We start from the raw sequence: 1,042,022 nt of genomic DNA on the forward strand, positions 1-1,042,022 counted from the left end.
ATTTAATGTTCTCCTTGTAACCACTGTACATGTATCCAGGTGCCTACGTCTATGTTTTTCCAGTAGTTTGATTTCTAATATTTCCCATGTGTGGCATGATCAAGAATTTTTAATAAGATAATGCTATTAATAAGTGCTAGAGAAAAGAAACATTCTTTATGTTTATGAAGCTTTTTAGGAGCTCAAAGCTTGTTTTTCTGTCTGCACATGGCTATATATATATATATATATATATTTCCCCCTTAAGAGGTTTCCTTAGGAGGAATTAAAGAACTTGAGTGTGAAATGATGTGGCTCAGTGGTAAAGAATCTGCCTGCCAAGGTTCAATCCCTGGGTCGGGAAGATCCCCTGGAGGAGGAAATGGCAACCCGCTCCAGCACTCTTGCCTGGGAAATCCCCTGGACAGAAGAGCCTGGTGGTTAACAGTCTATGAGTTCAATGAGTCAGACAGAACTGCGCGACTGAGCACACGTGCACACGAGCACACGAGACCGTGAGAAGTGATAGGTGCTTGGATTCCACTGCAGAATTTAGGACTGAAGTATGACTCAGGAGAGAGTGATGGGACAGCACAAGGGCTGAGGGACTGACTGCATATATTGGAGTCCAGCAGATTTTCCACTGGCCTCTGCCTCCTCCCCTCATTGCAATAACTTGGAGAGAAATGGGGATTGATTGTGTTACAGTGAGCAAACCTTCCCTAGGCACTGCTGAATCAATTATTCCTCATCTGATACCTCTGAAGCCCCAAACACCCACCCTCAATTAAGGTCTATCTGCTCAGGCTTCTAATACCCAGCATCCAACACCCACCCTCAATTAAAGCCTATCTGCTCAAGCTTCCCAGGTGGCACTAGCAGTAAAGAACCTGCCTGCCATTGCAGGAGACATAAGAGACGTGGGTTCTATCTCTAGATTGGAAAGATTCTCCCTAGAGGAGGGCAAGGTAACTCGCTCCAGTATTCTTGCCTGGAGAATCCCATGGACAGAGAAGCCTGGAAGGCTACAGTCCTCAGGATGGAAAAGAGTCAGACACAACTGAAGCGACTTAGCATGCATACATGCTCAGTCACAATAGTTCAACCAGAGCTGACATGCTCTTCTTATATCCTCTGCTTATATTTATCTCAATGGATGGCAATTACCTATTTACACTTTGATCTATTCTGCTAAAATATGAGCTCAGAATTCCTTGGGCTAAAGAATCATGTATGATTTGTTGTTGTATCCTTAATACTTAGATCTGAGCCAGGTACACAGGAAACTCGGGGCCAGAGTGTACTGCAAGGATAATGTGCAGGGAGACCAGGGAGTCAGCGATGGGAGATAGTGTCAGAGCCCAGACTGAGATCTCATATGTTAGTATCTACCTCTGTGTCTGTATGCTCTGGAGAATTCCACAAACAGGGGAGCCTGGTGGGCTATAGTTCATGTGGTTGCAAAGAGTCAGACATGACTGAGTGACTAACACTCACACACACACACACACACATACACACACCTTGGTGTCCAGGACACTTTTGCATTGTCTAGACTAACAAAGCATCCATGGGAGATGGCTCTTGACATATTTTTGTTGGTGCATGAATGGCTTGTCACTTACTCAGAATGACCCATCTGTACCTTTGCTCATGCAAAGCCTGTTACTGTGATTGGAAAAACTTTTGCAAATTGCAAGGGCAAACTCCAAGTAATTGCTAAGGAGAATTTTTTTTTCCATTTTCTCTTTCATCTCTTATGTAAAAGGAGAAGCAAGAGTATTTCCTTCCACAGAAATGATAACAATTAAGACCTGGCTTCCCCATTTCCCAAAGCAAGATGAGTACATTTTATGTCTCTTTCCAAGAAAACAAAAGTTATCCCAGTGTGCAAAGTGTGCAAAGCTTAATGCTCACCATAGAAATGAAGCCTTTAAAGAAAACTGGATTTTAATCATTGCCCTGTTGTAATGCTGGCAGAGCAATCTGTGGTCAGGGAGGGGCTGCTATACACCAGAGAACCAAAGGCTAGAGAAGCTATCATTTCTGCTCACCTACCTTTTGTGAATTCACACAATGAATTATGTTTCATTTTTATGCTTCACAAAAACTTCCAGAAAAGACAGATTTCTAAAAAACCAAAATCTCTTCCTTCATTAAAAAAAAAAAAAACCTCTTTCACATAAGCAAAGCTTTTACAATACTCTATGCCCTTTGCTTTGTCCTGAAATCTTATAAAACCAAGATTTCGCTCTTTTATAATCATGGCATGTGATGTTTTCGGCCCTTGAATTTTCTTTAGACAAGGAAAGCGATTATACAGTTCAGTTCTATTGGAGCAGAGAGTCTTTATTTTTCTATGAAATCTGAGGATTTGGACTTTTCCTGATAAAGTAAGGTACCGATATGCTGCTGTTTCAGAGCAAAGTCTAACAAAAAAATATAATCCAGTGTCACAGTTTTTAAACTTAACTAGATGAGAAAGCAAACTAAATCAATAAAAAGTTTGAGTTATTGACTCCACTTAAAAGAAATACAATTTTATTTGCTTTCAAGCACATATAAACTCACGTTAGGTTAATCAAATGGTGTCTGATAAAGGTTCTTTGAGGACTTGCTTTAGCAAATGAACAAGGATGAAGTGCAATGATCACAATTCATTGACTAATTAGTATTCTCGGGTTTATTTTTATTGCACAACCATCCTGCTTGTGTAGGAGCAAACTTCTCAGGTTTATTTACTTAAGTAATTTGACTAGTCTCTATATAATTCTTTTTTACACTGTTAATTTGCTTAACACAGCATGATTTCAACCTTACCACTTTATAGTCAAGGTTTAGAGCAGGGGTCCTCAACCCTTGTGGCACGAGGGACCAGTTTCATGGAAGACAATTTTTCCACAGATGGGGTGGGGTGGTTTCAGGATGATTCAAGCACTTTACACTTAGTGTGTATTTATTTCTACCTTTACTACATCAGCTCCATCTCAGATCATCAGATCCTGAAACTTGGGGATCCCTGGTTCAGAGGGAATCTATGCATAAGAGGGATCTGAGGCTAAATAATCTTTGCCTCTGCTTTGATGGTGCCCTTCAGCCAAGTGTGATTTAGTAGAGGGAAAAATTAAAAGATCTGGGTGGGAAACAAATTATGAACCCTCTCTGACTGTATGTGTTCATCTGTTTGGGACCGATCCATACCTCAGAGATTGTGTTAGGATGAAATAGGTTTGTGAAATTGCTCTTTATACAGAAAAGCACTATTCAAATGCTGGGTATCATCCCTATTTCAAAATCTGGATTGCTGAAGTTCAATTTAATAAGATGGGTTTGGTTTTTTTTTTTTTTTTTTTTCATGCATGGAAAGAACTTGTTTACAAGGGTAAAGAGCTCCCTGTGAGTATGGAAGCTTATCAGGAACTCCTCTACCATTTCCAGGAGTCCAGAGGGCTACCCTGTTTGCAAAGTGTTATCGAGGAGGGGGGTGTTCAGAAAAACAAACTCTTCTCTCCTGGGGTGGCCAGATTAAGGTCTGTCTCCTCTAAAAGCCTCCTGGGATAACTTCATCTCAGTTCTCTCTCTGCCTCAGAATGACTAGAGTCTGCCACTAGATTCAATTCAACAATTACTGATAACCTTGTAGGGAAAAGGTCACCTTGCTGGGTGCCGGGGTAGGGGGTGAGGGTGGTGAGATCTGAGATGGAGAGAGGGCTCAAGGGCAGAGCCTGCAGTCCACCGGCCTGGTCCTCAGGAATTCATGGTCTGCAGATGGACACTTGTTGGACATTCACACCCTATCGGGCAAGTAGGGGTAAATGCAAAATACAGATATAAAATGTGTATACAAAGGAGAGATCGATTAGGACTGGGAATGTCTAGAAAGGGTTCCAAGAGGAGACAGAATTCTAGCCACATCTTTAAAAATGTTTGGGATCTGGGGAAGAGGTTAGGAAGTGGACTAGAACACTAAATAGAGGCTCTATGAGCTTCCTAGGGCTGCTGTAGGAAATTACCACAAACTTGGTGGCCTGTGAAAATAGAACTGTATTCTCTTATGCTTTTGAAAGCCAGAAGTCTGAGATTAGTATCGCTGGGCTAGAATCAAGGATCAACCGGGCTCTCGCTCCTCCCAGAGGCTCTAGGTTCTAAGACGCCTTCCTGGCCTCTTTCGGTTTCAGTGGCTCTGACATTCCTTGGCTTGTGGCTGCCTCCCTCCGGTCCTCAGGGTCAACAGCCTCAAATCCCCCTGCTTCATCTTCATATCACCTTCTCCTCTGTGTGTTAAAACTCCTTCTCTCTCCCTCTTATAAGGGTATGTGTGACTGCATTTAGGGCTTATCTGGATAATCCAGGATAGTCTCCCAATCTAGAGATGCTTAATTTAATCACATTTGCAAAACGTTTTTTCCCATATAGGATAATGTTCACAGGTCCCATTGATTAAGACATGAATATCTTCTAGGGACTACTTTTCAGCCTATCATGGAGAGGTTCTTATGACCAACCCCAGAGACCCTCTATTATTAATATTAATGGGATGATTATCTAGTGTGTAGATTATTTGGGCTTTTGCTTTTCTTCTCCATTTCTCTTTTTTTCTGCCCCATTACCCGAGGAGTTGGGAGATGAGGCACAAAGAAGTCAATTTAACAATTATCAGCTCTGGTCAAATATTGATGAAGAGCTTCATTAGGTGACTACAATGAAAATACTATTACCTGAGATTTATTTATTTATTGCCTAATTAAACTCAGCTAATCAAGAATCAATGATATTCCTGCAGTAGAGAACACAGAGGTAGGTCAAATAAATCCTGCATTTTCTTTCTGCCTTTTCTTTAGGCTTTTATATTGCTAGTTTAGCAAACTGCAAATTAATGAGCCATGGAGAAGTGGATTGTGAAATACTGACCTAAGAGACAGATTCTATTTTGGACTGTTTACTCTGGATTTACTCTGACAGTCACTTCACTACATTGTAGAAAGTTTAAAAAATTGAAAAGAATGGTTATATTTATTTTATGTGTATTGCATTTTTGGAAAAAAAAGTAAAAGTGCTGGTTGCTCGGTTGTGTCTGACTTTGCAACCCCATGGAATTTCTCCAAGCAAGAATACTGGAGTGGATAGCCATTCCCTTCTCCAGCAGATCTTCCCAACCCAGGGATTGAACCTGGATCTGTTGCATTGCAGGCAGATTCTTTACCATCTGAACCAAAAGATAGCAGATATAATGGACTCATTTTGTACAAAAGCTCTAGAAAGTAAAATATTCTAAGGTGTTTGAGGAGCAAACGGCAACCCACTACAGTATTCTTGCCCAGAAAGTCCCGTGGACAGAGGTACCTGGAGGTCTACAGTCCATAGCGTTGCAAAGAATCGGACACGACTGCAGTGATTTAGCACAGCATACAAGGTGTTTCTAATGAAATATTTAAAACTGTGGGTTTAAATATTTGTACATTCATTAATTCATTTAACTGTTTGTTCAGTAACTATTTACCCAATGCCAACTGTGTGTCTGCCACTGTTCTGGTTGCTGGGTATTTTAAAAGCTGAATGTGCCTTGTAGTACTCTAAAAGCATGGCTTAAATACTGGAATAATCTCTAGTTTAATTAACATACATTGGTTTGCACTGCTAAGAAGAAGGGGGGTTAGAGAAATCTGAGTCAATAGTGGCCTTCTCTTGCTCCTTTGTTTCAGGCAGCACAGCAATGGTGTGCTGCAGATAGAAGTACCTCTTCTCAATTCCTCCCAGACTGGATGATGCATCAGAAAACAGCTTTACACCAGGCCTATTCTGCCAACTAGGATGGAGACTGGAAGGCATGCCTTTGGAGAGTTTAAATTTATGTTTCAACAACCCCATGTGAAATAAAGGTCTGGTTGATTAATCAGTTTCTTGAGTCAATGAAGAGAGCCAGTCAAAATTATTCTAACTCTGGAAGGGATTTCTTACCTGAATAATCTACCTTAACAGCCCAATACATCAATTAACTGTATAATGATCATTATCAAATTACCGATTTCACTTAGCTTACATGATTTTAGTGCTATGTAGACACAAATTCAAATTTTGCATAGATGTAGGCTCCCTTTCTTCTGTACCTCCTTTATGACCTGACTTTGTATGCTTATATTTTTTATTATAAATAAATACCTATTCTAAAAAAAGTAAATTCCTTTTTTTATTAAATCTCTTTACTTACAATTCAGGCTATGTTGGAGGAGGAAATGGCAACCCACTCCAGTATTCTTGCCTGAAGAATCCCATGGACAGAGGAGCCTGGTGGGCTGCAGTCCATGGGGTCACAAAGAGTTGGACATGCCTGATAACACACACATATGTGTGCATGCAATAAAACCAAGAAGCAGATGAATGTAACTTAAAAACTAGAGCTAGCAGTTGAGAGGAGGGTTAAGAAGGACATTGTACCATCCTGGTATTGAGGGTATGCCTGATCCAGAAAACAGGAATTCTCTTTTTCTCTTTAGAGTGACTAGGCTATTTTTTGGCAGGAAAAACTGCCTACTAATTCATTGATTTCATCTCCTCCTATTTAAAAATGTGAATATTGTATTTACTTCAAAGATTATTTCTGAGTATCAAAGACAAAAATATTAAGGCATCACCTTGACATTTGCATACTCCAAACATCCTATCTACTTTTTTACCAAGAATTTTATATTACCAAAACAGGTGGCTGGGTTTTACCTATTTGCTCACATGTGTTTATGAAAACCATTCAGTACAAATGAATGTTCATTGGGACACCATAGTCAATCCCCAGTCTTTGATTGTCTTTCCTTGCTTGCGTGCATGCTCAGTCATGTCCAACTCTTTGCCACCCCATGGACTGTAACCCTCTAGGCTCCTCTGTCCATGGGATTATCCTGGCAAGAATACTGGAGTGGATTGCCATTCCCTACTCCAGAGAATTTTCTCGACCCAGGGATCAAACCCGCATCTCTTCTGGCTCCTGCCTTGACAAGCAGATTCTTTATCACTGAGCTACCTGGGAAGCCCCATCTTCTCCTTACTCCCACCCCAAAACACTTTCTGAATTACTGGTCAGGTGATGTTTTTATGGTTTTGTTAGTGCAAGTGTATTGAATCTAGTCTATCCAGATGACCTGGCATGGCTGGGTAGAATTATATCCTGGAAGCATTGATAGGACAGTGGGGGGACAGAGGGGAGGATGCCAAAGGGCTCTGGGAGGAACAAAAAGGAGTCTCAATGGTTTGCCCATTGCTAGCTACCTGATCAAGGCCAACAGATCTACCTTTTCAGAACTGCCAGTCTCCCCACTCTAAAACGTAGTCAGTGATAAGCCCAGTGATTGCCAAGTTGATCAGTACAGTTCAGTTTAGTCCTTCAGTCATGTCTTACTCTTTGCAACCCCATGGACTGCAGCATGCCAGGCTTCCCTGTCCATTGCCAACTCCCAGAGCTTGCTCAAACTCAAGTCCATTGAGTCGGTGATGCCATCCAACCATCTCATCCTCTGTCATCCTCTTCTCCTCCTGCCTTCAATCTTTCCCAGCATCAGGGTCTTTTCCAAGGAGTCAGTTCTTCACATCAGGTGGCCAAAGTATTGGAGTTTCAGCTTCCGCATCAGTCCTTCCAATGAATATTCAGGACTGATCTCCTTTAGGATGGACTGGTTGGATCTCCTTGCAGTCCAAGGGACTCTCAAGAGTCTCCTCCAACATCACAGTTCAAAAGCATCAATTCTTTGGCACTCAGCTTTCTTTATAGTCCAACTTTTACAATCATACATGACTACTAGAAAAATCATAGCTTTGACTAGATGGACCTTTGTTGGCGAAGTAATGTCTCTGCTTTTTAATATGCTATCTATTTTGGTCATAGTTTTTCTTCCAAGGAGCAAGCATCTTTTAATTTCATGGCTACAGTCACCATCTGCAGTGATTTTGGAGCCCCCCAAAATAAAGTCTGTCACTATTTCCATTGTTTCCCCATCTATTTGCCATGAAGTGATGGGACCAGATGCCATTATCTTAGTTTTCTGAATGTTGAGTTTTAAGCCAGCTTTTTCACTCTCTTCTTTCACTTTCATCAAGAGGCTCTTTAATTCTTCTTCACTTTCTGCCATAAGGGTAGTGTCATCTGCATATCTGAGGTTATTGATATTTCTCCCATCAATCTTGATTCCAGCTTGTGCTTCATCCAGCCCAGCATTTCGCATGATGTACTTACTCTGCATAGAAGTTAAATAAGCAGGGTGACAATACACAGCCTTGATGTACTCCTTTCCCAATTTGGAACCAGTCTGTTGTTCCATGTCCAGTTCTAACTGTTGCTTCTTGATGGGCATACAGATTTCTCAGGAGGCAGGTAAGGTGTTCTGGTATTTCCATCTCTTTAGGAATTTTCCACAGTTTGTTGTAAGCTGAGTTGATGGACTGAGTCAAATCAGAGTATTTATTTACCTAAGGTGCACGGTCTAGTGCTAACTTGATAGGGCTTATCTATATCCTGTTCCCTCCGTTCCAACCAGTCCTCCACACCTTGCCTCAAGGAGAGTTAAACAGAAGTGAGCTTTTGGTTTGACAGATGCCCTTTCACTCCCTCTCTTGACTGTGAATTCCTTAAGGTGTGGACTTCGTCAGTGTCATCTTTGGCCACTGTCTTACAACATGTAGTTGTTTCACATGGGTATGCTAAAATGAAATATAAAGTAGACATAGAACCCTCCAGAAGGTTGTTTCTCCTCAAATCTGAGTATAGACGAATATATGTATTCATGCATGCCTCAAATTGTATTGTTTTTATGTGAAATATCTCCAAGCTTCTCTTATCAGCTGTAATGCTTCAAATATATAGAAACCTTCCATTGTGCCCATGAGGAAAAATAAACATAGCATTTTTAATGACTTATCTAAGGTAATTCAGCTATTTGAAGGCCTTCTTACTGCAAAACACTACTATCTACACTGTGAGTGTGTGTGTGTGTGTGTGTGTGTGTGTGTGCATGTGTGCTTCAGTCATGTCCGACTCTGTGACCCCATGGACTGTAGCCCGTCAGGCTCCTCTGTCCGTGAGATCATCTCAGTAAGAATACTGGAGTGGGTTGCCATGTACTCCTTCAAGGGATCTTTCCAACCCAGGGATTGAACCCGAGTCTTCTGCGTCTCCTGCATTAGCAGGCGGGTTCTTTACCACTGAGCCACCTTTAAAGCCCATCTATCTATATATGTACCTTTTATTTTTTCAAACCAGGATCCTCTCATGTAGAAGCCCCAGTCAGCTTTGGTTGAAATCTGCACTGTTTTGAAGAACTTGTCCTTCATTTTCTTTGCCTTGGGGAACTCGGAACACTCCTCTGCTGTTTTCATCACTCCGTTTGCCACTTACCTTTACTGTCTGCTTTGCAATCTTGCCTGGTCTCTCTCAACCTGTTCACTCCAGACTGTCCTTGCATTGTGTCATCTGAGAGAATAACTCACTTGCTAGTGAAACTGCCCTTTGTCCCAGACGATAAACAGTAGTAGTAATAATAACAATCACAAGAGTATGGCTAACACATACACAGCACTTACTCTATACAGGGTGTCATTCTAACTGCTTTGTACTTAATAACGCACCTTCATCCTCTCTGGTAGGTATTACTCTCCCCATTTTGCAGACGAGAAACCTGAAATTAACTTGCTCAAAGCCCTGTATCTGGGAGGCAGTGGAGCTGGAATCTGAACCCAGGCAGCCTATCAGAATCAGTGCCTATCCCCACCAGGCTCTGCTATCATAGGGTCCAATGAACACTGCAGGTCAGCTACATTCAGAGCTTTATCTATACACAGACAGGGGCTGCATATGCAGATGGAGAAGCCCTTTGAACACTCCCGTGACTCTGCGGTGTCATCTAGTTAATCTGTAAACCTAGAGGGAGTCCTCACTTCTGTTGTACGACCGTGATGCTTAGTATCAGCACTGTATTCAGGTGCAGCCCAAGATAGGACTAGAGTCGGTAGTGGACCTCTGATGGTGAGTGCTCAGTCGTGGCTAACTCGTTGCGACCCCACAGACTGTAGCCCATGAGGCTCCTCTGTCTATGGGATTTTTCAGGCAAGTATACTGGAGTGGATTGCCATTTCCTTCTCCAGGGGATCTTCCCAACCCAAAGACTGAACCTGAGTCTCCTCCATCTTCTGCATGGCAGGCAGATTCTTTACTGCTGAGCCACCAGGGAAGCCCCATAGTCTGTAGTGGGTGCTCAGAAAGTACTAAGCAAAACACAAAGCCATTATTAGATACAAAAGGGAGAGAGCTTCAACCCTCATGGCAGTGGCTCGTAGACCTCCCTCTTAAGTGATAAAGAATTAATTTATAATGTCAATGTAGCTTTTCTATATATCCTGTACTCAACGTAATATGGCGATGTTTTCAAACTGAGTACAAATGTTTGCTGCTCCACACATATTACTCATGGCCCCTTTATTTACACTGAATTATTGTAATTTAAGTTGGCTGCCGTGGTAGTTTGATGTTCAGCCACTTGCAAATTTGGTTAGCCAATGTAAACTAAGAAGTTTGGAGTCAAAATGAAGATTTCTTGTTTCCAGTATGTAGGCAATAGAGTGATTCGGTGTGGGAGTGTCAATTTGATTACTTCATTATCTGTTACCTAAATATCTCAAAAGAAAATAGTCTGTTTCAGTCTTATCTTGTAGACTGTTACAAAACCAAATGAGATCATGTCTGTACACTGTTTTGAGCTTTTCAGTGGAAAATACGTTATAAACAATGTGTCTTCTTATTATACATAATAATTTGTTGCTGATAGAGAGCTCAAAATTACCTTAAATGGCAAGTGATTAGGAAATTAATGTTAGTTCCATTGCACTTATTTTTGGAAATGGCAAATTTTCTAAAATAAGAAATGGAAAGTTCCAGGGGCAAGTGTAGACTATTACAATAAAGTTTTGGTTTATTTAAAATTCTTCTCTAAACTAAAGAAACAAAACCAACACTGCACGTTGGGGGAGGGGGAGTGTGGTTCTCATGAATAAACTAGGTCCATTGATTTTGGAAACTGTTCAATCCCTTTATGATGGGGGAAGGGGAGGGTTACTGCTGTTCTCGTCGTGTCATTGTTATTTCTGAAGTACTTACTATACTATATTCCCTACCCTGAGTTTCTTTCTACATTTGCAACATGGACTGAGGAGCGAGACACTACTGAAGTAATCTGAGTGACAGTAGTGTGATAGAGATTCACAACTTTGTAACCGTATCAGATCTTGGCACCCTGGGAATAGGCAGAGGCCAGTTCTGGGTCTGCTGGCTCGGTCACTAGGACCCAAGGTCACCTGCAACCGCGGCCACGTCATGAGCAGAAGCCTAGTAGCCATGACTGATCGGGCAAGGCAGCCTCCGGGGGCCCTACCAGAGCCTTTTGAGGGACCACAGCCCAGGAGGAGGAACTGGAAGAGGGAGCAACGACCTGGCATACAGAGGCCTGTGCAGACTTAGCAGAACCTTCTGTGGCCATTTTAACTGACTTCTGTGGCTACATGCTCTGGCAGAGGCTTCCACGGTGAGGCAATTCACAGGTACCAGATGAACTGTGGCCAGATACGTTGGGCAAACAGAAGCAATTGTCCAGATTATTATAGGAATTGTTCACTTTATACAGCTGACTAGAACCTGGGACCAGAACTTTGTTCAATAGAAATAAGGTTTTCCTTCCAGGATTTTCTGAATTTGTGTCGCCATCAATTTCATTAATACAGAGCAAAGTCCCTCAACAGGGCAGATGTGAGAAGCAGCTGATGTGAATGGAAAATCACCCACAGTGTTGTCTAGTGGATATCGACAACCCCAGTCCAGGGTAGGCCAAAGGTCTGTGTGTCCAGGCGAGGCGAGGTCAGGTGCTCAACACAAGGTCAGAGGAGTGCTGGACTTTAAGGGACCATGGCCATCAGGAAGGATCATTTTTGTCCATTTCACAATTTGACCTTGAATCTAAAGGGTCTGGGTGTGGATGGCCCTAAAAAAACACTTGCATTTCCTTTGCTTTCAGGCATATGTAGACACCTTTATATGTATTCTGAGGCTGGGAAAAAACTGACCTTAACCATACAATTAAAAAATGTTTTTTCACCTTGTAGAATAAATGAATTTGATTAAACAATGTAAAATTATCATCTGTGACCTTAAAAGATTCATACTATTCAAATTAATATTCCTATTCATCATCATGCTTAGTCACTCAGTCGTGTTTGACTCTTTGCGACCCCATGGACTGTAGCCCGCCAGGCTCCTCTGTCCATGGGATTCTCCAGGCAAGAATACTGGAGTGGGTTGCCATGCCCTCCTCCAGGGGATCTTCCCAACCCAGGGATCGAACCCAGGTCTCCTGCATTGCAGGTGGTTTCTTTACTATCTGAGCCACCAGGGAAGCCAATATTCCTATTGAGTATTGTTTAATCATATTGGTATTACTTACTGCATCAATGAAAGAAACAGGAACTAGTAAATGCAAACACATCAGATGCAATGGTCCCCAGCCTTTTGGACACCAGGAACTGGTCTCTGGAAAGACAATTTTTTCATGGAGCAGGGTGGTGGGGATGTTTTCAGGATAATTCAAGCACATTGCATTTATTGTTATGACGTCAGCTCCACCTCAGATCACCAGGCACTGGATCCCAGAGGCTGGGGACCCCTGAGTTAGAGGATGTTTCTGACTCAAGGGAATTATTAGTAGAATGACCTTATAAGTTGTAATTCTAAAGTCAGACAAAGCCATACAAAGAATCTGTTCAGTCTAATGTGGTATGGTCCTAAAACATAAAAGACTGAAAGACTTCATTAATTTCCAAGATCTTTAAAATGACATTTCTTGTGATCGCATTAAATTTAAGGTGTAGAGTTAGAAGGAGAATGACCCTTATTTGTCTTAAGGACTCACCAACTTGAGTGGGAGCTGCAGGCTCTTAGGGTTGACAGAAGAACAGGTCATGTGCTTAACTTGAATCCAGGGGAGGGGCAGGTGATCACCCCCACCCCTCTTAAATTTAAGGTACTATTGACAAAACAACTGTAAACAGGTTTAGGCACCTTACCTTGGTGTCACAAGAGAACTAGTCAGCCTTCCACCTAAATCTCTGTTAGCAGATATCATCAGTTGCAACAAAACCAGCTGCTAGCAGGCTGAGGCCCTTTCATGTACGCTGACCAAGAGGGCTACCTTTCAAAGAACTCTGGAGCTCACCCCAGAAGGTTTCAATTCTATTTCAGCTGTTGCCTTCCAACACCTGGAGGGCACACGCTATTATCATCAGCATCACTTCTATTCCAAGTATTTTTTATGCAAAAGTGTGGACTGCCAGGCCACCAATGGACTCTCGGCAACATAGCCTTATGGGCCAGGAGTGCATGTGTGCGAAGTCTTCTCCAATTCTTTGCAACCCCATGGACTAGCCCAACTAATTTGCCAGGCTCTTCTGTCCATGGAATTTTCCAGGCAAGAATACTGGAGCAGGTTCCAATTTCCTACTCCAGGGGATCTTCCTGAGCCAGGAATTGAACCTGCGTCTCCTGCTTTGGCAGTCAGATTCTTTACCACTGAGGCACCTGGGAAGTCCACCAACCAGCCAGGAGATATGACTACAAAGATTCTGGGGAAAGATTGTCTTGGCCCCAGTGAACTGAGACCTGTGAAATTATCTTGACCATCCTCAAAGACAACAAGCATGTCATTGTGAGCTCTTTCTATGCCACTTTCAGAGACACTTGAATGATAAGCCCCAACCACATCCAATTTACCATCAAAACTAGATGAGGCTAGTATTTCAAAATATTCAAAAAAAAAAAAAGAACAATCTGGACTTTGGTATAAATAGGCTTATTTATTTTATTTCAGTTGAGAAGATAAACTGACACACATGCTACCACTAAGGGGTTAACAAACCCTCCTAAATTTGTAATATGTGCTTAGAACATTTCTCAGTAATCTATGAGGTTCATACCAACTGGATCTGGAATGTCCTGCACATCAGTTATTGATTTTGAAATAGATGAGAAATAATTTTGTTAAGGCTTTTTTTTTTTTCGTTATTCCTGTAGGGAAAAAAAAATTGAGGCTGATTTATACAAATTTTGAAGATCATTTAAGACCTCAGAAAAGTCCTAGAGGATCTTCCACAGCTTTGTGGCAGCTTCAGATAAGAGGCAAAGTGACTGAACAAAGACCACAACCAAACTTTGAAGGACTGGGTAAGAAGGCAGAAGGCATGATCTCAGGGCTGTTAGCATGAACAGGAAAATCAGCAAGCTGATACCAGTGGTGGGTGCACAAGTCTTGCTTACTGCCGTGGTTTGCTCCTCCCTATGTGGAGGATCTCGGAGAAGGCACTGGCAACCCACTCTGGTACTCTTGCCTGGAGAATCCCATGGATGGAGGAGCCTGGTGGGCTGCAGTCCATAGGGTCGCTAGGAGTCAGACATGACTGAGCGACTTCACTTTCACTTTTCACTTTCATTCATTGGAGAAGGAAATGGCAACCCACTCCAGTGTTCTTGCCTGGAGAGTCCAGGATCTACTTATGCACATCCATGCATAAGTGCATGCCTGATTAAATATGCAGGGGGTCTCCCAGCATGTGCAGGGCCACTCAGAGACACACTGTTCTGCTTCTCACTGTTCAGGGCTGGCTGCTTCTTAGACAAGCCCATAGGTGTACAATCTGTATATCTATACACATGGCTTCTCCTTCTTGGCTTCACTGGCCATCATGCAAGGGTCAAAAGCCTGTGTTTTAGCATGGGTCAAGTTGATGGCTCTTTAAGGCCAAACTAGGAGTTCCGTGAGAGGTACCAGACCACTTCACTACAGCAAAAGCCCAGAGCCCCCCAAAATGTTCAATGTAGTTTTAGACTTACTTGTTTTACATGCATTCACTGACAAGGGAGCCTCTTGGCTCATTAGTTTTAAGTGCTCCAGCTAAATCATTTACATTTCACAGAAAATGTAATGTGTCATTTAAAATGTCACCAGAAAAAAGATATGCAAAAATATCACCACTGCTCTCTGTCTCTTTATTCTTTTTTTTTTTTTTTTTACTGAATTTAACAACTAGTTTCCTTTATCACCTTTCCATTTTCTCTGCAATTCCCTAAAAAGTGAAGTCAAAGAAAATGTTTTTAAGGATCACTGGGTTAAATTTCAGACATGCAAGGAAAACGTTGCCACCTGCTACCCTCAGAAACCACCCCCTTGTGTCTCTATGTAACACGCTGTCAAATATTCCAGTAGGATTGCTAAGGTGATGGCAGTCTTCTTCAGAAGAGCTGAGTCAGAGTCCCTGTCCCAGCTTCTCCATCTATGAACTCTGTGACCAGGTTACTAAGTTACTGAATCTGAACCCCAGTTTCCTGTTCGGTGAGATTCGGGCAGCCTCACAGGGTTGTTTTCTTAAATAACACATAGAACCCTCAGACAGAGCCAAGCATGGAGCAAGCACTGTGGCTGTAGCCTTGGGGTAGGAATACATGCCAACACAGACTTGACAACCCAAGCCCCGCTCTGCAATATTTAAGTAACAAAGCAATATGGCTGCTCCCGTGGAAGAAAGGGAGCAAGCTGAACGTGGTTACTCCCTTGCTGTATGGCAGGGAATATTCATTTCCTGCAGCTACACTCAGTGCTAAAGAAATCGCCTGCAATGCAGGAGATGCAGGTTCGATCCCTGGGTCAGGAAGATACCCTGAAGGAGGAAATGGCAGCCCACTCCAGTATTCTTGCCTGGGAAATCCATGGACAGAGGAGCTTGATGGGCTGCAGTCCATGAGGTTGCAAAGAGTTGGACACAACTGAGCAACTAAACAACAACTGGATTGTAACAAAATGCCACAAACTGGGTGGCTTGAAATAAGAAGAATTTATTCTCTGCCATTCTGGAAGCTAGAAGTCTGAGTCTGAGGTATTGACAGGTTGCCTGCTCCTAGAGTCTCTGAGAGAGAATCTGTTTCATGCTTCTCTCCTACCTTCTGGAAGTGGCCGGCAATCCTCAGCATCCCTGGGGATGAAGACTGGTGCCTGTAGCAGCTGTCTGAATTTTGTTGTGATCAGCAATGACCCCAAAGCCTGTGGTAGTAACTCTTGCTGACATGTCTTAAAATATATGACATTTAAGGGACTTTACCTCCCCAAGTTCATCTTGGGCACTATTTTAATTGTGGTTAAGCTGATCTTAGGAGAAGGCAGTGGCACCCCACTCCAGTACTCTTGCCTGGAAAATCCCATGGATGGAGGAGCCTGGTGGGCTGCAGTCCATGGGGTCACTAAGAGTCGGACACGACTTCACTTTCACTTTTCACTTTCATGCATTGGAGAAGGAAACGGCAACCCACTCCAGTGTTCTTGCCTGGAGAATCCCAGGGACAGGGGAGCCTGGTGGGCTGCCGTCTATGGGGTCGCACAGAGTCGGACACGACTGAAGTGACTTAGCAGCAAGCTGATCTTACATTACAGATAATCAAAGAAAGTAGACCATTACTGGCTTGTTGAATATAATTGTCCAACTTTTCTTTGTAATTATGAAAGAAGAATGAAAGGCATACAGCGCAGAATTCTCTGGAAGCAGCAGTGCACTTCTGTTTCCCATATGTATCTTATTGGTAGTGGTCTGCTGCTAAGTTGCTTCAGTCGTGTCCGACTCTGTGCGACCCCATAGATGGCAGCCCGCCAGACTCTGCCATCCCTGGGATTCTCCAGGCAAGAACACCGGAGTGGGTTGCCATTTCCTTCTCCAATGCATGAAAGTGAAAACTAAAAGTGAAGTTGCTCAGTCGTGTCCGACTCTTAGCGACCCCATGGACTGCAGCCTACCAGGATCCTCCATCCGTGGGATTTTCCAAGCAAGAGTACCGGAGTAGGGTGCCATTGACTTCTCCGTTGGTGGTAGTTTAGTCGCTTCTATTTCCCATATGTATCTTTTTAGTGTCTGACTCACGCCCCCATGACCTGTAGCCCACCAGGCTCCTCTGTCCATAGGATTTCCCAGGCAAGACTACTGGAGTCGGTTGCCATTGACTTCTCCAGGGAATCTTCCCAAGATAGGGATCAAACCCAGGTCTCCTGCATTGCAGGCAGTCTCCTGCTTTATTGCAGATGAATTTTTTACTGACAGAGCCACCAGGGAAGCCCCATGTAGCTTACTGGATTCTTTTAAACTGTTCAGAACTCTCATGAGGGGCAAAGTGAAAGTGAAAGTGAAAATCCCTCAGTCATGTCTGACTGTTTGCGACCCCATGGACTATAGCCAGCCAGGCTCCTCTGTCCATGGAATTCTCCAGGCAAGAATGCTGGTGTGGGTAGCCATTCCCTTCTCCAGGGGATCTTCCCCAGCACAGGGATGGACCCCAGGTCTCCTGCATTGCAGGCAGATTCTTTACCATCTGAGCCACCAGGGAAGTCCTAAGAGGGGCAACATCCACATCAAATCAATTTGACCAAATGAAAGTGTAATGAATACTAATCTTTCAGCCCAGTTTGACAATAATATCTGATCTAAAGTATGAATATGAGGTCAGCCTACAAAGAATTAAAGCCCATACACAATCTTGCTTCACACATGAGACCATGTCCAACCAAAGACCAACAGGTTTTTAAAGCCTGGTAGGTTATAGATTTTACAGTAAATATAGTACTGAAAAAGTCATAGCCAAAGCTGTGGTTCAGACTTGTTAATTAAGACAATAAGAAGTAAGAGTTGATTTTTGATATTGTTGTACTGTCTTAGTCTTTTCAGGGTACTAAAACAAAAATATTAATTCCATAGACTAGGTAGCTTGTAAGCTCAGAAATTTATTTCTCCCAATTCTGAAGGGTGGGAAGTCTAAAACTAAAGACCAAAGTACTGGCAGATCCAGTGTTTGGTGAGGAAGGCTCACATCCTGGTTCATAGGTATCTTTTCACTGCAACCTCACATGGCAGAAGGCACAGGAACATCTCTGGCATCTCTTACAGATACTAATTGCATTCATGAGGGTTCCAACCTCATGACCTAAGCACCTTCCAGAGGCCCCATCTCCTACTACCATCACCATCTCCTAATACCATGGGGATTAAGATCTCAAAATAAGAATTTTGAAGGCACGTAAACAGTCAGTCCATAACATGTCCCAAGCATATTCTAAGAAGTCACTTTGTTTTTTCTAATGCTCAGAGATCTTTAAGAGAATATCAGTTTGGCTGACACATAAAGTGACGTATCTATATAGATTAGATCAAGAAAGGGCATTTTCATATCAGGAATAATATACTGGAAACCATGCTGTTGTTTTGTATAATAAAATTTACTCAAACAATGAAAGCAGGACTTTGATAAGAACAAATGATACAACATCTAAAAGCACAGAACTTCCCTGCTGGCTCAGCGGTAAATGCAGGAGGCGCAGGTTTGATCCCTGGGTTGGGAAGATCCAATGGAGGATGGATGGCCACCCACTCCAGTGGTCTTGCCTGGAGAAACCATAGATAGAGGAGCATGTCAGGCTATATAGTCCATGGGGTTGCAAAGAGTTGAACATGACTGAAACAACTTAGCACATATACACTAAAAGCACAGACTATCTTGCCTTTTATAAACATCCTTCTAAGTTAGGAGACTTGATGCTGTTTTGTCAAAAGCGAACTGCTGCTTCTTTTAGTCTAACATATTATTGAAATGTACCGCTTAATCCTAAAGTAGGACTGATTAAAATTTAACATGTAGAAGAAGTATAAAGATTTTTAAAATAAGCATTTAAAAACCTAGGTGCTGAGAAGTTTCTGAGTCAGATATTTCACTATGGTTAGGGAGTTAAACAGTAGGCAATGAGGGGAAAACATTCCAAGGTAAGTTCTAGGTGATATCTTATTTCCTCATTGGTTTTAAGCAAACATGTGATGTATAAGGACGAGTTTTTTCCATTCATTTGTTTTCATCATGATAATATTTTCCATTATAGTGCAGGGAAGGGTGGAAGAATGTCTTATTTTGGCAGGCCTAAAATGCCAAATAGTATCTACAGTCAAAACTTGTTGTGGTACAAGTATACAGATCATAGACACACAGTGTGTGGTCTCTTCTATTTTTATTTTGTGTTGTAAATGGAAAATAACAGACTAGACGGTCTGGCCTTTACCCCCACAGATGCTCTGCTATAGATGGCTGAGAAACGCATGGTAGATTTGTTACCTATGTTGTTGTTTGGTCACTAAGTCATCTCCGACTCTGTGATCTCAAGGACTGCAGCATGCCTGGTTCCTCTGTCCTCCACTATTTCCTGGAGTTTGTTCAGATTCATGACCATTGAGTTGGTGTTATTATCTAACCATCTCATCCTTCTGCCCCCTTCTCCTTTCACCTTCAATCTTTCCCAGTATCAGAGGCTTTTCCAATGACTCAGCTCTTCACATCAGGTGGCTAAATAAAGTATTGGAGCTTCAGCAACAGTCCTTCCAATGAATATTCAGGGTTGATTTCCTTTAGGATTGACTGGTTTGATTTCCTTGCTGTCCAAGGGACTCTCAAGAGTCTTCCCCAGAAGACAATTTGAAAGCACCAAATACGTTACCTAGGGGTTAGCATCTTTCTGGTGTTCAGTATTTCCCTTTGTCCGTGGCCCTGGGACTCTGAATCTGATGACACTGTGATCCTATTTCACCCGGTGGATTCTGAGAGTGTCCCAGCTAGAGGTTTTGTGAATTGCCACAGCAGATGGTACATGGCTCAGTCTTCCCCAACAGGGACTGAGTTTATCGCTGGCAAATTGAAAACAGAGATCGATGCGATAATCACTGACAAGGAACTTCCTCCTCATTCCAGCCACTGTTTATTCCAGCATCTGTAAGCATTCATTTCCTTCAGCAGACTGGGAATTACTGGTTATGGGCGGCAGCAGTAATGATAGAAGAACTTTGTTGACTCCTTTGGATCCCTTAAGGAAATCCAATGAGAGAAAACTCCTATTGTGTCCTTAATCAGTGCTTGTTCTTCCTAAAGAAGCAAAAAAATTCATGCTAATATCTGCCTTATTGCTGCTCCTAGATGAACATCAGGTTGATTAGGTATTTTTTGTTGTTGCCTAGTTGCTTAGTCGTGTCTGACTCTTTGCGACCCCACGGACTGTAGCCCGCCAGGCTCCTCTGTCCATGGATTTTCCAGGCAAGAATTCTGGAGTGGGTTGCCATTTCCTTCTCCATGATTGGATTATAACAATTTTTTGTTGGAAAGATACTAGCCTGAGCTAATATGATAGAAGGAGAAATGGGACTGATCCTAACATGAAACCAGAGAAAACACACCGAACCTTTGTAATAAAAGGCTCATTTTCTGGGATTTCCCTGGTGATCCAGTGGCTAACACACTGCACTCCCAATGCAGGGGCACGGGTTCAATCCCTGGTCAGGGAGATGGATTTCACATGCCAGAACCGAAGATCCCGCATGCTTCAGTAAAGATGGAGGATCCTGCAAGCCACAGCTAAGATCCAGCACAGTCAAATACATAAGTAAATAGATTTTTTTTTTTTAAAGAAAACTCATTTTCTCATTTACAGGTGAAGCTAGAAATAGGTTCACATTCTGCTACACTGCTAAGGTTGTGCTCAAAGAGGGGGCTTGTACTCACCAGGTACAAGGGAAACACAAGCAAACTTTGAATGCCACCAGCCATTAGGTCCCCAGCAAGGAGTGGACTAGAGATTCTGTTTCTCACTGCTTGTAGGGGGACACTGAGCATGCAAGGGGGTGAGAGAGGGAAATATCACTGCAGGTACATCTCAGGAGACATACAGCACTCCTGCAACAGACCCTAGCTGTGGCTCTGACTGGGAAACTGCTGTGTCACATTGGTCTTCCCCAGAGAGAGGGGGCCACCAGTTTCTGTTTATGGAGTCATTGAGCATCCCCAAGCACAAGCAACCAGTTTTTAAGAATATATTGCAATATGCCACTAACATCCTTTAGGCTTTAACATAGCATTTGTAAGTAAATTAAAACTACCATTCTAAATTCAAGTGGCCTGGACCAGCTGTTTTTGTTAGGGTCATAGGCTTCAGCTATCTCAGGAAAGTCAGCCAACTAAAGGAGGGAAGGAAGTCTGTTACAAATTGGTATTTGTTTAAGAAAAATACAGATATCCCCCACCAGAGTTCCAGGATTCTTCTGCCAAAATGCAGCCTTTACATCCACGTCGTCTGAGTTTCAGTGGACATTTGGAGAGTACCAGTTTCCATGGCAAATCCAAGGGAGATATAGTTTCCCCAACTGTTTACTCTTTGAGTACAACCTAAAAATGGCAGCACAGAAGAAAGCCTGACCCACTTACGTAAGAGGCATAAGTTCACTTTCTGATGCAAGCAACAGTACTTTAGAACTTCCTATGCTATTGTATACATAGTAGATAATTAATGTTTGAATTCCTTTCCATAGAGACTAAAAGAAGCCGTAGAATATCCTGGAGAAAATTCTAGAAGTGGAAGCCAAGAATTCTTCTGCTGGTCCCCAAATTTGTCATGTGATCTTAGGCAAACGGCTTTAAATCTCTGGACCCAGTCTGCACGGTGAAAATTATGTCTGGGCCTCTAAGATCAGACTCAGTGCTAAAACTAGGAATGTCTAAAAAAAAAAAAAACAAAAAAAACTAGGAATGTCTAATTGTGCTATAGCCTAGAAAAACCGTTCAGCATTCATTTTCAAGTCTTATATCTAGAAATACACTTTCCAAGTTTCCTTTACTTGCTGAATCAATATTTGCATAGGAGAACTTCCACAATAATATTTCAGAGATAGTCACCCTATGAAAAATTGCAGAACTCTTAAGTGTTTCTTCACATTACATTTTTGTGTGTTTGTATTACATTTTTCATAAGACTGTTTCTTCTTTTCACTCTTGAAGATTAAAATATTAATAACTGTATCAGCCACAAGGCCACAACTGTGAACCAGAGTGGAGTTTACCTTCATGAGAAGGGGTTAATGTTACCCCTCAGGAGAGAGTGTTTTACTCTCTACTGTCATAATATTTGGATTTTTCGACAAGGTAGGATTAAGTAAACATATGGGATGTTAAAATACACACACATGTATGTATGTAGGCACATAAATATACATTGGGTTAGCCAAAACTGTTGTTCAAGTTTTTCAGTAACATCTTACAGAAAAACCCAAATGAATGTTTTGGCCAAACCAAAATGTCTATGTATGTATAAAACCATGCTAATTTTCATCAGAATTTAAAAGCTAATTACCAGGTTTCACTTAAATAATGCTCTAGAAATATCTATCAGGCAAAACATAAAATATTTATAAAAAGAAGCTTTATTGAACAAAGTGCATGAACTATAAGATATCACATTCAAATAAAGACTGTAAGTACATTTAAATCTCTACTTGTCTCATTTCAGATTACAGTAAACCAGCCTTACTCTCACTGGTCTTTACAACTTGCAAAATGATTTGGCTTAAATTTCCTTGGGGATTCTGTCCTGAGAAATCGCTCCACGATCTCACCATTACTGTGAAAGTCTCACATTTTAGAAGGCTGCTGCAAGCAAGTCTCCTTTCCCCAAACTTATACAACACCAGACAGTTTTTAAGGGAGTTTGTGTGCACACACATGTGTTTCCCCCTCTCCTTTTAGCTCAAGGAAACAAAAGCAATACATGCCAACTATTTATTTACAATTCCAACATACCTAAATAAGATTCAATAAAAATATTTTAACCTGTTTTATTACAATAGCTATAAAAACCAGTCTTCAAATTGTATTCAGCATCTGTCACAAATTATCTCAAATAGAAGTTTACTTACATGCCCATAAAACAGAACCATTTTGTATATTTATGGTAGTATATTTATGCACTATGCAAATATTTATGTAGCTCTTTGTTTATGCTAGGTACTTTGCTAAGGATTGAACACTCAAAAAGCAAAATCAAATAAAATAAAGATATTACACTAAAGCTATTACACTTCCTGACACTGGATCCCTGGCTCAGGAAGATCCTCTGGGGAAGGGAATGGCAACTCACTCCAGTATTCTTGACTGGAGAATCCCATGGACAGAGGAGCCTGGCAGGCTGCAGTCCATGGGGTCACAAAGAGTCGGACATGACAGTGGCTAAGCACACACACACTAAAGGCATCATCTCATAGATGCTGACCTCATCTAGAGCTTGCTTCTCATCCCCTTCAGAAACAGATCTTTAAGCGTATAGCATCCAAGCAACGCTTGAAGTTCTAACCATATCTTCTTTCCATGCCAGGCTTCTTTAAAAATATGCAAACTGTGTTGAGAAATATAAATAAGCTCACAATCTATTCAATGGGATTCCAATTTGCAAAACTAGAAATTTTACTTTCTTTAATGGATCTTATCTTGCTCTTGAGCTCAAAAGTGCTCCATGTTTGGTCAATTAAAAAGTAACAGATCATTGTAACATACCTGAGACTGCTCTTTAGAAAGGACAACTTGCAAGGCTAGCCCTTGGCGTGGGTCTGGGAATTTGGTTTCAGGAGGGTTCCCACCAGTCCTGGGTTTCCCGGTGGCTCAGCAGTGAAGAATCTGCCTGCCAATGCAGGAGACGCAGGTTCGATCCTTGGGTGGGGAAGATCCCCTGGAGAAGGAAATGGCAACCCACTCCAGTATTCTTGCTTGGAAAATCCCATGGACAGAGGAGCCTGGCAGGCTATAGTCCATGGGGTTGAAAAGAGTTGGACATAACTGAGCACAGCACAACAGCAGCATATATAATATAGACAAGTTTACACACAGAAATGAAAAGCTATAGAATCCGCTTGCCAGTGCAGGAGACCCGGGTTCCATCCCTGCGTCAGGAAGATCCCCTGAAGGAGGAAATGGCAACCCACTCTAGTATTCTCGCCTGTGAAATGGACAGGCAAAAATGACATGGACAGAGGACCCTGGTGGGCTACAGTCCATAGGGCCACAAAGAGTCAAACACAACAGCGACTAAACAACTACTCACCAGTACTAGAACTGATTCATGGTGCCCAGGCTGTCTACACAAACAACATGGCTTATGCCGCACACCTGCTTTGCTTTGGGGAGTCTGAGATTTTAAATTCTTTTGCCATGCCTCACAGCATGTGGGATCTTAGTTCCCCAACCAGGGATCAAACCCACTCCCCTACATGGGAAGGATGGAGTCTTAACCACTGGACCACAATGGAAGTTCTGAGTCTTTGGCACCTGCCAGGCAGAGAGTGCTTATGTGTTGCTGTTGTTTAGTCACTAAGTCATGTCCAACTCTTTTGCGATCCCATGGACTGTAGCCTACCAGGCTCCTCTCTCAATGGAATTTCCCAGGCAAGAATACTGGCGTGGACTGCCATCTCTTTCTCCAGGGGATCTTCCCAACTCAGGGATCAAACCTGCGTCTCCTTGATTGGCAGGTGGATTCTTTATCACTGCGCCACCAGGAAAGCCTGTGCTTAAGTGACCAACTTACAATAAGACCCCCTGGCCCCGAGTCTCTAATGAAGTTTCCTGGTAGACAGCAGTGTGCACGTGCTGTCATGACTCACTGCTGGTTGAGTTGTGTTCTGTGTGACTCCATTAGGAGCAAACCCTGGGAAGCTCATATCTGCTTTCCCTAAACTTCACGCCTTGTGTCTTTTCTCGTACTGAATGCACCAAGTAGCCTTTCTCCGTAAGCAGTCTCAGCTGTGACTGCTGCCAGTCCTTCTAGAAAATCACAGACCTGGGAGTGGTCTTGAGGGCCCCCAACACACATGTAATTAATGAGTATCTCCTCTCCACCAAGTACTTTCTAACAGCTGAGGATATTTCAGTGAGCAAAACAAAGGCCCCTGCTCCAGGGAGCTTACATTCTATTTGGAGCAGTTAGAGGGAAGACAGGGAGAGGAGGGAGGAGTCAGGCAACTGAAAAAACAAACAAGCAAATTATATTAAGAAAATATGCTTGATGGCAAGAGGTGCTATGCCAAACAAGAAAGCAAGAAAGGGCTTCCCAGGGGGTCCAGTGACACAGAATCTGCCTGCCAATACAGGGTACACGAGTTCACTCCTTGGTTCAGGAGGACCCCACCCACCACAAGGCAACTAAGCCCAAGTGCCACAACTACTGAAGCCCACACACCCTAGAGTCTGTGTTCTTCAACAAGAAAACCCACCATAATGGAAGTCAGCAAACTGGAATTAGAGAGTAGCCCCAGCTCGCTGCAACTAGAGAAAACCCCTGAGCAGCAAGGAAGACCCAATGTAGCCAAAAACAAATTTAATAAAGCAAACAAGAAAGAAGGTACGGAGTTTAGTCATGGAGGGCTTTAAGAGTGGAAGGAGGTATGGAGTGAGTCATGGAAATATCCAGGGACAGAGCTTCCTAAGCAGAGGGAACCGCTGGTGCAAAGGCCCTGAGGCACGAGCATGTTCAGTTCAGGAATAGCAAGAAGGGCAGTGTGGCTGCAGGGCAGCGAGCAACCCCCAGGAGTGGTAGGAGATGGGCTGGGGAACGTGGAGGCCAGACCAGGTGGGCCATTACCAGCTTTCTGGCTTTTATTCTGAGTCAGACAGGAAACCATCAGAGGGTTATGAGCAGAGGAATGATTTGATTTTAAAGCATCATTGTGGCTCTTTATGGAGGATACACTGTAGATTACTGCCAGAATTTGTGGATGGCTTAGATGCAGTGTGTGTGATAAAGAGGAACCCATGATTCTCGGGCTTCAGTTGGTGAAGTTACTGTGTATTGAGGTGGGAAAACTGAGGAAGGAGTGGGTTTGGCAGATGTAGTTGTAGGTCTGAATCAGTAATGTAATTCTCTCCTCCAAAAGGAAATTTTCATTTCTCTTTTGTGCAGACCAGCAAGGGAGATGGCAGAGCTTCCTTCAAAAGCCACTGCTGCTTCGATGGTCATCACACAGAGATCTGGCAGCAAGGATGCCATATTCTACATGACTCTTAAAAGAAAACACATGTGGCTTGTGATATCATTGCATAGCACAGTGTTTTTATCATTTTATTTCCATTATGTTATGTACTTTAATCCTTTGAACTTTAAGAAACAGAAAATTAAGTATATCTCTGATTGTGCATAAAGGAAAATATATCTTGCCTCATATTTTGATAGTGCTTTTATGTAACTGATCTCATTTAAATCATATAACAACCCACTGTGGCCAACTATAGGTCTTACCCCAACTTTACTGCTCTGAACACTGAGCCTCAGGACGTGGCTTTGATGTGATTTACAAGGTCAGCATTAAAATTCGCATGAGTTTCATTTTCTAGCCTATCAGTCTGAAAGCTGGTGATCTTCACTGACCATGTTTCCATTTTGCCTGTGTGGATGTTGCATAAAGGACTCTGAATGAGAACTTAGAGCAGAATGATCTTACAAGGAGGAAGAGGAAATATTAGAAGTTGGTAACGAATGACCTACTGCTTAACTTAGCTCATAAGTTTTTAGAGACGGCATCGCTTTATTTCTCTCTGGAAGTATCTCAGACATTATCATATTAAAATATGTACTTGGTATATATATACACATAAAGACACTTCCTTCCATGTGAAAGTCTCTTTGGTGTGGTACAGCTTGTTTCTCAAGTTAAATTGGCCGCTTCCTTTGTATCTGAAGCTACATGTTGGTGTTACAGGACGCACCATCAAAAAGGTCTGCCTTAATAGTTGTCCTGGAGCAATGACATAATATTATTATAATTAACAAGGTTCAAAGGACTTTCAGGTAATGAGAATGTACAGTGTTTTTAAAAATAAGAAACATGGGCTTAATAGAATTTAAAGACTGCAAAAACTCCCTACTTCTTTTCCAGTAACCTACTTGTCCAAGCATACATATCCGCTAAACAATATTTGGGGAAATAGCCTGAATAGTTAATGAGTACCTTGAATTGACAGAGTGGGTAGAATAATATAAATATTTATCCTTTGAAGTGTAACTAATGGAGCTTCAGTGTATTCATAGTGGAGCTCCATATCAAAGTTCCATTTCTTTGGTTAGTTTAAAATACCTCATTAATACTTTGAGTAATACTGAGGAACTACAAGACTATTTCTAATACTATTTTTAGATAACAAAAACAGTGGCGACTCATTTATATAAAGTTCTAAACTAAAGAAAATTAGGTGGTTCTTTTACATCTCTTTTTATAAAATTCTTGCTAACTGAAACAATTGCAGCCAACACTTTGGTATATTTCCTTCCAGGTTATTTCAATTCATAGATTTGGTGTGTGTTTTACATTCCAGTTATATTACCCCCCAGGTTCTTTATTTATGTATTTATGTTTTGGGCAGTGCTAGGTCTTCATGGCTGCACGGGGGCTTTTCTCTAGTTGCAGAGAGCAGCGGCTTCTCATTGTGATGGCTTCTCCTGTGGGGAATGGGCTCTGGAGAATTCAGGCTTCAGGGGTTGTGACTTATGGGCTTAGTTGCCTTGAGGCACATGAATCCTCCCGGACCAGGGATCGAACCCATGTCCCCTGCATTGGCAGGCAGATTCTTAACCACTGGACCACCAGGGAAGTCCCTCCCTAGTGCTTCTTTCACTTTACTCAGCAGTGACGTAAGGAGGGAGGGTAAAGGCTCTGCTACCCGGACAGATTCTATCTGCCCTTTGTTCCTCTATTAATTTTTGCTGGGTATGGTGGATGCTGAGCCCCCAGTTTTTGGTCATCCTCAGAGGCCTGCAGGAGAATCTTCCCTGGGGTGAAATATGCAGACAGAAGTTGAGAGTACCTTGAAAGTTAAGCACCTAAGGGCTAGACTGGACTGAAGTATGTGATAAGCCATTCACACAGGACTTGCCTGCTATATGCCTCTTGATGCTTGCATACTTTTCCTTCTCCCAGGTAGACCTGACGCTCATTTTCCATTGCCACAGCGACGGGAAAGAAAGCTGAAACCAGGAGTGCTGGTGGGAGAGCTGCAGGGCAGGACGCAATGCCATCAAGTGACTGGAGTCTAGTTATTAGGAAATGTGGAAAGGTTACTGAAACTGGTAAGCAGGCCATGGGAACTGAATACTCCCAGGGATGAGGGAGGCACTGGTGAACACTGAACCCTTTTTCATAGTTTGATTTCTTTTGATGACAGCATCCAGTGAAGGCTTTATAGTTTTGAAAAACCTCAAAATGAAGGTTAGTCTGGCAAGGGATGGCCAACCCCTCACAAAGCTATTAACCCATCTAATTGGAATTTGATCATGACAATTAAAGGCATATGTCAGTCTTTTCTTTTTATGACCTTCAAATAAGATCTACGTCTGAAAGCCCTGTTTATGACAATTGATTTCAGTTCAGTTCAGTCGCTCAGTGGTGTCCGACTCTTTGCGACCCCATGAATCGCAGCACGCCAGGCCTTCCTGTCCATCACCAAATCCCGGAGTTCACTCAGACTCATGTCCATCGAGTCGGTGATGCCATCCAGCCATCTCATCCTCTGTCGCCCCCTTCTCCTCCTGCCCCCAATCCCTCCCAGCATCAGGGTCTTTTCCAATGAGTCAACTCTTCGCATGAGGTGGCCAAAGTACTGGAGTTTCAGCTTTAGCATCATTCCTTCCAAAGAAATCCCAGGGCTGATCTCCTTTAGAATGGACTGGTTGGATCTCCTTGCAGTCCAAGGGACTCTCAAGAGTCTTCTCCAACACCACAGTTCAAAAGCATCAATTCTTCGGCTCTCAGCTTTCTTCACAGTCCAACTCTCACATCCATACATGACCACTGGAAAAACCATAGCCTTGACTAGACGGACCTTTGTTGGCAAAGTAATGTCTCTGCTTTTGAATATGCTATCTAGGTTGGTCATAACTTTCCTTCCAAGGAGTAAGCGTCTTTTAATTTCATGGCTGCAGTCACCATCTGCAGTGATTTTGGAGCCCAAAAAAATAAAGCCTGACACTGTTTCCACTGTTTCTCCACCTATTTCCCACGAAGTGATGGGTCCAGATGCCATGATCTTCGTTTTCTGAATGTTAAGCTTTAAGCCAACTTTTTCACTCTCCTCTTTCACTTTCATCAAGAGGCTTTTTAGTTCCTCTTCACTTTCTGCCAAGGCAATGCCAAAGAATGCTCAAACTACCGCACAATTGCCCTCATCTCACACACTAGTAAAGTAATGCTCAAAATTCTCCAAGCCAGGCTTCAACAATATGTGAACCGTGAACTTCCAGATGGTTTTAGAAAAGGCAGAGGAACCAGAGATCAAATTGCCAACATCCGCTGGATCATCAAAAAAGCAAGAGAGTTCCAGAAAAACATCTATTTCTGCTTTATTGACTATGCCAAAGCCTTTGACTGTGTGGATCACAATAAACTGTGGAAAATTCTGAAAGAGATGGGAATACCAGACCACCTGACCTGACTCTTGAGAAATCTATATGCAGGTCAGGAAGCAACAGTTAGAACTGGACATGGAACAACAGACTGGTTCCAAATAGGAAAAGGAGTACGTCAAGGCTGTATATTGTCACCCTGCCTATTGAACTTATATGCAGAGTACATCATGAGAAACACTGGGCTAGAAGAAGCACAAGCTGGAATCAAGATTGCCGGGAGAAATATCAGTAACCTCAGATATGCAGACAATTGATTTAGAAAACAGAAAAGTGTGTGAGGGGCATTAAAAAGAAGGTCTGGCCTTCAGTAAACCTCTTACCCTTCTTTGGAATAAGTGTGTTACATTGTGTTATCTTTGCTTTTACTTTTAAAATGATTATTCTCAACTTGAGGCATAATCTACGAGATCTATGCTCTTCAAAATATCAATGTCATAAAAGACAAATAAAAGCTGATGAAGTGTTTCAGATCAAAAATGGGTAGAGTGATGAATGCAAAAAACAACCCCGGGTTTTTCTTTCTCTATAAAAGACACTAATGGAAAAAGTGGTGAGATATGAATAAGGCCTGGATATTAGATAACAGTATCACATCAATATTAATTTGCTAATTATGATAATTGTGTGTGATTCTGTAAGATAATATCCTAATTTGGGACTATGTGGATATTCATTTCAATTAATACTTATCCTTGAAGTATTTAGGGTTAAAGGTAGCATCGTGTATGCAACTTACCCTCCGATAGTTCAGGAAAAGATTACACACACAAAGAGAAAGAAGAATAAAGCAGTGTGATCCATATTTGAGGATCTGGTGTGAAACTGTTTGGAAATCATTGTATTATTCTTTCCTGTAAGTTGAAAATTATGTCAAGTAAAAAACTGAAGTAATGAAAGATAGCTTTTAAATCTTAAAACATGTTTAACATGGTCTTATTAACATTATATAAATATTGCAAGGCACCGCCATAAACACTTAGGATAGTGTTTTTCCCAAAGCTTTTTATTTTGTATTGGGGTAAATCTAATTAACAATGTTGTCATAGTTTCAGGTAAACAGTGAAGGGACTTAGCATACACAGTCATGTCTGCATTCTCCCTCAAACACCCCTCCCATACAGGCTGCCATATAGCATTGAGCCAAGTTCCATGTGCTATACAGTAGGTCCTTGGGGGTTACCCATTTTAAATATAACAGTGTGTACATGTCCATCCCAAACTCCCTAACTATCCCTTCCCTCCATCTTCCCCACCACCACCCCCGCCTCAACAACCAGAAGTTCATTCTCTGTCAGTCTGTTTCTGTTTTGTAAATCATTCATTTAATTACTGATAATATGTGTTTTCCTTTTCATGACATACACTAAAATCCTAATGGTGACACCTGATTTTGCATTTATAGTAAGAAATGAGCTAACTAGTCTTACTATTATATATATATATCACCAGGAGCAGCAAATCCTGCCCGTCATCCAACAGCAAGAATTGTCCCCTAAGAGAGCTGATTTACACAGCAGGACATCAAACAGATGATAAAGGCACAGAATATTGGTGAGCAATTTAAAGGAATACTGTCATTTTTACCACTGTACATTTGAATATCACTTTTATTTTTTTTCTAAGTATTTTTGCCCATATTATCTCATTGTATACCCTGCCTTATATTTAAAACTTGCCGTTTTTCAAGTGGCCATTTTCACAGGTAGATGAGATTTTTTAAAAATCTATGTATATTTGAAGCTGGTTAAAAACATCTATAATCTGAGAAAGACGTCTTATTGACTGGAGCTAGAAAAGGAAGAAGGGGATTTTATTATTCTCAAAACTCCTGGAAATTTGGTGTTGCTTATTCTCAGTCTATATCACAATGCTGAAATCTAGCACTTGCTCTGGGCAGTCTGTCTATGATAAATAATTTTTAGTCATGAAAAGAATGGGCTTCCCTGGTGGCTCAGACAGTAAAGAATCTGCTTGCAAAGTGGGAGACCTGGGTTCGCTCCCTGGGGTGGGAAGATCCCCTGGAGGAGGGCATGGCGACCCTCTCCGGTATTCTTGCCTGGAAAATCCCCATGGACAGAGGAGCCTGGTGGGCTATAGTCCATTGGGTCGCAAAGAGTTGGGCACGACTGAGCGACTTAAACTTTCACTTTCACCCTCACCAAGTTCTGTGTCACACCCATCCATACAAATATCATGTTAGCTCCTTTTTTTTTTGCACAGAAGGGCATGTCCAGACACGGTGTGAAGGGCTGGGAAGAGGGGTGTCATTACAGATCAGTTGGTTGGAACACCTACCAGTTAGGGCAGGTTTGTGAGTATGAGCCTCAGGCACAATGGATCTGTTCTCTGTTCCACGGCTCCCAACTACATCCCCGGCATCTACCTACACAAATTCAATCAAGATCAGAACGACTATATACCTTGTTGTGGGTGGATCAGCCTTTGCATATCACCAGACTTGAGAAGTAGTTGCCTAATCATCTATCATCTCCATAAATAAAAGACATGTATCCAAAGAATGAAAAAATTATTTTTGTTGTTACACAACACTTGCCAAATTAGAAATTATCTCCCAATTCTAAGCATCTCTCAACTAAATGATACATGCATTTCAGGGTATACTAGGAGTAAGAAGGGAAACAGAAGAAAGGGTAATATTTCAGAAAATTTTTTAAAAGGAGAAAGCTGAGAAAGAGTAATAATTGGAATTTTTCATGGAGGTTATTCTTTCTGTTTATGAAAATGAAAGTGTCAGTTGCTCAACTGTATCTAACTCTTTGCGACCCCATGGACTGTAGCCCGCCAGGCTCCTCTGTCCATGGGATTTCCCAGGCAAGAATACTGGAGTGGGTAGCCATGCCCTTCTCCAGGGGATCTTTCCCACCCAGGTCTCCCACATTTCAGGCAGATTCTTTACCATTTGAGCCACTTATAATTGTTTATAATTTTCCTAATATTCATAATACTAGGTTTAGATTTGGAACTCCCCACCGCAAATGCCTCTTGATCTTTCTCCAGAATTTCATATGCAGTATTTGATTATACAACAATCAAAATTTAGAGTACATTGCATGCAAAGTACAAAAGTAAAACATCAACACTAACTGGAAATACCTGATAAAATACAGGTACTTCATTCTTCTCTTGTACTTTTCAGTCTTTTCTAAGGAGAACACCATAAACATAAACTACTCTCACAACTAGGGGAAAAAACCATTTAAACCGCCTGCTAGTTAAGACAATGCCATTTTATATGTTCCAGAGTCTAATATGGGTGTTGCTTCTCCTCTCCTTCTTCCACTCTTCAGACAGCCAGATTTGGAGATGAGATGCTTTACTTTGATGGCAGGCCAACACCAAATTAAACTACTCCTGAATTTCACAAGTCTAACATTTCAAATGAGAGATTTCAGCTCACTCCACACAGTTTAACACACTTGTGCTTGATGAAGCATTGCTGATAGAATAATTAGCTTGAATAATGTGTGAGAGGGTAAAGACAGCTTTTTAGGCAGTTGCTCACCGTCCTTCCCTCTGTGCCCTTACAAACGAACGTGTAAGAGGTAAAGAGGGAGAAGGGCCTTTCCTTTGACCCAGCACAGGATCTCTGCAGCAGTGTGTGCAGTGTTTAGAAAGGAATGCACACGGAGAGGTAGCCAGCTAGCCAGATCAAACCTCGTGCTCAGCCAGAAGCAACATTTTGAAGCCAGACTACCATCGTATCGCATCTTACAAATCTTATCTAGTACTCCGTCTTTAGCCTTTGTACCTGTGACAGAAAAAAAAGGTGTGGACGCTGGGTGTACTTGAACAGCCATTTAAGCTATGGTTTCTATTAGTATTTTTAAAATCTACCTTCCTGCAACCAATCCTTTTACTTTGCTGGTTAATTTTAACACAATCTTTAAGAGGTTATAGCTAATGGAGAGTGTAAGAGAGCAGACACAAGTAAAATGTAGCACTTCTCTGGCTAATCCGGAACTGCCAGTCACAGCTCAGTCCAACACAGTTACCACCCCCAGGCCCGGGTGTGCAGGCTTATTTTGGAGTTAGACCCAGCTGGGGCTTGAAACCGGCTCCAGACGTTTCATAGCATTGCCAGATGGTGGGATCCTCTAGGAAGCAGTTCTACTGTGGGCTTTTTACTCCCTAACCAGGTCTTTGAACATAATCTGCTTTCTCACCCAGGCACCAGCAAACTCAGCCTTCTCATTCCTAACTAATCTGCTCTCTATATCTCTACTCAAGGAAGAAATGAGGAAAGAGAAAAACCAGGGAGAGAGAGAGAGGAAGAGAGGGAAAGATTAAGGTCTCCTATTTCCTGGACATGATAATAGAAGCCAGTATTCTTTTTCTTCTTGGTCATCATGATTTATACCCCCACCCCAAGTGCTGCTTTTCCTATTTTTAGCTTTGTTTTAAAAAACCCTTCTCCTCTTCAGTCTTATCTGATGATTCAATTTCAAAACCCACTGACATCTTTACCAACCATCCCACAGTCAAAGCATGGTCTGGGTTTGTATTAAGAAATATCCCTGGCAAGCCAAAAATATGCTATTTTTAAAGTAGTTTCTCCACAGCATGAGTATTTGGTTTCGGTGTTTGGTTGTTTTGGGTTTAGGTTTCATTTTTTAATTTTTGTTCTTGGCCAATTAATATGTCTCCCTTTCCATTCATTTTCAAGCCTCTTCCCCACTGATTCTGTGAGCTCCCCCAAATTTTGTGCACTAAATTCTCTTTTCCTTTAATTAGACAACTTTTGGTTCACTAGCATTGGTTTAGCCAGCGTGGTCACTCAATAAGCAAAAATATTTACTGATACACTTGGCCTCTGTCTTGCCCCTCACCTCTTCTCCCAGTTCTAAAATTTCTATAGATTAAGCACAGATTAGATGACAATTACACAAATGTTATCTCCTAGATAAATTTCCCAGATCAGTAAACTGAAATTAAGTGAATCAGGAACAAGAGTTGATACAAGACAGGACTATTTCAGCAGCATATCTTGAGATGTATTATATATATGCTGCTAAGTTGCTTCAGTTGTGTTCAACTCTGTGCGACCCCATAGACGGCAGCCCACCAGGCTCCCATATACACACACACACACACACACACACACACACACACGGCTGTGTTTGGTCTTAGTCATGGCACAGGGAATCTTCCTTGCATCATGTGGGATCTTTCCTTGTGGAGCAGGGACTCTCTAGTTTTAGTGCTAGGGCTCAGTACTTACAGGGCTAGGCAGTTGAGGTGCACTGGCTTCTTAGCTCCCCAGCATGTGGGATCTTAGTTCCCCCACCAGGGATGGAACCCATGTCCCCTGCATTGCAAAGCAGATTCTTAACCATTGGACCACCAGGGAAGTCTTGTGAGGTGTATTCTTAAAAGACACAAGGAAAGATATGTGTGTGCATGCCCTTCTGCAGCACTGGAGGTTTAGTTTTAGCCATCGTGGGCTTTAATGAAAGACTGTGGTAGGATCCTGACCAGTAGTCTTTTCCTCTGATATTCTTTGTAAATAAATGTTAGCGGGACAGAAACAATCCGAACTCCGGGAAAGGGATAATGACGGAAGTCATCAGCAGGTGGTGACAGAGCTGGCTATATAGATCTCCTTACATATACCATAAACCAGGTCATCCAAATGCTTGCTTGAAAACTACCTCTGCTGCTCTTCCCAGCAACGCTGGGGAAAGGCAAGACAGACACTATAGTCTCCATTTGCCTGATGAAACACTGAACCACAGAGAGAAGTCAGTTTTCAAGGGTCCAAGGCTGAAAGCCACATCTCTGGCTTCTCCTAAAGAAACCAAAGATGTAGGCTGAGTAATGTGTTGGCTAAGAGAAACAAGTGGCAAATGAGGGAAGAGTTGGAGACTTTTAATTATTAATAGCTTCTATGGAGGTTCTGAGATGAGTCCCTTACCCTGAAGTTGAGGATAACACCTGGTTGTCTGAGAGAAAGGGCTGGCACTGGAGCAGGTGCTCAATTAATGTTTAATGAACAAATGAGACAGGGCGTGAGACAAGGATGGGCAACCAGAGAGAGGGCCTTAGTGCCCTAACAGTGTTTTGATTCAGCACAACGGGTAAACAGAAGCCTTCGGAGAGGGTTCATAGAGAAAGCACTAGAGGAGAAACTCCCTGCCTTATTGAAGAACAACTGCACAAACTTTTATACTCAGATTTTGGTTTGTTTGGGTTTTTTTTTCAACGACGAGATCTAAAATAATGAACAAGAATTCTGCCTTCCAAAGAGTCACTGTGGCAAACCCCAGAGACAATAGTTTTTTCAAGCTTTGGAGCTGCTCTGCCTTCACCCCCGAAACGTGCTATTGGAGCGACCCAAGGCTTCTAAAGAATAGCAGCAGCTTGCAGACGATTAATCACTGTAAATTCAAGCCCGTCAGAAAGGCTCAGGAGCTCCAGGCGGTCGCGGACTCGGAGCAGCGTCGCCCAGCGGGCAGACGCAGCGGCTGCGCTCCGGGGCCTCCCTCCTCTCCACAGCATTCCGGCGCCGGGGAGCTGCCACCTCCGGGGCGGCCGGCGTCGGGGCCGAGGGGACAACTCCGCCGGCGCTGGGAGGGCGGGCGGCGGCCGAGCGGGCGCCGCTATTGGCTGGCCGGGCGGCGGCGGAGGGGCGGGGCCGCCGTGATTGGCGGGGGGGCCCAGCCGAGGGGGGCGGGGCCGTTATATCTGGGGAGTCCCCGTCGCGGCGCAGGCAGTCGGGCTGCTGGAGTGCGGCGCCGCCGCGGGACCCGGGAAGCCGGTTGACGCGCGGGCTGGCGAGGCAGGGAGGGGGTTGGTGCGCGGGGCGCGGCAGCTGCGGGGCGTAGGGCAGGGGTCTGCAGGGCTGCCGTCTCCCGGGAGCCAGCCTCGCCGATCCCGGAGCTGGGTCTGAACCCCGCGCACACCAAAGACGAGGCGGCTGTGGCAGCAGCGGCGGCCCCAGCCATGCTGTGCTATGTGACGAGGCCGGACGCAGTGCTGATGGAGGTGGAGGTGGAGGCGAAAGCCAACGGCGAGGACTGCCTCAACCAGGTGAGGACCGGGGGCCCCTGCCGGCCCCCTGAGGCCGGGGTCAGGGGCTGCCTCGCGGTGGTGCGGGCGGCGACGGCGGCGGTGGGGAGTGCGCCTCCGGCGCCCGGCCTGCGCCCCCTCCTTCCCGAGGCCGTAGGGGCGCGCGGCCCCCTTCCTGGCGCGCGCGGGGGTGGCCCGTTGGTGGGGGTGGGGCGGGGGCGCGGAAGACGGGCCGCGGGCCTGCCACCCGGTCCCCCAGCCCGGCACTTTGCCGGAAGAAAGCGACCCGGCACACCTGCTGCAGGTGGTGTGTGCAGGAGGCTGCCTGTCGTCCCCGCGGGGCCCGGCGGCGCCACCTGCGTCCCGGGATGAGGTGGCCGGAGGAGGTCGCAGGTCCCTCAGGTTGCTGGGCAGACAAGCCGGGTCCCTTGCCTCTCAAGGCTTCTCAAGCGGACGGTTCACCGCCCTGCCTCTCCCGATTCGCTGGGGACGGTGGGTTTGGGTCATAAACTCCTTGGTTGTCTGTCAGCACGCGCGTTTCCTCGGGAGTGAAAAACCGTTCCAAACAGCGCCTAGTGGTGTGGCAGACGGCAGGATTTGCTCTCAAGTGAAACGCTGTGCCTTCAACCCCCCTCGACCTGAGATGTTTGGAAAGCCTTGTGTAAAGCTTAGCAGACACTTGTGGCGTGTTTCCTCAGTGTGTTTATTTTTTTGGAACCCAGATGGTTAAAATTGTCCAGATAATAAGCTGCCAAATCAGCTGTGCAGATTGTGCTGGTGCAGGGAATTCCAGTGATTGGAATAAGAAGGAAAATACCCCGTGGATTCCCCTCCTCAGGCTTTCTGGAAGGCTGCATTTTGAGAACCCCTTTTGTGCCTGCCTCTATACCACGACTAGTGGTTTAGCATCACTGGAGCCTTAGAACTTTGTTCTTACAGCCTACAACGGGAATTGTAACACCGTTGTTGAACTTTGTGTTTTTTTAAAAAAACATATGCAAGAATCTTAGATGGAGTCTTGGTTTGCTTTGACCACATGGACTGCTTGCTTATCTCTGCTGCATTCATTTTTATTTTAGGTGTGCAGGAGATTGGGAATTATAGAAGTTGATTATTTTGGACTGCAGTTTACGGGTAGCAAAGGTGAAAGTTTATGGCTAAATCTGAGAAACCGGATCTCCCAGCAGATGGATGGGCTAGCCCCTTACCGGCTTAAACTGAAAGTCAAGTTCTTCGTGGAGCCTCATCTCATCTTACAGGAGCAGACTAGGTAAAATGATGCTAAAATAAACCAATGTCAAATAGACCTTTGATTCCCTTTAGGGAGAGCCACTGCACCTTCCTGGAGATGCTCACAGGCGCGTTTGTTTTGATACAGAGGTGGTTCATAACTTAGAAGTTTTCCATAGCACAGTTATTTTGTTGAGGTGAAAAGAGAGCAGCATAGTTGGCCAGGGGTACATTTTCCAGCTCTTAGGGTATTTTTCTTGTCTTTATAAACAGTGGGAGAGCAGGGATGAATTCTTACAAACATTTGAGATCAGCGCCACAACTCAAAAAAATTTTAAAAAGAAAGAAGCAAGACCCAAGTGACTTCCTGAAAACATCATCTACTGCCCGATAGTAACCTCTGCCTCAGCAGTGTTACTATAGGTCATTGCGGACTGTTCTAACAGAAAGCAGGAAACAGTTCCTCCTGGGTTACTTAAACTTGGTCAACTTCTTCAGCCTCGTGTCAGATTACAGTGTGTAGCAAAGAACTCTTTCCGAATTTTTTGAGTTTTTCAGTTTCTTACAAATGCAGTTAAGAAAACTCGTCTAACGCCAGTAGTAACATGCTACCCCACAAATACATTACACATGATTGTTGGGTTTAGACTGCTAAATTTCTCTCTCTACTTCTAGAAAGCTGCCAGTAGTGCGAGACAATCAGAGTGTGCGGTTTCCTTTTTCAAACAGAAAATGGATTCTCCCCTGGACTAGACGTAATACTTTTCTCAAGGATGAGCTAAGCTAGGAAACTGGTGTTTAATATTTATTGCTGAAATGCAAGAGACCTAAATCTTATATAGTGGTGTATTTACTTAAAAAAAAAAAAAAGAAAAAAAGGAAAATGACTTTACTTTTAAACACAGCAAACTTTGGATCTTTGGATCTTAGTTTTAGTGTTTTCCTACTTTGGCTTGGAAATTTGCCACGACCATAAAAATGTGAGTGTGACAGTTTTGAGTAATGATGAGTGAGCCATATTCTTTAGCATTTTTTTAGCATGTCATTTTATTTTTTTGGTCGTTTACCAGAGGATGGCTAGACACATATTTTGAAATACTGTTTATTTGAGTTTGAAATCTCTGCTTTGCCTTGTTATGGAGCTTTAAAGGGTGAGGGAAATGTTCAATTTTGTATCTGAGAGAAGCTAGTGTATTGAATTCTTAGTGCTTCTAAAAATGTCTTGCAAAATATTCAAGTAATTCCATGTTTAAGAATGTCTTAGCTGTCTGTATGACACCAGGATAGGTTGCGTTATTGCTTTTTTAACTTAAAGCTGATTTGCGAATGCTTCTACTTTGCAGTTCAGTTTGATAACTTGCAATTGAGTAAGAAAAAAATATGTGTGTATATATAAAACACAACCTCTTGGAATTTTCATTGTTTAGTTTTATCCTGATTTTGCAGTTATTTCAGGGCCTCCATTTACAAATCTATTTTGATGACACATTTATTTTTTTAATCTGCAGAAGCTTGGAGGACTAAATACATCATTAAATGGTAGCAGTCATAACAGTATAACATGTGCATTTGTATTATAAATGCTTACAGATTTTACAGTTTGCTACCAGACATTCTTTACCTGTGCTTTCTTATAATAGAGTTAATAACTATTATCAAAGCCATTTTATTCATGCAAGAAATACATTTTATGAGTTAGAATTGGAATCAAATTTCCTACTTTATTGACTCAATGACTTTGACTCTTGAGATTCAAGCCTAATAGCACTCAAAGAATGCACATACCTGGTTAGACTTGGTAATTTTAATTGATTTTCATTCCATTTGAAATACCAAAAAATTCAGGTGATCTAAACTTTTGATTTTTAAAATATTGGTGTTTTACTTTTCTGTGGGGTTGTCTGAAGTAACAGAATTTTAAGAAAATGCCACCTAAAGTGTATATAGCATTCAGCTTTAATAAATAGATAAAGTGATTTATAATTAGCTTTATACCTTTTCATTAGGAACATAAGTTGTGCTGGGCCCAGTTTCGCTACAATTAGCATTGTGTTTATGTGCCAGATACTACAGAACAGGAACACTTATTTCCCTTAATGTTAACATGATAAAGTTGGTGATTAATGTTTTTGATGTTCAATCATTTGTTATAAAATATTGATATAAAATGCCATGGAAGTAAAATAGATCTATTTACATAGTGAGTAAGCTCAGCTTTGCCAGTCCAGTTATGAGAGGTGATATTTTAGCATCTCCCAGTCAAGTCATGAGGGTACACTTAGTATACTGAAAGTGTCTGGACAGTTTATTAAATGGTGCTGAAATATCCTGGCCAAGCTGTCCTCCGTGGACAATTAAAGCAGCCTGCTTACAGTAGAGCTGGCCTAACTGGGGGCAGTTCATACATTAGTTTGCATCAAATTAGGGAGGCTGCTAGAGAATGACAGGCAGGAAGGCCTGTCTAATAGCAGAGTCCTAGGGGCCACACGGAAGCCCTGTGTTCTAGGTTCAGCTCAGCCACCAACCACCAGTGTAAACAGCCTTCTAAGACTTGAGCCCTGCTGAAAACCCTGAAAAGAGTTTCTTTAAGATCGCTTCTAGCCGATTTTTTTTTTCTTGGCTTCTGTTTCTCTTCATATCACTTTTCTAATGCTTTTTTTCTAGATAACATTTCTCTGAAGATAGAAAAAACATTTCCAGTGTCTGCTTAGATAGGGAGATAGAGTTAGTCTGGTTTCTGATGTGGCCTAATTTTAGATTTGATTCTTTACCCAGACTATTTTGTTTGCTCTTGAATGAGGAATTCTGGAAAGTAACCGGAGAGGTTTGTTTAGACTCAGCTGGAACATTTCAGAGAGGAAGACAGCAGGTATTTTCAGCAGATGTTTGCCATGCTGTGGATTAAAACGAAACGTGAGACTAATATATTCTGAAAGTGGATCTGAAATCCCAGTGATCTTTGAAATTCTTACCTTTCAGAGGCTCTTGGTTATTCACAGCAATTCAGACCAGATTTTGTCAACATTTTCAAAACCAGAGGTTAGAGAATTATATGCTTCATCTTCAGGGATAGTAGGTATTTATACTGTCCACTGCCAATAAAACCTTTCTGTTTCTCCTGATTTTGCCACATTTTAGCAGAGCTCTGTGTTCTTTGCTAGGGGGCACCCTTCTTAGTTAAGATTCCCCAACACCTGAATCCTTTATCCCAGAGAACAATCCTCATACAAGCACTCCGTGAGTGCTGAAGTACATGTTCATGGAAATGCTGTAATCCTGCATGTCGCATCCCATTAGGGTCTTAAAGTTGTGAGCGGTGATGAGTGTGATTGCAGGCCCCAGCTCACTCATCACTCCTTGGAAAAGCCTTCTCTAGGCCCACTTGGGAGAAGGCAACGGCACCCCACTCCAGTACTCTTGTCTGGAAAATCCCATGGACAGAGGAGCTGGTAGGCTGCAGTCCATGGGGTCTCGAAGAGTCAGACACGACTGAGCGACTTCCCTTTCATTTTTCACTTTCATGCATTGGAGAAGGATATGGCAACCCACTCCAGTGTTCTTGCCTGGAGAATCCCAGGGACGGGGAAGCCTGGTGGGCTGCTGTCTGTGGGGTCGCAGAGAGTCGAACACGACTAAAGTGACTTAGCAGCAGCAGGCCCACTTAGGAGACTGAACTCTCCGAATGTATCATGCCGCTTTCCCTTACAACATCTAATGAATGTGTAGCACTCATTTACTTTTGTGACCGTTTGCTTATCATCAGCTACTCTAATAATCTAAATTCCATTAAGAAGGAACTGATCAACCATGTATCCCCAGAGTCTAACGAGTACCTGGTGTGTAAATATTTGCTGAATCAATGAATTAAGAACTTGGAAGTCAGTAAAAATGGGGTTAACTGATACTGATAATACAGATTTTCTTGTAGATGTTGACATGTTTTGCCAGTTTGCTTCTATAACCTGAAACGTTTGAGATGATCTAAAATAAATCTCACCATTAAACGTTTTCTAGTGGTTCTTCTTGGTTAATAGTTTGCTTGGTGCTTGGCATTCTTCTGTTTGCTGGCTGCCTTCCTTCGCCCCCTCTATTCCATTCAGAGCTGTTTGTTCATTGTGGCTATTTGTTCTTATCTAGGATGAACTACCGCCCACCTGGGCCTTTTATGATGTTCAGATAGTTTTCAAGCTGCAGGCCGACTTTATCTAATTTCAGCCAATTTGTAGGTCCTTGGTACTTACTAAATTCAGTTTTTCCCTGTCTCCCAACAAAAATCATTTAGACATATGAAAGTTCAGGAACGATGGCATCACTGAAACCCACAAAGCAAATACCACATGTAAACTATAGGCAGAGATGAGGTGATAATCTCAAATCAGTCCACAAGTGAATCAGGTTGACCTTAGCCCATGCCTGTAATCATGTTGAGAATCTTATAAAACATTGTCACGAGGGTAAATGTTGATTACAGAACTTACCTTTGTGTGATTCAGGATGGGTAAATTCCATAGGATGCATTGCAGGAATATTATGTTTTTTAATATCAACTACATGTCTAAGAGTGGAACAACACATTCTTTTTTTTTTTTTTTTTTGATATGCCCAAATATAACATAGGCCCCAGGAAAGTAAAAAAGGTTAAAAACAGACATGTATATTATTTCAAAGAAAGTATTAATTACATTTCTGAATTCTAATTTATTAAGTTTCTGCTCAGAATATGGGATGTTTGTGTGGTTTTTTGTTTATTTTAGCCACAGGATGCCCACCCAGGCACCTTCAGTCTCTTTTTGAACTTCTGATACTTATATATACATATAAAATATCAGAGAAGATTGAGAAATTGATTTGTAGCCCAAATGAACTTTTCATTTTGAATGTCATTATGAATAAACTCTGACTATTTAGAGGGCATTGAGGGTCAGACCCAGGGTGACCAGTGTGGGATTAGGTTCCAGGTATACTTATTCTGAGTTGTGTCCCTGATTCCAGGCCTCTAATCTAGATTGCTGAGAAAGAGATTGTAGTTGACACTCTTAAACTCTGCGATTGCCTGGATTGTTATTTGCCCAGGGACAGCTATCTCCAGTAAGTGAGTAATCATACCTTTTAGAAGTGAGATTTTATGCTTCCAGGTATTTTTCTGGAATAAGTTGTAATCAATTTGAAGTTACGAATTTCTCTTACCTGTACCCTCCTTACCATTTAACTGCTTTGGAGCCTAAGGAGGAAACAAATTTATCAGTGATTCCCATTTTACATTTTGGGCTTTGAGAAAGATTTTCTTAAGCCTGAATAGAGACCTGACTTGGTAATTACTGGCTGTGACAGGTTTCTCAGTTGCAAACTTTCCATGAAATGTGTTAGATTTGATGGCTCATTTTAGTTATGGCTCCTCGTTTGAATTCTGAACCTTGACCCTAAGGGATTTTTACTAGTATTATGTTCTCAACCTCTTACTATAAAGATTTTCAAATGTACAGATAAGTTGAAGATTTTTACATTGAACACCAAAAACACCTAGATTCTGCTATTAACAGTTTAACATTCTTGTTTGATTACATATTTATCCACTTATTGGCCCCTCTACCCATCTATCAGTCTGTCTTTTTTTATGCCTTTCAAAATAAGTTGTAAGTACATATCCCCCTAAATACTTCACTATGCATATCATTAACTAGAACTCAGTCTTTGCCTACAGTTCTTTTTTTCTTTTGATATAAAATTTACATATGATGAAATGCATAAATTGTAATATTTCACTTAGTTTTGGCAAATAGATGTACCTGTTTAAAACCCTTATTAAGATTTAGAATATTACCATCACTCCAGAAAGTTCCCTCATGACCTTCTGCAGTCATTCTCTACTCTCCTTCCCTACCTCCACCCACCCCACTCCACAACCAGGTTGTATGTTTTTCCAACATAAATTAGTTACACCTGTTCTACCTCTTGTTGGTGGAATCACACAGTAGGTATTCTTTTGTGTCTGGCTCCTTTTGTTCATCATAAATTTTTTGAGACCCATCATCTTGTTGTATACATTAGTGACTTGTTGCTGTTTATTGCTGAATAATATTCCATTGTATTATGTACTGCTGTTTGTTTATCCATACTCCATTGATGAATACCTGTTTCCCAGCTGTCATGAAGAAAGCTGCTATAAACATTCAAGCACAAGTCTTTTTTTGTAGACATGTGTTTTCATTTCTCTTGAGTAAATAAGATTGAAATAGCTGGGTCATAGAGGAGGTAATTGTTTAACTTATAAGTAACTGCCAGTTTTTTCCAGAAACGCTTGTACCGTTCTGTGCTCCTGTCAGCAGTGTGCAGGGGGCCAGTTCCTCCACATTCCTGCCAGCCTTCTGCTGGGTTTGCAGTGCTAACACATTGTGGTTTTAATTTCTACATCTCTATTGATTAATAACGCTTTCTCATCGGCTTATTGGCCTTTCAAACATCTTTTGTGAAATACCTGTTCGGGTCATTTGCCCATTTTTACTTTAGTTGTTGCCTTTATTTTTGAGCTGCACACATTCTTTGTATATACCAGTTTTTTGTCAGATATTTGTTTTATAAGTGTACTTTTTTCCTGTGATTTGCCTGGTCTTTTTCTTTAATGCATTTTGACTGGAAGGAGTTTTTAATTTTGGTTAAGTTTCACTTATGCACTTTTTTCTTTTATGATTTTTGCTGACTGCATCCTGAAGAAAAACCTTTGCCTGTCTCCAAGTCATGAAGATACTCTCCTGTGTTTTGTTCTAAAACTATTACCGTTTTGGCTTTTATATTTAGGCCTGGATCCATCTTGAACTGATTTTTGTTGCTCTGGAGTTTAAGATACAAAACAAACGTATAGCAATTCTGTTGTGGTTTGATAATTTTTAAATATAACCTGGCAGTTAGAGCTTGTGGTTTAATGACTCATTGAACTGAGGCACGCGTTCAGGTGACCTCAGTGGGTGTCTCACTCTGCGAGGGACTAACCAGCTGTTAAAATGGAGAGCCAGGTTCAGTCAGTCTCTTGGGGAGAAATTCACTTCAGTTATTGGGACCGGAGAGTTTTAAAAAATAACTATTTAGTAATTTGCATGCAATGCAGGAGACCTGAGTTCGGTCTCTGGGTCTGGTATATCCACTGGAGAAGGGAATGGCAACCCACTCCAGTATTCTTGCCTGGAGAATTCTATGGACAGAGGAGCCTGGTGGGCCACAGTCCATATCTACAGAGAGTCAGATATGACTGAGCAACTAACACTTTCACTTTCAGCCATTTTAGAGATGTTTTAGTTGGGTACTTCATTTGGAGTTTAATAGTGAGTGTGGATATAGTTGTCTTATATTTGTGTCATGAAAAGCTTTTCAAAATTACATAACTGGCAAGATAACTGGAGGGCAGTAATAGAGAGTAACTGTCCGTGATGAGCAGATCCACAACTCCCTATTGATTTGCAGAAAATTCTGCTTTGATTATTAGATGATTTCTTTATGAGACAAGGCAGGGTTTAGAGGAGAGTATTCTGATTACAGTTCTTAAAAGATAAAAGACCTAATTTTATGGCTTAAAATTGTGGAAAGGAATTCATTTTAAAAATAGAGGAAATTCTAAGTACATATTTCTAAACAAAACGTATTAAGGATGTGTGGCTCTTTTTTTAAATTAAAATATATATCCTCATATTTATTCCTATTTTCTTTTTTTTTAAATCTCCCCTAATGCTGCAGTAAGTGTGAATTCATGAATACAAAGACATGAGTTAGCTAGTAACTTTTCACTTTGGGCTTCCAAGCCCCATCCTAACTGAGTAAAACTGGAAGAATCATGAATTTCAAGGTGCAGCCAAAGGAATGTTTAGAAAATGAGCTTGTCTGTTAAAGGTATATTCATAGACATTTGCTTAAGACACGATTTTTTTCAAAGGCTTTCTTTCTGTTTATGCTTCTAGCATGTAGCCTAAATTGAATTAGATATGCCAATCACTTTTGATCTTTAGTAAAAAAAAAAAAAAAAAGTAATTCACTGCAGGTCTGACTTCTTTGAACACATCTACTTATTTTGATACTATGGGTAACTTTTAACCCAGCCTACAAAAAGGGAGAGGGTGAAATCCATGAGCCAGTCAGTTACAGGCCAGATAGTTTAAGGGAAAATAATAGAAGAAAATACTTGACTCAGAACCACCCCTAACTATTGAGCCATCCCTGGATTCCTTGCTGGCAATGGTTCTGCACGCCCTGTCATCCTCCATCTGGGAAGAGCACATTAAATAAAGTCTGCTAACAGTCTGCTGCCGCTGTGACCTTTGCTATCGCTGCTCCACGTGCTCTTCTGGAGAGCATAAACTTGTCACCTAAGTGCCAGTTTGCAGCCAGTTATTTTGATAGGATACTTTCCTTCACACCAAAAGGCTGTAAGTTCCATCAAAAGAGGAACTATCACATATATTCACCCTGGAACCCCAGAACTCCAGCATAGGGCTTGGCACAGAGACAATGCATGACGGACTTGTTGACTTGAAAAGGTTGCTTGATAGCCATGAAATGGCAAAATGCAGGAAGCGCCCTACCAGAAAGTTCCTGTAAAGAGGGGGATTTTTGTACTTAAGAGGGTAGCAGTTGCAGTACAGCCTAGAATGTGGAGTATATAGAAAAGGCTATTGCCCTCCACCCCCTTTTTAAAAATTCCAACTCACATGCCGAGAAAGGATCAGCGTTACTGTCAGGCCGCTGGCCACCTGTTAATATTTTGTTATTGCTTCTCTACCTTTGATTTTGGCAGCTGTCTGTCTAGAAGTTGGCATGGGTAGTTTAGAAAAAGAAATTGGATTGATTTTGAACCTCTTTTGCCAGCTATACTAGTCTCTAACTTAATGCCTAGGAAATCAGTTAAAAGACACTTTCACATAAGCAGTGGTTAAATCGAGAAGACTTAGTTTGGGTGATACCCTTGAAAATCTTTCAGCACATGCTTTCTTGTTTAATGTAAGCATATCCTGAGGTTTTTGTTTGCTGCTAGCATGTCCTCTGATGATGCAGAGACAGAGGTACGTAAACCAAGACAAAGCTTACCGAATGGTCGCCTAAAAGCCTTCTGGGGGCTGAGGCAGTGTCGCAACACCAAGATTTTATGGGGCTGCGAGATCTCAGTCTTTGGATATTTCAAAACAAGTTATTTTTGTAGTCATTTCTTTCCCCGAGTAGGGACCCCCTTCTCAGTTTAGCAGTATGTCAGAAATACTTTAAAGACAAGCAGATGTTTGGTTTAATAAAAACCATGCTTATCTTCTCTCAGTGCTATTACGCATTCTTACTGTGATTTCTTCATCACAGTAAGGGGCTTTGAATGAAAAAAAAAAAACACTGCAGTGTTTGGCAGAGTCTGATAATTTTAAACATTTCTTTATCGTTGTAGAAGGCACAAAATGTTGAATTAAGCATTTTTTAAAGGAGGATTAATGACTCTTGTCAGCCCAAAGTTTTGAGACACTCAACAGTGCCCCTCCTTGTTTTTTCTGGCCTCGGGTTCTCCTACCTCCTTTTCTTGCATTGTTCTCATTATCCCTTCTACCTGGATGTCAGACACAAGACTAACATAAATAAAAGAGACTTGAGGACTCGAATAAGGGTATCCAGCTGAAGGGGGAAGCTGAGTTTAGGAGCCCTGTTCAGAGCTTTACAATGATGATCACAATTCATTTGTTAATTGAGGAGTAGTGTGGCGTTTCAGCATGTTTGAGAGGATGTTTTGAGTCATCAGGGAAAGTTATACTTCTGCATTTGCCAGAGACAAATTTCATAACCCTGGCCAATCTGTCTATGACAGTTTAAACACTCTGTTCAGAGTCTTAGGCAATACAAATTGTCAGGTAACAGCATCTGAAGTTTTCAAGGATTCTAAATTTCACTGACTTTTTGGTAAATGTGGAATGCAGTGTTGTGTACAGTTAGGACAGGGTCAGATGGAATGAAACTAGGACGGGGATATGAACTAATTGCAGACAGTGTGTAGTTTTATGTACATTTATAGAACTCTCTGATGGTAGACGCACTTAGAGAGTCAGTTCACATGCAGCTAAATGGTTTGTGTGTGAATTAGACAAAAGGGTATTCAGATGAGGGGATAGGAAGAGTGGCCTTCAGGACAGAGGGAACAGCAAGACCAGAGACGTGGGAGTGTGAATGTGCTTGGTTTTTCCAGAAAAAAAGACTTGTCTCTTTCCTGGGGCATAGTGGCTGGAGGGAATGACAGGAGTGCACATGTGTTTGCTCAGTCACTTCAATTCTGACTGACTCTCTGCGACCCTACGGACTGTAGCCTGCCAGGCTCCTCTGTCCATGGACTCCCCAGGCAAGAATATGGGAGTGGATTGCCATGCTCTCCTCCATGGGATCTTCCCGACCCAGGAATCGAACCCACGTCTTTGATGTCTCCTGCGTTGGCAAGTGTGTTCTTTATCACTACTGCTACCTGATATGGCTGGAAATCTGGGGCAAGACGTTGAAAAGTCTGGGTTCATGCTGACAGTGTGCTTCCTTGGCAAACAATGGGGATGTCTTGGAGGATTCTGATCAGAGGAATGGCAAGTCTGTATCAGAAGCAAGCATCTTGGAAGATGGATTCACAAAGAGTCTAGGAGATCAGCTTAGGGGACATTGTAAGTTCTCTGACAGTTGAGAGCTACAGTAGGACAGAGGAAGTGAAAGCGGGGAAAACAGAACTGGATTTAAAAGAATTTTCAGGGACAGAAATTAGGCAGAAAGAAAATGAAGAATCAAAATTGAGTGTATCGTAAAAATAGCAAATCAGTCTCTGGTTTCCACTGGGAGAAAAAGTGGGTTTGGGGAGGAAGACACTTTGGCTCCGAACAAGGTGAAATTGGGATACTGAAGAACATCTAGCGGAGAAATCTGTAAGCTCTTGCACATTTGAGTACAATCTTTAGCAGAAAAGTTAGGGTGAAAACGAGAGATCTGAGTGTCATTTGAATCAGATATCAATTACACATCAATATAAAGTTTTTCTGATTAAGATCATTTCTTTTGAAATGTATAATGCAGAAACGTGTATATAATTGTGTATGTAATCCTTAGACTTATTTTTTCTTACTCCTCACGATTTTAATAAAAGGTCTGTAAGTATAAGCATTTCCCAGGTAGCTTTCTACCCTGCTCTGTTTTCCTTCCTTAAAACGGATTATGGAATTGCCATGCAGTGGGTCTGATAACCATGTTAGTGCCCCGGCATAACCTCATTCTCACATTGCTTTGCAGGCATATCTTTTTCTTGCATATCAAGGAAGCCCTCCTTGCAGGCCACCTCCAGTGTTCCCCAGAGCAGGCAGTGGAACTCAGTGCCCTCCTGGCCCAGACCAAGTTTGGGGACTACAACCAGAACACGGCCAAGTACAGCTACGAGGAGCTGTGTGCCAAGGAGCTCTCTAGTGCCACCTTGAACAGGTGAGGCCTCACTTCAGGCTCCTGTTTGTTGTCATGGATCTAGCAGATTTATAAGAATCTCCAGGAGAAACATCAAACTATGATAGATACAGGTAATTTGTGAGGTTGAGACTAAACCATTGCCCACTCTTAACCAACTGTTTTCAAAAGATTCTTATCCTTTTCTTTGAGAAACTTATAAACACAAGATATAATCCACACAAATAAATGCCCTTATACAAAATACTGTATAACAGAAATTATAAAGTCTCTGGCCTTTTAAGAGTGTAAGTCTCTTAGAAAGTCTATCAGATATGTTGACCTTTCCTTCATTCCAGAAAGGATTAAATCAAGAGACCTAACATAGGTGTTTTAATTATCTATTCATGGCTAATGAGTTGCCCTCCAAAACTTAGTGGCTTCAAACAGGAAACATCATCTCACAGTTCTCTGGGTCAGGAGTACTGGCCGTGGCCTGCCTGGGTTCTCTGGCTTTGGATCTCTCAGGAGGCTGCAGTCAAGCTGACCATGGGGTTCAGCCTCAGCTGAGGGAAGGATCCGCTTCCAGTTGGGCTCGGGTGGCTTCTTGTTGCCTGGCCTGTGCCCTCACCACATAGGCCTCTTTCCAGAGGCTGTTTGATAACATGGTGACTAGCTTCCCCCAGGACAGGCAATCTGGTCAGAGCAAGAGCGAACACCCAAGATGGAGTCTTTATAAATTAATCTCAATATTGAGTGACAGCCCATCCCTTCTGTCATAATCTGTTCATTAGAAGCAGGTCATTAATCCAGCCTATACTCAAGGAAGTTATACAGGGACATGGATACCAGGGGGTGGGGTTCTTTAAGGACAATATTGGAGGCTGTTCCACCCCAATAGATAAAATAAGTCTTGCATATTTCAGTTGCAAATGACCTAATCAATCCCATATAATGCTATATTATAATGAAACTTAGAAAGTAAACCTAGACAAATGCATGAGACATTCCTAGGTATAAATTTCTTACATATATTTTTAGAGATTTTCTCTTGTTTTTTTAATTCATCCTCATCTGGCATCCCCAGTAGTTTTTTCTACTAAATATTTAATAGTTGAGATCTTGAACAGTGTCTTAAAAGTATTTTACAATAAGTTTTCTAAATAGATGAAACATCAATAATATATAGCTTGAAGTTTTTATGATTCATAAATGACAGTGTCAGTCTAATTCACTAGTGGGAATAATAGATTTCTCTCTGAAAACTGCATCAGTTAACCTCTTTGTACACTCTGGCCTTTTGGTGTCTTACAGCATTGTGGCAAAGCATAAGGAGTTGGAGGGGACCAGCCAGGCTTCAGCCGAATACCAAGTGTTGCAGATTGTGTCGGCAATGGAAAACTACGGCGTTGAATGGCATTCTGTGAGGGACAGCGAGGGGCAGAAGCTCCTCATTGGGGTTGGACCTGAAGGAATCTCCATTTGTAAAGATGACTTCAGCCCAATTAATAGGTATCCCAAGTCTTAAATTTGTTTAGACCTAAGTGTGTATATACTCTTGTAGCTCTGATCATGAAAATAGGAAGTAGAGAGGGATTTACTAGACAGTCATCCTTTAGGGATAACATGTTTCATTTGGGGTAGGTACATTAATTTTATTCAGGCCTTGATAAGCATTCCATTATTTTTTTTAAATGCAGGCTTAAGTGTACTGATGTGGCAGAGTTAATATTTCTCAAATGTCATTCACGGCTATAAAAATCTCATTTCACCTACACACAGTTCCCCAAAACTCACTCCAGCGCTCCTCTTCACTTACCCCAAGTGCTTTTCAACGAACCTTTATAACTTGCGAGCAGAGTGCTTATCTGATGGTCTTATTTGAGTATCTGGTTTTACGGCTGGGCCATGGCACATGGGAACCTCACTAGGTGCCTGCGCAGTGGTGGACCTCCCCTGAGCCCACGTTTTCCTCCCCTCTTTCAGGATTGCTTACCCCGTGGTGCAGATGGCCACCCAGTCAGGGAAGAACGTGTACCTGACCGTCACCAAGGAGTCTGGGAACAGCATCGTGCTCTTGTTCAAGATGATCAGCACCAGGGCAGCCAGTGGGCTCTACCGAGCCATAACAGAGACACACGCGTTTTACAGGCATGTACCCCCCTGTGCTCCATGACCCCAGTGTCTGCCTCAGGGCTGAGGTTTCCAGGTGACAGCAAGCCTCCTACAGTTCCTGGGATCATGTGTCAGTGAACCATGTACAGAGTTTAAGAAACTGGTTATTTGTGAACCCTTCATTTCTGCCCTATCAGGGGTCCTTCTCAACATTGTCCTGCTTTTCCTTCAGCACGTGTGCATGTGGCGTGGAGGGTGTGAGTGTGATCTGCACGGACTCGCTCCACTGCTCATCTCTTAGCCCATTTCCTCACCACCCCCACCCCCCGACCGGGTTAACTCTGAGTGAGGGCTTGTTCAGCCACTGTTTTTGCCCTTTCCCTGCAGGATGACCCAAGTTGTTTTTCCTCCCTGGGAGAGTAGCTGCCCTGAGTCCTCAGTGTGTAATGAGGATCCCTCGATAACCATATTGATTCCCTCATTTCTGAGGGTGCTTTAGCGTTGTGATTTGACTCAAATATTTGGAAAATCAAAAGCTACAAAATGTAATTGGCGGGCAACCGGACTATTTTATGTTAAAATAGACACATTGTGAAGCAGAATGGAAAATTTGTAGAAATTTTTAGCATAAATCCAAGGTTACAAAGAAAAACGTCCCTTTTCTCGCCGTAAGCTGCTTTCCACTGTAGCTACTGTCCCTGGAGGTAGAGGTGCCCCTCTGTTTTCACTGTTGCCCAACCAGAGGTCCTTGCTCAGGAGACATTTGAGAAGCATAGAGGTGGCATCATTGAGATGCTTAACACATATGAGACTGGAAGGATTTATTTTCAAGCATGCAGACAAGAATGTTAAATATCTGCCAACATGAGCCTCCCTGTTCACTGCAGCATTTAAGGTCCGGCTCATGGGGCCACCCAGGCCTGTCAGCACTGAGGTGGGTGTTGCATCTCTGTCCGTAGGTGTGACACGGTGACCAGTGCCGTCATGATGCAGTACAGCCGAGACCTGAAGGGCCACTTGGCTTCTCTCTTTCTGAATGAAAACATCAACCTGGGCAAGAAGTATGTCTTCGATATTAAAAGAACCTCCAAGGAGGCGTATGACCATGCCAGGCGGGCTCTATATAACGCGGGTGTGGTGGACCTCCTGCCCAGAAGCGACCCCAGCCCCCCAAACTCTCCCCTGAAGTCCTCAGAGAGCAGCACCAGCTGCAGCAGCTGTGAGGGCCTCGGCTGCCAGCAGACCCGCGCCCTCCAGGAGAAGCTGCGCAAACTCAAGGAGGCCATGCTGTGCGTGCTCTGCTGCGAGGGCGAGATCAACTCGGCCTTCTGCCCCTGTGGCCACACTGTGTGCTGCGAGGGCTGCGCTGCCCAGCTCCAGGTGAGGGTCTACCTCGTTACAGGTGAGGGGGCTGCCTGGCTCCAGGTGAGGGGCTGCTGCTTAGCTGGCTGCCATGGCCCAGGTGCTGACTTGTGGAGGCACTGATGGAGAATGTCCCATGTCCACCTGGGGAAGGTCTTTGTACTTGGTGACTAGGAAGGTGTGGCCCTTAGGAAACAGTATAGATTAGCACACTCTTCTCAACAATGTAATTACTAAACCACAGGCTTCTTTCCAGTCCTGGAAATGAGGATCAGATTTACACGGTAAGACATCTAGTTGGTTGGCTGAGCTGGGTACTGGGATCCAGGCCTTTTGGGCTGGATCTCCCAACAAGATCTCCCAAAAGAAGGCTGAACTCCTTCTTTGCTGTTTCATGTTTTCTCTGCTTCCTGACACTTAGGAGGATGGTGTCTTTTACTTACTTCTTATTTGTGGAAGAATTCTTAGAGTTTTGGGTGATAGTTAACTCACAGTAGGTTGTTGGCTGATTATTTATGATGCATTTCCTTTTATTACCAACTGTGCCTCTCAGGTCCCCTTGAATTGGCTCTCAGTTAGCAAGTCAAACTACTTTTAAAGTTTGTACTCAAAATAAAAGTACCGCTTACATAGTAGGTTTTCCTTTCTTGCACCTTGCATTTCCTTTTACAATAATTTTTTCAGTTTGTTTTCATCCCCCAGAACTGTTAGCTACATGTCGCTGTGATTTTATGTAAAATTAGTCCTAAATAACTTCTAGTCCTTAAGAAGCTGCTAATTTCAGAACTGTTTTTAGGGCTACACATGAGCCAAGAGGATGCCTGCATTCTTCCTTAGACTATGCAACACACTCTTTCCCCAGGAGTGGTCATGAATTTGCCTTTTGCTGTCCACATAGTCTGACCCTCACACCTAAGGCTCCCCCTGTGATTGAAGAGGGGATCTGCTTGCTGAGAGGCCAGCCCCAGGGTGGGGGCAGGGGTGGGGGGGTGTGACTGTCCTGTGACTGGAGCAACCATGCTCCCTGGCCATGTGGCATCTGCCCAGTGATGTTGCCCAAGCCAACTAGCCAAGGACACAGTCTCTGGAATGGTCTCTGGGTCTCCTGCGTCCCTGCCCGAGGCTTCATAGTCACCCCACGTAGGGACTACAGCCTCATCTCACAGCAAAAGACTGTCAGTAATCACTTAACTCACTGTGCCATGTTTAGGGTCTGATTGAAAACCTGATTAATTTCCTTCAGTTTATACTTTCTCATAATCTTTAGTTTTATTTACTTTTAAAACTTTTTATTTTGTGTTGGGGTATCAGATCAGATCAGATCAGTCGCTCAGTCGTGTCCGATTCTTTGCAACCCCATGAATTGCAGCACGCCAGGCCTCCCTGTCCATCACCAACTCCCGGAGTTCACTCAAACTCATGTCCATCGAGTCAGTGATGCCATCCAGCCATCTCATCCTCTGTCGTCCCCTTCTCCTCCTGCCCCCAATCCCTCCCAGCATCAGAGTCTTTTCCAATGAGTCAACTCTTCGCATGAGGTGGCCAAAGTACTGGAGTTTCAGCTTTAGCATCATTCCTTCCAAAGAAATCCCAGGGCTGATCTCCTTCAGAATGGACTGGTTGGATCTCCTTGTGTTGGGGTATAGCCAATTAATAATGTGATCGTTTCAGGTGAACAGTGTAGGAACTCAGCTATACATAGACATGTATCCTTTCTCCCCCAAACTCGCCTCCCATGCAGGCTGCTGCACAACATTGAACTGAGTTTCCTGTGCTATACAGTAGGTCCTTGTTGGCTATCCATTTAAAATATAAGTGTGTGCATGTCCATCTGAAACTCTGACTATCCCTGTTCCCCATTTTTCCCCCTGGCAGTCAAAAGTTCATTGTCTAAGTCTATCTCTTTCTTTTTTATAAGTAAGTTCATTTGTATCATTTCTTTTAAGATTTTACCTGTAAAGGATGTCAGGCTTCCCTTGTGGCTCAGATGGTAAAGAATCTGTCTGGAGTGCAGGAGACCCAGGTTCGATCCCTGAGCTGGGAAGATCCCCTGGAGAAGGGAATGGCAACCCACTCCAGTATTCTTGCCTAGAGAATTCCATGGACAGAAGAGCCCTGGTGAGCTACAGTCCGTGGGTTGCAAAGAGTCGGACACGACTGAGCAACCACACTTTCACTTTCATAGGTGGTGTCATACAATATTTCTCCTTCTCTGCTTGACTTACTTTATATGACAATCTCTAGGCCCATGCGTGTTGCTGCTGCTGCTAAGTCACTTCAGTCGTGTCCGACTCTGTGCGACCCCATAGATGGAAGCCCACCAGGCTCCCCCATGCCTGGGATTCTCCAGGCAAGAACACTGGAGTGGGTTGCCATTTCCTTCTCCAGTGCATGAAAGTAAAAAGTGAAAGGGAAATCGCTCAGTCATGTCTGACTCTTAGCGACCCCATGAACTGTAGCCTACCAGGCTCCTCCGTCCATGGGATTTTCCAGGCAAGAGTACTGGAGTCGGGTGCCATTGCCTTCTCCGATATGTTGCTGCATATGGCATTATTTCATTCTTTTTAATGGCTGGGTAATATTCCATTGTATATGTGTATTATCATCTTTATTTTTAATCCTTTGTCAAGTGCAAACTTACAAACTGGTCAGAAAGCAAAGATCTCTCCCAGGGAAAAGCTAGAAATAATTGTGACCACAGCGTATTTAGAAAATGCACTGTAACAGGTACCCCAGGTAAACACTGAAGACACGGATCCGTGAAGGTGTCCTAACCTGTAGTGCCGGCTTCTTTTCCAGTCGTGTCCCGTCTGCAGATCACGGGTGGACCACATCCAGCACGTCTACCTGCCAACGCACACCAGTCTTCTCAACCTGACTGTGATCTGATCTGCTGTGCACTTACAGGACATGCCATGTCTCCATGAACTGCACTAGTATAAGCTAAAAAAAGATAGATTGTGGAGAGAAAAAATACTCCAACACCCATCTGCCATGCAACGTATAGGGAAAAAAAAACCAACAAGGAAGAATAGAAAGAATATAACTACTCCTCACCGCCAAAATGCACCATGTGTAGATTCAGCACCTGCTGGGTGGCGACCAGGAGGAGCTCTGGAGCCCAGACACATTCCTTGGACTTTCCTTCTTTTTATGATCAAGTAAGGAATCAGGAAAAATCTTTTGACATCAGTTAAGTGGCAGCCTAACCCTAAAGTGGGTACCTTTTAGAAAATGATGTTTTAAGCCTCCTTAACGTATCCCAAGGTAAGTTTCCTACCTGCAGCCAATTTTGTAAAAATTTGTTTTAAGGATTTACTTGGTTCTTTTTGTACGGGTCACGGAGCTCTGGACATTTTTAATAGGAAATTTTTTCTTAAAGAGATACTCATCGTTTTAATGCCATTTCTGTTTTTTCTAACTTGTTCAAAATGATTGGGAGGCAAGCAGATTTAAAAATTGATTCGGGGACTTTTTTTTTAAAGTGGGCAACAAAGTTGTCAGATTTAAACCAGTCTGGCCAGTGGAAAACAGTTCACTCCACATGGATGGTTTCCTATCCCTTCCTCCTCCCTTCTTCTTACCACGTCCCCAAGCCTTTCAATGATAAAATGCTACCAGTTTAGTTAGACGATTTCTATGTAGTAGTTGGCACTCCTTGGGCCTCTTGAGTTGGGGGAACGTTTTATTTTAAGATTGAAAAGGGAGTGCATGTTCCTTGGAAGGGAGGGCATTGCTCGCCGAGACGAAGCTTCGTGGCATACAAACGGGGCGGTTCGTGAGTTCTCCCATGCACCCTGCTCCAGCTTCACCCAGTGAGGCTGCTTTTGCTTGATCCATCCAGCCTTTTACAGCCTTGTCATAGATGTTCTAGATATTGGATGCTTTTCTTCTTTTTTGGTAGTAAATGCTTAAGTATTAACTTTTTGTTGTCCCTCTATGTTATAGAGGGGTTTTGGGGTTTTTTTTGTTTGTTCGTTTGTTTCTGTATTCTTAATCATGTTTTTCCACTCCCACTTGGGAATTTTGGACGCTGGTCAGCTTGTGGGTTTTCTAGGATGTTGGGAAACCTAGATGACCTTACTGGGTGCAATACTAGCTACATTAAAGCTAGAAACCTACACTGTCACTTTACTGAGATTTCTGAGTATACTTTCCATATTGCCTTAATGTAGCAGTAATGTGTTTATGCATTTGTTTCTTTGCACAGACATTTTGTCAAATATTAAAACTCTACTTTTTTATGGCACATATTAGCATATAAGCCTTTATTCCAAGAGGTATTTATTTTTTCACTTGTAAAAAATAATGTTTCCACATAAAGAACTCTGTTATATCCTAGAGGACTTCTGTCTTTTATATTCAGGATAATAAAGACTTTAAAGCAAACATGGGTGTTTGTATGTCATAGTGATTGTCATTTAAGCCAGTTTTTAATCATTTAAAAAGAACATGGATAACATCCTGGTTGGTATCTACTGTGGTCCTTCATGTAAAGTTTGAAAATGTTCAGGGTATTGGCTCTAACTGAGGAGACTGTTTACCAGTTACTCATTCGTCTGTGTTTTCTGGTTAGGATTGGAATGTAGGTGACAGCGGGGTCATATGCACAAGCAGAAGAGAAGATGGGAAAAGGACTATAAAGTATTGGAGAAGGAAGGGAGTGGCAAAGTTGGAAGTTAAAAATGTAAACCTGGGTGGTACCACTAGTGCGTGGCCTAGTCAGGACAGGTGAGTGTCGTCCTGGGTCCCAGCAGAGAGCCCCAGGCTGCAGACACGTCGGCTTCCGTAGGACAGCTTGCCTGCTTCTGCCAGTACCTCGCTGCCCTATGTGTGCCAGTGTGTGCTCACAAAGTACATTGTGGAGCAGAGAACAGCGCACGTAATATAAAGAACTCAGAACTATCTGTGGTACTTGAGTAATTTCAGCTGCTGCAGAAGTTCAATACAAGTGCAGTGACTTTAAGTAAATAATTTTCTAAAAGTCAAGAAAAGCAAGATTTGTTTTCTACAAGTCAGCCCACCATCAATTTCTAGGAATTAACTCATTTGTTCAATCAGTACATTTATGGAGCACCTGCTAGGTAATTTTGCAGCACTGGAAATTTAATAATGACCATGACATGAATGATATAGGACTTAACCTATAATTTACACTGTTTTCTCTCTATATAGAAATTAAATAATATTCAGAATCATAGAATATTAACACTGGAGGGAATCCTAAGAGTGATGGTCTCAAAATACTGGCCAGAATAATGGATGGATGGATGACAGGCCAACTAATGGATGACATATTGTTCACTCTTCTAGACCACCTAAAGTTTAATGACTAACATAAAAACTACTATATTACAAGGTGACTTAATAGAGCTATAAGAAAAGTGCCATGGAGGCACAGAAGTTGATGGTTAATTCTCCTTAGGAGCCAAAAACCCTGTAAGCTGAGCCTCAACATTATAGTGGAATTTTACTAGGTGGTAAAGGCAGCGACGAGAAGAGTTACCCCACATCCGAGGTCAGGGGCGGCGGCTGGGAGGAGATACCCCACGCCCCCAAGCCCGAGGCCAGGGGCGGTGGCTGGGAGGACCAACCCCACGTCCAAGGAGCCATGGCTGCGCGGGCGCAGGAGGGCCTAGAGGAGCTACCCCACGTTGAAGGTCAGGAAGGGCGGCGGTGAGGAGATACCCCTCGTCCAAGGTAAGGAGCAGCAGCTGTACTTTGCTGGGGCAGCTGTGAAGAGAGAACCCACGTCCAAGGTAAGAGTAAACCCAAGTATGACGGTAGGTGTTGCAAGAGGGCATCAGAGGGCAGACACACTGAAACCATACTCAAAGAAAACTAGTCAATCTAATCACACTAGGACCACAGCCTGGTCTAACTCAATGAAACTAAGCCATGCCCATGGGGCAACCCAAGATGGGTGGGTCATGGTGGAGAGCTATGACAGGATGTGGTCCACTGGAGAAGGGAATGGCAAACCACGTCAGTATTCTTGCCTTGAGAACCCCATGAACAGTATGAAAAGGCAAAATGATAGGATACTGAAAGAGGAACTCCTAAGGTCAATGGGTGTCCAATATGCTACTGGAGATCAGTGGAGAAATAACTCCAGAAAGAATGAAGGGATGGAGCCAAAGCAAAAACAATACTCAGCTGTGGATGTGACTGGTGATAGAAGCAAGGTCTGATGCTGTAAAGAGCAATATTGCATAGGAACCTGAAATGTCAGGTCCATGAATCAAGGCAAATTGGAAGTGGTCAAACAAGAGATGGCAAGAGTGAATGTTGACATTCTAGGTATCAGCGAACTGAAATGGACTGGAATGGGTGAATTTAACTCAGATGACCAGTATATCTACTACTGCGGGCCAGAATCCCTCAGAAGAAATGGAGTCGCCATCATGGTCAACAAAAGAGTCTGAAATGCAGTACTTGGATGCAATCTCAAAAACGACAGAATGATCTCTGTTCGTTTCCAAGGCAAACCATTCAATATCACAATAATCCAAGTCTATGCCCCAACCAGTAATGCTGAAGAAGCTGAAGTTGAACGGTTCTATGAAGACCTACAAGACCTTTTAGAACTAACACCCCAAAAAATGTTATTTTTATTATAGGGGACTGGAATGCAAAAGTAGGAAGTCAAGAAACACCTGGAGTAACAGGCAAATTTGGCCTTGGAATACAGAATGAAGCAGGGCAAAGACTAATAGAGTTTTGCCAAGAAAATGCACTGGTCATAGCAAACACCCTCTTCCAACAACACAAGAGAAGACTCTATACATGGACATCACCAGATGGTCAACACCGAAATCAGATTGATTATATTCTTTGCAGCCAAAGATGGAGAAGCTCTATACAGTCAGCAAAAACAAGACCAGGAGCTGACTGTGGCTCAGACCATGAACTCCTTATTGCCAAATTCAGACTTAAATTGAAGAAAGTAGGGAAAACCACCAGATCATTCAGGTATGACCTAAATCAAATCCCTTATGATTATACAGTGGAAGTGAAAAATAGATTTAAGGGCCTAGATTTGATAGAGTGCCTGATGAACTATGGACGGTGGTTCGTGACATTGTACAGTAGACAGGGATCAAGACCATCCCCATGGAAAAGAAATACAAGAAAGCAAAATGGCTGTCTGGGGAGGCCTTACAAATAGCTGTGAAAAGAAGAGAAGCGAAAAGCAAAGGAGGAAAGGAAAGATATAAGAATCTGAATGCAGAGTTCCAAAGAATAGCAAGAAGAGATAAGAAAGCCTTCTTCAGCGATCAATGCAAAGAAATAGAGGAAAACAACAGAATGGGAAAGACTAGAGATCTCTTCAAGAAAATTAGAGATACCAAGGGAACATTTCATGCAAAGATGGGCTCGATAAAGGACAGAAATGGTATGGACCTAACAGAAGCAGAAGATATTAAGAAGAGATGGCAAGAATACACAGAAGAACTGTACAAAAAAGATCTTCATGACCCAGATAATCACGATGGTGTGATCACTGACCTAGAGCCAGACATCCTGGAATGTGAAGTCAAGTGGGCCTTAGAAAGCATCACTACGAACAAAGCTAGTGGAGGTGATGGAATTCCAGTTGAGCTATTTCAAATCCTGAAAGATGATGCTGTGAAAGTGCTGCACTCAATATGCCAGCAAATCTGGAAAACTCAGCAGTGGCCACAGGACTGGAAAAGATCAGTTTTCATTCCAATCCCAAAGAAAGGCAATGCCAAAGAATGCTCAAACTACTGCACAATTGCACTCGTCTCACATGCTGGTAAAGTAATGCTCAAAATTCTCCAAGCCAGGCTTCAGCAATATGTGAACCGTGAACTTCCTGATGTTCAAGCTGGTTTTAGAAAAGGCTGAGGAACCAGAGATCAAATTGCCAACATCCGCTGGATCATGGAAAAAGCAAGAGAGTTCCAGAAAAACATCTATTTCTGCTTTGTTGACTATGCCAAAGCCTTTGACTCTGTGGATCACAGTAAACTGTGGAAAATTCTGAAAGAGATGGGAGTACCAGAACACCTGATCTGCTTCTTGAGAAATTTGTATGCAAGTCAGGAAGCAACAGTTAGAACCGGACATGGAACAACAGACTGGTTCCAAATAGGAAAAGGAGTACGTCAAGGCTGTATATTGTCATCACCCTGTTTATTTAACTTATATGCAGAGTACATCATGAGAAATGCTGGGCTGGAAGAAGCACAAGCTGGAATCAAGATTGCCGGGAGAAATATCGATAACCTCAGATATGCAGATGACACCACCCTTATGGCAGAAAGTGAAGAGGAACTCAAAAGCCTCTTGATGAAAGTGAAAGTGGAAAGTGAAAAAGTTGGCTTAAAGCTCAACGTTCAGAAAACAAAGATCATGGCATCTGGTCCCATCACTTCATGGGAAATAGATGGGGAAACAGTGGAAACAGTGTCAGACTTTATTTTGGGGGGCTCCAAAATCACTGCAGATGGTGACTGCAGCCATGAAATTAAAAGACGCTTACTCCTTGGAAGGAAAGTTATGACCAACCTAGATAGCATATTCAAAAGCAGAGACATTACCTTGCCAACAAATGTTCATCTAGTCAAGGCTATGGTTTTTCCTGTAGTCATGTATGGATGTGAGAGTTGGACTGTGAAGAAGGCTGAGCACCGAAGAATTGATGCTTTTGAACTGTGGTGTTAGAGAAGACTCTTGAGAGTCCCTTGGACTGCAAGGAGATCAACCGGTCAATCCTAAAGGAAATCAGTCCTGAATATTCATTGAAAGGACTCATGCTGAAGCTGAAACTCCAGTACTTGGGCCACCTCATGTGAAGAGCCGACTCATTAGATTAAAGGCAGGAGGAGAAGGGGACGACAGAGGAGAGAGATGGTTGGATGGCATCACCAACTTGATGGACATGAATTTAAACAAGCTCCAGGAGATGGTGAAAGACAGGGAAGCCTGGCATGGTGCAGTCCATGGGGTCACAAAGAGTTGGACATGACTAGCAGCTGAACAACAGTTGACATGAAAATGAGACACACTTCAGAACTATGATCAGTATTTAGTGAGACAGACGAGTCATACACCAATTCTAATTTGTGTAAAAACCTGGGTTGGAACTTCCAGAGGATGGAAATGGTAAAGAGAAGCATTTGATGGCCATTGCATTTAATTGATATTTGAAGATGTGACAATTTTAGAAGTCATGCATAGGAGAGCCTTAAAAGGAGGAAAGAATAAAGCTGGAGAGGACCCTGAAATGACCCAGATCTAAGGTGGACGGTGAGACTAGGAAGGAGTCTGAGAAAGACAAAGGGATGAGGAAAAAATCAAGAGATTGAAAGCCACACCTGGAGACAACTTCAAACTGTCAAGACTGCTACATCCAAACAGGCCAGCAGAGTCAAGGAGCTGGGGGACCGAGAAAGGTCCATACAGATGTGGCAATATTAGGTGGTCCCAGGTTCCAAGAAAGAATTGGTATATTGTGAGACTGAGGGGATACTCCAAGGTTGCCAAATTGTGGTGAGCTGAGTACAAATGTGAGATAGAGACATGGCAGCAATACAGCGGGGCCGACATGCATTGGTGGAGAGGTGGAGTCAGTCAAGGTGGTGCCATAGGACATAAACAGAACTTTATAAGGGAGTGTGAATCAGTGATGCCACATGAGAGGATGGTGGTTCCATAGGTTTCTATCCTTTCACTGCTATTTGACACTCCCAGTAATGCAAAAGCAGCATACCATTCATGCTTCACTGGGTTGTGTGCTTTGAAAAAAGCTTCAGCATGCTATTTCCTTTAGTGTTATAAAGCTTATAGAAAGCACTTTTTACAAAATCTAGGAAGGGTCCACTTTAATTTGGAATTCTATGTGAGCTAAGAACCAATTTACTGGCTCTTTCCAACTTTAAATTTTTTTGTTGTTAAAACACCTTGCTTAGAAAATTTTAAATATTTATGTCTGGAACAGTTTTCCCAAAATAATGAATTGTGCAGTTCTTGACATTAAAAAAAGAAAAAGATGTTACCATAGGAGGAGGCAGGCTCAAGAGAAGCATTTGGGTTTTGCATTTTAAATGGGATGGTGTGGAAGACATGGAGGAGGGGGCCCTGGATAGGGTGAGTCAGAAGGTGCAACAGAGAGGAATCAACTTTGGAACTCTGGAGAAGCTGTGGCTGTTCTGCCAAAAGTCATGGTTTATGAGGCGTTGAAATAAAAGCATTCTTTCATCTTTTTATTAAGGGCTACAAAAATTGGCGGAGAAGCTAGACCCCACCTGATCCCATTCCGGTAGGTCTGCACAGATCCTATTGCAAATGTGGAGCTCAGATGCAAAGCGGGTACATTCTGGGGTTGTCCCCTTAACCCTGCCATTGAACACTAAGGATCAGAAGCCCCACAGGTTCCTACTGCTGGGCAAGGCATGAACTATATTTCAAGAAAAATGTGAGAAAGAAACGCCCCATAGACCAGAAATTGGAGCAATTTCCAAACTCAAGCATGGGGAAAGTGCGTATATAAGTTGCTGCAAGTATGCCTAAAGCAGGATGGTGCAGAAGATACTCGGGTGTTGAGAGAGCCCAGAATAAACCAGGAAGTCAACATTTTAAAGGTAGTTTTATCAAGCAATGGGAAACGAAGCCTAGATGGAGTCTGGGCACAGTCAGAATTTAAGACAAAATGCAGCCATTGTTGCCTTTCTCATTGCTTTATCGTATTTAGTGCCTTCTCACAGAAATCCTACAGCATTGCAAATTACTTTTATTCATATTTGCAGAATCTCCTTGAGATGAGTTTTAAAACTACAAGATGTTAAAGACAGAGCCCTATGCCTTTTAAAAGCAAAACTATGTCAAGACCACACCCATTACACAGAGTTAACACACCTGCCAGAGGTTTATGGAAAAAAAATTCACTTCAAGCACAAGCTAAACATCTGTTGCTCATAAACTGTGCTAATGCTAAGGGGAAGGAAAATCTCAAAGGCAGAAGCAAGCAAGCCATTCTTCTAGTTGAGAGGAAAATTCCTGTACATGTGTGTGAAACAAAAAGATGATAATCGTTCTAAGACCAAAAATACTGCACACGGAAGTATGTATATATACATATGCATATATGTGCATATGTGTATAATTTTTCATCGGTGAAATGAGTCACTGTGGATTGGGTGCACTTGGGGAGGCTTTTTGAAGTAGATAAGTTGTTCTCTGTCTTGCAGTCAGTACAGAATTTGTACTGGCGGGAAGGAAAGCAAAGTGTGAGGATCTGGACGTGCCTGCAGGTGAGGGACAGAGGATGTGAGAGACGAAATAGGAAGAATGTAGAACCAGTTCATACAGAGACTTCGGGAACAAAGATCTTAAGTTTGATTTGGTGAGTGTGTCAAAGATACTGTAAGATTCTTCCTTATCTGTGGTTCGCTCGGTTTCTATTCATTAATTTGGACATTGATTTATTAACTCGACAAATATGTATTAAGCACTTGGTAGATATCAGGCTCTCTGTTAGGGCCGGAGCTGTGGTTCTCATCCAGGCTGACCTTCTCCCCCAGGGGGTGTTGAGAAGTCTCTAGAGATGGTTTTTGTCACCACACTGAGGATGACGTGCCACTGGCATTTAGTGGGTGGAGACCAGGGGTGATGCTACGCATCCTGCAGTGTGCAGGACAGCCCCCGCTCCAAGGCGTTTTCTGGCCTGAAATGTCAGTATCGCTGCTGTTGGGAAACACTGGGCTGGAGAGTTCAGATATCCCAGGGGAAGTCCTCGCCCTTTCAGGATCACAGGGAGAGCTGACACAGTGAAATATTCATGATCATCCCACTGTCCTAAGCGCCAGAGTGAAGTGGGTGCTGGGTGCTATGGAAGAGCAGAATCAGACGTCACTGACTGTGCTTGGGGTTGAAATGATTTCTGGAAGAAAGTCACATTGGAGATCAGTCTTAAAAGATAAGTTGAAACTTACCAGGAAGTTTGGAAGATAGGAAGCGGGGGTGGAAGGAGAGTGTTCAAACATGTGGCACATTTGGGACCAGTGGCTGGTGTGGCATAACTGGAATACAAGGTGTGTAGTTGGAGGTGATGCTGAGGGATGAGGCTGGGCAGTTAGGTTGGGACTGCATCCAGGAGGGTGCTGCAGGCCCTATGCTTCTCTTCCCCATGTCCACCAAGGCCACGTAAGGTAACCTAGAAGGTGCTGGGTTCCACAGCTCTCTCCACGGCACTCTTGTCTGTAGATTTTATTTCCTCATCTGGGCTCTGGTAAGTGTGTGTCCTCTGAGTTTTGAGTAAAAGTAATAGAGAAGTAAAACCCTTGCTAATAATTTGCCCTAAAGATGGAATCTGTCAGATAATCATTCAGAATTTAAAAAGCTCGTCTCAATATTCCTTCAGATGAAGAAAATGGTAGGATAAAAATATAGCAGAGCTTATTAGTAACATCTTACCCATTTTTTCCCTAAATGGTTAGAACATACTGCCTTAACCCGCTCTTTACATCAACGTTCCTGTTATTAAAGCTGTCTATATTTCAGTTCTAAATCCTGGGAGGATTTCCCCCATGAATTTAACATGACTGAGGAAACTTGCTCCAGGGTAGAACCTTGCTGCAAATTATCTAACTGAGACTAGGCTGCTTAATAAAGAGACTAAAAACGAATCACAGCGTTTTTTGTAGCTTCAAATGTGGAGTTGCCTTTCTCCTTCACCCTCAATTTCATGATTATTCATAATAGAAAGAGACCAGCTTTATACAATGATTACACGGAACAAATGTCCTTTGTGTTCAAAAGCGGATGCTGCTGCTGATTCGGGCCAGGAGGGAGTATGTGGGAGAGAGTTGGGGGTACTATCTAGCTCTAGTTAGGGGAGTCAGCATTTCTAAGATGCTTATAGGGGGGCGTGTATGACACTTCTAGGGTCAGGCAGTGTCTTCTGAATGACCCTCAGGCTATCTGTTCAAGCCCAAATCTCTACTAAGGTATAACCATGATTTTCCTGGGTTTAGATCTGCGAAGAGTCAGTTCAGTCACTCAGTCGTGTCTGACTCTTTGTGACCCCATGAATCGCAGCACGCCAGGAGTAAGTGTATACAAATAACCCATTATGCTGGAAAAGGAAACTTAAAGCAGCGTTACAGATGTTTCTCAGTGCCTCCCCCTCTTCTGCCCTCTGCATCTTTGCAGGGGTAAGTGTAAGGTACACCCTGCACTCCAGTCTGGAGAAGGCAATGGCACCCCACTCCAGTACTCTTGCCTGGAAAACCCCATGGACGGAGGAGCCTGCTAGGCTGCAGACCATGGGGTCGCGAAGAGTCGGACACGACTGAGCGACTTCACTTTCACTTTTCCCTTTCATGCATTGGAGAAGGAAATGGCAACCCACTCCAGTGTTCTTGCCTGGAGAATCCCAGGGACGGGGGAGCCTGGTGAGCCACCGTCTATGGGGTCGCACAGAGTCGGACATGACTGAAGCGACTTAGCAGCAGCAGCACTCCAGTCTGTAGGAAAGCTTTTCCCTCTTCATATCACCCCGATGTTTGAAAGGTGTTTATCCTTTGGAGCAACCACCAAGCTTCCCGTCTCCCCGCTGGTGTTTAACCTCAGTTTATGTACAGTCTCACCTAAGACTGTTCGGAGGGTCTTAGCACAGGGGTCAGCAGCGGTCCAGTGTCCGATGCTAGACTGTACTAACGGCTTTAGGGGAATCAACTTGTTTCATCCTCACAACGTGCCTGTGAGTAGGTACTGTTTTTGGCCTAATTTATAGATGAGAACCTTAGGCCCAGAAAAAGGAAGTGACTTCTTAAGTTCACAGAGCTAGAAAGACAGAGAGCCAGGAGTCAAAGTGTGATGTTGTGATTCATAGTAAAAGTATATATTTGGTCTTTGTTACCATTTCTGGCACAAAGCCCCCAAAGCCCTTGCTTGGGATTTCTTCAGTGATGAGAGCAATAAAGATGTCTTTGGTTATGTTAATGAGGTAACGTTGGAAGCGCACCTTGCCAGGGGCCCCAACCTTGAGATTAGAGGGTCAGAACTTTCAGTCCCATCCTCCAGCCTCTGGGGAGGGAAGAGAGACTGGAGCTGGTATCAGTTACCAATAGCCAATGAATTGATCAATCTTGCTGATGTAATGCCAAAAGGAGAGCTTCTGGTGGTGAATGTGGAGATAAGAGAGATTCACAGTGCCTAGAGAGGGCATGGAAGCTTGGCACCCCTTCCCACACACCTGGCCCTATGCACCCCTTCCATTGTCTTTTTCCTGAACTGTGTATTCTTTTTTTATAATAAACTGGTGATCTGGTAAAGTGAAAGTAAAGTCACTCAGTTGTGTCCGACTCTGTGCGACCCCATGGACTGCCGCCTATCAGACTCCTCTGTCCATGGGATTTTCCAGGCAAGAGTACTGGAGTGGGGTGCCATTGCCTTCTCCAATAAGTGAAGTGTTTCTCAGAGTTGTATGAGCTGCTCTAGCAAATTAACCAAACCTGAGGAGGAGGTTATGGGAGCCTCTGGTTTGTAGCCAGTTAGAAGCATAGGAAACAACCTGGGCTTTCAATTTGCATCTCAAGTTGGGGAGAGCAGTCTTGTGGGACTGAAGCCTTACCTTGTGGGATCTGTCGCTGTCTCGGGGTAGATAGTATGAGAACTGAGTTGGATTCTTGGACACTCTTGCTGGTATCTGAGAATTTTTTGATGTGGTATGGGAAGCTTTCCTCCATCCCCAACACCCATGCTGGAATTCGTGCACAGATGCAGGCCAGAGGAGTTCTGAAGCGCCACCCAACACTGCTGCAAAGGCACACAGGGCCTCAGATGCTCTCTCCCAGAACATCTGAAGGGACTTAATGGGCAAATAAATGGTTTCGTGTCTCTGTTTTGTTTTTTAATGAGCATGACTAACAGTCCAAATTCTGTCCGCCCCCTTAAGTTTGAGGGTACAGCTGTTGATTGCAAGAATCCTCACTATTAATGGTTCTTATGCTTTGAAGCAGCCTAGTTCCACCCCATGAAGCAATGTTTTTTTTTCTTTTGAACTTATTTTGTATTGGGGTATAGCCAATTAGCAATGTTGTAATACTTTGAGGTGAATAGTGAAGGGACTCAGCCATACATATATATGTAATCCATTCTCCCCCAAACCCCACTCCCATCTAGGCTGCCACATAACAGAAACATTTTTTTTTTAAACAATCCTGTGTTTTCTAGGAAATAAAAAACTTTTAGAAAGTATACATGTAGAATCAAATGGGATTAGGAGTCTGGGATTTCCAGCACTGTGTTTTTTGACCAACCAAAAGGATTGTTGAAAACAACTGAAGGACTTAAACCTTGGCTTGCTTTTTCCCTTTCAAAATATCAGTGTTAATACCCATTTCTTTGCCAGCCCTCCTCTCTACTGGCTTCATGTTACCACCACTAATCCCGAGGAAAGAACAAGAGCCTGGGCATATTAGCCCTTCTAGTTGGAGGGGAAAATGTATGCATTGCATCCTCTTTCTGTAACCAGCACAGTGGACCCCCGGAGGGTCACCCCTATTCCAAATCCACACCCACCAGGGGAAAAAAGCCAGCATGCTAGAGCCAACTCCACAAAGCATTCCTGAGAAATGGATATGTCCCTCAAGACTGAGGAAAAGTGGAAAAAGATTCTCATCACATACACAGTGTGGCAAAAACGTCTACAAACCCTCATGCGTTCGTTACACCATAAACAGCGACAAAGAGAGGAAGCAAGTAAATGGTCCTCATAAACGTAGGGAAGGAAACTGTGGAAGAAGAAAGAACAAAGAAGTGAAAAATAGTTTTCTTTAGACTCAGGTGAACCAAATATGTTTGTCTGAGTTAGCAAAGGAGAGTCCGCTGGGGGGTGGGTGATAGTGACATAAGCTGATGAAATAGAAGTACGGGTTCCTTCTGTTTGCGCGTGTGCTAAGTCACTTCAGTCATGTCTGCCTCTGAGTCTTATGGCTCCTGCGTTGGCAGGCAGGTCCTTTGCCACTAGCGCCACCCGGGAAGCCCTCTCTTCTCTTAAGGCCCCTTACTACTTATGAACCATGAGGGTCAAGTGCAATGTCAGGAGAGTGAAGATGGTAGGATTCATTCCTTATCATATGTCTCAGACCATCGACAGCCATCCCTCAGTACCCACAGGAATTGGTTCCAGGACCCTCCACAGATTCCAAAATCTGCACATACTCATGTTTGTTATGGTGACTCAGATGGTAAAGAATCTGCCTGCACTGCAAGAGACCTGGGTTCGATCCCTGGGTTGGGAAGATCCCCTGGAGGAGGGAATGGCTACCCATTCCAGTACTCTTGCCTGGAGAAGTCCATGGACAGAGGAGCCCGGCAGGCTATAGTCCATGGGGTTGCAAAGAGTCGGATGCAACTGAGCCACCTTCACTTTTAAGCACACCTTCCTATGTGCTTTAAATCCTCTCTAGATACTTATAGTACCTAATATGATGTAAATGCCATGTAAATAGTTGTCAGCATACAACAAATTTCAGTTTTACTCTTTGGAGTTTTCTGGAATTTTTTTTTTTTTTCAAAAATTTTAAACTTTCTATTTTATATTGGAGTGTAGCCAATTAACAATGTGTTAGTTACAGGTGGACAGCAAAGGGACTCAGCCATTCATACACATATATCCATTTTCCCCCACACTCCCTTCCCATCCAGGCTGCCACATAAATATTTTTGATTCACAGTTGGTTGAATCTTATGAATATGGAACCCACAGATACGGAGAACTGACTGTATATGCAGTTTGTCAAGAGAAGATACAAGCCACACCCTTTGTTGCAGGCCATCTCAGAGGCTTGGTGTAAGAAATCATTAGGTTATCAGTAGATCTCAGCTTTTCAGCTCCCTAGTTGCTCAACTACACTGTAAAAGGAAGAAGCTGTGAATCTGTCAGGGCCTCAGTGTACTGCCCTTAAACTTGAATATCAATGGCTTAGGAGTGAAAGAGAGATCGTGCTTGAATGTAAATGTCAACTTGTTATCCTGAACCATCTGAGTCATAAGATAATGTCACCTGTTTTTTAAGGAAAACCAAAGACAGCTTGTACTTCCCTGGTAGCTTAGTGGTAAAGAATCTGCTTGCCAATGCAGGAGACATGGGTTCGATCCCTGGGTGGGGAAGTTTCCCTGGAGAAGAAAATAGCAACCCACTCCAGTATTCTTGCCTGGGAAATCCTATCAGAGGAGCCTGGTGGTCTACAGTCCATAGAGCCACAAAGAATCAGACACGATCTCAATGTTACTGGGTATCAGCCACCCGGCAGGCACCAGCCCAGATATCTCCTGCACCTGGTCAGTGCATCTAGCTGATATATCATTGTCTGACACATTGCTCTCTGTAAACACATTAGCTCAGGGTTCTCTCCCCTGCCAGCAGAGCTCAACCTATACTCCCTGAAAGTCAAAATGCTTCATCACTTGGCCTCTACATACTCGTTCAGGCTGTGTTCCTGTCCCACCTGTTATCCCACTGGTGCTAAGACTGGACTAAACTATTTAGCTCTTCTAAATGTGGTTTGCATCCCCTGTCTTCTCACGCCTGGACCTTTGCTGTTTCATAATGTCTAAAAATGTTTCATAATGTCTGAAAGCATTTTCTTCTTGCCTCTTTACGTTGTGGCTGTTTTCACTTGACCTAAACTTTCTTCCGGGTCCAGCTTAAATCTCCTCACTTGCACAAAATCTTCCACAAATCTCCCCTCCTCTGTTAAAGTGAATTTCTTCTTCTGTTGTAACTGAGAGCACTATGCACCAGCACATAGCATCAGGGGATTTTCGTTGCTTTCCAGTATAAATGCCTGCATTACAATAGTTCCTCCTTTGTACTTATCATTATCTAGCATGCTAGATGTTTACTTATTTATTTCTTCACTGTCTGCACCACCAGAAAGTCCTGGGACTTTATCAGCTTTTTTATTGGCTTTTTAAAATGCTGTATCCCCATTGCCTGAACAGTGCCTAACAGATAGTAGGTGCTCGATAAACATTTATTAAGTTAATAAGTGAATGAATCATAGGAGCCTAGAGGTCCCAGATTGCCCCCATCTTTCCATCACCTCAGAGTGGCTGGCAAAGTGCTTTGCACATGCTTCTCAAATCCAACTGCATTCAAGAGCCAGCCACCTGGATCTGGCTATGTATATCTCTTCTGCTTTGAAGAGAGGATGTGGATTTAACTGCAATTATACAGCTGTGGTGCCGTGAGGCAGGCAAACACGATGGAGGATGAGTCTTTTATAGGAAAATTCTAGGTTAATGGGCAACCCTAATTGCAAAATCTAATTAGGAAGAGGAAATCAGTTAAATTAAGAATCCTTCATGTAAGAGAACCAAATAAGCTGTTGGGCAAAATTTTTCATTCCTCATTCACTTCAATCAGCTTCCTCAGAGAAGATGGCAAGACAGCAGGACTTCTGCAAGAGGATTTTATTGGCCCAAAAACTATACTCTCATGACTACAGAAACCAAGAAGAAAAGAAAACCTGGCCTTTGGTCACCAGATTCCTCTTTGGCATGTGCTCAGGAGGAAGCTGCCATGTCGCCTGTCCTAAGATCGAAAGGATTATCACTGTGAAAACCCAGGCTCTCATGCTTGAGTCCCTGCCAGCATGCTTCCAATTTGAAGAACTAATCCTCCTAATTGGTCACAATCACACCCATCCCCACTGAAGCAAGCAACACAAAGGCCCCATGCAATTCACCTCTATTGCTGAAACAGTTACTTGTCTTCTTCAGTCATTGGTCTGAAAAGACAGCTTTTTTCCCCCCTTAATATTTGCAAGTATAAAGTGTTTATATCCTCATCTTCTGCAGCACCTTAAGAATCACAGAGTCTATTCCTTTCTTTCCTTATAAATCCAATAGAAATACATTAAAATAAAGAGACATGATAAGATGAATATAAGAATTACCAACATTAATTCCAACAGAATTATTTTATATAAATATATGTAGTCAGAAGCAGAGTGATAACCTTAATATCAGCTCCATCAAAATATCACCTTTATCACTAATGGTGTGAATTAGGGCAAGCAATAACCCTGACTTTTGTCATATGTAAAGCAGGGATAAAAATAATACCTGTTCACAGTTCTGCAAAGATTAAATGAGATGATGCTCATATAGCACCTAGCACTGCACCTGGAATATAGTAACCAGTCCATTAGAGCTGAAGGAATAAATTAATAAACCTCTAAATATCCTTCAAACCACTGATCCAGACCTGCTATGTTTCTGAAACAAGACTTATTCTCATGCCCCAAACCAGTAGAGCCCAAGGCTTCTCTTTACAGCTCTGCTACTTGCAACTTAAGGGGCACCATTCAAAGCTCATACCCCAGGGATTTGTATATTGACTGTTAAAGTTTACTGAATATTACAGTGCTTTTCTAATGGATGGGAAAGTATTGTGAGGAAGAGGAGACCTTTTCTACTTTGCACAAAGGCACTATATGGACAAGGGCTGGCCCTGGATAGTAGAGACGAGAAGTGGCGCCAGCTCCCTGGATGAAAGCAAGCCGGGTTAGATGACTGGTTTTAGCCACAGTTGGGCTCATTCACAGGACTCTAAACACTGTAAGTATTGTTGAGTAGAGCTGAAAAGCTGCTCTTGCTGGGCAGTCATTTGGTTTGTAAATGTTAGCTAATGTGTTTGCTGTCCTTATTATAATCATCATTTCATCTTACTGTATGATTTATTATGTTCAAATTCATCACAGAGGCCATGCTTCTCTTCTAAAATAGTCTGCCAGCATCATCTATCTGCCATATTGAAGTTCAAAGGCAAACCCAAGTCAGCATCATATTGTCCTGAAACCAGCCATTCCTCCCTGGAATTAGACCCTCTGCAGATCCACTTCCCTCTTTGAACTGAAAATAGGTCCTGGGTCTGAACAGAGTACTTGAACTACCCCCAGCTGCCTAACTGGTTGATGACAAGTTCAGTTTAGTCACTCAGTCGTGTCCGACTCTTTTCGACCCCATGGACCGCAGCACGCCAGGCCTTCCTATCCATCACCAACTCCCGGAGTCCACCCAAACCCATGTCCATTGAGTCGGTGATGCCATCCAACCATCTCATCCTCTGTCATCCCCTTCTCCTCCTGCACTCAATCTTTCCCAGCATCAGGGTCTTTTCAAATGAGTCAGCTCTTCGCATCAGGTGGTCAAAGTATTGGAGTTTCAGCTTCAACATCAGTCCTTCCGATGAATACCCAGGACTGATCTCCTTTAGGATGGACTGGTTGGATCTCCTTGCAGTCCAAGGGACTCGCAAGAGTCTTCTCCAACACCACAGTTCAAAAGCTTCAATTCTTCAGCACTCAGCTTTCTTTATAGTCCAACTCTCACATCCATACATGACAAGAAGGATGGGCAAAATTAAATGAGGGTTGTGAGTTCTGGGAAGCAAAGTTAACCATCAGGACAAGCACAGGGCAGCAACCAGAGATGGCCTTCTGAGTGGCTACCTGAACAAGGTGTCCTGGGAATCAGAAATAGTCACAAGGACAGAACAGGCTATAGCTCCAGAACCAGGAGTCTCTCCCTTCTTTAAGCCCCCATAACACGCTATTTGACCTCCCTGGTGGCTCAGATGGTAAAGTGTCTGCCTGCAATATGGGAGACCCACGTTCAATCCCTGGGTTGGGAAGATCTCCTGGAGAAGGAAATGGCAACCCACTCCTGTATTCCTGCCTGGAGAATCCCAGGGATGGAGGAGCCTGGTAGGCTACAGTCCATGGGGTCACAAAGAGTCAGACACAGCTGAGCGACTTCACTTCACTTCACATTAGACTTGTACCTTGCCTGGTCATCTTCTTGGAAGTGTGTTCATAAAGGACAAAGGTGGGAAGAACCATGACTCCTCCCTCTCCTTGCTGCTGTCATGATAGCAAGTCCATGCTGGTTGATCAACCCACTTTTGTAATACACTTTTCTATACCTTGATTGTCATGGTGCTGGTTACACAACTCGATGCATTGGTGAAAACCCATTGAACTGTACATCACAAAGAATGACTGTTACTGTGTGTAAATGAGGAGAGGTGATGACAGACACCGTTGCTGCCTACCCAGTAACCTTTCTCCCACACCCTGCTTCCTTACTAATTTTGTTGTTCAGTCGCTCAGTCGTGTCTGACTCTTTGAGGCCCCACAGACTGCAGCATGCCAGGCTTCACTTACTAATAAACCCTGATTTTGTTCAGGTATCTATTGGATTTAGAGGTGGCTGGACCCTCCCAACCTCTCTTGGAGATAAATTTTGATTAAAACAACTGGTAATCTAATTCCTCTTGTCACTGGTTGGTTTAAGAATGACCTTTGAGAATGAAAACACCATGTCAAAGAGATATTTGAATCCCCACATTCACTGCAGCATTATTTACAATGGCCTAGACATGGGAGCAGCCTCAACAGATGAATGGATGAAGAAGATGAGTTCAGCCATAAAAAAGAAGAATATCCTGCTATTTGTGACAACATGGATGGACCTTGAGAGCAATATGCTAAGTGAAATAAACCAGATAGAGAAAGGAAAATACTGTGGCATTTGACATAACTCTTAGCAATCTATGTGAAGCTCTGTAAGCTTCTACTTGAGTTCTGCCTTTTCTTTAAAAAGGGGTTTAGGGTGCTCCTGTACCCTCTTCTTTTGTGACTTTCAGTTGTGTGCGGATGTGATGCCTGGAGCTGCTCCTGCAAGCTCCTGAAGATGAGGAGAACTAGCCCACAGGTGAAGGATGGCAAATCAGACAGATGGAAAGAACCTCGGTCAGCCTGACAGCGCTGAGCGGCTGAGTTCACTGCTCCTGAAGACCCAGCCCACCCCCACCACCCCCTGACTTAACCACTATGGAAAGTAATACATTTTTTTTTTCTTATTGTTAAAGCTGCTTTATTCAGTTTTCCTATTACCTACAGCCAAAAACATCATGATTAATACACTGGTGCCATGCTGCTAGAAATGGGTCAGGAGTTCTCCTGTGCATTGTATCCAACAATAAACACACGTCAGGTGTCTGTTACACCATCGCTAAGATAACCTTGTTTGTTTTGTTGCAGAATTGTCTCTTTGATTACAAGTTGGCTTTTGCTACCTGGGAGCCACTTGTAACCTAATTCAACCAATGACAAATGCTAGAAACTAAAGCCAATAGCGCCTTTAAAGCTGTTGAAATTTGTCTTTATTTCTATGATGATCTTTTTCTTCTTCTTTTTCTAGGCTCTTTCCTGCTGGATGGAGCATTTTCAGCCCTTCACATGCACAGTTTCTGACTGAGTCTGCTCTTAGTGAGGCTTTCTGAGGACTTTTGGTTGTCTTCTGTCTAAAGCTTCATCGTTCTTTAGCATTTATTTTCATCTAAAAATTCTATAGTCTTCCTTTCCCTCCTTTCTCAACTTTACATAAAATCAAGGTGGCCCACTGAAAGTAATGTTTAAGAAATAATGTGAAGAAAGCGATCTTTAAATCCTTGATGTCTTTTTTAAAACCACTTTATTCATCACCTTATTATTTTTGTTTTTGATATTCTTCTCTTGGTTGAAAATGTTTATCATCCAGGAAGCCTTTTTATCCCTATTGAACTCTTCCAGATTCGACACCTTTGTCCTTTATTAACTCAGATTTGATGATTGACTTATTGATCCAACAGAAGGGGCTCCTCCCCTGTCCTTCCAGCCCCACAAGCGCAAGATAAAAAATTATCTGCGGCTGGCACCTTTCAGGCAGTGTGCCAAGCAAGCAATACATCAGGCAGCCAACACTTTTCATCAGAACTCAGAACTATTTCATCAGAACTGTTTCATATATCTCTCCATAAAATGCCTCGTGTAATAATTTGTTGAGTAGAGGTTCAATAACAAATTTTTTTAATAAAACAAAGTTGAATGTTTATAGTCACTACTGGATGACAAATGACACGTGTGAATTTTGGCTGTTTTGGAACACGTAGTAAAGAACCTCAACACTGGCAGCATCTTGAGACCCGAGTGTAATTCGAGCAATTCAGGACCATCAAGGTCTGAATGTTTATGATGTGAATTATCTAGTTCTAGTTACTTCACCTTCTGCTTGCTGACACCTTTAGCACATTTTATTCTAATATTTAAAATGTCATCCCGACTTCCCTGGTGGTCCACTGGTTAAGACTTCATGCTTCCACTACAGGGGTCACAGGTTTGATCCCTGGTTGGAAAATGAAGATCCCACATCCCATTACAGTCAAAAAGTAATAAAATTATTACTTTTTAAAATTATTATAAAATATCTAGAATGTATAGATTAATTAGTTAGATGCCAGGAGTCTGACCCTAATGTAAAGATTTGGGAATGTTGGAATTATAATACCTAGGATCTTAGCCTTCATGTGGAAGGAGGCAGGATGAAATTTGTATGAAGAGTCTCAAAATGTCGACTCAGTTTATTATATTTTGTTATTGCAGTATGATATCTTATAGCCTTTTCATCTCTTGGTTTTTATTCCTTCTTACCTCTGATGGCAGCTGGATTTCATTTCATTCATTCATTTTTGTCCATTCGTTCAACAATTATTTTTGTGCGTCACCTGGGGGACCAACCACAGTTCTGGGTGCTGAGTATATAACAGTGAAGAGAATAGACAGAACCCCAGCACCATTGGACCTTACATTCTAGTTTTGGAGACAGTCGAATGTAACACAGCCATAAGCTCATGAACCCAGTTCTTTTCAGATAAATGAGGCTGAGTAAGGGATGGAGTGATGGCCTCTCTAAAGAGGTGCCATTTGAACTAAGGCCTGATTTTAAGAGATTTCTTGTTTTTTGGACACTTTGGATAATCCCTTCTTTTGTCTCTATTAGAAGTATCTTGCAGCAAGGAATAGAAAGACTGAAGTCTAGTGATGTGATATTCTCTGGTCCCATGACAGCAAAATAAGGAGCCTGGATCAACCAGAGCCTCTTTGCAGCTCTGAAATAATAACACTTTGTTCCCACAGAACACACGCAAGAAATCCATCTCATTACTTTTTCAGTATCAGTAATCTAGGAGGCCAATACTCTTTTAATAACTTTATCTTTGGGATCACTTTGTTTTGTAAACCGTGTAACGACAAGTTGGTACAACCCTACCATTTTCATGAAATAGGAAGCAGGATTCAGACATGTTGGCAAGATACCCAATACCGGGGACATGTCTTCCTTTGGGGTTGGATTGTCAACTAACTAAACCAGAAATATGTCTAAAGGGGTTCTGAACTTGTCTACTTCTGCTTGCTCTATTCTTTTAAGGGATAAAAAGTTCAGAAAACTCAGGAGAAAAATAAGTGAAGAAATAAATGTTCAAATCTCTTAAGGCAGCTGTTTCTGACCAGGAAAAAATACCACTAAGTGTTTGTCAGTGCAGGGGTCAGCGGGGGTATGGGGAGGAGGGAACAGTGTTGCTATTTACAGACCTCTCGTGCTTATTTTACCGCGGGGAACTTTATGGACAGCAGATGCCAATACTCAACGACAGTCATGACTGCCTGGTTAAAAGTCAGGTCTCATTATCTCCTGGTTAACAATTCACGTTTTGAAACAGACAACCTAGACTCAAATGTAATCCTGTCTTCAGGCTTGAAGGGAAGTAAAACCCTATTTTAATCTAACACATAAGTAAAAGCAGGAAAATCCTCACCGGAGAGTGGAAGAGGTTCATGGTTCTATTGTACTTCTGACTGTAAATGTGTGAAAGAAACCTTCAGGAGAAGATGTTCCCCAAAGCAGCCTTTTTAAATGTTAAACCACTGCACTTTGGAAACCGAGATAAAGAGCTTTGTACTGCAAGCTGCTTCTCTGTTCCTTTCTCCCGAGCTAAACCTCCTGTGTAATAGCTTCTTCAGTGTGCTTTGTTCTGCAGAGATGTTTCACATTGCTGCAGTGCCTTCTGTCAGTAATCAAAGGCACACTGAGTCAGACTTGGCCTTTGGAAAACAACCAGGATAATGACTGCCTGTAATTATATAAATGTTTAAATAACAATGGGTTTTTAATTTAATTTAATGAAGGCAAAACTGAGCATATTCTAACACAATGCCTCTCCACGTAAGTGGCTACCTTGTCCTTTGGGTAACCTTAGGATAGAACCTGGTAGCACAATTAGAAACATAGTAGGTGCTTTAAATATATATATATATATACACACATATATTTTAATGACTATATGAATGAATGCTTAATAAATGTGCCTGGTCTGATTCTAAAACACCCTTATCTTCCCTTTAGAAATTTGGCCTTTTAGTCATCACTTTTTTAAGTGTTTACCTCAAAAGCATATGAATATTGAAGAATAATTAACAACTGAAAGTAACATACAATATGCCTTCTTTAATGCTGCTTGCTGCACCCTCCCACATAAATTCATGTGATATGACTCTCCAGAGATTTTTGTTGTTCAGTTGCTCAGTTGTGTCCAACTGTTTGCGACCCCTTGGACTGCACCAAACCAGGCTTCCCTGCCCTTCACTGTCTCCGGGAGTTTGCTCAAACTCATGTCCATTTGAGTCAGTGATGCCATCCAACCATCTCATCTTCTATCGCCCCCTTCTTCCCTTGCCCTCAATCTTGCCCAGCATCAGTGTCTTTTCCAATGAGTCAGCTGCTTGCATCAGATGGCCAAGGTATTGGAGTGTCAGCTTCAGCATCAGTCCTTCCAATGAATATTCAGGGTTGACTTCCTTTAGAATTGACTGGCTTGATCTCCTTGCTGTCCAAGGGACTCTCAAGAGTCTTCTCCAGCACCACAATTTGAAAGCATCAATTCTTCAGTGCTCAGCCTTCTTTATGGTCCAACTCTAACATCCGTACATGACTACTAGAAAAGCTATAGCTTTGACTATACAGACCTTTGCCAACAAAGTGATGTCTCTGCTTTTTAATATGCTGTCTAGATTTGTCATAGCTTTTCTTCCAAGGAGCAAGTGTGCTCGCCTAGGCAGCACATATACTAAAATTGTAACGATACAGAGAAGACTTTGGGGGTATTAGTTCTGTAAGAAAGAGAAGCAGTCCCTGACATTTGAGAAGTGGCCTGCCACAGCTGGACCTCAGAGCTACCAGGAGTTTGCCTGGTACTGATGGCTAGATGGGTGTCCCCCCCATTGGATATAAAAATCACAAAGAACACTAGCATCAGATAGGGTCACTTTTCAACCACGATAGATAAAGCAAACCAAAACAAACACCATTTGAGAATCTTGTCTAAGCACAGACAAAAACACGATTCCTGTGTAAACCACAGAAAACAAAACAAAACCCAAAACCCATGGTCATCTTCCTATACTAGCTAACATGAGTAACTGCTGCTTCTCTACCAATTATGGCTTTAGCCTTGATTAATTTCTCCTGCCCTAGAGATAAAGTTTAATAAGGTATTCAACAATAGATTTGCTACTGTTTCCTGACAGGATCCAATGCAGAGCAAAGCTCCACTTTCTTGAATGTTTGCCAGTGATGCCTAACCAAAGCCCAACTCCTACAAAAAGTCACTTTCAAGACAGTCTTCCTGAATCCCACTGTGGTGGCCCCTAGCATACAGTCTCCATTGTTATAAGGGGCTTAAATCCTAACTCTTTCATCTGCAGGTGTGTGCTTGGTGGTCTCTGGCTGGAAGGTATTGATTACATTTTGTGATTTCAGTTGCTGATATTTTCCCCAGTTTGTCATTTTCCATTTTACTTTACCAAAGTCATCTTTTTCACTATGCAAGTTTGTATTTTTTAAGAAGTAAAAAATAATTTTAATTGCTCTGGATTCTGAATCATAGCAAAGGAAAATTTCCCCAATCCCCAATGTCAGCAAATCTGGAAAACTCAGCAGTGGCCACAGGACTGGAAAAGGTCAGTTTTCATTCTAATCCCAAAGAAAGGCAATGCCAAAGAATGCTCAAACTACCGCACAATTGCACTCATCTCACACGCTAGTAAAGTAATGCTCAACATTCTCCAAGCCAGGCTTAAGCAATACATGAACTGTGAACTTCCAGATGTTCAAGCTGGTTTTATGATCCAGCAATCCCACTGCTGGGCATACACACTGAGGAAACCAGAAGGGAAAGAGACACATGTACCCCAATGTTCATCGCAGCACTGTTTATAATAGCCAGGACATGGAAGCATCCTAGATGTCCATCAGCAGATGAATGGATAAGAAAGCTGTGGTACATATACACAATGGAGTATTACTCAGCCATTAAAAAGAATACATTTGAATCAGTTCTAATGAGGTGGATGAAACTGGAGCCTATTATACAGAGTGAAGCAAGCCAGAAAGAAAAACACCAATACAGTATACTAAAGCATATATATGGAATTTAGAAAGATGGTAACAATAACCCTGTGTACGAGACAGCAAAAGAGACACTGATGTATAGAACAGTCTTATGGACTCTGTGGGAGAGGGAGAGGGTGGGAAGATTTGGGAGAATGGCATTGAAACATGTAAAATATCATGTATGAAACGAGTTACCAGTCCAGGTTTGAAGCACGATACCGGATGCTTGGGGCTACTGCACTGGGACGACCCAGAGGGATGGTATGGGGAGGGAGGAGGGAGGAGGGTTCAGGATGGGTAACACATGTATACCTGTGGCGGATTCATTTTGATATTTGGCAAAACTAATACAATTTTGTAAAGTTTAAAAATAAAATAAAATTTAAAAAAAAAAAAGAAAAGGCAGAGGAACCAGATATCAAATTGCCAACATCCGCTGGATCATGGAAAAAGCAAGAGAGTTCCAGAAAAACATCTATTTCTGCTTTACTGACTATGCCAAAGCCTTTGACTGTGTGGATCACAATAAACTGTGGAAAATTCTGAAAGAGATGGGAATACCAGACCACCTGACCTGACTCTTGAGAAACCTGTATGCAGGTCAGGAAGCAACAGTTAGAACTGGACATGGAACAACAGACTGGTTCCAAATAGGAAAAGGAGTACAGCAAGGCTGTATATTGTCACCCTGCTTATTTAACTTATATGCAGAGTACATCATGAGAAACGCTAGATTGGAAGAAGCACAAGCTGGAATCAAGATTGCCGGGAAAAATATCAATAACAGATATGCAGATGACACCACCCTTATGGCAGAAAGTGAAGAACTAAAGAGCCTCTTGATGAAAGTGAAAGTGGAGAGTGAAAAAGTTGGCTGAGAGCTCAACATTCAGGAAACTAAGATCATGGCATCTGGTCCCATCATTTCATGGCAAATAGATGGGGAAACAGTGGAAACAGTGTCAGACTTCATTTTTCTGGGCTCCAAAATCACTGCAGATGGTGATTGCAGCCATGAAATTAAAAGACGCTTACTCCTTAGAAGGAAAGTTATGACCAACCTAGACAGCGTATTAAAAAGCAAAAACATTACTTTGTCAACAAAGGTCCATCTAGTCAAGGCTATGGTTTTTCCAGTGGTCATCTATGGATGTGAGAGATGGACCAAAAAGAAAGCTGAGCACAGAAGAATCGATGCTTTTGAACTGTGGTGTTAGAGAAGACTCTTGCGAGTCCCTTGGACTGCAGAGAGATCCAACCAGTCCATCCTAAAGGAAATCAGTCCTGGGTGTTCATTGGAAGGACTGATGTTGAAGCTGAAACTCCAATATTTTGGCCACCTGATACGAAGAGCTGAATCATTTGAAAAGACCCTGATGTTGGGAAAGATTGAGGGCAGGAGGAGAAGGGGACGAAAGAGGATGATATGGTTAGATGACATCACCAACTCAATGGACATGAGTTTGGGTAAACTCTGGGAGTTGGTGATGGACAGGGAGGCCTGGAGTGGTGCGGTTCATGGAGTCGCAAAGAGTTGGACATGACTGAGCAACTGAACTGAACTGAACTGAAGCTATAAAGGAATGTATTCATTTTTGCTTCTAGTACCTGTGTGGTTTCACTTTTTACATTTAGATCTTTGATTCAGTTGGAATATATCCAGATATGTGGTCTGAAAAAGTCATTAACTTTTTCTAAATAGTCATTCAATTATCCCAGTACCACCAATAAAAAATCCAACTTTTCTCTGATTTGAGAGGCCACCCTCATTACATCCTACATTTGTGTATGTAATTAGGTCTATTTCTATATTTTCTATTCTCTTCCACTGGTCTATCTGTCCATTCTTGTGCAATATCACATTGCTTTAAGACAGAAGCTTCATAATATGTTATTCTGGAAGGGCTAGCCCCATGCTCTGCATTATGAGGTTTGCCTACTATTCTTGTTTTTTTTATTTTTCCCCTTCTAGATGAATTTATAATCAAGTTGTCTTGTTCTAGGGGAAAGCCCTAATGTTAACTTTATTAGGATTACATTAAACTTACAAACTAACTTAGTGAAAACTAGCATGTTCATGCTGTTGGGTCTTCCACCCAAGACCACAGTGTGCCTTTCCAGTTTTTCAGGTCTTCTTTTATATCCTGAGCAGTGTTTTAGAGATGACTTCACGTAAGTCCTAAGTGTAGGTTCATCCCTAGCTCTTTTTGTCTTTTTACTGTCAAAACTAGTGTTCTCTCTTCCATTGTGTCTTGTATTGGATTTCAATTACCATATGAGGTGGTTATTGGTTTTATATGTTAATTTTATAACCTGAAACTCTATTTTTATTGCTTAGAGTAGTTTTTCACTGGATCTTTGGAATCTGCACATATGTAAAACCCTATCACCTGCAGAGAGTTTTGCCCCTTCGTTTCCATTTTTTAACCCTTCTAATTGCTTTTTCTTATCTGATTGTATAGGCTAGTACCTCCATCCCAGTGTAAAATAGTAAAGATAATGCATCCTTGTCTTGTTAATCATGTTATTGAAAAGTTTTTAGTGTTACCATGCTACTAAAATTTTGGCTTTCGATCATAAAAAGGAAGTAGTCATCAATTTCTATTCTATTGAATACTTTTAACAGGAGTGAAATTTCACATAATCAGATGCCTAATCTACCTCTGTGGAGATGATTATATATAATCTTTCTTTTTAGGTCTCTTAAGATAAAGAATTATATTATTGAATTTTCTAATAATAAATCACCCCTGCTTCTCAGAATAAATCCCAGGTGATTGTTATATATTTTTAATAAGCTGATATATTGTGTGTTTTAATATTTCATTCAAGATTATTTCCTATGATATTCATAAATGATATTGGTCTGGAGTTTTCTTTTTGATGCAATCTAGTGTACTTATTAGTATAGTCTTTCCAAATCTGGAAGATACAAAAACAGCACTGGGAAACAGTGTTAAAGATAAAACCTGATTCCTGTAGCAATTAAAATTAAAAATGGAAAATGACACAAATTATTTCAGAAAAAATCCATATCCGATATTTGACAAGGAAAGAGAATTTATATACCATTCATGTTTGTGACTAAAATAATCCAATGCTACTTTAAGTTTTTAACTCTCCCCGCACAGCAACTATAATTAGAACTGAGTTCTATACACACCTTTTTTTTTTTTTAGCAGCTACCACCAAGCACATCCCCAATTTCTAAAAATGCTTTTATTCTGTAGCTGAGTAAACAGCAAAAAGTGCTGGAAGGCAAATAATAATAAATGTTCAGGACACAGATCAGCAGCTGCTCAGGGTAAGTTTCTTGCTGTGTAAAACAGTTTGGTTTTGAACAGAGTTAAAGAACCAACCATCTGATGTTCAGAAGTTAAGATGAAAAAGTTAAAGAGCTGCCTCCCCCAAACCCATAATCCCAGTCTAAACATAAGTAAAGCATCAGTTGAATCCTAACTGTGGGACAGTCTACAAAATTCCTGACCAACACTCCTCAAAACTGTCAAAGTCATCAGAAACATAGAAAAAGTTACCTAAGGAGTACTGAAGACTAAATGTGACCCACATAGCTTATTGGAACAGAAAAAAAACATTAGGTAAAAACTGAGAAAACACATAAATTATGGGCTCTATTCAATAACAATATTATTGCTTCACTAATTGTGGCAAATGTGCTATAAAAATGTAAGATGTTAATAATAGAAGATAATGAGTGTGATGTACAAGGCAACTTTCTGTACTATCATCACAGTTTTCTGTAAAGCTAAAACTATTCTAAAGTTTTTTAAGGTTAAAGGAGCTTAAAATATAATATGCTGCTGCTAAGTCGCTTCAGTTGTGTCCGACTCTGTGCAACCCCATAGACGGCAGCCCACTAGGCTCCTCTGTCCCTGGGATTCTCCAGGCAGGAAACTAGAGTGGGTTGCCATTGCCTTCTCCAATGCATGAAAGTGAAAAGTGAAAGTGAAGTCGCTCAGTCGTGCCCGACTCTTAGCGACCCCATGGACTGCAGTCTACCAGGCTCCTCCGTCCATGGGATTTTCCAGGCAAGAGTACTGGAGTGGGTTGCCATTGCCTTCTCCAAAAATATAATATAGGTGTGCCTTTTCTCCTGCTGCCAAAAAATACAGAATTAGACCAACAGGTACATGCAGAGGTGCTCATCACTAATCATCAGGGAAATGCAAATCAAAGCCACGATGAGATATCACCTGACACCTCTTAGAACAGCCATCATTAGAAAGACAAATGATAAATGTTGATAAGGATGTAGAGAAAAGGAATGCAAATTAGTGTAGCTACTATGGATAACAGTAGGAAGTTCCTCCAAAAATTAAAGACAAGACAGAACTACCATATGATACAGCAATTCCACTTCTGGTTATATATCCAAAGGAAATTAAAATCTCAAAGCAGTATCTGCACTTCCATATTCATTGCAGCAATTGTGTGTGTGTGTGTGTGTGCGTATATACACACACACAATGGACTATTATTCAGCCATGACAAAGAGGGAACTCCTACCATTTACAACAACATGGATGGACCTTGAGAGCAATGTGCTAAGTGAAATAAGCCAGACAGAGAAAAGCAAAATAAATGGCATTGATTGCATATGGAATCTTAGGAAAAAAAAAAAAAAGCAAAAAACTAATCAAAGCAGATAACAAATTAGTGATTGCCGAGGCAGGAGACTGGGGTGAGAGAAATGGATGCAGATTGTCACAAGGTACAAACTTCCAATCATAAAGTAAATAAGTTCTAGAGATGTAAAGTACAGTTTGTTGACTACAATTAATAATACTGTTTTGTATTTTTGAAAGTTATTTAGAGGATACATCTTGAAAGTTCTCATCACAAGAAAAGAAAATTGGCCACCATGTGAAGCAATGGATGTTAACTAGCCTTCCTATGGTGACTACTTTGCAATATACATAGGTATCAAATCATTAGTGGTATGCCTTAAACAGATACAATTTTATACGTGCATTATATCTCAAAAAAACCTGGAAAAATGTAGACTCATATTCTCTAATTCTCTGTCAGACTTTTCAAAGTACCTGCTAGTGTCAGCTCAATTTGCAGTTTGCTCTTTCACTCAGAAGTATATTTAGGCTTGTTATGGTGAAGACGAATGGTGGGTGGAGTGAAATGGGGAAGTGGTTTGTTGGGAAGAAAATCAAGATGCAGAATCAGAGTCCCAGGAGGGACAGATTCACTGCCTTCCTTTTACAAGAATTTGCTGATCAACAGCCCTCTTTTCTTTCCTCTGATCCTTTTCTGCTGCTCCTTTCTTTTTTCATTCTGGGAACTTGTTGGGTCAAACCTGCAAAGTAAAACAGAAACGGTCCCCCTCCAGGCCTTGCTAGCTCATGGTCATGAGAATGTGGGAGCCTGCCTTGAGGCCAGTCTGGTGGCTTCAGGTCACAACACACTTTTCGCGTTCTGTTTATCATTGGCTCTTGTTTTCCACAGTCTGTCCTAGAAAACAGTCAGTCCTTAACCGTGATCTCTGAGTTAGTATTTTCCAAGACCCTTAGTTTTGATTGTCCTTCTATCCTGCCCAACATAGAGATAAAGCTCTCTTGTCCTTTTGGAAGCAGCTGGAGTCACTACCCAGAAGACGTCTTCCTCAAGATGTCCATAAAGAGGAACCAGGCTCAGTTCCTCAAAAGCATTTCCAAGACACTCAAGCCACTTTAGCCCTAAGAGCCATTTAAGTATATGGTGCTTGTTCAGGAAACCTGGGGAAAAAATCCATTGCAAAGTTCATTATTTTAACTAGGAAACAAAACTATCCTGAGTTTTGTGACATATCAAAGTACACAAGGGAAAAGATACAAATACAAGGCGGGCCTAGACATCACCCACCACGGCTGTTGTCCAGACAGCTGCGGGGCCTGGGGCTTAGCCGGCTGCCCAGGCCAGCTGTACGTTTCAGTCCCCTGGGGATCTTAACCTTGGCCCTAGAATGTCCTTACTGTAGTTTGGTTCCCTTTTCTTTGCATTCAGTTTCCATTCAGTTCCTTTTTTATCATATTTTCTGTGAGTAGAATTTTAAAAAGGACTGTTTGTGGTTTGGATCCGGAGCGAGACAGGGAATTTGAGTTAACACAAAAATGACATTAGAAGGGGAATGTTCTCTTAGTCTTTGGGGATACCTATCCAACACCGTCAGGCTTTTAGAGAGGCTGGCTCTAGCGTTCAAAAGATCACAGCATGATATAATGAGTTTTTGCCATTAACATTTTATTATGGAATATTTCAAATACATACAAAAATATGTATGTTTTGATTGTGCTGTTATCCTGCCCAACATAGAGATAAAGCTTTCTTGTCCTTTTGGAAGTCGTTCCTATAAAGAACCCCCAACCTCAACAGTTATGCCCTTAAGGCCAATCTCATTGAACATATACTTTCAATCACTCCCTGGATGCCTCCCTGCCTCTCCACCTGCCCCAGTATTCTGAAGCAAATCCAAGACTGTAATCTCCTCTAGAAAGAGCAGGGCTCTTTTTCAAAGCATAACCACTATTCTGCTATCACATCTCACACATGGACAGTAATTCCTTAATACGATCTCATATCCAGTCAGTGCTCACTTTTGCCCATTGCCTCATAAGTATTTTTTGAGTTATTTAACTCATTTATTTTAATCTGGATCAGAATAAGATCTATACTTTGCAATTGTTTGACATGTCTCCAGTCCCTTTGATGTACAAAATTCTCTCTTTGTACCTCTCTTGCATTGGGCACAACTTTTTTTTCCTAAGAGAAACCTGATCATTTCTTCACAGTCTGGACTAGCTGGAATTTTTCTACAGTCTAGATTTTGCTGTCTACATCCTGACATTGTTTAATGTTTTACTCCTTCCCCTTGTAGACTCCCCACCCTTACCCCCCACCCCCACCTCCCATACCTGTTTTTTCCTTTTTAACTTGGATTCAGTGAAGTAAAGCTTTTGAGCTTAAACTCAAGGACAACAGATTGCACTGAATACGTTCTCCTTTTGAAAAAGGCAGGGCTTCTCTGGTAGCTCAGCTGGTAAAAAATCCACCTGCAATGCAGGAGACCCCAGTTTGATTCCTGGGTTGGGAAGATCCCCTGGAGAAGGGAAAGGCTACCCACTCCAGTGTTCTAGCCTGGAGAATTCCATGGACTATACAGTCCATGGGGTCGCAAAGAGACACAACTGAGCCACTTTCAGTTTTGAAAAGGTGTTTCACTTTTTTCCCACAGACCCCACTGGTCTACCAGGTCACCCCGTGATTTGTCTGGAGGATTGAAAGGAGAGCAGTAAATCCCAGAACACAAGCAAATCTACTTATTTTCCAGAGTTTTAAATAGAAGTACCCAGGTCCTGAGTTTCAAGCAATCGGCATTTGTCTACACAAAGTGTACTCTTCTTTATGGCAGCATTTGGTTTTTTAAAATAATCTGTTTTAACTCACTCCACCCCTCTCCTGCTTGCCATCCATCCAGCCACAAGGGGGAAAAATAAAAAAGTTGAAATATTTAGTATGTTGCCGCCTGAGTCCATTTTAGTTACATCACACAAACTTAACACAAACAACCTGCGATGTTGATCTTAAAACAGCACAACAGGCTCCTTCAAGACTTCATGCCTCTCTTTTCCTTTCCCTTCCTGTCCCATCTGACCCCAATCCCCAAATGGTTTCATGGAAAAGCTGTGGACCAGCACTGTTGAGAAGGAAATGCAGAGCTCTTTCCCAACTTGAGATTTGATTCAGATACCTGGTCTACACTCCCTGACCTGATAGAACACTGACCTCAAAAAATTAGGATGTCTGTCCAAACACCCAAGGTTTCCTGTTCCATTACAGACTGATTATCATCAGTTCAGTTCTCTAAAACTTCCTTCTAAAGCAGAGTCTGGCTGGAAAAGGAGCTTTTCTAGAGCACTTGGCATAGCCTTTTGTTATGCTCACTGCAAAGCAGGCTTAACTACATCCTCTCCAAGGAGCCCCACCTGGGGCTTCTGTGCCCGCCCCCCCACCCCAGGGGACTTTACTCTTCCTCCCCACCTTCCTCAACACCCATTGTCTCTTCTCTCCCTCCCCACTGGGCCGCACTTGGGATGAAAGATTCTTGGTTAGTTGAAGGAAAATAGTAGCTGGTCAAAGAATCTGCCCTCATGGTGTTTCTTCTAAAACAGAGAGCATCTCTTGAATTGGAATAGGGGAGATAAAAGAAATGGGTTTCTGCTAAGATCTGCTAGTGCAGGGCAATTGATTCAGTGACGGGTGTGATCCCCACTCTAGCCTGCCCTGTTGTGCTGGGGATTCCAAGACCTTTGTGATCAAAGCCCTGACTACTTTTAACGGTGAATGCTGTATGTGATCTGGAATCTTAAAAACCTGAGATCAAATTCTACCTCTGCTATGTATGACCTTTCCTACTTTGGGCACCTTTGCCTCTCAAAAGTTGAATTCATACCTCATGCCTACTTTTTGGAGTCTTTAAAAATTATACATGAGCCAGAGAGAAAAAATACTCTAGTTGACATATTGCCATAAAAACAACTTAAAATAGATGTTTAAAGCTTTCAGCTAAGTTTCCTAGGCAAATGAATCTTTCATATAACAAATGGCAATAGCAAAATCTTATGGCTTGAACTGGAATAGCTATACCTGGTTTTCTCCGGGGTGGGGGGGGAAAGTTAACTCTCCAAAGGACCCATTTTGAGAAGGAGCCAGTCCAAACCTGAGGATATGTAGAGTTGCACCCTTCAAGCAAATAGGGGAGAAGGGAACTAACCCAAGTTTATTTCCATGAAAGTAGAAATATGTTGGGATCGAGTTTACTGTAATGGTTGTGATCTACCATTTAGTTTATGTCGTCTCATTAGAGCTGTAGATTGGTTGTATAAAACATACATATGGAACCTATAACACAGCCTCTATTTCCTCATCAGCAAAAGGAAATAAAGACAAAATTGAATGCCTGTTAAGCACTCGATTCTTCATACAACAGTATGGAATTAAAGAATCCCATTTTTCAGCCAAGGAATCCTACGTCCAAGAGCGACTTGCCTGAGGTCAGCAGGTTAGTAGGCAGCTTAACCAGGAGTCCAACTCCAGCGTGCCAGTTCCAAAGTCCACGCTCGTTTTGTTGCAGTGACACAAGTGAACAACACCAGAAAATTGTTAGTAGGCATTTAGTAAATGTAAATATGCAGTAAAAACACATTCTACTGAGAATCAGGGGGAATAAAGGTGATACTGAAACCACGAGAGAGCAGTCCACTTCCCCCAAGTGCTGTCAATTAACTTTTTAAGACCCTGTAGAGCAATATGAGGACAGCCATTCAATCTGGTCGTAAAAACTGGTTGGAACCTTTACCACCACCTAGAGGTCATTGGGCTGAACTGCAAAAAAAAAAAAAAAGGGAAAATGTTATTGAAGTGGCTGTAAAGTCCCATGCATATTATGGTTTTTTCATTACCATGTTGAACTGACATAATATTAGATCCCTGGGAGAAACAGATGATCCTCAGAAAAGAGAGAGTTTCCAGCCTCCTGAACATAAAGTAGGTCAAGGAGTGGGGAAGACCATCTGGAGAAAGAGGTTGTTCCAAGAATATTCCTGCCTTAGTTTAAGTTGCCACTTCCTGTACCAGCAACTACATTTTGAAGAACATATGTTCCACATGTGCTCCAGAGAGGCAGCCATTAAGACTATCATCTTGCTTCCTGGGAAGGATGATGTAACGGGCAACGAGAAAGGAATATGTAAGAATCCAACCTTTCACATTCTTGAACCTGGACTCCTGGTTCATTCTTGATGTATTTAGGCAAGATCAGAAGAAGCAAATTTAATATGTAGTCCATGATGTTATTTCCTTGAAAAAATAATCATTTTTATTTTAATATTTGTGGAACAGATCAAAAATCTCCCATCTGAGACACCTGAGAGAAAGAAAAGGAAAAGGAAGGGTCTCATACTACTTTAAAAGAAATATGTCTTCTATGATTCAGACTTTGCCTCTCAAAGCAGAGACATTACTTTGCCAACAAAGGTTCGTCTAGTCAAGGCTATGGTTTTTCCTGTGGTCATGTACGGATGTGAGAGTTAGACTGTGAAGAAGGCTGAGCGTCAAAGAATTGATGCTTTTGAACTGTGGTGTTGGAGAAGACTCTTGAGAGTCCCTGGGACTGCAAGGAGATCCAACCAGTCCATTCTGAAGGAGATCAGCCCTGGGATTTCTTTGGAAGGAATGATGCTAAAGCTGAAACTCCAGTACTTAGGCCACCTCGTGCGAAGAGTTGACTCATTGGAAAAGACTCTGATGCTGGGAGGGATTGGGGGCAGGAGGAGAAGGGGACGACAGAGGATGAGATGGCTGGATGGCATCACTGACTCGATGGACGTGAGTCTGGGTGAACTCCGGGAGTTGGTGATGGACAGGGAGGCCTGGCGTGCTGCGATTCATGGGGTCGTGAAGAGTCGGACACGACTGAGCGGCTGAACTGATCTGAACTGAACTGAAGGGTCTCAGTCCATTTTGTATTTACACAGCCCGTGTGCTGGTGACTGTGAAACCACCTTAGATCTGATACTCTGGGTTTGGGTTGACTTCTTCTCTATGGCACATGAGCGGAAAGTTTGGTTATGAGTCATTGCATGCCAAGACCCTTCACACAACCAAACAGACCTTCTGGTGGAGGTTCTGGAATTGACTCCTTCTGGAGAAGGCAATGGAAACCCACTCCAGTACTCTTGCCTGGAAAATCCCATGGGTGGAGGAGCCTGGTGGGCTGCAGTCCATGGGGTTGCTAGGAGTCGGACACGACTGAGTGACTTCACTTTCACTTTTCACTTTCATGCATTGGAGAAGGCAATGGCAACCCACTCCAGTGTTCTTGCCTGGAGAATCCCAGGAATGGGGAGCCTGGTGGGCTGCCATCTCTGGGGTCACACAGAGTCAGACACGACTGAAGTGACTTAGCAGCAGCAGCCTCACACCTATACATTTTATAATTAAATTGTCAAAAGCTAAAGCCAGGGAAAGACTTTTAAAAGTAGCAAGAAAAGAGCCACTTATTCATATACGTGGGAATCCTCATAAGACTATCAGCAGATTTTTCATCAGCAACTTTGCAGGCCAGAAGGGAGTGGTATGATATATTCAAAATCCTGAAAGAAAGAAATAAACTTGCCAATCAAGAATACATTATCAGACAAGGTTTTGCTTCATAACTGAAGGAGAGATAAAGAGTTTTCTAGACAAACAAAAGCTGAAGACAAGTTCATCACCCTTCGACTAGCCTTCAAGAAATTGTTAAAGGGAGTTCTTTAAGCTGAAACAAAGATGCTAGTTAGTAGCAGGAAAACAAAACAAAGTTATAAGTCATCTGTAAAGGTAAATATATAAAGTCCTGAAGATGGTAATGTCATAATGGTGGTGAATAGATCATTTATAACACTAGAATGAAAGTTAAAGGACAAAAGTATTAAAAATAACCTAAACTATAATACAATTGGTTAATGGAAATACAATTTTTTAAAGTTGTAAATTGTGACATCAAAATCATAAAATGGGGGTTAGTGTCTAAATGTCAAATTTTGTTCAAAATTAGGTTGTTATCCGCTTAAATAGACTTATTAATATAAGATGTTTTATTTTAAAAATACAATAAAAATACATGCCTATCAGCAGGCCACATCATTAGAGTACCACCTAGTGGTCCAGCCTCTTGCCCAGAGCATCCTACTGTAAGTGGAGCTGATTGAAGCTATGCCTATGGATAGGCTACTTAGAGTGTGAAGAAGGGGGGAGCACACAGAATTCCTCATGTCTTCTGGGTGCCGTGTGTGGTATAATGAATAACTGTTCAACATCCAAAGTGACTTGAGGTTCAGTTTAGTTCAGTCGCTCAGTCGTGTCCGACTCTTTGCAACCCCATGAACTGCAGCACGCCAGGCCTCCCTGTCCATCACCAACTCCCAGAGTCCACCCAAATCCACGTCTATTAAATTGGTGATGCCATCCAACCATCTCTTCTGTCGTCCCCTTCTCCTCCTGCCCTCAATCTTTCCCAGCATCAGGGTCCTTTCCAATGAGTCAGCTCTTGGCATCAGGTGGCCAAAATATTGGAGTTTCAGCTTCAACATCAGTCCTTCCAATGAACACCCAGGACTGATCTCCTTTAGGATGGACTGGTTGGATCTCCTTGCAGTCCAAGGGACTCTCAAGAGTCTTCTCCAACACCACAGTTCAAAAGCATCAATTCTTCAGCACTCAGCTTTCTTTATAGTCCAACTCTCACATCCATAGATGACCACTGGAAAAACCATAGCCTTGGCTAGACAGACCTTTGTTGACGAAGACCTTTGTTGTCTCTGCTTTTTAATATGCTGTCTAGGTTGGTCATAACTTCCCTTCTAAGGAGTAAGCATCTTTTAATTTCATGGCTGTAATCACCATCTGTAGTGATTTTGGAGCCCAAAAAAATAAAATAAAGTCTGACACTGTTTCCACTCTTTCCCCATCTATTTGCCATGAAGTGATGGGACCGGATGCCATGAGGTCAGTGAGCAAAACTAATAAGTTAGACTTCAAAAAGGAGTTTACTTCCCAATTGGATGACGTCAAAATGAACTGCCTGCAGACGGTTTTCATTGCAAGTAGCTGGAAAGTGCATGCTTTTGCCAGGTTTGCCCAGTTTCGCATCTGGGACTGTAATGGGGGATCGAATGGTCCTCTGTGGTTAGACGCTCTCTCCTTTTATGGTGATGCTGGAGGCAGACTTGGCTCCAGGGCTCTCAAAGCAGTCATCTTTCCACTCAAGAAATTGCCTTCCACCCAATGTGCTCCTTTGAAACACAAGAACAATACAGTTCCCTGAGAGGCTCTGCTAGTAATTAACTGCCTTGGGGCCCAGGATTCTCAGATGGGAGCTCAGCATCCTTCTTTCATTTACGGGGAAACCATTCAGACCTCCTTAGATGAAAACAACCAGAGTTGGCCATGAAAACAATTAGTGTACTTTAGAAATAAGCAATTTAGAAAAACAAAAGACAGCAGGTTTGAGGCATCCCTTTAAAAGTAATTAAAATGGGAATGGTAAGGAAAATGCCATGGGAAGAGTTTGGGCATGTTATATGTTTGTGACAAAGACAGGGAGAAAAAAAAGTGTCACATAAATGTCAGATGGTGTCCAATGAAATCTCAGTTGGGTGAGAATGGCGTTGAACTAAGTTGGAATCCTGTGAAGGTGGGAGTCTCTTGAGTTAGAATGTGGTGGTTCTAAGTGTTCAATTTTCCTGGTGGCTCAGACGGTAAAGCGTCTGCCTACAATGCGGGAGACCTGGATTGGAGACCTGGATTTGATTCCTGGGTTGGGAAGATCCCCTGGAGAAGGAAATGGCAACCCACTATTGCCTGGAAAATCCCATGGATGGAGGAGCCTGGTAGGCTACAGTCCATGGGGTCACAAAGAGTTGGACATGACTGAGCAACTTCACTTAAGTGCAGACTAGAGCAATGCAATGGCACCCCACTCCAGTACTCTTGCCTGGAAAATCCCATGGACGGAGGAGCCTGGTGGGCTGCAGTCCATGGGGTCGCTGGGAGTCGGACACGACTGAGCAACTTCACTTTCACTTTTCACTTTCATGCATTGGAGAAGGAAACGGCAACCCACTCCAGTGTTCTTGCCTGAAGAATCCCAGGGACAGGGGAGCCTGGTGGGAGGCCGTCTATGGGGTCACACAGAGTCGGACACGACTGAAGCGACTTAGCAGCAGCAGCAGAACAATGACAGAAAGACCAGTGTTAGGCAAAGAGAGATCCTCAGAGAGTCTCCTCAACCATGAATAAATCAAGGAGCTGGACCGAGGGTAGGTTGTTCTGTTGAAAGGGAAACTTTGAAACCTTTAGGGGAAGTTAGAAGGGGAAAACTAGGAGAGAGTTGGGGCCCAAAGCACCCACTGTCCTGGTAGATACACCCTGACTAGAATAACTCCTTTTCACCCTCTAAGAGCTCTCCAGGCTGTGTTTTTCGGTAAGAAAAGTACAACTCAGAATCTATTTAAATTACACTGTGAAAGTTGAGGCCCTTGAACTAAAACTTACAGAGGCTTACGTCTAGTAAAGTGGTTCCAAACAGAAATGCCTGAAAAATTTGATTCTTTTTTTTTTTTTTTGAAGGCTTGAGAGTAGGAGGAAGCAGAAATAAAAACTCTTAAAAAGTACCTGGGACGTTATTATATGGACCTCTCACATTCCTAGGGTTTCAAATGGAGTGTTGTTCTTCTATCTTGATGGTGATTGGTGGTCAGGATTATTATAGCTAATTATAACCATTTTGGGGGATTGCTAGGTATGACTTGAGGTATTGGGTTCATGGGCTCTGTGGTACACCCAGCTTAAGGAATTTGGTGTTTTTATCTTTTGCTTTCCTAGCACTTTAAACTGAGCCAGTCCCCAGACATCCCTTGAGAATGTGCAATCAGAAACACTGTTTACACTTGCAGAGACAAAGATGTGCGTTGTTAATGGAGAGATTCAGGGGAATCCAGGGTGTCGTCTTATTGTGGACATTGCTCCTGACTCTTGTCCTGTTATACCGACTGCAGAATACAGCTCTCTCCCGACCCTCTCCCTGCCTATGGTTCTGGGTCAGTGAGGTCTAGCTTTCCTGTGGAATTTTAATTATGCTTGTTTGAGCCTATGCTAACCTCCTGTTTGTGCGATGACCTGGTCTTGAACATATAAAAGGCTAATGCCACTTGGTGGGGGGTGTGCTTGGATGTGCTACGCTCACATGTTCCTGCACCACTGAAAGACTGGATTCGCTGATGGGCTTTCCATTTTAGCACCTAACTGTTCTTTCTAGAAGACCAGTCTCTGTTTTCACTTCCACACCACAGATACCACGAGTTATAAATTCTTTAAGTTAAAAAATTTATACAAAAGGACAATTTTTTGTACAGACAGTCAAAGCTATGATTTTTGCAGTAGTCAAGAATGGATGTGAGAGTTGGACCAAAAAGAAGGCTGAGCACCGAAGAATTGATGCTTTCAGACTGTGGTGTTGAAGAAGACTCTTGAGAGTCCCTTGCACTACAAAGAGATCAAACCAGTCAATCCTAAAGGAAATCAATCCTGAATAGTCATTGGAATGACTGATGCAGAAGCTGAAACTCCAATACTTTGGCCACCTGAATTCGAAAAGCCGATTCATTAGAAAATACCCTGATGCTGGGAAAGGGTGAAGGCAGGAAGAGAAGGGGATGATAGATGGTGAGATGGTTGGATGACGTCACTGACTCAATGGACATGAGTTTGAGCAAGTTTTGGGAGATGGTGAAGGACAGGGAAGACTGGCGTGCTGCAGTCCATGGGATCATAAAAAATTGGACACGACAGAGTGACTGAACAACAACAAACATTCTCAACTTGAAGGCTGTCCCATTCTTCCTGTAGCTCAAAGTCTACAAGCTTGACCAGTAATAGTGACCCCTAGGCTGCTCTTCTGGCAAAATCTTCCCAAACCAAGTCTGAATACCTGTGGTGTTAAAGTATGGTCACTCTGTCCAGTTTCCCACTCTTTAACTGGTTTATAAAAATTAAATTGGAACTGAATTGAATAGAAATGAATTGAAATGTTTAGAATGATGGCAGATTCATACTTGGGGGAAAAACATGTATTCATTCATTTATTCATGCAACAAAATTCTGCCATTGCGAAGCTCACGGCCAAGCAAATGTCTCTCAGAAAATATGCCCAAGGTTACAATGAGGATGGAGAAAGCACTGAAAAATCCAAAAACGGAGAGCCCAAACTTCCAAGTAAGAATAACAGTCTTCCTTATTATAGCAATGGAGAGGGAACTATATTGGAAACAATGAAAAATTACATCTAAAATTTAGTAATTTGAAATTTTTTTCAATTTTATTTATGCATATTTCTATACAACCAAAGAATTTCAAAATAGAGCTACATCAGAGGAATCTTGAGGAAATGCTTTAAAATAATGAGGCTTTTGAAAGCAAAGTACGTGTTACAGAATTGGCTATTCGTTTTGCTTTTGGGTGGAGTCATTTCCAGAAACATGGACCATCTGAGTTCGTAAAACAAAATCTTGTGTTCCAGCAGTATGGACTTTGAGCAGAATTCACTACTCAGTTCACATAAAATTGCAAGGAAACAAGCAAGGCTCAAGGCCCAACTTCAAGCTTTCCAAAGACAGCCGTTGGTGCTCAGAGATCTAGGATAGGAAAATGGAGTTCTCTAGCCTGAAGTATGAAGCATGCTGTGACCTCTCCCTGCAGAGGAATGAGCTATTCCTTTAACCTCAACCCGCCAGCTTGATTTGGGACTTTGGCAGCACTTACTGAATCCTGGCATCATCAAGAAGCCCAAAGGAACAATTGCTTATCTGGTGCAGATGGCAGAAAGAAAGCTCAAAGCTCAGATAGGAGACCCATTCTGATACTCTGCTCATCGTCTCCAGTAGAATTTCCACAGCATTTAAGACAACATGTTTTCCCTTTCCTTGGTAGAAGCCATGTCAGAGTCTGCGGGCTTGAGATACTTGTACAATATGAGAAGAGGGAAGGGCGTCCCTGAACTAATAGTCTTAGAATATCAGGAAACTCAAGAACAGAAACCAGTGAAGCCCCAAAGGCCTGGGACATTTAGTTAGGGTATGGCGATCTCTCTGGCTCTTCATGTAAACCATGAGCCACAGTTAATACACTGCCCTCTGTATAAATTCAGAACATTCAGACTCAATAAATAAGGTCAGTAAATATTTGATGAATGAAGGAATGGTGAAGTTTATGTGGTAGAAGCCAATCAATTATTATAAGTCCTCAGTGGGTGTTCCAGGGAGTGTTTTGATCCATTCTCCTCCTCAAGCTCCAGAGGTAACAAATCCAAGAACTTAAGCTTAGCTTGAAGGACACGGGTGAAATGAACTGAAAATAAAGCACAGGTCTAGGTCAGGCACAAAGTGGATACTCAGTGCAGCACCGGTATGTGCTGGCCAGAGCTTGGCAACCATTGTGGTTGGGCTCTTCTGAGAAAGGGACACGTTGATGGTTAGACTCCTAGAGTCAAGACACAGAAGAAGGAAGGAAGTTATGGTCCTTCTGCTCCACCCAACAGACCTGCTCTGCTTGCTCCTCAGACCACATGCCCCTTCTCATCCCCATCTCTTTACTCTCACTCTTCCAGACTTGAAATGCCCTCACTTAAACCTGTTGAAATTCTACTCATGTTTTTTTTTTTTTTTGGAAATCCAAAAAAGACAGAGTATGTGTATATGCAAAACTGATTCACTTTGTTATACAGAAGAAACTAACACAAGACTGTAAAACAATTATACCCTAATTTTAAAAATTCATTAAAAGAATAGAAAATAAAAAGTTAAAAAGATAAAGACAAAACCCTAAAAAAATAAATAAATAAACCCCACGCCTGGCACAGGGAAAGACCCAGCTATTGACAGGCTCATTCAACTTTCCTCTAAGAATGTAATTTCTTGGACCCACTCATGTAATCAAGATGTCAGCAGTCTCCCTGCCCCCTGAGGTCTGATAACCTCATCAAACTCCTACTTCTATGGCCCGAGATAACGCAAAACCCACGTCATAATGTCTGCAAATACTTGGATTCTGTTCCCTTCTGTCTCTCAGCCTCAACAGTCTCACCACCTCCAGGCCTGGGTGTGCGTGCTAAGTCGCTTCAGTCATGTCTGACTCTCTGCCACCCCATGGACCGTAGCCCCCCAGGGTTCCTTGGCCATGGGATTCTCCAGGCAAGAATACTGGGGTGAGTTGCCATGCCCTTCTCCAAGGGATCTTCCCGACCCAGGGATGGAACCTGCGTCTCCTGTATCTCCTACATTGGTAGGTGGAGTCTTTACCGCTAGAGCTACCTCCAGGCCTGCTGACTCCTAAACAGCTTGCCAAGCTGTCTCTTCTCATTTCAGCAAGAAGTTCAACCAAAGCAAGTAGCCCTGGTTGTTTTGCAGACCTCCTTCAGTCACAGCACAGGGGCATTCAGGCAAGTCTGGGCTCCTCTACACTCCCCACACTTTCTTTTCTCCTCCCCTCACCATCCTGGAGTTATCAATAAATCCCTCCTCTCACACTGGCCACCATGCCCATCCCAGATTCCTTGGGGCTCTCACCTACTACCTCAAAGGTCTTATTAAAGTATTTCTTCTGGACCTATACAGTGGTTTTATATGAAGAATTCTGGAGAATATTCTCTCCATTCATTGCCTAACTATATGCCATTGTTTCAGTTCAGTTCAGTCTCTCAGTCATGTCCACCTCGTTGCGACTCCATGACGCCAGGCCTCTCTGTCCACCACCAATTCCCAGAGTTTACCCAGACTCATGTCCATTGAGTCGGTGATGCCATCTAACCATAGAACTATGATATAAGGAGCCTATTTGAGGTCTTCCGGTTTTCCATACTCTTAGAACCAGATCAGTCAGTCTTGTGTGCTTTTTTTCTTTTTTGCTCTTTCACTTCAGTATTCCTTATTTCCAATTCTTAGCTCCTAGTTCTGATTTCTTTCATTCATTTATCTATCTGAGATAGATTTACTGAGACTCTACTATGTGCCGTGGGGCTCTCTGGGCAAGAACACTGGAGTGAGTTGCCATTTCCATCTCCAGGGGATCTTCCCAGATCAAGGTTCAAAACTGCATCCCCTGCGTTGGCAGGTGGATTCTTTACCACTAAGCTGCCAATAGCAGCTGGTAAAATCGATCATTTTGAAATTCAAAGATAGACATCTTCTAGTCCAGTATTTCTCAAAAGTGGTCTGTACACAGGTTAATCAGAATCACTTGTCAGTGTTGTAAAAATAAAGATTCCTGGGCCTCTCCCAGGTCTTCTTCAGCAAAGTCTTCAAGGCAGGATACTTGGAATCTGAATTTTAAAGCTTCTAATTTGATTCTCCTCACGGCCTGCTTTTGGAACCACATTTCCAAGGCTGTCTCCAACTCAACAGAAGAATCCACCCAACACATTTCTGAGATGTAAACAAGCAGCCTCATCCTGGACACATGTAGAGATAGAGAATTTACAACTCCACAGAGAGGATTTTTTTGTGCGTGGGTTTTTGTTTTTTTAATGGGATAACACTATGAGTTTCTTGCATGCTAAGTTGCTTCAGTTGTGTCCAACTCTGTGCAACCCCATGGACTGTAGCCCACCGGGCTCCTCTGTCCATGGAATTCTCTAGGCAAGAATGCTGGAGTGGGTTGCCATGTCCTCCTCCAGGAGATCTTTCCCACCTAGGAATTGAACCTGCATCTCTTATGTCTCCTGCATTGGCAGACAAGTTCTTTACCACTAGCTCCACCTGGGAAGCCCTTAATCTTTCTGACCAGTCACAAATTCAATATCCTTCCCTCTATCAGAAGGACAATCAATAGAAAGTCAAATCCAAAGGCCACAAATATATAAACATTAATAGTATGGAGTATAAGTTAAAATAACATTTTATTTTATACCCATCAGAATGGCAAAAATTAAAAAGAGGAATAGTGTTTATTGTTGGTAGAGATGTAGGGAGAAGAGTATTCTTTTATATTCTTGGTGAAAATGTGCAGTTATGCAAACCTTTTGGAAAACCGTCTGGCCACATCTGTTAAAGTTAAAAACACATACACACTTTGACGGAGAAGGCAATGGCACCCCACTCCAGTACTCTTGCCTGGAGAATCCCATGGACGGAGGAGCCTGCTGGGCTGCAGTCCATGGGGTCGCTAAGAGTCGGGCACGACTGAGCGACTTCACTTTCCCTTTTCACTTTCATGCATTGGAGAAGGAAACGGCAACCCACTCCAGTGTTCTTGCCTGGAGAATCCCAGGGACGGGGGAGCCTGGTGGGCTGCCGTCTATGGGGTCGCACAGAGTCGGACATGACTGAAGCAACTTAGCAGCAGCAGCAGCACACACTTTGATTTAGTAATCTCACTTCTGACAATCTATCCCACAGAAATCTAAAAAAGAAACAAAAACTTATGTACAAGAAAAATGTCAAGTTTTGGCAAAAGCAGGGAACAAGCAAAACTATCGCACACTCCTGGTAGAAGCGTAAACTGATGCCGCCGCCTGAAAACCTGTTTGTTGCTGTCTTCTAAATCTGAACACATGTATGCCTTGTGATGCATTCGTACCACCTTGGTATATGCCCACCGGAAATGTTTACATGTGTTCCCTGGAAGAAGTGTAGAGGAGTGTTGACCACAGCACTGGGCATACTGGAAGCTACACAAACAGTCACGAAGAGTAGGATGGACAAATGAACTGTCATATCCATGTACTGATACACTGTACAGGAATAAGAATGAACACATTATAACACCAAACACCAGTGTGGGTGAATCTCACAAAGGAAGCCAGGTATGACAGAGTCATAAAAACCCTATGATACTGTAGGGTTATTATTCCCATTTACAGATGAAGAAACGGAGGCAAGAAAGATTAAGTGACTCACCCAAAGTCACAATGCTGGCATATGGTGGAATTTCTGAAGCTAGAAAAAGCAAAATGGTAGAAAATTTCGGTGACAGTAGTGAGAACCACACAGAGAACTCTCTATCGATATTTAGTCACAAACCCAAACTCTTTGGAAACGAATGTTCTATAAGGTGCAAAGCCATCAGACAATATTACCATCCAGTGTTTAAATGTCTTTTCACAAGACTAATAGTAAGTTAATCTTTGTGGAGCGCTAACTGACCAGGAGTCAGCCACAGGTCTGAGCCCTTTACCTACCTTTTCATTAAGCAACCCAACCACACACGAGCAAGTACTGCTGATCGTCTGCGTCCTGTCGATCAGCAACAAATCCCGGGCCTGGTCTTCCCTAGCGCATGCTCTTCCCTGTGACTTCATGGAATTCGCATGTGCTCTGAAGCTGGTGATCTGGGTCTGGATGAAGTCCCAGGTTTTTACCAGCTGTGGGACCTTGAACACGTTATTCAGCTTCCATGTAAAATTCTATAACAAGGCCTTCGTGGGGCTGTTAGGAACTGATGAGCTGAGGAGTAAGAATTAGGAGCTCACCAGCTGGCACACTGAAGGCTCTGTAAAAGCTGATGTCCTTTGGAACATGGAATACCCTTCCATTGCCATACTCCACCCCCGATTTTTAAAAAATCGCTTTATATTAGACTGTAGTTGATTTACAATGTTGTGTTAGTTTCAGGTGTACAGAAAAGAGATTCAGCTATACACATATGTATTCTTTATCAAATTCTTTTCCCGTTTAGGTTATTACAGAATACTGAGTGAGTTCCCTGTGCTATATAGTAGGTCCTTGTTGATTATCTATTTTATATACAATAGTTTGTTAATCCTAAACTCCTATTTTTTCCCCCACCTTTCCCCTTGGAGTAAGAAATGGCAACCCACCCCAGTATTCTTGCCTGGAAAATTCTATGCACAGTGGAGCCTGGCAGGCTACAGTCCATGAAGAGACTCACAAAGAGTCAGACACAACTGAGCGACTGAGCATGCACACACCATTCCACTTGTTGTTCAGTCACCCAGTCGTGTCTGACTGTTTGTGACCCCATGGACTGCAGTATTCCAAGCCTCCCTGTCCCTCACCATCTCCTAAAGTTTGCCCAAGTTTGTGTTCATTGCATCAGTGATGCTGTCTAGCTATCTCATCCTCTGACGCCCTCTTCTTCTTCTGCCCTCAATTTTTCCCAGCATCAGAGACTTTTCCAATGAGTCATCTGTGTACACCAAGATGACCAAAATACTGGAGCTTCAGCATCAGTACTTCCAGTGAATATTCAGGGTTGACCTCCATTTAGATTGACTGGTTTGATCTTCTTGCTGTCCAAGGGACTCTCAGGAGTCTTCTCCAGCACCATAGTTCGAAGGCATCAATTCTTTGGCATTCTGCCTTGTTTATGGTCCAGTTCTCACAACCATTATTGACCACTGGGAAGACCATAACCTTTGTCAGCAGAGTAATGTCTCTGCTTTTCATCACACTGTCTAGGTTTGTCATTGCTTTCCTGCCAAGAAGCAATTGTCTTCTGATTTTATGGCTGCAGTCACTGTCTGCAGTGATTTTGGAGACCCAAAAGAGGAAATCTGTTACTACTTCCACATTTTCCCCTTCTATTTGCCATGCAGTAATGGGGCCGGATGCCACGATCTTGGTTTTTTTAATATTTAGTCTTAAGCTGGCTCTTTCACTCTCCTCCTTCACCCTCATCAAGAGGTTCTTTAGTTCCTCTTCACTTTCTGCCATTAGAGTGGTATCATCCGCATATCTGAGGTTGTTGATGTTTCTCCTGCCTATCTTGACTCTGACTTGTAACTCATCCAGTCTGGCATTTCTCACGATGTGCTCAGCATATAGGTTAAACAAGCAGGGTGACAACATGCAGCCCTGTCGTACTCCCTCCTCCATCTTGAACCAATCAGTTGTTCCATACCGGGTTCTAACTGTCGCTTCTTGAGTCTCATACAGGTGTCTCTTACCTTTCCCCTTAGGTAAGCATAAATTTGTTTTCTACACCTCTGACCCTATTTCTATTTTGTAAATAAGTTCATTTGTATCACTTTTGATTCTGCATATAAGTAATATATGATATCTGTCTTTCTCTGTCTGACCTACTTCACTTAGTGTGAAAATCTTCAGGTCCATCCATGTTGCTGCAAATGGCATTATTTCATTCTTGTTAATGGCTGAGTAATATTCCATTGTATACATATATACCACATCTTCTTTATCCATTCATCTGTTGATGGACATTTAGGTTGCTTCCATGTCTTGGCTATTGTAAACAGCATTACAATGAACACTTGGGTGCATGTATCCTTTTGAATCATGGTTTCCTCTAGATATATGCCAGGAGTGGGATTGCTGGATCATATGGTAGCTCTATTTTTTTGTTTTAAAGTTCATCTTGATGGAAAAAGTACCATTTTTTTAAATTTTGAAACCTATTGTAGTACAGCTTTGCAGCACAAAGATGCATATCCAAGTTCTGCAGATTTAATATTAATACTACTGTGTGGTAGACATTGAGCTATGTACTTGATATACATTATCTCACTTTTTAATGAATTAATTTTAAATATTTTATTCTTAAATAATTTTTAATTTACAGAAGAGTGTCAAGAATCATATCAAGAACTCTCCTATACCCGTCATCCAGGTTCTTGAGTTTTTACCAGTTTTCAGCATGTGCCACATTTGAGTGCCATGCGTCCTGCACGCTCCCTCCCTCCCTCTCTGCACACAGACATACGTTAATCTTCTCTGAGCCATTTGAGAGAACTCTGCAGACATTGTGCCCCTTTACTAGTTCAGTGTGTATTTTCTGAGACCAAAGCAGCTATCAAATTCAAGAAATTTAATACTGATATAATACTTCAATCTACCATGTTATGTGAATTTCATCCATTGTCCTAATAATATCCTGCAAAGCAATTTTGGTTACATTATCCTGTCCAATAACACACTGATACTTTTTAGAATAACTAAGACATCTGTATATTATTTTGAAAACATTTTGTTGTCGTGAATTTATTTTTAATGTCGGATTTTCATAAAGTTTCTTCAAAGATCACTGACCGATTCCCCTTAAAGAGATCAGTCCAGTCTCAAAAGGACCAGGTTTGTGAAGATGAATTCGTTTACCCATTCACTGAAGCATCAAGGCAAAAATAAATAAATAAAAAATTCAGAGGGAAAGATTTCAAACTATCTGTTTGCTATGTGCCTGTGGGCCAAAGGCTGAAGGAAAACAAACCCGTTTTCCACTTCTCTGCCAAAATCCTGGTATGTGGTGAACCCTCTGTTTTCACAATTAACTGCAGAATCTTGACTGATGAATGGGCATTTTTTAACCCATGTCTGATCATTTCAAATTTAAAGATAGCAACATAATTCCATTTAGTGGGCCACTGATTGAAGGGAAATTGCACTCAGCTGATGAATTTCCATGTTGCGAAATGGGTCATAGCAGCAGATGGCCTTCGAAGAAGCAAAAAATAACTTTGGAGTTGGTTGCTTTTTCTCCCGGCTTCCTTAATTGAACCCTGCTGCCTGGGAATGTAACTCCTTAAAGTAGGTCAGGGGAATTTGGGGTGTTGGATAGTCAGAGGGAACTGTGAGTTGTCAAAGAATAATAATTTGAACTCAAATCACTATATGTTGAGATCTGAGTACAAAACTAATGCTAAGTGTCAGATCATAATTAATGTTTATTAAGCGCTCACTATCACTGGCACTACTCTGACAACCACACATGTACGGACTTGTTTAATCTGTAAACCTATGAGTAAGGATTATCATAGTCTGCATTTGACAAATGAAAAAACCAGATTTGGAGAGTACATCAGTCAAGTTCAAAATAAATGCTTTTCTCTTTTGTTATATGAAATACTTCACTGAAGGACCAAGAGACTTATGTGCACATGTGCTAAGCTGCTTCAGCTGTCTCCAACTCCAACCCTATGGACTGTAGCCCACCAGGTTCCTCTCCGGGATTCTCCAGGCAAGAATACTGGAGTGGGTTGCCATGCCCTCCTCCAGGGGATCTTCCTCACCCAGGAATCGAACCCGTGTCTCTTCCATCTCCTGCATTGGCAGGTAGGTTCTTTACCACTAGTGCCACCTGGGAAGCCCTATATTTTTAAAATTGATACTATTGATATAATTTTATCTATATTAAGCTCCAAAAAATCATATTTATACTGTTTTGTAAATACATTTCCCAGTTAAAAAACAGAAACAAAACAAAACCAGGGCACCTTGAAAAAAATGATTCATTCCGGGCCTGGTGCTGGAAATGCAAGAACCTGGTATATCTTGTCATACCAAAATACCAGAAACAGATCAAAAGCTATGTGGATTGTGTGAAAAAGACTCGGGAACTTTGTGCAAAAAGGGACAAATTTGAGCATCAGTAAGTGTGATAATTTAAAAAAATTTAACACATAGAATATGTTTATATAAATACATAAGTGTTAGTCACTCAGCTGTATCCAATTCTATGATCCCACAGACTATAGCCCACCAGGCTCCTCTGTCCATGGAATTCTCCAGGTAAGAATACTGGAGTGGGTAGCCATTTCCTTCTCCAGGGTATATAGTGGTCCACAATAATAAGAAAACGGTAACACACTGATAATTCTTTAATGGCTCATGGGAGCCAATACTATATTTTGAAAATGTAAAAGTAGAAAGAATCGGATTTTTTTTCTTGCCCTGTCTATAGAAGTTGTATCTCAACGTAACCAAGTATTTAAAAAGAGGGTGTTTATTTTTGCAGAAGTAATCTAGATAATAAATGAAGATGAGATGATAGAAACATCACGAATTGAAACACCTAATGAGTTAGTGTTTTTAGTCAATGATCAACCATGGCTGATAACATCAAAAAAGGAACATTGCATGTCTCTCAGCGGGAGTATTCCACTCACCTATATAAGAGTGTTGCCAAAGAAATCAAACCAGAATCTGTGTAAGCTGCTGTGCCTTATAGGAAATACAGAGGACAGAGGAATATACTAAGAGACACCATGAGGATGTTATCTGGACTAGGGAAAACTTAAGACAAAGGGGCCAGTTTTGTTTCTGTTTTTTTAAACAATAACAAAAGAAGAAGTACAAAGGTGGCACGGCTGCTGCTACTGCTGCGTTGCTTCAGTCGTGTCCGACTCTGTGCGACCCATAGACGGCAGCTCACCAGGCTCCCCCATCCCTGGGATTCTCCAGGAAGAACACTGAAGTGGGTTCTAGTGGTAAAGAACCTGTCTCCCAATGCAGGAGATGTAAGAGACTTGGATTTGATCCCTGCGTTGGGAAGATCATCTGGAGGAGGGCACGGCTACCCACTCCAGTACTCTTGTCTGGAGGGTCCCATGAACAGAGGAGCCTGGCAACTACAGTCCATGTGGTCACAAAGAGTGGGACATGACTGAAGTGACTTAGCACGCCTGCATGAAGTGTAAAGAGGGAGAATCTTTACTAAAATAGACTTAAACAATTATTAACCAAGAGTAACATATGGACCTTTTTGGATCTTATTTCAAACAAACTGTAAAACAAAACACAACAAAACATGCTAAACACAGAAGTGTTAGAACATTTATAGACAATCAGGAAGATAACAGTGAAATTAAGGATTAGACTTGCCATTTTCAGGGTGTGCTAATAATTGAAATTGTATTTAAAAAAGAGATTCCTTGTCTTCAGAGATACATACTGACGTGTTCTCAGATGAAATCATGGGTCTAGGATTTGCTTCAAAATAATCATGAGTGGTTGGGGAAATGAGTGGTGGTATGAAGAAGCTAATGACAAGTGCTGAGTTAGGTGATATGCACATGAAATTTATTATACTAGCCTCTCTGCTTTTGCATACAGTTGGGCTACTCCATGTCAAAAACATGTTTCTAAGTTGCCTCATACATCTAAAATGGAAAGTTTGTTGTTTATTTTGTTATATGATAAAATGCAGCCATGAAATTAAGAGATGCTTGCTCCTTGGAAGGAAAGTTATGACAAACCTAGACAACGTATTAAAAAGCAGAGACATTACTTTGCTGACAAAGGTCTGTATAGTCAAAGGTATGGTTTCTCCAGTAGTCATGTCCAGGTGTGAAAGCTGGACCATAAAGAAGGCCGAGCGCTAAAGAATTTATGCTTTCAAACTGTAGTGATGGAGGAGATTCTTAACAGTTCCGTGGACTGCAAGGTGATCAAACCAGTCAATTCTAAAAGAATCAACCCTGAATATTCATTGGAAGGACTGATACTGAGGCTGAAACTTCAATACTTTGGCCACTTGATTCGAAGAGCTGACTCACTGAAGAAGGCCCTGACGCTGGGAAAGACTGAAGGCAAAAGGAGAAAGGGGCGGCAGAGGATGGGATGGTTGGATAGCATCACCAACCTAATGGACACGAATTTGAGCAAATTCCAGGAGGTAGGAGAAGGCAATGGCAACCCACTCCAGTACTCTTGCCTGGAAAATCCCATGGATGGAGGAGCCTGGTAGGCTGCAGTCCATGAGGTCGCTAAGAGTCGGACACGACTGAGCGACTTCACTTTCACTTTTCCCTTTCATGCATTGGAGAAGGAAATGGCAACCCACTCCAGTGTTCTTGCCTGGAGAATCCCAGGGACGGGGGAGCCTGGTGGACTTCCATCTATGGGGTCGCACAGAGTCGGGCACGACTGAAGTGACTTAGCAGCAGCAGCAGTGGAAGACAGAGGAGCTTGGCATGCTGCAGTCCATGGGGTCACAAAGAGTTGGACACAACTTAGCAACTGAACAGTAACACCACCAGCATGATATAATGCCATGTTTCTTAAAGTACATTCTTTGTAACATTAGTTCTGAAGATGTTAATAAATGTCCTTCATGTAACAGATTCTGCTGTTAGATTGTGTGCATATGTGTTAGTCACTCTGTCATGTCTGACTCTTTGTGACCCCGTGGACTATAGCCCAACAGGCTCCTCTGTCCATGGGATTCACCAGGCAAGAATTTTGGAGTGGGTTGTCATTGCCTACTCCAGGGGATCTTCTCGACCCAGGGATCAAACCCAGGTCTCTTGCATTGCAGTCAGATTCTTTACCAAGTGAGCAATTAGATTAGAAAATACCAAGTTAAACAGATTTCTTCACTGCTCAGAATCTTAAAGATGTGAATATAATTCTTCAAGAGGATATAATATGTAAAGTTTCCTAACTTAACTTGGTCCATATACGTTTTTTATATCCTTTTATAGGATTGTGTTCCATACAACATATTTTAGTAAACTCTAGTGTGGTGGGTTGAGCCATGGATGAGGAGTCATTCAGAACTCTGAAGTTGAGCTGTTAGGTATAGACTGAGCACAAGAGTTCTGGAATGAGCATAAGACAGAGGTCAAGTTTAGAATCAGAATAGTTATAGAGCTTCCGATTACTGCAACGATATTTTTGCTGGCAATTATGGTTGTGGTCCCACTCCAGGCAATTTAAGGATCTTAAATTCCAGCAGTGCATAAAAATGAACAAAGCTTGCAGTACAAGCTTTGTTTCTCCTGTCAATATCACCTGTGAAAGGGAAAATGGCAGCCCTGAGTGCTGTTTGGCACTGGGAACTTTGACCACGCCAAGGTTTTGCCTCTCAAGTCGAGATGCTTGCAAAGCTCAACTTCTCACTCTCCTCAGAGATTCCTCACTGTACTGCCTTCAGGAATGACTAAAACAGTTTAATGAAACCTCATGTAAAGTGTCATGTAATTGTATTTGAAATTGATGTCATCTTTCGTTGCAGTTTCTTAGGGTTGGTAGGTCTATATCTTTAGTATTTGGGAGTCCGGTACTCACAGGAGGTGCAATGGACTTCATATTACCCCATCCACTCCTCATCCACAGCAATGTTCTTGGGACCTGACCCAACTCCAGACATCTAGGGCTTCCCTGATGACTCAGACAGTAAAGAATCTGCCCGCAATGCAGGAGACATGGGTTCGATCCCCAGGTCAGAAAGATCCCCTGAAGAAAGAAATGGCTACCCACTCCAGTATTCTTGTCTTGAGAATTGCATGGACAGAGGAGCCTGGCAGACTACCATCCAGGGGGTCACAAAAGAGTCAGACACGACTGAATGACTAACACTTTCATTTTCCAGACATCTAAGTTAATTTTAGGAAACCCATTTCCTATCTTCAAGCCTGGGATGGTTACAGGATCCAGTGATGGCAAGTGATCCACATTGGCTTTATCAGATTTCAAGGAAGACCCTTTATTCCATGATGACAAAGAGCCTCCTTTCCCCCTATGAATGTGAATTATGAACCTTGAGCCTCAAATACTGCTAACAGCCCTCCTCGAAAGGTGCCCAGCCATAGGGCAAAGCTGACTCTCGAACAGCGTTAAGAACAGGGGCCGGTAACAATATCCTTTTAAACACCATTGTTTGTCAGATGGATCCAAAAGCCTCCTCATACGTAAAGTGGTGAAAGATGAGTTGAGTTTGCAAACTGCAGTTGGCAAACTATTCTTCTTCTTATACGCTCTTGATAATTAGGTGAAGGAATTATATCCTCGCCATCACATAGAATTATAAGAAGTTTTCATTTTTTTTCCATCTCCTCTAATTTACATTTCCCTGATTACTAGGGAGGCTGAAATTCCTTTCTGTATGTGTATTAGCCGATTGGATTTCCTCTTCACTGAGCTGCTTAATTGTATCCTTTGCCTATGTTTCCAATGGATAATTCTTCTTTCTCATGTTGATTTTAAAGTTATAAATTATTTATATAATTCTTGTTATTTATTTGTATTTATTGCAAATACCCTCTCCCATTCTAAGTTTGTTTTGACCTTTGCTCTTGGTCTTTTACTGTGTAGAAATTTTTAATTTTAATGTATTTGAACATATCTTTTTCTCTGTAGTTTGTGCTTGTCTGATACATTGCTTTAAGAAATCATTTTGTATTTACAGAACATAAAGATGCTCTTTTTCCCCTTTTGGCTGTACCTAGAGGCTTACAGGATCTTAGCTCCTCAACCAGGGATTAAACCCTAGCAATGAAAGCTTGAAGTCCTAACCACTGGACTGCCAGGGAATTCCCTATTTTCTTAATAAAAATAAACTTCTGCTTGTTTACCATTATATATTTATTGCACCAGGGATCTATTTTATATTTAATGTTGGATGGAGTCCCAAGTTTTTTTCTACATGGATTACCCATTTTTCCACAACCATTTATTTAATTTGTTGTTCAGTTGCTAAGTCATGTCTGACTCTTCGAGACCCATTGGACTGCAGCACACACGCCAAGCTTCCCTGTCCTTCACTGAGTCCCAGAGTTTGCTCAAAGTCATGTCCATTGAGTCGGTGATGCTCTCCAACCATCTATCCTCTGCATCAGGTGGCCAAAGAATTGGAGCTTCAGCTTCAGCTGTTTATTCAATAGGCAATCATTTTCCCCACTGATATGTAACATTAACTCTGACAAATACATTTCCACATAGGATTATCTTTCGTTTCTAGGTTTCTATTCTGTTTCATTGAACTATTTGTGTATACCTATACCTGTGTTACACAATCATAATTAAATATCATGGCTTCCCTGATAGCTCAGTTGGTAAAGAATCCACCTGCAATGCAGGAGATCCTGGTTTGATTCCTGGGTTGGGAAGATCCGCTAGAGAAGGGATAGGCTACCCACTCCACTATTCTTGGGCTTCCCTTATGGCTCAGCTGGTAAAGAATCTGCCTGCAATGCGAGAGACCTGGGTTTGCTCCCTGGGTTGGGAAGTTACCCTGGAGAAGGGAAAGGCCACCCACTCCAGTATTCAAAGAGTTGGACATGACTGAGCAACTTTCACTTTCACACTGGACATCTGTATCTTGATCTCTTACTTTTCTATATACATTTCAGTATCTGTCAAAACCATTCTGTTGGCATACAAAAGCTATCCTTGAGGACACTAAAAATTCACATCAATGGTACAGTTTAAAGAATAAAAATAAAATGGGGACTTCCCTGGTGGTCCAGTGGTTACAATTCCATGCTTCCACTGCAGAGGGCTCGGGGAATTCCTCTCAATTCCTGGTTGGGGAGTTAAGATCCAGCATGCCGCAGTGCCAAAAAACAAAATTTAAAAAAGAAAAAAAACAGTGCACCCGTTTTTCCTAAGATTTATATATTGCTGACTTGAATCTTCATATTTTTATTATTTTGTATATACCTTTATGCATATGAAATGTACAAAGGCTAAAAGAACAGTGGTTTAACAATGATAGAAATGTATTTTCTCTCTCCTAACAGTTTCAGCATTCCAGCTAAACCTCGAGGCTTCATGGTGTCAGGATAAGATGGACTCTGTGCTTTCTACCATCCTCAATTTGTGGCTTCTATCCCAGGCTCTCAGGTACTGTATCCAGGGTTTGCCTGATAGCTCAGTTGGTAAAGAATCCACCTGCAATGCAGGAGATCCAGGTTCGATTCCTGGGTTGGGAAGATTCCCTAGCGAAGAGAAAGGCTACCCACCCCAGTATTCTGGCCATGTGTCCAAGGGGTTGCAAAGAGTCAAACATGACTGAGCGACTTTCACTTTCATTAGCAGATACTGTATCCAGGTCTCACTGTTCACCTCAACATTCCAGCCAGCAAAAGGAATGAAATACACTCCTTTTGTTTAAATGGCATCACATGGTGGTAAAAACATTTCCCTTCATATACTCTCCTTCATTATTTCTTTATTCTACTAGGAAAGCAATAACCAACTTCAGGTTTATTCTATTATTGTTTTCCTAGCCTCTAGAGTTAAATCTTATTTTCAGCCTTTCTTGTTTTTTACTTAATATATTTGTGTCTACCACTTAAATTACATCCTCAGTCCTTAAGATGCAGTCATTTCACTTTTTAAAAAACTCTCAGTATTTAAAAATGTTTACTGATAATTTTGTTTAAATTAATATCTATTTATATAAAAATTTTAATTGATTCTTTTTCATACCTTCCCAGTTTATATTTGGCTCATTTTTAGAAATATGATCTCCTGTTCTAGTTCATGGATATAATTTCCTTATCTCTCTGAGTATTCCAGGCATAACATTTTCTATTCCTGATCAAAACAAGTATTAACTGCATAGAAATATGAAATGGTATTGTCATTGAAAACTCATAACATTGTTTCTGTGAATTTTATCTCTACCGCTATAGAAACACACTGTACTTGGAGAAGGCAATGGCACCCCACTCCAGTGTTCTTGCCTGGAAAATCCCATAGACAGAGGAGCCTGGTAGGCCACAGTCCATGGGGTCGCTAAGAGTCGGACACGACTGAGCAACTTCACTTTCACTTTTCACTTTCATGCATTGGAGAAGGAAATGGCAACCCACTCCAGTGTTCTTGCCTGGAGAATCCCAGGGATGGGGGAGCCTGGTGGGCTGCCGTCTATGGGGTCGCACAGCGTCGAACACAACTGAAGCGACTTAGCAGCAGCAGCAGCAGTACTTGAAGCAAAAGCATAACTGTTAGGAGCTCCTGATTCATTTGCTACTATTTGAGGAAGCATCCAGTAACAGACTCCTCAACACAAACCTATCAGTTTCAAACTGCTTGAATAGACATGTTTTTGCCAAACCCCTTTAATATAGATTATTGCTAGACCATTGGCTAGCTCTGTGGAAAGACCTCAAAGTACAGTTTGTCTGAAGGCAGTAGGCACTTGCAATGCATCTTCAATCAACCATGGCAGGAGAGAGCTGCCCTTGTTTCATTAGGAATAGCAAAGAAGTCTGAGTCATCTCGACCACTCATGGCAGGTTCTCCCTTGTGGCTTGACCATATGCCTTCTCTTCCTTTGACAAACGGTGGCATCTCAAGAGCATACTAAATATGTCATCTGAGATTTCTGTTTAGAGATGACAGCAGAAGTAAATGTCTCTGCCTGTCAAGTCTGATTCTGTCACAGGGCATGTCCTGCTGGGGTCTTTTGAACTTTCCTCTCCCAGCTGTCCTCTCACATGCTTGCTTCAAATTGTCAGCTTCCAAAAAGCAATTTTGCAGATCATTTTACCCGGGGTCTTCCCTTCCCTGGGTACTGCTGAGATCAGGACAGAATGAACTCCCAGGTAATGTTGCCACAGGAGGTTTCCCATAATCTTCTCTTTGCATTTTTTCCTATATTTGCTTATTTTCATCTTTGGCACCTTGGTTTCCTTTGAGTTCCCCAACTATCTTCCTTTCCTAATTTTTTTGGCAAGCCTTAATTTCTTTATTTCAATTATAAAGAAAAAAAATTTCTAAATCCTCCTTAAAGTTCAGAGCTTCCTTGGTGGCTTAGCAGTCAAGAATCCACCTGCCAATGCCAGAGATGCAGAAGATGTGGGTCTGATCCTTGGGTCAGGAAGATTCCCTGGAGTAGGACATGGCAACCTGCTCCAGTATTCTTGCCCGGACAATCCCATCGACAGAGGAGCCTGGCGGGTTTCAGTCCATGGGTTCACAAAAAGTCAGACATGACTGAGCAACTGAGTATGCACCCACTTAAATTAAAGCTCATCTCAAAGATGCAGCTGTAGAACCACAGTTTTGCATCAGGAGACTTCAACCAATCTGTTCTATTTCTGTAGAATAGCTTTAGGGAATCTGTGTTTTTGTGTTCATGTAGAATTTTCTGGGAAGAAGGTCCATAAATTTTATTAGAATCTCAAGGTCAACTAGGACTAAAGAAACTTAAGGACTATAATTATTGTCAAACTAGCTTTTTCCTGCCACATCCTAGTAGTGAGAGGTGGAGAAAGCTCTTAGGACCAGTTATTTTAGTTTACAATACACCTTGTCTTTGGTGGGTTCTTCTGTCAACCTCACCAGTAAAAATAATAGACATTTGAACCAAAAGTCTTGAGCTTGCTTAAGTTTGATAACAAGGGGAAAAAAACCAAGATCAATGTCAAAGACTTAAGACTGAAAGATAATCCCTGTTCTGTTTCAATTGCAATAAAAACTCTTGTGTTTTGAATTAAGTGGTGAGATTAGAAGGGTCAAGAGTGACAGAGCAGGGAAGAAGTCTTTGAAAAGCGAAGTAAGCCAGAAAGAAAAACACCAATACAGTATACTAATGCATATATATGGAATTTAGAAAGATGGTAACAATAACCCTGTGTACAAGACAGCAAAAGAGACACTGATGTATAGAACAGTCTTATGGACTCTGTGGGAGAGGGACAGGGTGGGAAGATTTGGGAGAATGGCATTGAAACATGTAAAATATCATGTATGAAACGAGTTGCCAGTCCAGGTTCAATGCACGATACTGGATGCTTGGGGCTGGTGCGCTGGGACGACCCAAAGGGATGGTATGGGGAGGGAGGAGGGAGGAGGGAGGAGGGTTCAGGATGGGGGACATATGTATACCTGTGGCAGATTCATTTTGATATTTGGCAAAACTAATACAATTATGTAAAGTTTAAAAATAAAATAAAATTAAATAAAATAAAAAATAAAAATACATGAAAACTTAAAAAAAAAGAAAGAAAAGCTCAATTTGAATTATTTAAAAATCCTAATTACAAATTTAAAGTATAGTTGCAATCATTTCATTACATGTGTCGTATACATTAAAAATATAAATGGTCACTCATAGAGGAAAGTGAGAGAGGTTAATGAAGAGATTACAGTCCAATGTAATAAGCCTTCACTATATTAACATAAAAGTTAGTTCCCTCTAAGAAACTTTTATTAAAGGAAGGTATTTCTTAAGTCATAAGACTCTTCTGCTATTAATTCTATGAAAGGTCAACCTACTTTCCTCCCCAGTGGTTAAGGCTCCTGTGGAGTAATAGCTTCATTTTCCATTTCCTTGACTTTCTTGGTGTTTGGGTTCACCAGATGTCCTCACAGATCTGTAATTCTACTTCTGGCCTCTGGGCCTTGGTTACTGAACCCCCTCAAGTCATCGTTACCAAGTATCTCATCATTTGGTGTCAAGGAATTGCATGGAGCCTGCATCCTACAACACTGCAGGAGATACAGGAGACACGCGCTCACTCCTGGGTCAAGAGGATCCCCTGGAGGAGGGAATGGCAACCCACTCCAGGATTCTTGCCTGGAAAATCTCATCAACAGAGGAGCCTGGCAGGCTACAGTCCACAGCATCGCAAAGAGTCAGACACGACTGAGCACACGCGCGCTTGAAGACACATAAGCAGCTGTCGGCCAAGCATGGTCAGAGCCCAGATGTTTTGTCAGGGTCTGTTGCCTTGCTTGACTCTGCAGTCAACATTCCTTACTGTGAGCCTGGCTGGCTGCTGTCTCCCATCCTCACTTCATGAGCACTGCCTTCCAGAGCTTTCCCCAGCAAATCTGCTATGGAGTCTCAACAGCGGTAGGGGCCCAAGACGCCACATACAGAGAACAGGAAAGGAAATCCTCCCCCAGCAAGCCCCAGATTCTATTTTAACCACACAATTTGCTCCCTTTTCCTGATCAGATCGCTTACAGGAATTGCTCACATATGGTAAAAATATTTTTAGTCTCTTTTTCATTCTTTCTACTCTTTGGCCTCAGCTGAACAGCAACATCCCTAAAAGTCAGAAAACCCTTTAAAAGGAGGAGAAGCCCAAGGCCAGTGAATCCATGAAATGGATAATCAGCCCCTGAATAATCAGGATCTGACTGTACCGTAAACAACTCCTCACCCCCCTTTCTGGGAGCCAAGGCAAAGCACAGCCAAAAACTCTCTCTGCAGGAGATCTGAAAGATTTCCTTCGGCATGTACCCTGCCCCCACCCCTACAGTGCATTCAGGACCATAAACAATTCCCTTTCAGCTCAGACATATCTTTCTCCACATGAGTAAATTTTCTGGACTTGAACAGGAATGCAACTGACTGGCTTAGAGTTTGCATAAGCACCGCGTCGTGGCTCTCTGAGTTCGCCCCAGTGCACAGATTTTACATCTGCTGGCAAAGCCGGGCAGTGGTACTCAGAGGGGCATTTGAAACCACATTTTTTGGCTCATTAAAGCTATTCTACCGATGTTGCTCCCCATGTCATTCAACCTATTTTCAAGCCGTTTTCTCAATGGGGCACTTCAGGGAGATTGGGCATGGATTTTGCTAAAAACTGGATTGTGTCCATAAGCTGCATCAAAGCCAGTTTATTCTCGGGCTCTGGCAACCTTTGAATAGCTCTTCCACCTTTGCAGGCTCCCCCACAAAGCCTGCTCTGCACAGTTTGCCCACGAACCAGAACGCTGATTTCATCTTGTTGCTGAAGTTGTGGGGGACAAGATGTTGCCTCCAGTGAGGGAGAAGGATCTGTGACCACCTCACAGCAGACAGCCCCCCCGCAAAGATATACAATCTCAGCTTTCTTTGGCTATCTTCCTGAGCCCAGCCAATCAGGGAAGTGTTAGGAGCACAGAATGCTTGAAAGCAATAGAAAAACACGCCTGGCTTGGCGCTTTCCTCATTAATTAGGATGGCTTACAGAGTTTGTTGACTCCAAGTCTCAGAAGAAAAGAGCCTACTTGGTTAGTAGCCTGAAAGAGCAGTGATTTTATTTTCTGTTTCGACCTGCAGTGGGCAGTGCAGATGGCTAAAGCTGGGAGGTTTGTCCAGGCCATGGCTGCAGTTCTATGTATGTGTGTGAATCCCAGTCCCTTCCTCTGTGAGCTCCATATGTTATTGTTCAGCCACTCAGTCATGTCCAAGACTCTTTGCTACTCCGTGGACCTCAGCACACTAGGATTCCCTTTCCTTCACTATCTCCAAGAGTTTGCTCAAACTAATGTCCATTGAGTCAGTGGTGCCATCCAACCATCTCATCCTCTGTCGTCCCCTTCTCCTCCTGCCCTCAATCTGTCCCAGCATCAGGGTCTTTTCCAGTGAGTCAGCTCTTCCCATCAGGTGACCAAAATACTGGAGCTTCAGCTTCAGCATCAGTCCTTCCAATGAATATTCAGGGTTGATTTCCTTCAGGATTGACTGGTTTGATCTCCCTGCTATCCAAGGAACTCTTTAAGAGTTTTATTCTCCAGCACCACATTTTGAAAACATCAGTTCTTTGGCACTCAGCCTTCCTTTTGGTCCAACTGGCCCTCCAAAAAGGGCTCCATGTCCAAAGCTGTCCCTCTTCTCTTTCTTTTCTGGTGTCCCAACATCCCACCTAGGAACATGGGAGTAAACTGGCCAAGCATTTGTCTGATTAGTGCAAGAGGCTTGTTTTTCTCCACTGAAATATACCCTGAGGAATGTGTATCTTTCGATTTGGGTGGTAGGCTAAATATTAAGCATTAACTGCCTGGTTGAAGGAGCTGGAGCATTTAATTCATCCTCTGTGATGGCTGATAACAGAAATCCAGCTCCTTGGACAGCTGAGATACAAAAGACCTTGGCCAGGGCAATTAGGTAAGAATGAAACAAAGAAATGCAGATTGGAGAGGAAGATGTTAAACTATATTTTCAGATGACCTAATCCTGGTGATAGAAAATCCTAAGGAATCTGCTAAAGAACCATTAGGATGAATAAATGAGTACATCAAGGTTATGCAAAAATCATTTGTATCTTTATGCAGGAGCAATGAGTAAGCCAAAAATAAAATGAAGAAATTAATTTCATTTATAGCCTTAAAGTAGTAAAATACTTAGAAGTAAATTTAACCTGCCAAAAAGGATAGAACCAGTATACTCTGAAAACTACAAACATTGTTGAAACAAATAAGATGTAAAAAGATACCCTATGTTTGTGGGTCAAAAGCCTTAGTGTTGTTAAGATGGTCATACTACCCAAATTGATCTGTAGATTCAGTGCAATTTCTACTAAAATCCCAGTTGACTTGTTTTCAGAAATTGACAAGCTAACCAGAAAATTCATATTAAATCGAAATTGTAGGTATCCAGAGCAGCCAAAATCGTCCTGAAAAATAGAACAAAGTTGAAAGAATCATATTTCCCAATTTCAACACTTATTACAAAGCTGCAGTAATCAATACAGTGTGGTACTGGTATTAGGACAGACGCATAGATCAATAAAACAGATGTAAGAAATAAATAATGACTCTCACATTTATAGTCAATTGACTTTCAACCAAGATACAAGACCATTTAATGGGGAAAGAAGAATTTGTCAACATATGGTGTGGGGATAGTGGATAGACATACACAAAAATAAATTTAAAACCAGAATTTGGACTCTTTCAAACACCATATACAAACCAGAATGGATCAAAACCTATGCAATAGCTAAAACTAAAACTTTTAGAGGAAAACATGGGTGTAAATTTTTGTGATCTTGGGGTAGGCAGTGGATTCTTGGATATGATACTAAAAGCATAAGCCATTAAAGAAAAGATTAACAGGGCATAATTAAATTTTGAAACTTTTGTATTCCAGAGGATATCATCAAGAAGATGAAAACAAACCCACAGAATGAGAGAAAGTTTTTCAGATAGTATACATGATAAGGGACTCGTATCTATAATATACAAAGAACCATTGCAACTCAACAACAAAATGACAACTCATTTGAAAAATGGACAAAATATCTGAATAGACATTTCTCCAAAGAAGATATAAAAATATCCAACAAGCAGATGATGCTCTACATAATTAGCAATCAGGAAATGCAAATCAAAACTATAGTTAGATACCAATTAGCACCCACTAAGATGGCTGCAATTTAAGAAAAAAAAAAAAAACAGAAAATAACAAGTGTTGTTGAGAATGTAGAAAAAATTGGAACCCTCATATATTACTGGTCATCGGAACATAAAATGGGACAACTGCTTTGGGAAACAGTCAGGTCCTCAAATAGTTAAACAGAGTTATCACATGATCCAGCAACTCCACTCCCATATATATCCTCAGGAGAAATGAGAACATATGTCCAGGGACTTCCCTGGTGGTCCAGTGGATAAGACTCTGTGGGCTCCCAATGCAGGGGGCACAGGTTCAATCCCTGGTCAGGAAACTAGACTCCACATTCCACAACTAAAGAGCCTGCATGCCGCAACTAAGACCCTGTGCTGCTGCTGCTGCTGCTAAGTCGCGTCAGTCGTGTCCGACTCTGTGCAACCTCATAGACGGCAGCCCACCAGGCTTCCCTGTCCCTGGGATTCTCCAGGCAAGAACACTGGAGTGGGTTGCCATTTCCCTGTGCAGCCAAATAAATACATAAAAATAAACATTTTTTTAAAAATAAATAAAATAGCCAAATATAGGAGGCTCAACTCTCCCAAGACCTTAGAAAGAGCAGCTTGAGGAGTAAGAAGAACGTCAGGTAGACACAGTGTTTGAAAAAAAAAAAGGTACGTCCACATAAACATTTATACACTAATATTCAAAGCTACATTGTTCATAACAATTAAAAGTGAAAACAACCCAAACGTCCATTGCTAGATGTATTAGGAAAGGTTCTGAAGAGAACAGAAACAATGGAGTATATAAAGGTGCCACTCCAGTACTCTTGCCTGGAAAATCCCATGGATGGAGGAGCCTGGTGGGCTGCAGTCCATGAGGTTGCTAAGAGTTGGACACGACTGAGCAACTTCTCTTTTACTTTTCACTTTCATGCATTGGAGACAGAAATGGCAACCCACTCCAGTGTTCTTGCCTGGAGAATCCCAGGGACGGGGGAGCCTGGTGGGCTGCTGTCTATGGGGTCACACAGAGTCAGACACGACTGACACGACTTAGCAGCAGCATATATGTAAGATGAAATTTATTTTAGGAATTGGCTCACTTAGTTATGGAGGCCACAAGTCCTAGAGTGTGCCATCTGTAGACTGGAGAAACAGGAAAGCTGGTAGTTAATTCAGCCTGGGGCCAGGAAGCCCTGAGAACAAGGGGGCCACTGGCATAAGTCCCAGAGTCTGAAGGCTTGAGAACCCAAAGCTTGAGGTCCAAGGGCAGGAGAGGATGTACATCTTAGCCCAGAAGAAAGAAAAAAAATTGTGTCCTTCCTTTGACTCTTTGTTCTGTTTGGCCCTTCAGTGGATTCAATGATGCCTGCCCTCACTCATGTGGATGAGCCTTCTTTACTCAATGGAAACCAGGCCTTATTTGATTCTTCTTTTTCCCCGCTATGCCTCAAAAATCCTCCTGGTTTGTAGAGAGAGTGGTCTCACTTTGGGCTTGTAAAAGGCAAAGTTGATGTTTTCTGTTGTGTTTTGTTTTCAAGGCTCAGACTAGCAAGCAACAAAGGCTTGCTGGACCTCACTTCCTGTCTGGTTCCCCAGCTCCCTGGAGACTTGAATCTCAAATAAATGTTTCTGTCAGGAGACTGAGCTCCCAGCTGTGTAAATTGGTCACAGATGTAATTGCATTTGCCCTCTGCCCTGGAGGAACACAGGCCTGTGGTTGTGGGGTTTAGACGTCTCAGAATGAAAGACATTACTCCTGACTCTGGGTAATAGCCGTGAAGCCCAAAATCAGCTGCCCCAGAGACAGGCTGCAGTGTGGCCAGATGTCCAGGGCTGTTGCTAGCCAGATTCCAGGCCTACACAGCCAGCTACCCAGTTGGGATCATTTCATTGGCCAGTTGGGCACAGTAAAAAACAAAAAACAAAAAAACAGCTTTTCCATTGGTTCTTCTTCCTTCCAAACATGACTCCGCCCACCCTTCATCCTCTCCCTCCCTAATGCCCACAGGACCTCTGCCAACAGCTCCAATCCCCATTTTCTTGAACAGTAGGCAACTGCAGACCCAGTACATCCACACTGCCCATGGGGTAACTAGTAGAATCCAATGAAAATACATAGAGAAATATGCAGCTGACCTCCATCCAATACCTCGAGATCCTAACACAAGGTTGACTTAATCGACAGCTTTTCAGTTGGGCCTGGCAGAGAAACTGAAACCTAGCAACCTCAGCAGGAGGAAACAAGGCTGCGTTAGACCAACTCTTTGGGCATTTGAAGCCCTGGACTTAGGAAGAAGGCTGTACAGGATGGAGAGTCAGAGCCAGTCTGTACTTTGCTGGGACAGAAAGGGTGAAAAACACTGCCTGACAATCCCTGAAAATACTGTGAAAGGCTCTTACATCACGGCAATCCCTCCAGCTAGCTAGCAGTCTAAAGATCACTGGCCAGGCAGCTAGGTCTTTTGTTCAGGAGCTGCTGGGTAGCAGATCTCCAGGAGATTGAAGATAGGTTGAATGAACTTTTGAACAACGTTTATGGAGCTTTCCTATTTCTGAGGTTTTTGCCTTCATTAGAGAACCAGCTGGCAAATACGTGCTTCATGTGCTGGGACAGAACTGGACTTCACCGTGCCACCTTCTGTGATGAGTCGTGGCTGGGAGGGCAGGCTCCAGGGTCATGCTGCCTGGCTTTGAATTCATGTTCTGCCACCTATTAACCTTGTGACTTAGAGAGTCAAACTCCTCAATTTCTTCATTTGTAAAACGGGAATAATAAAGGACCATACTTCATAGAGTTGCTAGGAGACTACATAAAATAACTCATGTAACATGCTTTGGCGAGAACCTAGCATATGAGAGAGAGAAAGAGGAGGAGGAGGAGGAGGAGGAGGAGGAAGGAAAGAGAACATCATATGATTCTTAGCATATAATTCTGTTTTCAAAGAACAAGCAATTTGCTGTAACAGAAGTATACCAATTCTCATTCAACTATTTTTATGAGCTAGTTATTCAGTATTTACACTTAGTTATAAAAGAATAGGAATAGAATTAATGTTTAACTGTGTCTGAGAGCTCTAAAAGTAAGTAATATTCGTTCGTTGATATATGAACTAAGCGGAGGAAACACACATCTCATTAATAGATGAATTTCTAATAAAATTTTACTTTCTACTTGTAGTTATCCTTTTCAAAACGTACTAAATTTGTAGATTGTTTTGATCAGTTGTGTAAGAACAATAAATTAATAATAACTCAATCCAGATTACTGTTTAACACTTTAACCATTAGTCACAGAAATTTTTAAAAAACTAATTTCATTTGTTTTGTTGAAGAAAAATATAATAGGGTGATCAGTAAATGACTCTGAAGTATAAAATGTATTATTACAATAGGATGTAATTATTTGGGGAAGTGGAATTGAGATACAATTTCAGGGAGAAAAAGGAGCAATTTACAATTTGTGTTCATTAAAAAAGAACTTGAATTTTTTAAATAGTAAATGAGCAATGGTCTTACTTTTACTTTAAAATTTCAGTGTTCCCAATACATCACACCAGACGTTTAATCTTTGGCAACAACTTAAAACCTTTTAAATGACAGTCTAAAAATGCAAGGAATTGGATAGCATTACTATTACTATCAAAATTACTATGGTATGTGTGAAAAATGTCTGAAGAAGACCTATTTATGTGTGCGTGTGCATGTAATTATTTCCTTGAGACAGTTTTTACGTTCTTTGCGTTCACAGTCACTTCAGTCATGTCTGACTCTTTGCGATGCTATGTACTGTAACCTACCAGGCTCCTACGTCTGTGAGATTCTCCAGGCAAGAATGCTGGAGTGGGTTGCCACTTCCTCCTCGAGGGGGTCTTCCTGACCCAGGGATTGAACCTACGTCTCTTGTGCCTCCTGCATTGCAGGCGATTATTTACCACTGTCCATGAAAATAACAGTTCAGTTCAGTCACTCAGCCATGTCTGACTCTTTGTGACCCCCTGGACTGCAGCAAGCCAGGACTCCCTTTCCATCACCAACTCCCAGAGCTTGCTCAAACTCATGTCCATCAAGTCAGTTATGCCATACAACCATTCCATCCTCTGTCGCCCCCTTTTTCTCCTGCCTTCAATCTTTCCCAACATCAGGGTCTTTTCTAACGAGTCAGCTCTTTCCATCAGGTGGCCAAAGTATTGGAGTTTCAGCTTCAACATCAGTCCTTCCAAAGAACACCTAGGACTGATCGATCTCCTTTAGGATGGACTGGTTGGATCTCCTTGCAGTCCAAGGGATTCTCAAGAGTCTTCTCCAACACCACAGTTCAAAAGCATCAATTCTTTGGTGCTCAGCTTTCTTTATAGTCCAATTCTCACATCCATACATGACTACTGGAAAAACCATTGCTTTGACTAAATGGATCTTTGTTGACAAAGTAATCTCTCTGCTTTTTAATATGCTGTCTAAGTTGGTCATAACCTTCCTTCCAAGGAGCAAGAGTCTTTTAATTTCGTGGCTGCAATCACCATCTGCAGTGATTTTGGAGTCCCAGAAAATAAAGTCAGCCACTGTTTCCCCAACTATTTACCATGAAGTGATGAGACCGGATGCCATGATCTTAGTTTTCTGAATGTTGAGCTTTAAGCCAACTTTTTCACTCTCTTTCACTTTCATCAAGAGGCTCTTTAGTTCCTCTTCACTTTCTGCCATTAGTGTGGTGTCATCTGCGTATCTGAGGTTATTGATATTTCTCCCGGCAATCTTCATGCCAGCTTGTAGTTCATCCAGCCCGACATTTAACATGATATACTCTGCATAGAAGTCAAGTATTACTTTCTAGATCTTTTTCCTCCTGTTTCAGGGCTCCCCAGTCTTTTCCTGGTGTTATGGATGAATTGTATCCTCAACAAATGTGTATGTTGAAGCCCTACACCCCAGTGTGATGGTATTTGGAGACAGGGCTTTTAGGGAGGCAGGTAAGCTTAAATGAGGTCACAAGGATGGAATCCTAACCTGATTGGATTGATGTCCTTGTAAGACGAGAAAGAGATGCCAGAGATCTTTCTGCTTTCTCTGTCTCTCCCCACACACATTCAGAGGAAAGGCCATGTGAGAACACGGCCATAAGGCAGCCACCTGCAAGGCCGGAAGGGAGACCTTACCAAAACCCAACTCCGACAGCACCTCGATCTGGGACATTCAGCCTCCAGAACTGGGAGAAAAATATGTATCTATTGTTTAAGCCACTCAGTCTATGGTATTTGGTCTTAGTAGCCCTAGCAAACCAATAGACATGGTAATGATCCTTTAAATGATCACTTGGAAAGATATGTTGATAATGCAAGCTGGCAACAGTTACAGGTGAGGCAGGGTTATGAGGTAGGCTGCAAGACCAAGATGACCCTGGCAGCTGGTGATCAGACTGCCAGCAGATATGCAATGACTTCTGTATGGGGAGATTTCCTTAAAGACGCGATAAGAAGAGAGCACTCACTGTGGGCAGGATCACTGCGGAATATTTCATAGAGGATGGAGGTGAGCAATGAAATGTGGGAGAGTTCTAGGTTTGGCATTTAGGATGGAAGGATAGCATGACCCATGGCTCCAAGGAGGAGAGGCCATGACTGTGCCAACTGTGAGTAGGCATAAGGTAAACCTGATCAGCTAAGTGGTGGGCTCTGTCTCTACCCTGAGATTCACCAACACATTTACGCAGAAGGACCCCGGTTGCTTTGTGCATGAATGTGCTTTGCTCTGCAATTGGATTTAAACTCTTATGAGGCTAAAGAGCCCTTGACTGACTTCTTCCACCTGCTGGACCTTCTGCTGTCTGCATGTCCATCTTAGTATGGAGGGATCACACGCTCCCACAGCTTTCCTTTTCACCTTTGCACACTCTTCTTTATTTCTCTATCCTTTAGGACATCATCATATGGCTGCCCACTCTCCCAAACTCCACCCTGCACGCCCTTCATCCATCACCAGCTGAGTACCTTCATGGACCTCACACCACCTGTGAGTATACTAAAGACCATTGAATTGTGCCCTTCAAAATGGTGCATTTTATGGCATATTATAGTTAGACTATAGGCTTCCCAGGTGGCTCAGTGGTAAAGAATCCACCTGCCAATACAGGAGCCACAGTGACTAAGACTCCTTGCTTCCAATGCAGGGAGCTGGGGTTTGATCCCTGGTTAGGGAACTAGATCCCACATGCCACAACTAAAGATTCCGTATACTATAATGACTGTGAAGAAAGCTGAGCGCCGAAGAATTGATGCTTTTGAACTGTGGTGTTGGAGAAGACTCTTGAGAGTCCCTTGGACTGCAAGGAGATCCAACCAGTCCATTCTAAAGGAGATCAGTCCTGGGTGTTCTTTGGAAGGAATGATGCTAAAACTGAAACTCCAGTACTTAGGCCACCTCGTGCGAAGAGTTGACTCATTGGAAAAGACTCTGATGCTGGAAGGGATTGGGGGCAGGAGGAAAAGGGGACGACAGAGGATGAGATGGCTGGATGGCATCACCGACTTGATGGACGTGGGTTTCGGTGAACTCCGGGAGCTGGTGATGGACAGGGAGGCCTGGCGTGCTGCAATTTATGGGGTCGCAGAGTCGGACACGACTGAGCGACTGAACTAAACTGAACACAGCCAAATAAATAAGTAATTAAAAAAAATCTTTCCTATAAAAGTGCAACTAAGAAACAGGTTAACAGAATAATTATTATTCTGTTTAGATTGAATGTTGATGTTAGATAATCAATATAAAGTTTTATGATATGGTTTTAATTTTTAAAACCCAGTGGTAAATAATTAAACAAAAATAGTGGAAGCATGGGAGAAATGAATGGAATGGAAGGCATTTCTGTAGGAATGAGAGAGCTGGGTGGGAGACCAATCTGAAGGAGAATAAATGCTGGCTGAATGAATAGTTTCACATTTTTGTATTAGGGTAAACAGGAAATTAACAGCAATCACTTGCATTAACATTTGAACAAGTTCTAACACTGCTGTGCATGCCAATGGAGCCAATTTCCAAGACTAAACCATCTTTTATGGGACATGAGCTTGCAAATGGAATGATGAAGAATTCTGAAAACATATGCTGGTGTCAGATTTTACAGGCAGTGTTTGAATTTGCATTTTAATGTCATAAAAAATGTCTTTAGTGAATAAAACCCGTGCTTCTGGCCAAAGGGTATCTTTCTATCAGGGGTTTTCAGCTCTTTGACTGTCTTCATTTGGGAGTTCCTGGACTTTCTTACATTCAAAAGCTGGTTCCTCCCAAAACAGTTACCATCTCATAAAAAGTACAGTTGGTTGACCTTTCCGTTGAAGGGGAATAGCGATACCATCTCAGGAACCCTCTTTTGTTTCTCCCCATCCAAGCAGAAATCATGTGGGGGTAAGTAGATACAGTATAAAGTCAAAACTAGAAAACATGTTAATGGCATAATGATTAAATCTCCCAGGAAACACAAAAGAAGGGCAAATGAAGATTTAATATATCATGGGATAGTATAATATACTGAGCTTAAAAGACCTTGAGAGAACAATATGAGAAAATTGAACTCTGATGCCTGCCAGCCGTATGCCTGTGTCAGACAGAGCTTACACTTCAGTCTGCACTGTTTGGTAAACCATAGTATTATTCTGGGTGCTTTCCTACTAAGGCAGACAACCAAAGCACAGGCACCATCTCTTCTGAGTTTCCCCCCCTAATTCCTGCATTTAGAATTCTGCCCACAACTAGAGGGTTAACACTTATCAATTTCCTCTTAATTAACTAGAATCCCTTGCAACTGTCCCCATCATCAACCAATATTTGTTAAGAATCACAGACTGTTATCTTGGACAGGGAGAGCATTTCTTTAGAGCTGCTACGAAATACTACTAATGTGTAAACACAACAGGTACCGATGTTTGCAATTCGGGAGTCTGAAAAACTGTAGTCAAAAACAAGTGTCAAAGTGCCCTCTAGTGGTAAATATGGCGTACTGACACAGTGCCCTTTCTCCAGAGCAAAGGAGACACAGGTTGTAAAAGATACAGGAGGATTGGATGCCTGGCTTCTTGAATCCTATTTTCTTCCAGAACCCTGAGGTTCAGACAGGATGTGACACACGAAGATTTAAGTTAACTGGAAGAGACTTCCAGTACCCAAGACCAGGAAGAAATAATGAATACTGAAATGTGGCAGAAAACACTCATTTGTACCCTAAGGATAAGCCTTCTCAGTATCTCTTACAGTCTGTTCAGAAAAACTGAGTTCTGGTTAGCAGTTTTTCATCCAGGAGCGACACTCTTTGATTGGTTAATGATGCATTGCTTCATTACATGTTGACTTAGAGGGAGCACCTCCTCTAGGCCATTTCTTCAGTTTGATGATAAATAACCAAAATCACTGAAGATGGTGACTGTAGCCATGAAATTAAAAGACGCTTACTCCTTGGAAGGAAAGTTATGACCAACCTAGATAGCATATTGAAAAGCAGAGACATTACTTTACCAACAAAGGTCCGTCTAGTCAAGGCTATGGTTTTTCCAGTGGTCATGTATGGATGTGAGAGTTGGACTGTGAAGAAAGCTGAGCGCCAAAGAATTGATGCTTTTGAACTGTGGTGTTGGAGAAGACTCTTGAGAGTCCCTTGGACTGCAAGGAGATCCAACCAGTCCATTCTGAAGGAGATCAGCCCTGGGATTTCTTTGGGAGGAATGATGCTAAAGCTGAAACTCCAATACTTTGGCCAACTCATCCGAAGAGTTGACTCATTGGAAAAGACTCTGATGCTGGGAGGGATTGGGGGCAGGAGGAGAAGGGGATGACAGAGGATGAGATGGCTGGATGGCATCACTGACTCAATGGACATGAGTCTGAGTGAACTCCGGGAGTTGGTGATGGACAGGGAGGCCTGGCGTGTTGCAATTCATGGGGTCGCAAAGAGTCAGACACGACTGAGTGACTGAACTGAACTGAATTGAACCGAGAAATATTCCTTTCTGAATTCTTTGAGAAGAATGCTTAATTTCAGTTATTCAAGTTCTTCTGGTACAGGTAACAAGATTGTACCCTTTTCATTAAAACTTAAATCCAGTACAAACGATCTAGGGTTGATTAGAAATCCTAATCTAGGGTTTAATATAGTAATTGAGTTCTTACCTAAGGGGCAACACAGTCTTCTGGAAACAATACTGGCCTGAAGACAAGGAGATATGGACCATGGCATTGCCTCTACCACTAACGAGGTGACTTTGAGCAAATCCTTTAACATCTCAGGGCCTCAGTTTTCCCATAAATAAATGCAAGAACTAGACTAATAATTGGTTACCCTTTTCAGCCCTAAAATAGTAGAATTTCTAAAAATCATTTGGCAGGTGGTATTTTGAAGCATGAGAACTTCCCCGGTGGCTCAGACGGTAAAGAATCTTCCTGCAGTGCAGGAGACGCTGGTTCAATCCCTGGGTTGGGAAGATCCCCTGGAGGAGGGTAGGACAACCCACTCCAGTATTCTTGCCTGGAAAATTCCATGGACAGAGGAGCCTGGCGGGCTACAGACCATAAAGTTGCAAAGACGGAATGACTGAAGCGACCGACTGAAGCGACTGAAGCGACTGAGCAAGTACACACGCATTTTGAAGTACTATGTTTGTCTTGGGTGTGTGTTTGTCCTTCATTGATTTCAGGAGCCCTCTCCTAGCTGGCTCCTCAGCAGAAACCAAGATTCAAAGAAGCAGCTGAACTAAGAGGGAGACAATGAGTAGGATGCCAGAGCTTTCCTATTCCTGAACCTAGAAAACACAAGGGCTGGGGAAAGGGGAAGGAAGAAAGACAGTGATGAGTTAGTCAAGTGAGAACAAAAAGCCAGGATGGGTAGAGCTAGGAGATAGGAAAGAAGAGCTGGAACTTTTCAGCGTTAGAGTCAGGACCCAGCAGAAAGGGACAGCAGGAAGGATCAGCCTCTGGTGTGTGAACCCACAGACTCACCACCCACAGAGAACCCCATCCTGGACTCGGTTGTCATTCCTGAACAGAGGTGGGGTGCGGATGGTACATGTGGGGTCACGGCATAAAGGGAGCACTTCCTTCACCCCTCCCCCCTCTGCAGAAATGCTGAAGAGGACAAGTCGGGCGGATGTCCACGAGAGGGACCCCAGTCCACTGCCACTGACCCACGACAGAGCCCACGACAGAGCCCACGACAGAGCCCACAGGTTTGTGCATGTGTCCTTGGCAACACCAGTGATGGACGTGGAGACCTGTGCATATCAGTTTTTACCATCTGTCCTGTTTGAGAGGAATTTTCTTTTTCCTTTTTAAAATGGGAAGCAGCTTTGGCTATAGAGTTGATTTCCTTTCTCAATTGAATGAATTGTCCCGCAAGAAACTAAGGCTTTGGTGATCTCTGATAACACTTTCACATGTGAAATATAAGTGTTCTAGGTCTTCTCAAAGCTTAGGTTGTTATATGTTGGGCCTTAAAATAGGCTTACTCATACCAGAATTTTACTATATGAGATATTACTTAAGATGGGTCACTCACCACCTGAAATGTGGAATTCTTTCTATCATATGGCAGAGTTGTGTGTGGTCAGGTTTATGTATTAAGTTTCTATATGAAGTTGTTGGTCAGAGATGGAGCACATGCCCCAAATTAATTTAAACATTAGTATAAATGTACTAAAGAATGGGTTTCCCAGGTGGCTCAGTGGTAAAAACAAAACAAAACAAAAAAACCCACCTGCCAATAAGGGAGACATGGGTTCGATCCCTGGGTTGGGAAGATCCTCTGGAGAAGGAAATGGCAACCCACTCCAGTACTCTTGCCTGGGAAATCCCATGGACAGAGGAGCCTGGTGGGCTACAGTCCATGGGGTCGTAAGGAGTTGGACACGACTTAGGGACTAAACAACACCAACAACATAACAACTGAAAAAATACATTCCATCAATACACTAGGTACCACAAACAAAAATTACAGGTGGCCTTGAATTTGATCAGAAACAGAGAAAACAATGCACCAACAGAAAAGATAAAAAAGGGAGAGTTTGATTCATTCCTAAAGAGAAAGTAAATAGGCATATTTGTATGTGTTTGCGTTTTTCAAGGAAGGCTTCTTAGGACGCAGGATTTTCATTTGATGCCATTTTTATTTTTAAAAAGAGGTTGAAAGAAGGCAGAGAGATCAATAAAACCCTCTAGGCTGGAAAAGAGGAGCTGTTTCCGGGGCAACAAGGGAGGATGATATGTTATGGATTTGAAGGAGACAGCATTTGACTAATGCAAAGAAAGAAGTGAGAGAAAATGGAGATCAGACCCAGGGCCAAATGGAGAATAAGAGACCGTGACTCAAGCCTCTGCGCTTCTCTGTTGAGTGCCCCAATCCGCCCTCCCCCAGCTCCCAGCACCCAGCTCCCCTCCCAGCCCACAGGCCTCTCAGGCTGCCGTGGCTCTTCTCCCTCCTGGGAAACTTCACTACAGAAAGAGACCAGACACATGGAAACTCTCGACTTCTTGCAGAGGCTGTGGAGTTTCAACGTGAGGTGACATCTCCTGCTAGGGTTTCTTCAAGGATGGCAATCACTTCTCAGGAGCCGTGGTGGCAACACCCAAGACTGGGGTAGACTGAAATGTACATGAAAGCCTATGGTCAGTCATTTTTTAATTCCAATTTATTTTAAAAAATGTTATTGAAATATAGTTGATTGGCAATGTTGTGTTAGTTTCAGGTGTACAGCCAAGTGATTCCTATATATATATATATGTATGTGTATATATATATATGTGTGTGTGTGTTTATTCTTTTTTTATATTCTCTTCCATTATAGGTTATTATAAGATATTGAGTATAGTCCCTGTGCTGTACATATACAGTAGGTCTTTGATGGTTATCTATTATATGTATATAGTAGTATGCATATTTTAATTCCAAATTCCTAATTTATCCCTCCCCTCCTCCCCTTTGGTAACCATAAGTTTGTTTTCTATGTTTTTGAGTCTATTTCTGTTTTGTAAAGAATTCCATTTGTGTCATTTTTTTAGAATCCATATTTGTCTTTGTCTGGCTTACTTAGTATGATAATCTCTTGGTCCATCCATTTTGCTGCAAATGGCATTATTTCATTATTTTTAATGGCTGAGTAGTATTCCATTGTACATATATATACCACATCTTCTTTATCCATTCATCTGTTGATGGACACTTAGGTTGCAACATATGTTTAGTCTTTAACATGTACACACAAATCCACGTTACTCATTAATTAGTCTGAGTTCACTTCTACATAAAATAATATTAAAAATAACATATTATTACAGCTGCTGCTGCTGCTAAGTCACTTCAGATGGCAGCCCACCAGGCTTCCCCATCCGTGGGATTCTCCAGGCAAGAACACTGGAGTGGGTTACCATTTCCTTCTCCAGTGCATGAAAGTGAAAAGTGAAAGTGAAGTCGCTCAGTTGTGTCTGACTCTTCATGACCCCATGGACTGCAGCCCACCAGGCTCCTCTGTCCATGGGATTCTCCAGGCAAGAGTACTGGTGTGGGGTGCCATTGCCTGCTCCGTTATTACAGCTACTATTTATTAAATCATATGTTCCAAGCACAGTGATAAAGAATATATATACATTATCTTACTTAATTCTCTCATTGAACTGGGTATCAGTATTATCTGAGTGTTTACATGAGCAAACAGGCTCCGAACAGATGAAAACCTTGCCCAGGAACAGTTGGCAAGTGGCGATGCTGGGTTTCAAACCTAGGTGTGTCCTGTCAGCAGAGTGACCTTGAAGGCTGGGATTCATCAATCAGATAAGCTGTGAGAGAAATCCAAAAGTCAGCTCGCTACCATTGGTAATATCTGTAAGACTGGCCTGACCTTAAGAGGCAGGAAGTTTATAAAAACATTTCAGGATTCCATCAAGTTCAAAGATTTTAAAAGTTGGCCAGAATAGAGATCATATGTTAGACAACAAAACATGTTGAAAAGGCCTCACTTGCCAAAGCTGACATGATTTAAGCTTCAAATAGAGAATAATGACTGTGCCCTCTGATATACATGAAAATTTGGAAAGCCATGGGGTCCAGAGTGAGATGCAAAAAGTGAGAATTAACAGGATTTTAAAAATTTGTATAAGCAGGTGAATAGATGCATTTTTATTAAGCCTTGTTGCTGTTATTGGCTCATTTATTAAATCAATGAAGAATACAGAATGTGGAAAATTGAACATTAAAAAGCATCATCTGGCTGATAGAGAATATCAGTTCATTTCAGTTCAGTCACTCAGTCGTGTCCGACTCTTTTTGACTCCATGAATCGCAGCACACCAGGCCTCCCTGTCCATCACCAACTGCCGGAGTTCACTCAGACTCACGTCCATCGAGTCAGTGATGCCATCCAGCCATCTCATCCTCTGTCGTCCCCTTCTCCTCCTGCCCTCAATCCCTTCCAGCATCAGAGTCTTTTCCAATGAGTCAACTCTTCCCATGAGGTGGCCAAAGTACTGGAGTTTCAGCTTTAGCATCATTCCTTCCAAAGAAATCCCAGGGCTGATCTCCTTCAGAATGGACTGGTTGGATCTCCTTGCAGTCCAAGGGACTCTCAAGAGTCTTCTCCAACTCCACAGTTCAAAAGCATCAATTCTTCGGTGCTCAGCTTTCTTCACAGTCCAACTCTCACATCCATACATGACCACTGGAAAAACCATAGCCTTGACTAGACGGACCTTTGTTGGCAAAGTAATGTCTCTGCTTTTGAATATGCTGTCTAGGTTGGTCGTAACTTTCCTTCCAAGGAGTAAGCATCTTTTAATTTCATGGCTGCAGTCACCATCTGCAGTGATTTTGGAGCCCAAAAAAATAAAGTCTGACACTGTTTCCACTGTTTCCCCATCTATTTCCCATGAAGTGATCGGACAGGATGCCATGATCTTCGTTTTCTAAATGTTGAGCTTTAAGCCAACTTTTTCACTCTCCACTTTCACTTTCATCAAGAGGTTTTTTAGTACCTCTTCACTTTCTGCCATAAGGGTGGTGTCATCTGCATATCTGAGGTTATTGAAATTTCTCCCGGCAATCTTGATTCCAGCTTGTGCTTCTTCCAGCCCAGCATTTCTCATGATGTACTCTGCATATAAGTTAAATAAGCAGGGTGACAATATACAGCCTTGCTGTACTCCTTTTCCTATTTGGAACCAGTCTGTTGTTCCATGTCCAGTTCTAACTGTTGCTTCCTGACTTGCATACAAATTTCTCAAGAGGCAGATCAGGTGGTCTGGTATTCCCATCTCTTTCAGAATTTTCCACAGTTTGTTGTGATCCACACAGTCAAAGGCTTTGGCATAGTCAACAAAGCAGAAATAGATGTTTTTCTGGAACTCTCTTGCTTTTTCCATGATCCAGCGGATGTTGGCAATTTGATCTCTGGTTCCTCTGCCTTTTCTAAAACCAGCTTGAACATCAGGAAGTTCACGGTTCACATATTGCTGAAGCCTGGCTTGGAGAATTTTGAGCATTACTTTACTAGCATGTGAGATGAGTGCAATTGTGCGGTAGTTTGAGCATTCTTTGGCATTGCCTTTCTTTGGGATTGGAATGAAAACTGACCTTTTCTAGTCCTGTGGCCACTGCTGAGAATATCAGTTAGTTAGCTTCATAAGTAATAACTTCCAGTGAGTGAAAAACACCTAAAAATACAAAATTTAATTGATAATGCTTCAATGTCTGAAAGGGTTATATCATCTCGTTTTTAACTATGGAAGACTAGAAGGTTCTGTGAGGCCTGGAGATCTTTAAACATGGTAGGGTCCCATCATGTTCAAGGTTTCCAGGGTTATAGGAAAAAAAAAAAAGTTCACTTATCTAAAAGTTTACCAGTGAGGTGGAGCTGGGGCCTCCTGCCTACTCCTCAGAAGAATTAGATCAGGTGCATAATTTAAACCCAAGGAAGCGGGTGAGTGACCACTGCTCTCTTGTTATGGAATCATATAGGAATAGCAAGAACCATGCCCATTTCGTCAGGGTCCCAGATGAGAATCCGGGACCTTCAGCTGTATGTCTCGCAGTATAGAACTTGGGTTAACTGGTAGTGAAACCATCTTCCTTGAACAAATAAGTGTTTTTCAACCTGGGGAGATTCAGTGTTAAATATAGAAATGCTTAAGAGAATCGGAACACTAGTGTCAACACCCTTGTGTTAAGAAGGTGTCTGCATATTTGGTATTTTGCCTTTTGACTATAATTTGAAATGTGTGTTTGTGCAACTGATTTCAATATGTGGTTTTAAGGTGAAATCTTTCAAAGTCATCTTCAGTATTGACACATCTAAGACAACTTCATTGTTGTTGTTCAGTTGCTAAGTTGTGTCCGACTCTTTTGCCACCCCAGGGACTGTGGCCCAGACTTCCCTGGTGGCTCAGATAGTAAAGAATCGCCTGCAATGCAGGAAACAAGGGTTCGATCCCTCCAGGAAGATCCCCTGGAGAAGGGAACGGCCACCCACTGCAGTATTCTTGCCTGGAGAATTCCATGGACAGAAGAACCTGCAGTCCACGGGCTTGACAAGAGCTGGACACGACTGAGTGACTAAGCACACAAGCACCTCTGGCACACGTGGACTGCAGCCCACCAGGCTCCTGCTATCCATGGGGTTTCCTGGGTAAGAGAACTTTGTTTACTTTAGTTAAAGGATTTTTGTTAATAACAATTCCTTAGTGTTCAGGAAAGTTGTGTATGGAAATCACATCACTGATGACTTAAGAGGGAAAAGCTTGGGTTGAAGCAGCTGCTAAAGGCACTTCCCCCACAGAGCATCAGCCCTCCACCTCGGCACCTTTGCCGTTTCCTGATCCAGTGCCTACCTCCAGGCCCTAGAAGGGTGCCTGCACTTCAGCGGGCTTCTTCTTCCATCTGGTCATAAATTCTGACTATGACCAGATGGATTTTCCACAGCCCCATGTCCTCCTCCCTGCCCGAGACAATGCATAACACTCAGCAGCATGTTTGGGCACAGAGAGGGCAAGGGAACAGATTAAAAACACTTGTTTGTGTCTGATTTTTCCAGTTATTACTTATCATGTGCTTTGGCCTATTCGTGCCCAGTGTCATTCAGGGAACCCAGTCCCACCCAGCATAGCACCCAACTGTGATGTTATCATACCTGCCCACCCAACCTGGCAACTGACTCTTTTAAACTTCCTTGGTCAATGTGATATTCCCATGTCTTAGTTGTAATATAACACTTCAGTCTGCATGGCCCGAGGCTCTCCCCTGCAGGAAGGCAATGCTATTATTACAGCAAAAAATTGATCCAGAAATAGTCTCACTAGGCAATTTCCTTGCTAGGGAATTTCTCTTAACGTAAGCTCAGCCCAAGGTTTTCATTCTAAATAGACAGGTTTTCCAACATGCATGCAAATGTCAACCATGTAACCTGTACCACCCTCAGAGCCCTGGCAAGGAAGAAAGGAAAAAACTGAAACCTAAAAGCAAAGGTTAAGTAAATTTGTTTTCAATAACCCTTCCAATGATCCTGTTGAACAGGGAGCCACAATTTAACTGCTCAAACAACTCAAAATACATGCAGATAACATGAGAGGAGCCATAGTCCACCGGTTCCTCTAGCACTTGGAGGACACCCTGCGGTCATGACCATAGGTCACTTGTCTTTTCGGGATTTTAAAGAGTGCTGTGGGTGCCCCAACACAGTTACTCCTGCCAGGAGCTAATATGAGCTAGGATTCTTATCATCTTCACTTCATAATGTGCTCCTGGGGCCAGGGTGAGGCCAGCAAGCCACCTCCAGTGCAGACATGAAGGAGGCTCTTGGGCTCAGGGCCCCGTATGCTGATCCCATCTTCCTTCCCCCTCCTCTCCATGTGTGTTGTCTTCAAGACTCTCTGTATTCATTTGCTAGGGTTGCCGTGGCAAAGTGCCACACACAGGGTGGCTAAACACAGCAGGAATGTATTCTCTCATAGTGCTGGAGGCTGGTGCTAAGTTGCTTCAGTTCTGTCCAACTCTTCGCAGGAGAGAAGAGTTGGACACGCTCCTCTGTCCATGGGAGTCTCCAGGCAAGAATACTGGAGTGGGTTGCCTTGGCCTTCTCCAGTGTCTCAAGCTTCACTCTTCGTGTCTGAGGACAGCATCAGCGCTCAGCATTCTTGGGCTTGGAGATGTATCACTCAAGTTTCTGCAGCCATCCTCACCCTGCATTTTCCCTGTCTCTCTTCTTTTAAGTTCACCAACTCCACTGGATTAGGGCCTAATGACCCCAGTTTAACCTGATTATATCAGCAACGATCCTATAACCAAGGGGAAAAAAGGTCACAGTCATAAATTCTGGGAGTTGGGACTTCAACGTATCTTTTGGGAGGATCTCAGTTCCTGACCCAGGGATCAAGCCTCTCAACTGGAAGTGCAGCGTCTTAACCACTGGACCACTAGGGAAGTCATTTGTTTGCTGATTTTTTGATGACTGCCATTCTGACTGGTGTGAGGTGGTATCTCGTTGTAGTTTTGATTTACATGTTTCTAATAATTAGCAATGTTGAACATTTTTTCCTGTGCCTGTTGGCCATCTATATGTCTCCTTTGGAGAAATGTCCAGACTGATGGTTTTAATAAAAAGTACATCTTAATGTTATTTTACTTTTGATGCTTAAAACTACTTATATACATAATTTATTTAGGTAGTTTTGATCAGTGGTGAGTACCTCATGAGAAACGCTGGGCTGGAGGAAGCACAAGCTCGAATCAAGATTGCCAGGAGAAATCTCAATAACCTCAGATATGCAGATGACAACACCCTTATGGCATAAAGTGAAGAAGAACTAAAGAGCCTCTTGATGAAAGTGAAAGAGGAGAGTGAAAAAGTTGGCTGAAAGTTCAACATTCAGAAAACTAAGATCATGGCATCCAGTCCCACCACTTCATGGAAAATAGATAGAGAAACAGTGGAAACAGTGGCTGACTATTTTTCTGGGCTCCAAAATCACTGCAGATGGTGACTGCAGCCATGAAATTAAAAGACGCTTACTCCTTGGAAAGAAAGTTATGACCAACCTAGATAGCATATTAAAAAGCAGAGACATTACTTTGCCAACAAAGGTCCATCTAGTCAAGGCTATGGTTTTTCCAGTGGTCATGTATGGATGTGAGAGTTGGACTCTAAAGCTGAGCGCCTAAGAATTGATGCTTTTGAACTGTGGAGTTGGAGAAGACTCTTGAGAGTCCCTTGGACTGCAAGGAGATCCAACCAGTCCATCCTAAAGGAGATCAGTACTGGGTATTCATTGGAAGGACTGATGTTGAAGCTGAAACTCCAATACTTTGGCTACCTGATGTGAAGAGCTGACTCACTGGAAAAGATCCTGATGCTGGAAAAGATTGAGGGCAGGAGGAGAAGGGGACGACAGAGGATGAGATGGTTGGGTGGCATCATCGACTCGATGGACATAGAATTCATCTGGGAGGTGGTGATGGACAGGGAGGCCTGGCATACTGCGGTTCATGGGGTCGCAAAGAGTTGGACATGACTGAGTGACTAAACTGAACTGAACTGATCGGTGGTGTCAAATAAAGGTTATAACTCAACCCATAAAAAAACACAGGTGATTAGATCATTACAATCACAGGAATAATAAAATATAAATTGTGGTGGCAGATACAGATTTTTCTGATGGAGAAGCATAATGGGGTGATCGAGAGGAGCCTTTTATCCCAATCAGTTCATTTCATGAAGCTTGAAATGGGTCATACTAGGATAATTTCCTGTCGGGAACATGGAATGGAAATAGGAAGTCAAGGACAAAAAGGAACAATATGAATTTTCAACTCTAAAAGCACAGTTTTTTCATGTATTTTGCAAGTGAATAATGATAAACCCTAAGCAGTCCCAGTGTTGTTTTCATTTGATATGTTTCAAAATAATATAATGTTTACACTTGAAATAAGCTAGGAGTTACATCTCTTTCAACTAAACTTACAATGAAAAGTTTTAGATTTCAGTTAAAAATATGCAAGAGAGGGACTTCCCTGGTGGTCCAGTCGCTAAGCCTCTGAGTTCCCAATACAGGCAGGTGAGGGCCAGGTTCAATCTCTGGTCAGGGGATTAGATACCACATGCCACAACTCAAGATTCCATGTACTGCAATGAAGATTGAAGATCCCACCAGCTGCAAATAAGACTTGGTTCAGCCAAATAGATAAATATTTAAAACATATGATAGAGAATAGTTTTGGAGGAACACGTGGGGAAAGAAATTGAAGGCCACAATCTGTATCCATCTAGGGCAGGGTGTCTAAACCTCAGCACTAATGAAATTTTAGGTCGGATAATTCTTCGTGATGGGGGTTGTCCTATACGTTGAAGAGTATTAAGCAGCACCCTGGGCCTCTACCTACTAGATGCCACTAGCATCCCACCTTTCCAGCTGTGACAACCACAAAGGTCTCTAGACATTGCCAAGTATCCCCTGGGAAAGCAAAATTGTTCCCACAGGAGAACCACAAGTGGATCTGTGGATAAACGCTCTTTTGTCTTCTCATTTCTACTCTTTTCAAAAGCATTGAAAAGTGAAAGTTGCTCAGTCATGTCCAACTCTTTGTGACCCCATGTATAGTCCATGGAATTATCCAGGCCAGAATACTGAAGTGGGTAGCCTTTCCCTTCTCCAGGGGATCTTCCCAACCCAGGGATCAAACCCAGGTCTCCCGCACTGCAGGCAGATTCTTTACCAGCTATTGTCCAAAAACACTGACAGTGACCCTAGAATCCCTTCAACCTTATTTATATTCTTGTCCAGGCTTAAGAGAAGTAGCCAAGAAATGATGAATTATACCAGGACCAGTAACTTATTTATATTTCCTGCCTGCCCCTGCCACACACGTGTGTGTGTGACCCCTGGTATAAACTGAATTCAGTTTGGATGAAGAATGAGAAACTTGAGTTAGCACTGCTCTGGGCTGTTCCATGCCAAACTACATTATGTCCAATATTACATTAGCTATATGAACACACACAACAATACATGATAATCTAATATGTCCAGGAGAAGAGAGACTCTGATTTTTTGGAGATCTTACTGATTCTTGAAATTGGGATCTTTTTAGCTCTTGAGGAGTAACAGGTAGGGGAAAAGAGATTTTATGAATCAGTAGAAGCAAAATAAAGACAGCTCAGCTCAGGAAGAAAATGGGCTAAGGGTCAACAGCCAAGTAGAAGAAAAGAGTGGCAGTCACCTCGTTTTGTACATTCTGCATGTAAACCAGCCTGAGGCTGAGAGCCGAGGTCTTTATTCATTAAAACAGGAGGTGGGAACATCGTGGTCTCATTAAATGTCTACAGAAGCCAGATGCTGTGTGGATAGTTAGCTTTTTGTGATCTGAGTGTGGGGTTGTTTTTCTTGCCACCCTATTTAACAACTGCTGCCCTGCAAGGACAAGAAAAACACAGGGAAGAAAGTCAACTCTTGGTTTTGGAAAGTCCAGAGAACCTAATTATTTAGATACCCAAAAGGTTATGGGAAGAGCCAGAAGAATAGATTTGATTTGAGTTTGCTCCCTCTGGTACTGGAAGAAACAAAATTTTGCTGCTTAGGGTGCCCAGAACAGTTCAGTGCTTGGTTTCTTACTGCTCTCTGTTCTCAAAGAGGACCCCTTCCCTTTGAAAAGTATAATGGGACTCCCATGGTGGTCCAGTGGTGAAAACTCAGCGCTTCTAATGCAGGAGGTACAGGTTCAATTCCTGGTCAGGGAGCTGAGATCCCACATGCCGCTTGGCATGACCAAAAAAAAAAAAAAAAGATAAAAATTATAATAAATCAAAAGTATGATGGGGGGTGCTATGAGAAGAGTGCTGAAATGCTCCCCCTTGATTGCTCTCCCTCCATTGTTTTTCTACAAATTTTCATAACTTCAAGGGAATAAAAAAATCCCTAGGACAGCAAGGAGATCAAGCCAGTCAATCCTAAAGGAAATCAACCCTGAATATTCATGGGAAGGACGATGCTGAAGCTGAAGCTCCAATATTTTGACCACCTAATGCGAAGAACTGAGTTTTCTGAACGTTGAGCTTTCAGCCAACTTTTTCACTCTCCTCTTTCACTTTCATCAAGAAGCTTTTTAGTTCCTCTTCACTTTCTGCCATAAGGGTGGTGTCATCTGCATACCTGAGGTTATTGAGATTTCTCCCAGCAATCTTGATTCCAGCTTGTGCTTCTTCCAGCCCAGCGTTTCTCATGATGTACTCTGCATATAAGTTAAATAAGCAGGGTGACAGTATACAGCCTTGACGTACTCCTTTTCCTATTTGGAACCAGTCTGTTGTTCCATGTCCAGTTCTAACTGTTGCTTCCTGACCTGCATATAGGTTTCTCAAGAGGCAGGTCAAGTGGTCTGGTATTTCCATCTCTTTCAGAATTTTCCACAGTTTATTGTGATCCACAAATCAAAGGCTTTGGCGTAGTCAATAAAGCAGAAATAGATGTTTTTCTGGAACTCTCTTGCTTTTTTGATGATCCAGTGGATGTTGGCAATTTGATCTCTGGTTCCTCTGCCTTTTCTAAACCAGCTTGAACATCTGGAAGTTCACGGTTCACATATTACTGAAGCCTGGCTTGGAGAATTTTGAGCATTATTTTACTAGCGTGTGAGATGAGTTCAATTGTGTGGTAGTTTGAGTATTCTTTGGCATTGCCTTTCTTTGGGATTGGAATGAAAACTGACCTTTTCTAGTCCTGTGGCCACTGCTGACATGGGGAAACAGTGGAAACAGTGTCAGACTTTATTTTTGGGGGCTCCAAAATCATGGCAGATGGTGACTGCAGCCATGAAATTAAAAGACACTTACTCCTTGGAAGGAAAGTTATGACCAACCTAGATAGCATATTCAAAAGCAGAGACATTACTTTGCCAACAAAGGTCCATCTGCTCAAGGCTATGGTTTTTCCAGTGGTCATGTATGGATGTGAGAGTTGGACTGTGAAAAAAGCTGAGCACTGAAGAATTGATGCTTTTGAACTGTGGTGTTGGAGAAGACTCTTGAGAGTCCCTTGGACTGCAAGGAGATCCAACCAGTCCATCCTAAAGGAGATCAGTCCTGAGTGTTCATTGGAAGCACTGATGCTAAAGCTGAAACTCCAATACTTTGGCCACCTCATGTGAAGAGTTGACTCATTGGAAAAGACTCTGATGCTGGAAGGGATTGGGGGCAGGAGGAGAAGGGGATGACAGAGGATGAGATGGCTGGATGGCATCACTGACTCGATGGACATGAGTTTGAGTGAACTCTGGGAGTTGGTGATGAACAGGGAGGCCTGGCGTGCTGCGATTCATGGGGTCACAGATTCGGACACGACTGAGCGATTGAACTGAACTGAACTGAATGCAAAGAACTGACTCATTGGAAAAGACCTTGATGCTTAGAAAGATTGTGAACAGGAGGAGAAGGGGGCAACAGAGGATGAGATGGTTGGATGGCATCATCAACTCAATGGACATGACCTTGAGCAATCTCCAGGAGATAGTAAAGGACAGGGAAGTCTGGCATGATGCAGTCCATGGAGGGGCAAAAAGTTGGACACGATTGAGTGTCTGAACAACAACAAAAGGGGAAAAAAAGCAAATTAGTTATCAGCTTCTCAGCTGTAGGAGAAGCTTAATTCTTCCTACTGATGTCCCAGGTCACCTAGTCCTGGAGACAAGAATGTAGCCATCTTGGTAGCCAGCTGATAGCAGATGTTAGAAATTAGGTGATGTTTTCCTTTCATCAAAGCTGGCAAGAACACTAAACAATGTTTTAAAAATGAGGAGAGCCTGGGTATTCGCCTAGGACACAGCATTGAAAAAAACTGAGCTAATACAATCATCCAGTCTCCATGCAACTCAGCTGAAAGTCCTCCTCACCAAGAGACTTAACAGCACCTTTTATTTGAAGAGATCCTAAAGTATTTTACACGGTGTACCAAAGACGTGTCACACACTTGTGTTACACACTTAGAACCTTTGTCATTCTGTTTGCTCTCCCTCCAAGGCATGGTTCTGCCTAAAATAGCTCTCTGGTGCTCCTGGGTTCTGTTACAAACCCCAGAGACACATTCTAGAAGTAGAAATCAAATTAGATGGCCTTTTGTTTTAAGTTTCTTAGCAGAATTGGAGAACGGTGTCCTGTGAATTCAATAATCAGTAGCTGTGGAATGAGATTGTCATTATCATCACAAACACATAGCTAATGAGGACAGAGGCCATGGGAGAGGGGGGAAGTTGGACACTTTGATTTAAGCCCAGCTTCTTATAGTAATGGTCAATGAGAAAGAGAAAAGCATATCTCCTATGAGAAGACCCTAAGGTCTGGAACACTGAAATAAAAAAATCTCAAGCCAAACGTGATGCTGAAATGCCACTGACCGTTGGCTTTGTATCACACAAACCCCAGTGAAATCCTCAAGGTGATAAAGCAGAATAACCCTAATCAGCTGAGTAATAACAGTAAAAGCCAGGGTGTATTTTTTTTTACAGCAATAATTAACAGGTGTGAAGTCATTCGAACATTGCAAATAAATGTCTGCAAAGGTCAGGCAAGCAAAATAAATATATAAATCAGGCTAGGGGTCATATGGTGGAAATTGGTGGGATCTGCTCTGGGTCAGAAAATGTATCATCTGCTAACAACAGGCACTTTCAATTGAAAGAAAGAAAATAAATAAAAGCAAAACAAAAAAAACCCAAAACACTGTGCTAGTTAAACCAGACAGGTGACGTTTAGGTGAGGCGGCTAGTCGGCAAGCCCTGTAAATAGCTCTGGCTCTTTCTTAGTCACTAGATTCTACCCTGGTTTCTGGATGAAATCTTTGAGGATAGGTTGAGAATTTGTCATATTTATGCGAACAGCTTAGTGATTCAAGAAATATTTGTTGAGTTATATAACATAATCTTTTACCTACAGAATTTCTTCCCTTGAATTTTTGCTGTGGGTTTACCTATACAGGCAAATGTCATAAGAAAAAGATCATGGGACATTCTCACATTGCCATCACACAATGTTCTCTTAGCAGAGACCCATGAGAAAAATGCCTTTTAAATCTCAGTTCAGGAACAGGAAGAATCTGGGACTTTGTTTTCATATTTATGGACATTGAATACTGTAGCCACATTTTGATCCTAGAAATCAGAATGCCATATTTGGAGGCCTTTTTTTTTAGCTTTCAGATCAGATCAGATCAGTCGTGTCCAACCTTTGTGACCCCATGAATCGCAGCACGCCAGGCCTCCCTGTCCATCACCAACTCCCGGAGTTCACTCAGACTCACATCCATCGAGTCAGTGATGCCATCCAGCCATCTCATCCTCTGTCATCCCCTTCTCCTCCTGCCCTCAATCCCTTCCAGCATCAGAGTCTTTTCCAATGAGTCAACTCTTCCCATGAGGTGGCCAAAGTACTGGAGTTTCAGCTTTAGCATCATTCCTTCCAAAGAAATCCCAGGGCTGATCTCCTTCAGAATGGACTGGTTGGATCTCCCTGCAGTCCAAGGGACTCTCAAGAGTCTTCTCCAACACCACAGTTCAAAAGCATCAATTCTTCGGCGCTCAGCCTTCTTCACAGTCCAACTCTCACATCCACACGTGACCACTGGAAAAACCATAGCCTTGACTAGACGAACTTTTGTTGGCAAAGTAATGTCTCTGCTTTTGAATATGCTATCTATGTTGGTCATAACTTTCCTTCCAAGGAGTAAGCGTCTTTTAATTTCATGGCTGCAGTCACCATCTGCAGTGATTTTGGAGCCCAAAAAAATAAAGTCTGACACTGTTTCCACTATTTCCCCATCTATTTCCCATGAAGTGATGGGATCGGATGCCATGATCTTCGTTTTCTGAATATTGAGCTTTAAGCCAACTTTTTCACTCTCCACTTTCACCTTCATTAAGAGGCTTTTTAGTTCCTCTTCACTTTCTGCCATAAGGGTGGTGTCATCTGCATATCTGAGGTTATTGAGATTTCTCCCGGCAATCTTGATTCCAGCTTGTGTTTCTTCCAGTCCAGCATTTCTCATGATGCATGAGTACATCATGCAACTTATATGCAGAGTACATATAAGTTAAATAAACAGGGTGACAATATACAGCCTTGACATACTCCTTTTCCTATTGGAACCAGTCTGTTGTTCCATGTCCAGTTCTAACTGTTGCTTCCTGACCTGCATACAAATTTCTCAAGAGGCAGATCAGGTGGTCTGGTATTCCCATCTCTTTCAGAATTTTCCACAGTTTGTTGTGATCCACACAGTCAAAGGCTTTGGCATAGTCAATAAAGCAGAAATAGATGTTTTTCTGGAACTCTTTTGCTTTTTCCATGATCCAGTGGATGTTGGCAATTTGATCTCTGGTTCCTCTGCTTTTTCTAAAACCAGCTTGAACATCAGGAAGTTCACGGTTCACATATTGCTGAAGCCTGGCTTGGAGAATTTTGAGCATTACTTTACTAGCGTGTGAGATGAGTGCAATTGTGCGGTAGTTTGAGCATTCTTTGGCATTGCCTTTCTTTGGGATCGGAATGAAAACTGACCTTTTCCAGTCCTGTGGCCACTGCTGAGTTTTCCAAATTTGCTGGCACATTGAGTGCAGCACTTTCACAGCATCATCTTTCAGAATTTGGAATAGCTCAACTGGAATTCCATCACCTCCACTACCTTTGTTCGTAGTGATGCTTTCTAAGGCCCACTTGACTTCACATTCCAGGATGTCTGGCTCTAGGTCAGTGATCACACCATTGTGATTATCTGGGTCGTGAAGATCTTTTTTGTACAGTTCTTCTGTGTATTCTTGCCACCTCTTCTTAATATCTTCTGCTTCTGTTAGGTCCATACCATTTCTGTCCTTTATCGAGCCCATCTTTGCATGAAATATTCCTTTGGTATCTCTGATTTTCTTGAAGAGATCTCTAGTCTTTCCCATTCTGTTGTTTTCCTCTATTTCTTTGCATTGATCGCTGAAGAAGGCTTTCTTATCTCTTCTTGCTATTCTTTGGAACTCTGCATTCAGATGTTTATGTCTTTCCTTTCCTCCTTTGCTTTTTGCTTCTCTTCTTTTCACAGCTATTTGTAAGGCCTCCCCAGACAGCCATTTTGCTTTTTTGCATTTCTTTTCCACAGGGATGGTCTTGATCCCTGTCTCCTGTACAATGTCACAAACCTCATTCCTCAGTTCATCAGGCACTCTATCTATCAGATCTAGGCCCTTAAATCTATTTCTTACTTCCACTGTATAATCATAAGGGATTTGATTTAAGTCATAGCTGAATGGTCTAGTGGTTTTCCCCACTTTCTTCAATGTAAGTCTGAATTTGGCAATAAGGAGTTCATGGTCTGAGCCACAGTCAGCTCCTGGTCTTGTTTTTGCTGACTGTATAGAGCTTCTCCATCTTTGGCTGCAAAGAATATAATCAATCTGATTTTGATGTTGACCATCTGGTGATGTCCATGTATAGAGTCTTCTCTTGTGTTGTTGGAAGAGGGTGTTTGCTATGACCAGTGCATCTTCTTGGGAAAACTCTATTAGTCTTTGCCCTGCTTCATTCCATATTCCAAGGCCAAATTTGCCTGTTACTCCAGGTGTTTCTTGACTTCCTACTTTTGCATTCCAGTCCCCTATAATGAAAAGGATATCTTTTTTGGGTGTTAGTTCTAAAAGGTCTTGTAGGTCTTCATAGAACTGTTTAACTTCAGCTTCTTTAGCGTTACTGGTTGGGGCATAACTTGGATTACTGTGATATTGAATGGTTTGCCTTGGAAACGAAGAGAGATCATTCTGTCATTTTTGAGATTGCATCCAAGTACTGCATTTCGGACTCTTTTGTTGACCATGATGGCCACTCCATTTCTTCTGACGGATTCCTGCCTGCAGAAGTAGATATAATGGCCATCTGAGTTAAATTCACCCATTCCAGTCCATTTCAGTTCGCTGATCCCTAGAATGTCGACATTCACTCTTGCCATGAATATTGATGTTCACTCATGCCATGTTTTAGCTTTAGGACCATGTAATACATTTCTATGTGATGAAATTTTTTATTTTTCTTTTTACTTTTATTATTCTCCTAATACAATTTTTGTCTCTCCTTAATGCCCTGATCTATATATCCTTTTGAGTAGATTTTTTTTTTCTTGGTGTGCCATTTCAAATCCCTTGAGAATTGAGTATACATTAATTGAGTTCCAACCAGAATTTGGAAAACCTACATAGACCATGTCTCAGTAAATGGTTTTAGGATTGGGACCATGTTTTTCCATAACCCCAAATGACATTGCTTTGGAAGTACTGAATTAAGGTAAAATATGGTGGGGTGGGGGGAATGACATATTTTATATCAACAAACTACTTTAAAAAAAAAAACATGATTTACTGCATTTACATTTTGGTGACTTTTTACTGTGGCAAAATACACATAACACAAAATTTACCATTTTAACCGTGTTAAAATGTGCGATTTGGTAACGTTATGAACATGTGTAATGTCATGCGACCATCACTACTATCTCCAGGAAATTTTCATCACCAAGCAGAAACTCTGTATGTACCCATCAAACCCTAATTCCCCTCCTCCCAGCCCCTCGTAACCTCCATTCTACTTTCTGTGTCTGTGAATTTGTGTAGATTCCTCCTGTAAGTGGAATCTTACAAGATTTTTCCTTTTGAGATGGGTTTATTTCACTTAGCATAATATAGTCAAGGTTCATTTATGTTAAAGAATGTATCAGAATTCCGTTCTTTTTTAAAGGTTGGATACTATTTCATTGTATGAATATACCATCCATGGACAAGTTACGTATTTCCATCTTTTGGTTACTGTGAATAATGCTACTATGAACACTTATGTTCAAGTGTCTGTTTGAGTCCCTACTTTCAGTGCTTGGGGTATATACCCAGAACTGGAATTGCTGGATCGTATGGTAATTCTGTGTTTAGCTTTTTGAGGAACTGCCCAATTGTTTCCCACTGCACCCTCACCATTTTACATTCCCACCAGCAAGAATTAAGTATTCCAATTTCTCTACATCTTTGCCAACACTTTATATTTTTAAAATAATATCCATCCTAATAGGCTGGAAGTAATGTCTCCAAGATATATTTTTAATTAATGGAGTCTCTTTTGAGAAACCTGTATTCAGGTCAGGAAGCAACAGTTAGAACTGAACATGGAACAACAGACTGGTTCCAAATAGGAAAAGGAGTACGTCAAGGCTGTATATTGTCACCCTGCTTATTTAACTTATATGCAGAGTACATCATGAGAAACGCTGGGCTGGAAGAAGCACAAGCTGGAATCAAGATTGCTGGGAGAAATCTCAATAACCTCAGATATGCAGATGACACCACCCTTATGGCAGAAAAGTGAAGAAGAACTAAAGAGCCCCTTGATGAAAGTGAAAGAGGAGAGTGAAAAAGTTGGCTGAAAGCTCAACATTCAGAAAACGAAGATCATGGCATCTGGTTCCATCACTTCATGGAAAATAGATGGGGAAACAGTGGCTAACTTTATTTTTCTGGGCTCCAAAATCACTGCAGATGGTGACTGCAGCCATGAAATTAAAAGACGCTTACTCCTTGGAAGGAAAGTTATGACCAACCTAGACAGCATATTCAAAAGCAGAGACATTACTTTGCCAACAAAGGTCCATCTAGTCAAGGCTATGGTTTTTCCAGTGGTCATGTATGGCTGTAAGAGTTGGACTGTGAAGAAAGCTGAACACAGAATTGATGCTTTTGAACTGTGGTGTTGGCGAAGACTCTGGGGGGTCCCTTGGACTGCAAGGAGATCCAACCAGTCCATCCTAAAGGACATCTGTCCTGGGTGTTCATTGGAAGGACTGATGTTGAAGCTGAAACTCCAATACTTTGGCCACCTGATGTGAAGAGCTGACTCACTGGAAAAGACCCTGATGCTGGGAAAGCTTGAGGGCAGGAGGAGAAGGGGACGACAAGAGGATGAGATGGTTAGATGGCATCACCAACTCAATGAACGTGAGATTGGGTGGGCTCCGGGAGTTGGTGATAGACAGGGAGGCCTGGTGTGCTGCGGTTCATGGGGCCACAAAGAGTCAGATACGACTGAGTGACTGAACTGAACTGAACTCTATCCAATTCAACAAGGATTTTTGTTTTTCTATAGGTAAGACTGTTTGCCTAGCAGAAGTCTGAAGTCAGGCAGGTCCTAAACAGCTCTATCTTACTTTGTTTCTTCAACCTTTAAATGGGAATAAAAACAGGCTGTATTTCATAGCTTTGTTTCCATAATCCAAGGAGACAATGCACCACGAGGGTTTAGCAGAAGGGCAGGTGGAGAGTAATCACTTGAGAAATGGAAAGGACTGGGGCCATACTTTACCAAATGTGACCTTCCTTCAAACTTGTGTCTGACAAATGACAGCTGGCCCAGTCACTGTTAATCCATAAACCTTAGTGCTTTTTAAAAATAATTTTATTTATTTTTGGATGTGCTGAGTCTTTGTCACTGCAGTGGGCTTTTTCTAGTTGCAGCGGGGGCTGCTTTTTGTAGTATGCAGGCTTCTCATTGCAGGGCCTTCTCTTATTGATGAGCACAGGCTCCAGGGCATGCCAGCTTCAGAAGTTGCGGCTCCCAGGCACTAGAGCACAAGCTCAGAAGTTGTGGCCATATGTGGGATCTTCCCAGACCAGGGATTGAACCTGTGTCTCCTGTATTGGCAGGCAGATTCTTTACCGCTGAGCCATGAGGGAAGCCCTAAACTTTAGTGATTGAGCGACCACTGTCAGGTTCTAATTGCTGGTTAATGATGGACTAGGTCATACAGATCAACCCTCCCTCTAAAAATAGTGAAAAATATCAGACTTCACAACAACTTGAAGCCTGTTCAGCATTGTAGAATTGAAGACACTGGGAAGCTCATGGGCTAGTGTTCAGCCAGACATCAGTACCTGTAGAGGTAAACACATTATTGGAGCATCTGCTGACACCCCTCACCTCTGCTTCAGTTCAGTATCTGTGTCAGGGGAAAGTGAACTGTCAGAGCTCAGGTCTCATGCAAGGAAGAGGGTCTGATAGTAGACCCTGCCCACACAAAATGGGGACCCCCCCCAAAGGGGAACCCTAAATCTTCAGTGTTAGGATGAAGGGGATCTACATTCAGCTCCCAGCTTCTCCCCACTGCCCAGCTGAGTGTAAAGAGGGCTGTTTGACTGTTGAGCAGAATAGAAGAAACAATAAAGCAAAGGGGGAAATGCCTGAGCCATCATAGCTTCAATACAGTACCGCCTCCATTACAGGATGTACAGGTAGATTTACAACTGACTCCTTCACAGCAATAATGGACACCAAAAGGCACTTCTCGGAGAAAGATTATCAGCGTGCTGATGAAAGTAACCAGCAATCTAGAATTCTATACCTGCGAAAAATATTATTCAAAAATGAGGACAAAATAAAGACATGTTCAGACAAACAAAAACTGAGAGTTCATCACAAGGGAAACTTCACTAAAAAAAAAAAAAAAAGAATCCTAAAGAATAGTCTTCAGAATTAGACATCCATCCCAGCTAGCAGACCTGAGATCAAAAAGATTAAAGGGGTAACATGGGTGAAACTAATTAGTGATTTAAAAATAGCAACAGCAATGACATTATCTACTGGGGTAAAATAAATAAATATTAATAACAGACTCAAAATATTGTGCTAAAAATAGCATGTAAGTCAGGAATGTGATGAATGGACTTGGGGTGTTTTGCAATCTTTGTACTATTTGGGGATGGGGTAAAGATTTTAATAATTTAAGAACTTAATAAGCCAAATACACGTTATTCAGTTCAGTTCAGTCACTCAGTCGTGTCCGACTTTTTGTGACCCCATGGACTGCAGCACGACAAGATTCTCTGTCCATCACCAACTCTCAGAGCTTGTCAAACTCATGTCTGTCGAGTCAGTGGTGCCATCCAACCATCTCATCCTCTGTCGTCCCCTTCTCTTCCTGCCCTCTTTTTCAGCATCAAGGTCTTATCCAGAGTCAGTTCTTCGCAACAGATGGCCAAAATATTGGAGTTTCAGCTTCAACATCAGTCCTTCCAATGAATATTCAGGACTGATTTCCTTTAGGATTAACTGGTTTGAGCTCCTTGTAGTCCAAGGGACTGTGAAGCGTCTTCTCCAATACCACAGTTCAAAAGCATCAGTTCTTAGGCACTCAGCTTTGTTTACAGTCCAACTCTCACATCATGACTACTGGAAAAACCATAGCTTTGACTAGACAGACCTTTGTCAGCAAAGTAATGTCTCTGCTTTTTAATATGCTGTCTAGGTTGGTCATAGCTTTTCTTCCAAGGAGCAAACGTCTTTTGATTTCATGACTACATTCACCATTTGCAGTGATTTTGGAGCCCAAGAAAATAATGCCTGTTACAGTTTCCATTGTTTCCCCATCTATTTGCCATGAAGTGATGGGACTGGATGCCATGTCTTAGTTTTTTGAATGCTGAGTTTTAAGACAGTATGAAAAGGCAAAAAGATATGACACATGTTATAGTTTCTAGGAACTGAATAAAAAAATAGAAACGGAGACTTCCTGGCGGTCCAGTGGTTAAGACTTTGACTTCCAGTGCAGGGGGTGTGGGTTCCAAACACATTTAATAAAGACTTTTTAAGAACATAACAGAAACAGAGAATATAACTTTCATATTAGTAGAGGAGAAGAAAAGCAAATAGTAAAAAATTTTCAATCATGAATGCTAAAATTAATAGAAGAAGCTTCAGTGAGAAATAGGATAGTTGTACAGCCTCAAAATATCTCCCCAAATTTATTTACTAATTACTGAGCAGTACTAAGGACTTCCCAGGTGGTGCTAGTGGTAAAGAATGCAGGAGATGCAAGAGACACGAGTTTGATCCCTGGGTCAGGAAGATTCTCTGGAGAAGGAAATGGCAACTCACTCCAGTATTCTCACCTGGGAAATCCCATGGACAGAGGAGCCTGATGGGTCCCAGTCCATGGGGTCGCAAAGAGTCAGACATGAGTGAGCACAGCACATTAACATACATCATGAATTTTTTGACACTCTTCCCTCCAAGTGAAGTCGCTCAGTCGTGTCCGACTCTTTGCAACCCCGTGGACGGTAGCCTACCAGGCTTCCTCTGTCCATGGGATTCTCCAGGCAAGAATACTGGAGTGGGTTACCATTTCCTTCTCCAGGGGATCTTCCCGACCCAGGGTAACCCTTCCCTCCAAGAGGTGGAGCTAAATCCCCTCTGCCCGAGTGTAGACTGGCTTAGTAACTCGCTTTGAAAAGAACATGGAGAATGGAAAAGGATCACTTTACAGTACAGAAACCTGGCAGACATGACCTTATCAAAGTCATCAACTTCCACATCACCAGTAACAAATCACATTAATATCATGAGCCCCTGACATAATGCAATGAGATGAGTGCTTCACGTCTGTGGTATTCTTCACACACACATACACATCCTAACCCAAGTCTTATATTAAGAAAACATCAGGTAAACCCAAACTCAGGGAGAAAATCTAGGACCAATTCTCTTCATACGTGTCAAGGTCATGAATGATAAGGAAAACCTGAGAAACTGTCTCAGATTGGAGGAGACTAAGGACGCTCTTGGTGCCGAGAACTAAATGAAATACAGTTCAAAATTCTGGTTTGAATCCTGGGATGGGGGAAAAAAAAGTAGAAAAAAGCTATGACAGGCCCTAGAGTTTCCTCCATGCCTCCCATCTCCCGGAGCTCATGCCCTTTTAATATTCTCTTTGTTGAGTATGGACAGGACCTGAGCTTCTTTCTAACAGAATATAGCAAAGTAATGAGACATTAGTGATTACACTTTGTTGAAGAGGACTCTGGTCTTCCCAGGTGGCTCTAGCGGTAAAGAACCAACCTGCCAATGCAGGAGACATAAGAGACATGGGTTCAATCCCTTGGTCAGGAAGATCCCCTGGAGGAGGGCAAGGCAACCCATTCCAGTATTCTTGCATGGAGAATCCCATGGACAGAGGAGCTGTCACGGTGGTCTATCCATAGGGTTGCAAAGAGTTGGACACAACTGAAGCAGCTTAGCACACACGCGCACACACACAGACAGGACTCATCTGGCTAGTAAACTCAAATTCTATTGCCAGCTTTGAGGAAGCACGCTTTTAGGAAATACGCGGGCATGTTGGAGAAACCTATATAGCAAGGATCTGCAAGCAGCCGCTAGGAGCAGAGGCGCTTCCCAAGTGGAGCTACTGATCAAGAATCCACTTGCCAGTGCAAAAGACACAAGAGACGTGGGTTGCATCCCTGGGTAGGGAAAATCCCATGGAAGAGGAAATGGCAATCCACTCCAGTATTCTTGCCTGGAGAATCCCACGGACAGGAGTCTGGCAGGCTACAGTCCATGGGGTCACAAAGAGTTGGACATGACTGAGTGAATAAGTATGAGCAGGAACAGAGAAAGACCTCTGAAAGACTGAAATCCTCAGTTTCGGAGCTGCAGGAAATGCATTCTCACAACAATCTGAGAAAGTTTGAAAGCAGGTCTTTCCCCAATTGAGGTTCTTATGAGATCACAGTTCTGGCTAACACCTGGATTGTAGTCTGATAAAAGCTTAAAGTAAAGGAACTGACTAAGCCAGACACAAACTTCTGACCTATAGAAATCATGTTTTTAAACTGCTAAATTTTTTTTTGATAATTTGTTATACAGCAATAGAAATGAAGACAACTGCTAAACCTACCCCCTGCCCCGAAGTTGCACTTTTAAAACCTCAAATTCTTTAACTTTTCAAAATTAGGTTCCTAATCATCTTTTTATAAAGTTAGGAAATTTTACCATCAAGAAGCCTTTGAAAGTGTTTAGTCCTGTTCATAAATGTAATTAAATTTCTATAAACATGTTATACCGCATATTTAATATATTCATTTTCCTTTTAGTGCTTCAATTAAGTCAAATCTTCCCCTGTATTTATATACCTTGTAAATCTATTACATTTAAATTATAAATAGGTTGAACCTTATGTTCTCCTATTTCAATTCTGCATACAGACTTGGTTAGACTGTAACTTAAAGTAACAAATTTTAGAGAAGAAACAATTGTTCCTCTGCCCTTCTGAGTTCTTAGCTAAGACCCCTGGAACATGATTTTGTGCCTGGGAAGAGGAAAGGTATGATGGAACATTCCAGAAGGAAAGGAAATGGAATGCACAAAGTGGGCTTCTGTCTCTATCCTATAGAAAGGGAGTGGACAAGAGACCAAGAGGAGAGGTACCTTCCTGGTTAATGAGCAAGGTCACCCAAAGGAGGCTTTTCCTTTAAGATGTAAAAATAAAGTTGCTCAGTTGTGCCCTACTCTTTGTGACCCCATGGACTGTAGCCTACCAGGCTCCTCCATCCATAGGATTTTCCAGGCAAGAATACTGGAGTGGGTTGCCATTTCCTTCTCCCTGGGATCTTCCCGACCCAGGGATCGAACTCAGGGATCGAACCCAGGTCTCCTGCATTGTAGGCAGATGCTTTACCATCTGAGTAAGATGTGGTAGGTAATAACAACTATAAAGCCCACATTCACCCCTATTACTGTAACCCCAGGCATATCCTTCATAAGCTTAGTTTCTCTTCCCTGCTGGGAGTATCATTTTCAAATAACCATACCATAAATAATTACATTTTACCTTGTTTTTAGTTAGGAACTTAAGATCAGAATTAACTTAAGACTTTGAAAATAAGCAGCCCATCTGGCTGGCTCCCAACAAATGATTCCATAAGGGTCATAAATATTTAGCCTGTCCAGCTAATTGTGGTGATTTTCACTCTCTCCCTGATAACTTTCATTTCCTTTCATGAAAGTTCAGGAACTTCCTATGGTGCAAATGGGACGGGCTGAGAACTTTATCATTTGCAGACATTTGTGTTAAATGAACATTGTGATGTTTCTTTATGGTTAGTTGTACCAAATATAAGTTCCCTGAGAACAGGTCAAGCCTGCAGACAAGTGAAAGAAAATGAAAGTTGCTTTTGTGCAGTTAGCAATCTAGTTTGAGGATGCAAAGCAAAAAGCACATAATGCTACATGTGACCCTAAATAAACAGTTCCCATGTATTAATTATGGGAAACCCACAAGCACAAACAATTTAATTCTCTCCCAAACGTGGGAGAGGATAGCGTTAAATGTCTTTCTTCATCTAACTTATGAGAAAACAGGTTTAGATAAATTATTAAGTGGCTCCCCCAAGGTCATCCAGCTAGAATGTGGTGGGTGGGGTCAGGTTTTGAACCCAGGCAGAGAGAGGTCCCAAGACAAAAGCAGCTTTAGCTAAGGTTGTAATAAGTTTTAAGGACTGAGAGATTTCTATTTAACTTTACTGTAACCTTGGGCAAGTCATTTCCTTTATATGTCCTCAAGTTCCTTATCTGCAAACCGGCTCCTTCCTCATTGGGCTGTTGTGCAAGCGAATGAGCAGGTGCAGGGCGGGCACTTCAGCACATTGCTAACGCGTAATGACGGCTCAGCGTGGTCAACAAGTGGACTAAAAATAAGCTGACATCACTCGTTCTCAGAAGGACTAAGGCCCCTAGAATCTCAGGATCTCCGCCGACTACAGACGTCACGCTTTTAGATTAATACAAACTCTTGAAATCCAAAGGGAACACAAAGATTGCCTCAACAAGTCCACCACGGCTAAATAGAGTCACCTGCCCACTCTCTTTTCCCAATTCTCTCCACCTTCCCAAGGGTTTCTTCGTTTTTGGCATGTGAGAGGTGTGACTCAGCACCTGACGGGCACACGGGGCTTGAAAGGAAAGAAGGGAAGCCTTTCAAGGAGTGGACTTTTCCGTGGGTGAGGGGGTCACAGGCCAAGTCTCCTCCCTACAGGGGACCTCGGTGACAGACGAGACGGTCGCACTCCTCCTCCCCCCACACACATACTTTGGTCACCGCAGTGAGCAAGCCCGTAAACAGGGGCGGGCAGCGGCTAGAAGTGTCACACGAGCGGACTTCCTAGCGTCCATCTGGTCTGTCCCCACCGCGTCAGTCCCCTGCTCCGCTCTTCACCTCGGCCGCCGCCGTTGGGGGCGGGGCCTCCGGAGGGCGGGGCAGGGCCGAAAGCGGCTGGGGGCGGCCCGAGGCCTTAAGGGGGCCGCGTGCGCGCGGGCAGAGCACCCGCCGCGGCACAGCCTCCCACCCTCACGCTCCCGCGGCACCGCCCCCGCCCGCCGGAGCCCCGCCCCTCCCAACGGAGGCCCCGCCCTGCCCGCCGGAGCCCCGCCCCGCCCGTCCTAACCTTCCCGGCTCCCCGCAAACCCCGCTGCTAGCGTCCCGCGCAGTCTGTACTGCAGGAAGGAGCTGCGGGCTCCAGCCGAGCTGGCCCGAGCGCGCTGCCCGCACCATGCCCCGCATAGATGCGGACCTCAAGCTAGACTTCAAGGATGTCCTGCTCCGACCCAAGCGAAGCAGCCTCAAGAGTCGAGCCGAGGTGGGGCACTTCGAAAGCCGCATTGGTGTGGGATTGTTTTTTTCTCGGGGTGGCGCGGGGGAGGTGGGTGAGAGGCGCTGTACTGTGCGCCCACCTCACCTGCTTTTTTGTGTGTCTGGGGGTGGGTAGGACGCCGACCCCTTCTGCTCTTCTCACCACCGGAGAGAGGGAAAGCCAGCTGGTCCCCTGCCAGGACAGGAGGTGTCTGTAAGAGGTCCGAGTTGTCCTTAAGGGGTCCGACTCCGGCCTAAAATCCTCAATGCGTCCGGTTGGGGCGGCGAGGGGAAAGGCACAACGGAACTAAACCCCAGAGGAGCGAAGACCAAGTGGTCAGCCGATTCAGAAAGAGTGACGGCGAGGGCAGGGGCCGGTTGAGGGGTGTATATAGGGTGAAAAGGACGCAGCGGAGCCCAGGTGTACAGGGACGGGGATTTTTTTGGCAGCGTCTCTCTGCGGAGAACTCTGACTGCTTTAGTATCAGGTCCAGCCATGGAATTTATTTTAGGAGGTCTGAAACTCAGGGAAACTCCGGGGCAAAAGTTCAGGGTTTACCTTCTGCGTTTCAGTGACTTCTGGAAGTGAGGCTGGGGACCTGTGCCTGGCGGAACCCCCTTACTGGACAGCTGGAGTCCAACCCAGTCTCCCAGAAGCTGGAAACGTTGGGGTGCGGGTGTGGGGGCTAATGGGACCGCTGAGGGGCAGCGGTTGTTGCCCATTCTGCCTTAATAATGAGAGCAAAGCCCGAGGAACATGTGGAGACCAGACTGGAAAGAGCTAGAGGGTCGGGGCAGGAGGAAGGTCAAGTCTTGAAGGATAAACTAGTTACACAGATAGGCAGAATCCCCTGGAGATGTGTATATGGGTGATGATGGCTTTGCTTGGGGCTTCGAACTGGAGAGGAAGGTGAGGAAACTGCTGTGTCTGGAGGCAGGGGTTGCACAAGTAAACAGGGGGAGGCTGAGCCAGCATAGGTTTCTCCCCCCACCCCCACCCCCCCCTTCCAGGACCATAAATAAATCCCCTTGCGAGGATCTGGGCTGCCTGCCTGCCTGCCTGCGCCGGCTGGGACTCCTAACTGCAGTGCCTGGTGCTGCCAGCTGAGGGCTTGTTTGAATTAACTAGAAGCCTCCTGCTTTAGCCAATAATCAGAACTAATCAACTCACCTTCTCAAGCTGGAGGGTTGGCAGCTGGAGCCCAGACTGGAAGAGGCGGGGAATAAGTAACACTTTTCACCCTGGATTGGTCAGCTCTCTTCCTGCCCTTCACTTAGAAGAACAATGAACAGCTTGGATGGCAGGCCCAGACTCCTGAAGTCCCAGCAGTAGCTGGTACCTGAGTCCACACTGAGATGAGATGTGGGGATTTGGGGCAGACTAATAATTTGGTGGCCGCAATAATCTAAATATTGGGTCACAATTCACTTGGTAAAGAAAAAGTTATTTTGAGAAAAATCATATATTTAAAGCAAGGATGTATTATGTGTATTTTCTGAAGCAGGAAACCTCTTGTAAAGGTAAAACATTCAGATTTTATGTTTGTTGTTGTTGTTCAGTCGCTTAGTCGTGTCTGACTCTTTGCAACCCCACGGACTGCAATACACCAAGCTTCTCTGTCCTTCACTATCTCCCAGAGTTTGCTCAAACTCATGTCCCTTGAGTCAGTGATGCCATCCAACCATCTCATCCTCTGTCACCCCCTTCTTCTTCTGCACTAGAATGAATTACTCTTTTCCAGGGAATAGTATGACGTTGTCTTGAGTCATTTGGTTTCGTAATTTGGGCTGACTGAAGCTGTGAATGTCCCAGCTTCCCATGATACATTGCAATCTACATGCACACACAGCAGTGAGATCTCAGTGCCCTTGAGAAGTGTTTTCATATTTCCATGTTTGTGGGAGTTTACCAGCTCCCTTCCTGGAAACCTGAATTAACTGGCGTTGCCTTTCCATTTGGTTCCTATCATGGCTTAGCTGCCTGCTGGCCACCCCCATCACCTGACTGCCTGTTTCATTGATATTGTGGGGTCTAGGAAGTGAATGGCACCCCACTCCAGTACTCTTGCCTGGAAAATTCCATGGACGGAGGAGCCTGGTAGGCTGCAGTCAGAGAAGGACACAATTGAGTGACTTCACTTTCACTTTTCACTTTCACGCATTGGAGAAGAAAATGGCAACCCACTCCAGTGTTCTTGCCTGGAGAATCCCAGGGACGGTGAAGCCTGGTGGGTTGCTGTCTATGGGGTCGCACAGAGTCGGACACAACTGAAGCGACTTAGCAGTAGCAGGAAGTAAAGTTGCTCAGTTGTGCCCTACTCTTTGCAATCCCACGGACTGTAGCCTGCCAAGCTCCTCTGTCCATGGGATTCTCCAGGCAAGAATACTGGGGTGGGTTACCATTTTCTTCTCCAAGGGATCTTCCTAACCCGGGGATCAAACCCGGGTTTTCTGCATTGCAGACAGACTCTTTACCGTCTGAGCCACCAGGGAAGCCCATTTGGATACCATCATGGTTTAGCTACCTGTTGGCCACCCCCATCACCTGACTGCCTGCTTCACTGATACTGAGGGATCTAGGAGGACCTCTAACCTCCTCTAAAGTTGTGCTCAGTCGGCTGTGGATGCCTGAAGTTTCCCATAGGCAGATGAAAACTTTGCATTGTACGACCAAGTATAATCCTGAAGTGCATGCCCCCAGGCACGGGGATACCTGAATGTAAATTTGAAACTAAATGGTAAATGGCCAGGCTCATGAGAGCAGATGTGAGTGGAGCCAGGAGAGCAAACAGCCCCCGTGATAGCAGTCTGGCTAGGAAGGGAGCCTGGTGACTGTTGACAAGATTCATCTCTGCAGCAGTTTTGCTCAGAGCTGGACCAGCTGCTGGATTCACCAGGCAAGTGAGCAGGAAATGGAGAGAAAGGCAGGGTGCCTCCCACTCAAGGTTAGTGCTCCTTCCAGGGCATTGCCACAAGTGTCAAATGAAATGAACTTGAGATCAGCTCCCGGAGGCTAAGGGTACAGGTGGAGACAGCCCAGGTGGCCTTCCTGTGGTTGTACCACATCAACAGTCATTGTCAGCTGTCCCTCCATTGTCCATGCTCCTGTCTTCACAAGTCCTTGGGCCACAGGAATAGAGGGCCACGGGGCTGCATTTAGGTAGTGTTTTCAGAGGAAGTGACATGTTGGTTGGGCAGCACCTCTGCCACACTGAGGGGGTGACCTCATCCCTGACTCCCTGAGAATTTTCTTCTTTGGGACCCATTCCTTGCTCCAGTGTCCCATCCTTGTCCTTAAGCTAGTAAGATGTTTAAAGAAAACCACAAACCTAACGGCACAACCATAATGTTGGAAGTCGGACAGTGAGGAGTTTGCAGTCGAAAACCGGTCACTTGGGCTGGGACAGACAAGACATAACCCAATGAGTGATCAGTCTCCTAAATACTCCGTAGTCTTTTTCTCACCAGAGGTCCAGTGAGAAATGAACCAGCTTTGGTGAGTTCTGGTCCAGCTTCAGTGGACAGCGGGCTGGCCTGAGAGGAACAAGACCATGGCAGAGTAGAGAGGATATTGGCTGGAAGAAAGGAGACCTGGGTTCTTCCAGGCTCTGAGCCAATTGTGTTATTACCTGGGCTCTGTTTTTTTCTGGGGCCGCTGTAACAAAGTACCAAAGACCGGCTGACTCATACAACAGGGGTTTATTGTCTCTCAGTTCTGGAAGCCCCAGGTCAAGATGTCAGCAGGGTGGGTTCCTGCTGAGAGCTGTGAGGGAGAATCTTCCTTGCCCTTCCCCTGCCTTCCCGTTGTTGACGCACAGCCTGGTTATTCCTTGGCTGCAAGCATTGTTCAGTCTCTGCCTTCCCCGTCAATCAATATTCTCCCTTGCTGTGTCTCTGTCCAAATTCCCCCTTTTTATAAGAACACCAGTCATACTGGAGTGGGACCTACCTTAATGATCTCATCTTACCTTGATTACCCACAAAGAGCTTATCTCCAAAAAGGTCATGTTCACAGGTACTGAACTGGTTGGTATTTCAATGCCTTTTGGAAGAGAGACAGTTCCAGCTATAACAGCCTCTGTAAATGTTGCTGTGTAACATTGGAGGGTTTGACTAGGCTTGCTTTTCATGAATGCATCAGAATCACCTAGGAAGACACTCCTAAGTACACACAGTGTCTCCATCACAAAGGTTCTGATTTAGGAGGTTGGGGCGGATTGAGCACGTGTATTTTGGGAATCATCGTGCGTGATTCTGGTGCCGGGGCTGGCCACTGGAGCCTTTGCGCAGTGGAGCACCATGGTTTTGTGGTGGTATGCGACTACATGTGCTTCCCTGAATCCTGACACCTGATGGTGAAGCATCCAGGGGGCCAGGCACGTTCAGAGGGCCGGGCTGGGGCCCACCACACATTGCCCTGAAAGACTGGGAGCCAGAACACAATCCCATCCTTACCCTTAGCCAGACGTTAATTATTTGCACCCTTTTGAGCCACTCAGACCACAGAGGGGAAAGACATTGCCCTGCGCTTATAGTCCACACGTGAGACCGGTACTGAATAACGCAGTCAGAGAATTGCCTTGATTGGCACCATCCATAGATTTAGGCAAAAGAGGCCCCTGCCTAGACCCCATTATTGTCCCCTCCTCATTGGACAGAGCTGAAGGCTGGGCCTTTCCCTCTGGGCCATGCTCTAGATACTCAGGACCCTGGATTTCCTGCCCAGACGACTTTGAACTGATTCCAGGGCCTGCGCAGGGCAAGAGGGCAGGGGGCTGGGGGTGGGGGTGGGGAATCTTCCCCAGGTGTGCTTTCTAAGGGCCAGCCATGCTGCTCAGATGCTCGCCTCTCTATCTCAGAGACTGGCCAGGTCACTGCTGTTTGAGGGATAGGCGTGTGGACATGGAGGTTAGCATGTAGACTGAAGTGTCCCTGCGTGCACAAAAGGATGTGTGCGAGAGGAGATGGCCAGGACTGGCTCCCATGATGCCATGTTCTAGTACTTTCCAGGCCCTTAATGAAACTGTTGTCCGGGAAGGAGGACAGAGCAAAATTTGTGCAGCAGCTTATTATACGTTGCTCCTGGCATTGAGATATTTAAAAATGTGGTAGATGGGCTTCTGGTTGTACTTTTGGGCCCTCAAACAATGGGCTGTAGGGCTGACTGTGATAAAAGTGAAAGTGTGTTTGCCCAGTCGGGTCTGACTCTCTGCGACTGCATGGGCTACGGCCCACCAGGCTCCTCTGTCTGTGGGCTTCTCCAGAATACTGGAGTGGGTTGCCATTCCCTTCTCCAGGGGATCTTCCTGACCCAGGGATTGAACCTGGGTCTCCTGCCTTGCAGGCAGATTCTTTACCGTCTGAGACACCAGGGAAGCAAGGGCAGTAGAAACATGTATTTTTGAGGTGGAGGAGGGGTGGCTTATTACTTTATGTGCCCTTTCAAATCAGGCGTAGCAGAGAGGGGGTTTGGAGGTGCTATATTTGGTGCCTTGACCAGCTGTGGCAGATTAAATGCCAAGTTTAGTTTCTGGTGGCTAGGATGTTTAAAATATTTCTCTCAGCAAACAACTGGTCTGTTTTAGGGTGTGTGTTTGTGTGTCTTTCTGTCCGTGTACATAAGGTCGGAGCAGATATTTTATTTCTCATTCCCAGAATTAAGGATTGCATAGACTCTGCCATGTGGAAGAGACTAGACATGAGGGGAAGGGTTCATTGTCAAGGCTGACCTCTTCCACAGAGAACAGTTTTTTGCCTACTGCCTATAGGTTTTTGGAGTGCCAAGGGGAAAAAAAATACCATCGTGAGCTCAGCCAGGTGCAGAGTGTAGCCGCTATTCCCATGCTTCTTGGAAGGAGTATTAGTAATTCGAGACCAAGAAATCCTGATTGTCGTGAGCCTGCGAAGCCAAAATGTTAGAGGGCCATTAGCAGCCCAGAAGGGTGCCATTAATAGTCCCATCAGTTATCTTTCAGGATGCAGATCGAACTTGCTTTACTGAAGTAGAAGCAAGCATGGTAATAAAGGAAGTGGGGGAAAGGGATGGCCGCCTGCCCCCAGTGCCCCCCCGCAGTCACAGCGTCTCTTTTCCCCTCGCTGATGCTGTTTAAGGCCGATGTCGTCATGTTGATGACCTCATTGGCTCAGGAAGCCTTCTGTGTGTGGAGGAACAGGAGATGTGAAAAGGCCAAAAGACCTAGGTGTCCCCTGGTGTCTTGACATGCTGATGGCAAAGCGAGAGTTACTTCCTACATATAGGTTCATCGGTACTATTTTTTCCAGAATCTATGTATGCGTGTTACTATGCAGTATTTGTTTTTCTCTTTCTGACTCCCTTCACTCTGTAACAGGCTCTAGGTTTATCCACCTCACTACAACTGACTCAGGTACTGAGGAACCCATTTGCGGGACAGGAACGGAGACACAGATGTAGAGAAGGGACTTGTGGACACAGCGGCTGAAGGAGAGGGTGGGACGAACTGAGAAAGTAGCATTGACGTGTATAGACTGGTGGTGGTGGTGGTTTAGTCACTAAGTCGTGTCCAACTTTTGCGACCCCATAGACTGTAGCCTGCCAGGCTCCTCTGCCCGTGGGATTCTCCAGGCAAGAATACTGGAGCAGGTTGCCATTTCCTTCTCCAGGGGATCTTCCCAACCCAGGGATTGAACCCGGGTCTCCTGCATTGCAGGTAGATTCTCTACCAGCTGAGCCACAAGAGAAGCCCAAGAATACTGGAGTGGGTAGCCTATCCCTTCTCCAGCGGCTTTTCCCAACCCAGGAATCAAACCAGAGTCTCCTGCACTGCAGGCGGATTCTTTACCAAATGAGCCCTCAAGGAAGCCATGTGTACACTGTCATGTGTAAATCAGATAGCTAGTGGGAAATTGCTATATAACACGGAGCTAAGCCTGGCGCTCTGTGATGACCTAGAAGGATGGGACGGACGAGGGAAGGGAGAATATAATTATGACCGATTCACGGTGTATGGCAGAAGCCAACACAACAGGGTAAAGCAATTTATATCAAAAAATAAACTTAAAAGGAGAGAAAGTTACTTCCAACGAAAAATAAAAGGCTCTAGATAAACACTGGTAGGAAATGATTATTGCCGTGGTCCTTAGTAAGCCGGGATTAATGAAGGTCCAGATTCTTGCGGCAGCTTAAGATTCACACCTGGGTTTGTGCTGCCAGTTCTCCTTGAGGAAGCGCCCCCTTGCTTCTGTGTGGGCCGTGTCCCGCAGGGTCTGACTAAAGAAACAGACAGGACTGAATATTTAAAACAGGAAATTTAATGCGAGGCAGCATGGCTCAGCGGAGATGCCAGAGGGGATACGAGGGACCCCAGAGATTGGCTGCAGAGAAACCACTTCCAAAGGGGAGGGTCCCAAGGCCTGGGATCACTCTGTGAGCTAGAACCATGACCTGGCAGGCCATGGCCGAGGGGGTCTGCAGAACTACTCTGCTTGGACCCAGGCCTGTCTCCTCCCTTGCCCCACCAGTGACCCCATTGGCCAAACCCAGCCAGAAACCAGCCTGGGAAGTGGAGCCTATGGTGGTGTGTGTGTGGCGGGGTGGGGGTGAGGGGGGTCCTTAGATAAGAGCAGAGCACTTAGATAAGAGCAGGTCCTTAGATAAGAGCAGGCGTAGGATGAGCACTGCATCTGGGCACATACATGGCTGCTTTTGTATGGTGGCCAGAGATCTGGCCCAGGTTGAGGCCATGATTTCAATTCTGCTAGCTCTTGGTGTGGAGAAGGCAATGGTACCCCACTCCAGTACTCTTGCCTGGAAAATCCCGTGGACGGAGGAGCCTGGTAGGCTGCAGTCCATGGGGTCGTGAAGAAGCGGACACGACTGAGCTACTTCCCTTTAATTTTTCACTTTCATGCATTGGAGAAGGAAATGGCAACCCACTCCAGTATTCTTGCCTGGAGAATCCCAGGGATGGGGGAGCCTGGTGGGCTGCCGTCTATGGGGTCGCACAGAGTCGGACACGACTGAAGTGACTTAGCAGCAGCAGCAGCAGCAGCAGCTCTTGGCGAACACCTGGCCCTACTCACTGCTTTTGCTGAGCCCGCCTTCCTGGCTTAGCTCTCATTCTGGATTCCCGGTCACTTGAGTTAGTCATAAATACCCTGAAGCTGGAATTAGGGTAGAATTGGAGCTGTGTTTGCAAATCAGAAACCAATGGTTATGTGCACAGACATGGCTATCTTTGAAAGATGCTGGTAGTCATGAAACAGTGGAGAAGGTTGAAGGGCAAAGGGATTAATGGGGGTTGCAGCTGACTGCAGGGTGAAGGCCTAGTTTTTTCTGAAGGTGGGAATTAAAGGGAGGGTCTTGAATGGCAGGGGAGACTGGAGTGGATTTTCCCAGAAGGGGAACCGTCCCTCCAGAAGTGGAGAACGGTGACTTGTGTGTGGGTGTTTGGGGCTGGCATGAAGCAGGCTGGGGACAGAAGGTGGCGGGGGATGGGAGAGGCTATTGAAGGAGAGAGCTTCCAGTTTTGGAGGCTGGGCTTGATGGCAGAACATGCGGTGCCTTGTCCTGGTTTCTTGAGGATTGTAAGGAGCTGGGTTCAGTTTTTGCACCTGGATAACAACCCATGATTCCATTTCCTCAGGGACTTGCTTGTGTTTGGAGCCCCTGGCCCAACCCCTAAGAGGACCCAGGGACATACACTTCCTTTGTGTCTTTTCATTCGCTCCAAACTCTAGAAATTCTGCCCCAATCACATAAAGAACCAAAGACTTCTTTTTCCTCTTGCAATAGGTGGACCTTGAGCGAACCTTCACATTTCGGAACTCGAAGCAGACCTACTCGGGGATTCCCATCATTGTGGCCAACATGGACACCGTGGGGACGTTTGAGATGGCAGTGGTGATGTCACAGGTAGGACGGTGGGCTTTTTCCCTCTGGCGCTCACACTGGACAGGTTGTCATACATAGGGGAGAGGAGAAAAGTGAGACATTTCAGGTCATTCACTTTGGCCAAACTAATTGGTTCTGAGTCTGATTGTTGCTGGAGGCCCTTCTTTTTCTCTCTCCCATCAGAAGGTGGGTGGAGTCTGGACTTTGCATTCAGTGAGATGGTCTAGATCTGATGCCCAGAGCTCAGCTTCTTTGTACATTGGTGTCAATCAAATCTTGGAGACCATCCTTAATCATTAACTTCTCCCACCTGGAGGGTGTTTCAGTATCTGCAAAATAGCTCAAAGATATTGTCGTGTGTATCCCATGATGGGGAGTTTTGGGTGAAGTAGAAAAGGATAGCTTTATTGCTTTGCCATTGAATCTATCTGCAATGCAGGAGACTTGGGTTCGATCCCTGGATCAGGAAGATCCCCTGGAGAAGGAAATGGCAACCCACTCTAGTATTTTTGCCTGGAGAATTCCATGGACAGAGGAGCCTGGGGGCTATAGTCCACGGTGTCACCAAGAGTCAGACACGACTGAGCAACTAACACACTTATTGCTTTGCCAGGCAAAGGGGGACACAATGGACTAATGTCTTCAAAACTGTGTGTCTGCACTTGGGGAAGATAGTGACAAGTTTTGTAGTAATTGTTCGAAGAGGGTGTGATCAGCTCTCAGACATTCTTCTGATGGGTTGGCGGTGAGGTACATAGGAGTCAATGTTTTCAACCTTCAGGTCCAACTGTCTGCAGTCTACAGGCTTGTGGGCAGCGTGAGAAGTAGTGTTAGTCACTCAGTCGTGTCTGACTCTTGCGGCCCCTGGACGGTAGCCCACCAGGCTCTTCTGTCCATGAAGTTCTCAAGGCAGGAATACTGGAGTGGGTTGCCATTCCCTTCTCTAGGGGTCTTCCCGACCCAGGGATCCAACCCGTGTCTCCTGCACTGGCAGGCGGATTCTTTACTGTTTGAGCCACCAGGAGTGTGGGCAGCATACCATCCTTAATCATTAACTTCTCCCACCTGGAAGGTGTTTCAGTATCCGAAAAAATAGCTCAAAGATACAGTCATGTATATCCTTTGATGGGGAAACAGGACCTTGCTCCCAGGCTGCTCTTCCCTGTTTGTTGCTCCCTGGTCTCCCCTCTCTTGCCTGATCAGTAACTGTTTGCATCTGCCCATTGGAGCTCAGGGAAGGTCATGGAGGCTGAGGAAGGCTGTTTCCTATAATCAAAGCAATGGGGGACACTGAAAAGCTGTGCCCAGGAGCCTCACAGGACCCCACTCACTTTCAGACCTGCGTCCATTTCTTCCTTGAAAATGCCTGTGATAGTTTTGGAAATTAGAGATATAAAATGAAGTTGGATGTCATGCCATATTATAATGTTAGAGAAGTGTCGTATTTAGTAGAAGAGTGATGGCACCTTTAAAAAGACAGAATCACTTTGTTCTGTAGCATTTATTATATCACAATATAGAAACCTTAGGTGCCAAGCACTGGATGGAATGTGGAGGAGGTGGTCACAACTCCACCAGAGACAGAGAGGAGAGATCACTTGGCCCAAGGCATTTAGGCAAATAGACATAGAGCCGAGATGCAAACCCAGACTGGCTCCAGCATCAGGGACCTGCCTCCCAACTTACACTGGCAGATAAAGTACTGATATAAGCTCAAGGTCCCTGGAGCCGGCTGCTGTCTTTCTGCCTGTAAAGGGACTAGTATCCTGGGCTTGGGAAAATAAAGGCAAAGTTACTGTGGGCAGAACCTTCATCTCATGCATCTGTCTCTGCATTGGATTCAAGGTTCAGTGCATCTTAACTCATCATCGATGTGAAATGTGTGCTTCTGATGCTCAGAGTCTGTGCATCTATTTCCGTAGACAATGCCTGCCAAGTGAAAAGATAAATCCAATTAGTTGAAAGAGCTTCTTGCTGTGGGCAGCATGACTAACCTCAGGAGGTGCTGGGATTCATTATTAGCCAGTGATTAGAAGGAAGATTTTCAAACAAATTATGAACTCACCAAATAGTGTAGGGGGTGGTCTGCCTGAGGTCTGAGTCCAGGATCAGTTGCATCATCTGTCCGCACTCAGCCCCCATTGAGCTTTGGGCCGGAGGCTAACAAATTAATTGGAAAAGGAATTTGTGTTTTTTTTCTCCCTATCTTTCCCTCCCTCTGCTGTGATCAGCCATTGCTCTTCATGAATTCTGTATTTGTGTAAAAGTGCATGAAATCAGGGAGCGATTAATATCCCTGATTAATTCACATATCAGATTACTGTTTCATGAGAAACAGAGAACTTGCTAGGCTCTTCCCATTTGCACAGGAAAGACTTTCCATAAATGAAACAGTGTTCATTGAAATAGCTAATCATGTGTGGGCCCTATGAATTTTCCATTTCTAGAATGCTGAGTTAGTTCCTTGCATCAGTAAAGTCAGAGAATTTTTTAATGGGGGAGATAGACTGAGAGAAGTTAGGAGTGAGACCCCTATACAGGAGGAGGAGGAGCCTGGGTTCTGGATTCAGATTTGAGTTTGATTCTGTCCTTTGCCCCCTTTTTGGCCAAGCAGTTGTTAAATTTCTTAAATGTAAGTTTCTTAAGTCCTGTCTTTGCCCACAAAGTTACTGCTGTTGTACAAAGTTGTTCTGAGAAGTACATGAAATAACGTATGTGAAGTTCTTGCATAAAATAAATGTTCAGTAAACCCTTGCTGGGTTGATGGTCATAGTTTTAGAATTAGGATTTATGTACTTCCTTCCCTCAAGAATACCAGCTGCCTGATGGGTTTAGCTTTTATCAGGAAACGTTTAGGTCGTGAACACAAAGAGAAGCTTTCGCGTAGAAGCTGAGGTTCTTTTGGGTTGACTAAGCATCACTCCAGTACTCTTGCCTGGAAAATCCCATGGATGGAGGAGCCTGGTAGGCTGCAGTCCATGGGGTCGCAAAGAGTCGGGCATGACTGAGCAACTTCACTTTCACTTTTCACTTTCATGCATTGGAGAAGGAAATGGCAACCCACTCCAGTGTTCTTGCCTGGAGAATCCCAGGGATGGGGGAGCCTGGTGGGCTGCCGTCTATGGGGTGGCACAGAGTCGGACACGACTGAAGCGACTTAGCAGCAGCAGCAGCAGCAAGCATCACTAAGCTCCAGTACTTTGGCCACCTGATGTGAAGAGCTGACTCATTGGAAAAGACCCTGATGCTGGAAAAGATTGAGGGCAGAAGTGGGCAACAGAGGAGGATGAGATGGTTGGATGGCATCACCAACTCAATGGACATGAGTTTGAGCGAGCTTTGGGAGAGAGTGGACAGGAATGCCTGGCATGATGCAGTCCATGGGGTTGCCAAGAGTCATCACGGAACAAGAAGCAGCAGCATCACTCTGCCTTTGGGCTGTGCTGCTGACTAGCAGGAGACCAGCCCTCTGTGCTGCTCTTGGCCTGTCATGTGTGGGCTGGACCAGGGCTCTCAGGACCCTCCCCCATCTTCTCCCACCCCTGCCTCTTGGCATTGCCTCCTAAATCTTGAATGCTGTGTTGGCTGATGAGATTAGAATGGAACATGGTCCTGTGATTTCCCTGGTTACACCTTCCTCTGTTTGGGGCTCCTCGGAGCATATTCAAAGCAAGCGAAGCGTGAATGGCTGGAACACTGGATGGTTTTGTGTTGGTGGTTTAACCTCGCCATATGGAGGAAGGCGGGGCAGGGCTCCCTTGACTTCTCGTCCTAACGGTGCCTTTCCGTTTTGTTTCCTAGCACTCCATGTTTACAGCGATTCACAAGCATTATACCCTGGATGACTGGAAGCTCTTTGCAGTTAATCACCCAGAATGCCTGCAGGTAAGACTACGCTGGTTATAAATGACCTTTGTTGCCCAGGAAAGGAAATCATCAGGGTAGTCAAAAGGATTTGAGTTGGCAGCAGATAGACACACAGACTCCCAGGAGATAGTGAAAGACAGGGAAGCCTGGTGCTCTGTAGTCGACTTAGCAACTGAGCAATGACAACAGACACAGCGTCCCAAAGAGAAATTGGAGAAGGCAGTAGTGAGTCCCCAGCCCTTGATTGGTGCTAGGAATTTGCCAAAGAAACCTGTTCTGTACTCCTTTTAAAAAATATGATGATTTACCTGTAAGGAGCATATTTTTTTCCCTTGGAAAGTAAAGTGTTTTGTCATGAGAGCTTGCGGAGGTCCCAGCAAGGTCAATCCTGCCAGGGATTGAGTCCGTTCCAAACATGCCTTTTATCTAGAAAAAAAACATCTAATTATAATAAGTTATAATTGGAGCTGAATATGATGGAGCAGAATAAACAGTATGCTCTCCAGGATGACTTCAGTGAGAAAGGCAGATAGCACAAAGTATTGGTGTAGGTGTGCAGCAATGGGAACCCTCGACATGGCTGGTGGGATTGTATCATGGTGCCACTGCTTTGGAAAACAGTCTGGCCATTTCTCAGAAGGTTCAGCATAGGAGTTACCATGTCACCTAACAATTCTATTCCTAGAATAGACCCAACAGGTGTAAAAATACATGTTCACACAAAACCTTATACACGGATATTGAGGCATGCTTAGTCGCTCAGTCATGTCTGACTCTTTACAATCCCATGGACTACAGACCACCAGGGTCCTCTGTCCCTGCGGATTCTCCAGGCAAGAATACTGGAGTGGATTGCCGTGCCCTCCTCCAGGGGATCATCCCAACCCAGGGCTCGAACCCAGGTCTCTCATGTCTCCCGCATTGCAGGCAGATTCTTTACCATGTGAACCACCAGAGAAGCCCACACAGATGTTCGTAGTAGCACTATTCACAGTAGCCAAATGGTGGAGGCAACCCAAGTGCCCATCAGCTGATGACCAAACAAACAAAACCTAGTATACCCATAGGGCAGAATATTCAGCTAAGAAGGGCAATACAGTATTGATTCATGCTACAACATGAATGAACCTTGGAAATGAAACTGTTCACCTCAGACTGGGACTTGGACCCACATAGCTGGGACTCAAACCCAACCAAACCCACAGTCTTTCAACTGATCTCACACACTGGGGTTTCAGGACCTAATAAAGCTCGAGTTCTTGATGGTTCATTGCAGAAAGAATTCAGTGAGAGACAAAGTGATGGGTGTGCTGCATGTTAAGTGGCTTCAGTCGTGTCCAACTCTTTGACCCCATGGACTGTAGCCCACCAGGCTCTTCTGGCCATAGGGATTTCCAGGCAAGAATACTGAAGTGAGTTGCCATGCCCTCCTCCAGGGGATCTTCCTGATCCAGGGATCAAACCCACATCTTTTATGTCTCCTGCATTGGCAGGCAGGTTCTTTACCACTCATGCCACCTGGGAAGCCCAAAGAGATAGCTAAGAAGCGGATTTATTTGAAAGGAACACATACCACAGAGTGTGGGCCATCTCAGAAGGCAAGAGTGGCCTTGAAATGTGGCGCTAGTGCCTAGTTGCCTCAGTTTTGTCTGACTCTCTGCGAGTCTCTGGACTGTAGCCTGACAGGCTCCTGTGTCCATAGGATTCTCCAGGGAGGGACACGGGAGTGGTTGTCATGCCTTTCTCAAGGGGATCTTCCGGATGTAGGCATTGAACCCACGTCTCTTACGTCTCCTGCACTGGCAGGCAGCTTCTTTTACCACTTGTGTCACCTGGGAAGTTTGAAATGTGTGGTTAGCTTTTATGCTGGAGAAGGCGATGGCAGCCCACTCCAGCACTCTTGCCTGGAAAATCCCGTGGACGGAGGAGGCTGGTAGGCTGCAGTCCATGGGGTCGCTAAGAGTCGGACACAACTGAGCGACTTCACTTTCACTTTTCATTTTCATGCATTGGAGAAGGAAATGGCAACCCATTCCAGTGTTCTTGCCTGGAGAATCCCAGAGACGGAGGAGCCTGGTAGGCTGCAGTCCATGGGGTCACAAAGAGTCAGACACGACGAGCTGAGTGACTTAACACTTTCAACTTGTCACTTTCACTAGCTTCTATGGCTTGGGTAATTTCATAGGATAATGAGTGGGAGGATTATTCCAACTATTTTGGTGAGGGGGTGGAGATTTCCAGGAACTGGGCCACTGCCAACTCTTTGGTCCTTGATGGGCAGCCTTGGAACCATCACGGTGCCCGTGGTGTGTCGTTTAGCTTGCTGATGTATTACAGTGAGCATATGCTCAGGCTCAGTTTCTAGTGGAAGTCTGCTCGTCCTCCATCTTGAACGTATTTGGTTCTGATCAGCTTATGTTGATGGGTTCCAACATCCTCCTGCCCATGGTGGTTCAGCAGCTAGTTGTGATGTTGATGTTCTCGCAGGAGAAGATACGCACACATCCTTTTACTCACCGTCGCTGAGGCGTGCTAAGTCGAGTTAGTGACTGAGCAACAACGACTGTTTACGTTGTGTCCTTGGTCTGTGTCATTCTTTTAAAGGTCGTGCCCTGCCCACTTCACTCTTGTTTCAAAAACATTTTGCTAAGTGAAAAAGCCAGACACAGAAAGCCCCGTATATGATTCTATTTACATGAAATGTTGAGACAAGGGAGACCTGTAGAGACAGAAGTGGATTAGTTGAGAGTGAGGGCTAAAGGGTGTGGAGATTTCTCTTGGGGGGTTGATGAAATGTTCTAGAATGGATTGTGGTGATGGTTGCACAACTCTGAATATACTAAAACCCACTAAATTGTGCACTTTAAATAGATGAAGTGTGTGTGACTAGATCTCAATAAAGCTGTTACTGAGAAAAAATAAAGGCGATTTGAAAATAATAAAGGCCCCAATAGAACATGCCAGTCTTTGATCCTGGCACCTTTGGGTGGTCCTGCATCTTGATCCGCACCCCTGAGTGGTCCTGCATCCAAACCGAAGAGACATCTCTACACTGGAGATGATTTCCTCCATGGCCAGATCATCTGGATTGGAAAATGACTTCATATTGTACTGCTTTTGAAGTTTGACTAGTTTCTGGCTATTTTTCTTTGCTGTGCCATGACCGTATGTGGATTTTGATTGGCGGAGAGGTGGTTTCAGAGATAAAATAGTTCTGGCTCACAGTTGAGTCTTTTCTTTTTGGCATACTTGATTGTAATGGATTATCTCTGTTTCCTCTTCTCCCCCTCTTCTCTGGAGGAAGTTTGGGGAGCGTGAGTTTCCAGCAGCGCACCGTGAATCAAAAGCGGGGCTTTCATTACCAAGGGCGATCATTCCACTTACTACCCCACTGTCACCGAGGTTAAAGCTCATTAAAAAGGGAACGCATGGCAAACCCAGTGGCGCTGAGAGAAACTAACCAGTCTCCAGTCCCACCTGCCAAACTTTAACAGAAATGAAAGATTAAAAAGAGAGCAGAGCTGAGTGGGAGGGACAGAGCCTGTGGACTTGGGGACCGGTCAGACAGTCGTGGGAGGGAAGGTGGAGTTGGCGTGTGTCACATTGCCAGTCACTTTACACTCAGCCTGGGGGTGTAGCTACACCGTTGTGATTTGTGGTTTGGGGGAACTAACAAAGGATAGTAAGATGTGCTGCTCACCGGCAGTTTATAGTTTAGAGGTGTGAGCTAAAATATTGAATTTACAAATTTTTTTTTTTTTTTTTTGAATTTACAAATTTTAAATTTATAAAGAATAAATACGTCATAGAACGTGAGACGCGAACTCTGGGCACAGTCCCGCAGGCTAGTTTTAATGAGGCATAAACTACTAAAACCCACTGAGCAGCTTTTGAGAGCCGCGGAGGGGTGGGTTGGAGGCACGGGTGCTGAGGAAGGTTGGGGGAGAGGTTATCACGGAGGAGGAGGTGGCGGCATCAGATGGGAACACGTCCCAGCGCAGACAGGAAGGATCCTTTCAGTCGCGTTCATTCTTGTGCTTTGGGACATTTTGCTTTTTTATTGGAGACAGTAAGACTTTTATGTCATTTTTCTTCTCTCTTTTTAAAAAATATTTAGTTATTTGGCCACACTGGATCTTCGTTGCGTCATGTGGGATCTAGTTCCCCTGACCAGGGCTTGAACTTGGACCTCCTGCACTGGGAGAGCACAGTTTGCATGTTGTGATAATGTTGTATTGGGAGTAAAAATGAAAACAGGAAGGAGTTTTATCAGGGAGGTTTTAGACATCTTTCCCTCTCTCTTCCCCCACCCCCATCTCAGTGGGATGCTCAGGGTAACGGCCACGGCTTGGGCGTGAGGAACCCGAGCAGACTGGCCTCCCTGGTTCTCCTTGCCTCTCCTCTGCTCCAAGAGGAGAATTTGCACCAGCCACTCCATGGTTCTGCGTTCTACGTGGCGTTGTTGTTCAGTTGCCAAGTCATGTCCGACTCTTTGCAACCCTATGGACTATAACATGCCAGCCATCCCTGTCCCTCACCATCTCCCAGAGTTTACCCTGGTTCATGTCCATTGAATTGATGATGCTATCCTCCAAGGTAAGGAGCAATGGCTGCGCTTTGCTGGAGCAGCCGTGAAGAGATACCCCACACCCAAGGTAAGAGAAACCCAAGTAAGACGGTAGGTGTTGCAAGAGGGCATCAGAGGGCAAACACACTGAAACCATACTCACAGAAAACTAGTCAATCTAATCACACTGGACCACAGCCTTGTCTAACTCAATGAAACTAAGCCATGCCCGTGGGGCAACCCAAGATGGGTGGGTCATGGTGGAGAGATCTGACAGAATGTGGTCCACTGGAGAAGGGAATGGCAAACCACTTCAGTATTCTTGCCTTGAGAACCCCATGAACAATATGAAAAGGCAAAATGATAGGATACTGAAAGAGGAACTCCCCAGGTCAATAGGTGCCCAATGTGCTACTGGAGATCAGTGGAGAAATAACTCCAGAAAGAATGAAGGGATGGAGCCAAAGCAAAAACAATATCCAGCTGTGGATGTGACTGGTGATAGAAGCAAGGTCTGATGCTGTAAAGAGCAATACTGCATAGGAACCTGGAATGTCAGGTCCATGAATCAAGGAAAATTGGAAGTGGTCAAACAAGAGATGGCAAGAGTGAATGTTGACATTCTAGGAATCAGCGAACTGAAATAGACTGGAATGGGTGAATTTAACTCAGATGACCATTATATCTACTACTTCGGGCAGGAATCCCTCAGAAGAAATGGAGTGGCCATCATGGTCAACAAAAGAGTCCGAAATGCATTACTTGGATGCAATCTCAAAAACGACAGAATGGTCTCTGTTCATTTCCAAGGCAAACCATTCAATATCACAGTAATCCAAGTCTATGCCCCAACCAGTAACGCTGAAGAAGCTGAAGTTGAACGGTTCTATGAAGACCTACAAGACCTTTTAGAACTAACACCCAAAAAAGATGTCCTTTTCATTATAGGGGACTGGAATGCAAAAGTAGGAAGTCAAGAAACACCTGGAGTAACAGGCAAATTTGGCCTTGGAATACAGAATGAAGCAGGGCAAAAACTAATAGAGTTTTGCCAAGAAAATGCACTGGTCATAACAAACACCCTCTTCCAACAACACAAGAGAAGACTCTATACATGGACATCACCAGATGGTCAACACCAAAATCAGATTGATTATATTCTTTGCAGCCAAAGATGGAGAAGCTCTATACAGTCAACAAAAACAAGACCGGGAGCTGACTGTGGCTCAGACCATGAACTCCTTATTGCCAAATTCAGACTTAAATTGAAGAAAGTAGGGAAAACCACTAGACCATTCAGGTATGACCTAAATCAAATCCCTTATGATTATACAGTGGAAGTGAGAAATAGATTTAAGGGCCTAGATCTGATAGATAGAGTGCCTGATGAACTATGGAATGAGGTTCGTGACATTGTACGGGAGACAGGGATCAAGACCATTCCCATAGAAAAGAAATGCAAAAAAGCAAAATGGCTGTCTGGGGAGGCCTTACAAATAGCTGTGAAAAGAAGAGAAGTGAAAAGCAAAGGAGAAAAGGAAAGATATAAACATCTGAATGCAGAGTTCCAAAGAATAGCAAGAAGGGATAAGAAAGCCTTCTTCAGCGATCAATGCAAAGAAATAGAGGAAAACAATAGAATGGGAAAGACTAGGGATCTCTTCAAGAAAATGAGAGATACCAAGGGAACATTTCATGCAAAGATGGGCTCGCTAAAGGACAGAAATGGTATGGACCTAACAGAAGCAGAAGATATTAAGAAGAGATGGCAAGAATACACAGAAGAACTATACAGAAAAGATCTTCATGACCAAGATAATCACAATGCTGTGATCACTGACCTAGAGCCAGACATCCTGGAATGTGAAGTCAAGTGGGCCTTAGAAAGCATCACAACGAACAAAGCTAGTGGAGGTGATGGAATTCCAGTTGAGCTATTCCAAATCCTGAAAGATGATGCTGTGAAAGTGCTGCACTCAATATGCCAGCAAATCTGGAAAACTCAGCAGTGGCCACAGGACTGGAAAAGGTCAGTTTTCATTCCGATCCCAAAGAAAGGCAATGCCAAAGAATGCTCAAACTACAGCACAATTGCACTCATCTCACACGCTAGTAAAGTAATGCTCAAAATTGTCCAAGCCAGGCTTCAGCAATATGTGAACCGTGAACTTCCTGATGTTCAAGCTGGTTTTAGAAAAGGCAGAGGAACCAGAGATCAAATTGCCAACATCTGCTGGATCATGGAAAAAGCAAGAGAGTTCCAGAAAATCATCTATTTCTGCTTTATTGACTATGCCAAAGCCTTTGACTGTGTGGATCACAACAAACTGTGGAAAATTCTGAAAGAGATGGGAATACCAGACCACCTGACCTGCCTGTTGAGAAACCTATATGCAGGTCAGGAAGCAACAGTTAGAACTGGACATGGAACAACAGACTGGTTCCAAATAGGAAAAGGAGTACGTCAAGGCTGTATATTGTCACCCTGTTTATTTAACTTATATCCAGCGTACATCATGAGAAACGCTGGGCTGGATGAAGCACAAGCTGGAATCAAGATTGCTGGTAGAAATCTCCATAACCTCAGATATGCAGATGACACCACCCTTATGGCAGAAAGTGAAGAGGAACTAAAAAGCCTCTTGATGAAAGTGAAAGTGGAGAGTGAAAAAGTTGGCTTAAAGCTCAACATTCAGAAAACGAAGATCATGGCATCCGGTCCCATCACTTCATGGGAAATAGATGGGGAAACAGTGGAAACAGTGTCAGACTTTATTTTTCTGGGCTCCAAAATCACTACAGATGGTGACTGCAGCCATGAAATTAAAAGACGCTTACTCCTTAGAAGGGAAGTTATGACCAACCTAGATAGCATATTCAAAAGCAGAGACTTTACTTTGCCAACAAAGGTCTGTCTAGTCAAGGCTATGGTTTTTCCTGTGGTCATGTATGGATGTGAGAGTTGGACTGTGAAGAAGGCTGAGCGCTGAAGAATTGATGCTTTTGAACTGTGGTGTTGGAGAAGACTCTTGAGAGTCCCTTGAACTGCAAGGAGATCCAACCAGTCCATTCTGAAGGAGATCAGCCCTGGGATTTCTTTGGAGGGAATGATGCTGAAGCTGAAACTCCAGTACTTTGGCCACCTCATGGGAAGAGTTGACTCATTGGAAAAGACTCTGATGCTGGGAGGGATTGGGGGCAGGCGGAGAAGGGGACGACAGAGGATGAGATGGCTGGATGGCATCACTGACTCAATGGACGTGAGTCTGAGTGAAGTCCAGGAGTTGGTGAGGGACAGGGAAGCCTGGCGTGCTGCGATTCATGGGGTCGCAAAAGTCGGACACGACTGAATGACTGATCTGATCTAATCTGATCTGATCCAACTCTCTCATCCTCTGCCATCCCCTTCTTCTGCCTTCAGTCTTTCCCAGCATCAGGGTCTTTTCTAAGACTGGCTCTTCGCATCAGGTGGCCAAAGTACTGAAGCTTCAGCATCTGTCCTTCCAATGAGTATTCAAGGTGATTTCCTTTAAGATTGACTGGTTTGATGGCCACGTGGAAAGCTTGAGGAAATTAAACAAAAGCCATGGATGAGATTGTGTGGCCGAGGTGCAGGGCTCAGTTTAGCATTTAAATGCCGTTTAGTGTTGGAAAAGACAGTGGTCAGTTTAGATAACTGACCGTGAGAATCTCCTTTGCCTCTGCTGCTGCACGTTTCTTGAGCCGGTCCGCTGTGTGTGTGATCAGGGTGAACCTCAGACGGGCCCGGCACTGTCCCCAGAACTGGAGGGTGGATGGAGGCAGGGTCTGGCCTCTGAACGCCACTTACCATTCCTGTCTTACACCTCTTGGTTTATTCGGTACAGCATGTAGCCGTGAGTTCGGGAAGTGGGAAGGATGATCTGGAAAAGATGAGCAACATCCTGGAAGCTGTGCCGCAGGTTAAGTTTATTTGCCTGGATGTGGCCAATGGGTACTCGGAGCATTTTGTGGAGTTCGTGAAGCTGGTCCGGTCCAGATTTCCAGAACACACCATCATGGTAAGTGTAATGGGATGACCCTCTAGATGGGGAAGCAGAAAAGAGTTACATGGTGTGTTGGGAGAGCTGTGTTCTCTTGGGAGCTTTTGGTGCCTTCTTTCTAGAAGAATAGTTGAGAATCAGTGGGGAAAGCACAGGCAGCAGCTGCAAAGATCTGAGAAGTGGCTCCGCTATAAAAAGTAAAATCCAGATCAACGCCATAGGGTGTCGGCTCCTTGTCTCTGCTAAATATCATCAAGTGTTTCATACCATATGAGACCTTTAAACCAAGGTGTCTGTCACTGCTTAACAGAATCTATTTTAAAAAATAAACACAACACAGTTGGCTTTCTCTTTATCATATTTGTCATCTCTGCCCCACTCTCCTTGCTAGGAGAAAACTGCTATGAGAGTTGAAATCCACAATATGAACATTTCGCAATAGTCAGCTATTATTTGCAAATCAGTTGGTGTATTGCTTTATCTAGGATCTTTATTTTTGAACTTCCGTACCTTTTGAGGAGGGTATTTTACTAATTTTTAACACCTTTACTGATAAGAATGTGTGTCTGTTATCGTTGGGAAACATAGATTTATAGAAAAAAGAACTAGAAGCTTTAGGGTTAAATTTGGGCTTTTGGAAAATCTGTATGGTAATTATGTGTCTTTATTGGTCTTAATTAACATGGTGATTATTGATTGACCAGTAGATAATTTACCTAACTCTCCTTTTATAAGTTTTTTCGAACCCAGTTCTTTTCTTTTTTAAATTTTATTGTATAGTGGATTTACAATGGTGTGTTAATTTCTTCTGTACAGCAAAGTGCTTTAGTTATACATGTGTGCGCATATACATTTTTTCATAGTCTTTCTTGTTATGGTATATCACAAGATGTTGAATATAGTTCCCTGCAGTATACCATGGGAGCTTGTTGTTTATCCACTCTGTACATAATAGTTTGCATCTGCTAATCCCAAACTCCCAAACCATCCTTCCCCCACTCCCCCTTCCACCCTGACAAGCACAAGTCTGTTCTGTCTTCCTTTTACAAATTTTTAATTTATCTTCACATTTCATCATTTTAAGGAAATTGGGAGACAGGAATTGGTATTTCTGTTGACAAAGTTAAATCACCTGTGAAGGATTTCCAGAACATTTAAAAGATATATTTTTATGTATTTCTGGGTGTGCTGGGTCTTTGTTGCTGCTTGAACTTTTCTGTAGGGTTGCAGCCAGTGGGAGCTACTCTCTCGTTGCGTTGCACGAGCTTCTCCTTGCAGTGGTCTCTTTTCTTGTGGAGCACGGGCTCTAGGGAACATGGGCTCAGTGGTTGCAGCTCCCGGGCTCTAGAGTACAGGCTCAGTAGTTGTGGTGCTCGGGCTTAGTTGCTCCATAGCATGTGGGATCTTCTTGGACCAGGGATTGAACCCTTGTCTCCTATACTGCCAGGTGGATTCTTTACCACTGAGCCACCAGGGCAGCCCCCCGGCCAAATTTTTGAGATAAGTATTTTTATGCTTTCCAATCAAGTGAGAAGAAAGCATTAAGTATTGTCCTGAGGTCAACCAGCTGTACCATGTTTGAAGTTGGGGGGAAAACAGCAAGATTCATTTCAGAATTGTTGGGTTTTGATAAAGAAACACCATTTATTGAGTTCCTGGAGAAGGCAATGGCACCCCACTCCAGTACTCTTGCCTGGAAAATCCCATGGATGGAGGAGCCTGGTGGGCTGCAGTCCATGGGGTCGCAAAGAGTTGGACATGACTGAGTGACTTCACTTTCGCTTTTCACTTTCATGCATTGGAGAAGGAAATGGCAACCCACTCCAGTGTTCTTGCCTGGAGAATCCCAGGGATGGGGGAGCCTGGTAGGCTGCCGTCTATGGGGTCGCACAGAGTCGGACACGACTGAAGCGACTTACCAGACTTACCAGCATGTTTCTCAGAAGGTAGAGAATTCACCTGCAATGCAGGAGACCAAAGTTCGACCCCTGGGTTGGGAACATACCCTGGAGAAGGGAAGGGCAATGAACTCCAGCATTCTTGCCTGGAGAATCCCATGGGCAGAGAAGCCCGGCAGACCATGGGCCGTGGGGTTGCAAAGAGTCAGACACGACTGAGTGACTGACACTCTCACTCCCCCGTTTCAGGAGGCTTCCTTCTGTTCTTTCTCTTTACAGCATCTCTCTGAAGAGTAGGAACTGTTGTCCCAAGTTTACTGCAGATGAGAAAGCCTTATTCCTGATCCTTTGACTTTGGGATTTTCACAAGCGCACACCCTTGTGAGTGTGGCACACCTTGTGGAGTGGCAGAGCTGGGGTTTCAGGTCAGGGTGGTCAGAATTCAGAGTCCAGACTCTGCCCCTGGAGACCTGTAAACATGCCCCATCCTTGTTAACTTCAGTGCTGAAGCTCCGTCCTTCCACTGGGCCATACACGTGACCAGTCTCCTGTTTCTCAGTCCTGAGCTGGGCAGCTTCCTCAGGCTCCTGTCATGACCTAGCAAGGGTATGTATCTAGTCCTGAGGCCCCAGCTGGCTCTGCCCCTAGTCATCTGTGGCAACGGAGGAATGAGAAAGCTGGCCTCCCGGGAGGGCAGGTGCCCCCTCCCCTCTGCTGGGATCTGGGAGCCCTGCAAACATTTGGTGTTAAACACAAACTCTGTGCAGTGATGACTGGGATGGTGGGAGAAGCAGGACAAATATTTGAGCAGGAGGAGTCCTTTGTTGATTCCTTCTGGTGAGTACTTCTGGGTTGCTGTTGACATTACCTCTGCTCTGTGGTAGTGGGATCTAGATCTTTCCAGATCATTCCATTGCACCTCCAGTAGTTAGTGACCAGAAATTACACTCTTTGAGTGAAGCAATCTAGTGGCTCTACTTTTTTGTCTTGGATGATTGAAGTATTCAGTTGTGAAATATGACATACATACAAACAAGGGCATAAAACATGGGTGTTTAATTAGTTCAGTCGCTCAGTTGTGTCCGACTCTTTGCGACCCCATGAATCGCAGCACGCCAGGCCTCCCTGTCCATCACCAACTCCTGGAGTTCACTCAGACTCATGTCCATCGAGTCAGTGATGCCATCCAGCCATCTCATCCTCTGTCGTCCCCTTCTCCTCCTGCCCCCAATCCCTCCCAGCATCAGAGTCTTTTCCAATGAGTCAACCCTTCCCATGAGGTGGCCAGAATACTGGAGTTTCAGCTTTAGCATCATTCCTTCCAAAGAAATCCCAGGGCTGATCTCCTTTAGAATGGACTTGTTGAATCTCCTTGCAGTCCAAGGGACTCTCAAGAGTCTTCTCCAACACCACAGTTCAAAAGCATCAATTCTTCGGCACTCAGCTTTCTTCACAGTCCAACTCTCACATCCATACATGACCACTGGAAAAACCATAGCCCTGACTAGATGGACCTTTGTTGGCAAAGTAATGTCTCTGCTTTTGAATATGCTATCTAGGTTGGTCATAACTTTCCTTCCAAGGAGTAAGCGTCTTTTAATTTCATGGCTGCAGTCACCATCTGCAGTGATTTTAGAGCCCAAAAATATAAACTCTGACACTGTTTCCACTGTTTCCCCATCTATTTCCCATGAAGTGATGGGACTAGATGCCTTGATCTTCGTTTTCTGAATGTTGAGCTTTAAGCCAACTTTTTCACTCTCCTCTTTCACTTTCATCAAGAGGCTTTTTAGTTCCTCTTCACTTTCTGCCATAAGGGTGGTGTCATCTGCATATCTGAGGTTATTGAGATTTCTCCCAGCAGTCTTGATTCCAGCTTGTGCTTCATCCAGCCCAGCATTTCTCATGATGTACTCTGCAAAGAAGTTAAATAAGCAGGGTGACAATCTATAGCCTTGACGAACTCCTTTTCCTATTTGGAACCAGTCTGTTGTTCCATGTCCAGTTCTAACTGTTGCTTCCTGACCTGCATATAGGTTTCTCAACAGGCAGGTCAGGTGGTCTGGTATTCCCATCTCTTTCAGAATTTTCCACAGTTTGTTGTGATCCACACAGTCAAAGGCTTTGGCATAGTCAATAAAGCAGAAATAGATGTTTTTCTGGAACTCTCTTGCTTTTCGATGATCCAGCGGATGTTGGCAATTTGATCTCTGGTTCCTCTGCCTTTTCTAAAACCAGCTTTAACATCAGGAAGTTCACGGTTCACGTATTGCTGAAGCCTGGCTTGGAGAATTTTGAGCATTACTTTACTAGCGTGTGAGATGAGTGCAATTGTGGGGTAGTCTGAGCATTCTTTGGCATTGCCTTTCTTTGGGATTGGAATGAAAACTGACCTTTTCTAGTCCTGTGGCCACTGCTGAGTTTTCCAGATTTGCTGGCATATTGAGTGCAGCACTTTCACAGCATCATCTTTCAGGATTTGAAAGAGCTCAACTGGAATTCCATCACCTCCACTAGCTCTGTTCGTAGTGGTGCTTTCTAAGGCTCACTTGACTTTACATTCCGGGATGTCTGGTTCTAGGTCAGTGATCACCCCATCGTGATTATCTGGGTCGTGAAGATCTTTTTTGTACAGTTCTTCTGTGTATTCTTGCCACCTCTTCTTAATATCTTCTGCTTCTGTTAAGTCCATACCATTTCTGTTTTTTATTGAGCCCATCTTTGCATGAGATGTTCTCTTGGTATCTCTCATTTTCTTGAAGAGATCTCTAGTCTTTCCCATTCTGTTGTTTTCCTCTATTTTTTTGCATTGATCACTGAGGAAGGCTTTCTTATCTCTTCTTGCTATTCTTTGGAACTCTGCATTCAGATGCTTATATCTTTCCTTTTCTTCTTTGCTTTTCGCTTCTCTTCTTTTCACAGCTATTTGTAAGGCCTCCCCAGACAGCCATTTTGCTTTTTTGTATTTCTTTTCCATGGGGATGGTCTTTATCCCTGCCTCTGTACAATGTCACGAACCTTATTCCATAGTTCATCAGGCACTCTATCTATCAGATCTAGTCCCTTAAATCTATTTCTCACTTCCACTGTATAATCATAAGGAATTTGATTTAGGTCGTATCTGAATGGTCTAGTGGTTTTCCCTACTTTCTTCAATTTAAGTCTGAATTTGGCAATAAGGAATTCATGATCTGAGCCACAGTCAGCTTGTTTTTGCTGACTGTATAGAGCTTCTCCATCTTTGGCTGCAAAGAATATAATCAATCTGATTTTGGTGTTGACCATCTGGTGATATCCATGTGTAGAGTCTTCTCCTGTGTTTTTGGAAGAGGGTGCTTGCTATGACCAGTGCGTTCTCTTGGAAAAACTCTATTAGCCTTTGCCCTGCTTCATTCTGTACTCCAAGGCCAAATTTGCCTGTTACCCCAGGTGTTTCTTGACTTCCTACTTTTGCATTCCAGTCCTCTATAATGAAAAGGACATCTTTTTTGGGTGTTAGTTCTAAAAGGTCTTGTAGGTCTTCATAGAACCGTTCAACTTCAGCTTCTTCAGCGTTACTGGTTGGGGCATAGACTTGGATTACTGTGATATTGAATGGTTTGCCTTGGAAACAAACAGAGATCATTCTGTCATTTTTGACATTGCATCCAAGTACTGCATTTTGGACTCTCTTGTTGACCACGATGGCACTCCATTTCTTCTGAGGGATTCCTGCGCACAGTAGTAGATATAATGGTCATCTGAGTTAAATTCACCCATTCCAGTCCATTTTAGTTCGCTGATTCCTAGAATGTTGACGTTCACTCTTGCCATCTCCTGTCTGACTACTTGCAATTTTCCTTGATTCATGGACCTGACATTCCAGGTTCCTATGCAATATTGCTCTTTACAGCATCGGACCTTGCTTCTATCAGCAGTCACATCCACAGGTGGGTATTGTTTTTGCTTTGCCTCCATCCAAAGCCATTAAACATCCACGGGTGTTTAATAAACAGTCATAAAAACAGGGGCCCTTCAGCGTACCTGTACTCTGCAGCCCCTCCTCCCACCTCAGACAAAAGCCCCACCCTTCCTGGTGCTCTTTTCCTTCCTCGAGTGTCCCCGGTTTTGCCATCTACCAATGCATTCCTAAAGAACAGCACTTAATTTGCCTATTTTTGAACCTTGTATAAATGGTGATTCTACTGCATATCTTCTGGGTCTTTGCCTCTGTAGTCTATTGTGATGGCCCACATCGTTTTGTGGAAGCTGTGGGGTAATATACTCTTCCTGGGGTGAATCTTAAGCCTGTTTCCCAGGTGCCTCCCTTGCCCTTGACCTCTTGCTCTGCTTCGATGCTGGCTGTACCAGCATTAACATCGTTGAGGGTCCCTGATGTCAGTGTGGCCATATGAGCAACATGGTTCAGCTGAACCACGTTGGGGACATCACCTACCTCCTGAAGCTCATTCTTCTCACTTGTGAAAAGCTGGTCGAGATAAAAATGGTTGGAGCATCATCATGGGGATCAGATGGGCTGATGGTAAGGGTGCCGTAGTCACCCAGTGGCAAGTGGGCAAGTACCACTGAGGGCACGTGCTCTGGGAACTGAACCAGAGGTGGAAGGCTGATGGAGAAGAGAAATGGGGGTGAGATGAGTGGGTGTATATTAGTTTTAAGAAGAAGGAGAAAACATGAGCTACTTTTTGAAACAAGGATAGTGAGAGCAGAGATGCCTAGGGCCCCAGAGCTCCCAGTGCACCCTGCACACGGTTGCTGGTGAGTTTAGCTCCCATCTGGCTGTACCCAGGGCTGAGCAGGCTGCCTGTTTTGGAGCCTGGCTTCCAGCTCCAGGGAGAGGAGCAGAGGAGACGGGCGATGCAGGAAGGAGGCGGGCTGGCAGGGCAGGGAAAGGGCCTAGTGCAGTGCCTGGGGGCTGCTGGGGTGGGGGTGAGGTGGGGAGGGGGAGAGTGACACTGAGTTCCCACGCCCCCTGGGCACCCAGGGGTGCTGAGCCACACGGAGGCCCCGCCTGTTCTCTGCCTCTTCCCCGGGGAGGCATGGTGGGGGGGGTGTGGGGTGACACTTTCCAGTGTTTCTCTGCAGCACCTGCCGACTGCCCAGGGGGCATGTTCCCAGTGTTGGGATTGGTCTCCCCAGTGATGAGCAAGAGGCTCTAGCCTTTCTCCCCCGGCTGCTTTACCTACACTGACCCCTCAGTTTCACGTTGAAACCTCCAATACTCTTAACACCTTGGTCTTTAGGAAGATAATTTTTCTCATGGCGTTTGGAGGCGTTGTGAGGATGCACTTGTCCACTGATGAGGAACTGAAAGGTAGATAACTCAGGGGATGCTGAGTGCTGTCCTGATGGTTACTCTGCAGTGAATGGAAGGGCGGCTCAGAAGCGTCTTGGCAGAGCCCCAGTTCCAGGCTTGCTGCTCCCATTGCCCAGCACATCTGGGATTCACGTGGACCCTTTGCTTCTTACCTTTCACCTAAGGAAAGCACCGCTGCAGGTCAGGAGGGAGGAAGCGGGGATGTTTAGAGAACGTCACTGGCAGAAGAGGGGCTTGTGAAGGTGCTGAGTGTTAGAGTGTGACAAGTCCTCTGGGCCTCTGCCTGGTGGCTTTCCGAGAGGAATGGGAATGGTGTGTTCTTGGGTGGATTCCAGGGACTGTGGAAAGAGGCACTAGCAAGGACCAGGCACTTGTCTTTTATGATAACTCATGCTCAAGTAAGGCTAAGAGGACCTACTTTAGTTGGTGGGAGGCTTCAGCTTAGAGGGGTCAAGAAACTTTTTGACGTTCACGCAGCCAGTGAGAGGTGGGACTGAGCTAGATGGTGTGTCACCAGGGTCTGGAATCCCCCTTTTCAGGCTCCCCCATTACACCCTGCTGCAGCCAGACCCACTACCAGCTCAGGCTCCTTGTGACAGAGAGGTTCCTATGTTGGGTCTCTTGTGTAGGTTCAGTCGTGTCCAATCCTATGGACTGTAGCCCACCAGGCTCCTCTGTCCATTCAATTTTCCAGGCAAGAATACTGGAGTGGGTTGCCATTTCCCCCTCCAGGGGCTCTTTCCAACCTAGAGATTAAACCCACGGTGTCCTGTGTCTCCTGCATTGGCAGGCAGATTCTTTACCATGAGAGCCACCTGCAAAACCCAGGTTGGGTCTGGGAAGTGCTTTTGTGCTGTGGCTCTTTCTGATCTGGCCCTGAGGACACAGGCTTGTGACACCTAATCTGTTCAGAGGAGACTAGCTCTGCTCCGCTGGGGAATGTCAAGTCAGCCACTGTTGGCAGACCCTTGAGAAGCTGTGGGCAAGTCCTTGGTCTTTCTCTGTGTGGCCAGTGGCTCAGACACCTGTCTGGATCCTTTTCTCCAGCATTTCATGGTCAGACAAGGTTCTGAGTCACACGGAGGCCCTGCCTGCTCTATGCCTTTTCCTGGGGAGGCAGGAGGGTGGGGGCGGGTGATGCTCTTCAGTGTTCTCAAAGGTGGCAGCCGTGGGCACCAGAATTTACCTCCCTGAAGCACAGACGCCCTCTCAGGCCAAGTTAGCCTAGATTTTCTGGTTCATCCTCTCTTTGGAACTGATGTAAACTGAAACTGCGGTAGAAGCTAGGAAGGGCCCCCAAGATTCAGCTGATGTGTGTCTTTGAGAGTCACGCAGTAAATTTGGTTGCTTGTGTTTTTCATGTGAAAGGTGGTTATTGCCTTGGTGGCATCTCCTACTCCCTGGAATGCCCCGGTAAATAGAGGGATATCCTCGGGTGCATGGGGGAAGACTCTGGCATTGATGTTCCAGCACTTTCTGTTAGGAGTTGGCCCTCAGGCCAGATTCAGTCTGCTGCTGTTGGCTGCTTGTTCAGTTGCTCAGTCCTGTCCGACTCTTTGCAACCCCATGGACTGCAGCACGCCAGGCTTCCCTGTCCTTTGCTGTCTCTCGTAGTTTGCTCAAACTCATGTTCATCGAGTTGGTGATGCCATCCAACCATCTCATCCTCTGTCATCGTCTTCTCCTCCTGCCCTCAGCTTTTCCCAGCATCAGGGTCTTTTCCAGTGAGTCAGCTGTTTGCATCAGGTGGCCAAAGTATTGAAGCTTCAGTATCAGCATCAGTCCTTCCAATGAATATTCAGGGTTGATTTCCTTTAGAATTGACTTGTCTGATCTCCTTGCAGTCCAAGGGACTCTCAAGAGTCTTCTCCAGCACCACAGTTCAAAAGCATCATTTCTTCTGCACTGAGTCTTCTTTATGGTCCAACTCTCACATCCGTACATGACTACTGGAAAAACCATAGCTTTGACTATATGGACCTTTGTAGGCAAAGTGATGTCTCTGCTTTTTAATATGCTGTCTGGGTTTGCCATAGCTATTATTCCCAGGAGTGAGTGTCTTTTAATTGCAAGACTGCAGTCACCATCTGCAGTGATTTTGGAGCCCAAGAAAATAAAGTCTGTCACTGTTTCCATTGTTTCCCCATCTATTTGCCATGAAGTGATGGGACCAGATGCCATGATCTTAGTTTTCTGAATGTTGAGCTTTAAGCCAACTTTTTCACTCTCTTTCACTTTCATCAAGAGGCTTTTTAGTTCCTCTTCACTTTCTACCATTAGTGTGGTGTCATCTGCATATCTGAGGTTATTGATATTTCTCCTGGCGATCTTGATTCCAGCTTGTGCTTCATCCAGCCCAGCATTTCTCACGATGTACTCTGCATGTGAGTTAAATAAGCAGGGTGACAATATATAGCCTTGACCTACTCTTTCCCCAATTTGGAACCAGTCTGTTGTTCCATGTCTGGTTCTAACTGTTGCTTCTTGGCCTGCATGCAGGTTTCACAGGAGACAGGTAAGGTGGTCTGGTATTCCCATCTCTTTTAAGAATTTTCCACAGTTTGTTGTGATCCACACAAAGGCTTTAGTGTAGTCGATGAAGCAGAAGTAGATCTTTTTCTAGAATTCTCTTGCTTTTTCTGTCCAGCAGATGTTGGCAATTTGATCTCTGGTTCCTCTGCCTTTTCTAAATCCAGCTTGTACATCTGGAAGTTTTCAGTTCACATACTGTTGAAACCTAACTTGAAGGATTTTAAGCATTACCTTGCTAGCATGTGAGATGAGTGCAGTTGTACAGTAGTTTGAACATTCCTTGGCATTGCCCTTCTTTGGGATTGGAATGAAAACTGACCTTTTCCAGTCCTGTGGCTGCTGCTGAGTTTTCCAAATTTTCTCATTCTACAGAAAGGATTTTTCTTGGCAAAAGACTTCTGAAGAGCCAGTAAAAAGTGGGTAGAAAACTTATTGTTTAATGGGTATAAAATTTCAGTTTGGGATGATGAAAAAGTTCTGGAGATGGATATTGGTGAAGTTCCTTTGTAAACCCTCCAGTGACAAGGACAGGTGGGTCTGATCAGCCCCGCTTTATAGCAGGATAAATGGAGACTTGGAGTGGATATGATTCTCTTAAAATTACCCAGTGAGTGGGAGGGCCTTCAGTCAGCCCCAGCTTTCTAAAGTTATCTTGCCATGGATGTCTGGGTCCAAAAGAGAACTGGAAGAATTGGGGTTGGATTTTGCCCAGAAGACTTTTTAATTTATTTTTAAAAGTTTTAATTAAAAAAAAATTATTTAATTTTTGGCTGTGCTGGGTCTTCATTGCTACACGGGATTTTCTCTAGTTGTGGCTGGAGGAGATCTCATATGGTGGCTTTTCTTGTTGCAGAGCTGAGCTCTAGGGTGCTCAGGCTTCAGTACTTGTGGCACAGAGGCTTAGTCACTTCTCAGCCTGTGGGATCTTCCTGGACCAGGGTTGGAAGCCACGTCTCCTGTGTTGGCAGGGGGATTCTTAACCACTGAGCCACCATGGAGGCCCCTAGAGGCCTTTTTTAAATGGTACAGAAGTACGTGAAATGTTTGTTTTGTTCCTTTTATGTGTTCTTTGGGCCCTCCCACCTGCCCTGGACACAAGCGCAGGAGGTGGTGCCCGGACAGTGCTTGGCCTCCCTGGGGAGAGGGGCCCTAACAGAAATCTCCGCCTGTCTGCACTGGGACCCAGCTAGGGTCTGCGGCTTCTATTTGTCCTGGCTGCCCCGGTCATGACCGAGCCGGACGTGCTGCTACCTTCTGAGCCTCTGGTATCCACTCCCCACAGAAGCTGTTTCTGGCCAAGATAAGCCGACTGCTCGCTAATCACCCCTGGCCAACTACCCCCCCACCCCAGCGCGTCCCACCCCGAGCCCGCCGGCTGCCTGTGCTGTGGGCTGGGCTTCCCCCAGAGCCTAACCACACTCCCGGGGCCTCTCATGTTTCTGAACGTGACTTCTCCTTTCAGCTTTTGTGTTTGCCCGTCTTGGTTTCAAACTTGGATAGGTTTTTGTTCTGCAGGGGGACACTCACCGTCCTCTCCTGGTCATCGGCATCCTTGTTGTGTGGTCCTCAGGCTGGAGGCTTTTCATCATCACTCTGGGTTTTTCCATGCTCAGTCCTCTTTGTGGTGCCCGCCTCTGGTTCAGGAGCCCCGAAGGCAGCTCAGGGGACATGGGGACACCTTGAGAAGCCCCTGGGCTCTTAATGGCATCAGCTCCCTCCAACTTTTAAACCTACCTTGACCTCACATGGTTATACTTGCTATGTCCATCTGAGGTGATTTGAATTGACTTCTTTGGTATAAAGTGAACCCTTTTAAACTGGTCTGTAGGCAGTACCAGAATGGAGAGAAAAATCCACAGTGAAAGTGAAACCTTGTAGGGAGCTTCGAGTAGCTTATTTAGGTGTTTTATTTTTAACTTCTAATTGATTTTTATTTGTAAAATTTATTTTGAATTTTTAGCAAGTCAACCGGGGAGAAAGAATGAGAGCTTGGCCTGCTGTTTCTTGGGTTCCTGTGTGCGTGCTAAGTCACTTCAATTGTGTCTGACTCTTTGCGACCCTATGCATTGTATCTGCCAGGCTCCTTTGTCCATGGGATTCTCCAGGGAAGAGTACTGCACTGGGTTCCTCTGCCCTCTTCCAGGGCAATCTTCCCGACCGAGGGATTGAACCTGTGTCTTCTGCAGCTCCTTCACTGCAGGCAGATTCTTTACCGCTGAGCCACCAGGGAAGCCCTTCTTGGATTCCTACTAAGTTCTTTTCCAGGTTCAGAGTTGTATGCTTAGGAGAAAAAAAAAAAACCCTAAGAAAACAGAAACTATAACTTTCAATTGTAAAAGTAATGCAGTTTCTACTGTCAAATCCAAGAAATTGTAAGGAATTATTGATAAAAGTCAGAATATTCCCTCACCAGGACATGTTTTATCAGCATTTTGATGTATATTTCCATCTATACGTATCCTTTGGAGAAAGCAATGGCACCCCACTCCAGTACTCTTGCCTGGAGAATCCCATGGACAGAGGAGCCTGGTGGGCTGCCGTCTCTGGGGTCGCACAGAGTCAGACACGACTGAAGCGACTTAGCAGCAGCAGCAGCATACGTATACTTGTTTAACAAAACTGAGATCTTACTATTTCCTTCTGTTTCTCCTAACATTATACTGAAAGCATTTAAGCATTCTCCCATGGCATCAAACCAATCTTATAAACATCACACGGGTTGGCCGGAGATTGTTGAACCATTCCCCTTTGGGGGAATATATTTGCAGTTTTGCACTGTTAACAGTAATACATGTTGGTAGTTAAATCTTTGACCTCATCCATAATGATTGGCTTGAGAGAAAATCCTGGAAGTTATTGGATCAAAGGATATACATACTTTTCATTGCTGTATATGGGCAAATTATTTTCTAGGAAAACTTGTACTGGAGTAGGCATTCCACTGACAGAGAATGAGTGTCTGTTTTCAGCATTTAGTTTTTATAATCACTGACAATTTGTTAAGTGAAAAGTGGTAGCTTGCTGATGTCTTCATTGAGATCTGATTGCTGTGAAGGTTAAACACGTTCCCTGTGTTTATTGGCCACTGTTATTTCTCTCGTTAGTTCATGTCCTTCGGAAGTTATTCTGTGCGGTGCTTGCATTTTTCTTGGAAATTTGGAAAAGCTTTCATAGTGTTAGTCTTCTTCGTAATTGTAAATCTTTTTCTCCAGCAGGTTATTAATTTTGTTGATTATATGTATGAGTGTGTGTTTATGCAGGTTTTTAACTTTCATGTAGACAGATCTGTCTTTATGTTTTTTCACTTGTATGTGTATTACGAGTATTCAGTTTTCCTCTAAATCTGGGAGGAGATAACTTTTAATTTATCTGAAGCTTATTTTGGTGCAAGGTATGAGTGATAATCCATATCTGTTTCCAAAAGATCCCTTTCCCCCCAAATTTCAATATTTCTGTCTATTGAAATATTGTTCCTTTCCTCTGTGACATGAAATGCCATCTTTATCATATACTGTATTCTCATATGTTCCTATCCTTTCTCTGGGCTAGCATTTTCCATTGTCAGATGCTGTTGGGATTAAAGTAACTTTGAGCCATCCTCATCACCCCTTTTGAAGATCCTTATATACAAAGTTAAAAGTCACGTTGTCCAGGTGGAGAAAGAAAAATTCCCCTTGGAATCAATTCAGTGAAAAGACACTTTTGGGGCTTCAGTGACAAAAAACAAGTTGTATGAGTTAGGGATGCACTGCCCAAAATAAGACTGAGCACAGTTGTGAACATTGAGACAGGCATCCTGCCAAGTGTTCTCTGCACCAACTGAAGAATCCACAGGCCGGTGAGTTGTAATAAAAAGGGCTATTTTCATGTTCCCAGGCTCCTGCAGTGAAAGAATGCATCCGTCTGTTTTTTAATTTCTACCACTTCCTGGCTTATGGGTTTATTCTTAGGACCACAGTTTCATGTTGTTCTGAAAATGAAGTATGTACCAATCCCCAAGGTGCCTAGGGTTCATCTACCTTTTTGTATCTCAGTGGGAACCACTGACCCTAGGATGGGTTTAGTTCACCCCAGTCGCTCAGTCGTGTCCGACTCTTTGCAACCTCGTGGACTGCAGCATGCCAGGCTTCCCTGTCCATCACCAACTCCTGGAGCTTGCTCAGACTCATGTCCATCAAGTCAGTGATGCCATCCAAGCATCTCATCCTCTGTTGTCCCTTCTCCTCCCGCCTTCAATCTTTCCCAGCATCAGGGTTTTTTCCAATGAGTCAGTTCTTGGCATCAGGTAGCTAAAGTATTGGAGTTTCAGCTTCAGCATCAGTCCTTCCAATGAATATTCAGGACTGATTTCCTTTAGGATGGAATACCTAGGCATTTTCCCAACTGTGAGGTGACCAGTAGTCCCTAATTCTGGGTTCTGTTGGTTCCATAGAAGTTCTTCAGGGGTTTTACAAACTGTGAACCACAATTAACATTTTAATCAGCTGAGAGAGTGTTTCATTGCTTATTTTATATGTTTGGGTTCTCCGTAAGAGTTTGTCTTGCCTGACCTGGAAAGACCAAGGTCTCTTGGAGTTCCAAAGTCATGTAGTTCTGTAAATTCCTCATGCTGTCAGCTCACCCAGAGGTAGCCTGGGGTGTCCAATTCTGTGTTCTTGATAATTGTTGTTATTTAGGGTTGTTTCCAAATTTGCTGGCATACTGAGTGCAGCACTTTAGCAGCAGCATCTTTTAGGATTTAAAATAGCTCAGCTGGAATTCCATCACCTCCACTCGCCTGGTTGGTGGTGATGCTTCCTAAGGCCCAGTTGACGTCACACTCCAGGACGTCTGGCTCTCGGTGAGTGATCACACCATCACAGTTAATTGAGAAGAAAGGAAACCTGGAGAAAACCCTAAGCCACCAATTGGCTGAAAGTTGATTCAGGGATTGGGCCCTTGTCTTCTCCCGTTTTTTACTTTTGTCCCCTTGGCTGCCTGATGGCCTCAGAACCAGCTCCTCCTTGTGTTCAGGCGTGGGGCTCCTCCTTCACTCACCTTTGTTCCTCCCAGAGTAGTTCATGATCATGAGCTATATTCTTTCTATCCCAGGCAGGGAACGTGGTGACGGGAGAGATGGTAGAAGAGCTTATTCTTTCTGGAGCAGATATCATCAAAGTGGGAGTTGGACCAGGTAAGACTTGCTGGGAGCACAGCGGAGGGTATGTTGTTGGGGAGGATTGGGGTCTAGCACTTTGGGGGACCAGAGATGCCCAGAAGGGACCTCAGGAATGATCCAGCCACAGGTTTAAAGCACATTTCTTTTGGAAGTATTGTTGAGCTTCTGATCAGAAGAGGCTCCTGATTAGAAATACCGCTGAGCTGCTTTCTGATGCCTCTGGGAATTTCTGAATGAACTTTAATGTGGTTTGATTCAAATAAGGTCTTGGTTTCAGAACATTCCTGTGGAAGAAAAGAATGAGAGCTCATGAATGATCCCATTCACCTTGAAGAGGAAGGTGAGGGATGAAGAGCTCACAGGGACAGTTAATGGATGTGAATGACTCCAGTTTATGTGAATGTTTGAGGGACCCCAAACATTACAAATAAGCATGCAGCTGAGGCCACGTTTGAACTTGACTCATGGCCCAGGCAGTTATCCCCTTTGGCTCTTCAGCTGATACATATCCATCTCAGATTTTGCTGCATCCTCCCAGGGCTTCTCTCCCAGGACCACCAGTGGCATTCTGAGTGGAGGAGTAAGGTGGCGCCTTTCTACCCTCTTCTGGGTAGATCTGTTTCTCTCGGGGCCACTTGATGCTGACCTTCCCTTTTGGCCAGACAGGTGCATGAACTTCCTTATTTTTAATTTCTTCATATTAAAAATTCCTCCTTGCACATCCATGACTAACCAAACACTAAAATGGGAGAGAAGGAAAAGAGATATACGTTTTCACTTGGGAATAAAAAAAAAAACAGCAAAGTTTTTTTTTTTTTTTTTAAACAAATATCATGCTCTCAGAAGACACTACCAAAAAAGGAAGCAAACCATAATCTGAGAGGGAGGCAGAAAGCTTGGTTGTGTTGTGACCTGGCACAGTCGTCAGCCTTGAGGGACCAGGATGGGCAGGAAGAGACTCTTCGGGAAGGAGAGCCCTGTAGGCTTGTAAAAGGCCCGAAGCATTTTTTTTTCTTTAAATAATTTTATCTGCTTATTTTTGGCTGTGCTGGGTGTTCGTTGCTGTGCAGGCTCTTAAGTTTTGGTAGATGGAGGCTACTCTCTCTCGTGGTGCAGGGGCTTCTCATTGTGGGGGCTTTTGTTACGGAGTGCAGGCTCCAGGCACGTGGGCTCAGTAGTAAGGGCTCCCGGGCTCTAGAGCACAGGCTCAGCAGTTGTGTCACATGGGCATGGTTGCTGCCCGGCCCGTGGGATCTTCCTGGACCGGGGATCAAACTTGTGTCTCCTGCCTTGGCTCAGCTCCTTACTACTGAGCTCCACCAGGGAAGCACAGGTGACAGCATTAAATAAGGTTCATCATAGAACAACTCCTGGGACCTGGGGGAAAAAGCATTAAAAATGTGCCCCACGGCCACTGGGGCTGGGAGGAAGTGGGTACTCAGTTTCTCCTTTTAACCTGGGGGTTCATCAGGACCACTCCCCCGCCTTGTCCCCCACCCATGCAGAGCTCCAGGCCACTGCAGCTGAGTCCCTGCCCGCCAGGATCTGGCAGTGGAATGGGAAAGGAGAAAGGCCGATTCTGAACCAGAACCAGAGGTTGTAAAGCTCCAGTTGTGCCTCGCACAGTGCGTGTCTGGGGCAGGGGTGCCTTGGTTGGGAGGGAAGTCCCCAGGGAGCGAGTGGCTGTGTTGTAAGGATGGACGGAAGGAGATGGCTCCTCCCTGCAACTGGATGTGGGGGAAGGCAGCTCCCCTGGTCCCGGTGTCCCTGCCGGAGCCAGGCCTCAGATTATATATATAGCCTTGGCTCTTGACCTGTCGGGAGAGGTTTGTGGGCAGCTGGGAAGCCACTGGTGATGGTGGGGGAAAAGGAGAGGAGGCAGAGGCTTTGCACGAGTCTGGTGGGAGTGGAGGAGTTCATGCCCAGCTTTTACACGGGCCCATAGGCAACACCCCCAGACAGGCAGTAGGGACGGAGTGAGTGAGTGAGTGGTGAAGCGGTGGAGGCAGGGACGTGACTCATTCATTCTTGAGTTCATGCATTCTTTCAGTGACTATTTATAGACGCCTTATTATGCTCAAAGCTCTGTTCTCAGCGCTGGATCGACAACAGTGAATATCCACGGAGCTTACCCTCCAGCGGAGAAAACAGATCCTCGGTTCTTACACAAATAATGACTTAAATGCTCTTTTTGAAACGAGCCTCTGTGACGAACAACGTCCCTGAGGCAGTGACATTGAAGATGAAGCCTGGAAGATGAGAAAGGGTTGGCCAGACCAGGGGGTTGGTGCAGAGGGGAGCGCTCGGGGGACAGAACATAACGTACAGGGGATCCCTGAGGTGGGAGGAATGGAAAGGTCAGCGAGGCTGGGGATGCCGAGCGGGGCGGGCGGAGAGAAGAGGGGACAGGTGGGTAGACAGTGCAGAGCGTGAGCTGGGTGGCCTCGGAGCAGGCGCTGGTCTGCTGGGAGGGAAGGGGAGGTTTGAGCACATAGACATGCTGGAGAGGCCCGTCTGATTCGGCCTGGACCTAACTGGGCTAATGCACTGCAGACAGTGAACTAGGACTGGAGTTGACCATGGGGAGGGCAGAGGTCAGGGGGGATGAAGGCATCGAGGTGGCCGGTTTGAGTTATGCAGTGGAAGCTCACCTCAGAGGCCGGGCTGGACAGGGTGAGAGATGGACCAGGAGAGGGTGAGGACCGGGAGGCTGGTGTGTGTAGAGGCCAGAGCCAGGTCAGAGGGAGGCTGGACCGGGAGGCTGGCGTGTGTAGAGGCCAGAGCTGAGGCAGAGGGTGGCTGCTAGCATGCCCTGAGCGCTGGCCCCCTTTGCTCAGCGGATTACCGGAGGTCGGGCAGTCTTCATCCCTCGTGCCATTTCATCTCCATCACAGCCCCATGAGGTCAATGCTTTCATTTCCACCTTTTAAGCGACACACGGAGGCTTAGAGAAGTGAGGTATTTGACAGAAGTTGAAGGTCAAGGAGGCTTAAGGCCACGGGAGGCATCTGAAGGTCCCTTGTGGTTGTGTGGGAAGTGAGGGAAGGTGGGAAGGAGTAGAGTTGGAGGTTGGGAAGTCGGTAAGAGGGAGCTGATGTCGTGGAGAGTGACGGTGACCAGTGTAGTGGGGTGAGTCCTGGACCTGAGCAGATGAGGGTGATATGGCCCAGAAGGGATGAGTGGCCAGGATGGCGGTTATAACCACCTCCAGTGAGCTGTGGGGGCCGCCCTGCCCCATGTCCCACCTCTGCCCTGCCCGCCCCCCTCCTCCCCACCCCTCCCCCCCCAGGAAATGGGGGTAGGGCTGCGTGATGGGAGAGGAGGCTCATTGTCTGGAGTCCTGCTCAGCCCTAACCATCTCTCCCTGGGGTCCCCCTCCTCCTCCATCCAGGTTCTGTGTGCACCACCCGCACCAAGACGGGGGTGGGCTACCCCCAGCTGAGCGCTGTGATCGAGTGTGCAGACTCGGCCCACGGCCTGAAGGGGCACATCATCTCGGTAAGTGTCCCGGCGGGGCTGGGGGAGGGGGCTGGGAGGGGACGTTTCTGGGAGGCCCTTGCTCCCCGGCCGCCCTTCACCTCGTTGGTGACCCTGCGGTCTCGGGAGCCAGCTGGGGACCATGCTCGCAGTGTTCGGTGATGGTGACAGTCAACAGAGATGCAGGCCCTGCTGCCTAGGCTGCAGAGAAGGGGGCGGCTCCTTGGGCAGTAACTACTCTGTAGTCAGTAATAGCTGGAGGTGGTGTGTATCATGACGGGATACATGGGGAGCTTTGAGAAAATGAGAGGGTCACGTGTTTGCTTGCTAGGGCTCGCTGTAACAAAGTGCCCCTTACTGGATGAAGCACAAGCTGGAATCAAGACTGCCGGTAGAAGTATCAATAACCTCAGATAGGCAGATAACACCATTCTTATGGCCGAAAGTGAAGAAGAACCAAAGAGCCTCTTGATGAAGGTGAAAGAGAAGAGTGAAAAGTTGGCTTAAAACTCAACATTCAGAAAACAAGAAATCATGGCATCTGGTTCCATCACTTCATGGCAAATAGATGGGGAAACAATGGAAACAGTGACAGACTTTATTTTTTTGTGCTCCAAAATCACTGCAGATGGTGACTGCAGCCATAAATTAAAAGATGCTTGCTCCTTGGAAGAAGAGTTATGACAAATCTAGACAGCGTATTAAAAAGCAGAGACTTACTTTGCCAGTAAAGGTCTGTCTAGTCAAAGCTATGGTTTTTCCAGTGGTCATGTATGGATGTGAGAGTTGGACTATAAAGAAAGCTGAGCGCTGAAGAATTGATGCTTTTGAACTGTGGTATTGGAGAAGACTCCTGAGAGTCCCTTGGACTGCAAGGAGATCCAACCAGTCCATCCTAAAGGAAATCAGTTCTGAATATTCATTGGAAGTACTGTTGCTGAAGCTGAAACTCCAGTAGTTTGGCCACCTGATGCAAAGAACTGACTCATTGGACAAAACCCTGACGCTGGGAAAGACTGAAGGCGGGAGGAAAAGGAGAAGGCAGAGGATGAGATGGTTGGATGGCATCACCAATGCAATGGACATGAGTTTGAGTAAACTCTGGGAGTTGCTGATGGACAGGGAGGCCTGGTGTGCTACAGTCCATGGGGTCGCAAAGAGTCAGACATGACTGAGCGACTGAACTGAACAAATAAGAGAAGTATATTGTCTCACTCTTCTGGAGGTCAGAGGTCCAAGGTCAAGGTGTCAGTAGGGCCACGAAGCCTCCAGGGAAACCCTGCCTGGAGGGTTCCAGCCTCCAGAGTTTCTGATAGTTGCTCAGCTAAGGGCACCAGAGCTCTGGTTTTCACAGGGTATCCTCCCCGCATGCACGGCTGCCTTTGTGTCCAGATTTCTCCTTTTTTTAAGAACATCAGTCGTATGGGACTAGAGCCCACCTTACTCCAAGGTGACCTCATCTTAGCTACTCACGTCTGCAGTGCTGCCAGTGCTCCGGCCGGTCACCGGGTTCTGTAGTGAGCGCGATTTGGTGCGATGCTGGGGCAGAAGTTAGATTATGCAGGTGGAGGGGTATATGGATGGAGGTGAAGAGAGTCAGTGATCTAACAACACTGTTACGGAGCTCCTGGAGGGAAAACACCCCAGTACTCAGCGACTACATGTTACAGATTGAATCTGTGTCAATTTAACCCTCAGTTTATCTGTCATTCTTCTCTATCCTTATCGACATGTCCATCATTCAAGCACTCATCACATCTGTCTCCTTCTAGGTGAGATGCTCAGAACAGGGCAAAACTTGGCAGGTACAGTTGGATGGACTTGGACAGACCTGTGGCTTCAGTTTATGTGGGTTACACATGTATATCCTGAAAGTGAAAGTCGCTCAGTCGTGTCGTACTCTTCGCAACCCCGTGATCTGTACAGTCCATGGAATTCTCCAGGCCAGAATAGTGGAGTGGGTAGCCTTTGCCTTCTCCAGGGGATCTTCCCAACTCAGGGATTGAACCCAGGTCTCCCACATTGCAGGCAGATTCTTTACCAGCTGAGCCATAAAGGAAGCCCGTATATATATCCTATAAACATTTGAATTATATATATTTAATAATATATATCTAAATTCTGAACTTTTGGCATGTTTTTAGCAGTGCTATAACAATGGACTCATATTAAATATAGTAAATTAAATCTTCAGTCCTTTTCACTTGTTCAGTTGCTAAGCCAAGCTCTCACATTAAATAATGGACAGGCTATTTTGGTTAAAAAAAAAAAAGTGGATATAGTAAATTAACATATTCTGGTGGAATGATCTGTTATTGGTTTTGGTTCAGCATTGAAACTACTGAGATTTGATTTCTGGACCTGCTTTGAGGACATAATTTGATGTTGTTCAATCGCTTAGTTGTGTCCGACTCTTTGCTACCCCATGGGCTACAGCACGCCAGGCTTCCCTGTCCTTCACTGTCCCCTGGAGTTGCCGAAACTCATGTTCATTGAGTTGGTGATGCCATCCATCCATCTCATCCTCGGTTGCCTCTTTCTCTTCCTGCCCTCAATCTTTCCCAGCATCAGGGACTTTTCCAGTGAGTTGGCTCTTTGCATCAGGTGGCCAAAGTATTGGAGTTTCAGCTTCAGTCCTTCCAATGAATATTCAGGACTGATTTCCTTTAGGATGGACTGGTTGGATCTCCTTGCAGTCCAAGAGATTTTCAAGAGTCTTCTCCAACACCACAGTTCAAAAGCATCAAATCTTTGGCACTCAGCTTTCTTTTTTTTTTTTTTTATTTTATTTTTAAACTTTACATAATTGTATTAGTTTTGCCAAATATCAAAATGAATCCGCCACAGGTATACATGTGTTCCCCATCCTGAACCCTCCTCCTTTCTTTATAGTCCAACTCTCACATCCACACATGACTATTGGAAAAACCATAGCTTTGACTAGATGGACCTTTGTTGGCAAAGTAATGTTTCTGCTTTTTAATATGGTGCAGGTTGGTATTAGGTTGGTCATAACTTTTCTTCCTAGGAGCAAGTGTCTTTTAATTTCATGGCTGAAATCACCATCTGCAGTGATTTTGGAGCGCAAAAAAATAAAGTCTGTCACTGTTTCCATTGTTTCCCCATCTATTTGCCATGAAGTGATGGGACTAGATGCCATAATCTTTGTCTTTTGAATGTTGATTTTTTTAAAATAATTTTTTATTTATTTTATTTTATTTTTTTTAATTAAAATTTTTTTTAAATTTTATTTATTTTATTTTTAAACTTTACATAATTGTATTAGTTTTGCCAAATATCAAAATGAATCTGCCACAGGTTGTGAATGTTGATTTTTAAACCAGCTTTTTTACTCTCCTCTTCCACTTTCAACAAGAGGTTCTTGAGTTCCTCTTCGATTTCTGCCGTAAGAGTGGTGTCATCTGCATATCTGAGGTTATTGATATTTCTGTCAGCAATCTTGATTAAAGCTTGTGCTTCATCCAGCCTGGCATTTTGCATGATTTACTCTACATATAAGTTAAATAAGCAGGGTGACAATATATACTCTTGACATACTCCTTTCCCCATTTGGAACAGTCTCTCGTTGCATGTCAGGTTCTAACTGTTGCTTCTTGACCTGCATACAGATTTCTCAGGAGGTAGGTAAGGTGGCCTGGTAGTCCCATCTCTTGAAGAATTTTCTACAGTTTGTTGTGATCCACACAGTCAAAGACTTTAGCGTAGTCAATGAAGCAGGTGTTTTTCTGTTTCTCTTGCTTTTTCCATGGTCCAGCAGATGTTAGCAATTTGATCTCTGGTTCCTCTGCCTTTTCTAAATCCAGCTTGCACATCTGGAAGTTCTCAATTCACAGGCTATTGAAGAAGCCTAGCTTGGAGAATTTTGAGTATTACTTTGCTAGCGTGTGAGATGAATGCAATTGTGTGGTAGTTTGAACATTCTTTGGCATTGCCTTTCTTTGGGATTAGAATGAAAACTGACCTTTTCCAGTCCTGTGGCCACTGCTGAGTTTTCCAAATTTGCTGGCATATTGAGTGCAGCCCTTTCACAGCATCGTCTTTTAGGCTTTGCAATAGTTCAGCTGGAATTCCATCATCTCTGTTAGCTTTGTTCATAGTAATGCCCCCAAAGACCCACTTGACTTCAGACTCCAGGATGTCTGGCTCTAGATGAGTGATCACACCACCATGGTTATCTGGGTCATGAAGACCTTTTTTGTATAGTTCTTCTGTGTATTCTTGCCACCTCTTCTTAATATCGTCTGCTTCTGTTAGGTCCATACTGTTTCTGTCCTTTATTGTGCCCATCTTTGCATGAAATGTTCCCTTGGTGTCTCTAATCTTCTTGAAGAGATCTCCAGTCTTTCCTATCCTATTGTTTTCCTCTATTTCTTTGCATTGTTCACTTAAGGCTTTCTTATCTCTCCTTGCTGCTCTTTGGAACTCTTCATTCAAATGGGTGTATCCTTTTCTCCTTTGCCTTTCCCTTCTCTTCTTTTTTCAACTATTTGTAAGGCCTCCTCAGACAACCATTTTGCCTTTTTGCATTTCTTTTTCTTAGGGATGTTTTTGATCACCGCCTCCCATACAGTGTTACGAACCTCCATCCATAGTTCTTCAGGCACTCGATCAGATCTAATCCCTTGAATCTCTTTCTCACTTCCACTGTATAATCATAAGGGATTTGATTTAGGTCATACCAGAATAGTGGTTTTCTCTACTGTCTTCAATTTAAGTCTGAATTTTGCAATAGGAAATTTGTGATCTGAGCCACAGTCAGCTCCCAGTCTCGTTTTTGCTGACTGTATAGAGCCTCTCCATTTTTGGCTGCCAAGAATATAATCAATCTGATTTCAGTATTGAGGGTATAATAATATACTTTAAAAATCCCTACGAGCACACAGTCTCTTTCAGATTTTACTACAGCATCTGAGCCTTGCCGCCAGTGCTTCCCCCCACATGACTTGATAAACCGAAATGAAGATCTAGGTCTTTGATTCGTGGTCCCCTGCTCACTTCCTGTGCTCCTTCTGGTTTCTCATCCAGGCTTTCCGTCCATCCATCCGTTCAGTTAGTTCGTATTCATTGAGCATCTACTGTGTGCTTGGGGCTGGAATAAATGACTGAAGATTTATCGGGTGCTGACAGAGTTCTTTCCCAAGTGGTGCTAGTGGTAAAGAACCTGCCTGCCAATGCAGGAGGCGTAAGAGATGCAGCTTCGATCCCTCTGTTGGGACGATCCCTTGGAGAAGGGCATGGCAACCCACTCCAGTATTCTTGCCTGGTGGGCTATAGTCCACAGGGTCACACAGAGTCAGACATGACTGAAATGACTTAGCATGCGTGCACGACAGTTCTAAGTTCTTCCACTCAATATCATTCTCTTTTATCTTTTGCCTCAGTGAACAAATTAAGACCCATTTGTTGAACAATTTGTGCATAAAAGGCTGACATAGAGCCATCATCCTACATTTACGGAGTGAGTTGATTGGTGGAGTGACATCATTGGAGTTACCAAACAGGGCTGTCCTCCAGTGTGGTTCTTGAACACTCACCATAGCCGCCTCTTGGGCTGGTTGTATGACAGCAGGGAAGCTTTTCACCATACACATTCCTGGCCCCCATTCTGTTTAATTAAAACAAAAGTTTCTGTGGAAGTATAGTTGCTTTACAAGTGTTGTGTTTCTATTGTACAGCATAGCCACATGGATACACATATCCCCTCTTCCTTCCCACGTAGGTCACCACAGAGCATTGCATGGGGTTCCTTGTGCTATGCAGTCGGTTCTCACTAGTTATCTGTTTTATGCATAATAGTGTATAAACGTCAATCCCAATCTCCCAATCCATTCCACCCTCTCCTTTCCCCCTTGGTATCCCTACATTTGGTCTCTACATCTGTGACTACTTCTGCTTTGCAAATAAGTTCATCCGTACCATTTTTCTCGATTCCACGTATATGTGTTAAGATATGATATTTGATTTTCCCTTCTGACACAGGTCCATCTGTGTCTCTGCAAATGGCACAGTTTCAGTCCATTTTATGGCCGAGTAATATTCCATTGTGGGTGTGATTGTGCGTGTGTACCATGTCTTCTTTATCCATTCATATGTCAATGGACATTTAGGTTGCTTCCATGTCCTGATATTGTAAATAGTGCTGAAATGAACATTGAGGTGCAGGTATCTTTTTGAATTATGGTTTTCTCTGGGTATATGTCCAGGAATGGGATTGCTGGGTCATATGGTAGTTCTATTTTTAGATTTTTGAGGAATTCCCATACTGTTCTCCATAATGCATGTATCAATTTACATTCCCACAATCCTGTCGAATTAGACTCTTCACAGTTTGGCCCCTAGAGCACCATATGTAATTAGTCATAAGTCTCCATTCACCATCAGGAGTCTTAATAACAATTTAGACCTTATATATATACCTTCAATGGCTACCATTTCTAAACTGCAAATTAATGACATTTCACTGTGGACTTACTCTGAGATTGCATACTTGTGTCTTTCTGGAAATTTCATGCTTAGTTTATAGGACTTTGGGAGGAGTAGGGGTGGTAGGCTTGTGGTGACTTGCACCACAAGTCACTCTGAACATCAACCTGGGATCTCCTTACCCAGCACCCTGTAATGTATGGCTTCTGTCAGCTGTTCTCTAAGTGCGTGTCCAGACCAGCAGTGCCAGTATCAGCTAAGAACTTGTGAGAAGTTCTCAGGCCTCCTCTCAGACCTAGTGAATGGGAAGCCCTGAAGGTGAAATTAACAAGCCCTCTGAGTAATCTGGGTCTGTTCTCAAGCTTGAGAGGCACTGGCTTCTAGAGTCGAGGCTCAGGACACACAGGCTGGGTCCGTGTGCCAGAGCTGTCTTTTGACACCCACAAAACAGCTTCTCTGAGTTTGTCAGGGACAGTGACAGCCCAGGCTGGTGGTCCTGATGCTCTGAGGTTCTTATTTTTCCATTGATGGCCAGAGATTTTGTAGATAAGGCTAGAAGTTCAATTTGTAGCCAGCAGAGACCCCATGAAGTTCACAGACTTACATAGGTTCTGCACCCCTGACTTCAGCTCATTCCTCTGATCAGCTAAGCATCTTGTGGTTCAGAGCAGCTGTTTTCTTTGCTATCTGTCTAATGGAGTTTCACAAACAGGTTTTTCCCGCTTGCCTAGAGTCCTAAACCCAGTGGAAACCTGTCAGTTGTTCAGATCCTGCCACTTTGTCTGGTTTCCTTCCAGCTGCCTCATTTTACGGTTTAATCGCTGAATTTGCACGTCTTTGCTACTGAAGTTTGGAAAGAGGCCACAGCAGGGGGTTGGCCACCGCCAAGAGGCTGGACTTGAGCTGGGTTTCTATTTATTGTGATCCATGTGGGCTTCCGAGAGGCAGAGGGCTGAGAAATCCAAGACACCCTCTGGGATAGGTGAAGAGTAAGGTGTGTCCAGTTCATTTTGTCTTGTCATCTGCTGGGGACGTGACACAAAGGAGAGCATTTTAAAGGTAGAAACAGCTTTAGAGGCTGTCAGGTATTGAACATCCATCTTCTGGGCATGGTATACCTATAATGTCTAATCCCTGGAACGGTCTAGGTATTAGGTAGCTGTTCTCTTCTTTGGACAGGTGTGTTAGTCAGGATTCTCCAGAAAAACAGAACCAGTAGGGTGTGTGTGTCTGTGTGTGTGTGTGTGTGTGTGTGTGCGCGCACATGTGTGTTTATATAGAAGTAGATTTATTATAAGGAAATAAATTGGTTCATGTGATGATGGGACTGAAAAAAACTGCAAGGTCTGTAGGGTGAATTGGTAAGCTGGAGGCCTAGGAGAGCTGATTGTGTGGCTCCAGTCTTGAGCTCGAAGACCCAAGAGCCAGGGAGAGCCAGTGTTTCAGTTGGAGTCAGTGCCACAGTTCTAAGGCAGTCATTGAGGAAGAATCCTCTCCCTTGGGGAAGTCTCAGCCTTTTTGTGCTACTCAAGCCTTCAAGTGATTAGGTGAGGCCCACCCACATGTGGGAGAGCAATCTGCTTTACTGATTTGCATATTAATCGCAAAGGGCTTCCCAGGTAGTGCCAGTGGTAAAGAATCTGCCTGCCAGTTTAAGAGACATGGGTTCAATCCCTGGATTGGGAAGCTCCCCTGGAGGAGGGTATGGCAACCCACTCCAGTATTCTTACCTGGAGAACCCCATGGACAGAGGAGCCTGGTGGGCTACAGTCTATAGGATTGCCAAGAGTTGGACACGGCTGAAGCAACTTAACACACACACACTCTTATCCCCAAAACACCCTCTCAGAAACACCCAGGACAATTTTTGACCAAAGGCCACTCCACAGCCCAGTCAAGTTGACATATAACATTATCATACCTGGTGAGGAGACTGAAGCTTTGAGACCTTAGTGGTTTGGTCTGGTGGAGGGCAAATCCAGCTCTAAAACCGAGGCCTGTTCACCTCCTGTGTTCCACGCCTTCCCTTGATCACCCTCATTTAGAAAATGTGGAGACTCAGAGGGTGAGGGCTCGCTGAAGTCAACAAGAATGCAGGGTTGGCCCAGTATTCCCAGTCCGCCCCTTTCCCACCCCAGTGCTTTGGGGGGAGCTTCAGCTTAATCTGTGCTTATAGCTTGGCCTTTCCCTCAGGGCTCCCAAGCTTGTGTTCCAGTAAAGAGATCAGAGTCAGTACCTGATGAACCCTGAGGAAGGGGAGGGATTTGAAGAACCAGATGAGTTCACTGTCCATACCCAAAATAGTCTGGACTCTGTAGTGCTTCCCAGGCAGGAGCTAAAAACAAAAAAGTCCTGTGGTGAGGTTGGCTGGAATCACTGTTGTCTCTTTACTCAGGGCCAAAGTTTTAACCGTTGTAATTGATAAAGACAGAGAGAGCATGCTTCTCCAGTTTGAGGAGAGAATGATAGAGGTGGGGCTGATTCAGAGTAACCCCCAACCCCCTGCTTGTCTCCACCCAGTCAGTAGGGCTCTCATCCACTTCACTGACCCTCCGCAAAGAGGGATCCATTGATCCGCAGATTTATTTTGTTGCTTTAATGCATTAGCTTAGGAACGGTTAGTTTAGGAATGGTCAGACCATTATTTGAAAAGATCTAAACAAAGTCATTCCAAAAATTGCATTTTTTTGAGGCTTGAAAAATCCCTCCACCAAATACATTTAGCCTAGTAAAAGGTAGAAATATAGAGGAAATAAAGATTACAAGAAATGCCATCTTTTAAAAAAATTATTAAAGCATGGTTGATTTACAGTGTGTTAATTTCTGCTGTGCTGCAAAGCGATTCAGCTACACACACATATATATACTTTTCCATTATGACGTATTGCAGAATGTTGAATATAGTTCCCTGTGCTCTATAGTAGGACACTGTTGTTTACCCATTTTATGTGTAATAGTTGGCATCTGCTAATCCCAAACTCCCAGTCTAGCCTCCCTCCAACCCCTCCCTCTTGGCAGGCACAAGACGCCTGGTTCTCTGGGTCTGTGGGTCTGTCTCTGTTTTGTAGATAAGGTCGTTTGCGTCATATTTTAGATTCCATATATAAGTGGTACTGTATTTGTCTTTTAAAAAAATAATCTATTTTTGGCTGTGCTGGGTCTTTGGTGCTGCGCGGGCTTTTCTCTGGTTGTGGCGAGCAGGGGCTAGTCTCCAGCTGCGGTGCGCAGGCGTCTCATTGCAGTGACTTCTCTTGGTGCCGAGCGTGGCTCCAGGGTGCGCAGGCTCAGTGATTGTGGCTCCTGGGCTCTAGCGCGCAGGCGCAATGCTCGTGGTGCATGGGCTTAGTTGCTCCACAGCACGTGGGATCTTCCTGGATCCGGGATTGACCCCATGCCCCTGCAGTGGCAGGTGGCTTCTTTACCACTGAGCCACCAGGGAAGCCCCTGTCTTTCGCTTTTTGACTTGCTTCATTTGGTATGATAATCTGTAGGTCCATCCGTGTTGCTGCAGATGGCATGATTTCCTTCTTTTTAAGGCTGTGTACTATTCCTCTGCATGTGTGCGTGCGTGTGTGTGGAGAGAGCTTTATCCATTCATATGTCAATGGACAGTCTAGGTTCTCTCCGTGTCTTGGGTATTGTGAATAGTGCTGCTATGAGCAGAGGGGTGCGTGTTTCTCTTTAAATTAGAGTTTGGTCTGGATGTATGCCCAGGAGTGGGATAGCTGGATCACATGGCAACTCTATTTTTAGTTTTTTGAGGAACCTCCATACCCCATCCTCTTCCATAGTGGCCGCACCAATTTAGATTCTCCAACAGTGTGGGAGAGTTCTTTTCTTCTCACCGTATCATTGGTCATTTGTAGACTTTTTAATGATGTCCATTCTGACTGGTGTGAGGGGTAACTCATTGTAATTTTGATTGCATTTCTCTAATAACTAGAGATGATGAGCATCTTTTCATGTCCCTATTGACTATCAGTATGTCTTCTTTGGAGAAATGTCTTTTTAGGCCTTAAGCCTATTTTTTGATGGGGTTGTTTGTTTGTTTTTGAGTCCTATGAACTGTTTGTATATTTAGAAAATTAAGCTCTTGTCAGTTGTATCATTTGCAAATAGTTTCTCCCAGTCCATAGGTTGTCTTTTTGTTACAGTTATGTTTCCTTTGCTGAGCAAAAGCTTAGAAGCTTGATTAGGTCCCATTTCTCTGTTTTTGCTTCTATAGAAATGCCATCTTAAGATAACCACTGCTAATGTTTTGATATGTATGCTTCTAGACATTTTTAGAGTTGACTCTTAACTAGGGTTCTAATCTCATTCATCCATTATTACAGCTGTGTGACCTTGAACAAGTCATTCCACCTTTCTGAGCCTGCCTCTGTTTTTCCCCACCTACAAAGTATCAACTTCTGGTACTTGTGGTGCTTGAATAGAAAAATGAGATTAAGTTTAAAAATAAAATAAAATAAAAAAAAAATAAAATCTGAGCTCTCTCGTTAAAAAAAAAAAAAAAAAAGAAAAATGAGATTTGTAAGAACCCCTTGTTCATAGTTGGTGCTCGGTTAGTCCCCTCTGTCCACTACATGCTTGTTTTCACTGCCCCTTCTTTTAGGGCTGGGCAGCTGTTTTTAAGAAGAGGTCATGCTGACAGTTCACAGGTCAAATCATCACTCACGTCATGTGATACCCTTTCTACTAAAAGACTTCAACACTCTTGGAAAACAAAACAAGTAACCCTTGAAATATTTGCATGTTAAAAAAAAAAAAAACTCCCTGCAGCTGTGCGTGTTGATGGATGAAACTACATGCATGTTTCTGCCTCCTGAGAACATGAAAGGATGCTTTGAACCTCCTTTGGAGATTACCTGTAAATGTAGTGGGGCAGACTCCTTTGCCCTAAGGCGTTGTGTGACGTTGGGTTGCACTGGGTTACACTGTAGCCCTGCCTGTTGGCCACGCATTGTCTGTTTCATAAATCCCACCCTGGCACAGTGAGTAGATGAGGCGCTATGTATGGTTTCCTCTCCCAAGCACATCATGAAGTCCTGTTAACTGTGGACATCTTGACATCTGTGGACATCCTGGGAGGAGAAGAGCTTGTTTTCTGGGGGTCCCTAGAGCACAGGCTTTCTGAGTCAGGCCTCATCACTGACCACACAGGTGTGACATTTGCAGAAGCCTGCACAAGCAGTCACGAACTATTCATAAGTGAGATAAAGACTTAAGAACACGCTTGTGTGTGTGTGTGTGCACACATATTTTAAGTCAGACCATGCTAGGGACCTTCTTATTGGGAGCATGAGTGTATTTAATCTTCTTTGTTTCTGGCCATACTGCATGGCATATGGGATATTAGTTCCCCGCCCAGGGATCGAACCCATGCTCCCTGCAGTGGACGCTTGGGCGTCTTAACCACAGACTGCCAGGGCCAGTCCCTATTTATTCTTTTGAGGCTATAAGTTTGAAACCCTATTGTGGAGAACTGGTTTTGATAAAAAGGTAAAGCAATTTAAAAATAATTGGCAAGTCAAGTGAAGGGCATAGAGGGGTTGCACCTTTGAAAGAGAAAGTAAAAATATGCAGGAAATTTGAAGTACCAAAAAGACACACAGCCATGTGTGTGACTGTATTCACATGAAGGGCTTTGGCCACATGCCTTTTATGGAGAGCCTGCTTCTGAAATAAATCCTTGCTTGTGACCCCATGGTCCTCCCGGGTCAGGAAAGCCAGACATGAATGATGCACTTTATGGAGGAGGTAATTGCAGTCAGTAAATATTCATAAAAACAAGAGATTGAACCCCCACCCCTGCCTTTTGATCAGAATTGCAATGAAGCAGTGTTTGAGATTCAACCAGGCAATCCTAAAGGAAATCAGTCCTGAATATTCATTGGAAGGACTGATGCTGAAGCTGAAACGTCAATACTTTGGCCACCTGATGTGTAACTGACTCATTGGAAAAAACCCTGATGCTGGGAAAGATTGAAGGCGGGAGGAGAAGCGGATGACAGAGGATGAGATGGTTGGATGGCATCACCGATGCAACAGACATGAGTTTGGGTAGGCTCTGGGAGTTGGTGATGAACAGGGAGGCCTGGCGTGCTGCAGTCCATGGGGTTGCAAAGAGCTGGACACGACTGAGCAACTGAACTGAGTGTTTGAGGTCTAGCTCCTGGAAGGACAGGCTTAAAAGCAGACCAGAAAAGGAGGATTGAGTCACAGGGACCCATGTCCTCAGTCAGAGACACTGTTTGTAAAGTGGTTCCTCTCAGTTCCACGAAGATGCCCTCCACCTTCCTGCCATCACCACATGGGTAGCTCGGGTGGCCTGGGTCTTCTGCATCCTTCCCAAAGTGTGTCCCCTCTCCTGGGGACAGGCACTTCCCTCCAAGACTGGCCCTGGTTCTGTTACGTTGCACCTGAGCACTGACCTGGCTTCCCAGGGCCTCTGCTTCCTTGCTTTTCTCTGTTGGGTGGGCAGCTACCCCAGGCCACGTGGCTGGCCTTTTCCTCCTTGGACCTCACACAGGCCACACTGCCAACAGCAGGTAGCAGCCTGGTTATTTTGTGCCTCTCGTGCTTGTAAGAAAACCCAGTAGGTCTGTGTCCTGTGGTTTTGTACTGGGTCCCTGGTGTTGAAACATAACCCCCGTGGCCAAACTGTGCCAGCAGCCCACAGTGATGGGCAGTGAACCAGTGCAGGGCGCTCTGTGGGTCAAGTGGGTGCCGGGAGCCTGTGTTTGACTTGAAGGAAACTGGGGACCTTACAAGAAACTGACAAGGAGACACAAGGCTTGAAATACAAAGGAGCAAATTTAGTGTCCTTTGTGGCTCATAAAATACTAGTGCTCTTGTGCTAAATAAATCTCACTTCATGTCGGGCAGCGGGGAGAGGTGATGACTGAATGCTAGTTACGTGGGGATGGCCAGTGGCCAGGCATGTTGTACGAGGGCTGGTGGAGATGAGGTCCAGCCCCCCGATCGGCTGCTCACTGCCTGCTCAGTGGTTCCTGCATCCTAAGTGGAGTACTGATGCCCAGTGGGGGAGCGGGGGCAGCAGGGTTGCGGGGGGTGTACTGGCCTGAAACATGACTGACGGGGCCTGGGAATGGCAGGTGCAATGGTGAGGGTATTAGCACAAGTTGGAGTGCCCGATGCAGCGAGGCCAAACAAACGGAAACATTGGAGTTTGGAGCAGAGAAAGGTTAATTGCAGGGCCATGCAAAGAGACAGTGGCTCATGCCCTAAAAATATCCTAAGCTCCTGGAAGGGTTTTGGCAAAGCACTTTTAAAAGCCAGGTTGGAGTGGGGGGGGTGGGGGGGCAGATTGCAGGGTCACGTGATCAGCTTGTGTACAATTATCTGATTGGTTGACGGTGAGGGAACAGGATGATGTCACAGGGGTTCATGTTATTGGTCCTTAGGTTCCAGGAGGCCTGGGGCTATGTGCTCATGGTCATCAAATATTAGTAGAGTAGTTAACATCTGTTTGGTGGTGGGTTTTCATACCTGCAAAGCGACTCAAGAACTGTACATCAAATAGGGGCTTCTCTGGTGGCTCAGATGGTAAAGAATCTGCCTGCAATGCAAGTGACCTGCGGTCCATCCCTGGGTCAGGAAGATCCCCTGAAGAAGGGAATGGCAGCCCACTCCAGTATTCTTGCCTGGAGAATTCCATGGCCAAGAGGAGCCTGGCAGGCTACAGTCCACAGGGTCACAAAGAGTTGGACACGACTGAGCAACTAACACTTTCACTTTTCACTTTCATATCTGCAAAGCAACTCAGGAACTGTGCATCAAATACTATTATCTAGGTACTTCAGAGAGGAGCTTGAGCAGAAAATACGGGGGCGGCCTGTCTCCCAGGAAGGGCCCCATGGGGTCCTGCTGGGTTGCAGTTCCTCTCTTTTTTCCTGATACTCCTCAGTCTTGAGAACAAGTTTTTGAACAAGAAAAGGAATAAAAGTTCAGAGAAGGAGGTTAATCGTAAACTTGACAGAGCTACCCACACGGTCCGGCTTGGTTACAAGGGGAGTGTTGGGCCTGGGCTCGGCTGGTTGTGCGCTTGTCCGCAGGTGGGGTGGCCGGAGGGGGCTAGGCCAGCAGATACCATCTCATTCCCCCGGGGGAGATGGAGGGGGCGGGGAATGGCCTGGCCCCGCTCCCACTGACCTCCTCTCTCTGCTCTTCCCCTTTTTGAAGGACGGAGGCTGCACGTGTCCAGGAGATGTCGCCAAAGCCTTTGGTAAGAGGCCGTGGAGGGGCGGAGCGTGCAGGGGTTGGCGGGGGAAGGGTGAGCTCCATGTAGGGGTGCCGGAGGGAGGGGGCAGACACGTTCGGAGAGGATCGGGGCCAATCCTGAGTTTCCTCTCCCTGGATCTCAGCCTCTGATTGGCCCACATCCTGGCATCCTTTGGTTCTAGCTCAGTGCCCAGGGATAGATAGTGGGCAAAGTCAGAGTCCAGAAGTCACCACTGAGAAGGCTCAGGGGACCCGTTGGAAGGGGACTGTACCAGGTCTGATGCTCCCTGAAACTTCAGCGAGGGGGTGTTTGGAGCCTAACCTGGGGTTAATATCCCAGCCGCAGTTTCACATACCAGATGCTGAGGAGCCTGTTTCCCACTAGGGGGCAGCAGCGTCCGGCTGTCGTCTGGTGGGGCTGGACCACAGGCCGGCTTGCCAGGTGTTTTCTTGGGAAGGCACTGGGCCATGTAGCATCTCCGCAGGCTGTGCCCCGTGCCCGCCACTGAACCTTTGCCAACTGCGGTCCACAGCTGTGAGGTGTACCAGCCGGAGGCAGCCCTTCCCTCCTTTCCTGATGCCAGGACCGGGTTTGCTGCTGGTTTATTTTTTTCTTTTTCGCTGGAGGGAATTTTCTGCCTTGGGCACCCCTCAGAGATGCCGCTGGCCCCTCCTCTCACCTGTAAGAGGTGATATCCCCTCTTGTCCTTCCTTATCACTGTTTTGGTTCAGTCCGTAAATCGTCTTAGGTTCATTATGCAGGGCAGTGTTCTTAGCAGCTAGGTTTCGTAGCAACCCTGGAGAACGTGCAGGGGAGAGAGGCCCCCAGAGGCGAGTGACAAGGTAAGGGTCCTGCACTCGAGGGCAGAGTCGGGATTCCTGCTCAACTGGTCTTTCACTCGCCTCTTATAATAATGATCAGCTGCCAAGGACGTTTCTCCTGTGGGGTTTTCAGCTGGAAGTACTGAACACTGAGGGGTGTCTGTCTCGGGCTCCCCTCAAATAGGGCACACGGGCACCCTGTACAGAGTGGTCTCTGGACTCGGGCTCTGAAGGCTTGTCTCCACCCCCATTCCAGGAAGTGTAGCCATGCCTTCGGACGGAGAGGAACCACTTTGGGAAAAAATGCTGGTTGGGAAAGGACACAAGAGCATTCAGAAAGGGAAGTGATTGGAAGCCTCTTCAAAGCACTGCTTCCTGAGTTGTGGTCATCAGGAGGCCTGACTGGACACCAGTTGTCCCTGCCCCCTTATCATCATGGCGGGGGGACCGAGGAGCTGGCATTTGTTCTGGGGACCCTGCGGGGAAGTCGTCAAAGCTTGCTGCCAAGTCGGGAGGCCCTGTGTCTTAGCCCAGGGTCCAGCCCTGCAGAGCCGGCCTTCTGCGATGCTGGTCGGAAGGGCCTGGGACACCTGAGGCACACCTCGAAGTCCTCTTACAAATATTTAAGTGACCAGCTGGAAGTGGTCAAGGCCAGTTTTTAGGGGAGTCTGTGCTTGCTCCTTCTGATCCTTCATCCTGACTGTGTAACACTTCTGTACCCTGATATCCCCCGATTCTGAACGTAAACCCTCAGTAGGATGGTCAGGATGGTGAACGGTGACTGTTTCTATTTCTTCCGTGTATGCCTTCTACTTTCCTGACAGCTAGTTACGCCACCTCTGCCATGTGCTGTGATAAACACTGAGGACAGAGCAGTGAGCCAGCCCTGGTCCTACCACTCCTGGTTCGGATCCAACATAACCTCCAAAGGCCGCTGCAACACCCCAGTCTCCTCTGTACCTGTGCTGGAAGTTTCATGTCATTCGGTAGTTTATATGGGGTGTTTTTACACTGGAAGTCAAATGTTTATCACAACAGAGGTGTGAGTCGAGTTTTACAGGATATATCTTTAGACAGATGTGTGTATATGTTTGATGTACACAGACATACACATGTGTACACACAAACACACACGTACAGATATCTCTCCTTCATGCCTTAGCTCTAGGGAAGGAAGTTCTGTCTGTTCTGAGATCCCTTCCTGTCTCTACAGAGTGTGAGCGTGCAGAGACCTTTAGGTAGACCAGATGCCCAATGGGGACATGGCAGAGGATTTATTGTATTAAGTATGAGATTGGACAACACGCTGAGATGCTGCTTACTTCTAAAGCTTCTCTGATTTTAAGAGAGACCTGTGGAAGATGGTCATAGGAAGTCAACAATAACCATTAAGGATTGCCAAGTGTACCAGTCACCAATCTTCAGTAGGTTGTGTTGCTCGGACTGTCTGGTGCCTGTCTGCCCTTAACTTTTTTCCCCAAGTAGGGAAGTCGAGTTTTTTCTCACTATAGCCAGGAGAGGGAGTGGGAGTTGGTAGTCCTTGCATCTTTCTGGAGCTGATTTTTCCCTGACTCTCTTCTCTGCTGCTGCTTTTTGTCCCCACTTTGGGGTACAGGGGCTGGAGCAGATTTTGTCATGCTGGGAGGAATGTTTTCGGGCCATACTGAGTGTGCCGGAGAGGTGATCGAGAGGAACGGACAGAAGCTCAAGCTCTTCTATGGGATGAGCTCAGAGACGGCGATGAAGAAACACTCAGGAGGGGTCGCGGAGTATAGGTATGTGGGGGTGGGATGGGGAGTGGGCACAGTGCCATCACTGGTGAGGTTACATTCCCTTGCTTCTTATAGAAATGGGATGGAAAGAGGTCTCAGAGAGTACAAGTTTGTTTATATTATGGTGGCTTCCCTTGTAGCTCAGCTGGTAAAGAGTCTGCCTGCAATGCAGGAGACCGTGGTTCGATCCCCCAGGATTCTTGGGCTTCCCTGGTGGCTCAGCTGGTAAAACAATCGACCTGCAATGTGGGAGACCTGGGGGATGGAAGTAGGTATCAAAGAATACGAGTCTCTTTATATTATGGTACCAGGGGAAAGACCTGGGAAACATTTTTAAAATTAAGATATTTAATTAAATGACTGTATGGCTTACCTTTTTTTAATTGAAGTATAGTTGATTTACAACATTGTTAGTTTCAGGTGTATGGCAAAGTGATTCAGTTGTACATACATATACATTTTTTTTTCAGATTCTTTTTCCTTATAGGTTACTGCAAAATATTGAATAGAGTTCCCTGTGCTATACAGTAGGTCCTTGTTGGTTATCTACTGTAAGCCTAGCAGTGTGTACATGTCAGTGCCAGACTCTGAGTCTGTCCCCCATCTTCCTTCCTGGTAACCGTAAGTTTATTCATAAATTCATTTGTATCATTCTTTTTAGATTGTGCATAGAAGCCGTATCATATGATATTTGTCTTTCTCTGACTTCTTAGTAGGTCCCTCCATGTTGCTGCAAATGGCATTATTTCATTTTTAATGGCTGAGTAATATTCCATCGTGTACATGTTATATGTACCACATATTCTTTATCCATTTATCTGTCGATGGACATTTAGGATGCTCCCATGTCCTGTCTATTGGAAACAGAGCTGCAGTGAATGCTGGGGTACATGTATCCTTTAGAACCATGTTTTCCCCAGATACATGTCCAGGAGTGGGGCTGGATCATATGGCAGCTCCCCTTTTAGTCTCCTAAGGAGTCTCCATACTGTTTCCGTAGTGGTGTACCAGTTTGCATTCCCACCAGCAGTGTAGGAGGGTTCTGTTTTCTCCACACCCTTTCTAGCATTTACTCTTTGTAGACTTTTTGACCATGGCCATTATGACTGGTGTGAGAGGTGATCTCTAATATTGAGCCACATGAGCTATTTGTAAATTTTGGAAAGTAATCCCTTGCTAGTTGCCATCATTTGCAAGTCTTTTCTTCCATTCTGTGGGTTGTCTTTTCATTTTGATTATGGTTTCCTTTGCTGTGCAGAAACTTTTTTGAGTTTAATTCAGTTCAGTTCAGTTCAGTCACTCAGTCGTGTCCGACTTTTTGCGACCCCATGAATCGCAGCATGCCAGGCTTCCCTGTCTATCACCAACACCCGGAGTTCACTCAGACTCAGGTCCATCGAGTCAGTGATGCCATCCAGCAGTTTAATTAGGTCCCATTTATTTTTATTCCTGTTACTCTAGGAGATGGGTCAAAAGATATTGTTGTGATTTATGTCAAAGAGTTTTACCTATGTTTTCCTCTGAGTTTCATAGTATCAGGTCTTACATCCATTTTGAGTTTCTTTTTGTGTATGATGTTAATGTAATTGACCATAGGTGTGTGGATTTATTTCTGAGCTTGCTGTCCTGTTCCATTTACCTACATTTGTTTTTGTGCCAGTACCATATTCTTTAGATAACTGTAGCTTTGTATATAGTATAGTCTGAAGTCAGGGGGGCCTGATTCCTCCAGCTTCATTTTTCTTTCTCAAGATCACTTTGGCTATTTGGTGTCTTTTGTGTCTCCATACAAATTGTAAGAATTTTTTGTTGTTGTTCTGTGAAAAATGCCATTGCTAATTTGATAGAGATTGCATTGAATGTGTAGATTGCATTGGGTAGTATAAGCATGTTGACAGTATTGATTCCTCCAATCCAAGAACGTGGTTTCTTTCCATCTATTTATGTCATCTTTGATTAGAAAACCCATCCTGGCCTCTTTCAAAACAGCCATAATTTTTATCCAACTAGCATTGGCAGTGTTTGGGGTCGAGTTGGAAATGGAATTAGGGGTATGCGTGAGTAGTTATGACTTTTGTTGCCAGCCCTGGAGGGGACCCACTAGGCTTCCAGGGGGCTAGGCCAGAATATCCCAGCCTCGTCCTGAGAGAGCCCCTGTGGAGCCTGGGTGAGTCAGGCTGAAGGGTCTCCCACCGCATGTGAGATGGGGTGGGTGACACCCCCTCCCGGAGGTCAGACCTTTTGGGAAGAATGCCCTGTCACCTGCAGCAGCTCCCACAGGACTCGCCCCTGCCTGCAGGTTTAGACAGCTGACACAGGCAGCATTTGTAGGCATTTAATCATGTCAGTCTGCAGAAGGGATGCTCACATCTGCTTATCTGTTCCACTTCCGTTTTAATTGAGTGTGTACGTGTGTTTGAAGAACGTTGTGGCAGAATTTACTCACCACCTCGCCCTGCTCTGTAGAGTCTGCCATTGCGTCTCATCAGAGTTGGCAGTGATGACAGGCTGCACCATGTGGATGGGACAGGAGCTCCTGAATCCTTAGAAGGACGGAAGTTCAGGCCCCCTGCCATGGGCCGATACCCTCCATTTCCTACCACTTATTCCACACCCAAAAGCTTACCATGAGGACGTGGGATTTGGATGCATTATGTAAGGTCTGAGCCAGGCTCAAGGTACACAGTTCAGTCACTGAGATATTTCAGGTGGGCAGGCTGGTGGGAGGGGTGGGGTCCCCCCCAGAGTTCTGTTCCTCGGTACTGGTAGTCTAACTTCACTCCTCTTTTTCTGCAGTCTTTTTCTCTCTCGGGGGGAATCTCAATAAGAAAAAGATGTTGTAGTTGTGGGGACAGCGGGGTGGGAACAAGGAGCTGGGGGCTACATTCATACCTTCATCCTGGAAGCTGCAGACAGTTTAGGACAAGAGGGACACCCCATCCCATGCAGCCTCCAAAGGCCTCTTTCTCCTGTGTGATGACTGGTGGAGGAGGCTGGACAGCGTTGGGGAAGAGAGAGAGAGGGGTTTACTGCCTCCCCTTCGACCTGAGCCTCTGCCAAGCAGCCTAATGCTTTACCAGTACCACTGTTCAAGGGCCTGTGCCTTCTCCCATGTGCTGGTCTGGGAGAGGAAGCATTGCAACTGCATGACAGCCGGGTGCTTTGCCTGGAGGACTTTTTTTGCCCTCTAGCCACTGCATCTGTTTTGGGTTTCTAAGAAAAGCAGGTAGGGAAGGCCGGACCAAGCTAGAGCGTGAACAGAAACCAAGGAGCTGAACAAAAAACCATCTTCTGTGATTCCAGCAGGGTTTAGACAAAACAGAAAATAGAAGATCTGGGAGTACCAAGACTCAATTCCGGAAGTGGATTCAATCAAATCTTAGACACGGAAGGAAAGTGCTGAAGGAGTGAGAAGCGTAATCCAGAGGCAGCATGAACCCTCTAGGCTGCATCCGTGTTCTGTCTCTGCATCACCCCCGCCCCCCCATCATCCAATCTTCTCCTAAGACTGGTTCTCCTACTTTGACATTGTATTTAATTAAGGCCGAGTTATTTATGCTTTGCTGGTTCCTTCCCAGTCATTACCCATTTAGTTCTCACACTGTCCTTGGGAGACACATCAAAGCCCTTCATTTTACAGATGAGAAGACTTGGGCGTCGATGATAAATGACTTGCAAAAGGTACCATCGCCACTTAGAGAAGAAGTGATGCTGAGGATCTGGAGGGTGTCTGTAAGCCTGGGGAGGCCGTGGAAATGTTTGTTAAAAAATGAAATGGTTATCATTTCTGGCACATACGCACATGTTGGTCTGTGGTCAGAGAATACAGCGATACCAGTCATCTTGGGTGTGACCAGTGACCGGCTTCATGAACTTGTTGCTGTAAACTAGCCCCTAGGCCAGCCCTTGGTCTGGTCAATGGTTGTGTTTTTGTTTTTCCTTAATTTTTATTGGACTATAGTTGTTTGTTTACAATGTTGTGTTAGTTTCTGCTTTACAGCAAAGTAAATCAGCTATATGTATACCTATATCCCCTCTTTATTTGGATTTCCCTCCCATTTCTGCTTTGTAGATAAGTTCCTTTCTACCATTTTTCTAGAGTCCACATATACGTGTTATTGCATATTTGTTTTTCTCTGACTTGACTTCACTCTGTATGACTGTCTCGAGGTCTATCCATGTTTTTGCATATGGTACAATTTCATTCCGTTTTCTGGCTGAGTAATATTCCATTCTGGATGTGTGCCACATCAGTAGCCATTCCTGTTGATGGACATTAGGTTGCTTCCATGTCTGGGCTATTGTAAATAGTACTGCAGTAAACATTGAGGTGCCTGTATCTTTTTGGAATTCAGGGTTTTCTCTGGTATATGCCCAGGAGTGGGATTGCTGGGTCATAGGGTAGCTCTATTTTTAGTTTTTTAAGGAACCTCCATACTGTTCTCCTTTAACCAAGGAAAGGTCTTTGCTTCAGGTAGGCTTATTCCAAGGTATTTTTATTTTTTGTTGCAATGGTAAAATGGTATTTCCTTAATTTCTCTTTCTGATCTTTCATTGTTGGTGTATAGGAATGCAAGAGATTTCTGTGCATTAATTTTGTATCCTGCAGCTCTACCAAATTCCTTGATTAGCACCGGTAGTTTTCTGGCGGCCTCTTTAGGATTTTCTATGTATAGTCTCATCATCTGCAAACAGTTTTACTTCTTTTCCAGTTTGGATTCCTTTTATTTCTTCTCTGATTGCAGAGGCTAGGGCTTCAAAAACTATGTTGAATAACAGGGCGAGAATGGACATCCTTGTCTTGTTCTGGTCAATGGTTTCAACTACTAGATCTTACCTGAGGGTAGTCTTACATGTGTAGATTTCAATTCACAAGAGTTAATACCCTTTTGAAATTCTAGGTAATGACTTTTTGATCAAGAGATGCTGTTTTTTCATATGAAGAGACCAGCTAAAGTTCCGGTATTTGGTAAATTGTTAGAATTTCCAGATTTCCTGACCCTTGGATGGGGGGTAGTTTTGTGTGGACTGGAGATTCCCTACTGGAGATTCCCTTCTTGTAATGCCCCCTTCTAACACAAGTCTAGATGGTATCTTCAGAACCTGCAGTAAGGGGGTGTGACGCGGAATCCGGCAGTGTTGCTTGGTGGCCTTGGGAAGAGTGGGACAAGGACTCAGCAGGACAGTCAGATGTGGTTTAACGTTTGTGCCATGAGCCAGACCTGAATTTCTAAGTGTCACCCAGAAAACATGAAGGATGCTTACCAAAGCCTTGGGTGTTGAGGAGGTCCTTAGTTCTGCTCTGGGTCCACCTTGCAGAGGCCCCACATCACGTCCAGGCATGGTGATTTGTGCAGACGCAGGGAGGTAAGCTGAGGGGTGCCCAACAGAGGCCGTGTGAGTGGAATCACTTACCTCACTCATGGAGGTCTCCATGTAACCTCACAGTGCCCACTTGTCCGTTTTATCTGTCCCTTCTTCCTCTCTCGATCGTCTCCTGTGAAGATGCTCTGTCTGATGCTGTTTGGAGGGCTGGCAGGGGTACGGGGGAAGGGCACACCCTGGGCTTGTTCTGTTATTGGTTAGGGCGGGCCAGCAGGAGAGGCCTTGGTGGGAGGTGGCCGTGAGGTCTGTTCCCCCACCCCATAGGTGTTCTGGACTCCGGGTCAGCTGGAGGCCCGTGTACAGATTAGCAGAGGATGGAAAGAGGGGGCTGGTTTCCGATGGAAGGTGTGGCGTACCTGTAGGAGATGGGGGGGGGGGGTGCGGGCCGGGTCTGCAGCTCTTCCAGGAGTTGCTGATGGAGACTTTGTGTTCCCGGCACTCTGGGCAGTCAGCAGCCAGGTTGTGCGTCTTGGGTGGGAGGAGTGCGTTCACCCGCGGTGCTGGCCTGACCCACGTGGCGTGTGCAGCAAGGCTGAGGTCCTCCCAGAGTGCCTTGGGGTGGGTTCAAGTGCCAAAGCTGGGGATCCTGGCTGGGTAGTTCAGGGAAAAGAACCAGACTGAAAGAAATGCTTCCTTTTTCTTCCAGAGCCCCTGAGGGCAAGACTGTGGAAGTGCCTTACAAAGGGGATGTCGAGAACACTATTCTGGATATTCTCGGGGGACTGAGGTCTACTTGCACCTACGTGGGGGCTGCCAAACTCAAAGAGCTCAGCAGGAGGGCGACGTTCATCCGAGTGACCCAGCAACACAACACCGTGTTCAGCTAACCCCGAGGACGAGGCCACCTCCGGCCAGCGGAGGCATCCACACACACCTGCTTTTCCATCTCCCTCCTCATGTTAGGGCAGAGGTTCCAGCAGGTCCTGGGGTGTGGGGGCCGCCCCCTCTTCTCCCGTCACCTGGAGGCTGCGGGGCTCCCCTAGGTCGAGGGGCCCAGAAGTCAGGCACTCAGTGGGTCAGCGGTTAGAGTTACCTGCCCGAAATGTGTAACCTCATTGTTAAAACGAATACTCACGCCTTTTTTTTTTTTTAAAAGAAAATGGTTTCACTTTAATATAATGCTATGAAGACTTGCTTGCGTGCTGGAGTTTGCATTTACAGGACCACATTGTTGGGGGAGCTGGGGGTCTTCTGCTTCCTTCCCATGACTGGCTCTTGGTGGTCAAGGTACCTGGGTGGGAAGGGTGGGGCTGCGGCCAGGGGAGCCAGCCCCTGCTCCATCCAGCTCACAGATGCTGCAGAAGAATGAGAGCAATCAACCGGACAGCTGAACTTGGTTTCCTCTAGGTGTCCCCAAGGTGCGGGGACACTGTCGCCACGTCCCTTACCCATGCCTTTGGGGAACAGGTCCTCTGTCACTGTGCTCATGCTGCTTTTAGTCTTGTCCTGGGTTTTCGTTAGATTGATTTTCCTCCATGTCTCCCCTCTCCCCCTCAGTTCCAGGCTGTCCTCTCTCTCAAAGACAGAACATTATTTTGAAGAAGTTCCAGGGGATCTTTCCATTGTAAGGTTATCCACTAAAAAGTTGGCAGGTAGAGAACCAGTGAAAAGCAGCTGAAGCCTTGACATTGGTTTAGAATCGGAGCTAGCGACCCCTCGTCACAGCAATGAATACTCTCCAGGAGGGACCCTGGATGCTGCTAAGAGTCCATTCATTCATTGGTGACATTCGTACTTTCTTGGAGAAAAGACTCAGGGCCTTGGTGGGAGTCCCACCCCAGCGCGCGGTGGCACTTGTCTAAACGGTGAACCCGCGTGCATTAATGACCGGCCACTTCTTTTGAAGCATTACTTGAGTATTAAGACTGGGAAGTGTATGCAGCCCAGGATGTTTTGCTTCATTTCCTTTTAAATGGGGCTAAAGCAGCAGATACAGGAGTTAATTTTTCTTTGAAGAGACAAGGGACGGCCCTGGAGGAGAGAGGAGCCACTCATTCCTGCTGCGTGAGAGTGAATTAACAGCCTGATGTTCCTGGTGACTGACACCGTATGAGGAATCCGAACAAACCACCACACTCCAGGGACTCAAAGGCCTGAGTTTATAGGCTTTGTTGTTCATGCAGTTGCTCAGTTGTGTCCGACTCTTTGTGACCCCATGGACTGCAGCACGTCAGGCTTCCCTGTCTTTCACTATGTCCAGGAGTTTGTTCAGATTCATGTCTGTTGAGTTGGTGATGCCATCCAACTATTTCATCCTCTGTTGCCCCCTTCTCCTGTCCTCAATCTTTCCCAGCATCAGGGTCTTTCCCAATGAGTCAGCTCTTTGCATAAGGTGGCCAAAGTATTGGAAAACTTCAGCTTCAGCATCAGTCCTTCCAATGAATACTCAGGGTGGTTTTCCTTTAGGATTGACCAGTTTGAGCTCCTTGCTGTCCAAGGGACTCTCAGGAGTCTTCTCCAGCATCATGACTCAAAGGCATCAATTCTTCAGCGCTCAGCCTTCTTCATGGTCCAGTCTCACAGTCTTAGAAGAATATGTTAAAAAATCCAGCAACTTGAGCTCCATGGTAATACTTTTTCCTCCTAAATCCACCCAGAGTAATTCTTGTAGGAACACGAACGCCCACACACTCAAGGGTTTGAAGGATACTGAACCTCTGGCAGGATGTGCGTTGCTACTGGAGGTACCCCACCTTTTCTGTCTGGTTGTCTGAGGTGTGAACCCCTGTACCTGTGCTAAGTGTGTGTCGCACTTGACCCCTTGAGTTCATTAGTTTTAAGAGATCCTTCATGGCAAAAGAAGGGAAAGAAGTGGAGGAGAAGTCTTAAAGCTCTTAAAAAGGGACTGCCAGTAAGTAGTCAGGAAACTTCCAGAACAGCATCCTTCATACTCCTGTCTTGGCTTGGGGCTGTCCAGTCCTATCTGTGAGGACGTGTGCCTGCTTTATCCATCTTGTGCAAAGACTTTCCAGACTACCCACTCTGTTTCCACCAAGGGGAGTGAGGCAGTTCCTCACTCACCTGGTTTTTAGGGAAGCGAAAACAGATCACAGAAGCCAGAACCTCATCAGGAACATGTTGAAGCAGAGGTTTCACTTCTAAGGCTCCCTGACCCTCTGCAGGTTCATCGCTGCCTCCAGTAGCAGTGGGCGTGGGGGGGCCTGCCCTGGATGCCCTCCGACCTGCTGATTGTACAGGGCTTCCTGTGCACTGTAGGTTCCTGGTGGTTTCAAGGTCGACCTCGTTGCCGCCTGTGAAGCAAAGGCTTTCCTCTCATCAGCCAGACTGGCTCAGGTAAGACTCGCAGCTCGTGGAACCCAGACTGGTCAGGACCATCAGCAGCTACTATTACAACAGCAGAGCAGGCGGCGGTCCAGACTGCTGCACCAGAGCAGCCCACGTCTGCCCGACTGTTCTGGAGGATGAGGGCTTGGACAGCCTTGTTGTCTGGATTTCAAGGCTCAGTGCATCACTGCTAATTTACACACCAACATTCGTTCACACTAGCATTCTTAGTACAACAGGACCTCAATGCCGCAGGCCTAACAGCAGAGTCCTGGTGAGATGTCCCGATACACCGAAGCAAGACGACTAACAGGAAGAGAGATACCCGTCCCTGCCTGGGGTGAGCAACAATGCTGAATTGGATGCCAAGAGTTCTCTTCCAGCACTGCAGAAGCTGGAGCCTGGAAGGATTGGACAGCCACGCGTGCAGATACAGGTCGAGGGCCTTACCTGACTGGGTCCTGGAGGAATTCCTTTCTGGGGCAACTGCCAAGTCTCCTCCATCTGAGAGCGGACACCGTGCAAACCTCTGAGTTTCTAACAGGCATGAACTCCAAGAAACACAAATGAACTTTCCACCTTCAGACCATTAACCACTGTGCAGCAAAGCTTACAGAAACATATTGATAATACTACGAGCCCACAAAGATGCCAAATTCTGTTGAGAAGAAAAATCTCTTGTAAAAACAGCAGTGTGCAGAGAGGAGAAACAAATGGAACAAGCTGAAACATCAGATGTTGAAACCTGACTTTTATCTGATTCTCATCTCAAGCACAACTGACTCACTTACCACTCCCCAAAATTAGTAAGAAAGGCAAAGCCTTTTGTCACCTTTGCCACCACAGACCTACCCAGTGATCACAGCAGATCAAGAAGAAAGAAGGCCCACCACTTCCTCAGCCTCCCTGGTTTCCAAGGACCTGACACAAGGCACAGACATGTTTGCAATTGGCACGGTTATTTTATTAGTACGAGTATACTGAAACAATAAACTTGTACTGGTTTACAGACAATTTATTTAAAACAATTTTGTTCAAATTTTGAATCAAACATTGTTTTATTATAATAATGAAATAATTTCTACCTAGAAAACCTGCAAGCACCATCAAAGAAAGGGACCATAAAATTCAATAAACAGACTCGAGTGTATCCTACAAATAGACACACCACGATTAGAAAATAGAATAGGAATTCTTCCATTTTTTTTTTAATATTTGTTTTAAAAAAGCTAGTGCAAGTACAATATTTTACACTGGAATTACAGAGAGTATGCACGCATATGGAAAAAAGTTCTCCTGTCACAATAAAAGCTCTTAACTATGTATGCACTTAAGTTTTTCTTTTCAATAAGGTGCAAATCATCATCCCTTCCCTAGTTCTCCTCTGTACTGGCCATGTCAGTCTGATAGTGCCCTCAAAGTTCTGGTGTCTCTTTTTCCTTGGCCGGTGGGAGGCGTACGATTGGAAGGTTGGTAGGTCGTGAGCTGATATTAGAAAAACACATTGGTGTGACTCTCAGAGATGGCCCTGGGGCCAGGACCCCACTGGCTAGAAATTAGGACTCTTGTCTTAACCAAAGGCCACCAGAAAATGCTGGCAGGGCTCTGCTGGAGCCTTTCAGCTGACACTAATTTGGGTGTACAGGGAGCAGTGAAGGCTGAGGAGGGGAAAAAAAAACCTCCCCTAAAAGGCCAAAATGGCAGTATTCACAGAACTGATGTACACAGGTATCAAGTTTAATGTTCACTGACAAAGAAATTCACCCCACTCCTGAACTGGATTAATTGAAGAGTAGGCGGTTCGTGTTAGGAACCAGAGGAAACCTACACACCCAGCTTGGTAACCGTTCAGACTTGCCATTTATTCCAGAGGACAGTTCCTGTTACCTCGGCAAGGATGACTGCAAACAGCACTTCCAAAGGGGGCCTTCAGACTGGCCATGGAAAAGGAGACTGGCTCATTGGCCGTCCCAGACAGCAAACGAACAAACTAAAGGGAAAGAAAACTTGGGTGAAGTCTCCAATTATCTGCAGTGGAAGACTGGAGTCCTTTCAGCTGAGAAAAGTGACGGAAATTCTTAAGAGACGGTTACTGGAGAGCTACTACCTATTGGCCAAAAGCACTTAATTTTAATACAGCTGAACCATTTGTATGCAAGTTGTGAGGACACGAGAAACTGAAGCTGCTGTTCCCTCCTGCCGTCGTACAGGTGAATGTCAGCTACCAGAAACATTGCGTGTAATGTAGGGAGGGGCTCAGATTCTGAATTTTAAGAACTGGAGGGGGGATCTGCTCAACATCCCGCCCCTCCCCTGCCAGCTGTCCAGTTTCTGCTGGCTGGCTTGATTTCTGGACAGAATATGACTTCTGAGAAGTTGCTCCACGTTAATTTTGGCCTCTTAATGGTAAAGAAAAAAAAAAAAAAAACCAAAGTGAAATGAGGCATCTCAACTAAAATTCTTGTTTAACCCCCCACCCCCCGCCATTGAAATGAGGTGTCGGGGGGCAGAGAAGGCTGAACATTTGTGTGTGTGTGCGTGTCCTCGTGATGAGCCCCGTTTTCTTGGTAGCCAGGATCCCTTGTTACAAACACTTCTTGTTCAGAATTATATTCTTTGGGTTTACTGGAACAGGAAGTGCTGAAAATGTCAAACATCATCTCTGGAGAAAAAGGAGTTGCAATGGCTTAAGAGTTTAAACTAAGAAGGGAGCTCGGAGAAGTACTTTCGGCATAGGAATGAACAGTATTCTCTAATTGCAAAATACAGAATTACTCTCCCTCAGAAGAGGGTTCTATGTAACAAAAACCTAGAGGAAGCATAGGTATAGTTGAAGAGCCTTTTAAGTAGTAATTCTTTCAGGCCATAACCATACAAATCTGATCATTTAGACATGACATATTTCTATATACAAAAAAACATGTAACTTTCAACCTTTATGCTTTTTTTTTTTTTTTACAAACAAGGTATGAAACTCATTGTTTCAACAGATCCATATCTTTCAAACACTGAATGAATCATTTTGACATTCATTTTTCTTTTGTGCAATTTTGTAAAACATTACCTGTACTCCTCAAAGTGAGTGCTTCAAAGTTTTTTTTTTTTTCTTCAGCTTCTCAAATTAGGTGTACATTAAAAAAAAAAAATTTCCACAAGGTATAGTGCTACAAGAAAAGATCTATCAGTAAGGTAACTTATTTGAAGCGAGGTCATCTATGTAAAAGAAATCTTAGCTCCGGAGTAGAGGTGTGCAAACCGTTTGGAGTTTCCCTATCAACAGAAACACAACACTGTCGGTGGAGGAAAAAAAGAGGAAACCAACCTAACACAATGGCATAGATAGGCAGGTGCTTTATAGCAAAGTATGTTCTCTGTATAGTTATTACTAGATGTGTTCTTAAATTTTCTATTTCAGAAATTCTGGGTTGAAAACAAAGGTGGAAGCAGAAACTTCCGCTTTGCTTGAAAAGCCCACACAGTATCATTTCCTTTGCTTTCACATCACCCTGAAGAAGTGGGATTGGACCACGGAGACTGCTGGCCCTTTTTTCATCTGGGATTATCATGGGTGACTAGGAGATAGGATGTGCAAAGGGTTTTAGGAGGAAACGGACCACGGTTTGTCGAGCTGCTTACAGTTCATCAAACAGTAGCCATGACAACCAACACAGCCCAAAAAGCCCGGCCTTCCATCCCCAGAGCTCTGCTTCTTCACCCAGATCTGAAATAGCATGGCATTTAGTGTCTTCAAAAGCATTTGAGATTTTTTTTTCCTCTATGAAACAAACAGGCTTCCTTAGTAGTCAATTGTTTCCTTAAAAAAAAAAATTCGAAAGCTATACAACAAAAGTAAATTTTGGCAATGTATTTCAGTAAAGATCGAACTATGTGCAAAGAGTGGATTTTATGATTTCTAGGAGCTACTGTTCGTCTTGAACATGCAGCATTATATTGCAACCTATGCAGTATCTAAGGAGAAATCCACACGATGCAGGAAATCCAAACATTCCTTGAAGTTGTACAACCCTACTCCCAGAACAGTCAAAGTGCTGCTTCTGGACACATCAGTGTACCACACACACGCCAGCCCCGTCCCTGAGTTAGAGGTGTGAAAGGTTCTGCAGAGTTCCTTGGGGGGAGGAGGAGAGGTGCTGCCATTTCCCGGTGGGCGAGAAAACCCGAAGCGCTCACCTAACGGAACACACAGAGGGTCATGATTCAGGGTGAGATGGGATTGAGGACAGCAATGGGAAAAAAAAAGAAGAAGAAATTCCTCCCAAAACAAACGGGGGTGAGTTGGAAAAGACACAAAATTGACCGACATAGAAAATCATCCTGAACGTCCAAATGAAAAAGCAATTTTGGATTTCCACTTGAAAAGATTTGAGGTAAGTGGTATCCATCTCTCTAGCCGCCCCGCCCCGCCCCCAATGTGGCCCAAACTGAAATAATTCTGAAGTTGAAACATCCTAAGGAACAGTCATTTTATAGATTTAGAAATCCCTAGAAAGAGAGGTCCTTGTTTGTTGGTGAATTTTTTTTTTTTCTTTTCGCCCTGACTAATTTCTTGGTGATTGTGTTCCACTGTAAACGCAAAAGGCCTGCTGTTACTAGTTTAAAAATGGAAAACGGGTAAGAAGAACAAAAGATGGGTTAGGTAAATATTGCAAAGTGGGCACGGCACAGAGGCACACGGCTGCTCCTCGCAAGCTGCGCGGCACCGGAAGGTTTCTACGCCCGGCACTGTTAGGTGGGCTACGCGGATGCGGTGACCGGGCTGCTCTGGGGGCCTCGGCGCTCGCCCACGTGTGCCAAGGAGAGGAGGGCCCCTGTCCTCCGGATGGCCTTCCTATTTGGAGGCGAGAGCTGCCACAGAGGAGCGGTGGCCATTGTCCGCAGGAGGCCCGGCCCCTCCGCAGCCGCCTGCGCCCGAGGCTCGGAAGGCGCGCACGCGGTGGACCACGCTTCCAGCCTACGCTCGGAGGAGGCACGGCTCCAAGTCTCCAGGATACAGACCTGAGCGGGTGGGGGCCCACCTACTCGAGGAAAGGACCCTGGAACAGGGGCTGATCCTGGCTCGACTGCCCCAGAGTGTGCCTTAGAAATGAGTCTGCCTGCTTCCCGTCTGCGCGCCACTATTCCTCGCGGTGAGGAGGGGAAGATCTCCTTTGTTTGCTCTTTTCTGTAACAGGGCAACGGAAACGCGGGGCTCCCCCGAAAGTTCCCTGCCCCGGGGCCTCGGCTTCCCCGAGGAGGGCAATCGCCCAGCAGGAGGCTCTCCCCTTCCTGGCTCCTTCCTTCCAGCCCTTCTCTGGCCGGCGCAGGAAAAGGATTGCGAGAATACGGAAAAAGCCAAGAGGGGCCTACCTACACTTTCTCTAGAGCACACTGATCAGACTCGATTGGCACGGAAAATATTGCCCACACTAAAGAAGCAAGAAGGTGAAATGGGACAATGTTTAGAAAAAACCGACTCTTTGATAATTCCTATACCTAAAACAAAAGCACGAAAAACAATGATGATGTTCCTATTGCTCCAAACCACGCATGTTTTCCCGTTTTAGTGTTGGAGGTGTGGATCCGGTTAGTTCAATACTCAAAAGAAGCCAAAAGGTGGTGGGTGTTTCTCTGAGTCCACGTGAATGGGACTGAGGAGGACAAAGTCTGTATGGCAGCCCCGTATTCCTCTTACCGTCAAAACAAAAAAAGAAAAACAAAACCTAATAATTGCAAGTGCCCTGAGCAGAATATATGGAAGATTAAGCAAGTTCTCTGAACAGAGACGTTTAAAAAAATACAGCACTAAATAAGCAATATGACTGCAAGAATGGACTCACCCAGCTCTCTGCGAGTATGCTGAGAGGGTAATGAACACCGAAGAAAGTCAAGGACTGGATCTAGCAGTTCAAAACCTACTCCAATGTTTTTGGTACACCCCAGAAATGGTTTCTAAAAATCATCAGTTCTGCTGAGAGCTAAATGTGAAGGAATACTGGAAAGCCAGAATGTGGGCTGACGAGAATTTTTTTTAAATCTGTGAAATGGAAAAAGTACTATTTTCAATGGTAAAAGAAAAATCAGGTATTTGTTCAGATTCTTTGCAGCCATTCCAAGCAAGAATATTTAAAAATTTCTCTCTCCTTATAAAACTTTTAAGCACTTAAAACGCACACTTAAAACCCACAAACAATTTTTCAGATCTCTGGGGATAAAAGGTCTCAACTGTGAAAGACCCTTTCTGGGTTTGTACCAAACATTAAATCTTGATTTCAGATGGAAAAAGAAAGTCATTTTGAAAATAACATTAATAACAACAATAATAATTGTTTTCTTAAAAAAAAACAAAACAAACTTGCTCACATATATAAATGTCTTCATGGAAAACTCTCTCAATGAATCTGAAGAAAATTCTCAGAGTTGTCCTGCTAAGACCTGGTTTTATGTGACAGATACGGTAAGAAGACCAAAAATGAATCTTGAAAGGAACATAACCTTATAAAGGCCTAGAGTTTAGGCAGGTTAGAAAGTAATTTTGCTACATTTATTTATGCTCGTTCAGTCCCCCAAGCCTTTCCCACAATGTTATTTGATAAAAACTGCAGGAATATCACACAAATTTATAAACTCAAGATGTGCAAATCGCAAGGTTCTTTAAAAGTTCGTCTTAAAAAGAAAAACACTGGACAAAAGTGAGTATTCTTTTTTTTTTTTTTTCCCCCATCCCTTCCCTCTCAGTTCCTCTGCCAGCTCTGCATATGCTTTTTAAATCCTTTCTGAGACATCAAAGTGAAGAGTGCCTCCTGTCAGGCTGTACTTGGTGGTCATTCATTGTCACATACAAGTTCATAATTCACATTCATCCCTTGAAAACACTTTGAAACTTTCAGCATCTTGCTCCTTGAGAAACTCTGCAGAGCTGAAATGTAGTTACAGTGTTAAAAAAAAAAAAAAAAAGAAAGCAACTTAGTTTTTTTGTTTTTTTTTTTTCTTTTCTGTTTTTCTTCTCAAAGAATTTAAAGTGAGATACAGTACTTGTTGAATGAGAGACCAAGATGCTTGGTAATAAAGTGTGAACGGCATTTTAAGTACTTAAAGATAGTAATATATATGCTTATCTTCAAAATCTTATTTCCTCACGTCACACTGGAATCTGAAAAAAGTGGCACCCGAGTTGTCCATTGTCATGAACTATAAACAGTACTAGAGTTAAAAGACAAAAGATTTGCAAACCCAAAGCAAAGAGCTTCTGCAGCTCTTTTGAAGGGCAGTTTGTGTCTTATCTCTTGGGAGCGAAGTCAATGCAATTAACCTGATTGGTTTTCCTAACACTGCACAGAGACTGGAGGGGGTGTTCCCTTTCCCCCACCCCTGCTGCCCAGCACGCCCCCAACCAGTGCGGAGAGATGCCAGCAGGGGCCGCCTGCCCACCACGACGCCCTGGAGACATCGCTACTGCGCTAGTAAAGCAGAAACGAAATCCCATGGGTGGCAGTTGCTCTTTAAAAAAATATCAGTGCAGTCAGGCCCCATAGGGGGAAATATATCTATATATTTATCTCTATGATTAAAAGTTGCTTTTATTGTAAAATAAGTTGGGGGGGGGGGAAATGTTCCTTTACACGGTTAGCTTTCCATCTGCTGTCTGGTACCTCTCTCGGAGGCCCCGATGCCGACTCTGCACGGGGGAACCTCCTGAGGACATTCCCCCAGACCTCCAATCTGGTGCTGAGAGCAAGAGAGAGGGAGGCGGAGAGAAAGACACCCTCACGGAAGTGTCACCCAGGCACACGCACACCCCCCTGACACAGCTCCCTTCCCGTAGACCATCCCTCTGAAGCCGGTGCCCCCGTGGGTGCATCCACGATGCCAGAAAAGGCGGGTACCATGGGGCCACCTTCATCTCAACCAGGATGCCCACCACCTGCCTGGAGCCTGGGCTGGACCTACCCTGGCACCCCACCTGCCGAGAGACACGCCTGGAAAAAGCATATGCACCGATCGCCTGCCCAACACCCGCTGTAACTCTAATGACAAGGTTATAACAGAACCCTAAAGTAAGAGGATAACATGTAAATACTGAGTTATTTAACCTACAGTACATCTGTAATCTGGATACAAATGATAAAGGAGGGCCAGCTTTCCCTTCCCCACGCGGCTTCTACTTGCCTACGTTAGAGCGGCCTTCGATGCAAATCTTAACCTCCTGAGAAATGAGAGAAGGCTTGGGAAGAGTCAAAGGTGGCTCGTCTTCCGACTTCTCCAGTTTGCGGGTCTCAGGCGCTGACCACCTCCTCTTCCTCGTGGCCGTGGGCTTGCTGGGTTCTATTTTGGTGAGCAAGGGCGCGGCTGGCAATCCTATTTTTTCGGGAAACTTCAGTTCGCCGTTCTCAGAGAGCATCTGGGTGCTTCCCTGACTGATGCCGTTTTCCTGCTCGACATACCTGTGTCTACTGCCCGCGAGGCCGTCGGCCTTTGAGTGCTTCAGCAGGACACTGGCCGGATCCACGGGCTGGCCCTTTTTAACAGAGCCGTTCTTCAGGTTCTTGAGGGTGAGCGAGATACAGACGTCCCCGACGGAGAGTTTGGAACACGGCAAATCAAAGAGCTGGCTGGTCCTCTCTGGGCAACAGGATGACCAGCCCTGTCCAAACACAAAAAAAGGATACTCTACCAAAACTTCCACGCTGACCTGTGGGAACAGGGAGAGGGAGAAGAGAAAGAAGGAAAAGATGAAGATGTTTCATCCTTGTTTTATTGCATATACACATGTACACAAACATACTTTATTCGCACATAAGCTGATGGGAAGAAAAGACAGACTCAGTTCCCCAAACTGCCTCTACCAACACATGTAAATAAGCCTCTTAATTTTCTGCTGTACCTGTGTTTACCGTATAGCGAAGCCAAAGTTAAATTCAGTATTCAAAATATAGTTTTACTGTGTATCTGCTCTGTAGCTGGTCTCTGTTAAAACAAGTCAATGGACCCCCCCCTCTAAGGATGACAGAACACCAACTTAGTGTTCAGGCGCTGAGCGCTGCATGTGACTCACGCCCAAAGTATGTTCCTGTGCTTTATTAATCACTGGACAGATGCTATCCTCACCGATGGCAGCGTTGAACAGGCATCAGAGTTAAGACTGTATTTTAGCTTCATGAGGCAGGCACTTACGTGTTCATCACTGTGTCCCTGGCCCCGAAAAGAGTACCTGGCACGTAGTTGAAAATAAGTATTTGTTGGACAAATGAATGCATATTCTAGGAATTTAGGAGAAGGAGAACCAATGAGAGCTGGAGAAAACAGGGAGGGCTTCCCCAGGACCTGAAACTGGGCAACACTTCAGGGGTTTGAGGGTGCAGTGAATACAAAACAGTTCACGGGCTTGGCCCAGCCACATGGTCAGGCCCAGGCACTCCAGTCAGTCTCTCTTTTGTCTGAAAGACAAATATTGAAAGCAGGGGAAGCCCAGCATGCTTTCAGTAGCTGTTGTTTTTTCTAGGCTGCTTATGTGCCTGCAGGCTTCCCAGGTGGCGCTAGTGAGAAAGAAACTGCCTGCCAATGCAGGAACTGCAGGAGACGCAGGTTCAATCCCTGGGTCAGGAAGATCCCCTGGAGGAGGGCATCGCAACCCACTCCAGTATTCTTGCCTGGAAAATCCCATGGACAGAGGAGCCTAGCAGTCTACAGTCCATAGCATCTCAAAGAGTCAGACACGACTGGAGCATGCACACGTGTGCCATGTATTACCATAAATTTAGATACATTGAAATGACTGAAAGGATACTCAAGTCCATATAAAAGGGCACGGTATTTGCATATAACCTACACACATTGTCTGCATACATTAACTCATCTACATTACTCATAATGTAAATGCTATGTAAATTGTTGCCTAGGAACTACTCAAGTTTTGCTTTTTGGAACTTTCTAGAATTTTTTTTCTCCATAAATATTTTCAATCTGTGATTGGTTGACTCCACAGGTGTGGAACCCACAGATATAGAAAGATGGCTGTATTGACTAAATACAATAATATTGAAAATGTTGTTGAATTTCATGCACAGGCACACATCCAGAAACACATAAATAATTAAAATATCTCACTTTAAAAGTAGTATAATTTCATGTAATTTACATGGATTATGGCTTTTCTACTTAACCTATTTTTTTTGATAACTGTGATTAATCCTGTTTTAGATGCACTTCTTGAATGATATATTTTATTTGCTCCATAGAAGACCTAAGTGTTTTTAGAAAAAACAACTAGAATGAATTTATATGAAAGCCTATGACTACAGTATGTGTGTGGGCATGGTGGTGGTTTAATCGCTAAGTTGTGACCGACTCTTGCGACCCCATGGACTGTAGCCTGCCCAGCTCCTCTGTCCATGGGATTCTCCATGCAAGAATACTGGAGCGGGATGCCATTTCCTTCTCCAGTGTGTGGGCACGAGCCCATATAAATGTTCATATTATCTGGGGAAAATTTCATTGTTATGGACTATCTGAATAACGAAAAGAGAATTTAAAAATTTTTGAGTTCCTACTATCTGTTAAACATTTAGGTACACACTTCACAAAAAGTATTTCGTTTGACACTCACATAAACTAGTGAGAAAAATGCTGTTGTTCCGATTTTACAACTAAGGATCTCTAAGTGTCAAAGAGATTGAATCAGTGACCTAATGTCATGACTATACGCTGATGGAGTTGGGATTTAATCCAAGTCTGTGGCCCCCAAACCCGTTTTCTTTTTTCCTATGTTATGATCTCTGCCCCTGTGAACAAAGATATTATAGTATCACCAGAAGAGATGAACTTAACATTTACACTACCCCAAAAGTGGTGAATGTTACTTGGAATAAATAGAATCCAATGACCCGAGGTTATGGATTTGTTCCATGAGACAAAAAATTGTGAAATAGCATCAGCCTTACATCTGCTAAGCGAATCAAGTATCTCCCTATATATGAGGCTGATATTCAATTACAGAGCTATGTTCACATCATGCAGACGTATACAAACATACCTACAAGTTACAGGATCAGATGGGGATACCCACTGAGTTCCAACTGGGAGGACCAACCTGGAGCTAGCTCCATGAATCCTGTCCCAAACCGCTTAAAGCCATTATCATCATACACAGAGCAGAGGAAACAAATCCTACTTCAAGTGGGGACTGTTGGCTGCATTTCCTAGGTGAGCCCTGCTCCTGGGTAGAGCTGTGCTGACAGTCAGCCCAACAACTACCAACCAAGGGGTTCTTGCTGTGTCAGCCATATTACACACATCCCTCGGAGCAGCCCGTGTTCACATTCTGAAAATAACTTCTGTGTACAAATCTACCCGAAGACTTTTACATGTTGCCATGTGTGACAGACTCATTAAGAAGATGGCTGCAAAGCCTTTGTGACAAGAAACGTTACTGATGACTCCATAAGGAATGATATAGATGTACCTGCTCCCCCGTTACATACACCATATTTGGGGGCATTTTAAAAGCCCTTCATCATTCTATCATCTCAAAACTCCAAAAGCAGGTCTTAGAATGAAATTCTGTGAGGTGCCTGATAGCTTGAACAGCCTACCTAATAATGCACGAAAGAAAAGTGATGAGGAGAGAGGAGAATATTTGAGAGGTATGCTGAAAAGGGCGATGATAATGGGTTATTTTAACCTAGAGAGCTTTGGGGAAATCTTCTCTGTCATTTCAAAGGCTTGCCTTTGGTCCCTTCCTCCTAAAAGCTCACTTTGTCTTCTCTCTAGAGAGCTCTGCCATCTCAGGAAAAGATGCCACCCCTTCAGCTGGGTCCATACAAATTAGGAGCAAAAGATTCAGGTCATCTGATTGTGGTAAGCAGTTGACTGCATGGCTCAGGCCCCATGTTATCTTTCTCCTAATTATTTATCCTTGCTAATATTTATCCTCATGAATATTCTTCCCTTCCTCATGCTGTAGCCTGAATTATCTAGATAATGCACTTTTTTGGGGGGGGGTCTGGATATATGTGAACTAAAGTAAGGTTTTGCCCTTCCTCAGGTGAAGGTTAAACTCTCATTTACACATATCTCAAATAAACGCATTGAAGTAGTCATAACAAAAGTATTTTCATTTTGTAATTAGGTTTGTCAGAAGGTCATAAACATTCTCAAAGGTTAACTGATAATTAACAATTAATGAAGAAATCATACTGACAGATTTTTCAGTGAGAATGTATATGGCTGGGTCTGCTGCTTGAAATTCCCTTACAGAGGAGCATTATCTGCCTCAAAACATGCTGTCAAGGCCAACGGGTACGACTGTGGATATGAAATGGACATGGTGGGATTCTGGGACATGATGTCGCTTTAAAACAGAAATAAGTCTGAATTCCTTGAACTTGAGGCCCGTGTGGGGCTCCCTCTGGTGCTGAGAAATATTATTAAGTGCTTCACACTCCAGATTTTGCAGTTTGAATCAAGTTCAAAATGTAACATTGAGACTGTGAGACTTACTGTTTAAGACCTAGTTCCTGCCTTCAATGAGGAGCCAGAACACACATGCAAAACCAGTCATTTCACCAGGGCCTGTTTGGATACTGGCAACCATGTTACCTGGCGATGTCCACCTGGCTATATACTGGCAACTCTAACTGAACATGTCCCAAACAGACCCCTGATACGCCCCTCCTGGGTTCCTCCTGGCACCTCCAAGAGCCGTGTCCTCACACTTCCAGCGTTCAGGTCAACAGCCTGGGCATCATACTTTCCTGGGCTCCTCCTCCCAGACCGCATGCATCCAAATCACAAGCAAGTCCAAGGGGTTCTCTCTTCCAAATACAGCTAGGATGAGCCTATTTCTCACTGCCTCCACGGTCACAGTCCTGGCCAAGCCAGCTTCTCACTGGGAGAAAAAGACCTGTGAACAAGCCCGGCGTGGTCTGCATCCCACCCCTTCAATCCTGAACCGCAGTAACGCTGGTCTTCTCATTGGTCTTTCACTCCAAAAGACGCTTGTGCCTCTGGGTCTGTGCGCCTGCTATTCCCTCCACTTGAAAGCCTTTTTGCTCTGTGTCCTGTTGCCTCCTGTTCCCCTTCTCAGAGAGAGTGTCACCAAACACCCTGTTGAACTATTCTGCATCCTTCTTTTCCCCATCCTCTTTAGTCTGATTTTTCCCCACAGCACGTGTTATCTTTTGATGTGTCATTTTCTTTACTTCCATATTTCTTCATTTCACCTCGGCCCATGAACTCCCAAGAGACGGTATGTTCTGGGTGGGGGTTGCTGTGCTGAGATCCCGCCTGGTTTGCTCACTGATTTATCCCCAGGGTGCAGGACACCTCCTGGCTTGTAATGGGTGCTCAGGACAAATCTGAAAGACTGGTTCTGTGTTTGCCCTCCACGAGTGAAAACACCGCAACGTACCACTGGCCAACAGCGGCCAGTGTTTAGATGCTACAGAGAGACTGCCTGGGCCCACGACTGCCAGCCGGGACTCCACTGGACGCACGCTCCTGGCCCAGAGAGGAGCTGCACCTTCCCTGGGTCTTGCTCAGCTCTTCACAGGCGCCGTTCCAGGCCAAGCCACAGCTGTCTCACCCCACGGTCCCCTGTCAGACGCAGCGCTCACCCTGATCTCACTGAGTCATACTTCAGTTACTTTCTCCCCAAGTGTGAGGTTCCTTTCTGCGCTTTCAGCTGCGCTAATAACCACGATTTCGTTTTATGACCTTGTCGAGGTTCAAATGGGCTCCGATTAAACCCCAACGAAAATATATTCAAGAGGGCAGGACCATACAAGACCAAAACCTGTTATATAACTCCTGGCAGCTCGACACAGCCAGTTTCTCTTTTTTCATCACATAAATGCATCCTTTTCCAAACACTTGAAGCAAACTGGAGGATGAAATGGGAGCATGAATAGCCTTTGTTCTGGTGTCAGCTTGAGGCCCCCTCTGCCTTTCATCCCTGGATGCCTTGTATCCAGCACCTCTCTTTTTCAGGGGTGGTCACCTTCCAGCCTCCTGTGCCCTTTCCCGCCCTCCTCCCGTAGCTGCAGGCACACCCACCGCTCCCCATGGCTCCAAAGAGGAAGCTGCCCCCACCTCTCCAGCCCCGCTAAACCAGCTCCTCTAAAACGATCGCCTCCAACTTCTATTCAAGATGAAGAAACCAAGACAGGGAGGTGCCATCCTCACTTTGGGCTGATAATTATTTAGTGTCGCCTCCTGATCTGGCGACTGACCACCTTTTATGATCATTCTTAGCTCTTGTTTAAGTTCAGTAAAATACCTCTAGCTACTCAAAGACCGCCATATCTAAACCGTGCATGCATATACACACATCTATGCTGTTTGGCTGTATTTTTCAACAGTAGATTGGTGCTCTGTCTAGACACACACATATGTACGTATCACCGAGAGCAGGATATAAAGAAAACAAAACGTCTGTTGTTTAAATTTGTCTCCCTTTTCCTTCATGAGAATCCCTGTTTTCACAAATGTGAAGGGCTTCTGTTTTACAAAGCATTTTTTTCTCGAGCCTATCACAAATATACACATTTTGCCTGCATCCAGGAGTGAGGACATGACTCAGAAGTGGGTGTCAGTGAGGACCTCTCACTTTTGGTGACATGCTTACGCTGGGAATCCCTAACTTTGTCTGCAAGTGAAGTTCTGGGTCCTGTTTCACCCATAGGCAAAAGTCTGTCTGCTGTCCTCGAAGGCTAGTTTGCATGACCACATTCTCCATGTCAAAAAAAAAAAAAAAAAATTGAAAACACTGGAGCAAAGACAGAGGGGCTGATGGAGGCCCAATTTACTTCAATGTTGAAAAATCATTAATAAAAACAGTCACACCTCTTCAGTCAAGTGTAAGAGCGTCTGTGAGTGTTCTATTTAAACACTTCATCACGTTCACGCTAAGCCTGACTCAGTCTTTGGTGGAAGCTGTTTCATTAAACCCACATCCCAGCACAGAGATGCCTCCAAACACAAGCCCCACATGACAGATGAGCTGAGTTCTTCTCGCAATGTCACTTGGCTCCCAGAGACCCAATTGGCAGGTGCCAGGGCAGCTCTGGGGCACACGGGTCTGTCCCACTTGCCTTCCCTCCCTACCAGGGTCTGAAAATGCATGCCTTAAAGAACAAATGTGCACTATTCAGTGCTATAAGGAAATGAGCTTTCAAAACCACAGAACAACATGAAGGCACTGTAAATTTATGTTCCTGAGTGACAGAAGTCTGAAAGGCGACACACTATAGGAGTCCAACTGCATGACGTTCTAGAAAAGGGAGAATTACAGAGATGGAAACAGATCAGTGATTGCCAGGGTTGGGGGTGGGGTGGGGAGTACCCATAGGCAAAGCATGAAGGATCTTTAGGGTGGGGAAACTATCTTCTAAGATGCTGGAAGGCTGGATATGTGATATTACACATTTCTCAAAACCTACAGCATGTAGAGCACAGAGTAAACCCTAATATAAAGTATGGACTTTAGTTAATAATAATGCATCAACAACAACAAAAAATAATGCATCAACATTAGCTCATCAACTACAAGTCACACATGTACCATTAAAATGCAAGATTTTAATAACGGGAAACTCTAGGTGTCTGGGAACTCGGTACTTTCTGCTAAAACTACTTTCAACAATAAAGTCTACTTAAAAAAAAAGCTATAAGCTACAATGGTCCCAGATAATCTGCTTCAATAACACATGTAAGATCCCCAAGCTGGGGGCACTTATATCACACACATGCTAAAGCAGAGCATTTTTCTTCTTTTGGGGGGAGTGGGAGGGAACACAGACAAACAAAAATGTGTTTGATATTGCTTCTCTGCTGGAGCCTTTCTGGCATTAGAGCTGGGAGGTTTATCACCAATCACTGGACCCCAGGGCCGTAATGAGCTTTGCATCGAGGGCAGCCACTACCCATTTTCTGCTTCATCAGGGTTCACATCCACCAAGCCCCATGTGTAAAATGTTTGGCAAGTTGGTCTGCCTTGGCTGCTTAGGGACTATACAGGCATCTGTGCTGCCTGCAGGAGGGCTCTGGCTATTTTTAGGCACCAGCTAAGCCATTAAATGCATAATGCAGACACTGATGGCTCAGAGAACACAGCAGTCAAACGACAAAATAGTGCAATGGAAGAAAAGCCAACAGTAGATGTACAGTGAGCATGTCATTGTAACATGCTGTATGGGTGTGTGCGTGCACGCACACACACACGAGTTGGGAGAAGAGAATGACATGGAATATTAAGCAGCCACCGAGGAGGTAAAAGGAAGCAGGCAGCTCCTGACTCTGGGGGAGCAACAGACAGCCCTAATGAGAGACAGAGCCCAGCACTAACGGAAAAAAAGCAGCCTCATCACAGATAAATTGTACTGACAAAATGTTGTGTACTCTTCAGAAAAGTCAAGCCTGGGGAGCATGAGACGGAGGGCTGCAGAGGCTGCTCAAAGATGGAAGCCAGGGCTCCCCCAGTGGGGCCGTCCCAGGCCGGGGGTTCCTCAGTGGGCATGGTGCCCAGATCCTTTCTGCAAAGGAGAGGTGCGTGAGCCCATTTCTGCATTGGTCACTGATGTGCAGGGCTCAACCATCAGATGACCCCTCCAGTCCAGCTCACACTCAGGAAAACCAGACAGTGTTGCATGCACACAGGCCAGCGTGAGGTCATGGTACTTCCTTCACAGAAACACGATGGCAAGGGATGCTCCTGGACCTCTCCTGGGAATATGCTGCAAGAACACAGGCAGAGTGAAATGGCAGAGACTCACCAGAAAAGTTCAGCCTTCCTTCCAGACTTTTCTAAACTGTCCCTCCTTCCAAAAGCTCTTGTAAGAGCATGAAGCCTTTTACTCATTCACTTTTCAGGACCTAACCTTTCTCTTCTTAGGGTCAAAGTCCCACCCAAGCAGAAGCAAGGAAGGGAAACTAACACTGCTGAGGACCTCCTATCCACTACTGACTGAACTGGTTCTTTTGAGCGAATTTCCTTTCTTCCCTGGTGGCTCAGCTGGTAAAGAATCCGCCTGCAATGCAGGAGACCCAGGTTCAATCCCTGGGTTGAGAAGATCCCCTGGAGAAGGAAATGGCAACCCACTCCAGTATGCTTGCCTGGAGAATTCCATGGACAGAGGAGCCTGGCGGGCTAGTGTCCATGGGGTTGCAAAGAGTAACACCACTGAGCGGCTAACACTCTGGCTTCACTTCACTTTCATTCTTACATCACTTTCATTCTTCACGCTACAACATGAGCCGGATGGAAGGCACATGTGTCATTTGCACCATCAAGCATGTGTGCACTAGTCTGTTTGTGATTTGCACCAAGTCCCAAAGCTCCGGGGGTGGAGGACAGATTCAGCCTCGGGTCTTTTCGGCTCCAGGTCTTGCATTTTCTGACCACTTAACCTGCTTCCCACCCAAGCAGACGATGCTCTGTCCTCCAGTTGAATCACACAGGCTCCCATGTGGATGTTATTATCATCTCAGGATCCCTTCTGGGCTCACCATAGATTCTGGAGACCATGGGTGGCTACTGAGAGGCTTCACGTGGTGCACACGGGCTGACAGACAGTGCCTGAGATCCTTCAATTCTCCTGGAGGAGAACCAGCCTGGGGGAACTGGGATGCAAGGATACTTTGCCTGGGCCAAGAAATACTGCTCTTGGAAGGACAAAACCACAGAGATGGGGATGGATATGCGAAAGCATTCTTCTGCTACACTGCCTCGCAGGGAGCTTCAGATCCACCACCTTGGAGGTCTCTCTTCACAATAATAATTAGGAATTCGGCTCTTGAAAATAATCCCTCAGTGAAAATTCCCTTGTTTCTATAGAGGGTGGCTTTCCTTCTCCCTGGATCTACATGCTGATTATTAGCATAAAGTCAGGTAACTTTCCCTGTATATATCCCTCTCCCCCCTTTTTTTTTGTTTAGTGGATGCTAGTAAATTTTACAAGGGCTGTTCTGCACGGCAGGAAAGCAAAGGAATACAAAAACAAAGAGGATGCTGAAGATATGATCTTGTGTAAGGAATCATTTGCCCATTTTAGTGATGAGAAAAACCCTAGCTCAGAGAGAAGTGAGACCATTTTTGTTCTGCCATTGTCCAGACCCCAAGCTCGGGGCTTCTCCCACCAGCCACACCGCATCCACTGGGGATGCCTGTGGTAGGTCATGAAGTCAAGTGTCCCTGTGGTCCTGCCTCCATGCAGGATTTACGCCTGGGGTCACAGAGCCATCCGTCCTTTAGAAAACCACCCCCTTCCTCCCACAACTTCCCCAATCAAATCTGTGATTTGGCTAATTAAATGAAAACGCTCTGCACATCTCTCAACCTTCCTAATGGGTGCAAGTGTTAAGAGATTTCTAATCAGTTGAGAAGACCGAGACTGGATCTCCAGGCCTGGGGAGAAAACCCCTCAGAGAGCCCCCTGAGGAGGAAGGGAAGCCCTCAGCCGTTAGAGTGTAAATTAAATCTGGACCTTCCTTGCCGCCCCTCTCCCCTTCTCGCTTTCTCTGATTCTCGGCTGACTCTGCCCCCATCACTTGTGGCAAACACAGCTGGTGGAGTATTTTAGCTGGGATGATGTCAGCCTGTTTCTGATAGGCTTCTGGGTGAAGTGACACATCACTGGCGTGCTGGGCCCTGCACTTGTGTTTCTGCAGCTTGGAGCCCCAACCACCCTTTTGAGTCCTTCCCAGCAGGCGGCCGGGCCACACAGGGGCGGCCTCACAGGCCTGCAAACAGGCCCCGACAAACCCGCTACCTTCTAATTTGCACCTTGGCCGTCAGCAAAGAGACCGGTGGCCTGGCGACGGGAAGGAAATGAGACTTCACACTCGGAAGCCAATTTCTCGATCGTTGATCGTTTAAGCATTCGCTCTGCGGAGGATCGGGCGGGAGGTGCATGCAGAGATGCTACCTCTCAGCACTGCCGGTCAATCTGGAACTTAGAGGTCTATGAGGCTCTGGTCTATGGGGGCTCCTACGGCCTTGGAGATGAGCCCGCAGCTCAGAGCGCTTCTTTACTGAAAGCTGAAAAGAGGTGCTGGGCGGGAGATAGTTGCATTTCAAAATAACCCCTCTTCCTCTGCTTACCTCTGTTCACAGTAGTGCTTTAAGGATTAAAAGGATCATTAAAAAAAAAAAACCACACATTTACTTTTCCTTCTTGTTTATTTCCCAGGCTTCACTTGGGGTCTGTTAAAAGACAACTTTGCTAGTAAATCAGCTCATTCTTTTTTCAGTGAGGATCCACCCACTCCTAATCCACGTAGGATGCAGAGAGGGAGCAGAAACTTAGACATGGGTAGGGAGTTCTACATAATGATGCCCTTTTCCAAATATCCTGATTTTTGCAATTTTTTTTTTTTTTTTTTTTGCATCAGAACCCTGAGAAATTTTCTTGGGCCTCACCAAAGTTTACAGCGACATCTCACCATTAAAAAGAAAAGTCTTCAGGGCTAAAAGCTCCTGGCAACGCAGGCCCTCTGATATTGTGCAAGATCCCACATCCGGACATTCACAAGCAGTCCTGGAAAACGCTTTGGAAAATCAGACTCCCCCACCTCACTTGATCTTTTTAAAAATATTCTAAAAACAATTCAAACCATTAACTAGTTTGTTTATCTTTGACTGTCCCAAATACCAGCTACGCCATGACCATTTTTCAACTCATTTCAAACTGAAGGAGGTGCTGTCATATCCCATTCCCAGAGGCACTGAGGCTCTATAGCCTGGGAAGTTCCCCGCCTTGGGGCCAAACCTGACTTCAAGCAAGCTGGGCAGTGAAACGGTTGTTTCCATACACATGGGCGGAATAAATGCATTCAGGTGATTTAAGAAGCTGGAAAAGAGTGGACTGAAGGAACTCATGGAAATTAAGAGCTGATCTCAGTTCTAGTTTTAACATGACTCAGCTTGGCTGCATCTGGCCCTTGGGGTTCCTATTTATCAGAAGTCCAGGAGATCACCTGGGACAGCCTTGACCTTCCAGATTATATGAACCATGCCTTTTATTTTATCTGATGCTTTGACATCTTGGGGTCTTGCTGACACTGGAGGGACTGTCCCTCCCTGCGTTAGGTAATTCCTAGACACAGCTAACAGCTCCCCTGCCGCCGATAATGTTCTTCACGTGTAAAGAAAACACCCACACCCCAGCTTCCTCCTCAGTGAATGGGACTTGCACTCTCTGGGCCACTGTCAGACACCTAGGGACAGCTCCTGTACCCAGAGCCTGCTGAAATGATTCCAACTAGCCTACCTACCGGAGAAGGCAATGGCAAGCCACTCCAGTACTCTTGCCTGGAAAATCCCATGGATGGAGGAGCCTGGTAGGCTGCAGTCCATGGGGTCGCTACAAGTCGGACAGGACTGAACAACTCCACTTTCACTTTTCACTTTCACACAATGGAGAAGGCAATGGCAACCCACTCCAGTGTTCTTGCCTGGAGAATCCCAAGGACGGCAGAGCCTGGTGGGCTGCTGTCTATGGGGTCGCACAGAGTCGGACACGACTGAAGCGACTTAGCAGCAGCAGCAGCCTACCTACGCTTGCTACTCTGCCTCACCCACTCCTTCCCACTGAAACAACAACAAAGGCTCTTGTCCATGTTTTCTCCTGGGTCCCAGTGCCTTGTAACAGACCCTGGGCTTCTTCTGCATGTTAGCCCACGTGGCCGGGCATATCCCCTCTTCTTGGGATCTGAGTATAACACACCACCTTTTCAATGGCAGATGTATTCTCCTCTGTTGGCCTCACCATACCTAAATGATAACAAAACCTACATGTTAAAACATGGATGTTGGGACTTCCCTGGTGGTCCAGTGCCTAAGACTCCAAGCTCCTGATACAGGGGGCCTGGGGTTGACCCCCCGGTCAGGAAGCTAGATCACACACACTGCAACTAAGAGTTCACACACCACAACTAAAGATCAGATTCCGAGCGCTGCAACCAAGACCTGGCACAGCCAAATTTAAAAAATAAATAAATAAAAACAACAACAAAACACTGATGTTGTAATGGGATATGGCAGCTCTGGGCACCTAACATTCTCCTCTGAAGCAGCATGGTCTTTCCCTGACCGGAAAAAAAAAGGGGGGGTTGGGGGGTGGAAAATGGCTTTTCTTAATCACGATTAAATTGAAGAAAGTAGGGAAAACCACTAGACCATACAGGTATGACCTAAATCAAATCCCTTATGATTATACAGTGGAAGTGAGAAATAGATTTAAGGGACTAAATCTGATAGAGTGCCTGATGAACTATGGAATGAGGTTCGTGACATTGTACAGGAGACAGGGATCAAGACCATCCCCATGGAAAAGAAATGCAAAAAAGCAAAATGGCTGTCTGGGGAGGCCTTACAAATAGCTGTGAAAAGAAGAGAAGTGAAAGCAAAGGAGAAAAGGAAAGATATAAACATCTGAATGCAGAGTTCCAAAGAATAGCAAGAAGAGATAAGAAAGCCTTCCTCAGCGATCAATGCAAAGAAATAGAGGAAACCAACAGAATGGGAAAGACTAGAGATCTCTTCAAGAAAATGAGAGATACCAAGGGAGCATTTCATGCAAAGATGGGCTCGATAAAGGACAGAAATGGTATGGACCTAACAGAAGCAGAAGATATTAAGAAGAGATGGCAAGAATACACAGAACTGTACAAAAAAGATCTTCACGACCCAGATAATCACAATGGTGTAATCACTGACCTAGAGCCAGACATCCTGGAATGTGAAGTCAAGTGGGCCTTAGAAAGCATCACTACGAACAAAGCTAGTGGAGGTGATGGAATTCCAGTTGAGCTATTTCAAATCCTGAAAGATGATGCTGTGAAAGTGCTGCACTCAATATGCCAGCAAATTTGGAAAACTCAGCAGTGGCCACAGGACTGGAAAAGGTCAGTTTTCATTCCAATCCCAAAGAAAGGCAATGCCAAAGAATGCTCAAACTACTGCACAATTGCACTCATCTCACACGCTAGTAAAGTAATGCTCAAAATTCTCCAAGCCAGGCTTCAGTAATATGTGAACCATGAACTTCTTAATGTTCAAGCTGGTTTTAGAAAAGGCAGAGGAACCAGAGATCAAATTGCCAACATCCACTGGATCATGGAAAAAGCAAGAGAGTTCCAGAAAAGCATCTATCTCTTCTTTATTGACTATGCCAAAGCCTTTGACTGTGTGGATCACAATAAACTGTGGAAAATTCTGAAAGAGATGGGAATACCAGACCACCTGATCTGCCTTTTGAGAAATCTATATGCAGGTCAGGAATCAACAGTTAGAACTGGACATGGAACAACAGACTGGTTCCAAATAGGAAAAGGACTACGTCAAGGCTGTATATTGTCACCCTGCTTATTTAACTTATATGCAGAGTACATCATGAGAAACGTTGGGCTGGAAGAAACACAAGATGGAATCAAGATTGCCGGGAGAAATATCAATAACCTCAGATATGCAGATGACACCACCCTTATGGCAGAAAGTGAAGAGGAACTAAAAAACCTCTTGATGAAAGTGAAAGTGGAGAGTGAAAAAGTTGGCTTAAAGCTCAACATTCAGAAAATGAAGATCATGGCATCTGGTCCCATCACTTCATGGGAAATAGATGGGGAAACAGTGGAAACAGTGTCAGACTTTATTTTTTGGGGCTCCAAAATCACTGCAGATGGTGATTGCAGCCATGAAATTAAAAGACGCTTACTCCTTGGAAGGAAAGTTATGACCAACCTAGATAGCATATTCAAAAGCAGAGACATTACTTTGCCAACAAAGGTTCGTCTAGTCAAGGCTATGGTTTTGCCTGTGGTCACGTGTGGATGTGAGAATTGGACTGTGAAGAAGGCTGAGCGCCGGAGAATTGATGCTTTTGAACTGTGGTGTTGGAGAGTCCCTTGGACTGCAAGGAGATCCAACCAGTCCATTCTGAAGGAGATCAGCCCTGGGATTTCTTTGGAAGGAATGATGCTAAAGCTGAAACTCCAGTATTTTGGCCACTTCATGCGAAGAGTTGACTCATTGGAAAAGATTCTGATGCTGGGAGGGATTGGGGGCAGGCAGAGAAGGGGACAACAGAGGATGAGATGGCTGGATGGCATCGCTGACTCGATGGACGTGAGTCTGAGTGAACTCCAGGAGTTGGTGATGGACAGGGAAGCCTGGCGTGCTGCAATTCATGGGGTTGCAAAGGGTCAGACACTACTGAACGACTGAACTGAACTGAACTGAATCAGGGTTACTCATGTAAACCACAGAATAACATCAGCAAAATAACCCGAGTGGTGATTTCTTAACTGTCCCAAGCATGGTACCTGACCAGCCCCCGTTGGAGGAGCAGAGAAATTAATTCATAGCAAACAGCGCATGCTTCCGGGTGCATTAGGGCTTAATTCTCTTAGAGAACGGTGGTTGGGGGAACGTGAGAAGTCTAACCTTTAGGTACAAAGTGAAAGTGAAAGAAAACCCTCAATCACCCCCACAGCCGCAGACAGGCAGACAGGTCTGCCGCTTGGTAGAAAGTCACGGTGCCAGGAGGTAAGGGAGGCGGCACGGTGAGGTGTCCCCCCTACCTGCGTGATGCGGCGGCAACGTTACCTGCGCTCGGTGATCCCCGACGGCAAACTGGATCACGGCGACGCCGGGGCTGTGGCTGTCTGCGATCCTCTCCACCGTGCTGGAGTCGATCTTCAGGTCGGTGCTGATCTCCGCGCTCTGGATGAAGTCCTCCGTCTTCAGGTCCTCCACTTTCTTCAGCTCCCCGTTGGCCAACTGGATGATCGAGCCTTTCATGAAGTAGGGCGGCAGCGTAGGGGGCGCGGCGGCGGCAGGGGAGGCCACGGATTGCGCCACGGGCAAGTGGATCTGGGCCTGCACCATGGCCGGGTAGGCGGCCTGGGTGACCAGGGCCTCGGGGCCGAAGTTCTCGCTCTTGGGCAGGGCGGTGGTGACGAACGTATGAGGCACTGCAGCAAACTGGGGCGACGATGTGACGATGGCCGAGGCGGCGCCCGACCCCTCCAGGTCAGCGCTGCCCACGGGGATGAGCAGGGGCTGGGTGCCCGGGATGACCAGGTGCGGGGGCAGGCCGCCGGCGTAGGTGATCGCTTGCTGCTGGCCGCTCAGGTAGCCGATGACCGGCGGCTGCGTGCCCGCGTAGAAGGCCGTGGCCGGCAGCCCGACTGGGAGGGCCTCCGAGGCGCTGTGTGTGGTCTGGATGACCGTGTGTGGGGACAGCGTGGCGACGGCCTTCACACCTTCGGGGCCCAGCGCCTGCTGTGGGGACAGAGCATAGGAGCGGTGCCCGGGCTTCCCCAAGTGCAGGCCGCTCTTGTCGTTGAGGGCGGACGGCGAGTTCTCCCGGTGGGTGACCTGCTGCCCCTCGAGGTCGGCGGCGGGGGTGCTGCTGTTGGGCAGGACCATCACGGAGGCCCGCACCCCCGACGCGTCGCGGACGCTGTAGTCAGCGGGGCCGGGGTGGACCACCACGTGCCTGGACTCGTACGGGTGGGGCACCGCCTTGCTGGCCGCCTTCACCAAGCCCAGGTCTGCCGCGGGGGGCGCCCCGTACCGGCGGCCCTTCTCCACCTCCCCGTTCAGCATCTCCTTGGCCTGCATGGCCTGCTGCAGCCGGCTGCTCTCGGCCTTCTTGGTGGCCTCACGGGTGACAAAGTGGCTGCCGGAGTCGGTGTACTGCACGACCACCTGCGGGGAGGGCCCCAGGGTGAGCGTGTGTGGGATCATGGTCGGGTGCGTGTGCAGGTGGACGGGGAGGGTCGGCGGCGAGGCCGGGCGTGCGGCGTTCTGCGGCGAGCTGGAGATGCGCACGTACTGGCTCTGCTGGGGGGGCGGTGGGGACCCTGGGGGGAGGAGCCCTGCTGTCCGGCCTAGGTGCTGCGGCGGTGGCGGCGGTGGCGGTGGCTCAGCCTTGTGTCCGGAGGCTCGGCTCAGCCCGCCCATGTCGGCCAGCAGGCTGCTATAGGCCTCCAGCTGGGAGCGCTGGGCGGGCGTGGCGGCGCCCACCGCCGAGGCCACCGCGCTGGTGACTGGGCTGGCCGTGGGCGAGATCAGCTGGGAAGGGATGAAGCCGGCGTAGGGCCCACTGTACTGGGAAGACCCGATGAACTGTAACGTGTGCGGCAGGTGGGCGTACTGCACCGGGGACACCGGGGCCCCGGACGGAGGGGGCGGCGGGTATGCCGCGGGCATCGTCGTGGTGGACGCCACCGCCGGGACGGACCGGGGCGCGCTGGGCGGGGAGTAGTCCAGCCCCGTGGACAGCGCTTTGTGTAAACCCATTCCCTGCTGTAAACCGAGCTCCGCCGGGGGCCCCGCCGGCCCCAGCCGCCCGCCCACATGGCCACGGGCACCGGGGAGCCATGCCGCATTCTCCGCGCGGTGGTTGTCGCTGGGCACCGCCTTGTCCTCTGAGGACGGCCGGCTGGTGGCGGGGATCTCGCGCTTCTTGGGAGGCAGGCATTCGTTGCTGCGCTCTTGGTTGGATTTCATTTTTCGCCGTCCCCCCTCCACGGTGACCGTCTCACTGTCGGACTGGCTCTGGTTTTAGTCTGATAAACGGAAAGTCACATTTGATTTCTGTAGGGGATCCAGGCTCTTCATGAGGAATCATCTCCCCGTGGGTGCGATCCTCCAGCAGCTGCTCTGGAATCTGGGAAAAGGCAGAGGGTCGGGACCAAGGGGGAGAAAGGGGTGGGGGGACAGGGCGTCAGAACATCAACACCGGAAAAGAACCCCCTCCCGAGATTCATGTGAATCCCCCAAAATCCTGCCGCCAGCCCCACTATTAGAGCAGGTAAAACGCTGGCCACAACGTAGGACACCAGGAAGATCATTAAGCCACGGAGCAAGTCAAACCTTTTTTATGGATTTAGTCAGTCTTCTAAGATCTCTCTCTCAATACCCTCTTCTCCTACCCCCATCTTTTCCTTTTTGGAGGGCAAACAATGCATTTCTTAGTTTCCCTCCCAGAAATGGCCCTCCCACTCTTCAGCTCTAGCTTTACCCAGTCTCTGGAGGATCAAATGAAGTCTACAAGGAGGATGGCACCAGTGAGGATCAGCCGTCCTCTGAGCCAAGCACCGGGAGGACCAGGTTAGGAACGGAAGTCCTCAGCGGATTTCATAGGTTATCTGAGTCCTCCTCTGCTATAGTGAAAGTGGAAGTGGCTCAGTCATGTCTGACTCTTTGCGACTCCATGAATTCTCGGTTTGACTTGCTCCATGCCTTAATTCTCCAGACCAGAATACTGGAGTAGGTATCCTTTCCCTTCACCAGGGTATCTTCCCAACCCAGGAATTGAACCTGGGTCTCCTGCATTGCAGGCAGATTCTTTACCAGCTGAGCTATCAGGGAAGCTCTGCCATAGGCGCTACTCAAAGGTTCTAGTGACTCTGGATCCATACTGGATTTACAACAATTCTCTCTTGCCTAACACACACACACAGACATAAACACACACACTATATACAGGCCAACTGAGCAGAGGCAGCCCCAAATAATTATGTTCTCTACACGTTTCCAAACAGCTCCCAGTACAGCTACTCATATGGTAACAGCCAAAAGGAATCTATGAGACAGTTAAAACAGGAACATGGTTTGGTTTTTAAAAATGCAATAATCAGGCATTGAGGGTGTCCTTCATGAGGGCAACATGCTTGCTTCATCTCTGCCTCTTACTTCCTTTCCAAGTGCTCTTTGAATTCTCTCTCCATCCTCTCCACCCTCTGCTTGGAAAGGGCCAGTCCACCATGAACCCTAGAGATGAAGCCTCTGCCAGACCAATCAGGGCTGTGTGTTTCAAGCTGGACATACAAGTAGCGAGCCAGTTTTCATCTGAGACAGGACACCTATCTCAGTCTTTCGGGAACCACCGAACTCTGTTTCCAGGACTGTGTAGGCAGACAGATGTCCACCTGGCAAGAGGCAGATCATCAGTGGAACCAACAGGAACTAGGCTAACAGGAGGCAGGTGTGAGGGTTGTCTACAGGCTGTGAGCAGTCTTGTTCTGTGATCCTGGACAGTCGCTGAATCAGGTTCTGGGAATTCCAGGACCTGGGTTTTAGTATTTCTCCTACCCAGACCCGCTTTCTATGGTCTGATGTTAAAATAGACACAATAAGGCAGCAGTTTTCAGCATTACTCTCCCAACCTCCGGCTGTATTAAGCCTCAGGTATATATATAGCTGCCTCTTAGGAAGTTAATGGCATGTAATTTACACCTAATATTATACAAATCTACTGAGATGACAGTGCTGTTTTCAAAACGACAGAATAAAATTAAACTACCAAAACTGAAAACAGTTGACGCTTTTGACTGCTTAAAAAGTGCTGATACTGGTCTTTTATCTCTAGGTTTCAAGTTACTCTAAGAAAGAGAACTGCATAAACTGGCATTCCCACTGGGACTAGCAAAGCAAAGTAATTTAGGAGATGGACTCAACGTGAACTGCTCCATGCGCCCCCTGCTGGCCCCACAGTAGCACTGCTCCAATAAAACCCCACAGGATTTCATTAGGGGTGTTCATGTAAGAGTAGTGTGTCAGAATCCAGAATGAGAGTATTTGCATATAGTAGGCCCAGCCAGTAAGGGAATAGGTTAATTAGCCCAAGGCAGCTCTAGGGAAGGAAAAAATAGCAGCATAAAAGTCCTTTCAAAGCCAAGCAAAATGTCAAACACGTTTGCAAAGAGGTCCATTAGCAATGCAAATGTGAAATTGCTGCACAATGGAATGCACCATACACAAAGCTAGAAAACTCCTCTGAAGGTACTTTTTAAAACAGAACTCAGCTTTAGTGAATTTGAAAAAACAATGCCGACTTGGTTCTTAGCAGTGCCCTGGTTTATTTACACTGTTTTTTTGTTTGTTTTGAGAGACACTGGGTGGCTTTGTTGGCCTTAAAGATCTCATTATAGATTCCATGGCTGGTTTTTCTGCTAATGGACCACTAAAACACATCGGCCTTAACACACAACTTCAAATGCACTCTTCTGAAAAGTGGTCCATTGATAAACATCTTTTCCAGATAATATTGACAATAAGTCAAGGATACAAAGATTAACTGGAGCAAGCCTGGGGCCAGACTGATACAAATTTCAACTCACCCTCCTACATTTAGAAGGACCATATCTCCTATTTACCGGTGCAGCTCCCGACTTGGGTCGCTGTAATTCTGGGGCACATGTCCCTGTTCTGCACTTCAATGGCTCTCCATGCTGTCTGTATCTCTCAGCAGGGGAAGTCATTGTGAGAGTAGGGACTGTGTCTAGCTATATTTTCAGTGAACCACGAGAGGGCACCACAGGACGCCACCATGTCCCTGGTACATTGGATGATGGTTCACGGGATGAAAAAAAAACGGAGAGGTAAAAACTATGAAGGTAGAAAGTACAGGAGGGAAAAGGGAGAGAGAAAGAGACTAGGAAGAAGAGAATAAGAAAGGAGAGTGGATGTCTGCTTTTAGGGTTTCTTTCTAGCTGCAGACAAATGGCTTTCATGTCCCTAATTGCCTTTTCAGTGCTGAAACACACCAATGGTTCGTTCACCTGAGTCCCCCGGAGGAGGCGTGTGCCTCCGGATGCACCTGCCGCAACAGAAACATGGGGCTGAGCACGATTATATAACTGCAAAGTTACCAAAGAGCCACACATGCAGATCATGTTTAAACATTATTATTAGGAAAGGGGAAGTGAACAGGGGTCAATAGATGGATCAAGACAAATTTATATAGGGTTTACTACGTATGACTTGCCTGTTAATCACTGTTCTGAATAGAGTCATCTTAAGCATCTTCACATCTATATTTATCTCTCTCTCTCCATCAGTATCTTAAAATTTAGCTCAGTGGCATAGGGCCTTGCTATTCCAAGTGTGGTCCTCAGACCAGCTCCCCCAGCAGCTTTAGAAATGCAGAGACTCAGGTCCTATCCAAAGCTCCTGATTCAGAGTGCATTTTAACAAAATCCCCAGATGATTCATATGCACAGCAAGGTGTGAGAAACTCAGCCTGTACACCTAAGCTCCTAAGTAAACATCTCAGCCTCTTTCTAATGGAGTAGGTGCTGGGAAACCGAACTAGGTGCTGTGAGCAAACAGAATTGATGGCGCCTTGGAGACCAGCAGCTAATATTTAGGGTTATTCCCCTGGTGGCTCAGACAGTAAAGAATCTGCCTGCAATGTAGGAGACCTGGGTTCAATCCCTGAGTCGGAAAGATCCCTTGGAGAAGGGAATGGCAACCCACTCCAGTATTCTTGCCTGGGAAATCCCATGGACAGAGGAGCTTGGTGGGCTATAGTCCATGGGGTTGCAAAAGAGTCGGAAACGACTCATCGACTAAGCACATACAGGAATATTTAGGGAGAACTCAGCTGTTTCCTTTGGGGTCACCTAAACCTGATACAGTTCTAAATAACAGATGCTCCTTTTCTTCTGGTTCTTTCCGTCTTTGAAAACTCTAAGGAAACACACTTTAAAAAGACTATTATTGTAAATTATACACATGATTCAGTCATCTCTGGGAGGAAAAGCAAACTTTAATAAAGGAAGACACTTCTATCTTTGCTATCATTCAAAAATCCCTGTAACCCCCTACCCATTACCACGGATTCAGCTTGTTCCAGAAGTGACAGGAAAATGAGATGGTCCCTACTGATTCCAAGTCCCATAAATACAAACTAACTGCTCTGAATGGAAAACACGCCTAGAATCTGATACTTACAGTCCTAAACATGCATTCCAAGGTCAGGGCGATACACTGGGTTGCTCTGCCCAGCACCCACCATCCTGTGAGTTTTTCAGTTTGAGTGAAACCCACGACTGGCATATAATGTCCATGCACAACAGATACATAGTTTTTGTTTTAAAGAGGAGGAAATAGAGCCTGGTGAGCTTGTGTCAGTTCTGGAAAAACCATGCGACCATTTAAAAGACAGAACACCTGGACCCGATGGGAGGGGTCACTAGGACTTGGCAAGGATTCTTGAAGTCCCGGCATGCGAATCTCGTGTTTTACTGAATTATTAAACAGGTTGATCTGTGTAGTACAAAGGCAGAATGCACTTTGTTTAGGTTAAATGTTAAAACTAGGCCCAACTCTGACATGCTTGAAATTTCCAAAATGGAGAAAGGTATGCTAGATGATAGCATAATTAGATATCTTCATGGCTGACTGAACAAGTGTACCTCAAAGGAGGTGTATCACATAGTCATTCATCAAACACTTAGCTTCCAGTCTGTATCGTGGACCTTAACTGTTCAATGTCAGTGTGGGGCAAATGGTATGCAAGAACTCTATTTTCAGTTCTATTCTGTTCAACATCTTATTTAAGTGGTTTGGTTATCATATTTAGAGGCAACAGAAGGCTGGAAGGGGTGCTTACTATATTATACTGAATACTGGAGTGGATAGCCTATTCCTTCTCCAGCAGATCTTCCTGACCCAGGAATTGAACTGGGGTCTCCTGCATTGCAGGCGGATTCTTTCCCAACTGAGCTATCGGGAAGCTGGCTTAATATATTACCTGCAATTAATATTCAAATGTATCCTAAGAAGCTGGAAGTGATGGCACAAAGCCAGAAATACTAAAATGAACAAGAATAAATCAATGCCCTACCTTGGTTTCAATAGCTCAATTAATAGCAGGGTTAGAGAGATCTGGTTGAAGAATAGTTCATTTCAAACAGCCCAGGAATTTTCTGTTTGACTATCCATTCAATATGAACCAACAGTTGGGTTTGGTGCCTAAAAGTTGGTATAGCTTCATTTAAAAAGCACAGTATTCTCAGTAACAGAATAAATACTGTAATAGCATTACAACATTGGTCACAAAGTCCTGAGGCGAGGGGATACTGGCGGGCATGCCCAGGATGGAGTGATGGGGTTAGCAGGAGGTCTGGACCCAAGACAGGTAAGTAACAGCAGCAGCAACTGAAGATGTATGGCCTGGGGAAGAACAGAAAAAGCCGGAGCAGAGATGTGATGCTCAAATCTACGAAGGACCATCCGTGAAAGACAGCAGAACAGACTGAGCTCCAAATTACATTGATGTACACTTTGCCCTTGAACAACGTGAGTTTGAATTGCACAGGTCCATTTATATGGGGATTTTTTTTTCAATAAAGACCTGCTGTGTGCTGTGCTCACTCACTTCAGTCTTGTCTGACTCTTTGTGACCCCATGGACTGTAGCCCGCCAGTCTCCTCTGTCCTTGGGATTCTCCAGGCAAGAATACTGGAGAGGGTTGCCATGCCTTCCTCCAGGGGATCTTCCTGACCCAGGGATCAAACCCACGTCTCCTGTATCACAGCACGACATAATCTGCGGTTGGCTGAATTCCAGAATGCAGAACCACTTCTATGGAGGGCTGACCATGGGACTTGAGCATCGGGGGCTCCTGGTACCAAACCCCCGAAGATACTGATGGACGACTGTATACAGTAGAAATTAGAAACTAATCAGAACTGGTCAAATGGGCTGGGCTGCCTCACGATGTAGGGAATCCCCGTGTCATCTTAAGCATTGCTGATGGTCCCATGTGGAAAAGAGAATGCAAAGGGATCAGAGGGGAAGATGATGTCAAGGGCACTGCGGCATCCCTCCTAGCTCTGATCATGGGCTGCAGTGGGTGTGGCATTCCAGGTTAGAGGCTGAATTGAATAAGGAGGAGAGCCTGATCTTCAGACTTCCCAGGCAAGGGAGCCAGGGACCCTCAGCCTCACCCAGCACCAAGCTCAGCACTCCCACCTAGTGGTGATCCAGGGCACAGCAGTGCTGAAACCCGCCAGAGGGCAAGTCCTACAGATCAGGCATGGAGAACCATGAATACCATCATGCGGTTAACAAGCTCTCTCTCTCCCTCTGCCGCTGCTACTGCTAAGTCGCTTCAGTCATGTCCGACTCTGTGCGACCCCATAGACGGCAGCCCACCAGGCTCCCCTGTCCCTGGGATTCTCCAGGCAAGAACACTGGAGTGGGTTGCCATTTCCTTCTCCAATGCATGAAACTGAAAAGTGAAAGGGAAGTTGCTCAGTCGTGTCTGACTCTTAGCGACCCCATGGACTACAGCCTACCAGGCTCCTCCATCCATGGGATTTTCCAGGCAAGAGTACTGGAGTGGGTCTCTCCCTCTAGGGTCACCAAAAGTAAGTTTGGTACCAGAGTCTGTATCAAGGTGCAGGACCCTTCAGTCAGAGCAGTGATGCATGCCACACAGGGCCGGGGAGGCCCTGGTCTGCCACTACCATCCACACTGGGATTTCAGGGGAATGAGGATTGGCAGGAGAAAACTGTCCCCTTCTTCCTATTAGAACCAAAAATAATAGTTTTGGGGTGGCCTGTTTATCTATAGGGGCTTCTCTGGTGGCTCAGATGGTAAAGAATCTGCCTGCAATGCAGGAAACCCAGATTTGATCCCTGGGTCAGGAAGATCCCCTGGAGGAAATAATAGCAACCCTCTCTAGGATTCTTGCGTGGAGAATCCCATGGACAGAGGAGTCTGGAGGGCTAGACTCATGGGGACTTGGGGGCAATGAATACAATCACTCAATGTCATATGTTAATTCAAAAATTTAAGTCTACCCACAAGAACACAGCTGCATTTGGGGGCTCCCTGGGCTCAGGGAAGCTCTGAGGGCAACAAACGGACTCAGAGTCTTTGTTCTGATTAAAATCCACCTCCATAATGGAGATGTGGAGGGGACTGCTCCAGACGCACGGCTGCTCTGCTGTCCTCCTTCCCCTGAACTCCTCTGCTTGGTGTGGAGCTAACCCCCATCTCCCTCCTCCCTACGTCGGGCTCCGGCATCTGCTTCTACTGTCTGCATCACAGAGCGACAGGCTTCATCAGGCCCGGGCGAAGCTTTCCTCAGCTCCTGGCTTCTGCCCTACCGGTATCGCATCCACGTGGTAACAGTGTGACACTGGGATGGTTTCTAGAGGGTCCTGCCACCTCTGGAAAACAGTGAGGTCTGTCCCATGGGTGGGGCCCACAGTATGGGGATATGGTCTACGTCTCTGTCTGTAGGAGGCCAGGCTGAGAGAGGAGGGCCCAGGCCCGCAGCTGGGCTGGCCTGTCCCTGGCTCACATGGGATGTCGCTGCAGCATCTGGGCAGCCAGTGTCCCCTGGCAGCCTGCCCGTACTGGAATTCCTGGAAAGGCTGAAGATGGAAAAATAATCACTAAGAGGGATCACCATCTGGATTGAAAGTGGTCCCAAGTGAGCTGTCCAAAAGACGTTTTTAAGAAAAGCTGGAAATGCCTTTCTGTCAAGACCTTCCCTGGTTCCATACGTGAGCAAATACCTTTCTGCTCTCAAGTGTCCTGTGTGGCAGGTAAGCTACCCTGGGAGTGACATCCAAATCTCCATTTACCCACCAAAGGCTGCAAACAGTTCCCTGGGTGCTTTCCACAACCCCACAGCAGTTTGCACCCCGCTCCAGGGTGAACTGCTTTAAGGAAAGAGGGACTGTGGCGACAAGGTGCAAAGAACTGGCCATAGTAACACGGTGAGAACTGGGGTTAGAAGACAAGTTATTTTTGACTCTCAACTGAATGTGCTTATTAGCACGGCAGTGAAAAATCTCACTATGGAAGTCATTCTGCACTCACTTCCACTGGCATTTTTCGAGTATCAGGATAAAATATTATTACTGATAGGAAGGTAACATGCATATTCTTACTAGTACTAATAAGGAGGAGAACACAGAGAGTAGTAGGAAGAATAGCCTACTCCTGGGGTGGAGGTAAAGGACAAGGTCAAAGCCTGGCTTCATCCATGAGTAACAAACGCTGGTGATGGTGCAGAGAAAAGGAAACCCTCGTGCAGTGTGGTGGGAATGTAAATTGGTGCAGCCATCATGACAAACCCCTAGAGAAGGAAATAGCAACCCGCTCCAGTATTCTTGCTGGGAAATTCCATGGACAGAGGAGCCTGGCAGGCTAGAGTCCACGGGGTTGCAAAGAGTCAGACATGACGGAGTGGCTGAGCACTCACACAAATTATGACAAACAGTATGGAGGTTCCTCAACGAACTAAAAATAGAACTACCATATGATCCAGCAACCCCACTCCTGGGCATATATTGCAGGCAAAAAAGCAAAATCACTAATTTGGAAAGATACACGTACCCTAATATTCACACCAGTACTATTTACGGTTGCTAAGATGTGGAAGCAACCTAAGTATCCATTAACAGATGAATGGATAAAGAAGATGTGGTAATGGAATATTACTCGGCCATGAAAAAGAATGAAAATTTTGCCATTGGCAGCAACATGGATGGACTTGGAGGGCATTATGCTACGAGAACTAAGTCGGGGAAGATAAATTCAGAATGATACTTCTTATATGTGGAATCTAAAAAATACAACCAATTGATGAATACCACATAAAAGAAGCAGACTCACAGGGAGAACAAACTGGTGGTTAGCAGTGGGAAGGAAGGAAGGGCAACATAGCAGTGGTGGAAGGGGAGGTACAGCTTGTGGGTGTAAAGACAGGCTTAAGGATCTACTGTGCAACGTGGGGAATATAGCCAGTATAATAACTAAATGGAAAGTAACCGTTAAAAATTTTATTTAAAAAAAAAATTTTTTTTAAAAGGCCCTCAAATTGAAAAAAACAATGACAAAAACACCCTGGATTCATGCCTACTGCCCGTCTCCCTTCTTTTAATGTCATCCTTATTTTACTCCAAATTATGCAGGCGTCCAGTTTAGAGAGATTCTCAATACTGTGTGACCTTGTAATGAGTATCTCTGCCTATAAAATGGGGAGGAATTAACACGCTCGGTGCTTGGCATAGTGTACACACTCAATACACGGTCGCCATCCTAACTGTACTTCAGCACACGCTTCCTGCGGAATCCCTTGTTTTCACCCACACTGATTTGTCACTGATCTCTCCTGGTTCCATGATCAAATCAACATGATACCCTCAGACTCTCAATCCTTTCCAGCATCTGGGACTTTTATTTTTTTTTCTCACACCTGTAACTCACACAAGAAAAAGTCATGGATGTTTGAGCATTTATTCTCTTTCTTCAGCTGACAGAAGAGATTATATTGGTAACAGCTCCCTGTGCACAGGCCCCCAATTTTTACGCCAAAGCACAAAAGCCATTCAGCCTATACAAATGGAGTCCACAGAAGGGTGAGCTGGGAAAACTGGAGCCTGGTGTGTCTCTGCAAGGGTTAAGCATGATGCTTCCTGGTTCCATGCGGTCCGCTTTTCCACAACACGAAGATGAGTAATTCCCCAAAGGCTTGGTGGGGAAAGGCGGAACCTTCTCTCTCTACCCCAAGGGGATGGCTGCCAGCTGTCTTCTGACACATGCGCTCAGCAGCTCTGCTACGCCCGGCACAGCACAGGGTCAGCGGGAGCTGGAGGAGGCTTGGTCAGATCCCACCAGTGACCAGGGTGCCGGGGGGCTCCCACGCTGACAACCGGAGAACACGAAAATCCCTATTGGGTCAGAAAAATGCCTTTCTGGAACTGAGGCATCCTGAGAGGGTCTTAAGGCATCTGCTGCCCTGGGATGTGGCTGAGTCGAAGGACAGTGGGACGTTCTAGATAACCATGAACTAACAAGTCATTCCCCTGGGAGTGCCATGCCAGCGTCCCCTCTGTGGCTGTCTTCTAGTCTCTGGGACGCTATACCACTCTGCCATCTTCTTAGTGACAAACCACTCTGCCATCTTCTTAGTGACAAAGGCCCTGAGACCTCCTGGGACCCAGTGTCCCCAAGCAAAGCGGGTTATGACAGAAGCCACTGAGGCTGTTTTTGTGTGTGTGAGGAAAACAGAGCAACACTTTTCCTGCAAGCTACACCAGTGTGTGACCATCCCATTGTAAAGACCAGGACACTGAGGCTTAGCATGTTAAACAAGTCCCCTAAGGTTCCATGAAGGGCTTCCCAGGTGGTGCAGTTAGTAAAGAACTTGCCTGCCAATGCAGGAGACCTGGGTTTGATCCCTGGGTTGGGAAGGTGCCCTGGAGGAGGAAATGGCACTCCAGTATTCTTGGCTGGAGAAACCCATGGACAGAGGAGCCTGATGGGCTACAGTCCACGGGGTCACAGAGAGTCAGACGCGACTGAGCATCCACACATGAATCTAAGGTTGCATGGCTCATAAATGACAGAAATAAGATGAAAATCTTGGTTCATCTGATACAAACATCTGGGTCCCAGTGCTCAGATTATGCAGTGAGCTGCTGGTATATAGTGCAGGATTAATCTCACTCAAACAGACTTCTCATCATTGTCTTTGGCTACTGGGAGGTGACCTTTAGGCCTCTGGAATGTCCTGCCTATGGGACTGTGTTTGCCTGGGGGCTTTGACAACTGGACAGTCTAAAATATCATTTATGATGGGGGCTTTGGGCCATAGGCGGTAACAGTGCCAACCGCTGGAGGAGGTAGCCTCCGGGAGGAGCTGGGAGTAAAGACCAGCCATGTGCTTGGTCTGCAACTGAGCTGCAACGAGTCTCCAGACACCAGGGCTCGGGGAAGCCTTGCTGGGTGGCTGTACTGTGAGTGACCTGTCACACTGAAGGGGTGGGAGAAGGTGACACCCTCCACGACCCGCTCCGCCCGAGCAGAGGATGCCTGGAAGCCCCGGGTTTGGACCCCCTCCAGACCTCTGCCCTATATGCCTCTTCCTTGATTTTTTTTTTTTTTTGTGGTGAAAGTCCCCTAATATAAAAATATACTATTTTAATAATATTTAACTGTACATTTCAGTGACACTAAGTACATTCACATTGTTGTGCAACTCTGGACATCAGACATCTCCCTAATTTTCCCTTTCCTAAACTGAAACGCTGTCCCCATTAAACACGAAGTCCCCATTCTCTCTCTCTCTCCCTAAACCCCATCCCTACTCCTGCCCCTGATCTCTACCATCTACTGTGTGTGTGTTAGTTGCTCAGTCGTGTCCAACTCTTTGCCACCCTGTGGACTGTAGCCCACCAGGCTCCTCTGTCCACGGAATTCTCCAGGCAAGAATACTGGAGTGGGTTGCCATTCCCTTCTCCAAGGGATCTTCCCGACCCAGGGATCAAACTCGGGCCTCCTGCATTGCAGGTGGATTCTTGACCATCTGAGCCACTAGGGAAGCCCACCATCTACTGGAATCATCCTCTAAAATCATGACAAAGCCACTTGAGGCATTGCAGCGTTGCACAGCCCTTCTTCTGAGGCTTGGCCATCACTTATGTAACATGTTCACTGCATTCTTTACCTACTTCCATGCATCCTTCTCACTAGACGGTCAGCTCCCTCTGCTGGAGGCAGATTGAATTTCATAACCCTGTGGCACGCTCAGGCTGCTGTCCTTTCTTCATCGGCTGACTGTTCTCATCCTGTGTCTGTCTATTGCTGTTCGGTCTCCCTTAGAAGCTGGCTTCTAAAAGGCAAAGTGTTTCTGGATCTTCTTCTAAATTTCTGGACGTGATCATGCGGTGTTGGATCGAAAGTGAATCTCATGACAGAGGGAGGTAAAATACTGGGTAACTAAAAAGCATCTGGCCTGAGAGATGCCATTTCTAAGTGCAGATTCTCATGTGAGATTATGAACCCTGGATACTTCCCGGAGCTAGGCTGCAGCCTCTTTAACCTCTAAAAATCCACATCCCATGATCCAAAACTATGTCCAGATTGTCCCCCATTTATCCCAGGGGAATGCCGAGGATCCTCTTTGGATTTACTGGAAGGAATACGTGCTTACAAGGACAGTGATCTTATTGAAACCAGCTTAAATCAAGCATAGAAAGAACAGGGAGAGGAGCTAGTAAGGATCAGCCAAGATAAGAATTCTCCCTGAAATAAACGTTTGTTTTAAAATTAGGGCTCTGACTCACACTCACTGAATGGGTGGCTGAGTTCTGACCCTCAAAAGATGAATGGTTCATTTTGAAAAGCGGAGCAAGTGGGAACCCTACTCTCTACCTTGTTCCCTGCGTCCCCAACCCCTCCCTCCCCGGAGTGAGGCTGCGCAGTGGAGACCAAGATGCCCCCAGTCATTTCCAATCACCAGCGAAACGGACAATGGGATGACGCGCTACCTGCAGCTGTTTTCAATCAAAACGCTGAGTAATTACCGGCGGCCCCTCCCGGGGGCTCACAGGCAGCCCAGCACGAAGCCGGTGGAACATTAAGGACGTTGAATGGGCTGCCAGGAATTCGGCTGCCAAATCGCTCCTCCTCGCTCTGGCTCAGCACCATTAACTTAATCAGGTATTCATTCAATGAGAACAGTTTACACTCGCCCTGGAAGAATGCCGCCGCCCTCCGAACGAGGCACACGGTCAAGTCGACAGCTTTCAACAGGGATGTCAGGGACGGGTTTTAGATTCTTTTATTCAATTTAGGGTCTGGGAAGAAGGGAATTTCCCCCCTCTAGGCAGGACTTCTTGGATATGCCATGAAGGGAAGGCTCTAATAAAAAGCCGGTCAAAGACGGAAGAGAGGACAGGCTTTGCTTATTTCTCTGTACTTAGAAACATCCCATCCAGCACTTTAGACTACAGCTCTGACTGCTGGGCAGTCAACCGATGATTGACTTTGATGTTGCAGAGACCCGGGAGAGACTTCTGGCATTTGGTGACCGGTGACTTTAAGGAAGATATTCAACTTTCTAAGCTTTGGTTTCCTCTTTAAGAAAATAGAGGTAATAATGAACTCTATTTCATGGGGCTGTTAGGGAAATGGCATGGGATCAGGCAGTGCCCCGCAAGCAGGCTGAAGCAGGCTAAAGAAAGTCATCCCCAGCCATGAACCACTTCCAGGCATCAAATGACCTCCCCTTGTGGATGCTGAGGGCACAGGCTTGGGATCCCAGCTGCTGGAGTGGGAATCCTGGCTCCTTCACCCACCAGCTGTGCCTCAATTTCCCCATCTCTACAGTCAGAATACCAGTCCTCAGCCCACATGGGCTTCCCAGGTGACACAGTGGTAAAGAACCTACCTGCGTTCCATCCCTGGGTCGGGAAGATCCCCTGGAGAAGGGAATGGCTACCCACTCCCACTCCAGTGTTCTTGCCTGGGAAATCCCCTGGACAGAGGAGCCTGGTGGGCTGCAGCCCATGGGGTCGCAAAGAGTTGGACACCACTTGGTGAATAAACAACAAATCAGCCCATATAGACTTGTTGGGAGTTCACACATTCAAAGAACTCAGACCAGGGCCTGACCCACTGCGTGACCGATAAATACTGGAGGCTGAAGTGATGATTCTCTCTTGAGAAGGACCCTCCTCCCCACTTCCTTCACGGAGGTGGTATTTTCTTCTGTATTAAAGATGCACACTTTCTTCCCTTGACTTCTTTCCTGGATTACTTCAGGCAACACAGGTGCCAGTCAACTGCAGCAAAGATAATGTTGTGTGCAACAGTCTCTGACTCCTTGCCTCACCTCCGCTAATGAGGAATTTCAAGTCTCAGCTGCTTAGAAAATTTACTATTAGTAAGTCTCTAAAACTTCTAGAAAATAATCGATACGAGTGCACTGATATATTCCCCCCTAACTGGACTAAAGCCTTGACTGCAGAACAAATGATCAATCACATCTGCATTCAAAAATAAAATTCAAATACGCTCATGTTTAAAATTTGGAGTTGTTTGTATTATCTGCTTTCTCCCCACAGTTATCAATAGAAGCTTTCTGGCTTCTTTGAATGTGGAGCACGGTACCTATTTTACTCACAATTACTCATTACAAATGAAATCAATCCCTTTCCTATTTAACCTTTTTAGAATACCCAGGCCCCATTGAAAATCTCCACATTATAAATGCACAAAAATTGGCCAGCTATTTTATTTAAGACCCTCGTAGCAAATGAAAGACAACAACCGATGCTGCTGGAAGCTGCAGGCATCGAATGAGTATAATCTAAAGAGGCAATACAATGTTTACTGGACAAGCAGAAATGCAAAAAAGTCAGTCAGCACCCTGTTGACCGCAAAGCTCATTTTCTTCACTAGCTCTGTGACCTCTCTGAACCCGAACTGAAATCTCTGAACTGAAAGACAGTTCACCTCTCTGAACCTCCATTTCCCTCATCTATAATATGGGAATGATGATGATAACGTTTCCAAAAGATTGCTATGAGATGAAATAAGATGACAGACGGGAGAAAGTGCAACATCTACCACAAGAAATGCAAGTATGTTCTCTTTCCTGAATGTTGCTTTCAGGTCCATCTGCCTCTTGGGAACCTTCATGTAAATACTTCAACTTTGTGTCCAACTCTGTGACCCCATGGACTGTAGCCCACCAGGCTCCTCTGTCCATGGGATTCTTCAGGCCGGAATACTGGAGTGGGTGGCCATTCCCTTCTCCAGGGGATCTTCCCAACCCAGGCATCGAACTTGGGTCTCCTGTGTTGCAGGAGGATTCTCTCCTGTCTGAGCCAAAGGGAAGCCCTTCATGGGAGAAAGTACAATGTCTATCACAAAAAATCCAAATATGTTCTCTTTGCTGAACATTGCTTTCAGCTCCAACTACCTGTGGGACAGATACCTCCATGTAACTGCTCCAACTTCCCTTTATCATCCCTCTCAAGCCAGCATCCCCTCTGTGTCCATGCTGGTGCCAGAGTTCTGCACCCTTTCCCCAAGTCTGGAAGCACTGATTTTGAAGCCTTCTTGCCACTTAACCCCTCTATCCAGCAACTCCCCTAGAAGGGTCACTCTTTCTTCAAAACATCTCAACCATCAGGGAAAAAAGCCCCCCCATCTATCCCTTTTTTCCATCTCACCATGGAGAAAGGAATTTAGCCTTGTTCCTCCCTAAATGGACTAGGCTTTGCCTTAGGCTTCTGGGAGATAATCTATGTTATACCTGATGGCTATAGCATAGGCGCCTTGAGTCACAGCAAGTTACTTAACCCAGGGCTCTGCTTCCGTATCTTAAAATATCTACTCTGCAGGATTAAGTAAAAGTGTTAAATGCTCAGTCGTGTCTGACTCTTTGTAACCCCACGGACTGTAGCCCACCAGGCTCCTCTGTCCATTGGATTCTCTAGGCACGAATACTGGAGTGGGTTGCCATTTCCTCCTCCAGGGGGACTTTCCCAACCCAGGAATTGAATCCTGGTCTCCTGCATTGGCAGGTGGATTCTTTACCGTCTGAGCCATCAGGGATGAGATCATGTATATTAAGCATTCAGTGCAGTGTCCAAGCACATGTTAGCTAAGAAATGCTCCTTATCTTCAATAGGAACTACAGACATAGTAGGGTTTCCTTTGTGGCTCAGTGGTAGAGAACCTGCCTGCCAATGCAGGAGATGCAGGTTTGATCCCTGGGTCAGGAAGATCCTCCGGAGAAGCAAATGGCAACCCACTCCAGTGTTCTTGCCTGGGAAATCCCATGGACTGAGGAGCCTGGCGGGCTACAGTCTGTGGGGTTGCAAAGAGCTGGACGTGACTGAGCGAGTAAACACCACCACCAATAACACCCACAGTAACTTCTTTCCCTCTATGAGGAGATGATGGAAATGGTCAGAACTCTTGAAAATTCATTCAGTATATTTAGTGGTTGCCTCATTTGCCACAAAGGATTTTCATTTCGAGTTTTTTTGCTTGTGTTCTTTTCTAGGAAATTTATTATTTTTCCCAATTGATTTTTTTTAAAGTTCTGCCTTCAGTCTGGAGAATGTAGGGTTGATGCGCTTTCCTTACAATGTAATTCCAGCACAGCGAAGGGAAACCGTGCCTCATTTCAGTGTTTTCAGCTCCTATCCGTCAGCGTGCCCTGACTTCAGGGTGTGGGCTAGCCGCCGTCCCGGATGTGTGCAGAGGACCGCTATTGCTCCTGATCTCTTCCAGAGTGTGCTTTAGACCGGGAAGTGGGGGAAAGGCCTTTATTTCACTGAGAGATAATTTCTTACAATAAGTTAGGCTTTTCCTAACATAAACAAAAAATATAAATAAAGGAGCCTTCCATTAGAAAAATGTCTCAGTGTTAAGTAGAAAAATGCGCCCCTTCCATTTTGAGACATATGATCTCCTTGTGTGGCACACTTCCCCCCCGCCCCCACCCATAAGAGCATATTTCAAAAATTGGGATCTTTCTCCCCTTTGTAGGTTTGAAAAATATACAGTTAGCTTCCATTTTGCTGGGGTTACCTCATGAGGTGGTGGATAGCCTGGTGAAGACCAACAGGAAAGCAGTGACCGAGGCGATCAATAATGTTTCTGAATTAAATGATGAAAACGAACCCGTCCTAAATGTATGTGGTAAAACATACAAAGTGTTAGCTCCAGAGAACTTCACAGAGAGCTCTCAACAGACGATCAGAAAGGGACCGGCCTGGGAGGCTGACATGAGTCCCAAGCAGCCAGGTAGGAATAACACTTCAGACGGGTGGGTCTTGTTTTCTATTTCACAGCTGTCTTGGAACTCTCCTCAAGGTCAGTGTGGAAGACGTTTAATTAAATGCATGGATTTACAAGCTCCCCCACACTGACTGCCAGGACCATGTGTGGTCAATGAATCTCAGGATGGTGGGAGATCTTTAGGGGAAATGACCAAAGCTAGACACATCGCATGGAGAAGGAAATGGCAACCCACTCCAGTACTCTTGCCTGGAGAATCCCAGGGACGGGGGAGCCTGGTGGGCTGCCGTGTATGGGGTCGCACAGAGTCAGACACGACTGAAGCGACTTAGCAGCAGCAGCTGACACATCACGACGACCGGCTTTGTGGTTCATGAGACGGGAAAGTTACAGATTCAGTAACAGAGGAGGGCTGTAGATGCATCAAGATGGGGACAGAGGAACCTGGTGGGCTATAGTTCATAGGATCGCAAAGAGTTGGACACAACTGAAGTCACTGAGCATGCACGCACACAAGAAAACACCGCACTTAAAAGGGATTATTTTAACAAGGCAGAAAACAAGTTCCCTGACAGAGACATGGCAGAGAAAAGAGCTCAGAGAATGGGGAGAGCTGTTGGTGGACTGGTAGCTTTAGAATTGTGAAATTCTCATTAAGAACCACTACAAACACTTGGCCATTATCCAAAGGAGTAAAAATGGCTTTGTCTCTGAGAATAAAGGAATCAGAACTGTTATAAGCATTATGTTTCTAGATCACAACCACGCATGAGTACATCACAGGGGGGCGGACTCCCCAAGCTGGTTATCAGAAACACTGGCGACTCTAAACCTACACATTCCCTGTGGATTCCCAAGACTCAGCAGATCTGCGCCGTGACCCAAGAATCTGCATTTTAAAAGACTCTGGCGATTCGGATCAGCAGCTCAGTTTGGGAACTTACTACACCAGACTCACTGGCAGCAGGTTAGGAATGTGGGGAGCTTTATAAAAATCCTGCTGGGAAGGCTACACCCCCAGCCCATCATGTCATAAAGCCTGGACCAGGAATCCAGAATTTCAGCTCAGGTTGACAACCATCACTCAAAGCCTAAGTTCATGTTCATTTAAGTATCAGCCACTCCAGTACCTAGGACTGTGGCTGACATACAGCAGGCCCTCCTAAAGCCTGCAAATGTCCCAGCTTCAGAAAAACATAAACGAAATGCCAAGTTCCCCAACAATCTATGAAGGTACTGAGCTCCGACTTTATTTATCAGCCCATGTGAAATTTGCTTTTATTGAATCATGCTTTTCCTAAAAGACAAAACCTAGGTTTTTGTTTGCAGATTATTTTTTTTTTGAGATGTTAAGAGATCATTTCCTGTGACTTTGGGGGTGCAGAGCCCCAAAAGAAGTGCCGAGTTGCTCAAGGGCCAGACTCGAGGTCAAGAGAAAAGACTGGCTGGAGCCTGATGTCATTTGGACTGTGATAGGGACAACAAATACTCCTCATGGACATCAGGCCCCCAGTTCTCTGATAATCAGGAAGCTCCATGCGGCCACGGCCATGCTGTTTAGCTCACATCTTACGATCAGGACCACAGTCAGCCTCAGCCACCAGGCCCTGCCAGCCGCATGCTCCTCTGTGCTGTAACATGTCTGATAGCTCACATCTTACAATCAGGACCACAGCCAGCCTCAGCCACCAGGCCCTGCCAGCCGCATGCTCCTCTGTGCTGTAACACGTCTGACTTCAGCACACCTCGAGTCTCCAAATATCCTGTGTGCACACATCCCCTCCTCCCTTCCTTCAGAGAAGACCTCGGTTGTGTATAGCATCTAACGGCCTGTACTGGGCTGCATAAAAGAGAAGGCAGGTCCACAGCTTTTTTCCCTTGGCCTGACGCAGGCTTGCTCCAGGTGTCTGAGAGCAGAATCCAGTCTGCTTTGCTGCCCACAGGCACCTCTGGCCCCAGGACAGATATCTGTCACTCGCCTGGGAGGACAGAGAGCAGGTGAGGGGAGCAGAGATTTCAGGAAGCAGAACTATTAACATTCCAGGAAGGAAGTTGAGGCTGAGAGAGATACCCAAGAAGGACAGTTTAAAAAAAAAGGAGGGGGGAGCAAACACCCAATTTTGGCTCAAGAGAGGAAAAGTGGTCAAGGAAGTGGAAGAAAACTAAGACATCAACTATATTAAATGGAGCCAAGAAACTGAGTAAGACATGAATTAAGGAAGGCCACTGATTAGCCCAGTGGCTGAGTCCATGCTGAACATTAGAAGCACTGGTAAGCTTCCAAAAGATATTGACTCAGAATCTAGGTTAATGACCATTGGATTAAACTGTGTGACTGCAGATGACTTCAAAGAGAATACTTTATAGTCCTCCTTAATAGGAGGGGAATGGATATATGTACTAAGTGACATCTCAAGTGTGTTCTTTAGTCCTTAGGTTCAATGGCGACATGGGCATTATTGATTATCTTAGTTTAAATTTAGGTATGTCAATGGGAAATAATGTCCTTGAATAACATATTCAGCATTTGGAAACCTCATGCCTGGGATTATTCTGGCTGAGCCTCCCACATCATCAAGCAAGTGCTTGAATAAACAGATGGGCTTTGTACAAGTGCCCCGAGAGCTAGGAAACATGATTATGCTTCAATTCAAGGGAAGTAAACCTCTTGGAAAATACTGTTCTTGTGGTTTGCTCCCTCTTCAACTGAGTTTTAAGCCTAGGGCTCAATCGTGGGAGACCCTTAGCCAATCTCAACTCCTCTGATGGTAAACTTGGTGAGAGGTAATGCAAATTATGAGTAACATGATCTCGCAGGTTTACCTTTGAAGAAAGACAGTGGAGACCACACACACACAAAATCCTATCTCTATTATCCCAACACATCACTAGAGTCCTTCCTTAAAGTCGAAAACTGGATTCTAGAATAGCCTGGTCAATCTGTGATGGACCAACACACCAAGGTAAGAAGTTTGAATCCAACAAGTGAGAATGTCTTTACCTATTCAGGAGAGGTAATAAATGCCTCCCAGGGATCAGGATGCATGTAGATAGAAGCTTCTTCAATGCTGTTGTACATTTATAACAGGCATTTGTTTTGGGTAATTAAAATACTTGACAGTTAATATTTCTCTGGAAAGCAAATTGTGTAATACCCGAAACCATGAAGCATTCTGAAAGGCAAGAAAAGTGAGGAAGATGGCTCTATACAAGGACATTAACTTCATAGCCAAGAAGGTACTAGTGATGATTATAAAATCTGGAGTAACATGGGGAAAAACAAGGAGCGAGAACTTAATGTTTCATTCAAGTTGTGTTTTGAAACAGGATTCAGAAAGGATATTGTACCATTTGGTATTAATTATTTTGGTTCGTGCACATGGCTAATTATTTCTACAGCATCTAAGATCTCTTTAAAACAAACATAGTTCGCACATACACACCCACCTCTTAAAATATGCCTTTTATCCCCTTTTCCAGAGCCTTGAGGAAATTTCTGATGGACTGTCTCAAGGGCAGCACTCTGGGAGTAAGTGTGGATTGTAGACTAAAACATGTAACTGGCCCCTAACATGTGTATAAACAAATTAACTAAAAGGACATTGCAGCATTTAAGATATAAACAAAATGACTCTCAAAGTTAATTTGCAGTTTTTTTTAATGTTCCATAATAAATTTTACTCCCTGAACATTTCATTGACCTCTCTCTTCCCAAAGTTCTCCTCCTCCATTCCTTCCGTTGTCTTAATGTCAGACTCACAATTTCATTGTCCAATTTGAACTCATTGCGTGAATTCTTATATTAGATTTTCCTGTGAGGCCAATCTCGAGTGAGGATATTCTGATCCTAAATTATTGATGTTTCTGGAGTCCTAGGAATCATTCATTTAAAGTGTTTCACCTTACTGAGGCTGTGTGCACGCAGGGGTAAGAAAGCAGTATTAACACTGCATAAGGAGCTGGTGAATTTGGGCAACTCTAGAAAATCCATGGATCCCTTTACCTGAATTGCCTGATCTGACCTATGGATGCCCTTTGTTCCTTCTAATAAGCTGGCCAAGTGTCTGGTCATACCTGCAGACTGCCAGTTCCTCATGCCCTACCGAGCTGCTAAAGCTTGCTTCAGACCAACGTGCAAATTGGAGACGACAGAGGCCATTCTTGTCTATTCACCCCTCATCCCCCCAACATTAATCAGCTCATAACGATAGAGAAACAGGGCAATTAAATCTCCTGAGCAGATAGCATTGGAGGCTGGCTCACAAAGCTATTGGGTTGGCCAAAGAGCTTGGGTTTTCTATACAATGTTATGGAAAAACCCAAATGAAGCTTTTGGCCAACCCAATGTTTGTAATCATCTGGAGCATTATGCTTCTAAAGCAAGAAGCTAGCTCTAGTCTGGGCACTTCGGATAAAGGATGGTGCTGGCATTGGGAGATATTCCAGGGAAGTCATTCAAGTGCCTACCTGTCAGCCCTGTCTACTGGTTCACACTCTCCTGGTCCGCACCCTCCCGCTTACCGCCTCGGCCTCCATCACCACCGTCATCACTTCATTCCTGCCTGCTTCCTCTCCCATTATCACCTTTCCTCTCCAGAGTGAAACAGAAGGACACTTTCCCATGCCTCTTCCTGCCAGCAGCACCTTGGAGATGCTGCTGTCTTTTTTTTTTTTTTTTTAAATGAAAGCTGATGTTGGACAGAGAAACATGTTTGAAGCCTGTGCAGTTATATGAAGATTTCTGATCATCTTTGTCAGGATAGAATGTGAAAATCTCACTCATGCTATACAAGGTTCTCTACTCATATAGATATCATACTCAGTTTATGTACAGGCTTAAATTCCAGTGCTTAATTTCATCTCCTAGTCACTCATTTGACAAGTTTTATTGAGTCTCTACAATGTATTAACAAGAAGTAGGAATAATAGCTAATATGTATGAAGCACTTAGTACATGCTAGCATTTTATATGGAATGTCTCATTTAAGTAAGCACTTGCCTAGTTGCCATTATAATACCTGATTAAGTGAGATGATTCATGGGTACAAGTACAGACCTATATCATATAAATGTATGTAGTTCCTTTGTAGGATTGGGCTTCCTTGGTGGCTCAGTGGTAAAGAATCTGCCTGCCAATGCAGGAGATGCAGGTTTGATCCCTGGGTTGGCAAGATTCCCTGGAGAAGGAAATAGCCATTCACTCCAGTATTCTTGCCTGGAAAATCCCATGGACAGAGGAATCTGGTGGGCTACCGTCCACGGGGCTGCAAAGAGTCCAACACGACTTAGTGACTGAACAACAACAGGGCTTCCCTGGTGGCTCAGTGGTAAAGAATTTGCCTGCCAGTGCAGGAGACACAGGTTCAATCCCTGATCCAGGAAGATCCCACATGCCGTGAAGCAACTAAGCCCAAATGCTACAACTACCAAAGCCCACACAGCCTAGAGCCTGTGCTCTGCAACAAGACAAGTCACTGCAGTGAGCAGCCTGGGTACCACAGCTAGAGGGGAGTCCACAAAGCAGTGAGGACCCAGCACAGCCAAAGACAGACAAATAAATCTTTAAACAACAGTTTCTTTGTAACTATATCTCCCCCATTTCCAGCCCGCCCACCCCTGCCTATTTTTTCTCATCTCTCCTACTACATTATTTCATCCCTAACAGAGTTTTTCTGGAAAAATAGATGCTTACTGGATGTCAGTTGGCTGTTCAGCTTCAGAATTAGAAGTGGAAAGATATAGTAAACCTCTAGACTCTAAGATCCTCGAGGGCAAGCAAATGTTTTTCTTTTTCCCAACCTGAAGGCCCTGGCATAGTGCCCGACACATACTTGATACATGCATGCTGAATATTTGTTACACAAATCAGTTCCGCCCATGTGCTAAGTGTCATGTCTTGTAAATAATCCTGAGCGTTTCATAGTATTTGCTGACTGGGCTTTTCTGCTGCCCCATGTGCCACTGAAAGATACAAAAGTTTTAGATCAATTCAAGGTTCCACCAAGAGTAAATCAGGTATGAATTGGGACTTAAGCCAAGGTTTAAATAAGCAAAACCTGATGCTCTCTGATAGAAACTTATCTATTCAGGATGGTCAGTCTAATCACAAAAGAAGGCACATTTTCTCCTCAGCACAGAGAACTGAGTTCCTACTAAGATTTTTTAATGTGGAACAAAACCGGAGGCAGGGACATGTTTCCACCTGCACCACATAAAACTAGCTAGTCTTCACTGCATTCTCAAATTTTCCCCATTTTCCCCTTTCCCTTAGCCACTCCTCTTTCCATTCTAGTTTATTTCTTGGATTGATGTGGGGAGTGAAGGCATGATTTGAGTTTGTAAGCTTTTCATTTCACCCCAGGTAAGGGGACATGATATAATTTGTGGGCCTGCTGAGATAACTACCAGAACAAGAGTTAACAGGTAAATATTGTAGTCATGATATCTGGTGAGATCTTTCTATTAAGTGACCGTGAAATACAGTTACAACCTGATCTGGCCATGTCAGTGGGAGTTTCTTGGGGTATCTGCCATCAAGTAGGCCCTAGAAATCATTTTGATTATGAGACAATGCGTTCTGGCAGCAGGGGCTAGCTTTAATTTCCAAGCTTAGAGCTGAAGAGTGTCCAGTTTACTAAATCCACCATAGAGTCTATTAAAGGTAGATCTCTAATAATGACCTAAGACCTCCTGGCATTTTAATTCCTCTCAATATTGGCACTTGGGCAGCTGATAAAACTGAAGTCAGACTATCAGAAGTACCTTCTTTACAAAAACTAACTCCCAAAGTCGATGTATTTGATGGGGGTGTGGGGTGGGGGGCACACGGTTTTTAAATTGATTTCATGACAACGTTCTGGATATTTTTAGGTTGTAAGACACAAGCATGGTTTCCCCCGCAAGAATAGCCCAATCAATAGAAAGTGTGGTACTGCATGAACCACACTGTTCACGAACTTAACCTTCTACTTACACCCCACTATAAGTAGGGCTTCCCTGGTGGCTCAGTTGGTAGAGAATCCGCCTGCAATACAAGAGACTGCCTGCAGTGCAGGAGATGTGGGTTCAATTGCTGAGTCAGGAAGATCCCTTGGAGAAGAAAATGGCAGCCCACTCCAGTATTCTTACCTGGAAAATCCCATGGACAGAGGAGCCTAGTGGGCTACAGTCCGTGGGGTTGCAAAGAGTCGGACAGGACTTAGCAACTAGACCACCACCTCCGTGCATTAGAAAGTGATCCATTCACTGAGATTATTCGATAACCAGGGGAGGGACCAGGAAGAATAGGGTCATGGGAAATGAGGTGGAAGAGGACCTGGTGCCTTGTCTCCTGCAAAGAGGTTCCCATCCAGAAGTGGGGACAGAGGGCGTGACTGCCAATTACTGCCTGAATCTCCTCAGGACGAAGGTGTGAAGCTAGGGCTGTGCACGTTGTGGATCAAAAACACAGAGGTGTGTCCTAAACCAGCGCTGAGTTTTTTAAAAACAGGAGGAACGAGGAGGACTAACTCTCTGCACTGCTGGTTTTTAAGGTGCCGTGTCGTCCTTCTGCTTGGCACCAGAGAAACGGCTAACGACGCTGCACGGGCTTAACCTCCCTAGATCTGTTAGTGAAAGAAAATCTCAACATAATCAAATAGAAAATCCCTTGAAAAAGTATCTTCTTTCTCATTTTTTTTTCCAATTCAAATCAATTCATAGCACACTCTACAGTCAAAGAGTACATTCAAACTTGCAAACTGTTTACAAGCAGTGTTTAGGTAAAACAATGGGAATCCTACCATGTCCAAACAACCTGTAATGACCTCATATTGAACTATTCCCTTTTCTTTTCCTTCCCTTCCTCCTGCTGCTTCCCCACACTGCACTATAATTCCTTCCGTCGTTGTCTAGCTACTAATCTTCTCCACTAATACACCTGCCTCTGGTGGGTCCATTCAGAGTCCCCCAAATGTACCATCCCCATCTACACCAAAATGGGAAAAACAATAATTTTCTGCTTACTTATTTGTTCCCCTGACTTTCAACTTATTCTGACCTCGTTTCAACATCAGGGATTCAATTTATTTTTGTTGCCAAATCTTGGTCAGACCAATAGTGGCATTAAAAAAAAAACAAACAACTCAGCTGTCTGCCTTTTATTACCTATAAAGCCTTGTTGATATATGGAAAGGGGGCCTTTGTGGTGAGTTTTCATAACATGTCTGTCTGTTAAAGACAACAATAATAACAGTTCTAATACCACCTCCCCTGGCTTGACCACTTGTGCTCCTGGAAGTTAGCCGGATACTGGCAGTTTCCTAGGAAACGACATTATACCACACAGCAACACCACATTAATTCAGAACCTGCCACTTAGCTAAACTCAGGCTCTAGCATCCTATGAGCTGACCTCTTTGCTACCATCAGGAGTAGAAACAGGCTTAACAAAAGCAGAATATAACAAAAGAGACTCCAGGATGTTGTGGGTTGATTAAGAATCTGAGACACTTAAAAATATGAATGATTCAATAAAAGACACCCAAACCTCCAAGCAACTCACATATGACATATTCACAAATGTCCCATGGAGATTCTGTCACACAATAGAAGAGTCCTGGTTTTAATTAGCTATTAAAATGGGGGACTGATTTTACAAAAAAGTACAAATGTGTGATTTCTTTTTTTCTCTTTGACTTGCAAGAATGATCTTACGCATAGAGCCCAAACCAGAGTTGTAACCCTTGTTGACTTTCTCCCTTGGTTATCCCGGGGGAATCTTCTCTTCCTCCTCGGCCACCATGTCTGTTTTAACAGACAAGGCACGGAGCATAATACCAGAGTGCTGTAATTACTAGTAACCTAAGCAGATGCATGCAACTCTCATGGAAAGCATTCATTTCCTGGTCACTATCAATCATGTGAAGTGCTGACAATGTGGGGTGAACATCATGTGTTCTAACCCTGGAGAGGGAGGTAGGGAAGCTCTAGACTGCTGAGTAATGGTGTACACACCCATCACACCTTGCAGGACAGATTTTGTTTCTCCCTCCTATACTGTTGGTGGGAATGTAAACTGGTACAGCCACTATGGAGAACAGTATGGAGTTTCCTTAAAAAAAACTAAAATTAGAGCTACCATATGATCCAGCAATCCCATTCCTGGGTATATATCTGGAGAAAACCACAATTTGAAAAGATACATGTACCCCAATGTTCGCTGCAGCACTATCCTACAATAGCCAAGACATGGAAGCAACCTAAATGGCCATCGACAGATGAATAAAGAAGATGTGGTGCATATATACAGTGGAATATTACACAGCCATAAAATGAATGAAAAAAATGCCATTTGCAACAACATGGATGAACCTAGAGATTGTCATACTGAAGGAAGTGAGTCAGACATAGAAAGACAAATATCCTTGATATCACTTATATGTGGAATCTGAAAAAAAATGGTACAAATGAACCCATTTACAAAACAGAGTCACAGATGTAGAAAACGAAATTACAGTTACCAAGGGGACAGAGGGAAGGGATAAATGGGGAGATTGGGATTGACATGTACACACTATTATAAAATAGATATCTAATGGGGACCTACTGTATATCACAGGGAACTCGACTCAGGACTGCACAATGACTTCTGTGGGAACAGAATCTAAAACAGAATGAATGAAAAAAAAAGGATTTCATTTCTCTCTCATACACACACACATACAGCCAAAGAGTCAACCAAAGGATTCTGAACTAGGGCTAAAAATACAATCTCAGGTCTAAAAAAGGGGCAGAGCTAATAAGGTAATAGTGCAAGCTGCCTGATTTGTATACACTTGGTATATATTCGCCTTGACTGAACAGGTCAGATTTTCCCCGAAATATGAGATCGCAACAATCTGAGCTTGAAATTTGTGGCTACTCATTGTTTCTCCCAATAGCCATTCTCCCCACTTTTCTCACAAGTAGAAACCTTGAGGCCTACTGTGCTGCCCACGGCACGCTGCTCAATGTTATGTGGCAACCTGGATGGGAGGGGAGTTTGGGGGAGAATGGATACAGGTATATGTATGACTGAGTCTCTCTGCTGTTCACCTGAAACGATCACAACATTGCTAACTGGCTATACTCCCAATACAAAATAAAAAGTTTTAAAAAAGGAAGTAGAAACCTTGATTTTTGAACTGCACACATTTCTGCCCACCTGAAAGGCTCATCTTCATCATCCCTTGCTGCTAAGTGTACTGAGAGTAAATTCTGGCTGACATGAAGTAAACAAAAATATGTTATGATACCTCTTGCAGACATCTTTGAAAAGGTGGCTGCTTAGTCGCTTCAGTCGTGTCCGACTCTGTGCGACCCCATAGACGGCAGCCCACCAGGCTCCCCCGTCCCTGGGATTCTCCAGGCAAGAACACTGGAGTGGGTTGCCATTTCCTTCTCCAATGCAGGAAAGTGAAAAGTGAAAGTGAAGACGCTCAGTCGTATCCGACTCTTAGCGACCCCATGGACTGCAGCCTACCAGGCTCCTCCGTCCATGGGATTTTCCAGGCAAGAGTACTGGAGTGGGGTGCCATTGCCTTCTCCAGATAAACCCTGATGCTGCTGCTGCTGCTAAGTCGCTTCAGTCGTGTCCGACTCTGTGCGACCCCATAGACGGCAGCTCACCAGGCTCCTCCGTCCCGGGTATTCTCCAGGTAAGAACACTGGAGTGGGTTGCCATTTCCTTCTCCAATGCAGGAAAGTGAAAAGTGAAAGTGAAGTCGCTCAGTCGTGTCAGACTCTTAGCGACCCCATGGACTGTAGCCCGCCAGGCTCCTCCATCCATGGGATTTTCCAGGCAAGAGTACTAGAGTGGGGTGCCATTGCCTTCTCCAGAAAAGGTGGCTAGGCCTTTCTTTTCCTTCTTCCTGTAATGCAAATGTAATGGCTGGAGCTTAAGCAGCCATTTTGTACATAAGAGACACACTAAGGATGGCCAAAAAGCAAGATAGGATTGGGTCCCCACTCCTGGCGAGCTGCCATATCTGCTCTGGAATCCTACCTCCCAATCTCTTTTTCTGTGAGAGAAAAATAAATGTCTAATTTTCTTAGCCTGTGTGTGTGTGTGTGTGTGTGTGTGTGTGTGTGTGTAGGGGTGGTGGTGGCGTGGAACTGCACCTAATCCTATTGCAAACAGACCTAAGTGGTCATAATAGATTTCATTTTATACATAAGGAAACGAATAATTAAAGATCAACATTGATAAATGTCTCAATCAGGGAAGCAGAGTCGGCAAATTAATTACACTTCTGTTTAATCTTCTACTTCTAAAGATAGATGATGGAGGTTCTATTATATATGCCCATCAGTATCTGTCAAATGAATATCATTTTATATTTCACGTCTTTGAATTTCTGAACCTCCAAGGTTTTCCAATTGGCACATCTAATCCCAAATCACACATACTCAAGGAATGAGATATTAAACAATAAAAAATGTAACAAGGCATAGGAATGAATAGACTTGAGAAATTTTTCTTTCCTGTTATATTCACTAGCTGGCACATGTCTTAATCTGCATCTCAGTACTTAAATTGATAAAACTCTATTAATTTGCACTGATATTTTAGAGAGGGCTAAATGAAGATTTTCAAATTTGGGGGATGAGTCAGAATCTGGAATGTTAAAAAGTACATTTCAATATGTATGCAAGATAATCAATATACCATAGCTCTAAAACACACTCCTAGATGCATTTACAGAATAACCCTCTGAAAGTAATGGATATGACTAAACTCTCTAAATTCAGATAGTGAGAAAAGATAAGCCAAATGCCTCTACCTGGGGCACCCCCATGCCTCATCCTATAACCTTCACTTCCAGAAATCACCCTATGGTCATGACAAATGGAAAGAAGCTTTCCCCCTTTACATTACAGTAACTTCAGATTGTCTGCCCAGTCTTCTAAAACTCTATAATATTCAAAATGAAAACGGTAACAGAAGAACAGGCAATATGCAGTTCCCCCTATTCTGCTCCATCTCCAGTAACATCTCTGCCCAGTCCCCAAGGACAAATAAACCCAGTATCCAGCAGAGTTCTTCTGCCCCCTAGTTACTGCCTTACAAGGTGCATCCTTGCAAATAAGAAGCATGAGCCATGGAGTAGCCGAGTCAGAATCTTGTACTGGGTGATCTATTTCACTTACTTGATGAATGCCTGCAGGTGGGGTTAACCTGCAACACTTGAGTGCATCCACTGTTTCACTCCTGGCTTCTGAGCAATTACAGACATTTAAAGACGTACAAAAGCTCAGAGTCTACAATCCGCCCCCCACCCCCCACCCCCCTGCCTTCCACAAGCATGTCTGATACTCTCCAGCATCTGCTTAAATGCTAGCTTACCTTTAAGATAAACTGCCTTTCTTGAGTTCATTCCACCAAGACCAACTCCTTCACTGGAGACTATATGCCTTGGAAAATGAGTTTTCCTTACCTCCATGCAGGATAACTACTGTGTATAATGGTCTCTGAAGCTAACTGAAGCCAAGAAATCACCTGTCATGAACTATGAGGCTATTTAGTTATGAAGAGCAATATTGATATTTACCTTCTGACTCGTCATGCTGGAGGGCAAAGCAGAAAAAAAACTTGGGTTTCCCTAGTTTCTATGCCGAGATAAAGAAAACCTCAGCATCTCACGTCTTCTACCCTTTCAGATGGGGAAATAATGCCAGTGGTGGTAAGAATGTCATGATTGTCATTCAGAGCACTTCCACGGGCATTATTATCTGACTTGCTCCTCACAGGAATCCGGCGTGAGACGGGTATTACGAATACTATAATGTCCAGAAGAGAGAACGGATGCAGAAGGTTAAATGATACGCTCCAGGCAACCCAGATGGAAAACAGCAGGGCTTCTGCTTCCGCCATCAAGTTCAGGAGGAGCTGTTCTTTCCACATTAACTATTCCCCCCTCCCCCATCTCCCCGCCAGACATACTTTTTAAATGCAACTGTTTTTCATTTGGGTCCATTCTTCTCTTCACTAGTAACCATCAAAGCTCTGAAAGGTACAGCTCTATGAAAGAACAGAAGCTACTCAAACTGCTTTCCCATTGGTTTTATAAAGTTTCAAGAGCAAACGTTAAAAACTGAGTAACGTCTAAAGAGAGCAAGCACACAAAGATGGTCTTAAGAAAAGTTGAGACAGCCATGAGAAAAGAAATCACAATTTTTTTCAGATACCTAGATTATCACCAAAACTAATATTTGTAATGTAGGACTGAAATATTTTTGCTTTTCTGATATAAAAACAAAATGGGCTCATTTTAGAAATATAGAAACTTTAAAAATATAAAAATTGTTCATAACCCCAATCTGATATATTCCAATTATTTTTGGCATGTATATATATGTAAAACATATAATGTATATAGGGGCTGGTGCACTGGGACGACCCAGAGGGATGGAATGGGGAGGGAGGAGGGAGGAGGGTTCAGGATGGGGAACACATGTATAACTGTGGCGGATTCATTTTGATATTTGGCAAAACTAATACAATATTGTAAAGTTTAAAAATAAAATAAAATTAAAAAAAATAAATTAAAAAAAAGAAAAAAAAATAAACCAAAAAAAAATGTATATATGTAATAAATATACATACTTTGTATATTTAAAGCTCACATTTACCCATGTATATTTAAAAAATTAGAATAAATCCGAATATATAGTTTAAAATTCTACCTTCACTTAACAATGTATTGTAATTCAAAAATTATAGGATGGAATCAACTATTTTTTAAAACTAGTTAAAGACAACATAAAATTAGAAAAACCTTGCAGTTCAGATTGCAACTAATTGTCAAAAGCACTTGGTAAGTGATTTTGGCATATAATTTAATGGAGCTAAATCTTAATCAATCAGCAAATAGTGACTTAGTCCTAAGCAGCTGGAATCCTTGTGGGAGGCAGGCTTGGGGATGTGATGGGTAAGACAGAGTTCCTGATGTTCGGTGCTTACATTCTAGAGCCTCAGAAATCAGAGAATTACAGTAAATTTGAGTGACCTGGGCTCAATTTGCCTTCACATTCCCTAGAAAGAATGGTTTTGCAAAGCAAATTAATGATGTAAATCATGCTCTAAGATTAAACACCTAATTTACTTACAAGAAGGAACCATAATCACTTTAAAAATATCCAACTGCATACAGATATTTTATTAATTAAAAATGAGTGCCACTCAAGCATCTATTGGAGGAGGGCATGGCAACCCACTCCAGTATTCTTGCCTGGAGAATCCCATGGACAGAGGAACCTGGCAGGCTACAGTCCGTGGGGCTGCAAGAGTCCGACACGACTTAGCGACAAAACTGCCACCACAAACATCTATATATGCTAAATATGAGCTGATACAGGAACCAAAAATTATGTAGTTATATTCTTTTTATGTTTTTGACTTTTTCTAAGCACATGTGAACAAGTGGGGATTTACTGTACCAAGAAAACTTATGATTTTTGAAGATGTTAGTATTTCTAATTAACACTAGTCCCAGTTTAGCTGGTCAAGTAAAAGAAAACTTGATAGCAAAAGATATGCAATACGCTGATCTATTCTTCAAAACACCAATATTTAAACTGAATTGACAGAAATGTTTTAATTTGGTTTAACCTCAGGTGTCTAAAGATGTCCTAGAAATGTACACATTTCTTTGACTCTCTTCTCTACTGGATCAAGTGATTTTTCAAAATTTCTTTAATAAAATGACTGTTTGATTAAACCCCGGGCAGGCTAGAGTCAATAGCCAGTTATCTCTCCATTATGTTGTTGATACATATTTCCTTAAATCACATTTTCTTAACATCAACCAGTCAAGGCATTTTGCAAATCTGACCTACTTCTCTTTTATAAAACCGGAAGGGATATTAGAAAAACAGAAAGTCGAGCATCTCAGTGAATGCCAAGAAGAAGACTATGCTTTGGAAGAAAGGTTGGCATGGAGCCTGAATCCTCCCACGTCCCTGGCCTCCTCAGATCCAGGGCCAGACCAGTGAGAACGAAGAGAATGGCAAGTAAAAGCAGCAGAGGATACGGAGAGAAAGTAGAGAAGGAAAGAAGCTGAGAGAGAACAGGAGAGAAAATCACAAGAGGGACAGATGGGTGAGCCAGGAAGATACCACAAAGAGGGAAAGCCCCCCAGCACAGAAATGTAGTAACTCCTCTCCATCCACCACACATTTAGCTCCAAGCCTGTCCATCTGGAGAGGGTGAACTCCAACTGGTGATGGAAATGGTTATTTCTGAGGCATTGGGGGCCCATGTATGCAATTCACTGACTCCTTCATCGTAGTCTTATTAACATCTAAGACCCTGAACATGTGGCTAGGGTGGAGTGGAGAAGGTAGAGAGGAGGGCTTTCTATGGCAGGAAGGCAGCGTGTGATATGATGCTGGACAAGAGGCCCAAGTGAAAGTCCTGATCTTGCCACCTGAGCTGCCTCTGTTTAAGGCTCACTCAATGCAGGACAGAGAAGCCTGGTGGGCTACAGTCCGTGGGGCCACAAAGAGTTGGACATGACTTAGCAACTGAACACCAACTAGTCCTGGAAGTCTGCAACCATTGCTTGTAATCAGTATCTCCACTCTGGCTTGACAGTATGGTTCTACTTACAGATGATCCGGCCATCACTTAAAAAGAACCTAACATTTCTTATTTGTGCCTTAGTTTTTCCGTTTATACAACTGTTAATTTCTTTTCTATCTGCCTCCTGGGCACGTTGATGTGTACCAGCGAAAGGCAATTATTAGCTAGAGAAACGTTAACGACAAATAGACCTTTTGATGGGTTTCACCCTTATTTCTGGTAGAGCAATCCAGCTCATTCTGGGAGGCAGTCTGGAAGCCACTTGTTTATCAGGTTAATGACATCACACCCATGTTAGATCTGTTTATCCCCTCCACTTCCCTATGAACTTTGTAGCACTCTCCCTACTGCGGATAACAACCTAGGTACACATCAACATGCGCTTTCGTGTTTTTTTAAAAACACACACTACCCTCACATGCATCACGATGACATAAATCATGTGATAGCACTGTGGTGACATTCAAACGATGTAGTGATCACTCAATAAACAAATTCCTAAGCAGCTGCTCAGCACCTAGAAAGGCACCAGAACCTGTTAGGATGGGAGCAGGAAAAAAAGAAGACAGTGTCCCTGCTAAAAAAGAATTTATGACCCAGCTGGAAAAAAATAATGCTCACCCATAACAAAATTAGAGGACAAAATCATATTCGGTTAAGTGCAAAATTGCAGAGTACAGTCAATTAGCAAGCTAGAAGGTTTATTAGAAGAAACAGTAGCTTAACAACTTTTCTTACTATAAAGCCATAGTGCAAGTTGGCTTAAACATCAAATCTGGTTTCCCACAACTGATTAACCTGAAAATGGTTTAGCACAACACTAATCCTTTAATTTAACAATCTATAAATGCAGTCTCTAATAAGTTCCATAGAGCCCTTCCTTGGATTCATAGAGACGAGGCAACCCTAACAGGTTATCCAATGCTTGTTTTAATGAGCACCTCTGGACCTTAATGAAATATCACAGGTCCAACTGAGCTTCAATTAAAGAGAAATCATCTCCAAAGGTATAAACGGTGACGCATCAACAGTGGCACGTTGCTCCAGGTTAGCAGTGTTGAAAGGATGCTGTGAGGTCAGAGGGTAAATGTGCCCCAGAGATCAGCCACTTCCACCTCTGCTTGACGTGGACATAAGTGGGGCCATGGGATAAAAGGAGGAGACCCCAGGACATACATAGTATGGGAATACTATGGAAGGAGAAACTCTGAAAGAAGAGAAATACATCGATTCAACACAGAATACCTTTGATGAAACCTGCGTGTTTTCTTCTATTTTTCCAAGGCAAAGTGGAGAGCGTGGCATTAGCCGGAGTCCCTGAAAAATGTCGATTTTTGCAGAAATGCAAAAAGCCTTTGTGGCAGCAGTGAGCCCTGCTTAACTCTGCTTCCGGAGAACACTTCTTAGACGGGCAGAGAGAAGGCGCCCACTCCCCGCCGCCAACCTGGTGACTTGGCAGAAGTGCCGTGGAGGACAGAGGATGAGAAAGGCTGGATCAGGTCAGGACGGCTCCCTGCTCCCTGAAAACAGAGACCAGATGTGCCCAGACCCCAAAACCACATCAGAAGAACTCCAAGGAGAAAGGCGTACTAAGGAAAGCTCTGGGATTAGCAGGAAGGCATGAGGATTTGGAAACGATGCATTATCGCCCAGGCTCCACTTCTCTGATTCCCACGACTAAGCCATCTTCAACAGACTACTCTCCCCACTGACCCCAAGCACAAATAGTTAAACTTGAAGATCTACAGCCCTGTTGCTTAGGGTCCAAAGCAAATATCTGCAGGAAAAGTGTCTCTGAGGACACAGCTGTCAACGATTCTGCAATTCCTTTATCTACTACAGATGCTACCCCCAGCCCACCAAATGTCCCTCTGCGTCTGGTTACGAAAATAGGAGAATTTAAAAATTCTTTTTTCATCCTCATTCTCTCATCCTGAAGATCACGGCAGTTTCTGGGGGAACCTGGATGGAACCCTTTATTTAATTTTGGATCCTGAGAAAAGGCTTGGCAGTACAAACTCCTTGTGATTTGTAAATAAATGCTGTGAAAATTCCCGATAATGTTTGTAGCTTCATTTCTTTTCCTGTTTCTTGCCCTCCTATGATGGTTACAAATTTAAGGGCTCCCTCTAACTGCAATTTAGCCATCTGTGCCCTGTTCAGATATGGGTCGGGCACCACCCGTGTTAGGTCAACACTGATTTGAGAATCCAAACAGTTCAAGCTACTCGCTTTGGAAAATATACTCCCTTGTGAATATATTCCATGGCCTCTATGTTTCCTTCTGCTATAAGGAAAAAAAAAAAAGACTGAACAGGAAAAGGAGAGAAAAAAAAAGCCGGACAAAAATGGACTCTCTGTCCAATTAGCTGTAGCGTTTCCAGCAGGGTTTTGCTTCAGACACTGTGTGAGTTAAATATCTGCACAAACCCTGGGTACGGGTGTTCCTAACCCCCACAGCACGGCTGCCTGCAGGGTGGTACGTGGAACACTAATAGCACGCTTATTATTAGATTTTCTGCATGGTTACATAAGCCTACAAAAGGGGAAAATGTAAATGATTCAGGAAGATATTCTTCATGTGGTTCTCATGAAATCTTTAATATCTTAAGACTTAGGAAGAACTCTCCTGGCAAGATACAATCAATTTTCATGCTTCATTGGCGGAGTTGGAGGTGGGAAGTCCTTTCAGTAATGTCAAGGAAATGGCTATAGGCAAAAAAAAAAAAAAAAAAGGAAAAAAAAATTACACCCTGGACTGAACAAAACCCCAAGGCACTTTGGACTAAATCCTTCCTTCGTGCCCACAGCATAGTGGAAATGAAAAGGAATATTTACTTGGGGTCTGTGGGGATTGTCTTTGGACTAGTCTGTCAACCCACAGGATTTCACTTCATCTGGCAGAACTCATTATCGATCAGCCAGTTTTTTCATGAATCTGAATAGACTGTAAGTTAAACCGACCATAGTGCCCCCTTCCAAAAAGACCACACACACACACACACACACGCGTGCGGCAGTGACAGGGAGGGGGCAGCCAACGTGGGGCCTGAGGAGGTGAGGCAGGACTGGAAGGGAGACCCCCACGCACCAAGCTTCTTCAAAGGTAAACAAGTAAGCCACACCAGTGTGTTACTTTCATTTTCATTTAAAAAACAACAGCTTTTCAGACAGTTTCCCTTCATTTCTTAAAAACTAAGGATACAAAAATACATTTCTTAAGAATGCCACTTACATTATGTTTTCTACCGCTCGAATAATAGAGGGCAAACTCTAAATTCCCTCCTTTTTAAAAACCAGATGTTGACACCAAGTTCTACTTTTGGTCTCAAAATAACCCATCTTTGGAACTGTTCAATTCAAAAGCATTGTCATTCGGTACTTACACTCACTCAAAGAAGTCACTGTGCAAAAGGAATAGTTTTTCCTGAAAGGTGGAAAAGATACCTGACATCTAGGCTAGGGACCTGGCCAGCTAGTTTCAAAATGGTTTCATTCATTCATTCACTTACACAAGTGCTTTTATCAATTTATTTCCAGTATCCTCAAGAATTATACCATAAAACCCCACATATTTAAATAAAAATGGACCATATTTATAAATGCAAATAAAAAAAGCAACCTGATCACTATTTCTGCCAAAAGCCCCAAAATATGTCAACTGCTTCCTTGGTGGCTCAGATAGTAAAGAATTTACCAGCAATGCAGGAGATTCAGGTTTGATTCCTTGGTTAGGAAGATCACCTGGAGAAGGGAAAGGCTACCCACTCCAGCATTCTTGTCTGGAGAATTCCATGGACAGAGAAGCCTGGTGGGCTATACAGTCCATGGGGGTTGCAAAGCCACTCCCCTCCCCCTGCACGCCCAAAATGGCCTTAGTTTAGGAAGGTCAGGTCAAATTCCTCTCCCTCTGCATTACTTGAAGCTCAGACCATTTACTGCCCATACCTCTCTGCTGGCTGGTGCTAACCCAGATGACGCCTTGTGTCGTAACAACAATATACCTTATAGTTACACATCATTTCATCACTCACAAAGCTCACATACATCATTCCCTTTAATACCCACACAGTAATCCTTTAAGAGTGGCAGCAGGCCCATTTTCCAGACCAGTAAACTGAGGGTCAGCTAGGTTACATTGCACAGCCGTAGAAAACATAACTTGTGGAGCCAAAACTGGGCTCTGAATCTCTGAAGCCTACATGCAGTGCTCTTTCCATTATACTACTGGGCCTGCCTACCAACCTATTAAAGTACTAGAATGCTACTTGCTTGCAATAAGTCTATGTTTTATCTTTCACAGTGTAAGCAGTTTGGAAGAATGCCCTCCCGCAAATTACATTTCTTTGAGTCCTCCACGACACAATGAGATGCGAGCACACAGCCGAATTCATTCATTCATTTGGTCAGTTTATCAATGACCACGTACGGAACACCTAGTTTGTGCTGCTGCTGCTGCTGCTAAGTCGCTTCAGTCGTGTCCGACTCTGTGCGACCCCAGAGACGGCAGCCCACCAGGCTCCCCCGTCCCTGGGATTCTCCAGGCAAGAGTACTGGAGTGGGTTGCCACTTCCTTCTCCAATGCATGAAAAGTGAAAAGTGAAAGTGAAGTCGCTCAGTCGTGTCCGACTCTTCGCGACCCCATGGATTGCAGCCCACCAGGCTCCTCGATCCATGGGATTTTCCAGGCAAGAGTACTGGAGTGGGGTGCCATCAGCCACGCACTATTCTAGGTATTAGGAAAACAAAGACTCCCTCCCCTGCCCCCACCAGAAATGCAGTTGAGACTCTGAGTCCTACTGGGAGACAGGTGTGTGTAGAGGTCACTCTAGTGCAGGCTGATAACAGAGGCCTCCACGAGATGCTGGTAAGACAGGAGGCAGCAGCAACTGACTGCCCCCAAATATACGGGCAAAGACGGGTCATTTCTGAAGACCCCTTCAAGATGGGGCTTGAAAGGATATACGTAAAAACTGGCTTAGGAAGTAAGGAAAGAGGGAGGAAGGGAAAACAAGAAAGAAGGAATGAATGGTTCTGCTTTCCTCAGACAGGCCTCAGTTGTGCTGCAGGATCTCTGCCAAGTCGGGCTGTGGATGTCTCTGACTGCACTCAGGATGCAGTCCAGGCTTCCATCACTGACTCATGAGCACCCGGCACGCCCGGATTGTGTGCACAGGGTGATGTGACCCTGGGAACGGGGCATCAGGCTGCCCCCTCCTTAGAAGAGGGGTCAGAGGAGGGGACAAATGCAGGGACCTTTACCATCCAAGCCCAGGGGACAGAGACCCCGGCTGTCATCTGTTCACAAACTTCCAATGGGTGTCTCCTGCATGCCAGGTGGACTAACAGTACGAGAAACTAAGCTTAATGGTCCTTAAATATTAGGAGGCAGCAGACACCGCGCCCTCCTTCTAGGCTTATTCAGAGACTTGATCACAGTCTGATAGCCCAGCAGGTCCTGGTGTCTGGATCTCTGTGTGTGGGCTCTTGCAGGGAGAGAGTAAGGAACTGGCATCCACGTGATTTTTTTTTTTAAAAGGCTTCTCTACCTGAAAATGCCAGACACATTTCAGATGTCAAATCTAACGCGATGCTTGGGGTGGGTGACTGATCCATGTGAGGGCTCCTAAGTGGGAGTAGAAGCCTGTCTGGCTGATTGTCTTTCCCGCACACGCGCATTCCGGTGCTCACAGACTTGTGGGCCATAAATAGCTCTTAGGGGAGGGTGAGAACGCATCACAGGCTCGAGGGGGCCTCGGCACCTGAAATCAATGAACGCCTGACGCTCGTCTCCCTGAGAGGGGACTCTGTTGAACGAAGGGCCGCTAGACTCAGCCTGAGCCCTCTAAACCATCACTTGGGAGCATCGTTAGGGGCTGAACTGTGACCCCTTAAGTGCGCATGTTGAAGTCCTGACCCCCAGCATCTCACAAGGGGACTGTATCTAGAATCAAGGTTGTCACAGATGTAATTAGCTAAAACGGGGCAGGACCAGAGTAGGGTGGGCCCCTGACGCACAGCAGCGGTGTCCTTACAAACAGGGAAGTCTGGAGTTAGGCTCCCACAAGTCAAGGGATCACAGAGGCCTGAGACCGATTCTTCCCCAGCACCTTCAGAGGGAGCACGGCCCTGACACCACCTTGATTTTGGATTTCTAGTTCCCAGAGCTGTGAGAGAAAACATTTCTGTTGTTGAAGCCACTCAGTTTGTGGGCCTTTGTGAGAACATCCCTGGCAAACTAACATAGATAGGGGCGTGAAGCTCTGTGTGTGTGAAGGAAGGACTCGAATCATGGAATGACTGAAATTCAGTTTTCATGTGCTAATATTTAATGTCATTGAAGTTCTCTCAGCTTATAGTGTGCCCACGCACCCAAACCACAGAATTCCTACCGAACACTAAAGACAGGTGCATTATATAATACAGTAACCTGAGCTGTCGCCCTTCCAGAATGGACAACTCAATCGGCCAGGTTTATCCACCCTGGATATCACAATGTACCACACTATGTCTCTGGGTAGGGACCAAACCTCCCGCAGAAGTTCCCGGCGGTCAGACCGATATGGAGTATCATTATTAATGTATTCAGTCTAAGAGCTGCTGACATTTCTATGTTGATTACACTTCTACACTTACAGCTTTACAACACTGAGTCATACTGAATGGAAGCTTATTCAAAATAGACCAAACAGCCTGAATTGAGGCTCCACTATCGGTAACTGACTATTATTAGTAATTTTACCCAATGAGGAACTAAGCATTCGCTCAGAAGTTTGTGCTTTTTCTGGAAATAGGATTGACTAAGAAAGTGAATAATGCAAAGAAGCTAGGGATAGGGTAGGCTAAGAGGACAGGAATGTTTAAACTATTACTTACCTATATATTTTTTAAAATGCAAAACTCTTTTAAAGCTGTCTCCCCATTTCCCATTCATCCATGGCCGTGAAAGTGCTGACTTCCAACGTCTGTGACTTAGCCCAGGTAGAGATGAAGGCTGGCCTTCCACAGCGTGTATTACATGTAGTTTTTCTTTAGTTGCTCTGTCGTGTCCGACTCTTAGCGACCCCATGGACTGTAGCCCACCAGGTTCCTCTGTCTGTGGGATTCTCCAAGCAAGAATACTGTAGAGGATTGCCACTCCCTTCTCTAGGGGATCCTCCTGACCCAGGGATTGAACTCGGGTCTCTCACATTACAGGCAGATTCTTTACTGTCAGAGTGTCACATGTAAAGGAAACATAAATCTGACACCAGGAAGCGCTGGTTTCAGGCTGTTAGGTAGGTCTGGGCCCTGTCTTCTGAGGAGGCATAGAGAAAGCAGGAGTGGATGGAAGGGTGGGGAGTAGGGTGGAACCACTCCGGGGCAGCATGTACAGAAAGACTTCCTGGAAACCCTTTTTACACCTCTCTTCCCCAAGTGTCAGCTCATGTGGTAGCTGCTCCTCATCTTGCCTCTCACCTCCCCCAACTGTCTCTCAGTGGCCCCCACACTAGCTGTTCTCATACCCCTCCCTCAATGGTCATGGGATTTCGCTCAAGGAGCAGTCTGGCCTACTCTCAGTTAAGCCATTCAAAACTTTCTGAGCTCACAGCAAAGAGCACGGTAGACAAGCAGGGAACTAGTCCTCAGATGGTGTGGGATGGAGAAGAGGACTGTGAATGTTTATGATTTGTCATTTTTCTTCTTTTACACGTGGCACACCCCATATTAATGCAAGCAGAACCGGGAGGGCCTCTGTCATACCAAACTTATTCCACTCGAGCTCTTTCGCTACTAAATGCACTTTTAAATTATATGTCCTTTTCTTTCTCTAAACTATAAAATTTAGTCTTTCACTTAATGAGAGAGGCAGTAAAGCTTAGTACGCACAGTAAATGCTCAATATATTTCATCCATTATTGATGATAATTAATACTGGATTTACACCCCAATAATTCACCACTTACTAAAACATAATTCTTGAAATATAAGTTGCCCCCACACACTTTCTTATTTATGGTCATTAGATCATTCCACTAACAGCTTTGCCTGAACAATATATTCTTTTAACATTGAAGTGCCAGGCATTCAGCTAGTAACCTGGAGGCAGAGATGGTTAAGATCCCATCATTCCTGCCCCACAGGGATGATGGGCTTCATACACAAGGAAATTAGTTTGACTTGGGTCGACTGTCTTTTGGCCAATGAGGTAAAGGGCAGTGTGCTAGTATAAAAAAAAAAGAGTAAGCTGCCTTTGAAAAGCTTATGAATGCAATAACAACTACAGGATACTTCAGTTTACTATCATGAACTTGAGTCTATAAAGGAATTCTTCATTTAAAGGGAAACCCTGAATAAATTTAAATTAAAAAAAAATAAAAGGCAGAGGAACCAGAAATCAAACTGCCAACATCTGCTGGATCATGGAAAAAGCAAGAGAGTTCCAGAAAAACATCTATTTCTGCTTTATTGACTATGCCAAAGCTTTGACTATGTGGATCACAATAAACTGTGGAAAATTCTAAAAGAGATGGGAATACCAGACCACCTGATCTGCTGCTTGAGAAACCTATATGCAGGTCAGGAAGCGACAGTTAGAACTGGACATGGAACAACAGACTGGTTCCAAATAGGAAAAGGAGTACGTCAAGGCTGTATATTGTCACCCTGCTTATTTAACTTATATGCGGAGTACATCATGAGAAACGCTGGGCTGGAAGAAGCACAAGCTGGAATCAAGATTGCTGGGAGAAATATCAATAACCTCAGATACACAGATGACACCACCCTTATGGCAGAAAGTGAAGAAGAACTAAAAAGCTTCTTGATGAAAGTGAAAGAGGAGAGTGAAAAAGTTGGCTGAAAGCTCAACATTCAGAAAACTAAGAATCACGGCATCTGGTCCCATTGCTTCATGGGAAATAGATGGGGAAACAGTGGAAACAGTGTCAGACTTTATTTTTCTGGGCTCCAAAATCACTGCATATGGTGACTGCAGCCATGAAATTAAAAGACACTTACTCCTTAGAAGGAAAGTTATGACCAAGTTATGGCATATTGAAAAGCAGAGACATTACTTTGCCAACAAAGGTCCATCTGGTCAAGGCTATGGTTTTTCCAGTGGTCATGTATGGATGTGAGAGTTGGACTATAAAGAAACCTGAGTGCCGAAGAATTGATGCTTTTGAAATGTGGTGTTGGAGAAGACTCTTGAGAGTCCCTTGGGCTGCAAGGAGATCCAACCAGTCCATCCTAAAGGAGATCAGTCCTGGGTGTTCATTGGAAGGACTGATGTTGAAGCTGAAACTCCAATACTTTGGCCACCTGATGCGAAGAGCTGACTCATTTGAAATGACCCTGATGCTGGGAAGGATTGAGGGCAGGAGGAGAAGGGGACGACAGAGGATAAGATGGCTGGATGGTATCACCAACTCGATGGACATGGGTTTGGGCAGACTCTAGGAGTTGGTGATGGACAGGGAGGCCTGGTGTGCTGTGGGTCATGGGTCGCAAAGAGTCGGACATGACTGAGCGACTGAACTGAACTGAACTGAACTGAAAAGCATAAAAGGAAAACCTGGGGCAACTTTGCTAATCTGTGAGCAGAAAATTAGCCAACACCACTTTATACCAGTGGTCATGGTACCAGTGGTCAAGTGGTCATGCCAAGGCTATACGTGGACTGGATTCTCTCTGTACTCTGTCTTAAATTTTATTTTGTACTTCCAGGTAATTCAAGGAACTCATGGACCCTACTTCAATTTATGTAACACTTTTACTGTTTATATAACAATATTTTTATTATTTAATAGCAATACAAACGATACCACTGTTTGAATGGCAAGATGATTCCATCTCTTTCACTATCAGAAAGTTGTATCTAGGCTGCTTCAGATACACCTGCCTTTTCTGATTTTCTCCATGTATCCAAGACAAGTGAAGCTTTCAAAAATACTCTCATTGACTATTTGGGACATGGACCCCATATAAATAGAATTGTGATTAAAAAAAAATAAAAACTGAACATGAGTGAATCCCCAGAAGGTTCTCTAAATATAGTGTACGACCTTCCTTGGGATGAAGTGACTATGAGATAGGAGAACAAATGGTCCAGGTGCCCAGGAACACAAACGTGTGATGTCTCTTCATAGTCAAAGCCACTTGCATTCAGACCCAAGACCTCATCCACTCACTGAAGTAGTGAGTGCTCGTGGACTGCCTCCTCTGTTCCAGGCACATGAAACAGAAGATCTAAAAGATACCGTTCTTACTCTCAAGTCCACGGTACCTACTATGCAAACACTCTCAAGAGGACAGACAGTAGAAATCCTACGTGGGCAGGAAGCACACACAGCCTGGCTCAGTAAGACCACGAGGGGGCAGTGAGGCTGGACTCCTTGGAGAAGACAGAAACCTTGCGTTTGAAGAACACACAGGAATTATCTATCTTATATGAAAGCAAGGAGAACAGCTCTAGATAGAGGAAGGAGAGTGTGCAAAGACACACAGTGTCACACGAGGGATCATGGCACATGGAGGGAGGTACAAGAACATAGTGTCAGGAGGGGAGGAAGGAAGACAGCAGGGCCCCTCCCTACACAAGGTGTCTCCTGAAGGCCATGAAAAATCTTTGAGAGGCTAAGAAGGGTCATTTTCATATTAAAAAGGTCCCATATGTACACTGTGTGTGTGTGTGTGTGTGTGTGTGTGCATGCCTAGTCACGTCCAACTCTTTGGGACCCCACAGACTGTAGCCTGCCAGGCTCCTCAGTCCATGGGGATTCTCCAGACAAGAATACTAGAGTGGGTTGCCATGTCCTCCTTCAGGGGATCTTCCCAACCCAGGGATTGAACCCAGGTCTCCCACTTTGCAGGTGGATTCTTCACCGTCTGAGACACCAGGGGAGCCCAAGAATACTGGAGTGGGTAGCCCATCCCTTCTCCAGGGGATCTTCCCAACCCAGGAATCGAACCAGGGTCTCCTGCATTGCAGGCAGATTCTTTACCAGCTGAGCTACCAGGGAAGCCCATACATATACTACTACGTATAAAATAGATAACTAAGGAGAACCTACTGATAAGCAGAGGGAACCCTACTCGAGGCTCTGTGGTGACAAAGAGGGGATATAGACAAATGTATAGCTGATTCACTTTGCTGCATGGCAGAAACTAACACAACATTGTCAAGTGACTATACTATGATAAACATTAAAAAACAAACAAAAAGTCAAAACAAACAAAGAAAAAAGGGTCACTCTGGTCACAGTGCAGAGGATGGTGGGAAGAGACCATGTTCCGCAGGCGGGGGAATGGTTGGGAGGATCTTGCTCCAGTGTTGCTGGAATATCATGAGGTCCAGCCAGGTGCCGGGCAGTGAGGGTGGTGAAGAGGGGCCGGGGGAGAGAGGCTGTGCGGGCGGAGCGCACAGCACAGTCACTGGATAGCCGGACGTGCACACACGCAGGAGCAGGCGGGGGGCGTGGCTTGGCTACTGCCTCTCACACAAGGGATACAGGAGAAATGATGCAACAGCTTCTTGCTAACCCAGAGCTCTAATTTCCCATTTTGACTCTAGGATAAAGTTAAAAGATGTTAACTTTGCATTGAAGGCTCTCTCCAGTCCTCTACACACGGTGAGTACTCAATACACAGCAGTTGAGCACTCACTGGAGACTTGAACAGACATACAAGAATCATTTTCTCCACCTGACAACACATCTGCCTTTCCTGAATTACTCTGCCTCCGTGAAAGAAGAGAGACAGCTTGCAACTTATTCAAAGAATAAATGCAAATATTCCAGTCCATTCATCTGATTATCACCAACAACCCCTCCGATCTTTTTCTCGGGTAGGGTCTCTGTCCTCTCCTTCACCCTGAAGGCTATTCATCTTCCACAAGATAAAGGGTTTCCTTTATCCAGGTGGAAACAAATGCTGGGTCTCAGAGAAAAAGCCATCATCCCCAGACACAATGACACATCCCAGGCTCTTACAGCAGTCTGCATTACTAGACATTTTTTTTTTTCTGGCAAAGAAGCCACAATTCAGGAATCTATGCAAAAATCATTAAGTGAAGGCTGCTCCTCAAAGGCCCCATCCGTCACTCCTCTCCCCCATCCTGCCCCTCCTGGGATGACAACATGTCGGCTCAATCACTCGAGTGGATGTCTGCGGCAAGGTTTCTGCCTTGCATCTGCAGCTGCTCTGTAGACTGCTGGGGAGGGGTGAGAGATCGCTTGCCACAAAAAATGTGAGTTCGGGACTGGAGGTGGCTGAGAACATTTTAACATATTGGCAGAGGCATCAGAGAGTTAGAATAGTTATGCTGAGAACGTTAACATTCCCTTTCAGATCCTACCGAGCCCCTAGCTTAAAACTTTTTCATAAAAGAAGGAGACATGGATGATAAAGCAACACATGGGCAGGGATGCTGTGATCTTCTAGAAAGTCCAGAGAACAAATGGGAGAACTCCCTGACCTGCTGCCTCAGGCCACCTGGATATCAGGTCCCTGGTGAAGGAGCACAGCGGGAGACGAAATAAAAGAAATATAAAGAAACGTCCATCATGACTAAAGGAGGTATGCATAGAGCAATTAGCGTAACCCGTTAGGCTGACAGACTGAATGCCTCCAAACAGGAATGGAATACCCTCCCCCCGTATCACTTCCACTTTCCTATTATTTAAGGACAAGGGTCACATCTTAGTTATTTTAAGTACGCTGTGTTTAACAGCACCTGACATATAATAGATGCATAGTAAAGTGCATTTGGAACAAGGGATCAAGCAAATCCCTGAATTCCAGATTGATTAGGAAGATCAATGGCTTGATGGTGGTCAAGGACTAGCACTTAAATGAACCAAGAATCCTGCTTGAAGTGTGTGTACAGATGAAGCAGAAGGAAAGTCATCCCCCCCACCCCTCCACTGCACTAAACTGCCTCTGTTCTCTGCAGAGTCATCAGAAAGCTTAGCCCCAGCCCCTGTGTAGGTACAGAACAAAAAAGACAAGTCAGAGAGACCAGAAGGTCCTCCCTTGTAAGCTCAGAATGGAAGACCTCTGCCCTGGCCGCTGGGTGGGGGTGGTGGCCATGTTGCTTTGGTTCAGAGTTAAGCTCAGACTGTGCTTTGCCGGTGATTCTCAACCAAGGAGGGACATCTGAAGAGGAACGGGGGCATTCTGGATTGCTACAGTAACCTGGGGACAGGACTAGAATGTCAAGCCTAGACCGGGGGTACTAATAGCATTATAATGAGCGAGAGGGTGTTCATTGCTGAGGACTGCCTGCCTCCCTTATGAAACGCTGACAGTTTAAACGTTCTCTAGAATAGATGGCACTGTCCTAGGGTCCTTGCGTATTTAATTCTCTCTGCATGGAATATTGAATCAGGTTATCCAACATCCTCCGTCCGAGTCTTCTATCTGAGGATATCTAGGAAGCCTGGCGTGCTGCAGTCCATGAGGTCACAAAGAGTCGGACACGACTGAGCAACTGAACTGTGTAATAGTAATGTTGATAGCCAGCGCTTATTGAGCATCACTGCATGCTGGCGGTGGCTATCTCACACACAACTGAACCTTCACAGCAACAAATTTGATGGACACTGGTTTTTAATTCCCAGATGAATAAACTCATTCTGAGAGAAGAATGCAACTTACCAGTAAGCGGAGAAGCCCAAGATGTGAACCCAGGTTCCTCAGGTCCCCAAGTACACACATTTAACCATCCAACAACCATCCTGGTTCTCAGTTCAGGCAAGAACCCAAAGCCTGGTACACACAGTTCAGTTGCTCAGTCATGTCCAACTCTTTGCGACCCCATGAACCGCAGCACGCCAGGCCTCCCTGTCCATCACCAACTCCTGAAGTTTACCCAAACTCATCTCCATAGTTGGTGATGCCATCCAGCCATCTCATCCTCTGTCGTCCCCTTCTCCTCCTGCCTTCAATCTTCCCCAGCATCAGGGTACACACAAGGAGTGTGAAGACGCCCAGGAGCTGGGGCTGAGCCAGAACCACTGAAGAAGTTTCCTAAGCAAAGAACCCGCAGCAAGGTGAAAGGGACTGCAGGTCCCCGGACAGTGCTGACCTCTGGAGTCCTGCAGAGAATCCGGTCAGCAGCACTGGTGCTCTACTCATCACGTGTATTTGACTCACTTCTTGCTGAGGTCTCCGCTACCAAAACATAGAACTTGCCTGAAGGCAATTCTTCACATAAAATAACACATGAAATTCCTGGAAACAATGGAGGATCCAGAGATTTTTCTTTTGAGGAGCGCTAGAATGGAGAAGGCAATGGCACCCCACTCCAGTACTCTTGCCTGGAAAATCCCATGGATGGAGGAGCCTGGTAGGCTGCAGTCCATGGGGTCGCTAAGAGTCAGACTCGACTGAGCGACTTCACTTTCACTTTAATCTTTCATGCATTGGAGAAGGAAATGGCAACCCACTCCAGTGTTTTTGCCTGGAGAATCCCAGGGACAGGGGAGCCTGGTGGGCTGCCGTGTATGGGGTCACACAGAGTCGGACACGACTGAAGCGACTTAGCAGCAGCAGCAGAAAAGACCCGAATGCTGGGAAAGATTGAAGGCAGGGGGAGAAGGGGACGACAGAGGAAGAGATGGTTGGATGGCATCACCCACTCAATGGACGTGAGTTTGAGCAAGCTCCGGGAGTTGGTGATGGACAGGGAAGCCTGGCGTGCTGCAGTCCATGGGGTTGCAAGGAGTCGGACATGACTGAGTGACTGCACTGAACTGAGATAATATCTGGGCCTTGCAGGTGACACAGTGGTAAAGAAAATGCAGGAAGCATTTTCTCCCTGCAAAGTGTCAATGCAGGAAAAGCAGGAAACGGGTTTGCTCCCTGGGTTGGGAAAATCTCTTGGAGGTGGAAATGGCAACCCACTTCAGTATTCTTGCCTGGGAAATCCCATGGACGGAGGAGCCTGGTGGGCTACAGTCCATGGGGTCACAAAGAATCAGGCATGACTGAGCAACTAAACAGCAACACCTTCATTTATGTAATTACTATTTATCATTCTTCTCTCTTCCTGAGTCCAGTGTTCCCAGATTAAAAAGACCTTAGCATCCCTCAGTGGCAACTATATGGAAAACCTCCACAAAGACTTTCATTGCCAGCAGAGACTGCAGAAGGAACTCTTAAGTGGCAGGCACTCTACACAGCATTGACTGAAAAGCCGCTTCCCAGGTTCACTGGACTTCCTTCTGTCTTGACAGCCCTTAATTTTCTTGTCACCTTGAGGCTGTAAAACTAGTGAATGAATGAGGAGGAGGCAGCAATCCTGGTTTCTGGGTTTATTGGAAATCCTGTCCCTAAAACTACACAGCCGATAATATGCAAGTGTGTGATGTACCTTCTGTTCACGTTCCCTCTCGTGAAAAAGAAAACGGTGGCACCAAAGAGGGTCAGCGGGGTCATGACCATCACAGGCATGGCATCGCTGTCTTCCAGATGAGTGGGACCAGTCCACGGGGCTTACGGCCTGGCAGTGCATTCACTGGGCTGCAACTAACTGTTCAAGCTGTTCCCCACGCATGAAAGGAGGTGCCCCTTGCAATAAGGGCAGTGTCCCAGGATCAGCGCTGAAAAGCCCTGTATAGGGGTCACCTTCTGCCAACCCCCGTCACCCACTCACTGCCCAAAGCCACATTCTTGCTATTCATTTACCAAATGTAGATTTCTTTCCTGTGAGGCATGTATACAGACTATCAATTTGCCAACTCTTTATTTTGCAGCTGGGGAAAGCAAGGCTTGTTCAAGCTGATTTAACAAAGTATATGCAACATCTTGGCTAACCTGAGCTTCCTGGACTTCAAAGAGGGGGTGGTGCCAACCTGCAGACTCAGGACCACCCTCGTGCTAGTCCTCTAAGTATGAGATCCTTGACCCGTAACCCCCAAAACTCTGGTTTTACTTCCCAAGTCCTGGTAATGGAAATCCTTATCTCTGAACTCTGGTGTTCTCATTACCATGTCATCAGTATCTGTTGCTCAATCACCTTCCTAACTAAGCTCTGTTAACCTCCATGGCCTGGATCTTGGACCTCACTGGACCCCACACATGCATACATTTTTCTTGTACATTTCTCTGTATGGTATGCATGCAAATAATCTCCTCACCTGGACCGATCTGCTTTTTTGATGCTTGCTTCTCTCCTATACCCACAATAGCCCGGCTGTGCAATAGACGAAGTCTGGCCTTGCTCCCTGGTTTAGAACCTGGGCCTGTGAGACGCTTGGGTGTCGCCTCCAGCTATGTTCAATTTAGCTTCTCCACTTTGATCATCTCCCTGATGGTCCGTGTTAATGGCAGTCATCCACTCGTGGAAAGCAAGACGACAGACTCGAGGTATCAAAAACAAATACCCACAAGAGTAAGCAACAAAGCTGGAGTCGTGGAAAGCTCACGAGACGGGGAGCAGCAGGGTCCCTGCCTCACTTAAGCTCCCCTCTGTAGAGGCATCGCAGACGTACAATTGCCGGGGACCAGCCCCGGCTGATCCAGGGTATTCGAAGGAGAGACGGCTAGGCGAGGGTCAGGGAATAACTGCTTAATTACACTTTAATTAAGGATACAAAGAGTAATAGAATAAGGATAGCTCAGTGAGGAAATTCAGTGGAGAAAAGAAGCTGAGTGGCTTGGTTTACGCGGAAAATCAATATAACCCGTGACACCAGGTTAGCTCTGACCACGGAGGCCGCAGGCGCCCTCTCGAATAGCGGAAGGTGCCCCACCTTAGACACCTTCTCGAGTGGGTCTTAGAAGCCCAGGCAAATAAATGGTCGCAGAGGACATCCGCGCTCCAGATGGACGCTCAGCTGGAATTTGGGAGAGAGAGTGACATGGGGAGACCAAGTTTCAGTGAACAAGGCCCGCACTTTATTTTCCAAAGTAGTTTTTATACCTTAAGTTATGCATAGAGGATAATGGGGGAAGGGGTAGAGTCATGCAGCAAGCCAGGCTTTTTTCCTGTAAACTTATCATATGCAAAAGTTCAGGTGATAGACATCATCTTCTGGCCCGGAGGCCTGTTAACATTTTAAGAAACTTATCTTTCTCTAAAGGTGATTATTCCAAAGTCAGGCGCCAGCCTTCCAAAAAGCATTGAACAAAGCTGCATTTTACATTTCTATACACCCATTATATCAATCAATACACTGCCAAGGACACAGTAGGAGTATGGAGACTTAGCAGCAAACATTGGCCCAACAAGTGAAAAACCCTTCACCAATACATTTTCTAATCAATCTTTTAACTACTCAAAGGAATCTGTGTTTAGGCAGTTTAGAACATCTCCTGCCTCTTACAGTTGGGAGGCTCTGAACAATCACATGTGGCCGGAAAAACCCATTCAGGCAGGCTAGAGGATTTCCAAAGGAGTTTGTAGGTTAAACACTGTCACACCCAGGAATTATTAACTGGAGCTGTGAGCTAACTCTTTTTTCAGAGAGAGGTAGTGGGGGACAGCCCCCCGTAAAGTCAGAGGTGTAGGTGAAAGCACAAAGCAGAAAGTAGGCAGACTCTGGTTTTGGGGGTAGATGCTCGAGAATTTCCAGGGGGACTCCTGAGGCTCGATCCCGCCTTTGCGTATGCCGAGCCTCCTTCCTCATGACCTTTGTCATGGGCGGAGTGCCTCACGCTGGCTCCCGGAAGTGATAGAATTCCAGTTGAGCTATTCCAGATCCTCACTCAATATGCAATGTGCCGGCTCCCAGCATCCAATGGTGCCAGTAATACATGTCCTGTCCTCCCCCTCCCAGGAGCGTTGGAAGGAACAATAAAACAATCATTATAAAGGCTTTTCAAAAACAAGAGAATTCTATTCAAATCAAAACGATCAGAGTTATGGATTTTGGCCCTTCCTAAAGAAAGAAGCTTTTTTCCTTCGAATTTCCCATAAGGCAGCGTCACCATCACCATCAAACCTGAGCTCTGCTCAGAGTTCTCACCCATGACGGCCCTTCAGGATCAGGGCTACGCCTTACAGGGAACACAGATGCTCAGACAGCCCCGAGGACCTGTGGAACTTAAATTTTCTGGCTTGGTGCAAAGGGATTTTTTGAAATTCCCCAAAGGATTCTGATCAACTAGGTTTGGGGTCCCCATTTTAAAAATAAGTTCCTCAGGACTTCTCGGGTGGTCCAGAGGTTAAGAATCTGCCTTCCGATGCAGGGGACCCAGCTTTGATCCTGGGTCAGGGAACTAAGATTCTACAGGCGGCAGGTCAACCAAGCCCACCCACTCTGGAGCCCACAGGACACAGAGAAGCCTGCAACTAAGACCCAACACAGTCAAATAAATTAATTAAAAGCAATTAAAACAATAAGTTTCTCTGTAACAGAAAAAATTTAAGTGTAACTATGATTCATGAATTTGTTCCTTCCTGCAGAGGCTATCTGTTTAAGTATAGGTTTTCTCAGTGGAACTCTGGAATCGAACAACTTCCCTGGCTAAAGAGTTTTCAGGAAGTATGCTGGCTCTGGAAGGCACTGGAAAAGCAGTGTGTCCTGTGCACCAAACCCTGACCCACAGGTATGGTGGGAGGAGCGTGTACATGGCAGCAGATGACCCAGGGGCTTCGTTGTGGCCTCCAAGCCTCGCATCCCTTTCAGATCTCCTTCCTTCTCTGCGGTCCAGGCCCAGTGGCCCAGAGAGAAGTCAGCATCCTTCATCCCTTCCTGATGCTTCTGCCTGCCCCAGGGTGGCCCCATGGCCTCTTCCACCTAGCAGTCTAGGGATCGATTCTTGCAGTGAACACTTGGTAGCCAGTTACCAGGATCAGTGACATCTGAGAGATGGCTTTAGAAGAAGTCAGGAGGGGGAGAAGCTGAGCTCAGTGGCAGAGAACTCTCCGATCCCCCAACGGGAACATGCGCCTCTTTCCAGAGGTGATCAAGTGCGTGCCGGGAAGCTCTGAATGCCTGGCTGGCAGTGGAAACGACACTCGCTAGCAGTCATCAGTAACCTGCTCCCTTCTTTTCAGATGGCTGTTCTGTCTGTCTGTTCAGTTTGGGGGAAATTCCAGTGCCACCAACAGAGGCACGCCATGTGGAGGGGGCAGCTAAGAGCACAGACAGAAACCTGGGCTTCCCAGCTGACACCCAAGGATACAGAAACGGGCAGTCTTAGAAGTCCCCTAGAACTGAGCTTAGCAGCAGTTGTGAACTGGAAAACTGCCAGGTATAATAAATAAAGCATTTCTGCAATGGCACCCTACTCTAGTACTCTTGCCTGGAAAATCCCACGGATGGAGGAGCCTGGTAGGCTGCAGTCCATGGGATCGCTAAGAGTCGGACACGACTGAGCGACTTCGCTTTCACTTTTCACTCTCACGCATTGGAGAAGGAAATGGCAACCCACTCCAGTGTTCTTGCCTGGAGAATCCCAGGGACGGGGGAGCCTGGTGGGCTGCCATCTATGGGATCGCATAGAGCTGGATACGACTGAAGCGACTTAGCAGCAGCAGCAACAGCAAAATAGCCTAATGCCTTCCCTTCCTCCTCAGAATTCTGAATGCCTGATGAGCTAGTGATGGTCATTTTACGCTTACTGATTTGCTTGACACTTCTCCAATCCATTCACTATCTCTAAAATCACTCGTCAGTGGTTCTCCACGTGTGGTCCTCAGGATCGGGAAGACCACCATCACCTGAAAACATCAGAAATCCCAATTCTCAGATTTCATTCGGACATATGGCATGAAGAAGTGCAGGGCTGGGGTCCAGTGGTCTGAGTTAACGCCCTCCAGGTCAGGTGTGCTGACCCACTAGAAATTTGACAGCCATTACCATTGAAATCCCTTAATGTAAATGCACCAAAATGAAGTAAGAATCATTTTCTTTCAAGAATCTTCAAAATCTTACTTGATCTAAGTGAATTTATAAGCAAAACAATAACAGTCTGACATTTTTGCTTGATGAAGGCTATTTTTTTTTTAGAATGATTAAAAGAGCACATATTTCCCCAACACAAAAAGAGTCTATGATTTACAAATTTTCAGACAGAATTATGATGAGTTGTTTCATTCTAAAATGCATGACTTGACCACTTTATTTGCCTGCAAACAGCTCTACCAAATTCATGATAGGTGATCCATGTGTTTAAAAATCATGGGCCTATGGCATTAATGTTTTAAGTCCTGTTCAGGAAAAAAAATGCTGTATTTCAGAAGGGACTGAATTTCAAAATATGCTTTTTTTGCATTTAACCTACAATAATGTATGTACTTTACTGTAGGTTTATTGCAAAAAAAAAAAAAAAACAACAAAAAACAAGTGTATTTTAAAATTCAGTCCCCTCTGAAATACTGCATTTTCTTGGGCTTCCCTTGTGACTCAGCTGGTAAAGAATCCACCTGCAATGCAGGAGCCCTGGGTTGGATCCCTGGGTTGGGAAGATCTCCTGGAGAAGGGAAAGTCTACCCACTCCAGTATTCTGGTCTGGAGAACCAAGCCCATGTCTCCTGCATTAGCAGGCTTATTCTTTACCACTGTGTCACCTGGGAAGCCCGAGGCTTTTAGGTCTTTTGATGTTGACTGTAAGGCTAGCTTTTCTCTGTGTTAGCCGGGCTTCTCAAATCCTCCACAGTCACACCATGGCTGGTCAGACATGAGGCCTCCATCAAATCACCTACTGATTAAAGAAGGAGGTACAAGTCATCTGAAAGTTTCTTTTCATGATGACCATGTACATCACGGATGGTCGAAAATTTTAACCCTTTGTTCCCCAATGGTCATTTCCTCCTGAACCTTTTGGGATAGCTTAAAAGAAGAAGAAGAAAAAAATTACCCTTTCTCCTTGGGAATAGTTTCCAGATTCTTTCAATGACCAACAAAAAGATCCTGCTCTAAGTCTTCACTAGTCTTTCAAATAATTAAAAAGCTGAAACTTTCAAATACTAACCCCAATAACTAGCCCCATAGATCATTCTCAAAAACCAATACTCACTCTGTCAGCTGAAGGGAAATACGGTATAAAACTGTGAGACCTAGAGTAGACGGCTCATCCAAAGTCCACAGAGATTAAAGCCCATTTATGGCTGCACTTTCCATGCCAGTTTTCCAAGACGGCCCTGCTCTTGCTGACTCAGGGCATAAGACTGTGCTTTAAGGTAACCAAGCTCGTACCAGCCGGTTGCTAATCTTGCGAGTGTCAAACAAACACCACCATGATTAAACATTAAATTACATATAACTTACAACTTAACAAGTTCCATTCAAAACTCATCACTCCCTCACTATTTTACCCTGACTATTATCTATACGATTGAGGCTAATTCCATCAACCTGCATAGTGGAAATACTACATAGCGGTGAGTCACTACGTCCCTTTCCCTGAACTCTCACTGGGGGATGTCCTGTTGATGATGTGAAACTGGTCACTGTGGGAGTATTAATATTTACATCACAGAATTGCCAAAATGCTACCAATCGGAATCTCTGTCATCTCCAAGCCAGGAGCCATGCTTGGAATTGCTGTTAAGCAACTAATGGCGTTCACTCTAGTTTTTTCGTAATGGGACTAGGGTTAGAATGCTGAAGGTGAGAAGAGACGGGCCAGTGGACTTTCCATCATGACAGGCCCAGGCACGTGCCAGCAAACCAGCTACCACCAGATCATTACGGGTCCAGAGCTTCCAATTAAGCTACGGCTGATTTACTATTTCCATGATCTGCAACAAAAGCATGGTAGCTGTGTGTGCATCACCAAGAACTCACTCAGGAATAATATCTGCAAGAAAAAAAAGGCCACTTGACATTTGTACAGTCTTTCTCCATGCTCACAGCATTTGATGGATCAGCTCATTTAGTCCCCATAACCACTCTTAGGTTGGCTTTCACTATCCCTGTTTAAAGATGAGAAATAAATAGAGAGGTCAGGTGGCCCACCCAAGGCCACGGTCTAGGACGTTACATAGCCAGCACTCGAACCCAGAAACCCGTGTCCAGTCAGTGTTACTTAGTCTCTGCCACAGATTACTGCTTTTCTGTCAGTTTGTTTTGAAAATAGGAATTTTCCTTTTCAAACGATCAACATCTGGATTCACTTTCCTCCTGCCTTTGATTAGCAACGCAGTCAGCCGGGACAGCGCACCCAAAGTCTCCATGGATGGATAACAACCCCCCACAGCCCAGCTCTCTTCTTGACCACACACAGAAATGATGTCCACCCTGCCATGTCCCACATAAATCAGACCCAAATGCACTTCAACTTGAATTCCTAAAGATGCTGTAGGCAGGTGGGCATGATAAGGAAGGGCTCTATGCTTTGGATCTGACTTATTCCAATCCAGGGGAAAGATCTGTAGTATCTACTTAAAGTAAAATCATAACAGTGAATTAAAAAGCCAGATTCTCACAGTGGTAAAAATGGATGCATATGTATGTGTACAAGTATAGTTTGTTTTATATATTTTATTTTATGCACACACATACATACTCCATGTGCATAGATATACAGAAGTATGTGTACACATGTATGTGTGTGTGTGTGTGTGTGTGTGTGTGTGTGTATATATATATATATGCTAAGTTGTTTCAGTCATGTCCGACTTTTCACAACTCTATGGACTGTAGCCCACCAGGTTCCTCTGTCCATGGGATTTTCCAGGCAAGAATATTGGAGCAGATTGCCATGCCCTCCCCTCCAGGGGATCTTCCCCACCCAGGGATTGAACACACATTTCTTATGTCTCCTGCATTGGCGGGCAGGTTCTTTACCACTAGTGACTCCTGGGAAGCACTATATATATACATATACATGCTTTTCCCTATAGTTTGTTTTTTCCCATCCTTATGGAGCTATAGAGCAGAAAAGAAAAAAAAAAAAATCACTGCCTTTATCAGATACGTACACATTTTATCCTTGCAATATGTTTAAAATGATTTTATGACTAAATCCTGGGAAAAATGTGAAGAATGCCTGGCTAGATACATGCTTTTCCAGTAAAAACACAGCATTGCTTATTAACTGTAGCGTTTGGAAAAGCCTTTTTGACATGATGTACATTTTTGTTTTAGCTTGAGACTAAATCCTGTTTGGATCTAAGTTTTCTTTGGCTTTAAGAGAAAGTTTAACTGATTGTACAAGACGTGCCCTTGGGCTCTCCAGGGGATGTTCACTGCTTGCCCCCTCCCCTCCCCCCCCCACAACTGCCCCCCGAGGCCAGATGAAGTGCTAGCCTGTTAAAGTGCCTCTCTCCCAAGACCAAGCCAGGGTTAAAACCTTGAGATGTTTTCTCAACACATTAAGCAGAAATAAACTCTAACAATGGGGAAAAAAGCAAACCCATCTGTCCCCTTGTCAGGAATTTTGAGATTGTCAATTGACTGACCTTGGAGTTGGAAAGCATTTTCCAGGCGGTGGAAGAAAAGTTCAATGTGGCCGGAGATGGATACAGAGAAATTCTTAGAGGTCACAAGTGAATCATGAGCACTGGGATCCTGAGAACAGATGATGGAGTTTCCATTTTATCTCACAATTTTGGTGGGTGTGTGGTGATGACTTAAAATGATGTTAGGTTACTGAGCCAACATATTCTTGGAAAGAAATTTCCCTACTGTTTTACTCAAACTGTAAGTAAATGGGGCCGAGGTGTGGGTCTGAGCTGAGGACACTTTAAAGTAATCAGGCTGTCAAATTAAAAGCAAACACTTTCTCAGCATTTCTGAAGACTGAAATAGTGAAAAGTGCATTGCCTTCTAAGTATATCAGAGTTAAGTCATTTCTGCCTTGTGGTTCTGGAAGGCAGGAGGTGTGCAAGTATGGAAAGGCCCCTAATTCTCCTTCTAACTCACTGAATCTCAACCAGGGAAAATTCTGTCCCCCAAAGGAGAGGACTCTTGAGAGTCCCTTGGACAGCAAGGAGATCAAACTAGTCAATCCTGAAGGAAATCAACCCTGAATATTCATTAGAAGGACTGAAGCGGAAGCTCCAATACTTTGGCCACCTGATGCTAAGAGCCTACTCATTGGAAAAGACCCTGGGGCTGGAAAAGACTGAAGGCAAAAGGAGAAGAGGGCAGCAGAGGATGAGATGGTTAGGTAGCATTACTGACTTGACAGACATGAGCAAACTCCAAGAGACAGTGGAGCACAAAGGAGTCTGGCATGCTGCAGTCCATGGGGTTGCAAAGAGCTGGACACAATTAAACAACAAGGGACACTTGGCAATGTCTGGAAATGTTTCTGTTGTCACAGACATGGGGGTGGAAGGCGAAATGGGGCTACCAAGCATTCAGTGGGCAGAGGCTAGGGGTGCTGCAAACATCTTACAAAGCATAGGACAGCCCCTTGCCTCCGACCTCGCACTCCAACAAACACTTATCAGGCCTCAAATGTCAAGAGTGCTACTGCTGCTATTCCCTGCTCTAACAGGAAACAGAAATGATCAGCTGCAACAGAATCTTCCATCTTTCGAATTGGTTCCTGGGCTTCCCAGGCCCCCACAACACCCTTCTCTCCCACGACCTAAAGAGATGCTACTCACAGTGTGGTCCAGAAAGCAGCAGCATCAGCACCTCCAGGGAGCTTCCTACAGACGCAGGACTGCAGGCCCCAGCAGGCCAGCGGGACTAGTATGTGCATTTCAGTAAGAGCTCCAGGGGACTCCTAGACATTTTCCAGTGTGAGAGGCACTGTGCAAGTGCCCTTCCCCATCTCCTTCAGTCCTTCCCCACAGGGCTGTCTGTCCTCCTGTTCACTCAGCATTAACTCTGTACTCTGGCTTCCAAGGAAGCAGATCTAGTAAAAAGCAGCTCTCCTCTCCAACACTTTGTTCCGAAAACTCCCTTCCAGCAGAGGCTCCCCCTGACTCCCTGCAAACACCAGTTCATTCTACAGCCCTTTTAGGAGAAGGCAGCTCATCTCCCACAGTGCCTTTGACTAGTCAAGGAGCATGCCATGTGGAGAAAAACATCAGAAGGCAAAATCATTAAATTTAAAAAGAAATCTGGTAAAAGCCCAAAGAGAACTTTTGAAAAACATCTGAAAAGTCAAGGTGCTCAATATCTATATTCATCTATTTATCTGTCTAATGTTGGATACAAGGCTTCCCAGGTGACTCAGTGGTAAAGAATCCACCTGCCAATGCAGGAGATGTGGGTTCAATTCCTGGGTAGGAAGATCCGCTGGAGAAGGGAATGGCAACCCACTCCAGTGTTCTTGCCTGGGAAATGCCATGGACAGAGGAGCCCGGCGGGCTACAGTCCACACAGAAGACTTGGACAGGACTTAGCAGCTAAACAATAACCATGTTGGATACATGAATGCATTTTCTTCTCTGGATGCACACTTTATAGAAATTTGATTTTCTAACTAGAATCTAATGTAGAAACTCATCCTTGAGTCTCATCAGAAGCAAGGTATCAAACAGAGAAAGGAAAAAGGAGAGAGAATTCCTGGCTGAAGCACTGAGAATGATGTGAACTTCTGTGTTCTCTTCCTTGGCTACCTTTGCCAGGTTGTAAAAGCATAAAAATTGGTCTAAAAAGGACTGGGAAATAACTGCTAAGTTATCGAGACAACAATAAGTCTAGTTAGCTAAACAGGAAGCTTATTTCATTAATACCATACTTTTGTGAACAGGGGGTCAATTTCTCTTTTACAAGGCACGTGAAACATGTTGTCATAATTTGGACAGTTATGTCTCCCGAACGTCAAGCAGCTGCTGAGGATGTGGGACTCACCCTGACAAGAGTTTAACACTTTACATGTTGGTATAAACTACTTATCCACCAGTAAGACTGTTTTTTAGGATATGACACTGGTATGGTTGCAAAGCTGTAAAGAGTGGAAACAGAGAGAGCTGTGGCTGAGACTTTTATCTTAGTTGGAGCAGATGAGACGGTGTCAAGAAAGGTTACATCACCAACAAAAACAACCTCTACAGATTTTGCCTCTAGGAGGAGGAGTGCCGGGTTTCCCTGGTAACTCAGCTGGTAAAGAATCCGTCTGATATTCAGGAGACCCCGGTTTGATTCCTGAGTTGGGAAGATCCCCTGGAGAAGGGATAGGCTACCCACTCCAGTATTTTTGGGCTCCCCTGGTGGCTCAGATGGTGAAGAATCCACCTGCAATGCAGGAGACCTGGGTTCAATCCCTGGGTTGGGAAGATCCCCTGGAGGAGGACATGGCAACCCACTCTAGAGTTCTGGCCTGGGGAATCCCCATGGACAGAGGAGCCTGGCAGGCTACAGTCCATGGAGGTCACAAAGAGTCAGATACAACTGAGCGACTAAGCACAGCACAGAAGTGCCCACTGGTAGAAACCCTTTGAGTCTCTAGTTAAAGAGGAAAATAATCAATATTGACTTTTAACTGTTCACCTTTCAGTGGCTGCAACTGAAGTACAACTGACCCTTGAACAGCATGGGTTCGAACGCATGGTTCCACTTCTATGCACATTTTTTTTCAACAAATATGCAGACAGCCCTTTGGGTCCTCAAATTCAACTAACCTATATGCTATCTGGATGAACCTGTGGATAATGGGGGGTGGACCACAGGACTTGAGCATTTCTGGAGGTTGTTATTCATGGCGGAACCAATCCTCCATGGATATGGAAGGTTGACAGCGCGGTGTGTAAATCTCTTGAGTGTAACGGAGTACTTTTCCCCCTGTAGGGCCAACAGCTCTGCCCCAGGGCTCATGTGATTCTGAAATCTCGGGCTGCTACACTTTCTCAATCACCAGTTGATCCATGTGGTTGAAGAAAACAAGCTCTTCCTGTATTGTCCCTTGTTTGTTTCTGGGCCTATTACTTGCCACTCGCTTAGTTCCCTAGAATTTATTTTGTGTGCACGCTTCTGACAGCCTCTCTTTCTTTTCATTTGCCCTTTTAGCGTAGTTTCATAAAACAGGGACAGTGTATACTGCTCAGGGAGTTTCTGTGGGTTTTCTAACTTTTTTAAAAATTGAAGTATAGCTGTTTTACAGCATTTCAGTTGTATAGTACAGGGATTCAGTTATATCAACTATATTCTTTCTCAGTTTCTTTTCCATTAATATAGGCTGTTACAAGATACTGACTGTAGTTCCCTGTGCTATACAGTTGCTGCTGTTTAGTCACTAACCCATGTCTGACTCTCTGCGACCCCATGGATTGTAGCCTGCCAGACTCCTCAGTCCACGGGATTCTCCAGGTAAGGGTACTGGAATAGGTTGCCATTTCCTTCTCCAAACCTGCTGTACAGCACTCAGCCATCAAGAATTTGCCTGCAACGAGGGACATGTGGGTTTAATCCCTGGGTCGCAAAGACCCCTGGACTGGGAAATGGCAGCCAACTCCAGTATTCTTGCCTGGAAATCCTATGGACAGAGGAGCCTGGTAGGTTACAGTCCATGGGGTCGCAAAGAGTCGGACATGACTGAGCGACTTCACTTCACTATACACAGGTCCTTGTTTATCTATTGCATACATGGGAGTGTATATCTGTTAATCCCCAAATGGTTTTTAAAAATTAGAGATAACTGGCTTATAGCAATGTTCTGGGTGACAACAGACACACAGCTTCATGAGCTAAGAACGACAGAAGAGAAACACAGAACACACTACTTCTGAGACCCTTGCCACCCGGGTTCAGGACTATAATGCGTGCAAGGCTTAGCTGGAACACATTTGGAGAGCTGGGTCTCCTTTCAAGTGAGAACCATTTCCATGGGCCCAAGCCTCTCCTGTTCTCATTAATCCAACTTCCAGCTCTCACCGATGTGAAGCAGGAACAGACACCATCCCTGATGTCAGAGCTGGCTCCTGCCCACCCGAGGCTAGAGTCTCCGCACTGCAGAAAGCAAAGGGGACGCCGGTGCACAAGGAGGTCATGGCCTCAAAGTCACTAAGCTTTGAAGGAGAACAACCTTCCCTCCACCCCACATGAAACGGTATCTAGAAAGATTTTACAATACCCAGAACCTTTCGCTGCCAGCCAAACGAAGGAGGTGGTTTGACCCTGGGCTGAATTCAGATTTGCTGATGAATTTTTAATAACTGTTAAAACAACGTTTTGGATTTTGAATACCTTGTTGGTTATGTATGCATATGCATACATAGGTGCATGGTGAGTGTATATATACGCACACATATGCAAGTACAACACTCAGAAAGACTGGGACTCCAGTGCGAAGCAGAGCTTTGGCAAAATCCCAAACCCAGAAGACATCCAGCTGCGGACAGGCACCGCTGCCTTCACAGTAGAGCTGAACACGTGAGACGCTTCATGTGGCTCATATGGTGCCAGGCAAGCAGATGGAAGCCCAGGGCCCTGGCTTGTAGCTCAAAGATCGGGCTTCTGCCGTTCCCTAAGGCGGGGAGAGCTGCTAGGCTCTTTAAGCTAAGCCACTTGTATACCACATATCTCATGAGTTCCTTCTCAGCACCCTCCTCTGACCACTTCTTCATCCCCCTCTGCTCCTCCCCTCAAACTTGCCTGATCCTGAGAGAAGTACAGACAGCAGGAACAGCTGGTCTCTGGTGTTGGGGAAGCACAGCAGGACCCTGTGATCCTTGCCTCCCATGCCCTCTGCCTGCCTTCTGTCTGCAGAAAAACTTCAGTTTTTCTGATTAAAAGAACAAATGGAATCAGAGAAGTGAGAACATGCAGAAACAAAGGAAAACAGTCACAAGGAAACCAAATAATAATACTTTAGTCATTAAGCATAGTCGAGGACTTCCAGTTCCTTCTCAAGGGCTACAGACAATATTCTGAGCCATATCTTGTGAACCGTTTGGCAGATACTGAAACCCCTACCAGGTAGAACAAGTTAACTACATGATGACCAGACTGTAGCCATGATATAAGCTGCCACAATTCTGAGAATTGGCCACAAAGAAATAGAAATAAACCAGTGCTGGAACTGAAGACCAACCGTACTTAAAACAATTAAGATGATGCTGGTCAGACCACCGATGACCGATTTCAAGATGACTGTATGCTGTTTCTGCATGTAGACCCCTCCCTCCGCCTAGAAAAGCTCTGGCCCACTGATGGTCAGTGTGGGGGGGAGTTGGCCTCTGGACAGGTGGCCACCCTCCTCCCTGGGTGCAGGCCTCCCAAACAACACAGACTTTCCTTTCCACCAATCTGGGCTCTTTAATGACTTCCGAGCGGCGAGCAGTCAGACCCCACTTTTGGTTACACTAGGGATGCACGAGACATTTCCAGGCATCGTGTGCAGCTCTTGAAATGAGTATAAAGAAAATAAAAATGTTCTCCCTGATATTGTTAAAGAAATATTGATCTTAGGGGAAAAAAAAAGCTTAAAACTAATATGACAACACAGTGACACTGGAGGGAGCTCTAAACATCTAGTGATAGGAAAAAATACTGAAATTATGTACTCTTAAAATTTAAAAGAGATGTTTACATTTAGGGTATTGATACTGTGCTGAATTCTGGCTTTTGCTGGTCAATGTGTCCATCCTTGATATGGATTCAGAGCAGCTGACTGTTAGTAATATGAATATCCATGTGTGCACGGGGGTTGGGGGGGGCAACTAAAACTTGCCTTGACTTCAGTCCTTGGCCAAAAAAGGAGGCCAATTATTCTTGGCTTCCACAGGACCTCTAAAAAGCATTCCCTGGAAATCTTTTCTTAGAGAGTTCTTTTAAGCAAGAGTATTTAAGAGACAGAGGAAAATAACAACAAAAAAAAAAGATCAGGGAAAGTGAAACTTGTTGAAACTGGGCACGTTTTGGCTTCTCCTCTTTCCAAAAGATGTTTTGGGAGGAATGTGCCCTCTCGCCTCACCTATGCCCTCCCAAAGCCTCCAGTGATGAAAGGCCATGTGGCCCACATCTGCCCTGGGGGCCAGACCCTAACCAGATACAACAGGTTCTGAACTGGCAGGCCATGTGAGATGCCGGGCCAGGGCCCTTTCGACATGCTGGGTGTCTCACACGCAGTCACCTACTTGACCTTAATGTCCAAGCTCACAGGAGGAGGGCAGAGGCCGCCTGGTGCAGTCTAGTCCCTGGGTCGTCACTAAGCTGTGTCACCAGCCCCCACCCGTACGCATGCTTGTATACACACGTTCCAAGTGGGCTGTTTTCTGATCCACACCCTGTGAAATGCCAGAGCACCCTCTCAAGCTGTTCATCTTTCAGCCCTACGAGTGTGACTACAAGCAAAGGGCTGCCGGTGCAGGTTGGAACATCTGTCCAGCCAAGAAACACAGGCTCTATCTTATATGCATGATGATCACTTTTCCAGTCCCCGTCTCTGAGTCTAGGAAATTTTCTTCCTTCATTTAACAATATTTATTGAACATCTGAGACATTCATCCACTGTGCTAGGCTTGGAAGATGTCCTGGGATTTGTCTAATTTCTCCAAAGAAAGCCTTTCACATTTGGATCTTGTGGAATATCAATTGCTACCTGGACAAAGAAAGCCACACTCCAACCTACTGCCCCACCCTGCCCTGGAATAAGAGTCGGATCCACATGTGAATTGCATTTGCATCAGCATTCCCCTATACACATGTCAGAAGATAAATCTGCTCCATAATAAGTTCATCGCAGGCACACAAAACTTACTAGTCAACTTTTGACTCAAGACAGTCTCTACTCTTAAGGAGTCATCTATTTATATCATACTGATAAAAGCCAAAAGTCCTTGCTTGGGCTATGAATGACTATACAGTGAGAGTTTGGACCCACATGATATTTTGTATTTTAATCCAGAAACACCTTTATTTGAATTTCCCAGCCTATCTCCTCTCAATTTCAGTTAATGCCGGTTTGACACCATTTCGCCAATGTCCACTATGATGTCATGAACCTTGTAGATGGAAATCACCCAAGCTATAATTCAAAGCGCTCTCAGGGAGCTGAGTACAGAAATCCAACAGACTGGTCATGCAGGAAGCAATAAAACAATCTGGTTTAATAAAGCCTGGGTTTCATAAAACCAGCTGAGAAGAGATCTCAGAGGTGAACCCCGCCAAGTGCTCCTCTTGGCGGCTGAAGCACCAGGCTCCTGGCCGCCATGGTGGACTGGAGGAGACCCAGTCTTCAACCACAACTCCTGCCCTCCACCCCTCCCGCAGACCACTGACAGCACATCCTGTCCCTCTGTCTTGGCTAATTTTCATGCATTCCATGTGCAAAGTCTGCTGATGTCCTTTACAGAACATTCATAAAAGCGGCGCTTGAATGGCAGCGTTTAGTTTACTGGAGGTGAAAGAAGAGACAGCAAATGGGGAAAGGCACTGGTGTCAGGGGGCTGAGAAGGCAATCTGGGCTTGGGAGCCTAAACCCTGCTACCTGCTACTCCGTGAAATGACAGAGCATCAGCCAGCGCAGGAAGGAGCATTTACCCCATGCCGCCCGTTTTGGGAAGGGGAAGACTGTAAGCGTGTTTGGGATGTTTTCTTCTACTTTAAATGCAGACGAAGCTGATGGTCCACAGCCTCATCTTCTCTTTCTTTTCATCCTCCAGAGGTTTCCTTCTTTCAATTAAAATGACAAGACACCAAAGAAGTGGAACCCCTGGAGGAATGGTGAGGTGGCTAGAATTTTTTGGATCTGTTTTCTCTCTAAATTAATCATACGCCAAAGAACCCAAGTGAAATAGCTTTTCAAGAATCTAAGGAAAGTTCGAGCAAGCCCTACTATGATTCATTCCTAGTCCATTCCTAATGGAGCCATTTCTATATTCAAGGTACTGGGAAGATGGAGCTTGAACTTAACATGTGTACTGCATTCATAACCTTTGAAGGCATGACTAGGTGTCCTGTTCCCTTCATTATCTGCCACATGGAATCAGGTTGGTGCAAGTTCACAGCATGAGGTTAGAGGTCGTTCACAGGGAGCTGTGGCTCGGAGAGAAGATGAGACGTGGCCAAGATCACAGAAGTAGTAGCAATGATGATTGTTAACTTGGCTCAAGTTTAAAAGAAAACACTCCAAAGGTACTATCCTTATCTGAAAGTTTTAATTTCAGGTTAAGGACAAAAACACATTATTAAAATGTTTTTCTTTTTAATTCTAAGATTATGTTTTAATGATGCAAAATAATATGGATGGAATGACTGGAATGTGATATTGCATGCAAACCAATGTCTAGGTAAGTCTGTCCTAAGAATACGTTGATACATGCTCCTCAAAAGTGTCTGCATCACCCTTTGGATACTGAAGATGGTTTCATTTACAACATCTTATTTACTTATATGTCACTTTCAATTAGATATTGCAAGGTGTTTAGTAAAAGCCACGTTTTAAAGAAGTGGAGAAGCAAGGAGGTGACTAAAATGCCAGAGGGCACAAGTCCAAGAATTAGCTAGAAACCTACGCTCTAAATCCCAGCTCAGTAGCTTCTCACCATTGGCTTGTATAGCAAGAAGCCCAGCTGGAGGGTATGAGCTGCTGCACACCCACCATGAATCTGGGCGAGTCTGGGTGGTCTGTGCATCTGTATAGCAGCCTGTCTGATGAGGCTCATGGCAGAAAACCAACAGTGACCAACACACAGTATCTGAAGGTCAGCATTTCCTGGATGTTCTCAGGGCTGAGCGTCTAAGGAAGGAACTGACTCTGAGCACAGGGCGAGGTGTATCGGCGAGGGATGCTGGGGGAGGGCAGAGTGACGCTGATAAAAAGGGAAGTCACGGCGGGAGGACCACCAACCCAGCCTCTTGGAAAGGCTGTAGGAAGGGCAGTGGGGTCATAGTGCTGTGTTTCAGGGTCTATAAAGATAAATTATGACACTCAGGAGGGAGGGGACACATTTCCTGGTCTCTGCTTGGCCAGAGAACAGAAGAATGGCCAATCACCAACACTTTTGACATCAAAGGGCAGAAACAGGAGCTGATGAAATATTCCAGAAGGGTGTCTGGGGGCCACACCATGAACATATAGGGCAGGATGGAGGGAGGAGGGGATCACTGCAAGCCTGCCAGGAGCAGGGCTGGAAGAAGGTGCTTGGGAGAACCTTGGTGACATCCCTGGAACAGGGAGGGGGACCAATAGACTAGGGGGTGGGTGGGAGTTTGAGGAAGAAGGTATTGACTTACAGGTACCTTAAACGCGTACTCCTCGAATGTATCCTTAGGATGGAGTAGCCTTGTGAAATGTGAGTTACTGTCTGTTCTAGATTTTTAAATAAACTGTAGTTATTTTAAATAATGGCTTTACCAAAGCTGGCTTTCACATTTGTCCCTCTTCCCACTTCTAAATCCAGTTCGCTGTTAAATGTGTTAATGTTAAGCTGCTGAGTTAAACATTTCTTTCACCAAATTGGTACCCTGAAGATAACAACGAAGAGTATGATGAGAAAAAAAGAATATGATGATGATGATGATGGTAATGAAAGTTAATGATAAGTTAGGCCTTGCATTCTGACAGGCAGACATGCATTTTGTCATTTAATTTTCAGAATAACCTCTGTGGCTTTAACGTAAGAAAAACGAGGACAGTATGGTTAAGTGAACTTGTTCAACTTCTCACAGTTAATTGGTAGTGGCAGTAGAATAATTTGAACCCGAGGGTATCCAATTCCAAAACCTACTTCTTACCCTGGCCCTTAGCAGAATGTTTGGCACACAGTAGGTGCTTAATAAATATTGGTGACAGAACAAATGAACTGGTTAGAACAAAACACGGCTTCTAACGTTTAGCCAATCAAATGGCACAGTGCACTTCATTCTTCATTGAAATTGGTTAAATATACCCCAGTCACTTAACACAATAGAAACAGTTATTATAATCGAACAATGTCACCAGATCAATATTTCCTGCCAAGGGATAAATGACTCTGACTTGCTTTTGACATTTATTTCCCAAAAAACGAACTCCGCTTTGCCCCGACATTTACAAATCAGCAGGAGATGGGTACCCTGAGAGGTTGCCTGTTCTCCAGAATTGCCTTCGCTTTTGTCTTCTCTATGCAAAGCACAACAATAATAAAAGCAAATTTTAAAAAGAAACAAACATGGTAATTGTTGTTATTGTGTACCTACTTGTTAAACCCAGTTAAGAATCTGACTTGCAGTTTGTATAATTTAAAAATCCGGTTGATGGAGGTCTAGGGTTGTTTAAAGACCATTTTAAAAAGCTCTCAGACATGCAGAAGCCAGGCCCTTCTTGGCCCCTTCACCTCACATAGCGTGGTCTGTGGTTTGGTTTTGTGTTTTTTTAAAAGAACAGTTGGTTTTGTAGACGTTCCACGCAAGTGGACTCCCCCTGCTGGTCTTCTGTGGAAGTGCTACCTGGACTGACATGCTGAATGATAGAGGTAAAGCAAAGAGCAGGTTGAAACGGGCTCTACAAGGACGCTTTACAAGGAACCCTCCAAGAACTAAGCTTAGGTTCACGCTCTTTGGCTGGAGGAGGGATGTGTGTCAAATTATCAAAAACCTATGACGACCTTGACACGAAAGAGTTCTTGCGCTGCTTCCGTCTCGTATCTTCTGTGATCCTGGGCGAGTGACAGTCCCAAGCTACCTTCCTCTCTCCTGATGATTACTTTCTGTTTTGAAACACTATGCATCTGCTGTGTGCTTAATTGAGGTCTCTTCCCTGAAGGAATTTATAATCCAGCAGATGATTTAAGACCTACTATCATAAGCCAATTAGAGAACCAAACTAGTGATGAAAGGCCTTTCAGGGAAGAGGAGAACCTGAGATGACCTCTGAATAATGCATCTGATTTACAAAGGTGGGGAGCAGGAAGCCATGCCTTGCTGATCCTGCATTGGGATTTCCAGCTGAGACTAACTTCACAGGCTCTGCCTGGCCTTTTTTTTTTTTTTTTTTTGGTCATGTGGCAACATTTGGGAGATAACAGTTGAAATAGTGGTTTGTCTAAACCCAAGTAAGGGGATGCCTTCTAACATACGGCCCCTTGCTTTCAGAGAAGCTGACATGCACAAAATTCAGAGATTTAGAACGGTGCAATCCTTTGCTTTGCTAAATTTTTCTTTATTTTCTAAAGCCTTCATCATGAGCTTCCTTTAAATTGGGAACCTCCGAAGAACGTACAAGTGTATCAGAATCACATATATTCAGGTCATACACGACATCTGTGGAACAGAATGAATCGAAGTATTCTTTGAAGTGTAACAGTGGTTGTTTTGAATGAGAATGACCAACGCTAAAAGATGGGACGTATTTAGAAAATAAAGTCTAAAGGATGTGTGCTGATATTACCCACAGTCTATGCTCTTGAAAATGACTTCTATCAGGCATAATCAATAATACTTAAATCAGGCATAATCAATAATAGTTATATATCACTAGTTTTCATGTCTTATTGACTCTAAGTCTGGCTGTCTGTATTCATCTTACTAATATCACGTTACCGATACCGAATTAAAGTCAAGAGTAGATCTGTAATAAATTAATAGGTACATAGGAAAATGGGAGACTGAGACACCTGCGTATGGGTAACATTCAGTGAAAGTCCTTGACAGCGTGGTCACTGCTGAGACCTGGGGCTAGCACACCCGATCGTAGCAACGTGGACCTGGTATTTTCCCATGAAGACAAGCGGGAATCCAGGAGCCCTCACCCAGATTCTTCTTGAAGGTAAAATACAAAAGAGCCCTTGCTGACAGCATCAGGATTTAAGAAACGAAGGAGCCTGGAGGGATGCAGTGCATTGGGTCACAAAGGGTAGGACATGACGGAGCATCTGAGCACACACTAGGGAGGGGGTGAGGTAAGGCCAGGAGGGGATGGGAGGAGGGATGTAGATCAATGATGAGGTTCAAGGATGAGGAAACTCCTGCCCGTTATTGACCTGGGAGAGAAATGAATGTCGTCACACTTGGAGGTTGCTGGTCCACAGTGTGGAGAGAGGGGACCCGGTTTCTAGTGAGTCAGAGTCCCGACTCAGAAATACCTCCTGCCTTTCTCTGATTTCCTCGGAGGGAAGTAATTTCTCCAGCCACTAGAATCCAGTCTCTCTTCATTCATAATAGGATTGCACATCGTCCCCGTGTTTAAACTGTTCATACAAGAGTCTTCCCTCCCTATGTAGGCTGTCAGCCTTCTTGAAGTCAGCTTATATGTTTTCACTCATTTCTCTCAAAGTTTAATATATGGAGATATTAAATATTAGTTGAACACATAACTAAATGCATGAAATACAGGTTTGCTAAATCAAGGCAGCGGTGGCAGTTTAGTCACTAAGTTGAGTCTGACTCGTCTGTGACCCCATGGACTGTAGCTCACCAGGTCTCCTCTGTCCATGGAATTTTCCAGACAAGCATACTGGAGTGGATGGCCATTTCCTTCTCCAGGGGAGCTTCCTGACCTGGGGACTGAACCCGGGTCTCTGGCATTGCAGGTGATCTCCTGCATTGCAGGCGGGTTCTTTACTCTGAGATGTCATCACCTAAGTTAATGTAAATGTTGACTCCTGGAATTGTGAACTACAGAATACAAACTCTGCCAAATAGCTGAGAACTTTCTAAAAGCCTTCCCTCTTGCTGTGCTTGCTCCCCGGCATCCAGTCCAGACCCTGCCTCCAAACACTCTAAGGTAAGAAAAACGTAGCTTGAAGTAAGTCAGGTCTTCATTGGGAGAGCCTATTAAGATGAAAACACCGCCTTGGGCAGCCTGTGTGTCTTTATCTCTGAAGGGTTTACTAACACTGTTACCCAGTCTTCCTTACCATAGGAGACCATCAGATCATTCTAACTCCATTGCCCACATTCCTCTCTGCCCTGACTTACCCCAGTTTAATTGTCCCTTTCCAGAAAACAAAACAACAAAATCAAACTCCACCAAGTACTTAACTGTATTCAAATATCCATACAATTCTATCTATGGCAACAGTCTCCGTCTTCCAGAAATTTAATTGCCAGCATCCCCCACCTCCACGGACAATAGAAGAAAATAGGCCTCAGTCTCGCAAACTTCAGCACCTCTCAAGGAACTAATTAAATCTCCTAGGATGCCCTCACCCACACCCTAAGAAATTTGAAGGGTGTGCAAAATCCCAACCCAATTCAACGCTCTTATAATAAAAGCCCTTTACTTGATATAAAGCTTCAGCTTGAATTTCTTTGTCTCTCTCCCCCCACAGAGTAGTAAATTTCCAAATTCCCGAAAGGTCATGTGCTTGGCAATGGAACAACAGCGTCCTGAGAGGGAGCGTGTTAGTGAGTGTACTTTTCTCCAGGCCACTCCGCGGGGCTGCTGTCTCTCTTGGGAGCTACAGGCGTCATCCAAGTAGATGAACGCTGGGCACAGCGGGAGACAGTCTCTGGGGGTGATGGTGGAAAACTCGGTACCTGCACCCAGTGGGGGGTGCAGCGAACCAGATCTTCGGGATTAGGTGCTGTCCCCTGGGGGGCTGCCAAAAGTCCTCCTACCCAGCTCTCAAGTACTGGGGTGAGGAGGTGTCTATTCACAAGAGGAAAAGGGTTCTCCCAACTCCTACCTTGGGAAGCTTGAAAACAAAGAAGAGGGAAGGGAAACCACTTGCTGAAATGGCTGAAATGCGCCAATGATCATGCCACATGTTTTATCCTCCTCATACGACCCTACAAAGTAGGAACCATTACTCCATTTAAAGATGATCTGAAGCTCAAAAGAACATCCTCAAAATGACACAGCTAGTAATTTACAGATGCAGGATTCAAACCCAGGCCTGTCTAGGTCTTTAAGCCCTGTTCTTAACTCATAGAACGCTGCCTTTCCAAAGGAAAACCTGGCTTTTAGGTGCAAAATAGAATTTGTTCATTTGATAGAAGGTGATACTCTGAATTCATCCTTTTTGTTATAGACTTGGGTTATCAGATCCACTTATTCTTAGTCTGACCCTCTTGTACTGTGAGCTCTTGCCCATGAAATAGGAACCTAGTAATGGAGGCCAATCTTGCCCTTTTATCTTATGGAACAAATGTTTAATGAATGGATGAATGAATGTGAGTCAGTGGTTGAAAGAAAGAAAGAAAGAATGAATCTGATAAGTCCATAAGGGGACTGAATCAGCAATCTTGGTCTTTAGTGCTTCTTAATCACTTTTTTTTTTTTTTAATCCACATGACATGACATTTCGGTGTCTATAGAGAAAGCCTGGAAGTGTGATACTGGTCTGGGCTTTTTCATTGACACAGCAGCCTGCCTGATACAATGCTGATTTCTACAAGACATTGAACTTAGCCTGAAGCCATGATGTCCTTTGGAAGGATAGAGCCTGAGGAAATAGATATTAAAGAGTTGGCTATCTGGGCAAACGAGTTAATTCAAATTCCTCTCTACATTCTAAGAGTGAAACACATTCTCAAAAAGTCAGCGAGTCAGGAAAACCAAACATTGTTTCATTTTGAGTTCTGAAAATAAAATGCTGTTTATAGAAGAGATGCTTAATTCAGGGGATAAAAATTGAACTGCTTTCTGGGGCCTCGAGGAGCTAATTAAAATGTGACCAGGCAGTGATTATATACTCAGAGGTGTCCCACGGGCCCTTAGATTTCCACAGCTCAGATAATCTCACTCGCGACCATCATTTATTTATACCAAGTGTCGGATACTTGATACAGAAATGGATTTCTACCATCTCATCTCACTGTTTAGGGAATCCTGGTCAATTCCTTGGTATATTGTACATGAAATGAGGTGGCGAGACACTAGATCTAACAAACTGAACTACCAGCTCATTTAGGTATGATCCCCGAAGTTCCCGAAGCCCTGGCCTTCATTCTCTCCACTCGGAATTCATGCGAAGCTATTATAAGGAAGCCAAAGATAAAACAGCTTCTGCATAATGAAACGCTAATCCCAGGAGTGTGACGCCCACGACACGAATGAACGCTAGACAGAAGATAACAAAATGTCTAGACTTATTCAAACCTGCTTCTCAGAGTTCAAACTCCTATTCCAGGCTTTATCAGCGTGTGAGGCGTCAACTGGTTTAAAAACACACAGCTAAACAACAACAGGGAGCTAAATCTTGTAGAACCTCTTCAGTGAAGAGGTTTTAGTCAGTGATTTTAGTCATTTTAGTGATTTCATTCAGTCTGTGTTTATCTATCCAAACACAGGAACACCTTCTTAAACCGATAGCCACTTACTGAAAGTAATATACAGTTTAAGGATGATGACTTTTGTCCAGACTTTTACTAAACATATTGGTGGATGGGAATATTCCCTGGTAAGTCTGTTTTTCTGGCTCCTTCAAGTTAACAAAATTGTACCATTTAAAGGTCTGTGGGTTTGTGTTCAGTACAATGGACTGAAAGTATGGCTCTCTGGGTTCTAGAATAATGTTAATATATCTCAGGCATTTTACCAGGAGCCTCATTTCATTCCTATTATAACTCTCCCAGGGACCCAATTTCCTACCTAGGATATCAATCGTGTCCTCTGGAAAATTACCTTATGCTTTGATTTCTCCAACAGAAAATGATAATTTTAAAATAGGAAGGATTATGTGGAATAAAAGGATGGCCAATTCATATTAAACCGCAAAACAGTTGGTATATAGGCATATATAATTTTAACATAAGTAATTTTTTTTTTTTTTTTGAGCTTTCAGCACAGGTTCCCACTAGCTATCTATTCTACACATGGTAGTGTATACATTGGAGAAGAAAAGGCAACCCACTCCAGTATTCTTGCCTGGAGAATCCCATGGACGGAGGAGCCTGGCGGGCTATAGTCCATGGGGTCACCAGAGTGGGACACGACTTGGCGACTAGAGAGAGAGTATATATGTGTCAATCCTAATCTCCTAGCTGTCCCACCCTTCTCTTGCCCCTCTCCATCCACACATGTGTTCTCTGTCTCTGCATCTCTATTCCTTCTCTGCAAATAGTTTCATTTGTACCTTCCTTCTAGAATCCACATATATGTGTTAATATATGATATTTGTTTTTCTCTGTCTTAGTTCATTCCGTATTAACATAAGTAATTCATTTTTCTTTTATGCCTTTGTCAAGGCACCTCTTAGAACAATTTCTAATAAACGTAAAAACTGGATTCGAATTTTGGAGATCACTTCGACAGAGATGAGATATTAATGTAGAAGGCCTCACTGATGTGTACCCCATTGGAATGCACTCATTCACGCTGGGGCTCTAACATTTACCTCTCATTATGCACAGAAATAAAATCTGCTAAGAAAAGTGACAAGTCAATTGTATGATCTATCACTTTGGCACACATATTTTTATTGTACAATTGCAGATTCCATAGGAGTTATCTCAACATCTAAGTCCTGGTTTTCCCTAGGTAGGTGGGAAATAGGACTCCTTAGGAAGCAAAAAGCAGAAGCAACTGAGAAAAGCATCCAGGAGTGAATTCTGCCCAGCTTGTGACTCCCTCTACTCCAGCGCTAGGGAGGACTCAGGCCACCTGTGAGAACCGTAATTTACCCTTTGCCTGTAAAAGTCAAGGCACAGTTAAGTAACTTTTTTTGTTTTGTTTTTTTATCCCCAGCTTACTGGTTTTTTTTTTTTTTTTAAATTTTATGTAGTTTTTAATTGAGGTAGAGTTGATTGACAATATTATGTAAGTTTCAGGTGTACAACATAGCCACTAAAGAGGAGAGTGTATATGTGTCAATCCTAATCTCCCAGCCGTCCCACCCTTCTCTTCCCCCTCTCCATCCACACATCTGTTCTCTATCTCTGCATCTCTGCATTCACAAATCTTAAGGGTTATTCTCCATTTATACTTATCACAAAATATTGGCTATATTCCCTGTTCTGTACAGTATATCCCTGTGGCTTACTTGTTTCATATTACTAGTAGTTTGTACCTTTTAAACCCCCCATCTCTATCTTGCCTCTTCCACTTCCCTCTCCTCACTGGTAACCACTACACATTTTTATTCCTGGGGAAGAAAAAGTCCCTTAGTTATAGCCAGAATAAATACTTGAATCTCATTTGTTCCGCTCTTATCTAGAGCCTTCCTGCCTTAAGTATGGAACAAAATGGGGTTATGGGAGCCCCTCTTCCCATATCTCTTTTGGAAGCAAGAATTATCTCAAGGCAGGAAAAAGAAAGTGAGGATATTTTTAATTGTTTTTTTTTTTTTCCCTCCTCTCAAATAAGTGAGGGGAATTCTACACAGTGAGGGGAAACAGGACCAGTACCTAAGTCAGTAATGTAAATAGGATTGTAGATAAATGTTTAATTTATTCATGGGGAAAATACCAGACTTTCTTTCGCATCCATTTTTGCATTCAGTGTGCTGATAACAAACGGCCACTATCTAATTTCTATAAAGCAGTGTTTATGAATTGAAAAAAAAAACTTTAATAATTTATATGTCTGGAGTGCACATGAAGTAACACAACTTATTTTTTTAGAAGGATGCCATAATTTAGATTAAATGAATTTAAAATGATTTTTCTCCCCCCAAACCTAAATTAGAGAGATTTTCCTGGCCCAATAATTAATACTGCATTACATACAATGACTTTCCTTTGTATCCTCTACCTGTGTGGCCTTTTAATAGAGACAAAGCTTTTGCTATAACCATGGAGCATACAATAGAGCAATCTGTAAAATATCAGAAAGAATAATGTCTATCTTACAGGGTTGTTGTGGGGATTTAATGAGACAATTCACAAAAAGCCCTTAGTGTAATGCCTGGTACATATTAAATATTCCATAAATGTCAACTATAATTATTATTCCTCTCAGTGTATAAACTTCTATAGAGAGCTATCTTCTAAAGAAATCTCCAAGTTATCTTGCACACCTAAATTTTAAAAGAGTTTCTCTACATATAATAGCTCGGACCCCCCGAATCCCATCCTATTTCCCAAGTACTGCTTTCTTAGTTCCTATTTTGTTCTCCTTGTATTATGGCATGTACGTATCTGAACTCCTCTATCAGAGCTTTAGTTTCTAGAAAGCAGAAACCCTACTTATCATCACATACTCAGTAGAATATGGCTTAGTACCATGTACAGCATAGGTGTTTACTATGTATTTATTGAATGAATAAATGAATGAGTGAATAAATAAATATGCGATGACATAAATCCTAGGGTCCAGCAGGCAACTACCCTATTGATATTTTACATTTTTGTCAACTTCCTCTAAAATGAACATATAGTTTTCCTTTCACACATCCCAAATTGTTAATTCTCTAGGATATACCTTCAAGAGAAAAAAAAGGTTGCCTGTAAAAAGGAGAAGGTCCATCCCATCTGGATTAACTTTTGTACCCAATGTACTAATCCCACCCCAGTCTGGTTCTTAGACAACACTGCTGGGATTTGGGGAAGGATTTTTGTCATGAAGGCAGGGCAAACAACAACAATAATTTCTAAGCCATAGTTCCTAAAGGAAATCAGAATAAGAAAGCATTTGATTATATGCCTACTTTAATCAACAGAGGGACTTATAGTTTTTTTTTTTTAATGGGCCACCCTGCTTTTCAGTTTATGAATACTGTATCTAGCTATCGAACAATTGATGCCCTTTGGGTCAAAGAACAAATCCATGCCTCTGTCCCTAAGAAGGCTAATCATAAATTATCAGCATCTCATACTTTAAGGATATTGCCATTCATGCAATAGTACTCTGTACATTGAGATCTGAGCATAAGTATATGTTCAGTAGAACAATATAATCAAACTCTATACAACGTAATTGAGAAGTACACCAGCAATGATGATCCATTCAGGTAGAATTATATTCAGTAATAATAACTTACATAAATGTGTACTTTTTGACAATTTACAGGCTCTTGTAGAAGGGCAGGACTACATAAGTCTAGCATGGGATGATTGGCTGCCACTGGTGTGGGATTTCTAAGTTTTAGCTTTTTATCGGGAAGAGACAAATTGGAGGAACATGGGACTTCCATGTTTAGAATATGATTCTCCAGTTTAGAATATAATTCTTCCTTTAAAGACTTGGTTCAAAAGTCAACTTCTCAGAAGCCCGCCATATTAATTCCATCTTTAACGTCAGGGCTCTTGAGATTAAAAACTGTGTGAATGAATGAATGAATGAATAATTGAAAAGAAAGAGTAATGAGCTAAAGTGATTAATGGGAATGTGTATCCATTTACTCTGGTACAGCAGAAGATTGAGAAGTGAACACTGTCCTAAAGCTACCAAAAGATATTTGGCACATAACAGATGCTTAAAATGTTCATTAACTGAAAAAAAACTAATGAATAATTCTCTGTTGAACTGGTTATGTGTAGAAGATGCACTTTCTCAAATTATTGTCATTATCAAAGTAGATATTGTTCCCTGTGCTATTATTTTCTTCCTCTAATCTTTGAATCCCTGGTTCCCTGTTAAAAGTTCTTATAGTCATACAAAAATGGAATTGTTGGGGCGGCAGTCATATTAAGTGGTACCCCTCTCCGTAACACATTAACTTCCCCCTCGACTGCCTCCAATAGAGCACTTCCAGAAATGTTTGGTCTTTGGAATAAAGTAGCAAGTGCAGAAATCCACTGCAATACAGGGCATGGTATAAGTCCAATCAAAGAGGAAACAGAGAAGCAGGAGTCACTCATGAGACTGCAACAGTTTGAACAAGCAGTCCTCCGAACACTAGTGTTTCCCAGGTATTTGATGTGGACATCAGGCATGGTCTGGAACTTGACCAGGACATTCCATTTCAAGATGTATCCGAGTACAGTATGTATCACACATCATCTATGTGGGAATCACATGCTGTCCCCAGCCTGGGACATGTCCACAGAAGGTGGCCTAGTTAGTCCTCCTGAATCGGCTCCTCCATTTACTACCCACCCTAAGCCCCTAACCAGCCTCAAAGCCTCATTTCTACTGAATGAGGCTAAGAGGACGTCATGAGCTTCTGATGAGCTGATGCTCATAGATATTTTAGCACGGTGCTTGGCACATAAGAGGGGCTGGTACACTGGGACGACCCAGAGGGATGGTATGGGGAGGGAGGAGGGAGGAGGGTTCAGGATGGGGAACACATGTATACCTGTGGCGGATTCATTTTGATATTTGGCAAAACTAATACAATTATGTAAAATTTAAAAATAAAATTAAAAAAAAGAAATGCTCAGCAAATGTTATTATACTCATTATTACTTTACAAAATGATTCCCACTGTAAATTTTAAAATATTTAGAATCAATGAATGAACGAATCACCATGTCCAAATGGTTTGCAATAAGAAGGAATATTTTCCTCCATGGGAGAGGATCTGAACCTTGGGAGTGCCATTTTCAGAGGAGTGAGATCCGAGCTGGACCACATTCTTTGGAGAAATCAGCAAATACAATGATCAAAGGTGCACGGGGAGCTTTGAGGGGGAAAGCACACAAGGGAAACAGCTGGATGTGTGTGGTGAGCAGATTCCCAAGGCTGTCACTGAGGTGCTAAGGGCAGGCGAGGTGAGGCTGGGAGGGGAAGAGATGGTAACACAACTGAAGGAATCTCAAGGCTTTCTGCCAGCATTTGGCAAAGTCCACTCTCCTACCCCAGCGGAGGGAATGTGTGGGGGGTGGTGCTGGTTCTATTATCTATGAGCTTCTAAAGGGTGAGCCCTCAGTCTTTGGCCCACTTGGCCATAATCAGAGCACACGTGGTACAAAGATGCAAGGATGGGGGATGGTCTGGGAGACCAGTTACTTTTTATATAACACACACACACACAGACACAGAGCTGCCTTGGAGGATACAACCGGCAAGTACTCTGTCGCAACATAAATGTACTCTTATAATGATAGAAAGTCGCACATTAATGCAAATTATGTAAATCCTCACTAAGTAACTTGAATCAAATGGAAATTACAACCACACCAAGATCCTCTATAAACGTTGAGCTGGAGTATTCTATGCTGCATTTTGCTTCTGTGGTGTGAAGGTGGCTAGAGATGTGGTGGTATGACTGTCACTGTCCCCAGGGATTTTCAAACAAATGAGCTGTCTGGTGAAACAGTCCCAGGATGCCAGTTTTCTAAATAAATATTAAAATGCATTTACTGTCTGCATCACTTAAGAGGTTGAGGATGAGGGGGGCATGCATTGAAAGACTCGCATGGTTTTATTTAACAACAGCTCAGCTATTAGACAACCAAGATAATTAGGAAGACAGTCTCAGAGTTATGCTGGTGTTCTGAGGGTATCGTCACAGCATGCATGGACTGGAGGATCATTTACAGATATAAATGATCTTGTTGTTGTTGTTTAGTTGTGAAGTTATATCTGATTTCTTTTGTGACCCCATGGACTGTAACCTGCCAGGCTCCTCTGTCCATGGGATTTCCTAGGCAAGAATACTGGAGTGGGTTGCCATTTTCTTCTCCAGGGAATCTTCCCAAGCCAGGGATCGAACCCGAGTCTCCTGCATTGGCAGGCAGGTTCTTTTACCACTGAGCCACAAGGGAAGCCCCAAATGATCTTGTTATTCTGTCCTAAGTGGTTGAAATGCAGACCCAAACAATCCACAGTTGACTAATCTGTATTCACTGTGACAAGTCCTTACTGTCAGACCTGAAGTAATTATCAGAAAGTGAGAAAACAGACTTTCCTTTTGGGAAGCTGGGAGATGGCTTTCTGCTCTAAGTTGGCACTAAATAGAATGACCCATAAAAATAACTTGGAAGGCTATTACCTTACAACCAGAACTTATAATATCTAACAGTTACAGATGGTGTGCCTTTCTCCTGTGTGTTTTAATTAAAGATTTCAAAGACACAGAAACTGAAAACGTGTACATAACCCATCTAATTTCGCATAATCTCTCATTAGTTGCAGAGCGGATTGTCACCCTGTGTGACCCTGATTTATGTGTGATACACACACGTTTACGAGCTGCTGGCATTAAAAAAATGCTCTGGATGGGAATCAGCATCCTCTTTTTGATTCATGCACGAAACCATCAGGTTCCCAGCTGGAATTGAGTAGAAGCACATTAGGAGAGGGGACAGTTTTGGATTAAGCTTGTCCAACGCAAGTTGCCAAGGGAGCATGCGCTTTTTAACAACTGCTGTTTCTGGCCTTGCTGTTTTAGGGTTTTCTCTACTACAGTGTGAGAAGACAGAAGTTCACAGGCATCTAAGGGTGCGATTATTCAAACAAAATGGAACACAGCACACGGCTCCCACATATCAATCAGCAGTGTCATTTTAACAGTGGCAAGGACATAGAAGAGAAAAGAAGCAAAATCATTTACTGCACTAACAGCTACATTTGCCCGCCTCCCCTTGGAGAAACAATGACTAAAATAAGTAATTTTTAAATAATGGATGAGTACAGCTCTGAGATCAAGGGGATGGAAAGTAATGTACCAATGCTCAGACTTGTGAGCACTGGAGTCTTTCCTTTTCCTCTGAACAAGCATTTTTCAAAAACATTTTGAACGTGAAAAGCCTACAGAGTTAAACACTGGGCTGCCTCCTACTTTATAAAGTTATACCCAGGCCCAGGAGGAGGCCAAAGCAGACACGTGCAAAGCGTCACACATGCGCTGGGCAGGGGCATGAGCTTGCATCCACACACACAAATACCTGCATGCCAAGGTAGGGATTAGGACAACCACACTATGACAAATTCAAATCAAGCACAATTATGTCCCAAACTGACAATTTTCTATGGAAATTAACAGGGAGAACAAAGTTTAGCCAAGAGTGACTTTTAAGCCCATTTCATGGCTATGGCACAGGTATTTCTTCTAATATTTGAATCTCAGCCCCTGTTGCAAAGCCAGTGCTTATGCAGGATATTCATTTTCTGAAGGACGTGAGGGCTTGCTTTTTGCCACTGTGTGCAAAATGAATGGCAAAGTCATATTCCTGCTTGTACTCAGTTGGAGCAGAGCCGCCTGGGTTTGCTGCCCATGCTTCTCCTTAGCGAGGCCACAAAACTGGAGATGGGCGAGGACTAGACTCTAGTCTGATATACGCATCAAGATATATCAGACACTCAGTCCTTTGGCAATGCACGGAACAAATGTTTCTGCCAACAGGGAGGCTTCAGTGGGCTCACCACGCGGGTGAGGAGAGCGGGTTGTGCAGAGTAATTGGGGCCAGGAGAAATCCAGATCACACCGCTCTCCTCCACTTACAATATGTTCATCTCTCGTCTTCTGATACCTTCAAAACCTTTGCCTTCAATGAATGGAAGGTCTGAGACAGCTATAACCTTGTTGGGTGAGATTCTTACTTTTTGACTTGAAAAGATTCCCCATTCTTGGAGTGAGACTTAGCAGAGAGGGGTTCCAAGTCCCTCCAGTCCTGGCTGGCAATTCCGCATCAGTGAATCATATTCCTAATTCTACAGTGAAATCTCCCCAAGAAATTGAGGGGCAACAATAGAAAAGAATGAAACGCTGCCATTTGCAGCAACATAGATTGGACCCAGAGACTGTCATACTGAGTGAAGTACGTCAGGCAGAGAAAGACAAAAACTATGACATTACTTGTTGGTGGAAATCTGAAAAATAATGCAAATGAATCTATAAACAAAATGGAAACAGACTCACAGATACTGTAAACAAACTTAAGGTTAACAAAGGGGAGAGGAAGTGGGGGAGAGATAAATCAGGAGTATGGGAGTAACAGATACAAACTATTAATACTACATATTAAATGGATAACCAACAAGGATTTACTACATAGCACACGAATTGTCCCCAGTGTCTTGCAATAACTTATGAAAGTGAAAGTTGCTCAGTCATGTCTGAGTCTTTGCAACCCCACGGACTATACAGTCCATGGAATTCTCCAGGCCAGAATACTGGAGTGGGTAGCCATTCTTTTCTCCAGGGCATCTTCCCAACCCAGGTCTCCCACATTTCAGGCAGATTCTTTACCAGCTGAGCCACCAGGGAAGCCCATTTGATTATAAGTAACACCCTGTTTATTTAACTTATATGCAGAATACATCATGCAAAATGCCAGGCTGGATGAAGCACAAGCTGGAATCAAGACTGCTGGGAGAAAGATCAATAACCTCAGATATTCAGATGACACCACCCTTATGGCAGAAAGCAAAGAATTACTAAAGAGCCTCTTGATGAAAGTGAAAGAGGAGAGTGAAAAAGTTGGCTGAAAGCTCAACATTTAGAAAACTAAGATCATGGCATCTGGTCCCATCACTTCATGGCAAATAGATGGGGAAACAATGGAAATAGTGACCAACTTTACTTTTTTGGGCTTCAAATTCACTGCAGATGGTGACTGCAGCCATGAAATTAAAAGACGCTTGCTCCTTGAAAGAAAAGCTATGGCCAATCTAGACTGCATATTAAAAAGCAGAGACAGTACTTTGCCAACAAAGGTCCATCTAGTCAAAGTGTGGTGCTGGAGAAGACTCTTGAGAGTCCCTTGGACTGCAAGGAGATCAAACCAGTCCATCCTAAAGGAAATCAGTCTTGAATATTCATTGGAAGGACTGATGCTGAAGCTGAAACTCCAATACTTTGGCCACCTGATGCAAAGAACTGACTCACTTGAAAAGACCCTGATGCTGGGAAAGATTGAAGGCGGGAGGAGAAGGGGACGACAGAAGATGAGATAGTTGGATGGCATCACCAACATGATGCACATGAGTTTGAGTAGGCTCTGGGAATTGGTAATGGACAGGGAAGCCTGGCGTGCTGCAGTCCATGGGTCGCAAAGAGTCGGACATGACTGAGCAACTGAACAACTTTTAATTGAACATAATCTATAAAAAAAAACCCACAAATTAATCACAATGCTGTACACCTGTAACTAACACAATACTGCAAATCAACTATACTTCAATTTTTAAAAGTTACTTAATAAAATTAGGCTTTCAAATAGTAAAATAAATATTTGGATTTATGTATTTTTTTAAAAAAATGAGGGACAGTAATAAGAGGTCCTACAAGTTGCCAAATCAAATATGGAATTCACTCAACCAGGCACACCCTATCTCTCATTATAAAGACCCAGTTGTGAATTCTTTCCTTCCACAAAAGTCTCCTTAGGTGAGGACATGCTACCCAAACAAATGCAGGGCAATAGTAGGGGCTGGCGGTGGAAGGGGGGGGCTCCATTATTCACAGAGAGATGTTTCTTCCATCTGTATTATCTCTGTACTCTCCATTGTTGAACTTGGGCCAATGAGGTCTTATTTTCATTTTTTTATATTTTTCTAAGGCAGAGGGAAACCAGGAATGTTAAAGTTTTACTACTGAAAAATACTTTAAATTTAGTCAAGTGCTTCAAAAATTGCCTTAGCATTTTTGAAGTTTATAACACAGTACTGTTGACTATAATCACTATGCTGTGTATTAGATCTTCAGGGTTTATTAATCTTCTAGTTATAGGTTTGTATCTTAAACAACATCTCCCCAATTCCACCCCCATCAAGACCCTGTTAACCACCACTCTACCCTCTGTATATCTTAACTGTTCTTACCATGAAGAAGAAATGATAATTATGTGATGAGACAGAAGTGTTAGCTAACATTATGGTGGCAATCAGACTGCAATATATAAATGTATCAAATCAACAAAGTGAAGTGTTAGTCACTCAGTCCTATCCAACTGTTTGTGACCCCATGGACTATAGCCCACCAGGCTCCTCTGTCCATGGAATTCTCCAGGCAAGAATACTGGAGTGGGTAGCCATTCCATTTTCCTGGGGAACTTCCCTACCGAGGGACTGAACCCAGGTCTCCTGCATTGTAGGCAGATTCTTTACTGACTGAGCCACCAGGGAAGCCCATCAAATCAACATGTGTGAGTTAAACTTACTGTTACATGCCAATTATATCTCAATAAAAAGAATAACACTGTCACAGGACATCCGATTTAGGTAACAAATTTTGGAGAGGGAACTCAAATTCATTTTTAAGGAAGGGGCAATTAGTGACAAAGCTGGGGCAGGGTAGGATTCTTATAATCACACACCCATCTCTGCATATATTTCCTTCGTTAATTCACAAGTCTGAGGGTTGTAGGGATACTTCTGATCTATTATCTTTTCAAGAATGAGCTCAACAGTCCTGAAAGTTGGTGGTGAGCTCAGCCTGGAGCTCGGGGGTTCTGACCTTGAGTTCCATCTGTAATTGTTGCTACAATATAATTGCTCTTAGAAGCCAAAGCAGAGGTATGCGTTCAAACAAAGGCAGGAAAGAGGCATATAAGTGTGTGTGTGCAAGTGTGTGGGAGTGGGCCAAGAACTGTCCACATGACTTACGTGGAAAATCACTGTGGCAGAAAGGTGACTTTTGAACCCTGTTGGGAGCCTGACTGCTGACTGTACCTCCCTCTACAACCTGTAGCGGTTGCATCAGCAAATCCTGGCGATTTAACATTGGTATGGAGTTGACTTATTTCCAGGGTCTGTCCTGTTTTCTAAGCACAAGCACACATCAGCTCATGCCCCCCAAAAAGTGGCCATTTCTTGGAGAATAAACCAGAATTCTCATTGTTCTTGCTCCCTCCCCACTTCGAATGCTGGTTTGAGGAATGTTTATGGAAGCCTCTCAAAGATCTTGCGGTGTGTGGCTTTGACAGGTTCGCCTGGGATCGCTGAAGGGGTTAGGAGTCAAGGGGTTGAGAAAAGTGTCCTAGGGACTAGGAAGTGTGGGTGCTCTGTGACTAACCATCGGGAAGATTCAGAGCAGCTCAGGTCGGGCTGGAAACACCCAAGCCCTGGTGCTGTGTCTCCTCTGAGGACCTTCCAGAATCTTCTGATGGTGTGGATCTGGGCAGAGACTCTCCACTTCATTGTGGGCCTGAGGACTTCTATGAATGGCCATTTCTGGTGCCTATGCAGACAATTCCACCATGTGCCCATGAATAAAAGTGAACAACCAAAGCAGAGCAATATTCTAGCTACTGTTTCTCTTCCCTCTAAAATGCTTCCAAGTACTAGCTCTCCTTAATTCTTTCCTATTTTAAACACACAGATATGGTTGATTTCAGGGTCTCACAGAGCAGAATAGAACAAATATCTATGGGTGCTGTCTCAAGACCTCTCTGAACTCACAAACTTCACATTTAGGAAAAGAAGGACCCCCAAGTCACTGTGCCAAGCTGTTCACCCAAAGTGACCCATCACGCACTTGCAGTCCTCACTCAAGTGTATTAGTTTAAAATGTCTTTTTGTACAGCAGCATTTTAAGAGTAATTATCCCTTATTATCTAGAAATGCTCTGAATATATTATACTGGAAAACAAAGTCTAGTTACAGGTCACAGAAAAGCATCATTCTCACCCCCTGGGTTCTTCAGATTTTTTCTACCTTCTTAATCATCCTTCAGATTTTTCCCCTTTCCTTCAAAGCAGCAGTTTTCAGCTGGCTTTTTTTTTTTTTTTTTAACAAAGCCTTTCCATTATAATCTGGGTCCATAAGGCTTCTGGCTTGAACATTTATCTTCTAAACATCAAAGAGTTTATCATTAGATTTACTTCTTGGTTCTTGCGATATCCCTCCCTACTTGTGCTACTCGCTTTTTCAAAATTTAGGAATGAGAAGTCGTTTGGGAGAAGGTCTCTCCCACGCCCATCACACGTTCCCTTGCTCAACCACAAACACGCCTGAGATAGCGGAGTTCGTGGTCCATGTCCTATACCTTGTTGGCCAGTGAGAGATGACCCTGCGTGTTAGAGCGAGGCGTGTGCACTGTTCCGGCATGATGACGCTGGAGTCAGACTTCAGAGCTAGCCTCAAGATGCTCACAGACTGATATTAACCACGGTCTGCTGCAAGCATATGGGGATAGACAGGCTGGAGCAGATCCCAAGGAAAAGACGCAGTGGCATATTTGCCCACAATACTGCTATGGTGGCAGAGTTTGGAGAGAGTGAGAGGCGGGCACCCACCCGCTGCATCACCCTGGAAGGGGGATCATGTGTGCGGAGAGCGATCTGCAAACCTCGTGAGGACCAAGGCAACACTGCCTGAAAGCTGGGAGTCGTGAGCCTCTGGGGGCGGGGGAAGGAAGTTGATTCTGTCTTTCATTCTGACAGGGCTTCTTAACGGGCACGGAGAGGGCTGAGGGTGGGGGCCGGGCGGGGGAGACATAGAGAGAGAGGACAGAAGGGTGAAGCCAGCCAGGCAAACGAGAATGAGAAATTGCAATTACGGACCTTATGGAGGAGCTGCTGGTAAGCTACTCCGGCCAAAGGAAAATGTTGATTGGACCCGTTTTCTGAGGGAAACAGACAGCCCTTCTGCAAGCAGATGGATGACAAGTCTCTGGGAGGAGGCTGTGTTGTTCATGTGTGAAACGGTCTCAGCCGAGGAGTAAAAGCGCCAAGCCATGTATGTAAGCAGGAGCCACCTGGCCCGCATGTGGTGGGGGGTGTGTGTGTGTGTGTGTGCGCGCGCACGCGTGCGAGAAGGATGGAGACGTTGGCAGCCAAAGCTCTAGCTGAGAACTCCAGGACCACTCAACCAAGCGAGTCTCCATTTGTACCTTTCTCTTCCTCTCTTGCCCCCTCCCCTCCTCTCTTCCCAGCACCCTCCTGCCACTTTAACTCTTCTCTAACTTCTAGATGTGTCTCATATCTCATGGCACTATTCAATATAAAACTAAGAAACTAGAAGTAACTCAAATACAAGGCAGGAACTGAGATGAAGGGACCAGAAATGATCTGCCAGCCAAGAATAGAGTCAGAGCCAGCCCGTCCTCATGGACTAGGATTTCCTGAGGAGGAAGACCAGGAAGGGGCCTGTGTGGAAGTGCTCGGTCTGGGTCCAGAGGTGAGCCCCACGTGGCCTGCAGTGAGGTCCGTGGCTCTCTTCTGGGCAGATCCAATAGGCATTCCTTGCAAGAATTCCTATGGTTCTTTTGAGGCTAAAAAGTAAACCAGGCTGCTCAAGAAATTCTTTGATGGACTCAGAGCTTTCATTGCCAGGGCCTGGGTTCAATCCTTAACTGGGGAACTAATATCCCACAAGCCATATGGCCAAAAAAAAAAAAAAAAAAAAAAAAAAGTAAACTAGGCTTCTCAACCTCAGATGTATTGACTTCTTATATCAGATACTTCTCTGTAAGGGGCTGTCCTGTACTTTACGGATGCTAAACAACATCGCCAGTCTCTACTCACTAGACGCTGATAGCACCTCAAGTTGTGACAACCAAAAATGTCTCCAGATATTGCCACCTGCCTCCTGGGGTGGGGCGAGATCAGAACCACAGAGGTAAACGTTACATAGGTTTGGCTGGTTCCAAGTGGAGATACCACCTTGCTCTGTGCATGAAGGTTAAACACACACACACACACACACACACACACACTCATAAGCACACCCTCACACAATATTATATACAAAGACTCTAAGGACAGGTGGTTCTCACTGCTGATTTTTTTCATACTTTTATCCACCTGATTTGCTGTAAATGCTTCCAAAACTGGAGAAGAACTTCCAGGGCTCCATTTTCAAAGTGCCCGCCAGTGTTTACAGCCCTGAGCCTTAGAAACTGGGAGGGAAACATTCAGCCAGGATGAACTCCCATTCTTTCATTCGGCTTCTGCAAAATAAGGCTGCACGCAGACGCTTGCCTTATCATCAGGCTCTGCTGAGTGTCTGCACCCAAAAGAGAAAGCAGACGCCTAAAGACGACTGGAGATGTTCCCCATAGGGCTTGGCGCTTGAGATACTCTGACTCTGCACAGATTTTTCAGTGACTAGAAGAATGGGGCTGTGGGAGGGGAGGCTTGCTGCACTCTGAATTACTTAGCTGACTCAATGGAACAGATTCGCGTGTGGTCAGATGTACCTGAACCAATGTGATATGTATGGATTGGGTCTTTGCTACGTGTAAAGTCCAGTTACAAGGGCTAAAGGCATGTAGAAGATGTCAGATCTACTACTGCTAGTATTAAAGTGCTTACACAGTGTTGTAAGAACAGTACATGCATTTAACCCCCACAATGCCTTTGTGAAGGAGCTACGCTGGTGCTAGTGGCAAAACCCCACCTGCCAATGCAGGAGACATAAGGGACGCGGGTTCGATCCCCAGTTCGGGAAGATCCCCTGGAGGAGGAAATGGCAACCCACTCCAGTATTCTTGCCTGGAGAATCCCATGGACAGGGGAGCCTGGTGGGCTACAGTCCATAGGGTTGCAAAGAGTCGGACATGACTGAAGCAACTTAGCACACACATTAGTAAGCCACGTCTGCAAATGCGGAAACTAGACATAGAGGTTAAGTACTTAGCCCAGTTACAGCACTAGGAGATGGCCTGGTAAAGGGGCATTTGAACTCAGGCAGGCTCATACCAGCTCCTGCACCCTAGCCAGCATTCTGCACTATCTTTTCTGCTACAACAGTTATACAGAACTACACGAGGCAGGCAGGCTGTGCTAAGTATTATAAATAGCAAAGAAGTACAAATAATAAAGGGATCTGGGAGCCCAACAAAGAGGCAGACTAGCTGGCTTTGCAGTTGGAAGTGTTCCTGGAGGAGACGGAGTGTAAGCTGGGTCTGGAAGCCTGGGGAGGATTCTGTGATGGGCTGGGGTCAGAATGAAGGGAAAGTGGAAGTGAATATGCAGGGAATGTTGGAACTATGATGGGAGTCAGAGTTGGCCGGAACGTGGGCTACCAATGGGGAAAAGAGAGGGAGGGACGGCTAGGGAGGGGGCACAGAGGTCACCTTGGCCCTGTCCCCTCCTCGCCATATTGCTGAGACCTTAGGGGTTTCTGAGAAGAGGAGCAGCACCTTCTGAACTGTCTGTCTTCCCAAGAAACCAGAGTCTGCCTAATACTTCTTCCCCAGAAAGAGATGTCCACCCCTCCTTCTTCCAAACACCTTTTTCTCTATTGACCAGGGACTCCCCAAGTTTCTCACATTCTAAAGTACACGCGCCCGACAGGCTTGCCACTCCGGCAAAATCACGAGTCTCAGAAGAAGGAAAGCAACTAAATTCGCCTGGAATGACATTATTTTCATGGTGGGTGCTGAGATTGAGAACAGTTAAATGCTGAAAAGGAAAAGAATGCCTGAAACTGAGTGGCTTGGACCCACATTGCCGCACTCCTGGGACCAGCACTAGATGGGAACGATCCAGTCAGGGTATGGTGCGGGGAGGGGGCTAGTACATTTCAAGACGTGAGTCCCCAAGTCACCCACGTTTTTGATGTAGCTTTCCAAATCAAAGCAACTACTGTAATAAAGCTATATGGTTTGTTCGACAAGAGCCACAAAGAATAAAGGAAGGAGGGAAGGAAGACAGAACAAAAAAAAAAAGAGAAGAACAAGAAAAGGCATACCCTGTGGAGGCCACGAGGTATCAAGGAGCCCAGCCTGTGGTCCCCAAAGGTGACAGCGATTATGTGTAATTAGCACAAAGCAAGATTCTGTATATACACACTATCTCCAGACATGTTTTTAAAACAAGGGCTCTGCCTTTTACCACCAATAATTTGTCTTGTTGTATGTTGTTACTTACACAGATGTTCCATAATTTTTTGCATATGGCTCAGCCAAAGAAAGCTTTCCCCCCTTCCCTTTTTGGGAAAGATGCAAAGATGCGCCTGCCTGTGTGAGGGAAAGGAGGATGACTAGTTTTTACAGAACTTTCGTGGTGATGATAGGGGTGGGGGTGGCTGGGGCGTACATGTGTGCGCCTGTGTGTGTATCTGTGTATATAATAACAAGATTCTCTACCCAATCCTGCCAACCGCACTTTATCTCTTTTACTGAGTCATTGCAATGGGATTTGGGAGTACTCAGTCCATCCAGGGTTCATGGCATTTGCTGGGATAAGACATTATCAAAAGCCTCTCTAAAAAGGGTTTGAATATTTACAGAAGAAAAAAAGAGGCGGGAGAGATGCAAATACATTTGAGGTGGTTTTTTTTTTCTTTCTTTCTTGGCAGTATTTGCAACTGAGAACAGCAGAGCCCTCCCTTGTCTCTCTGGCCTTGCTCAGCGTGGCCAGTATGCACATATACGGCATCAGAGAACGGCCCTGCTCCATGCTTTCTTGGGAAGGAAGGTCTGTGAGGATGTGGTTTATTTGAGGTGGGGGGTGGGAGTGCAGATATCAGAGGGATGAGGTCAAATCCAAGCAAACTGGGTTTTTAAGATAAAGAAATACAACTGGTTGAAGAGAAGAGGAAGAAAGGCAGATTTAAAAAGATACATCTTCTTTTTTATTGCGATACCACCAATTGAGAGAACATTCTGCTGGGTGGGGAGGGGGGGATGTCTGCCAAGGACTTCTAATTCAGTTTGTTCCACCATTTTATTTTTAAACTCAAGTGCAGATTTTATTCCTGGAATGTTATAGGATTGGTGTGGGCAGAAATGGGCAAATTTACTTCAGAGGTGTTTTATAACAACTTGGAAAAGACCCTCTAAATTCCTCCAAGTCCATTTCAGGGGCGGATTTCATTTCCTTTCTCTTCTTCGGAAAGTTACCTTGATGGTTTTAAAAATTTTATATTACAAAGGAAAACCTGATTATGATTTGGAAAGCATTTCAAAATTCTGATAGTATCTATTAGGCATTTACCATGAGCCAGGCACGGTAAGAATTTGCCTTCTCTCTCATTTAATGTTCACAGCTCTCACATACAGGTGAGAAATCAAGGTGGGAAGGGATGCCAGAGCATATAGTTCAAATCCCAGTCTTGACAATAGCAAATCCTTCTTGGTCACCATGCAATTATGCTTCCACGTGTCAATGTCGGGCAAGACATACAATTAATCAAATAAATACACAACTTGGCCAGTAGGCTACTATCTCTTATTCTAACAGGATGGTGGCAAAAGCAGATTCCTTAGCCTGCTTTTCTGGTGTTGATACAACCAACAGAGGCTTGCAAAATCTCTCCAGTCTCTGAGCAAAAGTTTTGGTGCTGGGCATGTAAGTACTCTCAAAAGAACAGAGGAAGGCTTCCCAGGTAGCTCAGTGGTTAAGAATCTGCCTGCAATGTGGGAGATGAGGGTTCGATTCCTGGTTCAGGAAAATCCCCTGAAGAAGAAAATGGCAAACCACAGTATTCTTGCCTGAGAAATCCCATAGACAGAGGTGCCTGGCGGGCTACAGTCCATAGGGTCACAAAGGAGTCAGATACGACTTAGCGGCTAAAACAAAAGAGCAGAGGAATTGGTGGGTATATATTTATTTCAAAATGCAATGGCACCAATACCAAAACTTGCTCATCCTACCCTGGCAACATTAAAGACTGATAGAATGTCCCTTCCTGCCCTGGCTGCCAAAGTCTTTACTTCAAAAATCGGTTTCCTCTGCCACTATTTACTGCCGCATTTTGCTCCGTGGTTCTGAGAAACCTTATGGAAAATCACAGTGTTACACTTGTTAAATTGACCCTGCAGGGCGCTCTGCCACTGGTACATGCCACATCCCAAGAGGTAAAAAGGCAAGTCAGCCAGGCTCACGCTGAGAATATCATCATGAAACCAACAAGGATATGCAAATCTGTCTGCTCTAGCTCATTTGCATAGCCTTTCATTGGTTTTGTGGAACCTCTATACTAAATGTCAATTTCCTTTTCTTTCCTAAAGCTTATTAGCTGCTTGTGATGTTTACAGCTTGAAGACCAAACAGATTTAATAGGTAAAACATTTCAGCTATATAATTAAAAAGCATGTGAAGAAGAGGGGAAAAAAAAGAGGTTCTGATATAGATCAAACGCGGAGATCTACTTGGGCTGTTAAAATATGCTTTCCAAGTTTGGAAGCTGTAGGGGCCTCATGCATGTCTGTGCACGCATAAGCACCACCACAAAATTTGCTTAACCTATTTTTTTTTTTTTTTTGGCAATGATTTAGGAAAAGTAGAAAGATTTGCTTATAAACGACCAAGGGCTTGAACCTAGTCACTGAGTACACATTTTACTCACGACAAAATCTGAATGGAAGTCTGCCAGCATCTGGGCTGACATTCAAATATTCTGAGTTTCTGTGTATCCTGATCCCTCAAAGCTATGTTTTAGAACTTAAAGTTCTGATCTTTTCTGAGGCACCACAGAACTTGGTCCTCACCTCTCAGTACGGAGTGAATATATAGCAGTAATACTGTGCTCTAAAGAAGTGCCAAGAAGTCCTTTCCCACATAGCATTTATTGACAGCATCAGTTCAACAAATATATGATGGGTTCTGTACCAAATTATTTTCCTGTTGGGGTGTCAGATTTAGGAACTGGGTGAAGGTTTGGAGAAACCTTGGCAAAGTCTATAAATATTCCTTAAAGTCTATAAATATTCTTTAAAGTAATCACCTAAATAGGAAGTCGTATCATTCAGACACACTTTGTGGAATCAAGTGTAGAATCTTTTGTACTTTGAATGCAGCGGCTGAGGTCATACCTACTGCTATTAACCCTTAGTTCAGTAGCTCCTCCGAGAGGTAACTGGTAATTCACACTTTCAAAGTGCTTCTTTACTGGCAACTTTAATGCAATTAGCTGACACCCCAAATTTCACATAGGCTACAGGAGAAACAACTATTCCGCCTCAAATTAAATTTTATGATTGGCTTTATGAAAAGCCAAACACTCTTAGGAGGTTCTGGAGGTGGGCAGACAAGAGCAATCTATCGCTACAAACAGAGAAAGAGGTCTTTCCAGGTTGGGCCCCTCCTTGTCACGTGGAGCCCCGGTAGAGCCATGGTAAAACATCACTAGAATGTTTTAATTCCGCCAGTGCTACAGGTACTTTTATGTCTTGATGGAATTCAGCTGTGCAGCTCCTTACTCTCACACACAATCCATCCTGTTGTAAATTCCTTTCTGCCTCTAACAGTGATGGGCAGCAGGGTGAAACAGGTTGCATTCAACGGCATGAAAGAGAAGGGAGGCAAAGAAAACACTGAAAGTAAAGGCAGAAACGGTGAGGCTTCAGCCACAGTCCACAGACCTACATCTCATTGGCTCTACTGATGAGTTATTCCCAAAGCTCAGGCAAGCCCCACACCTCTGTCCTCATCTGCTAAACAAGGGTCACCACACATCCTTTGACCTCAAGGAATTTTTGTGAAATTGAGAAGCTTACAAAAAGCACTGCAATCACGGATGCCAAACTATTATCTCATAATTCAATGTGCCCACATCAGACCGAGACAAGTGAAACCCCAAATTAATTTGATACCATATGCTATGGGTTGCATTTTCCAACAGCCTTCAAAAATTGGCATTTATAATATTTGTGGGTTCATCCTTTTCCATGTACAGAAACATGTGCACACATCAAAACAGACCCAGTTAAATCGTAATTATCCGGTGGAGGATTATCCAAGAATCTTACTGTTTCTTCTTTTCCCTTGATGCCCATTTTTTAGCCTTTCTGGCAATCCTTATATGATCAAGGAAAAGAGATGGCATGGAAATCAATAAATCCTTTCCTTATTCACTGTCATTTCAATGCTCTGTGTCCCCTCCACCTCCACTGGCAGAAACAAGGGACAGGATACTATTGTGCTCACAGTGGGATGAAAACATCTATCTGCGTTATTGGGAAATGAAGCATTTACAAAAATTAACTGCTCTTCACTTTCTAAAAATTCACTTGCCAAATTGAAATTTTTCTAAGATCTGCTTCTTTCACAGTGCTATATTTAGGTATCTTTTATTTATTTTTTAAAAAGTATTTATTTGGCTGCACCAGGTCTTGGTTATAACATGTGGGATATGGGATGCTGCAGCATATGGGATCTCCCCTGACCAGGTATTGAACCTGGGCCCTCTGTACTGGGAGCTCAGAATCCCACTGACCACTGGACCACCAGGGAATCCCGGTAACTGCCTTTAAAATAAAGAATAATAAATTTTAACCTTTCTTTGATGACTCAATATTATCAATAACCGTCCACTTATTATGATGCTGTACTTCACAGCCTAATTTTATATCTGCTCTTGAACATTCTTTCTTCTCCTCGGATCTCAGTCTATCATGTGATACATCTCAGCTATTTTTTCATTCAACAAACCAAATGTTATGCAGTGTCTCCTATATGCCAGGCACTATGCTACTAGGAGCTAAGGACTTAATGAGAAAAACAAGCATGGTCCCTACTCTTGGAGAGCTTGCCTTCTCTTTGGGGAGAAAAGACATTAATGATATTATCACACAAATACATATGCCTATATGTGAAAACAGCTCTCAGAGAAAGGTATAGGATGATGTCAAACAGGTGAAAGTGCTATAAGAAGGCCAGGAACTTGGGGCTCCAAGAGAGAGACAGGGGTGCACTAAGGGTATTATATTAAGGAAGATCTGTCTAGTTACTGGCATAAACATTCAGACAGGAACTGTTCCAAGTGACCCCAGCACATTATGAAGTAACTGTACATCCTTAGCCCAAAGGACTAAAATCCAAAACAAAAGTGAAAAGTTTTTGGTAAACATATTGTTGGGGTGTCACTGGTATTTTTATTCAGAAATTATGGTGAGTGTAGTGTGGGTAAAATGAGTAAACTGTGTTGGTGTGATTGAGAACTGCTATTTTCCGCTTGAAAATAGAAAATACTAGAGTAAGACGAAAGAGATCAAGAAGAGTTGGCACACCAGTGCACACCAGTATAAACTCATGATGTATTTCACCTAAAAAAAATATATATATATATACATTTAAATTTATAAATATTTAAATTTATATATACATATATCTGTAGAGAGAAAGGGAAATTGATTCATTTCCTAACTCTGGCTGTGCCCACTGAAAAGGCTGAGAAACAATGACAAACCCAGTCATAATGAGAACACCTGAGCCCAGACTGTGGTCTCCAAATGCCATTGCTCACTAATAGGAAGCAGGTTTCCTTGCAAAAAAGGTGATCCCAGGTCTGAGGTAGGAAATGTACAAGAGGAGCCTAGAACTTACTGTCATATTAGAAAGTAAGACAACAATCCAAAAAAACAGAAAACTAGTATTACATGGAAAGGACTCAAGAACCAAACTGAACAGTTCACAGTCAATAGTCAAAATGAGGCCATTTGCGTATCAGTTAATGGTAAAAACTATAACTGATTGAAACACACCAGATATATATCATTTAAGTTCAAAAATTTATAGTAATACTTTAAAAATGGTGACTAAGGAGAAAATTATGAACAAATTTTATGTTCAAGACCGGTAAATAAGAGTCAAGTATTCATCCTGCTTTTTATACAGAACTGGAAGCAGTGAGTAAACAAATAGTAGGTGAGGGGAAGTTTCTCGTCTCGAACAATGGTTCCTGGTAATAAATGAACAAAGAAAAACAGAATTAGACTAGCATCATTTCGCAATAGCCTGTAAATTTAGGAATTTAAACAAAGATCTCATTGCGAAAAGATACACTACTAACCAATGACCTCCTAACACAAGACCAACTGTGAAGCTGTCAGGCAAAATAAAGCGAACCAAACACTGCCTCTAGGGCTTCCCAGCAGTTCCCGAGGAAGACAGATAACAAGGGGACACGCCCAACGCCACCAGCGAGAGCCAGATGGTGGACATTCTACTGCACAAATGATCTGGTTTCTTCTACAGAAAAAAACTATTTAACATTTAAAAAAAAAAAAAAAAAAGGGTAAGATGTGGCACCAGTAGCTTTTAGAAGTTTAAGGGACATAAATAGACTATTTATACTCTGATTCGAGTAAACTCTGAATTCTGGCATAATAAGTGTGTGGCAGAAAATGGTGGAACAAAATTGATGTATTGGCATTGCAGTGATCTAGGTTACCATGTATGATAGCAAAATGCCAGCATGCAATTCAAGATTGGACTCACTATGCCAAACAAGGTAAATTGTACCTTCTGGAATTGAATAGACAGAGATGGGCCCCCAGGCTTGTAGGTTTCCTTTTTTTTTTAAAGATATCAGTGAGCATCTTATTAATGTTATACTTTGAAAAGTATTTTCTGCTTCTAATGGAAGATTTGGACTAGCTGAGGAAATGACCATTGGTTCCCCAAATTGCAGCCTTTCCAATTAAAAACTGCAAATTGTTTCATATAGTTAATGATTTCAACTTTGAAAGAAGCCGTTTCTACTCTTCCTTTTGTTTTAAGTGAATAAGTTCTAAGTGGATAAGTTTAAATGTAAAAATACCCTGAGATTGCAAGGTAGCTCTTTAAAAAAAAAAAAAATACAATACCCTATCATTACTTGCAACTCATTTTTTAGGGAACCAAGATTATTTTCTCAAGACTGTGCAACAATATTAAAAAAAAAAATCAACAACAACAAAAGGGAATAAATTGGAAACTGAAGTTAGAAAAGCCTGCAGCTGTCATCCGTAACACTGATTTTAAATTTCTGCGTTCATCCACAAAGCCTCATTGTTATTTTTTCTGGGTTTTATGTCAGCATTATACATTGAATTTTAACAAACATTATACTAACAAATTTTTCCTTTATCAGTTTTATATATTGAGGTTTCACACCAGATTGTGTTTGAAAAAGGAGTTGATACTAAAAATCGACAAAGAGGGTCCTGGGTGTCGGTGGGCATGGGGTGGGGGAAATCTTAGAATTTGGAAAGTGAAGAGAATAATGTTTGCTGATCTGTTTATTATTGTATCAAATTCTATACTTGTCTTTTTAAATGATTCATCATTGCATACAATGTATTGAATACTATACATTATATGGGTAGCCTTTCCCTTCTCCAGGGGATGTTCCCAACCCAAGGAATCGAACTCAGGTCTCTGGCATTGCAGGCAGATTCTTTACCAGCTGAGCCACGAGGGAAGCCCAAGAATACTGGAGTGGGAAGCCTATCCCTTCTCCAGGGGGATCTTCCTGACCCAGGAATTGAACCAGAGTCTCTTGCATTGCAGGAGGATTCTTTACCAACTAAGCTATGAGGGAGGCCTTATTGAATACTTTTACCATGGAAAGTATCAAATCAATGTCATAAAATAAATATTTTGGATTCAACTGCAAAAAAGAAAAAAATAATAAAAATATTTGTAAATCATCAAATAAAGGTGGAGGATGATATTTGTACCTGTGGGTGATTAGTACTGTAACTCTACAATGCCTAAATACAGGAAAGAAAAGGAAAAGGAAAAAAATGGACTTCTTGTATAACTTTCCTCCCACATGACAGCAAATACTTGGATGCCAGTAATGTCTCCGTGGTCTCTTTAATCTTTTTCACGTGTAGAGTTATACAGGCAAAGGGCTGGAACCATCATGGATGCAACACATTTGCATACATGAACGGGTTTTCAGAGAACAGGAGGAGGGAGGCAGAAAGCATTTTATCTACCTGTGGTATCATGGTCCCTGCCATCACCTGTCCTGCCGGGTACTTTCTGATTCAAGGGAAGGAATGTGATGTGGTGGAGAGGGCATGGGTTTTATTACTCAGACTTACTTAGGGTCAAAACCAGCATGTTTATTATTAGCAGGGTAGCTTTGAGCTGACTCACTTCCGTTTTGCGTAGGCTCTCTTATCTGCAACATAGAGATAGCAATATCCACCTTGTCAAGATGTCTGTATATCTTCCAAGAAATAACATAAAATCCACCTAGACCCAGACTCAGTGTTCAGTAAATAGCTTCCACTCTGTTCTCGGGACCTTGCAGGAACGCTGACCAGCCTATTTGAGCAACAGGGATCAATGTTCTGTCTTGGAAATGGACTTTCCAGGCCACAGATGCAGCTTATCCTGTTCCTGGGAGTTATGGAGAAGCTCTGCCAGAAGTCCAGCCTTGGGTCTCATCCTAGCCTCCCTGAGCCCCACTTTAGTGGTCATCTGTGAAAATACCTGATCCAGAGAAGAGGAATAAAAAAATGGGAGGGAAAGAGGAGCAGACTCCATCAAAGGCCAACACCAGGAGAACAAAAAGTCTGCCTCTTGACAATACCAATCCCCATTACTAGGCCCTGGAGACCTTTCCTTTTGTTTAAATCAAAGTCAATATTTTCTAAGCCTTACATGAAAACTGAAAGTGAAAGTGGCTCAGTTGTGACTCTTTGCGACCCCATGGACTATACAATCCATGGAATTCTCCTGGCCAGAATACTGGAATGGGTAGCCTCTGCCTTCTCCAGGGGATCTTCCCAACCCAGGGATCAAACTCAGGTCTCCTGCATTGCAGGTGGATTCTTTACCAGCTGATCCACAAGGGAAGCTGAAGAATACTGGAGTGGGTAGCCTATCTCTTTTCCAGTGGATCTTTCCAACCCAGGAATTGAACTGGGGTCTTCTGCATTGCAGGTGGATTCTGTACCAACTGAGTTATCAGAGAAGCCTAAAATGAGGGGGCACCTTCTCTCCACATTTAAAAGCAAGCACTTGCCACTTCAGCTTTCAAATTATATAGCATTGAAAATAGTATAGCTGAAAGAAACGTGGCCTTTGTAATTAAGAGTTCTCTCTCTTCTTCCCCCTTCTGAAAGCCAACACGGGAACAAACTGAACTGAAACATGGTTGTTGGAAAGGTTAAAAGGTTTTCATGCCCCTGGATTCTATCTTTAGCCTTGCTTTCTTTGTGTAAGACACAGAAGATGTTGCCCCAATGTATAGAATATGCACGCACACAGGGAGCTGCAGGGGCAACAGCTCTTCCAGGATCACCGGGGCAGTCCTCTTTCCTGGAAACCAAAGAGCAAGCTACTCACCGATTCCTTTGCCTTTTTCCCTCAAACTCTCGAGCTTTATAAAGTGCCTACTGAGCTAGATGGCTGCTCACTACAAGCAGGAAGAACTCTGCAAACAGCATTCAGTTGTATCCAGAGAGAGAGAAAGTCTGGAATTTGGTGGAAGAGAAACAAGGTGTTTGGTGAGTCGAGAACCAGAGTCAAGACTGTGAGCTTCTTTAGGCCAAAGATTCTGTGGCTGGCATTCAATAAATATTTGGAGAATTACTTAAATGCAGGAATGAGTATGGGATGTCCAGAACTGCTCATGAATTGTATGAGAAAACCTTTCCCGATTTTGTAGATAGTGTAAGATTAAATTCAGCTGACAAAACGAGAAGATTTAGGAGTATCCATCTCATGTCCCAGTGATTGTGCCTGTTTTCAGAGGAAAAATTAAATATTTCATAAAAATAAAATAAAAAAAAACAGGAGGGCAGTTTCTGAAAACTCATTTGTGAATCAAAACCGAAGTAGACCAAAGTGACTAAACATTCAAATGAAAGGGTAAAAAAAGAAGAGAGATTGCCGATTTTCTTTTCCTCTTGCCAGTGTGAGATTTTAAAGGCCTTTCTTCCTGTCCAAAGGATGGCATCAAGTGTATTTAAAGGATCCACATAAGCCTGCCTCTTCACAGCTTTCTTGTTCTCGTAGTGCACCGTCTAGTCTCATCTCATTTCACCTCACCCAGTTCTATAACAGCAGGTAGGTTTATGCTTTAATCACTTTATTCTTTGAAAATGCGACCATTAATTCACATTAAAACTCCACTAATTCAGACCTTTACGAGTTAGTTAGACCTGAAAAAGTCTCACTAGCATCTAGCTTAAGCCTACATTTTTCAAAAAAGGTTTAGAAATGTTTACCTCATTTAAGCATTCCTAAGTTTACTTTATCACCATCATTTGTATCAAATAACATCTAGGCTTTAAAGTGAGTCTCTGTGCTGTGCTTAGTCACTCAGTCGTTCCGACTCTTTGTGACCCCATGGTCTGTAGCCCACCAGGCTCCTCTGTCCATGGGGATTCTCCAGGCAAGAATGCTGGAGTGGGCTGCCATGCCCTCCTCCAGGGGTTCTTCCCAACCCAGGGATCGAACCCAGGTCTCCCTTCTCCCTCAATGCAGGCGGGTCCTTTACTGTCTGAGCCACCAGGAAAGCCCTAAAAGTGAGTCTAGAGGAAACCTTATAATGTTTGGTACAGATGAAAAGTCCTTGAGATTTGAAGTAAACAGTTAAAATGTCTGGGCTCAAGTTCCGTTTATGCCATCTCCCACAATCATTTAACTTTGCTGAGCACCAGTTTCATCATTTATGAAAATGGGAATAGAAAGAAATACTTCTCTAAGAGCCGCTCTGAGGATTACATCGATGTAAAGCAATAAATTTTATGAGCTGTATGCAAATTACATAATTATAATCCCCACCATTGTCCAGACTTAAAAATAATTCAAATAAGAGAGGGTAAGAAAGAATCAATGGTTCCTCAACCTCCTTAACCAGCACCATGCTGTAGACTGTGCCACTTTAGGTCACAAAAAGAGCCATATTATCTACATGTAAATTTCTACTTGTTATATAGACATAAATTGGTTCTGGCTCTAGAAATTGAAGAACAGAGAGGGTGAAGCAACGTGTGATGAATTTATTATTCAGGTATGTTTCATGAATTAAATTGATAAATGTTTATTGAGCATTTATTATATAACAAGCTCTGTTTTAGGTGTGAGGACAGAGCAGTGAGCTAAGCAGACACAATCTCTGCTATTGGAGAGCTGACAATGAACTGATGCTTGCGGATTGTAGATCGCTATCTTCCCCACTTCATATTATGCCAGTGAGTGTTGGGGCTCTCTCCTCTGTGTGTTTTCTTTCTCTCCCTTCCCTCTCTCTCGGTGCGACTTAGAGAAACTAACACCTGGCCAGCAACATACCAGCATAAGTGGTCAAGCCCCGGCCTCCCGCCCCCACCAGGGCTTTATAACCTCAGGGTTTAAGGATGCCCAAAGGCTGACGAATCTGTAGCCCATTGTAACACATAGGCTGGAAGCTCTGCATTATCTGTAATGTAGTCAGTGACTCAGAAATTAATTAATATTGACTTCCTCCCACATTAACTATTACTGCACACATAGAACATGCAATTCCTCGTATTAGATACACAGCAGCTTGTTTCTCTCACTTACTGCTGTCAATTTACTGCTTTTAGCAGGTCAGAAAGATGAAGTTAAAATGACTTCTGTAGTCTGCAGGGAAAACTACACAGGAACCCGAAATAACATTTTAAAAATACGCTATTAAATCATTACGGCAAAGAGTAAAATTTAGGAATTAATGTAAAGGAGCCAAGGAATTTCCAGAATTTAACACCAGCTTCAGAAATCGACCTAAACACTGTGATCTACGTTATGCAAGCTACATTTCTTGATTCTTGCTCTTGTCTTGGATATTCTAACAAAGCAGCAGCCTGGGTACAAAAGGAGGTAGATAAGCTCACATCAGGAGGACTCAGAGTGAACACCACTCTGAGAGATACATGGGTTCATCAGGGAAGGAGAGTGTGCCTTCCAGTAGTAAGCAATCTAATGAGCAGTAAGAACCAGCTTGAGTTAAAAGAGAAATAACAGCAAAAATAGAGCCACAGGAAAAACGACGCTATTAGAAAACAAACAATCCAATTAAAAAAAAAATACATAAAAGACCTAAATACACACCTTCCTACAAAAGATCTTTAGAGAGCAAATAAGTTATGAAAAGATGCTCCAAATCATGTCTTCAGGGAATTTCAAGTCAAAACAACAAAATACCACTAAACACACCAGCCAGAATGACCAAAATCCAGAATACCAAATGCTTGTGAGGGCGTGAAGCAATGGGGACTCTCACTCATTGCTGGAGGGAACACAAAATGGTACAATCACTGTGGAGAGTTTGGCAGTTTCTTACAAAATGAAGCATAGTCTTACCATATGATTCAGCAATCACACTCCATGGTATTTACCCAAAGGAGGTGAAAACTTGGGTCCATATAAAACCTTGACTGTGAACATTTATAGCAGCTTTATGATCTGCCAAAACTTGGCAGAAACCTAGACCTCGTTCAGTAGGTGAATGGATAAATTGCAGTAATCTGTGCAATGGAATATTTTTCAGTGACCAAAAGAAGTAAGTTATTGAGCCATGAAAAGATATGGAGGATCTTTAAATATATGCTACTGAGCGAAAGGAGCCAGTGTAAAAAGACTACGTACTGTATTGGTCCAACTATCTGACATTATGGAAAAGGCCACTATGAGGGTAGTGAAAAGGGTTTGGGGGTTGGGAGGGAGATAAATAGATGGAGAACAGGGAATTTTTAGGGTGGAAACTATTCCGTATGATACTGTACTGGTGGATACATATCAGCATGCTGTTTTGTTGTTTTAGTCGCTAAGTCATGTCCAGCTCTTTGCGACTCCATGGACTGTACCCACCAGGCCAACCAGGCATGGGATTCTCTAGGCAAGAATACCGGAGTGGGTTGCCATGCCTTCCTTCAGGGGAATCTTCCTGACCCAGGGGTTGAGCCCCCATTTCCTGCATTGGCTGGTAGATTCTTTACCACTGAGCCACCAGCAAAGCCCACATCATTTTATATTTGTCAAAACCCATAGACTGTATCAGAACTATGGAAAAATCCAAATAACTTTTATGGTCAAGCCAATACAACAGAAAGAATGAACTTGACTGTAAATCTTGGACTTCAGTTACGACCAATATATCATTATTGGTTAATAACAGAGGCCACTGGCTTGGGGCAGGAGTGAGGCGGGGAATGTGGGAACACTCTGTACTTTCCCATCCACTTTCTGTAAACCTAAAACTGCTTGAATGGAGAAGGAAATGGCAACCCACTCCAGTGTTCTTGCCCGGAGAATCCCAGGGACGGGGTAGCCTGGTGGGCTGCCGTCTATGGGGTCGCACAGAGTTGGACACGTCTGAAGCAACTTAGCAGCAGCAGCAGCAGCAGTGCCCCAACCAGGGAGGGGTGGAACTCAGGCCCCTGAAGTGGAAGTTCAGAATCCTAACCACTGGACTATCAGGGAATTCCCTCATTTGTTTAACATTTTACACTTGAGAAGCAGCAATGGTGAGATGTATACTGCACAGCTGTGTGGGCCCTGACAGGCTGACAGGATGAGGAAGAGGGACCTTTGGAAGCTCCCCAGCTATCCCTCCCACCCCAACCTAAGGAGATAATCTTGCCATTGCAGAGGGCCTCCCTCCACCCTAGTGAGAGCCATTCTGTTCATCCAGATTCCTCTGACCACAGTGGATACTCAAGATTGGGCTTTACAGTCAGCCCCCATTTTGAACATAGCAAGGACAGGCATAATCTCCCATGACCCCTACTAGACTGCATCTCTTGCTGTACCAGGCCTCTGTGAAATTTTTCAGTGGTTCCTTTTTTTTTTTTTTTTGCCTTACCTAGAACCAGATGGAGCTGAATGGGAGTGGACAGGGGTAGGGTAGTGAGGATTGAGGTGTGGTCCTGACTTGGGAACTTGCCCGGCCTCTTGCTTCATTTCATTGGGACAGAATATTTGACAGCTGCTGGGGGTGAGGATGGCAGTGGGCCCCCAATACCAAGACCCTCCAGTGGCTGTTGTTATAAAGCCACACTGGTGTATTTGGCTACACCTCTCCCTGGAATGTTTCAGGGCTGGTTGACCCTGAGGGGGAGGCATTACCTTTGTAGAAAAAGTTGCAGGAACGTCATAGAGCAGGGTAGAAATGGTCAATTGCTTGGGGCTAAGAAGCTATGGGCTAGAAAGTCACCAATAAAAGCACCAAGGTGTCTAGAACCAAACTGCCTTAATAATAAAAGAGTGCTGGGGTGTTGTGCAGGTGATGGCACTCTGGGGAGACGGCTTACCTCATGGATAGGAGTGGTACTGTATGGCGTTTACAGAACTCTTGGCTTAGGCTTCTACAGCTTTGTATGAAACTGGAGCCTATTATACAGAGTGAAGTAAGCCAGAAAGAAAAACACCAATACAGTATACTAACACATATATATGGAATTTAGAAAGATGGTAACAATAACCCTGTGTACGAGACAGCAAAAGAGACACTGATGTATAGAACAGTCTTATGGACTCTGTGAGAGAGGGAGAGGGTGGGAAGATTTGGGAGAATGGCATTGAAACATGTAAAATATCATGTATGAAACGAGTTGCCAGTCCAGGTTCGATGCACGATACTGGATGCTTGGGGCTGGTGCACTGGGACGACCCAGAGGGATGGAATGGGGAGGGAGGAGGGAGGGGGGTTCGGGATGGGGAACACATGTATACCTGTGGCAGATTCATTTTGATATTTGGCAAAACTAATACAGTTATGTAAAGTTTAAAAATAAAATAAAATAAAAAAAAAAGAAAATAGAATATAACTGAATCCAGATGATGTATTACAGCCAAGGAATTAATTCTCTATGTTGATTAAAATAAAGACATAATCTTAAAAAATATAAAATAAAATAAAACTGCTTGAAAAAAATTAAAGTCTGTTAATTAAAAAAAACAAAACTGGTTTGAGGTTTTTCCTTCCAGATGACTTTCCAGATTTGATTGGAGTTCTATGGAAGGCACCAGAGAAGATGCCATCAAGATGACTCCTGTCCAGGTTTTAAAATCCCAGCAGGGACTGGTTTGCGGGTCAAGAACTGGGAGGACATGGTGTTTCCGATGGAGGTGATGGCACAGGCAAGGCTTAGCGGTAGAGCAGGTGGGAAGATCGGCCAACAGAGCACTGCACTGGGCCACAAGACAGAGGCCACAAGTTGACAAGGAACTGCAGATCAGACTGGAGGCGCTGGACTTTGCCTAGAGATTCAAAATGGGGTCTGAAAGGTGAGTGAGCTCACTCCAGACAACTGGAAAGGGATGTGATGGAGTCAAAAAGAAGTGTCTCTGCTTGATTCAGGCCAAAGGAAGAGACCCAAGAGAAAGGGAACCCCACTGCAGGTGAGGTAATGAGTCATCAGTCTTGAGGGAAAGTCAACAGAAGATACTGGAAATCTAAGGGAAAGTAAAATTCCCAAGAAAAGCCATGCTGAGTGTGTCGAGGAGGCCAAGACGGAAGAGTAATACTCTCTCAGAAGTCCTGATTCAGAGAACTCAAGAGCACAGCTCTCTATCAAATACAGGTCCTAGATCTTGTCTTCATTCGGGTTTTTCATCTGACCATAGTCAAGAGCAGAGCAAGAGGCATGTGATGGATCCTAGCAGAAAAGAGAAAAAACAGAGGAACAAAAAGGGCACATACAATTCGTGAAGTCAGAGAATCTTCACTCTTACATCCGTGCATCAGAATGCTCAGAAGCCATCAACATTTTAAAGACCTATATTTATCAACAAGGAAAGATGTTCCCAACAGATGACAGAGTGAGAAAAGAAGGTTCAGAAAAGTCTATCAATTACAATTCCATTTTTGTAAAACCGCCTCTGTTTATTTGTACACATACCCATAGAAAAGATTCTGGAAGAAAACACTCAAATGCCAACATCTACAGGTGACAACCTGAAGGAAATCAACCATGAATATTCATTGGAAGGACTGATGCTGAAGCTGAAGTTCCAATACTTGGGCCACCTGATGCGAAGAGCTGACTCACAGGAAAAGACCCTGACTCCGAGAAAGATTGAGGGCAGGAGGAGAAGGGGATGACAGAGGATGAGATGGTTGGATGACATCACTGAGTCAATGGACCTGAGTTTGAGATGCTCCAGGAAATCGTGAAGGACAGGGAAGCCTGGCGTGCTGCAGTTCATGGGGTCACAAAGAGTTGGACATGACTGAGTGGCTGAATGACAACATGGCAGGTTTTTTATGTTGGTGCTGCTGCTGCTAAGTCGCTTCAGTCGTGTCCGACTCTGTGCAACCCCATAGACGGCAGCCCACCAGGCTCCCCCGTCCCTGGGATTCTCTAGGCAAGAACACTGGAGTGGGTTGCCATTTCCTTCTCTGTTTTATGTTGCTACTCTAGTTTAAACTCCTCTTCAAGCTATTGCAGAGATTACTTGTAAGAGACAGTTGTTTCAAAGGAAAGAGGTAACACTCCATCTCATAATTCAAGTTTCCAATAACGTTCTCCTTGTTAAGGGCAAAAAAGCTAGTGCCTTACACAAAAGCCACGCTGGCTTCAGATCACCATAGTGCAGCCTCTCATGACATAAATTACTTCAACAGCCACGTTCTGAGGTCTAAGGAAAAAAAAAAAAAAAAGAAATGGAAATTCCAAAGAACTAAAGTTACAAAAAGTAATGGCAAGGGCAGCAAGAACAGCATCAGAGGGAAGTGTCTGAGGAGGAAAGGAGACAGACCCCCCCTGACATATTCTCAGCACTTGTTTCCTTGACTCTGGAGGAGGCTTCTTGATTAGTCTATTCAAAAAACTGTTATTGTAAAATAAAAATTCCTGGCTAAAAATAACATTAAAATGCACAAGATATGCAGAAACACCCCACGATGCAAATTATTTATGAAGATAATGTAGCAACACGACCAGGAATTAGCATGACTGAGTTGTTTTACAACTGAGCGGGGTTCCCCATCCACAAACCAGAGGGACGCACGAGCCAATCAGCAACGTCGGATTCAGTGTTTGTTCTTATCCTTCAAAGCTGTTTTTACATACAGAGGAGGGAGTGGTGGTGGTGGTGGTGGTCCTTAGGGTGGGGAGGAATCCTTTTAAAAAACCGGTACTCCAGCAACAGTGTTTCTAAAGACTTATCATCTTTGCTAAACTAACAATTTCATCTTGAAATCTGTTACAGGAAATACCTTTAACCAAAAGCCATCTGTTTCAAATTCTTCCTTTCTATGGGCATAAATTCACTATAGCTATTTACTGTAGTTCAGTGTTTAGGCATATTGCTATTATCTTTTCTGTAACTTTCATTTCGACTGCATTAAAGTAGGAATACGAGAGCGCCAGAAGGGGAAATGTCTTAAGACCAGTTGACTTTAAACTTTATTACCTGCTAACAACTCTGTCCAAATGTTTAATAGAGGAAAAAGCCAAACTATGGTCTAAAAAGAAGACTAAAAGATTGTCTGAGGATTCCACTTATTCCTGTTTTTTTCTGTTCCTTGTAAAATGAATCCTATGAATCCTATAAATATGTTCTTGGTAAAGATATCCAATTTGTTTCCATCTAGTGACCAACGAACCTTTAACTCTGTTTACCTACCAAATAGGGAACTGTACCAATAATCACAGTTTCATCTTGAAATCTGTTACGGGAAACACCTTTAACCTTTAATGTCACTGTTAGAATAACAGTGACAACAACAATATAAACCCAAATGCTAATCTGTCTATTGGCTTCGATAGTAACATTGCTGAGAACTAACAGACTCTGAGGCTAGAGCCTGAAGCCATAATTTAGTTTAGGATAGATTCATTTACAAGGTAATAACCATCACCTGATGAAGGGGGACATACCTTAAAGGGAGTGCATGTTATCCCTGGGCTGTGAGTTGCTAGTATACAGTGAGGTATACAGTTATAAGTCAACACAGAGCATACTAACCCAAGGACTCGAACCCTGGCCCCCATTCTAAGGAGATTACTATTAACAATGGGCTAAGTGAATGCATGCATTTATAAAATGTCCATGCTTGATGTTGGCTGGAGACAGGGACACAGTCTCCTCGTCTCACTGTCTTAATTTTGAATAGAAGAATGTAAACCTACTTGCCTAGATGCTGCTTCTGAACAGGAGCGCAAGAAACTGGGGAGATTTGTGATAGAAAACTGAGAGGTTGAGTGACTCATCTGGTTCAAGGTTCGGCACCAAAAAGGGTAAAAGGCAGATCTGAAGGTTTCTAAAATCTTCCAAAACTGTATGGTGGACAGAATTGATCTTCAGCCACCCAAAACTAGAAAGTCAGAATTTTAAGATTCATTTGAAGACACAGAGTGGGTACTCAATAAATGCCTGGTGAATACATGGATGAATTTTTATTCAGAGGTGTCTGTGGGCAACATTTACTAGGGCCTGAAAAACCAACATAAATTGTACAAGGATCTTGTCCTTAAGAAGCTTCTATCAGGAGAAGCAAAATAATATCAATGAGTAATTTTAATACAATGTGATACTTGTAGTAATAAGGCAAGGCTATAAATATATTCACTGGGCTTCCCAGGTAGTGCCAGTGGTAAAGAACCTGCCTGCCAACGCAGGAGAAATAAGAGTCACAGGTTTGATCCCTGGGTCGGGAAGATCCCCTGGAGAAGGGCATGGCAACCCATTTCAGCGTTCTTGCCTGGGAAATCCCACGGACAGAGAAGCCTGACAGGCTACCATCCATGAGGTCACAAAGAGTGGGACAGAACTGAAGGGACTTAGCAAGCACACACAGTAGGGAACCAACAGTTAAGAACTAGGGAGAGGGACAGATAAGGCTTCTAAGATGAGATCTGATTAATTCACACCAAGTGCTAAAAATCTTATCTGTAGCTTCTGTCCCAGGGATATTTGCATTTTAAAGTAAAACAAGTAGACGGCTTTGCTCAATTCTGGAGGAACAAATGCATGAATGTGTTAGTCGTGCAGTTGTGTCTGACTCCTTGCAACCCCATGGACTATAGGCCACCAGGCTCCTCAGTTCATGGGATTCTCCAGCAAAAAGACTGGAGTGGGTTGCCATTCCCTTCTCCAGGGGAGATTCCTCACCCAGTGATCGAACCCAGGTCTCCTGCATTGCAAGCAGATTCTTTATTATATGAGGCACCAGCGTTGAACTGCGATTAATGGCATTTCAGGTATCAGGTGAGATTTAGCAGAGAAGATAATTCAGGTAACACTCCTGGGCATCTTTTTCTATTCAGTGAAAAAGAGTCATCGAGGGTAGATGCATGTCTTCTTCAAGCAACTATATCCAGCAAGCACATACAAGAAAGCTGGTGAAGTGTCCTGAACAGATATTTGCACACCCATGTTCAGAGCAGCATTATGCAAAACAGCCAAGAGGTCAGAAGCAACCCAAGGGTCCATCAATGGATGAATAAATTTAATATATATTCAGTAGACTATATATATTCTATATGTTCAGTAGAATGTTATCCATCCTTAAAAAGGAAAAAGATTCTGACACATGCCCCCAGCATGGATGAACCTTGAGGGCATTATGCAAGATGAAGTAAATTAGTCATAAAAAGACATGCACTGTAGGATTCCACTTGTGTGAGGTACCTAGAAGACAGAATGGTGCTTGCCAGGGGCGGGGAGGAGGGAGAATGGAGAGTTAGTGTTTGATGGTAGAGAGTTTCCATTTTGCAAGGTGAAAGGCATTCTGGGATGGTGGTGGTGATTTCACGACAATGCTAATGTACTTCACACCACTGCACTGTGCACTTAAAAGTGGTGAAGACGATACGCATGGCCGGGTCCCTTCTCTGTTCACCTGCGATTATCACAACGTTCTTAGTCAGGTATATCCCAATACAAAACATTAAAAAAAAAAGTGTAAATGGTGATGGACAGGGAGGCCCGGCGTGCTGCAATTCATAGGGTTGCGAAGAGACACAACTGAGCGACTGAACTGAACAACAAAAAACCCAAAAATGGTTAAGATGGTAAATTGTGTGTATTTTAATCACAATTTTAAAAACTGGGAACAAAAGAAAGGTGGTGAAGCATACCATAGCTTTGAAATTTATATGCAAAGTTCTTAAGAGTATTATAAAGATTGCCATCAGTTATTATACATGGAAATTTAGAGCATAGAAGACCAGAATTGATAGCATGTATTGACTGGATGGGCAGGTGCTTGCTTCCTAATATGTTTGAAAAAAATGACTCCTAAAGGGTCTCCTCCACAATCAGCTGAAATTCCACCATTAAGAAATTTCAATCCTGAATCCCCGAGCTTTTGTAAAGCGTGACTATTCTGGCTGAGGTCCCTATCAGGTTAATATGCTGTTACCAGACTGTTTCTCCCCAGCTCAGTCAAGGTGCATGAACTGCTTGGAGGCATCTGGGAGAGAGAAAGATGAGGTCCAACACAGAAGAGGGAGTCCAGACAGTGAAAGCCACGGGTCCGCAGAAACTGCTGAAATCCAGTTGTGCTACTTGGAAATTCTCCCCACACGACCTATGATCTTTGGACACAGGTGCTCACATACACCTAGCTCTGCTTTCTCATCCTGTCTCTCTCCCTTCTGTCTGAAAAGGCTCCCAGCAATGCAAAACGTCCCAAGGCAGAACCTGGATGGAGTTTTATCCAAAGATCAAACATGGCTTCTGCTAAACAGTTTTCAACTCTGGCCCCATATTTCATCATGGAAACTAATTTGGAGTTTTCAGTTTCGTGAACTGAAGTACGACCAGCAAATCTAAGATTGAGATGGAGTAAGTAAATACATGGGCTTCAGAGCTCTGCATTTCTGAGTCGGCTGCAACGAAGAGGTTAGATTCAACGAATCCAGATCTGTGAACGGCATAAGAGATAAGAGACTGGATCAGAAGGGCTTTAACCTTATGCCTGTTATCCTAGAATCTGGGCCCAGAAAGTTAGCTGTATGCAAGGCTGCCATGCTCTCTGGAGTCATGCCGCCCCTCTGTAGCTGGTCTGCCTTCAGTGGAGCACACCAGGGGAATAGGTGTCTATGTATGTTTGTGTTCGAGAGAGGGAGAGACAGAGAGAGAGAATCTACTGTGATTACAGAGAGTGTACCTAAAATGGGGAGAAGCAACCGTATTCTGAACGGGATAGCCTGTCTCCCATTGTAAGACACTCAGAATACTTATCAGGCATCCCAGTCTCCACACCTGCTGTCAGACCTTAGCTGACAGTGACTACCTCTGGATATTCATCAAGGAGCTTCAGAGAAAGTTCCACATGTTCAGACTTCAGCAATATTATTAAAACTTCTCAAAAAGTCTATAACAGGAGGTGGTTTTGATCAGCGTTCATTTTAACTGTGTACCCATGTCCCTGGTGGATTCCTGGCCTCGTTACATTGCTTAAGGTACTGGAGAAAGCACAGGTGGGTGAGGAAATAAGCTGACGAAACCTGTGAAATAACACACAGGTGGCAGCAAACACATGCTGCCATCTTCACCCCACTTTAAAAATAAGATTCTATTTTCCTCCTACATACGCTGCGCATGCTCGGACAGACTGAATAGGTATCTGTAAAGAGATATATACTATTTTGATTAATATTTCATGATAAACCTCCTAGAAGGTCCTGCTTGTACTGAAAGAATACAGGAGTTGGACCTTCCTTGATCCACACGGCTGGGCTCCCTCCCTCACCTGGCATCGTTCTGGACTCTGTGACGTCACCAGGCTGAGCACAGTAATCATACCTTCCTCTCAGGATCAGATACAGTCAGTCAGTGTTTGTCCTGTGATCCTCCAGTAAAGCAAGTAAGTAGACTCGAGAATCCCCCAATGGGGCTTTCCTGGTGGTCCAGTGGCTATGACTCCACACTCCCAATGCAGGGGGCCTGGGTTCAGTCCCTAGTCAGGGATCCCACAGGGCACAGCTAAGAGTTTGCATGCCACAACAAAGATCTGGCACAGCCAAATAAATAGATTTTATATATATATATTTATATATTACATATAAAGAATTCCCCAACACACCACATTTTCATTTCCATTTCACAGAACGGTGAAGCTCACCCCATTGGGGCATTTTAAATTCTGAGGTTCCCTTCCTTTACATAATTGTTTGAGACATTCTGCTAAAAGCGTCTAAAATGCTAGCTGTTTCTCAGGAGCAAACAAATGCCTCTATTGCCTCTGACCCTGCATTGGAGTGTCTGAAACCCTCTCCTGTTTGAAAATGTGTCCCATTCAAGTAGCAGTGCCTGGAGATTAGGGCTGCCAAGTACAGGAGCAAAGTCTCCAGTCCCAAAGGGGCAAACCTGTCCCCTCAATTGACTTCGGTGGTTACCCAACACTTGTATCAGTGAGCACAAAATAAAGAGCTAATACCATTAAGTATCCTCACCAGAGGTTGGTTTTGAAACTCTCTAAGTGGAGAAAATATAGGACTCTGAGCTTCAACAGCGGCCCGCCTGCTCCTGGAGGACCAGGCTCTGGGTTTTCAGTCCTCCTTGTCTCGTCCTCCTCTCCTCCCTTGATTTTCACTCACTGTCAGTGTGACGGGCAGGGAAGGTGTCCCTCAAGACAAAGAGTAGAACTCAGAGGCCACCCCAACTGCAGCCTGCACCACCCTATCCACGCTCTTCTGTACTTCCCATTTTTTTACTGGAAAATTAAAAAGAAAACATGGCAAATTATCATCTGCTTAATGCATATTTAGGTGTCCCCTGCCTCTTTTTTTTTTTTTTTTTAATCTATAAAAGATAGTACTTTCCACATCGGAGCTATAACCTCCAGGCCTGAACAGGATCGTGCCAACTCCTACCCAATATCACACAGTTTCGGTGACAACAAACTGGGTCCCAAACAGCCCGGTGAAAACCACAAGTTCTCGGTCTCAGTGACTTGAATTTAGTGAAATGAAACAGTCACTTCTATTTTAGTATTTTTAAAGAGTGACGCTGAATAGCATAGTTAAAAGGTCAGTTCTTGAAATTAATGAGTGAGCCCTGGTCCCATCCAAGGATAGAGATGGATTTTTTAGGGGGTCCGAGAGCCCCTGGAACATACTGCCTATTTTGAGGTAACAGGGAAACCAGTTGGCAAGAAGAGTATTCAGCTGGGGTGACAGTGTAACACTACCTACCAGGCAAAGACACATTTTTTTTAATGAGTCTTTCAATCAACCCATCAGTAACCCATCAGAAGCCAGGCAGGATCCCATCAGGAAGAGATGCAACGAACACTGCCCGCAAAGTCCAACCCCCTTCATAGGTTCTGAGCCCTCCCAGAAGACTTCACCGAAACTCTGCCCATGACCTGAGCCTCTGACCTTCCTGACACGCCAGGAGGCTCTGCATCCTCTTTCTGGTCTCTGTTTAGAAAGCACATGTCAACTTGGAAGCACCTCTCAGCTGCCGTGTTTCTGTCTTCTCCAGCAATTCCTGGGACGTCTAGGTTGGGATTAGAAAGTTTAGTAACTTCCCCAAACTGTCTAGGTGGACAAATGCTTTTAGGCATTTGCCATCACCCATGTTTTTACATATGGAATTGATTATGTCCACATCCTAGTACAAATCTTTCAAGGACTCCTCTCCTGTCTTTAAGATAGATTTCAAACTTCTCCGCAGAGCTTCCTGAAAAGAAGCTCTTGGTGATCTGGCCTGTCCCTTGCCACTTCTCCCCTGCTTTGCTCTAGACACTCTGGACTCTGTACACTTTTCCAAGATGGCACATTCTCTCTCATCTCTGAGCTTGGCACACAGCATCCCCCAGGTAATCAACTAAAGTTAATGCCCATGCTTCCCCCATCCCTTGAATCTGAACTTATTAGATGACTTGCTTTGGCCACAGGAGAGGTTTAAAAGCACCTGCGTGCTGGACTTTGTCCTCTCTTGCTGCTCCCTGAGACCACAATAAGAAAGCTCAGACGAGCCGCCTGGAGGATGAGTGACCATGTGAAGCAGCGACCAGCTGTCCCAGTGGATGGTCCTGCCCCCAAACCAGCCTTACAACAGTTGGACATAAGAGTGAGGTCATCATGGACCAACCAGTCCTAGTCAAGCTACCCAGCCTAGAATAGCCCAGCTGGCTCACAATACATGTTTGGTGTCTCAAGTCATTAAACGTGGGGGTGGCTTGTTACATATGTATGCCAAACGATACACCCACTTTGTTTCCAAGTTAACACCTGTCAGTTCATCAGGTCTAGGAGTGAAGGCTTCTCTGAGCCCAGAAGATGCCACATTGGTCTGCATCCATAGCATCCTCTGGGTATCACTAAAAGATAGGAATTGCCTATCTTCTCACCTCTCTTCCCAGTGACTTGAAGCTTTTTTAGCTGTTATGGAAGATTTCCTTAGCGCACACACCATGTACATATTTGCTGGAAGAAGATACAGGAATATATACCTCCATCTTCTGACTTATTCTGTCTTTAATGTCAAAGAATTAGCCCAGGTAATTTTCACCTATCTCCACCTAGACATGGTGGCTACATCAAAATACTGTAGTTTTTCTTTCTCAGAGTTCCACTCATATCAATAGCTTTTGGAATCTCCCTACTCTTTTTAGAGACAAGACTAGTGTCTCTTCCAAACTCACTGTGCCTTTCAGTTTGACTAATGCTAAAAAATTTACCTAAAATACCAGGGTCCTTTAGACTATGCACATGGATAATTCCGACAGACACTGCCACCTTCACCGTCATAATTACTCTACTACACATGTCACAGCAGCAGAAGACTTTGACAAGACATAACCGACTTCACTGGCAACGCAAAGACGCTGACAGTTAATGACAATTCCCATTACAGAGGAAACATCTCCACAACAAAGAGACTAGCAAGTTTCAACTGTTCACCTGTTCTGTTCACCTGTTTGTTTCAGCAACACATCATGATAAATTTTGTTTTGTGCAATTTATTATCATAACAGCATTAGAGCTGCCATGGTTACTAGGGAGCAATCTCTGGGCTAATATTTAGCACACATTATCTCATTCAGTTCTCTCAACAATTCTGCAGCATAGGTATGACCAGCTCTATTTTTACAGATGAGGTAAGTAAGACTCAGAGAAGTTGGGCAGTTTCCTCAGGGACACACACAGCTAATGAGCGGCAGATCTAGGATTTGAATCCAGGTATGAGTCCCTGTAGCTCAGATGGCAACGAATCTGCCTGCAATGCAGGAGACCTTGGGTCGATCTATGGGTCAGGAAGATCCCCTCGAGAAGGGAATGGCAACCCACTTCAGTATTCAAGCCTGGAGAACTCCATGGACAGAGGAACCTGGCAGGGTACAGTCCATGGGATCATAAAGAGTAAGACAGAACTGAGTGACTAACACTATGAGTCCAAAAGTCCTTAGTTGGATGAACACCTTTAAATCTGATTGATGCTGTCCAATGGAATAAAGAACTACCTTCCTTTGGAAGACACGGGAATAGGCGCACAGAGAAAGAAAGTAGCTTGCCCTGGGTCTCACAGGGGTGGAAGGGAAAGACCCAGGTGTCCATCCTTAGTCTGATGCTTCTGCACCAAGCCCCGGGCATCCCCATCTTCTCCTTGCGTTATGAATATTTAGATTCACACCTACCTCTGTGACTCAGATTCAAGAGGGAGAGAGAACCCAGTCTTTCTGTACTAGGTATGCTTCCAATTACTGTACATCTAGAGAGGTTGTGAAAAAGAAAAAGGAGCATGAAGCTCATGAGTCCTAATTGGGCTCTCATCTGCTTCTCCATATTTCTTTTAAAAAAGCAACCAACCTAGAGAAGGATTTTAATCTTCCAACTTTAATGTGATTCACAGTCTGTATCTATTATTCATATCAATATGAGAGAGCTGATTTCATTGCCTGTGTACCATGAAGAATGATGACTATTTAGCATCAGATACTGAATTAAGAGTTACATAATGATCCTTAAAAAAAAAAAATCAACCTTGTTCCTCCACTGCATCAAAATGCACCTAAGAGGTATTTATTGTTTGAGAAACACACAAGTCTTCGAGAATTTAAACCCTTTCAACAACTTAAAATAATGACCTGGTTGAGCACACCACATGCTTGTTAAACAAAACTGATTTATTCAAGAAACATCTTGGAAACATAGGATGCTCTGAAAGTACAATCAACTCCCATGGAGTTTCTTTTTTCCTCCAAATAGTATTTCTGTTAATTTTAATTCCAGATCGTCAACATTTATCCTTATTCTAGCTATGAAAGGGGGCATTTATATATGTTGAGTATAAATGTGCTGGGCTTCCCAGGTGGCTCAGTGGTAAAGAATCTGCCTGCCAATGCAGCAGACCCAGGTTCGATCCGTGGTCCAGGAAGATTCCTTGGAGAAGGAAATGGCAACCCACACAAGTCTTCTTGCCTGGAAAATCCCATGGACAGAGGAGCCTGGAGGGCTATACCCCATGGGGTTGCAAAGAGCTGGATGAAACTGAGCATGCAAACAGCAAACAATAAAATGTGCTAGAAATACCTGGTTACACCCTAACTGGCTTCCCCATCCTGAAGACACAGGTACGTGCTATTATCTCAGCAAATACTAAAAGATCTCTGTGAATACAAAAAAATTCTTTAAGTAATGAAAGGTACTAATAATATTTTATGTCATTTGTGGGTTTCAACTGTTTTGGGGATATCTCTTTCACCAGATTCCCTTGCTCCCCAGCACCCAAATTTTGCAGGTAGACCCACCTTTGCTTTGTGTGTGTGTGAGAAACATATCCTGACATCTCCATGCCAACAGAAACAGATGCATTCCCGAGGAAAAAATGTCAGCCACAGGCACTGGCCAGGGGCTTCTCTGATGAAATGGTTATAGCATGCAATCCCCAAGACATCCACTGCCAATTGACTGCCCAATTTTAGACTCAATCAAGGCAAGGCCAACTAAGTAAGGGACTTTAAAATAGAAAGCTTCTGTGTTCTTTTGGATCCAAATCAGGAGGGAGGGGCAAGTCATTTAGTGCCAATTCAACTTGACATCAAGGGAGGAGGAGAGGGGTTAAAGAGAAGAGGACAAGGGGTGCTCCTTTGCAATGCTGCAAACACAGAAATTACTGGAGCCCAGTCAGAGAGCTCTAGTTACACTCAACTGCTTTTAGGCCAGACCTGTCAACAGGACAAGGAGTCAAGATCCACTGTGGTGTTTCCCTTCTACCCTCCTCTCTTGACCTCTGACTCTTCCCAAACATCTGCCCATGTCCCCAACTCCGAACACCAGTGCTGATGAACAACAGGAACGTTAACCCGATTCCCAAGAAAAGCTGGTACCATCTAATGTCCTGAGATCACCTAGCACCCTGGTCTGGCAGTCCCCACACTCTGCCTGGATCAGCCACTAATCAGTGTGTTATTCTCCACAGGATGCTATCTGGCCGAGAAAGACCATGTGGTTCACAGTCCCAAGTGACACTCCCATGATATGGACATCTTCTTCCTGGAGGCCAGCCCAGATGCAGGAAATGGAAAATCCTCTTTGAGCAAGGTGACTGCCAACTCCCTTCCAACCCTCTGGAGGCCACCCTCGTCCACTGCCATTCCTCTGCTGGCCTTTATGGATGCGCCAGCCAGCAGGTTGCCAGGACAACTGGCGTCATCGCTGGGGCTCAGAAATAGATTGCCAGCAGAGCTGGGGACCTGAACTGCAAACTCCAATGACAGCAACAAGATACCAATTGGCAGCTCATCTGCTCCACTAAAGGAGTGACGGACTAACATAACCCAGCAGAGAGCTCTCACCTTGACGTACTACCCTTAATCTATACATGTGCTCGATGCGGTGGTGACAGAGAAAGGGTAAAACCTCACTAAAGATAGAGGCTGAATGACTGTTCGGAATTATGTGAGCTGGTAGATTCATAGGAACCAACTGGCACTTGTATATTTAATTTATTAGTCTCCTGAAAGTGGGGTGGGGGAGAAAGGTCCACTGAGGAAGAAGGAGAGCCAGAAACAGGTAGAACAACTGAAGCTGCCAAAGAAAGGGAAAGGAAAACTGTTTGCACAGGCAATAGCTGTCCCTGTTCTGAACAATAGCATGCTAATCTCATCCCTCCCTTTTCTTGGAGAACAAAGAGGGAAAGACAAAGAACACTGGGAAAGAAGAGCTTGCCAGGTCAGAAGAAGGGGACGATCTTTGGGTCCAGTTCTCTTTGTTCTGCAAGGTAAGTCTTATGATGCTTAGAATGGGCAGCAACTCATAGGAGCCCCAGGCATTGAGACTGCCTATCAAAGTCTTGGATGTTAGCCCTGGAGAAATGACAATTTTTCAGTTGTATGCGAGCTGCAAAGCCTGCGGGGGAAAAAAGAAAAATGAAGTGAAGAGCCACCTAATACAAAATTTTTAGAAAATAATTTTAGCAAGAGCATTTTCATTTCCAAATATGCAAAACATCGATGTCCCGATGTGAGGATGGCTTATGTCCAGAATGAAAGATGTAGCACAGTCCAGCTCCTACCTGTGCAGGGGTCTCAAGCAGTGAATTCTGTTGGCACTGTGGACAAGTCCTAATGCTAGACACTTGTGGCCAGAAGGTCATAAGACACATGTGATAAAGGTATTGAGAAAGATGTGCGAGTTAGAGGTGGAATAAGATGCTGAAGAGTCCAAAGAGCATGATGAGAACTTAATTGAATTTTGGAAATAAAAAGATTCTGAAGGACGTTGCCATTTGTATCCCATTAAGGTTTCTACGTTGGGGGAGTCTACTTAAGGAAGTAGTTTCAGGACAGAAGCACAAATAGAGAACTGGGGACTTCCCTGGTGGTCCGTTGGCTAAGACTCTGCGCTCCCAATGCAGGGGACTCAGGTTCAAGCCCTGGTCAGGGAACTAGATCCCATATGCTGCAACTCAAGATCACGCTGGATGCAACTAAGACCCAGCAAAGCCAAATAAATACCTTAAAAAATAGAAGAGCTGACACCGAGACACTAACATCCTCCAACACAGATGTCAAACAGCTAATTTTACTATCTCACCTTAAAAGCAGCTTAAACTTGTTGCAAAAGACTTTTTTTTTTTTAATTATATAACATTCTTATTCAGGGGTCTGCAAAAGGTTAACAAAATCCTCAGGACATAGAGAAGATGGATCCATTCTTTCACTCTGCAAGTCCGCCTACCATCATTTATGACATAGTTAGCACTGGAAATTTAGTATGAAATGCTGAGGGAGGGAGGGATAAATGATTTTCTTAAAAAAAAAAAAATGACCGTTTCACAAAAGTTAAAAATGTGGGAAATTAAAAGAGTGAAATTATTCGTCTTTATACATCTGTCCCCAAAATTGATATGTTTGCTGGTAAGAACCATCAGATTTTGTTTTGGCTTTATGACAAAACGATGTCATTTAGTCCCTATCTGTGCCTCACTCTTTGCTCTAAGAAAACAAAAGAGAAACAACAGTCTTTTAGAGGAAGAATGAAAATACTACTATGATATGATATACTTGGAGAGAAAGACATACATCAATCATATTTATACATGACCATCATATTCATAACAAAGATGGTAGAGCTGATCAGTCTCCAAGTTACCGAGTAGGAGAAAGATTTGATCTCTGTCTGGAAGAGTTTGCAGTGGCTTAAGACTCCCCGTCCTGGGCATGACCCCCATCCAGGCATCCTCGCCCTGCCTTTGGTGTACACAGACTCTTCCACAGCGAGCGTGTCAAAGGCACTCCACTTGAGAAACACATTTTTAGTCCTGGGTGTGGTTTCAGCCTGAAGCTCAGTTGAAAACACTACACTTTACACAGGTTGGGGAGATACCGCTTCTTTAAGTGACCCAAATTCTTGCTTTAGCTATTGCTCATAAATACATAAAATGACTCTGAAGAGGAATGGGACCCACGTGCCCTAAGCCCCACTCCTTGTCTGGATCAGTGGTCATGGCACATCAGTCCTCATGCAGAGATGCTTCTGAGGTTTCACCTGCCCAGGTGAAGAAGCAGTTAAACAAAAAGACTTGAGTTATCTTCTCTCTCTCTGCAGCCTTCTCATAACACACACATATATGGGGTGGAAATCCAACCCCCGTTTCAAGGCCAAATTCAGATGCTCAGCTGTCTGTGAATCCTTCCTTCTCTGAAAACCCAAGCCTCAGGAATCGTACTCACACCCGGTTCGGGACACTGACTCTGTGCTGACCAGCACAGTGGAGGGAAAATCCCAGAGGGCAGTGAATACAGATGACTCACCCCTGCCTCCCTCACAGACCTGAGCACACCAGTCTTTTCATAAATAGGATCCAGTCGGTGAATTCGAAACAGTAAATAGAACATAAAACCTTTTTACTTCAGCACTACTCTGTTAGAAAGCGGTCTGACCATGCTGTGGACACGTTCCTTTACAGGACAAAACACTGCAGAAGATACACGAACGTTTTTCATGCTGCAACTGCTCAGCACTTTGGGTATTTCTCTTTTCCTCTCTGAGATGCTAAGGCAAGTGAGCCGAGCAGGTGGGGAAGACGATGTCGAGGAAAACAGGTGTGCCTGGGATGGGCTGCCCTCGGCCAAGCAACTCAGAAGTAGGGCTGATATCAATTCTCAGTTCTCAGCAGCTCATGCAGAGCCCCCAACACCACCACCAGCCACAAGGCAGCAATGGCCAGGAATGAGTGAGGCCATCTAGAAGGAGCAACTGGAGGAAGTTTGGGAAAGAGAAAGAAATAGGTGAAAGAGAAAACTCTAGAAGACTTGAGGCTACATAAAGAACACCCAGAGTGCTTGCATGAAATATGAGACCCTCTTTGCCTTTATAACATGCAGATCAACTGGTAGGGTCATTATAAGCAAAGACTTTTAAAAAGAGACTTTCCCCTCATTTATCTAATAGTAAAATCTCTTCCCTTGTGATCCCTTTTATCGACTTCAGTTTTTTTTTCTATGGTAGCACTAGAGATCATAAAAAAAATTGGTATCACAGATGGCAAATCTAAAAGGTACAAATTGACAGACACACAGGGAAATTCCCAAATCGCTCTGATTAGAGTGTGTATATGTAATTCTCTCACTCTGGAGACTAGAAATTCAGTTCCCATTTTTCAAAGCTTATAAAGACAGCATAATGCTGTCTAAATAGGCACAGAGGTATTTATTTCAGTCTTTCCATTTCTTCCCAGGAATAATGTAACTCCTGCACTCTGAAAAGGGGGTTGATAAACAAAAACTTCAAGAAACCTTGATACCTGCTATCCTCAAAAGCCACAGAAGACGATGCCTCCCTAAGAAAGTGATTGTTGGGTTCTCCCTTCCCACCAGAGAGACATCCAATGGACTCAATTTGTATCAGTTCACTATTCCTTCATTCCAAAGTATGCATCTCTCAAAAGGAAAGAAAATGAAAATGATGCTATTCAGTAAATGGTGAATTTCTGGGTAAACTGACCACGCCAAGTCCGTCTCTCACTTTGGAAATGGAAAACATGAAAGATGATAAAATAATGGGATTATAAAACACAACATCCTGCCTTTCACAGAATGCCAGGGCAGGCTGCTCACAAACAACCCATAAAGCAAACCACTCAAATGGAAGAGGAGAGGAAACACACATCAGGCAGAATTTAAGTATCAGAAAATCCCCAAACACTATTGATAGTTCCATGAAGCCTTTTTTTTTTTAAAACAAACAGCTTCTTTCCCACATTGACTTATATACATTGTCAACATTTGACGTCTACTTCTAAGGAAAAGACAGTGAACCAGTCTTTGCATGTCACCCTCTACCTGACCAAATACTATCAGACTGAAGCCATTTGCATAAGAACCATGTTTTGGGTTCTTCTCTGAATGGCTTAGGCTCACACAGGAGAAACCCAGGCACAGGCTCACTCTGTCCTTGGTTGTTCAACAAATACTTACTGAGTGCCCACTTTAGGACAAGCTGCATGTTAGGCGTTATGGATTCACCAGGAAAATAATAAGAACAACATCCCTGTTTTCGTGGATCCTACAGTCTAGTTGAGGAGATAGGGCAATTAACAAATGCATGTATAAAATGTACGGTGCTTAAAAGAAAAAAAAAAGTAGGCTAGAGAAGCGGTCCCCAACCTCGGTGGCATCAGGGGCCAGTTTGTGGAAAAAAATTTTCCCACAGACCGGGGAGGGGGTGGGAGATGGTTTGGGATGATTCAAGCACATTACACTTACTGCTGCTGCTGCTAAGTTGCTTCAGTCGTGTCTGACTCTGTGCAACCCCATAGATGGCAGCCCACCAGGCTCCCCTGTCCCTAGGATTCTCCAGGCAAGAACACTGGAGTGGGTTGTCATTTCCTTCTCCAATATTTACTGTGCACTTTATTCATATTATTATTACCTCAGCTCCACCTGAGATCATCAGGCATTAGATCCTGGAGTTTGGGGACCCCTGGGCTAGAGGACACAGGGACAAGGTGCTGCTTTATATATGTCGGGGAAGGCTGCTTTAAAGAGGCAGCTGGAGAAGAGCTACTCAAGAAAGCAGAGCAGCTCAGAAGAGAATTACAGATTACGGCCTCCTGGTTTATATACTAAGTAATATTTGAGAACAGAGGTAGATTATTTTTCAAAAGTTAAATTTCAAAAGTGGCTCATATTTAATTTTCAAAAAGACCAATGAGTATGGATCCTAAATTTAAATGATTAAAACTGCATTCTTAGAAAAAGTGCTCAAGTGAACACCTTTCGACTGTCACATGGTCCCTGGGAAGGTCCTCTGCAAAGGGCAGTGTTGTTCTGACACACACAATAATTCTTTTTTTTGGTTTTGTAACCACAAGACTGTGCTCGATGTTTTAAATGCTCTTGTATCAATAAATTGAAGTTGTGCCAGATCACTGACTCTTAGAGGCCAAACAGGGGAAAGTGACCATCCAGCCTGCCTCATCCAAAGTTGATATTCGAAGCAATGTTAGAGTCTTTAGAAGAAGCATCAGAGCTCACTACACTCAACTTTCTCATATTACTCAAGATAAAACGGGTCCTCAAGGCTGTACGGTTAATTGCAGCACCATGGGTAAAATCCAGGTCTTCCAACTCCTAGGTCAGTTTTCTTGCCTCTTCTCTCTGTACAAGGTACCATACCTTAGAGCCAGTTTGAGACATTTTGAGGAGCAAAGTCCATCTGCAAGAGCCACGAGTGGCATTTGACAGGTGGATGATGGGGACAAACGGAGAACAACAAAGGTAGTGAGTCTGGGGCAACAAGCTGCTGAAGATGGACACCACTAATTCCAGTGGCTGCCATGATTATTACTAACATGTTCATCTACCCTCCACCATACCCCATCTACATGCAAGCTCATGTCCTTTGAAAAATCTCCTGCCTCCTCTATTATAATGGCATGGCTTTGGGACACCAGGATACCAAAATAAGGAGAAAATATCACTGCAGATGGTGACTGCAGCCATGAAATTAAAAGATGCTTACTCCTTGGAAGGAAAGTTATGACCAACCTAGATAGCATATTCAAAAGCAGAGACATTACTTTGCCAACAAAGGTCCGTCTAGTCAAGGCTATGGTTTTTCCTGTGGTCATGTATGGATGTGAGAGTTGGACTGTGAAGAAAGCTGAGCACCAAGGAATTGATGCTTTTGAACTGTGGTGTTGGAGAAGACTCTTGAAGAGTCCCTTGGACTGCAAGGAGATCCAACCAGTCCATTCTGAAGGAGATCAGCCCTGGGATTTCTTTGGAAGGAATGATGCTGAAGCTGAAACTCCAGTACTTTGGCCACCTCATGGGAAGAGTTGACTCATTGGAAAAGACTCTGATGCTGGGAGGGATTGGGGGCAGGAGGAGAAGGGGACGACAGAGGATGAGATGGCTGGATGGCATCACTGACTCGATGCATGTGAGTCTGAGTGAACTCCAGGAGTTCGTGATGGACAGGGAGGCCTGGCGTGCTGCGATTCATGGGGTCGCAAAGAGTCGGACATGACTGAGGGACTGAACTGAACTGAACTGAATTAAGTCAGTGCTGTAAAAATATAGCAAGACTGCAAAAGGTTACTAACTTCCAAATTTACTAAGAAAACTGGGACTTCCCCCGCCTCCCCAAGCGAATGTAATTTGGAAGAAAAAGTCCTTTGGAGTTCAAAAGAATTTAGCATTTTCTTCCTCTCGCTCAACCCATTCCATTTACAGAAGGATTTTTAAATGACTTTAAGTTGTGGCATCTTAAGGTTTACACTCTAGAATGTCTTTGAAAACCTCACTTAATGTTTGAGGTCTGACAGGGTATCACATGAGCAGTTCAAAGCAATGGTTTAAAACAAAAACACACACCACCAGATTCGAAACAAAAGCTATATTGATTATAGTTCCTGCACTGTTCTTTTTAAATGTAACCTGAAACCTACAGCACTTTTCCATAAGATACTTGTTTCCTAGGTTAAAAGATGCTAAAAAAACATCATCAGACGTGCATTCTGTTGACTACCTGATTGGGAAATACTTTCTAGAAAAGCATACAGCTAGAGTAGCATCCAGATCTAACAGGGCCCCCAAAGTACTCCTTAATAGTGATAGAAGCTTTTAGAATAAGAGTTTTTTAAAATAAGATTCTGCTGCTTGTGGGAACCCCAAACTAAGATGGAGACTCATCAATAAACAAGCAGCATAGAGCAACACAGACTATAAACCAACACTTTGCAGGAGCCAGTGACTTGCCCAAGGTTGCAGACTTACTTGACCTTGACCTTGACCTTAGGACCAGGAATAGAATTGAGGTCAATAATTCTAGGAGCCCTGTACTTTCCACCAGAACCAATGTGATCATATGTACAAAATGAGAATCCATGAAAACACCAGCATCCTCCATCACCCACTTACCCTGAGGCACTGGGAGCTCTTGAGTTCAATAAGCTTATTTTAATATGACTATTTAACTCTCGGGAAATATGGATAAACATGCATATTTAATACAAATTTTTAGAAAACCAAGAAATAAAATTTCAGTGGAAATTTTTCTTTTCAACAGTAAATGCTTTTTCTCCTAGATACATGCCCTCATATCACTGCTCCTAGCTCTCTCAAAATTGTTTATGCAACTGGAAAAAAAAAAAAAATAAATGCCTGGAAAACTTTCCTGACCAAATTATTAAGAAACTGAAAACTTAATGCACAGTTATATATATATATATACACACACACATATGTGTATATATTTATATTTAATACACATACACACAAATATGTAAAGATGTGTGTGCACAAATATATATGATAGATATTTCCACACACACAAAAAAACCTAGTCAAAGATGGCGCTTCATGTTCTAAAATTTGAAGGTAATATGTTCATAGGCTAGCCCGGATTTCCTGTAGTTTTATTCTTTCCTGGACAAAGCTCTAAGCATTTTTTTCTTATGACACAGTCTAGCAATGAGGTAAAATCTCCAGAAAGCAGCAGAGCTGAGTGAACCCTTAAGTTCTGTAGTAAACTAAAGCTTCTGGAAGCCCACAGTGTGCTTTCTCTTCAATTACTGGATCCTATACCTCCTCATGAAAGGTGACCAGCAGCTGAATGCAGAAACCACTCATCTCAAAATCCCAACCCAGCAGCCTGACAAAAACCAATAAATCAGCCAATTTTAAGCAAGAAAAGCACCCTGAAGAGCTGACTACTAGCTTGTATACCTCAGATTTCTGAACGCCAGAAACATTTCCTTCCAATCAAAAACTCCATGTAAAGAAAATAATGACAGAGTGTGATTCCCTGATTGGGAATCCTTAGCCTGAAAGGTTTTACCCCATACCCAGTAACCTAAAAGAACTGCAGAGCAGGGTTTAAAGAGGCTGCTATAAACTTGGCTCTAGGCTGAAATAATCACTGTCTTCCACCCTTTTATTCCAGAAGGAGAGAATGAGCAGTGCCCAACAGAAGCTGAGAAAGTCAAGTTCACAGCAAATAACAACAGAACTTCTCCCCTTTAAGAAAAAAAAAAGAAGAAGAAGAAATTAATTGGAGGATCACCTAGAGCTAATGCTAACACGTCTTCAGCACCCTGGCTCGAGCATCCAGTGATTCACAAACCGTTGCAAGGCAAGCCAGTGCAGATTCAACTCTTGTTAACTTACAACATTCACTGTGCGTGGTTCACAGGTAGCCCCAGCTTGTACGTCACCATGGAGACTTCCCACAAGAAGCTGGAGTGCTCCTGGGCCTAGGTGTGTTCTTTCTTCCTTTTACAGAGAAGGGAGAAGTACCTAGCGTGGGAACAGAAGGGAAAATAAAAAGCTGAACACTCCGTCAAATCCCTTGTTATCGCAACAAACGAAGATCAATTAGACTGATGGGTAATTCACCAAAGACCATTTTCCAGTACACTTTGCTTAAAAAGGAAATGCGATATTTTTGCTCTTGCCCCAGGAGACAGCATGGTGCAGCCAAGCGTTTCCCCCACCCCCACCCCAAAGTTGAAGCCAATTTTGGGAGACTTGCAATCCCAGCTGAGATGCAAACTTGCAACATGGCCTCAAAATAAGCCACCCGAGTTGACGCTCTTGCAAAAAGGCGGGTACCCGGACTATGACCTTTTGCCATTTTCATACCTCACCAAGTTGTTGGGAAGATCAATAAGAACACTTTGGCAAGGCACTCCAAGTTCCCAAGAAGAAAGGCGCCCCGGAAAGACAAAGGATTATTCACCGTCAGAAGGCTGTAGCTTAGCTCTGAGCCAGAATATAAAAGTCAGCTTTGGCAAGGCACCCACAATCAACCATCGCCGGTGCACCCAAGCGTCCAAATGTTTCTCCTTCCACCTAGCGGTCAAGGGGTTCACAGGGCAGGAAACAGAGCTGTCTGGAATCTCAGGGAGAAAGAAAGTAAAGTCTTGGAACAGGAAGGGAAGAGAAAGAGGAGACCAAAACTAATAAGGAAGGCATGTGCTGGGGACATGATTATTTGGTCCACACCACCCAGCTCGCTCGCACTACTGGTCTGCAGGGTTTAGTGTGCTGATATTTGCAGGGCTGTGAAATTTTCCACTTGGCCATCTGCCATTTCCAGCCACCAAGGATAACATGATAGAAGTGGTATGTGGAGTTCTGCTGACCACTGCCAAGGACAGACCTTCTAGTCATCTGCTGCAATCCAAGGAGGCCTGCCCACGTGGCAGGCAATACCCAGTATCTGTGGAGTCAGAGATCTCCATTGTGTTCTTGTGCACTGGTTTTTGGAACTCAAGTAAAGGTCCTTTCATTTTAGGTGAAATTCCTCTTGGTAGACTGGACCTAGGCTGGTCTTTGGAGAGATCAAGCCCTGAACTTTGGAGTGGGAGCACTGACTCCAAGACACTAGACAACCAGAGAACTAACCCTAGGGGGTATCAAATAGTGAGAACTCACACAAAGGAAACCACTTGAATACAAGACGAGGCATCACCCAACCACAGTAGCACCCTGTGCAGGACACCTCATCTAAACAACAAGCAAAACAAAAATACAAACCCAATCACCAGCAGTGAGGATTACTACCTCACTCAGCCTTGCCCATCAGAGAAAAAACAAACAAACAGAAACTCAGCATAAATTTCACCCTATACAAAGCTTACACAAACCAATGGACCAGCCTTAGGAGGGCAGAAACCAAAAGGAAGAAAGAATTCAACCTTGAAGACTGGGAAAAGGAGACCTCAAACACAATAAGTTAAAAAAACAATAATGAAAAGACAGAGAAATACTACACAAATGAAGGAACAAACTAGAAACATAGAAGTCCAAATAAATGAAGAGGAAATAGGCAAACTACTTGAAAAAGAATTCAGAGTAATGAGAGTAAAGATGATCAAAAACCTTGAAAACAAAATGGAGAAAATGCAAGAATCAATTAACAAAGACTTAGAAGAATTAAAGAATAAACATATAGAGACAAACAACACAGTTACTGAAATTAAAGATACTCTGGAAGGAATCAATAGCAGAATATCTGAGGCAGAAGAACGAATCAGTGAGCTGGAAGATAAAATGGTGAAAATAATATTTGAAGAGCAGAATAAAGTAAAAAAGAATGAAAAGAACCAAGGATAGACTCAGAGACCTCTGGAACAATATCAAATGCACCAATCTTCAAATTATAGGGGTCCCAGAAGAAGAAGAGAAAAACAAAGGGTTTGAGAAAATTTTTGAAGAGATTATAGCTGAAAATTTCCCCAAAATGGAAAACGAAATAGTTAATCAAATCCAAGAGGCACACAGTCCCATACAGCATAAACCCAAGGAGAAACATGCCAAGACACATACTAATCAAACTAACAAAGACTAAACACAAAGAAAGAATATTAAAAGCAGCAAGGGAGAAGCAACAAGTAACATACAAGGGAAATCCCATACGCTTAACAGCTATCTTTCAGCAGAAACTCTGCAGGCCAGAAGGGAACGGCAGGATATATTTAAAGTATTGAAAGGGAAAAATAAAAAACCAAGATTATAGTACCCAGCAATAATCTCAAACTTGATGGAGAAATAAAAAGCTTTTCAGACAAGCAAAAGTTAAGACAATTCAGTACCACCAAACCAACTTGACAACAAATGTTAAAGGGACTTATACAAGAAATACAAGAGAAGCAAAAAGATCTACAAAATCAACCCCAAACAATTTTTAAAAATGGCAATAGGAACATATATATCAATAATTACTTTAAATGTAAATGGATTAAATGCTCCAAACAAAAGACAGACTGGTTGAATACAAAAACAAGACCCATATATATGCTGTCTAAAAGAAACCCACTTCAGACCTAAAGACACATATAGATTGAAAGTGAGAGGATGGAAAAATGTATTCCATGCAAATGGGAAGCAAAAGAAAGCTGAAGCAGCAATCTTCATATCAGACGAAATAGACCTTAAAATAAAGATTACAAGAGATAAGGAAGGACACTACATGATGACCGAGGGATCAATCCAAAAGGAAGACATAACAATTGCAAATATCTGTGCACCCAACATAGGGGCACCTCAATATATAAGACAAACACTAACAGACATAAAAGGAGAAAGTGACAGTAAAACAATAATAGTAGGAGACTTTCACACCCCACTCACACCAGTGGACAGATCATCAAAACAGAAAATTAGTAAGGAAACATGTGTTAAATGATACATTAGATGAGATGGATCTCACTGATATCTTCAGGACATTCCATCCAAATGCAGAAGAAAACACCCTCTTAAGTGCACATAGAACATTCTCCAGGATAGACCACATCTTGGGTCACAAATCAAACCTCAGTGAATTTAAGAAAACTGAAATTGTATCAAGCATCTTCTCTGACCACAATGCTATGAGACTAGATATCAATTATAAGAAAAAAAACTGTCAGAAACACAAACACATGGAGATTAAACAACACATTTCTAAATAACCAACAGGTGACTGAAGAAATCAAAAGAGAAATAAAAAATTTTCTAGAAACAAATGACAACGAAAACATGACAACTCAAAACCTATGGGATGCAGCAAAAGCAGTCAAAAAAAAAAAAAGAGTTTATAGCAATATAATCCTACCTCAAGAAACAATATCAAATAGTCTAACTTTACACCTAAAACAACTAGAAAAGAACAAAAACCCCCCAAAATTAGTAGAAGGAAAGAAATCATAAAGATCCGAGTAGAAATAAATGAAAAACAAATGAAAGGAACAAACAATAGAAAAGATTAACAAAACTAAAAAATGGTTCTTAGAGAAGACAAACAGAATCGACAAGCCTTTAGCCAGACGCATCAAGAAAAAAAGAGAAGAATCAAATCAACAAAATTAGAAATGAAAAATGAGAGGTTACAAGAGACAATGCAGAAATACAAAGGATTATAAGAGACTATTATGAACAACTATATGGCAATAAAATGGATAACCTGGAAGAAATGGACAGATTCTAGGAAAAGTTCAATCTTCCAAGACTGAACCAGGAAGAAATAGAAATTATGACCCCAATTACAAGCATTGAGATTGAAGCTGTGATCAAAAATCTCCCCCCCAAAAAAGCCCAGGACCAGATGGCTTCACAGGAGAATTCTATCAAACATTTAGAGAAGAGCTAACGCATATCCTTCTAAAACTCTTTCAAAAAATTGCAGAGGAAGGAAACACTTCCAAACTCATTCTACAAGGCCACCATCACCCTGATACCAAAACCAAAGACAACACAAAAAAAGAAAACTACAGGCCAATATCACTGATGAACATAGACGCAAAAATCCTCAACAGAATTTTAGCAAACAGAATTTAGCAACACATCAAAAAGCTCAATCACCATGATCAAGTTGGGTTTATTCCAGGAATGCAAGGATTCTTCAATATATGCAAATCAGTCAACAGGATACACCATATTAAGAAACTGAAAGATAAAAACCATATGATCATCTCAATAGATGCAGAAAAAGCCTTTAACAAAATTCAGCACCCATTTACAACAAAATCTCTTTAAAAAATGGGTATAGAAGGAACCTACCTCAACATAGTCAAGGCCACATATGATAAGCCTACAGCAAACATTATTCTCAATGGTGAAAAACTGAAAGCATTCCCTCTAAGATCAGGAACAAGACAAGGGTGTCCACTCTCACCACTATTATTCAACATAGTTTTGGAAGTCCTAGCTACAGCAATCAGAGAAGAAAAAGAAATAAAAGGAATCCAGATTGGACAAGAAGAAGTAAAGCTCTCACTGTTTGTAGATGATATGATACTGTACATAGAAAACTCTAAAGATAGAATCAGAAAATTACTAGAGCTAATCACTGAATTTAGCAAGGTTGCAGGATACAAAACTAATACACAGAAATCACTTATAACATTTCTATATACTAACAATGAAAAATCAGAAAGAGAAATTAAGGAATAAATCCCATTCACCATTGCAACAAAAAGAATTAAATATCTAGGAATAAACTTACCTAAAGAGACCAAAGACCTGTACACAGAAAATTGTAAGATACTAATGAAAGAAATCAATGATGACATAAAACAGATGGAGAGATATCCATGTTCCTGGGTAGGAAGAATCAATATTGTGAAAATGACTATACTACCAAATGCAATCTACAGATTCAATGCAACCTCTATCAAATTACCAATGACATTTTTCACAGAACTACAACAAAAAATTTCACAGTTCATATGGAAACACAGAAGACCCTGAATAGCCAAAGCAGTCTTGAGAAAGAAGAATGGAGTTGGAGGAATCAACCTTTCTGACTTCAGATTATACTACAAAGCTACAGTCATCAAGACAGTATGGTACTGGCACAAAAACAGAAATATAGACCAATGGAACAAGACAGAAAGCCCAGAAATAAACCCAGGCACATATGGGTACCTTATTTTTGACAAAGGAGGAAAGAATATACAATTAATTTTGGAAATTAATCCTTTGTCAGTTGTTTCACTTGCTATTATTTTCTCCTATTCTGAGGGTTGTCTTTTTACCTTGCTTATAGTTTCCTTTGCTGTGCAAAAGCTGTACAAAAATAAGCCTCTTCAATATTGAAGCCTCTTCAATAAATGGTGCTAGGAAACCCGGACAGCCACATGTAAAAGAATGAAATTAGAATACTTCCTAACACCACACACAAAGATAAACTCAAAATGGATTAAAGTCCTAAACATAAGACCAGAAACTATAAAATTCTTAGAGGAAAAAATAGGCAGAACACTCGATGACATAAATCAAAGCAAGATCCTCTATGACCCACCTCCTAGAGTAACGGAAATAAAAACAAAAGTAAACAAATGGGACCTGATTAAACTTAAAAGCTTTTGCACAGCAAAGGAAACTATAAGCAAGCTGAAAAGACAACCCTCAGAATGGGAGAAAATAACATCAAATGAAACAACTGACAAAGGATTAATCTCCAAAATATACAAGCATCTCATATAACTCAACACCAGAAAAACAAACAACCCAATCAAAAAGTGATAAAAAGACCAAAACAGACATTTCTCCAAAGAAGACATACAGATGGCTAACAAACACATGAAAAGATGCTCAACATCGCTCATTATTAGAGAAATGCAAATCAAAACTACAATGAGATATCACCACACACCAGTCAGAATGGCCATCATCAAAAAGTCTACAAACAATAAATGCTGGAGACGGTGAGGAGAAAAGGGAACACTCTTGCACTGTTGATGGGAATACAAATTGACACAGCCACTGTGGAAGACAGTATGGAAATTCCTTAAAAAACGAGGAATAAAACTACCATATGACCCAGCAATCCCACTCCTAGGCATATACCCTGAGGAAACCAAAATTGAAAAAGACAGGTGTATCTAGAGGGGTGCGATGGGGCGGGAGATGGGAGGGAGGTTCAAAAGGGAGGGCACATATGTATACCTATGGTTGATTCATGTTGAGGTTTGACAGAAAACAACAAAATTCTGTAAAGCAATTATCCTTAAATAAAAAATAAATTTAAAAAGAAAAGAAATGAGGATCTAAAAAAGAAAAAGAAGTGGCACGTGGAGGCCCTTCTGGGAAAGGGCTGGGTGATTTTTGTTTGTTTGCTGCTTTTAAAGAAAAGACCTGACTGAGTTTACTCTCAGTATCTCATTAATTATTTCTTGAATCTAGATTTCTTGCCCCCCCCACCCCCCCAAACGCCCTTCTGTAAGACAGAGCCAGGAGCAACTTCTCCTAGGCCAATATTATTCAAGGTATTTTGACGTGTGTACTTTTGCAGAGAGTGACGTACAAGAGTGGCCTTGGGGATGACAAGAAATAGAAGTTAAATACTACTCTAGAATCTTGTTTGCTTCCCAAATAAATCATTCACGAGTACCAGCCATGTTTTCCTTTCAAAGTCATAAGTGCACACTGAACAAAAATTGGAATCCCAGCATTCGCATGGTTGGTAAAGAATATTTTTGAGGGAAAAATGTGATCTCTTATCTTAAAAAAAAAAAGGCAAGAACGAATAATACCAAATCTTAGGTTTGGAACTGGCAAAACACTGACAAGCAGACCTTTAAAGAAGTAAAAAATTGGAGAGAAAAAAGTGAGGATTAAAGAGAGAAAGGAGGTGTCTTCTATGAAAATAATTAACCATGACTTTTATAGTGAATTCAGTTTACAAAGTGCTTTCTTTCTTTTAAAATAGAGGTTATAATTGACATAAAACATTGAATTAGTTTCGTGTGTACAAAGTCTTTCTTATTCATTCATTCACGGGACACATTTTTTACTCGGAGCTTGCTATACCCAACAGGTTCTTTGTTCATAACGGTGAATAACACAGACAAAGGCCCAGGCCTTTAAGGACCTCACTGCCTCAAGCGGAACAGATGTTAAAAAATCAGAGTATATTATTTTTAACATATGCATAAAATTTAAAAATCAGATAGACATCAAGAAGGACAAATAAACACTGCAATTTGTAATCACCCTATAACGGGTTATGTCACTTAGAAGGAGGATCTGTCTTACAAAAGCAACACTTACACAGGGAAGTAAAAGATGAGCAAGAATTACCCGGCATCACATTTCTAGGCAGAGGAAACAGCCTCTGCATTATGCGATCTCACTAGACCTGTACTATTAGGTTCTGTTATTTCATCCTTTTCCCCCCTGGCTATTTCAAATGAGTCTCCTTGATCAAAAGATGATCAACAGAACCATTCTCAATACCTTGAAACAGGAAACGATTCTTCTTTTCAACTATTGGGCCATCAGAGCAACAAACGCTAGCAATTTTTGCTAGGGGAACATCATTCAGTACAGATATCATACTTAATGTGGCTTCCTAATGCATCATAAATAACCCCATTATCACAATGAAGTAAAGTGAAGCTCCCTCTTCATACCCACATGCCACAGCTGGAGTTAAGAAACTACCCCCCAAAGGGCTAAAATCAGATCACATTACATGTAAACTTCTTAAAACAAAACAAAACACGCCTGACTACCTTCTATTAGGTTCCAAACTGGCTGGCTTCCTCTTGACCATTACAACGTCTTTATTATTTCTTTCCTGGACTGAAATGGCATTTTTGCCCACTTTCTAGAGTGTCTGCGTGCCTTCTCTTTTGGTTCTCGGTTTGGTATCTATTTACCCAGGTAAGCAGCATGGTGTATAGAAATAAAAAGCCTCAGAAATATTGTGTTTATCTGAACTGTTTTCTTGTTCCCTACCATCGCAGAACTGGTACTACTTAATTTTTTCACTAAGGAAAATCAGTAATTTGCTTTCTTCATCTACAAAATGAAGGTATCCTCAGACAGGCTCATTCATGTTCTTCCATGAATGGAGTAAGTTTGAAAGTCTGTTCGAAACGAATAAGTCAAACTTCTGTTTGAGTCTCTTTTCACTAAAGACACCAGATAAAATGTAGTATCTCCTACACATATGGTTTTTCCTATAAACCCAAATATCAACATTCTCTCAAGTTCAAAGTCATGAAATATAAACCTTTACTTTGACTCAGTAGTTCTGACAAGCTTTCACAATATCGGGAAGAAAAGAATGAGCAAGAAGAAAAAGTTGCCAAGTTGTCTAAAACTCTGCCATGAGACCTGGGGAATTATGCCAGGCTGACAGTTTCATCCTCTGTCCAGAGATGAAAATGACACAATGTCAATTTCTCCTTCTCCTGACTGCCCACAGCACTTACAGCCTCTACCGCGGGTTCTCTGCAATTCAGCACTTTGTTATATTGTCTTTTTATAGTCCACTGGATTGATTTAAGTCTTGAAAGGCTCAAAAAGTTTATAAGCTCCTCGATGAAAGAAACCTTGCCATGCCCTTCTTCTGCAGCCTCCTAAGAGTGTCGAGAAGAGTCTGAATTTAAATTAAACAATCCATATCCCAAACCGGTTCTACGACTTCATCCTTACGCCAAAGGAAGCACCACTCTCAGCTATAATGCCAACTCTTCTCACTCTGTCCTCCAGGGAGGGACTTGGGAGGTCCTCTGTGCCTGTCATCAAAATGAAAGCACTGCGTGAACCTGAGAACAATTAAATTATAACTGTACCCTTCTCTCTTCTATGCTTCAAGTCTATTCTATTTTTAGTCACTAATGGCTTTTGAACAGTTGCCATCTCCTTTCAAGACGTGCAGTCCCCTCCCCCACCACCAGGAGCCTTTATCCTTGATTTTCCTAGCTTCTCAAAAGCCATCGTTATGGAAACCCTCGTGGTATATGAAGGAGAGATGAGCACGCTCTGAGGCAGTGGTTCTCAGACTTGAAGTGCTATCAGAAATACCCGGAGAGCTTGTGAAACTGTGTCTCTGGGTCCCACTCCCCAAATTTCTGATCCAGTAGTTCTGGGGTGAGGCCAGAGAACCTGCATGTTTACCAAGTTCCCAGGTAATGCTGATGCTGCTGGTCCAAGGACCAGGCTTTGAGAATCACTCCTCTAAGCCTAAGTCTTTCTGTCAATTACATAGCCGGACAGAGACTAAGGATTGTTTTAGTATATTTAATCACTATAAGATGATTACGTTGGAAGGAATGATACCTGTTTATTCCAAAGTAGTGACAAATGACCAAACCACCCCAAAATCCCATACCACTTTAAAATCTGGGAAAATTTTTGGGGGCTCTTTGTCTCCTACTGGCTCAGGTCCTGTTGGGGTCAATTCTGCCCTCTGTCTCTCCTTCAGTCTTCTCTCTACCAGAAACTTCTTCACAGCTTACAAACATACTCAATCATCCCCAGACTCTGATACATTTCCAAATGGCTGTCACGTCTCCCCTATTCACCATAAAACACGTTAAAGTGTAGTATAAATTCCACGCTGTATTTCATTAGGTACCTCTTAAACCCATAGAGTTTGATTTCAACACTTTAAAAAGTAAACTTCTCTTTTAAAGGTCAGGAATGCTTTCCTGTCTTCTAAATGTAGTGGCCGTTTCCTGATTGACTTTCTTATAATACTTGATAAAGGAGTTCCCTAAAATTTCATTTTATTTAGGACTAGAACTTTTCCTAAACAGCAATCTTTCTAGAATACAACCTTTACCTCACTTTCTTTGTTATTTGGGCTGGGTCAACCTCATGCCTTGGGTCCGGAGATGCTATGCTATGCTATGCTATGCTAAGTCACTTCAGTCGTGTCCAACTCTGTGTGATCCCATAGACGGCAGCCCACCTGTCCCTGAGATTCTCTAGGCAAGAACACTGGAGTGGGTTGCCATTTCCTTCTCCAATGCAGGAAAGTGAAAAGTGAAAGTGAAGTTGCTCAGTCGTGTCCGACTCTTAGCGACCCCAGGGACTGCAGCCTACCAGGCTCCTCCGTCCATGGGATTTTCCAGGCAAGAGTACTGGAGTGGGGTGCCATTGCCTTCTCCGGGGTCCAGAGATGGGCATATGCAAACTATCATATATAGGATAGATAAACAACAAGGTTCTATTGTATAGCACAGGGAACTATATTCAATATCCTGTGATAAATCATAATGGGAAAGAATATTAAAAAGAATATACATATATGTACAACTCAGTCACTTTGCCATATAGCAGAAAATTACAACACTGTGACTCAAGTATGGGCATCCCTGATAGCTCAGTTAAGAATCCACCTGCAATGCAGGAGACCCCAGTTCAATTCCTGGGTTGGGAAGATCTGCTGGAGAAGGGATAGGCTACCCACTCCAGTATTCTTGGGCTTCTCTGATAGCTCAGTTGGTAAAGAATCCGCCTGCAATGCAGGAGACCTCTGGTTCAATTCCTGGGTTCAGAAGATCTGCTGGAGAAGGGACAGGCTACCCACTCCAGTATTCTTGGGCTTCTCTGATAGCTCAGTTGGTAAAGAATCCACCTGCAATGCAGGAGACCTGGGTTCGATCCCTAGGTTGGGAAGATCCCCTGGAGAAGGGAAGGGCTGCTCACTCCAGTATTCTGGCCTGGAATATGTATATAAAAAGAATATACATATATGTACAACTGAGTCACTTTGCCATACAGCAGAAAATTAACACTGTGAATCAACTATACTTCAATAAATTTTAAATAAGTAAAAAGACAGGCATGTGATCTAGGCTTGGAGAATCAGAATACATATCCCTCTTGTGATGACGACTGGATCTGGGTAGGGATGGGCACGAACCAAAGGCCCTCTCCAACTGACTGGAACTAAGAGGAATCAGGAAGCATGGTCTATTCACAGAGCTGTTTTTACCACCAGTGAAGCCCACATGAGGATGAAGCTCTGCAGTATGGAACGAGGTTGAAAGCCAGGACGTCTGAGTCCTGGTGATAGTGAGTTCCCTTGGATTTGGCCGTGCCAAAAGTCAGATTCATCCCTGGATGTTTTAGTTGTGCTGTGACAGACAAAATTCAAAAGTAGCCCTCAAGACTGCCCGGCCCCTAGTGCACATGTACCCTCTCCTAGTTATTTAATCAAACACAATCTGGGTGCTGCTGCTGTGAAGGATTTTGCAAATAAAATTAAGGCCCTAAATCAACTGACCTTAAAACAGAAAGCCCGTCCTTGGTGGGCCTGACCTAATCAGGAGAGCCCTTCGAAAGAACAGGCTCTTCCAGCAATGAGATTCAAAACACGAAAGATCACACTGAGGGAGAGGGGGAAACTTTGTGTGGCAAGAAACTCAAGATGGACACCAGGAGCCAAGAGTGATGCTCATCCCATCACCAGCAATAGAGTGAGGGTCTCAGTCTTACAACCTGCAAGTAAGAATCCAAGGCATACCTACCAAGACCCACTCAAGTCCTACTTCTTCCATCACTTTTTCCTTTACATACTCCTGTGCTACAACTTTCTCCATCAGAAGTATTTTTTGTTTGGTTTTGGAGGAGAATTCCTACGGTTTTTATTTCTTTTCCTGAGGATACTAGCCATTTTATTCTTTATCCGCAAACAGGCACCATTTCTCTAGACAGATTGTAATGAACTCTAAGAAGCTGGGGTAGGCTAATGCCTTTGCCAATGGTAAGCCTTTGACACATACTGGGTGACTTAACTGAGAATGTGGCATTTTCCTTTTCCTCTGACATGTCCTCAAGTCTCCTCACTTTGTGAGCTCCTTTCTGGTTGACTTGGAGAAAAGTCACGACATGAACCAATATGGACACTGCTCTGTCAATCAACCAGAGCCTCTTTTTCCAACTCAGGACTAAAGGCTGACTCTCTTGGTATTTTCATCCTGAGGGAAGAAGAGGAACAGCTACTGACTACAGAGTTCAGAAATGCTTCTTCTGGGTAAGCTCAGACTAGCAGGTCCAGAGCTTCTGTCTGCACCCTGCTCACAAAGGAGCATCTAGGGCGGTCGTGGGGGGCTCCCAATGCTCCCCTTCCCCAGGGACAGCAACAGAACTTCCCCGAGAGTATAGGCGTCCAGATAGATTTCAAGTAGAACTACAGGGAGTTGATTGTAGCTCAAACCTAGGGTATTCTGAAGAATATGACTCATTCATCACATCATGCCATCCTTTTCAATCAACCAATCAATAATTTGTTTGACTTATCCATTGTAAAATCCTTTTCCAAACTGGCAGTCCATGAATATCTAGCAGGCACTTGTGGACATTCTCCCTGATATTAACTGGTTGGTGCTTAGGTAATGAAAACTAAAATTAGCATCTACCGAAAGAACACATAATCAGAGAGAGAAACATGCTGGGAAAAAACCCACGATGAAACTTAGAAAAGAGCCAAAAAACTCATGTTGATCCATGCCACTGTTTCCTAGGATTAGCACAGCTTATCACAAAAGGTAAGGCTCTATCCACACACATATAGACCTGGCAGGTGTCTGTATTTGTATGCTGGTTATATCTCCGTACTGTTATAAAGCAAAGTTTATTGAGAAATACAACTATGCATCCAGAGAAACATATGTCTGCATATCAAGAAGTAAAGGGAAAAAAAATATGAGAAATACATAATCTTCACTGAACAGCCATAGAATGATGTCTCCAGGAAATTAGGATTTTAAAGATCAAGATGGCATGTGCTCCTTATTGACAATTCCTCCCCAACCTTATTTGTCTAATACTCTGCTTTCAAAGGGGGTTGCTAAGACCCAACAGAAGGCACTGTGGCCCAGGAGACAGAACAATCTAGATGAAGACACTTAAAGACCATACTACAGCTCTGCACCCCCTGGGATGCAGGTCCCTTTCAGGCTGCCAAGAGTCATTACACACCTTCTCCCAGGAGGAGGGTTTTATTCACACCTGCTGGAGAAGGTCAGTGAGAAGTCTGGGTGGATGCTGCAAAAGTGCCTGATAAAAATGGCAAGGGCAGGGACAGAACCTGTTTCATGCCTTGATCACTTATAAACCATTTATAAACCATGGGCTTTCCTGGTAGCTTAACTGGTAAAGAATCTGCCTGCAATAAGGGAGACCTGGGTTTGATCCCTGGGTTGGGAAGATCCTCTGGAAAAGGGAAAGGCTACCCACTCCAGTATTCTGGCCTGGAGAATTCCTTGGACTGTATAGTCCATGGGGTTGCAAAGAGTCAGACATGACTGAGCAACTTTCACCTTCACTCTTTTCAGAAACTATGAGCTGTTATGGTCCCTGAGTAGCTATTGTGAAGAGTTCCCCCTGGCTTTACATTTCTTTCTGTTTCTGCTCTATTTTAATAACAAATATTATTTAATAAATATTAATACTTAATAACAAATTCTCTCCTTTTAATAACAAAATCAGTAAAAGTCTCAAGAAAAAAAATTCCAAGATGTTGCTCTCATTCTCTTCTTACCATTATATTAAGAGTAGTAAGATAGTACCGTCAACTATTTTATCTGGCCTGACTTCTAAAAACACCAAATGGTAAGTCATAGTAAAATAACAAGACAGAATTTGCACACACTCTCCAGCCCCATCCTTTAGGACAGAAACAAGGAACAGAATTCACCACAGGTATTAAAATTTTGGAAGCACCCTATCAAAGCCATGACTTCCTTTTCATTTAATGAAATGTTTTTACGCAAAAGCAAAGTTCCAACTAGGACCTCCAACCATGCTTTGGATACACGTCTACATATGGCTGAGTCCCTTCATTGTATTTGTTAATAGGCTATACCTCAATATAGAATAAAAAGTAAAAAATAAACCAATACAAGTTATGGTATTGTTACATGATTAAAGGCTATTCAAAGACTTGTTTTGTGAAACAGAATTATTTCCCCAAATTCAAAATCAGCAACAGTTTAACTATCCAACTTTGCATAATGTTTGGATCAATAGGATTTCCATAATTACATTAAAATCAACCTCCTTTGCCTACTTTTTGTCCATTTTCTTAAATTAAAAGCTAAGAGATACAATGACTATATATTAACCTCTTTTTTTCACAACTCTCTGATGCAATCAGAACAGAGGTACTTCTTGACAAAGACGCTATTGAAAACCTCTTCTTTGGGAGGAGGCTTAATAAAACTATGCTAGCTTAAAACTGAGATTTCAGTGGTTTCATCGGAGACACCATGGAACAGAAATGCCACTTGGCATTAAATCTGGGGATTACCTGTTGAAACAGCAAAGGCAGGTAGACTTTGATGTGGGTTACTCGGTGCCGAGAAAGTACCAATAAACACAATTATCCTTTTCATTAACATGGAGTTGAAGATTTGATACGGGATTTGGAGCAAAGATTTGTTGTGTGGAGGGTGGGAGCAAACATGCATACACAGACACATGCCTGCTTCAACTAGTTACAAGTAATGCTGTATAACAAAGCGCCTCCTATGCTGTACCTAGGAAGGACCTTTGTATTTTTTTAAAACACTTTTCATCTTGTATTGGGGTATAGCTGATTAGCAATGTTGTGATAGTTTCAGGTGGACAGCAAAGGGATTCAGCCATACATATATATATATGTATCTATTCTCTTCCAAACTCCCCTCCCATCCAGGTTGTCATATAACAAGCAGCAGAGCTCCCTGTGTTATACAGGAGGTCTTTGTTGGTTATCCATTTTAAATACAGCAGTGTATATAGGTCCATTCCAAACTCCCTAACTATCCCTTCCCTCCATCCTTCCCCCTTCCCTGCCAACCATAAGTTTGTTCTCTATATGAGTCTGTTTCTGTTGTGTAAATAAGTACATTTGTATCATGTCTTTTTAGAGTCCATGTATAACTGAGGCCATATGATGTTTCTGCTTCTCTGTCTGACTTACTTCCGTCACAATGACAATCTCTAGGTCCATCCAGGAAGAACCTTTATGTTTTACTACAAGTAAATCACTAAAGATGTGTTGCCTATAAGCTTAAAATATACCTAATGGGCCATCCCTGAGAATCCTGCCTCCCAGGTAATGAGCGTTATGCTATGCTATGCTATGCTATGCTATGCTAAGTCGCTTCAGTCGTGTCCGACTCCGTGCGACCCCATAGACGGCAGCCCACCAGGCTCCGCCGTCCCTGGGATTCTCCAGGCAAGAACACTGGGGTGGGTTGCCATTTCCTTCTCCAATGCATGAAAGAGAAAAGTGAAAGTGAAGTTGCTCGGTCGTGTCCGACTCTTAGCGACCCCATGGACTGCAGCCTACCAGGCTCCTCCATCCATGGGATTTTCCAGGCAAGAGTACTGGAGTGGGGTGCCATTGCCTTCTCCAATGAGCATTAAGCTAAGATAACTTTTGTTTAGCTCACATGAAACAGCCAGACCAGGTCCTCCCGTGAATGACTACAGAAAGGACAAAATTAACACCTCCCCTCCAGAGGCTGACCTAAACCAGGAAATGTTTGACTTTACTTCCTCCCTTTTTAGTGTAAAAGAAGTCTGAATTCTAACTCAGTCAAGATGCTTCTTTGGGACAGGAGTCCACCATCCTCTCCATCTGCCAGTTCTCTGAATATCAAAGTAACTACTCCTTTCCCCAACAACTCATGTCTGAATTTATTGGCCTGTTGCCTAGGGAGCACTAGGAGCTTGGACTCAGTGACAGTTCCACTTGCTACAATGTCAAATAAAGGGCAACATCAACTATTCTTTTCTAAGCAACAGGACCCCAGCAACCCCAGCAAGATACAGCCACAGATGGCTTTCAGAGTCCTATACCAGATGACCACATTTTATGAAAAACTACAAGGAATTTCCTTATATAATGAGCATCTTAAAAGTGTCCTGCTGCTGCTGCTGCTAAGTCACTTCAGCCGTGTCCAACTCTGCGCGACCCCATAGATGGCAACCCCCCAGGCTCCCCAGTCCCTGGGATTCTCCAGGCAAGAACACTGGAGTGGGTTGCCATTTCCTTCTCCAATGCATGAAAGTGAAAAGTGAAAGTGAAGTCTCTCAGTCGTGTCCAACTCTTAGTGACACCATGGACTGCAGCCCACCAGGCTCCTCTGTCCATGGGATTTTCCAGGCAAGAGTACTGGAGTGGGTTGCCACTGCCTCTCCAAAGTGTCCTACACCTCTTTAAAAACAAATACTTAAAACTCTTTAGAAGTAGCAACACCTGGGGACTTCCCTGGTGGTCCAGTGGCTAAGACTCTGGGCTCCCAATACAGGGAGGGTCCTGGGTTTGATCCCTGGCCTCAGAGAAGGCAATGGCACCCCACTCCAGTGTTCTTGCCTGGAGAATCCCGGGGACGGGGGAGCCTGGTAGGCTGCCATCTATGAGGTCGCACAGAGTCGGACACGACTGAAGCCACTTAGCAGCAGCAGGGAACTAGATCCCACATGCCACAACTAAAGATCCCGCGTGTCATAACCAAGACCTGGCACAGCCAGATAAAATAAATAACAAATATTAAAAAATAAAGAATTCACAACACTTGGACACACGCCTCTGGAACCCACATGCTAGGGAGTGGTGCACCTCCACTCCTTCTAGAAGAAAAAGTAACAGACATTCTCCCACCACCTTCATCTGCCAGGTTTATGGGTTTATCCTAATACCATGGCTCAGGGGATTCTCACACTTAGAACTCCTCACATATCAAAAGAGGAGAAAAATCTCTCGCTCCTTAATTGTTTTGTCGAATGAGCTCTCCGAAGTTCATTTTTGTTACCTTTTTCAGGCAAAATAAGAGGCCTTTTACAAAAATTCTATTGCTAAAACAATGGAATTCTCCTGGGAATGACTTCGTTATGGAAATGAAGTGACAGCTTCTTTTATCTAGCCAGGCAGAAAGTCTGCATTTATAAAAGGCATTCAGAGCACTCAAGTGCTGTGTGTGGGAGGACAGAAAATGCTATTTTTAATTCAGATCGCAGCATTCCTCCCATACAGGTCTTTCAGTATAATCAGAATCATAATAATACTGATCTAGAAAGGAAAAAAAAAGAAAGATTCCCATTTCTGCTGACCCCAGCAGAAAAAGAATGTGGAGAGGGGAGGAAAGGGGGAGAAAGAAATTAAGAGAATGTTGAATACAGCTTCCTTCCACTTTTAGACCACTCTATAAGCTCTGAGATCAACCTCCAAGGCTATCAGAGCTATTATCTAGAATGAAAAGGACTTCAGCTCTGTGAGTAACATCCTTAGGTCTTCTCATACAAATTTACATTTTCCTACCTGTGACTTTCACTGTACTGAGCTTGCAGGAGTCACCAAGGGCCTGCCAGGAAAGGTTATGAGGGTTTTCCCATCTGTCCCTAAGAGCTTACATTCTGTGGCGATGCTGTGGGGGATGAGCCCATTGAAACCTAGTTTCCAGTTTTAGAAACCGGAAGGCCTCATGGGCAAAAGCAGGAGGCACCCGAGCTGCCGGGTGGGGGTGAGCAGATGCAGAACTTCCCAGGTGGAGTGTGGAATCGGCAGAAGAACCTTGTATGTGGCTGCCGTATTTCTACTGGCTCTGCTGGGGACCAGAGCTTGAGGAGGAGTGATGAATGAGATCCTGGTAAGAAGTGAGGCCAGTGTTCTGGTCCCCGCAGAAGCTGACATTGGAGGGGGAAAAGTATAGGATGAGAGTGGAATTACAAAGGATAACTGATGGAAAAAGACCCTTCAGTAATAGCTAAGCTTGGGCTACCAGATTTGGGCTTCCCAGGTAGCTCAGTTGGTAAAGAAACTGCCTGTAAGGCAGAAGACCTGGGTTCAATCCCTGAGTCAGGAAGCTCCCCTGGAGATGGAAAAGCCAACCCACTCCAGTACTGTTGCCTGGGAAATTCCATGGACAGAGGAGCCTGGCGGGCTTCAGTTCATGAGGTCGGCCATGACCTAGTGACTAAACCATCACCACCACCAAGGTGTTGGTTTACAATCAAAAGTGCAAAATTGAAGAACAGATGGGGTCAGAGAGATAGTTTTTAACTGAGGTAAAATTCACATAATATTCCCAATTTTAATCATTTTTAAAGGGAACAATTCAGTGGTTTTTTACTACACTCATGCTGTTGTGCAACCATCACCATGATCTAATTCTGAAAGATTCTCATCACCCTCCAATAGCCATAAAGCAGTCACTCCCCATTCCCTCCTCCTCCCAGCCCCTGGCAACCACTGACTTGCTTTCTGTGTCTATGGATTTGCCTGTTCTGGATATTGCATCTAAACAGAATCAGACAATACGTGGCCTTTGGTGTCTGGCTTCTTTCACTGTGCATAACATTTTAAGGATTCATCCATGTTGTTACATGGATCAGCACTAAATTCCTTTTTTGGCTAAATATTGGCTACACTGCATGTATATACCATATTTTGTTTACCCATTCATCAGTTGATGGACATTTGGGTTGTTTCCACTTTCTGGTCATTATGAAGAATGCTGCTATGAACATTCCTGTACATGTTTTTGTTTGAACGCCTGTTTTCAGTTCTCTTGGGTTCATACCTAGAAGTGGCACTGTTGGGCCACGGTAATTCTGAACCTTTTGAGAAACTGCCAAACTGTTTTCCACAGTCTCTACACAGTTTTAAAGCAGTGGATGAGGGTTCCAATTTCTCTATATCCTTGCCAATATTTGTTATTTTCTTAACTTTTTATCATGGCCATCTTGATGGACATAAAGCAGTATCTCATTGTGGTTTTTATTTGCATTTCTCTAGCCACTAAAGATGTTGGGCATCTTTTGAACATGCTTATTGATCATTTGTATTTCTTCTTTGGAGAAATGGGGCTGCCCTCATGGCTCAGACAATAAAGCATCTGCCTGCAATGTAGGAGACCCCAGTTCGATCCCTGGGTCGGGATGATCCCCTGGAGAAGGGAATGGCTACCCACTCTAGTATTCTTGCCTGAGAACCCCATGGACAGAGAAGCCTGGTGGGCTACAGTCCACGGGATCACAAAGAGTCAGACACGACTGAGCGACTAACACTTTTGCTTTTGGAGAAATGTCTATTCAAGTCCTTTGTCCATTTGAAAATTGAGTTGTGTTTTGGTTATGCAGTTCTAAAGAGGTCTTGATCTATTCCAGAAACTAGACTTTGTTATCAAATACATGATTTGCAAGTATTTTCTCCCATTTGTGGGTTGTCTCTTGACTTTCTTCATAGTGTCCTTTGATTCACATGAGTTTGCTTTCTTTTTATGAAGTCCAATTTATTTTCTTATTTTACTTGTGTTTTTAGTCTAAGAACCCTTTATCAAATCCAAAGTTACGAAGATCTATCCCTATGTTTTAAGTTATATACTTTAAATAAATGGATTAACAACTTAAATAGGACTAATTTTTTGCATATGGTGTTGAGTCTAACTTCATTCTTTTGCATGGATCCCATGTGTTTTTCCAGCTTTCCCAGCACCCCTAGTTGAATAAAGGTCACAGAGATTTGAATATGGAGTGATTTTAGTTCATTCTTTTAAGTTTTTTTTTTCTTTAAAAAATAAGTCGTTTTGCCAATTTCCTTAACTGACTTTTGGTTACAGAGAAGGTAAGTGAATAAACTTGTCTTCCCCAACCCACATTCTGAAGATATAGCAAGTTTTCAAGAAACTTGACTCCCTAGGGCCATAATCCTGAGCTTTCCAGGAAGTTAACCAGTTCTTGGGTGGTGCTTTGGCAAGGACCAATTTCCAAAAGCAACAAGTAGCTTGAAATTGCTGGGTTTTCCATTATTTTTATTCCATTTGTCACCTGTTTCTTCAGCTCTAGTGAGCTGCTTCTGTCTTCTCTAGATTCAGAGATCTAGAGATCTCTGTTCCTATTACCACCCCAATACCTGCCTATTAATATTGGCTCCTTGCAGAGAACTTAAGTGAATTCACACTGAGTCAGATATAATATTCTTTCAACATGATGTTCAAGTCCTTGTTTTGTTGTGTTGTGTGTTAGTCGCTCAGTCATGTCTGACTCTTTGCAACCCCATGAACGGTAGCCTGCCAGGCTCCTCTATCCATGGAGAATACTGGAGTGAGTAGCCATTTCCTTCTCCAGGGGACCATCCCGACCCAGGGATTGAACCTGGGTCTACTGCACTACAGGTGGATTCTTTACTGTCTGAGCCATCAGGGACAGATATAATATTCTTATTGCATGATGCTCAAGTCCTTGTTTTGTTAAGCCAAAAGAATGAAATATAGGTTGTGGCAGTCTGGACATCGTCCATTCAGTCAGTAGGGGAACTGGAGACTTTCAAATCCCTCTGAAACATCGTTTCTCAAGCTTGGCTGCACATCGAGATCACCTAGGAAGCTCTAAAAATACTGCTGCCTGGGAACCCCCAGCAGAGATCTTCACTTAACTGATCTGGGGTGCAGTCCAGGCAACAGGATTCTGATGTGCAGGCCAGGGGGAAGCCCGTGTCCTGCACTCAGGCACCTGGGGTTGCTACGTACTCCTCTGGGTCTCAGAGCCCGCTCTTCCGGCCACTTCCTACTGCTTGCAGGCAGTTAGGGATATACATTCATCTATTTTTTTCAAGTTTTATAGTTGCAGATTAAAACTAACAAAAACAGTTCTCTGTATTTGCTCTCATTTAATCTTTGTAAAAGCCACAGACAAGGAGGGCTTCCGTTATTATTATTCTCAATGATTGTTGAGGAATCACATGCCGACAGATTAAGCAACAGCCCCAGATCACAATATCTGAAGTGGCAGAGAAGGGATTTCAGTGCAATTCTTTCAAACCAAAAGTCTGTATCCTTTATGTCCTCTCTCTCAGTAATTTTCAAGGGGGTGGAAGTTACGGATGTGGTCACATCATTCGGTACCAGGGCCCACAGGGGAAACAGCAGCTTTACATCTTGCATCCAATATTCATCTTGCAGGATATATGTACTCACTGAAAAGAACAGTGGGTGCTGCCTCTGCGATTTACTTCTCTTTCTCTGTTGTATGTACATGGGTGTGTGAGGATGTGTGGGTGTGTGAGTGTGTGTGTCCATACAAGGGAAGTGGGCCTCAGGGGTATGTCTGACTTCAGGATGGTGTGACATGACTTCCAAACCGTAATAACTGGGTAAAGTTTTCAGAGATGATGGGGGAACAGCAGCTCTTTCCCAGTGTGGGATAAGACTGGCAACACGCCACGAAACACCTTTAATGCAGTATAGAAATAACAAGCATGGAGGAAACACTTGGTTCACTTGTGAATTTAATCTCATGCCTACATATGATTACAAAGCTCAAGCAGCTGAAAACCACAAGAGTCAAGAATATCAGGCAAAAACACCAATACTTAAATATTTAGATTTTTATAGCAGAGAAGACACAATAGCAACATAAGTTTGTCTTGTCTATCAAAGCACAGGGCACATTCACAAACCTTTCCACCACAATAGAAAAATGTCAGAATTGATAAAAACATATTGGTTATGGTGGGAGAAGCTGAGAAGTGAGTTTCAAGTTACTTTTTCCTCCTTTTTCTAACTGGTGCACTCAAACAAATGTGTGGGTCTACGCATGAATATGTGTGCACATACACACAGGCCTGTAGAAAAATACATTTCAGTCTTATCATTTTTCATAGACCTAATTTATTCATCCTTCAGACTAGGGGCAGTGGGCTCCAATGTTATTATTCTGTATCTATTATTACTACATAAGGAAATTGGGAGAGTTTCTATACAACAAACTTGGAGCTGGAAAGGAATAAGAATTTACTGGAGGTTTTCTTAGGCCAGTGTCAGAAGCTGGCTAGATGAGAAAAAGTTTTTCACAAGTGGGAGTCGTAGCTGCTTGTCTCTTAATTGTAGTGAATCTGTCAAGTTTCTTTCCAGTGTATCAAGACTTTACTCTTCAAAATCATTCTCTGTATGCTCTGAATTGCTACACTTTTAAGCTAACTACTTCTCAAAGCGCTGTTTAAAAACTGACATTTTCAACCACATCCCAGGCTTAGAATATATCTAAATTTGCAAAGTCTCATTGGCTCTTAGGAGAGTGCTACTTTAAAAAATACACTTGACAGCCAATCTCTTGAAAATGATTTGTGCAGAAATTGTGTTCAAATTACTTTATATCAAGAGATTTAAGAGAAAATGTGGTTTTCTTTGTAATCGGCTAAAAATAATGATATCCTTTATCTTCAACTGAACATGTACATATGTTGTATAAGCTGTTGCGTTTAAACAAATTGAAAAACAGTAGGGATCTGGCTATCGTCCATAAAGAAACAAAACTTGCCCGGAATATCATTGTAAGCATTAAAAAAAAATACAATTAACTATTATTTCCCACTAAATTCAGTCCCACATACAGAATCAGATTGTCAGCTGGGTCCAAGGCATCAAATTATAAAAGCTAATGTCTCTAAAACAGACAGGAAACTCAGTTAAAAGAAATTACTCCAGTACAATTTTACATAAGAAAAAAGAGAATAAGGGGAAAGTGCATTGATATTTCTACAAATTCCTTTAGAGTTACAGGGCAGTATGTTATTTAAATTCACCCTTCTAGACACAGCACACAAGTCACATCCCTAAAACAGTCCCAGTGAACATTTTACTGAATATCAAGTGCAAAGTGCTGCCAGGTGAGGTTCAGACATGGAGAAAACACGTTCATCACTCTGAATTCTGAATACTGATTTTTGTCACCAACTTTTATCATTTTGGGGTATTTCTCATCACCATCAGTGATTTTCAAAAGTGTTCTTTTTTTAATCAGAACCCTGCCTTCAAATGAAATTTTCTATAGGAATCTAACACAAAAAAAATAAATTAAATGGAGACTATTCATAGTGACCTACTGGTTTCCCCATTCCTTACACATCCCCTCATCAGCACCAAGGACTTCTAGAGGCAGCCCCATGGGGGTCTGGGGGGCTTTGAGAAAATCTTAGGCCACTGGTCTGAGGGGTCTGAGCTCCTTATCAGGGCATAATGAACCCTTTACACTTTGCTCCTTTATTTCACAGACTTATGACCTCACCACCCACCAGTCCCATGATACGCCCTCAAGTCATCATGCCATCTGTTCACTGCACACATTATGCACCACGCTGTTTGCTCCCCACGTTTAGTCTAACCTGTCAGCGGCATGAGGTACATTCACACTGCATAGAACCACGACCATCGTCCATCTTCAGAATGCTTCATTTTGCAAAACTGAAATTCTGTACATAAATATGTTATTTTAAAAACCTCTTGATAATGTACTTTAATGATCTAGGGTGTGGAATACCCAGCTTCTTCACTTCCCCTTTGCCCCCCACCTGCTGTATCTCTCACTCCTTCTCATCCACACTTGGGACCTTCTTTAGTGAGAAATGTGGTCAATGTGGTTAAGACATATGGTCAGTGAAACTCCTAGTTACCAGCTTAGCTACCAGCTACCAGTTTAGGTTGCTAGAAATGAATATTCTGGATTTTTTTTCCTTAATCCCTCACTGATTCCTAATTAACATGAACTGTTAGGAGTCCGTCTGCACCCCAGGACTGTCTGGGGCTCCACGGAAAGTACACCTTTAAGGAGCAGGTGCATCCGGGCCCAAGAGCCTATGGCTATCACCGAGCTTGTCTGTGATACCCATGCAGTTTTATTTCCCATATTTTAACACCTCTGAACTTGGGACTTGTTTTATAACCTCATGAGCTCATAAAAAAAGTGATAGCATTTCTTTTATTCCCCCAGGAAACTAATCATTACATCTATCATGCATCTTATCACCAGAGGATCAGAGAAATTAGAGAAAACTGGTACATATTTTACTTTTGAACAGAGACTTTTAGTTTAAAATGCTTGCATGAACATGGTCATATCTCCGATCTTACAGTCAGAGGACTACAAAGCAAAGCAAAGTAGAAAAGACTTAAAAAGGGTGGCAAGTCATTTTAGTGGCTGACAGAAGCCAGCGGGTGACCTGGATGCCAGGCTGGAACCCCATGCTAACTGCTATCCCATAAAAGTCTCCACTGCTTGGCCTCCGGTTCACCATGTGTGAATTACACAGGGCAAATTAAAATTCAAACTGTGTTAAGCCAATCCTGAATTCTTTCCTGCACTGGCATTCAACAGCTCTCTGACCTCGCCAAGAGTCCTCTAGGGGAAGAGTTCAAGTACGAACCACTTTGCACGGCTGGTTGAGGTGCTAGATGAGGGCAAGAGCCCACCTCTTCCTGTGTTCACCTCCCCCACTTCCACTTCTGTAGCTTTTGTAGCTCTAGTTCTATTTCCCAACTTGGATCACAGTTACTGCTTTCCACTTCATATCAGCTATGTATACCTAGACCACTGAGCGAGGGGCCAAAACCCAGCCAGATACCATCTATATAGTTCTCTCTCTCAGCTGTGATCAGCCTGGATACCTTGAAACACACAAGGGTGGGCCACCAGACCTCACAGTGAACACGGCGAACACATCAGTAACCCAGATGCCAACCTTGACTCATCAGTAAGCCTACCATGTATCAAGTTTAACCAGCCAGCACCAATGCCACCAGACTTTCTGTTTTCACCAAGAAGTTAAGTAAAGAGTGTGGAATAGGTCCTTCTATCAGGTGTGCCTGGGGTGCTGGTATCAGTCCTATTTTTGAGTTTCTATCATTAGGATAGGCTGGGCATCCCCAATCTTATAAAAGTCAATAAGGTAAAGAACGCCTTTGGGCTTCATCGGAAGGGAGAAGGGCATCTACAGCCTTCTAAAATAGGAAGCTGCAGTCAGCAATGAGGTCTGGAGAGTACCCCTTCCAAAAAAGGCGGGGGGAGGAGGGTGGCATTTAATACGAACACGAGCCAGATTTGCTGAAAAAGCAGGCTTCATTCCTTAACAAAACTGCAGCTGACTGCTTACCAAGTACTTAAATTCCCTGAAATATTGTATTATAACCGATCCATGGGCGTTATCACGAGGCCCTTATTCCAAAAGCATGGTCAGGGGCAAAGCAAATTAGGGTCTTGGTGATAACTTCAGATAATGGAGAATAAACTGTTATGCTCCTATCTTTTAGACATTTAAGGAATTTCAGTGTTGTTTCACTTGCCAGACTAAGTGAGTTATAAAAAATCTCTGCTTTCTCATAAAAGCCTCCACAGACCCAGGCATGATGAATGCTGTCCCAAGGAGGAATGCTATCCCATTTCCTCCTGGAAGAAATAATCCTTTTTTTGTGATTCTCCTTTTCCCTTCATCTGTGGGACAGTGCCTACTCCCAGGCTGAAAGCATCATGGTTTTGGCAGGGCAATGACTGAAAAATCTTGGCATTGGAGTTTATTATAAACTGGTTGCACAGGACTGGAAGACCATCGGAAGCCCTGGAAAAATGAGAACTATTATTTCCAGGGTAACAGAGAGGTTGGACCTTTTAGCTAGAGATTTGTTTTCATTTGTTCACATGCTGTGATTCATCTTTTGGATGACAGCAAGCAGGCTGTATCATTTTTAAGTTCATCATTTTATAAAGAACCAAATCCAGTGGAGAAAGTGTTTTAAGGAAAATGGTCATTTGGGGTTTTAATGATTTTTTTCTAGTATGGTCTCGTTGAATATTTTTACAAGAGCAGAGTTGATGTTTGCCCACCCCTTTTTAATTTCCAGAAAATAAGACTTTTTGTGTGTGTGTGTGCAGGTCAGGCCACCAAGGAGTAGTTTAGAAATGGAGGATTTTAGCTTTAATTCCCCTCCTCCCTCCTTATTTAATGGTAGTGGCTAGGCCATTCCACAGAACCCATTTTTATGCTGAGTTCAAGAATCCTGATGTCTTGTTCAGAAGTGTTAGGAGGATTGATAAGTTAATGTTGGTAAATCTCTTGCAATTCCCAGGTCAGAGCTGTGAAATGAGTAATACCAGTATTTGTCTTAGTGGAGTCAAGGTGATGGACTCAGTCCAGTGGGCCTCAGTAGCATACAAAGCTTGAAACTTAAAGGTAAGAGGAAGGTCTTTTGCAGTACTTACTTTTAACCAATTCTCTTCTATGCTCAAAGCATATGCTATGCTATGAGTAAAGGGCATGCTCATGAGTATTGATAACGCTGAATTAAGTTGATGAGGGTAAAAATAAATGAAAGGATGAGTGGATGAGTGTAGATAAATGACCTGCTGGCAATCAAATACATATACTCCCTCCAGGTTACACATGAAGGCTGCTTCTTTAGAGCCCTGTCTTCCTCACCCAAATTAGCACTGCAGAAACATATCATTGGGCTTTGAGTCTTAAAATATAATGAAATTCCTTAAGTCAAATCTATGAGATTTGGTTAAAAACTTTCAATATGGATTTGTCCAGTATTTGAGGTAATACAAATATTTTTGATTTAATATTTGTTACTATCCTTCCCTCTGTTGCCTAAACTGATAAAAATAAATAAAGCTTTTCTATTACATTGTTCTTAGAAATTCTCTACACTACAGAAGGTACTTGAAATTAATGAATAAGTAAGTGGATGGACAAACGGATAAGGGATAAGAGGCATTACCCAATCACAGCTTTGCAGAGTCAGAATGAACCCTGAACGCTTTCTCATGCCTCTAGGAAGGGCTGAAGATGTACTGAAGACAGCTACTATCAAAAATACAGAAAATAACAAGTGCTGGCAAGGATGTGGAGAAATTGGAACCCTTGTGCACTGGTTGGTGGGAATGTAAAGTGATGCAGCCATTGCAGAAAACAGTATGGAAGGTCCTCAAAGGAAAAAAAAAAAAAATAGAACTACCATATTATCCAGCTTGTATTTTTCTTAACAAACCTTTATGAGAAATGGGCTCAATCACGATTTTAGTGTTTAAGAACTTCTACTGTGTATAAACTCTTCTTTACACTGAACACTCCAAAGCCAAGTTTATAATTTACTATGTATGCCCTGAATACAAGGGGAAGGCTTTTTCCCAATGCACCAAAGATTGAGTTCCCTTAATTTCTGAGTCCACAGAAAGCTTACCATACTGCTGCTTTCTTAAATTTTACTCAACAAAGTACTCTCTATGGAAAACATACTCTCTTGAAACCACCTCCGTCAAAGCTAGTTTTTGAATACTTACAAAAGTCACCTAAAAAGATTGTTTTTTCTTTTAAAGGAAGAAAACAGATTTAGCTAGTAATTATTCTTGGGAGTCTGACTTTACAGCTGCAAACATTGGATATGTCATTATAATTTTTAAAAAGCATTTTAAAGATTGCTTTCTAAAGCAACACAGTAAGAGGTTAAGTTGTATAGTTTGTGAATACATACTCACTGGAAGAATAGAAAAAACTCTCCATATTGTTTGGAACTCATACTGTTACAGCATTGGTCCCCAATATATCATACCTTCCTGTATCTATGTTCACATCAACTGAGCTTGGTTATGTGGTTTGTTTTGGCTGGGAAGGTATTTAAAATGTAATCAATACATATTGATTGATTTGGGACTTAGGACTTGGGATAAAATTTCTGGTGACAAAAGCATCTCACACAGATTCAAAACATATTGTTTCTCAAATGACTTAAATGGAAGTCAAGATCATCTGCCCTCAGAATTATTTATCAGATGACTTATAAAGTGGTTCAAAAGATGATAAAGATAATGATACTGTAAAGTTGTAAATAAATTATTTTACATAATATGAAAGTAGAAGAGAAAGAAATGTTTTTAAGTTAATCTACTCTGACTCCAAACATACTTGTGAGTTTAAGTACAAATCTAATTCTTTGAACTGAATCTCTAAGTCCTTAAAATGTTTACAAGTCAAGTTGGCAAAGGATGGACGATAGCTTAAATCTGAACCTATATCTCAGATCCAAATCTCTTCTTGATCTGTATATCTGAAAAGACACAACATCCTACCTGAGATATCTATTAAAAATAAGTTTCACCACCTTAACAAACAAAACCGAACAAAAACCGAAAATAACAAATGTCAGCAAAGATGTGGAGAAACTGGAATCCTTGTGCACCACTGGTGGGAATATAAGATGATGCAGACACTGCAGAAAATAGTATCGAGGTTCCTCAAAAAATTAAAAATAGAATTACCACACAATCCAGCAACTGAACTTCTGGGTGTGTACCCAAAGAACTGAAAGCAGGAACTTGAACAGATATTTGTATGCCCATGTTCATAACAGCATTATTCACAAAAACCAAAAGATGGAAGCCACTCAAGTGTGAATAAACAAAATGTATATATATTCAGTGGAATATTATTCAGCCTTAAAAAGAAGGAAATTCTGACATATGCTACAATATGGATGAACCTTAGGAAAACTGTGGTAAGCAAAAGAAATCAGTCACAAGGACAAATACTTATATGGTATCTAGAATCCACTTACATGAGGTATTGATAGTAATCAGCTTCATAGAGACAGGAAGTAGAATGGTGTTTGCCAGGTCCCCGGGGGAAGAAGAGTGGGAAGTTGTTGTTTAATGAATGTGGAGTTTCAGTTTTACAAGATGGAAAAAATTCTAGAGACTGGTTGCATGACACATGTGCATTGATACTTAATATTATTGAGCTGAACACCTAAAAATAATCAAGGTGATAAACTGTAGGAGTATTTTACCATGATTTAAAAAAAAAAAAAGAATGTATACCTTAAACTCAACATTTTCAAAACTCTGTTCTGTGCCTCCCTGTCCCTATGAATAACATATTCATTTCCTTTCTTTCTCAAGCCAGAAGTCTGGGAATTATCCTGAGACCACCTCCCTATCCTTCATCCGCATCAGAAACCTACGAGTCCTACACAGCTGGCCTTGAGAAGACATGCATCTTAAACTCGTATACTTGTAACATTGCTGCCACCATTCAAGTCCAAACCACTATCACTTCCTCTCTTGTCAGCTTCAGGTTCCCCCCACCCCCCATTCCCTGTTTTCTGGCCATCCTCCAATCCACCTGTCTACCGAGGCCCTCATGTGACTTTCCAGGTACTTACAATGAAATCAAACCTTGTCAAGTCCAGGCTCTTCATTACCTGTGGCTTGCCAGCTCTAACTTCATCTCCGTCTCACTCACCCTGGCCTTCAGTCACTCGGGTTCAGGTTCTTTGAAAGCGCCAAGCAGTTCTCACCTCAAGGCCTTTGCATATGCCACTCGCTCTGCCTATGCTCAGTTCAATGTAATCTCATAAGCACATAAGCTCCTTGAGGGCAAGGCTTTCAATACTTAGCACAAATTTAAAAAATCATGTCAGATAGAAAAAGTATCATGAGAAGAAGCAAAGCAGGGTAAGAAGCCTGAGGGGCTATTAATATTTTAGATAGAAAACATAAGGACGGCCTCTTGCCAGTGGCCTTTGCATATTCATCCAGGTCATTTTCCTGTTCCAACATGTGTAAGAGCTCCTTTTGACTTTCCTATTTATGGTGATTATGCAACTATGTTTCTAATCATCCAGGATTAAAACCCTGATGTCCAACTTCTGACCCTTCTCTATCCAATCTATTTTCTAGTCTCCCTGCTGCTGATTTTAATCACATTATCTCTCTTATCACTCCCTGCCTGGAAAATGATGTCCCTCCCCACTCTACTCCATCCTTTACACATATGCTAGATTAATCTCTTTAAACTATAGTCTCGAACAATTTACTTTTTTGTTGCAAAATCTCTTGTTGTCTGATTTAAGTCCAGACTGTCTCTGCCTGACAGTCCATAGCACCGCTTCTATTGACCTTTCCAACTGCATCTCACATCTTCCCCATCCCAGGCAAATGGGCTGCTTCTTCCCTGGACATACTCTTTGTTTCCTAGAATCTGTGCTTTTTGACTCATTGGCCTTCACCATCCTACCCACCCCTGCTGCAGACTAACCTAAACTTTAAGTCCACTTTCAAAAATCACCTTCTCCATGAAAAATTTCCAATCTTCCCAATCAGAAATGATCACTTCCATCTCTAATTCCCTAGGACACTTTACCTCAATTATACATTTCATTACATTGCCTTTTATGCCATAATTACTTGTATACTTTTTCCTGTCGCTTTTCAGCTCATAAGATTCTGGAGGACACAGCCTGTATCACCTGCTACCTTGACTGTTGTAAAGTCACTGTCTTGTCTGACTTTTTGTGACCCCCATGGACTGCAGCATGCCAGGTTTCCCTGTCCTTCACTGTCTCCCCGAGTTTGCTCGAGCTCCTGCCCATTGAGTCAGTGATGCCATTCAACCATCTCATCCTCTGTCATCTCCTTCTCCTCTCAACTATTATTTTGTTCCCCTGAGTTCAGTCCTTGGACCAGCAGCATTGGTATCACCTAGGAGTTTCTTAGAAATCCAGAATCTTGTGCCCCACCCTCAGTCCTAGGATCCAGAACCTGCATTTTAACAAGTGATTCCTATGCATTTGATCAAGTTCATGCTAACCACTCATTTCATATCTGAGTGCCTTAACTGACTAGGGAAAAAAAAATGATCAAAAACAGAACAAAACTTACACAATCCAAAGATAATTGTGAATGGATAAGGCTTTCATTATATAAAACTGTGTGAAAGCTCCACAGTCAGTGGGAGGTTAACTATCAACCTTCTGAGTGAGAAAGACAAATCTTGCCTTGGCCAACAGCTGAGAAGATTTTGTGGTTTTATAAAGCTTGTCCACTTGTGAAGAAGAAGCCAGCCAAGGACCTGACCAAATGCTTCCCTGGTGGCTCAGCTGGTAAAGAATATGCCCACAATGTGGGAGACCTGGGTTCAATCCCTGGGTTGGGAAGATACCCTGGAGAAGGGAACAGCTACCCACTCCAGTATTCTGGCCTAGAGAATTCCATGGACTGTATATAGTCCATGGGGTCCCAGAGAGTCAGACATGACTGAGTGACTTTTAACTGGCCTAACTTCACTGGCCAACATTATAACTCTCCTGTAACACATTGGTTATGAAAATATTTACATCAAAACTTTAAAGAGTTTTCCATCACCTCCAAGTAGATTATAACACAAGTGTGCTATAGATGTAAGATTTCTCATTTGGTGGAACAGCAAGTTTGCTCTGCTCTGTAATAAAGCTTTGGATTTTTTCCTACCTCGTAGACAAAGCATAGTAAGGAAATACAGACATGATGTGACATGTACTTAGCTGCTGGGAAGATGGTGTTTCCTGGGGGATGGGAGGCAGTGGCCGTGGGGACGGGCCTTCAAGGGCACCGTGCTGGCCACTAGGGGGCATCCGCATGCGAATCAAACCAGCCCGACTTCAGACTTCAAACAGGATCTACCCTGCAGGAGAATTCACAGGGCAACCATAGCCACCCTCCACGCCCCCTCATAAACGGGCAGAGAGCAACTTCCACGACGCGAAGGATCCCTAACTTCCTTTGTCTTGTAGCACAAAAGATACTGTGTGAATAAGCTGGCGTCTGCTGCAGGACTAGGGGCTGACTCGTGATGCTATTGCCTGCAGGCTGCTCCATCTCCGTTGTTGGGGTATCTCCAAACTTCCCTTTCTCTCGCAGAACCATCCCAGCCACAAAGAGAGCCTGGGCCACGCCCTTTCTTCTCCAGACTGCCATCTCGTGATCTCTGAAGTTCACATTGATAGACCCGCTTGCAAAAGTGGTTTCCAGGGAGCGGGAATGCGAGACGTGAGGCCGGGGAGGCCTGGAGAGAACAAGATCACCTCTGAGGGGGAGCAGCAGCAGGAAGTGACAGGGTCAGTCTCAGGCCGCCGCGCTGCCCGAGCCGTTAACCCACCGACAGAGGGGTGGCCCAGGCGGCCGGCCGGCCCCCTGCACCTGCGCGGCTCAGAGAGTGGCCGCGGCCTCGCCCCACCACCTTTCTTTTCACCGGGTCCCTCTCATCTGCGGGCAGACTCCAGGGTGGGTCTAATTACAGGACGGGACGCCCGAAGGCAGCCAGGTGTGAGCTGGCAGCAGAACACACAGGCCCGCCGCTCCCGGGGCCTCACAGAGACAGGGATGCTCTCACCCTCCAAGCCGGCTCCTCAGCAGCTCTGCCGCCCAGGGCTGATAGGAAAGGTTTCCCCACAGGGTTTTCATCCACAGCCTCCCTTCCTCAGAAAGCCCCACTGGTTTGCGTGTCCCTAAATAACTCCTGCAAAAAACGCCAGTGCCTCTGATACTGCAGAGCCCTGGCATCTACGATGATCACAGAACCAGGAGGCAGCTGGATGTGAGGAAAGGATGATCTGCAATCCCGTCCCCACACCCTCAACTCCGCGGGAAGGAATGCACTGTAAATGAAACGGGAAGCAATGGCTTTGTTTACTGTTCTGTCTCAATTAGGAACCTGTACTCCATGGACACCCATTTTGCACATACTAAGTTTATTAAAAAGAAAAAAAAAGGGTTCCCAAGTCCTAAACATTTAAAAGGCGCTCTCTTTTAAGATAGAAACAACTTTAGAATGCAAGCCCTATTTTTTCCCCAATATGTCAGTAAGCAAAGAGCAACAGAATGGGCTGAGCACTGTCGATGGCTGAGCCTGTGATCTGCTTGCTCAAACTTCTGCCTGTAGGTTTTCAGACACCAAGAAGAGCAGTTATGGCCTCCCTCCTGCAAGTCAGAGAGTCAAAGCCCAAGGCAGTAGCAAGAGAAGAACATGCATTACAATAGTGACCGGAAGAGCGGCTCAGGTCCTCCCGCACCCCACTGCCACCACCTAAAGAACAACGAACAGCCAGCATCACTTTCTAGGAATTTGTCAGTGGCTGTGATCACATGTCCTCCTTAAACGTAGATCTCCTTTGACCAAATATTGCATAGCAACGATGTGGTTAAGAGGCCCCTGGGACTCACCACTGAAACAGAAGGCTTTGTAAGTGACATATCTGTTCAGTATCTGTTCTTTTTAGCAAAGCACATTTCCAAAGTTCAGCCAATGGCTAGGGAAATGTTTGGGCCGTTGAGAATCCCCTCTCTGGCAACAGAGCTAATCTCATGTATGAATTTTTCAGTCCCTGCATTGAGAAGATGTCTTAAATACCCAGCAACATGTTTATCTTCATTTAACAGTGAACGCCCTTTCAAATAAAATCTGCCAGGACAGAGATTCTTGTTCGTGCTAATGGAAAGTGATCAAAAGCCCGCGATGCTTTAGTTAGCTTACTCTGAAGCCTGTTCCTGCTTGAGTTTCCCTGCAAAGTACATCAAAAGAACATAGGTATCACTGAAAACTCGAGACGTTTACAATCTTCTAGTAACGAGTGAAACTCTGCAAGATGGGGAGCAAAGCTTACCTCCACCTTCTCTCTGAAACACAATACGTCATAATCTATACGTAGTTCAGCCTTTCTGTCTAAATGTACACCCTCCCCAATCCCAGACATATTCTAGGCTTCCAACCATCTTGCTATATCAAATGAATATTACTTAAGAATCAATCTAACAAACTCTGGTGCTTTTATGGGTTGGCAAGAGGGCTTGAAATGAGGAGGAATGCCAGATATCTCCATGTCAAGTGGGACCCTTGAAGTTTGAAGAAGGGGCAAAGCTTTCATAGAGAGGCAGTACAGATGTCAACGAGGGCAAGCAGGAGGGTCTACCTAGCAAAGGAGGCATCAGGAAGGTCAAGGGCCTTCGAGGAAGAGGGATGGCAACCTGAAGGCCTCCTCCTCTATCACACTTTCTGCATCCCTGGCTGGAGATGCCTGCTTCCAAGAGCCATGCGGAAAGCAGAGAATAAAGGCAAGCAGTTAGGAGTTTTCTTCTCCCCTGCAAGCATCTCTCCAGGCTACATTCAAGGAAAAGAGACTGGGGTTGATGAATTCCTGAGTCCCAGGAATCCGGCACCCAGCCTGGTTCTTGGGAGCTGAGTTTAAATTGTGTGCAGTTCACGCACTTTGCTCCTCTCATTAGACTGTCCTCTACCATTAGAGACAGGAGCCTGTGAAATGTGACAGGACAGGTCCCAGGAAGTAAAAGGGGAATGCAGAGTGTTCCTCCTCTCTTCCATCAAACAGCCTCCTTTCTCCTCTCCTTCAAATCAAAACTGGCACTCTCCTGTTAGACCAAAAAAGAGAAAATGGTATGCAGTGACCTGGTGAAGCTCAGATGAATTGTCAGCTTACAAAAATTTGACCGACCAGCAAAATGTTACCACGCACCTCCCAGAGCCATGGGAGCTCGTGTCTGGTAATGAGGCAAACCAGCAGGAAAGAGAGACACGGTTCTGAGCATGGACCACAAGGCCTCTTTCATCAGCAACTAGATACCCCAACATTAAATTCTACTTTCTTGCTCATGTTTAAGCCATTTTATCTCCACCAGAGGGCCAGAATGGAGATGAAACTGTAACCTGATGACTTTGCTGCTGATTTAAGAACTGATCCAAGACCTTGGGGAGGGCAGGGCAGCGAAGGAAGAGAGATGTGAAAAAGTTGGGGTCAAGACAACACTCAGTTACTCAAAGGGGGCTTATCTTAATCTAAGGCGATCCTCCAATTCTACCCAAGAAGCCTCAACTCACAGAATGACATTGTCATTAAAATAAGCTCAAAAAATATATATAACATAGGATAGCTTCAATGGCTACTTGGGCTCAAAAAGTCCATTATCTCTGACTCCTTCCATTGCTTCTTACATCCAAACAGTCACCCTGTCCTCATCAACTCTTTCCTTGTAGAGTCGACCACATCTGCCCCTTCATAACGCTCCCAAGTTTTCAAAATCTTATCTCCTTTTCCTGTAATAACCTCCCAACCATGGCCCCCGTCTCTGGTTTTCTCCTCACCACCTCCTACGCTGTGAACACAGTTATAAAGCTAATCTCACTGAAACAGGAGTGGTTCCATCACCAGCTTGCTGAGAAACATCCAGTGACTACCAACCTCCACTTTAAGGCCGTGTCCACAAGCACTGCCCTGTCCATGCTGAAACCATATGTACTCAGAGCCCTCCCTCTACCCTCCATGACATGTCCCTGCCCCCAACCCAGAAACAAACAGGCACCATTTTCAAGAATCTGTGAGAAATCGCATTCATGGGTCCTCCAGCATTCAGGCTTCTCTGGATCAAATACTACATCCAGAGATGTGGTTGAAAGGCACATTCTTAAGTCTCACACACGTGGTATGACCCCACCCTACGTTTCCAGTACCATCTTTCCACTTCTATGAGTGCACCATTGCCCATATGGATTCACACCCAGAGCTTCCAACTCATTGTTCACATTTGGCTGCTATGCCTTGCTCAGCTATGTTTTGCCCTTGTCCAGATGTCCCTTCTGGAGAAGGAAATGGCAACCCACTCCGGTACTCTTACCTGGAAAATCCCATGGACGGAGGAGCCTGGTAGGCTCTAGTCCATGGGGTCACAAAGAGTCAGACATGACTGAGCGACTTCACTTCAGATGTCCCTTCTCCACTGACCTGGAGCAGGATGCTGCAGGCTGCCAACCCCAGGACGGGGGTAGCAGGTACACCGTCGACAGCCTGATGCCAGAGTGCAGTCCGATACCCCTGGACTGGAATCCCAGCAGCATCCCAGACAAGCTAACCTCTCCTTAACTCAGTGTCTTCATTTTTAAAGGAGGATAGTGATCTCTACCTTGTTCAGGAGGAACCAGGCTAGGAGGGCAGCCAGATAACACATGAACCGAGAGGTCAAGTTGCAGACAGACAGTGACATGGCCGAGACGGGGCTGAAACCTGGAAGGCTGGGGAGGGGAGCTCAACCCCAGCTGACTTGGATCTAACCTGCCCAGGTCTTCATGATTTTCCACTCACCGTGATGAACTAATGTTAGCTCTGTTATTTTATTATTATTAATCCTCTTTTGAGTCAATATCATCGAGGCAGGCTTAACTTCTTCAAGTCTGGGTTTTGGGGCTGCCATGTGCATTCCTGTTACAAACATGATCAGGGATGAGTGACACTTCATCCCTAGGTTCACCCACTCCTTCACCCTACAGATATTCATGAGGCACCTACTGTGTGCTGGGTGGAAGAAAACCAAAAATGAGCAGACTCGAAAGATGGGAGCTTATGTATAAAAGACTGAATACCGTGTTTAGGACATGGCAGGGGGCACATGCCCCCTGCAGGGCAATGCTTTCATTGCTGCTACAGTTCTGCAGGCTTTCTCTCTTTCCTCTGTGATCATGGGGAAGGCCTCTAGGATGAAAAGATCCATGCAGCCCACATTGGGGAGCTATGCGTGAAGAATAGGGTCTTTTCTTAGAAGAAAGGCAGAGACACCAGATCCACTGCACACTCGATGAGGGAGGAGGGAACTTCTGCTTTAAGCCAGTGAGCGCGCAGGATAGACTCTCTGCAGCATAAGCTCATCCTGTCCTGACGAACACGATGCCTTTCATTTCCTCCACTATCACCACTTGGCAATTAATCATGTGTAATAATGCCTTGTGATCATCCTTACACTCACTGCCCTTTATTTTTTTAATTTCCTTAACTTTACTTGTCATCATGCCTCTTTAACAAGAGCCTCTTAAACATGGTGACCTTCGTTTCTACTCACAGGGCTCTTCTCTTCACCCTATCCCCCTAAATTTAGCAGTGCGCCTTGCATACAGCAACGGTTCAACTCATAATTGATGATTTAACATTTTCCCATTAAGAAATAATCCCCCTAATATAATGACAATTATTTACTTTCAGTAACTAATGCTATTCCACTGGCATGGATAATTAGGAATTAAGCACAATAGCGACTATAACACTTGAAGGACTCACCTATGTCAGCATGGGCCTCAGGATTCTTTGTCAACTAATCGTAGGTTGGCTTGGTGATCATCTCTTATTTGTGTTGATCCCAGCGTCTGTGGTCCTGTTTAATGATATGTGTCTGGGCTTCCTATTCCTTCATCTGTATATTTAAACAGTCCTAAGGACCAGCAATGATAACAGCTATGGAAACATACTAGCTGTGAGACCGTAGGCTAGTCATCTCATCTCTCTATGCCCCAGTGTCCTTATCTATACGGTGAGAGTAAAAAAATGTATCTTGTAAGGTTGTTGTGAGAATTACATATGTTAATACGCGTAAGGTACTTAGGAACTTAAGTACTGAGACACAGCGGTGGGGTTTCCCAGGTGGCGCAGTGGTAAAGAACCCACCTGCCAATGCAGAAGACACAAGAAACATGGGTTTGATCCCTGGGTTGGAAAGATGCCCTGGAGGAGGAAATAACAATGCCTGGAAAATTCAATGGACAGAGGAGTCTGGCAGGGACAAAGTCCTGCAGAGTCACAGAGAATCAGACACAACTGAGCACGCACACACACTAAACGCTAAAATCATTTCCTGAGCTCCTGCTGGATGGCAGGTATTAGAGAAACAGGGATGAATAAGGGGTTGCCCAGTTTCTAAGGAGTTTACAACCCAGTAAAGGTGATTAAATATTGATACCTAAACAAGTGAATCGAAGTGTTACAGAACCAGATCCAGAAAGTGTGTGCACACACACACAGAAAAGGCAGACTTGCATGCACACACAGCTGCACACACTCACGTGTACACAACTCCTGGCGACTGCTTACAAACAAGAAAGCGATCCTTTCCCCTGGAAGAAAGGAAGCTGGAAGGTTCCATGGAGAACCGACAGCTGACCTGAGTTTATGATATGAATAAGGTATAAGCCAGGCAAGATAAGGCACAAAGACATCCAAGGAATTAAATGTAAGAAGAGGCAAAAAAACATTTATTCACATATTCATCCAGCAAAGATTTATCAAATGCCTCCTCTGTGCATATATGGCTTTAAGTTCTGGGACACAGCAGTTAATGATACTGACAAGATTTCTGCTTTCGCCACCTTCTAACAGAGGAGACTAACAATAAACCAGTTAAGAGATATGCAAACCAAGGAGCTAGGAAGAAAACCCAGCGGGTTGAGACGGCCAGAGGGAAGCAGGGGACACACCAGACCCCCTCCCTCCATTGTAGACGTGTAGAGAGTGAGAGGTGAGAGCAGAGCCAGAGGCCGACACCAGGCTCCATCCCTTTGTTTTTCCATGGGAAGAATTTCCCCTAAACCCTCCTGGCCTTCTATTCCATCCTTTTTCTTTCCCAGGGATGTGGAGCGAGGTACCTGGCTGGGGGCTAAAGCCAGGGTGGACCACACCTCTCCTTGGGAACCCATAACTTCACTGGGTAGAATTATGCTACCACAGGGGTGGGAGGGGGAGAATTAGGTTCTCTTTTTCCTTCCTTCTTCACACAGACAGTGGCCCACAGGCTCAAAACTTTCCTGCAGGTAGACTGTGACCAAGCCCAGACCAGAGAAGCTCTTTGAGATTCTCATCCTACGATACAACTTCTCAGTTAACAGTTGCCAGTCCCAGAGGTTCACCCTGGCTCCATCTGCCTTATTACACTTGTCTTATTTCTCAGTTGGCTCAGGACTTAGGAAGGAATGAGTACTCTTTGAAAATAAAGGTTTTCATACAATAAAAACCTTTCCTCTCTCAACAGACCTCAGAACTAAATTAGGAAGCACTATCCTAATCTATCAAACTTGTCATCTTAATGAAAAATCCTTCAAATCTCTTACTTAATAGCTCCAAAGACACGGTTGGGGTTTGACGAGAGGTCTAGCTCAAGAGGAATAAGGCAAATTCAACAGAAATAGCAAATATTGAGGGAGAAGGGAGATGACTTCAGTGCCACTGTGAAACCCTAGGGTACACAGTTCATGGTCCGTAGCCACAAAGAGGAAGAGGAGGAAACGTGAAATCTTCAGATAGTCTTACCTTATGATTTCCTATCTACATGTTTTTTTGAAACCACACCAGCAAACGAAATTTTTGAATCTATCTTTTCTCTTTTAAAAATTGAAAGATGTTTAGTATTTACAGACTTGCCTCATTGCTTCCTTATGAGACTGGATGAGACCAAAACATTATCATGAAGAAATTATTAATGGTATAGTTACTATCTATAAGACTCAGTTCTGAGCATTGGAGAAATAATAATTAAAAAAAAAAGATGAAGAGTAAGAAGGATGGCTCCTAGGTTCTTTACCTAAAAAGACTGCTCAGGCCCCCAAAGTGTTATATATCAAAAAAGGAAATACAAATCAAATGTCAAATGGATGGTAAAGATTTTTTAAATGCGTCAGGAGTTTGGTGGGGGGAAGCATCTGCTTCCCCCAGAGTGATCACAATGGTTTCACGTAGGATTTTTTTTGGGGGGGACCACACACATGGCATGTGGGATCCTAGTTCCCCGACCAGGGATTAAACCCACACCTCCTGTATTTTAAGTACAGAGTCTTAACCACTGGGCAGTCAGGGAAGTCCCCATGGAGGATTTTAGAGACGAGAAAACATCAAAGAAATGTGAAAACCCCACCCACACACACTGGAGAGACTGCACTTAGAAACTGCACCTCTGGTGGAAGCCCCTAGAAGATACGCCATGTGCAACGGATTGCTGGGTGCAGCCCTACAGGGCCTGGCCTTCCACTTCCCTGAGAGGGGTCTCCTCAACCCCCTGTGGACCACATTAAATGTGGCCTGTTTCCCTGTCCACTTTCAGCCAGGAGCAGCTGAGCGCCATGTCCAGGAAGCACTCTGCCCACCATGCCCCTCTGCCAGGGCTGCCTGGCCAGAGGGCTGATTAGAAGAACAGGCTCTCACCGACTCGGGCTGGGCAGTTCTCTGCCAGCACACTCGGGGACCCGCACAATTTTACTACAGACACCTCCTTCCCCTCATCGAGCCCCCAGCTCGGTGGGGACAGGAGGCAAGTGTTGATAGCAGAGACGGATAACAATGACCCAGTCCACACTCTCTACAGGAGAGGAAAGGCGGGCCCGGATAACATGGAAAAAAAGGCGGGAGGCATAGGGCTGTGTTCATCCTGCTCAGGACACACGGGCTGCCATGGCCATGATATTTTTTCTGGCTGCACAGACATGTTGCTATGGAACCAATACATGCCACTGCTACTTGGCCTCTGGCAAATAAAATCGCAGTGCTGGCAGGAGGATTTCCCTTAAAGGGATACCATCGAGGCCAGGCGCTGTTCGAGCTTGGAAATGGCAGCAGCGTTGTTCCAGGGTCCAGCCCCACCAAATAGCATGAGCTGGAGCCCAGTGGACCCCCGTTTCCCAAGGTGGACACTTGCACAGCACAGGAAACTGTGTGGCACCAACACGAGGCGTGGGGATCAGCCTCTGAGTTGCTTTTTAAGAAACTCACAGCTTCGGTGTATTTTTGGTTCCCCACAACCAGTAAAAGCAAACAGCGTGTAGTTTTTGGGGACAATGATTTGACGCCTCCAACTACTTACAACCCAGCAGCAAACCGAAGTTGCCGTTAAGTGGCTCAGCGTGGGTTCAGGTGGTCCTTATTTTACTGCTTTACCATTCCTCAGGTCATACCCATCTCTACCAGTTTTTTTACTTAAAGAACAGCACAAAACAGGCAAGGAATTCGGCACCTTTTCCGAAGGCCCTTCACTGTCTCCTGCTTTAGTCGTGATCAATCTCTTGGTTCCACCGAGCCTCTCCGGTTTCCCCGGGGAGCAGCAGGCCTCGGCGTCCCACGTTATAGTGGTGTGCTCTGGGGGATAAACCTTCGGGGCTTTTCTTGGGCAAGATGAGGGAATGGACACCCTCACACTTCTAATGATGCACAGTTCATGCACAGGGAGTACGTGGGGCCAGGAGACATCAATTCTAGAGTAATAAGCAGGCAGTCCCTTAGTGAATCAGCAATCCACGTTCTAAATTCCATACAGGACCCTGGTAGAAAGCAGACTCTCTCTGTACCCTGATGAGCAGAAAAATCAAGTTCCTTTACAAGGACTCCAGGAAGGGCTGAAGAGAAGCCCTCTGTCTGTCAAGATAAAGTGATTAAGCTGAGAAGTGGGATACAATGAGGGACATGGGCTCTCAATACTAGGTTTAGACCAAGCTCTAGAGGTGATGAGACGTTTTGGAAATAAGTGCACTTAGATCGTCAACCTAAATGAAGGTGATCTAGAGCCAGGTGTGGCACAGGTATCTTGAAAGAACCACAGGTAGGTCCACCTTCTGGGATCCACATTTGTACAGTCTCCATCAGATCAGATCACATCACATCAGTCGCTCAGTCGTGTCCTGACTCAGTCGTGTCCTGACTCTTTGCGACCCCATGAATCTCAGCACGCCAGGCCTCCCTGTCCATCACCAACTCCCGGAGTATACTGAGACTCACGTCCATCGAGTCAGCGATGCCATCCAGCCATCTCATCCTCTGTCATCCCCTTCTCCTCCTGCCCCCAATCCCTCCCAGCATCAGAGTCTTTTCCAATGAGTCAACTCTTCACATGAGGTGGCCAAAGTACTGGAGTTTCAGCTTTAGCATCATTCCTTCCAAAGAAATCCCACGGCTGATCTCCTTCAGAATGGACTGGTTGGATCTCCTTGCAGTCCCAGGGACTCTCAAGAGTCTTCTCCAACACCACAGTTCAAAAGCATCAATTCTTCGGCGCTCTTCACAGTCCAACTCTCACATCCACACGTGACCACAGGCAAAACCATAGCCTTGACTAGACGAACCTTTGTTGGCAAAGTAATGTCTCTGCTTTTGAATATGCTATCTAGGTTGGTCATAACTTTCCTTCCAAGGAGTAAGCGTCTTTTAATTTCATGGAAGCATACCTTTTTTTTTTTTTTTTAAGAGAAGGAATGCTCCTCCGAGAGTCTATGACTGCATGCCAAATTTGCACGGCACGGAAACCCTGTTAAGCCGAGCTCTGCAGGTGCAGGCGGTCCAGGGTGGGGGCGTGCCGCTCTGCAGCTGGCCCGCACCCACCTGCAGGTGCACCTCTGAGTCTAACAGCAAAGCAGGTGGACCACGGAGTCCCAGCACGTGACGGGGTGTTGCAAATGTGGTGGTTTGGGAAAGGCTCAAAGGAAAGAAAAAATAGGCCTTTTCAGATGAGGTCCCAAACAAAAATGGTTCTGGGTACCTCCATGCCATCAGCTTCTCTAGGTAGTAGTCAAGTACGAGAAAGTTAAATAGGGGAGAGTGCTCCTCCTGCCACTTGTCTTGAAAGATGGAGGTATGGTGGTGAGGGTGCCTTCAGCTGTGTCTGACTCTGCAACCCCATGAATGGAGCCTGCCATGTTCCTCTGTCCATGGAATTTCCCAGGCAAGAATACTGGGGTGGGTTGCCATTTCCTCCTCCAGGGGAACTTCGCAACCCAGGGATCAAACCTGGGTCTCTAGCCTCTCCTGCATTGGCCGTGGATTCTTTACCATCGGGATAACATCATGTTGAACCACCTGTTAACTGTATCCTCAGAGGTCACTGGGATTCAAAAGACAGCTGTGTGTGGGATTGGGTGGCCATGACCACACACAGCTGAAAGTCCAATGCCTCCCTCATAATCTAGGCTCAGAAGAGGGTGGCGGGGGAACGGAAGCCCTCGGGACCTCAGCTGTCCCATCTGTACACAGGGGCTTTGCCAGATGGGCTCTAACATCCCAGCTAGTGCTCACATCCCATTATTCTCTGTCATGGTGTTAAGACAGTATGTCACATGAACAAAATGCATGGGTTCTCCTTGCCCACCGCATCAGCCACTGGAGGAAAAAAAAAATTTTCCTCTCTCATCCCTTCTGCAAGATAAACAAGGTAACACCAATGAGGAAGACCAACTTAGAGGAGACAAAACCTGTGAACAGCCAAAACAAACGGCAGAAAAACACCAGGGGGAACCCTCCCCTCTGAAGGGAAGAGGAGACGCAATGAGTAGGAAGAGTATCTCGGTACCAGGTGGGAGAAGGCCTACGGATTATAAGCACGTACCAAGAGAGGCGAGTAAAACACCCCCGTGAAGGAGTCAAAGGATCACTCACCCTGTGAAAACAGCAGTCTGGTCTCTCTCCACCCAGAAAACGGACTAATTTCTTTGGAAAACTGGAAGAGAAAAAGATTAAAAATAAAACATTAAACCCATCCTATAAATTGGCTTGGGGACGCGGGCCAGGGAGATGAGACACCCCTAGCACCGGGCCCCTGATTACTTACTAGGCACACAGCTAATGTCTGAAGACCGTGGACCTCCCACCGCTTGGCTGAGTACGAGAATTTTAAAGACGGAGCTCTGAACAATTAATATGAAGAAAATAATCGTGTGCATGATTCCTTTATCTTCGGAGGAGTGAACCTTTGAAAAAGGAGTGTCGTGGGGCAGCACCCCACGGGTCTTCAAGCCTTGTAGTTGCCCAGGCTCGAGATGAGAGGAAGAGCCCAGAGACAGCGACAGAGACATCTGGACAAGGGGGTCCTCCACCGAGGCCTTGGAGAGACAAATCCCCGTGTGCAACAGACGATGAGCAAGACACGGACATGGCCTCATTCCTCACTAATCGGGGGAGGAGGCTACGATTTATAGGGGGAATAGAGGGCAGGTGGGCTCCCCCAGTTACCAGGGAAACCCAGAGGTTAGGGCAGAGCAAGCACGTAGGCAGTTACTGATTAAGCCCTGTAATTAAGGGATTGGATAGTCATGTGAGTGAAGCCGAGCCTGGTCGGGCAGGCGATACAGAGACCAAGGGAACTGCCATCTTGATTGGCCTGACCATACAATATATAGTCACATATATCATGGTGCCTGGGAAATCATTTTTAGGTAGACCTTTAAAAATGTCACGTCTGCACCCCCACAATGGGGCTAACTGAAGATGTCTTCATAGTAACCAGAGCATCCCATCACGTCACTTTGCCTTCTCCCAAAATGGGGTACCCACAACTCCATCCATCCCCCCCCCCGCGGCTGGCGCCACTGAAGTCCATGACCCCAAAGGGATCCATAATTAAGCTCCTACAGGAAGGGGGACTTGGCAGAGAGGCGCCCACATATCAGGCGGACTGAGTAATCCCGTGAGGAAGCCACGGTGTCTGAGATAAAGTGTGGGAAAGAACCGAGATGATGTGAGTGTTGGAAGAGGAAGCCTGGAAGACAAAGGCAGATAAGGCGGTGACAGCCACAGACCATTTAATCTGCATCACCCAAGGAACTCGGCACAAGATCCAAGTTTTTAAAAATTTCCACAGGCTGTTTTCAAGACGGCTTTGCAGGTTCAGGAGGGGAGGAGGCAAGGCGAGCCTAGCTCCCCAGACTGGTAATTTTCACACGATCCCAGAGTACCAGGGATCCAGTCTCCAGCCACTGCTTTTCCTTCCTTTTCCCTAAAAGGAAAAGAGCACTGCGACCTCTAGGGCTGGGTGGACAGTCTCCTCCCGGGGAGGTGTCCACTGGCCACAGATTCCCAGACTTGGTGCCTCAGAATCTTCTAGGCTGTCTTCACAGCCCCAGGGAGAAACCTCCCTCCCCGACCACCAGTCTGTGTGGGGAGAGGAGAGGGGTACTGAGAGCACGTGATCCTGCCTCTTGGGAAGTTCACACGCTGACTGAAAGCCCTGCAGGGAAACACTGCAATCCCCGAGAGATGGTCCTGGCCCCACTGGTGAAATCTCTGAGCGCCGTCTTTCGAAAGCAACACTTTATAATTCACTCGCATACATTAACCTTTTCCTCCTCAAGGCAGACAGGAGGTCTAGAGTGAGATTCACCAGGACCCCACACACTGATTTCAGAGTCAAACCTGAATCTGAGTCTCAGATGCGTCACCCACCACCTGTGCGATGCTGGGGACATAAACTCTCGGAACCCTTTCCTCATTTGCATTGATGGCAGTCATAATACCAACTTCACATCATGTCTCAGGTTCTCAGTGCAGTCCTTGGCACGCAGAAGAGACTTAATAAAAAGAAAATCCCCTAATGCCATGCAGCATAACACGTTTACAGATCTGTGACGACAAGACACGGCAGAGAAAACTGTGGGTATCTGTATTGTATTCTCTTTTTCTCCACGCCCCCAAAAATGAGATGAGAAAAATGAAAATCAAGTAAAACCATTTACTGTGAACAATCAGGGCTTGTCAGGTGGCTCAGTGGTAAAGAATCCACCTGCCAATGCAGGAGACTTAAGAGACTCAGGTTTGATCTCTGGGTTGGGAAGATTCCCTGGAAAGGGAAATGACAACCCACTCCAGTATTCTTGCCTGGAGAATCCCATGAACAGAGGAGCCTGGTGGGCTACAGTCCATGGGGTCACAAAAGTCAGACACAACCAAAGCGACTAGGCACATGCCCACATGAACAATTAGGTAATACAGATAAGGAAGGAAAAAACCCCAGATAATACAAAGCAGCAAAAGTTCCACTAATAACACTTTGAACATTTTCACTTCTACAGCAGCAAGGTCTCAGCTATGCCCAAATATACAGAATATAACATACACATACTTACATAAATAAAATTATATACATATATACAGTGTATTTATAACATTCTATGATACCATTCATATTGTTCTTGTCTAATATTTTACTTGTTATATTGTAAAACTCTTTTAACATCAACAAATCCATCCCCATCATAATTGTTTAAGGACTACAAGAGTATTGCGATGAAAGAACGAACCACTAAATCCATATTTGTTGAATTTACAGAATTTATCAGTATCCCACATTTATGAGAAACGACTACATTTATGGTAGCGTGTGATTCTTTTGCTTCTACATCATCATCAAGATTGGGAAAGGCAGTGTGTATAAATATCAGAAGCCTTAACAACAAAAAATTGTTTTGGTTTGAGTGGGTGTAGCTGAGAAGACTACAAACTAGTACATATACTGCAGGGAATAATATCACAAATCACAATATTCAGTGAGTTTCCAATACATTGAAAGGGGACAAAATTTTAAAGACTAGGAGTACCAGCAGATATAGATGCCTCTTTCAAGTGTGAAAATCGTTAAGTCTGAAGTTCAAGAGGTGTCCCTGTTTGTGGCCCGATTGTGGTGGAGTGACTTCATGGTACAGAGAGAAGTAAACTGGAAATTGTAGACTTCTGTGTGAACCTAAAAATTATAATCACATTATACAAACTAGAAAACTTTTAAAAAAAAATCAGAATTTACCATATTTAGAAGATATCAAGAATGGGAATGTTTGTGCAGTCTCTATATTTCTAATATAATTTCCTTCTCAAAGAGAATGGTTGGTCTGGTAAAAACATATGTGATACAGCTTAAGTGAGTTGCACGACACGTGCTTGTCCTCGGCTGAGAAACTTGTAACCGGGAAAGTGAAGGTATCCCCGCGATCAGCAGAGTGTAGAGTGAACTCTTCCTCCAGTTATGAATGGAACCCTTTAATGCATTGCCAACCCTGCTCCTACAAGCAGGCAGGAGGTGGGGAACTGCCAGGGAGCACAGCGAAAGAAAGACAGGGCACATTGTGGCAGCAGAGAAATGCCAAATCAGATACCAGCTGAAAAATTCTGGTATCTGAGACCAAAAGTGGAGAAACACAAGAGTTCGACTTGTGGGTTCCCACAAATGCACAGGTGATAAACCCTTCACACGCTACGTTCTAAGAAAAGTTCATGCTTTGTCCAGCTTATGCGACTTTTAGGGGAAGTAACAATTTGTGGTGGGGGGGCGTGTTCGTAGAAGAGATTTCTACTGTTCTGTGTTGTCCATGAGTAACAGCATCAACACCCGGAGATAAGAACTTAGATCTTAAATTTTAGCTCTGGATGGAAGCAGAGAAAGCATCTCTTCCAGAACTCCCTCTAGGGACTTTACTGTATGGAGGAATATGGAGTGAGCTACGTTTAACAGATCTCCTTTGATGGTACAGTTTAGGAGCTTGTGAGAAGTTCCTAGATCTAACCATGAACTTCTTAAAGGGACAGAGTTTCTGCTTTGCTTCACTCTGTCGTGGTCCCTGCCTTCTGCATGAGAGGAAACCAGATGGTCAGGCTGTGTTGTGCACTATCCAGTATAATGTCTCTTTTATGCAGTGGAACCTAAATGACACACGTTCTTAAATGTGCTTTCAAAGGGACCTTTGCATCCTTTGATGGTGTAGGTGGGCTGGCCCAGAGTACATTCTGTAGAGTAGACCCAGCCATGGAAGATGAGGGTTTAGATTCTAAGACACCCCCATCCAATTGTCTGTCCCTGGTAAATATGATGTAGCTAGGAAAACTGGGCTGACACTCTCTATTCCACACTTACAACATATTTTTGGACTACTGATTTAGGAAAGTTCTGTGTTGCCATTGTATAATGTCATCCTGAGTGAACACTGAATTCCTTATTATTAACTATTCCCATTTACTGGGTGGCTAATTATGCCAACAAGGGCTTCCCTGGTGGCTCAGCAGTAAAGAATATGCCTTCAATGCAGGAGACACAGGTTCAATCCCTGGGTCGGGAAGATCCCCTGAAGAAGGAAAAGGGAACCACTCCAGTGTTCTTGCCTGGGAAATCCCATGGACAGAGAAGCCTGGCAAGCTATAGTCCATGAGGTTGCAAAAGAGTGGGACACGACTTCGTGACTGAACAACAACACTTATGCCAACAAGTTTTATCTACTATCTTTAATTCTCACAAAATCTCTGTAAAACAGGTTCTCTTAGACCCAGTGTGCAGATAAGGAAAACAAGGTTCGAGACACGTGGCCTACCCAAGGTTACATAACCAGTAGGTGACAAAGCAAGAATTCTAAGCCAGGTCTGCCTGGCTTTTCTGGCCAAAGAGAAAAAGAGAGGAGCACTGTGGCAACAAGCGTGTGGATTTCTGTATGGAAGCCCTGGTACGTAGCATTCTGTTGAACACAAAAGCCAGCACTTGCTCCCACTAAATAAGCAGACATTTCTTTTTCAGGTTATAAAATAGATGGGGGGCAGCAAGCGAGGATGCTAGAACCAACGTCACCCACAACAGTGAAGAGTGACTCGCGCCATCCAACAGGCGCTGGGCAAACATGCTTCAGGCAGAGGAGCAGGACCAAACTGCTGAGAGTTGCAACGACACGAAACATAGCCGGCAAGTCGCTCGAACAATTACTTCGCATCATTCTGATTATGAGCCACAAGCATGCAATCAGCAGCACAGAGACGATCTCAAATGATCTCCCTCAGCATTTTACTTCAGCTATCACAGCAGATGGAACAGACTCTCATCTGACCTAAACACAATGTTAATGACCCACATACGAAGAAAGTGCAGGCAGAACAGGGGCACGGGGGCAGTGGCCTTGCTGGACGCCAGTGGTCATAATAGATGCATTTTATTTCGTTCAACTTTTCCATTTACTACCTCAGAGTAAATAAACACCATTTATGTGTTTCTCATCTGATACACTTATCCACAGTCTAACTCAATTGAAAGACTTAAGTAAGCTTACAAATTCCCCAGACTTAATAATGCATGTGGTACACATCTCTACAATCATATTCCATTGTAAATTTTTGTGAGTTTGCATTTCCCCCACTCAATTGTGGCCCAGCCCTGAGAGCAAGGAATTGACATCATTTATTTCTGTATTCCCAACATCGAGTCCAGTGTCTGGCATCAACAGTAGACAACAAAATATGCAGAAATGAATGAAGTCTCATCAGGCCATAAATAAGAAGGCACACTTACTGAGCGGATGGATGACCCCCCAGTTGTTCTAAGGGCAAGATCTGAATTCCAAAATGTGTCTACAAATTGAAAAGATGATGGTACAAATTGAAAAGATTTGGGGAAATATATATCATGAAAATCTGTTCCTAGGGGGGAAAAACACACAGATACAAAAATAAGGAAATACTGCCCTCATACCAACTGAAGAAAATCATTTGCAAGGGGATTCTCACCAGACTGTGCTCAACATTAAAGCCTTTAAAATCATGGAGGAGAGAGTATTTGGGGAGCGGTTCCCGAGGAGAGTAATTAAAATCACTACAGGTTAGGAACCACATCTGGAAGAGAAATACTGATTATTAGATTAAGGGCGGGGCGGAGAATTCAACTTTTCTTCTCAAAAAGTAAAGGAAAAAGGCTATAAAGCTTTCAATAGATCAGCACTAAACCAATGGGCTTTCCTGGTGACTCAGTGGTAAAGAACCTGCCTGCCAATGCGGGAGACATAAGAGACCTGAGTTCGATCTCTGGGTCAGAAAGATCCCCTGGAGAAGGAAATGGCAACCCGCTCTAGTATTCTTGCCTGGGAAATCCCATGGATAGAGGAGCCTGGTGGGCTACAGTCCATGGAGTCGCAAGAGTCGGACATTTAGCAACTAAACAAGAAATGAAAACTAACGATTTCACTATGAGTTGGGGCAGTAAGCCTCATATAATGGGATAAAGCCTCTATTTCGCCTTTAGATAAATATTATATCTACAGCAAAATGTGACGTCTCACCAGATTCATCCACTATTGAGATTCTATTTGGACTGTACTGAATGGTTACCTGCCATTCTGTGTGATAAAGCATTTTCAGGTAGACGTTACTCCTAGCTTTATGATTTCCTGGGAGCCTGTGTTTGTGGATGATTATGAGTGTATGTTGTGTGTGCGCAGGTCTAGAATTTCCAATGATCTCAAAGGATATTATAAATAATCTTTTTTAAAACTTTTATATTGGAGTTTATTAATAATGTTCTGTTAGTTTCAACTGCAAAGCAAAGTGATTCAGTTATATATATATATACATGTATCTATTCTTTTTCAAATTCTTTTCCCATTTAGGTTGTTACACAATATTGAGCAGAGTTCCCTGTGCTATACAGTAGGGCCTTGTTGGTTATCCAGCAAAGGAGGGATATAGTTTGGGAGTTTGGGATTGAGATGTACACACTGCTATGCTTAAAATAAAAACCTTTTAAATTGAATATTTAATATCCTTGAGTTGCCAAAACATACTATATAAGCTCCTCAAAGTCCATGCCCGTACACCTTAACAATTCTCCTGGTAATTAGCATAAGTTCACTGCATGAACGGCTAAACGGTTGAACAGAGGGCAAAACAAAATCAGCAAACCAACGGTATCTTAAAATTCCAAAACTGACCATTACTACCTTAGCAAGGCTGTACCTCTGGCTTAGAGGGAGTGGTAAAAGAAGCAGGACACTATTTTTAGAGTAAAAAGCCACAAGTTTTCTGTGCTGTACGTTTCACAGCCGTGTCCCTGCAGTATAACTCCTCTTACTGTACGTAAAGATCAGAGCTACTTCACCGAAGTTTAGTATAAATAGGGACTTTCACGGGGCAAAGGCAAGCGTCAAATACTGTGACTTTTTTTTTTTTTTGCTATGGCATGTGGGATCTTAGTTCCCTGACCAGGGACTGAACCTGCGCCCCTTGCACTGGAAGCGTTGGAGTCTTAAACCACTGGACCACCAGTGAAGTCCTCTAGATACTGTAACTTTAAAAAAATGCTGCCTGTGTTAGAAACCTTTCAGCCACACTGGGCAGGAGTCCTGGTGGTGCTAGATGCAAAAGTTATGGCCCCAATCAAACAAAAAAGGCTTAATTAAAGAACACATCTGGACACAAAGTTGGAGTTCAGCAAATTCTCAAAAGTCAGTTTCTCTTACACCTACATGAGCTTTACAGCTTTCAAACTACTCAAGTGTAGAGTGAATGGTCAGCTGTCTACACCACTATATTGTATCAATTGTTTAACGGTACTTCTTAAATGTCTAGAATAGTCAAGGGCTGGCAAACTTTTTCAGTAAAAAGAGCCAGATAGGAAATGTCTTAGGTTTTGTGGGTCTGACAATCTGTCACAACCACTCAGCTCTGCCACTGTACCACAAAGGCTGCCACAGACAATACTATACAAACGGGCATGGCTGTGTGCCAATAAAATTTTATTTGTAAAAGCAAAAGGAGGTGGGATATGGCCCATGGGCCAGAGTCTGTCAACCCCTGGTCTCGAATATCATCACATTGGGAACTTGAGAAACAGAATCTCTGTTTCCTCCTTTTCCCCAAAAGAGATTTTATTTTTACTTAGTAAAAAGTCAGATGACAATATCACACACTATCCAAAAGCAGTAACTGGCTTATTTCTGCAGCACTCACCACTGAACTTCCTTTACAATAAGCGGGAAGGGCAAGTCTTTCAGTGTCAGGTGGAATTTTCCAGAGGGGCAAGTCTCTGCATTTATCTCTGCATGACATACACATAAAGGGAAGAGGCTGCCCCAGAGAACCCTGGGTAAGTGCCCAATAGCCTTAAGAAGCAGTGACCTTTCTAGGCAATCAGGGAGACATCTGTGCCAGGGCCAAAAACAAACCACCTGATTAAAAATGGGCAAAGGACTTGAACTGACATTTCTCCAAAGAAAATACACAAATGGCCAATAAGCACACAAAATAATGCTTAGCATCACTAACCATTAGGAAAAGGCACATCAAAACCATACTGAGATACCACTTTGCACTTCTTAGGATGGCGGCAATTATCAAAAACAACAAACAAAACCACAGAAATACCATGTAATGGCCAGAATGTGGAACAACTGCAACGCTTATGCATTACTGGTGGGAATGTAAAATGGTGCAGATACAGCTACTATGGAAAACAGTATGATTGTTCCTTAAAAAAAAATTAAACACAGAATACCATATGATCCAGCAATCCCACTTCTGAGTATATACCCAAGAGATATGAAAGGAAGGACTTGAACATACATCTGTACATGCATGTTCATAGCAGTCTTATTCTTTCAAAGCAAAAGGTGGATGCTCTCAAGTGTGAATGAGCAAATGGTAGTCATCAAACACGCAGGGGAATATTATACAGCCTTTTAAAAGGAGGACATTCTAACACATGTTACAACATGGAGGAATCTCGAGGACATTATGCTACATGAAATATGTCACAAAGGGACATACAGTATATGATTCCACTTATATGAGGTACCGAGAGCCATCCAACTCATAGACAGAAAGTAGAATGGTTGTCAGGGGCTGGAAGGAGGGGTAGTGGAGGGTCTGCTTCATGGGTACAGAGTTTCAGTCTGGGAAGACAGAAGGCATTCTTCAGATGAATGGATGATGAAAGCTGCACAGCACTGTGAATGTCCTTTATATTAGTGAAGTGTACACTTAAAAATAATAAATTTCATTTTATGCATACTTAACCACAAGTTTTTAAAAAAAGATTTTTGAAAAAAATCACATTTTTCAGGTGATATGTTTGGACCAGGTTATCCCAAGGAGGTCCAAGTCTGTCATGCTTGAGAGGGCTGGTTTACAGGAAGCAGCTGAGGAATTGCAACTGGGTTTGAAAATTTGACAGCCCCTGTTCCCAGGTGGCTCAGATGGTAAAGTGTCTGCCTGCAATGCGGGAGACCTGGATTCGATCCCTGGGTTGGGAAGATCCACTGGAGAAGGAAATAGCAACTCACTCCAGTACTCTTACCTGGAAAATTCCATGGACGGAGAAGCCTGGTAGGCTACAGTCCATAGGATTGCAAAGAGTCAGACACGACTGAGTGACTTCACTTTCACTACATCTAGAGTCATTTGGACTAGAAGGAAATACAAGCGTTCCCACTAACATGAAATAGGACCTTATGGTCCCTGCCCACCCCACCCATGTCCTCCACCTGCTTTTTGTCTGCAGAAAAACTTTAACCAAAAAACATGTTTAATCAGAGAAATGAGAAAATACAGAAACAAAAGTAAACAGTCAAATAATAATAGTTCTATCATTAAGCAAAGTCAAGGACTTTTAGTTCCTCTTCAAAGGCTGCAGATAATATTCTGAGCTGTGAGAATATCCTGTTAGCTGTTTTGTGGATACTGAAACCCTAACCAGGTGGAAGAAGCTAACTACATGATGACCGGACTGTAGCCATGACATAAGCCGCCACAATTCCAAGAATTGAACTCAAGGAAATGGGAACAAACCGACCTGGAACTGAAGATTCACTATATTTAAAACAGTCAAGATGACACTGATCAGACCACCCCATGGCCAATGGCAAGACGAACGTCGGAGCTGATTGTATTGTATCTGCATGTAGCCCCCTCCTTAGTTGATACATCCCTGAAACCCCCATTAAAGGCTATTGCCCACTGACTGCCAGGAGATGGGAGAGAGTCAGCCTTTGGGCACAAGTCTGTCTCCTCCTCCATCTGCACATTGCAGTCCTCCAAAATAAAGCAAACTTTCCTTTCCACCAACCTTGCCTCTTTATTGGCTTCTGAACGGTGAGCAGCCAGACCCCACTCTCAGCAACGCTAAGACTCAGAGTGAACCAGGGCACGCAGGATCTGTGATGTGGCCAGAAGACGAGTACTCTGCTCTCTGAATGCTACAGCCTCAGAGAGTCAATATGACAGTGAATCAGTCAGTGACAGCTAAGAAGAAAAGGGAAGTTTACCTATCTACTTCATGGAAGGACATAAGAAAGAACAGAGAGGTAAAAGAAATCCCTGTCATCAAGGCAAAGCAACTCCCTGTGGAAAATTCTGAAAGAGATGGGAATACCAGACCACCTGACCTACCTCTTGAGAAACCTGTATGCAGATCAGGAAGCAACAGTTAGAACTGGACATGGAACAACAGACTGGTTCCAAATAGGAAAAGGAGTACGCAAAGGCTGTATATTGTCACCCTGCTTATTTAACTTTTATGAAGAGTACATCATGAGAAATGCTGGGCTGGAGGAAGCACAAGCTGGAATCAAGATTGCCGGGAGAAATATCAATAACCTCCGATATGCAGATGACACCACCCTTATGGCAGAAAGTGAAGAACTAAAGAGCCTCTTGATGAAAATGAAAGAGGAGAGTGAAAAAGTTGGCTTAAAGCTCAACATTCAGAAAACTAAGATCATGGCATGTGGTCCCATCACTTCATGGCAAATAGATGGGGAAAGAGTGGAAACAGTGGCTGACTTTATTCTTCTGGGCTCCAAAATCACTGCAGATGGTGACTGCAGCCATGAAATTAAAAGACGCTTACACCTTGGAAGGAAGTTATGATCAACCTAGACAGTACATTAAAAAGCACAGGCATTACTTTGCCAACAAAGATCTGTCTAGTCATGGCTACGGTTTTTCCAGTGGTCATGTATGGATGTGAGAGTTGGACTATAAAGAAAGCTGAGCACCAAAGAATTTATGCTTTTGAACTGTGGTGTTGGAGAAAACTCTTGAGAGTCCCTTGGACTGCAGGGAGATCCAGCCAGTCCATTCTAAAGGAGATCAGTCCTGGGTGTTCATTGGAAGGACTGATGCTGAAGCTGAAACTCCAATACTCTGTCCATCTAATGTGAAGAGCTGACTCATTTGAAAAGACCCTGATGCTAGGAAAGATTGAGGGCAGGAGGAGAAGGGGACGACAGAGGATGAGATGGTTAGATGGCATCACCGATTCGATGGACATGGGTTTGGGTAGACTGTGGGAGTTGGTGATGGACAGGGAGGCCTGGCGTGCTGCGGTTCATGGAGTTGCAAAAAGTAGGACACAACTGAGCGACTGAACTGAACTGATCTCCCTTGGGATGAAGGTGATAACTCAGAATCTCCAGCTACAATAAGAAAAGTCTTTCCCTCCCTAACCCTGCTCTCTTTGGTCACGTGCATCTGACTGCTTTTAGTTGACGCTCTTGAAATGTAAGCTCCTCTAATTCTGAACAATGCTCAACACCATAGAACCATGCCCAAGAGGTGACCTTATGAGAACTGTCCATATTAGCAGAGCACTCTTCCAGGGGTTACTCGGGTATGCTTACATTCTTGCAAAGTCAAGCTAACGGAGGGCCACATGACCTACGACCAGCAGGGTGATGCTGAGTCATGGTTTCTCAAGTGAAGGAAAATGATACTTCCTTCCGTATTCTTGATAAGAAACAGGAAGATTCTTCCAAGTATAAGGAAGGAGAAAAATCCTACAGCCACACTGCTTATATATGACATGGACAACTACCTACTGGTGATGATGGATCTTCTCCCACCCAAAACGAGGAGGAAGACTGGGTTATCTTCCAACTCAGTTATCCAGAATGGCCATCCGAGGGTCTCAAATATCCTCACTAACTACAGTATTTTCTAACTATCAGAGTTTTAGCCAACATGATGGAAAATGCAATTTTTCTTCAAGAGCACTCATCTCTGTTGTAATATTGTTTTGTTTTGTTTTTTTGCCAGTTCTTGTCAGAGAATTCAAAGCACTGAAGGGAAATGTGTATATGGGGGGAAAAAACTGCTGGAGGAAGAAAAATAAACTCAGAGCAGGGGTATAAAAAAGATTTTTAGATAGCAAAAGCCATTGGTAAACAGGGTAATGTTGAATAACCAGCTAGAGGGAAGAAAGAAGCCCTGGTTTGTAGTGTTTGTAGATTTCTACAAACCCTCCCACCATGACTGACTTCCGGCTAGCAACACGATGCCAACTTGTTCTAAAAATTCCTAAAAATTTAACAGCTAACTTGTGAAAGCCAGTGCAAGCTGGCTCCAACACACCACTGGCTGAAGCCCATTTCCCTTATCTCACCAAAATCAATTAGCCCCGTTTCATATCTGAAATAAACCCCCAAAGCTAAAGTCCTTTCTTAATTTCAGGCCTCTTCTTATCTTTGTTGCTCTTGTTGTTGAGTCACTAAGCCGTGTCTGACTCTGCCACCCCATGGACTGCAGCACACCAGGCTTCTCTGTCCTCCGCAATCTCCTGGAGTTTGCTCAAATTCATGTCCATTGAGTCGGTGATGCCATCCAACCATCTCATCCTCTGTTGTCCCCTTCTCCTCTTGCCCTCAATCTTTTCCAGCATCAGGATCTTTTCCAATGAGTTGGTTCTTGGTGTCAGGTGGCCAAAGGATTGGAGCTGAAGCTTCAGCATCAGTCCTTCTGATGAATATTCAGGGTTCATTCCCTTTAGGACTGATTGGTTTGATCTCCTTTCAGTCCAACAGACACTTGAGTCTTTTCCAACACCACAATTCAAAAGCATTAATTTTTCAGTGCTCAGCCTTCTTTATGGTCTAACTCTCACATCTGTACAGGACTACTAGAAAAACCATAGCTTTGACCATATGGACCTTTGTAGGAAAAGTGATGTCTCTGCTTTTTAATACGTTGTCTAGGTTTGTCATAGCTTTCCTTCCACAGAGCAAGTGTCTTCTAATTTCACAGCTTCAGTCACCATCCACAGTGATTTTGGAGCCCAAGAAAATAAAATCTGTCACTGCTTCCAATTTTTCCTCTCCTATTTGCCATGAAGTGATGGGATCGGATGCCATGATCTTAGTTTTTTTTTTTTTTTTAATGTTGAGTTTCAAGCCAGCTTTTTCACTCTCCTCTTTCACTTTCATCAAGAGACTCTTTAATTACTAAAAGAAATCTGTTGGGATTTCCCTGGTTCAGTGGTTGGGACTCTGCCTTCCAATATAGAGGACATGGGTTTGATCCCTGGTTGGGGAACTAGGACCCCTACATGCTACACAGCATGAGAAAATAAAAAGATTAACAGAAATAATTTTTTTTAAGATATCTGTCCACATTTTCATATCTTTTCTTCCATATCCCCGTCTGGAATGAAACTAGCTCAAGCCTAATAGTGTATAAGAAGCCTTCTTTAAATGCTTTTTGATTGCACTAGCTTTTCTCTGTTCTGATTTTCTACAGCCCTTTTATAGTACTGCTCTTGGATTCTAGAGGGTTGGGTTCCATGAGGGCAGAGAAGGTTCTCATAGCACTTCGCCCCCGCCGAGACTGTGACCTGGATTGAACTGAATGAAATCCTGCTGACTTTTCCATCTGGGCTGATGCTGAACAGTGAGTGAGGCTCACCAGCTAGGACCCACTGGCACAAGGGCGCTCACTACTGTACACGCCAAACTTCCCCGGCAGGAAGGGAGGAAACTAATATTTGTTGAGTGGGAAATTTCTGTAAGCCCTAGTGCCCAGACCTTGGTTTCTAACACCGTTTTGTAGCAAAAGGAACCAGAGTTCTTTGGAGAAACAGTGAATTCTAGAACTGGGGCAGGGAATATTCAAGATTAATATGAAAGGAATGCTTTAAAAAAAAAAAACCACAATGATGATGGCATATGAAAGCGAAACAGGAATCAACATTCCTAATATTCCCCATGGCCAAAACTGGAACAATTTGAGAAACAAGAAAACTAGCACTGGATTATAACCTAAAGAATAAAAACACTCATTAGTTTATACTGATATAAGAAATGAGATGGCTGGATAGCATCACCTATTCAATGGACATGAGTTTGAGCAAACTCTGGGAGAGAGTGAAGGACAGGGAAGCCTGGCGTGCTGCGACTGTGGGGTCGAAAAGAGTTAGACATGACTTAGTGACTGAACAACAGCAAAGAAATGACAGTCAATAAGTAAATGGAGGAGACTACACAAAGCTGTGCAGAAGACTTCATTAAGACACACTGATCGCAAGGAGGGGGAAGGCAGCTCCCGGCTCCTTAGGTGTGGCTCTTTCCAAAGAGTATAACGTGGAAGGTGGGCGGGTGGGGGTGTGTACGCCAAGAGTAACTGAGTGGAGAAAGGGCACGAACGCCACTTCAGACAGATGATCAAGGTCAACATCAACAGGGATAAGTCACGTTGATAGCGTGTCCCTGATATACATGATGTGATGAAAATGGCAACTTAACCAATTTTGAGGAGTACTGATCAGTTCTTTCGTTGAATGTCCTTCAGCTGGGGTTTTTCTAATCCTAACAGAAACAGAGGAAAAATCCCCAATGATCAGCACTCCTCAGAACTGTCAAGGTCATGTCAAGTCTGAAAAACTGTCATGTTCTAGAGAAGCCTCAGGAGAGGTGACAGCTAAATGTAACACGGCGTTCTGGATGGGGCCCTGAAACAGGAAAAGGACATCGGGTAAAAACTAAGGAAATCTGAATAAACTGTGGAGTGTAGTTACTATATATATATATATAGTTTTACTTAATACCCCAAATGCTGTTCAATGGTTTCATTCTCATTTTACAGGACAATGAGGAGAAAAAAAAAAAGATATAACTATTTTGCCCAAGAAAACAAAGTTAGCAATTGGTAGAATTCAAGTTGAAACTCATGTTGAGTTGTTCTAAGAGATTTAGAAGTTTTAACTCATTAATCCTCACAGCAGCACAATAAAGCAAGGAGGACTAAGATTATTCCCTTTGCTGGTGTAGAAACTGAAGCTCAGAGAGGCAGGGTGAGTTGTTCAGGGTTGCACAGCTAAGGTTGCTCACAGTAAAAAAGTTTCTCAGGAATTGTTCATTTGACCCAAATGTAAATGTATCTGGTTATTCTGGAGCATCTCATTTTAGAAAGTTAGTTTCATGATTTCTCCCTTTAACCTCTTTTACAGAAAATTTACCCCCAACCCCACCATCAGCAGTGAAAGACTGCATTCTTGCCAATGAGCTACAATTAGGCTATTAAGTAACAGACACAAGGCCAATGTTTGTTAATTACCCAAAAGCCATATAGGATAACGAGCTCTAGATTCTGCAGAGTTTTATATTCCACACGGACCCTCCAAATCATGCATGTGGCTTGGATGGATTACAATACTTGCCCTTATCACAGTTTAAAAACACATCATTATTGCTCTGGTCAATAAACATCTTGAATAGTGCATTCATAATACATCTACTTCTTTGATAATTTCCATTTACTTGGTTATTTACTCAGTTGATCTTCAATTCTTAGTTGACCTTACCTACCTTAGGACTTTTATGTGTATTTGTTTCATATGAAGTTTTTCTTGAGAGATAGGAGTTAATTAAATGATTTAGGAAAAATGTGCCTCTTCTGACTCGAATACTGGATTGTTATTATATTTTACGAAAGTTAAAGTTTATTCCAGATCACTTTAAGTGTGCACTGTCCTGAGTTTAGGTGCTTGACAGACTCATGAGCGCCAGCAAATGTTTAAGCTGTCTAGAAGGTTTCCCTGTTCTCCTCCTCTGTGAATCGATGGCCTTGCCAGCTGCCACCAGAAAAAAAGTGTTTCTCTTCTGCCACGTGATGCGACCAAGGGCGAAAGCCAGCTCTCTGCTTACCCTCAGAAAAGGGCTCAGTGCATGAGTATCTGTATACTAGCAATGACTTTCTAATCAGAATAAAATACAATTCAGGCAAAAAAACAGAAGCTCGACTAGGAAGGGAAAAAAGTCTTACTTCCCAGAAGTGGTGTTACAATCACTACCTTCTTCCAACCAGATACAATGGGTTTAATGGCAACACGCCAGATTAGGACATTTGATGAAACCCTTTGAAAGAATTAAGTTCCTTCCTACCTGCATAAGAAATCTACCCTGGGGACAGGTATTCCCTTCTTCTTTACGCCCCCAAAACCCTGCCAGCCAGTGAGAGACTGTAAGTGGTCAGGGCACCAACTCTGGAGACAAAGTCTAGGTTTAAACGACCTTGGACTAATTACTTAATCTCATTGTGCTTGGATGCTGAATTTGCATAATAATGGTTGTAAGGATTAAAGGGTTAATATATTAAAAAGCACTCAGAACGTTTTGGGCGCATAATTAAGTACTACTTTTGCTATTTGTTGTTTAGTTGCTCAGTTGTGTCCAACTCTTTGCAACCCCATAGACTGTAGCCCGCCAGGCTCCTCTATCCACGGGATTTCCCAGGCAAGAATACTGGAGTGGGTTGCCATTATGGATAGACAACAAAACAGCTGACTGCTGCCCAGTGATTCCAAAATAAGTATTATAACCTACCCTCTCCCCCTACCTCCTCCTCACCCACCCACTGCCCTTCACCTGCCCACCTGCTCCCAAAGTTTGTTCATTTAAGACCTGTATCTATTCCAAAGCCATTAAGGCCTGGTCTGCAACCACAGGGATGTTGGCAGATAGAAACCCCTATTTGCATGGCTAATGTATTTATCCAGATTAAATGTATGGGTAACTATAGAGTTCACTTCTCCTTTTTTTTTTTTGAAACTAGGGTTTTTCACATGCAGATTTTATCATCATGCTTACTTCCTCTCTTTTCTTGTATTAAAAAATCTTTTCATCTTCTGCTCTGTCCCACCCCACTGTTGAATTTTTTTAAAAAGGAAAGAAAAAGCACACCAGCCAACAGGCTCAGAACCCTAAGTATTTTGCTCTGAACTTCACACTGACAGTATTCTACACTGTCATGGCAGTTTAACAGAGAATTGAAATTTAATGAGAAGAGATAAGAGAGAAGTACAGATAAAGGAACTCTTGAAAATCAGCCCTAACAGTCCCACGAAGGCCTGGGTGGCCTCAGAGCTTATTAATATAGACTGCCTCTCACCAAGGGGTATGTAATTTCGTTTTGCAGTCGTTTCTTTAAAACACCATCATACCGCTTTACCTTTAAACAAGGACATTCTGTAACCAGGGATTCACCTATGGGGCTTAGTCATCCGATCAGCCTCAAGGTCGCCGACTTGAGTAACACGATGAGAATGACCTCATTCACCCACTACAGAACCGTTATATCACTGATCGATACAGGAGGCCTCTGCGCATTGTCAACAAAGCCTTCTCGAGGGAGCACCCTGCATACATCAGAAACAAATTACACCCTTAAAGGCAGATGACATATGAATGCAGAAAGATCCTTTCTGCAAGGCAAAGCTTTTGTTCAGTGTGAAAGGAGCACCAATCCAACCTCAAAAAAGGGCAGGGGGTGGGGGTGAAGGAAAGAGAGAAGAGAGAATCTTTGACATATTTCTCTTGCCTTGCCTCTCGGATGCAGGATGCATCTTCCAGGGGCTCACAAGGCAGGAGGGGAGACAAAAATGGGAGTATGATTACAAGGAACTGTGATGCTGAGGACCAAGAACCGGCAGCACTCTTGGCATACCCATTAGCAATGTCTACAGCACCAGTTTCACAAGGCATGGTGAAATAATAACAGTGTCAGTAAAATACGTGGGAAATGGCTCACCACGTATTAGTCGTTATTCAAATTAGTTTACAAGTATTAGCTCTAATTTTAGCTCTCTGACAACCTGGTGCCCCAGGGTCTAATATCATTCCCATTGTACAGATGGGAACACTGAAGCACAATAAAGTTAAGTAGAGGTATTGAAGTCACACTCCTAAGTGGTGGGAGTTGGGATTCAAGCCCAAGCAGTTAAGACTCTGGAGTCACTATATTAAACTGGGTAGTTAACACCAACACCACCAGCACCAAGAAGTTATCTTTGTGCTTTTTTCTACAGGTGCTTCTTCCCTCTTCTTGGAAGAACAGTCCCGTACATTTGCTTATGGATTTCTCTCCCAGCAGAGCCCCTCCCCCAGGCAGGTGTTCCGTGCACGGCTGTGGAATGGGATGAATCACTGACCCTAGTCAATCCTTCTTCATTCATTCTGTGAGACAGGCTGAGGATTTCCAATTAACCTTGTTTTCAGATAAGGAAAGTGAGGCTCAGGGAAATCAAGTGACTTGTCCAAGGCCATATTGCTTTGAACATGGTTTCTTGCAGAACTTAACAGTGGTTTTTAAATTTGAAAACCCATGGGATGTTTGTAAGAAATCAAGATAAATATTCTATTTATAGACTGTAAATACATCTCTTTAGAGATAAAGGAGAGAGGCCACGTCCAGTGCACAGGTCTGGCCTCTCTAGTGATTCAGAACAAAGCACAGGTGGAGAGGGCACTCTGCCCGAAGCCCCCTAAACTCTGAGAGAAGGCAACCCACCTTTTCCCTCACACTTCACAGAACTTCTGACCCACAGAAGGAGGCCCAGGATGGCATTCCTTCTCCTTCCAAAGCTTCAGGGCCTGGTTCTTTTCCCCCTCAACGGGGTGAGGGTCACCTTTCGCAGGCACCTCTTTAGCTATTTCCTTCTCTGGAGTTGCTCTGCATCTGTTCCTTTTTCAGCCCTGGGGGTCTCCCCTAGTGATAACTGGAAAGGAGGCAATCCCCTAGTGACCTAGGTTTTCATCACCAACCAGAGCAGAAGATGGCAAAGCACACACAGGGGTTTCATAAGCTGCTCCCGAGGGCCGGACACCTTCGACCAGACCTGGAGCCCTTCGCTGGCAGACTTGGCTCTGCAGCGGTGGGAAAGCTGCTCAGGCTGAGGCAGCAGTTTTGCAAGGACGGTGCTGAAGAATGATCCATGTCCAGTCGCACCCCATGGTGCTGAGTCTCAGCAGGCAGGACGTCCGAGCTGGAGGGAACCTTGGAAAGCCTTGGGTCCAGCCTCCCATTTAACAAACAGGCAACCCGCTTCTCACTCATGAAAAGTGACTAGGCCAAAGCTAGACACTGGCATGGCTCAACTAGGGGACTTCTGACCTCCTGCCCCATGCACCCAAAACTCTAAGGAGAGACAGTAGGAGGTGACTTGCAGATGGGACCCAAAAGGATTTTCTCCCAATGTCAAATGGTGAAGTGAAGTGAAAGCCACTCAGTCATGTCTGACTCTGCGATCCCATGGACTATACAGTCCATAGAATTCTCCAGGCCACAGTACTGGAGTGAGTAGCCGTTCCCTTCTCCAGTGGATCTTCCGGACCCAGAAATTGAACCGGGGTCTCATGCAAAGCAGGCAGATCCTTTACCAACTGAGCTAAATGAGAAACAGTTGAACGCTTAGGATCGAACTGAATTCATGTGTGTGCATGTGCTAAGTCATTTCAGTCGTGTCCTACTCTTTGCAACCCTATGGACTGTATCCTGCCAGTCTCCTCTGTCCATAGGATTCTCCAGGCAAGAATACTGGAGTGGTTTGCCATGCCCTCCTCCAGGGGATCTTCTTGTCTCAGGCGTCTCCTGCATTGGCAGGTGGGTTCTTTACCACTAGCACCACTTGGGAAGCCCCAGTCATGTAGGGGTCTGCATAAATCATCTCTTGAGACCTTCTGGGAAATGTTTAAAATACTCTGCCCAGAAATACTTGAAGACTTGTCAAATGCTTTGTTGTTGCCTAGTTGCTAAGTTGTATCTGACTCTTTGTGACCCATGGACTGTAGCCCACCAGGATCCTCTGTCCATGGGATTCTCCAGGCAAGAATACTGGAGTGAGTTGCCATTTCCTTTTCCAGGGGATCTTCCCGACCCAGGGATCGAACCTTTGTCTCCTGCACTGCAAGCAGATTCTTTACCACTGAGCCATCAGGGAAGCCCACTGTCAAGTAAAAGATAACCCTTTCCCACAGCCTCAGTTGTTCTGGAACATCTAGTTGGTTAACGGGGGAGACAGGAGAAGCACCCAGGCTTCCGCTGGGCTCCCTTTTTCTGCTCCAATGTGAGAAACGGCCCCACGATCATTAGCATATCTGATTTGCATTCACTCCAGATGAGATTTCATCACTGCATCCTATTTATTCATTCCTTAATATAAATCTAAATTGCTCTCTTCAAATAGCGGAGAGCACTCTTGCCTCCGTCAGGGGAAAGAAACCATCACAGCAAGGGATGTGCCGCGTCTTCGTCTTCTCCCCTCGCCGACACCCGCCCCGGCTCATCCCGGGACTCAGAAAACACGCCTCTGTCTCAGGCGTGTCATATTGGGGCTCTCAGCGGACAGGAAACCTGGGAGCCATCCAGGGTTCCAGATATCTTGGGAGCCTTTGCCAAGTCCTGATCTAGGTGAGCCTTGGCACCTTCCTAGCAGCCAAATATAGTCATTCTCAAGGAGGAAAAAATCTACAATCAGGCATTAGAACCTGGAAAAGGTCGGGACTTCTTTAGGGTCCAGTGGTTAATTCATCTTCCAGTGCAGTAGGTGTGAGTTCAATTCCTAGTCAGGGAGCTAAGATACCACATGTCTTGCAAAACACCAAAGCATAAGACAGACACAATATTGTAACTTTTAAAATGGTCCACATGAAAAAAAAAAATCTAAAGAAAAAGAAAAGAACCTGGAAAAGTTTCCTGGGAAGTTAAGAGGCAAAATTTTAACAGAAAGTGAGGCACCGAACTATGGCATGTCCACCATCTTCAGGGAATGACGTTCAAACACGTGGGCTGCACCAAGAACACAGGACCACAGCGATTTCCGCTCGTTCCTCCCCACCACGGCCACCCCTCCATTAGCCGTGGAAGCAGCCTATACCCTGAGCACGTTTTCCTGATGAAAAGTAGTTTCTGATGTCTTTTCCTGTGAAAGGAAAGTTCTAGAAGTTTATATGCAAACGAGCCGCTTCTAATTCTTTGCCCTTTAGAATCAGACACTTTTTCTCCCTCCTCTGTGTGTATTTATAAAATAGCAAAAATATTAAATGAAAATCTTGTATCAGCTTGCACCTATGCTAAAGAAAGGTCCTGTGAGACTCTTTGAAGGAAAACATGCTAAAAGAAAAAGAATGCTCGATTACCTATAAATTCAACTCCTCAATGCCCCTCCAACCAGGGTATATGTGACAAATTTTATCCAGTCATTCTGTTTTCCTGTGTCCTAACCACTGCATTTTTAGCGATTTTCTAAAGAAAGAGTTCAAGTGTGGTCAGAACTCAGAGGAATTGAGCTGTTTTCAAGCATTACTACTTGAGTGCTTTTAGAGCTTCATGCTTGAGTTAAAGATGAGCACTTAAAAATTAACTCTCACTTCTGGGCTTGGGGCTGGAAGCCAATGACAACCCCGAGGGTCACCAAAGATGATGCTTGCTGGTGAGACTCTGCCTGGTGGTGCTTCAGCATCTTGGCCCAAAAGTAAGAGATGGTCACTCCTGAACCTCACTCAGTTATGGAATGTAAAGACACAGAAAATATAATGCCTTTACCAATAATCTCTTCTCACCATGAGTCTGAAACAATCAAGATGTGCAAAGAAACGTTAGGGCGTTGGACCTTTTTTTAAAATATATGAATCATTTTTAAAGTCTTTATTGCTACAACACTGCTTCTGTTGTTTATATTCTGGTTTTTTTTTTGGCTCAAAGCAAGTGGGATTTTAACTTCCTGACCAGGGATCGAACTGGCACCCCCTGCATTGAAAGACAAAGTCTTAACCATGGGACTGCCAGGGTAGTCCCAGGGCATTGGACCTTGAGTTAGAAAATTCCAGTCCTGGGTCTGCCATCGTCTTGACAATGGGAAGTCACAGAACTTCTCTGGGTCTCAGTTTCTCAGTCAGTAAAACAAGGGGGGTTAACAGATTTCTAAAGCCCTTTGCGTGCTCCCAGCCCCTGCTTCCACGCTCCTCCAGCTCTCCCTTTACCAGCAGGGACTGAGCGTGTTGGGGAGGTTGTGCCTTTGACCCTTGAGGAATGTGACAACGGCCTTCCTTGCATTGTTCCCACAGTAACCAGAGCCAGCTGTCCGTGCCGGCCGGCCAAGTTAGGGTGCAGAATCGCACACAACTTGGAACTCTGTTGGCAGGACCGGGCCTCCAGAGTCCCCACCTTCCTCGGGGCCCTTGTCTGCAGGTCGGTACACCCCTGGGAACACAAGAGTGGGTCTGTGATCTTTATTAAGTAACATGTGATTTTTAAAAACTAGAGTGTCGCCACCAGCACTTGGGACTTCCCCCAATCACAGCTGGACAATTTGGGTATGTCTTTACCTTCCTGGGTCCATGAACCTCTCTCTGGGGTGCTCTGGGGTTGGCATCACCTAGAATCAGTCGGGACTTTCCAAGCCTGTTGGCATGGTCTGACACTAAGGCAAAGATCCTGGGATTCAAGTCAGAGTGAAAATCTCAGATGACATTTTTCATCTGAAAATCTCGGGGTGAGCCAAGACTTGTAAACACGCACTTCTGAGCAGGACCGACCGTGACGGGTTTCCTTTTTGCCTCCATCTCCGATACTAATAAGGGAGGGTCACTGGAAAGCATAGGCATTATTTTTAGCTTTTGTAAGGAGGGAGGAGTTTCTCAAAGGGCAAAATGGAAAGGAATTTAGGGCAAGGGTGGAGGGAGGAGGAGAGATTAGGAAAAATCAGGACTTTCAGGAGAGATAAGGAGCTTCCTCCTCGTTTCTTAACCGACTGGCTCTAAGCATCAAGGATTTGGGGTCCAGATAGCTGGAGACAAAGAGGCTGTTGGAAGGAAATCACTTTTTTCTATGAGTGTGGTGAATGCGCCCTTCACGCCCTGGGGTTTTTCACTTTCCAAATGTAGCAGATGAGGCCACTCGTGGAAGCTTTCTTGGGAAAGAGTTTGGAAATTCATGTTGGATTTGAACACCGCTTTAACTTTCACAGGCCCCAAAGAAACACAGGCTTTGGATCTGCAGAGATCGTGAAAGTTCCAGATTAAAAGGAGATGAATTCCACTTAAATGGCCTTGTTACTTTAACACATAGCAAGGTAGAGTCCAGCAGCTTCTGGGGAGACCATGGTACGGGCCAAGAACATACTATTTTTTTGTTGTTGTTGTTAATTTATTTGGCTGCACCAGGTCTCCAGTTGCACACACGGGATTTTCAGCCTTCATTGCAGCATGTGGGATCTAGTTCCTTGACCTGGAATCAAAGCTGGGCTCCCTGCATTGGGAGCATAGCCTCTGAGCCACTGGACCATCAGAGAAGTCCCAAGAGCACACCATTTTGAGATTTCTTTTTTCTTCTTCTCTCTTTCCCCCACCTTTCTGCCCCCCGCCCAATAGATAGTAAGGTGGTAAAGTGGAAGTCGCTCAGTCCTGTCTGACTCTTTTTGACCACATAGACTATAGCCGCCAGGCTCCTGTGGCCAGGCATGAATACTGGAATGGGTTGCCATTCCCTTCTCCAGGGGATCTTTCAGGGGATCGAACCCAGGTCACTTGAATTGCAGGCAGATTTTTTTTACCATTTGAGCTACCCTGTTAGATAGTAAAATATCTCCTTAAAGAACTGCAAAAGTCAAGTCCTGCATTCCTCAATTCAGATCTCCTGGTAAATTGCTAGCACCACAAGTTCAAATGCCATTGAGTTCATAAGAATCCTTAAAAGACACAAAAAGATTCCTTAAAAAACTGGAAATAGACATGCCTTATGATCCAGCAATCCCACTGCTGGGCATACACACTGAGAAAACCAGAAGGGAAAGAGACACGAGTACCCCAATGTTCATCGCAGCACTGTTTATAATAGCCAGGACATGGAAGCAACCTAGATGTCCATCAGCAGATGAATGGATAAGAAAGCTGTGGTACATATACACAATGGAGTATTATTCAGCCATTAAAAAGAATACATTTGAATCAGTTCTAATGAGGTGGATGAAACTGGAGCCTATTATCCAGAGTGAAGTAAGCCAGAAAGAAAAACACCAATACAGTATACTAACACATATATATGGAATTTAGAAAGATGGTAACAATAACCCTGTGTACAAGACAGCAAAAGAGACACCGATGTATAGAACAGTCTTATGGACTCTGTGGGAGAGGGAGAGGGTGGGAAGATTTGGGAGAATGGCATTGAAACATGTAAAATATCATGTATGAAATGAGTTGCCAGTCCAGGTTCGATGCACGATACTGGATGCTTGGGGCTGGTGCACTGGGACGACCCAGAGGGATGGAATGGGGAGGGAGGAGGGAGGAGGGTTCAGGATGGGGAACACATGTATACCTGTGGCGGATTCATTTTGATATTTGGCAAATCTAATACAGTTATGTTAAGTTTAAAAATAAAATAAAATTTAAAATTAAAAAAAAAAAAAAAAAAAAAAAAAAAGACACAAACCACTTCATCACAACCTATCTGCCTGCTGAAATTTTGAAAGCAAGACTGCAAAACATTCAAGTAATCACCCTTGTGGCGTGACTGACACCAGCCCAGAGCTAACAACAAGGGAACACTAGAATTAGTTCCCCACTTCCAGAATAGGACCTAAAGAAGTCTGTGCTACAGGAGAAGAGTTGCTGTGTTTTGTTTAATGGAACTAAATTTGTGCCCATTTAAATCACAAGCAGGTGGCACTTGGTAGCAAAGAAAGGCCTGAAAATATTCGCATTTAGTGAATGCAGTTGTATGTATAATTAGCTGAGATGTATTTTAAAGTACGCTAATCCTTTGTACTCTTTTCTACAATTCAAACTGGTGAGGAACAGAAAGCAGATTTTGAATTTATTATGAAAGCTCAGCCATCGTATTACCAGTTACAAAATAAAAAATGAGGAAAGCATCAGAAAGTCTTTATTAATATATATATATGTTTACATAATATATATGTATATAATAACATATACATTAAGGTAAGTGCAAGTGGCTCAGTCGTGTCCGACTCTCTGTGATCCCATGGACTGTAGCCCACCAGGCTCCTCTGTCCATGGGCTTCTCCAGGTAAGAATACTAGAGTGGGTAGCCATTCCCTTCTCCAGGGAATATTCCTGACCCAGGGATCAAACCCTGGTCTCCCACATTGTGGGCGGATTCTTCTTTACCATCTGAGCCACAGGGAAGACCAATATATACATTAGGATTTATTAATATATATATATATATTAATCAAAAGAAGAAGAGGGCAGCAGAGGATGAGATGGTTAGATAGTATCACCGACTTAATGGACATGAGTTGGAGCTGACTCCGGGAGATAGTGAAGGACAGGGAAGCCTGGCCTGCTGCAGTCCATGGGGTCGCAAAGAGCTGGACATGACTTAGTGACTGAACAACACATTAGCACCCGACCAAAGGGAAAGGCTTGCTTGCTTTCAAAGGACTTTGTGTTCAGGAGAAATGAGTGAGCTAAACAATAGCGTCTGGTAGGAAAGGAGATGAGAAGAGTCAAAGGTACACATTTATTTTGCTTTTTGGCCACGCTGAGTAGCATGTAGAATCTTATAGTTCCCCAAACAGGGATTGAACATGTGTCCTCTACAGTGGAAATGCAGAGTCTTAACCACTGAACCACCAGGGAATTCCAAAAGGTACACATTTTAGAAGCATAACATTTTTTTCTGAAGTTTTTCTATAGAAAATGTCAAACATGTACAGAAGACGTTCAGTAGAACGCCAGATATTCACTGCTGCTGCTGCTGCTAAGTCGCTTCAGTCGTGTCCGACTCTGTGCGACCCCACAGACGGCAGCTCACCAGGCTCCCCTGTCCCTGGGATTCTCCAGGCAAGAACACTGGAGTAGGTTGCCATTTCCTTCTTCAGTGCATGAAAGTGAAAAGTGAAAGTGAAGTCGCTCAGTCGTGTCCGACTCTTCGCGACCCCATGGACTGCAGCCTACCAGGCTCCTCCATCCATGGGATTTTCCAGGCAAGAGTACTGGAGATATTCACTACCCAGCATCAATACTAGTCAACTCACAGTTCATCTTACTTCTTCAAGCAAATCCCCGAAAAATCATTTAATCCCTAGATATTTCAGTATGAAGCACAGAATTTTTAAGCTCCCTCTTTTGTCCTGAGATCTCTGAGAAGCCAAAGGCTCCAGGGTCATGCAGTCAGACAGTGGCAGAGGCAGGGGTAACTCCTTTTCTCACTGGAGGCCGAGGGGCTTCCGTTGCAAGTCCTCTGGTTCTCTTGCCCTTACACCCCCCACTATTTGTGTTAACTGAACCCTGGCCTGCAATAATATTAGCATGGAAAACAAGCGTTATACTGGTTGGAAATCAGGAAATCCTGAATTTTAATCTCAGCTTTGCCATTTTCTCTGAACCTTAATTGCCCCAGGTACTAAGTAGGGATATGAAATTGCCGCTACTCACAACATCCTAATGGGCTTCCCAGGTGGTGTTAGTGGTAAAGAACCAGCCTGCCAATGCAGAAGACTTAAGAGAGGTGGGTTCAATCCCGGGTGGGGAAGATTTCCTGGAGTAGGAAATGACAACCCACTCCAGTATTCTTGCCTGGGAAGTCACATGGACAGAGGAGCATGGTGGGGTCCATGGGGTCACAAAGAGTTGGACAGGACTGAAGCTACATAGCATGCACATACAACATACTTATAAAGATAGTGAATTTTCAACTTATAACAGTTATTTTTAATGTGTTTTCAGGGAACTTTGGGAAAAGTTGTTAGAATCCATGAAGTCTTAGAAAACTATTAATACGGGGAGGTGAGGTCTACTATATGAATGAGTTGGGGTGGGCATACATAATTATTATGTAACTGTACCCTCAGAGCATTTCTACGACAAGTTCATTTTTTTTTCACATATAAATTAGAACCAACTATTTCAACATGTTGAAATGGAAGCTTCTATGAAAAACAAATGTTTCATGTAATATACATCAACATTTCCCAAAGAGGAAAGAAGCTGCTTCCTTCCCCTCCCCACCCCCAGAGGAGGGGAGGGAAGTTCTAGCATCCTTTTGGAGAAGGCAATGGCATCCCACTCCAGTACTCTTGCCTGGAAAATCCCACGGATGGAGGAGCCTGGTAGGCTGCAGTCCATGGGGTCACTAAGAGTCAGACACGACTGAGCGACTTCACTTTCACTTTTCACTTTCATGCACTGGAGAAGGAAATGGCAACCCACTCCAGTGTTCTTGCCTGGAGCATCCCAGGGACGGGGGAGCCTGGTGGGCTGCTGTCTATAGGGTCGTACAGAGTCGGACACGACTGAAGCAACTTAGCAGCAGCAGCAGCAGAGAAGGAACAGACAAGCCCAAGGAAAGGGAAAAGAAAAAAGAAACATTCCCTCTTTGTTGTGGACTTGGCAAAATTCTAACCAAAGCAGACTTACAATAGAACACAAAATACTCCCAAGAAAGCACTCGAAGCTGGAAAAATAATAACTGAACACAGGACTTTAAGTAAGTGACTGTAAAACACAACTCAATTACACCCTTTTTTCCTTCTCAACACACATAGAGGTACTGTATTTGAGGAGATAATGAAAGTGAGGTCAGGACAACCCTTAAGAAGCCCCAGTCTAGGGACTTTCCTGGCGGTCCAGTGGCTAAGAACTCCACACTCCCAAAGCAGGGGACCCAGGTTCGATCCCTGGTCAGGGAACTAGATCCCACATGCATACAGCAACCAGGAAGTCCACACATCATAACTAAGACCTGGCACAGCCAAATAAATACATATTCAAAAAAGAAAAGAAAAGAAAATCCATTCTAAGTCAACTCCAAACCTTGAGATTAGACACTAAACATACTTGCTGCCAAAAGCCAAACCACAGGAAATCTTGTCATTTTTAATATACACTGGCAGCAAACGTGTACCATGTGTAGCCTCATCATAAAACCCAGGCTGTGGACCAAGTGTCACAGAGAAGCAGTCGGGTCTGGGGAAACGGCCCACCCGCCTCTGTTAGCTTCCTGGGGCTGCCAAGACGAAGGCCCATAGACTGGGGGCCTGCCTTACACCGCCAGTATCTATGGCCTCACGTTCCGGAGGCTGGAAGTCCAGGATCAAGGTTTCAGTAGGGCTGGCTCCTTCTACGAGCCTTGAGGGAAGGTTCTGCCCCGTGTCTTTCTCCTAGCTTCTGGTGGGTCTGTAAGGCATCTCAGGCTTGTGACAGCATAACTCCAATCTTAATACGGCTTCTCCCTGCATCTCTGTCTTGGTGTCCAAATGTCTTCTTTTTATAAGGTCCTACCAGATCGGCGCCCATCACAGTGACCTCATCTCAACTGGATCATCTGCAAAGACCCTATTCTAGATAAGCCACAGACGCAGACACTGTGGGGGAGGACTTCAGTATCTTTTTGGAGGGACATGGCTCAACATATAACATCACCTCATCCCCACCCAACTTAAGAGAGGTAAGTGAGGGAAGCTGAGCCACCTCCCATGGAGTTTCCTGTGGTCCCACTGAATACACCACCAGTGCCTGACCACTGCTTGGAAGGAACACTCAAGAACAGGCATGCCATGCCCGTGGACACCCCTGGCAAACCATCACTTGGTTTTCACATGCTATCATGGCCCCTTCCCACTGCCTTCTCTCCCATACCCATCTTCAGCTTTGGCCATGTGGCTCCCATGCAATCCACATATCAACTTGGCCTCTTTCAACTTCAGGGTAGGAAGGACATCCATCAGAGTCTTCTGCCAACTTTGCATCCTCTTCTACATATTCAGCTCACTTTTGTTCCTCCTCCTTTTATCCCTTGCACGTTTGGGACCAGTTGAGGGGTATCAGGCTTCCCAGGTGGCACTAGTGATAAAGAACCTTCCTGCCAATGCAGAAGACATCAGAGTTGGGGGTTCGATCCCTTGGCTGGGAAGATGCCCTAGAGGAGGAAATGTTAACCCACTCCAGTATTCTTGCTTGGAAAATTCCACAGACAGAGGAACCTGGCAGGCTACAATCCATAGGGTCACACACAGTCAGACATGACTGACGCGACTTAGTATGCATGAGAGGTATCTAATAAAAGAGAATCATAATATATTTTTGATCTCTTTCTAGCCGGCATAATTATTAGGCCACAAGAGAAGTCACGATGGTTATGCTGAGTATGTTCTTTGGCAATTTAAAAAGTATTTTTCAAGCATGATAGTGGCAGACTATAATTATTCAACAACCCTAATAGATAGCAGAGACATCATTATTCCCAATATACAGAGGAGGAAAATGAAGCTCAAAAAGGTTAAGTAATTCAGTAATGGACACACTGCTCATAACCCAGAACCAAAACATGGATTCATCTCGTCTGATGTCAAGTTCTGCGAAGTTATAAAATAAATAATATGACATGGTCTATATGAAATCATCAAGAAGGACTAAAGGTTTTTTTTGTTGTTGACTAGAAGCAGGATGCTAGCAAAAATAAAGCCTTATGTTTACATTCCATGTTTTAAAACATTTTCCAAAATGTTTCAATGCTAGGTTTTACATATTCTTATAAAAACTAGATGCGTTATTCTTAGGCTCATTTCACAGATGATAAATGAAGGTAGAGGTTATATAACTTGCCTAAATGAACCAATAAGCCGAGAATGCAGCTAGAGTAAGAATCTCTGCATTCTAAGTAAAAAATGGGCCTTTCCAAAGAGGAAAATTCAATACAACTTCCTTGGAAAGGAAACATCTGAAAAGAAAATAATGTAAATGAAGGATAACACGTAGAAAACTGGATACATTTCCAATGTATAGATATCTATTTTTTTGCAGGCAGCAGCAGCACAGGTATGTGTCATGGATGTCAGGATGGATCCCTGAGCCCTGAGCTTGGCCAGCCCAGACAACCACTCATGTCCCTGAGAACGAGTACAAGGCTATTCTAAGCGGGTCACACAAGACTTGTGACTAGTGATGAAGGAGGAGAAATATTTTTCTCATTCATCACCGGCCTCGGGAGTTCTTTTAATTTTTTACCACCTGAATGCATGAAAGAAGGCTTCCAGAAGGAAGGGAATCTTAGCTAATTCTAGAAGGACAAACAGCTTTAGAAAACAGAGGTAAGAGGCATACGTGCCTCAGTGTGGCCAGTGGGCCATTGTGGTTGGAGGTGCGTGTGTGGAGACGCAGCGGTGGATGACGAGCTGGGAAAGAAAAGTGGGGGCCAGATGATGAAGGACCCCAAGGGCCTTTCTGAGTAACTGAGATGATTCTGTAAAATCAGAAGGGGTTTAAGAAGGTTTGGAGCAGGGGAATGCCTCTATCAGAGGTACTCCATTGCCTCGACACGAAAAGCTCTGAAATCCGTTAAGTCCAGGCCTGCCCTCTCTTCCAAGATCCAGATGTGTTTTCCAGAACACCCGCTGACCATCTCTAGATGGGTCCTGCTGGCATTTCCAACTGGGCATGTTAGATCTCTACAGTCCCTTCCAGACCTAACAGTCTGTGATTCTAGTTAAAACTGACATTTCCCTTGCAGAGACTGAAAATAAACAAAAAGCAGAGAAGTCATATTCAAGAGGCAGAGCAAAAAGAGCAGTGTCTTTCAATTGAAAGGAGAAAAAAAAAAAATCTTTTAATCATCTCTCTCTGACTGCCCAGGCTCTCAGAACTAAGTAACGCATCTGAGAGTGTATGTGAACAAGCCGTGTGCATCCATGGTGGGGTACCCAGAAGGTAGAACTAAAGCGTTCTCCAAGGACACATGCTCTTGATGACAAGCCAGAATGGCTTTCTGGCTTTCAAAGCTGCTCCCTTGCACCCGGAAATGTTGGTTCTGGAAACAACAACTAAAGTACAGAATAGGAATCCTGCTTTGCAAAATATTTTAAGCATTCCACACTTTTAGACCCAAAACTACTCATGCTCATCTCTAACCAACTCAGGCCATTTCTAAGTCGCCCCTGAATTCCTAAGAGGCTCTGTGGAAGGGCATGTCTCCCCAGAGACAGGTGAAAAACCTCCAAGATGCCCTTTTATGAGGAGTAAATATGTTTCCCTGTTAAACATGCCCTCTGCCATTGCAAAAGAAACAATATTGTGAAAACCCTTCCTTTAGTAGAGAGCAGTAATTCACACAGTGTGTTTTGAATAAGGTGTAATTAGTAAGGTAGAGACATTTTGCTTCTCTTTTCTGGACATAAGTTCTGAAAGCAAAAATTAAGAGTGTAGGTGGGTTACCACCCCAGGCGTGTGTGCGTGCTAAGTCACTTCAGTCACATCTGATTCTGTGCGACCCCATGGGCTGCATGTAGCCGGCCAGGCTCCTCTGTCCATGGGGATTCTCCAAGCAAGAATACTGGAGTGGGTTGCCGTGCCCTCCTCCAGGGGATCTTCCTGACCCAAGGATTGAACCCAGGTCTCTTCTGTCTCCTGCGTTGGTAGGCAGGTTCTTTACCACTAGCACCATGTGGGAAGCTCTACTACTCCATACTCAGAATTTAGAAAAGATACACTTTTCACAAGCCCATATCTAACAGTCGGCTTGGCTGTGACAGAAACCATCCTTACCCACTGGCCAGTCTTGACCAAAGGATTAGGTCAGCATGAGGTCTCCTTGGGCCCTGTCATGCCTCTGTACCTGCTGGCCCACATCAGAGTTATTCAACTCAGCAGAGCACCTCGATCATATACTGAATTCTCGCTGAGAGTCACTGGGCTCTTCTGTCTGAGGGTGGGGCTGCTCCATGTATTCCAGAGGATGTGATTCATTGTTGTTTAGCTGCAAAGTCGTGTCCAGCCTTTTTGTGACCCCGTGAACTGTAGCCCACCAGGCTCCTCTGTCCATGGGATTTTCCAGGCAAGAATACTAGGGTGGGTTGCCATTTCCTTCTCCAGGAGATCTTCCCAATTCAGGGATCGATGGGATCGATCCAGGGATATGTCTCCTGCTTGGCAGGCTGAGTCTTTACCACTGAGCCACCTGGGAAGCCCAGAGGATGGGATACTAAGTCACTAAAAGCACAGACAGCAAAATAGCTTCAACTTCAGAAGGTGCTGAGGGCAGCTGTGCATGTGTGCCCTGACCTAGAGCCTCTCCAGAGATATTATTCAGATTCCACTTTCTTTCAGGTCCCTGACGTCTAGGATCTGTGCTTCTTGGCCAGCTGGCAGTGCTGAGAAACACAGGAAAGAAAACTATGTGTCTGATAAGAGATCTGAGCCAATTGACCTACATGACAGTGGCCAAGCATATATTCCAAACCCTATACAGCTCAAAGGCTATTTTGATAGACTTACTAAACTTTTGTAAAACATTCATAATAAAATCCATGATACTCCAATGTTTCCTTATAGATAAAAAACTATCGACCCCAAACTCTCTAAGATCTATTTTACTCCGCGTCCTGTCCACTCTCTGGATCATCACGGCAGTCTTCCCTGGCCTCCCAAGTGGGGCTCAGGTGCCCCTTCTAGATGCTTCCTCCACATCCTGTATTTCCCTCGCACCCTGCTTATCACTGTGGATTGTAACTGACTAGTTCTTTTTTCATCTACAGTACTAAAATAACTATAACCTAGCATGATGGGGAAGGGACCCTTTTCTTTTGTACTACCTTAGTATTTCAGTACTTAAAACCCTACTTGGTACCCAGTGGAATCTCAAAGAATGTTAGTTGAATGACTGATGGAAAACAGAATCCAAGCTCCGAATAAATGCTATTTATCACTATTTATTCAGGTGGCGCTAGTGGTGAAGAACCCACCTGCCAAAGAGACACGGGTTCAATCCCTGGGCCAGGAAGATCTCGTGGAGGAGGGCATGGCAGCCCACTCCAGTAGTCTTGCCTGGAGAATCCCATGGACAGAGGAGCCTGGGAGGCTGCAGTCTACGGAGTCACACGGAGTCAGACATGATGGAAGCAACTTAGCATGCGTGCACATTCATCCAGTACGCGACAGGAACACTTACCTCTCACTCCACTCAGTGCTATCTGCGGCCCTCAGAGGCTGGCGGCATGACCACAGTTACTGCTTTGGCCACCTTAATTAGACGGTATCACGACTCCAAAGGAAGACCATGAGCTTGCTCTGTTTGAAGTCAATCAGGAGCTAAAAGCTTTGAGAGTTTTCCCCTTCAAGAGCACCAGGAGGCTTGAAAGAATCTTAAAGCAGGGAAAGCTTTGAAAGAGAGTTATGGGCAAAGCCTAAAGTGTTTAGGGCTGGAAACAATTATTCCTCTGCACAGAAACCATTTCAGGGTGGTGGGGGGGAGGGAGCATCAGCGAGACTGGTGATTTTCATGCAGTTCTAGGCCAGCACCCTTTAAATAAGAAGACATCTTTCATGAGACAGACGCTTGCACTATAAATTAGAAATAGATTAGGGTAAGTTTATGCCACAACACACAGTTGTTTAATAAGATAATTTAATCGAGGGTCAAAAATAATTGGGGGGAAATGATCAAATCCACAGGAGAATCATCTATGAATGCTAAAACAAACGAATCATGGAGAAGACAATCTTGGCCAAATAAGCGCTTTGGTCCAAGTCCGTCAGGCAGCTTTTCCTGACCACCTACTATGTGCTCGGCACTATGCAGGGTGTGTGGGGGACGTGGCAGGAATCGCTGCCGTGGCCCAGAGTTCATTTCCTCTTGGTGGTCTCTAAAGACACCCCCCTGATGCTGCTGCCATCTTTCCAAAATGCAGATGCAATGGGGTCCCTCAGGGTGACAGCCACCATCATCGTAGTCATAATCCAACAGGACTAACAGGACCACTCCCAGGGTTGAAGACCTCTCCTGACTTTTATTCACAACTCCACCCCCCCCCCCAACCCCCATCCATAACCTGAGACTCAGCCATACTCTCTTACTACCCACGCTTCCCTGGGTTTAAGACTTCTTGACTCAGTCACGCCTGTGCCTTTGAAAATGTTGTCCTTTTCCACCTAGAAGCGCTACCTTAGCACAACTTGTCTGCCCCGGCTTCATGACTCACCTCTCTGAGACGTCTTTCCTAGAAACACCCCTTATCCCTGGCCCTGGTGTGATATTCTTTAAGAGTTTCCCCAGGACTCTCCATATATCAGGATTGTGGAACTCGATACATGGAATTCTCCATTCCTTCCCTCTGTCCTTGCTTCCTCTGGTTCATCTCTGTCCATCTGGAACACCTACTTAGCAATTACTCTCTACCAGGCCCCACGCTATGCTAGGTGCTTTGGGTCCAACACCTCTTAATAAATCCACACGAATTGTAAACATGACTTGCAGATGAGAAACACAGCTCAGAAAGGTTCAGTAACTCGGTCAAGTACACACAGTCAGCAAGCAGCAGCGTCGGATGCCTCTGTTCCAAGCCCGAGCTCTTTTTTCCTCAACACATCAACTCACAAGAAGGCTAGGGGACTCGCCTGTGACGCCCACCCAGACCCCAGTGGTTCTTGCAAGCTTCAAAATCACACACGTGGTTTTGACAGGTACAAGCCGAAGGTGTGCATGGCCAAAACCAACCGGATGGGCACACGCACGCAATCTGTGTGCTTCCCCAAACTTTCTCTTTTCTGCATGTCATAGAGATGATATAGCACAGAATCCTCAACGCTACCCATGAGCCCTCCACTTTATGGAGTCAGTCTAAATGCCTTTTGTTTATAACCACAACTGCACCAACTCTGCATGGTAGATGTTTCCAAGGAGCCTCAAAGCCTCAATTGTTACCATCTTTCATTTTGGTTTCTAGTTCTGCACATGTAGGGATGGCCTATCCTTGTATTTATTACTATTAGAATAATGTCAGGTTCAGGGTTAGCACATAAAATAGATGTTTCTCTGATTTCTGTGCAAAAGATCAAAACACTTTTTATATGGCAACATCAAAAAGAATCAACATGTAAACATGTTTCAACAGGCATTCTTTTTCCCTTTGGTGGTTTTCTCAATATTTGGAAGGCTTTATTAGCCTGCTTGGCTTACAAATGGTAGAAGAGTTCACTCTTTCTTCTAAGCCTTTTCTGAGACTACTGTATTTGCTGACAATCAGTGTTGGGTGCCCTTCTTTTGGTAATATTTTGCGGGAGGAAACTACCTGGGAAATATTTTGGCTTATCACACAGCCTGCTCTGGGAGGACAGTGAGGAGAGGGGTGTAGATTTTTACCTCTTTCTTTCCATTAATCCTCCCTTCTTTTCTTTCTTTTCCCCTTTGTTGTTGTTCAGCTGCTAAGTCATGTCTGACTCTGCCACCTCCTGGGCTGCAGCACGCCAGACCTCCCTGTCCTCCACTGTCCCCCAGAGTTTGCTCAGATTCATGTCCACAGAGTCAACGATGCTCTCCAACCATCTTATCCTCTAATACTCCCTTCTCCTTTTGCCTTCAATCTTTCCCAGTATGAGGTCTTTCCTCCTTTGTGTGATCAGTCAGTCGTGTCCAACTCTTTGCCACTCCATGGACTGTAACCCACCAGGATCCTCTGTCCACGCGATTTCCCAGGCAAGAATACCAGAGTGGGTTGCCATTCCCTCTTCCAGGCAATCGTCCCAACTTAGGGATCGAATCTGCATCTCTTAAGTCTCCTGCATTGGCATGTGAATTCTCTACCACTAGTGCCAACTGGAAAGCCCAAAAAGAAATCATTTAATTGACTATAGCTTAAAGCCTAGTTAACCATTTGATCAGTTGTTCTTAGTCGGACACAACTGAAGCGACTTAGCATGCATGGTGTTCTAAGTTCATAGCTTTGAGGCATTAATAGGCTGGTGTGTGTCCTTAGCCATGGGCTGCAGGACACCAAGATCCTCTGTCCATAGAATTCTCTAGGCAAGAACACTGGAGTGGGTTGCCATTTCCTTCTCCTGGGGATCTTCCTGACTCAGGGAAGATTTTTTTTACCATTAGTGCCACCTGGAAAGCCCCATCTCATGGTGCTACCTATAGCTTCTTAGGCTTTTCACTTGACTGGCAAAATAAACATAGCATGAGATTCAAGAATAATTGCTGCCTCCTTCCTCTAGAGCATGGACTTCCCACTCACATGCCTGTCAGTGCCAGTGAGGAAAATCAGTCTGCTATTTTATCACTGCAGGAGAACTGGCAGAGCAGGCCGCTGTCTCTGCAAACCATTCAGTCAGCTCCAGCATTTCCAAAAGGCTTTCTGCTCATGATAAAGCCCCACAAATGCCCAGTGAACATTACACATGCCAACCCCAAAGGCAGCCCCACTGTGAGTGGTGAGACGTAAGAAGCGTTCTATTAAACTTAGAACCCACGCAAGGCTGTCTACCATTCTAGCTGTTGACACCATTCTGGTGGAAGTAGCCAATTAAATTATGTAAGGGAAAGAGATAAGAAGTCTAACAACTAGCAAAGAGCAGCAAAATGGTCATTATTTGCAAAGATTGTGGCTGAAAATCACATGAGCAAGTCAGCTGAACAACTGTTACAGACAATTAGGGAATTCTGTAAGGTAATTCACAAGTGCTGGTTTAATTGCTAAGTCATGTCCGACTGTTGTGACCCCATGGACTACAGCCTGCCAGGCTCCTCTGTCCATAGGATTTCCCAGGTAAGAATATTGGAGTGGGTTGCCATTTCCTTCTCCAGAGGATCTTCCCAACCCAAGGATCAAACCCTGGTCTCCTGCACTGCAGGTGGTCTCCTGGATTCTTTACCAACAAGAATAATATGCAAAAGTCAGTAGCCTTCCTAAGGAACAACCATTAAGAAGACATCCCAGTCTTTAAAATTGCAATAAAAATGAAAATGGCTAGAGACAAGCTTAAATAGAAATACGCAAGAACTAGGTAAAGAAAGAAAATTTCACATTATTGAAGGACAAAGAAGGTACATTTACCTTGCTGATCTTTGATGAGGAAATCACTGATTCTTTCCAAAGTAACTGATAAACATGATATGATATCCAAGAATACCATGAGAAAGCTAACTCTGAAGTTTATCTGGAAAAATGCATAGGAAGGAATAGCCATAAAAATGAAACAACAAGAAATAAGGAAAGAGGACTTCCAGGGTGATACAGCCACCTGCCAATGCAGGGGACATGAGTTCAATCTCTGGTTCCGGAAGATTCCCATGCCACAGAGCAACTAAGCCTTAGCACCATAACTACTGAGCCCACAAGCTGCAAGTACTGAGGCCCAGAGACCTAGAGCCTGTGCTCAGCAACAAGAGAAGCCACTGCAGTGAGAAGCCTGCAAAGCTCAACTAGAGAGTAGCCTCCACTCTCCTCAACCAGAGAAAGTTCGAGCACAGCAACAAAGACCCAGTGCAAAGAAAGAAGGAAAAAAATAAATAAGGAAAGACTAGCATACCAGATATGTAAAATATTTTAAAGCTCCAAAAATTAAATCAGTATGCACTGGCACACAAATAGAAAGCAAGATCAATGGAAAAGGAATAGACCCAAACACATACTGCGATTCAGGGTATGATATAGTTGGCAGTGCCTGTTATTGGGAGAAGAAAGTCTTTCAATAAGTGGATGGCCCCCTGGCAGAAATAAAGTCAGATCCCTGGTTCAGATCTTACACTAAAATAAATTCTTGAGCAACCAAAGATTTGAATGTGAAAAATGCAAATGTAAAAGCCCTAGGATAAACCTTGATAACATGACGCTAAGTGGAAGAAGCCAGTCACAAGGGACTATGCATTGTACGAGTCAATTTAAACGAAACGTCCAGAACAGGCGAATCCATAGAGAAGTAAAAGAGATCAGTGGTTACCAGGGGCTTTGGGGTGGAGGGAATGGAGAGTGACTGCCTAATGGGTATGGGGTTTCTTTTTGGGGTGATGAAAATGTTCTGAAATTAGATTGTGGTGATAGTTGTACAATTCTGTAAACAGACCAAAACCACTAAACTGTACACATGAAAAGGATGAATTTTATGGTATGTAAATTACATCTCAAAAATGCTACGATTTTAAAAGTACTAAGAAAAAATATAAGACAATTTACAAAATATAACGTTTGAGCAGAGAAGCCCTAAGTATGCCAAAAAGTTAAAAGTCAAAAAAAAAAAAAAAAAAAAAAAGGTCTGATGAGTAAGGCTACATAATTTTAAAACAAATCCTGCGGGGGAAAAAAGCCTAAGAAGTCCAAAAATAAATGGAAAAATTAAAAAACTCAGGACAAAAGGATTAGTTTTTTTAAGTTACTTTGTGCTCCTAAAAATGAATTAGCTGGAAAAGATCAAAAACCTAGGGGAAAATGGGCAATAAAAGTCAATACACATTTCTCAGAAAAGAATATAGGACTGGCTCGTTAAACATATGAAAAGATATTTGATCATTTGCTTGTGAGAACAAGCAAAACTCTATATTAAAGCTACTAAAAGATAGTAGTTTGCACCTCTTAGATTGGCAAAGATCATGCAGTTTAGTAACACTGTCTGTGGAGAAAAGGCACAAGCCCACGGTGTTAGTGGGAGCATGCATAAGTACAGATGCCAAATCTGAGGGCAATTTGGCAAGGTTTACCAAAATTAAAACTGCACATTCTTCTGATCCAACAATTCCACTGTAGCAATTTCTCCTCCAGAGAGCCTCGCTGACATAGAAAATACTATTTATAGATAGTAATTCACTGGAGCATCGTGCCTAGTATAAAACGATTGGAAACAAGCAAAAGTCCATCAATGTGGTGCTGAAGTAATTAAGGCAAAACCCTTACAATGGAATACTATTTAGGTATTAAAAGGAATGGGTTTCCCTGATGGCTCAGGGGTAAAGAATCCATCTACAATGCAGGAAGCGTGGGTTTGATCCCTGGGTTGGGAAGATCCCCTGGAGGAGGGCATGACAACCCACTCCAGTATTCTTGCCCGGAGAATCTCACGGACAGGGGCGCCTGACGGGCTACAGTCCATAGAGCTGCAAAGAGTCAGACAGGACAGAATAGACTGAGCGCGCACACACTAAAAAGAATAACACTGCTCCCTATGTTGTGAAAGAAAGGTTTTTAGGATACAGGCTTAAGTCAAAAAAGGTAGGAAAAAAAACACAGAACAGCGTGCACGGTGCAAACATTATGCTGAAAAAAACCTGCACCAGAACGTTCCTGGTGGTCCAGTGGTTAGTAAGACTCTGTGCTTCCAAGGTAGGGGGGAACAGGTTCAATCCCCGGTCAGGGAACTAAGATCCCACATGCCATACAGCCTGGCCAAAAAATATATATATATATTTTAAAAACTCCGTATTTTTTCTCCTATAGTTTACATAGTTATAAAATATCCCTTGGAGAAGGCAATGGCAACCCACTCCAGTACTCTTGCCTGGAAAATCCCACAGATGGAGGAGCCTGGTGGGCTGCCGCCTATGGGGTCACACAGAGTCGGACATGACTGAAGCAACTTAGCAGCAGCAGCAGCAAAATATCCCTATATTTATATTGTGTTTATATTATGTATATTTGGATTTTCTATTTTCTTTATATTTTATAGTTATAACTTAGGTTTTATATTTTTAAAATATCCCTAAACAGACCCACAAGAAAATGGTAATGAAGCTTGCCACTAGGAGTGAATTTGGGGGACTTGAGAGACTTACTTTTCTTCTACCTCTTATTTTATCCTTTTGTACTTTTAGTGATTTAAAATTAGTTAATTCTTTCAGTTAAAAGAAAATAAAGAGAAACAAATATGACAGAGACTGAAATACAAAATGAATAAAATATTGTGGTCTAATTCCAGAAAACTCTGTTGGTTATTTTTAATATAGGTATATTCAAGAAAGAAATTAATAACTTTAAAAAATCCCTCATAAGGGATCACCCATCTGCAAAACAGATGCATTCAACTAAGCTTTCTATATGTGGGCCATTGGTGAGACCCCACCCTACTAACACACTCCCCTCCAGAGTGGGAGGACTCCCTCCAAGACCAAGGAGCTAATTCAGTCTTCATAATTCACTTAAACCTGAACTCTGCTGCAGCTGGAGACATGCCAGCTAGACAGGTTTCTTTGGATTTATCCTCAGGACATAAAGAAAGAGACCAATTTTGCCTATTTCTACTCGCTGAACTGTTAGGTCTCCCATTGGCCATCAGCTGAATTAAGAACAAACTAGCTGTAAAAACGTCTTGACAAACACTACAGTGAATTCATAAGAAGTTCCCTTAAGTGCTTGCTCTAAGAAGGGTGGAGGGGAAGAGGTGAGAGTGGAGATGTAGCCCCCCAACTTCCCTTTGAAGGGGTCCTGAGTGACTGGGCGGGACAGAGTGGTCCGTGGTGTTCAGTTCAGTTCAGTTGCTCAGTCGTGTCCAACTCTTGGCGACCACACGGACTGCAGCATGCCAGGTCCCTGGTGATGGGTCAGCAAAAGGACAGGATTCTGGGCTCACACAAAACTTTTCATGTTAACCCTCTCACAGACATTACAGCACATCTGTGTACTTTTAACCTCACCTGTCAGGCAGAACTTTTTGGATTCCCTTGAAGACACACATCTATCACGGCAAAAGAGATGGCAAGGCTTACTCAGCAACCCCCATCCACCCTTATAACGTTCCCGAGCCATTACAGCCGTTTTCCATTGTCCGGTGGATAGAATGGAGGGCAGCGTCGCTGACTGGCCAACCCCAACTTTAGTTTAGTCAAAAATGTCAATGTCGTCTTTCACAGATGAGAACATAGCCCCTCTCCTTCCCTTCTCCTGTGTCCAGAGAGGAGAGAATGGGGGTGAGTGATTGGGGTGGCCTCTACACAGCTTAGAGAAACTGCTGAAGAAATAAACTCAAAAGAATTTTGAGAAACATTCTGTAAAATGCAGGCTTCCCAGCTAGCTAGCCTTCAGAAAAATTTCTCTGAATTTTTGATGTCTTGGTTATGTAGCACATGGTAACATCTGATACTAGAGGCCAGATTCAATTGTGGATCTAAGACAAGAGGGGCCGGGACGATGCACAAAACTCAAGGGAAAAGGGGAGAAATGGAGGAATCATTGCTAGGCCCCTCATTCATGGAAAGTGGGAGACATGGTACATTTTGAAGAGACAGGAAAAGTTAGGAACAGGTTGCATGGGGAAATGTGACAGTGCGTATGTTGGAGAAGAGACCATGGGGACCTGTCTCAAATGAAGAGCAAGGATTGACAGCTGGCCCAGTCCACTGGGTGTGGGGACCTCTGGGCAGCTGTGTGAGTGGTGGGGATCACCCAGGGTTGGTGTTTGGAAAGGACTGTGTGACACTCAACTATCGGGAGACTATAGTTCAGATCAGTCGCTCAGTCGTGTCCGACTCTTTGCAACCCCATGGACCGCAGCACGCCAGGCCTCCCTGTCCATCACCAACTCCCGGAGTCTACCCAAACTCATGTCCATTGAGTCGGTGATGCCATCCAACCATCTCATCCTCTGTTGTCCCCTTCTCCTCTTGCCATAAAATTTTCCCAGCATCCGGGTCTTTTCAAATGAGTCAGCTCTTCGCATCAGGTAGCCAAAGTATTGGAGTTTCAGCTTCAACATCAGTCCTTCCAATGAACACCCAGGACTGATCTCCTTTAGGATGGACTGGTTGGATCTCTTTGCAGTCCAAGGGATTCCCAAGAGTCTTCTCCAACACCAGAGTTCAAAAGCATCAATTCTTCACTGCTCAGCTTTCTTTATAGTCCAACTCTCACATCCATATATGACTACTGGAAAAACCACAGCCTTGACTAGACAGACCTTTGTTGGCAAAGTAATGTCTCTGCTTTTTTAATATGCTGTCTAGGTTCGGCATAGCTTTTCTGCCAAGGAGTAAGCATCTTTTATTTTCACGGCTGCAGTCACCATCTGCAGTGATTTTGGAGCCCCTCAAAATAAAGTCAGCCACTGTTTCCACTGTTTCCCCATCTATTTGCCATGAAGTGATGGGACCGGATGCCATGATCTTAGTTTTCTGAATGTTGAGCTTTAAGCCAACTTTTTAGTGAACCTTTTAAACCATGGGCCGGGAAGGGAGAAAGTGAACCTGAATGCAGCTGAAACGGTGAGCGTGGTGGCTGGATGAAGAGGAGGGGAGGGAAAGCAGAGGACCCTGTGACCAGAGAGGGGAATTGCGGAGTCTGAGATTTCAAGACATAGAAAGGTCCAAAGGCTACTGGTTCAAGGTGATACACAGGTCATAGGTGTGCCAGTGTCTGCAGGTGGCTCGAGTGAAGGAGAGATCAAATCTTAAGGTGAACAGACAGAGTGACGGGAAGGCAAAGAGTCAGAAGAGTCAGGCTGACCTGACCCCTGCCGGCACCAGGCTTCCATGATGTGCCCTCATCCAGACAGACAGGGGTATACTCCACAACCACTGTGTCAGGGGAACACAACTGCCCACCCCAGGTCCAAGAGCAGGTGAGGAAGAGTCTCGGAACCACATTCCTCACTTTTCACAATCAAATCAGAGAAAGGCCCGTACATAGAAACAGAACTCTCTGTCAGACTAACAGGTGCATGACCTGGGTTAATATTATCCTGAGGGAAGCAACAGAGAGCAATGCGATTAAGAGTAAAACAGTGGCCGGTTCAAGTTCCAGCTCCCCACCACTGACCGGTTGGACGATTCAGGCTTCATGGAGCCTCCTTAAACCTAACCCATCACCTCCGTGGGCTTCCCATCTGCCTGCAATGTGGGAGACCTGGCTCGATCCCTGGTGGGAAGATCCCCTGGAGGAAGGCATGGCAACCCACTCCAGGATTCTTGCCTGGAGAATCCCATGGACAGAGAAGCCTGGCGGGTTACAGTCCCTGAGGTCACAAAAGAGTCAGACATGAGTGAGCAAATAAGCACAGCACATCACATCGGTAAAGAAGAAATGCTGCAACATATCCATGATGCTTAGATGAGAGGCTGGTGACAGGGACTATCTTCAACATCTTGTAATAAACTATAATGAAAAATAATCTGAAAAATTATAACTGAATTACTTTGTTATATACCAGAAGCCATGACAAATCTAGACACTGTATGAAAAAGCAGAGACATCACTTTGCCAACAAAGGTTCACAGAGTCAAAGCTATGGTTTTTCCAGTAGTCATGCTGGACCATAAAGAAGGCTGAGCGCTGAAGAATTGATGCTTTTGAGCTGCGGTGTTGGAGAAGACTCTTGAGAGTCCCTTGGACTGCAAGGAGATCCAACCAGTCCATCCTAAAGGAAATCAGTCCTGACTATTCATTGGAAGGACAGATGCTGAAGGTGAAACTCTGATATACTGGCCACCTAGTGAGAAGAGTCAATTCATTGGAAAAATCCTGATTCTGGGAAAGATGGAAGGCAAAAGCAGAGGGAAGAGGCAGAGGATGAGATGGCTAGATAGCATCAGCGACTCAATGGACATGAATTTGAGCAAACTCTGGGAGATAGCAGAGGACAGAGGAGACTGGAGTGCTGCAGTCCGAGCAGTGGCAGGGTCCAGCACGACTTAGCGAGTGAACAACGACAACAAATACCAGAAATTAACACAATATTGTAAATCAACTATATTTCAATTGTTTTTAAAAAAACAGCTTCAAAAAAGAAGAGATGCTAGGGGTTAGTGATTAGTAAAAATTAACTGATGTTCTTACTCCTCTACAACAATGTTCTCAAGGAAAATTATTTTTAGGAGAGCGAGATGGGTAAGAAAAGAGAGGAAACAGAAGTGAAGCAAACAAACATATGAAAGGGGAAAGAATCATTTACTCTCTGAATTCCTAACTGTTTAAAAGCAAGCTACCCAGAGAAACGAAAACATGGCCCCACAAAAGCTTGTTCAGGAATGTTCACAGCAGCATTATTCATGACGGCCAAAAAGCAGAAACAACTCAAGGGACCACCAACTCACGAATGGATAAACAAAACCTGGCCTCTCCACACAATGGCATATCATTATCACAACAAGCACCGAACACTGCTAACAGGCTTTTAACGTGGACGGACCTTAAAAACAACACACTAAGTAGAAGGAGCCAGGCGCGAAAGTCCACATAGCGCATGATTCCATTTATAGGAAACGTCTAGAACAGTCAAATCTGTATGTAAAGAAAACAGATTCCTGGTTGCCAAGAGCTGGGGGCGAAGGGTCGCAGGAAAATGGGAATTGACTGCTAATGGATATAGGGTTCCTTTTGGGGCTGATGCAAATGTTCTAAAATGTATTGTGGTTAGAGAGATGCACAATTCTGTGAATGCAGTAAAAAGCCCCGATGGTACAGTTTTAAAAAGAAGGACGTTAGCTGCATGGTTCTGAAAGCGTCCCGCTTCCCCTCTCTGAATAAAGACTCTTGGTCTTCCCTGGGTGAGAGGCCCTGATGGGCATAGCGTAGGAAAGGCTGCATTCCAGCAGTTCCCTTCCTTATGAATATCACGAGATATTGATCCTCCTCCTCCTCCGGAGACGTTCTCAGGTGGGTGCCAGGGAGGTTATTTCTCTTCTCCTTTCTCTCTGCTTCTTTCAATCTTGGCTAGTGCCTTCTGTTTCCCCAAGCGCACAGTGGGTAAAAATCAATCTCTGCTTGATCTTTCACAGGCAAAAGCTTTAAGGTGGACGGGCCTTTTATACACAGGAGTTTAAAGCTCCTGAAAAATACCGAGGTGGGTGCTCTGAAGCACTGGTTTTGGTTTCTCCACACCACGAGGACAGGGTCCTTAAAAGCAACGTTTCCTCCAAATGACTCCACTGAACATCATTTTCTTTGGGGAACAAATTGCAAAGAGAAAGTATTGAAAAACCACTCCCCACCGTGCATCTGAGGTTTGATTTACATGCTAATAATAACTGCCTAAAAAGTGGCCTCATAATATTATTGGTTCCAGGAAACCAAGCTTTTTCATAAACGTCAACAGTGTTTTTAAGGGAACACTGATGTTAAAAAATCAGAAGGCTAATTTACTCATTTGCAACAATAATAATCACAACAATAACAATGATTATTACTATTATTATTATTAACACTTCCACATGACTCTGAGGGTCTCTGGTAATGCTGGCTTTTGTCCGCACACAGAAAAGTGCCTTTATTATTTGAATGGTCCAGGAATCAAAGATGGAAGCATTGCTCAAAGAAGTCTCATGTAAACTGTCTTAAAACATACGCTTGATAGCGCCTTTTTAAAGTCTCTTCATGATTTGGCTTTAACGTTCACGGCCAAAGACGCAAAACAAATGATAAAGCATCATGTTTTATAACAAGTTACTGTGGTCAATGGCATGTCAGTTGTAAAACATCAATTTCTACCGAGGCAAGCACATTAGGAAACTGTGAAGTCGCCCACTGAGCCCAATTTCCATGAAGAGGTGCCAACCGCATTATGTCTATATAATCTACAAACGCATCCAACTCCTATCGGAGCTGGAAACTTCAGGATTCTACCTGGTAGGGGATGGGCATAGGTGTCTAGAAAGAGACAAAAGGGATTTTTTATGACACTGGAAACTAAGAGAAATTTATATAAGATTTAATTTTATATAAGATTTACTAAGAATAAATCTACTATGTATCTCTAGGTATCTAGAAATCTGTAAAACTGGAGATGGTCATAAAACATAAACCCATTAAATTTAATGATTTATATTCTACATTCAGCATTCATGTTTCTGTATCCAGATATAAAAAGTAAAACATTCTATTTTGCTTTTGCTTGGGTAAGGTTGAAACATTCAGACGGTACCATGTTTCCTGTGGGGTCTTAAAGAGGTGGGTCCAAGAGTTTCCCCCCGTTGGCTTTTAGAACTCTTCAATTCCCCTAAACGCCCACTTGAATATTGGAATAACTTTTAGCTACTCTTGTAACATTATCAGCAGCGTACTTACAGGAAAATATATGTCTTTTATATGTTTTGACAGTCAATGTTCAGTAAAAACCTTAGAGTATTTGATTTTAATGCCTCACTTTTATATAGTACTCCACTGTTCATAAAGTGCTTTCTTTCACAGTCATATGGGCTTCTTTGTACTAAACCTCAGCTTTCTGTCATTCAATTTCTATAAAATACTTTCAAAAGTATTAGTTAATTAATGACTATTTGGTGGTGGTTTAGGTACCAAGTCGTGTCTGACTCTTGTGATCCCATGGACTGTAGTCCGCCAGGCTCCTCTGTGCATGGGATTCTCCAGGCAAGAATACTGGAGAGGGCTGCCATTCCCTTCTCCAGGTAATCTTCCAACCCAGGGATCTAACCTGTGTCTCCTGCATTGCACACATGTTCTTTACCGCTGAACCACTAGGGAAGCCCAATGAACATTTAACATAAAGTTAACCTGGAATCTATGAGGGGAATTCGGGGGACAGTGACTGCAACCTGGGGATAGCAGAAAGATCATGACATCAAAATTATTCTCATAGTTTCAACAGAAAAGAAAAACCATCAAGAGATACAATAAAGTATGCAAACTTAAAATTAAAAGAAAATGTTTCTTGCATGGGCTGCAGTACGGTTTTAAACAGAAGGGAGAGATCATTACATGTGACTGCTATTCACTAAACGTTAACTACGCTAGCATCAGAATCTGAGCCTGCAAGTACCAGTCAGAGTAACAGCCGAAGCAGTTTCTTAACACTGCTGGGGTGCATACATGTTCAAGGGTGGGAGGCCCACAAAGTATTCTTTTTAATATGGAAGCACTTCACCCTGAAAATCGTAACTATGACAAGCTTACACAGTCCTCAGTTTTCTACCTCAGAGCAGAACAGCATCCATAACATTTGTGATCATATTCTGTCAGCTGCTCTGCTAACAGTAGAAATTTTTACTTGTATATGGATAGCAAGTTCTCCAAGAAGAAGCATTTCTAAGATCAGCGTTCCACGATATTAAGAATATTTCTGTGCTCGTGTTACACATGCTACAGATTAGAAATAAATGGGTTTGTAATCTGCAAATGAGCTCCATGGAGCAAATAACTGATTCATCAGATATTAGTGAAAGCAAATGTAAAATCCAAGAATTATGTCTCTGTGTTGACAAACTGTAAACTGCTCAGAACTTCTATGTTAACAAGGCATTTTGTAGCGATCTGTCAGATTTCTCCCTTTATGTGTGAAACACACATGCAAAAGAGAATTACAAACTTCGGAGTTCTTTAACCTTTACAAACCAACGCAGTAATTACATTGCAAGATATCTGACAGCCCAGGGTAATACAAGAAGCGAATTCCTTTTTTCCCCCCACTTCCTTTAAATAGCTCTCAATTTTTCTACAATTTAAAGACTGCCTGAGCAAAAGACTTTCATAGCCATGAATCCCACTAAAGATACATAGGGATATAAAATCACTATTCCAATACACAGAATATTTAAGGCTCCTCCAAAGAAAATATTTCTCAACACATAAAGACAGTATTAAATTTTAAGAGGGAGGCTATCAACAAAATGAAGGCAGAGAAAAGTAAATATAAGTTAACTTGACAAGCCCATATGGATAAGGCACAGATAAATGTTATCTCTGGGTTACATGCCTCATTCAGGCAGTCCTCAACTTATGAATGAGTTGTGTACAGAAAGTTCACTTCTAAGTCAGTTGTTTGCAATTCCAAACTCATTTTCTCAGAGAAATGATGTTATAAATAAGGCTTGATTTTGTAGAAAGGCAAACAAGATCTAGTAAGCCCATGCTGCTGCTGCTGCTGCTGCTGCTAAGTCGCATCAGTTGTGTCCGACTCTGTGCGACCCCAAAGATGGCAGCCCACCAGGCTCCCCTGTCCCTGGGATTCTCCAGGCAAGAACACTGGAGTGGGTTGCCATTTCCTTCTCCAATGCATGAAAGTGAAAAATGAAAGGGAAGTCGCTCAGTCGTGTCCAACTCTTCGTGACCCCATGGACTGCAGCCCACCAGGTTCCTCCGTCCATGGGACTTTCCAGGCAAGAGTACTGGAGTGGGGTGCCATCTCCTTCTCCGAGTAAGCCCATACGGTAGACAAATTCTAGTATGGACAGTTCTCAAGCAAGTTGACTCTATGCTTCAATTGGATACCTTCACAAGCAGGCTATCATCCTCTGCCCCCAATCTAGCCACACCCTGTGATGATATCCTGCTCGTGAAGGTATCCAACTGAAGCAGAGGCTGGTTTGTGTTCAACAAACCAGCTTCCCTGGCATATAGTTTGACATTTCCCAGTTTTAGTTGCAGTTAGGTATGTCCATGGTACTAAATTCTGACCCAGGAAATGTGAAAGAGAACCACATATCCACTAACAAACCTCCAGTGAGAACAGTCACACTCTCTTTTCCTCCTGGCTATTGGCCAAATAGCTGCAGAAGATGGTTAAGGTTTCCCATTGACCCTAGGGAACAGCTGAGCCACGAGATGGAAGGACTCGGGGTCTGAGAATTACCACTATGTGTGTATCTCTACCACAGGCTGTGGAATTCCCCCAAGTTAACTATGCATGCATGCGTGTTCAGTTGCTTCAGCCGTATCCAACTCTTTGAGACCCCAAGGACTGTAGCCCACCAGGCTTCTCTGTCCATGGGATTCTCCAGGCACGAGGAATACTAGGGTGGGTTGCCATTTCCCCTCCTGCAGGGGATATTCCCAACCCAGGGATCGAACTCCCATCTCCTGCATTGCACGTGGATTCTTTACCACTGAGCCACCAGGGGAGCCCCAAATTAACTATACCATGACTGAAAAAGAAACTTCTATTGTGTTCCTCCTTGAGGCATGGGGTTGTATCTTACCGAAAACAGCCTTGCCCTCTGCATCATCACCTTTTTGCTGCATCTTTATGTTTGCCTACCCTGAATAATCCACTAAGTTGGTGTGCCTCCAAACTAAATGCCCCACCCTGCTGAGATTTATATTGCTTCTAGTTTTACTTCTTCCTTCACTGTGGTCTATATATTTACACTAGAAAGTCTTCTCTTTTTAATTTACTCGGGGAACTGGATAAGCAAACTTGGTAATTCATTAACCTTACATTGAGTGTCCTGCTAAGCCAACAGGGCTCTGAGTATCTCAGGGCCTCAGCTACAGGGTCAAGTGCAGGATTTTGGTCTTTCATTTTTCTCTTTGCTGAGAAGGCTTTTCCCTATTATTTCCAGATTTTACAAGTGGATTAGGGTCGCAGAAGTGTATGCGCTGGATGGGAAAACGAGGATTATATAATTTTTAGACAAAATTCACAGAAGTGGCATCACTCGAATTTTGTTAAAAGCAGCTTGTTCACTTCATCCTCTTATTCATTCCTTCAGTTTACTTTTAATGGGAAAGGGGAGAAAAAAGACTAAAGAAGGAAAGATGAGAGTGAAAAAGGGAAAGAATTTTAACTGTCCTCTACCTCTTGCTCTGTAAATATCCTCCATATTTCATTATTGAGTTGTTATAAGGCACAGTCTAATATAAATTTAAACAGATTTGGTCTAATCCTAAAAATTGGCTTTCTAGCTTTGCTCCTTCCAACAGCAATTTTCTGGTACATTCCACACTCATTTCTTTTTTTTTTTTCCACACTCATTTCTTTGTTGTGTCTCTGAAAGGCCCATGAGGTTAAACGGTCATGCACTTCCCACGTGGCTTAAGAAATAATGAATTAACCTATGTGATATGTGTGCACCACCTCATTGACAGGGGATGTCTTGATGGGTTTCCCCATCCTATGGAACTCCACTGAGGATTACAGAGCAGGGGTCTCGCTTGCCTTTGCCTTGCAACTTTTTTTGAGAACAAGTTCAAAATGGTTCCCCGCACTCAGCATGCGACTTCCACTTCAGCTGCCGAAAGAAAATGAGATACCCACTGTAGTAAAGGCATTCTGAGAAGGGAGGAAAACAGACTGGCATCTATGGGACTGTGAAAGACCCCTTGCACATAGTATTTTTCTATAAAATCTTCACATAGAACCACTGACTACAATTACAATTTTGAAATAAGTTCCCTATGAAAAAGTCCTGAAGTCAGTACAGGAGTTAAAAAGCACATAAAAGACTCTTTATCCTGCCAGTTTGAACATATGTGCCCCCAGAGCAGGCCCATAAAGTGGACCCAGTAGTCACTTACCAGAGTGTTCTGCCATTGCCAAAAGAAGTCATTTCTTTTTACATTCTCCAAAAAACATCTATTCATATTATTCAACACACTGCCATTTAAGTCATGTTTTGAATCCACCGTGGGCAAACTCACATTCCATGGAGAGTTCTCATTGTTAAAAACATATGTGAAAGTTAAGTTTACATGCTTTGGGAACTTCTTTGGTGGTCCAGTGGCTAAGAATCTGCACTCCCGAGGCAGGGGACACAGGTCTCATCCCTGGTCAGGGAACTAGATTCCACATGTTACAACGAAAGATTACAAGTGCTGCAACTAAGAGCCAGCACAGCCAAATAAATATTTAAAAAAAAAAAAATTTCTGACACCCCCATCCTTCCCAACCCAGGCGTCAGATGTATAAGCTCTCATTACCTATTTCTAACTCCTAACCTACGGCCTCCATCGTTCCCAACTCCAGCCACTCTGGATATCCTGTCACCAACTGCATGCATATGTCATGTTACGGAGTCATTTCCTTTAACAAGAACTTGCAGTTCTGCATCAACTGCCCTAACAACTTCAAACTCGTCCGCAATCTTAAGGATCCTCTGCCCTGTCTTTCCCAAAGCTGCTCAGTGCTCTTTCACATGGATCTCTAGCAAAAGCACACACATCACTCAGCTGCACAGGTCACCAGTATTCCCCTCTCGTGCCTTGCCCCCGCTGTCCCTGCAACTAGAACAACTTCCCAGCATGCACCATCCGTCACGTCTACCCCTCCTCTCAAGGTGCAAATCAAGTTTTCCTTCTCTAATGAAGCTCTTGCTGGCCACTCAAATCCCAAGTCAACTCTTGTTCCCCTCAACACAGACTCAGCCCAGAGCTGGCCACCTCCATCCCAAGCTGTCAGCTAGATACTGTCATGTGTGACTCTCTACTTGCTTCCTGTGGGTTGGTTTTGCACCTTCAACTAAATTTCCATAAAGATAATTTTAGACATATAGGGTCACCTGATGGAAAGGGCCGACTCACTGGAAAAGACTCTGATACTGGGAAAGATGTAGGCAGGAGCAAAAGGGGGCGACAGAGGATGAGATGATTGGATGGCATCACTGACTCAATGGACATGAATTTGAGCACACTCTGGGAGATAGTGAAGGACAAGGAAGTCTGGGGTGCTGCAGTTCATGGGGTTGCATAGATTCAGACATGACTTAGCAACTGAAAAACAACAACAAGATACACAGAGAGTTGCCGAAACAGGATTGTTCCCTTGTACCCATCACCCAGCTTCTCTTTAAGTCAACATCTCACATAACCAAAGAACGATGATCAAGACCAAAAAATGAACCTTGGTCTACAACCCCATGGACAGAGGAGCCTGGTGGACTACAGTCCACGGGCCTGCAGAGAGACCCAACTGGGCAATGGAGCACACACAGTACCGCTAACTAAACTACAGAATCTATTAAGATGCCACCAGTTTTCCACCAACACCTTTTCTCTGTTTCAGGTCCAGTCTCAGGTTTCACCTTACATTTAGTTGCTGTGGCTCTCTTCCAATCCGTGGCCATTCCTCAGTCCTTCCAGATCTTTAAAGAATCCTGACACTTTTGAAAAGTAGGTGTTTGATACATCAATTGAGTCATTCATTCATTCATTAAACAAATTATGTTTAGGGCCTTGGCTTAGGTGCTAGAGGGACAGCAAATAAAACAGTTCCTTTTTTCAAGATGTTTACAGCTTAGTTAACAGAAATTCACGTGAATGTCTATACATCTCTGATAAAAGTATTTGGAGAATGCAAGTATCGCCCACTTCTCAAAAGTTCACTTCATGATACTTCCTTTTTACGAAAGGCCTACATTAGCACCTACTTTTGCTGATGGAAAGAAATCCGAAGAGGATTTTGGCTTTCACAGAAATGGGTGAAAAGTGAACACAGCTGCAACGCTGGTTTTGCAGCAGCGGTTAACACCCCCAGCAAAAGAGCGGCACCGCCAAGCTCCTTCCTGGGAACTACAGTCAGCGCCTGAGCATCCCAGCCCCAGAGATCTGAACTGCATCTGTGAGCATCTGTGCTTTCCCTCCATTCATTTTGTGCGGCCGTTAGCGAGATGTGTCCTAAGGTAATAGCTTCTTCACTCTAAAGCCATTTCAGCTTACATAAGATTTTTCACAGGCACTCTCTACTTTCGGATAGTGGGGGAAACCTGTATAGCGATGGGTCAAATGCTAAGACTGTAAATTTTACCTGGAGAAGAAAATGTAGGGTGACAGGTAGGCAGGAAAGACTTAAGAAAAACAGTGTTTTGTCCTCCCTTTTACTCCACTGCTCACTCTATAAAAAAGTAGGTATATGAAATAAATAGAGACAAATACCATCACACAGTTACTAGATACACTCTGCCTCTGCATCTTCTAAATTAATTCCTAAAATCAAACCTCAAGGACACACTGTTTAGGAAGATCTAATGTAGTAAACATAGACTCTTTATATAGTGACTCTGTGCTTTACTAAAAAAATTGCAAACAGTTAAGGGAAAAAAAAAAATTTGAGAAGCCATTTGTCTTAATCCAGTTTTCAAATCCAATTTCATAGTTTTTATTCCTTCACAGGGAATAATGAAGAGCAAATAAGAAGCATCATCAATCAAAGACGGTCTCCCTAAGTTTCTTTACTTAATTCAATTTTCTTGTACTGCTCCAACTGCATTTTCCAAACAAAGCTGTTCTTTTCTATATGTGATAGTTCAGTCCTGCAAACATTCTCAGGAATAATAAACAAACAACCGGGGCACATTTTCTGCCACAAATTGCACTCTGCAACATTCTTTATCCAAAGCACTTTGAATTCCAAGCAACCAGACATGTTTGTATTGCAAGACCTGCACACAATAGGGAATGCCTATTTTAGGACCCTTATTGACACTTAAATCTGTTAATATTTAACTCCTACTATTGTTCTGAAGGATGAATAAGCAAACTCTCCTGCACACACAATGTTGTATCCAGCACTTTAATTCTAATAGTAACGGCTGCTAAAAGGAATTCTACTTTAACTATTTGGTATCATCCTTTCTAATTAACGTCAATGTGTCTTTTTCACGAGAGGGTGTATAGAGCAGATGCACCTATGTGCCATGTCTGTGGATATCCACACAAATGCACACATGTACATGAGTGCAATATACAAATACACTCATATGCATACAGACTGGTCCCTATGGTAATATTCACTTATAAATAGAGCTTGTTCCACACCCCCAACTTGCATGGGAATATACACAAACAGCATCTAATCCAGTTGATTTCCTTTCATTAACTTTTGTAGCAGATTAAGATAAAATGCTTTAAAAGAGCCAAGTAGACACTTCATGGAGTCTGTGATTAAGAGACACAGAAGCTAATGAGACAGATGGGCTGCTGCATAAAGGGAATTTCAGCATGCCAGCCCACACTGTGGATAAATTTACTGTGCTTCACCTTTTCCGTGGCAAAATCTTCATCACTTAGCACCCTACTTATTTAACTCTTGTCCCTCTCACAGACCCCCTCCTAGTTCTGCCCAAACCTCCTAAAATGAGGATTATTAAATAAAATAAGACATTCTTTTTTTTTTTTAGTCTGTTATTCAAAGTTTACTCAGAAGCAATATTTACTATAAAATCATGTGGTTTCTAGCTCAACAGAGAGTGGACAACTCTGTTAACAGAGCTAGCTGGAAAATTCTTAGAAAAATACCATAAACATAGAATTTTCTGGGCCAGAAAAATGAGGAGCCGAAAAAAAATTCACATATATTTTTAAATTATTCACAATAGATTTTTCCTCCAAGTGGTTGGTCCTCTAAGTTATTCTTGCACACACAGGGGATTACTCTCCCTATCAGCTTCTCCATAAGAATGCCACATATTTACAAAATAACATATGCAGAGGGCCTTACAACCCACCATACAGTTTTTAAGCATTCCCACACTTGATCACAGCACACCTGTTAGCTATAATTATCTCTGTTTCCTAGATTAAAAAAAAAAATCTCAGATTTTTATGAGCTTCTAAATGAAACTGCATACTTTAAAATTTTCCCTATATATATATTTTAAAAGTTCTCTCTTCTCTGGTTAAATTAAAATGCCCTGGTTCCTTTAGTATCTGCTTCCTTTATTCCCTGGAATCTCCCTCTTGAGAGAGCTGATGTCCTATGAACTGATAACCTGATTATTTCTACATTGACAATTCTTTCCTCTGGGCTTTAAAAAAATTGTTTTGTGCACATTGTTGAATGCTTTTCAATTTTATCAATTTTACTATGACTTCCATGATCTTATTCTAATATTTATCACGCTGGTAACTTGTACTCCTAGAAAAATCTGACGAAGTTGCCATTTTTATCCAACTGCATTCGTCTACCAGGCCCATTTCTTGAATCTTCTTCCCAGTCACTGTTACTGCAAAGATCTTTGAATTAAATAGAAGGACTGTCCTTTCTTTTTTTGGAGGGGGAGGGGGCTGTCCTTTCTGATCTGCAAGATCATTTTGCCTGAGCCATTTAAAAGGTGCTTTAATATAACAACTGTTCAGCGTGGTACATTCTGGTGTCATAAACACTGCACCATGATATTATCCTATGCAGGGGGCAAAAGGAGGAGGTGGCTCTAAAAGACAGATCTATTTAAGTGCCAACACAGCCTAATAATTAGACTACTGGGAACAGAGAGAGAAAAATCACAAGATTATAGCCCAGTGGCCTAGCAGACAAGCCCCCTCTCCGGCGGGTGTAGGAGATTATTGAGTGTGGCCACCATTGAGCTTCTGGACCTGAAGTCTATCCTTTCTAACCCACAGAGATAATCCACCTTCGGGGCATCCCATCCTCCCTTCCTGTTGCCCAACTCCACTTTACAGGCTCTTTTAATTGGATTATTTTGGAATCTGCTATTTCCGTCTCCCTCCTTTCCCCAAACTGTCATATAAGTGCTGCAGCTCGACTGTTGCACAGCTGCCAAATTTCACTCCAGAGACGGCTGTATTTCAGTGGCAAGCGAAGTGCTCGTCCTGTGCCATCTGAATACCCGTTTAAGAGGTTCGGCATCTGGAGGGGGTTGCCTTGATGCAGGAAAGCAGCGATTTGTTTGGCTTTATTTTGTATCACCATCACCACACTGGAGGAGCAGATCATTCTTTAGCTCCACCTGAACATGAACGAGGAAAAAAACCAGAAAACACTCAACACATACGCAACAAACGCACGGAGAGAACAGAAACGGTGACTGGGGCTTTTCACAGGTTCTTTTCTACGGGGACTTCAAAGCCTTAAAACATCAAGGAGGTCAGCTGACGATCTTTTTCAGAAGTGGAAGAAGCCTCAGAGAGTAGCCCACTCACGAAACAGATATTTCATAGAAAACTTGGAGGCAAAGCGAGTACTTTGTTCATAGCTCCCCTGATCCCCAGACCCAGGGCGTTCCACTTGAACTTGAGTTCAGCCATAGATGCACTCAGAGGCTCACATCTCTGCCAGGGGAGCCAAACACACCCCCAGCTTATAAAGCATATGATATCAGCACTCAGTTGCTCGTTTTGTTTGGTTATATTTATTTATTTTAGCTACTCAAGAAAAATCTCTACCAGGAAAAAAAAAAAAAACAACCAGAGTGTGAAATAGGAGGGAGAAATAACAGAGTAGAATTAGCAGTAGCAGATGCTTTAACCAGGCGCCAGGACAGAAAATGTTCTATAAGTTTATATGCATACAATCCTCACAGTGACCTGTTGTCTTCACTTTAAAGAAAAGAAAAATGAGAAAGAAGAAAGAGTACTCCCAAAGAGAAAACAGGAGGCAGAGTAAATTGCCAAGTCCTAGAAAAAACCTTCCCAAATTTTATTCAGACAGTAAAAATCTAAAACAATATCACTGATGTAGTTCTCATTTAATCTAAAGAGATAATCATAATCCTTTTTGATACCGCTTGGCCTCTAGAGGCATGAGTCTTCCGTTTCTTGCTAACTCAAGCAAGTACATTATTCCCAAGAATGTCTGTATATTGCATATTTCTAAATCTTCTAATGATAATGGTTCTTTTAACAATCAATGAACAATGACTCGATATTTGACCTTTGGTGAAATGAAGCACTAATGAGTTTTGAGGGGGTCCTGAGTTAGCGGGGGAAGGGGTCTAAATGATTTTCATGTTCCCTTCCATCCCTAAGGGCTTCCCTTGTGGCTCAGCTGGTAAAGAATCCACCTGCACTGAGGGAGACCTGGGTTCGATCCCCGGGGTTGAGAAGATTCCCTGGATAAGGGAAAGGCTACCCACTCCAGTATTCTGGCCTGGAGAATTCCATAGACTGCATAGCCCATGGGGTTGCAAAGAGTTGGACACAACTGAATGACTTTCACTTTCATCTTTCTCTTTCCACCTGTACATACTCTAACACCAAAAGCTATAGTAGGTAATAGTCTAGAATTTAGAAAACATATTTAAATGCTTCATCTCATTTGACAAACTCTAAAAGGAAAAAAGAGAGTAATTCAAAAAGTACCACTGAATACTGACACTTTGATATTTTTACGTTTAGTCATCACTCACACTTTGGATAGTACAGTTTGCCAACACTGAGAGCAGTGTTAGTGTATTAGAAGGAAAGAAATTTCTGCAGCATTCTACTTTAGCATCCCAACATGGAAAGCAAAAAAAAAAAAAAAAAAAAACGATAGGCTTTGGTATCAAACATTTTCTCATGGGTTTCACTGTCATATGACAAAATATTCTACCTCATTTCAGGAAAGGTAAAAAGACTTATGTGAATGCTTGCATACTGACACAGTAAATTATATTATTTATGAGACTCTTCAAAGAATAAAATGCTTTATACAGAAGTCTGGTAAATTACTTTAGATACTCGAATACACTCCAAAATAGTTTTGAAAAACTATGCCTACATATAAAACACTACTTACCCTGGAGTCTTTGTCTCTATGATTTTCATTTTGCCATGAAAAATATCATTGTCTCAAAGTAATTTTTTGTTGTTTAGTTGCTAAGTTGTGTCTAACTCTTTGAGACCCCTGGCTGGCTCCTCTGTCCATGGGATTTCCCAGATAAGAATACCGCAGCGGGTTCCTTCTCCAGGGGATCTTTTCAACCCAGGGATCAAACTGGCATCTCCTGCACTGGCAGGGGGATTCTTTACCACTGAGCCATTAGGAAAGGCTGTCTCAAAATAATACCTTTCCCCAAACTGGCTATGAGTTATGGAGACTACCTTCAAATGGATGAAACTAGTACAGAGAAAGGAAGAACATATTTATTCTAAAAGATAATTTAGGAGAAGATCTCCATTTTAAAGATTTAATAAATATCCATAGGGTTTTCTTAACCATAGAAATGGGCATTGCAAATCCCAGTGTGTGTGTTGGGGGTCTGGGTGGGTTGGGTTAGGGAATGGGATGGACAACTAAACTAAATGAACTGGGCTTGTCAAAGAAAGGAAAAGTATTTGAGTCAAATATATGGTAGAAGTTTGAGCACCAGAATAAGGTGACTAGGAAGGAAGAATACAGAGAAAAACCGTCCCTCAATGATACTAAATCCAAAGCCAAAAACATAGCCTTTACTAAACCCATGTTGAAGGTCAAAGAAGATAAAATAAATCTCTGAGTGGATTTTATTATTTAAGAGACCACTAAAAGCATCCAGGAATGGAGGGAGGAAGGTAAGAAGAACCACAATCCCACAAATAAGCTGAGGGGAAGGGTACCAAAAAACCAAAGAGGCCAAGAGGTGACAACTGGAGACTCTTTTGATCCAGAACTTAAACCTGTGTGAAGTTAACTAAAGTTAATGGCTCTTGCCCACAGAAGGGAAAATTAATTATATCATTCATCTCACTCTCTAAGGATGGTGGATAAGGTAAGAACAGGGAAGTAATTAGTCAAAGTTAGAGTAAGGTCAGTTGAAAACAAGACAATACCACTCTCCACTGTGAGCCATCGACTCTTCTGTCTCCCATGTTTATACAGTCATAGAGTAAAACGTGGAGAAGGCAATGGCACCCCACTCCAGTACTCTTGCCTGGAAAATCCCATGGATGGAGGAGCCTGGTAGGCTGCAGTCCATGGGGTCGCTAAGAGTCGGACACAACTGAGAGACTTCACTTTCACTTTTCACTTTCATGCATTGGAGAAGGAAATGGCAACCCACTCCAGTGTTCTTGCCTGGAGAATCCCAGGGACAGGGGAGCCTGGTGGGCTGCCGTCTATGGGGTCACAGAGTCAGACACGACTGAAGTGACTTAGCAGCAGCAGCAGAGTAAAACGTAACCATTTCACCCTTTGTTAAAATACAGATTATTGACTGTGTACTACTTCTAAAGCAATGACAAACCTAAACAGTGTGTTGAAAAGGAGAGACATTACTCTGCAGACAAAGGTCCATATAATCAAGGCTATGGTGTTCCCAGTGGTCACTTACAATTGGAAGAGCTGGACTGTAAAGAAGGCAGAAACACATCAAAGAACTTGATGCCTTAGAACTGTGGTGCTGGAGAAGACTCCTGAAAGTCCCTTGGACAGCAAGGAGATCAATCAATTTTAAGGGAGATAAACTCTGAATATTCGCTGGAAGGACTGATGCTGAAGCTTCAGTATTTTGGTCACCTGATATAAACAGATGACTCATTGGAAAAGTCCCTGATGCTGGGAAAGATTGAGGGCAGAAGGAGAAGAGGGCATCAGAGGATGAGATGGGTGGACGGCATCACTGATGCAATGAACATGAACTTGAAACTCCGGGAGATGGTGAGGGTCAGGGAGGCCTGGTGTGCTGTAGTCCATGGGATCGCAAAGAATCGGACATGACTAGGTGACTAAACAACTATTTCTGTTACCTAAACGGAGAGACTTTTTTGCCAACAAAAGTCCATCTAGTCAAAGCTATGGTTTTTCCAATAGTCATGTATGGATGTGAGAGTTGGACTATAAAGAAAGCTGAGTGCTGAAAAATTGATACTTTTGAACTGTGGTGTTGGAAAAGACACTTGAGAGTCCCTTGGACTGCAAGGAGATCCAACCAGTCCATCCTAAAGGAAATCAGTCCAGAATATTCATTGGAAGGACTGATGCTAAAGCTTCAATATTTGGCCACCTGATGCAAAGAACTGACTCATTTGAAAAGACCCTGATGCTGGGAAAGATTGAAGGCAGGAGGAGAAGGGGACAACAGAGGATGAGATGGTTGGATGGCATCACCAACTCAATGGACATGAGTTTGAGTAAGCTCTGGGAGTTGGACAGGGAAGCCTGGTGTGCTGCAGTCTATGGGGTCACAAAGAGTCAGACACAACTGAACAACTGAAGTGAACTGAAACTGAGAGATGAATGGCTGCAAGATTTTTATAGACCCTGACAATTGCACATCCAAGCCAAGTTTGACTCTTGTCTCCTCTCTGCATTTCCCAATCTGGTCCTGCCGTCAATAGTCACGGCCTCCTGCTGGTCCCTATCCTCTGGCTCTTTTTGCTTCTGCCTTCCAGATCAACAGGTCTTTCTCCACTGGTTTCTCCAGTCTCTCATTTCAGATGCACTCTAAACCTTTTATTTTTTCAATTTTTTCATTTGCTTCAAAGTTAAACCCAAGACACAGCAACGTCATAAGAAATCCATTAAGAAACATTTTTCTAGGTTGAACACCTGTTGCCCCAGCAGAGTGTGCACCTGTTAATTACTTTCATTTTACAATCACTGCTGCCTCACCACTATACCAACATCACCTAAACGGTATGTGTGGTGTTCCCAATATTCTCAGTTACACCCTAACTTCACTAACTGCAAAAGTTTTCTGGCATAACCTGTCACTTGAATTCTTTGGCTACTTTTGAAGACGAAGTCCAAAGAACTCTTAAATGATTCTCCTTTGGAAGAAGTTATTTCACTGGTATTAGCAACTAGCAACTGGTCCAAGCCTCCTTTTTGAATGGTCCAGATCACCTCCCCTCTTTACCCAAACCAGGTTCAGATGCCATCAACAGTATCTCCCTTAGAAATGTAAGCTCCATCAGGGCAGGCCCCACGCCCACATTCTTCCATTCCATATCTCCAGTGCTTAGAACTCTCCTAGTACCTGTGTGTGTGTGCATGCGTGTGCTCAGTCACTCAGTCATGTCCAACTCTTTGTGGCCCCATGGACTGTAGCCCACTAAGTTCCTCTGCACATGGAGATTTCCAGGCAGGAATACTGGAGAGGGGTGCCATTTCTTCCCCCAGGGGATCTTCCCAACCCAGGGATGGAACCCGCTTCTCTTGCGTCTTCTGCATTGGCAGGAGGGTTCGTTCCCGCTAGCGCCACCACCCAGTAGCCCCCAAAGAGGTATTTGAATGAATACATGAGGGATGAATGACTAAATGAGACCAGGATTGAAAGACATCATCTCAAATTTCTTTCAATTCAAAACTTGTGCTCTCGCTCTGCACTGGCAAAGTCTGAAGGCACCCTCAAAGGCCCTGTGGGACTCTGTGAATTGAGTTTTCAACAATGATTTGGCCTGGCCTTGCAGTCTCACATGACTGCAAAAACGGTTTGGTTATGGAGGCAACCCCAGCTGCTGTGAAATGTTGTTAAATAGTCCCACTCTTCTGTCTCCCTAGAGAAATTCATCCGTAAGCCCCTAATAATCAACGTGTCTGCATTTCTGCACAGCAGCCAGCAAGGCACAGCAAGAGCATCCTTTCTTCCTCTCTGTCTGAGTCCCTGTTGCTTCTGTAATTGGGGAGGAATTGAATGCTATCCAAATACCAAACCTCCCATATGGCAGCTTTACCACGTCCTTGCTGCCGAGATGCATGGCCGTGCTACCTCCGCTCGCTGGAGTCTGGCAGAACACGATGCACTCCTTTCCCGACCTATATTTGCTGACACATTTGCTGTCCTCTCTCCCTTTATGAACTTATTAATATTGTTGGGATAACATATGTACGTGCATAAATACAAGTTTCATTTTCTTAGGTGTCCTCATAATCATTTGGAGGAGAATAATTTATGGCCCACTAAAGAGAAGTTCTTAAGCTAAACTGTCTTAATTAGGAATTCAGATGTTCCTCTCTTTACTGAAAAATACAGAGCTGTGCAAATGAGACTGGAAACCTGGGCCAAAACAAATGTACATACACAGGACTTGCGGAGTCTCCGGTGAAAAGCATTAGCTTTCCTGAAGCCAGACCAGCCCCCATGCGTTTGTCTCCTTAATGCCAAATCTCACTTTGCCTCTTTTTCCCTTCTACATTTCAGCCTTGTGATGTGGCTCATGGGCTGAGGGACTCGCACCTCCATAGTTTTCTCTTGTGCGCTTATGAAGGATAAAGTATATATTTCCTAAGAAGTATACATTTCCTAAGACCTTCTTCCTTCCTAAGAAGGTCTCTGAGCAAAAATAAACAAATGGGACCTAATTAACCTTAAAAGCTTCTGCACATCAAAGGAAACTATTAGCAAGGTGAAAAGACAGCCTTCAGAATGGGAGAAGATAATAGCAAATGAAGCAACTGACAAACAACTAATCTCGAGAATATACAAGCAACTCCTACAGCTCAACTCCAGAAAAATAAATGACCCAGTCAAAAAATGGGCCAAAGAACTAAATAGACAGTTCTCCAAAGAAGACATACAGATGGCTAACAAACACATGAAAAGATGCTCAACATCACTCATTATCAGAGAAATGCAAATCAAAACCACTATGAGGTACCATTTCACACCAGTCAGAATGGCTGTGATCCAAAAGTCTACAAGCAATAAATGCTGGAGAGGGTGTGGAGAAAAGGGAACCCTCTTACACTGTTGGTGGGAATGCAAACTAGTACAGCCACTATGGAGAACAGTGTGGAGATTCCTTAAAAAACTGGAAATAGAACTGCCTTATGATCCAGCAATCCCACTGCTGGGCATACACACTGAGGAAACCAGAAGGGAAAGAGACACGTGTACCCCAATGTTCATCACAGCACTATTTATAATAGCCAGGACATGGAAGCAACCTAGATGTCCATCAGCAGATGAATGGATAAGAAAGCAGTGGTACATATACACAATGGAGTATTACTCAGCCATTAAAAAGAATACATTTGAATCAGTTCTAATGAGGTGGATGAAACTGGAGCCTATTATACAGAGTGAAGTAAGCCAGAAAGAAAAACACCAATACAGTATACTAACGCATATATATGGAATTTAGAAAGATGGTAACAATAAGCCTGTATATGAGACAGCAAAAGAGACACTGATGTATAGAACAGTCTTTTGGACTCTGTGGGAGAGGGAGAGGGTGGGATGATTTGGGAGAATGGCATTGAAACATGTAAAATATCATGTATGAAACGAGTCGCCAGTCCAGGTTCGATGCACGATACAGGATGCTTGGGGCTGGTGCACTGGGACGACCCAGAGGGATGGAATGGGGAGGGAGGAGGGAGGAGGGTTCAGGATGGGGAACACATGTATACCTGTGGTGGATTCATTTTGATATTTGGCAAAACTAATACAATTATGTAAAGTTTAAAAATAAAATAAAATTAAAAAAAAAAAAGAAGAAGGTCTCTGATTCTACCTTCTCTTGCATTTTTTTTAAGTGAAAGGAAGCTGATTTAATACCACTGAGAGAATAAGATGAGCCTAGCACAGCAGCTTGCATATGTGGAGCTGAATGGTTGGGGATTCAGTGCAGCTCCAAGAGGCCAGAAAGGCGGCCTGACCCAAGGTCCTCGCTGTATCTCAGGAGCAAGGTGGCCCAGGGAGCTGGAGGGGGATTTGAGGCTCTGCTCTCACACCAGGGCTGCTCCAGGGACCCACTGGCCAGGTGTCGTAGCAGTTCTGAGACTTCAGAGCTTTGTGGGAAATGGTGGTCTGACGTGAAGACTTCAGTCAGCCAGTTTCTCCAGACCTAGGATTACTAACATACTATACCCTTTCTGCGTCCCAGAGGAGGATGAAACAAGAGAGGAAGAAGAAAAAAAAAAACAATTTTACAGGAATGGGTTACGCTACGGTTACTGTCATACTTTGCTTTTTTTTTTTACTTTGATCATGACCATTTTCTCATAGCATTACTCTTTTGGAATAGGACTCAAATGATTTCATGCTTCTTGATTTAGTCTTATTTCTCAAATGTCAACTATTGGTTAAGTTTCAAGCATGCTACTATCTACAGAGGAAAGGTCCTTCAAAATGGTATGATTTACAAATAATGCACTGCCCCACCCCCCCAAAAAATAACCCAACATGTGGAAAGACACTGGTTCTCATAATCAACTGGCAAATATTCTTTCTTTTTTCAAAATTCTGGGCAGTGGCAAAATTTTATGGAAGTAGGTCTCTCCTACACTGCACCTCTGGAAATATAAACTGGTATGACTTTATTGGAAAGTAATTTGGCAACAAGTGTCAAGAGTCTTAAAACTTGAAAACGCTTAAATTCAGAAATTTACTGCTAAGGAACTATCCCAAGGAAACCATCAATAATGGCAACTAACATAAAGCCATAAGAACATTCTTGGTAGCATAAAGGCCAAAAAAAAAAAATAGAAATAACTTAAATGTCCAACTAGAGGGGATCAATTAAATTACCTTAGGATATGTATTTAATGGTATACTATGTAATCACTAAAATCATCTTGTAGATAAAGGACTTGCTATGAAAAGATGTGTATCACTGCACTGTGAAGAGGAACAAAAAGATTATATAACAGCATATATTACATTGCTCCCTTAGACCATCTGATGGGACGTGGTCTCTGTAGCTGAACTGATAAACACAAGCGCCAGTTATCCCCTTTCTTATTAATGCCTTGTCACCATCCTAGTCGATGATCTGAAAATAAGTAGCAGTTGATTTCTTTCCCAAAAAGCAAGAGGTCCATTTTTATAAAGAGATGGAAAGAATACAGAGGTGGAGAACACGTGAATCTGCAGATGTGTGTTTGTTTTGCGTGTGTGTGTGTGAGTGTGCACGCGAACAGGTATGTAAGCATCCCCACGACTACCTTGGATCTTTTACAATGAAATGAGAGCTATTTTAGGTTAAAGATGCCAGAGATATTTACCTGTACATGTGCTTTCATCACAAGGGAGAGTCCTAAGCAGTTAGTTCCTTCCCATCAGATCTTCTCAGACAGATTTTGCTTGAGCAGAAGGGGAGGCAGCAGAGAAGGTCAATGTGAAAAGCCTAGACCTGTAATTATAAAAACAACATTCCCACTAAGTTAGGCTGTTTTCTGCAGTCTTCATTCACATGAGCTGAATTCTCAGAAAAGAGAAACATATTTGCATAATCTCTCTCGCCCTCTTTCACACACACACACACACACACATACACCACAGTTCTTAATTCAGAATGCCAAAAACTCAGCGAGCAGAAACATGGTAGGTCCTCGGGTTCTGCTGAGGGATTGCTTCCCACCGCATCTCCTGACCTTAGGAACAACACCGTCAAAATACTCTTTTCTTTCCCCTCCTTCTCTGCCTATTGATCTCAAGACTTCAGAGAAATGAGAAACAATTCTTCTGCAGAAAATGTCATAAACATTACTGAATCTGATGCTCTCTGAGATTTTTTTCCTAACCACAGAGGTAAGCAAGTTCGATACATGTATTTACATAGAAGCCTGACTTTCACTTTTGAAACGGAACAGTGCCTCTCTGTTGATGACTCAGGTGAAGCCTGGAATCACTGATCGTCAAAGTCATCATGGACATTTATTGAACACTGACTATATTCCTGGCACCCCGCTCCACCACAACCTGTGAAGTAGTGAAAAATCATTATTACCTGTTATTGACAAGAAAACTGGGCATTTGTACGGCTAACAGATGTTAAAGGCAGTATTTTAAGCCACTATCTTTCACACAAAGCCATGCTAATAATTTCAGTGCTATAGATTTTTCCAAAACTGATCTATCAACACTCTTGTACTTACTATAAACACATCAAGTATTAATTCAACATCACCTTATTTTTCCCCAGAGTTGACATGTCACCTAAGTTTTAGCATTAGTAACTCTTTTTGGATTGGATTGTCCTTTGATCTTAGTTTCCAAGCAAAATCAAAATCAACATTTTCCTATTTCCATCAGGAGTAAATTCATAGTTATTTCAATAAATTTAAAATGTCAATCAACCCCAGATCCAGATGCCAAAACACTAAGGAAAAACCTAAACTCTAAGTCCTACCCAAATGACTAAATTTTATTAGAAAGAAGGCAGATAATAAAATCAAGAGCCATATGTGAATCCCTCATTTAAAATACAGAAGTAAAGACAGAAATTTCTATACATTATGCCTATGGAATAAAAATAAAACATTTAAACATTTTAACCTATTTACAAATTCTACCTACTATAGGTCTTACAATGACTGGGCACAAAATAGAGATGAGCGTATCAAGAAACCAACATAGTTATTTACGGGTCACATATTAATTTCCCTTTCATACCTATGAATGTTTGCAGCTACTTGCTTGTGCTATTCTGGTTATGCCCCTGTGCCTTTGCACATGCCCTGCCCTCTGATTATCATACCTTTCCCCTCTTGCCAACTAGAAAATGCCTACTCATTCTTCAAGGCCAATCTCCAATCTCAATCCCTTTTGATGACTTATCCGTTCTTCCCTGACATTTTCCGGAGATCCAAGCAGAGAGGATTCTGCCCTCTCCTGTGTTTCCTTAACAATGGTACCGGCGGAACCGTAACATCTTCCTTTTTCAAAGTGAAAGTGAAAGTGAAGTCGCTCAGTCGTGTCCGACTCTTAGCGACCCCATGGACTACAGCCCACCAGGCCCTCTGTCCATGGGATTTTCCAGGCAAGAGTACTGGAGTGGGGTGCCATTGCCTTCTCCGTTAACAGCGGCTAGGCATATTATATTTACTTGGAGCTGGTATACTTGGTGACAGCCTTAGTGCCCATGGACACAGCGTGCTTGGCCAGCTCCCCAGGTAGCAGCAAGCGCACAGCGGTCTGGATCTCCCTGGATGTGATAGTCGAGCGCTTGTTGTAATGCGCCAGGCGCGATGCCTCACCAGGGATGCGCTCGAAAATGTCATTGACGAAGGAGTTATCCAACCATCCAGTCATTGAATCTGCCACCCTCCCCTTCTCCCCTGACCACCACCTCTGCTCCAGGCTGCCCACCATCACGATTCATCTGGACTATTCACTGGCCTACCAAGTGGTCTCCCTGTTCCCACCCCGCCACCCTACAGCCCATCCTCAGAGCCTGCCTAAAGCATGGCAATGGCTTTCTACTGAGCTTGGATTCTGACCATGGCCCCCAGGGCCCAGGGTGGTCCAGCCCTTGTATTATTTTCTAGCCTGCATGCAGCTCTCCTGGCTTACTTTTAATTCCTGGGAAGTACCTTGCTCTCCTAGACCTCAGGGTCTTTGCACATGTCCTCTTCCTTGCTGAGACTTCCCCTCAAATCACGCATATTCTTCACCAAATAACCATGTACTCTTTCCTCCTTTGGCTCAGTCCTTTTCTCCTCAGGGATGCCTTTCCTCACCTCCTCAGCCAGCTCACTACCCACTTGTTATTCAGTTGCTAAGTTGTCCGGGCTCTTTGAGACGCCAGGCACTGCAGCACACCAGGCTCCTCTATCCTCCATTATCTCCCAGAATTTGCTCCAATTCATGTCCATTGAGTCGGTGATGCCACCTAACCATCTCATCCTCTGCCGCCCGCTTCTCCTTTTGCCTTCAATCTTTCCCAGCATCAGGGATCAGTACCAGTAGCCCTTACTACATACTTTACAGAATCACTCTCTCCTTGGTTATGCTGATCACATTTGTAATTTTACTTTTGAAATTTTTAATTAAATTTTTAAAATTAATTTAATTTAAATAAAATTAATTTTTACTAATTTAGTAAGTTGTTAAATTCATTGATGAATGGTTGTTTCCCTCACCAATTAGTAAGTTCCAGGAAGGCACAACTGTATAAGTTCTTGCCCATGCTTTTATCCTATTTCAACACAATTCTGTGTACATTATAGGCATTTACTAAAAATTTGCTGAATCCTCAGTCCTCCACTGTCTCCCAGAGTTTGTTCAAATTCATGCCCAATAACACCTTGTACCAACTCTTGTTAAAGCAATTATCATATTTTCTTGTACTTGTGTCTTAGGCAAGTTCATCCCTCCCAGGACACTGTTGAGTCCCTTAAAGGCAAGAAGGGGTAGGTATTGCCTTGTTCCACTCTCCCCATGAGTTTAGCACAGCAGCCTGGCACATAGATATTCAATAAATAAGCATCTGCTGAATGAACAAAAGAAAATGTGTGTGTATGTGTGTGTGTTCAGTCATGTCTGACTCTTTTAAACCCTATGGACTATAGCCTGCCAGGCTCCTCTGTCCATGAGATTCTCCAAGCAAGAATACTGGAATAGGTTGCCATGCCCTCCTCCAGGGGATCTTCCCGACCCAGTCTCATGTCCCCTGCATTGGCAGGAGGGTTCTTTACCACTAGGGCCACCTGGAAGCTCCATATATATATATATATACATACATGTGCATATATATATATACATATATATGAAATATGTGTGAAGCTGCAGACTTGCATATTTTAAATACACTATTGATATAGTATATTTAAAGTATTATTATATGTTGTGATGAATAATGATTACAAATTCATCTGTAAAATGGGCATAAAAACACTCACATAGTAGGGAAAAAATATGTGTAAGTAAAAATTTTATATCTATCTATCTATCTATATATATAAAATATGTGTAAAGCTCCAGAGTTATACATTTTAAATATTATCATACATTTTATATATATATATATATAGAGAGAGAGAAGGAAATGGCAACTCACTCCAGTAATCTTGCTTGGAAAATCCCATGGACAGAGGAACCTGGCATCCTGGCAGGCTACATTCCATAGAGTCGGACATGACTGAAGTGACTATGCAGCATATATTACATACATATAAGTAAAATATTTGGCACTGAGTTCGGAATACTGGAAGCACTTTATGGACATTATCATTAGGGCAACCAAGTTGAATTTACAATTCATGCTTCAAATTTAACAGTTTTACTTGCTAACATTTTTTCCTATTAAAACATTAATTAGCATTAGCATCTCCATAAGGCCATAGAGAGATTATCAGAGAGGCCTTCAGTAAACTGAGGATAAAGGAGAGTTTTACTGTCTGCAGCTGAAGGGCCAGCATTGTTTCAGTAATCTGCAATGTATGTGCAGAGGTACAGACACTCCAACAGAAAAGAAGTATGTCTGTCCAAAAGTTATCTATAAAATCTAAATGACAGAAACAACAAATATTATCATTCAAGTACTATAAATATTTAGCTGAAATAATTAGAAACACTTGCTGTGAATTATTTCTTTTGCTAAAAAAAACAAGAAAGTGATACATATTCATCTATTTCTTTTAATTACTAAACAGACTTTATAAATATTATGTATTTGTCTAATGAATACACCATAAATGTTCGTGCTATTCTGGTTTAGAATTGCTAAAATTTAACAGATTATGCAAAGAAGGGAAAAGAAGCAAGAAAATTTTGCAACTGTTTTCTTTGAGGGGGGAAATAACATAAGAATGAACTATTTACAAATGCTACCAGTACACAGTTGAGCAGAATGTACTGGTAATAGTTTATTCTACAAAGCAAACTTATAATTTAGTTTTATATTGCTCTTTCTATTGCATACAGGCTGAATTTAAATAATAAATACTATTTTATATATACTGTGTGCTACTGAAATATAAAGTACTATCATTGTATTTTGAGATTTCTATTTTCAATTCATTTTTATCTCCGTGATAAATAATAAAACTCAAAGCAAGCCAGATTTCTAATTGTGGCTTACCCATCTTCTGAGAAGTAATAGAGTTACAGAAGGGAAATGTTATAAAAATGCTAACTTCCTTTTTTATTGAAATACAGTGGATTTACAATGTTGTGTTAGTTTCAGATGTACAACAAAGTGATTCATTTACACACATACATATACATATCTTTTTCAGATGCTTTTCCATCATTGGTTACTACACAATAATGAATATAGTTCCCATTGCTATACAGTAGATCTTCATTATCTATTTTCTATATAGGAGCATGTATCTGTTAACCCCAAACTCTAATTTACATAAATTTATCTAAACACTAAACTACCTACATTTACTTAAATGCTAAATTCCTAATTGTTTTACCAGTAGGATTTTAAACTGAGTTATAATTCTACTCACTGGCTACAACTATCAACCAGTTTAATATGATGCAAATCTAGTGTACTTGCAACATAATTACGATGAAAAAGTAGGACAGATAAATTTAGCAAAAAAAGAAAAGTCTTAAATCTACTTAGATAATTTTTCTCTGACTTTCTGAATAATTTCATTATTGTGATGCTTGTGTTAGTGCCATAAAATCTAGTGAAAGCTTAGGAATTTACAAGGCAAAATTTCTTTTTAGTTATGCTGGTCCTTTAATTGGGAATGCCCTTCTTATTCATTCAAATGTTACTCTTCCTTTAAGATTCAGCTCAGATATCACCTCCTTGGTGAAACGCTTCCACATATACTGTATTTGTCCTACCATGTAATGAATGATCTGTGTCCCTCTCTAGACTCTGAGATGCTTAGAGTCACTGATCAGGGCTCGAATTTCTCATAACAGCCTGCACAGTCCTCTGAACATAAAAATTCTCAGAAAAGACTGGTTCGATGTGTCAATGAACACACACATCCGGATACTCTTAAGACTATGGTGAAAATGTCCCTAAATTGTGATCTGAAGTTAGAGGTTAAAGTAAAAAGAAAAAAAATTCACTTTTAGTGAAATGAAACTCTTAAGCATTTTCACTTCCAGATGCATCAGCATCACATAAAAGATGTTGGAACTATTTTAGAAAATAGACATTCTGCACATTTTCCCGTCTGAGAATCGGTCTGAAAAATACCAAGCTACACAGGGGGCCTCTGGGTGTTCTCAGGACAAACGTTCAGCTGGGTATTGATTCCACACACTCGTTTAATGGAAATCCAGAGGAAGACTCAACATCCACCACGCCTGCCCGTCACGCACTACTACCCTATGCAGCCGCTGGAGAGTAAGGCGGGGGCGGGGGCGGGGAGAGAGAGGTTCCCTGGAGACGTCTGTCCTTCCCTCCCAAGACCAGCCAGCACTTCAGCGATGATGCATCCGAGCAGGAGAGAACTTAGGCATTCAGAGAAGCACCACACCCGGCCTGATGGACATTTTCCACTTTCATGGTCATTCTTCTCCCGCATGGATCAATTTCTCACATATCCCCTTATAATTTTTCAAGACTGAGCCTTTGCAAATATCTGCCTGGCTGCATTACCTAAGCCATCATCGTACACATGCCAAAGCCCCACCTCACTCAAGGCTAGTTCTGCTCTGAAAAGCACAGTGGGCAGCAAAAGAACAAGTTCCTCCTAACAAGGATCCGGGCTGATCGTCCACATTCGGAACCATTCGTCACCGTTGGGACAATAACTAAGGATTTTCCAGGAGGTCACACCAAACCTCCCTTAATGGGTTCTCTTTTCTCCATGGCCCAAGATTTTCTAGGCATTACGCAGGAAGAGGAGCAGAAGGCTTCTGTCAGCCTCATCTTATATCCTCAGCCAGCCAAAACGACCCCAGGGATTTCCCTGTCGGACCACATCTTTTAAGCACCCCGTGTGATGTCAAAACACTGTGGATGATGAAAAGGGACTATGATATGAAAAGGGTAAAATATGGGAGCAACAGAGAGATTTCTCACTTATGTTATCACCTTAAAAAATTTTTATTTTCCAAAGGTAATAATGTGCAACAGGATGACTGAAGTTCACACTACTGTATGACATAGATGAAACTTGAGAGTAAATCCTCAGAGTTCTCATCACTAGGTAAAAAAAATTTTTTTCTCTTTTTTGTTTTTGTGTCTATATGAGATGATGATTGTTAACTAAACACCGTGGTAATCATTCCACGATACATGTACAGTCAAACCATTATGCTATACACCCTACACATACACACTGCTGAAAGTCAACTATACCTCAAAAAACTGGAAAATACTGTTTAATCCCCCCTATCTTTTGTATTATGCAAACAGTGGAACCCATCTGGGTAGGGAACTGGATCCCACATGCTGCAACTAAAGATCTCACATACCACAAAGAAGATGGAAGATCCTGAGTATGCCAGCTAAGACCAGCAAAGTCAGAAAAATAATTTTTACTTTCTTTTTTTTTGCTTTACAATGTTGTGTCACTTTCTGCCATATGTCAGTATGGATCAGCCACAGGTACACCTATGTCCCCTCCCTCTTGAACCTCCCTCCCATCTCCCATCCCATTCCAACCCTCTAGGTTGTCACACTGCACCAGCCTGAACTCCCTGAGCCATACAGCAAATCCCTATTAGCTCTCTATTTTACATATGGTAACGAACATTTCCATGCTACTCTCTCCATTCATCCCGCCCCGTCCTTCCCCCACCATGTCCACAAGTCAGTTCTCTATGTCTACGTCTCCACTGCTGCCCTGAAAACAGGTTCATTGGTGCCACTGTTCTAGATTTCATATATATGTGTTAATATACGATACTTGTTTTTCTCTTTCTCACTTACTTCACTCTGTAAAATAAGCTCTAGGTTCATCCACCCATTAGAACCGACTCAAATACAGTTCTTTGTATGACTAATATTCCATTGTGTATATATGTGCTATAGCTTCTTTACTCCTTCATCTGTTAATGGATGTCTAGGTTGCTTCCATGTCCTGGCTATTATAAACACTGCTGCACGGAATATTGGGTACATGTGTAGTTTTCAATTATGGTTTCCTCAGGGTATAATAAGCCCAATAGTGGGATTGTTGGGTCATACGATAATCTTGGGCTTCCCTGGTGGCTCAGAATGTAAACAATCCACCTGCAATGCAAGAGACCTGGGCTTGATCCCTGAGTTGGGAAGATCCCCCAGAGAAGGGAATGACTACTCACTCCAGTATTCTTGCCTACAGAATTCCAAGGACAGAGGAGCCTGTCAGGCTACAGTCCACGGGGCTGCAAAGAGTCAGCCACGACTGAGTGACTAACACTTTCCCTTTCACTTCAAGGGAGCTTCATTTATAGCTTTTTAAGGAATCTCTATAGTGCTTTATCAAATCAATTTACATTCATATCATATCAATTTACATTCCCACCGCAATGCAAGAGGGCTCCCTTTTCTCCACACTCTCTCCAGCATTTATTGTTTGTAGGATTTTTGATCATGGCTGTTTCTGACCAGTGTGAGGTGATACCTCATTGTACTTTTGATTTGCAGTTCTCTAATCATGAGCGACATGTCAGTTCTCTAATCACGTCGACATTCTAGGAATCAGTGAACTAAAATGGACTGGAATGGGTGAATTTAACTCAGATGACCATTATATCTACTACTGTGGGCAGGAATCCCTTAGAAGAAATGGAGTAGCCATCATGGTCAACAAAAAAGTCTGAAATGCAGTACTTGGATGCAATCTCAAAAACGACAGAATGATCTCTGTTCGTTTCCAAGGCAAACCATTCAATATCATGGTAATCCAAGCCTATGCCCCAACCAGTAATGCTGAAGAAGCTGAAGTTGAATAGTTCTATGAAGACCTATAAGACCTTTTAGAACTAACACCCAAAAAAGATGTCCTTTTCATTATAGAGGACTGGAATGCAAAACTAGGAAGTCAAGAAACACCTGGAGTAACAGGCAAATTTGGCCTTGGAGTACGGAATGAAGCAGGGCAAAGACTAATAGAGTTTTGCCAAGAGAACGCACTGGTCATAGCAAACACCCTCTTCCAACAACACAAGAGAAGACTCTACACATGGATATCACCAGATGGTCAAACCGAAATCAGATTGATTATATTCTTTGTAGCCAAAGATGGAGAAGCTCTATACAGTCAGCAAAAACAAGACTGGGAGCTGACTATGGCTCAGATCATGAACTCTTTATTGCCAAATTCAGACTTAAATTGAAGAAAGTAGGGAAAATCTCTAGACCTTTCAGATATGACCTAAATCAAATCCCTTATGATTATACAGTGGAAGTGAGAAATAGATTTAAGGGCCTAGATCTGATAGATAGAGTGCCTGATGAACTATGGATGGAGGTTCATGACATTGTACAGGAGACAGGGATCAAGACCATCCCCATGGAAAAGAAATGCAAAAAAGCAAAATGGCTGTCTGAGGAGGCCTTACAAATAGCTGTGAAAAGAAGAGAAGCGAAAAGCAAAGGAGAAAAGGAAAGATTTAAGCATCTGAATGCAGAGTTCCAAAGAATAGCAAGAAGAGATAAGAAAGCCTTCCTCAGCGATCAATGCAAAGAAATAGAGGGAAACAACAGAATGGGAAAGACTAGAGATCTCTTCAAGAAAATGAGAGATACCAAGGGAACATTTCATGCAAAGATGGGCTTGATAAAGGACAGAAATGGTATGGACCTAACAGAAGCAGAAGATATTAAGAAGAGATTGCAAGAATACACAGAAGAACTGTACAAAAAAGATCTTCACGACCAAGATAATCATGATGGTGTGATCACTCACCTAGAGCCAGACATCCTGGAATGTGAAGTCAGTGGGCCTTAGAAAGCATCACTATGAACAAAGCTAGTGGAGGTGATGGAATTCCAGTTGAGCTCTTTCAAATCCTGAAAGATGATGCTGTGAAAGTGCTGCACTCAATATGCCAGCAAATTTGGAAAACTCAGCAGTGGCCACAGGACTGGAAAAGGTCCGTTTTCATTCCAATCCCAAAGAAAGGCAATGCCAAAGAATGCTCAAACTACCGCACAACTGCACTCATCTCACACGCTAGTAAAGTAATGCTCAACATTCTCCAAGCCAGGCTTCAGCAATACGTGGACTGTGAACTTCCAGATGTTGAAGCTGGTTTTAGAAAAGGCAGAGGAACCAGAGATCAAATTGCCAACATCCGCTGGATCATCGAAAAAGCAAGAGTTCCAGAAAAACATCTGTTTCTGCTTTATTGACTATGCCAAAGCCTTTGACTGTGTGGATCACAATAACCTGTGGACAATTCTGAAAGAGATGGGAATACCAGACCACCTGACCTGCCTCTTGAGAAACCTATATGCAGGTCAGGAAGCAACAGTTAGAACTGGACATGGAACAACAGACTGGTTCCAAATAGGAAAAGGAGTACGTCAAGGCTGTATATTGTCACCCTGCTTATTTAACTTCTATGCAGAGTACATCATGAGAAACGCTGGACTGGAAGAAGCACAAGCTGGAATCAAGATTGCCGGGAAAAATATCAATAACCTCTGATATGCAGATGACACCACCCTTATGGCAGAAAGTGAAGAGGAACTAAAAAGCCTCTTGATGAAAGTGAAAGAGGAGAGTGAAAAAGTTGGCTTAAAGCTCAACATTCAGAAAACGAAGATCATGGCACCTGGTCCCATCACATCATGGGAAATAGATGGGGAAACAGTGTCAGACTTTATTTTTTTGGGCTCCAAAATCACTGCAGATGGTGATTGCAGCCATGAAATTAAAAGACACTTACTCCTTGGAAGAAAAGTTATGACCAACCTAGATAGCATATTGAAAAGCAAAGATATTACTTTGCAACAAAGGTCCGTCTAGTCAAGGCTATGGTTTTTCCAGTGGTCATGTATGGATGTGAGAGTTGGGCTGTGAAGAAAGCTGAGCGCCAAAGAGTTGATGCTTTTGAACTGTGGTGTTGGAAAAGACTCTTGAGAGTCCCTTGGACTGCAAGGAGATCCAACCAGTCCATCCTAAAGGAGATCAGTCCTGGGTGTTCATTGGAAGGACTGATGCTGAAGCTGAAACTCCAGTACTTTGGCCACCTCATGCAAAGAGTTGACTCATTGGAAAAGACTCTGATGCTGAGGGGGATTGGGGGCAGGAGGAGAAGGGGACGACAGAGGGTGAGATGGCTGGATGGCATCACTGACTCAATGGACATGAGTTTGAGTGAACTCCGGGAGTTTGTGATGGACAGGGAGGCCTGGCGTGCTGTGATTCATGGGGTCACAAAGAGTCGGACACAACTGAGCAACTGAACTGAAATGAACTGAATCATGAGCGATGCTGAGCATCTTTTCATGTGTTTATTAGCCATCTGTATGTTTTCTATGGAGAAATGTCTGTTTAGGTCTTTTGCCCACTTTTTGATTGGGTTGTTTATTTTTCTGGTATTGAGCTGCATGAGCTGCTTGTATACTTTGGAGAAAAGACAACACTCAGAATGGGAGAAAATAATAGCAAGTGAAACAACTGACAATATAAATATTTTTTTAAATAGCCATTAAAACCTCATGAGCTTTTATGTTAGAATAGCAATTTTTAAAAAGAAAATCCCTGTAATTAGGTTTTGCCAGGCTTAGGCTTAGAGTAAAAGGCTTCTTCCCTCTCCCAAAGACCAAGGTCAAAGCTGGAGTCTACTGAACTCCAGGTCTGAGGTCCAGATCATCCAGTTCTAATCTTTCCCCGACGTGTATCTACAGACCTGCTGGGTCTGAGGGTAGACTTAGCAAATAGAGGGCAAGAGGAGGGGCAAAGAGTACAATGAACAGAACCTTTTTCTGGTACAACGGCAGGACCACACTACAGCAGCCCCAGAAATTAATTGGAAGGGTAACTAGTCTACCTTCTTTGACTAACAGGAACAGAGACCAGGGCAATGGTCAGTGAAACCTAGCCAGCTTCGGCCAATATTGTTGCCAACTGTTTCAAGTTTCTTCCCCGTGGCCTTTTATTATTGGCAGTATCCACTCTCTGAATTTTAAATCATCTTGACCATGTTTTTGCATCACTTCTCCATTCTGGTCTCTTTCTTACTGGTTAACCCCAACAAGGGCTTCCCAGGTGGCACTAGTGGTAAAGAACCCGCCTGGTAAAGACTTAAGAGAGGCGGGTTCGATCTCTGGGTCGGGAAGATCCCCTGGAAGAGGCCATGGCACCCCACCCCAGTATTCTTGCCTGGAGAATCCCATGGACAGAGGAGCGTGATGGGCTACAGTCCATAGGGCCACAAAGAGTCAGACACAACTGAGGTGACTTAACACACATGCACACAACCCCAACAAGCAGGGAGATGTATGAAAAGCAGACAGTGAGGAAAGGAGGAGGAACTGCGCACCTTTAGCTACGCCGGTGGTCCCCAGATTCTTTGGCAACAGGGATCGGTTTCATGGAAGACAACTTTTCCACAGACTGGGGTGGAGGGGGGATGGTTTCCGGATGACTCAAGTGTGTTACATTTATTGTGCATTTTATTTCCATTATGATTAGATCATCTCCACCTCAGATCATAAGGCATTAGATCCCAGAGGTCGGGGACTCCTCACCTATACAATGAGTGTCTCTGAACGTCTAGATGTGATTAAAAGTCAAACAAACAAGTTAATGTTAGTAGTGCCCAAGCCACCTATTGGAGAATATTTGTCTGTCGGTGAGGTCTTCTGCTTCTTACTAGGTTCTTAAACTGTTTAAATTAAGCAGGGCCAAGGGGCCTTACATTAATCACACTAGTGATGCTGCCTCTTTTTAGGCCAGAGAGCTGGAACTTAGCCAGGCAACATTAAGAGAACAGTCTTTCCTTCTTGGTCAAGAAACCTCTCCCATCAATTTTCTACTAAGAACATGGTACTGGATGCCCACAAATAGGATGGGGAAAAAAATGTGTCTGTAACCGCAGGTGAAATTCCAGATTATGAAACAGCTCTCAAGATCTGCAAAAACACTAAAATCATCACATTTTACAGGATCCCTTTGTTACACTGATATGTAAAAATTCTATTAAAACATTGTCATTTGCCACAATGACAAAAAGCTTTTATTTCAAATGACTTTGTATTCTGATGTTATGATAAAAGTGCGTCTGGCTTTCTATTCAACGACTAGATCATCTTTTCAGGAGAATTCCTGTACTTCACTTGTAAGTGCTTAATGAGGGACTAATTAGTCCTCCCCGTTCCATCCCTTTAAGCTCCTATGGGAAATGAGGTCATGCCCAAAGCACCAGGTGGAGGTGCCATCAACTCCTACAGCAGCACAAAGGGCAGCCCTTTCCCAGGGCAAGACAGGGGCGAGGTCAAGTCTCCCACAAGCGCTCTGTTCTCCACTATCAGGCACAGAGCACAAAAAAAAAGCTAAGTATTTATTAATAGATCTTGCGAAAGCACTGTTGCAGCGCTGGACCAAGGCTCATTGATCTTAGCTCCTCCTCTCCTTCACTTACTGCCACGCGGCCCCTTCCCGCTCCCTGGTTGGCTGTCCCCTGGGCCCAGACGCACACCTTCCAGGGAGCAGGGCAGAAGGCGGGATTGTGGGCTGCTGTTTCAACCTGCATCCCTCCTCCTTCCCATCTGCATACCAGCATCCTCCAGCGAGCCTCTCAGCTCTAAGACACCATCCCGAGGCGGCTCCGTGGCAGCCTGCCAGTGCTTTGAGCTCCTACTCCCTTCTACAAGAGGCATGGTGAGCAAATTAGAGGTTATAAGCACCTCCAGTGGAAGGAGGAAAATTCCTTCGGGCTTTGTAAGGGAACTTCGTCAGCGGTGTCTCCAAGGTGGAAGACAGATGTGTTCACCCACGCCCCTGAGCCCTGCCGACATGGGTGGAAGGCCCCCTTTTGTTGGTTACAACCAAGGGAGTAGGGCAGGAAAATGTTTTCCTTGAGAAGAATGTCTTTCATGATCCAGGTCATTGCGGACCCAGATAAGCAACATAAATCTATTTTCAATGTAAGGTGTAGCATATTCCTAAATGGCGGTGTTGCCAAATTCATCCTGAAAGAGATGATGTTGGTTCAAGTCGTGTCCAACTCCTTGCAACCCCCCGATTGCAGCACACCAGGGTCCCTGTGTTTTGCCACCTCCCCCAGTTTGCTCAAACTCATATCCACTGAGTCAGTGACACCATTCAACCATCTCATCCTCTGTGGCCCTCTTTTCCTTTTGTCTTCAGTCTTTCCCAGCATCAGAGAGAGGTGGCTGGAAGTAAAATATTCAGCTCCCACCATGGGTTAAAGTTTTATTAGAAAACCAGGAAAGCACACACCCTGGCCAAGGGACAGCCAAGTGAAGCTGGTGAGTTCTAAACTATGCTGGAAATAGCAGCAGTGGGCAGCTAGGATTAAGTAAAAGCAGCAGTTAAGAATGATGCTTTGATGCATGTTACATAGCTGGTCACACCCTGCAGAGGCTGTATACCACTGGGGTGTGGCTTTAAGATGACAGCCTCCCCAAAACTCAAGGATACCTGAAATTCCATCATTAGAGTCTTTCCTTTGGTTTACACATCCCCTCCCTCTCTCTCTTCAAATTTCAGGATAATACGCTGTCTTGGAAATAGACTATCCAGACATCCAAAAAAAGAAACACACATACAAACATACGTGGAAAGAGAACAAGTTTTGAATTAAAGCGGAGTATTAAATCCCAGCTTTACCACTTTCCAGCTCTGTAACTTCGGGGAAGTTACTTATTGGCTTGACTCTCAAGTTTTTCAGCTTTGAAATGAGACAAACACCTGTCTCAGAAGGTTGGTTCAAAGATGAAGTTCCATTAAAAGTACATAAAAGTCCATGGCCCAGACCACACACATAGCAGACATTCAGACATTAGTTTTCCTCTGCTTTTTTTTTTTTTTTTTTTTTAACAGAGCAGGTCATAATAGGGGAACAACTGAGAACGAATGAGGATACTAGCTTCCGGATGTGGAAATAACAAGGAGGTCAGCAAAGATGGAGAAGGAGGTGGCAGGAGAAAGAGCCACCTGGGACCCAGGACAGGACCTGTTTCACAAATGTGCTGGGGTCAGCTCTGCTTAGGGCACATGGTGGTTGTAGACTGACATTCATTTGCAACGTGGACTGGCCGACAAGACTGTGAACCTAGAAATGGGCCTTTACCAAAAGCCACACCCAGCCCCTCCCAAGGCTCTCCATTGCTTGGTGTCCAGCTGGGGAGACGAAGTATCTGGGTACATATGAACAGCCATCCTATAGGGTCACCTGCAAGGGTATAGATTAGGTGAAGCCATGAGCAGGTGGCAGGCAGCAAGAGAGTAGAAGAAATTAAATGTAGCTTCCAACTTGCTGAAGCCCAATGATGTCAATCAGACCCCACTGACCCACGGGCCAGATCACTGAGGCTAGAGACTTTCCGGAGAACTTACTGAGGACAGGCCCCATACCAAGGTGTACATCCAGAGATGGTTCTCTTTTCCTAGACATCAGCACCTCCACACTTAGGGGCCGCCCCTTACTCACCTCAGAGAGCCAGCCAACCTTGACTTCCAAGGCATGAGCCAAGCCATCTCACCAATCTCTCAGGCGAATGGACCACACAGAGGGCTAAAAATGGCAGGAGGTGAGGGGCTCTAGAGCAGGCTGATGCTGAAATATATTTTTAGGCTGAGAACACTTTAGAAATCCAAAAGGCCGCTATGGGACTTCCCTGGTGGTCCAGAGGTTAAGAATCCACCTGCCAATGCAGGGGACACGGGTTGGATCCCTGGTCCGGGAAGATACCACATCATTTTGGTTCAGTTGCTCAGTCGTGTCCGACTCTTTGCGATCCCATGGACTGCAGTACACCAGGCCTCCCTGTCCATCACCAACTCCGGGAGCTCACTCAAACTCATGTCCATCAAGTCAGGGATGCCATCCAGTCATCTCATCCTCTGTCGTCCCCTTCACCTCCTACCTTCAATCTTTCCCAGCATCAGGGTCTTTTCCAAAGAGTCAGTTCTTCGCATCAGGTGGCCAGAGTATTGGAGTTTCAGCTTCCGCATCAGTCCTTCCAATGACTATTCAGGACTGATTTCCCTTAGGATGGACTGGTTGGATCTCCTTGCACACATGCCGCTGGGCAGCTAAGCCCAAGCGCTGCAAGTACTGAGCCCATGCTCTAGAGCCTGTGCTCCACAACAAAAGAAGCCACTGCGTGAGTAGCCCAAGCACTGCAACTGGAGAGTAGACCTGCTCTCCACAACTAGCGAAAGCCTGCACGCAGCAATGAAGACCAGAGCAGTTAAAAATAATTAACACACACACGCGAAAGGCCACTATGCAGAACATAAACTTTCCCCAAATTTCCTCCTATAATTGCTGCCCATAAAAATAAGCTTAACCTGTACAAGTAGGAAGGAAAGAGGGATTTTTAATAATAAACAGAAATAGCTAATGCAAGTTAACAGGGACATTATTTAGAAACATGAATAGGTCAGGATACCAGCCCTTCTGTTTCCCCACAAGGCCTCCGTGGAGCACTGCTAATGCGCAGAGCACATTCTGGAGATCACGAAACTGAGTGTTTACCGCTGTAGTGGTTACTGGAGTGTGACTTCAGCAGATTCACTTTTAGAAAATTTCACAACGCAGAACTGGGAAACAAAAATATACGAGCATGGAAATCTGGTTAGTGGCTTATTGTGCCTTTTTCCCTATGCAACTGAAGTGAATTACTGGCCATTACTTTCTATCTAATAATCAAGATGAATAACCTTGGGTTGATTCCTTCTGTGTATTATCAGTAACAAATGAAAAAATTCCAGTTGACCTTTCCCTAACCCTTAGTATACTTTTGGCCCATTCCTTCCTTCCTTCCTGTGATGAGTTGTGCGCATAAAGAATTTGGCATCATCTTAATACTAGTTGAGCAGAACCATTATGGAAAGTGAATGAAAACATCATACAATGATTCCTAAAGCCAAAGGAAATGATTTTGGAATACACACATCACTGATTATATTCCATCAGTACAGATAATTAAAAGTTGACTATAGAATACTATTAAACAGCAGGTACAATTTTTTGAAAATTTCTCCCTGATTTTAGCTATGCAAAAACACCAACTGAATTGTTCAACGCTAATCAAATTCATCTCTTCTTAAGAGCAGAGTATAATAAGTGGGTTGCCTAAAAGGAATGCTTTGAACAGAATGCTTCACGATTGTCTGATTAGTCTAAATTTAAAACTCCAACAAAGGCAAGATTATTCTTCTTGAGGTTCAAGATTCACAAGGATTTGGTAATGAAATTCCTTTAGGAGAGCAAATTAAAAAAAAAAAACCTGCTATCTACAAACTGCCAGTGTTTTATGTCGGTAGAGTGTTTTTAAATCAAAGTCACCATTCATTCAACGATAAATGTTTGTTTGAATAAATGAATGGGAAAAAAAGGCCTCAAAATAGTTTACAAGTTCAATCACCTCTAAGTTATGAATCAGGCAGGAACTTTAATCATCTCCAAGCGCACAGGCTGAAACGGGTTAAATGTCAGCACTCACCAAGCCAGCCAAAACCAAACCTGGAAACTGAAGTCATGTCCTTTGAGTCTTAGAAAATGACCCAGCTGTTAGGGCCCGTTGCTTAGCGGCCTCACTGCAAACTCTCAATACAATTTGGAATGCATATTATCTAGGCCAGGTGAGGTAAGATGAAGGAAAACATAACAAAGCCAGCCTTGTTCTGGAAATTATTACAGGTAGTCATCAAAAAAAAAAAAAATCAAGCCGGGGGTGGGGGGAGGCAAAAGCTCCATCAAAATGCTAAAATTAAAAATGAAATTCTTAATATTGATGTCTTCACTCTAATGAGACACCTAGAGAGAATTACTCAGTGCCAGAATTGATACTATACTGAGAGTGAGGGAAAAAAAAAAAAAAAAATGAGACTGCAGGATATCGGATAAGAAGTGGAACCCAGAGTCTCCCCAGGCACTTTCAAGTTTATTCTTCCAGGAACACTGCTAACACCCATCTTTTTTCCGTTCTGACCTTCTAATAGGATGCAATCCCTGAGCCAGCCAGACACTTAAAATCTATTTGTTTCAGTAACTCAGATGAGAAATGTAACTAGAAGATTTTTTGCAAGTGGAATCTATTTGGCAAGAGGAATCTGTTTCTATGAGAAAATTCTCATGCATTTCAAGAGCGAGGGTTCTCAAATCGTAAATCTTGAAGTTTTCAAAATTCATGCCAATGGAATGAATATTACCCCCACGCTAAACTATCCTTGGTGAGCTAAGCATAAGCAACAAAGCATGTGCCCCAATATCTATTTTTCTGATCTCAGAGGAAGGTGAAACAGAGCTGTCCAGACCCAAATTGTCTGTCACAGGATCCTTTCCTAAGGTGCCTCCCCTTAGGCCCCGGGTGTTTCTGCTCTTGCTTTTCCACCCCTACCCTGTGGACATTAACACCAGTGAGACATCATATTGTTTCAAAATGAATATTCATCATTGTTTTGCCTCCTAAAAGGTTTTCGTTTAAACCTTTTCATTTTTAAATGGAGGAGTCAAAAGCTGTACTTGCCTTTAAATTCCAGCGTCAGCTAGCAGCCAACCTTCTGATCTGGGAGACAAGATAAGGTAAATCCCCTATTTTTAAAAGCTTATTTTTGTTCATGTGCAGGCCTGCCATAAAAATCGCTGAAATTGCAGGCCAGGTTCATACTCCACTATGACTGTGGGCAAAAACCCTGTAACTGAGTCTCAGTTACCTGTGTATGAAGTAGGAATTCTTATCACAGAATATAACAATAATTATGATCATAAAGTGGTTGGCACATTGTTATCTTAAAGGCTAAACCACGCCTAGAAAGGACACAGTGGTTCCCAAGTGTAGCTAAATGCGGCCCAGGGCTGATCCAGACATATTTGCTAAGGGCCAGAATCACTGAGAACCTAAGAGCCTGATTCTTACCGGTTTCTCCAAGCTGGTGGCCTCCGGCCATGGAGCCAGGCGCCCCCTAAAGGCAGGCTTGGGATTAGTCCTTCTCTGTTACTCTTTTTCTCTGGCCCTTCGCCTGCCTGACAGCATCTCAGCCCTTCCTCACTCCTCTCCTCTCCTCCCCACCCCCGGTCCAAGAAACCCAGCGATACCGCGCCGTTCCTCACCGCGCCCCGCCTCCCAGTCTCCACCCTCCCTCCTGGAGCAGCGTAGACACAAATTCAACATGCCCCGGGTGGGAAACGCAAAAGCCCGTGTGACTGCCTTTACTGCAATATTCGCTTACAGACCGAATCCGCAGAATCTCTGAGGTCGGCCTGTAATGGATTTTTCATGGGGAAACCTCCAACAGCCCCCGCATTTGAGTTTACACAGTTTGAGCCCCTGGCAGCCAAGGGCCTCATTTAAAACAGATTTCCCACAAGGAAAGGCACATTGTGAGAAGGGCTAAGAGGACCCAGGAGAGACAGAGAGGGCCCCACCCCACCGTAAATGGGGCAGGAAAGTAAAAGTGAAGTTGCTCAGTCGTGTCCGACTCTTTGCGACCTGGTGGACTGTAGCCCATCAGGCTCCTCCCTCCATGGAATTCTCCAGGCAAGAATATACTGGAGTGGGTTGCCATTTCCTTCTCCAGGGGATCTTCCTGACCCAGGGATCGAACCCGGGTCTAGGCTCAGGCTTCTTGAGGCGGTCTGAGCTTGATTTTTTTTTTTTCTTTTTTGACTATGCCGCATGGGGCAATCTTAGTTCCCCATCCAGGGATCAAACCCATGTCCCTCTGCACTGGAATCACACAGTTGTAACCAGTGGACCACCAGGGAAATCCCTGAGCTGAATCATACAAATCAAATATCACCATTCTGCAAGGTTTGGAGAGGCAGGAGAGGACAAAACCACAACAGAACAGGGAGGCTTCAACCAGAAATGGGAAGCATGGATGCTGAGTAGGGCTAACAAGCAGAGACGAAGCTGGAGAGGGAAAGAAACAAGCGGGCTGAGGCGGGGGGCGGGGGAAGAGGAGGGCACCCCAAGGTGAGGTTCATGGAAGGGAATGCAGGGGATGCTTGTAGGCAGTACCCCGGGAGCTCTCAGGTGGCATCAGGGATGCAGGCTGGGACCCGAACAGTCCCGTCGTCTCTGCCAGGATTATGCAGCTCAGCATCTGGAGGCACTTCCCTGGAAGCGTCAGGACCTGGTAGGAAGGGCCACAAAAGCCAAATCTACAAACCAGGTGGCTCCTTGTCTGGTTCTGTCCTGGAAGAAGACCTTGTGGACGGGAGATCAGTTAAGGGCCTTTGACCAGGTCTGAACACAGCACGTGGACCATGGGGAACAGCTGCAGGCACTTCCCTCAATAGAGAAAGAAGAGTAGGATCACAAAAAAGCTTCACTCTCGGGTTTTTGGAAGAGGTGGATTTGAGGAAGCCCAGCTGTTCCAGGTGGGACTCAGGTCGGGCACACGTGATCCTACATCCACACACGTGTATGTATCATACAATGTACTGCATCGGGAGAAAGAAAACCACACTAATTATAGACATTAGGAAGCAAATCAAGGAGTGAAAAATTATCCAAATTACTTTAATGGTGTAAGAGTAGTACAGATTAGAGTCATTTACAGAAGAACTGCTTCCACTAATGCCCCAAGACCATGCAGCACAATACCAATGAAAGGTATCATGAACTGTGTGTGCGATCAACTCACTTGTGTAAGTTACATTTTATGACAACACTAAATTCTGTTTTATGTGTTCAGGCTTCCGATGTTGCAATGTGTATAACTGCAGAGTCCTGGAGTCTGCAGAGTCATGGACCATAGGGATTGCCTTCACTTTAACCCTTTCGTTTGAGATGAAACAGAGGTGAGGTGAAGAAGCCAGGGCCAACAGAGGGTCTGGCTTTCTCAAGGCTGCAGGAGAGTTTGTTTAGAGCAGGGGATATATGAGGTGCTCTCGATCCCCACCCTGCTACAGTGCGTGCTGCATGCTTAGTTGGTAAATCATGTCTTTACAACCCCATGAACTGTAGCCTGCCAGGCTCCTCTGTTCGTGGGATTTTCCAGGCAAGAATACTGGAGTGGGTTGCCATTCACCTCTCCAGGGGATCTTCCCAACCCAGGGATCAAGCCTGTGTTTCCCGCATTGCAGGCAGATTCGTTACCTGCTGAGCCATCTGGCAATCCTAAAAATGCTGTGTGCTTGGACAACACAGCAAGGTCATAGTCCCTTACCTTTCATTCTGCAAGACCATTTGCTCACAATTCAGAGTTAATTCAAGGACCTTGAGAAAGAGGCATGATGCTTGGACGGATGGGGTAAGCTCAGAAAGAGATGTTGGGAGCTTTCAGTTAAGCGACTTTTGTATGATACGATCTTTGGAAGAATTTACAGTCTCTGTTAAGAAAATCAATAGGAGAGTAGCATGAGTCAGTAGGAACAATATAGGTTAGCCAGTCAAATACCACAGTATGAGGCTCAAAGCTTACTAGCTATGTGGCCTAGGACAGTAATAGTCTCTTTTTCAAGCCTATAGCCATAACTTTTCAAGTCTTTAACCATAAAATGGGCAAAAACGGTCATTTATTCCAAGAGTTATAAGAGTAGACGAAATTATATATTAAGAACACCTAGGGAATTCCCTGGTGGTCCAGCGGTTAGGACTCTATGCTTCCACTGCAGGAAGCATGGGTTCAGTCCCTGGTCGGGGAACTAATAAGGCCTTGTGTGCTGCCGTGCAGTCCAAAAATAATAATAATAAAATAAGACTAAACATTAAAAAAAAGAGCACCGAGCACAGCTAGGTGAAAGAGAGAGAAGACAGACGTAGACCTGGATGTTCTGGCAAGCAAGCAAGCAAACCAGCTCTACCTCTGTCTTCTCTCTCTTTCACCGAGTGATTTACACACACACACACATGCACACACATGCGCACACACACAGTCACCAAGGTCTTCCCTTCCTGAATCATCTTTGTTGTCAATAATTGAAGCTCAGCCAGTGAAAGGAAGAAAACGCAAGCCAATAAATGAGAAGCCCCGGCCCACCTTCTGCCTTGTGTGCCCTTCGCCTCTATTTTGTTGCTTCTGACTACGCTGTGTTCAGATGTGGAAAGAACTATTTTCTTTCACTCTTATTCAAAGACATGGAACATTATTGTTCTTTGTTTCCTTAAAACACGTTGGCATTCTTGCTCTTCCTTCTAGCAGAGGGACTGCAAGGGTCTCTGAAGCTTCTGGGGTGAAGCAATCATCTGCCGGGCTGCAAAACCGGAACCCAGCTGCCACTCACCACCAGAAAAAGTGCACAGGGTAAAACCAGCATCCCTCGAAGTCATCAGCATCACTGAAGGCGAGGTGACTGGTGCTACTCAGATGTGCTGCGTCTGACTGGATGGCACAGCCTGAGCCTCGTGGGGACCATCATAAGATACAGGATACAGGGGGCTTCCCTGGTGGTCCAGTGGCTAAGACTATGCACAGGGGCCTGGGTTCATTCTCTGGTCATGGAACCAGATCCTACATGCCACAACGCAGTCATTGGTTCAGTTCAGTTGCTCAGTCGTGTTCGACTCTTTGCAACCCCAAGGACTACAGCACACCAGGCTTCCCTGTCCATTCCCAACTCCTGGAGCTTGCTCAAACTCATGTCCATTGAGTTGGAGATGCCATCCAACCATCTCATCTCACAACGCAGCCATACACATAAATAAATATTTTTTAAAAAGATATAGGACACAAGTGTGGCTCTTGTTTTCTTCTCATGATGCTACCATTTCAAGGAGAGTCACAAATCACATGGCTGCATCAGCCCTCTAGAGTCTTATGAATGATGATGGCCTATGTCTGTTGCCCTCTCTGTTTTCCAGCAATAATGCATATTTCCCCCTATATTTACAGTCTTTTGTTACTGATATTGAGATTGATGATGGACTTCAAAGGCAGCAGATACAGAGAAGCAAGGTAAAATAATAAATAAGGCTGATCTGATGATTAGATAAACTTGATTATCTGAGCATGCATCGTCTGTACAGGGACTCATGGAATGTTAACAAAAACTAAGCACATGTCAGGACACCGAGGAAACTTTACTACGTCTTGATATTCTGTGATCCCAATGCAGAAAAACTCCACAATAATAAATGAAAGAATAAACAATTCAAATAAATTTGTATACACTTAAAAAATACCCTTCTAAAGAGATTTAGAGTCTGAGAAATACTAAATTATGTAACTGCAGCTTGAGACAATAAGGATAAAGAGAACATAATGTAACCAGAAATCAGAGGCAAAGACCTGAAATATTTTCAACGTTAAGGAAAATCCAAAACTAAAGAATAATTAACTCAAGAAATTAGAAAAGGGAAATGAACCTAGGGAAAGCAACATGAAAGTAAAAAAAAAACACAAAAATAATGAAAGGCATTCAAAATTTCAAAAGGCAGGCCTTAAAATCCCTAAAGAAAACAGATTTACTGCTAGCTAAATGGCTGCTCCAAAGAATGAGCAATTAAATAAAATTGAAAATGAGAAGTAGAATAAAACTAAAAATATTGAGGATATTCATAATTTTAAGAATGTGTAATATGTTTCTATATTAATAAAATTTTAAATATAGAAATGGCAGATTTTCTAGACAAATTGAAATCTTTAATATTAATTTCAGAAGTAAAAATCTTGATCAGAAAACTTACTGTAGAAAAAAAATTGTAGGTGGTCTTGCATTAAATTTTTTTTTAAAAAAGGACCTGTGTCAAATAATTTGGAGGACAAATAATTTCAAAGCTTTCCAGGATGGACATGATATGTAAATTACATTATGCAATTCACAGCATTGCAAGGTTAAAAGAAAAAAAAAATTCTCATATTAAAGATGTTTAAAGACATTTTATAAAAAATTTCTGTAGGAAGTGCTATTGAAAATTCAAATAGAATACTATTTATTTGCCACAATATAGGATGCTTGCCACAAACCGATAACCAACATCTCATTAGAAATTAAAAAGAAGAGTCAATAAAGAGTTAATCATTAAATTCAGGAAGTCAAGTATACCTCGTCTACCATTGTAATTTAACATGGCATTGGGATGTTCTAGGAGAAATGAAAGTTAAAACATTAAAATGTGGGAGACAATATCTTCATTAGTAGAAATGCTGTGCTATGCTTAGTTGCTCAGTCATGTCCGACTCTTTGTGATCCTATGGACTGTAGCCCACCAGGCTCCTCTGTCCATGGAATTCTCCAGGCTAGAATACTAGAGTGGGTTGCCATGCCCTCCTCCAGGGGATCTTCCCAACCCGGGGATCAAACTCAGGTCTCCTGCATTGCAGGTGAATTCTTTAAAATCTGAGCTACTAGAACATCTAAAGGAGTTAGCTGAAAGATTACCAGAATTTAGAAAGGCTGAAAAGATGGCCAGTTATTAGAAGATTCACAAGTGTATGCACATGTGTGCACAGAGACATGTGTGTGTATATACACACACATATATACAGTTTTTCTATAAACTAGCAATAAGGGAAATAGAGAATATAGTATAAAAACATATAAAATATATAAAAATATAATTGAAACAAAGATCAAATGCACAATTATAACCAATACTGTAAAATCCCCAAGGAAAACTTATTAAAAACTCAAATCCTATGAAAACAGGAATGTAAACTAAGGGATAATAAAAGTCTTGAATAAGACTATATACGTGGATCAAAAGTTCCAAGCATGTAAAGACTTAAACACTCTCCAGTTTAATATGTAATCTATGACAATTAAAATTATTCGGAAAAAAGTTTTAAAATCTGAATGTAAGGGCCAGTTCATTCAATTTGTTAGTGTGTGGTGCTAGTAAAATCTGACCAAATTAGTCTTATGTTCACATGGAAGAATAAATGAATAGGCTTCAAATAGCTCTTTGGGAAAATTTGGGGAAAAAATTATATGGAAGAATCTAAGACTACTTATGCTAAAAATATTAAAACTATAGAACCACTAATGTGCAAAATCACAAAGATCAAGAGAACAAAATATAATGCTCAGAAATAAACTCAGGTCACAAAAGTATTTATTACACGATAAAGGTAGTGTTTCTTACCCATGGGGAAAAGAGTATGAAATAAATGACACGAGAAGAACTGATAAACTATTTGGCAAAAGTTCATTTGATTCTCACGTCTGAGATCACACATCAAAAAATCTAAATATAAACTATGGGGTAGTAAAAAACTATAAGAAAGTTATAGGCTATTATTTGTCCGATTTCAGTGAATGGAATGCTTTTCTAGGTTAAAAAAAAACAAAACAAAATCACTAATATATTTCACTACACAAACACTTTTAATATTTGTTACATCAAAACCACCATAAATAAAATTCAAAGGAAAATATCAAAGTGAGAAAATACTTGTAACACCACTGAGAGTTAATATCCTTAATATAAAATGTGCGTCTATACACAGACATCTTATATATGTATACTTATATATATAATGAGTAAATGAGTTCAAGATATATGTCCTAACACAAAAACAAGCAAAGAACATAGTCAATTTAAAAAGAAATAAAAAAAAAGAATAAATGTCCAACTTCATTCAAAACCACATCAAAAAAAAAAAAAAACCTAAAAGCAAATTAAAACAAGATGCAATTTTTAATTTATCAAATTGGCAAGGTTTTTCCTTGTTTTTGTTGTTTAATTATAGTACTTGGCGTTGTCCAAGACTGCAGACACATGGACACTCTTTATCCTGGTTGGTAAAGGATAAAATACGGTACTTGAATGCTATATATCAAAAATCTTATAAAGACTTACTATTTGAGCCGACAGTTCTAGTTCTAGAAATGAATCCCAAGGAAACAATCAGAAATGTCCAAAAAAGATAGACGTCCAAGAAAATTCAGCACAGCCGTACTAACAATAGCAAAAAATCTGGAGAATTAAATGTTCAGCACATTAGACTGCTTATGTAAATTACAGTATCCATAAGAGACGTGGAACTCGATAGCAATAAAGTCATGCTATGTGGGATTGAAAAGACATGGCAACATGTTTGTAATATATGGACCACTGATAAAGGCAGTTCACAGACAATCCAATCAGCGTGATCCCTTAGTTTTAAGATGTGTATGCCTAGAAATGCTAAAAATGGTTGCAGTTATCTTGTGGGTGATTTGCCCTTCATTTTCTTCTCATTTTTCACTAACTGAATATATATCACTTCTGCAATCAGAGGAACAAGAGATGGAACAGGCTTTTCAGTCAGACTGCTCCGACTCAGATCACAGCTCTGTCATGTAAGCTCTGCAACCCTGGGCAAACTACTTCCCTTCTCTGAGCCTCAACTTCCTCATCTGTCGATGGGACTAGTATCAGTAGCTACCAGGTTGGGCTGCTGTGACCATCGAATTTTACAGTGTACACAGCGCGCTGAGTACAATATCTGGAAATAATAGTGCTCAATGAATATTAGTATTATTTTGGTTTTAAAACAACAATTACACACATACACACACATCCCTCAACATTCAGAAAACCCAACATTCAGAAAACTAAGATCATGGCATCTGGTCCCATCACTTCATGGCAAATAGATGGGGAAACAATGGAAATAGTGACAGATTTTATTTTGGGGGGGCTCCAAAATCACTGCAGATGGTGACTGCAGCCATGAAATTAAAAGATGCTTGCTCCTTGGAAGAAAAGTTATGACCAACCTAGACAGCATATTAAAAAGCAGAGACAGTACTTTGCCAACAAAGGTTCATCTAGTCAAAGCTATGGTTTTTCCAGTAGTCATGTATGGATGCGAAAGTTGGACTATAAAGAAGGCTGAGTACCGAAGAATTGATGCTTTTGAACTGTGGTGTTGGAGAAGACTCTTGAGAGTCTCTTGGACTGCAAGGAGATACAACCAGTCAATCCTAAAGGAAATCAGTCCTGAATATTCATTGGAAGGACTGATGTTGAAGCTGAAACCCCAATATTTTGGCCACCTGATGGAAAGAACTGACTCACTGGAAAAGACCCTGATGCTGGGAAAAATTGAAGGCGGGAGGAGAAGGGGACGACAGATGATATGGTTGGATGGCATCACTGATGCGATGCACATGAGTTTGAGTAGGCTCCGGGAGTTGGTGATGGACAGGGAAGCCTTGAGTGCTGCAGTCCATGGGGTCGCAAAGAGTCGGACACACTGAACTGAACACACCACCCCTGCCTCCAAACTTTTATAATACAAGAAACTTTGTCTGAATTTATTTCTACACCAGTGGAAAAGTAGAAGCCTTCAAAGGTTGTATAGTCTCCAAATAATTACTCTCTTTTCCCTTCTCTGTCCCTGCCTCTCTTTCTCTCTTTTTCTCTCTCCTTCTCTTTTTCTCTCTCCTTCTCTCTGTGTCTCTTTTTTTTTCTCCCTCTCACATACACACACACACACACCCCTCCCCCAAGATTACAGTCTCCCAGTCTCCTGAGGAGTTTGGGCCACAGCTAATTATGCAGCCCTAATGGAGACCATCTGAGCTCTGCCAACTGTCCACCATGGTCAACCAAGGTCAAAAAGAGATGGCTTTGATAAAGAAGCCAGATGACCTAGGAGAACAGATGCTGCTGATAACCAATTGGCCAAAATGTGATCCAAGAAAAGGCTTTTACTGTTCTGCAGCACATTTGGCTTTATAGCTGAACGAGCAAAGCATGGGGGAAGGAGCCCCAGACAAGGAGTCAGAACACCCAGGTTCTAGGACCCTCACCAGCCACACATTCTCACTGGCCAAATGAGAACGCTCTGGGCTTCCATCAAGATCTGGGGTTCTATTAAAAAGGATGACAACCTCAGTTTAGAACATTAGTTGTTTTATCAGTAACTTCAAATCTGGCTCCTCTATCCCAAAACATGCCAAAGAAAAGTAAAAGAATAAACAAAGCAGCCCAGGCATCTGCAATTTTTATTCCACTTTCCCCATCTGTGTTATTTCCCTAAATCGAGCAGGGGTGGAAAAGTGACAAATGAGTACAGATTACAAGGCAGCACATGTTCAGGACAAGGTCATTAGATGCCATCAGAAACGGTCTAATGACACATGCATTTGAGAGATAACACAGCTCGGTGGGTTATCTACAAACCCTTCCCACTCAAAGTCTCGTCTGTTGCACTCACAAACCCACTGTGGTCTCCAAGCCTGCTGCTGCTAAGTTGCTCAGTCATGTCTGACTCTTAGCGACCCCATGGACTGCAGCCTACCAGGCTCCTCCATCCCTGGGATTCTCCAGGCAAGAACACTGGGGTGGGTTGCCATTTTCTTCTCCAATGCATGAAAGTGAAAAGTGAAAGTGAAGTCTCTCAGTCGTGTCTGACTCTTAGCGACCCCAGGGACTGCAGCCTACCAGGCTCCTCCATCCATGGGATTTTCCAGGCAAGAGTACTGGAGTAGGGTGCCATTGCCTTCTCCGTGCCTAGACAGTGGCATTAAACGGGACATGCAATGTCAGCTGGAGAAGGCAAGGCAATCCAAAGAAAATAAATGGGGTGGGAGGGGGGAATCTTTGCACATGCAAAACTAAAATAGTCCTAAAATGGGACATTAATGATTTGTTATAAAGGTGCATTCAGGTGCATTCATCTGAAAAGAAGGAAAGATGCTCTATGCAAAAGAAGGGGAAAAAAAGTCACATCAGTGACAGATGATACAAGGCAGCAAACTAGAGCATTTAGAACAGGCTTTGGTGTCAGACAACCTGGCTTTAAATTCCAGTCGCCACCACTCATCTCTGAACCTTCATTTTTTAAACCAACAGAATGGTTGTAGCACTATCTATCTCAGAGTTACTGAAATGATTCACAGTCATTCACTCACTCAGTGTATAATTACTAAGCTTCTGTATGGGTTGGGCCCAAATGCTGGAGTGACAAGAGAGAGAGAAACAGGCAGGGCCTCCTCTTACATGGACTCTATGTCTTTCTTAGATTTGAGTGGAAGAAGAGAGTCAAAGAAATATATGTGAGGGCAATGAGGAAAAATTAAACCAGTTACAGGGATGGAAAGTGATGGGGGTGTTATTTCAGTTAAAGTGACATTTGAGCAGACAGCTGGATGGAGAGAGAGTGAGTGAGTCATCAGAAGGGGGAAGAAATCAAGTAGCGGGACCAGTAAGGTAGAGACCCTGAGGCAGGAAGAAGTTTGCATTCAATGGGATGTTTGTAAGAAGCGTATGAGCTCAGGGCTCAAAAGAGCATGTGGTCCAGATGGTGAGGGTGACGATGGCGATGGTGATGGTGGCGATGATGCCGGTGGCGACGATGGTGATGTTCACAGCAATAACCAGACAACAGAGTTCAAAGGATGTGAGAATAGACACAGCCCACGTTCACTAAAGTACCCGAGTGACAAAATTAGTATTGAACGCAGGAAGTACTGATTAGGATCTGGACTAATTTTCATTTATTAAAAATTGCAGCTCTATTTTTAGGTATATCCTTTAATCTGACTTCATTCAAGAAAAGCTTCTCTCTGAACATTCTATTTCAGGAATGCAAAAATTTTTAAATAACAATATTCTTTATGCATGATTTGTTTTTTACTCAGCCATCTTTCTGTTGGCTTTTTGTCTGCTAGTGTGGCGTGTATGTGGTGTTTTAAAGAGTTATTATGCAGGGTACTTGGAAATTTCATAGCAGCATTTAAATGGCAGAAAGAGCTGGTAGCTTTCATTTCCACATATATGCTCTCCCACAGAAGAGTTTTAATATACGTCCTTTGAGGCTTTTAGTCTTTTCTGAACTGTCTCTAGGTGAAATTCTACTTTATGTAAGTTATGGATATTTTTGAAATTTTATAAACAGATTCATTGATGCTGTAAGAATTTTTCTGCAACCATTTTTTTTTTTTTGCTAATATCAGGTTGTTGAGATTTATTTGTATCACTCTGTCTCATTTTAAATCATTTCGTTTTCAATGCTGCACCATATTCTATTATTTGATCTTATTATAATTTGCTGTTCTGCTTTGATAAACATTTGGGTGGTTTGTATTTATTTTGTAAACCATTATTAATATCAGAAGAGCTGTAGTGGACAGCATACATGTTTTATGGTACATGTGTACCAAAGATTTCCTTGGGAAGAGACTTAAAAGGAAAACTGTCTCATCACTAGATATGTGTGTGTGTGTGTGTATATATATATATATATATATATATATACACACACCCATCTTCACTGGATAATGCTTAACTGTTTTCCTAAATGTTTGCACCAATTAACACTCCCACCAGAAGTAGATAAGTATGAAATGCCATTTTTCTAACTTAGACCAAAATATCCTCTTTGCCACAGGGGATTCCAGACCTCAAATAACTCAAGTGCGTGTTCCATCTACAGCCTCAGTCAGTTCAAAACTGGTCTTTGAACAAATCTAGACTTCAAGAAATTTCAGTTCTGTTGAATTTCTGGCTCACTCATTATAATCAACTTTGCAAGCAAATAATATCCCCTAAGAAACAATAATAAATAATCACATATTGCTGATGCCAGGATGCAAAATGAAGATGTTTCAAGGAAAACAAACATGCTTACAAAAATATTTTGGTTATGTGAATTAATCTGAACCAAACTAAGCGTCATCTAGATATTTGTCCCTAACCCTTTATTAAATAAAGTTGCCTTTATTCCATGGCATTTTTATAACTGGACTGACCAGATTTAAAAAAGAAAAAGTGTGCAATAAGGGAAAAAGTACTGAATTTACTCTCTTCAGAAATTTATCAGTTATGAATATACTAAAAACTATAGAGTTGTATACTTTATAGGGATGCATTTATGGTATGTGAGTCATATCTTAAAGCTGTGGTTAAAAAGTATATCAACTAAGCGAAATAAGCCAGTCACCAAAGGACGGATACTGTATGATTCCACATATATTAGATACCTAGAGCAGTCAGATTCATAGAGACAGAAAGTAGAACGGCAGTTGCCAGGGGCGGAGGGAGGCGCGAATGTAGAGTTATGGTTTAACGGGTACAGAATTTCAGTTTTGCAAAACGAAAAGAGTTCCAGAGATGGACGGTGGTGATGGTAGCACAATACTATGAATGCACTTAATGCCAATGACCCTTACACTCCAAAATGGTTATGATGGCAAATTTTATCGTGTGAGTATTTTACTACCCATGAGAAGTGAAGGTGGCTGTGTTTTGTTTCAGGATCAGGTCATATTCAAGCAAAGATAGGAGTTCTTTTTGCATAAAGTCATAGGGATTGTGCACCATAGATTGGGCACTGCATCCCTTTCTTTAATTTTCATAAGCAGTACCGAATTCCAGTGCACAAATGTTACAACAGAATATATACTGTGGGTGAGAAGAAGGTTTAAAAAAAAAATCGTGAGAGTCTAAAGTTACTGCTCACATTGCAACCTTGACACGACAATTTTGCAAAAACAAGGGCTTAAATTTAACAGAATATGCCACGATTCAGAAAACGCTACTACCATATGCCCGAGGGGACTGAGTCACGCCTGCAGTTTAACTTTAACTCCTGAATTTTCTGACTTTCTGTATGTTTAAATTCTCATCACACCGCAGCTTCAACCTTTGTTTCTGTCACTGATCATACGATGCCTCTCTTATCATTTGACATAATCTCTACCATGCCATGCTTGTTTTTGAACAGCCCTGAGGTTCAGAGGACACCATGAGAAATGTTAAACAATAAAAACTGTCAACGATGACTGGAAATGGAAAAACAGCCCAGCCTTTTTTCGATGCCATCTTTATGCCTAGAACAACCTTCCCACTCTCACCCCCACATCCATCAAGTGAGCTGTATCTCTTCCTTCTTGCAAAGTTCACCTTAATTCACTTCTCTGGGATTCTATAATGAAGGCAGATGTGATTACAGCAGACGCGGAGAAGAGAATCCTATCCACCCCTGAGGGGGAAAGAAATGAGTGCTAATTTCTGTCCATAAGTCTAAAAGGGGTAAACGGTGCAGATTACATTTTTTTACCTTGAGATGATTTTTGTAATTACATTTTTTATTGAAGTATAGTTGATATACGATCTTTCAGGTGTACAGCAAAGTGATTCTGTTATATATCATATGCTATATATATTCTTTTCCAGATTTGTTTCCAATATAGGTTATTACAAGATATTGAGTACAGTTTCCTGTGCTATACGTAGGTCCCTGTTGTTTATCGCTTTTATATATAGTAGCCTGTATCTGTCAACTCCAAATTCCAAATTTATCGCTCCCCACACTTTCCGCTTTGGTAACCATAAGTTTGTTTTCTATGTCTATTTCTCACAGATTACATTTTTAATGTGCATGCGTGTGTGCTAAGTCGCGTCAGTCGTGTTCAACTCTATGATGCTGCAGACTGCAACCCACCAGGCTCCTCTGTCCATGAGATTCTCCAAGCAATAATATCGGAGTGGGCTACCATGCCCTCCTCCAGGGGATCTGCCCGACATGGAGATCAAACCCGTGTCTCTTATGTCTCCTGCACTGGCAGGTGGATTCTTTACCACTAGGGCCACCTGGGAAGCCCTTTTTAGTGTATGGCTGGGCAATAACCTATATCTGTTTTTTCCATCTTTGCTCTAAGAATATTCCAAGATCCCCAACAACCGGGCATTCTTGAGGGCCCTGAGGATTCAGCATGGCCTATCTGTCACTTACAAGGCACTGAGTCAAACACACAGTGTGTGATTCAGTGTTCCTGCTCGGAAGCCCACAATCTTTCTGGGAAGGCAAGGCAGGCATCACATGCAGAGAGTTAGTAATAGTAGGCGATTTTTCAATTTACACACACTTATTCAGCAAATATTTACTGAAGACCTACTAAATGCCAGGCATCCCGCCAGACGTTTGGGACAAGAATATGCCTAAGACGTGGGCCCAGGAGAGAGACAGATGGGGTTCAGTGTAGAACCATTTTATCATGGAGCCATCAGAACACTAGTAGGTGGTAAAATTAGCAGCTTCCCTCTCTCCAAAAAAAAAAACACTGAGCACTTAAGTAATCCAGTTACTGACTGAGTGAGCATTCTGGCCATGAAAGAACAGATTTGGAATGAACATAGTGATGCTGAAGCTTGAATACTCTGACCACCTGATGTGAAGAGCTGACTCATTGGAAAAGACCCAAATGCTGGGAAAGATTTGAGGGCAGGAGGAGAAGGGGGTGACAGAGGGTGAGATGGTTGAATGGCATCACCAACTCAATGGATATCAGTTTGAACAAACTGCGGGAGATGGTGAAGGACAGGGAAGCCTGGCATGCTGCAGTCCATGGGGTCGCAAAGAGTTGAACACGACCGAGTGACTGAAAAACAACAGGGATGCCTTCTGATGCTTTCCTCTTTAGAACCAGCATTCCAGGTACACAAATGCTCCAATAATCACTGAGAGGCAAATGACCAGCCGCCCCTGATGCAAACTTGCCCCCATGGAAGGACAGGAATTCGGGTCGGCACACAGACTTCCTCTTTCATAACAGTCTTCACAAATCCCGTTTTTTCTGTCTTCCCTGCAAGGCTCTAACCTCAAGGAAGACAGAAAGTGAGTCCTGTGTGCATTTCCCCAGCAGCTAGCAGGATGCGTGATACAGAGTAAGCAAGTAAAAACACTTGTGACATTAGCTGGAGAAGGAAATGGCTACCCATTTCAATACTCTTGCCTGGAGAATCCCATGGACAGAGGAGCCTGGCGGGCTGTAGTCCATGGGGTCGCAAAGAGTCAGACACGACTGAAGCAACTCAGCATGCACACATGCTCAAGAGTGTATATGTGTCATCTGTTTCATCTGCTTCTTGAACCACTGCATCAACATCACCCAATATCCAAGTCCAAGATCCTCTCCCAACAAATCTTCTAACTCAAAAGGGACAGACGCCACCACTCAGCTCCTCTGGACCACACAGCATCTGAGGAAGATCAACTCCTTGAAGGAAGGTGAAGAAGAAACAAGAACAGGCTGATGAATGACTCTACATTTTGGGTGATTTTAGCATATTCCAACCAGAAAAGAACTGATCATTCTGAGCAAAGATGTTAATGAGCCCTGCAAACAGAAATTACCACAACAGAACCATAGACATCTTAATTAATTCTCCTCCAGCAATATTAGCACTAATGATCACAAAGTCTTCAACAGCAGTACAAGCAAAGATAGAGACACAAACACACACTTTTGGTACAACTTCAGTACAGACACACGCACAGGACTGTTCAGCATCCGTTTTTCTGAAAACTGCCTAAACACACAGGTGGGAGCAGTCCTGTTCATACTATATGATTCAAACCCCAGATACACTGTGGGTGGGTAATTTGGGGTTTCTGTTTGTTTGTTTTGTTTTCCAGCACTGAAGGCCCATCTGCCCCACCCTTTACTAAAGTCCACGAGACATCCTTGTGTTCTTATCAAAATCCTCTGTTTCTCTGAAGCTGCCTCTAATGAGGCAGTAAAAAGAGAACTAATTAGTAAAACCAGATTTCAAAAACAAACAGAAAAGCAGGACAAATTTCTTGAAAATAAAAACCCAATTTTTTCAAAAGTTGATCAACGTTGCCTGCTTAGAACCTCTATAACCCTCTAGTGAAAGAGGAATTTATTTTTTCAAGTCCTGACCATTTATTAGATATTGTTAAGGAGACAATGAGAAAGCTTCTGGGAGGGTGTCCGCCATGTTTTTCCTTTTCAATAAGCCATGGGTCTGTGGACAGAATCACGGACCTAGACTGGATCTTAGCACTCCTCTTACTGGGGCAACTTCCTTCCAACTATGGGTGTTTCAGTTCAGATCAGTTCAGTCGCTCAGACGTGTCCGATTCTTTGCAATCTCATGGACTGCAGCACGCCAGGCCTCCCTGTCCATCACCAACTCCCGGAGTTTACTCAAACTCATGTCCATTGAGTCGGTGATGCCATCCAAACATCTCATCCTCTATCATCCCCTTCTCCTCCCGCCTTCAATCTTTCCCAGCATCAGGGTCTTTTCCAATGAGTCAGTTCTTCACATCAGGTGGCCAAAGTACTGGAGTTTCAGCTTCAGCATCAGTCCTTCCAATGAATATTCAGGACTGATTTCCTTTAGGATGGACTGGTTGGATCTCCTTACAGTCCAAGGGACTCTAAGAGTCTTTTCCAACACCACAGTTCAAAAGCATCAATTCTTCAGTGCTCAGCCAGCCTTCTTCAAAGTCCAAATCTCACATCCATACATGACTACTGGAAAAACCATAGCTTTGACTAGATGGACCTTTGTGGGCAAAGTACTGTCTGTGCTTTTTAATATGCTATCTAGGTTGGTCAATAACTTTTCTTCCAAGGAGCAAGTGTCTTTTAATTTCATAGCTGCAGTCACCATCTGCAGTGATTTTGGAGCCCAAAAAAATAAAGTCTGTCACTGTTTCCACTATTTCCCCATCTATTTGCCATGAAGTGATGGCACCAGATGCCATGATCTTAATTTTCTGAATGTTGAGTTTTAAGCCAACTTTTTCACTCTCCTTTTTCACTTTCATCAAGAGGCTCTAGGTGTTTCACCAGGTCTTTCTCACTCATTCATTCCTTCAATAAGCATTTGGGCCCCTCTGTATTTTGTGATGGTCTTGCTGGGGGTTAGAGCCAAACAGGAGACAATCATAAGCCCCCAAGTGGAGTTCTCCCCAGGGAAGGACACAAGTCACTCTGTTGTCAAGTTAAAGTGATGAGGCTGACTTAAAGAACCAGTCTTATCACGTAACAGTATACCTCACGTGTATGTGTATGTGCTCAGTTGCTACGTCACAGCTGAGCAAAGACTCAGTGTCCAAGTATTTGCGATCCCATGGACTGTAGCCCGCCAGGCTCCTCTGTCCATGGAATTTTCCAGGCAAGAATACTGAAGTGGGTTGCCATTTCCTCCTCCGGGAGATCTTCCCAACTCAGATATCGAACTCGCATCTCTTGCATTGCAGGCAGATTCTTTACCACTGAGCCACCAAGGAAGCCCATATCTCACATACAGATAAAGAAACTCAAGGGCCCAAGTGAGTACAGGACAGTGTGGGCCAAATGTGCACACAAACATGTGCTGAAGTGTGGAGTAGGGTGACTCACAAGGGATTCATTAGAAAAAAGCTGAGAGAAGCAGTCACTTCAATACATAAAGGTAGAGAGCCTCTCTCTCCAAGCACCATGCTGACCAGAGCATTTTATGCTCATCTGTAAATCTGCACCGGAGAAAATAAGCAGTGATCTTACCTCCTAAATGCTGACATTAAAATAATGCATTATTTAAAATGAGCTGCTTAGGTAGTAAACTAACATTCAAGGAGTTCATGAAATTGGAAACAGTAGAATAGGAAGTAAGAAGATAATGATACTTGTCAGAAGATATTAAGAAGACAAGTCAATAAAAGGGGTCTGTTCACAGAATGAGTCTAAATACAAAATGGTCAGATTGATACTCAGAAGTATGGCTTTTAACAGAAATAACAATAGAGAGGTTTCATTATGTAAATGGCTTATATGTCCGCCCAAAGTGCATGAAGAGGTAATTTGCATCTTTGCTAATCTGCATTTTTGTTGTCGCAGAAATGTCAAGAATTTCTCTTGCTGACTTATGAGGGAGCCTTTCATTGGTATACCATAGCCTTTAGTTAGTTAGCGTTAGTTCAGTTGTGTCCGACTCTTTGCAACCCCATGGACTTTGCAACCCTCAGGCTCCTCTGTCTATTGAATTCTCTAGGCAAGAATACTGGAGTGTGTAGCCACTCCCTTCTCCAGGGGAACTTCCCAACCCAGGGATCGAACCCACATCTCCTGCACTGAAGGCAGATTCCTCACTGTCTGAGCCACCAAGAAAGCCCATAGCCTTTAAAACGGAGAAAAAAAAAAAAAAAAACACCACTGTGCTCTTAGTTGCTCTTAGATAATAACATATGCTCCTGGATGATGATGATAACTTCTGTGCTGGACACTGCTCGGTGCGGCAGAAGCAGTCATATGAAGCACGGTTATTATCCCAGGTTCACTGCTGAGAGATGGAAGCGGCTTGCCCAGGGTCTCGTGGTCACTAACAAATGCAGGCTGGATTTGAATTCCTGTCTCGCTCATGGACCCCCAAGCCACGCTTCTTTCCAGTGCCCTGCATATCCAATGGTGCAAACTCTGCCGGTATCATGACCATAACGCTTCAGAAGGTATACAGAAAGATGGCTACAGCTGGTCAGTCCTGGGTGCACATCTCGCTACCTGTCCCACTCGGTGGCACCCATATTTGCCACCTGAGACCCCTGGATAATTGGTGCCATACTCTGGTCAGCTCTGGAAATGATTCAAATTACTCAGATCACATAGGGCTCACAAGTCCACATCTCACATCAGTCCAGAGTTAAATCATCTGTCCCACATCTCCTCTGGGGGTCTTGCTGGACTTTCCATTAATATCTTAACTGGATTTCCACCTCACCACTCCTCAGTCAGACTCTTGGTTTCATGATCCACATTTCATAGGACCCTCCTCTCCTCAGTTCTCAATTATTATTATGATTAAAATCAGCGCTCTGAAATCCCAAGGTGATTGACTGTAAACCTCTCTTCTCAGCCACAGACTTGCGTTAGAAAGGTCAGTCAACAACAGTTTCGTTTCAGCTACCTTGACTTATTTTCCCTATCTATCTGCTGAACAATTCTTCAGTTCTCCATCAAATAACTAAAAACAAATGGAAACCCACTCCAGTATTCCTTTCTGGAGAATTCCATGGACAGAGGAGCCTGGTGGGCTATATAGTCCCTGGGGCTGCAGGCTGACATGACTGAGCACACAGGACATCAGAAGGAAAGAGGAAGAGAGGAGAAGCTCTAATGCTTGAAAGAAGAGTGTGAGTTTAACTTCAGACAGCGCTGGTTTCGAGTCCTTATTCTATATCTCAGGGGGCAGCTATTAATCTGATTCCCTAACCCCGGTCTTCTCAGGTGTCTCCAGCGGTAAAGAACTTGCCCATCAATGCAGCAGACATAGGAGACACCGGCTGGAGCCCTGGGTTGGGAAGATCCCCTGGAGGAGGGCATGGCAACCCACTCCAGTATTCTTGCCTGGAGAATCCCATGGACAGAGGAGCGTGGCGGACTGCAGTCCATGGGGTCACAAAGAGTCGGACACGACTGAAGCGACTGAGCATGAGCATGATGAATGGTCTTCTATCATCTGTGAAACAAAAGCAGTAAAGCTCACCTCCTGGGGTGGGGCGGGGGTGGGGTTTGGGTTTAAATAGAGGTTGTAGGTCATGCTCCTAGGGTTGTACCCAGCAAAGGATAAAGTTCCTTCCTCTTCTGTTTTCTTTGGTCGAAAAGGAATAAGTAAGTGTTGGCTGCTCAGTCATGTCCGACTCTGTGCAAATCCATGGACTGTAGCCTGCCAGGCTCCTCCATCCATGGGATTTCCCAGGCAAGAATACTGGAGTGGGTTGCCATTTCCTTCTCCAGGGATAGAACTCGGGTCTCCTGCGTCGCAGGTAGATTCTTTACCATCTGAGCCACCCGGGAAGCCTTCGACAAGGAGTAGCTTTGCCTCATTCACTCAGCACCCCTCACTGTCTCCTTAAGGAATGCCCAGACCCTGGCCTGTGCCGTGCAGGCTGGAAGCATCCAGGGACAGCAAGAGAGGGAGTGAGCGTCTTGTCACCCAGCCAGCCTGGCCGGCAAAATCTGCTCCTCTGTCAATGCTGCCACAGGCACACATATGGCTGTAACAAGGACACATGTGGCAACATGCCTGAAAAGGCAGAAGGTAAATGCTAGTTTACACTCTTATTTCCATGAGATTAGGGGGAAGACACTGAGTTTTTGCTCTCTTGAATTTCTTCTGAGCTGAATTCCTACAGGCAAGATTTTTGTCAATGACCCAGAACTGCTTAAGCTTCCAAGAAGCCAAGCAACAAAACACAGCAAGAGCAGATAATAAAACCCGGGTAGCGGGGGTGGAGGAGGCAGTAAGGGTCCCATTCACAGTGCTCCAAAAGGCAAGAGGGGCTTTCAGGAAAACAAAACCCAAGAGTTACCATGTCAGCACTACAGTTTCACAAACACCAGCCTCAACAGAAACCTGAAAATGTGAAACTGCTAGATAATCTGAAGTTTAAAGGAAAAGCATATTTTTTAAAAATGGAAAATAGATGAGAACTGCCAATACCTAGGGCACTCATTTTTAGAATATCTTCCCAGGTGGCGCTAGTGGTAAAGAATCCACCTGCCAAGGCAGGACACCTGTGTTCGATCCCTGGGTTGGGAAGATCCCCTGGAGGAGGGCATGACAATCCACTCCAGTATTCCTGCCTGGAGAATCCCATAGACAGAGGAGCCTGGCGGGCTACGGTCCATGGAGTCGCAAGAGTCAGACACGGTTGAAGCTATTTAGCAAGCACGCACATTGATATTGAATTTCTTATTAAATGTTTTTGTTATGAAGACACACTTTAAAAGAGGCATAGATAGCTTGCTAACCTGGCCACTTCATAAGATTTTCTTGTTTGATAGATTTAAGAGATTTAAGGCACAGCCATAAATCTTTTCCAAACAAGGAGGATTATAAGCAAAGTAATTAGTTCATTAATTAATTAGACAAACAAACCAGCCATTGACAAGCCTAGGGAAATTCCTTCCACTGCTTTTTTTTTTTTTTTTCCAGTTTAGGAGGGGAAAACCTGGGAAACAAACATGACCTACTACAGCTACATTTCCTCATTTTATTTTTTCCCCAAGCACCCACAAATCCAGGTCGCCCGTTTGCTTCCAGGTCTTGCCCAAGTTTAAATCTCTTACCTAATGCCGACCATCTGGAGCCCTCAAGGGGTTGCCACTGTGCCCTGCATTTGCCCACAGATGCTGCTACACACCCCTCCCCCAGAGGCACCTGCCTGACCAGAGTGTGTCAGAGTGGCTGCCAGGGCAAGACAGATATGTCGGAAAAGGCAAATATCTCCCGCTGTCCGGGAGGGGCTGGAGCAAGGATCCTGAACAGCTCCAAGTGATTACAGACCTAAGACTCGAAGCTAATTAATGGAAACTGAAGTGAAGATGGTGACATCTCAGAGCTAGAGTGTGAAGCTCATGTCATCTGGTGGAGAGAACCCAAGGAGAAATCTCCTAAGGGCAGGGCATTAAGGCTTGCACTTGATTTGCTTTGCAGACCTAACACATTTCTGTTGAAAACATGTCTTTACACCCTGGAGAGACTGCATAAGGTGCTGACCTGCTACTGATTCCGGCAATGCCTGCACCACAGCCCACAAAGTAACTCTTTGCTCACTGAATTCGGATCACCCAGCTGTCGTCATAGGGAGGGAGGTCCTTCAGTCCAGCGAAACAAACCTATTTGTTGTCCAGCTTCTGGATCTCCGATCCTCACAAGCAATCATCTCCAGCATCAAATGCCCCTTTGTCCTCCACATCACACCATCAGAACTCTTTCCTCCTATAAAACACTGTTTAAACCACCCTCTCCCTTATTCCCATCTAAACGAACCCTCTCTAGCTCTCGCATCCACACAAGCAATAGACTTAGCTCTTACTTCCCACTGACATAGATGTTTCTATAGCGAAAACATTAATCCAGGGACTTCCCTGGTGGTCCACTGGTGAAGAATCCACTTGCCAATGCAGGGGACATGGGTTTGGTGCCTAGTCCAGGAACTAAGATACCACATGCCATAGGGCAGCTAAGCCCACATACCACAACTACTGAGCCCATGTGTTCTACGGCCCAAGAGAAGTCATTGCAAGGAGAAGTGTGCACACCACAACTAGAAAATAGCCACAACTAGAGAAAGACTGCTCAGCAATGAAGAGCCGGCACAGCCAAAACAAATCAATAAATAAAATTATAAACACACACACAAAACAACACAGTCATCCAACTCATGCTTAATGTATAACTTTGGGCAATTTACTTCTTCTTTCCCGGCCACAGTTTTTTCACCAGCAGAAGGCAGATAACAGCAGTACCTATATCAGAGAGTCGTTGTGAGAATTAAACATTTATCTTTAATGTGTGTATGTATGCAGACATACAGACTTAGGGCATGCAACGTGCTTAGCACAGTACTTCGGGTACATGGTAAGCACTCAGAAAGTGTCCATGCTTTCAACAGCATGACTATTATTGCTGTTACTCTGTCGCTCGTGCGCCCATTTGCATCGGTCTCCACCACTTGATTACTAAACTCTTGAGAAAAGAAGCTATTCTTACACACAGCCCAGAAAATGAGGACGCGACAGAAGTTCAGTAAGTGTTAACTGAACAACTAAGCAGCAGCTTGGCAAGGATTCAGGTATTTCAGACTCAACCTACACTGCTGATTACAAAAGCTCATTCCCATGTGTGAGTTTGGGCGAAAACAAGTACAATAGTATCTGACTATTTAAGGAAGACAGTGGTAAGATAAATAAATACTCCTGAATCTCCAGAGAAAGGAATTGTAAGAAGGCTTTGGAATAAGAAAAAGGATCTACGAGGGCCCCCAAACATCTCCAGAAGCATCCTGAAGATAAAGACTGAAGAAAAACTGGGAAGGTGGCACGGAAGCCAGCCCAGCACTGCTCACAGGGACAAAGCTCAGCCCCTCATGCTGGGGGAAGGGCAAGGGGCACCTCTTGCGCGAGAGAAATACCATTCCTTGAAAGGTGTTTCCCAGGTGTAAGTTACTCCAGGTCTCATCCCTAACCCCAGCAGTATTCAGTTCTCCTGCCTGTGGAGAGAGACATCCACCTGAATTTACACGGAGAGTATTTCCACTCCGTGTGCTAGACCACCCTCTTCGTTTCTGCCTGCCTGCCACCTGCTTCGCTTCCACCTGCTTCACAGAGACCCTCCTCTGTGAAGTCTCATGTCTCTCTTAATCTTCAGATACAGACTGTCCCAGGCCAAGGCAACCTCCCAGAACTATCCAGGCTCCTACTGACCTGCCCCCTATAGAGGAGGAGACTGTTTTGGAGAGGTTAGTCATTTTCCAAAAGTCACAAAAGTAGGGGCAAGAACTGAGCCAGAACCGAGACCTGGACTCTGTGACCAGTACCCTCCTCCCAAAGCAATCTAGTTTCCAACTCTGCAGCACCCTGCCTGCTCACTGCTTCCATTCCCAGCCCTTCCCAGACTCAGAGGTTGCTAAGTCATGAAGATAAACTGTGTTGTCAAGCAGGTCACTGAAACAGGCCTCCTTGCTCTGGGAGGACTAAATATATTTGGCTGCTTCTACTCCATGGTCACCCTGCTCTGCATCACACCAACTGCCGTTCACTCGTAGCAGTCCATGACATCACATCTCCCTAAGATTTCTGACTAATAAGCAAGTTAAATGGCTAATCAATAATATCATGAACTGATTTAAAACCTTTTTTACAGACACATTTGGGTTGGCCAAAAAGTTCATTTGGGTTTCTCCATTAAAAAAAATCCAAACAATTTCTTTGGCCAACACAATACTTAATTCTTTCTTTCTTTTTTTTTTTTTTAATGGGTTATATTTTGTTGGGGTCTTTTTCTCTCAGGCCATCACAATGCTAGTTCAGCAGGAAATGTCATACTTTGAATGCAAGAGGCACTAAAAAAATAATCTAAACTAAATTAGCTTTTTTACTCCTAACAACCGACTGGGAACAATAAAAGAACTCAAAGAAAGAAACGAATTTAGCACACTAGAAATCAACAGCTGCTTCTCAAATCAAAGTTACCTGGAAAAAGAAACTGCTTAGCAGGGAGAATAATTTACCTTCAACTAACCATGTCAAGCTAGGAAAAAAAACATTTTGCAAAATAGCCATTAAATTAATTTTTCTTTAGGTGGCTTGGGGATAACAGAAGAAGGGATATAGTTCAGTTTGACTAAACTCCTAAGAAACTCTGATATACTGTACATGCTCCAGGCAAATGGCAAGCCGGGGGGAGGGAGATTCCCAGGAATATGTGAATCATAACTGTTAGTCATCCTTCGGGAAACTTAGGAACCAGCTCCTATCAGTTAAGTGCATTATTATTTGCTAAGTGCCCAAGATATACATTTCCCTGGAAACAACTGGTGAAGACACTACAGGCTGTGCCCGGCCTCTTCACTGTCCTACTGTGTGGGCTGGCAGATTCAGGGTAATTTCATATCCTAGTGTGAAGGAGAAATGAATATATGTAATTAATACACACACAGGTACATGCATGCACACAGAACTCTGGGCTTCCCAGGTGGATCACTGGTAAAGGATCCACCTGCCAATGCAGGAGATGTGGCTTTGATCTTGCTGGGTCGGGAAGATCCCCTGGAGCAGGAAATGGCAACCAACTCCAGTATTCTTGTCTGGAAAGTTCCATGGACAGAGAAGCCTGGCTGGCTACAGTTTCTGGGGTCGCAAAGAGTCGGATACACCTGATCCCATGCACACAGATAGGCACGTGTATACATATTCCTAATCAGAGGTGGATCCAGTGTTTGGGGTCTGAAGCTGATAAAGTTAGATAAGGAACAGAGCGGTGAATAGGGACAGGAGTGGGTCTTTAAACAAAGAGTTCACAAAATTATCTGCATAAAATTCGACACTGGGCCTTAGAAGGGGTCTGTACAAGTGAGAGGCTGTGAAGTTGAAGTGGCATTAGCTTGCAGACAGCTGTGCCTGGTCTGTAACACACTCACGTGTATTTGAGCAACTCAGGGTGGGGATGCCTGTCAGAGGCCAAGATCTACATAGTTCACTACAGCCCTCTTCAGCATCAAGTGTATCGTAAATACTTTAGCACACATTTGTGCTGAGTTCAGGTGGCCACGGGAAAAATGTTTACACAGTGTGTTTTAGACAAGCTGCTAAGTGAATTCCAGTATGCAGCTTTACTACCGTGGCAGGAAAACCTGCCATCCACAGTAATGGATTAGGCAGCCATACCTACAGTCTGGAAACCCACCTAAAGGTACCTAAGAGAGTAGCTTGGACCAGAGTCACCGTGTAGCTAAACACAGTGGTTACAATTAAATGTGGACAACGTGGGTTGGAACGGTGCCCCTGAAATCAATGAGCTTAGGTTGGGGCTCAAGCGAAGCTGGGGAAAGGACAGTTTACAACATATGGTGTTTGCCACCGCCCCGCACTGGGAACCCAGGGCAGGGAGAGTCCTCTATTGCATCTTATTTATGGCTGGAGAAAATGAGAACAGAGAAAAACTCTGAGCACCTCAACATGAACTCAATCCATAGAGCTCTTTTTCACCATAAGAAAAACATGTACCCTAAAAGAAGATTCGAGAATCACAGGCTTCTGGGATTTTGAGGCAAATGTCCACCTTAGGCCAGCAGAAGGTCATTCCTGTTCCATTAACTTTCAGGAAGTAGATTAGCCCCTTCCGGGCTTTCTTTATTCAGGCTCTGGGAGCTCCAGGGTGCCAGTGGAGTGTCGCTGAGATCAGCAGTGGCGGCTAGAATAGAAATCTGAAAATAACACAATCGCTCCGCCACGCCAACTCACTACTTTTAATTGCGGCTCATTAAAGATGTAAATAGAAGAAGAATTATGTGCACCTCTACTACAATCTCACGGCTGCAGTAAAATGGCACTGCTTCTGCCTCTATGCAAAAAAGAATACTTCTGCTTTGCGTAATTATCACCGCAAGTGGAAGGCAATGATTCACCAATTTTCCAACAGCAGTGTGATTCACATGTTTCTGCTTGTTGTTTGACAGAGGCAGGTAGACAGAATGATTCATTTAAAAATCGCCCAAAAGAAGAATAAAAGTCACGTCCGTCAAAAGATGGAATCTAAAAAATTCTGAACTCTTCTTAGTAGGTACTACAGAAATGCAAGCCTGCTTGAGGAAATTCTGCAAAGAATTTAAGCCAAAAGGGGGATAAAACCAAATCGAGGAAGAATCAAGAAGGAATGTGAAACTAACTACCCAACAGGAATCAGAATTTTGTCTTAGAAATGTTATTTTCTACTGTGGCTCAGATCATGAACTCCTTATTGCCAAATTCAGACTTAAATTGAAGAAAGTAGGGAAAACCACGAGACCGTTCAGGTATGACCTAAATCAAATCCCTTATGATTATACAGTGGAAGTGGGAAATAGATTTAAGGGACTAGATCTGATAGATAGAGTGCCTGATGAACTATGGACTGAGGTTCGTGACAATGTACAGGAGACAGGGATCAAGACCATCCCCATGGAAAAGAAATGCAAAAAAGCAAAATGGCTGTCTGAGGAGGCCTTACAAATAGCTGTGAAAAGAAGAGAAGCGAAAAGCAAAGGAGAAAAGGAAAGATATAAGCATCTGAATGCAGAGTTCCAAAGAATAGCAAGAAGAGATAAGAAAGCCTTCCTCAATGATCAATGCAAAGAAATAGAGTGAAACAACAGAATGGGAAAGACTAGAGATCTCTTCATGAAAATTAGAGATACCAAGGGAACATTTCATGCAAAGATGGGCTCGATAAAGGACAGAAATGGTATGGACCTAACAGAAGCAGAAGATATTAAGAAGAGGTGGCAAGAATACACAGAAGAACTGTACAAAAAACATCTTCAGGACCAAGATAATCATGATGGTGTAATCACTCACCTAGAGCCAGACATCCTGGAATGTGAAGTCAGTGGGCCTTAGAAAGCATCACTACGAACAAAGCTAGTGGAGGTGATGGAATTCCGGTTGAGCTATTTCAAATCCTGAAAGATGATGCTGTGAAAGTGTTGCATGCAATATGCCAGCAAATTTGGAAAACTCAGCAGTGGCCACAGGACTGGCAAAGGTCCGTTTTCATTCCAATCCCAAAGAAAGGCAATGCCAAAGAATGCTCAAACTACCGCACAATTGCACTCATCTCACATGCTAGTAAAGTAATGCTCAAAATTCTCCAAGCCAGGCTTCAGCAATATGTGGACTGTGAACTTCCAGATGTTCAAGCTGGTTTTAGAAAAGGCAGAGGAACCAGAGATCAAATTGCCAACATCTGCTGGATCATTGAAAAAGCAAGAGAGTTCCAGAAAAACATCTATTTCTGCTTTATTGACTATGCCAAAGCCTTTGACTGTGTGGATCACAATTAACTGTGGGCAATTCTGAAAGAGATGGAAATACCAGACCACCTGACCTGCCTCTTGAGAAACCTATATGCAGGTCAGGAAGCAACAGTTAGAACTGGACATGGAACAACAGACTGGTTCCAAATAGGAAAAGGAGTACGTCAAGGCTGTATATTGTCACCCTGCTTATTTAACTTCTATGCAGAGTACATCATGAGAAACACTGGACTGGAAGAAGCACAAGCTGGAATCAAGATTGCCGGGAAAAATATCAATAACCTCCGATATGCAGACGACACCACCCTTATGGCAGAAAGTGAAGAGGAACTAAAAAGCCTCTTGATGAAAGTGAAAGAGGAGAGTGAAAAAGTTGGCTTAAAACTCAACATTCAGAAAACTAAGATCATGGCATCTGGTCCCATCACTTCATGGGAAATAGATGGGGAAACAGTGGAAATGGTGTCAGACTTTATTTTTTGGGCTCCAAAATCATTGAAGATGGTGACTGCAGCCATGAAATTAAAAGACGCTTACTCCTTGGAAGGAAAGTTATGACCAACCTAGATAGCATATTCAAAAGCAGAGACATTACTTTGCCTTCAAAGGTCCATCTAGTCAAGGCTATGGTTTTTCCAGTGGTCATGTATGGATGTGAAAGTTGGACTGTGAAGAAAGCTGAGTGCCAAAGAATTGATGCTTTTGAAATGTGGTGTTGGAGAAGACGCTTTAGAGTCCCTTGGACTGCAAGGAGATCCAACCAGTCCATTCTAAAGGAGATCAGTCCTGGGTGTTCATTGGAAGGAATGATGCTAAAGATGAAACTCCAGTACTTTGGCCACCTCATCTGAAGAGTTGATTCATTGGAAAAGACTCTGATGCTGGGAGGGATTAGGGGCAGGAGGAGAAGGGGACAACAGAGGATGAGATGGCTGGATGCCATCACCGACTCAATGGACGTGAGTTTGAGTAAACTCCGGGAGTTGGTGATGGACAGGGAGGCCTGGCGTGCTGGGATTCATGGGGTCGTAAAGAGTCGGACACGACTGAGAGACTGAACCGAACTGAACTAATGAGAAAAACAGTTTCCCGTATCTTCTTTTACCCATATTCTCATAGGACCTAGTTTGTGAAATTAGAATGAGAATTATATTTTGTGGATGATTATTGATACAATAGTGAAAACAAATACATAGAAAAGTATGCTTGAAACATTGTGTTAAAAATTAACCTAAGGGCCAGACACAAAAGGACAAATATCATATGATTCCAGGTAGAAGTGGTACTCAGTATTGGCCAACTCATAGAGGTAGAAAGTAGAGTAGAGGGCACTAGGAGCTGGGAGAGGAAGGAACAGGGAGTTCATGGTTAATAGGTACAGAGTTTCTTTTGGGGAAGATGAAGGAGCTCTGGAAATGAACAGTGCTGATGGCTGCACAATATTGTGAATGTACTTAATACCACTGCGTTGTTACACTTAAAATTGGTTAAAGTTGCCAATTTTATGTTACATATACTTACTGCAATTAAATGTATATATATGTGTGTGTGTGTGCGCGCTAAGCTGCTTCAGTCGTGTCCAACTCTGTGCAACGCTATGGACTGTAGCCAGGCTTCTCTGTCCACGGGATTCTGCAGGTATGAATACTGGAATGGGTTGCCCTGCCCTCCTCCAGGGATCTTCCCAACCCAGGAATCAAACCCACCTTTCTTAACTTTCTCTTGGATGGCAGGTGGGTTCTTTACCACTACTGCCACCCAGGAAGCCCCCTATATATATATATATATATATATATATATATATATATATATATATATATATATAGTATGTTTAAACATAAAATTCAGGACACATGCTGGATTGATGGCTGGGTTCCCAGGAGACAGTGCTGTTGGTTCCCTGACTCTCTCAAGTGGATGAGGATAGGACAGGCAAGGGAAGGGATGAGGCCAGTGTGGATGCTCACCAGGAAATGAAGAAACGTCCACTCCTGCAAAGAGGGGGACAGCTACAGCTGAGCTAAGCCTCTGAACATCAGCACCAGCACGGGAGCAAGCATTCAGAAGTCCTGATTTAAATGCATTAAGCAGATCTGATCTTTTGTAGGCTCTTACTCAATTTCATAGAGCAGATAAGCACTCCAAAATTCGTCAAGTTCATAAATATGGATTTGGGTTGAATTTGCACAATATGCGCTTGTAGGTTCACTGGCCATGACCTTTGATGATGGGAATTGAACTTCCCCTTTCACTAAATGTCACTCCAAGTTTCAGACAGATTTGGAAGCGAACGCCGTTCTGTGCCCATTACTCAGTGTTTTTTAGTATCATAAATTTGGTTTCAATCAGGCAGAAGAAGCAAAGCATTTAGTGTTCCTGCAATGTAGTCACTCTCAAACTCTATTTTACTATGAAGAGCAAGTTCTGTCTACATGACCGCCCAACACAGGGCACAGGCCCTTACACAAGTGGCTAATTTGATGACCTTCCAGAAATGGCCACCTGCCAGCAGTATCATTGAAACAGGATGCTGGTCCTGAAGACAGTTGAAAACAATCCCTTTCTCATCAACTCCAACCAAGTAGATTAGGTCCTTGGAGGGCTCTAGTTTCTCTGAAAGCAGCAGAGTGCAAGCCAAGTGCCCTTAAACCAGTGGAAGAAACCACCCGAGTGGAGAATGGAAATCAGAAGTGTTCGAAAGAGGTAGGGGGTGATGGCAGGGTACAGGCAGGGGTTCGGGGAGAGACCAGGGTTGGAATCCTAGCTTTATTCCTATAAGCCCATGTGATACCCTTCAACACCAATAACCTCATCCTTTATAATAACATATCATTTGAATGTAAAAGTCACACCATTGTCCTTCCTTGTGTGTGTGTGTGTGTGTGTGTGTGGATCAGATGAGATGAAATAGGTACAGACACAAAGAAATTGATATATGAAGTATTCTTAAATTAATTTTCTCCTTAAAGGGGAAAATGTACAAAATGTGTCTCCCAGGTTTTGCTGAGGAAGCTTTTAAAGAGAGTCAACCAGTATTTATGGAATATCCACCATTTTAAAGTGTTAGTGCTATTGCTCACAAGCAACACAGGGAGATGTAAATTATGTCTTTAATTTTGAGAAAATTTGAGTCTAACAGCAGATAAGTAAATCTCGGCTAAGTCTGATCACAACCCTCTCCCATTCCCAAACCTTCAGTGGCTCTCCACCACTTCAGAAAATATTCTGACCTTAATATGAGAGTAATTCAATAGTTTATCTGTAAAATGGGGACACCTACGTTGCAGGGAATTGCGATCAGAGCTAATTTATATAAAGCACCAATTGCACAGGCTGGTGTAAGGTGGCTATGCAATTAGTAATTCACATTAATTAGTATCATCATCATCATTATTAAATCAGTCTCCTTCCTCCCAAGCTCTCATTATTCCACCTCACACACCTTACCCTGGACCCAAACCAGTCCCTGGGGTTCTTTCGGCACCCAATGCCCATCCCTTCTCACCTCTGCCACATGGGATCCTAGCTTGTTTCCATGCTGGGCTCAGAACGCCTCCTCCAGATCCTCACCACCAGCAAGGAGACCAAGCCTCTCACTTCTCTGTTTTCTCACAGCATTTCCTTCCTCACCTTCCCTAACTGAACTCACTCATAGTTTCCCCCTCCATAACTGATTGTAAATTCATAAACTCAGTTTGAAGGAAGGCAAAGGTTGGAAAAGTTTGATTACCAAATGAGGACCAATCCAACTGAATACCATGACAGGAACATGATAACATTGTTGTTTAGTCACTAAGTCATCTCCAACTCTTTGTGACCCTGTGAACTGTAGCCCTCCAGGCCACTCTGTCCATGAAATTATCCAGGCAAGAATACTGAAGAGGGTTGCCATTTCCTTCTCCAGGAGATCTTCCCCACCCAGGGATCGAACCCACATCTCCTGCATTGGCAGGCAGATTCTGCACCACTGAGCCACCAAGGAAGCCTGGCAGGACAATAACAGCTAACATTTTGTTACAGCTTTAACTTTTCATTTCATTCTCACAACTGATAGATGCTGCTTAATTTCTCCTAGTCCATGGATGGATGAACCAAGACCCAAGTAGGTTAAGTAACTTGGTGAACATGACACAGCTAGTTAGGGGCAGATTTGTATTCAGACTCGGGAAGTTTGCCTCAAGAACCTGTGCTCTTACACTGCGTGACATTGTTTTCCAATGGCATTATAGCAATTTATTATGTCCTATTTTAAAAAACCTCTAAGGACCATAATCAGTTCTCTCAGGGCTGGGTTTTAAAACTTTAGATCCATCAAGGTGTCCTGTTCTGCATTTAGATCCTTAAAGTCTCAGGAAAGAACTTCCTAAATGGGCTCCTCTAGCTTGCAGACTCCTCTGCGTGCACTCACCAACACTAAACAGCCTCCGGGAACTACAGCCATAGGATCAGCCCATGGACCCACATACGTGGTCTGCAGAGGGCAGTTCAAGATAAGCACCTACTACCCCGAGTAGCATCTGAAGCTGTAATGAAACTTATAGATGTCTATTGCCTGCTGGAGGTTTTGTCACGAGGTAGTTAGGATGCTTTCGAGGACTGGCTCTCACAAAAGGGCAATTTGACAGTCAGTACCTCCTGCTAAATGAACTGGAGCAGTCACCAGGCTAGGCTGCAGCCCCGTGGATAGTGCAGCAGAGGATAACTAACAGTGTGCATTCATCCACCTAAGCCCTGGTCTATTTCTTAACGCATCTTCTAGAGAGCCGAAGGGTCTGGCTTTCACATGAACGCGAGGCACAGGACAGGAAAAGAAGAAAATTCAGCAAAGGTTCTTCACTGTGGCAAGCCAAGATCAACTCACATGCAAGGCTGAGAAGTGATGTGGTATTTAACGCATCTCATCAGTAGTCAGTGTTGTTGACTGGCCAATTTCTTAAAATCTGCTCATCTAACGATGGCTCAACTTTTGGCGTAATTTTATACACAAGAAAACTGAACGCTGGGTAAGAATAGCATGCAAAGAAAAAAAAACTGGCAAACCTCAGTCTTGCTGAAGAACTCGTTAATTCTAATAGTTTGTCTCTAGATCCTCTTGGACTTTTATGTAGACAGCTATATCACTTATTCAATATTAATAAAAATATTTTGGTTCCTTTTTAAAAAAAAAACCTGGCAAACCTCAAATTGAAATTCTCTATTCCCAGCTTACTGACTCTAACTAAAACATTAATAGGAAAAATTATATGTTATAAAATAATATACAGTATTAAACATTCTTACCCTGATGACAAAATATTCTTTAAAAAGATGTGTAACATGCCTCACACATTCATCTCCAACAAATCCCATTCTGAATTCCTTGCAAACAAGTGCCAATAATGATGTTTTTAGTGGCATTTTTAACACGTGACACTAAAAAAACCATCCTACTCCCCCATTTGAAAAGGAAATTTTGAGGATGCCAAATTAATTTTGAAGATGACTTTTCATTCTATTTAAGCCAAGATATTTTTTCTCCTTTGATATTTTAACCAAATAGAATTCTTAGAAATGAAAAAATAGTAACAAGTATATTTCCAGAGCAGAATAGCCTTTCACAATTGAAAACTTTACATCAATGCTTTCCTGCTATCCACTCTTGACTTTTTAAATTCCCTTAGGAAAAAATACCACCTATTCATACTACGTTGCCAGCACTGGATGTGTTATTTCTTTGGATTTATGATTTGGCTGATATGATTTTTCATGAAATAATACAGTTTTTTGGGTTTTTTTTTTAAAGCAATTTCTAGTAACTTCACTGATATGGCTACTGAGAAGCTGACATGATCCTCCGTGATGTTAGAATTTTCAAATACCAAAGATCCACCTTATTTCTTTAGTGAAAATGGTCTGATGCTGAATCTAACAACTTTTGTAAAAACTATTTAACCAAAACATTTCCTTTATATCATTTCTATAACAAGGTAATTAGCACTGAGCTTATCTGAAAAATGTTACATCTCCCCTGAAGGATTACTTGTATATTCATAAATGAATTCTTTCCTTTCTTCTCACCTTCCATAAATATATACTGAGCTAAATTATGTGGCAGAATGGGCTTAATACTTGGAATACAAGGTTTAAAATAAACCAATCTCTGCCGTCATGAGCCACCCACAGAGATAACTTTGTAAACAAAGAATTGCAGTACATAGAGCAGGAAAAGGGGACATTTCTATTTGGCCTCAATGAAAGAGGAGTCCACTGGGTACAGAAACAGAATCTCACACCGAAGAATCAACGTGAAGAAAGGCATGATTATTAAAATACACAGTATGTTCAGAGTAGAAAGAAGTGTGTGGAGAGATGTGAGGGGTGGCAGATGAGGTTTAAACACTAAGCTGATAATGAGTTCCTAGGGGGTCTCAAATATCATGCGACAAAATTCACTTTATCTCATAGGGAAGAAAAAGCTAATGAAAACGCTTTAAATTTTTCCTTGCATTTCATCCTATTCATTCACTGCTATGAAAAATACCAAGAGAGATATTTTTTAGAAAAGAAGTACCAATCACTCTCATGCTGCAAACATCTTTCCTGTTTGCTTTATTCACGTCTACTCTTTGCTGACAGGCACCCATTCCCATCATGACTTTGTGACCAATACGTGTACACAATTTTGAATTATGAATTTTACACTTAACATTGTATTAGAAACAGTCTTCTGTACTTCCACACACTGTGAAGGGTTTTCAGGAATAATTCAATCAGATCCTTTTCTTTAAGAAGGTAATTTTCAAAATAGTAGGATGAATGGAATACAGAAAGGAAAGACTGGAGGCAAGAATACTCTTTGGGGGCTTCCCTGGTGGTCCAGTGGTTAAGAATCCGCCTTGCCATGCAAGGGACATCGGTTTAATCCCTGGTCCGGGAAGATCCCACATGCTATGGAGCGACTAGGCCCACCCACCCCAACTGCTGAGTCCACACGCAGCAACTACCAAAGCCTGAGCGCCTAAAGCCTGTGCTCAGCACAAGAAAAGCGACTGCAATAAGTCCATGCATGGCAACTAGAGACTCACAGCGACTGGAGAAAGTCCATGCACAGCAACAAAGACCCAGCACAGCTAAAAAGTAAAATAAACCTTAAAAAAAAAAAAGGCAGACTACTTTTTGGAAGTGGCTGCCCTGGTCCAGGCAAGTGATGCTAACAGCCTGAAAGAGAACTTGGGTGAGGAAAGGAGAAGAGTGGATAGTCCGTAATCTATTTAAGAGGCAAAACTACATGTGGTCAAGAGATGACATACAGGAAGAGGAGGAGGTGACCAGCCTCGGTGACTAGGTGGTTGGTGACCTTGTTTCTCTAAACAAGGAACCTATAAAGGGAGACAGGAGAGTGACAGGTACAGGTTTAGACTCAAGGTGAAGACACCTTTGGAATATTCAAATCAGAGCCATCTGGGAGGAAGTCAGAAGCCAGTGACCTTAAACTCTGCGGAGAAAGGGGAACAGTGTTAGTCATTTGAGCGGAGCTGATAATGATGCCACGAAGCAGTGAAGCCTTCAGGGCGCGCCGTGCGCGTGCAGGAACCAACATGGGTGAGTTTCAGTTTTCACTCCGACAGTGTGCAAACGTGGCCGTTTAATTCTAACTTCTTTTGAGGCAGAGCAAACACCTCCCTTCAAAGCTCTCAAACTGTCACCAAGGAAGGGTACCTTCCACAGCAATCAACGTGGGCTTTGATGACGCCTATTACAAGACAATTCACTGCGTTTCCTGAACTGGTGTGGTTTCACTCACAGTTAGACCAAACCACACAGCTGCTCTGAAGGGCTGATGTAATTATTAGCCCGTGATGGTATCAGGAGAAGAGCGAGCTGTAACACATCTCACTGAAGGCATGCTTGGTGCTGCTTTACCGCCCAGCGTCTCAGGGACGCGGAAGGTAACTAACTCCTCTGAACTAGAATGTATTCGGAGAGCTCTCCGACCATGGTCTTCAAGGAGGCTGCTGAGCTTGCTCTTTTCTTCCATCGGCCTTCCAGAAGCAGGGCCTAGGTGGCCATTCAGAACCCCTGCAATTCTCAAGGCTGCCTTGTGCTAAACAGCACAAGTGACATAGTTTCTAACTAGACAGATCTCTTTTAAAAGCAGTTTTTTCTCTTTTCAAACTGTGGACAGCTACTTAAAAGGAAATATTCCAGGCACCGCTAAAGACCTCCCAAACAGCAATGCCAGCACCTGGTATTTCGTGAAAATCACACACTTTATCATTTCTTTAATTTTCTCCCCGGTTATCGCTTAAAGCCTTTAACAAAGGCTTGAAGATGCTTATATCAGTAACTTATATCTGGAAGAAGTCACATAGAGGAAAATCAAGTCAGGTCTCCACGAAGCACATATTAAAAAGCCTCTTTTGCCCTTAACACCACTTTGGAAACCCATGCGTTTCTTTCCTTCCCTTAGCTGAGAATCTGATAAAAAGCCCCATCTACTCTGGTCCACTCTCTGCTTACCAAACCCCCAGCAGATGAGGTTAGGTGGAGACCAGGAAGAAGATGCTTTCCTGTCACCAGGCTCAAGTGTGCTCTTAACACAAGCTTAATTCAGCTTTGGCGCAACTGTGCTAAGAAAAAAACAGAGACAAAGCAAGAGTCAAAAGAAAGGCTGCAGAAAGTGTCTGGTGCCTGGGGTAGTGGTTATCTCGGCAGCTAATAAATTTTCTGATTCCCCTACTTGTTCCCGCCTCGGCCAGCCAGGCTTCTGCGAGTTCTTCGGTTTAGTTTTTGGCTTGAACTAGCTGTCAGGTGTTCTGCCGGTTGTGGATCCTCCAGCAAAGCCCTTCGGGAGACGCACCAGAAGCAAACACCACATCTCTTCTGGATCATCCAAGGCCGGGCTGGATGTGGAAGAGGGAAGGAGAGGGCCAAGCATCACCATTGCCATCTGTCAACGTGAGAGTCAGATCCTGAATCTGCCACCACCACTGTGGGGGCTTTGACGTGTGTCCACTGCAGCTCAGCTTTTTCCCTTCCAGCAATGGGACCACTCTCCTGCCACCCAAACGGACAACCTGCGAGGCTAACAGCTGAAAGTAATAGCATTAAAACAAACAGCCATAGGCAGCCGAGGAGGCCCTGGGAGCCAAGGATACAGCATCCAAGTCACCACGGCACCGCGCCATCCTCCCATCCTTCCCCCATCCCGTCGGCTCCATCGAGTCCTGTGCCCACAGCTAATGTTTCTGCTCTGCTAGACGTGGGGTTAGGGCTCCTGCCATTACCAGGGAACAGTCAAGAGTCAATGGTAACACAGCAAGAGACACAACCAGAAGGTTTCTAAAGGAGCCGCTGACCTAGGGGAACATTTCACACATTTAGACACAAAGGGGTTTCTCAGGGGTTCAGAGAATACGCTGACTCCACATCCTGATCAGGTCGGGAGATAGAAGAGCGATTGTAACCCTCATGGTTTGACACTGCTCAGATCAACAAGGAAGTATTTCCTGGGCACATTAAGTTGTGCTCAGATCTGGACCCTCTGCTGTGGGCAAGGAGACCAAGAGGAGGATGAAGAAGTAGCCTCAGAGAGTTACTCGCACACCTCAGTGCGGAAGAGCTCTCTGCGAGGAGTTTCCTGGGCTCAGCACCCTCAGAAATTGTGACTCATCGAGCCCAGTGTTGCTAAATCTGCAGCTTTAATACACACGTCCCAGCGATTCTGCTGGAGGGGGTGCTGGGGCTTGGACCACCTTTGAGAACCACAGGGCTATGACCTGATTCCTGTCCTCAAGTCTACAATGCACAAAGTGGTGTACAGCCAAGGATTTTTTTAAGATGCAGGCTGTCATTGGTACAGGAGTTCATAAGGAGAAGCCAGTCGTTAGGTCCTGGGGATTCAGGGCAGACTTTGTGAGTGTGAGCCAGGCTTGGCAGTCAGGAAGGACTTCGATAGAAAGAGACAGCCCCATGCAATCATCTTAAACCAACCTCTCTGTTCAGAACAAGGCATAACAGAAGATGGAGACGGGGCTACAAGGCCACCACTGAACAGGTAGAGAGGCTTTGTACGTCGACTGCAGGGAGGAGACGGTCACCAGGAAAATCATAAAACTGGCATCTCCAGATAACACTGTGTTTGCATTTTTTCATTCTGCCACATTCGTGTGGTTTCCTGCACTTCATAATTTAACATTTGTAAGAGGAAAAAAAAATGCTGTTATGAAACCCAAATAATGCACCACTCTGAGGCTGACAGCGAGCCAGCTGCTAACAAGAGTGACATGTGAACATCATTTAACGTGTCATTCACAGCTCTGCTTCAGAATAAGGGATACCGAGTAAGAAAGAGAAATCATAAATTCCATTCAACGTGAAACAAAGTTTGGGGCTCTGCGGGGTTAAAGGGCTGGCAGAAAACCCATGACACAGTGACAGCGGGCACAGAGAAAGAAGAAGTTAGATCCCCAAGAAAAAAATAGAGGACAAGAATTCAAAAGCAACCTATCTCGTTTATTCTAATGTTATATTCATAGAGCACTACGCCATGTTTTCTTTAATGCTGCAAGGGAATAAATTACGAGCCGGACACTGCAAAGCCTGCTTGTCCAAAGGGCTGTGTCACCAAACAGAAGGAAGGAGCAACCCCAGGTGCCTGCACCCTTTTCTTCACAGTGGCTAGTCCAGTGAGCCCCCTGCCAATGATGACTTGCCAAGGGCACACCATAAATTCAGAGAAGCAAGAATCAAAAGGTATAATTATTTCATTAACTTCATTAGAATGAACTGTGGAATTTCACATTTGCAAGCCACCTTGGACATCCTCAAGACGGTGGTGTTTTTACAGGTGACTCATTCCAAGAGGGTGGATAAGTTGTCCAAGGTCAAGATATGTGAGCAGAACTGGGCTTCCATCTGAGGCCTTTGTTTCCAAGAAATACACTGAAGCAGGCTGATAAAACTTCCTTGGAAGTCCACATTATTTTGGTGTTGAGTTTGGAATTTATTATTTATTTATAGCTTGGCACATTTGCATTCCACCCCTCTCCCCTCCCCAAACCAAGACTGTCGTTCCAGGACACCATGGTTAGTTAAAAGGTTCACAATAGGGACTTCCCTGGTTGCTCAGTGGTTAAGAATCCACTTTCCATGCAGGGGATGCAGACTTGATCCCTGGTCAGAGGACTAAGATCCCACATGCCTCTAGAGCAACTAAGTCCTTGTGCTACAACTACTGAGCCAACGCAAGACCCTGCATGACACAGTGAGGACCCCACATGCCACAACTAATACCCGATGCAGCCAAATAAATAAATGAATAAATATTTTTTTAAAAGGTTCACAATAGATCCTGTTGAATAGGCTCTGGAAACTCGCAGTGCCTCTCACCTTGCTCATCCCAATACTTCACTTAAAGGATAACAAATGTGCCCCTAGACTGAATCTACTGTCTCTCACGTGATTAACCCAATATTCTCTCCACTGAAATGCAATACACGGAAGATGAAGTTTGTTGCCTATGTGTTTAGTTCCGTTCTTTCTAGTCTTTCCTAACCACCAATGCATTCCGCTCAAATCCTACTCTTCTGCACATTTCAGAAATGAACACGCTAAGTCACTTTCATTGTTCTTTCAGCTCTCCAGCACTTGATCAACATTTCCTCAACATCCTGTTGCTTGGGTTGTAGAGAACTTGAATAAGATGTCCTGGGACACCAAACCAACGATGATGGATGAAATTTACAGCTGATGGATACCAAGCCCTTCGGATGACTTACCCAAGACCATTTGCGTTTCAGGATCGTTCATGCAGGCTGAGGTCTTCTCCTTCTCTCTTGTTCATGGTCTGTAGCAGCACTACTTGGGAGGCCTCGACATCAGCTCTTTCATTTTGCTCCAGACTGCTGCAGTAAAACAAAACACAACACCAAGTCAGAATGAAAAATAAATGCCACTTCAAGCAGTTCGTTGATATTCAGGGGGAAATCCCTGGCCTTTCTCAGATGTATATTTTATAACCTCAAACAAGCATGTTAATTACCAGAACGAATCTATCACACAACTGATCTTCATATGGTACTTTGAAATGCCGGTGATGGGGAGGGGCGGGGGTAGAAAAAAAGACAACAAAACCCCTACTAGATAGGTGCTGCATCTCAGGACACTTACCGCTGATACTGTGCTTGCGAGATTTCAAGTTTACTAACTGAAATAAGAAATTAAAGAAGAATTCATGATGTTGAAACAGAGATGCTGACGTGCAGTTCTCGAGGGCAGAAAGTGGAGAAAGTTATGTTTTGAATTAAAATTCATCTGATTCTGCCCATGAAAGACTCAAATTGAAGGAGCCAATATTAGTAGTTTTCAACAAAGGATTACTAGGATTGAACAGAAATGGCAAAGTGTGAGAGAGAGGACATTTTCCATTTTGCGCTCCAAACAGGTAATTGATGGGCTTTCGTTCTGACTTGGTCTATCTTGATAAATAACCTTCTCCACCCAAGCTGGAAAGCAGCATTTACTTCACACACTGAATATGTAATGAATGGGTAAAATATGCATGCCTCTTAACCCCCACTCAGAGCAGCTGATAAAGCCCACACATTAGAACTGTGTGTGACAAGTTGCTCTGAAAAGTTCTCCACTGGGCTGTGAGCTTCCAAGGCTCACTGCTCACAGGGTGCTGTTCGGGCTTCTTCAGATGCTTAGTCAAACCACCACACCGCCCCCCACCCCCCACCCCGCCATTGTTTGTTCTTTGACAATGGCCATTTGAGAGCCTGGAAACGATCCTCAAAAGATGTCTGCGCCCTTTCTGAGCCTTTTCTGAGCTCTTCCGCATCTATTCTGAAAGCCCATTGGAAGGCTGTCACCCCGTTCTCTAACTATGGTGACTGCACCCCACTTGTAACTGGAAACCCTCTATGAATCTCCAAAGGTCCTGAATCAAGGAGCTCACCATGCACGGACCCAGTTGTAAGAGACAGCATATACTTTCTGCACCTCACTAGGCTGCTGTGTGAATAATCAATTCCTTGAAAGCCTTCTGAAGCTATTATTTTACAGAATACTCAATGTTTTTTTAAGAGGACTTGGGTGGGGGGTGTGGACTGCTGGTTAAATTCATGTTGGCACTTCAACATTTTGAGGAGGAGGAGAAAGCCACTTTGGTTAATGTTTAAACAAGCGAGTTGAGTGTAAGGCCATTAGATTTTCAGTCTAGCTGGAAGAGCAAATGCCTGAAAATGGCCAAGCCTCTTTTATTTTTCTTGATGCTATCAATTCCCACTGAAAGTGAGGTTGTAACGATTTTATTAGTTTTCTGAGCAGTTTTCATGAAATGTAACTCAGCTCCCACTCAAATGTGTAACAGTAACATATTGATACAAATCAACACGAGCCAGGAAGTTCAAAGCATGACAAACTGTCTTCAGTTTACCGATTTGGTAAAAACAGAATTTGGAAGACAGGAGGATTTAAGCAAGCCCACTGAGAGTTACTGGCTGGTATCAATCTTCTTTTACTAAAAATAAACCGCTGCAATTCTCTTGTTACCAGCTTTATGTGCTGGTATTTTAGAACTACGAGTGTCTTTGTCGTCTAGTCCAAGATTCTTCTGCAAATAAAGCTGCTGGCCCCGAGAAGGTGAAGAGCCTCTTAAAGTCACACAGCAAGTTAATTTGTGCCTTGACTAGACTCTGGGTTTAATCACTCATGCCCTCTGACTCTTAATGGGCATAATAATGTCACTGAATACAATGTAATGTGTTGATTTGAAAAGTTTACCAGAAGCACAATACTTTCTCATAGTATTCTTTCTCTTTTTCTGTTTTATTTTTGTGTAAAGAAATTCATTTCTGGATTATATTCTTGTCACCAAGCAGAGCCAAGTGATCTGGGAGAGGAGATATGTCTCCATTATTAGCTCGGGGCCCTATCTCTGGCCTCGAAAACCAGGTGTTCAGAGGAGTAAGGTTTAGACTATTTGCAGAGGAGAGAAAAGTAAAAAGGACTCATCTGAGTGACAAGATTTTCCATTCTTATCTCTGTAGATGTGAAGAACTTGGAAGTGATTCATTTTGTGTTTTATAGCTGACCCTCAATTACACATAGTGTACCAAGCATGAAACCATTTATATCAAAAGAAAACCACTGAAAATTCTACACACCTCCTTTTAAGCAAGAATTGTAATATACTTTCCTCCTTCAGCAAAACTTTTCAGCAGTGCTGCTGCTGCTGCTAAGTCGCTTCAGTCATGTCCGACTCTGTGCGACCCCATAGACACCAGCCCACCAGACTCCTCCGTCCCTGGGATTCTCCAGGCAGGAATACTGTGCTGCTAATCACCCACAAAACAAACTGGCTTGAGTTTAATCTCCTTTGCCTGCCCATTCTTGCTTGCCGGTTGAAGTTATAAATAGAGATAAGACCAAAAGTCCAGAAAGACGAAAGGAACACTAGAGGCCTACAGCATTCATTGATTTGCCTGAGCACTGAAAGTTAGCTACAGAAACAGGGATTGCCCTCTAGATGATATCCTTACAGGGTTTTAAAATTTGATAAGCGTTTTGTGATAATTTTCTGAACAGTTATAAGCAGCAGCAACAAAGTATAGCATATCAACATAACTCAAAAGCACTGGTCTAAAAGCCATGAGATTTTTTTTTTTGTCTGAGTTTTGCAGCTTAGTCTATTTTTAAATTTAATTCATAATCTCCTATGCAGAATTAGTTCCTTATCTATCAAATAAAGGGACCTAAGTAAGGGCTCTCCATAATGAATTCCTAGTGATAATTCAAGTTGTTTTCATATGCAATTGAGTATACCATATCAAATTAAATTTCCACAAACACAATTTTATCTTATATGATCCATTAAGATTCATTTTAATCCTAAATTCCAACAATTAGACACAGATTGCATAGAAGGTGAGTAATGGGTTCATGGTGGAATAACCCCTTGGTGGGGAATGAGTGTTCTTGTCTATCAGTAGCTCTGGGGAGATTAGCTTTCCATTTGAGAAGAGTCAGATCACTCCCTTACACCATTCACAAAATAGAAAGATGGTAACAACAATCCTACATGCAGGGCAGCAAAAGAGACACAGATGTAAAGAACAGACGTTTGGACTCAGTGGGAGAAGGCGAGGGTGGGACAATTTGAGAGAATAGCATTGAGACATGTATATTACTGTATATAAAATAGATGACCCATGCAAGTTTGATGTATGAGGCAGGACACTCAAAGCCAGTGCTCTGAGACAACCTGACAGATGGCGTGGGAAGGGAAATGCGAGGGGGATTCAGGATGGGGGGACACATGTATATCTGTGGCAGATTCATGTTGATGTATGGCAAAAATCATCACCATGTTGTAAAGTAATTATCCTCCAATTAAAATAAATAATTAAAAAAAGAGAAATGAGGGTAAAAAATAAAGTCTAGGTAACTTAAACATATTAAGATGTGTTCACCCAGACATAGATTAATATAGCATTTATTATGCATACTGACAACATTTTATGCAGTAACACACAAAAAGCATAATGTTACAATCACAGAAGGCCTCGGAGGCCACTGGAAAGACTTTGGCTTTTTACCTTAAAATACAAAGACAGTAGAGGATTTTGAAATGAGCAGGATAATGATCTGCCTTATGTTTTAAGGGATCTTTCTATCTGTTGTCTGAAGAACAGATTCTAAGGAGGCAAGGCTGAAAACACAGAGCCCACTTAGGCGACTGCAAAAATGCAGGTGTGACGCTCGATACGTGGACTGAGGTGATGACACTGGAGGAGGAGGCTGTGAGAACTGGCGCGATTCTGGACACACGGCGAAGGTCAAGGCGACAAATGGTAGAAGAGAAAGAAAAGAGTAAAGGATCTTTCCAAATTTTTGACCCAATCATCTCTAAGAATAGAGTTGCCATTCACCACGATGGAAAAAACTGGAAAAGGCGGGTGTCAGGAAGGGCCACTTTTCCGTGTTAAGCTTAAGATGCTTGTTAGACTCCTAGTGAGCTATCAGGTAGACACCTGGATGTGGGTGTTTGGAATTCACTGACATGCAGATAGGATAGAAGATACATGTGAAAGCATGAGTTACTGTTACGGGCAGCGTCCAAGAAGATGGTGCCCAGCTATCCTACCTTGGTATTCATGTCCTTATTATAATCCTCTCCCCTGAGTGCAGACTGTATTGAGCGACTCCAGCAGAGTGGGGCAGAGGTAATGGAATGTCACTTCCAAGGTGAGGCTACAAGACTGTAGCTTTCATCTTGGGTACCCTCTTGCATTCTCTCCTGGATGACTTAATCTGGGGGAAGCCAACTGCCAGACTGTTGAAGCCATCCTGTGCAGGGGCCCATGTGGCCTGCTGGCATCTGTGTGGGTGAACTTGGAAGCAGATCCCAGGCACACACAGCCTGCCTCCACCCTTCAGATGAGACTGTAGCTGATCCTTCACATTAGCCTGGGCTAATGGCTTGACCATAATCTTAGGAGGGGCCTTGAGCCAGAGACACCCATCTAAGGTGTGCCCTGATTCTTACTCATGGAATTGTGAGATAGTAAGTTTTTGCTACTTTAAGCCACTAAGCTTTAGGGTAATTTGTTACAGAGAAATAGATAACTAATACAGTTATGATGCACCAGGCACTGTCCAGAAATTTTACATGACTTATTACAGTTGGAGACACTGAGTCACAGAGAAGCTATATCACTTGCCCAACATCACACATATGTGATTGGGCAAGAATCAAGCCTAGGTCATCTGACTCCAGAGCTTCAGCTCTTAATGACCACATGTCAAGACTCCTTTAGAATAACCTATTCTCCTGCAATGAATGTACAAACCTGAAATTTGTCCTTCTACTGCAAAAAGTGCTAACATCACATAGTTCATACAATCAATGGTCCATATGCATTTTCATCAGATTTCTTAAGCTGCCACATAGCTTTACAATTCTTCAGTCTTTGCTATCCCAACTACGTTGCGCTTAGTCACTGTCATGTCCAACTCTTTGCAACCCCATGGACTGTAGCCCACCCACAGGCTCCTCTGTCCGTGGGGATTCTCTAGGCAAGAATACTAGAGTGGGTTGCCATGCCCTCCTCCAGGGGAATCTTCCCAACCCAGGGGTCAAACCCAGGTCTCCCACTTTGCAGACTCTTTACCATCTGAGCCACCAGGGAAACCCACCTGTACTACAATCTATACTCACCTGTCAAAGAAGAGATAAAAGCAGCCTCTTGCTGTCTGAACAGTAACCTTAGTCTGGTTCATTTCAATCTGGTTAACTAGCTGATTTAACTATCAAAGAATTTCCAGAGCGTTAGAGTTTCCTAACACTCTAAAATATTGACTGAATGTGGTCCCTTTGAACATGTAAAAAGTTCTCTCTCAAACTACTAAAGTGGTAAGGAAAAGAATAAGATACTGAATAAGATAGTCACAGTAAACTCTGCTTGAATTTCTTAAATAATAAGGGAAAGGATGCCAACAGTATTAAGTTTTTAAGTAGAAACTGGCAAGACCAGAATATTAAAAATGATAGCTCTTGAACTGCATAAAATCCAAAGGCTGTTGTCCCTTTAATTATTGTAACACATTAAGACGTTCCCATTCTTTCCCTGACACAGACATGTGAAATACAGAAAAAGAAAGAAGTGACCTCTGAACGTTTGCCTCAACACAAATTTAGAATGTCACTGTCGTCGAAAAGGGCTGCTGCTGGCTAATCCATCACTCCTATTTTCCAGGAGGAAAACACCCATGTAGTTGCAGCCAGCAGCATGTCCCCCCATCCACACTGTAGAATGCTTTTCTTTTGTTAACTCTTAAGATTGTGCCCACCACCAATGGGAACCAAAGAGCTGGAAAGAAAGTGTCATAAAAAAGAAATACAACAAAACCCACTGCCATTTACAAATCTGTCACAAAAAGCGCCTGTGTTTAATAAAGGGGCATGAGACACATCACCAAAGGTACCTTTTGCCATTTAAAAATACCAAACAGTAGAAACAGCTCCAGTGCTAGGCTGCTGGGACTTGATCTGCAGTTTGGACAATTTGTGTGGGGAGATTACTTTGTCATAGGACACAGGGAACAGATGCTACCAATTAACACAAAGAAGTGTTTAAAATAGTTTCAAAACATATGAGTTTGGAAACAGAAGTTCCAAACAGCTTCAAAGATGATAAGCAAAATAGTTTAATACAAGGAAGTATGAGTAGTTTTCCTTTTAAAAAGAGAGGCAAGGAGATAAGGTGGTGAATTTCCTTGGGCCTTCCTCTAAATAAAGCATGAATTTTAAGGAAAGTACCTGAGAAAAACTGCTTTTTATTTTTGAAAAATGGGGAGAGGGCAACCTATATGATAATTAGTCAGTATGGTTTAATGAGCTGATAAGAGTTCATTGTGGGACATTCCATGATCCTAAAAAAAAAGAGACAAAAAAGGTTGCAAAAAATTGGGGAAACACACTTGAGGGACTTTGATGTATTAATATGTATGATAAAGCTCTAATAGGGGACAAAGCATGCATCTTGGTCCAAAATATATTGGCCACAGAATACTTTTTTCAAATAGGCAACCGGTATACATGCATGACAAGAATACACCCCTGGTAAACAATACACGAGGCCAGGGGGTCTCAAAGATTTTGGTCTCAAGTCCTCTTTATACTCATAAAATATACTGAGGACCCCAAAGCACTGTTAATGACATAGATTACCTTTAATGATATTTATATTAGAAATGAAAACTGAATTTTAAAATCTGTATTAATGCATTTAGCTTAAGTAACAAGGTACCCACTGCATCTTACATAAAACAGCAAAATAACCATATTTTTTCAAAACAAAAAAGTTAACGAAAAGAATAAGACTGATTTTCAATTCCACAAATCTCTTTAATGTCTGGGTTCACAGAAAACAGTTAAATTCTCAGAAGGGTCTCTGAATTCAAGTTGCTGTGATATGCTGTTTGGTTGAAACAGAGGGAGAAAATCTAGCCTTCGTTTTCAGCTCCTGGTGGAAGTTCTCCTTTCATGCTACACCAAAACTCAACAAGGGCTAGTTTCTTAAAGGGTGGTAGCAAAGTGGAATCTGAAACTTACCAACGAACTCCTTGTACTCAGTTCTATTAAAATCCATTGGTTTGTCTTGCACTTTGGATGGATCCTTTTCCATGTGTGGTTTCATAAAATCACGCACTGGTTGTACACGCGTACCTGCTTGGTTGCTCAGTCATGTCCAACTCTTTGCAACCCCCTGGACTGTAGCCCACCAGGCTCCTCTGTCCATGGAATTTCCCAGGCAAGAACACTGGAGTCGGTTGCCATTTCCTACTCCGGGGGGTCTTCCTGACTCTGGGATCGAACCTGTGTCTCTTGCATCTCCTGCACTGGCAGGCAGATTCTTTACCACTAGCACCACCTGGGAAATCCCATGCACTGGTCACTGGAAAATAAAATTAGCTCACTGACTTACACAGACTTTTGAGCAGTGTTCACTATACAACATCATCATACATCATGCAGCTCTGAAAAACTCTTCTATACACCTGTGAGAGAGTAAGAATGGATACCCAGTAGTATTATAAAAATAGTTTTGACCCTGCAGACCTCTCTCACCCACCCAAAAAGGTCTTGGAGCTTCTCAAAGCAGGAACTGCTGACTAAGGAGACTAAGTTCTGAAGATCCCTCCCAGAAGAAAAGCATAGAACATTGTTTCCTTCCTATCCTAGGATTCTGTGACCCTAAACAAGGTCTACTGGTCCACAGCCATGGCATAAACCATGAGGGGTCAGTTGGACAGGATTGACTATGAAGAAAACATTTGGTTATTTGGATTATCCCAGGTAGGACTCTGTGAGAAGTGTATACTTTAGAATCTTTCGGCAAACACTTTCTTCCAACCTAGGCCTTAATAATCTAGGAAGGATTTGTTTTAACCAACAGCAATCAACTTTTTAAGTACCCTGAAAGAGACTCAGAAAGGCCTATTTCATGAAATCAGTTAATGAAGTAACTATGGAGTTATCAGGGAGTAGCGACCCACTCCAGTATTCTTGCCTGGAGAATTCCAAGGATAGAGAAGCCTGGTGGGCTACAGTCCATGGGGTCTCAAAGAGCTGGACACGACTAAGCAACTGACACTTAGCTTAGCACTATGCAGTTATAAACCATCCCCTCTTTAAGAACTAAAAAGAACTACTAAACAATACTGGTTATCTTTGGGTGTCGGTGTACATATGTAATAATAATAATAGCTAATATTTCAGTATTAAACTTGCAAATGATCTCTTTAAGCCTGACAACCATCCTAGGTGGCTGACACTTTCCTATTATTTTGTTGTTTTTTTTTAAATTGGAGTATAATTGCTTTACAATGCTATGTTAGTTTCTGCGGTGCAGCACTGAGAATCAGTTATCTGTATACATATATTCCCTTTTCCTATTTTTAATAAATGAAGAAATGAAGCTGAATGGGGCTAAATAACATACTCAAAGGGCCAAATAACTAAGAGACAGATCCAGGACTTTAACCTCTATCTGTATCTGTCTGACACCAAAGGGTCTCTCCAGTCCTCACTATGCTGCCTCATTTCCAATTAATCATTTGCTGACCTTCCCAGTGACTCAGCAGTAAAGAATCCGCCTGCAATACAGGAGACTTGGGTTTGTTCCCTGTGTCGGGAAGATCCCCTAAAGGAGGGAATGGCAACCCACTCCAGTATACTTGCCTGGAAAATCCCCAAAACAGAGGAGTCTACTGGCTCCACGGGGTCGCAAAAAGTCAGACCCGACTGAGCACGCACGCACAAACTTCAGCAATCCAGATTCTTTTGCTGGCAGTTATCCCCCAAAATCATGAAATACTTTCATCACTTTCCTGTTGCAAAGTGAAGAGGTGCTCAGTGAATTGGCTCAGAGGCCACCCCAATAAATGTACAAAGCAGGAAGATTCTTTCACCTCCCAAAGCGGAAGGGTCACCCCATGGAAAATGAAGTCTCACTCAAAAGCCACATAAGCAGGATGCTGTGAAGTCCAATCTTTTGATCCCTAAAAGGTCACAAGGCTGGAGCACAGAGCAAACATAATGATGTTCTGGGAGCAAGACCCAAGGAGCCCTCGGCTCTATTCCCTCTCCATTCCTCTGGAATTAAAATGTATTAAACAGGGCACTGAAATGCCCGTCATCTCTAAGGCACCCCAGTAAGGCAAGGGAGGTGGGATCATTCTCTTCAAATGCTTTCTAAACCCTTAGTTCCCTCAGGTCACTATAACCTCTGCCCATTAGTTCTTGCACATCAATGCCCTTTCTTCTGCTAATTCAGAATCAATCAAAACATACTGAATACCAACTTTCTAGATCAGTCCTAATAATTTTCCAACGCCCAGCTCAAGACATCTCCACTTCCAGAACTAGTCCAGCTCTTCCTTTCTTCAAAGTGCCTCTGGCAGGGACCCCCGTCAATACGGATTTCCTGTGTACTGCCTGATGATAGGTGACATGGCTCCATTTGTGTGAGTCTCTTTCTTTGACATTTAGAAGCTCTGACTGTGTGGATCACAACAAACTGTGGAAAACTCCTACAGAGATGGGTATACCAGACCACCTTACCTGCCTCCTGAGAAACCTGTATGCAAGTCAAGACACAACCGTTAGAACTGGACATGGAACAATGGACTTGTTTAAAATTGGGAAAGGAGTAAGACAAGGCTGTATATTGTCACCCTGCTTATTTAACTTATATGCAGAGTACATCATGTGAAATGCTGGGCTGGATGAATCAAAAGCTAGAATCAAGATTGTGAGGAGAAATAGCAATAACCTCAGATATGCAGATACCACTCTAATGGTAGAAAGTTAAGAGGAACTAAAGAGCCTCTTGATGAAAGTGAAAGAGGAGAGTGAAAAAGTTGGCTTAAAACTCAACATTCAAAAAACGAAGATCATGGCATCTGGTCCCATCGCTTTATGGGAAATAGAAAGGGAAAAAGAGGAAACAGTGACAGATTTTATTTTCTTGGGCTCCAAAATCACTGTGGACAATGACTGAAACCATGAACTTAGAAGACACTTGTTCCTTGGAAGAAAAGCTATGATAAATCTAGACAGTATATTAAAAAGCAGAGATAACACTTTGCTGACAAAGGTCCATATAGTCAAAGCTGTCGTTTTTCCAGTAGTCATGTATGGATGTACGAGTTGGACCATAAAGAAAGCTGAGTGCCAGAGAATTGATGGTTTCAAACTGTGGTGCTAAAGGAGACTCTTGAGAGTCCCTTGGACTGCAGGGAGATCAAACTAGTCAATCTTAAAAGAAATCAACCTTAAACATTCAGTGCTGAAGCTGAAGGTCCAATACTTTGACCACTTGATATGAAGAGCCGACTAACTAGGAAAGACCTTGATGCTGGGAAAGACTGAAGGCGAAAGGAGAAGACAGCAGAGAATGAGATGGTCAGACAGCATCAGCCAACTCAACGGACATGAACTTGAGCAAACTCCATGAGACGGTGGAGGAGAGAAGACATGCAGCCTGGCATGCTGCAGTCCATGGGATGGCACAGACTCAGACACGACCGAGCAACTGAGCAACAGCAACATCTTTGACGACTATTAGTAGATGGTGAATGTTCCTGAGACTTTCTGGGGGAATCTCTCACAACACTTCCCACCGTGCAGAACACAAAGTATCATGTTTGCTCCTATTTCTCCTCACTTGGATGAACAGTGAGGAACACAGGAAAGTATTTTTATGACAATTTTATTTTTAAACATCTTTCCCTTCAGTCCCAAGATTAAACAAAATTAGCAGCACACTCAACCAGAAATTTTAGGTATTTTGAAAGAGAGTAATTAGTCTATAGTACAATCTATGGTATTCACTGAGGAGCTCCATGACAGCTTATCTGCGAGATTCCATCCTAATGTGAAGTGATTTTAGAAGAAAGAAAGATAATATATACTAACTCATGGCAAAAAAAAAGAAAGAAAGATGGATTTGGAGTACAATTTAGAATCCATGGATCAGTTGTGTCTTGACCTTTCTAAATGCCCAGCCATTCTTAATAACACCCATATCTGGTAGTCCCCATGCCCCTCTGAAATGTTCTATACATCTTTGTTTCCAATATGAATGCCACAATCTGCCATGGAGCTTTTCAACGAATGCTAAAATAGCCAACTCACTGAGCACCTCTTCCCTTTGCAGCAGGAAAGTGATGAGAGCATTTCATGATTTGGGGAATAACTGCCAGAGAAAGGATACGGATTACTAAAGTTCGTGCCTGCTCAGTCGTGTCCGACTCTGCGACCCCGCGACCCCGTGGACTGTAACACACCAGGCTCCTCTGTTCATGGGATTCTCCATGCAAGAATACTGAGGTGCATTGCGATTCCTTTCTCTAGGGGATCTTCCCCACCCAGGGATTGAACCCAAGTCTTCTGTGACTTCTACATTGGCAGGCAGATTCTTTACCGCTGTGCCACTTGGGAAGTTCAGTAGTATTTAGAAGCCCGTGGCGCAAGGACGACAAGATACAGAAGAATCCAGTTCATTCCCTTAGCATCGTGCTACACACTTTGTATAAAACGACACAATTATATCAACTGATGGTAACAAAACTCTTTCGATACTGTGTCCAACTCATGAGATTTTTCCCTTCTCCTCCCAAATGCCTTTTTCTCTCAGACAAACCAAGTCAATTCAAGGTTTGTGTATTTGCAAGCAACACAGTTAGGAGCAGACGTGTGTCTTGTTCTGTTTTGTTTTGCTCTGTTGCTATACCAAACTTCTGTACAGAAGTTAAGAAAGGAAAGCCACTGTAACGGCTTGTATCTAATTACGATGACAGCGTACCTAACTTAAATACTGGACTCCCGTTTGTAAGGTACATCATTGGATTTTAACTTTGTAAAATTAAAGGCCATGAAAATGCTGGCTTTGCTATGAAACTTCACAGCCTGACCTTAACCTTCTTTGCATATATCATTCTTGGTGGAAATTTTCAACAACCACAAAGGTGGGGGGTAGAGGGTGTGTCACGTCTTGACTTCTTAGTCATATTTCCTGATGTTGCCATTTTTGTGTATTTAAAATATTTACTTATGGCAACGTTGAAGTAATTATAGTTTAGGAAGCACTGTTCTCTTTTTCTATCTTGGTAGAAGCCCTTCAGTATGCTGGACTACAAAAGAAAGTTCTCTGAATCAGGCATTACTAAGTGAGGGGCTGATGTTCCTAGCCGGTAAATACTAAACTTCTCCCCTGGCTCTTGAAATCTGAAGTGAGTAAATTTAGTTTAGCAAACATTTTTATCCTGCCTTTCGTATTAGGCACTGGGACAGCTCTAGACTAACACTTCTCCTTCGCCTCCACATTTATATCAGTGGAACCCACACGACCCTGATGTCACAGAATTCTAAGCACCTGACACCCGAGGCCACCCAACGGAAGCTGAAGGTGCCATTAGCCATGGTTCCCAATCAAGAAGGGGTAAGCTAAAGGGTCATGAAGGAGAGAAGGCAAGCAATGCTGGGTGACAGCCGACAGTCTGGGGGCCCATGATGTCTACAGATTCACTGAGCTACTTCTGGTCCCTGGCATCACGGAGTTGCCCAAACTGGAAACAACCAGCATCCACACCTCCACCTTCCCTCGTATTACTCTCGGGAGCTGTACCAAATTCTAACCGTTCTACTTCCTGGTTACACTACTTGAATTCTTCCTTTTCCATCCCTCCAGCCTTGCTGCCTCTGCTCTCACCCAGCTCTCCCACTCTCCCATCGAGATTTCCGGCCGTTCTCATGTTCCGCCATTCACCTTCCCAGATCATCATCAAAGCTACCTCTGGAAAACTCAGGTCTGATGGCTGTACCTCCCCAACCAAAACTCACGGACAACTATAGTACATTCTTCAAACCACCAGGGAGGAGAAAGGAGAATGCAAAAAATACAGCAATGGGACAAACTCAGAGGGACCTCAGACCAAAAACAAAAAGAACAAAACAAAACAATAAAACATACTCTGAGATCCCCATCACCTTTCCCCTTTTGTGGTGAATGAGCAAGAAAGAAGAAATCTGGAGAAAATAGACTTGGAGAATACACAAAGGGCCAGGAACCCACATTTCATTCATAGATTTCTTTCTGGGTTTACTTGGCTCATCTGCATTTTAGGTCTTTTTTTTTTTTTTAAGTTCAATTTGACTTTTAATCATTAAAAATAATCCTAGAAGCATGCTCTGTTATGCATTGCCAAGCTGCATTGATGCATTTCATTACTTCTTGAAAGGTCACATATTAAAAACACTACTAGCAGTCAAACTAAAGAAAATAAAAAGATTTGAGATATTTTTTTAAAGCAGTTACTAAAACAGAAACAACTGTTATTTTCAATCTCTGGCTCACTATAAACTGACAAGATATGAATATGAATTTTACCAAGTAATGTATAATGACTGCTTCTGCTCACCACAACCACTTGCCAACAACTCAGTGTTATAGTTCATTTGGATGTTACATGTGGAACATGTCATCTAGATAACAAACCATCCTCGTTAAAGTAGATTTACTCTAGCTAATTTTTGATATCGTGACATCATTAACATAAAAAGCTAAGTAAATAACTATTCTCAAATTGTTTTTACAAAAGTCATTGCAACATTTTCAATTTCCAAACAAGTGAGAGACAATATCTGAGAAGTTGTAAGATGGTGCCATAATTGTCTAAATTGTAGTCATTCCACCAACAAATGTACTGAGTAAGTGCTTTGGAAAGAGAGTCTGCCAGGGGCTTATCTGGAGTATAAAGTATTTGATACGATGGGTCATGGCCTTGGGGAAATAAGTTTCCATCTGGGAAGAGAGTGTGTATAAATGGTACAACCTCTTTGCAATAAAATAAGAGAATAAGAGAAGAACCATGGGACTTCAGAAAGGAAACCATTTTATGCAGGAGAGGTATCGGGGGTGACACCATAGCAAAGGTCGGCCTTATGGACTCGATGGATAGGAATTATGAACTCTTAAGTTTATACTCTTAAAACGAAAGTCCCAGAAAAATTCTCTAGCAATTTGTTTGTAAAGTTAGCATTTACTGAGCAACTACTCTACGTTAAGAAATTCACAAATGTTACATGCACTCCTATATTTACAGCAGCACTATTTATAAGAGCCATTTAGCAGCCAGCTAAATGTCCATCAACAGATGAATGGGTAAGAATGTCCTATTATGGCAGAAAGTGAAGAGGAACTCAAAAGCCTCTTGATGAAAGTGAAAGAGGAGAGTGAAAAAGTTGGCTTAAAGCTCAACATTCAGAAAACAAAGATCATGGCATCCAGTCCCATCACTTCATGGGAAATAGATGGGGAAACAGTGGAAACAGTGTCAGACTTTATTTTTGGGGACTCCAAAATCACTGCAGATGGTGATTGCAGCCATGAAATTAAAAGACGCTTACTCCTTGGAAGAAAAGTTATGACCAACCTAAATAGCATATTCAAAAGCAGAGACATTACTTTGCCAACAAAAGTCTGTCTAGTCAAGGCTATGGTTTTTCCAGTGGTCATGTATGGATGTGAGAGTTGGACTGTGAAGAAGGCTGAGCGCTGAAGAATTGATGCTTTTGAACTGTGGTATTGGAGAAGACTCTTGAGAGTCCCTTGGACTGCAAGGAGATCCAACCAGTCCATTCTGAAGGAGATCAGCCCCGGGATTTTCTTTGGAAGGAATGATGCTAAAGCTGAAACTCCAGTACTTTGGCCACCTCATGCGAAGAGTTGACTCAGTGGAAAAGACTCTGATGCTGGGAGGGATTGGGGGCAGGAGGAGAAGGGGACAACAGAGGATGAGATGGCTGGATGGCATCACCGACTCAATGGATGTGAGTTTGAGTGAACTCCAGGATTTGGTGATGGACAGGGAGGCCTGGCATGCTGCAATTCATGGGGTAGCAAAGAGTCAGACACAAATGAGCGACTGAACTGAATTGAACTGAACTGATACATATACACACATACCAGAATATTACTCAGCCATAAAGAAGAATGAAATAATGTCATTTGCATCAACATGGATGCACCTAGAGATTATCATACTAAATGAAGTAAGAGAAAGAGAAAGACAACTACCATATGATATGACTTAAATGTGAACTCTAAAATATGATATAAATAAATATACCAAAGAAACAGACTCATAGACACTAAGAACAGATTTGCAGTTGCCAAGGGGGAAGCGGGGCTGGGGGAGAGGATTGGAAGTTTGGGATCAGCAGATGCGAACTATGGGCTTCCCCAGTGGCAATGCAGGAGACCCAGGTTCAATCCCTGGGCCAGGAAGATGCCCTGGAGAAAGAAATGGCAACCCACTCCAGTATTCCTTCCTGGGAAATCCCATGGACAGAGGAGACTGGCAGGCTACAGTACATGGGGTTACAAGAGTCAGACATAACTTAGCAACTAAAACTACCACCACCAGATGCAAACTATGGATGAACTATGAGGTCCTACCATAGCACAGGGAACTATACTCAATCCTTTGATAAACCATAATGGAAAAGAATATGAATTGAAGAGATTTTGAAAAAGAATATATATATGAGTCACTTTGCTGTACAGCAGAAATTAAGACAACATTGTAAGTAACCTATACTGCAACAAAAATCTTTTTTAAGAAAGAAATTCATAAATGTTATCTCTTAGCTTCCAAACAAGCCTATAATAATAGCTTGGTTATATCTGATTTACAAAGGACTCAGAGAGTCACTGACATTCCCAAGAGTCATTAGTTCTTACTGTACATTAGTAAGCCAAAATCATATTTATATCAACACAACAATTAATCACACAGGGAAGATGCAGTCTTAACAAGATCAATCAAGGGTCAAAATCATTATATACTTTGAATATAAATATGGCTTGATATAATAAGGATTCAAATATGCCTAAAACAAATCACATCCCCCAAAATGTAACTGAAATGTCAAGAACTTACTATGCTTAATATACTTCCTTATTCTGTCCTCTAACATTAGTATTATGCAATAGTTTCATTTTACACTCAATTATTAAAATATGTACATATTTTAAAATAGTTATTTACATTTTGTTTCTTAGTGTGTGATCCAAGAACCTTTTGTGCTAAATGTATCACAGGAGTGTGTTGTGCTAGTCGCTCAGTTGTGTCTAACTCTTTGCGGACTATAGTCCACCAGGCTCCTCTGTCCATGGCATTTTCCAGGCAAGAATACTGGAGTGGGTTGCCTTTCTCTTCTCCAGGGGATCCTCCCTGGAGAATTCGACCCAGGGATCGAACCCAGGTCTCCTGCATTGCAGGCAGATCCTTTATCATCTGCACCACCAGAGAAGCAAAAGGACGCATTAAAAATACAACCTCCAGAGCCCCACCCTAACCCACCTACCCAGGCTGCAGGGGTCCAGGAATCCGAATCTTCCCTTATCCCCAGGTGAGTACTAGCTGCACATTCAAGTTTTCAAACCCTTCATCTGGAGTTTCCTTGGCTACTCGTTTCCCTCTTGGTTTCTCTTCTAAAGTGGAATGTGTCATTGCCACTTTAAACAATTCCTTTCAACATTCTCCAAATGTCTTCTAGAAGTCACAACACAGTAAGTAAAAGAAAAACGGCTTCTAAAACGCTGAAGTTATACCACTGAAAAGAGGATTATTTCAAACCCTTTTTACAAACCTTCTTTTCCTGTCTCTAGCTCAGCGAAAATGACACTGAAAAATGCTCTGGGTTCTGTGTAGGCAGAAAAATGCCCCACCCCTCCCCCGAAGGAGAGGGAAGCCTGGCGTGCTGTGGTCCATGGCGTCACAAAAGAGTCAGACACAACTGAGCAATTGAACAACAGCAGCAGCGGTATCCGGACCTCTACCTACGAGACACCAGCAGAGCAACCCACCTCCTCCCAGTTGCGGCAATAAAAAGTGTCTCCAGACCCGGCCAGCTGTCCCCTGGGGCTCGAAATGGTCCCAGGCTGATACCCACTGGTCTAAGGCGTGCATCAGTCTACCTGGTGTTCTGTGCTCTCTCCGTTCCTGCATCAGTTTCTCCCACTGAGGCAGAAGTCTCCAACCTGCGTGTATATTTCACTTACGTTACAGCCGGTCTCACTCAAACTCTCCCATGAGTTCAGTCTGTCTGGCATTTTTAAAACAGCTGTAAGTCAAAACTCAACCACAGGCCTTTTCTAATGGCCCCACTACACTTACTCCCAGCCACAGGCCACGGAAACATGGCTGCTCCACAGTGACCTGACGATGAGCGCACAATCCATTCCACTGCTAGACAGGCCAAAGCCTGCTACTTGACTGTTACACAGAACTGCCGAAAGCTCTCTGCAATTTATTATCTTGACATCACTAATAAAAATTCTTTCAATCACGAGGTTTAACACAGTGTAAATCAAATACCCATGTGATTGACTTAGCCTGACTCTGATGACAGAACAGATGTCTGGGAATCAGATCGCAGGACACAGCCACCGTCTCAGAAGAAGAAATCAGTCTACCAAAGAAATAAGGGAATTTCCTCAACAAATTCTCTCTAAGAAAATGACTTAAACCGAGATGTTAAAAGATCCTGTTTTATGGAGTTCTTAATTCCGCTCAGACTTTCCACTTCGATTTCAGAATAACAAAACCGTAAATGGAAAACACAGCTCCTATTCTTACTGAAATCTTAAACAAAAAGTACAGCTTCTAAGATTGGATATTAAATTCATAAAATCACCATCAGTCTTTTTGAGGTGGAGGTGATCGTCTGAATTGCACAGACTGGTGGCTCGACACAATGCTCTTACAGGGAATATAATAAGCATACAGATCCTTGGTAACAACAAGTAACCAATAGCATTTTAACAGATCAACCTCAGGGCGTTAATCCTCTGTAACTGTGGCCATATTAATTAGTTCTAAGACATTAGAATTCGACGTTGTTCTCTCACTGGCCTTTCTTCAATGCACAATAATCTTATAAATTCTGCAAATAATGCCACCTTACTCTGAAGGACTAAGGGCCTAGGTCCTGAACGAAACACCAAGCTCCTCCTGGATGCTCCTCCATTTCTTTAATGATACTGGCCTTTTGGCAGTCAATACTGCTCCTGACAGACTCACAGTTTCTCTTTTACCTTTTGGGAAGGTGGTGCTGTTTAGTCACTAGGCCGTGTCCAACTCTTTTTTGACCCTATGAACTACAGCCCACCAGACTCCTCTATCCATGGGATTCTCCAGGCAAGAATACTGGAGTAGGTAGCCATTCTCTTCTCCAGGGATCTTCCTGACCCAGGGATGGAATCCATGTCTCCTGCATCTCTTGCACTGCGGGAGGAATTTTTTTTTTCTTTTTCTTTTTTTAACTGCTGAGCCATCGAGGAAGCCCTCTGGGAAGGTGTTACACATTCTCAATTTGTTTTGAGGATTTGAAATTCAAGCCTTCCTGACACCTGAAGGGCTAATGGACAGGCAGGAGAGGAGTTTTCAGGGACAGGTGAAGATGAATCCCCTATGCTATTTATTTTTAATATTAATTTACTTATGGATTTGGCTGTGTTGGGTCTTCGTTGCAGCATATGGGGTCTTCACTGAATCGTGTGGGGCTTTGTGCGTCACGGCGCACTCTCTCTAGCTATGGCACTCAGGCTTAGTTGCTCCACAGGATGCCAGGTCTTAGCTCCCAACCAGGGATCAAGCCCATGTCCCTTGCATTGCAAGGTGGATTCTCAACCACCAGATCACCAACAAGTCTCTTCTTTGCTATATTAAATTGGGTACAGAAGCTGCCAGGAAAGAAGATGACAGGATGGGGTGGGGAGAAAAGAAACTCAGACATCATACACACTGTCTTCAATATGCAAAATATCAAACTCTAAAGTGTTACATGATGAATGAAAACATCAAGACAGATAACAGCACAGAGACTGTGTCTCCAACCTGGCTACCCCCATCAAGCTGACGATGACAGCACCTTTGATAGTAAAGTACGAAGGGCGGGTGAGTTTACAATCAGGTGGAAATACATACAAGCTAAGATTTCCAAAGACTGCCTACTAACAAACAGCTTTTATCTGGCTCATGGAGAAAAGCAGGGTGATGCTCTTAAAAGGATTGAATACTCCATAACTGTAATTTTTACTTTGAAAGTTACTCAGGTATACACACACTTTTCAAAAAATAATGTACATAGTAGCTCTTTATTTCTAAACCCACAATTACTAGCATATGAACCCAATTCTTGTTAGTCTTAGCCCCAGTTTTATATATCTTGCTCGCTGCTAGGGAAATTGAAACATCTTATTTCCTCATTCAGCATTTGCTGAGTACCTAGGCCCCAAGGATATACATATGAATAAAATATGGTCCTCGCACTCTTCATGCAGTGGTGGGAAAATAAACAGTCAATAATAACAAATAATAATAAACAATGGCAGAGCCATAAAAAAAAGCAGTACAAGTGGCAGAATGGATATTTTCTCCATAAAAAGGAATACGAACATGGGTTTCCCACCCTAACTCCCAACTCACAAATTGCATTTTCTGTTGTGCATGGTGACCAAAGAATTTCAGTGTGATTCTTTTTGGTTCAAATCTTTCGGTTTGTTCCATTTCCAGGACAGATTTAACTACAATATTGGCCTCTGCTCTGGAACGTTCAGCTGACCAAGACAAGTTTTACGCGAGCATCAATCATTGATTTTCTTCTAATTCACCACAGGATCTAGAATAGCAAGTTCATTTTATCCCACGTTCATGGCACCCCTACATGATTTTGTTAGCATTTCAGATCTGAGCTTTTACCTCATTTGGCTCTTTTACTTTCACTTACTAGCTAACAATTTTTTAAAAAAATCAATGAATAGCGTCTGAGTGGCCACAGGGCATAAAGCATCATGGGAAATGTACAAGAGTTTGTCCTTGTCCTAAAAAAGCTCTCCACCCTTAATCCGGGAGACAAACCTGTAAACAAACAATAAGGTGTGAATCAGGGGACCGCGGAGGAGTCCTGGGAGATGACAAGCAATGAACTTGGCAAGTGATGGGCTCCAAGTTGGAACACAGGTATTAATTATGTGCAGACTGGGGGAAGGCGTCTTCTATTTTTAAATCCCCCTTCCCAGAATGAACAAAGTTTGAAAACCCCACCTGGATAAGAAGACAGGGAGTCACATAATGCTTAGCCAACAACATTTATTTTTAAAAGCATATAATACTTGAGATGTCTGATGATAACACTTGACATGAAATTATAATTTTGAATCTTGGCTTATTTTCCCTCTATACTCTCATCATTGGGTCTAGAGTGGTTTCTCAGAGCTTTCTCACAGATGGCTAGTTATGGGAGAAAACAATATTGGGGAGAGGAGAATTTTATATACTACCTTGGTATTACTTTGCAACAGGTAAGATCAAAAGCCAGCTTCCAGGCAAATCTATTCTAAGACTAGCATCAAACATGTGCAAAAAGATTTTACTATAAAGAATGCTTTATCATGAACTTATTTTTGATGTATTTGGTTATAAAATTAGAAGAGTCAAATTAATTAATTAAAAAAAAAATTTAACCCTGTATACTAGGATTTTTCTCCAAATCCTATTTACTCTACCCATTTTACTTGTATCCTGCTTCATTCATACTAGTGAAGGTTGATGTGTTTTCACAATAGTGTTTTGAGGGTTATTCTTCAGGTAAATTCAACAGGAACATTTGTCTTTTCAAGCAGCTAATTCCTTTTTAAGCAGCTAAATGTTCACCTGCATTTGTTTTTCAATAGATAACTAATTGTGAATGTAAGCAAAAAGCAATTGATGAAATTCAGATAAAATTGTTTACAATTTCCTATTACTGCTCTTAATTCACTATTTTCCTCAACCATCATGCCCTGTTTTCTGTATCTGTCACGCACTTCAAACTGTGAAATTTTTAGACACTAAATGGTTGTCTGAAAATGTTTGGTGCATGCTGAACTTATGAGTTTTTTAATTTTTTTCTTGCAACTTTCATCCATGACTGTTTGCCCGAAAGACCTTCTGTTTGAGCCAAAATGTTGTTTGTTTGGTTTTTTCCCTAAATCCTGGCAATAACTTTAGACGTAGCTTTCATTTGTGCCACTGAATTTTAACAATGGCAAAAAAGGCTTCTTTATAGGACTGAATTATTTTAATTTTGCCAACCAGACATGACAGAAATAAATTAATGGGGTTGATGTCACATGGCAAAAGTGCAGGCTAAAATTAATCTTCTGTGACAGATATAAGTGAAATATGTACAATGCCAATGTTTAAATTACTTTCAGGATCTTCACTGACATTCTTACTTCATAACTCAACTTCTTGGGTACTAGTTTAATTTCTCTTGATTTTTGAGAAAATGCACATATCTGTATCACATAAGTCTTGACTTATGTGGAATATCTTGAGTTATTTATAGGAAAATCTTATTTTCAAATTCTTAATAACAATACTGTATACTCTATCAATCATTATAATTTTCATTCTGTCTTACATCAGAAGGTGGCTTTTAAGCCAAAATGTTACTTTTTTATCTACAGATGGTTTGATATGCTTTGCTTCACAAAGAACCTGGCTGTCTTTTGGCTGGTACACTTTTCCAGCTAAAAATGAGAAACTGAAGGCAGAAAGCTGAGTAGGAACACCGGATGGGGAATTCAGATAGACTTTTACAGCATATTTTCATTATTTTCTCTAAGAGATCTGAATATTCAGCAAGCTAGTAAGGTTCTGGTTTGAATATAAATTGACATCACTATTTTAATTTCACCAAAAAAAAAAAAAGAGAGAGAGAGAGAGAGAGAGATCTGTAGAATTGAAACTACCAAACAGGGAGGGAAAGAGGAAGGGAAGAAAAAAGTTAATCTTTTTTGAAAAAAGAGGGGAAACATGTATGTGTGTGTCTGATTAACTTTGCTATACAGTAGAAACTAACACAACATTGTGAAGCAACTATACTCCAATAAAAATGAATTTTAAAAAACTGAAAATAAATCAATAAATATTCCAAAAAAAAAAGGCAAGGAGGTAAGGAAAGGAGGGAGGGAGAGAGTAAAAAATAGTTTTTATGTGGGAGGTTAAGTTCGAACATTAAACAAATGTCATATATAATTCAAATTCACTTTGAAAATCCCTGATCTTTCCCCATAAAGCACTGCAAACATGATTTTGTGTAGACAACACTTGGCAGCAACTTTCACACACACAGAAGTCTGGGAACCACTGAGTTAGACTCACTGGAGGGACACACAATAATGTCCAAACATTCAAACCATTCCTCTCTTACTATTACATCCCTCGAGTGAAAGGCAAGAATCAGCTGAAGAATGCTAAAGTGGCCGTGCTTTCCAGCAGGTTTTAATTCATTCTGTTGTAAGAGGAAACCCCTTAAACTCTAATGCCTATTAATAAATTTATTGTTATTGTAGTTTAAAAAATTGCGCCTTCATATCTTGTGTTTTTAATGCCATGGCATAAAGAGTAACTTTAAAAGTCTTTTCTTTGAAAAATACTGTATCTGGTTGCTAGTTTAAAAAATGAAACATGTAACCAAATAAGTACCAAAGATTTTCCAAGGTCCTTCATGCCTGTTTTTTGTTTGTTTGTTTGTTTTCCCTTGCTTCTCCACTCTTTTGGAGTATTTTACCCCTGGTCTCCCCCATGAAGTACAGATAATAAAACTCGAACAGAATGTGAAGGACTTAAGTTAGATAAGGATGCTGTCCTGGCTCCTCGCTCTGTACCCCGGACTTCTGGCGAGAGCAGACCAGAACTTAACCTGTGCGGGCAGCCCCCAGAAGTCTGCTCAACCCCCAGACACCTCTTTCTACTCCTTCCCTTTCTTCCTTTTCGTTTTCTAGTCCACAGTGTCCTGAGCTCCAAAATAAATCTCATCCATTATACCTCCACTCCAGTAGCTTTAAAACTTTGAAGTGAAAGAAATCACACTGAAGCCCACTGGCCATTTAATTCTTAAACAGCCAGAAAGAAGGGTAAGCATTACCACGAATGTGGGACACAGAAAGCGTGAAAGGACTCTTTTTATTTTTTTTTCTTTATGAATGAACTGACGTGTGCCTAAGGAAACAGTCGATCATTTTAGAAAACACCAAATTCCTAATGTTTTAATTAGGAATGATTTAAATTGTTACATCGAGAAGAGACTAGCTTCTAGAGATTGAAGGATGTCATCAAAAAAAATTGAAACATTCAATTGGGGGTGGAGCTAAGAAAAAATTTTCTATGGGAAAGGGATGGATGGGGGAAGAGCTATAGAATTTAAGGGCTCTCTAATAAATCCCTAAGGAAAGGGAATGAGATACTGATGACTGATACTCCTGCTCAACTTTTCTGGGGATCCTTTTATTTTGGGGGGCGGGGCTACTCAGTTCCTTTGCAAGTCTCTACCTCTGTGCATCTCAGCTGTACGTTTTGGAAGGAAAGGTGCTGCTGAGGATGACAGAACGTGTTGATCAACCATGTGCCCAGGTAGGTCTTGCAGCCAGGCTGGCATGGTCTCTGCTGTAATTCTATCCTCAGAACCCCAGGGTGACGCCACAAAGGACACGTGAGACCAGCAGCCTCGCCAGAGCACCATTTAGAGGAAAGGCGCAGAGTTGCCACGTGTGTAACATACACATTAAGGAACACCTGTAAGAGCCACTCAGGACAACCCTGGGGCATTCCAGGCTCAACGCGGGGGAGCAGTGAACGATGATGCACCCACCACCAACAAGCAAGGCCGCAGCAGTTTGCGGGATGTGCGGGCAGGCTCTGACTTCAATACCCCAAGTTGCAGCTGCACACCTCCGTCTTTGCCATTCCCATTAGCTCACCCTTGTCTGGCTGAAAAGAGCTCAGTGAATCAATGGCTTCTGTTGAACTGTTTATATATTTTTCAAGTTCTGATTAGGCCATTAGTCACTGAACATATTGCACAGTCAACTCGAGTAGCTGCAATTATGCAACTTCCCAAGAACATACCGGGAGCATTTACAGTGAGACCATGGTGCCAGCAAAATGTGAAATGGAGATTATTTGTCAGCAATTTTAAGAACCCTGTGCTTCAATGCCAATGGAAACGTACACGTGGCAGATAACAGAAGCTGGGAGGGAAAAAAGATGCATGCTGAAAGTACCCATGTTGACTCTTCTGAACACAGCTGGGACCTGAAAATGAGAGCTCCCTGTACAACAAACAATTACCAGAAAACCCTGTTTGATGTCACCTATCCCCTTAATGGTAATGTCCCCAAGAGCCTTGAGGGACTGCAGCAGCCAAAGGCACAGAACTCCTGAGTCCTGACCTCATTCTCAGGGAGCAGCTGGTTCCCCTGCAGAGCGCCCCTCCATACCTGCCCACATGTGTATCCAAACACAGTGAACATCAGCTCCCACATGAAGCATCTCCCTCCTCCTTTCTACTCTCTGTTCTCACTTTTCATTTTCAAAATCAGCAATAATCTTGTAATTTGATATTCGAGGATTTCTCATACGAAGCAACAAAGGACATTCATGAAAGAAAAGAAGGAACATGGAAAGCGGGGGGTGTCACACAACCTCTTTTTTATCAGAGAACCACTGATAAAGTGGTTCAGTGCTGAACCACTTCCACATGCACTGCCTGGGATAAACCAACGGCATACATGACATCAAGGAAATTTGCAAGGGATTGGCAGTTCGCAACCTCCAGGCAGAGAAATCTGAAATGATCGGTCGTGAGAAGTGGGTCAGCGCCTCTACATTTGCTGCACAAGTAATAACACAAGCTAGAACCTTCCTAAGAGTGTTTTATAGTATTTTTCATGGCACAACTGGTACTTTTTGGTCTATTAATCCACACTTTCCTACTTCTATTCATATACTTTATATGTATTTATTTGTTGAGTTATATATTTAAGCTGAACTTGGAACGACAGTTATTTTTAAGAGGCTGCCAACATGAGTCAGGAGGAACCTTAGAAACCTGGCTTGCTCTGGCTCTGGCATAAGGAGCCTTGACAGCCAAAACCAACCAGAAGGTTGATGAGATCCAGGTTTCCAAAACATGAGAGAAAAGAAAAGGCATCCTTTGCCTTCTTCCATCAGGCCTTTAAAAATATGTATCAGGCTATTTACCAAAAAGGACTCCTTCTGTAAGGTCACCAACCACTTGCTGGTGTGTTCAGAGTGCAAAACTGGATGTCCATTCATCGGTCTAGCTTCAAGCAAGATACAGCTTTCTTCACCTTGCATGGAGACGAGGCACGGAAGAGATATGGTACCCAATGGGCCAACACACCGGAGCAATCCAACACAGCTGCTTTCTAAATGAACGGCCTTGAGGCTCTGCACCGACAGCCTTCCAAAACTAGCTGTGGCTGCGGGGAAGAAGAGGACAGTTTCTCGGCTTCTGCGCCTTTAAGGTTATTTCAACTTTCCACCTCTGTTAACCCTCCCGCAGGAACTTTTGACAGAGAGCTCTCCTTAATTCTCACAGGCAGCGAGGTCTAGAAGAAAAACATCTCGTTCCTCACTAGATAGCTGAAAACTCGAGTCCTCTGTCTCCCCTCTTTTGGAGATCAGATTCAAGGGGGCTTGAAGACGACCTGAGAGTGTTTATGACAGACAGACTCCTCCTGGATTTCAGCTTGGGACAAACAAACCTTTCACATGAGTCCTTGCAAACAGACAGTGCTCTGTTTGAATGTCTGAACCCCATTCTAGTACAAACATGCTTGGCAACCTAGTGCCAGCATTTTCTTCTTGGCAAACTGCTCTGCCGCCACCATGGATATTACCACTTCGGGATCCCTGCGACTTTCCTTTCCTCCCCCGCGCCCCATCCCCATTCCCCTGAGATACTATCTGTGCCCGGGGGGTAGGGGCGGAGGCTGTGCCTCTAGGTGCCAGGGAGCTGTCAGCGCCCCTGGCAGGGGCCTGGTCCGTGCCACACTTCTTCTCCTGGCACCCCCGTGGTCTGACACCGGGACAGAATACGGCCACTTTTTCATCATCTGACTGTTAACTCAGATGCAGACCACAGGGCCAACAAATCAGCTCGTGGGTGATAGCTCAGAGGCACGGGGACATCTAGCAGTATCTTGACTCCAGGGATTTTCTTCTCTCATCTCCTAAGTTTCTCTTCACAGGGGACACGGTAGAGAGAAATCACCTTTCTCAGCTCTCATCTCTGTTCCTCTGGGAAGATCTTAGACTCCTCTGACAGCAGGAAAGCTGCAGCCCTCGCAGATGATGAATCCATCCCCCTCTTTACATTTAAAGCTTTCTCTTATGAGAGGCTCAATTCCTTACTGGATGATCAAGAGCTACTTTTTTGTAGGGACTAAAACAGAAGACTTGGAAGTGGTCTTAAAGATCATTTGATTTTGTGGCTTCATGAACTGAAACTCTAATTTAGAGATCCTTGGGCCTCAACCTCTGCTCACTGCCCACTCCCCACCCCCACCCCCACCCCCAAGTCTCTGGCTCATTCAACAGAGGCTGGTGGGAGGCCTAGAATTCTCCAGGGGTTTCTGAAGCCACATTTAAAAACCACTGATGTAATCCAACTTCCTCATTTTCCTAAGGCACAGAGAAGTTAGGTTATTTGTCAAAGGCCACACAACAGTTAATGACAGGCCAGAGACGTCACGCTAGCCCCTGCTGTGCCAGGCCAGTGACATTCTTTCCTGCTCCTTCCTAAGTATTTAGTTAGCATTCTGCAAAACCATAATCATTGAGTCTCTGCTAATAAAGATAATGCCTTCTTAATGAATACATAATTCAATTTCTTTGAATTCATTATACAACCTCTACATTTTTAGAGTCTTATATGCAAGTGAAGTGTCACCTTCCTAGGAGTGTTTTCTAACAGAATAAAGGATTCCTCATTAATTCACCTTCATATTCTAAAGGTGCACGAGACTTTACAGTGAACAAACCAGAAGTATACTGAATGAACCTTTCTTTCGGAAAACCGAGGAAATGATCAACGGACTAACATGTTTGCCAACTTTGCAAACAAAATACACACATACACACCCCCTTCAGCTTACAGCTCCAGGAATTATTACGTGAGGAAAAAAGTTAAAAGCTTTCACGGTCATACCAGGTGAACGGGTAAGCACATGGGAAATTTCGTTCACTACTATACTCCATTTTCATCACTCATGCCATTTATATATTAGCTTGGAATACACACTGGAGAAGGAAATGGCAACCTACTCCAGTATTCTTGCCTGGAGAATCCCATGGACAGAGGAGTCTGGCAGGCCACGGTCCGTAAGATCGCAGAGAGTCGGACACGACTGAAGTGACTAAGCACGCACACGCTGGAAGTCAAATAATAAAACTGCATTTTGCTAAACTATTCTAAAATGAAGCCTTTGGCCAAATGATCGTGGCATCTCCAGCCCCTCTCCCCCACCCTCCATTATTGAGAACGAGTTGGGTACAGACTCCGGGTTTTCCCTTTACTGGTGAGGAACAATTGAATGAGTAACAAGTGAGGGCACAGAGGTGGTTCCCCCACCCACAGACCCGGACGCATCTCTGCACATTTTGAAAGGCAGGCTCAGGATTACTGCTGCACCCACGCCACATGCCAAAAAACCACCACTTTTAAAGTCAACTTATGTAAAATGCAGCAGTCTTCCCTGTTAGAAGCTGGAGAAGGCTGCTCTCTGCTCATGGTAAGATATGCATCAAGGAGTCAGACTTTGTTAAGTTGGCATCTACCTTACACAGCTGACATTAAATGTTTACAGGTATTCATTGTGTACAGGTGATTAAAAATGAAGTTAGCCTTTATTGCATGGCAACAAATCAGGAAACAGAGAAACCGGTCATTGCTCAACCTTTAAACTGTTAAAAGATGAAACATGCTTCAAGTGGTACCAAGCCCGAGATATTTTCTTTTTCAGTAAGTTCTTTTGAGAGCAGAAAGTATTGACTTTAGCTCCACCTGTTATGTATTTACTGCTGCTGCTAGGTCGCTTCAGTCGTGTCCGACTCTGTGTGACCCCATAGATGGCAGCCCACCAGGCTCCCCCATCCCTGGGATTCTCCCGGCAAGAACACTGGAGTGGGTTGCCATTTCCTTCTCCAATGCATGAAAGTGAAAAGTGAAAGTGAAGTCGCTCAGTCGTGTCCGACCCTCAGCAACCCCATGGACTGCAGCTTTCCAGGCTCCTCCGTCCATGGGATTTTCCAGGCAAGAGTACTGGAGTGGGGTGCCATTGCCTTCTCCATATGTATTAACCATCTTAACCATGTATTACTTAAATTTTTTGTTCCTGGAGCTCTTTCATTTTTAAAAGTTTGTGTATAGACTAGAGATAATATGTATTTACTTACAAGAATGCAAATTCAAAAAATTACTCAAAACATATTGACTTTTAGCATCTTGATTCTGTATCTTGCAGGGCATGATGGTACAGGCAATAGTGCTTTCAGTAATACCTTGTTACAAAGATTATATATAATCATCCTACAGTAAATAACACAGACTCTAAAGTGAAAAACCATATCAGATTCTGAAATATATAATGTCTCCTGAACTTCCAACCTTATAGTCTTCTGAAGTACTACGTCCAGAAGCATGAAAAACAGAGGCGATTTCTAATCTGAATTAGTCAATTATTCTCATAGTTCTTGCTCTAATTAAGGTTAAATAGAAAAGCACCCATTGGCTATTCCAACAGACAACCAGAGTTTCTGGTTGTGTAGTTATTTCCCTCATAGGGGTCCACCTCAAAGGTATGAGACACACAGGTTTTCGAGAATTATGCTGGAAACAGATGTTTACATAAGATGAAATACACAGGATGGTCAAACTTGCTGAAAATAAAGATTCTTGGACACTAGACCCACTCAATATTATACTTCAGGCTAGAAACAAAGAAGATTAACTAACACATTCATATGGGGGGCCAATTTTTTTCCATCAATAACATGCAGAAAACCTTAAAAGCCTTTTCCGACAAGATTTCTTTTAAGCCCTACAAATACTTTTAAGTACAACCTCCCCAGACTTAAAAAAAAAAAAAAAAAGTTTATTTAAAGGTGTAAATGAAGTCAATCAAATAAACAAGAAATATTTACTGAGAACTTTCTATGTGGCCAGGATTATGTTTCTAAATCCCATTACAAAATTATTTAACTTTATAAAGAATGTCAATAAATAGTCTTCCAAAATGTGCCTGGGGCTGTAATTCCATCTAGTTTCTATGATGACACCGTAAACCCTGGATGGAATTACAATCTTAATGTGGACAATCAGAGTGCACTACTCTTCGTGCTTGGGGAATCCATGATGAACTCAACTTCTAAAATAATAACCACCAAGCCTTTGGCATGTAATTACAACCAGGAAGCCAAGCCATCCACTGGCTAGTACATAAGAAATGTTCCATTGAAAAGTACCTCTCACCTCACTGTAACAAAATCTAGTTAATACATCTGAAAAACCTCTTCATCTCCAAAATTAAACTTTCTACTTTTGTCATGAGAAAATATCCAAAAGGGTTTACTTTACAGATATGTTAATATATTTGGTAGGGACCAGACCATCTGATATTCGGAGAAGGCAATGGCACCCCACCCCAGTACTCTTGCCTGGAAAATCCCATGGATGGAGGAGCCTGGTGGGCTGCAGTCCATGGGGTCGCTAAGAGTCGGACATGACTGAGTGACTTCACTTTCACTTTTCACTTCCATGCATTGGAGAAGGAAATGGCAACCCACTCCAGTGTTCTTGCCTGGAGAATCCCAGGGACGGGGGAGCCTGGTAGGCTGCCGTCTATGGGGTCGCACAGAGTCAGACACGACTGAGGTGACTTAGCAGACCATCTGATATGACCAGTAAATTCTTAGAATCTTCCAATCTCACCTTCAGACACCTAAAACGAAAGTCCTTAAAGGGCAATATATTAAGAAACAAGGGGGGAAATCATACTTAAGAGCCCTAAGAAATTACTGGCATGTCTTCTAATTCCTTGAGATGAACCTGACTTCTATTCACATACACAAAGCAAAGTGTCTTGTGTCTGCAAGAGGGGGAACAAAAAAAGATTTATCTGGAGAGATTAAACTCAGGATTATAGAAAAATGAATTTAGAAACAAACCCAGAATTTTCCTGGGAAAACAAAAGACAATGATACTATGAATCAGTGTCTTTTTTTTTTTTCTTTCCTCAAGAAGCCTGGATAAAAGAAGAAACACATACACATACACACACACACACACACACACGATAATAAGCACCACAGGGTATGAAGGCAAACATGCATATAAATTCAATCTATATATCTGTATTTAGGACACATATGGCTTCCTTTATCATATCTAACTTTATTTGGTACTTGTAGAGGTCACCAAACCTCTATAAAAATCAGTATTGCCATAGCAACTAAGAGGCTAAAAAAAAACCTTTGTCCGAAGGCCTCATCAAATCCAATATAAGGCATAAGAAACTGTCCTTTATGTAGCTACCTTTAACACCATCATGCTTCTAACAGCAAAGGTATGTGACATTCCCATGAACACTCAGTTCCTCCAGGGACCACTTGTGGATTATGCTCACTGAGTTCCTGCAACACTGACAGGTGAGAACTTACTCATAGCATTAGCTCTTCAGCTTATTTTCAAACTCCAGGCAGTTGTATCACAGTGGTTACCTAAAGTAAAAAGCAGTCAGACAGGAGATAGTAGGCCAAAACAACTTTGATGAATTTCCATGAATATGAAACATATCATTTAGTGGCTTTTCTTAAAAAACTTTGATTAAAAAAAAAAAAATGGACTGATGAAATGTCTGCCTCTTGGGAGTCCATCCCTCTCCTATAACCTGAGAAAACACACATGGTACAAGTGAATAATTTTTCTTAGAAGAAGTAATTCCTCTTCTTCTTCTTTTTTTTTTTCTTTTTGGCTGTGCTGGTCTTAGCTGGGCATGTGGGATCTAGTTCTCTGATCGGGGATCAAACCCAGGCTCAAGTGGTAGAGTCTTAGCCAATGGACCAATAGGGAAGTCCCGAGAAATAGTTCTTGAAATAGCTCTGAAGTCACAGAAAGAATAAGAAGAAAAAGGGCTCTAAGCTTAACTCCAGCGGTAAGGTGGTACTAGTCTACCAACTCAGTTAAGAGTTCAAGGCTTTCCTGGTTGAGGCCTCTATCTCAGTGACAGGAAAAACGCCTGACTCTGGCCTTTGCCCACGGTTCTCCGAGGAAACTCAGAAATGGTTAAGTAAGTACCTGTTCAACACTGAAGCATGCTAACATTGAAGGCTGAGTAATTTTCGACAAGTTGTAACATGCTGTTGATGGAATATAGCCATCCTCACTCAACATAATACAGCAAACCAAAAAATAAAATGCGGGGAATGGGGAAAAGAAGGAATTCATTATGCGCCCACTGTCTACAGAATATTCCTGGTGACCCTTGCTGTCCTGCTGCTACTGCTAAGTAGCTTCAGTCATGTCCAACTCTGTGCAACCCCAGAGACGGCAGCCCACCAGGCTCCCCCATCCCTAGGATTCTCCAGGCAAGAACACTGGACTGGGTTGCCATTCCCTCCTTTAGGGGATCTTCTCGACCCAGGGATTGAACCCAAGTCTCCTGCATTATAGGAAGATTCTTTACCATCTGAGCTACCATGGAAGTAATGGGCCTATCTAAAAAGCACTGCCATTCTAGAACTACCAATAAACTACTTCAAAAATTAAACTTAACATCTTGAGATTCCCACTAATGACATTCCTGACAACTACCAAAAGCTGGTTAGATAGCTCTTCTTCCTTCCTCTCATGCTTTACTGAAAGGAAGCATGAAAATAGATATGCTTGGTGGTGTGTGTGTGTGTAAACATATACCTTTCCTATATGCAGCAGGAATTTCCTGATGGTATATTTTAAAGCAAATCAAGACAATACTCTTCAGGACAGAGCCTGTGAGTCAGGCAGTATTATGGGGCTAAAATGCTTGGGACTGCTTAAGTCATAGGAAAGCAAGTTGAAAGGCCTGGGGCTATTCCACTCCAGACAGAAAAGAATGGGAAAGAAGATGAACTGTGTTGGCAGTTAGAATGCTTTTTGACAAATGTTCTCATTTGCTTCCTCATTTGGAGTTTTTAGCAACTACAGGAGAACAAGATGAAACAATCAAAAATGGCACTATTTCAGACCTACTGTATAGCACAAGAAACTCTAGTCAACATCTTGTAATAATTTATAATGAAAAAGAATCAAAAACTGAATATATATACATAACTAAATACTTATCTATAACTGAATCATTTTGCTGTATACCTGAAACACCACAAGTTATATTTCAATTTTAAAAATGAAAAAAAAGGTTTAAATGGTAAACCATAGAGGAATAAGTTGTTTTTTAAAAAATATTATTTGTTCTCTGGTTGGAGAAGCTCTCAGAGAATACAGTCCTGATAGATCATGATATTCAGTACTCAATGCCATCGGCAACTTGACCTTCTCCAGGCTACACAGCCCAGTACTGTCATGCCTCCACTTGGAAACTAGATACATGGAGGACATTTGTTTATTCACATTACCAAAGAGGTAAACTCCAAAGCTCTCCTGGACGTGTGACAGGTCTCCAGCAGCTCCTTGTTCTTTACAAGTAATTAACCTCTTGATGGGCTTAGAGCAGTCACAGCGTTAGAAGCCACAACACACAGCTGATAAGTTGTAAACCCTGGGGAGAGAATAATTGCAAAATAGATTTCCACTTACTGAAAAAAAAAAAATACACTCAACTTTTCAGGAACATCTGAATCACAGAATTGCAGCATTGGCAGGGAATTTAGAAAATGATGCTACTGCAGCTTCTGACACCAATAACAAGAAAATGGAGGTACAAAGAGTGACGTGCCCAGATACAGTCTCAGTTCAGTTCAGTTCAGTCGCTCAGTCGTGTTCGACTCTTTGCGACCCCATGAATCGCAGCACACCAGGCCTCCCTGTCCATCACCAACTCCCAGAGTTCACCCAAACTCATGTGCATCGAGTCAGTGATGCCATTAGTCTACTGGACACAAACTGGGTTAGCACTGCCTCAAGTCAGACCTGACTATCCAGCGTGGCAAACTTTCACATCCAAGCCCCTTCATAAATCATGCTGGTGCCATTCAGACAACCTTCCTGCCCTTAGGTCACCCGATTACATTTTAGGAAAGGACTAGGAGATAATGACTAAGCTATGAAAACTGAGAATGCGACAAAGGAAAGGCGCAAGAGAAGAGAAACAATGAGAAAAGAGCCGAAAGACAACTTATGCTTTCAGTGCTCGCAAACACCACTTGTGCTCTTCCCTGCATTTAAGTGCATGATGAAATCTGTGATACGAGCCTCATGTACTCGGCAGTGATGAGGACAATTTCTGGCCAGAATCTCGTGGAAAGTGTCACAGAAACATTCCTTTGGAAGCAGGTCCCAAATCTTGACATGTTCCTTTCGCCACAGTCGTCACCAAGTCTCATGGCAAAGCTCCTGAGGGTAGGGACCTGGTCTGTCTAGTTCACTATGATACTCCCTGGACCTGGGGAATATGCAGCCCAGAGCACATACTCTGTAAAATTTACCGAAAGAATGAATAAAAACTCCTAAGAGGAAAGAAGAAGAAATATGCATAGTTTGGAAATGCATATGCAGTATTATAATTTCCTCTAAGGAAAAATGAAAAAGATACCTATTTGAAATGTAAACAAATGTGAAAAGATAGGTGGTTTTTTTTAATATTTGTAAAAAGTTAAAAAGGTAAAGCACCTATTAAACAGTTACCATCACTTCCATTTATTAAGTAGGTACCATTAGTTAAGCCAACACAGTTCTCAGGTTATAAAGAGCTTACAGCCCCAAGCACAACATCAAGAAAACACCTTAATTAAAGGCTAGCAAATAAATAGTTACTGGGAAGATACCATGAACAAATAATAAAAGAAAAAGCAAATGTAGTTGGAATAGAATAGAAATGGAAGCTCTAGGTACTGGGTGTTCAGACAGAATAAAGGTGATCATTGTATATTTTCTAATGACCACCATATAGTTCATATAATTGACCTGTGTGCAACCACTGAAATCAACATTTCTCTCTGTGCTTTTAAATCCGAACCTATACTTTAGCAGCTCTATCTCAGCGCCAAATAAACTATCTGACAAATAATTTGGACAATTACTTTGGGTCCTCATATAACTTGCTGGCTCTCTAATGAAATAAACTTATAAATTAAGTATCAGTTCAGTTCAGTTCAGTTGCTTCATCGTGTCTGACTCTTTGTGACCCCATGAATCACAGCACGCCAGGCCTCCCTGTCCATCACCAACTCCCGGAGTTTACCCAAACTCAAGTCCATCGAGTTGGTGATGCCATCCAGCTATCTCATCCTCTGTCATCCCCTTTTCCTCCTGTCCCCAATCCCTACCAGCATCAGGGTCTTCAAATGAGTCAACTTTTCGCATGAGGTGGCCAAAGTATTGGAGTTTCAGCTTCAGCATCAGTCCTTCCAATGAACACCCAGGACTGATCTCCTTTAGGATGGACTGGTTGCATCTCCTTGCAGTCCAAGGGACTCTCAAGAGTCTTCTCCAACACCACAGTTCAAAAGCATCAATTCTTCGGCACTCAGCTTTCTTCACAGTCCAACTCTCACATCCATACATGACCACTGGAAAACCATAGCCTTGACTAGACGGACCTTTGTTGGCAAAGTAATGTCTCTGCTTTTTAATATGCTATCTAGGTATAGGTAGGTATAAAAATGAACAAATGTAATTATAAGATTTGCCAATTTTAAGGACTCAGGAAAGACAATTAGATCCAATTAATATACTCACATTTGCATGAAAGTGAAAGTGAAGTCGCTCAGTCGTGTCCGACTCTTTGTGACCCCATGGGCAGTAGCCTGCACCAGGGTCCTCCGTCCATGGGATTTTCTAGGCAAGAGTACTGGGGTGGGTTGCCACTTCCTTCTCCAGGGAATCTTCCCAACCCAGGGATCGAACCCAGGTCTCCTGCATTGTAGACAGACACTTTACCATCTGAGCCACCAGGGAAGCCACATTTGTGTAATGGGAAGTAAATACAAATAACTTTTTCTTTTAAAAAAATTAATATGATTTTAGCCATTATAAATGCCTAATAATAAAGGTAACAAAATCAGCAACCACTTTGAAAAATAAAGGCTATGGAATAAGCATCACCAATTCAACAGACATGAATCTGAGCAAACTCTGGGAGATAGTAAAGGACAGGGAAGCCTGGTGTGCTGCAGTCCATGGGGTCGGCTGAGCAACTGAATGACAACGTGGAATAAGCACCATAGTAGGTGCCTTACACGTATCTCAAGTGGCTATTCTATCTTTTTGCTTTACAGATGAAGAAACAGGCTCAAAAGCTAAATAAGGTGGCAGATAGGTCTTTAAAGATAGGAAGATACGTTTAGATGCATAGCTCTTGATCTATTTAATGGTTGTATATCTGTACACTGAGCAGTCAGGCAGCATAATGATGAGACCTAGGCTTTGGAGTGGAGAAGGCAGTGGCACCCCACTCCAGTACTCTTGCCTGGAAAATCCCATGGATGGAGGAGCCTGGTAGGCTGCAGTCCATGGGCTCGCTAAGAGTTGGACACGACTGAGCAACTTCACTTTCACTTTTCACTTTCATGTATTGGAGAAGGAAATGGCAACCCACTCCAGTGTTCTTGCCTGGAGAATCCCAGGGATGGGGAAGCCTGGTGGGCTGCCATCTATGGGATCACACAGAGTTGGACATGACTAAAGTGACTTAGCAGCAGCAGCAGCAGCAGGTTTTGGAGCCCAAGCTCCTAGGTTTACATTTCAGCTCTACCACATGCTAGCTATATACCCTGACCCCTCTGTGCCTCTGTGTCCTCATCTCTTAACATGGAATCATAACAATACCAAAAGACCTGCTACCTACCAGCTCATCAGGTGGTTGTAAGGACTAAGTGAGGTAATACACATACAGCCCAGAGAACACAGTCAGGACTCAAGACTGTCACCCCGTGCCAAGGTTTAGTATCCTTGGGGATGCTAAAAAGAACACTGAATTTGGAGTCAACTGGCCTCAGCCACACACACACACACACACACACACATTATCTAAATACTGTGTGACCTTTCCCAAGTCACTTAAACTTGCTGAGCTTCATCTGTAAAAATGAGATGCCAGCTGCCTTGTATTTCTCCCCAGGATTGTTATAAGTAACAATTAATAGACAATGTATGTGACAGTGCATTAAAGGATTCAAAAAAGTGCTCTGAACTACCACGGCCATGTGAATTATTAGCAACTTTCAGCCTCTCAAAACCAAAGAGCTCGTCTTTATTACATTCTCTCCAGCCTGAGAATTTAACGTTGAGCATTGGTTCCAGTCTTCACACTGGACTACTTATAATAATAGAACAAATGTCTGGTCATTCAGGACTCGATCAAACGGAACTCTATTAACTATCTCCTTCTGCACACCCACCGTGAGAAGGTAATTGATGTTCACCATGACCCCAGAGCACTCCAAGACTCTGAAGTACCTTCAGGGAAAGATTAAATTATGTTCAGCCTAGTTTATTAAGAAATGTATTTAATTATATTCAAGATCTTTGAAAATTCATGACCTAGAGAGTAATCACAGGTTCTCTGGTCACTGGAAGCTTCTGCTCACCATCCCATCCCGAAATGCACTTTATCAGAGTTTACTCTAAGATACAGGCCACCCTGGGATAAGAAATACTGGGAATCCAGTGTGGTAATTATACAAGTCAAAAGAACTTTGTCCCGAGCAATCCTCAAGGACCACAGAAATAGTAAAGTCAAAATCTTGAAACAACAAAAAATTTAAACTATGTAAGATTCCAACATGTTTCAAATATATTATAATCTTGGCTTTGTTAATAAGGAATTTAAACATTTGAACAAGGAATACCATAAAAATACACCATTAAATATCTTATTATTCTCAGTACTTAGAAGTGTAAAAACAGATGAGTCATACTGAATATAACACTCCTCAAGAGTAGGAAAATAACATTTTGCTCATTTTTGTCCACTAGTTCACAGAAATTATGTGTATGCTAACAAGGAACATAATACACAAACAAAAAGTTAGACCATATTAGGGGTATGGCTATTTGCCTTTGTCAAAATTACTACAATGCTGTTACGTTATCTTTTCCAATTAAAAACTGGGACACAAATGCGCCTTAAGTCCTGTATCTCAGTGCTGGGAGAAAAAGGAATAGTCATCCATTATAACCCTCTGTTCAACAGACGGCTTACCTCTGGAGAATTTTGGAGAATTAAGGAGGTCCTCCCACCTCTGCTTGAACATCTCCAGTGACAGAGGTCTCATTACCTCTTCAATCAGCTTGTTCTATTTTTAGGCAGTCCTGATGTTAGAACATTCCTCCCCAAGTGGAGTCCAACTCTCCTTACCTTTAACTTCCTTCCTGTTCTTAGTTGGGCTCTCTGGACCCACTTCAGTAAAAGTGAGTTCACTTCCCATCAGGCTGTCTGCCAGTTTCACTCACTTTATCAGTTAAATAATGACCTGCTTCTACTCATATTTTTCACTGTTCTCCTACAAACCATGAGGACCACTCTTCAGAGTCATATACCACCAGCTAAGGGGCTTCCCTGGTGGCTCAGTGGTAAAGAATCCACCTGCCAATGCAGAAGACGTGGGTTTGATCCCTGGGTCAGGAAGATTCCCCTGAAGAAGGAAATGGCAACCCACTCCAGTATTCCTGCCTGGGAAATCCCATAGACAGAGGAGCCTGACGGGCTGCAGTTCATGGGGTTGCAAAGAGTCGGACACAACTTAGCAACTAAACAATGGGCTCCCGGGCTCCAATCTCCGTGAAGACTGTGATGGCCATGGTCCTATGGTCATCAGGGTACTCTGTGGACTTTCCTGGGACCCCGCTATCACACACACACACTCTGTGAGAAATGTTCTGAGTTCCCAAGGCATGACTTATCATCTTTCTGAAAAGGATCCATTTATAAACTACTGTTTCTACTTACAGGGAAAATACACTTAAGAAAAACTCCACAAGGTATAAATTATCACTCTGTCTTCTTACCTGTCTTATGAGCCAAGTAAGTATTTTGGTGTGTGCATAAAAATCCTCAGCTACTCCTCCCTCGGCTAAAAGGAGCTGACTAGAAGCAGCATTAGCAAACCCATACTATTCAGATCTCTTCTGCTGCCCGGGATCACAGAGGCTGAAGACAAATGCCCTGAGTTTCTCTAAGTCACCAGTCTCCCAGGTATTTACCTACGTACCCCATGCCCAGCCAGGCATGTGGGACAAATCCAGCACTCTGGGACCTGCTGGCATTGACATCCCTTCTGAAGCTCCTGGTCTATACCTTAACAGGCCTTTATGTATACCTTGCAGTAAAAGCAATGAAGTCCTATACGATGTCTTACTAGCAGCTTTGTCTTGAATCGTAAATGGCTTAAGCAGAGAGGTGATCATATTTATTTTTATTATTTTATCCAATGCCCGTTTCGGGCTGTTACTAAAATTTTTAAATGTCATGCACACAGACAGCCCTTACTTTATATATGAATGGCCCAATTTAGCTGGGAACCGTCCTTCCTGAATCTCTCAGCCTCCACCACAGAGAACGTGGCCAGCACTGCCTTGGGCCAAACTGAATAGCTGGAGAGAGTCAGGGGTTAGAATCAGGGTATACAATCCAGCCCAGTAATTTTATAAGCTTGCTTATCTGGTTTCCCTTAAGTTTACAACAGATCAGATACAGGCAAATGAAAGGAGCTTTAAGACATGACAACCAAGAAAAGTGGATAAGGCAGAGGCCATGGCATCACCAAGAATTATGAGCTTCTGGGGCCTCATGCATGACTCTACTATATCAGTGTAATCACTTCAGAGAAATGACAATAAATCTCCAAGAAGAAAGTTAAATTATGTTCACTCTACTGTACTCTATTTAGGAAACTTTATACCGCATTTTGGGAGAAGGCAATGGCAACCCACTCCAGTACTCTTGCCTGGAAAATCCCATGGACAGAGGAGCCTGGTAGGCTGCAGTCCATGGGGTCACGAAGAGTCGGACACGACTGAGTGACTTCACTTTCACTTTTCACTTTCATGAATTGGAGAAGGAAATGGCAACCCACTCCAGTGTTCCTGCCTGGAGAATCCCAGGGACAGGGGAGCCTGGTGGGCTGCTGTCTATGGGGTTGCACAGAGTCGGACACGACTGAAGCAACATAGCAGCAGAGGCAGCATACCGCATTTTGCATTGATTTCTGCCTGAAAACGTTGAGGTTTTTTTTTTTTTTTTCCCTTCTAACAAAGTCAGCACTTGATGTATTTAAATATTCTGAGTCAATATACTATATCTGAAAGCAGTTAATTCCAGGAGTACACAAAATTAAATATTTAAATCTTTACTAGGGAAATCTGAAGTAAGAACAAAAGTGAATAATCATTAAGAAATTCTAAAGAAGTAATGGGTTTGCCTTCTCTTGTGGAGAGGAACATTTGAAGGAAAGGAATTTACTTGCAAATCTATACTGCTCAGAAGTCCAGCTGTCGTAAAAGCCCTTAGCTTTAGGTGGACCCAGAGAATTCTGACACCTCTCACAAGAATAATGTGAAGAGTTCTCTCCCCTTCTTGTTTTCAATAAAAATATGGTTTTGATTCTAAAAGCTAAGAGAGGAAAAAAAAACTAGGGATGCTTTTAGTGTAATACTTTGCCAGCTCATCTCTTAAACATCCTTGCTATGTGGATATGATACTTCCATTAATAAGAGTTTTAGGGAAATTTTGGCATGGCTTATTTACTCTTGGAGGACACTGCCCTGGGCTTATATAGTGCCAACATCACCATTTTAAAGTGGAAATGCCTCAGCGAGGTGAGGAATGGAAGTCCGTGAAACTAGCATACCTATCGATGCATTTTATTAAGTGAACTTCCATTGCAGCATATACATCAGATAATTTTGTTTCAGATTACAAATCAGGAAAATTCCTTAACATATTATTAGCGACGGTATAGTCAGGCCTCCCTATCCATGGGTTCTGCATCCTTGGGTTCAACCAAGAGCAGGTTGATAGGACTTGAGCATCCTCAGATTTTGGTACCTTTGAGGAACCCTGGAACCAATCCCCCATGGATACCAAAGGAAGACTGTATTATTAAGTGTTAAGGACAAAATAATTCTAAGAAGAAGTAAATCCATCATTACCATCCATCAAATTGTTACAAACTCCACTTCTTTAAATATCTATTAACTTTTTGACTCCTTGAAGACCCTTCTCAAGCCTTCAATTCCCTTCAAATCCATCTCAAAAAAGTTCGTGAGATGCTATATAGAATACAGCTGTTTATTCATCTTTCTAACAACACTTTTTCCATTCTTTTTCTGTACTAAAAGTATTTTAGAGCTTTTATTAGCCGCTTCTTTGCACTTAAATTTTGGGGGAGGGGAGATGGTGGTAATCTGTGGAAAGCTAGCCTAATTTATTTTCCTTTTTAAAAAAATTTTTTTTTTATTTTTATTGGGGTATAGTTGATTACAATGTCGTGTTAGTCTCAGGTGTACAGCAAAGTGAATCTGTTATACGCACACATATCCGCACTCTTTTTTAGATTCTTTTCCCATATAGGCCATTACAGAGTATTGTATAGAGTTCGCTGGGCTATACAGTAGGTCCTTATTAGCTTAAAATTCTTATCCTTTGTTTTCTATAATTATTTTTCCCTACAGTTGCCCCTCACTCCCCAAATCTCTCATAAAAGAAACAAAACTCCCACTGGGCTTAATCTTCAATATTTTTTGGAGGGGGTTGTTATCAAGAGGATAATTTATTGGTTAAAAGAGCCAAAATAGTGCTTAATGATCATCTAGCGAAGCATATGCTTTTCACAGTGGATGAATCAAGGCAGAGAGCTATAAAGAGTGGGAAAAAACCCTATATATACAGAGGTCCACCACTGAGAGTATAGGTACTGTGTAGGGGTTCACAGATGTCAGCAGATTGCATCCTCAGAAGGCACCAGTGAGGCAGGAATTATTATCCCCATTTTACAGGTGAAGAAAGCTGAGGCTCCAAAATATTCCATAATTTGCTCTAGGTTTTTCAGTTAGGAAAGGAATGAGCACAGGACTGATCTGTTTTCATCTCCACCTCACTTTCTGTTAGGATCTTGGCCTCAAGGCCTAGGCTAGTGTTCCCCTGACTGCATCAGCGTGTTTGCGTGTCCAGTCGTTCAGTCATGTCCAATTCTCCTGTGACCCCATGGATTGCAGCCCACCAGGCTCCTCTGTCCATGGGATTCTTCAGGCAATAATACGGGAGTGGGTTGCCATGGCCTTCTCCAGGGGATTTTCCCAAGCCAGAGCTCGAACGCGCATCTCCTGCATCGGCCGGCAGATTCTTCACCACTGAGCCACAGTGGAAGCCCATCAGAGTTTCATTAGCTTCAGATGTTTTTAATTTACTCACCGGGTGCTGCTCTCTGTAGAGAAATGACCAACCTGTGCCTTCCCAAAGGGACCAAAGACTTCTTCCTTCCAAATTTTTAACCCACTTCTAACAAAGCCACACATGGAGTAAACAGCATGTCTCTTCACAACACCCAAGTACAAATAGTGCAAATAAATAATCAAGTCCTGAGAGTCAGTGTGTGCCGTTCTCATCAATAAATAGCTTCAACCACTAGGAAGAGACCCCCCAGGCCCTGGGAAGTTTTGCCCAAGGTACAGAACGAGGTCCCTTCCTGAGTCTGTAGGGCCGTGCTGCACACACATCTCACGCGATGCTTCCTGACTGCTCCGAGCACCAGGAGCGTGTACTTGCCCACCCCAACCATCTGTCCCAAGGTCACAGCAGAGATAATGCCACAGGGGGAACAAGCGGGGGAGGGGCAGGGGAGAAAAACTACAACCTCTTGGAGTATAACTTTTAAAACCTGTGAATCACTGTGTCGTACATTTGAAAATTATATATCAACTATTCCCCAGTTAAAAAAAAAATTAAACAATGATGAAAGAGAAAAAGACCCAGCCAACAAACAAAAGTGGCAACCGGTTCCACTTCTCAGTGATTAAATTTTCACTTGCACTGCAGACTGTGTTCATTATTCCTTCGAGCAGTGCCTAGAACCTTCAAGTCTCAACACATCACTCTATCATTAGTGAGTCCCGCTGAAGAAGGCCTTCTCTGATAAATTATTGTGTTAACATGTGAGAGGCTAGAACAAAAATGTGTTTGACCTGCCCACAGGACCGGCCACTCCCTACCCCTCCCACTCTCATTCCCAATACCTAGGAGGTGATGTTTTATTGTTCCAAGTCTATACTTAACACAACACTGGGCTTTTCTTAAACAAATCAACTTTTTTCCAGAGAGGATTAAACACCTAATGGCTATGGCACCGTTAAAATCTCTGCAGCGTTTGTGTATACATTTCCCATGTTATATGATAACATAGACATATTTCAAGTAAGCAAAAATAATAAATTTTCAAGGCCAATCTATTTTAAAAAATCATCTCAATAACGAAAAAAAAATCCTAACTGAAGCTAAAAAGCTACATCCAATGAAGAAAAAAAACACTCATCCAGGTGTCTCTGGAGAGATGGTTTTTTTCAGTCCCAGACTGAATACACACAAGCTGTGTGTTGTGGGGTTGATCATTTAACTTCTCTATGCCTCAGATTTCTCATCTGTGAAATTAGAACATGAGGATAGATTAAAGCTCTTTCAGCTCTAAGATTCTGATTCTATGACTGTCCTTCCAATTCAGTAAAGTACAATATAGCGTTTAACACGGCCTGCCTTTTCAATGAAGCTAAATTTTTTTTAAAGGCAGCAAAGCTCAAATAGGTCAAGAAAACACATCCAGAAAAGAATTTTTCAAAATGTAACCCATGCAACACCATGTCTGTCCAGAAATTATTAATATCTGATTTTCCGGAAAAAAAGCCCCATTTTTGTTTTATGCAATGTTTGGTTCACCACTGGACAAGAAATGACGAGCCTGTTGAAGTTCTCCTGTGTTTGCTGATCTGCTGTGTACAGCACCTCCCCAACAGAAAGGAACACCTCTATTACTCACTATTAAACTGCATCGAAAAGACTGTGGAAAACAGCTCAGAAATAAGCAAGCAAAATCTTGCTGTCAACTGTCTGAAACTGTTACAAATTACAGGCTAATCTCAGAATCTGTGACCTCACCACCCAGCCTTTGACAAATTGAGTAACTATTTCCCTGTCGGTGACTATGAAAAGAATAAAAATAAAAGGGCAGCGGAACACAGTAGGTGAGGATAGGAAAGCAGAAGGAAAAATGAACACATCTCTCTGAATTCAGAGGCAGATTCCAAGTGGTTTTCAAGGAGGGCTGAAGTCAGAAAAGCAAAGATGTTGTTGCCCTGTTTATTCGTGGTTTTTACCTTTGGCTCCTTAGAGTGAAGTCTGAACACTGTTTGTGGGTCATAGTAAAAGAGAGCTCTGAAAGCACAATGTGACTTCCAGGGAGAACTAAAGCCAGACCACACTGCGTGAGCCAGCCAAGCAGATAGTGAGAGGTGATAAGGAGAAAAAGAGGCACTTGTTTTTATTAACAGAAGCCCTCACCAACTTCCTTAGACTTCCCCAAATGAAATGTCAGACTTGCCCAATTTTGAATAAGAATCACCGGTGCCCCTTAGCAGAAACAACATTCAAACTTCAGGACTTGACCACCTAGATGTTGCTCATCGGCAATAAAATGACATGTATACGTTACATTGCCCAGGAGGAAGCAACACAGTACAGGGTTGAAAAAAAATAAAAATTCTTCATCTGATTTGGATGAAACACACAGCTTAAAATACACTGAATGACACCAAAAATGATCTGCTGAATGAAAAGAAAAGCCATTCTGACTCAAGGCAAAACAAGCTATTATTCAGCGACAGGGGCTTACTCTGGATTCCCACTCTCCTTTGCAATCCCATTTTGGTGAACCGCAGGTGGCAGGCAGGTCCCGCCTTTCAGCTTCCCTGACTGTACACGGGCTGGGGTCTTTCCCCACTTCCCTCCTGGCTGCGCCCTCCCTGCTGGTCTAGCTGGTCACTTGCACATACACTCTTTGAAGGCGCTCAACCAAGGGCCTGGGGAGGGACTTCTCTCTGTATCTGGGGTACGGACGAGAAAACACTCCCCGTTCTGCCTCTGTGGTCACTATGTTTCTGCTGGGTACTCGTCTCAGTGTGTTCTGGACTCCCTCCCCACGTCCATTCCTGCTTGAGGATGTGATCAAAGACGGGCAGAAGAGAGCCAAGTCTGAGCTTACCAGGAGATCAGGTTGTCTGGTGCCGAGCAGAAAGTCCAGAGATAAGCGCTGAATCCTGGCCATCTACAGAGCAGCACAAAACTAGTCCTGTTCCTTTTTACTGCTGCGGTTGCCATGGCCGACCCAAACAATATACCCCGGCTTCTCTCTCTCTCCTCTGGCTTCCTAACCACCTCCCACAGACCTCCAGCGTGGGCAGGACCAGGCCCTAACTCCTTGCTGATAGGAATTTAGAAGCTGGAAAGGATTTTGAAAGGGATCATACAGGAAGGTCGACCCTGAGGGGGTAAAGTGGTCAGCAGATGGTCGGTTTTTAGCTGCAGGGCTCCACTTCCCTGAGTTTCCACCTAATTCAAAGTGGAAAACAGATCTTAAGAAGGAAAAGAAACTGGCTTAAAAAAAAAAAAAACACACAACTCATCTTGGGAAAATGACAATCACCTTTAAATTCTGATTTCACTACACTCAGCAAAACAAATGGGGGTTAAAAAAAAAAAAAAAGAAAGTAACATCCTGGATTTAGAATATCTGGACAGAGACAAAAAGGGAGAGAATTCACAGTCTCAGTCATGGGTGATAAGCTCTGGGAATGGCATGAATGTTGTGATTTTCTTGTTTAAAACAAATTCCTGCTTAAAGACGCCACTTAAAAAAAAAAAAAATCCAGACATAGAAACCACACAGAGAGAGAGAGAAAGAGAAGGAAGATGACCCTAAAAATAAACCACAGATGAATTTTTTATAACAATTTTGAAACTAAAGACAGAGCTGCCCAGGACAGAGGGAGACCCAGCTTGGCTACTGTCCAGCTATGCAAGCCATTGCCACTTTTGGTCACTCAGGTCTTAACCTAAACAACGGGGGAAATGGAATGAAGCATCTTTAAATTCCCTAACAGTTCGAAAATTCTCTTTATGAAGAGTATGAACGATATTGCAACTAGGCTTGAACAAAACCGTATGAATAAGGGAAAAAAGAGATGGGAGACTGACTCTTAACGGTGGTTATGCTGCGCCCTGGGGTTAAGGGTGACACCACCCTAACTGTCAATTTGCTTCACTTAGGAAACCTGGGCCTAAAATAATAATTACCACGACAGGGTGGGGGTGATGTCCATCACTGTGATGCTCCCGGTGTCACTTTGCACGTGAAGAATGTGCAAGTTTTATGCTCTATACATTTTACCACAATAAGAAAATAGAAATCTGCATCAAAGAGGGGGGAAAATTGTGACGAAGCCCACATTGAGTGAATGTTTTGAAGGTGGGCACCGAGTTGAAAATGAAAAACACGGAGTTGAGTTTCCATTTCCTATCTCCTTTAATTTGGTCTCTGGGGCCTGCTAAGCCCAGTTTCCACTTTTACCCGCATCTGAGAGAAATGGCTTATTTGCTGTTTCACAGAGTGGCTCCTTAGCCGTCTCTGCCTCTCTCTCCCCTTCCCCACAAAGACGGGCTGTCATTCTACAGAGCTAGACAAACGCTGCAAATCACTACTAAAAGCTCCTGCGAGGCGCTCCGTCGAAGAATCTGTACAGATCAAAATCTCAAGTGCTTACTTGCCTAGGGACTGCCATAATTTGAGGTGTTGCTTCTTTTTAAAGAATAAAAAACAGATGCTCTGAGCTGATGAAAGTAAATGTCCTTTCAACACATCCCTTCTCTAGCACTTGAAACTCTTACCAACAAGAAGGGCTTCCCACACTCAGTTCGGTAGTTTCTGCACTCTTTTTATTCTTTGAAGTAGCAGTGCAAGGTGATTCTCTACCTGGCGTCAAACGACGCCTTCCAGGGAGCCTTTGGAGGGCACCCTGAAGCAGGGTGCACTCAGGGAGCTGCCCCATCTAACTGTGACACCAAGGACATGTCTCTCTGCATCAGAGCTAGAATGACCCAATGCTTCTTGACAGGCTTTACACAGAGTCTCAAAGTTACATACACAGGCTTAGTCATTTCCAAACTTCTGCACAAATATATACCTAAGAGCATTTCTGCCTGGATCTGTAAGCACTCCAATGTGAATCAAATAAGTGGGAGGGAGGGTGATGAAGGCAGTGGCAGAGAGACCAGTGAACTGGGAGATCTAATCTCAGCCCTGCTCATACTCTGAAAGTCCCCAAACCTCCCCAGGCCTCATCTCTTATCTGTAAAATACATAAATAGGGCCAGATCATCCTAAAACCCCTACAAGCACTCATGAATACAACCACTGCCCACAGCAACCTACACAACAAGTCAAAATCAAGTAGTGAGCTCACTCCCGGGCTGGAAAGGTGAAGGGATGAAGGGTGAGTAATGAAATTAATGGTACTGGACCCCAGATGTACCTAAAACAACTAAACCTCCTGCTTTGCCCAGCTGCACACTAAGTTATGGGAGATATGTAAAGAAGTCTGCTTCTCAGGGAAGCAACCATAGTAGAGACTGAAACTGAATCCTGGACCTGAACAAAATCAAGTATGTTTAACACCTAGTTCACTTCTTTCATTCAGTAAGCTTCCTAGGTGGCTCGGTAGTAAATAATCCACCTGCCAACGCAAGAGACACAAGAAACACAGGTTCGATCTCTGGCGGGGGGAAGATGCCCCGGAGGAGGAAATGGCAACTCATTCCAGTATTTTTGCCTGGAGAACCCTACAGACAGAGGAGTCTGGTGGGCTACGGTCAATGGGGTTGCAAAAGAGTCAGACACCACTTCGCAACTGAGGACGCACACAAGTTGCAGAGGTCCCTCCAGAGGTCTGGATCTATTTACGTGCTGGACACGTTTGCCTGGAGGTTCTGCTGGGCTCTGCTGGGTCCCCCACCATAGTGAATGGGATCATCATCCACCGAGTAATCCAAACCACAAACTCCTCCCTCTCACTCACCTCCAACGTCTGATGAGTCACCAAGTCCTCTGGATGTTGTCTCATCTCCACCTCTCCAATCTACCCACTCCTTCCACCATCACTCCAAGCTCTCTGAGAACAAGGGACCTGTCTCCGTGGGGCCAGGTGGGATGACCAGCACACAGGCCGGGGATGAGCACGAAGCAGGTGCTTCATGGCTGTTGAGTAAGCATTCCTCTGTCACCTGAATTTCTAGAACTGTTTCTTCTCTGGGCTCCCAGCTCACCACCTGGTCCCTTATCACAGCAAATGCCCACTACAATAATGGGATTTCTAAAACACGCACCTGATTTTTCACATCCTTGTTTCAAGTTTTTCGGTGGATCTGCATTCCATCCTAGATAAAACCCAAACTTCTGGGTTTGGCCTACCAGACCCCTCCTGCCCTAGACTTTGAACCTCTCTGAGGCAGTCGGGCCAGCCTGACTTCAACAGCTTCTTTAGCCCATCTGTATACCATTCTGCACTGTTTTGCTCCTTTTTGCATACGCTGCCTAAATTACTTTGCATACGCTTGTCTAAACTATCTCTCATTCTGAGAAGCTTAGTTTGAAGGACACGTGTCCTGAAAGCCTTCTCACACTCCCCTTTTCCTTCCTTCGATCCGATTTATTTTTCTTAATAAACTTACAGAGAACTATTGTGTTTTATTTACCTAGTTACTTTTAAATATTTATTTTTATTATTCATTTGGCTACACCAGGTCTTAAGTTGCAGCATGCAGCATGTGGGATCCAGTTCCCTTACCACGTATCAAACCCAAGCCCCCTGCATTGGGAGCATGGAGTCTTAGCCACTGGGCCACCAGGGAAGTCCCTTCAATTTAATTTAGATGCCCCTGCTCTGTGGTTTTGTAACACACAGGTACCACAATGCTTAACAGAGAGTAACGGTTGAATCTGTTGCCTGATGTCAGCACAGGGGTCAAAGCCCACCACACCTTATCTGATGCTTTAAGCTCAGGACCTACAGCAAAATTTGACATATAATGAGGATTCAAGAAAAATATTTGAATTAATGAAGAATGGAGGGGCGGGAAGGGGAAGGAAAGGAAAAAAAAGGGCTCAAAAGAAAGAGAAGCCCCTGAAGGGATTTGGTGCTTTTCAAAAGGTTAAGCAAACCAGTCAGTGTCGGAACCGGGTTAGGAATCCAGTCCTCTATTTTCTCTGATGCATCTTCCATCCTCCAAATCCTTCCTATCCATGTTTTTTTTTTCAAGGATCTCTACTCTTGAATTTCTTTGGTGGTCCAGTGGTTAATATTCTGATGCAGGGGGCACAGGTTCAACCCCTGGTCTGGGAACTAAGATCTCACATGCCACATGGTGCGGCCAAAAAAATAATAATAATAGAAAAAAAATTTTTTTTAAGTAATACAATTTAATAACAGGGATCTCTATTCTTTTGGACCCTATCACCTTCTCCTGGAAGACCCCCTATAGGGTCTTTACAAACTACTCTCAAATCCTTCTCTCCTATCAGCTCTCTCTATATAGAATTATATACTCAATTATCTGCCATCTAGATGTCCTACTGATGATCCAAATTTAAAACAACAAGAAATAAATAAAAATAAATACATTTCCCCCTGCCTTCTGCAAGGAAAAAAAAAGCAACGACTCAAACTAAAAAGCAAAACACTTGTTCCTTCTAAGTCACCTGAGCTTCCCTATGCCCATTCATACAGTCATCTGAGACAGAAATGTGGAAGTGGGCACTTTTTTAATTACTTAATTTTTTTTCTAAATTATTATTTCCATATCAGGATATATGTTGTGTCTTTTACATTTTGCCTCATTTAACCCTGATAAGAAACCATGTAACTGGAATTCAAGAAGGGGATAGGGCTAAAAAAAAAACAAACAGAAATTTAATATATTGGCCATTCATGCTTAGCACCATCACCCCCTCTTTCTCTCACATATGAGAAGACCTACTGATTGTTACACAACACACCCATTCTGACAGCCATTGTCTTCACTAGAAACCTCTGAAACTCATGACTATTACGCTGGGACCCCTAGGTAGTGTCTCTGTCCCCAGAATCACCCCCATCAATTCAACAGTCCACTCTGCAGAAGAATAAACTTTCTTAAAGTACCAGTCACTTCTGGTTCCCAACAAGATGGGGAAGTTGCATGGACTAGAGGTTGAATCATCTTAGAGTTATGCCCGTTAACTAATGTAAGTATTCCGGGAACTCTTGGAGGAAAGAAGGTAGTAAAGTCTCAGGAGGGGGAAAATCTCAGACTGAGGCAGGAAAAGTCTAATGGTTATGAAGTGTGGAGTGATTTGGGGAACAGAGAAGTTATTGATAAGCCTTAGAGAAAACTAAGTTTATAGAAACATAAGGTTAAACATGATAAGAATAAAATAAAATATATTCCTTCAAAACTAGCGAAAGAAAATTCAGTCTATCCAAAGAAAGGAAGGAAAGCAGTTAAAAAAAAAAAAAAAAAAAAAGAAGCAAAAGCAAATAGCAAGTAGAAAACATAGTAGCAAGGCTAAAATGTCTTAATAAAAATAATTTAAATAAGTGAAATTGGGTGTAAAGTCAGTAACTAACAGAGACAACATTACATTTAAACTACATACAATAAGTAGTGGGGGAAATGAACCACTTTAAAGTGAAAGTATAAACCAACATTGAAAATAAGGAATTATAAAAAAGAAAATATGAACAAAAATAAAAACACAATCTAGGATAGTACTTTTAATATCAGACAAATGGAATGTAAGTTATAAAAATGACCATGAGGGATATTATATACCTGCAAAAGGAATGCTCAATAAAGAGGATTTTATGATCATGAACATACATGCATCTAATAAAATGATCTCAAAATTTTAAGGCAAAATTATGGCAAAAATCAGGTAAATTAAAAACGTATTTAGTAATCAAGAAAAAAAGGAAAAAATTCTGTATAGCAATTATCCTTCAATTAAAAAATAAATAAATTTAAAAAGAAAAAGAAAAAAGGAAAGCTAAAAATATTTCTGGGAATTAAAATACTTAACTATTAACCTGGGGAGGAAATAAAATAGAAATAACCAAATACTGACTTAAGCAACAATTAAAGTATTATATATCAAAATCTGTGCAGTGCAGCTGAAACATGAGAATTCACCCTAAGTCCTTGGCTGAAGCCTGAACAGGCTACAGCTATTAAGCCCATACCCATACAGCAGGCTTGTAGACAAGGAGAATTACCAGAGTTCTAGAACAAATGTCATAAAAACTAAAGAGCATTCATGAGAAAGAAATAATTCTAGAAATGTATGAACCTGTACACCTAGGAAAAGAAAAGAATAAAAATTTCAAATCAAATGATCTACAAAAAGGAGAGAAAATTATGCCAAAAATAAGGAGTGAGAAAGAAATAGTAAACCTAAGAGCAGAAATCAGTGAAACAGAAAATCGGCAACAGTTCATTCTTCAATTCCCAGCGAGTCTAATTACAAAAACGAGAAAACAAAATAATAATAATGGAAAAGCAGATATTGCTACAAATCCTACAAATATTAAATGTTACAAACAACTTTATGCCAATAATTTTGGCAACTTACAGGAAGCAAACAATTTTTTGAAAAATGGACACAAACTTTAGCTCAACATAACCAAAAATATACGAAAACTCTGCTAAAAAAATAGGTTATTATCAGTTAAGAAAACTGAATTCCTTATCAAAATCCTCAGCACACAGTGATATACCTGCTTTGAAACCTGAATGCAGTGACAATTACGCAACGCTACACGTGTTAAAACTCAGAACTGTAACCAAAAAAGGGCATTTTGCTGTATAATATTTTTTACTTAAATTAAATACTTTTAGCAATTAAATACTTTTAGAACCTTTGCACAAAGGAAACTCCAGGCCCAAGTGTTTTCAACTATCGAATTTCACCAATTATTTTTAAAAGAAATAAAATCTTACAGAAGTGCTTTCAGAAAATAGTGAAAACAGGAACACTCGAGCACACACTTTATAAGAGCAGCATAACGCCAATACTAAAAGCTAGCAAATACTACACGGGGGTAAAAATTAAAGACAATTCTTAATGGGCATATTTGTAAAAACAATAAAATATCAGCAAAAAATTCAGTAATAGGTAAAAAGAACTGTGCATAATGATAACTTGTTCTTATCCCAGGAACTCCAGGTTGATTCAAAGTCTAATATTAATCAATGTAATTTACCAGATAGAGGAGAAAAACAATATGATATCTTATTAGAGGCAGAAAGTGAACTGTACAAAATTCAAAATCCATTGCTGATAAAAACAAACATCCCTAATAAAGCTAGAAACAAAAGGTGCTTCCTCAATCTGATAAAGGACAACTATGAAAAAGTTATAGTTAACATCATACTTCATAGTAAAACAGCAAATTCTTTCCCTGTAAGGTGAGAGACAAAGTGTGGTTATATATCCTCACTCATAAATGAAGTTAGCAGTCCACAAATATAAGGTCAATAAAGTAAAAATCAACTGTATTTCCTTACATAACATCAAGTAATTTGAAAATGAAATTCTAAAAAATTAAATGTATCACAGTATCGGAAAAAAAAGCAAAATGCAGTTACATTTTACAAAAGACAGGCAGTTCCTTTGCACCAAAAATAGGGAGCCATCACTGAAACAAATTAATAAACAAAAAGAAATATACTGTTTTTGAATTGGAAGTCTCAATATTGTTAATATACTTATTTTCCTTAAATTGATCCCTTATAATTCAATGCAAGCCAAACAAACTTCTCAAAGGCTTTTTAAAAAATTAAAGTCAATTATAAAATGTGTATGGAGCTCTAAAAGAGCTGGACCACCAAAAACCATCTTGAAAAGAAGAATAAAATTAGAGAATACACAACACCTGAGTTACCATGAAGCTGTTTTAGCCCAGTATTGACCTAAGTTTAGCATGCACGTCAATCTAATAAAACAGAGTCTTGAAACAACAAATATTCTCAACTGATATTTGACAAAGACATTAAGGTAATTTGATGAGGAAAGAAAACTTCCTCAATCATTTGATACATTTCAATAAATGTTTGAAAAAAAATGGAACCCTGACCCCTACCTCACACCATACATTAAAACTAATTTGAGATGTGTTAGAACTTTAAATATTAAGACTAACCCAAAAAGCTTCTGGGAGAAAATTTAGGGGAACATTTCAGTAACCAGAAGGTAAGCAAAAGCTCCACGAAGACATGAGAAAAAACATTTATCTTAAAAAAATGGTAAATTGAGACTTCATTAGAATTAAAAACTGCTTACCCAAAAACACAGTTTAAAAAAGAAAGATAAGCCAAAACACTGGGGAGAAATGTTGTAATACATACACTTGACCAAAAAAAAAAACACAAAACTTATATTCAGAATATATAAAGAACTAAATACATCAAAAAAAAGCAACCAACCCAATTTTAAAAACTGTCAAGGAATTTTAAACAGACACTACAAAAAAAGAAGATACACAAATGGCCGAAAAGCACATAAAAAGATGCTCAATATCATGAGTCATCAGGAAATGCAATTAAAACCATGTGATACTACTTCATTTAACCACTAGAATAGCTAAAATTAAAAAGAATGGGGCGGGGGGTGGACCAGATGCTGGTGAGGATGTGGAATGACTGGAACTTTCATATACTTGGGGAGGGAACATAAAATGCTGCAACCACTTTAGAAAACAGTCAGGTTCTTATAAACTTACACACCTAACCTGTTTCCCAGTAATTCCACTCCAGAGAGAAATGAAAATATATGTCCACAAAAAGACTTGCAAAAGAGTATTTACAGCTGCTGTCTTCATAATAGTCAAAACACAGAAACAACCCAAAGGTCCATAAACAAGTGAATGAATAAACTGTAGTATACACACACACACAGTGGACTACTAGTCAAAAAAAAATTTTTTTGAACTGATACATGCAACAGTGTGGGTGAATCTCTAAAATCATATGTTAAACAAAAGGAGGCAGATACCAAAAAAGTACCTACTGAATGATCTCGCTTGTATAAAGTTCAAGAATAGACCAAACTCATCTACAGTGAAAGAAATCAGAGCAGTGGTTGATTATGCGCAGGGGGCGAGGGGGAGGAGATTAACAGACAGGAGAAATAAAGACTCTCTTTGGGGTGAGGGACATGCCCTGGATCTTGAATAAGGTGCTAGCCACACAGACATATCCAGTTATCAAAACTCACTGAACTATACATTTAAGCTGTGTGCATTTCACTGTATATAAACTCTTCCTGAATACAAATGAATTTATTAAGTTAAGATAAAGATGTACTTTCCATCTGGAGCACCTGCCTGGGGATAACCCCTGCTCTTCGTAAGGAAAAAGTGAACAGAGACGCGCTTCAGTGAAAAAAAAAAAAAAAAAAAGCCGTGCAAGGGAGGCCAAGTAAGAAAAAGCCAAAGGCAGAGGAAGAACAGTGGTCTGGTCGAGTGAGAAGAGAAATCGAGAAGACTGAGTCAGAAGGGGAAGGTACAAGCCAAACAGGAAGACGCGAATGAGCTGAACGTAAGGAGCAGAAAATTACAGACATACAATTGTGTTTTAAAATAATACAGCTACTGAGTTACACTCTGAAAAGAACTGAAGGCAATTTTATTTGGAAACTGTCCTCTTCTTCCCTCCACACCTCAGTTAATCAAGTGGGAAACAGGGGAATTCGGGGAAGGCATGAACCTAAATACATCCCTCTCTTTTTCTTTTTTGAAAACCAACCACCATCAATATAATCCTGAGTTAACACATTCCTGTCTATGGCATTTGATCAATGATAAACATCACAAGGTCACATGTGGCTGTTAATATATTTAGGTATAGACATGTTAGGATAATGAGATTCACAATCTATTCATTCCTTTAATAAGTGAATGAAACCATGACCACAAGTCCCTCTGAGGGAGTATCCTAGTTAACTGAAGCTGGCCTTGGAACCAGAGATAACATTTCTCCTCCTTCCAGTTGAATTAATAAGACGAGCAGGAGATGACTAACATGAGCAGTTGATGAAGCAATTAATGCTAACTCTCTCTCTTACTCATCCCCTCCAGCAAAAGAATTAACCCTGGCTGAAAAAGTAGACACCATGTGAGCAGAATGAACTTTACCACACCACGGAGCTACAAGCGATGAGTAGGAAGGATCCGGTCCAAACTCTCTGAATCTAGGGCGACCTCTACGAGATCAAATTTCAATAAGATTGCATTCATCAGCGCTGCTTCCTCTATTTCAATTTACCAATGCTGGCTTTACAGGAATAGCTTTGAGACATTCCTACAAAATTAGCTGACTCACTGAATTTTTAAAAAAGGAGAACAGAGCAAAAAAGACACCACTGGCCTCTGGTGCACATGCATGTGTGAAAAAGCATCTCTGTGTTGGAGTGGATGCCGAAGAGTGATGATCTGCCAATGTTATTTAGGCTACTTGTGGGAGAACTGCTTAATCCCAAAGTCCCTTCTTGTTTCTACTGGCTGAGGTATCTAGAGAGAACCAAATATTCAGGAGTAGCCAAGAGTCTCAGAAAATGTCTGGTTCAGGCGATTTTGGTGTGTGTGGATGGGGGAAGGAGGGGACATTGAATATTATTAAATAAATTATATATATATATATATATATATATATAATATGGGTGTTGAATATTATTTCTCATATTATATACTAATTTATCACAGTAATATTAATAAATTCAATTGGACGTGTTTGTATATATTAATAAACTCTATTAATATATTACATGTATTAATATTAATAAATTCAACTGGATGCTTTTTCACAATGCATTCAGTTCTCCCACCACCTGAATACCCACTTTCATCCTTAGAGTATGGTTCCTAGAACCCCAGCATCGATATCATGAGGGAATTTTGTTACAAATGCATATTCCCAGGTCCCAACAGAGGAATCAGAAATCCCAGAGCCCAGGATTCGGCAGTTTCACACGCCTTTCCAGTTAATTCTGATGCTGTCTCAGTTTGAGACCTACTGCCCTAGGTGATGCTCCTCTGACCCACTGTTTCTGAACCTCCGTCTCCACTGTCTCAAGACAAAAAGTGAAGACTCGGTAGCCTTCGTTTTGCGGTGCCAGGTCTGCAGAGCTTGAGTCACTTGCCCACGACCACAGTGTTGAAGCAGGGCCAAGCCAGCACTGAAAACAACTCTCATGTGTATGGGGTTTTATAATCTGTTCAAAATGGATTTCCAAAATAACCCTGTGAGGTAGTCAGAACTGTTATGGATATCCTTCACTCCCAGATGAAAAGGCTGGGCTCAGGGAAGTTAATGACTTAAGTCTATAAAACTAAGTAACAGAGTTGAGACTAGATCACCACCCCCCCACACACATTTCCTGATTCCTGGATTGGCGTTGTCGCTGTTCCTGGCAACCACCCAGCACCCCTTCACCGTGTACCCACACATGTGTGCCAACACCCAGGTGTGAGAATTTGCACATTGAGAACGGATGGTAAAGTAACAGGAATCATTTGTCTTCACCTGGATTCTAACATTAAAAATAATCCAATAAGATGTAATAGTCACATTCTGACCGGCCCATTAGCATGTACTACTGCTACTCTTGTTTCTCACTTCCGCCCACCTCTATGAGCTGGTCCCCATTTCCCCAGATTTAGGAGAACACCATCTGACTGAAACGAGACACTTGAGAGAGCACCCACTACCACTAGCGTTTGTAAACAGCTTCTCAAAAAGATGGGGAAGGCAAATTCCCTTCAGCCTTTCCAATCCAGTCCTTTTTAAAGTTTCCCTTTTTAGCACTTTAAAAATACACGTTGACACGTACATACTGCTACACATAAACGAGAAACCAACAAGGACCTACTATATAGCACAGAGAAGTCTGTTTAATATTCCGCAATAACCTAAACAGGAAAAGAATTTTAAAAAGAATATAAAAATGTATATGTATTAATATAACTGAACCACTTTGTTGTGCACCTGAAGCTAATGCAACGTTGTTAATCAACTATTCTCAAATACAAAATAAAAATATTTTTCCAAAATGCGTATTTTCACTTTGGAAAATACAAAAATGACCCAAAAATACAAATCTCTCAGACAACACTTAACATTTATCCCGTTTGATTTTTTTCTAAGTACAGACAAAAAATAATTAATAATATGCAAATAGAACAATTTTTTAAAATTTGGACTATGCCACTTATTGTCCTATATACATTTCTTTGAAAGCTATGATGGGGATAGGCTGAACTGCAGAGTTATACTACATCATCATGAAGCAAGATACTTATATTCTAATTCTAGTTTTAACATGTTCCAAAGAGGGCTTATTAATTCATTAAACTAATAAATAAAATTTATTCTAGGTGAATTCTTACCTAGATCAATTCTACGAACTAAGAGCTATGGAACCTGCCAGATAATTCACACTATATACTGCCAGGAAATCACAGGAACAAGGTTCACTGAAGTCTAATCTCTACCTCATCCATTGCTCTGGACATGAATGGAAGCTGGGTTCTCTCATTTTCCACGTCATCACCTGAGGTGGACATTCACTCTCCCATTCTCTCCATACCGCTGCCCTCTGCCCATGCCAGCCCCACTGTTACTCACTTGAGTAACAAAAGGTCTCACAACTCTCTGCTTGGAATTCGTCCTCCACCCTGGGTCAGATCTAATACACATTTGCACAGACTACCAGAAATAATGAAAACAGCTGACATTACTGGGCACATCTCATGCAACTGGCACTATGCTAATGCTTTTCATACATCTTTATGACAAAGAGGCAAATGTTATCATGTTACTATTAGAGATAAGGACTTTAAGGTTTGGAGAGGTCAAATAACTTGGTCCAAGTCACACAGCTAAATAGATTTGGAGCAGCATGACCCCAGAACCAATCCCATTTGTTAACTCAAAAAACTGCATGCTATCTGTCATCAACAGCGGTGGTTTCCAATATTATTTTTTAATCCAAAATTTTGCCCACTGTGAACAATAGATATTTTGCTCTAAATATCTGTTAATCAAAAAAATACACAGTGACCAAAAAGATACTATTAATTTAGTAACACTTTAAATGAATTTGGGGTTGATGAATTATCATATCAACCAGCTACATATATTTGGGAGAAAGCACTGATTTCTGTTAGTGATATTAATTATTAAACCCACACACGAGGCTTACACTGCATATGGATTTATGTGTGCATGCTAAGTCACTTCAGCCATGTCCCACTCTGTGTGATCCTATGGACTGTAGCCCACTGGACTCCTCTGTTCGTGGGATTCTCCAGGCAAGAATACCGGAGTGGTTGCCATGCCTTTCTCCAGGGGATCTTCCCAATTCAGGGATCGAAACCACATCTCTTACATCTCCTGCACTGGTGGGCAGGGTCTTTACCTGCTAGGACCACTTGGGAAGCCCATATGGATGGGCAGGTCCTCCTTCATAAAAACTGTGGTCTCCTATTGTCCTAAAATCTACAGGTTAGAGACCCCCAGAAAGTAAAGTCTTTATCATGAAATACCATGAACTCCACTATTTAGGCCCAATCTACATTTCCAACTGTGTTTCTTGTCCCCTCTTTGCCACATACGCTCCGCCCTACCTCTGGGTGTGGTAGACAAGTATTCCTACACTACTGGATTTCGTGCCTAGAGGCCCCCAAGCCACATCCATCGCAAGCCTCTTTTGAGAGAGTTGTTCAGCTCAAACATCTTCAACTCTGTGGAGCCACCTCTGATAACACCTCTATCCCCCATGATCAAATGAACACAGTTTTCCGTTTATTTGATCGTGGCCCTGTGATGACATTTAAACACACTGCAAATAAAAAGACATTCAAATATCTGACTCTTCCTCTCATCCAAATTTCCAGAGGGTAAGGATAGCATTTATTCATCAGGGTTCTTAGCCCTTCTCTCCACTCTCAGCCTTTGGTAGGTGCTGTCAAATGAATATCGGTACCAGCCTGGTTGGTAATTTTATCCGGGGGAAGTCAGTTTGGCAAATAGCTCTTGCCACTAAAGGAGCTCTATTCTGTGTGTCGTAATGGCTGATCATCTGTAAACTGTAAAACTCCCAACGTCCCACCTCCAAAAGCCAAAGGCAAGTACTCACACTAGGAACTGGAAAGTCTGAGTCCAGTTTCTGGCTCTCTCACGAAGCAGCTCTGTGACCTTTACGCAAGTCTCATTCTTCTCTAATCCTCCATTTGTTCACTGAATTTCGGTGGGAGGAGGGGGACTAAGCTTCCAGTTCTTACTTGTTGCAATTCTATGACTTGCAAATTCTACAGACCAAGGTTGGCAAACATTTTCTGAAATGCACCCAAGAGTAAATTATTTCATACTTTGTGTTGGTTGACGATCCCTTTCTCAACTACTCATCTCAGTTCTGTAGTTATACTGCGAAAGCCTCCATAGACATTAGATAAATGAATGGACACTGCTTGTTCCAATAAAACTTTATTTATAAAAAAGTGGCAGCAGGCCAGATATGGGCTGTAGGCCATAATCTGCCTATCCTTGGTCTGGGCAAATGCCTCCATGTTGCTGTGCAATTCCCAGTGCTTGATCTGAAGTTATAATTCACTGGGTGTTTATTACAAAGTCCCCAAGGGTCTTATAAAGAGTATAATGAGGAGTATAATAAGATATACACCACCACTCCCCACCAGGAACTTGAAAATGCGAAAAAGAGATTGCCAAGTCAGAGGTTTACAGTAAGAACTAGACTTAATGGATAAGAATATACACATACAAAGTCAATGAAGACAGCAAAGTCCCACCCCCACCCCCACCACAGCCCCCTGCTCCAGCCAGTACCTGTGAATTACATTCATAAATTTAAGAAAAGATTGTCTTCCAAAGGGGCCATGGGTTGGCTCTTCCAGGGATGAGTACAGTCACTAAAGCAAATGTGAGCAGTGCCAAGGCTGTTGTGGGTAAGAAAGTGGCTTCACTATCTAGACAACCCTGGTGAGATGACTGTAGGTCCCACTAGAAAAACATCCTTCTCCTGAGACAAAGAGAGCAACAGCTCTTCCCTGTTCTGATTCCAGGCTCACCAAGCAATTACCTAACTCCCTATGAAACATTTCTTAAGGAGACCTAAGTGCTGTAACCCTTACTGCTACCTGCATCGAGAAAGCAAGCAATTTCTCAAAGTGAATCAACAGAATAGCTTCCACTTGTGATTTACATTCCAGAGTAGCTTGAAACAGAGCATACGCTGATCTCGGCGCCCAAGGATACGCGAGTGACGCATCTCACTGTGAATTACCACGCCGGCATCAAAGTGCGTGCTCCGCCCAGACGTTACTTAGCTCTCTGAGTCAGTGTGGCAAGTCCTGGACACAGACCTGAAGCCATCTCTGGGCTGCAGGGCGGAGGGTGGCGAGCGGGTGGAGACCCAGCCAGCCCTCTCCAACAGCCCGGCTGACACACCACTTCCAGCTCTGCTCCCTTTCAACTGATTTGAAGCCAGAGCATTGGCGGGTGCAGAACAGGGTTTCTGTTTGCCTCCCTATGCGTGCGTACAATGAAAGTCAGCAGCAGCTCTGAGTAAACAATCTAAAAACCAGACTTAAGTCGAAAAGAGCAACAGCCAAGTATTCATAGTTCTAATGAGTGACTGGCTTGGCTGCCACCATAAGGTGCAAGGAAGTTTATATAAGGGGTGTTGGGGGGTTTTTCTGCCCTAATATATTGTCTTCATTGGAGTATAGTTATATCACAATGCTGTGTTAGCTTCTATTGGAGAAGGAAATGGCAACCCACTCCAGTGTTCTTGCCTGGAGAATCCCAGGGACAGTGGAACCTGGTGGGCTGCCATCTATGGGGTCGCACAGAGTCGGACACGACTGAAGCGACTTAGCAGCAGCGGCAGTGTTAGTTTCTGCTAGCATGGCAGAGTGAATCATAAACCTCAACTGTGGTGAAGGGTCAGTGATGTCCAGAAAATGCTAGATCTCTGGCCCTACTCAGCTGAAAAACAAAAGCTCGGTCCTGAAGTCAGAAGAGTTTTAGCCACACAAATACGACACTGAATTTTGCCTAGTAATAAGCCTGGAGCAAAATGAAAGAAAGGGCTCCAAAAGGTCAGGGCCTGCTTCCCTAAATCATGCCAGGATATCTGAGGCCAAGCGGCCCCAGACCTAGGAGAAAAGGCAGAGCAGAGCAGCTCACTGCAGAGGAGCAGGAGCAGGGAGCACCTCCTTTCCTGTTTGCTGTGACACGATCCAAGTTCCACCTTCTGTTCCAGAACTTCTAACCCATAGGTCACGCTCCTACTCACAGAAGAGCCGACGGAGTGAGCACGTCCCCTAGGAGAACTCTTAACTTTCTAATTTGCAGTGTGTTCTGTTGGCAATGCTGTGTTTGGTGGCACAATCCAACTAGGAATTAAATATTATACGCTCACTAGTAAATTATCAAAATGTAAACTAACAGCTATAGCCGACACCGTCTGAAACTGCCAAGAACTTTCACACTGTGACTCTAGTGGGAAGGAACCTCCCCCCACCCCTCACCCCGCTCTGTTTAGTCTTTGGCTAGGTTTGCCCTTGATGACAACGTGCTCACGTATGTGTGTGGATAATGTCGACAAGAAGATGACCGTGCACTTTGGTTCCTGGCTTTTCACTTGGAATTTCCAAGCAGGAGTATCCTGGGTGCGGATAATATTCAGCAAGATAAACCTATAATTTTTCTAAGCATTTCTACTCATCATAATTTGGAAAATCACTTTCCCTGACCACTATACTTCTTGGAGAGAGAGAGAGAGAGAGTGTGTGTGTGTGTGTGTGCGCGAGCACGTGCGTGTGTTCCGTCACTCAGTCATGTCCAACTCGTGTATTAATTTCTCATCACATTTACCATAGTGCCTTGCACACAATGAGTATTCAATAAATATTTGGCGAAGGGCTGACCTCACAATATCAATTCCAATTAACAGAAATCCGGCCTTTCAAGTGAATTAATGACAGGAACAAAATGCTACATCACAGAAAATGTGACTGTTCTATAGTCCTCTATCTTCCTACATGGAAAACTATGAAGTTCTTCTATATTAAAAACTCCTTAGGAAAGAGCAAAACATGCCTATTTTCCTATGCCCCCGCAAAGTAGAGGATGAAAGAGCAAGTTTACTTCCCTTGTACAGACTGAGAAATCACCTTTGAAATTCACGCTAAACAGCTAAATGGAGCAGCAGACTGTCAAAAACTGTCAAGCGAAATAATTATTGATTGGAGAATTAAAATTAAAAATGAATGTAGGTTAATAGACGAAGATGGCTGGAAGAAAAAGCATATCATTTAAAACTAGAAAAAATCAGACAGTGAATCTGCCAATCAGGCTTGTCGAGCTTAGAATGAAACAATTAAAAAAAAAAAATAAAGATAGCAATGAAATAAAAATTAACCACACAACGGCCTTTGTGACAGCCAAGGATAACTGAGCCAGGTTCTCCTGATGGCTTGCTTCCCTCCCTCAGTGTTAGCCGCTCAGTTGTGTCCGACTCTTTGTGACCCTATGGACTGTAGCCCACCAGGCTCCTCTGCCCATGGAATTCTCCAGGCAAGAATACTGGAGTGGGTAGCCATTCCCTTCTCCAGGGGATCTTCCCAACCCAGGGATTGAACTCAGGTCTCCCGAATTACAGGCAGATTCTTTACCATCTGAGAGACCAGGGAAGACATTGACATAAATGCCAGGGTTGAGAGATTGAAACTGGTGATCATCAGTTTGGTGATCTTCATGCGAATGGACTGAATCGTGGTCTCCAGTCCATGACAACCCTCTTCCTGGAGAGGAGTGTCCTTTGGTACTACCCCGTCTCTAGGCTGACAAAGCTCTCCTTTATAGATTTGCTGAGCTGCAGATCCACACGTCTAAGTTAATGAATGCCCAGCATCTCCCCCTCGTAACAGTTCACGTGCCCCAAACAGAACTCTGGATGGTACCACCCCTGCCTTGGCTTCCTCCTGAACCCGACTCCCCCATTCTCTATGAAGGGCACTGCCATCTTGGATTGTCTCTTTTCTTTCCTTGCTACTTCTAATCCATCAAACAAGTCCCCTCTGCCCCACTGTGATGCAGAACCGAATCTGCCCATTGCTCTCCATCTCCCCCGCTCCCCTAGCTCATCTGGACCACTGCAGGAGCTTCTCCTGGTCGATTCTTCATTCACCTACAACCGCTCTCCCATAGGATCCAAGCCATCTTTATGAAACACCGCAGACACCACCACTCCCCCTGCTTAAATGCCCTCCATAGTTCCCGTGATGAGTTGAACAGCGGGCCCCAAAATGATATGTTCACATCCAGAACCTGTGACTATGAGCTTCTATGGAAAAAGGGTTTCTGCAAGTGTACTTAAGTTAAAAAGATCTCAAGATGAGATCACCCCAGATTACCTGGGTGGGTCCCAAATCCAATAACCAGTGTCCTTAAAAGAGACAAAAGAGGACAAGACACAGACCCAAAGGAGAAGGCCATGTGAACACAGTGGCAGGGACTGGAGTGACTCTGCCACAAGCCAAGGAATGCCTGGAGCTACCGGAAGCTTCAAGAGGCAAGGAAAGATTCTCCCCTGGTAACTTCAGAGCAAGGGAGGCAGGGTGACAGCTTGGCTTCAGACTTCTGTCCTCTAGAATTGTGAGGGAACAAACTTCTGTTGTTTCAAGCCACCAAGTTTGTGGTCCTTTGTTAGGACAGCCCTGGGAAACAAATTCAGTCTCCTATCACAGGTAGAATAAAATGCAAGTCCTCTTGCCTCTCACTCCAGAGTGAAAGCCTCTTCCTGACCTCAGGGCCTTTGCCTGACCATTCTCTCCATCTGCAAAGCTCTTCTGATGATGTCACCCCCGCAGCATTCCTACACATCACTGAAGTCTCTGCATGAGTGTCACATGCTATGAAAGGGTTTCCCTGACTTCCCCAAATAAAGTCACCCTCTGTCTGCCACCATCACTCTTTCTCCCCTAATGCACCCTGCTCTGATTTTTGTCTGAAATACACAGCACACTTATGGATTTATAAGCAGTCTGCCTCCCCTATGAAAAGGTAAGCACTCTGAGAGCAGGGGCTCACACTGCATTTGTTCATTTATATACCCAGTGTACACACTCTGCCTGGCACCTGAATATCCAGTTGCATAAGGAATAGTTTTCTTTTCTTCTGCTAAATTATAAAAACCTGACTTGATAGCACCATCAAGAGAGACCCTGTTACAGGTCCAACGGGCGACTATGATTTTTGAAGTCTCTGAGAGTTACAATCCCTCATCCATTATTATATCAAAATACAGTTAGTTGATCAAAGTGTGGCTTTTCCACTTCTATTACTGGAGTTAAGATGAAGCACAGTGTAAAGGAGATATCTAGATCCTTCAGCTGCCAGCCATGTGACCCTAGGTAAATAATTGTCCTCTTTGAACCTGGAGAATGGAATGCTGAAACTTGTTGTGTCTGAATCCACAGGACGCCCCTGAGAACCAATTGAGGTCATTTAATCAACAAAGTATTTCTCTGGATATTGTGCAGGCCAGATGTTGTGCCAGCATGGTGACACAGCCAGAACCTAGACAAGGTATGTCTGCCCTTATCAAACGCAGATCCAAGCATACAGCTTTGCAAGTGGCAAAATGTGCATATGTAAAAGCAGGGGGGTGCAATGTGTGCTTGACACTCCAATGTAACCAGCTCCCTATTTCCAAACTGTTCAAGGCTTTCTGCTCTGCATACTTCTTAACACAGAACAAGAAGATAGATCTCCAAAGACATTGATTACCCTCTTCACTCAATCATCCGCACAGTTTGCATGGGAACCTCATTTGTCTCCTGCTGAGCAATTTCTAATATAGGAAAAAAAAAAAATCAGAGCTCCCATGAACAAGGGTATAACATTTAGTCATCTAAAAATGGGGATGGGACAAACCGTGAGATGTTATTTATTTATTTTACTTATTTCAAAATAAACACGCTGTTTTAAATACGTACCAGGGGTGTGAGCAATACCAACTCAAGGTAGTTCATATGTGGCCATGTCACAGTAGATTTTTGTTTTTTATTGACGCACAGTTGATGTACAATGTTACGTTAGTTTCAGATGTACAGCAAAGTGATTCAGCTATACATGCACGTGTGTGTGTTCAGTCGGTTTAGTCATGTCCGACTCTTTACAACTCCATGGACTGTAGCCCCCCAGGCTCCTCTGTCCATGGGATTCTCCAGGCAAGAATACTGGGTTGCCATGCCCTTCTCCAGGGGAACTTCCTGGCCCAGGGACTGAACCCACGTCTCTTACATCTCCTGCATTGCTGGTGGATTCTTTACCCACTGAGCCATCTCAGTGGGTGGCTCCCAGTTATACATATATATGTATATTCCTTTTTTTCAGATTATTTTTCATTATAGGTTATTACAAGATTCTGAATATAGTTCCCTGTGTTATACAGTAGGTCCTTGTTGTTCATCTATTTTATATATAGGAGTGTATATCTTAATCCCAAACTCCTAATTTATCCCTCCCCACCCCCACCCCTTTGGTAACCATAATTTGTTTTCATATGCTATCAATTATATGTGGAACCCCGCCCCCCAAAAAGATACAAATGAACTTACTTAAAAAAACAGAAATCAACTCACAGACACAAAAGAAACTTAGGGCTGCCATGGCCATTTTTAATCAGGTAAAAAAAGGTAGCCCACAGCTTGCTTTATGTAACTCAGACATAGCATCTTATCCTCAAAGCTGTACAGACCTTTCAATTCTACATTAGTGGTTCTTATAAAACTCTGGAGGGCCAGAGAATTCTTTGAGAATTTGGTGAAAGCTATAACCTTGCACCAGAAAAACACATCATAAAATGTCATGTAAATACAGTTACTGGGGAGTCACGGGGCATTCTGAGAAAGTCCAGTGACCAGAAATGCAAACTCTCCAACCACTCTACTTTACTGTCAGCCCATGGGCACCTCGCCCAGCCTCCTCACCTGATCACTCACCTGTGTTTCTCTCCCCAGCTCTCCCCTTGGTGTATGCAAGTGCTGAAACCACAGTATATATAATATAAAATCCAAAACAATAGGAAAAAATTAGATTATACAGAGAAAATATGTCAAATTATAAAGTCCTGAATATTGACTGGAAGGACTGATGCTGAAGCTGAAACTCCAATACTTTGGCCACGTGATGCGAAGAGCTGACTCATTTGAAAAGACCCTGATGCTGGGGAAGATTGAAGGCAGGAGGAGAAGGGGACAACAGAGGATGAGATGGTTGGATGGCATCACCGACTCAATGGACGTGAGTTTGAGTGAACTCCGGGAGTTGGTGATGGACAGGGAGGCCTGGTGTGCTGCAATCCATGGGGTCGCAAAGAGCCGGACACGACTGAGCGACTGAACTGAACTGAACTGAGTCATCATAGGAAGCAAATCTGATCCTATACAAGCTTTGCTAATTAAGCTCTGCTGTTAGTATTTTCTATAATGAAAATTAAGGTTTTGTCATTCAAGTTCTTTAAATGAGTAAGTTAATGCATCTAACTTGCTAAAGTTGAACATATAGTGTTGCTTCACCCACTCTGTTACTGACAATACAAGCAGTCAATGTGGGTAACAAGACTAGGGGTAACTGTAAGTAACAATACCGGTATAAGTGTGAATAACAATACTATAAGCACGAGTAACAACACTAGTGGGAAGTGTGAGTAACAATACTAGTTTCCCACTCTGTTCAAAAGTTCTGTTATGGTAGGAATTAAAAGGGGAAAAAAAAAAAAAAACCTAAGATTTTTCTTCCAAAAAAGGTACAAAGCATTTTTATCCAAGAACTTTGAATGTGCACTGTCATGCATAAAGTTGTCTTTAAGGAAGGTTGGTATGCTACATTTTAAATACTTAAGGTTATGTTCATATAAACATTTATGCAGGCTTCTTAGAAATAAAGAAGAATTCTGCTAAGGATTAAAAGCCAGTTCCATGATTTATAAATTATTTCAACTAAAAATTCTAAACTATGAATTCTTTAAGGTTATTTTCTAATAGAAGAGGTCATTGCTTCAAGAGACAGAGTAACATACTATATTATCTTTCTTTCATACTTTAAGGTCTTAGGCAGATCATCTCTGGGGACATTTTCACTTAAAAAAAAAAATGCCTTTTTGTGATCCTTTAAAAGGTAGTCTACCCTTATGTACTTAAAATGAGTTCAATTACCCATGGTCAGATTGCACAAAACCTATTACTATAAATCAACTACCAAAAAACAAGCTACAATTATTACTTAATCCTAAAAAAGGGTTAAGAGACAAAACTCAAAAGCAATCTTTTATAGATAAGATAAAATTCTGTTATGTATCATGCCTTTAGTTAAACCTTTTATTTATAAATCTAGCAAATTTCCCTGTGTAGGCTAAATTTCCTTAAGCTTTTCTGGACAAATTCCCTGCATTCAACATCATAAATTCCAATGTTTAGTCAGAAAAGAGGCTCTGGAGCATTAAGATAATTACACAACTTGAACTTCTAAGTATATATTTTTTTAAAAATTAATAATATACTGTACTTCCTTGCTTAGAAGGAAATTTAAATTACAAAGAATCTGACTTTCAAAATTCTTGAACCCAAAAGCCATTAAAGGAAAAAAACAACAGCCCATGAGCCAAGGAGCTTCACGAAATATTTATCAGAGTATAACATTTCTATAATATGAAAGCTTCTGGCTTTCAAACTCATGTCCATTTCTACTCCATGGTGTTTTTTAGCATAAAACAAATGCGTGTTGATTCTGGTACAAATCATAAAAGAGACTGTGAGGAATGTTCAAAGTAACCTCAACCATGATGACTTAATGTTCAAAAGATTTTTCTCATGTTAATAACATTTAAATCTTTGCTTCTCTCTGACTCACATGCTTTAGACTGGAAAGTTAACCAAATGGGCTCTCCCAGCCAGGTGTGGGAAGAACTTCATTGTCCTAAGCACAAAATGGATGGCATTCCCTTTTTCAACTGGACAGACTAAATACGGGTACATTTCATGAGGCAAAAAAAAAAAACAAACCCTTATCCCCAATTCCTCAATAGGAATCTAGAGAAAATTCATGAAATCTCAGCAGCTTATTTAAGGTGTCTTTTTGATTAATGGGAAATCTAAAAAGTCCCCTGGCGTTCAGATTCTGTGGGCACCAAAGTTCTCCTCCAGGCATGTATGGTCATGAAGGAGCTGTAATATCTTCCATGATAATGGCCTCTAACCAAGTCAAGTGTTCAGCCTGAGACAGGCTGGGACCTGGGACCTGGGACCCTTTGCTGCAGTGCCTGCACCTGGACAAACATCTCCTTGAGCAACAAAATACAAAGAAATAATATGGAGCTAAAAATAGCTGGGTGCATGTGCAGTTAGGGTAACCTATGGACAGCAAGATACGAAAAGACCAAAAACCCAATGTCACGTCTGAGGATCTGGGAGCAAAAAGACATTACTGGGAATGACAGCCAAGTACGATGCATGCCCCCATGCACAGAGCACCACCAAGGGGGTGGACAGACCACGTAGGCCACCCTTTGGGCCCGGCCCCTGAACCCACCCCTACCCTCAACCCATATATGGAACCAGCTCGCCCTACCCCCGAGTGAGCAAGCAAAGGAAACTGTTACTTGTTTTTGGCTCCTTCCTGCTGCAGCAGGAGCCCCAATAATTCAGCCCTCACCTGAATTTCTCATTTGGCCTTTTACCAGTTTCTATTGACTAGGGAAAGTCAAGAACACCAGTTGGTAATGATCCCTAGATTATACATCTGCTCCACCTAGATTATACATCTACCACCACCAGAGTAAGCAACCCTATGAATAGAGTGGATGGACATACCCCCAGGAGCTATTTATAATCTCGTTGTGATTGAAAATTCCAATGGGACACTCAATGGGCAGACCAAGGTGGCATACACACAAGCAGGGCTGGGCTCACTCCATCTCAGGGCTGTGCCATTCACGTCTTTCCCACCAAGGTCAAGGCCCTGGGCTATTCCCAGTTTCACCAGAGAAAGACAGGAAGTGAAGAAGCCCCAGGCCACCGTGGGGCTCCCAAACAAATACAACCCACTTTAACAAGTCAAACCTGCTGATCCTTTATGGTCCATTTGAGGGAAGGAAGGTGAAAAGATGGAAAATACTTTACCTAGTAAGTTCTTAAAGAATGAAAGCGGCTCTACGGTTTTCAGCCCACAGTCCCTTGGACAATTAAAATGAAAGTACATTCATGCCTTTTTGCTTTACACGGTGTATCTTGCCTGCATCTGTTGGACGTTAGATTCCTTCTCTAGAGCCTTCTTAAGCGGGAGAGTGGAGTTTTCTGTTTACTCAGGTTTCCAGAACTGCTATTTATTACTCTGCTACCGAGTGTTTTCATTCCAGCGGAGTGTGATTGTTAATTTGTTATTGCGAGTTTCTCAAGGAGTCAAAACAGCCAGAGAAAAGCATGAGCTACACACAGCAATAAAGGCTGGAAAATGTCTCAACAACATGGAAATGATTCGCTGCCTAAAGATCTAGGGCTTAAGAAACACCCTACCCTTCGATTCATTGTAAATTTGTTCAGATGAAACACAAAAACAGCCCGGTCCGGTTTTCAACTCAGAAACCAAATTCAAAAAAAACATCTTGCTTGAAATATCCTGTGAAAAGGACTTGCAAACTATTTTTCCCTCCTCCCTCTAGTCAGTGAGGTCAATTATCACTTGCACCCAGGATTCCGATTTTACTCCCTACTCCCACCTTCTCTCCTCCAACAAAACTTTGCCCAGGTAAGAGAGACAGCTATCACCATACAAATGGACTACACACATGCCAGCATTTTTCTGCACTGCTTCTTAAAAGAGAGGTAAAAGCAGCCAAGTGAAGCCTAAGCATTTCTACGAGGAAAGACTCCATACATGCAGACCTTTTTGATCAATTCAGATCCCGGTACACAAGGAGCACAGGGGTAGAAATGATTGGTAAATATTAATATTTGCTAAATAAAAGCAGCTGACATTTCTCTACCCTCGTGACCCCGTGTCCTGCAAGCTCTCCTTCCCCACAAGACCCAGAGACACTTTACTTTTGGTTATAGCATGGAAGCCAACCACTGGATTCAGATGAAAATACTAGGAAGGAGCTTCTTCCTCTCAGTGAACTATAAAAGGTTTGAAGTATGTGTGTGTGTGTGTGGGGGGGGGTGTTCCCAGTAATAGGAAAGAGATTTTAATATAAATCTTAGTGTGACTGTTAGGCTGAATCAGAAAACATCTAAGGTCACAGATCTCATCTGTGAGGATGATGCCAATTATCATTTTTCAATGCAAATTACAAAGACCTCTTGAACACGATTATGTACGACACAAAATAATTTCTTAACAGGGTCCTATTTCAGGTGGCTCTCTGAAGAGTTCAAGCCATATGGAGCCTAATTAGACAGTCAACTTACACCTTCCTTGGTCTGAACTTGTATGACAAATAATATTTCAAAAGCTATTTTTTTTCTAGAGAGTAATGTGTTTGAAAAAGTCATGGTTTATTACCATAAAGTCTCCTCAATCATGAAGTCATTTCTCTCATATACAAAGATGGTTACAGCCATAAACAAATGGCCAAATTCTATTCCATCTCTATCTCTCCCTCCCTCTCTCTTTTCCTAGTAAATTAAGATCAGTAAGTTCAAAACTTTTTGTAATTGTTTAAAATTTACAAATATTAGTAAAAGCATAAAGTAAATAGATGCCTTAAATATGATCAAGGAGCAATCAATTTTGGATCCAGATGTAGATATTAGGAAGGAAGAATAAATGAAATGCATAAATAATTCCAAATTATTGAGACTGGATGCTGAAAATTTCAGCCACTATAAATGTATCAATTCTCCTAACATATCAAAAACAACAAAACATGCTCAGTAAATTGGGTTCAGATAAGATACCTAAATGGAGAAGGAAATGGCAACCCACTTCAGTATTCTTTGCCTGGAGAATCCCATGGACAGAGGAGCCTGGTGGGCTACAGTCCATAGGGTCGCAGAGTCGGACACAATGTAATTGACTTTGCATGCATATGAGATGCCTAATATGAATAAAAAAATAAGCCCAAATTACAATTTTTTTAAAAGAGATATAGTTTCAAAGAAGCAAACTCACAGAGGAGACAAACCAGTGGTTATCAGTGGGGAGAAGGAAGGGGGGAGGGGCAATACAGGAGTAAAGAATTAAGAGGTTCAAACTACTATGTATAAAATAAGCTACATGGATCTACTGTACAACACAAGAAATACAGCCAATACTTTAAGATAACTAATAAATAAGCACAACCCTTATAAATTATGAAATCACTATATTATACAGCAGTAATTTATATAATACCATACATCAACTACACTCCAATTAAAAAGAAGACATAGTTTTAAATTTCTTAAGTACTTATAGAAAAACCTCAAAATGAGCAATAAATTACTAAGTGAATAGGCTAAGAGCTTGTATATATAAACTAAAATAGATACTATATATATATTACATAAAATAGATGCATGAAAATAGGGACTTCTAAAGTGCTTTCTTGTATACTCTTTTCCTTTCTAATGTGCTCACTATTTTGTCTGTGATATAATTTGTACTACTTTTTCACAGAAAATCTTTTATCATTGGCAAATTACTCATATAAACTCAGATGTGGACACGAATTCAGACCACGAAAGGATCAAAATGAACAAAATCTCTATCCAATGAAAGTGAAACCATCGTCTAGTCTGTTTCCTCCATTCACCAAGCAGAGATGCTACTGGGCATAACTAAAGCTTTGCTGAGCAAATGGAAGCGTGGACACTCGTCACTCTTTCCTCACATTTGTATGCACATGTGTACACCCTCAAACGGTGAAGCTGCAGGGAAAATTTAGAGAGCACTCAGTCCAGACCCTCCTTTTACCTGTGATGCTCTGAGGGTTAGAGAGATCAAATGCCTTGAGCATGCCGAGTTGATTAGCGAGAGCAAAGCAGGTTTCTTTCCTTCCTGATCCTTGCTCTTTCTGCCTCACTGCCTGGGACGCTGAGAGGCGGCCAGAGCCTCCAGTCACATGGAGGCTGACTAGGAAGCAAGACATGTAACAGAATGAAGCAATAATGACATGATAAAATGAGCTGTGCAGACAAGTACACAGGAATTGAGGGAAGTGGGGAAGGAGGCTGGTTTGAACAGAAATAGCTGGGGAAGGCATTCCGTCCTGGAGAATAGGAGGCTCATGCTGGACATTCAGGGTGGGGCAGAAGGTGGGGGTGAAGGCAGAGAGTGAGGGAAGAATCTGAGCAAAGCCTGGTGGTGAGAAATAAACATGATATGTACAGGCAAAGGCTGACGCCTGGGGTGGACACCGGATTATGTCCACACTCCACCACTCTCAGTCTCCCTCTCACCAACCCCACCACCCCCACCTCCTCCCACATGCCTAGGAGTCTGCCCTAAACACGATAGAAATAAATTAGAAAACCCCAAAGGAGAACAATGGGGATTTCCAGGTGGCTCAGTGGTAAAGAATCCTCCTGTAAAAGCAGGTTCCAGTGCTGGGTCAGGAAGATCCTCTAGAGAAGGAAATGGCAACCCACTCCTGTATTCTTGCCTGAAGAATCCCATTGACAGAGGAGCCTGGCAGGTTACAATCCATGAGGCCGCAAAAGAGTTGGACACGACCGAGCAACTGAGCAACAACTACCACCCTTGGTCTCCCTGTCAGCAACCACATTGCCACTACCTCCCACAGACCTAGTATGCATGCATGCGTGTTCAGTCACTCAGTCATATCTGACTCTTTGCAACCCTACGGACTGTACTCTGCCCTAAATACACACAAATACTACACAAATAAAGTAGAAAATCCTAAAGGAGAACATTATCATGATAAAAAGTAACTAAGTCATGAACAGCATTTACTAGGTACCAAGGGCTCTTCTAGGTGTCATAAAAAAAAAAAAAGTAAAGTGAAAGTGTTAGCCTCTCAGTCCTGTCCGACTTCTTGGCCGACTATAGCCGGCCAGGTTCCTCCGTCCATGGGATTTTCCAGGCAAGAATACTGGAGTGGGTTGCCATTTCTCTCTCCAGGGGATCTTACTGACCTAGGGATAGAACCCTGGTCTCCTTCATTGCAGGCAGATTCTTTACCATCTGAGCCACCAGAGAAGCCCTTCTAAGGTGTCATATGTATCCTGATTCATTTAATCCTCATGCTGATTATAATCTCCACTTTGCACTTTTCAGATGCAGAAACTGAGGCCTTAAGTGACTTGGTCAAGGTAGTATATGTCAGGGCTGGTGTTTAAATCACAGGAGATTTCAAAATTCTGGGATATCCAACAATAACAGAACACATGGGCATAACCGGCCAAGTTTAAGCTGCCGCTGCAGGACAGCTTGGCACCCCATGCCCCACCGCACAGGCTTCATTCCTGCCTGTTCTCTGATAATTCAGTCCTCATTGCTAAGGAATCTCCAGGCTGTAGTCACACCTGCGGGGCTACTTCCAAAAGCCCAGGAGAGCTGATCCAAAAGGGACCTCAGCAATCCAGACACGGTGGACATCTGAGACAAGCCCTTCTACAGAGAGATGGCTGCCTGGCCACCGAGAACAAATTTTATAACATCCTCTCTTCCTGTACAGAGTATCTGGTCATAGAGTTTGTTATCGGCAGAACCAGGATTTAAAAAAAACTGTGACCTATGTCTGTTTTCTCTCTCACCCTTTTTCTCCCAAGGTGTATATTTATATTTTTGGCAAAGCAGTCAAAGGGAAAACATCACAAGAAGCCTTCCTGTGGGGTTCGCGGTAAAATGAGTAACAGCTGGAAGGAGAGAGCAAAGAGAAAGTGAGTCATGGATACGGAGTTTAATCTGTAAGATTTTTCCTCTGGCTTTCTTTTAAATGTTTTCTCTAAACTCAGAGCTGGAGGCTTACATTTACACACTCCAGAATTCCACCTGAGACTGTAGCATCTCAGCCCTCTGTCCTTTTCACAACAGTGCAACTTAAATGAGGCCATAACTGCAAGAGATTGGCCAGGGAGATGTGGGCTAGGGAGACCTGTCCACATTTGGTTTACTAAGACCTCACAAACTCCTTTTCCAAAGAGTCAGGGTCTTTTCCAATGCGTTGGCTCTTCACATCAGGTGGCCAAAGTTTTGGAGCTTCAGCTTCAGCTTTAGCTTGACCTTCCAATGAATAGTCAAGGTTGATTTCCTTTAGCATTGACTGGTTTGATCTCCTTCAAAAAGACCCTGAGTCTGGGGAAAACTGAGGGCAGGAGGACAAGCGGTGACAGAGGATGAAATGGTTGGATGGCATCACTGACTCAATGATGAGTTTGAGCAAACTCCAGGAGATAGTGAAGGACAGGGAAGTCTGGCGTGCTGCAGTTCATGGGGTCACAAAGAGTCAGACGTGACTGAGCAACTAAACCAACAGCACCATCTCCTGCATCGATGTGCAGCTCTGGGTACCACAGACTAAAAAGCCCTCCTTTGATTATTAATCCCCACAGTCCTATTTTACTTTCTCCTATGAATTCTGGTCCTTCCAACTAATTCTTGACACAGTAGAAAGGGGAAACAGACCCACTGACCATAAATCACATGGGTACTTAAGTGTTTTTGTGCTTACTAGGGCTTCTGGCATATTAAATGTTGAATACTCTTCTTCCTGACTCCCCAGATGAATGAAAAACCACTGAGATCATCAATGCAGGGGCAGCAACAGACTAAAAAAGAAATAAACTTTTCAAAATAAAGAATAACTTCAAGTATCTTATTAAAAATAAAATTAAATGTCTTTGTATAGTAAATGAAATCTCTTACTGCACAATTACAATTTAAATTGTTAACTATCTTAAAGGAAAAAAAAATAACCTTTATATAAGGTGAAACTTATAGGGGAAAAAATATATGAACACAAAGCTTTCTGGAATTAAAAAGCAGAACAAAAAATATAGACATATATACACTATAGATACTATGTCGAATAGATAACTAATGAGAACTTACTGAACAGCACAGGGAGCCATGCTCAAAGCTCTGTGGAGTCCTAAATGGGAAGGAAATCCAAAAGTGGGGATATTTGTATACGTATAGCTAATTTGGGGCTTCCCAGGTGGCTCAGAGGTAAAGAACCCACCTGCCAATGCAGGAAATGTGGGTTCGATCCCTGGGTCAGGAAGATCCCCTGGAGAAGGAAATGGCAACCCACTCCAGTATTCTTGCTTGAGAAATCCCATGGACAGAGGAGCCTGGTAGGCTACAGTCCATGGAGTGGCAAAAGAGTCAGACATGACTCAGCAACTAAACAACAACAACAACACAGCTGATTCACTTTGCTGTACAGCAAAAACTAACAAAACATTGTAAGGCAACTATATGTCAATAAAAAAGCTTTTTTAATGCTCATGGTAGTAAAAATGATAATAGCTCTTTAAAAACCAATAAATATATTTTTTTAATTCTACAAAATACAAGAAGAATATTTGAAGAAAACCCTCTATCATTCTTAGGAGCCATGTGTACCAAGACTTATTAATCGTACCCTACATAAGGCTTGCATTCAGGTCCACTGCTCTTTTCTAATAAAATTTTCCTTCAAGTTCTCCTTTTGTCGTGAACTTGGGTTATGGCCTTCCCACTGGCTATATACAACCACACATATCTTTCAAAAGCTAATTGAAGCATAGAGACGTTAAACATGATTTATTCAAGGTCAACTCTCCAGTCAGTGGAAAACCCACAAATACAGCCTCTCCATAAATACTGAAAGCGAAGAGGAACTAAAGAGCCTCTTGATGAAAGTGAAAGAGGAGAGTGAAAAAGCTGGCTTAAAACTCAGCATTCAAAAATCGAAAATTATGGCATCCGGTCCCATCACTTCATGGCAAACAGATGGGGAAACAATGGGAACAGTGACAGACTTTATTTTCTTGAGCTCCAAAATCACTTCAGATGGTGACTGCAGCCATGAAATTAAAAGATGCTTGCTCCTTGGAAGAAAAGCTATGACAAACCTAGACAGCATATTAAAAAGCAGAGACTACTTTGCCGACAAAAGTCCATCAGTCAAAGCTATGGTGTTCCCAGTAGTCATGTATGGATGTGAGACTTGGACCATAAAGAAAGCTGAGCACTGAAGAATTGATGCTTTTGAACTGTGGTGTTAGAGAAGACTCTTGAGAGTCCCTTGGACTGCAAGGAGATCCAACCTGTCAGTCCTAAAGAAAATCAGTCCTGAATATTCATTGGAAGGACTGATGCTGAAGCTGAAGCTCCAATACTTTGGCCACCTGATGAGAATAACTGACTCATTGGGAAAGACACTGATGCTGGGAAAGACTGAAGGCAGGAGGCAAAGGGGATGACAGAGGATGAGATGGTTGGATGGCATCACCGACTTGATGGACATGAGTTTGAGCAGGCTCTGGGAGTTGGTGATGGACAGGGAAGCCTGCCTGGCGTGCTGCAGTCCATGGGGTTGCAAAGAGTCAGACATGACTGAGCGACTGAACTGAACAGCCTCTCCACCATGAAGTTTCTGGGTGCTAGGCCATACTGCATGAAGTTTTGACTCTTGATTGTTGTTTTCAAAATTCCCTTTGGTATTTTAAAGCAGCTCATGATGACAAGCTAGCAAATTTCATTAACATTGCACAGTTTCACATTCTTGGACCTATCACACATGCCAATTCGTTTTTAACATGTGCATTTAAAACTTCCTTTAAGATACTGTGTAACTGACTCAAAGATACAGGAATGGGAATGGGTTTAGTAGCCTAAAGTATATTTTCTTCCTATTAAATGCAGCTGAATCACAGTACAGGGTAAGAAGTTGCTGCAAAAAGAAACCCTCTGCATTTAAGGCATCACTCAATCATAGGAGACCATGTCCTAGGATAAGACTGCATGAGCAGTGTCTGGCAAGGGTGGAAAAGCAAGCTCTGGGAGTGCAAGATGCATTTAGAGGGGAAACATCACGAGAACTAAGCTGTATCAAGAAATGAGGGCTCCAGAGCTGTCATAAAAAAAAAAAAAATTTAAGAGCATGTGCAGATTAAACAGATAACAAGAGGGATTTTTTTTTCTTTCTGTTTTATGAAAAGGGAGGTCATTCCTCTTGCTTTCAGGACCTTAAAAATTAAACCAGAGTAGCCAAGGGCTAGAAACTTTTGAAGAGAGCCTTGAGCAGAACGCAGGACCTAAAAACAAGGAGAAACCTAACCCCAGGGAGTTTGTTTTACTTTGCTTTCGGCTACCACACTCAAAGACAACTTGATTGAACAAATGGGCTTTTTTTTTCTGGTATTACTCTATCATGAAAAAACTCATTTGCTATTTAATTTTTATCTAATCATGCTGGCTGTTTTCTATCTGTCTCTTTCTCTTGTCTACCCCCACCCCACCTACATTGGCATTCTCTGTGGTCAAAGAATCTGTTTCAGAATTAGTGTTCAATATAACAAATGTCAAGTAAACACTCTACACATTTCCTGTGCTATTTAAAGCATCCTAAGCAATTATTTGCTCTAAAGTATTAAACTGTAAATTTTCTTAGCTGTGCCAATTCCTATAGTAATAGCTGTCACAGAACAGTACTTAGAATCCTCAAATGCAGCTTTTAAATCAGCGACACTCTAAGTCTACATTTGCCAAGATTTTTCTAGTTTCCATATTTTTACAGCATGTTTTTGAGACAATGTACAAAACTGCAACAAAGTGTTATATGTAGCTCTTTTTTTCATATTTGAAGCTTATTAGTAGGCACATTGGTATCTTTGAACATAGATTTTCTCTAAGCAAAAAGATGAGCGCAAGAAGATACACAGACCCCCACCTTAACCTGAATACTATACTGTTTTTTATTACAGGCCAAAATCATGACCTTTGAAAAATCACATTTCATAAAGCTCCAAATCATATAGTTGGTTCATAAAAAGGTCTCCTAACATTAGTTCGGTAAACAATGCATACTGTATCTATACATACAAACATATGCAACCCCAGAAAAATATTAATACAAGACATACATATATAAATGTGTATGTGGCAATGACTATCTACAGATGCATATATGCCTTTATAAGCACTTTTATGTTTAGCTAGATGCGATTTTTTTAAATCTTTTAAATTCATTACATATTTCTGTGATGCCATGAGAGTAATGTAAAAGTAAGCCAGGTCTATGCTCTTAATAACTAAGAGTGCATTAAACTGCCACCTTCTACAGAACTGCATGACCTTGGAAAAAGATTTCATGCAATAGAGTATGATTTACAAACAAAAAACCAAAAATCTCCCTTGCTTATTTGTTTCAAGTAGTTAATTATTAGAATGTATTTTCCAAGTGATGAAAGAATTATATTATTCCCACCACACCCGAGCCCATTTTGATTTTCACACGCTGCACCAGGTATTATTACTACTTGCTGAAAGATAGCATGAAAGCAGTAAGGGACAACAAGGTTATATTATCTTAACATGCTCCACTCAATGGCTCTCGACTGTGTTATGAAGTGCCTCACATTAGTTACCAAAAATGTATTGCTATTTTAAGAGTCACGCTATTAAGGAACCACATGTCTGTAGGGCTAATATTTGTGACTTATAACCTGACAAGATTTTTAGAGAGGTGTCTGCCCAGTTACATGAAATCAGCCTCTCGGATGGCCTGTTTGTTACCGTCCCTCCAGAGCATATGCCTTGCCTGGGAGAGGATGCATCCTTCGAGAGCACCAAAGAAACCATCACTCCACCTCAAAATCCCCTACACTAGTTCTGGTCCTCCAGCCTGCACAACACAGCAGAGGACATGCTCCCTAACCTCTTTGTACAGATCTGACTCAGTTCCTCTTTAAGCCCACAATGGTGAGAACAAGGAGGAAGAAGTAAGAGATGACTGAGCCACAAGGAGAGATGAGAAAAAGGAGGGAAAACAAAATAAATATCTGACTGGGGATTTATCTCTGTGCACTTTCGTTAAAAATGTTTTCAAACATCACTCTTCTTTAGTGGCTACTACTTGCTTTTTTTTTTTTTTGCCTGCATCATGTGACATGGGGGATCCTAGCTCCCTGACCAGGGACTGAACCCCTGCCCCCTGCCCCCTGCCGTAGAAGCACTGGATCACCAGGGAAGTCCCAGCAGCTACTGCTAAGGTGGGAAGAAAGGTGACGTGATGCAGAAGGGCCCCATAGAGAGGACATCAAATTCGTGATAATTATGAAATCTGGGTGGACAGTTACTAGAGTGCTCACTGAATTCTTATGCTTTATAATTTATCTTAATTTTGCAACTATGCTTTTGTATAGAGCTCACATTGATGAAAGCAATTTTGCAAGTCTCACAATGACATGGGTGGTAAGTGGTAAAGTATAATTAGTTAAGGGCATAGGGCCTGAAGTTAAAATGCTATGAATTGAGTCACACTCCTACCACTTACTGGTTGTATGACCTTGGGCAAGCTACTAACCCAGTTACCTTATCTGCAGACTGGAGATAATAACTCGCAAATAAGTTGACTGTGAAGATTAAGTGATCAGCACAGTGACAGACACATCCTAAATCCTCAATGTGCCAGCTAGCCGTTACTATTATTAAAAGGGTAGGTTCTTTGCACAATGACCTTTCTTGGCTGTGTCCAGTAGATCATGAATCTGGTAGATAAATACTGGTCAACCAATTTACAGTACTGAATAAAGATATCCACAATCAAATGCAGACTTCTAAAAATGAAATCCCATATGCCGTTGTCTAGAAGATGCCTAAATTAATTAAGGAAACAAATGTAACAGTCCACAAGTAAAGTGTGAGGAACCCAAGGGTCAGGGCACCTTTTCCAGGGAGCCTAATTACTATTAGCAATGTTAGCTGCCTCATGTAAGAGAAGATCAATCCAGCATTAACTTTCAAGCTTAAAAACATTTACCATTCACCCTTAGCAGTATTCACAGTGCACAAAATATGTTAAGTCCTGATATCTTATGTGAGCAAAGAATAACAATTAGCAAAATCCATGTATATATCTTTCTAAAAGTTAGTCCCCTGATAATTATGAAAAGGCAATCAAACATGAATTTGTTTGAAGCCACAGGCCACAATTTATTCAACTTTATTGTTCCCTCTGAGCAGTGTGCTTTGCACATACATAGTAGGTTTGCAAGAAATGAACAAAATTAGGTTGACTGTAAAATGAGGAGGCTGGACAAAAAATGTGCACAGTCCCTTCAACATCATGAATGACACACGGCCCAAATGATCAAACTATTAAATTCTGAATTTCATGGATGACCAAATGTCTCAATAACTAAACTATTAAATGTTCAACTTCCCAAATGCAAACTGCCTATATGATCGAACCATCATCAACCTTAGTTGATCCTCACAGCTAAATTCAACAATGAGCTGCAACATTAAAAATGACAGTTATTGAAGATATTCTTCCTTCCTTAATTTCAATTTATGTGAGCATGAGCAATCCACAGCTCCTGGTTTCAGTATTTAATTCTATTATCACAGTATTGAGTATGCCAAGGCTCTAAGTCCCCAGAAGCATAAAGAAACTGGCGACTCTGAGAAATACATATGTTTTGAAGCCACAGGAAGAAAATTAGGACATTTCCTTTTTTTCCTCAATAATTCCTAATCTCCTTTTTGTGTATTTTTTGAGCATTAGTTGTTATTTAATACAATGGCTCTCCAGGGAGAAAGAAAATCGACCTAAAAATAAGACTTTTCCAGAGATAAAGAGAGATAGTTGCAATAGAAATTCACCAGAAGGGAATAATCTTTATTTTATATAGCAGTTAGAACCTTATAAATAGAAAATATACTTTTAAAGTCATAGCATAGGTTTAGAACTGGCCAAAATGAGTTTGATCAGTATTTGATGAGTTACTGATTACTGATGAAAGCAAAGGAAAATCCTAATTGAAGGATTAAATTTATCTCAAGATCAGCCACTCACATGTCTGTACCTCTGTCATAGTGTTTATGAGTTTGATGTACAATATAGTCCAGACATAAGTCTCCTTCCAGAGAGCAGAAACTCCTTATTATCCACATTCCAAACTGAGATAGATCCATTAGCATTTCACTTACATAAGAACAACTCCTAAAAGTTATTGGCAAAGGTAATTTGTAGATAAAGAATCGAAAGACATAAAGATTTCCAAATCAAAATGTAATGGTCTTTAATCTTGTGAAGCACGTGTTTAAAGAAAATTTAACTAAAATGCAAGAGCAAAACCATGTTCCCTCTACAGAAACTAGCAAATAAAGAATATATGCAAAGAACACCTGGATTTGCTTCCCTGTTTCCTTGCCAGTGACTTTCATATATACATATATATGTATACACACACACACACACACACACACAGACATAAAACATTAACTAACAGTCAAACATTCGGAGCACTGAACGACATGCAGTCATCAGATACTCTCACACAAAAGAGAGCAAGGCTGATGCTATTTCAATATCATGAAATATTTTCCTAGCTGTGCACAGATGGAAGTACAGACTTTTCTGCCAACTGCCTGGTTCAGAAACTTTGCTCTATTTTTAATTATTTGGTTCAGAGGACCCGTTTGTGATTAACTTCTGTGTTGGATGGAAAAGCAAGTAAAGTTCCTGACCCCACAGCAAAGAACGCTGAGAGAAGTTTAATTATTTTTCAACAGTGAGTGTAATATTGTAAACCATGTGTAGGGACAACTAATTTATCAAAGACCTGTTGAAGGTTCTTGTAGTTCAAAGCTATGAAGTATTATCAGTAAAACAAAAATTCAGGAAGTCTTAAGGAAGGGACATCAAAATGAAGTTCTGTTTTTGTCTCCTCTTTTTTGTTGTTTTTTAAAAATTGAGATATCGCTGACATATAGTATTATATTAGTTTCAGATGTACAACATCATGGTTGCATATTTGTATACACTGCAAAACGATCGCAGTAAGTCTAGTTATCACCATCTAATGACGTCCTTAATGACAAATAAATGTTCATCTTTGAGAAATGCCAATGGAATGAGAAATGGGGAGGAAAGAATTAATAGTATTACAAGGCCTAATGTTATTAGCACTAGAAGTTTCAGTTTTGACTGGGATCCGAGAATGGAATGCCAAAGTTTTACGCACAGGAAATGGACTCAGATGCAAGGAGAAGTTGGTCAGGAAACTCAAACCATAGAATTCAGAATCACACACCAGAATCGCTGAGCAAGATAAAATCCCAGAGGAGAAGTAGAAAGAGAAGCAGAGGTTCAGCAATAAGACAGAAAAGATAGTCAAGGTAAGAATCGAGCAAGTTGGAATTGATTCATATTTTTAAGAGCTGTATTACTTTTTAAAAGTTGTTTCAAAAAGAAAACAGTAAATCCAAGGAGCAGATTAATATAAATACAGAAAGAAATAAAATAGAAGGGATCCAGTTAAGAACCTTGAAGGTAGAATAGAGCTAAAACCTAAAAAACCTTTACTCCTAGAGTAGTTTTCTTTTGATCAATTTCTCTAAAAGTTTAACACATCCTGTATTTTAGTCTTTGATGTACCTGTAAAATCTCAGATTCTACAAAACTATATGCCACAGAGAGCCAAAATGTTTTAGGGGTAATGCTGCTGCTGCTGCTGCTAAGTCGCTTCAGTCGTGTCCGACTCTGTGCGACCCCATAGACAGCAGCCCATCAGGCTCCCCCGTCCCTGGGATTCTCCAGGCAAGAACACTGGAGTGGGTTGCCATTTCCTTCTCCAATGCATGAAAGTGAAAAGTGAAAGTGAAGTCGCTCAGTCGTGTCTGACTCCTAGCGACCCCATGGACTGCAGCCTACCAGGCTCTTCCATCCATGGGATTTTCCAGGCAAGAGTACTGGAGTGGGGTGCCATTGCCTTCTCCTTAGGGGTAATAGTCATTGCTAAAAACCATGTTTGCAAATGAGTCCAGGATCAATGCCAGAGTGATCTGGGAACTGAAAACACAAAGCAACAAGCACCTAATTTCTCCTTGAGAAGTGCAGACATGGAGAGAACCTTTGCAGGGTGGTCTTAATTCTGGGCTTTCCAGGTGGCGCTAGTGGTAAAGAACCCACCTGCCAGTGCAGGAGATCTAAGAGACGCAGGCTCAAGCCCTGGGTTGGGAAGATCCCCTGGAGAAGGGCATGGCAACCCACTCCAGTATTCTTGCCTGGAGAATCCCAGGGACAAAGAACCCTGGCAGGTTACGAGTCCATAGAGTCACAAAGAGTTGGACATGACTGAAGCAACGTGGCATGCACGCACTTAATTCTGAAGTTCAGCTTCTTAAACCATTAGCACTGTCTACTAACTTGTGGGTTGGTTCAAATGGCAAGACCCTTAAATGGACACATACATACTTGTGGGCAATTATAAACCTTCAATAACTGGAAGCAATTCAAGCAGTCATCATACGGAAGGAAGAAAGGTGATCTGTTCCAAAAGGTCCGATATAAAGCTGACTCCTGTTATGCATATTCATGCTCTTCCTTCTCTACCATGCAAATCAGAGAAGTAGATGCATGGGTATGTGTGTTGGCAAAAGACTAGAATATTTTTTAAAAAACAGAATTAGAAAAAAGCACATCTAGGGCTGAATTATTGATAGTTGCAAATAGCTTCATAATTCCAATGTAGTATGATTACTATGGGCCACAGGCCATGACTTAGAAATGGTTTTTATTTCGTTTAGAAATGTTTGTATTTGCTCTAACAATAGCCACTATGCTAGGATGGGATTTGACCTGTGTCTTTGTCCATAAAACAATCCTATGAAATATGTAAACACGAATTCAATTTTCTTTAAGTCAAGAAAAGCAAAAATACGGTTGTCAGAACAAGAACAGCTTTCTGTGGGATATTCTAGTTAAATGAAAGCTATTCAACTTGAATCAATTGCTGTATCCATTCTCCAATACACAGCAGATTTATATTTCACAAGGTTTTTGACACAGAACAAAATGTTACTGAAATATCTCTTCCATTCCTTTTGTCCTACATAACATTCCAGGGGCTGAACTCCCAACATGGGGCATATATTTGTCAGCTTCTGTTTGCACTGTTCTATTCTAGTTTGTCTTTGTTGCAAATTTTCCATGTTGACCCTTTCCTGGCCAAACATTAATATAGACCTTTGGTTGTGTTGCAACTCATAATTTAAAAATCTTGTTTTTATTCTGCACCATCTTTAAGCATCCATAACTTTTAAAATTAAGCCCTGCTGTTTACATCAATGATAAAACTTTTTTTAACATACATCTGCTTATATAAACACTAGACATCCAGGGAGAAAATTATTGTGATCCAACAATCCTCACATTCCTATACAAAACCAATCACTTGAGGATTTAAAAGCTAGATCTGTGGCGACAGACAGGCTAGAACTAGCAGGAACAAGTCTGTACAAGATGAATTTATCCTCCACTGCCTCTGTGCCAGGTCATCCCAGGACTAGGCTTGTGGGCAAATGCCAAGATGGAAAGAATGGGTTGGTGCCTGTTTTCTAGCATATCTGTGTAAAGACTCAATAAGTGCTCGGAAGGAGCTGCTGCTCTGAAAGCGACACATGGTGTGACGCTGCCACGCGGTCCTGGCCATTGAATGCCTAAAGCTGGGGCAGCTCAAACTCGGTCAGAAATAGACTTCAGACAATGGGGAGCTAAAACACTGGATCTCAGAGATGATGTCCAAGAGGAGGTCTCTGAAGCTGGGTGTCATCCTTTAGGGTGGCCCAGAATTAAATGGTGACGCATTATGCCTCCTGGTGAGTTCATATATACTTTGAATGGCCCAGACACCAAGTCCCGTGGACTTCCACCGAAGATCTTGGGGCAGGGAGAGTTGTCCACCAGCACTCTCTGTGACCTGTTAGAGAGAAACATTCTTAGCTACTCCGTCACCAAGCAAAACTCCCCAGCCAGGCTCTAGTGCCTTGACGCCTAGGAAAAATCTGTAAAGAGACTGCGGCAAGGACACCTACAAGAGACATGGCCTTTGTCTGATCTGTAGAATCACCGGGGAAGATTCCACATCTAAAATGTAGCTTCAGAAAGTCTCAGGGTGAATCAGATTCTAAGTATTTTTGAAACCTACAGCACAGTCGACCATCAGCGATCAATTACTTCTGCAAAGACAGAAAAGGCTCCATGATAGTTGTTATACGTGCTTCTGACATCAAGAGATGGATGGTGATTTCTACTCAAAGATGAACCGCTAGATGTCATGGGACCATAGAGGATTGTCATCAAAGCGATCACAACCCAGTGTCCCGGTGTATCTCCAGGCCAGAAGGCATACACTGGATTCACAGGGGGCTGCATGGGATTCTTAACTCGCTTCTGTATCATCCAGCAGAAAGACACACAGGACCTATCTATCTGGAAGTAATCTGTCTTCCCTTCCACACAGGAAAGGACTTCCCAGAGAAGATGGCATCAATTTTCAAGATTCCATAGACGAGATCAATACAATTTCCTGATTTTGGGGTTTTTTTTGCTGACACTGTTGCATTAAAGGAAATAAAGCCTGAGAAGCTCAACTTTAAAGGTGCAGTGACTGCAGAAGAAAAAAATAAACACTCTCTACCTATCCATCAAATTCAAGCTAGGCACAGGAACCAACATCAAAACTTATAAAGAAACGTTTCAACAGGCAAGAAGGGCTGGCTTACATTCAAGGGGCTATCCTCTTTGGCCATCTTTTCAGCTCTATCTCAAAACTGCTGTTAGGTCACTTCAATTAAGCAAAGTTGTCTTTTCAGTCTACAAATTCAGAGACACAAATGCATAAGACTTGAGAGATCTTGGCCCCACAAGGTGATGAAGAAAGTCCTGAGCTTCACGCAAGTCGGAAGGTCTGGGTAGACAGCCCAGGCACATGCATTTTAGTCCCTGGAACCAAGGAAACCTGTCAACCTCTTTGGCTCTGTTCCCTCCTCTAGAAAATGCAGAGGATACCCTCAAGGAGTTATGATGACCGTCCAAGGAAACCCTTCGTTCAAGGCACTCCAACTCCTGTGATATGCTATTATCGTCTGAGCTGGACCCATGACACGGCTAGTCACTGCACACGGTCCAGATGACTGTGGTCCTTAGGGCCATATTTACTAATCAGAGGCCCAGACTGCCAAACATTGCTAAGAGAAAAGGGTAGTTCTGACTAGTCCTACTGGAGAAACAGGAAAACACAGAACTTTCATCCCAGCAAAGTCTTTGAAGACCCTACATATTTAAAATGGAAAAGTGCTTGTTTTTTTTTTTTTAATTTTTTAAGGAAATCATTTCTGGAGACTTCAGGGCAAAGAGTAAGAAGGGTAGCCTTTAGAGAAAGAAATTCTGAGATTAGTCAGGTCACTGAATGTTCTCTGCACAGCAGAATAGCAAACAGTCAGTGTTTGTTCATTTCCATAGATTAATAACCCTCTCTCCAGGGCTTAAAGATGATATGAACTGTGACTTCCAGAGTTTTGTTTGGAGAAGGCTCATCTACTCCTGGTAAGACTTGTGTTTCAAGGACACACTCAAAAATATTTTTCTTCATTTCAGATTGTTTCTTACTCACATTGGCCCGTTCTAATCTCTAGGATGACCAAAATGGATCAAAAGCTTGCTGGGGTGACGGGGGTGGGGAGGGCGGGGAAACAGTTTTTCCTCTTTTTTGGATCTGTTTACAAGGATCGTTAAAATAGTCTTGTTCATTTGGATGACTCTGGGATGGAAAAAATAATAATAATAACCTGTTCCTTCTGAAGAGGAGACAGAGGTCTAAAGGGTTACAGAGGCTTCAACAGAACAGGAAAGCCAAAATAAAACACAAAATTTGATCTTAGATGCTATCACTATATTTCCTTCAAATGCAATAAAAAGCCAAGTTTTATGGATGGAAATTTTTAAATAAATAACTACATCATCTTTTTTCCTGTCAACAAACAATAGATAACTGGTCTTAGCGGCCTAGGGCCACTTACAAAAGAAAAAAAAAACCAACCTGCTAATCTTATGAAAAATGTTGGATCAAGCAGCAGAGGCAGCCGCCGAAAGGAAACATTCTTTTCTCAGCTCCCTATAGAAAGACTGTCTCCCCACAAAAGCCACAACTTGGGGTCACACTTCTCAATGGTGTGGGTGACGGCCACAGAGGCAGCTCCAGAGGTGAATCGGGAATGGAGCCCTGACAAAGGGAAGAATATTCTAAATGCACCCAGCGGTCTTTCTGCCCCCCTCTGAGAACCTGCCCGAACTGAGCAAGGTAGAAAGGGCTCTGGGGCGCTGCGGTGGACAAAGGGCCCTGGGCCGCGGTTTCTAACGACAGACTCCCTACAGAACCTCCGTCGGACGCACACACACCTTCACATCAGTGATCACCAGTGGACATCCTCTACCTGGAAGAGGCATTTTCACCCACCAGCAGCAGGGCAACTTCTAGACAAACTCACAAGACAAGACAGAGGAGGTGCGCACTCAAAGGGGCAGGGAACACCACGGTCAGCGGCTGGCCCACCCCACCAGCCCCCTTCCTCCTGAGCGGGCCAAAGCAGGAGGGGTTTAGGGCTCCCTGGTCCATGGGGTGCTTTACTTCCACTTGACCCATCTCGCTTAAGCCTCCAGAACTACTCTCTTCCAGATAAAATGATCTCCCTGGGGAAATTATCCTATCAAGAGCTTTCACCTGAATTGGAGAGCCGGGTCACAAGAGCATGCGCGTAGGGAGACTGATTGAAGAGAAGAACAGATGTTAAGGAGGTAAACCTCGAATCTGCTCATTCATCCCACAGGACGGCGGTGTTCCTAAGAATCCTCTCATATAATCAAAATCCAACAGGAAAATATTTTCATTACAGAGAAAGACAGTTTTAGACGTTCAAAAACAAAAGTAATTTTTGCCCTGCACTGATGTTCAATAATAATAGTGTTTGGCATGGCTATAAGTGTAGTATTACAAAACTGAAATATCCCTAAGCAAATCCAGCATTCTAGTTTATTACTTTCATTCTAGAAAATTCATCACTGAATCATCATTTCTTTCTCCTGAGCATAGCTTTCTTACAAATTTTGCTCACCTTTATCACCTATTGTTTGATGCACAAACAACCGTATTCAAACCAAAACAGTATTCAAACCCAAAGACACCACAGCTTTTTCCACCACTGAGGTCCATGAGGCCCCAGGCTGGTTCCAGACCACAATCCTTTAAGTCATGGTCTGTATAAATAGATGAAATCACATCCAATTTGTATCCTGAAAACCCACATTGTAGAGGAAATGCTTAACATTTATTGCAGCCCTACTGGGTGCCAACTGCCAAGAATGGGGGGAAAGACAAAGGTCCCTGGTGTCTCCACGCTGGGAAAAGAGATGTGGAATGTTTCAAAAGGAGAAGAGCAGGGGGCTTGACAGGCAACACAAAACCAGTCCTGGGAGGAAAGGACTCCAAACCCAGACTCTAAAAATGGGCCAGAGTGAGCCCCCTAGATACAGGCAGGTAGGGAAGGGGACGAGCATGGCTAACGCTGTAACATAATAAGAAAAGACAAGGCACTTGGAAGGAGAAAACTAAATGACTGAAGCAAATAAGGGGCAATAGAAGAGGGACAGGGCTAAACTTGCAGGATGAAGTTAAGTATTCAGAAGTTCAATGAAAAACCAAGGACAGGCAGACGGACAACAGAGATGCAAACAGATGTCTAAGAAGAGGAAATGTCCACTTCGGCCTCAGAGAGGAATACCACTGAGGAGGGATTTAGCACATCCCAGACCATGGGGTCACGAAGAGTCGGACATGACTGAGCAACTTCACTTTCACGCGTTGGAGAAGGAAATGGCAACCCACTCTTGCCTGGAGAATCCCAGGGACAGCGGAGCCTGGTGGGCTGCCGTCTATGGGGTCGCACAGAGTCCGACACGACTGAAGTGACTTAACAGCAACAGCAGCAGCAGCAGACCACTGCAGGTCAGCAGGGCAGCTGGGCCCAGTGCAGGCCTGGAGGCCAGATGCCCCCAGAGCTCCAGACCCAGGAAACTGCTCCCAACCTCCTGCCCGAAGAGCTCTCTCCAGGGAAGAGCTGCAACAGCAGGGAGGCCGGGCAGGGTGAGGAATGTGAAACCCGCGGGAGGCCTTTAGGACCAAGGGAGCAGAAGGTGTGGGGAGCCCTGGAGAAGGTGTCAACCTCAGCCGGGCCTGAAAATCCAGACTGATGGCTCCAGACCAACGTGAGGGCGGCTGCCAGGCCTCCTGCATGGCCCCCAAGTTCCCCGAGAGAAAGAGGGTCAGCCACAGAGGGCGGAGAGCCCCAATGGCGAGCAGAGGAGATGAGACACCTAGAAGAGTTGTGTCCCCTTTTTGGCACCAGGAACCGGTTTTGTGGAAGACATGTTTCCACACGAGAGGAGAGGGGGCATGGTTTAGGGATTACTCAAGCGCACCACATTTATTGAGTTCACTGAGCAGGAGGGAGAGCTCAGGCTGTAATGTGAGCGATGGGGAGCGGCTATAAACACAGAAGAAGCTTCCATAGCTTGCCCTCCCACCCGCCTGACACTCACCTTAAACTGGGCGGCCTGGTTCCTAACCAGCAGTGACTGCGACTGGGTCTGTGGCTGGAGGTTGGGGACCCCTGACTAGAAAACTGGCCCAGGATGAATCAAGGTCAAGGAGTGAGAAGTAGGTGGGAAAGTAGAAAGGGCCCTAAGCAATGGAAAAGCACTAGGTGGCGCTAATGGAAAAGAACCCACCTGCCAATGCAGGAGACATGAGACACCGGTTCGATCCCTGCGTCGGGAAGATCCCCGGCAGGAGGGCCTGGCAACCCACTCCAGTACTATTGCCTGGTAATCCCATAGACAGAGGAGCCTGGTGGGCTGAAGTCCATGGGGTCACACAGAGTCAGACACGACAGAAGCCACTTAGCACACACGCAGGGTTTCAACGTGGAACGGTTCCCAAGGGGTGAAGTGGGCAGATGAGAAGGAGAACTATTTCAGCCAAGCCAAGTCGCTGACCAGCCTGGTGCAGAATGTGACCTGGGGTCCCCCCTCTTTGTCCTTCCAGGTTGGCCCTGGGTACAATCACAAAAGAAAAGAGAGACATCCTACAAAAAAACTTGAACTTTCTTACAACACAAAGTCAGAGAATCCAAATAAAAGGAAATCAGACTGGAGAAACAGCTGCAGTACATATGACTTTAAAAAAGATCAATATCCAGAACACACAAAGAACTCAGAGACACAGATGAGAAAATATCAAGACTCATTGCTAATTGTGTAAAAGAAAATCAGTAAATAAACACATATGGAAATGTTCTATGACTGAGAGAGATCAAAGGCATGCATATTTTCAAGCCAAGGAGGCCATTAAATTAGCCAAAAAGAGTAAGTCTCACCATTAATCAGGTAGAAGCAAGACAATCATATATCATCAGTAACAATGCAAATACTGTCTTTTAGAAAGTAATTCAGAGCAAGGGCCCCTCTATCAAGGAATGAAGTCTTCTGATGTGACTGTAATCCGAAGAAAATACTTAAGCGTATAGAGGTATTCACTGCAGTTTTCTAACAGTAAACAATCAGAACCAACTCCAACGTCCACAAATAATACAAAACTGAAATTAAAAGAAAACAACTTGATGGTACCTTGCAAAGGATAACTGCACAGTCGAAGTTGTAAATTGGAATGCTCATGCTAAACAGAAAAAGCAAAAGTGAAAAAAAGATACATGTTAAATTGTCAAGAACTAAAAGACAACACCTAACAGCAATTATGATTTATGGACTGGGATGGCAGAATCAAAGGGAACTTTTGCTTTTATTGGTTTCCTCTTACTGTCGTAAAGTATAGGCAACAGACGTCTAAAATGTAATATTTCTATCCATTCTATAGCAGTGAACTCCCTCTTCGATGGAGCAAATCGACCTTCTAGAGAGCATCACACGCAGATCAGGGAAGGCTATCTACATCCTCTCAAGTCTCAGTGGTCCATGTAGGATTTAAACCTGGCCACAAAGGGCTCTGAAGAGACCTTCCTACCCTTAGTACCCACCCTCCAAAGACACAACTCTTTCCTTTGCTTTTTTTTATGGCCCTTAAATTCCATACCTCCCTCCTCTTTCTTTTTATAAAATTGCATATTGATAGGCTTTGTTGCTGTTCAGTCGCTAAGTCGTATCTGACTGTGCGACCCCAGGGACTAGCTCGCCAGGCTCCTCTGTCCATAGGATTTCGCGGGCAAGAATACTGGAGTGGGTTGCCATTTCCTTCTCCAGGGGATCTTCTCGAAACAGGGTTCAAACCCGTGTCTCCTGCAGGTGGATTCTTTACCACTGAGCCACCATGCAATATAAAGTGAACATCCATTTGATTCTTCCAACAATCCTGTGAGACAGATGTTGTCATCATCCCCACTTTACAGATGAGAAAACTGAGAGTCACAGACTTATGAAAAGTGAACATCCATTTGATTCTTCCAACAGTCCTGTGGGATAGATGTCATCATCCCCATTTTACAACTGAGGATCACAGACTTAAGAAATGTGGCCTGGGACACACATCTAAGCAGCCAGAGCCAGAATTCAGATCTCAGTCTCCCTGTCTTCAAAGCCTTCACTTCTTACCATTCCACATCCTGCCTCTTCCCTTCCTTCCTCCCTCCCTGTGAAAACAAATAAGACAACAAAATAAAAAGACTCTTAAATGTCACCTCTTCTACTTGCACTGGCTGCCTAGAAAAACCATTCCATGAATCAGGAGACATCAGTACCAACTGCTTACAAATTAACCAATAAGACAAGGTAATGGTCTGTGCACACCGATTGGGAAAGTTGATGCAGAAGAAAAAAGAAATTACCTCCAGCCTCAACTCTGCACCTGCAGGTAAAAGCCAAACGGCACCCAAAAATTATTTCTACTTGCAAATTAAAAGCCAAATGTGACCCTTGACACTATTGCAGAGAAGAGATTCTTCACTCTCCTTGCAAAGAAATTATCCATAATTAGCAGAAAGATTCCTTCCAGCGATAACACAGCCACTCCAGAAAAGGATGTTGTTTGGGGTACGGTAGCAAGAAGAGGGAAAAGAAGCTGAGGAAGCAGTAAGGTATAAAACTAATAGAGATGGGGTGATGGATGATTTTAGGCACCCCTTCTGACTTACTTTATAAACAGTGACACAATAATAGCTGAAAATGTAAATTCTAATTAAATACAAAATGGAACAAAGTCAAACAACAGCAAATGATGTTTGACAGAGCAAAGGTCTGGTGGGGGGAGGAGGTATGGAACCAAGAGGAAGAATGACAATAAAGTCTATTCATGGAACTGTGCCTTGTGAGAGACAGAAGGGGCCTGAGTGCTTATTTCTTTCACCCACTTGCTTTACTGTAATTGGAGAAACTGAGGCCCAGCAAGGTGGGTGGCTGGTCCAATTCACCTTGCAGCAGGGCAGTTAAAAAGAAACTCTCGGTCTCCCCAAAACCGGTCTAACAGCTTTCCACCACACCCCACTCATGCCACAGAGTCCTGGAAAGCCACTCCATGTGAAATCTTTTGGGAGAAAAAAAAAAGCATTAAACATTCTATAACTATTAAATTCCTTTTCAAATAATTTTCAAATGCACAGGGGCACGCTGAAAAAGAAAAAAAAAAAAAAGAAGCCTGGTTTTGATTTCTTTTGGAAAATTGCACAGTGCTCAACACTTAACCTCGTATTGAGTGAAATATTAACAGGCCATAGAATGGTTTCAGTGTTCCTTCAGTAAAGCTAAACAGAATTCGAAAAACATATCCCCCAGGCCTACAGTGGAGTTTCTGGAGCACACATTAAACTCTACGCTCCGCTCAACAAGCCCGTCACTGTTAAGTAACTCATCAGAAAATAAAGAGGGAATTACCAAAAGGGAATTGCCAAGCAATTAGTTCTCTGAAGCAGATGACATACAACTGTTGTAAGGGAGGAGCTTCCCCGTTAGTCATATGTCAGAGTCAGAGCTTCCTAATCTGTAAATAAAATGCATCACATATGATTACAGCTGGGCTGTAGGCTGGGGTTGCCAGCCTCATGCACAAAGAGTAAATCCCAAATCTTCTGTTCTGTGTGTCTACAAAGCAAGACTGGGCTCTGAAGACACTTTAAAAAAAAAAGAAAATCCATGGTAATTTTCTTTCCTTTATGGAAGTATAATTGACCTACAACACTCCCTTAGATCCAAGGGCATGAGAGAGTGATTCGATATTTCTACATGTTACAAAATGATCACCACGTTGGTAATTTTCCTTCAGTGTAAGAAAGACAAGCTCTCTGTTTTCCCTGCACAGGCTAAGAGAGAAAAATGATCTTGCTTCTCTATCCTGTTGACATGAGTCAGTGAGGATTCATCTCTGGTCCAGTGGAGGTGAGACTGGGAGGGGCAGGGACAGGAGGGGACCCAGCACTCGCCTCCCAATGGATCCCTGACGTAGGTGCCACCTCCCTTCACTGCATGCTTTGTTCTTAAGAGTTGGATTCGGTGCCACCCCCCATCTATCAAACTGGAGACAAAAATAGTTCCAATCGGCCAAATCTGGCAAGCGGAGCGTGGACCCAGTGAAGCTCTTTTTGAGAGTCAAAAGTTCACCACCTCGCTGGGACTCTGGACGCCAAACATTTGGAGCCCAACTTAAGCCAATCCTCTGAAACACAGATAAGCATATGCCATGGTCATCATTTTCTTCCATTAATAATTATTGAAAGTGCGTAGGAATCTCAGGGAGGTAAGACAAAGACTGAAAGAATGGGAAACAGCTCGTAGGTGACCCTGGACAGACAGGCAAGCCTGGAAAAGGAGGGCTCACGGCCCGTGAACCTCCCCTGATCCTGACCTCCAAGAGCCTGCCACACCTCTGCCGTGGGTCTTTAAATGCTACTCCTGGGCATTACCCTGCCTTCTTACAGACGGGGCTGGGGGCTTGAGAGACAGTGCCTGGCAGCAACTAAGAATACAGGCTGAGGTCCCAGCATGACTCCACCGCTTGACAGCTGGGCAGTCTTGGGCAAGCGACTTAACCACTCTGTGCTTCAGTTTCCTCACTTGTGAAATGCAGATAATAGCAGTGCCTGCCCCGGAAGAACCGCAGTAAAGATTAAAAGAGTTAAAACACAGAAAGCGTGGACTATGGATCATCTTATTTCCTTTAGAGTCTAGCTGGCATAACGCCCTTCACACCTTAGATGTTCATTAAATCTTTACAGACAGCACCGTCTGCACCCCTCTGGAGTTGCTGAGCCGTTTTCTCCAGTTATATCACTCCTATCTTAACCTTCTGGTCTTTTATAAAAGTTAGGTAAGTCACAGCCTCATTCTGGGCCATTTAGGGGAATACAGATGGCCCAATGAAATAACACAGGTTAAAAAATAAATAAATATTCCTCAAATATTCCTTAATTATATTAAGACTGAGTCCCCCGTAACAGCAATACAACCGGATAATTTCCAGCCTTCTCCTTCACTTTGAGCCATATAGTCTTAGGATCTTTCTCCCCAGAGCCAAGGCTCACTGATTCTATATTTTCTATAAAGTATAAATGAGAAGCCAAATTGTTGGCAAAGCTGTGGCTAGCAGCTGGAAATATATTTGTTGTTGTTGTTGTTTAGTCATAAGTCATGGATGACTCTTTGCAACCCCATGGACTGTAGCCCGCCAGGCTCCTCAGTCCATGGGATTTCCCTGGCAAGAATACTGGAGTGGGTTGCCATTTCCTCCTCCAGGAGATCTTCCTGACCCAAAGATCGAACTCAGGTCTGCATTGGCAGGCGGATTCTTTACCACTGACCCACCAGGGAAGCCCAGAAATACGTAATCTGGAACCAGATTACAAATTGCCAACATCCATTGGATCATCGAAAAAGCAAGAGAGTTCCAGAAAAACATCTATTTCTGCTTTAATGACTACGCCAAAGCCTTTGACTGTGTGGATCATAACAAACTGTGGAAAATTCTTCAAGAGATAGGAATACCAGACCACCTTACCTGCCTCCTGAGAAATCTTTATGCAGGTCAAGAAGCAACAGTTAGAACTGGACATGGAACAGACTGGTTCCAAATTGGGAAAGGAGTACGTCAAGGCTGTATATTGTCACCCTGCTTATTTAACTTATATGCAGAGTACATCATGAGAAATGCTGGACTGGATAAAGCACAAGCTGGAATCAAGATTGCCAGGAGATAACCTCAGATATGCAGATGACACCGCCCTTATGGCAGAAAGTGAAGAAGAACTGAAGAGCCTCTTGATAAAAGTGAAAGAGGAGAGTGAATAAGTTGACTTAAAATTCAACATTCAGAAAACTAAGATCATGGCATCCGGTCCCATCACTTCATGGCAGATAGACGGGGAAACAATGGAAACAGTGACAGACTTTATTTTGGGGAGCTCCAAAATCACTGCAGATGGTGACTGCAGCCATGAAATTAAAAGATACTTGCTCCTTGGAAGAAAAGCTATGACCAACCTAGACAGCATATTAAAAAGCAGAGACATTACTTTGCCAACAAAGGTCCCTCTAGTCAAAGTTATGGTTTTTCCAGTAGTCACGTATGGATGTGAGAGTTGGACTCTAAAGAAAGCTGAGCACCAAAGAATTGATGCTTTTGAACTGTGGTGTTGGAGAAGACTCTTGAGAGTCCCTTGGACTGCAAGGAGATCCAACCAGTCAATCCAAAAGGAAATCAGTCCTGAATATTCATTGGAAGGACTGATGCTGAAGCTGAAGTTCCAATATTTTGGCCTCCTGATGTGAAGAACTGACCCACTGGAGAAGACCTTGATGCTGGGAAAGATTGAAGGCGGGAGGGGAAGGGGACAACAGAGGATGAGATGGTTGGATGGCATCACTGACTCGATGGACATGAGTTTGAGCAAGCTCCTGGAGTTGGTGATGGACAGGGAGGCCTGGCGTGTTGCAGTCCATAGGGTCCCAAAGAGTCAGACACAACTGAGCGACTGAACTGAACTGACTGATATATATATAAATGTGTATACATATGAATATTCACGCACATTGGAAAAGGAAATGGCAACCCACTCCAGGATTCTTGCCTGGGGAATCCCATGGACAGAGGAGCCTGGGGGGCTCCTGTTCATGGGGCCACAAAGAGTTGGACACGACTGAGTGACTAAGCGCATACACACACATATACACACTAACACACACACATCACATTCAAGAGTCCACATGGAAGCTATCAAACACACCCATATTACTGTGATTTATCAAAGTATAGTAAATGAATTACCACAAATGAACAATTGCTCCCGAACAAGTAGGTGGCACAATGTGATTTACACATATCATATGAGATGAATAAATCCACGGTGGAAAAGATCAAAGGCAAAGCTGGAATTGTTGTTAACATGTACAGGGCTTCACTGAAAATCTTCTTAATAAAACTGTTTAGAGGAAAATAGAGGGATCATTTGTTTAAATGAAAAGAGATACTGCATATGCTGAATTTTAAAAGCAGCATTCATTTTCATACACACACATTAGATCTGACTAAAATTAGCCCCAGTTTCTACTTTATTTTTTTTAAATCTTAAAGAATAAAGGTTTCAACAAAATTTCATTGAGCTGAAACTCAGCCCTGAGTTTCCAAGGTACCTGAGCATCTAGGGAAGACACCCCCCCTTGCCGCACTCCATTATCCACTTGGGCATCATCCCAATTTTTCCACCCACTCTCCCTTCGCCTCAGGTCTTAAACAGGAAACATACAAAGGCTGTGTGACACCAGCGTTCCATTTCTGCTGCCTCCACTGCCTCTTACCTTCCCTCACATATTCCACTCTGGCTGACTTCATTGCTGAAAGAATACTCATTCCCGCCTGCCTGGTAAACTTCCTACCAGGCACAAGAAACCAAAGCCCAGACTCAAAGATCACTTTTAGGCCAGTGGCTCCTCCAAATTTATTTCCAGATTGGACCTCCCAGCAATCTTCTTCCCACACTCTCTAGTGTCTGCTGGACTCCAGCAACTCAGATGTCCACCAGCACCTGGGCATTCGCCAAAACGGCCTGATCGATTACATACCATGCTACTTGCCTGTAAGGGCCCAGCCACCAAAACAGTCATCCTTCCGCCCTCTCATCTCTTCCCAAAGAAATGTTAACTAGCCTCCAGAGTTCAACTCAAATGGTGCTTCCTCCTCCAAGTTTTCCCCATCATCCTACTCAGCACCATTCTTCTGAATTTCCTCTGTGTTAGAACCTACCGCAGTAAGCACAACCACCCCCTCCTGCTCTGTATTAGTAATTTTGGAGCATGTCTTCTTTCCCCTACTTGACCACGAAGAATATAACCTCCTTCTGGTAGCTCTTATTCACTCTGTGCAGTAGTAAAAAAAAAAAAAAAGTACACGTTGAATAAATGAATGAATCATTTCTTTATATAGACAGTGCCTGTGAACGAGGTAAGTCATAACTTGCTATAGCTATATCATATTGATATGGCTTCCTTGGTGGCTCAGTGGTAAAGAATCCTCCTGCCAATGCAGGAGATGCAGGTTCAATCCCTGGGTTGGGAAGATCCCCCGGAGAAGGAAATGGCAACCCACTTCAATATTCTTGCCTGGGAAATACCATGGACTGAGGAGCCTGGTGGGCTACAGTCTATGTGGGTCACGAGAATTCGGGCACAACTTAGCAGGTAAACAACAGCAACATTGATAAAATAGCTAGAACCTAAAATAACTGTAATCTAGGTTTTATTTTTTTTTTTAAATAAACCTAATGACTATAACAAAGTACAACATGAATGATACTGTTTCCCTGCTCACGTTTAGCCATCAATTGTGAGGACTGTAATGAGGCCATTATTTATGCATCATGTTTAGCTAATACTTATAAGCTTCCTTTAAATGTGATCCTAGGACATGTCAGCTGCTTAAAACTCAAGGTGACTCTGTACTACTTTGTCAGTAATACAATACGAACATTCCTACAACCCTTCATGCACTGTACCAGGTACTACAAAAACCTGGATCTCTTCTCAATAAGCTTCACGTACTGACTGAGAGACAGGACTGTTTGCTGCCTGATTTTTTCATAATAAAATTCTTGAGACATTCTTGTTTTAACACATGACTCTCTTTAAACACCGCAGGTTAAAAAAAAATTGCATATGTATTAACCACATGTGCAATTAAGCTACTTCCCCAAAAATATCAATGTGAGAACTTTCTGCCTAAAATGGATAATACCCCTAAGAGAGAAACTAGCAATAAGACACTGCACCCCTTTCAATGGAGTTGATACTTATAGACCTCATGAGGCTTCCCTCTGCACATAATTCCGGAGTTATTCTATTTCCTTTTAAAAGACACCTCCCTAACCCAAAGCCCATAAAATATAAAGTACCCAATTCCATATTTCACAAGGACAGAACGTGTGTGATAACTTCCCCCCTCCCCTGCCTTGCACCCCAGTAGGACTTTACTGATCCCCCTTCCTGAGTCACCATACTTCAATCATTCAGGTGTATGTGTGTGTGTGTGTGCGTTTTCACTCAGACCACAAATAACTTCACTTACGCCTGCAACTCAGCAGTTCATCCTACAGTAGCAAAACAACACACAGGGATCCTGTGTCAGGAATCGAGGCAGACTAATACAAAATCCAGAAAAATAAATAAAAGGCCTTTTGGCTCTCAGGGCTGCAAATGTCCACAGTGTTGGTCCAAAGACCAAGGTACAGGGATATTTACTTACTCCTCGTCACTTATGGTTAAGGAGCAACCATCACCAAACAAGAACGTTACAATCACCCTGTCAAGACAAGTCACATGCTCACAGTGATAGCTTATGTTGATGGATCATAAACCATATACCAGGTTACTATTCTGCCCAGTGTACAAATATTACATCATTCCAACCTCACAGCAGCCCTAGCGAAAGTTCTCATATGATCTCCATCTTACACATGAAGAAACTGAGGCCCAGGAATGTCACAGTGGCACTTCTATATCTTACATTCAGACAGGCTGGTTCCAGAGCCCCGCATCCTTATTTTAAATACCACGGAATTTATATAGAACTTAAAAAACTGGACCTTAGAAGCAGGGTGTCAGGGACGAGGGGCAAGCTCTTTATTTAAAGAAATCTAGTGAATCAGTTTCAAAATGAACATTCTGATAAAGCAAGGATTCGCCTCTTAAACATGAGCTGAAAATCCAAATTTCTGTATGTAAGGTTGGATAAAAGTGGTCGGTGCATCTTATCAGGGAAAGAAACAGAACATGACTTGGGAAGAGCTGCCTTGAGACCACCAGATCCAGCCCACGACACAGCAGTGGAACATCAGTGTGACTCCAAGAGAACATTCCGGTTCATTTGGATTCAGTGGGTCTAGGGTGGAGTCCCGGTTCTATTTTTTTCTTTTTTCTTTTTTTTAACCTCTCCTGGCGATTCTGGTGTCCCGCCAGGCTCGAGAACCTCTGAACTGGTCTATTTCCACAGCTTGGAGCAGGACTACTCCCAAGGCAAACAGAAAGAGGGGATCGATTTCACAATCTCCTCTGGTTGCGAATACCAGTGTTCCCAAGCCCTTATTGCCCCAACTTCGAACTAACTTCCCCTGCTCTCCTGATTCTAGGCAGGCAGTCTTCCCTTCAACAGAGAACCATGAGTCATCAACCCTGCATCCACCCTGTGTCTGCATGACTCTCCAGGTCAGAAAAATTTACTGTACATGAAGAAAGCAGGAAGTTGTCAAATCCAAAACAGACACAAAGAAATTCAAGATCCAGCCAACATGGGTTGCTACGGAACCAACAAGCTATCTCCCTGCACCACGGTCACACAACGACCACAACCTAAAACACAGAGACAGTGACTTAAGGTAACCGTTTGGTAGCAAAACCTGCTCATCGGCTCCGAGTACAGGTGACAATTAAAACGATCAGGCTCAACCCCAGCACACAATAATGAACCATCGGCAAGGCAGAGGCAGCCTATGTTATCAACCAAATATATCAAAAAGGAGGATACCTGAATCCAAGTTTAAAAAAAAAAAAAACACCTCTCTGCGATTTCTCAATTTCCCACACAGTACAGTTTGCAAAGACAATTATCTTCAACAGTCTGTAAAGTGCTAAAGTACGACTAGTAAGCGATTTTCCCAGGCCAGACTTTATCCTCAGATAGAAACCAGAGAGCATCGCAAAACTCTTACCTGATGGGTGTCGGACTCCCCCAAAGCAGCCGTGGAGGAAGAGACTGCTGTCCAAAGACGACAGACAAATCTGCAGCCTGAATGGAACACCTCGGTGATTTGCAGCCAGATCCTCCTGCAGTGGTCCAGCGGGTGCAGAAGAGGAAATCCAAAATGAGAAACAGCACGAACAGCTTTAAAAAATAATAATAATTCCACCTGAAGACACCATGCAGGGAAATCTAAACTTCAAGAACGTCAAATTTTGCATCGTTTTATGAGAATTACACAGGCACCAGCCAGCTTAAAAGGCAGGTCTGGTTTGATTCAACAGGGCTCAGAGGGAGGCCAACACACAAAAAGGTCATCCCTTCAATCAAATTAAAAGCTTGGTCTCTCCATTTGAGCCAGCTACTGTCAATCTTTTCTCTAAGATTCTAACGAATCACCTCATAAACACATGCTGGTCATCACGGGACTATCAGGTGGAAATGGGGATGGACTGAATAGTAATTGAAACAAAGTCTAATTTTCATGAGGCATATCTTACTATCAACATGCAACTTTAGGCACAATCATGACACAGAGCACAGATGTTAGCATACCAGTCTAATGGGATAGAAAAAAAGAATCAAATGCAGAAAAAAAATTTAAGTATGAGAAGGCAATGGCACCCCACTCCAGTACTCTTGCCTGGAAAATCCCATGGACGGAGGAGCATGGTAGGCTGCAGTCCATGGGGTAGCGAAGAGTTGGACACGACTGAGCGACTTCCCTTTCACTTTTCACTTTCATGCATTGGAGAAGGAAATGGCAACCCACTCCAGTGTTCTTGCCTGGAGAATCCCAGGGACAGGGGAGCCTGGTGGGCTGCCGTCTATAGGGTCGCACAGAGTCGGACACGACTGAAGTGACTTAGCAGTATACTCACTCGAGTTTCCTCTGAACTTTAAAGGATTTAATTACTGAATGTACATCTACTTGATTTTCATTCTGCCATAACATCTTGAGCATGTTTAAGGAAAGATTACCCACTGTAGGATGAATGAGTGAATGCGTGAATGGATGAATGAAACAGAATGAATCAATCTTCCATATACCTTTCCATCAGGGAGCTTGGCGCTCGTAGTAGTTTTTGTGAGGTAAACACCTATGCATAGAAACGGAAGAAGTTGAGGACTCGATCTGCTAACATACTTTCCTATCTATTCAAAGCATATTTTTAAATACTGGTAGTTCCCAACTGTCCACATTAAATAGAATCAGGAGCACAGTTATTATAAACTAATCCCCAAACTCATCATTGCTGATTTTTTTTTTTTCAGCCTTTCATTACTGGAGCTGATCTGCATATTTGCTTAGGCTGGTTTTAAATTTAGTTTGGGTTTCCTAAGCCCACGCCAGGTAACAGTAGGAAGGAGAAGGCCCAGGATTATATTGGGTGTCAGAAAGAAACTATTCTGGAGCTATGAATATGATCTCCAATGTGAATAATCTGTAAACAGGTAAGTGAGCCAATTAGCCTTGGGTACATGGCAACACATCTCATGATTATTTTCATCCATACACACTCACTATTTTTAAGAGCACAGCCCAGCTGGAAAGGAAAATAATGTCGATTGCTTTCCAACACTTTGCAAAGTAATGAATAGTAGCCAAAGTATTCTTACTTCTAGCTAATCCATTCACCAACTATTTATTTAAGCATCTTTTGCATGCCATAGACTGATATGCAGAGGGAAGTTTTCTAGGCCTTGGTTTCCCCATCTGTAAACAGTTAAGCCTGTTGCTGTTGTTTCAGTCATGTCCAACTCTTTATGACCCTATGGACTGTAGCCCACCAGTTTCCTCTGTCCATTGGATTCTCCAGTAAAGAATACTGGAGTGGGTTGCCACACCCTCCTCCAGGGGATCTTCCGAACAGATCGAACCCAAGTCTCTTGTCTCTTGGGTTTCCTGCATTGGCAGGCAGGTTCTTTACCACTAGCGCCACCTGGGAAATCCCAAACAGTTATGTGTAGAGAAAGTAGGAAGCCTTTCTAGACTATCACATCTCTGAAGTCCTTGAAAGACAAGCCCTCCAGTAAAAAGCTTGTTGAGTTACAAACATTAATAGTGGCCAAGTTAAATAAAAGCTCACAATATTCTATTTATTCTTACACAGTACTTGGTTTAAGGGCCAGGGGGTGATCTTGATTTTATCTAGTAACATCTCAAATGAAGCCTCAAAATCCTTGATCATCATTTTCAAACAATGTGCAGGTCCCATGGATTTGCAGAGTGCTTGCTTTATGAGCTAACAGTTGAGAGTGTTGGCTTCTGTATCGACGTGTGTGCACACTATCCTATTTACCTATCACCTGGCAGATAAGATTTTATAGAGTCCAAATTACAGTCTCCTCCTATTCTGCTGAAGTGCAGAGAACAGTCAAACATGATGCAAATGCTGTAAAATATTAATTTACTCTCGCGTCGGTATGCCTGCTTATTTCAAAAGTATCTGTGTTGCTACACCAGTTAGAGTAACTAAAGAGTTAACATAACTTGCTGGGTTCTATCAGAGGGAAGAAGCCAAAAATAAAAGCAAGGCAGAATGGATTCATTGCAAAAATATACAGACAACATACAATAAAATAGCCTATAGACTGTTTAAGACAATATATCTACTAAAAATGGAATTTTTAATATTTAAAAAGCACAGCAGAGCAACATAACACAATACTATAAATAGTGGGAGATAGAAAGGTGGCCTAAGTAATACTGATGTGACAGTCAGTAAAGAGGAGATACTATATAAATAATGTAGGAACAGAAGAAAACATAAATACTTCAGGGAGAGTAGGCCAAAGTCAAGGGTGCAATGAAATAAAATATGCCATACACAGTGATAGAAAAAATATCTAGCATTTGAATTCTAGAATTCTAGCATTTGTATGCTAGAAGCATAAGCATTTACAGGTTAGCAGCTATAACAGTGATGACTAAAAACTTCTGATAAATAACTCAAAGGTATCCGTTAAAGAGCACCTAAGCAGAAAAAAGAGAACTTCCTCTTAGCCTGAACCCAAATGCCATCACCAGGGGAGCCTCTGCCCCCTGAAGCCTCAAACTGTGATTACACTACAATGAGTTTTCTGAAAAGTAGTGTTCAGGTTTAGTATACAATTTTCGCTTGCATTATTGCTATCACCAGTGCTTTTTCATCACTTCATAAACGGGATGCATTAAAAGTTATATTTTTAAAAAATCAATGAAACAGTTCTGCTCCCATCAAGTATGTCAAAGAGGATATAATGCTTGTTGCTTTTTTGTCTTTAATAGTTCTAAACATGTTTTAGTACATTTGAGGTGGTAATAGATAGTATATGTATTTATAGTACATTAGCCTGAAAAGTTGAGATTTATAAGGATTATAAAAATACTACTACACTGATAAAGACAAAGATACATAAATTATGAAACAGGAAAGAGATTTCTGAAAACTGTTTCCACCATTAAAGATTATTTACCTAAGCCTTTTTATTACTCCTGGAATTTTAAGCATTTACACATTTTTAAAACCTTGATCCAATTACAACTCTTTCAGCCAACATTTGAAAATATTCTCTTAAAACTAGCACAGAGTATACACTTATCACCTCTTAAAGAAATTTTGAATGTGTATTTTATTAAACTGAATTAAATGAAATTAAAATTTGAACAGCGTAATTGAGGACTACAAAATTCTTTCTTTAAAAAAGGGCAGTCCTGTGTGGAACGCCTTAGAACAGAAATTATTATCTCTTTTGGAATTTCTATGATTTCTTATTTTCGATCTTTTCACAAAATAAGGAGAGCCTGCTTCTGATAAGCTGGGAAGTATAAGCAGAACTAAATCTGCTCTTTGAAGCAGTTAAGCTGCACATATCAAAAGATATAAAGCAATGGAAATCAAATCATCTGTCTCCCCATAAAAATAATATTCTGTCTTGCTGCACTATGTCATCTCACATATGCACGTATTTAAGCTTTTCAGAATCGAAACTATGTGTTACTTGCAGACAACTATAGTTTAAAGAATTAACATTCACTCCTACCTTCGCTAAATTTCAGGCTTTTAGTAAACACATGTTTATTGACTAACTTCTCATAGGAAACAAAATGAGCCGGTGTTGCCATGCGTTAGTCATCAAAAACTGTCATTCAAGGTAAGTGCAAACAGAAAATCCACTTGACATTTCAGAATGGAAAAAAAATAAAGGCACATTATACAAAAGGAATGTGAATCAAACTCTGTAATGACAACAAAACAAGAAGTCACAGAAGCATGTTTATTAATATTTTAATAAGCTCTTAAGGCTGGCCTTTCCTGGGACCCCCAGACAACTAAGTTAGACCTATTGAAACGTAAGGCCAGCTATATGTACAGTCTGATGGCTGAAGAGTTATTCTTGAATCTATTTGCAAGAGCAAAAGACAATTTAGAGGCCAGGAAGCCTAGTTATAATATTTCTGATTAAACATCACTTCTGTTTATCAAACCCTCTTAAAATGAAATCCGGAAGGGAAGGGGAAGATACCCATTTTCACAGTTCCCAATCAAGTACATTTTTCATACTTATTTTAACACAAATTTATTTGTGCACTCAAAAATACATGTTCACATTTGGCTGCCAGTAAAGTGTTTTTCTGTACATAGTAAAATGTAATTCAGGACCTCCAAGGTGTTGTGTAAAACTTAAACTTCTGTGCTTCATTTTATATCCTTGCCTCTCCCATCTATTTACCTCCTAGAAATAATGGCTTGCTTTAAACACAGCAACACTTGATCTGAGCAGGTCGCAATCATGTTACCAACTGCAGAGACTCACTAAAGGGTAGAAACTCATAAGCCCTCTGTGAGGAACACTGAATAGCTCTCTCAATCCAGGCCCCAGAAGTTAAAAAAAAAAAAAAAAAAAAAAAAAAAGGATTTACCAGTTTAGCTATGGGGTTGTAAAACTGTAAACTGACTAGCAGGGTCACACAGACATCCAGACATTATTATTCTCAATTGTTTTTTCTTTCAAATATCAGAGTTATTAAAATACTCCCTCTTACTTGGATTGCCTTAACAACACAGAGCTTCAGCAACCAAAGCTACTTTCCTTTTTTTCCCCAACAGTATTATTTTTCTTTGCATAGCAGGCTTATTAAGGTGGCCGCCTAATGCAAAGAGCAGAATGTTGTTAGCTGTTATTAAATGCTCATTAAATTTTATTCCCAAATAGAGTACCAATTACCGTGCAAAAGCACCAAACATTATCAGTCTACCAGCTAAAAGCCTGTATCATCTCTTACCTGAGACAAAAACCTTTTAACTTACTACCTCCAAGGTAAGGATCCTGGCCAAGAAATCCAAGTTAAGAATGAATACATTCAGAATGACTGCCTACTGCCAGTAGCATTTTTTGTGTGTCATTAGGATGGCCATAAAGTTTTTAAATATGACAACGGGGATATCCTTCTCAAATAAATTACTTCCGCTGAATAAATCCTTTAGAAAACCCCGCTATTGGCAGCTTGGGTTCTAAAGGATGAGTTCTTTTGCACTTGAAAGGGTTAAGTGCCTGCAAGGCCAAAGGCACCAGACAAACTGCAAGAGAAAGGTTGCTTTCCTCAGCTCTGAAAGGTTTCTAGCAAGTATCAAATACTTGTTGATGTGTTCACAAGCAGGATTGTCAGGCTCCTTTCACGGTCTGGGGAGATGTATTTACATACTGCACCCAGTAAGCACAGCTTGTTGGTCTCCTTTATAAAAGTTGAGTAGCTAGAAGCCTCATTCAGCGTCTCCCATCCGAAGTGACAAAAAGAAGATGCGGCTGAAATAGTAAAGAGTCTCTCATCTGGTTGGGGCAGCACAAATACTGTGCATCGAACACTTGGGAGTAGTCCAGGCACAGATAAACCCACCTGAATGGACGGGAGAACACTGTCTGTTGCCATGGCAGCCTGATCTAATTACATGAGTGATCAGGGATGGAGTAAGTGCACCGAAAACCTACACCCGCTGACAGGTATCTACGAGATGAGAAAGGCAGGCAGGCGGAAGGTTCAGGGAAGCCCTTCGACCTCTGCTTTCTGTAGAAGGTGGCACTCAAGCCCATTTATCTGTGGAGCTGCTAAAATATTGACTGATGCAGGCACAGTTAGAGGGCAATCAGAGGAGATTAAATGCCATAGCATTAGCCCTTAGAGTGCAATCCCTTTCCAAGAGTTCATGTGCAGGGTTTTCTCATCCTTCTCTCTGGTGGTTTCTTCAGGCAGACGCTCCATTCCAAAAAAAGCTCAAGTGTCAAACTACCCTCATCCACCAAATAAACCACAAGGTGGGCTTAAGACGAGGGCTTCCAGGAACTGTAGGGTTCCTCAGAAACCCAAATGAGATGGCTTAGCTAACACGGTCGAAAAAGTAACTAGCTGTGCCTAAAAATAACCCATCAAGTACCCGCTGCTGCGAGCGATATGTAACGATGATGTTTAAATATTAAGAACAGCCTGCATTATAAAACACAAATGTCATTGAGATGTGACAACGAGATTGCCAAAGGAGAACTTATTTGCATACACACATTCCCGTGCAAGCGCCAGGATATGCAAGGAGCATGCCACTCTAAGCCATTAGTTTTTATTCTGTGGGTGTAATAGGGTCTTCTAATTTTGCTAATTGTATCCTGTGGCTCTCACAGGGAAGCTAAGAATCTCTTCGGGGACAGAACCAGTTCGGAGGAGTCCCTACTGCACAGCATACGGTAAACAAAATAAAAATAGCTTGCCATTCTCCTTAGCCACATCGCGCATTATATAACCAGCTTCCGACTGGCTTTCTGTGTGTGTGCCCTTACTACTCTTCAGCAATTTCCCAATCTCTCGAAGTATTTATATTACCCTCTTATCTGTAGGATTATATACCAAGAAAGCAAAACAAAACAGAGCAGCCACGGGATTGAACTGAACCCCACTAGTCCTTAGAAACTGATTTTTTGTTGTTGTTGTTTGTTTTCTGGCAGGATCTCCACCACCACCCTACTTCCACCCCCCACTAAGGTTCTTGCTCAATCTCCCTAGAAAACCTGAATTGTTCCATCGCTTCCAGTCAGCCCCCTACGTGGTCTGAAATAAAATGAAAGCACCAGCCGCGGAGTTTAGGAAGGCGGTCTGAGGGCGGGGGTGGCCGAGGAGGGGTCAGGGCACTGCGGAGTCAGCCAAGCGGCCACGGCGGGGCCCCCTCCCCACCGCGATGGCCCGGCCGCCCCCTCCCCCGCGGGCGCGCACACACACACACGCACTCACACACTCACGCCGCGCTCCGCCGCCGCCTCACCTCTCGCTCCGCCCGGCCAGCCCCCTGCCCTGCCCCCTGCGGGACCGGCCTGCGCTCAGCGCTGGAACCACGTAGGAGGCGGCGGCGGCCGCGGGAGTGGCGGAGTCTCCGGCCCGGCCCAGAGTGAGCGAGCAGCGGGGCTCCGGGCGCATCCCAGCGCCCGCAGCGCCTCCTCCGCCGCCGCCGCCTCCCCCCTCCCCTCCTCCCGGCTTCATTCACCCTCTCAGCAGCCGCGCAGCCGCTTACTCCCGGCGCCGGCAGGGCAGCGCCTGCCGCGGCTTCCCGGCTCCGGCCGCGGGCGCTGGCGGGGGCGCCGGCCCGGGCTGGGGCGCTCGCGGGCTCCCGGCTCCGGGCGGCGGCGGCGGCTGCACATGATCAGGAAGCGGCCGTACCAACAGGGCGGCGGCGGCGGCGGCAGCCGCCCGAGCCGCCACCGCTTACTCCGACCTCGCTCCCGGCACCGCGCGCCCGTTCCCCCCGCGCCCACCTCCCTCGGTGCCCCCCGCGATCCCACCGACCGGCGGCGCGCGCAAAGTCCCGACCCGGCCGCGGGCGCAGACCCTCCCGGTCCGCAGTCGCGCGCCGGCCCAAGCGGGCCTCCGCGGGGAGACCCCCGCCCCGGGGGGCTCCGGGGCCAAGCGGCCCCCGCGGTAAAGCCAGCCCTCTTCCAGATCCGCTCGCTCTCGCCGCCCTCTGCGAAGAGAGGAGTGAGGAGGGGACGGCGGGAGGAGGGGGCAGCGCGACCCCCGGCCGCCGCCTCCCCCCTACGCCACCTCCTGGGAAGAGGACACGGCTCTCCCCACTGGCGATCGGACCGGCAGCCGCCGTAGTGGGGAGCCGTCGCGGATCTCCCCGCCCGCCCGCGCCCCCCGCCCGGGCGCGCCCCCTCGCCCGGCGGGCGCCCACCGGCCCCTGCACACCACCCTCCTGCCGGTCGTCTCAGCGCCCACAGCTGGGGAAGTCGGCCTGGGAGGCTGGAGCCGGGGAAGGGTGTATGTACACACACACACACACACACACACACACACACACACAACACAACACGACGCGTCGATTTCCTTCGCTCCTCTTCCAGCTGTTTTCCGTGCCGCCGAATGGGGTTTGGGGTTTGTTTGCTGGTTGTTGCTTTTGCCCGTCTCGGGAGAGCGGGGTAGGGGGGGATCTTGATCTAAATCAGGGGAGAAGAAGATGGGGGGAGGGGGGAGAGAAAGAATCAGAGGAGAAAAAAAAAATAGCCACTTACTGTAAAGTGTAAATGGATCTGGGGTTGCGTGGGGAAGGGGGGGCAGAGGGAGAGAAACAGTGTCTTGCGGCTGCTGTAGCTCTGGCTGCTGCTCCACGGGGCTTGTTTTGGATCCCCCTGCAGTGAAACAGGTCCTGTACGGCTCCGCCACTGTAGTAGAAATGATGTCTGCGGTATACTCTGCTCTCTCCTCCTCCTCCCCCCTCCTCCCTCCTCCCTCCTCCCTCCGCCCGCCCTCCCTCGCGCTCTCTCGCGCTCGCTCGCTTGCTCGCTCCAGTATGTAAATGTGTAATAGAAGCCAAATATGGAGCAGTTGGCTGCCGCCGCCGCAGCTCAAGGATCCGACTTCGGGGGGGTTGGGGGGGGCCACCCTCCGGCGGGGCGGCGGGGCGAGCCGCTCTGAGCACCGCGAGCGCACGGCGCGGCCGCCGGCCGGCGCCCTTAACCCTTGGGTGCGCGCATCTCCGGGCCCGGCAGTCCCCCCGGGGAGGCGGGCGCGTTTCCCCGAGACCCGCTCGGGATCGGGGTGGGGGGTGGGGGGGAGGACGCGGGGCGGGAGCGGTGACCGGGACCGGAGGGGACAGTTCTTCCAGGTTTGGGAAAGGGGCGGGGAGCTGAAGCGATGAGGTAATTGGAGCGGTGACCGGTCGGTCCTCGCGCGCCTCCTCGGGTCCCTGCATCGAGTTGTGAAGGCACAGGCTGGGCGCGACTCAGGCACCCTGGAGGGACTCTCCGAGGGGTGCCGGGCTGCAAACCGGAGCCCGTGAAATCCCCTCTGGGGAAGGAGAGGTGGGCCGGTTCCGATCCCGACGTTCCCTTCGTCCCGGGCGTGCGGAGAAGCGTCTTAAGAGGGCTGACTCCGACCTTCATGCACGTTAACCCTCAAACCGGTTTAGCCTCGGCGTTTTGGAACCCAGCCCACCGAGCCGCGGGGATCGCCTTGGCGTGCAACTCAGGAAAGTTTTAAGGGTCCTCCCCCTCAACCCCCCGTCTGCACGTGCACCCTCGCCTTTCCTGCCTGTGAAAGCTGGTGACCACCCTGCTCTCCTTTCTCTTTCTGCAGGTCCGGAAATCTGCTCAGAGCACGGAACTACCCAGCTCGAGCCTGGGTAGACGACCCGCGCACTCCTCTCGCCTCTAATTCGGGATCATTAATTTCATCGGAAATGAGGTAACCAGTGTAGGAGATAGAGAAAGCAAACCGAGCATCAGATGGCAGTTCTCGTGAATCCGCGCGGTAAGAACTTCCTCTGGACTCAGTTTTTAAAGTGCAGTTCTCAGCTCCTCGCCACCCGACCCTCCGTGGGTACCACCGCCAGGCATTAGCTGGAAGGGAAGGACTCTTCTTTGGACTGGTGGTACCTGGCCAACAGGTGTGCCACCTGGAGGAGGAGAAGGCACAGCCATGCTACAGGGAGCTCAGTGCGGCGGCGTTCTCCTGGCTGCAGATAATTCTGGAAGGCCGGTAGGTGTCGGGCAACATTTGACCTTTTTCAGGTGCTTCGAACCAAATGGCTAGAAATAGGATCCCTCCACGTAAGTTTCTCTCTGAAAGTCTCCACTTGACTGCAAGTTGTATTTGAGAAATCTTTTGGCTTAATTTATGATCTAACCGTTAGTCACCAACTGAAGCAGGATACAGAATCACCAAGAGAAATGTGTCAACTTTTAAACAACTGTATTGTAGAGGCAAGGTGCTGCAGAAATAAAAGCATCCTAACTAGGAAGGTGTAGTGCCCCGGAAATGTTTCTCACATTTTGAAATACCATGCACATATACATGTCTATTTTAAAAGAACTACTACTGTTTACTCGTTTCTACAACTTTTTTTTTTCCACTTAAAAATCAATGATGGTTACAGTTTAAAGCCCGGCTTGGTCTAAAGTGACATTGTTGGTCTCATTACAGCCTCTAGTGGACAATTAAAATCAGTTTCCTGAAAAGGCTCTGCCTGGCGTTGTGCTCGTTGACAAGCATTATCAAGGTGAAGGTTAATAACCGGGTAATAATATCTTTTCTCCTGAATTGGCCTAGCGGATTTCTGAAAGGAGTAGAAGCTGTAGGCTCTGCAGGGAAAAGACCTATGCTTTGTGAGGCAGGTATTATTATTACTGGCCTGTGAATAAAAAGAGAACTTCTGCTCTTCATTTCAGATTCAGACAGCTTTCATAAAAAAATAAATTCATCTAAAATATTTTTATAACAGAAAATATTGGTTGCCATGTTTTTGGCTTAACTGAGATGCTTTCATTCCAACTCCTAATCTGCAGATTGTCCAATCCACCTCCACTCTATTTTTAGACATCTTATATTTAGACAATTTGGGGTTAAAGAAAAAAGCTAATATTTTTATTATTACACTGATGCAAGCAGTTATTGTAACAACCTTAGACAAATTAAAACACATAATTCAGATTACAGTTAGTCAATTAATTTAAATGTTCCCTCAAGGAAGATAAATATGTTTATTACCCAAACAGTAAGAACAATTAATAAGAACTGTGTCATTTACTTACTTAGCCATTAAGGTTAAAACCATAATCTGCCGTTAAAATCTGTAACTATTTCTTCCTGCAAGGTCCAACATAAACATAATACTCACAATATAGTTTCATTACCTTTAGTACTGAAATGTTGTATTTTCAGATGGCAAAATATGAAATGTACAATCACAACTGGCCCTGATTTCTTTAAAAACAATACCTTCTCCAGCAAAGAAAAACTCAGTGAAAGAAGGGTTTTCAAGAAGCCAGTAAGCAACTCTGTAGTACTATGCTTCTATTCATAAACCTGGTACTACATTCATGCCAGCATGAGTTGAACTTTGCAATTAAAGGAGATTGAAAAATAAGGCCTGCTGAGCCTTCTTCCTCCTAATCTGTGTTCTGCATTGCTTGAACACTCATATCTACTTCACTGTTAGGGTAATGTCTACTTTTAAAGGTTTAAAATGGCCTATCAAGTATATTTTATATCATATAATTATATATCACATTGTACTTCTGAAAGCATAGTCTTCAGAGCAGCATCTGGAAGCTTTTTAGACATTCAGAGAGTTCTACCCCAGACCTACTGAATCACAGTGTAACCAACATCCCTACCCCACCCCAACCCCCTACCCCACAGTGATTGCTGAGTGGATTACCCTGTCTACACGCCAGGGCTCTGTCTAGATGAATTTATTCACAAACATGGAACTTGATTCTTCAATGTATTCCTTTTTATTCCCTTCTCTTTTATTACTTTGCACTTTTCAAATGAAAAATCATTAACATTCTATGCTTTGGTCAAGCAGTACTGCATTTCAGAAGGGCCCTGAGTTATGCACAAATCTGCATCATCATTGCCAAGGGAACACTCTGTAAGGAATATACCAGGGTCTTGGACATGGAGGTTTTCTTCAGGGCAGCAGAGGGAGCACAAGAGTGCTTAATAAAGCAAGTGTACAGGCCCTTCAAATCACAAGGGCTTTTTAATTGTAGAATATGTCTTCATTGGAAGTAGCCTCTTACACAGTTCAAAGACAAGCAAACACAAAGGGCTCAGCAGCTTGTAACAACTAAGTAATAGAATGGATTGGAAGCTAAATAGTCAGTAGCATATAGATATAATTATTTACAGTTTCAGGCTTGAATTCTTAAAGTGGGCCTCAATAGTCATACTTGAGAAAGATGCCTTATCTTTTCTGCCGTGAAAAATAAAGATATACAACACGGAGTAAGGCAAGTAAGAGTCACTCCTGTTTCTCTAAAAATCTTGGGGTCAATTAACCCAATATGATATCGGATAAGTTCACTTCATTTGGAATCAGATATGTTGCTGAAAGGAGAGGTATTTCTCAGTGTGTTTACTTTCACAGTCATCTTAGGGGGTTATCCTCTATGTTTGCAGAGGGGTAGATTTATGTTTTAATTATATCAATGTAGCTTTTCATACTTTTCACAGTCGTTCCACATTGCATCTTCCAGTGGTTCTGGGAGATGGATGAGACAGGCTATAAAGCTCAGCCTCTAAAAAGTTTTGGAACTGGCTCATGCCTGAACAGTATTGAGTTGTTTAATGATGAACAAGTCATGAACTTATTACTAATGAACAAGTCAGTAACCCACTGATTTGTTCAGAAATGAGGGAAATCATAGAGGTTGAAGACCCAGCAACATGTTCTTTATAGTTTTTAAGATTTTTCAGAGTTATCAGATAGTAAATATTGAATAAGTGAATATTTAAATGAGAAACTTATGAACAGAGACAGTCTTCATTCTCAAGCTATATTTTTATGTGTTTATCACATATTTACCAGCAGCCGTTGATTTTGCATTTACAATAACGAGGCCCTGAGACTATAAAGATGAGTAAGACATTTCCGTCTGCAAGGAGCTCATAGCAAAACAAACCTTATCTTTTGAAAAATGTCTATTTTTACCATGATGAAACTTAAAAGATTCATAGTTGATTGTTCCAGTACCTCTCAGAAGCAGTATATTGATCAGACTTCCAAATACAAGGCTGAAATACTAGAATCATTGAAAATGTGGTTGGGGGTCAGGCAATTGTGTAAATCATCAGCCAAAGTTATTTATAAAGCTAATATTAATATTTCAAATTTGTAAAACAACCAAAATGTAAAGATACAACATATATTTTATCTGATATCCTTACCTATCCAAAAAAGAAAAAAAAATCACAGTAAATTTAAATAGTCAGCATTTAATAATTTATCTTTTTCTTAAAAAATTGTTAAAGAGAATTTCCTCCAGGCTAAAGAAAGATCTGCCAAATTTCAACCTGCAGCAATTTGTTATGGTTGTGTAATAAAACCCCCAAAGTTAGTGGAAACACTGACAGTTCTTTAACCACAGTATTATAAGGAGAGTGGTAGCCTATATATATCATTTAAAAATCTGAGCAAACCATAGTGTGCTTACAAAACCAATATGCTTTCCTTAGACTGCACTTCCAAATAAAGCTGAGAGACCAGAGAAGTAAAATAAACTAAAAACAAAAGTGAAAACCACTCACACAATAGACTCTGAGGTCAACTCACCACACCCAAACTGAAGTCACTGGGCTCTGTTCTTGGCATGGAGACTCTTAAAAGACATGCTTCTGAATCAGCTTTCTTGACCCTCCACCAAACTGTAGCAGCACAGGCTTCTGGGTAAAGAAAGTGACATCAGCAATAGTCAAGAGTGAAATTAAAATCATTGTGTTTAAACATCTGCTGACAGTTTATGACTTAATAGTACACATATTAGGCAATTTTAAATAAGATTCTGTCTACAGTGAAAACAAAAACAAGTGCTTTAGCATAGGTCTGTACTGTCCAATATGATTGTTAAGCACTTGAGATGGGCTGTAATTGTAAAATACACCTTGGATTTTAAAGACTTGGAACATGTACGTACATACACATGCACATATATACACATAAATTCATATAGTATCTCAATGTTTATATTGATTAAATGTTAAAATGAAAATATTCTACATATATTAGGTTAAAGTAAAATATTGTTAAAATTAACTTTCCTGTTTCTTTTTACATTTTAATGTGACTACTATAAGATTTACAATGACATGTGTCCATTATGTTTCTAACGGACAGCACTAGTAAAGACAGTGGGGCTGGGGAGGTGTAGGAATTAGTTCTAAGAACCATAGTTGGAGACCTTATTGCAGTAGTCTAGTAGATAATTTCGGAGAAGGCGATGGCACCCCACTCCAGTACTCTTGCCTGGAAAATCCCATGGACAGAGGAGCCTGGTAGGCTGCAGTCCATGGGGTCACGAAGAGTCGGACACGACTGAGTGACTTCACTTTCACTTTTCACTTTCATGCATTGGAGAAGGAAATGGCAACCCACTCCAGTGTTCTTGCCTGGAGAAGAATCCCAGGGACGGGGGAGCCTGGTGGGCTGCTGTCTATGGGGTCGTACAGAGTCGGACACAACTGAAGCGACTTAGCAGCAGCCAGTAGGTAATCTGGTTACTTTTCTACCTTCCTGAGATTCCCCCCTTGCGGTGTATAACACTGACCTTGAAAAGTGAGTGTTAGTCACTCAGTCATGTCTGACTCTTTGGGACCCCATGAACTGCAGCCTGCCAGGCTCCCCTGTCCATGGAATTCTCCAGGCAAGAATACTGGAGTGGGTTGCCATTCCCTTCTCCAGAGGATCTTCCTGACCCAGGTCTCCTGCATTTCGGGCAGATTCTTTACCAACTAAGTCACCTGGGAAGCCCAGCATGGACTTTACCCCTTATTAAAATGATCTGTGAGAGTAAGCTGTTGGTAAATGCATAATCCTGAGATATGCTATGGGCCAGCAAACAAAAATTTGTTAGGCTTTAGGTTAGACTAAAAATTTGTTAAGAGTCAGTCTCTCGGGGTGGGGTAGGGACAGGCCTCAGATACTTTGCCACCCTGGGAAGCTGATGGAAAACTTGTTCTCTGTTTTAGAAAGCACACACTTTCTGGAGTGACAGCTGAATGGTTGAGGGTGACATCTTTTAATAAGAAATGGCTTTAGGCGTGGATAATGAAAAGTATATAGTTACTGCTTCACTAGAAAACAAATCAAAGCCAAAAGGAAATCTGTGGGTGGTTTTTTTTTTTAACAATTTCTAATGTATTTAGTACAATAGGACATGTCCGGAAATGAGATGAATTTTAACCATTACCATTTATTTTGCAAGCAAGACCTAGATACATTTTCATCAATATAACTATTATCAACATTGAATGTACTGCAGTGACTTATGAAGTAACAGAATTTGTGGTTTTATGCATCTATAGAACATAGCTCTTCTTACATGAAATTAAAATGAACATTTTAAGGCTCAGAATGAATGAATTGAACTTTGCTCAGTATTGGCCAGGAGCATTTGGAAAGCTATTAAAAGCACGTCATTAACAACTTGGCATTTTGTTTCCTCAAAAGAAATATATTTTCCAAATTAAAACCAAAGCCCAAAGCCACCATTGTTTACACTTAAGATAGAGGCTGTTGATAGGTTGTGAGGGTTAGGGTTAGGGTGCCTTCAAACTAAGATCAGGGACAACGATAGCCATCACATTGTTATTCTGACTTCAAGACATTAAAACACATAGCTATAAGCTCTTACTGTGCCTTTGTTTTTCTTGAGTCAGTTTCGGCTAGGAAAAGCTGGTCCAAATGCAGGTCAGAGTTTAAGACAATTATTTTATGAGGAATTTACCAAGTTTACCCCAAAGAGGAAGAGTCAGAGAAAAATGCATTGGCAAACTTTGCCTTTTGACATAAACAAGTAGAGGAAACTGTCCGTGTCAGGATTTCAGCAGGGTTTGTCAGGCAGTTTGTTATTTGCAGAAGCCCTGTGCAGCAGGGCCGCTCCACAGTTTAACTGCTGGGTAACTTTGGGGAGCTCTCAAGACTGATGACTGAAGATCCAAATTTGCTTTGTGCCCTGGCAGTGACATGGAGCGATTGCTCCTGCTATCCATGCTCTCTGACCGAGCCGACTAATAGCACTCAGGCTTCAACTGTAAATTACAAACAATCCCTTTTTAAGTACAAAATGAATGCACATAATGGAAGACCCTGTCAGCTAGAATGCAAGTAAATCAAGTAGAAAAAGACAAACGGTTCACTCACACCACTTACAGCCAGATTCTTATTCTGCTAGCCATACTGTCATGGGAGAACTTTTCTTTTTTTGTCAGATAAAAAGAGAAATTAATACCCCCATTGTAATTCTAATCAACATGCCAGCCATCAACGGAAGCATCTCCTCTGAAAGCCGATCAGGCTTCAAGGTGATGCTTCCCAACCCCTCCCCCTACCTCTGGTTTAAAACTTGTAGCTGAAATACCAATAGTAAGACCATGTGACCCCAGCACTCCCAGCGCCAGCTTTTCTGCAGTCAATTTCATAATGACTTCGCTCCGCCTCTCAGCTCAGCACTTCCTTCCCCCCGCACTCCTCTCGCCCCCACCCCCAGCAATGAATCATCGCGCATTTAAAGAGACTTAGATGACCCAGCGTGAACTTTACTGGCATCCTGTACATTCTTATGCCAAAAAAGGGAGTTGCTCTGTGGCAGAAACCTCGCCAGATCCCGGTGCTGATCTGAGAGGCAGCGAGATTGGGAGCTTATCTAGGAAGATCAGTGAGGAGTTAATTTTCCTAGATCCTGGTGGTGATTCAGAATTGCCTATCTCAGTTCACGATCAGGTTTTTAAGAACCCAGTTCAGCTCTCTGTGCAGAAAGGAATATATCAGAGAAAAAAATGTTGGCACATCTCCTTTATGCAATCAGGGCAGAGGAATTTATACCACATCAGCCTTTTGATTTCTTCAGATCTGGCTGAGGGTGGGGTTTCCATATTTGTACTTTGGCAAATGTGTCCAAGAACGAACTCCGCCTTAGAGATGCTCCTAGTGTTCCTTCAGGTTACTGTGTGCTGATTTGTGCATTTATCAAAACCAGAAACATCTCTGCCCCTTCCTTTCTTTAATACCATTTCTTAGTAATAGAGATTAACCAAACAATCTGGGCCTTGCTTTTAGACACTCTTCATCCTACTTAAGGCGTAAAGGGATCGCCTAAATAACATTGTGCTTTTCCATATACTTTCTCCGTACCTGGGAAGCCCTTCTTTGCAGGGCAATTTTTATTCCCATCCTCCAGGATCCAGCTCAAGCACCAACATTTCTGCGAAGTCTTTCCTGATTATCACAAGTTTGTGGCTCTGCCCAACGTGTGAGTCAGCTAAGTGCTATTTTCTTATTCTTTTTATTTATACAATTTTTTTTTTAACTCTGACAGAAAAGAAAAAAATCAGGGCCGTAAGCACAGATGGAAAGAGTCTCCTAAATGAGAGCGTCTCTTATCTAATATTTCCTGTTACTCCCAAACCCGTCTGACCTCCACTTACAATTTCACATGTCACTGTTTTCCTTTTATTGCTCCATTTATGTGGCACCCCCACCAGTCAGTTCTCCCTGAGAGTTCCCATTGTTGTGGGTTGAATTGTGTTCCCGGAGAGATACATCTAGTCCCCAGTGCAGCGAGTATGGCTTTATTTGGAAATAGAGTCTCTCCACATAGGTGGGGCTAGTGGTAAAAAACCCACCTACAAGGCAGAAGACACCAGAGACACTGGTTCCCTCCCTGGGTTGGGAAGATCTGCTGGAGGAGGGCATAGCAGCCCACTCCAGTATTCTTGCCTGGAGAATCCCATGGACAGAGGAGCCTGGTGGGCTACAGTCCATAGGGTCCTAAAGAGTCAGACACGACTGAAGTGATTTAGCATGTACAGATGTAATTAGTTGAGATAAAGTCTTACTGGATTAGGGTGGACCCTATGTCCAATATGACTACTGTCCTCCTAAGAACAGGAGTCACAGAAGAGACACGGGGGAGGAGGAACAGGCCACATGAAGACAGAGGCAGAGACTGGAGCTATGCTGCCCCCAGCCAAAGAAAGCCAAGAATGGCCAGCAACCATGGAGAGCTAGAAGAAGCAAGGAAAGATTCTTCCTTAAAGCCTCAGAGGGAACAGGTCCCTGCTGACACCTTGACCTTAGGCTTCTGGTCTCCAGAATTGTGGGAGAATAAATTTCTCTTGTTTGAAGCCACCCAATTTTTTTTTACCACAGCCCCAGGAAATTCAGACACCGTTTCTACAAGAGCTATGTCAACAGATGCGTTGCATTCTTTCTTGTCTGTATTTACATAGATGGCCCACTGTCTTCCCTCTATAGATACACATCGGTAATCAGTTCTGGATGTGTGTTTGCTCTTCTAGCCATGACCACAACAATAAACAAAAGTTGCAGTGGAATAGGAAAGCTGGCAAGAGAGTTCTAGAACTACCTCCCCATCCTCCCAGAAACACCTGGCTTCTGGCCCAGGCACAGAGGTTGCAGAGGTCTGAGATAGACCTGTCTCCTCCCACACTGGGCCACAGCTCAAAGGTCTTCCCAGGGCTCCTCAGCTCCCTCTACTGGTGCCAGGATGCCACAGCAGCTCTCCTCTTGAGAAGTGGCATTTCAGGGACTTCCCTGGTGGTCCAGTGGCTAAGCCTTCGCAATCCCAATGCAGGAGACCTGGGTTCCATTCCTGGTCAAGGAACTAGATCCCGCATGCTGCAACTGAGAGTTCACATGCTGCAACCAAAGATCCTGTGTACCACAACGAAGATGGGAGATCCTGTGTGCAGCACTAAGACCCATGGCAGCCAAATAAATAAATATTTTAAAAATAAATAGATAAAACTTTAAAGGGTATTTCTCTGGGTGGAGTAGGGGTGAGGAAAATACTAAAAACACAATTAATTGTTTGGCATGGAGGAGGAAATACAACCCCCCAAACTGCTGCCGTTTTTGTAAACTTCATTTGAGTCTTATAAAAGTCCTTAGGAAAAACTCAGTCTTTCTGAGTCCCATCTTTCAAAAGCACACCCAGAAGCTCGTTGGTTTCAAGAGGCTTCCCCCAGCAGGTGGAGGGAGGCCTTCCACCAGAACCTAGAATCCCTAGGTGTCTGTTCTCAGAGTCTCCGTGAGATGGATGATACAGTCCTCGCACACTCATCTCAGGAAATGGCAGCTCCGTCCTTGCAAGGGCTCAGGCCAAGAAGCACCTTGACTCCTCTCTTTCTTTCACACCCCCACATCCGACCTGCCCCCAAATCCAATTTTTACCCTCTAAAAATGTATCTGGACCATTTCTCACCACCTGGGCTGCTGCTGCTGGAGCGGAACCACCACCACCCTTCATCAGAATGTTCGGACTGAACTCCTAAATCCTCTCTCTGCTTCCACCGTGTCGGCCTCAGGCCTGACTCGGGCGTCTGCGTGAGGTGATGCCACAGCTCTGCTCGAAAGCGTGTGAAATGTCACTCTTCCACCTGGAGTCAAAGTCAAAGTCCTCCCGTGACCTCCGAGGTTGCACACCGTCGGGATGCCCTCTGTCTTTCAGATCCCCTGCCTCTCTGTCTCCTCCTCAGTCCCACAGCTCCGGCCCCAAACAAACCAGGTGCTCCCTTGCCTCCGGGCCTTTCCTACTTGCTGGTCCTTTGGCTTGGAATGCTGAATATCCACATGGCTCGCTCCATCACTTTCTTCAGCCTTTTTGCTTACGAAATTAAAAACCTCCCAGCAAAGCCTGCTCTGACCACCCTACTTAAAACTGTACCCCTGACTTTCCTGATCCACTTTGCTCTGCTCTGTTATTCCATCGATGTGTTACCTTAGAACATTCTGAGTCATTGCCTTTATTTATTTTTTGTCGAGAGCAGAGGTTTTATCTGTTGTATTCACAGATAAACCCCAAATATCTAGAACAGTTCTTGGCACATGACAGACTAAAGGTTTATCAACCATTTAAATGAATTAATGAGTCAGTAATATTTTTCAGGACCTACTATGTGCAAAGTTTTAAGTTCTAGCACAATGATTCCCTCATTAGAAGCTAATCCAAAGCCAACGCATTGTGTCCACACGTTCTATTTACTTGATCTTTGACTTAATCATATCTGGTACACCTAATAAGACTGGATCAAAAAGAGCTGAATTCATAGTCAGGCTCAGATTTGTGAAGGACTTTTTAAAAACAAAATTTGAAACCAGAATTGAAGACAATGTACAAACCTGACGGCACATTTTGAGGAAAAACAAAAAGCATAGCGTCAGCTTTCAATAATGATAATTGTTAAAAGCTGCCATTTATCAAGCTGTTATTCTGTGCCAGGCAACATGGGGAGAGCTTGGCAGATGTCATTTCATCTAAATCCCCACCGCAGTCCCGTGAGGTTGAGATCATGCTTCCCATTTCTTTGATGATTAAACTGAGGCTGGCAGTTTAAGGGACCTGCCCAAGGTCCAAGCTCACCCAGCACTGGTTTCAAGGCAGGAAGCTATCCACTTACACAGCCTGAGAGTTTTTAACAAGTCATTACCTGAATGATATAGGCCAAGTGGAGTTGTAACACTGCATTGTAATTATTTTGGCTAAAGCAACACTTTGAGTACTACTCTCTATTAGATTTTATTTTTGAGTAAATAATATATGTCCCAGAAATTAAAACTAGTGATGCTTATTGAGGACTGAATATTCCTACATAAGCCAAGTGGCTTCAAAGCAACCTAACTGGTTTCCCAACTTGCCAAACTATACTCCAGCTTATGCTTTTTATCCATGCTGCTACATGGCTGCCATGACTCTCACTTGAAGCCCATGGTCACATTCTGAGGACCCTTTCCTCTCAGAAATTTTGTCTGGAATCTGACACAGTCCATCATAGTAAGGTCTAAATAGATTATAAAGGGCCCACATGAGTTTCCAAGCCTAACTGAAAATTTAATTTCCTTTCTGTTGACCTGTGTTTGACTTCTCTTGTTCTACTCTTGAACTTCCCAAAGGCCACTGTCACCAGAACTCAAGGCCAGGATCTCAAAGTAACCTGGCCATACAAAGGCATATAAAACACTACCACCTGTTCACAGACTCACTCCATTTTATATTTGCGGGAAACGATCCTAGAAGCTGAAATACTTCCAGAGTTCAACAGTCTGGGAAATTTAAAAGAGGGAGGAAAAAAGCCCTTCATCCAAAGATCTGAGGACAGAACTCTGTTCTTTGAGGATGGGAGGAGGTAAGAAGACCCTATTCATGGCTGCAGGAGAGGAAAAGAGCCCCACAAGGAAACTACCAACAGATGGTAAATACATTTTTAATTCTTCTGTCATACTGTGTGGACTTGTACACATTTGTCCTGCTGTGTTAGGCTCCCAAAATAGCTAGCCATGGAATTGCAGAACAGTTCGGCTGCAATTTGAGATTTAGGAAACCATGCTGGCTGACAAAACAGGAAGGGCTCATAGTAGGATGGAGTGGATTTGCTCCCAGTTTGCAGCTCTTCCATGTGGCATCCGCTGTAGCTCCTAGTGCAGAAGAGTCTCTCACATGTCAGGTCTCATTGATGACGTTTTAAAACATACTATTTCAAATGGTCCCCCGAGCTCTAGTTATAATTATTCAACACTGACATGATCCACTCGGTAACTCCCTAAGGTTAAAAGGAGTGCAATCCATTTATTTATGGATTCTGAGTCTTCCGGGGAACATCACAAACACATATGGCAGCTTGGAGCCCTAAACCTAGCCTTTCTCATACTTTTTGTTTTGATCTAGTGTTCCCATGGAACATCATGGGAATTCTAATGCCAGGAAAAAGACCAAATATGATAATGGATTTCTCTGAAAGGAACCTAGGGAGATAGGATGTTAAAGCACATTCAATTGACTCTGGATCTAAGAAGTGACCTGAGATGAGTACTGGGAAATGAGTTAGGTTCCCAGTCCCATCACCATCTCTCAGTGCATCAGCAAGAAAGAAAAAGTGGATGTGGAATAATGGGGAGAGAGTGGGCTATTCCTTAATCATGGTCTAGAAATATAACTTACACAATTACTAGACCTGGAAGGATCCTTACAGAATCTAGTTCAATTTTTTTTCCTTTCATTTTATAGACAGGAATCACCGCCAAAGAGTTGCAAGAAATTGGCAGAGACTATACTGGTTGGTGGAAAATTCAGTTCTGGAACCCAAGACATCTATTTCTCAGTTCAACGTGTGTTCTGTTTTAACACCCACGGACATTTCCGTGACAAGCAAAGTCCAATTCTAGAAGACCTTTCTCATGGTAATCTTCCCTCTTGAGTTCTTGTAAGAGGATAGAATCTCTGACTGGTCTGTGAATGTTTGTAGATATTCTTTATAGCTAAGGTTTCAAGTTTAAATATTTGGGGTTAATTTTTGTTCTAAGCCCCTGGGGACTGTGTCTAGATTATATAGCTATCACACAATTTGGCCCAGCTGGGATCCTCTTTTCGTGAAATAGCAAGGAAGACTGGTACATAGGAATTAAGAAGCATTGGCAAAAGAGAGCAGTCTTAATGCAATAACTTCCCACCCTGAGCCTTACTGGCCTAAGAATTTCTCTAGGCCTTAACTGAAGAGAGGAGTGTGCGTGTGTGCTAAGTCGCTTCAGTTGTGTCTGATTCTTTGTAACCTCATAGACTGTAGCCCGCCAGGCTCCTTTGCCCATGGAATTCTCCAGGCAAGAGAAATGTGGGTTGCTATGCCCTCCTCCAGGGGAATCTTCCTGACCCAGGGATCAAACCCATCTCTCTCACATCTCCTGCACCGGCAGGTGGTTCTTTACTGATAGCACTGGAAGAGAGGGGTAGGTAGGAGCAAAAAGGGGTTTTTATCTTCTTAGTGAAGGAATGGAGGAGGCAATGGCACCCCACTGCAGTACTCTTGCCTGGAAAATCCCATGGACAGAGGAGCCTGGTGGGCTGCAGTCCATGGGGTCGCTAAGAGTCAGACACGACTGTGTGACTTCACTTTCACTTTTCACTTTCATGCATTGGAGAAGGAAATGGCAACCCACTCCAGTGTTCTTGCCTGGAGAATCCCAGGGATGGGGGAGCTGGTGGGCTGCCGTCTGTGGGGTCGCACAGAGTCGGACATGACTGAAGCGACTTAGCAGCAGCAGCAGCAGTGAAAGGAAGTATACCAAAACAGTTCAGAACTTCTCAATTTGTTGAAATCTTGATTTTGCTTAGTTTAAGTTTATATAATACTAATTATATCCTTGTTTGAATGTCCTATATATTCATAGATCATTTTTTCCAGTGGGTACATCTGTGTGCTAACAAAAACTATTCTCAATCAACTATTATAAAAAATGTTATTTTTTGCTTTTTTTTTTTTTTTTTAAGAAAGTTAATCAGTAATTCATGGCTACTTTAGCAATAAAGTCTCCTAAATTTTGCATTTTTATTCAGCCTTTTAATTTCTTGTTCCTGCATGTGATTTTGGCAATGTTTTATTCTTTTTTTTATGGTGGAGAAATATTGGCATTCTTTGCTTTGAGAGTCAATTTGACCCTTTTGACTACTCTGGCTGGTTTTACTGGCTCTCTCCATTGTCTGGTTACAGATTTGTGGGTGGGGGGAGGGTAGAATTATCTTAAGTGAATTATTTCTAGGGAAGCAGTAATAAAGGCACACTTCAGGTTATTTCATTCCTGTGATCCAAATTTGATTATCTAGCTGATATCACTGGGGACATTTGCAGCTTTAATAATTACATCTCAAGGCCTAAAGAAAAAAAGAAGAAAAATTACATTTACTACATATTCACATGCAGCCTTTCAGAGACTTACCAGAGCCTTTCAGAGACAAACTGAAAGCCTGTTTGGCTGCTTTAAAAAAAAAAATAGATTGATATCAAGATTCTGCTTTAAGAGTTCAAGCTCAGTTGACACTTTGTTCTTTCAAAAAAAAAAACACAAACCAAAAGCTAGATTTAAACAACTGTTTTGGTAGAAGGGTTTAGTATTGCTTATCTGAAAGAGTGAAAAACCCAAGCTATTGATTTTACCTTTCCTTTTGGAGAACAGTTTTAGGATTTTTTTTCTTTTTTTTTTTTTTTTTTTTGCCCCTAGAAAGTTTTGAGGCTCTGATTCATGTTAAAAGTGCCTTGTTCCATTATAAACCAACGCAGCTTTGAAGCTGTCTCCACTTCTAGGTCAAGGGCTCTCCCTGTGGCCAGATGCCAGTTTTATCCTTGGACTCTCATGATCCTCAGAAATAAATCAACTTTCCAGTAAAATCCTATGACTGCTCTGTTTTACATACAAGTGTGCAGCCTGGGGCTGTGATATTATTTTGTATTTTAGGTGGAGAAGAAGGAAAGAAAACATTCATTATTGCTGAGAGACAACTCCAAATGGAGCCATAATTATGGATATCAGAGGGCAGCTGGGTACCATACTCACTCTCCCAGTAGCACCTAGAACCCCAAAGCTTATTATTGATGTGGAAACAAACATACAGATGACTGTGAAGTGTTCTAATCCACATGTGGCAAGGATCAATACAGTCCATGAGTTAAAAAAGCACTGAGTAGGTTGCCTCTTAGGTCAAAATTTCTTCCTTGTGGCAGGAAAAAAAAAAAAAAAAAAGAATGAATTACTACTAAACATAGCAATACAGATGAATCTCGCAATGTTGAAAAATAAAAGAGGCTACACATGAAATAAGGTCTCCTGTATTGTTCCACTTGTATAAAATTCAAAATCATACAAGACTAATCTATCATGTTAGAACTAAATATATAGTTTACTTTTGATGAGGGAAAGGATCGTGCCAGATAGGGGGCATGAAGATGCTTCCAGGAGGCCAGAAAATTCTATTTCTTGACCCAGGTGATGGACCCAGAGGTGGGTTCACTTTGTGGTAATCCATTAAGCCATATACCTGTGATCTGGGTGGTTTTTACTATAAGAAGGATTTACTTCAATTTAAAAGTTTAAAAATAATACCTGTGGCGGATTCATTTTGATATTTGGCAAATCTAATACAGTTATGTAAAGTTTAAAAATAAAATAAAATTAAAAAAAAAAAAAATAATATTCGCATTGGGAAAGACAAATTTAAGACGTATTAGAAAAGCATTCTGCTAATTAAACATTGGATATTTATATTTGTAGAGGAAAAATAGACAATTCAAATGAGCTAAAGGAAAAAATGCGCAAAACTTCAGTGTAGGGCGATGGGAACACTCCCACCCTGCTGCAGGGAGTATTCATTGCTACTGCTGCATTTGGCTCTATCTATTAAAGATATACACATCTGGTGACCCATATTCCCACCCTGGGTGTATATCCAATAGAAAAACGTGCATGTGAGCTCCAAAAGAACAGCAACTCCATTCATAATGGCCCCAAACTGAAAACAAGTTGTCTACCAACAGTAGAGTAGATAAAATGTGGTATTACTATATCCAACCTTGGAATACTATACAGCCTTTCAAAAGGAATGAACCATAATACCCTTAGCATAAATGAAGCTGAGAAACCTCATGTTAAAAGATAGAAGTTAAAAAAAAAAAAAAAAAGGCATATGTTCCCATTTACTTAAAGTCCAAAAAATAAGAAAAGATAAATATGTGAAAATATCGATACACACTTAGGTGGAAAAACTAAAGAAAAGGAAAAAAGAAGTTATCATAAAAGTAAGGGTGCTGGGGAGAGGGTGGGTTGTGAGTGGGAAGGGGTGGATGGACAGCCCCTGGGCCATATTCAATTTCTTGATTTGAGTAATGGTTATGTGAGGGCTCACGTAATAAAAATTTATGAAATTATACTTTTATATATCATACACTTTCTCTAATGTATATTTCATAACAAAAAGTGTATAAAAATCACATGAAACCCAATTACTCAGAGATAGTTATCAATTTAACACTTTGATATGTGTATTTTCCAGACCTTCTTTAATGCAATATGTACCTCTTACCCACATGGCTTTGTAGCCTTTAATTTTTGTTTTCTTTAATGATTGGATCTCCCAGGAGAAACTCTTGGGTTTTTTTGTTTTCAATTTCCATTTAATTTTAACTAAGAGTAAATATCATACAAGCTTTATGCCCCTTTGGAAGGCTAAAGCCATGGAGTGGCTTTCAGGAAATTAGGTTGCTTTAAGCTAAGCTACAGTGATTCATGAACCAATCTGCAGGATTTTGCCGTAGCTCATGGGAGACTTTTACTCCTCTGTTAATAATGCTGCAGCTTCAAAAGAGAAAAGCCTCTTTCCACCTCTTCAGTGTACTGCCTCTTCAAAAGAAAGGCCAGGCAGTGAGGGGAAAGGCCAGTATGGGAGTGGTCAGGAGGCTTGGGGGGAGGAGGAGGTCACCCTAAAATGTATTCTAATACTCATTATGCTGCTCCTGACCTAGGAAATATTATAAAGTACTGAAATCGAACAAAAAATGATCCGGGTGCTTTAAAAAAAAAAAAAGTTGTTCCGTTGCTCTCCTTGCCCAGAGGGCAGTCCAAGTTTCCTTCCCTCTGCCTGGAACACGCTGCTCCTCCCCATCGCCTGATCAGCAAGCATCCTCCACTGTTCTCCTTTACCCTTTTCATCATCTGCATATTTCATCCTCCTCAACATTACATGGTTGAAGAAACCTTCTCTGACCACCCAAGCAACAGCTTCATGGCACCCTGAACCTACCACATCACAGCACTGGTCACCTTATTTTGAAATCGCCTATTTTCTTGTCCACAAATATGCTGCTAATCCATAAGCTTCACACATGCAAGGACGTGCATGTCCTTCATGCACACATATCCATTTCACCATCGAAACTGCCAGCTCTAGTGCACACTGGCACCCAATAAATACAGTTATTGAATGGGTGGAAAACAGTTGTGAGATGAGATGGGGTGTGAGGAGTGGAGCTGGGGAAATGGCAACCCATTACAGTATTCCTGTCTGGAAAATTTCATGAACAGAGGAGCCTGCAGGCTACACTGCGTGGGGTCTCACAGAGTCGGACACAACTGAGCACAGACACACACACACACACACACACACACACCAGTAATAGCAGTTTGTATCTTGTTTTATATTTTGTGAAGCAGTTTCACAAGTCTTACACAATTCCAACAATAAAACCTCCAACATGAACTGAGAGGCTATTAATGTCATTATTTTATAGATGGGAAAACTGTCTGAGCTTAAGTAACTAGCTTCATAAGATTATTTTTCAGTCTAAGCCAGGAACAGTAGGCAAGAATACACAGAGAAACTATACAAAAAAGATCTTAATGACCCAGATAACCATGATGGTGTGATCGTTCACCTAGAGCCAGACATCCTGGAGTCCAAAGTCAAGGGGGCCTTAGGAAGCATCACTACAAACAAAGCTAGTGGAGGTGATGGAATTCCAGCTGAGATATTTCAAATCCTAAAAGATGATGCTGTTAAAGTGCTGCACTCAATATGCCAGCAAATTTGGAAAACTCAGCAGTGGCCACAGGACTGGAAAAGGTCAGTTTTCATTCCAATCCCAAAGAAAAGCAATGCCAATGAATGTTCAAACTACCACACAATTGCACTCATCTCACACTCTAGCAAAGTAACGCTCAAAATTCTCCAAGCGAGGCTTCAGCAGTACGTGAACTGAGAACTTCCTGATGTTCAAGCTGGATTTGGAAAAGGCAGAGGAACCAGAGATCAAAGTGCCAACATCTGTTGGATCATAGAAAAAGCAAAAGAGCTCCAGAAAAACATCTGCTTTATTGACTATGCCAAAGCCTTTGACTGTGTGGATCACAACAAATTGTGGAAAATTCTTCAAGAGATGAGAATACCAGACCACCTTACTATCTCCTGAGAAATCCGTATGCAGGTCAAGAAGCAGCAGTTAGAACTGGACATGGAACAACAAACTGGTTCCAAATTGGGAAAAGAGTACATCAAGGCTGTATATTGTCACCCTGATTACTTAACTTATATGCAGAGTACATCATGCAAAATGACAGGCTGGATGAAGTACAGACTGGAATCAAGATTGCCCAGAAAAGTATCAGTAACCTCAAATATGCAGATAACACCACCCTTATGGCAGAATGCGAAGAACTAAAGAGCCTCTTGATGAAAGTGAAAGAGGAGAGTGAAAAAGCTGGCTTAAAACTCAGCATTCAGAAAACTAAGATCATGGCATCCAGTCCTATCACTTCATGGCATATAGATGGGGAAACAATGGAAACAGTGAGAGACTATTTTATGGGGTTCCAAAATCACTGCAGATGGTAATTGCAGCCATGAAATTAAAAGACGCTTGCTCCTTGGAAGAAAAGCTATGACCAACCTAGACAGCATATTAAAAAGCAGAAACATTACTAGCAAAGGTCCATCTAGTCAAAGCTATGGTTTTTCCAGTAGTCATGTATGGATGTGAGAGTTGGACCATAAAGAAAGCTGAGCACCGAAAAATTGATGTTTTTGAATTGTGGTGTTGGAGAAGACTCTATAGAGTCCCTTGGACTGCAAGAAGATCCAACCAGTCCATTCTAAAGGAAATCAGTCCTGAATATTCATTGGAAGGACATGCTGAAGCTGAAACTCGAATACTTTGGCCACCTGATGTGAAGAACCGACTTACTAGAAAAGACCTTGATGCTGGGAAAGATTGAAGGCTGGCGGAGAAGGGGACAAGAGAGGATGACATGGTTGGATGGCATCACCAACTCAATGGACATGAGTTTGAGGGGACTTGATGATGGACAGGGAAGCTTGGTGTGCTGCAGTCCATGGGGGTCGCAAAAAGTCGGACAGGACTGAGTGACTGAACTGAACTGAAGCCAGGAACTGGTAACCCCTTAGAGTTGGTGGTGTATACCACATGTTTTTAGGCAGTAGGGACATAAAATAAATATGTGACAACATTCTAATTTTTTTATCTTATAGTAGATATTTCCTTTTTTAAAGCATTAATTTTTTAGCTTTATTTTTATCACAAAACTAGCACATTTGATGTAGAAAAAAGAGAACAAATAAGAAAATCAAAATCACTTATGATCACATTAGATAGAATATCTATCATTACACCATTTTAATAACTGACTACATATTCAGTCTGGAGTTTCGCTAGAGTGAGAACTCCCCTCCCACACTCTCCTCTTCCCACCCCCCACCCCGATTCTGTTCTTTATCTTCAAATTTTTCTGAGCTATTCTTGCCCATTTGCTCTTTTATTTGAATTTGAGAATTAGGTTTTACTAAAACTCTGTTGGGATTTTTATTGGATTTGCATTCCTTTTATAGATTAATTGGAGTAGAACTGAAAATTTTACTATCTTGGTTCCTGTCTTTCATAAACACAGTATATTTCTCCATTAATTTATGTCTATTTTAATGTCTTTTTTAAAATATGGAAAGCTTCAGAAATTTGCTTGTCATTTTTGCACAGGGACTGTGTTCATCTTCTCTGTACTGTTCCAACTTTAGTATATGTGTTGTCTAAACGAGCATTCAGACGAATTTTTCTTTTAATGGTTGGATTTTATTAGGAGAGAAAGGTAACATATTCTTCACTTTCTTTATGAGACCAAAAAGGAGATGAATCTGGACTAGTTATTTCTATCAAACATAAAAGTGTTTAGTTGCGTGCTAGAAATGGAGGAAATGTTTCTGACTATGTTATCTCGCACCGTCTATCATCTAAATGGAAGGTTTTTAAAAAAAAAATTATTTATGGTTTTTTTGGGCTAAAAGGGAAGAAACCTTTTATTTATTTATTTTTGTGTGTATCAGATTTTTAAAATTTTTATTTATTTTTCAATTGGTGGAATATTGCTTTACAATTTTATGTTGGTTTCTGCCCTAAAATAACACGAATCAGTCACAAATTGTATACATATCCCTTACCTCCCTCTCCTCCCCCAGTATTTCTGTGTATCTTTTATTTTTGGCTGCTCTGGGTCTTCTTTGTAGCGCATGGGCTGTAGAGCCCTTAGCTTCAGTAGTTGCGAGGGTCGTCCTGAGGCATGTGAGATCTTAGTTCCCTGACTAGGGATCTAACCTGAAGCCCTGCATTGGAAGACAGATTCCCACCAGGGAAATCCCAAAGTGGAAATTCTTTGGTAGTCTTGACAGAGAAATTCAGCCAATCAAAGGGGTTGGGACAACAGGGGAAAAGGAAAGGAAAGGAAAAGAAGATGGTCAGACATGATTTGGAGGAGGGCTGAAGAAACGGGTGGAGAACAGTGGGGCGGGCGGAAGAAAGTGGGGAGGAGAAAATGACAGCAAGTGTGGTTTTCTGAGTTCTGCTATTCTAGAAAACCAGCAGCATCCCTTGGGATCTTGTTAGAAATTCAGAATACAGGCCCCAACTCAGATTTACCCAGTCCAAATCTTCATTTTAACAAGATCCCCAGGTAATTCTTATGCCCAGTCAAGTTCCAGGAGCTCTTAGTTGCCCCCAGCCAACCTGAGCCAGACCTGATCAATGTCATCAGCCTTAGCCCTATTAATAGACAAAACTGGTTTGGTTGCCTAGAGACCTGGAAATCTGGTTCCTCCTGTAGACTCTGCATCTCAGAATGCTCCTACCACTTTGGCCAAAGCTGTGTGACTCCAGTTGGCCTCAGTTTCTCTGCTAGCGTGTCAGTTCTCGGCAGGGACTGGATCCTGGCCGGGACCCCAGTTTCCTCAGCGCGGTCCTCACGTTCCGCCAGAGGCTTGCACTGCCCCTTCCTCTGGGACGCAGGATGCGATTTTCTACTCTCTTCTCAGCTTCTGCTGGGGACCCGCTGTGACTGGCCCAATCACCTGGAACTGTGCCTGATTTTGAATATTGTCACCTGGACTTCTTCCAGAACTGCGTTCTGCTGGCAGAGAGTTCACAGTCAGATGTCCAAGTAGCCTGGCTCAATCTGAGTTAGTCACGGCCTTTGACCGCTGTACACAAGTCTGCCTCGCTGCCTCCTGGGGACAGGCTAGCTTCTGAAGACACGCTCTGTCCCCTCTGTCCCCCCAAATCTTGGCTTCTTCCCCCTTCCCAGGGCCTGAGCTGATGCGGTCTCAGCCTACCTTACACACAAATGTCTCCTACTAAAGAGAAGGAGGCCAGCACAGAGCAAGGGTGGCAGGACTCAGTCCTTTCTCTCTGTTAACATCTAAGATGCTGGGACTTCATGGCCCTGCTTGTGTGTGTAGACCGACTCCAAGCACTGCCCTTGGAGCCCTTTAGGTAAAAGATATCCTAAAAGTCTTGGAAGACTACTGACTACAAACGGGCCCAGTTGTTTTGCACAGCTTGTAGTTTGGGCTCTTTTCTCCAAGGTGGAGAAAAATCTTTGTAGCCTAACTTACTTTATGAACGTGAAAGTGAAAGTCGCTCAGTTGTGTCCTACTCTTTGCCACCCCATGGACTATACAGGCCATGGAATTCTCCAGACCAGAATACTGGAGTAGGTAACCTTTCCCTTCTCCAGGGGATCTTCCCAACCCAGGGATCGAACCCAGGTCTCTTGCATTACAGGCAGATTCTTTACCAGCTGAGCCATAAGGGAAGCCCAAGAATACAGGAGTGGGTAGCCTATCCCTTCTCCAGTGGATCTTCCCAATCCAGGAATTGAACCGGGGTCTCCTGCACTGCAGGTAGATTCTTTGCCAACTGAGCTATGAGGGAAGCCAACTTACTTTATAAATACAGGCTAATGCATACAGAAGCTCAATCATTTCTCTGGTTCCCATACAACCATTTCACTTTGACCTATGGTGTTATACCTCTTGCCCTGCTCAATCTGTGGTGGAACATTATACAAAGTATATCACATCTGCTACTGTGTTTTAAGCCAAGTCAGGTTGGCCATCAGCTAGAGAAGCCAATTTTTATTACTCCCTGCTAATTCATAATAAAGCACTGAGTTTATCTTTAAGATTGTTGCATCATTTCTATTCCTAAGAGCTATTCTTATGGTGATTAAAAAAAAAAAAAAAAAGATGATGAGAAAGAAGAAAGAAAACAAGAAGAAAGTGTGGCAGCACCCACAGCAGCTAAGGAATGGTGTGGGTGTTGTTTCCATTATTTACATACATAACACTTTCACAAGAATCCAAATGTCTTACAAAAGAAAATACAAATTGCAGGAAAGACGCGATAACACAGCAAGACACAAAGAAAACAATTATCTAGAGGAAGATTTAAATTTGGCATCCATCGTTTGCAGCAAAAGAATGGATAAGTATCCACTGGCTGCTTGCACATAGCAAGGTAGGCACGTAGTGGCATTTGCCATGGTCCAAAAAGAAGTTCCATGGAAAATAGAAGGAAATACATGCTATGCAATGGAGTCATTCCAAGTTTCTAAAGTTGCATGGCGATCTCATTAAATCAGCTGCTACTGCTAAGTCACTTCAGTCGTGTCCGACTCTGTGCGACCCCATAGATGGCAGCCCACTAGGCTCCCCCGTCCCTGGGATTCTCCAGGCAAGAACACTGGAGTGGTTTGCCATTTCCTTCTCCAATGCATGAAAGTGAAAAGTGAAAGTGAAGTCGCTCAGTGGTATCCGACCCTCAGCGACCCCATGGACTGCAGCCTTCCAGGCTCCTCCGTCCATGGAATTTTCCAGGCAAGAGTACTAGAGTGGGGTGCCATTGCCTTCTCCCATTAAATCAGCAGGGGTACATAAATATATGGTTTTCCAAACACACTCTTGGCCAAGTGAAATCAAAGGTCCAGGAAGAAGTTACTCAAGATTAGCAAGAGTGTTTGGATAGGAAATAGAACATACGTAAGCATGAACCATTCACTGAGCATTCTAAAGGTCCAGATTTTTTCAGGACAGACTTTATTGATAAGTCATGAAGAAGCTGTATTTGAAGTTAGTCTAAAAAAACCCAATTTTGACGGATGGCATGAAAACTCTCCTTTAGTGGTTTTCAGTGCTATGCCTGATGTTATGTCATTATTTGAACAGGGTTCCAACCAACCATTTAAACTTTTGGCAAAGGGGAAACCTGGTATGGGGGTGGTGGAGGGTGGGGGTGGGAAATGCTCTCAGGAAAATGTCTAAAATGTTGCAAAGGCTTAAAAAGGGACAAGTAGACAAAACAACACATCACTACTAGTGTCCTATGTGCAGTTACAGTCAAACCACTCAAAATTACAATGTCATTTGTCTTCTTTGTATCTCTTTTGTTTTCACAAGTCACATGGCAAAATCAACAAATACTACATCATCCCTCCGAGGATTCAGCTGGGGGAAAAGCATCGGTTAGCTCATCTCTAGAGTAGCTATTATTAGCTTGCTTCGATTCTCTCATACGACACGTACCCATGCTGATTAAGCTGCTTGTTTGTGCTATGATTATGACTACAGCTACGCAGTGCACTCTAGTGCAGCCCAGAGCTACCCATTTCCACAGGTTTCTCCAAAACTGATGTCAGCTCCATAGTTTTCAAAAGGTTATTTGTTGGAAAAAACATGCAAAGTCATATTTGCAACTGATGTTGAACTTTTCATAGATACTATTAGGGACTTCCCTGGTAGTTCAGTGGGTAAGACTCCATGCTTCCATTGCAGGGGGCGTGGGTTTGATCCCTGGTGGGGCAACTAAGATCCCACATGCTGCACAACATGGCCAAACAATAAACAAATAAAAATAAACGTATAGAAAATATTACTGTACCTGTACTGGATTGTATCTTCTGTGTTACCCTTACCTCCCCCCCATCCATGATTACTCAGAACTTGTGACTATGACCTTATTTGGAAATAAGAGTCTTTGTCAATGTAACCACATTAAGATGATGTCGTACTGGATTAGTGTAGGCCCTAAGCCCAATGACTGGTGTCCTTATAAGAAGGTCCTTCAGAGATGTAGACATGCCAGAAGACCATCATGTGAAGACAGAGGCGGAGACTGGAGTGATGTAGCTGCCAAGTCAAGGACTGCCAGTAACCCTCAGAAGCTAGGAGAGAAGCTCGGTACAGGTTCTAGTCTGAGTCTTTGGTGGAGGGATGTGGCCTTGGTGACACTTTGATTTTGGACTCCTAACCTCCAGAACAGTGAGATATAAATTTCTATTGTTTATACCAGGGGTCCCCAACCTCCCGGATCTGAATGTCTGATGATCTGAGGTGGAGCTGATGTAATAATAATAGAAATAAAGTGCACAATAAGTGCAATGTGCTTGAATCATCCCCAAACCATCTCCCCCCACCCCTGATCCATTGAATCATCCCCAAACCATCTTCCCCCTACCCTTGATCCATAGAAAAACTGTCTTCCGTGAAACAGCTTCCTGGTACCAAAAAGTTGGGGACTGCCCAACCTTTAAAACACCCAGTTTGTGGTATTTTGTCGTGGTAGCCCTAGGAATCTCCAGATTATGAAAGTGAGTACATCAAATTACATAAAGACTTGATGTTAACTTTCCCTTAGACAATGAAACTAGGGGAAGAAAAGGCTATGCGTCATGGTGACATGGCCAGTCTAAAGCAAAGATGGGGTTAGAAAGTGGTCATTCTAGGATCACAAGGCAGGTAGGACTGTAGACGAATGAAAGTTTCAGCTAACGCACTGTGGCACTGATGTCACATTTAAAAGTGAGGCACAAGGCCTCCATGTGCAAAACTGGCGCGGGGGGTATCAAAATCTGATCACACGGCTTTCAACCCCTTACACAAATATAAGTACATAAAAAATGAAAGCTAGAGACTAAAGATGACAGTTGTTTTGTACAGAGTAGTCTGTGTGCTGGGTGTCCTCCCCCCACCAACTTTTCTAAATCTTCAGGGGCAAAGAAAATGTGGGTAGTTCCCCTGGATCGGATGTGGGTCACCCACAAAAGAATGCAAGCGTGGGGTTATCTTGCATCCTTTCTAAGAGGATCATTTGGACGTGTAGCCAGATGAACAAAAAGGCTGGAGTTGGTAACAGATTCCTGGAATCCCAGGAAAGAGTAAATGATCAGCCATATTAAGATGGATCCATTTGTTCGCAGGGAAATCTTGGTGAGATAACTCTACCCTGGAGCATCTCCAAAAAATTCATACAAACCAACAGGAGAGGCAACTTTATATACCTGTGAAGATCAAAGAACTGTAACACCAGATCTTCACAAGAGGACCAGACAAGTAAGAACTTTCCTGCCCCACCTTCTCTTCCTCCTCCCGGTATTCTAACCAGAGAAAAGTGCGCAGCTGCCTTCTACAGACGGCAAGGGGCAGGGATGTGGAAAGGAAGGGGAACACAGGTTTCTCTCCTCACCCAACTGTAGCTCTTTGTAGGAGGTTGAGCTGGGGATGGGAGAAACCTGTCGATGTTGTTTTTATTTTTTTTTACTGTGACGTGAATCCAGACACGTTAATTACTGACCAATGGATATATTACCTGGAAGTAACTGGAAGAATAAAAATTTCCTCTAAATTTCAAACCCAAGAGCCGAGAAAGTGCTAACTCTGTGGAATAAATTTGAAGTGTTGCTTTATGATTGATTACATCCTATGAGTCATGCTAGTTCAGTGCAACAGTTACATAACCATTTCTAAATGCAATTGAATAGAGCAGTTCTTATAGAGCCTTCTATAGAGTTTTCCTCTATGAAGTCACTGTGTTTCTGTCTGAATTTGGAAAATTATATGTCAAATTGTCCTCAGAGAGTTTTGTCCTTTTATCAGCACTTGTCAACGCTCGGTCAGTCGCTCTGTCGTGTCCAGCTCTTTGCGACCCCATGGACTGTAGTCCACCAGGCTCCTCTGTCCAGGGGATTATTCTTGCAAGAATGCTGGAATGGGTTGCCATTTCCTCCTCCAGGGGATCTTCCTGACCCAGGGACTGAACCCGCACCTCCTGTGGCTTCTGCACTGGCAGGAGATTCTTTACCACTGAGTCACCTGGGAATGAAATGTCTAAACCGAGAAGCATGATATGTTTGGTACATATTAGATTCTCAACAAATGTTGCATTAATAAAGAAATGAATGGACAGTGAACAGAAACCCTGCTTGCCTGGGTTCTTTATAAATCCAGGCTATGCCCAGATTCCTTTATGGTAAAGTGAGAAATATTTCAAGTTGATGATTTCTGAGAAACTCCAGCCAGACATTTATGGTCTCATGGCACCCCACTCCATGTACTCTTGCTTGGAAAATCCCATGGACGGAGAAGCCTGGTGGGCTGCAGTCCATGGGATCGCGAAGAGTCAGAAGCGACTGAGCAACTTCACTTTCACTTTTCACTCTCATGCATTGGAGAAGGAGATGGCAACCCACTCCAGTGTTCTTGCCTGGAGAATCCCAGGGACGGGGAGCCTGGTGGGCTGCCGTCTCTGGGGTCGCACAGAGTCGGACATGACTGAAGCGACTTAGCAGCAGCAGCAGCAGAGTATATGTTCCCGAGAAGGCAATGGCACCCCACTCCAGTACTCTTGCCTGGAAAACCCCATGGACCGAGGAGCCTGGTGGGCTGCAGTCCATGGGGTCGCTACAAGTTGGACACGACTGAGCGACTTCACTTTCACTTTTCACTCTCATGCATTGGAGAAGGAAATGGCAACCCACTCCAGTGTTCTTGCCTGGAGAATCCCAGGGACGGGGAGCCTGGTGGGCTGCCGTCTCTGGGGTCGCACAGAGTCGGACGCGACTGAAGCGATTTAGCAGCAGCAGCGGCAGAGTATATGTTCTTCATTCACAGTGGGATTAAACTAGAAACTGATAATTGAGAGATAATAGAAAAATCTCCCAACATTTGCAAACTAAATACCATGGTTCTAAATAATTCAAGGGCCAAAGAGAAAAATTTCAAGAGAAATCAATACATCAAACTGAATAAAAATTAAAATAGCAAAATTGTAGGATGCCATTAAAAAAGTAGTGCTGAGAGGGACATTTATAGCTCCAAAGGCATACATTAGAAAAGGGACAAAGTCCTAAATCAATAATCTAAGATCTCACCACAAGAATGTAGAAAAAGAGAAGCAAAATAAACCCAAAGCAAGCAAGAGAAAGGAAACAATGAGCTTTAGAGCAGAAATCAATGAAAACAGGAAAAACAATAGAGAAAATCAATGATACAAACCTTGGCTCTTCAAAAAGATCAAAACTGACAAACTTCTATCAAGACTGACAAAGGAAAATGGAAAGAAGTCACAAATGACCAATATCTGGAATGAATAAATGGTATCACTACAGACATCAAAAAGAAAAGTAACATATAGATTTGACAACACAGATGAAATTAACCAATTGTTCAAAAACACAAGCCACAACAACTTCCCAAAAATGAAATAGAAAATTTCAATAATCCTAACATCATTAAGGAAATTGAATTGGCAATTTTTAAAAATTCCCCACAAAGAGATCTCCTACCCCAGAGGGTTTTACAGGAGAAATTCTACCAAACATTTAAGGAAGATTTAATACCAATTCTATACAATCTCTTATAGAAAAAAGAAAAATCACTTCCAGTTCATTTTATAGAGCTAATATCATCCTCACACACAGGCAAAGATGGTACAAAATAAGAAAACTGCAGACCAATATTTCTTGTGAATAATGATGCAAAAAATTTTAACAATATATTAGCAAATAGAATTCAGCAATATTGCCAAAGAATTATACATCATAGCTAAGTAGGGTTTAGTCCAGGAATGCAAGTCTGGTTCAGTACTTGGGAGTTAATCAACATAACCCACAATATTAGTAGGCCAGGACACCTGGATACCTCCACACACTTGCCTAATGGATATTTTACAATGGTACAAAAGTGATTCAATGGAGGAAAGGTGAAGAAGGAGAAGGAGGAATAAATGGAAGAAGAAGAGAAGAGGAGGAGAAGGGAGGAGAGAAAACTGAGACTCCAGAGTTAACAAACTGGAATGTTTCTGAGTGCCAGGAGCAGAAGAGTTCACAACTTCTGCAAGACTTTGGAAAGGATGATTAACCACATGAAGAGATACTTTTCTCATTCCAACAACTGGATTGGATTCACTGGTACTTTCATGAAGCTGTCCTAAGAAGCCATTATCTTTTCCCTTTTTTCTTGCTGCTCCCACATTTAGAGAACACAATGTGGTTTCATTGTTTTATTTACTTTTTTGTTTTATTAGTTTGTTTGTCTGCTTTCCCAATTGACTTTATTTCTTAAGTCAACTGGGAAAATCAGGGGTGGAAAGTCAATCTGGGGCATCCAAATGTGTAATGGATCCTGGGTCAGTATCCACCATGGAGGCTGCCTCTTCTATCATCTTCCTGCCCCTTGATAGTGGGTCCTTGATTTCTCGGGGTAGCCTCACCTGCTGCTCCCGAGCCCTTTTAGGAGGGGAGATGGATCCTGGGGAGTGGTGGGTGTTACGAAGGCGGGGACCCATCAGTTTGTGTAAACCTGAGTTCTGATCACAAACATGATTCCCTCTGTATCTTGGGTCCTGAGTATTAATGGTGGCATCACCCACCTAACCATCCTCAAATACAGAGAAGAACCATGTGCAGGCATTATCAGACCCAGGGCACATCCAGATGTTCCATGCTTCTGGAGATTCTTAGATGTAATCACTTCACGAAGTGCTATACAGTTGAGATTTCAACTCTGCAGGAACCTCCAGGGCTTTTACAATAAATAGGGCTAGAACAGGCGGACGTTTATAGACAAAAATTGAACTTTGACCTTATACAATAATTAATTCAAATGAAAGTACAATATAAACAAAATAAAACCGAAATCTATGTACTTTCAGGAAAGAAAGAAAGAAAAAAAAAAAAAACCTGGAGAATATCTTTGGAATCTAGGGCTAGACAAAAAAGTCTTAGACTGCATGCCAAAGTATGATTCATAAAAGGAAAAACTGATAAATTAGACTCCACCAAAATTTTAAAATCTGCTTTTTAAAATTTATTTTAATTGGAGGATAATTGCTTTTCAGTGTTGTGTTGATTTCTGCTGTACAGTGAATCATCCGTAAGTATACAGATATCCCCTCCCTCTTGAACCTCCCTCCCACTCCCCACCCCCCACCCCTCTATGTTGTCACAGAGTTAGCTCCCTGTGTTATATAGCAACTTCCCACTAGCTATCCATTTTACATATGGTAATGTATATGTTTCAATGCTACTCTGTGAAAGACCCTGTTAGGAGGATGAAAAGATATGACACAGACTGTGAGAAAATATTTGCAAACCACATATCTAGCAAAGGACTAGTATCTAGAATATATAAAGAACTTGGTAAATTCAACAGTAAAAATACCAAACAATTCAGTGAGAAAATGAGCAAAAGAGACATTTCACCAAAGAGGTCATACAGATGACAAATAAGCACATGAAAAATATGTTCAACATCATTGCGTGCATGCTCAGTAGCTAAGTCGTGTCCAACTCTTTGTGACCCCATGGACTGTAGCCTGCCAGGATTATCTGTCCATGGGATTTTTCAGGCAGAAATAGTGGTGTGGGTTGCCATTTCCTTGAGGCGATCTTCCTGACCCAGGGATTGAACCTGCGTCTCCTGCATTGGCAGGTGGGTTCTTTGCCACTGACCCACCAGAGAAGCCCTCAACATCATTACTAATCAGGGAAATGCAAATTCAGACCATGAGATATCTCGACATATCTATGAGAATGACTAAAACAAAAAGTAGTGACACCACCAAATGGTAAAGACGTGGAAATTGGATCCTTCCTACATTTGGTAATCCCAAATAGAACAGACACTCAAAAAGTTTATAGTTGCTTTAAAAAAAAATGTGCTGGGGATTTTCCTGGCGGTCCAGTGGTTAAAACTCCATGCTATTCGTTTGATCCTTGGTCAATAAACTTGGATTCCCACATGTTTTGGGGTGTGGACAAAAAAATGGGCAATTACCATACAACCCACATATTGCACACTGCAATATTCATCCCAGAGAAATGAAAACTTAGGTTCACACAAAAACCTGTCCATGAATGGTCATAACAACTTTATTTGCAATAGCCAGAAACTGGAAACAACTTGACTGTCCCTGAATGGGTGAATGGTTAAACAAACCACAGCACATCCATACCATGGAATACGACTCAGTGATAATCAGAACAAACTAGTGATACAAGCAATGAGCTGGATGAATGTCAGTATCTTTAACTCAACTCCTGAGAAGTATGTTGAAATGTCATTCTATTTAGAGGTCATGCTTTTACTCTTGACATTTGGATGCACTATTTTAATATATTCATTTATAATCATTATAGTGTGTTTTTCACATAAGAAAAATACTAAAAAGAAAAATTGAAATAATAAATAGCTTATATTTATGTAGCATGAATTATGCCCAAAGCACTATTCTAAGCACTTTTTGGGCTTCCCAGGGAGCTCAATGGTAAAGAACCCCTCTGCCAATGCAGGAGACATGGGTTCAATCCCTGGGTTGGGAAGATTCCCTGGAGAAGGAAATGGCAACCCACTCCAGTATTCTTGCCTGGGAAATGTCATGGACAGAGGAGCCTGGCGGGCAGGCTACAGTGCATAATGTAGCAAAAAGAGCTGGACACGACTTAGTGACTAAGCAACCACCAAGCACTTTTTAGATACTGGCCTCTACATAACCATAGGAAGCAGCTCTATCATTATCCCCCATTTCACAGATACCATAACTGAGGCATAAAGAAACTTGCCAAGGTTATCTAGAAAGTATATGCCAGAGATGAGATTTCTAACCTAGCAATCTGGTTCCATATTCTGGGCTCTAAACCAATCAAAAACACTGCTATGACATTAATGGAGATGTTGCTATTTGAAAAGTCTGATTGTTCCTATTGGCCAGTGTGGTGGGGTGAGTGGCTTATAAGGTCACTTACAAGGAAATAAAAAAGCTACTTTTACTATTCACATCTTTTCCCACCCAACAACCTACCTAACAACACCTCCTATAATAAATGCCTGGTTTTCCAACTTTATACCTTCATCCATAAGTCTTCACCATCATGTGGAAAAGCATGGAACTGGCATAGTTCTGCACCAGTAAGTTCATGCACTTGAGCAGGGCTGAGCTTCAGTTTTCTTACTGGTAAAATGAGAGATGGTTGTTTGAAAAATCTCTAAGAATTTTTCTAGGTCTTCTAACCCCATGACCCTATGAAATATCCTCATCTTGCAACGCTGCCTTGAAAAGTTATCATTGTTGCAAGCTAAAAATAAAATTATACCAACCAGAGTTTATCTTAGAGGGAGGAAAACAGTCTTTAAGAAAATAAAACACCAATGGGTCATTCGTTAGGAAAAGTAGGCCATAGTTCCTAGTGTAAAGGAAGAGTGTAACCTACAATTTAGGTTGAAATTCTGTGTTTAAGAAAATGAATGGAGGGGCTTCCCTGCTGGTCCAGGGGTTAAGAATCTACCTTCCAATGCAGGGGACATGGGTTCAATACCTGGTCAGGGACCTAAGATCCCACATGCCGAGGGGCAACTAAGCCTGTATGCTGAAACTAGAGAAAGCCTGGCGTGCCATCAAAGACCCAGTGCTGCTAAAGTAAAAATAAATTGATTACTCTTTTATAAAAGAAAATGAATGGAATTTGGGGGGTTTTGACCAAAAGAGAGGCAGCAAAAGGGAAAATGAATGAGCAACAGGGTGGGGCTCCCAAAGGATTTTTAAACACAGAAATGACAAATGTTCAGTGTTAAGATCATTGTGTGTGTGCTTGCTAAGTCACTTCAGTCCTGTCCGACTCTTTGCAAGCCCATGGACTGTAGCCTGCCAGGCTCCTCTGTCCACGGGATTTTCCAGGCAAGAATACAGGAGTGGGCTGCCATGCCCCATTGAGATCATTATTGGGCTACAACCCATCTCTCCAACCCCTTCAATAATAATGGCATCTCAGAAAGGCTTGTGTAGGTGGTTTTTTGTGGAAATCAAGAAAAGAGATGGGGTTTCAGCACAGGGAATGAATGAATGGTGACACCCCGCAGAGCAGACAACGGGCACACGCAGGGGGCGGGGAAGTGTGGGGGCAGGGCTGGATTTTCCAGGAGGCCTGGAGTGGGTATTCAGGCCTGTCCAACCTAGAGCTTAATGGCAGGGAGGGCCCAGCTGGCACCTGGCTTCCACAGCTTTTCCCCCCCTTACCAGTCTCCCTCCAAAACCTCTGCTGAGCCTTTTCAAATGGTGATCCACCCACTCCTCCAGATTTTTAGCACCTTTGGTAAGACTCTTCCCTTACTTTGTCCTGATTTATAGTTATTAGTATATCTGCCCTACATAGTCTGCTGGATAACATGCTCTTTAAGGATGCTGGCCTCATAGCGCCAGACATAGTAAGTGCTCAATAGTAATTTATTGAATGGAATTTGCTTCTTTGCCTTCCTCCTCTATTCTCCTGGGGGCTTTTAGTTGGAATGAGTCACACTGTTCAGACACAGCAAATAATAATAATGACAATGAATGTGAACATAAAAGGTGTCTCTTTTTAAAAAAAAAAAAAAATTTCTGGAGTGCCTGCAAGGAGGAAAGCAAGTACCTCTGATGGGGGTGGGGAGTAAGCCTTACGTATTGAACCACTAGCTCTTCAACCATATTTTCAATGGACAAAGATCCACATGGAATATAAACTCATCCCCCGTATAAAATCACAGATGTTTCAGAGAAAAACCACAGGAACAAACTTGAACTTCATGACTTCTATTATTTTGTGATAAAAGGTTTAAAACACAATGTGAGCTTTTTTAAAATGCTAAGTTCCCTGTGAGGAGTGTGGTGTTAATTTCATCCTGATTCAGGGTGCCAGCAGAACTCAGCACAGAATTGAAAAGAGAAAAATTACTTTCCTGCAGCTCTGGTACCTACCTAGTGACCAAGCTTTTGCTGACTTTTTTACTTTCTCCCAGATGAAATGAGGGCTTCCCAGGTGGCTCAGTGGTGAAGAATCTGCCTGCCAAGCAGGAGATGGGGGTTCAATCCCTGGGTGGGGAAGATCCCCTGGAGAAGGAAATGGCAACCCACTCCGGTGTTATTGCCTGGAGAATCCCATGGACAGAGGAACCTGGCGGGCTACAGTCCAGGGGGTCGCAGAGTCAGACACGACAGCAGCTAAACGGTAGCAGCAGCAGATGAAATGAATATCCTTCCCACGATGATGCCCTTTAGACATTTGTAACACATACACTGGTTCTCCCCACGGAACTAAAGAGGATTTCTCTACTAAACCATAGCTCTGTTAGCAGCAAAGGTGAAGTCCCTACTAAGCATGAATTAGTATTTGTGCCCCATGACCTGCTTCTCTTTGTGAATGAAACCTTGCAGAACTGTGGTTTTCCTATTTCTATGCACTGGGTATAGATTCCTACCTGCCCTTATCATATTCCCGGGAGCGTGATATCAGGAGATATTGTTCTTGTATATTTCAGGGAAATTTTGACAACATTCACATCGTCCGCTTACTAATGAGCTTCCTGGGATAGAAGATGATAAACCAAAATCTAATCACAGTCATTTCTTCAAACATGCCACCATCCTGTTTGCCTAGTTCATTGGAAGGCTTCACATAATTCACCCCCGCCCCCTGCCCAGGTATTAAGTTAGAGCCAGTTTCTTCCTGATCATAGTGCTTCATTCAAACTGAAGCCTTCCGCTGGAGCTGATATGTTCCTGTTCTTGCCCAATCACTGTGGTATTCAATGACAATGTTTTCTCCTTTCATCTCTCTCTTATAGTATTTCCTTTTTGCTGTTGGTTAGTCGCTAAGTTGTGTCTGACTCTTTTGTGACCCCATGTAGCCCGCCAGGCTCCTTTGTCCATGGGATTTCCCAGGCAAGAATACGTGAGTGGATTGCCATTTCCTTCTCCAAGGGATCTTCCTGACCCAGAGTGAACCTGCATCTCCTGCATTGGCAGATGGATTCTTTACCCTTGAGTCACCAGGAACCACTTGATTCAATGTGGCTCTTTAAACAGGTAATGTGTAGAACAGATAGGAGGCAGGTAGTCACTGAGCAGGGTAGATGAGCTGGACCCCAAAGGGGACTGGGCTCCAGGGGACAGCAGACCATTGAAACCCTCTGGCCCCATCATCTGTCCTCAGCATTTTGAAAAACTTCAGGACAGAAGGAAAACAGCAACTGAGGAATTTTCAGCAACAGGTGGTCTCTTCAACAGGTACTTAGGATGCGTACACCATATGAGATGCTCGAGCATCCTGTGGTTTTCCTGGGGTCCAAGGCTTCACTTCTTTACCCTTTTTCTCTTCCTCTTTGTATTCATGATTATTGTGGCTAATCTAGTGAAAGCCAAAATAGCTGTTCTAAATAGAAACATTTACAAACCTTCATGGGGGAAAGAAGGAGGAAGATGTGGCATTCCAATGAACAGCTTTCTCTTTGGGTTTGCTTCTACAAATTCCCCTAGGGCTGCCAGACTCTTGGGAGTGACACGTCGCACAGCATCACATGCATCCAGGTGTTTCATAAGTCAATGAATAATAGTTAACAATGAGCAACAACATCACAGCGCCTGCCACATTTTACTTGGACTGTAAAATTAAAACAGAAGCCACTTTAAATTATTTTGGGAAAAAGGAAACTATCTACTCAACCGCATTAGCCTTCTCCATTCCATTTGGTTAAGCTGTCCACAGAGCACCATCTCCATCATTATGACTGCTTTCCAAGTTGCTGTTGCTGCTGCTGCTGCTAAGTCGCTTCAATCATGTCCGACTCTGTGTGACCCCATAGACAGCAGCCCACCAGGCTCCCCCGTCCCTGGGATTCTCCAGGCAAGAACACTGGAGTGGGTTGCCATTTCCTTCTCCAATGCATGAAAGGGAAAAGTGAAAGTGAAGTCACTCAGTCGTACCCGACTCTTAGCAACCCATGGACTACAGCCTACCAGGCTCCTCCCTCCATGGGATTTTCCAGGCAAGAGTACTGGAGTGGGGTGCCAATGCCTTCTCCAGGTTAGGTCCTCCTAATTCTGTCTTCCACTGTTGATTCTTTTCTCTTCCTCAGCACTGGGCTCTGCTCCTGAAACCAAAAGGCTATTCTCAGCCTGGTGTTTGATCCCCTCCATCACCTGTCGTCTCATAGAGGAGTCTGGGTCTTTTCTGCCCAGTGGTCATCAAGTCTTGGGCACAACAACCTTTATTCATCTTTTAAAACTAATACACACTGCAGAGTGAGGCTTGTGTGAGTGACCCTGCTGATATAAAATTGTCAGTTCCCCTGTGGCCTCTATTCTTACATCTGTCAGACAGAAGTCCTCAAGGAGTTAGACTGAAGAAAGAGATGATGGTTTGCCAGAGATGAGGTAAAGATCTGGACTGTCCCATATCCTGAGCACAGCCAGCAATTGTTGTGTGTCAAATGCAGATTCCAATTTCGATCACTTTCCTTTTTCTTCTCATTTCTCCCATCCAGTGTGTCCACTGAGCAACTGGGAAGAGGGCAGTACCAACGATGTGGATCCCCTGGTAGCTCAGCTGGTAAAGAATCCACCTGCAATGCAGGAGACCACAGTTCGATTCCTGGGTCGGAAAGATCTGCTGGAGAAGGGGTAGGCTACCACTCCAGTATTCTTGGGCTTCCCTGGTGGCTCAGCTGGTAAAGAATCTGCCTGCAATGTGGGAGACCTGGGTTTGATCCCCTGGAGAAGGGAACAGTTACCCACTCTAGTATCCTGGCCAGGAGAATTCCATGGACTGTATAGCCCATGGGGTCACAAAGAGTCAGACACGGCTGAGTGATTTTCACGTTCAACAACATGGAAGAGATGCCATACACTTCAGGATACTTAAAATTTTTGTTTGTGTTTCCCTACTTTAAAACCCCTATACTACCATTTTGCCAACATTTACCAAGTGGTACCAAATGCGAATTTATGTGAAGAATCATGTGTGCATTTGGGAGTGATAACTCCGTGTTTACCATTTTCCATAGGGTTGCAAAGAGTTGGACACGACTGAGCGACTGAGCCACTGAGCAGGCACACAGGCCTTCCTTTTAGGAAAACGTATCTAGTTCTTGATGTATTCCATAAACCAAGCTCAGAAAAAGACTGGAATGTTGGGGTGAAACTGAAAGTGGTGGATTTCAAATACAGGAGTCTTTGGCAATTGAGAGGACTTCAGGGTAGAAAACTCATGAAAGCAAAATATCTTGACAGCTTAAAAGAATAAATAAGGGGAGAAGCACTCTGAGCAGTAAGTCAGAATTGTCACAGGCATTTAATTTTAAATGGTGTTTTCAGATAAATACCAAATATTTCATTTTAGGTTCAAATATAAGAGTTAAAGTAAAATTTCTGTCTTCCTTCATATTTGATAGCAGCCCAAGTTGATTCAACAAAGAGAAAACATTGTGGTTTTCCGGTGGGAAAAGTTGATAAACCAGCTCCCATTCTCTTCATATGTCTATCAACAAAAACTTCATCTTAAGAGTCTTATCACATGGTAAACATTTCAGTTCAGTTCAATTCAGTCGCTCAGTTTTGTCCAACTCCTTGGGACTCCATGGACTGCAGCACGCCAGGCTTCCCTGTCCATCACCAGCTCCCGGAGTTTACTCAAACTCATGTCCATTGAGTCGGTGATGCCATCCAACCATCTCATCCTCTGCTGTCCCATTCTCCTGCCCTCAATCTTTCCCAGCATCAGGGTCTTTTCCAATAAGTCAGTTCTTCACATCAGGTGGCTAAAGTATTGGAGTTTCAGCTTCAGCATCATTCCTTCCAAAGAACACCCAGGACTGATCTCCTTTAGAATGGACTGGTTGGATCTCCTTGCAGTCCAAGGGACTCTCAAGAGTCTTCTCCAACACCACAGTTCAAAAGCATCAATTCTTCAGTGCTCAGTTTCCTTTATGGTCCAACTCTCACATCCATACATGAATGCTGGAAAAACCATAACTTTGATTAGATGGACCTTTGTTAGCAAAGTAATGTCTCTGCTTTTTAATATGCTGTCTAGGTTGGTCATAACTTTTCTTCCAAGGAGCAAGCGTCTTTTAATTTCTTGGCTGTTGTCACCATCTGCAGTGATTTTGGAGCCCCCCAAATAAAGTATGTCACTGTTTCCATTGTTTCCCACCTATTTGAAAGCTAGTTATTCTGAATTCAGGGCACTGCTTTGAAATTTTTTTTTTTAATTCATTTTTAAAGTGATTTACAAGTGCAGATAATTTCCCTAGATCCAAAGCTGGCCTACCTTTTTAAGCAGGCAGTTCTGAAAGTAAAGAAAAAAGGGATTATCTAGAGTCATCACTTAAAGTACAGCAATCTTGTGACTGCCAACATTTGTGCCCCCTGGTTTTTCCCTTTCCCACACCCCACAGACATCCATATTGGCTTTAAAAGTCAGATACTCAGAGAAAAATGAACCTGGCTGGAAGGGAAGCTTTGCCAGTGCTCCACATAGGGGCCAGGATGGAGGCCTCAGGAGGTCCCTGCTCTGTGATTCAGCTCTGAGTCCTCGCGTTCCTCCCGGCTTTGCCCTGGAAAGAGCAGTGCCTGGCTGAATTTGGAGTTCCTGTTTGTTACAACTTCAGCAGTCTGCAGCAGGGAGACAGGCAGAGTCCTGCTCTGATTGGCTGCCTTTCTCTGATGTAACAGCTGGCCCAGCCAATCAATAGCCGGTACTCTGAGAGCAGAAAGATGAATTGTAACAGGCAAGGCCCTGGGAATTAAAAAAAAAAAAAAAAGCAACTACCCCCCACCCCCCAAACAAAACCATACACACGGCTTCTGGAGGGTCCCCCCGAGAGGAATCCTGCTGTCTTCTGCTGCAAGCCCTCTGGGCAGGCCTGTTTGCCTCTCAATCCCTTGGCACTCAGCCGAGTTCACACCATTTGCAAAGTAGGTCATTCAGGTAGTCTCAGCAGAGGAGGGCTACGCTGTCAGCCTCAGTCCACGGAGCCTGCGTGGAGGCCCAGGCCTCGCAGCGGAGGGCTGGAACCTAATGCCCGGCTGCCCCGCGGGACGCGGTTGCTGCGAGGTGCACGCTCGCCCGCCAGCCTGGCTTGCTTTTAGTCAAATCCACTTTCTTGGCCGTTTCCAATTGGTCCGGGACTAACCATTCTTCTGGACAAAGCTTCAGCCGGGCTTAAATGTTTTCACCTGAATGAAAATTCACTACAAGGAGGATGATGTCATCTTGATTCAGTTCTTTGTTCTTTGTGCTGAGAAAATTCATCGTTATTTCTGAGGCTAGTGAGTTATTTCTAATACGGCGGGCTGATACCCTCAAGGAGAATGCAAGGAAAGATAGGCATGAAGCATTTTCCTGAATAACATACTCAGGAATATGCATATAAAATTCATTTCTCATTAAAAATGTAAAACTCATACATGTTCATAAACACATAGAACATATACATTATTATGCAGGCACACGCTGATAACAAGGTAAACTTCCACTTTCTTGGTCAATGACATGCATAGATACATGTCAAATAATGTTTGAAAGGTAAATATTGTCTTTAAACATGACCTACCTGCAGGTATTATTTCGAAGTTATCTTGCTCTGCTGTTTCTTCAGTCTGCAGTACCCTCCTCTGCTCTTAAACCCTCCTCTTAAATTCTTCCTCTTTAGGAAACCTCTGACTTCTGATTCTCAGTGATTAGTTCTCCCCATTCAGAAAGCCTGCAGCAATAAAAGCGGCTGGGAGCACACACCTAGGTATGACGTGGCTGTTCTTCATTACACAACTCCTGGAGAGCCAGGGCCAGTGTCTGGTATTTCAATTGTTTTTGTTTAGTTGCTAAGTCCTGTCCAACTCTTTTTGCAACCCGCTGGACTATAGCCCACCAGGCTCCTCTGTCCATGGGATTCCCCAGTCAAGAATACTGGAGTGGGCTGCCATTTCCTTCTCCAAGTATCTTTCTGACCCAGGGATCAAACCCCCATCTCCTGAATTAGCAGGCAGATTCTTTACCACTGAGCCACCAGGGAAGCCCACATTTCAATTGTACATCATCAGGACAATGGGAAAAATGAAAGGGAGGAGGAAAAAGGAAAACTAACCCTGGCATGTTGCAGTGCATGGGGTCCCAAAGAGTCGGACATGACTGAGCAATGGAACTGAACTGAACATTTATTGGGTGCCTGATAGGTACCAGCCACTGCACCAAGATTTTGATCAACTTTTTTTTTTTTCATTTAAAACTCGTAACTGCCCTAGAGTGGAAGATTTGCTTTTCATCATTTTAAAGATAGGAAGCAGAGGCTTAGAAGAGTTACATAATGTATGGGATCAAACAGCCAATAAGCAGAGGATTGAACCAAGATTCAAACACAGCTGTTGGACTCCTTGCCCTTTCTGCTACTCCCCAGTTCTTAATCTTGGCTGCTCAGCTTTTAGAAATTTCAGATGCCTAGACCCCACTCCTGAAGATTTGGACTCAGATTTCTTAGCCCAAGAGATCAGGGAGTGTTTATTTTCTTAAGTGCTATGTTGCCAGCAAGGCCTGGCGCATAGGAGCAGCCAGTCCTTATTCGTGAAATGAATAAGTGAATTCAATCCATCTCGAGGGGTGGTTCTCAGGCCTGGCTCTATGTTCAAATCACCTGGAGGACTGATTAGGCCCTACTCCCAGAGGCTCTGATGCAATTGGTCTGGGGTGGGGTAGCTTGGCAAGCATCCTAGCTTTTCAAAAACTCCCCAGGCGATTTACATGTGCAGCCCAGGCTGAGAACCATCAGTCTGGAGTGAGGTCCTGTCTTCTGCAGAGTTTTAAAAGCTCCACAGGTGATTTTGATTGGAAGCCAGGGCTGAGAACTACCACCTACATATCCTGCTGCCTTTCTCTGGGTTTTAAAAATGGGAAGGCATTACTTTCTAAAAATAATTCTGTCAACAAGTAGGGGAGTGCTTACCCATGCACTGCAGCGCACCCCTTTGGGGGACATTCTACAAGAAACAGTGGGCCTGCTGTTGCCTGATTTCTAATCTGTAACTTGTTCGGTGCTAACATGTTCTTTGATTTTTGTCTGTCATGGACTAGTTGGGGAATGATTTATGAGACTGACAGATCAAGAGTCCTGTTTTGCAGCTAGGAGGGAGAGAATGAACATCCTGTCTACTGAGCTAACCTTCATAAACTTCAATAATCAATTTGTGTGATGTTCATGCCCTAATGTGCATTTCTCACTCAGGAGCTTATGTAGGGGGTGGGGGGAGAGTGGGGAAGAAACAGTATTAAAATGTACAGCTCTCTGAAAATTGAGAGATGGGCAAGAGAAGAAAAAAAAAGACCATGCCTTCATGGAAACCCCAGATATGTTTCATAATGCCTCTAATGATCTGGAAATCAAAGAAAATTACATGCCATGAGTTTATACGTTGTTAGCTTTAAACATTTCGTAAAGTGCATTATCTGGAATGTATCAGAAAACAATTTAATACTGGGGAGAGATCTTATTCCTCTGTGTAACAAGCCCAGCAAAACCTGATGCATTAAACATTTCTGTATAAGTCATCTTGCCATTATATAATATTATTATGAATACATAATCAACAGCCCCTGTTAAGAGTCAAGGATTGGGAACATTTTAAAGAGCAAGTTATTTTACAGTTGGGGGAAGCAGCTTTTTATATATTAATTTGTATGCAATTAATAATAGGTGACATTATTGAGCCCTTAACTCTGTGCCTGGCAGTCTTTGACATGCTTCTCATGTATTCTCACTTAAACCTCACAACAGAGAGATGAAATAGGTAGTATTACAATCTCTTTTTGCAGATAAGAAAACTGAGGCCCAGAGGGTCTAAGTAACTTATCCAAGGATCCACAGCTAGTAAGTAGTAGTAATTAAACCGGGATTCAAATTCAGGCAGTCTGATTTCCTAGCGGATGGTTTAACCAATAATGGACTTCCCTGGTGGCTCAGACGGTAAAGCGTCTGTCTACAATGAGGGAGACCTGGGTTCGATCCCTGGGTCAGGAAGATTCCCTGGAGAAGGAAATGGCAACCCACTCCAGTACTCTTGCTTAGAAAATCCCATGGACAGAGGAGCTTGGTGCAGGCTACTGTCCATGGGGTCGCAAAGAGTCGGGTACGACTGAGTGACTTCACTTTCACTAACCAGTAATACGTAAGAAATAGTGTTTTCCTGATGCTGATTTTATGTTCTTTTAAGCAAGTGCATCTTTTCCATTTTATGTGACCCTGACACGTGGTAATCAAGAATCAAATCAAGAATCAAAAAAGAGAAAACAGATTTCTGGAAGGAAAGCAACCATTGCTTCATCCCCAGTTTCATTCCCCTCCGTTACTTTCCACTGCTAAACACAATTTCTAAAACACCTTTCTTGAAGAACTGAAGTGCAGTTCAACAAAAGCACCGATTGTATGTAAGGATACTGGGCAGGATTGGAAAATGAGCAAAAGGCAGCCCTTGCCTGTAAGAATCTCTTAGAAATAAAGACAGATCTTGGCATCATCCTGTCTCTGTTCCTCTGAGTTCCAAACCCCAATCCAGCCTGAAGGACCTGGCACGATTTTGTCCCTCCCTCCCCTTTGTGGGAGTGAGCTTCAACCCTACTGGGCTTCTCTTGGCAATGTTAATGCACCACAATCTTTCCAAGGTCAAGGTTGCTGTGGGGCGTGGTTCCCATCGTGTCAGGCGCCCCTCCCTGCCCACTCTTGCAACTGAAATCTCCTCTGCATCCCGCAGATTTCAGCTGTAACATCACTTGCTCAGGAAAGCCTTCCCTGACCGGTGGGAATCAGGTCCCAGCCCCCTACTGAAATCTTTTTCATTCGATCTTCTCTTCATTCATGGAACTTAACCGCTGTCTGTGATATTTATTTGTGGAGTTGTCTGTTGAGTGTTTCTGTCTCCCACCTGCTTGTACAGTCCCAAGAGGAGGGAGGGGAGTGTGTATTACTCAATTTCCTGCATTCAGCACCCTACATTCTACCACATGGTAGAAGCCAATTTTTGTTTTAGGGACTTCCCTGGCAGTCTGGGGGTTAAGACTTCTCCTCCCAATGCAGGGGGTGTGCCTGAGATCCCACAGGCCTCTGGGCCAAAAACCAAAACATAAAACCAAGGCAATATTGTAACAAATTCAATAAAGGCTTTAAAAAATGGTCCACATTTTGGGGGAAAAAAAACACCAAATATTTGTTTAAAGACATGTTCTTCCATTTAAAGGACTTCCCTGGTAGCTCAGCTGGTAAAGAATCCACCTGCAGTACAGGAGACTTCAGTTCAATCCTTGGGTTAGGAAGGTCCCCTGGAGAAGGGAATGGCTACCCACTCCAGTATTCTGGCCTGGAGAATTCCACAGAGTCACAAAGAGTTAGACACAACTGAGCACCTTTCTTTCATTTAAATGTCATCTGTCCCTTTGGTCCTAGGGGTAGTGATGGCTTGGAGGTCGCTGGTCCCAGGGTTAGTCAGTCGCTTGTTCTTCCCACATGCTTTGCTCACACGTCCTCAGATTCCCCTGATGTTAGGGTATCGCTTGTTTCCTACCAGGACTCTGATACAGGTGAGAATTAGACAGGCAAAAAATAAGATAAAATGAGTGGTTCAGATAAAAATAAATTAGTGGTTTTAGAAGCATAGACAGAATCGAATGCTCTTAACCATTTTAATCTTTTCATTTAAACATTACAGTGGCTAAGAATTTACTGGAAAATTAAACATGTATTTGAAGAGTGAACTAATACCAAGCCAGATTACAGCATATTAGAGGGTGAAAAGCACAATTCAGCCCTTGTCAAACAGGCTCCAACTTCGATAAACCAGATAAGGGGATCCAGATGTCCAAGCACACACTGGCTCCTACTACAAAACCCCCTGTGGATCAGGAGGGGGGCTTTTTTAAAAATTATAAAGCAAATTCAACTTTTTTTCCTCAAGACAGAAACAATCTCTCCCCAGTTTTTGAAGGCTAGAAATCTGAAATCAAAGTGTTGGTAGAGACATGCTCTCTTTGAAGGCTCTTTTCTCGTCCAGTTTCTGCTGGTTGCTGGCACTCCGTCTCTGCCTTTGTTATCACAGGGCCTCCTTCACTTTGGGTGTGTCTGTATGTCTCCAAATCTCTCTCTCCTTATAAGAAGCACAGTCACTGGAGCTAGGGGCCACCTAATCCAGTATGACCTCCTCTGAAAGTGAAAGTCACTCAGTTGTGTCAGGCTCTTTGTGACCCCGTGGACTATACAGTCCATGGAATTCTCCAGGCCAGAATACTGGAGTGGGTAGCCTTTCCCTTCTCCAAGGGATCTTCCCAACCCAGGGATCGAACCCAGGTCTCCCGCATTGCATGTGGATTCTTTACCAGCTGAGCCATAAGGGAAGCCCAAGAATATTGGAGTGGGTTACCATGCCCTCCTCCAGGGGACCTTATCCCTTCTCCAGGGGATCTTCCTGATCCAGGAATTGAACCAGGGTCTCTTGCATTGCAGGCAGATTCTTTACCAACTGAGCTATGAGGGAAGCCCTCTAAATATCTGCAAAGTTCATATTTCCAAATAAGATCATATTTACAGGTATTGGGAGATTAGGACTTAAATACATTTTTTTTTTTTGCACGTGCGTGTTAAGTCGCTTCAGTTGTATCCGACTCTTTGTGACCCTATGGACTGTAGCCCGCCAGGCTCCTCTGTCCGTGAGATTCTCCAGGCAAGAATACTGGAGTGGGTTGCCATGCCCTCCTCCAGGGGATCTTTCTGACCCAGGGATTGAACCCGAGTCTCATGTCTCATTATGTCTCTTGCATTAGCCAGCAGGTTCTTTACCACTACCGCCACCTGGGAAGCCCAAATACATCTCTTAGGGGGGACAATTCAACTCACAACACTTGTTAGCATATTAAACCAATTCTCTTCCTCCTCTCTCCTTCTCCTATTTTATATAAGGAATGCTGGTGGTTGTTTGGGTCTTTTCCCTCTCTGTCTTTTTATTGGCCAGTCTAGTTACACATCTGTCAGTTTTGTTGGCAGTGGTCAACTTTGCAATTTAATCTTTAGATTATAAAATATCCAGGAGGGATTGCGGCTGAACTAGAAGTGGAATTAATATCTCCAAGACATGGATGTGGTAATGGATAGGATTTTGCACCTTCTCTTTTGGGGAAGAGGGTGGGGATATCTCATCTTAATTGTAATAGTTGCACACTAGAGGCTGATGCTGGAGAAGGCACTGGCAACCCACTCCAGTACTCTTGCCTGGAAAATCCCATGGCCGGAGGAGCCTGGTAGGCTGCAGTCCACGGGGTCGCGAAGAGTCGGACACGACTGAGCGACCTCATTTTCACTTTTTGCTTTCCTGCATTGGAGAAGGAAATGACAACCCACTCCAGTGTTCTTGCCTGGAGAATCCCAGGGATGGGGGAGCCTGGTGGGCTTCCGTCTATGGGGTTGCACAGAGTCGGATACGACTGAAGCGACTTAGCAGCAGCAGCAGAGGCTGATGCATGATGTTGCCACTGTTTTTATTATTTGGTAGTTTAATCATGGTGAGAAGGCTGCTAAGTAGCCAAAGGGTAGACTATTTTGGTTACTTATGTGAAACTGATAGGAAATTGACTAAAGAGAGGAGAAGTCTTTTTTTTTTTTTTTTTTTGCTGCTTCTGATGGAGCTTCTGAGGCAGGGCACTTCCAGCAAACCCTGTGGCAGAGTGTGCCTGCATTCATGCAGCTCTGATTGGCAGGTGACATTGGGCTCATGGTTTCCTGAATCTTCTGTGTGAGTATGGTTCCTGGCTGACTTCATTTATTCCTTCTTTCATGCTCTTCCTTTCTTTATATAGACCCGAGTTTCTGATCTGTATAATTTTCCTTTTTTCTGAAGAATTCCTTTTAATGTTTCTTGCAAAGTAGGTCTACTTGTGACATATTGCCTTAATTTTTGATTGTCTGAGAAACACTTCACTTTTGAAGGATCATTTTATTGGACACAGAATTCTAAGTTGTTGGATTTTTCTATCAACACTTTACATATTTCTCTCCATTCTTTTCTTGATAGCATGATTTTTGAACAGAAGTATAATTCTTGCTGTGTTTCTCTGTAGGTAGGGTGATTCTTAGTTTTGTTTTCATCTCAAGCTTCTTTCAAGAGTTTCTGTTTGTGTTTGATTTTCTAAAGTTTGAATATGATATGAAAGAGTGTAGATTTGGGGGTATTTATCTTACTCAGTGTTTTCCAAGCTTCCTGGATCTGTGGTTTCATATTTGTTATTAATGTTGGAAAATTCTCAGCCATTACTACTTCAAATATTTCTTCAGTTATTTTCTCTCCTTATTCTCCTTCTGGTATTCCCCTTATACGTATGGTATATCTTTTGTAGTTGTTCCACAGTTCTTGGACAGTCTGTTTTCTTTTTTCCTCTTTTCGATTCAGCTTTGAAAGCATTTATTGAAATATCTAACTGATTATTTTCATGGCCATGTCTAATTTACTGATGAGCCCATCGAAGACATGGGCATTCTTCATTTTTGTTAGGGCATTTTAATTTTTTTTTGGTCTCCTGTACAGCTTGTGTGATCTTAGTCCCCCGACCAGAGATTGAACCCATGCCCCTTGCATTGGAAATGCAGATTCTTAACCACTGGACCACAAGGGAAGTCCTCTTATTAGGGTATTTTTGATTTCTAAAATTTCCTCTTTTTTTTAAATTCTTTCTTAGCTGCTTACATTACCAATTTGTTCTTGCATGCTGTCTACCTTTTCCATTGGAGCCCTTAACATGTTAGTCAAAGTTATTTTTAAATCTCTGGTCTGACCATTCTCAAATCTCTATCATATCTGAGTCTGGTTGTGTTGTTTTCTTTGTCTCTTCAGACCTTGTTTTTTGCCTTTTACTATACCTTGTAATTTTTTTGTTGAAAGCCAGACATGATGTGTGGGGTAAAAGGAATGGAGGTAGATACGACTGTAACATGAAGTTTTGTGTTTATTTGGCTAGGAGTTAGGCTTTGTTGGGCTTCCCTTGTGGCTTAGCTGGTAAAGAATCCACCTGCAATTCAGGAGACCTGGGTTTGATCCCTGGGTTGGGAAGATCCCCTGGAGAAGGGAAAGGCTACCCACTCCAGTATTCTGGCCTGGAGAATTCCATACAGTCCATGGAGTGGCAAAGAGTTGGACACGACTGAGTGACTTTTGCTTAGGCTTTGTTTACTCCTTGTTATAGCTCTGATGTCAGAGGCTGCAGTTTCCTCTGATGTCCTTATTTTTGTCTCCTCTGTTGTTTGGGGGTTTTCCTAGAGACTACTTAAATAGCCTCTGAGGCTTACAGTTCTTCTTGCTGCAATCCCCTGTTATTGTGCAGGAGCCCTGACTGTGGTGGTGAGATGTGGGGGGATGGATCGTGTTCTCTGGTCCTGTTATTACAGGTCTCAGTCTTCCAGTGAGCCTGAGTGGGTATTTCCCTTCCCCCATGTCAAAGGCTAGACAGGACTGGAGTTGGGTATTTCCCTCCCCCTGGGTGTGTTATGATCTGGTAAAACCCCAGTCAGTTACACTTGGTTAAACAGGGTTCCTTGAGACTAGGCTTTAATGAAGGAACTGGATGCTCTGGGCAGATTTCAACATGTTTACTTATCCCCCTAACCCTGCTGGAAGCATGTAGGGATTTTTTTTTTTTTCTTCCATTTTCACAGTGGGAACCTGGTAGGGCTCCTGGAGATAAAATTCAGGAAGTGTGGGGGCCCTTATTCAACTTGAGAATTTTTAGCTCTCAAGCTAGGATAGACTGTTGCTGTTGGTTGTTGTTTAATTGCTAATCATGTCCTACTCTCTTGCAACCCCATGGACTATAGCCGCTAGGCTCCTCTGTCCATGGGATTCTCCAGGCAAGAATACTGGAGTGGGTTGCCGTGGGCTTCCTCCAGGGAATCTTTCCAACCCAGGGATCAAACCCACATCTCCTGCATTGGCAGGCAGATTCTTTACCACTGAGCCACCTGGGAAGCCCAAAAACAACTAGGATAGACTGAGCCTCCAGCAATTTATCAGTCACAGTTTTTAAGTGTTCATACAGATCCTGGCTGCAGTCATGGGCTTCTGCTCCACATAAGCTGTGATTCTCTGTATCTGCCTGTTTGTCTCTCCAGTTTGAAGGCGGCAGTTTTGCTCTGCCGAGTTCTCTGATAGGTAATTGGATTTTAGTTTGTGCAGCTTTTTTTCTTACTGCAAGGACAGAGTGACAATTTCCAAGTTCTTCACAAGTTGGGCTGGAAACTGAAAGTTCAAATGCAGCTTTTTAAGTTTTTAAGTTCAAAGGTTTTAGAAAATCTGAAAAATACAGAAAAATTCTTAAGTAGACTATAAAAATCACCAATAATTCCACTAACCACTGATAATCAGTTAAATTGTGAATGTATATATTCTATGCCTACAATGTATACATGTTAAATACATGTAAAATACTTTTTAATAGAATTATGCTATGCTACCCATAGTTAAACAGAAAATTATGCTATGCTACCCATAGTTAAATAGAAAAACATCTATTTCTGCTTTATTGACTATGCCAAAGCCTTTGACTGTGTGGATCACAATAAACTGTGGAAAATTCTGAAAGAGATGGGAATACCATACCACCTGACCTGCCTCTTGAGAAACCTATATGCAGGTCAGGAAGCAATAGTTAGAACTGGACATGGAACAGTACTGGTTCCAAGTACTCCTTGAAAAGGAGTACTTCAAGGCTGCATATTGTCACCCTGCTTATTTAACTTATATGCAGAGTACATCATGAGAAACGCTGGGCTGGAAGAAGCACAAGCTGGAATCAAGATTGCCGGGAGAAATCTCAATAACCTCAGATATGCAGATGACACCACCCTTATGGCAAAAAGTGAAGAGGAACTCAAAAGCCTCTTGATGAAAGTGAAAGTGGAGAGTGAAAAAGTTGGCTTAAAGCTCAACATTCAGAAAACGAAGATCATGGCATCTGGTCCCATCACTTCATGGGAAATAGATGGGGAAACAGTGGAAACGGTGTCAGACTTTACTTTTTTGGGCTCCAAAATCACTACAGATGGTGACTGCAGCCATGAAATTAAAAGACGCTTACTCCTTGGAAGGAAAGTTATGACCAACCTAGATAGCATATTGAAAAGCAGAGACATTACTTTGCCAACAAAGGTCCATCTAATCAAGGCTATGGTTTTTCCAGTGGTCATGTATGGATGTGAGAGTTGGACTGTGAAGAAAGCTGAGCGCCGAAGAATTGATGCTTTTGAACTGTGGTGTTGAAGAAGACTCTTGAGAGTCCCTTGGACTGCAAGGAGATCCAACCAGTCCATTCTGAAGGAGATCAGCCCTGTGATTTCTTTGGAAGGAATGATGCTAAAGCTGAAATTCCAGTACTCTGGCCACCTCGTGCGAAGAGTTGACTCGTTAGAAAAGACTCTGATGCTGGGAGGGATTGGGGGCAGGAGGAGAAGGGGACGACAGAGGATGAGATGGCTGGATGGCATCACTGACTCGATGGACATGAGTCTGAGTGAACTCCGGGAGTTGGTGATGGACAGGGAGGCCTGGCGTGCTGCGATTCATGGGGTTACAAAGAGTCAGACACGACTGAGCTACTGAACTGAACTGAACCCATAGTTTATTTATCCACAAAACAATATGTTATATATTTCCCCGTCAGTAACTCTTCTTACTTTTAGTTATTAGTTGCAAATATTGAAAAATATTTGGTCATATGAACATTTTGCTTATTTAATTGGGGATAACATAATATAAAAGCTAAAATCATAAATTATGGGATTAGATTGCCCGGCTTAAACCCTAGTTCTTCCACTTACTAGCTACATGATCTTGGGCAAATTATTTATCTTCTCTGTGCCTCAGCTTTCTCACCTGTTAAATAGGGACAATAATTCTTAAGGATTTGGCAAAATAATAAAGAGGATTAGAACAATCACTTATTCAAGCATTTCAAAATAAATTTTAAAATAATCTATTTTGCATCATGTTTGGGTTCAAAAATGTAAAGTATTTTAATGCAGGCTATAATGTACTTAGGGGCTTCCCAGGTGGCTCAGTGGTAAAGAATCCACTTGCCAAGGCAGGAGACTCAGGTTCTGTCTCTGGGTTGGGAAGATCCCATGGAGAAGAAAATGGCAACCCAATCCAGTATCCTTTGCTGGGAAATCCCATGGACAGAGGAACCTGGTGGGCTACAGTCCACGGGGTTGCAAAAAAGCCAGACGTGACTTAGCGGCTAAACAACAATGTACTTGCCCTTTGGTAATTTCACTTGGGGACATGAGGGCAGCAATAGTGTTTTAACTGGCTTGCCAGCTTTTATTGCCTCTCCATCTCAATTTATGATCAAGGATATGCTCTGTCTTCTACTTACGGGAAAACTCAGTCTTGAAGATTTGTTAAATGAAAAATGTCCTAGACTGAAGAAAAGTACATACCATCCACCTGAAACCATGAATAGTGTGGTGGAGAAATCCTGGTTCTTTTGGGGTTGGAATGCTCAAACTCTGCTGTGTTATTATTGCGTCATTTCCATTCAAAGGTTAATAACAATATTTTATGCAATATTTTAATGCAAAAATATACCACAAAAATTAAGCCAAAAAAGTTTTTGTTTATTTTTGAAGGTTAACTCAGAGCTAGTTTTGGAATTTAATGCTAACTGTTGTTGTCATCAGCGGAGTTTCAGGGATTGAAAATTGTGTTTCACTGGGGCAAGACCATCTAACTACTGCGAGCTACTCTTCCTTGCCTGCAAACAGCAATTCTTTTGCTTGAGGGCTACAGAGACACACATTAAAGAAAGTAAATACTGAACTGGTAGGGTCCCTAGAGGCAGGTTAGCTCAATACTTTCATTTTACAGATGAGGAAACTGAGACCTGGAGAGGTTAATGATCTTGGCCAATGTGAATGGAGGAGGGAAATAGAATAGAGATCTCATTCCAATTCAGAGTACTTTTCATTAAATCAGACCTTTAAAAAACAAAAGCTGTGATTAAATACTTTGGTTAATTCAAAGCTAGTCTTTTCCCTAGTTGAACCGAATTAAGGATCTACAATTATAGCTGATTTTTTTTTAACTGCTTCCAGTTTTATTAGAAAGCACTGACCCACATATGTTAAGACGAACATAGATCTTATTATTTTTTCTCACCATTTATCATCAGAGGAAGCTCAAAAAGTAAAGTGAAGTGCCCCCTGAACTTGAAAACACAAGCTTGACAACACTAAGAGTTCATATAAAACTGGTGAGACCAACTGTAAGGGTCACTTAGGAACGAATATCTGAAAAACCACCAACACTATTTGAAGCACCCTGGTCCTTCAAGTACGTGAAGTACATTGAAGCACATAATTTCAGGGCCATGTGAGTAGAATGTGATTTTACTAAGTTGATCAGTAGTATTATAACATACAGGCTGGCCTGCTTAGGGTTTCTAAAAGGGAAAGCTAGGGAAAGTGTAAGCATTGTGTTATCTAGTATTATCCAAGGACCGAACCACTGGATCTGGGATTCATAAGCATCATGATCACTAGAGAGGGTACTCCAAGGGAAAGCAAGGATGGTTGGTTCATTAGGCTTTCCCGCAACCCAAATAAAGTTCTCTAAAGGATATCCAGCCAGCCTCTTTTGTTCTGACTCTGTGCTCCACAAACAGCTTTTTTGTTCCAAATGGACTTTTCTGATATTGAAAAGAAGGTGATCTTGATGCTAAACTTTAAATTTTTAGCCATAAGAAAGGAATAGCTTCTATTGTTGTTTAGTCACTAAGTCTTGTCCAACTCTTTTGCAATCCCATGGACTGTAGCCTGCCAGGCTCCTCTATCCATGGGATTTCCCAGGCAAGAATACTGGAATAGGTTGCCATTTCCTTCTCCAGGGGATCTTTTTGACCCAGGGATTGAATAGCTTCTTTTACAACCTTTTACATTGATATTATTGTTTATGCATCAGTCTCTTCTGAGGTTGGTTAATGAGAACCAGACCTCCTGAATCTGGGCACACTGAAAAAACTCAAATGTCCAGATATATAAAGTTGAAAACTAGAACTTAGAATGTCATTACTACATAGGGTATTTCCACTGACTGGGTACTCAGTGGTAATTTTGTGTCTCCCTTCTTGAACATCAAGCCTAGATTTGCACTATATTTTAAGTTGAAAGGGATAACTAAAAAATGGCAACAAAGGGTATTAATTGATAGTATTCCCAATATCCACTTGCATTTTAGGTAGAAGTGTATATATTCTTCTATTCTCCCTTCCTTCCTTCTCGGGACCCAAATTTGAAGATGATTTCACTGCACCATGAATGGGTTAGAGAGGCAACTCGATCTCCTTGGCCAATGTAAACGGTGAGGGAGGATCCTGAGGTCTTTGAACCAACACCTGTGGTCTAAGGACTGCACTGAGACTCCCTGATGTCTTTATCCAAATATTTGATTGCAGTGTTTTGTCACGCAACAAAAGGCGGAGGAGGAGCACTGGTAACCAGTCTTAACATTTGAGAGAAGCAGAAGCACCCACACCCCACAGTTAGTCACCTGGCTGTAGCAATTCCAGAAGAAGATGGGCAGATGGCACCATTTTTCTCTTGAGTTCCTACTGGCCCAATGCCCACAACTCGAGGTTGGGCCTCTATGCTGTTCCTGCCTCCTACAGCAATAGTGTCTGTGTTTAGCCTAGTTTTCCAACATCATTAATTAAACCACTACTCCCGGGGAAGGAAAAGCTACGGGAGCCAAATCATATTTTTCCCACCAGGAACCACAGATTTCTAAGTCTCTCAACTTTGAAAAGAGCTCATGGTGCCCCAGATGCCAAGAAGGACTGGGCACATTTGTTCCTCAGCACATGTACCAGAGACCACTAGACAAAACGATTCCAACCTAGGCCTCCCTGGTGCTATCTTCTGGTTTTTATTACATTTTTTTTTTCTCCTCCCAAAATAGGATTAAATAAATAAATAAATAAATACGTGGAAATAAGTGAACACCTCCTGGGTATTGAAATATGTTATGCAAATTCCACAATGTTTTTATTAGACAAAATAAATGTCTGTGACTGAGGCCTCCAGGTTTGTTCCAACAGCTAAACAGGCCTGGAGAAAAGCCATCTTTGGGGTAAAAATTAGACTATGACCAAGCACACAGAAAATTCTCCCTTGAAAAGGTTTCACTTTTTAATTTGTTTTTAGCTCTCCATAAAAATAGAGCCTTATGAGGAGACTTTTCAGAAGCCTTTAGTGAAAGTATAGGAACAAATTAGGACCATATACCCTAACGCTAGAGAATCAGAACGTGAAAAAGATACCTTTTCTCCCCCTTTGGAGAAGGTTCTTTTATCATTTTCTATTTTAGGTTATGTAACACTATTATCTATCTGTACTAAATGCTAGAAGTATTTTATTTTATATGCAGTTTACCAAATGTAAAATAGTAGAAAACTATTTATGTATAGCATAGAATTAGAACAAGGATTCTCTTTTTAAATAATATCAGGGTTACGTGTCTCTTGTTACTTTCACTATTTTCTCCCAAAGTAGAAACATATCCACTCACACACAGGTCACCTTAGTTCCAAATTATCAGAGCTATTTACTCAATATGATTCATAACCATTGGGATTAACCAGAAATGAAGTACACTGAAAAAAGACGAAAGCACTGGAGTTATACAAAAGATGGTGCAGTTGGCACAGTGGAAAGACCTCTCGAAGCTAGAATCCAATCGTGTCGCTTTCAAGTCCAAGATTCCCATTTACCCAGTGTTTGACTTTGGACAATTCTTTAAAACTTTCTGGGCACCATTTTCCTCATGAGCAGCACGGTATTAAGAGTTCCCTCCTGTCTCACAAAGTTATTGTGAGACTCAAATGTATGAGTGTTCTACAGGTCCTTTGTAAACTATACTACTGCTACTACTAGGTCGCTTCAGTCGTGTCCGACTCGTAGCGACCCCATGGACTGCAGCCCACCAGGCTCCTCCGCCCATGGGATTTTCCAGGCAAGAGTACTTATTTAACTTAAACACAAAAACCAACCCTACAGTTTATTGAACAACTACTAAGTGCCGGGCATTGTAATAGGTGATTTACCTACATTTGTTCAGCACAGTTCCAGGAGGCAAGATCTGTTGTGCACGTATAAGGACAGAGCTGTCACTCACATGGCCCAAGCCTTTCTTTGCCTTCTAATCCTAGTAATTCCATTTCAGTCCTCCAATCTCAGCTCTAGGGCCATGGGGTTTCTGGAAAGAAATAACAGGCACCTTGTACTTGGCTTTATCTCCTCTGCTCTGTAGCGCTGTGTATGTGGCCGCTTGGCACAGCCCTAGGGTGAAAAGGTTGAGCCAATCTTTAACTTTTTTCTTCCACTCCTCTCACATGTGCCAGACAATGGAAAAATAGATTGTGACCCTTTTGTTAAAACAAAGTAAAACCTGAAATGATGATACTGTCCTTCCAGGCAGTGACCTATGATATGGCAAGTCCTCTGGGTACCCTCAAATTCTGTCCTACCCCCCCATACCCTCTCTGCAGGTGTTTCTCTTCCCCTCAGCTCGCCCTTTCTTCTTGCAGAGCCTGCTCCTAATCCATCAGTACAGGGCTTGCTTTTAGCTCCAGTTCTGAAATATTTATGATCTAGCAGCCAAGTCGGAATATGGGATAGAGTTTGTTCTGGTGTTCTCCTGTCCGTATCGATTGGATCAAAGGGAGATCCATCTGGAACCCACTTAGAGTCCTTCCAGATGGTAAGCTTGCTTCCAGATGGTATATTTAGTAGGAGAGAGAGAAATCACTGAACATAAACACCATAGCACCAGGGAAAGTCCTATGACCTTATTTCTTTCAGGGTTTTTCAGGACTTGGAATGATTTTGCTTGTCTTAAATTCTCACAGGAATTATTTCCTCTGCCTGAACCTCAAGCTGAAATTAGGGGCTTTTGGAGAATTATGGTGTTACTGATAGCCAAATACTGCCCATCCACAACCACAATTATGGATTGTGGCTTGATTCTTCTTATTTTAAAAGTTGAGATGAATTTAAAAAGCTATTGTCAAATTTCTCAGGGAGTTCAGGGACCTTTGTTGTCAAAGTGCCATCTACTGGATGCAAGCTCCTATTTGGCTAATCCTGAAAAGCAGAAGACTTACAGCAAACCTGAACTGCCCCCAGCGCATCGTCATCTTAAAAAATGATGACTTCCACTCGCAAAATGAGTGACCCTAATACAAATAGCAGGGTTGTGTCTCAGAAGAGGCAAAGTGGTGAGCTTTCCTATGAACAAGGACTGAACCCTGGACCTGAGGAACCTGGGCTCCTAAGCAAGCAATTTCACTTATTTATTTGCATTTTCCTCATTAAAATATTTTTAAAATATATTTCATTTATTTTTAACTGGAGGAAAAGCCAGCAACTTTGGAAAGGACACACACTAATTCCCTCTACTGTCACCCTTCTAAGTGCGCTTTGCCCCAGACTTGCCAATGAATGGCCTTGTGTGGTCTAGATACTTTGATTCACTCAACAAAGAAACAAATATTCAGTCATTCATTTGTTCACTCACTTTATTGAGGACCTACTATGTGACAGGCCCTGGGCTTGGATGATGATTGGAAGGAAACTGCTGGCAGAGCCTGGATCATCTCCACTGTTGCTGGCCGGGTACCTTTCCTATTTTGACTCTAGGATGAACTTCCCAGCTGTATGCAAGGGCGGACCCCTCTGCACTCCTCTTCCTCAGCACACATCCCTGGGACAGTGGGAGTTGCAGGGTAGAATCAGCATTCCTACCCTAAACCTATCCTTGTTCTCTACAAACCCCCGCAGGAGTCACTGAGGGCAAGCCCACCTGATTTGGTAAACTGTGTGCTCACAGGCCCCTGGCTTTCAACCCAGCAACAAAAGGTCTGGACCTCGACAAAAGTTCTTATGGAGCTGAACCCACACACCACACAGGATAGCAAGCCGGTCTCACTCTTACTTGTTTTCTCCTAGCTGGTCGGCAGGAGATTGCAGGCATTTTTCCACAGCCAAGCTGCCAACTGCCCTGTGGTCAGAGAGAAGGAGTGACAAGTGAGGGGTTCCTATGGACTGACCCACACTCCCCCCTGAAAGGCCACAAACCGAGTCCTCAGCATTCCTGTGGAGTTTAATTGCAGTGTGGGGGTCTGCAGTCCTTAGGAATGCAGATTCCATAAATTAGAAATTGTGGTGACTGAGCTAGGCCTGAAGTTTACATTTGCAATATCAGTGAAGATAAGGTTTGCATAGCAAACCAAAGGAATTCCTTTATAGAATTTTTCTCTTTTTGTTTTTGACCGCGCCATGCTACATGCAGGATCTTGGTTCCTTCTGTGACCAGGGATTGAACCTGCACTCCCTGCGTTGGAAAGGTGGAGTCTTAACCACTAGACCACCAGGGAATTCTTTTGACACCTCACAGAAAATGGAACAACCATACCGCCAAGATTGGGGGCCAGAGACTGCAGACTAAAGTTTACATTAATTAAGAGAATAAATGGTTTGCCAATACCCTGGAACTCTCTATAAACACCTACTCAGGTATGAGCAACTGCATGTAATTTTTATCTATTTCTAAGAAAACTTCTCATAGGAACACTGGGTTAAAGGCCCACTTTTTAATTTTCTAAAAGGGCTAGATTTGATGGACTGATTGCAATAAATTTCTGCTCTCCGCTAATACAGATGGGTTTCCGCCTTGTTCTCCTGAAATTGAAGAAACTGTACGGCAGTCACAGAGAATCATTTAGAAGGTGTTGGAGGTCATTTAGCCTCTAGGCAGAGCTGTTCCTAAAATTAGTTTTGACCTATGGTGGCTTCTATCGTTATCCTGCTATCCGTAAATCATGACTATTAAATGATGCCACCCTCTGTAGATCATGTTTTATTTTTGCCAAGTGCTTTAACCCTCATTTTAATTATACCCAAACCAGTCCTAAAATGGTTACTTCCTGCTCCCTAGTAGGAAAATTGAGGCAGAGTGAGGACCTCTCCCTGGCTTCATGCCTCAGAATCTGCTTGCTCTAAGATAGGAAGAGAGTTCTTGCCTCTTACCTTCCAGCTCTTTGTGTAAGTGATCCCCCAGTTTCCTCAATTTTAACTGCCTGTTGAAGGAAGCTTCAGTGTGTGTCTCTTTCAGGTTTGAACCCTTTGGGGCTGTTTTCTAGCCTCCAGAGAATGCCCTGGTTCCCAAAATATTCAGAACACTGTCATCTCCTGCAGATGTGGAAACCACCAAGAAAGGGTGGGCAAGAGCAGGAAGGGGCTAAACAAAGGCAGGAGGGAAGCAGGGAGCACTGCCTCTCAGGTATCCTTCCCAGGCATCAGCTGGCCGTTCAGAACCAGGGCGAGGCTGCCCTTAGCCATCACGTCAACAGATGCCAGGTGCTGGTCCAGAAACTGTAAAGCTAGCTTTGTTGAGTGCTGGTTCAATGGACAATATGCTGAGCATCATCCTGTTTCATCTTCACATCAACCATGAGAGCTGGGACTATTACTATTATATTTCCATTGTGTAGACAAGGAACCCAAAGCATAAGTGGGGGAAGTCATGTGCTTAAGCTTATGGCATCCATGAGCCTGTCTGACTCTGGAGCCACCTCTTAACTGAATCACCTCTTCCGAGAGCCTGGGCAGGGGAGCAGAAACAACATGGCAGAAGTTTCAGATCTCAAGCTCCTTGTGCCCAGAGATAGGAGATGCCCGTCCATTGTTGACTCAGAGGTGTCCAAAATGGACAATAGACAAAGCTTTATAAAGGCAGTGCTGTGCTTGCTGGAGTCTCTGTCACTGATTTTTTTTTTTTTTTAATAACACCTATTTTCTGGAGGGGCTTCCCTGGTGGCTCAAATGGTAAAGAATCTGCCTGCAATGCAGAAGACCCAAGTTTAATCCCTGGGTTGGAATATCCCCTAGAGGAGGGCATGGCAACCCACTCTAGTATTCTTGCTTGGAGAATCCCATGGACAGAGGAGCCTCGAGGGCTACAGTTCATGGGTCACAAAAGAGTCAGACACGACTGAGCAACTAACACACACATTTGCCAGAGAGCCTGAAACCCTTGGATGGAAATGGTCTGTCATTCCCAGGAACTCTTTTGTCATGTCTATTGGCAGAACTTCAAACTGTGCATTTCAGAGTCTGAATAGGTATGTCAAAGTCCACTGTTTAAAGGAATGAAAAACTCTTTCCTCTGGAGTTATTCATTTACTCAGAAACTCATCACAATGTGAGCAGCAAGTGTGTGCCAGACATTATGCTGAGCAGTAGGATGTCAAGGTGAACATGATGGGGTTTGGTCCCTCTCTTGTGGCGTCTATAACCTGGGTTGGGGTTGGGGAACTCTAACTGTGGACCAAATCTGGCCCACTGCTTGGTTTTGTAAATAAAGTTTTATTGGAACACAGTCATGCTCATCGATTTACATATTGCCTGTGGCTGCTTCCACCATGATAGTAGAGTAGAGTAGAATACTTGTGACAGAGACCACAGGGCCTGCAAAGTCTAAACTATTGACCGTGTGGCCCTTTACAGAAAAAGTTTGCCAACTCTTGTCCTAAGATAACATTTACTTGTTAAGTCTGCATTTTTTTTTTCTTTTGGATTGAACATGTATTAAACCCCTAACTGGTCATCCATGATCATTCCCGACTAGCAAAGTTACTTCCTATGAAGAAAAGTGGTCATCACTAAGGAACTCAGAAATGCCGAGAAAAACGTAAAATTATAATTATAGAGTAACCCCCAACATTTCCTCAGCGTTTGTCACTTGCCAGAGTTCTCATTCTCAGTACTGCACATATATTCACTCCATTTGTTCTTGTGATAATTCTAGGCAGGAAGCACGGTCATTATCCCCATTTTACAGATGAGGGTTGGTTAAGTAATCTGACAAAAGTTCAGGGCTCAGCTGGGTTTAAGCAGAGGCAAGCGGGCACACATGCTAAATGAGGACATGCCAAGGGGTGAAGGTGGTGCCCAAGTGGGTTGGAAAAGAGAAGGGAACCCCCTCCCCACACAACCCGGAAGTGGCAGGACAGTGCTGGCCTGGTGATTACGAGACCTATTTTTAGCCCTAAGAAAACCCTCATCCAAGGGAGGATGAGTCTCTCTGTCGCTTGCTATAGTCAGACACTCTGATTAGAGGAGGATGAGCTCTGAGCTTCACTGTAATTAAAGCACTTCTCAGATTCGGATGTGTCTAATGCCTCTGCTAATGCTGATCCGTGGAGGATGCCTTGAAACTCAGTGGAAAAAAAAAAAAAATACAGAAGCATTGATTGTCAGAAAGAGGAAACAGTGCAGAGCCCCCTTGCAGTTTATTCCTGTATCACTTTCTTGGGGATTCCCAAGACCCTAACTGGCACACTCCTCCTTTTCTTCTGACACCCTCTGTGTTCCTTCTCCCCACCCCCGGGATATCCTTGCTCCTCCCCAACAAGGTTCTTTCTGAAATCTGGAGACCTCTCCTGGGGTTCTTGCTACACACTGGAAGTGTAAAAGGCATCCCCCCATGGCTGGGTAGGGAACAGTAGTTTACTGAGCTCAGGAAGCATTCATAACAGAGTGGAAAAGTCTATGTTCCTTATATATCTTCAAAACTATCATAAAAGTATAACCCCTGGGGTTATTCAAACTTTCTCTCTTAACATGACATTAGTTGATGACAGTCTGGGAAGCTTCGTTCATGCTGTGGTTGTCCATAAAGAATCATTGGTGCCATCCATAGGACCTTGTAGAAATGTAAGTTGCCATAAGAACATGTAGATTGGTATAGGGGTCTCCAGTGGTTAAGACTCCAGATGCCCAATGCAGGGAGCCTGGATTCAATTACTGGTCAGGGAACTAGATCCTGCATGCTGCAACTAAGATCCGTTGCAGTCAAAAATTTAAAAAAACAAAACATGTAGATGATCTTTTCTGGATCTCCCATGCACTGGAGCAGTTGGAAAGTGGATGGATACTTGATTAATCTGGGAAATCAGAGACACGTCCACATAGGGCTTCCTCTGTCCTGGGAGTTTACGCAGCCACAGTTCCACTGGTCCGTATAACGGGACACTCATCCAATAAGCCTTGTAAGTTATACCTTATTTCAGACATCAGCCTGAGTTCACTCTCAATCCTGATACAGACATAAGTATCACAAGCAAATGTATGTAGTCTCTGAAATATGCATAAAATTACAAAAAAATTAAAGGTACCTACTTTTAGGTCTGACAAGCTATTCCCTCCATAGAATTATGCACAGCAGTTCCCGCTGCTCTGTAAAATCTTTGGGAGGCCATGCATATCATATGCAAACCCTACCAGCAGGCATTCCTAGAACATTTAAATAGCCTGTCTCTATAGAATTAGCTCGACAGCCAGCATTGGACAAGCTAGGAGATAATTATGTCTTCCATAAAATGAAGTTCTGTTCTGAGGAGGGAAGATGGCCAAGATGCCAGGTATATTTTTCTTTTTCTTTGTATCTTGGCCATCTCATGCCAAGACACATTCCAAGCCACCCTTTGGCTCATGTTTCTCTCTTTCCTGAAATGACTTTATTCTCTCGGCGTTCACTAGTAACTATCATGATGAAAATGTAGATTTCATTTATCTCCAGGATTTTATTTGGGACACTCTTTGGGGCTCTTACATAACCTTTTTGAAAAGAAATTTGTAAAACATAATGATCTAGTCTTTTCTTTTTTAGTTCAAATAATCAACTTAGCAGGTAGAAAAGACTGGAGCTCTCTATTTTAAATTTGTGCCAAATTGATTCAAAGTTAACATATTTTTGAAAGGGTTATCTAAATAATCTCTAATGGCTCTTGGGTGTATGTGTTAGTTGTTCAGTCGTGTCTGACTTTTTGGGAACCCATAGACCAGCCTGCTAGCTTCCTCAGTCCGTGGGATTCTCCAGGCAAGAAAACTGGAGGGGGTAGCCATTCCCATTTCCAGATGATTATTCCAACTCAGGGACTGAACCTGGGTCTCCTGCACTGCAGGCAGATTCTTTACTGTCTGAGCCAGGAGGGAAGCCCAAATGCCCCTTGCTTAGGGCCATTTCTTGTTTAGCCCTATTTCTGATCCCAGTTCCGTAGTCAGTCTTTGAGAAACTGAGGAACTAGTGAATAAGAAGGTAAGGGAAAAAAGCGGGAGGGAAAAGGGAATCCGTAAATTAAATTCATGTCTTTTGTGTGGTGCCTCTGAGGTAACGGTCATTTTATATCAATCTCAGAAAAAAAGGCATTATGTGGAAGAACTAGGAGGCCAGCCCCAGTTATATCTTCTGGCGTCGTAGCTATCATGCAGTGCGGCCATGCACACTTGTTCCAGCACCACATGACTGAAGAGAGCACCGTTCCTATTTTGATCGGTATGTATGGACCTGATGACTGACATTTCTTCTCTGGCACTGGACCCTGGCTTCCTGCCTTCCCTCCCTAGCTATAGTCGGTCCACAGTCTGCAAGGTGAGCCCTTTTTCAGCCGCTGTAGTTACCAGCCCAGGCTGGCACAGTCTGCTTCCTGAAGGTTCATCCATACAATCAACTGTTCTCCTAGGTTTGCCCCATTCTGAAGACAGAAACTTGGAAACTAGCTCTATTCTTGGCAATGCCTAGTGACTTCCTGGGGCAGCCCTGGCTCCCAGCCAGAACTCTGGGTCATCAAGGAATTTACTGTTTATATTTTTACTTCAAGTCATACCCTTAAACCCCTGCCCCAGGCTTCGTGTCTACCTAGTTCAACTTTGTCCCTGGTATGTCTGGAAACAGAAAAACGTTTCCCAGACTTCTCCCCTATTTACAAGGCAGAGGAAGGGAAAAGAGAAAAGAAGAAAACACTGGAGTTATCCCCCAGAGATCCAAGTCTGTCCCATTCTAGTCCACCCTGTCAAGTGCTGAGCTGGTCCTTAACATAATTTTCATCATGGAACCTGCAGACAGCTACAGAGTCCTTTATATATATATATAATTTTATTTATATGTTTATTTTTTGCTGTGCTGAGTCTTTGTTCCCTCAAGGGCTTTTTCTTTAGTGTGGTAAGTAGGGGCTACTCTCCAGTTGCGGTGTGTAGGCTTCTCAGTGTGGGGGCCTCTCTTGTTGCCAAGCATAGACTCTAAGGCACACAGGCTCAGCAGTTGTGTTTCCCTGGCTTTGGAACACAGGCTCAATAGCTGTGGCACATGGGCTTAGCTGCTCTGCAGCATAGGGGATTGAACCTGTGTCTCCTACATTAGCAGGCAGATTCTTTACCACTGAGCCACCAAGGAATCCCCCACAGAGTCTTTTATTTTGATACCAAAATGTTTTGAAATGGTCCTTTCATCCAAATCCATTTACATCTTCCTCCGAGATCTTAAGAAGGCTTGTTTCAGTCACCAATGGAGAAATACCAAGTGCTGCTTGTCCTACATATTTGATTCGGCTAAAAATATTCCACAGCCACCTCTAGAAGCCTTACTTTGTCTTCTGGAGCATTAGCTAGCTGGCTCTTCATCACACCAGCCTCTTCTGATTCTTTTCTTTTCTCTTACTCTCCTTTTTTTTTGTTTTAAGGACTCATTTTCTCTAGAGATGAAAGGGACCTCAAGAAATCATCTAATTCAGCACCTTGCATTGAGATAAAAAAAGATAGGGTTATCCCCATTTTGCAGAAGAGGAACCAGAGGAAGAAACTGGCTTCAAGGCACAGAAACATAGATGCCATAAGCCGTGGCTATGAATTAGCATCATCTGAGGACCAAGCTTTCAGAGCAATTAGATTAGGATCTCCAAGGATGGTGTTTAAGTCTAACCTGCATCAGAATCCCCTGGAGTGTTGGTTGAAGAACAGATTTGGGCCGCCTTAGAGTTTCTGATCCAAAACCAAAGAACTTGCACATATCACCGGATGAGGGCATGCTGATGCTGCACGTTCTTGCCCCACTGTGGGAACCCCTGGTGCTAGGAAGCCCCATTATGGGTAAGTTAGCAAAGGAGACCCTGGCTTGGAGGTGAGTCTGTGATTTCCTGGCCACTTCAAAATGCTCCACTCAGTTCCTGGTCAATGGGACCCAGGATCTCTGGCCCACGTGAAGACCCAACCTCGTGTCTCCTAGAAGTTGACAGAAAGTACTGGATCAGAGGATTCTCTGTCTCCATCAGCACCTTCTTTCTTGTTTTTGATCTCAGCATCATCCTTCGTCTTATCCCCATGACCTCAGGGCCCTGCCATACTTCTGACATCTGGGTCATTGTGTGTCCAAGGCCCTCCCTCTGACCCCATAGAGTCTTTCCTTGGGCTGCGCACCATCCTACCAACACCTAACGCACAGCTCCTTCACATCTCCGTGACTTGGTGTCCCGGTGCAGGGGGCGTGTCAGTCTCTCAGCCCTGTCCCATTGCTTCTTCTCACCCTGTACTGTGTATTGAAAACATTCTCTGGCCAGTTGCTAGGCCTTTGTGCTCAATATGCTTTCTTATGTAGCAGCCTAAGAAACTGATCATTTCTGCTTCAAATGTCCACATTCCTAATGGCTCATTAACTAGATCTCTTTTAGTCCATTTGCAGAGCAGAGCTGATTAACATACTTAATGCATTCACCTGTTTGCCAAACATTTATTGATTAACTAATATGTGGTTAGCACTATCCTAGATTTAATGACAAAGAAAGAAATGGGACACATTTTCTTCCCCTGAGGAGTCAGAGGGGAGATATGCTTATAATAGGAATCTTAGTTCAGGGTAATGGGTACAAAAATAGAACCACTTGCCAGTCTGAGTGGTTTATCAGGGCAGAGGATGCAGTTGAACTCCAGGTTCCAGCAGCCCCTCCATTTTCCTGGGACCTGGGCTTGCAGGTTTCTAATCATGACTGTTTGGCAATACAAGGTTGATTTATCTATGTAGGAACAACAGACAAATGTAAAGACCCAACCTTGTGTCTCCCACAAGTTGTAAATCAACTACATTTCAACTTAACGAAAAGAAAAACCAGACCCCCGCCAAGTGCCCAGGGCTGAGGGAAGAAGTGGCTTGGGGAGCGGATGCTGCGAGCACTGAGGGTGTGATGCTCCGCGAGTGGTGAAACACTAAATGCAATGCTGAGACGCATGCAGTCCAGTGCGAAGAGATAAGAACGACTCACAGAGCAATCCTGTCGTTATGCTTCTGTAATTTACTGACCCTTTCTGGGATCCAAGGTGCTTCCTTCTATGCTGTGGCTGTGATTAAGTAAGAATTTTTGTAAATAGAATCTTTTGAAAAATATGTCTGGGCGGTTGCTATTTAAAGGCAAAAGATTGCAAATCTTTATCTAAAAGGAGGACTTCTCTGGCAAGATGAATAATCACCTCCTATTCTACCTGTTTCTAAAGACTGAGTTAAAACAGTTTTTTTGAAGAGTGGTACAGTGCTTCAGCAACATTGCTCAGTGGACAAAAATCTCTCTTGAGTACTTTTCCACTTGCTCTAACTTGCTGAGGGCAATTCTAGATCTTCATTTTCCTGCCTGTTTATGAGCACTCAAGTTTTATTCTTACCATCAGACAGGCCCCTTCTGAACTGTACACTCTTGTGAAAAAAGCTGCCTGTTCTGTATCTCTATCAGTCTGCTTACTCTTTGCAAATATTATGAATGTTAGTGGATTAAAATTCTTGGGAGAACATTTGATAAAGGTTTGGGGGGAACTGGTACCTTAACCCAAACGAATGTTTGTAATGGAGGAGGTACTTTGGGTTTATATGGTTTTCCAATAGCTCCTCTCACTGGACGTGAGTTGAGCAAATTCTAAATGCAAATCTTTATATGTACTCTGAGTTCCACCATGAAAGAGATTCAGAGAAGAGTAAACAGGAAAAAAAAAAAAAAAGCCCTTTGTACTGGAAAAATGATTTAAGGAAAAAAGTGAAAAGAATTGGTACTCTTCAAGGTGGGGAAGAGGTTAGAGACGAATGATTAACCGTAGCTTAAAATATGTCCAATAGAAATATACACGAGCTGCATAAGTAACTTTAAATTTCCTAGTAGGCACATTAAATAATGTAAAAGGAAATAGGTAAGAAAAAATTGAATAATATATTTCATTTAATCCAATATATCTAAATGTAATTATTTCAGTATATAATCAATACAAAATTATTTTAATGACATATTTTATGTTCTTTACATTAAGTCTCAGAAACCCAGTATGTATTTTACAAGTGAAGCCTTTCAGTGTGAACAAACCACATTTCCTGGGTTCAGTGGTCACATGTGGCCAAAGCGGCAGAGTAATGGACAGCACCGGTCCAGACCCTAAACGAGGCTGCTGAGAAGGCCTGCGTGGCTGTTCAGAGCACCCGTGAGGAAGAAACAAGAAGGGATTAAACTGGGCAGATGAAGGCCATTATACAAATATGGAGGCCTGGGTACCACCGTTTTTAAGATTCTGACCTCATTGGTCTGGGGTTGGGCCTGGGTCTTAGGAACAAATGGGAGTTTTGAAAAGCTCCCCAGGTGATTCTAATGTGTAGCCGAGGCTCAGACCCTCTGGGTTAGAGGAGGCATGTTCCCAAAGTGAGAGAACTCCCACATTAACATGAAAGCTTTAGGGGCAGGGGGTTCATCATGTCTTGTGTCCAGATTTAAGAACTGGAAGGAAACTTAAATGTCTCAGAGTCTTCCATCTTGTTTTACAAACAATGGAAGGCCAGTATTGGGTATTACTGTTTGATGTTTATAGATGATTTTGTTTGCTTGCTTGTTTTTTTTTTTTTACATCCTCAACTCCTCCTCCCTGCTTTTCCTTTTTAAACCTAGAAGCTGCTATTGCTGTTGCTGCTGCTGCTAAGTCGCTTCTGTCATGTCCGACTCTTAGCGACCCCATGGACTGCAGCCTACCAGGCTCCTCCGTCCATGGGATTTTCCAGGCAAGAGTACTGGAGTGGGGTGCCACTGCCTTCTCCGATTTTTCAAACTCATTTCTGTCTGAGTTGAACTTGGGATTATGTGCTGATGATTCCCAAAGCCTCATCCTGTCCTGAGAGGCCATGGTTATTTTCTCCTAGGCCGCCTCCAGGAAGCTTTACACACGACAGTACCACTGGGTCCACAGGATGAGGAGCTAAGTCCCCAACTTCAAGCTGCTTGTGGGAGGATCTCTGTCCATTCCCTTACTGCCATCTTCCTTCCCACTTCCCTGAGACAGAGAAGGGTTTAGATCTGTGGGTGTGATTTATAACCCACATATGCAAAACTAGTGCCTTTTCTCAAGTTCTTGCTAACATAATGGGCAATTTCTGCCAGCAACCTAAATATTTAGAAATAAGAAGACATACTCTACTGCCCAATAAGAGCAGCTTTTAATGAAGGTCATATGTGGGGTCTAATAGGTTGGACAGAATCCTGTGTATAGTTGCCCTGTAAATGTCATCATGTCAGGAGAATTGAGTACATAGGGTGCTGTTGCCCCAGAGAGGATGGCAGGATCACTGCTGAAAACAGACTTTGTCAGGAGCTCAGATAACCACCTTCAGTACCCCTCTCATACAACAGTAAATCACTCTCTGGCAGGTTCTTGTTTCTAAAACTGGGTCATCTTCACTGCTTGCCTTTCAGTTTCTGGAAAATGTCTATTGTCTTCTATCCTCTTGTTTAGCAGCTCTGGCCAAAAAGAATGAAATAGGCAGAGACTAGCTACTTGGGTCATCGAAAGAGTAAGCTGGAATTTTGCCCTTTGTTCCTCAAGGCTTTGCAACTGATTTGTATGCGATCGGGTTTATACCAGGAGGGCATAAGGATAAATTATTATTTAGCTTATTATTCTCTGGTTCTAATAGATCTATAAACCAAGATTCTTAAGAATCTACTTCAAATTTCTTAAAAACACACACACACACACACACACACACACACACAGAGTAATGTCTATTTGGGGCCCCTTTCTGAGGATCTCAGGGGAAGTTTGCTGGTGATAAATGCTGGAACCCTGGAACAGAACAAATTGGTCTCACAAGCAGTCGGTGACAGCCTTTCTGAATACAGCTGCTTTCTTCATTAGAAAACTAAAAATAGCCCCGATCATTGCAGGCTGATTTCACTTTAAGCCTTCTGCCGCATCCATTTGTCTGTTTCATTCAGGGTTTCTGCGTGTCTATGACACGGTGATACTATTTCAGATGAAAAGTGCATTGAAGAAATGTTTGCTTCCCTCCCCCACATTCACGCCAGATGTCCCCAACTGTCCATTGCTGTTTCCTATTAGGAGAACTCACGGGAATCTTCCGGCATCCTTGCCATCCCCATCTGCTTCACTCATTTTTGGAAAAGTAAACACCATCCACATTGCAAACAAGAGTCTACAATTATTAGGGATTTTTTTTTTCAAGGAAATGTTTATTACATGTGTGATTTTTCTATGGATAGCTCATGAAATATTGAGTACAACTACCCTTTCCAGCTGATGTAGGATTTTACTAGATTCTCTACTCAGGCTTAGTTTGAGGAGACATTTCTCCCCCTCCGGGAGCTGGTGGACTCTGTGGCCGCTGGCAAAGCCAGCTCCTTTTCTAGCTTTCAGAGTGATTAGGAAGCCCTCTACGGGAGGTGGCATATGTGACTAGGTCAGTCTATGGCTACTGGGGAGAATGTAGGCTTAGTCCCTGCCCTTCCCCATCCTGCCTCCCAAAGGAAGTTGGTTTTGCAATATACATGGAGGTGGTACCATGATGATAGCTAGGTGGGTCCCTTGTGTGGTCTATAGCAGTCTGATTCTGTTATCTTCCCTTCTTTCAGTATCCAGGGTATTGAGGGAATGGAACATAAAAGAGGAAGAAATTTGGGGAAGAACAAAAGAAATCAACCAGCCGCTTAATACTCTCCATTTACAAAAGGTCCATTCAGGAAACAGGCATTCAAAGCTGTACCAGGAATCATTTATAATTAAAATATGGAAAATAAACCTCAACCCCTTAAATCCGATCACATTTATATACCCTTGTATATATCAAAGTATGATTTTAATGGCTTTAATAGAACTGAAAATCCTAAAGATGAGAGCTAATGTTGCTATGGAAACTTTTACATGTCTTGACTGCAGAACTCTTAGTTTAAATTTGCAAACTTAGTATCACATTAGCTTTTTTTCACATTGGATTTCTGGTTGGTCTTTTAAGAAGATAAAAGGAGAAAAACTGCATGTCATACTAGTACTTCTTGTTATACTCACAGCCAAAGAAGAGAGTGGTTTATCATCATTTGACACTTTTTTTTTTCTGTCTGCACAGGGAAACCTCCATCAAGGAGCTTACATAAGGGCTATGCAGGGTGAAGATTCTGGAGTCAAGCATGATTAATTCAATGCCGACAGTTTCAAAATTTGAATGATTTCCTTTTCTCATAGAATTAGATATCCAAAGTCTGAATCAATAGTCAGGGGGAGTGTGAACTTAAAATTCCAAATTTTACAGAGCTCAGATCCCTAGGAAGAGTTGAAAAAGCTCTGAATTCAGCCCTCAGAGCAGGGTGATGTCCAAAGCCTGAGCTCATTTGCTGTTGGCACACACGGCACTGGACAGTTGGGCCCCTCATGAGTAAAAGCGATATGAAAAGAATGACATTTGGAGGACTGTGCAATAATCGTTTGGAAGGCTTGAAGCCCCTGTCCTCCTCTTTCTCCATCATCTCCTCCCTTACTGTCAGCCCATCCTCAGCTAGGGGGTGGGGGTGGTATCAGCAGAACGTATGGCAAACTGGAAGCTTTGGAAGCTTTAGGGTCAGGTGGGCCTGGATAGAAAGTGAGCTCCACTGTAGGTTGGGTTATCTAACTTCTTGGATCCTCAGAGTTCTTACTAAATGGAGATAATGATGCCTATTCCACATGGATGTTGTTAAAAAATGATTGAGATAACATGCCAGATACTGAGTACTTCACCTGGTGTGCACAGCAGGCTCTCTATGAATATGTCTGCCTCCATTTGAAATGCATCATCTTTGGGGCCAGGAAGAGACAAACTGTTGGGTTAGCCAAAAACTTTATGTGGGGTTTTCTATAAGACAGTATGGAAGTCCTGAATGAACTTTTTGGCCAACCCAGTAGATCCAGGCTGCATCTACTGAGTCCTTGTAAAGTGGTCATAAACTCTTCTTCCATCTCGACTATCATGTATTACTAGTACATAGTTTGATTGTTTTCACATAAATCAATCCATTTACCCTGAAACTCATGCACCTGGGCTCTGATGGCCTGGTTTTGGACCCTATTGTATTCTCAGCCCTTGGCTAAGAAATACCTACTGGATGCAGGGGTGAGATGAAGGGGTATGAGGCATGTGTAATCTGGGAGGGGGAGCTCTAATGAAAAAATTTTAAAAATACACAAACACAGAATCTGGTTCAGGGCTCAGGAAGGAACCCATGCAGGTGCTCTGAAATTAAAGCTTCGTGAGCATGACAGTAAACCTCCCTTTGTCTGAGGAAGTGAACACACTATCCTGAGAACTTCTAATGAATGATCACCTGCTTTTTTGTGACTTTGTACGGTGCTGGCACCTCGTTTTGGTCCTACGACAATTTAATTTAGGTCTGTCACTTGATATGCTGACTCATGATGAGAAGTCATTATACCCACAGAGTATGTCCAAGTGGAGTGGGATGGATATCTATGGGACCATATAGTGTCATGGGAAAAATTCAGAATGTGGCTTTCATCAATAACCTATATATCCATCTGCTGAGGCTGCCATAATCCCACACACTGGGTGGCTCAAAAAGTAGAAATTTACTTCTCACAGTTGTGGAAGCTGGGAAGTCCAAGATCAAGGGATGAGACAATTTGATTTCTGGTGACAGCTGCCTTCCCCACTTGGAGATGGGCCCTCCGCTCACTGCGTCCTCACATGTCCTTCCTTCTGTGAATTCCCAGAGAAAGAGAAAAACCTTGTCCTTTTCTATAAGGCCACCAGTCCTATTGGATTAGGGCCCCACCCTTAGGACCTTATTTAAACTTAATTTACCTTAAAAACCCTATTTCCAAATCCAATCACATGGGGAGTGTATGGGCTTCAGGGTATGGACTTTGCAGGGGACACAATTCAGTCCATAGCACTGATTGCGCCCTACTTCTGGCTTGCTCTTGAGGTCTCACCTTTTTAGGATTCAATGCACTCAGATCTGAGGATAATGTTAGAGCAGGGTGGAATAGAACAATGACCTCCAGGAAGTAGAACCAAATGGCGCCCTGCATAGAGCAAATTTCCCAGCAGAGTGTTGCAAGGAGAGACCAGGCATGTCACAGAGAAATGATTTCCTTGACCCCTGACAAAGCTGTGTTTCCCTTCCTTTCCTGTTCTTTCTCTTTCGTGTTTTATTCCTCTTTTTTCCCTTCCTTCCTGTTTTCCATGTCTTCCTTTCTCTCTCTGTTTTTAATAGTATACAGTCAGACACAGTGGTTCTTGGCCCTCTTAGTGATGGTTATCTGCTTTTGATTTTCCCAGAATGAAAGGTCTGACTTACGGGTAAGGAGTAGGGAAGCAGAGAGAGCTTAATAGGTGGGAAGAGGGTGGCAGGTCGTGGTGGTGTTGGTGTAAGACACAAGAAACAAGTGTGATACCCCACAGCAGGGAGGAAGGAAGAATGACAGTGTGAAAACAGAGTGGTAGGCGCAGACACAGAACGAGAAATACCCCCGGTGATAACTCTGGGTCTCAGTCGCCTCATCAGCCAATAAATAAATAATGCTGGAGCAGAAAAATTGAGGTGCCCTCAATCTCTGCTATGCTGTACTTCTTTCTACCTTATCTTACTGGGAAATGGCATTGATAAATAAAACTCTTTGTGTGACTTGTAAGAAAATCATTATGTAAATTCAAAGTATTGCTCAAATTAATTCTAATGAGGTTCAGGGGGAAAAAACAAGTAACAACCAAAACTCTTTAATAAAGTGTTCTAAAAAGAAAAAAAGAATTATCGCCCACTTCTGCACTTCCTGCTTTTGGCAGGGACTCGAAGTGGAAATCTGAAAACGCTGTGAGACAGTCTGTTCTCATGGTATTTCTAGCTGAGAACAGGAAGGAGGGGAAATCTCATATGAGTGAGAGAGCCTGTTTTTCAGTGATTAGCAGGCCAAAGAAGTTTCGCTGGGCAATCAAGCTTGACAGCACCTCTAAAAGTTCTACCTTTATGTGGTCAGCAGAGCAGATTTTGCCAGAAGCCCCACCCTAATCACCAAGATACAACTCTCATCCGCCATTTTTGCTGAATGGCTATTCTCTCTGAGGCTGGTGTTACGTGCTGGAGACCCAGACAGGAGCTGTGTGGCCCCTACCCTTCTGGAGCGCAGAGCAAAGTTGGAAGGATAAGGCATTTATAAATGACAAATAATCACAATGCTAAGCAGCATATGCTGAGTGCTAACTGAGCCATGCAGACAATGCTAGGAAGGAGCCTTCCGCAGGCTGCACAAAATTCATTTGGTTTGCATTTGCTCTCTACCTCACCACTGGGCTCTCATCACTCATCTCTGGTGTACTCTGCACCTTGAGGCATAAAATGTTTCTTAATTCCTTTAACTCTTTTGCTCATCTCAAGTCACAACACACTGTCCTGTGTGTGAAGCTGATGAGTCACTGAGGCTGAATCCTGTTCACTTGAGGACATAATGGTTAATGCATATTGATTGGCTAGGCATGCTAGAACCAGAAAAATCCCAAAGTCTAGACTAGTTCCATTGTCCCTAATTATCTGCCAGAGGGGTACGTGCACTGGTGTCTAAGGCTGCAGCAGACACTCCAGGGAAACACCCTTGACTCCAACCGAGTCTCATAAATCACATGAGGCCTATGGCAAAGGCATCATCTTTACAACCAGGGTCACTTGAGGGCTCTCGTGGAGGGGTGAGATTTCCCCTGCACTCCATTCCATCCCCAGAGAAGAACACAGGAATCCCCCATCTGAGAGCAAGTCTCTCACTTACTGAGGGGCAAACTTTCCTGGAAACAGATAAAAATGACTTGATGTTCTCGTTGAAATAGTATAATGATGAAGATCATGTTCTGAACAAGGGACTAACAGTATTTTGTTAAAATGACCATGACCACCATTACCATCTTTAATCAACTATTCATTTATACCTGGGTGATGTGCTTATACAGCGAATAGTAAATGCTTATGAAAGTGCATGTAAATCAGACAGATACAGCTGGAGGTCAACACCTTGTATTTACTATAATGCTTTAACCTACGTGACTGCTTTGTGCCCACACCAGGTGAAAGGCTGGAGGGGTGTGTTGGTGGTGGCATGGAAATCAGGGGTTTCTCTGGATTGATTTTCTCTGGATCTTTGAGAAAATCTAGGATCGCTTCATGGGTTTTTATTTATTTTCTGTTGGGAATATGAAAATGAATTAGACACAGATTTGGCCATCAAAAGAGCATATATGATCCACTGAGTAAGCCAGATACCAGATAATACAAAGGAGGCAAGAGGACATCGGATAGGAAACTGCAAAATGGGACTGTAGAATGTGATAACCTTCAACCTTACAAACTAAAATGCTGATATAAAGTTATCCTTTTATAAATATAAATTTTGAAGGCAAGTTCATTGTAGAAAATATATAAACTAGAGAAATGCACAAAGACAAAAGGAAAAAAAACCACCCCTAATGTCACCTGGTGAAAAACACCGCAAAATGTCGCTATATGTCATTCTAGTCTCTTTTCTGGGCTTCCTCTGATAGCTCAGACCATAAAGAATCTGCCTGCAGTGCAGGAGACCTGGTTTGCTCCCTGGGTCTGGAAGATCCCCTGGAGAAGGGAATGGTAGCCCACTCTAGTATTCTTGCCTGAAGAGCTCCATGGACAGAGGAGCCTAGCGGGCTACAGTCGATAGGGTCACAGAGAGTCGGATACAAATGAGTGACCAACGCTAAGTCACTTTTCTACACATACCTATGTATTCTAAAACAACAGTAGAATCATATTGTATATTGCTTATAAACAGTTCTTTCCTTTAGCAACAGGCTGTGAAATATACTGTGGTTTTCTGTCCCCTACATGATCTTCTGTCCTTCTGCACTGTGATGTTCAATGGTATAATGTTTCGTCCTGCAGATACTCTGCACTTGCTTTATCCAGTCTCCCAGAGTAGCCCATTAAGACTGTCTTCAGTATCTCACTAAACAATGCTGTGAGCATCTTTGTGTGTAAATATCTGTGCCCCTAACTGATTATTTCCTCAGGATAAATTCCTTAGATGTAGGATTGCCACATTATAGGTATGGGAATTCAAGTCCAGCAGCATGGCTGATATGGTGATTAGGAAAACAGACAAGATGAAAACTTAACCCTTGTATTTCAGAGATGCCTGGTGTTTTTGTTTGTTTGTTTTTAATTCCTTTATGTTGTGTAAACACTGATCCTAGAGATAAAAATGTAAAAATGGTCATCCTAGGTCTGCTGGCCGAAAGCTTCATTAGATTTTGGCTGCCATTTTGTCAACACCAGCAACTTACTCTGCGTTTGGCTGACACAACCTGTTACCTGCCTTTAACACGCATAAATTGACCCTTCCTTACTTTCCACTTGCTGTCTTTTGATTCCATACGCATTAGTACTTCATAGGGTCAAAAACATCACCATTCTAACTGATATGTCATCAAACTCAAAAGCAAACAGTGAATTTCATAATATATCCACAGTATCAAAAAAAAAAGAATTTAATCTCAGATGTATTAATTTAAAAAGAAAAAAAACAGTTACAACTTCTCCTAGAGCTCTCCATGTTGGTTGTCATGTTTAGGGTGAAAACATCATTTGACTATGGGCTGAAAATGCTGATATCTTCACAAACATATGGAAGATATGCATCTGAAATGAGGTGGCCAAACACATCTAACATGTTTCAGAGCTCTGCTTTCAGGACTGTCAGTTTATGAGATCCATAAGTAATTCTATATTTTCCACTTTGAAAAAAGTGAAAGTGTTAGTCACTCAGTTGTGTCCAACTCTTTGTGACCCAACTCTTTGTGACCTCATGCACTGTAGCCCACCAGGCTCCTCTGTCCATGGGATTATCCCAGCAAGAATATTGGAGTGGGTAGCCATTCCCTTCTCCAAGGGATCTTCCTGACCCAGGGATGGAACTTGGGTTTCCTACATCCCAGGCAGATTCTTTCCTATCTAAGCCACCAGGCAAGTCCAACTTTTTTTTTTCCACTTTAGGGTTTCAAAACTCTCCTTTGCTCAGTCTCTTCAACAGTTATTGTTTGAGTGCCTATTCTGTACCTGGAACATAAGTCAGCTGATGCTCTCAAAAGGTCATAGTCTCGTTCAGGATACGGTGTCATCATGGTTAGGACAGGGATCAAATGCACAAATAGCTCCCTTTGCCTGTCTTCCACTTTCTCCCCTGTGCTCTAGCTTCTTTGAGTTTTCCACTCGCTGTCTCTCCCCTCCCTCACATCAACCGTTTCCAGGAAGGGCCTGGACTGGGGGTTAACCCAGAGGTGCAAGATGGCGGTGGAGGTTCTGCAGGGCTGGCTGCAGCGAGGGACCAGGAAGCACACGCTGCAGCAGGCTCCCTGCCGCAGCCCCACCCTGAACATTTGTGGAGCCCGAGGCCAGAGCACAAATGGAGGCCACTTACCATCTGTGGAAACACATAAAAGTTGTAAATCAAGTTAATAAGCTGTTAACTAAAATACAGCTTCAGATGGACAAAATCAAAAAAATATGTGTAAGCTATGGTTTTATATGATAGGAAGTTGGAAGACTATCAGGCAATTGGATTTAATTATTGCTGTTCATATATGCATGTTCTGTTGATGGGTTGGCAATGTTTGGATAAGAACGAAAGGATACATACCCTTCTGGGGAAAACAGTGACTGTCCTTGGGATCGGGACTGGTGGCGTGAAGAGGGGTCTTTTACTTATTGGTTTAGGTAAATTTTTTAAAGATGTGATGAGAGGATGGGTAATTTTATTTTCTTTTTCTCTGCTTTTCTCTATTTTTCAAATTTCTAAAGTAATCATATGTTGCTTATGTAATTTGAAAAAAATTTAAAAAGAAAGAAGTCAAGACTAGAAAACTGTTCTAGGATTGGAAAGTGTCTCATTAAGCTGAATTCCTAGAAAAAGATTGTATTTCAGTTTTTAGGCTTATCTGACTTAAGAAACTAGAATTAACCCCAGAAACACCAAACATTTTTCTTCAAGAGGTCATGGGGGAATTGGAGAGGTACCCAACTATCAAAAAATGACAAATAGAGAACCTATATTTTAATGAGAACATGTACAGCCATAGAACTTATTGCCTGACTCTTTAGGCATATTATTTTTGGTGGCTCAGTGGTTTAAGAATCAGCCTGCTGATGCAGGAAATGCAGGTTCAATTCCTGGACTGGGAAGACCTCCTAGAAGAGGAAATGGCAACCCACTCCAGTATTCTTGCCTGGAGAATCCCATGGACAGAGGAGCCTGGCAGGCTACAGTCCATGGGGTTGCACAGAGTTGGATGTAACTGAGCATGCATACATACAGGCTTTTACAAAATAACCAAATATTTCTTTTTCAATGACCTCAGACATTTCAGGATTATTTGCATAATAAGATGTTGCATTTTACTCAGTGATTCCAGCTTTTCAAAGTGCTTCGTGTTAGTCCTTTCATTTTTATCCTCACAATAATCCCACAATGTAGGGAAGATGTCACCCCATTTTCCAGGTAAAGATACATGAGGCTCAATAAGTTGAGAATGGTCCCGCATGTCACAACTAGATCCTGGTGGAACCAAGACCAGAGCATAGGTCTCTTGGATCAGAGTAGAGTTCTCTTGCTACTGCTACTAATAAACTTACACAGTGAATTTTCTGGAATGTACACTTATTTCTCAGAAATTTTTGTAAATGTCCTCCATTCTTCTTTTTCCTTTTTTAATTAAACTTATCTTTTAAAGGCTGCCAAAATTTCTCTATGGGCTATGAAAGAATATTCAGCACCCTTTTAAGAGATGCCTGACTCCCTGTAAGTAATTCTACAAATAAGGAACTTTATAGATAGTGCTAATTAGTGCTGAGTACCTTTAGAGATGCCTTGCAGGCTAATGTCCAAAGAGGCAACACATGGGGGAAGGAATTGTAATAACCTTTCCCTCAGGGTGTTAGCTGACTTCCTGTGATGATGAGAGACCATAAGATTATTTTACTCAATGCTTAAAATATACATAAGGACTGTATCTCATTTACTTAATCTATTTCTTCAACTGGAATTGTTTTATAATAGCAAACATTTTACTTATACTCTAGAAAGAGCACACTTTTAAAAGATAATTTGGATGAAATAGATGAAAGAGATCAAAAGATACAAAGTTCCAGATTAAAATATGTCATGGGGATATAATATACAGCATGATGATCATACTGTTTATGGGGTTCTCAAGGCAAGAATACTGAAGTGGTTTGCCATTCCCTTCCCCAGTGGACCACGTGGAAGATGAGATGGTTGGATGGCATCACCGACTTGATGGACTTGAGTTAGAGCAAGCTCTAGGTGTTGGTAATGGACAGGGAAGCCTGGCATGCTGCAGTCCATGGGGTTGCAAAGAGTTGGACACGACTGATAGACTGAACTGAACTGATGGTGATTATAGTTAACAATACTATATTGCATATCTGTAAGTTGCTAAGAGAGCAGATCTTTAAAGTCCTCATTACAAGGAAAAAAAATATTTTTGTAACTATGTACAGTGACAAATGTTAACTAGGTTTATTGTGGTGATCATTTTGCAATATATACAAATATTGAACCATTACTTTATGTTGTACACCTAAAACTAATGTAATATTATATGTCAAGTATACCTCAAATTTTAAAAAGCTTAGGTGGTTTTTTTAAATTAACAAATCTGTGGTGCCATTAAAAGAAAGATAACTTGATTTTTGTAATATATATTTTTGTACATTAAATTTTTAAATTTCAAAATGTTGTACTTCAAAATCTTTATAACTTGACTTATAGTTTATTTATCATTATTTTAGTGAGATGTATATAGAGCAGAAGTCTAAATGACCCTCCCCCCCACTGACTCTCATACCACACCATACAGGCCAACAGATATAATTAACTGAAGCTCTTAGCCATGGCAATTAGAGAAAAATCTTTTCACTGGAAAAAGTTATAAAACAAAACCAAAAATATCATGTGATTTTATTTTACTTTATCTCAAAATCTTAAATATGGGACTTCATGTAAAAGGTTACTGTACAACTAAAACCTAGCAAATAAAAATAAGTCCTATTTTTTTCAGAATATGCAGGTAAATAATGAAGGTATTATGTAATTGAACCAGAGTATTTCTTCCCTCCAAGGAAAAGGTCTGTGCTTGATCCAACTAACAGATCCATTACAGAGGTATTCTATACTTAATTAAACAGCAATTTAGAGAATAAAAGAACAGAATTTTAGGCTTGTAAAAATGTCTTGGAAGTCTTTAATAATTCCATTGAGAGCCTTGGTTTTAAGGTCTAAAGATTCTTCAGCCATGCAGAATCATGGGTCAGCGAGAACCAGTGTGTTCACTAGCATAGCTGCTTCAGGAGGTGGTGACATGGCCCCAAAGGGTAATGTAAAACCAACTCCCCACGTTAAATCGGGGCTTCGCAGGTGGTGCTAGTGGTAAGAATCTGCCTGCCAATGCAGAAGACGCAAGAGAATATGAGTTTGATCCCTGGGTCAGGAAGATCCCCTGGAGGAGGAAAATGGCAACCCACTGCAGTACCCCAGTTCAGTATTGAAGAGCCTGGTGGGCTACAGTCCGTTGGGTTGCTAAGAGTCGGACACGACTGAGCACACAGCACACACACACCAGTCAAATCACTCTTCAAGTGCTTCTCATACTTGAGAGTTCAACTTACTATCTGCTACTACCTGCCTGTCCCATGGTCTTAAGTTTACTCTTGAGTCAAGAGGAAGAGGAAAGCCAGTCACGGAAGGATTAATACTGCATGATTCCACTTATATGTGGTATCTAACATACTCAGAGAAGCCGAGAGCAGAACGGTGGTTGCCAGGAGGAAGTGGGAGTAGGAAGTAGGGAGTCGATAATTGATAGGCATAAAGTTTCAGTAACTTAAGATGAGTAAGTCCTGGAGATCTACTGTATAACACTGTGCCTACAGCTAACGACTCAGTTTGTACACTTAAAAAGGGGATATATGTTTATATATAGAGGATTCACTTTGATTCACAGCGGAAACTAACTACATTGTAAAGCAGTTATACTCCAATAAATCTTTTTTTTTTTTAATAAAAGCTGCTTAGACCCTGAGGGGGGCAGGGGGAATCTGTTGAGAGGGTAGATCTCATATTGAAGATTCTTATCACAATAAAGTTTAAATTTAAAATTTTAAAAAAGGAAAAGGAAAGCAGATTAGCAAAAATGTCAGGAAGAGAATTAAAGGACTATATTAGTAACACACCTCTTTGTGAATGTAAGATAGGGCCCAAGGCAGGTAGTGCATGCTACTGGGCCATTCCTGAGTTTTAGTTCAGAGAGTTGGAGTTGCTTGACTCAGTCACCAAGATGACAGGCGTGCTCCTCCAGCACACAGACCTCTGCCTGCCTTTGTTTATGATGCCTCACGAGTGAAAGTGCATCCCATGGTACTCCCTGGAAATAGCCAACTTTATAGTCTAGGGACACTCTTCAAGTCCTATATGGCAGCTCCAGCACAGGCATTGATTAGGCAAGAGGAAGCGCCAGATAATAGAGACAAAACAGAGAAGTTGTCCTTTTAACTCTACTAATGACCTCAACACTGCCTCCTTGGATGGGTGCTCCTTGATGGAGATACTCTTGGAGGTACATGGCTTCTGTGCTTGTCTGAAGGTGAACAGAATTCTAACTGTAACAATACGATCTTTGCTCTGACAGATTGGGGATAAATTAAGAAAACATAGGCACCAGACCTCTTCCTCCTTGGGGCAGGATTCAACAGCCCCTAGGCAAATACATTTTATTCCTATACATTCATTTTTTTCCCATATCCTTATCATAATTAGGTTGATACATTACTATAATTAATCTGTTCTAATTGGAGCAATTAGCAGGCTCCTCATAGTCTTAGAAAAGGAGTGCCTGCTTCCTCCATTCACTAATTTCATGCCAGCTTCGACCACGGTAGCAAAATGTGCTGTGCTGTGCTTAGTCAATCAGTCGTGTCTGACTCTTTGCGACCCCATGGACGGTAGCCCGCCAGGCTCCTCTGTCCATGGGGATTCTCCAGGCAAGAATACTGGAGTGGGTTGCCATACCCTTCTCCAAGGGATCGTCCCAATCCAGGGATCAAACCCAGGTCTCCTGCATTGCAGGCGGATTCTTTACCATCTGAGCCACCAGGGAAGCTAGTAAAAAGCCACCAGCAGATCTTAGCATTTGCAGGGTAGGGTCATAACTGAACAAAAACTGTTAAGAAGTATGAGAAGGTCAGCTTTCCACTGTCCTTAGCATTTGTGTAACACCAGGGAAATCTTAGCGCATCTGTTATTTTTAAGTGGGCACCAGCAATTCAGAAATCTAAAAGCAGCTATATCTAAGCCTTTAAAAGTTTTCTTAGCCATTGACTCATGTCTTATCCCTTTGGTTGCTGGCAACCTGACTTTTAGCCAAGCAAACAATAAACTGAGAGCATAAACAAAATTGGTCCCTCTCATTTTTATAGTTGAGGAATAGACATAACAAAATCTATAAATTTCCATGGGCATAAATCCCTGAGCACTACCTTTCAGCTGCTTAAAATCTAATAACACCAGGAGTTACTCTTCTGAGCAGGCTATAAACCTAAGCAGGGTGATTCTGGCATAACAGATACAGTTTGCAGGGAGATTTAAACATGATTATAGCTCATAACTGTCAACAACTAACACAAAGCCCTATTCCCTCAATCAGAAAATCTGCACTTCAGGTATTTAAGTTTAGCGGGGGTTGGAGGGGCTGCTCTTTCTGCCAGAGTTGCCTGACAACCTACCATGTGACGATGAACAGCCTTGCAAAATAGGTATGGAGGTCCAGCTCTCTTTGTCCCTGTGTTCTAGAATTTCCAGAAAGCTGGCTTCCCATGCTTCACTGAGAAAGGCAGGTGGGAATCTAGGAGACCAGCGTGGAACCTTGAAGCTGACACTGCTGCTAAGTCGCTTCAGTCGTGTCCGGCTCTGTGCGACCCCACAGACGGCAGCCCACCAGGCTCCCCCGTCCCTGGGATTCTCCAGGCAAGAACACTGGAGTGGGTTGCCATTTCCTTCTCCAAAGCTGACACTGCTAAACCACAAAGCAGGTCATGGGAGCACAGGGAGTGGTGGGGACGCCAGGACAGCATCGTGGGAGGGCTCCGTTCTCCTCCGCTACCACCTCAAATGTAGCGTTAGGAGAAGTCTCCTACCCCTCTCACCAGATTGTCATTCATTAACTCTACCCATAAGACTTTATGTGGTTAATAGCCACAACCCCCCAAAAAAACTGACTTGTCTAAATTTATTGGCAGATGTCCCAAACTTTGACCTCCACCTAGAATTTCCTAATGACATACGGTAATAGAATAAGCCAGTCTGAGTAGTATGGTATATATGTGTATTAGACTAAATCTAATTTTCAATGACTAATCCATTTGAGCCATGCAGCTCGCATTACGGAGGATGGAAGATTGAGCATTGCATATTTAGAGACTCAATAAAATGTGTTATGTAATGAATCATGGGAGATAGTGCCCTGTGCAACAGTGGTGAAGTCAACACTGGCAATCCCTCACAGAGTTCCCCAAACTGCGGAGGGAGAGGAAGAGAAAAAAAGAAAAAAAAAAATCCTCCACAATGCTGTCTGGATTGGACCAGAGGGACACCCAACTCAGGCATGCGGAAACTAGGAAGATTTCCCAGAGGGAGTCCTAGGGAAGTGGGATCCTGAAGCACGTGTGGGCAGTAGCAATGGAGGGGTTGAGGGAAGGGAGAACACTGCAGGCAGAGGAGAGACAGGATTTAGACGTCAGTGGTGAGACACCGCAAAAAGTAGGCAAGACACGCTCAGTCACATAGGGCTTTGCAAAGTCTTGCAAGATTTGGGCTTTATCCTAACGGCAGCGGAGCCCATTGGAGGGTATAAGTAGATCAGCAATATGATCAGATCTGGGGATGGCACCTGGACAACTGGGCCTGTGGCATTGCTGACGTATGTAATAATACCACAAGCCCACGTGGGATTTTATCCCCGTTAGACAACTGATGTTGTTCTCCAGCCCATGTTACCAGCCTTAGTTCATCATTATTAGAGCATGCCCTTCTTTGAGAAATCACTTATCATCTCATCTCATGCATGATGGTTGCTTTGGAGGAAGATAACTTTGTGCTTTTGTTAATTGCCTGCTTATCTGGGCTGACATTTCTAAACCCACACAGAAAGCCCATAACTTTCTGTTCAGGAATATTTTAGTGCAGCTAAATGAGCATATAACTGTGGACATACTAAACAAAAGGGTTGACTCACACGGTGCTCTGGAACCAGTGCTCTATTCTTAGATGGTGTCACCTTACAGGGCTCGGGTGTCCTTAAAAAGAATCTGCCTCTTCACGGCCTCTCATGAATTTCTACATCCCGGCCCTCGGAAATATAGAGGCCTGCTAAGTGGTAACAACCGAAATGAGATGCTGTCGTGTGGGAATACTAAGCATGATAGGCTAAAGAAAGCAAAGAACTTCCTCGAGAATAATTGGATTTAACATCTTGTTCATAGAACAGACGTGATCTGCAGGGGAAGACAAAATTGATTTTTATGTGGCTTACTGGCTGTGCCCGCAGAAACCAAGCTCTCCTCCCGCCCGCTCCTGCAGCAGTTGTGATCAAGAAATGACAGTCCTCTCTCCCCTCTTCAGCTCTGGTTGTAGCACAGGCCGCAAATAAATTGCTAACATTTAAGTGCATCTGTTGCAAAGACAGAAGCTCAGAGGACACTGGGGAAATTTCAAACCAAATTTCAGGACTGAGCTCATAAAAGCATGCACCATCTGTGGAATTTTGCTCATATGCATTGCTATAATGGGGGGGGGGTGCAATAGAGATGGGGAAAAAGAGAGATAAAAGGGTTGCATAGGAACCAGCTTTGAAACCGAAGTCTCTCTTTTCAGATCAATTCACAGGTGGCCTCTGGGCCAGGCAGGATCCCAAATACCCTTCCTCACCCCTAGAGCTCTGACCCACAGAGGCTTAACTGCATGTAAAGGTTACCGTGAATTTACCCTCTGTCTATACACAGCCCCTTCCCTATACTTTCCTTGTGCAAGGACTCAAGACTTCCCATCTTTCCTCCTTCTGGTTTACTTGAGACTGAGGTTGAGTCTAGCTCTTTCTGTCCCATCGTCCATGCAGCAAAACAAAACCAATCCAGAGCATTTTCACATCAGCCTGTTATACTGTTACAGTGCCAGGGAAGGCAAGTTCCTTCAAAATCCCTTTATAGATGATCAAACTCATGGTCTAACTAGCTTTTCATTGTTTGTGATTTTCATTTCCCTCCACAGTTTAGGGCACTTTGGAAAAAAATTTCTATTCAGCACTTCTCCACTCATAATTCAGGAGAAAAAGAGTCATGCGGTATAATAAGGATAATTAGCTTCAACTGAAAATAATAAGCTTGGCAGCACAGAACCCCTCTACTCAACACACTCTCCCATTTATTGTTTTGTGTACTCTCTGTCGAGGCTAATTACTACTCCTGTAATTACTAACCTGTTGAAAGAACAAAGGAAAATGCAACGTGGTACTTAAATAAATCCGTTTCTTCCAATACCATCTCAATAAAACTTTTTAGCACAGAATGTATCCTTGCAATCTTACAGTTAAAAACTGCTGCAGTTTGTCCTCAAAAGTATGCTCAGCTATTACTCATAGATGAATGATTTTTGGTGTGTATGTATGCAAGTGGGAGTTGAGTTTCTTTCATTTAGATTCGTGTAAAATGCAGACCGCTAGAAGTGATGATCTCATGCTTAAAAAGGTTCAGCATTGATACAGCATGCTTCCTTTTCGTTAATTTGTTAACCCTGGTGCATTGGGGGAACAAGCACTGTTTAAATGACCACAGGCTTCCCCTGTGAATGTGTCTTAATCCGGACCAGGCAGACACTTGTCTTCTCCCCAGGAGAAGAGATACTGCTGACTATGCCCAACCAAAGTAGAGAAATCTGGGGACAAATGTAACTCCCCCTTTTTTCTAGGGGTGATGCACATTAGGAAGTTTTAAAACACAGGAAGATGTAAAGAAAAGGGAACCCTCCTACACTGTCAGTGGGAATGTAAATTGGTGCAGCCACTGTGGAAAACAGTCCAGATCAGATCAGATCAGATCAGTCGCTCAGTCGTGTCCGACTCTTTGCAACCCCATGAATCCCAGCACGCCAGGCCTCCCTGTCCATCACCAACTCCCGGAGTTCACTCAGACTCACGTCCATCGAGTCAGTGATGCCATCCAGCCATCTCATCCTCTGTCGTCCCCTTCTCCTCCTGCCCCCAATCCCTCCCAGGATCAGAGTCTTTTCCAATGAGTCAACTCTTCTCATGAGGTGGCCAAAGTACTGGAGTTTCAGCTTTAGCATCATTCCTTCCAAAGAAATCCCAGGGCTGATCTCCTTCAGAATGGACTGGTTGGATCTCCTTGCAGTCCAAGGGACTCTCAAGAGTCTTCTCCAACACCACAGTTCAAAAGCATCAATTCTTCGGCGCTCAGCCTTCTTCACAGTCCAACTCTCACATCCATATATGACCACTGGAAAAACCATAGCCTTGACTAGATGGACCTTTGTTGGCAAAGTAATGTCTCTGCTTTTGAATATGCTATCTAGGTTGGTCATAACTTTTCTTCCAAGGAGTAAGCATCTTTTAATTTCATGGCTGTAGTCACCATCTGTAGTGATTTTGGAGCCCAGAAAAATAAAGTTTGACACTGTTTCCACTATTTCCCCATCTATTTCCCATGAAGTGATGGGACCGGATGCCATGATCTTCATTTTCTGAATATTGAGCTTTCAGCCAACTTTTTCACTCTCCACTTTCACTTTCATCAAGAGACTTTTTAGTTCCTCTTCACTTTCTGCCATAAGGGTGGTGTCATCTGCATATCTGAGGTTATTGAGATTTCTCCTGGCAATCTTGATTCCAGCTTGTGTTTTTTCCAGTCCAGCGTTTCTCATGATGTACTCTGCATAGAAGTTAAATAAACAGGCTGACAATATACAGACTTGACGAACTCCTTTTCCTATTTGGAACCAGTCTGTTGTTCCATGTCCAGTTCTAACTGTTGCTTCCTGACCTGCATACAAATTTCTCAAGAGGCAGATCAGGTGGTCTGGTATTCCCATCTCTTTCAGAATTTTCCACAGTTTATTGTGATCCACACAGTCAAAGGCTTTGGCATAGTCAATAAAGCAGAAATAGATGCTTTTCTGGAACTCTCTTGCTAGTACAGAGGTTTCTTAAAAAACTAACTAACGTATGACTTGGCAATTCCACTCCTTAATATACAGCCAAAAAAACTAATTCAAAAAGATATATGTACCTCAATGTTCATAACAGCATTATTTATTATTGCCAAAGAATGGAAATGACTTGTGTCCATCAAAGATATATGCATAAAGAAGATGGTACATACATACAATGGGATATTAGCCATAAAAAAGAATTTTGCCATTTGCAACAACATGGATAGAGCTGAAGGGCATTATGCTAAGTGAAATAAGTCAGACAGAGAAAAATAAACACTGTTTGGTATCACTAACTAAGATCATGGCATCTGGTCCCATCACTTCATGGGAAATAGATGGGGAAACAGTGTCGGACTTTATTTTGGGGGGCTCCAAAATCACTGCAGATGGTGATTGTGGCCATGAAATTAAAAGATGCTTACTCCTTGGAAGGAAAGTTATGACCAACCTAGATAGCATATTCAAAAGCAGAGACATTACTTAGCCAACAAAGGTCCATCTAGTCAAGGCTATGGTTTTTCCAGTGGTCATGTATGGATGTGAGTGTTGGACTGTGAAGAAAGCTTGAGCACCAAAGAATTGATGCTTTTGAACTGTGGTGTTGGAGAAGACTCTTGAGAGTCCCTTGGACTGCAAGGAGATCCAACCAGCCCATTCTAAAGGAGATCAATCCTGGGTGTTCATTGGAAGGACTGATGCTGAAGCTGAAACTCCAGTACTTTGGCCACCTCATGTGAAGAGTTGACTCATTGGAAAAGACCCTGATGCTGGGAGGGATTGGGGGCAGGAGGAGAAGGGTATGACAGAGAATGAGATGGCTGGATGGCATCACCGACTCTATGGACATGAGTTTGGGTGAACTCCGGGAGTTGGTGATAGACAGGGAGGCCTGGTGTGCTGCAATTCATGTGGTAGCAAATAGTCGGACATGACTGAGCGACTGAACTGAACTGAACTGAACTTGTGGAATATTAAAAATACAACAAACTATTGAATAAAACAAGTAAAAAAAGATGCAGACTCACAGATATAGAGAAGAAGCCAGTGATTACCAGTGGGAAGAGGAAAAGGGAAAGGGGCAATATAGAAGTAGGGAATTTAAGAAAGGGTTATTATAGGATTATATGAAATCACATGTGTACAAAGTTTGAAAATTGAAAAGCACAATAGAATTGAAAGAACTTTCTTTCAATGATTGGGTTGGCCAAAAGGTTCATTTGGGTGTTTTCATAAGATGTAACAGAAAAATCCCAAACAAACTTTTTGGCCAACCCAATAAAAAGGCCATCTGGGAGCTTAGAAATAGCAGGTTTTATACAAAAAGGAGTGACCACACCAGTCACACGAAGTTGTTTATGCCTCTATTCTTCTACTCAAATGGTGTTCCCCCCTCTATCTCTTATGAAAAGATAAAAATGAGAAATCGTGTTTGAGAAATTTCTAGATCACTGTTATTAATCTGTGAGGAATTATAGAGAAAAAGGAAGATTTAAAATCTGAGATGACATTATGAATTCCAGAAAGAGAATTCAAATGGTTTCTGGGTAAGATGCTAGAACGGACTAATGAGAGAAGAATCAGTGACCACCAGGAACTAGCACTGATTCATTAAGAACAAGTCCTGTCAAATAAAATTCATCTCTTTCACTGACAATGCATTAAGCTTGCAGATAAGGAAATCAAGGAGATGTGGACCTCATTCTTAGCCTGTATATGAGCCTTCATTAAGAAAACCTCAAAATCACTCACAATAATCTTATCAAGGGATTGGCAAATCATTAGCTGAATATTAGTACTGGTAATTATTATGAGTTATTACAAACAAGCTAGAAAAACTGGAGGTGTTTAGAGAGAAGAAAATAGGGCAATGAAGAATTTTGACAATGTATCTATGAGAAATAATAGAAAAAAAAAACAGATAAAACAAGTTTCCTTGGCCAGAAAAAATATGTATATATGCATGCATATAAATATTTGCACCCAGTCATTCAGTTGTGTCTGACTCTTTTGCTACCCCATGGACTGTAGCCCAACAGGCTCCTCTGCCCATAGAATTTTCCAGGCAAGGATACTGGAATGAGGTGCCATTTCCTACTCCAGAGGATCTTCCCAATCCAGGGATCGAATCCATGTCTCTTGCATCTCCTGCATTGGCAGGCGGATTCTTTAGCACTGCACAATGTGGGAAACCCCATATATAAATATTTATTTACATATAAATATACAATTATATACATAAATAAAATATATAATTATTACGTGGAAGGATGATTAGACCTCTATCTGGCATTGATGAGTAGCACTTGGACCGCACTGAGAAGAGTGACAGGGACCCAGATTCCAGTTCAACCACCAAAGCTAGCTACCCAAAGATGGAATGGACCGCCTCTGAATGCTCAGTGAATACATTACTACTGCACAAGCCATAAAGGAACATTAACGATCAGATGGATAATTTACTGAAATGACCTTAGCGGTGGCTACTTTACAACAGAACAGAATTATCATACAGTTTATACCATCTTCACATATATTCTTGTCCTAACACCCTTCCTGAAGCCTGAGGCTCAGGCCCAAGCAGAGTTTTAGGAGAAGCAGTTGAGCCCATGTTGAAGTGGTCTAGTTTATGACTCCTGGATATGGATTGAAAAGGGGCTGAACGCTACATTTTGGCCATCTTGGGAAGTTCCAAAGTGTTTTGGCAAAGATGGTGTCGAAAAGGGAGGTAGAAGGGCAGCAAACGCTCATTAGACGTGAAGTCTGTAACTGGAGTTGGTTGACACACAGCTGGCAGAATGGAGAGATGGTTGACGTCTACAACTACCTCTGTGGGCAGAGGGAAGGAGCCTTTGGGGAAATCTGCCTTGGACTTGATTTGTCGGTGAACAGACAGACAACTCTTCTGCATACTGAGCTGGTTCCAAGGTTATCACATATTATCTTCACGACTACCCTCTTGGGTAAGACAATGAACACACTTGTGTCCCCACTTGTCAGAAGAGGATCCGAGACTCAGAGAAGGTATAAAATTTCCGTACAGCAAGCTTAAGGCAGAGCCAGGCATACAACACTGTCCTTCTGACTCCAGTGGACTGTGTCACACCGAGGGGAATGTGAGAGCACAGATAGCACGTCAATAGCTAACAGAAATAAATGGTTCTTATTTCCCTGGCATCCTGCTGCGTGGATTTCTATCATTTCTGCAGCTGTAGGTAACTCTAAGGGCTTCCCTCCCTGATAGCTCAGTTGGTAAAGAATCCACCTGCAGTGCAGGAAACCTGGGTTTGATCTCTGGGTTGGGAAGATCCCCTGGAAAAGGGAATGGCAACCCACTCCAGTATTCTGGCCTGGAGAATTCCATGGACTGTAAAGTCCATAGGGTTACATCTTTGTCAGACAATACAGAGTGACTTTCACGTTCAGGTAACTATAAAACATTATGGGTCTCCCCATGGATCCACTTATAGGCCTAGCTTTTTGATTTTCAAAATAGAGTTCATCACACTACCAATTCCTTTTTTGAACTCTGTCTTAAAATCATACTAGATGGACATTCATTTCCTTTGTTTATGATTACAGATGAAAGGAGATTTTCTCAGCCTCTGAGGAGCCAGATTTGCAACTGCTCATTTGCAATTGGACAACATACATCTATCAGTCCGGGAGTAAGACAATGAGTTCTTTATTAGCCCACAGTCAGATTCCCAATGTTGAGGCTGGGCCTCAGTGCTTAGAAACAGTTTGGCTTATTAAGTCACCTGGGCACATTGTAATTATTGCAGGAAGAAACCTCACTCCCACATTTATATTTGCATCTTTAAAAGCCAACACTTTGCTGAATCATTTATTGGGGTTAATCAAATATCATCATTAAGAAACCACTGCTTATCTTTCTGAAAATGATCTTTTTAAACTGGAAAAGATACAGCTACATACAATAAATCAACAAAAAGCTATGAATATGTAAAGAGGGCAAACTCATCAGGCCTGGGCATAAATTATTTCAAAGGAGAGGCACAATTACTGTCTGTGATAATGAGAAGAATTACAACCAATCTAAGATGGGCCCCATGCTCTTTGAAACATGAGTCTCAGTTACCCAAAGACTGTTGAGACTGATGTTGAGGAGAAAGAGGAAGAAAGTTTTTTTGGCAGAGCTTTCTTCTCACTTTAGTTGAGCATTACTATAAGCTGCTGCTGCTGCTGCTAAGTTGCTTTAGTCGTGTCCGACTCTTCGAGACCCCATGGACTGCAGCCCACCAGGCTCCTCTGTTCATGGGATTTTCCAGGCAAGAGTACTGGAGTGGGGTGCCATTGCCTTCTCCATTGCCTTCTTCTTCTTCGACCATAAGCTGAGAGAGGGGTAAAGAAGTTTATAAGGAGGGGCTCTCAATCTTAATTCCTGGGATCTTTGTTATGATTATTTGATGGGGGCATTAGGAATTCTTGGAAGACTCTTGTCTAATTTGTCCAGTGTAGGTAATTATGAATGAGGAAGGTAATTCTGAAAATCTTGGGGGACAAAGGAAATGGTAGTGTTTAGTTTAAACTGAACTCTCAGAACAGCAGTTGAACTTCCCCTTTAGCTTCCTCACTCTGCCTCTAAACACCTTCGTTCCTTTCCAACAATTCCCCACAGTAGTCTTGTTCTGTCTCAATTTCCACTTCACTCAAATAGGTAACTCATTGCCCCATATCACACTGTCCAGTTGATGGAATCTATGAGAATATCTCCTTGTTACTTTCTGTTCTGACATATTGTGGGAGATATAAAAATTTGTTAGACACAGTCCTCATCTAGTTAGGAAGACTATCCCTGTGTAAAAATAGAGCCAATGAGATAATCAGGGAATTCAATGCCAGACAATGGTAAGTTTCTGGCACTTGGTACCGACAATCAGAGATATATAAATTCAGAAAAAAGAGACTCATTGGGGCTCAGGCAATCAGGGAAAGCTTCTCGAAGATGTGACTTGAGTTGAGCCATCCATGGTGGCTAGAGTTTGTACAGAAGTCAAGTCCATGACACTATATCTATATGACTTGATACAAGTGTTAGTTAAATGTAGCCATTTAATTGCAAAATGACTCCATCCAAATGCTATATCCTTAGTATATATGGGGCTTCCCTAGCGGCTCAGGTGGTAAAGAACCTGTCTGCAATGCAAGAGACCCAGGCTCAATCCCTGGGTCAGGAAGATTCCCTGGAGAAGGGAATGGCTACTCATTCCAGTTGTTCTTGACTGGAGAATCCCATGGACAGAGGAGCCTGGCGGGCTTACTTTAGTTGAGCATTACTATGAGCTGACAGAGGGGTAAAGAGGATTCTAAGGAGGGGCTCTCTGGGATCTCTGTTGTGATTGCTTGATGGGAGCACTAGGAATTCTAGGAAGTCCATGGAGTTGCAAAGAGTTGGACATGACTGACTGACTAACTTTCACTTGGTTTATTTGTGTGTACTCAACATTCTTTGTTATTCCTCTGTGCTCCAGCACACCTAAATGGACCTGTTATTATAATACTGTGCTGCGATTGTAGTTGGATTCAGGTTAGAAAGCAAATCTAGGTGAACCAAAGCAAGAGAGAAACAATAATGGAAAGGTTAACATAGAGGTTGTTTCTCTGAAAACAGCTGAGCTGTCAGGAGCGCAATGGGATGGACATCTGCGGAATGGCATGTGTAAAATGATAGATGGTGGGAAGCTGCTTGGTGCTCTGTGGAGACCAAAATGGGTAAGCTGGGGGTGGGGTGGAAGGGAGGTCCAAGAGGAAGAGGATATATGTATACCTATAGCTGATTCGGAGAAGGCAATGGCACCCCACTCCAGTACTCTTGCCTGGAAAATCCCATGGGCAATACCATGGGAAATCCATGCGAAAAAAATCCATGGGAAAATACCAGGAGGAGCCTGGTAGGCTGCAATCCATGGGGTCGCTAAGAGTCGGACACGACTGAGCGACTTCACTTTCACTTTTCACTTTCAAGCATTGGAGAAGGAAATGGCAACCCACTCCAGTGTTCTTGCCTGGAGAATCCCAGGGACAGGGGAGCCTGGTGGGCTGCCGTCCATGGGGTTGCACAGAGTCGGACACGACTGAAGTGACTTAGCAGCATAGCTGATTCTCTTAGTTGTACAGCAGAAACTAACGCAATATTGTGAAGTAACTATATCTCTATAATGAAAAACCAAAAACAAGTTCAGTTCAGTTCAGTCGCTCAGTCGTGTCCAACTCTTTGTGACCCCATGAATCGCAGCACGCCAGGCTTCCCTGTCCATCACCAACTCCCAGACTTCACTCAGACTCATGTCCACTGAGTCTGTGATGCCATCCAGCCATCTCATCCTCTGTCATTCCCTTCTCCTCCTGCCCCCAATCCCTCCCAGCATCAGAGTCTTTTCCAATGAGTCAACTCTTCGCATGAGGTGGCCAAAGTACTGGAGTTTCAGCTTTACATCAGTCCTTCCAAAGAACACCCAGGATTGATCTCCTTTAGGATGGACTGGTTGGATCTCCTTGCAATCCAAGGGACTCTCAAGAGTCTTCTCCAACACCACAGTTCAAAAGCATCAATTCGTCGGCACTCAAGCTTTCTTCACAGTCCAACACTCACATCCATACATAACCACTGGAAAAACCATAGCCTTGACTAGATGGACCTTTGTTGGCAAAGTAATGTCTCTGCTATTCAAACTATGAATATGCTAACTTTCCTTCCAATGTCAAGAGAATAAAACTCAGCAAATAAACAAGATCTAGGTGAATCAGGATTTCAACAATCATGTAAACATAAGGTACTGGTCAAATGGACACCTCGAGACTAAGTCTGCCTTCATAGACTGTCTTTAAGACTTCATGCTGGAATAAAACTAAGGCAAGAATTGGATAGGCTAGGCTGGGAAATAGAGAGTGATTACTTACGAGAGGAGGTAATTAGATTATGAAATTAAGTATATGGGGCAAAACATAAAGGCTAATTTTCATACTTATTGTGCTTCTGGGGTCTCAACTAGCTCATAGCTTACTCAGCTCAATTCCAAATAGTACAGCAAGAAAATACGTGATATATTTAAAAATTGATTATGGGGAAAAGTAGTCTTATTGGTCCCAAAATGTGACTTATGTTCAGGGTGCTGAGATTTGATCTAATCAACGCAACAGGAATACCAAAAGCCTGCTGCAACTTCCAGGTCAATTTTTCACATACATCTAACTAGAGCATTCATCTTCTCAATGTAAACGAGTCATGATTTTCAATGAAAGTGCTCACATCAGACCTTTAAAAACCAAGACCTGCATGTTCTTCATGAAAATGTAAGAGTCCCTGACATTTAGGGTAACAGAAGGAGTTGCTCTGATATTCTTTGCTAAATTTACAAGATTTGGCTAAAACCCCAAGCGTCTGTCCTATCACAGTAGAGTATTAGTCACTCTTGAAAGGATTTAGCATACTGTACTCTGGTGTGTGTGTTAAATGCCATGAACTATGTGACTGGTGGGCCGATTCAACTCCCAGATTCAAACTGAAGCAATTAGAAAAAAAATTTTTTTTTTTTTACTATTGACTATATAGAGTCATTTAGTTAGATTAACTGAGCTGAGATCTAAGCATACAAATTCTTTGTGAGAGGAAGGGTACAGTGGCAAAAGGGAGTCGGAGAGTGTCCCTTACAATTAGAACAGTCATTCAAAGAATTGTCTAGAGTAGCATTTCAAAACAACTTCCTGCTGGTTCTTAATGATGGTAGCATATCACCAGGGAGAAGGTGTTGAGATCATATAATCTGAGGGACATTGAGTTAAGCAAAGATAAGCCAGTTTCTCTGCTGTAGAACTTCTTAGATTCTTTCATACACTAATATGCATTATGAATCAAGAGAGATCACAAGCTTATTTCACTGAGATTCTTTTTCATTTAACGGACAGATTATTCCAAGAAATGCACATCCATCTATTTTTCAAAAAAGAAAGCAAGATCCAGAGTGGGTGAGGGCTTTGTCTAAAGCTACAGAAGTATCTACATATAAATAAGATGACTTACTTGAATAGTGGGCCACAATGGTGGTATAACACTGAATGACAAGTGGAGAAAGAAAGGATGGTGGCCATTTCTGGAACAATTATAGGCTATAGATTTGAGGTTTTGAGATGTATTTGGAGAAGAGGCACAGGAATTGAGGAAGCAGTCCTGTACTGACCAGACTGGATGAGTGCATGTGGTCTACTGCATCATGCAGAACACTTGGGCAAAGCCATAGCTCTCAGCTACCAGAGAAACTTACCATCAGTTATCTTCATATCGACTATAATCTGCATGGATAATTTGGCCTCAAGAATAGAACTAGATGCATCAACGGAAGAATGGATAAAGAAGATACAGGACATATATACAATGGAATACTACTCAGCTGTAAAAAGAATGAAAAAATGTCATTTGCAGCAACATGGCTAGACCTAGAGATTATCATACTAAGTGAAATAAGTCAAAAAGAGGACAAATACCATATGATATCACTTATATGTGGAATTTAAATGTGACATAAGACACACGGAACAGACTTGTGGTTGCCAAGGGGGAGGAGAGGTGGGGGCGATGGATTGGGAGTTTAGGATTAACAGATGTGAACTATTATACATAGGACGAATAAACAACAAGGTCCTACTGTGTAGCACAGGGAACCGTATTCAATATCCTGTGATAAACCATAATGGAAAATAATATGAAAAACAATGTATGCATATATATATACATGCATATATATATCAGAGAAGGCAATGGCACCCCACTCCAGTACTCCTGTACTCCTGCTTGGAAAATCCCAAGGACGGAGGAGCCTGGTAGGCTGCAGTCCATGGGGTCGCTAAGAGTCGGACACAACTGAGTGACTTCACTTTCACTTTTCACTTTCATGCATTGGAGAAGGAAATAGCAACCCACTCCAGTGTTCTTGCCTGGAGAATCCCAGGGACGGGAAGCCTGGTGGGCTACCGTCTCTGGGGTCCCACAGAGTCGGACACGACTGAAGCGACTTAGCAGCAGCAGCAGCCGCATATATATATGCATGTATATATATAACTGAATTACTCTTCTGTACAGCAGAACTTTGTAAATCAACTATACTTCAATAAAATAAGTTTTAAAAAAAATAGGACTAGATGGACCCCCAGGGGCAGTATGTAGACCTTCAATCAAAAGAGGGTATTACTCTCCAGAAAGGAGCATTTGTGGTAATTTCTAAATTGGGAAAATAGTAACCCAGTGTATACTAGAAATACATTCTTTCTTTATTTTAAAATTTTCACTGGAATATTTTTCCAAGCATATCTGGAAAAAAACACTATTAAAGAAGGACTTTACTTACCAGTAACAATTTTAAGAGGAAAAGTTTATAGTAGGATTTGTGACCCACAGATCCCAACGTGCTACATAAATAATACAGGAAACTGAAAAATGATCTTATGTGAAGTCACTGCACAAGATGCATGTTTAATTAGCACCTACTAATAAAACAGATGCATGCAAAATTATTCAGGGTGACATGTACTATTCTGAACAATACGATATCAGCTCAGGATGCCAAGGGCAGGCAACATAACCTGTTTTTAATTGAGCATTTCAGCACCAAACAAAATAAGAGACAGCTTGTGTTTTATATATTTCTGTAGTACAGCATTATCCAACAATAAATTCAAAAATAATTTACAAAAAAAACAAATTTTAGGCAGAGAAAAATTTAAAGGCACAGAATATTTTTGGAGTTAGCTGTTCCACAATTTTATAGGGAAACTAAGCAGTGGATCAATACCACAATGCTTATTTTAAAAGTAAAACTTTAGTACTTTTCTTTTAACTTGACTGCATTATTTTCAATAAATTAGGAGAACTACCTTTGAAGAATAGCCCAGAACATTCTTAAAGATACGACTCTCAAATTCAGAATTTATTTTAACATTGTAAAAACTTAAAAAGGAAGCTTTCTTTTAGTTGAAATGGGTTATCTTCCCGCCCCCCAGCCCCGCCTCCCCCACACACAGCCAAAGAAATGACTAGCAAATGAGATGGTGGAAAATAGCAGAAAGAGAATATATAGCAAGACTGCCCTTAGGAGGTTTTAGTCTCCAGTGCTATCCTGGAAACTTCTGAGTAAGGGGTTACTTAATCACTCTTTGGCAACAACTGTGACATTTATAACTGGAATGAATGTCAAAAGCAATCTTGAAGAGGAAAAAAAATCCACAGAGTATTGCTTCTTGAGATATAAATATGAAAAGGTTAAAGGGCAGCTCTTCCTGTTTGCCTTGAGACCACCCATGGTGGGGACTTCGGTACTGTGGGTATCTGACCCTCATATCTTTTTGATTTCAGGACCAATTGGGTCTCCTCTTTCTCACCTAGCAACTGCCTCTTCCTCTGGGCCCACCTCCGTGCTCTGTCAAGGTACCCCCACCCTTATAAGTCACTACTGAGCTGCCTGGGGTCTAGGCCTGCAGCATCAGAGTGGGACCCTGAAATGAAAATGCATAAAGGAATGTAAATCTTACTTTGACTTGTAAGAACTACGGATTCAAAATTCAATAATGAATGTTTTCTTTTCTAGTCTCCTTGCAAAATTCAGAAAATATTTCATGTGTCTGCTGTATTTGTGGTGCTGACCTGAGCGCTAACAGATGAAATAAGCCTATACTCAAGGAGGTTACAATCTAGCAAACATCACAGGAAGAATTTTTAGCAGATGAAGAGGAAGAAGGTAGGATGAGAACTTACAAATGTGTGGTTCCCTCCTTAGCAAGGCAGCCTGTCTCTGAAGTGGAATCCTGGCCTAATTGGAGAGACCTATGTGTTCGCTGTTCTCCAACTGGTTTCCTGCCTCATCATTCATAGTTTTGATTAAATATTTTCAAGGCAGTTGTCAGTAGCATACCCTATAATGGTTGCTGTACACTCACATCCTAAGCAATAAAAGTGTTAGTCACTCGGTTGTGGCCAGCTCTTTGTGACCCCATGGACTATAGCCCACCAGGCTTCTCTGTCCATGGAATTCTCCAAGCAAGAACACTAGAGTGGGTTGCCATTTCCTTCTCCAGGGGATCTTCCCAACCCAGGAATCCAACCTGGGTCGCCTGCCTTGCAGGCAGATTCTTTACCATCTGAGCCACCAGGGAAGGCCTCCTAAGCAATAAGGTATGATTTATTCATGCCTATTTCAGCAGAAAGGATGTAAAACATCATATATGGATACACTGAAGTTTCGTCTACAACAACATGAATGTATTTTAAATGCAAATGCCTCATTATTTGAAGGAATATAGTGATGAATTGTTTTGTAAAATGAAAAATACTTCTGAAATGTAATTAGTCTAAGTTCTCTGGCTTAAAAGTCTGGATTTGTATATGTTTAGTTCTCCAAAAGTTAGACAGACATAAGCATATTTCTTAGGTGAACTATCCTAGCACTGACTTAAGTCTTTGCATCTTAAATTTCATATAAACTTTATATACTGCCCTCATTTTCCTCTGGCTTCAACTTTCTCACATTTCTTCTGTTTCATTTGTCTTCTTCTTATACTCTAAGTCTCTATGGAAGCTGCTTTAAATCTTTTCTGTAACTAGATGAGGTATTGACAAATAAAATATAATTATATATCTTCTTCCTTCTATGACACAAGACGTCCTTATGTTGAAATACTAAACATAGTTCAGAGGCAGAAGAACCCTATTCAATTCCATGGTACCTTTCAAAATATTCAGTATCTAATGGACAAAGAAGATGTGGTATATATACAACAGAATATTACTCAGCCATAAGAAAGAATGAAATTCTGTCATTTCCAACAACGTAGATGGACGTACAGAGTATCATGCTTAGAGAAGTAAGTCAGATAAAGACAAATACTGTGTGTTTTCACTTATATGTGGAATCTAAAAAATAAAACAAAGGAATGAAGGTGATAAACTGGACTCATAGATCTGAAGAATAATTTAATTTGCAAACACATTAAGAGGATAGGGAAAGGAGATTAATGAGTACAAACTATGAGGTATAAAAGAAATAAGATAGATGGATGAATGTACAGCACAGGGAATATAACCAATATTTTATAATAACTTTAAATGGAACATAATCTATAAAAATAATGAATCACTTGTACATCTAAAACTACTAAAACATTGTAAATTAACTCTACTTCAATAGAAACAAACAGAAAACATTCACTTGCTGGGTACTGGCAAAGCTCTGTTTGGCATATAATTTATTAACAGTCACTCTCTGTTAACAACCGGTGGATTTTGTGGCCTGAAAAAGAGGGACACCTGTTTTTACTCCTGAAGACACAACTAACTTATGTCAGAAGAGTGTTTCTGATATAACTTTTGCATGTGAATAAGAAAAAACCCTGTTTCCAGCTCTTCAGCCTCCTTGAACATCAGAGGCCGAGAAAACAACATTTTCAAACCTTTTATGTATCAACAGAATAAAATATTTTGAAGACACACGAGTCACATATGGCTCTCCCAGAATATCACAATCCATGAATATGAGTGTTATTGTTTTTTGTTCTGCAAGAAAGCTTCACACGCTCTTTCACAGATTTGCCAAGTATAGCTTGATTCATAATAGATTCATAATAGATGCCGAGAGATGAATACATGAACTGACTACAAAGTAGTTACCCGTGTTTTATTTGCTGTTGACAAAGCTAGCCACAGTTTTTTGCTTTGGAGAGGGAATGGGGAAATTCAACTATGGGTCTGAAAAGCAAATGAGAGAAGTGAAGGAAACTAGCTGTGTGATGAGTTTTCAGTGTTTTTTCACCTCAGTGAGTCCTTCAGGAAATCTTGGTTTGTTTTAACAACATTTTCTCCCTACTGAAATGTAAATGGTAAAGGAGAAATTATTTGCAAAATCCTTTAGTACACTTTGACAGGAAAATATGATAAGATACAAAGAACTATTTTATTTTTTTTTTTTTTTAATTTTATTTTATTTTTAAACTTTACATAACTGTATTAGATTTGCCAAATATCAAAATGAATCCGCCACAGGTATACATGTGTTCCCCATCCTGAACCCTCCTCCCTCCTCCCTCCCCATTCCATCCCTCTGGGTCGTCCCAGTGCACCAGCCCCAAGCATCCAGTATCCTGCATCGAACCTGGACTGGCAAGAACTATTTTAAAGCCGATATTATATACTTTCTTTTGTAATTCAGACAATCCAAGAAATCAGGAAACCTGAGTTCTGGTTGCCACCAGCTCTGTGACCTTGGACTTGGACTCAGTCTGTTCACCTGGCTCAGTTAGTCCACTAGCATTTAGCAGGAACTTCAAGGTGCCCTTCTGCATAGAACAAGCATAAGATGGAGCCCTAGTTGTCTTGGAACTTAGAGTCACTAGGCTGTAAGAGGGAGAGAGAAGATATATATAAAAACAGACTACAAACTGGTAAAACTAAGTGCTATGGGAGTCTAGAAGTTTGCACTAAACCATCTTGTGAAGTCTGAGCTCCATGATGCAATGAAAACCTTCTCCTGACTAGGAAGACAATTTCTATATCTTAAGAAATGATTGACTAGCACAAAGGTTGATCACATTAGGAATGGGACATGCCCCTTACAAACTTTGTGATGGAGCTGGTAAGGGTTAGTAGGAATAAGCACTGGGCCTCCAAGTAGGGGCAGGGCATGGGGCTAGAAGTTGAGGCTCACCATCAAGGCAAGTAACTGGGAATGAGAAGTCCAAAAAGAGATGGCAAAGCATCCCAGGAACTGGCCAACTCAGTGTGGAAATTCAGAGCAGGAGACACAGACTAACAAGACAGAGCAGACAACTTGCTGACATGGAAGAAGGTCATCGAAAGGAATAGGTTTAAAGCTTCTGAGAGGGGGTCCATGGCCATGGTGGCAGCTGGGAAAGAAGAAGCAAAAAGTCAGAGTCATGGGGCAAGCAGAGAGCTGGACAGTTCCCCAAACAGGAACTCAGGATCAAGGATCAGGGCAGAAGGAGCAGAGAGAGGCAAAGATGATGTGATGCTAAAGACTCAGCTGTTGATTAGAAAATTTAAGTTGCCACCCAAGCAATGACTGAGAAGTGACAATAAGGCAGAATCTGAAGTGAGAGGTCCTGGATGTGGGGACATGGGACTACGGGACTAGGAGAAATTCAGAGCCAAGCGACTAGGCCAAGGACTACTTTCATAAACTAGGCTTACTGTGATATAATGAAGCCTTTTTTCACTGATCGATGTCCATTTGTCTTAAATGTGGTATATTAGGGCTCTCCAGAGAAAGAAAACCAATTGGGGGACTTCTCTGGTGGTCCAGTGGTTAAGATTCCATGCTCCTACTGCAGAGGGCACGGGTTAGATCCCTGGCCCTGGTTGGGGAAGATCTCACATGCCTCACAGTGTAGCCAAAAACATAAAAGAAAGAACCAGTTGGGTGCATGAGTTTGTGTGTGTGTGTGAGAGAGAGAGAGAGAGAAAGATTTATTATAGGAATTGGTGCACGTGATTATGGAGGCCATCAGTAAACTGGAGAATCAGGAAAGCTGGTATAATTCAGTCCTGGTCCAAAGGCCCGAGAGCCTGTAGAGCCCCTAAGGACAGGAGGAAATGCATGTCCCGGCCCAGGCAGAGAGCAAATCTGTCCTCTCTCCACATGTTTGCTCTCCTTGGACCCTCACTGGACTGGATGATGTCCACTCACACCGATGAGGGTGACCTACTCTCTGTTACTCAGTCTACCAGTGTCTTCCAGAAACATCCTCACAGACATACTTAGAAACAATGTTTTACCAGCTATCTGGGCCTCCGTTAGCCCAGCAAGCTGACAGTAAAATCAACCATCACACATGGCAAGAAGAAGTTTATTAGAGGCTTCAGGTAAGGGTCCTTGCCCCTCACAGAGATGCACAGAAAGACGTACTCTCCCCTTGCCCCCACCTCGCAGAGCGCTGGCAGGAGTCCTGGTACTATGGTAGCCTTTTCACTGCCGGTTTGAGGACAGGGAGGAGGGTGGAGCCATGGGGTCACAGCGGGACAGGTAATGAGCTATAACAAGTCTCATGTAATACCTAACTTACTTGTAGACTTCCAATTATGTAAGCTAATAAAATGCTTTATTAAGGCAGTTGACTTAGATTTTCTGTCACTTATAGCCAAACACATCTTATCCAACATAGTAGCTTAAGTGGGAGCCATTTCAACATTAACAAGCTAGTCTATAGATCACATCTGATCCTAGATAATTCTAAAAGCAGAACCAAGTTATTAAGAGAGAGTCAATTTAGTAACACTGGACGAGCTTCAATTTTGAGGCTGTGTGATATAGAGCAATGGACCAGACTTGGCTGGTTCTGCCACTACCTGTTCATCCATGGACAATCAGCCTGGCTTCCCAGATCCTCTTCTGTAGCACAAGGTGTTTGAGTTACATCCTCCGTACATTGTCTCTGCTCTACAATTTTTTCAAGATTCAGTCAAATTCAACAAGACTGGGAAAAGAACTATTCCAGGCATTGTCTTAAGCACCAGGAATAGAAGGAAAATCAAAGCAGAGAAATTTAGAAACTATAAAATGCTTTTCTATAGTGTGCACTCCTAGCACCGAAGAATGATGCTTTTGAACTGTGGTGTTGGAGAAGACTCTTGAGAGTCCCTTGGACTGCAAGGAGATCCAACCAGTCCATTCTGAAGAAGATCAGCCCCGGGATTTCTTTGGAAGGAATGATGCTAAAGCTGAAACTCCAGTACTTCGGCCACCTCATGCGAAGAGAGGACTCATTGGAAAAGACTCTGATGCTGGGAGGGATTGGGGGCAGGAGGAGAAGGGGACGACAGAGGATCAGATGGCTGGATGGCATCACTGACTCAATGGACGTGAATCTGAGTGAACTCCGGGAGTTGGTGATGGACAGGGAGGCCTGGCGTGCTGCGATTCATGGGGTCGCAAAGAGCTGGACACGACTGAGCGACTGAACTGAACTGAACTGTGACATAAGGTTTTTGTTTCCTTAATGCATTGAAAAGACAGCAAAAATTATTTGTTGAATAATATTTTTTGGCAATGAAAATGATAATTTGCTAGAGCCACAGAAAAGCAAAATCACATTTTAATTGGAAAAAAGAATATCCAAAGCGGCAGTTATCTCGTGGTCTGTCACACGCAGAAATTTCAGGTGAGGTAAGTAGAACTAGCCACGTCCCCTTCTGGAGCTCTGAGGGCAAGACGGAGAAGATAAACAAGGATAGAGGAAGGACAGAGGAAATGAATGAGGCCCACAGGAAACTGAAGTCTAATAAGCTAAAAGCCACCATGAACAGCCTCTGCAATCTTTCAAATGCTCTGCTCTCATGTCCTACCTAGCAACGATCATAAGGAAGTAAACCGTTACATCTCTGTAAATTTTGCTTACCCATCAATGGCCATAAAAAGTGACATAACAGAAGCTTCCCTGGTGGTCCAGTGGATAACAATGCACCTTGTAATGCAAGGGACGCTGGTTTGAGAAGTGTCCCGGTCTGGGAAGATCCCACATGCCACAGAGCAACTAAGCCCGTGCACCACAACTACTGAGCCAGCACTCTAGAGCCCGAGAGCCTCAACTACTTGAGCCCACGTGCTGCAACCACTGAACCTGTGCACCTAGAGTCTGTGCTCCACAACGAAGACCAGCCCCCACTTGCTGCAACTAGAGAAAGTCAAAGGGCGGAAACAAGGACCCACCATGGCTAAAAAATTAAATAAATCAATCTTTTAAACAAAAGATAATGACAAATTCTCTCCTCTCTGGTCTCCAGCAACTTTCCTAACAGACTTCTAAAGAAGCTCAATTGAGACTGGGTTAAAACCCAGTTGGGTGTCTGCTCGTCCACTGTCTCACTGAAACTTACGGCAGGTAGCTTCAACCCCTGCATGTGCTTGCCTGAAATTTAAAAGAACGGATGTCCTGGGGGAAAGGGTCTAAACTGGGGGCATTCATTCTCTCAGGGGGAAAGATGGTCTTGGGAGATACTAGTACCTGAAGGCACAGGATAAACTTCATGGTGTTTGTCGTCAATTTTGTCCAAAGATTTGGTAGGTGGACTATTTTAATTTTAGTACAAAAGTAGAGAAGTATGGGAGAAGGCAATGACAACCCACTCCAGTACTCTTGCCTGGAAAATCCCATGTGAGGAGCTTCTTAGGCTGCAGTCCATGGGGTCGCTAAGAGTCTGACATGACTGAGCGGCTTCACTTTCACTTTTCACTTTCATGCATTGGAGAAGGAAATGGCAGCCCACTCCAGTGTTCTTGCCTGGAGAATCCCAGGGACTGGGGAGTCTGGTGGGCTGCCGTCTATGGGGTCGCACAGAGTTGGACACGACTGAAGTGACTTAGCAGCAGAGAAGTGTGTGTGTGTGTGTGTGATAAAAAGAAATTTTCAGCAATTTTAAAGAAAAAACAAGAAATTTTTTTAAATGTTCAGGCTTGCCTATGCCTCCAAGCCCTAAGATGTACTCTTCAATTCTCCTTTGCCATTAGTGGACAATTCAATAAAACTGTTTAAAAAGCCACTTCCCTAAGGAGTGTAATTTTCTTTCCCCACCTTACCAACACTCTGTTGTACCTTCCAACCCCCAACTCACCCCAATATGAGTTGTTGCTGAGCTATTATAATTTTTGAGAGAAGTAAGACAAGGATACATTTTGTAAGGTGTACGGGAGGGTGGAGAGAGAAAAGGGAAGAAGAATGAGCAACAGCGAACTGTGCATCTGAGAGGTGAGAAGAAAACTGACCTTCTCACAGCATAAGAGTGTGTACAACTCTATCCCCACTTCTCTGGGAAGAACTTTGAGGTAAAGGCTGGAATTTTCCAATTCTAGGGAATTAAATTAGCTCCTCAAGTTTAAAACTTCATAGAACTCACTGCAGTAAGTAGAAGAGAGAAGGGCGGGGTGGGGGTGGGGTGATGGGAGACTTTTATTCCCCTGATTTATCTGTTCTTTGTTTTGGCTCCTAACTGGGTCATCGTATTGGCAGGGGGCCTTCAGTTTCAAACTGTGTCTTTTCACCGTTTCCAGTCATTTTCATTGAAGGGGAAACCTTTTTCTTTAATGAAGGCTCCCAATAACCTGTTATCTGGAAGAAATCTTAGTGAGAAGTGGGTCATCCTTAGAAAGAATCTGAAGAAGGGTGGGTGGGAGGAGGGACAGACTTCTTGAAAGGAGGTCAAATCACACTGGAAAAACTCCAAGTGTTTTTGGAGAAGCGTTGTCTCTTAGAATCCTCCTTTGCTCCCTGTCATCATACCAGCTCCAGCCATTGTCACAGGGAGACTTACAATGTCACCATTTTTTTCATCCATTTATACCAGAAACATTCATTGACCACTTATACGTGTTGGTATGCATGCTGGAGATAAAAAAGATGAATGGATTCTTTTTTTCAGAAAGTTCATTGTCTAGTGGGTAACCAACACATAAAAAGATAACTGTAAGATAGCAAAAGAGTAGGAAGAGCTGCAAACTCGGGTTACTATGGAAACTCCAAAAAAAAAAAAAGGTACTGAACTGAGCTGGTAGTGATCATGGTGAATATTTACAATGGTGACTTCCAGGAAGACATGATGGCTGAGGATGGTTTGGCTCCATCTACTTCTTCAGCTCATCTATTCCATTATGGCTTCCCAGGTGGCACTAGTGGTAAAGAACACGCCTGCCAATGCAGGAGACAAGTAAGAGATGTGGGTTCAATCCCTGCGTTGGGAAGATCCCCTGGAGGAGGGCATGGCAATGCACTCCAGTACTCTTGCCTAGAGAATTCCATAGACCGTGGAGCCTGGTGAGTCCTACAGTCCATAGGGTCTTGCTCTAGCCACATTGGCTTCTCTTTTTTTGCTCTTCTAACGTACAATGCTCTTCCTTGGTTCAGAGCCTTCACTCTTACTCTTCCCTCTGCCAGGACTACCCCTGCTTTTGGCTTGGCTGGTTCCTTCTCATTCTTCATTCACAGGGACTATGTCTTAGACTTCTGATCTCTGACATTATTCATTCGTTTCACAAAACTGTATCTTAAAGCCCAGAATCAGAGGTGTAGTCTGCTCTGTCCCCCACCCTAGCTATGCTTCTGACAGTGACAGATACTGGAGATGCAAAATTGCTAAAACATCTGTTTTCTTGATACACACACAGCCCTATAGGGGATATAAGTTACTGCAGGACCAGAAATAGGGAGCTATTTTCCGCAAAGGATTTAGGAAGTATGTGTCTCAGTTGCAAAAAAAAAAAAAAAAAGTCCATGGGTCACATATCCACTTATCAATCCTGACAGTCTCTCCTACAATCTATTGAGTAGGAAGAGAATCGTTCTGAATTCTAGCTAATGACTCCAGTCACGTTGCTGGAGTGCTTTAATGCTTTCAAGGAAAACTGAACTGTCAGTTAAGCTCAAGGGAAAGTACACTGCCGATTTGTTGATTTATGACCAGGAAGATAAACCCATTGGTTCACTTTGGTCTTATTTAAGCCACAGGAAATTAGCTGTTGGCCATCCATTAAGCATTAGCCACTGGCTGGGCAGAGATGATGGTCTGAGGACCCCTTTTGGTCCTGCTGAATTTCCAGAGGCCACTTGTGCTCTGAAAGGGGCAGAACTGGCAGTGTTGTGCTTTGTCTTTCCCAGCCTGGCTTTCTAATGTGGTCACCGTTGCTGGTTTTGACATATTGTACTTTCTGAAGGGGAAAGGGATAAACGTGGTGATGAGATGACCTGGAGGAGTCCTGGAGGAGGATGGGATGGTTCGGTTTCCTGAATAAAGTCATATCGTATCAGATGTAAATGTCACAGTGGTTACTGTGGCCATCCAATGCTTCCGTACTATGAGTCTACGCAGATACCCCTGAATTTATTTTATTCAGCTATATGCAAGAGTGAAAAACAGAAGGAGTACGAATGAGTGAATTCCACCTTATTTCATCAGAAGTCAGCATCTCCTCTCCTGTGCCTCTGACAGACAGGAAATGTCTCCATGTTTCATACTTTTATCTCTTTACCTTACTCAGCCCTCTCTCCAGTAGCCTGGAAGGGATCGCCAGAGGGACAAGGGGGAAATTAACTGGCTTGGATAATTCCTAAGATGGATATTTATTTATTAATTAAAATTCTCTTTTTCAAATTACTTCATATATATATAACATTTTATAATTTATTTATTTATTTTAGCCACACCACACAGCACTTGGGATCTTATTAGTTCCCCAACCAGGGATTGAACCTGTGCCCCCAGCACTGGAAGCGTAGAGTCTTAGCCACTGGACCACCAGGGGAGTCCCCTAAGATGGATATTGAGATCGAAAATTGTCAGCCATATGGCTTTTCTTGCTTCCTCTCTTTGTTTTATTCCACCCAATCCACCCATCTCGTGTGTACCCTGCTCCCGCAATGTAAAAGCTTACTGCCGATAGAGGGAGGCCTCCCAGCCTCTAACCTGTTCTTCATTACACACATGTAACAGGACCATTCGGTGCTCAGCAAATATTCCCTGTGCTCCCCTGTATTCCCAGTCTTCTTTGAGTTAGACTGGGGTCACATGCCTGGTTCTGACCAATGGATTTGGAAGAGAAGTGCTAGGTGACACTTCTGGGCTAAGACTGCTAACTGCTCAGTGTCTCTTCTGTTGGATCATGCCTACTCCAGATGATATATCTTCAAGAGGAAATAAATTATATCCCATTGTATAAAAGCAAGCAAGAAACCTTATTCAGTCTCTGAGATAACATGGATTTGTCTGGTGCCGCAGTTACCTTTAATTATCCAGTGTTCTTTGGAAGGAATGATGCTAAAGCTGAAACTCCAGTACTTTGGCCACCTCATGTGAAGAGTTGACTCATTGGAAAAGACTCTGATGCCTGGAGGGATTGGGGGTAGGAGGAGAAGGGGACGACGGAGGATGAGATGGCTGGATGGCATCACCGACTCGATGGACATGAGTTTGAGTGAACTCCTGGAGTTGGTGATGGACAGGGAGGCCTGGCGTGCTGGGATTCATGGGGTCGCAAAGAGTCAACACGACTGAGCGACTGAACTGAACTGAACTGAATAACCCTACAACTGAAAGTAGTATTCTCAGCACTTATGTGTTTCAAAACTTATTTTAAAATTCTATTTTTTTGGAAGTACATTTGAAGGACTATAAACACGTAAAGCAAGTCAGCAATAATTACTGCACAGATACAGCAGTGATGTGATTATGGCTTGTAACACCTACAAATGCATCCACAATTATTGCACTTCTTTCCGTATGCCTTTCACCATTGTTCTCAATTGAAAAAGACTGTTTTCTATCCAGCCAGGTTCTCCTATAGACTTATGAGGAAAGTTTTACATGTTTCAGTAAACATACAATATTTTGTGTACACCAGCCTATTAAGTTATACCTCTTAACTCTTTTCTTTTCCCCCCTAAAATTACACTCCTATCTTTTAGACTTAGCGCTCCAGGTGAGATAAGAAAGACAGGAGGAGAAATAGGAAGAGAATTTCTGGAGGCAAGTAGTGCAAGAGGATGGCTCATTCATAAAGTTAAGGTATTTATGGGATATAAGAGCTGTACTTCTTAACATTTAATGCAGCCAATTCATGCTCTGTGCTATATTTTGTGACCTGGTCAGCTCAATATTGCTTCTACAGGCACTGCTATGATTGCATACATTTTTGGTTAAAACACACTTAGGTGTTACTTAAGGATCAAAGATGCAACAGTGTTCGTGGTGTTCCAGCATGCTGCTAACCGGGAGCGTGAAGTCCATACACGTCACACCCTTTCTCTAGTCTTTCCCAAACTCTCCAGTCCCACTACCGTCATGATCAAAAATCCAAACTTCCATTACTACTACTTTCCCCCAAACCTTTGCTCATGTTATCCTCTCTGGTATTAATATTCTCCTTTTATGCTCTTACATTCCTTATTTTCCCTGTCTCTCTTCTACAGGACAATTTCTACCTATATTTTAGAATCCAGCTCAAGTATCACTGGAGAAGGCAATGGCACCCCACTCCAGTACTCTTGCCTAGAAAATTCCATGGACGGAGGAGCCTGGAAGGCTGCAGTCCATGGGGTCGCTGAGGGTCGGACACGACTGAGCGACTTCACTTTCACTTTTCACTTTCATGCATTGGAGAAGGAAATGGCAACCCACTCCAGTGTTCTTGCCTGGAGAATCCCAGGGACGGGGGAGCCTGGTGGGCTGCCGTCTATGGGGTCACACAGAGTCGGACACGACTGAAGCGACTTAGCAGCAAGTATCACTTCCTCCATGAAGCTTTCCCTCACTTTCTCATCAGCTCCCAGAGCATCCTGTGCTTATTTCTGGCACAGCAAGCATCCAAGAACAATTCACTGGGTTTTAGGATATTCATGGATATGTGCAACCACCACCACCATCAATTTTAGACCATACTGTTCACCTTAAAAAGAAAGCCCCTGCATTTGAGCCATCATTCCCCCATCTCCTCCCTTCAGCCCTATGGAACCACTCATCTACTTTCTGTCGCTATAGATTTGCCTCCTCTGGACATTCCATATAAGTGCAATAGTGTAATATTGTGTATAGCTTCTTTCACTTGGCACAATGTTTTCAAGGTTTATTCATGTTGTTGCATGTATCAGTATTTCATTCTTTTTTAATTGCTGAATAATATTCCATTGTGTGGACAGCATATTTCTGGATGAGACTAACATCTGATCAGCAGCCTGAGTAAAGCAGATTGCTCCCACTTAATGTGGGTGGGCCTCATCCAATCAGTTGAAGGCCTGAAGAGAACAAAAAGGCTGCACCTCCTCCAGAAAGAAGGAATTCCTTCCACCTGACTGCCTATGAGCTGAGACATTGTTTTTGTTCTTCCTTAAGACTCGAACTGAAACTTTGGCTCTTCCTGGGTCTTAAGACTACCCATCTTCAGACTAGAAATACACCATCGGGTTTCTGCTCTCAGGCCCTCAGACTCAAACTGAAACTACAATGTTGGCTCCTCTGGGTCTCCAGCTTGCTGACGGAAGATCTTGTCAGAATTCTTAACTCCATGAGCCAACTACTTATAATAAATCTATTCGCTAGCTGTCATCTGTCATCTATCTACCTAGCTCCTCCTGGTTCTGTTTCTGTGGAGAACGCTGACTAATACAGGAGGGAACATGCCAAGAACTAACATTCTTGATGTATTAATATTTAGATGTCAAGATGAGCATTCTTGGCATGTATAGAATTTCATGACACTGTCTCTTTTAGTTATCATAGCACTAAAAGCAGCATCCTCACTATCGTCATTGTTTCCTTGGAATCATTAAACTAAGCTATCTAACCATTTTCTATATCTCCTTTAATAAAAGATCCATTTTCAAATCAATTACTCCTTGTTTATCTAAGTGAAATCAGTGATAATCATATCCACTATCGTTGATTTCAAATGCTACCTTTAAAACATGTGCAGTTTAAAAACACAGTGTAGATGAGTATTTGTTGGGAATACATATGAAGCTTCATCAACCTAACTTCTTGAGAGTTAAACTTGTTTTGTTTGTAAAATAATCTTCCCCAAAGCTTGGAGAAATCACAATAAAATGGCAGTTGAGAGAGAGGCATTTTTATATTATGTGCCCCAGTAAATGAAAGTCTCAACTGAATAATTTCTATTCTGCATTACCACACACCCCGCCTTTCTCTCTCTCTCTTTTGCATTACATTCACATAGCTCCTATTATCTGGTCCAACAGAGATCATGCTTACAGTACACAAAACTTCCCTGGAGGGTTTTCCATTTAAATCTAAAGAATCAGATCAACAGGACTCTAGTGCAATGCTCTAGAAAGATGCAAAACCTCCATTTGATTTCCAATGTGGGGGACTGTATGGCATTTATGTGTTCACCAGCCTCAGTTCAAACTCAGCAGTAAAGCTAAGCCAAGGACTGGAACTGGCTTCTGAGAACATCAGGGAAACAACAGCCTTTGCTCGACCATCTATTTTTTATCCAGTTTTAACACTGAAGGACTTGGGAAGAGAACTGACAACATTTTCAACATGAAGCTTATTCAATGTTTCTCTGTTGCTACAATTAAGCATTTCAGCAGCATATGGGCTGCCTTTCAGTTCAAACCCAATCGTCCGCTCTGACAGGTCACAGACAAAAACCAGGATAATGACATTCTATCTTGATCACAGGATCCAGACACACCAGTCTGGTGGAGAACAGAAAAGAAAACAACCACCCAAATGCTGATTTAATTTCCTTTTCCTCAAATATTGAGTTCATATTGAAACTGAGCATACCAAGTGTGAATTTTGCTAAGAATAGCACTCTCAGTGTTATATGAAATCTGCAAAAACTCCTCCAGGTAATCATAAAGTCCTAACATGTTATGGACAAAGATCATTTCCTTTTTTGTATGTTCAGATTCAAGCCTGCACATTATCCTATCTATCTAGGGAAAATGAAGGGGCTAGTTGAGGAGATTATCTAGGTATTTTGGACATTTAAGGAAAAATGACTTTCAAAGATCCAGAAAACTGAGGGGAGAGTGACATAAAATATTTTGACTAAATATATAACCTCAATTAGCTTGATCATCTCCTCAATTCTCCTTTATCTTTTTGTGTTGGTGCCATTCAAAGTCATCAATAATCTAGTTTGCCTGGTACCATTCAAGACATAGTGAGACCAAGTGTCTTTCCCTGGAGCCATGGCTGAACAGGGAATCATGCTGTCTCAAGCACTGCAGCACAGTCATTTCTTCCCATTGCCCAGATTTGGTTCCCATCCTGTAGCTTCCATGAGGATAAAAACTTGGAGGACGTGGTAAGTCAATGCCTACTTTCAATTTCCGGTTAGCTCTTCTACCCAGAACCCCTAGTCCTCTGCAAAGTAAAACCCTTCAGGCACCATATGGTAGTTTGAATAATGGCCCCCAAGGATGTCTACTTCCTAAATCCCAGAACCGGTGAATACGTTACCTTACATGGCAAAAAGGGATTCTGCAGATGTGAGTCAGTTAAGGATCTTGAGATGAGGAGATCTCATGAGGATCTTATCATGAGTTACCCAGATGGGTCCTCTGCCATCCCAGGGTCTTTATGAGAAGGAGAAGAGGGGGTCAGAATCAGAGAAGGAAATGTAATGATGGAAGCATAGGTAGGATGGAGCAGGTTATGAGCAGAGTTTGAACAGCCTCTAAAAGCCAGAAAAGTCAAGGAACCAGATTCTCCCCGGGAACCCCCAGAGGGAATACAGCCCTGCAGAACAATTCTAGGCTTCTGATCTCCAGAACGGTAAGACAATTAAATTGTGCTGTTTAAGGTACCACATTTGGGATAATTTGTTATAGCAGCTATAGGAAGCTAACACACACTCCTTCCCCCTTTTAGGCCTGCAGAAAGTATAAACCTATAAAGATCACCCCTTGCTGTCTTTCCTTTAATTCTTCAGAACTGAGCTCCTAAATTGGGTTAGTAGCGGTGGTCAGCCTTCCAAAATTATATTTGTAATTTTGTGTCACATGCACTTTTTAAGAAAAGGAATCCATAGATTTCATCAGGTTAAGACAATGATCTATGAATTCTAAATTAAAAGTGTTCTTCTTGACTGGGCATTCCCATCTTCACATCTTAACCCCTCGAAGGCTGTGGGTGGAGTAAAAGAAAAAGTGTGAGAAAGAGAACTTTTAAAGTATCTTCATTCTTTCACATGTGGTCCTTCCTCCACTGTTAGAGCTGAGGCTATATGGGGTTTTGCTCTAAAATAGTGCTCCCATGTGCCATGTTGGTGCTGTTCTTGTTTCTTTTTCTTTTTTTTAAATAATAATTATTTATCTGGCTGTGTCGGGTCTTAGTTGTGGCATCCAGGATCTTCACTGCAGCATTTGGAGTCTTGTTCTCTGACCGGGGACCGAATCTGGGCCCCTTGCATTGGGCGTGCAGAATCTCAGCCACTAGACCATCAGGGAAGTCCCCGTTCTTGTTTCTTACATATGCCAAACTCTGTTCCTCAGAAGGAGGCCTCACCGATTTCACGGAGCTTGGGGTGGGTGACTCTGCTGGACTCCTCACTGCTCCATTATGCATGGTGGTGGTGGTGGTGCTGGTGGTGGTAGATGGGGGGTCCATATGGACACAGCATCACTCAATTATTATATGTGATTCTCAGTTGATGTCTTGACTGTGACATGGAGTCTAAGGGCATCTCTATGATGTGGAGCCCTTTTCCATGCCTGAAAGGATGTGGGGGAGGTAAGAGAAGAAAGTTTCTCCCCTCCAATCCCCAAAGGATATATTACCAATATAATGAGTGGGAGAAACAAGCTATTCAGAAATAGAGACAAGGTATTATCTGCAGAGGATTCTATTTACTGTCAGTGTAAAGAAAAGCAGAGATGAGGCTTCTCTACCCTTCACTGTGTAGCGGTTGCTACTTTGGCTCAGATGTGCGTAGTTCTACTCTATTGTGATTCTCTGGTGCCTGCCAGGACAGAAAGGCTCTGTTCACTTTACATCTGCTCTACCTTTAAAGTAGTGACATGTGGGGAAATTGCTGTCTTGTTTGTGTCAGACAGCCATTTTCCCCTAAAATACTTACTGTTACTCCATATTTAATGAGTGCCCACTGGGTACTGGGCAATGTCCAAGACACATTGACAATCCCTGCCCACACACACTCATGTGCCAAGGCAAGTTGGCAATTGGTGCTACGATGTGCTTCTCTGACCACTGTGGATGGCATTCTTCTGAGACAAAGAGCGTCAACAGCAATTCAGCTGTAGATTTCTTCCAAGAAAGCTGTAAAAGCAACTGAATGTGCTTTGTTTGCTTAGCAGCAAATTATGAAAGAACCCATAACAATGACTTGACAGTACATGCGAAAAACATTGTAGTTGCCAAGGACTTTCACATCGGCTCTGTGTCACTGATTCTTGCCATTTTGGGAGGCATTTGGGGCAGTTGTTACTATCTTTCCAAGGATATGGGTCTCCAAGAGATTGAGTGACTTGTCCAAGGAGAATACGGCAGCAAATGTCAGCCACGAGCAGAACCCAGCTATTCTGACTCTGATTTCAGCAACTTCCCCAGCGACTCAGGTATTACAGGATCCCTTATTAATTAGGGAGCTTCCCTGGAGAAATTTGGAAGTCTTGTATTTTAACCCTGCTTTCTTTCATACAATTGGACAGCCTAGGGAAAAGTCATTTAAATTGTCTTTTCCTTCAGTAAAAAACTTACTCTGTGCAATCTGTATGTGCCCATCAGTAACTATTTACTGATGTTTTGGAATACATAAGTCAACTAGGTAAATGCTCAGTTAAATGGAATTAAAATTATCTTTGGCTGTGAGTTGGGCTTCAATTGTGGCTCAGCTGGTAAAAGAATCTGCCTGCAATGCACAAGACCTGGGTTCAATCCCTGGGTTGGGAAGATCCCCTAGAGAAAGGAATGGCTACCCACTGCAGTATTCTGGCCTGCAGAATTGCTTGGACCATATAGCCCATGGGGTCGCAATCTGTACGTGCACATCAGTAACTATTTACTGATGCTTTGGTATACATAAGGCAACTAGGTAAATGCTCAGTTTAAATGGAATTAAAATTATCTTTGGCTGTGAGTTATCTTTGAAGATGGGAACATTTTCTAAAACAGAATTTTGTCGTTAGGCATTAATTTGACTTAAACATTTAGAATCACCTTTAGTTATATTGTATGTGTGTGTGTATAAACTCACTGAGTTCCCTAGAGCTCCACAGAACATGAATAAACATATGGACTGTTCTCTTACACCTACCCCACAAGTCTGAGTATTGAGGATTTATATAGTTAGAGACTATGTGGTGTAAATATGTATAAATTTATATTGTGTTAATTTATGGCATGTGCTACAGAAGGCTGTTTGCAAGTTGCAGTGTACTTCTTCCCACGTTTCTGCTGAAATATTCATTTCTGGGTTCCTTCACCATGTCTCCCTTTGTCTCCCCACAGATGTTTAGGCAGTTCGTTTTCAGGGGAGCCCATGCGTCTTGGAAGTGTGCTTACTGAATGCGGGTCAGGTGAAGAATGCACGACCCCTGTCTGGATTTGGCTGAAGGGTGCTTGCCTTTCCCCTTCGGATCTTCTTGCTTCTGTTATGAAGACTATGGCTCCAAAACAGTCACTCTGGGTGACTCCTGTTCCCTGGCCTCGTGTCCCTACAGTCTGAAGAGCAGCTTTCAGGAGTCGAACAGCATTTCATTACTCGTAAAAGGGAGAAGAGGGCACCCTGACACATTGTGGCTCTTTGCCAAAGAAGCTGAATTTCTGTGAGAAGGGCTCCCGTTCAGTCCACCTCTAGTTTACTTGTGGTTATGTTGGAGGGGAAAGGATGGTGAATGAATGAAATTCACAGAGTGCTCACAAACCACGTTTTATGTGACCTGGTCTTTCACCAGTTTAAGTTGTTAAAAAGGACTCTTATTGACTTATTTGAGTTAATCAATGTCTTCTTTCCTGACCCTCCCTTGGGGAGGTGTGCTAATGGGTAGGGGATGATGAAGAAGGAGGCCGTGGGCAGGAAGAGGAAGAAAAGCAAAGCCCTAAACGGAGTGAGCAGTCCCTGGATGATCAAAAGCTGGCTGTCAATGGAAAGAGGTTTAAAGTATACTGTGAGTGCTCTGAGGCAAGGCAACTGCCTGCTTGGATAATATCTGCTCTCCAAATTTAAGGAAAATTAGTGTTTTTAGGTTGTTTAACTGCTTTTCCTCTCCCCTTAGATTGGCTCTGCTTATGAAAATTTGAGGACAGACCTATGGAGGGAATGATGGAATCATCTATCTTAGGGGATTACAGAGTTTGTGGATCAAAAGAACTGCTCTGCAGGTATTTGTCAAGCACTGTGAATTCACCTGTCCTCACAATGACCCGTTAATTGCAAACTAGCATTTGTGTAATCCTTTAACATTTTCCTTTAACTTTATTTTTAACATACATTGGCTCATCGATTCCTCCCAACAATCTGCTAACATTCAAAATGTTAACAGAGAAAGAAAGGAAATCTTAGGGCGTTAAAGAGAGCATTCTAAGGTCACACACTTGGAAAACAGTGCCAGCCAGAAACCAAGCCTTGGTCGTTTTTGCCAAGATACGGAATTGGTACACTCTACCATCAGGAGTCAAGTGAGAAAAAAGTCTGTTTAAAATGTGTATTCAAATCTAAGTTCTGCCAAGTCATCTGGTGTTTCTGCCATGTTTCTTCAATGTCCTGAATTTTTCTGGACTTTATTATTCCACACCAGCCACACCCAATGAGAATATGGGTACATATGTCCAGCTGGAAAAGAAAGTTTGTTATCTGGGGGGAATAGAAAATCAAAACAATAAAGGGGTGTTCGGGTGGGTTTTGGACTTGGAGTCGTTTAAATGCCAGGGTGGAGTTTGAACTTTAAGTAATGAGAAGCCACAGAAAGATCCTGAGAACTAATGAACACTGCTAGGGACCCTTTAGAAAGCCCTTCATGTACAAGCTTTCAGTGAATCCTTCTAACAGTCCTTCAAGGAAGAAACATAATCATCCTAATGTTACTTCAGGAAGGTGAGGCTCAGAGAAGGGGCGACATTAATAGATTGGGTAGCCAGTCAACAGCAAAACTAAGCCTCTAAGCTGAGCATAAACTGTGCTTTCAGAAGTTTGATTGGGGAGTGGCTTGTAGAATGTACCAAAAGGAAAGAAACACTTAAAAGCTATTGCAGAAATGCATTCAGCAGATTTAGTTATAAATCTAAATGCAAGCAATTCTCAGGACCATGATGCAGATCACTTCTTAGGGGGTGGGGGTGGAGGCAAAGGAGTGGCCTCTGGATCTAAAAACAGCTTCTACTCATCTCTGCGTCTTTCTCTTCATCTGACAGATATGTGAGTAACTGACTTTTCATTTACCAAACAGTCTGAGCACAGCGTAAAATCATGCTACTCATCTGAACTGAAAAATGTTCTCTATTTTCCAGAAGTCTCTGAGCACCATGTGTGAGAGAACATGACAGAATAGAAACTGATTATGCAAAACGTGTGAGAGCGAACTGCAGCTCTTGGTGACATGTGGCAGCCTCACTGGGAAGGAAGAGCCATGAGACGGTAGTGGGTGCCGGCTCAGGCTGGCTGCGGCGTGTCACAGGCTGAGTGGCAGGAGGGGGTTAAAACAGTTTACGGGCTGTAGCTCCTAGCCCTTGGAGGCATTCATGTGCTACACACACATGCAGGAAGATATCCTGAAAGATGACACTCAGCTGCCACACTCACATAGAGGCAAAGAGAGAAATGCCATTAATTTCTTTGTTTGATGCTGTGTCCCAGGGTCCTTATTCTAGGCTTTGTAGATCCTTCTAAAGACATGAATATTCCATGAGAGAACCTCCCTCTCAATATAAAACTTGCAAAAAAACACTCTTAAGAGGATTGTATCTGAGTTCTCCAGAACACCAGAACCGATAGAATATATATCAATCTACCCATCCACAGATTTATTATAAAGAATTGCCTCATGCAATCATATAGGCAGAGAAGTCCCAAGATCTGCAGTCAGCAGCTGGAGACCCAGGACAGCTGGTGGTGTAAGTTCTGACCCAAAAGCTGGTAGGCTCAAGACCCAAGAAGAGATGATGTTTCAGTTTATGTCTGAAGGCAGGAAAAACCCTGATGTTCTAGCTAAAGGCAGTTGGTCAAGAAGAATTCCTTCTTATTCAGCCTTTTTATTCTATGCAGGCCCCGTGTTGACTGGATGAGATTCTTCTGCAAACAGTAAGGGCAATCAGCTTTACTCAGTCTACCAATTCAAATGTAAATTTCACCCAGAAACATCCTCACAGAAACAGAGAATAACCATTATCTGCTCTGGGGCCCAGTCAAACTGACACACAAAATCAACCATCGCAGGAACGGAAATGGTCACCAGGTTGGATAGAGGAAGAGAGGGAACACAGAGGGGATAAGAAATTTTAAGTTCCTGAGAATTCCAGATAGAGCAGAGAAGCAAAATGGCGTTCTGAAGCAAAGCAAAGCTATTGCGCTCAGGGAGCTATCCAGGGTACTGGGCTGCTTCTACCTTTGATTCTCCCTGATCTGGAGGCCAGAGCCTTCTGTTTTGTTCCTGAAGTCTAGCCTCTACCCTGGACTTGACTTAAGTTCTAATTCATTCTGGCTTCTGCCCTGATCTGTGTTCTGCTGGACTTCACTGATCCCAGTAGCAACCTCTTGCAAGCACCAAGCTTAGTCTGGAACTGATAACCAATTGCACCCAATGCTACTTTCACTGTGGTTTTAATAAGGGATAGCCTGTTCCCTGGATGGTTTCCAACAACAGTGGACACACTTGTGCATGTGCGTGCACACACACACACACACATCATATTAGACTGTGCAGCCATAAGGTTCGTATTTTTAGATGGATATTTGCATAAGCACGTTTGAACTTATGTTCAAAATGTCAGATCTTGCTTTATGATGATCTAACCAAAAAAAAAAAAAATCAGATCTACAGATTTCTCTAATTTAGACACATGCAAGTATATACAGAAGCTTGTAGCAATCAGTACAAAAGAATACATCATCAGAAAAGACTTGAAGAAATAGAGAATGAACTCAATAGATGCTGTCTAATGCCTAGTCTGGCCATGGGGGAATATACAAAGAGAAAATGATGGTAGCTTCTAGGACAGGCTGATGATTTGAGCTTAGGAATCTTATTCCCTGCGTGTTAATTTTGTTGGAAATGAGCAATTGAACGTCAAGAGAGAGGGTGTCAGATTGAAAAGGCTTTCACTGGATAGGTCTGGGAAAATCTGAATGTGAAAAAAAATTAAGTATAGTAATGAAATGTAAACCATTGAAAAAACCAGAAATCCTGCATCCATACTTATAACAAATAGATAAATAATTCAGGGAGAAAAGAAAGCTCTTGCTTACAGTTGAGTGCCAGAGACCAAGTAGTAAAATTTGGAAAACCATCATTTTGAAAGCATCATGGTAAAGATAGAATCAGACAAGAAAAGTTACTGAATGATAAATCTCATAGGAAAATTTGAGGAACAGAATATTTTCATGGTCTCAAAGTTTGCATGTGGTGGGGCGGCGGGGAGAGATAGGGGGTCTTCTGAAATAAGAACTCTTCCCTGAAATTTCAGCTGGCAGTAATGGAAAGGAGGCTCATCAAAGGAAACCTGGGTTGGCCCCAGACTACTTCTCCACTACCTTAAAATATAGTAGATATTGGAAAAAACATGTAGAGGATTTGAAGGGATGGTGATTCATGAATTTTATACCAAGCCAAAGCATTGTTCTGAGAAGGGAACAGAATGATATTTTAAGATATGCAATGACTTTTAAAATATACAACTCATATATTCTTTCTGACAACCACTCTAGGTAACTGAGTGATTAAGCAAAGTAAAGTATTCAAGAATAGAGTAGACCCAGGATAAAAGCACTAAAAATGAGCCTTCAAACCATTTAAACAAAAGTTATTCTAAACAATATTAATAAGTATGACTGAAGAAATGCAAAATATCACTAACATTTCCTATAGACAAAATCTCAGTTTAAAATAAATGACAATACTAACAACTGAAAACTGTGAAATCTCATCTAAAACTCCATATTAACAAACAAAAATTGTGGTTGGAAGGGGAAAGGGGATGTGGAAGTGTGAGTTAATTTCAGTACTATAAACAGACATTATATGAATCAGGAAACAGAGGACTCACTCAAGTGGTGAAATCAAAGAGAGTTTAATGAAATGATTTCGACATTTATACCTTATACAGAGTTATGTGGAACCAGCAATGGATGGTGAAACACCTTGGCAGTGGTAACAGCAGGTAGCTGTTACCAACTGCTAAGCCTGAAGAAATAATGGAAAGGAATAATGGTTTCTGGAACCTAGAGACAGCTGGAGCTGGAGCAGTAACTGTAGAACCAGCTTCCCATTAGAAGCTGTGGCCTTCAAGAGAAAACCACTGCCAACCCCTGGCCCAGAAGGAAGGAAACGAGGAGAGTGATATTGGGCTCTTTCTTTTTTTATATATTTATTTATTCGGCTGTGCTAGGTCTTAGTTGCGGCATATGAATCTAGTACCTTGACCAGGGATTGAACTTGGCCTCCTGCACTGGGAGCAAGGAGCCTTAGCCACTGGACCACCAGGGAAGCCCCATAATGGGCTTTCTTCATAGCCTCTCATCTCTTGTCAGGGCCTCGCATTGGCTGGCCCAGCTGAGAGTCTGAGGATGAAGGAAACCAGAAGAACATAGAGGACAGCCTACGAGCCTTCAAGCAAATTGGAGATGGATGGAAAATAGACCTGGGGAGGAACAGAATATTTAGTGCAGACAACAGAGGCATTTTTAATTTATTAATATTCACATGAATATAGGGTGTAAGTTTTTTTAATATTAGGAAATCACTAGCATAGCATTTCTCAAATAGGTTTTATAATCATTGTTTCAGTAAAGGTTCACTGAAAAAAGGATTCTGTGGTCAAATAAATTTGGCATATTCTGTATTCTACTTTTGGAGTCTAAAATTCATTAACATATTGAAAGTTATAAGAAGAACTACAATAAGAAATATTTTCAACTTTATATCATCCTGAATTTTCCAAACTTATTTAATGAGAGAATTCTTCTTTTAAAAAAATATTATTTTAATTGTAGGCTAATTACTTTACAATACTGTGGTGGTTTTTGCCATACATTGACATGAATCAGTCATGGGTATACCTGTGTCCCCCCATCCTAAACGCCCCTCCCACCCTCCCCATACCATCTCTCTGGGTTCTTCCAGTGCACCAGTTTTGAGTGCCCTGTTTCATGCATCGAAATTGGACTGGTCATCTATTTCATATATGGTAATATACATGTTTCAATGCTATTCTCTCAAATCATCCCACCCTAACCTTCTCCCACAGAGTCCAAAAGTCTATTCTTTACATCTGTGTCTCTTTTGCTATCTCGCATATAGGGTCGTCATTACCATCTTTCTAAATTCCATATATATGCATTAATATACTGTATTGGTGTTTTTCTTTCTGACTTACTTCATTCTATATAATAGGCTCCAGTTTCATCCACCTCATTCAGTTCAGTTCAGTTCAGTTCAGTCGCTCAGTCGTATCTGACTCTTTGAGACCCCATGGACTGCAGCACCCAAGTCTTCCCTGTCCATTACCAACTCCCAAAGCTTGCTCAAACTCATGTCCATCCAGTAGGTGATGCCATCCAACCATCTCATCCTCTGTCATCCACTTTTCCTCCTGCCTTCGAACTTTCCCAGCATCAGGGTCTTTTCAAATGAGTCAGTTCTTCACATCAGGTGGCCAAAGTATTGGAGTTTCAGCTTCAACACCAGTCATTCCAATGAATATTCAGGACTGATTTCCTTTAGGATGGACTAGTTTGGTCTCCTTGCCATCCAAGGGACTCTCAAGAGTCTTCTCCAACACCACAGTTCAAAAGCATCAATTCTTCGGTGCTCATCTTTCTTTATAGTCCAGCTCTCACATCCATACAAAACTACTGGAAAAACCATAGCCTTGACTAGATGGACCTTTGTTGACAAAGTAATGTCTCTGCTTTTTAATATGCTGTCTAGCTAAAGTGTAATAAGAGTCAATATTAAAATTCTGATGTGTAAATCTAGAAAGCTAGGCTATATTGGTAGAGAAAAGTATTATGATTTTTAAAAGTCTCCACATTTTATATTGTAAGAGTTATAAATGGTGAGTCAGTTTTAGTTTATACTTGAGGTCTACAGTAGAAGCACGTGATAAAGAGAGAGCCCAAGTCAAAATCCCACCTCTCTCAGCTCCCCGGGAATGGTGAGAAAATAAAAAACTATAGGTGGAAGAAACCAGTGGTCAGACATGCATCCTGATGGACCCTTCCCAGGATCAAGTTTCAAGTTGGCAAGATGTATTAGATAGGCTCACTGCCTGTCCCCACAACAAACTGAGAGTGACCACATCAAGCTAAATTCAGTGGCATCATGTCGTCAGGCAGAAAAAGCTCCACAGGAACTCCCAGGTTGGGGATAAAATTAAGTATTTCCAGTGTGCCTTATGGAGAAATGCCAATGGTGGCTAGGCGTGCTATCTGGAGAGCTTGCCAGTGTGAGCCTTCATGCAGTGGCCCTGTCCTTGAGGTTGTAGGTCAGATCGTTCAAGCTAGAGAACAGTGAGTATCCTTATAAGAACCCGTGGGTTCCTTGGGCCAGTGAGACTGAAGCAGTTCCTACTCATCAAGAGTAGATGGCCATTGCTCCCTAGATATGTGGCTACAGCTCCAATAGAATTACCAGGAATGGAGGCAATTGAATCTTTGTTTACCAGTTCTGGCTAGTGGCCAGTAAGAATTACTGCTCGATCTTTCTTCTGCAACCACAGGGATAGGAAAAATGTACCACTGTCTCAACACTCAGGCACCATCTTGGAGAGGAGTAGGGGGTGACGTAGTGACCACCTGCTTCAAATTTCCCTGGAATTGAGAGATTTTCCAGGATGCAGGACTTTTAGTGCTAAAACTAGAACACTTTGAGGGTGAACTACTACCTGTTGATTACCCTAAGAGGATGTGAGACTGAATACAATTTTCTCATACAAACAAAAATTGAGTCACTAAAAGAGATAGTTTAAACTGATGCAATGGAATGATTCATCCATATTGGGTTAAAATTTAGTCTCTGATCCTCCCCCACTTCTACTGGTCTTCAACACTTGAGATCAGAGCAGTTAAGACCAGTTTTGCTGTACATCTGAATGTCTTATGATATATCATTCAAAAGAAAAACTATTACCACAATAGCAAACCTAAATAAATAGCATCACCAAAATATAGTGGAAAACCTTGCTTCTGCTTGTGAAGAGTTAACTGGTATGGAATTTGCTCTCCTGCTGCTACAACTAGAAAACCAGATAAATTTTATGAAACAGTTGTCAGACATTGGGCAGCATGGAATTCAGGACAATGACCTCTAAAGCAGGAAAACAAATGGGTGGGTCCTATGATTGCTGCAGTTTTTACCTGGAGCAGTTTCCAGGTCGTAGCACAGGCTGGGGAAACCCAAACACAACCCAGTAGTCTTGTTGAGTTAAGAAAGCCAGAGGTGAAGCTCAGAGAGGATAATACAGCTAAATTTGTGGACATACACTGGAGGGGAGGGAGGGAGAGAGTGAAGCATGGGGGAGAATATAAATATTCCAAAGATGTGCAGAGAGATCCCTTGATATTTTGGCGGGGGCTGGGGGGGTGCAGAAAAAGTTTGGTAAAGAACCATCAGAAAGAAGCTGAAAAATCCCCAAGCTTACATAAGACTGGGAATAGGCCACATTTTCACTGTCACAGGAAAAAACTTTGTAATAAATGGGCTTTGGGTATACAGTTGAGAATGGACTCTCCCGAGCAGCGGGGCTAAATTATTCCCAGACTAAAGGCTTCTCAGGCTTATCAAAAGCAAGTCATGAAAGAATCAAATTGACATGAAGTACTTAACTGCATATAGAACAAAGTCCCACACTAAATGAATACAACACAGTCTAGCACCCAATAATGTTTAGTATCCAATAAAAATATTAATAGACATGCAAAGTAGCCAAGAAAGTATGACCCATAATGAGAAGAAAATAAACAATAGAAATAAATCAAGAAGTAGCAGAGATGCTGAAACTGGCAGACAAGGACCTTAAAACAGCTTTATGAATTTTACAAATATGGCCCAGGATATTATGAAAAAGATGAACATGATGGGGATAGAAAGACTAAAAAAGAACTAAATAGAACTTCCAGAAATGAAAAACTCTATAATTGAAATGAAAATTATAGCGAATGGGATTAACAGCAGATTGGACAGAGCGGTAAACTTGGAAACACAGCAATTGAAACTCCTAAAATAAAACACATATTTTTAAAAGCCTGGAAAAAGTGAACATACCATCAGTGATCTGTGGGAAAATATCAACAAGTTTGACATATGTGTAATCAGAGTCCCAGAGGAAAGGTAAGAAAGAATAGGGGAATATTTGAAGAAATGTTGACTGAATTTTTCTGAAACTTGATGAGAAGTACAAACTTATAGATCGAAGGTCAATGAACTCAAGCAGAAGAAACATTAAGAAAATGTTACTAGGTCACATTATAAGCAGATTGCTTAAAACCAGTGATAAAAAGAAAACTCTAGAAGCAGCAAGGAGGGGAAAAAAAGACACAGTACATGCAGAAGAACAAAATAAGCATCACAGCAGACTTCCTGTTAGAAATAAAGCAACTTAGACAACAGAAGAGCAACACCTTTACAATCAAAACCAAACCAAATCCTGTCAACCTAGAATTCTATACTAAGAATATCTTTCAAAATGAAGACAAAGACTTTTTAGACAAATAGAAGCTAAGAGACTTTTTCCAGCTATACTGTACTACAAGAAGTTTAAAGAAAGTTCTCCAGGTGAAAAGAAATTAATAGTACATAGAAATTTGGATCTATACATAAAAATGAAGGACTAAAAGGGGTGAGAGATGAAAAATATGTGGATAATTATAAAAAGACAATGTTTTATTATTTTAAAATACCTTTAAAAGATAAGTGATTGTTTAAAGCAAAATTAATAAATAAATAAAATATATTTTGGAGCACATGACATATAGAAGTTAAATGTATAACAAGAGTGATGTAAAGAAAAGAAGGGTAGAAATGAAAGCATACAATTGTGAGTCTCTTACATTGCATATGAAGAGATATAATAGTACTTAAATATAGATGGTGATAAGTTAAAGATATATATTAAAAACTTTTGGTTTCAGCACTAAAAAATAAAACAAAGGAGTATAGCAATAATGGAGATGGAATCCTATTGCTTAATTAATCCAAAAGAAGGCAGGGGAAGGAAAAAAATAACCAAGAACATATGGGACAACTAGATAATAAATAACAAGGTAATATGTTTAAATCTAATAAAATAAAATATTACATTAAATTTAAGTGGTCCATATATTCCAATGAAAAGGCAGTGATTGTCAGACTGGATCACAAAGCAAGATCTTATATATGCTACATATAAGAAACTTATTTAATTTAAATATGAAGATGCATATAGGTTAAAAGCAAAATGATTAAAGAAAGTTGTATCAATAGGCTATATTAATATCCAACATAGTAATTTCAGAACAAAGAATATTATGAAAGATAAAGGGAAACATTTCATAATAACAAAGGGATAATTTCATAGAGGAAGACATAAGAATTTTAAATGTGTATGCACTTCATAGAGCAAAACAGATGAAGCAAAAACTGATAGAATTGCAAGAACGAAACAGGCAAACCCCACAATTATAGTGGAGATTCCAACACTACTCTCTCAATAACTGATAGGGCAAATAAGCAGAAAATTAGAGTTTAGAAGACTTGAACAACACTATTCACCAGTTTGACCCAACTGACATTTATAGAACAAGCCATCCTACAACACCAGCAGAATTCACTTTCTTTTCAACTGTGTGTGGAGAATTAATCAATACTCACCATACCCTGGGCCATCACACAAGCCTCAATACATTTTTTAAAAACTGGGATTATGCAAAATATGTTCTCCAATGACAAAATAGATTCTTTGTAATTCACTGAAATAGAAATTAACCTTTATACACTGACATATTTTCTAATGTAATGAGAAGTGCTCATTTAGTTGTCAGATGAATCAGAAATACACTTCAAACTAACTGAAGCAAAAAAAGGGATGAATTGGCTTATACAGCTGAAAAGAATGTGGAGTCCACAAAGTTAGAGAAATACATAGGATAGGGATGTAGAGATTAACACTTGGGACTCAGAGCCACAGGTCACAGTGTTGTTCTGCTCTGTTTTTTTCATGTATACCAGTCTCTGCGTAGACTCATTCTAAGAACAGTCTCAACTAACATGGTGGGAAGATAGCCTCAGATGGGTCTTGTCACATCCAGCAATTCCAGTGTCTATATATCAGTGCCAGTGAGGGACTCTGATTAGTTAAGTTTGGTGCACCTGCCCCGACCTGTGGTTGGAAGACAGGCTCTGATAAGAGATAAGAAAAGAACTCTTGTTGGGAATTACAAAACCAATAGCTATCATTGTCTATCATATCAGAGTTTTGTGAAAAAGAAGTGATATTCGATCTGAGTGTTTTTATTTTTAAGGTATTTGTAGTGTGGGTAAGATCATCTCATTTTGTGAAGCTGGTATGCTCAGAGGCTGAAAAAAAATTGCCAAGAGATCAACCAGAACGTTATAATAGACAGTAATCTCCCATATTCTTTAAGCATGAGACTCTACTAAGAACCAGGTGTCAAGAAGTGATTTTCATTAAAAAGAGTAGGAGATGAAGACAGGACTGGTGAGCCACATAGGCTCTATAAAGTGGTTAAGAAGCTGAAGGACAGAGCTTTGTTTATTCTAGATGGTTAATTCAGATGGTTAAGACATCATATCTGCCTCTTAATCCTCTTGGTTCTAAAAAAGGAGCTAACTGTATGGAACCTACATTTTCCCCCCTAAACTCAGTGTTTTTGGAATTGCTAGAGACCTGCTTTTTATCCTCTTGCATAAACCCTGCCTCCCACCCCCATCCCCTAAGCTTAGTTTTGTTTGTTTGTTTGTTTTTTCTTTTAGCTGCACTGTACAGCTTGTGGGATTTTAGTTCCCCAACAAGGGGTCAAATCCAGGCCCTCAGCAGTGAAAGCAGAGGCCAAACCACTGGATGGCCAAGGAAATTCTCCCCATACCCATTTTTGAAAGAATGATTCTGTAAAGTAGGTTCCTCTCCTGCCTCTATAAAATGCAATGAAGAACAGGGTCCATTTTTTTCATACCCATGCTGAACTCACTCTAAAATTATATTCAAGCAGCTATTAGAAAACTGCTTATGCAAGAGACACAGGAGACGTGAGTTCGACCTCTGGGTCAGGAAGATACCCTGGAGCAGGATATGGCAACCCACTCTGATACTCTTGCCTAAAAAATCCCATGGACAGAGGAGCCTAAAAGGGTCACAGAGAGTTAGACACAACTGATTGACTAAGCATACATGAACATTTATTAATTACTAGCTGTATTCATTTCCCATTGTGTTATGATGAATTACCATAAACTTAATTACTTAAACACAAAGTTATTCTCTTATATTTCTCAAGGTCAGAAGTCTGAAACGGGTCTCAAGTCCCATCTTTTCCTTATTTTCTGACCCTCCTTGTAACAACTCTTGTGATTATATCAGGCCCACCCAGATAATCCAGAATAATCTCCTGATCTCAAAGTCCCTTTTGCCAAGTCTTGAGTGTTGTCTTTTTGTGCCATCCCTAGAATGTTCTGGAGGTTTGGATATAGAAAAGGGCTCTATTTCTGGAGTTTAGTGATAAATTTTATGGATGGGTTTTACTTTACTGTTACACTCCATCATTGTCTACAGGGAGATAGTCCCTGCAACCAAGTGGAAATTAATTTTAGAAACTAAGTGGCTGTAGACTCACCCCCCTCTAGTTTCAGCTTAGAAGGATATCTTTTGGAAAGATGAAACTTCTAAGAGAGGGAACCAGGAGCTGGAATGCCAGAACTCAAGGCTACTCTCTGAGACTCTTGTTTCTTTGTACGCTCACCCCCAGATTGACTTTTTGAGCACCTGTAACACCAGCTAAAACACAGATGGCCAGTCCCAGCTTTATCTCATCTGGGAGTTTAAACACTCAGTATAGTCTACCTAGTATTTTGAATTCCAATTTCTAATTTCTTGGAGAGAGTATCTGATTTGCTTAACTCGGGTTGATATCTAATCCGATTTTATTCAATTGTGACAAGGAGTGGAAGAAGCAAGATATGGGGTCCACTGCTGCTCAGTGGGGTCCAAATGATTGGACTTTATTAGGAGGGGTGAATGGTTCTCTATGAAGAAACATGAGGGCAGGAAGGATGGAATATTTCCCTGATAAGTCTTCTACATCTTGGGAAAAGGAGCATCTGACTTGCCACTCAAAACAGAGAAAACACCAATGTTACTGAGACCAAACTTGCATTGCTCACGACACAAAAGGCCAATAAACTGAGAGAAACCACTGTAAAACTATTAAAAGGGGCATTTTTGCTTTGGCATCAAAAAACAGGGACTACAATGTAGTTCAAAAGAAAACCGGTTATTTCTGTAACATGCAATTTAATTACCAAAATTATGACTGAAACCCTTTACCAGGATATACCAGAATTTTAGGAGTTCCATATAATTTCTAGAATGTGTATATTAATAATATTTACCCATATAATATAATCTAAGATATGTTATCACTGCTTATTTGACAATGCCTCTCACATGATTTAACAAACCAAATAATCCTAGTTAGCTTAATATTCCTCTCTCTGAGATGAAGAGAGAACAAATGTTTTGAGGTGTTCCAGGGACCCTTTGGAAAACCTCAAAAATTAGCTAGAGGTCAAATGAACTTCATTGAGAATTTGATCTTTGGAAAGTTTGTTGAAAATATCAAAAAGTTTTAACCAGTGATAAAAAAAAGATCACAAATACAGATCACTTAAAGAAACTCACAATTATTAAAAAGCAATTCAATATTTAAAGAACTTTATTCCCTTAGAGAATTAAATTCAGGTTTTGTACTTTACCTTTAAAATTCATTTTCTTAATTAAGTTCAATCTTATCTTAGCCAATCATGACCATGTACAAAACTTTGTGTTCCTCGAGAAACCTTCCATAACTTTCTATTTCCATATTTTTCTGTCCCTCATTTGGCACAGTGGTAAAGAATTCATCTGTCAATGCAGGAGATGCAAGAGACGTGGGTTTGATCCCTGAGTTGGGAAGATCCCCTGTATCTTTCTTGCCTGGAAAATTTCATGGGCAGAGGAGCCTGGTGGGCTAGAGTGCATGGTGTCACAAAGAGTAGGACACGACTGAACACGCATTTTCTTTTCCCCTCAGAAACAACAGAATGCATTTCTATTCCTCATATCTTCTTTCCTGAAAATACACATCCTAAATCTTTGCATATTAAATGTGTCTCTTATAATTCTTAACCTCTATCTCTAGTGAAAAGCAAGGAGCAATTAATTATCAACTATCTGTCATACCAGAATTTCCTAATTGACAAACTTACACTTTAATCTTCCTCTTCTAGAAAAGCAAATGTAGACCTGCCCCGTAATTAATGTTCTAATATTTTATTCTATTTAAAATGACCCAGTATACTTACAGCTGATTCATGTTTTTGTACAACAGAAACACATTGTAAAGCAATTACACTGAAATTGTGTGTATATATACACAGAAAATAAAGTGATCCAGATAGTCAATGAATTCTCTTCATTCAACTTACTTCAAAGACATGAAAATCTGGAGAGACTATTTTGGATGGACATTCAAGACATTTCTAAGACACAATTATTCCTATGGAGTTTACCTAAAACTCTAACACTTCATTTACGTCTATTTTATTTTCTTAAAAGCTCTGTCATATTGTTATTTTTCTTGCTGACACACGTTGTAATGGGAATAATAAGGTCTTATTTGATTTCTAGTAAACCTAGATACAAAAAAAGCAATATACTTAATCAAACCAATAAGCTTAAGCTAACTTTAATAACAGATATCAAAATAATTCAATACTGAATTTTAAGATCACATGAACCCAAAATTCAAATAATGTTTGAATTGAATGCTCATATAAGGGCTTAATTTCCTTTAAGCCAATTGAATACAGCTCTTTTACAAATTAAGTGTGGTAATGCCACACAACTATAGCACATGTACAACAGACAAACACAGGAACCTCACAGTTCCCATTCCGAAATTTCAGCCATGACGCAGGTACAACAATGTAAAACCCATTAATTACAAAAGAGGTTGGATTCAAATTGGGTTTCTGGCAGATGGGACATGTCCAAGTTACCTGTCTAAATGGCTAAATCCTCTTTACTAATATTTATGGAAAAGACCTTTATGTCTATTTGTAGCTTCTGATGATTTTAGGAAACAAGTGGAAATTTCTCTTCTTCCTGGGACTGTCCCACTCTTGGACAAGAACAGACAGGTTTTTTTGTTTTTCTTTTTCCTGTTCCTTTTCTCCATTTCACATCAGTAAACATTTTATATATCACAAAACTGATTTGGCTATAAATGGAGAAACAGTAACAAACGAAATGAAATGAAAAACCCAAAAAAGACAATCAGAAAATCCTAAATAAACCCTCAAGTTTGGTCTTGGGGTTTCGACACAGGAGACCACAAACAACATAATTAACATGACAAGGGGAGCAGCACAGTGTCCCAGGATCACTCTGTCAACCCCTAACAGTACTGCTGCCACACTCGGTTTCAATTAAGTACCATCCTCCCCCCACACATGGGTTCAGAGCCGTAATCAGATCACTTACCCAAAGTGCACCTCGGAGGACTTTCTTCAGGCAGAGTTAAACACTGCCCGTGGGCTTCCCACGTGGTGCAGTGGTAAAGAATCCGCCTGCCAATGCAGGAGATGCAAGAGACGAGGGTTCAATCCTTGGGTCGGAAAGATCCCCTGGAGTAGAAAATGGCAACCTGTTCCAGTATTCTTGCCTGGGAGAATCCCATGAACAGAGAAGCCTGGTGGGCTACAGTCCATAGGGTCCCAGAGAGGCAAACACGACTGAGCACGCATAAAACGTTTCCCATTTTAAAGACAGAAATTCAAGACAAAATACAAATGGCACACACACACACACACATGCACACACACGCTAGCATCCAAAGAAACAAATGAACCAGTTCAGTGATTCACAAATCAGGTAGAAGTCCAGCAACTCCTCTTTACAGGGCACCCCACTCAGATACAAAACAAATTGGCTTATTCCAGACAAAAGGCACCAAACGAAGAGAAAACTCAACTATTTCCTCTCTCCAATAGGGTACCCCCAAAACAAATTAGCTTATTCTGGAGAAAAAGCCCCAGATAGACAGGAAAAAAAATTTCTGGCTGTACATACCAGCGCAACTTATCCATCTGTATGCATTCTTGGAGTCTGGTCACCTCCCAAATGTCCATTCCTTGCTCCAGCTGCCAAGCACTGGGCAGCCAGTGCCGCTTTGGGGAACTTTGAAGGAAAGACCCTCAGGACAAGCAATGGACAGCTGCTAGGGCCTCACCTGAAAACTCCCCAAATGGGGCTGCGGGCCACGGGCAGCAAGGCTCCTGGCTGGCTGCGTGGAAATTCATTACCGAGTGTACGCTCGCCTCGTACTGCTCACTGCAAGACAGGCCAATAAATCGAAAGACGAGTTGTCTGGGCAAGGAATAGAGACTTTATTCAGGAGGCCAGCAGACTGAGAAGATGGTGAACTTGCATCCCAAAGAACCAACTTGTCTGAGTTAGAATTCAGGCTTCTTTTACGCTAAAAGAGAGGGAGTCAATTTAAACATTTCCTCATTCTGGTCAGCCTCAGGAGGGGATGTGTTAATTTCTTCCTCCCTGCAGTCATTCACAAGAGGGCCTGGTCAGGATGTTTCCTGTAGGTAAAGCAAAGGCTTTTCAGCTTTACATTTATTACTTGGGAGGCAGGGTTCCCAGAGATGGGCTGTTATATATGGTTTAAGGTTATAGGCAATGGCACCCCACTCCAGTACTCTTGCTTGGAAAATCCCATGGACAGAGGAGCCTGTTAGGCTGCAATCCATGGGGTCACTAAGAGTCGGACACGACTGAGCGACCTCTCTTTCACTTTTCACTTTCATGCATTGGAGGAGGAAATGGCAGCCCACTCCAGTGTTCTTGCCTGGAGAATCCCAGGGACGGGGGAGCCTGGTGGGCTGCCGTCTATGGGGTCGCACAGAGTCGGACACGACTGAAGTGACTTAGCAAGGTTATAGGCAACATTCTTTCAGTGATTAACTTATAACAGACTATAAAGATTCTTCCCTATTACTGAAGGCATAAGGGCTGAAGATCTCTCATTTCTGAGTTTCAGATTCAGCACTTGCCTTTTCTCTCACTCTAAACCCACAGAAATATTCTATTTGGGATTATATGCCCTGTGCCCATACTTCCAGTGGTAGTCAGCTCTTTATTCACAGAACAATCTGTGTCCTTCTTTCCTGGGGTACCGTTGTCACTGGGCAGTAGCATCTTCGGGGTTAGGAGCAGCTGTACGGCTGAGCTCTTTGTAATGAAATGTGAACTAAAGCCTCTAATGGAACACTCGTCATGCTCTTTCCCAGTTGGCTGCTGGTCTCCAAGGACTCAGCTACTGGATGGAGGAGCCATAATATGGAAGGAGCCTGGGCCCCTGAATCGCCACCAGAGGAAATCTGTCCACCCATCAGGAAACCTTCATTGGACTGTTAAATGAGTAGTAATTAACTCCTGTTGTGTTAAACCACTGACAGTTTTGTGATGTATGGATGGCTACTAGTACTTGAAAATAATTTTAAGTCAACAAAGGACAGCACTGGAGAATTATTAGAATTTCCCTGCATCTTTACCTAAGACTGAGCAAACATCCACTTCTGCTGAACTCTGCGAGCTGAAGGTGGAGCGAATGACTGTGCATAGGCTGTGCAGTCTGCTGATGGTTAACTATTCTGATACTTATGCCCGGGGAAACACACAACAGTGAGAAAAGAGGTTGCTTCCATTTTCTTCCTTAAATAAATAAATAATTTAAATATAATGTACTTAAATATATACATATAATTTATAAATATATATTATATAGAAATATATATGCACATATATATTATATCAAGAGTAGCCCTGCATTGAAAGGGACAACGAAAGTTTGCAAGTTTGCTCAGGGGCTTAAAATTCTTAGGTTCATCACTGAGTCCTCAATTTGCTGTGATATAATAAATAATAGAATAGGCGGGGGGCAGATTTTTCTCTGTGGTACATAAACTGGTAATTCTCCTGTGACTTAGTTTGAAGTTTGGAGAATAGAGGGGATATATTGTGAATCATATCCTCAATAGGCAATAATTTGAAAATTGCACAAAATTTATTTTATTGGTAAAAAGCAGCTTGCCAGACATAGGAAAGAAAGAACAGCTTACCTCAGAATTTCCGGGTAATTTCATAAGCTGCTAACCAATTTCAAAAGAGCGCAACATACACCTAATAGGTAGGAAATACCCTGGCAAGACAGGCTCCCCTGTTGACTCAAGTGGTAAAGAACCCACTTGCCAATGCAGGGGACTGAGATTTAATCCTTGGGTCTGGAAGATCCCCTGGAGAAGGAAATAGCCAACCCACTCCAGTATTTTTGCCTGGGAAATCTCATGGATGGAGGATCTGGTGGGCTAGAGTCCATGGGATCACAAAAGAGTTGGACACGACTGAGCAACTAAACAATGACAACAAGCCTGGAAAGAGCTGAGAGGCAGAACCCTTCATAGTAAGGAGACAGGAACCCATGGCATTACTCTGTGCCCCTCAAGCTTCATAGCTCTCAACTTACAAGTGAGTTACATTTCAAGGCTCATTGTCATTTATTCATTCTTTCATTCACTTAATAAACGCTTATAGTGCCTCTGTACTAAAGATTATAGCTTTGGAGATAAAATGATAAATAATATAAAGGCCTTATTATGAGAATAAGTATACTACTCTGGATATTTAAATAAATAATTGTGATACAAGAAAAATCTCATGACAAAAGTATCAAAGCCAGTTGTTAGGGCAAAGAACATGTCATCTTCAATAAGTAATGTATTTAAAATGGCTGGAATATAAAACCAAAAGACCAAAGCCTCTTTGATCTGTAATGTACCTAAGACACAGTAAAAAAAGAAAAGGATTATTTCAGTTTCTTGTAACTGGCATCTTACCACCTTATTTTAATGAAGGATTAAGACAGAGTAGGCAACCCTGAGTAATCTGTTATCATTCTATATTTAAATAGAATAAAATCTTTACACGTCAGATGCTTCTCTAGTTCTGCCATATTGGAGATTTCCACTGTATTAGATGAACTATCTGAATTCTTCTTTCCTAGGTGACACAAAGTCTTCGGTTGAGTGAGGGAAATAGTCATTGCCAAACAAACCTAGATCAGTGGGTGAGAGGGTCTGGAGGCCACCAGCTTTGGAGAGGGGTCTTTAGGTACCACTGAGCTCAGGGGCTCTGAGCTCCTGTGTCCTCCCAGCCAGAATGGTAAATGAAAAGATGTGCCCTTCAGGCTATTGTCTCAGTCAGGCTTCTGGCAGGAAACAGATGCCTACTCAACCAGGATTTTGAGAAAGTTTATTGAAGGGATTATTTGCAGAGGTAGGAGTATGTGTGTGTGTGTGTGTGTGTGTGTGTGTGTGTGTGTTTAATCACTCAGTCATACCCAACTCTTTGTGACCCCATGACTTGTAGCCCACCAGGCTCCTCTGTCCCTGAGATTTCCCAGGCAAGAATACTGGAGAGGGTTGCCATTTCCTTCTCCAGGGGATCTTTCCTGACCAGGGATCAAACCCGCATCTCCTGCATTAGCAAGCAGACTCTTTGCCACCTGAGAAGGCCTTGCAGAGGCATGGGTGGGGCTAAGCATACCAAGAAGCAATGTGGAAGTACCCAGAGTCTGACAACACTAGAAAGCCGTTACCGTCTCTAGATCTGAAGGGATACAGTAGTCAGGAGAAAAAAATTAGCCAGAGAAACAAAACCAAAAGGGTATGTTGTGTATGCATGAATTATAAGGAATCAGCTCATGCAATGATGAAGGTTAAGAAGCTTCATGACCTGCAGTCAGCAAGCTGGAATCCAGGAGAACTGATAGACAGCCGAGGGCGTAAGTTCCAGCCTTAGTGTGAGTTCAAGGACAGTCAGAAAGAAATCATTTTCTTTCACTCAGACTTTTATTCTGGCTGTCACCAGACTGGATGAGGCCACAGTGGGCAGGGCAATCCATTTTACTCAACCAACTGATTAAATGTTAGTCTTCTCCAGAAACATCCTCACAGGCACACTCAGAAATAAGACTTAACCACTTATTTGGGCACCCCATCAACCCCATCCAGTTGACACATGAAATTAACCATGACAGGGGCAAAGGATGAATACTGTTCCCAGAGCCTTGCAGGAACTGGAGTCATGAGTCTAGAGACAGGATCTGTGGTTGAGAGAGGTGCAGCTGCTGTTAGAACAGCTCTCAGGCAGGGAAGAAGAGAAGTGAATACACAACCTATTCTTTCTCTCTGCACCCCCATCTTCTGCTAGTGTATTCCACTCTCCCAACCCAACCAGAAGCCAGTGGACTATGGAGCCCGTGTGAAACAGTCAGTAGTGTATGGAGAGGTCAGCCTCCTGGGACTCAGAGCAGGCAGACGAAAGAGGAGAATAGGAGGAGGGACAAATAGAGGCTACCCAGAAGAGAAATGCCCGACACTTTTTGGAAGTACTTAGTAAGGGAAATTGTGGGGGAAAAGATTGTCATTTATAACCATGGAGAGCTTAGAGTCATTTTGGATCTCAACATTAAACAATATGATGCAGGGACTTCCCTGGTGGTCCAGTGGTTAAGACTCCATGCTTTAATGCAGGGGGCATGGGTTCCATCCCTGGTCAGAGAACTTGATCCCACATGGTGCAATGATGACTTGGTGTGGTCAAATTCTTTTTAAGTGTCTGCATCAACATTAAAAACTAAAAAACCAATATGAAGCATCAAACCAAAGAGAGACTTATTTTACACCCCTTTCATAAGCTTGGGGCATATAATGGCATACAGATGCATTTATCATTTAGAAAGCTGTAGTTCTGAGAATGTATATGTGCATGCATATCTTCTCTTTGAGGCTATAAGCTATTGCAGGGAAAAGATTATCTTAGAGTTTTAGTTTTCCAAGAAGTGCCTTGTACGTGGTAGGTTTCCATAAATATTTGCTGAAGAACTGTTTCAACTTCTTTTCTTTGAATCTAACAGGAACTGATGAAATGCAATATAAAAAAAAAAAAAAAACAAGAAAGGTCTCCTAAGTGTCATATGGAATCAGCCAAGGAGATTTTTAGCACAGCAGGTAGTGAGGATGGAACTAAGTTGCTTTGTCTAAGACTTCTTAGAGCTCATTCATCCCACGAATATTTATGGAGCAGCCATGCTGTGCCAGACACCGTGTTAGGCTCTTAAGATACAAAGATCATGTTTTGAAGGAAGAAATCTATTAAGCACACGAACTGCTCATTTTTTATGGCATGCAACCAGCCAACTGCCACACAGCTAATTGGATCAGCCTTACAGAGATCTGAATCAGTTAAGTCAATGAAATGGGTGGCTTATCCTTTTATTCTAGGCATGTAGAAACAGCCTTAATTCTACTGGCCTACTGCCTGTTTACTCCCTGACTGAACTTGGGTAACACAGAGTCAGAGCTATATAGATCATGACCACACTAGCTTAATAAAGCTACTGCTGTATCACTTACTCAAAGTTCTCCCAAGATTCAGGCCCAGTGATGAGAGGTCCTTGAAATTGAGAAGTCCAAATAAGAATTGTAATCACAGAACAGTTAGGCTTTCTTTATTGTTGTTGTTCAGTCACTAAGTCGTGTCCAACTCTTTGTCACCCCACGGACTGCAGCACACCAGGCTTCCCTGTCTTTCATGTCAAATGCCAGCACCTCTCTTGGGGGTGCATCTCTTATATCAGCAGACAAAACAATGTCCTCATCTGCTAATTTCAGCTGGCTTTTCCTTCTGGACCCTGAGGTATGAAAATGAAAAGCTGCTGTTTAGAAGCCAAGAATATTTAATGGGGGAAGAGGACAATCTCTTCAATAAATGGTATTGGGAGAACTGGAAAACCACCTATAGAAGAATAAAATTAGACCTCTATCTAACGCTACTCACAAAAATTAACTCAAAATGGAATGAAGACTTTGATACTGTAATTTATACTAAATATATATTTAGCCTTTGATCTATTCCTGGCACACAGCTGGATTTCTTAAGTGATGAAACCATAATAGCATCTCTTATTATGTTAATTAGGTGACTTTTAGAAAGTTCAAGGTAGCCTAAGATGGGATCCTTCTTCTGAGGAACCAACCAGATGGTTAGATGGTTGGAAATGTTTACAACCGAAACTTCAGTCCTAGCTCCAGACCTCTGGGAGGGGAGTGGGGTTAGAGACTGTTCAGTTACCAATGACCAATCATGCCTCTATAATGAAGCCTTCTTAAAAATCCCAAATGATGGGTTTGGAGATCTTCCACATGGAGGTGCTAGGAGTATCAGACACTCTGAGATGGTATGGAAGCTCTGAGCCTTTTCGTGTACAACTTCCCCTGTGCATCTCTTCCATCTGGCAGTTTATGAGTTATATCCTTTTATAATACATAAGCAATCTGTAATAAAATGTTTCTCTGAGTTCTGAGAGTGACTCTAGCAAATTAATCAGACCTAATGAGGGTTTTGTTGGAACCTCTTATGTACAACCAATTGGTCAGAAGCACAGGTGACAAGCTGGACTTGTGACCGGCATCTGAAGTGAGAGACGGACAGTCTAGTAGGACTGAGCCCCTTACCTTGTGAGATCTCATAGTATCTCCAGGTCGGAAGCATCAGAATTGAATTGAGTTGAATTGTAGGACACTAGGCTGGCGTGAGAGAGTTGCTTGGTCGAATGGGGGGAAACTACACATATTGGAAAGACTTAACATGAGAACTGAAACTGTAAAACTTCTAAAAGAAAACATTGGGCAAAACCCCCTTGACATTGGTCTTAGCAATTATATAAAGAACTCTTATCACTCAACAGCAAAAAAAAACAAACAATGTGATTTAAACTGGGCAGAGGAACTGAATAGATACTTTTCCCACAGAAGACATACAGATGGCTAACAGGTATACAGAAGTACTCAACATCAAATATTCAGGGAAGTGCAAATCAAAACCTCAATATAACTCACACCTATTAGAATGGCCATTATCAAAAATACAACAGATAAGTGTTGGTAAGGATGTGGAAGATGTGGAGAAACATGTGCTACTGGTGGGAATGTAAACTGGTACACAGTATTAAGTTTCCTCAAAAGATTAAAAATAGAACTACTGTACGATTCAACGATCTGACTTCTGGGCATATATCCAAAGGAAATAAACATTAGAACTGAGAAGATATCTGCAGTCCCATGCTTATTGCAGCATTATATATAAAATGGAATATTATTTAGCCATAAGAAGGAAAGAAATTCTGCTGTTTGAGACAAGGGTGGACCTTGAGGGCATTACGCAAAGTGAAATAAATCAGAGAAAGGCAAATACTGTATAATGTAACTTATATATGGGATCTAAGAGACAAACTTATAGAACCAGAGAGTAGAATGGTGGTTACAGGCTCTGGGGTCAGGTGGGGGAAATGGGAAGATGTCAGAGAGCACAAACATGCAGTTATAAGATGAATAATTTCTGGGGATCTTATGTACAGCAAGATGACCTTAGTTAATAATACTGTATTATATACTTGAAAGTTGCTAAGAGTGTAGATCTTAAATGTTCTCACCACAAAAACAAAATGGTAATTATGTGACACTGAAGTGTGAGCTATGGTGGTAATCATTTTGCAACATCTAAGTATATTAAACATACACTGTTGTACACCTCAAACTACACAATGGTTTGGGTCAATAACGTCTCAATAAAGCTGCTGGCAGGGGAGAGAAAAGCCACCTTTTACTTGAGTGGGTTTTCTCAGAGCAATGCAGCCCTGTTTTCCAACTTCCTTTCCTAGAACCCTGTCTTGCTTCCATAGTGCTGGGAAAGTGGACTGGAGTCCCCTGCTGTTTGTGTCAAATAGCAATTCTTTTGTGTTGCTCCATTATAAATGCTGCTCAGACATTTTGAGTCAAAACTGTGAAATATCCCTTCTTGCCTTCCCATTATCCATTTTATTACTAGATTTAAGACTGGTGAATAATCCCATATGTGACCTTGGTTAGAGGATTCTTTTTTTAACCAGGACAAAAACCAATTACTTGATCTCTTCATGTAAGGTTTGCCAGTAGCTGAACATCCTACGTACTTGTTAAAGAGCCCTATTATTTGATCTCAAAATATTCTGTAACAGGATGGAATATATTTTCTCCAGAATTTAACTTTATGCTCATTATATCTATCATGGGCTCTGAGACGTGTATTAGAATGACTGGATGGATGTCAATCAAAGTTTTACCTTGAGTAGTGTCAATCAAACTTGAGAATTTGTCAGCTTTCTTATTATGATCATTAGTAATATCTTTTAATTAATTTGCTGATAATCTCATTAGTTGCACTTTTGGTTTAGAAATGAGAAGAACACTGATGGCATTTCTACCTTGTCTACTTTTAGATTTGTTGACTCAAATTAATATAGCTTTTATTTCACAGATATTTGTATATATGTTTATATATTAAAAGCTTTTTTAAAATTTGTCTACAACTCCCAACAAACCATTCCCAAATGCAGTAATCTTAATATAATAAATACGCAACAAATGTTTGTGGAATTGAATCGATATGCTTTTTTGAAAATGATAACATGTAATAATAGGAATAAAATATTCATCAGTAGAAGACTTGAAGATAAGTTTGAGAATTTCACTCAGAAAATATGAAAATAAGACATATATATATATATATGGAAAATATAAGAGAAGAAAATTAGAGACCCAAATATCAATAGATTCACACAGTTCTAGTGAGAGACAAGAATACAAGAGTGAAAGGGATATCATCAAGTAAAATATTTTAAGAACAGAAAAATATGGATTCACAGATTTAAAGGAGCTCATTGAGGGCTAAAGGGCTTCCCTGGTGGCTCAGCCATAAAGAATCCACCTTCAGTACAGGAAACATAGGTTTAATCCCTGGGTCGGGAAGATCCTCTGGAGAAGGAAATGGCAACTCACTCCAGTATGCTTGCCTGGGAAATCCCATGAACAGAGGAACCTAGCTGGCTACAGTCCGTGGGGTGGCAAAAGGGTTGGACACAACTTAGCAACGGAACAACAACACCAACAATAACACGTCAGTTCACATAATTGTGACATTTCAGAACCTGGGATAAGGAGTAAGTGTACAGGCTGCTACAGGAAAAAGAAGATCAAAAACCAATACTTAGAAATTATTTGTATCTGTTTTTTTGCTCTGAAACAACAAAGTGATATTTGAGGAAAATGAATCCAACCTAAAATTCTGTGCAATAAAACTACTATTAATCAAGTAGTAGATTGAAGAAAGATAGAAGAAAATAAAAACATTTGGGGGCATTCGAGCTTTCAAAAATCTGCTTTCCACATATCCTGCCTCATGAAGCAACAGGAGGATGTGCCCCAAGCAAGAGAGGAAACCAACAAAGAGGGAGACTGTGGATGAAGGCAACAAGAGACCAGCACAGGATCCCAGGGATTAATGTCGCTAAGACAGACATGCAGACCAATGTAATAGAGAGTCTGGAAGTAAATTCACATACAACTGTCCTTTGACAAAAATGCCAAGAATAGAATGTGGGAAAAGAGAGTCTCTTCAACAAATGGTGTTGGGGAAACTAAATCCATATGCAAAAGAATGAAACTGGACCCTTATCTTATACCATAGATAAAAATCAACTACAAATGGATTAAAGACTTAAATATAAGTCTGAAAACTCCCAGAACAGAACAAAGAGAAAGCTTTTTGACTTTGGTCTTGGCAATTGTTTCCTAGATATAACATGAAAAGCACAGGCAACAACAAAAAATAGGCAAGTTGGACTACATCGAACTAAAAAGGATCCACAAAGCAAAGAAAACCGTCAACCTATGAAATGATTCTTCCATTTTTGTGAATCCTATACCTGATGAGAGGTTAATATCATTAGCATACTTTTACTTCAATTTAATGTTAATGATATTTGTGATATATTAGGATAAGTGAAATAAATTATTAAAGACTATTTTACCTATTACTTTGGCTTTTTGTTAAGTGTGGCTAGTAAAAAGTTTAAAATTACATATGTGGCTTGCATTATATTTTTATTGACTTTGTTCTTTCAGTGCAGGACTGTATTTTATTCATTTTTAATCTACATTTAGCCTAGCATAATTTGGGTGATAAAAATTATTTGTTTAATGAAGTAATGAGCAAGACAATGATTATTAGGATTGAAAGAAAGTGAAAATGAAGTCCCTCAGCTGTGTCCGACTCTTTGCGACCCCATGGACTGTAGCCTGCTAGGCTCCTCCATCCATGGGATTCTCCAGGCAAGAATATTGGAGTGGGTTGTCATTTCCTTCTTCGGGGATCTTCCAGACACAGGGATCGAACCCTGGTCTCCTGCACTGCAAGCACTCTTTACTGTCTGAGCCATCAGGGGCTCCTTGAGGACTGCTGTTAGTCAAAATTCCATCTCACTACATTTAATATAAAAATCTCATAATAACAGTGGTCTGAATAATTCAGAACTTTATTTCCCATGGCAAAAGTAGTTTCAAAGGTAGGTGAGTGAGTGCTGTATGGTGACTCCATCAATTTGTGAGAGGTATAGTCCCCTCTAGCTTTCTGCACCTTCATCTTTGTTCTCAAATATGCTCATGAGATACAGAATTGCAGATGATGCCAAAATAAACTACAAGTAAATATGTGTTTACCTCCATTATAATCCATATCACAGCGGGACAACTTCTGTGTGAGGCTGACAGAGCGTCCAGATACATTATTTTCGAAATATTTATATGTAAGAGGGAAATGTTTTAACTTAGGTACCTAAAGGAATGTGTGGTTAGCATGCCTTAAAGACTCTCCTTCAAATATCAGATGTTTCAAGTGAGCTTTTGCCAAGGGCTGGATCAGAGGCAGGACTGAAATCTCCTAGGAGCGCCTGAAGAGCCTGTGTTTTGTGTTGTTGATTAAAGAGAGAGCCATATGCTTTAGATAACAGGTGTGCAGGTGGCAAAGCCAACATTCTGTTGTGTAAATTTAGCAACCTGACTTGTATGCTAGCCCAGATTGGGGGCGGGGGCGCTACCTTATTCGTGTACACATTTGATAACAGGGTAACTGTGCAAAGCCAGACTTTACTCAAAAAAAACTTTGAATCAATGCATGCACTTAAACAAGAATTTGGTTCAAAACCCTTGCCCAAAGAACGGATTAGAGTTTGGGACTGGGAAAGGGCAGGTGGAACAATCTGGCAGTTCCAATTATAAAATAACTTAATCATAGTCTGGGTAGAAGAATGAATTTTAGAAGGGGAACCCTAAAGAGTACACTGCAAAATATATTCCAAGATTCTGAATAAGTCAGCCTGAGGCTAAGGGTGTTGTCTATTTGAATGATGGAGACTGTCTAATAAATTCAGTGATTATAGTTTTTGTTTAGGAAATGTGTGGTAGCCTGATAGCAAATTTTACTCACACTATAATTTGAGTGTGTTGTATAAATTCAACTCTTTTTGTTTCTTTTTTGTTTTTACTCCAAGGTTCCTTCCATTGTATCATCCTACCATAAAGCTTCTGGGCTAGCTGAAAAGGATGGAAGTGGTACCTTCTCTACAATTAGAAGAAATCTATGAACTAGGTCCTTCAAGTTTGGCCAATGCCACACTAAAGGGAAAGATGAAGAATTTGGAAACTCTAAGATGGTAGTGTGGATTCCTTGGTTTATAACTGGCTGCATAATCCCTCTGAATGACAAAAGTTGAATATTATTGTAGCATTTCTTTGTATTCTATTTGTAGTATTTCTCCTTTTTTTTTTTTTTAAGGTAGATGAATTCCTATGGAGACTAAATGAAGGTCATCTATTTGTTGAGGCAAGTGAGGAGATTGCATTGAACTTTTTAAAAAATGTGACCACCCTTTCAGCTAATCTCTACCTACTTGATTCTGGCAGTTTATTGTTGGCACAAGCCTGGCGGTCTAGTAGATCCTAAGTCTTCTGAGAGCAGAGATCATGCTTGTTGTTTCCCCATTGTACACCAGGCTCCTAGGATACTACTTTAAGGACTCAGCAAGCAACCAGTAAATATTTTTTGAATGAACAAATTAAACCATGAAAAATCTGGAATCTATACTCAAATGGAACAGATTAACCCAGAGATGACTCATGTTCATCTAAATCCAAGAAAATTTGTCTTTTGTAATCTTAAGAAGAAAGCTGATGTAGACCACTGAAGAGATGAATAGTAAACCAATGAGGCTCTAATTCAGGGCAGATGTGGAACATTCTAGGTTAAATGTGGGGTGGATTTCACTTTGAAAATACCCCAAATTAACTATATCTGAAGAGACAATTAGGGCAAATAATTTGGCAAAAATTGGAGGTCACCAATGAAATAGTACAGGACTTACTACACACACACACACACACACACACACACACACACACACAATCTGAATACAATCAGTGAATTGCATCAGTGTCAATGTCGGTTGTGAATATTATACTTTAGTTTCGCTAAATGTTACCATTAGGGGAAATTGGGTCAAGTGTACAACAAATCTCTATCACTTCTTATACTGCATGCAAACCTACAATTATCTCAATAAAATTCCAATAAAAGAAAAAACAGAGGGTGAGAGAGATCAATGTGACAGTACTCATGAAAACTGTCAAAGGCTCCAAAAATTGGGGACCACTGAATTAAGATGGAATGAAAGCAATTTTTACTACAATCCTGGGAGCTTTCTCAGCTTTAGATGCTTAAAACAGATATTTTTTCCAGAGTCAAAACCGGGATCTACAAAACATTAAGAGATTGTGGAGATTTCAAGTTGAGAAAAAGAATTCATGAAGTTAAGAAAGACTGATCCTCCTGGTAACCTTTTTTTGCAGATTACACCAAAGGCAGCTACTCTATCTCCACTTACTGTTGGCCCTGATAGCGAAACATAATACTTCGGAGGTCTATAAAATTCAGTTTTGTAAAAGGATGTTTTTCTTTTTAACTTTGCTATTTCTTACTTTTCCTTATTAAAAGCCTCTATTAAACTAAAATATACTGCTTATCCAAAGAGGACAGTCAAGATGAATTCTAGCTTATCTATAATTTCTTGTTATATATATTGATTTAAGTAGATATCTTGAAAGCTTGCTTTAAATCTTTTGATCATCTCATGATATTATGTTTTCTTATCTCATAATCCTACATCTGTAAGTTTTGTGCATTATCAGATTCATTTTTAGTGTTGTTTTTTTGCAATAAGACTGTTGGACATAGCAAGATGAAAAATTCCTTCAATTTGATTACATAACAAAATCAATATTATCATCTGTCCTTGTTAGCTTTTAAATGTCAATATATATATTTATTTTTTAGACATTTGCAGCAATTTTATATCCATAAATTAAAATTATTCATTTTTGTTCCATGGATTCATTCATTCATCTTTTTATTCATTCAACACTCAACTAGCATTTTTAATTATTAATAAGCATATGCCACTGTGGTCAGAGTAAATTTAAGAAACTAATTTAAGAACCAATGTTGTTCAACACAACTTAAAATATCCACCTTGAAAACAGAGAAAAACTAAAAAACAAAGATTACTAAAGGGTATATTCATTCTTGATTAAAAATATAAGCAAATTTCATGACAAACTCACCCAATATGCCATCAATGAGTCATCATGGTATGCATTTAGTCCTTATTGATTCATGCAGACATCCCTAGGGAAATGACCAATGGGGATAAATCTCCACATTTCTTATTTTCTGTAGATGGAATTTTAAAGAACCATTGCCAAACCTGTCATTCAATTTTCCAACAAGTGTTCAGTAAGCTAATGTATGCTGAAAACTGTCAGAGTGATTCCACACATTAAAGGACTCTGTGTGCCCATTAGTAGGTGGGATTGATATATGATGATAGACCAAGCTGGTCCCATCAGGAAGCCAGACCAGAATTAGGAGGTGTACATTCTTGCTATCTGAATAAAATGAATCACATTTGCTTGATATTCCACAAGCTGACCCTCTAATGTCAGCAAAAGTCAATGTAGCCAGAGCCTTTACTCCCACTAGAATTCCTCTGCCTTGAAGCTTGAGAAGAATACAAGGAGGAAATGAAGAGTCAGATAAGGAAGGATTTTCTGCAACACGGGGTAATCTGAAAATGGGCGATATTAGCATCTAAAAGATACATTTTAAAATCAGAAAGTTGGCCTCTACCTTCCCACTCTCAAGGCAAAGATGAGATGTCACCGGAAGACACTTCCAGGTGTCAGAAAGAAAGGCCATATTTCTCTTTAAGGGTTCTATTATTGTTGACCCGTGGTTGGTGAGGCCTGACTTATCAGGGCCAAGCATAGCAGTCAAAGGAAGGATTTGGGTCTATTGGGCCATCGTTGGAGGGAAGGTCTTGCAAAGAAGTCACGCAGATACAGGGCAGGATATTGTTCTGGGACTGCTGAGAAAGAGATTGGCTGAGGGTTAGGGTTAAGCTTCCCGGGGAGAGATGAGTAGACCAATTTGCCTGAGAGTTTCTACTGATGAAAATGTTATCACACAAGATTCTGCCTCATGAGGAGAACCATGGTTAAAACCTTGACCCTTTTATTCTGTTTGCTCTCAAAGAGCATGAAATCTTTTTGCTCATCCTCAGGAAGGCATATAGAAGATCCTGACCTTTCTCACCTGACCTTCTTGACTCAATTTCCTTTCTTGGGAGGTGAGCTAAGCCTTATTTGGATGTGTGCAGAGATGGGTACAGAGCCTCAGTCCCTGAAGGGCTGCAGATTTCTGTTCAGTTTCTTGTTGGGAAAGAAAGTTATGGGTCTTTTATAAAGAGGGCTATATTAGCAGGCCTTGTCTCTCTCTGTCTTAAAAATACTGTGGGAGCTGACTGCATTCCTAGCTAGCTTCTTTTTTTTTAATATTTATTTTTATTCATTTGGCTGTGCCGGGTCTTAGTTGTGGCATGTGGGATTGAGTTCCCCCACCAGGGATTGAACCCAAGCCCCCTGCATTGGGAGGATGGAATCCTATGCATTAGACCACCAGAGAAATCCCCACCTAGCTAGCTTCTTAATGCTTTTCCCAATGAAAGAAGCGGGTAGAGACACTAGTACATAAGACCTCAGAAGTCTAGATTTGGGGACAAGGGATTCAGTTTACCCAGTTCTTGCTTTAAAGGCTGGCAGTTGTTAAGAGGCTTCTAATCATACCACGAAGTGTTCTTTATTGGTTCTCTGTGTCTGAGGACCTGAGATTAGTTTCCGAATTTAAATATGTGACATGCTTATATTGATGAGCCTTTTCTGAGTGTGAATTCTCAAACATTTCTTTCTCAGTTCTTGACATGGTCTACTGGGAAGCCATCAGCATCTACTGGATGATGCTGGAAAAGCAAACATAGAGCGTTTTGAGTGTTAGCGCACACTCTTTTCAGGTGAGGACTGACTGTCTTACGTTATACAGGAAATAGTTTCTAAGAGCTTATCTGAGTGACTGTTGAAGCTGAATTTTGTTCTCCATGCAGGATATTTTTGGCCAGTAACTTTTCTTGCCAGGAACTATGATTTTAGCTGTGGAGGTTTAGCCTTACCCAGGGGACTATCTCTAGGATCTGAAAGATCTTTTAGCTCTGTTATGAGTGACATGACTCTTGGCAGCTGCTACAATGACAAAGTAAGTCTTCTATTCACTAAAACAGCTAAGGGCTAATAACAAGTGGGTCCTACCACCAATGTGAGCAAGTCCTGTTTGATTTAAAGTCAATAAACAAACAACATTTTAAAGGATGGGTTTAAGCCATAAACTGACATCTTTTGCTGAGGTTTCTGGTAGAGATCTCTGAGGGGCCTGGTGGTTCAACTGATGGATCTGATTTAAAACTAGAATATAATAAACCTGCAGGGCTTCCCAGGTGGCTCAGTGGGTAAAGAATCTGCCTGCAATGGAGGAGACACAGGAGACATGGGTTTGATCCCCTGGAGGAGGGCATGGCAACCCACTATGGTATTCCTGCCTGGAGAAGCCCGTGGACAAAGGAGCCTGGCGGGCTGCAGTCCATAGGGTCACAAAGAGCTGGACACAATTGAAGTGACTGAGCACGTACATACATAATAAACCTGCAAGGGAAAGGGATTTGGTGATGGACAGGGAAGCCTGGCGTGCTGCAGTCCATGGGGTCGCAAAGAATCAGACACAACTGGGTGCCTGAACTGAACTGCAGGGAAAGGTAAATTACAGCCTAGGGTGAGGCTGGGGTGTGGGAGGCTGATTCAGCTACTCTGTCAGGCCAGCTACATTTAAAATCTGGCAAGCCAACAGACGTTTCTCCCCTTCACACTGAGATCCCCATTCCTATTCCCTCTACTCTGTAAGACCATGAAGTGCTTTATTTTAACTTGCTTTATAGACTCAAGGTTATAGAGTTTATTGATCTTACTTCCAATAAAACATCTTTCATTTTCATTAAACAAAATGCCTAAAATTTGTTATGTTGTGAGTAATAAATGTGCATTTTCCATCTTTACAATAGGTTAAACATGCAGTTAAGAATGAAATCAACTTAAGTTCCATTAGAGGCTTCATGAATTATTTGAATCAAATTATAAGTCAAATTCATATAACAAAAAAAATTCTTCCAAAGTCCATATCTAGTTTTCCCAATTTTTCCTAGGGCAGAAATTGTGCTCCTTCATATTCTTTCTGACTATAAAAATATTATTGACAATAATAAAGAATATTATTGTAAAAATTTCTTAATTTTGGGAAAGGATAAAGAAGAAAGTAAAACTCAGTCTGAATCCATTTACAATAACACCAAAAGAATAAAATACTTAGGAGTAAGTTTAACAAAAAAAGTGTAAGACTTATGTACTGAAAACTACAAAGCTTTGTTGAAAGAAATTAAAAGAGATTTAACTGAACGAAGAAACATCTCATGATCGTGGATCAGGGGACTTAGTATTATTAAGGTAGTAATAGTCTCCAAATTGATCTACAGGTTCAATGCACTCTGTATCAGAATCCCAACTGCCTTTCGTTGGGCAGAACCAATAAGCTGATCCTAAAATTCATATGGTAATTTAAAGAACCCTGAATGTCAAAACAATCTTGAGAAAGAATAGCAAAGTTAAAAGATTGCTACTTACCAATTTCAAACTCCACTACAAAGTTATAATAACCAAGACACTGAGGTACTGGCATAAAGCTGGACACTCAGATCAATGGAATAGAATTGAAAGTACAGGATTAAATCTATTTATTTATTGTTTTATTTATTTGTCTGTGTCATGCAACAGGCATGAAGGATCTTAATTCCCTAACCAGGGATCAAACCCAAGCCCTCTGCAGTTGAAGTGAGAGTCCCAACCACTGGACCACCAGGGACTTTCCCAAATTCATACATTTATGAATTTGTTTTTGACAAATTTATGACGTTGTTTTCGACAAGGGTGCCAAGAACCCTTGTTCCATTTGATGTGCATGGAACAGTCTTCTCAACAAACAATGTTTGGACATCTGGATATCAATGAAACAGGACCCTTTCCACAAATAAAATATAAAATTAACTCAAAACAGATCACTGACCTAAATATAAGAGCTAAACTTATAAAATTCCTTGAAGAAAACACAGGCATAATATTTGTGACCCAATCAGACAATGGATTCTTAAATATGACACCCAGACCACAAGCAACAAAAGGAAATATAATTGGACTTAATGAAATTTAAAACTCTTGTGCTTTAAAGGACACTGTCAAGAAAATGAGAAGACAACTCACAGAATAGGAGAAACTATTTGCAATTATATATCTGATAAAAGACACATATAGAATATATAAAGAAGTCCTACAGCTCAACAGGAAGAAGACAAACACTTCAATTGTAAAACAGGGAAAAGATCGAATAGACGTTTATCCTGAGAAGACAGACAAATGGGTAACAAACACATGAAAATAAACCTGAAATCCTTAGTTTTCTGGGAAACATGTAATAACCAAAACCACAATAAGATAACCATGTCACATCCATTAGGATAGTTAAAATCAAAATGACAGACAGTGACAGATGTTGGCAAAGATGTGCAGAAAACGGAATCCTCATTCACTGTTTCTGGGATTATAAAATGGTGTAGCCACTTTGGAAGACAATTTGGTAGTTCCTTAAACTGTTTAACACAGAGTCATTATATAATTCAGCAATTGTACTTCTGGATAGAGACTCATGGAAATTTAAAACATATGTCCACATAAAACTTGTACATAAATATTCATAGCAGAATTATTTATAATAGCCAGAAAGTATGAATAGCAAAATTGCCTACCAAATAATGAATAGGTAAGTAAAAATATGATATATCCAGGCAGGGGAATGCTATTCTACAATAAAGAGAATCAAAATACTAAAACATGCTCCAACATAGATGAACCTTGAAAACATTATATTAAATGAAAGGAGCCAATCACAAAAGGCCATGTATTGTATGATTCTGTGATTCCATTTATATGTAATTTGCAGAATATGCAAATCCATTGAGACAGAAAGTAGACTAATGATTGCCAGAGGCTGGATATAGGGGACAATAGGGTAATAACTCCTAATGGGTACAGAGTTTCTTTTGGGGTGATAAAATATTCTAACACTAGATATTACTGGTGGTACACAACTTTGTGAATATACTAAAAACACTGAATTTTTATTTTAAAAGTGTGAATTTTCTAGTATGTGAATTATATCTCAATAAAGTTGCTAAAGCTGAAACTCCAGTACTTTGGCCATCTCATGCGAAGAGTTGACTCATTGGAAAAGACTCTGATGCTGGGAGGGATTGGGGGCAGGAGGAGAAGGGGATGACAGAGGATGAGATGGCTGGATGGCATCACTGACTCAATGGACGTGAGTCTGAGTGAACTCCGGGAGTTGGTGATGGACAGACAGGCCTGGCGTGCTGTGATTCATGGGGTCGCAAAGAGTCGGACACGACTGAGCGGCTGAACTGAACTGAACTGAAAGTTCTTATAAAAATTAAGCCAATGAGTTAACCACCACTTTTAAAAAAGACATAACTCAATCTGAGACCATATGACATATTAATAGAGTTAATGCTATTCCCATATTGGGGTACATATGTGCATTTTTCACAGAGACACACACACACATTATCTCCACAAGATTTTGATCAAGCAGTGCATTCTGCATTTGCTGTTTTTCAGGTAATGGCATAGCCTTTCCTCCAAGGACACCAAATACTCTTATAAAGCAGGGTTTCTCCAAAAGGTGGGAAGAAGACCACTGGGGATGCTCAGGACAATTTGAGCTGATACTTGAGTGAACTTTTTTTTTCCCATAGGGAATGTGAGATCTTAGTTCCTTGACCAGGGATTGAACCCACACCCCCTGCATTGGAAGCACTGAGTCTTAATCAGTGGACTGCCAAGGAAGCCCCTGAAAAGTTTTTATTTTAGTTGTCTATTTATGTTATTGTGTACTAAAAAAATATAAGTAGCTCATCAAACTGATGTCACACATATAAGTGCTTAGGGTCAGGAGAGGAGGGAATATATATTTTAAAAACTGAACAAATTTAAAGAAATACACAAAGTATGTAATAGTAGGGCTAAACAGGGCAAACGCTCTGAAATGGTACTGAAACAATGGTAGTTAAAAAAAACTCCTCCAAAAATATTATTTTTAATCATGTCAGTGTTTGTTGCATGGATGATATAGCAGGACTCAGTCTCTCTTGATGAGCCACTGGGCTGTCTACAACCAGGGTTTGTTACCCTGGTGAATCTCTCCAGGGCCCAGTTGGTGTCCTCCTTGCCACTGCTGGCCTGGGATGACTCACAAAGGAAGAGGAAGTCGCCAGAGAAAACCTGTCTAGCCATCCTCGAAAGCAGACTCCCTTGGGAAAGGTTTGCTTGTGTTAAGTTCAGAATGTGAATTTACCCGATGGATGTACTGGAGTATATTTTAAAGCTACATTTTCTCTTGGTAAGGCAGGACAAACAAGGGGTGGCCAGGAGTCACGATGGGTGAAACCATTTCCCTTCCCCTCAGTTCTCTTGCCTTCCTCCTTGACTCTCTCCAGGACTCATAACCTGATGAGTCCTGAAACGGGGACAGCAAAACTCAGGGCTCTTCCCATAAGAAACCTCTTTCATTGCAGTCACTTCCTTCCACTCCCGCCCCAAGCGAATGGGCTCAGCACAGCAAGCCCACTTTGGGAAACCAGCTCTCAGAAGGACAGAAATGCCTGATCTGTGTTTAAAAGGCAACACCATGTATTTAGAAATAACCTGCTTTCAGGAAATTCAGAACAATCTTCTTAAAGTTCTGCTGGAGCTAGCCAATTTCTCTTTTAGGGTCACTTGTTTGTATTAATAGAAATCCATCTGCATAAAGTGACAGTCTACGTTCCTGCTCCCCCGCCTGTCACCAGATGGAGACTTGGTCAAAGTGGGATGCTGTCTTTCACACAGATGCCAGCATATATAAAAAGACAAGTTATTGGTGGAAATTATAATAGATGGAGATTAGGACCATTCTAAAACAGACTTGGATCTCTGCTTTTGACACAGGAAATGTTGTTTACACCATTTCAGTGGGACTGCCAAAAATATACCAGTTCCACGCTAAAGATAATTACTTACACTACTTACTAACAGATAATGCATCCTTCTGAGTGAGTTTGAAAAAAAATTTAAAAAGAAACTCTCCCAGTTAACACTTATTTATTTATCCCTTTTTACTCACCTTTCCTTGACTACGGAGACTTTTTTTTTTTTTAATTAAGAAAAGTAAAAGTAACAGAAGTGAGCAAGTAATGGTGGGCTGTTCGAGGAGCGTGGTCACTGGAGTACAGCTCTTCCCCTCCCCCATCACTTCCAACACCAGGCCATTGGCTCTGCCAAGCCAAACACCCATGAGCAGCTGCGTGCAAATGATGCCTGAAGCTCTGAGTCCTGGCAGAGAAATGAAGGCAAACAACCCAGAGATTTCACCACCATGGCCTGGATGAGCACCTGCGAATCAAAATCAACCCCACAGGTTGAGGACCAGAAAGCAGCTGATCCTGGCAAGAGTGTGGAACCTTCTTTCAAGCCCTTTTTAGACCACAGCTAGAAGTCACCCCACTTTGTGTTACCTGCAGGATCCTGCTCTACAAACAGACCGCTGATTTTCAGGTGCCTCCTAGGCACCTACCAATATGCAGCCTCCCTTGTGTTTTCCCAGGTCCTTGCCCGGCTTCTCCTGGAGTTTCCTGGTCTATTTTCCAGACTCCCCTACTCAGCAGGATCACAGCCTACTCGTACAGAGCTCTTGTGACTCATCCAGAACTGAACAGCCCTTTGTTTCCTCTCATCTGAACCTTTGTGGTGGATCCAGAACTGGTTAGAATTAATTACCTTTGACCACAGACACCTGATGTCAACAGCTTAGCCAAACAGAGGGCCATTTTTCTTGTATGACTGGAGCTCCAGAAGGACTCCCAGGCTACCTCTGCAAGTGCCCGAGGTCTTCACAGATGACCTGCTTTACCATCCTTACGGTTTGATTTTCATCTTTGTGGTGCAAGGTGACTTTTCTACCCCCAGAACTCAAATCTATTTCCAATCAGGTTGAAAGATGAAGGCAAAAGGCATAAGTCACTGAATCTGTCCTTTTTTATTTTATCAGGAAAAGAAAAAATTTCAGATATTGTCACCCAAAAGCCTTTGCTTTCAAGCTCTTGGCCAATACTGAGTAACTTGGTCACCTCTAACATTAAGAAAACCTGTGGAAGTGATTGTGTTTAACTGGGTACTCTGTGGCCCCAAAAGAAATTCTGGCTCTGTAATAATGAAGAAAAGGAGAATAGATATTGGGCACAGTGGTAAATAATCTGCCTGCCAATGCAGGAGACACAAGAGATGTGGGTTCGATCCCTGGGTCGGGAAGAGCCCCTGGAGAACGAAATGGCAACCCACTCCAGTATTCTTGCCTGGGAAATCCCACGCAGAGAGGAGCCGGGTGGGCTCAGTCCACTGGGTGGCAGAGTCGGACACAGCTGAACAACTGAGCACCTGAGCACAGGCACAACATTGCAACAGTAATGTCCACTGCAAACCAAGTTCAAGGAAAAAGTTGGACAATTTGGAATGATGATGCCCCATGCTTGACTTCCTGTGTCACCTCCACCTGGTAGCTCCTACATTCACTTCTGATCAGGATTTTCTTGACATTGCCGGTGACTGGAATATCTCATCCCTCTAGATATGACTCACTGACCCACTGGCTTCCTCCTTCAGCGGTCAACCCCATAGCTAATCAAATTCTGTGACCTCTATCTTCTTTACTTTTCCAACCAGTCTCATGCAAGCTCATATCTTGTAGCCACAACTGTATGATTTATGACAATACCGGGGTCTCAAACACGGTGGAAAGCAATGAGAACTGGAGGAATCGGGAAATACTGGGAGTTAGGAAGTATGAGTAACAAACAAAAGTCTCCATTTATCTCTAATTCTTCATCCCAACCACAGAGGAAATTCTGGGGTTTGTTTCTGATATGTCCTGCCAAAATTTTCTAACCCTTTACAAACATATATAGTGGAAATTTTCAAAGTGTAACACAAATGGGAGTACAACTAAACATCTGTTCTGTAATGATATTTTTCAAATGAACAATGTATCTTGAATATTTTCCCAGACCAGTACACAGTGATCTACCTGATTCTGCTTGGTGTTATATTATATGGATGTATGGAAATTTCTTAAACTCGTCTCCCTACTGAAGGACATTTAACTTGTTTCCAGTTGTTTACCATTACCCACAAGGGTGCAGTGAACAGCTTTCTACAATGGACTTTAATCACCTGTATGAATACGTGTGTTGGACAATTTCCTGTAAGTATAATGGAAATTCACATTTATTGAAAAGAATGAAATTGGGACTGTCCCAGAAATTTTGGTTGCACAGTCAGGATAATTAAAACTATTTTCTGCTCACAAACAGCCATGTAGATCTAAGTGAGAAGTGATTTCCCATTCACTATCAGCTACAATTGAAAACTCAGAGGAAAATTTCCCTCTCATTTGGTTTCTCCTTAGGGAATATTTAAACAATATTCCTACCCCAGAAAAAATCTGCAAGTTAATAAAAAATTATAAGATTTCTTAGTATTATACTTATGCAAAGTGTGGGGCATGACTGGGTATGGAGATCTGAATAATTCAAAAGAAAAAATAAACCAAAACACTTGGCCTGAAAATAGCCAGAAGATTGAATCAAAAGTGTTGTGGGCTTTCTTTTTGTTATATTGTACTGATGGATGCCAATCATACAAAATAATATAGGAAATTTTGGAGGAAAATATTATTTCAACAATAAAAGAAACTTGTATATAACCAAATGTATATTTTTAAGTTAACATTAAAAGAAACTTACAATGTACAATTTTAATTTTGTGTAAGTTTCTTGATAAACAGGAGATTTTGAAGAAATTTTATTCTTGCTATATGTCAGTCTGTGATCCTGGTCTCCTATACATTTACCTCCACCATTTATGTCAAGGATTCACTAGACAAACCCATTAATTTTTCTTTCCATTCTTCATTTTGTAAGAATGTGTGCCTGTGTGTGTACATATCAATTTTAAAGAGCCCTACAAAGGCAATTATTGTCGAGAGCCAAACGGAAAGCTCGTGGCATCAGCAATGTTAACTATTGTTAGAGTAATACATTGTCCTGTGTTGAAGTTAATAAATATTAAGGCCAAAGGTATAAAATTAGATGTAAACTTCCAAAGTTATGGATTGTTTAACCCTGACTGATCTTAGATCAAGACAGAGAGTAGACTGGAGAGCTCTGGGAAAAAAAAATTGTTTTAAAAAGATTTAAAAGAGAGAAAATGATATTCAATATTTTGTAATAACCTATAAGGGAACAGAATCTGCACAACACCCAAAACTAACACAACATTGTAAATAAACTATACTTCAATTTTTTTTAAAGATCCCCCAAAAAATGAATTTAAAAGAAATAGTGAACAAAATTTTCTGTCCACATCAAAAGGCCTTTCATGATGTCTCCAAGCATTTGTTAGAACCAGAAGTATAGCATTTCATAGCATATTTCCTAAAGCTTTGTATTTCTCTGTCATGCTCAAGGCCTGTGGAATTATAGCTATTTCTTTCACCTGTCCTGGCGTTATGTAAAAGTAAACGCTTTACCTTATTCATCTTTGTTCAGTGTCTCCTTTTATAAAGATGAATGATGACCTTGTGACTTCTGAACACCAGTGATAGGTTATTTCAGGGCTTTTTTCCTCAATAGAGCAGCCTCTCTCTTTTTAAAAAAATCTTTTATCTATTTTGGAGTTAAGCATTGGCAGTATTACCCTGTCCCTCTTACTTCTGGAATGACTAAGAAAAAAAATCAGCTTCTTAAAAGGATTATCTTTTTAGTTTTGTTTTTTTTTTTAAATCCTTAAAACTCTTCATACTTCCCCAGCTTTTTTGTTTCTATTCGCATCTGAAATCTATTTTACTTAGTGGCCGGTTGATATGCATTCCATGTTTGTTTCCAGAGTTACTAACATCTTCATCATCCTTTAACAAGTAGAAACACTGAGGTAGCAAAGGCAAGGGCTTGGCAGCACCTTTAACTCAGTTTTTGAAAGAATTGATGAGAGCGTGAGATGCTGAGCTTTTCTTTCCAACCATGCTTTCCCTCTTGGTTCATAACTGATTCCCTCTGAACTCTGGTACTTCAAGTGAAGGGGTTATAAACAGAGTAGCTGGTGAGGCAGAAGTGGCTGCTGTATCCAGCCTCAGGCACTCAGGAAGGGCTAGTCGAACATTAGGGTAACCTTCCTAAGAGCTCCTTAATCTTGCGGGAGGAGAACAGCCCCTTCAAGTCTGTTAATCAACCAATCTCTGGCCTTCTATTCTTTCAGTAATGCTATACTTGCAGCATTGAATTGGAGGAAACGGGAACTCCAGAAGGAGAGCCGAAAAATAACTATATTCTAGTCTGGTTCAATGAGTGTGGGATTGGAACAGCCTCTTAATCTCTTAGTATTCTACTTTGAAACTTAGTTTGGTCTTTTGGTTTTAGGTTTCTCTTCCTGTCCTATCTACATGCTGTGATTCTTCTGAGGATGAGTAAATACCAAAGAATCGTGAAAAATAATTCTAAGAAATATCAGTGTTCTTTTTGCCTTCTAACTTTTGTATCATTTGCTAATTTAAAACTTATTTTATCAAGCAATGTAAAAAAATAAAAACAATTCATACTACTCTTAATGACTGGTAGCATTTTAATTGGTTTGGGAGGAAAAAATGGTATTCTCTCAGATAGTTCATTGAAAGTATTAATAAGTTATGTTTAAGTCACCATGATTGACCCTGGTGGTAACATGAAAGTGAGTAACAACTAACAACCTCTGTCGTCAAGCATCAATAATAAACATGCTATGCTATGCTGCTGCTAAGTCACTCCAGTCGTGTCCGACTCTGTGCAACCCCAGAGACGGCAGCCCACCAGGCTCCCCCGTCCCTGGGATTCTCCAGGCAAGAACACTGGTGTGGGTTGCCATTTCCTTCTCCAATGCATGAAAGTGAAAAGTGTAAGTGAAGTCGCTCAGTCGTGTCCGACTCCTAGCGACCCCATGGACTGCAGCCCAACAGGCTCCTCCGTCCATGGGATTCTCCAGGCAAGTGTACTGGAGTGGGTGTCATCGCCTTCTCCGGATAATAAACATGCTTGTGGCTAAATCTAAAATAAGTACAAGGATTTTATATGAAAATTCAGAGGAGGGGGAAACTGCTCTCGGTGGGAAGATCTGGGAAGTCTTGATGGAGACTTTCTCTTGCTGGTACACAGTAGATATTCTGCAGAATAAGTAAGGTTGCATGTGAACTAGACACTGAGGATAGGCAGAAAATTACTCATACTGAGTTGAGAAAGTAGGAGATCAAGGCAGAGGCAATGGTGTGAACAAAGGTGTGATATTTTAGACGCATACAAAAAAGAATTAATGTCCAGCCAGGTGTCCCAGCTCCTAGAGCCCTCCTCTCCTGAAGCTGTGGCTATCTGACCTCTACCCCCAGCTTACTGGATGAGCTCTTGGCCCCTGGGTGTCCACATGCACTTGTGTGTGCGCACATGTATGTGAATCTGATATTCAGTTGCTAATCAAGCCTTGACTGCCTTGTTTCTGAGCCCCACCCGGTACTAATCTCTAGATTTCTTCCCCATTTCCTGAACCTGAACCCATATTGAGTCATCCGCATGCACTCCAGACTCTCTCAGATGTAGGCACCACCTCATTCTTGGTCCTTCGGCACTTTTGAGACACTGATCCACTTTCTTATGACCTCCGTAGTTTCTGAGATGCTCACAGTCCTTCAAATCACTTTGCTCCTGTGTGCCATGTGTCATTTATTCCCTAACAGCTTTCAAGATTTTTTTTAATCCTTGGTTTTCAGTAGTTTGATTATGATGTGTCACGTGCAGGTGATTTTGAGTTTAACATACTTGGAGTTCGCTGAGCTACTTTAATCTCTAAGTTTATGTCTCTCTCCAATTTTGGAAGTTTTCAGCTCATATTTTCTTTCCGTCCCTTTCTGGAATTTCCATGACATATATGTTAGACCTTTCAATACAGTTCTTTGGTCCCTGAGGCTCTTTTCATTTTATTGTTTCTCTCTGTTCTTCTAATCAGATACTTTTTTATTCATCTTTCTTCAAGTTCACTGATTCTTTTTTTCCCTGTCATCTTTATTCTGCTGTTGAGCCTATTCAATACCTTTTAAACTTTCAGATATTTTCAATTCTATACTTTCTAATTACTTCCCTTTTATAGTTTCTCTTTCTCTGCTAAGAACTACTTTCTGTTCATTGCAAGTACTTTTAGATTTATTTTATGGATCATAGTTATAAAAGCTGCTTTAAAATTTCTACCTGGAAGTGTTAACATCTGGATCATCTCAGTGTTGGCCTATGTTGCTTCTCTCTTCCACTGCGGGTTGGTCACATTTTTCTGGTTCTATGTGTGTCTGAGTAACTTTGCATTGTCAATGGCCATCATGAGTATTTTGTCATGTAGATTCTTGTTCTCATTCTCTGGAAAGTGTTGATTTTTAAAATTCGTTTGATTCCGCAGGTAATCAACCTCATTCGATTCAGACTGAAAGTTCTGTTTTGCCTTTTGTGGGCGGTGGTTCTAATCTCAGTTCAGCTTTTAAAGCCTTTAGTATGCTGCTTTGAGTATGTCCCTTGTGTGTGCCACTTAGGGATCAATGAGAGTTGGGCTGTGTTTACATATCAGTTCAGTTCACAAAGCCTTGGCTATGTTGGTTTGGGTCTGATCCACACATGCACTTGTATAGGTTCTAAAACAGAATTATGGATCCCCTTGTGTAGTTCTCTCTTCTCCACACTCTCTGGCCCATAAAACCCCCTTTTCCAGGTCTCAGTCCAAAAAGCTGGAACAGCAGTTTAGTTTTAGGCACCTGCAACGCTGACTCCTTTCCAGTTCTGTACTTGGGGTCATCCTCAGGGAAAAGCCAGGGTAAAAAAGACCTGAGAAATTAATTCACTTGCAGGTCACTTCAAGTTTCAACTCCTTTCTCCAACCCCTGCCTGCTTAGGTTTGGTTTCCAGAGTTCTCAGATAATTACTTTTTGTGCTCTGTCTAGAGGTTTTAGTTGCAATCTTCCAGAGAGGTAGGCTGTGGTGGGCTTGCCCTGCTCTGCCAGAAAAGGAGTCTAAGTTCATGTGGGAAAGAACAGTTTCAGGAAGCTTGGAGAAAAGAAAAAGAAGAGAGCAGGATGGAATTTTGGTATGGAGGCAGGGTGGAGAGAGGGAAGTTTTAGAGAGGAGGACTTGCTTAAAATTCACGAGCAGAGACAGAGACCCACAGGAGAGAAAATAAGAAAAATGACCTGCCTCAAAGATGAAACTTTGCTAAAAGGACTCTGAAAATTAGGTCCATACAAGCAGATCATGGGATAAGGCTGAAAGCTGAAGAAATCATCTGCAAGGGAATGAATTTCCCAAGTTTCATTTTTTTTTTCTTTCTGTTTTTTTCCTTTTCCATGACTCTGATCTCTGAACTATCTCAAGTACAGAGATGGAAGGGGAGTTCTGAGGTGCTAGCTGCTAAAACTCAGATAATAACCCATTTTTCCTGATCTGAAAAACTGAGTAAAGGGGTACTTGTGGGCCAGAATATGAAGAGGAGAAAGTCATGGAAGGAGATCCATAATTCTGTTTATGAACCCACACATGATATGTATGGTCAGATTGGGGAATCAAGAAGGAGGAGATGAGATTCAGGGCAAAAATGGTGGGTGTGGCTTTGAGTAGACGAAGGATGCTTTTTTTAAAAAAAATTTTATTTACTTATTTGGCTGCCTGGCATCTTAGTCATGGCACACAGAGTCTCCACTGTGTCATGCAGGATTCTTCATTGCAATGCAAGGGTTCTTTAGTTGTGGTGAAGGGACTCCAGAGCACAGGCTCAGCAGCTGCAGCTCATGGGCTCAGTTGCTCTGCATCCCTCACCAGGGATGGAACCTGCACCCCCATATTGCAAGACAGATTCTTAACCACTGGACCACCGGGGAAGTCGCAAGGATGCTTTTTGTCTCTGAGATGGATAAAAGGAGTTGAGAATAAATGAGGATCCCCAGAACTTTGGGGTGAAGAGAAAGGAAGCCAAGTTGGCTGATACCTTACCTGCTGCTGAGATCACCTGCCAGGAAGTTGGGGGGCTGGGCTGACGAAGCCTTTGGCTAATCAAACCCTCGTGAAGGGACTTGAACTTAGTTGCTGTGCTAGCTCCATTTCCTCTCTGACTGTAAACCACCACAGTCCCATAGGAGCTAAATGCTGGGCAGAACGTGTCAGGGCACAACTCGGTCTAAGCTTGGGTAGCATGTGCATTGCATATTCTCTCCATTTCTAGAGTTGAAAATGGCTTTGGAAAAAAAATCATACAATTATAATATGTGGACCGCAGAAGAAAGAAAAGTTAGCAATGTTCTGGGAATCCTGCCCAGCTCTTTTATGATTCTGAGTAGTAAAGTTACAACATGCCACATGCAAACTTGTTTGGCAGAGCATGTGCTGAAGTGTGTGTGCTTAGTCAAGGCCTCTCGATCATCTATTTCATTTTCTGCCAGCATCCCCATTATTAATGAAGAGCGACTGAGCCTCATGGCAGGTTTGAGTTAGTTCTGATGTAATTGTCCATTATCTCTCTTGTAATCGCTTTCAGGCAGTTCAGATGCCCCTCCCTCCTATTCCCCAAGACCTGACTCTCCGCACTCCGGTTCTGGGTGAACCAAAGTGCCAAGTCACTTTAGCTCAGGTTTCTTTCTGCCTTTCTTCTCTGTATGTGAAACTGTGGACCCCTCCCATGCGCAGAGAAAAGTCATTTAGAGATTTAACGTTGATTTCATGTCTATTAATCACGGTACAATATCAACATTTTCCTCCAGGCAGAGGTACAAATGACACATTTTTTCCATGTGTGGTGGGTGCGTGTGTATGTGCTCTAAGATTGTTTTTATTAAAACAAAGCAAGATCTACTTCCTGTGAGACTCAATGTTTTGTTGTCAACTGATAGGGCTTTGTGTTTCTGTGTTTGAGTTCCCCCTGCTGGGGTAGGGATGGGCGGGGTGGGTACTGACTAGATTCGCCTGAGAGTGTCAGAGTGGTGTCAGATGAACCTAAGGACAAAGAAAGAAGAATGCTTTGGAGAATGGCAAATGACAAGGAAATGGGCTATCAACCACCAACTGCCAAGCTGATTAGTTTAAAATTAATAATGTACTGAGAGTGATGATCTCCCCTTGACTTTGGTAGGGATTTAATATGTGTTTTAATCAAGATAATCTTTATTTCTTAAGTGAATTCCAACGTCAAACTCAATAGGACACAAGTCTCATGAACGAGTTTTTGTCTCAATAAGTTAGAATCCAGGGGATGGGTTTATGAGCTCTGCTAATGCTACTAAGTCACTTCAGTCGTATCAGACTCTTTGCAACCCTATGGACTGTAGCCATCCAGGCTCCTCTGTCCATGGGATTCTCCAGGCAAGAATACAGGAGGGGATTTCCATGCCCTCCTCCAGGGGATCTTCCTGACCCAGGGATCAAACCTGAATCTCTTATGTCTCCTAGAAAGAAACTAAGCTGTAGAAGCCTAGATATTAAGGGCTAAACAAATATTTTGAAATCTAGTTCAACTTATTTCATAACCAGAAATGGAAACATAAGAGAAATTAAGCAACTTGCTAAAGGTCACAGAGCTAATTACCGATAGAGTCAAAACTCAGACACACGTGTATTTACTCCCTATGTGCTTTCCGTTGTACCCTGAAGAGTCGTGCTTGTCTTGCTGGCTTTGCTTTGTCTCTTTCCATCAAAAAGTTAAAGGTAGTGGAGTGTGGGAGGAAGGGGAGAGTTTGCAGAAATAAAGTCCCCAGAAAAGGACTCGGTTTCTCAGAAAGAGGTGGCTTCAATATGTTGATACAGATTTATTATTAGATTTTCATTCACTGAGGAGAAAGCCTGTGATTCTCACTATAAGAGGATGCTATGGACTTAGAGACTTCTAAGACCCTCCAAAATTTAGCAGTGATGCCAGAAGACCAGCAGCTTCCTTGAGCTCAAAGCACTAACTGCTACCGATGCTTTCTGCCTGTTTATCTTCTCCACACGCCCACCCCCCTCACAAGCTGACACGCATAGCTCATCATCTAATTATAATGGGTATGTTGCAAACAGAATTAAGATTTTGGGGGTGTCCTGAGATTCAGTTAGCATGAGACTCTTCCCTCGAAAACAGTCTCCAGAGGAATGCTTCAAGAAAAATGCTGGTGACTTCCAAGCAACTTAGAAACTGTGGATTTTATTTACATTTTCAATAACCATGCTCTCTCCAACATTCATTCTCATCCACGTGGGCCAGTCTGATGAAGATAAAACCAGGTAAGAACAGTTTTTAAGGTGTTATTTAGGAAGTAGCCATCGTCACTGTTGTGAAATCAGAGCAGGCAATCAATCATTTCCCAAGTTAGAGATAGGGAAGCCAGACTGTCCAGATGACCCTAGAAATTCAGTCTCAGGACCTAGCCACCTGGACGTGAGCTAGCCTGTCCCAAAAACACTCATAGGCAGGCTGCTGGGGTGAGGCATATATCCTGATTCAGGCTGCAAAGGTTATTTTGTGGGATGCTCTGAGCACTGTATTCCACTTCTTTCTCCCTGCTGCAGGAACCAGACACAGGCCACCTGGGCAGTGATTCAGAGAAAAAAGGTAGCTCAGCTATGTTACCAGAGACCCAAGATTCATTTACACTAAGGCTGTAAGCTTAGACCACATCCCTGGTCTCTGCAGGACATGCTCTTCCTCACATAGATAAAGTGACTGCTCTTAAATTTGTTAATCAAAGTAGACACCTTAACTTGTGGAGAGAACAGAAGGCTTAAAATCAGAAGTTCCAAGACCCAGACCCAGTGGGAACAAACCACAACTAGCTAGAGGGCTTCAGGAAGGTCATTTTCAACCTCTTTATATCTAAGGTTCCATACCACGCCTCCAACATAATCTCTATCAGATCAGATCAGATCAGTGGCTCAGTCGTGTCCGACTCTTTGTGACCCCATGAATCGCAGCATGCCAGGCCTCCCTGTCCATCACCAACTCCCGGAGTTCACTCAGACTCACGTCCATGGAGTCAGTGATGCCATCCAGCCATCTCATCCTCTGTCGTCCCCTTCTCCTCCTGCCCCCAATCCCTCCCAGCATCAGAGTCTTTTCCAATGAGTCAACTCTTCTCATGAGGTGGCCAAAGTACTGGAGTTTCAGCTTTAGCAGCATTCCTTCCAAAGAAATCCCAGGGCTGATCTCCTTCAGAATGGACTGGTTGGATCTCCTTGCAGTCCAAGGGACTCTCAAGAGTCTTCTCCAACACCACACTTCAAAAGCATCAATTCTTCGGCGCTCAGCCTTCTTCACAGCCCAACTCTCACATCCATACATGACCACAGGAAAAACCATAGCCTTGACTAGACGAACCTTTGTTGGCAAGGTAATGTCTCTGCTTTTGAATATGCTATCTAGGTTGGTCATAACTTTTCTTCCAAGGAGTAAGTGTCTTTTAATTTCATGGCTGCAGTCACCATCTGTAGTGAGTTTGGAGCCCAGAAAAATAAAGTCTGACACTGTTTCCACTGTTGCCCCATCTATTTCCCATGAAGTGGTGGGACCGGATGCCATGATCTTCATTTTCTGAACGTTGAGCTTTAAGCCAACTTTGTCACTCTCCTCTTTCACTTTCATCAAGAGGTTTTTGAGTTCCTCTTCACTTTCTGCCATAAGGGTGGTGTCATCTGCATATCTGAGGTTATTGAGATTTCTCCCGGCAATCTTGATTCCAGCTTGTGTTTCTTCCAGTCCAGCGTTTCTCATGATGTACTCTGCATATAAGTTAAATAAACAGGGTGACAATATACAGCCTTGACTAACTCCTTTTCCTATTTGGAACCAGTCTGTTGTTCCATGTCCAGTTCTAACTGTTGCTTCCTGACCTGCATACAATGCCAAAGCCTTTGACTGTGTGGATCACAATAATCTCTATAGCTATTTCCAAATAAAAAAATTCTGTGTTTATAGCCCTGCCCTGGTCACACGATGCAGTCCTTATAACTTCTCTGCCTGGACCTGAATACCACTTCTGTTTGGCAGTGCATGCTTTGTCTCCACAAACAGTCAGTGGAAGTTTGTAACAAATGCACATCTCAGACCTTGCCCCCAGACTTACTGAATCAGAATTTGCAGTTAAACAAAATCTCTGTGTGATTGGTTTTTAGAAGCATTGTACTATTAGAGTCTCAGAAAAACAGCCACGAGACTGACAAATTTCATCTATCTTGTTGTTCGGGGAGGTGGGCTCTCTATGGGTAAAAACGGGGCTTCCCTGGCAGCTCAGATGGTAAAGAATCCACCTACAATACAGGAGACCTGGGTTCAATACCTGGGTTGCAAAGATGCCCTGGAGATGCCCTCGCAAAGAGTCAGACATGACTGAGCGACTGAACTGAACTGAACTGATACATATGATAAAAGTGTTATGTCAGTTATGTCTGACTCTTTGCAACCCCATGGACTGTAGCCCGCCAGGCTCCTCTGTCCATGGCCACCCACTCTAGTATTCTTGCCTGGAGAATTCCATGGACAGAGAAGTCTAGTGGGCTACAGTTCAAGAGGTCACAAAGAGTCAGATATGACTGAGTGACTAACACTTTTACTTGCACATGAGTAAAAACAAACTAAAAAGTCTGTTTGTTGTTTGTTACATATATACATATAGCAGATAAACTTTGTGCATCAATCTGTTTGCTACACTTCACATATTTGGGTATTTTGGAAGGAATAATGCTAAAGCTGAAACTCCAGTACTTTGGCCACCTCATGCGAAGAGTTCACTCATTGGAAAAGACTCTGATGCTGGGAGGGATTGGGGGCAGGAGGAGAAGGGGATGACAGAGGATGAGATGGCTGGATGGCATCACTGACTTGATGGACGTGAGTCTGAGTGAACGCCGGGAGTTGGTGATGGACAGGGAGGCCTGGCGTGCTGCAATTCATGGGGTCGCAAAGAGTCGGACACGACTGAGCCACTGAACTGAACTGAACTGATACATATGATAAAAGTGTTATGTCAGTTATGTCTGACTCTTTGCAACCCCATGGACTGTAGCCCGCCAGGCTCCTCTGTCCATGTGATTCTCCAGGCAAGAATACTGGAGTGGGTTGCCATTCCCTTCTGCAGGGGATCTTCCCAACCCGGGGACTGAAACCAGGTCTCTTGCATTGCAGGCAAATTCTTTACCGTCTGAACCACCAGCCATTTTTGTATAGGGAGGCATTCTCTCAGTAAGGAGGTAAACAAGATTAACTCAATAATCAAGTTCTTGGATCACCAAGTAAGTAGTCTGGAGCACCCCATTTGCAGGACTGCGCTAGGAACCGGTTACACAGTGATAAACAAAGCAGATGTACTTTCTGCCCTCCTGGAATTGGCAGTCCAGTAAGAAGCTCTCACAATAACTAGAAAACAGAGACCAAGTCTTTTACATCTCTTTGCCTTCCAAAGGGCCTAGAACTAGAACAATACAGTATTCAATAAGCTTTGCTCCAATGCAAATAGCAGAATGCCTGAAAATAACCTGAATAATATTTTGCAATTTTTCAAGCTGTTTGGACAAAACTCATCAGGAAGCTGAGAAAAATGTGGTTTACCTTTTAATTTATTCCATTTCTCCTCCTATTATCAAACTTGGAACAGTTTGTCAGGTTTTGTTTGTAACATGTAACTTCCTAAATGTAATAGAACCATGTTAATAATATTTGGTTAAATACTACCTAAGCTGTTTCTCCACGACAGGGGAAAAAAGATTTCAGCAGAAAATAAAGCAATATGTTTGGTTGGAACTTGTTCTACTTTTGTTTTTTCCATATTGGTTTCTACCTTTGTTTCAAAATGTTTCTGTCTGAGGGGAGATTTCCAGACCGCAGCCTTTGGGCTGAGTGACAATGACTCAGTTCCCTACCCTGTCTTATCTTTAATACTTTCTTTGCAAATTAAACAATAGAAAGATGGAAAGATATTTTGGCTCTATCAGTACAGAACAATTTGAAAACACCTGCCTAGGGGAAAAAAAAGTCACTGGAAATAAAAGCATAGGGAAAATCACAGAGCTGGAAGAAAACCTGGATAAAGTCTGATCCTGTGGGAAGAGTTTAGGGTGAGTGGGGGCAGCCCCCACCCCCTCACTTTGCAGAGAAGTAAAAAAGGGCCCAGAAGGGAGAAGGGTCCTGCCTAAGGTCAATCATATTTTAGGGGAATGAATGGAAATTCTTTTAGATAGGGTTCATGTAGAAGGTTCTCTAGTGAAAGCACTACATGGATTTTGACTTTTACAAGGGACGTATGTGTACAAAACAAACTGGGAAGTAGGTGATATTTGTTTGCAATAGTCCAAAGGCCTTTTCTTCTTTCATTACTCACTTTTACGTTATTCTGTTCAGTTTTCTCCAGCTTCCCTTGCTGATTTTTTTGGTTTGTCTACTTGTTTCATCAATTACTTAGAGATATGTCGAAGTCTCCAACTATGACTGTGGATGTGTCTATTTCTCCTCTCAGTTCTTCCAGGTTATGCTTCATGTGTTTTGAAAACTGCTGTAAGATGCATTCACATTTAGGACTCTTATGCCTTCTTGGCGAATCAATTGTTCTATCATTATGTAAAGTTCCATTTTATCCTCAACAGTTTTCTTTTCTCTGACTCTACTCTGATTATTAATACAGCTACACAGTTTTCTTTTGATGAGAGTTTGCATAACTTCGCTATCCTTTACTTTTAATTCACTTTTATCATTGTATTCAAAGTGAATCTCTTGTAGACAGTATATATAGATGGGTCATGGACTTCCCTTTAATCTAAAATCTCAGTCTTTTAATTGGCGCACTAAGAGTATTTCCATTTAATATAACTATTGCCGTGTTTAGATTTAAGTCTACAGTTTATTATTTGTTTTCTGTAATATTATTCTTTTTTCATCCTTTTCCTTCCCCATCCCTGAGTTCTTTGGGGTTATTTGAATGTTTTTAAGTATTCCATTTAAACTCTTCTATTGTGTTTTTGGATAAATCTCTTTGCATAGTTTTGTTGCTTGTTATTTTGTTCTTGTTTTTATTTTCCAGTGGTTTCTCTAGAGATTATAATAAGCATACTTAAGTTTACAGTCTACTTAGGGTCAATATTTTATCACTTCAAGTGGAATATAGAAATTTTATCAATATATATTAATAGATTCCTTCACCTTCTGCTATTCATATTGTAGTTGTCTTATATAGTATATATACATATTTTGAAACCCAATCAGATGTAATTATAATTTTTGCTCTCAGTCATCCCACATATTTTAAAGAATGAAGTAAGTGTAGTCTACTACATTTCCCTATATACCTAACATTTCTATGGCTCTTCCTTCATTTTTACAAACTTCCATCCGAAATTTTACAAATATCTGTCTGAGCTTTCTTTTAGGAGTCTTGGGTTTGTTTGGTTTTTGTCTTTTGTGGGGTTTTCATTTGTGGTTTGAGGGGATAGAGCTGCTGGTTAAGAATTTTCATAGTTTTCCCTCAGAGACTACCTTTTGTTTTCCTTCATTCCTCAAGATTATCTTTGCTGAATATAAAATTCTGAATCAATAGTCCTTTTCTTTTGGCATTTAAAATATATCATGACATGCTTTCTTCTGATAGCCATGGTTTTTGATGAAAAAATCAATGACATTTTTAAAATGTCATGCCACTGTCTTCTGCTTCCATGGTTTCTTATGAGACGTCCATGGTCAATTGAAACGTTGCCTTGCCTGCTTTTAATACTTTGTCTTTAGTTTTTAGCAGTTTGATTATGGATGTGTCATGGCATGGATGTCTCTATGGGGTTTTTTTTCCCCCCATTTGGAGTTCTCTGAGTTTCTTTAATCTGTAGGCTGATGTCTTTCATAAAATTCAGGGGATTTTCAGAAATTCTCTTCAAATATTTTTTTTGTGTTTTACTTTCTCCTCTTTCTGGAACTCCAATAACATGAATATTAGGTATTTTGGTATGGCCACATAATTTCCTAATTCTCTATTGTTGTTTTTTTTGAATTTTTTCTTCAGTCAGTTCAGTTGCTCAGTCATGTCTGACTCTTTGCAACCCCATGGACTGCAGCACCCAAGGCTTCCCTGTCCATTACCAACTCCCAGAACTTGCTCAGACTCGTCCATCCAGTCAGTGATGCAATCCAACCATCTCAACCTCTGTTATCCCCTTTGCCTCCTGCCTTCGATCTTTCCCAGCATCAAAGTCTTTTCCAAGGAGTCAGCTCTTCGCATCAGGCGGCCAAAGTATTGGAGTTTCAGCTTCAACGTCAGTCCTTCCAATGAATATTCAGGATGGATTTCCTTTAGGATGGACTGGTTGGATCTTCTTGCTCTCCAAGGGACTCTCAAGAGTCTTCTCTAACACCACAGTTCAAAAGCATCAATTCTTTGGTGCTCAGCTTTCTTTTTAGTCCCACTCTCATATCCATACATGACTACTGGAAAAACCATGCTTGAACCAGACGGACCTTTGTTGGTAAAGTAATGTTTCTGCTTTTCAAAATGCTGTCTAGGTTGGTCATAACTTTCCTTCCAAGGAGCAAGTGACTTTTAATTTCATGGCTGCAGTCACCATCTGCAATGATTTTGGAGCCCTAAAAAATAAAGTCTGTCACTGTTTCCACTGTTTCCCCATCTGTTTCTCATGAAGTGATGGGACCAGATGCCATGATCTTAGTTTTCTGAATGTTGAGCTTTAAGCCAACTTCTTCACTCTCCTCTTTCACTTTCATCAAGAGGCTCTTCAGTTCCTCTTCACTTTCTGCCATAAGGGTGGTGTCATCTGCATATCCGAGGTTATTTGTATTTCTCCCAGCAATCCTGATTCCAGCTTGTGCTTCATCCAGCCCAGCATTTCTCATGATGTACTCCACATATAAGTTAAATCAGCAGGTTGACAATATACAGCCTTGACGTACTCCTTTCCCTATTTGGAACAGTTCCATGTCCAGTTCTAACTGTTAATTCTTGGCCTGCATACAGATTTCTCAAGAGGCAGATCAGATGGTCTGATATTCCCCTCTATTGAAGAATTTTCCCCAGTTTGTTGTGATCCACACAGTCAAAGGCTTTGGCATAATCAATAAAGCAGAAGTAGATGTTTTTCTGGAACTCTCTTGCTTTTTTGATGATCCAACAGACATTGGCAATTTTATCTCTGATTCCTCTGCCTTTTCTAAATCCAGCTTGAACATCTGGAAGTTCACGGTTCCCATACTGTTGAAGCCTGGCTCGGAGAATTTTGAGCATTACTTTGCTACTGTGTGAGATGAGTGCAAATGTGTGGTAGTTTGAACATTCTTTGGCATTGCTTTTCCTTTGGGTTAGAATGAAAACTGACCTTTTCCAGTCTTGTGGCCACTGATGAGTTTTCCAAATTTGTTGGCATATTGAGTGCAGCACTTTAATAGCATCATCTTTTGGGATTTGAAATATCTCAGCTGGAATTCCATCACCTCCACTAGCTTTGTTCGTAGTGATGCTTCCTAAGGTTCCCTTGACTTCGCATTCTAGGATGTCTGGCTCTAGGTGAGTGATCACACCATCATGATTATCTGGGTCATGAAGATCTTTTTTGTATAGTTCTGTGTATTCTTGCCACCTCTTCTTAATATCTTCTGCTTCCGTTAGGTCCATACCATTTCTGTCCTTTATTGTGCTCATCTTTGCATGAAAAGTTCCCTTGGTGTCTCTAATTTTCTTGAATAGATCCCTAGTCTTTCCCATTCTATTGTTTTCCTCTATTTCTTTGCATTGATCACTGAGGAAGGCTTCCTTATTTCTCCTTGCTATTCTTTGGAACTTTGCATTCATATGGGCATATTTTTCCTTTTCTCCTTTGTCTTTAGCTTCTCTTCTTTTCTCAGTTGTTTGTAAGACCTCCTCAGACAACCATTTTGCCTTTTTGCATTTCTTTTCCATGGGGATGGTCTTGATCCCTGTCTCCTATACAATGTCATGAACCTCCATCCATAGTTCATCAGGCACTCTGTCTATCAGATCTAGTCCCTTAAATCTATTTCTTACTTCCACTGTATAATCATAAGGGATTTGATTTAGGTCATACCTGAATGGTCTAGGGGTTTTCCCTACTTTCTTCAATTTAAGTCTGAATTTGGCAATAATGAGTTCATGATCTGAGCCACAGTCAGCTCCAGATCTTGTTTTTCCTGACAGTATAGAGCTTCTCCATCTTTGGCTACAAAGAATATATTATCAATCTGATTTCACTGTTGACCATCTAGTGATGTCCATGTGTAGAGTCGTCTCTTGTGTTGTTGGAAGAAGGTGTTTGCTATGACCAGTGCATTCTCTTGGCAAAACTCTATTAGCTTTTGACCTGCTTCATTTTGTACTCCAAGGCCAAACTTGCCTGTTACTCTAGGTATCTCTTGACTTCCTACTTTTGCATTCCAGTCCCCTATGATGAAAAGGACATCTTTTTTTGGTGTTAGTTCTAGAAGGTCTTGCAGGTCATCATAGAACCATTCAACTTCAGCTTCTTCAGAATTAGTGGTTGAGGCATAGACTTGGATTACTGTGATATTGAACGGTTTGCCCTGGAAACCAACAGAGATCATTCTGTCATTTTTGAGATTGCACCCAAGTACTCATTTCAGACTCTTTTGTTGACTATGAGGGCTACTCCATTTCTTCTAAGGGATTCTTGCCCACAGTAGTATATATAATGGTCATCTGTATTAAATTCAGTTTTTCCAGTCCATTTTAGTTCACTGATTCCTAAAATGTCGATGTTCACTCTTGCCGCCTCCTGTTTGACCACTTCCTCCTCCTACTACTACTAAGTCGCTTCAGTCGTGTCCGACTCTGTACAACCCCATGGACTGCAGCCTACCAGGCTTCTCTGTCCATGGGATTCTCCAGGCAAGAACACTGGAGTGGGTTGCCATTTCCTTCTCCAATGCATGAAAGTGGAAAGTGAAAGTGAAGTCACTCAGTCGTGTCCAACTCTTAGCGACCCCATGGATTGCAGCCTACCAGGCTCCTCCATCCATGGGGTTTTCCGGGCAACAGTACTGGAGTGGGGTGCCATTGCCTTCTCCCTGACCACTTCCAATTTACCTTAATTCATGGACCTAACACTCCAGGTTCCTAGGCAGTATTGTTCTTTACAGCATTGGACTTTACTTCTATCACCAGTCATATCCACAACTGGGCGTTGTTTTCACTTTGGTTCTGTCTCTTAGAGGGGACACTTCAACTCACAACACTTGTTAGCATATGAAACCAATTCTTTTCCTCCTTTCTCCTTCTGCTATTTTATATAAGGCATGCTGGTGGTTGTTTGGGTCTTTTCCCTCTCCCTCTCTCTTTATTGGCCAAACTAGTTACACATCTGTCAGTTTTGTTGGCAATTGTTAACTTTGCAATTTAATCTTTAGATTATAACGTATCCAGGTGGGATTGCAGCTGAACTAGAAGTGGAATAAATATCTCCAAGACATGGATGTGGCAGTGGATAGGATTTTGCACCTTCTCTTTTGGGGAAGAGGGTGGGGATTATCTTCATCTTCAGTTCAGTTCAGTTGCTCAGTCGTGTCCGACTCTGCGACCCCATGAACTGCAGCATGCCAGGCCTCCCTGTCCATCACCAACTCCTGGAGTCCACTCAAACCCATGTTCATCAAGTCAGTGATGCCATCCAACCCTCTCATCTGTCGTCCCTTCTCCTCCTGCCCTCAATCTTTCCCAGCATCAGGGTCTTTTCAAATGAGTCAGCTCTCTGCATCAGGTAGCCAAAGTTTCAGCTTCAACATCAGTCCCTCCAATGAACACCCAGGACTGATCTCCTTTAGGATGGACTGGTTGGATCTCCTTGCAGTCCAAGGGACTCTCAAGAGTTTTCTCCAACACCACAGTTCAAAAGCATCAATTCTTCAGTGCTCAGCTTTTTTCACAGTCCAACTTTCATATCCATACATGACCACTGGTAAAACCATAGCCTTGACTAGATGGACCTTTGTTGGCAAAGTAATGTCTCTGCTTTTTAATATGCTGTCTAGGTTGGTCATAACTTTCCTTCCAAGGAGTAAGCATCTTTTAATTTCATGGCTGCAATCACCATCTGCAGTGATTTTAGTGTAAATTTTTTTTTTTACTCAATTGTTAAATTCTATTGCTATATCTTCATTTTACTGCTCTTTCCTTTGTCATTTCATTCTACTAGTGAGCTCATCTAATGAGGTTTTTTGTTTTCACTATTCTGTTTTTTAGATCTCAAATTCATATTTGGTTCTTCTTTACAATTTTTTTTTGGGGGGGGGGGCTTCCCTGGTGGCTCAGATGGTAAAGCATCTGCCTGTAATGTGGGAGACCTGGGTTCGATCCCTGGGTTGGGAAGATCCCCTGGAGAAGGAAATGGCAACCCACTCCAGTACTCTTGCCTGGAAAATCCCATGGACAGAGGAGCCTGGTAGGCTATAGTCCATGGGGTTGCAAAGAGTCAGACATGACTGAGAAACCAGCTCTCCTTACAATTTTTACTCTTAATGAAAAATCTATCATTCTATCCCTCCAGCCACTTCAACAGGATTTACTCTTACTTCTTGGAGCATATTTGTCCTATTTGTCCATATTTGCTTTAGAGTCTTTATCAAATGATTCTGACAACTGTATTGCCTCAATGTTGACATTTGTTGGTTGCCTTTTTCCATGCAAGTGGAGATTTTACTGGTTCTTCACATGCTGAGTACTTCAGGGTTTCATCCTGGACATCTCTGAGGGTTATGAGACTCTGGGTATTATTTAAATCTATGGAGATTTTTGAAGTATTCATTTTACCAGTCAAACAAGCTGGTTGGCTCCAGAGAGCCTTCAGGAGTTTTGTCTCTTCCATATTCAAAGCCTTGTGCTGCTACTGAGATCAGTCTTACATGTGCACCATTCAGTGGCCATTCTAGGACCTGGGTAAGAATCCACCCCATAGGTCAGCTCTCACAACCTGTGAGATGCTGGTCAGGATCAAATTTATGTGAAGAGTTCATGGGACTAGAGGCACAAAAACACTTTTTTATGGGGTTGCTTCCTGGATCTTCTCCCTTTCTGCCATCTCCACCATACATGCTAGTTTCCTGAGGCACCCTTTATGGTCTTTTGAGGCTTTATTTGTCTACTCTGTCACATACTTCTTACTATGTACCCATATCCAGGGCCAAGGAGTGAGAGGACAGAGAGAGAAAAATAAGTAGGGGAGTTCCCCTTACCTTCTTGGGACCACAGTTCTTCTCACCTGAGAGGAAGGACCCCCTCCTTTAAATTCAAAGTGCCTACTGGTCACTGGGACCTGAGGATCAAGAGAATAGAAAAAAAGAAAAGAAAAGAGAATATTATAAAAACAAGATTTCTCCTACTCTGTCTATATATTGGGAGACCATTTTTCTTCTTGTGCTGGAAATAAAGGGCTTCTTGTGGAAATATTTCTGTCTGTGCCACTGGGTTTCAGGACACCTTGAGTTTAAGTGAAAAAAAGAAAGAAATAAAAGATAAACTTATGGCTTATCTTTTGATGGTTTAGTGGGACTGAGAATTCTGGTATTCTTCCCCAATCCACCTGCTTTTTTTCTTATTACTTTTTACTTTTCAGAACCCTCAAATAGCTGCTTCATGCAATCTGTTCAAGTTTTATAATTGCAGTCAGTGGGAGAGATTGGGTGGCATGTGCTTCTCCATCTTACTGGGAATCAGAACTCCAGAAGCTTTAAAAATACAAAATAAAACACCTACCTAGGTCTCAAAGATTCTGAAAATAAAAATAAAACATATACCTAGGTCCCAAAGATATTGATTTCATTTGTATGGGAGGAAATGTGAGCAAAGGTTTGGTTTTGATTTGTTTTGAGATAGCCCTTGTGATCTGAACATACAACAAAGTTGAGAACCTCTTTCATAAGCAAAGATACCTACAGGCAGATTTTATTTTAAAATCCACAACCACGGTTTATTACCATTTTTGACAGACACTCTACTCTGCTGGATATGTGAAGGGTTATTTAACTTTATGGAACATAGTTGAGTTTATACTCTGGATTATGTTGTACCTGGTCTTGAATCCCTACTAGGACATTCATTAGTTGAGGGATTTTTAACAATTCATTTGACCTCCAAGTCTCAGTTTTGTATCTGGAAAATGGGGATAATATTAAATCCTACATTAAAGGATTGTTGAAAGTATTAACTGAGATAATGAATGTAAAGCACAGTGCAGAGGGTCTGGAATGTGGCCAATATTCAATGAATGTTAACTATTAACACCACTCACATATTATAGGCAAGAAATTTGAAACTCAGCCAGATAAATAACTTACTGAAACTGTTTTTCTCGTGTCTTTTTTTTTTAATTGAAAGGAAACTAATATTTACCTTAAAGGGAAATACTAGCATATTCATCAGATTTTTTAAAAAATTTTATTGACATACAGTTGCAAATGCTCAAGCTTTTCCACAGTGACAGAGAGTAAGTAAATCCCAGACCTGTCATTCCCTCTTCTACCAGTTCAAGCCCAGGAACAATGATTTTTTGGAAAGTTCTTGAATGGGATGCATATAAATTTAAGATTGTGTTTAGAAGCATCAAGTAAATGATTGATGGACATAATCCATCTGTATATATGATATATACTATTGCCGGGAGAAATATCAATAACCTCAGATATGCAGATGACACCACCCTTATGGCAGAAAGTGAAGAAGAACTAAAGAGCCTCTTGATGAAAGTGAAAGAGGAGAGTGAAAAAGTTGGCTGAAAGCTCAACATTCAGAAAACAAAGATCATGGCATCCGGTCCCATCACTTCATGGCAAATAGATGGGGAAACAGTGGAAACAGTAGCTGACTATTTTTCTGGGCTCCAAAATCACTGTGGATGGTGACTGCAGCCATGAAATTAAAAGACGCTTACTCCTTGGAAGGAAAGTATGACCAGCCTAGACAGCATATTAAAAAACAGAGACATTACTTTGCCAACAAAGGTCTGTCTATTCAAGGCTATGGTTTTTCCAGTGATCATGTATGGATGTGAGAGTTGGACTATAAAGAAAGCTGAACACTGAAGAACCGATGCTTTTGAACTGTGGTGTTGGAGAAGACTGTTCAGAGTCCCTTGGACTGCAAGGAGATCCAACCAGTCCATCCTAAAGGAGATCAGTCCTGGCTGTTCATTGGAGGGACTGTTCTGTTACCCCCAAAATTTTAAATAACCAGGAAGATCTCCCAAATTTTCTAAACTAAGGGTGTCTAGTGTTATTTTCATTTCTGCTTCTCTTTAATTTTAATTTTTCTTTCTAGTCCTTCCTTTATTATAATTTTTAAACAGAAAAATATATATTTTTCTTCAAGGCAGAGGAGGTCCTGGTGCATTAGTAGGAGAAGTTTTATCCTTACAAAATGCTTCGCTATTTGAGAATTAGAACAGTGGCTCACTCTGACATTTTATCAGCCAATTTATTAATAGCAATAGCTCTTTGGAGGTCTTCATTCCATCACGTAACATTATCCATGTCAGAAAGATGATCTCTAGAAAAATTTTAAAATACCTTTTAAAACCACACTGCTAAAATACTCACCAGCTGTAAATGTTTTCCTGGTCTGTATGTGTAGGTGGAGGGAGGCGGAGTGGTGGTAATAAAGTGGGAGGGTTGGGGGGAGCCACTAACTGTACAGGGGAAGTGACTCTGTTGATTCTCTGATGGTAAAGGTCAAGGTTTTCCCAAATCCAAATCTGACATTCAGAACAAATCTAATTTTTGTCACATCTTCATGGAACAATGACGAGTTCTTTACTTCATGATTTCTATTCCTCAACCTTCAATCTTTTGCTTCTTTGTCAGCCAGCCCTGGTAACTCACAATGTTGAGTACTCAGCATTGGCAGTCAAGGGTCTCACATGACCAACTGGTTTTTGCAGAAGCTGTATTCCATGGGAACAAATTGGTACATGGGCATGTGAACAGTAAGGCCCAGTAACTCTATCTCTCATGTAGAAACTACCATCAGCACAGATGGCAATACCTTGAATGGGGGATCTTAGAAAGATCCATGACATAGTTGTAGTATGCCAAAGGTTTTCTTGGGAAAGGCTGTGTGCTTCTGACACAGGATAGGAAACCTTGGTTCTGTACTGCCCCTACTATGTGTACACAAAGGGCAGATGGCTCTTAAGACGTAATACCTCTGCTAATGCAGCTACTCTGAACAGAGATTAGGACTGGATACATAGGCTTTGAAAGTTGAGGTTTAAGCCAGTTTTTTCACTCTCCTCTTTCCCTTGGACTGCAAGGAAATCAAACCAGTCAATCCTAAAGGAAATCAGTCCTGAATCTTCATTGGAAGGACTGAAGCTGAAGCTGAAGCTCCAATACTTTGGTCACCTGATGTGAAGAACTGAGTCATTGGAAAAGACCCTGATTCTGGGAAAGATTGAAGGCAGGAGGAGAAGGAGATGACAGAGGATGAGATGGTTGGATGGCATCACTGACTCGATGAACATGAGTTTGAGCAGGCTCTGGGAATTGGTGATAGACAGGGAGGCCTGGCGTGCTGCAGTCCATGGGGTCACAAAGAGTCGGACACGACTGAGTGGCTGAACTGAACTGAACACAGGCTTAGATGAATATTAGATTGTTTTAGAAAAAAATACAAGGGTGTCAAGTTGGCTTTTGATTTTCATTTGCTAATGGTATAACATGGAGGTCTAGGAGGAATTGTGTTTGGAAAGAAAAGACAGATGCCCATAGCTGATCACAGTTATACGCAGCGTGGATGCCTTACTCTATGGCATTAGTCCTGCCAGTTCTCTTTGTAGCAGACAATGTGGAGGAGATGAAAAACGTTGGATTTGACTAGACTGAGTCTTGAACCTACTGTTTAGTAACTCAATTTTTAGTAACTCAGAAATACAGTTGTGTTGACTCTTTGCAACCCTATGGACTATAGCCCCCCAGAATCCATAGGATTCTCCAGGCAAGAATACTGGAGTGGGTTGCTATGCCCTTCTCTAGGGGATCTTCCCAATCCAGGGATTGAACCTGCATCTCTTATGTCTCCTGCATTGGCAGGCAGTTTCTTTACCACTAGAGCCACCTGAGTCTTGAGCCTACTGTTTACCAGCTATCAATGGGACACATCTCTTCTCTAAGCCTCTGTTTCCTCATCTATACAATAGGAGCAACACCAACAATGACCCACTAAGTTGTGATGATTAAGAGAGAGAAAGCAATTAAAAAAACACTGAAAACCATCATGCTTTAAATCAATACTGACAGTAACCATGGTAATATTAATGAACATTTTTAATGGTAAACACTGATTGACCATGTACAATGTGCCAAGGTTTGCCCTAAACACTTTTTGTGGGTCTTTTTAATTGATCTTCACAGCAACTGAATTTAATCTTTCTTTCCCTCATTCACTTAATGTCCACATTCATGTATTTCATTTTGCAAATAAAGAGTTCAAGCTCCATGAAGGAAGAAAATACATATCTCTCCAATTCACAGGATGCCTGGTATGAATGTTTGAATACATTTAGGTCAGTAAGGGGCAATTTTGCCATGTCAGGGACTTTGAGCAATGTTCAGAGACACTGTTATTCGTCACACCTGAGGAGCAATTTGGCATTTAGTCCTTAGAGGCCACAGATGCTGCTAAACATCCTACAATGCACAAGACGTTCCCTAACAACAAAGAATTATCCAGCCAAAATGCCTGTAGTGCTGAGGTTGAGAAATCCTGATTTAGATAAATGGAAAAAAAAAATCACTAAATGAATGCACGTGCTGAACAGTCTCCTCGGACATAACGTGTCATGCAAACTCTATCTAGACGTCAAAAGATTGCAAGCTCTTTATTATTTTTTTTTTCTGATTCTGGCCTCACATCATTCCTTCATGCCCCCTAATTCTTCATTTTGTGTCTGATGAACCTTCTCCCAGCAAAGGTAACTGCTTCATTCACTTTACTGATACAACAACTAAATAAAAAACAGAAATCCAGACAATCTTTTCTCCAAGGAAGATAATCTCCTCCGCTACCTCTGACAAAGGGGGCTTTGCTACAATCTCTTTGAATACATCTGGTCAGCTAAAAGGAAAAGAGGAGCCGATCTGAGCAAGTTTAAAACATGATCTGTTCCTGGTTTCTATCTTTATTTTTCCTTTTATCCAACTTCTGATCTGCTTTTAATTTACTATATCTTTCCAAATTATTCCTATTTTTGTGGGTGATCCTTAATTTCTGGCATAAGGCAGGGAATAAACAAATTAAACAGCAAAGAGAGGTATTCCAAAGTAACATTTTTCTCACACATTTTCTCCACTAGTATTTCTTGGATAGGGTTAGAGTTTTCTGTTAAGTATCACTTACCTAGTGTGTAAGGAAGCTATAAGTAAAAGCAGCAGCCAACAACCAACCTACAGGGGGTGAAGAGGGTTTGGGGAGAGACCAGAGTGAAAGATATAGAAAATATTTGATCTGCTTTACATTTTTGAGGGAAAAATACAACTGTGATTCTTAAATGCAAAAATATTCACATGCTTCAAGTACATATTTTCCAAAGAAATGAGACAATGCATAAGAAACAGGCTGAGGGCAGCTTTCAGAATGGGAGAAAATAACAGCAAATGAAGCAACTGACAAAGAATTAATCTCCAAAATATACAAGCAGCTCATGCAGCTCAAAACCAGAAAAACAAACAACCCCATCAAGAAAAGCCAAAGAACGAAACAGGCATTTCTCCAAAGAAGACATACAGATGGCTAATAGACACATGAAAAGATGCTCAGCATCACTCATTATCAGAGAAATGCAAATCAAAACCACAATGAGGTACCATCTCACACCAGTCAGAATGGCCACCATTGAAAAGTCTACAAACAATAAATGCTGGAGAAGGTGTGTAGAAAAAGGAGCCCTCTTACACTCTTGGTGGGAAAGCAAATTAGTACAGCCACTATGGAGAACAGTGTGGAGATTCCTTAAAAAAACTGGAAATAGAACTGCCATACAACCCAGCAATCCCCACTGCTGGGCATACACACTGAGGAAACCAGAATTGAAAGAGACATATGTACCCCAACGTTCACTGCAGCATTGTTTACAGTAGCCAGGACATGGAAGCAACCTAGATGTCCATCAGCAGACGAATGGATAAGGAAGTGTGGTACACATGCACAATGGAATATTACTCAGCCATAGAAAAGAATGCATTTGAGTCAGTTCTAATTAGGTGGATGAAACTGGAGCTTATTATACAGAGTGAAGTAAGTCAGAAAGAGAAACACCAATATAGTATATTAACACATATATCTGGAATTTAGAAAGATAGTAACAACGATCCTATATGCAAGACAGCAAAAGAGACACAGATATAAAGAACAGACTTTTGGACTATGTGGGAGAAGGCAAGGGTGGGATGATTTGAGAGAATAGCATTGAAACCTGTATATTACCATATGTAAAATAGATGACCAGTGCAAGTCCGATGCATGAATCAGGGCACTCGAAGCTAGTACTCTGGGACAACCCAGAGAGATGGGGTGGAGAGGGAGGTAGGAGGCGGGGTTCAGGATGGTGGGATACATGTACACCCATGGCTGATTCATGTTGATGTATGGCAATGGCAACCCACTCCAGTGTTCTTGCCTGGAGAATCCCAGGGACAGGGGAGCCTGGTGGACTGCCATTTATGGGGTCACACAGAGTTGGACACGACTGAAGTGACTTAGCATAGCATAGCATAGCATGGCAAAAACCACTGCAATATTGTAAAGTAATTATCCTCCAATTAAAATAAATTAATTACTTCATCCACCTCATGAGAACTGATTCAAATGTATTCTTTTTAATGGCTGAATAATGAGGTGGATGAAACTGGAGCCTATTATACAGAGTGAAGTAAGCCAGAAAGAAAAACACCAATACAGTATACTAACGCATATATATGGAATTTAGAAAGATGGTAACAATAACCCTGTGTACGAGACAGCAAAAGAGACACTGATGTATAGAACAGTCTTATGGACTCTGTGAGAGAGGGAGAGGGTGGGAAGATTTGGGAGAATGGCATTGAAACATGTAAAATATCATGTATGAAACGAGTCGCCAGTCCAGGTTTGATGCATGATACTGGATGCTTGGGGCTGGTGCACTGGGACGACCCAGAGGGATGGAATGGGGAGGGAGGAGGGAGGAGGGTTCAGGATGGGGAACACATGTATACCTGTGGCGGATTCATTTTGATATTTGGCAAAACTAATACAGTTATGTAAAGTTTAAAAATAAAATAAAATTTAAAATTAAAAAAAAAAGGAAGTTTAAAATAAATTAATTATTTTAAAAAAAAGCTGAGAGAAAGAGGAAAAAGAAGGAAAATGCAAAGACAGAGAGAGAGTGTGTGTGTGTGTGTGTGTGCATGCATGCACACAAAAGGAAGAGCAAGTCAGAGGGACAGATGAAGGCCAACCTCTTCTGCAGTTAAATGATTCTCTGCAACTTTCATCCCCTAGCCCTGTTCCTCCAAGTCTCACTTCCCTGGCAGGCAAAGCCTCTAGAGAATATTTGTCCATGCAAATTTTATGGTGGGACTTATGAAATGTCAAATGAGAATAATCCTTTTTACTTTTCCAATATTTTTTAGTCTTTTATTGCCTGTAGAAAGCAGGAGGCTTTATTTCTTACTTAATTATTTGCTAAGCAGTCCCTCTCTGTCCCACCCTCCCTCCCAAGCCACCAACAATCCTCTTTCCCTTTAGGGAAAACTAGGAAAACTAGGATGACATGAGTCCTGTCCTCCTACCATTTACAGTCTCCAAAGTAAATAAACAGAACACATACACAGAAGCCATCTAAGGAGAAGATAGAACAACTTGCTTTCTCAAGTATAAGCAAAAAAAATTTCTTTTTTTTCAATATTGCAAATGCTTTTCTGCAATGTTCAGTTCTTCAGGGGGAAATGGTTGGCAATTTTACACACACACACACACTCTCTCTCTCACACACACACACACAAACTCTCACACACACACATTCTCTCTCTCTCTCTCTCTCTCACACACACACACACACACACACACACACACACACACTCCAATAATTAGCTTGTTGGTTGAGTTGACCAACATTTGAAATAATAGGTATTTTTTTTAGTCGTGAATGATGGCTCTTGGAGGTTAGTTATCTTATGTAAAAATTCCTGGTAAATTAATTGCTCTGCTGTTTGACTGCTGAACATTAAATATTTGATCTCCCATAATTTCAACATTAAAGGCTTTTTCTAATTTGTTGTGTTTAAATCACCAAAGCAAAATGTCTTTGACTAACCAAAGACATGTTTAGTTCTTTCAAGATTCCAATAATAAACAACTCCTAAATTGACCCTAATACTGAGTATTCACAAAAACCGCAAAACAATTTTTTGAAGAAATGTTACAGAAAGCAGGGGATTCTCTGAGGGAAAAGAATGAGATATGTATCTTATCATCATGGAATAGGACATTCTGAAGTGCTTGGACAGAATTATTCATTTTCCTATGAAGGTAAAAGTGGTTCTTTAGTCCTGTGTTCTGAATCCACCCTGATAGCCTAAGGGCGAATGAGCAATATCACAGGAAATCATGTAGAAAGTTTACAAGCCACAATGACTATCTCATTTGCAGTGGCAGTTGCTATTTGTGCCCTTGTCCCTCAAAGTTTCATTGTGTCTTAGACTGATGGATAGTCCAAGACTTGGTTAGAAAAATATCACCTAGGTTTTCAAAAGTGATTCCAGACTCTTCTCATTGCTAACTTCCCATTAGATGATCATTATAAACCAGTGCTTCTGAGAGGGATCTTCTTTCCAAAGGTATTGCCTATTTTGTGATTGCTGAGATACTGAAATGTCATCACTAGGAATTCATTCACACATTCTATAGATAATAAATGCCTCCTGGACATATGAGAAGACAAATCACAATCCCTTTTCTCAAAGAGTTTGTGGATTTGTGCTTGAAATAAGGCAATAACCGGATTTTGAAGGTCCATTAGGAGGCTACATGATTCCATGTACATGACCTCCTGGAAAAGGCAAAACAATGGTGATAATAAAAAGATAAGTAGGTTCCAGGGGCTGGTGGGGAGGCAGAGAGGAATAGGTGAACCACGGAGAATTTTTAAGGCAGCAAACTACTCCACGTGATACAATAATGGTGCATTTGTTGTCGTTGTTTAGTCACTAAGTTAGTGTCCAACTCTTTTGTGACCCCATGGACCGTAGCCCACAGGGATAGAACCCATGTCTTCTGCATTGGCAGGCCACCAGAGAAGCCCATAATTGTGGATACATGTCATTACATATTTGTCAAAACCCATATAACACCAAGCATGAACCCTAACATCAACTATGGACTTAGGGTGGTTTTTATGTGCTAATGTAGGTTCATCATTGTAATACCTGTGCCATTCTGGTGTGGGATGTTACTAATGGTGGAGGCGATGCATGTGTGGGAGCAGGGAGGATGTAAGAAATCTCTGTACCTTCCTCTCAATTTTACTGTGGACCAAAAACTGTTCTAAAAATAGTCTATTAAAAATGTCCACTAGTAAAATGTGATCTATCTTGGAAAGGGCAAAGCCTTCCACTGATCAGCTCTTCTGAATTCTAAGAAACCATCAGTTACTTCAGTTCTTTTCCACCGCCAACAGCAAAGAACAGGATATTTGAAGGGAGCACTATGAAAGAAGATTTTGGTGGCTGGCACTTTTACAAAGATCTGGAGAATGGGGCACTATCCAGAGAAAGAAGGTCTAAATAGACCATTGTGGGATGGTAGTGAGCAGGCAACACTTGTCAGAGGAGGTTGGGACATGGAGGTTGGTAGGGCAACTTGTGAACAGAGTTCTACAGAAGGCAAGATAATTCAAAAGACAGTATGACTCAAAATGCATCAAAGATCTAAATATAGGAGCTAAAACTATGAAACTCTTAAAAGGAAAGAGAGGGATAAATTTCCATGACCTTGGATTTGGTGATGTTTTCTTAGATGGACACCAAAAGCAAAAGCAACAAGAGAAATAAATAGATATACTGGACTTTGTTAAAATGAAAACCTTTTGTGCACAAAAGGACACCACTGAAAGACTGAAAAGATAACCACAGAACGGGAGAAAATATTTGCAAATCATGTATCTGTTAAGGGTTTAATGTTCAGAATATATAGAAAGAATTCTTACAAGGCAACAAATAACTCAAAAAATGAGCAAAGTAACTGAATAGAATTTCCCCAAAATAAGATTTACAAAAGGCCAACAAACACATGAAAAGATGTTCACAGACATTAGTTATTATGCAATGAAATGCAAAACAAAGTCACAAAAAAATACCACTTTAGTCTAAGATGGCTATAACCAAAAAAAAAAAAAAAAAGAGAGAGAGAGAGAGAGAAAGAGAGATAAAAACAAATATAGATGACCTCAGTGTGTTTAGTAAAGTAATAGACATACCCTAACCCCTTGGCCCCAAACACTGGAATTTTGGGGTAATAGACTGACAGCTTTGTTGTTTGCAAAATTATAATCTGCATTGTATACACAAAGGATACAGCTACGTTTTGTTTAATCTGTACTTTCTAAAAATAAAAAAAAGGGGAAATGGGGTATATATCAATTTTTGTCTAATCTGTTTGAAACATGAATTCTATTTGTTTAAAATTAGGGCTTTACTCCTTTTTCTGTAAGTCTCTTGTGATCCTTTGTAGAAACTTCTCCTTAAACCCCAGTTAAGTCCATTCTCTGGTAATAGCTTGGTTTCATATTCTACTTAACAATTTAAATAAACTGAAATATTTCTAAAATGGGAAAAACAAGGTGATTCCATTTACTATTTTGCCTGGCTGTCGACTAAGAGGCTAGATGTCATGGCACGTGGTTGCATGGAGAGATTGGCTTGTAGGCTGTAGAACTGTCTGGTTTCTTCTTGAATTGGGGAAGAGACAAGTCTCCTACAGTCCTTATTGTCAAAAGAGGAATAGGATCATGTACTATCCTGATCTTACATAAACCACAGATGGCTGTCACAGTATCTCTAGATAGGGAAAAGGTAAGAAGTATTTCCAGGATCTCACTATAGGAGGTGGAGACAGGCTGCAATATTCTTTTGCCCAGTTCCTAAGACTTTCCACTCCACCACACTACAGTCCAAACTTCTCAGCCAGATGTTCAAAGCTCTTCACGATCTGATACCACCTATTTAAACACCTATTTCAAAACTTCATAATTTCAGTTTCCTGCCATAGTCAGGCTGATTTTCCTTTCAGCTTGCAAACATGGCTTTTCTTTCCTAACTTCAAGCCTTAGGTTATTTCCCCCTTCCTGACTTTTATCACCCACTTTCCTGTCTCAGCATATAGTGATTCCATCCTTCACCATCTTCAGAATGCAATTTGGTCCCCATGTCATTCATGAAAAATTCTGGACCCTCTCCAACTCCTGCATAATTGATACTCATTAAAAATAAATAAATAAAAATCCCATTGAGACTAATTATTTGTATAACTAATCTGGGTCCTTCACCATTGTTTGACACAATGGTTAGATTTAGTCAATTTCTATTTCGCCCTCTTTCTATAACAAAGTTTCTGTAACCTCAGCACCACTGATATCTGGAGCCAGATAATTCTTTGTCATGAGGGGCCGTCATGTGTACTGAGTTTATTGACCTCCCTAGCTTCTACCCACCAGTTGCCAGTAGCATTCACCCTCCAGCTATGACAACCAAAAAAGTCTCCAACATTACCAAATGTCTCCAGGGCAGTGGAGAGGGGAAGAAACTCACTCCCAGGGGAGAACCACTCCTAAGGTACCTCTCTGAACCTCAGAGGCAAGAAGGCTGAAAACCACATTTCTCAGACTATTTCATCTAGAATTCAGGGCAGGAAATAGGTTTTGACAAGCAGGTGAACTTGTGCTAGATTTGAAAGGCTACAGTGAGGTGGGGACGATATTCCTCTACCTTTGGCTGGTTTCAAATGACAGAAAGGGTTGTGAGGATGCAAAATATTTCTTCAGCAATATTCCACATCCATTCTCCTGGGTGTTGAAAGGAAGCTGTGTGTGTGTGTGTGTGTGTGTGTGTGTGTGTGTGTAGGGGGCGTGGGGTGGGATGAGGCGTGGCTGGGCTCAGTGTTCCACATCCTAGTATCCAGTTTTTCTCAGTATTAAGAGACAATTTCCATAATTGCCCAGTGCTGGCCACTTCCAGATTCCAACTTCCCAAGTCCCGAATAGCCGTTGTTAAGGCGAGGTTTTGAACTCAACAGATGCACTGGTGCCTAGCTCCCTGGTGGTCAGTTCTTTAATGTTAAAGGAGTCAGCCCCGGGGCCCGTTGAAAGTGAACTCCTGAAATCTTCCACAATTTTTTACGCACCTAGTTCACTTCATCCATCGTTTTTTTCTGAATAAAGTAGCTAGTTTCTCTTTCCTGCACTGAACCCATATAATGCCTTACCTATGATTACTTTACTCTTTCACTAACTTCCTTTCTTTCTGAGTAGTTAAGCTTTTCACAGGGAAGAATTACACTTCTTTTTCTCATCTGCCTCCCATAATCGTCATCCAGGGCTTTGTTCAGAGTGGGAAGAGGAAAGCAATTCGATTCATTTGCGTCTGGAGTTCACTGAAAACTTGCTCAATGAATATAATCTTGGAAGAAGGGATGGAAAAAAGAGACACACACCCCTCAACTGAGTTCTCCCTCTTCCTCGGTGTGTTATAGAACCCAGACGTGCACATCTGATCCAGGAGAGAAAAAATGCTTCTAGTGGGAAACTGTTGTGAGACTTTCTTTCTAATGGGCTCAATCATACACTCCATTCCAGGCAAACGGCCATGTAAAATATTCAGAACACACACTCTCCCTAGAATAATATCAACCAGGCATTTGGCTCTAAATATCTATTCGCTGATGACTCCCAGGTTTACTTCCCCAGGCCTGGCCATTTTCCTGGACCCCAAACTTGTGTACATAAACGCCGATTTGACATCTCCATTTGGATATCTGATGTTCACATTAAATGCAACATGTGCAAAACCAAACCTTCTTCTCCTAGCCCAGGCTGCCTCTTTCACTGTCTTCTGCTTCTTCTCTTGTAAATGCCAACATCCACGCATCCACGCATGTCAAAAGCAACTAGAAATAAAGACTAATTTCTCCCTTTCCCTCAACTTCCACTGTCAGACTATCAGCCATTCTGTGTTTTAACTCAAAAATCTATCTAAAATCCATCCACTTCACTCCATCTCTGCTGCTCACTGACTCAATGGACATGAGTTGGAGCAAACTCCGGGAGATACTGAAGGACAGAGACACCTGGCGGGCTGCAGTTCATGGGGTCACAGAGTCAGACACAACTTAGCAACTGAAAAACAAATGCTGCTGCTGCTGTCCCCTTGGTTTAAGCCACCACCACCTCTCATTTCTTTACTGGGCTCAATGCTTTCTCTCTTACTGCCATACTTTGAAACAAAAATTAGATCATGTCTCTATTCTGCTTAGGTATGTTCTGTAGCTTCTCATCAGAATAAAATCAACACCCTTTTATCCAGGGAACAAAGCTTTACATGATGTAGCCACTGCCCAGCTCTCCAAACTCACTCTGTCCCGTTCTCACTTTCTGCTCCAGCCCCAGGTCTTTCTTGTGCTCCCTGACTTCCCAAGCCTTTTACGATGTCTTTGCACTTGCTTATCTTATCATATTGTATACAAAGGTCTGTACAGTCAAAGCAATGGTTTTTTCCAGTAGTTGTGTACAGATGTGAGAGCAGGACAATAAAAAAGGCTGAGCACTGATGCCTTCTAGCTGTGGTGCTGGAGAAGACTCTTGAGAGTCCCTTGGACCAAACAAGGAGATCAAACCAGTGAATCCCAAAGGAAATCAACCCTGAATATTCACTGGAAGGGCTAATGCTGAAGCTGAAATTCCAATACTTTGGCCACCTGATGCAAAGAACTGACTCATTGGAAAAGACCCTGATGCTGGGGAAGACTGAAGGCAAGAGAAGGGGATGACAGAGGATGAGATGGTTGGAGATGGCATCACCAACTCAATGGACATGAGTTTGAGTAAGCCCTGGGAGTTGGTGACAGATGGGGAAGCCTAGTGTGCTGAAGTCCATGGGGTCACAAAGAGTTGGACATGACTGAGCAGTTGAACAACATCTTATCCCTATTCAGGCTCTTTGGATGTCTAATTCATTTCCGCTTTCAGATCTTGGCTCACATGTCATCGTTCAGATATGTTTTGCTTGATCAGCCCATCATAAGTAAACCCCAGCCTCTAAGTCATTCCTATCCTATCACCCTGTTCATTTCCCTTGCATTCATCAGTATCTAAACTGCCTTGCCTACTTCTGTTTTCTTGTGTATTCCCTGTGCCCTGCCCAACCCTCCCCCCAACCAATTAGACCAGAGCTCTCATTAGTGCAGGACCATGTATTTGTCTCACCACTGCGTCTCAGCACCTGAAAAGGAGCTTGGCACATTACAGGCCCTCAGGAAATATTGACAGTTATTGAAGGAATGAGTGGTTGAATATGTTCTTATCCAGGTTATTTCATTCTGGCAACATACATAATACATGAAATTTACCACCTGAACCATTTTCAGCGCTCTCTTTGGTGGCATTCAGTACAGTCACATGGTTGTGCAGGCATCACCACCATCCATCTCCAGATCTCTTTTCATTTTGCAAAATGAAAATTCCGCACCCCAGAAACAATAACTTCCTGTTCTTCCCTCCCTCCAGACCTTGGGGACCGCCATTCTACTTTCTTTCACTATGAATTTGACTACTCTCGGAACCTTATACAACTAGAATCCTACAGTATTCGCCCTTTGGTGACTGGTTTAGTTCATTTAGCACAGTGTTAACAAAATTCATCCATGTTGTAATATGTGTCAGAATTTCCTCCTTTTTAAAGGTTGAATAATAGTCCAATGCATGTATAGACCGCATTTTGTTTACCGATTCATCCTTCTATGTATACTTGGGATGCTTCCACCTTTTGGCTATAATGAATAATGCTATGAACATGTGTGTGCAGATACCTCTTTGAAGTCTGGCTTTCAATTCTTTTGGGTATATACATATCCAGAAACAGAATTTCCGATAATTCTACTGTTAATATTTTGAGGAACTGCCATACTGTTTTCCATAGCAGCTGCATCTTTTTACATTCCCACTAACAGTGCACAAAGTTTTCAGTTTCTCTACATTCTTGTCAATGTTTGTTATTTTGTTTTGTTTTATTTTCTTATAGTAGCCACCCGAATGGATGTGAGGTAATCTCATTACAGCTCTGATTTACATTTCCCTAATGATTAGCTATGTTGAATGCCTTCTCAAGTACTTTTTGGCCACTTGTATATCTTCTTTAGAAGATATTTTGCATATTTTAAAATCAAGTTTGTTGTTGTTACTGAGTTGTGGGGGTTCTTTATATATTCTGGATGCTAAACTGTTACACGATATACAATTTGCAAATATTTTCTCTCCTGTGGATTTCCTTTTCATTCAAGGGATTGTATCCTTTGATGAACAGAGATTTAAATTTTGGTGTAGTCCAGTTTATCTATTTCTTTTTTCTTTCTTTGCCTGAGCTTTCAGTGTCATATCCAAGAAATCATTGCTAAATCCAATGTCATGAAGCTTTCCTCCTACATTATCTTCTAAGAACTTTATAGTTTTACCTCTTATGCTCAGATCTTTGATCAATTTTAAATTAATTTTGCCATATAATGTAAGATAAGGGTCCAACTTCATTCTTTAGCTTATGGATATCCAGTTTTCCCAAAACCATTTTTTGGAAAAGACTGTCCTTTGCCCAATGAATGATCTTGACATTACAAAAAATATTTGTCCATGTATATGAGATTTATTCTGGGTTTTCCATTCTAGTTCATTGGTCTTGTTGTTGTTTGTTCAGTCATGTCCGACTCTTTGTGACCCTGTGGTCTGCAGCATGTCAAGCTCCTCTGTCCTTCACTATCTCCTGGAATTTGCTCAAATTCAAGTCCATCGAGTCGGTTATGCTATCTAACCACTTCATCCTTTGCCGCCCCCTTCTCCTTTTGCCTTCAATCTCTCCCAGCAACAGGGTCTTTTCCAAGGAGTCAGTTCTTCACATCGGGTTGCCAAAGTATTGGAGCTTCAGATTCAGCATCAGTCCTTCCAATGAATATTCAGGGTTGATTCCTTTAGAATTGACTGCTTTGATTTCTTTGCTGTCCAAGGGACTCTTCATTGGTCTATATATCTGTATTTATGCAAGTACTACACTGTTTTGATTACTGTGACTTTGTAGTAATTTTGGAATCACGAAGTGTGAGATCTCCAACACTGCCCTGCTTCAAGACTGCTTTGGTTATTCAGGGTTCCTTGAGATTTCATGTGTATTTTAGAATGGATTTTTCTATTTCTGCAAAAAAAAAGATCAGGATTTTGATAGGCATTGCACTGAAGCTGTAGACCATTTTGGGTGGTACTGATTTTTTAATAGTATTAAGTCTGCTGTTAAATTCTGTTTCCTACAATCTTGTTAAGAATTTTTCATCAATATTCATCAGGGTCTGTAGTTGTCTTTTCTTGTAGTGTCTTTGTCTGGCTCTAGTATTAGGGAGATGTTGCCCTCCTAAAATGAGCTTGGGAGTGTTCCCTCCTCTTCAAGTTTTGGAAGAATTTGAGGAGGCTTGATGTCATTCTTCTTTAAATGTTTGGTAGAGTTTGCCAAAGAAGCCATCTGGTCTTGGGCTTTTCTCTATTGGGAAGCTTTTTATTACTGATTAAATTTCCTTACTAGTTATAGTTCTGTTCAGATGTTCTATTTCTTCACAGTTGAGTCTTGATAGGTTGGGTTTCTAGGAATTTGTCCCTTTCATCCAGGTTATTCAATTTCTCGGCCTACGATTGGTCACAGTGCTCTCTGACAATCCTTTTTGCTTCTGTAAAATTGGTAGTCATGACTTCTCTTTCATTTCTGATTTTAGTTATTTAAGCACTCTCACTCACTCTTTTTTTCTTAATACAGGGAAAGATTTGCCAATTTTACTTATCTTTTCAAAGAACCAATTCTTGATTTTGTTCCCTTACCCACTTTTTCAGAATTTTTATTTAAAGAGAGGTGGGATGAAAAGAAAATAAACACTTTAAAGATAATTATAAACTTGACTGTGTAAGAAAGGAAAGAATTGTTGAACTGAAAATGGTATTGTCACCACTTAGGTATAAAATTGGAAAGGTTTTTTTTCATTCTTTATTCCAGACACAGCCAAGCATGGAAAAGAGGGGCTTTATTGTGATCTTTGTGCAAAGCAGATAATTTTTTAGCTTATATTTACATATGCACTTACTATGTACCACATGCTATTCTAAGCACTTCACATATATGAACTTGTTTAACCTAATGAAATAAGTGTTATTATTAGTCCCATTTTCCAGATGAATAGACTGAGAGAGAGCGTTTAGGTCATGCCTAGTAAATGTCAGAATTGTGATTTCCACTTAGGGAGGCCAGCTTCAGAGTTGCTATACTACTACTAAGTGCATCCTTTTGATGGATGACATACACACAAATTGGCCTTTCTTTTAAAGAGGTCTGAGTGCGATGGCACCCCACTCCAGTACTCTTGCCTGGGAAATCCCACGGATGAAGGAGCCTGGTGGGCTGCAGTCCATGGGGTCGCAAAGAGTCGGACACGACTGAGCGACTTCACTTTCACTTTTCACTTTCATGCATTGGAGAAGGAAATGGCAACCCACTCCAGTGTTCTTGCCTGGAGAATCCCAGGGACAGGGGAGCCTGGTGGGCTGCCATCTCTGGGGTCGCACAGAGTCAGACATGACTGACGCGACTTAGCAGCAGCAGCAGCAGAGTGCTATTTAGAAGTTACCAATGAGATGGCCTTGAAATATGTTATTCCAGCCCAGAAAGTTTGTTCTTTGAGCTTTAGGGTCCAGGTCTTCTCTACTCCAAGCTTTCTTCCCAGTGTCTGGACATTCATTTGAATCACCGTGATGGACACATTACTTGCTAAGCTCTATAATCACTCTGATTCAACCAGTGTCAGGGTCATGCAATGCCAACATGACACCATGCTGGGCCCTTGGGTGTGCGTGATCAGCTTTCCCTTAGGTCTTCCCTCTTCTGCCCCTCCCATCTGCCATGGCACCTGTCCCATTTTCAGACCTATTGTGCTCCCCTCATATTGTTGCGTTGGGCTCAGCAAGTCTCTCAAATAAAACCTGACTGCTGCCTTTACTTCAAGGCTGAACAACTTGATAAGGCTTGTTTTAAAAGGTCATTCTTGTTATTCATTGAAAACAACAGTAGCCAAAGCAAAACAGATTTGGGGCATCAGTGCCCTGGTCAGAACCTTCCTGGGAGTTGGTGGAGAGGAGAGCAGATGGAAGCCTATCTTGACACAACACTGGCCCATGGACCTGACGCAATAATCTGTAAGGACACACACGTGTGCGCACTAGTCACAGATTTCTTCTCCCTCCTGCTGGAACACTGAGTCAGGAAAAAACATTCAGAGCTTGAGCCGGGATGTTGCTAGTGAAGCAGAGATTTCAGGTGAGAAGTAAATGTGCAGAGCGGAGGCAGTGACCTTTCTTATTTGCAGTGTTTTCATTCTGCAGCTTGCGCGGCAGGGACCCTGACATCAGACGCTCTGATGGCCCGAGGCTGTGTTGGAGAGGAAATAAATGAGCCTGCCCTACTTCCAGAGGCGCTAGTACTCCGTGTGCGGCATGGAAACCTGGGCAGGGCGAGATGTGTGTGGCCGAGCGACCTCTAGTGCCTGACACTGGGAGCTGCATCGCCTGCTCCCAAGGCGGAGGGAGTTTGAGGGGAATCCTGAGTTTAAAAAGCACAGGGTCTATTGTAAAGATTCTGTTTGTCCAGCACCGTCCAGGGTGTTAGGGAGGATTCAAAGGAATTACAACTAGGCAAACTTAAGGAGCTTATCCTCCGGCCTGGGGAAATCAAAAGAGCATATGGTTTCTGTATTGACATGATGTCATGGGAGGAGTTTCTGAGAAGGGAGAGGACACCACGGATCAGAGTAATCCAGGAAGCTGAACCTGGAAGGACGAGTGGACTTTACATGAAAAGAGGGAGGGCATCCTGGAAGGGGCGGAAAGCAAGCCAGCAGGAAGAGGAACCTTGACGATGCGGGGCAGAGATTTCCAATGACAGGATCTGTTAGTCCACAGTGTTAGGATGATTGACAGCAAAACCCAAGAATAGAAGATCCAGCCCCCTGAGGGTTCTCCGTAGAGGACCCACCTCACCACCCAGCCTTTCCTGCTCTTCCAGTCAGAAGGGAGCCCAGGAATTGCTCTTTCTGCCCCCAATGCCTGGGGAACAATGGGCATGTGACAACATGACCAGGGGCTGCAAACTCAAATACAACCCGGGCCAAAGAGTCAATGCAAATGCCTGAAACAGATGGGTGGAGGGTTCTGGCACTTGGGAGATGTCCGATTTCGTTTTTAGCCAGCCTAGAGTCCTGAATTGCAGCAGGAAGGGGTGGAGGCTTCCTCCAATGGGCAGTGGTGACTCAGGCCTGGCTAGTTGTTATGCTCAGGAATGCAGGACCCAGTGCCAAGTATTCCAAGCCTGCACAGGAAGTACATTATATTAAAACTGTAGGTGAGGTCTCTCCATGTTTAAACTTTGGGTCAACTTTTTATTTTATTAATTTAATTTTTATTTTATATTGGAGTATAATTGATTTACAATGTTGTGTTAGTGTCAGGTGTATAGCATGTCAGGTGTGAATATTCAGTTTCATATATGTGTGTGTGTGTATATATATATATATATATATATATATATCTCCATTCTTTTTCAGATTCTTTTCCCATGTAAGTTATCACAAAGTATTGTACAGACCAAATAAACAGTTTGGCTTGCAGGCTGATCCTTTATGAATTGGGATTCAGATTGATCACATTTGTTCTAAAAAAATGTTGTAAGATGCTGAATTAACAGACAAGTTTTACTATAATTCTTATGATTTAGGGGAAATTACCGACTTTGGGAGCTGCTTAAATTTCTCTTTGGTGAGAGAGGGGACTGATTATTCTCTCATGAGGGCCTTGAAAAGAGCTTGGGCTGAGTTCCTGAAGCCCTTTGCTCCTCTCTCTCTGCCCCTCATTTGCAAGTCTGGTTACCTTTCTAACCCACTGTTTTCTTTTTTTTAATAGGTGTATAATTGACATGGGGCTTCCCAGGTGGTGCTAGTGTTAAAGAACCAGCCTGCCATTACAGAAGACATAGACTTGGGTTTAATCCCTGGGTCAGGAAGATCCCCTGGAGGAAGGCATGACAAGCCACTCCAGTATTCTTGGCTGGAGAATCCCATGGACAGAAGAGCCTGACAGGCTACAATTCATAAGATCACAAAGAGTCGGACACAACTGAAGTGACTTAGCATGCACACACTCATATATAGTGCCCTGTCAAAAACCTTGACCCACAGAATCGTGGACATAGTAAAATGTTTTCCTTTCACACTATTAACTTTAGGGTTGGTTTGTTATGCAGAGAAAGTATGCAGAACATAACTGACATAGGTATAACTGACATATAATATTATACATATTAGTTTCAGGTGTACAGCATAATGATTTGGTATTTGTTTATATTGCAAAATCACCACAATTGGTCCAGTTAACATTCCTTACCACACATAGTTACAATTTTTTTCTTATGATGAGAACTTTTAAGATTTACTCTCCTAGCAACTTTCATATATACAGTGGTGTATCATTAACTATAATTACCATGCTGTACATTGCCATGGCGGATTTATTTTGTAACTGGAAGTTTGTACATTTGGACCACTTTCATCCATTTTGCCCACCCCCACTTCTAGTCTGTTTTCTGTATCTGGGGACTTTGGTTTTATCTTTTAGATTCTACATATAAATGAGATCATACGATATTTGAGCCTCTGTTTCTCATTAGTAAGATTGGCAATCTAATTAGTGGTCCTTTTAGCTCTACAATCTATGATTCCTAAGGCACCATCTAGATCTAAAATTCTATGATTCTTGTTCCAGTCTGAAAAAGGATATGCTTTCCAGCCAACTTCACATTACAGAAAGTTCATTTTGTGTGTTGGATTTCTGTCATCCTTGAAGGGAGGCAGTGCAGAGTGCAAAATCATTAACCTTGGGCACACATTAGAATGAACTGGTGAGTTTTGCAACAAACCCAAAGCCAAGCCGCATTCAGAACCACCCGGGTAAACTAAAAGGACTCTGAGGATGGGTCCTGGGCATGGGGATGTTTTGATGGTTCCTCAGGTTATTTGAATGTGCAGTCAGGATTCAGAGCCACAGATGTAGGCAGAAGTAGACTTTCTAACCCAGGATCTAGAATTTAACAAACCTGGGCAGTGGCAAGCCACATTTGCAGCCTGAGGCAAAAGAAAAAAAGTCTGACCTCTAAGTGAGTAAATGAAAGTTGCTCAGTCATCTCCCACTGTTTGCGACCCCATGGACTATACAGTTCGTGGAATTCTCCAGGCCAGAATACTGGAGTGGGTAGCCTTTCCCTCCTCCAGGGGATCTTCCCAGCCCAGGGATTGAATCCAGGTTTCCCACAATGCAGAGAGATTCTTCCCTCTGTAGAGGGAAGCCCCGACCTCTACTATACGCTTATCAAAACATCCTCCTCTAGTTCAGACAAAATGAGAAACGTTTATAAAATCTCTACAATCAGAAAGCAAGACTGCATATAACGTCTGTGTTGTCCAATCTGTTCATGAACTATGGTCAACACTGGGCATCAAGGCAGTGGAGACTGAAGGGCCTACAGTGCTGGGAGCAATGAGCTGCCTGAAAGCAACTGTCCCTGTTGCACAATAGTGTAGGGTCGCAACCAACAGTCTGTCTTTATTTCAAATTATGGTAATTTGTTCATCATGGATACTTTTGTATTCAGAATCTTTAAAATTATTGAGTTTAAATATTATTTACCTTGATTACTGAGTTTTTTGTGCCCCCTCCCTCTTACAGCTTGCACTGGAGAGCATTTCATTCATTCCATCCTAATCTGAATTCTGAACCTGAGTTTAAATTCTGCTTCTGTTTGGGTAGGTTACTTAACCAATCTAACCTCACTTACTTGTGTGTAACAACTGTAGTGCTGGAGAAGACTCTTGAGAGTTCCTTGGACTACAAGGAGATCCAACCAATCCATTCTAAAGGAAATCAGTCCTACATATTCATTGGAAAGACTGATGCTGAAGCTGAAACTCCAATACTTTGGCCACCTGATGCGAAGAACTGACTCATTAGAGAAGACCCTGATGCTGGGAAAGATTGAAGGCAGGAGGAGAAGGGGACAACAGAGGACGAGATGGTTGGATGGCATCAGCAACTCGATGGACATGAGTTTGAGCAAGCTCCGGGAGTTGGTGATGGACAGAGAAGCCTTGAGTGCTGCAGTCAATGGGGTCGCAAAGAGTCAGCTGAGCAACTGAACTGACTGACTGACTTGTGTGTAAGATGCCATTCATGCCAGCTCTCCTATACAGCCCTGTGAAGTGTAAATGAGGTGATGTGGTGAAGTGCCCAGTGCAAAATGGGAAGACCCTATATGCCCTAATGTGGGTTGGCTAATATCACACACAAAGATTGCACAACACCATGGTTACCATGGTTCTCATATGTGTATTCCAAGAAACTTGTCTTCCCTGGGGTCTGTTGGTTCTAGGGTATAGGATTGGAATTGTCTTGACATTGCAAACTGTCTCCAACCAAAGAATTCTAGACTAAAGGTGTTCAAGCTCTTCCATAAAATCCTAGGGATCCACAAATAACCTGATATTATTTAAGCTGATCAATTATTATATAATTGCCTAATGGGCATAATTATTTTCATCTATTTTATATCTTTGGATCTGTGCAAATTTTAATCAGTTTAAAGAAAGAGTCTGTAGATTTAAAATGTTTGAGAATTACTCTTCAAAATCCTGGTTCTCAAAGCTTAATGTCCATAAGTCATCTGTGCTCAGTCAAGTCCAGCACTTTGCAACCCCATGAACTCCTCTGTCCATGGAATTTTCCTGGCAAGAATACTGGAGTGAGTTGCCATGTCCTCTCCCGAGGATCTTCCTGACCCAGAGATCAATCCTGTGTCTCCTGCATTGCAGGCGGGTTCTTTACTGCTGAGCCACGGGGGAAGCCCTAAGTCATCTGGGAGTCTTGTTAAAATTCAGGTTCTGATTCAGCAAGTGTAACTGAGGTTCTGCATTTGTAAGAAGCACCCAGGCAGAAGTGGTTGCATCATTTGTGGGGCTCAGGAGGGAAGGAAATTTCAGGATTTCTTATTAAAAAATTAACAATTTCAAAATAGTGACAACAAAGTATTAAACCACGAGCAGAGTCCTTGAGGTCTTCTGCCTTTCTACAGGCCACATGCCCATGAAGCCACCCCTGCTCCCAGGAGAGGCCAGTGATTATACTTTAAGTAGAAAAGATCTAATCATTGGTGTCCAGTAGAACTTCCTGTGATAATACAAATGTTCTATTCCTGTGCTATTCAATATAGCAGCCATTTAGCCACATGGGGCTGTTAAGCACTTGGAATGTGGCTAGTATGACTAAAACTAGTTTTATCAAATTTTAACTAAATTTAAATAGCTCCATGTGTCTGGTGGCTGCTATGTTCGACAACACAATTTGGTTGTCAACTTTCTTCGGCAGAAAACATGCTATTCTGGCATATTATCTGTCTCCAGGCTGCTTATGGAACATCACCTTCAAGGGAAGTCAGACGAGATCTTTTTCTTTATGCTTTAATAAATCTATTATTATCATTATTGGGTTGGAAAAGTTAAAAAAAAAAAAAAAGTTTTTTCAAGTTTCTCCCTTACATCTTCCAGAAAAACTCTAACAAACTTTTTGACCAACCCAATATTATTATTTAATCTGACAGGCAGTGAATATTCTCATGGAAATATTCTCATGGAAAAAACCTGGTCTTTTGGTATGGCAATTTTTTTTTTAACATTAAAAGCAATTTTCTACTTACCTTACTGTGGAAAAATATTGGCAATTCATGTTAAAAGTTTCTTGTCTCCCCTCAAGGGAAATGATTGACAGCCTTTAAGTGCTTGTCTGCATCTTTTAAGACGAAAGGGACTGACACTCTTCAAGAAGAACACACTTTCCTGCAGTCTGGCAATGTGACTTGATTCTCCTGATGTGAAGATAGTTTTCAGGTGTCTGAGCTTCTCACAGTGTTAACCCTCTGTGGTCAGACATCTTGCTTCTTGGACTGAGCATGCGCGGGAAGAACGCGTGATCTCGCGGGAGTGCCCCCAGGCTCACTGTTACGAACCGAGAGGCGCTACAGTTCTGAAGGTGGAGTTTTGGGGGGTTTTTTTTTTTTTGGTCTGTGTGAAATCTTCAAGTTACTAAATTGCCAATCTCCAGAGAGGTTTTCTGGTTTCCAAGCTCTGTTCAAGACTTCAAACTTTGTTTTTGAAACAGGATTAATTGGGCACTGAATGAGACGGGGAGACAAGAGAGATTTAAAATCTGACTTCTCGGGACTTCCTGATGTTCCAGTGGCTAAAACTCCGAGCTCCCATTGCAGGCGGCCTGGGTTCCAGCCACATGCTGTAGCTTGCTGCTGCTGCTAAGTCGCTTCAGTCATATCCGACTGTATGCGACCCCAGAGACAGCAGCCCACCAGGCTCCCCCATCCCTGGGATTCTCCAGGCAAGAACACTGGAGTGGGTTGCAATTTCCTTCTCCAATGCATAAAAGTGAAAGTGAAGTCGCTCAGTCGTGTCCGACTCTTAGCGACCCCATGGACTGCAGCCTACCACGCTCCTTCGTCCATGAGATTTTCCAGGTAAGAGTACTGGAGTGGGGTGCCATTGCCTTCTCCATGCTGTAGCTTAAGATCCGGTATTCCCCAGCGAAGATCGCAGATCCTGAGTGCCGCAGCTAAGACCCAGCCCAGCCAAATAAATAAATAAATATTTAGAATAATAATAAAAATCTAACTTCTTGAATCAAAGAAATGGAAGAAGATGCTACAAGACGTTTGGGAGACCAGGAAGGAGGAATGTGGAAGCGGCTCGCTCATTTAAGAATAAAAGCCAGAAACCAAAGTTCCATCCAACAGGAATTTATAAGTATCAGGAAAAAACAGCCCTTGGTTTCTGTGACTGTTTTTCCTTTGGATCTGTAGTTAGTACATGGCTCTTGACATCAAAGCACAAAGCACAGGAGGGATTAAACATTCTCCAAGTGGGTCACTGCTTGGCAGCCCCAAGATACACTGTTTAGAAACCTAAAACCTGGAAACAGACCCAGGAATCTATAGGAAGTCAGTAAATGATAGAGTGACAGTGGAGGAAAAGGTAGTGTTATCCAAAAGTGTTAAGTCAAATGGCCAAACATTTGGGGAAAATAAATATTGCTCAATACTTATACTCTACAACAAAATAAATCCCAGAAGGAGTAAATATTTATGTGCTAAAAATAAACAAACCCCCAAAACTATAAAAGTGCTGGTGGAAGAGTGGAATTTGGGGTCAGGAGTGTGTATGCACTTAATTTGACCGCAGTTTACACTCCCACTGGCAGTGCAAGGGTTCCGTGTGAGCAGAATATTTTGTGTCCCCCCACACAAATATGTGATATTATCTAGTTTCTGGGTTTTGTCATTCTAATAGCACAAGTTTGTTTAAAAATGCACATCTCAGATTATTAATTTAAACATTTCTTCAAATACTTTTTAGCTTTTTGTACTTTCATTTTTATAATACCTGTTTACCTCCTTTGCCCATTCTCTACTGGGCTTTCTGTATTTTTCTTCTTGATTTGAGAAGGTTCTTTGTGTGTTGTAGATATTAATCCCTTGTTAATTTGCACATTGTGAATACCATTTTTCTCTTTGTCATTTTAAAAATACCAGTTTTATAAATGTTAGTCTTTGGTGAACAGAAGTCCTTCATTCCGATAAAATGAAATCCATCTCACACAATCCATAAGTGGATGCAGTGTTGTTTGTGATGGGAAGCTGGAGGCAGTTGGAATGTTCAGTGCTGGGACAGCAGATTGGTAAAATGTTAAGAGGCACACCAAGGAAGGCTGAGCAGAAATTAGAAGCGATGGACCAAGTGCACACAGAACATCTTAAAAATGCAATGCTGAGTGAAACAAGTAAGAAGCATAATGAGGAATATAACACAATATCGTTTATGTCAGTTAAAATGTGTGAATCTCATACAATACATATTTAGCAAAAACATATGCAAATGAAAAAGATACATATTCAGTACCTTAGAATGGTTTTATGAAGCAGAGGAATGGAATAGGAAGTGGGGATTACAGGAAAAAAGTAAATAAGAGAGATGCCTAAGGACTGATTATTATCAACCACTGATAATATCTTAGGAAATGAATCAATAGGACCTGAGTATCCCACACTCAACCACAGAAAAAAAAAAAAAACACAGGTAAAAACATTTTTCACGTGGAGGTAAAAAAAGACTTCCTAAGCATGATACAAAAGGCAAAAACTATAAAAGAGAAGGATTTTCAATCTAGTGAAAGAAAATATATTTGAATTATGGTAAATATACACAACATAAAATTTATTATCTTAACTATTTTTAAGTGTGCAGTTGGGTAGTGTTAAGTACTTTCTCATTGCTTCACAACCAATCTCCAGAGCTCTTTTCATCTGACAAAACTAAAACTCTGTAACCCATTAAACAACTCCCTGTTGCTCCCTTCTCTCCTCCCCTGGCAACTACCATTCTGCATTCTACCTCTATGAACTTGACCCCTCTAGGTATCCCCGTATAAGTAGAATCATATAATATTTGTCCTTTTGTGACTGGCTGATTCCCTTTAGCATAGTATCCTCAAGGTTTATCCATGCTGTGGCAAATGTTAGGTTTTCCTTCCTTCTTAAGGCTGATTAATATTCCATTGTACTACATGCTGTATTTTATCTGTTCATCTGCTGATGGGCATTTGGGTTAGTCCCACATTTTGGCTATTGTGAATAAGGCTGCCATGAATGTGAATGTACAAATATCTCTTTAAGACCTTGCTGTCAGTTCTTTGGGGTCTATATCAAGTGGAATGACTGAATCGCCTGGTCATTCTATTTTTAATATCTTGAAGAATTGCTATAATGTTTTCCATAGCACTTCATCATTTTACATTCCCATCAACTGTGCACAAGGATCCCAAATTCTCCATATCCTTGCCAACAATTGTCATACCTTCTGGCTTTTTTTGGATAGTATCCATACTGATGGCTAAGGGACATAAAATATTTTTTTAATGGTAAAATTTTAAAAACAGGGGAAAAGTTTGCCTGGTATATGGTTTATATTTCTAATAAATAAAAGGCTGTTAATAATCAGTAAGAAAAAGATGAAAAAGAAAAGTAGGCTATGGGTATAAAGAGCAACTTATCAGAAAAGACTACCAGTAGTTAATAAATATGCATGCATGCTCACTCTTTTCAGTAATGAGAGAAACATAAATAAAATAACATGATGCCATTTAGAGCATGTCAATTGGCAAAGATGTTAAGAAACAGTAATACTCAGTGGTGGTGAGAATATGGGGGAGTATGTGCTCTCATACAATGCTGGTTGAAGAGAACAGAAACTCTAATCATCTTCCAACATGCATTCGTCCCATTTTGCTTAGTCATAGAATCCATTACTTTTTAAACTGACTGTGCTGTTGCTTGGAATAAAGACAAGATTTTTAAGCCTTCCTCACAGCTATGTTGCCAAAGTCTAGCTATGATTTAATTTTAGTCAATAAGATATAAGTGAAAGTACTGTGTAGGAACTCTGGGAAGCTTCCTTAAAAGAATGGAGAAGTGTCCATTTCTGCTGTTTTGCTTCTTCCCACTGTTTTAATGGAACAGAGATGTGATGGCAGGCACTCAAGTAGCCATCTTGGAGCCCAAAGACACTTTGAGGATGCTAAGAAAGAGAGACATTGAGCATTGATTTGTGTGTCTGAAATGTGGCCTTCGGGTTCCTAATAGTCACCAACTCCTGATATGGAGGGTCTACATTCGGCCACCTAACCATGGAAAATTCCCATTATGTGCAGGTCAGGAAGGGGAGTCACACATCTCTAAGGGGAGCCCTGGCGTTCTGAAGATGACCAAGGTTGCCAGAAACAAATATTCTCATAAAAATGTTTTATTAAAAGTTTATAAGACGTAATAAATACAATAGAAATGTACACAATTTAACTTCCCAGTGGTGTGATAGTGTAAGATTTTAGCAGATATACTTCTGAAGTTCTTAAAGCTGCAGTAAGACTTGAGGGATCCCTCATATGGCAGGCAATGTTGTTGCACTTTAGCTACTCGCACATATGTACAGGTGATATGATTTTCATCTCCTCTTGGAGCCTTTATGCCTCTCTTAAGTGGTACTCTTTGTACATAGATCTGCTAATGTGAACTCACTCCCTGCTTCCCAAAGCTGTGCTGTGTTCAGGAAGTTAGAAACTGGAAGTAGTTGCATCAAAGCAAAGGCATGGGGGCAGTTTTAAAAATGGGGAAACTGTATTTGTTTGGCCTGGAGAGGAAGAAATTCAGTATAGTGAATAGTGGATAGTGGTCTTTAAATATCGGAGGGGCTTTAAGAAGCAGAGGTAACAAAAGGAAGTGCTTTCTAGGAACGAAAGCTGTCCATCAAAGAACTGTGCTCCCTTGAGAGGTAGTGAGCTCCCCGTCCCTGGAAGTGTTTGTCTGATCTGGATCAAGGTCCTGTGATACCCTGGGGTTTTGTGAATGACTGAACATGATAGCTTTATGAAAAGACAGGAAGAAAACGTCATTGGGAATTGTGTGTCTGAGGAGAAGGCTTTGTGGTACATGCCTGGCAGCACGTGGAGAGCAAGACTGAGGTGTAAGTTTAATTTTCTTAATGTCCTTTTTCCCAGATGGTTAACTGGGACTGCCCTGCCCACGTCTCCCAGTCTGTCTCCACCATCTAAACATCCTTTCCCTTTGCCTACTCAACCCTAACAATTTTTGAAAACCTTTCTTCCTCCCCAGAACCTTCTCTTAAAACTTCCTCCTACAGCTGTCACTGAGGCATGTATTGGAGGTGTGTTTCACAGTTACTGACAGAGATCATGGGCTCTACCCCCATGCCCACTCAGCAGAGAGCAGTAAGACCTCAAAGTTAAGGGAATGGCCTTGGAACTCAGACCACTGTTTGAATTCAGGTTTTCCCAACAACTACCTACTACTTACCACACTCAGCTTTAGTTTCCTAAAGCTTTCATTTGGGGAAGACAATGCAATTCAAAGCTCATGTTAACACCAGGAGTTAACTGAAGGCATCGTATGGACAACCTCTCCTGAGAGGTAGCTATTCTTCATTTTCTGCTCTTGACCACACACAGCATTGCATTGAGGCCCTAAAGCGCTTCACTCCCCACCCCTGCCCCCAGCACACCTGGCGCTGTCTGAATGCTGCCTGTGATTGTGGTAAGACAGGTCGTGGAATCTGGTGCTGTAGCAATGGGTACGTGCGTGCTAAGTCGTTTCAGCCATGTCTGACTCTTGGCGACCCCATGGACTGTAGCCCGCCAGGTTCCTAAAGGAACCTGGGATTCTCCAAGCGAGAATAACTGGAGTGGGTCGCCATGCCCTTCTCCAGCATATCTTTCCAATGCAGGGATTGAACTGGCATCTTTTATGTCTCCTATATTGGCAGGCAGGTTCTTTACCACTAGCACCACCTAGCAAGCCCCCCTACAGCAATGGTGGCCCTAACTCCACTTTTTTCTCTCCCCATGATCATGACAACCTTGAGAACAGCTGGTCTGTACACCAGTAAGGCATATCTTCACATTATTGGGCTCACACATTATTGGGCTCCACATCTTGAACTCATACTGGGTTGCTCACAAGTCTATGTGTGTCTTGTCTCTAGAGCATAAGATCTATTTGTGATACTGCAGGGCACCCCCTTCAGAGAGCGCTGAGCCTCCCAAGCCCATGGGGTTACTGTTACTGGAGAGTTCTTGTTGGATTAAGCAGATCCCAGCTGGGCAGTTCCTCTAAGTCAGCCTGGGGAACGGAGCTTCTCCAGGTGCCAAGCAGATGCCTTGGAGAGAAATGACAGCTGTGGGTGGGACTCAGATACTGGAGAACTCTTGGGTCTTACAGCCTTGAGCTCGCCTTGGCAACAGCTCTTTTCCCTGTTCTCTTTTGAAAGGGAACTATGTGACTGCTGGCACTAGGCAATTATCATTTGTGAACATTTTTTTTTCTCGTGTCATGTCAGAGAAAGACACACACAAACCTTGCCTGTGAACAGTACATTGAGGAATTATAGGCATAAGCCAATCTAGTTTTAAAAATGATGTTGCCATCTAAATTCTATTAACCCTACAATGCAATCTCCCTTAGACCAAAATATTGCAATTTCCTTCTCTTTCTACTTTCTTTTTCTCCAATTTAATTTGATTTTTGCTCTCTTTGGAGGATACACAGTAATCGGGTTAGGCCGTTGCCCATTCAGCATTGCCCGTAGAGTTCCTTGCCTTTCTATTTCAGCCCATTCTATACTTCTTCCTTAATCCACTTTCTGCCCAGTGAATATCCCAAGAAGAACCGGACAGAGATAAATCATTTTGCCTTGGAAACTTATCAGGTTGAAAAAAAAAATAAACAATCTGCTGCCCTCCAAAACTCAGAAAATCATGTTAGCTTAAGCTACCAAGTCTGTTTATTTTCTTTTATCTAAGGGATAGATTTCATTATGAGAGCTGGGCCAGATTGAATGGCCCAAGAAGTCCCTCACACCTAGGGAGTGCCAGAAATAATAAATGTATGTTTTTGTGATTGAAATTGTCCAATCTGAATTTCAGAAAGGATTATGTTTGATTTTTTGGAGGAGGTGAATCATATAGATTTTAAATAATAATTCTGCAACCTCAGCTCTTTTTGAGGGCATGCAGAATTGCTTGCCAACTTCTGAAAGCCCAGAGAGTAATTGATTTAACAAGACGGAAGCAATATTGCTTTTTATGCAGTTTAAGGTGTAAACAAATATTTCCTCTTAACGCATTTCTAAAACTGGGTACAATTACATTTATCAGATTCGATGAAAACAGACATACCTTTCAAAAATCCAGTCTAATCTCATTCCTTCTCTTTCTATAACCAATAAAATGAAGAAGAAAATGCAGAAATTAGAATAGGGCAAGTCATGGAGACTAAGTGGCTTGTTTATTTCTTTCTTACAAATTTCAGTTACATGTTGACTTGTAAAGAAGGAAAAGGGCCCTCTACCTACAAGATCTAGTCAAAAGTGCCTTCTGTTCTTTACAAAAGGAAAATGAAGAAGTAATAACAATATAACATTTCCATCCTGGCAAAGTGGCCCCATGAATGGTTAGTGCAGTTAAGGTCTGGAATCATTCAAAGGAACATCTCTGGCAATTGGGAAGCTTTGGTGAAACCCCACATAAAAACTCAGACACCCTGAACCTGTTCACTAGCTCCAACATTCTGGTCAGCTTTGCTACCATCCTCGGTCTGGCTTTACACACTGGCTCTCTAGTCCATGTCTTCCCTGGTGGCTCAGATGGTAAAGAATCTGCTTGTGGTGCAGGAGACCTGGACTTAATCCCTGCACTGGGAAGATCCCCTGGAGAAAGGAAGGGCTGCCCACTCCAGTATTGCTTTCCTGAAAATCCCATGGACAGAGGAGCCTGGTGGGCTACAGTCCATGGGGTCACAAAGAGTCAGGCAGGACTGGGCAACTAATACTTTCACTTTCACTTGTCTAACCCACTGGGATCCTGCCACCCTGAGACACGATGGAATTGGTGTTGAGATGGCCTTCAAAAACATATTTCAGGTAACAGGACTGCTGAGTTACAGACATCCTTGGTTACAGCCCAAGCAACATGGCTTGAAACATTCTTCAACCAGGAAGGCTGGGCATAAACCAGCAGGCATTTCCTATAGTCTTAAGGTAGAGTCCATGTTCCTCCAAAGAATACAAGCCATTTAATCTACAGGGACAAGAAAGAACATATAAAGGTCCATCAGCAAAATCTTGATCTCTATGTCAAAATTAGATTCATCACTGATAAAGAGATGAATGGATCTGTCTAGATATGTATAAACATAAACCAACACAACTATGTCCATATGTATATCTATCTGCCTAACTATCTCTATCTCTTTTTGTTTAGCTGTCATGATATGAATATAATTCCAGGTAATATATCTTGTTAACACTTACTGTATTTTATTTATGCGACTTGTATATATGTGCTCAGTTGCTCAGTCGTGTCTGACTCTTTGTGGCCCCATGAACTGTAGCCCACCAGGCTCCTCTGTCCATGGAATTTTCCAGGCTAGAATACTGTAGTGGGTTGCCGTTTCCAACTCTGGGGGAATCTTCCCGACCCAGGGATCAAACTCACATCTTTTGCGTCTCCTGCATTGGCAGGCAGGCTCATTACCATCGCACCACCCTGGCACAATAATGCCATGATGTTTACTCTCTCTTCTTTTTAAATGCGCAAAAGTAAAAATAGCTCCTCCTTAGACAATGCAGCAGGCAAAAGTCTGTTATCAAATCATTGTCAGTGACGCAAAGCGAGCTGTAGAGAAAAACCCTCAAAAATGAAAATTGACTGGAAAAGAAGGCTTGTACACGTTGTGAAGCAGACATGAACACAATTACAATTTGTCTTAAACTTTGCAGGCAATTTACCTTTGGATTGATGTCAAACAGGGAAAATTTCAGCCTGAGGACACTTTTTAAAGGAACTGATCAGTACTGGAGAACAGGGGAAACAGAGAGAACTCGGATGGGTGTGTTAATGGAACCAGCATCTCAGTCCTGCCTGCAGTGTTAATGGGACCAGGACCGTGGAATGAGTATCATTCAAGCAGATAATTCCTGTTCCTGTTAACCCACCTTCAGCCTGCCAATCTGTCATTTTTCTAAAGCTAGATTCTTTTTCTTCTTTCCTATTTTTAGTTGGCAATTATATCTGAGCACTAAGGTGCCACCATCACATTTCTGTGAGACATCCTGGGAGGGAAGCCAGTCGACGACCACAAAGAATACTTGAGGATCTTCAGCATAACGAGAGGCATGGCAGAAAACTGCCTTAGTCAAATCATCCTGCTGCACCCCTGAAACTCACACGGTATAGTGCAGCAATTGTATCTTAATAAAACTGGAAGAAAAAATAATTAAATTAAAAAAAATTACCTCAAAGCAACTTTACCGTGATTTGTGCATGCATAAGTCACTTCAGCTGTGTCCAACTCTTTGTGACCCTAAGGACTGTAGCCTGCCAGGCTCCTCAGTCCATGGGATTCTCCAGGCGAGAATCCTGGAGTGAGTTGTCTTGCCCTCCTCCAGGGAATCTTCCTGACCCAGGGATTGAACCCCATTTCATATATCCTGCATTGGCAGGCGGGTTCTTTACTACTAGTGCCATATGGGAACCACTTTATCATGATGGACCATCTTTATTTATCACACGTCTAGTGTCTCAGTTCTGTTCAGTCGCTCAGTCATGTCCAACTCTTTGTGACCCCATGGACTGCAGCACACCAGGCCTCCCTATCCATCACCAACTCCCAGAGTTGGTATCTAGCTAGTGTCTAGCTTATCATCTAATCTAGTGTCTAGCTTATCATCATTGGCTACCTTTGTTTATTAAGTGGCCACCTATTGACTTGTTCAAATGGAAATGATGGGTCATTAACATTATCTGAAACCAATGTAATTCATTCAAAGGGTCCCCATTGTCTGGGGAGGGCCTACATCCTGATGCCATCAGCTGCTTCAACAAACAAGCAGAAGGAAGAGCCTGGGATTAGTTGATTTAATGTAATACTTTAGCACCTGTCATGGCCCAGAGCAGAGCCTCTGTCTCTTTGGTACTAGAGGAAGTCGAAGCAGAGTGCTTGGGCAAACACTGATGGCATCTCATCCTTACTTCCTTTTTTACCGGGTAAAATCACAGAGAATGAAAAGTGCAGCTGGAAAAAGTAAATAAGGTCCAGAGGATTGGAGTGTAGGGTTCTCATCAATCCTATCTCCCTTCTAGGGAGCTGTTTGTGCAGTAGTGGGTGGATAGCTTTCTCCCTGGCTTTCAATTCATTCTAATCCATTCTAATCCAATTTAATTTATCAGCACGTGCGTGCATATGCGCGCACACGCACACACACACACCCCTTCATTTCCACATGGGCAAGACAACAGGGAAGGATAACCAAGGTGACAGTGGAAGTCTTAAGTTAGATGATGAGTGAACTAAGGATAGCCAAGGATACAGATGAGGCAACAAGGAGATGCTTTGGAACAATGGCCATGAGAGGTACCAGTTGTGCGTGAAGCATGAATGACTTGGGAGGTGAAATCACATCAAAGCTTTTTCATCAACCCCATCTATAGTCTGACCCTGTTCCCCAGGTTTTGCTTTTCTCCCTCCATGGGACTTTATGCCTATGTACTAGGGGCAGAGAAGAACAGAAGCTGGGTTTGGAGGGGTAGAAGGAAAATACAAGAAGAAAGAAAGAAAGGTGAGAACTAAAGGACGGCCAGCAACCCTCTTGATTTCCCCACTTTCTGGACGTTTCCTCTATGTTTACTCTGCAGAGTTTGTGATGATGAGAAGCCAGTCCTGCAGATTCAGCAGCCGAGGCATGAAAATTGGAATTACTCACCTTTGGAGAAGGACACATTTGGATTGGCTAAATGGAATGACTATGTTCATTCATCAGAGGCTGCAATGCAATGAATTTCCAATTGGTTAACTTATAAATAACAAGACTTGCTGTAATGAAGGCTGAAGGGTACTTGAGTTTGGTTTTCGTACTATAAAAGGCATCAGAATTTGCACTTCTTTCAAGCTCAGTAGGAAGCTCTTGATATTAAAAAAAAAGAGCAAATTCTGACCAGTGGGTCTTCATCTGTGTGGGCAAGTATCTGAGAAATCAATGGCTGAAAATGAAAAGACTATGGTGCAAAGAGAAAGAAAAGTGGGAGAGAGAAGCTTGGCCACGCCTGTCCAAGCACTTCTGAGGGGAGAGGGTGAAAGTTATGTTCCCATCTTAGCGAGGGGACTATCAGACTCTATGCCATTAAACATTCCAATCCAATTCTGATGCCATACTCACCAAGCCCCCTGTGGTGATTTCACTTTCTAGAGAGCTTGCTTTAAGGGAGAAGACATTGCTCAGGCCAGTGCAATTTCTGACCTAGCCAGAGTTACATTTTCTATCATCCATCAATACATTTGCATGTTATGGATCTATTCGAATATTTTAGGTGCAATTCTCTGTTTATCAAGCTGAGTCAAAAATTACATCTTATAAGCTCACTGGGGGGATTCCCTAATGGGGCAGTGGTAAAGAATCCGCCTGCCAATGCAGGAGATGTGGGTTTGATCCCTAGGTTGGGAAGATTCCCCTGGAGAGGGAAATGGCAACCCACTCCAATGTTACTGCCTGGAAAACTCCATGGACAGAGGAGCCTGGTGGGCTGTAGTCCATGGGGTCGCAAGAGTCAGTCATGACTGAGCATGCACAGGTGCACACACACACCTAAGCTCACTTCCTTCAGAGCCATAGGTAATAGTCATTATCAAGATCAGCACTTGTTTCCAAATATGCTGCTCCCCAAATCAAGGGAAGCTGACATCGACAAGGATATCAAATTGTATAAGATTAGTCAATTTTGAAGGCACCGTACATGAGTCATTTTGCACTGTTGACTCAATCAGTTTCTAACGGTTTTGGATTTACATACCATACACTTTACTTTCCATTACTAACTTCATCTTGCTCTTTAGCCTCCATTTTTGCTGGTGGCACACAACACGTGAGCTTGTCATCTCTTCTAGCTTAAAGACATCTTCTCGAGGTAATTATCCAGTCTTTGGGGATTTCTCCTCCTGCTTGGTTGATGGAGCTATTCTGAGTCTTTCCAGAATCTGCAGTGGTTTTGCCTCACCTACGACCTGATGTTCCTTTGGGCACCAGGTTAGCTCCAAATTCATTGCCTCTGGAGCTTAGGCCCCTACCCTCTATGACCTCCTCATCTTGACCCATTTTCTTCCAGGCAACCAGATAGCTGAAAACACCTAGAGCTCCCAAGGAAGTTCTAAAACATGTCTGCCATCCCCTGGGGTTATTGGCTTTCTCCCCACCCCCACCATGTCAATTGTAGAGCCATGCCACTCGATTCAGTTTTTGTTCCAATTTATGGTCTGAGTGATCTTTTAAAAACTCAGATTTTTTTTTAATCACTCTATCCCCCAAAGTATTTGAAGGCTCACCATTGCTTTGACAAAGATTCTTGATGAGGTCAATGGAGCTCCAAATGGACTGCTCCAGCCCTGTCCCCACCCCTTCAGGTTCTATATTCTCTCTGACCCCTGAGCCTGCTCCAGCCCCACCAACCCTTTTTCTTTTTATACAAGCTATTGTGCACCTGCCAACCACAGGGACTTTGCATATGCTGCTTCCTCTACGTTGAATGATCTTTCTCCCCTCTTGCCTGGTTAACTCTTATTTGTTCTTCAAAACTCAGTTCAGCCATTAAAAATCCAATGGATGAATATGCTGTTAAGGTATTTAACATACCCCTATCATGCCAAGGGATTCAAAACTATTGTTCAGGTTCTAGTATACTCCAAATAATTCTCTTTTCTGAAATAGTGAGGCATACTATTAAGGTCTAAAACCTTGGAGGGAGGTCCAAGAGGGAGGGGATATATATATATATATATATATATATATACACACACACATACATGTATATATATATAAATATACATATAGCAGATTCGCTTTGTTGTATAGCAGAAACTAACACAACGTTGTAAAGAAATTATACTCCAATGAAAATAAATAAAGAGTCTGTGAATAGTGGGAAAATGCAAAGAGAGAGAGAGGGATTTGGGAAGCAGTTTACCACTAATAAGAAAGCAGGATAAAAAAAGAATGAAATAATGTCATTTGTAGCAATCTGAAAAAACCTAGGGATAAGCATAACTAAGTGAAGTAAATCAGAAAGAGAAAAACAAATATGGTCTCACTTACATGTGGACTCTAAAAACTTAATACAATGAACTTATTTACAAAACAAACAGACTCACAGTTTTTTAAAACAAACTTATGGTTGCTAAAGGGGGATCAGATCAGATCAGATCAGTCACTCAGTCGTGTCCGACTCTTTGCGACCCCATGAATCGCAGCAGGCCAGGCCTCCCTGTTCCTCACCAACTCCCGGAGTTCACTCGGGCTCACGTCCATCAAATCAGTGATGCCATCCAGCCATCTCATCCTCTGTCGTCCCCTTCTCCTCCTGCCCCCAATCCCTCCCAGCATCAGAGTCTTTTCCAAGAAGTCAACTCTTCGCACGAGGTGGCCAAACTACTGGAGTTTCAGCTTTAACATCATTCCTTCCAAAGAACACCCAGGGCTGATCTCCTTCAGAATGGACTGGTTGGATCTCCTTGCAGTCCAAGGGACTCTCAAGAGTCTTCTCCAACACCACAGTTCAAAAGCATCAGTTCTTCGGCGCTCAGCCTTCTTCACAGCCCAACTCTCACATCCATATATGACCACAGGAAAAACCATAGCTAAAGGGGGAAGGTGGGGGTAAATTAGGAGTTGGGAGTTAACATGTACTCACTACCTGGTGGGCTGCCGTCTGTGAGGTCTCACAGAGTCGGACACGACTGAAGCGACTTAGCAGCAGCAGCAGCACTACTATATATATATAATAGATAGTCAACAAGGACCTCCTGTATAGCACAAGGAACTCTACTCAATATTCTGTGATAACCTAAATGGGAAAAGAATCTGAAAAAGAACAGGTATATGTTTATGAACCAGCAAAGTGGTTCAGGATAACTGAACCACTTTGCTATACACCTGATAACTAACACAACATTGTAAGTCAACTGTACTCTAATATAAAATAAAAATTAAATAAAAAAAAAAAAGTAGGAGGGAGTGGGAAGAGAGAAGGAAGGTCACTAAGATGGAGATAGAAGACATTCCAGTTGGCTGAGACCAGGCTTGCTGAGAACCCACCCTACAGCTCTGCCCTTCTTGTAACTTAATCCCCGCCTTTGCCTCTTCGTCTATGAAATGCCACAGAGGCGATGAGGGGTCCAAAGCCCTGGAAGATTCTTGAATTAAAAGGCAAGATGGAAAGGCCAAAGCACTACCATTATTATTATAAGGAACGTGTCATAGACAGAAACAGACACCACAATGCATAATTTTTTAAAAATAAATACCATGCTGTCAAGTTGGAGAGTGACTGGCTGTGAGATAATTTGGCAACTGCAGTGGAGCAAATGTTCAGGAGAGGTGAGTATTTTTCCACTCTTCCAGAAGGCTGGGAGCATAAACAGCAACAATTTTTCTTTTTTTTTTTTTGCCTCAATCTTTCAGTCGTGTCCATCAAATGAAGCTTTCAAGTTGAATGCTGAATAAAATACCCTAAACACAGCACAGAGCAAGCCCAGACTGAACATCTTGAAACTGGTAAGCTGAGAGAGAAAGCATGCATATTCCACGTGAATGGCTTCGGCAGTGTCAGAGAATGAAGCACGTTAGAAAAAAAAAATCAGGCTGTGGTTCTCTTCAGCGTGTTCCCTTTTAACAGTCAGTCCAAGGGGAATTCACGTCTTTAACCATAGGATGGGCTGTCATAGCAGTTTAGGCGGTGTTGACAGCATCAGAGGGGGAGCAGTTAGCCAGATACCCTATACTCTGTGACATACTAGGGCGCCCTGAGAGCAGAGAAAACTTACAGAAGAGGCACGTCATTTGCACAGGCCAGAGCTTCATGCCAAGCACAGGCAAGGGGTGAAGCAAGCGCAGCCGTGTTTGTGTGGATTCAAGACCAAGGGCACAGCAAGAGAGTGGATACTGCAGCGACAGACTTGCCCACCAGCAAAGAGATTGGCTAATAATAGTTGTGTTTATACCAGAGAGAATTGAAGCCACAGCAGAAGGGGAAACTAAAGACATTAAATTTTAGTAGAGCTAATTTTGGAAGAAGGGGGAAAGTGCTGAGGGAAATGAAACAGGATAAAGCTGTTGAAGAGAAAGCCACGAAGGAAATAGTGTGCAGAGGGAAATGAATGCACGGCCGAAATCGCTACAAGCTGCCCAGCCATAAATATTCCAACAGGGTGAGGGGAAAAAGAAAGCCAAGGTGGATTGAAATCAATGGCAAGAGAAATAGAAATGCTTGTATAAGAAGAATCTGTAGAAGGGTAAGACATCAAGGGTTTGCTAAAAGGTGATGATTGAATGAAAGTAAATTGTGGAGAGTTCCTTCTTTGGCTGAACAAACACCTCTGTTTAAGCCCATATGCATTTTCTTCCCAGCTCCCTTTCTGTCATCCTATGTGCTGTGCTGAGTCGCTCAGTCGTGTTCAACTCTTTGCGACCCCATGGACTGTAGCCTGCCAGGCTCCTCTGTCCATGGGGATTCTCCAGTCAAGAATGCTAGAGTGGGTTGCCATGCCTTCTTCCAGGGGATCTTCCCAACCGAGGGATTGAACCCAGGTCTCCCGCACTGCAGGTGGTTTCTTTACCATCTTAGCCACCAGGGAAGCCCAAGAGTACTGGAGTGGGTAGCCTATCCCTTTGCCAGGGGATCTTCCCAACTCAGGAATCAAACCAAGGTCTCCTGCATTGCAGGTGGATTCTTTACCAGCTGAACTACCAGAGAAGCTCTGTCATCCTATAAATACTCCTATTTGCACTTTTCTGTCTGGCATCCACTTCCGTCCACATCCATCGTGATTCAGGTTGTGTTTACTCCCATATGTTCTTGATTAAAGTTAAGGAGGTGTTTTATCTGAAGATAGGGTGATGAGGGGGACCCACCTTGGGGAAAATACTAAAGATTTAGGCAATGGCTACCCTGCCTGTTAAGAATGCTTCCCTCAACATCAAAACAAGAGGCGAGTGAAAAACTTCTGAGGTACACACCAAATAAGTGAAGGTGTCGGCAATGGATGTTTAGATCAACACGATGCGATGGGGAACACAGTCACTGGGCATCTCTGCCCTGCTGTCCCCTTAGGACGGTCCCTGAATTCAATGGGAAGAAGGCATACATCTCTCTGTGTGGCTTTGCATAGGGTGAGAAAGACACTGGAGGCCTACGGCTTTTAAGCCTTAACTCTCTAATAAGTAGGTCAAGTGGAAGTCTGCAAATTAAAAGTGAAAAATCAGAAAGGGGCAAAAATTGTACCTCGTGGCTACATTATCAGCAAATAACTCCAGCTTAGCATGGTGAAAAGGGAAAAAAATAAGAAAAAGAATCATCTGATCTGTGGAAATCAAATACATTTATCAGCAAGCACACACACTCTGAAATCTGAAATAGCATGAGTTTTAATATTTCATTTTAACAGATTTTGAGAGTCTCAGTTTGTTGGATAGCTTTCATTTGGTACAAGAGTCCAGAAAAAATTCCAGGCACTAGGAATTTCTACTTACAGGTAGGCCCCTGTATGCTCATTCTAGAGACCCTGTTGGGAGCTGGCTATGGGTTGGGAATCCCCAGCCTGTTCCATCTTTGTGTGAGTGACACTGAGAAGAGAGATAAATGGCTAGACTTTCCTCTTACACTTTTACAGTAGAGGTGGTAACATTTCCTCACTCAGAAATCTGGGGGCTAGAGCCAGCTTGATGACTGAGGGTTGTGGGCTAACTCCAGGCTGACTTCTGGGGAAGAAGAGGCTATGCTTGGCTAGAGTATTAATGTCCCAGCTTGTAGTATTGAGCTAGTCAAAATTCTCCTTCAGGTTTTTCCATAATATCTTACAGAAAAACCAGAGCGAACTTTTTGGCAAATCGAATGTATGAACAACAGGAAATTAGAACAGGGCTGTACAAGGTTACATAGAGAGCCCCCCAAATGCATTATCCATCATTCTGAAATCTCAGAGTGTGACTTTACTTGGAAATAAGGTTGTTACACATGTGACTAGTTAAGCTGAGATCATACTCGATTAGGATAGGCCCTAAGTCCAATGACTAGTGTCCGTATAAGACACAAATACAGACAGACAAACACACACACACACACACACACACAGAGGAAAGATGACCATATGAAGATAAACAGAAGCAGAGAGTCAAGTGATGCAGCTACAAGCCAAGGAATGCTGAAACTTGCCAGCAACCACCAGAAGCTAGAAAGAGGCTAGAAAGAATTCTTCCCCAGCCTTTAGAGAGAGTGCAGCCCTGCTGACACCTAGATTTTGCATTTCTAGCCTCCAGAATATGATGTAAGAGAATAAATCTTTGTTTTAAATCATGCAATTTGTGGTGCTTTGTTATGACAGCCCTAGGAAATGAATATGTAGCCTCCAACGGTCGTAGGCAGAGAGTCTGCCGATAAGTGACAAAAGGAGTGAGAAACAGAATAACTACAAAGAAAGACCCGAGGACAATAAAAGCACAGCTTCTCAGGACCTTTTACCACAGAGTAAATAACCCGATGGAGCCCACACACACAGCTGGTGATGGAGGGGAAAGGGAGAGGACATTTTAAAAATCAAGTCTCAGGACAATTTTGATGTGCATGAAAGTAACACTTAAATCCTCATTGGCCAGATGCTGCAAAGGGAACAGTGGGCAGGGGCAGAAAAGAAAGCGTCTTTTGTTTCCAAGGGGCAGTGTTTTTAGCTGCACTCTGCTGGAAGCTATTCCTTCCCACTCAGAAGCTCAGGGGAAAGATAAATCGCTCCTCTTAGCAGGTTGCAAGGAGAGATCAGAGGGTTTGCTGAAATCAATAGAGTAGGAGATGCAGGGACTTAGAATAAACCATGGAAGTCAGGCTGGGCAGACGTGTGGGGCAATTGCTTCTCGAGTATTAGCCTACATGCCCAAGGCCAATTCTTTCTTCCATTTCACAACGTGTGGTTCTAAGCCTTTGAGACTTTCCCTGAAGCCCCAGGCCTCCTCCTTCAGTTTTCTTCTTTCTTGGTTTGGTGCATCTTTGTACTGCATTGCTCTGAGAAAGTTTAGGCCATCCACTACACATTCATTCGAGCTCCTGCCCCCTTTCCTACAAGGACCCATTGTCTGTCTCTCCTCACCTGAAAGAATGGAAGTCTTCCTCGTGTTCAAAGTCAGCTCTCCCTCCTGATCTCTGTAACTCCTCGTCTTCTCAGGGACCGTGCTCCATCAGCTATCTCCTCCTTCATGTCCCTTCTGTATAAAATATATTCAATCCTTCTCAGTTGAGGAAATCTCACCCTGGCTTCTGGGGCAGCTCCCATCAGCCTTGATAATGACCCTTTTATTCTCCTCCTCTTCTTGAGGCTTCTTGGAAGAACAGACTTCATTTTTGTCCCATCAGGCTCTTGGCCCTGACATTAAACTCAAACCTTCCTAGCCAAGGTGACTGCCAAATAAGATGGCACATCTACTCTTATCATAGGTGACTCTCTCAGTGGTATTTATGAGCTGCTCTCCTTGAAACTCTATTCTATGACTTCAGGGACACTATGCTCTTCTTGTTTTAAATTCTCTTCCCTTGATTTCTCCTTTTATTTGGGAATCATCCCATGGTCTTCCAATAGCCAACCCCCCCTTTTAAAATTCTGAGCCCTCTCCTTTTTACTCTGAGAGGAAAATGTTTGGGAAGCCTCTGCCCAAAGACTGTCATCTATACCCAGATCTTAATACATGCTGATGAATCCAAAATGTATATCTTAAAAAAAAATACAATAGACAACAGAAAAACCAAATATATATGTATCTAAAACTCTGTTATTTCTCATTACGTTCATATTCCACAAGGTCTCCCAATTCAATATGTTCAAAGTTCAGCTAATCATCTTTTCTCTATTACTCCTTTACCCACCCCTAACCCCCAATCAAAAACCCTTGCTCTCCCCCTAAGCTTCTTTCACTCACTACTGATAATTCAACTAAGGTTTACTGAAGTACCAAGTATCTAAGTGTCTGGTCCTGAGCTTGCAGAGATAAATGAGATCTCCAAGAACAGTAGGAAAGAAAGAAAAGTAAACATATGTTATAGTTTAACAGCAGAAGCAAACCTAGACGATGTATAAGATAAAGAGGTAGCGTGGAAGAGAAGATGATTATCTGGATCAGAGTAGGAGAAAGATTAGGTCAGCCGTGCCCAGGAATGCTCCCAAAGATAGATGAGATAGTCTCTTTCTTACATGAGCTACAGCTCTGTCTCCCTTAATCCTCACCACTACCATTCTCCACCCAAGCCTGACTCCTGGGAGTTTTCCTAGAGTGATCTTCTACATCTCTATAAATTCCTATCAGATCTATGTGCAAAAATCTCTCAAAGCTTGTCTCTTGGATGAATTCAATGTATTTCCTAATGGGCTTAGCTCCTATTTCACTTTCAACTCTACTTCCATGAGTGCAAGGAATTCACCCACTTTGGTTGCTTGACTATCATGCATGAATAGATCTATTTCTGTACAAAGTTGATGCTTAATTTTGTTGAATGCAAAAATGCTCCAGAGTGAGATTCCTAAAACTTAGATATGATCATGCCACTTTGCTTTTTACAAATCTTCAGGGCTCCTCGTCACAAAGTAAAACTGAAAACTAGCTTGGCAGACAAAGCCATCTTTACATTCTGGGCTCTGAAGATTTTATCAGCAGACATATCATTTAGTCAAGATTCTGTGTTTTGTTTTCTATGCCCCCTCTTAGAATTCATTTACCTTTCTGGTCCAGATGGACTTTTTTATCATTTAAAATTTAGGCATCTTATTTTTATTTATCTCATTCACCCTTTCTGTCCCAGCACAACTCTAACTTGTCCTAGACTGTCTATCTTCTTAGCCTGTCACAATATTTATCATTAATTATATCTTTGATATATTCACATACCTACTTCCCCCCAAAAATTGTGAGCTCCAAGCTCCTTGAAGACAGAGCCTGGGAGTCAGAACAACAACAACAAAAAAATCAATCTAATTAGCTTATGATGGTGTCACTCTTGGGTCAAAGAGAAAACCACAAATATAAACAAATACAAGCTGATTGGAGATTCTCCTTCTACTGTACACATATTGCTATCTCCCAGGGTGAAATTATATTACGTTTATATAAGAAGGCAATCAAGTGTGTAATATATTTGAAAAGATTTCTATCAAAACGGTTGAGATTTTTTTAAATATTTGGGAGCTTACAGAGGATAAGCTTTAATTATCTAAAGACTCATTGGTATGGAACACTTCATTGCCTTCTAAAACTATATAAATGGATAGATACAAGGGTTACAAAACATACAGCAATACCTTCAGAGCAAACACAAGATGACAAACTCTGCTGATGTGATCTGCACCATTAAACCCCAAAGGAGAAACTAGAAAAAACATGGATAAAAGCCACAAAGCTGAGGAGACTATAAAACATTTAGCAGGAGAAGGGCAGGGAGGGCCGGAGTTCTAGATGCCTGAAAGAGATCTTTCTTCTTTCAGATGTAAAGAGTAACTACTGCTTATAAAGTGTTTTCAAAATCATGATATTTAGCATGCGTTTGACTCTCTTGATTTGCAAAGCATGATTGTGAATATCAACTAATTGATCAACCTGCAAAACAGTCTTTAGAATTCAGTAATTTGTTGTTGTTTTTCAGTCACCCAGTGGTGTCAAACTCTTTGTGACCCCGTGGACTGCAGCACACCAGGCCTCTATGTCCCTCACCATCTCCTCGACCTTGCCCAAGTTCATTGCATTGGTGATACTGGACCCCAATTAATTAATTAATACTGGATCCCAACTAAAGAAGAGCAGACATGCCTGGAGAAAGTGAAAGTGAAGTCGCTCAGTTGTGTCTGACTCTTTGCAACCCTGTGGACGGTAGCCTACCAGGCTCCTCCATCCATAGGATTTTCCAGGCAAGAGTACTGGAGTGGGTTGCCATTTCCTTCTCCAGAGGATCTTCCCAACCCAGGGATTGAACCCGGGTCTCCCACATTGTAGGCAGACGCTTTACTGTCTGAGCCACCAGGGAAGTCACAGAAAATCCCCTGGTTGGGTTAGAATCCTCAGGAGGAATGAGATCAGCCAGTGCAGATGTAAACTGGTCAGGTCTTGGTCTTGGGCCAGTGTCTCCCAAGTTCCGGAACCTCCGTAAGATGAATTTAGCTGGAAAAGGACAGATTGTTTTTTTTTCTAGCTTTATTGAGGACAGATATTTTTACTTTTAATAGTTGATTATTTTAACATGCCCTTGGAAAATTTATAAATATAGCATCTTACTCATGATTTTATAATGCTCAAGATGGGTAAAAAATTCAAAAGGAAATCTCTTCAAAGAAAAACAGAGATCATACCGACATTGTGTGCCTATGGAAAGAGTCACCAGGGTGAGAGGTGACTAACTGAAGTCTTGGCAAATGCTGAGTAAGAACAAGTCTGACTCTTATTATCTCAAATCTGTGCCTGTTTAATCTTGATGTCCAAACTAAATGATTCCAAATTTGTGAAGCTTTTATTTCTGATGTGGAGTTTAAGGAAAAAGGATAGAAAAGGGGGATGATCGGAGGAAAAGGAAGCAAGTAGGGAAAGCCTTGGGCTTCCCAGGTGGCACAGTGGTAAAAAGAATCCACCTGCCACTGCAGGAGACGCAGGAGACCTGAGTTTGATCCCTGGGTCGGGAAGATCCCCTGGCGTAGCAAATGGCAACCCACTCAAGTATTCTTGCCTGGAAAATTCCATGGACAGAGGAGCCTGGCAGGCTACAGTCCACAGGGCCACAAAAAATCCAACATGATTGAGCACAACAACCACAGGAAAAGCCTTATATGCAAGTTCTAAATATCAGATAAAGAAAACCAGCAGAAACAAATTCTTTGAATTCAGTGCACAAAACAGTCTTCATGAAGATGCAGCTCTATTTCACTTAGAATCTGGCTCTCTCTCGAGTGTCCTGGGGAGACAAGCATCTCATTTCCAGAGGGCCCCAGAGAAACAGCAATCGCTGGCCATTCTTCTTGCCAACATCTTGCACAAACAGCACGAGGCAGTGGCTTATCCTCACAGACAGTACAGAGCACTCAGAAACTGGTTCTCATGGCAGAGACAAGGCTCTTGGATGGGTTGACTCAAAAAACAGGATATTTTTCAAGTTCCTTCCCCCACTCCCCATTTTCAAACTACCTCTTCTAATTGCATACTTACAGTTTATAGGAATTTAATAGGGAAAAAAAAAGCCCAAGAAATGTCAGAGGTGACAAAGCAACATATCAGATCGACTCTGCAAAGGTCACAGAAGCCAGGAACCAGTCAGCAGATTTGCCAGAATAAAGTCCTAGAACTTCACATTTTAGCCGCTAAGGGATGCTCTGTGGTCTCCCACAGGAGGGCCCAGTCTCTGCGCTAGGACATCCCAGGACATCCCTCAGCCTCATCTCTGACCACTCAAGCTCGGCCTAGTGGGACTCTCTCAGCCTAGTGGGAACCTCTTCGTTTCGCAAGACTCAGCCCAATTTCACTTCTTTCAGAAGATCCCTTGTTCCTGTGTCCTGAGTTAGATCCAGTGCTCTGGGCTCCTGCAGTGCCCTCTCCCTCCCTGCCTCCCTCCCTCCTTACCTCCCTTAGTAGATCCTTTAGCAAATCTTTACTGAGCACCTACTGTGTTCTGTTATTCTTAAGCACCAGAACTATAAAAGCAGCACCTGTTTTCATGGAGGGTACATGGGGATACAGCTTCCAGAAACCACTCCAATTTATCATTCTTTGGGGTTTTGGTTTTTGTTTTATTTTATTTAAAATATTGTGTTCAAAAAAAAATATTGTGTTCATGTCAGGTGTCCAGCAAAGTGATTCAGTTTTATATATATATACATATATATATATATATATATATATATATATATATATACACACACACACACACACTTTTTTTTCAGATTCTTTTCCATTATAGGTTATTGCAAAATATTGAATATAGTTCCCTCTGCTATACAGTAGATCCTTGTTGTTTATCTGTTATATATATAATAATGTGTATCTGTTCATCCCAAGCTCCTTATTTTTCCCTCCCCACCTCTTTCCTGCTTTGGGAGCCATAAGTTTGTGTTCTCTGTCTGTGAGAACAACATGCTTTTTGATAATGAAAGTTCAGTGATGAAAACAAAAAGGAGGGAGGTGGTTTACTGAAGTTGGAGAGACAGACAAGTAAGTGGTTGTTGAAGGGAGAATTTTAAGCTGAGACCTTGACACAAAAGAGTCATAAACAAAAAGATCTGGAAGGTCAGCGGGGACAGAATATGAAAAGGTTTTAAGCCCCTTAAGACCTCTTGGGAGTTTCAGGAACAGGAACAAGGCCAGTGGGGCTTGTGTGAACCAGTGAAGAGGGGATCAAGATGAGGTTAGAGAGGGAGGTAGGGGCCAGGAACCACGGGCTTTCTAGACCATGGAGAGGCATGTGGATTTCATTCTGAAGGTGGCTGGAAGCCACCCAAAGTGGTTTTCAACCAGGAGGAGGTGGGAGGATCTTCTCAAAATCACCACAGGAGTTAAGGACACCCTTGTTTGCCAGACATTGTAAATCCTCAGGTCTGGGGCAGGCTGGGCATCGCAGGTGGTGAACCATTGACCAAGATCTCTGTCACATCAGACTTGTGTTCAAAGCCATGCCACATCCTCCCCTCACTCACCCTGCCTTTCCCTGCACCTAACCAAACTGGCTGCTCCTCCTGCGTCCTTTTCCAGCATTGGCAGTTCATGGCTCTCTAAGTCCTGCTTTATGCTGCCTACACGGCCTTGAAGAAATTTAACCAGACTCAATCCTGATCATTTTATCATCAAAATATCTTTTGATTTGGCCTCTCATTACCACTGTTAACTGTTGTAGTTCAGCGCATCATCTCCCATCTGACAGTCACAACAGCCTCCTAAACTTGCTCATGGTCTCCGCAGGCCAAGTATTAACATCTTCCATACTGCAGCCAGCGTGCTCTTCCTAAAAGAAAGAATGGGATCATGGTGAGCAAATCTCCATCTATGAGGGCGTCTGCTGACATTTCCTTCCCAGATGTTATTGACTCTCTTGCCTGTTAAATATCACTAATAACTCCTTATGCTTACAGAATAAATTTCAAGTCTTTACCATGGCTTACCAGACCCTTTTGAATCTGCCTTCAATGTATGGTCCTTTACATCTCTTTCACTCTATTTCCAACAGTTACTTCTTGCTTCTAGAACATTCCCTGCCTTTTCACGCCTGACTTCTCACAAGCTCTTTCCTCTGCCTAGAATGCCCTTCTTCTCAAGCAAACTTCACTTGTTTTTCAAGTTCCAGCTCAAATGAATCCTCTAAAAATGTAGGTGCAGCATTCTCCATGCCCCCACATACAGCGTTTAGCACTTTACATTTCTGGACTTCTGGTTTGGGTTATAAATATTTGAATCCCCATGAACCTCTCAAGAGCAGAGCCTGGGTCTTATTTATCACTTTATTTCTAGCACCTAGTGTAGTGTCTGTCACAGACTGCTTAAAAAGATACTTGTTGAGTGGATAAACCAGTGAATTACCTTCAACTCCCACCCCCGTTTGCCATACGTTTTGATATCCACCCCCTCTTTGAAAGCAAAAGCAAAAAACAAACAAGATCCAAAACTTCAAGCCAGTTCTGTTTGATAGCCCCCGTGGATGCTTCCTCAGCCACAGCTTTAAATAATGTAAGGTGCTGCTAAATTGGAATTATCTTGGCACAGTTAACTGCATCTGAGATTTAACTGAGTTTAGGCCAAAAGATTTCATTTTTCAAGTGGTTTGCCAAAATGGCTAAAACAGAAACAAGAAGGCACTGCTTTAAATATAGTTTGCTTCCTCTTCTGTTCAGGGAGTTATTGGCCCACTTTGAAACTGGAGAAAGCTCTCCAGGGGACAAAAGCAACAATCACTTCTTTTAGTTTAACTACAGGTAGGACAGGGCTTCCCTGGTGGCTCAGAGGTTAAAGCATCTGCCTCCAATGCGGGAGACCGGGGTTCAATCCCTGGGTCAGGAAGATCCCCTGGAGAAGGAAATGGTAACTCACTCCAGTATTCTTGCCTGGAGAATCCCATGGACGGAGAAGCCTGGTAGGCTACAGTCCATGGGGTTGCAAAGAGTCGGACACGACTGAGCCACTTCACTATACACTATACAGGTAGGACAGCCACTCAGAGACACTGAAGGGTTTGTCCTGGCACTTTCATTTGGGTTTACCCGAGACAGTGCTAAGTCACTTCAGTCGTGTCCGACTCTTAGCGATCCCATGGACTGCAGCCCCACATGGGATTTTCCAGGCAAGAGTACTGGAGTGGGGTGCCATTGCCTTCTTCGAGTGCTCTGCTAAGAACTTGCTAATGAAAAAGCAATATTATGAATGGTTGGCTGTGCTTAGAAATCTAGGCAAGGGGATCAGCAAGATCTAGAAAGATGTGTATCTATCTCCCTTAAACAGAGGTTTGCCAACTGTAATCACAAAGTAGCAAAGGCAGCTTTCAGGGCTGAGCTGGAAGACTTCCGACACATAAACATGGAGAAACACAACCAGAGCCTGGGGGAAAGAGGGCTGCCATCACACAGAGAAGACTCCTGTTGGTTTCCTTGGATTGTTCGTCTGTGTCCCTCTTTGCCTCGCCAAGCGGAAGGGGCTTCAATGAACTGTGCTCCCACTCTATACAATGTTTGTTGCCCAACTTTAGGATGAAGCCAATCCCACACTGGTGCTTTTCCATCTCCTCTCTATAAAATAGGGGAATTCCAGTCCAGGAGGGTAAGAGTCTTTGTGATCAGATGAACCAAAGATTGTTGACAAAGGGATAAGGCACATCCCAGGGGAGGCTGCGTGGGAGCTCTGGACTTTTGAGCAGTACCTAGGAGAAAACTAGGGGACTTTCCTGTAGCTCAGATGGTAAAGAATCTGCCTGCAATGCAGGAGACCCAGATTCAGTCTCTGGGTCAGGAAGATCCTCTGGAGAAGGGAATGGCAACTCACTCCAGTATTCTTGCCTGGAGTATCCCATGGACAGAAGAGCCTGGTGGGCTACAGTCCATGGGATCGCAAAGAGTCAGACATGACTGAGTGACTAACACTAACACTACTAGAAGAAAACACGAGAATTAGATGTTAGAGAGGAGGAGAGTGCTGCACTGGAGGGAATGCTGATGGACAGAAGGCAGAGACAGAGCAGGGCGAAGTTTGTCTGAGGACAGTTAGTAAACCTATTTGGCAGGAGAAGTAAGTCCCATCTTATCTGTCATTTAAATCTTTAATCTGCTAAAATTAATCGAGTTCTTCTATAAGTTGAGTACTATACTAGAATCCTGGGGAGTCAGGAAAAAAAGACAGTTTGTCCTCAAATAACTCAGAGTCCAGTGGAGGAATCAGCCTGGTAAACCAGTTCAGAGTGATTGTGATGGATGCTGTGGTAAGAGGTATCAACAAGTGCCTTGGAAGCTCACAGAGAGAATGGCCTGATTGTCTGGAGGATCACAGAAACCTCCATGGAGGTGATAACATTTGGATGGGGTCTGGTGGCTCAGACGACAAAGAATCTGCCTGCAATGCGGGAGACCTGGGTTCGATCCCTGAGTTGGAAAGATCCCCTGGAGAAGGGAATGAATACCCACTCCAGTATTCTTGTGTGGAGAATTCCATGAACAAAGGAGCTTGGCAGCCAAAGGAGTCCATGGGGTCACAAAGAGCTGGACATGATTGAGTGACTTTCACTTTCTTCAACATAAGCAGGAGCTTGCTAGATCTGCAGAAGAGAGCTCCAGCTAAGAGAATAAGTTTTCTCTAAACCTTTCCTCCATTATTGTTCACCATGAACCTTCACAGTTTCCTTAATGGTTCTCAATGATGCCAGACTCACTTTTGGCCCAGTCTTTCAGCTTGTTACCTGTAGTATGTGCCACACTCTGGATGCCAGCTCCTTTATGCCAAGGCCCAGCACCTCCCTGAAGCTTTCCACATGATCTCTCCAACTCTAGTTCATGGGAGAAATGACATGAATGCTGATACATCTGAGATTTCCAGCGATCAGGCAAGACAGTGCTCAGCAGTGTAAGGACTGGCATAAACTCATATGAAAGAACCGTTCATGGGGGTCCTTCTATTCCTGCTCCCAAAATCGTCTCAGGAAAATGCAACGCCAAGTTAGCAAGTGGCTGTCACTATTCCAGCTCAAGGTGTTCTTTCTCCGCTCAGAAATTCTAAAACGCTCTTAGTTTGTACTGCCAATTTAGAATATATAAATGCTTCATTTTAAAAATAAATTCATCATTTTAATTGTTTCTTGTGTGTCACTAACTAGACAATAGTTGGTTGTATAGTCCGCTGTTATCTACCTAACTTGACCATAAGGTCCTTCATGACAAGAACCAACTCTCATGTTCTTCGATCAGGAGCATGACCCTGCACTGCAGGGCACCGGTAGCAGTCCCAGTTACAATGATTACTTGATGGCCCTACTCAGAAAATCCCACTAACCAGCCCTGTACTGGAAGCATCCATCCACTCAACTGAAGGTACAAAGAAAATATTCGATTCGTTGTTTTTCTCCAAAATTTCCCAACCAACTGGTCCTGAAGACAAAATGTCTCAGAGCCTTGCCTCGTATGTGATAGCAGCTCTAAGGTATTGATTGGATCTGATACCATTTCTTTTATGCAAATGATCCTTAAAGCTACATCTCTGGCCCCGACACGTCCCGAGATCTTCAAGATTCCCATTGTCCTCTAACCTCAGTCACTAAACTCAATGTGTCCGGAATGTCCAGTACGTCTTCATCCTTACCCCGCTCTTTCTCCTTCATTCTCTGTTTCGGTGAATGGCATCCATTCTGTGGCTCAAACCAAGACCCCACGAGACATCTTTCACTTCTAACAGGAGTAACTGTAACATTTATCACATGAAGCGCTGTGCTCTTGAGAGTGAAAGGAGACGCTAATAAGTAACTACTCTGACGCAACCAGGATCCGTGGTGACTCTCCTGCTTATTTCTCTCACCACTTGATGACCCATCAATCAATCATCAAGTCTTGTCAGTTCCATCTCCTAAAGATCTCTCAGACTCCACTGACCCCGTTTTTGTTGCCTTTATCTCTTGCTCTCAGTTTTACAGTTTCCAGTCCATTTTCTACCTAACAGAGGGATCTTTCTGAAATATACATTTGAGCAAAACTCTTCAGTGGTCTTGAACTTTATTTTTAAAGAAACAAGTTCAATCTCAGTATTGTCCCTGTTTACCATTTTTAACCTCCACTTTCATTGCCCTCGTGTCTTATTACCCTTGCGATTTACACTACAACCAGAGGACGGTGCTTTAGGTTCCCAGCAAATGCCGTACTCTTTGACCATGCAGCCTTTCCACACGCTGGGCCCAATGCCCCAAACTCTTCTGTTTTCTCACATCTTCCACATGGTGAACTCTTCTTTACCCTTCAATACCCCTTCAGTCTTAGCCCAAGGTTTACAACTAACCTCCACCCAGCAACTGGAATGCCTTAGCTAAAACATAAATCTAACCATGTCATTTATTTGATTGAACAATTCAGTGATTTCTGATCTCCTGCAGCAGAAAATTCGACCTTCTTAGTGGATCTCTGCACGTATTGATTTTCACTGCTCTACCTTTGCTCTCACTGTTCCTTGTGCCTGGAATGCCTCTCCATATTTCTGGGGGTAGTGCTGGGTTTCAGTCTTGGTTCTAACATTTATTGGTAGGTGATCTTTGGAAAATTTTTAATCTATTTTTGTGTGTTAGCTTCATACTCAGTACAATAAAGATAATCGTAGTATTAATCTCAGAGAGTTTGGGGGGAAGGTGACACAAATGAGGATTTTAAACAATGTACATAATAAACTCTCTGAATATTAGCCATCATTATTAGTATCCTTATAGCTACTGATGTTCTAGACATTATCTCCTTCCAGAAATTCCTGCTCAGTCTTCATGTTTCATTCATTCATTCAGTATACAGTTTTTAAACCCTACAAATCTTCTAGACATTCTCTGCTGCTGCTGCTGCTGCTAAGTCACTTCAGTCGTGTCCGACTCTGTGTGACCTCATAGACGGCAGCCCACCAGGCTCCACCGTCCCTGGGATTCTCCAGGCAAGAACACTGGAGTGGGTTGCCATTTCCTTCTCCAATGCATGAAAGTGAAAAGTGAAAGTGAAGTCGCTCAGTCGTGTCCGACTCCTAGAGACCCCATGGACTGCAGCCTACCAGGTTCCTCCGTCCATGGGATTTTCCAGGCAAGAGTACTGGAGTGGGTTGCCATTGCCTTCTCCGAGACATTCTCTAGATACTAAGAAATAAAACTGAATCAAGTAGTGCTTGCTTTCAAGAATATCGAGATGGTGGTAATTTCATAGTAATGTCTCAATATCATCTGTTCCTATGGCACCTTCTCCATGAGGTTGTATGATCTACAGAGACATAAACAGATATATTCACTCTTGATCCCCCAGGGCCTGGTACACTTACTGGCACACAGGAGGTTCTCACGTAATATTTGTTGGAATATATACTGCATTTAATCATTCTAGTCTTACACAACTCTTGGCAAATACTATGCAAGTGAGTCTCGAAGTCATAAAAACCACTTTGTACCAGTTCTAAAAATTGTCCTTGTTTCTGCTATGCTAGAGAAAATAAAAGTGCTACTGTACTCTTTCATGAGAAATCATGAGAAATACTGGGCTGGAGGAAGCACAAGCTGGAATCAAGATTGCCTCGAAAAATATCAATAACCTCAGATATGCAGATGACACCACCCTTATGGCAGAAGGTGAAAAAGAACTAAAGAGCCTCTTGAGGAAAGTGAGAGAGTGAAAAAGTTGGCTTAAAGCTCAACATTCAGAAAACGAAGATCATGGCATCCGGTCCCATCACTTCATGGCAAATAGATGAGGAAACAGTGGAAACAGTGGCTGACTTTATTCTTTGGGGCTCCAAAATCACTGCAGGTGGTGATTGCAGCCATGAAATTAAAAGACGCTTACTCCTTGGAAGGAAAGTTATGACCAACCTAGACAGTATATTAAAGAACAGAGACATTACTTTGTCAACAAAGGTCCGTCTAGTCAAGGCTATGGTTTTTCCAGTGGTCATATATGGATGTGAGAGTTGGACTATAAAGAAAGCTGAGCACAGAAGAATTGATGCTTTTGAACTGTGGTGCTGGAGAAGACTGTTGAGAGTCCCTTGGCCTGCAAGGAGATCCAACCAGTCCATTCTAAAGGAGATCAGTCCTGGGTGTTCATTGGTAGGACTAATTGAAGCTGAAACTCCAATACTTTGGCCACCTGATGTGCAGAGCTGACTCATTTGAAAAGACCCTGATGCTGCAAAAGATTGAGGGCAGGAAGAGAAGGGGACAACAGAGGATGAGATGGTTGGATGGCATCACTGACTCAATGGACATGGATGTGGGTGGACTCCGGGAGTTGGTGATGGACAGGGAGGCCTGGCGTGCCGCGGTTCATGGGGTCGCAAAGAGTCGGACACGACTGAGCAGCTGAACTGAGCTAAACTGTACTCTTTTTTATTTCTGATAATTTCAGAAGTCTGAAAACTTTAGACAAAAATATGTGACAGCCTGTTAAAAGTTATGGGATGGGAATGAAACATTTATTTAGACTAACTTTTCTTAGTAAGCTTCATAAAAATAAATATTGTATATTTCTCTGAAGCATTAATATTGTGGACAAATTTCGGCAAGGATCATCCAAACTTCAAGTCTTCTGTCTGTCCCGCTTTCCATACATCCATCTATCCACCCATTCATTCACCAATTAATGTCAGTTAAGCTTAAACTCTATCAAAAAATGGTGTCAAGTCACTAAAGTCTTAATGCATCTCAGTCTTTCTTTTTTTAATATTTTAATTTTATTGGAGTATAGTTGGTTTACAATGGTGTTAGTTTCATGTGTACAGAAAAGTGATTCAGTTATACATAAACACATATTCATTATTTTTTGGATTCTTTTCTCAAATAGGTTACCACAGTATATTGGGTAGAATTCCCTGTGCTGTAAGTAGGTCCTTGTTGGTTATGTATCTTATATTAACATATAGTAGTGTGTGTATATTCATCTCCAGATTTATTCCTCCTTCCCCCAGATTTGCCCTATGGCAACTGTAAGTTTGTTTTTCATATCTGTAAGTCTGTTTCTACTTTGTAAATAAATTCATTTGTATCTTTTTAAAATTAGCTTCCACATGAGTGATATCATATGTTTGTAGTATTTCTTATAGAGTCATCAGCATTAGAAGTAGGATAAAAGAAAAAGACAATATGGATGTATAATTTCTCCTTAACATGTTTATTATGGGTATTTTTATCTCATCATAAGCACTTTTATCAGTGTTTATGAGCATCACCAACTCGATGGATATAAGTCTGAGCAAACTCCAGGAAACGGGAGGACAGAGGAGCCCGATGTGCTGCAGTCCACGGGCCACAAAGAGTCAGTCACAACTGAGGACTGAACATTCCACATTTGGGGATAAGTTTTTTTGAAGAAAGAAAAATATTTTTTTTTACATTGCTTTGGGAAAGCAAACCTTAATAAATAGGTAAAAGTCTTGAGAATTTAGTAGAGCTAGGACTTCAAGGCCTAATGAGCAAATGGAGAGAAATGATCATATGGTTCAAAGTTAGACGGTAAACCTCCCATTGCTCACTTGGCAAATTGTAATCATTATCAATGCCAAGTACGCTAATAACACTAATAAATCCAATCCCCCAAACCAAACTTAATTGACCTGGAATAATTGCAAAGAATACCAGTCATAGTAACAGGGAAAATGCTTATCATGGACTCTCTCTATGTTGCACACTCTCAGAAGCAACATGTCAAGACACACTTTTTTTTAAGGAAACCCCACAAGAGCAAATCAGTCACCAGAGTCCATGGGGTTCTACCCTCTCCAAAAAGTCTGATCTGTATTGAATCAAAGAAGAAAACTCTCCAGGCTTAGACATGTCATTCCCTGAATAGTTGTAGAGCTCCACCTGCTGAACAAGGAACAGAAAGCACACCCTAAAGCCAGGAAATCTCAAAGGTGATTAAAAAGTTGGGATCAAACCTGTGATGACAAGCACATAGTCTTGCGAGACGTCATTTTTAGAAGCCCTGAGCCTACTACATTTCAGCCAAATTCCGTTAACTTCGTTAAACTGCAACAAGCAAAAGTTGTATCATTTACTTGGCATCATCTATCCCTATGAGAATAGTCAGGAAGTTGGGGGAATAATATAGGGCAATTTCCAAGCTCACCTGTCTTCCTACTGTATGTGGGGACCTTTAGCTCCTAACCCTATATAGAACCAAGACAAATATATCCATCTGTGAATAACGGATGACAGCATTACAGAAGAGCTTGTTTTCTCTCTCTGCTCCAAAACCACTGCCACACTTTTCAAGTGTTTCCCAAGAGGATGGACCATCAGCACTTCCTAATGTATGATGCTCAGCTACTCTTCTGAAAGCAACCCATGAGCTCAGAGGCAGCATCTGAAGTCATTTTCTTCTTTGGGGTGCTTTTTAGTAGCATGTGTCTTGAAATCTGAAGAGTCTGGCAGTTAAGACTTCTTCCATGAAGGACCTTAGGAAGACATTCTGCCAAAGAACAACTCTCAAGCCTTCTGGTCTCCCTTGTTGTCGGAAAGATTCTAATTCCTCATTAGCAATTAGTCATTGTTTTCTAGGATCCCAAAGGCTTTCCTAGTTACCCCTAAAATGTAAATACTTTCTTCTATGTTTTATCTGTGACTTTTGCTCCTTCACTTTGAATTCTATTTTACTGTTTGCTGACTTATTCTGGAATCATCAGCTCAATGGTTGGATGCCTCCTGTCCCCTCCTGGTGCCCAGAAGCAGCTCTCTGGCTGGAGGCAGTCATCTACAAGGGGACTCATGGATAAGGACCACAGGAAGCCTCTGAGAGACCATGTGAATCAGGCTAGGCTTTCCAAGTGCTGAAATGAACCTGCAGGAGCCTTTCAGGCAAAGGTATATTTTGGGAGGCACTGTATATTAAAAGTTAAATCCCTTGTTTCACATGAGTATCTCTCTCTTGCTTGCTTGCTCTCTCTCTCTCTCTCTCTCTCTCTCTCTCTCTCTCTCTCACACACACACACACACACACATCCTGAGACAAAATAGATACAGTCTTTCATTTCTCATTACATCTGATTGTCTCTTTCTCTTTTTCACTCTTTCTATTTCAATCTTTGTGTCACTGTCTCTCTGTGTCTATCTTTATCTACTTCTCCCATGTTACTTTCCCCAACGTATCCCTTTAAATAAAATAAAGAAATCCTATTGTCAAATGGCTGTCACTAATTGGTCACATGGGCCAATGTGACCTACCCCATTCACAAGTTATTCTTCTTGAACTACAGAGACCTGAATGGATAAGGGTTTTCCAGGAAAGAAGAAATGGATGTTTTTGTATCAAGATTTGGATGCTTAAAAATGGTCTAGCATGGGAATTCCCTGGTGGTCCAGTAGGTAGGACTCTGATCTTTCACTGCCAGGGGCGAGGGTTCAATCCCTGGTCAGGGAAATAAGATCCCACAAGCCATGCCACGTGGCCAAAAAAAAAAAAAAAGAATGGTCTAACAGTCTGCCAAAAGATACAGAGAAGAGGAATACCTCTGGGAATACAGAATGCCCTTCTTCTAACCATGCCCAAGCAATAATCAGGAATTCGATAACTCTTAAGGAGTGCTATGGAGCTGAAGCCAAAGTCCCATGATGCCATCAGGATTCAGATAAAGACTCTTCTGATGATTTTGGAAAATTGATTGTATTCAACCTTTACTATAGGCATGTCTCACACTAGCGTTCCACAGGTTTCTGATGAAAAGGACTAAAGGCAATTTCTTGTTTCCATCCCTCCCCCACATCAGTGGCCACATCAACATCTGGTGGACATTCTGAGTGGAATGTTAAACAGACTTCCTGATTGGGAGGAGGAAAGTGGAGCATTAGTAAGAAAGAATAGGAAAGATAATCAGAGAGGACAAAAACAAAGGAGAAAAGCACTTTTAAGAAACTTGGAATAAATATATTCCAACTTGAGAAACGGGTGACAATAAATGAAAATTAACTAAAGGTACTAATTTCTAAAGTAGATTCTAAGAGAGTGTTTTTCACATACTAAATTGGCATAGATTCTAAACTGAGACTACCTAGTGCTGTTAAAGATACAGTGGAAAAGGGAATTTTAGGCTTGTAATAAAAGGGTATAAAGGTTTTGGAAACCAGTCTGATGAAGCATCAAGACCCTTAACTTTCCTTTTCATGTCCCTGGACACAGTAATATAGAATTTTCAGCATATATTCTGAAATAGATTTAAAAATTAATGCACAGAGATGTTCATTACAGCATTATTCATCTTGGTTAAAGAAAACAAAATTGGAAACAATCTAAATATCTTCTATTAGGGACATAGTTAAGGAAAACTGGTTTGCAAGTAGCTTTAAATATAGAGAAATGTTATAAAAAAGATGCTAGGAGAAAAGATATGATCTAAACTATGATGATAGGACTAAGAAAAACTGAATGTGGACTTATAAGTAATTTTTTCCTTTTGATTTTTGAGGTCTTACAAAATATTTTATAATATGCCGATATTTCTTCAACAATCATCCTCAGAAAACTGAAAAAGGCAGAAATGCAAACACTTGTATAAACCCTCTGACCAGACACACCAACCAACTCTCTGGTGCATGACTCCATGAGAAAAGAAACTGTATAAATGTTTCTTTCTGAGGTTCTTAGACTCTCTGACAACTTTCTATGTTTATCCTTTATTGGATTAAAATTACCACAGCCCCAATTACCAAACCACATGCAGAATTTTCAGAAATCCTTTGGAGCAGCTGCCCAATCCTCCAGGGTTTTTCTGCAGTTGCAGGCTTCAGAGGGTTTAGCTAAGCAGGGTATTGCATGAAAATATCGTGTTACCAGTTGACTTGCAAAAGTTCTTTGGTAAGATTTTAGTAACCATGTTTTGGTGAATAAATGGAGCAAGGAGAGTGAATCATGTCCTGAGATGCCTTTGTCTGGGAAAACCTATTTTTGGTTAGAAACCTCTCCCCTTAGGACCTTAGGGGTGGGTGCAGCGAACCTTCACTGTCAGCAGTACCTACATCTGTCTAAATGTATAGACTCTATTATACAGAATGAGGTACATCAGAAAGAGAAAGACAAATACTGTATATTCATGCATATATACGAAATCTAGAAAGATAGTGCAATGATCCTACATGCAGGGAAGCAAAGGAGACAGAGACATAAAGAACAGACTTTTGGACACAGTGGGAGAAGGAGAAGGTGGGATGATTTGAGAGAAGAGCATTGAAATATATACATTGCCATGTGTAAAATAGATAGCCAGTGGGAGTTTAATGTGTGATGCAGGGAACCCAAAGCTGGTGCTCTGTGGCAACCTAAAGGCATGAGTTGGGGAGGGAGGTGGGGAGGGGGGTTCAGGAGGGAGGGGACACGTGTATGCCTGTGGCCGAGTCCTGTTAATGTATGGCAGAGGCCATCACAATGTTGTGAAGTAATTATCCTCCAACTAAAATAAATAAATTATTAACAAAAGTAAATATGGTGGGCTCTCACAGAAACTGGGGGTCTGATAGCTCAACCTTGTTCTTGATTTGTCTATTCTGGAGAGTTATAGTTGTCAGATATAGGTACAGGGAATATTTTCATAACAATAACTTTTTATAGGTAATCTTTCTTTAACTTTTTATTTTATGTTGGAGTACAGTTGATTAATATGGTTGTGTTAGTTTTAGGTGGACAGCAAAGTAATTCAGCGACACATAGACATACATATACATGGTTTTTAAATTTTTTCATGAAATACATTTGTTGGATTTCCTTCCTGTTAGTTTTAGTGGTTTTATGTCCTTTCTAAGAAATTTTTACCTACCCCAAGTCACAAAGATACTCTTCTCTGCTTTCTTCTAGGATCCTCACAGTTTTAGCTTTTAATTATAGGTCTGTGATACATCCTGAATTAAGTTTTATGAGGTGTAAGTTCAGGTTCCAAGTTGATTTTCCTATGCATTTGTTCAACTGTTTTGAAACTATCCCTGTGGGCGCTGAGTAACCTGATCGGGTGATGGGCCCGTCAGCATCCTGAGGTTTCCCTGCCATAACTCTAATTGCACGATAATACCTCGAAATGCCTGTCTTTGTGTTCTCCTTTCCCCAGCTCCTGGTGCCTGCGTGCCTTTTCTGTTTGTCAGAGGCATTTGCTTTGCCTGGAGGAAAAGTAGGATAGTTAAGTAGGAATTTAAAAAGCAGGAAACAGTCAATGTTCAGTATTTCTTTTTAACCTCTAAACAGGCTTTTGAATATCTGAAAAGAAGTCCTGAGGGAATCAGAGAACAGAATTTAGACCACAAAAATAGAAGTAGAAAGAGGATGAAAGAAAAATGGAGCATTGCTTCCCCACCAATACATATAAATAGAGGGTCATTTGGGTTGAGGAGCAGGAGTGTGTGGGGTAGAGGATGTACATGACCTTAGAAAAGGTGGGTACTGGGAATGCGAGGGCTGACCGGGCAAGACAGATACAGACAAGCAGGGTCAGCATCATAAACATTGCTAACCATAGTGAACAGCGCTGGGGATTCCTGGTGAAGCTGAACCAGTGCCTGTAGACCATTGGTTGCCTTTCTGGGGCATCCTGCAATCTACCCAGCTGGGGAAGTGTTAGCTATTCATCTTGTCCTTGGCAGCTTCCGTTTTAATAGTTCAATTGTTTGTTGCTTTCCATCTGAAATGTATAGGTAGTCACTGCTCCCCTCCATTTATTAAGAGCTTAGGGTCCCCATAAATTCTTCTCCCGACTCTTCTTTGGGGTGTTTGGGCCCTGAAACCCAGAGATGAGATGGTAGACAGTTCTTGTATTAAGACTTGAGTGTAGGGGGAACAATAGTGAAACCATTTATGTCACACGCTGACTATATAGTATTGTAATAATTCCTGCACTTTTCCTATCTTCCACTAGATTGTATGTTTAGGAGGTCAAAGATCTTGTCACTCTTGGTCAATATCAGACCCCGATGCCCAGTGTAGTGCCTAGTATGTTGTGGGTGCTCAGTTAGCACTATTGAGTTAAATTAATGATTCAGTAAAGAATGAGTGATTTCTAAACACACTGACTTTAGTGGGTTCCTTAGAGAGAATATCAAGATGATAATGCTTTTTATCCTAAACATGTAAGGTCTAAAACTTGAAACAATTAAGAAGCTAAACTATTAACAATTATATTTTTAGACTTTCCTGTTTTGCTGTTAAAACTTCCCAATCTTTGAAGTCTGTTTACAGTCTCCCATATTCATTCTTTGGAGTCTTGTATATACTCAGTGTTTCAAATGGTGAAGTCATTGAAAGCACAACACCCAGAGAGTTAGAGCAAGTGTACACGCCATCATGAGAAAACTCCATTTCTTCTATTTGCAGGAAATAGTTTGACAAACATAAAATTATTAAACCTTTTTTTTTGTACTTGTGGTAGAGAGAATAAGGGTCCTCCAAAAATGTTCATGTCTTAATCCTTGGAACCTCTTACCATATATAGCAAAGGGATTTTGCAAATGTGATTAATTTCAGGATTCTGAAATGAAGAGATTACCCTGGATTCTCCAAGAGGGCCCAATATAATCACAAGGGATCCCTTAAGACAGGCAAGAAGGTCAAAGTCAGAGGAGATGTGATGATGGAAACAAAGAGGGAGATTTGAAGTTACTCTATTTCTGGTTTTGAAGGTGGAAGAAGAAGCCATGAACCAAGGAATGTAGGCAGCTGCTAGAAGCTGGAAAAAAATTAAACAGAGTCTCTCCGAAAGCTTTCAGAAGGAGCACAGTCCTGCTGACTCTTTGATTTTTAAGACTTCTGACCTCCAGAATTAGAAGATAATAAATTTGCACAATTTTAAGCTACTAAGTTTTGGGTCAATTATTATATAACAACAGAAAACTAATACAGTTCTATAAACTTTACCAGTTGCATTAGGCATATTCAGAATGCTGGCTGAGAGAGGCTTGAGAAGAGCTTAATGAGGTGATGCTCAACTGGGACAGAACAGGAATTCTATAAACAGATCAGGTGATGCTAAGGAATTTAAATTATTCAGTTATGTATAAATTGCCTCATGAATATTTATAAGCATATGTCTGAATATTATAAACATATCCAGATTTTATATTTTTATATATATATACATATATATATATGCACACACATCACACCCAAATACACACATATATACTATCTTGGGAGAGGTGTAAACAAAAGAGTGTGATATAAGAGTACCTAATCCATTTTTAATTACACATGCCTTACCCAGACTTTCCACATATAGTACTGTACTTGAAAAAATAATGTAAAAGTTTGAGAAGTGGGAAATAGAGTTCTTGGGAAGTAAATGAATGAATGATTAGAATTGGTTAAATTAGATTAAATAATGATGTACCTGTGTTTCGTGGTGGACCAGTGATTGATTTCATTGGGTTTTTCCAAAGACTGAAAAATACTGATCCTTGAGCAAAGCTGAAAAAATTTTGTTTGCTTTATCTAGTCCTAGGGTCAAGTTTAAATGTATAAATAGAAGCCATGAGTCATGCTGCCAACTTCTAAGTCTGAAATCTACCCCAGTTACAATGTTTTGAGCGATACCAATGAGACCCTCATAGTCAAAATACACCCTCCACTTCCATTGTAATGCCTGAAATTCAGTTAGCAGCAATTTGTTCAATTAGGTTACTAAGATTTTTCACCTTAGTTTTCTCTTAAAATGCCAACATCCATATGGATAGGGAATCTCTCCAGGTCATTATCACCAGCTACCTTAGCAGGAATAATTCATGTAGATTCCTTTCTAGGGGAGTAGGAGGTGGGAAAGGTGGGGAATACTAAAAAGGAAGAAAAGAGGACACCACAATGTGCCTAAGGCTGGCCATAGCCAAGTTTAAGAACTCTGCACTCAAACAGTTACCAAACTTAGCTGCAAACAAAATTGCAAAGTAACAATTGCTACCAGATTGCTCTGTCATCTATCCCTGCAACAGCCTTGTTTATTAGGTGGTAATATGATTCCAAATTTAAAGTTGCACAAAGTAAGGTATAGAAGTGAGCTTGAAGTGAACAAGTCAGGACTAAGTTTAAGTGCCAAGTCTGTAGGACTCATGATGCTGCCCCCATTCCTCTCGTGAAGCTTCTCTTTGGTACCAGCCTCTTCCTGCGCTGCCCCCTGACTTTCCATCTCAGACGCTCTGTGCTCTCCTGTCACCCTGTCACCCAAGCCCTCTCACACTAGAGCCCCCATTTTGATTGACTTCACACTCCTATGCTATTTTTCTCCCTTGGCAGCAGAGCTGGGGTTCATTTAACTCAAGGAGGGTTGCAGAGGGCATAGAGACATGCCTGAGAGGTCTCCCATGGGCTTAGCAGGAATTTCAAAGGGGCAGAAAGTTAGCAACCCACTGATTCAGTAATAAGCAGCAAACCATGACCACACCTGTATTCATTCAATGACCAATGAAGGCCACTCTTCGCAGGGTGCTACGGTAGCTGCCAGACAACTGAAGTCAGAGTTTGGGAAACCTGAGAGCACGCAGTGGAAACACAACCACACAAGCAAGCCTTCAGTGTAGGAAGAATAAAACACAAAAGAGAGTCTTATGCTGGAGCCCCAAACAGTGGTCCAGGATTGGAGTTTAGTACAAGAAACAAAGCAAGAGTCTGATTGCTAGACTAGGACTCCAGGTGAAAGTCAGCTGAGCAGAAGTGTGCCTTGACTTTGACTCATCTGAGCCTCAGAGTTTCTGCTGGCTTCCTAGAGCTCAGCCTGCAGCTGATGTTGTATAGGCTGGGCCAGTGTTTTTCAAGCTGTGAGTCATGACCCATCCATGGTCATGAAGTTGGTTTAGTGGGTAGTAAAGAACACTCATGAAAATAAATAAAATAGGGAGAATACCATGTGAAGGTGAAGGTAGATTGGGTTGATGCTTCCATAAGCCAAGGGCTTCCCCTGTGGTTCAGCTGGTGAAGAATCCACCTACAATGTGGGAGATCTGGGTTCCATCTCTGGGTTGGGAAGATCCCCTGGAGAAGGGAAAGGCTACCCACTCCAGAATTCTGGCCTGAGGAATTCCATGGACTGTATAGTCCATGGCGTTGCAAAGAGTCAGACACGACTGAGCAACTTTCACTTTCCATAAGCCAAAGAATGCCAAAGATATCCAGCAAAACACCAAAAGCTTAGACAGAGTCATGGAACTGTCTCCCTGAAGCCCTCACAAGGAAGCAGGTTTAAGAACTCTGCACTCAAACAGTTACCAAACTTGGCTGCAAACAAAATTGCAAAATAGTCATTGCTACCAGAGCAATCTATCCCTGTAACAGCCTTGTTTATTAGGTGGTAATATGATTCCAGATTTAAAGATGCACAAAGTGAGGTGCCTACTGGCACCTGTTCGTGAACTTCTGGTCCCCAGAACTGTGAGACAATACAGTTCTGCTGTGGAAGGCACCCACTTTATGGTACTTTGCTACACAGCCCAAGCAAACTAAGACACATTCTCCAAGATCTCACCCAAGTTGGCATTTGTGCTGGAGGAAAACGGAACTTTTTCTAATACCACTTCTTTCCTTCTACTTGAGGTCAAGAGCATACCTCCTGTTTCTCCTCCTCCTCCTCACTACTGCCCCCTACCCATCAGCCCCTATCCTGGAGGCATTTGGGGGATGGAGTGAGCTTGTAGGGTGGTCAGGGTAGGTAAGTTGGGGTGGAGGGGAGGGAGGGTATTGCAAGTTCCCTTTTCCTACTTCATCTCCCACCAGCAGTTCAAACAGAACAAAATAAGACGAAAGACCACTGATCAAACTTAGCTCTGCGTCAAAAGACCAGCTAGTTCTAAGACTAAGGCAGACCATCAGGGCTGATGTGGCTTGGCATCTCAGAGGAGCAAAGAGACCTTGGGTAGTACCTTCTCACTCCTTCACCTGTTTTCCTACAAATGCAGACCCTCTTTGGGTAATGAGAAAAGGAAAAAGCAGGTCTGTGGAAGGTGAGCCAAGGCAATCCATGCTGGGCTGCCCCCAAATTAGACTGGAACCTTCACCACCTAGGAAAGCAAGGCACCGGCCCCCTCTGTGAGCCTGGATCCACACGCACATGTTGGGGGCAGGATGTGCAGTGTAGATCTGAATTGTTCCAGCTTCCAACGTTGCACCCAGGCCTTAAGTGGAATCACTGTCTGTGGGAACTTTTGACAAGAGCTGGCAAGCTGAGCTTTTCTTTGACATGTAGCCGGGGGCGTAGCACTTGCTCTCACATGAGAGGCAGGGCTCTGCAGCCTGTGTGAGCCACAGGGCTTGCCCACCTTCAGCAGGAGGGGAAATTGCCCTGGTCAATTACCAAGTGAGGGGGAAATAGGAGTCAGAATCTCTATAGCGGAATTTATTGTGAAGTTCCAAGATTTTGCGAGAAGAAACCGTTTTGACATGTCGTGTCGTGCATGCTGCAGGCTCTCTTAAGCCAGGAAAGCTTTAATTTTGAATCACGAGAAAAGCCGTGACACACGATTTGAAAATATCCGGCCGTGCTTTGCCTTCCCTTACGGCAAATAAAAGTCTTGAAATAAAAATGTTTCCACGGATTTTCAGATCTTTGCATGGGTTGCTCCTTTAGTCACACGTTCTCTTTGATATTACTCACCGGCAGCTTAAATGGAAGTTATTAGCATGAATGAACACTCGTTTCTTAATGGCTGGATGAAATCCGTTGTGAAGCCCAAACAGTCAGACAGAGAAAAGCAATGAATAGAATTTGCCTTCCTCTAAAAGAAACTTGGAGCGTTTGTGCAGTCATGTGCTGAGGGAAATGAATATGGTGGTTGGTTGTGGGGGAAGGGGGCGGATAGAACAAACCCTGCCCACAGGTCAAGTCGCAAATGCGCTCCAAGTGAAAAACCCAAGTTTGCGACCTCGAGGAATTGCATAAATGTATCACAAGACAAGATTTGGCTCAATGCCTAGAAGCCAATGAGGTCACAAAAGTCAGTACTCAGAAAATATGCCGTGGACCAGACTCATTCTATTGCTTTCCACCATAGAAAGAGGATCTCTTCCTCTTTTCTCCTGCCCCCCAACCGCCTGTTATTAGAAGTAAAAATGGGATTGCCAGGTGTTTAACTTATGTAATCTTACAAAGATGCGACATGTACTCTCTCATCCCACACTCGAATTTTAGCTGTGGCTCTTCTTGCTCTGTCTGGAGGCATCTCAGCAGTTAATGGGAATGATTCAAAAGATGCTACTCCAATTCTGGCTATTTTAAGATCCTTAGCTTTTCTTAGCCGTGGATTTCTTCTGTCTAAATCTGCCCGACTGAATTGGAAGCTGCCCAGAATCATCTTCTTTGGAAATTACATTTGTGCATCCAGGGTATATTTGTCGTTCCGCCCACACTCAAGCCACTTTTTGAGAAGTGCAGAGCAAGTCATGTGACAGTCATCAGTGTATTTGCACCCTTTTTTGTTTAAAAACATAATCTGCATTACAAATTGCACCAATTCCTGTATGTAGTAAGTCATCATTCAATAAAAAGCCCAAATGTATGCCTGTCACATTCAACATAATAAACTGCAAGTAAATACATCTTTTCTTAGTCCAAATCAGTCAGTAAATGATGTCTTTATTTTCTCTGTTATGCACCAAGTTTGCAATCAGCTTGATTCTTGATTCTCTGAGGCCAAGACCGCACAGCTTCAGAGCAGGGGAAGAGCGTGTTTTGTCAGAAGCGTTTGGACATCTGAGGACAGGAACGTAGCCAAAGCAATCCATGTCTCCAATTCTTTGCTTTACTTTCTTCTCCTCACTCCAGTATTATCACCATCACCATCTTAACCTCCAGATAGAAAAGACTTATTACACAGTGTCTTCATCGGAAGTGATGCTATTAATATGGACGAGACATTGTTCCCTGCGTGCTGTGGATGAGTCTGTGATTCATAAAGACGTATGGTATAGAAGAAACACTTCGGCTTTTTTAAAATTTCTTGATTGGAATATAATTGCTTTACAATGTTCTGTTAGTTTCTGCTGTACAACAATGCACTTGGGCTTTAGAGTAAGACAAGACTGGGTTAGGACTGCTGTCTTGTAACATACATTAGATCTTTGTCTTTGGAAATATTGCTTAACCTCTGAGATCTTCTATTTAGTTGTCTACAAGATGAGGATAATGGATGCTTTCCAAGATAAATGTGATGACTTTAAAATACATGTGTGTTGTGCTAGGTACACAGTACCTGCTCAATTAAACTTTAACTTGTAGCATAGATGTGGTCTTACGGGAAAAGGCAAGCTAGCTAGGCTATATTTACTGTGGACAACTTAATTTTTTAAAAAGATTTTAAGTCTTTACTGAATTTGTTACAATATTGCTTCTGTTTTTTGTTTTGATTTTTTAGCCATGAGGCATGTGGGATTTTAGATCCCCACCAGCGACTGAACCCACACTTACTCCTTTGGTACGAGAAGTCTTAACGACTGGACTGCCAGGGAAGTATTAATAACAGTGATTATCATTCTGGCTACCACAATCTCCTTTAATTGTGTAACAAGTAAGAGCGACTTATCATTTCCTTTTTGTAAATGAAACTGACACTCAAATATAAGTCAGATTTTTCTGCCCTAAATTTGGATTCCTTTTTTATGAAGATTATAACCACTCCATTGCCCTCTCTTTGTACTTCAAACAATTCAAGCTTATTTCTGCCTTTGGATCCTTAAACTAGATGATTTCTCTGCCTGGAAAACTCTACTTTCAGTATTTTACATATCTGACCACTTCTCTTTACTTGGATTTCAACTCAAATACTCCCTCCTCAAAGAAGTCTTCCCTGACCACCCTGTTTAATGCAAGCTCCTCATCCCAGCCACAGCCCCAAGTTCCCCCGAATCTTTATATGTTTCACTGACCCAGGGCTCCTAGCAGTGCGGGAGTCACATGACATAACGGTTAAAACTGAGGGCTCAAGAATTAGGTGGTCTGAATTTAAATGTTACTTGTACCACTTACTGGCAGGGTGACCTTGGAAAGTGACTTAATCTTGCTTTCTGTACTTCCATTTCCTCCTCTATAAAATGTGGATGATGATAATGTCAGTGGCAGCATAAAAGTGTTGGGTGGGATTAAGTGGATTAACACACATGGAGGGGATGTGAATCAGTGTCTGATGGACACACGCAATAAATGTGGATGAAGCTTTCAGGGTTATGGGACACACCTTATCCTCCAACGTTATCTTATCTCTGTGTGTTTGTTTATCATCGTCCTCACCACAGGGAACGCTTGGAGCCTCCCATCTTTTTCACCATTCTGTCCCCAGAATCTAGAATGGCACTTAGTAGGGACTTGATAACTATGTGATGTTAATGAATGAGAGAACATGAGCTGTGTGTATATTAGAGACCAGCAAGCAAAGGTGTGATGAGAAAGAGGTGAGGCTAGAGTAGCTGCATATCTGGATGAGATGGTTTCTGGGGACTTTCTGCTTCTGTTTCACTGTGTATCAAGCATTTATTCTCTCCATGCCTTCCAAAAGCCCTCTGTTCCTCTCTGATCTTGTCTCTGGGCACGCAAGGAAAGACCTCATCTAACCAGCATCTCCACAGGTATGCTCAAGACCCATGGGTGTAACTTCATAAACCATTACAACTCAGGGGAAAAAAGTCAAGTTGAACTCTTTAGAAATAATAGCAGATTATTAATATGGCTACTCAAGAAAGGTGAGCCATGATCCATAAAAGATCAGTATCCTCGTAAAAATAGAGCAGGATCCAGAAAGTGAGCAAAGGTGGGGAGGGGGAGAGCCTTGACAAAAGCTGCTTCACACACACATACACACTCTGACACCATTAAATACTCCCCCAGGCAACACACCAACTGTGTCAGTCATTGTTTTAAGACAGTTTTAGTGTATAGAGCCAGAAAATATATATATATATGAGATAAAATGCCCAATGAGTTCACACTGATATTTTCTATTTAAATTCAAGATTACAGAGTTTTTTTTCCTTGAACTTTTCTATTTACATTCATATCTCCTTTCTCTCATAGTAAGAATCCTGGTTCCAAAGGACACTGGGAACAACAGACTTAGAATATAGCATAATTATTTGTTTAAGCTACAAAGCATAAACAACAGTCTCAGAAAAGCAAGCTAATTCCACCAAAACCTATGTAATTACAGAAACATTTTACAAAGTTTTCACACATTCTCTCCATTTTTAACAATCATCCAATATCCCTATTGTCAGAGCATATATCCATTACATACTATAGTCTCTTCCTTTGAGCCTCTTTTGGGCTTAGTTCTAAAAGTAACAATATGCTTAATGTTCACCAATTGTTCTTCTGTAGATGTCTCTCTAGTTATTTTGGTTGTCAAAAGATCATTCTTTAGTAGATCTTCAGGAGGAGCTCAAACAAACAATATTCCCTGCATTCATGCATGTTTACCAGTTTGTCTTAGTTATATCTGAAAGTCAGTTTTGCTGGAAATAAAATCCTTAGCTCACATTTTTCTTTCTTTAATGTAAAATATATACATGCATGTCTGAGTACTAAGTCATTTCAGTCGTATCTGACTCTTCGCACCCCTATGGACTATAGTCTGCCAGGCTACTCTGTCCATGGGATTCTCCGGGCAAGAATACTGGAGTGGGTTTCACGCCCTTCTCCATGGGATCTTTTTGACTCAGGATTGAACCGGCTCTCGTGTCTCCTGAATTCGCAGGTGGGTGCTTTACCACTAGTGCCACCTAGGAAGCCCTATATGTACACATACATACATATATGTCATCTATTTACTCTTGTTATTAAACAGTCTGACGATAATCCAATTTTTCCCTGTATAAGTTGCATGTTCTTTTTAGCTAGATGTCCAATAGATGTTTTTCCAGTAATTTTATTGCCAAAAGCCTTGGTATCGGTCATTTTAGGTTGATGTTCTCATGTGTACAGTATGGTTTTTCCATATATTGTTTCAAAACATTGCTCTGTCAAAAAAGTTATCTTCAGTTATAGGACTTGAGAGGATAAATGAGATCACATAAAGTGCTTAACACCTTACCTTACATATATGAGAATTCAATTAATGTTAGCTATAATGTAAAAACTCAGTGGTAAAGAACCTGCCTGCCAATGCAGGAGACCTAAGAGACATGGATTCAATCCCTGGGTGGGGAAGATTCCCCGGAGGAGGACATGGCAACTCACTCCAGTATTCTTGCCTGCAGAATCCCATGGACAGAGGAGCCTGGTGGGCCACAGTTCATAGGGTGGCAAAGAGTTGGATGCAACTGAGGTGATTTAACACACACACACACACGTAATGTAAATAACAAAATTCAGAATCCCTCCTCCTCGCCCTGAAAAAGATGAAGGAACATCTTTAGCTTCAGATTTCTAAGAATTTGAATACAATGCTTGATGGAAAGAGGAATGATGGAGCTGAAGCAGCTGTGCTCACCAGGGGCTATCATGAGCTAACATCCCCACACAGGCACATGGTAGCCAGCAGGACTTTATAAAGATGTGCTGTGATTTTTGAGCTTTGGAGCCAGAAACCCCTTGAAAATTAACCATAGTCCTTGGAAACCTGGAGCAATGTAGAGTCTTCACGTGTGCAATGTATTGTCTCGTTACTCCTGATAGGCCTGGTCTTATTTTTATACAGTTGGAAGTTGGGATCAATTATGTCTATATGAAGTGCGGAACATTTTGTCTGCCCCATTAAATCTCTCTCACCAGACCAATCCAAGGTTTGAAATCTGCCCCACGAACTTGCCAAGGATAGCTCAGGTAGCAAACACACAGCTGGTCTTTGAATCTTTCTCATCCTGGTGACAAAATCCTCTGCATTCTGGTCTACCTGGTTCCACATCGTTTAAGGCACCCATCAGAACCATAGCATCTTGATGGGGTATGTTCTCCCGGCCTGTCTTGAAGAAAAACCATACCTTCGTTCCAAGCACTTTGCGTGCAGGTCCCCAGTGCCAGTCTTAATAGTCGATCCTAATGATGCTTGACTTCACAAGTACATGTGCTCTATTGACTCGAGCTATATTAAACCTGTTGGACTCAGCTCCACAAATGCCAGCAAGCTTTGGCATGTTACCTCTTTTGCCCTTAGTCTTCTTCTGCTGCTTTGCTCCAACACAAAGAGCCCTCTTAAACACTTTTCCCTGCCAGGCTAGCCAGGCTGCAGGGTTGCTCCCCACATTCCATGGTCAGGCTGCATTGTCGGGCATTATGTTCCAGTGTTTACTTAGAATGCCACTGGGGACCTTTTTCCTCTACAAGGTCACTGACTGTGATAGAAAGTTTTTCAGAGGCTACATAAGCAAAAAGCAGGTAAATATCAAATATAAGGCTCAGCCACTTTGTGTATTTAAAATTGTCAACAAGAAAACAAATTATAAGGAAATAATAATAAATATTATTGTTTCATATCTTGGCTCTTTTAAAAGGAGAGATTGGGAGACAAATGGAAGGAGGAGAGAAAATAGCATTGAAAGTTTAAAAAAAAAAGTGCTGATGGATGGAGTTAAGACCCAAGATTTAAAGACAGCAATTGAATATACATACATACATACACATATATAGGTTTTATTCATACACATATGTATATACATATATATTTAGTACTGTGATAGTTGATTTTTTTTCTATTTATGTGCTGCTTGTAAGAAAAACAATCAAAATATTAGGATCTAGAAAGATTGAAATTAAAGGATAGAAAAAGGTATCTGTAAGAATATCAACTGTGTTGTTTTCTATGGTATGTAACAAATCATCACAAACTATACTGCTTAAAGAATTTCAGGGGAATTCCCTGGTTGTCCAGTGGTTAGGGCTGCATGCTTCCGTTGCAAGGGGCAAGAGTTCAATCCCTGGTTGGGGAACTAAGATCCCACATGCTTTGCAGTGCAGCCAAAAATTTTTTAAAAATAGGTGGCTCAGTGAGCAAAGAATCCGCTTGCCAATGCAGGAGACATATTCTAATGCACATATACAGAATCTAGAAAAATGGTTCTGAAGAGTTTATTTACAGGGCAGCAATGGAGAAACAGACATAGAGAATAGATTTATGGACATGGGGAGAGGGGAGGAAAGGGTGAAACGTCTGGAAAGAGTAACATGGAAACTTACATTACCATATGTAAAATAGATAGCCAATGGGAATTTGCTGTGTGGCTCAGGAACTCAAACACGGGCTCTGTAACAACCTAGAGGGGTGGGATGAACTGGGAGATGGGAGGGAGGTTCAAAAGGGAGGGGGTATATGTATACCTTCCAGCTTCCCTGGTGGCTCAGAGGATAAAGCATCTGCCTGCAATGCAGGAGACCCAGGTTCGATCCCTGGGTTGGGAAGATCCCCTGGAGAAGGAAATGGCAACCCACTCCAGTATTCTTGCCTGGAGAATCCCATGGACAGAGGACCCTGGTAGGCTGCAGTCCAGGGTGTCGCAAAGAGTCAGACACGACTGAGCAACTTCACACACTCACACACACATATGTATACCTATGGCTGATTCATGTTGAGATTTGACAGAAAACAATAAAATTCTGTAAAGCAATTATCCTTCAATTAAAAAATAAATTAAAAAAATAAAAAATAAAATAAATTAATTTTTTATAAAAAGGTTCAATCCCTGGGTTGGGAAGATCCCCTGGAGAAGGAAATGGCAACCATTCCAGTATTCTTGCCTGGAGAATCCATGGACAGAGAAGCCTGGTGGGCTACAGTCCATGGGGTTGCAAAGGGCAATATTGTAAAGTAATTAGCCTCCAATTAAAATAAATAAATTTAAATTAAAAAAAAAACAACTTAGCGACTAACCAACAACAACGTATATATTCACACGTATCACATGCTTATGATAGATACACATTCCTAGATAGACAGGGAAGTCCACGCGGGGTTGCCTACTCTTCTGGCCTCCCTTGCTCTCTCTGTTTCTCCCTCTCCAGCTCCTCGGGCTGCTCTTCCCTGAGAACCCGCTGCCTCCTGTGGCCCGGTTCCTGAGCCCATTGTGAAAAGAAGACCGGACAGCTACCATCCCACTGATGGTCGCTGAAGGATCTTAGAATTGCGTTTCAGGACCCAGACACGGCTTCCAATTACCCAGCCTCATCCGCTCCACAGCCTCATTTGCAGTGAGTCTCTGTGACTCCTGAGGAAACCTGGAAGCTTGGCGGAGGGTGGGGTCACCGGTTCTGGGGCTCCGTTCCCTACTCAGTTGCTGCCAGTGCCATTCTTTAACCATGGCTGAAGCTTATTCCTCCAGGCGAGGTGGGTTCCCTCCTACAAGAATCACTTTAGGAAAGAATACAGAACACAGAAGCAAGCCTGATATGGGAGTGAGCAAAACTGCACTCTTCTCTCTGAGGCCTGGAGTAGTTTTGGCCTCGCCTCTGAGCTACAGAGCGGTTTTGGAACTCTTCTTGTGGAGACCCAGCAAGGCACCTGGAGGATGGCTCAGACTGTGTGCTGTGTCGGTGAATTTCTCTCTGAATTATGCTTCCTACCCACTATTTCTGAATTTCCAGTAAACTCTCATTGAGATGCAAGCTGATGCCTTCCCAGTGATGGAGATTAAGAGAAAGGACCTGTCGCAGATGGATTACAGAATAAACCAGAAAAAGCAATGCTTTTTCTTTTGCCGCCAAAATGGCCGGACAGCATCAACAGTAGCAATGGAGAGCTGAGCCCAGAAGGATGAGCAGCAGGAAATGACAAGAGGAGGATTCCAGGGGACGGATCCGACAGACCTGCACCAACTCCCAGAAACTGCTGGCAAACACCTTGGGAGGAATGATTTAGGTAACACAATACATGATGTCAACGCCACTGGGTTACTATAATAACATCCACAGCTGTTTACTGTGTACAGAAAGCTTTCCATAAATGATCCCACTTAATCACCCCCAACAGCCCTAGAAGGTTAGTGTCTCTACTACTGTTTTACACCTGAGGAAACCTTAACTGAAGCTCAGAGACAACTGAGCTCAGCTGAAGCAAACAGCTATTAAATGGCACTTGAGGCTTTGAACTGGGCTGTGAAAGTCTAAGCCCCGTGTACTTCTGACTACTCACCCTGCTCCCTCTTCACCTAGCAGATGAGAAAATTACGTGAGAACGGTGCCAGTACTGCATGCTGTAAAGAAAAAGTTGCAAGGGGCATAGGCTAGGCTCAAGTGTGTTCCTCATCCTGTGGATTTTAAAGAAGTTGCCAGTGGTCCCCTGTATGATGTCACTGTGTTTGGGTAACCGTGGATAGGGGAGAATACAGGCTCTTGTTATTTGTCTTGTGCAGAAGATTAAATTGAAGTTGCAGAATCGATTTAGCTCCAAGTCCAAAGTTTCCCCAAGTTGGTCCAAAATCATTTCCTCTCTTTATTCCACATGTAGACATCTGGCCTCAGCCTAACCCGAGTGACTACTATCTCGAGCTATTTTGTTCCTTGGCTTATTTGTCTTCTGAATTATCATCACGACTCTTCCACAGTCCCCCACAAAGTAAATATCAGTTCCTGAAATAAATTAATACGCCACGGAGATGTCTTCCAACAACAGAGAATGTATTGCGGTCACGTTTCAGTACCAGGAAGCTGCTAATTCAGACACAAGACGTTTAAACAGCTGTTAAAGATGGACCTTGAAACACTTTTCTTTGAGAAGAAAACATAACACAAAACATAGGTTTTAAAGTGTATTCGCATAAGACTCCATAGATACCATTATTTTCTCATACCTGAATCCTTTCATTTCACATTCATTTCTGAACTATTCATGCCACCATTGATTTGCAACAATTTCAGAAGATTCTAACAGATATACCACTTTACAACACTTATATTTGCTGTAAGGATAAGAGTATTTAAATACTGTATTGAAATTGTGATGATGTTTTACACGTGTCAAGCAGCTTTAGAACGAGAACAAAAGCATTCCAGTCACCTGGATGCAGCCCTATTTCCTCTGTATCTGAAATAGACTATCATCTGGTCATTTATCTTTGAGTGGTGGGATATTTTTGAGGTTTCAGTTCATACAGTATTTGTACAGCCATAATCTCTCAGATGCCTTGCCCTCTCATACTGTGATCCTATCACATTTAAATGGAAAACAAATCAAGAGAAACTAAAATTATCTGGGTTCCCGTTATTAGTACACCTATTAGTGCCTCGTCTGGCTGTTCTATGGAGTGATGCCAATATCCTCCCTGTTTAGGAAGTCCATGTTTAGCACGGGCCATTTGGATGTTGACTAACACACAAAAATGGCCTTTATGCCATAGGAACAAACTTAAAATAGTTTATTAAACTGGTGCATCGGAATTTTCCACCTGAAACCATATTCCCAGGGAGAAAGTCTCCCTGGTTACAGTTTTTACTGGTTGCTTTGTTTATGTCTGCCCTGTCCCAGAAAGAATTTTAGACAGCTAGTCACCGCTGTCAGTCTAACATGGTGCCCCATGTATTATTAATAAAAATCCTTCCAGTGCCCACTCTGATGACTCGAAGATGAAGGTAAAGCAAACACTTTGGAGTTTTTTAGTGCACCATTAAGATATCACTGAAACATCATTCTGACCCTAGCTGTCACTTTTAATACTTTAACCCATGATATAGATTTTTATATATAGATGCTATTGTTTTCGTTTAAATGGCTAGGAATTTTTTATGTTCACAAGTAAAACAAAACAAAATGATAAATCCTGATCTTAATCTCAAAACGGGAAAGTATTGACGGAGGCGTTCTAGGTAATTCTGTCTTCTGGGCAGATTCATTCACTCTAGGGGAGTGAGAAATAAGGAAGACTTATTTACCCAATTATGAAGACCAGGAAGTGGTGGCTTAAGTTGTATACACTTCCGCGGTAGCACTAACATCTTCCATTGATCAAATACATATTCCATAGCAGGCACTGTAATAGGCAAGGCTTTGACAAATGTTTGCCCTTTATCGTGATCCTACTATTACCAACAACCAACAGAAGAAAAAAATGGAGGTGAGGGAAGGAGCGGATGTTGCTCAGAGTGATTCGCAATATCGGGCTTCAAAGCAACATCAGAGGACTTCCCTGGTGGTCCAGTGGCTGAGACTGCGCCCATCAGTGCATTGATCCCCAGACAGGGAGCTAAGATTCCACACGCCTCATGGCCCAGAAAACCAAGAAATAAAACAGAAGCAATATTGTAACAAAGTCAATAAAAACTTAAAAGAAAAAGGTTCACATTTAAAAAAAAAAAAAGAAAGAAATCTTTAAAAAAAAAAGCTCCATCGATCTGGCTCCTGGCCTCACCTTCTAGCACAGTGATTCTGCCTCTCACAGGATGCTATGATAATACACACTTGGCATCATGAAGTACCAGTCTGCTTTCGAGATGGCTGAAAGAAGTTTCATAGATTTCATGTATGCCCACATCATAGCTAATATTGGCCTTCCTTTGGGATAAGCCTGGAGTAACTGGAACCCTCTGAACAACCCTGGTTCTAATTTGGATTATCAAATATTTTGTGCCTCTGAAACAGAGACTAGATCACAGACATTCTCATGCAGGACCTAGTTGGCAAACATTTCCCTTGCCCTTGTCATTCATTAGCAGAATTTGCAGGATTAGATTGGAAGAGACCGACACTTGGAGAATTTAGTAGAAAAGAGACATCGGGATCAACGAGAACAGTGCTGTCTACCACAGTCCACCCTTTTTGCAAGATGAGTGGGCAGAGAGGAACAGAGAAGGGAACCATGGATTGTCACTTTCTTGTGGTTTTTGAGGGAAATAATGGGCCTGGCATGGTAGCAGGCAAAGCAGACTTAGGGTTGGCTGGATTGAATAATGTCAGTGCACTCTGGGACATAAGGACTGTCCCTAGTCATCTGATATCTGGCCCTGGGGTGATAAGGGCAGGATGAGAGGGGTCCAGAATCTAGTCCCCATCCTTAGGAAGTTTCCTGTGTCCTTCATGAAACATAACTAATATGCATGAAACAGAGAGCAAAGAAATAGTAATTATTTGACCAAGACACATTTTACAGTCTTTAGAAAAAGGAGAAATTAATGTGGACTACCCTTTTTGTGAAGCTGTAACAGGAAGCCTTGCACCTAAAAGGGTTTAAATAAGCATAGGCCAAAGTATATCCATCAGTTCCTATTTTATCTTTCAGTGCCTTGGTTTTCACATTTGAAAAAGTGGAGGTAACTAACACTTGTCCTTTCTCATAGCTGGAAGGGATAATTACCAAGATCCTTGGAGTGAGGGTGCCAGGATGCACAGATATCTGAAGGAAGGATATCATCCTGTTAACCAAACAGAAAAGGCAAGAAAATAAGAGACGGGCATCAAAACCTGGACAAATTGCGGGACTTCCCTGGTGGTCCAGTAGTTAAGACTCTGCACTCCCAATGTAGGGGGAGTGGGTTTGATCCCTGGCTGGTGAACTAAGACCCCACATGCTATATGACGTGGCCAAGAAAATTTTTAAAGTAAATTAACTTTTTAAAAAACTGAACCAATTGCATCCTTTGACACAACCTGGACTTGCCCAATGGCACAATATGGAATGCTTCCTGTATGTTTCTCTAACTTTGTGTTGGCCAGAATTTAGCATGTCAATCTTTTTTCACACATTTCTTATTATTTGGCAAACTTCGGAATCTTCAGCAAGAGCAAGCGGTTATCTAGTGCCAGGGACTATTTCAAGAGCTTGAGGCATGTATCAATAAGCCCAATCCTCTTGAAACAGTTCTGTGTGGTAAGTACTATTAACACTCTGTTTCACTAATAAGGAAACTTAAGTATGGAGAAATAGCTTGCCCAAGGTGTCACAGCTGATGAATGAAAGAAGTGATAGTCTAACTGGAGCCCAAGCACTTAACCTTCAAGCTGTAAAGAAATCTCTCAGCACGTCATTGTGAGGTACCGCCAAGCAAAGGAAGAGCCCGTATAAAATTCCTGTTTTTATGGACAGAAGTGTTGTAAGAGATATCGTACAACAGGTGTCCACAGATGGCAGTTTCACTGGTAGGGTAAGGGGCCACTTTTTACTATTGAGGTGCCCTATGAGTGATTCTGCATATAGCCTAGTATGGAGGCCTTGGTGGGAGAGGCTAAGAAACAAAAGATGACGGCAAGAGGAGGGATGTAGAAGTAGGACAGCTGGAATGGATCCAAAGTAGGGTACAAATCTGGAAAGGATTGAAAATCAGGACAGTGGTTTAGGCATCCAGGTCTCAGTCTGTTCCTGACATAAAATAAATGAATTATCTGAGTATCCTAGGCCTTTTCTCTATGTTGAAATGCTAATGCAATGAACCACAAGGAGTGTGGTTTCAAAACTAGTGGCCAGCAGCACAAACTGGGAAATTGCTTACTTAAACCTCTATGACAGTGAGATTTAACCAGGATGATTTTGTGATCTTTGGCATGTTTACAAAGGCATAGTCTGGGTAATTTTCCACTGGACACTGTTTATCCAATTTGCAGATACTAATATTGTAAACGGAGAAGGCAATGGCACCCCACTCCAGTACTTTTGCCTGGCAAATCCCATGGACAGAAGAGCTTGGAAGGCTGCAGTCCATGGGGTCGCTGAGGGTCAGACACGACTGAGCAACTTCACTTTCACTTTTCACTTTCATGCATTGGAGAAGGAAATGGCAACCCACTCCAGTGTTCTTGCCTGGAGAATCCCAGGGACGGGGGAGCCTGGTGGGCTGCCGTCTATGGAGTCACACAGAGTTGGACACGACTGAAGCTACTTAGCAGCAGCAGCAGCAATATTGTAAACACAGGGGTGGACACTCTGGTAGATGCTGGGGAAACAGATGGAGAAGTTCAGCCCCTGCTCTCAAGGATCTCATGGTCCAGTAAACAGTCACACCTGTATTTCATCAATGAAAATGCAACAAGTGTGACAAGAAAGGGTACATGGTGCCATAAAGGCACAAAGGGAAAAAAATCCAACTGTTCTAGAAAGTTCCATGGAAGAAGTGTCGTGGCTGACTATCACAAGATTTGGAGTCTTCCAGATAGTGGGAAAGGATAAGGAAGGATATTCTTGGTGGAAGGGATAAATGGACAAAAGACGCACATGTGAGAGGGCATGATGAATTCATGCACTTATAAGCTGGTATATGTTTTCCCAACTTAAACAGCACACATTCATTGTCTCACAGTTAGGGCACCATGGTCGGAGTCCGAGCGTGGAGTAACTGGCTTATATCCTTCATACCTTCTCCCTGGTCTGCCTTCAAGGTGTTGGCTAGTGGTGGGGTCTGATTTGAAGGCTTGACTGGGGGAGGATGCTCTTCCAAGCCCATGCGGTTGTTGGCAGGATTCAGTTCCTTGAGGCTGTTGGTTGAGCAGCCTCAGTTCCTTGCTGACTGTTTGGCCAAAGGCTGCCTTGAGGTCCCAAGATAACATGAACTTCCCTGACACAGTCACTTACTTCATCAAAGCCAGCCATGGAGAGTCTGCCAGCAACTGGGAAGGGACCATCTTAGATCATTTAATCCAGAAAGGTAACCCTCTGTCTTGATGGATTACATTGATTAGAGGCAAGTTACTCGACCAGCTCACACTCAAGGAGAATAGCAAATGTACTGGAAGGTGGGGATTTGGGAGGGTGAAGAGCATCAAGTCTCTTTGCCACAGAGGCAGTGCCAAGTCTAGAAGGAGACTGGTAACTTTCTATCCATACGCCCTGCATTGTGAAATAGCATCCCAATTGAAAAACATGATGAAAAATTCTGGCTGGATCTGTAACAACCTCATTTGCTTTTCCCCCCTATCTTCTCAGTCTCTGCTGAGAAGAACTGGTGCACCTCTCTTGTACCCCTAAAACCAAGCTCCTCCTGGGATGATAATGGCCCTGGTTCTCAGTCTCCTATCTCCTGAGTTTCTCTCTAATCAGATTACTACTGCATTATTAGGCTCCATTATCATATTATGCTTTTCAGCGTATAGATAGAATTTGGGATTTTCCTAAATGCTTGAAATAATTTTAACCCCTTTAAACCCTCATTAAATGCTTTTTCAGTGAATGTTACTCATTACCAGTGAGATGTATTCACCTCTGGCTCTTTCCAAAGGGCATAGCTTTAAGGAGATAACAGATTTTTGACAAGTTATTAAAGAAGGGTTAAATCCACAGATTTCATTATCATTTCTGGCACAGCGTTTGAGGTCATGTTTTCTTTTTATTTTGTTGCGTGGGTTTTAACACATGAGCCCCCACCTGCCACCGTCACCCGAGGACCTTACTATGTGAGAGTTTCAGTGACAATACAAGGCTTGTGAGTTGCCTGAAAGAGATCAGAGAGTATCTTAGAAACAAAGTAGAATTTCTCTCTTTCTCTCTCTGATCAGGATAACCAGAAATGGAAAAGAACACCGAACCAAAAATAGTAGCACCATTTACTCTGACAGAATAGGAAACTAGCAGCTTCTGCTTGTGAGTTTTAGGACTTCAAGCAAGCAACACCTCTGTGACTCCTTCTACTCATCTGTCAAACAGCAAGGATGACAGAGATGCAAATGTATTTCCCTAAACAGAGTCCAGATTTAGTACAATGCTGAGCCCAGTGTGCACAGCTCTGAATTTTACCGAAAGAGAAGCCCAAAATAACTGAGTAGTCCACGCTCTCAACAGCAAGCAGGGGTTGCCACGGGTTTCAATAAAATTCTATTTATCGCCAGCATTCTGGAGTCACAGTCACAATTGTCTGTTAAATAGAAGAAATATAGGATTATTTTACGCATCATTTAGAACACAGTTTAACAGAACCTTCTAACACAGAAATGAACAATCTTTAAGAACAATCTTTAGATGTGCGTGGGAAGGTAGAGAAATCACATGCTTTGGGGTCCAGAATTATGGTTCCTAACCTCCATTTGGCCTCTGAGGGAATCCCACACCCACTGTGGCCTACATCATTAGTTCTCAGATTTTTTTCATATGGGGCCACCTCATGCGAAGAGTTGACTCATTGGAAAAGACTCTGATGCTGGGAGGGATTGGGGGCAAGAGGAGAAGGGGACGACAGAGGATGAGATGGCTGGATGGCATCACTGACTCTATGGACATGAGTCTGAGTGAACTCCGGGAGTTGGTGATGGACAGGGAGGCCTGGCGTGCTGCGATTCATGGGCTTGCAAAGAGTCAGACACGACTGAGCGACTGATCTTATCTGATCTGATGGTTTTTCCAGTGGTCATGTATGGAAGTGAGAGTTGGACTGTGAAGAAAGCTGAGTGCTGAAGAATTGATGCTTTTGAACTGTGGTGTTGGAGAAGACTCTTGAGAGTCCCTTGGACTGCAAGGAGATCAACCCTGGGTGTTCTTTGGAAGGAATGATGCTAAAGCTGAAACTCCAGTACTTTGGCCACCTCATGCAAAGAGTTGACTCATTGGAAAAGACTCTGATTCTTGGAGGGATTGGGGGCAGAAGGAGAAGGGGAGGACAGAGGATGAGATGGCTGGATGGCATCACTGACTCAATGGACGTGAGTTTGAGTGAACTCCGGGAGATGGTGATGGACAGGGAGGCCTGGTGTGCTGTGATTCATGGGGTCACAAGGAGTCGGACACAACTGAGCGACTGGACTGAACTGAACTGATATATAGCTGATTCACTTCCTTGCACAGCAGAAACTAACACAACATTATAAAGCAATTATACTCCCCAAAAAATAATTTTTAAAAAACAGTCAAAACAAACAAACCTCACTTGATTTCATCTCCCATAAGAGCTGACTATCCTCTCCTGTTTCTGTTCAGAACCAATGTTGTTCCAAACTGTCCCTCATAGTTTCCATTTCTTCACCTCTCCTTCATTTAAAAATTATTTTCACATTTTAAAAAATTAAAATTATACACACACACAGCTTTTAAAATTCGACTATTACTACAGAATATATTGAAAATAGTCTTCTGCCCTACTCTCTATGCCCAAGTTGGTCAGTCTGTCTACTGACCAACGACAAATACTTTCAATTCTCTCCAGCTTTTTCTTTGGATAGCCACATTTCTAAATGATGTTCTTGAACTTTGTATAACTGGATGTACAATGTCATATTCTACACATCAGATTTTTTGCTCAATATTATGTGGGTGAGAAAGACCCATATAATCCAGTCACTTCCATTACATGTCTTGCTGTGTTACATTCTGTTCAACAAAGATAGCAATTCTTTTGAGGGTGGTCATCTGAGCTGTTTATAAATGACATTACTATGAACGTTCTTATACATATCTCTGGGCACATGAGTAAGACTTTTTCTGCATTTCTAGATGTGGGATAGGACCAATGCATCTTGGATTTTTAAATTCTTTATGAAACAGAAGCTTTTAATATTAACTTGACAATAAAATAGTCCATGTTATCAGTTTATCTTTTAGGATTTGTCTCTTTTTTGGCATTGCTCAAAAAAGTTGTTCCTTATACTAAAATCATGAAAATATTCTTCCACATTTTCCTCTAGAAGTTTTAATTTCACCTTTCACTTTTAAGCCCCTAAAGCATCTTTGATTTATGTTTGAGCATCGTGTGTCCTTCTTCTCTTCAAATCTGGATTCCATTTCCACCATCTAACTGAACCAAAGGCTTTCATATTGCTTTCCATATGGATTATTCTAAACTCCAATTCTCCTCTCAGGCTTTATCTTGCTTCATAATCATTCACACACTTGACACAGTGGATGACTTCCCTCCTTCTTGAAAGATCCTCTTTTCTTGGCTTCCATAATGCCACATTCTCCTAGCTTTTCCTAAACACATCTGACAGCTCATTCAGAGTCACTTTTGCATGAGTCCATTTCCTGCCTGACTTCCAAATATCAGGGCTCTCCTGGGATCACTTTTCAGCCCTCTTCTCTTTCGACTCTGTTTTCCCAGGTAATCCCATCTACTCTCGGGATTTGTGCGGATGATCCCCTAAAACCGAATCTCTAGGCTACATCTTCCTTCTACCCACCAACCTTCTATCCCCTTTGGACAGATTCCTGACCTCCTACATTATCATGACTAAAATTGAATGCCTCCAGTCCAGTTAATGTCATCCAGCCTCCCTGTCCTGTGCCCAATATCTGGGGAGGGTCATTCTCGATACTTCGTTCTCCCTTAACTCTCCATACAAGACAACGACAGATCTAGTCTCACTCAAACTACATGGGGAATCTGTTTAATTCTCTCCATCTTCACCACTAGACATTCATTGTTTATCACCTGATGATTATAACAACCTCCTAATCATTCTCCCTGCTGTTACTCTTGTGTTCTTTCCATTTTTTTTCTCCAAATAGAAACCAGACTGATCTTTCGAAAATATAATTGGATTCATGACAATCCTCTCTGCAAAACCCTTCAACATTTATTATTGCACTTAGGATGAAATCCCAAACCCTCGACTTGGCCCAGAGGGCACTTTGCACTAAATGGCACCAGCTTCTCTCTCTATAATCCGGTATATCTCAGTGTCAGCCTGGAATACTCTCCAGGTGTTTGTTTCTTTGTCTCTTCCCTTAAGCCTCAGGTTAAGTGTCTAACCCTCACTCCCATCCCATTATATGATCTCACACAAACTTGTGCTTTCCTTTAGATCATTGGGGCTTCCCTGGTGGCTCAGTCCTACCAATGCAGGAAACAGTTCGATCCCTGATCCAGGAAGATCCCACGTGTAGAAGGGCAACTAAGCCCGTGCGCAACCATTGAGCCCAGTGCTCTAGAGCCGGGGAGCTGCAACTCCCGAGCCTACGTGCCCTGAGCCCACGCGCCCTAAAGCCAGTGCTTTGCAACAAGACAAGCCACTGCAATAAGAAGCCCGCTCACTGCAACTAGAGAGGAGTCCCCACTCACCCAACTAGAGAAAGGCCCGCACAGCAACAAGGACCCAGCACAACCAAAAGCAAACAAATAAGTATATCATTAAATACAGTTTGTGATTAGATGCTTATCTGATCATTAACTCATTATCAGCATCCCTACCAGACCCTGAGTTCCTGGGGGCAGGGGTCGTGTCCTTATTGTTGTTATTGTTATTATTATTGTTCCTCCCTCCAGTACACCTCGGTGCCTTGCCCGTGTTAAGAACTCGCTAAGCGCATGTCAAATACTGAGGGCGCACAAAGACGAGGGATGCCCAGTTCTTCACTGAGAAGGCAGCATAGTCTTGTGGGGTTCCTAGCAGGTGCAATTCAAAATCTCTGGGCTCTGACCCTGTTTCTAGGAGGAGGATGCTGGAAGCGCCACTTTTCCTGTTGCTGGGCGTCATTGTCCTTACCTGGAAGCTTCCCCATTCCTGTCTATACCCACCTCCACCCCATGATTCTGTCAACATCCCTTTTAAGGCTATGATTTCTTTCTATGGGGGAAGGTAGCCTGGGGGAATAAAAGTTTCCCCCACAGAGCCTGCCCAACTGTACTGCCCAGCTGCGTAGGCTATTATTACTTTAAAGCGGTAATTAGTGTATTTGTTCTTAAATTCCATCGTTGACCATGAGTAGCACAAAATCCATTCACCTGAGATTATCCCTGTAGATGATTTGGATACAATAAAGGCAAGCTGATTGCTATTTCAGCATCACTGTGGTTTTATTGCCCCCTGGTGGAGATATTAATTACTTAGCCCTGCCCGTTTGAAGATGCTGCTGTTTAAACAGAGGTCCACAGATTTTCCCCTGGAGATCATGGTATTCACTCCTCTCCAAGTGAAACTAGAGACAAAAGGCATAAGAGAATTTTCTTGATGAAAACTTCTATGTTGACTCCATCTGCATTTTTTTTTCTTTAAGGGCAATTTCTTCATCCATCTACTTTCCTTTCGCCCAGGAGATGTTTCTGTCCCCTCGGAGACACTGTCCAAGGAGGCAACCACCAGATTGATTAGCTATTTGGTCTCAAAGAACAATTGGTTGAGGACCCCCATTTTAGAGAGTAATATTCAATCCAGTGGAAGCTAGTTTTCCCAGGGGATCTAAATGTTCAGGCTGTAAATTTTTTCAAATGTATAAAAATAATAGAAGTACTACCAACACATACATACGAAGTTACGTATAATAATTGCATTATAGGGACATGTCCCCTGTACACATGGTTTCATGTTTCCAGATGCATTTTCACTCTCCAAATCGGAAACTTACCCGTGAGACACAATTCAGCTACTCACAATTGTACCTCCTTGTTTTATGAAGTAGAGGAAAGGTGGATAAGGGGAATGACATTTCTAATTGACAGAAAATATTTTAGCAAGGCTTATATATATATATATATATATATATATATATATATATGTGACTTATATATATATGGCTCAGATGGGTCTGCAATGCTGGAGACCCAGGTTCAATCCCTGGGTCAGGAAGATCCCCTGGAGAAGGAAATGGCAACCCACTCCAGTACTCTTGCCTGGAAAATCCCATGGACAGAGGAGCCTGGTGGGCTACAGTCCATGGGGTCGCAAAGAGTCGGACATGACTGAGTGACTTTACTTTACTCTACTTTACTTTACTTTATATAGATAGATAGATTACTCTTTCCAACAGATAAAACATTTCCCAAAAACTAGAGATGGCTACATTTATCATTAATGGAAAAATTCAATGAGAAATAGCTGACTGTTCAAAAAGAAGAACCAGCAGTGGAAATGCAGTTTTCCCTGTTATTTGCATTCCCATTTTTTCTCTGTAGCACTGGATTTAGCATCAGACAGCTCTGGGTCTGAATCTTGACTCCTTTTTGTTCCTTGAGGCAAGTTACTTAAGATTTCTAAACCTCAGGATCTTCTTATCATCTACAAGGCAGGTATAATAATACCCACCTCATAGATTTGTTGTGAAGCTTGAATGTAATATTATATGTAAAATGCTGTGCAAAATGCCAGGCACATATTAGGCATTCAAGCAACAGTAGCTGATATCATTACTGTAATTATTCTTAAGGTTATTCAGAAGGTTATGAATGATCTTGAGGGGGAAAAAATAACACAAAGCCAATCAAAGCTAATTGTTTGCATTCAGGAGCAGTATTTAATCTCTTTTAAGAAAAGACTCTCTTTTAGAAGAGATTATGAATCTCTTTTAGGAGAGATTATGAATAGCAAATAATTAATAAGTAACGTTCATTTTCTGCACTCATTTCTTCCTATCTCCCTGGGGCAGGCAGAACTCTAAACTGGCTCCTAATATCCCACGACCCTAGTGTGTACCCCCTGAATGACCCCCTCTCCTTGAATACGGGTGGACCCTGTGAATATGATGGGGCATCCCACTCATGGTTGCAGATGAATTTAAGGTTCCACATGGGTGGACCTGGCCAAATCAGGTGAGCTCCCTTTTTTTAAGTGATTGATTTTTTTTTATTTTTTACTGAAGTATAGCTGAATTTAAATGTTGTGTTACGATACTGGATGCTTGGGGCTGGTGCACTGGGATGACCCAGAGGGATGGTATGGGGAGGGACGAGGGAGGAGGGTTCAGGATGGGGAACACATGTATACCTGTGGTGGATTCATTTTGATATATGGCAAAACCAATACAATATTGTACAGTTTAAAAATTAAAAAAAAAAACATTAAAAGAAGTGCTTGAAGATCTAAAAAATAAAAATAAAAAATAAAAAAAATAAATGTGTTAATTACTGAGCACAGCAAAGTGACTCAGTTATACATATATATGTATGTATGTATATGTATACATTGATTATCATATTCTTTTCCATTATGGTTTATTATAGGATATTGAATATAGTTCCCTATGCTATACACTAGGACCTTGTTTATAAGTCACGCAGTCTATGGTACTTTTTAATAGGATCCTGAATGGATTAAGACTCATTAATCCCATTCAGAGTATTTTTTTTTTAATCTCAGACATTAAAAATTTCATTTCCAAAATTTCAGTTTGAGTCCTTTAACTATCTTTTCTATCTCTAATCTTCGCTGTTTGCTCAGTCACGAAGTCGTGTTGGACTCTTTGCAACCCTATGAACCGCAGCACGGCAGGCTTCCCTGTCCTTCACTATGCCCCAGAGTCTGCTCAAACTCATGTTCTCTCTCATCTTCACCTGCTTAAACTTTCCTCTAGCTGTTTGAACATATAGAATATAGCAATAATAAGTTTTAAAGCCCTTGTCTGCTAATTCCAACATCTGTGTGAGTTTGGGGTCTGTTTTAGTTAACTTATTTTTCACCTAATTGTGGATCGTATCTTCTTGTTTCCTTGCACGCCTGGTCCATTTTTTAAATTAGATTTCTAACATCATCAGTTTTATCTCGCCGGCTCCAGAAGAGTTCTGTGTTTCTATAATTGGGTGACGTTCCATTACTTGGATGCAGTTTCAAATATTACTTTTATGATTTGTTAGGTGGGACTGTAGAGATGCTTTGTTGCTGCTGTTGTTTAGTCGCTGAGTTATATCTGACTCTTGTAAATCCATAGACTGTAGCCTGACAGGCTCCTCTGTCCATGGGATTCTCCAGGCAAGAATACTGGAGTGGGTAGCCATTCCCTTCTCCAGGAGATCTTCCCGACTCAGGGATAGAACCCTCATCTCCTGCATTGGCAGGTGGGTTCTTAACCCCAGAGAAGCCCATAGTGATGCTTAGTGAAGGGCTAGTTTTCCCCCCTACCAAGGACAAGTACTTAGTACCCTCTGAGCACTCTAACCTATATGTTCTGAGGTTTTCTAGTCCAACTAGTGAGAACAGGCATTGTGAGAGCTCTGGGTACCGTTTCCTCTAATCCCTTTGGGTGGTTCTTTCCCCAGTCTTGAGTAGTTTTCTCACCTGCCTGTGTTGACTAGTCTTGTGCTGAGTACTCAAGGAGACCCTGTGCAGTCCCCAGAGTTCTCTCTGTCTCCTCTTAGTACTTTGCCCTGCAAACTCTAGCCGCCTTTTCCCTTCCTGAACTCCCAGCATCTTCTTCCCAATTCAAGGACTCCATTGGCGGTTTGGGGTTCTCCTTCCCTGTACCATCAGCTGGAATCTTTATCAAGGCAGTTAGATAAGGTACTCACTCTATTTGCTTTCCATCTCTCAGGGACCATTGTCCTTTATTGCATGATGTCCACTGTCTTAAAAGTCACTGTGGGCTTCTGTGGTGGCTCATTGGTTCAATCCCCACCAATGCTGGAGGCACAGGTTCAATCCCTGGTCCGGGAAGATCCCACACACCGCGGGGCAACTAAGCCAGTGCACCACGATTACTGAGCTGGCACTGTAGAGCCTGGCCACCACAACTACTGAGCCCAGGCTCCACAACAAGAGAAGCCGCGGCAATGAGAAGCCCGTGAGCTGCAGCTAGAGAAGAGCCTGCGCGGCAACGAAGACCCAGCACAGCCAAAAATAAATAAAGTCATTTTTAAAAAGTCATTGTTTCACATATTTTGCTTCTAATTGTTTCTAGTGGAAAGGTCATCTGGTCCTTATTATTTGATCTTGTCTGCAAGTCTACCTGAATCACGTTACCTCAGGGGAAAGGGAAGAAGTTTGGAGGCATCCTTTTACCAAATTTCTTGAAGCTGTCAGGATACATAATAATCATACAATTGAGAGAATTTTTGTTTTTTAAAAATATATGGCAGATTCAGGAAAGACGGGGAGAAGGCAATGGCAACCCACTCCAGTACTCTTGCCTGGAAAATCCCATGGACGGAGGAGCCTGGTAGGCTGCAGTCCATGGGGTCGCTAGGAGTCAGACACAACTGAAGGACTTAGCAGCAGCAGCAGGAAAGAGGACAGGGAAGATGTCTCTCTTTTTTTTTCCCTCCTGTGCCAACGTTGGAACATTCTTTGCCTTTTCCCTAATAGAATGGGAAATAAAAGAATTTTTAAATTGTTGCGAAACTGAATTCATCTGAAGCTAAATGTAGAAGAAGATAACTAGCTGAATATTTCCCTCTAGCAGTTTGGAGGGATAACATATCTGCTCTGAACAACTGAAAGCACAATTTACTACATTGTGTGGTGTCCTTTGAAAGTAAGATTCTCCCTGCAGGTGAGCATCACTGCGAATATCTACCACTGTCATCCTTTCGGCACTTAGCTGGTAAATAGCAATCTAATTAATAGTCAGTTGGGATTCACTCTGGAGGAGGAATAAGAATAAACTCAGCAGGAAAGTTGTAGGCTTGCCCACTGTGGACAGTTCTTCAATTACTTTTTTTAATTCTTCAGAGGATGTACTGAAAGAGACTGATGGAGCCATTAGTGACAAACCCTGTCAGGAGAGAACGTGCTCCCTCTTACAGTGCTTCTGGGGTACACCACTGTCTAGGTATCATCTTGGGGTCCCCATCACTACTAACACCACCTGTTTGAAAAGTAAAAACACATTTGGAGAAAAATGGAGGATTGGTGTCATGAAATATACTATGATCCTCTGCTGAGGGCTAGAAAAACTGCTAAGGGAAGAAGAGTTTCATGTAGGATTCATGCAAGCTACATGGACTTAGGATAATTGGGTATAACTGTACATGGCCCCATAGGTTGACAAATAAGCCCCTTTCTGATCTGCAGACACCTTATGTGGCACGTATAATAATACACGACCTCTCCAAGATCAAGAACAAGATGATACTACTTCTCCTGGGGTCCCATTCCAGTCCTTTAAACCATGATGCTGATACGAGCTGCCTCACTGACCTGGACTCTATATTCTCCCAATTCCCAGGCAGCCACACTGGACTCCACGCTCTCCCTTGCACAGTCTCAGCATACTCTGAAGCAGGGCATCCTTGCTCACTGTTCTCTCTTCTGAGAAGCTGCCACCTCCCTCCAGCCACAAGGGTCATTTCCTCTCCACCTCCCTTGACCCCCCCAATCTAAAATTATGCACCCTCCAGTTACTCTCTATCCTCTTCTGAGCTTTATTTTCCTGCACAGCACTTTTTACCACCTTCCAAAGTATCCATCTAGTCTATCGTTTATCCCATTGCTGATTGACTTTAAGCTCCCCGAAGGCAGGGACTTTGTTTTGGTCTCTCCTGCACCCACAGCACCTGGGACCGTGCCTAATGAACAGAAGGAGCTCAATAAACATTTGTTGAGTGAATAAATAAGCAAGCATGTAGAACAATGGAAAGCTACATGTGCGTGTCGTGTGTGTGTGTGTGTGTAGATGATAAGAAAACTGGCTTGCCTAGGTGAAAGTAACAAATGATGCCTGGCCATAAATTAAAATTTAATACACCAGGAAAACTGGAGATGTAGAGATATGAGGAGCCTACAGGTATGGGGTCAGCTGGGGTGCCTGAGGAGTAATCCAGGAAGGTGATGAAGGATTCGTGAGAAAAATGAGCAGATTAGGTCTGAGACACTTCGCCAAGAAAGAATTAGTAAGAAGAGCATCTGAAAGGAGAGGGGCTGCAATTCATCCCATAGCTGACTGACGTACCCTCCATTGAGAATTGAACACTCAGGCTTTTTTCGACCCTCACAGTTACTTAATCTTAGCATCAGAGAGTCTGATGGCTAGTACCGAACCATGTACAAAAACTGACCATCAGCTGCACTCAGGACCATTCACAAAACTGAGCTGGAGTTTTGCATTAGCTCTTGAACTGGCATTCTTAAAAAAAATATATATATATATATATATTTATTTATTTTACTTGGCTGTGCTGGGTCTTAGTTACAGCACTCAGGATCTTCCATCTTTATATCTTTATTTCGGCACGTGGGATCTAGTTCCCTGACCAGGGATGGAACCCAGGCCCCCTGCATTGGGAGCACTGAATCTTAACCACTGGACCACCAGGAAAGACCTGAGCTGCCCTGTTGAACACAGATCTTTTTGTTTTTAAGAATGATTAACATTTTTTTCATTCTAGGTCCACAGTCTCTGCCTGATCCTTGGACTCTTAATGACTGTCCCTAAAAGAATGTCACCCACTGACCCATTACTGAAATGTAGGGTTAACGCAGACATTATCATAGACCAACTATGGGCTCAGCAGAGCACCTGACACTTAGTAAGTGCCCAATCCATGTTTAGGGAATTAAATAAAAGAGCCATTTCTCCAAGCAAGGACACTGGTGCCACCTGGTGTGTGGATGCAGCCCAGACAGGCGAAGAACTGAGTTCCTCTTTTTCAAAGGGCTTCTCAGGTGGTTCTAGTGGTAAAGAACCTGCCTGCCAATGCAGGAGACATAAGAGACCCAGGTTCGATCCCTGGGTCAGGAAGATCCCCTGGAGGAGGGCATGGCGGGCTACAGTCCATAGGGTCACAAGGAGTTAGACACTTCAGCACGCACGTCCCTCTTTCTCAGTGGAGGCTGGTCCAGAGCATACTCAAGACACACACACTTCTTTATTTGGGAAAGTCGTCCTGACCTTTCCCCTGTATAAACAGTCTCCTTCTCTCTCCCTCTCTTTTTCTCTTTCTGTCATTATCTCTGCCTCCTTCCCCCATCCCTAACTCCCAACAAAGCTGTTTTACCTGAATTTCAGTCTTCACACAGAGAGAGAAATCTGTAGCAGCCTCCCTGTGATGGATCTCCTGGAGAGACTCAACAGACTTTCCAAGGGGAGAAGAGCTATAATTTTCTTCCAAGTAATTCTGACTATCAAGCCCTCACCGCAGCTTATACGGAGAGCGAGGAGCAGGCAGCTCGCTGGAGCTGCTCTAATTGTAGAGCCTGATCAAAGGCAAGACGGAGGGAAGCAGGGAGTCATGCCGCTTGTGTGACCCCCACCCGCTCAGAAGGGGGTTTCTCCAGAAGAAAGAAAATTGGCAGCATACACTGTGAAAAGGGCAATGCTTGCTTTCGGTTGGTGGTAAATGACAAGTGATACTTGCACTCTTTTTTTCCCCCCCAAGAGCTTTGAGGCCTGCTACATGAGGGCTAGAGGGCAGTTGAATTGTCCTTTTGGGTCTAGAAAGGAGACGGAAGTAAGCTTGTGGCTAAAACACAAAAAGAAAAATCTTGTTCAAAAGCTAGATTATCCAACAAGAATTTTCTTCACTTGCAGTGATGTTAATCTGATAAAGTTGTGGGCTTTCGGCCAGAATTTAGAATTATATCTGCTTTACAATAAAAAATAGGTCAACTCTAAATGTCAAAGTGTAGTCTAAATAATCTTAGCTGCCATGAAATTTATAATTACTGTGGATAAGTAAAGCATTTGCCATGCCTGTATATATTTAGTCATTAAATATATATGTGTATATACATTTAATCCTCCTGATAACTTTAGGAGGTAGACATTGATATTATTGCTATCTACTATTTTTTAAGATGAGTAAACTGAGACTTAGGAAGGTGGTATAATTGGTTGGCATTCTCTGAGCCCAGACTCTTCTTCTCTTTGCTTTCCTATGCACACAAATAATTCCAAATGCTTCTTAAAAATGCAGACTCTGGAGCATCCATATCGGAGATTCTGATCCAACATATCTCTTCCAGTTGCTGGGAATCTGCATTTATGACATACCACAGAGGGTATTTTGAAACGGACATGGCAGTACCTCACTTTGAGAATTGGTGTTCTGGGGGTTATTAAGTATTCAGCATATTCCCAGTCAAGTCCTTCTACTAGAAGAGCAAGGAGCTGGCCCCCAGAGGTTAAGCAACTTCCTGGAGGCCAGTCCACTACCAAGCCAGCTGGCCCAGCATTCTTTCCACCACATTCCAGTGGAGAAAAAATTCAAGTCTCTGAGAGAGCTTTGTTCTCCCCCAGTCTTTCAGTTCTTGCAAGCAGCCAAACTCCCCTGGAGCGTCCAACAATATGTTCAAGGCCAGCGCAGAAAAATCACACCACTCATTCGAAAAGTCTCCGAGCTCTGTGCCCACGTACTGCCAAAATTGGAAGCAGTGAAAATCATTTAAATATTACTTCTCTTTAATTGTGAGAATATCAGTGTGTGAAAATTACCATGTGTAACCTTAAGAGCTGTTACAGCTTTCTGAAAAGCAAGCTTGCCTTTCCAACTGCCATTCAGCAAGGACTGGCTTTCCTCTTACACATCCCTGTTCAGCCCTCAGCATCGTCTTAGACCCACATATGACCTAAAGGTGGCTCAGAACTGGTTCTTCAGGATAGATGTACAATAGAAGGCTTATAATTCTGTGAGATTATTACGGCTACATTTCCAGTGACGCTGTCGTCCTTGGAGCTGTTCCTCTGAGAAGGGTGTTTTCTCTGTATTTTTACCCAGTTTGTGTTGAATGAACCAACATCGGGATCGGTGGCTTAATGCCAAAGTTCGGCAAACAATTGTTCCCCTGTCTGTGGGCTTATTCATTTATTTCTGAGAGTTCTTTGCCAGAATCTGTCCTGTCAAGTCCCTTAGAGGGAGGTGTAAAATATGCTTGCACTCTGCATTTTAGGCCATTCCATTAATTCATCACTGGTGTCATGGCAAGTTTTCGCACATGGATGTCACAAATCTCAGTTATGCAAATATGTTGTCTATTTCTTAACAACGCGCTGGTACAACTTGCCTTGACTCATAGTCGTTCCCTTCATCGCATGACCGCTCACAGACCAATTTGTGAGGTCTCTAAATGCTCTCGGTTCTGTTACTGAGGCAACCTGCCCCAGCGGATTCCGCAGATAGAAACTTCACATCTGAGCGACACAACGTGTGCATGAAGGGGAGGACTGTTCTCCAGAAATACAGTGTTTGTGTTGAAGCGTCTGACAAAAGGACATGAAGAACCAGAACAATACCGGGTTTTAAAATTAGGTCTTTAAATTCAAGATGACACTCGAAATACCACTCTTGTTTCTTACAATCTGGAGCTCTCTTTTCCTTTTTCCAGAAGCTGCAAGACCCCCTGTGTTCCGTCTCAGGATGCAAAAGAGCTGAGCCTTACGGGGGAGTTTTGTTCCCTACTCTATAGCTGTCCTGTTGAACGGGGCTCTCCATGTGGCAGAGGAGGGTTTTAGCAGTTGAATGAAGCCACTTAACAAAATGTTTCATGCGCCTGGGAGTTGTTAGTTAATGAGATAAATCCCTCTCGTATAGAAGCTATTTCCTGGGAATTTTGTGCCTTCCTGGAAGTGGTACAAACTCTTTCAGGCCATTAGGGTCTCACAGAATCATTTCATACTCTTGTGGGAATTACTTTATCATTTTAAATCAGAGATCAGCAAACATCTCCCATAAAAGGCCAGATAATAAATATCCTCCCCTCTGTAAGCCATATGGTCTCTGTCACAACTATTCAACTCCGTGGCAGAAAAGCAGCCAGAGACAGCATGTGAACGAATGGGAGTGTCTGTGTTCCAATAAAACTTTATTTATGGACACTGGAACTTGGACGCCATGTAATCTTCATGAATCACTAATTAATGTTCTTTTTCCCTCTATTTTTTCAGCCATTTAAAATCTATTCTTAGCTCATGTGTCAGATAAAGACAGGCAGTGGGCCATAGTTTTCCCCATCCTTGCTTTAAGCCAACTGACTGATAAAATAGAAATACCAACACAGTCATCAGCTTCTCTCATTTACCTAATCCTTAGCAAGCACTAGAAAAATGTCAGCTATTCCTGAAATAATCAGTCAGTTGGGACATGTTTGGGAATGAAAGTCAGCACATAATTTTTCTATGCATAGGAAGAATGCTGGTAAACTCTGTGGATTTGGTGGTTGGAATCAGAATTGATTTCTCTAATGTCCCACTGCCTAGAAAATCTTAGGGTCTGAACTAAACTGGGTGAGTTTTCAATGTGAAATCTAATGCCCCACCCTGATATATGAATGTTCCCAGGGCTGCTCTCTAGTTTTCCCATCATTCTTGGAAGTATAACTTTCAGAACAGAGGAGGAAAACTAACTCCACAGCTTGGGTGATGGCAAGTAAGGATTTTCTTTTCTTCTTCACTCTGACCCACTAACCCACAAGGATGCATTCTCTACCAGGGAAAAGGACGAGAAGAAGCTGGTATAGCACTCAGGCTCCTAGTTGTGATTTGATGGAATGAATTTCCTTCCTGGAGGGCGAATACCTTGATAAAATGAGGCCAGGGTTTCTTTTTCTCTGTACTTGATTGTCTAACGAACTTCATCTTATTCTTCACTGTCATTTTCCTGCTCGGTCCTTTCTCCTTCTTGCCATTTTTCCTTTCTCCTTTCTGTCTTTTGAAGTAACGATATGGGGGGATTCCCTGGCGGTCCAGTGGTTAGGACTCTGCACTTCCACTTCCACTGCAGGCAGGACGAGTTCGATCTCTGATCAAGGAAGCAGGATCCCAGATGTTGGGCAGCACAGCTAAACAAACAAACAAAAAGATAACCAAAAATAATGAAGAAATGATTTGATATTCTGATGTGTTCTATACCTTTCCAACTCCAAGTGTGATCTTCTGACAACACTGACAGAACCACCGGGAGCTTTTCAGAAATCTGGGATTTGAGGCTGCATCCCAAAACCTACTGAATCAATAATCTGCATTTTAACAGGGCCTGCACCATAAACTTTAAGAGGCACCAATTCTTATGATACCCCCATCACTCCAGAAAAAAAAAAAAAAAACAAGACAAAACTCAGGATTACATAGATTCCGAATGGAAGTAAAGACTTGACCTTCCAGAGATTACTCATAACTGATGAGAAAAATTGGGCTTCTCCATTGGCTCAGACAGTAAAGAATCCGCCTGCAGCGCAGGAAACCCAGGTTTGACACCTGGGTTGGGAAGATTCCCTGGAGGAGGGCATGGCAACCCACCGCCCAGTATTCTTGCCTGGGGAGTCCCCACAGATAGAGGAGCCTGGTGGGCTATTAAGTCCATGGGGTCACAGAGTCGGACACGAGCAACTAAGCACACACAGTACATCCAACTTTACAGTGAGCAAGTGATAGCTCTGCTTTGGTGAGACTTGAAGGATTTTTTTGCTCTCAGTTCAGTTCAGTCGCTCAGTCGTGTCCGACTCTTTGCGACCCCATGAATTGCAGCACACCAGGCTTCCCTGTCCATCACCAACTCCCAGAGTTTACCCAAACTCATGTCCATCGAGTCGGTGATGCCATTCAGCCATCTCATCCTCTGTCGTCCCCTTCTCCTCCTGCCCCCAATCCCTCCCAGCATCAGAGTCTTTTCCAATGAGTCAACTCTTCACATGAGGTGGCCAAAGTACTGGAGTTTCAGCTTCAGCATCTTTCCTTCCAAAGAACACCCAGGACTGATCTCCTTTAGAATGGACTGGTTGGATCTCCTTGCAGTCCAACAGACTCTCAAGAGTCTTCTCCAACACCACACTTCAAAAGCATCAATTCCTTGGTGCTCAGCTTTCTTCACAGTCCAACTCTCACATCCATACATGACCACTGGAAAAACCATAGCCCTGACTAGACGGACCTTTGTTGGCAAAGCAATATCTCTGCTTTTCAATATGCTATCTAGGTTGGTCATAACTTTCCTTCCAAGGAGTAAGTGTCTTTTAATTTCATGGCCGCAGTCACCATCTGCAGTGATTTTGGAGCCCCAAAAAATAAAGCCTGACGCTGTTTCCACTGTTTCCCCATCTATTTCCCATGAAGTGATGGGACCAGATGCCATGATCTTCATTTTCTGAATGTTGAGCTTTAAGCCAACTTTTTCACTCTCCTCTTTCACTTTCATCAAGAGGCTTTTTAGTTCCTCTTCACTTTCTGCCATAAGGGTGTTGTCATGTGCATACCTTTTTTGCTCTAGCAGCCTTCAAAGTGGAAAAAGGTCAGAGCAGGATAGTTAAGGACACAGAGCCTGGAGCCTTAGCAGAGGGCTCCAGCTCCAGTGAAGGGAGACATGGAAATGATACCAGCCCACATTCTGTGGCTCAGGCTGGCGGTGACAGAGCCTGCTTCACTGCAGAGAGGGGTCAGAGGAGAGTGAACAGGACAGAGTCATTCCTCGGCATTCTGGAAAACAAACAGGCAGTGGTGTGTCCCTCGGGGGCCATGGAGGTGGGGTGGGGGTGGTGAGGAGAAAGCCTTGATTTGTAGCATTTATCAGTTTCCATGGTGTACCTGGGTTTCCCTGGTGGTTCAGACAGTAAAGAATCTGCCTGCAATGCAGGAGACCTGGGTTCAATCCCTGGGTCGGGAAAATTCCCTGGAGGAGCACATGGCAACCCACTCCAGTATTCTTGTCTGGAGAATCCCCACGGGCAGAGGAGCCTGGTGGCCCACAGTCCACGGTGTTGCAGAGTCGGACGCGACTAAGCAACTAAGCACAGCACATAGTAGATCTAGTCCTACCCTGGCTGATTTTAAACCATCAACGTGGTATCACTGAAGGCGGAGTTGGGAAGAGACGCAGAGTGGCACATCATGATTTAAGAGACGTAAATAAACTCAGAAACGCAGTAAGTTGTAAATAATTGGGAACTGATGAGTTGTACTTATTACCTTTGTTTTTAATATAACTAATTGTGAGTTTATATAATGTAAGTTTTAGCAATGGCCGTGTTGAACAACTAAGTTCAAACAGTCCTGAGAATTGGCTCTCATGAGACACTACGAGCAGGCTCCAGCATATACCTTTAAAAGGGGCATTTTTCACACATTTGGACTGTAAATCGTAGGAAGTCTCAAAAGGTACCTGCACAACACATTTGAGTATCATTTCTTCACACTGATATCCTAGCAAACATCTGTTCACAGCTTGCCTTCAAAGGAAAAAAAGAGAAAACATCTGTAGAATTTCACTACATTGCAAGGTTCATCCTGCAAACTTTCCTTAAACTTTCTCCAGAACATTTTATAGGCATCCCCTTTGTTGAGTTCTTCTGGTTGAGGATTTTCCAGTTCGCAGTTGGAACGTTTCATGTGACTTACTGCACCCATGAGTTAATACTTAGGAGATGTTCCTAAAACACCATATTAGCCTTATTTCAACTGTTCATTCACAAATTTTTAATGTTTGTTGCTCAATAATCATAAAGCCTTGGCTCGAGTTTCATCTCATCTTTCTTCTTCAGTTTTAGTCAAAGGAAAACTGACAGGCATCACAGCCAACGAGAGAAAGGAGTTCAAATGCTATAAAAATAATCAGTTTCCTATAACAAAGCTGACCATTAATTTCCTTAGCAGAATCCAGAATTTTACTACATTTCCAAGAATCTATACTAGTATTTTCCCGGTATTGTGGATACATGGGACTGAATACGGCCACCTGGTTCCTCTTCAGAGATCCCTCATTAACTACTCCCCCACCACCACCCCACTCCAACACACACACACACACACACACACACACACACTCCCCATCTAAGTCACAACCTCTCTGAGCAAAGGTTTGCAGCCTGTGAAATAAGGGACCAGTAAGCAATGTCTAGATCTCTTTCAGCTTTTAAAAATTTATTTAATTTAGCTTTTCAAAATTTATTCTAGAAAATTAAAATTAATTGGAAATAGGATAAAAAGAAAAAAAAATTCAGGAAAGAACTTGTTGCTCATTTGGGCAGTCCGCCTGGTCTGCCGTTTTGGGATGACACCATGTTAATTCTTTGAGAGAAATAGGTACATTCATCCACCCTCTTTCCTTACAAGGCAACAGTTCATAAAAATGCCTCTTCCATAAAAAAGATTTGCATGACCCATTTCGCGGCTGCTGAGCTGTTTGTGATCCTAAAAGTCTGGTTTTCTTCACTGTGTGGGTTTCGGTTTGCGTCACCGTCCTCTCCGAGGTCGCCCCGCGCGACACTGCTCTGGGGCCATCCGGGCAGCCTCCACCTCCCACCTGTCCTCCAGGGCTTCGGCGGACTGGACTCCTACGCCGCCTTCCTGCAGCCGCCTCCTACCCTCCCCTCGGGGTCTGTAACCCCAAAACCAACAGCTTGAGCGCCCGGCTGCGGCAGCAGGGGTAGGGGCGTGTCCCAAGGTGCCTTGGAAAAAATAAGACGTCCCCGAAGGATGCCAGCGCCTAGGATACCTTACAAACGAAATTGGCGGGGCAGCGGGAGCTCCCCCTCACTCCTCTCTGGAGAGAGGGCATCCCAGGTGTGCCTTAAACGCCTCCGATCTTGCAGTTTCCGGTTACAAAGGTCCCATCGCCGCGCAGGTCCCAGGTCCGCGTGATGTGGTTTATTGTGGCAACAGTTCCCTGGCGTCGAGCGCCTCCTGCCGAGCCCTGAAGCGCCCGAGGCTGGGGACAGCGGAGGCGCGGGGTCTGAGCGCTGGGCGCGCCGGGGGCGCTGCGCGCAGGGGCAGCAAGGCCACAGGAATCGCGCGCACCGCGCACGATGGGCTGCGGACCTTCCCAACCGGGTGAAGAAAGGAGACGCGTGCCCGCGCCCAGGAAGGGCTGGGAAGAGGGATTCAAGGTAAAAGCACACACACAAAACAGACAAACTGTACAGCCTCTTGCTTGGGAGGCCTGGCGAGTCCCACGCCTGGAGGCGGCTGCAGAGGGCCCTGCGGGCTATCAGAGCCCGCCGGGTGGTTGAGCACTGGGCGCACCGGGAGGGAGCGGCTTGCTTCAGCGGGGATTTAATTGCCTTCTCAACCAGGACTCGTGTTGCTCCAGGCCTAGCTTTCGGGTTTCAAGAACCCACAAAGGTGGTCACACCCCCGGACCAGAGGCGGGACTAACGGGGACAACGGCGCGTTCTGCGTGGAACTGGGCTTGTGGTGATGCTCCAGGAAAGATGAGACTTCCTGGGAGCCGCCCTGTATTATCGGTTCCCTTATGGGAGTAAGACCCGGAGGAGACCTCCGTAGCCGTCTGGCTGAGCTCTCGCTTCTCACAAGAGGATCCCGAGGCCCAGAGAGGTGGACCACTTGCCAGAGGCTGTACAGCTTGTTTTGGGGGGACAGCCGGAGACAGTACAGAATTGTCAGGAGTCTCATTTCAGGACTCTACCCACACTCCCGTAATTCTTCTAGAGATACGATGGGGCATTTTACCCTCCTAGGGTAGGGCATGGAGGAATGGGCTGGTGGAGGCAAAAATGAGGTCCATGATTCTTGACATCATCACTACCATCGCGAGACTTCCACAAAGAGAACTAGGAACCCACCAAGGTCCCTTCTAGAGGGATTATCCCAAGATCATGTTGCTGCTGCTGCTGCTGTTGCTAAATCGCTTCAGTCGTGTCCGACTCTGTGCGACCCCATAGACGGCAGCCCACCAGGCTCCACCATCCCTGGGATTCTCCAGGCAAGAACACTGAAGTGGGTTGCCATTTCCTTCTCCAATGCATGAAAGTGAAAAGTGAAAGTGAAGTCGCTCAGTCGTGTCCGACTCTTTGCGATCCCATAGACTGTAGCCTTCCAGGCTCCTCTGTCCATGGGATTTTCCAGGCAGTAGTACTAGAGTGGATTGCTATTTCCTTCTCCAGGGATCTTCCCAACCCAGGGCTCGAACTGGGGTCTCACACATTGTAGACAGACTCTTTACCGTCTGAACCACCAGGGAAGTCTGCTGCTGCTTCTGCGTCGCTTCAGTCGTGTCCGACTCTGTGCGGCCCCATTGACGGCAGCCCACCAGGCTCCCCTGTCCCTGGGATTCTCCAGGCAAGAACACTGGAGTGGGTTGCCATTTCCTTCTCCAATGCATGAAAGTGAAAAGTGAAAGTGAAGTCACTCAGTCGTGTCCGACTCTTAGCGATCCCATGGACTTCAGCCTACCAGGCTCCTCCATCCACGGGATTTTCCAGGCAAGAGTACTGGAGTGGGCTGCCATTGCCTTCTCCTCAGGGAAGTCTGCTGCTGCTGCTGCTGCTAAGTCACTTCAGTCGTGTCCGAACCTCAGCGACCCCATGGACTGCAGCCTTCCAGGCTCCTCCATCCATGGGACTCTCCAGGCAGGAGTACTGGAGTGGGGTGCCATTGCCTTCTCCGCAGGGAAGTCTAGGCAACCCTATTAATAAATTTGCCCAGAAAATCCAATTTAAGCCCATACTGTCTGCTGCAAACCAAGATAAAATGTCGCCCTTCTTATATTCCCTGATGGCTCAGTCGGTAAAGAGGCTGCCTGCATTGTAGGAGCCCGGGGTTCAATCCCTGGGTCGGGAAGATCCTCTAGAGAAGGAAATGGCAATCCACTCCAGTATTCTTGCTTAAAGAATCCCATGGACAGGTGGGCTACAGTCCATGGGGTCACAAAGAGTTTGACACGACTGAGTGGCTAACACACACACATTCCTAAAGGGCATGTTTGGAAATACAGTTTAAAGAGCAAACACTCAGCAGGCAGTGGGTAAGTCATTCTTCAGTATCAGTTACAACAGCTACCGTGTGTAAATACATTAGAAACAAACTGGACTTACTAGAGGCTGGGACTCAAGCATGGTCCTCGGGGGACTCCTGTGCCCAGATGCACACCTATTTCAGCACTGTTCTCTGCTTTCCATCCCAACTGCCACTGTCTGCTTTCAGGAAACCATTGCCTCTTACACTGGGTCTTTCTGCCTCTATCATCACCACCCTAACCAGTCCGTCTTCCACACTGCCACCTATCTTCCTGAGAAAAAGCTGCCTTTGTTGTGTAAAAGTTTACATTTGGTCTCATCAGTCTCTCTGATGTCATCCTCTCCTCACCAGTCCCTTGCATTCGTCTGCCAAACCAAGAAGCTGCAGTGCCCAGTTCTTCCAGGCTTCATCACACTCTGTGCCTTTCCCACATGCCATTCCCACTTCCTGGAATATTTTCCCTGGGCCCCATTCCTGGTCCTCCTGATGAACTCCTACCTGTCCCTCCACACTGAACCTGAGCTCCACTGCCCAAACACTGTGACGTTCCCTTATCCTGTGGTAGATGTTTGTTTAAAGCTCCTTTGCCCTCATAGATTTATGGGCTTCTTGGGAGGAATTTGATCATCTTTGTTATTCATCACTGTTGGGGAATAACATTAAGAATACTTTATTTTTATCTTTTTCCCCCAAATATATTAATGTGACTTTAAAGTACTAATCCATTCTGTTTTTCCCTTTTTTGGTACAAAAATCTTTTAAAATTTATTTTTACTGGCATGATTACATAGACTTCAGTAGAAGAAAATTTTCACTATTTGTGTTTGTTTTATGGCCATTATCATTTGTCCCATCTCATGGTTATTACTGAAAAAAATATACTTTTTTTTTTTTTATAGAAGAGGAGTGCTGAAAAGCAATTGTCTCCACGTGTCAAATACACTGGGTCCCTTTGGACCAAGCATTCCCAAGGCTGGGAGGGGTTCTGGGTTTCTTCCTGACCTTTCCTGGGTAAGACAGTCATTGCCCCTTGCTTGGATTTTTGTACAACACTCCTAACTAGTCTCCCTGGGTGCTTCCTTCACAACCAGCTTCCACCTGCCCTGCGGCTCCAATCTTTCACGTGACCTCCAGAGGGATCATTCTAAAATAAAATCTGATTATGTCCATTCTCTGCTGGAAAAAAGTCACTGACCCACTAGGTAGGCATATCCACCGATGGTCAAGAGTGTGACTACCTAGGTTTGATTTCTGGATTCACCACTTGTCAGCTGTGTGACTTGGGTCCAGTTATTTGACCTCTCTGTGCCCTGGCTTCCTTTTCTGTAAAATGAAAATAATGATAGTTATTTTGTAGAGTTGCTGGGAGGAATAAATGAATTCAGTTCACATTAAGTGCTCATACCAAAGCTTGGCACAGGATAAGCACTTAATATTAGTCATTGCAATCACTGTTATTACAATTATTGGTTATTGCAGTCATTATTAATATTAGTTATTGTAATCACTATTATTACAACTATTAGTTATTACAGTCACTAATAACGTTAGTTATTGTAATCGCTGTTATCACAATTATTTATGTGAGAAAAAACGCAAAGTTCTTAGCACACCTTACCAGCCACCCTCAAGCTGATGCTGATCAAATGCCCCAGTTTCATCTCTCCCTGCTCCCCTGTTCTAATCAAACTTCACCAAGGGTTCCCCGACTCCATTCTGTTCCTACCTCTGTGCCTTTGCCCCCACAGCCTCTTTCCTTCAGCTCTACCTTCTACATCTTCCTGGACCACAGAGAGATATACCCCCAGGTTTCAAGATGACTCAAGACCACTCTTCTCCATAACCCTACCCCTCCCCCCATGCTGGCAGAGTGAAACTCATACCTTCTCCCATCATATTTCAAAACATTTATTGTGCTTATTTATTTCTGTGCTAGCCTCCCATCCTAAGCTATTACTGAAGAAAAGAACTGTTTTTTGTCTCTTAGTCTCCAGCGCTCACTACAGTGTCTGATGCAAAGCAGACATTAATGAATGTTTTGGGATGACTGCATGTAAAGCTGATGCTGACATGAGCTCCTCAGATTCCTTCACCTCTTCTTGTCTCCTAGGAGCATAACTGAACTAATGACAGTAAGCAAGGAGGAAATTCGATATTAAAATGACCTGAAAATAGACTCAGACTTGACTCTCTTTCCCTACTCCAAACATTTGACTTTGGAAATCCAATCTGGGAAAAATATAATTATTAACAAAATACTCTCTGGCTATCAGAACAGTACTTTTTTTACCTTCATAAATGCACAGGGCTTGAGAGTTCCCTAGTTACGCAGTGTCTTTTAAATGAGATGAACATGTTTGCTTGCCTGAAATATTTATGTTTCTTAGCAGCTTGACTTTAAAATATTCTGAATCAAACTTCTTGAGATCTGCCTGCCGACTTTCTATTCACTGTACCTTTAGTGGCAAGAAGACATGGTAATAAAATAATACATAATAAAGAAAGCATGGGGAACTGTTCTTAGAAGAAATGCTCTTCTTCCATGTGATCAACTCAAAGTTTCTTGCCTTATGTAAAAGGAGAGAGACTAGATTGGAATAGATGATTTCTGAGTATCCTTTGCAGTTTCCTCCTAAACTTTGACAGGAAAATTGTCATCAATAAATGGAGTTAACTTTTTAAAGTGCATTTTTTTTTAAAAAATTATATTTCTAGTTGTTTTTGATTCAGTTCAGTTCAGTTGCTCAGTCACATCTGACTTTGTGACCCCATGACCCCATGGACTGCAGCATGCCAGGCTTCCCTGTCCATCACCAACTCCCAGAGCTTGCTCAAACTCATGTCCATCAAGTCGGTGATGCCATCCAAACATCTCATCCTCTGTCGTCCCCTTCTCCTCCTGCCTTCAATCTTTCCCAGCATCAGAGTATTTTCCAATGAGTCAGTTCTTCACATCAGGTGGCCAGAGTAATGGAGCTTCAGCTTCAGCATGAGTCCTTCCAATGAATATTCAGGATAATGTTTTTGGAGGGTTGCTATTTATTATTATCTTTATTTGAAGTAAACTACAGAGAATCAAATTTTAATGAGAAAAATTCTTCCTATATGTTTACAGACAAATACATTTATCAGTTATCTGCCAATAATTTGATTTAGGAAGGTTTCAGCTCCAGGGAACTGTGACAGATGACTCTCTCCTTCCAAACTGTTCATCAGATTTGTTTCCACAAAGCGTTAGAACACAACATATAATGCCATCAGACCAACCAACCAACAAACAAAATACCTTTCTATAGTTAAAAGTAATACCTTTCTTGGGATGCTGATAATGCCCATGCATAGCTGTTACTTTGGAATTCACAGCTTTTCACTTCTGTCTAACATTGGTAGATTTTTATCCCAAGACAGTGAAGCATAAAATAAAATTGATACAAAATATGAAAACGTTGATTCTGTACTTCTGCTACAACTTCATCTCAAGGACAAAATAAAACCTTCTACCCACCTCCCCACCCCCATACCATTACAGTTAGACTTCTCATTGGTGTAAAAATATAAACTCTGCATGCATAGACAGATCAGGAAAACTGTCTACACCGTATCCCCATGAGGCATAGATCTAATTAATTTTTAAATACCTCTCGTCTCTGAACTACATCTTTTCTCAAGTCTAGATTATGAAATTGGGTGTTAAAACTTCCAGCATGTGTTGCACATAGATAAGATATTTGAAAGACATCGTTAGTTTGCAAAAGAGAAAAACCTTAAATTTCTGCTCTAGAAACTGAAGGCTGTTGGTATATGTTCTTTTATGCTGGAAGATTGTGTTTCATTGGCTACAATTTGAGTTTTGGTCACTGACAGAGCTTGAAGGCAGACTGTATTTAAATAAGCATAAATGGGAAAGATTCTTGCTCAGGCCTGGATGAGCTGCTTTGATGAAACAATTGGGAGGTTGTGTGGAATTTAAATCTACTCTGACTTGTAGTTGACAGATATCTTTGTGAAAATCCACGTGTTAGACTAAAAACATTCAAACTTGCTCTCAGTTCCAATGTGGGCATTTTGTTTGTTTTGTTGTTGTTGCTGTTAAATCAGTTCCCCATTTCAGGATCTCCCCTGGGAAATCTTAAATGGCAAAATTAGTCCCCATGCATAACTCCGTGCTTTGCTAGGTTCAAAAACCGATGGATCTGTGAAACAAAAGGAACTTGTAAAAAATATCTGTTTTACTATCACTTCATAGATTGGGTTTTAATAGCTCATTTGGCAAGAGGAGCAAGAATGGTGGATATAATCTTTACCTTCAATGTGAACTGTGAGCCCCTTAAAGATAAACATCAGACAGGGTCTCCTTTTCCTGTTACCTGAAATATAAATATAATATGAGATATGTATACCTATAGCTATGTATCTGTATTTCATATAACAAAGGAAAAGGAGGCCCTCTCTGATAAAATATGACTGTTATTATATAATAACATAGCATGGAATATGTTATATGTAAAGATTATTTTCCTGGGTCAGCTTACTATTCAGGGACTGTATGCACAGTAACTAAGTCTAAGAAGAAAGAGATGAAGAGACAAAGAGAAAAGCCTGTAGTTGTTCTCACCCTTTATCTTTGCGCTGAGTCGTATTTCAGGACCGTTGAGTTTTTGTTTGCTTACTTCTTTGTTTGTTCAGTTGGTTGGTTTATCATATTTTCTTGTGTAGTTCTGAACCACAGAACTAATTAGGTCTCAACATAATGAACTGATATTGGTTTAGCTGCAGTGATTGTGTTCTGTAAACAGGATGATAAGCAATGCGAGTCTCCCTACTAACAGAACATACAAGAATGGCTAATAGAATTACGAGAACCTGAGGATGACAGGGGCCCTCAACCTATCAATGGTGCTTCATCCTTAACCTCTGAGGGAGCTTTGGAATGCTTCCAGAAAGTGGTCAGATGGACTCACCTATTTTAAATTGTTTTTTTGATTTGTTTTTTGTTTTTATTGTGAAAGTACCAAGAGCCAACTCACTGGAAAAGATCCTGATGCTGGGAAAGATTGAGGGCATGAGGAGAAGAGGGAAACAGAGGATGAGATGGTTGGATGACATCATTGACTTGTTGGACATGAATTTGAGCAAACTCCAGAAGATAGTGAAGGACAGGGTAGCTTGGCGTGCTGCAGTCCATGGGTTCACAAAGAATCCAAGGTGACTGAGGGACTGAACAACAGCAACCAAGAGTTTTATGCCGACGTCCTGGCTTCTTATTCTTTTCCTAGAGGGAATGTTTTCTGCTTGGTCCCTAGAGTCATAATTTAGAACCAGAAGGGGCCTCCCTCCTTTAAACTGAAGCTCTGAGAAGGTCTGTTATCCCTCCTTTCTAATATTTTGGGGCCCACTCTTTCCCCCACTTCCAGGGCCAGCGTCCCAGTCCCTGTTTAAATCCCATCTCACCTGGACAGTTGCAGTCCTCATACTGGTCATCCCGTTTTGTCCCTTCCTTCCCTCTACTCCTGCCATGGGTGCTAACCCAAGAGTGATTTTTCTAAAAATCACACCTGATCACTTTATTTTATGTAGAAAAAGCCTACAAAGGATTCTTGTTGCCTTCAGAACAAAATGGCACGTGTCTACTTGTCACAAAAGACTTTCCCACCTAAGCAGCTACCACTTTCTACATCAGTCTATTTCTGCTTAACTGGAATAACTCAAGTTTCTGAGCACTCCATGTTGTTTCACACCCCACAGTCCTGTGTACTTTTCCTGTGTCTAGAATGACCTTTTCCCTTTCCATCCTGGGACTTCAGGTTTCTCTGGTGGCTCAGTGGTAAAGAGTCTGCTTGCAATGCAGGAGACCTGGGTTCGATCCCTGGGTTAGGAAAATCCCCTGGAGAAGGAAGTGGCAACCCACTCCAGTATTCTTGCCTGGGAAATCCCATGAGCAGAGGAGCCTGGCGGGCTACAGTCCATTGGGTTGCAAAGGATTCGGACTAAACAACAACTGGAAGCTCCTTCATAAAGACCCAACTCAAGCATCTTCTCACTGACATTTTCCTCGATTTTCCCAGCGTCTAGAGCTGCATTTCTTGGCTGCTGGCACTGCAGCATCTTGAACTGTGTCCTGCTTCTGACGTCACATCACCATCTCCCTCTCTGTAGTCGTATCTTCTTCTGCCTCCCTCTTCTAAGGACACCTGTGATTACATTCAGAGCTCCCTGGATAACCAGGATACTCCTGCTATCATAAAGTCCTTAATTTAGTCACACCCGAGAAGTCTCTTTTGCCTTAAAAGGTCACATCGACAGGTTGCTGGGTACTATTCAGCCTCCCACAGATAACCAATTGACTAAGTATTCATAAAGCAGACCCTGCAACATTTTCATTTTCCAAGAAACCATTTTCTGGGACTTCTCTTGGTGGTGCAGTGGCTAAAACTCCACGCTCTGAATGCAGAGGGCCTGGGTTCAATCCCTGGTCAGGGGACTAGATCCCACATGCCACAGCTAAGACTTTACCTGCCGCAACTAAAGATCCTGCATGCTGCAATGAAGATTTAAGATCCCACAAGCTGCACCTAAAACCTGGTGCAAACAAATAAATAAATAAAAATACATTTAAAAAACAAAGAATTGTATATCACCTGTACTTCCAAAAAATTTTTAAAAAGAAGCCATTTTCTAAGAAGTCTTGACTCTCACAAAGCTATTCCCTTTTCACAGGCTGATGTTGGCGTGGCTCATTCTGGGGAGAATTATAGACCCCAGATTGAAACTTCACTGCCCGAGGATGCAATGGGCAGCCCCGGAGACCTGGACAAGCAGGCCCAGTTGGGAAGCTTACCTGGCACTATTCCAGAAAGTTTCCCATCTCCTAGTGAAAGAAACGGAAGACTAAATTCAGGTAACATCCCCGTATGTGTTGATCTCTGTAAAATACTGTTTCTCTGAATACATTTTATAATGTGTGTTTGGGGATCGCATCACTGCTTTTTGTGTTCCAGGTAGTGCTTCAAGTGATAAGGTCCCATCACTAAGACATTAGGAGTTAGCCTTAGGCCTTCATTATGTGAGTAATACTAACCATTACTTACTCACATCATGAGTTAATAAGATACTAAAAATTTTGTTGATGACATAATTAAAACTTTCTTTTTTACTTAAAACTAAAAGCCTTAGGACTTGCCTGGTGGTCCAGTGGCTAAGACTCTGAACTCCCAGTGCAGAGGGGCTGGGTGCGATCCCTAGTCAGGGAACTAGATCCCACGTGCTGCAACTAAGCTGCAGGCTGCATCGAAGGTGGAAGCTCCCACGTGCCGCATCTAAGACCCGGCACAGCCTGATTAATCGTTAACTCAAAAACTAAGAGCTCTTATTAGTGGTTGCATAAGGCCTTGGGAATAGGAGTTGCCTGGGCTGCAGTCCATGCGGTCGCTAAGAGTCGGACACGACTGAGTGACTTCACTTTCACTTTTCACTTTCATGCATTGGAGAAGGAAATGGCAACCCACTCCAGTGTTCTTGCCTGGAGAATCCCAGGGACGGGGGAGCCTGGTGGGCTGCCGTCTATGGGGTTGCACAGAGTCAGACATGACTGAAGCGATTTAGCAGCAGCAGCAGCAGGCTTTAGTTAAATTCCTCAAAACTCCCACCATACTAACATCTTTCCAAGGCAAAGTTCTACATTTAAAAAATTTGTAAAACCTACGTCAAACTATTTCTCCTGTCTCTCCCCATTCAAAGCTATCAGCAGATATATAGTAAAAGTATCTTCCGAAACATCAAAGACATAATTTTGACCTAGTGTGTTGTTTAGAAACTGTTAGTGGGCCTTTTTTTTTTTTAATGGTGTGTTTTCACTTTACTTGAGCTACCTTCTGGTGTTAAGAGATTTATTTATATTTCTTCAGCCTTTAAAACAAATTGAACTTATCAGAACTCCAAGGAAGAGTACTCTATTTTATTCGAAGGGGAAAGCTTTCATTTCATTCCTCATTCCCATAGTTTCTTTGCTAGGAACCAGTTAGAGTTGGAAAATAGATTGGATAGTAAGTGGCATTCTTTTACTTGGACTTTGTGGCGACTTGAGTTATGACAAACCTCCTTTTTTTAATGCCCATTTTATTTATCTTTTAAACTGAAGCATAGTTGATTTACAATATGGTATTAGTCTTAGGAGTGCAGCATAGGGATTCAGTATTTTTACAGATTATATATGCCATTAAAACTTATTACAAGATAATGGCTATAATTCCCTGGGCTATAAAATACATCTTAGTTGCTTATCTACTTTATGCATAGTAGACTATCTCTTCATCACCTACCTCTGTCTTGCACCTACTCTTTTCCTTCCGCCTTTGGTAACCACTAGTGTGTCTTCTATATCTGTGAGTCTGCTTCTGTTTTGCATATACATTTGTTTGTTATTTTTTAGATTCCACGTATAAGTGGTATTGTATAGTCTGTGTCTTTCTGTGTCTGATATTTCATTAAGCATAATATTCGCTAAGTCCATCACAAGTTTCACATTGCTCCTTGTCTTGTGCTTCTGACAGGGTGTAGCATGACCTCTAAGGATGAGGGAGGGGTAGGGGAAGCAGGGCAGAGATGCACCCCCCCTCGCCCTTGGTGTTGGGCCAGCACATGTATTTTTTCTCTCTGATAATTCTGTTGATGAGAATCCCTCCTAGACGGCAGTACGAATGCTCGCTATCGTGTTAACATACTACAGATCGTCAGGAGGATGGGGACCTGGGTGCCTCTGGACAGGCAGTCCTGCCATCTGTATACACTGTTGAGAGCGGTGTGGGGAGGGAGGCCCCGGGGAAGCAGGAGAGAGACCAGCGGGGCAGGGGCTGGGCCACAAGAGCCGGTGTTTTCAAAATGCAGTGCCGATTTGTTTTCAGGGAAGGGCTTCCCACAGGATGAATAAGAACCAGTGCCCTGAGCCTTCTATTTGTTCTCACCCCAGTTTCCTCTGGGGCTTCCCAGGTGGCGCAGTGATCAAGAATCCACCTGCCAAGGCAGGAGACACAGAAGACATGAGTTTGATCCCTGGGGTGGGAAGATTCTCCTGGAGAAGGAAGTGGCGACCCACTCCTGTTTCCTTGCCTGGGAAATCCCATGGACAGAGGAGCCTGGGGGCTACAGTCCATGGGGTCGCAGAGTCAGACACGACTGCAGCAACTTAGTGTGTATGCAGTTTCCCCTCAGTCTCCTCTCCGCATCCCTGCTCTTCACAGCTACAGAGTATATTTGTTAAAAATTTCAAGAAGGTTAATATTCTTAAGTGAGGGACATCTGGTTTGTGTGTGTGTACATCTGGGGGTTTTTCCTATCTTCCCATTACAAATTCATGAAAACTGTCTTCGTTAAACAGTGATGTTAGAAATTTTTATGAAAAGACTTCATCCACTGGATGGAAAGAGCTTCTTAAAACACAAGAGAGCTCACTTCTTTCATTTTTTTTTAAAGTGTCAGTGGCTGCTGCTGCTGCTGCTGCTGCTAAGTCACTTCAGTCGTGTCCAACTCTGTGCGACCCCATAGACAGCAGCCCACCAGGCTCCCCCATCCCTGGGATTCTCCAGGCAAGAACACTGGAGTGAGTTGCCATTTCCTTCTCCAATGCATGAAAGTGAAAATTGAAAGTGAAGTCGCTCAGTCGGGTCCAACTCTTAGCAACCCCATGGACTGCAGCCTCCCAGGCTCCTCCGTCCATGGGATTTGCCAGGCAAGAGTACTGGAGTGGGGTGCCATTGACGAGAGACTATTTATTTAATTTATTTTGGGTGTGCTGTGCAGCATACAGTATCCTGACCAGGAATCGAACCCGTGCCCCCTGCACTGGGAGCATGGAATCTTAACCACTGGACCACCAGGGAAGTCCTGAGAGCTCATTTCCAAGGACCCCTCCTGGCACCTTTATTTTATGAGGTTGTGAAAATGGGATGCTTCCTTGCTTCCTTATATAATTGGGTGATGTGTAATGGGGCGGTCCCTCTCATTAGTGCTCCCCTAGAAACTGTTTCTGTGCCATTTTTAGAATCACTGATAAAAACTTGGCTACCACTTGACTCCAATTCTGATTTGGTTCAAAGACTCTTTTCAAAAAGGCATGCTTTTACTTATGTAGATTTAGCAGATGGCGTAATTGTAAACTCAGGGTTGCAGAACTAGAAGTCTCTTGGCAACATCATGCTGTTTATCTTTTGTATACAAAGCATAGAAACCAAACTGCAACTCATGAGAGTCACTGAAAGACTATCTCATTTGTGCCTGTGGTTTAGCTTCATAATTATTGCACAGAACCCATGTAATCGTACCCAAGTGTATATGTGTTGTTACAACAAAAATGTAGTATATAGCAGCACATGAAAGACTTTTTTGTTATGTTAATATTCCAACCTGCTAAGTAAACATTATATTATGTTGATGTGTATCCTCTGTAAGAACATAAAGGATTTGAACTTCAAAGGATTATAAAGATTTGTAATAGAAACATATTTAGGTACAAGTGTTGAGACTAAGAATTAATAATTTAGCATGATTTATAAGGCATGTAATTAGCATTTGACTGATAAAATCATTGTGCTTAAATTTCACTGTCTCTTTTTCTTTCCCTTTGGAAGACCTAGTGATCAATGGATTAATCCATAAACCCCAACCCTTAGAGAATCGAGAGCGACAAAAGTCATCAGACATTCTGGAGGAGTTAATTGTTCAAGGAATAATACAGAGCCACAGCAAAGTATTTAGAAATGGAGAATCATACGATGTCATGGCAAGTAATTTTGTAATTAACACTAACTTGTAGGAAAAATGAGCTTTCCAGGTGGCTTGGTGCTGAAGAAAATGCCTGCCAGTGCAGGAGACTCAAGAGACTCAGGTTCGATCCCTGGGTCAGGAAGATCCCCTGGAAAATAATAATCCACTCTAGTATTCTGGTGTCCATGGGGTTGCAAAGAGTCAGACACGACTGAGCGACTTCACTTTCACTTTCTAGTATTCTTGCTGGGAAAATTCCAAGGACAGAGGAATCTGGTGGGCTACAGTCCATGGGGTCGAAAAGAGCTGGACATGACTGAGTGACTCAGCATGCCCTACATAGTTAAAGATAGCAACAGGATATGACTGATCACAAGTTATTTTTTCCAGCAATATGCATCTTAGTGTCACAATACAGATTATACTATAGCATTTATCTAAGCCAGTTTTTTCCTCCCATTAACTCCCTCACCCCTCCACACACCATCCTTCTCTATGGATTCAGAAATTGCCTGATCATTAATGATTAATGAATCCAATAAACATATCTTGGGTTTTACCAAACTTGAAACCTAAGACCCACTGAATAAAATGCCTTCCTTCTTTCAGCAATTTTTATTAAACATTACCTCTGTATTAGGTATGTGACTATAGAACTAAATGCTGGGTTATCCAATAAGAAAATAGGCCTAAATACCAAAGCTAAAGCAGATATGCTTATCACTTATATACACATCTAGAAGTCAATCATGAGGAAATGAAATGATAAAAATTGTTATACCCTATTTTTCTTTGTCAATTCATCTTAATCAATCATTGTTTTTCTGTAGTGTGAGCAGTTTGTTTTAGCCTGATTTTAACTGGTTGTGGTCAAAGTCTTGAGTCCTTCACTTTTTAATAAGTTCTTTGTAAACCTGTGGTGAGGATAGCAGGCTTGGTGTTGTTTTGCTTAGTTCTCTTGTTTGTTTGGGTTTCTTTTTAAGCCACTGCTCCCAGCAGTACCTGTAATCCTAAAGCATAGACAGAGGAAAAAAGAAGATAAAAGGAAGAAATAACACAGACAAGAGGCCTAAGGGAAAACGAATAGGAAAGGAAAGAATGAAACTGAAATGATGGAAATTAAGGCCTGAAATTATATCAAAGCCGCCTCAGTGGTGGCCAGTCTCCTGTGTTGTAGGGAAAACAATCAATAGGGAATAAAAAGATTCATTATTGAAATCAAGTTTGCCACCTAGACTAAGTCACTTAGTGTTTCAATAAAGGTAATTTCCTTCTCTGTGTGTGGGACTTGCTGAGAACTCATGAATAAAAGCCAACATGGTATTTTCTTTTGAAGAAGGAAAAAATAGGTGCTACAGAAAGTATTCAGCGAAAGGAAGGAGATTGTTAAGCCTTATGAATGATATTATCAAGCTGCCAATAATAAGAGGAAGTGAGGGAAGGTAAAAATGGACCATATGATGGAAAAACTGATGCCAACATAATGACAATTTACATTTGTATAAGACCAGCTATCAGGATACAGGGCATTTTGGAGTACCTTATCTTACTTTCCTTTGGAGAAGGAAATGTCAACCCCCTCCAGTGTTCTTGCCTGGAGAATCCCAGGGACGGGGGAGCCTGGTGGGCTGCCGTCTGTGGGGTCGCACAGACTCAGACACGACTGAAGCGACGTAGCAGCAGCAGCAGCGTCTTACTTCAAAGTACTAAAAAATGATGTGTCTTTAATATGAAAAAGGCTAGGAGAGATTTTTTTCTTGTAGATGAATCTCGGGGGAATCAGAAAATAAAAAGTGGATCAAAAAAAAAAAAAAAAAAAGACAGGAGAGCCATCTGGAGGAAGATAGATTGTGTGGACATTCAGTAACTAAGCAATGCCTTCTGAAGAGAAATGCTATTGTCCCTTGATGCTCACACCAGTGGGAGTAGCATTAAAATATTTTTCAGTGATTCCAATGCCAGAGATGAATGAATTCAGACTCAGACCTCACCAGGGCATCAGCAAGGTTAATTAATATTAGCTACATCATGAAAGAAACGTATCTATTAAAAAATGAAAACTACAGGCTTGGCTTTCAATAACATCATTAAGAAAGCCAAAGATGAAGGCTGCATTTGTATTCGTATTATGCAGAAATGGAATGGTGGTGGAGCATAGTTGGAGTGTTCTCAGAAGGATTTAAATGTGACAGGACTTCAGAGGTAGGCAAGAATAACACAGTTTGTTTGTTGTTTTTTTGGTTTGGAATTGGGCCAAGATGTCCAACAAAAGCCAGACTTGCAACAGGCCAGAACAGTAATGCATCTTATTACCCAGCACAGTCCTTAACCTGAACATTCGCATCACCCAGGAAGCTTTCAGAACTCCTGGGACCAGTGGCAAAGGCTGGGCCCCAGAATGTGGTGCTTTTGAAAGCTCCCAGGGTCCTCCTGAGCAGCCCAGGCTGAGAAGTACTGCCCTGAAGTGTCAATAAAAATGTACACCAAGCCTTCACATTCATGATCAAGCTGGGAAGGGTTAAAGCTTTCGAAACTAAAATTCCCCCATTCACCCTGAAAGAAAGTCCTAAAATATTCCAGAAAATAGAGCATGTGTTCACTAGAGGACTAAGACGGTACCTAGGAAGCGTATGGAAATGAAGAGATATAATTGCTCAGGGTCACGGGTGAAGTCTCTTTCAATTCATGTGTAGCTGAGAACGTGTATGTTAGACACCAGAGATCTTGAATATCTGGGGGAAAGTTATAAGGCCAATGCAAAAAGATGAGAATGAATATCGAAGGACTGAAAGGGGAACCATATTAAGAATGAATATATCATGAGACAGTTAATACTTTTAACTAAGAAACAAAGAGCCGAAGGAAACAAAAGGGGGATAGTCCAAAAAGAAAGCAATGTTAGTGTCAGTAGGTACTACAATAGGTTGGATTCAGACATGTAAACACCATTCTTCACTAGGGGCTTTAAAAAAAAAACTTTAAATGAAATATTATGAGAAAAAAAATCAGAACAGTAAATGTGAGAGTACTTTAAAAATAAGACTTCTTAAGTAGACCTATAGTTACTTAAATATAAGGGAATTTTTGACGTAGATCTGTCCCCGTCTTAGCTATGTTGTTATCTTTAATTCCGTCATCCTTTAGAGTGAAATAGAATAAAGGATGCTGAAAAGGGGACTCCCCTATGACCTAGTCTCTTCCTAGAAGTCCACAGCTGTGTTTTTGTCCAGGGGCCCCCATTGTCTTTTTGTTTGTTTGTTTGGCTGCTCCATATGGCACGTGGGATCTTAGTTCCCCAACCAGGGATGGAACTCCTGCCTCCTGTATTGGAAGTGCAGAGTCTTAACCGCTGGACCACCAGGGAAGTACTCCCTGTCGTCTTTTTTCTCAATTTTTTTCATCATCTGCTTTTTAGCCAGTACTATGTCTGTTCCTGGATAACCTGCCTGAAAGCATATTCATACTAATAGGTGTTACGTTCACTCAGAATTATAATGATATGTAAGAACTACAATGTTAAGAAGCTAAATTATCAGACCAGTGAATCGTCCAGTACATTTTAAAACATTCTCATAAGACTCCAGTGACTGTATTATAAATGTATATTGGTTTTATGTACACGTGTACACATGTGTATGGCTTGGTACAGATCTCTTTAAAGAGATGGGATCAGCTCTCATTTATCCACATAGGTATTATCCACTTTGTTGTTGTTTAGTCACTAAGTCAACCAGTCAATCCTAAAAGAAGTCAGTACTGAATATGCATTAGAAGGACTGATGCTGAAGCTGAAACTCCAATACTTTGGCCACCTGATGAGAACTGACTCACTGGAAAAGACCCTGATGCTGGGAAAGATTGAAGGCAGGAGGAGAAGGGGACAACAGAGGATGAGATGGTTGGATGGCATCACCAACTCAATGGACATGAGTTTGAGAACACTCAAGGAGTTGGTGATGGACAGGGAAGCCTGGTGTGCTGCAGTTCATGGGGTTGCAAAGAATCGGATATGACTGAACTGAGTCTCTAAGTGATGTCCGATTCTTTGCAACCCCAGAGGAACCCCACCAGGCTCCTCTGTCCATGGAAATTCCCAGGCAAGTATTCTGGAGTGGGTTGCCATTTCCTTCTTCAGGGAATCTTCCTGACCCAGGGGATCAAACCCAAGTCTCCTGAATTGTCAGGCAGATTCTCTACCACTGAGCTACCAGGGAAACCCATTATCCACTTAAGATTCTTTTATCCCAAACTCATTTCTCCCATCCTGTGTTTCCCTGCACAAGACTCTCAATCCTCTGTTGAGTCCTCCTATCTCTGGTCCAAGATGATTCCCATTTCAAGCCAATTCCTGTCCTTGATAACTTTCAATACTGTTAGGGAATTTGTTGACAATATATCAGAGTTTCTAACATTGTTGAACCGCATGGGGAGTTTTTTTTAAGGGGGAGAGAAGTTGACCAGATAAAGACAAAATAATGGCAGTTCACGCTCAGAATGACTGTCTTGGAGGTTTTAACAATGAGCAGGAATGACAGATCTCTTCTGAGAATCTGCCTTACTCTAAGCACAAGACTCTCATAAGAGAGTATAGCCAAAGTAAGTTTATTTGTCGGTCAATAGTTAACTAGAAATGTGCTGAGGGTACCAGAAGTAATGTATACGAGGTAGGTTGGCTAGAAACAAGACCCCTCAACTTATTACAGCGTCTTTGGGCATGCAATCCCCTGCTGCTGCTTGTAAAGAAAACAGTTGAACTAACAACTTCTATAGCTTTTGAAGCTGATTTTTTGTATGGTTTCTATGGGTAGCTCTCTAGGTATAACGTGTACATATAATGCTATCATTTTTGATAAATGGTACAAAATGATAGTTGATAACGCCTGACTTCATAAAATCCAGTGGTAAAGAATACAGATAGATTTTCTCAGGTCTTTGAAGGCTTTTCTTTAAAATGTCAAACTCAAGAAAGGACAGGGGTTGCCCAAGTAGGATTAACCTCCACAAGGGGTAGGAAGCACATGGTTTCTTAAGAGTCATTTTTGGATAAAGCCACAGGAAGAGTCCACCCAAACTGGAAAGCCCAAGTTCTCTGGAAACTGTTGATCTCATCACTTAAATCAAGGTTCAGATCCTGTGTAAGCCTGAAGGAACCTTTGTTTATTGGATTTTAGATGACTGTATCATATTCTCCTTAGCCCTCTCTGAGTGAACGGCCCTAAAAAAACTATCTTCTCCTAATTTTACAGTCTCTCTAACTGAGCCCCCAAAGCAAGCATATCTGTCTTTTCAGCAGGTGGCTTTGGCCAGCAGGGAGCCTAAAAGCCAATGGTCATAAAAAAATAGAACAAGGGTGGGGGAGGGGAACTTGCTTTGACAAACATCTCCCAGTTCTCCTGCAGTGCACAATTTCTCACCACATAAAACTGTCTGAAGGCTGCAACTGAGCCAAAACTTTAATAAATGTTCTTCCTCTAAAAGGCTTTCCAAGAATCATAGATATTAAAGCTGGAAGGAACCTTAGCCATCCTCAGCAGATTGCAGAGCAGCGTCTATGGTATAATTTTGAGAAAAGTGAGTCCAGATAGACGAAATGCTTTGTGTCAGGTCACCCAATGGGTAGCAGTGGTAGACCCAGGATGAAATAGAGTCCAGGAGTCCTGCCTGCTGGCCCCCAAGCTTCTGAATCTCATTTGTCCCCTTCTTGACAAGTACTGTGTTTGGTGTGATTCCGTGTGCTGTCATTGAACAAAGTCCATGCTTTCACTGAATGAAAAGCAATCACCGTTTATCGAGTGGCATAACCTCAGATATGCAGATGACACCACCCTTATGGCAGAAAGTGAAGAAGAATTCAAAAGCCTCTTGATGACAGTGAAAGTGGAGAGTGAAAAAGTTGGCTTAAAGCTCAACATTCAGAAAATGAAGATCATGGCATCCAGTCCCACCACTTCATGGGAAATAGATGGGGAAACAGTGGAAACAGTGTCAGACTTTATTTTTCTGGGCTCCAAAATCACTATAGATGGTGACTGCAGCCATGAAATTAAAAGACGCTTACTCCTTGGAAGGAAAGTTATGACCAACCTAGACAGCATATTCAAAAGCAGAGACATTACTTTGCCAACAAAGGTCCATCTAGTCAAGGCTATGGTTTTTCCTGTGGTCATGTATGGATGTGAGAGTTGGACTGTGAAGAAGGCTGAGCACTGAAGAATTGATGCTTTTGAAATGTGGTGTTGGAGAAGACTCTTGAGAGTCCCTTGGACTGCAAGGAGATCCAACCAGTCCAGTCTGAAGGAGATCAGCCCCGGGATTTCTTTGGAAGGAATGATGCTAAAGCTGAAACTCCAGTACTTTGGCCACCTCATGCGAAGAGTTGACTCATTGGAAAAGACTCTGATGCTGGGAGGGATTGGGGGCAGGAGGAGAAGGGGACAACAGAGGATGAGATGGCTGGATGGCATCACTGACTTGATGGACGTGAGTCTGAGTAAACTCCGGGAGTTGGTGATGGACAGGGAGGCCTGGCATGCTGCAATTCATGGGGTCACAAAAAGTCGGACACAACTGAGCGACTGATCTGATCTGATTGCATACTTTCCTTTTATAAAAAACAAAGACTGTGAAACGTGTATTACTAAACCTATTTTACAAATGAGGAAGGGAAAGCCTACAGAGTTTATGAGTTTGCGCAAAGCCACACCGTGACTGACCCAGGATTCAAACCCAAGGCTGCACGAGTCTGGGTCTGGTGCTCTTCCTGCTGTGCTGAACTGTCTCTCTTTGTGTGATTTATCTTCTCAGTAACTACCATCTTGCAATCTGAAGACACAGTCTTTTAGATATGAAAATGAATATCAATAGCTCCTTTGTCTTTAAAAGTCTTTAGAGAAATTAACTAGAATTATACACAGGGGTACTACCTAGTCTGGAGATACTGTGGATTCAGTTTCAGGCCAATGCGATAAAGCAAGTTAGTGTGTTAGTTGCTTAGTTGTGCCCAACTCATTGTGATTCTACGGATTGCAGCCTGCCAGACTCCTCTGTTTATGGAATTCTCCAGGCAAGAATACTGGAGTGGGTTGTATATAGTATAATTTCATTGAGTGGTTGAACATGACAGATGCACTGTGAATATATTAATATATGTACATAGATACGTGGGCATGGGGCTTCCCTGGTGGCTCAGGTGGTAAAGAATCTGCCTTCAATGCAGGAGACCCAGATTCGACACCTGGGTTGAGAAGATCCCCTGGAGAAGGGAATGGCAATATAAGCATAGAGAATATCTGGAAAGACATAGTTTATGCTGATGAATGCATTCAAGGCCCAGCTGGTTAACAGAGGAGTCAGTTCAATTCAGTTCAGTTCAGTTGCTCAGTCATGTCCAACTCTTTGCAACCCCATGGACTGCAGCATGTCAGGCCTCCCTGTCCATTACCAACTCCCGGAGTTTACTCAAACTCATGTCCATTAAGTCGGGGATGCCATCCAACCATCTCATCCTCTGTCATCCCCTTCTCCTCCTGCCTTCAGTCTTTCTCAGCATCAGGGTCTTTTCCAATAAGTCAGTTCTTCACATCAGGTGGCCAGAGTATTGGAGTTTCAGCTTCAGCATCAGTCCTTCCAATGAATATTCAGAACTGATTTCCTTTAAGATGGACTGGTTGGATCCCCTAAACAGAGGATTAGGGGACTATTTATGTATTGTTTTAATTTTTCATAACCAAGGTATATTATTTTTAAAAATTAAACTTTCTTTGCAAACCCTTTACAACAGTTTGCTGGACCCATGGACTGTAGCCCACCAGTCTTCTCTCCATGGTATTCTCCAGGCAAGAATACTGGAGTGGGTTGCCATGCCCTCCTCCAGGGGATCTTCCTGACCTAGGGATAGAACCCATGTCTCTTATGTCTCCTGCATTGGAGACATAAAGAGGAGACTCTTTACCACTGGCACCACCTGGGAAGCCCTCATAGTAAATAGTATGGTTTTTTTTTTTTTCTGTTGTCATGAAACATGTGGAAAGAACCAACAGCAAAGCCCAGTGCAGAGCAGAGTTGCTGTATCAGTGATTGTTAAGCCTCTCCTTCATAAGACCGAAAGTTCTAACACTAATCTCAATCCCAAATGAAAGTCTTTTGTTGCTTGTGGAATATTAAAAATCATGGGGTTTAACTTTTTACCTTGAATTACAAATGCATCCAGCATTCATTTGCCACCGTTTCCCATCTTGTTTGTGTTCTTCGGATTTTTTTTCCTTCTTATCAGCCCTCTTCCATCTCTGCATTTTTGTTTTTTGGTTTTTTTTTTTTTTTTAAATAATAGTTTGTTTTTTTCCTAGACATCCAATAAATTATGTTTTCTTTAGGAATTAGTTCTGTTGTTACCAGGAATTAAGTCTTTAGGAGTGAGTTCAGTTTTTACCAGTTTTCACATAATGGTTTTTAAAATCTATCCAAAAATCTGTTTAGATTTTTGGACTAACACATTAAACAATGTTTATTCACTCTCTCTTGCCTTTCTCTTTGCCAGTGAATACATTTGTCTGTCCATTTAAAAAAGTGTCTTCCTCCAGGTGAGCACTACCGAGAAGCCACTGAGAAAGCCACCAGCCAGGCTGAAAAAACTTAAAATCAAGAAGGAAGGAAAAGATTTCACGATGAAGGACATAGAAGAGAAGATGCAGGCAGTGGAGGCGCGCAGGAAGGTAACCCAGCTCTCACACGAGGGGCGCTGCTCTGAATGAGTGCATCCTCTCTAATCAGCAGCTTTCAGACAAATTGTATGGATTGTATTAATTCTTTTAGTGATCTCTGTGCTTCCCATGCTGTATACTTAATTTTTTTAAGTTCTCTTTGTGTGGTGAAGAAATGAAGCACCATCTTGAATTTGGTCAAATTACAGCTTCATCCGTAAAGCCTAAGGAAGCAATATCTAGTTCTGAGAATTAAGTATGATATTTTCTTCCTATTAAAAAAAGAGAGAGAAACATCAGTTGGGGCCCCGGGTGGCAGAAGGTCTCGGTTGGAGGATGGGAGCTGAGCGGAGGCTGTGCAGACCTCAGACAACGCCTGCAGCGTTCACACACACATGGTCCCCATCACCCTCTGTCTGCCATTATTTTAGGAACCAGCCTTCATGGCTTTGGTCTGATAGCCTTTACTTGCGTATCTCTTGTTGGCCTCCCAAAGAGCAAGGACTAGCCAATAGCTCCTTGAGAGTGTCTGGAGGGTATGGGGGTGGGGGGTGGGGAAGTGTCTGTCTCCTTCAATAGTAATTCCTCAACCTCTGTTGAATGACTGCATAATGAAATAGAGAAGCCAGGAATGTTCGTTACAGGCAGTATTAATGAGAACTTGGAGAGAGTTACTTGGACTCTTTTTTCAAACTTTAACCCTGCTTTTCAGACTAAAGAAGAAGAAATAAGAAAAAGGCTACAGAGTGACCGACTTCCGGCCCCAGCCCATCATTCAGATTCAGCTGAACTGGTTGGGGAGGACATTCTGTTTGCAAAAGGACTCAAAACCGTGAGTTGTGCCGAATTTGAACCATCTGACCTGCAGGAAGGAAAACTGCTGAAAAGGAAGAAGAGTACAAGTGAAACTACCTCTGACAATAGAAACTACAGTTACGAAAATATCGGGGTTGTGGAGTCAGACATGTCCTACAACCAAGCAGACGACGTATTCTGATAAAACGTAAGCCATTTTATGTGAATTTCAGGAAAAGGCATCCATTTCCCCAAGTGTGACATTCTTTGTCTGTCTCCGGTTTTCTTTGACTGCCTGACCCCTCACCCCCTGGGATGTGCCTTGGGCTTTAGGAATGATTGTGAGAGCTGCCTGGGCTGGAGCTCAGTTGAGTGGACTAAACGGCTAGTCTGGCTTTCAAAAAAAATAAATAAAAGGAAAATTTGACCAACTTTGGTTTTATAGAGTTGTTGTTCTCCTTAAGTGTGGCTTCAAACATTGTGAAAATGCCTTTCATTTGTGAGCACCTTTCAGCTTCCATTAATGTGTTTGTGACAAATAAAATCCTTCTTTGTGGTTCCTGCCCCTCGGCTGTGTCCACCCCCTGAGGGTCCTTTAAGACAAATTGTATGGATTTGTGTTAAGTATTTTCATGATCTGTATGCTTCATACGCTGTATGTTTAGGTGTGGGGTTTTTTTTTTCTTTTAACTCTCTGTGTTGTGATGAAAGAAAAATCCTAATGGTGGCTAAATTACATTTCATTCACAAAATTTAAGAAAGCAACACCCAATTCTCAGAATTAAGTGAAGTATGGAATTTTCTTCATGTGAGAAAAGAAAAACTTTAATTGGAGCTGGTGGGGGAGGAGGTCCAGCGCCTGACTTCCCGGAGGAGTTTCCAGGCCCTCATCTTCCTGGAATTACACTGTGGTTCTTCTGTTTCCTCACCACCCTCGTCCAATCAGTTATCAGGTCCTGTGAGTCTACATTATATGAAGATCTCTTGTATCCATGTTTATACTCTCTCCCGTCATTACCTAGTTCAGACCATCTGACCATCATTCAGCTAGATTACTACAATCGTCTTTCTTTTTTCAATGGTCTTGAGAAATGGAATATTCCTGCCATATCAGTAAACAAGGATGTAACAGTCATCAGACTGTAGCCCTGCAGCGTGAGTCGATGAGCCCTGAGGGATTCTGGTAGGAAAGCATACGTGCCATCTAGCAGCCATCAGATTGCAGCCGCTCCCTACGATGAGCCATGAGGAAACTCAGGATCTGAAAATACAGGAAAGGGCCCCAGATAGCTGAGGTGCATATCAAAGGCATGACTTCAGTGAGCCCAGACTCTTGAATCTTCCCATACATAGAAAAGTACTAAATTCCTTAACTTGACACATCTAGTTTCTTTAATTAACAGTGATCTTTTGATGTTCCAAACTACCTGCCCTTTATTGTAAAACTCTTATATATCCTAGCTCCTCTTCTCGGAGCCTCGGAGGAGTTTCTCAAGCTCTCTGAAATGCTGTCTCCTGGGCTACAGTCCTCATCCATCCCAAATAAAACTTAACTCTCAACTCTCATATTGTGCAATTTTTTTCTGATAGTAAAAGAAGTCTGACTTTTTTTATACTGAAAAAAGAGTCTTTTCAGTATTTATTCAATGGTCTTCTGCTGAAACCCTTTGTTGGTTCCCTTTCATGATCAAGGTAGAGTCCAGACTTCTTTTTCTGACTGGTAAGACCCTCTGCTTTCATAATTCACTTCTGCTGAATTTCTGCTTCTTCAAACTTCACACGCTCCCTAGTCTTTGGGCCTTTGTGCTGTTCCCTCCTTCCTCTCTCCCCATCTCACGGCTTTACTTGACTAATACCCTCTTGTTTCTCCCGTCTCCACTCAGACACCACTTCCTCTGATGTCCCTGGTCTGGGTTGATGGCCCTCTCTCATAGTTGCCCTTTGGTATTCCGGGTTACCTGCCATCTCTGTAGAAATTGGCTGATGCATGTCCGTCTTCCCCACCAGACATGTCAGTTCTAACAGGGCAGAGGATGGGTTCATCTTGACCTCGGTTGCGGTTTTGTACCTTGGAAAGTGACTAGCACATGATATATGCTGTGTAAATATTTCTTCAGTGGATGAGTCATTACACCCTCCTCCAACAGCCGGAGGAGAGCCCAGGAGATGGCTGGGGAATCATGGCTGGGGGCAGTGCTGACTTGAGCAGAAGATCACTGGGTACCTCCTGTTTGTACATTCCCTTTGGGATGGTGTAATGGACACCACATCTGCCTACAGCCAGTAGGACTGAGGACTCCTTAAACTGATGTATGGTGGTGCTGGTGGGGAGGCTTCTTTCAAAACTCATTTCAGAACCAAAACCTTTGAGAATCAGAGTCTACTTCTTACAATGGTACCTTGGAAAGCCCTGTAGGCTCCCTGTGCCTCTTTTGTGAAAGTGTTAGTCTTTCAGTCATGTTCAACTTTTTTCGACCTCATGGACTGTAGACCGCCAGACTCTTCTGACCATGGGATTTTCCAGGTAAGAATACTGAAGTGGGTTGCCATTCCCTTCTCCAGGGGATCTTCCCAACCCAGGGATTGAACCCAGGTCTCCCGCATTGCAGGCAGATTCTTTACTTCCGGATCCACCTTACTTTATATGTTAATTTGGAATCACCCTTTTCAGAGTTGTACCAGATAAAATACTGTGTTTAAAAGTACTGTGCAAGCTAGAATATGTCAATATTTATAGCATATTATTGACATAAAATCCTATGTGGGCAACATGATGTTTTTCATCTGTCCATGGGTTTTTCTACAGAGATGATCTCGTGGTGACATGTGCCAATCCCAATCATGTGAAATATAGCTAATGATTGACTACTATAAAATGATTGTGCTGGGACACTTTGGAAGAGTTGGAGTATCATTCAGACCTGTGCAAATAATAAAACTTAATTGACTAAAAATACATTCAATGCAAATTTACAGTAATTGTTGAAAGTTAAATCAATCTTCAAATTTGCTAAATACCCAAATAATACTTTCCCTTGAAATCTTATGCTTGTGCATATGCTATTTATAGGCATGTTTATTGAGCTAAAATGAATGTAATTATAGGGCTTCCCCGGTGGCTCAGTGCAAAAGAGTCCACCTGCCAGTGCAATAGACACAGGTTCGATCCCTGAACCGGGAGGATCCCACATGCCACAGAGCCACTCAGCCCATGCACCACAGCTATTGAGCCTGTGCTCTAGAGCTGGGGAGCTGCAACTACTGAAGCCCGAGCACTCTACAGCCTGTGCTCAGCAACAGTGCAATGAGAAGCCAGAGCACCACAACTCGAGAAGAGCCCCCGCTCACAGCACCTAAAGAAAAGCTCAAGCAACCGTGAAGACCCAACACAGTCCCAAAATAATAATAATAAATAAATGAATAAAATTATTTTTAAAATATATACAATATAGATGTGAGCATTATCATTGATATCCTGGCTTGAAACCTCTCTCTATATCTTAAACATGTCAAGGAGTAACACACCCTAGATGATAAGCCACATATTTTCTTAGCAAGACCATTCATTTTAACAGCATGGAAAGAGAGAGATGCAATGAGTTACCTGGGTACTGGGTATAGCCCTGAAACTCTAAATATGTGTTGTGTGTGCACTCAGCCACATCTGACTCTTTGTGACCCCATGGACTCTAGCCCGCCAGGCTCCTCTGTCCAAGGAATTCTCCAGGCAAGACTATTGGAGCAGTTTGCCATTTCCTTCTCCAGGGGATCTTCCTGACCCAGGGATTGAACCCGTGTCTTGCATTTCCTGCACTGACAGGCAGATTCTTTACCACTGTGCCACCTGGGAAGCCCAAAAACTTTAGGCATGTTACTACTCATGAAACTGTCTGATGGTTTAGGGAAGAAGCGAAGGAGGTTCAGAGGCTGTAAGTCCTTCCTGCCTTCCCAGAGCCACAAGCATCAGCAGGACACGAGGTTTGTGTTTGAACCCACTCTGCCTCCAATAAGCCACCAACCCCATCCCTGCAAAATTTAAAAAACGAACAAAGCAAAACCAACCACTTCAAATGTAAACATGACTTTTTACCAGGATCAACTTTCTTTCTTTTTTAAAGATGATTCATACTAAACAGTAAGGACTGAGATTTCTAAAATATAGTCTCTAGGAATAATGTTAATTATCTCTACTGAAGTAACATAATTGGTTTTCTCATTCTTATAACGAAGTTCTGAACAATCACCAGGGTATTTCAGTTAAAACCAAACCACAGCCTTCAGAAGTTATGAGTCAGGAAGGTGAGATTAGGCAAATGTCTTTATAATAATTTTAACTGAGGGCAGCTGAAAAATGCCTGTATTGATTTCCTTGTGAAAGATGGCCTTGCTGTGTCTAATAGAAGGTACTTTGATATCTAGCAAAAAATCCTCCAGTTTTTTCTGGGAGAAAAAAAACTTGTGATAATTTATGTTTATTTAAAATAATGTATAAAAGGTGTATTTAAAATATTTCACATATATTTAAAATATACACGATGTAAGACTGTTAGCAAAAGTACTTTTGTAATCACAAGGACAAAAATAGAATTTCTCATAGGGTGTTGCTATGGTGACTACCAGTAATTTATGACTGTGCCTATTTCTGTGTTTGTTATTTCGTTATCAGTAAACAGCTAGTATTTGAGGGAGTAATTATATAGTAAATGCCACATACTAAAGATGTTTAAGGCTGCCATGTGTCAGCGGATAGATCACTTTTGCATCCACATAAGCTATATATGCAAACCTTCTTGTATGGTGGAATGTTTGTCTCAGGAGATCAATAAAGGCATTATTTTAAAACAAACTGTGGGAGATAACTGTTATGGTCTCTCTGTCACTCCTATCTGCTTCTTAAAAATAATAGCCACCTCTTTGTTTTTATTTTTCTAAATCCCATAAGTAATATGTTATAGGCAATATGCACTGAAAAACATAGGAATCAAAAAATACCAAGAATCCAACATTTTTCCCTCCTATCAAGAAAACTACTAGAAATATTTGACTGTATGGACTTCAATTCTTATTTCCTGCCATAGATGGACTCATACAACATAAACTGTTTTGTAACTTGCATTTTTCAACTCAGAAGTACATCTTTTCATGTAAATAAATCTACTCCCACTGTGTCATTCTGAATGATGTAACATTGTTTAGTTTCCCTGTTATGTGTTTAGGGACTCTCATCCCTAAAGATGATCATAAACACATTTCTGTTTCTGTTTTCTGGCAAGTTGGTAAGTAAAATAATTTGAACATTGCTCCTTTAACAGCAACCTACACCCCTGGGAGGGCAGACAGCTGCTTGCTCACCCAGGACCCTGCTTCCTATTGTCCTTATTCTTGGTCACTGCCCCTCAGAGGTCAGAAGATCCGTCTTGCAAATTCACCTCCAGATTCTCACCCTGTCCAGGAAGCTGCATTCCCCTTATCACAGTTAGCATTCTGCACACTGAGATCTCAAGTATGCTTGAAAAGTCCAAGAGATAAAACGTTGCAAAAAGGCAACCGTTATATCTTACATTTTCATTGTTGTAGTTGTTCAGTGGCTAAGTTGCACCCAACTATTTGCAACCCCATGGGCTGCAACACACCAGGTTTCCCTGTCCTCCACTATATCCCAGAGTTTGCTCAAACCCAAGTCCACTGAATCAATGATGCCATCCAACCAACTCATTCTCTGTCATCCTCTTCTCCTGCTCTCAATCTTGCCCAGCATCAGGGTCTTTTCTAATGAGTCAGCTCTTCGGATCAGGTGGCGAAAGTACTGGAGCTTCAGCTTCAGCATTAGTCCTTCCATCATTGGAAGGTATTCAGGGTTGATTTCCTTTAGGATTGATTGGTTTGCTCTCCTTGGAGTCCAAGGGACCCCAAGAGTCTTCCCCAGCACCACAATTCAAAAGGATCAATTCTTTGGTGCTCAACCTTTATGGTCCAATTCTCACATCAATACATGACTACTGCAAATACCATAGCTTTGACTCCATGGACCTTTTCATTGATCGAGGATAAAGGCTACCTGCCTTTGCAAAGTGTTACTGACAGAAAAGTGCAGTTAAAGATCCATACATTTTTCTTTTGTCATTTAGAAATAAGAAATTACTGTCAGGAAAATAAAGTGATCAGCTATTTTAAGCACCAAATGCAGTCACTCTAAACGTCAGGATCATGAAAGCTATAATCATTTCTAGTAATTAATACGTACATTTCCTCTCTATAGAATACAATTTAATTCCTGAAGCAAACATGTTACTTTAAAAGGAGGATATTGCTTTATCCTCCTTAACTTAAGGAGGAAAAGCAGTGCTCACTTGTTAAATCCTACAGTATTAGCCCTTAACCATCACACCATACTGTGGAAAATTCTTAAAGAGATTTTTTAAGGAATACCAGACCTCCTGACCTGACTCCTGAGAAATCTGTATGCAGGTCAAGAAGCAACAGTTAGAATTTGGACACTGAACAACAGACTGGTTTCAAATCGGGAAAGGAGTATGTTGAGACTATTGTCACCCTGATTATTTAACTTACATGCAGAGTACATCATGAGAAATGCTGGAGTGGATGAAGCACAAGCTGGAATCAAGATTGCCAGGAGAAATATCAATAACCTCAGATATGCAGATGACACCAGACTTATGGCAGAAAACAAAGAAGATCTAAAGAGCCTCTGGGAAACAGTGGAAACAGTGGCTGACTTTATTTTGGGGGGCTCCAAAATCATTGTAGGTGGTGGCTGCATCCATGAAATTAAAAGATGCTTGCTCCTTGGAAGAAAAGTTATGACCAACCTAGATAGCATATTAAAAAGTAGAGACATTACTTTGCCAAGGTCCATCTAGTCAAAGCTATGGTTTTTCCAGTAGTCATGTATGGATGTGAGAGTTGGACTATAAAGAAAGCTGAGCACCAAAGAATTGATGCTTTTGAACTGTGGTGTTGGAGAAGACTCTTGAGAGTCCCTTGGACTGCAAGGAGATCCAACCAGTCCATCCTAAAGGAAATCAGTCCTGAATATTCATTGGAAGGACTGATGTTGAAGCTGAAACTCCAATCCTTTGGCCACCTGATGTGAAGAACTGACTCATTTCCCTGATGCTGGGAAAGATTGAAAGTGGGAGGAGAAGGGGACAACAGAGGGTGAGATGGTTGGATGGCATCACCAACTCAATGGACATGAGTCTGAGTAAACTCTAGATGTTCATGATGGACAGGGAGGCCTGGCGTGCTGCAGGCCATGGGGTCGCAAAGAGTTAGACACGACTGAGAGACTGAACTGAACTGAACTGATGGGACTGACCCATGCCAGTGGTTCTCAGCCTGTGACCCCCTACCGCTAGCATCAGCATCACTTGGGAACTTGTAATAAATGCAGGTTCTCAGCCCCTCTCCAGAGCTTCTGTATCAAATCACAGGGCTGAGCAACCTGAGTTTAACAATCCCTCCGGGGAGTGCACACTCACCTTTACCCTTTATTTTCATTCACTCCCTAAGACTACCCAGCCATGCCCATGGAAATCTGCTCATTTATGACTAACAGACCACTTTCCAGCAGGTTCAATTAATTACCCCTGCACCCAAGGATCAAGTTGAATATCTACCAAGAGTTGATTATTATCTCTTCTGAAACCTAATTTATTGCCATTTGTACTGGAGTATGGTGAGACCATTCAAGATGGCGGTTCCCTTGCTCTTTGTACATCTTCTGCATGACCAGTGCCTGCTTCACTCACATGCCTATCCGGTCCTCTTAATTATAAGTCTTAATCAGTAACTGGCTACGTGCTTGCCCGCTGCCCCAGACACTGGCTTCCCTGGTGACTGATGAGAAAACCTGACATTGATTCCCCATATAAAGGGCAGTCTCCTTGTCCCTCAAGCAGTGAAGGTTGTGATTGTGTCCTGCCTGCTCTTACTGTCTGCTGTTTACAGTAGGGTGTCACTCTACGACCTTTTGTTTCAGACACATAGAAACACAGACCTTTTGGTTCAGACATATAGAGCGGTTGTTCAGACAGCGGTTGCATCTCTGTGTCTAGTAGCGGTTGATGTTTCTGTCACTGTCTCTGGGCTCTTTCTTTCGTCTAGAAGGCTCATAAGCCTGTGGCATCCAGCCCAACTACTAGCTATTACATTTAATTTTGAAAAGCATTTTTTCTTAAATATGATCTAAAGGAATAGACAAGATTGTAAAAAAAAATCTTTGAAGCTTCTATTCATATGGTTTCATAAAATGTACAAATTTTACCCTCCAATTCAAGAAAACTAAACCTGCAATTATAGGTAATGCATTACTATGTGATCTTTGTAAGAATTCCGACCATGCTTCCGTGTTACATCAAAGTGCTTTCAAGTGAAAATGTTAGTCGCTCAGTTGTGCCCGACTCTTTGCGACCCCATGGACAGCCACCTGTCCATGTAATTCTCCAGGCAAGAATACTGGAGTGGGTTGCCATTCACTTCTCCAGGAGATCTTCCTGACCCAGGGATTGAACCTGGGTCTACTGAATTGCAGGCAGGTTCTTTACTGTCTGAGCCACCAAGGAAGTCCATTTTCAAGTGAAAGTAAAACATTTATACTTTCATTTTCAAGTGAAAGTATATATAATTGTTTTAGGTTGAAACAAAATATTTAGGGTATATATACACTGTTTTGTTTAAGACTCCCTAACTATTTTTATTAACTAATAATCTCCACACATGATTCATCTATTGTATTTTTAAGAAATTTTCTAACACTTAATATATTGACCCTAAAATGTGTGTTTCATATTTTAAATTTAAAATGAGGGCTTTTTTCCTCACATGCCATTCAAAATTATAAAAATATATTTTTTAAACCACTTAAGGAGTTAGCAATTTTTAAAAAGTTGAAATATGCTATCATATATTTAACCAATGCTTGTTTATTGGAGGATTTAGTTATTTTCAATTTGGCAGTAAGTTATTGCAAACAATTTTACAGTCAACACCAAAATACCAGCTTACTAGTCTTAAATTTCATCTCATAAATTCTATAAAATGAACATTTTGATTTTTAGCAATGCAGGAAATTGCAATTTCCAGAGGAATATTATGGCAATGAGCAATTGCTGATTAGTCCAGAATACTTGGAACCATTTATTTTATTTAATTCTCCAAAAAAAGGACAATTTATCCCTTTGTCCTTCTAGACTTGTTGAAATCTGTACAACTTGAATGAGGGAAATTCACACCAGAAAAAAACAAACAAACAAGCAGTTACCAGCTGCAGCTGATGTAGAGAAATTCACTTGGACGTTCGTTCTTGACTTCAGGTGCTAGGAGCCTGCCAATTAGGTGCTAGAAAGAGGAACTTCTCTAGTGCAACCCTGTCTACAACAAAGCAACATCTAATTTATTCATGCTCTGGTCTTGAGGCAGTTTATTGTCAATACCAAATCATTCTATTAGGTAGTCTTTTTTAATTGAACTTTTTATTTGCAATTGTAAGAAATAATACAGCAAAATACAATGTGCCCTTTATCCAGACTTTCCCAGGGGTAACATCCTGCAAGACTGTGGTATAATACAATACCACAACCAGGATATTTACATCAATTCAATCAAGACCTAGGCTATTTCCATCGATACAAGGACCCTTCATGCTGCCCTTTTAAAATTATTTTATAGTTTATAGGGCTTCCCTGGTGGTCCAATGGTTAAGACTTTGTCTTCCAACGCAGAAAGTGTGCAGTTCCTAGTCAGGGAGCTAAGAAGATCCCACATACCTCAGGGCCAAGAAACCAAAAAATAACACAGAGGCAATACTGTAAAAAATTCAATAAAGACTTTAAAAGTGGTCTACATTAAAAAAAATCTTTTAAAAAATAATAAATAAGATTATTTTATAGTTTTAAATTTCTGAGTTGAAAGTCACATAACATGCACCACTTAACATTTTTTAGTGCACAATTTGGTAATAAGTATATTCATATTGTTACACAACTGTCTACACTCTTTTCTTAACTGAAGTATAGTTGACTTACAGTACTATGTTAGTTTCAGGTATCCAACATAGTGATTCACTGTTTTTATAGATTCTACTCCATTTAAAGTTACTACAAAATAATGGCTATATTTCCCTGTGCTACAATATATGCCTGTTGCTTATCTATTTTACACAGAGTTGTTTGTATCTCTTAATCTCATACCCCTTTACTGCCCCTCCCCCATTCCTTCTCCCCATTGGTAACCACTAGGCCTGTTTTACTTATCTGTGAGTTTGTTTAAAATATCTTTACTGTTGTTTCTTCTTACCCCAGTCTTTGAATATTAAGCATCTACTCTTTGCCAGGCCCTGTCCTAAATACAGTGGTAGGATAGGCATGTCACTAGCAATATGTAAGGTGGGGGACCTGATTATGAAAATTTAACCTCTTGGGGAGGGGAAAGCACCAGTATACATGAGACTTTCAAAATTGGATAGTATATGTTCCAATTTCTAAAGTGGATAGTATATTTTCCAAAAGACAAATCATAGAATAATCAAAAAATCCTTCTCATTTCCACTTCTTTTTTTCCCTTTGTGTGCCTACTTTTTAATCTCCAAATTTCTTCCGTCTTTATACATCCTCCTTTTCTCTATTTTTTCCTTAGATATTTAAGAAACAAAGCTTGGTGAAATTGCAAAGTTACTATCTAATTACTCTCAGTACACTAAGAACTTTTTTATTTTCTGTGAAATTTTCTTAATCACAAGGACTTTCTTTAAAAGGTTCATCCTTCTGTAGGTATTTGCTTTGGTCTGTGTCCAGCAGGTGGCACTAAAGGATAGTTAATAGAAGTCAATATGTGTCTCCACTGTAGACTAGCAATCTATTGGAGTTTATAGCATTTTTCAGTCTTTCTACTTGACTGTATAATAATCAAAACTTTGGATGGTCTATCTCATGAATATTTTAGCTTCTGGGTCACTATTACATTCTCCAACACTTCTCTTAATTCTTGATGATTTCAATGCCCCTGTGGAAGATCCTTCCTACATCCTTCTCTTCTTCATTTGGTTCCTTGACTTTCTTATGCCCCTGATCTTTTCCACTAGAGAGCTCAGAACATTTACTTTGTACTTGTCCTCTTTTCTATCTACACACTTTTGACCTGAAACAAACAGACTACCAGACATTTCTCCAATAAAAATGGGTTAAGTTGGGATCAACAGAGAATTGAAATTTGGGGTGTGCAACCATGGCAGGCCACATGCAAGCCCCCACCCCACCCCGCCCCAGAGCAATGGAAGACTTTTATAAGAGGAAAAGAAAGTCAGCAGAGTCCTTGTCAGGAAAGGAGTCTTTTTCTTCCTGCTGGGTCAAGCATGTCCCAGGGTGTGAGAGTTCCTCCTTCAGGTTTCCCAACTCTATTTAATTGTTGTTTCTGCTTATTATTATTACTTTACAATACTCACCTTAATAGCATTCATTCTGTCTGATGGCTTTAAATAACAGCTACATGCAGAGGATCGCCAAATTTATATCTTCCTTAAGTCTAGGCTTCATTTGGCGGTGCCATCAGCATCTCAACACGTTCCAAATAGAGCTCTCTCCCTCTCAAAGCCATTCCCTTCTCCACTCCTCCCCAAACAAACCCTGAGAGCATCTACGACTTCTCTCTTTCTCTCACATTTTCTACCTGGGCCTTTAGCAGATCCTGTCAGCTCTTCTTTCAAGTTATATCCAGAATCTGATCACTTTTCACCACCTACACTAAATCCCTGTCTGAGCCAAACCCATCTCTCACCTGAATTGTTGTCATAGCCCTCTAATTCATCTCCCTGCTTCTGCCCCCTCTCCCTTCAGTTGACTCTGAAGACAGCAGCCAGATTGACAATTCTAAAATAGGAGAGATCTTATTACCGCTTTGCTACTCAACATTACAAAGTCTTCTCATCTCATACCAAGTAAAAGCCAAAATAGAGGTCTACAAGGCCATGTAAGACCAGACTCCAGCCCCCACCTCACCATCCTGTTCTCTTGGATCTCATTTTCTAATACTCTCCCTTCATTCCCTCCAATCACACTAGTCCCTCTATGTTGATCCCACCGCAGAATCTGTGTACATTTTGTTCCCTCTGCCTGGAAGGCTCCTCCCCCAGACAGCTGATTGGTCACTCTTCCCCCTCTCCAGGTGGGACAGCCAATGAGCTTTTCCCTGGATGAAAACTGTAGTCTAGCCACTCCCATAATTCTTTAGCCAGCACGAAGCTTTATTCTCGGGTGTTTTATGCACACACATGTGCACTCATGTACGTGCACACACACGCACACACATTTTATTACTCCTCTCTCCCCAGCTAGAGTGTAAGACCCATACGGGAGAAGACTTGTGTCTGTTTCGTCACTGCTGTATCTTTAGGGCCAAAAAGGGTGCCTTGCAAGCAATTGGCCACCAATAAAAACTTGCTGAATGAGGGAATGAATGATTACTCTACATTGAATTAGTGGTTGAATCCCAGAATATTTCTCAGCTGGCCAGTCTCACCTCGCCCTCGTGACATAGAGTACTTTGCCCTTCTGAAGTATGTACAAGTAGGGGCAGATCTCCAAGCCCTCGGTCAAGGTCTTTATTGAAAAAGAAGATTGAAACTCAGAACAAACGAACTCATTTTTTGTGAATCATTCACTGACAAATACTCTGCCAACTATTCCCTTTCCTTGATCCCGATTTTATTTGAAGGTATGACTCCTAATGGCATAAATCCTACAAGGCTGAACACGATGACGTGTATTATAAAATACCAGCCAGTGAGAGAAAAAACATCTTTACTCAGAATCATCTATAAATTTGGATTTTCCTCAGCCTAGCCAATATTTTCGGAGAAGGCAGTGGCACCCCAGTCCAGTACTCTTGCCTGGAAAATCCCATGGACGGAGGAGCCTGGGAGGCTGCAGTCCATGGGGTCAAAAAGAGTCGGACACGACTGAGCGACTTCACTTTCACTTTTCACTTTCATGCATTGGAGAAGGAAATGGCAACCCACTCCAGTGTTCTTGCCTGGAGAATCCCAGGGACGGGGGAGCCTGGTGGGCTGCCGTCTATGGAGTCGCACAGAGTCGGACACGTGACTTAGCAGCAGTAGCAGCAGCAGCCAATGTTTTAGAGCCCTGAAAATGGATGACTGTAATTTTTTTTTTGTGAACCAGGCTAAATTTCTCCAGTGGCCATGTATTTGTCTTTAAGCCCTAAAATATTTGCACTAATATAAATAAAAAGGAAAGATTTGGGGCTTCTATCCTCCAAATTACATGTCCTATATTTCAAATGTGATGGGTATTATCAAACCATTTCTCTTGTCAGATGAAAATTTTTTATTTGCTGTATATTTGCTTAGAGGAGAGAGAAATCACACCCAAACTCTTTTGCATCAGATTTTAAATACTAAAGTCTTTTTGGGAGGTTTGTGTAAGGAATGGAAAACGTGACATAAATCCTTCTGTAGAGAGTATAGTATTCTAAGGATGTTCATTATGGAAATTTGTGTATTTCCCACAGTGTCCAGCCTTAAAGTTTCCAGAGCTGGGTAACTGATAGCTCAACTGCCATCTAAAGAATGATTCTGCTTTTTCACTTTAAGGAGTTTTAGGCTTTAGGAAAAAATCAAGCAACGCTTTGCTTAACTAGTGTCCTTGACTCTCCCGTCTTTCAGGCAACAAGTGTAAATTTAGCATGGCTTTTGTGCTAGGTCTTTGGGATATAGAGAATAAGCAATAAAGAATATAATTTATCTTTATTTGAAATGCTGATGATGAATTAGCAAATTCTGCAGGTAATCGAGATATTCAGAGGATCCAAATGCAATGCACTGGGGGACTTTCCTGAAGGTCCAGTGGTTGGGACTTCAGCTTCCAGTACAAGGCGTATGGGTTCCCACATGCCTTCTGGCCAGAAAACCAAAACATTGAAGAAAGACGAAGCAATGTTGCAACAAATTCAGTAAAAACTTTTTCAAAGGTCACATCAAAAAAATCTTTTTCTAAAAAAATGCAATGTGCTGTATTCCAAATCAGAGGCACAGAGAAGCAGAGAGAGAAAAATGCTATTTCTGAAGGATCCTGTGACGGTTTCGTGGAGAAAGTGACATTCCAGCAGAATCTTGACTGATGAGTGGGAGTTGACCCAGTATAGAAATAGAAGAATCTCTCCAGAGAGAGACTTGTATCTGCAAAGACTGCAAGTGTGAAGGAACGCAGCATGGGGTAGTGTTTGGTGCACACGGGGAAGTGCTTGGTGTGCTTGAGCCAGAGATGTGAACAGGAGAAGGAAGTCTCTGGAAAAGCTGCAGTGTCTATGGACTCTGCTCAGTGGCTGGGCTTTCTGCTGTAAACACACAAGTCTTCAGGTGATGGACAAACTCACCATCTGCTTTAGGATGACCCTTCCAGTACAGCGCTTCTCAAAGTGTCCGGACCACCAGGAACAGCCTCCCCCAAGAACCTGATGAAAAATCCAAATTTTAATCCCCAACCCCAGCTTTCAGAATCAGAAATTCTGGTCATGGGATCTGGGAATCTGTGTGTTGTGTCACGGCACCCAGCCTATCCTGATGCACACTTAAGTTTAGGAACCACTGTTCTGGTACCAGCATGGGAGATGCAGTGGGTAAATACAGATTGAAGCTCAATAGATTGTTGCAAATAGCTCAGCCCTGAAAAAAAAAAAAAAGCCAGAGGCATGAGTGTGGGCAGAGCAGGATGTATGAGAGAGGACTTTGTGAAACCTTACACTTGGCAGGAGATAAGCAAAGGACATCTGGAGCACCAGTTGTCAAATTTCATTGGTTCCCAACATTTTCTGGGTGCTTTTCAAAAACTATACCTTCTAGGTCCCACTCCTGACTCATCAAACAGAATTGGCATCCCGTTCAGGAATCCTCTTTTTCTGCTGCTCCTGTGTCTTCTTGGCATTTTGTGGTGGTTTTTTTCCCTGGCATTGTCCATCTGGCTGAAGTTGGTCAACTCCTTGCACTTTGGGGGAGTTTTTGTTAAGTAACACCTGCTTTCTTTAGGGAGGAAGGGCACTTTACAGAATCAGAGCTTGGAGGTGCCTGCAGAGCCCCCAAGACTCTCCATTCCTGCCCCTCATTCATCCTCTGTGCTGTATGCTAAGCCACTTCAGTCCTGTCTGACTCTTCGCAACCCTATGGACTGTAGCCCACCAGGCTCCTCTGTCCGTGGGGATTCTCCAGGCAAGAATACTGGAATGGGTTGCCATGCCCTCCTCCAGGGGATCTACCCAACCCAGGGATCGAACCTGAGTCTCAGGTCTCCTGCATTGGCAGGCGGGTTCCCACTAGTGCCATCTGGGAAGCCCTTACTTAGCATTAGAGCATAAAGATTTTGATATAAAACATTTTCATTTCTAACAATGTTTATAATGGCTGCATTATGTTCTACCCAATGGATATGTGATTTATCTTTTTAACCTTTCTCTTACTGTTTATGCTTTGACTATTTCTCATATTGTACTATTAAGAATAACTATGATGAACCTTTTCATCCATGTAGATTTTCCCATATTATAAAATGTTTCCTCAGATTTTCAGGGGAATTAGGTGGTTAAACAGGAAACTTTTTTTTTTTTTGTATTGGGATATAGCTGATTAACCGGTGTTGTGATAGTTTCAGATGAACAGTGAAGGGATTCAACCATACATGGACATGTATCCATTTTCCCCCAAACTCCCCTCCCATCCAGGCTGCCACATAATATGGAGCAGAGTTCTATGTGCTGTATAGTAGGTCCTTGTTGGTTATCCATTTTAAATATAGCAATGTCTACATATCCATCCCAAACTCTCTAACTATCCCTTCTCCTCATTCTTCTCCTGGCAACTGTAGGTTCATTCTCTAAGTCTGTGAGTCTCTTTCTGTTTTGTAAGCTCATTTGTATCATCTCTTCGGATAAACAGGAAACATTTTTATCAGCCCTGACCCATGCTGCTCAATTTTTTTCCAAAGCGGATACAGTCAATGGAAGATGAGTTTCACTCTCACCCTGTTAACACTGAATATCATTAAAATAATTTTTATGGTAATTAGGAGGGAAGATATGTTTATTTGTACACATATAATTACTACTGAAATTAAACATATACTCTTTATTAATTTATTTCCCTTTTGTGAACACTTTTCAGTGCTAGCTTGTAAACCAATGAGAGGTTCGTTTCTGGAGCTTTCTGATGTCCTCATGTTCTTCCTTTTGTTCAACTACCTGTGACTGGCAGGCTAGAAGAATACCCGTAACACTGTTCTCACACTGGGTGGTGAGTAGCACCAGGTAATCAGTTAATTGCCAGATAACAGCACTAGGTAACCAGTTAATAACCAGGTAATTGTGTATGTGTTGGTCGCTCAGTTATGTCCAGGAATTGAACCTGTGTCTCCTGTGTTGCAGGTGGATTCTTTACCTTCCAAGCCACCAGGGCCATGAGGTTGCAGGCAAGTTCCCAGCCTCCTTTTCATTACCCTCTTCCTTCTTGCTGACTTCTGCTCTCTCAGAGGAGTGATACTGCCATTTCTGCACTTGGGAGAAGTTATTGAGGGCACATTAGAATCATCTGGGGAGTGTTTAAAATTCCCAATACTCAGCACCTTCTATACACCAATTAAATCAGAGTATCTGGGGGTGCGACCTGGCATCACTGTTTTTTGAAAGCTCTCCTGAGGATTCCAAAATACAGTCAAGGTTGAGAACCACAGCTTTAAATCTGCAGCCACAGGCTACAAACCCCCATATGCAGTGGCCCCTGCCCTCCTGGGGGCTCACAGCGGGGCAGTTTTGGTGGCAAGTTCAGTTCAGTTCAGTTGCTCAGTCATCTCCGACTCTTTGCAACCCCAAGGACCACAGCACAGCAGGCCTCCCCATCCATCACCAACTCCCAGAGTTTACTCAAACTCATGTCCATCGAGTCGGTGATACCTTCCAATCATCTCATCCTCTGTCATCCCATTTTCCGCCTGTCTTCAATCTTTCCCAGTGTCAGGGTCATTTCCAGTGAGTGGCAAACTTTCCAATGGGTGGCAGAGCACATTCTGCATGCTTTTATAAGGAAGTGACTATATACCCTACACTACATGCCTATGCACGCACACACATATATACCTGAATGTGCCACTTAAATAATTATAACCTATAATGTAATCAACCAGGGACCTCATTTCAAAAAGCATGATCGGATTCTGACTTACCTAAGAAATGGTTACATTCAGTATGCTGTATTTACTGAGGTAAAACATTTATACTCATTGGAAAAAAAATCCTGATGCTGGGAAAGACTGAGGGCAAGAGGAGAAGGGAGCAACAGAGGATGAGATGGTTGGATGGCTTCACTGACTCAATGGACACGAGTTTGAGCAAACTCAGGAAGATGGTGAAGGACAGGGAAGTCGCACAAAGAGCAACAGAACAACAAAAACAGATTGGAAAAATCATTTACAGACGACAGGTTAGAGAAAACTGAGATTTACATTTACAAACTAGAGATTTAAAAAAGGGTTTCACATTGTTTCTATTAACAAGAATTTCTGATTTCTCTTGAGAAGAAATTTAAACACCATCACCAGCGGAGGTTTCTGCAGCAATACTTCTCTCCACTAGGTGGTGCTCCGGACAAATTCATAAGCTGCTGCCTTTGCCACAATGCAAAGGTCTCTAGAGAAATTCAATTTTCCTGTGGCAGGAATGGCTATTCATTCATGGCCTGGATCGACAGCAATCAGAAACGGTTTTCTTACCTTTTTCTAAGTGAGAAATAAAGTTAGGCCTGCTTGAACTGTATTTAAATGATCAATCCAAATATTGTCTTTAGAATTTTTAAAAATCTACATTATGTTATTGAATTCTATTGCATCTTCCATTCTATTGCATTATCAAGATAATTATAGGCTTTAAAATGGCTTCAATGGCTTCATTTTACAGACACGCAGGGCCTGCTTTTTCTATTAAAGCCAATATTGAAATATAGTCCCCACCGTCTATATTTAAGACCCAAACACACATTAGACCTCCAAGAATTGAATTTATTTTTATGGGCTAAAGCATCTGAATGTTATCTGAGACAGGATTAAATGGAAAGCATTCCTGACCCTTCTCAACAGAAATAGGACCATCCTTGGCCCTGGGCCTGGGTGGTTGAGCCCTGGACTAGACGAATATACAGTTTCAGCAGCAGACAGGTCTGGGTGGAGCTGCTCACAGCGCCTGTGGACATTCTCAGGAACCTCCATAGAATTTCCCGAGGCAGCCTGTCACTGTTATCCCTTCAGTTGTGCTGGAAAGGGCAGGATTCTTGACCATCCAAGAGATCCAAATGCCACAGCGTATCCTGTGTTCATCCATGTCTAAGTGTAGGTCCTGCCCTAAAGATTCTTTCTGCCATTTTTGTTGACATGGATAAGTCATTGGAATGAGCCTGGGCTCATCTGTAGTAAAGCTAAGCTTGACATGAAGAGCCAGAGAAGGACAAAGACACGTTTGCTTTCTTCTTGCACTAGGAGCCGTGTCACCTCAGGAAACTGGACATTAACGAGCAGAGAAAACGACAGTAGCGTTTCATCCTTCCACTGGCACGGCCCAGAGTTTGGCTGGCCTCTGAGCCTGCCTCAGCAAAGATGACGCACTCGACATTCGCAACAGCTTCTTGGATGAGGATGCTGGTGCCTGAGTGTTTACATGGCGCTGTTTCTGATGGCCGGTTTTTTCTCTTTCCTGCCACTCCTGGGGCCCAAGTCAGCCAACCTCTTACGTCGCAGAGCAGAGTTGCTCCTATCCTGCTTGTGTTTTTACACCAACGCTATTACTTCCTTCTAAGAAATGTTCTCCAAGGACATGGGTGCTTGGAATGAACACAAAAGTTGACATGGGGGAATTCCCTGGTGGTCCAGTGGTTAGGACTCTGTGCTCTCACTGCCGAGGGCCTGGGTTCAATAACTGGTTGGGGAACTAAAATCCCATAACACCCTCCCTACCCACTCCCAACCTCCTCTTTTAAAAAAAAAAAAAGAGAGAAAGAGAAAGTAAACAAGGAAGGCAAGAGGACACAGGACTGAAACGCCTAAGTCATGTGGTTTATTGATTTCTTTTTTGGCCTCACCCTGCAGCCTGTGGGATCTCAGTTCCCCAAACAGGGACTGAACCCTTGAGCCCTGCACTGGAAGTTCTAACCATTGGACCACCAAGGGAGTCCCAAGTCATAGGCTTTAAAAGGGCAGTCTTGTGCTCAAGGCCGGCTTCTCACCTCATTAGGGAGCTGGACTCGCAGGACAGGTGGACATTCCATGTTAGAGGGGTGCTCGCCGTGTGACAGCCCAGCCAACTGACAGTGACCTGCAGTTCCTGTGAAAGCAACAGAGAGGGAAGGGATCCCTGGGGTTAACGGTGCCCCTGGAAGTCAGGCTAACGTGGGTGTGGTCAGCCTCTCCCTCAATGCCCTCTGCCCACCCCTTGCTGGGGGAGCAGAGGGGACCAAGAGGGAGTCAGATGACCCTGCAAAGGGAAGGAGGTCAGCATGGCTGGGACGAAATAAAACCCTACCAAGTCATCATGTGCCGTGTAGCTTACATCGACAATCTCCTTTAAAAACCTCAGTTCAGGGCTCTGTTGATGACCCAGGGGGGTGGGATGGGGAGGTTCAAGAGTGAGGGGTATACATTAATCATACAGCTGATTGACTTACTGTGCTGTACAGCAGAAACTAACACAATATAGTAAAACAATTATATTCCAATAAAAACATTTTTAAGGTTAAAAAAAAATATACCCCAAACAACTCTGGGTAATAGAATCATCCCAATTTTACAAATGAGAACATAATAACTTTGTAGTGTCGAGTGTCCTATTCAGTCCCACATAGGAAGTGGCCATGTGTAAAACTTGAATCCAGGCCTGTCTGCCTCTACGTCTCACCCTCCCTGAGATCAAGGTTGGTCTTTCAGACTCAGTCCGCATCCTTCGAAGGAGGCAAAGGAGTAAATACAAATGGGGTGCTCGTCATCCTCAACGAAATGGAAGTGGGGAGTGGACAAGATAATTATGCTCTGTGAAGTGACGGTTGAATGCAACAAGGCTGAACCTGATGGTAGAATCCGGCCTGCTTTTCTGTTGCAATCGATACTTGGCTTTTCCAAAGATGGTGACATATACTACCAGCACTCATTCCTATTTTAAAATATGGGGACTTAGCCCAGAGCTGCTGTAATCAACTTCCCCCGCTAAAACCTCAGCTTTAATTCCTCAATAAATAAAAAGTATATTAAAACAGCTTTTTTCTTGCTAGAAACGATAATGTAGTCTTATTAAATCTATAAATTATTCACAGTACTAAATATTCTTTAAATAATAGCATTTAACACAGGATTTTAAGCAGAATATCCCACCCCCTTTAAAAAAATGGCAGATGTCTTTGCTGAAATGGATATTTCCACTCGTGCCAGAAAGGTTCTGTTGAGGGAAACAAACACCGTAATCAAAGCACCCGTTTTTCCAAAGGCGACCCGTGCACTGGGAAATCATCAAGAGTTGCATTGCACAAAAGAGATGATTTAAAGTCAACCGCTCAATATAATTTGATAAAATTTTTCCAGATATCTGAGGGCTTTTGCCTCCAGGAGTGACGTGCTTGCGCCAGTTGAACCAATCACAGCCCTCCCCTGGCTGTGATTATTTAACCTTGGGACCAAGAGAGAGTCAGTCCCGGTCCCGTTCTAGTTGTGGGAACAGCAAGATGTGAAATGTGGGCCAGCGTGTAGTGATAAAGAAGTCGACAGGAGAGAGAAGCAGAGACAAAACACAGATCCTTGAGACATTTTGGTCTCTCATTATAGTTTCTCAAGTGGGGTTTGGCTGTCAGTTTCCTTTGATGATATAAGCAACTCCCATATCCTATCAAACTCCTCTTTGTACAGAAGCTCATTTGAGCTGATCTTTTATCACATTCAGAGAAAACAACAACTCATGACTAATGTGCCATCAAACTGAAAATACATGAACTATTTGTCTCTAGAAATTTCAGGGCTATTGTCAGGCTTTTAACTTCTTGATAGAAGGAGGCCAACTTATCTGTGACAGAGCCGCCACATGGTCCCTACCTTAAAAGGGCTCTGTGAGAGCCAAGCAAGATGAAAGCGGGCAGGGGGTAGTCCTGTTGTGGATCAGACATTTACAGAAAAGGAAAGCACTCGGCGCATCTGCATAAAAGCACACAGCCTGGCGGGTGGGAAATGCTATTAGGGATGCTACTCCACCCAGGGCTGGTGCTCTGTCCCCAAAAGAAGCCACATTCAGGAATCTGTGCAGCACAAGCCTTTGAATGTGGAGATGAAACTATCCAAATAGAGCTCAATAGAGAGGTAGAGAGGATCCAGTCACATCCAAGTCACCCGTCAATAATTAACAGTTAGGGACTTTCCTGGCAGTCCAGCGGTTGAGACTCCGTGCCTCCACGGCAAAATAGGGTGGGGGAGGAGGCACAGGTTCAAGCCTGGTCAGAGAAGTAGGATGCCAAGGATCTGGGGACGTGTGGCCAAAAAATAAAAAGTCAACAATTACTCTTGGACAATTGGAGAATGCCATTTATATGAGTGAATGCCACTCGTCATTTCTTTCCTGGGCAGAAACCTCCAACACCAGGCTATCACGTTTAGAACACTTCAGCTCTATCCCTGTGAAGCTTTCCCAGGCATCTTGGGATCAGGTTCTCTGTAGGAGGAGTGAGCAGGCAGGGAGAAAGGGCTGGAAAAATGGTTCCACGTATACAGCAGGTCTAAGGAATGGAAGAGAGCTTGACACTTCAGGTGGGCATCTGCAGGTACCATCTCCTACTCCCTTGGGTCTGATTTTCCTATAGGAAAAGCCAGGTCTCACCTGGCGAGAGGAGAAAAGACCAGTTCTAGAGGAAACATTTAACTCTGCAGCTTGTTCGCATCCTATCCAGCACCACCTATAAGGCCTCTCCCCTCTCTCCTGCTCTTGCAATAGTGGTTGAAGACGGTCCCACCCCTCTCCTTCCAGACTTGCCCTGGGCCTTCTCTTTATTTCATCTTTCTTGCTCCTCCCAGCCTGTCAACTGCTCCTAATATTGAAGTCTTCCCGGTAGAATCTGTTGTTATGTTAGATTTGTTTCATGTTCGTTATCCAATATTCTTGCTGGGAGAACCCCATGGACAGATGAGCCTGGTGGGCTACCATCTATGGGGTTCCTCACGACTGAGCACGCGTGCACACACACACACACACACACATATCCTTACATTAAAAAACAGGTGAGTTAAATGTTTGGGCATGATCCCTATAGAAAAATTCTCACAAAATTAAAATGAACACAAAACCAAACAAAAAACCAACCTTCCCCACTTCTCACATGATTGAGTATATTCAGTGTTTATTCACATGAGAGAAAGAACTAGCAAAAAGCAATATCCCGCAGGGCTCTCCTCTTTGGTTTGATCTAATTCACTCAGCCCTGGCAAACAGCACAAAACCATATGGGCTATGATGAAGCCCAGCGAATATTCATGTAGCTGGATCCTTTTAGGTACTTGGCTACCGACACAGAGACCTGGTTTGGACCCAGCACTGAGCCAAAGAGTCCTGCAAAGTCCATCAAAGTCCATGATATGGACATGAAGACACATCAAGAAGGTGGCTGTTCACAAGCCGAACCAGCCAGTAGTACCTTGATCTTGTACTTCCCAGCCTTTGGAACTGTGACAAAGTTAATTTTCATTTGTAAGACCACCTTACCTGCCTCCTGAGAAATCTGTATGCAGGTCAAGAAGCAACAGTTAGAACCAGACATGGAACAACGGACTGGATCCAAATTGCAAAAGGGGTATGTCAAGGCTGTATATTGTCACCCTGCTTATTTAACTTACATGCAGAGTACATCTTGTGAAATGCTGGGCTGGATGAAGCACAAGCTGGAATCAAGACTGCTGGGAGAAATATCAATAACCTCTGCCACCCTTATGGCAGAAATTGAAGAGGAACTAAAGAGCCTCTTGATGAAAGTGAAAGAGGAGAGTGAAAAAGCTGGCTTAAAACTCAACATTCAAAAAAAAACGAAGATCATGGCATCCAGTCTCATCACTTCATGGCAAATTGATGGGAAAACAATAGAAACAGTGACAGACTTTATTTCTTTGGGCTCCAAAATCATTGCATATGGTGGCTGCATCCATGCAATTAAAAGACATTTGCTCCTTGGAAGAAGAGCTATGACCAACCTAGATAGCATATTCAAAAGCAGACATTACTTTGTCAACAAAGGTCCGTCTAGTCAAAGCTATGGTTTTTCCAGTAGTCATGTGTGGATGTGAGAGTTGGACTATAAAGAAAGCTGAGCACCGAAGAATGGTGCTTTTGAACTGTGGTGTTGGAGAAAACTCTTGAGAGTCCCTTGGACAACAAGGAGATCCAACCAGTCCATCCTAAAGGAAATCAGTCCTGAATATTCATTGGAAGGACTAATGCTGAAGCTGAAACTCCAATACTTTGGCCAGCTGATGCAAAGAACTGACTCACTGGAAAAGACCCTGATGCTGGGAAAGATTGAAAGCAGGAGGAGAAGGGGATGACAGAGGATGAGATGGTTGGATGGCATCACCAACTTGATGATGATGATGATGGACATGAGTTTGAGCAAGCTCAAGAGTTGGTGATGGACAGGGAAGCCTGGCATGCTGCAGTCCATGGGGTCACAACGAGTCTGACATGACTGAGCAACTGAACTGAACCAAACTGAAGCCATCCAGGCTATGGTATTTTGTTATGGTAACCTGAGCTGACTGATATAGGGGGCATAGTGTCAGAGCCAAGATTAGGTCAATGTTGGACCATTTCCTCATCCACTAAAGATCCACCTTCCAAGGAGGCTCTGCTTGTTCACTGATGAATCAACAGAATAAACTCTGACTTCTTGGGGGTGGGGTAGGAAGGTATGAAACATTCCTGAAATTCATTTTGCCTCTTTCACATCTGTGATGAGTTCTCTACTATTTCTGGGATGATTTCTTTCTTTTTAAAATTTTGTCCAAGATTTCCCTAGCAGTCCAGTGGTTGGGACTCCATGTACCCACTGCAGGGGGCTTAGGTTCCATCCCTGTTTAGCGAACTAAGATCTTGCATGCCACCCAATGCAGCCAACAACAACAAAAATCTACTTTAAAATTTTGTCCGTAAAATTTTCAGTATGCATTTCCAAAAGATAAGGAGTCTTTAAAAATAACCATAATGATCACATCCCAATAAATTTCCAGAAATTCCTCAATAGCTCAGACAGTAAAGAATCTGCCTGTAATGAGACATCTGCCTGCATAGAGACCCATACTCAACTGTCCTGGGTTGGGAAGATCCCCTGGAGAAGGAAACGGCAACCCACTTCAGTATTCTTGCCGGGAGTATCCCATGGACAGAGAGAAGCCTGGCGGGCTGCAGTCCATGGGGTCACAAAGAGTCAGACACAACAGAGCAACAAGCACTTTCCTCGATACCATCAACTATCTAGTACCTATTCACATTTCCAATTGTTTCACAAATGTATTAACGTGTGCATTTTGTTTTTTTTTAATTTTTTTTAATCGAGATCCAATTAAGGGCTATCAATGGCAGTGGTTACGATGCCACTTGAGTCCTTTATAATCTGTTGGTCCTCTTTCATTGTTTTATTTACTTGAATTTGTTATTGTTGTTGTGGGGAAAGACAGATGATGTCTCATATGAAGTTTCCCTGTTTGGATTTACTCGTTACATCTTCATGGTATTTTAAAATGTTTCTCTCTCTTTTGTGATTTCTTATAAATGGCTAGTTGGATACATAACTTGACAAGATTCAGGATGACTTTTTTAAAGACTGCTTTATAAGAGTGGTGCAATCTTCCATTAATAAATATAATATTTAGTTGTTTCTCTTTGTGTGATGTTTGCAGCTACTGATGATTAATACATAGATCCATTAATTCATTAAGGAATGTAAAATGATAATATTCTGTTGATCCTTCATTTACTCAGCTGAGTTCAGTTCAGTCACTCAGTTGTGTCCAACTCTTTGCAATCCCATGGATTGCAGCACACCAGGCCTCCCCTGTCCATCACCAACTCCCGGAGTTTACTCAAACTCATGCTCATTAAGTCAATGATGCCATTCAACCATCTCATCCTCTGTCATCCCCTTCTCCTCCCGCCCTCAATCTTTCCCAGCTTCAGGGTCTTTTCAAATGAGTCAGTTCTTCACATCAGGTGGCCAAAGGATTGGAATTTCAGCTTCAACATCAGTCCTTCCAAAGAATATTCAGGACTGATTTCATTTAGGATGGACTGGTTGGATCTCCTTGCAGTCCAAGGGACTCTCAAGGGTCTTTTCCAACACCACAGTTTAAAAGCATCATTCTTCAGTGCTCAGCTTTCTTTATAGTCAGTCCATCCATCCATGACTACTGGAAAAACCATAGCTTTGACTAGACAGACCTTTGTTGGCAAAGTAATGTCTCTGCTTTGAATATGCTGTCTAGGTCAGTCATAACTTTTCTTCCAAGGAGCAGGTGTCTCTGAATTTTATGGCTGCAGTCACCATCTGCAGTGATTTATTAGTTGAAAAAATTCTATAAACTTGTCCTTTTCTATTATTTAATTATCCAATATAGTGCATAGAGTAACATCAGGATAAATGCCTGATATTTCCTTTTGTTTATTGGCTTTAAATTAACGTGTTGGATCGCCAGCATTCTCCAAAGGGGACCAACTGGTAATTAGTCCGAGTTGTTTTGTTTTTTTTTAACTTGTGTTTTATATCTTTATGAACTCATGGATTTTAACATATATGTTTCAATCCACTGCAATTATTATCCTTATTAATGTTAAAATATCTCAGTCTTTAGTCAAGGAGAGCCTCTTAGTTTGGCTCCTAAGTCCTTTTGACATGCCTTAGTAAGATGTCTTTACTGTTGTCCTTTCTGCTTTGATTTCTGATTCAAAAAGATATTCCAGGTTTTCCCTGTGCCTTTTCTGACCCAGACCTAGAAGTCATCTCTCCAAGGAGTTCCTTCCTAGTATCGGGAAATGAAATTGTACAGTCACAATCTGGCCACTCGGGTTTACATCGTTATGAAGTTGGTCATTATTTTCTTGGCTATTTCTGTGCATGCATGAGCACTAAATCATTTCAATTGTGTCCAACTCTTTGCTACCTGACAGACTGTAGCCCACCAGGCTCCTCTGTTCATGGAATTCTCCAGGCAAGAATACTGGAGTGGGTTGCCATGCCTTCCTTCAGGGGATCTTCCCAACCCAGGGGTCAAACCCGCGTCTCTTATATCTCCTATGTTAGCAGGTGGGTTCTTTACCACTAGCACCACATGGGAAGCCCAGTTATTTCTTACAGATAGAACTAAGAAATATTTTAGAAAAATTTTTTTTTAATTTTCAAAAGTTAAAATACATCATGAAAGTATATCAATATGTCTTCCAATTCAAATTCAAGAGGTAAAGTTTTTATTTACTTTTTTGAACTTAAATATATCCTTTCTCGATCTTAAATATATCCTTTCTCCTATACCAATAAATTTGTTGTCAATGACACTGGAAATGATCAAATTAGAATATCATGCCATTTTTCATTTCTTTTATCTTGCAATATATTCACAACACTCTCAGAGAAATAACGCTTCCCTGTCCCAGGGACGGGGAGCCTGGTGGGCTGCTGTCTATGGGGTCACACAGAGTCGGACACGACTGAAGTGACTTAGCAGTAGCAGTCCTTCACTATCTCCAAGTTTGTTCAAACTCATGTCCATTGTGTCAGTGATGCCATCCAACCATCTCATCCTCTGTCATCCCCTTCTCCTCCTGCCTTCAGTCTTTCCCAGCATCAGGGTCTTTTCCAGAGTCAGCTCTTCGCATCAGGTGGCCACAGTATTGGAGCTGCAGCTTCAGCATCAGTCCTTCCAATGAATATTCAGGGTTAATTTCCTTTAGGTTTGACTGGTTTGATCCTTTCAGTCGAAGGGATTCTCAAGAGTCTTCTCCAGCATCACAATTCAAAAGCATCAGTTCTTTGGTGTTCAATCTTCTTTATGGTCCAACTCTCACACCCTCACATGACTACTGGAAAAACCATAGATTTGACTATATGGACGTTTGTTGGCAAAACGATGTCTCTAATTTTTAATGCGCTGCCTAGGTTTGTCATACCTTTCCTTTCAAGGAGCAACCGTCGTTTAATTTTAAGGCTGCAGTCACCATCCACAGTGATTTTGGAGCCCAGGAAAATAAAATCTGTCACTGTTTCCATTTTTCTCCCCCTTCTATTTGCCATGAAGTGATGAGTTCCAGATACTGTGATCTTAGTTTTTTGAATGTTGAATTTAAGCTAGGTTTTTCACTCTCCTCTTTCACTTTCATCAAGAGGCTCTTTAGTTTGTCTTCACTTTCTGTCCCATTAGCATCAGGAAACTCAAAATGTAAGCCTACATTTTCCTGGCTGAGCAAATACCCTCATGGCACAGGACTTTTAAGAGCTCAGGTCCCCATTTAGTCCTCTTCGGCCCCATTTCCATTTAGATTTTTAACCTGTCAATTTCTTATTATCTTCTCAATGTTTGAATAACCTCTTCTGAAGTAGTAAGGGCTTCCCTGATAGCTGAGTTGGTAAAGAATCTGCCTGCAACACGGGAGACCTGGGTTCAGTCCCTGGGTTCGGAAGATCCCCTGGAGAAGGGAAAGCTAACCATTTCAGTATTCTGGTCTGCAGAATTCCACAGACTGTATAGCCCATGGGATTGCAAAGAGTTCAGACACGAATTTCACTTTCACTTTTCACTTAACTTCAGTAAATAGAAGAGCAATTCATCAATTTCATGGGAATATTTTCCTACTACATTTGTGTTGTGTTTTTATTTTATTTTTCAACGTGCAGAGATGGAATTACTAAGCCTAGCAAGGCCTCAAGCCCTGAGCACAAAGCTAGTCACAAAATGAGAGTTCATTAAATATTTGTTGAATAAATTAATAAATAAATGTTCTTTATGTGGTCAAATACACTACTCTTTTCCATTGTGAATTTTCCTGTTTGCCGGCTCCAAAGTTTAAAAAGCTATTTATATTATTCATACATTAAATGTAAGATATATTCTGAAACAAGAAAAATTAATCAGTATTTCTAAAATATATGGGAGTTACAGGAACTTCCCTGGCAGTCCAGTGGTTAAGACTTTATGCTTCCAATGCAGGGGGTGTGGGTTCAATCCCTGGTCAGGGAACTAAGATTCCACATGCTATGTGGCCAAAAGATAAAAGTAAAAGTAAAATAAAATATATGGCAGTTACAAACACAGGTGAAATTAATACAGACCTTAACTTTAGCCAACCTGACCACATGCCAGGCCTCTGAAGACACTCTGTGATTAAAGACTTCATCCCGGGTGATTAGCACCTTGGTTTATGTTTTTCTTCAGTTAATCATACTAGGAGATGGGCCTGAAAACCACCAAGGGCATTTCACCAGTTTACTCACTGGGAACTTTTTTCCAAGCCATTTTCAAGGACCTGAACCTCGGAAACACCAAGTTTGACACAACTTGGCAAAGGAATTCACTTCTCACAGTTCTCTCCCCACTTCCCCTCAATTCATAATCCCTTTCACCTTTCCCATCTGCAATGACTATGGAGCAAGAGGAACAGTAAATCTGCATCTTAGTGATGGTGACTAGTACTCACTGCAGGAGATGCCTCACTTCCAAAAGTCCTGGGAGCATGTGGTGAGGTGTCCTATTTATACCAATGACCTTCCCCGTGTCCAGAACTTGAACAGCTGCACAATATATATAACGGAATGGAAAGTAACATGACACATATTTCAAAGAGAAAACTGGAAAGGCATATGTATCCAACCTTCCTTTTGGCTGTACGTGACTATGTTTCTTTGCATCTATGTCATAAAAATAACAAAGGGGCCAGCATGGGGCATGAAGGCAGAGACTGTTTTAGGGGAAATTATTTTGACTCCCAAAAATGAAAGCCTTAAATGAAGAAGAAAACGTTTGAGAAAAAAATGGATTACTGATAAAGACTCTTATGGAATGATATCATCACTTTCTGAATTGGAATGGTACATTATAAAAGGTACCAATCATTCCACTTAATAGATTTTAAAATGACTACAGATTTTTTTTTTATTGGAATCCTTGAGCTCCAGGATCCTGTGTGCATGACTCTGTATCTTCAGGGGTATCTACAATAATCCTACACATATAATAGTCACTCAATCCATGTGTTGCAATTAATACATTGTGAAAATCTCAAGAGTGATGAAGGATATGTGTGTGTTGTGTACACACAACTGTAACCATAGGAAATTATAAGCTTTTATGGAGTACCTACTGTATACATCATACTGCTCAAGGGGAGGAGATAACCCAGGTCTCAAGCAGCATACAAACACTAAGTTTTATAAAAAGGAATGGAATTGGGTCATTTATAGAGATGTGGATGGATCTAGAGTCTGTCATATACACTAAAGTAATTCAGAAAGAGAGAAACAAATATTGTATCCTAACACATATAAATGGAATCCATCAAAATGGTACAGATGAACCTATCTGCTGGGCAAGAATAGAGACGCAGATGTAGAGAACAGAGATGTGGACATGGGGTGGGCGGAAGGGGAGGATGAGACGAATTGGGAGAGTAACATTGACATATATACACTTTCATGGGTAAAATAGCTAGCTAGTGGGAAGCTGCTGTATAGCACAGGGAGCTCAGCTCAGTCCTCTGTGATGACCTAGATGGGTGGGATGGGGAGGTGGGAGGGAGGTCCAAATGGAAGGGGATATATATACATATAGCTGATTCACTTCGTTGTGCAGCAGAAACTAATGCAACCTTGTGAAGCAATTATATTCCACTTAAAAAAAAAAGAAAAGACACTGGGCTTTGTGGCAAGATAATGACAAAGTGTAAAACCATTTTAAATCATCATTTTAAAAGTCAAATAAACTCTTTTCTCCATCAACAAAACAACTCCCCTGTCTGTCCATTTACAAAAATCAATGAACCCACCTCTGGCATCCTGAGCTAGAAAATCAAGGTTAAAGGCAAGGACCCCTTGTCCGCCTGGCACTCATCTCCTTCCTCACCCCCATGACCCATCCTCCAGTTTACTCACTTCCATCAGTCTGGAAGCAAGTGTGCTGCTTGCTCAGATTGCTGCGATTGCTAGAAGAGGCTCTGGAAGACGCACTCCCACACTTGTATCATCCTTGGCTCTGAAACACGCGCCTTCTAATAGTGTCGCGGGAAAACAGTTAATGTTGTTTTGCCATCATTAAACTGTCAGTGCTGCTCAGTTGAAAGCACAAATAGCGTACACACACATAAAAATGCTCAAAAAGCTTGGAAATAGGTTTATTTTTCTCTGAACACAGGAAGAACATAGGGACTTATTTCTGTTACACCTCACCCCATTTTACCCCCTAACCAATTTCTGGGCTATAAATGTAGTTGTTACTGTTAGTCTTCTCAGAGAAAGTATATATTGAATAAAAGCATGGGAATGTCGTTTTACCGATATGAAGGAAAATCTTGTTTCCAGAATTCACGTTGAGTACCAAGGTGGAAATATGGCAAAAATACAGAGATGGGCTGGTCAATACAGTTTGAGGACGGGGGTGGTTCTAGACAGACTCTATCTCCCCTTCCTGCTCTAGAACTCTAAATCTGTGATCTGAAAGAAGAAACATGGTAAGAAGGGAAGACAGGTGAGCAAATCGCTTGGAGCTACATCATGAGATGACTTTCTGGGACTTTCCTGGTGGTCCAGTGGCTATGACTCCTTGATCCCAATGCATGGGGCCTGGGGTTCAACCCCTGATCTGGGAACTAGATTCCATATGCCACCATGTTGCAACTGAATACTCTGCATGCTACCACGAAGGTCAAAAATCTTGGATACCGCAATGAAGACCTGATGCAGCCAAATAAATAAAATATTAAAAAAGAGATAGAGAGAGGGGGGACTTTCATTCTCTGTCTTAGCTACACAGCAGGACAAGGCTGATCAGGAGGAACCAAGACCTAAAAGCAGAGCTGCTGCTGCTGCTGCTGCTAAGTCGCTTCAGTCGTGTCCAACTCTGTGCGACCCCATAGACGGAAGCCTACCAGGCTCCCCCGTCCCTGGGATTCTCCAGGCAAGAACACCGGAGTGGGTTGCCATTTCCTTCTCCAATGCATGAAAGTAAAAAGTGAAAGTGAAGTCGCTTGGTCGTGTCCGACTCTTAGCGACCCCATGGACTGCAGCCTACCCGGCTCCGCCGTCCATGGGATTCTCCAAGCAAGAGTACTGGAGTAGGGTGCCATCGCCTTCTCCGAAAAGTAGAGCTAGCTTTTGCCTGTTTGTTGGAAAGGCCTTCGGAGAACATGCCTAGTTTTGGAAGCTAGGAGGAGGTCGAGACTGGAATCACACTGGTCAGACAATACAAAGTGGATCTCAGAGGGGTCAACAACAGAATTAGTGAGTCTCAGCACAGGAAGAACAGGGACTTTCTGCTCCCCTTGTACATAGGATGCAAGGTCCTGGGGCCAGCACTCCACTTTTCCAGCATTTATATCTATTTCTATTAGTAAAGCTGTTACCATGACTAGTGGATTTTTCAGCATCATGAGAGAAAGGCAAAACAAGAACATAGTCTTGTGTTTTACACTGGTTGTGCTGCGTTTTTTACAAATTGAAATCTCATGGCGACCCTGCGTTGAACAAGTCTTTTGGTGCCGTGTTTTTCCAAAAGCCTTTGTTCACTTCCTGTCTTTGTATTGCAATTTGGTAATATTGAAATAATCAAATGCTTTCGTTAGTGATCTTTGTTGTCACTGCTACAACTAGCTCAAGGCTCAGGTGATGCTTAACATTTTTAGCAATAATGTATTTTTAAATTAAGGTGGGTACATTGTTTTTTAGACAGCATGCTATTGTATATTTTATAGCCTACAGTATAATGTAAACACTACTTTTATATGTACTGGGAAACCAAACTGTGAGGCTCATTTTATTGTGATTTTATCTTTATTGTGATGGTCTGGAATCAAACCACAATATCTCCAAGGTCATGCCTGTGCTGTATTAGAGATGTAATCTAGAATTTAAAATATTTTGTAGATAGTCATAATAGAGAAGCAAGGAAAACGTTCTCTCAGTAGTAATGTGGACCACCATCTACCTTGTATAAACCTGATTGCTCAAGTGGAAAAGCGTCTTTTCATTTGGTTCACAATAAGTGGACAAGGGCATTGGTGGGAAATGGTGCTGAATAGAGTCCTCGGGGACAGAGCTGGTTAACATCCCCCAAGTAGGGGTGGGCGTCCCTACATTTCCCTAACTCCTTACAGCTGGGTTAGGTATCTAACAACTAGATCAGTACCATGAACTTCAAGTGGAAGTGACGTTTGTCACTTCCAAGCCTGGATATATCAATGCCAAGTGCTTCCTCCCTTCCCCTCTCCACGGTGATTTGGAAGTATGATGCAGATGGCACAGCAATAAGATGGAAGCCCAGCCTCCAAAGTCTCTGCTTGGATGAGAGCTGCCAGGGAAAGCCTGCATCAACCTGTTACAAGCACAAATACATTTTTGTTACTGAAGCATAACAGTAACATTATCCTGACTCACATGGTCCCTGGGGAAAAGGGGGAAGCGATTCTGCTGTCCTTCTTACTGGAAAACTATGGACCGAAGAAAGACAATGACTACTCCTTCAGAAAGACTACCTTCCCCCTCGATGAGATCTGCAAAGACAGATGACATAGAAACACGGTGAAGCAAGATAATTTTGTATCTATTTGCCCAGTTCTCTGAGGTCCCCACCGATCTCCTGACCAATGCCATTTGTGACCAACTTTTCAGTAAACCTTACTATATTTACCTGGAATTGAGCCTGCACAGAATTCTGTGCTGACTTGGAAGAAGATGTGGCAATACCTCTGATGAAGCCATGAGTCTTAATCTGCTTAATGATTTCAAGACTGCCTTCTCATTTATTCGATTGATGTTGAAGACTTTCTATAGCAGTAGAGTGCCTCCAGGTTTCCAGGATCTTTTCGTCCAGTCCAGGTGCTTCAGAGAAATACCGACCTCCTGGCTCTAGGCCCCCAGGCTTTCAAAGTATCGCTAGAGAATTTAGCATTTAGTCAAAAGGACACTTCACTGTTACACAAATGAAAGCCAGTGGTAAACTAAAACAAATGAGATCTCAAAATCAATCCTTTTTATTTAAAACTAAGAACTTTAAGGACCTAATGATCAAGATGATGTTTTTGAACATCTGATTGGGCAATGTACTTGAAAGTGCTTTTCAGGGGAAAGAAAAATTTTTTTTTTTTTGCTACAGTGCACAGAAATGCTCTGTTCCTTGGCTTTAGACAAATGGAAAATACTCACCTTATTTTTTTGAGACTACTTAACCCCAATAACAATTTAGAATTACTATCATGCAGCCGGCTGTCTCATAGTCGCCTTTGTCTTTATCTACTAGAGCTGTGGTGCCTCCTCACTGCCTGCCTCTGTTTCAATAGTGTACAATCTGGTTATTATGTGAGTTTTATTTTTTTAAGCACCAAAACCCTGCTTTTAGCCCATGGATTTCTTTATTACCATCTAAGGAGCCCTGGCAGACTGGAGCCATTTTTCCCTTCGACAGACCTTTAAATGATTCTTCATGCTTTTGTCACATAATTAAAATTAGATTACTTTAACTCCCTGCTGGCTGGCCTGAGTGGGGGCCCTTGTAAAGCCTCCAGCTGGCGGAGGGGCCATTGAAAAGGTGGAATATGGTCCAAACACACTCAGCCGCTGCCTTCCCCCACCCCCAGCCAGGAGCCATTGTGTGCCTTGCCAGTTAGACAAGATTTACCCCGAGTTTATCAATGGCTGCTTATTTTCTAAGGGCTGGATTTTCTTTTCAAAAGACTTGGAGTCAGGGATTGGTATGTTTGTTTCTAAAGAGCTGGAGCTCTTCTAGTCCCCATTTTCCAGCCCCCAGAGAGCTCCCCTCTTAGTGCTTTGCCTGGTGGCTCAGCCAAAATGGACCAGAAAGAACAAGCCCGTGAGCGCATATACTGTCATACACGTTGGTGTCCAAACATTTGCTTGGTTTCCCCGCTAAGGCCGAATGCAAAAATCCCTTCTCTCTTCTCTGGGCTGTTCTCCTTTAAACCTCCCCCTTCCCCTCTGTGATCAGGACTCTCCTTGGCTGCATTTCTAAGCACAGCCTCAATTGGGTTTCCACTTGGAACAGCAGTGAGAGCTCCCATCATGGTAGATCTACAAAACAGCTCTTCACAACACACCTACTCCTGCTGAATTTTTAACACCTGCGGCTTCTCGCTTCTCCTCCATTTCCTCCCCAAGACAGAGAGGCAGGACAAGTGAAGTCCAGTGTTACTATCCATCAAGGAATCTCAGCTCTGTCTGCTAAAAGAACAGCTCTGGGTCACTCTTGGCATTTTCTCTAGCCAAAGACCTCCTCCCAGCCTTTCCCTGGATCATTTCATCCATCCGTCTCTCTGCCTGCCTTTCACTCGTCCACTTTCTATTATACAGCCCAGCCAAGAGAGACGGTTTGAACTTGATCAGATGTGGACTAGACTCCTGTGTTAAACACTTACTAGAGCTGTGACCTAGAGTGAGTGACTTAATGTCTCTGAATTTTATTTTCTTATGATAAAATTAGGGATAATAATACCACCACCTTATTACTGAAGTTAACAGAATTTCTTCTTCAAAACTAAGCTCTGATTAAAACGTGTGGTGCCCTTAAGAAAGAATCTTCAATTTCCAGAATTTCATTTCTTAGTGGAAAACTACCAATACTTCACAAAAAGTCATCTGCTAACATTCACACAAGTGTGCTTGTAGGAATGTCTTGAGATCACAAGAAACCAGCTTTGTTCTGGTCATTGTGTCCTCATTTTATATCATCCAAGAAAATAACTCTCACAATTAGAGGGAATATGACAAAACATCCAGCAAAAACCAATATTCCTATTTTTAAGTGGTACATTTGTGGTCCAATTCCTGTTTTGAGTTGTTATCAGGGTTGCTACAGAAATTTCTTTAAAGACAGACATACTGAGAAGAATGTCAAGAAACTTATTTTTAAGTACTTTAAGGTTTTGATGTAAGAAAAAAGAATACATCAAAGGCAAGAAGGTGATAAAAACAATGACAGCAGTAGAAAGAGTTCTAAATCATCAATGAACAGCTCTGAAACAGGACAATCGAAGGGGGAGAATTAAGTCAAATTTATAACTTTCCTAATTTGTAACTACTGAGAAAGCACAGTAATGCACTGTTTCTGTGATATAAAACAATACTTTCTAAAAATCCAACCTGTTCTAGAATTTCTTATCCCTTTCAATTACTTCTTTGTTTTGAGGTCTTATTTAAAACAAAATGGAATTCCCTGACAGCCCGGTGGTTGGGACTCATGGCCGAGGCCCGGGGTTCAATCCCTTGTCAGGAAACTAAAATCCCACAAGCTTTGCAGCCTGGACAAAAACAAAAAGAAAGAAAGGGAAAAACATGAAACAAAATATTCACCTGTAAAAGCTGGGAAGCCTTTATCCTGCATTTCCTTATCAGATGGGTTGTCACCTACAGGAATTCTTATGGAATGGGATACAAGAATAAATTTTGATCATTTTATTTATCATTTGGAAGCAAGAAGCACAGCCATGGGTGAACATATTCAGATTCAGTAGAGAATCTTGGTTAATCAAAAAGTGGCATGATACAATAAGTAATTGATGGAAAGTTCACAAAGGATAATTTAGTGTATGCTAAAGGTGATATTTCAAATAAATGGGGAAATTTCAAGCTATTCAATAAATGGTATTAGGACAAGAAGGTAATCACCTGGAAAAAAATTAAATAAACCCACATTACATTTCTTGAACCAAAATAAATTCCAGATAGAAAACATATTTAAATAAAACCATAGAGTATTAAAGAAAACAAAAATGTTTTAAATAATTATGCAGTGGCAAAAGCTTTTCTGACTCAGAACACAGAAATTATAAAAAGATATATTTAACCATGTAAAAATTTTAAATTCTGCACATCAAAGAAAAAACAAAAAATGCAAGACAACCACCACACCAAAACGTAACTACAACCCATATCACAGATGTGGAGATAACATCTTTCTAACAGAAAGACTTTAAAAATGGCTCTTAAGTACATAAAAATAGTCTTAACCTTACTCGTATTAAACAAAATGCAAAATAAAACCATAATAAGACACAGAATGACATGTCAGTGAAAAGTCAACAGTACTTCTTAATTCTTACACTCAGAGGAACCACCTGGAGATGGGCTTAACCTGCAGAATCTGATAGATCAAGTCTGCAGTGACGTCTGAGAGTTTGCATTCCTAACAGGCTCCCTCCTGACAGCAGCCCACTAACCACACCCTGAGCAGCATGCATTGCTGGTGGGCCTGTATATTTATATTAGCAGGCTGGAAGCAATTTGGTAACAGCTTTCAAAATAAAAAGTGCACAGGCTGTCAGCAATTATACTTTAGTCATTCACAGGGGAACCTGGGATGCAACTGAATATGCAGATGAGAGAAAACCATATAATCCAGATACAATCCATGCAATTGAATATGCAAATGGAAAAAAGAATAAGGCTGATACTGATGCAGAGAAATCTCCAAGATACTTTAACTTGATAAAGAAGTTTCAGAAAAGAAAAACCACCTACATGTGTCTGTGTGTGTGTGTTATTGAATGGGCTGAAGACATCTGAGTGTTTTTTCCATCCTCACCACCTGTCCAAAAGCACTCTGTGATCTAGTTCTTCTGTCTCAGATAGTTTCCATAACTTTTTCAAACTTGCTTGGTAACACACAAGCATGCAGAGTGCTATTTGCTTTCCATGGAATTCTCTGCTCCACCACTGTGGGCAGACGGTCACAACTTTCTGTTTTTTGATTGTCCGAATACGAATCCTCAGACATGCATTGTTTTCCCTCCAGCTCCACGAGACACACTTCAAGCTCTCCAAGTAGACTCCTTGAAGTCCCTCTCAGGTTTAAGGGGTGGTAAGGCAGAATCTTGTATCTTGTTTAAACTGCTATTTCTGGAGCCTCTGCCACTTGCTTCATTGAAATAGAATGTAGCTAGAGATCGTATTGTTGCTGCTGTTATTTAGTTGCTAAATCCAGTCCTACTCTTTGGTAACTCCATGGATTGTAGCCTGCCAGGCTCCTCTTTCCATGGGGATTCTCCAGGCAAGAATACTGGAGTGGGTTGCCATTTCTTTCTCCAGGGATCTTCCTGACCCAGGGACTAAACCCAGGTCTTCTGCACTGGCAGGCAGATTCTTTACCATCTGAGCCACCAGGGAAGCCCCTGCTGCTGTTACTGCTGCTGCTAAATCACACATCAGTCATGTCTGACTCTGTGCAACCCCATAGACGGCAGCCCACCAGGCTCCGCCATCCCTGGGATTCTCCAGGCAAGAGTACTGGAGTGGGTTGCCATTGCCTTCTCCAAGGGAAGCCCCTAAGAGATCCTATTACATAGACTCTAATCATGTTAAAGACTACAAATCTGTAGCCTAGGCCAAGTCTGGCAGTGTAGATATTTGGATTCTTTTTGTTTTTATTTTGTTTTGTTAAAAAAATTTCCCAACCTCACTGAGAGAAATTGACACATAATACTGTATAAATTTAAGGTATACAACATGTTGAGTTGATACCGTTATAAATTGCAAATGATGGCCACAGCAGTACTGGGTACCACCTCCAAACCATCATACCATTACACTTCTTTTTCATGCTAAGCATATTTAATATGTACTCTCCGTGACATGCAAGTATAGGATACAGAATTATTACCTACAATCACCACGCTGTCCATTAGATCCCCGAATTGTTAATCTTCTAACTCCAAGTTCACACCATTTGAGCAATGTATCCCCATTCTCCCACCCCCTCACCTCCTAGTGACCACCACCTCTACTCTGTTTCTCTAAATTTGCCTTTTTTGAGATTTCACAAGAGATGTGAAATTTTGTTTGACTCTCAGAGTCTTGGCCATTATTCTCTAACCAAAAGATTTTACATGAACTTCCAGATTTCTGAAAATCTGAAAGATCTGCCAATAAATTGCCTGCATTCCTCCTTTGAAAGATTTAGCTGGAGCTAAGCTATGGCTGGGGCTTCCCTGGTGGCTCAGATGGTAAAGAATCTGCCTGCAATGCAGACTCAGGTTTGACTCCTAGGTCAGGAAGATCCCTGGGAAAGGGAAAGGCTATCCCCTCCTCAGTTCAGTTCAGTTCAGTCGCTCAGTCGTGTCTGACTCTTTGTGACCCCATGAATTGCAGCACGCCAGGCCTCCCTTTCCATCACCAACTCCCAGAGTTCACTCAAACTCATGTCCATCGAGTCGATGATGCCATCCAGCCATCTCATCCTCTGTCGTCCCCTTCTCCTCTTGCCCCCAATCCCTCCCAGCATCAGAGTCTTTTCCAATGAGTCAACTCTTCGCATGAGGTGGCCAAAGTACTGGAGTTTCAGCTTTAGCATCATTCCTTCCAAAGAACACCCAGGGCTGATCTCCTTTAGAATGGACTGGTTCGATCTCCTTGCTGTTCAAGGGACTCTCAAGAGTCTTCTCCAACACCACAGTTCAAAAGCATCAATTCTTCGGCGCTCAGCTTTCTTCACAGTCCACCTCTCACATCTATACATGACCACAGGAAAAACCATAGCCTTGACTAGATGGACCTTTGTTGGCAAAGTAATGTCTCTGCTTTTCAATATGCTATCTAGGCCTACCCACTCCATTATTCTTGCCTGGAGAATTCCATGGACAAAGGAGCCTGGCGGGCTATAGTCCATGAGGTCACAAAGAGTCGGACACAACTGAGCAAGCTTCACTTCACTTCACGCTGTGGCCATTCCTTTAGTGGGACCCACAGGGTGCCATGTTCCAACCATTTCCTTGTCTTGGGTTCACCCATTATTATACTGGAAGTGTAGTCTTTCTTCTACCCTTCTGTGTCTTTTCCAGGTGTACATTTTGGTGTGTGACACCCCCCACCCCATGCCACAGAGCACATTCCCAGTGCCAAAGCAAACCTGCAAAGCTCTGGAGCATCTTATCACTTCTTTGTAAAACACTTCCCCACACCGAATGTCTTTTCCCTCCCTCCACATCCACCAATTTAGTGCTTTCTTATTGCCCCAAATTATCTTTTCTGAAAGAAATAGATCAACTCATTCATTCACACTAAATTGTTAGTGATTTAATACATCTTTGGTGGGGGGGAATGTCCAAAAATGTTTAGCCTTTCCAAATGGTGACATACCAGCCAACCAGACACTTTGGATGAATGAGGGAATTTGGGGGCAGGAGACTAAGATCCTTCAAACCACACCTAGTGGACAGTTACTTCTCCACTTTACATCAGCCAGCTAAAATATTTGCCAACACCATCAGAAGGGCTGTTCCTTTTTGTTTCACTGCCTAGGGGGTTGCCAAGGAATCCCTACCCTAGTTGGTTCTTCCTGGGAGAAATATTTATGTAATTCATTCCTATTCTGAGATGGGGCGCCCTGTGTGTTTTAGCCTACCAGAAGCTTAATATATGCCAACAGTGCAGTATGGCTCTAGACAGGCACACACACATGCATACATGTGCACACACATAGACACACACACACTTGAACATAAACTTAGCCATGTCATCCACAGATAAAACATAAGCAGTAGCTTCCCTGAAACCTTAACCCACCTCTGGGGATTTGTACCGCTCATTCTGAGAGTCCACATTTTGAGAAGAACGCTGATAGGTTATGAGCTTTCTGATGAAAGAAACCAGGAGAGGGATGATGTTGGAACCACACCAGTAATAAGAGAAGGTTTAAAGAAAGACTCAGTGGCTGTCTTCAAAGGTTTGAAGGGCTGTCACCGACAGGGAGCCAGATGGATTAGGTTGTTGTCATGCCAAGGAACAAACTAAGACCAGTGGAGAGATGCTAAGGATGAGAGTGGGAGGCGATTTTGGCTCTGGAAAGAAATTTTAACAGCTACTAGATAGAGATTACAGGAAAATGACTTTCCCTTTCACTAAAAATATCCCAGGAGAGGCTGTCTGACCATCTGTTTGGAATGCTATAGAAAGAAACCTTACAATAGTTGGTGGCCTGACTTGAGTTTGCTGGGACTTTTGATACCAAATCCCACTTTTTGTGTGATTCTGCTTGCATTTCACAGAGAACATATCATCCACAAATGCAGGAAAATGCCTCTACCTATTCCTTTGGAATTTCAGTATAGTCATTCAGGTCCAATTACATCAATGTTCTCTTTCAGACCCAGCATCTGGGATTTCTATAATTTCACCTTCATGACCCTTGGATGTGCAGCCTTTGTGTTCCTGTTGTCAGTAAGCCTGTGAAATGGATTTTTGCTCAGTGGGTCTTTCCTAAGCATGCTTGCAAAGCAGATGATGTGGCCAATTGTTTATTTTATGGACAACCTTTTTTCTGTCCCCAGAACATGCTAACATATCTATGACTCACATTCACAGGACAGAAGGATTGTTCTGGCTTGTGTTTTTACTTCTTTTGGCCAATTGGAGAGATATTTATAAACATTTATTGATTTGGATTCATAAGCCAAAGCAGGGGGGCAAAATCTTGCTGGGCTGGTTGCTATGGTAACTAGCATTTCACACGTGTACTCACCAGCCAGCAGTGAGGGCTCAGAACAAAACCCACAGCCTACCTGTAGCTTCCAACTGCGTATTTGCTCCTTTTACATTTCTAACACCATTGATAGGATGTATAAAATAGATAACTAAGGAGAACATGCCATATAGCACAGGGAAGTATACTTAGCGCTGTGTGGTGACCTAAACGGGAAGAAAATTCAAAATATGTGTAAGCTGATTCATTTCACTGTACAGAAGAAACTAAAACAACATTGTAAACCAACTATACATCAATAAAAATTAAGAAAAATTTTATGTAGTAAGGCTACATTTTTAATTCTGTCTACTAAAATAGGGGACGACAGAGGATGAGATGGCTGGATGGCATCACTGACTCGATGGACGTGAGTCTGGGTGAACTCTGGGAGTTGGTGATGGACAGGGAGGCCTGGCATGCTGTGACTCATGGGGTCGCAGAGAGTCGGACATGACTGAGCGACTGAACTGAACTAAAATATTCACCGTCTCTTCATAGATGTACAGGGACACTTCTGTCATATATAAAGTCTCCTCACATGTGTGTTGTTCCAAGGCTGTCTTTGTTGGTTCCCACACAAACACCATGGGACTTCCCAGGTGGCTCAGTGGTCAAGAACCCACCTGCCAATGCAGGAGACTCAGGAGACGGGGATTTGATCCCTGGGTCAGGAAGATCCCCTGAAAGAGGAAATGGCAACCCACTTTAGTATTCTTGCTTGGAAAACTCCATGGATGGAGCAGCCTGGCAGATTGCAGTCCGTGGGGTCGCAAAGCATTGGACACAACTGAACGACTGAGCTCACTTGCTTGCACACAGATACCATTCTTTAAAAATCATTGATAGAAATGTTCTCTTAAATCAAATGCTTTTTAATCAAAAAAGAAAGAAAATCAGTTTTTCTCTTCCACAGTGCCGTGTGATAGCATATTGCACTGAAATAGAAAAAAAATTGTTTTTATTCATCCTTGAGAAGAATAATTGATTCTGTACCTCTCTTGGGGACATTTTCCAGATTTGTGACTTCTAATCCACTTGATTGTCGAGAATTTAAAAGCTTCTACCTCAGTTCTCTGCCCTGTGTTGCAGTTGATTTGTAAGTTTGGGTTGTATTTTTTATCAAAGAATTTACAGCTGGAATCAAGGACCACAAATATAAAGCAGCAGACAGACAACTTAAGAAAAACACAATTAAACGAGATATTAGGGAACACAGAGGGTGACAGAAGCAAAGCATGCTGGGTGGAGCACAAGAGCTGCAGAATCAGACAGAACTAATTTGACCCAAGTGTTGCCTTGAGTAAACAACTTCATTTTTCTGGAACCCTCTGAAATGAGAATCGTATCTTCCCATAGGGTTGTCTTAAGGATCAAATGTCAGATTTACACAAAGTGCCTAAAATAATGTCAGACCCAAAGCAAGCACCCAAGTAATAAGAATTATTATTTTTGTGTTGGGCTAATTTATTGAGATAATAAATTATGTTTTGTTTTTGCCAGAAAATATCCAGGTTTTATGATGCAGTGGAGCTTATATAATTTTTAGTCCTGTTTTTAAAAACATGATGAAAACTTATGAATATAGAATCAGGTATAAGGAAGAACTATTCATGCAAATTCAAGCAGACAAAAGCCCCCAAAGTGGCACATTTTATTATTTAATCACCTGACACATGTCTGTAATATTTCTTCCTACACTTTCTGACTATACACTCTTTGATTGCCTCTTCATACAACATTGGTTTTGTAACACATTCTCTGAAGCAAATACGGAGATAACTCAGTCATTCTTCCAACAGGGTTAATTGAAATTTGCTTTTTGTTATTGATAGCTGGGATGCATAAAACATGTGACTTCACATTGGTTATACTTGCTGTTTATAATACTGTCACAGGCTTATGTCTTACAAATACAGGGATTATGATCAATTTTATTTTATGTGATTCCCATAAAATAGGAAGAAAATAAAAGAAAAATAGAAAATATCGTGCATATATAACTGTATGTATAGCATTGCAGGGTATATTCTAGAAAGCCCCTGTTTCGATTAGGCATCCATGAAAATGGAATAGTTGGTGTATATTTTTCTCCTTAATATTCAGTTCCAATATCTATGTTGTCAGCACCAAGAAGAGGTAACCTATCATAGCTTTTCAGGTCGGGGTAGGAACACATGAGCTAAGTTGCTTCAGTTGTGTCCTACTCTTTGCAACCCTATGGACTGTAGCCCATCAGGCTCCTCTGTCCATGGGATTCTCCAGGCAAGAATATTGGAGTGGGATGCCATGACTTCTTGGTAAAGAGCAGATGAGGAGACTAGTCTTTCCTCTGTGGGATTTTCTTCTATTACTCCTAAAACCTGACCATTTCCTCCTACTGACAAGAAAAGGAGAAAATGGCTCTATGGCAGAATCGATTTTATACCATGACAAAATGTGTGTATGTCCATATAAATGTTTTCCATATGGGATGTGCCCATGTGCAACCACACTGTTTAAGTAGATGAGACAATAACAAGACAGGTTTCGTATGCATATATGCAGGTATGTAAAAATCCTATTAAAGATTCATTAGAGATGGTGAAATACAACTGTTCTATGAGATCACATCAGAGTCAAGGTGATCTTTGTTTAAAAGATGCTAATCAAGGTTGCACGAGAACTACTGTAGGCTTTTTAGGGGATAATAGGAGAAATCAGAGATAGACGAGACCATTTAGGTGATTCAGCACTTCAAGCTCTTGACGGAGAAGATTTGCCTGGTGCCCTACATTCACTTATTCTTCTCCCAGGTAAGTTATAACAGATTCAAGAAACCAGGCTGCCATCAGCTCCTCAGGAGTTTCTCTTTTGTGGAATTAAGACCTCTGGCCTTTTCCACTCTGGTTTAATTCTGTTGTTGCCTCCTGGATATACAGTGAAATTCCTGAGCCTTTAAAAGTCCTTTCAGAATATCTTCAAGGAAAGAAGGAGGGGGACTTCCCTGGTGGTCCAGTGGCTAATACTCCACAGTCCCAATGCAGAGGACCTGAGTTCAATCCCTGGTCAGGGAACTAGATCCCACAGGCTGCAACTAAGACCCGGTACAGCCATATATATATATATATATATATATATATATTTTTTTTTTTTTTAAAGGAAAGAACAGAGGGAGAGAGTGTGAGTTTCTTTATAAGAAACTTTGGACCAAATGACACTCCCCCATACACAACCAGCTCACTATTGACCTAAACCATAGACTATCACAGAGCCCTTCCCACTTGCCATAAGGACCAATAAAGAGAGCATGCCAGGTCTCATAAGAGGATAGTTAGCTTGACAGGAGAGGCCATAAATAAGTAATTCACTCCCAGGTCCGATTTCTTTTGTTTAGTTTAAGTGTCCCAGCGCTACCTTGCTGTTTTATTAATGCAAGTGTCTCATTTCCATTCTCAGTTTCAAAGCCGATGGAATTGAAAATAAAAAAACAAACCCCAAACCAGACCCCTATATCTGTCAGTAGGCCAGTCCATCAATCTCCCCATAAAAAGTATGTCAATTTGGTATACTAAAGACAAAAACTCTAGCGGCATTGTCTCTAGTTTGATTGTTCGGGACGCATATTTCCTATCCTATCTTGGTTTGCTATATCAGTGCTGCCGTACAACGAGAAACCATACCTGGCTGACTGTAAAGCGGACTCTACCAATCTGTGTGATCAGCTGGTTAAGGAAAATTGGCTCTCATTCTCTAGGATGGATCATGAAAATGAACTCCAGACATGACTGAGTGATGGTAGAGGAACTCGGGAGAATACTGCCCACAGGCAAATGCCAACATTGAACTGAGTAAGCTGAGGACCTGGAAGAGATCCATAGAAGCTCAAAACTGGAAGGAGTTATAGAGATGGTCTAGTCCTATCTCCTATAGGCAAGAAAACAGAGGTCTAGGCAATTCAAATAAGTTCTCTGACACTGGCATGAATTGGGAGCAAAGACAAGAATAAAATCTAGTCCTTCTGACTCCAAGCTAACAGTATAACCTGAGGTTCTTAAACAGAATGATCTAACCCTGGGAATATAAATTCACCTTCTGGGGACTTCTCTGGTGGTTCAGTGGTTAGGGCTTTGCCTTCCAATGCAGGGGATACAGGTTTGATTCCTGGTCGGGAAGCTAGGACCCCACGTGCCCCATGGCTAAAAAAAACCCCAGAACATAAATATGGTAGCAAATTCAATAAAAACTTTAAAAGTTGTCCACATCAAAAAATATATTCACATGCTAGGAAATACCCAAAGCTGTAGCATAACTATGCCACTTCTTTTAAATCTTAAATACTGCCTTAAGATGGGCTTCCCTGGTAGCTCAGATGGTACAGAATCTGTCTGCAATGCAGGACAATTCAATTCCTGGGTTCAATTCCTGGGTAGGGAAGATCCCCTGGAGAAGGGAATGAATACCCACTCCAGTATTCTTGCCTGGAGGATTCCATGCACAGGGGAGCCTAGCTGGCTACAGCCCATGGGGTTGCAAAGAGTCAGACATGACTGAGTGACCAACACACTTAAGATAGGTAACTTAATATTTATTTTAAAATGGGCATGTATTTATTTTGCATAAAAACAGGGAGGAGAAAGCAAAATTTCCATGAATTTTTAAAAAGAACCCAAATATCACAGGATGTTTACGCTTGGGGCAGATTCTCAGAAAGAATGTGTTGCCACTGCTCAGGGCACATAGTGGGCTGTTAATCAGCATTGCTTTATCTCTCACTGGCTCAAACACCCAGGAAGTCCCTTCAAGAACCATTTTTGGCTAATTTCTTTCGTTCTGGCCATTTTCCCCTTCTCTGCCCCTACATAAGCAAGTACAAGTGACTCAAGCCCATATATACTAGATTCTGGTTGGTTTCTTTCTTCTTCGATGGGGGTGGGGGGGCATCAATGTCTATGACATATGTTGAAACTTCAATCATTTCCGTACTTCTCTGCCATATTCTTTTTGAACTATAAGTTCAATTTAGCATGGCTAAGTTTGGGAGGGAATAAGTTTATATATTTTTAATCTTCTCAATTTTGCATAGTGCTTTTTCTTAGTTAGATAACAAAGATATTACTCAAATTCATATCTACTTGTTTTTCTTTATTCCAATTTACTATCAGTCCTATGTTTCAAAGAGTAAACACAAATTTTCCCCTTCACTGAGTTTCCCTCCTGTGCTGCTGAAATTGCTGTTATATTAATAGTTAAATCACCTGTGGTATGAAACATCTATTTTCTGAAAGTATAAACTGAAAGAGTGAACACTGTTTACACCTCTTATCAAACCTCTTGAGATTTGTTCAGAAGAATGGCTAGGTTTAGTTAGGTAGATATTCCTGATTTGTTTCTGTCCAGAGAAACAGACGACAAGCCTTATCATCTATATAGCTCTTCACACTGATGTCTCCAGTTCGTTACCACTTATTTTATCCGTGTAGTATACTTTCCCACATGCCTTTAGACCCCTTCCTATGCAGCAGCAGAACATATTTCCCTGTTATTTGATTAGAAGTTTAGTCAGGTGAATTGCTATGGCCAGTGGTATCTAACAGATGTGACATTGGCAGAAACTTAAAATGTGCTTTCATATATCTGCTTGCTCTCTTATGTCTCTGCCATAACATAAGATCATTCTCAAAGCCTGCTATACCCAGGAGGAGGATGAGAGACAGATGGAGCAGAGTCACCTCCCGTCAGCTCCAGATGTCTGGGTGGGTCCAGCCAAAACCAGTATTTGGTTATTGCATTTGAGAACCTTGAAGATATCATTCTATTGGCTTCCATTCTTTTGTTGAAAAATCAACTGTTACTTTTATTGTTTCCCACCTGGTTATTGCAAGATTTTTTTTTCTCTCTTATTTTTCACATTTAACTGTGATGTGCTTAGACATGGTTTTCTTTATTTTTCCTGAGGGTTTCTTAAATCTGTGGCTTGATGTCTTTCAGGGTTCTTGGTTTCTTGTTGTTCATTTTTATTCTCAGCCACTGTCTTTTCATGTATTGCTTCTGCCCCATTACCTCTTTCCTCTTCTTGTAGAACTGCAATAATACAAGGACTAATGTTTTCACTGTATGTCCTGTCTCTTATATTCTTATGGGTATTTTCCACTTTTTGTTATTATGCTGTTGCTCTGGGATTTGGCATGGATATTTTCTTGTGATTTATCTTCCACTTATTAAGTCTCTTTTCACTTGACTCTAATCTGCTAATAAACTCATCCATTGAGTTCTTAATTTCAGCTATTGTATTTTTTTACTTCTAAAGTTATCATTTGATTCTTTTTATGTTTTCCATTCATCTGTCAAAATTCTTATCTGATTTTTAAAAATGTTCTGAACTTTCTAAACCTCATCTGATACTCCATTTTCTACAGATTTATTTCTATTTTAAATGATTTCTCTTGCGTTTTTTCCATATCATGTTGGATCCTCATGTGACTGGTCAGGTTTATTGAGTGTGAACATCAGTTGATCTCAGATGATATTATTTTCCTCTAGAGACATATTTGCTTCTAACAGGCTAAGGCACTTGCAATCCCAGGTCACCTGAATCCAACCAAAGATTGAGATTATTCAAAACTGGTCAAAAAAAAAAAAAACAAAAAAAAAACTGGTCCATTTCTGGTTTACCCTACTCTAAAGATATAATTCTTCTGGGTCCCAAAGCTTAGGTGAGGGTTCCCGAGGTATTGCTCATCCTTAGCAGACCAGGATCTTCATTTTTTGTCTTCCTAGATTAGTGAGTCAGTGGAGAGCTTTTCTTTTTTATTTATTTTGGTTTTGGGTCTTGTTGCCGTGCACGGGCTTTCTCTATTTGTGGCGAGCAGGGTCCACTCTCTAGCTGTGGTGCACGGGCTTCTCACTGCAGCGGTGCTTCTTTGTTGACGAGCACGGACTCTAGGCATGCAGGCTTCAGTAGCTGCCGCATGGGAGCTCCAGAGCATGGGCTCAGTAGTTGTGCTGCATGGGCTTAGTTGCTCCCTGGCCCTGGACCAGGGTTGAACCCCGTGTCCCCTGCATTGCAAGGCAGATTCTTAACCACTGGACCACCAGGGAAGCCCTGGAGAGATTTTCTTAAACTCTCAGCTGCCTTTTCTGAAATTAACAGCTGCCTCCAAGAGAAAGTTGTTACAAATACTGAGCTTAGTTTTCTGAGTTTCCTTTTTTCCCCTTCCTTTTTTGTCATGGCTCTAACTTCGAGTTTCTTGTCTATGACACCTGGGCATTTCCCTTTCTATCAAGCAATGTGATGTATTATATTTTATTGTTGGTATTTTCTTATGATTTAACATGGACAGAGGAGCCTGGTAGGCTGCAGTCCATGGGGTTGTTAAGAATCAGACACAACTGAGTGACTTCACTTTCACTTTTCACTTTCACGCACTGGAGAGGGAAATGGCAACCCACTCCAGTGTTCTTGCCTGGAGAATCCCAGGGACGGGGGAGCCTGGTGGGCTGTCATCTCTGGGGTCGCACAGAGTCGGACACGACTGAAGCGACTTAGCAGCAGCAGCAGCAGTCATTAAAAGCGTGAAATCAAACCATCTGGATTCTAATCCCAGCTCTGCCACATATTGGCTATGTGACCAGGAGCAAGCTACCTATGTTCTTTGAACATCAGTTCCTTCATTTGTAAAATATGAGTAATAATAATACAGACCTCATATGAGGATTAAGAGGATTAATAGAAGTGGAGTGTCTACAGCAGTATGTGGCAGATATTAAAAGTTCAATAAGTTATTAGCTGTTATTGTTCTCACTATTATTCTCATGATCATCACCACCATTATCATCCCATGCATTTCCATGTGTTTATACCAAAAATAAAGCCCCTTTTTAATGGAAATGCAATATATTTTCTTTTTAATCCCCAAACAGTATCACCCTGCCATCTGCCATACAAAATAAGATTCCCTCCTCTCTAAGCTCAAGTAGGCTCAGAAGATGCAAATCAACTTTAAATTTAGACTGTGTAAACTATAATCAGCAAGTGCAAAGTGTTTCAAGGGCGATTTATATATTTTCAAACTAATTATAAATAATGTGTATTATCTTCTCTCTCTCTTTGAATGGTCTGAATCATGGCTTCTCTACATCAGGGCGAATATTTGAAAGGAGGGACTTGCAGATTAGTGATACCACCAATGGCTCAACTATCAAAACATGCTTTGAATTGACTACCCGATTGTGAATCCCCTACAGACAGACGTCCCCAGACCTGTGAAGGCACAGCAAGAATGAATCAAGTGGAGGATAATGAGGGAGGCTTTGTAGCAAAGTCTACTGAATGACTCCTTGACATTCTCCGATCTCTGACATGACAGACATATGGTGTTTATCAATAAATAAAAAGGATATAATTATGTTGAGGCTGAAGCATTCAGGGCTTGGTAACATTTGGTAAGCTGGAAGGCTGTCTGACCTGCTCTTTATCCTGACAGGTAGAATAAAATAAAGTATCTCCATAAAAATCTATTCATAGTACACAACAATCTTTGGTTGTCTTTCGCTTCCTCAAAGAAGCAGTGGGGTCATGCTCTAATTTGTGCCCATGAATGTATGTTAATATATTATTTAAATGACACTCCAAGATAGTCACAATGAGTCATTACAGCTTTCAATGCACAGCTCCTTATATCTCCAGTCTGAAGGTCAGGGCTTTTCGTGGCGTGTGCTTAGGGTAAGATCTTTGCTATCATCCATAATTTATTTTTATGATCACAGCTCCTACTCAGTCTTTAGGAAATCTCATTGGTTCAACCTTCAATCTGTCTTGGGAATCTTGCCCTTTTCCTTCCTTCTTTAGTTTTTTATTTGACTACACCCGGTCTTAGTTGCAGCACACAGGATCTACTTCCCTGACCAGGGCTCAAACCCTGGTCCCCTGCACTGGGAGCGTGGAGTCTTAACCACTGGACCACCAAGAACGTCCCCCATTCCCCCCAGTTTTGCCACCACCATAGTCTGTGCCCCTTCACCTCTCACCTTGATGATTATGAAAAAAAAAAAAAAAACGTGAAAGTGAAGTCGCTCACTTTCCAACTCTTGTCCAACTCTTTGTGACCCCTGTGGACTGTGGCCTGCCAGGCTCCTCCATCCATGGGATTTTCCAGGCAAGAATATTGGAGTGGGTTGCCATTTCCTTCTCCAGGGGAATCTTCCCGACCCAGGGATTGAACCTGGGTCTCCCTCAATGCAGGCAGGCTCTTTACCATCCGAGCCACCAGGGAATCCCTTGAATGATTATGATCACCTCTTAATAGTCTTCAGCTAACATTTAGAGTGATGTCACATCACACCCCCACACAAAATCCTGCAATGACTCCAAAGTCCTTACAACGGCTTCCTAGGCCCTGTGATCCAGACCCCCATATTTTTCTTCTACCACTCCCTTTACTCCAGCTGATCGGTCCCTTGCTGTTCCTCAATATTTTAGACACTGTCCCTCAGCCTGGAATACTCTTACCCTAAATTCTAGAAAAATGCTTCAAGTCCTCATTCAAATCTTGCCTCTCAATGAGGCTTAACTCAACAACCCTACTGAAAATGAGAACATGCCCTCATACAAGTATAGCCTAAGTAATATTAGTAAAAGAGTGGCAGAGAAATCAGGATACTGACAAACATCATACACACCAAACACTTTTCAGAAAAGTGCTTCTCTGCCTTATGCCAGTAAAAAATAACATAGAGGGGGACATATATATACCTACAACTGATTCATGTTGGTTGATGTATGGCAGAAATCAACACAATACTGTAAAGCAATTATCCTTCAATTAAAAATAAATACATTCTAAAAAAAGAAATAACATAGAGCAATCCATCTTCTTAACTCATCTTATCTGTGGATTTGTATGATCTGGGGAGAATTCTGGAAATCCCTAACCAATGTATTTTGCCATTTAGACTTTTGTGATAGAAGTATCCAAAATGGTTCCAGGAAAACAGAGGGAGATTTGGATTTTCAGCTTCAATGGTGGCTCAGATGGTAAAGAGTCCAGCTGCAACACAGGAGACCTGGGTTGGATCTCTGGATCAGGAAGATCACTTGGAGAAGGAAATGGCTACCCACTCCAGTATTCTTGCCTAGACAGAGGAGCCTGGTGGGCTATAGTCCGTGGGTTGCAAAGAGTCAGACATGACTGAGCAACTGACATTTCCACTTTACTTCACTTTTCAACATTTAAAAAAACCTCCAAACCTACAATATTTATCAGTCATAATTGTTTTATTCTTCCCAAGCTTACCGATATGACTGAAATAATCAATATGAGTAGGAGGGAAATAGATAGGTATTATATTCATGTATATGCTGCTGCTGCTGCTAAGTCGCTTCAGTCGTGTCCGACTCTATGCGACCCCATAGACGGCGGCCCACCAGGCTCCCCCGCCCCTGGGATTCTCCAGGCAAGAACACTGGAGTGGGTTGCCATTTCCTTCTCCAATGCATGAAAGGGAAAAGTGAAAGTGAAGTCGCTCAGTCGTGTCCGACTCTTCGAGACCCCATGGTCTGCAGCCTACCAGGCTCCTCCGTCCATGGGATTTTCCAGGCAAGAGTACTGGACTGAGGTGCCATTGCCTTCTCCAATTCATGTATATAAATATATATATATATATATATATATATTCACTAAGGAACATATTTTTAAGAAAAGTTAAATAATTAAAGGCCATATATGTATACAATAGTTGGACCTAAGCTAATTTATTTTGATACACAGTACTATGATATTTATTATAAAGTACAAGGCAGCCTAAGAAAATGTTTGTTTTTTTCATGTAAAATTGCTTGTTGGTCTTTTTCCTAATAAAAAAATTATGATGGGTTTTCACCCATAAAAGTGCAAGAAAAAGAAAAGGTAAGTTGAAATTGGAAGAAAAATACAATTAGGAAAAAAAATCTGTTTTTAAAGCTGTGAGGGAAAATATTTTATAAACATCTTTCTAGGATTAGAAAAATTACCAACTGTGCAGTTTGTTACTTAAATTAAATAACTTGTGTATCAGTGATTCACTCTTGAATTATCCTTTTAAATTAAAAAACAAAGGATTTAATTGTGATAGCCTATATTGACGAGGAATCTCAGTGCACATTGAAAATGACATTGTTCCATATCCAAATAGGGGCTGAGTGCTTTCATGCAGTGTATCATAAATAGAAACAGAACAGATAAGCCAAAATAAATTATTTTCATAAAATGTTTGGGTTGTTTCACTGTGTTTTTATGGGTATAATTAGATGAATTGCTTTGCTTTGTTAACAAAAAGAAACAGATATCGTAACCATAATTATGCATACATTCATGAATATTAATCTTTATATCTTTATTTTCACTGTTAATGTGATTAAAACACAGTACAGAAAGTTTTCTTTATTTGCACAAGATCACCTCAGAATCATTGCCAGAATCTGACAGAAACTCTGATTGTGTTTGACTCTTCAGTGTGTTTTTTGGCTCATTTATTGGTACTTGTCTCTTTGGCAGAGCCTAATATAAGAATAAGCTTCCCAGGTGGCTCAGTGGTAAAGAATCCGCCTGCCAATGCAGGAGACCTGGGTTTGACGCCTCGGTTGAAAATCCCACGTGCCGAAGAGCCCACACACCTGCAACTAAAAAAAAGAAAGATCCCTCATACTGCAATGAAGACCCAGTGCCACCAAATAAAAATAAAAAAAATTTTTTAATTTAAAAAGACAGTCCTCAACAACCAATAGTCTATAGAAAAACAAGCAATGAGAAAAACTTTTACCCCAGAAAATAAATATATTTTTAAAAATAAATGCTAATACTTACTGTAATTTTTTATTGCTTCCAAAACATTCACTCCAGTATATCTTCTTCCCAAAGAACCCAGAATATTATATCCATTCTGTTGTAGGGTTCAGTTCAGTAGGCTTCCTCAGTTCTGGGCCATCCTGTGTGCTGTGCTCAGGAGCTCAGTTGTGTCTGATTCTTTGAGACCCCATGGACTATAGCATGCCAGGCTCCTCTATCCATGGAATTCTCCAAGCAAGGATACGGAAGTAGGTAGTCATTTCCTTTTCCAGGGGGATCTTCCCGACCCAGGGATCGAACCCAGGTCTCCCACATTGCCAGATTCTTTACCGTCTGAACCACCAGGGAAGGCCATCCTGAGTCTGAGCAAATCAATGTCATCCATCTTGGTGCCTGAGGCATGCGTCATCCCATGACGGGAAAACAGAATGGAAGCCAGGCCTAAGAAAGGCAGCAAATCAGAGTCCTTGGCCTAAGTTTGGTTCAAAGGTGAAATTGCAACCTAAGATTGTACAATCAAAAGGAGGATCAGACTTTGGTTTGAAAATTGGGCAAAAAGAAGCTCAGTTCCCCCTGCCTATGACCAAGGAGGCTCCTGGCTCTGAGAGCTGCCAGCACTCAACTTTCCGTCTTGAGGGAATGGGCTCAGAAGCAAAGCCAAACAGCAGAGGATGGATGATGAAGCAGGAGGATCTCATCGTTTCGGTGACAACATGACCCTTGGGGCTGAGTCACACCTGAAGCCTGCCCTGCCTCTGGACTTTGCAATTACAGGAGACAAAAAGCTCCTTTTGATTACTTGCGTCAACGTGAGTTAGGATTTTTCTCACTTAAAAACAAAATTATTCTATTTTATACAGCAATGTCAATGAGGATTCTAGAAACTGACATTAACAGGCTCCTACTAGAAGTAAAATCTGCCTTACCTTTTGAAGGGCGATTTGGCAATACATATCAAAATATCTAAATTCAGGGTTCCCTAGTAGCTCAGATGGTAAAGCATCCACCTGTAAAGCAGAAGACCCAGGTTCAATCCCTGGGTGGGGAAAATCTGCTGGAGAAGGAAACGGCAACCCACTCTGGTATTCTTGCCTAGAGAATTTCATGGACAGAGGAGACTGGCGGGCTACAGTCCTTGGGGTCGCAAAGAGTCGGACACGACTGAGCAACTAACACACACTTCAATCTAATATATAAACTTGAAAGAATTTATTCATTCATTCCACAAGTATTTAAGCACTTCTTAAGTGCCAAGCACTATTCTAGGAGTTGTGGGTTCAGCCATGGAGAAAATAAATTCCCTTATGGAACCAGCTTTATGAAATAATAAAAAATGTGTAAAAAGATTTATCAACAAGGATGTTCATTTCAGAGCTCTTTATAATAGGGAATAGTTGGAAACAATAAAAATATCCAACAAAAGGGGATTGCTTAAATAAATTTGGGGGCATTGACATGATAAAATGCTATTTAGGAATTTTAAATAAACTGTTGAAACTAATAGACAAAATTATTTACCATGTACTATTAGGTGAAAAAGACCCTGGTGCTGGAAAAGATTGAAGGCAGGAGGAGAAGGGGACGACAGAGAATGAGATGGTTGGATGGCATCACAGACTCAATGGACATGCGTTTGAGAGAACTCTGGGAGTTGGTAATAGACAGGGAAGCCTGGCATGCTGCAATCCATGGGGTTGCAAAGAGTCGGACAAGACTGAGCAACTAAACTGAACTGATTAGATGACAAAAGCTGATAGTAAAACAGAATGTAAGGGTAACTTATGTTAGCACATTTATAAGTGTGTATTTATGTACAAGACAAACCTGATATTAGGCATTCTAAAATATTATGTTATTTTGAGTAGAATTGTGAGTGATTTGGATTTTCTGTGTACATCTTTATGCTTTTTCATAATTTTCTGCCATAAATATGCCTTTCCTTCATTAGCAGGGAAAACAGCAATCTTACCGAATAACCTCAAGTAGTTTACATTAAAAAGTAAATAAATGACACTTGAGTGCCAACATGGGGCTGTCTCATAAATCCGAGGTGACCCTCTAAACATCTGTAAGTAAAGGGTCAGGCTAGTGTTCTCCATTCTAGGGCATATTTGCTCAGGAGGCACTGTCTACCATTTTTCCAATGACATTCGTACTTTTTACATATATATATATTAATTAATTTATGTATTTTAATTTTTTGCTGTACTGTGTCTTTGTTGCTGCATTCGCTTTTCTCTAGTTGTGGCAAGTGGGAGCTACTCTTCGTTGCCGTGTGCGGGCTTCTCACCGTGGGGGCTTCTCTTGTTGCAGAGCACAGGCTCTAGGGCACGTGGACTTCAGAGTTGCAGCACGTGGGCTCAGTAGTTGAGGCTCCCAGGCTCCAGAACACAGGCTCAATAGTTGCAGTGCACAGGCTTAGTTGCTCGGAAGCATGTGGGATCTTCCCGGATTAGGGATTGAACCTGTGTCTCCTTCACTGGATTTTTTACCACTGAGCCGCCAGGGAAGGCCCACATTTGTACTTGTAAACCAAACCAGGTCTTAGAGTTGGTTAATGACTGCTTGGACTAGGCCCTAGGTCTCCTGTTCTTGGGCCCAAGGCTATTTCCCCCACACTGTCCTCCGCTTCTCAGCAACATCATTAGAATGAATCTGTCATCAAGAGAAAGTCATTCAATCCTTTTGGAGTGTTCATCAGCTCCTTAAAATAACTTGGCAGCTCCAAGGCTCACTGTTTAAAGACTTAAAACCAAAGCAGCACCCTGAATTTAAAATGTGAAGAAACACAGAGTGGATTTAAAATGTTTGCACTCTCATCCTTCCCTTTCAGATTTATGTAACAGAATTCAAAGTGTGCGAACACTTAAAGCCCCTTCTACACCTAAGGCAGAGTGAAACTATCCCAAAGGCGAGGTTGGCAGTGAACACTCCCTCCACTTTCAATTTTGCCCTATTCTCATCCTCCAAAGTGACCTTTTCTTTCTATTTTCCGGATGCTTGATGTAAAAGAGGCATTATGACTTTCATGATTGAATAACAGTTACGAATTTCCATTTCACTTTTCTTACCAGCTTAGATGTGGTTTAATGCAGCATGCTAGAATTCTCCCAGAGGTGGATCTGAGCTGAACCGACTAGGTTTCTGACTGCCAACTCTTCTGCACACAAAAATAGCAGCATAACCTATTACACACATTTGTTATCTGTTACTAAGAGAAAATTACCAACCCACCCAGAGAAACAGAAATACATCTGATCATGGGACTTCTCCAAAGGGCAGAAAACCTGTTAGTTTTATATCAGAGGTCTCACACAGACTCTCAGAAAAAGGTAAACGTTTCCAAACAATCAAAACAAAAGACTTCAAGGAGGCCATATTTTTGTTTTCCAAATAAAAAAAAAAAAATGCCTGGCCTAAATACTTCACAAGTGGTTAGTGCTAACTGAGAATGCATTTTCTTTCACCAAGCTTGCAAGTAGATGTCTTTAAGACAGCAATTCTCTTCGGTAGATATTTCTTCGGTGTTTATGTATGTCAAACCCTGGGAATGGATGTGATTGTGGATGTACTCAGTCGTGTCTAGACTCTCTGGGACCCCATGGACGGTAGCCCGTCAGGCTCCTCTATCCATGGGATTCTCCAGGCAAGAAATCTGGAGTGGGTTGCCATTTCCTTCTCCAGGGGATATTCCTGACCCAGGGATCACACTGGCAGGTGGATTCTTTACAATTGCACTACCTGGGAAGCCCCATGTAGAACCCTGCAGAGGACTTAATTGACCTACAGGAGATCCAGTAACATCTAAGCGACCAATCCTGCCTGGAGAAGACTTACTGTCCAGAGCAATACTACTTCTAAAGTAGGCATCTCCTTAAACCAGAATAGTATAATGCTTCTCTCCCTTCATGAAATATTATTACTCTCTTTTCTCAACATTCTTCATAGGAGTTGATTTCCATGATTAATTTAAGAGGAAGAGGGAGTGGAGTTGGGGGGCGGGGCTGAAATAGATAAATGAATGTGAAACTTGTAACTTTGATTTTGGCCTTTAATAGTCAAATAAAGATTTTTAACAAAGTGGACAATAATTCACTGTAAATAATAAAATCATACCAGTCTTGCCATGGAGTGGGAACCAAGAATACAGGGCTATACACATGTAGTCGCTGGGATATGACAAGCTTGGAACCTATTTATAACTTTTAAAGTATTTTATGACTCTTTCTTTCCAAAGAAGCACACATCACATTGCATGAGGTCTGTGAATATACAAGTGTTCTTCTCTGCCAAAGGCAGCTGAGAAAGCAAAAGGATTATCCAAGTATTGTTTTTCAAACCTGAATCTATGAAGGGTAATTATACAGAAATATTTGGTACTTAATAACCTTGAAACTTTGAATTCAGAAAGATTTTATGTCCCCAGGGCTACATGGTCTGATGGCTCAGGTTCATAAATCCAACGAGAATGGATCTGGCTATTGTAACTTTACCCACCTTTGTGCAGATGTCAAACAAACCCAGTGTCCGTAAAGCCTCACCCTAGCCCAGTGCCTGCCTTTGGGGGGCGCTTGATGTTTTGTCAAGCAGAGCCCAGTATGCGTTATGGCTTCTTTTTAAATTGGTTTGAATACATTTATATGTACAGCTGAGTCCCTTTGCTGTTCACCTGAAACCATCACAACATTCTTAATCGGCTATACCCCAGTAAAAAATAAAACAAATTTTAAAAAAATAAATTGGTTTGGAAAATAAGGAATCTCCATTCTGCTTAATCTTTGTTTTCAGTGAATCACATAACACTAGATTATTAGTAATGCTTTCATTATCTCTGGAGTTCAAAATCAGGGATATACAGGTAATAGTTAATACAAAATGAAGGAAGTTTCAAACCAAACTATCAAATACTGTTGGACTGAAAAAAACAAAAGCAGGGGTTACATGGGATAGGAAGAGGGTGGCTGAATTATTTTCTTTGGGACAACTGCAAGGGAAGCATCTTATTTCCAGAAGCCAGAGTTCTGTGACACAGTTATCCCAGTATAGGATCAGAATTTCCTTGTAGACTTCACCACTTTACCTAGTGAACATCAGAGCTGCTGGCTACCCTCCTAGACACACTTCTTCCCTTATCACAGTCCCTCTGGGGTAAGTTCCCTGTCTGGGTAGGAAGAAAAGTGAGACAGCCAAAGTCAGTCTGTTCTGTAAGTAACTTCCCTTCACAAAAGATGTCTTGCCTGAGCCTCTGGGCTTCTCTGGTGGCTCAGACCATAAAGAATCTGCGTGCAACGTAGGGAGACCCAGATTTGATGCCTGGATGGGGACGATCCCCTGGAGAGGGGAATGGCTACTCACTCCAGTATTCTTGCCTGGCGAATTCCACAGACAGAGGAGCCTGGTGGGCTACAGTTCATGGGGTTGCAAAGAGTCAGACTTGACTGAGCGGCCAACACTTGGAAGTATAGTAATTCTTAAGTGGCACCACAAGATAGATGTCCTATATTAAAAAACATGCCTCTTCGGTTTCACAGCCTGCTTTGTTTTTCTAATTTTTAAAAATCATCTTTATCGTACCAGTACACACAGTTCCTTTTAAACCTGTATTTTACTTCAGCGATGAGGAAAGGATGTTGTTTACAATTTCACTTTCTGGCTCTTATGCACCTGTAAAATATTTTTCTTCAATTGGTTTTAAAGCATTTTTTTTTCCCAAGAAATTTTGGATTTCTTTCTATCTTTTACTGGGGGTTCAAACTTAAAGAAACTGATGACCTTCAAAAGCCAACCTCATGCAGATGTCAGCAAGATAAAAAACAGAACTTAACATTTTTCACAACAATATTTGCATTCCTATTAGCTTTTGCAAATGCAGTACATCTCATCCTCTTGGGCAGACTGCAAAGGTGCCCTGGCAAGAGGAACAGGACTATGTGACTCTAATAGGTTAACATGCTGAACTGAGCTGCTTTAAAGGGAATAAATGCTGTGGTCCAGGTGCAATCACTGGGTGGACTTCAGTGAACACTCTTAGAAATGACTTAACAGCAAACTATGTGTCAAGAGGGGGCAGGGAGACACATTGTGCTCCCGTTAAATATCTTCATCAAAACCTCAAATAGGATCATGATTTTACAGCCTAATTGAATGTAATCTTGATTTTTAAAACAAGCTGCAAAAAGTCGATATTAAAAAATAAATACAATATGAGCTGCACTCAAGTCTGTATTTCCACAAATGCTTTAAAGGTTTGCTGTGTAGAAACCAGTGATTATGTAACAAGTCGATTTCAAAGATTACATCTCTTACAATTACATCCCGATAAAACAGTTGAGATCAAGTCACTAAACATTCTTGCAATTCGAATAGAAGAAAATAGATTAACTCTTTGCTTGAGGGGGCGGGGGGAGGACATATGATGAGAAATCTGTACCAATCTTCCCGAACGGCTAGGGAGGAATAAGTTAAGGAGGAAGCACAAATTTGGTGACTGTGAGGTGAAGCACTAATTTGTCCTTTGAAAGAGAAGGCGGTGTCTGACAGACAGGTGTCTACCGTTGCTTAGCTTGGCTGGGCGCTGAGCAATGAAAGCTAGTGGCTCCCCCGGCACACCCGAGGGCCAGAGCTTTTTTTCCTCCTGGCTCTATCTCGCTGATTGTCCCCAGCACCGGCTCTTTGGGGTCAAGGGAAGTTGGGGGCCCTCCTTGTCGCCCTGCAGACCTCAGAGCATCCAATTCCGGGTATCGTCGGCGGAGCTCGCGGGCCCCCGCACCCAGGTTGGGGAACTGGCCTTCCAGAGAAACCGCCCCAGGGCTCCGGCCCCCCAGCTCGTCTGTCTGGGTCTCCGGCCCTGTCGCCGAGGCCGAGCGCACAGAGCTCGCGTCGCTGTTTTGGAAAGCGACGCAACTCCCTTCTCCCGCGCGCTCCCCGCGCCCCCCGCGCCCCGGGTCCCGGCTGAGGCCGCGCCGAGTCCCTGGGACTTTGACGGGTTAGGACAGGCGACGCCGAGGGCCAGGCGGCCTCCAGCCGTCCCCAGCCCTGCCCCAGCGCCGGTTCCAGCGCCGCGCCGCGCCGCGCCGCGCCGGCAGAGAAGCAGCTGTTCCCAACAGCTGGGGGGCGGTGGCGCCGGGCGCCCCAGGTGCGGCCGCGGCCAATCGCAGGCGTCCGGCCCGCCCCCTCCCCAGCCGGGCGCCGACCCCCGGCCCGCGGGGGGAAGGGAGCAGAGAGGTGGAGAGCCGTTCTCGCCACTTGTCTTCCAGCTTCCGCGGCGGGAGAGACAGGATCCGGAGCCGAAGCCGCGCGGAGTCTCCCCCACACCGCCCGCCCCCCCGCACCCCAATACCCGGGGCCCCGCCACCGCCGCTGCGCCCCCCGCCCGCCCACCTCCGCGCCTGGACGCTCTCACTGCCGACCCTCCCCAGGCCCCACCCGAGACACCTACCTAATTTCTGCGAAAGAAAAAAAATCTACCTCTAAACGCACCCTGATCTTCGCTTGAGGACCACCCCTCTCATTTCACATTTTGGCCTCCCCACCGGGTGAGTGGAAAGCGTTTGCACATCCTACAGAACCGGAGCCTCAGCCAGACGATCCGGAGGATTTGTACCGTGACCGGCAGGGGGGGCGGGAGGAGAGAGCGAAGTCAGGTCTCCCCGGGCGGCTGCTGGCGACTTCGGCAGCCTCGCGCCCCGCGCCCTCGGTCGCCCCCGGGCCGCTCGCCCCCGCCGCTGCGCCGCCACCCTCGCCCCCAGGCTCGCCCGTAGCCCCCGGCGGCCGCGAGAGGGTGCGGGAGACGCGGAGCCGTAGGAGGACGCGCAGCCGCTGCCCGAGCCGCAGCCGCAGCCGGAGCCCCAGCCGCGGGGCGGGCGCGAAGATGCACACCACCCAGAAGGACACGACGTACACCAAAATCTTCGTCGGGGGGCTGCCCTACCACACCACGGACGCCAGCCTGCGCAAGTACTTCGAGGTCTTCGGCGAGATCGAGGAGGCGGTGGTCATCACCGACCGGCAGACGGGCAAGTCCCGGGGCTATGGATTTGTAAGTTGCGCGGATGGGGGGGTGTTGGGGGGAGCGGGGGGAAGCGTGTATGGAGGGGGCAACCGAGAGCCTGGCGGGGAAACTGAGGACCGCGGGGGCGGGGAGAGAACAGAGTGGCGCTGGGCCGGAGGGGTTGGAGTTTGGAGTGAGGGGCTCGGCGCGTCCGTGCGAGGACCCCAGCGAACTGGAGCGGCACTGCCCCTTCTCTCCCGCGGCTGAACTGAAAGTTTGCGCGCCGTGGCGCTGGGGACGGAGGGCCGGCGCCTGCCTCGAAGGGTTCTGGGGGGACCGAGAGCGCGGTGGCGGGATCGGGGGACAGGCGGAGCAGGGGTGGAGGGGAGGGAGCGAACTGTGATGTCTGCGGGATTTGGGGGGTGCGGAGATCTGGGAGGGAGGGGCCGCAGCCCCTGGGAATAATTACACTCCAGGGTTGGAGGCTGGTGGTTAAGCGCGCTGTTTGCTTTGTAAAAATGAGTGTGTCTTCCTGGCGTTCCGGCTGGGGCCGGGAAGGGACACTCCAGGAGGTCTGGGACTCTTCTTCTTAGGCCACCCCCCTCACCACCACTACCTCCCCCCTTTTTTTCGTAATTGCAAAGATGACTTCTTTTAAAAGATGAGCCTCTGGCTTTTTGCCGAACTGAAAGAGAGCATAGTTAAGCTTCCCGGAGATTTCAGCGTGCAAATTCAGCTGCCGAGGAGCAGGGAGCTCCCTCGCAGGACAATAGCTATTGTGGTTGAGGAGTATTTACCGGGTTGGGAACGCCGGGCGGGCGCGAGGCTAGTCTTTCTTGAAAGCAAACCTTGGCTCTCCGGGCCGGGTAGGGACACGGGAATGGTCGGGGGAGGGGGAATCTGGAGGAGTTCTGAGACGGAATTCTGGCTTCCGAGTCTCTGCTAGGCCCTACCAGCACCCTTAGAACTTTAGAGGTGGGGGAGGCGGTGGTTCTTTTTATCCCGCCTCTCTGTATTCTTATTTTTGTGTGTTTTGGAAGGAGGGTCAAGGATTATTCTAGTTTCCTCTCCCCCGACAACCCCCACTGCCAGAAAAAAAGAAAAAGTTAAAGAACCAGCGCAGTTTTACTAACAAGAATAACTTCTCCAGTGCGACTCTTGCTTTCTTCAGGGGTTGATTTAGAGCTCTGTGTGTATGTCTGTGTGTATGTTGCTAAGGTCACCATGGCTGACCGGGCTGCTGCTGAAAGAGCCTGCAAGGATCCCAACCCCATCATTGATGGCAGGAAGGCCAACGTGAACCTGGCATACTTGGGAGCAAAACCAAGGATCATGCAACCAGGTGAGAAAGATCCCTGGACCCACCTCCACCTCCCCCTCCCCCCCATAGAGACCCCCACTTCTGAATAGGGTAAATCCCTGATTGAGAAGACCCTAGTTCCCTGAGCATCTGTAGTTGTGTTGAGTAAAGTTGAACTGTGGCTGGTTATTCTACCAAGACATGAAAGATAGATGAGAGTTGAAAAGACTCCTTTCTTGACTTGAAATGTACCTGTGGGCAAAAAATAGATCTTGGGGTTGGGTTCCGTTTATACACACCCAGACTTGGGCTTGACTCCTCTGTTTTCTGTATACATAGTTCAGTCTCCATTTTCCTCTTCTTGGCCACTTGTTGACCATTCCCGTGTGGATGATATGGGCCAGATCTGTCAACTCCAGCTGGTTATACGTCTCTGCTTGGTGGTGTTTCTTCTTTTGCCACCAGTTGCCCTGTGCTCAGAGTGGGCAGTTCAACCAGAACACTGACCCAAAAGAAACAAAGGGGCGGTGGTGGTGCCTAGATGGTAAATGTTCAAAATAAAATCACAGCATATTTGTAATGACAGAAAATAAAGAGATTCCATGCACTTCAGGACCCTTAGGTTACAGATGAAGAAACTGATGCAGAGATGAGAAATGGTTTACTCCAAAGTCATACAGCTGTTAGTCACCAAAAGGGAGAGAATTTCGTCTGTGTGAAAACATGACCTTTTGGATTACTTACCACACTGTCTTTTGCGTTCGCACAAGTAATTGTGAATCGACTACTGAACAAACGTAATCTTTTTCTTGGGCATGCAAATTTAAATCGTATACTCTTCATTCTTAAGTCTGTCCATCTGAAATTTTAGAAAGAGGTAGACATTTCAATCCAAACAGATTTGCTGGAAAGTAGATTGTCAAGAAAGGGTGTGCATGTGCAAATATTCATGAGCATTAAAAAACATTTATCTATCTAATACAGTGTGTGTTGTTTTGCTGTCCAGAAAAGAGTTTGTTTGGTAAATGTTTAATACTATAATCTGTAAAAGCCATAATCTTCCAAAGCATTGTCCAAAACATTCGAGAATGTTCCAAATTAAAAAGGCTTTTTTATAGATCATGATTCAGAATTGTTGGAAGATTTGCCACGTGTAACTTCATTATCAAGTCCTGTTGTTCTTGGTTTCATTCCACAAGAACTTTATGTCTGGTTTTCTAAGGTCTTACTATGTGTCTGTCAACTGAACTTTGGAGATCATTTCTAGTTTCCACTTGAAGACTATTGAAAATTTTATTTAAATTAACAATAACATTAGTAAAGTGACTTTTAAAAACCTATTTATAATATTTTCTCTAAAGTATTAAAAGAATGATTACCTTTACTAAGTGAAAGGTGTGATTACATTTTATTTGTAGAAGTAATAAATGCCTAACATGCACAAATAGAGAATGTGGTATGTTTTATTGTTAGGTTTTGCCTTTGGTGTTCAACAGCTTCATCCAGCCCTTATACAAAGACCTTTTGGGTAAGTCAACGAATCAGGCCTTCCTAAGTTTTAATATGACTATCATTTGTTAACCTTCATTTTCATTATATCCAGACCAGACCATCATGTTATAGACTGTTCCCGGTTTACATATTTATATATGTTTGTGTATTTTGAATGCTGATACTGTAAATATTTTTAGATGAGTCAAGTTATCTGACCAAGTATGCAGCCTCCCAACCAGACCCATTTTGAGCTTATGATTAACAAAACAAAACAAAAATACCAGGTATGACTTGTGTACAGACGATTGTGTCCCAACACCATTACTGCTGTTCAACTTGACTCAATTGTATTTATCTCTTTCTAACCTGACAGGGCTCGTATACTGTTAAGCTAACTGATCAGAAGGATACCATGATAAGAGGTGGAATAGTTCTGTTTGGAATTAAACTCTGTAACCAGTAGACTCAGACACACAAGCTCAGATGGTGATTAACGATGCATGGATGTTGGTGTTGTTTTATTTTTTCACCATAGTCAATAGACCTCCGTGTGCTTTATTTTATTACAGTCATGAAGTGGTGTTGATAGCTAAACTGTGTGCTTTTTTTACTTAATTGAAAAGAGCTGTAGTGAAAGTGTTTTCTTTTCCTCGGGGAAGGGGCTCTTTGTGTTTTTGGTTTTGGTGGTGGTGTTGACGGGTGTTGACTTTTGACTTTGCCATGGGAAGCAAAGGGCCTTTTTTTATTTCCTTGCTTTTAAGCTGTAGCCTGTAACTTCCACTTAACCATATTTTTGTAGTGAGTGCTAAATGGTGTGATTTCCCTCTGTAAGAACACAGATTCATCGCTTGCATGTCCTAAGTTTCTGTATTACTGGGGCGTTTTTCTGGGGATGGGGTTCTTTCTTTGGCAGTGTGTATCTACTTTTAGGCCTTCTAATTTAAAGGTTCAACAACTCTCATCAGATTTCATTAACACTGGCCAGTTTTTTTGAGCAGAGTAGCACTAACCTTCGCCTTTCAGATCTGACTCGGGTGAACAGCCGGCTTATATTTGTGTTCTCTGGGTTCTGTGATTACCATCCTTCCCTGTCCAAGCTCCCCAACTTCCCTTCCATTCAGACACTATATGGGGGGAAAAAATCCCCAAGCACCTCAATTTATTCTGAACACCTAGGGTCTGTTTTGGCTGTTTTCTACCTGATCCACTTGGCTGTAACTAATGCCAGAAATTTACGCTCTCCTTTTGAATATTCTAACTGTTTAGAAGTGTTTCATCCTCAACAATATTAATAGTTTCTTCTGCATCTTAGCACCTGAACATCTACATGTGTAACCTGAAAGGTTAGATTCTATCTGCAAAGATAGATATCTACCAAGAGTAGATCCAAAGAAGCAATAATAATTTGACTTGGAAGATTCAAGTTATATTTTCCATGAATACCTTCTTTATAACCTTCTCTTAACCATATCAAGATTCTCACTCTTACTACCAACCCTTACTTTTTTTTTATACCATAGAAGAATTTTTTGTCCAGTAAGATTAGAAAGGGCCTTCGTGTATCCATAATGATGCCCCATCTAAACCATTCTGGATATCGACAACAAATAGTAGTTGATGGGTCCAACTACTTCTGTGGATACCACCTCTCATTGGTCTAGACTACGTTCAAGGTAGAACTGGGGAGAACAGACATCTTAAGAAGTGACGGTGAACTTAATCATGGTCTCACGTTACTAATCCCGAGACAGATGTTATACAGCTAAATTGATCAACCGGTATTAGCATGTGTGTATTTTTCTTGATGCTAGTGGATGGTACAAAATAAGGAGACTGCATTTTGGTTTGGGAAATGAAACTAACACAAACCCATCAGGAACTATTCATTGCTAAATTACGTGGTATTATTTGAAGTACAAGAGGAATTCTGAATAGCAAGAAAATAGATGAGTCGGAGGAGTTGGACAAAGCTTTGTGGGGACTGGAACAAGATTTGGACCAGTGGTATGTCTGGACAGGTGAAAGGAAAAAGGGACCTGTCTAAAGGGTATAGGATAGGGGAACATCAGCAAAGAGGAGAAAAGACTCAGTACGTGGAGAAATGAGACTTCTATGGAGGGTCTTGAGAGGTAGACATAGAAATTTGAACTGGCTGTGATAGTCCTTATGGATCCATGAGCAAGAAAGTAGTATAAGGGAAATAAGAACAAACAATGTGTCATGTGGAAGTTTTAAATCAAGTGTATTTGGATAGTAACCTTTAGCTGTTCATCCCTTCTAATAGCAGCTGTCTTTATAAAGGATGGTGATTATTACTGTTTGGATAAATTGAACTTGAGGTTCTTATTAGAAATAGATAGCATTCCAGATAGACCAAGCAAGGCTTCTCTTTCTTTTTAGGAGTTCTTAACACTGTTCTAATTCCCAGAGTCTGTACCTAACAAATCACACCTGGTCATCCTCAATTCTATTTGAATGCCACATGTTCTTATTTTTAGGCCTGGAAAGAAGTTTGAGAATTTTTAACAGTGAATTGTTTGAAATTCTAGAACTATTTTTTATATGGTCTTTACATGGCCCCTACATTACTCTAGGCTTTTAAAGAAAAAATCTTGGCCTGAAGGAATTTCCGATGTAACACAGTGGGCAGATGTATAGAAATTGGTGAATTTGCCAAACTACATCTTATAAATATTTTATATTTGAAAGAATCATTTTCATACTGAAATCTTGGAGAGGAGAGATTATGGATCTGTGAGTAGAAAATTCCAGGCTAGTTTAGACCAAGTTGAAATACACTTAAATATTTACTCAGTCCTCCTTTAAGTGCTAAGTTTTATTCTAGTTGCGTTAATGCATAATAAGTATTATACTGTCCACTAAGTGGGGCAGGAGGGACAGTTAACCAAACATCTGCTACTTGCCTGGTACTGATAAAGGATTTACATAAATTATGTAATTTAATTATCACAGTAATTATCTGATAAAGACACTGTTAATGTCCTTTCCATAGGTGAAAAACTGAGACGCAGAGAGGTTAATTAACTTCCCACAATGGCTACTAAGTGCTAGAGTCTGATTCTAGGTTCAGAATCATGGTTTGCATGACTTCCAAAGCCATACTCTTTCCTCTGTGTCAGTCTGTAGCCCCAAAGACACAACTGTGCTCTCTCTTATAATCTAGTAAGAAAACTGAGAAGCATGCAGAAGGGCTGTCCATATGGTTTCAGATAAGGCAGAGCAACGTCAGGTCGGTGGGATCTAGGAAGTCTTCATGAAAGAGGTAGAATCTGAAATAGATTTTAAAACATGATGGAGGCTAGGGAACTCTTGCAGTGAGTATATTTTTCATTGTAGGCTCTTCACACTGATAATTTTATTTAATGCACAGCAGTTTAGGGTTGGAACTATTAGGTTCATTTCACTTATCAGAAATATGTGAGGCTAAAAAGGTGAAGCAAATTCTTGAAGGCTTTAGACATGGTGAGTGATACAGCTAGGGTGAGTAGGATTGGGATTGCAACAGGTAGAGATGGAATGAGGGCTGGCGTCCCTGGCCAAGGGATGTCATGAGCCAAGGTGAAGCTCTGGGTATCTGTGATGTGTCCATGAAACCTTGAGGAGCCCAGCTGACCTGGATTCAAGGAAAGGTGGGAAGAAATACTGGAAGGAGTATTTTGGAGCCAGAGTACAAAAGGCCTATCATGCCAAAGTTTAATTAAGAAGTTTGCAGTTAGCTTGGTAGGATGTTAGGGACCTAGGTTACTTTAAACAGGTGTATGAGGTGCAGACTGGGTCAGCAGTGTATGTGATAGGCTGGAAGAAGAAACCCTTTAGGATGTCCAAAGTCACAGAGAGACACCAGAGGGACATGAAGAGACAGGAAGAAAAGGAAAACATAGTAAATTTTCTGTGAAAATTGTCCAAGATGTTAGCTTCGCTCTTCGCTTTTATTACTACTGTGCTGTGCTGAGTCGCTCAGTTGTGTCCAACTCTTTGCGACCCCATGGACTGTAGCCCGCCAGGCTCCTCTGTCCACAGGGATTCTCCAGCAAGAATACTGGAGTGGGTTGCCATGCCCTACTCCAGTGGATCTTCCCAACCCAGGGATCAAACCCAGGTCTCCCGCACTGCAGCAGATTGTTTACCATCTGAGCCACCAGGGAAACCCCTTATTGCTACTAGACATGTATATTCTATGATTCATTGAGGGAAAGGATGTTGGTAGATCTCTAGTGGGAAGGAGATTTCCAAACTGCCTTAATGGGTTCCGCAGACTATTAATACAAACAGGAACTGCTTGAGAAGCCCCACCTCTCGCTTTGGTCGGATTCTGCTTCCCTTCCTGAATTGAGATATTTCAGTCTCTCCATGGTCTTCTGGATTCTCCCTTCCCTAAAGCCTTAAAAAAAAAAAAAAAAAAACAAAAAACTCCATGGTTTCATTTGCCTTCCAGATGGCTTCCTAACCCTTGCCAGACTTTGTGGAGGTTTCTGATATTCCTGGGAACTTTATACTCATTGGTTGGCAGCATCAAATGAAAGCTATTAATGTAAAATCAAATGCAGACAAGAGTCCTGTAAGAAACCCTGTCTATCTTACCAGTTAAAACATTCTACACACACACACACACACACACACACACACACACACACTGATCCTACCTTTTTGTAGGCTAAACTTATTTTTAGTTACCACCTTTATTCAGAGATAGAAGCCTAGCAACACTCCTGTTGTCTCTGGAACTTTGGGAGCACATGGGTTAATGTTCCAGTATCAGTGAGATTCATACTGGCTGGCCTTTGCAGCTGATAGATGTTTTACTTTGGCCTTATAAAGACATTTTACCCGCTGGAAACCCTTGTCGCATGACAGGATCAAAAATAGCCCGGCTGCAGCCCCTGCTGTCCATCACCACATGTAAACTGGCGTGAGTGAGGCTCTCTTATCCGTGTCTGCACATCGTGGACACAGCAGCCTCCAGGGACAGTGTTTCATAAAGCCACACCTGTCGCTGTGAGCCAGTCAGTCACCTGACCTGCAGAGAAGTTCTGAGTGTGTGCATGACCATGCATCTGGTTTCTGACAAGCCATTAAGAACATCTCTAAGTGTCCTCAGAAACACTTGATGACGTCGTTTCTTCTGGCACTGGGAAAGATCTACAAGTCTAGTAAAATCGAGTGTATTTTTATCATTGGGGTCAAAGTTCATTACCCTCTGTGATAAATTCATCTTTTCCATGGATGTTCCTTAATGAGTGCTTTCAGTAAAACTCTGAAAAGGCAAAGCAAAGTTTATGTTTTAAAAATCTTAATATGCAGTTTTCTGTTTTGAGTTCTTTAAAATTCAAAAATTGTCACTTGTGCTGTACTTCTTATATGTTGCTTTTGGCAACAAGCAGATGGCATTATGGTGTCATATTTTTGGAAATACAGGGGTTTTGATGGAGATTATTCTAAAGAAAGATGAAAATAAATCAGGTATTCATGATAGCGTTTTAACTGAGCCATTATGAATGGCAAGAGTGAGAATTGAGATGCATGGGTTTCAAAAATACCTCTTGTGAATTTTTTTTAACAACATTAACTTTTAAGTAAGGCCACTGGAGTGTGTTTTGTATGTGACCTCTGAATGTGTAATTTTAAAAGGTACTTAATTTTGTTTCACGTTAACTTTTTATAGGATAATACACCAAAATAGAATTGATTTTGTATAAAATATCTACCAGTAGGGAAGATTTAAAACAGATATGCTAAGAAATCTGTTTCTGTTGAGTTTGAAGGTGAAACAAGAGTTATTAGATGCAAAAAAAAAGTTAGTCTTACTATTGTAACCCTATTAAGTTGATATTAAGAAATATTTAGTTTGTGTTTCCCTGTCCCTACCTTTTCCTTCAACCTCATCATTTCCCCCAAAACCCCTTCTGTCTGTCATAGAGATAAACAAGCTGGCTGACCTACAGTTGCCTGATAGTCAAACAGGTTTGACTGACCCTTGTGTCTTTATGAATTTTATGGAGAAAAAGAAAGAAAGAAAGACCAAAAGCGTGCTGCACATTCTTTTTGGGAATCACTGCCATGAATGTTAATAGCATTTCTGTAGCTTCCCACAACAGCCTCTTGTGATAGTGAGCTGCACTACAGTTCGTTTGAAAAAGTGTGATTCTGCTGTGTTTACCACACTTGTGAACTTTTAAATTCCTTTTTTTTTATTTTGTCGCCTGCTTCTTTTTTTTTTATTATTATTATCTTTAATAAGGGTGACTGAGGTTGCAGAGAGATTAATGTGTGCTGAGTCTGCATAGCAATTTCCAGTAGGGTTGCCATGATAATAAACAGACAGATTTTGTGGAAATTGATTGTCGTTTTGAGAAACCGGCCATCACCCTTACGGAACTGAACAATCACGGATTCCCTTTGGAGTCCTCTGTTCACACTTAAGAAACTTTCCATTGGCTGAACCGCTTTTGTTGTACAAAGTCATCACAAAATGTTCTGAAGTCGTAATTCAGCACTTAGGAAATAACCTCCTCTGTGCGAGGCCCTCCTGAACCGTGATTTCTTTTTTTTTTCTTCTAAAACTTTGGTTCCATGGTTATTTCTTGGTTCCAAAATGATCCTGAATAAAAAGTTCCAGCAGGGAGGGTATCCTATTTTCCTTGTTGAATTCCTTCTGGGGCACTCCATGATCTGGGCTCCGGCCAGACTCCTTTCGCCGATGAATGGCAAGTCGATATTGTGGCAACCCTATGCTCATAATAACCACTAAATTGGAGTTTGTCTGATCGCGGAAGAAGCCAGGCTCAACCCAGGAGGCAACTCCTGCCTGACTTTTTTTCTTTTTTTTCCCATTTCTCAATAGGATACCTGCACACTATGTCTATCCGCAGGCTTTTGTGCAGCCTGGAGTGGTCATCCCCCACGTCCAGCCCACCGCCGCGGCCGCCTCCACCGCACCTTACATCGACTACACGGGAGCCGCGTACGCACAGTACTCGGCGGCCGCCGCTGCCGCCGCCGCCGCGGCCGCCTACGATCAGTACCCGTACGCAGCTTCCCCGGCCGCCGCGGGCTACGTCACGGCCGGGGGCTACGGCTACGCGGTGCAGCAGCCAATCACCGCCGCCGCACCTGGGACCGCGGCCGCCGCCGCCGCCGCCGCTGCGGCCGCCGCCGCCTTCGGCCAGTACCAGCCTCAGCAGCTGCAAACAGACCGGATGCAATAGGCCCGCGGCCCCTGATCAAAGTCGAGTTGCTTTCTCTTTCCAAATTGTCCCAGTTTTCAGTAGCTAATGAGAGTTAACATTGACTTAACAGCTTTAAAAAAAAAAAAAAAAAGCTATGCTATTGTGAAGCAGAATTATGATTTTTTTTTTATATACTCCAGTAGTCATTCTAGACGTGCAAGAGATAAGAAGGAAGGGGAGTGGGCGCAGTTTTTGGAAATCAATCCCAAAGAGCCTGAGTAAATACAAGGCCGCGACGAAATGGTGGCAGGAGGAAACCATGGAACTTCACTTTTATAACGGGATTTTTACTTTTGCTCTTTTTATAGTATCAGGGAAGCAAACTGCCTTTTACCAGTTAGAAAATGCTATTTGAATCTAGTTGAACCAGGGAATACAGAGTGAGCAATATGTAGCTTGAATTACATTTAAAAGCAGATTTAAAAAAAAAATGGTGAAAGCACTGATTGTCATTTTTAGCCGTCACTATGGCCTAGAGAACTTTTCTCAAGTAAGAAGGTGATGTTCTTACTCTCTCAAAAAAAAAAAAAAATGGGCATCGAACAATCTAGGAGCGTGGCAGTGGGTGAAGTGGTGGACAGGCACCAAAGCTATTTTCTCATCCACCCAGTGGATGAGTGGGACTGTGAAACAGGTGATGTGGAATGAATGGGTGCAACAGCTGTACAGACAATCAATAACACACACAGTTCTGGAAAGAACACATCACTTGTGCTTGTTTGATGAGCTTGTCACATTCTAATCCCTCTCCCCATCCTGTTTCAATTTTGGGAAACTTGTATCTGCTGGTGTCAGCAATTCTGATTCTGAAATAGGATCAGGCTTTTACTACATACAACCGCCTTCTCTTTCTATTTATTGTGTCGACTCGTGGCTTATGATTAAAGGCAGGCAAAGTTTGCAGACTCTTAAACCCTTAAGAGCTGTCTTAAGGACATTTATTTTTTTCCCTTTTTAAGTAATTTTACACTTTTTAGTATCTATTTCAGAGTCATATTTAAAACTATTTATTAGTGAATACCGTACATGAGACACCAAGGTTACTGAGATGACAATTCTTCAACGGTTAATGATAATGTGGTTTATACTGTGCCTTAATAGTAATGCTATTTAAGATATTTATTTTTAAGTTTTACTATGCTGCACTCTAAAGAAAGGAACTTTAGATGTGACACTGTAAAATTATGTATTCATCTCATGGCATAAATTATTTAGTAGGTCTAGATGTAGCATATTAAATATTAACCTATTCAACTAAAGATGTTGACTTGGATTTATTTAAATTCATATGTGCACTGTATAAGAGAATACTCTTACATTAACACATTTTAGTTTATTTTAGTTTTTAGGGTTTTTTTTTAACAGGATCTATCGCTAGTTTCATGCTTCCTTCTCTGATTTTTGCTCATGCAGTCTCATTTACTGGTACTTCATTAGTTTAACACTTCTTATGTAGTTTTTAAATGCTGCTTTACGTTTTTCTTCTGAAACTGCAATACTTGCAATTTTTATTAAACTAAATTGAATACTATTTTACACTGTATTGGATTTTTATACTTGAACAATTTCATACAAGGGAAGACAGGTTAGCATTTTTATGGACTTTCTCCATTATCACTGGATTTACTTTAAGTATTCCCATACTAGACAGTGTTATGTAATGTAGACATGACTCTCCTGTGCAAATTATTTATTCATTGTGTATATTGCTTTATAACATTTCAGATCTTCTAATCTATTCACTTGTATTAAATATAATTTTTAACAACTTCTGTTGCGTTGGTTGTTTCTCCTTCTTGTAAAAATGGAATGATGTTGCCCTTTAATTAGAACTAATGATGTGATTTACAGGTAGCATTTTCAGTGAGCAGAAAGCTTGCCAGATGCCTTCTTTTTATACTTTTTAAGTAAATTTCATTAACTCAGTATCTGCCTTTCATTTAGCACGATACAGGTCTTTCCCCAGTAGTGAACCCTAAAGGACAATTCATGGCACTGGAACTTGGTTAGGTGAAGGTTGTTTGGAAGGAGAGGGCTATAGGGGGAATGGTCAGCTCAAAGCTGGAGTGATGCTGGGCTCAGGTAAACTGAGGTTTGGTACTCACCTCTAACCGTGTACTAGCAATGTGACCAAAACACATTGCTTTTTGTACTCCACTTTTAGGCTGAGGTTTTTATTGATTTCTCATCTATAATTTTAGGACAGAAATACCTATCTTACATGGTTATTTTAAGTATTAAAGTATATCAACTATTGGGTAAAAAGTTTGTTCGGGTTTTTCTATAAGATGTTATGGAAAAACCCAAACAAACTTTTTGGCAAACTCTATACTTAGAACAGAGTCAAATGTATTACTATTTATCTAGATAAACGATTACTGGCAGTAGTTTCTGTAATGTTCTATAGCAAAAGCTAACCAAAGAGGAAATCACCTCTTGGAATATTTATATTTTTAAATTTTTGTCCACAGTGATGTGGCCTTGACTGTCATATTGATTGTCTTAAAGTGTACATGTTACGTTAATTATGGAATGGACTATCTGCTGGTCCCTAGGTCTTAATGTTTTCCAAATCCATGATATAATATCTTTTATTGAGTTCCATTAGTTTTTGAAAATTATAAAGTTATAACAGATTCCAGCATGCTTTCTACTTGATGATAACTATCATCCTATTTAGAGCCACCATAATCTTCAACCTTAATTGCTTTTAATTTTCCAAAGAAAATTAGACACCACCAAATACTTTGGGAGAGATTGTATTGCACCTCAAGGTATTATCTGGGGTCAGTAAAATAATTTCTAAACTACTTGGTTCAGTCTGTGCATCAGTGATCATTTTACTCCAAAAGACAAGCTCTACATTTAATGTTTCAGATGTATGAAAAGTCACTTGTGCCCTCTATAAGTCATGTGTTGATTGCTGAGCTTTAAAATGAAACATTTGATTTATCAATTAAAAATAGGTCACATGATTCTGGGAAAAGCTTGTCAGAAATAGCCATACTCAGGGAAGCCAGAAGTTCATGTACACTTGACTACACCTTGGAGGTATTTACTGATCTATATGGATATCAATATTAGCAGTTACAGAGAGGACAAGATTTTTACTTAATAATGCTAGAGCACATATTTCTAAAAGTAAGTAAAAGTTCTTAATTTCTAATAAAGAGGGGGCATACCCATGACACAAGGTCTCCATTGCTCAGGAAGCTAGTTATATTTCTAGAGTTGGAGAACACAATGGTCTGAGATTCAAAGAGCTGGATGAGTCCTCTTTACTTACCAGCAGGATGATCTTGTACCCCTTTATGGTGGTAACCTGTAAGCTGATAATACCTAACATGTTGCTTTGTTAATCTCTCAGATTGTACTGATCAAATGAGTTAACTGATACGAGAGCATTTTAGAAATTTTGAATGTTAGACAAATGGAAGTTATACTGTGGCAATATACACAATATTAATTTGGAAATAGACCTCTGTTGTCTTCTATGAAATGACTCTTCCAAAAGAGGGCAAAATCGTTATTTTATGGTGTTATCTTTCCTCTTCCTGACCAAGTCACAGCTAAACTTGCTGTGCAGTGTGAGTGGCACAAAAATCACATTGAAAGATGGAGGGATTGCTTAAGGGAAGGAAGGGGAGATGAAAAGATTATGGAATATATTTCTCTCACAGCAAACTATATTTTTAGCTTCTTCCTCACTCCTGTCAAATATTGTTCTTAATTCCCTCTGAGGCTTGAAAGAGTTTATTAAGATGACAGTCTGAAGTTTACAGGGGCAGAGGTGAAGAAGAACCAAAAAAATAAGTAAATGCATTTTTATGCTTTTGTGCTCTTTTCTCCCTTCAAGAGTTCCAGGTTGTTTCCATGGAAATTCTAACTTCCCTTTGCTTAAGCACTTCATACAGAAGAGGTTTCATTTTGGATATCTGGTCCAAGTTGAATTTTATAAGTTCAGTAATGACTTTAGCTAAATCATTTACATTCCAGACTTTGAAATCCCAATCACAAATCAAAATGAGAAAGAAATTAGATAATACATGTATAAGCACTTTAGAAATTTTAAATACAAAGGACTTTTAGCTTTGATATCATGTATTAATTCTGTCTCAAAATTGCACAGTATCTGCTAATTCTTGACCAACTTCTTCAGAAAGAAAGTCTATAAAGTACCCTTCTTGGAAAGTCTATAAAGTACCCTTCTTGGACTTCTCTGGTGGTCCATTGGTTAATGGACCAATGCAAGAATCCAGCTGCCAAAGCAAGGGACACAGGTTTGATTCCTGGCCCAGGAAGATTCCAAATGCCACAGGATAACAAAGCCCAAGCACCACAACCACTGAAGCCGGCGGACCTCAGAGCCTGTGCTCTGCAATAAGAGAAGCCACTGCAATGAGAAGCCCAGGCATTGCAACTAGAGAGTAGCTCAGTCTCTAACTAGAGAAAGCCTGCAGGCAGCAATGAAGACCCAGCACAGCCAAAAATTAAATACAGTACCCTTCTTTCCAGTTACTTGTCTCTTGGGAGATGAATGTCATAGCTTTTTAAAATCCAAGATACTACCTCTAAGCCATTGATATGCTATCAATATACTTTAAGTGAGTTGGAGTGTGTGCATTGTTTTTCCTGTTTCCACTCTCAGAGGTCATTCTGATTACATCATAGGAGGGATTGAGTAGCAATTGTAATTTCTTTTCATTTAATAGCTCAGATAATATGTTCATAAAAGGGCAAATATTTCAAACTGTCTTCCAGAGTGAGCGTGAAACACAAAAACCTCCTTTTGCCAAGTATGTGTGTTTGTGCTCAGTCCCTCAGTCAGGTCCTACTCTTTGTGACCCCATAGACTGTCCTCCACCAGGCTCCTCTGTCCATGGGATTTTCCAGGCAAGAATACTGGAATGGGTAGCCATTTACGCCTCCAAGGGGAATCTTCCCAACCCAGAAATCGAACCCGTGTCTCCTGAATTGCAGGCAGGTTCTTTACTTGCTGAGCCACCAGGGAAGCCCAGAAATAATGAGGCTTATCTCTTATCTCTCGGAGAAGGCAATGGCACCCCATTCCAGTACTCTTGCCTGGAGGATCCATGGACGGAGGAGCCTAGTAGGCTGCAATCCATGGGGTCGCTAAGAGTTGGACACGACTGAGCGCCTTCACTTTCACTTTTTACTTTCATGCATTGGAGAAGGAAATGGCAACCCACTCCAGTATTCTTGCCTGGAGAATCCCAGGGACAGAGGAGCCTAATGGGCTGCTGTCTGTGGGGTCGCAGAGTCGGACACGACTGAAGCGACTTAGCATAGCATAGCATAGCATCTCTTATCTCTAAACTAGGTTCACCTGACAGTCGCAATCAGGTATAAACATGTTTAACTTTCTGAAACTCTCTAAGCCGCACCACTTGTGCTCAAGGTGCCTCAGGTGAGGTGAAGAAAATAGAAAAGATTCTTCGGAGCATCTTAACGAGTACGCACTTCCATTCTGCGTTGTCTTGTGTCCATTTTGAAATTTGAGAAAGGAGGGGTGTGAAATGGAAGTAGAAGAAAACAATGAAGAAAAGAAAAAAAGCGTGCCCTAACTGAAAGCAAGGTGGAAAGGGATGAGATGGAGTGGGAGTCAGGTGGGCGGATCACGTGTGGTGAGGACCTGCCTGTGGGCGGCTCACATGTGGCGAGGACCTGCCTATAAGCGGGTCACGTGTGGCGAGGACCTGCCTGGGGGCAGCTCGCGTGTGGCGGGGACCTGTCTGTAAGCGGGCCATGAGAGCAGGAGCCGCGAGGCGATGGGGCTCTGCGGCAGGCGACTTCGTCTGGGGGTGAGGAGAAGCAGCTTATTTATTTACACTGATCAGCTATCTAGTTTTCTAATTCAAATCAGACAGCTTATTTATTTACACTGATCAGCTATCTAGTTTTCTAATTCAATACAGAACAACAGCTGAATTTTTGAACTATGCTCCGAAAAGTTTAGACATTTTTTTTAAAAAAGGTATATTCTTGGTAACTGAGAGTTTAGAAGCAGACACTAGTGCCTGCGGGAGTCCCAGACGGAGCTTCGTCATGGCCCTTGGCCCTCCAAGGATAGGACAGCATCCTTTCATCCCGTGTCACTTTCAATTTTAAGCAAACAAGCGGGGGGAGGGGGGGGGGGTGGGGAGGCGGTGGCACGGGACTTCCCTGGCGGTCTTAGCTGTTAAGCCACCTCACTTCTATTGCGAAGGGCACCAGTTTGATCCCTGGTGGGGGGTGGTTGGCGGGGACTATAAGATCTGACATGCCAAGGGGCTTTAAAAAAAGAGAGAGAGTGAAAGGTGGGGGAGATTAAAGGAAAATGTACTTACCTTGCTAACCAGTATAGTTTCCTTCAATGCAGGAACAGATTGCGTGTGGTGAAGAAAGGTGAGCTCTGCATGTCTCTATTTGCACATGTTTCTGCCTCAATGCTGGTCACTCCTACTGATGGGTCTTTGGGAGAAGTAACCAAGTTGAAGAAGGGATGCGGCTTGCACCGCTAACCACACGTCGGGTACCAGGTACTTAAATGTGAAGTAAGTAATGGTATCCCCGGTTCTATTCCTGGGTCGGGAAGATCTGCTGGAGAAGGGATAGGCTACCCACCCCAGTATTTTTGGGCTTCCCTTGTGGCTCAGCTGGTAAAGAATCCGCCCACAATGCGGGAGACCTGAGTTCGATCCCTGGGTTGGGAAGATCCCCTGGAGAAGGGAAAGGCAGCCCACTCTAGTATTCTGGCCTGGAGAATTCCATGGACCTGGGGTGGCAAAGAGTCGGACACGACTGAGCGACCTTCACTTTCACTTTCCATGGTATCCTCGACTGCCCCGTGAGCAGCCTGCCCCAAGCCACAGCTTCAGCATGGCACAGAACCAGATTTCAAGGTGGGGTGGCCTGAAACCACCTCTTCTGTGCCGGCCACCTCACCACCTGCTTCTGGACTTGTTCTTTCTCGTGAACCCTAGGTGCTTCCCCTGGGTTCCTCAGACAGAGCCACTGGTCCTCAATCTCCTGTGACATATGAGCAAGTGACCACTGAATTAGTGGAGGCAAAATTCCTGCACATGGATATGATTGCCTGAAAAGAATGGGAGTAGCAGATTCCAGGGGGCTGAGGAAGCTTTCAGTGTTGCTCTGAACAAGTCCGATTCATTCCCAGTTACAACTAAATCCACTCTTTCATCCTTTCACTTGACATCTAACTGTAGTTTGTGTACCTGCTAATCAGTGGAGACCAATATTACAAAATCTAATGCCAAATTTTCTGTACTCTGCCTACTTCATCAATCGATAATTTAAAAACACTCCATGTGGGGCTTCCCTGTGGGCTAGTGGCCAAGACTCCTACAGGGTCCCAACCCATTGGATCCCTGGGTTAGATCCCTGGTCAAGGAACTAGATCCCACATGCCACAGCTAAAGATCCTGTCTGCTTACAGTAACCAAGACCAGGAGCATCCAAATAAATAAATATTAAAACAGAAAACAAAAAAGAAACAAGCACTCTGAGAACAGTCTAGTGGCTACCAGTGGGGAGAAAGGAAGGGGGAAGGACAACATAGGAGTAAGGGATTTAAGAGGTACAAACCACTATGTGTAAAATAAATAAGCTACAAGGATATATTGTACAGCACAGAAAATATAGCCAATATTTTATAACTGTAAATGGAACATGATCTTTAAAAATTGTAAACCACTGTTCTATACCTGAAAATATGAAATATGAAAGTGTTAGTCACTCAGTTGTGTCCTACTCTTTGCGATCCCATGGACATATGTTACAGGTATACAGTATGATTCACAATTTTTAAAGGTTTTACTCTATTTATAATTCCCTGGTGACTCAGTGGCTAAGACTCTTCACTCCAAATGCAGGGGCATGGGTTCGATCCCTTGATAAAGAATCTTCCTGCAATACAGGAGACCCAGGTTTGATCCCTGGGTTGGGAAGATCTTCTGGAGAAGGGAATGGCAATCCACTCCAGTATTCTTGCCTGGAGAACCCCATGAACAGAGGAGCTTGGTGGGCTATAGTCCATGGGGTTGCAAGGAGTCAGACATGACTGAGTGACTAACACGACTACTCTATTTATAGTTATCATATATAAAATATTGAATATATTCCCTGTGTTATACAATATATCCTTGTAGCCTATTTTATGCCTAATACTTTGTACCTCTCACTCTCCTTACTCTTTGCTATTTTGCCTCTCCTTTCTTCCATCTCCCCATTGGTAAACACTAGTTTGTTCTCTTAAGTCTGCTTCTTTTTTGTTTTATTCATTAGTTTGTTGTATTTTTCAGAGCCCAGGTGTAAGTGATATCACACAATATTTGTCTTATTTTACTTAGCATGAGGCCCTCCAAGTCCATCCATGTTGCTGCAAATGGCATTATTGCATTCTTTTTTATGACTGAATAGTATTTCAGTGTGTATATATACACCACATCTTCTTTGTCCATTTCTCTATTGATGGACACTTAGGTTGCTTCCATATCTTGGCTAATATAAATAACTGCATACATTATCTTAAGTCCTCACAGTCTCACTATAGACTTGGCGTTATTATCTTCACTTGTTTTGGAGGCTGATATAATTTCCTTAAAGTCGTAACTGAAGGTGATAGAACTGTGAGTTGAAACCCAGGTCTGAGTCATTGCCAAAGACTAAGTGCCACAGGATTATTTTAGCAGTCTCTTTCTGTGTCACTAGGAATTGTCTCAGAAATTCTAAGGCAAGTTTAACAAACATGCTTTCAATCTATAGACCCTTCAAAACCAAATCTAAGGACCCTGAGGCAAGTTATTTACATGATTAAAATCCTTTAAAATATATAAAGATACATATAAAGATAGCATAGCACAAATGCCTCTGTGCTCATCCTCTGAATTTAATTTCTGTGGTCAACCTTTATGTAGTCACTATACTAAGGGTTACGTAGAAGGTGATGGCACCCCACTCCAGTATTCTTGTCTGGAAAACCCCATGGATGGAGGAGCCTGGTAGGTTGCATTCCATGGGGTCTCGAAGAGTCGGACATGACTGAACGACTTCACTTTCACTTTTCACTTTCATGCATTAGAGAAGGAAATGGCAACCCACTCCAGTGTTCTTGCCTGGAGAATCCCAGGGACGGGGGAGACTGGTGGGCTGCCATCTATGGGGTCGCACAGAGTTGGACACGACTGAAGCGGCTTAACAGCAGCAGCAGTATACTAAGGGTTATAATGACTGTTTAGTCATCTTGACCTCCATCCATTTGTGATTTTGGGGAAAATGTATTATACTGTGATTTATTATTAGAAATGACCATAAAATTGAATGAGTATATGTCAAAGAATGTCAAATAGTTATACACTTGTAATAAATATTGCCAATTTTAATAATAACAACATGGAGTTTAAATGGAGAATATGGATATTAAAGGTATATGGTTCAAGTCATCTGCCATGCATGAGCTAGAGTAGTGAGCTTGACTGTCTCCATGCCAGTTAAGAAAAGACAAAGGAGGAAAGGAGAACTTGATGAAGAAATAGTGCCCAAACCAGGAGCCATAGCAGCTTGGGAATGGCTGAGTGGGAGGTACGTATTTGCAGTTTGAGGACTGAGACTGACCTGTGAAAGAAGTCTCTGTGCTCGCCCCTCAAGCACACATGGGGAATGGCCTTCCATCCAGGGCATACCGGGAATCTTGATAATTCACACTTTCCTAACAGCTGCATTTCTTATCATCTTTGGCATATTTCTCCAGATTGCACAAAGCCTCTTATCTTGCAAACATTCTCTTTCTGGACTCCTGTCTCTTTCAGCTGCTTAGAAGCCACGTCTCTTAAATCTCCCAGCTGTCTTTCTTACCTTTCAGCCCTTGTTTCCTTTATCTGTACTTTTTTTTTTTTTAATCTTCCCCAGCTGCCACTTTTGGCACAGTAGTTGTCTCTCTGTTCTCTCAGAGTGAGACATTTCAGCACGCTGATGTGGGGAGGGAACATAACCATTATAACAATGCATTTGCAAAATTAGCCCTGAAATCTAGCAAGAAAAAAATTCATCTCAGCATTCCTCCAACCTGGTGCACTGCATGAATCAACTCACGCAATTCTGAAAAGATGAGACATCTAAGAGACTTGCACAGAGAAATGCCAAAGAGAACCACAGGGCACTTAATTGTCCAAAACAAGAGATTTCTCCCCTTAGAAATGCAGAATCTCTGCAGCAACAGCCTCACCAAGTTTATGTAACACCTTCTCAGTGGCATAAAATGTTAACTGACATCCCAACTGTGTACAGGAAGGTGAATGCCAGAAGCGGGTGACAAATTTCAGTTCATGTTGGAAACTCCTTGGTTTTACTTGCCTATCACCAATACCTATAGCTGATTCGAAGTTTTTGTAATCAATGTGATTGTCACACCTCATGGTAATTCTCTTGAGAGAATATTAGTGGTTCTGTGAGGTTATCAGATTTTCTTACCATGATGGATTCTGAGAGATTGAGAGAAATAATATAATTTTAGTTGGATGGAATTTTTTTTTAAATTACATAATAAGGGCTTGAGGACCTCTGAAAAAGAGGGAAAACTTTTGGGATGCTACACTGCTAGGCAGCTAGGAGTTTCTGGTTTGGCAGCAATCATTCATTTATTCCCACTCAAGAAATGCTCCAGGACTTCCCTTGAGGTCCAGTGGTTTAGACTCCCAAGTTTCCAATGCACAGGTGGCATGTTCAATTCCTGGTCAGAGAACTAAGATCCCACATGCCGCACAGTATGGCCAAACAAATATTAAAAACAAAACAACAACTGAAAAAAAAACCTAAAGAAATACTCCAAAAGTAAAACATCCTGGGTAATCCCTAGGTTCTCTTTGGAGCTGGCCAATAACCTCAGAAATTTGAACAAATCTGTTAAACTATCTTTGTGTTGCTAGTATGCTAACAAGAGTGTCATTCCAAAAATGATATCAACCAATATTGAAAGTAAATCTCTTGATTGTCCGAAATACATACCCACTATGCTTTGAAGTAAATGGGAACTTTTTATATACTTAATTAAGTCCAGGTTCTTGAGATGAGGGGAAAATCAACAAGCAAGGTCCATTTGAACTGGATTTACTCATTTTGACTGTCATCTCAATCAGATCAATTGCCATATCTGAATATATTCTATAAAAGCCTGCATTGATTATAATATGCCAGAATGAATAGTTGAACACACACACATATCTTCAAGTTACAAAGGGCAAACTCTTTCTGGCTATTGCTAATTAGATAACAGTATGGATCCTGGTAAAAAAAATAGTCTGTGTTAGAAGGATAGAAGCTCATAGCTTGGAACTCTGTGATGATCCAGAGGGGTAGGATGGAAAGAATGGGAGGGAGGTTCAAGAGGGAAGGGTTAGATGTATGCATATGGCCAGTTTACTTTGTTGTACAGAAACTAACACAACATTGTAAAGTGATTGTACTAAACTGAAAACAAATATTTTTTAAAAAGGATAGAAGCTCTATAACTCTAAATGATGAATTGATATCATATTTGAGATCCTGAAGTTCCAAACATTATCAACTCAGTACTTCATAGCTCCAGGGAAGACAGGTCATACAGCCAGTGGATTCTATAAATTATAATATAAACAACTAAAGTCATAATTATTTTTCAGAATCATTCGTATTCTTTTTTGTCTTGACAGTGTTCCACTTTCCTTTTCTGTTACAATGATATCAACACTGAAATCTCATCTTCCTGGGGTATTACTGGGCATTTCCTGTGTATGCATGCATGTGTGCTAAGTCACTTCAGTCATGCCCAACTCGTTGTGACCCCATGGACTGTAACCCTCCAGGCTCCTCTGGCCATGGGATTCTCCAGGCAAGAATACCAGAGTGGGTTACTGTGCCTTCCTCCAGGGGAATCTTTTGGACCCAGGGATCGAAACGCTTCTCTTATATCTCTTACATTGGCAGGCAGGTTCTTTACTACTACCACTACCTGGAAGCTTCTTCCCTGTGTGTAAGGCATGTTAAATATACTATTAATGCATCTTTCTGGGATTTGGCTTCTATGGAATAGCCAGTGTATGACAGCTAACATTCCCTTGACATTATTCATTTTTATGAGATCTTTGAATAAATGACTTTTAAAAATCTCTGATAGAATAAGGTAGGAGTAACTAAAGTGGTGGGAACTGGTTATTAAAACTAAAATATTCACTGTTTTATAGATCAGTTATGTTTCTTATAATTATTTCAGAGGAATTATTTGCAGTGGTAACCATAAAATTGTAATCATTTTTGTGATTTCAGTTATGTTGAGTTAGATAGCTAGTATGTGTTTACAGATTCTAAAGACACAGAGGAGATGTCAGTGTGGACATGAATGCAAGCGTAAAGGCTATAAAAAGACTATGGGAACATGCAAGTGGATTGAAGAATGATGCAAACTGTTCTCTAAGGGTGGGAAAATAAAACTAATGTGCACCATAGTGTGAAGAATCGGAAATCTGAACAAAGAAACACTGAGCTGTTGAACTGTTCCAGTGTCTATTGCAGTGTTACACACCACCCCAAAACCGAGGCGTACAAAATAAAAAACATCCATTTGTTCATTTTTGCTGTCCTGTGGGTCAGAAATTCAGAGGGGGACAGCCCTTCTCTGCTATACAGTGTCTGCCCTAGACCAGCAGTCATGGTTAGAATGGCCAAGGTGTCTGGAATGCACAGTGATCCAAATAGCTGGGCCTTGGAGGATCACTTCCAGGATGAGCTTGAGCATGGCAGTCTCAGGGCTGTCTGACTTCCTGCACAACACTTCAGACTTCACTGACCAAGAAGTTTGGGTGACCTCTCTTGGCCCAGCCTGAGAAGTTACGTAGCACTGCTTATGCTGTGTTCTGTGGATTCCAAGTAAGTCACGAAGACCATGCTGCACTTAGTAGACAGAAGACTTAGACCCTACCTCTTGATGGGAGGAATAAAAAGTATTTGGTGCCATCTTTAAAACTACCATCTTAGGGACTTCCCTGGCAGTCAAATAGTTAAGACTTCACCTTCCAATGCAGGGGGATGTGGGTTTGATCCCCGGTTGGGGAGCTAAGATCCTCCCATGCCTCAGGGCCCCCCCCAAAAAAAAAAAATATATATATATATATATCTCACAATCAATATTATAACAAATTATAACTTTTAAAATAGTCCACATTAAAAAAATTTTTTAAAAACCCTGCCATATTAATAAAGATTTTTTCAGTGTAGATTCACTTACCTTGAATGCCTTTTTCATTCTAATACCTAATCTGTAAGTAATAAGTTCTCTTCCCCTTTCTGTGGCTGTGTTTGCTCATGTTTGAAATGTAGAATTGGTGTGCTGAGTTATGAGTAGTAGAGCCCTGGGATATAGCTGTATAAAAGGTTACTTCTGATATAAACTAGTTTTAATAATAATCAAATGCTTTAATAACCAATACTTTGTCCACCTGATGCAAAGAATTGACTCATTGGAAAAGACCCTGATCCTGGGGAAGATTGAAGGCAGGAGGAAAAGGGGACAACAGAGGAAGAGATGGTTGGATAGCATGACCAACTCAGTGGACGTGAGTTTGAGCAAGCTCTGGAAGTTGGTGACGGACAGGGAAGCTATGAGGTCTCAAAGTGTCGGACACGACTGAGCAACTGAACTGAATAATCAAATAGAAATTCAGGTGTCAGCAGGGTATAGTAGTTATTAGATATAATTTATCACAACTGTTTAGGAGACTGACAGTTTTTCTAAATCTGATAACCAACTAGCCAGATGTTAGATTATGAGTCCAAATTCCTAGAGCTGGGATATGCGCTGGAGGAAGATTAGCCAGGTCCATGGAGCACAGAGTGACCGTGACACTAACAGCAGGAACCAACATCCTGAGGAAGCCAGCAGCCTGTACAATTAGAAGGACACTGAAGGGGGAGGTCAAAGGCTACAAGTTCAATTCCTGCCCCACCAGTAATTGCCATTATGCGTCTGGGCAAAGATAGAAGAGTCTATCTTTGTCTTCTGTTTCCTCATCTGTAAAAGATTTGACTAGGGAACCTCAGGATTTCCTTTCTTCCAGTTACAGTGACAGTGATTTTCATGCAGGTCTGTCCTACTGTGCTCCTAACAGGGCAGCTCTTCAAGCATGTATGAAAAGAAGCTAGGAAAAAAAACTAAAAAGCATTTTTTTGGTGACTGTCTTACAGTAGAGCTTCCAGCCCTTTGCATGTTTCAGTGCATTCTTGCCTGTATTAAAATACCTACATGAGGAAAAGAAAGACATGAGAAAGAGCTTGAAGAGAAGGTATTTGACGCCAATAGGCCATAATTAAGAAAATGGGTCCCTATGACTCAGGCAGTAAAGAATCTGCCAGCAGTGCAGGAGACCGAGGTTCGATCTCTGGGTGGGAAAGATCCCCTGGAGAAGGAAATGGCAACCCACGCCAATATTCTTGCCTGGAGAGTTCCATGGACAGAGTAGTGTATGGGGTCACAAAGAGTCAGACACAACTGAGCAACTAACACTAAATCAATTTAAAAATTAAAATAAAATGGCAGGTTAAATATATTAAAATTGAAAAAAAAAAAAAAAAAGATTTGCATCTAAAGAGAGCTTCCTGGTCAACCTGAGAGGTACCCGAGAGTGATGTCTCTCCAGAGCAATGAGGACAACGGCCAGGTCCCTTCCCACCCACTCTACACACTCAGCCAGGGAAAAGCTGCTCTTCCTCTAAGAGGTAGCATAAACAACAGCCACCCTCACATTGCCTGGGGTAAGTACACAAGTAGGCTACTGGAGGGGACATCTGGGCCTGCTGAAGTGAGGCTGAAAAGCTGTGTCATATTTGTCTAAGGCAACAGGGGCCTCGCTTAACAGTGAGATCCATCAATAATCCATGGCCCTGTAGAGAAAGAACCCTATTAATAAGATATGTTGCTGTTTGTGGAAGACAGAGCCAACGAGGCCCTCGTTCCAGAGAAACTGAATATGCTCAGAGTGACGCAGCACTCTCTGAACTTTCCAGTGACACCACCAGATAGCTTAGATCAGAAACAATTTTAGAAGATACGTTCAACACGCAGCAGTCCTTTCTGCCAGCCTCATTTGTTGGGGTCAAAGGCTGGTCAGAAACACACTTGACCCGTGTGCCATTTATACCTCAATAGAAAGATAAAAGGGAACTTCCCTGTAGCTCATAGGGTAAAGAATCTGCTTGCAATGCAGGAGACCCGGGTTTGATCCCTGGATCAGGAAGATCCTCTGGAGAAGGGAACGGTAACCCACTCTAGTATTCTTGCCTGGAGAATCCCATGGACACAGGAGCCTGGCAGGCTACAGTCCATGGACTCCCAAAGAGTCAGACATGACTGAGAGACTAAGCACACAGAAGGGGTGGGGGTACGGAGAGGGAGAGAAAAAGAAAAGGAAAGGGGGAGGGGACAGGGGAGGAAGGAAAGAAACTTGACCAGAGGTTTTCTTGTTTGTTTGTCTTTAAGAACGGTCAAGGGCACTGAGTTATTTGGGGGCCTTAGGCTTTATATTAGGTCACTGTTTAAGCATAAAAATGTTATCTGCCTGGTTTTAGACCCAATATAGAAGATTGAAAATCAACAGAATTCCCAAATCTATTTTTCATTCCATTTAGAGCTCATCATCTTCTAGATCTATCTAGTTCTTCTTTATGGTAACATTTAATTATTAATTCTTCCTTACTTTTAGCTTCTAATTTAAGAATACATTAATAGATTGCTCACTAGGGAGTTTGCCAGAATCATGGCAAGACAAGGTCATTAGTGTATGATGGCTAGGCACTCAGACTTGGAGGCAGATGGATGTGGGACTGAGACTGGCCTCTACCATGTACCAGCGAGTGACCCTGGGCAAGTTCCATATCCTCTCTAAGTCTCTGTTTCCTCCTCTGTAAGAGGGGGATGATGCTTTCCTCATAAAGTATGATAATGTAAAGCATTAATAAAGGCAAGGAGTAAGCAGTCAATAAAGATTTTATATTTTGTTTTTCTTAATTATTCATCTGACAAATATTAAGTGTTTAATATGTGCTGGATATTGTCTTAGGCATTGGGGACATAGGAGTAGAAAAAAGTACAGCTTTGGTGCTCATGGAACTTACATTCTTGGAGGAGAGGAGACCAAAAATAAACAAATAAGTAAATATAAGAGGTGAAAAAGTAATGATAGAGAATAAAAAAGGAAAAGGAATTGAGGGTGAGAGAGGTAGGAAGGAGGGTAGTCACATCTTATTAGTTTCTCTGATAAGATAACATTTAAACCAGGAATAAGAATATATAAGGAGTAAGCCATGTGGGCATTTGTAGGAAGATCATTTGAGGTACAGGGCATTGCATGTTCAAAGGCCCTGCGGCAGGAGTGTGCTTAATGTGTTCAAGGAAGGGCAAGGAAGACAGTGTAGCTAGAGCAGAGAAGTAAGGGGGAGAAGTGGTGGAAGATGAGGTCAGGGAGATGGAAAGGAGCAGCCAGAACACCATACAACTTTATAGAAGATGGCAACTTAGGATTTTACTGTGGGTAGGGTAGGAAGCCACCCACAGGTAGAATAGTGTTGATGTCACTGACATGCAGAGGGGGTGAGCTAGCATTCAAGAGTTGAGGCGGGAGTGTGGGCAGTCTTCCATGGTCAGAGGAGAGAAGACAAATTGTAAGGGCACAGATACAGATAGGGTAGTGGGTGGGGTGGTGAGGGACAAGTTCACTTGTGACTGGTTCAATTTTTTTCAATGCAGTAAGTAAATAGTAATGTCATTATCTAAGAGCAAGGGCAGTAAATGCATGTTCTGCAAGGTTCTGTGTGTTCTGGCTGCTCCCTGCCACCTCCCTGACCTCATCTCCTGCCACTCCTGCCCATTTCTTTCTCCACTGTAGCTGCACTGTCTTCCTTGAACACACCAGGCACACTCCTGCTTCAGGGCCTTTGCACGTGTAGTTCCCGGTGCCTGGAATGATCCTCTTGCAAGTGCCCACGTGGCTTACCTCTCTTATTCTTGTTCTGTGTTTAAATGGCATCTTATCAGAAAAGCTTCCCAGACTTGCCCGCTTCCTATCTCTCTCTCTCCTTTTCTACCCCCTTTCCTTCTTTATTCCTTGTTATTATCTTTATCACCTATCTGAAAAGTATATTTGCATGGTGATTTATTTTTGGTTTTCATGCCCCCAGAATTTAAGCAGCACAAGTACCAAAATTTTGTGTTTTGAGAAGGGAGGTGAAAAAGTCTAGGAGAACGGGCTTGTGGTGAGACACAGAATAGGATCAACAAGCAGTTGTTCTAGTAAGGTTAATGGCCGTGAATTTAAAGCACTGTATCTTTTTAAAAAATATGCCAATATTTAGAAGTATGGAAAATTCTGAAAGAGATGGGAATACCAGACCACCTGATCTGCCTCTTGAGAAATTTGTATGCAGGTCAGGAAGCAACAGTTAGAACTAGACATGGAACAACAGACTGGTTCCAAATAGGAAAAGGAGTACGTCAAGGCTGTATATTGTCACCTTACTAATTTAACTTATATGCAGAGTACATCATGAGAAACGCTGGACTGGAAGAAACACAAGCTGGAATCAAGATTGCTGGGAGAAATATCAGTAACGTCAGATATGCAGATGACACCACCCTTATGGCAGAAAATGAAGAGGAACTAAAGAGCCTCTTGATGAAAGTGAAAGTGGAGAGTGAAAAAGTTGGCTTAAAGCTCAACATTCAGAAAATGAAGATCATAGCATCTGGTCCCATCACTTCATGGGAAATAGATGGGGAAACAGTGGAAACAGTGTCACACTTTATTTTTTGGGCTCAAAAATCACTGCAGATGGTGACTGCAGCCATGAAATTAAAAGATGCTTACTCCTTGGAAGGAAAGTTATGACTAACCTAGATAGCATATTCAAAAGCAGAGACATTACTTTGCCAACAAAGGTCCATCTAGTCAAGGCTATGGTTTTCCCTGTGGTCATGTGTGGATGTGAGAGTTGGACTGTGAAGAAGGCTGAGCACCGAAGAATTGATGCTTTTGAGCTGTGGTGTTGGAGAAGACTCTTGAGAGTCCCTTGGACTGCAAGGAGATCCAACCAGTCCATTCTAAAGGAGATCAGTCCTGGGTGTTCTTTGGAAGGAATGATGCTAAAGCTGAAACTCCAATACTTTGGCCACCTCATGTGAAGAGTTGACTCACTGGAAAAGACTCTGATGCTGGGAGGGATTGGGGGCAGGAGGAGAAGGGGACGACAGAGGATGAGATGGCTGGATGGCATCACAGATTCGATGGACGTGAGTCTGAGTGAACTCCGGGAGTTGGTGATGGACAGGGAGGCCTGGCGTGCTGGGATTCATGGGGTCGCAAAGAGTCGGCCACGACTGAGCGACTGAACTGAACTGAACTGAAACACTATAACAAGTGTTTAGAAGTATCTAAACACTAAACATTATAACTCCCTTGTTTTCTATCTGAAAAAATATTTGTACAGTTTCATGAACAAACAGAAGTTAAAAAAAAAAAAAGTCATGAGATTCCTAATGAAACGTTTCGATTGTCATTCAAATGATGCTGCCAAAAAATATTCCAAGAGTATTCCAAAGTATTCCAAGAACCTGATATCTTAGTTTAGGTCTTTGCTCCCAGGATGCTTTTCCACTCCACTTCATCTACCTCCCATTAGACACTATCTTTCTAGGAGACTCAGAAAAGCCGTCTGGACCAAGGAACAGACTCCGACTCTCACTACAGAAGGCTGAACAATAGAAAGGAACTGCCTTTACTTAGAGCTTTTCAGGTCTGTATGTATAACGTTGAGTGTTTGATTTGCCCCTAAAGGGCAGGGGCTCTATGTTTATAATATGGCTAATTTATACATAAGTGTAGATTTGCAATTGTGTCAACTTTTCCCTGGTGGCTCAGACGGTAAAGAGTCTGCCCGCAATGTGGGGGATTCAAGTTCAATCCTTGGGTCAGGAAGATCCCCTGAAGAAGGAAATGGCAACCCACTCCAATATTCTTGCCTGAAAAATCCTATGGACGGAGGAGCCTGGCGGGCCACAGTCCATAGGGTCACAAAGAGTCAGACACGACTGAATGACTTCACTTTCACTTTCAACTAAACTAAAAGGATAATATGACAGAAATTGTTTCCTCATCACTCGCTCAGAGAGAAATGTGTTTCTCTCTGGAACAAAGGTGAACTACATCAAGATTATGTGCTCTTCTTCCCAGGACCTATCTTGGATTGCCTTGTTCATGAATGGTATGGTTTGGGTGCTGCTGATCCCTGATATTTTAGTAAATTATGGCCTTGAATTTCTTTCAAGGGAAGAAATGGAAAAAAAATGATGGGAAGACTCAGCCCATCGTTGATCAGCCCCCAAAGGTGTGCAGTGTGAATAGATTCCCAAATCTCAGTGGCTTATGATAACAAAGTTGAATCTCAGTCAAGCTACAAGGCCATTGTGTTTGGCTGCCATGCTGTTTCATGTCATCTTCACACCACAACCAAGGATACCCTGGCAGAGACTATCTGGTATGTGGCTGGTGACAGGGGAAAAAGATGAAGCAAAGCACAAATTCCTCAGGAATTCCCTGGTGGTCCAGTGATTAAGACATGGACTTTCAGTGTCATGGGCCCAGGTTTGATCCCCAGTCAGGGAACTAAGATCCCCACAAACCATGAAGTGTGGCCCAAAATAAATTAAAAAGCACAAACTCCTCTTAAACTTTTGAATGAATGTGATACATATCACTTCTCATACTCCATTGGCCAAGCATGATTTCAGAGGGTTGAGAACATAGAATCTTCTCCCAGGAAGAACAAACAGATATTGGTAAACTGTAGTACAATCTACTATAGATGCTTTATTGAATTAAGTAGTACTGGATGGATTGATTAAGACTGGATGAATTGAATAGATTTGGATTGGATCAGACTGATGTAAAGCAGAATATTTGAATCAATGTGTTGGTGTGTAGTGTCAATAATTAAGCCTGAATTGAATATAGCATAAGCCAAAATTGACTTAGATGGGACTTTGAATGCAGAGAACTGTTTACTTAATGATGATGCTTTACTGATGAGAAAAGTAAAGCCTACATAGAAGAGTTGACTGGTCCCACATCACACAGAGTCAGTGAAGAAACCAGATTTTGACTTTTCCTAGTTTGGTTTTTGTTTCGTCATAACTGGAAGCCCCTCGGGAAAAACAACAATACCACCTCAGTCCCCACCTATGTATTTACCTGATATTTATTTATAAAATGCACGTTTGAGGTAAAATTTGAAATAATAATAAAGAGATAAGCAAAATCTACCCTCCCCACATCGTACCTCAGCTTTACCTCCAGACAAGTAACCACCATTGACACCTGTTTATATATCTTCCAGAAACTTTCTGTCCATGCACAAGCATGCATATGTGATCTATTTATACAAATTATATGATATATGTGTCATTTGCTTTTAAAATTTAACAATATGGACAGCAGAAATGAACACAATATTGTAAAATCAGCTATATTTCAATAAATAGATAATTAATTTAACAATTATCCTGAACATATTTAGTCTCTGTCTCTGTGACTCTAACCCTTGTTTAATGGCTATGTGTTATTCTCCTATGAATACCACTATCTATATAACCAGCTAGCTGTTATACACATTTAAACATTTCATATATTTTCATATTACAAATGATGAAATACATCACCTATATGCTCAGACTTTGCAATTTATGTCTCAAGCCTTGACCTTTCCTCTGGATTATTATACTACTTATCTACTATGTATACTACTTATACTACTTTGTATTGTCACCTTTTTTTTTTTTTTTAGTTTTTTAAAAAGTATGGATCGTGTTTAAAATCTTTGTTGAATTTTTAAATTCACTGGACTTTATTGAATTTTTGAAGTCTTTTAATGAATCCCCATCCAGGGATTGATCCCACATGCTTTGTGGCCAAAAAGTCAAAACATTAAAAAAAAAAAGGAAGCAGTACTGTAACAAATCCAATAAAGACTTTAAACATGATCCACATTTAAAAAGAAAAAAAAGTGAAGCTACAAAGTAGATAAGTAGTATAATAATCCAGAGGAAAGGTCAAGCAGGAGTTTAGCTCCCCAACCAGGGATTGAGGGCTTCCCTGGTGGCTCAGCTGGTAAATAATGTATCTGCCTGCAATGCAGCAGACCTGGGTTCAGTCCCTGGGTTGGGACTATCCCCTGGAGAAGGGAATGGCTACCCACTCTAGTATTCTGGCCTGGAGAATTCTGTGGACTATATAGTCCATGAGGTTGCAAAGAGTTGGACACGACTGAGCGACTTTCACTTTTACTTTCAACTAGGGATTGAACTCACATGCCCTGCATTGGAAGGTGAAGTCTGAACCACTGGACTGCCAGGGAAGTCCTTGTATCTTCACTTTGAATATCTAATAGCTATCAAAACTGAGATGGTCAGAAAAGAGAATTTTTGTGCATCCCAATCAAATTTTTCCTTTCCTAATCTTCTTCGCAGTTAATGACATTTCTGTCCACCTAATAATATAGGCTAAAATATTAACAGTCATTCTTATTTCCTATCTTTCTTCAGTTCTTATATCCAATTTTTTGTTGGCTCCCGCTCCAAATTAAATCATGACTTCAGCCACTTTCCCTGACCTCCATTGCTATTACTCCAGGCTAAGTTCTCATCACGCTTCACTTAGTTCACTGCAATCCCTGCTTGCTGGATTCCCTTGACCCTTTTGGTCCATTTATATTCACTGCAAAGTAGCCGGAGTGATCTGTTATTTTTATTATCAAACAGCAATGTATTGGGTTGGCCAAAATGTTCATTTGGATTTTTCCAACCCAAACATTTTGTGCTACATGTCTGTGTACATTCTGTCTAGCACACACAAGGCTAGACAGACAACAAGCAAATAAATACTATAATTTCTTATGGTGATAAGAGCAAAGAGAAAATAAAAGACTGTTGGGATAAAGAGTGATTGGGAGGGAGGAAGGTTACTTTGGATGCCCAAGTCAGGAAAAGATATTAAAGATAAGAAAGAGGCAGCCAGGTGGAAAAATCAGCAATATCCTAAGATGGAAAAAGTTGGTTGTGTCTCAGGACCAGAAAGAAAGCCCACCATAGCAGAAGTGGGCTGCATGACAATGTACACAATGCTACATTTTGGTCAACCCAATATATAAATATGTATATATGGATATCAGTTCAGTTCAGTTCAGTCGCTCAGTCGTGTCCGACTCTTTGCTACCCCGTGAATTGCAGCATGCCAGGCCTCCCTGTCTATCACCAACTCCTGAAGTTCACTCAAAACTCATGTCCATTGAGTCGCTGATGCCATCCAGCCATCTCATATATATGGATATATACATCCATAAAATTTAAGTGAAATGAAACATACAAATTTTAATTCTTCTGTTTTATAAGCTTTAATCCTATCACAATATATCGATAGAACACTAACATAACATCAGAACATTTTCTCACACCTCTTTATAGTCAGTCCATGTCCCCTATCTCCAGCCATAGCGATATAAAAAAATTTGTTCAGATTTTTTCTTCCTTAGATAAATTTAGCTTGTTGTAGAATTTTATATACATAGAATCAATTCTGTTCTTTTGTGTGAATCTTCTTTCACTTAGCATAGTGTTTTTGAGATTTATTTGTGTTGTTAGATATATCAATAGTTTGTTCCTTTTTAGTGCTAGCTAGTACTCTATTGTATACATATACCACAATTTTCTTATCCATTTTTGGGTTAATGAACACTTGGGCTGTTTCCAGTTTAGGGTTATTAGAGATAAAGCTTCTGTGAACATTTCCATACAAATCAGTTTTTGGACATATATTTTCATTTCTATTGGGTAAAGACCTCAGGAGTAGAATTGTTGGGTTATAGGGTAAGATTATGCTAGGTTTTATAAGGAACAGTCAGATCATCTTTCAAAGCTGTTATACTATTTTATACTCCCAGCAACAAAGTATGGGAGTGCCTGCTTTCTCTTTCTGCACTGTGGTTTTATTTCTTGTTCACTTTTTAACATCCAGTATTTGGGGATGTGAGCTTTATATAGGCATTCCCTACAATACTCCCAGGGCTTCCCCGGTGGCTCAGGGGTAAGGAATCTGCCTGCCTGCCAAGCAGGAAATGTGGGTTCGATCCCTGGGTGGGGAAAAATCCCCTGGAGAAGGAAATGGCAACCCACTCCAGTATTCTTGCCTGAAAAGTCCCATGGACAGAGAAGCCTGGTAGGCTACAGTCCATGGGGTCACAAAAGAGTTGGACACGACTTAGTGCCTAAATGACAATACTCCTGCCTTAACTGGACAGTGGACTTTATCTCCTTCTCTGTGCCCTGAGCATCAACAAATTAGAGATTAAATTCACCAAAGTTAAGCATATACCCTTAGGATAAAAGCCAGTTTCAGGGATGTACCAACTAGGATTCTGGTGTTATTTCATTTTGGCATCTGCAAACCCCTTACTTATTTGCTACATCTTGAAAGCATTAAACGTATAAAATTATCTAGAATTTTTAGTTGTTTTTCATGAGAGAGATTCATTTCACATTTTAATTGGATTCGATTTCATTTGGGACATCTAGTCTGCCTTGCTGTCATAATTGGAAGTCTCCAGAATGTACTTTAAAAACTGTAAACACAGGTTACATCACATCTCTGATTAAAATTTTCCAACGGTTTCCTATGGCCCTTAGAACAAAACTGAACTTCCTATTTGACCTTCATGGCCCTGTGTTGTATGACCTGTGCTTACTCCTGTGATTTCATTTTAAAACACTACACTTCTGCTACGTGGGCTTTCTTTCTGGTCCTGAGACACAGCCAACTTTCTCCATCTTAGGATATTGCTGATTCTTCCACCTGGCTGCCTCTTTCTTATCTTTAATATCTTTTCCTGACTTGGGCATCCAAAGTAACCCTCCTCCCTCCCAATCACTCTTTATCCCAACAGTCTTTTATTTTTTCCTAGCTCTTATCACCATAAGAAATTATAGTATTTATTTGCTTGCCTTGTGTGTGCATGCTAAGTCGCTTCAGTCATGTCCAACTCTGTGCAACCCCATGGACTGTAGCCCACCAGGCTCCTCTGTTCATGGGATCCTTCAGGCAAGACTACTGGAGTGGAGTACTCTCGCTATGCCCTCCTCCAGGTGATCTTCCCGGCCCAGGGATCAATCCCATGTCTCTTATGTCTAACCTGCATTGGCAGATGGGTTCTTTATCACTAGCACCACCTGGGAAGCCCTAGCCCTGTAAGAGAATGTAGATTCCATGAGCACAGAGACTGTCTCTTTTGTTTTCCTGCAGTTTTCCCAGTGCCTAAAATTGTACTGATAACCTGGAAGCACTCAGTGAGGACTTGTTAAATGGAAGCACAAATAAACTCATTGTGAAGGGACTAACCTCTGTTTACAATAAATGTAGCCATGCTGGAATATGTAAATATTAAATTTCCATTTAAAAATGAAGCTGACTTTCTTTTATTTCTCCTTTACCTAGTGTTATTTGGATTCTTAAGAAACTTACTAGGGACTTCATGGTGGCCCAGTGATTAAGTATCTGCCTTCCAAGGCAGGGGACACAGGTTTGATCCCTGGTTCAGGGAACTAAGATCCCACATGCCATGGAGCAACTAAGCCAGTGCACTGCAACTGCTGAACACTCGAGTTCATTGGCCACAACTAGAGAGAAGCCCATGTGCTGCAACTAAGCCCCAATGCAGCCAAATAAATAAATTTTTAAAAATATTTACTATATGTGTGTATTATCTATGATTTACAGGGGCATTATTATTTGTTGTATAAAGAAGATGCTAAAAAAAAAAAAAAAAAGTTAAGGAATTTCCTGGCAGTCTGGTGGTTAGAACTCTATGCTTCCACTGCTGGAGGCCTGGGTTCAATCTCTAGTTGGGGAACTAAGATCCCACAAGCCTTGTGGTGTGGAGGAAAAACAAACAAACAAACTGGTTTTCAAAGGGTTGAGAACCATTGTGTTAAGGCCTCATGTGCTGTGCTTAGTTGCTCAGTCATGTCTCTTTGCAACTGCCACACTCCTCTGTCCATGGGGATCCTCCAGGCAATAATACTGGAGCTGGTTGCCATGCCCTCCTCCAGGGGATCTTCCCAACCCAGGGATCGAACCCAGATCTCTTGCATTTCGGGTGGATTCTTTACCGTCTGAGCCACCAGAGAAGCCCTAAGTGCTCGTGACTGCCTATAACCTAAGCACCAGACCCATATTTCTCTATGTTCTACTGAACAGCTTGCCCTCAGACACTGCATGGCATTCTAGATGTGTCCAAAGCAAATTTCACCATCTGGCTTCACAAAACTTTCTCTTTGTGCTTGGTTCCTGCGTGTTTCACTCTGGGTCACCATGTCCCTCAGTTCAGTTCAGTCACTCAGTCGTGTCCAACTCTTTGCAACCCCATGAATCCCAGCACGCCAGGCCTCCCTGTCCATCACCAACTCCCAGAGTTCACTCAGACTCACGTCCATCGAGTCTGTGATGCCATCCAGCCATCTCATCCTCTGTCATCCCCTTCTCCTCCTGTCCCCAATCCCTCCCAGCATCAGAGTCTTTTCCAGTGAGTCAACTCTTCACATAAGGTGGCCAAAGTATTGGAGTTTCAGCTTTAGCATCATTCCTTCCAAAGAAATCCCAGGGCTAATCTCCTTCAGAATGGACTGGTTGGATCTCCTTGCAGTCCAAGGGACTCTCAAGAGTCTTCTCCAACACCACAGTTCAAAAGCATCAATTCTTCGGCGCTCAGCCTTCTTCACAGTCCAACTCTCACATCCATACATGACCACAGGGAAAACCATAGCCCTGACTAGACGGACCTTTGTTGGCAAAGTAATGTCTCTGCTTTTGAATATGCTATCTAGGTTAGTCATAACTTTCCTTCCAAGGAATAGGCGTCTTTTAATTTCATGGCTGCAGTCACCATCTGCAGTGATTTTGGAGCCCAGAAAAATAAAGTGTGACACTGTTTCCACTGTTTCCCCATCTATTTCCCATGAAGTGATGGGACCAGGTGCCATGATCTTCGTTTTCTGAATGTTGAGCTTTAAGCCAACTTTTTCGCTCTCCACTTTCACCTTCATCAAGAGGCTCTTTAGTTCCTCTTAATTTTCTGCCATAAAGGTGGTGTCATCTGCATATCTCAGGTTATTGATATTTCTCCCAGCAATCTTGATTCCAGCTTGTGTTTCTTCCAGTCCAGCATTTCTCATGATGTACTCTGCATATAAGTTAAATAAGCAGGGTGACAATATATAGCCTTGACGTACTCCTTTTCCTATTTGGAACCAGTCTGTTGTTCCATGTCTAGTTCTAACTGTTGCTTCCTGACCTGCATGCAAATTTCTCAAGAGGCAGATCAGGTGGTCTGGTATTCCCATCTCTTGAAGAATTTTCCACAGTTTATTGTGATCCACACAGTCAAAGGCTTTGGCATAGTCAATAAAGCAGAAATAGATGTTTTTCTGGAACTCTCTTGCTTTTTCCATGATCCAGCAGATGTTGGCTATTTGATCTCTGGTTCCTCTGCCTTTTCTAAAACCAGCTTGAACATCAGGTAGTTCACGGTTCATGTATTGCTGAAGCCTGGCTTGGAGAATTTTGAGCATCACTTTACTAGCGTGTGAGATGAGTGCAATTGTGCGGTAGTTTGAGCATTCTTTGGCATTGCCTTTCTTTGGGATTGGAATGAAAACTGACCTTTTCCAGTCCTGTGGCCACTGCTGAGTTTTCCAAATTTGCTGGCATATTGAGTGCAGCACTTTCACAGCATCATCTTTCAGGATTTGAAATAGCTCAACTGGAATTCCATCACCTCCACTAGCTTTGTTCGTAGTGATGCTTTCTAAGGCCCACTTGACTTCACATTCCAGGATGTCTGGCTCTAGGTCAGTGATCACACCATCGTGATTATCTGGGTCGTGAAGATCTTTTTTGTACAGTTCTTCTGTGTATTCTTGCCATCTCTTCTTAATATCTTCTGCTTCTGTTAGGTCCATACCATTTCTGTCCTTTATCGAGTTCATCTTTGCATGAAATGTTCCCTTGGTATCTCTAATTTTCTTGAAGAGATCTCTAGTCTTTCCCATTCTGTTGTTTTCCTCAATTTCTTTGCATTGATCACTAGCCCCACCATCATTTAATCAGTCGTCTAGTGTTATCTTTGTACCTCTTCAAATTACTTGTGACTATTCTTTTCCATCCCCATTTCCATGACTTAGTTCAAATGCTCATCATCTTACCTGTAGAACCTTGAAACATTTTTCTCTTGCATCTTCTCACCACCCTCTATCTCTGTTATTCATAGACTATATAAATATCAGTCATATTATGAGCAATGGAATAACAAAACATTGTATGACATTGACCATATTACAAAATTCACATTACACAGCGCCCTTTCTAAAGTTTCAAATCTGGTCATATTCCTGGCACCACATTGCCTGCCAAAGTAAATCCACTCTCCTCAGCATGGTTATACCACCCAGGCTCCATCTTAGTTCTTTAGCTTCTTCCCCAACTCCATCCATGCCCTATACTCCAGCCATACAGACCAGATCTGCAGTTCTCAAGAGAAGTTCTTATGTTGCCTGAATGGACTTGGACATATTTTCTCAGCCAGACTCATTTCCACCCCATCTCCTCTGTCTTGCTGCCAGAATCTATAAACATCCTCCAAAACTTAGCTCAGCCTTCACCTCCACTGTGGAGTTTTTCATCTCACCAGACTGGATTGCCTGGGTCTGAAAAAGCCTGAAATCTCCCATAAGTCCTTGAAGTATTACACTTCTGTGCTGTCCTGTAACTCCTCATATATATCCCCCAACTGTAATGCCAGCTCCTCATAAAATCACGACCAGCCCCATGTTTATAAGAGACTAGACCATAAGAGATATATAACAAGTATTTCTTGAGTAGATTAATGAATCTTGCACTTGTATGGTATATATTTCTTCTAAGGAACATAATTTTCAATCTCTAGTTTGTGAGCTTGAATTAATATTTCCCCATGGTACTTGAGATTTCTTTTATACGTCCTCAGAGTGGAATTTAATTAAACCATACTTAACATAATTACTGCATATCTGGGCTTGAAAACAAACAAAAGACAGAATCCATAGTGTTGTGAAGCTCACAGTTGTGAGGTCATGGTGGCATCGTAGACTTTTGAACTTTAATCAAGGTTCATTTTAAGGAGTGGAAAGTAGTGAGGTGAAGTCTCAAAGACAGCCTGTAGCAGAATTAGACTAGAGCCAAAATTTCCAAGTAGGAAAAACACAACACAACACACACACACACAGAAACAGAGAGTAGAAGAGTGCTGTGTAAGTGCAGGAAACATTTATATTTAGCCAGTAAATGACACCTATTTTATTTTTTTATTTTCAAAGAGCTATTTATTGTTGTTAATGTTAGGCTATGCTGGGTCTTCGTTGCTGCACACAGGCTCTCTCTAGTTGCCATGATTGAGGGCTACTCTCCAGTTGCAGAGCACAGGCTTCTCTTGTTGTGGAGCATAGGCTCTAGAGTGCGCGAAGCTTCAGAAATGGCAGCACCTGGGCTCTAGAGCACAGGCTCAATAGTTGTGGTGCGTGGGCTCAGTTGCTCCCCAGGGATCAAACCCATGTCCTGCTTTGGCTGGCGGACTCCCAAACCGCTGAACCAGGGAAGTCCTGTTTTTATTTTTTTTTATTAATTATTATTATTTTGCCACACTGTGTGGCATGTGGGATCTTAGTTCCCTGGTCAGGGATTGAACCTGTGCCCTTTGACTGCCAGGGAAGCCCCATGACACCTTTTTAAAAATTGGAAACCACTAGTAAAGTGATGAGATCATTAGTAGCCTCAGACAAGTCAGTTAGGCTCTGTGCCTCATTTTCTTTCATTTATAAAGCAGGGGTAATAATGGCTGCCATCTGGAGTGTTGAGGGAATTATAAATGTTGCAGGTGAAACACTCCATCAGCTAGGAATGCTTTGGCTGTGAGCAGCATAAAACCCAGTAATACCTGAAGAAGGAAATGGCAACCCACTCCAGTATTCCTGCCTGGGAAATTCCAGGGACAGAGAAGCCTGGTGGGCTACAGTCCATGGAGTCGCAAAGAGTCAGACGTAACTGAGCGACTGAACACATTGAGGACTAAGAAATACAAGATATATCACTAATATAACACTAATTTGTACATATTATCACTTATTAGAACATCTGTAGGGTATGTCAGCTATCACTTTGGAGAATCATGTTATCATACTGAAATTATACTCAAAGAAGCCTAGGAAAAACAATGGAAATGTTTAAAGTATATTTTCCCTATGAAAGAGTATTCATAAATCTTACAGATTTCAAAGAATATAAAACATGAACTGGAAAACCCATGAAAAATATATAAAGTCTTTGGGTATCATAATTATATCTCTCAACTAAGTGATGTATTATATGCTGTATCACATGCTTTTCACAAAATAAAACATGAGATTTAACGAATGTTTTTATTGTGAAAAAAAACAATCGTAGGATCTTAAGCAAATAAGCTTTTTTTGTAATATATATTAAAAGTCTGAATGGAGGAAGTGGCTGGCCTTAATCCAGCAGCATGAGTCTTGGAAAGTTTCTTGGCCTTTTCTTTATGTTGGTGGCCTCCTGCTGGTCACATGAGGGTTAAAGGGCCTGCCATCATGCCTGCATTCCAGACTGAAATGATGGGGGAAGGAGAAAGGTCCTCCTGGGACACCTGTCCCTTGTTATGGGGACCGCAAGTTCATCTAGAAACGCCCAGCAGAATTCTGCTTATAACCGTGCTATCCTGTCACCATCCGTAGCTAAACAAAAAGCTACAAAAGCAGCGGTTTGACTTTTAAGCGTCTGGAGTAGAAATGTCAGGAGAAAGGGAATGGGGAGTAGCTTTAATTTTTTTTTTTTTAATTTGGCTGTGCTGGGTCTTAGTTGTGGCATGCAGAATCTTTTAGTTGTGGCTTCTTGTAGGATCTAGGTTCCTGACCAGGGATGGAACTCAGACCCCTGCATTGGGAGAATATAGTGTTAGCCACCGGGCCACTAGGCAAGTCCTGGGAATAGCTTTTCAGTAGTCAATGAACAAGACCTTTCATAGGAACCTACCATAGGAGGCTTAATTTTGTTCTTGTTGTTTAGTTGCTAAGTTGTATCTGACTCTTTGTGACCCCATGGACTGTAGCCTGCCAGGCCTCTTCGTCCATGGGATTTCCCAGGCAAGGATGCTGGAGTGGGTTGCCATTTCCTTCTCCAGGATATCTTCCCCACCCAGAGATCAAAGCCACATCTTCTTCACTGGCAGGTGGATTCTTTACCATTGAGCCACCTGGGAAGCCCCAAGAGGGTTAATGATGAGCAGTAGTTGAAATTTTAAATAAATCTTTGAGGTTTGCTATGAATTTTGCAGTTGTCTTGATCTCTGCACTCTTAAACAATGAACTTCTCATTACAGAGTAAACAAAGAATTGGCTGGTTTTGGTGTGTGGTCTGTGGCTTCACCACATATCTTACACATTTCTTGAAGCTGCCTGGGATGGTGGGGATTTGGTGACTTGGGTCGTGAACGCCATTATTTTGTCGTTAGCCTTCATGGTAAAGATCCAGTATGAAGCTGGTCTTTTTATCTATTTTTAATACCTTGGATTTGGAGGTAGAGGAAATTAGATGAAACCCCCAAACACACCGAAGATCATGAAATAATGAAAATGTAAGTGGAAACATGCAGAATCAATGCATCCTTTATCATTCTTAACAGCTTAAATAAAATGACTGACTATTCCCAAAGTCAAAAATAATTCAGAATTTAATTGGCAAGGGTATTTTAAGGTTCTGTCTTTTTCTATTTTTCTCCCGCTTTGGTGAAGCTATGAATTATGTTGCAGGCACTGAGCATCTTGAAATAGTAGTTACTAAGACAACGTCTTGAATTAGGAATTAATTGAATCTTTAAAAATTCTCCTATGTGCGCATACAAACATACTGGTATTGTGCTTCTCATCTTGCCTTGGCACAACATCTTCCTAAGAGGAGATTATATTCTTTAAATTTTGAAAGTTAACATTTTCACACCTCCATAAGTAAGTAGAATCCTTTCCACATGATAGAGAATCTTCTTCCAAAAGGAAAGCTACTTGCTACACATAATGGAGTCATATTATATGACTCAACTTCCACCAAATTATGGTAAATAGCTGCTGTTATCTGAAAGTTGATTCCAGAGTTCCCATGATTATTTGTCCACGATACCTGGGCCTGTTAACTGTTTGCTTTTCTTAATTTCTTGTTGTGAGCATGAGGTTCCTCCAACATGGTAAATTATGGACACTGAATTTGAGCTATGTAAGAGCTGGAAGACACTCCTGATGATATGAACTAAGTATTCCAGCAGAATATTTCTGTTCTTTAGGGAAGCATAAGTCTTCCTATAGTCACAGAAGTTTAGAGGTAAAAGATACTGTCAAGGACACACGAATCAAAGTACCGATTAGCTAAGTCACTTTCCCAGCACTGTTAACTAGTGGCAGAGAGAAAACAAAATCCCAGGTCTTCATACACTTGAACTCCTTCACACTGTTTTGCAGAAATAACAACGGTCCTCTGCCATCTGCTTCATTCTCTACCTCCAGGTTGTGTGTCAACCACTGTAAAGTGCTATGGATCCAAAAGGGGTTGAGACGTGATCTTGCCCTTACAGAGCTCATAATCTTTAGAATCTTTGAGAGGAATGAGGAAAATGGGAAGGCCCTGGTCTAAGTCAAGTCATCTCTGCCCATGTAAGAGAGGCAACAGTCACATGGTAGTGATTTAAATTAAATGAAGACTTTTCTCTTACTAATTCTCTCTGCTCTACAAAATCTGTCTTAAAAGGTTGTATTATGGCTTTGTGTCCAGCAGAATGAGAAAACAAATCTCGGCTCAGCCTTTTGTCTTTCTGCCTCTCAATGTCTTTGCCAGTAAATAAGGACGATGACAGTGCTTACCCCTAGACTTGTGACGTTATAACACAGAATCTCTAATACGTGCATTACAGAAAGAGCTTACTATAGGCCAGGTGGTCTTCAGAGACTCCAATTTTCTTCTTATATTTATGCAGTCCAGTTTTCATCTCTCAAACAATTTGACCTTCAAGACTACAAGGTAAAGTTTTCTCAATACCCTTCCTTTTATGCCTTCAGGATCTGGTGACTCCCAAAGCTGCTGGCAATGCAGAGCTCTTAGAAATTTACAGGAGTGACTGTGGATTAGGGGTGGGAGTGGGAAGAGTTGAGTAGGATGTGTGGAGTGGGAAAATGGGAAGAAAGTTGTAGCCAGCAGCCACTGCAGGCTCCCCCACCATGATAGAAGTGTGGCTGCCAGTCCTCCAATCCAGGCCAACTCTAGAGCAGCCAACTGAACTAAGAGCCTTCAGCCCCAGTGTTCAGGATTTCCATTCTATTCTCATTTCTCACCCACTGCCATATGAGTATCAGCAGGGGCTAGTTTAACATGATTTAGGAAAATATTCTCTACACTGGGAATAGTTAGAAATTTCTGATGGTTTTTTTTTATTATTATAAAACAATGATGGCTTTCTTCATTGTAAAAAGAATATGTCATTTTTAAAAATTGGAAAGAAAAATGTTGAAACATAAACACAATATTTTGAAATGTCACCATCTTCTAAACACAAGCATGGCAGTGAGTTGTTGAGAAAAGATTTGATATATGAATAATCAGTATTTCACCAGGGCTTCCCTGATGGCTCAGTGGTAAAGAACCCGCCTGCCAATGCAGAAGACATGAGTTCAATCCCTGGGTAGGGAAGATCCCCCGGAGAAGGCAACCCACTCCAGTATTCTTGCTTGGGAAATCCCACGGACAGAGGAGTCTGGTGGGCTACAGTCCATGAGGTGGCAAAAGAGTTGGACGTGATTTCACAGCTAAACAACAACATTTCACCAGTGTTTCAGGAAAAAATGTTTTTCTTAGCTTAAGCTTTAAAGTGTCATAATCAGTCAGTCAGTTCAGTCGCTCAGTCGTGTCCGAGTCTTTGCGACCCCATGGACTGCAGCAAACCAGGCTGCCCTGTCCATCACCAACTCCCGGAGCTTGCTCAAACAATAATAAATATATTCAGAGAATTCATTTGCTTCATTTCAGGTATCTTTATTGGTATGTATATTAGTATAGTATGTATATTTTGTTCCCATAAATTTGGGAAACGTAAGTGAATATGTGTATGTCAAGGACAACTTTGATCTGTAATCATCTGTAATGAATTAATATCTAGTACTCTATGCTTTCTGGACATTATGAAATACAAAAATAAATGCCCTCAAAATGCTCAGAGTCTACTTGGGGAAACAACCATTTCATTGCTGCCAGAAGCTGACCTCATTGTCTTGCTAGCAGCTACTGACTGTGGTCCAAGATTCTAAAAAAAGACATCCCAACTCACAAGTCAGCTCCAAATTGCAGAAGAAATACAGTTGCACATTTACCACCAGTTCTCTGGTCTTCCTTTTCTATCTCCCGGTGCTACCTCATCTACTGTCTATTCAAGGAGAAATGTGTTGCTGAGCCTTTGTTCTACTTACACATTAAAATATAGGATTGAGGACATCCATTCACATGGGTCAGGACACTGGGCTTTAAAATTTTTAGATTATTCATAGAAATTTTTGTTCTGAGTTACCTAAATATCTGCCTTAGTTCTTTAAAAGTATACTTGTAGGATAAGATTGAGTCATAGTCAAAAGAATGTTTGTTTATCCACTTAGCTGGTACACCAGAAAAGGGAGCCATATTTATCCAAATCTGAGTTGCTTGGCAACTGCATCAGCCTTCCATTCTAGTTAACCAGCTGTGGATGGAGCTGTTAGAGTCCAGTATATGAGCTAACACTCACATATTCACAGAAGGCCTAGATCTACAGCCAACCTGGCCTATGATCTCAATAGAATCAATGCTTCTGGCATTTATAAGATAATAAGCTCCCAGATTTGAAAGGGGCCCAAAATGTTATTTAATCTAAGTGCCATCCTGTCTATAACTTCACTGCTGAGCTCTGGACCAACCGCTGCATAAACATCTGCCAAATTCAGTGAACTATTAAACGCAGAACTTTTTTCAACAGTGCATTAGCATGCTTGAGATTAAACAGATGGGAGATTTCCAAATAATAACAGTGTTTATGTTTCAACATTTTTTGTTCTCCAATTTTCTTAAAAGGACACATATTCTTTTTACCATGAAGAAAACCATTATTGTTTATCCCATCTTTGGACAGTTTTTACCCTTAAAAATTCTTCCTTAGACTGAGACAAAAATCTGTCTTTTAATTCTCCCCATTAAAGATAGTTTACCTCTTGGTGTCTTATAGATCAAATCTAATTTCTTTCCCATATAACAACCTAGCAACATTTTATCTTCATCTAAGTTTTTCTTCGAGGCTAAATTCTCCTTTTCTTTAATCAAACCTTGCATACATAGTGCTGAGTCCTTCGTGATTTTGATTACTTGTCTCTAAATTTAAACTAGTTTTCGTATATTGTTTTGAAAGTGCTACTCTTAAGAGTAGATCATAGCCTTCCAGGGGTCACAGAATCAGTTGGAACTATGAATTTATGCCTTAACTTGAATTTATGCCTCGCTTCTAGTAAGGCAACTCAAAACTGCATGACCTTATTAATACACATCATGCGAAAAGTTGACTCATTGGATAAGACTCTGATACTGGGAGGGATTGGGGGCAGGAGGAGAAGGGGACGACAGAGGATGAGGTGGCTGGATGGCATCACTGACTCGATGGATGTGAGTCTGAGTGAACTCCAGGAGCTGGTGATGGACAGGGAGGCCTGGCGTGCTGCAATTCATGGGGTCGCAAAGAGTCAGACACAACTGAGCGACTGAACTGAACTGAACTGATTAATACACATAATATTTGAACTTGATACATTTTGAGTTGTTGAAAACGAAAACTTCTGTGGCTTGTCCACATACAAGCTATTAAACAAAGTCTCCTCCATCACGTTCATATGTTTTAGAGTTTGGGGACCCAAATGTAAGACCTTAAATTTACCCTGCTAAATCTCATCTTATTTAATTCTGTCTCTTGGATTAATCAGTCAAAGTCTCCTGATTCTTCTCTCCAGTATATCCTTTCTTTCAGCTTAGGTTCTTATAAATATGTGATGAACCACACTGTTTATACTCTTCCCCAAGTAGATGACAAAAATGTTTAATGGATGCAAAGGACAGAATCCCATTGTAAATCTTGAAACCTATCACCAGACTGACAGTGATCCATTAATCCACCTTTGATTACAGTCACTGAAGCAGTTACTCATGTTTGCCTCTAGCCCATAATCCACTCTTCATGAGGGATATATGTATCAGGAAGAACCTTGTCAAAGGCCTTCCTGGAGCCAGAAGAAGAGAACTAAGATATACTGGCCACCTCTTGCCTTCAAGTAATTTATATTACCTCATTTAATTCATTTGGTTAATTAACAAATGTTTATTGATCATGTATTATATTCCAGGTGCTATTCTAGGCTCTGGGGCTATATAACAATACAAGATTTTTAAAAATTACCATACATACAAGTATTATCCTCATTTTGCAGAGTAGGAAATTGAGGCCTAGAGATGTGAACCAATTCCCAAAGTGAACATATAATTCACACACACACACACACACACAAACACAATGAGCTGTGGAAGAACACAGAGATAATTACAATCAGCAGTTGTTTCTGAGTGGCACAGAGACTTGGGGATTTGGGAGGCTTCTTTTTATTATTATAATAATATACCCTTTTTTCTGCTAAAAAAAAATCCAGTTTCAGTTATTACTTTTTCAATAAAAGTCTGGTTCATTATGGTTTTATTAGTGGCAGGGTGGGAGAAGGCGGAAGGGTAATGGTGAAAGATTAAGGACATGAACTTAAATTCATTACCTAGAAGAATAAAGACAAATATAAGATATTCTAAATTACTTTGCTGGTATCTTCTGAATTAAATATAGTATTAGTGTTCTCTTTGGGAACTGAGAGCACGAAACATCCTCAATCCTCATCTTCTTCTAAGCCATGACTTGGGGCCATGGTACAATATTTATCGGGCTTCCCTAATAGCTCAGTTGGTAAAGAATCCGCCTGCAATGCAGGAGACCTGGGTTCGGTTCCTGGGTCAGGAAGATCCCCTGGAGAAGGGATAGGCTACCCACCCTAGTATTCTTGGGCTTCCCTTGTGGCTCAGTTGCTAAAGAATCCACCTGTAATGTGGGAGACCTGGGTTCGATCCCTGGGTTGGGAAGATCCCCTGGAGAAGGGAAAGGTTACCCACTCCAGTATTCTGGCCTGGAGAATTCCATGGACTATACAGTTGCAAAGAGTGTCAGACAAAACGGAGCAACTTTCACTTTCACAGTATATATAAAAGCATATGTGTATCTTTTTTATTGAAGCTCTTCCCATGTAAGATAGGAGAACTTGCCACATTCTTTTTAATACTTACATTGTACAACCCTGCAGAAATGTACTATATCGGATTTAATACCAGCCTCCTATTGATGGACAGTTGCCTTGTTTCTAGCCTTCACAATTGAGAGCAATTATTTTAATTTAGTTACTTCAAAATATATAACATATACCAAGTGCCAAGCAGTATTCCAAGCAGTTTACAAAAGCGAGCTCATTTAATCTCTAAAATAACCCTTTGCTGTAGGCACTGCTACTATCATGTCTGCTCTGCAGATGAGGAAACTGAGAGTAGAGCAATGAAGTGATTTGTCCCTGGTCACACAGCTTAAAAGCAAGAGCTGGCATTCAAACCCAGGCTGTTCTGGCTGAGGATTTGTCTTAACCTTTGCTGGGATTTGATTCCTCTTCATTGCTGCAACATAATTGTCTGTTCCTGAAGTAGATCGGTTGCTAGGCATAAGGAATGAAGCATGCTTTTAGTAGCCAGCATTAGCATGTGGGAAAAAACTGAGAAGAGAAAAAATAGATGGCAAAATGCATCTAGAGCCACTTTCGTTCCACTCTGCCGTGCTTACTCCCAACAACCTCTGAGAGCATTTTGAAAGGCAGGCAGACCAAAGCCTCCCAAGTGCTAAGTTTCCCTACAAGTAGGAAGTCTCTTCAACCAGGCACACTGAAGTAGAAATGACAGCCCAACAAAGATCATCAGCTTTGAAATTTTGCAGAAAAATAGTACAGACACTAATGTAATTTTATATAAAGTTTCATTAAGGTGCATAATTTTAAGTTAAGGGTAAACAATCTAAGTTCTCTAAAAGAAGAATTTGTTTCAAGAAAAA

At 42.7% G+C, this 1,042,022-nt stretch overlaps 6 protein-coding genes, 11 long non-coding RNA genes and 3 other non-coding genes across 49 annotated transcripts; 10 read left to right on the plus strand and 10 right to left on the minus strand.

Moving 5' to 3' along the window:
- Nucleotides 1–36,064: 36,064 nt before the first annotated feature.
- On the plus strand, nucleotides 36,065–56,870 carry MYLIP (myosin regulatory light chain interacting protein). Its single transcript, XM_055570676.1, has 7 exons — nucleotides 36,065–36,380; nucleotides 37,439–37,629; nucleotides 48,861–49,046; nucleotides 50,319–50,516; nucleotides 50,991–51,155; nucleotides 52,079–52,499; nucleotides 55,281–56,870. The coding sequence occupies exons 1-7, from the start codon at nucleotides 36,294–36,296 to the stop codon at nucleotides 55,368–55,370; spliced, it is 1,338 nt and encodes a 445-aa protein (XP_055426651.1). The 5' UTR covers nucleotides 36,065–36,293; the 3' UTR covers nucleotides 55,371–56,870.
- Nucleotides 56,871–129,064: 72,194 nt separating this feature from the next.
- LOC129645467 (uncharacterized) lies at nucleotides 129,065–154,641 on the minus strand. The gene is made up of 2 exons (XR_008711358.1): nucleotides 154,509–154,641; nucleotides 129,065–129,547 (listed from the first exon to the last, which is right to left on the minus strand). It is a non-coding gene; the product is annotated as an uncharacterized LOC129645467 (long non-coding RNA).
- Nucleotides 147,379–154,008, minus strand: LOC129645464 (uncharacterized). Its single transcript, XR_008711353.1, has 3 exons — nucleotides 153,863–154,008; nucleotides 148,207–148,339; nucleotides 147,379–147,872 (listed from the first exon to the last, which is right to left on the minus strand). It is a non-coding gene; the product is annotated as an uncharacterized LOC129645464 (long non-coding RNA).
- GMPR (guanosine monophosphate reductase) lies at nucleotides 154,211–223,277 on the plus strand. Of its 5 annotated transcripts, XM_055570695.1 has the most exons (11): nucleotides 154,215–154,409; nucleotides 163,176–163,295; nucleotides 167,076–167,159; nucleotides 175,575–175,748; nucleotides 190,569–190,650; nucleotides 194,027–194,133; nucleotides 208,759–208,801; nucleotides 211,235–211,394; nucleotides 211,532–211,659; nucleotides 216,293–216,360; nucleotides 217,423–217,641. In XM_055570695.1, exons 1-10 carry the CDS (start codon nucleotides 154,323–154,325, stop codon nucleotides 216,331–216,333), a joined length of 1,026 nt encoding a protein of 341 aa, XP_055426670.1. In that variant the 5' UTR covers nucleotides 154,215–154,322; the 3' UTR covers nucleotides 216,334–216,360; nucleotides 217,423–217,641. The 5 variants fall into 5 exon arrangements, 4 of the variants coding, with proteins under 4 accessions (XP_055426671.1, XP_055426670.1, XP_055426667.1 ...); XR_008711350.1 differs by lacking the exons at nucleotides 211,532–211,659; nucleotides 216,293–216,360 and adding an exon at nucleotides 211,862–212,012 and having other exon boundaries at nucleotides 154,217–154,409; XM_055570692.1 differs by lacking the exons at nucleotides 216,293–216,360; nucleotides 217,423–217,641 and having other exon boundaries at nucleotides 211,532–211,814.
- Nucleotides 223,278–226,591: 3,314 nt separating this feature from the next.
- Nucleotides 226,592–642,156, minus strand: ATXN1 (ataxin 1). 19 transcript variants are annotated; one of them, XM_055570680.1, is made up of 12 exons: nucleotides 641,981–642,156; nucleotides 633,417–633,589; nucleotides 630,461–630,573; nucleotides 629,486–629,639; nucleotides 566,476–566,618; nucleotides 533,655–533,780; nucleotides 476,149–476,276; nucleotides 412,007–412,067; nucleotides 369,141–369,269; nucleotides 243,658–245,728; nucleotides 228,228–228,750; nucleotides 226,592–226,977 (listed from the first exon to the last, which is right to left on the minus strand). In XM_055570680.1, exons 10-12 carry the CDS (start codon nucleotides 245,566–245,568, stop codon nucleotides 226,883–226,885), a joined length of 2,529 nt encoding a protein of 842 aa, XP_055426655.1. In that variant the 5' UTR covers nucleotides 245,569–245,728; nucleotides 369,141–369,269; nucleotides 412,007–412,067; nucleotides 476,149–476,276; nucleotides 533,655–533,780; nucleotides 566,476–566,618; nucleotides 629,486–629,639; nucleotides 630,461–630,573; nucleotides 633,417–633,589; nucleotides 641,981–642,156; the 3' UTR covers nucleotides 226,592–226,882. The 19 variants fall into 19 exon arrangements, 14 of the variants coding, with proteins under 14 accessions (XP_055426655.1, XP_055426662.1, XP_055426656.1 ...); XM_055570687.1 differs by lacking the exons at nucleotides 629,486–629,639; nucleotides 630,461–630,573 and having other exon boundaries at nucleotides 633,417–633,531; nucleotides 641,981–642,155; XM_055570681.1 differs by lacking the exons at nucleotides 629,486–629,639; nucleotides 630,461–630,573 and having other exon boundaries at nucleotides 641,981–642,155.
- On the plus strand, nucleotides 596,646–598,030 carry LOC129645469 (uncharacterized). 2 transcript variants are annotated; one of them, XR_008711359.1, is made up of 3 exons: nucleotides 596,646–596,763; nucleotides 597,650–597,758; nucleotides 597,896–598,030. It is a non-coding gene; the product is annotated as an uncharacterized LOC129645469 (long non-coding RNA). The 2 variants fall into 2 exon arrangements; XR_008711360.1 differs by lacking the exon at nucleotides 596,646–596,763 and adding an exon at nucleotides 597,097–597,233.
- LOC129645470 (uncharacterized) lies at nucleotides 640,014–666,621 on the plus strand. Of its 3 annotated transcripts, XR_008711363.1 has the most exons (5): nucleotides 640,014–640,165; nucleotides 643,044–643,445; nucleotides 654,382–654,680; nucleotides 655,493–655,665; nucleotides 666,539–666,621. It is a non-coding gene; the product is annotated as an uncharacterized LOC129645470 (long non-coding RNA). The 3 variants fall into 3 exon arrangements; XR_008711361.1 differs by lacking the exon at nucleotides 666,539–666,621 and having other exon boundaries at nucleotides 655,493–656,804; XR_008711362.1 differs by lacking the exons at nucleotides 640,014–640,165; nucleotides 666,539–666,621 and adding an exon at nucleotides 642,340–642,432 and having other exon boundaries at nucleotides 655,493–656,804.
- On the minus strand, nucleotides 662,748–662,854 carry LOC129648053 (U6 spliceosomal RNA). The gene has a single exon (XR_008712655.1). It is a non-coding gene; the product is annotated as a U6 spliceosomal RNA (small nuclear RNA).
- Nucleotides 666,622–679,495: 12,874 nt separating the features above from the next.
- LOC129645471 (uncharacterized) lies at nucleotides 679,496–682,952 on the minus strand. The gene is made up of 2 exons (XR_008711364.1): nucleotides 681,779–682,952; nucleotides 679,496–680,180 (listed from the first exon to the last, which is right to left on the minus strand). It is a non-coding gene; the product is annotated as an uncharacterized LOC129645471 (long non-coding RNA).
- On the minus strand, nucleotides 680,203–681,690 carry LOC129645466 (uncharacterized). 2 transcript variants are annotated; one of them, XR_008711356.1, is made up of 3 exons: nucleotides 681,025–681,690; nucleotides 680,667–680,837; nucleotides 680,203–680,511 (listed from the first exon to the last, which is right to left on the minus strand). It is a non-coding gene; the product is annotated as an uncharacterized LOC129645466 (long non-coding RNA). The 2 variants fall into 2 exon arrangements; XR_008711357.1 differs by having other exon boundaries at nucleotides 681,021–681,690.
- A 118,589-nt stretch (nucleotides 682,953–801,541) lies between the features above and the next one.
- LOC129645465 (uncharacterized) lies at nucleotides 801,542–836,608 on the minus strand. Of its 2 annotated transcripts, none has more exons than XR_008711354.1 (3): nucleotides 836,471–836,608; nucleotides 812,597–812,676; nucleotides 801,542–801,942 (listed from the first exon to the last, which is right to left on the minus strand). It is a non-coding gene; the product is annotated as an uncharacterized LOC129645465 (long non-coding RNA). The 2 variants fall into 2 exon arrangements; XR_008711355.1 differs by having other exon boundaries at nucleotides 801,542–803,130.
- Nucleotides 836,609–836,668: 60 nt separating this feature from the next.
- LOC129645463 (uncharacterized) lies at nucleotides 836,669–845,702 on the plus strand. Of its 2 annotated transcripts, XR_008711352.1 has the most exons (3): nucleotides 836,669–836,802; nucleotides 836,932–837,298; nucleotides 845,460–845,702. It is a non-coding gene; the product is annotated as an uncharacterized LOC129645463 (long non-coding RNA). The 2 variants fall into 2 exon arrangements; XR_008711351.1 differs by lacking the exon at nucleotides 836,669–836,802 and having other exon boundaries at nucleotides 836,809–837,298.
- A 5,239-nt stretch (nucleotides 845,703–850,941) lies between these two features.
- On the plus strand, nucleotides 850,942–880,122 carry LOC129645474 (uncharacterized). The gene is made up of 3 exons (XR_008711366.1): nucleotides 850,942–851,000; nucleotides 863,888–864,010; nucleotides 880,003–880,122. It is a non-coding gene; the product is annotated as an uncharacterized LOC129645474 (long non-coding RNA).
- Nucleotides 879,268–911,607, minus strand: LOC129645473 (uncharacterized). Its single transcript, XR_008711365.1, has 4 exons — nucleotides 911,469–911,607; nucleotides 907,562–907,824; nucleotides 893,219–893,336; nucleotides 879,268–879,437 (listed from the first exon to the last, which is right to left on the minus strand). It is a non-coding gene; the product is annotated as an uncharacterized LOC129645473 (long non-coding RNA).
- On the plus strand, nucleotides 884,901–884,972 carry TRNAC-GCA (transfer RNA cysteine (anticodon GCA)). The gene has a single exon. It is a non-coding gene; the product is annotated as a tRNA-Cys (tRNA).
- Nucleotides 911,608–911,655: 48 nt separating the features above from the next.
- Nucleotides 911,656–934,185, plus strand: STMND1 (stathmin domain containing 1). 2 transcript variants are annotated; one of them, XM_055570698.1, is made up of 5 exons: nucleotides 911,656–911,859; nucleotides 920,447–920,627; nucleotides 924,352–924,503; nucleotides 933,067–933,198; nucleotides 933,899–934,185. In XM_055570698.1, the coding sequence occupies exons 1-5, from the start codon at nucleotides 911,779–911,781 to the stop codon at nucleotides 934,181–934,183; spliced, it is 831 nt and encodes a 276-aa protein (XP_055426673.1). In that variant the 5' UTR covers nucleotides 911,656–911,778; the 3' UTR covers nucleotides 934,184–934,185. The 2 variants fall into 2 exon arrangements, with proteins under 2 accessions (XP_055426673.1, XP_055426674.1); XM_055570699.1 differs by having other exon boundaries at nucleotides 911,724–911,859; nucleotides 920,430–920,627.
- Nucleotides 934,186–986,141: 51,956 nt separating this feature from the next.
- Nucleotides 986,142–989,999, minus strand: LOC129647429 (uncharacterized). The gene is made up of 3 exons (XR_008712331.1): nucleotides 989,650–989,999; nucleotides 986,597–987,019; nucleotides 986,142–986,412 (listed from the first exon to the last, which is right to left on the minus strand). It is a non-coding gene; the product is annotated as an uncharacterized LOC129647429 (long non-coding RNA).
- Nucleotides 987,555–987,626, plus strand: TRNAY-GUA (transfer RNA tyrosine (anticodon GUA)). The gene has a single exon. It is a non-coding gene; the product is annotated as a tRNA-Tyr (tRNA).
- A 3,966-nt stretch (nucleotides 990,000–993,965) lies between the features above and the next one.
- On the plus strand, nucleotides 993,966–1,006,377 carry RBM24 (RNA binding motif protein 24). The gene is made up of 4 exons (XM_055570700.1): nucleotides 993,966–994,616; nucleotides 995,787–995,910; nucleotides 997,342–997,396; nucleotides 1,004,225–1,006,377. The coding sequence occupies exons 1-4, from the start codon at nucleotides 994,449–994,451 to the stop codon at nucleotides 1,004,586–1,004,588; spliced, it is 711 nt and encodes a 236-aa protein (XP_055426675.1). The 5' UTR covers nucleotides 993,966–994,448; the 3' UTR covers nucleotides 1,004,589–1,006,377.
- Nucleotides 1,006,378–1,031,115: 24,738 nt separating this feature from the next.
- LOC129645476 (uncharacterized) lies at nucleotides 1,031,116–1,031,796 on the minus strand (the record flags this gene model as incomplete). Its single annotated transcript, XM_055570701.1, has 1 exon — nucleotides 1,031,116–1,031,796. A coding segment is annotated over exon 1 (681 nt), but the record flags the coding sequence as incomplete, so codon positions are not given.
- Nucleotides 1,031,797–1,042,022: the final 10,226 nt, after the last annotated feature.

This window comes from Bubalus kerabau, chromosome 3 (assembly GCF_029407905.1).
Source record: "Bubalus kerabau isolate K-KA32 ecotype Philippines breed swamp buffalo chromosome 3, PCC_UOA_SB_1v2, whole genome shotgun sequence".
Taxonomy (NCBI): Eukaryota; Metazoa; Chordata; class Mammalia; order Artiodactyla; family Bovidae; genus Bubalus; species Bubalus kerabau.

Excerpts from the sequence above, each read along its gene's own strand:
- MYLIP (XM_055570676.1), top strand. The coding sequence starts at position 36,294 with ATGCTGTGCTATGTGACGAGGCCGGACGCAGTGCTGATGGAGGTGGAG. Across the intron at positions 37,630-48,860 it reads ATCTTACAGGAGCAGACTAG|GCATATCTTTTTCTTGCATA; the intron begins GTAAAATGATGC and ends ATTGCTTTGCAG. Across the intron at positions 51,156-52,078 it reads GAGACACACGCGTTTTACAG|GTGTGACACGGTGACCAGTG; the intron begins GCATGTACCCCC and ends CTCTGTCCGTAG.
- GMPR (XM_055570692.1), top strand. The coding sequence starts at position 154,323 with ATGCCCCGCATAGATGCGGACCTCAAGCTAGACTTCAAGGATGTCCTG. Across the intron at positions 194,134-208,758 it reads TGAAGGGGCACATCATCTCG|GACGGAGGCTGCACGTGTCC; the intron begins GTAAGTGTCCCG and ends CCCTTTTTGAAG. Across the intron at positions 208,802-211,234 it reads AGATGTCGCCAAAGCCTTTG|GGGCTGGAGCAGATTTTGTC; the intron begins GTAAGAGGCCGT and ends TTTGGGGTACAG.
- ATXN1 (XM_055570690.1), bottom strand. The coding sequence starts at position 245,568 with ATGAAATCCAACCAAGAGCGCAGCAACGAATGCCTGCCTCCCAAGAAG. Across the intron at positions 228,751-243,657 it reads TCGGGGATCACCGAGCGCAG|GTCAGCGTGGAAGTTTTGGT; the intron begins GTAACGTTGCCG and ends CTGTTCCCACAG. Across the intron at positions 226,978-228,227 it reads CGAAGGCCGCTCTAACGTAG|CTCTGCAGAGTTTCTCAAGG; the intron begins GCAAGTAGAAGC and ends ACTACATTTCAG.
- STMND1 (XM_055570698.1), top strand. The coding sequence starts at position 911,779 with ATGGGCTGCGGACCTTCCCAACCGGGTGAAGAAAGGAGACGCGTGCCC. Across the intron at positions 920,628-924,351 it reads AAACGGAAGACTAAATTCAG|ACCTAGTGATCAATGGATTA; the intron begins GTAACATCCCCG and ends TCCCTTTGGAAG. Across the intron at positions 924,504-933,066 it reads GAGAATCATACGATGTCATG|GTGAGCACTACCGAGAAGCC; the intron begins GCAAGTAATTTT and ends GTCTTCCTCCAG.
- RBM24 (XM_055570700.1), top strand. The coding sequence starts at position 994,449 with ATGCACACCACCCAGAAGGACACGACGTACACCAAAATCTTCGTCGGG. Across the intron at positions 994,617-995,786 it reads AGTCCCGGGGCTATGGATTT|GTCACCATGGCTGACCGGGC; the intron begins GTAAGTTGCGCG and ends TATGTTGCTAAG. Across the intron at positions 995,911-997,341 it reads ACCAAGGATCATGCAACCAG|GTTTTGCCTTTGGTGTTCAA; the intron begins GTGAGAAAGATC and ends TTTTATTGTTAG.